General features: G+C 40.0%; 5 protein-coding genes, 2 long non-coding RNA genes and 1 other non-coding gene across 22 annotated transcripts; 4 read left to right on the top strand and 4 right to left on the bottom strand.

The window, feature by feature from the left end:
- Positions 1 to 12,194: 12,194 nt before the first annotated feature.
- Positions 12,195 to 25,252, bottom strand: SRP9 (signal recognition particle 9). The gene is made up of 3 exons (XM_033196886.1): positions 25,042 to 25,252; positions 18,904 to 18,972; positions 12,195 to 13,421 (listed from the first exon to the last, which is right to left on the bottom strand). Exons 1-3 carry the CDS (start codon positions 25,111 to 25,113, stop codon positions 13,302 to 13,304), a joined length of 261 nt encoding a protein of 86 aa, XP_033052777.1. The 5' UTR covers positions 25,114 to 25,252; the 3' UTR covers positions 12,195 to 13,301.
- Positions 25,253 to 29,775: 4,523 nt separating this feature from the next.
- On the top strand, positions 29,776 to 129,934 carry LOC117074933. 5 transcript variants are annotated; one of them, XR_004433775.1, is made up of 7 exons: positions 29,776 to 30,096; positions 31,970 to 32,083; positions 32,711 to 32,810; positions 38,056 to 38,124; positions 67,039 to 67,166; positions 69,203 to 69,285; positions 78,911 to 79,344. It is a non-coding gene; the product is annotated as an uncharacterized LOC117074933 (long non-coding RNA). The 5 variants fall into 5 exon arrangements; XR_004433773.1 differs by lacking the exons at positions 29,776 to 30,096; positions 78,911 to 79,344 and adding an exon at positions 129,136 to 129,934 and having other exon boundaries at positions 31,184 to 32,083; XR_004433776.1 differs by lacking the exons at positions 29,776 to 30,096; positions 78,911 to 79,344 and adding an exon at positions 85,056 to 85,914 and having other exon boundaries at positions 31,184 to 32,083.
- Positions 61,961 to 62,063, bottom strand: LOC117076986. Its single transcript, XR_004434589.1, has one exon. It is a non-coding gene; the product is annotated as a U6 spliceosomal RNA (small nuclear RNA).
- A 22,485-nt stretch (positions 129,935 to 152,419) lies between the features above and the next one.
- On the top strand, positions 152,420 to 311,704 carry ENAH (ENAH actin regulator). 8 transcript variants are annotated; one of them, XM_033195232.1, is made up of 16 exons: positions 152,420 to 153,440; positions 238,719 to 238,884; positions 250,496 to 250,673; positions 270,952 to 271,008; positions 275,858 to 275,942; positions 286,896 to 287,227; positions 289,112 to 289,222; positions 291,253 to 291,557; positions 293,139 to 293,284; positions 293,441 to 293,498; positions 294,275 to 294,323; positions 298,109 to 298,175; positions 301,100 to 301,162; positions 305,088 to 305,166; positions 307,606 to 307,663; positions 308,187 to 311,704. In XM_033195232.1, the coding sequence occupies exons 1-16, from the start codon at positions 153,436 to 153,438 to the stop codon at positions 308,222 to 308,224; spliced, it is 1,797 nt and encodes a 598-aa protein (XP_033051123.1). In that variant the 5' UTR covers positions 152,420 to 153,435; the 3' UTR covers positions 308,225 to 311,704. The 8 variants fall into 8 exon arrangements, with proteins under 8 accessions (XP_033051123.1, XP_033051124.1, XP_033051126.1 ...); XM_033195233.1 differs by lacking the exon at positions 270,952 to 271,008; XM_033195235.1 differs by lacking the exon at positions 289,112 to 289,222.
- Positions 311,705 to 315,915: 4,211 nt separating this feature from the next.
- Positions 315,916 to 319,746, top strand: LOC117074010. Its single transcript, XR_004433490.1, has 2 exons — positions 315,916 to 318,396; positions 318,715 to 319,746. It is a non-coding gene; the product is annotated as an uncharacterized LOC117074010 (long non-coding RNA).
- Positions 319,747 to 357,272: 37,526 nt separating this feature from the next.
- LOC117075269 (60S ribosomal protein L17-like) lies at positions 357,273 to 357,919 on the bottom strand. Its single transcript, XM_033197431.1, has one exon. It carries the CDS (start codon positions 357,867 to 357,869, stop codon positions 357,345 to 357,347), a length of 525 nt encoding a protein of 174 aa, XP_033053322.1. The 5' UTR covers positions 357,870 to 357,919; the 3' UTR covers positions 357,273 to 357,344.
- Positions 357,920 to 390,260: 32,341 nt separating this feature from the next.
- Positions 390,261 to 417,771, top strand: LBR (lamin B receptor). 3 transcript variants are annotated; one of them, XM_033199197.1, is made up of 14 exons: positions 390,262 to 390,416; positions 394,307 to 394,485; positions 396,116 to 396,316; positions 398,322 to 398,405; positions 398,662 to 398,851; positions 400,520 to 400,716; positions 403,374 to 403,428; positions 406,377 to 406,568; positions 407,580 to 407,683; positions 408,576 to 408,701; positions 412,464 to 412,632; positions 414,555 to 414,635; positions 414,735 to 414,857; positions 415,803 to 417,771. In XM_033199197.1, the coding sequence occupies exons 2-14, from the start codon at positions 394,321 to 394,323 to the stop codon at positions 415,961 to 415,963; spliced, it is 1,848 nt and encodes a 615-aa protein (XP_033055088.1). In that variant the 5' UTR covers positions 390,262 to 390,416; positions 394,307 to 394,320; the 3' UTR covers positions 415,964 to 417,771. The 3 variants fall into 3 exon arrangements, with proteins under 3 accessions (XP_033055090.1, XP_033055088.1, XP_033055089.1); XM_033199198.1 differs by lacking the exon at positions 390,262 to 390,416 and adding an exon at positions 390,777 to 390,912 and having other exon boundaries at positions 415,803 to 417,770; XM_033199199.1 differs by lacking the exon at positions 408,576 to 408,701 and having other exon boundaries at positions 390,261 to 390,416.
- Positions 417,772 to 419,978: 2,207 nt separating this feature from the next.
- On the bottom strand, positions 419,979 to 1,024,291 carry DNAH14 (dynein axonemal heavy chain 14). 2 transcript variants are annotated; one of them, XM_033199195.1, is made up of 86 exons: positions 1,023,653 to 1,024,291; positions 1,005,618 to 1,005,727; positions 1,003,017 to 1,003,156; positions 997,488 to 997,637; positions 992,110 to 992,240; positions 989,153 to 989,305; positions 987,872 to 987,987; positions 984,873 to 984,935; positions 952,286 to 952,430; positions 947,351 to 947,482; positions 925,018 to 925,268; positions 910,574 to 910,703; positions 906,995 to 907,274; positions 906,332 to 906,377; positions 906,138 to 906,235; positions 894,519 to 894,685; positions 893,099 to 893,443; positions 872,994 to 873,335; positions 872,107 to 872,476; positions 870,122 to 870,312; positions 866,790 to 867,035; positions 855,259 to 855,380; positions 850,563 to 850,734; positions 832,108 to 832,212; positions 831,897 to 832,015; positions 830,613 to 830,687; positions 820,282 to 820,369; positions 807,436 to 807,689; positions 803,545 to 803,776; positions 802,827 to 802,880; positions 800,949 to 801,094; positions 796,086 to 796,154; positions 795,264 to 795,450; positions 794,311 to 794,387; positions 789,000 to 789,171; positions 779,510 to 779,599; positions 748,102 to 748,236; positions 731,206 to 731,421; positions 699,806 to 699,896; positions 698,090 to 698,298; positions 697,155 to 697,407; positions 672,924 to 673,002; positions 657,250 to 657,479; positions 639,025 to 639,141; positions 624,364 to 624,522; positions 623,225 to 623,357; positions 613,636 to 613,700; positions 612,525 to 612,712; positions 611,108 to 611,236; positions 606,360 to 606,491; positions 600,613 to 600,780; positions 599,565 to 599,735; positions 579,038 to 579,205; positions 577,517 to 577,609; positions 562,054 to 562,251; positions 544,980 to 545,141; positions 542,732 to 542,923; positions 540,671 to 540,852; positions 532,081 to 532,189; positions 531,247 to 531,372; positions 520,763 to 520,857; positions 517,530 to 517,689; positions 515,981 to 516,112; positions 515,497 to 515,592; positions 508,980 to 509,120; positions 507,034 to 507,249; positions 496,529 to 496,759; positions 495,849 to 495,970; positions 493,295 to 493,539; positions 487,398 to 487,816; positions 487,124 to 487,322; positions 481,617 to 481,853; positions 479,630 to 479,715; positions 467,089 to 467,245; positions 459,415 to 459,625; positions 455,524 to 455,626; positions 452,410 to 452,637; positions 444,846 to 445,043; positions 442,294 to 442,493; positions 439,417 to 439,580; positions 438,156 to 438,352; positions 430,612 to 430,724; positions 429,074 to 429,213; positions 426,471 to 426,631; positions 420,611 to 420,757; positions 419,979 to 420,217 (listed from the first exon to the last, which is right to left on the bottom strand). In XM_033199195.1, exons 2-86 carry the CDS (start codon positions 1,005,692 to 1,005,694, stop codon positions 420,002 to 420,004), a joined length of 13,854 nt encoding a protein of 4,617 aa, XP_033055086.1. In that variant the 5' UTR covers positions 1,005,695 to 1,005,727; positions 1,023,653 to 1,024,291; the 3' UTR covers positions 419,979 to 420,001. The 2 variants fall into 2 exon arrangements, with proteins under 2 accessions (XP_033055086.1, XP_033055087.1); XM_033199196.1 differs by lacking the exons at positions 419,979 to 420,217; positions 420,611 to 420,757; positions 426,471 to 426,631; ... (75 more) ...; positions 984,873 to 984,935; positions 997,488 to 997,637 and having other exon boundaries at positions 987,282 to 987,987.
- Positions 1,024,292 to 1,071,541: the final 47,250 nt, after the last annotated feature.

Genomic DNA, 1,071,541 nt, shown 5'->3' with positions numbered 1-1,071,541 from the left:
CGTGACATAGTGGGAAATTTAAAAACAAATTAGTGTCTTTAAACAGAGAATGTGAGAAGCAATGGTCTGAAGCACTCTTGGGGGTCTTCATGGTGAGGACCAGTATACGACGCTGAGTTCAATGCCAGGGGAGAAACCTCTTAGTGAATCCCCTCCTGCTTTGGAGGAAGCTCAGGGCCCAGGCAAGTGGTTGCTGGGGCTCTTTTGACTTCTGTGAGAGCGTTGATCCCCAGTCCCTCATCGTTAGAAAACCTGCCCCATAGCCTCTGCCATCACCCCTCCTTAGCTCCTCCCTTCACCTGCTCAGAGGTGCAGTTCTTTCAACCACCAGCATCTCGGCTGACAGACTACAGCTAGGAGGCCACGTGCAGGGCCTGTGGCTGGAGTTTTAAGCTTCTGACTGTCACCCTGCACACTTCAGGATAAGGTTCACCACTAGCCACCTTCTTTTGTTCTCCAAACTTTCTGCTCATCCTGGCCCAAGAATTCTCTATTTTAATTAAGACTGGCTGTTTCTGGCCAGCAGACACACTCACCTCATGGGCAGTGAGGCAGTCTCCCAGGTGATGCACTGTCCAGGCCCCAGAAACGGCCACTTGAAGGCCAGGGCCTCCGGGGGCTGCTGGCAGGTGCCCACACACTCATAAGCCAGGAAGCCCGAGGGCTCCAGCACCCAGTTCTCGGCCCATTTCATCCCCTGCAGGTCAATATACATCTCCTGGCGGCAGCAGCAGGTGCCCTTGGTCACTGGTGCTTCAGGGTCACAGTCGCCCTGAGCTCTGTGTGGGCAAGGAGAGCAGGGTCAGAGGTCAGATAGGAAGGCTGAGGTCAGAAGGCCTGGGGCACAGCTTGATGGACGCCTGGGAGGGAGATTTATGATCCAGCTCTCACTGTTTTAAAAGCTGGACATTTGTGAGAAGAGGAATGAATAAATATATCTGAAACATAAATGATTAAATCAGCTACTATTAATTAAAGGTCTCCTAGCAGGCCGGACACTGAACTAGGTACCTCACATGTATTATCTCAGGTGATGTCTGCGTTTCATCCTCAGGTAGGTTCCAACATTATCCCCGTTCCACCTGAGGCCACTGACACCCAGAGGTGTTTGGTGACGTGCCAGAGGACCTGCAGCCAGTGGAAGGCAGAGCTAGATGGAGGCCAGGCTGACTGGTTCCAAGGCCTCTTCTTAACCACTGTGCTATGTAGCCCCTGTCTGCTCCAGAGAGCTAACTTGTCCATAAGGAAAGAATTCACCAAAGCAGGAGGGAAGCTCATCTCCCCTAGTAACCGCTAAAGCTAGGATTTTTCAAAAATTTAATCACGAAGAAAGATAAAGTGGAAGTAGATGATTACAATAAAGTGTATATGAGTCAATGGCAACATAAAAAGCCATTGAAAATTATCAAAGATATTTTAAAATAAAATGAATAATACAATGTCTTCCCTTTTTTTTTTTTTTTGAGATGAGGTTTCGCTTTTCTTGGCCAGGTGAGAATGCAATGTCTCGATCTTGGCTCACTGCAACCTCCCCCTCCCATGTTCAAGTGATTCTCCTGCCTCAGCCTCCCTAGTAGCTGGGATTACAGGCATGCACCACCATGCCCAGCTAATTTTTGTATTTTTAGTAGAGACTGGGTCTCACCATGTAGGCCAGGGTGGTCTCAAACTCCTGACCTCAAGTGATCCACCTGCCTCGGCCTCCCAAAGTGCTGGGATTACAGCTGTGAGCCACCACACTGGGTCTCTTTTTTTTTTTTAGAGACAAGGCCTGGCTATGTTGACTAAACTGGCCTCCAACCTCAGCCTGCCAAGGAGCTGGGACTACAGGTGTGTGTCACTGTGCCCAGCTGCAAATAATTTTTTTCTAACATGTGGCTTGTCTTTTCATTCTCTTAATAGTGTCTAAAGAATAGCAGAATATTTTAATTTTAAAGAAGTCCAGTTTATCATTTTTTTCTTTTACAGATTTTTTTGGTATTGTTTCTAAATCTTTGCCTAACCAAGGTCACAAAGGTTTCTTCCTATGTTTTCTTAAGTTTTATGGTTTTACATTTAGAAATATGATCTATCTTTTTAATTTTTGTATATAGTACAAGGTAGAGCTCAAAGTTCACTTTTTAAAAACATCTGGATATCTAGTTGTTCCAGCACTATTTGTTGAATGGACTGTCTTATTTCCATTAACCTGCCTTCACACTTTTTTTTTTTTTTGAGACAGATTTCGCTCTTTCACCCAGGCTGATTTCAGCTCACTGCAACCTCCGCCCCCCAGGTTCAAGTGATTCTCCTGCCTCAGCCTCCCGAGTAGCTGGGATTACAGGCGTGTGCCACCACAACCGGCTAATTTTTTTGTATTTTTAGTAGAGACGGGGTTTCACCATGTTGGCCAGATTGGTCCTAAACTCTTGACCTCAGGTGATCCACCTGCCCCTGCCTCCCAAAGTGCTAGGATTATAAACGTGAGCCACCATGCCCGGCCACTTTTGATATATTTATTTATTTATTTTTAATTTATTTTTAATTTTTTTTTTGAGATGGAGTCTTGCTTTGTCACCCAGGTTGGAGTGCAGTGGCATGATCTTGGCTCACTGCAACCTCCATCTCCTGGGTTCATGCAATTCTCCTGCCTCAGCCTCTTGAGTAGCTGGGATTATAGGCATGTGCCAGCATGCCTGGCTAATTTTTGTATTTTTAGTAGAGACAGGGTTTCACCATATTGGTCAGGTTGGTCTTGAACTCCTGACCTCAAGTGAGCCACCCACCTCAGCCTCCCAAAGTGCTGGGATTACAGGTGTGAGCCCCCATGCCTGGCCCTTTTGATATATTTAATCAGTTATCCATATATATGTGGGTCTGTTTTTGGGTTCTGTTCTTTTTCATTGATCTACTTGATTTCCTTGATGCTATCTTGAATAACCGTAGCTATGTAATAAGACCTGAAGGAAGGTAGTGTTAGTCCTTCAACTTTTTGCAAAAGTGTTCTTTTGCAAAGTTGTTTTAGCTATTCGTGGTCCCTTACTTTCCCATATGAATTTAGAATCGGCATGTCAATTTCTACAAAAAATAAATAAATAAATAAATAAAAGCCTGCTAGGCCGGGCATGGTGGCTTATGCCTGTAATCCCAGCACTTTGGGAGGCCAAGGCAGGTGTATCACTTGAGGCCAGGAGTTCGAGACCAGCTTGGTCAACATGGCAAAAACTAAAAATACAAAGATTAGCTGGGTGTGGTAGTGTGCCTGTAGTCCCAGCTATTTGGGAGGCTGAGGTAAGAGAATTCCTTGAACCCAGGAGGTGGAGGTTGCAGTGAGCCAAGATCACATGAGTGCACTGCAGCCTGAGTGACAGAAAAAAAAAAAAAGTACAATTTATTGATCTTTACTATATTCTAGGCACTGTGCTAAAAGCTTAAAATGGATCATGCTTTTTTTTGTTTTTTTTGAGACAGTGTCTCGCTCTGTCACCTAGGCTGGAGTGCAGTGGCGTGATCTTGGCTCATTACAATCTCCGCCTCCCTGGTTCAAGCGATTCTCGTGCCTCAGCCTCCCAAGTAGTTGGGATCAACAGGCATGCGCTGTTGGTAGAAGAGCTGAGGCAGGACTGGCTTATCTGTCATAATGTAAAAGAGTCTAGGAAGATGTCTGGGGCCCAGGGTCTAAAACCCCTCGTGGCCTTTGGAACACCAAGCTCTGTGCCAAAGAGTGGAAGCCTGCCCTGCCACACCACAATCTAAGCCCATGGCATAAAACTCCTTGTGGCTTGGACGGAACCCAGGGCTCGGGGCATAAAACCCCTCGTAGCCTCTGGAATGTGCACAGACTTGTTGGTTTCTTGCGTCTTACTTGTAAACATGTCCTCCATTATCTCAAGCAGCAGAGCATATTCTATATGCGTCAAAGGAAATGCTAAACTGTCACATCTATGCTTAATGCCCCACTACCTTTCTACCCCCACATCCTCACGCCCTCACCTGTTTACCCTCATGTCCTTACCACCTGCTTCTTTGTTTGATCGCCAATAAATAGCGTGGGCTCCAGAGCTCAGGGCCTTCCGCAGCCTCCAATCTAGCGCTGGCCTCCCACACCCACTTTGTGCACTCTTAACTTGTCTTTTCTCATTCCTTTGACCCTGACAGACTTTGTAGCCTCCATGGCCTGGTGTTGGGCCTGATAACCCCAACATTTCTGGTGCCCAGCGTGGGGCTATGAAGACCCCAGTGAGGGAACGCTAGAGCATGTGGAAGTGGAGGACGCATCATCAAAGGAAACCTGAGGACTGAAAGGACCTCAGTGGGTAAGCTGGGCGCTCGGAAGAACCAGGGTAACAATGGGACAAAATGAAAGTAAACATTCTGCTTATTTGAACTTTCTAAGGCATTTATTACGGAGAGGGGGAGTGAATGTTAGTACTCAACATTTATTAACACTCTTTAGTACAGTAGATCAGTTTTGCCCACGGTTCCCAGAACAAGGGACAATGGAGTTGGATGAATGGGAAAGAATTGGCAGAGATTTAAAAAAGGCACATAAAGGAGCCAAAATTCCGTTTCTGTTTGGTCAGTGTGGGCGTTGATAAACGCAGCTCTTGAGCCATTTCAAACAGATGGTGAGGCAGATTCTGATGAGGAACAGGCAGATGAGTGTAAAAAATTCACTTCAGATTCTGAATGTGAGGAACAGGAACCAGAGGAAATTAAAGAAAGGGAAACTGAAAAAGTGTATTTTACTAGCCCATCGGTTCCACCTGCTGAATTAAGTGAATGTCCGCCTCCTCCCTCTCCCCATAATGGGTGAGATGAATTAGCTATAAAACTTACCACTCTGGTAGTTACAACATTAAAACCTGCCGCAATTGGTGGTGCCATACAAAATTTTATTCAGAAGGCTAGAGCTGAAGGAGTCCTAGAAGCATGGCAATTTCCTATTACTATAACCCAACAAGGAGGACAACATATAGCTAATTGGGCCACTTTTAAGTCATTAAAGGAATTTAAACAAGCCATTAGTCAATATGGACCAATTTCTCCTTTTGTATAAACTTTACTAAAAAATGTGGCTCCTGATAATAGATTAATACCATATGACTGGGATACTTTAATAAAATCTGTTCTCACTCCGTCCCAGTACTTACAGTTTAAAACTTGGTGGGCTGATGAAGTTCAAACTCAGGCAAGAGAAAACACAAACACAGCCGCCTGTGCCTGTTTCCTTTGAACAGTTAATGGGGTTGGGCCCTAACTAAGGCCAATTAGATAATCAAGCAGTAATGAAAAATGTTGCCATTGTTCAGTTATGCACTGTGTGCTTAAGGGCATGGAAAAAAATAAATGTTACAGGGAAAAAATATCCTTCTTTCATTAGACCTATGAGAGGGAAGGCTCATTTGGCTGAATATATTAAGGCTTGTGATGGCATTGGGGTAATTTACATAAGGCTACCCTTTTAGCTCAAGCTATGGCTGAATTAAAGGTGGGAAAAAATATGCCCCGTTTCTCAGGATCTTGTTTTAATTGTAGGCAATTTGGATACACAAAAAAGGAATGTAGAAATGGAAATCAAAAGGCAAAAACTATTACCATCAATGAACAGAAAAGTCCCAGTGTATGCCCCCAGTGTAAGAAAGGCAATCACTGGGCAAATCAGTATCATTCTAAATTTAGCAAAGATGGGCAACCTCTTTGGGGAAACGGGAAGAGGAGCCTGCCTCGGGCCCCTCAACAAACCGAGGCATATCTGGCAGTCAGCGCCCTTACAAACGTACAATTGTCCCCCGCCACAGCAGGCAGTGCTGCAGTAGATCTTTGCAGCACAGTTCCTGTTTCCTTTCTTCCTGAGGAGCCACCAAAGAAGATCCCTACAGGAGTTAGGGGCCCTTTAACCTCAGGAACAGTTGGTCTATTGCTTGGAAGGTCTAGTTTAAATTTAAGAGGTGTCACTGTACATACAGGAATAATTGATGCTGATTATACCAGAGAGATTCAATAAGTTATTAGTTCCTCAATTCCATGGTCTGCTTCCCCAGGAGAAAGAATTGCTCAGTTGTTACTGCTACCTTATGCAAACCTGGGAAGCAGTATAGTAAAAAGAATAAGAGGCTTTGGTAGTATGAATCCAGCAGGAAAAGCTGTATATTGGGTTAATCAAGTGTCTGACAAAAGACCTATTTGTACAGTAAGTATTCAAGAAAAGGACTTTGAAGGGTTAGTAGATACTGGAGCTGATGTTTCTATTATTGGTTTAAATCAATGGCCCCAGCATTGGTCAAAACAAAAGGCATCCATTGGTATTATTGGAGTAGGAGCTGCCTCAGAAGCTTTCAAAGTTCCTTAATTTTGCCATGCCAAGGGCCGGATGGCCAAGAAGGGACAACTCAACCTATTATTATACCTATTCCTGTCAATCTACGGGGTAGAGACTTATTACAACAATGGGGTGCTGAAATATCTATTCCTATGGATCCGTATAGTGATAACAGTAAACAAATGATGAGAAAAATGGGATATCTCTTGGGGAAGGGACTGGGAAAAAATGAAAATGGCCAACCAGAACCTTTAGAACTAAAAGGACAAACAGATCGAACTGGATTAGGGTATCATTTTTAGGAGCAGCCATTGCTGAGCCTGTGGCTCCCATGCCTCTTGTTTGGTTAACTGCCAAATTGGTTTGGGTGGAGCAATGGCCGCTGAAAAAGGAAAACTGGAGGCTTTAAAAGAATAGGTACAGAAAGAATTGCAAAAGGGACACATAGAGCCTACTTTCTCTCTTTGGAATTCTGTGTTTGTTATTAAGAAAAAATCAAGGAAATGGAGAATATTAACAGATTTGAGGGCTGTACATGCTGTAATTCAACCCATTGGTGCACTGCAACCAGGGCTGCCTTCTCCAACAATGATCTCAAAGTACTGGCCTCTCATAGTGATAGATTTAAAAGATTGCTTCTTTACCATTCCTTTAGCTACCCAAGATTATGAAAAACTTGCTTTTGCTGTTCCTGCTATAAATAACAAAGAACCAGCAGACAGATACCATTGGAAAGTACTGCCACAAGGCATGTTAAATAGCCCGACTATTTGTCAAACTTATGTCAGAAAAGTTAAGCCAGTTAAATAATAATTTTTAAAATATTATCCATTACATGGATAATATTTTATGTGCAGCTGAAACTAGAGAGGAATTACTGCTATGCTACAAACAAATGGAAAAGGCTGTGACTGCAGCAGGATTAATCATAGCCCCCGATAAAATCCAAACTTCTACTCCCTTTCAGTATTTAGGAATGAAAGTAGAATGAAGTACTATTAAGCCTCAAAAGGTTCAAATTAGAAGAGATGATTTAAAAACTCTAAATGATTTTCAAAAATTGTTAGGAGACATTAATTGGATTCATCCCACTTTAGGCATTCCTACTTATGCTATGTCTCACCTCTTTGCTACCTTAAGAGGTAATTCTAACTTAAATAGTAAAGGTTTCCCCTCCTAAGAGGCATTAGAGGAACTTCAATTAATTGGAGAAAAAATTCAACAGCCACAAGTGACTTGAATTGACCCTATGCAGCCATTACAGTTTTTAGTTTTTCCTACTAAACATTCACCTACAGGAGTTATTGTTCAACAGAATTATCTGGTTGAGTGGCTTTTTCTACCTCACAATACAACTAAACGCTCACTCTATACTTAGATCAAATTGCTGTACTCGTAGGACAAGCAAGGCTGTGCACAATGAAGTTAATGGGATATGATCCAAATCAAATTATAGTTCCATTAAACAAACAACACATTCAACAAGCTTATAGTGGCAAGTTAATTTGACAGGTTTTATTGGTATTCTTGATAATCATTATTCTAAATCCAAAATATTCCAACTTCTTAAATTAACATCAAGGATATTGCCTTCCAATACTCAAAAAGCTCCTATTGAAGGGGCCATCACTGTTTTCACTGATGGATCTAATAATGGAAAAATCTCATTTGCAGGACCTCAACAGCAAGTTTTTCAAACTGACTTTGCTTCTGCTCAAAGGGCTGAACTTATAGCTGTAATTACAGTACTAAAAACTTTTAAACAGCCAGCAAATATTGTTTCTGATTCAGCCTATGTAGTGCAAGCCACACAAAATATCGAATGTGCCTTAATTCCAAATGTGACTAATGACAACTTAATCTTTTATTTCATTCTTTACAGCAAGTAGTACAACAAAGGCATTCCCCTTTTTATATTACTCATATAAAAGCACATACTAACCTCCCTGGCCCTTTAACTAAACTTAATCAAAAGGCAGATAATTATATGGGGAAGAGGATTTGCTTGTGTCTCTCCAGGTGACAATCGGGTGCCTGTATGGGTGCCCACCAAACATCTGAAGATCTATCATGAGCTACAGCAGGAAGACAGGACTCTGGGAAGGGCCAAAATTCCTGATACGAGTGATGGCACAAATAAATATCTCAGAGATGAAGGAGAAAACCAAGAGGAGTCATCAGGCAAATTCTTCAACATAGGGACAAATCAAGAAGTTGGCGCAGATGGCAAAGGACAACTTGAAAACACAGAACAAACTAAAAACAACTAGTAACCTGATGGTGGCCATGCTGGTGGTACTCACCATAGCGGTAAGCCTCCCTACTATAGGAGCAACTCAGAATTTCACTTATTGGGCATATGTCCCATTTCCTCCTTTAATTAGGTCTGTGAGTTGGACGGACCCTGTTATTGAGGTGTGCACCAATGACAGTACCTGGATGCCTGAGCCCATAGATAACCGAGGGCCAATGCATCCTAATAAGGAAGGGGTAAAAATAAATATATCCATGGAATATAAATATCTCCCAATATGCCTGGGACCTGCTGTTGGGGGTTTACAGATTGACACACAGGCCTGGTTGGCAGTATTCCCCGAAAAAATAAATCATGGGCTGCTTTGCATGTGATTTTGGGGCATGGTTTAAAATATAATCATTCCCATCCTAAAACCCTGCAGTTCCAGCTGAATAAGTTCAAATATAAACAAAATGAGTTTTGTTTAAAGGTGTGGATGCTTGAACTTGGGAAAATTGTATAGCAAGTAAGGCTGAGGTGCTAAAAAATCATTCCTGTGGAATTGTCATTAATTAGTCCCCTAAGGGGATCTTGAAAGAAAATTGCACCAGAAGGCCTTCTTGTAAAACAAATGTAATAAACCAATGGAACCACTGGCAATTAAATCATACACAATATATTCAGACAAAAGCTGAGGTCGCAATCATACGGAGTCCCACTGGCATTGTTGCACCTAGTCCAAAAATGGTATCTCCTGCCATAGGACAGAACATTCTGAATTATGAAAATTAGCTATGGATCAATGTCCAATCAAAATTTGGGAGGGTAAATATAACAAGTATAAAGGGGAGGGAGGTAAAACTAAATATGCTTTCTTTTCTTTCTAACAGGACATTTTGGATTCAAAGTTGTGTCCGGCCACCTTTTGTGCTAGCAATAGGAAATGTTACTCTTGATATAATTACACACTTTATTTCATGCCCCGAATGTCATTTGTTTACCTGTATTAGTTCAACTTTTAATAAAAATCAGACTATCCTAATAATTAAAGCCAGGGAAGGAGTCTGGATGCCTATGTCTTTAAATAGACTGTGGGAGGCATCTCCATCCATTTATATAGTAACTGAAATCCTTAAAAAACTTTTATCCCATTCAAAAAGATTTATAGTTACTCTCATAGTTGCTATAATTTGCCTCATCGCTATTACTACTACTACTGCAATAGCCGGTGTGGCTCTACATTCATCTGTACAAACTGTTAAATTTGTCAATAAGTGGCAAAATAATTCCACAAAATTATGGAACTCTCAAACTCAAATAGTTAACCAAATTAATGATCTCCTTCAGACAGTGATTTGAATGGGAGATGGTATTGTAAGTTTAAAAAGTAAAATTCAGCCGGGCGCGGTGGCTCAAGCCTATAATCCCAGCACTTGGGGAGGCCGAGACGGGCGGATCATGAGGTCAGGAGATTGCGACCATCCTGGCTAACAAGGTGAAACCCCATCTCTACTAAAAAATACCAAAAAAAAAAAAAAAACTAGCCAGGCGAGGTGGTGGGCGCCTATAGTCCCAGCTACTCGGGAGGCTGAGGCAGGAGAATGGCGTAAACCCGGGAGGAGGAGCTTGCAGTGAGCTGAGATCCAGCCACTGCACTCCAGCCTGGGTGACAGAGCGAGACTCCGTCTCAAAAAAAAAAAAAAAAAAAAGTAAAATTCAAATGCAATGTGATTGAAATACCTCTGATTTTTACATTACTCCTCATCTGTATAATGAAACAGAGCACGAGTGGGAAATAGTTAAGAGACATTTAAAAGGTCATACTGGAAATTTATCTTTGGATATTGCAAAACTGAAGGAACAAGTACTTCAAGCCTCTCAGGCACATTTGACACTAATGCCAGGAACTGAAGTGCTTGAAGGAGCTGCAGATGGATTAGCAGCTATTAACCTGCTAAAATGGATCAAGACACTTGGAGGCTCTGTCATTTCAATAATGATTGTGCTTTTAATCTGTGTTGTCTTTATATAGTCTGCAGACGTGGAAGCCACATCTGGAGAGAAAGCCCCCACTGAGAACAAGCAATGATAGCTGTGGTGGTTTTGCAAACAAGGGAAACATGTTGGTAGAAGAGCTGAGGCAGGACTGTCATAATCTGAGTCTTGAAAGATGTCCAGGGTCTAAAACCCCTCGTGGCCTTTAACACCAAGCTCTGTGCCAAAGGGTGGAAGGCTGCCCTGCCACACCACAATCTAAGCCCAGGGCATAAAACCCCTCATAGCCTCTGGAATGTGCACAGACTTGTTGGTTCCTTGTGTCTTACTTGTAAACATGTCCTCCATTATCTCAAGCAGCAGAGCATATTCTGTATGCATCAAAGGAAATGCTAAACTGTCACAGCTATGCTTAATGCACCACTACCTTTCTACCCCCACATCCTCACGCCCTCACCTGTTTACCCTTATGTCCCCACCACCTGCTTCTTTGTTTGATCACCAATAAATAGTGTGGGCTCCCAGAGCTTGGGGTCGTCACAACCTCCAATCTAGCACTGGATCCCTTGATCCACTTTATGCACTTTTTTTTTTTTTTTGAGACCGAGTCTCAGTCTGTCGCCCAGGCTAGAGTGCAGTGGTGCGATCTCCGCTCACTGCAAGCTCTACCTCCCAGGTTCACACCATTTTCCTGCCTCAGCCTCCCGAGTAGCTGGGGCTACAGGTGCCCGCCACCACGGCTGGCTAATGTTTTTTGTATTTTTAGTAGAGATGGGGTTTCACCATGATAGCCAGGATGGTCTCGATCTCCTGACCTCATTATCTGCCCGCCTTGGCCTCCCAAAGTGCTGGCATTACAGGAGTGAGCCACCATGCCCTGGCTCACTTTATGTACTCTTGTCTTTTCTCGTTTCTTTGACCCTACTGGACTTTGTAGGCCCCATGGCCTGGTGTCGGGCCTGATCACCCCAACAGTGTGCCACTGTGTCCAGCTCATTTTTGTATTTGTAGTAGAGATGGGGTTTCACCTTGTTGGCCAGGCTGGTTTCAAACTCCTGGCCTCAAATGATCTGCCCACCTCAGCCTTCCAAAGTGCTGGGATTACAGGCGTGAGCAACTGTGCCCAGCCTTGGATCATGATGTTTAATCTTAACGGTCTTACAAGGGAAGTACTATTGTTGGCCCCATTTCCAGAGATGAAAATGAAGGCTTAGAAAAGTATCTAGTCTAAGACCACAGAGTTAGGAAATAGTGGAACCAGGATTGAAAGCCAGGCAGTCTTGACTTGGAATGTCTGTTCTTAACCATTCTGTTACAAGCTACCAGGACTCAAATAACCCAAATGCCGGTCTCTCCTTTTCAGGTCATCTCTGTAGGGAAGAAGGTCAAACCTCTATCCTTCCCTGATGGTGATCCCATTAATTCTGGGGAAAAAAACCAAAAAGCCAAAATAATCCTATACTATTTGATGTTATTTTTCTAATTCAAGAAAACAAATTTGCCATTAACATATAGTGCGGAAAAAGTCATGTAATATAAAGTACTGAGAAACAAAAAATTTGTTTTCAGCATTACTAGGCTCATTTTGGACTAAATGAATATAGTATATCCCAGCTCAGAAATCAACAATTTCTGAAAAGTTAAAAACTTCAACACAAACAATATATTTTATGTAATATTTTATTTACTGATCTTTGAAACATGCCAAAATTCATATAGCTAAGGGAACTTACCATGCTAAAATGTTGTTCAACATGACAAATTTATACAAAACATATTTCAATGTAGTGCCTTCATTTCATTCTTGGGAATCAACATTACATTTAGGTGGTGAAATTTAGGGTACAAATATAATTATCAAATAATATTATACTTCTAGTTTACCAGAAAACATTAACAGTTGTGACAGTCACACCTAACACCTTGGTTAGAGAAAACGGGCAAGGGTGTCACAGAAGTATGCAAGATTTGACAGTTCAACTAATCCATAGCCTTTCTGAGAAACTACAGATGGAAAATATGTAGTAAATATTTCTGTAATATGGTGGTTTCACTACATTATAGTTATCATTCCATTCATGCACTCAAATAACTGTTGCTTCTGATCACTGAAAACTCAATTCAAAGTCATTGCTCAACAAGCTGATACTACAAATCCCTTATATTAAAAGGTAGTTTAAATGTGGAAATAAGGCAAAGCATACTTGTTAGTCACAACTACTTTTAGATATAATTGAGACTACACTGGTATACATAATTAGGTGCACCATATGCATAACAATGCATACTATGGTGTGGAGTTAATTCCAATTTCCATATGTTATATTTACTGGTCACAACAGCATACATTTTATGCTCCAAAAGAAATACATCGATCCAACAAAATGGTTATATTTAATGTTCTTTTAAAGATGAACTAAATTTAAGAAGAATTGTTTTTTTCTAATATCTCATTTTCAAATTACTGATACAAATTTGCCAGAGAAACAATTACATGTTTTACCTAACATCAAATAATCTGCAAAGTTTCCAAGACAGATGCATTTCTTGTTCAATTTCCAAAAGTAAATAAAGGCTTTCTAACTGAAAACATCTGCATCCCTAGCTCTCTAAAGTAAACATTAAAAAGAAAATTACAAAAAATGACCTCTAAGCTTCTGAATAGTCCACTTAGTTACATAAAGTACTTTCTGTCCCAACACTTTCTCTATTTCAAGATATTTACTTCCTAATTCCTAAGTACACGACAAAGTCTTCATTTCAAACCAGTCACTCAGTTTCCATGGTAACATTGCGGGATTCCTTGGCTACCATAAGTCGCATTAGTTGACTGTGGAATTTCTCAATCTTCTTTACATCTTGAGCTTGCTCTGTTTTATACACCAAACACTGTCAGAAATTTTAGAAGGACACATTAACTATATACAACTAGATATTGACAATGTAGAAAACATACAATTGGGTAAAATTTTGAGTTTTTCCTACCACTGTTTTGCTCTATTCTCCTTGGAGGGTCGTACTAGGAAAATTGCACTCAAGTTTCCAAGCCTCCAGCAATTCCATGTCTTAAAGTATAGTAATTTAAATGCCACTGCTGTGGACAAAAAACTAAATGAAGTCTATTAGAAACTTCTGAAAAATGTTAAATGTTAAATCCTACTGTGGTCTGATGAGAAGAACTCAAGGCTTAGAATTAGGTATTAGATTATCTCCCTAGGTATTTTCTCCCAGCCATAAGTAACTGAGTTATGCTGGGAAAAAACCCAGAAATCTTAAGATACCTTTTTCTACTGGTGAAATTGGGGGTTTGATAATTTTTAGAAAAAAATCTGGAATTCTCTGTATAGCTGGTCAACACATAAACCATATAAATCTTGATTTTCTTGGCCAGGAGTGGTAGCTTACACCTGTAATCCCAACACTTTGGGAGGCCGAGGCAGGCAGACCACCAGGTCAGGACTTCAAGACGAGCCTGGCCAATATGGTGAAACCCCGTCTCTACTAAAAATACAAAAATTAGCTGGGCGTGGTGGCATACACCTGTACTCCCAGCTACCGGGGAGGCTGAGGCAGAAGAATTGCTTGAACCCAGGAGTCAGGGCTGCAGTGAGCTGAGATCATGCCACTGCACTCCGGCCTGGGCGACAGGGTGAGACTCTGTCTCAAAAAAAAAAAAAAAAAAAATCTTGATTTTCTGAAGATATGTATTTTTGAGACAGTGTCTCACTCCGTGGCCCAGGCTGGGGGTATAGTGGCACAATCTCAACTCACTGCAACCTGTGTCCTGGGCTCAAGCGATCCTCAGCTTCCTGAGTAGCTGGGACTACAGGCACACACAACCACACCCAGCTAATTTTTCTATTTTAGTAGAGATGGGGTTTCTCCATGTTGCCCAGGCTTGAAGATACTACTTTTAAAGCAAACCAAATTCTTCCTTGTTAGCAGTTAAATTCTTCACTAGATACTTAAGATCTGCTTATGGTTGGTCATAAAGCCATCTGTTGTAGAATCTTCAGAAATAGCAATTTTAAGCTGGTAGCCCTTCCCTCATTTTGTAATATAGGTCCACTTTTCTTCAGCCCATCTTAAAGGTTCACATGAGTTTTAAACAACAGGAACTAATGATCCTGTAATAAAAGTCACTAAAATAACTTGAAGTTCAACCTCATTATGCCCAACTGATCTGAATTCATCCAGCCTTTTAAACAACTCACTTAAAAAAAAAATTTATCCACGCATTGTACAAATTTGTGCAGCAATCTTGTAAAAAGGCCGTATTAATATTCATCATTAAATTTTTAGCATATGTGCTACAAGAGAATATACATACCTTCTCACTGAAGTTTCTGACAGAAAAAGATTTTAGGTCCGTAGAAGACAGTATTATAAATCAATTATGGGATTAGAAAAATTATGCATACATGGGATTATAAAAAAGTCAAAGTGAACATGGATCCTTAATTATAAACAAGGCAAAAAGAGCCATCAATTGGAGATAAGGCCTTTTGTATTAAAATTTGTTCTGCAGTTATTCCCCTATTTTTTTTTTTTTTTTTGAGATGGAATCTAGCTCTGCTGCCCAGGCTGGAGTGAAGTGGCACAACCTTGGCTCACTGCAACCTCTGCCTCCCAGGTTCAAGCGATTCTCCTGCCTCAGCCTCCCGAGTAGCTGAGATTACAGGCACCCATCACCACGCCCAGCTAATTTTTGTATTTTTTGTAGAGACAGGGTTTCACTGTCTTGGCCAGGCTGGTCTTGAACACCTGACCTCATGATCCACCCACCTCCCAAAGTGCTGGGATTACAAGTGTGAGCCACCGCACCCGGCCTATTCCCCTATTTTTAAGACAGGACATAGGGGTTTTTCTTTAGCAGGTATACCTAACCACTCTGTGACAATCACAATTAAAATTTTTCTCAGTGTGGAATGTCAAGATTTAAGAAGTACTGAGTGGTTCACGCCCATAATCCCAGTGGTTTGGGAGGCTAAGGCAGAAAGATGGCTTGAGTCCAGGAGTTCCAGATCAGCCTGGGCAATATAATGAGACCCTGTCTAGACAAAAAAATTTAAAAATTAGCTGAGTGTGGTGGTGCACACCTGTAGTCCCTGCTATTCGGGAGGCTGAAGCGAGAGGACCGCTTGAGCCCAGGAGGTTGAGGATGCAGTGAGCCACTGCACTCCAGCCTGAGCAACAGAGCAAGACACTGTCTCTAAAAAAAAAAAAAAAAAAAAAAAGCAATCAACAAAACAACCAACAAACAAGAAAATATTACTCAATCTACCGGTAAGCACTAATGTTAGATACTTTCATATTTTTTTTACTATCACTATGATACTTTACAGATGAGGAAACTGAGACCAGAAGGCTAAACTTTTGGCTTAAACTTTTCCAAGGCCAAAATGCTAGTAAATGATTAAGCTAGGATTCACATCTCTTAAATCTATGTCTAGTATATTACATTTCAATTCACTCTTCCTTTTTCACATGTTCAGCTACTCACTAAATTAAACTGGCTCTTAGAAGACATGGTAATCGCTAAAAGGTCTAACTTCATGCAATCTCATAATGGAACCCTGAACACAAATACAATATATGACCAAAGACAAAAGTGATTTTAAAAATCACTCTATACCATTTTTAAAAGAACTAATGTATTTTAAAAATGTTTACTGAGTGCTCTCTGGGTCAAGACATCATAGTAGGCGATGGAAATAAAACACGTAGGAATATTACTAATCTATCTCTATTGTCTTGAAGCGCAGTCTATTAAAAAGACAAATGTGATAAAAGAATGTGATACAGTACAAAAAGTCAAAATGAAAAGCAAGACATGAAGCAATCCTCGAGTGGGGTTTTGAAAGATAAGCAGCAGTCTGGCCACATTAGGGGCAGAGGTAGGATTCAATATTGCAAAGGAGGAAACAGAATGTTCAAAAGCACTGAGGCCTAACACATCACAGCACATTAAAGGAGTTCTTATGTAATACAGAAATTATAGAGATTAGAGGGGATGCAAGGGTGGAGTTTAAAGGTTTCTAAGCAAGGGAGAACAATCAAATTTGCCTTTTAGAAATCACTCTGGGGCTGGGCATGGTGGATCACACCTGTAATCCCAGCACTTTGGGAGGCCGAGGTAGGTGGATCGCTTGAGGTCAGGAGTTCAACATCAGCCTGGGCAACATGGTGAAATCTCATCTCTACTAAAAATACAAAAATTAGCCGGGTGTGGTGGTGCTCACCTGTAATCCTAACTACTTGGGAGGCTGAGGCAGGAGAATCGCTTGAACCGGGAAGGCAGAGGTTGCAGTGAGCCAAGAATGAACCATTGTACTCCAGCCTGGGTAATAGAGCCAGACTCCCTCTTTAAAAAAAAAAAAAAAAGGCTGGGTGCAGTGGCTCACACCTGTAATCCCAACACTTTGGGAGGCTGAGACGGGTGGATCATCAGGTCAGGAGACCAAGACCATCCTGGCTAACACAGTGAAACCTCGTCTCTACTAAAAATACAAAAAATTAGCCAGGCATGGTGGTGGGCACCTGTAGTCCCAGCTACTCAGGAGGCTGAGGCAGGAGAATGGCATGAACCCAGGAAGCAGAGCTTGCAGTGAGCCGAGACTGTGCCACTGCACTCCAGCCTGGGCAACAGAGTGAGACTCCGTCAAACAAACAAACAAATAAAAAGAAAAGGCCAGGTGCGGTGGCTCACCCCTGTAATCCTAGCACTTTGGGAGGCCAAGATGGATGGATCACGAGGTCAAGAGATGGAGACCATCTTGGTCAACATGGTGAAACCCTGTCTCTACTAAAAATAAAAAAAAAAAATTAGTTGGGCGTGGTGGTGCACAGCTGTAGTCCCAGCTACTTGGGAGGCTGAGGCAGGAGAATCACTCAAACCTGGGAGGCGGAGGCTGCAGTGAGCAGAGATCGAGCCACTGCACTCCAGTCTGGCAACAGAGCGAGACTCCATCTCAAAAAAAGAAAAAGAAAAATAGAAATCACTCTGGGCTGGGCACTGTAGCCCATGTGTATAATCCCAGCAACTTGGGAGGCTGAGTGGGAGGACTGCTTGAAGCCAAGAGTTCAAGACCAGCCTGGGCAACATAGTGATATCCTGTCTCTAAAAACTTTTTTTTTAATTAAAAAAATCCCCAGATTTCTGACCAGGTGGAAAATAATGCAACTAAAAGTAGGAAGGTAGGAACAGAAGGAGGAGGTAGTTTTTTTTGTTTGTTTGCTTTTTTGAGACGGAGTCTCGCTCTGTCACCCAGGCTAGAGTACAATGGCACCACCTCTGCTCACTGCAAGCTCCGCCTCCCAGGTTTACGCCATTCTCCTGTCTCAGCCTCCCGAGTAGCTGAGACTACAGGCGCCCGCCACCACGCCCAGCTTATTTTTTTGTATTTTTAGTAAAGATGGGGTTTCACCGTGTTAGCCAGCATGGTCTCGATCTCCTGACCTTGTGATCCACCCGCCTTGGCCTTCCAAAGTGCTGGGATTACAGGCATGAGAAGAGCTAGTTTAAGAACAGATGATAAACTCCACTGTAGACAAATGAATTTTGAGGGTATGTGAGGTACAGATGCTAGTCAGAAGAATATGAGCTAAACACACATTTGCAAGTAGACATAGATAGGTGCAGTATTAGACTTAACTAAATGAACTGCTCCAGAAGCTGTATGAAAAGACAATCAAGGACAGAATCCTAGAGAAGCACACATATATATATATATGAGGCACATAAAAAAAAAAGCAAAGAAGAAACAATAGAAACACAGAATAAATAGTAAGACCAAGATAAAACAGAGCCACAAGTGCCAAAATAATTATTTCTATGAAAGACTGGGGTTCTCTATCAAAAGCAGCAAGGAGGCCAAGTAAGATACGAATAATAAGACCACTGGGTTTGAAAATAAAGGAGCTGCTGATGTGCTCTCACCAAGAGCAGTTTCAGTGGAATACCATATGCAGAAAACAGATGGCAGAGGGTTAAAGAATGAATGGGATATGAGGAAGTAACAAGAGTGAGCATATCAAGGGCAGGAAATACAAGAATAAAGCCTGTAACTTGTGTTCAAACACTGTCATTTAAAGGAAACTTTTACTCCCTTATATCCAGTTTGGTCTCTACATTCCTGTTGCTTAAGGTCTGAAGACAGCACTTATTAAATGACACTTGACATAATGCATTAAGAAAGTAGGTTAAATTATTTCCTGAGGGTCTATAAAAGTAGCTGCTAGAATGAGGTTCTTCATTTTTGAATGAAATGCAAAATAAGCATCCTAATGGGTAATCTCCATAAACTCTAATAATTTCAAACTAATAACAAGCAAATCTGAAAGTATGTAACAAATAAACATGTATACTTACAACTAAATCATCTGTTACTTTAACACACAAGTTCCCATCAGAATGCCTATATTTGAGAACCACACGTGCCTGAAACAAAAATACATATTTAGAAACAGTGAAGACAGATGACATTTCTCATAAATAATTTAGTCTTCAGGTATGCTGAAAAGGATCCTTTTAGAATAAATACCCCCAAACATCTAAAGGCATTTTTACTATAAACTGAAATGAGGTTAAAAAAAAATCAGCTATTTTAGTTCATTCCTTTGCTACAATTTATTTATTTAAGACTTTAAAAAGGTTGGATATTTTATTTGCAGACAGTTTGAAAAGAGATGTACTGAACATTCTCAAAACACATCCACATTCAGGGAATGTCTGTGAGACTTATAAGGTGGCATTTCTTGCCAATAAGAATATACACCAACACACCTAGCCACAGAGGAATGACAGGAAAAGGAGGAAAAACATTTAGCAGAAATGGCTAGTTAAAAAGACCAAATCCATTCCTTAGCAAACAGTGCTGCAGGTCAGTGCAATTCACACTTTCCATTATTCCACGGATCTTAGCAAGTGGATTCAGACTAAAATATTCAGCAAAATCAGGTTTTTATCATGAAGGCAGAACATAATGCATTATTACATAAAAGCAGAATTCTGCCTTGAAAAGAACTCTCCACCAACAACTTTTCCAAAAACCAGAATAACTCCTATACTGAAGTGCCATGTTACACAATACTTTATGTTCAATATTCTACAGATTGCCAAAGCATTTAGTTATTAGCATATTCCTATAAGACATCTCTCAAGAACACTTCCATGAACATTATTTTTTTTTCTTTCAGTGATGGATTCAAGCAGAGGGTATCGCAGTTTTTCCCTAACCAGTATCAGTAACTCTTGTTTAGCTAGCTGTTTTGAAAACTGCTAAGTATCGGCCAGGTGCGGTGGCTCACGCTGTAATCTCAGCACTTTGAGAGGCCGAGGCGGGTGGATCATGAAGTCAGGAGTCGAGACCATCCTGGCTAACACGGTGAAACCCCGTTTCTACTAAAAAATACAAAAAATTAGCCAGGCGTGGTGGCGAGCGCCTGTAGTCCCAGCTAATCGGGAGGCTGAGGCAGGAGAATGGCGTGAACCCGGGAGGCGGAACTTGCAGTGAGCCAAGATCATGCCACTGGACTCCATTCCAGCCTGGGGACAGAGCAAGACTCCGTCTCAAAATAAACAAAACAAAATAAAAACTGCTAAGTATCTACAAGCCAAAACAAAAACATAATTTTTTTTTTTTTTTTGAGACGAGTCTCGCTCAGTCGCCCAGGCTGCAGTGCAGTGGCGCGATCTCGGCTCACTGCAAGCTCCGCCTCCCGGGTTCACGCCATTCTCCTTCCTCAGCCTCCCAAGTAGCTGGGACTACACGCACCCGCTGCCACGCCCAGCAAATTTTTTGCATTTTTAGTAGAGATGGGGTTTCACCGTGTTAGCCAGGATCGTCTCAATCTCCTGATCTCATGATCCGCCCGCCTCAGCCTCCCAAAGTGCTGGGATTACAGGCGTGAGCCACCGCGCCCAGCCTCAGAAATATAATTTTAAAATGGTTACGATCTAGCACCAGAGGCCTCAAGACAATTATGGAAACTAAATAAAAAGGGCTAATGGAACTGCAACCTACAGCTTTCCTTCCCCATTATGGTCTTTGCATTCCTGAGATTGAAAAAAAAAAGTTATATCACTATATGTGATTTGTCTGAGTGAAGGAGGAAAGGGAACTTATCAAGCATTTAAGCAGATACAAATAGTAGTAACGGCCGGGCGTGGTGGCTCATGCCTGTAATCCCAGCACTTTGGGAGGTCGAAACGGGCGGATCACAAGGTCAGGAGATCGAGACCATCCTGGCTAACACGGTGAAACCCCGTCTCTACTAAAAATACAAAAAATTAGCCGGGCGTGGTGGCGGGCGCCTGTTAGTCCCAGCTACTCAGGAGGCTGAGGTAGGAGAATGGCGTGAACCCAGGAGGCGGCGCTTGCAGTGAGCTGAGATGGCGCCACTGCACTCCAGCCTGGGTGACAGGGCAAAGACTCTGTCTCAAAAAAAAAAAGTTGTAACTAGGTTAATTATCTTTAGAATACCTGATTCTATTTATTGATCTAGTAAATTCAGTTCTCTAGAAACAAAACACTTAAAAATATACTAAGCCTGACAACTATGTGAAGTATTAACTCTCAGTTAAAGGAACTCACTGGTTTCATTTAGGAGAAATGAGTTAAAAGGCTAATCATGGCTGGGCGCACTGGCTCACGCCTGTAGTCCCAGCACTTTGAGAGGGCAAGAGTTCACTCACGAGGTCAGGAGTTCGAGACCAGTCTGGCCAACATGGTAAAACCCCTTTCTACTAAAAATGCAAAAATTAGCTGAGCATGGTGGCAGGTGCCTGTAATCCTAGCCACTTGGGAGGCTGAAGCAGGAGAATCACTTGAACCTGGGAGGCGGAGGTTGCAGTGAGCTAAGATCACACCATTGCACTCCAGCTTGGACAACAAAAGCAAAACTCTGTCTCAAAAAAAAGAAAAAGAAAAAAAAGAAAAGAAAAAAGGCCAAACTTACTTATAAAGGGGTCCATTTGGTAATTTAGAGGGTGCTGAGTCACCACGTCAGATGCCATAAAGAAAAAGAAATCAAGGTTCTTTACCAAAAATAATCAAAACACAAGGACAAATAAATTAAGCCCTATAAAAGGATATACACACAAAATGCTAAAGAGAGAAAACAAGTAATTTAGACTGGGAAAAAGGAGCCTAAAAAACGAGGTGGCTTTGAAAATGCTTTTTTTTTTAACCTTATAGAAGGCAGAAGGCTGAAAAACCATTCTGAACAAGGATATAATGAATTCTGCAGCTTCATGAGACTACAGCTGAAGATCATGAAAATGGTGAGACAAAGCCAGAAAGACTGGAGATGGGTCAGACTGGGAGATGGGACTATATCCAGTTATCAAAGAACCAGTTTTTAAGCAGGAGATGAAGAATTCAACTTTTTTTAGACAATTGTGGCAGAAGTGTTAAGTAACTAAAAAGGCTGACAGACCAACAGAGAGGTTATTACATAATCCAGTGGTAATGCCATCTTCAATTATAGCAATGCAAGAAAGAGTGGAAAAAAGATACTGGGTATAATCAACAGGTTAAACGTGTTGGGGAGAGAAGACAGAGAATTTTGGAAAACAGATTTCAGAGACCTGACAAAATTTGTTCTTTAGCCCTAGCAGAAACAGAATGGACTTGGGGTTCAAAGATCTGGGTCCAAATTTCATCTTAATCTCTTAAGAAACTAGGCAAATCATTTAACGTATCTAAAATCATTCATTTATGTACTTTGATGCGTTGCTGTAATTGTTCATGTATTATGTATAAATATATGTAAATACACATAAATATATATGAAATGCCTGTAACATATAAACATGTAAAATGTCTGTCACGTAGAAGGCACTCAAAAAAAAAACCTGTTAAGTCGGCTGGGCGCGGTGGCTTACTCCTGTAATCCCAGCACTTTGGGAGGTCGAGGTGGGTGGATCACCTGAGGTGGTAAGGAGTTTGAGACCAGCCTGGCCAACATGATGAAACTCCGTCTCTACTAAAAATACAAAAAATTAGCTGGGCATGGTGCCAGAAGCCTGTAATCCCAGATACTTCGGAGGCTGAGGCAGGAGAATCACTTGAACCCAGGAGGTGGAGGTTGCAGTGAGCCAAGACCGTGCCACTGCACTCTAGCCTGGGCAACAAGAACAAAACTCCATCTCGGAAAACAAACAAAAAAAAAACTGTTAAGCTCTTCATCTACATTCATCCTCTCCCCTCTCAACATATTAGTCAAGCCAGGTGCCATGGCTTGCGTCTGTAATCCCAGGTACTTGGGAAGCTGAGGCAGGAGAATCATCCGAGGCAAGGATTTAAGACCAACCTGGGCAACAAAGCAAGACCCCCGTCTTAAAAAAAAAAAAAAAAAAAAAATTAGGCAGGCATGGTGGCATGTCTGTAGTCTCAGCTACTCAGGAGGCTGAGGTGGGAGGATCACTCAAGCCCAGTTCAATGCTGCAGTGAACTGTGATTTGTGCCACTGCACTCCAGCCTGTGCCAACTGCAATTTTCTGACTGGGTAAGAGATGAAATATTCTCTCTTGTCTATTCTAGACATGCTTTGCTCACAGTGGTGCTCTAATTATTTTCATTTTCTCTACCACTGCCATCACATTATTACAGTACAGTCACTCTTGACGTGAATTTACATATTCTTTACTGTTTCTCAAGTATTTTTAGTTTATACTGTGGGTACTTCTGGATAAAAGTCCTGTATGGTCTCAGAGTACCACTGTCTGAATGAAGAAACAAATGACCCTGCAAACAAGGGAAGCCAACCAAATGAAGCAACCAGAAGTCACCAGTGTTATAAACAAATTTCTCAATTTAAAAAATACAATATTTCCATTATTTATTACTGTACCATTTTATTGCCTAAGAATGTTTTACAGCTTGTTACTTACCTAGGCCTTTCTGTGGATCTAATACTATTTTTAATCATAATTATCAACATTTCTTGATGCACACTTTAAACTTATATGCACTATAAACAACATGTGGCACTGGAGTTACAGGTCACCAGCTCACTGCATAAACTTAAAACATAATTCATATTACTTAATGATCATCAATAGTTTCACACAGTAAATCCTGATCCCCGGGCTGGGCACAGTGGCTCACACCTGTAATCCCAACACTTTGGGAGGCCAAGGCGGGCGGATCACAGGTCAGGAGTTCCAGACCAGCCTGGCCAACATGGTGAAACCCTGCCTCTATTAAAAATACAAAAAATTAGCCAGGTGTGGTGGCGGGCACCTGTAAACCCAGCTACTCGGGAAGCTGAGGCAGGAGAATTGTTTGAACTCAGGAAGGCGAGGTTGCAGTGAGCTGAGACTGAGCCATTACACTCCAGCCCGGGTGACAGTGCGAGATGCCGTCTCAAAAAAAAAAAAAAAAAAAAAATCCTGAGCTCTGGTTTTCTGAGATTATCTATCCGCTTTTCATTTTCTTTCTTCTCTGAAGGATATAGTCACAATACACTGTATCTACAATACCCTCCAATAACACCAGCTCCTTAAGGGTTGAACGGCATCTCATTCACTTTCGTGTGTCCCACAGAACCTAATTTAACTTGGGGTTCAGTAACACGAGAGTGGGGAATGAATGAAGCACAAAAGAGATGACTGAGTTACAACAGACAGAAAACAAAAGAAGCATCATACATAACTAGGTCTGAAATTTCCAGTATAAAATCCTTTCAATATGCTGAGTTCTAAAAAGGATAACTTTTAATTAACACGAATATACTTCAAATAATTCTTCAGACATGACAATAAAATAAGCAAAACCTAAAGAGACGAAAGACCCGAATGCTAAACTCCCATCACTTGGACTCCTTTGCTTTTTAATAATGAGCTAACTTCTGACATCCACCTCCATTATAATTTTTGCAGAGGCTAAGAATGTATTTCAGAGGTCCATGAATCCCCTAAAATTGTTTGCAAACATTTACGTATACGTACATTTTTCTGAGGAAAGGTGCAAATATTATTCTTATGTTCTCAAAGCCTGTGACTCCCAAAATGCTAAGAATCAATATTCTGAAGGGGTACAGATACTTTCAAATTGGAATCAAGAATGATGCTTTCAAGAATATCTGAGCGGCAGTAGAAAAACATCATCAGTTTCATATACGTGAGGTACTCTTACCGCCTAGGCGGTACAGGAAAAGTGAACCAAGACAAAGGACAGGAAGCTGCAGGGGGAGGAGCCCTGGCTTCAGGGACTCATAAAACAACCGAAGACTTAAGGGAAGTTGAGGGACTGGGGAGGGGGAAGATCGACTGTAGAGATGTTTAGGGCTGAGATGAACCTGGCTGTTGCCAGTTTCAGGACCTCACTGGGCCGCTTTGATCAGGGACGAAGGGGACGAGACAGCGGAACATTAACTTGGCAGGGTCCATTTGTGTTCATTCCCAGCACCTCCTGGGAGCGCTGGGGAAGCTCCAGCGGCCGAGTGGATGGCGGGAAGACATCCTGGGCTGGGGCCCAAAGCAGCGGCCCCGCCATTGATTTACCTTCATAGGATCAGCGAGGTAAAGTTTCTCGGCAGCGCGGCTAAACTCCTCCCAGGTCTGGTACTGCGGCATCGTGGCCTGGAGTGGAAGAGTAAAGAGAACCAACGCCTCAGAACCCGGCCCAACAAACTATCTACGTCCGGGAGTCGCCAACCGACGCGAGTCCCAGTAGCCCCAAGATGGCGGCGGCTCCTCGCACCAACGCCTCGCTCCATTGGGCAGCCCCGTCCACGCTCGCCCAATTGGCAGGAGGGATGTTGTCAGGGAGTGGGCGGAGCCCAGGGCGTGTGGCTCGGGAGCTGAGCGAGAGAGGTGGAGGGCAGGGCAACCAATGCCGGTTGCCACAGCGCCCCCTGTAGGCCGAATGAGCGGCGTCCGTCCCGCGGCCCTCAGGGGTGAACCGCAGCTTTCAACAAAGATGAAGCGACTCTGTGATAGGCGCTGCAGATACGAGGAAGGAGGCGACAGGGCCCAGCTGTCACACAGCTTGGTGAAGAAGCCAGGAGACATAAACACAAGAGTGCAACGGAAAACTTTATATGATAAACATTTATGTCGGGTTAGTGAAGCGCGAATAAAGAACGATCACTTGTGGGTGGGCGGAGGCTCACAGAAGCAGCACAAGCTCAACAGGTGGGCAAGGAAGAGCAGAACACGTAGACCCATTTTAGAGCTGCAGTGTATGTCAGATGACTGGTGTTTAGGAGATGAGGAAGAAGCCATATAATCACTTATGCAAGGATAAGAAATCTGATCCTCCAAGCAGGAGGATCGGTTGAGCCCAGGAGTTCGAGGCTGCTGTGAGCCATGATTGCGCTACGCACCCAGCTTGGGCATCAGAGCAAGACGCTGTCGCAAAAGTGAAAAAAAAAATAAAGAAGATGGCCTGAAGGGCACACCAGGTAAAGAGTATTATATTTTGAGATGGAAAGATTTTGTGCATGTTTATAACTTAGAGAAGGACACATAAGAGATAGAAAAATCAGGCTGGGCGCGGTGGCTCACGCCTGTAATCCCAGCACTTTGGGAGACCGAGGCGGGTGGATCACAAGGTCAGAAGATCGAGACCGTCCTGGCTAACACGGTGAAACCCCGTCTCTACTAAAAATACAAAAAATTAGCCGGGCGTGGTGGCGGGCGCCTGTGGTCCCAGCTACTCAGGAGGCTGAAGCAGGAGAATGGCGTGAACCCGGGAGATGGAGCTTTCAGTGAGCCGAGATCGCGCCACTGCACTTCAGCCTGGGCAACAGAGTGAGACTCCGTCTGAAAAAAAAGAAAGAAACTCAAAAGCAGTATGTCAAGTAGAGTAGAAAGCTGAAACTGGAGATCATATCTGGGAATAGCCCCAGTTGGGGTCTGTCTCCAGCAACACCCAGAAGCTTGGGTTTTGGACTGGAAAAGACAGATATTAGGGATTTATAGGGTACATGAGGAAGAAGAACAAAGGACTAAGAATGTTGAAGGTACTGGTAAGAGAGTGATTGAACTGATAAATTATGGGATCCATGCTAGATAGATGGTAATTAATTGGGTCAAAAGAGAGAAACTAAGAAACCAGAATTAAAGGAAATCTGAATTCAATATAACAGGAAATAAGAAATTTTAGTCAGATTGGATATTGGGGTTTAACATTTTAGAGTAGCAATAGTCACTGCTGAGGCTGGGTTGTCCACACAAAATTAAAGTCTTGTATGAGTAAGAAAGGGAATAAGATGAAGGAGAAGGCTATGAGCCAGGGACCCAAATCCTCAGTTAATGAGAAGTGTGTGTGTGTGTGTGTGTGTGTGTGTGTGTGTGTTTTGAGGGAAGCTATAAAGAGCAATGAGCAGAGGCAGAGAGAGCAGAGTTGGGCAGAATGACCCCAGGTGTAGGGGTTTTTCCCTAAAGATGAAAGCAATGGAAGTTAAGACAATGCCAACTTTGCCTTCTGTCACAAGGAACATAAGAGATCAGTTTCAATTCAAAAATTCAGCAAAAAATAAAACAAATGTCCACCCTGGACAAACACCAGGACTGGGCTAGGCATTAGAGACCCAGCAGTGAACAAGACAGGCCCAGTCCCTGCCTCATAGAGCTCACAGTTATGGAGAGAATGACAGTAAAGAACAGATTTCCATTGTGAGGGTCCCCATCACTGTGAGTTCCAGCATCTCCAAGCGTAGCCCAGCCTCAGCCCCTACAGAGGCAGAGAAATCAAGGTGAGGAAGAAGTTATGGGAATTGCCCTTGTTTATGTGAATGTCCCCAGTTGCACTACGATGCATTCTTTTTTGAAAAATTTAATTTTAGGTTCAGGGGGTACATGTACATGTTTGTTACATGGATATATTGCATACTGGGGGGGATTAGGCTTCTAGTGTACCCATCACCCAAAGAGTAAACATTGTACCCAATCAGTACTTTTTTAACCCTTTCCATCTTCCCACCCTCCCCCTTTTGGAGTCCCCAGTGTCCATTATTTCTCTCTTTATGTTGATGTGTACCCGTATTCATCCATTCTCATACTGTTATAAAGAACTACCTGAGACTGGGTAATTTATGAAGAAAAGAAGTTTAACTGAACTCACAGTTCTGCAGGCTGTACAGAAGGCATGACTGCAGAGGCCTCAGGAAACTTAACAGTCATGGCAGAAGGGCCAAATCAAGTGCTTGGAAGCAAGCACTTCTTCACATGGCAGCAGGACAGAGAGAGAGAGAGAGAGAGAGAGAGAGAGAAGGGGAAGTGCTACACAATTTTAAACAACGAGATCTTGTGAGAGCTCACTATCACAAGAACAGCAAGGGGGAAATCCACCCCCATGATCCAATCACCTCCCACCAGGTCCCTCCCCCAACACTGGGAATTAGAGTTCAACATGAGATTTGGGTGAGGACACAAAGCCAAACCATATGAGTGCCCATTGTTTAGCTCCCACTTATCAGTGAGAACATGCTGTATCTGGTTTTCTGTTTCTACAGTAGTTCACTTAGGATAATGGCCTCCATCTCTATCCATGTTGCTACAAAGGACATGATTTCATTCTTTTTTTTTTTTTAATGGCTGCCGGATGCATCCTTTAAACTAGGTTATTCCTTTCCTGCTGTGGCTTCTGAAAGGCTATCAGAGAGTGTCCTTTATAAATTGCTCACACATGCACAATGTCAGAAAAGGAAAAATTCCTTTCATTCCCAGTCAAGAAGATCAGGGCCTCTGTACCCTTTGTGGTTATTCTTTCTGCTTCATTTTCACACACATATCTTCTTTGAGCTTTCAAACAACTTGCCAGGGTGGTCCGTGAGCCTTATTACAATTGCAAAAATCTGAAAAGCTATGGAAAACAAAAATATCATGGTAACTCCATTAGTAGAAAACGACCTGACCTCAAGTAAGGTTGCTTAGTCTTTATTTGTTTCACTTGGTGATTTGGTTCCAGGGTGGGGCCCAGACTCTGCTGGTGGTATTATGTAATATACCTCGTGTGCACTGTTTCACCTTTCTAGAATCCAAAAGGCTGCGAATTCTGAAATACAGGTGGCCTCAAGGATTTCGGACAAGGGATTATAGTCCTGTGCCACTCTCCTTTACAGGTGATGAAGAAACCAAACCTGAAAAATAAGTGACACTAAATAAATTGGCCCCGGACTTTGCTCCGGATTGTCCAGCAAATGGCAGAAGCCAGTGGATGTTAATCATAACTGGAAGTGACAGGATTAATTTTGATTTTTAGAAAATGTAACTAGTAGCAATGCAGAAGCTAGATGGGTAAAGCAGAGCCTGGGTTCAGGGTCAAAACCAGAAACCCTTGCACTTTTTCTTATGTTCGCTGCCTCCCACGATTGTGTTCATGTCTTTGCCTCCCATTCCTGATCCCATTTCCACTGTATCTACCCTTTCACCCCAAAGTTGCTTTCATGAGTTCACCAACTGACTATTATATTACCCACTCCAGCAGACATCTCTCAATCCTTTGTGACTAGATTATTCAGCTGTATTTGAGGCCACTGGCCACACTCTAATCCCGAAAACTTCCCAGACCCGTGGCTTTTTTGGCCCCATTCTTTCTTGCTCCTCTCTGACTTCCGCTCTGGCTCTGTCCTGGCCTCCTCTGCCGCCTCAGCCCAATCACTGGTTCTTCAGGATTAGGATCCCAAGACACCAGCCTCTGGTTTTCACCCTCTCTAGTTCTTCCTGGACAATAAATACCCTTTGAATTTTAACCCCAACCTGCATGCTATGAGGCTCCTGGATTCCTCTTCGTCCAGGCTTCCTCCCTGAGCTTCAGATTCATATATCCCACTGCCTGCCTGGTCCAGAGCTAACCCCAGAGTTGAATTGTGGAAGGTGAAAACAATTTCTCACCAAATCAAAATTTCTAAGCTGTAAGTCTCTTAAAAAAACAAAAACAAAACAAAAACAAACAAACAAAAAACGTATTTTACTATTACCGTTGGCAAGTTATTAGTAACTCATGCATATTCGACTACCAGAATTCAGTTAACTGTGTATGGCAGATGTTTTATAGGCCAGTCATTGTGCTAGGCAATGCAATTTACAAGCTAGTGAGGTCAGGGGCAGAGATAATAAGGCAAGTTCACAAATACCAATAGCTGAAGCTGGAGAGCGTGTCACAGCCAGGGAGGGAGCAGTCTAATCCCTGTGTTCACTTCCCCTCCCTTTACATCCTGTTCTGTATCTTCCCAAAGGTCTACGGAGGCATGCAAGAGGAGGAAGGTTTAGTGGTTGTTAAGATAAAGAGGAATGACTGTTTTTGAACTCTTTCTTTTGCTTAAGTTTTGGTGCCTCTTTGTTTTCCTCAGTTGTCTTCTAAAAACAATTAACACTGTAGCTGCTTTAGACTAAGAACAAATATAGGTCCTTAAATGGATTCTTATATTAATAATCATAATACTAGTCCAAAGTGCTGCTGGCTTGCCAGGAATGTGTGTCATGTTTATTTTCACTTATTAAATATGTATTGACTTCACTATATGCCAGCAGTAAAAGAAGACATTGTTCCTCTTGTACTTCCCAGGTTTCATGGGTTCAATGCAAGGCAGTCAGGGTAAAACGAACCTGGTAAGAGAAGCCAACCAAGAAACCGGTTTGCCCAGGAGGTTGTGTCCCAGATAGGGAGAGAAGAAAACCTGAGGGAGTCCTGACACCAGCGTGGGTCTGGGGCAGCTTTGACTCAGTGTCCAGTGGAGGGCAGTGGTGTGCAGACAGTCACACAGAGACAGCCAACCTGGAGGGCCGACTCCAGCCAAATGGTCCCCCATTCAGTACATCAGTACATACACCCAGCTTAGCTGAAAACATGTTGGTGGATTTGTTTACTTTTTGCTAAATCTCAACACTTCCTTTCACAAGGGCTCTCATTTGATTGCCAGGAATCTCCAATCCAGTTTAATTTATTAATTCCTTATTGAGCACCTAATCCGGGCCTGTCACCCTACCAGGGGTGCTACAGTGACTACAAAGATGTACACAAGAAGCTTACAAGTAATGAAAGCAGAGGAGGGTGCAGGGATTAGGCAAGTTTACAAATAATCAAAACTGAAGGCAGAAATAAGCACGGATGGAGCACCTACCATAACAGGGCACGGTACACTGGGGTTTCAGAGAGGCCTAACCATTTCCTACCCTCATAGCTGTTTGGGGAAATCAGGAAGTAAACCAATTATAAGATAGAACAATATAAAATGTCACTGTATAAAATGCCGGAAAATGTTCTTCCTTGTGTATCTGTGGGAGCAGCCCAGAGCTGACCCCAGGGACCCACATTCAGCACTCCCTAGGGGATTCTGATCAGAAGCCCTGGAGCAAGGACTACAGCCGGGGTGGTGGCTGGGGCTGAGAGAGGGGGGGAGGGAAGGGCAAAGAGGGCAGAGATAGAAGTCTACCTAAGAGGGCTGGGCATTGGGGCTCACGCCTATAATCCCAGCACTTTGGGAGACCTAGGTGGGTGGATCACTTGAGGCCAGGAGTTCAAGACCAGCCTGACAAACATGGTGAAACCCTGTCTCTACTAAAAATACAAAACTTAGCCAGGTGTTGGGGCGTGCACCTGTAATCCCAGCTACTCTTGGGAGGCTCAGCATGATAGTCGCTTGAACCTGGGGGGGCAGAGGTTGCAGTGAGCTGAGATCATACCACTGTATTCCAGCCTGGATGACACAGCAAGACTCCATCTCAAAAAAAAAAAAGAAAAAAAAAAGAAGTCAACCTAAGAAATATAGTCCCTCTAAGGGGGCTCAAGAGACCTCTAGACCAAAGACTGTACTAGCACCCTCATGCCACCCCTACCTACTAAGGCATCCCCCAGGGACATCTCAGAGTTCCTGGAGGCTTCTGTCACTGCCCCAGTTGCACCCCACTCCAAGAATGCGAACATTTCTATACTTTGGGTAGGTAATGATCCCTTTTAGGTGCAACAGATTTCAAGCAGAAAAAACACTTCAAAAACACAACAGAGGGAAAAAATCTTGGTTTTTTTTTTTCCAAGGATGTTGAGAGAGAACAGGCCCAGATTGAACCTTGGGTATCACAAAGGCCACCCTCAATGCTGCCTCCTCTGGGGGAAGCTGGGTCAGGCCAGGTCACACACTGTCCAACCTCAGCGGCTGGCTGACCAGAGGCCAAAGGTGGGGGCACTGAGATTCCTGAGGTTCCTGGCTTGTCAGTTTCATCTGAAACTGATTAAAACAAAATGCAAACCCATATGGCTGGAAAGAAAAGGTCAAGATTTTGCTCCCACCCCCCACCTCCTTCCTTGCCCTCCCCTCCTCCCCTCCTTCCCTAGTCTTCAGCATGCAGCTCTCTGGCTGAATCCCATCACAGCTCCGATTTCCCCTTCACCCGGGCAGCCCCGCACTGAACAGAAACTCTGCAGAATGGCCCCATTGTAGACCAGACAAGCCAAAATAGCAGCATCTTCTGTTCTCCGCCTTAGGGAGATTCACTTAAAATCCCAAAGTCCCAGATGTGGATGACAATGGAAGCTGTTGTTGCAAATTAGTGATCCTGGAACAGCTGAGAGGCAGGTAGTCGGAAAGCAGCCAGTGTGGTGAGTTGGGCTGTGGAGAGAGAGAACAATTATGCAGTCACTCCATTAACCCAATTAGCAAACACTGGCAGGAATTCTGTTAATCGACAAAGAAGCATGGTAGGGAAGGTGGGAAAGGGGGACAGCGACCTGGGTGGGGGTGCTGCAGGGGGAAAAGGGGTGCAATGGGGCTGGGGAGGGAAGAATTGCTGCTGGGATGAAAGGGCCAGGAATAAAACTTCAGCTAGGCTGGCGTGGTGGCTCATGCCTGTAATCCCAGCACTTTGGGAGGCCGAAGCAGGTGGATCACCTGAGGTCAGGAGTTTGAGACCGGCCTGACCAACATGAAGCAACCCCATCTCTACTAAAAATACAAAAAATTAGCCGGGCTAATGTGGTGGTACATGCCTGTAATCCCAGTTACTCGAGAGGCTGAGGCAGGAGAATTGCTTGAACCTGGGAGGCGGAGGTTGCAGTGAGCCAAGATTGTGCCATTGCACTCCAACCTGGGCAACAAGAGCAAAACTCCATCTCAAAACAAAGAAACACAAAAACAAACAAAAAACTTCAGCTATTTCTATGCTGGCAAAGGTTATTTTTATCATTTTTTAAATGTTCTGTTTTTTTTTTTTAAACCATGCCCTGGAGCATTTGGATGAACAGTGTTTGCATTAATTAATAAATCAGATGACATCTCCACTCAGCAGAGGGCTTTGGTGTAGAAAAGCTCCTGGTGGCCTGCAGAATGGTGAGTGTGGAATCTTGATTGATCACAGCTGTCACGTCATCAGTCATGTAGTCCAACATGGCGCAAAGACTAAAAACCTAAGGGTTTTGTAGAGGTTGTGGGGAGGACACAGCATGAATAAGGTAATGTCTGCATATACCACTCACTATAATAAGTGGTGTTTACGATCAAGTCCCAAAATTCTGCTGAGCCTCTGCTCAAATTCATTGGGACTGGTTAATTGGGGGGTGGCAATTAGGGAAAGCTGCAGAGAGGAGCCGGATTTGGGAAACAAAGGTCAGATGATGACTGATGGAATGGTCAGGTTTTCACATACAATGTGGGCATGAGAAAAGGCCGAAAAGACAAGTTTTTAGGAAGCAGATGCAGCCCTTCTCCAGGGGGAAATTGGGGGTGGGAATATGGCAGAGATGTCTAAGATGACTGTTTGAGAAAGAAGGCACTGGAGTGGGCAGTGAGGACTGGAACATGGTGTGGAAGGTCCTCCCACCTCCCTGTCTCAACTTAATTTTTTTTTAGAGGCCACAGGGTTAGGGATTGGCCTGAAAGCTTAGTGTGGCACTTGGGGCTGCAAGAGCCAGCATGCTGATAACTACAGCTTTCTTGCAGTAAGTAAAGGGAGAAAGGGTTTGAGACCTACCAGATCTCAGCGCCCTCAGCTGGGAACTGTGGGAGGACAGATGGAGAATATAAGCCCAGAGAGGGGAGTGAAACCGTAACCAATTAGGTGCCTGTCCTCGATCCTTCCTGACTCAGACCTGAGAGCCATTGTTCCCAACTCCCCTGGCTTATCACTCCATTATCACTTTCGCTACCCAATTTCTCTGCTTTGCTCTTATTCTCTTCTTACCTTATCCAGCTTTCCAGTCACTGTTAGAGAGAAAAATTGTAAAACATGTAAAGCTTTTGTTTTTAGTGCACAGATGAGGTGCACTGCGTTTCTTGTTTGACCAGTTGCAAGCCTGGTGTGTCTGGTTGCTCAATCTCCAGCTATTTTGCTGCCCCTTATGGTTGGTGCCTGTCATCAGATGCAGGGCCGGGGAGGGCAGGCACTGGCCTTCGTGACCTAATACCTCTGACAGGACCATGCAGATGGTCCTGCTCAGTGGGTATTTGCTGATGACCAAGATGACAACACGTGGAGAAGATACCCTCCAAAGATTTAAGAAAATATTCTTTAATTGCTGACGGATAGAATTTCTGTATCCCCAGAGATGTTGTCTCAGAGCATATGTGTTGAGATCTGTGGAACCATCTGTGCATAGGGGTGAGGGCTGGCTTGGCTTCTGCGCCTTCTTTTGGGTATGGGTCAACAACAGCCTCATGGGCACTACCTTTCTCCTCACATTCCAGTTTGAAACCACCCAGGCCCCTGGAAGTCCCTTTCTGCGCACAAGGCTGGGATCATGTTTGTGCATGAACTGTTGGGTATTCTATACCCCCTCTGCGCCTCATCACACAATACCTCCCTGTTCTCAAAGCACCAGCCCAAAGTCACTCCAGCTTCTCAAGTTTCATAACTGCCCAGCAAACTGCACCTGGTCCTTCTTCCCCTGGGGCTGCAAGGTTGGAGGCCGAGTGGATGGCCACCTGGTTTTCCCCACTTCTGCTCACACAAGTCCAGGCCCCCTAGGTGACTGGGGTTTTGAAGACTCATTCTTGTGCAAGTCAGAGAGAGCTTCTGCGGCTCAGGATATCTTTCAGGAGGAAGCTACCTCTTGCTCCATGCAGGAAGAGGTGAATCAGGTCTCAGGCTCACCTGTGGGCAGAAGTAGGAAAGCTACTTTGGAGTGCAAGGAAGTAGGGATCAGCAGTGGTGTGGTGCCCTGAGAGCCCCCAGCCCCGACCTAGAGTATCCCTGACCTACCTCCCAGCTACGCTCAGCTGTGAAGCACACACTGAGCTCTAGGCCAGCCCTGACCTTGGAGCTTCCACCACAAGCACAAACAGGCCTTTAAAAAGCTTCCTAACTTCCTGGGGCGGGGGTGGTTGGGGCCAGTGTGTTGATTGCCGTTGTGTCATTTTCTGGTGTGGTTCCAGGTGGCTGGCGCCACCACTTCTCCTCCATCCAGATGCTGAGGCCAAGGGGGCTGAAGGGGGCGAGTTGCTTTGAAGCTCCCAGCGCTGACCTCTTGTGCCCCGTCTTGGTGTTGGGAAGCCTCACAGCTGTTTTGGGCCCACAGAGCCTTCTCCTCATTGACTTGGGGCTTTTTGGATCAGGGTGTTGGTGAAGCAGAGTTTTGGCAAGAGCCTTGGCAGCTGCTGCCAGAAAAGAGGCTGAGGGAAGATAATTAGACCTGGTAATTGGTTGCTTTTTAGCGACTGTGGCTGGGAGAAGATACTGGAAAGCTGTCCTCCAGGACCAAGGCTAAACTGTCCCCATGCTAGGGGGAAATGCTGGACCCCAGCTAGTCCTGCGTGTTACCTGACACATCTATCTGGTTGTGAAATGATTCTTGAATCTCATCCCATCCCCACAAAGCAATGCAGGTTTACCTCACCTGTGTTCATGCTCTGTTATACCCAAGCCTGGGACCAGGCATCTAAAAACTTTGAATCCAGAGGTAACCTTTAGATGGAGTTACTCAACTCTGGCTGCTCCAGAAAGATACTATGGGGCTTACTACGAAGGACTTCATTAAAGGCTTTTGTTTTTGGCCAGAGCTGACTCATCATTTCCCCAAGATAAGTTTGCTTCTGGGCAGTTTCCAGGCTCCCATCCCTCCAGTTGGCCATTTTGCCAGACCAGATGGCTCATATTAGATCTCAATTTACAACTTGCCACCCCTTGTGGGTATGTGTTCTGGATTTGTCCCAGCCTGAGCAGCTGATTCACTCGGACGTTCTGGGAAGCCCTTACTGTTTGATTCCACCTCACCGTAGATGCTGTCCGTGGGTCTGATTTCCAGTTTCTGTAGGAATCCTGTTGACCTAAACCCCGACACGGAAGTGTAGCCCTGGGAGCCTAAAGATGGACCTCAGGCGGGGTCCCCAGCAGCCCTGCATTGGGTACTTGAGAGCTGGCACTGCCTTTGGGAGAGCTGATCACTCAAAGTCTATCAAAGGATGGACTAGATTAGAATCAAGAATCTGCTTTTGTGGCTATGTAATATCTTGGAGAAAAGCAGAAGAAAGAATGGAGGAACAGTTTGAGTTCTGCGATTTTAGGTTTAAACAGGGTGGCCTTTCTGCTGGCATCCCTCCTGAGCAGTTATTCATGCATTTGTTCAGATGCATGAATAGATGGTTATTGAGCATATACTCTGTGCCAAATGTAATGCCTACGGCTCAGGAATAAGGATCAAAGGACAGTTTTTGTCTTCAAGGGACTTACTGACTGATCTCTGAGATAGGCAGGTGCTCACAACAAAGTGAAAGTCGGTATAGTGCAGCGATCAAGAATCCAGACTCCGGAACCAGACTGGCTGGATTCGTATTCCTGCTCTGCCACTTATGAGCGGTGTACTTTTGGGCATATTTCCTAACTACTACATGCATCAGTTTCCTCGTCTATAGAATGGGAATAATATTGATACCTACCTCAGTGTTTTATGAGGATTAAACTAGTTCATAGACTTCAATTACTTAGAACTGTTCCTGGGAATAGTGACGATGGTATACATTAGGGAAATTTTTAAAGCTATAGGCCAGGCACAGTGGCTCATGTCTGTAATCCCAGCACTTTAGGAGGCTGAAGCAGGAGGATTGCTTGAGCCCAGGAGTTTGAGACCAGCCTGGGCAACATAGCAAGACCCCATCTTTACAAAAAATAAAAATTAACCAGACATGGTGGCATTTGCCTGTAGTCCTACCTATTTGGGAGGTCGAGGTGGGAGAATCATTTGAGCCCAGGAGATACAGGTTGCAATGACCCGTGATTGTGCCACTGGACTCCAGCATGGTCAATAGCGAGAACTGTCTCAATAAAGTAAAATTGCCCTGGCATGGTGGATCACACCTGTAATCTTAACACTTTGAGAGGCCAATGTGGGAGGATTCCTTGAGCCCAGGAGTTCGAGACCAGCCTGGGTAACATAATGAGACCCTGTCTCTACAAAAAATAAAATAATAGGCCAGGCATGGTGGCTCATGCCTGTAATCCCAGCATTTAGGGAGGCCGAGGTGGGTGGATCACGAGGTCAGGAAATCAAGACCATCCTGGTGATGAAACCCCATCTCTACTAAAAATACAAAAAGTTAGCCGGGCGTGGTGGTGGGCATCTGCAGTCCCAGCTACTAGGGAAGCTGAGACGCAAGAATGGCGTGAACCCGGGAGGTGGAGCTTGCAGTGAGCCGAGATCGTGCCACTGCACTCCAGCCTGGGCAACAGAGCAAGACTCCATCTCAAAAATAAAAATAAAAATAAAGTAAAATAAAATAAAACAATTAGCCAGACATGGTGGCACACACCTGTGGTCTCAGCTGTTCGGGAGGCTGAGGTGGGAGAATTACTTGAGCCTGGCAGGTAGAGGCTGCAGTGAGCCAGGATCGTGCTGTGCATTGGTCTCACAGAGTGAGACTCTGTCACTAAAATAAAATAAAATAAAACAAAGCTACAGCTCCGCAGGGAGCAAAGGACTTAAGAGGAAGGGGTCATATAGAAAACCCAGGAATCTGGGATTCTGGCATTTATTGCCAGGAAAGCTGAATTTGAGTTTAGAGTCCACTACAATATATTTATTTGATTTTGAGTAATTACAACCTTGATTTGCTCCTTGGTAAGGTAGAAAGAGTAATATCTTCCTTTCCAACCTCATTGGGAAAAAAGAAGAGAAACCAAAATTTGTATCTATTGTGTACTATATGGTTTTATTCTGAGAACTGAGAGAAATAACATATTTTAAGTGTATGTAATTTTTTTTTTTTTTTTTTGAGATGGAGTCTTGTTCTGTTGCCCAGGCTGGAGTGCAGTGGCATGATCTTGGCTCACTGCGAGCTCTACCTCCCGGGTTCATGCCATTCTCCTGCTTCAGCCTTCTGAGTAGCTGGGACTACAGGTACCCGACACCACGCCCGGCTAATTTCTTTGTATTTTTAGTAGAGATGGGGTTTCACCGTGTTAGCCAGGATGGTCTCGATCTCCTGACCTAGTGATCCGCCCACCTCAGCCTCCCAAAATGTTGGGATTACAGGCGTGAGCCACCGCGCCCGGCCAAGTGTATGTAACTTTTCAAAATGCATTGTAAACTGTAAGGTGAACCACAGGATAATCATGATTTTCTCCCTGCTCTCTCCTGTCCCCCAGGTCGAGCATGTGGATAACTGAGAGATGATGTAAAAGGCAGGCACTCTGGGTTGGCTTTCATTATAAATAGTAGGTACAGCTGTGGTATTGTTTTGCCTCCATGCAATTCTCCATGTTTTCCATGTTATTTAGTTCCTGATTACTAAAGCTTTGAGGCCCCAGAGGAGGCTGGTGATTTCCTTTAGAAAGAGGAACTGGGAACAGCAAGAATCACAGTGAGATGTGCTGAGCTTTTCAGAGGAAAAGTTCATGGATGATGCATTCGACATGATGAGCACAAACATTTCCCAGCACAGACTCAGGTCCTTCCAGGTCTGAAGGAGCTGAGTTCCCAGCTCCTGTGAGCCTGACTGTGTCTCAGGGCTTCTGTAAGGCAGGTCCTGCATATAGTGTAAGCTTATAAATGGAAGTGAGTGAGGGGATGGCAGTTGTGATGGGGAATGCCAGCCTTGCTGTTTGCTCACAATCACAAGGAGTTTACACTTGTCTGGGAGACTTCTTGGCAAGGTTGCAGAGCTCACCACCAAGATTAAGGGCTGGCTGGCCAGGCAACAGTAGAGGGGAGGAGGAAGTTTGCAACAGGGCGGGCAGGCAGCATTTGGGCCTGTTTGGGAGACTGGCCAACACTAACGGGATTACCATCCGCTGCCCTGATATCTGCCAGGAAATTGTGAAATGAAATTTCAAGGACCCTACCATGGAGTCAGAGAGTATGTGGGATGACTTGACTGAAAGCAAGAATCCTTGGGGAAAAAGGTCCAGTTTCCTGGTGTTCCATTTGCCTCTTTGCAGGACAGAAGCTCTGCCAATTCCCTGGCTCTCTTCTCAGCCTCTCCCAGGCCTCTGACAACCCTAGACTCTAAGGTCGAGAAGGGAACTACCTCGCAGACTTTTATCCAACTCTCTCAATAAATGGAGGAAAACAGCCATGACTCTGCCTGATGACTTAACCAATCTGAGCCTCAATATTCTCAGCTCATCTTACAAGGCTCTTATGAGGAGCAGTTGAAACAATGCATGTGGAAATTCTTTGTAAACTGTAAAGTGATTTAAATGGGGCCGGGGGTGGTGGTTCACGCCTGTAATCCCAGCACTTTGGGAGGCCAAGGCAGGCAGATCACCTGAGGTCAGCAGTTTGAAACTAGCCTGGCCAACATGGTGAAACCCCATCTCTACTAAAATTACAAAAATTAGCTGGCCTGTGGTGGCACATGCCTGTAATCCCAGCTACTCAGGAGGCTGAGGCAGGAGAATCGCTTGAACCTGGGAGGTGGAGATTGCAGTGAGCCAAGATTGCGCCACCGCACTCCAGCCTGGGCCACAGAGGGAGACCATGTCTCAAAAAATAATTGAAAAAAAAAAAGCCAGGCATGGTGGCATCACGCCTGTAATCCCAGCACTTTGGGAAGCCGAGGTGGGCGGATCACCTGAGGTCAGGAGTTCAAGACCAGCCTGGCCAACATGGTGAAACCCCATCTCTACTAAAAATATAAAAATTAGCTGGACGTAGTGGGGCAGGCCTGTAATCCCAGCTACTCAGAAGGCTGAGGCAGGGGAATCACTTGAACTTGGTAGTCAGAGATTGCAGTGAGCTGAGATCGCGCCATTGCACTCCAGCCTGGGCTTTGTGAGACTTTGTCTCTAAAAAAAAAAAAAAAAAGGTGCTTTAAATGGAAGGAATTGCTCCAGGTATAGAATCAAAAGCCCCAAGGGTAAGAGGAGCCAGTGGAGCCTTCGGGCCTGGCTGTCCAGTTCTGCCAAGGTAGCTCTTCTACTGAAGACAGAGAGAAGGGATCTTTCCCACAGACCTTCTTTCTGACTCTGTCTAATACGAGCCTCCCAGGGTCTCATTGGTGTTCTGGGTTCCTTAACAAAAAGGAGTTTGCAAAGATCACAGAGCTGACTGGTTTTCTTCTCTGGACAATGTTTACTGTGACTGCCCCCCTCTCCTGCCCCCACCACTGGTCTTCTGAACAGCATGGCAGCTCCCCAGTCCGGGGACCTGTGGGGGCCCGGTTTGCAGCAGGATTTGTGTTAATAGCACCACAGTGTCTTTACCTTTTATCTAGCAAGAGTGAGTAATCTATTTGGGATATTTAACAAAAACCAGACATTACCTCACTGGTGTCTTATCCAGAGCTGCTCTAGTCTTCCCATTAATTCCAGCAATTCGGGGTCTTTTGCCACGTTAAGCAGTATAGGGAGAAATCCATGGACTCTTTTTCTCTGGATAAAGGGAGCCACAGAAGGCACACATTTGAAAAGCCCTATTCTAGTATTTGTATTCAGAGCTGTTCTTTTTCCCAGTAAATGTCTGTTTTCTTCATTCTGAGAACACGGTAGAGGGATTAACCTTAGCCCATCCCCCAAACCATCCTGACTGGAATCGAATTTCTCTGGCTGCCTCTTCCCTAAAGGTTATGAAGACTTTTATGTGTAAATTTCCAGACCTCAGAGGGAAGCATCAGTGTGGTTGCTGGGATCTGTCGGCAGCAGACAGACCACCTCCTCTGAGGTAGATGGCTATTTTCCAGCAGAGGTGTCAGAGATAATGACTTAAGTGGTCATATGCTTTGTAAGCAGCTGCCACGGGTACAGACTGAAGCAGTCGTCGCCTGTCTCTCCCAGGTGCAGAAAAGCCTTCCTGCTTCCTGAAGAAGGACCTGCTGGTAGTGGAATCATGCATGGGTCATCATCACATAGGAAGGACAGCAATTGTAATCCCAGGCCAGGCAATGCGATATCTGTGTTTTGCAGCAGAAAAATTGCAGCCTCATTAAAAACTTTCAAGTATCCCAAATCACCATCTATTAGGTGATATGAAAGAATAGTTGTTAATTTTGATAGAAATCATCATGATTGGCACATGGTGACTACATAAGAAAATGTCCTTAGTTGTACAGATGCTTAATGAAGTATGTAGGAGTGAAATGACATGCAATCTGGGATTACTTTAAAATATGTTAGCAGAAATGTAAGAAAGAAAAAGAGAGAGATAAGGCAAATATAGCAAAATCTTGTTACTTGTTGAGTCTGGGTAACAATGTAGTTTCAATATATTGTTTTCTCAACTTTTGTGAGCAATTGAACATTTTCATAATTAAAAAAACTTGGCCCGTGTGGTGGTTCACGCCTGTAATCCTAGCACTTTGGGAGGCTGAGACGGGCAGATCACAAAGTCAGGAGTTCGAGACCAACCTGGCCAACAGGGTGAAACCCTGTCTCTAATAAAAATACAAAAATTAGCTGGGCGTGGTGGCGGGCGCCTGTAGTCCCAGCTACTCAGGAGACTGAGGCAGGAGAATCGCTTGAACCCATGAGACATTGCAGTGAGCTGAGATCGTGCCACTGCACTCCAGCCTGGGCAACAGAGCGAGACTGTCTCAAAAAAGCAAAAACAAACAAAAAAACTTAAAGGCACAGTATATAGTGTTAGAAGACAAAGCATAGACTGGGAAAAGACGTTTAGAATACATGCAACTGGACAAAGATTTCCCATCCAAAATACATAAAGAACCCCCGTAACTCAGTAAAAGAAAAAAAAAAGTAAAGAAAAAAGACCCTCAACCTCATAGAAACTAAGGACAAAGATTACAGTAAGCAATTTCATTCCCAGAAGAAGGGCCCTGAATAAAAATGTCCAAACTCAGTGGTGATCAGATAAATGCAAATTAGAGGACAAGACAATAATTTATGCCTGTTGGATAAGGAAAAATTAGAAATCTGGCAAGATAAGTATTTGTGGAGTTGTAGGGTAGAGTTCATGCACTTAGAAAGCAATTTGGTATTATCTGTTAGAAATGTATACATTCAGGCCAGGTGGGGTAGCTCACACCTGTAATCCTAGCACTTTGGGAGGCCAAGGCAGGCAGATCACTTGAGCTCAGGAGTTCGAGACCAGCCTGAGCAAAAAGGCGAAATGTGGTGGCACATGCCTGTAGTCCCAGTTGCTAGGGAGTCTGAGGCTTGAGCTTGAGCTGGGGGGCTGAGGCTGTAGTGAGCCATGATGGCACCACTGCACTCCAGCCTGGGTGACAGGGTGAGACCCCAGCTCAAAAAAAGAAGAAATGTGGACTCTATACCCCTCAGAAACTCTTGGGCAAGTGTGCACATATGCTTGGAATATACACTTGGCTGTCCATTACAACATTATTTATAAAAGCTAAAACTAGAAAAAAATGGAGAAATATTTCATGACATATTCATGTAATGGCATACAATATAGAAGTTAAAATGAATGTACTTCACATATTCCTGTATATATACACATATATAATTGTGGATGAATTTCTAAAATATATGAATATTGAATAAAATAAAAGCAAATTTTAAAAGAATATGTACATATATCATGTACATACTTTTTTTTTTTTTTGAGACAGCGTCTCACTCTGTTGCCCAGGCTGGAGTATAGTGGTGTGAACACAGCTCACTGCAGCCTTGACCTCCTGGGCTCAAGCCATCCTCCCACCTCAGGCTCCAGAGTAGTTGGGACCACAGGTGGATACCACCACATCCGGCTAATTCTTAAATTTTTAATAGAGACGGGGTCTCGCCATGTTGCCCAGTCTTGTCTCGAACTCCTGGGCTCAAGCAATCTTCCTGCCTTGGTCTCCCAAAGTGCTAGGTGTGAGCCACTGCACCAAGCCCATACCTAATTTACACCTAGCATAATATTTTTGGCTCTCTCTATGTCATAAGAGTACAAAACTAATTAGAAGGGTCACAGAGCAATAGGAGGATAGTACATATTTGTAGTGAAGGAGAGAAGGGAATGGAGATAGCCTCAATTGTATCTGTAATGTTTGTTGTTCCTTTAGGAAAAAAATGTAAAAAAGAATCTGAAGCAAATATATCAAAAGAATGACATTTGAATATCTGGGTGGTAGGTATGGAGTGTTACATATTATTGTTCTCTGTACTACTCTGTGTTTGTGAAATATTTTGTACTTAAAAATTTTGAGGTCCTAAAGTTTCTTCTTGCTAAATCTCATCTTTTTTTTTTTTTTTTTGCGACAAGAGTCTTGCTCTGTGGCCCAGGCTGGAGAGATCTCGGCTCACTGCAACCTCTGCCTTCTGGTTTCAAGTAATTCTTCTGCCTCAGCCTCCCGAGTAGCTGGGATTACAGGCTTACGCCACCACACCAGGCTAATTTTTGAATTTTTAGTAGACACGGGGTTTCACCACGTTAGTCAGGCTGGTTTTGAACTCCTGACCTCAGGTATCTGCCTGCCTCAGCCTCCCAAAGTGCAAGGATTATAGGCATGAGCCACTGCACCTCGCCTATTCTTTTTTGTTTTAGAGGTGGGGTTTTGCTATGTCGCTGGGACTGGAGTGCAGTGACTATTCGTGGGCATGATCATTATGCAGTGCAACCTCAAACTTTTGGGCTCACATGGTCTTCTCACTTCAGCCACACCAGTAGCTGGGAACAGCAGGTGTGCACCACCATGCTAGGCTAAATCTCATCTTTTTTCATGACTTTAGAACCCCTCGACTCAAGTTCACCTCTATGAAAATGATTCCTAAATCTGATTTTCTATCCTTTTTTTCCCAGCATCATTTCTGTATCTCTACCCACTTAATGGCTATTTCTTCTATTTTGTCAAATTTATCATCTAAGTTGATTATCTCTAGCACTGTTATCTCAAAACAGCTCTTTCTTTTAATTTTCTGTTTCTTGGCCAGGACCCATGGCAACATGTTTGTATTCCCAGCACTTTGGGAGGCCAAGGAAGGCAGGCAACTTGAGGCCAGGAGTTTGAGACCAGCCTGGCCAGCATGATGAAACCCCATATCTACTAAAAATACATAAATTAGCCAGGTGTGGTGGCACATGCCTGTAGCCCCAGCTACTTGGGAGGCTGAGACTGGAGAAGCTGAGGCTCACTTGAGCCCAGGAGGTGGAGGCTGCAGTGAGCTGAGATCACGCCACTGCACTCCAGCCTGGGCGGTGGACCCAGACTCTGTCTCAAGAAAAAAAAAAAAATTATATTTCTGTCAATAGCAGACTCAATAAACGGTAATTTTTATTTTCATTAGTCCTTTCAACTTTTACCTCTTCTCACTGAGTTCACTATATACAGAACTGCCAATTTATCTTCTGGAAATTAAGGTTTTCATTTTTTTTCTGAAATGCTGTTGTGTTTTTTTTCCCCTGAAATACTGTTTTGCATCCATTATTCCCACACTTGAAAAACTTACGGTGGCCCACTGCCAGTATAAGATGGTCCAAAAATCCTTAACCATTTGTGTACAACCTCAAAGTCTGGCCCAGCTTTGTTGCCCACTGCCCGCTGTCTGTCACTGAAGAGGCAGTCACCACCGCCCCCTCAGGCTGCTTGTTTTCCTGTCTTCCTTCGTTTGTTCCATCCCGAGATGCTTTTGCCTTCTCATCCTTCACACTCAGGTCAAATCTCTTCTGCGTGAAACCTTTGCCCAGACCACTGCTGGAACCATTTCCATGGCACCGTCCATGTAACCTGCTGCTGCAGGTGTGGACTACGGCACCTCTCCCTGTAACCCCTCCCTAATTCCTCTCCATTAATAATGAGCTGAATGATTCAGCAGATCCAGGAAGCAGAGGTGGGATGAATAGACACGGTTATCCATAAAGTATCTCATACATCTACGCACTAAACCCATCTCACCCCCTTGCTTTGCTTTTCTCTTTTCTTTTCCCTCATCTCCTCTCCAGTGCCCTCCCCTCCCCTCCCCTCTCCTCCTCTCTCCTCTCCTCTCCTATCTCCTTTCCTTTTTTTTTTTGAGACAGTCTTGCTTTGTCACCCAGGCTGGAGTGCAGTGGCACAAACATGGCTCACTACAGCCTTAACTTCCTGGGCTCAAGTGATCCTCCTGCATCAGTCTCCTGTGTAGCTGGGACCACAGGCACATGCCACCACACCTGGCTCATTTTTTTATTTTTTGTAGAGACTGGGTCTCCCTTTGCTGCCCAGGCTGGTTTCAAACTCCTGGGCTCAATGATCCTCCTGCCTTGGCCTCCCAAAGTGCTGGGAGTACAGGCATGAGCCACCGCATCTGGCCCCTTGCTTTTCTTTCTCCTTATTTTTCTTCTGTGATATCAACTATAAAGGAGGCTGCCTTACATCAGACTTGGAGAGACACAGGGTGTTGTTCTCTGATTTATGGCAAGAACTTGAGGAAAATGAGATTCCTTTCAGCATAATTTTGATAAATTCTAGGTGTGCATTTTTCCCACTTTTAATATCTCTGAAATCGGGGTGTATCTTACAGCCAATGGAATTTTGTTTTTCTTGATGCAATACAAAAGTAAAAAGCACCACTTATATTGGCGCTATCTTAAATTTGATAAAATAAGGTATATAGGAAGGTATTTAAAATGTATATAAATGCAAATAAACAGCTTTTATTATTTGATGTGAATATTAAATATCAGTGTTGAACATTAGATTTTGAAACATTGTTCTAGGGTGGCATAAGAACATAGTTCCAGGACAATATTCTAGCACATTCCCTTAGAAAATCAGCACTGTGTATATCTCTTCTCTATTTTGCCGTGTTTTGTAAGATGTTAGAAGGCAGAGACCCAGGGAAAGATACCTCTTGATATTCTCTACAAAAAGAGCAATGAAGAGCAGTCAGAAAGCCCTGCAAGTGAAATACTGAGCAAAAAGTTTGTATGAAAAAAGGAACTGGGCCAGGCGCAGTGGCTCACACCTGTAATTCCAGCACTTTGGGAGGCCAAGTTGGGCGGATCCCCTGAGGTCAGGAATTAAAGACCAGCCTGACCAACATGGCAAAACCCTGTCTCTAGTAAAAATACAAAAATTCACCAGGCATTATGGCGGGTGCCTGTAGTCCCAGCTAGTTGGGAGGCTGAGGTGGGAGAATCTCTTGAACCCAGAAGGCAGAGGTTGCAGTGAGCCGAGATTGCCCCACTGCACTCCAGCCTGGGTGACAGAGCAAGACTCCATCTCAAAAAAAAAAAGGAAGAAGAAGAAGGAAGTGGCCAGTGATGCTGGAGGTAATAAGTGAGTAATGAAGGATAGAACCCCTGTGCTTGGGGTCTCAGCCTTGGATAGACTGCTAGCCCTGACCTACCTATGCGTGCTTCTCACCATGAGCAGAGATCTGAACGTTTTGGTTCCCCAGTAGTCAGTCCAGGCCTGTGTTGTGACAACAGAGGTTATCTGACAGCTTGGTCAGGAATTCATTGTTTCTTTTATATTTTCCTTATATTCTTCCCACCTGCTTCCATATCGCTACCACCAGGGATTTAGGAAGACCAGACTTTCCCATTGTCGTCTGTCACCTCCTCATACCACTTCTCCCAACCAGTCGCAGAACCAGGGAGCCCCAATTTATGTCACTGTCTCTTGTCACCTCATTTGCCCATTCTCTCCGAATGACTTAGGCAGTAAATTCCCCAGGGCAGTCACAATCTGCGTGATCATGGGAGACCCTGAGTGCAGTATGTTACTCCATAAATAATTCACTGTTCTCATGGTGAAAGCAAGGAGATCCGAGTAACTGGAGAGGGAAGGCAGAGGGGTGATTGAAAACACACACGTGTGCACACACCAGGATGGATCTTCTCAGTGGCTTTGTTACATGGTTTTCTGTACTTGACTGCTCTGGAAGCTGTAAATAGGACTGTGGCCAACATGGTCCCTGGATGTTGGGGCAGGGGGCCGGCTGCAGAGAACTTGTTCCTTCAAGGGAACTGTGGGTTCTGTCCAAGGCAGAGCCTAGGAGCTGCTGTGACTGCAGTAGTAGGAACGTAGGGATGAGAAGGATGTGAGGATGCAAACACGTCCAAGGGCAAGGAGTCGCTTTGTGTGTGAAAGCCTTTCTTTGTCATCTCGGATGCATCTGCGTTCCCCTCCTTGGCATCTCCTGGATGAAGGGAGGTCAAGGAATACTATTTGTGTGTGAAAGCCTTTCTTTGGCATCTCGGATGCATCTGCATTCCCCTCCTTGGCATCTCCTGGATGAAGGGAGGTCAAGGAATACTATTTTGAGGTACTTAGAGAGGGACAGGAGGCTGCTGGATGTACATGCCTGCTTGTGGGAGGATGAAAGGAAAAAAGGCCTCATCAAGGCTGTGCTAAACCCAGATGCTGTTCTTTGACCTTCCCTCCAGTTGCTGCATCACTCTTGGGTGTTTTGTCTTTGCCAAAACCACATAGGGAGGAAGTTATTAAGACAAAAGGGGTGACTGCAGAGTCCATTTCTATTCCTAGCCAGTGGTTGACCCTGGCAAGTAACCTTGAGTAGGTCATTAACCCCTCCCTAGGGTGATTATAATGGATTCCAACCTATGTCAGGAAAGTCCTGTGAAAATTGATAAGTTGAGACTTTTAAGTGCCTTGAGATCTTAGAAGAGATAAACAAACAATATCCCTGTGTTTTGTGAGTGTGTTATGGGCTGCCCTTGAAATCTGATTCTCTGTGCACTGGCCATGCTCTGTTCTTTGCTTGGTGACCAGGTGTAGAACACACTTAGGAGTAGCAATAAAAACAGCTAACATCTATTAAACTGTTACTGTGTGCTGGGCCCTGTAGTTTAGTGCTCACAGCAACATTCTAAGGTACAAATGATGAAACAGAGAGGTTAAGTAACTTCCCAAAGTTGCACAGTTAATAAGCCAGAGCCAGTATCTGCACTCTGGCCTTCAGAGTCCAGGCTCTGCTCTTACCCATGATAAGAAGCAGATAAGAACCATATTTAGGCCCCATGTGGTGGCTCATGCCTGTAATCCCAGCACTTTGGGAGGCTGAGGAGGGCAGATCACCTGAGGTCAGGAGTTCAAGACCAGCCTGACCAACATGGTGAAACCTTGTCTCTACTAAAAATACAAAATTAGCCAAGCGTGGTGGTGCATGCCTGTAATCTCAGCTACTCGGGAGGCTGAGGCAGGAGAATCATTTGAACCTGGGAGGTGGAGGTTGCAGTGAGCCAAAATTGTGCCACTGCACTCCAGCCTGGGTGACAGAGCTCGACTCTGTCTCAAAATAAATAAATAAATATTTTTAAAAGCATATTTAATAATCATGTAATTTGTTATTAGTGAGCACTTGTTGTATGATCTGCCTCAAGTTGGCGTAGTATGAGTTACATGGAACTATACAAACTAACAGAAGACAGACCGGATTTGAGTGCTAAATTGGTGATACCAAAGTTCTTTTGAAAACCTAAGAAAAAGAGATCCACTATGGGCTGGACTTTTGGGGAAAATGTTGGAGAAAGTGAGGCGTGAGCACCCTTGTTTTTTTGCCATCTAAGCAGAATATTTAGACTCTCTGGGACTATAATTGTAGAAAGATGCTAATTTGTATTGCTTATGAGAAAAAGGGCATGGAGGAGGGGCTATTTCATTGTTAATCTGGAATCTGCTGCATACATTCATAGTCCTGTGCAGATTCACAATGCACTTTGGCTCTTGGAGGCTCAGCAACATTGTGTGATAAAAAAATTGGCTGGGTGTGGTGGCTCATGCCTGTAATCCCAGCACTTCGGGAGGCCAAGGCAGGTGGATCACGAGGTCAGGAGATCGAAACCATCCTGGCTAAAGTGGTGAAACACCGTCTCTACTAAAAATACAAAAAATTAGCCAGGCATAGTGGCGGGTGCCTGTAGTCCCAGCTACTTGGGAGGCTGAGGCAGGAGAATGGCGTGAACCAGAATGCAGAGCCTGCAGTGAGCTGAGATCGCACCACTGCAATCCAGCCTGGGCGACAGAGAGAGACACTGTCTCAAAAAACAAAAAGAAATCTGCTCTTTTTTTCACTCTGACTGGAGTATAGTGGAGTGCAGTGGCACAAACGTGGCTCACTGCAAACCTCGAATTCCTGGGCTCAAGTGATCATCTCATCTCAGCCTCCCAAGTAGCTGGGACCACATGTGTACACCACCATACCTGGCTAGTTTTTTACATTTTTGTAGAGAGAGTCTTACTGTGTTGCCCAGGCTGATCTCCTGGATTCAACTCCTGGGCTCCAGCCACTCTACTGCTTTGGCCTCCCAAAGTGCTAGAAATACAGACATGAGCCATCTCACCTGGCCAGAACGTTTTTTTCATAGAACTCATATCAACATTTTATAGATGAGTGCAGTGTCTCATGTCTGTAATCCCAGCACTTTGGAAGGCTGAGGCAGGAAGATCACTTGAACCCAGGAGGTCAAGGCCAGCCTGGGCAACATGGTGAAACCCTGTCTCTACAAAAAATACAAAAATCGGCATGGCATAGTGGCTCAAGCCTGTAATCCCAGCACTTTGGGAGGCCGAGACGGGCGGATCACGAGGTCAGGAGATCGAGACCATCCTGGCGAACACGGTGAAACCCCGTCTCTACTAAAAAAATACAAAAAACTAGCTGGGCGAGGTGGCGGGCGCCTGTAGTCCCAGCTACTCAGGAGGCTGAGGCAGGAGAATGGCGTAAACCCGGGAGGCGGAGCTTGCAGTGAGCTGAGATCTGGCCACTGCACTCCAGCCTGGGTGACAGAGCGAGACTCCGTCTCAAAAAAAAAAAAAAAACAAAAAACAAAAATCAGCTGGGTGTGGTGGCGTGCGCCTATATTGCCAGCTACTCAAGAGGCTGTGGTTGGAGGATCACTTGAACCCAGGAAGTGGAGGTTGCAGTGAGCCAAGATCATGCCGCTGCATTTCAACCTGAGCAACAGAGCAAGACCCTGTCTCCAAAAATAAAAAAAAATTTAAAAAAATAAAAGCCAGGTGCAGTGTCTCATGCCTGTAATCCCAGCACTTTGGGAGGCCGAGGCAGGCAGATCACAAGGTCAGGAGTTCAAGACCAGCCTGGCCAATATGGTGAAACCCTGTCTCCACTAAAAATACAAAAAAATTAGCTGAGTATGGTGGCAGGCACCTGTAATCCCAGCTACTTCGGGAGGCTGAGGCAGGAGAATCACTTGAATCCAGGAGGCAGAGGTTGCAGCGAGCTGAGATCGTGCCATTGCACTCCAGCCTGGGTGACAAGAGTGAAACTCTATCTCAAAAAAAAAAAAAAAAAATCATTTTATAGACTTTTATGTTTGGGAAGCACTGGTAGAGGAAAACACCTCACTGGAAATTGAAGTAGTTTACAACCCACAGACAACTTAAAATTAAGCTCCCTGAACATTCTATGTAACTTTCACTTTTACAGAGTCGACATTCATCACCTATCAGTCTTTTGACATTTGGTTATTTTCCCCATGTGTACCATGTTACTACCCTAGCCAGACTATGAATATATCACATGCAAATACTTGGCAGGCGCATCTTTTTATCTCTCATGGTTCCTAGCTCACACCTTGTCTAAAAGAAGGTCGATAAATATTTGTTGGTTTAAAAACAGAGACAGGGCTGGGCACGGTGGCTCATGCCTATAATCCCAGCACTTTGGGAGTCCGAGGCGGGTGGATCACGAGGTCAGGAGATCAAGACCACGGTGAAACCCCATCTCTACTAAAAATACAAAAAATTAGCCGGGCGTGGTGGCGGGCGCCTGTAGTCCCAGCTACTCAGGAGGCTGAGGCAGGAGAATGACCCTGGGAGGGTGGAGCTTGCAGTGAGCCGAGATCGTGCCACTGCACTCCAGCCTGGGTGACAAAGCGAGACTGCGTCTCAAAAAAACAAAAAACAAAACAAAACAACAACAACAAAATAACAGAGACAGAACAGGGGGAAGAAAATGAGGAGGGAAAAAACCCACACTTGAAGTGATAGCAATTATTGGTAATTTGCAACTGATGACTTCATAGTAAATTGCTATTCACCAATCGGTACCCTTTCAAAGACTAGTAAGTTGTTTAAAATGCAAAAATAATGTTAATTTTTGGCTTGGCTTTAGTTGGAGCTGGATCTGCAGACAGAAATAACTGGCTTTGGGGCATGACCTCTAAATTATATTTTCCTTTATTAGCTCAGGGTGCTTTCTGCTGAGCTGGAAGTGCCTGGGGTAGGTCCCTCTGTCAGCGGATTGATGCTTAGACAGATAATCTGATGAAGACCAAGTACCCCTGGGTCAGCATGACTGCAAAGGCCAACTGAATGGTACCACTGCTTGGGGAACAACTCACTCAGGGTGGTGGGAGCTTGCAGTTAAAAATACAAGGGACCACTTTGGGAGGCCGAGACGGGTGGATCACGAGGTCAGGAGATCGAGACCATCCTGGTCTACACGGTGAAACCCCATCTCTACTAAAAAAAAAAATACAAAAAACTAGCCGGGCGAGATGGCGGGCGCCTGTAGTCCCAGCTACTCGGGAGGCTGAGGCAGGAGAATGGCGTAAAAACCCAGGAGGCGGAGCTTGCAGTGAGCCGAGATCGCGCCACTGCACTCCAGCCTGGGCGACAGAGCTAGACTCCGTCTCAAAAAAAAAAAAAAAAAAAAAAAAAAACAAGGGACACATTTGGTTTGGCATCAGGGGCTGGTCTCAGATGCAAGCCCCTGTCCAAACATGCCTCCATCCCCTGCTCATCGGACCCAGTGCCCAGGGTTAGAGACGGCACCATTTGAGAGATTTGTGGCTTTGAGGCTCTAAAAGCCTGACATTCTTAAAGGTTCTTCCCATGCTGATGCCCTAATCCATTCCCAGTTTTGAAGCTAACCCAGCCTGGGAGAAGTAATTCATCAATAATTTGAAGTTGACACTTCAGGGGTGTTTTGATGGGAGTGGGACTTCATCTCTTTTTTCAGGAGGAGTTGAGACAGGAGAGGAGGTAGAGTCCCTGCAAGAGATAAAGATGTCTCTGAACATTCGTAGCTTTGGCTTAGGAAAATTCTGGCTCCTGTGGGGAAGAAATTGATCTTGTTTGTTCTTTTCTTTCTTCTTGGTTGAGTTCCCAGTGTGGATCTTGCAGGCGTTTTGTTCTTGGTGTCAGAACCACCCAGGCTTGGTCGTCGCTGGGTCTGGAACCTCCTACAGATTCCACTGCTTCCCTGCCACAGAAGAAAGTCATGATTGCCCCTTGCACAGACAGCAGGAGCTGGGTGTGGGGCTCAGGGAGATTCCTGCAGAGCCCTGCTGGGTGTCTGCTTCCCACTCCCTTCTTCGGGGTCCCAGTTAATGCCGCTATTGAGAAAAGACTGGAAGGAGGGGTTGATGAGACTCAAAGCCTTGAAATCGGATCTGTGGTTGTTTTTCTCTAAAACCAAATGTATACCCACCCACTACCCGGCCAGCTGGTGCCCTTTCAGTCAGGGCCTAGTGACCCTGTAAGGAGTTGCTGCCAGTGGTGGAGCTGACTGAGGACATCCAGGCTCCATCCTGTTCGCCTGGCAAGTGTTCAGGAACCAGGCTCATGTTTAGACTCCACACGAGCCCTCCATGGGCATGTGGAGCCTGGTCCTCAATTTCCCATTTAACTCCCTCCTGCTTGTACAGGTTTTGCACACAGTGGGCCTTCCGTAAATGCTGCTGACAGACCGGGGAGGACTTGGGGGCTGGGAGGCTTCCTTTCATTTCCAGTGTTGAGGGGAGAGTATCAGAATCCTCATCTCTATCCTGAATTTCTCCAATGTCTGCCAAGGAGCCAGGGTGGGCATAGCTGTCAGTCTGTTTCTAGCCATGTTGCCAACTGTCACACCCATCAGGGCAAAGAAGAACTTCCCTCAGCAGGATGTGTGTGGACAGCAGGTGACTGTCCTGCTCTGGGGCTGGCTTGAGCAACCCCCTGCCATCTAACCACTGGCTCTCTTGTGGCTTCCCTTGTCATCTGCCCCTCCTGACCATCTGGCCACCCCAACTTCTCCTGCCTGGTGGGAACGCTATCTGGTGGGTGGCAGCCTCTCCCTGCATGGAAGCTCCAGGCAAGAGGTAGGGGGAGCAGTGGGCTGAATTGTCAGGGTTCAAACAGTTGAGCAAACACCAGTTTGCTCAGGGGTTTCTGTTGCCCACCCGGGAGCCCCAGGGCAAGGGGACCAGGCAACGTGCAATCTGCTCTTACAGCCCCCATGCTTCCAGAGGCTTTCCAGGCTGAGAAAACACATTTGAATGTTACCTCATCTTGGAGTTCCAGCAGCTTCAACCTTGATGGTGTCTTCCTCGGTGTCATTCCTGGTACACGTAGAGGCTAACATTCACTGTGATCTTCCCGTGTGCCTGACACCATACCAAGAGCTTTCTGTGCACTATCTCACTCAATCTTCATAATAACTCTATAAGGGAGCTTCAGTTATCAATCCAGTTTCACTGACAAACTAACTGAGGGCTGGAGAGGTTAAGTAACTTGTCTAGGATTGTGTAGCCACTCTGTGGCAGAGCTAGGAGTCTAACGGAGGCATTATACTACTGTCTGATGTGCATGAGGACTGCTTTGTCCTGGATTAAAGTGTTCACATTTTACCAAATCTGGATCTTGTATCCATTCATCTAGCAGATGGGTCAGCTAACTATGCCCACAGGCAAATCTAGCCATGGTATGGTCTCGTGGTTTTTTTTGTTTTTTTTAATTTTGAGACAGAGTCTTGCTCTGTCGCCAGGCTGGAGTGCAGTTGGTGCAATCTCAGCTCACTGAAACCTCCGCCTCCTGGTTCAAGCGATTCTCCTGCCTCAACCTCCCGAGTAGCTGGGACTACAGGCATGTGACCCCACGCCCAGCTAATTTTTGTATTTTTGGTAGAGACAGGGTTTCACTGTGTCGGCCAGGATGGTCTCGATTTCTTGACCTTGTGATCTGCCCACCTCAGCCTCCCAAAGTGCTGGGATTGCAGGTGTGAGCCACTGCATCTAGTCCAGCTTTTTTTGGTTTTTGTTTTTTTTAGAATCAGGGTCTCACTTTGTTGACCAGGCTAGAGTACAGTGGTGTGATCACTGCTCACTGCAGCCTAAAATTCCCTTGCTCAAACAACCCTCCCATCTTAGCCTCCCAAGTAGATGGGACTACAGGCACGAGCCACCATGCCCAGCTATACCATAGTTAAAAAACAAACAAACAAAAAATGCGGGGTGTGGTGGCTCACGCCTGTAATCCCAGCACTTTGGGAGGCCGAAGCGGGCGGATCGCGAGATCAGGAGATCGAGACCATCCTGGCTAACAAGGTGAAACGCCACCTCTACTAAAAATACAAAAAATTAGCTGCGCATGGTGGCGCGTGCCTATAGTCCCAGCTACTAGGGAGGCTGAGGCAGGACAATGGCATGAACCTGGGAGGTGGAGGTTGCAGTGAGCTGAGATTGTGCCACTGCACTCCAGCCTGGGTGACAGAGCGAGACTCTATCTCAAAAACAAACAAATAAACAAACAAAAAAACCCAAAAAAACAAAATCAAAGAAGAAAATGTGACAGAGACAGTATTTGGCCCATAAAGCCTAAAATACTGACTATTTACTATCTGGGCCCTTACAGAAAGAGTTTGCTGACCGCTGAGTTAGCATGCCACAGTATCCTGTCCCACCAATACCATCCAGAGTAAGCCCCAGCACTGTATCTGCCAGCCTCCAATTCTCTTTGGACTCGGCTGCTTCCAAGAGTGCTCTGAACCATTAAAAACTCAATGAATACATTCAGTGCATAAAGACGGATGTGCCGGGAGGGATTTTCAAATCTTCAGTTGTACCTTTGAGTGTGTGTAAACCTCAGGCCAGTTGCCTGGCAGGTCAGCCTGTGGCATGGGTCTTGACTTTCCCGATTGTGAAATAAGGATGAGAAATCTTGGCCTTGGAATGGAGGGAAATGAAAGAGGGGCATCTGACAGACTCTCAGAAAGGCACAGGCAGGGAACTCTGGAGGCTTCTTAGAAGGAAGAACCAGCTGGGCGCGGTGGCTAACGCCTGTAATCCCAGCACTATAGGAGGCTGAGGCAGGCTGATCACCTGAGGTCAGGAGTTCGAGACCAGCCTGACCAACATGGAGAAACCCTGTCTCTACTAAAAATATAAAATTAGCTGGGGTGGTGGCAGGCGCCTTTAATCCCAGCTATTCAGGAGTCTGAGACAGGAGAATCGCTTGAACCGGGGAGGCGGAGGTTGCAGTGAGCCGAGATTGCACCATTGCACTCCAGCCTGGTCAACAAGAGCGAAACTCCATCTCAAAAAAAGAGAAAGAAGAACCAATATGAATCGCAAGCAACATTATTACCTTAGCAAGTCTTTGAGCCCCCAGTTTAAATGTGTAAAGTAATCTGCTTAGGCTCAAGAAAATCTCTTTTCCCCTTTCACACTGGATGTATGAACACATGACCAGTAGAGGCCATGTAACTGAAAGGGTTTCCATGTCTCCCCTCTGCTCAGGTGGTGAGTTCCCTGAGGCCTGGTCTGGATCTTATGTTTTACTTGTGTCTTCTCTGAGCTCTTGCTACCACACTTAGCACCACACAGTGAGCAACTCTGCATAGTGATCTGCCTGAGTTACATGTTACAGAAAGGTCCTGACTGGAAACAGGCCTCCAGGAAGAGGGTCTAGAAAAGTAAGGGTCAGGCAGGATGCGGTGGCTCATGCCTGTAATCCCAGCACTTTGGGACGCTGAGGTGGATGGATCACTTGAACCCAGGAGTGCGAGACCAGTCTGGGCAACATAGCAAGAACTTGCCTCTACAGAAAAAAGAGAAAAAAAAACTAGCTGGGTGTGGCAGCTCATGACTGTAATCACAGCACTTTGGGAGGCTGAGGCAAGAGGATAGCTTGAGCCTGGGAGATGAGGCAGTTGGTGAGCCGTGTTCATGCTACTGCACTCCAGTCTGGGCAACATAAGAGACATTGTCTCAAAAAAATAAATAAAAAATAAAAGGCTAGGCATAGCCTATATTCCAGCACTTTTGGAGGCTGAGGCAGGCAGATCACTTGAGCCCAAGAGTTCAAGACCAGCCTGGGCAATATGGCGAGACCCTGTCTCTATAAAAAGTACAAAAATTAGCTGGACATGGTATGTATGTCTGTAGTCCCAGCTACTTGGGAAGCTGAGATGGGAGGATCACTTGAGCCCAGGAGGCCAAGGCTGCAGTGAGCCATGATTGCACCACTACGCTCTAGCTTGGGTGACGGCAAGACCCTGTCTCAAAAAAAAAAAAAAAAAAAAGAGAAAAGAAAAGTAAGAGTCTTTTCTCTGCCCTCCCCGAGAACAATCTTGAGGCCCAGAGAGCAGGTGAGAGCTAGCTGAGGGGTCCTGGCACCTCAGGTGAGCGTGCTGGAGGCCCAGGCCCGACGGCCCAGGCACTCCCTCCCCCTCAGAGGCCCAGCTCTTCAGGCCCTGCCTGTATCCTCCACACCCAACCCTCTTCAGTCCTCCAGGAAACATCGTGAGGGTTAATTATTTCTCAGGGCTGACTCAGACAGCGGTTTTCTGCCAAAACATTCTGTCAGCCAAGCACAGTCCTGCTGTTACTCCCGTGAGGGAGCCTTTGTAAGCTGTGTGAGGAGGAAACTCCGCAGCAGGGAAGCCCAAAGCCCCGTAGCCTGAGGTGGGGTCCTGCCTGATCCCGTCGGGTGGGGTTGGTTGCTGGGAGGGCGCCCTCCCCAGTGTGAGAAGCCGGCTCCAGAAAGCTCTCACTGGCAGGCTGCCTTTCCGCCAGTCCCTGTGGGGCAATGCTCGCTTTTCGTTTTGTTGATTGGAGATTGTGTCTCTGAATAGAGCTTAATGTCCTTTTGAAATTATCTGTTCTTTTTTTTTCTTTTCTTTCCTTTTTTTTTTTTTTTTTTTTTTTTTGAGATGGAGTCTTGCTCTGTCGCCCAGGCTGGAGTGCAGTGGCTCTATCCCAGGGCTCACTGCAACCTCCACCTCCTGGGTTCAAGCGATTCTCCTGCCTCAGCCTCTGCAGTAGCTGGGATTACAGGTGCCTGCCACCATGCCTGGCTAATTTTTGTATTTTAGTAGAGATGGGTTTCGCCATGTTGGCCAGGCTGGTCTCAAACGCCTGACCTCAAGCGATCCATCCGCTTCGGCATCCCAAAGTGCCGAGATTACAGGTGTGAGCCACTGCACCTCGCCTTTTTCTTTCTTTCTTTTAAAAATTTCTCCTGCTTTCTCCATTTGGTTTAGATTGCTGCTGTGTTCCTAAATGCTGAAGGTGAATGACGGGGCGTCCAGAGGAGAGGGATGACCCTCAAACACAAACCATCTGCCTAGGAGGCCAAACTGGGGGAGAGTGGGGGGGACATAGGAGGTCTCTTGCAGGAAGGAGGCCTAGGAGACCTTCTCTCTCATATCAGAGCGTAGGATGGGAGGGGCGAGCTCCAGGGACAGTGGGGAGCAGGGAAAGGACACCCACAATGAACCTGAGGGACTGGGATGGCCCTGAGTGGAGATTCAAAGAGGCTGAACTGTGCTTGAGACACCTGGGACCAGAAGCCAGGAGGGAGGAGGTAGAGAGAAGTAGAACAGGGTAGCCCTGTGAATTCACTGCATAGCCGCCATTAGCTTCACCTGCCCTCTGACCAGGCCGACACCAGCACCCCGGGCACCCCATGTGGGTAGGAAGGTGTGTGTGGTGCTGTGCAAACCCGATTATCCCCCGAGTAACCCATGCCGCGTCTACAGCTTCCTGCTGCTGCACCAGAAGCTGTGTCCTCTTATGGAAAGAAGAGCACTTCTTCATATATAAGCAGCCAGGTGAAGGCAGGGCTATTCTTGCATAAGAAATGGTGATTATACAGATCAATTCCATCTCCTGGAGGAACCCCAAACAGTGGTAAATTACACAGTTACAATTTTACCCTAAGCCCCATCTCCCCGCCCCCACAAAACAACAGACCCAACAACCATGTTTTGCAGCAAAAATATTTACTGGACAGTTACTATGTACAAGGAAGTATTTTATATATAATGTCATTTAATCTTCTCAAGGACCCTGTGATCTACCAATGAATGAACAGAGAGACAGAGAGGCTAAAAGCTAGCCAGAAATCACAGGGCCAGAAGGGTATGAAAGCTAGGCCTTACAAGGCTGAGAATCCAGCAGGACTTGGCATCTGTTAAGTGTTCCATAAATCCTTGTTGAAGGAATAAATGAGTCTGCCAGGCTCCATGATCAGGGCTTGCCTACTGCTCCCTAAGCCATAATTCCCGTCCCTAGGATCTGGGTAAGTCAGGGCCTACAAATATGCCCCAGGGATGTTTTCTAAGATCCTGTTCTCATCTTTCTTCTGTGCTCTCCTCTCCCCAGCTGCCATCCTGTATCCCTTCCAAGAAGACATAGAATGGAGGAGTTAATTTGTTATTTGATGTACCAAGTATAGTATTTGAGTGCCTACCAATGGTGCCAAGCATTTTTCTAGATGCTGGGGTCATAGGAGTGAACAAAGCAGGATCACATTCTGAAGATCACATTCTAGCCAGGGTACAGACTTGGCTGAGAGATCAGTTCTGGCTGAACTGATGAGGGAGGATTGAGGTAAGAGCTCCATGACTCCTCAGCTATGGGCTGCTGTGTGCACATGGGGGCAGGCACCAGCCCTCCCTCACCAATGATGTGCACTCTCGTCCTTGTGGTTGCAGAAGTGGTCTCAGCAGCTTTGCCTCTCTGCTGTGGCCCCTTCCCTGGCCATGGTTTTCATCCCAGGATGGGCTCCTCAAAGTGTCTTTGCCACAGGACCTAGAATTGAGACTAAGAGAATCAGTCTGAGCTGAGCTCATGTTAAAAACTAGGAGGCCGGGTGCGGTGGCTCACGCCTATAATCCCAGCACTTTAGAGGCTGAGGCAGGCAGATCACGAGGTCAAGATGTTGAGACCATCCTGGCCAATATGGTGAAACCCTGTCTCTACTAAAAATACAAAAATTAGCCGGGCGTGGTGGCGGACACCTGTAGTCCCAGCTACTCGGGAGGCTGAGGCAGGAGAATCACTTGAACCCAGGAGGCAGAGGTTGAAGTGAGCCAAGATTGCGCCAGCTGCACTCCAGCCTGGTGACAGAGTGAGACCATTTCAAAAAACAAACAAACAAACAAACAAAACCAGGAGCTAAGGCATGGCCCTTATGTTTTACTTTTATTTATTTAAGTTCCTGGGTACATGTACAGGACGTGCAGGTTTGTTACACAGGTATACGTGTGCCATGGTGGTTTGCTGCACCTATCCACCCATCACCCAGGTGTTAAGCGCAGCATGCGTTAGCTCTTCTCCCTAACGCTCTCTGTTCCCCTGCCTGCCCCCAACAGGCCCCCGTGAGTGTTGTTCCCCTCCCTGTGTCCATGTGTTCTCACTGTTCAGCTCCCACTTACTAGTGAGAACATACAGTGTTTGGTTTTCTGTTCCTGCATTAGTTTGCTGAGGATAATGGCTTCCAGCTTCATCCATGTCCCTGCAAAGGACATGATCTTGTTCCTTTTTATGGCTGCATAGTATTCCATGGTGTATATGTGCCACATTTTCTTTCTTTCTTTTTTCTTTTTTTGTTTGAGATGGAGTCTTGCTCTGTCGCCCAGGCTGGAATGAATGCAGCGGTGCGATCTCAGCTCGCTGCAACCTCCATCTCCCAGGATTTTTTTTTTTTTTTTTTTTTTGAGATGGAGTCTCGCTGTGTCACCCAGGCTGGAGTGCAGTGGCCGGATCTCAGCTCACTGCAAGCTCCGCCTCCCGGGTTTATGCCATTCTCCTGCCTCAGCCTCCCGAATAGCTGGGACTACAGGCGCCCGCCACCTCGCCCAGCTAGTTTTTTGTATTTTTTTTAGTAGAGACGGGGTTTCATCGTGTTAGCCAGGATGGTCTCGATCTCCTGACCTCGTGATCCGCCCGTCTTGGCCTCCCAAAGTGCTGGGATTACAGGCTTGAGCCACCGCGCCCGGCCAACCTCCCAGGTTTAAGCAATTCCCCTGCCTGTCAGCCTTCGGAGTAGCTGGGACTACAGGCATGCACCACCACACTCTGCTAATTTTTATATTTTTAGTAGAGATGGGTTTCACCATGTTGGCCAGGCTGGTCTTGAACTCCTGACCTCAGGTGATCTGCCTGCCTCAACCTCCCAAAGTGCTGGGATTAAAGGCATGAGCCACCATGCCCAGCTGCCACATTTTCTTTATCCAGTCTATCATTGATGGGCATTTGGGTTGATTCCACGTCTTTGCTATTGTGAATAGTGCTGCAATGGACATATGTGTGTTTGTATCTTTTTTTTTTTTTTTGAGATGGAGTCTCGCTCTGTCCCGCCGGCTGGAGTGCAGTGGCGCGATCTCGGCTCACTGCAAGCTCCACCTCCCGGGATCATGCCATTCTCCTGCCTCAGCCTCCTGAGTAGCTGGGACTACAGGCGCCCACCACCGCGCCCAGCTAATTTTTTGTATTTTTAGTAGAGACGGGGTTTCACCGTGGTCTCAATCTCCTGACCTTGTGATCCGCCCGCCTCGGCCTCCCAAAGTGCTGAGATTACAGGCGAGAGCCACCGCACCCGGCCTGTATCTTTATAATAGAATGATTTATATTCCTTTGGGTATATACCCAGTAATGGGATTGCTGGGTCAAATGGTATTTCTGGTTCTAAATCTTTGAGGAATTGCCACACTGTCTTCCACAATGGTTGAACTAATTTACATTCCCACCAACAGTGTAATAGCTTTCTTATTTCTTCACAACCTCGCCAGCAGCTGTTGTTTCTTTTTTTAAATTTCATTTTATTGAAACAGAGTCTCACTCTGTCACCTAGGCTGGAGTGCAGTGGCATGATCTTGGTTCACTGCAAACTCTGCCTCCCAGGTTCAAGCAATTCACCTGCCCCAGCCTCCTGAGTAGCTGGGGTTACAGGTGTGCGCCATGATTCCCAGCTAATTTTTGTATTTTTAGTGGAGACAGGGTTTCACCATGTTGGTCAGGCTGGCCTTGAACTCCTGACCTCAAGTGATCTGCCCACCTTGGCCTCCCAAAGTGCTGGGATTACAGGTGTGAGCCACCATGCCCGACCTATCTGTTGTCTCTTGACTTTTTAATAATTGGCATTCTGACTGACGTGAGATGGTATCTCATTGTGGTTTTCATTTGCATTTCTCTCTCTCTCTTTTTTGTTTTTGAGATGGAGTTTCGTTTTTGTTGCCCAGGCTGGAGTGCAATGGCATGATCTCGGCTCACCACAACCTCCGCCTCCCAGGTTCTAGCGATTCTCCTGTCTTAGCCTCCCAAACAGCTGGGATTACAGGCGCCTGGCACCATGCCCAGCTAATTTTGTATTTTTGGTAGAGATGGGGTTTCTCCATGTTGGTCAGGCTGGTCTCGAACTCCTGACCTCAGATGATCCGCCTGACTCAGCCTCACAAAGTGCTGGGGTTACAGGCGTGAGCCACCGCACCTGGCCTTTCATTTGCATTTCTCTAATGATCAGCGATGTTGAGCTTTTTTTCCCACATGTTTGTTGGTCACATATATATCTTTTTTTGAGAAGTTATTTTTATTTATTTTTTAGGGACACAGTCTCCCTCTGTTTCCCAGGCTGGAGTGCAGTGGCACTATCATGGCTTGCTACAGCCTCAAGCTTCAGGACTCAAGCGATTCTCCCATCTTTGTCTTGTGAGTAGCTAGGACTACAGGCACGTGGCACCACGAGCGGGTAACTTTTCTATTTTTGGTAGAGATAGGATCTTATGTTACCCAGGCTGGCCTCAAGTGATCCTCCTACCTCAGTCTCTGAAAGTGCTGAGATAACAGATGAGCCACTGTGCGTGGCCTTTTACATATTATTTATTTATCTTTTTTTAATTAAAAAATTTTTTATTGGTCAGGCATGGTGGCTGACACCTGTAATCCCAGCGCTCTGGGAGGCCGATGTGGGTAGATCATGAGGTCAAGAGATCAAGACCATCCTGGCCAACATGATGAAACCCATCTCTATTAAAAATACAAAAATTAGCTGGGCTTGGTGGCAGGCGCCTGTAGTCCCAGTTGCTTGGGAGGCTGAGGCAGGAGAATCGCTTGAACCTGGGAGGCGGAGGTTCCAGTGAGCTGAGATCGCACCACTACACTCCAGCCTGGTGACAAAATAAGACTCTGTTTCAAACAAAACAAAACAAAACAAAAAACACAAAAAAACATTTTTTATGCAGGGGCCATGCTAATCTTCTCTGTATTATTCCAATTTTAGTATATATGCTGCCAAAGCGAGCACTATTTATTTATTGATGTATTTATTTATGGAACCAGAGTCTCATTCTGTCGCCCAGGCTGGAGTACAATGGCATGATCTTAGCTCACTGCAACCTCCACCTCCCAGGTTCAAGTGATTCTCCTGCCTCAGCCTCCCGAGTAGCTGGGATTACAGGCAGCCGCCACCACGCCTAGCTAATTTTGTATTTTTAGTAGAGACGGAGTTTCACCATGTTGGCCAGGCTGGTCTCGAATTCCTGACCTCAGGTGATCCACCTGCCTCAGCCTCCCATAGTGCTGAGAATACAGGCGTGAGCCACTGCACCTGGCCGCAAGCACTATTTATTCATTATCATGTGGACTGGGGACTCCTGATACCTTCTAGTTTATGACTTTGATATCTTCCTTCGACATTGCTGCTTTCCTGCCACTGGATGCAAAAAGAAAATCCTTACCTGTCCTCTGACTTTTCCTTTTTTGCTTAAGCTGGCTTTAGTTGGTTTCTGTTACTTATAATCAAATACAGTCTCATCTTTTTTTTTTGGAGGGGGAGGGGGACGGAGTCTTGTTCTGTTGCCCAGGCTGGAGTGCAGTGGCGTGATCTCGGCTCACTGCAACCTCCACCTCCCAGGTTCAAGCAATTCTCCTGCTTCAGCCTCCCGAGTAGCATGTGCCACCACGCCCAGCTAATTTTTAGTAATTTTAGTAGATACGGGGTTTCACTGTGTTAACCAGGCTGGTCTTGATCTCCTGACCTTGTGATCCACCCACCTCAGCCTCCCAAAGTGTTGGGATTACAGGCGTGAGCCACCGCGCCTGGCCAGTCTTATCTTGAATGTAAACAAAAACTTAGAACTTGGGTTTAGGGCAGAAGCAGCAGACCTAGAGCTGCCTGGATCTGATCAGATCCTTGAGTGACAAAGTCAAACAGGTTCCTTAGAGACCACTGATCACTGGGGAAATTCCCTTGCCCTGCACCGCCTCTCTGCCAAGACCAAGGCCTAGGACCACATACTGACTGTGCAAACCCACCTGGATACAACCAGTCTGAATTTTCCCCAAATCTCTCTTGGTACGTAATCAGACTTCCTGATCTACACGCATTTTTTTTTTTCGTTACTCCAGACCCTAGGAGGGAGTAAAGTTTGTGGTAAAAGAAAAGAAGGAAAAATACAAACTACCTTCTAAACCGTAGGTACGGTAATGGAGTGGCTACCAGTATTGATCATGGCAAGATCATTGCAAGTTTAGCAAGAATCAGCTGCTGGGTCATAGCCTATTTGGAAGGACAACTGTAGTCCATTAAAAAAGATTGTATATCATCCACAGAAAGCTCTTCATTTGGCTACTTTACGTCTGACTGGCTCTTACTTGCCCTACAGGCCCGTTTTTTCTTGCAAGCCTTCTACAAGACTAGGTTAGGGAACTCCTCTGTTAGAGCACTTCCTCACAGTGCACAGCTCACTGTGTTTATTTGTTTTAGAGATAGGGTCTCACTCCGTTGCCCAAGCTGGAGTGCAGTGGTGTGATCATAGTTCACTGCAGCGCTGAACTTCTGGGCTCCAGTGATCCTCTTGCCTCAGCCTCCCAAGTGGCTGGGACTCCAGGCACATGCCACTGCACCTGGCTAACTTTTTTTAAAAAAAAAATTCTTGCAGAGACGGGATCTCACTGTGTTGCCCAGGATGGTCTCAAACTCCTGGCCTCAAGCAATCTGCCTGCCTTGGCCTTCCAAAGTGTTGGGATTACAGGTGTGAGCCACTGCACCCAGCCATCTCACTCTATTTAAATTGCCATCTCACTCTATTAAAATACTGTAACTGTCCTGAGCGTAGACCCGAGTGTGTATAGCGTGGTACCTGGTGTGCGGTAGGTGTTCAATATACACGTTCCACAAAAAATAGAATTCAGGAATTAATTTAGTATTACCTAAAAAGTCTCCACACCTACCCTTCTACAGGTGATCATGTAACTTGTGCACACACTATCAGGAAGACTTAGGTATGTGCCTTTATGAGGTAGATAGAGCAGACAGGGCTCAGGTGACCTTGACTAGCTAGAAATTCCAGCTGCCTCTATCAAACAGAATCTGTCACTTAGGATTAGGTTAGATTTTATACAACAGAAAGCAAGGTTTATCCTCTTATGTAAAAGAATTCCAGGGGACTTCAGTCCTGGGCAGGAATGGTGGCTCCATGAAGTTAGCAGGAACCCAAGCTGCTTCTAGCTTTCTGCAGCACCATCCTTAGTGCTGACTTCCATCCCCAAGGCTACCTCATGGTTTAAAAGGGCAGTGGCATGCCAGCCATCACATCTGCATTTCAGGCAGCAGGACAAAGGGATAGAGACAAGTGAAGCAACAAAAGGTTGGCTCTCTGAGTCAGCTTGCTCTCAGTAGACTTCTTGAAATTTTTACATAAAATATTCCCTTATATCCCAGTGGCCAGGAACGCTTGGAAATGTAGATGTTAGCTGGACACTTTGCTCCACATAAACTTGGAGTTTTATAATTAAGAGGGAAACAGATATTATGCAACAAGCTGCAGTCTCTCCCCCAATCCCCAAGCAAAACTGTCAGGAAGGACCCTCCCTTATTTTGGTAAAAAATCAGTCAATCTATAAGCAGCTCCGCTTTGCTCTGCATCTCAGTTCTCACTGATACAAGGACTAGTCATCAGTACTTTTTTCTCTATGTAAAGAACTACAATGGCTGGGCGCAGTGGCTCATGCCTGTAATCCCGGCACTTTGGGAGGCCAAGGCGGGTGGATCACTTGAGGTCAGGAGTTTGAGACCAGCTTGGCCAACATGGTGAAACCCCATCTCTACTAAATATACAAAAATTAGCCAGGTGTGGTGGCGCATGCCTGTAGTCACAGCTACTCGAGAGGTTGAATCCCTTGAATTCAGGAGGCAGAAGTTGCAGTGAGACGAGATTGCACTACACTCCAACCTCGGTGACACAGCGAGATGCCATCTCAAAAAAAAAAAAAAAAAAGAACTACACGAGAAGGGTCCTCTCCCTTGCTCTGTTTCTTGAACTTACCACTCGCACTCATTACTAGATGGGACCACATGAAGAGTTCAATGCAGAACTGCAGAAAGGCTCTTCAGCACGTGGGCGTCTCTCACAGGGCCGGATGATTGAGCTGAAATGAGCTGACAGTCATGTTGACTATAAGGCAGTGCATTAGGGGCCCTGCTGTAGCAGTGATAGCCTGGATGACCTGCATCCAGGGCAGGAAATGCTCTGAGAACACATAGGCCTGGGCACTGGTCTTCAGGACCACGTGAAAGAGGAAGGACCCCATTTCCTTCACCCTCATCCTCCAAGGCAGGTAATACCCAATAGCTATGCCTACAGCATCTTCCCCATAGGTGTGGGCAGAAGACCCCACTCCCTTGAACTCTCTAGTTAGTGCTTTTTCAAACTGCAGCTTGATTTTTTCTTAAATGGGAAATGTCTGAATGTAGGACAACTGTGGGAAAGGAAGCATGGGAGAGTAATGATGAGCTTGGGTTGCAATCCTGGCCTTGCCCATTGTTTTCTGTGTTACGTTGCTAACTTGTTTCACTCCCCCCAAGTGTCTATTTCATGAGGTAAAATAGGAATGGTAATGACACCCCCCTTGCCGAGCCGCTCAGAGGATTAAACAAGATAATGTAAGTGAATGCAGTTAGCATAGTGCCTGGGGTACAATGGGTACTCGATAAAAGAGAAAATAAAATGGAGATAGATGGCAAAAGCCATTGTGAAGACTCAACCCCTAAACAAAGCTTCCTCTGAAATTACAGAAATTTGCAACCCTGGCATCTTGGCTGGAATCCCAGGATAAGATGGGCATTTACAGCAGTAAAGCCAGCCACAGCCCAGGACACCAGGCCCCAGAGGCCAGGGGCTCCTCCCCACCAGAGAGCTGCCTAGTTCAGGAAACTGGTTCACATTTTGTCCTGGGGACACTGCACTTGGAAAAACATTATTGATTCCATGGTTCAGGTTGCAAAGGGAGGAAGAAAGATTGAATTTCATCACATAAAGCACTTATGCCTACCGTACTTTCTCTTTAGAGAGGCACTTGGCAATCATTTTCATTAGTGTCTCTTCTTAAAACAATCTCAAAGATAGCTTATCCCCATTTTATAAAGGCAGAACGTAGGAGAAATAACTGGCTGAAGAGCATGTGGCAGGGTGGCAAAAGTCAGAGTTTATGATCTCCAAATTTCTGGCGTATTGCTTAACTAACTAAGCTTCAGCAATCCACTCCACAAATGCCTGGCGGGGACCTCTCAGTCATATACTTATTGCTCAAATCAGTCACTCATGATCACCAGAAAAATGCAGACATGTAAATCTAGGCTACATGATTCATTTTTCTTAGCAGCTTAGGACAGGAGGTGAAAAGTGACTTTTCCAACCATATCACAAGTGGGTCTGCATCTAGCAAGTCCTGGAACAGGGATGTTGGAACTATTCCAGGATATATGTCACACCATAGAGCTCTGGATGCCTACAAGCAATGAAGATGGGGTGGGGGCAGTGAAATAGCCAGCTCCTATGCTAAGTGCAGGCCTCCTCACCAGGGCTGTAGACAGGCTGCCCCCTCACTTGAGGAACATGTCTTTGATCACGGCAGCATCACAACCTGTCCCTGATACCAAAAGGAGAAACACTCTTGTCCTGTGCCCTCTTGGATGGATCGTTTTTCAGAGAACAGGACGTTTAGTGAGTTTGTCTCAAACTGCACAGAGAACATGGTGAACCTACTAGGGCTGATTGCTGTGGGAAATTAAGAAGACAGGGATAATGGCTTTTCCTCAGTTGCTAAAGCCAGCACGTACCTGAAATGAGCCCCAAAGCTCAGGTCTGACTTAATGCCTTTCTTGTCTTGGGAAGAGGGTTTATCAGATTCCAAAGAATGCATTTCAGTTATCTTTGTTTCCAATACTGAAGCAGCTCCCTCTGCTCACTGAGGCAGAGCCCTTTCTATCTCTTTTTCAGAAAAATCCCAAGGAACAACTGTTTTGGATTACTTAGTGGACTCAGCGTGGAAACTGCTTGTGTGGCCCAGCTAGGTAGGGGCGTTCAGACAAGGAGACCTGACCTGGAGCTTCTGGGATGATTCCAAGGTATTGCATGAATGCGTCTGCTGTGTGTTCGTTAACTGCTGGGGAGAAAACTCTGAGCCATCTACTCTCAGTTTTCAAGACAGGCTTCAGCAGGCAAGCAGCTTGTTGGGAGGCGTCCTTAGTCAGCTGGGAAAGTAAGGCTGACGCGCTGTCCGACCTCAGCGAGGCATGTGTCATACTCTTTCCGTTCTCTGGCACTCTCTGGCTCTTCCTAAGGCCTTTTCTCAACCAGGCACATTATGTGATGTAGACAGCAAGCAGGATGGGAGGCTGGCAGTCCCCAGAGCGGAGCTCGCAGTGGCCACTTAGACTCCCTCATATCACACCGTTGGCTTCCAAGCCCAGATGTAGGTGCTTGTCCCTCCCGTTGGGATCTTGCCAAATCTTTTGTAACATTTTAAAACAGCCATTGAAGTGCCAGATGACAAAATTTTCCTTGGAGATTGAGAAATTCTGATTGGGATGATGGCAGCATTCTGGAATTTATGTCAGATTTGCTTCCCAGGGGCCGGAAGTAAGGAGGTCAAGACTCCAGGTCCCCATCCCAGTTTAACCAAAGAACCACTACTTTCTTTCTTTTCTTTTCTTTTCTTTTTTTTCTCAGACAGAGTCTTGCTCTGCCACCCATGCTGGAGTGTAGTGGTGCGATCTTGGCTCCTGCAACCTCCACCTCCCAGGTTCAAGCTGTTCTTTTGCCTCAGCCTCCGGAGTGGCTGGATACAGGTGTGTGCCACAATGCCTGGCTAATTTTTGTGGTTTTAGTAGAGATGGGGTTTTACCATGTGGCGAGGCTGGTCTTGAACTCCTGGCCTCAAGTGAACTGCCCAGTTTGGCCTCCTAAAGTGCTGGAACTACAGGCATGAGCCAGTGCACCCATTTTTTTTTTTTTTTTTTGAGATGAGATCTTGCTCTGTTGCTCAGGCTAGAGTGCAGTGGCATGATCATAGCTCACTGCAGCCTCAAACTCCTGGGCTTAAGAGATCCTTCAGGGCCGGGCATGGTGGCTCATGCCTGTAATCCCAGCACTTTGGGAGGCCGAGGTGGGCGGATCACGAGGTCAGGAGATCGAGACCATCCTGGCTAACATGGTAAAACCCCATCTCTACTAAAATACAAAAAAATTAGCCGGGCGTGGTGGTGGGTGCCTGTAGTCCTGGGTGCTCTGGAGGCTGAGGAGGAGAATGGCATGAACCTGGGAGGTGGAGCTTGCAGTGAGCCGAGATTGCGCCACTGCACTCCAGCCTGGGTGACAGAGCAAGACTCCGTCTCAAAAAAAAAAAAAAAAGAGATCCTCTGTAATCCCAGCACTTTGGGAGGCCAAGGTGGGCAGATCATTTGAAGTCAGGAGTTCGAGACCAGCCTGGCCAACATGTGAAACCCCATCTCTACTAAAAATAGGAAAATTAGCTGAGCGTGGTAGCGCATGTCTGTAATCCCAGCTACTTGAGAGGCTGAGGCAGGAGAATTGCTTGAACCTGGGAGGCGGAGGTTGCAGTGAGCCGAGATCGCATCTCTGCACTCCAGCCTGGGCAAAAGACTGAGATTCCATCTCAAAAAACAAGAGATCCTCCTGGCTCAGCCTCCTGAGTAGCTGGGACTACAGGTGTGTGTACCACGACACCCAGCTAATTTTTGTATTTTTTGTAGAGACAGAGTCTTGCTATATTGTCCAGGTTGGTCTTGAACTCCTAGCCTTAAGAAATCATCCCACCTCCGCCTCCCAAAGCGCTAGGATTACAGGCATGAGCTACTACACCTGGCCTTTCTTTTTGGTTTTACATACTGAGGTTAGGCACAGATTTCAATTGAAAGAGGGTTTCGTTGCTTTAAAAGTGTTTTAAAAGCCCTGCCTTGCATTATCCTTATCCCCTCCATTAGTAGCTATACAGAATTTTAAAAGAGAAAAAATCAGAAAGGGAAAGGTAAGTTATTCCTTGGGTATGCAGAAAAGCCACAGCTGTTGTTTGGGCCGCAGCAGGGCATCTGTGCAGGTGTCTGCGCATTAGCAGCACCATCTGCTTGGTTGTCTCTCAAAGGAAGAAGAATCCTGGCCTGATGAACTCCTCAAGCTCTCTTCTTTGGGAAATAGGAAGATCACAATTTGAAATCTTAATCCAAGGTAATAATTGAATATATAAGCACCCTACATAATCCACAGCTGAAAAATGTGAAATTAAGTCATGAATTGCTTTCAAATGTAGCAGGTATCTTCTAGCCTCTTCCAGTCCTGAAAGGCGCCACCAAATGCAACCTCAGAGTCAAGCCCCCAAATAAATACATGCTAATAAGGCTGATTTTCCCTTTTCACTCTTCTCCTGGGCAGTATGAACCTTTGACTAGAGAGAGCCAGAAAGGAGCATCTCAACCCACTTAGGTGGTGGCCTCTTTTAAAGTGAAACGTGAAGCCAGGGCTCCAAACCGTCACTGTCCTGAGAGTTCCCAGGAAGGCTTTTGTGTGGTAACCTGGATGCCCGTCCAAATGGCCTTGGCTGGTCCCATCCCTCACTCTAGCTCCCTAAGGGTCCTGCTGCTATCAATTGACTGTGAACATTTCCTTTCACTGCCTTTTGCAAACTGCTGGGTGAGTGCCAAGTAGTAGCTTTGCAGGGTTCATTCACCCCAGGGCTGGGAGCTTTTCAGCAGTGTAGGCAGGTTATGTGTTTCAAATCAGCCTAGTAGGGCAGAGTGATTTGGAAGCCATTTCATTTTTCAGTTCATCAAACTCCTACTCACTGGGAATCTCTAAACCAGCGATACGAAACCTTTCTGGAGTTGTGACACCCTGTTGTCACTCATTTTATTTCATCAAACACCCACCCCTCTTAAAAATACCATGAGGCATGTATTTATTTTTAAGATGAAAATGAATTAAAATTGGAAAATTACCTAAGAATTTTCTGGCACTCTAGCAAAAAAGGAGATCTACCAGAGGTGTTTGGAAGTCAGGATCTTCACTAAGAATCATCACTCTACACAGGGAAGACATTTGACTGAATTGGGAAGTAGGAAGAATTTGTCCTTGCTCCTCCCCTCTCCCACGATCTAATTCCCTCCCTGCCCGCACATTCCCTCCCCAGGCATCCAGGCACTCACACTACCCCATATCTCCCTCCATGGTACCTCACGCAGAACTGGCCCTTACCACACACATCCCCCAGCCCTGCTCTGCAGCTGTTTCCTCTCAGTGCTCCTGTTAACATACCTGATGCCCACTCCTGCTGCAGGTAGCCCCTGTAGGTTAGTTGTTTCTTTAGAAAGGAGTAACAACTTCTATTTTCTTTTTTTTGAGATGGAGTCTCTCTCTGTTGCCCAGGCTGGAGTGCAATGGCGCGATCTTGGCTCACTGCAACCTCTGCCTCCTGGGTTTAAGTGATTCTCCTGCCTCAGCCTCCCGAGTAGCTGGGATTATGGGTGTGGGCCACCATGCTTAGCTGCTTTTTTTGTATTTTTAGTAGAGACGGGGTTTCACCATGCTGGCCAGGCTGGTCTTGAACTCCTGACCTCAAGTGATCTGCCCGCCTCAGCCTCCCAAAGTGCTGGGATTATAGGTGTGAGCCACCCCGCCCAGCCTAGGAGTAACAACTTCCAAGTTCATTTTCAGCACAAAAATTTTAGTAGAGTTAACCTTGATGATAATGCCTTAAAGTCTTAATCCCTCCAAGGGATATTTGTATTTTTTTAATCCCTAGAATGCTCAGCAGAAGGGATATTTGTAATGTAACTAGAGACAATATCATACACAAAAGAATTAATTTCCAATGGAATTTCAATGGGTAACAGAAAGGAAGTGTGGGAGGTTGGTCCATTCTGCCTTCTGGTAATGGCCCCCTCGCTGTGCAAGTATTCTCTTTGGGATAATATAAAAGACACTGGGACTGGGCGTGGTGGCTCACGTCTGTAATCCCAGCATTTTAGGAGGTTGAAGCGGGCAGATCACCCGAAGTCAGGAGTTCAAGACCAGCCTGGCCAATGTGGTGAAACCACGTCTCTACTAAAAATACAAAAATTAGCCAGGTGTGGTGGTGTGCACCTGTAATCCCAGTGACCCAGGAGACTGAGGCATGAGAATAGCTTGAACCTGGGAGGCAGAGGCTACAGTGAGCTGAGATTGCGCCACTGCTCTCCAGCCTAGGCAACAAAGCAAGGCTCTGTCAAAAAAAAAAAAGACATTGCATAAGAGTCAGTGACCTGGATCTATTTCTGACTTAATCCAATTCAACCAATATTTACGAAGCCCCTCCTATATGCCTGGAATTCGGCTACGCCTTCGGTATCCAAGATGAATAAGACACATTCCATGTCCTTAGTGAAATCCCAGTCTATCAGGAGGTGTCTGATACCTACTGAATGCTTCTCTAGCAGTTAGGCAAAGTGCTATGGGAACACAGCAGAGAGGATGATTTATTCTATCTGGAGAAAACTGCAGAGAATTAATATTTGCATTGGCCTTTGAGGATGAGAAGGAGTTCAGCAGGCTGGGAAAGGGAGGAGAAAGAGAGGTCAGTGGGGAAAAAAACCACCAGAACAAAAGCACAGGGAGGTGACTGCTGGGGAAGTCCAAGTATCTGGAGGACAAGAAGGGAAGTAGCGGGGATGAAGCTGAAAAGCAAGGCTAGGGTCAGATTTTGGAAAAGCTTTCACTGCCTTACTAAGGAATGGAAGAATCAGCTGCAGACGATGGAGCCATCAGAAGGTTTTGAAACCTCCATAGACATATTCTGGAGATCGCCACCTTCTCTCAGGCAAAAGACAAGGGACGCTCCATCCGGGGTTATAAGGAGAATGGAAAGGAAAGACACTGAGGATAGGATACATGCAAATAATTGGCTCCTTCGATGTTGGAGTTAAAGGAGAAGGAGAAGTCATAGGTTTCTTGCTTAGGCTTGCTAAGTAATGGCGATGCCACTAACTGAAGATAGGGATGATAGGAACAAGGGTCCATGGGAAAGAACAATGAGCTCAATTTTAGGCCTGTTGGCTTAAGAGACCAAGGGCTAGTGTGAAGATGGTTTTGATGTTGCTACAGAGGATTCTTCTCTCGTTTATGTTTTTGGTCTTCTTAACAAGACACTAAGTGCTTGTCTGAGCCGGGCACACATCCATCTCTACGATGTCTCTTCTTCCAGTTCTGTCATTTCTTCCATCAGACAGGATGGTGAGAGTGTAGACAAAGTTTAAACAAGAGTACTGGGACTGCTGCTGCTATTAAGCAGAGGCCAAGTCACATGGAAGCTTCTGGAAGCTCAGGTTCTCACTTGCATACAGATCTGCTTCTTTGCGTTCTAGATGTTAAACTCCTCACCTTCCATTCATCTTTTGTTTTCAATTTATCTTTCTCAAATAATATCCTTGCTTGAGGAACTAATCATTTTCCCAAAGAGAACCTGTGACTTCTTCCTTGCTCATTTCAGCAAGAACATCGTTGAGTGAAAACCTATAACTAGAACTCTGTTGTGGAGATAAAGTAGTTCAGGAAATGTTTGTATCATTAGGAGTTCATCTCAGAAACTCTAAAAATGTGCACGCTCTTTGAGCTAGTAACCCTACTTTTTAGGATTTATCCTAGAGGAATACTGGACAAGTGGACAAATATGTATGTACAATATTGGCACTCTTTTTTTTTGAGACAGGGTCTCACTGTGTTATCAGGGTGGAATCCAATGGCATGATCATGGCTCACTGCAGACTTGACCTCCTGGGCTCAAGCGATCCTCCCACCTCAGCCTCCTGAGTAGCTGAGACTACAGGTGTACACCACCACACAAGGCTAATTTAAAAAATTTTTGTAAATACGGGGTCTCAGTACATTGCCCAGGCTGGGCTCAAACTCCTGAGCTCAAGCAATTCTCCTGCCTTGGCCTCCCAAAGTGTTGGGATTATAAGTATGAACCACTGAACCTAGCCTCAATATTGTCACTCTTGCTTATTGTAGTAAAAAACTAAGAAATAAAAGTCCACAAATTAGAGATTCACTAAATTACTTAAAATGATCCATATAATGACATTTAATAAAAATTAACTCATTAAAAATGACCGTGTAAGCTGGGCACAGTGGCTCATGCCTGTAATCCCAGCACTTTGGGAGGCCAAGGAGGGAGGATCACCTGAGGCTGGAGTTCAAGACCAGCCTGGGCAGCATAGCAAGACCCTGTCTCTACAAAAGTTGTTTTTAAAAAAATGACAATGTAGATTAACATTTATTGACAACTGGAAAGTTAGAAAGACATTCAAGATTTATTACTGGAAAAGAATAGATTATGTAAATTTATTATACAAAACATTTAATGAAAAGATCTGAAAACCAAAATTGGCAAAATGTAAGTAACAATTATCTGAGAGGACAGTGGAAGGAATTTCTATTGGTTTAATTATTGTTCTTTCTGCTGTCATTACCTCCTAATTTTTTTTTTTTTTCTTTTTTTTGAGATGGAGGTTCACTCTTGTTGCCCAGGCTAGAGTGCAATGGTGTGATCTCAGCTCACTGAAACCTCTGCCTCCCAGGATCAAGTGATTCTTCTGCCTCAGCCTCCCGAGTAGCTGGGATTACAGACATGTGCCACCATGCCTGGCTAATTTTGTATTTTTAGTAGAGACGGGGTTTCTCCATGTTGGTCGGGCTGGTCTCAAACTCCCGACCTCAGGTGGTCCGCCTGCCTCAGTCTCCCAAAGTGCTGGGATTATAGGTGTGAGCCACCACACCCGGCCTCCTAATCTTTTTTTTTTTTTTTTTGCGATGGAGATGGGGGAGTGGAGAGGGGTTATCTCTGTGTTGCCCACGCTGGCCTTGAACTCCTGGGCTCAAGCAATCCTCCTGCATAACTGGGACTACAGACATGCCCCACTGTACTGGCCTATTTCCTAATCTTTTTACAACAACTATGTATTACTGGTATAACGAAATATCTGGCTAGGCGCAGTGGCTCACACCTGTAATCACAACACTTCAGGAGGCCGAGGCGGGCGGATTACCTGAGGTCGGGAGTTCAAGACCAGCCTGACCAACATGGAGAAACCCAGTCTCTACTAAAAATACAAAAATTAGTCAGATGTAGTAGTGGGTGCCCGTAATCCCAGCTACTTGGAAGGCTGAGGCAAGAGAATCGCTGGAACCTGCGAGGCGGAGATTGCGGTGAGCTGAGATCACACCATTGCACTCCAGCCTGGGCAACAGGAGTGAAACTCCATCTCAAAAAAAAAAAAAATGAAAGAAAAGAAAAGAAATATCTGGCTGGGCGCAGTGGTTCATGCCTGTAATCTCAGCACTTTAGGAGGCCAAGGCGGGTGGATTGCTTGAGATCAAGAGTTCGAGACCAGCCTGGCTAACATGGTGAAACCCCATCTCTACTAAAAATACAAAAATTAGACGGGTGTGGTGGCACATGCCTGTAGTCCCAGCTACTTGGGAGGCTGAGGCACGAGAATCACTTGAATCCAGGAGGCGGAGGTTGCAGTGAGCTGGGATCACACTACTGCACTCCAGCCTGGGCAACAGAGTGAGACTCCATCTCAAAAAAAAAAAAGAAAAGAAAAATATCTATGCTTCTTTCAGATGTGCTGGGGTCAGTTTATCAGCTGTGCTCCCAGACAGGGCTAGGTTGAGGAGCAAAGGAAGAACAGGAAAGCCCTCCAACAGTCACTAAATTGAAAATTATGGCCCTGGAAGTATATTTTATGAAGGGACCTCCCACCCCTTTCAATGCACACTCTGGGGGATTCTTCGGAACGAGACACTCTTAGGTCATAGCTACATGGAGAGTCACACAGAAGGTCCAATGATCACACCTTCCTATATTGCCCCTAGCTTTTCTAAAATCTTAGCTCTTCCACAGTCTCTCAGAAAAATCACCCAAGATCTAATTTCTTACCCTAAAATTATTGTTATTTTAAAATTCAACCTAGCTCTGTGCAGTCTACCTTCTAAACTGGGTCTATTGCAGCAAGAGATGAATATTCCTGATGAGAGGGGTCAGGTGAAGGCGATCAAGTCTGAGAGTGATAAACACCAGCAGAAGCCAAAGGGGTGGCTGGAAGATAGACCTGTACAACATGGTCAAATCTAACTGGTAATCATACATATGGAAAATAAAATGGTATCATTCTCACTATGCAGTGGGAGGCGGTTGGGAGAGAAAGATAAGACCCAGTGTTGGTAATGATGCAGGAAATGGACCTTCTCCTGTGTTGCTGACAAAAGTGGGAACGACTACAACCTTTCCGTAGAGCGTTGGCAAGAGGCATCCAAAGCTATGCACATGTGCATACCGTTTGACCCAGGTTGTCTACGCCCAGAAATTCATCTTAAGGAAATAATCAGAAATGTGATTATATGCTTACCTGTAAGAATATTCATCTGGGCCAAGAGAAGTGGCTCAAACACTTTGGGAGACCAAGGTGGGCAGATTACCTGAGGTCAGGAGTTTGAGACTAGCCTAGCCAACATAAAAAAAAAAAAAAAAAGAATATTCATCTACTTTATAACTGACATTTTAAACAATAGAAGTAAAATCAATATAATAGAAAAATTTGAGAAAAACTTAGTTCCATCAATAGGGAATTGGTTTAAAAAAAAAAAAAAGTAAGAGCTCAGGTTCTAGATTCTGAGCTCAAATCACAACTTGCTATCTGAATGAACCTAAGCAAATTCCCTGACTTTTATTTTTCAAGACAAGGTCTTGTTCTGTCCCCAGGCTGGAGTGCAGCGGTGCGATCACAGCTCACTGCAGCCTTGACCTCCTGAGTCAAGCAATCCTCCCACCTCAGTTTCCCTAGTAGCTAGGACTACAGGCATGTACCACCATGCCTGGATATTTTTTGTAGAGACAGGGTTTCGCCATGTTTCTCAGGCTGGTCTGGAATTCCTGGGCTCAAGCAATTCTGCCTTGGCTTCCCAAAGTGCTGCCTAATTTTCCTCATCTGTAAAATGGATCACAATAATAATACCTTCTCCTAACCACTTCCTCCACCACTACCTACCATTTCTCTGCTTTTCTTTGCAATAAAACTTCTCAGAAGAATAGGTGATATGCACTCTCTTTGAAAGCCACTCCAGTCAGGCTCTTGTCCTTGCTACTCTAGTAAAACTGATGTTGTCAAGGTTGCCAGCATTGACTAAGTTCAAGGAACAGTCCTTAGCTGTCATCATACTTGGTCTTTGGGCATAATTCGAGCCAGTTGGGCCCCCTTTCGTCTCTGACACAATTGGTTCTCTTGGCTTCTAGGACCCTATTTTCTCTTAATTTCCCTCCTACCCCACACTGGTCACTTCTCTATCTCCCTTGCTGGCTCTTCCCTCCTCCCTGCCTTCTTAAGGATACAGCACCTGGGACTTGGTTCCTGGTTTTCTCTTCTTCATCTACACCCCTTACCTTGGTGGTCTCATCCAGTCTCAAGACTTTCAACCATGTCCATGTGCAGATGATTCCAATTTATATCTCCAGTCCAGACCTCTCCCCTGAAATCCAGACTGGTACATCACGCTGACTACTTGACATCTTTATTTGGATGTCTAATAGGCGTCTTAAAATTCACATCCAAAATGAAATTAAACTCCTTATCTTCTATTCCCCCATTCGCTGCATCCATAGCATTCCCCATCTCAATTCCATTCTTCAGGTGCTTCAGAACAAAAAACCCTGGAGTCATCCTCGACTTCTTTCTTTCTGTCACAGACTATACCCAATTGCTCAGGAAATCTGTTGGCTCTACCTTCGGCCTATATCCAGAATCAGATCAGTTTTTGCCGTCTTCTCCACTGCCACCATGGTCTGGGCCACTGTCCCATCTCAATGGATGACTGAAATAGAGTCCCTGATAGTCTCCCTGTGACCATCCTTCCCCTTCATACTCTTTTCTCAAGACAGCAGTCAGAATGATTCTTTCCATTTCAAGTTAGAGTATGTCAATTTTCTTTCTTTTTTTTTTTTCAGATGGAGTCTCCCTCTGTCACCCAGGCTGGAGTGCAGTGGTGTGATCTCAGCTCACTGCAACCTCCACCTCCTTGGTTCAGGCAATTCTCCTGCCTCAGCCTCACTGAGTAGCTGGGACTACAGGTGCGCGCCACCACGCCCAGCTAATTTTTTTTTTTTTTGGGGGGGTATTTTTAGTAGAGACGAAGTTTCACCATGTTGGCCAGGCTGGTCTCGAACTCTTGACCTCAGGTGATCTGCCTGCCTTGGCTACCCAGAGTGCTGGGATTACAGGCGTGAGTCACTGCGCCTGGCCGTGTCACTTGTCTTATCAAAACCCTGCAATGGGACCCACTCATAGTACAAAGCCAAACAACAGTCTTTGGGGCACTCCATGATCTGGCTTCCTACTGTTGCTCTGATCTCATCTTCCTCCATGGTCTCCATTCCCTCCTTCCACTACGGCCACTCTGGCTTCTTGTGCTCTTTCTTGACCACACAGACATTCCTGCCTTAGAGATTTTGGACTAGCTGCCCTTTTACCTGGAATAATCTTCCTTGTTACTTCCTTCAAGTCTTTGCTCAAATATTACCGTCACAGTTTGAGTTCTCCGGAGGCAGTCTCTGAGATGGAGACTGAGTGGGAAGTTTATTGGGGAGTGCTCTTGGGATCAACTCCTGTGGACGGGAAGAGGAGGAAGCAGGACTAGACTGTGCAGTAGTCTCAACAAAGTCATCAGCCAACCCCAAGAGGAGCTCCGAGGCTGGCAGGCCCTTCAGAGATGTCCTTAGTTAGGGTGAGGGGGCCAGGTCACTGGATGAAGGCAGCTCTAGGAAAGCGAGTAGGCTGCTCTCTGCGACAGAGGCGATTCCTAAGGAGTGCTCACAGCTGAGAGCTGTCTGCCTGCAGCACTCCCAAGCAGTTGCAGGGATAAGTAATCAGTCCTAATGGGGGTTATGGACCGCGCATCTCAGTGTCCATTATAATTCACCCCTTGTGCTGTTCAGATCTACTTCAAATAAGTTCAAGGAGCAGTTCCTTTGGAATTCCAGTGGGCTTCTTTCCTGGGAGAAACTTACAACAGGAAGGTTAAGGAGATGAACAACAGCCCCTGACATTGCAGCTTGTCTTGAGCCTACGATTAATACCCATTTTTCACTTCCACTTCTATCAATTCTAGATTTTCCCTCACCCACAAATAGACTCTGCTGGTCTAGGTGGCCTACCTGGTCCGGGGACCTAGACTCTCATCCCTGAGGGATCTATCTGCTCCCTGGTCACCAGGCCCTTCTCAGGCCACAGCTGCTGTAGTTGTCCATTAGCTGTCAAAATGGGGGGAGTACCAAGTCACCCAAGTGGATCACCTGGGTGCCAAACATGTTCTTCCTTGCCCCCAGTGTGTAACAGTAGAGCTCCCTTTCCTTGCTGATCACAGTCAATTGCCTCTGCCAAAGTGGTGACTCTTCTTCTTGTCTGCTGGTCCTGCTTGGCACAAATAGCCTGAAGTCCCATCTCAGCCTCTCAAGTAGCTGGGACTACAGGCATGTGCCACCATGTCCAGTTAACTTTTAATTTTTTGTAGAGATGAGAATCTCAATGTGTTGCCCAGGCTGGTCTCAAACTGCTGAGCTCAAGCAATCCTCCTGCCTTGGCCTCCTGAAGTACTGGGATTACAGGCATGAGCTACCATGCCTGGTCAGCATTTCTCCATTCTAATGCCAGGACCTCTAACTCTGCAGCGCACATAGTTGCAGAGACAGGAAGCACAAATTCTCCAAGTGGGTGATTGAGTATGATGATAAGTGGAGTCATTCTTGCTTCTGCCTCTTGGTTTCCAGATTGAAAGTTTGTTGCCATCTTTGCAATGCCTCCCAGCTGATGCTTCAACAGGCTACTCCACCATTCTCTCAGACTGGGTAGTATGATATGGTTACTGAAATACCAGAGTTTTGGTCTAGGTCCTGCTGCTCGCTGCGCAGAAAGCCAATGATGGAGACAACGAGTATTACCAAGGAATAAGCAAAAAAGAAGAAGAAAGAAGAAGAAAAAGTCGTGCTATAGTCTTCTGTAGCTACAGATCGGGTGCTACAGCTGAGGAGATGGGAGCTTAGTCTCAAATCCATCTCCATGCTGTACTAAAACTAGAGGTTTATATAGCAGGGAAGAAGTGTAACAATGTATAACAAAATAGGAACTAAGGAGGGGCAAGGAAGCAATCATGATGAATGAGGGGTCCAGCATCTCATTGTGCATTGTCTGGATGTGGTGATCTGGTGAGTTTCAGTTCTTTTTTTTTTTGAGACAGAGTCTTGCTCTGTCAACCTGGGCTGGAGTGCAGTGGTGCCATCTCAGTTCACTGTAACCGCTGCCTCCTGGGTTCAAGCGGTTCTCCTGCCTCAGCCTCCCGAGTAGCTGGGATTACAGGCACAAACCACCATGCCTGGTTTTTTTGTATTTTTATTTATTTTATTTTATTTTTTTGAGACAGAGTCTTGCTTTGTCGCCCAGGCTGGAGTGCCGTGGCGCCATCTTGGCTCTCTGCAACCTCTGCCTCCTGGGTTCAAGCAATTCTCCTTCTCAGCCTCCTGGGTAGCTGGGATTACAGGCGCCCACCACCACGCCCAGCTAATTTTTTGGTATTTTTAGTAGAGATGGGGTTTCACCATCTTGGCCAGGCTGGTCTTGAACTCCTGACTTTGTGATCTGCCCGCCTCGGCCTCCCAAAGTGCTGGTGAAAGGTGAAGCCGTCTGGGCTTCTGGGTCAGGTGGGGACTTAGAGAATTTTCTTTCTAGCTAAAGGATTGTAAATGCGCCAGTCAGCACTCTGTGTCTAGCTAAAGGTTTGTAAATGCACCAATCAGTGCTCTGTGTCTAGCTAATGGGGTGGGGGACTTGGAGAACTTCTCTGTCCGGCTGAAGGATTGTAAATGCACCAATCAGCACTCTGTGTCTAGCTCAAGGTTTGTAAATGCTGCACCAATCAGCGCTCTGTGTCTAGCTAATCATGTAGGGACTTGGAGAACTCTTGTGTCTAGCTAAAGGATTGTAAATGCACCAATCAGCACTCTGTGTCTAGCTAAGGGATTTTAAACGCACTCCATAAAATGGACCAATCAGCAGGATGTGGGTGGGGCCAAAAAGGGAATAAAAGCAGGCCACCAAGGGAGCAGCGGAAACCCGCAAGGCCCTGTTCCCTATTGTGAGAGCTTTGTTCTTTTGCTGTTTGCAATAAATCTTGCTGCTGCTCACTCTTAGGGTCCATACTACCTTTATGAGCTGTAACAGTCACCAGGAAGGTCTGCAGCTTCACTCCTGAAGCCAGCCAGACCACGAACCCGCTGGGAGGAATGAACAACTCCCGATGCGCCACCTTTAAGAGCTGTAACACTCCCTGCAAAGGTTGGCAGCTTCACTCCTGAAGTCAGGGAGACCACAAACCCACTTGGAGGAAGAAACTCCGGACACATCTGAACATCTGAAGGAACAAACTCTGGACACACCATCTTTAAGAACTGTAATACTCACCGCCAGGGTACGCGGCTTCATTCTTGAAGTCAGCCAGACCAAGAACCCACTGGAAGGAACAATTCCGGACACAGTGGGATTACAAGCGTGAGCCACCGCGGCTGGCCATATTTTTGTATTTTTAGTAGAGACAGGATTTCACCGTGTAGGCCAGGCTGGTTTCAAATTCCTAACCTCAAGTGATCCTCCTGCCTCGGCCTCCCAAAGTGCTAGGATTACAGATATGAGCTACTGCACCTGGCCGAATTTCAGTTCTTTGATAGTTTTTTTGTTTTTTGCTTTTTGGTTTTTTTTTTTTGAGACAGAGTCTTGCTCTGTTGCTCAGGCTGGAGTGCAGTGGCGTGATCTTGGCTCACTGCAACCTCTACCTCCTGGGTTCAAGCAATTCTCCTGCCTCAACCTCCTGAGTAGCTGGGATTACAGGTGCCCACCACCACACCTGGCTAATTTTTTGTATTTTCGGTAGAGACGGGGTTTCACCGTGTTAGCCAGGATGGTCTCGATCTCCTGACCTCGTGATCCGCCTGCCTCGGTCTCCCAAAGTGCTAGGATGACAGGCATGAGCCACTGCGCCCAGCGAGCAGAACACTTTTGCCCAATTAGTTTAGCTATGTTCTAGTAACTATCGCCACAACTCTCTGAGGGTCAGGGTCCCCAGCTGCCACTCCAAACTTGCTGCTCATTATGAGAATTGCATCCACTTGGCTTCTGAGGGTTAACAGACACAGCTAGCTTCTATTGTTTCAGGATCCCTTCATCCCCACTGTCATGCATGAGCCTAGTTCTGTTTGATCATTAGCCCTGATCATTAGCCCTGGCCTAGAGACTCTTGGTGATACTAGTGCCCTCTTATGTCTCTCCCAGCAGTGCATTTCTTATTGCTTTGGGATATCTTCCAGGTCTCCTGTGGGATATAGTCACCTTGCAGGCTTTCCTGCTGCATGCAGTATAGCAGTTCTAGCACGGCCATTTTTCTGAGCCTTTTCCCCTCTTCCATCTTCTGCTATGGCAATTCTGGCATTCCTACCTTAGTTGGTGAGGGCCATAATTTTATTCAGTCTTCTAAGAGCCATTCTAGCAGTATGTTCCCACTGTCATCCCGTGATCATGCTGGGGTATTTCCAAATTGATCATCTTTCCTTTTTCGAAATGTTTTGCCCCTGTTGATCCCATGCCGTCTGAACATAGTCTCTGGCATACTCTTCCAATCTCAGGGCCTCCCTCTGGGACCCATGCCTAGCAGTCTGTCAACAGCTCCTGGTACATGTTGGTAGGTTCTGCAGCTCCTTCACAATAGAAGCCCTTCCTTCTCTTATGAGACCCAGCTTGTCTCTGGCCAAGTCATGCTGTGACTTTACCCTAGTTACTGGGTTAGTGGTCAGGAGGGCAGACGGTGGCAGATTCTACACGAGGTGCATGTTGTCCTGCAGAGGAGAGTCCTCTGCATCATCTTTTAGCAAAGTCGGAGTGCCAGCCCTTAGAGAAAGGTGGGCCACTTCTGCAGGCTCAGAGCAATCTGGGAATTCAAGATCTTTGGGTACATCCACTCAGATATTCACATCTCATGTATCAGAGTCCCATTCTTTCCCAGCCAGGAACCTGTCCTTGAACCTTCTTGGCACTCTGCTACTCTTTTTTTTTTTTTTTTTTTGAGATGGAGTCTCACTCTATTGCCCAGGCTGGAGTGCAATGGCGCAATCTCAGCTCACTGTAACCTCTGCTGCCTGGGTTCACATGATTCTCCTGCCTTAGCCTCCTGAGTAGCTGGGATTACAGGCACCTGCCACTGCACCTGGCTAATTTCTGTGTTTTTTTTGTTTTTTTGTATTTTTTATTTTATTTTTATTTATTTATTTATTATTTATTTTGAGCTGAAGTCTCACTCGGTCACCCAGGCTGGAGTGCAGTGGCACAATCTTGGTTCCCTGCAACCTCCGCCTCCCGGATTCAAGCAATTCTCCTGTCTCAGCCTCCCGAGTAGTTGGGACTACAGGCCTGTGCCATGACGCCCAGCTAAGTTTTTTGTATTTTTAGTAGAGACGGGGTTTCACCATATTGGTCAGGCTGGTCTCAAACTCCTGACCTCAAGTGATCCGCCTGCCTCAGCCTCCCAGAGTGCTGGGATTACAGGCATAAGCCGCCATGCCCGGCCGTTTGTATTTTTAGTAGAGATGGTGTTTCATCATCTTGGCCAGGCTGGTCTTGAACTCCTGACCTTGTGATCTACCTGCCTCGGCCTCCCAGAGTGCTGGGATTATAGGCGTGACCCACCGTGCCCGGCCTGCACTCTGCTACTCTTAGGATTAAACCATGTTTAATCAGCTTTCCCTTTCCTCCAGGTGCAGGGGATGAGAGTATCCCTGTGAGCTCCCAAGGAGGTCTTCTGGCTTTCACACTCAGTTTTCAATTGCTGATGAATCCTTTTCAACATTTCATTATTTTTTTCAAAGTGTTAATTATCCTTAGCGAAAGCCACCTAACTGCATTGTCCTTGTGGTGATTCCCCCCATATTTCTCAACCACCTGATAGGTCACACCCTCTGGTGCATTTCCTTCCATGGGAATACCATTTTAGTTCACCGCTGGCAAAAGTTTTAACAATTTCACTGCTACCTTGTGCTAGGGACTATATGTACTTCATCTACTGCCACTGATGGGGTCTGCACTGCCAGCTGGATAGTAGGTGATCCAATTCCAAAATCTCATGTTGGCATCGCTTTCTTGGATCACTGCTGATATCAGCAATCTTGGGTTGAGTTCCCAGGGAAGCAGACACCGAGAGATATTAGCACAGAAGAAGTTTGTTAGGAAGTGCTGGGAGGGAAGTGAAGGAGTGAGGACTGTGTATAGGAAGAGGTTGGTTGGACCACAACAAAGGCTAAAAGTCTCAGTTATGGGAAGCTCTGAAGCTGGGTGATCCTTCAGAGTAGTCTCAAGTTGGGGAAGGGGGACCAGGCCTTTAAGTCCCCCTATTGGCCAGTCATTGGATGTGGGTCCCAGGAGTTGGAGTGATCTTGGGTAAGGTGACTTTCTTCATCCAAGGCAATTCCCAAAGAGGACTGACAATTGAGGGCTGACCACACTGTCAGCAACTGTGGGAATAGTCTCCAATCCTGAAAGGGCACCTAGACAGAACCAGAGCATCCACTACAGTCATGGTAAACAGATAAATAGACCTGACTATCCTATTTACTACTCAATGAGGCAACCCATACCACCTCCTCTCCACTCCCATCCCTATCTGTGGCACTTAACATCTTCTAATGTAGTATATAATTAACCTATTTATCGTATTGTTTAGTAGCAATTTCCCCTGCTAGAATGTGAAATCAAAGAGGACAGATATTTTTATTCGTTTGATTTACTAATGCATACTAAGCACCTAGCTAAGGTCCCAACACATAATAGGGGCTGAAAAACATGTCTTGAATAAGTAAACAAACAAATAAATAAATAAATAAATACCTAACTGGGGTTATCATGAGGATTAAACTGAATTGATGAATGTAAAGTATTTTTTTTTTTTGAGACGGAGTCTCGCTCTGTCACCCAGGCTGGGGTGCAGTGGCACCATCTCAGCTCACTGCAAGCTCCGCCTCCCGGGTTTACGTCATTCTCCTGCCTCAGCCTCACAAGTAGCTGGGACTACAGGCGTCTGCCGCCACGCCCGGCTAATTTTTTGCATTTTTAGTAGAGACGGGGTTTCACCGTGTTAGCCAGGATGGTCTCGATCTCCTGACCTTGTGATCCACCCGCCTCAGCCTCCCAAAGTGTTGGGATTACAGGCGTGAGCCACCGCGCCCGGCTGAATGTAAAGTATTTAAACAGGCCAGAGACACAGTCACTACCATGTTATCTATTATTATTAAAGAGTTTAGAGTCTTAGACCAATATGTTAATAACGACTGTCTCTGATTTATGGGATTATAGGTAATTTTCATTTTGTTCTTTGGAATTTTCGTATCTTTTAAATTTTCTGTGATAGATAATCAGGAAAAGAAAACTAGTAAATTATTAAGTTAAAAGAAAATTTGGTTGGTATACATTGGATAGTAGGGAGAATGAAAATTCCTGATGGACATCACCTCTCTTGGAAAGAGCAATTGATTTGACAGCAAGTTTGTTTGTTTGTTTGTTTTTTTTTGAGACAGAGTCTCACTTTGTCATCCAAGCTGGAGTGTGGTGGCATGATCCCAGCTCACTACACCCTCTGCTTCACAGATTCAAATGATTCTCCTGCCTCAGCCTCCCGAGTAGCTGAGATTACAGGCGTCTGCCATCAAGCCTAGCTAATTGTTGTATTTTTAGTAGAGACAGAGTTTCACCATGTTGGCCAGGCTGGTCTCGAACTCCTGACCTCAAGTGATCCACCCACCTCAGCCTCCCAAAGTGCTGGGATTACAGGCGTGGACCTGCCACACTCGGCCTGACAGCAAGTTTTATATGGTTCTTTCTCAGGCTTGACGTCTACATTGTTGAGGACCTGGAACTGTGCCTGGCACAGAGCAAACACTCTGGAAATATTTGCTTGTAATAAGGACAGAGAAGGAAATTGGCGTCATGGGATTTGGGAGATATCTGTTCTACTGTTGAAAGCAGCACTGTCAGGCTAAGGAAGTTTTAAACTTCACTGTTTGTGTCTCAGTTTTCCTGTCAAATAGATAATAAATAGTTGTTTCCCACTGTGACCTGTTAGTGGCCTCATGGAACTATTTCAATAATAAATGATTTCAACAATAAATGATTTCAACAATATCCCTATCAAAATTTTAGCTGCCCTTTTTTTATTTTTTTGCAGAAATTGACAAACTGATCCTAAAATTTATATGAATATACAAGGGACTCAGAATAGCCAAAACAATCTTGGAAAAGAAGAACAAAGTTGGAGGACTCACACCTCCCAATTTCAAAACTTACTACAAAGCTACAATAGTCAAGACAGCAGGGTACTGTAATAAGGATAGAGATTAATGGCACATAATTGAGAGTCCAGAAATACACTGTCAAATATGGTTAGTTGATTTTCAACAAGAGTGGCAAGACAATTCAATGAGGAAAAATAATCTTTTCAACAAATGGCGTGGGGGTAACTGGATTTCCTCATGCAAAACAATGAAGTTGAACCCCCAATATCATATCATATCATATCATATCATATCATATCATATATCATATCAAAATTAATTTAAGGCTGAATGTGGTGACTTAACACCTGTAATCCCAGCACTTTGGGAGGCCAAGGCAGAAAGAGCCTAGGAGTTCGAGACCAGCCTCAGCAACACAGCAAAACCCTATGTCTACAAGAAAAAAAAATTTTTAATTAGCCTGGCATAGTGGTACAATCTGTGGGCCCTGCTACTGGGGAAGCTGGGGCAGTAGGATCACTTGAGCCCAGGAGGCTGAGATTGCAGTGAACCATGTTCATGCCACCTCATTCCAGCCAGGGTGCCAGAGAGAGACTTTCTCTATCTCTCAAAAAAAAAAAAAATTTTTTTTTTTTAATTCAAAATGGATTGTAGGCCAGCGCAGTGGTTCACACTTGTAATCCCAGAAGTTTGGGAGGCTGAGGTGGGCAGATCACCTGAGGTCAGGAGTTTGAAACCAGCCTGGCCAACATGGCGAAACCCCGTCTCTACTAAAAATACAAAAATTAGCTGGGCATGGTAGTACACACCTGTGATCCCAGCTACTCAGGAGGCTGAGACAGGAAAATCGCTTGAACCCGGGAGGCAGAGGTTGCAGTGAGCTGAGATTGTGCTACAGCACTCCAGCCTGGGCAACAGAGCAAAACTCTGTCTCAAAAAAAAAAAAAAAAAAAAAAAGTCTGGGTGTAGTGGCTCACGCCTGTAACCCCAGCACCTTGGGAGGTTGAGGAGGGCAGATCACAAGGTCAGGAGATCAAGACCATCCTGGCCAACATAGTGAAACCCCGTCTCTACTAAAATAAAAAAGAAAAAAGAATTAGCCAGGTGTGATGGTGCACGCCTGTAGTCCCAGCTACTTGGGAGGCTGAGGCAGGGGAATTGCTTGAACCCAGGAGGCGGAAATTGTAGTGAGCCGAGATTGTGCCACCACTGCACTCCAGCCTGGGTGACAGAGCAAGACTCCATCTCAAGAAAAAAAAAAAAAAAAATATTGTAGACCTAAATGTAAGAGTGAAATGACAAAACTCCTAGAAAAAAACATAGGAATAAATCTTCATGACTTTGGATCATGCATTAGTTTTCAGAATATGACACCATAAGCACAAGTAACTAAGGAAAAAAATGATAAATTGAATTTCCATCAAAATTTAAAACTTTTATGCTTCAAAGAACATCATAAAGAAAGTGAAGGTCAGGCACGGTGGCTCAAGCCTGTAATCCCAGCACTTTGGGAGGCCGAGACGGGTGGATCACAAGGACAGGAGATCGAGACCATCCTGGCTAACACGGTGAAACCCCGTCTCTACTAAAAAATACAAAAAACTAGCCGGGCGAGGTGGCGGTCGCCTGTAGTCCCAGCTACTTGGGAGGCTGAGGCAGGAGAATGGCGTGAACCCGGGAGGCGGAGCTTGCAGTGAGCTGAGATCCAGCCACTGCACTCCAGCCTGGGCAGCAAAGCGAGACTCCGTCTCAAAAAAAAAAAAAAAAAGAAAGTGAAAAGACAATCTATAAACTGGGAGAAAATATTTGCAAATCATATATCTAATAAAGGACTTATATCTGGAATATAGATATAGCTCTTGTAAGAACTCTTACAACTTGGTAGTAAAAAGACAACCAAATTTTAAAAACGGGAAAGAATCTAAATAGCCATTTCTACAATATACAAATGGCTGATAAGCACATGAAAAGATGCTCAACATCATTTGTCATATGAAAAACGCAGGCTGAGGCGGGAGGATTGCTTGAGCCCAGGAGTTTGAGGTTGTAATGAGCCATGATGGTGCCACTGCATTCTAGCTTGGGTGACAGAGCAAGACCCTGACTCCAAGATAAAAGAAAGAAAGAAAAAGAAATGAAGAAAAAAATTACAAATCAAAACCACAATAAAGTACTCCTTTAAACCTACTAGAACAGCTACAAAAAAAAATACAAGGAGGGCCAGGCACGATGGCTCACACCTGTAATCCCAGCACTTTGGGAGGCCAATGCGGGCAGATCCTGAGGTCAGGAGATTGAGCCAATCCTGACTAACATGGTGAAACCCCGTCTCTACTAAAAATACAAAAAATTAGCCAGGCATGGTGGTGGTGGGTGCCTGTAGTCCCAGCTACTTGGGAGGCTGAGGCAAGAGAATTGCTTGAACCCGGGAGGCAGAGGTTGCTATGAGCCAAGATTGCGTCACTGCACTCCAGCCTGGGCGACAGAGTGAGACTCTGTCTCGGGAAAAAAAAAAAAGGTATAAAAACAAGTGTTGGGGCTGGGTGCAGTGGCTCACACCTGTAATCCCAGTCCTTTGGGAGGATGAGGCGAGCCAGTCTTCTGAGGTCTGAGTTCAAGATCAGCCTGGCCAACATGGTGAAACCCTGTATCTACTAAAAATACAAAAATTAGCCTGGTGTGGTAGCGCACACCTCTTCTCCCAGTTTCTCGGAAGGCTGAGCCAGGAGAATGGCTTGAACCAGGAACGTGGAGGTCGCAGTGAGCCGAGATTGCACCACTGCATTCCAGGCTGGGGGATAGATCAGGTCTCCATCTCAAAAGAAAAAAAAAAGTGTTGGGGAGGATGTAGAGAAATCAGTACCCTCATACATTGCTGGTGGGAACGTAAAACGGCAACTGCTTTGGAACACAATTTGGGAGTTCCTCAAAAAGTTAAATAAAATTACCATATGACCCAGAAATTTCACTCCTATATATATCCAAGGGAATTAAAAACCTATGTTGATGCAGAACCTTGTACACAAATGTTCATAGCAGTGTTATCCCTAACAGCCAAAAGGTAGAAACAACCAAAATATCTATCAACTGATGGATGAATAAACCAAATCCATACAATGGAGGATTATTGAGCCACCAAAAGGAATGAAGTACTGATGCATACAACATGGTTGAACTTTGAAAACATGCTAATAAGTAAACGAAGCCAGATGGCTGGGCACAGTGGCTCACGCCTGTAATCCCAGCACTTTGGGAGGCCGAGGCGGGTGGATCACGAGGTTGGGAGATCAAGACCATCCTGGCTAACATGGTGAAACTCTGTTTCACTAAAAATACAAAAAATTAGACAGGCATGGTGGCGGGCGCCTGTAGTCTCAGCTACTCGGGAGGGTGAGGCAGGAGAATGGCTTGAACCCAGGAGGCAAAAGTTGCAGCGAGTCAAGATTGCTCCACTGCACTCCAACCTGGGCTACAGAGCAAGACCCTGTCTCAAAAAAAAAAAAAAAAAAAAAAAAAGAAGTGGCTATATATTGTATTATTCTATTTACATGAAATATCCAGAATAGTCAAATTTATAGTGATAGAAAGTAGATTGGTGGTGCTATGGGATGGGGATGGGGTGGAGAAATGAAAAGTGACTTGATAGGTGCCAGTTTCTTTTTGCAGTGATGAAATGTTCTAAAATTACATAGTAGTTATGGTTGCACAATTCTGTGAATATACTAAAAATCACTTAATTGTATGCTTTAAAAGGGTGAATTTTATGGCATGTAAAGTACATCTAAGTAAAGCTGTTATTAGAAAAAGAAAAGGGGCCGGATGTGTTGGCCTGTGCCTGCAATCCCAGCTACTTGGGAAGCTGAGGCAGGAGGACAGCTTGAGCCCAGAAGTTGGGAGACCAGCCTGGGCAACATAATGAGACACCATCTCTAAAAAATAAAAAAAGGAAAGGAAAAGAAAAGAAAAGGATGGGGGCAAGGGGACGGACAGCATCCGAACAAATACCTAATGCATGCAGGGCTTAAAACCTAGATGATGGTTTGATAGATGCAGCAAACCACCATGGCACATGTATAGCTATGTAACAAACCTGCAGGTTCTACACATATATCCCAGAACTTAAAGTATTAGAAAAGAAAAAAGAAAAAAAGGCTGGGTGTGGTGGCTCATGCCTATAATCCCAGCACTTTGGGAGGCCAAGACAGGAAGATTGCTTGAGCTCAGGAATTTGAGACCAGCCTGGGCAACATGGTAAAAACCCGTATCTACAAAAAAATGCAAAAATGTGTGGTGGTGCATGCCTGTGGTCCCAGCTACTCGGGAGGTTGAGGTGGGAGGATAGCTTGAGCCTGGGAGGTCAAGGCTGCAGTGAACTGTAATCACACCACTGCTCTACAGCCTGGGCAACAGTGCAAGACCATCCCCAAAAAAAAAAAAAAAAAAAAGAAAAGGCAAATGACACAAGGAGGTCTCTTAAACCAGAGCATTGGAAGTTGGACTAGTGCAAAGCTTTCAGGGGACCAAAGTCCCTGCAAGGTCACAGGGGCAGCCTGAACCTTTTCCTTCCTGCCCTACAGTGCAGGCATTCCTGCCCCTTTCCCCGATGTGAAACACAGCCAGCTCTGTGGTCTCTATGAGGTTGCTAAATGATTTTTAGAACCCGAGTTAGCCAGTGGCCCTGTGAGCTGCCAGTCATGCTGAGTGACTGTTATTTTTTTTATTTTTTTTATTTTTTTATTTTTTGAGACGGAGTCTCACTCTGTCGCCCAGGCTGGAGTGTAGTGGCCGGATCTCAGCTCACTGCAAGCTCCGCCTCCCAGGTTCACGCCATTCTCCTGGCTCAGCCTCCCAAGTAGCTGGGACTACAGGCGACCGCCACCTCGCCCGGCTAGTTTTTTGTATTTTTTAGTAGAGACGGGGTTTCACCGTGTTCACCAGGATGGTCTCGATCTCCTGACCTCGTGATCCACCCGTCTCGGCCTCCCAAAGTACTGGGATTACAGGTTTGAGCCACCGCACCCGGCCCTGAGTGTTCTAAAAAGGCCTGACCTCCTTCAAACAGCTCATCTAGAAGGTTCTTGCTCCCCTTGCCTGGAAGGTCTCCTCTGCCCACCTGTGCCTTAGCCCCTCCTTACTATGCCTCTTACATAGGGCATTCTGCAGCCCCCTGTGGGCTTTTTAAATCTACCCCTTCCTGCCCTGGGCCCTCTCCCCCAAATCACAAGTCATTCGCTTCACCAAATTTGGTGGATCAAAAACCCATGAGGCATGCTTTTATTTTTTAAGAGACAGATTCCTGAAATTCACCCCACTGAAATTCTGAGTCAGTAGGTTGGGGGCAGGCCTGGGACTCTCAAAGCTCCCCCAGGTGATTCTGATGATCAGCCAGATTTGGGAACCTTTGATCCAGTTCACCCTCCCACCCAGTGCTCCAGCATCCCTGCCAAGAGGTTGACTCAGCTTTTCCAAGAAGCATTCCCTGACTTGCCTCGCCGAGGTGGGAGCTCCACCCAAGTGCTTCGAAAATGCTGTGCTCATCATCACCCCCAATCTTAAGGTGAATCATGGATTGTCATCGCCTGTTTAAATGTCTCACTCCCCCACTAGACTCTTTGAAGAAGGGGACTGTGTCTTAGTTAATGTATTACCCCCAATACCTGACTTGTAGTAAGGACTTCGTGTATTTATCAAATGAGTGAATGGATGAATGAACACCACTAGAAATCTACTAATATAATACAGTCACTAGCTAAGGTATAATGATTTTGCTTGTACAGCATTGGGTGTGAATAATTTGCCAGTGAAAATATTTATTTGGTTATTCGGTAAAAGGAATTAGATTTTGATATATCAGCTCTGAAAATCTGGCTGGAAGCTAGCTGTCCTTTAGACAGGTAGGTCCAGCTGTTCTCACAAGTGCGTCATTTGGGAAGACATAACATTCACTGGAAGGATTTGACGTATTATTAGGCTCTGTAGTGTGTAAATGTGAGATAAAATAAAGTATGAGCTGATTTAGATTTATCCATATCTAGTCAAGGGCAGATTCATATTTTGAGGGGCTTGAAGCTTGGACAATTTTGGAGGCCTTCTTTTTAAAAAGCTCTTGTTTCTCTACCACCCCCAAACTTCTAGTGCCAGGAGCCCAGGACAGGCTCATTTTGTGACATCACATCTGACCCTATACCTTTATGACATGCCAGGTGGGTCTTTACAGTGAGTAAAGGAGTATTCCTGGATGTCATCCCTGTACTGATATAGCTAGCAATAACTTCTTATCTACTTAAGTGACAGCATACCACATATGTCTCCCACATCTCATAAATATGTCCCCAACATCCCATACTAAATGTAGTTCCAATGCAACTTCCTCTTAGCTGGATCTCCAGGATGCCCATGGCCTCTCCAATGTCATTGACATCAGCGGAAAGTGGTGGAGGGGAAGTTAGGGTAGAGACAGAGAACTAGTTAACGTATCTTAACTTTGAAATTTTTATAAAAACAGATTACCATGAGAGCACACAGTAATCCCCTCCCAGAGCCATGAAAGAGGACAGTGCAGTTGAGGGGCCATGAAGCTTAAACTCATAATTTCATGATAATGAGTTTCATGATAAATGCACCTTTGCAAACGAACATTTATTGAGCATCCCTTACATGCCAAGCACTGTTTCAGGCACTCAGAATGAAGCGGTGAATAAAATAATCAAAGCCCATGACCTCATGGGACACACATCTAGACTAGTTAAAATAGGTGTGTTTTCTTGGTTTATGAGGACAGGAACATTGGATGTATTGGCCACTACTGCCTGACTCTCAATAAATATCTGTGCAATGAATAAATGAAAGATGGAATGAATGAAACATTTCAGAACTAAAAAGTATTGTGCTGTTGAGATTTGGTATGTCAATGAAATTCGGCACAAATTACAAAGTTGCTACAAAGCCTGTGAAAAATTATAAGGACGATAATGACATGGGTGTTGTACCACAGTTTTCCAGGACCCAAGCAGGACTATTATTCTGACATGTATTAACATTGGCAGGTAACCAGAGATTCCTCTTCCTTTCTGGAATGAAATTGGCACTCCAGTTAGTACACCTCCAAGGCAGGCCCTCCCTCAGGTTTGGAAGGTTAAAAACAGGGAGAGACAAGTGAGAACCAGTCCCAGTCCTGTGTCACCAACTCCTCCTGCTTCTGCCCGCTGGCTGCAGGAGCTACTGGAGATATGGCCCTCACAGCTGCTCATCTGTCACAGCATTCACTACAGGTGATCGGGTAACCTCTCCCTCCCATTGGCCCCTACCACCACCACCACCACCTTCTACTTCACAGGAGATAGAGGTAATCAGAGGACAATGCCCACAGTCACCAAACCTGCAACGTTACTGCACCTGAGTCCATCTTCCCCTTTATTCCTCTGTTAAGGATGGAACGAGCCCCAGCTGCATCATTTATTAGCTCTGTGACATGGAGCAATTGTGAGGGCTTCAGTTAAAGATTGCCTCTACTTTTTTTTTTTTTTTTTGAGACGGAGTCTCGCTCTGTCTCCAGGATGGAGTTCAGTGGCACAATCTCGGCTCACTGCAACCTCCGCCTCCCAGGTTCAAGCAATTCTCCTGCCTCAGCCTCCCGAGTAGCTGGGACTACAAGCATGTACCACCATGCCCAGCTAATTTTTTATATTTTAGTGGAGACGGGGTTTCACCATGTGGGTCAGGATGGTCTCGATCTCCTGACCTCGTAATCTGCCCGCCTCGGCCTCCAAAGTGCTGGCATGGTCCCCACTTTTTTTTTTTTTTTTTTTTTGAGATGGAGTCTCGCTCTGTCGCCCAGGCTGGGGTGCAGTGGCGCGATCTTGGCTCACTGCAAGCTCTGCCTCCCGGGTTCTCGCCATTCTCCTGCCTCAGCTTCCCAACTAGCTGGGACTACAGGCGCCCGCCACCACGCCTGGCTAATTTTTTTGTGTTTTTACTAGAGACAGGTTTCACCATGTTAGTCAGGATGGTCTCAATCTCCTGACCTCGTGATCTGCCCCCCTCGGCCTCCCAAAGTGCTGGGATTACAGGCGGGAGTCACTGCACCTGGCTGAGGATGGTCCGCACTTTTTTTTTTTTTTTTTGAGATGGAGTCTCGCTCTGCCACCCAGGCTGGAGTGCTGTGGCCAGATCTCAGCTCACTGCAAGCTCCGCCTCCCGGGTTCACACCATTCTCCTGCCTCAGCCTCCCGAGTAGCTGGGACTACAGGCGCCCACCACCTCGCCCGGCTAATTATTTTGTATTTTTTAGTAGAGACGGGGTTTCACCGTGTTAGCCAGGATGTCTGGATCTCCTGACCTCGTGATCAGCCCGTCTCGGCCTCCCAAAGTGCTGGGATTACAGGCTTGAGCCACCGCGCCCGGCCCGGTCCGCACTTTTAAATGAGAAGAATAGTACCTACTCTCTAGGGTGGTTGTGGTCATTAAATGAGATGATAGAGCCAAATGCAGTGGCTCATGCATGTAATCCCAGCACTTTGGGAGGTTGAGGCGGAAGGATTGCTTGAGCCCAGGAGTCTGAGACCATCCTGGGTAACATGGTGAGACTTCATCTCTAAAAGAAATTTTAAAAATTAGCTGGGCATGGTGGCACATATCTGTAGTCTCCACTACTTGGGAGACTAAGGTGGGAGGACTGCTTCAGCCCAGGAAGTCAAGGCTGCAGTGAGCCGTGATTGTACCACTGCACTCCAACGTGGACAACTGAGCAAGACCTTGTCTCAAACAAACAAACAAACAAACAAAAAGACATAATGGAAAAGGTACATGGTGCCTGGCATGAGAAACTTTCTTTTATTATTAATATTGCTGTTACTATTCTTATCATTTCTGTCCAAGGCCAATGTCTTCCATGGTGTCTTGCCTTTTCAGAAACTCCGCTTCTATCAGTTATTCACTCTCCCTGTTCCTTCAGCCTTTCTTCTATAGCCTCCTACCCATCACCATATAAACAAATACAATTTACTTCAATTTTTAAAAATGACAGTGTAATTAAGAACTTTCCTTGACCTCACCTGCCCCTCTATCTGTCATTCTTTCTCAACTGCAATCTTTGAAGAGTAGCTCGCATTCACGGTCTCTGTGATGCTGTTTTCCTCCGTTCCTTTCTGCATCTACCCAGCACTTGTTGGAGTCAGACTTAGCAAGGTCACTAAAACCTTCCTGTGGCTTGATCCAGTGACTGCCTTGAGTCTTTTATTCCTTGACCTCTCAGTAGCTTCCCAAGTTGCTTATTGTTCCTCCTTTGATGTGCTTTTCATCCCTTGACTTCAGGACGTCCTGCTCTTTAACTCCTACTTTCCCAGTCACTCCTCCCAGTGTCCTGTGTGGGCTCCTCTCCCTTTGTGAGTTCTTCAGCTTCTGCTCATCCCTAAGTGGCTGTATTCTCTCCTGGTCTAGCCCTCATTTTGTCCTCTTCTTACTCTTCCCTCTCCTCTGGTTCATCCCAATGATGCTGAGGCTTCCATTATCATCTAAAGCTGGAAATCAATCATCCAGTGCCGACAGTCCAGACCTCTCTCCCAGGCTCCAGACACATAAATCCAGCTGTCTGCTGCCATTCCCCATTTACATTCCCCACAGGCCCCTCAACATCCATATGCTCAAAATAAGCTCTTCATCTTCCCCCATAAACTAGTCCTTCCTCCTGTTTCCTATTTCGGTGAACGGCATCTCCCTGGACCCAGTTGCCCACGCTAGAAACTTGAGAGTCTCCCTTTACTTCTTCTTTATCCAATCAATTAACAAGGCCTGTCCATTATCCCGCCTATAAATCTCTCAACTTCATTTGTTTCTTTTCACTTACACAGTCACTACTCTCTTGTAACTGGCCTTCTTGTTTCCAACTCCCTCCCTTCTCCAGGATAAAACGCAGAATCTAGGCAGGTTGGGTGAGACTGGAGGGGCAGGCTCCGCTCCCTGTGATCGGCCCTTGCTTACCTCTCCAACCTCAGGTCTTTTCTCTTCTTCGCCACCTACCCTTCGCTCCAGCCACACAGCTCCACTTTTACTTTCCAAAAAGCCAGGCTCCATCTTGTCTTTGGGCCTTTGATTCTGCCACTCACTCTAAATAGATTAATCTTTGCAGCCTTAAGTTTTTGTTACCACTGGGGCCATCCCCCCGACAGCTCCCCTTATTTACCCTACTGTAACATTCCCCGCACTGTGCCCCAACTGCCTGTTTGCCTGTCCTCTCATCTAGTCTACAAACTCCTTGATGAAGGGACTCAGCCTCTTTTGTTCACTGCTGAACAAGACTCTAAGTAGCACTTGGCTTGAGGTAGGTGCTGGACATGTGATTGCTGGGTGAATGAATGGAGGACATGTGATTGCTGGGTGAATAAACGGAGGACATGTGATTGTTGGGTAAATAAATGGAGGACATGTGATTGCAGGGTGAATAATGGAGGACAGGTGATTGTGGGGTGAATAAATGGAGGACATGGGATTGTCGGGTGAATGAATGGAGGACACGTGATTGTGGGGTGAATAAATGGAGGACACGTGATTGTGGGGTAAATAAATGGAGGACACCTGATTGTTGGGTGAATAAATGGAGGACACGTGGTTGTTGAGTGAATAAATGGACACGTGATTGCTGGGTGAATGAACGGAGGACACGTGATTGTTGGGTGAATGAACGGAGGACACATGATTGCTGGGTGAATGAACGGAGGACACGTGATTGTTGGGTGAATGAATGGAGGACACATGATTGTTGGTGAATGAAGGGAGGACACGTGATCGCTGGGTGAATGAACGGAGGACACGTGATTGTTGGGTGAATGAATGGAGGACACATGATTGTTGGTGAATGAACGGAGGACACGTGATTGCTCGGTGAATGAATGGAGGGCGCATGATTGCTGGGTGAATGAATGGGCCACTGGTTCTTCTACATATCCATGCAGCCAGTAGAAACCTGGTCCTCAGAGGTTACCGCGTAAGCTTTTTAAGCACCTCTTTTCTGACAGCTCAACACTGACCCACACATTCTTTCCACTGCCAAGCCTCAAACTCTGAGCCAGGCGGTGGAGGAGAAAAGAGGTGGGGTGACCTTCCTTTGGAACAGAACGTGGATTCTCTCTTTTCTGAGGTCAAGTCTACCAGCTCCCTCCCTTATTCATTTCTTCTCCACCCCTTAGCATCAATGTATCATCACTTACCCACCTTGCCTTCCTTTCTGTGTCAGAAGAGGAGGGGTCCCTCCTTCCAGCCAAGGTTAGCCCTTCTATGAGAGCCCTTGGTTCTGTGCCTCTTAGGAATCATCATGAACCCATTGTCCCCTTGTCTTCCCGTTTAACAGCATCCTCTCTGTGGTCTCCTTCCTTTCTACAGATACACAAACTGAATGAAGTTTCTTGTCTTGAAAACCTCGTGACTTTTTCTTTTCTTTTTCTTTTGATACAGGGTCTCACTCCTGTCACCCAGGCTGGAGTGCAGCAGTGCGATCAAAGCTCACTGCAATCCCTACCTTCTGGGCCCTAGTGATCCTCCTGCTTCAGCCTCCCAAGTAGCTGGGACCACAGGCATGTGCCACCACGCCTGGATAATTTTTGTATTTTTTGTAGAGACAGGGTTTCACTATGTTGCCCAGTATGGTCTCGAACTCCTGGGTTTGAGCGATCCACCCACCCTCGCCTCCCCAAGTGCTGGGATTACAGGTATGAGCCACTGCGTCTGGCCAACAAATTATTTTAAAAAGGATTTTCCACTATACTTTCTGCCTCCACTGTTTTCACCCTCTCGCTCTTTCCTCCCAGCTCCCTCTCCTTCCCATCTATATTGAACACGCTTTCTTTAAGGTCACAAATGACTTAGTCCAGCTCATGTTTGAGGCTTGCCCCTACTCTCTACTGACACATATGCCCCAGGTTTCTGCCTCACCTTCCCCATCGTCCAACAAGGGTTTATTGAGCACCTGTTCTGTGTGCAGCCCGGTGGTGGGGAAGGAAGAGTTATCAAAAAGTGGCCTCTGAACTCAGAGGTGTGACTAAGACACACACACGGAACTCTACTGAACAGTGGATGGCAGAATATTAGGCCAAGTTATGTGGCACAGACTGTGCTTCCCATTAGGGAAGAGAGAGAACAGCCAGGCTGGAACAGGCAAAGAAATCTTGAAGCTTAAGGTACGAGCTAAGATAAACTCTATGATGGGTGGGATTTTAGGGAGTGGGAATGGAGTTGGGAAGCAAGTGCCAGGTTACAGTAAGACAGGGGCAAGACCTCTACCATCTAAGATTCCTTCAGAGATTTTTCTTCACATTAAAATGTAAATAACTGAGAAGGACTAAAAATGTAACCTATTTAAGTTGTACTTGCATTTTACATTAAAGACTTCAACTAAGAAGATGCAGTCTTTTTTTTTTTTTTTTTTTTGAGATGGAGTTTCGCTCGTCGCCCAGGCTGGAGTGTAGTGGAGTGATCCTGGCTCACTGCAACCTCCGCCTCCCGGGTTCAAGCGATTCTCCTGCCTCAGCCTCCCAAGTAGCTGGGATTACAGGTATGCGCCACCATGCCCAGCTAATTTTGTATTTTCAGTAGAGACCACCATCTTGGCCTGGCTGGTTTTCAACTCCTGACCTCAGGTGATCCGCCTGCCTCGGCCTCCCAAAAGTGCTGGGATGGTGTGAGCCACTGCACCGGGCCTGCAGTCTTAATGATAGAATTTCAGCCATTTCCTGATTTAGAAAAGAATATAATAGTAACGAAAAACCAAAAGAAGAGTCATCCCTCTCTCTGTTCAGTTTGCAAATTTTCCCCTATAAGAATCATGCATGGGGCTGGGCTCGGTGGCTTATGCCTATAATCCCAGCACTTTGGGAGGCCAAGGAGGGTGGATCACCGGAGGTCAGGAGTTTGAAATCAGTCTGACCAACAAGATGAAACTCCGTCTCTACTGAAAATACAAAAAATTAGCCGGCATGGTGGTGTGTGCCTGTAATCCCAGCTACTCCAGAGGCTAAGACAGGAGACTCACTTGAACCCGGGAGGCGGAGGTTGCAGTCAGCCAAGGTCGTGCCATTGCACTCCAGCCTGGGCAACAAAAGCGAAATTCCACCTCAAAAAAAAAAAAAAAAAAAAAAAAAAAGAAAGAAAGAAAAGAAAAGGAAAAAAGAATCATGCATGAATATAACAGCTCTGCCATGCAAATATTTTCTTGATACGAGGTCAGAGCCAGGCCTCGGGCACACACAACCGCATATCCTCCCAGTAGGCACTTTGCTCTCAGTGTAGGCTTGATACCATCTCTGTTCAGTGTGCTGTTATATTTGAGGTGTTATTTTAATCAAAACTATGTTTTTTTTTAAAAAGATCCTCTTTTATTTTTTGCAAAATGATTTGCAAGTAATAATAATAGCAGACGCTTAGCTAGTGTATACTGGAGACAGATTCTGCACTAAATGCTTTGCATATAGTTGCCCCCACATAATCTTTCAAAATAACACTGTGAAGAAGGTTCTTTTATAATCCCCATTTACACATGAGGAAACTGAGGCAGCTGGGTTAAATAACTTGCTGGGAAGTTAAGGAGTTAGGATTCCACTCAGGAAATGGGGGAAGGGGAGGCAGTTACATGGCTTCCCTCTTGCAGGAAGTTCTCATTGACCTGCCAGCTTCCCACGCTATTGACAGTGGCTTCTGAGCTCCTGAAGCTTCAGAAATGTTTACATTTTATTAGTGTAATGATAGTTTGCGATATCTAACCCATAGCAGTGTTTCTCAAACTGTGTGAAGGACTGATTTGATTTTTTTTTTTTTTTTTTTTTTGAGACAGAATCTCACTCTGTGACCCAGGCTGGAGTGCAGTGGCGCAATCTCGGCTCACTGCAGGCTCTGCCTCCCAGGTTCACACCATTCTCCTGCCTCAGCCTCCCGAGTAACTGGGACCACAGGTGCCCGCCACCATGCCCTGCTAATTTTTTGTGTTTTTAGTAGAGACGGGGTTTCACCATGTTAGTCAGGATGGTCTCAATCTCCTGACCTTGTGATCTGCCCACCTTGGCCTCCCAAAGTGCTGGGATTACAGGTATGAGCCACCACACCCGGCCAATTTGATTTTATTTTTAAAAATTTCTAGGGGCCGGGCATGGTGGTTCATGCCTGTAATCCCAGCACTTTGAGAGGCCAAAGTGGGTAAATCACCTGAGGTCAGGAGTCCAAGACCAGCCTGGCCAACATGGTGAAACCTCGTCTCTATTAAAAATACAAAAAATTAGCTGGGCGTGGTGGCAGGTGCCTGTAATCCCAGCTACTCAGGAGGCTGAGGCAGGAGAATTGCTTGAACCCAGGAGGTGGAGGTTGCAGTGAGCTCAGATCGTGCTATTGCACTCCAGCCTGGGCGACAAGGGCAAAACTCCATCTTAAAAAAAAAAAAAAAAAAAAAAAAATTTGGCTAGGCACAAAGGCTTACACTTGTAAATCCAGCATTTTGGGAGGCCGAGATGGGAGGATCCCTTCAGCCCAGGAGTTCAAGACCAGCCTGGGAAACATGAGACCCCCATCTCTTAAAAAAAAGAAAAAAGAATTAGCTGGGTGTGGTGGCTCATACCTATAGTCCCAGCTGCTATTCAGAAGGCTGAGGCAAGAGGATCACTTGAGCCCAGGAATTCAAGGTTGCAGTGAGCTTTGATCATGCCACTGCACCCCAGCCTGGGTGACAGAGCAGGACCCTGTCTCAAAAAAGAAAAAAAAGTCCTAATCATTGTATACAAACAATTTGATAATTGTTATGAGTTTCTAAATCCTCTCAATTTCTGTACTTATCTTGTTCCACATGAATAGTGAACAGTTTGCAGGCCAACACCAGTTGAAGGATGGTATTTTGATGGGGACCAATATGTGGTATCAACAAAGCAGCTTCATACTTTTAAAATTTCATTTCATTCATTCAATATAGATTTTTTAAGTGCTTACTACATAGCAGGCACCCAACTAGGTGCTACAAATCAAGTAGGAAAAAAGAACAAAGGGGCCTTCATGAAGTTAACATTCTAGCAGGGAAAGCAGAGTTGAAACAATTAACTGAAAATTAATTAATTTTTATAATTAATTATAACAATAAATACCACTGGGAGTGGTGGCTCACCCCTGTAATCCCAGCACTTTGGGAGGCTGAGGAAGGTGGATCACCTGACGTCAGGAGTTCAAGACCAGCCTGGCCAACATGGTGAAACCCCATCTCTACTAAAAATACAAAAAAATTAGCCGGGCATGGTGGTGGGCGCCTGTAATCCCAGCTACTGGGGAGGCTGAGGTAGAGAATTGCTTGAATCCAGGAGGCGGAGGTTGCAGTGAGCCGAGATCGTGCCACTGCACTCCAGCCCGGGCAACAAGAGTGAAACTCTATCTCAAAAATAAAATAAAATGAATAAAAATTAAAAATTAATACTAAGGAGAAGATCAGAATACTCAGCGCTCCTATTGGGGTTCCCAAAGCTAGGCTGATGGGTAAGGGAATGCTTCTCTAAGGAATCCTTCATCTTAGAGCTGAAGAATGAGCAGGGGCTGCAAGGCCCCAAATGGGGAAAGAGGGTTCTAGGGAGAAGGAGGGACAGAGAGAGCCCTGGAGCAGAGAGACACACAGGAGGCTGCTGAAATAGTGTCCTGCAGGTCTCTAGAGCCCATGCCAAGGACGGTGCATTTTATCTCAAGAGCCATGGAAATCTCCTGAAGGATTTTAAGCTGGGGCTGGGCAAAATGGTCAGATTTGCCTTTTAAAAGTCACACTTACACTTTCCCAGTAATTTAAACACAACAGATTTTCATAATAATTGTAACAGGGAACTAACAATTCATTACAGAGATTTTCACATATGAACAAAAAGTTTGGGACTGCTATCCTATCGAAAGAGTTATTTGTGATTCCCATGGCTCTACAAACACATGATGTAGACAGTCACTTACGCCTCCAAAGAAGTCGCTATGCTTCTTCTACCTCCTCCTCTCAGTCCCTATCATCCTCTAAGTAACATCTTAAGAAGAGTGGCTGTGTGAGGTATGTGACCAAACTCCACCCACTCCTCTTCTTTTGCACTAACAGAACCACAATTTAGTTCAAGCCAGCAATATTCCCAGGAAAAACTCATTTTTAGCCCTGTTAAAAATGACCATGTGACACAGTTCTGGCCAATGGGAAGACAGCAGAAATCTGCTGAGGATTCAGGGAAACCTTTTGCTTTCCAGATGAAAGGAGGCCATCTGACTAATACAGTTCTGTCCCCTTCCTCCTACCTTAAAAATCAGTTGTAAGTCCCAGAGGTGCTGCAGCCATCTTACCACCATGAGGCAACAAGCACAAAGATGAAAATCCAACATGGTAAGGTTGGTGGGACAGAAAGAAACTGAGTCCTTGAGGACCAGGCCTGGACTGTCCACTTCTGTTCTTCTTGTTACATGAGAAAAATAAACCCCTATAGGCTGAAGCTGCTGTAAGTCTGGTTTTCCGATGCTTCAAGTTGAAAGTAAGTGAGCTTCCCAATTGGAAATGGATGGTCCACAAAATCACATCAACTTGCATAGCACAGTCTTCTCCCCCCTGCGGCCATTCCCATCTTTGAACATCTAGATATTTCAAAGAAAAAGACTTTTCTATTATTTCTGACATCGCTTCGCCCTTCTCACCAGGAGCTGTAATGGGATAAGCAGGCTCTGCCATGGGTCCTTTGTTTCCTAAAAGGGGAAGGCTGGCGACGAGGCTTCGTGGAAAATGCTGATATACTACACCACATCAGAATGTGCTGTTCTCATTTATTTTTTAATACAAACCCATCTTTGCATGTGGGCACTGGCAAAGAGTTGATGGTTACGAAATGTTGGGCGACAGTGGTAATATGGGAGGTGACACACAGCAAAGGAATCTCATCTTCAAATTACACAGAACACAAAACCATTGTGGTTCATGACATAGCTCCCGCATTCTTTCCATATTTATCCAGCGGGGCTCCAGTGAATTGGACGGTGCCTTCTGCTTGTTTAGTGAGTGTGTAAAACTCCTGGACAGGGTTGTGTGAAGCAATGTGTAAAAGCCATGGTCGCCAGCCTGCTACGGCTACCTAATGTCCATTTTCCTCTGTGCCAGGAGCTCTGTGGAGAACCAATCCGCAGCTCTGTCACCCAGGCTGGAGTGCAGTGGTGCTATCTCAGCTCACTGCAGGCTCCACTTCCCGGGTTCACGCCATTCTCCTGCCTTAGCCTCCCGAGTAAGTGGGACTACAGGCGTTCACCACCACGCCCGGCTAATTTTTTGTACTTTTTAGTAGAGACGGGGTTTCACAGTTCGTACAACATTCAGGAAAGAAGTTCAGGAAGTAGTTGTCAGAAATGATGCACGCTACAGTTACTATATTCAGTGCCAAAGCAATTCATTTATTTTTACAGACACACACAAGCAGAAAGGGTGAATTCAAAGGTAGTCCTCCGGGCAGAGAAAACATTGCAATTCTAGACACACACTGTCAAGAAGCCCATATGTCTGCAATGTAAAGGGCTTTTTTAAGATTATAAGCTGTCTTTCAGACACAGCAGCTTCTTCTAAAAATAATTCCATTTGATCAGACAAAGTGGGAAGAATGCTACTGGTTGGTATCTCAGGGGCAAAGATAGAATCCAAACAGAGTATAATCTCTCATGCCTACAAAAGGGCCCTAGGAAGGACTATTCATCAAATAGGAGATATTTTAAAGGAACACATACACTGTGAGAGTGGCCAAAGGAAAATAGAAAATACTGAAATATATGCAAAACGAAGCCTCTGTGGTTTATAATGAGGCTGAAATCTCACTGATGGGGTCTGGCTTAACTCTGAATTAAGAGAATGAAGCTGAAATCCCCCTGACCTTGAGGCAGCAGCTGAAGACTTTAATGTATGTACATTTTCAGTCACTCAACTTTTGTAACATCTGGAGCATGATTAATGCTGTAAGGGGTTTAAGAACTTTTATTGGCACTAATAGTCATTGGTTGCCACTAAAAAGTGGTCCTGCTGCCAGCAAAACAAATGGTCAGGCATTTAAAGCCCCTATCAGGGTGGAAAAGGGCATTTTGCCAATTTTAATTTCCTCTTGGAAACCGTGTGGTTAATTTTCCAAACTATGTTTGAACCTCAAAAGTCCATACTTGCTTCACTGGGTTAGATGGGCTTTCTGGTATTTCAAAGAAGTTTAAAAAATCTTTGGAAAGTCTAAAAGTTTTAAGATAACAATTTGGAGAAAAAAGAAATATTATCAATATATGTGCAGAAAAATACCTTAGGAAAATTTAAAATATTAACAGCAGTTATGTGTGGAGTAGTAGAATTACCACTTATTTACACATTTTGCATTTTCCAAAATTTCTATTATAAGCATACATTATTTTTATAATCAAAAGACTTTATAAAATACTTTTAAGAGAAAAAAATATTTCAAGACTTCCTTCAAAAACCAGGCAGCTTTCTATAAAGAAAAAGGTGAGTTAGGCCAGGCACGGTGGCTCACACCTGTAATCCCAGATTTTTGAGAGGCTGAGGCAGGAGGATCCCTTGAGGTCAGTAGTTAAAGACCAGCCTGGCCAACATGGTGAAACCTCATCTCTACTAAAAATACAAAAATTAGCTGGGCCTGGTGGCACACACCTGTAATCCCAGCTACTCGGGAGGCTGAGGCAAGAGAGTCGCTTGAACCCAGGAGGCGAATGTTGCAGCGTACCACTGCACTCCAGCCTGGGTGGCAGAGTGAGACCATCGCAAAAAAAAAAAAAAAAAAGAAAGAAAGAAAGAAAAGAAATGAAAAAGGTGAGTTGGATTCCACCTTTGGCACTCACTAGTATGTAACCTTGATATTAGAGATAAGCTTTATAAGATTAAATTAAATAGATATAAAGTGCCTGCAGGGGTGCAAGACATATTGTAAATGCTTAATAAATGTGAGTTAGCATCATTATTTCACCTCAAATGATGTTCAACATTCAAAGCAGTATTCAGAGGGCCCCAGGTATAGAATGCAATTCTGATGAGAAATTTATATGAATTTTTTTTTTTTTTTGAGATGGAGTCTCACTTTTTCACCCAGACTGGAGTGCATGGCGTGATCTCAGCTCAATGCAAGCTCTGCTTCCTGGGTTCAAGCAATTCTCTGCCTCAGCTGGGATTACAGGTGCCCACCACCATGCCCGGCTAATTTTTTTGTGTTTTTAGTAGAGACAGGGTTTCACCATCTTGGCCAGGCTGGCCTTGAACTCCTGACCTCATGATCCACCCGCCTCGGCCTCCCAGAGTGATGGGATTACAGGAGGAATTTTTTTTTTTTTTTTTTTTGAGACGGAGTCTCACTCTGTCACCCAGGTAGTGGTACGATCTCAGCTCACTGCAGGCTCCACTTCCTGGGTTCATGCCATTCTCCTGCCTCAGCCTCCCGAGTAGCTGGGACTACAGGCGTTAACCACCACGCCCGGCTAATTTTTTGTATTTTTTAGGAAAGATGGGGTTTCACAGTGTTAGCCAGTATGGTTTTGATCTCCTGACCTCGTGATCTGCTCACCTCGGCCTCCCAAAGTGCTGGGATTACAGGTGTGAGTTACCAACCTGAATTTTTAAAAGGAAGGAAAACTGTCCTGAAAATAAGATTACAGAAAAGTCCTTTCATATTGCCAAAGTGTGGGAATTCTCCCTTTCTCTCCACTCCATGGTAAGGAGGAAGGGATCACGATGAGAAATTTATGCACATTGATTGGATGCCACTGTTTGGGATCAGAATCTGGCTTCCTTACACTTCTCATTGGCTTCCAGACAGATTAAAAATGTGAGACTCTCGTCCGGGCGCGGTGGCTCAAGCCTGTAATCCCAGCACTTTGGGAGGCCGAGACGGGCGGATCACGAGGTCAGGAGATCGAGACCATCCTGGCTAACATGGTGGAACCCCGTCTCTACTAAAAAATACAAAAAACTAGCCGGGCGAGGTGGTGGGCGCCTGTAGTCCTAGCTACTCGGGAGGCTGAGGCAGGAGAATGGCGTAAACCCGGGAAGCGGAGCTTGCAGTGAGCCGAGATCCGGCCACTGCACTCTAGCCTGGGCGACAGAGCGAGACTCTGTCTCAAAAAAAAAAAAAAAAAAAAAATGTGAGACTCTCATGACCACTTGTCAGGGATCCCCATGCCTGGGTCAGGTGCAGTAATGTGGGTCACAGCAGCTGCCATTCCCACAGCTGTTGGCCGTCGGCCCTGGCAGGGACTATTTCAGGTTTTACTGAGTATTTCTTGCCCCACTACCAAAGCTTTGAGAAATGCTTTGAACCATCCAAAGACCAAAAGGCCCTCCCAGCCTCCATTCTTAAGAGACCAGCATTCTGCTAAGTTAGCCTTAGTGAGGGTAGGGTTTCTCTCCTGCTGGGCAGAGACTGTCCCCTGCTAGGCCATAGCTTTCAGGGAACAGAACCATAAACCTCCTTTCTCCAAGTCAAAACTTTTTGGAAGGATTTTCTGCTCAATTTTTCTAGTCATTCCAGCTAAATATGGCTAAAATTAACTCTTTCCCTGCAGTGAGGGTCTGAAGAGTTGAGGAAGAATAATACTAGCTAGCATTGATTACCACTTACTCTGTGCCTGACATTGTGCTAAGCAACTTCTGTATTGCTGTAGATATGTATCACAACAACCTCATGAGGTAGATACAGTTATTATTACTATTTTATAGAGTACTGGCCCCAAATTACTGTGACTCTACAACCAACTTCTTGTATGTACAGGCCTAGGAGCATCCTCTGCTTTCTGTCTCTCTCTCTCATAAAATTTCTCAAATGATTACCAGTTAAAAATGAGCAAGTTTGAGCCAGACAGGTGCAGTGGTTCAGGGTTATAATCCCAGTGCTTTGGGAGGCCAAGATGGGAGGATCACTTGAGCTCAGGAGTTCAAGAGCAGCCCAAGCACCTATTGGGACCCTGCCTCTAAAAAAAATTTTTTTTTAATTAGCTAGGCCTGGTGGCATGCACTTGTAGTTCCAGCTATTTTAGAAGCTGAGGCAGGAAGATCTCTTGAGCCCAGGAATTTGAGGCTATCATTATCGTGCTACTGCACTCCAACCTGGGTAACAGCAAGATTCTTGTCTCAAAAAATAAATAAAACAAAAAGGTAAGTTTGGGTCTTTATGTATTCAAGGGAGCAATCTTTGTTAAATTATTTTCCTTTATTTCCACTCTCCCAACCCATTGATCCTGGGTACTTTTCTAGATGATCTTGAATCCAGGTTTCACATATGATTTCTTTATGTCATGTCCCTAAAGACTGATGCTCTAAATTGTTGGCCTCAATTCTCTCTTAAAAGCTTTAATATTCTTTTTTATGGCCCAGGGAACAAATGTACTTCCAGAGTGACCAAAAGATAGGATGGATAGAAAACTGGCCAGAACCATATGCGCTGAATTTTTTAGTGTAAGGAGAGCCCTATGGAGCCCATTATTCATTTATCACACAGGCATTCCTGGGCAACAGCTGACAAGTGCAAAACAATGCGCTGCACATTACCAGACTGTCAGGACACTTGATGCGGGCCAGCCATGGCAGCCCCTTCCTCCTTTCTCCCTTCCACCACCATCCCTCAAAGCCTACTCACGGCAAACATATGGGAGCCATTCAGGCTTACTCCCTCCTTTCCAGTGTCCGAGTTATGTTGACAACAGGGGATTTACAACTGCCCAAAATGGAGCGTTGTGTTTCTTTTGGATTATTCCAAGTTTGGGGCCCGTTAAAAGTTTTGTAACTACATAAATATTTATCCAGCGTTTTTGGTTACTATATAAACATAACCAACATGACATTGGACCTAAATGCTGTAAGTCACTTAAAAATCTTCCAGTTAAGAAAGGGGGCAAACTAATAAAGGGCTAATAAAAGAAATGATTATTTTTATTGTGAAATATTTGTACTGCTATTTTTATGCTGGGTTTAAAAAAAACCAAAATATGTTTATCCTTGACTCTATGTAACTCTTCAGACCATCAGCCAACTTGCTGAAGCATGTTCCTGGCCTGCAGAGGCATGGGAGAGAATGTGGATGGTGTAGCACCAGGCTTCACCTTTGTGAATATGCTCAGGCCAACAGCTGGAAGCTTAGGATGAGAAATGCTACTCTGAGTTTTGTCACCTTTGAAGGCCAGAGATATTACTTTATGTTCAAATGTTGTATGTTCACATTTGTTAGTAGGTTCTGGTTGACGCTTACAGATGCTAGGTAGAAAGAGCTGAAACTTTTAATGCCCAGATATTAATTATTAAGGATAGACACTAAAGTACTCAGACCTAGGAAGGCTCATGTTGTTAATGAAAAACTTGGGGGGAAATATTTTGGTGTGCTATTTTTGTAACCCCTATGTTTGCCATGAAGTTAACCCTCCAGATCTAAGGGGTGAAATTCATGAAGAGTGTGTGTGTGTGTATGTGTGTGTGTGTTTGAAGTTTGTGTCCTTCAGTTATTGGGGTAGTCATTTTTTTTCTTTCTTTTTTAAGACGGGATCTCGCTCTGTTACCCAGGCTGGAGTGCAGTGACACGATCATGGCTCCCCACAGCGTCAAACTCCTGGGCTCAAGCAATCCTCCAACCTTAGCCTCCTAAGTAGCTGGGACTACAGGCACATGCCACCACACCTGGTGATATGGTTCAGCTCTGTCCCCACCCAAATCTCATCTTGAATTCCCACGTGTTGTGGGAGGGACCCGTTGGGAGGTAATCAAATCATGGGGTCAGGTCTTTCCCATGCTGTTCTCATGATACTGAGTCAGTCTCACGAGATCTGATGGTTATTATAAGGGGGAGTTTTCCTTCCCAAGTTTTCTCTTTGCCTGCTGCCATCCATGTAAGATGTGACTTGCTTCTCCTTGCCTTCTGCCATGATTGTTAGGCTTCCCCAGCCACATGGAACTGTAAGTCCAATTAAACGTCTTTCTTTTGTAAATTGCTCAGTTTCAGGTATGTCTTTTTTTTTTTTTTTTTTGAGACGGAGTCTTGCTCTGTCGCCCAGGCTGGAGTGCAGTGGTGCGATCTCAGCTTACTGCAAGCTCCACCTCCCGGGTTCACGCTATTCTCCTGCCTCAGCCTCCCGAGTAGCTGGGACCTGCCACCGCACCCGGCTAATTTTTTGTATTTTTAGTAGAGACGGGGTTTCCCTGTGGTCTCGATCTCCTGACTTCGTGATCCGCCCACTTCGGCCTCCCAAAGTGCTGGGATTACAGGTGTGAGCCGCCGCGCCCGGCCTCAGGTATGTCTTTTATCAGCAGCGTGAAAATGAACTAATATACTGGCTATTTTTTTTTTTGTTGTTGTAGTTATAAGGTCTCACTATGTCGCCCAAGCAGGTCTTGAATTTCTGGCCTCAAGTGATCCTCATACCTTGGCCTCCCAAAGTACTGGACTTATAGGTGTGAGCTGCTGTGTCTGGCCTGTTTTTCTAATTAAGGAGGCACACACATAACCTTGGTTTTGGAGGAGGTTTCTGGCCGAACTCTCTGACCCTCTGTAGAAAGTAGTAGGTCCAGGGAGAAAGCAAATTCCTGGGTTCTGTCCTGTTTCCTCAACCCTAGCCTGGCACCATCTCCTACATCATTTTTTGGCTCCCTGTTCCCTTTATCCAGTGGATAAAGTAAGGGGGGCCCTTCTTTGTTCTTTGCAGCAGATCAGACTGGAACCAGGAAACTGATTGTTTTTCTATGTATGCTAGTACTTGGTAAAAGGAAGCAAACCCTGTAGTGTTGACTTAAGGTTAAATGGGGCGAGTGCTGACTTCATGTGCTCTGGCATGATCTTATCCGTTGGAGATAACAGAGGCAAGCCCTGGAGTCTAGTAGAACACAGCGGCGGCTGAAGCTCATACAGCTCTGCAGGGCCTTGACTCAAAAAATGTTGGAGACTTCATTTCTTTAAAGGACTTAGCTAATGGTCAATTACTGTTGTTAGAATATTATTAATCCCACTCTGTATATAAGTAAATGTTGACAAAAAATGGTTTAATGACTTGTTCCAAATTTCATAGCACACCGAGATTATAGTTACAGGAAAAAATAACTAGAATTTCTCACTTTCTTTTTTTTTTGAGATGGAATGTCACTCTTGTTGACTAGGCTAGAATGCAGTGATGCAATCTCGGCTCACTGTAACCTCCGCCTCCTGGGTTCAAGCAATTCTCCTGCCTCAGCCTCCTGAATAGCTGGGATTACAGGTGCCCGCCACCACGCCCGGCTAATTTTGTATTTTTTTAGTAGAGGCGGGGTTTCACCATGTTGGCCAGGCTGGTCTCAAATTCCTGACCTCAGATGATCCACCCGCCTCAGCCTCCCAAAGTGCTGGGATTACAGGTGTAAGCCACCACACCCAGCCTAGAATTTCTCATTTTCAAACCTATGCTTTAGCAGGGAGACTCAGCTGTGAATAAACATGCTTTACACACACAGTAGGAAAATCAGAGAAAATAACATTACAGAATCTAGCATCTTTTAGAACCTCTGGATGGAAGTTTCTTTTTTTCTCCCCCCTGTATACTGTTTGACAGTTTCATTGCTAACATTTTAACTCCTCCACTTCTGTATACACCCTCTAAGAGTTGATGAGTCATTGTTTTCTTTCCCTAAGGAGCTGAGGGGCAGAGAGGTTAACATTTTAGCCCAGGACACATTTTTAGAGGTAGAACTATGACCAGAAGTCCTAGATATCCTGACTTTAGATCAGGACTTTTCTTACAATGTTGGAAACTGAATGAGTTCTGAGCAACTAGTACATACCTGCATGGATTTTGGACTGTGTTGGGTTGACTTGCTTTAACTGGAATGGTTTTCTCAAGTTCCTTTCTTTGTATGCCTCTGGGTGAGAGTTGGTCAAAAGAAAATTTGTGCAAGATTAGGAAGGTGGAAGTAAAGCAACAGCCACTACTCTCTGAAGGTCATTGTGGTTTGATGCTACGGCTGGCAGGTGCAGGGGTGCTGATGGGTTCCAGCTTGTTCAGTTTCCCATTCCACATCCACCAACTCTTCCTAAGACCATTAGTGGGGCTAGGCTCACCATCAGAAACATAGACTTTTCTACCAGCTCTACTTTCACGGTCCCACTTCAGCAACTGGATGTGCCTAGCTACCCATATTCCTTGGCAAACTTTGTTCCATCCACACCAGTGCTTCAGGAAGGCTGGCTTGTGACTGATCCTTTAACTCCTTGTCATGCACCCTTCCTCAGCTTCTCCCACCATTGCCTAATATATCCTTCAAAACTTACACATGGTTCTGCTTCCCTGGTTGGGTCCTGACAGAGTGAACACCAACATGGGCTGGGCATGGTGTCACATGCCTGTAATCCCAACACTTTGGGAAGCCAAGGTGGGAGGATGTCTTGAGGCCAGTAGTTTGAGACCAGCCTGGGCAACATAGCAGGACCCCATCTCTAAAAATAAATAAATGTAAAAAGAATTTTTAAAAAATTAAAAAAAAAAAAAGAATAAGCAACATGGTATACCATGAGAGCTGCAGATGAAACGTAAAAGAGTTCCTGCCTTCAAGGGACACGTGGCTGTTGGGAAGATGGAGCATTTTAACACAGCCAGCTGGGGACTCATGCAGCTTATGGTAAGGTGACAAATGCACAATGCAGTCATTGCAGCCCAAGGTGTCCAGTGTCTCTTAGTGCCAAGCATGAGAAGCTGAGTGGGAATGGTCATAGTCAGCATTTTCCATGACTGATGATCACATATAGACCCAAGCGGAGACCAGCTTTTCCTTTCTCTGTTCCAGGCTTTTAGGCTTCTTATCAACACAAGAATGGAAAGCAAGTTACTTACATATTGGGCCAAAATATTGAGTGCAGATGAAAATAAATGCTGACTTTGAAGATTTCCCATCCAGCTAGTAGAAATTCCCCTGGCTTGCCACACTTGGGTAACTTGAGTTCTGGAATTCCAGACTTGGTTAACCCTAATCCACAAATCTGCTGGAGTTATGAAGCTGAGTGAGAGTACTGTTTTTCTATTATGCATTCCCAATATGTTCTGTTCTGAGCTGATACCACAGAATTTATTTCCCCTACAAGTTTAACCCACTGCATGGAGTGATCATGGCAGTGATCATGGCAATACTGTTTTTTGGCAGTATTTACCAAAAAACAGATAAAAGTTTTTCACAGTACAAAGTTTATAGCTGACTTGGATGGAAACTTCCCCAGTCACTCAGCCTAGTCGCCTCATTTTGTTGGGCCTCAGTTTCCTTCAGTTTCCTACTAAAATTTACCTCTTTGGGGAGGTGTGAGTATCAATGCTTGGCTACCAATCCAGGTAAGGCCTCTGAATGAAAAGTGATATGGAAGGGCACAAACTATATGGATACCTATCCCCTGGGAAAATCCAGGCCTCAGGCCACAGCAATACCACAGCTTCTGGAAGCTGCCTGGGAACTGAGGTTTTATTCTCCTGTGTGTTTCTACATGCCTGGAGTGTTGACTCTGAAGACCTAAGAATACAGTAAATGACATCATAGGTAGCTCAGTACAATGAAGATTTATTTTTAGCTATGACCCTTGTCTGTTAAATGATCTGAATTTAAAAAGAAAGAGGACAGGGAAGAAGGAAAAGAAATGTAGAAGGCAATGAAAGAATATAAGATTCCTGCTTGATCTTAAAAAGCACTAGAGCGAAAGTCAAGCACAGCTTTCTTTTTTCTTTTCAATCAGAAAGGTGTTACAGGAGAAATGTATGGAGAGCGGAGGTTATGCCCTCTTGTGAGAATTCTGTCCTTTCCCTGTAGTTACTCATTTTGAGAATGTGGCTCCCAGTGTCTACAGTGGAGGTGGGTTCATTTGTCCCTGGGCTTCTATTTTATTTTATTTTATTTTTTGAGATAGAGTCTTGCTCTGTCACCCAGGCTAGAGTGCAGTAGCACAATCTCGGCTCACTGAAACCTCCACTTCCCGGGTTCAAGTAATTCTCCTGCCTCAGCCTCCTGAGTAGCTGGGATTACAGACGCCTGCCACCACACCCAGATAATTTTTGTATTCTTTTTTTTTTTTTTTTGAGACGGAGTCTCGCTCTGTCGCCCAGGCTGGAGTGCAGTGGCCGGATCTCAGCTCACTGCAAGCTCCGCCTCCCGGGTTTACGCCATTCTCCTGCCTCAGCCTCCCGAGTAGCTGGGACTACAGGCACCCGCCACCTCGCCCAGCTAGTTTTTTGTATTTTTTAGTAGAGACGGGGTTTCACCGTGTTAGTCAGGATGGTCTCGATCTCCTGACCTCGTGATCCGTCCGTCTCGGCCTCCCAAAGTGCTGGGATTACAGGCTTGAGCCACCGCACCCGGCCAATTTTTGTATTTTAGTAGAGATGGGGTTTCACCATGTTGGCCAGGCTGGTCTCAAACTCCTCACCTCAAGTGATCCACCTGGGATTACAGGTATGAGCCACCGCGATCCCAGTGATCCTGCTGCTATTACAGGCATGAGCCACCATGCCCGGCCTGGACTTCTTTAGATTGTACTTTTCAGTAATCTGTCCCTATTTGTCTTAGTGTCTTACGGGCTGACGTCTGAGGGATCCCTGGTCACTCCCTATTTTTATGCTGTACTGAGATAGGAGAAAGAGAGAAAAGAAGTGTGGAACTTTGGGAGGCCAAGGCAGGAGGATTGCTTGAGCACAGGAGTGCAAGGCCAGCCTGGGCAACATAGTGAGACCCTGTCTCTACAAAAAAATTTTATGCATTAGCCAGGCACGGTGGTGTGTACCTGTAGTCCTAGCTACTCAGGGAACTAAGTGGGGAGGATTGCTTGAGCCTGGCAGATTGAGGCTGCAGTGAGCTGTGATCGCTCCAATACACCCTGGCCTGAATGACAGAGTGAGACCCTGTCTCAAAGGAAAAAATATATATATAAAAAGCAAGAGGCCAGGGAGTAGGATCAATCAGAAAGCTGGGTCTGCTAAGTCAAGGGAGGGAATGCAGAGAGTGCCAAAAGATGGAGAAGGGGGCCACCCAGCTAAGGGCAGGGCTCTAGGGAAGAAACTCCAGAAGGATTACAAAATGTGATCAAACATTTTGTCGTGGCTTATTGATATAGCTTATACTTCAGGGCTGGGGCCCAGAAGCATCAGCCTAGCTGTCTTGAAAGCAATGGGGAACATCCGGGGCCAGTCAGGACAATTGCAAAATTAGCATGCTATCATAGCTTCAGATAGTCAGGATACCTGGGTTCTAGTCCCAGTTTTGCCATTAAATCACCATGTGACCTTTGACAAGAAAGTCGCGCTCAGTTTCTTTCTCTATAAACAGAGAAGGTTGGACCAGGATAGGAGTCTCCAAAGGTCCCAAATGCTTGCCAGAGACCAAAGCTGGTGGTGTTGCCACAAGCCAAGCCTGGCCTGGGCCCCTCCTGCTGCCCTTCCTATACCCCGTGCAGTCAGCTACACATCCAGGCAGGGAGGGAGGTACTCTTAGCAGCCCTCTGCCTTCTCAGGCTCTGGGTAAAACATGTTTCCACTTCAAACCCTAAGTCTCAGTGATCTCAAGACCTCAGAAATCCAAAAGTAGCTTATCAACCCAAAAAGGATGCAAATTCTAGAACTCATTTCAATGACCCTGAGATTTCTCTCAGTTCTAAAATTCTTGGACTTGCTAATTCCATTCGAAAATAGGGTTGTAGACCACTTATGTGGCAAATGACTTAGAACCTTATTACAATCTGGAGGCGAGCTGTTCCAGCTGCGTGGGGCACCCGAGGTTCGCACAGCCTTTGGGACTCAGCCTTTTCTGTCTTGTTGCCCCACCATCCTCCAGGGTTGTCCTTGTCTGCACGGCAGCAGGGTAAAGGTGTGTGTGTGCAGCATAAGCACCATGTCAATGCTCAACTTGTGGGAAGATGGAAAAGTGAAAAAAGAGTCCTAAATAAGCAGTTTTCCTTTTTTCTTTTTCTTTTTCTTTTCTTTTTTTTTTTTTTTTTTTTTTTTTTGAGATGGAGTCCTACTCTGTTGCCCAGGCTAGAGTGCGGTGGCACAATCTTGGCTCACTGCAACCTCACCCTCCCAGGTTCAAGCAATTCTCATGCCTTGGCCTCCCAAGTAGCTGGGATTACAGGCCGACCATCATGCCTGACTAATTTTCATATTTTTAGTAGAGACGGGTTTTTGCCATGTTGGTCAGGCTGGTCTTGAACTCCTGACCTCAGGTGATCTGCCTGCCTTGGCCTTCCAAAGTGCTGGGATTATAGGCATGAGCCACAGCTCCTGGGCTCCTAGGTAAGCAATTTTCTTTTAAGCAAATGATGTGGGAATTATGCACATCCCTTGTGCTGGCCATTGGTGAGAACATAGTCACCTTGAACCATGAGGGAGGCTGGAAAATGAAGCTTCTGTCTGGGCAGTGATGTGTGGGCTGAAACTCTATTATTATGGAGGAAGGGAACATAGATTTTGGGAGACAGCCCAAAGTCAGCCACAGTAAGGAACCAGAAGACTCTACCAACTGGGACGGGGGAAGCATGTATGGACCCTTGACCAGGCATCAAAAATGTCATGGGAGCAGGAAAGAAAAAACGGTCTAATTTTCAGAAACTGTATGTCTATTTGAAGGAAGACAAACCATCAGCAAACATCAGCCTGCCTTTCCTCTTCAGCTATAGCCCCAGCTATTTTAAAGACCTTGGCCTCAAGATGAGCTGCTCCAGGGATGTTCACACTTTCTAAACTGAAGGTGCTTTATTTATTTATTTATTTATTTATTTGAGACGGAGTCTCGCTCTGCCGCCCAGGCTGGAGTGCAGCGGCCGGATCTCAGCTCACTGCAAGCTCCGCCTCCTGGGTTTACGCCGTTCTCCTGCCTCAGCCTCCAGAGTAGCTGGGACTACAGGCGCCCACCACATCACCCGACTACTTTTTTGTATTTTTAGTAGAGATGGGGTTTCACCGTGTTAGCCAGGATGGTCTCGATCTCCTGACCTCGTGATCCACCCGTCTCGGCCTCCCAAAATGCTGGGATTACAGGCTGAAGATGCATTTATAAAAATGAACTATTACATGGGATTCTATGTGTTTGCGCGTGTGTTTGTGTGTGTGTGCGCATGTATGTGTATTTTTAAAGACTGCTCTGGTTGAAACAGAGAGGGCCCAAGGCTCTGGCCACCCACGTATCCTCCTTGCTTTCATTGTCTTGGTGTCTTAGGGAATGACACTGAAGGACTGGATGTCAACTCAAAAGTTTTCCTTCAGAAGAGTTGGGTTCCAGTGAACCCAATTTGAGATATGGGAAGGAGGGCCCAATGCTAACACCAAGGATGATGTCATCAAAGCAAAACTAGGGCTACTATGAACACTACAATGATGAAATAATGCTCCAGATCATACCAGTGTCAGATATGAACTGTACTCCTAATGTGGGTCATAATTATTACAGAGGTTTGTGTGTCACTTGATTTATTTTATTTTTTTATTTTATTATTTTTTTTTGAGACAGAGTCTGGCTTTGTTGCCCAGGCTGGAGTGCAGTGGACGGATCTCAGCTCACTGCAAGCTCCGCCTCCCAGGTTCACGCCATTCTCCTGCCTCAGCCTCCCGAGTAGCTGGGACTACAGGCGACCGCCAGGTCGCCTGGCTAGTTTCTTGTATTTTTCAGTAGAGACGGGGTTTCACCGTGTTAGCTAGGATGGTCTCGATCTCCTGACCTTGTGATCCGCCCTTCTCAGCCTCCCAAAGTGCTGGGATTACAGGCTTGAGCCACCGCGCCCGGCCTGATTTTTATTTTTATGATATTGGATTGGCTTTATATTATGATTGATTTAGTTAATAACACAAACCCCAATTATAACATGGCTACCCTGGAAAAATATCATCTGCTTTATGAAGCGGTTGCATGGAATGCGTTGCTACCAAAAGCACTGGTGGGAAAAGGCCCACCCTGGCCCAGAGACAGCTACAGAGCAGAACTGCAGGGACCTGGACAAAAGGCATGAACAGGGACTCCCTGGTCAGAGCATGGCTACCACCAGCACCCAGTGACCAGCATTTTTCTCTCTACTTATAGTGAAATATGCAGGAAGAATGAAGTGTGTGAACCAAAAGACCAAGAACTGCAGCTCAAGATTTAATTATGAATGACATTAAAAGGAGCTCCGGAGCATTCAGGAGCCCATAATCCCAGTGCCAGATGGGCAAAGGAGTAAGATACTCAGTTGAGGTCAAAGAGAGACGAGGCAGGAAATGGGGAGCAGGGCTGCTGTCCATATTGAAGCAGCAACAGTGAAGAATGGTTGACACCCTCCTTGCTACTGTCTTCAGCAGCTATTATACCCTCAAAAAAGAAAGAAAAAAAAAAGGTACCAGGCCTAGCTAAGAGAGGGGAGTATTCCTGACACAGCTTGATTCCTGGCAAGAGGAAATACAAGGCTAAAACAAAAAATGGGGCCATAGTTTTCCTCCTACACCCTGTCAGACCAAATCAAGTTTCTTGACTCCTAATGCCTCCCCAAAGGAATAATCTTCCAATTTAAGCCTGGATTAAATACACAAAATGCCATAGAATGTGACGCAAATTCTCCAACAGGTGCCTTGTAAAAATTCCAACAAAGCCAGGCACGGTGGCTCATGCCTATAATCCCAGCACTTTGAAAGGCAGAGGTGGGTGGATAACTTGAGGTCAGGAGATTGAGACCAGCTTGGCCAACGTGATGAAACCCCATCTCTATTAAAAATACAAAAATTAGTCAGTTGTGGTGGTGGGTGTCTGTAATCCCAGCTACTCAGGAGGCTGAGGCAGGAGAATTGCTTGAACCTGGGAGACGTAGGTTGCAGTAAGCCAAGATCGCACCACTGCACTCCAGCCTGGGCAGCAGAATGAGACTCCGTCTAAAAAAAAAAAAAAAAATTCAAACAGAAAAAGTGAGCAAAAAACATGAATAGGCATTTCACAAAGGGGGTGAATAGATCCAAAAGATATTCAAGCTGGCTGGGCATAGTGGCTCACACCTATAATCCCAGCGCTTTGAGAGGTCAAGACCAGAGGAGTGCTTGAGGCCAGGAATTTGACTCCAGCCAAGAAACACAGCAAGACCCTGTCTCTATAAAAAATTTTTAAAAATAGCCAGGTGCAGTGGCATGCACCTGTAGTCCCAGCTACTGGGGAAGCTGAGGTAGGAGGATCTCTTGGGCTCAGGAAGTCAAGGCTGCAGTGAGCTGAGAAGGAAGTCAAGGCTGAGTGAGCCACTGCACTCCAGCTGGGTGACAGAGTGAGACCTGTTTCAAACAGGAAAAAAAAAAAATATCCCAGCTAATTATTCCTCAGGTAATTGCAAATGCAGATGCAGTGAGATATTCTTTTACATCTACCAGATTAGCAAAAATTGAGAACACTGATGATACCAAGTGTGGGAGAGGGTGTGAAACTACAGGAATTATTTCACATTCCTAATGGGCATGCAAATTGTTATAAACAGTTTGGTATAAACGATGTGTCATTTTGTTGTAAAGGCAAACATGCGTATAACCAGGAGCTAGCAGTTTCATTCTTGGGTATAGTATTCCAGATCTGGGTTTTTTCAAACATCTACAATTGGGTGGTCCAAACAACCTTTTTTTTTTTTTTTCTCTTCAGAGACAGGGTCTTGCTCTATCACCCGGACTGGAGTACAGTGGTGCAATCATAGCTCACTGCAGCTTCCAACTCCTGGGCTCAAGCAATCCTCATACCTCAGCCTCCTGAGTAGCTGGAACTACAGGCACACACCATCAAGCTGAGCCTACCTAACTTTTTTTATTTTTGTGGAGATGGAGACTCATTATGTTGCCCAGGCTGGTCTTGAACTTCTGGCCTCAAGTGATCCTCCTGCCTCGGCCTCCCAAAGCACTAGGATTATAGTTGTGAACTACTGCTTCTGGCCTCAACCAACTTTTTTTTTTTTAAACAAACAAAATAAAATTCAATAGAGTGGAAAAACTTAGTATAGTAAGAGTAAATTTTATGAGCCTGGGCAACGTGGTGAAACCTTGTCTCTATAAAAAATACAAAAATTAGCTGGGCATGGTGGTGCATGCCTGTAGTTCCAGCTACTTGGGAGGCTGAGATGGGAGGATCACTTAAGCCTGGGAGGTGGAGGCTGCTGTGAGCCTTGTGATTGCACCACTGCGCTCCAGCCTGAGTGCTAGAGTGAAAAAAAAAAAAAAAAGAGTAAGTTTTGTTTCATAAATTGTTGGTTTCACATATGTGTGCACCAGGTGTGTACAACTTGTAAAGTATTTATGGTACTTGTAAAATATATGTGTATAAAACACATTACAGTTTTTTAAAGTCTGGAAACCAATGCCCTGTAGTGTAACTCTTTGACACACGTACCTGGAGAAATGTAGAATGTTCATTATTCACAAGACCAGAAAACTGCAGACAACTCAAATGTCCATTGCCAGGCATATGGATAAATAAATTGTGGAACATTGACACAATTGTCTATTACACAACAATGAAAAGGAATGAACTATTGCTACATGCAACAATGTGAGTGAATCCCAGAAACACAATATTGAGAGAAAAGAGCTGGTCACAGAAGACTAAAATAGTATGTTATTTTTATAAAACCCCCAACCAGCAAAACAAAACAAAACAACATAAATCCATATGTGGCAAAACTTTTTTTTTTTTTTGAGACAGAGTTTTGCTCTTGTTGCTCAGGCTGGAGTACAATGGCGCGGTCCTGGCTCACTGCAACCTCCGCCTCCCAGGTACAAGCGATTCTCCTGCCTCAGCTTCCTGAGTAGCTGGAATTACAGGCACCTGCCACCACACCCAGCTAATTTTTTTTGTATTTTTAATAGAGATGGGGTTTTACCATGTTGGCCAGGCTGGCTTCAAACTCTTGACCTCAGGTGATCCACCCGCCTCAGCCTCCCAAAGTGCTGGTATTACAGGCATGAGTCCCTGTGCCCGGCCAACTTTTTTATACCACATTCACTCCAAAAATATGTACAACTATGATATATCGATTAAAAAAGATAAAGAAAACTTTTTAAAGGCAAAGAAGTCACAAATTTAGGAGAGTGATTACCCCTGGAGGAAAGAAGAAAGTTACTGGTTCTGTTTGAACATAGAACATAGAACATAGCTATGAGAGTTATATTCTGATTCTTAAGTTGTTGAAAGTGGTTTTCCCATATGTTTATTCTATTATTAGTTTATAATTTACAGACAGATTTCATGTGTATATATACATTTATGTAATAGTTAAATATATTCAATATTATATAAAACTAAAATTGATATAACCATAAAAACATCTAATGCACTGGCTCAAAACACATCTGAGTACGGTAAGCAAATATATTTCTTTCCCTCAAAATAGAGATTTCCATCAAAATCAACAAAAATTGACTAAAAAGGAGAGGAAGAAAAAGAACAGCCCGACTAGGCTGTCGTCACTGTTTTTTTTAAAGCGTTGACTAAATGGATCAGTACTTACTGTTATAGTTGGTAAATGAATCAGGCAAGACCCATGTCGAGGAGTAGAATGTTTTCTCCTGGGATCAACCTTTGAATGTTAAAGCAGAAAAGGTTTCAGAATAAATTCACCCAAGTTAGTAACCATGTTCCCCATATACTTTTGTAGACTAAAACAGATTATTTTCTTCAAGCTATATTTTTACACAAACCCATCTTTACCAGTAGGAGTGTAGCATGTAGCATGCACCAGACTGGACCAAGTTATTTTGTGGACACAATTTTTTTTTTGAGACAGGGTCTTGTTCTGTTACCCAGGCTGGAGTGCAATGGTGCGATCTCAGCTCATTGCAGCCTTGACCTCTTGAGCTCAAGTGATCTTCCCACTTTGGCTTCCTGAATAGCTGGGACTACAGGTGTGTGCTGCCATACCCAGCTAATTTTTATATTTTTTGTAGAGATGGGATCTTGCTATATTACCCAGGCTGGTATAGAACTCCTGACCTCAAGTGATCCTCCTGCCTCAGCCTCCCAAAGTGCTGGGATTATAGGTATGAGCCACCAGTGGACACAATTTATTTACTGCTATCACTCAAAATTCAGTTCAAATGGACCTATTCTTTAAACTGAATACAGGCAGTGGCTTTCAGACATGCATTTTGCTCAATAATTCATGAAGTATTCATGATTACTTATTAGTGAGAATAAAATAAAATTAGCCACATAGCAGCCCAGGAAATCGATCTGCCTAAGGTAATAAGCATTACTGCACTAAAGCAAATTTCCCTGTCTTAAAAGCCATCCCAAGTCCCAAGGATTTACTGGAATACAAGGATCAACTATGAACTGTTGGGCTTGCAGAGGTGGACCAAACTTTCATTATCTTTGTGCTGTGGGTTGAATTGCGTGTTCCCCCACCTACTCCAGCTCACATGTTGAAGTCCTAAGCCCAGTACCTTAGATTTCCTTATTTGAAAATAGGGTCATTGTGTAATGCTTAGCATCTGGGCTCTGAAAATAGGGTCATTGCAGATGTAATTAGTTAAAGTATGATGAGGTCATACTAGTGTAGGCTGGGCCCTGAATCCAATATAACTGGTGTCTTTACATAAAGGGGAAATGTGGCTGAGTGCAGTGGCTCATGCGTATCATCCCAGCACTTTGAAAGGTGGAGGCAGGAGCATCGCTTGAGCCTAAGAGTTTGAGACCACCCTGGGCAACAAAATGAGACCCTGTTTATATAAAAAATAAGAAATTAGCCATGTATAGTGATGCATGCCTGTAGTCCCGGCTATTCAAGAGACTGATGCAGGAGGATCACTTGAGTCTGGGAAGTCAAGGCTCCAGAGAGCTATCGTTGTGCCATTGCACTCCAACCTGGGTGACAGAGGGAGATGTAGTCTCAAAAAAAAAAAAAAAAAAATGTTGGGGGAACACAGACACACGCACAAGCAGAATACCATGTGACAATGGAGGCAGAGACCGGGTGATGCAACAGAAGCGAAGGAGCACCAAAGATGGCCAGCAAACCAGCAAACCACCAGAAGTGAGAAGAGAGACCTGGAACAGATTCTCCTTCTCAGCCCTCAGAAAGACCCAACCCTGCCAACACCCTCATCTTGGACTTCTTGTCTCCAGAACTGTGAGACAACAAATTTTGGTTCTTCTAATGTCACCAGCCAGGTCCAGGTCCATTCTGTCTGTGCACAGTAAATCAATCACTGTGACACGGGTTTTGCAAAAGAGAAAAGATTTGTGAGGCTGACAAGCAAGGAGGTGAGAGAACAGTTCTCAAATCTGCCTCCCCGCAGATAAAGCTTAGGGATATTGATGGGTTAGGGGAGTGGGGTGGTCTAAGGCTCAGGGAGAGGTGATTGGCGGTGGAGAAAAATGAAGATATGGGTTCATGCTGTGCAAGCATAGTTGGGGTTTGTGGCATTTTATAGGACATATGCACAGAAAATGGTGCTGTTAGCATGATCAGGAGGGTGGAGTTTTGGGCCTTCCAATATCAAAAGGCCACTTCTCAGGCACTTGTGCGGGCCCAGTGCCTGCATCCTGCAATCTGAATCGAAGATTCCTCAACATAAAACAGCTCTATTTGGGGGCATGAGGAATCTGTGATGAGGAGGAAAAATGAAGTTTTAGATGAGGACAAGAGACAGTTTTGGCACAGAGAGTAAGTTAGAATGAGGAGAGGACTGGCCGGGTGTGGTGGCTCACGCCTGCAATCCCAGCACTTTGGGAGGCTGAGGTGGGTGGAAGGGTCAGTTGGTGGTCTCAACTAGTTTGAACAGAATAGGAGCTGGCCCAAGTTCCTGAAAAACAACCGAAGCAGCCATTACCATAGTAATGTATGAATGTTATATATAAAGTAGCCAGTGAAGGTTAAGTTTCAGAGTTCAGTGGCAAGACCTTCAACTACCACGGCCTTCTACTTCATGGAAAAAGGAAAAAAGAAAAAACTAGAGAGCAAAAGCAAGCAGGGCAGGCAGACCTGATCAAATTAACCCCTTGGTGCCACAAAGTCACTCTGTTTGTGGGACTTTGTTCAGAAGCCCTAGCAAATGAATACACTTTGGCTCTTTAAGATTTAAGAAAATGCTTAATCTCTTAATGTAAATACTAAATATTGTCATTAGGACTTCTGTGGGTTAATAGTCAATATTTAAAATCGGGAGACCTAGAATAAAGATTCTACCCTGCCTTTTAATTGGTCCATTCAGCCTCTGATAAATCACGTCCCGTCTTTGGGCTGTGTTCTCATTGTGTGACTTGGTCATGATACTAATATTTACCCCACTCACCTCTCACAGTGCACTGTAAATGAGCCCAGTGAAATCACCTATGGGAAAGCCTTCTGTAAATTGTAAAGCCCTACAATACTATGTTAAATATTCTATTTTTCATCTATTGAAGTGCCGGCAATGATTATCAATTAACCTTCTAATGTACTGTGCATATTAGGATGTTGAATGCTGGATCTGCAAATATCACCAGCACAGCCTGTTGATAAGACATAGCTGAGTTCATTGCTTACTGTGGTTAGGGAGAACACCTTGTCCATAGAGCTTTGATAGGGTCTTGGAGGGGAAAAGATAAGGTTGGAATTTGTCGAGACTTTGAAATTTGGTTTAGAGCAGGTATTTCGATGTGGCTTTGGTAGGATTGGGTAAGAATTACCCAATTCTTAATTTTTTGAAAGGGTGGTTTAGTGTTGGTGGCAATAGTTGGCTGAGGATTTTGAGACAGGGTTTCAAAGAATCTTAGGACATAAACTATTGATACTTTCTATGAAAAGAGTTGGAAGTTTCTGTAATGAACAATAAAGTTGGATCACGAGGTCAGGAGATCGAAACCATCCTGGCTAACACAGTGAAACCCCATCTCTACTAAAAAAATACAAGAAAACTAGCCGGGTGAGGTGGCGGGCGCCTGTAGTCCCAGCTACTCTGGAGGCTGAGGCAGGAGAATGGCGTAAACCTGGGAGGCGGAGCTTGCAGTGAGCTGAGATCCAGCCACTGCACTCCAGCCTGGGCGACAGAGTGAGACTCCGTCTCAACAACAACAACAACAACAAAAAAGTTATTTGCCTGGGAAATCTCCTGAAATAGAAAAGCAATTCTGATAAACACAGTAGAATCATAAAGTTGGGCTGGGCACAGTGGCTCACACCTGTAATCCCAGCACTTTGGGAGTCCGAGGTGGGTGGATCACCTGAGGTCGGGAGTTCAAGACCAGCCTGACCAACATGGAGAAACCTCGTCTCTACTAAAAATACAAAATTAGCTGGGCGTGGTGGCACATGCCTATAATCCCAGCTACTAGGGAGGCTGAGGCAGGAGAATTGCTTGAACCTGGGAGGCGGAGGTTGCGGTGAGCCGAGATCGTGCCATTGCACTCCAGCCTGGACAACAAGAGTGAAACTCCGTCTCAAAAAAAAAAAAAAAAGTTGGGTTAATGTAGGCAGCATGAGGTTTCGGTCCTCATGTCCAAACTGTATGGGTGGGAATGGAGGGAGATGGTTTCTGTTCTCATGTATAAAATGTGGGTACAGTGCTTGAGTTATTGGCTGGTGCCTGCCCATTCCTTCTCTTGTGAGCAGGCTCAGCTTGAGATGGAGTCTCACTCTGTTACCCAGGCTTGAGTGCAGTGTCACAATCTTGGCTCACTGCAACCTCTGCCTCTTGGGCTCAACCAATTCTCCTGTTTCAGCTTCTCAAGTAGCTGGGATTACAGGTGTGGGCCACCATACCAAGTTAATTTTTGTATTTTTAGTAGAGATGGGGTTTCACCATGTTGGCCAAGCTGGTCTCGAACTCCTGACCTCAAGAGATCTGCCTGCTTCGGCCCCCCAAAGTGCTGGGATTACAGGTGTGAGCCATCGCACCCAGCCAGTCCTCTCCTCATTCTAACTGGCTCTCTGTGCTAGAACTGTCTCTTGTCCTCATCCAAAACCTCATTTTTCCTCATCATTACAAATTCCTCATGTCCCCAGATACAGCTGTTTTACTTTGAGGAGTCTTCAATTCAGATAAAGGATGCTATGTAGACAATTCTGGAGGAACAATGGTCCTCTGAAGAGGATAAGAAAGTGTTCTACTTCTTTCATCACATCCATGCCTGTCCCCACCATGGCTTCGAGACAGAGGGGCAGAAGGTCACTTGGCCCCCTTAGCTTTTGCTTCTTCTGCTGGGGAGACCAGCTAAAGTGTTCATGAGTGTCAGTTGTGTTCAGTGTGATAGAGGTTTATTTACGTTAAAAACAGGAATAGGGCTGGGTGCAATGGTATACGCCTGTAATCCCAGTGCTTTTGGAGGCTGAGGTGGGAGGATTGCTTGAGCCCAGGAGGTCAAGGCTGCAATGAGCCAGGATCATGCTTGTCTGGGTGACAGAGTAAGAAAACAACAACAACAATGAAACACAGGAATAGGGTCCCTAGTTTAGAATTCAGATAATTTGAGTTTGGGAACTGGCTTCCAAGTCCCAGGTGGTCTAGATCCGATTTCCTAACCCTTACCTGTTTCTAGCCCTCCTCATTCCAAAAGGTTAATTTCTTGCTTTAAAAAGCGATTTTAGGCTGGGCGCGGTGGCTCAAGCCTGTAATCCCAGCACTTTGGGAGGCCGAGACGGGCAGATCACGAGGTCAGGAGATCGAGACCATCCTGGCTAACATGGTGAAACCCCCGTCTCTACTAAAAAATACAAAAAACTAGCCGGGCGAGGTGGTGGGCGCCTGTAGTCCCAGCTACTCGGGAGGCTGAGGCAGGAGAATGGCATAAACCCGGGAGGCAGAGTTTGCAGTGAGCTGAGATCCGGCCACTGCATTCCAGCCTGGGCGACAGAGCGAGACTCCATCTCAAAAAAAAAAAAAAGCGATTTTAAAGAACCAATAATTCTCTCCTTCTGGTGCTATCACAAAAGAATGAATGGCTCATTGTTAAAGAAGTCATTCCACTGAAAAAGGCCATCTCTCCTTTAAACCAGGCTAGGAGTATTGGACCAAACATTATAATTAAATCAAGTATTCATCTACATTCCTTGTTATACAGCCCAATGTACTCAGGCCTTTAAAGTACTGAATTTTGGGGGTTCCATCAACATTATTTGCCTTTAATACAAATGAATTTATAAATGAGTAGGTAGTAAAGTACCACAATACTATCTTAATTTTTTGAAAGGGTACAAAGACACCTGAGATTTTTGAAAACATTTTACAGGGAAAAGTAGCTAGCAGTTTCCTGCATTGCTAAGAGTATTTGCTAGAGTTTAGGTTACCAGCACAATTACACTTTCAGTATATGCCTAAATCCTACTTATCCACTTATAATTCCTGCTGATTGGTGAATGAGAAATAAAGATATAATTTACTGGCTAAGCCAGTCCTATAATAAGTGGAACAAAGCAAGATATTCTAGAGAAGTAATAGGCACTTAACTTTGATTTCTAACACTTTGATCAGGGAACTTGAACTCGTCCTGAGTTTATATTTTGGTGGGAGAAAAAAGGCACGTCACTAGGTGTCCTTAAATTTTCTGTTAGGAGATGTTACATTAAAAAAAAAATATGGTAAAATATACCTAACATAAATTTTACCATATTAATCATTTTTAAGTGTACAATTCGGTGGCATTAAGTTTATTCATATTGTCATGCAACCATCACTACCATTCATCTTTCGAAAACTGCAACTGTACTCCTTAGACAGTAACTTCCCATCCCCCCTCCCCGAGCTTCTAGCGAAAAGCACTCTACTTTCTGTCTCTATGAATTTGACTATTCTAGGTACCTCATATAAGTGGAAAGTAGAATCATGCAATATTGTTCTTCTGTATCTGGCTGATTTCACTTAGCATAGTGTCTTCACAGTTCATCTGTGTTGTAACGTGTGTCAGAATTTAATTCCTTTTTAAGACTGAAGAATATTCCATTGCATGTGTAGATCACATTGTGTTTATCCATTAATCCATTAATAGACACAGGTTGTTTCCACCTAAGATGTTACTTTCTATACCTTTTCATTTTCTGACATCTCCCATCTCCAGATCACTAGACAGAGCTGGACACAACTGGGGAGTTGGAGTAGGGGGCAGGTTGGAGGTGAGGCAGGTGAGGAGAGAAAGAGGAGGCAGTGTGCGCAACCACATGTCTATGCTATGCAGAGTAAGGCAGAGAGGACCATGCTCAATTCAGGCTCCGATCCCCTGAGAAGCCAGGTAGGCAGCAGCAAGATCTGCCAGAAAAGTTCTACCAGGAGCAGTTTATCATAGGTATCCTTTACCCCCATGTTTAAAACCCATGGTTTAAAGAGATTCAGGGCCAGACACGGTGGCTTACGTCTGTATTCCCAGCACTTTGGGAGACTGAGGCTAGAGGTTGCTTGAGCCCAGGAGTTCAAGATTAGCCTGGGCAACATAGTGAGACCCTGTATCTTAAAAAAAAAAAAAAAAAAAAAGCTGAGCATGAGTACTTGTAGTCCCAGCTACTCGAAAGGCTGAAGTGGGAGGATTGTTTGAGGCTGCAATGGGTGGCAATTGCATCACCACACTCCAGCCTCAGCAACAGAGTGATACACTGTCAAAATAAATAAATAAATAAATAGACAGAGATTTAGGTGTCTTTAGAATTACATTAACATTTCTGACTGGACACAGTGGCTCACACCTATAATCTTAGCACTTTGGGAGGCTGAGGCGGGCAGATCACCTGTGGTAGGAGTTCGAGACCAGCCTGATCAAAGTGGAGAAACCTCATCTCTACTAAAAATACAAAATTAGCCAGGCGTGGTGGCGTATGCCTGTAATCCCAGCTACTCGGGAGGCTGAGGCAGGAGAATAACTTGAAACCGGGAGGCACAGGTTGCAGTGAGCCGAGATTGGGCCACTGCACTCCAGCCTGGGCAACAAGAGTGAAACTCCGTCTCAAAAAAAAAAAGAAATACGTTAATATTTCTAACTAATAAAATTCCACTGAAGCCTGCTAGAAAAATCTTTAATAGAACTAATAAAGCCAGTGTGACCATTTTAAAGTGAAAGATTTATATGATTTGAAGAGAAACCAGAGTATAGTGTGACCATTTTAATCCTGTCCAGATGAGCAATTAGGGAATGCAAGTTCCAATCCCCCATTACCTCTGAACAGCAATGTTTTAAACCTGGGTTTTCAATCTGACTGAAATGGGATTATGTTACAAGTTCTTCATGAATTAAAAAGAAAAAAGGAAGCAGTTCATAACATCAGGCCTTGGGCAAGTTACGCTGTAAGACATTTTGTAGGTAAAAATGTTGACAATTTCAGTACATTAACACATTCAACAGGAATATTTTTACATCAATTTAGACACGAAAGCTTAAGTGTTGCTTCATTTGGTTTTTACACTAAACCTATGGGAAGATAAGGCAGATATTAACAAACATTTTACAAGTGAGGAAACTACATTTAAGAAGAGCTAGATGACATGTCTAAGATTATGTACCTAACATATGGCAGCATTGGGGCTGGGCGCGGTGGCTCTTGCCTGTAATCCCAGCACTTTGGGAGACTGAGGCAGGCGGATCACTTGAGGTCAGGAGTTGGAGACCAGCAAGGCTGGTTGTTTTTAATCCTGGGAGAAGTGACAGAGGTAGGCTGAATAGCGCTATGGACTGGGTGAAGTATTACTAACTTGCAAGCTGTTTTCATGTTACCTCATGTGAGAAAAATAACATGATTTCCACCTCTCATCCTTGGAAACTAGGGCTCAAGCAGTTGACTTGCCTGGGAACTAGTGAGCATAGAATGTAACCCAGACTTCCAACTGAAGTGTCCTCAACCTTTACCTGCATTCTAGAAGCAGAAACTTCTTTTTTTAAAGTTTTGTTTATGATTTTTCTTTTCTTCTTTTTTGAGACGGAGTCTCGCTCTGTCGCCCAGACTGGAGTGCAGTGGCCCCATCTCAGCTCACTGCAAGCTCCGCCTCCGGGGTTCACACCATTCTCCTGCCTCAGTCTCCCGAGTAGCTGGGACTACAGGCGCCCACCACCACCACGCCCAGCTAATTTGTTATATTTTTTAGTAGAGACGGGGTTTCACCGTGTTAGCCAGGATGTTCTCCATCTCCTGACCTCGTGATCCGCCCACATTGGCCTCCCAAAGTGCTGGGATTACAGGCGTGAGCCACTGCGCCCGGCCTGTTTATGGTTTTTCAAAGGCAAGTGTATTCAGAATTTAAAACTAACAAAGGCAAAGCTGCTCTGATCCAAGGGGCTAACGACTCCCGAAACTTCCCCTAGTGGGGTGCTTTCCACAGCTTGACCTAAGGGATCCTAGGTGGAATCAGCTGCTTGTTAGTTTGACTAGAACTTCCCAAGCCTTTATGAGCCTTATAGAAGCTCACTTTGGCGCCCTCTCTCCCCTCAAGCCATCAGGGTAGTATTTACCTGTTGTGCGGCAAAGCTGGTTATTTCCCACCTCCCCGCTCCACGACCCCCAGCAAATCCTTCAAAACTGCTTTCTCTAAGAAAGTCACCCAACTCCAAATGGGGTTGTATCTCTCTGTTTCTGGTGATTGCCCTGGGACCAGTCTTAAGTGGTAGTCGAGCACTTAAAATGCTACTCGCTACACATATTAAATGGTCTGCGACCCAGAGGGAAAGAAAGGAGAAACGGGATTCCCTTTCGATGAGCGGGTGGAGTGGCAAGTAACGTGTGCAACATGTGATTTCAACGTGTCCATCAATTCTCTCCCTAAGCCAGGGCTGGCGGCAGCTCCCAGGAAGGCCCCAGAGTCCGAGGAACCAACCCTTGGAGAGCGGCTGTGGCTGCGCCTGCCCTCTTCAGCCTTCCGGAGAGGCTGGGCTGCTGCGGGGATCAGTCCTGGGCTGAGTCTGGAGGGCCGAAGCACCTGCTCGAGAGAAGGCAGCGGCCCCGGACCCGGCGCCACTGAATGAAGCCTTATGGGAAGGGCTGTAACCGAGGCGCTAGCGAGGCTCGCCTCCGTGTGGGGTGGCTCAAACGGCTGCGAGCGAAGGACAAATCACACCTCCTTTGTCTAGCACTGGGGGAGGAGAAAAAGTCCTCGGATTGGTGAATTTTGGTGAATCTTCTGGGTACAGCAACTTCTTTCTTTAAGAACCCAAGCCGCAAATTTTAAAAACATTTTTATTTTTGAAACATGTATTCCTTTCATTTACCCTGATGTAGCAGGCTCTTGGTCCTCGTTGCTGAGGCTCTTTCGCTGTTCCAGCTCAGGACCTCTAAGGTGTGCGGGACTCCTCGGCTACCCTCATCTGCCCGCCCCTCCGCCCCACCCTACCACCTGTTTGTCAGCTCAGGCTCGCTCTGCTATCGCACCCATCGCTATCTCTTGAGGCCTTTTTCTCTATTTTACTGTCTTTAATTGTTTAGGGCCAGGGAGCCAGTGTCAAACTTCTCAGAATTGATTAGAAATAACACTAATAAATAGCCCAAGAAGGCCGGGAACGGTGGCTCACACCTGTAATCCCAGCTCTTTGGGAGGCTAAGGCGAGTGGATCACCTGAGGTCAGCAGTTCAAGACCAGCCTGGCCAACATGGTGAAACCCCCGTCTCTACTAAAAATACAAAAATTAGCCGGGCATGGTGGCAGGTGCCTGTAATCCCAGCTACTCGGGAGGCTGAGGCAGGAGAATCGCTTGAACCTGGGAGGCGGAGGTAGCAGTGAGCGGAGATCGTGCCGCTGTGCTCCAGCCTGGGTGACAAAGTGTGACTCTGTCTCAAATAAATAAATAGCCCAAGAAATCCTCATATGAATATGTCAAGGCTGAGCTCTTGTACATTGATTTTTAAAACCATTCAAATACCTTTTTAAAATTATCATTCTTTAAATTGTGGCAAAATACACATAACATACAATTTACCATCTTGACCTTTTTTTTTTTTTTTTTTGAGACAGAGTGCCTCCTGGGCTGGAGTACAGTGGCATGATATCTGCAACCTTGGCTCACTGCAAGATTGAGCCAAGGTTCAAGTGATTCTCCTGCCTCAGCCTCCCAAGCAGCTGGGACTACAGGTGCATGCTACCACAGCCAGCTAATTTTTGTATTTTTTTAGTAGAGACAGGGTTTCACCATGTTGACCAGGCTGGTCTCAAACTCCTGACCTCAAGTGGTCCACCTGCCTTGGCCTCCCAAAGTGCTGGGATTACAGTCATGAGCCACCGCACCTGGACAATCTTGACCATTTTTAACTATACAGTTCAGTGGCATTAAGACAGTTCACATTGTTGTGCAATCGTCACCGCCATCCATCTCTGGAACTTTTATCTTGCAAAACTGAAACCCCATGCCCATTAAACACTTTTCTATTCTCTTCTCCCCACAGTCCCTGCCAACCGCCATTCTGCTTTATGTCTCTATGAATATGACAACTGTATGTACCTCATGCAGGTAGAATCATACAGTTTTTGACTTTTTGTGACTGGCTTATTTCATTTAACATACTGTTCTAATATGCTACATGCATATTGTAGCACATGTCAGAATTTCCTTCTGTTTTAAGACTGCAGAATATTCCATTGTATTAATAGACCACATTTTCTTTGTCTATTCATCCATCAACGGACACTTGGGTTTTGGCTTTTGTGAATAATGCTGCTATGAAAATGAGTGTGCAGATATCTCTTTAAGACCCTGCTTTCATTCCTTTTGGGTATACACTCAGAAGTGGAATTGCAGAATCACATGGTAAATTCTATTTATACTTTTTTTTTGGAGCGGCCATACTGTTTTCTGTAGTGGCTGCGCTGTTTTATACTCCCACCAACAGTGCACAAAGTCTCCAATTTCTCCAAATCCTCACCCACACTTGTTATTTTTCTGACAGATGCCTTTTTTGCTAATTTATTGGTTCTCAGTTGTCTTTTAGAGAGTGAAAATTGCTGGCTTTCAGATTCTAGATTGGTGGGGGTGTTTCCAACATGAATCAATAAGTTATGTAGACATGTCTAGCTTTGCATATTAGTTGTAATAATAAAAATCATATATATATATATATATAGAGAGAGAGAGAGAGAGAGACTTGCTCTGTCGTCCAGGCTGGAGTGCAGTGGTGCCATCTTGGCTCACTGCAACCCCTGCCTCCCAAGTAACTGGGATTACAGGCACCCACCATAATGCCCAGCTAAAATTGTCGTCATTCCATTCTTACAGTTTGGTAGCCTGGTTTTCCCATTTCATAATACGTTAAGAGCATTTCCCATGTCATCATATCTTCACATAATCTTTAGATACATACCATTTAATAGCTATCTAGTAAAAATCCTTAAAAATATAATCACTCATCATCTGTTTGGGAGGTTTTCACGTACTTGACTTTCTTGGGGATACTACAGGGTTAAAAAAATTAAGACAGGTGCTGTGGCTCCTGCCTATAATCCAGGTAGGAGGCTGAGATGGGAGGATCGCTTGAGGCCAAGAGTTTGAGACCAGCTTAGACAACATAATAAGACCACCTGGCTCAAAAAAAAGAAAAGTAAATTAATAAACCTGTTTTTAGTTTTTACAGGAGCGTTGCTAGGTAGACTCTTTTTCAAGAGTGTTACCCCCATTTCACAGATGTGAAAGACACCTACAGGGGATCTCTAGATCTTGGATTCTAAATGGCAGAACTATTGGGCAACAATATTTGTATGGGAAAGAGACATGCAGAATAGGTTAATTCAATGCAGCATTTAAACTGTCAGAGGAGGAAGAAAATCCATAATTTGGACAAAAACTCTTTAAAGATATGAAGGAAACCTGGAGGTTTATTAATTGTTCTATAATTCCATGAACAGCTTTTGCTTCAGAATTAAATGACAGTTAACAGTAATCCCAGTGACGTTTTGACATTGTCAGACCTTTTGGGGCTCATGCTTTCATGTGTGTCTTTTTATAGAGCAATTAATAAATGCTGGCAGTGTGCTTGTGATCCTTCTGAAATGCTTGGGGAGGATATTGTCACTGCTGCAGCTTTGTGTGTCTTAGATCTTACAAATGATTTACCTCTTACTAAATCTGAAATCCAAATTGTGGATTTGGCTCTGGTTGTTGCCAGCTAATGAAAGCTGTAATACTGGAAAGAAGTTAAGACGCTATCATAGACTGCCTCAATGTCTAACTTTATACAGGATAATCACGTAGAAAAGAAACTCCTGGATTTATAGGACAAAAAATGTGGTAGAATGTTTGCATTATTTAAAAATAAAATGCAATATTTGTTATATTCTATATGAAAATAAGTCTTCATCATATATTTTGTTTTTTTTTTTTTTGAGATGGAGTCTCGCTCTGTCACCTAGGCTGGAGTGCAGTGGTGAGATTTCAGCCCACTACAACCTCTGCCTCCTGGGTTCAAGTGATTCTCCTGCCTCATCCTCCTGAGTAGTTGGGACTACAGGTGCCCACCACCACACCTGGCTAATTTTTGCAATTTTAATGGAGACGGGGTTTCACTATGTTGGCCAGGCTGATCTTGAACTTCTGACCTCATGTGATCCATCTGCCTTGGCCTCCCAAAATGCTGGGATTACAGGCGTGAGCCACCGTGCCCAGCCTTCATTATCTATTTTAAACGTGATATACTTGTGTAAACAACTTTTTTCCATTATAAATACTATAAATTACAATTTAAGTAATAATTCCTAATAAAACTAAATGGTAGATTACAGCTTCCTAAGTATTATCATTCTTCCTTTTGTCTTCCCCCAGACCATAAAAGAAGAAAAAACCCACAATATGTAGACATATATAAAGGCATAAATTTATAGAAATGTGTGAGAATGTACTGTTGCTGCTGCATTGTAGATCCAGACTAAAAATAGTGACAAATCATAATTCTTCATGATCACATCTGCCAGCAAAGTTAACTGAGGAAGGTCCCACTATTTTCACCTTATAATTCACAGGGAATAGGATGTGGCCCCTCAAAGTGTCACTGATAATCCAGCATTATCTAATTAGCACATCTGATCCATCATCCAGTTTTGGGATACATTCAAATATACTATTTTACTGGATTTGAAAATATTAACATAGAATTTAAAATACATTAGAAACAAAATAAAATAAATCAAATATATTAGAAGTGGAAAGAGCCTGGGTATGGTGGTTCACACCTATAATCCCAGCACTTTGAGTGGCTGAGTCAGGAGAATCACTTGAGGCTAAGAGTTCAAGTCCAGGGTGGTCAACAAAGCAGAGACCCTGTCTCTACCAAAAAAAAAAAAAAAATTAAAAATTAGCTGGATGTGGTGGTGCACACTTGTAGTCCCAGCTACTTGGGAGGCTGAGGTGGGAAGATTGCTTGAGCCAGGCTGAGCTGGAGTCTGCAGAGCTATAATCACAGCCTGGGTGACAGAGCAAGATCCTGTCTCAAAAAAAGAAAGGAAAAGAACTGGAAAGGTATTATAAATCAATGATTTTAGCTCTCTCAATTTACAGATAAGGGAATGAGGTCTAGAGAGGGTAAACAACTTGCTTAAAGGCAGAGTTCTTTCTTTCTTTCTTTTTTTTTTTGAGATGGAGTCTTGCTCTGTCACCCAAGCTGGAGTGCAGTGGGGAAATCTCGGCTCACTGCAACCTCTGCCTCTCAGGTTCCAGCAATTCTCCTGCCTCAACCTCCCAAGTAGCTAGGATCACAAGCATGTGCCACCACCCCCGGCTAATTTTGCATTTTTAGTAGAGACGGGGTTTTACCATGTTGGCCAGGCTGGTCTTGAACTACTGACCCGCCATGGCCTCCCAAAGTGTTGTGATTATAGGCATGAGCCACCATGCCCAGCCAAGGCAGATTTCTTTTCATTTATTTCCTCAGTTATTCATCCGCACATTCAGTCAACCATGTTACCAAGCAGGAGTTAATGTGAGGCCCTCAGGATGTAAAAAGAGTAAGATACCACTGCTATTCTTAAGGAGTTAAGCTCCAGCAAAGAGAGACAGGAGCCCCTCAACCGACTAATACAGTAAGTAGTCTGTGGTGAGGAGCTTGTGAGAATTATGGACTAAGAGCTACCAAAGAGCACAAATAGCTGTCAACTCTACTTCACGAGGCTGAGATGGCTTCACAGAAGAGCAGACCTTTGAGCTGGGCCTTAAAGAATCAACATGCCATCATGTAGAAAAGAGTAGGCCGGGTGCTGTGGCTCATGCCTGTAATCCCAGCACTTTGGGAGGCCGAGGCGGGTGGATCACGAGGTCAGGAGATTGAGACCATCCTGGCCAACATAGTGAAACCCTGTCTCTACTAAAAATACAAAAATTTAGCTGGGCGTGGTGGTGGGCGCCTGTAGTCCCAGCTCCTCGAGAGGCTGAGGCAGGAGAATGGCGTGAACCCAGGGGGCAGAGCTTGCAGTGAGCCGAGATCAGGCCACTGCACTCCAGCCTGGGCAACAGAGCCAGACTCTGTCTCAAAAAAAAAAAAAAAAAAGAAAAAGAAAAGAGCAAAGGGCAACCAGATAGCATAAACAGCATGAGCAAAGCCACAAATCCATGATCATGTGTGAGAAAATTAGGGAATAGTCAACAGTCCAATGTGCAAGTGTAGAGGGTGTGGGGTCAAGCAGAAAAGGTGGGGAAGAAAAATTACCCTACCCAAATTACCCCAGTTAAAAGAAATTGGTCTTTTAGTCTTTTGTGGCTAATTTGGTAAAAGCCTTAAATGTCATTTTAAGAAGTGTGGACTTTATTCTGAGAAAATAGGGCTCCAGGGAAGGCTTATAAATAGGGTTAGGACACAATCAGACCTTGGTTTATGCTGGAGATGAATTAGAATGTTACATTTTAGAAAGGAGATGATGAGAGCCTTGTATTAGTCAGGGTTCTCTAAAGGGACAGAACTAATAGGATAGATGAATGTATGAATGGGGAGTTTATTAGGAGAATTGACTCACAGGATCACAAGGTGAAGTCCCACAATAGGCTGTCTGCAAGCTAAGGAGCCAGGAAGCCAGTCCAAGTCCCAAAACCTCAAAAGTAGGGAAGTTGATAGCGCAGCTTTCAGTCTTTGGCGGAAGGCCCAATAGCCCCTGGCAAGTCACTAGTGTAAGTCCAAGAGTCTAAAAGCTGGAGAACTTGGAGTCTGATGTTAGAGGGCAGGAAGCATCCAGCACGGGAGAAAGATGGACTCCAGAAGACTCAGGAAATCTGCTCTTTCCATGCCTGCTTTTATGCTGGCAGCTGATCAGATGGTGCCTGCCCAGACTGAGGGTGGGTCTGCCTCTCCCAGTCCACTGACTCAAATGTTTATCTCCTTTGGTAACATCCTCACAGACACACCCAGGAACAATACTTTACATCCTTCAATCCAATGAAGTTGACACCCGATATTAACCATCACAAGCCTAAATGTGGAAGAGTGGCAATAATGGGAACAGAAAAGGTATATGGGTGGCCAGTAAGCACATCAAAAGATGTTTACCATTAGTCATCAGAAAAATGCAAATTAAAACCACAATAAGGGCTGGGGTGGTGGCTCACGCCTGTAATCCCAGCACTTTGAGAGGCCGAGGTGGGTGGATCACATGAAGTTAGGAGTTTGAAACCAGCCTGACCAACATGGTGAAACCCCATCTCGACTAAAAATAGAAAAATTAGCCAGGCATGATGGTGTGCACCTGTTATTCCAGCTACTTGGTTGGCTGAGACATGAGACTTGCTTGAGCCTGGGAGGTGGAGGTTGTAGTGAGCTGAGACAGCACCACTGAACTCCAGCCTGGGTGACAGAAGGAGACTCTGTTTCCAAAAACAAAAACAAAAACAAAAAACCCAAAACAAACAAACAAAAAACTAAATAAATACAAATAAATAAACAGACTAGGCACCATGGCACATGCCTGTGATCCCAGCACTTTCGGGGGCTGAGGCAGGTGGATCAGGAGATCAAGAGATGGAGATCATCCTGGCCAACATGGTGAAACCTCATCTCTACTAAAAATACAAAAATCAGCTGGGCATGGTGGCATGCACCTGTAGTCCCAGCTACTTGGGAGGCTGAGGCAGGAGAATCGCTTGAACCCAGGAGGTGGAGGTTGCAGTGAGCCGAGATTGCGCCACTGCATTCCAGCCTAGTGACAGAGTGAGATTCTATCTCAAAACAATAAATAAACAAATAAATAAATAAATACCACAATGAGATACCACTACATATCCACTAGAACCGTCAAAATTTTAAAAACTGATCATGCCAAGCATTGGCCAGGATGTGATGCAAATGAAACTCATATATTGCTGGTGGGAATGTAAAATGACACAACAATTTTGGAAAACAGCTTGGCAGTTTTCTTTAAATATACACTTACCACGTGATCTGGCCATTCCAATCCTAATTATTTACCCAAGATAAATGAAAATATATGCCCAAAGACTTGTATATGTATGTACATACCAACTGTATACATAATAGTCCCCAAACTGGAAACAAGCCAAATGTCCAATAATACATAAATGGATCAACAAATTTAAACAAATTGTGGTATATCCATACAATGGAACATTACTTAGCAGTAAAGAGGAATGATCTGCTGATACCATAAATTCATTATGCTGTGTGAAAGAAACTGACACAAGAGTACATACTACATGATTACATTTGTATGAAACTCTAGAAAAGACAAATCTAATCTATAGTAACAGAAAGCAGACCAGGCTGAGGTTGAGAGAAAGATTAACTAGGAAGGATTACAGGAAATTTTGGGTGGTAACGGGGTTGTTCTCTACCTTGATTGTGATGGTGGTCACATGATTATATACATTTGTCAAAACTGATAATGTAGATTTAACAGGAGCCTTTTACTATATATAAGTTATATCACAATACATTTCATTTAAAATAATTGAATTTAGATGGTTAATGGAATAAACTAACAACACGGTAGTTGATCTGATTTTATAGGATTTTCCCTTGGTTCTATGTAATCATGAATTGATGTCTTAATGCAGTCCAAACAGACGGAAACAAACTTAGAAAGGATTCTCGCTCCCTTCAGCTAATCAAGGGGAGGGATTTATGCAGTAAAATTCAGTAGCCAATACAACACAGAGCTCCAGTTCCAATGTTAGCAAAAAACAACTCAACTAAATGTTAATGTGATATTAATAAACTCCCCTGAAACTGGAAAGAATTTATTTTAAGGGCTTCTTGTAACCCCTTCCATTCCTTAGAAGAGTTTTTAAAAAATATTTTTCTACATTTTTTTATTTTTTCCCTCAATGTTGATGATGTCATTTTTTTCTACATTCAAGTGCATCTCTGCTGCTTTATTTATGTATTTAGGCCTAATACAATGACTGGGTTATCTTTAATACTGCTGGTTTCAAAAAATTATTTATTCCTTTTTATTTTCATTCTTCTTTTCACAATTTTTATTATACATCTAGGGAAAAAGTAAAATATGGAGGGTGATAAAGTGAAAAAAAAGAGAAAGACATTGCTCAGAGCTTGTTATTATGCCATTATTTTAGGTTTTTCTCTATTATTTTCCATCTTACTCCTTAAATGTGTGATCCATTGGGAAGCAGCAGAACTTGGTAAGAAAATCAGAACTTAGCATTGTTTCATTTCTGTCTTCAGGGAGTAATCCCTCCCTTCTTTGAAGGACAGTTTCTTTTCCCTGCCTCCAAGGATTTTAGGAGGGCTCTGAAGCTGGGCATGTGACCTGAGAAGAATCAATGAAAGTACTTTACCTCCTGACCAGTGTTTGGGTGGGATATGGGCAATGACCCAAGTAAGTCAATCAGAGCCTTTCCCCAGTTTCCCCCCACCTATAGTTTATTGGGGGAAGAGTCCATCCTTCTCTGGTGGCCAAGGAAGAGATGAGCCAGGAGCTGCTGGCTGTTGTGGTTACTGCTTTGTGAAGAAGCCAACCTGAAAGAAAGAAGCTAATACTCACAGAGAAGTAAAAAATGGAAGACAGAAAGAGTTCTGACCTGTTTGAGATGCTGTTCATCGCTGTCTTTCCTGAGATTTCATTACATGAGAAAGAATTCTCTTAGTTCAAGCTGGCTGTCATTGAAATCTTTTTTAAAAGGAGTAATTAATATAGGTTTCTTGGGCTGGGTACAGTGGCTCATGCCTGTAATCCCAGCACTTTGGGAAGCTGAGGTGGACAAGATATATATATATATATGTCCTCTGGCATCGATCATAATATAGTTAATCTTTCCAAAGCAGCAGAGAGTGGCTTGGGTCCCTAGTGAAAAAAACTGAGGGTTCCTCCTGTGAGGCCAGGTTTATATTGATATGCAATATAGTTGGTTCCCAGGACCCCTTCCAGACGGCTATATCGCAGGTATTTGTAAAGAATTTCCCTCCCCTCCTATAAGCCTTGATTCTTTCCTCTTCCTGACCCAGATGTCAGCTTCTATTGAGATCTAAGTGTCTTGAGCTCTCTGTCCCCTTATTACAGCCTTCTTGGATCTCATATAATCTAACTTCACTGCAGTTACTCCACTGGACTGCTGCCTAGTAAGTCTGGAGGCCAAGATCTAAAATACTGTTCTGAGACCTCCAGGAATATCAGCTTCCTTCCTTCTTCCCCCGTTGGAGAGAAATGACCTCACTGAACTCTTCTGAGGGATGACCTCAGTGTCTTTTTCAAATTGGAAAGAAACATGAGTTTTATCCCAACTCATGCCCACCTCCTTAGCCATGACATATGGACAATGGCCTCTCACTGAGAACTCTGCAAAGCGTATCTGAGTAGCAGCTGATTCCTAAGTGTTTATTCCTAAGGAATTTATTAGGTGGACTAAAGAGAGTATCTTCCTCTGCCATCAACCTGATAGCATGAGAGGGGTGCTGTTCTCCTTAGAAACTTGAACTTGAGCATGGACAAAGACTCTTCCTTTACTAACTTGTGGATCAGCTGAGAGCAATTTGGAACATTCCAACAAGACTTTACCAAAGATTTCTGGAAAACAAAAGGAAAATAAGCAGAGAGGGAAATAAGAATCTAGATCATCTGACATCAAGTTACAGCTCTTGTTATGGCCTCAAGAACGCCTGCCTTCAACCTGGGCAACAGAGTGAGACCCTGTCTCAAAAATAAATAAATAGGGCCAGGTGCAGTGGCTCAGTCCTGTAATCCCAGCATTTTGGGAGGCTGAGGTGGGCGGATCATGAGGTCAGGAATTCAAGACCAGCCTGGCCAATGTGGTGAAACCCTGTCTCTACTGAAAATACAAAAATTAGCTGGGCATGGTAGAGCACTTGTAATTTCAGCTACTTGGGAGGCTAAGGCATGAGAATCTCTTGAACCAGGGAGATGGAGGTTGTGCTGAGCTGAGATCGCACCACTGCACTCCAGCCTGGGTGACTGAGTGGGACTCTGTCTCGACAAAAATAAAATAAAATAATAAATAAATAAATAAATAGAGCCAGGCACAGTGGCTCCCACCTGTAATCCCAGCAATTTGGGAGGCCGAGGGGGTGGATCACCTGAGGTCAGGCGTTCGAGATCATCCTGGCCAACGTGGTGAAACCCTGTCTCTACTGAAAATACAAAAATTAGCTGGGCGTGGTGGTGCATGCCTGTAGTCCCAGCAACTCAGGAGGCTGAGGCAGGAGAATCGCTTGAACCCGGGAGGCGGAGGTTGCTGTGGGCTGAGATCACGCCACTGAATGATGCCCGGGTGACAGAGCAAGATTCTGTCTCAAAATAAATAAAATAAAGGCCAGGCATGGTGGCTCACGCCTGTAGTCCCAGCACTTTGGGAGGCCGAGGCGGGTGGATCACTAGGTCAGGAGATCAAGACCATCCTGACTAACACGGTGAAACCCCGTCTCTACTAAAAATACAAAAAATTAGCCAGGTGTGGTGGCGGGCACCTGTAGTCCCAGCTACTGGGGAGGCTGAGGCAGGAGAATGGCGTGAACCTGGGAGGCAGAGCTTGCAGTGAGCCGAGATCGCGCCACTGCACTCCAGCCTGGGCAACAGAGCAAGACTCTGTCTCAAAATAAATAAATAAATAAATACATACATACATACATACATACATAAAATAAATAAATAAATAATAACTTCTGCCTTAACTGTATGTAATCTGGTGCCCTCAGAGTTTCCACCTTTTAATCATTCTCATCCTTCCCATCTTGGATTTTCTGCCCCCTTCTGGAGGAAGAACTCCAAAGAATATCAGTCAACGAACCAGTCAGTGGTGAGTAGTTGTGGTACATCAAGGCTCATGGACTCTGCAAAGTCTTAAGAATATGCCTGGATATGAGATCTTGGGCAAAAGTGAACATCTTTCTTTTTTTCTTTTCTTTTTGAGACAGAGTTTCATTCCTGTTGCCCAGGCTGGAGTGCAATGGAGCGATCTTGGCTCACCGCAACCTCCGCCTCCCAGGTTCAAGCGGTTCTCCTGCCTCAGCCTCCTGAGTAGCTGGAATTACAGCTGTGCGCCACTACACCCAGCTAATTTTGTATTTTTGTAGAGATGGGGTTTCTTCATGTTGGTCAGGCTAGTCTCGAACTCCTGACCTCAGGTGATCTGCCTGTCTTAGCCTCCCAAAGTGCTGGGATTACAGGTGTGAGCCACCGCGCCCAGCTGAAAGTGAACATGTTTCAGCTGGAGCAAGAGCTTCAACCACAAATACTCCTCTCAGTGCAGGAGTCATTATTCTATTCAAGGACTTACGGGAAGTTGTTGAAGAAAAGAATGGGTCTATCAGTTAGCGTTTATTTTATTTTATTTTATTTTTTGAGACGGAGTCTCGCTCTGTTGTCCAGGCTGGAGTGCAGTGTCATGATCTCGGCTCACTGCAAGCTCTGCCTCCCGGGCCCACACCATTCTCCTGCCTCGGCCTCCCGAGTAGCTGGGACCACAGGCGCCTGCCACCGCGCCCAGCTACTTTTGTGTATTTTTAGTGGAGATGGGGTTTCACCGTGTTAACCAGGATGGTCTCGATCTCCTGACCTTGTGATCCACCCGCCTCGGCCTCCCAAAGTGCTGGGATTACAGGTATGAGCCACTGCGCCCGGCCAGTTAGCTTTTATTGTGTAACAAACTACTCCACAACTTCAGTGGCCTTAAAACAATGGGTTGACTGGGCAGTTATTTTGGTCTAGATGAGCTCACCTGGGGCTGGATGGTCTAGAACGGTCTTATGCACAATCTTTCGGTTGGCAGGCTATTGGTCCAGGGCCTCAGCTTGAACAACTCGATTCTACTCCACGAAGTCTCTCATTCTTCAGTAAACCCGTCCAGGCTTCTTCACACGGCCATCACAGGTTTCCAGAGAGCAGCAAGTAAGGGTGGGCCCTGATGCAAAAAGCCCTTTACAAGTCTCTGTTTGTGTCACATTTGCTATTGCACCACTGTCCAAAGCAACTCACAGGGCCAAGCTCGGGGTAGTGTGGGAGAGACCAACCAAAATCATGGATATTGACAGTGTAATGATTGTGACAATTTTTGTAAAAAATCTACCACAGTTAAGAAGGAAGGAAGGATAAGGGAAGGAGGAAAATGAGGAAGATCCAGGGACTTTGTGGTGCTGCACCCTTTATTACTCTGGTCTATCATTCTGTTGAGGTGAGCAGGCTGTTGGCACAAGCTTAACTTCAAAGGAGCCTAGGGCATCTGTAGAAGCACCTATGGCTATGTTTGAGCCTGTGAAAATATTACCCTCAGAGGTTTCTGCTTTCTGGGTTTGTTTTTGAGATAGAATCTTGCTCTGTCGCCCAGGGTGGAGTGCTGTGGCATGATCTCAGCCCACTGCAATCTCCACCTCCTGCGTTCAAGTGATTTTCCTGCCTCAGCCTCCCAAGTAGTTGGGACTACAGCTGCCCGCCACCACACCCGGCTAATTTTATGTATTTTTAGTAGAGATGGGGTTTCACCATGTTAGACAGTATGGGATGGTCTCCATCTCCTGACCATGTGATCTGCCCGCCTCAGCCTCCCAAAATGCTGGGATTACAGGCGTGAGCCACCGTGCCTGGCCTGTTTGTTTGTTTTTTGAGACAGAGTCTTGCTCTGTCTCCCAGGCTGGAGTGCAGTGGTGCGATCCTGGCTCACTGAAACTTTCATCTCCCGGGTTCAAGCGATTGTCCCGCCTCAGCCTCCCGAATAGCTGGGACTATAGGCATGTGCCATCACACCCGGCTAATTTTAGTATTTTTAGTAGAGACGGGGTTTCACCATGTTGGCTAGGCTGGTTTCAAACTCCTGACCTCAGGAGATCTGCCCGCCTTGGCCTCCCAAAAAGTTGGGATTACACAGGCGTGAGCCACCTGGCCCGGCCAGGTATCTGCTCTTTGTAAATTGATTCCCACCACCAAAGAAAAATTATTCCCTTACCCATTCCTCCTACCTCACTCAAGAATGTTGTTCTTGTTTAGTTAAACCCACGCTCCCTAGCTGGAGGCCCTTTGAGTAGTTTTGGATTTGGTTGCCCAGTATATTATTTTATGTCCCATCCCTTCCAGTAAGAGAGCTGTCTTCCTGACCAAGGGTGGGCCCATGATTTGGTTCTGGCCAATAAGAGAACCTCTTCATCCTGGTTGCAGCCAGTGGTTCAGGATGACCATGTGACTCCTGCTGGTCCAATCAGAGAGACCTTGCTACTTGGACAGATTGTCTAGCTTTGGGATCACAGTACTGGTAGAAAGTGAGGTTGGGACTATATATAGGAGGAGAAAATAGGTCAAAACACAAAGAAAGGCAAAGATAGGCAGAACTAAAAGATGGAGAGGATGCCATTGTTTGAGCCCCTGATCTAGCTAGCCGGAAGAGCATACTGAAAATATGCAGTAACATTAAGCTACTTTGAATTGGGTTTCTATCAACGGCAACCAGAATCCTAAAAAAAGGCCAGATAGAAGGTAAAAGCAGAAAAGCTCCTTTTCTTTAATGGGGGTGATGGTAATGGTGGGAGTAGTTAAGTTGGCATCAGGACCCCTGGTTATTATACTCCATTGACTGTTCTCTCTTGGAGCCCCATCATTGAGAGCCAGTTAAGGGCCTTATATTCTTTTTTTTTTTTTTTTTTTTGAGACAGAGTCTAGCTCTGTCACCCAGGCTGGAGTGTAGTGGCCGATCTCGGCTCACTGCAACCTCTGCCTCCCGGGTTAAAGCAATTCTCCTGTCTCAGCCTCCTGGGTAGCTGGGATTACAGGTACCTACCACCACGAAGGGCCTTATATTCTATTGGTTGATGCCAAGTGAATAAGACTTAACCAAGAGAGCAAACTACCTCACTAACTTTATTTATTTATTTATTGAGACAGGATCTGGCTCTGTAGCTCAGGTTGGAGTACAGTGGCATGATATCAGCTTACTGAAACCTCTGCCTCCTGGGCTCAAGCCATCCTCCCACCTCAGCCTCCTAAGTAGCTGGATCTACAAGGCATGCACCACCAAGCCCGGCTAATTTTTGTATTTTTGGTAGAGGCAAGGTTTTTCATGTTGCCCAGGCTGGTCTTGAACTCTTGGACTCAAGCAATTGCCTGCCTTGGCCTCCCAAAGTGCTGGGATTACAGGTGTGAGCCACCTCTACCTAGACTGCTTTAATTCTTTCTTCCTTACTCTACCTCCTCATCTAGTTTTGGAATAGAGTTACTCTGGAAAGCAACTCTTGAATCAAACCTGACATAAACTATTAGCTAGTTACATCAACTTTCAAAATTAAACAGACTGTCCAGTGCTTGGGATACCAGAAGACCATGAAGAATTACAGGCCAGCTTTCTTAGGAATTGCTTCTTAACTTAATTTGGGCATCATTCAGTAGGAAAAGAATGCCAAGCCAGACTTGATATTAAACAGAGGCCAGAAGATATAAATAACTCAAATAAGGCAAATCAAGAATCACCATCTCACTAGTAGGAGGAGAGAAAATAAAGTGAACAATTAGAAGGAAAAGACCAGAGTGTGAACTTTTGAAGGGAAATATTATTTGCAAGTGAGAGACACTGAAAAAAAGTACAATGAGATGCTCAGTGAACATTACAAAAAACCGCACAAAACAGGAGCTATTCAAAGACTAATTGTGAGATGTTGACAGATATAAAATACCACCTGAGTTAGACAAGAAAACCTCAATGGGAAGCTAGGATAACAGTTTTCTATTCAGGACCTTTCCCTGAAATATAAGCACCCTCACTGCTGATAAATTTTAAATGAGTAAGTCCTAAAAAAAAGTTTTTCACAAGAATATAAATGAAGAAATAGATGAGTTATTGTGAAAGATTTTGGTACATCTCATCCTAGAGTAAGACTTTTATGCCAATTGCTTTGCAGACAACCAAAGCTAAATATAGCGTGAGGTTACTTTTGGGGTACAGTATCCCTTAGTTACTCTCTGATTCTAATTAGAATGTTAATAAAGAGAATGTTAGACATTCTCAGAACACCTTTAAAAACACACTGGCTTACAGGTATATGCATATATCCAAACTCAGCAAATTGTATACATTAAATATAGGCAGTTATTTTTTTTAAAAAACTACAAAAACACAAGAGACAACACACACACGCACTCACTGGCTTGGCTTTATTTTGTTTATCACTCTGTGTTCAATAAAAAATGTTAGCATTTCTATGAGTTTTTGTTTACTGAGTTGGTTTAAGTAACTCTACCCCTATAAGCTTTATAAAACCTCCACTAGTTGTATGCCTGAAGTATCCAAGTTGAAGGAGTGTTGAATGAATGAATGGCTATTGGCTACTTCTCAGTAGCATTACTGTTTTGGAAATGAAGTCCTAGTGTTAATTTGGGGGCTCATTTAACTCATTTACTGAGCCCCTAAAGTGCACAAAGCCACAAGCCTAGGCACTAGGAATCAAATCTGTGCTTAAGGGAAGACCTTATTTATTGCTTGGGAGATAGAAGTGTCATGATTTACCAGATAGGATATCTCTGTAGTTTCTAGCAGCAGAATGAGGAAGTTAAGGAATTCAGAGTATTTTGTTTGTTTTATTTTTACCTTCCATTTCCTAAGTGGGACTTGAGGCTTTTTTCTTTTTTTCTTTTCTTTTGTTTTTTTTTCTCTTTTTAAATCTGAGTTAGTAAAGTGAAATAGAAGAGATCCTGTGGTGCAGAGGTTAGGAGTGTGGGCTATGAAACTGGCCTTTCTGACTTTCTCATTTACTAGCTGTGTGACTTTGGGCAAGTCTCTTAACCTTTCTGTGCCTCACTTTCATGAGTTGTATAGCAGGCATGACTATAATGATATCCACTTCACAGGAATATTGTGATGATTAATGGAGTTAACATAAGTAAGTGCCTAGCAGGTGAGTAAATATCACTATTGGTCAACCAATCACTTAGCTACATTCATCTCTTACATTCCTGTCACTCAAATAACATTATTTTTCTCAAATAGAAAGCTTGTTCGTGTCAGATTCCATCTAAGGTAGGTATTCCCACAGAGAGGTACAGAGAGGGGCCTGAAATAAGAGGTTAAATTTAAATTCTTCCCTCAATGGCTTTAATTTTTGATTTGCAGTTCAATTCATTTACTACCAAATAGAGTATTCAATCACTGCCTACTTTGATCAAAGAACCCAACAGCTTCATATACAAAATGTGTACAATATCAACATTTTACTTCATTAAAAGTTGGTACTCATGATACATGAGTTAAGGGTATTAGAATGTTTGGAGGCCAAATAAAAGTATTATAACTAATGACACATAATGACATTTTTTTTTGAATATTTCCTTCCTTTCAGTTTTAGAAAGACTTGACTAAAGGCTGAATTTGGACATTAAACCCAAGAAAATGAACATTTGAAGATTATTTCTCAAAGTAGAATTTGCCTAGGTCACCATGCTTAGCAACAGTTTCAAAGAGAAAGAGAATTGAGATTTTTAATAAGCTTTGAAACTTACCTGAAAGGTGGGATAAAAGTGTGATGTTAAGCAGTGTGAATTAATTTTTTTTTTTTTTTGAGGCAGGGTCTCACTCTGTTGCCCAAGCTGGAGTGCAATGGCACAATCTCGGCTCACTGCAACCTCTGCCACCCACGTTTAAGTGATTTTCCTGCCTCAGCCTCCCGAGTAGCTGGGACTATAGGCGTACACCACTATGCTCAGCTAATTTTTGTATTTTTAGTAGAGACGGAGTTTCACCACGTTGGCCAGGATGGTCTCGATCTCCTGACCTCGTTATCTGCCCACCTCAGCCTCTCAAAGTCCTGGGATTACAGGTGTGAGCCACAGCGCCTGGCCTGTGAATTAATTTTAGACAGCTTGCTTAGGACACATCCTAGTGGTAGTCTTTCTTCTGTACTGTGATTAGTCAGAAAATAATCTTTAATAACTTTTTTTCTGATCTCCTTTGAGGAAATACTCTAAGGTCAGTTGTCACCTGATCGTCTGTGAAAATTAAGTGGTATTCTCTAGCTTTGTTACAATAAATCACTTCAATGCAAGAAAGAGGGTACCAATCTTTTTTTTTTTTTTTCCTAGCTACCAGCTAGATTTTATAACATAGGAGCTAAGAGTTCAGAATTATATTATGATGATAGTTCATTTCTCCCTCTCTTTCTCTCTCTTGACGGACTTTTGCTCTTGTTGCCCAGGCTGGATTGCAATGGCGCAATCTTGGCTCACCTCAACCTCCACCTCCTGGGTTAAAGAGATTCTCCTGCCTCAGCCTCCTGAGTAGCTGGGATTACAGGCATGTGCCACCACTCCCAGCTAATATTTTTGTATTTTTAGTAGATACGGGGTTTCTCCATGTTGGTCAGGCTGGTCTCGAACTCCCGACGTCAGGTGGTCCGACTGCCTTGGCCTCCTAAAGTGCTGGGATTATAGGTGTGAGCCACCACGTCCGGCCGATGATAGTTCTTTTCTATTTTCTTTTTTAGGGCAGAGCCATGCCTAGCTAGAATTTTATTTTTTATAGAGATGGAGTCTCACTATATTACCCAGCCTAGTCTCGAACTCCTGGACTCAAGTGATTCTCCTGCCTCACCCTTCCAAAGGGTCAAGATTACAAGCATGAGGCACTGCACCAGGCTCGATACTTATTTTCAATCCAATTTCTTTTTTTTTTTTTTTTTGAGACGGAGTCTCGCTCTGTTGCCCAGGCTGGAGTGCAGTGGCCAGATCTCAGCTCACTGCAAGCTCCGCCTCCTAGGTTTGCACCATTCTCCTGCCTCAGCCTCCCAAGTAGCTGGGACTACAGGTGCCCGCCACCTCACCCGGCTAGTTTTTTGTATTTTTTAGTAGAGACGGGGTTTCACCATGTTAGCCAGGATGGTCTCGATCTCCTGACCTTGTGATCTGCCTGTCTCGGCCTCCCAAAGTGCTGGGATTACAGGCTTGAGCCACCGTACCCAGCCATCAGTCCAATTTCTAACGCACTATGATTTGACTGTTATCTAGATATGGGGCCCACTTGCCATATTCTTTAAATCGCAGCCATAGCTGAATTTTGTGGGAAAAAACGCATTGCATTTTATAGAATATGGCCTCTATAGACTAATGTTACTTCAAAACCATTCAGGCTATGGGAATCTTCTGCCAAATCTAAACATTGTAGAGCTAAGAAAAGAAAGAGACTCTGGGGAAGATGAAATGAAAGTAACTCAATAAATCCTAATTTGGAAGGGAGAAAAATGACAAATGGAAGAAAAATGCAAAAGGCAGACAGGCAAATAGTTTCCTCTAATGTCTGTGTCTCCTGATAATATTTTAGAGCCAAGATTATATATGGGCAGCTAAAGCTGAAAGATGAGAAATAAAAATATCTTGAATCCTACCAGAATATCACGTTCTACCTTATTTTTTTTCCATTCTTGGGGACACAAACAAAAATTACACTGTGAACTAACTGCCACAAAAGAAAACACAATACTGTTAGGTGTAAGCAGAAAGTGTACAATCAAATTCACTCCAAACTACCTTCTCTTCCTCACCCATCCGTAAAGTAACTCTTAATTTTTCGAGGGAGAGCCTTTTTTTTTGGGTGATGGGGGAGACTGTGCCTACAATCCTTAGCATTGATTTCCTGACTGCTGAGTAGCATTAGTCATGCATCCTCCTCATGCCCATAAATGGAGGACAAGCCTACACTGATGCTATCAGATGAATTTAAACAAGGCATGTTCCAAGTGAACCCTCAGAGCCAGACTGACAACACTCCTGGAGCAAACTCATCTTCAACAGAAGCAAGTTTTATTTCCTTTTCTGAGTACACACTGCTAACAAATATATAGGCCAATGTGATGGCTCTGTACTGTACACCTAGGGCTTGAAGCAGGCCCCCTACTGTGACATTAGGCAGGGGTGGCTGGGCACAGTGGCCCATGCCTATAATTCCAGCACTTTGGGAGGCCGTAGTGGGTAGATCACCTGAGGTGAGGAGTTAGAGACCTGCCCGGCCAACATGGTAAAACCTGTCTCTACTAAAAATATGAAAATTAGCTGGATGTGGTGGCAGGCGCCTGTAATCCCAGCTACTGGGGAGGCTGAGGCAGGAGAATCGCTCGAACCTGGGAGGCAGAGGCTACAGTGAGCAGAGCTCTCACTACTGCCCTCCAGCCTGGGCAACAGAGCAAGAGTCCGTCTAAAAAAAAAAAAAGCATGGGTGAAAGTTTATCTGAGGGAAAGTTGAAGTCTATATACTTGATGTTAAGAACAGAGTATATTTCTTTTGATGAATAGTTTTCTCTTTAATTAGAGAAGTCATTCACTCATTTTATTCATTCACCTTTTAAATACCTAGGTGCCTACATGATGGGCCAGCCACTGGGCCTTGGGCCGGCAACCCTTATGAGAGAAGAGTTCAAATGATTTCCACTATTCAGCCAAGCCAACACAACCTCAGCTAATTTTTGGTTTTTGATTTTAATTGTTTAGAGACAGAGTCTGTCTCTCAGGCTGGAGTGCAGTGGCCAGATCATAGCTCACTGCAGCCTCGAAGCCTCGAATCCCTGGGCTCAATCTTCTTGCCTCAGCCTCCTGAGTAGCTGGGACCATAGGAGTGTGCTACAATACCTGGCTCTTCGGCTTTTTTTTTTTTTCTGAGATGGAGTCTCGCTCTGTCGCCCAGGCTGGAGTACCGTGGCACAATCTTGGCTCACTGCAACCTCTGCCTCCCGGGTTCAAGTGATTCTCCTGCCTCAGCCTCCCGAGTAGCTGGGATTACAGGCTTCCACCACCGTACCTGGCTAATTTTTTGTATTTTAAATAGAGACTGGGTTTCACCATGTTGGCTAGGCTGGTCTCGAACTCCTGACCTAGTGATCCACCCGCCTCGGCCTCCCAAAGTGCTCGGATTACAGGTATGAGCCACTGTGCCCAGTTACCTGGCTTATCTTTAAAAAATTTTTTAGAAACGGTGTCTTGCCATGTTGACCAGGCTGGTGTCGAACTCCTGTGATCTGCCTGCCTCAGCCTCCCAAAGTTCTGGGTTTACAAGCATGAGCCATCATGCCAGGCCCAGACGTAATTTTTAAGCAGAGTTTATGAGAAGAGAATTAGCTTTAATTTTTATTGCCTTAATGCACTCTCATCCCATAGGAAGGTAGTTTGATACAGTAGAAGGAACAATGGACCAAGAATTGGAAATCCTGAACTTAAGTTGTGGGCAAGTTACTTAACCTCTCTGGGTCTCACATTTCTTTTCTGAAAAATGAGTGGGCTGGACTGAAGATTCCTTCCATCTCTAAAATTCTTTTATTCTATATGGTAACACATTCCACAGCATTTCCTTTGTGACCAGAGTTAGTCTGTGACTTCCTACCTCAAGTATCCCTTTTGCCCTCTTTGAATGTTAAACCAAATATGAACAAGAAGCAATAACATTTTGTCACAGCCAACAAATTGCCCTTCCACAGAATGACCTTTGGAGGTCAGGCCACTCATTGCAATATCTAAACCCAAAAGGCAATGCTATGACCAATTTGTGAACTGGCAGGCTGCCATCCAAAAGGATGGAAATGGTTGTAGGCAGCCAAAATTCTTGGCTGGTACATATTTAATAAACAGAGAAAATAAGAACAGCGTTTTCCACTTGGATTGCTTAATTTGGTGCCCATACCATTGGAACATTTGCTGTTAGAATAAAGATGATGTGATATATCACTTATTTAGCGCAGGATGGATTAACTTTCACAAATGAGAAGTAGGTTAGGGAGTCATCTGTAAGGAATTTTTATCCTTGTTTCTTGTGTCTGGCAGGAGATAGCTTGAGTCATTACAACACTCTCTCCACCCCTTTTGGCCCTTTGTAAGTTTTCCCTGAAACATAAGCTCTGTCGGATTTACTGTATGGCTATGAATGGACTAAGGCAAATTGGTGTGACTTCTTGGTGGTCAAACATGTTTTATTAATACTTTTCCAGGATGGTTCAATATGTCTTAATTTTTCCAAGAAAAAAGTCTCTACAGCACATGTTCAAATACTTGAGGTATGTGTTTCAAACTACAGGGAGAAACTTTTGTAAGACAATGACCCTCATAGTTGGTAGCTATGATTTTTAATCATGCCTGCTGCACTGGATTCAGTTACTTGAGCTCTGTGTTTCCCTGTCTCTACTTGCAATATGGCAACTAGGACATTTGACTGGCAAGTTTGTTTTCTCTCCAGTGCTTGGAGATCCTTGAATAAAATGTCCTCTGTAATGGTAAGCTGTAATTAGATATGTGGGTGGAAATTAGCGTTCTTCAAGTACACCATGTTTAAGGCAGAGGCATCATGATTTTTGCTACCTGAGGCCACCTTGATCCTGTGCCATAGCCCTAGGTCACTGCTTCTATAGGGCTATTGGTCTAAGGCTGCCAGTTCCAAAAAGAAAATAACTCGGTATTGAGCTCTGAAACCAGGAAGCTTTTTTTATTTTTTGAGATGGAGTCTTGCTCTGTCACCTAGGCAGCAGTGCAGTGGTGTGATCTGAGCTCACCACAAGCTCCTCTTCCCGGGTTCAAGTGATTCTCTTGACTCAGCCTCCCCAGTAGCTGGGATTACAGGCGTGCACCACCACACTCGGCTATTTCTTTTTTTTTTTTTTGTATTTTTAGTAGAGACAGGGTTTTGCCATGTCGGCCAGGGTGGTCTGGAACTCCTGACCTCAGATGATTCGTCCGCCTCAGCCTCCCGAAGTGCTGGGATTACAGGTGTGAGCCACCTCACCCGACTGAAACCAGGAAGCTTTTTTATGGTTAAAAATGGGCTACACAGTTCTATTACAGGCAAGTTAGGCATTGACCGCGGATCACTATAACTTGTCTTTTCATTTGGAAGTGTACATTATCCCAACCTTTATAACTATCTTTTGAATGGTACCTGCATCTTAAAACACCAAAACTTTTGAATGGATGCCTGGAGTCATGGCAGGTCCTCCATTTTGGATGAGATCCTTCAGCAATAGGATCCCTGTAGCAACAACCCTTTCTCATCCTCATCTTTTATACAGAAAGTACATCCCTGTCTTCGGGACTAAAAGGGGGCTGTAATTCGTACAGTTAAAATTTTTATTATTGGATTTGTTTTTAGATTAAAAAAAAAAAACCAAAAACAAAACCTCAACAACAACTATCAATTCTGGCTTCCTGGATGCCCTCCTCCCCGACTTGACTTGAAATTGCCTCGCCAGTATTTTATATCTACTTTTTAAGGGAGGTGACTTCAAGACCATTGGGAATGACGGAAGATTTAAAATTATCATTAGTTCCTCTCTCTCCCCGCCCCCTGTCCGGGATTCCCTCTGCTAATGACGCTGGAAAGCGGTTCCACTGGCTGCGTTTTTCTTCTTCTACTCTTACGGCAACACACGGTTCTGCGCGCGTCTCCCGGCGACTGCGTTTCCCCCAGAGTCGGCTGCGTCCGTTTGGGGATGAAGTCATCCCTATACCTAGTGTGCACATCAGCTTGTTCCATCGGCGCAGCACGCTGGGATTCCTCGGGAAGAAAAGGAGCGAAGGGAACAATGATGACCATATTTTCCATTTATATGCCCCTCCTTAACTCCGCAGGAATAGCTAGGCGCAGCCGCGGCGGGGTCCGGCGGTTGGGCTGACCGGGATGCCCCCTGATTCCCTCGTCCCAGTCCTGAGACCGCAACAGGGCGGGCTGAGCACTCGCCCCGCGCGAGGCACTCGGCCGCGAGCCGACCCGGAGTCTCCTGGCCCGGCCCTGTGTCCAGTCAGTCACGCGTCCCAGCTCCCCACGCCGGTGCCTGCGGGTCCGGCGCCCAGGAGGTCTCGGCGCCTCGGTCTCCGCACCGCGGCCGTGGGGGAGGCCCCGGAACTCCCCAAGCCTCTGGGGAGCGGGAGGCGACGGGGAGGGGGCCGACAGTCAAGGACAACCCCGGGCGAGGAACCCCGGCCGACAGCGGACGGGACGTTTTGGGTCGGGGGGCGGTGGCCGGCCCGAATCCCAGAGGGTTGCAGGGGGCTGGGTGGGGAGGCAACAAAGAGCCTCTCTACTCCGCCGCCGCCGCCGCCGCCGCCGTCGCGCTCGCTCCCGCCCAGTCAGCTCTCAGCAGTCCGGCGGGGGCCCACCCGCCGGCGCGGGGGAGCGCACCCAGCCTCGGCCTCCCCTTCCCTCCCCTCCCCCCCGCACCGCCCCCTCGCCCCCGGGGGAAGGAGGCGAGGAGGGCGGCGCCTGCGTGTTCCTCCGCCGCGCGCCCCGCCTCCTCCCGGGCTCCTCGCGGCGATCCCGACTCTCCTCCCGCGGCTGCAGTAGCTGCCGGTTGCACACGGCCTCGGCGGCGGCGCGGCGGGCGCGGGCCTGTGGAGCGGCGGCCGGGCGCGCGGCCCCGGCGGGCACCCCTCCGAGGGCGGCCGAGGAAGCTCCGGGAGGAGGTGCAGGACCACGAGGAGGTGGGAGGCGGCGGCCGCCTAGGGACCCGCTCCGCGCCTCGTCCTCTCCGCCCTCTCCCCAGCCTTTCTCTCACCCTCTTCTCCCACACTCCGGGCCGGCGCCTCGGCTTTGTGCGAGGAGATGGTGTAGCCCCCTGGCCGCCGAAGGAGGAGCCGAACACTTGTCTCCCGTCTCCGAGCTGCTCCCCACCCCTGGAGGAGAGACCCCCCTCTGCTCGGCGCCTTCCGCGTCTCCCAGCTGGTGGGGAAGCCTCTACGCCGCCGGCACCATGAGGTGAGGGGCGCGGGGCGGGGGCCGGGCGGGCCATTGTGCCGCGGGAGCCGCGACCCTAGTTCTCCTTGGACCCCGCCTTCTCTCTCCCGGCCCGGCGCCTCTCCCCTGGTCTCCGGTCTGTTCCTCCCCCCTCCCCCTTTTGTCCCTTCCAATTTCTCTTTCTTTCTTGGAAACCTCCCCAACCCCTGTGGTTTGGGGGTCTCCCTTCATCGTTCTCTCATTTTTCCTCAAATGCTCTTCTTTCACCCAGGATTTCCCTTCCTAAATTTAATTTGCGCCTGGCTCCCTCCCCCCAGCCTTTGCAAGCGAAACCCGGGAGATGGGGAGGGGTTCGAGAATCGAAGCGTGCATGTTGCTGGGAAACAGGTATTTTTTCGTATATATGTAAAAATTTCATGCACTTTTGCCTCCGAACTCTCGTGTTTAATTAAAAAAGGAGGAAAAGTTTGAAAGGTCTGATTTCTGCGGGTAATAAAGTGCCTCTAGTAGGGGTAGGTAAAGGAGCTGTAAAAGGTGAAATTTCACGATGGTGGGGGAAGGGAAAGAATTGATTAGCTTCACGTGGTGGGGGCAGTAAAAGACTGGGATAAGTTGGTAGGGATGTGTAAGCGGGGGCGAGGAACGGATCTGTTTGGAAAAGCTTTTTCTCCCCTTCCTCTGTAGCAGCCTGTGTTGCATTGCAGCAGCTGCTTTTGCCCTTTGCTCTGTAATCAGTAAAACAGGAGCTAAATTATTTTTGCGGCCCTGAAGAAGAGAATTGAATGTACTGTCGTAAAATTTTTTTTAATTGATACGTTGAAACATATGGTGTGATATTTTTCTTTATTGTTTCTCAAATTGTGTAGGAGAATAAACCATGATGTGGTGTGTCATTCATTGGAGATTTTTTTCTTCCAGCCTTTCCTAAGCCTGTTTTGTGTCCATAACCTTCTCTTTTCGGATTGGTGCAAGACTTCGTGAGAAATGGGACTTGGTAGACTGAAGGCTGATCCATTCTGCGTTATCATCCTTAAAGGCCTTTCTTTTGGGTTAAACAATTGTGGATAAAGTAAATTACTCCATTTCTCTCTCCTGGAAGAGATAGTCTTACAGTTCATTTGGATTTGAATCTCCTTTGTGTTAAAGATTAATGGTCAACCGTTGCCAAGATCTTTATAATGTAATACAATGAGATTTGAATGATATAATCTACAAATTCCTTCGCTTTGGCAAGAAAATGTCATGTCATTGGAATTCTTTCTCAATTTCGGTGGTTTCCATTTTAAACTTTGCTTTTCATTTTTTTCTATCAAGGTTGAGCGTGTTTCCATTTGGCTTTTGTATGTATATATTTTGTGATATATCTGTGTTGAATTTTCACTTTCGCTTACTGTGAATTTGAATTTTTTTCTGATTCCAAGTTACCTGTATTTATGATGGCCTTGAAGAGTGAGTTTAATGTTGTGTCTCTAGGTGACTGACCCCTTTTCCCTTGATGATTTCGCACAAGTTATTTTCAAATATAAGCGATCAGTTTAAATAGTAATTATAGCATACAAACCAAAAAACACAGTCTTTGTAAAATATGGCTTGAAAACTTTCAGTCATATGTTTGAGCATGACTTTTTTTACTGATGTCCTTGAAAACTCAGCAACTATAATATATACTGTTATATCTTGTAATATTATATGTTGTTGGTTTCTGTTTTAGAGATTTAATGCCGTAGGGATCTTACCAGAAGTTATCAGTTGTTTCAAACTTTGGTAAACTTATCTTAACATTGAGAAATATAAAACAGTGAAAGTTTTTTTTTTTTTTTTTTTTTTAAAAGATGCAGTCTTGCTCTGTCGCCCATGGAGTGCAGTGGTGCGATCTTGGCTCACTGCAGCCTCCACCTCCCGGGTTCAAGCGATTCTTCTGCCTCAGCCTCCCGAGTAGCTGGGATTACAGGCCCGTGTCACCACGCCCGGCTGACTTTTTGTATTTTTAGTAGAGACGGGTTTTACCTTGTTAGCCAGGATGGTCTCTATCTCCGGACCTCGTGATCCACCCGCTTCGGCCTCCCAAAGTGCTGGGATTACAGGCGTGAGCCACCGTGCCTGGCCAAAAGTGGGTTATTTTTAAATAAAAACAGGCATAGTTGTGTAATTCAAAGATTGTGAACTAAAAAAAAGTTGCCGTTTTGGGTATTCAGTAAAGTTTAATCACTGTCATGTATAGATGTCAGTCTGTCACAGGTAAATTATGTCTTCACTTGAAAGTTCCTTTTCTAATAAAAAGTAACTTCTGTTTTTAAGCTCTTTTCTTGCTCTGTTCCTTGTGAAGTGTAGAGAGAGAGGAACCACACTGATGTTTTCCAGTAACGTAAATATAGAACTTGGTACACAGGTCTGAAAAGTTTATTTAAGCAGTCTACAGTAATTCGTTATACACTAATTTTGAATAAGAGCAGGAAAGAGGGTCAGCTTTTCACTTTGGAAGGAACTGGATTATTTGGTAGGTGGTTAGGTAGTGCTTAGAATGCTTAGATACTTGTAAAAGTGAGATTGATACGAGATAGAACGTTCTTGTGCTGCTTGCAAAAAAGTCTTTGGGATATTCTTTGGAATATTTTGGTGCTTAAGAAAGTGCTTTTCAGGTTGTATTAATATATGCTTAGTCTTCATGTTTTCAAGGCCTGTGGGACGTAAATGTTAGTCTTTTTAAGTTGAGTCCTTTTTGGTTATATTAAGAGGTATTTCTGATGTTTCAAAGGCCACCTAGAAATAGGAATGCGAGAACAGGAATTGCCAGTTAAGTCGGTCAGAATCTTGAACAGAGGATATGATAAATACATTATGGTATAAATATTAGTGATATCTCTCAGATGACTTTAATTTTAGGAATAGCATGCTCACTGTGTATAATGTAATCTTACACAGAAGAGAACTGAGTAATAGTTTATGTTCCTGAAACAGTCATAGGCATTTTACATTAGTAAAATGCAGTATGTAGATTTACTTGTTAATAATTTGTTTAAAGATGAATATTTAAGAAATGAAAAAGCATATTACTTATACAGGACAGTGGAAAAGTTGAGACCAAAAAGCTGGTACTTTTAGTGTCCTATCTGACTGTTTAGTTCTATTCTTATTTTTCATTTATGCAATATTTCAAAAGTGTAAGATGCTTTGTGATTGAAGTGTGTGTGTATGTATGTGAATGCGTGTGTATGCATGTACATTGTGTGCCTTTTAAGTGCATTTTTAAAATTAGTTGGTTCGTTACTTAAGAGATATATATATTTTTTTTACTGAAAGAGGAGCTTGTCTGATCTAAAATAGTTGCATGTAGCCTAGTGGCTAAGGAGAGCTCAGAAGATTTTGTATTTACATTCTTGGATCCGTATTAAATAGTCCAGGCTTCCACTAGCTACTCTGACTTTCTCATATAAAAAGGTGTAATAGGGTTATGAGGATTTGTCCAAGCCATTTACTAACTGGGTGACCTTGAACTAATTACATTATTCCACTGATGCATTTTTAAAAAATACGTAAAAATAGAGATAATTCTTAACTGAGTAGTGAGGATCAAATGATAATAGAAGATGCTTTATATACTGGTAAACCTTAAATTTATGTTACTCCTCCAGTTTCCAGGCCTATTTCTATGTTAGACTAGTTGGGTAAAACTTCTGGGCAGTGGGCTCCAGCTTGCGACCTTATTTAGCTCAAAGATGTCAAAAAGGCTACATTTTGCTTATTTTATAGGTGAGGAAGCTGTTTCCTTCTTGTGTGTTTCCTTCCTTAGGGTTTTTGAAGTATCTTCATTTGTGGTAACGATAAATTTTATATACATTTTAGAATGTGGTACAGTGAAGGGTCAGAAGATCCAGGTTTTATATGCTGACCTGTTAATTGAGCAAACTGGTTAAAAAAAAAAAAAGATAATCTTATATTTCACAGGATTGTTTTGTGAAGTGTCAATTGAGATATCCATGAAAGGATACAAATAGTGGTCTCTTTGTTCCCATGGGTCTTCATTTATACTCGTAGCTGTTGGATGTGTGACTTTCCCACAGAGGTTTATTTTAGGAGCAAGAGCCAAATCTTCATTTTTTGAATGTCAGTATTGTATTGTAGGAATTTACTAATTGAATAAATCTTGAATAAGAGTGTGGATTAATGGAGAAAATTTACTAAAGTTTATTCAGTATTCAAGGTGTTGGATACCTTGTTAGCCCAGTTGGATTAAGCAAAATAACTATGGAGGCACCATTTGGCTGGTATAGAAGAACTTACATACTGAATAGGTTTTGGTGATTTATCTTATAGAAGGCTTAAAACAGGGGTGATTGTATAACTTGTAAAACATCTAGTCTTTATCATGAGTGTAAGAAAGATTTGAAAAAATGTGATTTCAATTTTTACCTGGTTGTCGGGGAGTAAAAGGGTACTTAAACCCTACTTGCGCCAACTTAAAGTTGTCTTTTCCTCTCTCTTCTCCCCCTTGTTTGAAATTGATGAATGGAATTGAGTGGAAGTAAAAGTTAGAGAGTATGAGCTGAGGCTGTACTTCAGTGGATGCTTCTTCAGATGAGGGTTTACGAAATTATCCCGACTAGAAACAAGAAGGGGATTCCTTGTCAAGACTTGGAGTATAGTCCTTGACTTGCTCCTAACTTGCTCCCCCAACCCCCTTGTCCCCCACTATTCCTGTGTGTTCCAGTGCACTTTAAATGTTTTTTCCTATTGCATTTATTCTGTTGTTTTATAATTATGTGGTTCGTTTTGTCCGTCTTCCTTTTAAGTTCCTTGAAGACAGGGACTGCATTTTTATATTTATGGTACTAGCAAAATACTTGGCAAATAGTGGGTGGCCTGTGTAAGTGTTTGACTTTGACTTCATTGTTCTTTTATAGAATCTATTCACTAACAAGCCCGTTTTTGGAATACCTGTAGTGTTCTAGAAGCTATACTGGATATTGTAAGGTGTAGTGTAGTATTTGGTGGATACTTAATGTTAATAACATTTAATTAAGAAAGCAAAAACTCACATCCTGACTACAGGAATAGGTGTAGAATTTGGTTTTCTTTCTTTCTTTTTTAAATTTTAATTTAATTTTTATTTTGTAGAGACGAGGTCTTGCTGTGTTGACCAGGCAGGTTTTGAACTCACCTGGCCAGAATTTATTTCTTACTCTAACATAGAGCTCAGAAGTGGCTACAAGTGTCAGGATTGTCTAAATCCAAAGCCCTTTGGAGGATACCATGTTTCCTTGACTTTATGATTAAATTCTCAATTACTAAAAGGGCCGTCAATCTGTTTTTAAGTCTCATTGACCAAAGAACTTGTAAGTATTTTCGAGTAACAAGCATATGCATCTCTTAATTTATTTTTATCTCATTTAGTGCTTGCTTTGTTTTGATTCTTATCAGTGCTTCAAATACTAATCATTGGGTAGTGCATGATACTCTTGAAGTATTAGTGTGGGCTGCCATAACAAAATACCATAGTCTGGGTTGCTTAAACAACAGAAATTTATTTTTTATTTTTATTTTTATTTATTTTTTGAGACAGAGTCTCTCTCTGTCGCCCGGGCGATCTCGCTCATTATAACCTCTGCTTCCCGGGTTCATGCCATTCTCCTGCCTCAGCCTCCTGAGCAGCTGGGACCACAGGCATCTGCCAGCATGCCTGGCTAATTTTTTTTTTTTTTTTTTTTTTTGAGACGAGTCTCTCTCTGTCTCTCAGGCTGGAGTGCAATGGTGCGATCTTGGCTCACTGCAAGCTCCACCTCCTGGGTTCACGCCATCCTCCTGCCTCAGCCTCCCTAGTAGCTGGTACTACAGGTGCCCGCCGCCACGCCCGGCTAATTTTTTGTATTTTTTAGTAGAGACGGGGTTTCACAGTGTTAGCCAGGATGGTCTCGATCTCCTGACCTCGTGATCCGCTCGCCTTGACCTCCCAAAGTGCTGGGGTTACAGGCGTGAGCCACCACGCCCGGCCATTTTTTTGTACTTTTTAGTAGAGACTGGGTTTCATTGTGTTAGCCAGGATGGGCTTGATTTCCTGACCTCGTGGGATTAGAGGCAGGAGCCACGGCGCACGGCCTAGAAATTTATTTTATGGTTCTGGAGGCTGGAGGTCAGAGAACAGATTGCCAGTGTGGATGGGTTTTGGTGAGGGTTCTCTTCCTGGCTTGCAGAGGATATCTTCCTCTCTGTGTCCTCGCTTGGTAGGGTGGGTATGGGAATCCTGGGGTCGGGGAGATGGGGGGGAATTTCTCTCTTCTCTTCATTTCATAAGGCCACTAATCCTATTGAATTAGGGCCCTACCCTTATAACTTAATTTAACATTAGTTACCTCCTAAAAGCCCTTTTTCCAAATATTGAGGGTTAGGGTATTAACGTATAAATTTTAGGGGAACACAGTTCATTCTATAGCAGAAGATAACTACATTTTTTTTTGTCAGCGCATACAACTTTGGAAGAAAATAATTTGTTTAATGTTTAGATGAATTTTAGATAAGTTTTGTTTTAAGTAACCAGAAATTGTTTGCTAAAAAAGATAAATTGGGGGGGGTTGATTGATTTATACAAGGTTATCTGTTAAATTTTCTAGAAATATCTTTACATTGGGAACCTATTTTACAATTATTTAAGTAAGTTTTATTAACAGGCAACTTTTCTAAAGACTACTTTGGGTATGAGGCACTGTACATATATCTAAGTGTAGAGATTGAATGGTGTAGAATAAAGCGGACAGGCTTTGAAGTCAACTCTGGGTTTGACTCTAGTTTGACATTTACTAAATAATTTATTTTTGAGTGGGTTATAAACATTTTTTGGGATCGAATTTCTTATGTAAAATAGAGATACTTTGTTAATTATAGAGATGTTGGGAAAATTAAATAAAATTCTGGCATAACACTTGGCACACAAAATGAGCTTGATAAGAGTAAATCCCCTATTTCTATGAAAGTCTGACATCTCTTAAGTTTATGTTAAGAATGTGAAAAACCATGTAAAATGGTGCAGCTGCTTTAGAAAACAGTTTGGCAGTTCCTCAAAAAGTTAAACATAGAGTTGTCATATGACCCAGCAATTCCATTCCTAGAAATGAAAACATTTGTCCACAGGAAAACTTGTACACAAATGTTTATAGTATCATTATTTGTTATAGCCAAAAAGCAGAAATAATCCAGATGTGTCTCAGTTCATGAATAGATCATCAAAATGTGGTATGTCCATACAACGGAATAATATTTGACCATCAAAAAGAATGGAGTTCTGATACGTGCCACAGCATAGATGGAAGCATTATGCTAAGTGAAAGAAGCCAGACACAAAAGGTGATATGTGCTGTGATTCCATTTATATGAAATGTCCAGAATAGGCAGATCTATATAATAACACGAGAAGATCTCATTAAGTTGTTTCTGACATATTTATTACTTTGGATTAATATTTTAAATTGTCAGCTTCATCCTTTTTGAAGAAGAGAGATTGAAGATAGAACCACTGGACATTTCTCTGTAGGGAAACAAGCAGGTGGGAGTGCTGAGGTGGAAACCTTGATAGTGGCGCCATTGAAAGGCCTGAACAAATTTTGGAGCTGTATATTCGTGCTAAGGAGACAGCCATCTCTTTGGTAGGCCTGTTGTAAGTAAGGATGACTAAGGTCACCAGTAAAATGTGATGAAGCAGATCCATCAGAATCTTCAGCAAACTTAAATCTGGGTGGTGATTTTCTGGGGTTTGTTTACAGTAGTATCAAATACCAAAAGTTTTGTCTTTGGGGAATGAGGTAATCATGATATTTTTAAATAAACTGAGCCCTTTTCCTGTGGTAAAGGCCTTAAGGAACATCTGGTCTTGGTAAGAATACATCTGATGATGTGAAATCAAATGACTACCTTTGACTGTGCTTTAGAGGTCCTCAGTCTTCTGTCCTTTTTGGTATCTGTTATATTTGCAATTTGGCAGGAGGGGAACTTTATAAAGAACCAGGAACATAAGTAAAATAAAATGAGTGGCTCTTTAGGTCAGATCTCAAGGGAGTCCAAATTGTTCCTTTACAGTTCAGTGAAGGGATCTTTCTATGCAGGTTTAGTAATTATTAAATACTGTTTATTTGGATATCTGCTTTGTTCTGCAGTCTTTCTTCTCCTCCCCCGAATTCTCATGTTAGACTGATAGTGAAAGCAAAATTGTGACTATTCAGTTTTTAACAATTTAAGATTTATGTATCTTGAGTTTTCATTTACAACTTTTACTTACGGTCTACTTAATTGTGGTCTTTGCAGTATTTTTAGAAAAATAAATCAATGACTGTTGTCCATATGTCTGGTATTTTTTAAAATTACATTTTCCCTTCCATTATAAAGTAGTACAGATTTTGAACAGATTTTAGAAGGCATGGGAAGTATAAAACATTTATGAAATGTTAAATCCAAGCCATCTAGAATTTTAATATTTTAATGTGTAGATTTCTAAACTTTTTGTAGTGCATTTGCAGCCATCATTGTGCGTGTGCATATGATATATAAAAGTAAGATACTATTTGAAAATGGACTTATATTTTTATTGTGTATTCTGTAGCTGATCCCTTTCCATATATATAATATCTATATTTTTTTACATTTTATTATTTTTATTTTTTAAATAGGGTCTTGAACTGTCACCCAGGCTGGAGTGCAGTGGTGCAATCATAGCTTACTGCAGCCTTGAACTCCTGGGCTCAAGCGATCCTCCCATCTCAGCCTCCTGAGTAGCTGAGACTACAGATATGTGCCACCACGCACTCTAATTTTTAGTTTTTTTTGTAGAGACAAGGTCTTGCTATGTTGCCCAGGCTGGTCTTGAACTCCTGGCCTCAAGTCATCCTCCCATTTCAGCCTCCCAAAGCACTAGGATTACAGGCATGAGCTGCTGTGCCCAGCCAGTAATTCTTGTTCCTAACTATATAGCTACATAACTTTAAGTGATCGCATAATATTCCATTGCTTTGCATGGATGACTTTGTCTACTTAAATCTTAAAGATGGACTTTTAGATTTGTTCCATTGTTTTTGTTATTATAAAAAAACACTGCTATGAATATCTTTGGTTATATGTCTTTGGGTACATATCTGATTTGGTTTTAGGATACATTCCTAGAATTAAAATCAAGAAGTTGTGCTTTTTTATTTTTTATTTTTTATTTCTCTACTTTTCTGTATTCAGTCTATCATTGTCCTGCCAGGTTACCTTCACTTGCTTCTGTCCATCTCACTGCCTCAAGTTCAGGCCACTGTTATCTCTTACCTGAACTATTAGTGTTTCCTCATTTCCATTCGTGTCCCCTATTCTCCATGCATCACTTAGAATACTCTTAAAGTGGAAATCAGATATTGTTATTTCCCACCTAAAGCCTTCAGTGGCATCTTAGACTAAAACCCAAATTAGTCATAAAACCAAAATTATTAAGGTCTTGCATGACCTGGCTCCGCATTCCAAGTTCCCTGTACAGGCCTGTGTGAGTATGCAGTAAGTATTTGAGTGAATAATAAAATGACTGAAAGAAATTGTATCAGTTTTTGATACACATTACCAAATAAGCAAGAGTAGATGAGAGTTGTGGTTATCCCACATTCTGGCCAGCTCAGGCCATTATCAGTCTTTTAATCTTTGCCAATGTGATAGGCAAAAGGTGTTACCGTTTTAATTTTTATTTCTTTGATTACTTGTAGGGTCTCTTTACTTGTTTATTGGACATCTTTATTTTTGTGTGGATGTCTGTTCATGTGCTTTTTCTATTTTCCCAATGAGATGTTTAGTTTTTCTTCTAATGATTTATAATAATGAGGATATTAACTCTTCATAGTGCATATACATATATCGTATCCGACATCTACTGCTGTTTAACAAAGCATCTCAAATCCTAGTAAAGCTGTCACCCAGGCTGGATGGCAGTGGTTCAGTCATAGCTTACTGCAGCCTTGAACTCCTGGGCACAAGTGATCCTCCCACCTCAACCTCTTGAGTAGCTGAGACTACAGATGTGCTATATGGGTTGGCTGGGCAGCTCTTCTTACCTGCACTCATTCGTGTGTTTTCGTTCACTTAGGTTCATCTGGTGTGTGTGTCCCATCCCTCTGCCTCATCGCTCACTTAACAGTAGCAGCCTCCTCATGACAGCATGCCCTAGTATGAAAGCTCTTATCAAACCTCAGCTTGCATCCTGTTTGCTTATGTTTCTTTGGCCAAAACAAGTCATATGGTCAAGCCCAAAGTCAGTGGGGGAGGCGATTACACAAGGACAGATCAAGAGGTGCGATTCATTGGTGGTCATAATATAAAATTTACTATATGTATCTTCTTTTTTTTTTTTTTTGAGATGAAGTCTCGCTGTCTGTCACCCAGGCTGGAGTGTGTGCAGTCGTGCAATCACAGCTCACTGCAACCTCTGCCTCCTGGATTCAAACAGTCCTCTCACCTCAGTCTCCTGAGTAGGATTACAGGCGTGCATCACCATGCCTGGCTAATTTTTTTTGTATTTATTTTTATTTTTATTTTTGAGATGGAGTCTCGCTGTGTCGCCCAGGCCGGAGTGCAGTGCTGCAGTCTCGGCTTACTGCAACCTCTGCTTCCCAGGTTCAAGTGATTCTCCTGCCTCAGTCTCCGAGTAGATGGATGAGACCACGCCCAGGTAATTTTTGTATTTTTAGTAGAGACAGGATTTCACCATGTTGGCCAGGCTGGTCTCGAACTCCTGATCTTAAGTGATCTGCCTGCCTCGGCCTCCCAAAGTGCTGGGATTACAGGTGTGAGCCACGCCGCCCAGCTTTTTTTGAGTTTTTAGTACAGACAGGGTTTCACGTTGGCCAGGTTGGTCTCAAACTCCTGACCTCACGTGATCTGCCTGCCTCGGCTTCCCGAAGTGCTGGGATTATAAATGTGAGCCACCGCACTCAGCCTTGTATCTTCTGTAATACCAAATTTTCCATTCTTTTTTTCCTCCATATATAAAGATTTAAAATTTTGTCTTAAGTGTGCAGCAACTCATTTGTTTCTTTTTTTAAATTAAAGATGGGGTCTTGCTGTGTTGCTCAAGTTAGTCTTCAACTCTTGGCCTAGAGTGATCTGCTTGCCTTCACCTCTGAAAGTGCTGGAATTACTGAACCACAGTGCTTGGCTTAGTTTCTAGTTTAATAGGTTTAACATGGTACTTTTAAAAACAATTCTTACATGTTTAGTAGTAAAATGCATAATTTTTTTACTATATAGACATAAAAGCATGTATGATATACTTTTAGATTTTTTTATAAGTACATTTGTTCTCATTTTTCTTTGTCTTAATTTTATCTAAAATGTATGTACTTGTATTTGGCCGGGTGCGGTAGCTCATGCCTGTAATCCCAGCACTTTGGGAGGCTGAGGCGGGCAGATCACGAGGTCAGGAGATCGAGACCATCCTGGCTAGCATGGTGAAACTCCGTCTCTACTAAAAATACAAAAAATTAGTCAGGCTTGGTGGCCGGTGCCTGTAGTCCCAGCTACTTGGGAGGCTGAGGCAGGAGAATGGCGGGAACCCAGGAGGCGGAGCTTGCAGTGAGCCCAGATGGCGCCATTGCACTCCAGCCTGGGCGACAGAGCGAGACTCTGTCTCAAAAAAAAAAAAAAAAAAAAAGTATGTACTTGTATTTAAACCGTAAAGCTTGTGTTTTTAAAAATGTTTTTCCTTTGCTAATTAACTTAATTTCATTGTTGGCATTTATATTCTTCAGTTTTCTTAGAGTTTAAAAAAATGTGATAGCTAACTGTTACTGAGTACTTACTGTTTGAAACCTTTATGTATTAACTCATTTAACACTGATGGAACTGTTATCTCCATTTTATAGATGAGGAAATCGAGCCACAGAGAGTTAAGTGACTTGCCCAGGGTCACCCAGTTAGTAGACAGTGGAACTGGGATTCTATCTCAGGCAGTCTGGTTCCAGAGCCCATGGTTTTTAACCAGTAAGCTCTTTTTAACCACATAACTCTTTGTAATGGTTAACTTTTGAACTGAAGCATATATTTGAATTTTCCAAATGTTAATGTGTGAGTAATTTATTTCTCCTTGTGATTTCATTGTTTAGGGGGTCTTTATTTTCTGAAAATAACTGGCATAAGAACAAGATCTTGTAGGATGAATTGACCTAGAACTTTTCAGAGATAATAGTACATAGTTGGGGTGGGGAGAAAAGCCTTTATTTGGGTTTAATCTTGAAAAATGAAACAAAATTATGAAAACATTCATGTTACGGTTGCAACTATGTGTTAAATTCTTAAAATGAAAGAAGAATGGATCAAGTGTTGGTTGCTTAAAAAGTTTTACATAATTTTTCTGAGAAAATTGTAAGATCACGTGAAACTATCCATGTTATGATGGACTTTTGCGGTATGATCATAAAGACAGTCCTTTTTGCCAAAATATTCAAGGGCTTCATTAGTTTTCCTAACTTTACTTTAATTTTCAGATTTTCTTTTGACTTCCTGTTAATCTCATCTTTGTTAGGTCTCCAGTTATTAACTACAGTCTGTTAAAATGCTTTCAGCTCCAAGTAACTGTTTACGACTTAAAGTGCTTAAATACTGAGAAAAATTTTCTCATATAATTGGAGGTCCAGAGGTAGGGTAGGCTCCACACATACTACAGTCAGTGGGTCACTGATGTCTTTGAGGATACAGGTACGTTTTGCCATCTTTGGTATTCACTCATCTTTATATTGGTAACAAGTAGACCATAGGGCTTCCAGGATTCACATTCAGACCCAGGAATTCTTGGAGGAAGTAGGACCATCCTTCTTGTGTGTCTTTTAATCCCGCCATAGTCCATTTTATGCTGCTATAAGAGATACCACAGACTAGGTAATTTATAAAGGAAAGAGATTTATGTGGTTCACAGTTCTGGAGGCTGAGAAGTCCAAGATCAAGGGGCTGCATCTGGTGAGGGCCTTCTTGCTGTCTCATAACATGGTGGAAGGCGTCACACAGTGAGATGGTGTATGCTCAAAATAGAAAAAAAGGGTTGAATTCCTGTGGTAACTAACCCACTCCCATCATAACAGTATTAATTGATTGATGGGGGTGGAATGCCCATGGCTGAATCATTTCTTAGTACTGTTACAGTTAAATTTCAACATGAGTTTCAAAATTCAAACCATAGCAACTCTAAGGTATCATTTATATACAGCTAAATGCATAAATCATGTATACATATAGCTTGGTACATTTTTACTATGTATACATACCTGTGTAGCCACCAACCAGGTCTGGATACAGAACACACTTAGGCCATTAAGTTCCCTCATGCCCCTTCCCAGTCAGTATCTTTCCAAATACTCATTTTTTTTCAGTTGCTTTGTAAAGAGTTTTCATCATTTTCAGTGACTTCATAAAGGCCTACATATTTTGGAATGTTTGCAGTTTCACTTTGTAGATGATATGCATTGTGTTGCTTTGTAATTGAAATAACCTGTCAGTCATTGAGAGCCTGACAGGGCAAAGGTGAAATGGCCTGACATAGAGGCTAATGCTGCTTTGGGAGGGATGTTTAATGGGGACTGATATTATAAATGTTTAGTTCATTAGTGGATATTTTTGTGTTAAGACTGCTTTTGCTTCCCTGGCAACTTCTGTGAATCTGATAATGAACTTTCGTTGTAAGACCCTTGTACCTATTTTGTTCTGTATTACATTTTTACATATATGTTGTTCTAGATTCTCTAATTTATTGCATTGGTCCATTACTCCCATGCAGTCTGTTAGCTGTGAGCTGTTAGATCTTTATGAAATTTAGGTTTGATCAGCTCAACCTTGAGTTTGAACTACTTCAGTGCCTTCCCATTGCTCTTGGAATTAAGACCAAGCTCCACCAGGCTCCTCCTCATTGTGGCTTAAGTCCTGCATGATTTTCCTTTCTCAGTGATTCCGAAGTAAGTAAAATGACTCAATAAGAAAAATCCTCAACAGTAACTTACAAAAAAGTAGAAGTGTGCATAGTTATGACCCATTGCCTTAGGCTTACAGTTTAGTGGGGGAGGAGGCATTAATTTTCAAGAGCTGGCAGAGCACAGTGTCTAATGCCCATAATCCCAGCAGTTTGGGAGGCCGAGGTGAGTGGATCAGTTGAGCCCAAGAGTTAAAGACCAGCTTAGGCAACATGGCAAAACCCTATCTCTACGAAAAATAGTATTAGCTGGGTGTGGTGCCACACACCTGTAGTACCAGCTATGCAGGAGGTTGAGGTAGGAGAATCACTTGAGCCAGGAAGGTTGAGGCAGTTTTTTTTTCAAGGTTTTTGCATTTTGGGGTTAGTCAAGTTTAGTAGAATCAGCATTGACTTCAAAGCCATTCTGCTATTTACTGGCTGTGGGACCTTGACTTTCCCAAACCATAATTTCTTTTTCTGTAAAATGGAATTAATTCATTGCCTTAAGATTTGCCGTAATGTAGTTAGAGGTTTTATGGATTGGGCATATTCTATTTATTGTTTTCTTTGTGTTGTACCATGAGATTAAAACAAAAAATAAAGTTCAAGCTTCTGAATGTTGTTTTGCCTTTTTTCTTTCTTGCTTGCTTTCTTTTTCTTGTTTTGAGACAGGGCCTCACTTTGTTACATAGGCTGGAATGCAGTGGCGCGATCATAGCTCACTGTAACCTGTTACTCCTGGACTCAAGCCATCCTTGCACCTCGGCTTCCTGAGGAGCTAGGACTATAGGCACCTGCTACCACACCCAGTGTGCCTTTTTTAACTTTTAATATGAAAGTTTCTGTTTTTTAGGCACTCTGAAAGCAAATGGCCAGTTAAATTCTTAGAGTTCTTGTATTTTAAAATGATGTTTATAATTTAAGATGAGTATTTAAATTAAAAACCAGCACCCAGACATGGAATGGTTATTTGCATTACTAGAACAAGTTCTTCCCCTAGATCTGTCACCCTCCCTTCCCTTCATAATGTGTGGTTCCCGTGTGGTCAGCCATCCTATTTAAACTTTCCCCTGAAAAAAAGGCCATGCACGGTGACTCATGTCTGTAATCCCAGCCCTTTGGGAGGCTGAGGTGGGTGGATCATTTGAGGCCGGGAGTTCTAGACCAGCCTGGCTAACTGGTGAAACCCCGTCTCTACTAAAAATACAAAAATTAGCTGGGCGTGATGGCGCATGCCTATAATCCCAGCTACTTGGGAGGCCAAGGCATGAAAATAGTTAGAACCCGGGAGACAGAGGTTGCAGTGAGCAGAGATCGTACCACTTCACTCCGGCCTGGGCGACAGAGTGAGATCCTGTTTCACAACAAAACTACAACAACAACAGAAAACAAAAAACAACAATTTACTGAAAAAACCTTCCCCTGCACCCTGGGGCACATGGAAGAGATGTCTTAACCTGGCCTTCAGGGCCCTCGAAAAACAGTTCAGTGGTGCCTTTCAGAACTCCCCATGTGAATTCACTTCCTAATGGTTGTTTATTGTTTTCCAAAGGTACCAGTGAAGTTTTGGTTTCATTATGTTTATTCTCTTTGTCTTCTGGAAAGCTGCCTTCTCTGTGCTCACCTCAATCTCATTCTTGCTTTAGTTTCGTCTTCTGGTTTGTCTTTAGTGATTGTTACAGGCTGAGTCTCTTTTCATGGTTTCTGTTGACTAGCTCTTTTGGTATGTCATACATACATTTTTCCCTTAAAAAAATGGAGTAAGAGCTCATTGCACATACCTCTGAACACTTTATATCATGCTGGGTTCATTGAGATACTTTTAATAACCTTTTTGAATAAATTAAAAAACTAAACTCATGACTATTGATTGTTTTAGGCCTTCTCATTTTGTTCTTTATTTCTTTTTTTTGAGCTGGAGTCTCACACTGTCGCCCAGGATGGAGTGCAGTGGCGCAATCTTGGCTAACTGCAAGTTCCGCCTCCCAGGTTCATGCCATTCTCCTGCCTCAGCCTCCTGAGTAGCTGGGACTACAGGTGTCCGCCACCACGCCCGGCTAATTTTTTTTGTATTTTTCGTAGAGACAGGGTTTCACCTTGTTAGCCAGGGTGGTCTCGATCTCCTGACCTCGTGATCCACCCATCTTGGCCTCCCGAAGTGCTGCGATTACAGGCGTGAGCCACCGCGCCCGGCCTGTTCTTTATTTCTTGTAGAGATGAGAGTCTTGCTTTGTTGCCCAGGTTGGTCTCAAATTCCTGGCTTGTAGTGATCCTCCCACCTCAGTCTTCCAAAGTGCTGGAATTATGGCTGTGAGCCACTGCACCCTCATTTTATTCTTTAGCTAAATCATCTGATTTTTAATAAAGGTATTGGGACAGTCCTTTAAACAATTTTATATTGTACATAGTATGTTTTGGTAAGTGACAAAGTGAAGATGTCATGGTATAACGTTTTAACAAAAATTTTCAATATGCACTTGAAAATGTAAAGACAAGACATCAAATATATTTGATTTTATTTTTCCTGCCTGGAAATGTTATACAAAATAAGAATCTTGTCACCCAATCAGCAGTTGTTTCCCTTTAACATATTGACTGTTAGTTTTTTCTGAGTCTGTAAAAAGTTACTAAAATTAAAAACTAATACAGTAAGGGCTTTATAAAAACTTTATAAGTACATAAATTTATGCAGATCTTGGGTACACTTCTGAGGTAGCAGTTTATTTTTGTGACCTCCACATCTCCTCTTCCCCTGTTTCCATAAATGCTCCCATCATTATCAGCCAGGGTTCTCCAGAGAAACAGAACCAGTATTTGTTTATTTAAAGGAATTGGCTTACATGATTATGGGAGTCTGAAATTTGTAAGGCCAACAGGCAGGCTGGAAACTCAGGCAAGATAATTGACGTTGCATCTTGAGTCTGAAATTTGCAGAGCAGGTCAGTAACTGGAAACTGAAACAGGAGGATTTCTGTGTTACAGTTTTGAGGCAGAATTGCCTTCTCTGGCTTGGGTTTGCTGCCAGTCTTTGGCATTCCTGGGCTTGTAGGTCCATCACTTCAGTCTCATGCTTCTACAGTCACATGGCGGTCTTTTCCGTGTCTGTCTTCAGTTGATGTTTTCCTCTTCTTATAAAGACACCAGCCATATTGGATTAAGAGGTCCACTCTACTCTGGTATGACCTCATCTTAACTAATTACACAAAGACCCTGCTTGTAAATGAGGTCACATTGTGATGTACTGAGGTTTAGGACTTCAACATCAACCTCTTGTCTGAGTTTCCTCTTTGGGTATGGACCACAATGATCTCATTCGTCTCTCATTAGTCAGATGAACTAATTTTCTCAGATGACAGATACAGAGGGAGACATGCATACACACATTAAAAATAAATCTATGCAAAGATTCCACAGTAAAGCAACTAGAGCTAATGAACAAATTCAGCAAAGTGGAAGGGTACAAGATTGTTACACAAAAATCAGTTATTTCTATACACCTGCAATGAACAATTGAAAAAAACCAATTTCAGGCTAGGTGTGGTGGCTTGTGTCTGTAATTCCCAGCACTTTGGGAGGCTATGATGGGAGGATCACTTGAGGCCAGGAATTTGAGACCAGCCTGGGCAACATAGACTGTCTTTAAAAATAAGTTTTATATAGAAACAATTTCATTTACAGTAGCATCTAAAGAAATAAACACCTAGAAATAAATTTAACCAAGAAAGTAAAAGACTTGTACACTGAAACTAGAAAATATTACCGAAAGAAAATACGTCAATAAATGAAAAGACTTTGTCTTCATGAATTTAAAGACTTGTTAAGGTGACAGTACTACCCAAATTGATATGCAGACACAATGTAATCCCTATCAAAATGCCAATGGTGTTTTTTTGCAAAAATAATTCATACAGAATTTCAAGGGACCCCGAATAGCCAAAATAATCTTAAGAAAGAACAAAGTTGGAGGAGACACTTCCCAATTTCAAAACTTAACTTTGTAGTTAACAGTAATCAAAACAGGTAAAGGTATAGTAAGGACAGATCTATAGACCAGTGAATAGAATAGCCCAATAAACCCTCACATTCGATAGATTTTTGATGACTGTGACAAGAACTTTCTCCTGGGAGAAAGGATAATCTTTTCTTTTCTTTTCTTTTTTTTTTTTTTTTTGAGATGGAGTCTCGCTCTATCGCCTAGGCTGGAGTGCAGTGGCTGGATTTCAGCTCACTGCAAGCTCCACCTCCCGGGTTTATGCCATTCTCCTGCCTCAGCCTCCCGAGTAGCTGGGACTACAGGGGCCCGCCACCTCGCCCGGCTAGTTTTTTGTATTTTTTAGTAGAGATGGGGTTTCACGGTGTTAGCCAGGATGGTCTCGATCTCCTGACCTCGTGATCCACCCGTCTTGGCCTCCCAAAGTGCTGGGATTACAGGCTTGAGCCACCACGCCCGGCAGGATAATCTTTTCAAATGATGCTAGGGAAATTATATTCCCAGGTCTTTTCAAAGAGAGTTTGGTGTTTTTTTCTTAAAACATCAGTGCCTACTTTCAGAGTTTCTCAACCTCAACACTATTGATGTTTGGGGCCAGATAATTTCCTGTTACAGGCTTGTACTGTGAGTTGTGGGATGTTTAGCAGTATCCCTAGTTTGTACCCACCATATACCAGTACCACACACCCGTTAACCTTTCTCCCCCGAGAAGAGACAACCAGAATGTCTCTACACGCTGCCAGATGTTTATGAGGACTAAAATCACTCTTGGAGAGCCTCTTTAAATTCTGTAAAATGTCAGCAACTACTATATAAGTTACACATTTTAAAAGTATGTTAACATATTTTAAATTCTTAAATGCTTTATGTTTAAGTGAAATGAGGTGGCATTCATGCCATTTCTTTCTTTCATTACAAAATGCACATATCTGTTTGGTTGCCTCGACTTTAATAGGCTATCTTAGTACCCCAGCCACAATGATAAGCAGTTTCAAGTTTGTATCCTAAAAATCAGTTTGTAGTCTAAAAATCATAAGCTCATTTATAAGTTGGAACTGCCTGAAGAAAAATCAGATTTTGAATTTTAACGTAAGTGAAATGGAAAAAAAAATTTTTTCAAAGAAGTTTAGGTACTTAAACTTATTTTTAAAGATTAGCTTTTGAGTTTCAAAGACATGATATTAAATGTCCTTACTGATCCAGAGGCCTGATAGCTGAATATCCAAAACATGCCTGCCACAGGGTATATAAGTCCTTCGCCACAGACCAGAGCATCTCTGAGGCTAACCTTTGGGTAATGTTTGTTCACATCTGGTGCAAATTAAGTGATCTAACCAATTACATATGATAACTTTGATAAGTAATATTGATAGGTATTATTTGTTGAATATTTAAAGATAGGCCAGGCAACTTCACATAGATAATTTCATTCAATGGATTTGAATAAGCTATGAGATTCATGTCTTCATTGCTGTTTTACAGTGTAGGAAACCAAGGCTTAGTATACTTAACTGACTTTGCTGAGGTCATACGGTAGATAAATGACAGCTGAAATTCAGATCTAAGTCCTGCATAACTCCAAAGCTGTTGCTGTTAATACTTTCTATACCCTCTTGTTATTTTACCTTTCAATGCTGTTTCTCAGATTTCATTTTTCATCTTTAAGATCACATCCAATGCTGTCTCAAGTCTCATGTTGGAGTTTGTGTTGGAAGCAGTAGAAAATATGGCAGTTGGGCTGGGTTGTTTAGGACTTTGAGTGATAGTTGGCCGGGTGCGGTGGCTGGTGCCTGTAATCCCAGCACTTTGGGAGGCCGAGGCGGGCGGATCACGAGGTCAGGAGATCAAGACCATCCTGGCTAACACGGTGAAACCCCGTCTCTACTAAAAATACAAGAAAAAAAAAAAATAGCCCGGCGTGGTGGTGGGTACCTGTAGTCCCAGCTACTCGGGAGACTGAGGCAGGAGAATGGCATGAACCCAAGAGGCGGAGGTTGCAGTGAGTCGAGATTGCGCCACTGCACTCCAGCCTGGGCGCTGGGTGACAGAAACTGTCTTAAAAAAAGACTTTGAATGACAGTTTAAGGAACAAAACTAACATGCCACGTACTTCCTGTACATTATGTCTTCCAGTCCATAAGCCACCATGCAGGGAACATTTCATTAATGCCAAACCTGCATGGGTAGTAAGTAGTGGCACCTAGACCTGAACCCACCTTTGTCTCATTTCCAAGCCTATATGCTTCTTACCCTAAGTGTTTTATTCAAAATAATTTGAACTTTTCCAGTGGATTAGACTTCCAGTTTGTGAGCGCTGGGGGGCATCTGCGCCATTCCTTTAAAGAATAGTTGAACGCCTAGGTATAGCAAGATTTTTCTGTAATCCAAAGATGCCAGCCATTGTATTTCAAGTATATGTAGATGCTTTTCTGATAATGTTCTGATTCATTTAAAAGCTTGCAAATTTAATGTGCTTTTAAATCACATTTTTTCAGTCAACATATGCAGTATTAAAAGTAGAACAATTGTTCATTAGGTTAAAGGGTCTTTTCATCTTTGGAAATGTTGAGAACCACTTTTTTTATTTTGAAACGGAGTCTTGCTCTGTCACCCAGGTTGGAGTGCAGTGGCGTAATTTCGGCCCTCTGCTGCCTCTGCCTCCTGGATTCAAGCGATTCTCCTGCCTCAATCTCCCGAGTAGCTGGGATTATAGGCGCCCGCCACCACGCCCAACTAATTTGTGTATTTTCAATAGAGATGGGGTTTCTCCGCTTCGCCAGGCTGGTCTTGAATTCCTGACCTCAGGTGATCTGCCCACTTCGGCCTCCCAAAGTGCTGGGATTACAGGTGTGAGCCACTCACTGCACCCAGCTGAGAACCACTGTTTTACATAGATTTTTTCTGTATTTAATCTGTCTCTTGATTGGCAGCCATTTAACATTCTCAAAATAGAGGAGGAAACTCTAAACAATGAAAGTATTTAAAGCTACGGCAAGAATAAATGCAATCTTGTTTTTTGTTGTCTAGGTGAAGTAGAATTTTGGGAAAAAACCAAAACTTCTTGTCGATTGTTACTGGTTACCTACAAAGGCAATCCATAAAAATAGTACAAACAAATTATGAGTAGGAGAAAAACTTAAACTGTTAGGACATTATAGTCCTTTTTTATAAATTATAATTTGTAGAAAATAAACTGAAAGGGTCAAATGATGTCTTTAAAATTATGAAACAAAATCTGTGGGTATGCTGTTACCTAGGATTGAAAAAACAAAACCGCTAACTCTTGCAGATGATGCAGTCCAGGCCGGGCGTGGTGGCTCAAGCCTGTAATCCCAGCACTTTGGGAGGCCGAGACGGGCGGATCACGAGGTCAGGAGATGGAGACCATCCTGGCTAACACGGTGAAACCCCGTCTCTACTAAAAATTACAAAAAACTAGCCGGGCGAGGTGGCGGGCGCCTGTAGTCCCAGCTACTCGGGAGGCTGAGGCAGGAGAATGGCGTAAACCCGGGAGGCGGAGCTTGCCGTGAGCTGAGATCCGGCCACTGCACTCCAGCCTGGGCGACAGAGCGAGACTCCGTCTCAAAAAAAAAAAAGAAAAGAAAAAAGAAATGTAGTCCAAAAATGAGCATTGACACTTTTTGCTGGTACATGGAGAAACTTTCAGAGTGAAGGCATATTAATACTTTCAAGTTGTAAATAGGCTGGAATTAGGGCTTGTGATTTTATAGTTTGAGAATTTATATCATTAGACTTTTAATATTGGTAGTAGTTTATGCAAATTTTTTTTTTTTTTTTTTTTTTTAAGAGGCGGCATCTTGCTTTGTCACCCAGATTGGAGCGTAGTGGTACGATCTTGACTCACTGCAACCTCCGTCTCCCGAGTTCGAGTGATTCTTCTGCCTCAGCTTCCCAAGTAGCTGGGACTACAGGCGTGTGCCACTACGCCCAGCTACTTTTTTTTTTTGTTAGTAGAGACAGAGTTTCACTATGTGTGGGTCAGGCTGGTCTCAAACTCCTGACCTCAGGTGATCCACACGCCTCCCAAAGTGCTGGGATTACAGACGTGAGCCATGGTGCCTGGCCCTTATACAAATTTGTTTTGAATACTTCTCAGCCTTGATGGGGTTAATTGTGGCTTGGCAAATCAAGAAAAGGAGTTCTGTGCTGTTTTCAGACTGCAGAATCTTGTTGCTATGCAACAAAAATTGTCAGTCCGTATAGGGTATAGTAAATTGGTATTCTCTGTCCCTTTTCACCACATGCTCATTTTGTAATCTGAGAGAAGTGGTTTCGGGCTAGTTTGGAAGGTTTTATTTTAAAACAAGCACTTAAAAATTTTTGTTGCTATTTGTAATTGGTTATATTTAAGGTCTGTGAAGCCTCTCTGTACTTATTAGAAGATACAATAAAATGTTAGTGTTCAAAAGGTTTATAGATCTGTTTCCAGGTTGTTTCAGGTTAGAGCAATATATTTTTGTTTTGTTACTGTAACAGGGGTAATATTGCCAACTTCCAAAGAGTAAATTTTAGCTTGAGAATTCAAGTTGTATAATTTGAACATCAGAAGTTTATTGTAAGCACATAATATTATTTTTAAATTTAGTTTTGAAAAACAACCCAAAAAAACCCTTTTATTGATAAAATTTTTTAAATACGAGCCCTAAACTTGTATGGAGTCTCATGTATGATAATTTATTTTCTGCCAGGAGAAATTAAAATGCCTTTATAGCAAATGGGTGATGGCTAATAGCCTTTTAAAAATTGCGATAAAATATATATAACACAAAACTTACCGTTTTAACCATTTCGAGTGTTTCACATAGTTGTGCAAACATCACCTCTTCATCTCCTGGAACAACCTTTTGCATCCCATTTAGTAACTTAGTCCAGGCTGTCTTCTAAATCCTTTAATTCAGTTAATCTTCATAAGAGGCCTGTGTGATAAGTACTTTTGTTGCAAATGAGAAAAGTGAGGCCCAAAAAGGAACACAAAAGTAGTAATTAGTGGAGCCGGAATTCAATCACCAACAGTCCAACTCTTCTGTGCTCTCAACTATTATGCTATGTTACCCTCTTTTGGAATTACTTTTTTTTTGTTTAGTGGTAAGATCTTTGATTTAAAAAAAAAATACTTTCTGTAGCTTTTCCAAGTAAAGTTAATGCAGTTTAACAGCATTTTGGACTGTTAATGAATTTAGTTTGGCTATAAATCCCTACAGTCTTCTAGACTTTTTTTCTAAATACTTCAAAAGGATGCAGTTTATGTTATTATATATTATGTTATTTGTATATAAAATTATACATATTATGGTTAATTATATAGAAAGGATATACTTTCCTTTTTCAGTTTGTTTCTGGACCATTTTTCATGCCATTCCTTCCAATATAGAATGCAAATTATTTTCTGGTCATTTAATATAAATAGGAAGGTACACTGTTGTTAGAGAATTTTAATATGATGCCATCCAAAGACTAAAGCCAGTTGGCATTGGATCATCTACTTAGTATTCTCTAAATTTATGATCTTTTTTTTTCATGAATATGGAGTTAATTATAGTATTGGCAGTTTAGAATAAAGAGCAATAGGAGTAAAAAGGGAGAAAAGCATTGCAAGGAGTCATTTAACTTCCGGTTGATGAATAGGGATGAGTTTTTGCAGACTGCTTTTTTTTCCTCTGCTATGTAATATCTCTACTACCATTCTTTAAGGAGCTTACCTTTCCTTCTTTGATTTTTTTTTCCGCACCTTCTACTTTTTTTTTTTTTTTTTGGAACAGAGTCTCACTCTGTTGCCCAGACTGGAGTACAGTGGCGTGATCTCGGCTCACCGCAACCTCCGCTTTCTGGATTCAAGTGATTCTCCTGGCTCAGCCTCCCGAGTAGCTGAGATTACAGACACACTCCACTACCACCTGGCTAATTTTTGCGTTTTTAGTAGAGGTGGGGTTTCACCATGTTGGCCAGGCTGGTCACGAATTACACTTCCCAACCTCAAATGATCCACCTGCCTTGGCCTCCCAAAGTGCTGGGATTACAGGCATGAGCCACAGTGCCTGGCCTTTCCTTGCCTTCTTTTTTTTTTCTTCCGAGACGGAGTCTCACTCTGTCACCCAGGCTGAAGTGCAGTGGTGTGATCTCAGCTCACTGCAACCTCTGCCTCCTGGATTCAAGCGATTCTCCTGCCTCAGCCTCCTGAGTAGGTGGTATTATAGGCACAGTCCACCATGCCCGTCTAATTTTTGTATTCTTAGTAGAGATGGGGTTTCACCATGTTGACCAGGCTGGTCTCGAACTCTTGACCTCATTATCTGCCCACCTTGGCTTCCCAAAGTCTTGGGATTACAGTGGTGAGCCACTGTGCCTGGCCCATATTTCTGTCTTGCTCAACCAGACTTACTCTATAGTCAGTTTGCTTTTCATGTCTGTTCACAGTTGCACCATCTTTTAAAAAATTTTTCTTCTTTTATATTTGTGCATTTATATATGTGTGATTATACTTGGTATTTTTTTTGCCTTGTTCATTTGATATGTTTTGCATTTTCTATGTTTTTTAAAAACTTAGAATTTTATTAGTTACATATTTCACTGTAATTTACCTGTTTCCTTTAAAATGGCTATTTATGTGGTTTACAGTGATTTTGTATAATGAATAATGCTTTCATAAACCCAAAGGTTTTTTTTTTCCCCTCCTAATTGCAGACTAATTTCTTAAGATGGATTTCCAGAAATAGTATTAGATCCCTGAAGGAATAGAAACGGTTTTAAAAGCTCTTGAATCCTGTTGCCAAAATGCTTTCCAAAAGTGTTGTACCAGTTTTCATGCCAGCCAGCAAATATATGGAGTGTCCATTTCACCTCAGCCAGCAATAAGAGGGAATGTTTTGATGCTGACCTTTAAATCTAAGAAGAATTGATTTACAGCTCTGTTAGGCTTCTATCCTGAATTACACCCACAATTTATAATCGTGGTTGAGATTGGATTAGAAAGAAGGAAAGCCTGGTTTACCAGTTTCTCCTCTTTCAGCTGCTTATATTCTGTTTTGCCCAGTTAAGGTACATCCTTTTGGAAACATGAAGTAACTGCCTTTTTCTGCTTTTCAGCCCCCTTAATTATTTTGATAAGTTGGTAGGGGACAAAACAGTGTATGTTTATAAGTTGATAGGGGACAAAACAGTGTATGTTTCACATGACATTTCCCTTGAGAGCTGGGATAGGTTTGGCTCTCTTCTCCACTCCACCACTGGACTTGGTGTCTCTGGAGGTGTCTAAAAGTCACATTCGGTAGCCACCTTGCCCAGGGGTGCTACTTAGATGTAGCCTGAGTCACTGCTACTTCTTTAGCTAGAAAATCATTAACAACTCTGGAGGTAAAGTAGCTTTTCCCTAAGAACTTGTTAGATAATTTAGTATTAAGTATGGATGGAAATTTTTCTCCCTGAATAGGAGGGTCAGGGGACACCATTCCTACTGAAAGTTGATAACAAGGAGGTCTTATCTGGTCTCCTCTGGCCTCATAACAACATTCAGCACAGTTGACCATTCTGGCCTTGAGCCACTTTGCAGTGATTTTAAGTTCCCTTGGTTCTCTCCTTATCTCACTGGCTGTATCTCTTGTTCCTTTCCTCCTTTTTCATTTTCTTCTCCTCATCAGACTTCCCCTCCTCCACAATGTTACTCACTCCCTGGGCTTTTACAACCTGTGTGCTGCTGATTCCCAGATTTATTTTTTACCTAGCTCTTGCTCCTTAGCCCTGCTGGCACCTTAATTCTCTTTGTATAACTAATAGGCACCTTAAATACCGTGTGTCCAAATCAGAGTCTTGTGATATTTTCATACAAGTTTATACTTAGGTGTTTTGGTAACGTTTTTCCCAAAGTTTCAACCATAAAAATAACGTAGGGGGCTACATTATAAATAATATCAATTTAAGACATACTGTATTAAAACTGTCTTTCTCATTTTATAAACTGTAGAGCCCATAAATTTTTCTTCTGATAGGCCAGAAGAAAGTTTACCTATTTCCTTCCCAGTGACTAAGAACAAAAATTCTCACTGGAGGATTTTATTTTTGTGGTTTTTCATGTGATATGTACTTGTGTTATGAAATACCGTTCCTCTTTCTCAGTTTAGCATTTCATATGTCAGTTGACAATGATTTGAACTGTATTGCATGGTGATGGTGATACAACTTGCCCACTCAGCTCATTTTCACTAGTATCAATGCCTTTGTAGTGTATTTATTTGAACGTTATTGTGGTTTTGCCTTTATAAAAATGTGTAGAGAATAGAAGAAAGGAAATGTTAATGCTAACACAGTTGAGATAAAGATGGAAGTCACTTGGTTTTCCGAAAGTGGTAATTCTTTTGTGTTTTAGTCTGTTCTTGCTGCTATAACAAAACATCTTTGACTGGGTAATTTATAAACACAAATTTATTTCTCACAGTTTTGGAGCCTGGGAAGCCCAATATTAAGGTGCCAGGAGATTTGGTGTTTGGTTAAATGCTGCTCTCTGCTTCGTAGATGGCGCCTTGTGGCTGCATTCTCACATGGTAGAAGGCGCTTAGGCAGGAGGGCCTAGCTCTTTTTTAAGGGCATAAATGCCATTCACGAGATTGGAGGGCTTGTGACCTATTCACCTCCGAAAGGCCCCACCTTGTAATGTCATCACCTTGGTGATTAGTTTCTACGTAGGGATTTTGGAGAGACACACACATTCAAACCGTAGCATTTAACCTCAGTAGAACGATAACCCAGTTTGTGCTTAAGCTGACTGTTTATCAGACAAGATTTTTTTGTTGGCACTGATAGAAACTCAAGTTAGCTCTCCTGGTAGAGTCAAAGTGAGAGTTGCTGGAGCTGGGGGCAGCTTGAGGACCTCAAGGATGAGAACAGAGCTGACCATTTTGGTTAAATGGGAGTTACTCTCTTACATTTGCTTAGCTTTATTTTTTTTCCCTGAAGTCTTTCTTCATGGTTTTTCTAGATTCCCATTCTTCCAGCTTTCATAAATGGAGAGTCAAAGGATGTTTCCTGTAATCTTCAGGGAGGAAAATCCTGAAAAAGACTGGTAAAGTCCGACTTGAATCTTTGTCCCTTCTTTATTGGGGGATGAGGTACTGTGGTGGGCACTAATAGGTAGAAGGAACAGAGTTCTAAAATGGAAGAAGGAATGCTGGCAATGGATATCTACTATGATATTCAACTATAGAGGACAATAGCAAAATTAAGTTATATTTAAAAAATACAGGAGGCTAGGTGTGGTGGCTCGTGCCTATAATCCCAGCACTTTGGGAGGCTGAGGTGGGTGGATCACCTGGGGTCAGGAGTTTGAGACCAGCCTGACCAACATGGTGAAACCCTGTCTCTACTAAAAATACAAACTATTAGCCGGGCATGTTGGCACATGCCTGTAATCCTAGCTAGTTGGAAGGCTGAGAGTTGCTTGAACCCAGGAGGTGGAGGTTGCGGTGAGCTAAGATCATGCCATTACACTGCAGCCTGGGCAACAAGAGCGAAATTCTGTCTCAAAAAATAAACAAAAATACAGGAAACGTGTTAATTGTTTTAGTAATCTGTTATATTGACAGGACCATAGAGTTTGTGGAGGAATGTAACTTGCAAGACTTCTTTTTTAAAAAAAGAAGAAAAGACAGGAGTTTCAACTGTGTCTTAAGATATTTTTTAAAGAAAATTGGTAAGACATCTCATTTCTTGCAAAGTTTCTGAGCAGTTTTTTAAAAAATTACTTTTGTCTACTAAATATTGCTTTAGGTGTGCCAGGAAGACTAGAATTTGAGCGAAGAATTTAAGAAAATTAATTTTATCTGCATTTCGTATTTACTTTATCTTGTTTTAAGTGATTGCTTATACCCTTTTAAAACTAAACATTCATAGCCTAACTAAGGATTTTTCGTATCTTTTGACTCCTGGAATGAAAACCCATTTTGAAATTTAGCCTATCGCTCAGCTCTTGTGCTTTCACACGCTTTTCAGGAACGGGTTATGTGTGAGAATAGGGACACTGGAATTCCAAACATCCGACATCCCCATTGTTGACCACAGTTCTCCACCATCAGCTATCAGTCACATCGAGGGGTGAGTCATTTCACACCCCACCAGGTTAGATGAGCACTTAGTTCCTTAGCTTTCCCATTTATTTGGTGATGCAGTGATGTAGAAACCATGTTAGATTGTGACCGGGGAAGAATCAACCCTGTGACAAATAGCACAAGCCAAATCCTGGGGTATTTTCCTTTTAGGTGACCTCAATCTCAGCTTCCTCATCCATGGTAGATAGAGTCCAGTGTTGAGATCAGAGCATCTTTTCATCGTCTAGGACACGTTGTAGCTAAGATTACAGACCTGCACCACCACATCCGGGGAATTTTAATTTATTTTTAAAATACTGATTTATTTATTTGTTAATTGATTTAGTGGCAGGGTGTTACTCTGTCGCCCAGGCTGGAGTGCAGTGGTGCGATCTCGGCTCACTGCAACTTCCGCCTCCCAGGTTCAAGCGATTCTCCTTCCTCAGCTTCCCAAGTAGCTGGTATTACAGGCGCCAACCACCTGCCCAGCTAATTTTTATATTTTTAGTAGAAACAGGGTTTCACCATGTTGGCCAGGCTGGTCTCAAAAACTTCTGACCTCGAGTGATCTACCTGCCTCAGCCTCCCAAAATGCTGGGATTACAGGTGTGAGGCACCACGCCTGGCCATATTTATTTTTAAAATATTTCCTTGTCCTTTTCTTCCTCTATCAGCTAATCTTAATTTTTTTTTTTTTCTAAAGACAGGGTCTTGCTGTGTTGCCCAGGCTGGTCTCGAACTCCTGGACTTAAGCAATCCTCCTGCCTTGGCCTCCCAAAGTTGTGGAATTATAGGTATGAGCCACAGTGCTCAGCCTATGAAGCTTTTAGTATTTAAAGTTTTTATGTTTTTCAAGAGATTTGTTGCAGCCATAAAAAAGAACAAAATCATGTTCTTTGCAGCTGGAGGCCATTAGCCTAAGCAAATTAATATAGAAACAAAAAACCAAATACTGCATGTTCTCACTTATAAGTAGGAGCTAAACACTGGGTACACACAGACACAAAGATGGGAACAATAAACACTGGGGATTCCAAAAGCAGGGGAGGAAGTCAAGAGTGAAAAACTACTTATCGGGTACTATGTTCACAACTTGGGGGGCAGGAAACCCAAACGTCAGCATCATGCATCATGCAGTGTACCTGTGTAACAAACCTGCATACCCCTGAATCTAAAAAAAAAAAAAGAAATATTTGTTAAAGAAAGTTATTATCGTATTTTTGAATATACAGGTGAAATTATGAGTCTTTGCTGATAAAGACTTAATTTCCTTTTTTCTTTTCTCAGTCACCAGGTTAATACTGGTGAGCTCAACAACATAAATGAGATAACCTATAATCTAACAGCCTTAGGGGAAGCATTTTTACCAGTATTAAGCCAAACAGATAAATTGGGAAATGTAATTTAGAAAGACAAAGAAACGAATTTACTTTGCTAATTATAGACAAAATTAAAACCACCTTTGTTTTATTTTTCTCAAGCTTATTTTTTCAGAGATCTCTTAAATCCATGTTAAGAACTCTAGTGTCTTGAAAAATTCTGGCTGCCTTTCTTTTGCATTTTAGCATAATCCAGAACCTTTTCTGTAATAAAAAAGTTCCCTTGCTTTTAAAACCTTAACTTGCAAGTTTTTCTGCTTCAAGTTGAAAAGGTTCTGTAAACTGGGCCATGGTGGGGGTGGTGGGGTGGAGGATTTCTCTTTATGTTTTATCCCTGTGCCCCTCACTGTTGCTAGTTTTTTCCTTTTGAAATCCATCCTTCGAGTTCCTTTCTGGAGCAAATTACTCTCTGTGATCCCCTATCCTCCAGCTCTTATAAGCTGCCCTTACATGCTTAAGGCTTGTGGTTATGTCATTCTGCCATAGTGCTATGGTCTGAATATGTGTATCCTCCCAAGATTCTTAGGTTGAAACCTAAACCCCAAGGTGATGGTATTAAGAGGGTGGGGACTTTGGGAGGTGATTAGGTCGGGGGAGCTTGCCACTTTTGCCCTTCTGCCATGTGAGGACAAATAGAAGGTGCCATCCATGAACAGCATGCCCTCACCAAACACCATATCTGTTGGCAATTTGATCTTGGACTTCCCCAGCCTCCAGAGCTGTGAGCAATACATTGATGTTGTTTATAAATTACTCAGTCTAAGGTATTTTGTTGTAGCAGCAGGAACAACTAAGACACACGGCTTATCAAATATTTAATACAATTTATAACATTTAACAGCTTTAAAAAAATAGAGATGGGGTCTTGTCATGTTGCCCAGACTGGTCTCGAACTCCTGCGCTCAAGGGATCCTCCTGCCTCAGCCTCCCAAAGTGCTGGATTATAGGCTTGAGTCACAGTGCCTGGCCAACAGCTTTATTGAGGTATAATTGACATAATACAATAAATGTCACATATTTAAGGTGTACAGTCAAGATAACAAACATATCCACTCCTAATATGTAAACATATGAACACAAATTTGAAGGGACATCACCCCATAAGCTCTAACACTCAATATGTATAATAACCTTTGGTGTCCTTTTTCAATGAACATGACCATGAACACTTTTCCATGTCGTTACATGATCTTAATAGTATGACTTTTTAAAGAGTTGAGCAATGGCATGTTAAAAACACGTTCTTTACACATCTAAGATGATAGTACATAGATTGTTTCATGTTATAAGTAGAAACCTTTTTAGCTTCTTTTGAAGTGAGAGATACGAAGAGGGAGGCTATGAGAGAATCAAAGAGAGCACAGGTAGTTCTGAATGGGCTCCCCTCTTCCAAGGCAAATACTCCTGTCTCCAAAGACTGAGTAGAGCTTTGAGAAGGAGGATAGGTATGTCACAGAGAGCAGCTAATTTCTGATTAGGTGAAACTGAAGCTGCATGCTGAGGTAAATGGTAAATTTAAGAGTGACTGCTTGGGATTTATTCAGTTAGAGGTCCATGTAGCATGTGGGAAATGTTTATATTTGATGATGTATGCAGTTAAAAGCCAATGAAGGATTTGGGAGACTGAGTGACTGGGCCCTTATGGTGTATATGTAAAATAATCTTTGTGGTTGATTAACAGATAGGTTTAAGGAAGTAATTCCCATGGCCATACTGAGTCAAAAGGGTGATAAGTATAATGAGAATGGTTGGTGTGAAAGGTCACACCAGGGTTCTGGAATTTGGTAATAGGATCATAGCATTGTCACTCCTAAAAAGATGATTTTAGGCAAGTGGACATGGGCAAGGATTTTCCCAAGAAGATTTATTTTAATTCGGCACACGTTTTATCAAACGATAATATATCACTATGGAAGGAGGCTTTCAAAGAGTACAAAGGACTATCTCCACAATTTTTTTTTTTTTTGAGACGGAGTCTTGCTGTGTCACCCAGGCTGGAGTGCAGTGATGAGAGGGCAGCTCACTACAATCTCTGCCTCCCAGGTTTGAGCAATTCTCCTGCCTCAGCCTCCTGAGTAGCTGGGACTACAGGTGCCCACCACCTCGCCCGGCTAATTTTTGTGTTTTTAGTAGAGATGGGGTTTCACCATGTTGGCCAGGCTGGGTCTTGAACTCTTGACCTCAGGTGATCCGCCCACCTTGACATCCCAAAGTGCTGGGATTACAGGTGTGAGCCACCGCGCCCAGCCCTATCTCCACATTAAGGAGCTTATGATCTGATTGAAGTGAACATACTTTCAGAAAATAAGATAGATCTGATAGAAAGTAGCAGGCTGAGATTGAGGCTCCAGATTTGGTAATTGTGTGAAAACAAGAATGAATCAAGTATCCCAAGTTGCATGGAAAAGTAGTGGGTTTATATTAGAGGCCTGGGACTTTTTTTTTTCTTTTTGAGACAGAGTTTCACTCTTGTCACCCACCTAGGCTGGAATGCAGTGACTGATCTTGGCTCACTGCAACTTCCGCCCCCCGGTACAAGCGATTCTCTTGCCTCAGCTTCCTAAGTAGCTGGGACTGCAGGCACATGGCACCACGCCCAGCTAATTTTTGTATTTTTGGTGGAGACGGGGTTTCACCATGTTGTCCAGGCTGGTCTTGATCTCCTGACCTTGTGATCTACCCGCCTCAGCCTCCCATAGTGCTGGGATTACAGGTGTGAACCACTGCGCAAGGCCTGGGACTCTTCTGGTGATGAAGTGTTGAAACCTGTAGTGGTCACACTGAAAAGCATTCAGAGATACTAGATCACATTACGTCTTAATTGCAGATAGTTCCAGCTTTCAAATCAGATTTTTGGTAGGAGCTTAGCACGTATCTTTCTGTGGGAACTATGTTATAATGAGGGCTAGTAGGTTCTCAGGTGGTACACACAAGACCATTTAATGCATCGTATCCTTGAAGTATGTGTTACACTATTAGGCTAAACTATAAGAAATTACTGTTTTTGGAAGTCAGAAATCACCAGACGTTGGCAATTTCATATGGTTCAATCCAGTACATTTAATTATCACCAGACATTTTTTTAGCTTAGTGAATTTTTAAAATTTATTATCATTTATGTACTTTTTATTTCAGTACTTTTAGGGTACACGTAGTTTTTGGTATCACCAGACATTTGATGTCTATAATTCGTTTATTTGACAAAACACTGAGACTGCAGAATTGACCTGATAGCTGTGTTTTAAAAGCATTTCTCTGAGACCATTCAGGGTTTTACATTGGGATGTCTGAGACTGAAGGCCCTTCTGCCCCAGGGATTCTCCTTAATCCCAAGGTTCTGATGGGTTTTCTCTCTATAGTCATCCTCCTTTCCCCCATCCCCAAAATAAGACTAGGGAGGTGGGAGTATTTTAGGGTGGTGTTTTTCTTTTTTTCTTTTTTTGAGATGGGGTCTCACTCTGTTGCCCAGGCAGGAGTGCAGTGGCGGGATCTCAGCTCACTGTAACCTCTGCCTCACGGGTTCAAGTGATTCTCCTGCCTCAGCCTCCCAAGTAGCTGGGACTACAGGCGCTTGCCACCATGCCCAGCTAATTTTAGTATTTTTTAGTAGAGACAGGGTTTTACCATGTTGGCCAGGCTGGTCTCGAACTCCTGATTTCAAGTGATCTGCCCACCTTGGCCTCTCAAAGTGCCGGGATTGCAGGCGTGAGCCACTGCGCCTGACAAGGATGGTGTTTTTCTAACTGTAGGTTATTAGCAGGAGTTAACACAAATGAAAGAGAATAGAAAATATTCAAGAAACATTGCACATGGTAGTGGCAAGTGTTGTTTCATGAAACATTTAGTCTCTGTGCATTTGTGTGTGTGTGTACTGGATTGTATATGCAGTGTATTTATCACAGGCCTTAAAAATTTGAGTAATACTGATTTGGGAGATGAATTGATGTAGGTTGGACATCTTGGGGATTGAAGGTAGGCCATTGTAGGAGTCCTGGGACCTTACTATCGTGGGCCAGAAAGTAGACCTTCTCTATCTCCACTGGTGCCATCACACTCCTCTGAACTCTGCCTCATGTCTTTCCTTTACTACCTGCATGTAATGTAATGTAGTTTAGTATAGAGTAGAATCCTTTGGAATTTTTTTAAAGGTGATTCCTGGTAGTTGCTGGTATAAATGGTTAAAAACAGAAAACCTAAAGCACAGAGATAGTGTTCTCATTTCACTTTTTAAGTAGAACATGAAACTTTCTAAGTTTTTGTAGAGTGATCACTGAGAATTCATCCGTATTTCAGAGGAAAACAAGAAAGACTAATTCCTGGTAGGTAGGCACTTGATAGATTTGTGGAGTGGGTAGAGACAGTCCTGAGCACCTGTCTAGGGTCAGTGAACTACTTATTAGTGAATGATGAAGCAGAAGTGATAGTAGGAACAGAGAGGTGAATATCTCCTCCCCCCCCTTTTTTTTCTGTGCTGTGCTGTCTTGGAGAGGTGCGGAGAAAAAGGTTCCAAATTGGCCTCTGGATGATTGAAAGAAGTCCCTGTGGCCAATTTTGTATCTGGATGACCATTCTTTTTTAAGAGACATGGGTAAGCCTTTCATATAAAGAGCTGCTGGTAGGATATTGTTTTATTAGATTTTAGGAATATTGGCCCATGGTTCACTTTTTCTTTCTCCCCAGTTATTGGAAAAGTTGATTGCTAGTAAGGCTGATTGCTTTCAGGGAATTGTCCTTTTCTTCCAGGGGGATGTTTGGATGAGAATGGAGACCACTTTGGCAAGGGCAACAGCTGCTGAACAATCTGTTTGGGATTAGGTGCAAGTTGGTATGTAGTGGAAATCTGCCTCTTGGTTCCTGAAATTATGTTCCTTTGCCTCAAGGATAAATGTTTTTCTGCTCATTCCAGTTACATTCACTTAGCTGTGGCTGATAATGCTTCTAACTGATAAAACCTTTCTCTTTTAAGAGAGCTTCCTTGAAAGAATAATTGATAGCTACGATGAGCAATTAAAAATGTTATGCCTTCCCTTAAGATTTTGCTCAGGATTTAATCATAGGTTGGTGGTAACAGAACGTTTCAGTTCAAAATTAACTGTATATTATCTAACCATTTTGGTAATGGGAGAGACTTAAGGTGCTTTCTGATCATTTAGATGGCAGTATCACACGAGATTTATTCATATTGTGTGTTGGAATGTAAATTCTAATAACCTTTGGAAGCATTAGTAGTAAAATTTACTTAGCTGGCTGTTTGTAAGCTTGTTAATGGGTTGGAGTTGCATGTGTGAATCATACACCTCTGACCTATTGTGATGATACAAATTAAGTTGAGTTTAAGGAAGCGACTAAATTAATTGCCATCCTGTGACCACACTGTCCACTTAGCACTGTACAGCTAAGATTCTTTCAGTTTTTTGTTTTAAGTTTTTTTAAAAATACTTTTTTAATACCACAGATATAAGAACCTTCAATGGGTGCTTTTAATTTGGGTCTACGCTGACCTTTATGTATCAGATAATGTATCTAAAATCCTGAGCCAGGATCCTAATAACCCCAATCTCTAGCTAAGCATAGCCTTTTAAAAGCTGTCATTCCATACTAGAACTTTTGTGGTATGGAAGGATAATGTACAGGGGGCCTGGAAGTACATTTACCTATTTGCTTATTTGGTTTGGTTGTTACTTTGTGAGTAGAATTTAAATTCACTTTTAGAAATCATGTCATAGTTGTCAGTGGACATGCGTGTTTCAACTAACTGTAAGAATGACAGCTGGAAATGTTCCTTTCTTTTTCATGTCTGGTAATGCGTTTGCATTTGTTGGTCTGAGGTCAGCACTTAAGTCGGACATCTTCAAATCTTTTTTTTATTTTTATTTTTATTTATTTTTTATTGAGATGGAGCCCTGCTCTGTTGCCCAGGCTGGAGTACAGTGGCACGATCTCGGCTCACTGCAACCTCCGCCTTCCAGGTTCAAGCGATTCTCCTGCCTCAGCCTCCCAAGTAGCTGGAATTACAGGTGCCTGCCACTATGTCTGGCTAATTTTTGTATTTTTAGTAGAGATGGGATTTCTCCACTTGGCTAGGCTGGTCTTGAACTCCTGACCCCAGGTGATCTGCCTGCCTCAGCCTCCCGAAGTGTTGGGATTACAGGCCTGAGCCACCATGCCTGGCTTCAAATCTTAATTTAATGGATGGAGTCAGTTTTCCAATCACTAGTAGAAACGCAGTAACCATAAATTTTGAATGCTTGTATTTTATTGGAGTCTGGAATTACCACCTCCAGAGATATTTAGATTGACTTTGGAGTTCTGATTGGTGGTATCACTTTTGATTTTTGAGCATCTCAATTAGCTTATCTTTTCATAGAAGAATATTTTCTCTTCAATTTTTATATATAGATGCAATATATAATTATAAATACTATATATAACATGTACTTGTGAATCCGCATTTCAAACATACATCAACATAGAAGATTAGTTGTAGTTAGGCTCCTTTTTAAATGTATTTTAATTTGAAATTTACTTGTATGAATAAACTCAAATTCGTTAAAATTTTTTTCTCAACATTATTTAATATTGGCATATTGTCACCAATGAGTCTGAAATAATTTTCATGCCTTAAGTGTGACTATTTTAAAGTGTTACTCTTAAGGATTTATTTGTGTGGGGGAAGGGTATTGGAGTTGTGGAATAGAAGTAGGGTTGGTGTTGGAAGAAGGGTTACTAAGTACCTTATGGAATAGGAAATTTGAGACAGGTTTCTGAGTGCTGAAAATAGGTAAATGTGGAATTTTAACATAATAAGAAATATATATTTGGTTTCTGTTCCTGGTTCCTGGCACACAGCTCTTAAAACCCTTGGACTGACCAAAGTACTGTAATAAATGGCTTTTTTTTTTTTTGAGACGGAGTCTCACTCTGCCACCCAGGCTGGAGTGCAGTGGCGGGATCTCAGCTCACTGCAAGCTCCGCCTCCTGGGCTTACGCCATTCTCCTGCCTCAGCCTCCCGAGTAGCTGGGACTACAGGCGTCCGCCACATCGCCCGGCTAGTTTTTTGTTTTTTTATTTTTTTTAGTAGAGACGGGGTTTCACCGTGTTAGCCAGGATGGTCTCGATCTCCTGACCTCGTGATCCACCCGTCTCGGCCTCCCAAAGTGCTGGGATTACATGCTTGAGCCACCATGCCCGGCCGCAATAAATGGCTTTTTGTATGCTAATGAGATGACTGGTGGCTGGGGCTCCTGGATAGCTTCAGGGTGGGGGAGCTGGTTGCTAGGGAAACCAACCAACCAATCTCATGGGAGGGGAAAGGGGAGGAGTCTGAAGTATGAGTTGATAACCAGTGGCCAGTGATGTCTACCTAATGAACCCTCTATACAAACCCAAAGGATAGAGTCTGGAGAGCTTCCAGATGGATGAGCAAGAACACATCCAAGTGCAGGGATTGGGGGTACATCACAGCTACAGGAGGTCGGAAACTCTTGCTCTTAGGACCCTTCCAGACCTTACTCCATGTATCTCTTCGTCTGGCTATTCATTTGTATCCTTTAAAATAATTAGTATTGGCTGGGCACAGTGGGTCACACCTGTAATCCCAGCACTTTGGGAGGCCGAGGTGGGTGGATCACCTGAAGTTAGGAGTTCGAGATCATCCTCCCCAACATGGTGAAACCCCATCTCTACTAAAAATACAAAAATTAGCCATGCACAGTGGTGGGCGCCTGTAATCCCAGCTACTTAGGAGGCTGAGGCAGGAGAATCGCTTGAACCCAGGAGATGGAGGTTGCAGTGAGCAGAGATCGCGCCATTGCACTCCATCCTGGGTGACAGAATGAGACTCCGTCTCCAAAAAAAAAAAATCTTTGTAATAAATGCGTAAACATAAGTAAAGTGTTTTCCTGAGTTCTGTGAGCTGCTCTAGCAAATTAAACTCTGGGGAGAGCTTATGGGAACCCTGATTTAGAGCTGTTGGGCCAGAAGCACAGGACACAACCCGGGGCATGAGATTGGCATTAGAAGTTGGCGTGGTCTTCTGGGACTGATCCCTTAACCTATGGGATGTGATGTTATTTCCACATAGTGTCAGAATTGAATTAAATCATAAGTCACTTGGTGTCTGCCAGAGAATCTGGTGTCAGAAGTATGTTATGTGAGAGTAGAAAAAACAGGTTTTTAAAACCCTTATCTTTATAATGCAATATGCTATAAGGTGTAGTAGAGCATTATCCCTTATTAGGAAGGGTTTATAATTAGTTATTTTTGTTGTTATGACTGAACCAGACCTTTGCTTTGTTCTTAGAAAATATCTAGCAAAGTTAGACATTTTATTTGGTTCAGTAAGTGTTGTTTGTTGACCTAGTTGTATATTTAAAAAATAATATTAAAAAATAAAACGTGTTTATTACACACAAAATTGACAAACTGAAAAAGTAGAAGGAACAAGTTAATCAACAAATATTTATTATCTTGACAGATATTTATTATTACCGCCAGGCACTGTTCTCTGCCCTGGGGAAATGGAGTTAAGTCATGTACCCAGGGGGCTTACATTCTGGTAGCTGAATGGAGAAGGATGTACCAATAAGTCAATTATTCTCAGTAAGTGTGAAGAAGATAAAATGTGTAGTGAGAAAAGATGGGTGGTGAAGGCAAGGCCTAACTTGGTTGGAGTGGTCATGGAAGGCTTCTTAGGGAGGGACATTTGAGTTGATCTGAAAGATGAGGAGGCAGTCATTGGAGAGCAGGAGGAGAGTACTCTAAAGCAGAAGATGTCCAAAGGCCTTGCATTGAAAATGAGCTTGCTTTGTTCAAGGGACAGAAAGTAGGAAGAAAATAGTGTCCATAGGGAACATACTTTTTGAGTCTTTGTGGATGCATACTTTGGCTTGTATTTATAGAATTTGTATTCTGTTTTAATATTTGCTTCATAATATGAACATTCTTCATTTCATACCTTAGTAAACATTTTTAGTGTCGACACAGTTAATTTTGTAAATGTATTGTGGTTGACTTATCCATTCCCCAACAGTTTGGCATTTAGATCCCTCCCCCTTTTGTGTATTATTATAAGTATTACAGTGAGCACTTTGGATATAAAACTTCTTTGCTTCTTATGGTTGGTCCTCAGAAGGGAAAATATAAACTGGGGCAAAGATATGAATTATTTAGTATTTATTACCAGAATATTTGGCAAAAGCTTTAGTTTATGTTCCAATTACCAAAGTGTAGAGAGTGTTTACTGTATCCTGGCCAGCATTAAGTATTATTTTTGTTTTGAAATTTTTTTTTTTTTTTTGCTGTGGAAAAATATAGATAACATAAAATTTACCATGGTAACCATTTAAAGTGTACAATTCTGTGGCATTAAATAAATCCACTGTTGTGCAACCATTGCCACTGTCTACTTCCAGAACTTTTTCATCACCCTAAGTGGAAAACCCTGTACCCATCAAGCAATCATTTCCCAATCCCTGTTCCCCACCAACCCCTGGCAGCCATGAATCTGCTTTCTGTCTCCTTTGCCTATTCTGGACATTCCATGTAAATGGAATTATATAGTACATGGCCTTTTGTGTCTGGCTTCTGTGACTAAGCATAAAGTTTTCAGGATTCATCCATGTCATAGCAGTGTCAGTACATCTTCCCTTTTTATGACTAATATTCCATTGTTTGGATATACCACATTTTGATCATTCATCTCTTGATGGACATTGGGCCATTTCCACCATTTGGCTATTGTGATTAGAGCTGCTATGAAGATTTATGTACAGGTATTTGAATACCTGTTTTCAGTTTTTTGGACATATATCTAGGAATGGAATTGGCTGGGTCACATGACAGGTAATTTTTCATTTAGCTCATTGAGGACTGGCCAAACTGGTTTCCCGCTTGGCTGCCTGATTTTACATTCTCACCAGCAGTGTATGAGGGTTCTCATTTCTCCATATCCTCATGATACGTTATTTTTAATTTTTTTTGTGTTTTGTTTTTTATCATGGCCATCCTAGTGACTGTGAAGTAGTACTTCATTGTGGTTTTTGATTTTCATTTCCCTAATGACTAAAAATATTCAGCATCTCTTCATGTGCTTCTTGGCCATTGAATACTATCTTTTTGTCACTCTGTCACCTGTGCTGGAGTGCAGTGGTGTGAACACAGCTCACTGCAGCCTTGACCTCCTGAGCTCAACTGATCCTCCCACCTCAGCCTCCTGAGTAGCTAGGACCAAAGGTGTATGCCACCACACCTGGCTAATGAAAACATTTTTTTTTTTCTGGGCATGGTAGCTCACGCCTATAATCCCAGCACTTTGGGAGGCTCGAGGCAGGTGGATCACCCGAGGTCAGGAGTTCAAGACCAGCCTGGCCAACATAGTGAAACCCCCATCTCTACAAAATATATAAAAATGACGCGTGCTTGTAGTCCTAGCTACTCAGGAAGCTGAGGGAGGAGAATCGCTTGAATCTGGGAGGCAGAGGTTGCAGTGACCCGAGATTATGCCACTGCACCCCAGCCTGGGCAACAGAGCAAGACTCTGTCTCAATAAATAAATAAATATGTAAATAAATAAATACAATTTTTTTAAAAAATAGAGACAAGGTTGCTTAGGCTGGTCTAGAACTCCTAGGCTCATGCAGTCCTTCCACCTTTGGCTCCCAAAGTGCTGGGATTACAGGGACTATTATCTTTTTTCAACTTGAAATTTTTATTGAAATATAAGATGTACGGAAAAGGGCACATAGCACCAACTCAATACACCCGTGTAACTATCACTTTATGCCCTCTTCCAGTTACAGTTACTCTTTCACCAAAGAGTAACCCCATCTGACCCAGAACAGCGTAGATTAGTTTTGCCTGCTTTTGTACTCATGTGAATAGAATCGCATAGTACATATTCTGTATCTGGCTTTTTCGGCCTAACGTTAGATCTATGCCATTCATCTGTATCATTCACATTTTATTGCATTGTGTGAAATACTAGTTTATTCATCCTAAGGCTGATGGACACTTGGATTGGTTGCAGTTTTTGGATCTTATAATGTCCAAATTATAAGACATAATTTCTTGTTATATTCTGCATTTGTTTTTTCTTGAGCTATTTCTGCTATTTGTTTTTTCTTGAGCGTGTGTGTGGGCCAAATACAGCTTTTGGAGTGGTTGTACTAGCGTTAAAATGTCGCCATTGGTATAAATAATTCCTCTACTTTGTTGGCTGTTTCTTTTTTTTTTTCTTTTAATTTTAGTTCTGTTTAGGCATGGAGAAGTTGTAAGTGGTTTTCTTTTGTTCATTTATTTGGTTAGTTTTAAGTTTGGATTGTAGCCCCTTCATCCAGAGTTTTAAAATTGGAAGTCAACTCTGAGTCACATAATCTTGGTATGAAGTTTAAGATGAATGAAATGCAAGCATACTTGAAAAAAAGAGAATATTTTCTTACTAGGGACCTATCATTCTTTTCTTTTTTTACCAAATGTTGAGTATCCCCCAATATTTTTATAGTAATTATAAAATTACAAATTTATTATAACCCCACAGTAGGTCCTAGAGACTAATTGGAACAGAAAGCAATATTGTTTTAATTGTTTGGTTTTTGAGCTCTAGTAACCTTCTATATCTTTTCTTTCTTTCTTTTAAAATTACAAAATAATGCATATACATTATAAAAAATTTGAAAATTACATAAGAAAATAAAAAAAATGCCACTACTTGAGAGAAAACCACTTTAGTATGTACACTTCCTGTTTGTTTGTATATATACACTTCCTGTTTGTTTTTAGGCAATACTAGTTTTTTTTAATTGAACATAATGTTCTTTAATGTGATTTTCCCTAAATATACTGTGAATACTTTCCTCTGTAATTAAATATTATTCTAAAGCATGGTTTTAAAAAATTAGAGCATGATTTAAAAATTTAATTTTTATCAAATGGTGTACATGTACATATTAATAATTTATAAAGTAATGTAGTTTTACAAGGCTAATAATAATAAAAGTAGGCTGGGCGAGGTGGCTCACGCCTGTAATCCCAGCACTTTGGGAGGCCGAGGCAGGCGGACCACTTGAGGCCAGGAGTTCAAGACCAGCCTGGCCAACAGAGCAGAACCTTGTCTCTACTAAAAATATAAAAAATTAGCTGGGTCTGGTGGCGCATGTCTATACTCCCAGATACTCGGGAGGCTGAGGCAGGAGGATCGCTTGAACCTGGGAGGTGGAGGTTGCAGTGAGCCGAGATCGCGCCACTGCACTCCAGCCTCGGTGACAGGGAGATTCCATCTCAAAAGAAAAAAAAACAGTCCATTCCCTTTCCTGCTAGAATCTAGCTCTCAAGAGGAAACACTATCAACATTGACTTGTTTCTTTGGTTGTTTTTTATTTCCAGATAACATGCTTAAACTAACCTTTTTTGACTCTTTCAATTTTAGATTTATCTTTTGACTTGCCATGATGGAAGATAGTGGTTTAGCTGTTTTACATTTTCTTCTCCCCATGATGCGTACTTTCCGTCTTCTATGTATGGTTATATAACCAATTTTGGTTAATAAAAGTTTATATAATTATTCACATTGGAGCCATGCTGTGTACTATTTTAATATGGTTACTTTTTTTTTTGAAACAGCTTTTTGTTTTAGCTGGATTTAATGAATCTTTATGTTTATTTGTTTTCCATGCGTTCATCACTTCCTCAGCTCAGACTGTCCTACTAAAGTTTAACTCTCCTTTTAGTACAATAAACACATCAGGTAATCTTTCAGTTTCTTTTTATTTTTCATTTTGGATACTTCTAACTTTCTGTTCCAGTTGAACTGATTGCCTTCTTGGCTTGCTTCCTGTAGTGGGATTTTTTACCATCTTCATGGGAATTCTTCCAGCCTTATTCTGTTGCTTTTCATTGTAGCTCCCTTAGAAATGAAGCATGGGAAGCAAATTCTTTGAGACCTAGAATATTTAAGAATATCTATTAGAGCCTACTCTTGATAGATAACTTGGCTATATTTACAAGTCAAGGTTGGAAATTATTTTTCTTCAAAATTTTGAAGGCATAACTCAAGTGACTTGTTTCTACAGTTGCTCTGAAAAGTCTGATGTCATTTTGATTCCAAGACACCCCCCGCCCCGACTTTTTTTTTTTTTTTTGAGACGGAGTCTCACTGTCATCCAGGCTGGAGTGCAATGGCATGATCTCGGTTCACTGCACCCTCCACCTCCTGGGTTCAAGCGATTTTCCTGCCTCAGCCTCCCGAGTAGTTGGGATTACAGGCGCCTGCCACCACGCCTGGCTAAGTTTTGTATTTTTAGTGGAGACAGAGTTTCGCCATGTTGGTCAGGCTGTTCTCCAGCTCCTGACCTCAGGTAATCCACCCGCCTCTGCCCCGCAAAGTGCTGGGATTACAGGCGTGAGCCAGGGCGCCTGGCCTCCAAGACCTTTATAAGAAACCTGTTTTTTTCTTTCTGGAAACCTTTAGGATCTTCTCTTATTCCTGGTGTTCTGAAATTTTGCAATGATATTTCTTACTGTGAGTCTTTGTTTAAAAAAAAAAAAGAAAGTCCATTGTGCTGTGCCCTTGATGGATCTTTTTATTCTAGAAACATATGCCCTTCAATGCTTAGAAAGTTGTTTCTTTGGTAATGGACTCTGAAAAGGGAGAACTCCTTATTAGGGGGTTTTTGGGTCTTCTGAATTCTTTTATCTTCTCTTTGCTGTCTGATTTTGTCTCTTTTTTTTTGCTGTTCTTTATATTCCAACTCCTTTATTGGATTTAAAGTTTCTACTGTCTTTAATTTCAAAAGCTTTTCTTTCATGAATGTTTCTTTTAATCATTCTTATTTCACGGATACGTGTCTTTTTTTTTGACCCTTTGAGGATATTATGATTCTGTTCCTTGTGTTTTTTTTTTTTCTTGCTCTGTTTTGATTCCTACCTTTCAAATTAAAGGTTTTCTTAAATGTTCGATGTTCTTTGCCTATCTGTTCAGACTTAAGCATGAGGCTTTTAAAAATTTTTTTTATTTTTAAAGCAAATTGGGAAGTCTTTCCATGGCATGGGCCTGTGACATGATCTTCCTCTCTGAGGGATGAACTGGTGAATCTGGCTTTCCGTGGGACCCTCAGCTGTCAGTGTCTCCAGGCCTCTCTTTTTTAGGCTGTTTTGTTTTCCTGTCTAAGCTTGACTGCCAGAATTCTGTGGTGAATTGGGGAAAAGGAGGGTGGTGGGTGGGTGGTTAGTTATCATTCAGTATTTAGACTTGCATTTAAATCCCGTCAGACCTCCCTCAGAATGCCTTTGTTTCGAGTCTCTCCTGTGTAAACTTCCCAGAGTAATGGGCTGAGTGTCTGATGGCATTGTTTGGGTTGTGGTAGCTGAGATTTTGATGAATGGCTCCTTATCTAGAGTTTCAACCAGTTTCCCCCACCCCCGCTGCAGCCCCACCCAGCCCTGCTCTGGATTCGTGAACTTTTCTAGGCTTTATTCTTGGTGCATTCCCTCAGTAATTCTGCTAGACAGTTTCTGTTTTCTTCAGTCTAAGTCAGTTACCTCTAATCTAACTGCTTTCCAGCTTTCAAAATTGTGCTTATATCTAGAGCAAGCTTGTCCAGCCCACGGCCTCTGGGCCACATGTGACCCAGGATGGCTTTGAATGTGGCCCAACACAAATTCATAAACTGTCTTAAAACATGAGATTTTTGTTGAGCGATTTGTTTTTTTTTTTTTTTAAGCTCATCAGCTGTCATTGGTGTTAGTGTATTTTATATGTGGCCCAAGACACTTCTTCCAGTGTGGTCCAGGGAAGCCAAAAGATGGCACACCCCTGATCCTAGAATCTGCTGTAGTGTCCTCTTTTTTTTTTTGTTTGTGGTCTGCGTTTATAAATTATTTATTATTTAGTGTTGGACTTGTAAGAAACACTCTGTTCCACTCTGCCGAGGAAAGGGTGAGCTGTTATGGTGAGGCCTTCCCAGGTCTGTGTGCCTGGCACTCTCAGCTACATTATTTAGGACCTTGAGGTGTGTGTATTTTATTGGATTTATGTGAGAAGGGCTAGTTTTGTGATTGGTTAAGTTTATTGAAAATTGACCTTTTTTTTTTTTTTGAGACAGAGTCTTGTTCTGTGGCCCAGGATGGAGTGCAGTGGTGCTATGGTGGCTCACTGCAATCCCTGCCTCCTGGGTTGAAGGGATTCTGCTGCCTCAGCCTCCCTGGGACTACAGGTGCGCACCACCACGTCCATCTAGTTTTTGTATTTTTAGTAGAGACGAGGTTTTGCCATGTTGGCTAGCCTGGTCTCCTGGCCTCAACTAATCCGCCTGCCTTGGCCTCCCAAAGTGTTAGAATTACAGGCGTGAACCACTGCATCTGGCCAAAAGTTGACTGACTTTGAATGGGCTACATTATAGCTTACTACGAGTGCTTATCAACTAATATATTAAAATATGGTAATTCTTTTTTTTTTTTTTTGAGATGGAGTCTTGCTCTGGGTTGCCCAGGCTGGAGTGCAGTGGTGCGTTCTCAGCTCGCTGCAACCTCTGCCTCCTGGGTTCAAGCGGTTCTCCTGCCTCAGCCTCCCAAGTACCTGGGTTTACAGGTGCCTGCCACCACTCATGGCTAATTTTTGTATTTTTAGTAGAGATGGGGTTTTGTTGTGTTTGCCAGACTGGTCTCGAACTCCTGAACCCAGATGATCCACCTGCCTCGGCCTTCCAAAGTGCTGGGATTACAAGCATGAGCCACTGCATCTGGCCAAAATATGATAATTCGAATAGGTCACATTCAGGTATATTTTTTAAATGGTCTAATATAACATTAAAAGTATTTGTGAAAAATTCCGTTTTGGTATTTTAAGCATGATCTATCCAAAAGGAACATTAAAAAATAATAATAAAAGGGGAATGTGAGATTTAGGTTTTTAAGATGTTCAGTATTTTTAGGTAAGAGTGTTGTAGTAGTTTGTTAGGGCTACCATAACAAAATACCACAGATTGGGTGGCTTGAACAATACTTTCCTCACAATTCTGGAGGCTAGAACGTCAAGGTGTTGGCAGGGTTGGTTCCTTCTGAGGCCTCTTCTTGGCTTGCACATGGCTCTCCTCTCTGTGTCCAGTGATCTTCCCTCTGTGTGCGTCTGTCCTAATCTTGTCTTCTTATAAGGGCACCATTCGTATTGGATTAGGGCCCACCTGTTATACTCACTCAGTTTGCCTCAGTTATCTCTTTAAGGCCCTGTCTTCAAATACAGTCACATTCTGAGGTAATGGGGGTTAGGATTTTAACATGTGAATTTGGTGGATGTTGGAGGGGCACAGTTCAGCACATAACAAATATTTTTATTATCTCATGCATTTAAAGGAGTATCATTTCTGATACACTTCAGAAAGGAATGTATTAGTGTGAAGTGGAAATAGCTTGGACATTGTAGTCAGATAGGTAGGCCTGGTTTGAACTCCAGCCTTGCCTCTTAATAGTTCCCTAAATTTTTTTGAGTAACTGTACATCACAGAGTAATAGTAAGAAATCTAAGGACAATGTATGTTAAAAGTGCCTGACATCGAGTTGACTTCTAAATATTACGTTCTTACTGGTCTTTTCTCTCCTCCACCCCCCAAAGTAGTGTTTTGTATCTTTCCCCCTTATTTAATATCAGAAGGTGTCAATTTCAAATGTACATATGTATCATTTTAAAATTGTTTAGTCTTTCTATTCACAAGTGGTTGAATATCAGCAGTTTCTTAAGATTCAGTCTACAAATGTATTTACCCAGTCGCTTGTCAGAATTTCCAACCATCATGTAGTTCAGTTTAACATTTTACATACTTTAAGTGAAACCTACAAAAGTGTAATCTGCTGAGTCAGTGGATATTTACATTTCAAAGGCTCTTGATGCATGAGGACAAGAGCCTTTGCTTTTTATCAACAATATATGAGGATGCCTTTTTCCCACTGTATTTTCTCCTAATTATCAAAGTCTAAAAAGATATCTTGTTTTATTTAACTGGCATTTCTTTACTAGCCAACTTTAATGTTTTTCATATCTTTATCAGCCCTCTCTAAATCTTTTATCAATTGTCCTTTTTTCGTTTGTTTGTTTTTGTTTGAGACAGGGTCTTGCTGTGTTGCTCAGGCTGGAGTGCAGTGGCGCAATCTCGGCTTACTGCTTAAGCGATTCTCCGCCTCAGCCTCCCAAGTGGATGGGACTACAGGTACCCAACACTATGCCTGGCTAATTTTTTTTTTTTGTATTTTTAGTAGAGATGGGGTTTTACCATGTTGGCTAGGCTGGTCTCGAACTCCTTCCCTCAAGTGATCTGCCCTCCTTGGCCTCCCAAAGTGCTGGGATTACAGGTGTGAGCCACTGTGCCTGGCCACCCTTGTACAATTTTAAAATATTGTTGTTTTTGTAGTGGATAAGGCATACAATATGTAGTCTCTCTTTTTTTAATAGCTGTCTGGGGCATATTTTCCCACCTATTTACCCCCCAATTTATATTAAACCCTCATTTTCCTCCTTTAGCTCTGCCTGCCTGTTCTCCCTCAGCAAGTCTTTGACATTTTCCAAAGTTAAGAGAACAGTAATAACTTCACTGAATAAAAATGGTGAGAGAGCCTGGACTTTAATTATGCCCAGAAGACCTCCTAAGAGTGTTATTTTCAAAATCAGCGTGGAATTTTGGTTTTTATGTCTGCCACTGAAAGTAGCTTGTTTAAATTTGAGTTTAATTAGTAGAATGACAGGGTTATTACTCATAGTATGTACTGTTATTAAAGATTCTTTGGCATACATGCAAATTTTTGCTTATTAGAAGTTTCTAGTCAAAATTATAGCACTCACAAAAAGTTTTAAGTAAGTAAGATTTAGAATGATTGACCCCCTGAAAACCTGGTATGCAAAAGGCTACTGGGTAATTTCATTAATTTTATATAACACACGTGTGATTTCACCATACTCTTTTTCTTCCTTATGGTTGATTCTAAGTGATCAGTAATTTTTATTTTGACGATTTAAACCCATAGCTATTAGCTACTTAAATTTGTGAAATTCTGTATAGTGATTTCAGTTTTACAAGTTTGTATCTTGGCCAATGCTGTTAATTTTGAAAACTTTACGTTTGGTAAATACCAATGTTTTTCTTAATGTACTTTTTCACAGTCCTTCTGATTGATTTCAAAGTGTTGTCTTTGAAAATAAACATGACTCATAGCACTTGGATAGCCAGAGCATGCCTGTAATAAATGTCTTTGTACATTTTGAGGCTGTGGTAGAATAAACATAGCAGTTCCTTTCCTTTTTGAAATGGAAGTTTGATACTAGTGCTGAATTTAAAGATGAACAGAGCTGTAGGTTTGGAGAAAGAGAAAAGCACGGTTATATTTGCAGGTACATTTTTTTCTAACTTTCATTGACTATTTTTGAGTGTTAATATGTAATTATTAATAAAAGTAATTTTATAGAAGCTGCAAATTACCATGTTTCAATGTATTTCGGGATTATTCCTTTAATAATTTAGGAGCTTTAAAATATGTATCTCAGACTCTATATAATAAAGAGTCATCTGTGTAGTTAAACTTTTGAGCTTTTAAGAAGTTATAATTCTAAATATTTGCTTAATTATTTATTTTTACTTAGGGAGAATGACTGTTTAAAGGTTGAGTCTTCACTTTTTGGATAGCCAAGAACCATTAACTAATTTCTGTTGTTTTTGCCATTGATTTGTGGGTACCTTTTAATCTTTTATTATCATTTAGTTCTTTGTGTCCCAGAGTAAGTTTTCATTTGGTTCTATTTGCGCATTTGTTTTTGTGCTCATATCTCTTACTGTTTGCTATACTTCATAGTATGTTTTAATATCTGGTCAAGCAAGTTTATTATTATTATTATTTTTTGAGGTTGATTTAGCTGTTGGTTAACCTTTATTTTAGCATGAACATTTTAGGCTGCTTATTGAATTCCTTAAAGAATCAAACTGGCAATTTGAGATTGCATTACATTTATAGATTAATTTTGGTGGAGAAATGTTATTCTATTTGTGGATTGTTTTGGTACTTCTAGATAGATGATGATGTCATTGGCAGCAGTGACAGTTTTATCTCTTTCTTTTCAAATGTTACACTCTTTATTTTTTACAGCGTTGGCCAGTCTGGCACTGTGCTAGACAGCATGGTCATATTTGTCGACTTAGGGAAAGGCTTCTGAAGTTTCTGTGTTATTTTATATTTGTTACAGGTTTTATATATATATATATCCTTTGCTAAATTAAGGAAACTCCTTTCTATTCCAGGTTTGCATAGATTAAAAAACCTATTAATTAGGTGCTTATTTTGTCCAGTTATTTTCCTGCTTCTATCAAGATAACCAGCTGAGTTTTTTCTTTGCGCCTTTAATAATTAACAACAAAAAAAACACTGTTGGATTTGATTAGTCAGGATTTTATTTAGGCTCTAACTTTATAGTGTTGTTATTTGATTTTTTTTTTTTTTTTTTTTTTTTTTGAGACGGAGTCTCACTCTGTCGCCGGGGCTGGAGTGCAGTGGCCGGATCTCAGCTCACTGCAAGCTCCGCCTCCCGGGTTCCCGCCATTCTCCTGCCTCAGCCTCCCGAGTAGCTGGGACTACAGGCGCCCACCACCTCGCCCGGCTAGTTTTTTGTATTTTTTAGTAGAGACGGGGTTTCACAGTGTTAGCCAGGATGGTCTCGATCTCCTGACCTCGTGATCCGCCCGTCTCGGCCTCCCAAAGTGCTGGGATTACAGGCTTGAGCCACCGCGCCCGGCCTGTTATTTGATTTTATATTCAATTTACTAGCCTGATAAAAACGACCTAGGTAGCTTTTGTTCTTTTTAACTTTCTGAAACAACTTGTATAAGAATAGAATGTTTCTTAAAAGCTTAGTAGAATCCACCTATTAAAAAAAGTCTCATCGCAGAGTTGGTTTTGTTTTACTTTGTTTGGAGAGGTGCATTGCCATTTCAGTTCCTTTAATCTTTTGATCTATTTTTCAACCTATTTTCTTTCAATCCATTCAAATCCTCTTTATTTCTTGTGATAATTTTGTTATTTCTCTTCTTTTGGATCTTGTCTTTTTCTTGATGAATCTTACTAGAATTTTATCTAGGCTATTAATATTTACCAAGATCCAGCTTTTGGTTTTGTTATCTTTTTTTTTTTTTTTTTTTTTTTTTTTGAGACGGAGTCTCGACTCTGTCGCCCAGGTTGGAGTGCGGTGGCCGGATCTCAGCTCACTGCAAGCTCCGCCTCCCGGGTTCCCGCCATTCTCCTGCCTCAGCCTCCTCAGTAGCTGGGACTACAGGCGCCCTCCACCTCGCCCGGCTAGTTTTTTGTATTTTTCAGTAGAGACGGGGTTTCACCGTGTTCGCCAGGATGGTCTCGATCTCCTGACCTCATGATCCACCCGCCTCGGCCTCCCAAAGTGCTGGGATTACAGGCATGAGCCACCGCGCCCGGCCTTGTTATCTTCTTAGTTGTTCATTTGGACTAGATTTTCATTGATTTCTGTCCTTTATTATTTCTTTCCTTTTTATTTCTTTGGCTTTTCTCTGTTAGGTTTTTCTTTTCTTTTTCTTTCATCTTTTTATTTCTAGTAAATGTTTTTTTTTTTTTTTGAGATGGAGTCTCGCTCTGTCGCCCGGGCTGGAGTGCAGTGGCCGGATCTCAGCTCACTGCAAGCTCCGCCTCCCGGGTTCACGCCATTCTCCTGCCTCAGCCTCCCGGGTAGCTGGGACTACAGGCGCCGCCACCTCGCCCGGCTAGTTTTTTGTAGTTTTTAGTAGAGACGGGGTTTCACCGTGTTAGCCAGGATGGTCTCGATCTCCTGACCTCGTGATCCGCCCGTCTCGGCCTCCCAAAGTGCTGGGATTACAGGCTTGAGCCACCGCGCCCGGCCTAAATGTTTAAAGCTATATGTTTTCCTCTTAAGTTCTTCCTTGACTCTAACATATATTTTCTAAATGTTTCCTGATTTTTATTGATTTCCTTTTTAACATAAAGTTTATTAAGTTATATTTTTTTAGTTTCCAAATTTGAAGATTTTAAAAAATTACTGATTCTTGAGTTCGTCGTATTATATTAGAACATAATCTGTATGCTCTTACGCCTTCTACATCGTTTAGTAATATAAATGTTTAGGGTATGTGAGAAAAAGAATGTATCCCCTGCCCAATGGAATGTAGTATTTCTTTGACCTAAGGAAGCGTAGGTCATTGCTATTAGGCCTTCCTTTTTTAATGTAAGTATTTTGTAATTGGAATTTTTTTTTTTTTTTTTTGAGACGGAGTCCTGCTCTGCCGCCCAGGCTGGAGTGCAGTGGTAGGATCTTGGCTCACAGCAAGCTCTGCCTCCCAGGTTCATGCCATTCTCCTGCCTTAGCCTCCCAAGTAGCTGGGACTACAGGCGTCTGCGACCACGCCTGGCTAATTTTTTGTACTTTCAGTAGAGACGGGGTTTCACTGTGTTAGCTAGGATGGTCTCGATCTCTGACCTCTGTGATCCGCCCACTTCGGCCTCCCAAAGTGCTAGGATTACAGTCGTGAGCCACTGCGCCTGGCCATAATTGGAACCTTCTGTTAGTACTGTTGAGGACTTGAATTTTTTTGCTTATATTTTGTCTGCTTGATCTGTCAGTAGTTCTGAACAGAGTTGATTAAGAGTAATTGTTGATTTTTCTCTGACAGTTCTGTTAATTGTTGACTATATTTTAAGGCCTGTTGTTTGAAGTGAGTTTGTTTATGGTGAGTAGATATATTCTCTTGTCATTTTCTCCAGTATATAGCCTCTACTTTATGTATTTTTAAATCTCTTTTAATTTGCTGTTTTTGGGGAGAAATTTCAGACCTTTAAGAATGTTGTAAGAATGTTACAAAGAAAATTATTTTGCCTATCATATAGATTTACCAATTAATATTCTTTCTTTTTCTTTTTTTTAGCCTTTTTTATTTCCTGGTAAAGGTTTAAAGCTATTTATTTTCCTCTTAAGTCTCCCAGGTTGCAGTGCAGTGTTGTGATCATAGCTTACTGCAGTCTTGAGCCCAAATGATCCTCCCACCTCATTCCCCCCAGTAGCTGGGACTGCAGGCACACACCACATGCCTGGCTAATTTTTTAATTTTTTTGTAGAAATAGAGTCTCACCTTGTTGCCCAGGCTAGTCTTGAACCCTTGGGCTCAAGCAGCCCTCCCAACCTCAGCTTCTCAAAGTGCTCAGATCACAGGTATGAGCTACTATGCTCAGCCTTTTCTAACTTAAGAAGGACGCTTACTTAGGTCGTTGCTTTTAGGCCTATTAGGTTGCTGCAGAAGTAATTGCGGTTTTGCCACTTTTAATGGCAAAACGCACAATTACTTTTGCACCAACCTAACATAAGGATTTAAAACTATGAATTTCCCATTAAACACTACTGTACTTGCATCTAATTTTTTTTCTTATTTATTATTTTTTAGATAGGGTCTGACTGTCACCCAGGCTAGAGTGCAGTGGCACCAACATGGCTCACTGCAGCCTTGACCTCCTAGGCTCAAGTGATCCTCCCGCCTCAGTCTCCCGAATAGCGGTCTTACTCATTTTCTACGTGTGTGTTGACTGCACCATTTGAGAGTTAGTCACAGTGTTAGTCCATTTTGTGTTGCTCTAAAGAAATAGCTGAGACTGGGTAATTTATAAAGAGAAGAGGTTTAATTGGCTCATGGTTCTGCAGGCTTTACAGGAAGTGTGGTGCCTGTATCTGGTTGGTTTCTTGTGAGGCCTCAGGGAGCTTTTACTCATGGCAGAAAGTGAAGTGGGAGTAGGCATGTCACATGGGGAGAGAGGAGAACCCAGGTTATTTAATGCTGTTAAATAACCAGCATTCCGGCTGGGCGCGGTGGCTCACACCTGTAATCCCAGCACTCTGGGAAGCCTAGGTGGGCGGATCACGAGGTCAGGAGATTGAGATCATCCTGGGCTAATACAGTGAAACCTCGTCTCTACCAAAAACTATAAAAAAATAAGCTGGGCGTAGTGGCGGGCGCCTGTAGTCCCAGCTACTCGGGAGGCTGAGGCAGGAGAATGGCATGAGCCTGGGGGGCAGAGCTTGCAGTGAGCCGAGATAGCGCCGCTGCACTCCAGCCTGCCTGGGGGGCAAAGCAAGACTCTGTCTCAACAAAAAACAAAAACAAAAAACAGCATTCCCAGCTCTCAAGTGAGCTGACAGAACAAGAACATACTTTATTACTACAAGGAGGGCACCAAGCCATTCCTAGGGATCCTCCCCTATGATCCAGACAGCTTCCTCCACGCCCCACCTCCAATAACGGGGGTCACCTTTTTTTTTTTTTTTTGAGACGGAGTATTGGCCCTGTTGCCCAGATTAGAGTGTAGTGGTGCAATCTGGGCTCACCGCAACCACTGCCTCCGGGGTTCAAGCGATTCTCTTGATTCTCTTGCCTCAGCCGAGTAGCTGGGATTACAGGTGCGTGGCTAATTTTTTTGTATTTTTTAGTAGAGGCGGGGTTTCACCATGTTGGTCAGGCCAGTCTCAAACTCCCGACCTCAGGTGATCTCCCCGCCGCGGCCTCCCAAAGTGTAAGGATTACGGGCATGAGCCACCGAGCCCAGCGGGGAATCACAGTTTAACTTGAAAGTTGGAGGATACAAACATCCAAACCATTTAAGTCACTTATAGCACTTTACTCCGCAGTGTAAATAACACAGGCATTCTCCTACATAATCACAATACAGTTATCATACTCTGGAAATTTAATATCATCTAATATACCTTCCATACCCAGATTTTCTTGGATTTCCCAATGATATTTCTTACTGCCCTTCTCCCTTTAGCCTTCCTCCTTCTCCATTCAGGATTCTACTATGACATTTCATTTTCATATCTCTTCAGTGTCTCTTTAGCTTTGTTTTTCTTTCTTGATGTTGCCACTTTTAGGAGGCCAGGCCAGTTGTTTTGTAAAGATGTATTCTCTTTGATATGTTTCATTTTGGATTTGTTTCATTGTTTTTTCATGAATGGATTCAGGCTAAACAGTTTTGGGCAGGGCTATTTATTGTATTACCTAGTGATGTGTTCTTTTCAGTCCATCATCTGGAGGCCCCTGATGGCAGTTTTCCCAATATTGGGAAATCAAGTTTTGCCCTTAAAACATAGACATGTTTATTCTTGTTGATTTTAAAAACTTAGTAATGTTACTTTTCTTTAATAAGATAGGTACTTTATTTCATTCTGTGTTCTTGGGCAAGGTCTCCTCTCACCCAGTCAAGTTGATGTTAATCTAGAATTTTTACTTTTTTAAATTATGGATATACTTTTTGTCTTTTCCCTTTTGTTTCACTCTCTCTGTATTTGTGCCTCCCCCCTTTACTCTCTTTCCCTCCCTCCCGCCCTCCCTCCCTCTCGCTCTCTCTCTCTTTCTTTTCTTTCTCACTGTCCTGTTCTATTTTTCACTCTTGTGTAGATTCTCTTTTAGAAAACAGCAGGATATTGTATGCTTTACTTTATATTCTCTTTCCAAATGAGAATAATTAAAAATTTTTGATATGTATGTATGCAAGGATAGGAATCCTCTTGTAAGTGGAAGAACTCTACCACATGCATGAGTCATTAGTGTGTTAAACACTGGGACGTGACTTTAGGTCCAGCCAGGTGCTCTGAAGAAGGTAGGTTTCTTCAGTTCTTTACATTAACTGTCTCCTTATCTTAAGAAAGGAGTGAAGAATACTGACCTTGCAGAGGTTTTGTGAGGATTCAGGTAGCATAGAAGCATAGAACTAGAAAAGAATATTAATATTTGCAAAAAAAAGTTAAGCAGAGAGAAACTCTTAAAATGTCATTGAATTAGAAAGTAAGGATTTAAATAAAAAGTTAAACAGGTTGATTTCAGATCTAGCTGTCAGTAGAATATGATCTTAGAATGGACCTTCGATAGGCCTTATGCATCATCTATTAATATTTTGTTCAGTTTCAGTGTAGCAAAAGAAGAAAAATACTCTTTTTTGTTTTTCTGGCCCAGGATTCAATTCACATGGCACATTGGGTTTCACTGTCACATCTCTTTAGTGCCTTTTTTTTTTTTTTTGAGATGCTCTCGCACTGTCGCCCAGGCTGGAGGGCAGTGGTGCCGTCATGGCTTACTGCAGCCTGTACCTCCCAGGGGTCAAGTGATCCTCCTGTCTCGGGCTCCTGAGTAGCTGGGACTACAGGTGTGCACCACCATGCCCAGCTAACTTTTGAATTTGTAGAAACAGGGTCTTTCTATATTAAGCTGGTCTTGAACTCCTGGGCTCAAGAGATCCTCTTGCCTTGGCCTTTCAAGGTGTTGAGATTATAGGTGTGAGCCACCGTGCCTGGCCTTCTTTAGTGTCTTTTGATATAGAACAGTTCCTCAGTCTTTCTTAACATAGATATTTTTGATGAATAACAACTATTTATTTTGTCTAACATCTCCCACTTTGGGTTATATTTTATTTCAGTATTGACCTTGTTCCAAGGCACTATCATTATGAAACATGGAGACTCATGATTTAATATAGTGTTAATGTTTAAATTCTTATATTTTACCATGGGTAGAATACTTGGTTCATGGCGGAATGGAAACATAAATAATCGGCTATTTTGGGTATACGTCCTACATGTAGGATTGATGTTCAGTATTTGAATTGAAGGCTTTTATTAGTGTGTTAAACACTGGGACGTGACTTTAGGTCCAGCCAGGTGCTCTGAAGAAGGTAGGTTTCTTCAGTTCTTTACATTAACTGTCTCCTTATCTTAAGAAAGGAGTGAAGAATACTGACCTTGCAGAGGTTTTGTGAGGATTCAGGTAGCATAGAAGCATAGAACTAGAAAAGAATATTAATATTCTTTTAATATTAATATTAAAAGGTGGGAAAGGGATTTAGAAGTCTTCTAGATCTCATCAGAATGACAGAAACAGTACACCTCACAGCTGTGGCCACATGTTCAATTTATTTGCCGTTTTTATCCCACTGGTCAGATGTTTTAATTTTCATTTGAATATTTAAAGAAAGATTGAAGTCTTAAGATGTTAGTTGTGTGTAAGGAGTAGACTGTCCAACTGCAGATAAACAGTAATTTTTAACCCTTCACTGCCCAAGTTGTAACTGTATCACCTGATTATGATGTTTTTATTTTGTGGCTATCTGTAAAATCAAGTTTTCAAAGTGTATTTCTAGAATAAATGAAACTTCATGGAAACATTACAATGGATTTAGAGCAATGTATATAAATCTGAACTTAAGCATTTTTTCTTATTATTATTTCCCTACTATTAAAGAGGATACCATTTTAGTTAAAAATTTAGAAACTATAGTTTTTTCAGCATTTTCTAGTCTTTTATTGTTGTTGCATAATTTAAATGCTATTTGAGGAGTATAGTTAAACTTGTTGAACAAGAGTACTTTGGAAGCCAATTTTTTTCGCTTCCTCCTTCTTAATCTGAAGCTGTTTAGTTTTACTGTGGCTATATGTGGTCCTCCTAGGTTTGTAATAAGGCCGGTGTGATTTCAGGAACCCTTTTGTTTTAGAGATCAGGACATTGAAAACCAGAGAGGGCTAAACTCAACTTGAGTCCTGACTCTTTGCTGATTAAATGTTAGTTCTGACTTGTAGAAGGATCAGTCAGGTGGGTTTGCCTGGCAGGCTTACCCTAAGTAAAATATAAGTTCCTGGTTATCACTAAGGGGGGAAAATACCTGAAAATTGGGTTTTTCAATGAAGAGTACTTTCTGTTAGACATAGCTGTCTGTCTCACTAGCAGTGGGATTTCCAGGGTAGAGTATTAAAAGAGATCATGAGTCTTTTGCAGCTAAGCGGCTTATGAGGTCAGTCAAGGAACAAAAAAGTAAGCCAGCTTCAGAAGAGTCTTTCTTATAAGAAAAATTGTGGGAGGGCATAGAATTATGTCAAGATGCTGAGAAAACTATAGTTTCTAAATTTTTAACCAAAAGGGTATCCTCTTTAGTAGTAGGGAAATAATAATAAGAAAAAATGCTTAAGTTCAGTTGCAGACATTGCATATCTTGAGGAAAAAAGAGGACACTTCTAAAATTAAAATATAGCCCATAACATTTTTATTTTTTATGAATTGGATTACTCATCATTTTGAATGTTGCCTTCTGCTAAATTACTCCTTTAGCATGAATTAACTGTATTTTTTTCAGTCATATTCCTAAATGTTAGATGAAATTCATTGAATGTTTTGAACTTTGTATTTTTAGCTATACTATAAAGATTACACAGCTGTTGCTTGGAGATATATGTGAATTACTTGGAGCGGTAGGATCATGATTTGGGTCCTATGCCAGCTGATACAAATGAAGAGATCCTAACACATGGGAATAAAAATTCTTAAAGGATATGCATATCATATTTTAAAATGTTCTGGGTAGTGCCTGCCCTTGTTTTAGGCACCTAACTATTTGTCATGACATACCACATTTCATGATTAGGAGACTGACTTTAGGTTTTCTGTTGGAGGGCTGAGAGTATTCTCCCCTCATTTTGATAGCAATTAGAGTAACTGTGACCAGCTACTCCTGTCAAGATAAATTGCATTACCAACTTCAGCTTTTGTATTTCATTTGATAATTTTTTTTTTTTTTTTTGAGACGGAGTCTCGCTCTGTTGCCCAGGCTAGCGTGCAATGGCATAATCTTAGCTCACTGCAACCTCTGCCTCCCGGGTTCAAGCGATTCTCTTGCCTCAGCCTCCTGAGTAGCTGGGATTACAGGTGTGTGCCACCACGCCTGGCTAATTTTTGTATTTTTAGTAGAGACGGGGTTTCACCATGTTGGTCAGGCTGGTCTCGAACTCCTGATCTCGTAATCTACCTGCCTTGGCCTCCCAAAGTGCTGGGATTACAGGCTTGAGCCACTGTGCCTGGCCTGATTAAAATTTACCTAAATACTTAGTTTGATTCTCTGTGCTATGGTTGATTTAGTATGTTTTAAGATTGAGTTGCTCCCAAGCTACAGTTTAAATAGCTCTGATACTGTATGTGTTTTCTGTATACCTATTTTTTCTTGACTGTATTAATTCTCTGTTTATTGAGAGCATATGTAGTTTCTAACCTTCATTGATTGTGCTCTTAGCAAAGCTGTCTATGAAGCATTTTGTGCTTATAGCAAAGATGTCTATAAAGAGAAACTTCAAATACAGAATTGCATATTATTTTCATTGAAAGTGATCTCTAATAAAGCTTAAAAAGATTAAAATAGTGGTTATCCATGGTTCCTGCTGGGCATTGTGTTCCATTTACTAATTTGACATTCAGCAAATGCTTGAATATGCTTCAGATATTAATATTGTAGATAGAGGTGATGCAGTTCTCTGCACTGGGAAGTGTATAATCAACAAATCATCATAATAGAGTGAGGATCATGCTGTGATAGGAGTATCCCTGCAGTTCTGTGGTGCTTGGAGACCTGCCTCCCAGAGGGATGTTTTTGGAAGAGGGCAGTCTGAGTAGACTACTTGGATGTGAACTGGGAGATACAATTGAGTAGTAACAATTAAGAAGGTGGTGGAGGAAAGGAAGGATTTTCTTATTTGACAATCAGGAATAGCATGATTGAATGAGTGGAGAGAAGTGAGACTGTTGCCCCAGTGGGAATGATAGGATTTAATAGATTGTTGTAATGATGTAATTTCATTGAAATTTCCCCAAAACTGAGACTTTGCGAAGTATTTGAAGATGTCCTCACTCAAATTAGAAGTAAAATATATTGCATGCGCTGTCACTTTTACATCCATTTAAGAACAGTTTGTCCTTAAACTTTGAATCTAGCAGTGTGCCAGAGAAGCATTGTGATTGGTTCTCAAGATAACAAGATCATCTCTGAATTTCTAGCTTCACGCCAATATTTATGGAAGGCTCACTCATTTCACCTTCTGCCTAAGGAAATTGAAAAGGGAATTTTTATAGCTGAAAACCATATAAGAATACTAAGTGTAATCTCAAGGCACATCGATTTGGTGACTTCTTCAGTAGGTTACAGTAGTCTTTGCAAGCAACTGTTGATTGTTAATAACTACACCTTATTGATATTATCAGAAAAGCACAACATTAAGGCCTTCTAGTCAAGCAGCTTAAAAAAATTATAATAATTACTATTCTACCTTGTTTTAACGTTTTGTGGAAGCACAGAACAAGAAATTCAGAATCTTTTGAATGTCATGCAGTTCGTAATGAGCTGAAGACGAATGATAAAAGTGGGCTGCTGTTTTTCAGATTACGGCCAGTAATTCTCTTTGATTATGCCTGTGCTAAAATTACTTTCTGAACACACTGCCAAAGTGTGTGAACAAAACATCATACGCTAGTGATTCCTAAATCACTCTTAGCTTTCATATTTGTTCTGTTGGTAGTGTCAACCGCGTGACACTGCATTCTATACTTACTCTTCCACCTCTCAAAGCATGCATAAAGTTTTGGTATTTGCCTTAACATTCAGTCTTCTCTTGTCACAAACATTCTTTGATACTTCTGGGTTCTCATACTAGGGTACTTGCCCCTGCCCCACAGGGGCATGCTGTGGTATGCAAGCATATGGAGCACACTGTAGATGACAGAAGTGACATATCTACCTGGAAGATCAATTCTACTGAAAGATTTATGGAGAGAACATTATATTGAGATAGGCAGTGTAATGGGGTAAATTATAAAATACTCATTCAATTTTAACATGAACTACAAAACTCCTGAGAAATCTATTTGCTCTTCAGGCTGGCTAGACATCTTTAGTCTGTGTGTGTGTGGAAGGTCTACTATGTGCCATCTCTTACCAAATAATCTTTTTCTGGCATTTTTGTTATATGGTAGTTACAGCTAGTCTAGTCCTTGGAACTAAAGTATTTTGAACTTCGTTTGATATAGCAAATTTGTGCCGGGGTGATCTGGCATGTCATGTTTAGGGGCTGTATTCCTCGTCTATGTGGAAGAACTAGATGTGGAGAGAGCAAGAGATACGCTTCCCCAGCTGTAGTGGACAGGCTGTTTTTCAGGACAGAATTTTACAACTTTTATAAAGTAGTTGTGAGCAGGAGTTGGCAGCTGGCAAATGTTGTATGTATTTGCCAAACTATAAATATCTAGTCTGCGGCCACAAATGTCCAAGAAAGGCTCTTGGAAAATTAAGGGTTTCCTTAGGATAATAGTAAAACCAGGCTTTCCTCAAGTGATGATATTTAAGCATAAGAAGCAGCAGTTCATAATTGATTTAGTTATATTCATTTATGTTTTATTTCAAGTTGACTTTTAATCCAAATACTAAAACATAAAAAAAGACAATTTCTTAGGACTTGAAAAGTACATAAAACTTAAGTCACATACAGTAGCAGTTAACTTAAACTGAAACAAGACGTTAGAATTGTATTTCAGTCCATAGAAATGTGCTAAACATCGTGAATTCCCAGATTGACAGATAACCACTGTAGCTTAGAATACCCACCACATAAAATGAGTGTCCAGGGAAGAGTAAAAATGAAGAGAGCCTCATTGGGATGCACTTCATAGGAAGTTCACCAAGCTCACTTGCTGCATAGGGAATTGGTCACGTTCACTCCCCACATATCAGACTGGCAGAATGGGAAGTTTAGATTCTTGTATTGATCAGAGGATGGCTGGAGGCATGTGGGTCTTTGGGTTTGTTTGTCAACACATCATATCTTAAAGGTGTACTGTTTGGTAGTGTTGAGCTCATTTGCGGTTCTAGCAAATAGCAGAACTGCAAGTGAGCTGAACACTACCATTTATTTGTGATCTCCATTTACCAAAATACTGTTGCTGCTGATAGTAATAGTAATGAGTAACATCACTGAGTACCTAACATGTGGCAGATACTTGAAGCGCTTCATGTACGTGGTTTTATTCTCAAAACAGATGCATGAGGTATTACTATTACTATTATACTTTAGAAATCAGGGAACAGAGGCTTAAGGAGGCTAAATAAAAACTTGTTTAAGGTCACGCAACTAGGAAATGACAGAGCTGGAATTTAAATTCACTTAGGTTTAACTCCGATTGCCTCCTCTTAATCCCCATGCTCTGGTGCTTCTAAAGAGACCAACACTCTGCCCTGAAGAATTTAGTACTGATGTTAAACATTTCAGAAAGATGTTTAAAGCCTTCCCCCCTTCCCCTTCCCCCTTCCCCCTTCCCCTTCCCCCTTCCCCTTCCCCCTTCCCCTTCCCCCCTTACCCCCTTCCCCTTTCCCCCCTTCCCCTTCCCCCCTTCCCCTTCCCCCCTTCCCCTTCCCCCTTCCCCTTCCCCCCTTCCCCTTCCCCCTTCCCCTTCCCCCTCCCCTTCCCCTTCCCCTTCCCCTTCCCCTTCCCCCCTTCCCCTTCCCCTTCCCCCCTTCCCCTTCCCCTTCCCCCTTCCCCTTACTCCTCCCCTTCCCCTTACCCCCTTCCCCTTCCCCCCTTCCCCTTCCCCTTCCCCCTTCCCCTTGAGTATTTGCAGATTTTAGTATCTGTGGGAGTCCTGCAGCCAATTCCTCCGAGGATACTGAGGGCTGACTGTAATTTATTTATTTATTTGGATGCATTTCTAAATAAAAAGTAAGTTGTAGTCATCAGCACACTATTGCCTAAGTATGGCAGTATTTATATCATTACCTAGGGTTCAATAATGCTTATTTTTTTTTCCTTTTGTGATAAATATATATATATATAGCGGAATGCAAGATTATTGAGCAAGTTTTGACAGATGCAAACATGTGTAACTCAAACTCCTTTCAAGATTACAGAATGTTCTGGGGGTGATGCCAAAATTCACTGAAGCCCCTTCCCATGTCACTCCTCGCTTCGCCTCCCCTGCTGCCCATACAGTTTTATTCTACTATAGATTAGCTTTTTTATCCTGTTTCAGAATTTCATCTAGGAACCGTAAAATATATACTCTTGTGTAAGGCTTTCTTCACAGCGTGATGTTTTTGCAATTTATCATGTCATGTATCAGTTGTTTGTTTTTCTTGTTTTCTGATGAATCTTTGTGTGAATACACCACAATTTATCCATCCTCTTGTTGATGGATACCTGGGCTGTTTCCAGTTTTGGGCAATACTTAACATTGAAATTGACTTGTCAGAGGGTAGGTGTTTGTTTAATTCTGTAAGAAACTGCCAGCTTTTTTTTTTTTTTTCATATGGACTCTTGCTCTGTCGCCAGGCTGGAGTGCGTGGCGCGATCTCGGCTCACTGCAACCTCTGCCTCCCATGTTCAGGCGATTCTGCCTCAGCCTCCTGAGTAGCTGGGACTACAGGCATGCACCGCCAAGCCTGGCTAATTTTTGTATTTTTAGTAGAGACAGGGTTTCAGCATGTTGGCCAGGATGGTCTCAGTCTCCTGACTTCATGATCTGCCCACCTTGGCCTCCCAAAGTGTTGGGATTATAGGCGTGAGCCACTATGTCTGGCCCCAACTTTTCTTTTAAAGTTTGTTGAACCATTTTATACTCTCACCATTGCTGTGTGGGAGTTAAGGTTAAAGCCATCCTGCTGGTTATTTAGTGGCATCTTATTGTGATTTTAACTGGCCTGTCTCTGATGATTAATGATTTAACACACATTTACTGAGCATTTATATATCATGTTTTGTGATATCTGTTCAACTTATTTGCCCAATGTTTTATTGGTTGTTGGAGTTTCAGAAATGTTGGATTCATGTCAGATTTATGTTTTTTAGATTTTTTCCTCATCTGTGCCTTGCCTAGGTATGCATTCTCTCCCTTTTTTCCTTCTTCCCTCTCTTTCTTCCTATAACAACTTTATTGAGAGAAAATTTATATACTCTATGCATTTTCTTAAAGGTATCTTTTTATGGCAGAAAATTTTAATTTGCCTTTTTTTCCTATGATGATTGAGAAGAACTTTTGCCTACCCGCGATGATTTTTCTCCTAGGTTTCCTTCTCCAAGTTTATTGGTCTAGCTTTTAGGTTTAAATCGATATATCTTGAATAATTTTTTTTGTATGGTGTGATGTATGCATTGAGATTTTTTTTCTGCATGGATATCCAGTTGTTCCCGCATCACTTACTGAAAAGACTATCTTTTCTCCACTGATGTCTTTTTAAAAAATTAGTTGTCTCTATATGTGTTGATTTTAGGACTCTGTCCTGCTTCATTGATATATTTGTCTATTTTTGAGGCCACTACCATACCCTCTTAATTGCTGTAGCTTTGTAATCTTGAAATCAGATACTGTTAGACTTCTATCATTATTCTTTTTTTTAAGTTGTTTTAAATATTCTGTGCTCTTTGAGTTTCCGTATGAATTTTATAATTAGTTTCTACAAAAATGTCTTGATGGGATTTTTCATTGTGATTGCATTCAACCTATAGATTAATTTAGGAGAGACTTGACATCTTAACAATATTGAGCCTTTCAATCCATGAACATTGTGTATGTTTATATTTTAAGTTTTTAAAAATTTCTCTTACCAGTGTGTTTTAGTTTTTAGCATAGAGATTTTACACATGATATTATTAAGATTTTCTTTTTTGGGTGCTGTTGCAAATGTAGTTTTTAAAACTTTATTTTTCCAGTTTGTTGTTGCTGCTATATAAAAAATGCAACTGATTTTTTAAATTAAACTTGAATCCTGTGACCTTGCTAAATTCACTTACTAATTTGCTGCTTTGTAGATTCCTTAGGATTTTCTATAACCGACAATTTGTCATCTGCAAGCGGAGGCTATTTTCCCTTTCTGTCTTTCTGTCCTTTCTTTTTTTTTTTCTTTGCCTTAGTGCAAAGGCTAGGACCACCAATACAATGTTGAACAGAAGTGGTTAGAAAGAACATCCTTGCCTTCTACCTGACCTTAGGGGGAAAGGAGTTCAGTATTTCAAAATTAGGTATGATGTTCTAGATATTTTTGCATATGATCTTTATCACATTAGGGAAAATCACTTCTCTTCCTACTTTTCTGAGAGTTTTTGTCAAGACAGATGTTGCATTTTATCCTGCTTTTTCTGCCCCCCCCCCCTTTTTTTTTTTTTTTGAGATTTTCAGCCTCCCAAGTGAGTAGCTGGGTCTACAGGCATGTGCCACCATGCCCGGCTAATTTTTGTATTTTTAGTAGAGACAGAGTTCCACCATGTTGGACAGGCTGGTCTTGAACTCCTGACCTCAAGTGGTCCGTCTGCCTCGACTTCCCAAAGTGCTGGGATAACGGGTGAGCCACCGGGCCCGGCCTTTTTCTGCCTGTTTTGCATTACATTGTTTTTCTCCTTTATTCTGTTATGGTGAATTACCTTGATTTTCAGATGTTAAACCAATCTTGCCTTCCTGGAATAAACCCTACGTTGTCATGATGTATTAGTATTTTAATATTGCCAACTTTGATACTATTTTGTTAAGAAGCTTCGTATATTATTGAAGGATAATATAATTTTCTTTATTTGTAATACCTTTGTGTGGCTTTGATGTTGGGATCACACTGGTCTCATAAATCAAGCTGGAAATGTTTTCTTTTTTTTTTTTTGAGAGTTTATGTAATATCAGGGTTGTTTTTTCCTGAGCTGTTTCACACAATTCACTAGTGAAACCATGTGCCTGGAGTTTTGTTTGTGAGGAGCTCAATATATCAATTTATTTCTTCCTTTTCCCTCTACTTTTCCCTTTTCCTTCCCCCTCTTCTTCCTTCTTTTCTTCCCCCTCCTTCTCCTCTTCCCTCCCTCCTTCCTTCCTTCCTTCCTTCCTTCCTTCCTTCCTTGTCTCTTTCCTTCCTTCCTTCCTTCCTTCCTTCCTTCCTTCCTTCCTTCCTTCCTTCTCTCTCTCTCTCTCTCTCTCTCTTTCTTTCTTTCTTTCTTTCTTTCTTTCTTGTCTGTCTTTCTTTCTGTCTTTCTGTCTTTCTGTCTGTCTTTCTGTCTTTCTGTCTTTCTTTCTTGTCTGTCTTTCTTTCTTGTCTGTCTTTTGAGATAGTCTCACTCTGTCTCCCAGGCTGGAGTGCAGTGGTGCGACCTCCGCTCACTGCAGCCTCTGCCTTCTGGGTTCAAGCAATTCTTATGCCTCAGCCTTGAGTTCCTTGGCTCAGGTGATCCTCCCGCCTCATCCTCCCAAGTAGCTGGGACTACAGGTGCACACAACCATGCCTGGACAATTTTTAAATTTTTTTAATAGAGATAGAGTCTGACCTTGTTGCCCAGGCTAGTCTCAAGCTCCTGGGCTCAGTTCTTCCACCTTGACCTCCCAAGATGCTGAGATTTACAGGCATGAGCCACCATGCCCATTCTTTTCTAACTTAAGAACGAAGCTTAAATCTTTGCCTTTAGGCCTTTCTTTTATCATATATGCATTTACAACTGTAAATTTCCCATTCGTCACTGCTTTAGCTGCATCTCATGATTTTTTTTCTTATTTATTTATTATTATTTCTTACACAGGGTCTCACTCTGTCTCCCAGGCTAGAGTGCAGTGGTACAGACATGCCTCACTGCAGCCTCAACCTCCTGGGCTCAAGCAATTCTCCCACCTCAGCTTTCTGGGTAGCGGGGACTACAGGTGCACACCACCATACCCAGCTAGTTTTTAAAATTTTTTGTAGAGACGGTATCTCACTGTGTTGCCCAGGCTGGTCTTGAACTCTTGGCCTCAAGTGATGCTCACACCTTGTCCTCCCAAAGTATTGGGGTTACAGGCATGAGCCACTGCACCTGGATGTAGCTCATGATTTTTATTTGCCGAATTTTCATAATGATTTAGTTAGAAATATTTCCTAATTTCCCAATTTATGTATGTATAAGTGAATGAATGAATGAATGACAGGGTCTCACTCTGTCACCCAGGCTGAAGTGCTCATAGCTCACTGCAGCCTCCATCTCCTGGGTTCAAATGATTCTCCCACCTCAGCCTCCTAAGTTGTTGGGACTGCAGGCATGCATCACCATGCCCGGCTAATTTTTACTTTTTTTTGGTGCTGATAGGATCTCACTATGATACTCAGGCTGGTCTTGAACTCCCCGGCTCAAGTGATCCACCTTGGCCTCTCAAAGTGCTGAGACTATAGGCATGAACCACCATGCTTGGTCCTAATTTTCCTTGTTTTCTTCTTTCACCCATGGATTACTTAAGCATGCATTTAAAATTTTCCAAATATCATACATGTATTCTGAGGTATCTTATGGTTAATTTTGAATTTAATTCCTATTTGGTCAGAGAGCATACTCTCTATGCTTGCAGTTATTTAAAATTTGTTGAATTTTTTTTTTTTTTTAGACAGAGTTTCACTCTTGTTGCCCAGGCTGGAGTGCAGTGGCGCAATCTTGGCTCACTGCAACCTCTGCCTCCCGGGTTCAAGTAATTCTCCTGCCTCGGCCTCCCGAGTAGCTGGGATTACAGGCACCCGCCACCACACCCGACTAATTTTGTATTTTTTTTAGTAGAGATGGGATTTCTCCATGTTGGTCAGGTTGGTCTCGAACCCCCAACTTCAGGTGATTCACCTGCCTTGGCCTCCCAAAGTGCTGGGATTATAGGCTTGAGCCCTTGCACCTGGCCAATTTATTGAATATTTTTTTTTATGGCCCAGCATATCATCTATCTTGGTGATTATAGGTGTACTTGAAATGATTGTGTGTTCTGTAGTTGTTATGTATAGTGTCTTTAAAATATCAAATGAGTCAAAGTGGTTAATAACCTTCATTTATGTGCTTGCAAATTTTTTGTGTACTTCTGTTGTCTAGTTTCATCAGTTTAAGGGGGTGTTAAAATTTGCAACTAATACTGTGAAAATGTCTTTTTCTCTTTCTCTCTTTTTTTTTTTTTTTTTGAGACAGGGTAGCACTCTGTCACCCAGACTGGAGTGCAGTGGCGTGATCTCAGCTCACTGCAACCTCTGCCTCTCGGGTTCAAGTGATTCTCCTGCCTCAGCCTCCCAAGTAGCTGGGATTATAGGCGCATGCCACTACTGCCTGGATAATTTTTGTATTTTTAGTAGAGATATGGTTTCACTGTGTTGGCCGGGATGGTCTTGAACTCCTGACCTCAGATGTCGGGAACTCCACCTCAGCCTCTCAAAGTACTGAGATTTTTCCCTTTTTCCCTTTAATGCTGTCAATTTTTGCTTTATGTATTTAGAGTCGGTGATTAGGTGGCTGCACATTCAGGATTGTTACTTATTTCTGATGAATTGACCGTTTTATAATTTTGAAAATCTCCTCTGCTTAAAAGTCTACTTTATCTGATACTCATGTATCAATTCTGATATTACTATATGCATACTGTTTTTATGGCATATAATGTTTATTTACTTTTTTCCTTTTTTTTTAATGTTACTTTGAGGATCCTGTTGCTTACCAATGTTTATTTACTTTGAACCTACCTGCTTTCTGTATATTTAAAGTACATCTCTGTGGGCAGCATGTAATTGATTCTTTATTATCTAATGTCTGCCTTTTAATGAGAGTGTTTAGTCATTAACATTTAATGTAATTATGAAGAGGTTGGACTTCAGTCTACCATTTTAATATTTGTATTCTGTTTGTCCCTTTTGTTTTCACTGCTTTGTTACTCCTTTTCTGCCTTTTTGGGGGATAAATTGAAAACCTTTAGAATTCTATTTTAATTTTTCTACTGACTTTTTTGCTATACCTCTTTGCATTTTCTTTTCCCGTTAGCTGTTGCTTTCACTTTTACGATTTACTTAGAGTTAATGTTGTAGCACTTCACATAAAACGTAGAAATCTTGGAACTCTCTAGGTTTGTTCCCCCCAGTTTATTTTGCTGTATTTGTCTGATATATCCTCTGCATAATTTGAAACGTCTTAAGATAACGTTACAAGTTTTGCCTTAAAAGAACACAATCTAATTTATATTTACCCTGTATTTACCTTTTTTGTTTTTGAAACAGGGTCTTGCCCTGTCGCCCAGGCTTGTGTGCAGTGGCACAATCTTGGCTCACTGCAACCCCCACCTCCCGGGTTCAAGTGATGCTTGTGTCTCAGCCTCCCAAATAGCTGGGATTATAGGTGTGCACCACCATGCCTCACTAATTTTTGTATTTTTAGTAGAGATGGGGTTTTGCCTTGTTTGCCAGACTGGTCTTGAACCCCTGGCCTGAAGTGATCTGCCTGCCTTGGCCTCCCAAAGTGCTGGGATTATAGGTGTGAGCCACTGTGCCCGGCCTATATTTACCATTTTTGATGCTCTTCATTTCTTTTCTTTTCTTTTCTTTTTTTTTTGAGATGGAGTTTCACTCTTGTTGCCCAGGCTGGAGAGCAATGGCTCAATCTCAGCTCACTGCAGCCTCCACCTCCCAGGTACAAGTGTTTCTCCTGTCTCAGCCTCCCAGGTAGCTCAGATTACAGGCATGCGCCACCGTGCCTGGCTTATTTTTTTGTATTTAGTAGAGACAGGGTTTCACCATGTAAAGCTGGTCACGAACTCCTGACCTCAGGTGATCCGCCTGCTTCTGCCTCCCAAAGTGCTGGGATTACAGGCATGTGCCACCGCACCCAGCCTAATGCTGTTCATTTCTTTTTTTTTTTTTTTTTTTTTGAGACAGAGTCTTGCTCTGCCACCCAGGCTGGAGTGCAGTGGCCGGATCTCAGCTCACTGCAAGCTCCGCCTCCCGGGTTTACGCCATTCTCCTGCCTCAGCCTCCCGAGTAGCTGGGACTACAGGCGCCCGCCTCGTCGCCCGGCTAGTTTTTTGTATTTTTAAGTAGAGACAGGGTTTCACCGTATTAGCCAGGATGGTCTCGATCTCCTGACCTTGTGATCCGCCCGTCTCGGCCTCCCAAAGTGCTGGGATTACAGGCTTGAGCCACCGCGCCCGGCCAATGCTGTTCATTTCTTACAGACTATTCAAGTGTCCGTCTGATACCATTTTCTTTCAGCTTGAATAATTCTCTTTTCTTTTTTTATTTTTCTTTTCTTTCTTTCTTTTTTTTTTTTGAGACAAGGTCTTGCTCCGTTGCCCAGGCTGGAGTACAATGGCACGATCTTGGCTCACTGCAACTCCACCTCCTGGGTTCAAGCGATGCTCCCACCTCAGCCTCCCAAGTAGCTGGGATTACAGGCACCCACCATCATGCCGGGCTAATTTTTGTATTTTTGTAGAGACGAGGTTTCACCATGTTGGCCAGGCTGGTCTTGAATTCCTGACCTCAGGTGATCTGCCCGCTGCGGCCTCCCAGCAGTGCTGAGATTACAGACGTGAGCCACCTCGCCTGGCCTCTTTTTTTCTTAATATATCTTTATTTGCCTTCATTTTTAAAGAATATTTTCTCTGGATGTGGAATTCTGGATTGGCAGCTTTGTATTTGAGCTCTTTAAAGACATCGTTTTACTGTGTCTGCTCTCTTTTGTTTCTGCAATACAATATGAGGATGTCTGTGGTCATCCAATTTATTGTTCTTCTGTATGTAAAGTTTCATTTTTCTCTAGCCATTTCAAGTATCTTCGTCTTCAACTGTGATATACCTACTTGTGGTTGTTTTTAGATGCTTTTTAGATGTTTTAGATGGTTTGCTCTTTTTTGTGGAGAGTGGGGAGTTGTCCCAGACTCTTGCACATATTAATATGTTAGCCCCGATGATACTGTCCCACAGATCTGTATGACTTGGTTGGACTCAAACAGCAAATTCTGTCTTTTAGGCAGTGGGTCATATTTTGGTTCAGCTCTTTGAGTTACTTGGAAACGGCCCACACATGAGTAGATCAGGAATCGTCCGGAGATTTAGGCAGAGTTTATATACAGAATTTGGGGTTCCTTCCTGCCCACTAGCTCATTTTCCACCCAGGAATATCCTCTCATTTTGCAGCAGCTATGGATTGCCCTGAACTCTATCCTTTTATCTTTAAGCTAGAAAGTCTGTGGGGGTTTCTGCTGGAGTTTTAGCTCTTCCATGTAGCACAGACCAGGACCAGTTGTCAGGCTAAAAGCTGTAAACATCAGAGAACTCTCCCCATATTATTCCTTTCTGAAAAGAGTTGACTCCCTTCTTCTCGTTCTCCAGTGCTTTCCTGCATTAGTCCATTCTTTCACTGCTATAAATAAATACCTGAGCCTGGGTAATTTATAAAGAACAGATGTTTAATTGGCTTATGGTTTTACAGGAATCATGATGCTTTACAGGAATCATGATGCTGGCCTCTGAGGAGGCCTCAGGAAACTTACAATCATGGCGGAAGGCAAAGGGGGAGCTGGCACGTCCCGTGGCTGGAACAGGAGCAAGAGAGAGAGGAGGAAGACAACGAGATCTCATGAGAACTTACTGTCAAAGGAATAGCACCAAGGGGATGTTGCTAAACCATTCATGAAGGACCACCCTCATTATCCTGTCACCTCACACCAGGCCCCATCTCTAACATTGGAGATTACAATGACATGATATTTGGGCAGGGACACAGATCCAAATCATATCATTTCATATAGTTGTTCTATAAATTTTATGCAGAGGTGAGGATTGCATGAGCTCAGGAGTTTGAGACCAGCCTGGGCAAGATAGGGAGATCCCATCTCTACCAAAAATTAAAAAACAAAAACAAAAACAAAAACTGGGTGTGGTGGTGTGTGCCTGTGGTCCCAGCTGCTTGGGAGGCTGAGGTGGGAGGATTGCTTGGGCCTGGGAGGTAGAGGCTGCAGTGAGCGCCATTGCACTCCAGCCTGCGTGACAGAGTGAAACCTTGTCTCAAAAAAAAATTGTTTTTAAATTTTAATCCAGAGTTTATAGTTTTATCTATGGGAGGGTCATTTGGAAAGGTGGCCATTACTTGGCCAGAAGCAGAACCCTCCCTGCTTACATTTTGAGAAAAACAGATTGAGATTCTATAGTATTCTGCTTCAGGTTTTCTTTCTTTCTTTTTTTTTTTTTTTTTTTTTTTTTTGAGACGGAGTCTTGCTCTGTCGCCGGGGCTGGAGTGCAGTGGCCGGATCTCAGCTCACTGCAAGCTCCGCCTCCCGGGTTCACGCCATTCTCCTGCCTCAGCCTCCCGAGTAGCTGGGACTACAGACGCCCGCCACCTCGCCCGGCTACTTTTTTGTATTTTTTAGTAGAGACGGGGTTTCACAGTGTTCGCCAGGATGGTCTCGATCTCCTGACCTCGTGATCCGCCCGCCTCGGCCTCCCAAAGTGCTGGGATTACAGGCTTGAGCCACCGCGCCCGGCCCAGGTTTTCTTTCTTGGTCTCATATGGTACTTGTTTTTTGCTGACACTATTCATTCATTGAAAGTAATAACTTTGCAAAGTGAAAATATAAAAACAGTGTGGCTCACCCTTCACCCTCTACCCCCACCCCATCTTTCATCCCCCATTTTTATTTCCACATCTGTCCTAACTTGGCTCTGTCTGGTGCCTTTATTATAACTGAAATTAGCCACACTTGGTATTTTTAACTCTCTGGTGCTTGGAAAGTATTTTGAGAGGCTTTGCCATATAACTTCATGAAAATAATGTGAGGAAAAGAAGAATTACAGGAAACAGGTGAAATAATCTATTCAGTTACTGAGAAAAGTTTCTTGTGAATGGGAGAATTTACTAAGATAGGGAAGTATGTGTTGCCAAGTGAAGTGTTTTCCCACATTTTTTTTTTTCTGTGACCATTTCTAGGTGTCTATACTTTTTGTGAACTCTAATGTTATGAATGATGGTTTAGGTTTGCTGGTGCACTGGGAATTGATCTTTGAAAATTACAAGCCCAATTAAAAAAAGATGGGTGGCCAGACAAAGAATCTGAGCCCTGTGTGCCTATATGTGTGCTAAAAGTCTTGGAGCATATGAAACCTCAGGTAGTCTTGGCTTTGTTTTTTTTTGGGAAGGAGTCTCGCTCTGTTGCCCAGGCTGGAGTACAGTGATGCCATGTTGGCTCACTGCAACTTCCACCTCCCAGGCTTAAGCAGTTCTCCTGCTTCAGCCTCCCAAGTAACTGGGATTACAGGCACAAGATACCGTGCCTGGCTAATTTTTGTATTTTTAGTAGAGACAGGGTTTCACCATGTTGACCAGGCTGGTCTCGAAGTCCTGACCTCAAATGATCCATCCACCTTGGCCTCCCAAAGTTCTGGGATTACAGGCGTGAACCGTACCCGGCCCAACCTTGGCTTTTAAGTAGTTTAAGGTCTTGGGGTCAGGCAAGAGGAAGTGAAGGGGTGGTGTATTATTTATAGCTACACAATAAATTATACCAAAAGTTTTAGTGGCTGAAAACGTTACATATGTATTACACGGTTTCTGAGGGTCAGGATTCTGGGTTTGGCTTAGGTGGATCCTCTAACTCAGGGTCTTTCACAAATGCATTCAAGATGTTGGGGAGGGCTGCAGTCTCAACTGAAGTCATCACGGGGGGAGGAGGATCTGCTTCTAAGCTCATTCACATTAATGGGTTGGATTTAGTTGCATGCCAGCTGTTAGACTGAGGGCTTCATTTTATTCCTGATAATTGTCTTTGTTGTGTGGGCCTCTCCATAAGGTGGCAATCTAGATGGAAGCCAGAGTCATTTTGTAAATTAATCTTGGAAGTGACATTCCATATATTATTTTTTTTTTATTTTTTATTTTTATTTATTTTTATTTTTATTTTTTTGCCATACTCTGCTCAGTAGGGGCAAGTCTCTGGGCATGAATACCAGGAGGTGTGCAGGTCATTAATAGCTGTTTTTTTTTGTTGGTGAGTTGAGGGTGTGTGGAAGAAGAAGGTATACATTTTTATTTCTTACAGTGTATACTTAGAGTAGGAGCGAGAATCACACAGCAGGGTGAGAAATTTTAAAAGCAAAGTTTATCATTAGGAAGCTATGTGATGTCTTACATAAGAACAGCAAAGCATCTCAAAGGAACGTAACAAAACTTTAAACATTGAAAGGGTCTTTTTCTGTAGTTTTAGGTTGAAGTTTTATCTTAATTGTCTAGTCAATATTTTTCTACACTGACTTGGATGAAAATATTTATAACTGAAAGTATATTATTTCTTTTTACCTGTTCTTTTGAAAGATGGAAAGACATATTTTTCTAATTGGCTAATAGATTTCAAAGTTCATGTGCTGCCTGTAATGTGCTAAACTCATACATTGTGTAGTAACAAAATTGGAGTAGGTTAAAATCATGGAACAGTAGCTGCCATTCTATTCTTCATGTTTCTGTGTGCCTGCCTGTGTGAATCTCTATCTGTATCTATAGTTTGATGTCTAAAATATTTCCCAGAGATTTTGTCTTTCATGTAATTCTTTGAAGAAAGTTGAGATTCTATTTGAAGGAAACTTTCCCTGGAGTATTAATTTTATAAATAAGTTTCTTCTTTCTGCCTTAAAAAAATCTGATATTCTAGACATGTTTTTGTTATAGGTTAACATTATATCTTCAGTAATGAAATATTTTAAAATAAACCTGGGTTATTTCTGAAAAGAACATAAATTTCAGCAAATAAATTCTTTCCTCTTAGCTTCAAATTAAATATAACATGAAGTACAGTGTGGAAATAATAGAAAATATACGAAGAGGTAATTTTGTGGAACTAATATAGTTGATAGAATCTTTCTTTCTTTCTTTCTTTTTTTTTTTTTTGAGACGGAGTCTCGCTCTGTCGCCCAGGCTGGAGTGCAGTGGTGCAATCTCAGCTCACTGCAAGCTCCGCTGCCTCCCAGGTTCACACCATTCTCCTTCCTCAGCCTCCCTGGAAGCTGGGACTACAGGCGCCCACCACCACGCCCGGCTAATTTTTTTGTATTTTCAGTAGAGACGGGGTTTCACCGTGTTCGCCAGGATGGTCTCGATCTCCTGCCCTCGTGATCCGCCCGCCTCAGCCTCCCAAAGTGCTGGGGTTACAGGCCTGAGCCACTGCACCCGGCCAGAATCTTTCTTTTTTCAGTAGAGTGGTTGCAAGTCCAGACTTGGAAGGAGACTGGCTGCTTTCAGTCCCATTTCTGCCTCTCCCCACAGTATGTCTTTAGTCAAGTTAATTCACTTCTTGTGTCTCAATTTCCTATCTGTAAAATGGGGGTATTAAGGGTACCTACCAAATAAGGTTGTTGAAGAGATAAGTGAATTAATAAAGTTTTAGAACCATATATGGCACTTAGTAAGTACTATATACATATCCTTATTTTTTACTATTATTATTAGTATTATTTGTATCAACACTGGCTCAGTAATTATTTATGTCACTTAATTGTCTCTGGGGTTTAGGTGTTTCATAATGTAAACCAAGAGATTTAGATTCTTTATGACTGACTAACCGGGGAGCAGTTAGTCTCTATTAGACAGTAATTAACTGATACATTTTTCCTAATTGATAGGATTTTTTGTGCCTACAGTTAATACTCTGAAATATAGTCTCTGAAATATTTATAGACAGTTGTAGAATGCATTCTTCTGGAACAGCTGGTTTTGTTTTATTTTGTTTTGTTTTGAGACGGTGTCTCGCTCTGTCGCACAGGCTGGAGTGCAGTGGCCGGATCTCAGCTCACTGCAAGCTCTGTCTCCCAGGTTCACGCCATTCTCCTGCCTCAGCCTCCTGAGTAGCTGGGACTACAGGCACCTGCCACCACACCTGGCTAATTTTTTGTATTTTTTAGTAGAGACGGGGTTTCATCATGTTAGCCAGGATATTCTTGATCTCCTGACCTCATGATCTGCCTGCCTCGGCCTCCCAAAGTGCTGGGATTACAGACATGAGCCACCGCGCCCAGCTGATTTTAATTTTTACATTTGCTTTATCTTTGTTAATTAGTCTTTCATATTACAAGAAAGAGAGGATTGCTTGAATTTTTTCTGTTCTGCTTAGCAGCAGGCCAACTCTTCATCATTATGTGGCCAGCTAGAGTTGCACACACAAAGCAGGTTCCCATCCTAGATACTCAATCTTACTAGTTTGTTAATATTTCTTCCTTTTCTTCTTTTTTTAAGAGATAGTGTCTCGCTCGGTTGCCCAGGCTAAAATTCAGTGGCTCAATAATAGCTCACTGTAACCTTGAACTCCTGGGCTGAAGTGATCCTTCTACCTCAGCCTCCCAAGTAGCTGGGACTACAGGTGCACACCATTGTGCCTGGCTAGTTTATTTTAGTTTTTATTTCTTGTGGAGAGAGAGTTTCACTTTATTTTGTCCAGACTGGTTGCTAACTCCTGGGCTCAAGTGATCTTCCTGCCTTGGCTTCTCAAAGTGCTGGGATTACAGGCCTGAGCCACTGTACCCAGCCTGTTAATGTTTCTTTTTATTTTTTTCTGTCTCCAGAGCTTTTATAAGTTTTACAAGTTTCTCTGTGTCTCTTGTGGTTCTAAGAATATGGAAATTGTGCATTCTCATTGTCTGTATTATTCTCTGTCTCCAGGTATGTTGTAGATAGGGACAGGTTCTTTTTATCGCCTGAATCACTTAAGTAAGAGGAACTCATGATTGAAGTCAAATAGTACCATAAGAATTATTGAGAAAAGATTACTCCCTGAAAGATTACTCCCTATTGAAAAAAGATTACTCCTAAGCATACATGACTACATGTGGTAGGTACATTCTCTAAAATACTTTTCCTACATATTATTGTATTTAACCTTAACATTTTTCCCAACTTTAAGAGATTTTTTTCATCCTGCAGAATGACCCAATAGATTTGCTGAAATGTTTTCTTTTAAATCACGCCATCTTGCTTTCGATGATCATTTAGACTGATCATTTTCTTTGGTGAATCTGGATCCATTATACTAGACTGCATTTGTACTTTGCACATGAATATAGATGTTGTAGGACAAAGAGTTTAATAGTGCCATATTGATATTTTTACCTTTTATTTATTATTCTGTTTCTCAGAAAGATGAGTGAAATATTAATGTGGTCTTTAAGGAAGTTTTGCCTTTCTGCATATTTGGTACTGCTGCATTCCAGATGGGTTTCTTGCCTTGCAGAAAATAACTTTGTAGGCTGCTGTTACTTGTATCTGCTGATTGTCAGTGGCATTCAGAGTGTTTTTGTTGTATTCCTCAATCTCTCAGCCATTGTGGCAGAACCTAATTGTAACTAGCAAGCAGATTTTTTCCCCCGATTCTTAGCAAGATTTGTTTTCTTTCTTTTTTTAATGAAATGGCAAAGGAGATAAGTCTCTAATTTGGTCTAATGGTGATAGTGGTTGGTTAATTGAAATAAAGTTTGGTATCCTTAAAAATGACATATAACTTTAAATATTTATTTTTCATTTATTTTTGGAAACTTAAGCAGATTTTTAAATTTATTTTTTAATTTTTTTGAGATAGGGTCTTAATGCTGTCATCCAGGTTGGAGTGCAGTGGCACAATCTTGGCTCAAGGCTTCAGTGATCCTCCCACCTCAGCCTCCTGAATAGCTGGGACCACCGGTGCCTGCCACCCTGGCTGGCTAAGTTTTGTATTTTTGGTAGAGAATGGGGTTTTGCTATGTTGCCCAGCCTTGTCTTGAGCTCCTGGGCTCAAGCAGTCCACCTGCCTCAGCCTCCCAAAGTGCTGGGATTACAGGCGTGAGCCACTGTGCCTGGCCCGGAAATTTATTTTCTCACAACTCTGAAGGCTAGAAGTCTGAGATTGATGTGCTGGTAGGGCTGGTTTCCTCTGAGGCCTCTCTCCTTAGCTTGCAGATGGCCACCCTCCTGCTGCCTCTTCATATGGCTGTCCCTCTGTGTGCTTGCTCCTGTTGTGTCTCTCACTCTTTAAATGCTCTAGTCTCTGTTATATCGTATGTATTAATTAATTCTTTAGTCTTTTGCTGTAAAGCTTTTTCTTTAGTGTTAGTCTGGTGATGAGAACTCTATATTGTTTTTCTTCCTAAAGCATGTCCCAACAGATAATGATGTTTCAGCTTTGGTTTCTTTGAAGTGGAGAGAGAACTTAGACATATGCAAAGCATTCTGAATACAGAATTCTGCTAGACTTGTATGATCCTTTTAGTGACCTACCTTGATAAAGACTTTTCAAAACATCTAATTTTTATAGTATTTCTGTATATTCACATCATATCAATTTATGTAATATTTAGATTGCAGACTTACAAGTACAATTACAATGAATACATTTGGTCACAAACACAGCTGATTCTTTTTGTTTGTTTTTTGGGTTTTTTTGTTTTGTTTTGTTTTTTTGAGACAGTCTCGCTCTGTCACCCAGACTAGAGTGCAGTGACATGATCATGACTCACTGTGGTCTTGAACTCCTGGCTCAAGTGATCTTCCCACCTCAACCTCCCAACTAGCTAAGACTACAGGCATGTGCCACTGTGCCTAGCTGATTTTTTAAATTTTTCATTTCTGTAGAGGTGGGAGTCTTGCTATGTTGCCCAGGCTGCACAGCTGATTCTCAAGCACAGTCTAACCTCTTGGAGCAGAACAGTGCAGAGTGATGAGTTGAGCTCTGAGCATTTAGAGTGCTAGTGGTATGGTTTGTGGATGGGAAGGGGAGGAGTGGAGAGATTGTCCATTTGGGCATTGGAGGTCAGAAAAGGAAGCTTTCACTGTCGTATTTCAGGGCTCTTACTCCAAGTTTACAGATTTTTGCGTTTTATACTTAGTATCTCTCACCACTTTTCGGGCCACTTCTCTCACAAATCTTTAATTAGGAAAAATACAGTGCTAGTCCTTCATGGGTGTAACATCTGATACTGGTAGAGATTATGTGCACAATATATTGTGAGAGCACAGGAAATAAGTTCTTGTTTTAGGGGAGTGTAAAAGCTTTCAAGAAGAGGTGATTTTCTGAATTCTCACGGACAGGTCAGAATTAGAAGGTATCTGGGAAGATGAAAATGGGGCAGATAGGTCAGGAAGAGGGGAAGGCATGTTATTGCTGTAGTGTTGAACTATTTTGAACACCAATGTGCTCCCAGCACTAGGATGGTAGAATAATGTCTGGCACACATTACATGCTTAATAAGTATTTTAAAGAAAGAATAAATGTTGAGGAAGACAGAGGCCCAATTATAGTGGACCCTGTATGTGATGCTGTGAAGCCAGAGTTTATCCTGAAATGAATCTTTGAGGTATCTTAACCAGAAGAGTGGCATGGTCAGATTTTATTTGTAAAAATTTCCCTCTGGAAGCATTGGGAGGGGAGAATAAGATTGCAGTGAGAGATACAGGTAAGGAGACTACTGAAATAATCCAGTTGAGGAACTAGGGAGGGCCCAAATTAAAGCTTTTGAGCATTGTGAACAAAGGATACTGATGCATTGTAGGAGTCTTTTGGAAATATCATTGACAGGCCTTGGTGACTGTGTGTGTGGAGCAGTGAGGGTCATGGAGGATTCTGGAGTGATCCCTCCATTTATTTGTAGGATGGTGATTTCAGAGTGGTGGTGTTGGTGCTATGGACTAGGAGAAGGCTAATCTAGTGCTTAACACAATATATAGCACATGCTATTTATTGTTCACTTTCCTATTTGGGGAAACTGTTTTTTATTCCTATCTGAATGCACAATCTTTATTTTTTTATTTTTTATTTTTTTTGGAGACAGAGTCTCACTCTGTCACCCAGGCTGGAGTGCAGTGGCGCACTGTTGGCTCACTGCAACCTCTGCCTCCCGGGTTCAAGCAAATCTCATGTCTCAGCCTCCCAAGTAGCTGGGACTGCAGGCACAAGGCACCACACCTGGCTAATTTTTTATGTTTTTAGTAGAGACGGGGTTTTGCCATGTTGGCCAGGCTGGTCTCGAAATCCTGACCTCAGGTGATCCACCTGCCTCAGCCTCCCAGTGTGCTGGGATTACAGGTGTGAGCCACCATACCCGGCCCACAGTCCTTTCTAACTGAGATGGTCTTACTTTTACTATATGCCAGGACCTGTGTTATAAATGTGAACAATATTTGTGGAATTGAGTTGAAACCTAACACAGTTGTGTTTACTCTGAGCCTCTTTAATGTTTGAAATGTCCTAATATTGTAGACTTAACCCAGTAAATCGGCGTCTTATAATAAAATGGAAATCCTGTCTTTAAAATTCCAAAGTTTTTGGTGTCATTTCTTAATATTTTATCTTCTGAATAAATGACATCTTAGTTCATAGAATGACTCAGTATCATAACAGATGTGATGCTAATTCTCTTTCTTTAGGATACATTCTTTTAAGAGACTGATAGTATAGTAGCTTATTGTGCACATGTTGATAACTCACTACAGACTAGACTCTGTGCTGCACATAGGGGATTCAAGAAGGAATGACATATTTTCCATTTTCAAAGGTGATGAAGACATGTTTCTTTTTTTTTGTTTTTGTTTTTTTGTTTTTTTCTTTTGAGACGGAGCCTATATCTGTCGCCCAGGCTGGAATGCAGTGGTGCGATCTCGACTCACTGCAACCTCCGCCTCCCGGGTTCACTCCGTTCTCCTGCCGAGTAGCTGGGACTACAGACGCCCACCACAACGCCCGGCTAATTTTTTGTGTTTTTGGTAGAGATGGGGTTTCACCGGGTTAGCCAGGATGGTCTTGATCTCTTGATCTCCTGATCTCGTGATCCGCCCGCCTCAGCCTCCCAAAGTGCTGGTATTATAGGCTTGAGCCACTGCGCCTGTCCAACATGTTTCTAAATAAATGAGTTGGGTCATGACTTTCAGTGGTGGTACATTTTAATACTTTACAGCTTATCACATACTAACTGGGAGTATCATTAAAATACTAGGTGCATCCATAATTTTTTTTCCTCCTTTTGATTGCCTCCTCCTTTGCATCCTGTCTATCTACAGATCCTTTCTGTTGTACTTACAACATACATCCCTAGTGCTTTCCTCTCCCTCCTTTTTTTCTAGTCTGGTATTTATGCTTCTGTTTTGATTTTGCTGCCACTTTCTTGAATTCTTTCTCTACATAGAATTACAGTTATCTTTAAAATGTAGGTCATGTTCTGCTTAAAGCACTTCAGTGGCTTCCCAGTATACACTTGGAGTAAAACTCAAGTCCTTCCCATGGCTTAAATATTGCCTCCTCAGAGAATCTTGGTTGTTGAGAGATTAATGAATATTCTGATAACTCAGAGGAAGGAGCAATTAGTTCTGGCTTTGGGAACCCCAGAAAGAATTAATAAGAGGAATAGTATTTGATCCAGGTCTTGATGAGTAGGATTTTGTTAGATTACAGTATGTGCTGAAAAAGCATTTGAAGAGTGCCTACTATGTGCTAGGTACTGTCATATTCATGCTTTCTTTGACAAGTAATGATTAATAAGTGATATCTTTGAAAAATTGATACTTGTTAACAACTTGGTTTTACTGCGATCTCAGTAAATAGTATATACAAGACTAGCCTAGCAATCCTTACTCTGCTTAAGTACCAGGAACTGCTTCATTCACTGGTACCTATGAGAATAGAACTTGGCAAGCGTTCTCATCACATATACCTGCTCAGTCAACTTAACTATATTCAGAAATGAACTACCTGACAAAACCACAAAATTGTAATTTGGTGTCTTGGTTTTTAGACCTTTTTTCCCCCTCTGTTAAACGAGCTGTTTGTAGTCTTTTAATGCCATATTTTAAAATACCAAAATTAACATCAGAAGATGAAGTATAATTAACTATATATACCAATTGCATTGGGTCACAAAAGTGAAGTTTTTGTTTATAACTAATTTAGTGCCTAATCTTCACAAAAGTACCGCTTGGTAATTTACTAATTTAATCTTTTGCGTAGTTGCTTCACTGACTCAGAATCTTGAAGACTTTGACCGGGTATTCATTTTGAGACTTGTCATGATGCAGATAGGATGGTAGTAAAATGATGCATTGCTCTATTATTTGTTCACCAGTGTCCATGCAGCAATACTGTCCCTTGTGGCTAAGGCCAGCCATATTTTAAAGCAGGCCCTTGGCTAAGCATTTCACTGGTCCAGGGAGAAATGAGGGGAAAAATATCTACAGATAATAGAGGGAATTGTCTAGAAAGCTCATGTTATTACATTTAATGGTTTGTCTTTGTTTTGAAATATTCCTATTTTTAGATTCCAAAAATATCATTTTAAATAAGTTATGTTGGCCCCACCACTGCCCCATCGCATACCTGGCAAGTAGGGCAAAATATTGGCAGCCAGTTCTGTATTGATTTATCTACTCTGCTTTTGATATTCATGGCTCCATGAAGTCTAAAACTTGTCTAAAACTGCTTACCGCTAATTTATTTTGTGCATCACACCTGTAATTGGAGTTAGTGTGTGAGTGGCTTTTTTCCTTATTTCAACAGTCTCTTCTCCTTCACCAGCTGGGTGTCCAACAATTCAGTTCATTCTGACACTATGCAGAGTTAACATAGACCCCACAGGTTAAGGGCTTAGTTCCATAAGGCTGCTCCTGCTTCAGATACCAGCTGCAAATGGAGTGCCCAGGCTACCCACATCTGCTTAGCCAACTGCAAATACTGAGGTTCCTGAAACCACCCAACCCACATTTGATAATTTGCTAGAATGATTCCCAGAACTCAGGAAAGCACTTCACTATTACCATTTATTATAAAGGATGTAATTTAGGAATAGCCAAATGGAAGAGAGGCATAGGGCAAGATGTGAGGGTGTGGGGGTTGAGTCTTTTCCTGCCCTTTCCAAGTGTGAGACTCTCACAGCACCTTCATATGTTGATCAACCCAGAAGCCCTCTGACCCTGTCATTCAGGGTTTTTATGGAAGTTTCATTACATAGGCATGATCGATGAAATCATTGTCCATTGTGATTGAACTCCATCTCTAGTCCCTCTCCCTTCCCCAGTTGTTGGCAGGGGGAGGTAATGGAGTCGGCAGTGTGGGCCTGAGTTCCAGCTTTCCAATCATGCCATGATATTGCTGGCCACTTGGCCCCATCTGAAGCCACCTAGAAGCCCCTCAGCCAAGAATCATCTCATTAGTATACCAAAGACACTTTGAGGAGCCCTGTACTAGGAACTGAGGACCCCAGACCAAATACAGTTGACCCTTGAGCAGTAGAGTTAAAAAAGGTGAGTAGAGAGGTGGAGGAGGTTAGGGACTCTGGCACCCAAGTACAACTTTTTTTTTTTTTTTTTTGAGACAGAGTCTCACTCTGTCACCCAGGCTGGAGTGTAGCGGCACGATCTCGGCTCATTGCAACCTCCTCCTCCCGGGTTCAAGCAATTCTTGTGCTTCAGCCACCCGAGTAGCTGGGACCACAGGTGCACACCACCGTGCCAGGCTAATTTTTGTATTTTTAGTAGAGATGCAGTTTCACCATGTTGGCCAGGCTGGTCTCCTGACCTCAAATGATCTGCCGGCCTTGGCCTCCCAGAGTGCTGGGATTACAGGCATGAGCCACTGTGCCCGGCCCAAGTGCAACTTTTGAATCCCCAAAAACGTAACTACCGATAGCTTACTGTTGAGTAGAAGCTTTATAGATATCCATAAACAGTTGATCAACACATATTTTGTTATGTTATATGTGTTTTATACCATATTCTTTTTGAGACGGAGTTTCGCTCTTGTTGCCTAGGCTGGAGTGCAATGGTGCGATCTTGGCTCACCGTAACCTCTGCCTCCCAGGTTCAAGCGATTCTCCTGCCTCAGCCTCCCGAGTAGCTGGGATTACAGCCTCCCGCCACCACACCTGGCTAATTTTTTTTTGCATTTTTAGTAGAGATGGGGTTTCTCCGTGTTGGTCAGGCTGGTCTCCAACTCTTCACTTCAGGTGATTTGCCTGCCTCGGCCTCCCAAAGTGCTAGGATTACAGGCGTGAGCCTGTAAAATAATCTCTAGATTACTTTTCTCTAGTATTAATCTGGAGAAAAGAACATGTTATTTAAAAAAGATTAAAAAATCACAAGAAGGAGAAAATATATTTACTATTCATGAGGTGGACATGAATCATTATAGAGATCTTCATCCTTGTCTTCATATTGAGCAGGCTGAGGAGGGGCAGGAAGAGGAGGGCTTGGCCTTGCTGTCTTAGGAAGGGTAAGTGGGAGAGGTAAAGGAGGTGAAAGGGAAGGCAGGCACAGTTTTTCCAGTGTAATACTGGAAAAAATACTGAAAAACACACTGGAAAAAAAAAAATCTGTGTATAAGTGGACCTGCGCAGTTCCCATGTTGTTCAATGGTCAGCTGTATTTTTATTACACGACAGGATGTCTCTAGTGAGAAGAGGTCCTCAGATGCTGTGGAAAGGAATAAGAGGACTGAGTTGCATTTGTCACTAAACCCCAGCAGGCAGTGCCATCTATTCCTGGCTGGGCCTTGATGTGGCTTCTCTGAGTGCCTAATGTCTTTTTTTTCTAAATGGAGGCTTGCTCTGTCGCCCAGGCTAGAGTGCAGTGGTGTGATCATGATTCTCCTGCTTCAGCCTCCCGAGTAGCTGGGATTACAGGTGCTTGCCATCACACCCAGCTAATTTTTGTATTTTTAGTAGAGATGGGGTTTCCCCATGTTGGCCAGGCTGGTCTTAAATTCCTGAACTCAGATGATCCACCTGCCTTGGCCTCCCAGAGTGCTGGGATTACAGGTGTGAGCCACTGTGTCCCGCCAGTGCCTGATAATCTTCTAGGACTGCACAGTTATTTGGGTTTAGCCAATCCTTTCACAGTGTGCCGCATACCCACATGGCTATTAGTACCTCTCCAGTAACACCTCGGCTCTTACCCATAGCTTATTTTTTCTTCTCTTTATTCTCAGCTTTGTTTAGAATTGGAAATGTTTAACATTTCATTTTGAAGACTTCTTTTCATCTTCATCAGAAAACCAATTACTTTTTTGCATTTTTGACTTTTCCTTTGCTACTTCGATAGGTTCATTTGGAGAAAAAAAGTAGAGGAAAACTTTGGGCCATTAAAGCTAACTTTTCTTGTTTTAGATTTCTTATACTTAAAAATGTTTTTTGAAGCATGAAGTGACCTATTTACAAAACGAGGTATTCCTTAGCTTATATGATCTTACTGACACTTCTTAAAGAGACATTATTTTATTTTACTTTTTTTTATTATTATACTTTAAGTTCTAGGGTACATGTGCACAACGTGCAGGTTTGTTACATAGGTATACATGTGCCATGTTGGTTTGCTGCACCCATCAGCTCGTCATTTACATTAGGTATTTCTCCTAATGCTGTCCCTCCCCCAGACCCCCACACCCCAAGACATTATTTCTTGGGAATCTTGGAAACAATGTAACTGTAAAAATATTATTTGAAAACTGGAAAATACTATCCTGTATTATTCTAGATATTTATTGAATTGTTATTTACATTTAGCAGTAAATTTGTTGCTTGAATTGTAAGCTATAAGAGGCACTTTGCCTTAGCTTGTTTCATGTAAACTTTCCATAGGATTGTGTAAATGTCACCACATAAAAAATATTTCTGTTGTGAATGATGGGAGAGATTTTTCAACTGCTACTGACAAATGCCCTTTAATCCATCTTTTAAAAATAATTCAAGTTTTAGTCATTGGCTTGTTTTTATTCCCATAAGTATTTTACCAAAAATGTCAGTACAGCATAAAAATTTAGACATTACCGTGGGTTTGCTGCATAAATACTGTTACAAGTTAGTTTTTGTAAACATTTTTCTAATGGAAAATTACAAATAATTATAACCCTGTTGTTCTGAAGCAGTTTTATTACTCGGTGCTGTGACCTCTTTAGGCCTTCAGTGATCTTCTGTCACCAAGGACAAGAATAAAACACACGCTATCTCCTGCAAAGTTGCATTTCATTATCCCTCTTGGATGGGTTAAGAGGTGGGGCAGATGCACGAGTAAGAGGAGAGAGTGTGAGGAAGACTTTCTGTTTCTGATAATTTTTAGGAAAGAACCCACATGATTTATTGTTTAAAATTTTTGAGATAAAATTGGTAGAATAAGCAGTGCTTTTGTGAAGGATATGGTTGCATGAGCTGCTTCAGAGGATTTCCATTAACGACTGTTAAGTCATCAGGAGTTGTCAGAAGGTTTGTCTGTATTGAGGTTGAGTTATTTTAATTGGTTAATAGCATAGAGTTGATGTACCTATTCTAATACCCTAGAATATTTGAAAGATGAACCCATTGCTTAAGATGAAATTGAGATTATCTTTATATTTTATTTTAAATATAGAGATGGGGTCTTGATATATTGCCCAGGCTGGTTTTGAACTCCTGGCCTCAGGTTATTCTCCCACCTTGACTTCCCAAAGTGCTGGGATTACAGGCATTGAACCACTGTGCCCGGTGTCTCTGTTTTATTTATTTGTGTATCTCAGTCTCACTGGGTAACAAATAATTGAGATAGATGAAGCTAATGTTTAAGAATTGGCCTTTTCCCCTTTAATATTTATCTGTGGAGGCTAGAATTTAAAATCTAGTGGGGTCTTTAGAAATTACTTCATTTTACATTTTCATTTTTAAATGAAGAAATTGGAAGCATAGGATGTTATCTTGCCCAAGGGGAATGAGGAATTTAGTTACACTGCCATCCATTGGTTGTTAATGGCCACTCCATGTCTCAAGGGGCAGATGGTTGATTATCAGACTTTGTTACAGACTTTAAAGCAAGCTCAGAATAAAAATAATTTTCTTAGTAAAGAAGGTGTTATCACAGACAGGTCATCAATATACTAAACATGTATGCAATTAAGCAGATGATTAATTTACACTTGTATTAGGTTGGTGCAGAAGTAATTGCAGTTTTTGCCATTAAAATAGCAAAAAGTGCAATTATTTTTGAACCAACATAATAGTTATGTTCAGTTTAGTGAATGAATTAGATACTCAAATTTAGAAGAAACCATTTGTTGTGTTGCTTATCTAAGTGTTCTTCATGGATCCTGCTCTCCTTTTGGTCTTTTAATCATACTTTATTTTTTTTTTGGTTTGTCTTCACCATTAGACTCTACGCATAAAGGTAGGAAGCCTCTGTCTTGTCCATTGTTGTTTCCAGCACCCAGTAACAGCACGGATTGTTGACTGATTCCTAGGTTTATGTGGCTATGTGGAACATTTAGCATGTTTAATATTGTAAGTTTGAATATCTTATTTTATTTTTACAGTGAACAGAGTATCTGTCAGGCAAGAGCTGCTGTGATGGTTTATGATGATGCCAATAAGAAGTGGGTGCCAGCTGGTGGCTCAACTGGGTTCAGCAGAGTTCATATCTATCACCATACAGGCAACAACACATTCAGAGTGGTGGGCAGGAAGATTCAGGACCATCAGGTAAGGCTTTACTACAATTCTTGTTAAAAATGATTTAGTATTACAAAAGGACTTGGTATATTCCGTAAAATAAAGTAGTTTTAAAACTCTAAGCAAAATAGTCTCTCTGGGAAAAACTGCATATAAAATTGTCTCTCCACCCTTTCTACCTTTTATGAAGCCTGAACTTAAACAACGATTTAGAAAAAATTGTACAAAAGTAGAAGTACAAGTTTTTTTATGATGAATTTTCATTAGATTTTCTGGCCTTCAATTAGTTAGTTTTTGAAATCTAAAGCAAAATAAAGACAAACAGAAACAAAACTCTACTGAAGTGGCAGATTGTATGTTTATGGAATTCATTTCCTGCAAAGTTTGGGGTATGGGGTTAGAGGAGGGAATTTTAAGTATAGATAGTTTCAGAAAATACTGTTAAATTCACATATTATAGAAAAATAGTAGGTATTGAGGTTGCTGGAATAGTTCGACTTTTGCAGTTCATGTCTGGGGCGACAGCTAAGCTTTTACTAATTCCTTGCTCCGGATTTCCTAGAAAGTAGCTGGATTATCTGATTACTTGATTTCTTGGGCCTTAACAGATCAAGAGCAGTAGATAGAGGAAAAGGCAGATAAGGTCTTACTAGCATTAACTATATACTAATAGAACTTTTATAAAGAGTAGATTTACAAAATACTTTGGGAAAAAATATTTACCAAAGATGTTGGAATCAACTGACTTTAAAAATCATCCTGCTACACATGCAGAAAGAGTGTAACAAATTTTCTTCTTCATTGCCCAGCTGAGCTCTTATAAAGAAAGGTAGGTTCCTAGGTTCCCCCTACATTGCGTGGTAGCATGGTGTAAACAGATGCTGCATTAGCCCTGGGTTTTAGAATGGTGATTATGGATTGGTAAGATTTGTCATGTATGCATATAGGGACTGTGGGCCTATGAGAGGTTGGGCTGTGAAACTGGTATTTTGACAAAAACAAACAAACAAACTGGCAGTCTTAGAGGGACTACACCCCATAGAAAGAGGGCTAAGAGAAATCATCCTATCAGCACAGGGAAGCAAAGGAGTTTGTTGCTTTCTTAGCTGACTTAGAAGCTCCCCCGAGAAATGAGAAACTCCTTCACTTAAGCAACTTCAGCCAAGAAATTAGGAAAACACTGGTTGTAGAGCACTGAAACTGTTGGGGCATGTGGTAAAAACAAATGCGGTGCCCGCGTGGAGATGAACTTTCACAGTTCTGAGTCAGTCTGTAGAAAGAGCAATTCACTGAATTTACCACATTTATCCATTTATACAAACGGTTTCGGCCTGCCCCTCTTTCTGCCCTCTCTGGCTGCCTTCTCCCTATCTCTCCCCTGTGCCCCGCCCTCTTACTCTCTTCTTTCCCCTTCTTAGTCTTCCTGCCTTTTCCTCTGGGCTCCGGTTTCCTTGTTGTGTTGCACAGCCTTTTTCTGGTCTCCCAGGCTTTTTACCAAGAGCCCCCTCTGTCCCATTTGCTGTCCCATTTGTAGTCCAGGTTCTGCTGAGCACTCTCTCATCTTTGTCTTTGTTCCAGCAGCGACTTAGGCCAGAGATAAATCAAATATGCCCCAAGATGTTATTATGGGGGGAAAAAAAGAAAACTGGACAATTAAGATTTTGTAGAAATTGTTGAACCTTCTTAATACAACATTGCAAACTAATAGCTGTAAAGTAACTACGTTTTTGGTAAATTTAGTGAATTGGTTATTTGAAAAGTACTGATGAATAATCCTATGTTTACAAAAACGAAAAAGAGTATTTGAAGATAATCAGAAAGAAATTTTTTTTTTTTTTTTTTTTTTTCTGAGACGGAATTTTGCTCTTGTTGCCCAGACTAGAGTACAACGGCATGATCTTGGCTCACTGCAACCTCCGTCTCCCGGGTTCAAGCGATTCTCCTGCCTCACCCTCCTGAGTAGCTGGGATTACAGGCATGTACCACCACGCCTGGCTAATTTTGTATTTTTAGTAGAGATGGGGTTTCTCCATGTTGATCAGGCTCGTCTCAAACTCCTGGCCTCAGGTGATCCGCCTGCCTCAGCCTCCCAAAGTGCTGGAATTACAGGCGGGAGCCACTGCGCCCGGCCTGGAAAGAAGATTAAGCTAGGAAATTTGCATATGAAATACTAAAATTTTTATTTCTGGGAGAAGTAAACTATCTTGTGACTCTTAGATTTTGGCAAGTAGAATGTTTCTTAAAATATTAAAAAATTAAAATTATGCTAAATTGTGACATTAAGAGGAAATTATTATGAATATTAGAAAATAAGAAAACACTGAGGCCTGAGTGATATTACATATAGAAACCTGTAGGGCATCTAATCTGTCCTTAGATGCGCAAGTCTTTAATTGTATGTAGTAGGAAAAAAGGGAAACTAAAAAATAATGAGCTTAACCCAAAGAAAGCAGAAGAAAATTTTAGAAAGATATTAATTAAATAAAAATAAATAGTATTTGTTAATACAAAAGCTACTTCATTGAAAAGACAAACGAGCTGGCATGGTGGCTCACACCTATAATCCCAGCTCTTTGAGAGGCCAAGGCAGGAAGATTGCCTGCCCAAGAGTTCAAGACCAGCCTGGTCAACATAATGAGACTCTGTCTCTACAAAACTATTTTTTAAAACCCAAACAGGCCAGGTGCGGTGGCGCATGTCTGTAATCCCAGCACTTCGGGAGGCCAAGGCGGGTGGATCACCTGAGGTCAGGAGTTCGCAACCAGCCTGACTAACATGGTGAAACCCTGTCTCTACTAGAAAAAAAAATATTAGCTGGGCGTGGTAGCGCATGCCTGTAATTTGAGCTACTTGGGAGGCTGAGATAGGAGAATCACTTGTACCTGGGAGGCAGAGGTTGCAATGAGCTGAGATTGTGCCATTGCACTCCAGCCTGGGCAACAAGAGTGAAACTCCATCTCAAAAAACAAAAACAAAAACAAAAAACAAACAAACAACCCAAACAACTAGCCAGGTGCAATGTGTGTGCCTGTAGTCCCAGCTACTCGAGAGGCTGACGTGGAAGAATCACTTAAGCCTGGAAGGTGGAGACTGTAGTGAGTGTGATTGTGCCACTGCACTCCAACCTGGGGGACAGAACAAGACCATGTCAAAAAAAAAAAAAAAAAACTTGCAGAATCAAACGAAAAAAAGGAACAGTACAAATAACCAGTTTTAGGAATGAAATAAAGAATACCACTATAGTTACCTAAGGAAATAAAATATTATGAAAAACTTTATGCCAATAAATGGGCCATTTTGTAGAAAAACATAACTTTCTAAAACTGAAGAGTAGGAAAACATGATAGACCTACAATCATGAAATAAATCAATAGTAAATAATCTGCCCCCCAAATTTTAAAAAGCTGCAGGAGAGTACAGAGCATTTACAAATGAAATCTAAAACGTCACTGTGTTTTCTGTTTTATGCAACCATTGTAGAGAATGATATTTTATAGGGCTTGTATAATTTTGATATCCAAAACATACAACAAGTTTGGGAGAGGAGCCAGTCTTCAGTTATGAATGTATACCTAGATATAATAGTCCTCAATAAGATACTAGCAGACCAAATGTAGTAATGAGTAAAAAAACAAAACCACTTCTTGATCAAATAGGGCTTATCACTGTTTGCCTCAGTAATATAAGGATGGTTAACATTAGATAACTTACTAATGTTATTTCCCAGGAGAAAACCTACAAAAGCAAGAGGTTCTGGAAAAAGCATTTGATAAAATTTGAATCAATACATAACAGTTCTCATCACATTAGGCATAAAATTAATATTCTTAAGCTGATATGGGTGGATAATAGAAGCATACAGCAGGTATCTTACAGGATCGTACAATGTCGAGAGCATTTCCATTAAACTTGTGAATAAATTGAGCATTTCCACTCTAACCGTTTTCATTTAGTGTTAAAGAGGAGGTACTAGATAACCTAGCCATACAAAGTTTAAGAAATAGAAGCTGTAAGAATTGATAAGAAAGAAACAGCTGGTTACTCACCAGTGATGTAATTGTCTGCATAAAAGTCTCCCAGGAGTATCTGCAGATAAACTATTAGAACCAACAAGATTGTTCAGTGAGGTTGCTGGTTACATGATCAGTATACAAAAAACACTCGCATTTTTGTATAAGCAGTAAACAATTAGAAAATATAATTTTAGTAATATAATGATACTTAAAAAAAACCACCCCTAGGAATAAATCTGATAAATAATTGGTTTTCTTTCTTCCATTCTCTCATTTCCTTTTTTTTTTTTTTTGAGATGGAGTCTTGCCCAGTCACCCAGGACGGAGTGCAGTGGCGCGATCTCGGCTCATTGCAAGCTCCACCTCCCGGGTTCACACCATTGTCCTGCCTCAGCCTCCTGAGTAGCTGGGACTACAGGTGCCCACCACCACACCCAGCTAATTTTTTGTGTATTTTTAGTAGAGATGGGGTTTCACCGTGTTAGCCAGGATGTTCTTGATCTCCTGACCTTGTGATTCACTCCCCTTGGGCTCCCAAAGTGCTGGAATTACAGGCGTGAGCCACCATGCCCGGCCTCTTTTGAGACAGAGTCTTGCTCTGTTGCCAAGGCTGGAGTGCAGTGGTTTGACCATAATTCACTGTGGCCTTTACCTCCTGGGATCAAGTGATCCTTCTGCCTCAGTCTCCTGAGTAGCTGGGATTATAGGCATGAGCCACTGTGGCTGGCCATCATTCTTACATATCTTAATGGTTATCAGTCTGTTGTAAGTGGGCATATGTTGTTATAATTTACTAAACATCTAAACTTCCTATAGTAAGAGCTGTTAAAACCACCCACCATTTACTTGTAAAATTGAATATGTACAATTATATAAATATATAAGCATATTAAAATACTTCATTTTCCAACCTAACATTTATTAAGTGCTTATGGGTACTATGCTTGGATTTTATATTAGAATATCCTTCCTGACCTTGAATGAAAGATGCAGTAAAGAATGGGGATGTTGTCTGGGCACAGTGGCTCATGCCTATAATCCCAGCACTTTGGGAGGCCAAGGCGAGCGGATCACAAGGTCAGGAGTTTGAGAAGATCCTGACCAACATGGTGAAACCCTGTCTCTACTAAAAATACAAAAATTAGCCAGGCGTGGTGGCGCGCGCCTGTAATCCCAGCTACTTAGGAGGCTGAGGCAGGATGGGGATGTTAAGCACATAAGCAAAGAACCCGAGTTAAATGTTTCAGTTGTGATTAGTATAGAATAGAGCACAGTGAGGGCATAAAAGCATCATCAGTTTGTTGAGAAGATAGGAGAAAGGGTCATGGATGACCTCATAGACAGGATAAGATATTGAGCCAGGTCACAAGGAAGTGTGGGTGTTTACTGCAGTGTTTACTCTGTCATGGTCAGGCTAAAAATGGATATGCATGTGTAAGATGGAACATCACCTCCAGTCTAGACTCAAGCTCACTGGATCTGAAGCACAGAATTTAGGATTATGATGTAGTCCAAACCTGACAGTATGCTCAGTGGACAGCCAATAAGTAGTTATTAAGTGAAAATACTTACTTATTTAATTTTTTTTTTTGAGACGGAATCTCACTCTGTCGCCAGGCTGGAGTGCAGTGGTGCCATCTCAGCTCACTACAACCTCCACCTTCCTGGTTCAAGCGATTCTCCTGCCTCAGCCTCCCAAGCAGCTGGGATTACAGGAATGTGCCACCACGCCTGGCTAATTTTTATATTTTTAGTAGAGACAGGGTTTCACCATGTCGGCCGGATTGGTTTTGATCTCCTGACCTCACAATCCGCTCGCCTCCGCCTCCCAGAGTGCTGGGGTTATAGGCGTAAGCCCTTGCGCCCAGCCTGAAAATATTTAATTTTAATACTTTTAAAGATTATTTGCAGTACTGTCTATCCTCAATGGTTAGATGAGTGAAAGAATTAATTCAGATTAAAAAAAAAATTTTTTTTTTTCTGTTTTTGAGACAGAGTCTTGCTCTGTCGCCAGGCTGGAGTGTGATCACTGCTCACTGCAACCTCCGACTCCCTGGTTCAAGCTATTCTTCTGCCTCAGCCTCCCAAGTAGCAGGGATTACAGGCACGTGCCACCAAGCCCAGCTAATTTTTGTATTTTTAGTAGAGACAGGGTTTCACTATATTGGCCAGGATGGTCTCAATCTCTTGACATCATGATCTGCCCACCTTGGCCTCCCAAAGTGCTGGGATTACAGGCGTAAGCCACCACACCTGGCCCCAGATTTAAAATTTTTATATTGGGAAAATGAAACAGTAGTTTATATAATTTTGATCCTAGTAATATTTTCCACAACTTTTTCTAACATTCTGTTGTGAACATTTGAAAAAGTAGATGTAACACATCTTTTCTCTTGTCTGCCATTTTAAGCTATTTGCCAATCAGGGATATTGATTTGCCTTAAAAGGGTCTTCCAATTTTCTGATAATGTTAAATTTTAATAGCTTTGAGTTTCTAGTATCTTCTAAAGAATCGTGACACCCTTACCCCAATATTTATAAAAACCACATCAGGAGGGTGGGCACAGTGGCTTGTGCCTATAGTCCCAGCTATTCGGGAGGCTGAGGCAGGAGAACTGCCTAGGACCAGGAGTTCAAGACTGTCATGTCCTATGATTGTGCCTGTGAATAGCCACTGCACTCCAGCCTTATGTTATAGTAAAATGTGCATAAGGTTTTAATCTTTTTTTTTTTTTGAGTCAGAGTCTCACTCTGTCACCCAGGCTGCAGTGCAATGGCATGATCATGGCTCACTGCCACCTGTGCCTCCCCGGTTCAAGTGATTCTCCTGCCTCAGTCTCCCAAGTAGCTGGATTACAGGCATGTGCCACCACTCCTGGCTAATTTTTATATTTTTAGTAGAGACAGGGTTTCGCCATGTTGGCCAAGCTGGTCTCGAACTCCTGACTTCAAGTGATCCACCTGCCTTGGCCTCCCAAAGTGCTGGACTTACAGGCATGAGCTACCTCCAGCCTTGGGGTAGCTCCTATCTCAAAAAAAAAAAAAAAAAAGTTCAGATTTGCCTAGGTTCTAGTAAGTAATCAGAGTGCTACCCATCCCAAATTGAGGAGGTCCCAGTGGAGATGTCCTGGTAGTATGGGAAGACTGGCTAGGGTTTCATGCCCAGGAGACCTGTGGAACAAACCTCCAACAGCATGGTGCTGCTGAACAGCCACTTTAACTCAGTGTCTCCTTTGGCCAAGTTACAGAACAGACTTTCTGGGCTAGTCCTGCTTCCCCACTTTGTCTCTGACTGTTCTTAGGGATATTTCTCCCTTCTGGAACTCCCAGTGCTTCCCATGGTTTGAGATGACAGATGGGTCTTTTGCCATGAACCCAAGATGGTGGAAAAGTTTGTTGTTTATCTTGATCTCACTTTTTCCAGTGTAGAAGGCGTGAGTTGGGGGAAGATTTCTGCGTGCTTGGTGCCAGCAGGCTGTGTGGAGGGCCATTGTGGTTATGGAGGTCTGATTATCTTACTGTCTGCTGAGAGCTTTTTTATTTCTCTGTGTCTCCAGGAACTGTGTCCTACTCCCATTTGAGTTGTGGGATATTGCTGGTGATAATTTTGGTGCTGTGTACTTGATTTTGTTTTGTTGGGGGGGGCGGGGAGAGTAGAGAACTGTTAGGTTGATGCAAAAGTAATTGCGATTTTTGCCATAGCTTGCTTCTGCGCTGCCATTTTGGAACCAGAGGTCTCAAAGTTCCTCTTGTTCTGGTTACAAATTTACGAATCACAGCAGGAGACTTTAACTTACTTCTGTCAGTAACTGATGGAACAGGCAGTCAGAAAAAAAGGCCTGTAAGAGTATATAGAAGGTTTGAACAATACAATTACTTCCCTGCCCTAATTGGCATATATACCACATACCTTTCAAATGTACATGTCACAATTTCAAAATTGTATGTATGCTTGGCCCTAAAGAAAATGTCAACAAATTTCAAAGGATTAAAATGATACAAAGTGTGTGGTCACGGCAGAATTAATCTAGAAGTAAGATAATAGAGAATCCCATAGGTGTAGGTGTTAAGAAATACCTTTCTGAATAGTCCATGAGTCAGAGAAGAAATCACAATGAAATAAGAAAAATTAGTTGAGCTAAATAATGATGAACATGCCACATATTAACACCGGTAGAATGCTACTAAACTTCTGATTAAAGTGAAATTTAGAGGCTGAAATGTTATCTTGGAAAAGAAGTATTGTTGACTTTTTAGCCAGACTCAGGATGCATCTCAAGAAATTAAAGAATAGGCCATTAAAGCCATATAAAATATTAATAGAAAGAGGGTAACAATAAAGATAAGAGCCAAAATTAATGCAGTAGAAAGGAAACACACTAAGCAGAGGTTTGTCTCTAAAGTCCTTGTGAGGGACAGCTCTTGAAAAAAAAAAAAAGAGAATGGTTTAAATAGCCATTATGAAGAAAGAAGTGACATCACTATGAATCTTAGAGACATTTAAGTGATTAAGGGGGGTATTTTGAGCTACTTTATTTTAGTAATTTTGAAAATGTAGATGTAGAAATTCTTAGGAAAGCACTTTAAAGGAATTAAGACTATGATTAAAAGAAGTAAAAGGAAGAAAACTTCGTTTAGCTGGCTCTACTGGTGGTGTCCTTTTCAACCAAACCTTTAACAACTAAAGAACACCAATATTAGATACTTTTTTCCAGAGAATACACAAAGAGGATGCCTATCTTTTTGCCAACTCTACAGTGCCAGTTCATTTTAAGTCCAGCATTACTTTGCTGTCAAAACTTGGCATTAATATAATGAATACATGAATGCAATAGTGAGGTTAATCTCATTCGTAAAAGTAGATGTAAAAATTTCAAACAGAGCACTATCAAACAAATCTAGAGATTTATAAAAATTGATATGTGAAGACCAATGTTGTTTATCCTAGGAATGTGAGGTTGGTTGGTTTAATACTAGAAAATAATCAGTGTAATTAACTGCATAAAAAACAGAAGAGCCAGTCACCTCAAGGGATGTTGGGGAGCACTTGATAAAATGCAGTATTCAATCATGATGGAAACCCTTAGCTGTCAAGTAATAGGAGGGTTTTTCCCCAGATAAAAGGTATCAATAAGATTATTACATGAAAGGTCATTTATTTATTTATGTATTTATTTATTTTTTGAGACAGAGTGTCACTCTGTTGCCCAGACTGGAGTGCAGTGGCAGACTCTCAGCTCACTGCAACCTCTGCTTCCCAGGTTCGAGTGATTCTTCTGCCTCAGCCTCCCAAGTAGCTGGGATTACAGGCACATGCCACCACGCCTGGCTAATTTTTGTATTTTTAGTAGAGATGGAGTTTTACCATGTTGGCCAGGCTGGTCTTGAATTCTTGACGTCAAGTGATCCACCTTCCTCGGCCTCCCAAAATGGTGGAATTACAGGCATGATCCACATTGCCTGGTGTGAAAGATCATACTTTTAACGGTTTAATTGAGAAAGCTTTCCTTCTAAAATCAGGAAATAAAGATACTTGTTATGAACACTTTTTTTCAGCATTGTATTGTGATTTCTAGTAGGTGTATGAAGATAAATACATCGTGCATGGATTGGAAAGGAAGAAATAAAGCTGTCAGTTGCAGATTACATGGTTGTGTATTTAGAGGAAAAAACTTTAATTAAATTATTAGGAATAATAGAAGATTCTAATACTTAGAACTCAATTAATAATAGAAAATAATAAATCTAATGAAAGATACTCAAGACCCCCATAAAGATACTCAAGAGCCTCCTCAGATTGATATGTTAGCTTTCATGCAACATCAGAGTCCCCAAAATTTCTTTGGTAGAAACTGATAATCAGAATGTAAAACTAGCTGCACACAAAGGACTAAGAAGAGCCAAAGCAATTTTGAAGAATGAAACAGGAAGACACACTCTAATGGTCATCTAGATATCATATAAAGCTACAACAATTAAGACATTGTAGAGTTGGCAAAAAGGCATATTGATCTGTAGGAGAAAATAGAGCCACATAGACACTTGATTTATGTGCTGCAGGCAAACTTGTAGCACATTGATAGTGCTGGATCATTTTTACAGCCATATTGAAACAAATAGCAAACTTGATCCCTACCTCACACCATAGGCACAGATCAATTCCAGCTAGATTGGGGATAGAAATGTGAAAAGTAAAATAATAAAGCTTCTGCAAGATAATATAGGACAATATTTTCATGACCTTGTGATTGAGAAACATTTCTTAAACAGCACTAAAGCAGTAACTATAAAGAAAAAGATTGCTAATTTGAACAGAATCAAAGTGAAGAACTTATATCCATCAAGACATCATTAAGAGTGAAAAGGTGATTCATAGAATAGCATAAGATATATGCAACATAGATAACCAACAATGGTATCATATCTAGAATATATAAAGGGTTTAGAAATCAAAGAAGAAAAAAATTGACAACCCAGGAGAAAAATGGTCAAGAAACTTAATTCAAGCAGATATTCACAAAAAGAGACATCTAGATAGCTAATAAAAATCAGGGAAATGCAAACTAAAACTGCAGTGATAAAGCATTCATACCCACCAGAATTGCTAAAATAAAGACTGACAGTACCAGCTGTAATGTTGCATAGTTATGTGGAGGTAGCACAAGCTCTTGTATACTCTTGTGGAAGTACTAGAACCAATTTGGAAAGCTACTTTGGAATTTTCTACTAAAGCTGAACATACACATGTCCTGTGATATTTCCACTCCTGGATATATGCCCAACAAAAATGAATGCTTGTTTGTACCAAAAGACATGCAGTAGAAAGTTCATAACATCACAATTTTTAATAACCCAAACTGCAAATAATTCAAATGTTCATTAATGGGAGAATGCTTAAATAAGCATGATTTATACAAAGGACTACCATACAGCAATGAAAATGAACAAACCACAGCTGCACGCAACAAGTGGATGGCTCTTACAAACATAATTTTGAGGATAAGAGAGCAGATACATTATAATACACGTTGTATAACTCCATTTTTATAAAACCCAAAAACCTACAAAACTTGATTAATAATAGAAAATAAATCTAATGAAAGATACTTAAGACCCCTATATAGGTACTCAAGACGCTCTTCAGATTGATACGTTAGTTTTTGGATTTCATATAAATGTAGTAATTTATGATGTTAGAAGTGTGGCTAGTACCTTTTGGGAGGTGGGAGGAATTAAGAAGATGGGCTTCTGATGTTGCTGTTTGATTTCTTAATTAGGGTACTGACTTCATGTGAACATTCACAGAGATACACTTTTATGTTGTGTATACTTTTTTGTATTTGTAAAACTTCAGCAAACAAGTTAAAATATATTTAATGAGGAAAATAGATTTTGTTTTGTTTTGTTTTGCTGATTTACTGTTTTATGGCAGACCTTTGTAATCAGCAAAAAGCTTAACTTCTATCAGACTGATATTTCTGTAGATTTTACCCTAGATAATTGTTTAAATCATTTTTGCCAAGGTCTGTTAGGAACACATTTGAATGAATATATATAGTCAGCATTTGTTGACATCCTTGACTTTGCCAGTTATTGGTTTGACTTTATAAAGACTTGTTATTTTTTAGGTCGTGATAAATTGTGCCATTCCTAAAGGACTGAAGTACAATCAAGCTACACAGACCTTCCACCAGTGGCGAGATGCTAGACAGGTGTATGGTCTCAACTTTGGCAGCAAAGAGGATGCCAATGTCTTCGCAAGTGCCATGATGCATGCCTTAGAAGTGTTAAATTCACAGGAAACAGGTAAGGTGCCCATGGTTTACTTGTATTTTCTTTCTTTTTCCAGAGACAAAGCAAAACTGAAGGTTTACTTGTATTCTTAATCTGAAGTGCCGTGTCTATGTTAAAAAGCAAATCTTTTTGTTAACTTTTAGATCTTGTATATATTTGAAGTAGTTCTTGAATTTTTATTTTCTATAGAAATATCAACTTTTTACTGATGATAAATGTGTAATCTAGAAAGACAATCCTGTGAGTTTAGTTCTCTTTAATTTGTAACCCTTTTATTTGAAGTATTTAGATGTGTTTCATCCTGCTTTTGAAACACTTTTGTTGAGAGTACATGAAGCCCACAGAATATGCAGTGGATAGGAATTATGCTTATTTATCATCTTTGTGTAAAGAAATACATGTTTTCTCAAAGTTGTTTTTCAAACCATGAACTTGAAGTAGGACTGGGTCTTTTTCCTAGTAGGTAAAAATGTGATTCTTGGTTTTTAAAAGATTTTAGGAGTGCCCTCAGGTGGTACAAGTCATGAATTGCATCTCCTCTGATAGTGCATATTGGTTAGAAAGATATGTAGAAATCACTTTTTTAAAAAATCCCAGTTTTTAAAAACTGTATATATGTCAAGGACAAGCTTAGTTTTGTCTTGGTTTAAAACAATAGAAAAATGTACCAGTGTGTGGTTATTTCTTTGAAGAGATAGATTTTATAATCAGAAAATAATTGTTACGTATAAAAACACAAATATGATTACTCTTGCTTATATTGTATATTTAGTAATGACTTCAATGATATAAATGTGCTGTAATCAATATATATTTTAAGAGGAAGGAGTTGCAGTCAGATGAAAATTTGATACTTTGTTGAAAGTACAGAATATCAAAATCTGTTATAAATACATTAAAAATTTATATGTTGCCTTATACTAAAAAGGATTCAAGCATCTAGCTCATGTGTTAGTCTGTCAAATACTAGTTTCAGAGCAAGAAGACATTTTGGGATCTTGCAAAAACTTAAAGTTGTTATGGCTTTAGATGTTTTGTATCAGATCTTCTTTTGAGGAAATTAATATCAATACATAACTTATACATAGTTTGCATATTGTGTCTAGTTTGAGAAAAACAACCACTAGAACTTGGCCCGGTTTGTCTTTAAGTCCAGAAAATAGCATAGGAAAGTCTGTACAGTCTTGTATGTAGGTCATTTCTCTGAGTCTCTGTACTTCTCTTGCAGGTGTCAGTATTTTATTGGCATGCTATCATAGGTATAGAATTGCTTTTCATTTACCGTAGTTTTACCATAGGGAAGAAACTAGAATTGTGATTCTTAATATCTTGTTGGATGGGTCAGTTGCATGATAAATAATTAAGGTACCAAAGTTTGGAGAGTAGATGTATAACATTTGAATTTCCCGTGTTTTAGAACAAACTAGCATTGTTTTTATTTCTGAACTTTCAAAAGAGTATCCATTGATATTAGGAACTAAATGATACTGATATTAGGAACTTATGTTAGGAACTAAATGTTCCTTTTTTAAAAGTAGTTAACATTATTATTATTATTATTGTCATTGACTTTTGATTTTTAGTTTTTAGCCAAATGGAAAGGATTATAAATGAGTAGTCATATGGTTTGGTTTCAAAATGCAAATGCCAGTTAATGTGTTGTGTTTTGTTTTTCTGATTTTTTTTGTTTTGTTTTGTTTATTTTGAGACAAGAGCCTAGCTCTGTTGCCCAGGCTGGAGTGCAGTGGCGCGATCTTGGCTCACTGCAACCTCTGCCTCCCGGGTTCAAGTGATTCTCCCTCCTTAACCTCCCAAGTAGCCGGGATTGCAGGCACTCACCACCGCGCCCAGCTACTTTTTGTATTTTTAATAGAGATGACGTTTCACCATATTGGCCAGGCTGGTTTCAAACTTATGACCTCAAGTGATCTGCCCACCTTGGCCTCCCAAAGTGCTGGGATTACAGGTGTGAGCCACCGTGCACAGCCTTTTTTTTTTTTTATCTTGATCTTTTCAAATTAATGAATCAATGTGGAGAGACGCAATTACATTCTCTATTGTAAAGTAATAAGCTTTAAGAAACAATGTTCCTTCCACATTATAGAAAGTTTGGCAAATAGGAAAATCGACCATCATTTCACAAGCTACACAAGCATTTTAGTGTGGGAAAAAAATAGGATTTTTGTTAGATGATTTTGATACTTTATTCTCTTCTCAGTCACAATCTCAACCACTCATACTAGGGGCTGAGGAAAGAGAGATAATGGAAGAAATGAGTCCGTCACAGCTTCCTCCTGGTATTGTGGATCAGGTCACTGGCAAGGAAGCTTTTAGTTCCGTAGTTTTTTCATCATGGAAAACAAAGCATATAGAGTGGCTGAGTTCTAAATAGTCTGATTTACTTAGAAAATGACTTTTCATAAATTACTGTAGTTAAGTACTATTTCTTATTTTTGATGGCCTTAATTAGGGTGGAAGTAGAAGCATAGGAGAGAGAAAGATGTTAAGAATTGGGAGTGTTCTTGGGAATAGATATCATTTCTTACGCAGATTCTCCAATGTAGAAAAGGTATGTACCCTGCCCCAACATTATATGGGCCACCTCCCCTTTATCTAAACAAACATACCCACTAGTGTCGCCTCTGAGCTTGGTCATACCCTGCCAAAAATCTTTGCTTTGGGTTCACAGCCAGTTCACTGCTGAAATCATCTACTGTCTTTCTTCCAAAAGCAAGTTGAAAAAGCCTAACTTACATGTCCCTTCCCTTTACAAACTGTAGCCTGATAAAACTGATGAGAAGCAAAACAAACTTATTGATAAAGTAACTACAAATATTAGTCTTGCCTGTTTCTTAATGTTTTTACCACTTTGTAAAACATTTTTCCATATGAAACATTTCTGTTTGTATTTTTATTTATTAGGTGCTAATATCAATATTATCCATGGTTGTCATCGGCTAATCCTTCTCAGTGATTTTTCAGACTTTTAAAAGTTATGGAGATTTTTGTGCAAATGAGATATTTGGTAGTTCAGTCTATAAATGGACAAAAAATATGGAGCTTCTCTAATTGATGTGGGGTTCAGGATCTGCAACCTCTGAGATACCTCCATAGTTCTCTAGAACTGAATTTGAAAATTACTAGCTCATGTTTTGTGTTAAAACCAATAATCACATAATTCTCATTTCCTCTTCTCCCATGTCCCCTAAATCCTCCAATTTTTAAAATTTATAAAAAACAGTTTTCTGGGGGGCTAGTCATACCAACCTTTATGAGGTGCTTTGTGTGTTTGTATAATACTTCCATTTTTTTAATGAAAATGGTGGGTGGTAGAAATGTTTTCCTTTATTTTGTTTTTAACTTGGTATGCAATTATCTAATATACTGGAAAGTACAGAAGGTGCTAAATACAGTGAGTTATATTTGGAAGTTAAAAAAACACAAATCACATGTTCTAACATTTTTGAAAAAGAGCTGAATTAGTGCTCTTCCTTTTATACCAAATGCTACTGTGTATTTTTTCCTTTCTCCATGGAAATGGATTCAATTTTAAATGGGTGTATTACCTAAAGTGATATTTTTGATTTGTCTATTATTTATAGATTTTTGTAGGTAATAGTTATGGATTATATAAGCTACAAAGTTAATTTTTGTGATAATTGGTGGAGGCAAATTTGCCCAACTGTTTTATTTTAAAGTAAAAGGTTTAAATCATTTGAAAATAGGAAATAATTTTTTAAATCCAAAAAAAAAAGAAAATTATATGCATAACCAGTAAGATAATCCCACTGCTTTTGTTCTCAGCCAAGATGAAGCATGCCTTTTCAAAAAGAACACCCCAAAATAAGTATTTTACCAGTATCTAAAAGACTACTTTTGCTGGGTTTTATTTTTTAATCTATTGAACATGAGAACATAGTCAAAAGTCATACCTTCCTTATAGTTGAAATTTTCTTCAGGTTTTATAATACTGAGATTTCATTTTTTAATGATAATTTGGCCTGACGTACCTTCCAATATGTGCATTTGTATGAGTTTTATCACAGCATTTAAAAATCTCTTTATGTTTGGAATTAATAGGATTTTTAAAAATCTCAATAGTTTCTAGAAATACTTTATAGTGACAGTTTTGTTTTTTAGTCTTCCAGATTGTTGATATTAATGCAAACAATATTAAACTTATCACAAAAATATTTTCAATAAAATGTATTTTTTACAAACTGTGTTAGGCACTGGGAATAATACGAAAATGATAGATAAAGCCTGTCCCTTGCCTGATGTCACAGTCGGGCTAGAGCTGCCAGAAACAAGGCCAGCAAAATTAGGATACGGCTTGCAAATGTAGTGTGAAGAAAGGCCTTAGGAATACCAAAGAAAATTCTTGGGTGAGGGAAAGCTTTGAAGAGAAGGTGATGTTTCAGCTATGTTTTTAAGAATGGAGAGGGCTCATCAGTGATAGAACATTCTAGATAGGTTTGGAAGCATGACAGCATGGAGCGATTGGGAAATAACAAATACACTATGATGTGGCTTGGACATGAGAATTTATGTGGTGGGGGTCAGGAGTAGGGCATCCCAAGAGAGAAGGTTGGGAAGGGCTTGGTGCTGATGAGTATGCATTTTATCATGGAGGTGGTGAAGAGTCATCGAAGGAAGCTAAATAAAGGATTGATATGATCAAGTTTGTGCTTTAGGACAAGTGTGGTGAGCATGCAAGTTACATGCATGAAGATCAATTCAGGACACTTGTGATAATAACGGTGAGAAAGATGAGGCCTGAACTGACAAAGTAGAGGAGAGGAGCAGAATGAAGAGGAGGTGACCAGCTTTCATTTAGTGCTGGCTGTACCTGCCATGGCAGTGTACTAGTTTTCTACCTTTGTCCTCACATAGAAATTAAAGCCATTCTGAGGCAGGAATAGCGATCTATTTATTGGTCACCTTCTGTATGCCTGGTCTTAATCTGGCATATACATAACCAATCATCTTTATAACAACCCTACAAGGTTGGTGGTATTATCCTTGTTTTAGAAATGAGATTGGCACTTACAGAAGGTCACTGTAGTGGTGCAAGGACCCACAGCTAGATAGTGGCATTAGTGGCTTTTGTACCGAGATCTTAGAATTCAACCTCTTTTCTCTTTGTCAGTAAGATGTAATGGGCAGGCCAGGAAGGAGAGGACAGTGTTTTAAAATGATGACCAGGTGTGTCAGTTTGGGACCCCGGTAAAGATGGTACTGTTAACCAGAGACAGAGTGGAAGAGGGTGGAAGAGGAAATACTGTGCTGTAGATAACACATTTGGTTCTGGATATACTGCATTTGGGGTTCTTTATTAATGCTTTCATGAAATCTTAAAAATTTGGACCTGAAAAGAATCCCAAAGATAATCTTGGACAAAGTTTTTTTAGTTTAGCTTTGCGAAACAACTAATCTTATTGGAGAATTAACATTTTGAACCCGATAAAACCTATCTGTATGGCCGGGTATGACATTTTGAACCCTATAAAATCTATCTGTTCGGCCGGGTTTGGCAGGCTCACGCCTGTAATCCCAGCACTATCGGAGGCCAAGGTGGGCGGATCACCTGAGACCAGGAGTTCGAGACCAGCCTGGCCAATATGGTGAAACCCCATCTCTATTAAAAACACAAAAATTAGCTGGGCATGGTGGCGGGCGCCTGTAGTCCCAGTTACTCGGGAGGCTGAGGCAGGAGAATTGCTTGAACACGGGAGGTGGAGGTTGCAGTGAGCTGAGATCGCACTACTGCACTCCAGCGTGGGTGACAAGAGCAAAAACTCTGTCTCAAAAAAAAAAAAAAAAAAAATCTGTTCATTAAGTATTAAATGACTAACAGGTTTGGGGATTGGGTAGATGGAGACCGTCTTTTTGTATGTCTGCCTGCTCTCCTTTATTCTCATACTTACCTCTCACAGTTGTCCCCTTTTGTGAATCACAGTAATGTGAGGTTAATATGTCTGTTGTTACTCACAGTTTCCAATTAGGAAGATTGACCTGGAGAGATGGGATTTCCCCAGGTTGTCCAAAACCTAGACAGGGAGGCACAAAGAGGATTGGGTTTTCGAGCCTTTAGGCCATTTCTTTTTATTGAGTTTGTCTGGCCTTCAATTTAAGATCTTCGAAGCATTTTTAAAAACACCTTTGAGGGAAGTTAGTTTAGAATGAGAAATTAGGAAAGAGAAAACTTGAATTTACTTTTAGTTTTGTGTTTTTAAGTAAAATGTTACTTTATTGTGATTTAGTAGAAAGAACTTGAGTTTAGAGTCAAAAGACTCTAGTTCTTCTGTCTCTCCCTCCGGTGGCAGGTTGCCTTCTCTAAAGCTATTTCCTAATTTATAAAATGTGAATCATGAGAATATTTATGTCAGGATATCATGGGAATTAAACAAGGCAACAGCATAGTATTAAACTATAAAATGTTATTTTGAATGCTAATGTCCAAAAAAAAAAATGAAAATTCTATGTGGATTAACTTAGAGGGGAAAAAAAAAAGGTAGACTTTCAAATTTTCTCCAACATCTGCTTTATCTTAACTGTCCAGTAAAGACATCTTTTGGGTGTTTTTTTTTTTTTTCCTGTAGAAAAATTAATTCATCCATCATTTGAGTGCATCTGTATGCCAGGGCAAACTAGACACAAGTCTTGTCCTCATGGATCATCTTTCTCCTCTCACAGGGGAGATAAGACACAACCGTAACATACAAGAGAAACCCTGTCTAAGGACAGATAACATACTGTATTGGGTGTGTGAAGGGGATGAGCTTTCTTTTCACTGGAGCAGCTGGGAACATGTTAGTGACGAGCTGACTTTCAGGTTTGGATTTTGAAAGTTGGGCATACTATAGGCATGGGAAGACAAGGGGGAAAGCCATATCAGGCCTGAGGAATAGCATACATGTACAAAAAGTGGGAAGAATGAGCTGTGTTTGTAGAGCAGGGAATTCTTTGGCCTGGTGGGAATAAATTCAGAAAGGTAGGTGATCAAGAAGGGCCTTTGGGTGATAGAGATTCAGTGTAAGTTGTCAAGCAAGAGTGATAATGTGAGCAAAGCTGTACTCCAGAAAGCTAGCTGTGGTTTGAAAAGGGAGCTGCTGGAGGCTGTAAGTTAAGTATTCAGTTCCTGAGTAGAGGCAGAAATAGAGAAGAAAATTCAAACAGTGGTAGAATGAGGTGAATTTAAACAGGAAACCAATGTGGTTCTGATTGTACTTCACTTACGTAACTTTTTCATTAAGAAAGAATTCTGGGCTGGGCGCGGTGGCTCAAGCCTGTAATCCCAGCACTTTGGGAGGCCGAGACGGGCGGATCACGAGGTCAGGAGATCGAGACCATCCTGGTGAACACGGTGAAACCCCGTCTCTACTAAAAAAAATACAAAAATCTAGCCCGGCGAGGTGGCGGGCGCCTGTGGTCCCAGCTACTCCGGAGGCTGAGGCAGGAGAATGGCGGGAACCCGGGAGGCGGAGCTTGCAGTGAGCTGAGGTCCGGCCACTGCACTCCAGCCCCGGCCATAGAGCGAGACTCCATCTCAAAAAAAAAAAAAAAAAAAAAAAAAAAGAATTCTGGCTACCCATTCTCATATGTTAATAATAGAGGTCTCGGCCAGGTCCAATGGCTCACGTCTGTAATCCTAGCATTTTGGGAGGCTGAGGCGGGTGGATCACGAGGTCAGGAGCTCCAGACCAGCCTGACCAACATGGTGAAACCCGTCTCTACTAAAAATAAGAAAATTAGCTGGGCATGGTGGTGAATGCCTGTAATCCCAGCTACTCAGGAGGCTGAGGCAGCAGAATCGTTTGAATCCAGGAGGTGGAAGTTACAGTGAGCCGAGATCGCACCACTGTACTCTAGCCTGGGTGGCAGAGAGAGAGTCCATCTTAAAAAAAAAAAAAAAAAAAAGGCCTCCAGGAGAGTATCATATATGTTTGAATGTAATGTGTGTGACACCTAAAATTATTTCTACTATATGAAGAAAATCATTACTTTGGGAGAAACAGGTAAAAATGAAAATGTAATTCAGCTTGAGTTTTTCTGTGAGCCTCAGTCCAAGTTTTAGAAAGAAAGGTACATAGACACAATTCTGGCTTTAAATAGTTCACAATGTGACAAAAGAAAGAATTCTTAAGATTAATGGTAAATATACTTTCTTTGGGCAGATTCACTCTAAATATTGAGTTCAAGGGGGTTAATTACAGTATAAAAGGGTTTCTAGCTGTTGAAAAGGTTGGGAGCTACTGAATTAGGCCTCTAGATCCTATACCCTACCTGTTACACCTCAAAGCCTCAATTTTCAGCCCCTTCCTTAGCCTTTCTCAACTAGGATTGTGAGACAGTTAAGCTCTAAGGAAAATTGTTTGAGTAACTAGTATCAGTTCCCCCAAGGACTATATTTAGGTATTCTTTACCTACCGTGGATGTGTTAGGGCTAGACTCTCTTGGAAGGATATTTCTCTTCTGTTCTCTTTCCTTGCCCTCCCTTTATGCTTCTGTTTTCTGATCCTCCATTTACATACAAGAACAACCTTGAAGTTCTGGGTTGGCATTGGGACCAGAAAATGACTATAGCTTTATCTTCTAATATTTGTGTTGATTAATGCTTGAAATTATATCTAATAATTCATAGTCACTAAAAGGAAAGTTTGAGTGAATATTTGGTAGTAGCTTATCCTCTTCAAGTTTACAGACCTCAGGCCAGGCTGATTCTCTTCTCACTAGGGTCAGGCATGGTGGCTCAGGCCTGTAACCTCAGTGCTTTGGAAAGATCTCTTGAGGCCAGGAGTTTCAGACCAACCTGGGCAACATAGTGAGATCCTGTCTTTAAAAATATATATATTAAAAATTATGACCGGGTGCAGTGGCTCACTCCTGTAATCCCAGCACTTTGGGAGGCCGAGGCGGGTGGATCATGAGGTCAGAAGATCGAGACCATCCTGGCTAACATGGTGAAACTCCGTCTCTACTAAAAAATAAAAATATAAAAAAAATTAGCCGGGCATGGTGGCCGGGCGTGGTGGTCCCAGCTACTCGGGAGGCTGAGGCAGCAGAATGGGTGAACCCAGGAGGCAGAGCTTGCAGTGAGCTGAGATTGCGCCACTGCACTCCAGCCTGGGCGACAGAGCGAGACTCTGTCAAAAAAAAAAAAAAAAAAATAGGTGGACATGATGGCATACACCTATAGCCCTAGCTTCTTGGGAGGCTGAGGCAGGAGGATCACTTGAGCCTGGGAGTTTGAGGTTACAGTGAGCTATGATTGTGCCACTGCACTCCAGCCTGGGCTACAGTGAGGCCCTGTGTCTTTAAAAAAAAAAAAAAGAACGTTTACAGATGTCCTAATCATTAGAGCTAATAAGGCCTAGATTATTATGTACTTGGTGGTTCTCCATGTTTTAAATTCCTTTGGGTTAAATCAGGTGTAAAATTGGGAATCTTGAATTTAAACCTCTTAACTCAGGGATTCAAAAAGTGTGGTCCATGGCAACTCTTGAGGGTCCCCCTCTGGACCCTTTCAAGAGATCGTCTTCATTATACTTCAGCCAGAACAGCATGCCACAGCATACTGAATACAAAAGCAAATGAAATAATCTAGCTGTCTGGATTATTATTTAATATTTAGTATTAAATGCTAAAGAGATTTGTAAAACCATGGCATTCTAATCACTTAAAATTTTTTGTTCTGGGAAATAATTATTTTTCATTAAAATGTTATTTTTTTATGTAACTGCTTTTTAGTTATTTTAAAACTGAATTCCTAAAAGTTGAAACATGTAGTTTAGTTATTTAATATAGTAAATAATGATAGATACAACCCACATAAGCAAAAGCTCTTTAGTGTCTTTAATAATTGTTAGGAGTATAAGTGGATCCTAGGAATAAGACCTTTGAAAACTACTGTCACAACTTAGCAGGGACAGCTATTGACTAAGAATGGAATTTTTATAGTCTTTTTATCTTTTCCAAACAGCCTAGCAAAGCAAAGAAATCTTAGAGGTTGTCTGTCAGATAGGCTTGATTATTCCATATTTTCTGTCCCTTCAGTGTCGGTGGACATGCCTAGCTTTGACTGTAACAGAGAACTCTTTCTTCCTGTCTTTTTCCTTTCTGTATTTCATCTTCTCTCCTCCCCCATGAAGACATCATGGAGGGCTGGCCAGAAGTGGGACTTTACAAGTCACAGAAGTGGCAAAAATTATTCCTAATTCCTCTCATCATCTGTCAACGAAAGGGAAAATGTAGATCTGATGGTCTTTTTGATGCTTAATATATAAAAATTGCACAGCAATTACCTTTGTAACCACCATCTATTTAATAGCACTAACTGTTGTTACTAGCTGTTACTAGCTGTTTCTAGCTCTTAGTACATTTGTGATTTTTCTTTTTGTGATTTTTTTGTGATTTTTCATAATTATATATGAATTACATATTCATATATGTGGATTTGTAAATTGTTTATACTAAATTACAATAAATGCATTTTAATATATTAACTTCTGTGACCTTTAAGTTCTTGTTCACTAACTGTCTGGGAAAGCTGCTTTAGCTTAATCATACCTGAAGCCTCATTTTTCATGAGCACAGCATTTAGTCTTACGTTGTGGAACTTAAGATATCTTGTCCTGCTTCAAGGTGGGAATGATTAAATGGCTAAAAAGAGGCAGATACTATTTTTGTGATAAATATGGGTTTCATGTATTATAGAAAGTTATTTTAGCCTGGAGTTTGTTGTCATACAGACACTATATTCTGTCTGCCTTTCATTCCCTTTTCTTTGCGTCCTTGTGTCTCTGGCAGTTAGGCACCTTATGATCTAATGTCTGATGCATGTCCAGCTAGTGACTTCAGTTCTTCTAGGCTTATTTTACAATAGGCTTGATCTTTATTCAATGGTGCTACAATGACCTGAGGATGTCATCTCTGGTTATTTGCATGCTTTCCTACATGAGGATAGTAATTTACATGTAATTACTTTATCTTTATTCATGAATTTTTATCCTTTATTGCTCATAAATTGAAGAAGCATTTTGCTGGATGTTAAATAGTCAAAAATTTTGATACCTCTGTGTGGAACATTTTCCTCCTAAAACAAAAATAAAGAGAGGCTTTAATAGTCTGTCTTGTTTTCCATTGATGATAAGAGATGAATTGCAGGAACCACTTCCAGTCTGATGAGACCATTCACAACACATAGCAGCAGCCAAACCTGTTCCACGATTTTTACAGCTTAATCTTGGCTGTGCTTTTGTGCATTTGGAAGCGTGATAGTGCCCTGTCAGGTTTCCCATGTGCATATTTTGGGGCATTGCCTCTCAGTTAACATTGGGCATTCCTGCTTTCATAATCTAGGCAAGGTAGAAAAATTCTAAAGAATCTTTTGAAGATGGTGTTAAATAGCAGTATCTTTGAAGTCAGTTGGTATTTCATATATGAAAAATATTGTGGCATTATTTCATTAATACATGAATTGCTAAGAGGTAGATGCTGTTGTAATCTAAGAGAAGAAATGCTGTAGTTAACTGGAATTATTTGTACTCCTGTTAAGGTACTATGTTACATGATATGAGAGAAACAAATAATTCAAAATTTTTGGTCTTAATGGGGCTGTTAATTGTGTAGAGAGGATAAGTCATGGTCAAAAATATCCACAAGGCAGTGTAAGTACTACGAATGGTGCAGAATGGTAGTTAGGAAACAAATATAGAATGCTACTCATGTAAAGGTACCAAAAATAATTCTTACAAGGTAGACCTGATATTTCTGTGAGCTTTTGTCATTTCTGAAATGATTCACATGAGAAAACAAATGACTTCTGTTTTCTGGAAAATTTCAAGGGTATTTGGTTATGACATTGTCATTCATGTAGGAAGAAATACATTTTTTATGAAGGAGTTTATTTTGCAAACACTATCCTGCTCTTTGCTGTGGTAATATTGTAACAGAGAATTACTTTTTCTTCAGAAATAGTCACTGGTTTCCTATTGATTTAAAGTTTTCCTCAAGCCTTGAAATCAGTCCCACTTTGAAGACTGGATAAATGATATGGGTGCCTAGGAAATGCGTTTCCAGTCTCTTTTGCAGATAACTAATGGAATTGGCCTTCTATTGCTAGGAAGATGGTAGAGTGGGTTTTGCATAGCTATTGTAGTATTCTCTGATAACCCTGCCGTGGCTTCCTGTCAACCTTGAATAAATTACAGAATTTTTTTTTTTTAAGAGAGAGTCTTGCTTTGTTGCCCAATCTGGAGTGCAGTGGTGCAATCATAACTCACTGTAACCTCGAATTCCTGGGCTTAAAGGATCCTTCTGCCTCAACCTGCTAAGTAGCTGGGACTACAGGTGCATACCACCGCACCCAGCTAATTTTTAAATTTTTTGTAGCGATGAGGCCTCGCTACGTTGCTCAGGCTGCACTTGAACTCCTGGCCTCAATGTCCTGCCTCAGTCTCCCAAAATGTTGGGATTACAGACATGAGCCACCGCTCCTAGCCATCTTTAATTCTATTTAGTAAATCCCATGTGAGACAAACCCAGTTTATTTAATTTTTATGTATTCAACCAAACTATTTTAATAGAATTTTACATATTTTTGAATTTCAAAAAGTAAATGTGGACAATTTTGTCATTTAAATATTAGCTGTCCTGTGTTGTTTTAGATAGAGATTGCTTCTTGGTAAGCAGCTTGTTGAAATACCAGGAATTATTGTGCAGAGAGGTAGAGAAGGGCAAGGGCAATATGATTCCCATGGAAAAGGAGACAGCTGTCTTTGTTTAACTAGGACAGTCCTGGTTTTTGATGAACCATCCTGAATGGATATGTCCTGAGAGAGTCATGACCTAAAAAATGCCTTTGGGTTTAATTCCTCCTCCTGGAAAGTAGTGTGGTGGCAGAACAGCCACTGTATGCCTTCTCTCAACCAGCTCTGGTGTTTGGAAAGGGTATTCAGGTCCTGGCTTTGCAGTCTTTCTAAACATTTGGGGTCATGTTGGCATTATTCATAGAGTCACTTCATTCTTTATGTCCAGTTCTCTTGTTAGAAACTAGAGCTAGGCCAGGCGCAGTGACTCATGCCTGTAATTCCAGCAGTTCGGGAGGCCAAGGTGAAAGGATCACTTGAGGCCAAGATTTTAAGACCAGCTTGGGCAACATAGTGAGGCCTTGTCTCTTCAAAAAAATTAAAAAATTAGCTGGTTGTGGTGGCATGCACCTATAGTCCCAGCTACTCAAGAGACTGAGGTGGGAGGGTCACTTAAGCCTGGGAGTTTGAGGTTCCACTGCACTGGAACTCACTTAACACTGTACTTCAGTCTGGGCAATTGAAGTAAGACCCTGCCTCAAAACAAAAAACAAACTAGAGCCAGTTAGAGCTCCATTCATCTAGTACCACTCTTGTTAACAGAACTGTAATTTCCATAGCATTTTGTTTTTCAAATGAGAATAAGTTCTTTTTTTCTGATGATAAAGTCATGTGCTATTTATAAAAATTTAAGCAGTATAGAAAAGCATGAAGAAGAAAATAAAAATACCGAAAATTCCACCAATCACCTTTTAATATTTTTCAAAATGGAAAAAGCAGTAGGCATTGGGATATTTTTGAACTTTGTGTTATAAACAATTGTGAGATGAAGAACAGATGCACAGCATGGCACTTGTTATTTTCCGTAACAGCTTTATTGAGCTTTACTTCACATACCATACGGTTTACCCATTTAAAGGGTACCATTCAGTGGTTTTAGTATATTCACAGGGTTGTGCAACCTTTGCCACAATTTTAGAACATTTTATGTTTTTTTGAGACTGAGTCTCACTCTGTCGCCCAGGCTGGAGTGCAGTGGCGCTATCTCAGCTCACTGCAACCTCTGGCTCCCGGGTTCAAGCGATTCTCCTGCCTCAGCCTCCTGAGTAGCTGGGACTACAGGTGCCCGCCACCACACCTGGCTACTTTTTGTATTTTTAGTAGAGATGGGGTTTCACCATGTTAGCCAGGATGCTCTCGATCTCCTGACGTCGTGATCGGCACGCGTTGGCCTCCCAAAGTGCTGGGATTACAGGCCTGAGCCACCGTGCCTGGCCAATTTTAGAACATTTTTAATCACAGCAGAAAGAAACCCTCTACCCTTAAGTCATTGTCCCTTTACCCCCAATTCCTCCATACCTCCCAGCATCTGGCAACTACTAATATAATTTCTATCACTGAAGATTTGCCAGTTCTGGATGTTTGATATAAATGGAATCATAAAATATGTGAGTTTTTTTGTGACTGGCTTTCAGTTAGTGTACTGTTTTCAGGGCTCATACATCTTGTAGCATTTATCATGCGTGGCATTTTGAAAAGCAAATCTTAGTTAAAAAGCATGTATTCATGTATCTAGGCATGCTTTCTTAGTTTTAGTTATTGGCTCATTTTAATTGAGTGTGGTGTATAGTGAAAAGTAATGGCTAAATCTTAAGTTTTTTTTTTTTTTTGAGATGGAGTCTCGCTCTGTCACCCAGGCTGGAGTGCTGTGGCCGGATCTCAGCTCACTGCAAGCTCCGCCTCCCGGGTTCATGCCATTCTCCTGTCTCAGCCTCCCGGGTAGCTGGGACTATAGGCGCCGCCACGTCGCCCGGCTAGTTTTTTGTAGTTTTTAGTAGAGACGGGGTTTCACCGTGTTAGCCAGGATGGTCTCGATCTCCTGACCTCGTGATCCGCCCGTCTCGGCCTCCCAAAGTGCTGGGATTACAGGCTTGAGCCACCGCGCCCGGCCAATCTTAAGAATTTTTAAAGTGATTAAAATCAAAGCAAGAAGCCTTCCTCAGATTCTTTAGTTGTTTTCTTTTTAATAAACATTTTAAAACTTGGTAAATTATGTAAAGGAGAACTGTGTAGCATTTTCAGTGCCAGATTGAATGTAAATAGGGATGAGTTCTTGACCAAATTGTGGAAATGTCTGAGGTTTATTCTCTTGGTCCAGGCTCAGTTTTCTTGCCCAAAATTGCCCTACCTCTGCCGCCTTTATTTTTTCCCACCCTTAAGTATGTTAGTTTACTTATCAGAAATCTGGTGCCTTTGTTATTTCTCTTAATTCTATTTTTCTCCTGTAAAAGTGGGAGAAAACAGACATGGTCTTTGAAAGTCTTTTAAAATACTTTTAAAGAATAAAAACCCCTATCTTGGTTAAAGGAGGTTCAGTTTTTTACATGTATATGAGAGAGTGAAATTGTGTTTCCTTAAAATGATGTGAGGTATTCTCTTACCTTGAACATCCCCACTTTTACCTATGGAATTGGGCGCCTTTATCATTTTCCCCTGAAACTTCAACCTTTTAGGCTATTCCAGGTTTATTTTCTCTCTGTTGCCCACTTGCATCCAGAGTGAAAGAAACCAAAACAAACCCTCTTTCTTTTGTACCCAAATATAAGTTCTAAAATTTCGTTCTAAATTTCTAAAATATCGTTCTAAAATTTTTCTCCTGAGTGTCTTTAGACAGATTCCTCATATTTCTTAGGAAATTGGATATTATCTAATTTTATATTTATGCTTCTCTCTTTTCAAATCTCTTGAAGTGGCCAATCAGAAAAAAACATGTACAATAAAACCTGAAGTAGGAAGTGAGATTCCTAGTGAAAGAAGAACTAATTATTTTAGTTTTCTGAGGGCTAATAGTAACTCTGAGTGTTGACTGCCAGAAAGTTCTAGTTGGTACAAAAAGGGGCATACCAGTTGACCAAGAAAAGAATAACAGAAGTAGAAGGCACAGCATGTGTCAGAAAGGCTCTGCAGAAGAGTGGTGATGCAGCATGTTTGAGAAATTGAGAGACCAGTGTACCTAGAGCCTAGAGAGCAATAGAGTAGGAATTCAGTGAGATATGTGGCAATCACATGGGGGACAAGCACTGGATTTTGGTGTTTATCTTAAGAGCAGTGGGCAGCAGTTGAAGAGTTTTTACTAAGAGCAATGATTTGATCTGGTTAATTATTAAAGCATCACTGGCTACTGTGGGGAGGGGGACAGATACCAAGATTGGAATGGACAACTTAATAAGATGATGCTAATGTAATTGTCTAGGTCGGTGGTCTCTCAGTTTTTGAGCTTATCCCCTGGTAAATGTGTGTTTATCATTTATATGTATGTACTTTGTTGTTGACATGTTGAGTACATTGTAAGACTTTCAAAAACAGTAAAATGGATGAGAAAAATTAATGAAGTGCTACTATTTTCTTCCCTGCCCCAACTGATGTATGTTAAGCTTCTGGGATACAAGTTGCCCCACCCTGAACATGACTAAGCAAGGGATCATGGAACAAGAACAGTGGCAATGGAGATAGTTTGGAGAGAGAAATTAGGAGGTTGCATTAACAGGACTTGAAAATTGGTTAAATAGGAGTAAAAGAAAAGGTAGTGGATTTCTGGTTTGTGTAAGTGAATAGATAAGAGCACGGATTAGGCCGGGCGCGGTGGCTCAAGCCTGTAATCCCAGCACTTTGGGAGGCCGAGACGGGTGGATCACGAGGTCAGGAGATTGAGACCATCCTGTCTAATACGGTGAAACCCCGTCTCTACTAAAAAAATACAAAAAACTAGCCGGGCGCGGTGGCGGGCGCCTGTAGTCCCAGCTACTCGGGAGGCTGAGGCAGGAGAATGGCGGGAACCCGGGAGGCAGAGCTTGCAGTGAGCTGAGATCCGGCCACTGCACTCCAGCCTGGGCGACAGAGCGAGACTCCGTCTCAAAAAAAAAAAAAAAAAAAAGAGCACGGATTAAAGAGTCAACAAACACTCTGATAGAAGCTAATTGTGTTAAAGTAGCATTCTACCAGAATGTGGTGGTTTTTCTGAGCATATACTTAATAATGCCCTTAGTAACAAATGGTAGGAGGGCATTTGATGGGCAAGTCTTGATCTGTGTTCAGGAAGAGGAAGCAGAGCAGTGAACCTGAGGACACAGGTTACTCTTGCCTTTGGAGGCATTAGGATATGATAGGATTGGTAAATGATAGGCCCCTCAACTTCTTGTTGCCTCTTCAGGTGTCTTTAGCTAGAGGCAGGGTCATTCATTTCACAACGAAAAATAAATGGCTTACGAAACATGGTGGACTGAGGAGTGTATTAAGACTATTGCCAGTGCAGATGAATAATTTGTCAGCAAGTTATCAACTGTTAGCAGTCATTTTCATATTGGTTTAGAAGGGAATAAAATGCATTTGAGTCACAATTTGAGAGAGGATTACAAGAAATAAAGGATGGGAAAAAACCCAATCATATATACAGTTTTGCCTTAAGGTTGAGTTAAAAAAAAAAAAAAAAAGGGGAAGATGTTTATGATGGTACATTTTCATGTATAGCTATATATGTACGATGCTCCATTTCCTGATATATATAAAAGTTTATCAAATTTTAAAACTTTGAAATAATATTTTTGCAAATGTTTCAAAATGCCACTTTAAAAATGCATTGCTTTGAATAAAATTTACTGTTTGTAATCCTTATGCCTCCTAGCACAGTGCCCTGCAATGTGGTAACTTTTTTTTTTTAATGCAGCAACGGTACCACTGCATTATCTGCCTCCCTTCTATTCTAGATACCTTTCAGCAAACATAAACACATTTGCTTTCACTGTCTCATAAATGTATTGCATAGAACTTTGTAATCATGTGAGAAATACCTGGGGGCATTATTGATGGTCTGAAGTGTGAACACCACTAATTTAGATTCTGATGTTGTGCTCACTCACCCACTCAGCTGACCAGCCTTCCAGAGAATGCAAGTCAGATTCAAGCCAGTCTTTAAGCAAACATTATCTCATTTAATCGTAAGAAACAATGCTAGGATGGGTCATATCCCCATTACCAATTGCCTTGGGACTAATTGCTAATAGGAGAAACTGCTGGTTGTAAAAATCATGAATGCAGAGTTTACTATAGTAATTATATATAGTAACAAAATACAGTCATGCCAATCAAATCTAAACAGCCTGTCATTTTGCACTACTGGTAACTCACCCAACCATTTCTGCATTTCCCGGCTCATACAAAACATCTAATGGTAAAGTATGTTAAAGTCAGGGGTAAGCCTGAAGGATGACTGTTTGACAGCTGCATTAGCGATAAAGGGACAGCCATGCAAAAAAAAAAAAAAAGTTAATATGGCTAACTTAAAGAGAAATGTCCTTTCATAGGTAAAATGTAAGGTCTGTGTAACATCAGTGCTAGTGTTAAAAACTATGTTGAAAACATCGTATTACTGAATTTACTCAACCTGGACAATAAGTGTTCTTTCCCTTATTTTGCTCTGCTCCCCTGACTGAATGAAGAAAGAGTTAATGGCATCAGTATTAAGCAGGAAGTTCTGTTAGGCTTATGCATATAATGGAATGAATAATTTAGTATCTTCAGGAAATGCAAACTGCAGTAGAATTTAAGCAACCTATCAGAATTTAGATCAATATTTTACATGATAGTATGAAATTAAAGTCAGTGGAAAGAAGATGCTTAAAGATACGAAGTGCAAGAATGTTAATAGTTTAAACTGTGAGAAAGACTGGGAATTCTTGATTGGAAATATTTTGTCTTACGCAGCAATAATGGTCACCTGCATTCTGACACTTGTCAGATGACTTTTTGCCAACATGATTGGTAATGGGATGTGGCAGCTTCTTTGCTGTCAAAGAAGAGATAATTTCTCAGGTTTTTCTTGTAAGTTTTTAAAATTGTCCTTATGGGGTTTTTTTTCCTCTTTAAATATGGAATAAAGGAACTGAAGGGTAAAACCTGAAGACTAGGCATGTTTCTTTAATAAAGGTTTTATAGAAGTAGCCATTTGCAAACATCGGTAAGACAGATCTTTAAAAAACAGTTTAAACTTAAAATACAGTGATTGAAAATATTCTAAATTTTTTATCTCCTGTGGAATGATCTCATTAGCTTGGTAGACATTTTATATGTACGCCTGTGGTCTTTCTATATCTTATGTCATTACTGTAAATAAATATTGTGCATGCAACGTTAATAATAGATTGGGTGGTTGGAAGTACTTAGCAAAGGTGACATTTATCAATCTTATTTTGTGTTTGCAAAAAAAAAAAATACAGTGTATGTAATATTTTCAAAGCAAGACAATTGGATTATGTTAAATCTAATTTCTAAAAATGATGAAAAATTATCTTATTTAAGACATTACAATTTTTAGATGTGTGTTATTTAAATTATATTGGTTTGGTTCTGATTTTTCTAAAACTTTTAGTTAGCACGAGTTGTATGTTTTAAATAATACAGTCTTAGAGGAGATCTAAAGCACTGTCTTGTTTGCCTTTATATGGGCTTTCTTAAGCCCCAGTGCATTTAACCACTCATTGTTTCTTGGTGAATACCAACGGAAAAAGAAAATCTTGCCCATGCTGAAAAGAATTTCTTTAAGATTTTACAGAAAATTATTGATGTAAAGTTTTGGATGTCACTAAAGTAATAGTTAAAAAAAAGTTTTGTTTTTCTCATACCAATTTTGAGTGTCACTTTGATTTCAGATAAATCCTTCCCCTTTTCATAGATCATCACCTTCTCATTGAGTTTTTTCTCCTAAAAAGAATTTACTTCATTGACACTTAAGCTAAAATTTAATGTAAATAGCCTAAATAAATGGCTGTTTGATCTGGCCACACCTTTTTAATAAGACATTTTGTCAAGTATGTATATATATTGAGGAAAAAATAGTAAATTGTGCTTGGTAAAAAATGAATAGCTGATTTTTAGCAAACCAAAGATACTCTTATTTTGTATCAGTGAATATAAAACTCTTTATTGCAGTGGGCCGTTTATAATAACTTTGGTCTTTTTCCAACTAGTAGGAATGAGTTAATCTTAAGCACTTCCAAGCCTAAATTTTTTTCAGATTCAATTCTCCTAAATGAGAGGATAGATCTTGTGAAATTAACATTAATGGCCATAGATCTTGACTTCCTCTACCTTATCTTCATTGACTTTAAAGATATATAACCCTAAAATGTTGGTTACGCTCTTTGACCATATAACTTAGGAAATAACTAAGTTGTACATGCATCATTTGATCTATGGCTGCTTATAGGGTTTTTCCACCAAAAAAAAGATTGCATAAATTTTTTTTAAGAGCCTATGTTAAAGAGGATGCGTTTTTATTAAATTACAGAGCTTCCAGAATGAGGATCTAGATAGGACGTATGTATAAATACATTTTGAACATTTCAAAGCACCTTTTAGTTTATGTGAAGTTCTTCAGATGGCCCCGTTGTCCTTCGAAGCTTCTAACACCAAGGTGTCTGTTGCAGCCCAGAGCAAGGTTACTGCTACCCAGGACAGCACTAATTTGCGATGTATTTTCTGTGGTAAGCAACATTATGTTTACATTACTTTTTCAAGCTGTGGTACATGCTACTTGCGCATTTCCATAACTTTTGTTTTTTTTAGGCCATAGTCTGGTTTGTGACATTTGGGATATACAGCAAGCTATTGTTTTTATGTTGTGATATTTGTTGTGGTTCATGTAGGTGATTTGGTCAGCTCTGAGTTGCCTTGTTAGTGAGGATTAGAATTAGTTAGAATTAGGTTCTTAAAACTATTCTTGTCCACCTTTTCCAACACAAATGAGAGGGGTTTTTGTTTGTTTGTACATTTTTGTTTTTAGTTATTTTGTTTGGGAGCAAATTTTTGATTTAGAGTTTAAAGAAAAAATTTATGTCCATCTTAATATGTTTTGAGGAATGTAAATGTGCCTTAGCAAAGGGAACTTTTGCTTAACTTGAATTAATTTTAGGTATGCATGTTGTGAGGCAGATGTAAGCTATTACTTGCTTTAATAGGTTGATTTCTGATTGACAGCCTCCTTTATTCAGTAGGTTAAAGATCTGTGACTTAAGAGTGAATTGTGAATTTAGGCTTATTGATTGTTTTCTTTCACTCTCACTCTCATATGCACACGTGTGCACATATATGTATTGTTTGCATGGACAAACCAGGTATGTCACTTAGCCACCCCAAATTAGAGATAATAAGATATATACCTAAGGATACGTATCTATCTGTGTGTACAGATAGATATATATCCTTGTCTAAATTCTTTTTATTTCCACTTGTTTCTGAAACTTTCTGTTTTAAAAACCCAAGTTCCAAAGAGTTATTTTTAATTACTTGAGCTTTGAAAAGAAACCCCATATATACCTTTCTGACTCATGTGTACCTTGCTAGCCAGGTTATTTTATGAGAGATAGTTATTAAATGATATACAGTATTGCTCCAATTTTACATAAAGTGTTCAGCTCTGTGTATGTACTTTTTGTGACTCAGAATTTTTAATGTGACTCCTCAATACTAATGATACTTTTTTTTAACCTATGAAGAGAATTATTTTAAAATGTATGTACTTTCTGGTGTAGGCAAAGAAGTATGTGTCGCAAATTTCTTAAAAAAAAAAAAAAGGAAAGAAAAGGCTAATGTATTTATTAGTCACTTAAAGTTATATTTTAGGATTGTTCCAGAGGTCACAGTTACAGTAGTGAGCCTATTGTGTGGCTGTTCGTAAATCCTCCCTCTCTCTCCGAGATCCCACAATTAAACACTGCAGATTAAGTGTGTAATCAGTAACTTTTTCTCCTCATTTTTCTGCCTCCTCCTGGGGGTTTTTCCGGGCTATCTTTTGAACTAGCCATGAGTGATTATTGATATTTGTGTTATTAGGACTCTCTTTAGCTCATTTTGAAAACCCACCCAATGTTGTATACCTTTCTACTTAATATGTTGAGGTCCATACGCAGAATAATGGATACTTTACCCAATTGCAGAGAAAGTATTGATTTGACCTAAGTGAAGGTGAATCTTTAAAGTTGTAAAATAATGTGTTAAAAAGCAGATCTCCCCCCATTATTACCTTTAATTTAACTGTGTGCAAACAATATAATTACCACGTTGCTAAGTTTAAACTGGATTGTATTGTGTATATAATAACACCGATATGTCTTTTAGTCCTGTGTTTTTAAATAGTCTGTGGCTAATTGTGAAAATTAAAATGTGACATTAAGTGAAATGTGTTTTAACCAAAACTCAATATTGAAGGCAAGACTGACATGCAGTTCCTATTACAGAGTCTCCTGATCTGATTTTCATCATTTATAGGATACTGTATCAGTGACATTGCCACATTTCTCTGTTACAAACAGTAACTCACAAACTTTGCTATATATCTTCTTCTTGTAGTCAGGACAAATTAAGATCAGCCACTATCTTTGGCTGTGAGGGAGAGAACAAACTCTCAAACAGCTGCTATTCTTTATGATAACATAGAAAGAGCAAAGCAGGTTCACTGATTTCTTAACCTTGGTTGTTCTTCCCTCTTTTTCCCCTTCCCAAAGGGCTGTTAACCACCACATGATGCTCATAAAATATTGTCATTTGCCCACTGAAATGGTTATGAAAGTACCTATTTTGCATTTTATGAGAACACAGATACTCATTTAGTAATGTGACCTGTGTAAAGTAATGTTTATATTCGTGAACATACAGCAGCAGCTGACAGACTTTGCCTTATCCTAGTTGCTGCTTCATGTCATGTGGGGTGCCTTTGGTATTACTTAACAATTTTATAGCCCATTAGAATGTTTGACAAGAAGGAAAAATGTAATTGTGTACCTTAAGTTTATATTTACCTGGAACTTTTAATGTTTATAGTATGTTTGTATTAATTTTTAAATGCACATAAATTTCAATGTGCTAGTTACTGCAACCTGACAATCTGAAGAAGAAACAAACAAAACAACCAGATTAAATGTACATGTGAAAAGGTGCCAAGGGGAGTGATTCCGTGCACACACACACAGACACACACACACACACCCCCCATTTAAAGGATATCTGGAAAGACAAAAAGCCCAAAAATCCATTATCATCACAAAGAACCATGTAGAAAAGAATTGTTAAGAGTTGTTCTAGGATCAGAATTCTTCCCACTTTAAAAGGATCTTCCTTGAAGCTTTTATTGCAGCTGCAGGAATAAACTGTAGTAAATTTTTTTTATATGATAACAGCCACAAAATATTACCCACATTTAAAATATCTCCTTTCTGAACAGATTTGCTTAGTAACCTTTTAAAAAGCTTAAAAAGAAATATTCCAAAGCAGGTTCTGTAAATTGCTAAAAGATTTTCTTTTCTCAGCTTTTGTGAGTTACATTAAACTTGTGTTAGTTTTTTAAAAACCTGTTAAATAAAATAAATAGGATTGAGTTGAAAATTTGACGTTTTTTGAATCTGTATATTTGAATTAAAGCTGAGATTTTAATTGGCAAATTTAATCCATTAATATTACTTTTGATATATAACACCTATCCTAGGTGTGAATAGTACAATTGCATTCTTCTTTGAGGTAGATGCCAAACAAGTCTAACCTACTCACATTCAGCTGTTTCATTATTTAAGCAGCCTGAGGCTTTCAACTGAAATACTCAAGTAAACATTATTTTAAAAAATAGTTAAAACATAATGGTCTTGTGTGTTGCCCATGCTAAATGCTCACATTTAGTATTTTGGATATATAAAGTACATTCCCCAAATAATTTCATGCTACCTCAGATTTACCCCCCGCCTCCCGCACTTTGTATGTCCCCAGAAGAGAAGTCTTTTCCCTGTAAAGTATTAAACATTCGTGTATAGCCTAATGGGAGAGTCTGTTTTTACATCATTATTTTAATTTCCCAAGAAAAGAATTCTAGTCTGTTTACTAGACAGCAATCATGTATTTTCATTTATACAAACATTTATGTGTGTATTTAATTTCAAAAGTTTTGGTTTTTTTTTTGGTTATTGATTACATAGGATTAATTTTTTTTATATTTCCTTTATTTGGTTCTCAAAATAGCAGAGTCTTAGGAAATCTAATGTATCACTGCAGTTGTCATCAGTTTGTCTTTAGAGGACAAATGAAATGATTAAAAACATTTGTAAAGAGGTGAGAAAAAAAGTTAGTAGGTAAGTTCAGATCAAGTTAATTCTGTTTTTCCACACTTGGGATACACCAGTACTGCATTACATCCTAGTAAATCTTCCGGTTGTGAAATCTACTCCACTACTATAAAATACTTTGCATGATTAGCCCATAGATTATAAGAATTTAGTACACAGAAGCATTTATTTTGTAACTTTTAAATACCAGTTGTCTACAAATCTTTCAGAATATCTGTTAGGAGCATTTGCTGGTACACTAGAATTCACAAATACATGTAGTATGGCATTACTCATATATTCTTCTCCAAGAGTGGAAGATAACTACTGTTTCTTTACTTTCTTGTTTACTGGATTAGACTTTAAGATTGTTCTATTTTAACCCTAGGTATTATATATTAGCTCCAGTATTTATCTCATTTTGTGACAGATTTAATTTTTATATCCAATGACATTAAGATGTCCCAAATTCAGTGGCATTCTATCTAAGATGCAAAAAGCAGGTCTGCATTGTACATGGTATGTGGGAATGGATGGTCATTAGTGTCTCATGACAGAACCATGTTGTATGAATGCAAGATGTTTTTTTTTTCCCTTCTTACCCTAAATGAAAACTTAAAATTACTTGTTACATTAAAAAATTCAGTTCAGTAGGTTAATTACTATATGGAAGTTTAGCAAATGTTTGTTTTCACCAGTGCTGGAAATGCTAGGCCATTAGACAAAAATGGCAGCTTAAATTGGGCAAATTTGATAAATGCTTTAGCATACTGGAGTCTAGTAATAAGGTTCTCATGCTCTCTCTCTCTCCTGTTTTTCATTTCCAGTGTTCTATTTAGGTGAGTTTTTGAATTCTGATTTTTCATTTAAGTTCTCCCTCTCCACTTCATGAATAATTACCCCAAAGAGAATGTCTCATTGTCTTAGAAAATGTCAAGCTTAGGTGCCTCTTCAGATGCTCATCGAACACTTGTTTTACTCAAGCTCTTCATATATAAATGTTTCTTTTTCCTTATTGTTGATGTTTTCCATTTGTTTCAAGTAAGCCTTCTGGAGATGATGACAGTATTATGTTGCAGTCTTTCATTTGCTCTGTGTTATGTAAAGCTTATATTTTATTTTGCTAGACAAAAAGAAGACACGTTTGTAAATATGTGATGATTTTATGTTATTCTTATGATTTTATCTCCTCTATCCAGCTAGATATGAAGATAATGTTCATCTGTAATGTTTTCTCCCTCTGTAGGGCCAACATTGCCTAGACAAAACTCACAGCTACCTGCTCAAGTTCAAAATGGCCCATCCCAAGAAGAATTGGAAATTCAAAGAAGGTAAATTTGCAAGTTACTGTTTGTGCTTTTTCTTCATGCTTCAGAAGACAAAACTGAATATCCTGTGTTTAAGTCTTGTCAGCTGTTTGAGTCACAGCTTTTATTCTTATATTAGTAAGTTTTGCAACTATCATTAATAAGTTACCAGATACTTGTTATGCTCGACATGAGATGTTATAAAATTTCATACCTGTTTTGTTTTTGTTTTTGTTTTTTTGTAAAAATTTACTCAAGGTATGTTGAAAATATTGTAAATACACTTAACAGAATTCAAAATGTTTTATGGTTCAGGAAGTCTTACTTTTATAATTATAAAGTGATCTGTGACTACTGTGGTTTTCATGTGACGAATTTAACTAAAAAGTTGAAAATAGTGTTGGCTGTTTCTGTAACACATTTATCTTCAGATATTACTATAGGGTTTTGTAGTAGAATACAAAATCATTCTCTGCTGGGCAGCATTCTTCCATGACTGGGAGTTCTCTGAAAGTGGGCAGAGTAAGTAGGCTGACAGGCTAACCTTTGGAGTACCAGAATAGGGAGCAGGCAGGCCTCAGAACCGCACAAATGCTGAGCTACTTTAAAGCTCCACCGGAAGCCCCAATTCATCTGAGGCAGCTTCTTCAGTTTCTTTAAAGAATAGTCTTCCGTGGTAAATGCCATTCCATCCATTGAGCTGGGGTTGGGGAGGACAGGGGAGGAGCTGGTGCATATAGCTGTTCTGCGGATTTATTAATCAGCTTATTGTGGCACTGCTCATTCCCGTTCTCTCTACCTGTTAATCTGAAGTTAGATCTTCCTCAGGTTCCTCTTCCCATGTCTGCTTTGGCCGTCTTCAGTATGTGTTCTGGGTTATGGATGCCTCCGCTGCTCCATTTATTTATGTCACAGGCGTTGTTTGTTCTAAGTGCTTAAGTTATATTGGGAACGGGGAGGGAGTGGAGGGAATAAAAAGCCTTAAACTCATCAGACAATAAACATGACATGATATACTAGAAGACGGTAAATGCTATAGGGAAAAATGGAACAGAGTAAAGAGGATTATATGTTGTGGAGGGGCAGAGGGAAGTGCTGGTTGTAATTTTATTTTATTTTTCCATCCATTACTTATTAGTCTCAGTACTTGTGAGTTTAAATAGATTGGTCAGGGTAGTAGATCTCATTGAGATGAAAAGAAGGAATTAACCAAGCAGATATCTATGTAAATGCATTCTATGCAGAGGCCTTAAGGAAGGATGGTGCTTGTGTGTACAAGGGAAAACAAGGAGGCTGTGGAGGCTGGAGCAGAAGAGAGTATTAGGAGATGAGGTCAAAGGCGTAATAGAGGTCAGATCATGCAGGACCTTGCAGGCTACTCTGAAGAATTTAACCTTTACTCTGGGAGAAAGGAGAATCACCGTACAGTTTTGAACATAGGCATGGTCTGACTTAAAATTTTAGCAGAATCAGTCAGGCTGCTCTGTTGAGCCTACACTATTGAGAGACGACTTGAGGCAGGTACAGGGTTGTGACAGCAGCTCAACAAGAAAGCCAGTTAAGAGACTTTTGCAGTGAACTAGGCAGGAGATAATGGTGGCTTCCACCAGGTAATAGAAGTGGGTGTTGAGAAGTCAGATCCTTATGTCTTGGTGGATTTTATGGTGGGGTATGAGGGAAGGAGAGGGGTTGAGGTTTTTAGGCTAAGCTAGTGGGAAGGATGGAGTTGCCATTAATAGTTGAGAAAGACTGTGGAGCAGGCCTTGTTGGGGGATGTCAGAGATGAATTTTGGGGATGTTAGGTTCAGGTTTTTACTGGATGTCTAAGTAGAAATGTTGAATATTAATCTCTAGGAGACTAGGGAAGAATTCTAAACATATAACTCTTTCCTACCCTTTCTGTCTTCCAGAAATCTCATGATAAATTTGTCCTACTAATGACCACCACCTTCAGTTTTCTACTTGGTCATGGGTTTATTTAAATGCATTTTAATTATGTTTCTGGAATTTTAGTAGAATATTGGGGGAGATTACAGGACTGCTCAATCTACCAACCTGAATAAGAGTCCAGACACTCCTGTATTCTCATCTCCCTGCTCAGCATTCCTTATGGCTGCCTCTCCTCACATCCAGTTTACTTCTTTGGCCTGGCATTTAGGAACTCACCCCGTGTTTGTGTTTCACCCCTCATGACTGTCTCTGTCTACACCATACTCATCTTTCCCTCTGTATTTGTGTGTGGCATTCACCTCTTCTGACATGTCCTTCTCATATCCTTTCTATATTGTCATTTTCTGTAGACTCTTTTCCAGGCACACTGATGTTCTTCTTTTCTGAATTCCTGTAACTTAATCACACAGTATTTTGTATTTTCTTCGTAATTGTTTATTTTACATTTGAGTATTACCTCTGCAGTGAACATATGGGCTAATTTGAGAGTAGAAATCTCAATAAAATTTCTAATAAAAAGTCAAGAAATTTCTGGTACTGAATTAATCCATATGCAGGTTTTGGGGTATAAGACAGAAAATATATATGTTTGCCCTTTAATGTAGTAATTTTCTTCATTTTTGCCTAATTTTTCCCCCACTCTAAACCCATGGTTTGGAGGAGAAATTATTGACGTTTAGCTGGTAAACGGCCTTTTAGAGACTTCCCAGGTGCTAGGGAAGGCATTACCTAGGAAGGTTGTTGAGTTGATTACGATAACATACTCTTTTCTTGCTGCCTAGGATTTTCTGTGTTTTTTGAGAGTTGGTGGGAGGTTCATGGAGGAGGTGCTCTTTGAGCTGTGCCTAAAGAGGCAATAAAGTAGGAGTTTCCAGTCATAGAAGGGAAAAGCATTCCAGGAAGAAAGAGTAGGCGTGTAAAGGCAAGGAGATGCAAACACACATGCAATGTGAGTACGCTTCCTCCTTTCCCTTCCAGGACCAATGGTGTGGTTAGATGAGGTTGTGTCCACCTTGTAAGGGCCTTATATACTGTGCTAAGAAATTGCTTTTTAAAACTCTTTTCCTGAATTTGTCATATACTAGAAAAGCATCTTGCTTTCTATCACTTTAGTAAATTTCAAATTATAAGAAAGGTATTTGTCATTTTTATTTGACATATATCCCATGCAATCTGTTTTTGCCTGTGGTTAAACCATACTTGGAAAAAGATAATACAAAACTCTAAAATATATACTAAATATTTATATAGACGCTTAGTACTGGTTTTCACTTTCTCTCAGCTGATAGTAGTGCATGACTGGATCTGGTTGTGTAGGCTAGCAAATGGGAAGGATGTATAGCACAATCTAGTGTGAAGTTTGGTTCCCAGTGGAAATTATATTTCCAAAATTTATTTCATGTGGTTATTTATATAAAAATCATTTTTTAAAACTTGATTTAATCTTCAGAGGCACAATAAAATACCCTCAGGCCAACTTTATACTTCATGAACTGAGTGAAATTGTCTGTTAACTTTGGCTGTTTAACTGGCTTTTTTCTATACTATTACTGGAACGTGTAATGAGAAACATCAGTTTGCATTATAAATTCACAGCTGTGAGGATGTAGGTGAGGTGCCAAATGAAAAGAGGAATTAGGTGAAAGTTGGCCAACTTGGTTTCTTTCCCTTGCTCAGCTCCTAGACACTGGCAGCCAGACCTGTAGAGCCCAGCAAGAAACTAAGATTCCTCTTTGGGAAAATTGCCATTGGCCAAGAGAAGACAGAGATGTTGACACTCATCCTTGCCAGTGAAGCTCATTTACTTAAGGGCCTCTGATCAATTTTGGTGCTACTTATAAATATGAACAGACAGCCAAGGATCATCAAACCTTTCAGGCCAACTTCTATAAAAGAAAGACCAAAACAAAGAGTTGAAATTGTATGAAATTGTATGAAACAGATGCAATGCATGGAGCAGAAGAAAACCTAAAAATATACTGCATGCAATAGCTTCAGAGAACTAGGAGAGTATATTTCATTGATGAAATAAAAATTGATAGTTATTTTAAATGGATCACTCAGAGAACGAGAAAGTAAACTTGGAAACTTTTTTTAAAAAACTACCTTACCTTTTTTTTTTTTTTTTTTTTTTTTTGAGAAATAGAAGAGCTGGCGCACTGTGGCTGACGTCTATAATCCCAGCACTTTGGGAGGCTGAGGTGGGCAGATCATGAGGTCAGGAGTTCCGAAGACCAACCTGGCCAATATGGTCAAACCCGGTCTCTACTAAAAATTCAAAAATTAGCCAGGCCTGGTGGCACGCACCTATAGTTCCAGCCACTTGAGAGGCTGAGACAGAAGAATTGCTTGAACCTGGGAGGTGGAGGTTGCAATTAGCTGAGTTCGTGCCATTGCACCTTAGCCTGGCGACAGAGTGAAATTTCGTCTCAAAAAAAGAAAGAAAGAGAGAGAGAGAGCGAGGGAGGGAGGGAGGGAGGGAAGGAGGAAGGAAGGGAGGGAGGGAGGAGGAAGGAAGGAAGGAAGGAAGGAAGGAAGGAAGGAAGGAAGGAAACTAAGATTGAGGAATTTATTCTCTGAAAATAGTCCTAAAACTAAGAGGTGGCATATGAGAAAGAAAGTAAAGTAAGAAGAACAGATTAGAAGGTTCAGCATCCAAATAATAGAAATTCTGTTATTAGAGGAGAACAGAAACATGAAGAAATTGAATTTGCAAATAAATAACAAGAAAATCTGCTGGAACTCATTGATCATCTAGATCAAAGGTCCGCAAACTTTTTCTGGGAAGGGCCAGGTAGTAAACATTTTAGGCTTTATGGCCCATCTGTGTCATTTGCTAGACTCTTCCTTTGTAGCTCACCATAGACAACATGGAAATAAATGGGTGTAGCCAGATTTGGCCCTGGGGCTGTATACAGTTTGCTAGGTTCTGGTCTAGGTCAAAAAAGCCTGCCAAATTCCAGCCCAGTAACTGGGAAAAATACAAAGACCTCCCACCAAGGCCTCTCACTGTGGAATTTTAGAATGTCCTGGAATAAGTAAGATTTCAAATGCTTGGTAAGGGGTGGTGGGAGCGACGAAGGTGTGGGGGAGCTTCAAAATCCTGAGAGAATCTCTGTCCTGAGAGGAGATTTCTTCTGCACAACTTCCTAAGAAGCTATTGAAAGATGTGTTCCGTTAAGATGAAAGAGTGAAGCAAGAATGATGAACCCATGACAGCATCGAGGAGATAAGAAATCCACTTTAGGAAAGAGATGAGCAATTCCCAGCTCGACTAAGGTGAAATCAAAACCTAGGGAACAGTTGCCGGTTGGTGCCAGGAGGGCTGAAGGCTCCGGACGGGGTGTTTCTGAGGGAAAGCAAAACAAAAGAATAGAAAAACCTGACTGTGGTTCTGCTATGTTGGACTATGTTAATTGGGATTACAGTTCTAATGGAGAGTTTGGGGTGAAGTAAGGATAGGTGTATAGAAAAAGAATCAAATTTTAAAAAGTACTACTTTGTAGCACCAGAGTAAGGAAGAAATTGTTCTAGAAAGTAAGTGTGATGAGCAGCGAATTATGTGATACGTGAATATTGGTGTATCCAAAGTGGTGTTATGAGTTTATTGGAAAAATGGAGAAGAAAAAGTTTTGGGGGGCTAGGGATGTAGGAATTAAATCATTTGTATAGTAGGAAGTCAGATAACATCTAAATATGAAAAATCTGGAAGTAATAGTTCTAAATGAATTACTGTATTTAGAAACGAGATAGGTATCAGAGTATTGAAAATAATTGCTTCTGGGGAGCAAAATCAGAAGTGGTGAGCGTTAGTAAGAAGATTACTGTTTTGTTATAAGTCTTATAATTTGGCTTTATAAGTTATATATTACTACTGTTATGTTTAAGTTTTATTTTTAATAGAGTCAGTAGAGTAAATGTCTAAGTGTTAATTCTTTTTAGTCCAATACCCTTTATTATTATATCATTATTAAATAGTTTTTGGTTCCTACTCATATAATTAATATTTGACTTGGCCATGATGAGAAAATATATTCTAAGAACCATGAGTCAGTTCTATGTTAGTCTCCACATAGAACCTTAATATAGTTAATATCTATAAATAGTTCACAAATCACCAGTACTACCTGAAAGTTATAAAAGGGGAATAATAATTGTGGCACAGAACTGAGCAGTTGGAGCAATGAGAGTGTATAGCCCTCCTATTGGCCTTCAGAGGCAGGATGGACCGAAAGTTGACCGCCTTCTCTTGTGAGTATCAGCTCTTGCCTCAGCAGCTTTGTAATATTAAAACTTAGCTGTCTGATTACATTTTATCTATTTTTTATTTGTTTACTGATAGTGAAGTGAAATGCCCATGTTATACAATCAAACCATATCTGTGTAGTTTTATTTTCTGAGAAATGTCAATAATAATAGTGTTACTAAATGTTAACAACTCAGAACATTTTCCCTAGACTGTTCCTACTTCGTTTTGTTAAAATTGAAATCACTCTTATTTACCTAGTAACACTATTCATTACAGGTAAAGCTGGGTGAAATGTATTTTGAACTGATGTTACTTACGTTTTACTTATTTCAAGAAATGTCTTTGAGTCAACATAAACTAAATAATGAATATATATTTAAATCTCAATGTGGGCTGGTGCTTTGTGCATCTATTTACATTTGGGGATAGCTGTTTTGGAGAGAAATAGGTATTTGGGTGGTGGGAGGAACTGTGATTTTTTTAAATGCTTAAAAATAATACTGGTCATTTGCACTATAATTGTTTCTGAATAAAATTTATATTCTCAGAAACTTTCAAATTATTGTAGAATATACAGGCCTAGCTTAAAAGAAAAATTAAAGTAGTCTGTCAGGATTTTTCCGTGGTTCAGAATTAAGCCACTAGTTCTTTGAAAAAAGTCCTCAGACGATTCTATTAATGACTGAAGAAAACAGTTGGAGAGAGAACTCTAGGAAGAGGAGCCGTGCGCATTTCCAGTGTGTGAATTGGCAGCAATAATTCTGAGGAAAAGCAAAGTTTATAAATTTGGAAACTCCTCCTAGAAAGCTACACAAATGTCTTGCTTTAGAGGTCAAAACATGAAAGTCAAATTTATAAACCATCCAATGTAGGTGGGAATTATTCATGCCACACAAGATTCGGAAGCCAGAGATATTCTGCTTGAATCACTATTTTGGGAAATCCATTTAGATGGGCATCTTTTCAGCAAGCAGGCTAAAAATTAGCTTAAAGTGTTCAACACTTTCTTTTCTTACCTTCAGAACAAGAAAATAGAATCTCCTGCAGCTATATGAATTGCCTGCGTGAATCATCTGTCTGTGAACTTAGAAATATTCTCCAGCATTGTGCCCTTTTCCTGTATCAGTAGACACTCCTTATCTTTTATAGCATGAAAACCCTGGAATATGATGACATGTGGAACAGACTTCTTAAGTCAATACACCCTAGCTGTAAACACTGTTATTCAATAATTCTTTCAGATTCATCTCACTCATGCCTGGCCTTCTGCCTGTGACTTAAGCTTACTTTTTGTATGTGTTAAAAGCATTGTGTTGCTTAGAGAAACAGCCATTAACTTGGTAGTTAAAACCCACAACTAAGAACTTGAATGAGAAATGAAATGTAGTCATAGACTACTGTTTGGTTCAGCTGTGAGCGGTATTTACATTATCATGTTAATAAGCCCTGAATATTGATTTTCCATACTGGGAGAAGCATGAGTGGAGTGAGGGAGTTGTAGAAGGCCTCTTCCTGTTAGAAAATAGATAGTGAAAGCTAAAATGTAAGAAACAGCTACAAGAGTAGGAAATGGATGGGAGGGTTGGGGCAGTGAACTGCTGATTTTTGTTATAAATTTTAAAAACTATGTATTTGTGTTATTTTCATAAAATAGAAGAAGTAACAAATGTTCAAAGATCTAAAAACTTAGATTTTTTCATCATAGATTTCTTGGGACAGCTACTGTGCTCTTAAATATTTTTCTTTAGCTTCTATATTTAAATTTGTTCTAATTAGAATAATACGTGTGTATCTTTTGCCCTTTGGACCCAACAGATTGCTTAGAGCATTATATTTAAAATGGCCCATAGTTTTTGATTTGTGTCGAATGTTTGAAATTTAATACAAGCTCCAGCTGAGTTTATTAGCTGCAGGTTACTGGAAAAACAACAACCACCAACCCTGACTTTTCTCTGTTTATTATTAAAAATATTCTTTTGAATACGTCTGATTTCTTCCCCTCGTCCCTGCAGGAATATTGTTATCCCTCAAAAACTTTGGCAGCTGGTGATTTATCAAATAGCATAATGAAGTCAGTACTAGATCCTGAAACTCTCATTTTATTGGTAGCCAATATCTCAAACAACTACTCATAAATAAATAACTGCTCATAAACTCAGTTTCTTGTGTTTTTCTCTTGCAGTCATTGTTAAGTGTGGTGGTATGTCCAGGAGAGGCTGTGTGTTTTGTGAGAGCAGTGGGGTTGATGTATTTGTCAAATGGGCCTTTTCTTTTGTTGTATAGCCAGCTTAGAAAACATGAAGGAGAGAGCTTTTTGGAAAGATCTTACTGGTGTGTTCGTACCTCTGGAAGGAACAAAGGATAGCATGCATGTGCTGTCATTTAGCTTTGTCTCTAACTAGAACCCACACAGTTTCTTAGCCAGTCCAGAAAGTCCCAATTTGAAATTTCCAAATAATAATTATTGTTATAGCCTACATTGAGCGTTCTTGTGTTCCAAGTACTTCTTAAAGAGCTTTTTAGGTATTACTTCATTTAATCTTCCCCACAGTGCTATGAAATATATATGTGTAAGATAAAGATACCTTTTTTGGGGGAGGGAGACAGGGTCTTACTCTGTTACCCAGGCTGGGGTACAGGGGCACAATGTTAGCTCTCGACAGTGTCACAGCCACCTCCATCCCCAGGAGGACAATGTGACAATGTCACAGCCACCTCCATCCCCAGGGTTCAAGTGATCCTCCTGCCTCAGCCTCCCAAGTAGCTGGGATTACAGGCACATACCACCAGGCCCGGCTGATTTTTGTAATTTTAGTAGAGACAGGGTTCCACCATGTTGGCCAGGCTAGTCTCGAACTCCTGACCTCAGGTGATCCATTGGCCTCGGCCTCCCAAAGTGCTGGGATTATAGGCATGAGCCACCATGCCTGGCAAAGATAACTTTTTTTTTAGGGAAAGTTAATTGACACTTTTCCTAAAGACAATTTGGAACCGTGTGTTAAAAATCTTAAATTCATACCTTTTCACCTAGCAAAATTTGTGTCCTTATTGATCCTATAGAAACAGAAAAAGATTGAAAGATGAAGACAAATGTTGTTGCAGTATTGCCAATAGTGTTAGGATAACTTAATATCCTACTATAGGAGATTGCTTAGACTCAGGACAGCTAAACAATCGAATATTATTATGCACTCATGGAAAATAAAGATGCTGAACTAAGTGGCTTAGGATAACACACACTCTCTCTCTCTCTGTGTGTGTGTGTGTGTGTGTGTGTGTGTGTGTGTGTGAGAGATTCCAGTCAGAGTTGTACACACAGGCAGGTCCTCATCCTAGATAGCCTCAATTTTACTAGCTTATGTCTTTTTCCTTCCTCCCTTCCTTCCCTTCTTTTTCCTCCTTCCCTTCTTTTTCTTCCTTCTTCCCTTCCTCTTTTTCTTTCAGTTTTTGGAGACAAGGTCTCGTTCTGTTGCCTGGGGCTGATGAGTGGTGATGCAATCCTAGCTTACTGTAGCCTCAGACTCCTAGGCCCAAGCAATCCTTCTCCCTCAGCCTCCCAAGTAGCTGGGAATACAGGTGCATGCCACCATGCCTGGCTGATTTTAAATTTTTTTGTAGAGATAGGTCTTGCTTCATTGCCCAGGCCCATCTTGAACTCTTGGCCTCAAACCGTCCTCCCACCTCAGCCTCCCGAAGTGCTAGGATTACGGGCCTGAGCCACTTCACCCAGACCAACTTTCACCATATATTAAGCGAGAGAAAGGAAAGCAGATTTCACAGTAGCGGGAAATGATCACATTTTATTACGTTTTTAAAGTTTATGTGTGTATTTTTACACGAGGGAAAGTCTATTGGGGGAGGGTGTGTGTGGGGGAGGGTGTGTGTGTGTGTATGTATATGTGTATATATAGATGTATCTTTATATACATATGTTGATGATAGTTGCCTCTGGATATGAGATTTCAGTCATTTAAAGTTTATTTCTTGTTTCTTGACCCTTTTTCATTCAGTAAACTTTTTTTTTTTTTTTTTTTGAGATGGAGTCTTGCTCTGTCACCCAGGTAGGAGTGTGGTGGCATGATCTCGGCTTACTGCAGCCTCTGCCTCCCAGGTTCAAGCGATTCTTCTGCCTCAGCCTCCCAAGTAGCTGGGATTATAGGCGCACGCCACCACGCCTGGCTAATTTTTTATATTTTTGGTAGAGATGGGGTTTCCCCATATGGGCCAGGACATCCTGATCTTGAACTCCTGACCTCAGGTCATCCACCCGTCTTGGCCTCCCAAAGTGCTGGGATTAGAGGTGTGAGTCACTGCACCCGACCCATTCAGTAAATATTTATTGAGCTACTGCTGTGGCCAACCATTGTATTTTCTGAAATGATAATTATTATTTGTACAGTTAAATTTGATGTTAAGAAGGATATTGCAATTTTACAAAGTTTTTCATTAAATGATTAAAATAATAACTTGGTTATTAAAGTGGTGTGTTATTTGGAAAATTCATTTACTTGCAACAGTACTCATGAAAAGTACAGAATAAAATGAAATGTTAGTGTAATGTGCTGAAGCATTCAGCCAGTATGATGCTAATAGGAGAAATGATTTTTATTTGTATGCAACAGTCTCTATCCAAGGTAGTCTTCATGTGGGAGGAGAGATGTTTGCATGCTCTACATTGCTTTTATTTGACTCACAAATAAAGTTTACATAGGTGAAAAGAATCACTTTTTCATGATGAGTAGCCGTAGATGCATGTTTTTACCTTTTTTTTTTTCCAGACAACTGCAAGAACAGCAACGGCAAAAGGAGCTGGAGCGGGAAAGGCTGGAGCGAGAAAGAATGGAAAGAGAAAGGTTGGAGAGAGAGAGGTTAGAAAGGGAAAGGCTGGAGAGGGAGCGACTGGAACAAGAACAGCTGGAGAGAGAGAGACAAGAACGGGAACGGCAGGAACGCCTGGAGCGGCAGGAACGCCTAGATCGGGAGAGGCAAGAAAGACAAGAACGAGAGAGGCTGGAGAGACTGGAACGGGAGCGGCAAGAAAGGGAGCGACAAGAACAGTTAGAAAGGGAACAGCTGGAATGGGAGAGAGAGCGCAGAATATCAAGTGCTGGTAAGAAGTTTACAAACTCTTCTGTGTTCTATCTGAGCTTGGATGATGTCTCTTGTGTAGTCATGTGTTAAAATATTTCACATTTGAGATGTTTGGGATTAAGCCATACAATTTGAAATGATGAAAAATATGCAGCAATTACTACTTTAACATTTTCTTTTTATTTCTCTCTGTATTGCTTTTATTGCTTGGAGACTTAAAGAAAGCTCTTGGAAATTTTTATTCTGCCATTCTAATTCTTCTGACTCCCTATAAATTGGCTATAAAGTGTAAGTGTGTTTTTATGGGAAATTTTTTATACTGGATGAACTTCAAATATATTTCCCTCATAAGATCACTTAAATTGTCTCAAATACTATAGTACTATAGTACCATTCAACAAGAAATTTGCTTGATTACATTCTAAAGATTTTGGAGGAAGAATTATTTTAGAGAAATATTCTCTAAAACTGACTATTTAAATATACTTTCTAGTATTACGAAAAATTAGTGAAAATTATGAAATCTGATGGAATTTACTGAAAGACATAAGGCTTAATATATGGCTGAAAGTTTGAGATATTTTAACATTTATTAAAATTAACATTCATTATAGGATTTAAGAATACTCCTTATGGCCTATATAAAAAGTCTCAATGTGGTTTGATTAAACAGTGGTTGGTTGGTTGGTTTATTAAGTTACTTTATGTATTTTTAGCTACCTAATTATTTTCTGGAGTTATGACCAACAAAACAAAACTTTTCCACAAGTAAGCATTGAATAGGAGGTTTCTCACCTCATTAAATGTTTTACCAACTTTACAACTTTTGCTATTTGTTGTTTTTAAAAAAAACACTAAATTTATTCTTCTGTTTATGGTCCTATTCTTGTGATTTTAATGTCCTTTTTCTTGTCTAAATAAAAGTTAAGACTAATACTGGCTTTTTCTTATAAAAGAAATTAGTCAATAAATTTGTTAATCCACTTATTAGATAAAAAGGAAACTTATTTCATCCCCTTCTGAATCTCAAAATGTATTTACAAGTTAAAATATTCTTGGGTGAAAATAGTTATTTGCATTTGTGCCTAATTCTCTGATACTAACTGTAGTCTACATTTATACATTGTGTCTGAATGCTGGTTTTGTGGCTTCACTAGCTCCCTTTTTCTCTCTCCTTTTTTATCCTGTCTTTTGCTGCTGCTTTCCACCTTCTGTCCAGCTCCATCTTCAGACAGCTCCCTGTATAACGCTCCACTTCCTGAGTATTCCAGTTGCCAGCCTCCTTCAGCACCTCCTCCATCATACGCTAAAGTCATCTCAGCTCCAGTGTCAGATGCCACTCCTGATTATGCTGTAGTGACTGCTTTGCCACCTACTTCCACACCCCCTACACCACCACTGCGACACTCAGCGACACGTTTTGCAACATCTTTAGGTTCAGCCTTCCACCCTGTTCTTCCCCATTACGCTACAGTTCCTCGTCCTCTGAACAAAAACTCTCGACCTTCTTCTCCTGTGAACACACCCTCTTCTCAGCCTCCAGCTACGAAGCCCTGTGCCTGGTCTACTTCCAATTTTTCGCCCCTCCCTCCATCTCCTCCAATAATGATTAGCAGCCCCCCAGGCAAAGCTACTGGTCCAAGGCCTGTCCTCCCTGTTTGTGTTTCTTCTCCTGTGCCCCAAATGCCTCCATCACCGACAGCACCCAATGGGCTGGTTGAATCTGTAACATATCCAGTGTCTCCACCGCCTACCTCAGGGCCAGCAGCTCCTCCGCCGCCGCCTCCACTGCCTTCCCTCGCATCACTCTCACACTGTGGATCTCAAGCTTCTCCTCCTCCAAGCACCCCTATTGCCTCAACTCCCTCATCCAAGCCTAGTGTTCTCCCTTCTCCCTCTGCAGCTGCCCCTGCCTCTGTTGAGACTCCTCTAAACTCTGTGCTGGGAGACTCTTCTGCTTCTGAGCCAGGCTTGCAGGCAGCCTCTCAGCCGGCCGAGACTCCAGCCCAACAGGGTAAGGCTTTCTTTATTGCTACTAACAGCTAATCACTTGAAAATGTTATATAGCAGCAACTTTAATTGCCTGAATGGATGGGTAGGATGGTTTTGATCCTTGAACATTTATATGCCAATGCCATGTTTTTTTTTTTAATTAAAAAAATTAAAGTAGAAAAATGTTTTTCCTGTTGGATTAATTGCATTTGGATGAACTTCCATATTGAACTAGGTTTTGATATCTTTTATAGTACCACAGTTAAAGATGTTTTCTAGTATTTAAGAGCCCTCATAATACATTTCTTTATTTTTTTCTTTTTTCTTTTCTTTTTCTTTCTTTTTTTTGAGACACAGTCTTGTGTTGTCCAGGCTGGAGTACAGTGGCATGATCTCAGCTCACTGCAACCTCTGCCTCCCGGGTTGCAGCAATTCTTCTGCCTCAGCCAACTGAGTAGCTGGGGTTACAGGCACATGCCACCACGCCCAGCTGATTTTTGTATTTTTAATAGAGACGGGGTTTTGTCATGTTGGCCAGGCTAGTCTTGAACTCCTGACCTCATGTGATATGCCCCCTTTGGCCTCCCAAAGTTGCTGGGATTACGGGTGTGAGCCACCACACCCAGCCAATACATTCTTTCACTGGGAAAACTTTGCTTGACACATTGATCTACCACACAATAAATACATGATCTAAATTTTTTTCCTTTATTTTCTGGGACACTTAGAGAGGTATATTTAGTGCCCAACTGTAGTCATTAGGTACATCATCCCAGAGTTTCCTTTGGAGCAGTTCTGATCTTGGGCCCTGTTTCCTTCTTGCCTTTCCTATATTAGATGCTCCATGTTGGGCTTTCAGGATAGGTGTCACCCTAACCCTTGCAGCATTATGACTTTGCAGGAGGAGTAGAGAGGATGGCAGGCTTGGCATATGCCCTAAAGAGTTCCAAGGTCCAAAATTACAATAAGTAGTGGCTTGAAGGGGTAATTGTTGACTTACCAAAGTTGTTTACAAGGTTAGTCAGAATTCTAAGATGTTCAGTTTGGTTTCACCGTGACAGTTATACTGTACAAAATGGGCACAGCCAGCCTGACAGAGTGACCTACTGTACCCTCAGAACTCTTAACCACCCCTACAGAAGGGACAGACTATTTCTAGATGCTTCTTTCAACAATTTATGTTTTCTGCTTGTGTAACGGCTCAAGCTGAAAAAGTTAGCAACTACCACCCAGTGTGCAAAATAGCATTTTATTCGTTCTGAAAACACCCCTCTTAAACCTTAACTAAAGAAGCATCTACTATTTCAGAATTCTGTTATTAAATAACTTTTTGTTCACTCCTTTTGTGATTTTATAACATTTGAATATTTCTTTTCTTGGCCCCCATTTTGTGGGATAAAACAACTGTGCTTCAAATTCTATGGTGTTTAATTATTTCCGAGCGTTATTTTGAGGTTTTACTTTGTACTAGTAAATTCCTTTACTTCAGTGAGTCTCAACCTTGGCTATCCATTGAATTTAAATGTTAAGAATTTTTAAAATACTGAAGCCTGGGACTTACTCCTCCTTCATGTTTTTAATCCAGCCACTTTGACTGTAAACAACTAAATATATGTGTTCACTGTTACTGAATTTACTGTCTCAACACTTAAGGTTAATGTGGATTATTTTGGGCCTTATTTCAAGTAGTACTAACTGCCATTATATATACTAGTTTGTGTTTTCAGGGATGCTTACCTCTCTTCCAAATTTTATAAGTATTTATTTTGCTTATTTACCAAATCCCCATGAACAAAAAATCGTAATTAGATGATCTGTTGCATAGTTCTGTTACTAAAGCTCTAACATAAAGTAAGTAGTTATATATACTTTGACCTTACATTTCAGTATCTTTCAAAACTGACTGGAATTTTACAACTATGATAAATTGAACTCATTAAGTAAATACATGAGTCAGTTTAATTTAGCATGGCATTCTGCGTACCTTCCCACATAAAATAATATCACTCAGCTCTATTGTTGATGGTCTTACTTAACATTTCTCTCTCTCAGGCATTGTCTTGGGACCACTTGCACCTCCACCTCCTCCACCACTCCCACCAGGGCCTGCACAGGCTTCAGTAGCACTCCCTCCTCCCCCAGGGCCCCCTCCACCTCCTCCACTCCCATCCACTGGGCCTCCACCGCCCCCTCCTCCCCCTCCTCTCCCTAATCAAGTACCCCCTCCTCCTCCACCACCTCCTGCCCCACCCCTCCCTGCATCTGGATTCTTTTTGGCATCTGTGTCAGAAGACAATCGCCCTTTAACTGGACTTGCAGCTGCAATTGCTGGAGCAAAACTTAGGAAAGTGTCACGGGTAAGTAGCTTTCTGAAATTTGTTTTTTAATATGTCTTATTCTTCCTAAATATCTAAAATGTTGAATTTATTGTATTCTAATTTTATGAACTGTTATGAACCTCATTAACACATTGAAATAATTTAACTGGGCGCGATGGCTTAGACCTGTATAATCCCTGCACTTTGAGAGGCTGAGGTGGGCAGATCACCTGAGGTCAGGAGTTAGAGACCAGGCTGGCCAACATGGTGAAACCCTATCTCACTAAAAATACAAAACTTAGCCAGATGTGTGACACATGCCTATAATCCCAGCTGTTCGGGAGGCTGAGGCAGGAGAATCACTGGAACCCGGGAGGTAGAGGTTGCAGTGAACTGAGATCGTGCCACTGCACTCCAGCCTGGGTGACAGAGTGAGACTTCATTTCAAAAAATAAAGTAAATAAAAAATTAAGAATTGATATAATTAAAATTTTTATAGTAAAGTTGTAAAAATAGTATAAATAATTTCTATAAATTCATCACCTAGATTCACCCATTAACATTTTACCAGTATTTGCTTTTTTATTCCTTCTTCGGGTATGTTTCCTTCTTTACACATGCACTTTTTTTTTTTTTTCTTTTGAGACAGAGTTTCACTCATGTTATCCAGTCTGGAGTGCAGTGGTGCATGCGATCTCAGCTCACTGCAATCTCCACCTCCCAGATTCAAGTGATTTTGCCTCAGCCTCCTGAGTAGCTGGGATTACAGGCGCCAACCACCATGCCCAGCTAATTTTTGTATTTTTAGTAGAGATAGGGTTTCATGATGTTGACCAGGCTGGTCTTGAAATCCTGACCTCAGGTGATCCACCTGCCTCAGCCTCCCAAAATGCTGGGATTACAGTTGTGAGCCATCGCACCTGGCCTACACATGCACTTTTGTTTGAATGATTTGAGAGTAACTCAGAGACACAAGCTTCTATTTTCCTAAGTACCTCAGTGTGAATTTTATAAGAACAAGGACATTTACCTGCATAACCAGTAATATAATTATCAAAATCAGGAAAGTTAACATTGATAGAATACTGTAATCTACAAATGTATTAATATTCAAATTTTGTCTGTAGTCCAATGACATCTTTAGTGACAATTTTTTTCATAGTGCAAGATCATTTACTGCATTTAGTTCTAATGTCTCTTTGATCTACTTTATGATAATTCCTCAATCTTTCACAATACTAGCATTTTTGAAGACTGTAGGCAGTTATTTTGCCTGTTATCCTTCAGTTTGGCTTATCTGATTTTTCCTCAAGATTAGATTCAAGTTATGCAGGGGTTGTTTTAGCAGGAATATTATCAAAGCAAAGTTATGCCCTTTTCAGGGCAACACAGGAAGAGACACATGATATGTTTCATTGCATTCTTGTTGATAGTAGTTTTGATAAACTCTTGTTGGTATATAAAATCAGTGCTAAGAATCTATTGGTTCTTAAAGCTTAAAAATAATATTTAGATTTTTAAAATTAATGCTGATGTTTCCTTCTGTTTTAGCTGTAATATATTAATAAAAATATGGTTGTCTAACATAGGAGTTGATTATGTCTGTGTATTCTCATTAAGATGGAGGATGCCTCTTTCCCAAGTGGAGGGAATGCTATTGGTGTGAACTCGGCCTCATCTAAAGCAGATACAGGCCGTGGAAATGGACCCCTTCCTTTAGGGGGTAGTGGTTTAATGGAAGAAATGAGTGCCCTGCTGGCCAGGAGGTAAGGAATTTCATTATAATGGACATGCCCAGAATTGAGAGGATTTTAATTTTATTCCGAATACAACTAACTAGATGCACTTCTTTCCTCATAGAGAAGTGGTTTTTATACTGAATCAGATAATATTTTTAAAAATTGGATTTGCCTTCTTTGTAGGAGAAGAATTGCTGAAAAGGGGTCAACAGTAGAAACAGAACAGAAAGAGGACAAAGGTGTAAGTTAATGAAGATAATCTATCTTAAAATATGGTATTCAAGCACAGCCATTCAGGAAATAGTGTCAGCATTTATTTAATTTGAACTTAATTAGTTTGAACTTATATTTGCTAATTTTTAACTATTTATGCATGTGAAGTGGCTTGTTTTGACTGTTATTTATAAATTTTTAATGGCAGTAAAATGAGTATTTGGAGTTGTGGGAAAAGCATTGAAGTTCAAACCTGTGGAGTTTAATTCTGTTCCTTAAATGAGTGAATGACATTTCATCTCTTAGAATCTCAGTTCCCTTGCATTAATTTAAAAGGAAGGAATTAGCCTAAATTCATATGTTTTCCCCTAGGAGCTCGATGGTTATTGGCTGTGCCCCTTAAGAGTGTATCCTTCATGCCCTCCTCCCTGATTCAGCTGGGCACAGTCTGCTTTGTCTGTGCTATATATTGGTGTGCAACAAATAATATGTTTCCCTTGCTCCATTTGGCTGCCTTTGATACCATTCCTCAAATCTGTCTCTTGTGTCTGGCTTTGTAGCATTGGCTAGTGAAAGTTCTCAGGGAGAACACATGAGGAAAGGAACTGTGGGGAGAGTTGAAGGGGAGGTGATTGAAAACAGGAGAAGAAGGAAGTCTAAGCTGAAATGAAAGGGAGAGAAGACCGATAAAAGAGAAAGTGGGGAGTGGCAGAAAGAATATTAGAAGTGCACGTGTAAAACACTAAATGTATATAGCAGCAGGGGAGTGGTAGATGTGATATTAATATGTATCTGTATATTTAGGAAGATTCAGAGCCTGTAACTTCTAAGGCGTCTTCAACAAGTACACCTGGTAAGTTCAAGATAAATATTTTAACCTTTATAAACTTTCTCTGAAAGTATTAATACTCCCCAGTTAAAAATTCCCCGTTTCCCCGTGTTTGGACCAAGTGACTAGACACCAAAATGCCAGAGTTCTTTGTTCACACCTGAAAGCATTAATTAACTGTTTTCCTCCTGGAAGCTGCTGTTACTTTCTTGAGGTTACTTACTAAAATAAGGAAAATATTAATGTACTATTAGATGACGAGAAGTATTTTTCATAATTGTTTTCCTAAAGGTAAAAATAAAGTGAGCATGCTAGTTAGTACTGCAGTTTCCCTCAGAACATTCTCAAATTGAGAAGGGTATCCTAGCCATTCATTTGGGTGATATTGATAATTAAGGGAATAAAGTTTCTGATTTGTAAACTTAAAAAGTCTCCTTAAAATTTTGGGGAAGTGTTCTTGAATTCAGTGAAATTTCTGACATTGAGAATTTTTGATCATCCAGTAAATCACCTAGAATATTAACACAGTATATTTCACTAGAGGTACTTGATGAGTGCTGTATCCAAGATGAGAATACGAACTCATTACATATTCACATGTTATTTCTTCATATTTGATTAAAGACTAAGGGCTGGAATATCCAACTCCTTATTTATTCTGAAATGAAACAACATAAATAAACTTGATGAGTTAATATCTAGAGTGGTCCATAGGAAACCAGTATAGAGAAATGCTTATATTCCTACAGTTTTGATTTAAAGACAACCAATTGCATCTACAGTTACCTTTTTAATTTTCATTGTTTTATTTTTTCGAGATGGAGTCTCACTCTGTTGCCCAGGCTGGAGTGCAGTGATGCGATCTTGGCTCACTGCATCCTCCACCTCCTAGGCTCAAGTGATCCTCCCCCCTTAGCCCCCCAACCCCCCAAGTGGCTGAGGCCACAGGCACATGGCACCACTCCTGGCTAATTGTTTGCATTTTTGGTAGAGATAGGGTTTCACCATGTTGCCCAGGCTGGTCTCAAACTCCTGAACTCAAGTGATCCAGCTGGTTCAGTCTCCCAAAGTGCTAGGATTACAGGCGTGAGCCACAATGTGCCACCTAGAATTCCCTTTTTTTTTTTTTAAGTACTTCTGTTTTTGTTTTTTGTGATTGTAATCCATCTTTTCACACACCCTCCACCCCATTCCTCATTCTCATTATTAAATAGTGACTCTTCAGTAGACTGATTGCTGTACCATAATTAACATCCATGGCTTTGTTTTCCCTCTGAATAGGGTTCAATTTATGTTACTTTAATTAAAAATTCACTGCTTTGTGACCCACTTATTTTAGCTTTATCCTTCTTTCTGTAAGCCAAAATTAATTATATATGCTGTCATTAGTACCGCATAGATGTTGTAAATCTGAACCATAGTTCGGGGTCACAGAACCTTTAGAATATGATGAGAGCTATAGATCCTTTTTCCAGGGAGGAAAATTGTATTTTTATTCAGATTTGTTCATAATTTCAGAATGTTCATGAATTTCTTGAAGGTTATCCGTGGACTCCAAGTTAAAAATTCCTTATAATGTATAACCCCTTATATAAAATATGAAAAAACTAATGCGCAGAATTTGTGTGTGTGTCATATATATAAGCAAAAAGGGCAGGGCCTCTTTTGTCACTTGTTTCATTCCGTTTTTAAATTGACATTGTGTCAGGCACCTGAAGTGAAAAGTCCTAAGCACGAAAAAACTCTTGGTCCAGCTGGGAAGATGAGACACACAGGTGTAAAGTTAACCTTTTACAACCACATGTTGAATACTAAGTAATGTGTGTCAAAGAGGGAGGAGATGACACATACGAGTCACCTGAGTCATCTTTGTAGAGAAAAGTGACATCTTAGTATGCCTTGAAGAGTATTTAGTTTGGCTGAAAGTGAGGGAAGGTGTGATATTTCAGAATGTAAGTATCGCTTGAGCAAAGGTATGGAGTTGGAGATGAGCAAGAAGAGATTAGGAAATAGGAAATAGACTAGAACGGGGAATTCTTTTTGAAGAGTGTTGTGGGGGAAAGTTTGGAAATATGAGTTAGAAACAAAAATGTTGAGAGCCTTTTATAAAATTATCAAGAGTTTAGACTTTATCCTGCCAGTACTGAGTTCAGTGGACATTTAATCCACTGAAACCGTTTGAGGCACATTAAAATAGCACTTGCGGTTTTCCCATTAAAACTAGGGAGGATTGAGATAGGCAGACCAATTAGGAAGCTCTATACGCATGCCAGTAAAGATCCTCTGAAGGGAACCCAGCCCTTGCTCCTCCTGAAACACAGCCGAGCTCCTTAGAGAGAAGAGGCCCTTGCTTCTCAGCTTCCGCAGAGCCAGCTGAACAGCTCTTTCTCACAACCAGATGACCTTTAAGACTAAAAGATGGTTCTGGTTTGGCTGACTGGGAAAGGACCTCAGCCAGCTATTAAAAGGTAGCACTTGCTACATCTTATCCACTTTAGAATTACTCCCTCATCCTTCCACCTGCCACCTCTTTAGTGACAGTGTCTGATGACCGTTCCCCTCCCTGTCCAGGTGTCCCTCAGTTTCATTCAGGACTTCCCTCTTTTCACCTGCTTGGACTGGTGTCAGCTGGATATGTTTCTGATTCTGCCCGTCCCAAACCCCATCCAATTTGATCTTCCTGGTCATGTGTGGAACTTGCCACCACTGTGGCGGTCATTGAGAGACTGTGTTAGCTGTTAGAATACAAAAGAAGGAATATAAAAAAGAAGGAATTTGGTTGATGAGGAGTAAAGCAAGATCAATAATGACTTTTAAGGTTTCACACGTAATGCCTGCATGCATCAGAAATCCAGAACCAAAAGCAGGGCTTCATGGAAGAGTGTGAGTTTATTTTTGCGTAAGTGTACTTTGAAGGGACCATAAGCTACCTGAGAATGTGCAGAAGCCAGTTGAGGAGCTGAATTGGAACTCAGAGCAGTTTTAGTTAAAACTACACAATGAGATCACAACTCATGAATAGACTTCATTGTCATGTGGCCCAAATTCTTTCCTCCATGACAAGATTCTACTTCTGATTTTACCCAGTCATGTAGTGAGGCCAGTGACAGCATCAGTGAGTCAGCCCAGATTAGAAAAACAATTCAAGCACAATAGACAGCCAGCTAGTGAGTCACTGACTACATAGTGTCTTTTGTAATAAGAGCTTAGAGCGAACTTGTTTATGTTTGACTGGAATTATTGGCAAAGTCCCAATAATTCATTGTTTAAGAATCAAGGAAGTACAGTAGAATTTCAGGATTCTGAAATTCAGTTTGAGTTGCTCCTATTTTTTTTCCCAAGAGGGACTATTTGGATTTAGATTAAATGTTGAAATACATGAACATATTATAAGTTATACTTATTGTTTTTATCATTGGTGGTAAAAGTAATTTAAAACAGTGTCAGTAATACTCCATTTTAATTAATTGAACTATCCTAATTTTAAAATTATCCTACTTTATTCTTACTATCCTTTTTTTATTAGAGAAACTCCTTACCATCCAGTTTATAGAATTATAATATTTTAGACTTAACAATGTAAATTTTTCCTTGGAAACTTCCCGTACTGGTTTATAATTTCTTCTCATTTTGAGGTCTGGCATTGTGCAAATTAGAATCCTTACAGATTTCAACTAAAGTTTAGATTTTAAATTTTTATTTATATTACTGCTATGTAAACAGGTATAATGAGATTTAGTATTTTGTTTTTTGTTTTATAATAACTCTGGAAGCGTATATTTAATAACTTTTGTTCTTTGTTTTTAAAGAACCAACAAGAAAACCTTGGGAAAGAACAAATACAATGAATGGCAGCAAGTCACCTGTTATCTCCAGGTATCAACTTTTTTCTCTTAAGTTTTATATTTTATTTGTATAAAAAAAGAAATCAGTGCAATCTTAGTATAGAAAAAAAATTGAATGGTAAGAAATCATACAAGGAGTCCATAAAACTCTCATGATCCTCCTAGTATTGGACACCCACCAAGCCTCATTATATATTACTCATCTACATTACTAGTGATTGATAAATTATACCCTACATTTATTAACCAGATGATCTGAGATTTTAAGATAGCTTTGTCTTTCCCAGTTTGTATTTTGAAAAATTCAAAACTACAGAAAAATTAAAAGGATAGTACAGTGAATATGTGTATACCCATTTCCTAGGTTTAACAGTTGTCAACATTTTGCCCCACTTGTCTTAACTATCTACATATCCACACTTTTTTCCCCCTCTGATTAGTTTCAAAGCAGTTCACAAATAAGAAGTGTTTCACCCTAAATACTTTAGTGTTTTTTGGAAGAACCAGGACATCTGCTTTGTAACCAGAATACCATTATTACTCTCAAGAAATTTAACACTGAACAATAATATTATCTAATATAGTATATAGTCACATTTCCCCAGTAGTCCCAATGACATAGTGTGTATGTGTATGTGTGTGTGTGTGTGTGTATATATATATATAAACATAACTTTTGGAGCCTTTTTTAAACCTGAAAATCAGCTGGAGAGAAAAGAGCAAAATGAAACCTACATCTTTGAATTTGTAAAGTAGAAACATGTATTTCCCTATCTCATTTGAAACGTGTACATGTAATCAAGTTAGAAAAGATAGTATCCAGAAACAAGGCTAGCTAATACTTGTTTATACAAGTACGTGTGGGCATGTTTAGGCAAATTTGTTCTTCCTTTAGCTAGGCATACTTTATTTTCATGACGAAATTTATATCACAGCTCCTGAACACAGGTGAAACGTTTTCTTGGTTTATGAGACTTGTATAAAGTTTAAAGGACTTGTATTTTTCCAGAAAAGAAAAAAAGTACGTATTTAGAAACCAAAAGGTATTTTGTCTTTTCTTTCTGAGCTATTTGCCTTATTTTTGTCTTGTAAAAAGCAACTTGACTCTAATTATAGAAACCTAATAAAGAGAAGTACAAGGATAGACTTTATATTATCACAGACGTGTTCTGTGTTAGTCTGAGTCTGAATTTGGATTTGGCTTTCTATGTGGAGCTTTCTGCTAGTAGGAAAGAAGATTTGGTAATGACACAGTTGTTTAAGCTCCACAAAGAAACTAGACCTTTTGGAATGTATAAAAGCTTTTAGTTTCTAAGTGATTGAAAGATGATCATATTTTGCTTTAGAAGAAAGAGGGGAATTGCTTTTGGTGTACATGTGTTTTCAGTAGAGTAGAAAAATTGCACATTTATGTTTCTCAGACTCCTAACTGAGATGGCCTTCTAACGTATCTCTACCGGTTGGATTTTCTTCAGTACCACATTATGAAGTGCTAATTTATCAAGCCCATAACAAGGGGCTGACCAGGCGTGGTGGCTCATGCCTGTAATCCCAGCACTTTGGGAGGCTGAGGTGGGTGGATCACCTGAGGTCACGAATTCGAGACCAGCTTGGCTAACATGATCAAACCCCGTCTCTACTAAAAATACAAAAATTAACTGGGCATGGCGGCACACACCTGCAATCCCAGCTACTTGGGAGGCTGAGACACGAGAATCACTTGAACCTGGGAGACGGAGGTTGCAGTGAGCTGATATCGCGCTATTGCACTCCAGTCTGCAGACCTGTCATGTGTCATTTGTTCTTTCTCTTCATCCTGCTTCGTTGATCTGCATTCCATAGTGAACTAAAGCTAAGCCTATGTTGATGGCAGAAGTCATGCCTTAGAATGGACATGGATGAGGTTCTCCAAATGGAATACATTCTTTGATGTATTTGGTCCATTTAGTAAAGGAAAAGTTGTTCTTTGAAAGATTTTTTTATTTTTCCTAATTCCAGAGTAGGGAAAAAAAAGATTTCTTTTTTTTTTCCAGACTTGGAAATTTAGTAAGTGCTCTAAAGGTCACCATTTTGAAAATAATTTTATATAAATGAGTTGAATCTTGATTCTTAATATCTAATAGTGCACCATAATCATGTTACAATTCTGTTAGGTGGTTTTCCTCCCATTTCCCAAAATAGAAATTCTGAAACCCTGATTATTTCCTGACCACTCATATATCTTTTGATAGATTTGATCCAACTACTGGTACGTAGGTTTTTAAATTTCACAAAAGCTGTTTTAAACCATAAAGGATTTTAAAAATACGTTTAAAAGAGTAAGAACTGTATTGCTTTTCTTCCTAAGTTATTTCCCTGTTCCTTTGGAAAGCAGGTGTATTAGCTGCTTTAAGTATGTCTCATCCTTGCATTGTAGTGAAGGTGCCCATTTATCTTTGGAATAGCTTTGTCAAAATTATGTTAGTGTAAGATGGATTAATATCCCATAATATACATGAGATATTGCATATTGCTGTGTTTGTTAAGAGTAAAAGCAAGAATGTTTGGTTAAAAATGCTTCAAATTATGACTGGATTATAACATTTGGAAGGTTGGTGCATTCATCTGTGATTATTAAGACCTTACAGATCTTGTATTCAAGATGGGAAAACTAGTCCTTTACATGCCTCCTGAGAAGAGTTAATTTTTTATACTTTCATATACTTACTGTGCCTAACAACCTATAAAAAGTAGCCATTGTGTAGTGATTTTTAAAATTTTCTGTAACTGGTATCTTCACATAACTAAAAGTAGTCTTAAAATATCTTTTTTATTGGGGAAAAATTGGTTATTTTAAGGTTAATAGACTCAATTATTGTTTGGTTTGCTATTAACAACCTATAAAACAGTAACATAATGAGAATTATTTTTTAAAGTTCTATTGTGTATCCCTTTCAATGGTTTTCCCCTTCATAGACGGGATTCTCCAAGGAAAAATCAGATTGTTTTTGACAACAGGTCCTATGATTCATTACACAGGTATCATCCTGCTGTGACGTTGTGATTTGAGACTTCTAAATAACATGTTCAGGATAGGGCTGAGCTTTTTCTACCTGGATTGGTAATCACCACAAGGGAGATTTTTTTTTTCTTTATTTTGAATACCTTTTAAAAATTCTGCCATCACTTCACAGTTGGATTAGGATAAATACAAATGGTAAACATACTCGAAATACTAGACTGGGAATCTAAGGCCACATATATTATCTAGGCCATTTGTAGCCTAAGCATTTTCTTTTAAAGGCTGTTTGCCTTATGACTGTAAGACAAGGTTTCAAAAAAGTAGATAGAAGATCCTTTTCCATCTGTTACTGGAACACGGGCTAATATTAAAGCCACGGTTGTGGATTCTTTGAGGAAAATCTCTGTTTCCTAGATACTTTGTAGTAAGTTATCTTGGACAATTTAACATCTAACACCCTGAGTAGATTGTTTTCTAGGTGAGCCCTATTATACCATTTTTTAATTAGGAACACTTAAGATATGAACTAGTTTTTTCTTAATTAAAAAAATTGACAGCTAAAAAAAATTCTCAAATGCTTTTCAGTTACTTACACAATTAATGTGGCAGAATAGGGACTTAAATATAGTAGTACAGTCATTTTATAGGCAGATGTTTAAAGGCAACACTCTCATCATAAAATAATAAAAACTGGCCCAGCACGGTGGTTCACACCTACAGTTTTGGCACCTTGGGAGGCCAAGGCTGGATGATCATTTGGGGCCAGGAGTTCAAGACCAGCCTGGGAAACATAGCGAGACCCCATCTTTACAAAAAATAAAAAAAACTAGCTGGGCCTGGTGGCTTGTGCCTATAGCCCCAGCTACTCAGGAGGCTAAGACAGGAAGATATCTTGTGCATAGGAGTTAAGAGGCTGCAGTGAGGCATGATCACACCACTGCACCCTACACCCTAGCCTGGGTGACAAAATGAGACCCTCTCTAAAAAAAAAAGTAAAATAAAAACCTGAGAAATCCTCATTTTGTGATCAATTATGATGAAAACCCATAGGTTAGAAATAACTGAAATATATTTATGTTATTTTACACATCTTTTTTTTTTTTTTAAATTTACATCAGGTCCACTGGGAATATGAATTAAATGCTGTTCATAGTGGATGTGTATCACAGTGAGTTGGGAGTTCAGTAAGCAGACTCTGGCCAAATTCTTACTAGCTAAAATTATTTTTATGCTATTAATGATTGAACTACTTAACAAGTTAATTTTGTCAGCCAGTTAAATCTTCACAAAATGTTTATATTCCACTAGTGAAATAGTTTTTTCTGCTTTTTTTTTTTTTTTTTTTTTTGAGGTGGTTTGTTTTGGCCAAAATATTTCTTTAGAAAATTTGCTAGTACATAGAAAAATAGCATTTAACAATGAAATTTTTAAGGCTGGGTACCATGGCTCATGCCTATAATCCCAGCTCTTTGGGAGGCCTAGGCAGGAGGATCACTTGAGTCCAGGAGCTTGAGACTAGCCTAGGCAATGTGGTTAAACCCTGTCTCTATAAAACATACAAAAATTAGCTGGGCATGGTTGCATGTGCCTGTGGGAGGCTGAGGTGGGAAGAAGGCTTGAGCCCAGGAGGTCAAGGCTGCAGTGAGCTGAGATCATGCCACTGCACTGCAGCCTGCGTGACAGAATGAGACCCTGTGTTCAAAAATATATATATATATTTTAATGTAGTAAATCTGCTCAGTTATCTTGCCGCTTTCACACATAGTACCCCCTGGGATGTTACTGATAAACTTTTTTGGTAAAGTTAAGAAAAAAAGTGGTGATTACATCTTTCCTTCAGTATGAAAAGTTCCCCCCTTTAGTTAATTATCATGGTGGTGGTGGTGATGGATTGCATGTTAGCATGAATTAAATTTTTAAAAATTTGCATGTTTCCACAATTGTTTTTATTACATGACAATAATTTTTTGCATTGCCTAGTAAATATGGATATATTCGTAACATACTTGCCCAATTAAATAGCAGACTGTAGTTGTTCATGTGAATTTCAGAGGTATTCATTATATAACTTGAGAAAATAACTAGCTAAATGGACCACTTAAATGAGAAATGTAAAAGAAAAGCAGAGTATGCATTATAGTTTAATTCTAGAGAACAGGAATAGGTAGCATGAGTGAGTACATGAAATGATGGTGTCCTAAACTGTAAGACTATTTGCCAGACGTGACTCTGCATAGGGCACCATGACTTGCATTTTATGGATCTCAGTAAATCTTAAGTGACCTTGGAATTTAGTAGTCTTCCCTAGCAAAGTAAGAAGGTGTAGCCTCACAAGAGGAAAGGAAATATTTCATATAAATCTTATTCCCTACAGTGCCTAGCTCAGTGCTTATTGAATGAAATTTTCTGAAAGTTATTATTTCCCCCCATTCATATAAGCAGATACCTAATAAGGTAACATTGGACAACTTGCTTCCTAACAGTCTTTTAAGCAGTAATACATTTTGATAGTAAAGCAGATTAACAGGCCGGGCGTGGTGGCTCACACCTACACCCAGCAATTTGGGAGGCTGAAGTAGACAAATTATGAAGTCAGGAGTTCGAGACCAGCCTGGCCAACATGGTGAAACCTTGTCTCTACTCAAAATACAAAAAAAAATTAGCCAGTCCTTGTGGCGCACCTGTAATCCCAGCTACTCTGGAGGCTGAGGCAGGAGAATGGCTTGAACCCAGGAGGCAGAGGCTGCAGTGAGCCAAGGTCGCGCCACTGCACTCCAGTCTGGGCGACAGAGCAAGACTGCATCTCATAAACAGCAGCAACAACAACAACAAAAAGATTAACTCAGTGTTTAATCTTCAGGAACCATGCCTATGGGTTTAAAGTATTTTATGTCTTATAAGAATTATAAAATTATAACTTGGAAAAATTTATTATGCCTTTTGGGTCTTGCTTCAGATTGCTAACGTTGGTACTCTGCAAAATTGGGAATATATGATTTGCCTGATGGTTTTAAGTTGCATTTATTCGTGGCTCGTACTAGACTAAACCAGAACCCAGAGGCGTGCCCAATTAAAACTCTAGGTTTTCCACTGAGGATTCTTTTATTGCCACAATTGGAGAGGGCACCATGACTGGTTTATTTGGTGCTGAAACTTGTTTAAAATATACCTAATCATTGACTTACTAAGAATTATAATAGAAACTAAACTTTTGAAAGTGCAATAATAATTGACAATCTGCTTCTGTTTGGCATTTCCTTTTTATTTAATAAATGTGTGGAAGTAGTTAGCCTGAAACACAACATTCAAATGACGTCTCCATAAAATTTTCACAAGGAAATAGTCACATCTAATCTAATAAACATTTTTAAAACATTTTTTATTTTGATGCTTGAAATGGAATAATATGTATAAAGCAAATCATGCTCACTAAAAATGTTTTCTTCCTACAATCCAAGGCATCAACTTTGTAAGCTGATTTATGTTAGTGTAAAACATTCAAGTCTTTATGTTTCTCCTTTCACTGGTTTGCCCCCAGATATTTAAGTAGATGATGTAAAAGTTCAAAAGAAAGACAAAACAAGATTGTGTTATTTGAGCCTCAGATGTTCCAGCTGGCCTCTTCTTCACTGTCTTGGTCAACATGCCACATTATCTGGTTACCTCACGCCCAAAGAATACCGTCTTCTACTCTTTTCTGAAGAAGTCTTACCATCTTGTCACCTTTTTCTAGTTTCTTTATAAATAAGAAATACTGAGAAAAGTGAAAAAATTTTGTTTTATGTCCTAATCAGCTCTACAATTCTGATACTTTTTAACAAAATGGCTATTTTAAAGAAATGTATTTAAATCTGGTGTTGGGTTGGCAAATTTGCAATTATTTATGAACTTATTAAGTGTTAAGAATGTTGTTTACCTGTCCTGGAAATTTCATTTATGCAGACCAAAATCCACACCCTTATCACAGCCCAGTGCCAATGGAGTCCAGACGGAAGGACTTGACTATGACAGACTGAAGCAGGTGGGCGCTCAGTGACAGCTTTATTTGTACTTATTTCTTTTTAAAAAATATCTCATATGCATATCTTTGACATGGATCCTGAATATACTTAGAAAGACCGTAGAGCTATTGTTATACAAATTAAACAGTGGCATTAGTAGTACTGTATTTTTTCAAATGTACACTTCCAGTTCATTGAGTTTGCATGAAGTTCCAGAGGTAGTGGAGGATGGGGCTGTGATTCAGTGATAACAGCATAAGGTTTAAATGTAAGTGCATGGTGTGCAGTTGTAAAGAAAACAATGGGGCTTTTACTTTTCAGTTACTGTATTGTATTGGCAAAATCGAATGCAACAAATCTGATTTTGGCAAGAGTGCGAGGAAATAGGCACTCTTCTATACGTCAGCTTTCTAAATAGCAGTTTGGAAACACAAAATCAAAAGCCTGAAAAATTATCTTACCTTGAACTCAGTGATGTGAATTCCAGAAATGTATTCAAAGAAAATATTGTGGTGGAGTAGAGGCTCTGTAGGCTTCAAGGGATCAGAATTTAGTATGCTTAATAGTAAATTGTGAATACTTGCCTGTGTTAGGTAACAAAACAGATGTGTACAGTTATCTCAATTTTGTATAAAAAAAGATACTGTCCACATTTGGGTACATATGCATTATATTTAATACCTGTGTGCTCAGGAAGAAGTAGTAAATGATAGGATTGTGATTTAAAATACCTTATTCACAGAAGAGATGAAATACATTTTTTAGATAAACTGAATTTTCATACTGCAAAGCTATTTGAAAAGTTAAATTCAGTTATATGATCTTAAAGGGGAGCATGTGGTCATTGAAAATCAAGCCCTTGTTTTGCTCTGTATTGAATGTGGCTTTCTGGAAAAAGATTTTAAAATAGAGCACTTCCACATACTTCAAAACATGGTCAATTCTTGGTTATCTGAAGAATGGAGGATAACAGAGGAATAGATTTGATTTGGGGGATGAGATGTAAAGAGTAATTTGGATCAGGATATCTGTGAGTTTAATAACTTCTGTGTCTCAGTCTTTTCCATTGTTAAAATGAAGACTTTAATTGATAGTTTTATTTTAAACATGAGAAGCTTTTCAAAAGGTAAACTTTAACAGAGCAATTTAATTTTTCCTGGGGTATTCAGTGTTAAAGTCACACAATTCAAGACTAATCCTTCCAAAGGACAGCTGTTACTTTTCACCCATTGAAATTGTGTCACTTTGTCATAGGACCTCTAATCTTGAATCTGCAGGGGGGTTTTTTGTTTGTTTTTTGTTTTTGAGACAGAGTCTTACTCTACCGCCCAGGCTGGAGTGCAGTGGTGCGATCTTGGCTCACTGCAGCCTCTGCCTCCCGGGTTCAAGCGATTCTCCTGCCTCAGCCTCCCAAGTAGCTGGGATTACAGATGTGCACCTCCACACCCGGCTAACTTTTGTAGTTTTTGTAGAGACGGGGTTTCACCATGTTGGCCGGGCTGGTCTCAAATTTCCCAGCCTCAAGTGATCCGTCTGCCTCGGCCTCCCAAAGTGCTGGGTTTACAGGCGTGAGCCACCGCACCTGGCCAAATCTGCAGTTCTTGAAGGAGGGTCTTGAGCACCACAGTTAATAGAAGTATAATGTGGGCTATGTATATATTTTAAATTTTTTCTAGTAGCCGCATTTTAAAAATACAAAACAAAAGGACAACATTAATTTAAAAACTTAATAATGTATTTAAAGTATGTTTTTTTTTATAAATTACTAACGAGTTATTTTACATTATTTTCATCATATTAAATCTGAGAAATCTGGTGTGTGTTTTACACTTACAGCACATCTCATTTCAGATTAGCTTCATTTCAGCAGCTGCATATGGCTGGTGCCTGCCGTATGGGACAGCATGGGTCAACCAGGGCCTCATCCACCTTCCTGCCTACCCATTAGGGCAATCTCTGAGGTCCCTTCAGGGAAATCCTAGACTCCTTGAAATATGGTTTGGCAGCTATGGCGATTCCTAATAAATCTCCATACTTCAAACAAAAGAACAGATTTGCCAAGAGCCGATTGTCCAGTTTATTGTGATATCTTCATCCTCTAAAATTCCTTTGCATCACCTCTGAGATTGTTCCCAGAGGACTAGATTGAAAGCACAGCTGTTATCATTTCTAGAAACTATCTGAATCATACCTTTACTGGATGACAGAGTAATTATCTTAATTTTAGGAAGCATTCTATTTCACATATTGCTAGGCTAGAATAAGCCAGGATTGGGAAGGGAAGAATATTAAAACAAAATTTACCAAGGCTAGTCTTCCAAGAAATAGAATTGTGGCTCTGGAAACAAAAAAAAACTACACATCATACTTCATGACATTCTTTAAATTTTATATGAGTAAGAATCTTTTTAGTGGTATTTTTTTTTCTGTATTTCTGATATTTTTCTCTAATATTTTAGGACATTTTAGATGAAATGAGAAAGGAGTTAACAAAGCTAAAAGAAGAGCTCATTGATGGTAAGTATCTGGACAAATTTACTATTCCTATAAACAATGTTTAAGATTCACCATTTTTAAGAAAATGCAAATAAGGAAATGCCCAGTTGATTACTTGAGGGCAATGACTTCCATAGTCCTGCCCTTTTAGGATTAGGGTTTTGGGGAGGAGGTTTCTCCTTCATATAATGGAAATTATTTTTATAAATAGGGATTAAACAAAATCCCTCAATTCAGATGTTGTCTTTTCTTAGATGGAAATCCACATGAACAGATCTTTCTCTAGGTTACCCCTGCTCACCTATCCCAGTGCCCTCTTGTTTTTGAGCCCACATACTCAGTGTTTTCATTTTGTATACAAAAGGAGAAAATATATAGAAATTAGTATCATCTTTCTAATATTAAAGATGTGTGCAATGAAAGATGCAAAGTTAATCTTTTTATTACTGTTTGAGCACAATCCTTAAAGTTTCTTAAGAATGAACCACTCATTTATCTTACTTTACCATTATATTATTTTCAATACTTGTTCTTTTCCATCCAGCAATCAGGCAGGAACTGAGCAAGTCAAATACTGCATAGAGGAACAGACTAAGGAGAGATAGGACTTTAATCTGGAGGAAAAAAATCCTACAAACAACAACTGTTCACAACAGCAAACCCCTACATTTTATGAGCTGTAAGAAGAAAATGGAGACAAACAGAAGGAGGGAAAAACCAACCTACTCTGAAAGCCTTCAGACATTATGACTCTGGCGATAAGCTCTTTCCCTCTCCGTTTGCTGCTTTTTTCTGGCCTTTACAACAGAGTGGAAGAGAATCATATAAGAGTTCCTGTAACAGTTATGCAGAAAATACTAAAACCCATCAGGCAAAATCACCACGCATTGAAATATTTTCATGTCAAGATAAAATCGCACATTTTCCACAATACATTGCTAAAATAAAGAGGAGAAAGGCTTAGGAAGTTTTTTTGCAGAGAGTGCTGGTAAAGAATTGAGCAAGTTTGCTATTGTATTGTAATGTTTCTCTCAGGTTTGTTCTTCCTATCATGTTTGATATTCCATGAATAATTGAGATCAGGCCTATGTAAGTTAAGATCATAATATGTGGAACAAATGGAATTTTAAGTGCTTTCAAAGGGTAATATTTATAAGACAGTGTCCGAAAAATGATTTCTTCAGCTTGAGGAATTTTAGAATGATAGGAAGTCTCTCAAGTTAGCCTTCATGCAATTTTGTAGATTAAAACATAAAATTTGTCCAGAATTTAAAGATTTAGATGCCTTCCTAAATTGTTACAATGCTTTACCAAATCTATGACTTCTACATAACACAAACCAGTGGTCAAATGTAAACACTATATTGTAGATTTACTGTAGGTTTTCAACCTTTTTTAGATTTATGCATGTGGACATTTTTATAATGTAATTACAATCACCACAAAGTTAGCTTTTTTAATTGCAGACAGTAATGCATGTCACACTAATATGTAGTGGCCTTTTCAAGGCCTAGTCCCAGGGAAAACATTTTGTAGAGTATAGGGGAGTGGGAGGAAGGGGAGGAATAATTTTTTATTTGAAGTTGATTTCTGCACTTTTTCTCAGTTACCTGCATGAATAATAATGAGGAATATTTTGTGACTTTAATTGGTAAATATGTTACAAAACCAAGTACTTAATCTTTTACATCATGTCTTCAGCTATTTGTATTTTAACCAGTAATTTCAATGGTCTGAAACATGATTCAGAGCTTCACATAATATCTTACTGTGTAACTCAAAAGTTTGATCACTGAATTTGCCAGTTATTATTACCTAGGTACCCCTGCTGTTACACAGGTATTTAGACACATCTTCCTGAATGAAGCTGCTTTTGAATTTTGTTATGTTGAAATGCAAGAAATAACAATGATGGCAGCAATTAAGGTCACAGAAATCATTAGGTAAAGGAAAACCAACAAGGAGTTCTGCAGTTTTCTTTTAATAAGTAAAGTGAGACTTGAGGGTGGTGGGAAGAAGGAATTAGACTGTCTGCCTTCCACCCTGTGTGTGTGTGCCGTCGCGCACATGCTGTCTATATGGAAGCCACTTTTTTTTCCTTTGAAACTGGTAAGGTTAAAATAAGGGAGAAATCTTATATGTTGCAATGATAGCTTTTTGGAAAATTTAAGAAATCAAACTCTCCAGGCTCTCCATCTTGATTTATGCTTGAGTTGTTATGTGCCATATTTGCTTTGAACTCTGATTATCAGAAGTTTTACTAAAATTTTGAAATAATTCACTTTCATCTGCTTTCTAGATTTTGTACATCTCTGTCCATAAAGCAGAGCTTGTTGATAGTGTAGTTTTCTAAATGCTGCAGATTTGCAGCATTTGCCACTACAAAGGAGTTTGGATGAGGGATTTTTTTTCCTTTGTTAAAATAGTTCCTATTTCTGTAGAAATTTCACTTATAGATTAAACTGTGATGGATGAGCTATCATAATTCAAGTATACATTTCTTTTTTCTATCAGATATTCATTGTCATGCAGTAGTAGTAAAAACATCAAAGATGCAGCAAGCTTATGACGTATTTTCTAAAAGAAATAGGAGGCATTTTCATCTTTATTATTGTACTTTTGGTTATGCAAACACTTTGATAATATAAACAGTTATGTCCCCTATAAATCTGGTCAGAAACCTCTTTTGATTTTGTTGGATAAGTTAAATAGTTTAGAGTAGGTAGAGTACTGGGTACAAGTGGTCCAAACTAAGATAAGAGACTAAAATAAAATGCTAAATCTTAAAAGAAACTGGGTTTATGCACTAAACGTTTTGTGCCTTGGTCTAATATTAACATGATGTCTGTGTAAAATGACAAAAGAAAAAAAAAACCAGTGTTGAATCACGCTGTATTTTCCATCATCCCAGATTGCTAAATGTGTTCTTTCCAAGAAGTCTGAATGAATTATTATATACATTTGCTGTCACATACATGACAGTTGTGTCATTATTAGAGATTTCAGTAATTACAGTGGGAAACAGAAGCCTAAGTTCTTTACCTTATCAAAACTATGTTCTCTGGAACCACATTATTATGATGGTTTTTGTGCTCTTGTACATTGGATGTCTTAAGCTGAGTACAGTTTAGGGGATCCTTTCTCATGACAGGAAGGTACTGCTTTCCTCAACACTGTGATCTGACCTGTGACAAATCTGTACTATCCACTATGTAAATGGCTCACAAGTCAATTGCAAACAAACTGAATGTACAAATCTTAGTGCTGGTGCTGAAATCTCTTCAGAATAGTCATCATGATTTAAAAGTTTGTTTAAAAATTTGCAAGCATCAAGTGTCAATCAAAACTGAAAATGAAACACTAATGAATGTTGAATTCTCATGCTTTTTAGGTGTACTTCCTTTTTAGAATTTTCAGTTTTCTATTTTTACCGTAACTATTTCGTTTAAATTTGTTTCACTTCAATTTCCTACACGCTAACTTCGTTTGTGCGATTGAAATAAAATTGCAGTATATATGTGTTGCTTGTTTGTGACACTTAGATAATCTTCTGAAATAATTTGTTTTAAAGTAAGTTACATTGGATGTGAAAAACACCTTTTAAAGTCCAAGACTTTACTACTTAAAAGTTTACATGTCACGTCACTACTCTTTAAAGATTTCATAGAAGTCGTGAATACTAAGTAATGTATACAAAAGAAATACGTGATGATGTGTCTACTTTTTGTTTGAAATAACTGTTGGGTATTCCCTGTTCTTATTTTCTCTCTGCCCACCTTGACACAGTAACTTCCTCTTATAGTCAAGTTGATAGTAAGTGTTTAATTTTTATTCCATTTTGTTCTGCAACACATTCAGATACTTAAAACTCATTCATGCAGTTAGAATTTTCCTTTATATAGTTTGCATGGTAAAGGACATTGTGTGGTGTAAAGGGCATTATTGAGTAATGAACTTTATAGCAAAATGTGTATGGTGTTTATACATGATGCTGATTTCTTAAAACCTACATATAAGCAGTAGTACTTTTTCTCTATTATAAAGTATTAATTTTGAGTTCCATTTTATAATTCTGATGTCTTCTTTAGAAATACAAAATTACAATCTTTGTATTATTTTCTTTGACCAGACCCAAATTTTCCCCCTTTCAACCGCCTCCATTCTCTTCTCCACTTATCATGGACCACATGTTCCCAACATTCATTAACATTTGCAGCCATTACAGGGTTGACAGTTGTTAAATTTTCAGCTGATTATTTTTTTCTTTTTTGCTCTATCCTGTTTCATGTTCTTGCTTCTCTTCATATGTAAGTCAGAATTTTTGTCTACAAATTAAAAGTCACTTCTCGTTCAAAAATGAGCTAACATGCTAACCTTTTAAATTTGCCTAGCTACAACTTTTATGTCTCTTGTAAATTTATATATACTTTCAGTGCCATTATGAAGAATTGGCCCTTTAATTCTAAGTAGTGTTACCTTATGAAGCACAGTGGGCAAAGGTATGCTACAGGGTCTCTTTAATTCCTGTGTAGCCATTGTAACTTTTTAACACCATTACCCTTTAAATTCTATCGATTATAAGCAGCGTAAAAGTAACTGTATAAAGCAAACGTCGCAAAGGAACTCTGTAGGAGCTCTTAATTCCTCTCTGTAGCTATCATAAAATTCACTTTCCTGAAGACATTATCATTCACTTCCAAACTCCAAACATTTTTCTGGTAGCACCACTTTTGTTTTTAATAGAAAGGTGAGTTCATATGTGTACATCTCTCCAAAGCTCTAAGGAATGAGAAAAGCATCCTAGTATATTGAAATTACTGATGTTTAATACCTCTGTCTTTTCACTGAAAGCCATTTAATATTTATAAGTTAGATGCTTTTTAAAGTCAAAATTTGACATACAGGTATTTATAAGGAATCTCCATGACTCTGAAAGAATGAAATTGATGTAGATAGCTTTGGCTACGTAAAGACATGGTAGAGGACATTTACTTTTAAGAAGAGTTTTCTTCTGAGGGTATGTAGATTTAACTAAGCAGCTGAAGTCAGTAACCCCTCAAGAAAGGCTGTTTATAGGAGCCAAGAACTGCTGGAAGTCTGTGATGCAGGTTTTTCTGTTCCCAACATCAAAAGCTGTGGATTATTAGGTGTGTTCCCCTTTATGTTATCTCTAGGTAATTTTTGAGACATCAAAACTTTTTAAAATTCAATACTGGAAAGATGAAACCTTCAAATTAAAGCCTAAAAGTCATTAGAAAGTAAAATATTAATGCAGTAAACTTAGGATGGTTACAGATAATTCACCATCAACATAAATGAGTTCCAAGATAAATTCTTTGTGGAATGCTAATGGTCAAGTCACGTAAGAGGAAAATTAAATCTTCTGGTGAAGAGACATTTGAAAACTAAAGAATTAACTATGTAAATTTGTCTTTCTAAATAGTTCTCTTTATAAAGTAACAGAAGCATTGTAAAAGGGTAAATAAATGACCATCATAATGACTTAGGATGTTGTAAGAATGTCTGCCACATTTATTGGTTATTTCTGTTGAAATCTGAAGGAATCAATACATGTGAAGATTGAGAAAGGGGAAAAGGACTGTCTCCGTTATAGATATTCTGTAATGCACAGAACCTTCTAAACGGAAATGTTAGTATCATTTAAAGCATATAGTAGACCTTGAGTATTTGCTGACTAGTTTAACATACAGAAAAAATCAAGGATGAAGCACCAATTAGGTGTTTGAACCAAAGAATCACAGTCACTGAGCTGCACCCCAGTTCTGTAAAGCATGTTAAATACTCAAAAGAGCAGAGAGCAGGGCCCGTAAACGCTTCTAGTGCAGGACACAGGAATTCTAGGCAGAGGGAGAAAATTAAGGGCCCTGATTGGTGGCTGAGAGTAAAAAGAATACACCATTTGAATAGTGCTGTTCTTTTTCCTCACTTTATTTAAAGGCATATAATTCCTAGTAGTTAGGACATCTAAATAGCTCAGTAAGCTGGTCAGAGGTGAAAGGATAGCTTGAGGCCACAAGTTTTGAGATCAACCTGGGTAACGGAGACTCGTCTCTACAAAAAAATTTTTTTTTAATTTGGGCCAGGCGTGATGGTGCACACCTGTAATCCCAGCTACTCAGGAGACTGAGGCAGGAGGATCACCTGAGCCCAGGGAGGACAAGGCTGCAGTGAGCTGTGATCACGCCACTGTACTCCAGCCTGGGTGACAGAGCAAGAACCTGTCTCTCAAAAAAAAAAAAAAAAAAAAATTCTAAGAGAATATAGCTTTTCGTTTTAATAGAAATTATTAGAAAAGCTTACATATTTCATTAGAGCCCAGTTAGACTACATTTATTCTGTAAAAGATCTATATAAAAATGACAGCCTTATAGTTGATCATGTTGTAAATCTGATTTAACTGTTTCCCTTCAATTCCAATAAAGATTTCTTCAGCAGTAGATGACAATTCTAAGAGCATATTATAAAGAAATAACATAAAGGAGATGGATGATGTTATAGGTTGGTTGGGTTTTAGTAAATAGTTAATTTTTTTTTTTTTTTTTTTTTTTGAGACGGAGTCTCGCTCTGTCACCCAGGCTGGAGTGCAGTGGCCGGATCTCAGCTCACTGCAAGCTCCGCCTCCCGGGTTCACGCCATTCTTCTGCCTCAGCCTCCCGAGTAGCTGGGATTACAGGCACCGCCACCTCGCCCGGCTAGGTTTTTGTATTTTTAGTAGAGACGGGGTTTCACCGTGTTAGCCAGGATGGTCTCGATCTCCTGACCTCGTGATCCGCCCGTCTCGGCCTCCCAAAGTGCTGGGATTACAGGCTTGAGCCACCGCGCCCGGCCAATAGTTATTCTATGAAGGCTTAGAAAATAGGGAAAATTGAATAGTTGGTACTTTGAATTCAATAGGAAAAAGCACTCAGAAGAAAAGAAAGTTTACATTCACTGGTGTTTAGATTGAGAGAGATTTAATTTTCCCATCAAGTCCAAAAGTTTCCATCCAAGTCTACAGAAACAGAAAGAAAGGGTCTTGGCTTAGGCTTAAAATATGCATTGTTGTAACCATACACGTGAAATACATTATAGAAAGCTTTTAAAAATTTGGTCTTTAAGCGCCTAACATTCCATGCTTTAGTCACATCTGTGAAACCTCTTTTTCTTTTTTTTAAGATTAAAGGCATTTTAAAAATAAATGTTTTACAGCCAGGCATGGTGGCTCACGCCTGTAATCCCAGCACTTTGGGAGGCTAAGGTGGGCAGATCACCTGAGGTCAGGAGTTCGAGACCAGCCTGGCCAACATGGTGAAACCCCCATCTCTACTAAAAATGCAAAAAAAATTGGCCGGGCATAGTGGCGGGCACCTGTAATCCCAGCTATTCAGGAGGCTGAGGCAGAAGAGTTGCTTGAATCTGGGAGGTGGAGGTTGCCGTGAGCTGAGACCATGCCACTGTACTACAGCCAGGGCGACATAGTGAGATTCCATCTCTAAATAAATGTTTTTCAACTTGTTTTATGTGAGAAATACCAGCTTTTCATTGTTACCACCAGTTTATCTCAGGTATCACTCAGGTGGTTCTGCTGACCAAGGCACTGGGCATTTTAAATATGGAGTTTCCCTCCACCCTTTGATCAAGGTTTGTCCATCCCTGGCGGTGGGCTAACTTAAGTATGGATTCACAAACCTCATCTGATTGTCGTAAGTCATGAGGCCACCCCAGTGCCAGTGGTTGGGCATCACAGTGAGTCTGAGGTGATGAATTTGAGTTAGCTGTAGGCTAGTTCTGCACCTCAGCAACAGCCCATGGATGAGGTAATAGCCATTGACATTGCCACTTAAATTTCCAGGGAGAAGAATAGCTTATAATTTATCTGAGGAAAGTAATTGGGAAGGCTTAGATACTGAGAAGAAAGCCCTGTTAAAATCTAGGTAGCATTTCCTTTCTACTTATTTATTACTAGAGGGACGGGAGGTTCAGGCCTGAGTTAGGACTTTACAATTTAGTGTCCTTCCCCGAGTTACTTTAGGCCTCATCATTTTAAGTTTCAATTACAAAAAAAATTTTTTGATGGAGTCTTGGTCTGTCACTCAGGTCGGAGTGCAGTGGTGCAATCTCGGCTCACTGCAACCTCCGCCCCTTGAGTTCAAAGGGATTTTCCTGCCTCAGCCTCCCGAGTAGCCGGGACTACAGGCGCGTGCCACCACGTCTGACTAATTTTTGTATTTTTAATAGAGACAGGATTTCACCATGTTGGCCAGGCTGCTCTTGAACTCCTGAGCTCAGGTGATCTGCCTGCCTCGGCCTCCCAAAGTGCTGGGATTACAGGCATGAGCCACAGCGCCCAGCCTTCAATTGCAGAAATTTTTGAAGGGAGAATATTTGATCCTCACATAAAATGTCCTTGTTTCTGAAAGAAAACATGGTAAAAAGATTGTCATTGAGTCCATGTCTTTGCCACCTTGTTGGACTTGATTTCCCTTTCTCTGTGTTCCTCCTGCCCTCAGTCTCTCTCAGTCTGTCCTTTTTGCATGTGGAGTTGTGGGCAGGTCATTGGACTGGGACTGACTTTACCAGTTTTCAGGCTGCGGGGCTAATCAGTCATCCTCTCTGAGCCTTCTACCTCTAAAGTTTAGTTCTTTTTTAAAATTCTTTTTGTTTTGTTTTTATTTTTTCCTCACCACTATACAAGCGAGGGTAGATAAAGCTTGTTATTGTTAATATTATTTTGAGACAGTCTCGCTCTGTCGTCCAGGCTAGGGTGCAGTGGCATGATTTCAGCTCACTGCAACCTCTGCCACCCGAGTTCAAGCGATTCTTCTACCTCAGCCTCCTTAGTAGCTGGGACTACAGGCATGCGCCACTACACCCGGCTAATTTTTGTATTTTTAGTAGAGACGGAGTTTCACCATGTTGGCCAGGCTGGTCTCGAACTCCTGACGTCAGGTGATCCACCCACCTTGGCCTCCCAAAGTGTTGGGATTACAGGTGTGAGCCACCGTGCCCGTCCCCGATAAAGCTTAGTTCTGAATTTCCTCTTTCAGTGTATCCTCGGCAGCTACTGGTTGGTTTATTCTTTTTTAATCTTTTTTGGTGTATTCTTTTGATTTTTGAAGAGAAGGAGAAAAAAGATCTGAGTTTGGCTCTCCCATCTTAAGTGCAGCTTTTAGTTGTTTTATAGTCATAGATGCTATTGCATGCATCCTGGATATAAACTGCGGAAAAATCAATGGAGTGACCATTTTGACAAGGTCAGTGGTGTTGCATAAAGCACCAGTGGTATGCTGTTCTGTGCCAGTTTCCCCTGCGTCACGTGCTTTCACAGGTTGAATTTCAGGCATCTGTGTGGTGGCTTCAGTGCATTCTCCACTGTGCTTCAACCTGGAAGCACATTCTGCCATTCAGAAAGACCGATTCCAATCATGTAATGGGACCACATGAGATCCATGCTCGAATTATATGAATAACAGAAAGTCCATTTAACTCTTCTCATTCAAGAGCTGTTTCTAAGTAAACAGACTTTCCAGAGCTCGACGAAGTGAAGAAGCCCTTCTTTCAATTCCTGGCAGAATTCAGTGGTTTTCATATCATCTGAACCTGCTGTGCTGCTGTTTATTCTATCACTGTCATCCTTGAAAGGAAAAAAGGAATAATCTCACCCTCCTGCCCTTCTTATTTTATATCTTCCATCTCACCCATCTATATCCATGTAGTCATTCCTTCCGAGTTCCCCGTTTTAATCCAAAAGACTCTGTTAACAGCAATGTCTTGGCAGACCGGGTGCCGCTTCCGTGCCATTTGAGGGCTCTGAGTCTTTGCTTCATCTTAGGAAGATAAAGATAATTTGGCAGAAATTCAGAGATGGAAATAGAAGCTTTGGGATGATAAAAGATGGGTCCTGTTTTGCTGACATTCTTTTACTCTGGTTCTTGGTGCGTGTCTTTTGGGATTCATTTCTTGTTAGCATGAATAGGACATGCTTTTCGTTAGGTGCTTTTCTTTTTTGGAGAACATGAAGTGTTTCTAACAAAACTGAATGAACTAGAAAGAATTCTATTTTGAGACATCTGTAGTTGATGTGAAGTATTTCTGAAATCCTCAATTACAGTACTTACATATTTGCGCAGATTTTTTTTTAATTTTTGAGGAAGCCTCTCTGGAGTCTGTATTGACAGGAGCATCCTGAAAGCCCCCATTATGTAGCTGGTGGGAGAGAGAGGGACAGCCACGCCCGTGCTGCGAGCAGAGCACGACTTCAGGCAGGGTGAACCCCTTCTGAGTTCTCTCATTGGAAGCTTTCTGTTGCTCAACCTCTGGCAGGTTTCAAAATCTTGTGCTTAAGCCAGGTGTGGGGGTGTGTGCTCCTAGACACTGACTGGGGGGGCTGAGGCAGGAGGATCACTTGAGCCCAAAGTTGGAGACCAGCCTGGGCAACATAGCTAGGCCTGTCTCCTTTAAATAAATAAATAAATACCCTTTCCCTTGACCATTGTGCTTTCTGCTGCCCCTTTGTAGGGATGGGGTAGGGTCGGAATAAGCATGTGCATGAATGGCGGAAAGCTTTGGTGGTGTTTTTTTGTTTCTTTGTGTTTTGAGAGGTGGGGGAGTCAGCAGTGAACCTTTCTGGCTAAAGAACAATATACATAATTTCTATTATGAGATTTAGAAGGTTAAATACATTTTTTTTCAGGCCTACCAAGTTGATAGACCAAAAGTATATAGTAGAACAGCACAGTAGAAAAAATTTAAAGGTGAATTTCTTTTTTTTTTTTGAGACGAAGTCTCGCTCTGCCGCCCAGGCTGGAGTGCAGTGGCCGGATCTCAGCTCACTTCAGCTCACTGCAAGCTCCGCCTCCCGGGTTGGCGCCATTCTCCTGCCTCAGCCTCCCGAGTAGCTGGGACTACAGGCGCCCGCCACCACGCCCGGCTAGTTTTTTGTATTTTTTAGTAGAGACGGGGTTTCACCGTGTTAGCCAGGATAGTCTCGATCTCCTGACCTCGTGATCCACCCGTCTCGTCCTCCCAAAGTGCTGGGATTACAGGCTTGAGCCACCGCGCCCGGCCTGAAGGTGAATTTCTTATGGTCCAAAAGGATGGATAGTCACAGTCCATAACCTTTCGTAGTGTACGCTGGAATTGGAGTCTCTTGCTTTGCTCTGAATTTTAGAACTAGAAGTGTGCATGTATGTCAAAAGATTATGCAGAGCTATTTTCTTTGCTAATGATGTAAACATTTGCACCCCACAAATGGGACTTTATAATCTGGAAGTTAGCCTAAGGTTGCATATACTGAAATCATGTTTTAAAAGTTAAGGTTGACTTAAGCATATACAAGGCTGTATTTTAATTGTAACTAGAAATCATTCAATATGCATACAGAACCTCAAGTATCTTATCATGGAATTTGTGAATTATGGGCCTGCTGAATTCAAGGGTAAGGGAAACTGGTAACAACTTGTTTTAAATCAACATAAGTTCCTGCTTGCTTGACTAAAGTTGTTTGAAAATCTGAATTAAACAGGATCTCATTGTCAGGAAACATCTTCTAAGCTTGACATCTACATTTAAGAAGGGAACGTGGAAGAGAGGGCGAGACATGAAACTAAAATAACTGGCAGGGTAGGATCAGACTGCACCTGATTTTTGCACCAAAGTTTCATATAAGAATAAATAAAAAGGAGGACCACTTGTGAGCCAACCTAGGAAGGACTTGCCAGAAAGTAGCAGCTCCTGCTGCAAAATACAGTGCCTTCAAAATGATTCTCTGTGTGAATTGCATGCAATTTCATGTAACCATAAAGTGTAACCTGTATGTGCATGACATGTGTCTAGAATGTGTAAAGTTAGGATTCAGCAGGAAGGGGCCTAGCCCTGTCACTGTGGTGGATCAGTGGACCTGCTGAAGTCACTGAACTTATGTGACTTAGATTTGCAGCATCAGACCCCTGTGTTTGCATTAAGTGGCCATATCGTTGAAATTGGATCCATCTCTCCCTCAGCTTTCTTTCCTACTTTGCAGCTTTGCTGGTTTTAACTGCATTCTTCTGCTTCTTGGTATCCTTTCTTCTTTTGAAATAAAAAGATGAAATACTTAATTCAAAGAAGACTTGTATTTATTTTACCAGTTGCTCTTAATTTACTAAAGGTATACGACATGAAAAGAGTTGCATTCTGTTGCCTTGGTTGTGACTCTGACCTTACAGTATGCTCAGCTCTAAAAGCTTGAGGAGCTTTCTATACTGGTCCTTCTGCATTTCAACCTGTCACCAAGGGCAGTGTTTCGCAATCCGCCATCCTTTCCCTGAATGCTGCTGCTGCTCTATGACGGAAAGCTTGGTGACCTCTTCACTGGAGGCATCCAAGGCCAATGAAAAAAACAGCCTGTTGGTAAATGAACAAGCTGTATGCACATGCTATTTTCCTTCAGGACCAAACGCCCTGTGCATTTTAATATTAAGCATACTTACTGCAGGAACCAGTACTGGTACCACTGCCAAATTACACAATGATGCGAGTGCTTTGGGGTTTTGAAGAGCTGAAGGCATATATAAGATTTAGTGTTCTCAGGCCGGGCACGGTGGCTCACGTCTGTAATCCCAGCATTTTGGGAGGGGTGGGCGGATTGCTGGAGTCCAGGAGTTCAAGACCAGCCTGGGTGACGTGATGAAATCCTGTCTCTACAAAACAAAACAAAAAAAGGACTTGGTGTTCTTACTTTGTGACCATCCTGCTCCCCACTGGAGGTCCCTAGAGGCAGGTGCCTTTCAGCTAAGAACATCTGGGAGTCTGCGGTTTGTGAGGAGCTTGCTGGCGCATTAGTGTAAAGGGTGTGATCTTTTTAATGGCCACACTTTTCTGTATAATGTCTTTGTTTTCATTCTCTGATGTCAGGGAGGTGAAGAGAAGGCTCAGGCACTTTTATCAACTGAACCAGGGTAACTTGTCACCTCCTTTTTTGCCAGCCTCATTTCTAAATAGACTAAATGTCTGTTTCCTCTCCTTTTCAACTGAGAAGCCCTTGGCATACAGCGGAAAGGGGCTGTGTGGGAATGCGTTTTGCCACTGCAGTCATGAGCTGGCCCAGCTTTCTGTATTCTTGGATGTTTTCATTCTAGGCTGAATCCCATTGTGCTATAGCAAACAGGCCAGACCCTAAGAGACTATGTGCTGAAAAGATTTGTGAAGCCCTCAGTTCCCAGTGACTTTTAGAGCTTATTGTCATGAGATTCCTACCCTAGCCCTGGGCAGTGTGGGCAAGGACACCATAGTGCCTGGGCACTGAGTCCAGGAGTTGTATTTTAGCCGCCTCTCCTCTCAGCTGTAAAGTGAGGTGTTTGGGTCTTCAAAGGTCATTCCAGCTCCAGCTTCTGTGGTTTCAATATGATGGAGGTACCTGGCTGAGGCTCCCCACCCAGGTGGCCTGGCTGACAGTGACAGTATCATAGAGTGCAAGCCTCTGTCACCGCACTGCCAGCTGCAGACACCAGTATGGAGGGGTTATGTGGGTGAAGTTCAAGGCTTCTCTCTGTGAACAAGCTAAAAAGAACCACTCATTTGTCATTTCTCCTTGGCCACAGGCTATCATGGCAAACGCCTCTTGCTGAGGAGTAACACAGCGTTGAACCGATTTTAATATTGTAAAGCCACTCCTGTGGATAAAGGCATTGAAGATGTATGCGTCAAAGCATTTTTAAAAGTCACCTGGGATATGACAGTGATGTCTATGCTTCTTGGATGATTATAGCTCTAAATCATCACTCCCAACCCCCAAGACAAAAACGAGCCTGAGAAACCAGGAAGCTGGTTTGCAATGTGTTGCATTGAGTTGGGCCTTTCCTGCCGCAGTTCCTGCTGCTGGGTGAAGTGTTGGAACCCTGCAGACAGGTTCTGTCGCAGCCAGCTGGGAAGCCAAGGTGAGCAGACCTCCTGGGACAGATGGAGCCCCAGTGATGAGGCCACTCTGATCCACAAAAGGGCACTGTCAGGGGCCTCCACAGCTGGGATTGCCCACCATGTTTTGGCTTTTTAAAAAAAAAAAAAACTTTTTTAATTTTAGAGATGGAGTCTGGCCATGTTCCCCAGGCTGATCTCGAACTCCTGGGCTCAATCCTCTCACCTCAGCCTCCCCAAATGCAGGGATTACACGTATGAGCCACCATGCTCGGCCTTAAGAAAAAAACTTTATTGAAGTAAAACATACGGACAGAAAAGTGTACTTATGCATACAGCTCACTGTCTAAACAAACTACACCCATTTGCACAGCACCCAAAGCGAGAAACGACATTGTCAGGACCCCAGAAGCCCCCTCGTGTTTCCTTCCAGCCATTCCCTCCCAGCATCACCCCTCTCCTGACTTCTGACCCCCAAGGTTGCTGTGTCTGTGCTTGATGTAAAGGAATCCTGCTATTTTGTGCTTGGTTCCTTTCTCCCAACATTGCGTGTGAGATCATCCGTAGTGTGTATAGTGGTGGATCGTCTGTCCTCGTGATATCGTAGTTCCCAGCTTAGGGCTATTATGGGTAGTCCTGCTATGAATATTCTAGCATGTGTCTTTGGTGAACATATGGACGTGTTTCTTCTGGGTGTGTGACTAGGAATAGCGTTGGTGGGTCACAGCGTATGCCTGCGTTCAGCTTCAGTAGATCCTGACCCACTTCTAAACGTGCCTAGCAGTGCTGGAGCCATTTATGGGCATGTCAGCTGGCAGGGCTGCGAGCCTCCCTCCAGTAGCTCACTTCTGTGAATGGCCCCACCAGCAGCACAGGGAACAATCCAATGAAAGAACCGAACCTGCCTTGGACGGCTAACTAACTGTGGTCTCATTCTGTTTCCCTGAAACATGGAATTAAGTTTCTAATACAACGTTCTTTCCCTCTTAACAACAATACTATTCATGTCTACATTTATTGTAAGCATTTACTTAGAAGATAAGGCCTATTTTCCTCCAATAAGGTGAGTTTATACTCAATGAAATTAATTTTTTTAGTTCATTTAAAATTGCTACCTAACAAGTTGCAGATTTACGGATTTATTTCTTCCTGACCTGCAGATTATAAAATGGTCTCACTCTCAGGGCACAAGAAGCAAGAGCATGTACCCAAAGGCCAAGGAAGTGGCTGCCTTTTTTGTTTTTCCTTAAAAGATGTCCTCTAGAGAAATTCCCACAGCCCCATTATGAGATGGGAATTTGCTTGATTTAAGGAGATGATTCCACTTTCTGTCTAGTAATCTAGGGCATGAAGTGGATGGTTAGATACAAATCTCCAGTGTTAAGTGCCAATAATTTTTGGCAGTATGAAAAAGTGGCCGGGTGCAGTGGCTCACACCTATAATCCCAGCACTTTGGGAGGCCGAGGTGGATGGATCACCTGAGCTCAGGAGTTTGAGACCAGCCTGGCCAACATGGTGAAACCCCATACAAAAATTAGCAGGGCGTGGTGGTGGGCACCTGTAATCCCAGCTACTCAGGAGGCTGAGACAGGAGAATCACTTGAGTCCAGGAGGCCGAGTTTCCAGTGAGCTGAGATCATGCCACTGCACTCCAACCTGGTCAACAGAGCGAGATTCCATCTCAAAAAAAAAAAAAAAAAAAAAAAGGTGCTTTTCTTTTTAAAAACGTAATTAGAGACATAGTCTTGCTATGTTGTCCAGGCTGGTCTCAAGCAATCCTCTTGTTCTGGCTTCCCAAAGTGTTGGGATTACAGGCATGAGCCACTGCCAAAGATTATTCATTACTATTATTACTTTACTGGGAGCTGGTCAAGTCCCAAAGCCCTCTAGCTCTCCTAAGTTTTCAAAAAAAGGCAAAAGATTTTTTCCACATAATATAAATCCCATGTGTCAGATTCTCTTGTGAACACTGAGACGTGTTGGTCAGGAAGGGTCCAGAAGCTGTGAGTGCATAGCGGGTGGAACTGGAAGGGGAATTCGTTTTTGCCTTGCAGATCTCCTGTCCTGACTCAACACTTAATGGCACAGTGTCACGGGTGCTTTCTTGAAACCTGGTGATGTGAACAAAGAATAAAAATAGCTGCTTGAAATGCCTCCAAATGAGCAAATGCAGGCATTGTTGGAATTCCAAATTTCAGAGCTGCTTTCTGGAGTCCTCGTGGATTAACGTAGCAGGAGTGGGTACTGAACAGCAAGGATGGGGCTGGAACTGTAAATGCAAAAAAGCATGCTTATAAAAGGGGCATGTCAAAGGCCCAAGGATTGGAGAACGATCAGAGTTCCTAATTTGGGGTAACCATAGAAATCGTTAGCTCCAGCCCTGCTAGACAGCGATGGCTCAAAGAGGCAGCTTGTCAGAGTTGGTGCCTCAGTCCCCCGCCAGTGCCCCCGCCCTGCCAAATCTCACTTAGAGGAAGCTCTAAGTGTGGGGAGGAGGGAGGGTAATTGGAATTCAGACAGGAGCCAGTTCCAAGTGATATGTAAAGTATGTGAATGAGCTTGAAAAGATGATTTTATCCAAGATGGTAGCTCAGCTTAACGTTCTCTTCCCATAATAACCCCCACCACAAATACACAAGGGCCTCAACACCCAGATACGAATGGAATGATACACTTCCTTCCCTAGAATTGTAAGGCAAGGGAGAGGGAGAAGCATTTACTTGCCTCTAAAATATAGCCCTGGTCCCTAAGTCCATGTGTATTTAGGGGGAGGCAGACAAGGAGATCAGTGAACAATTTGGCTTAAATTGGTTTACAAAACAAAAATTACAATGTGAGCATAATCAATTATACAGAATGATATAGAAACAGATGGAGAAATAATGTCAGCTTCTTGGTGGAGAAGTCAATTCATCTGGAATTAACAGATGAACTGTTAAGAATGAGCAGGTGTCCTTGGGCATCAAAGGGGCAAGGGTATTTCTGGCAGAGCAACCAGCAGTGTTTGCAGGTGTGAGAGTGCATGGGCTGTTCTGCAACAGGCCCCATAAATGGGCGAGGTTGGAGATGAGCCGTGGGGTGGAGGCAAGGCGGGAGGTGAGCTGGAGAGGTTGGGAAAGAATTGGAAACATTTTGCTCTGTCCTCTGAAATCCCGACATATGCCACATTAGATTCATGGTTTCTAGGGAGCTTCAGAGGTCCTAATGAGCATTTTAGTCTGATTTTAAAAAGAAAATGATTTTAAGGTTCTGGCACAGAAGATATAAAAATGTGTGACATATTCCCTGTCTGCCAGAAAGCACGTTCTGCACATTTAGAATGTATGTAGAAAATATAACTCTTTAAAAAATCACAAATACAAATTGTCTTCAAGTATTCCAGAAGGAAAATAAAAATAATATATTGGCCCCTTTAGGAAACAGAACGGCCTCTCATTTCCTGGACGGTGGTTGAGAGCAGCCGTGCCAGTGCTACCTGGATTCACGGATGTGCCACACGGTGATCAGGTTCTGTGATCTGTCACGCTATGGGCACAGGAAATAAACCCACTGGCTTGATGCTTTCCTGAGTCCGTGTCAAGCAAGGACAAGTGGGAGACATTCAGAGTAGGAGTAATTGGTATTATGGGAGCACCCGGGCTTAGATGACAGGTTGTGTCCAGCTATAAATAACACCTGACTTAAAGCAGCTTATGTAAATAACAGTTTTAATTTCCTCCTTTTCACCTGTTAATGAGGGAGGGATTCCTGCCCTGGGATTGTAGCAATGACCAAACACACAGCACCTGATACTGGACAGGTAAGATTGACAGCAGGTTATTAGTAACCTGAACTCACAGCTCAGGGGAGGAGGACACTGCCCCACACAGGGCTCCATGGGAACTGCACTCAGGAACAGAGGGAACCAGCCGTGGCTGTGGGAGGCAGGCTTTGTGGTAGCAAGAGGGTGTGGTGACCCCTGGTTACCACCTGAGAATATGATTGACTTGTTTAAGTAATTCCGCAGGCTGGTAAGAAAGTGAAACCCACAACTCGTGGGTGAGCAGGAGCCCTGCCTGGTCTCCTGGGTAAGGAGGGATGTTTGGCTGGGGGCCCTCATCTTTGAGAACACAGTGAGGAGGGGAACTTGCAGCTCGGTCACACCCGGCCCTTCCAATTGCAGCAGAGATCAAGGCAGCACATAGTGTTGGGTTTCAATTTTAGGTTTTACCCTACCGGTTTATTAGCACACGTGACACTCAACCCTGAGGTAGGAGGGCTTAATTCCACAGCTTTGGATGCTACAGCTAGGTTCTTGCCTTTCCTCAGTGCCACTGTCACTGCCTCAGCCCCCAGCAGGTGGTTTCCTCTTTGTGCATCCCTTCCATTTTTCTCAGGCAGGAAACTTTTCTGTGGCCCCTGTGACTTTCAGATCTCAGGCAGAGCTGGTCCCATCCCACTACTCTCCATCTGCAGAGAGGAGAGATCCCCTTAATCCGTTCAGAAGAATTACCATGCATCTCTCAGGACCCAACCTGCTTTCCTGAGCTCCTCGCTGCCCAGCAAGGAGCAGTGGACGTGGCCATCAGACAGGCACCCCAGGGCCTCATCTTCACCCCAAAGCAAGGCTAGGGAAAGTGGAGTTCTGGAAAGTCACACTGATGTGTGTCACACCTCTGTGCTAAAAAGTGGATCCATGGTCTGGTAGGCAGTAATATATCTATTATATAGATACATTATATAATATATCTAATATATTATATGATTTATATTTATATAATATATCTAACATATTATATGATTTATATTTATATATAATTAAATATAATATATATATATTTATGCCCCCCCCTTTTTTTTTTGACGGAGGAGTTTTGCTCTTGTTGCCCAGGCTGGAGTGCAATGGAGCGATCTCAGCTCAACACAACCTCCACCTCCCGGGTTCAAGTGATTCTCCTGCCTCAGCCTCCCGAGTACCTGGCATTACAGGCATGCGCTACCATGCCCAGCTAATTTTGTATTTTTAGTAAAGATGTGGTTTCTCCATGTTGGCCAGGCTGGTCTCGAACTCCCAACCTCAGGTGATCCACCTGCCTCAGCCTCCCAAAGTGTTGGGATTACAGGCATGAGCCACCACACCCGGCCACCTTTTTTTTTTTTTTTTTTTTGAGACATAGTCTCACTCTGTCACCCAGGCTGGAGTGCAGTGGCACAATCCTGGCTCACTGCAACCCCCACCTCCCAGGTTCAAGCGACTCTCCTGTCTCAGCCTCCTGAGTAGCTGGGATTATAGGCACACACCACCACACTCAGTTAATTTTTGTATGTGTAGAGACAGGGTTTCACCATGTTGGCCAGGCTGGTCTTGAACTCTTGACCTCAAGTGATCTGCCCTCCTCAGCCTCCCAAAGTGCTGGGATTACAGGCATGAACCATCACGCCCAGCCATACATTTATACTTTGAGACAGGATCTTGCTCTGTCTCCCAGGCTGGCGTGCAGTGGTGCAATCTCAGATCACTGCAGCCTCAACCTCCCAGGCTCAAGCGATCCTCCTGCCTCAGCCTTTTGAATAGCTGGGACTCCAGGCGCACACCACCATGCCTGGCTAATTTATCTTTACTTTGTAGAAATGGATTCTCACTCTGTTGTCCCAGCTAGTCTCAAACTCCTGGGCTCAAGCGATCCTCTTGTCTTAGCCTCCCAGAGTGCTGGGATTACAGGCGTGAGCCAACACGCCTGGCTGGCAGAATATATTAGTATTTGCATGTACCACAAATCAAAATGTTTTAATACAAAAACTGATTAACTGTGTCTGTTGGCTTGTGTATATAAAAGTTTTGTGAAATAGTCTCAGGTGAGGAACCTAAGGAACTGAGGTTGGTTCTTGCAACACTGAAAGAAGGTAGATATCGAGATTAGTTGCTTCTCTCCAAAGACTGAGTGACAGTTTAAGTTTCAAGCGTGCACCACACTGACTACTGTGGTTCAGCAGAGAAGCAGCTGAAATATATCCTTTTAGAGGTAAGTTCTATCCATAGGGCTGAACTTACAGTAAAGTTCAGTAAATTTTGGATTTACTGTAGGTTCTTGGAGACCAGAATTAGAGGAATGAGAACCCTATGAGTTATAAAGTCCAAGCTGTGTCGCTGTGTCAGCCCTTTTCCTGGGAGCTGTCCTGCCCTGTCCTGCTGTCTCCTCTCTTTTTTGGGGGACCTCCTTCTCAGTCTCCTATTGGTGCCCTTTTTTTTTTTGAGATGGAGTCTCACTCTGTCGCCCAGGCTGGAGTGCAGTGGCGTGATCTCAGCTCACTGCAGCCTCCACCTCCTGGGTTCAAGTGATTCTCTTGCCTCAGCCACCTGAATAGCTACAGGTGCCCACCACCATGCCCAAATAATTTTTGTATTTTTAGTAGATACGGGGTTTCACCATGTTGGCCAGACTGGTCTCGAACTCCTGACCTCAATGATCCACCTGCCTTGGCCTCCCAAAGTGCTGGGATTACAGGCGTGAACCACTGCGCCCAGCTGCTATTGGTGCTTTTGAAGGCTTTGTTCCTTACCCACCTCTCAGCCTCCGGAGAAGAGCCCATTCTCTCCCGTGTCTTCTCTTGCCTTTTCTCCATCAACACACCAGTAACTCCAAGGAGTGTCTCAGCCCTGTCCTGTCTCCCGAGCACCAGAGCCTACCCACTGGGGACAAGACCCCAGGACAGCCCTGCAGCATCTCAAATCCAAGATGACCCAAACAAAACTCTTCACACTCCTCCTCCATTCTGATCCCCAAGCAGTTTTTACTTTCTCCTGGGCTCCACGGCCCATAAGTGAGTGGGCCCCATGGATCTGCCTCCCGCATGATCCTCCTGGAGCTCCACTTGTTTCCAGCCTTGCTGCCAAGTCCTGTCAACCTCCCTCCACCTCTCACTGGACCTTCGCAGCAGCCTCCCGCTTCCTCCCCTCTCGCCCTGCACACAGCCCACTGTGGCCAGAGGGAGCCATATGAACCGCATGTCAGAACACGCCTCTTCCTGCTCAAGGCCTTTTGAGGCTCCCTGACTGTAATCAAAATGAAGTCTGAATGTTTTAAGTGCCTTTTATGGTCAGCCCTGTGATCTACAGCGGGAGGTAGGAAAGGGACAGCTGGCAATGTGGGAGAAGCTGCCTCCTCAAAAGCCTCCCCCTCCCTTTTTCCCTGCTGCCAGAACCCCATTTCGTGTAGGCCTCCATGGAGCTCCCTTGATCTCAGGAATGCAGGTCCATCCTCAGTCTGTGAAGGGGGCCCTGTGGCCTAGTTCTGGACACATCTGTTGGAAGCTCCTGGGAAGGTTTTTTTTTCTCCCAGATAAAAGGAAGGCAAATGAGAAAGCTCTCCCCTGCTCCACCCCCTCACTTCTCTTCCTTGAACTTGATGGGAGTGTATGATGCTCTGGGCAACTGCAGCCATCTTGTAATCATGAGGGGAAGGTCAAGAATCTCAGAAAGCCAGACCTGGCATCTCTGAGCCACCACACTCATGTCAGCAACCACCTACCCCTATACTTATTTAAGGGAAAACAAACCACTCTTTGTTTAAGTCACTGCTAGTCAGAGGATCTGTTGCTTGCAGCCGAAAGGATTCCTAATAGACACAAGCAGGGTGTGTGGGAGTGCAGAGGAAGACTTCATGCGGGAGGTGGCATCAGAGTGCACCCTTGGGGGTGAACGGTGAAGGATGCCCCAGGCAGAGAGTGCTATAGGAGTATAGAAATTAGGGAATGGGAATGGAAAATTCCCGTTTAGTTGGAACATAGGAGGGATAGAGAACAATACAAGACATTTTGCCATAAACACTTCGACACAGTCATTTCAACCTCAGGGATAATTTTACGTTTCCTTCCTTCCTTCCTTCCTCCCCCCCCCCTCCCTCCCTCCCTCCCTCCTTCTTTCCCTCCCTCCCTCCCTTCCTTCTTTCCTCCCTCCCTCCCTTCCTTCTTCCCTCCCTCCCTCCCTCTCTCCCTCCCTCTCTCCCTCCCTCTCTCCCTCCCTCTCTCTCTCTTTCTCTTTTTTTCTTTCCCTTTTTTTCAGGGTCTCACTCTGTCACCTAGGCTGGAGTGCAGTGGTGCAATCTCAGCTCACTGCAACCTCTGCCTCTCGGGTTCAAGCAATTCTTGTGCCTCAGCCTCCAGAGTAGCTGGGATTACAGGTGCATGCCACCATGCCCGGTTAATTTTTGTATTTTGGTGGAAACAGGGTTTCATTATGTTGCTCAGGCTGGTCTTCAACTCCCAGGCTCAAGCAATCCACCTGGCTCAGCCTCCCGAGGTGCTGGGATTACAGGCGTGAGCCACCGCACCTGACCCTCATGTTGCTCTTTTGGTTTGGATGTTTAGTCCGGGCTTTCCAGAGAAGCAGAACGAAGAGGATGTGGTGTGCATCTGTCTTTCATAACAGCACTAATCCCATTCATGTGAGCTTTACCCTCACCACCTCACCTCCTAGAGGCCCCACTTCCGGATACCATCACCTTGGGAGTTAGGATTTCAACACGTGAACTTTAGGGGAAAATAAACATTCAGACATATACCTACAAGTATATTCACACACACACACACACACACACACTTGTGATAAGGAATTGACTCACTTGATGATGGAGGCTGCAGTGTGAGTTGGCAAGCTGGAGACCTGGACAGCCAATGGTGTAGCTCCATTCCAAAACCGAGCAGGCTCAAGATGTAAGATGAGTTGAGGTCTCAGTGCAAGTCTGAAGGCAAGAAAAAATGATGTCCCAGCGCAAGTAGTCAGGCAGGTAATGTCCTTTTACCTTTGGGAGTGTCAGCCTTTTTGCTCTATCAAGCCTTCAACTGATTGGACGAGGCCCACCCACACTAGGGAGGAGGATCTGCTGTACTCCGTCTGCCCATTCAAATGCAAATCGCATCCAGAAACACCCTCACAGCCACACCAGAATCACGTCTGACCAAATGCCTGGGCATCCCATGGTCAAGTCGACACTGAAAATGAACCTTCATGGATATGTGATGGTCTTCCCTTGGCTGACAAGGACCCAGCAGGCACTTTGGAAACAGGAGTTTCCTCGACTTTAGGCCCAATTAAAATGCTTCCTTGGCCACCAAGAGGAAGGGGAACTGTGACCATTCACTGCCATTTCCCATCTGGCCAGAAAGAGGTGTCATCTCCATTTCCTCACCAAGTGGAAGGAGAATTATTTTTGTTTTTATTTTTTGAGATGGAGTTTTGCTCTTGTCACCTAGGCTGACAATGAGTGCAATGACCCGATCTCGGTTCACTGCAACCTCTGCCTCCAGAGTTCAAGCGATTCTCCTACCTCAGTCTCCTGAGTAGCTGGGATTACAGGTGTGCCCCACCATGCCTGGCTAATTTTTGTATTTTTAGTAGAGATGAGGTTTCGCCATGTTGGCCAGACTGGTCTCGAACTCCTGACCCCAAGTGATTCTCCCGCCTCGGCCTCCCCAAGTGCTGGGACTACAGGCGTGAGCCACCGTGCCCGGCCGGGAAGGAGAATTCTGACATCAGCTCTGGATCCCGTCTGTTGTTCTGCAGTACCCGCTAAAGCCAGCCTGCTTCCTTGGCCCTGGGGACCTCCATGGAGGAGCAGTCCTGAGAGTTCGCAGGCTCTCAGGCGGGGCATTTAATGGAGCAGAGGGCGCCCCAGGCAAGGATGGATGGTACAGGCACCTGGCCAGGAGGAGCACATGAGGTCCTGGGCCAGGATAGGCCTCAGGAGCAGGTGACGAAAAGACACTGCTAGGGAGAGGAGCTGGCCTCGACCTCATCGAGTCCTTGGAGGTGGTGGGTCTGCTGTACTCTGTGCGGTGTCATTTCCATCCTTTCCAAGGCTGGCATCACTGCCTACACCATCCCGCCAATCTCACCCAGCCTGCCCACCTGCCCTCGGCCACCGCAGCCGGGCTGGTGTGGGGATTTGCAGGGAACCACTCGGAGCCTACCAGGGGAGAGGGGAGAGTGAGGAGCAGGGAAGGGCGGCACGTCCCAAGGCCTCAGGGGTGCAGGTCCGCTGGGCGCGGAAGGCCAGCCGGACTCTGCCGGCGCCCGAGGCCTGGACGGCAGCGCTCGGGCGACCCCTGGCGGTCATGCTCGGCAGCGAGCCCTGTCCAACACGGGTGCGCAGCGCCCTCTGCCGGCCGATAGGCGTCCTTGCCTTTTCCCAGCCTCTCGGTTTGCGATTGGAGGGTACTGGTAGGATCCTACTTCACAGCTGAGAGACGGAGGCACAGACGTGAAGTAATGCATACGAGGCGAAGCTGACTGAGAAGATATATGAACGCAGGTATTCGGACTGAAGAGTCTGCATGAAGTCCAAGGTAATGAATATGACCTTTGGTTATGTCAACAAATGCGTCCACAGAGCCTTTTTTCTCCGCTCTGCCGATCGGCTGGTTCCAGGGAGCTGTGTTGAGCCCTGGGTACCCCACTTTTGAAGTTCATCAGCAAACTACAACATGTTCAGGTTGCGTGAGCACAGTGGTGGGGGACTGGATTTGGAAATCCAGTCGTGTGAGGAATAATGGGAAGAATGGGGTGGCAGGTTTCTGCAATCCAGATCATTCCACTGGCCAGGGCTGTCCTCCGGAGGAGGGAGCATCCTCGTGAAGTGGACATCCCACTCACCAGGGCCTAGAGAGTGCTAGGCTGGCCACTTGCTGACTGGTCTGGAAGAATTAGAATAAATATAGGAAGGTTCTTTAAGGTGCTCATAGCACCTTTAGGAGACACAGATACTAATCATTAGGAACGATGCAGGAGGCATGGCCAGTGCTGTGGGGTGGGCACGAGGCTGTCTCGTCTCTTCACTGGGCAGGAGGGGAATCATGAGGTCAGAGTGCTTCAGGAAGGTGGGCACGGCACAGGGTTCTGGCTCAGTCCTGCTGCAGTGTTGGGTTAGAGGCATGGATACCACCTGTGAGGTGGAAACGGAGGCACAGGAGTGTTGAAGAGGGTGCCACAGGCGGGATTCTCCAGGAGGCCAACCCTGAGTCAGAGTTAGGGGAGCAAAAGATTTATTAGGAGCCAGGCACAGTGGCTCACGCCTGTAATCCCAACACTTGGGGAGGCCAAGGTGAGTGGATTGCTTAAGACCAGGAGTTTGAGACCAGACTGGGCAATGTGGCAAGACCTTGTCTCTACAAAAAATACAAAAATTAGCCAGGCATGGTGGCACATGCCCGTTGTCCCAGTTACTCAAGAGGCTGGAGTAGGAGGATCACCTGAGCCCGGGAGGTGGAGGCTGCAGCGAGATGTGATTGTGCCACTGAACTCCAGCCTGGGCGACAGAGCAAGACCCAGGCTCAAAAAAAAAAAAAAAAAAAAAAAAGAGAAAGAGAGATTTATGAGGGAGCAATACCCATGAAGAAAAGAGAGAGTGTGCAGGATGGGTCGGTAGGCTGCAGTGTGGATCTGTCACACTCACTTCTGGCAGCTCAGTGGGTACGCAGAGCCAGTGCTGCCCATCAGAGGAGCCCTTGAGGGGCGGAATAGTCAGGCCCTTGTATCCTCACCTAGCTCAGACTCCTGGAGAGCAGAGAAGATGCCGACCCTGAGGAAGCCAACAGCTGGAGGCCAACCACCCTCCTCACAGCTGCGCAGTGCGCCTTCCTTGGAAAGCCAGCGGTGGCCTGGTCTGCCTCCACCCGGAGTAGAGCCTCAGGAAGCTGGGTCTCATGCTCCAAGTCCCAGGGCTGCCCTGCTAGGTCTGCCCATGCTGGGAGGGGTGGTCCCCTACTTGACTGTCTTAGGGTGGCCCCTCCAGTGACTCCATAACAAGGGGTGGTCCCCCAACTGTCTGGGCCCCTGGACCCCTGCTGAAGACAGGGGATGTTTTTAGGGGAGTCCTGCCCCTCAAGGCTCAGCTCTATCAGGGATGGCTTGGATAGGGCCGCAGGCGGCGGCAGTGCGGGGCGGGGGTTCCCCTTGCAGTTTGGTGTGATCAGCAGACAAAGCTCAGAGTGGAAGTGGCTGGAACAAGGCCACCTGCCTCTTTCAGGGTGACAGTGTCAGACCTGAGCTTCTTGCTCACTTCCAGACCGGGTTCTTGGTCCCCACCTGGGCCCAGCATGCTGGTCGCCTATGGGTTGGAAGGTCCCTTCCCCTTCTGGTGGCAGTCCACACGTCTCCCTTCACACCCATTACACCCAGCAGTAGGGGCTGACTGGAGGCGCTGGCTCCCAGCCTCTGCCTCCTGTGGAGATGTTCACCCCTGCCACCTGCTCTCATTCCCATCTCCCTCAGGCCCAGGGGTCTTGCCCTGCCCAGGGAGGGGCCCGCCCACTTACTGGTGTTGACAGGAGGACTGGGTGTGGGATGACCACCTGTACACTCTCAGTTCAGTCAGGGGTTACCCTGGAGCCCCCTTTTGCCTCCACGCCTTCCTCCTACCACTCACTACTGTGTCCTGAGCCAGGTGCAAGGCAGTCACTCAATCTATTCATCTCCCCTTAACACTAAAGACAAGCCTGGGTGGTCCACGTGTGATCTGCACCCCCAGGAACCCTGATGGGGTTGGTGGGGGCGTCATCCTTGTCACTCTTCCCTGCAGCCTCTGAGAGCTCGGACCTCCCACAGTGGGGCTCTGAGCAATGGAGATGGCTAGAAGGTCTTGGGGGAGTGCCCCACAGTGGCTGGCAGGTGGGAGCCAAGGGGCTTCCTTCTAGCTTTGCACCAGGCTCCGTTCACCAAGCCCGAAACTGGGAAGGACTCTGCCCCCTTAGGGATGGAGGCCCTTGCATTTCACAGAGGACAAGACACAGAGAACGGGACGAGACGTCATCCGAGGTCAGCCGGCATGGTTGTCTGCTCCAGAATCTGGGTCCCTGATGCCTGGTCTGGGTCCTGAAGACAGCGGCTCAAATTTCCCACCACCGGGTGGACAGCTCACGAGTGCCCAATGATCTCCGTTCCCTGCTGCATGGGCTAGGATGTGTATGTTTGAATTTAAGAAGTCCTTAGCACTTTCTGAGCACCTACCATGTGCCAGGTGCTGGGAACATGAAAAGAAAGAAAAACACTGCCCCACTGGTTCACATGCTGCCCCACCAAGGCCTGTCCTGAGAACACAGGCAGGCTCTGGAGAGCAGAAAGTCTGTCTTCCTTACCTTGCTGGTCTGAATTTCTTTCATTCAGCCACAAGATCTGACAATCCTATTTTTGACTTCCAGTGAGGTTTTGGCAGCCAGTGGGGGCCAAATTTCCCCAGCAAGGCTGTTACGAAAGTGTGTGTGTTCTCTGTGGGGTGGTCTGCCTCCGGGAGATAGGCTCTCAAGCTGGTTGGCACCGAGTGGCTTTCCTGAGCCAAGCCTGTTGCTTAGATGAGAGTTTATAGATCCAGGAAGCCAGGTGACCTGAGGCTTCATCCCAAACTTGTCCTTGTGGAGACCCCCACCTGGGAATGGCTGCAGGTCCCCACCCAATGGGAGGTGCCGGGAGAGAGAGGGTGGAGCCAGCCCGAGCTCAAAGGCTAAGTACAGTGAATCAGATTTCCGGGGCAGCTGTCACAAAGTTCCCCAAACTGGGCAGCTTCAACAACCCCCATTTATGATCTCGAAATTCTGGACGCTGGAGTCCAAAACCAAGGCATTGGCAGGGTGGCCTCCTTCTGAGACCCCTGTCTGGCTTGGAGATGGCCACCTTCTGCCTGTGTCTTCCCACGGTCTTCCAATGGCATGCATTTGTGTCCAAGTTTCTTTCTTTTTTCTTTTCTTTTCCTTTCCTTTTTTTTTTTTTTTTTTTGAGATGGAGTCTCGCTCTGTCGCCCAGGCTAGAGTGCAGTGGCACAATCTCAGCTCACTGCAAGCTCCACCTCCTGGGTTCAAGCGATTCTCCTGCCTCAGCCTCCCGAGTAGCTGGGATTACAAGTGCACACCACTACGCCTGGTGAATTTTTTGTATTTAGTGGAGACGGGGTTTCGCCATATTGGTCAGACTGGTCTTGAACACCTGACCTCAGGTGATCCACCCACTTGACCTCCCAAAGTGCTGGGATTACAGGTATGAGCCACTGTGCCTGGCCCCAGGTTTCTTTTTGTAAAAGAACACCAGTCATATTGGATTAGGGCCAACTCTAATGACCTCATGTCCTCTTGATTTACCTTCGTAAAGACCCTATCTCCCAACAGGGTTATATTTTGAGGTCCTGGGGGTTAGGACTTCAGCATATGAATTTTGGGGGAACACACCATTTAACCTATAACACACCCCAATTCCAGGTTGTCATGCTTACTGGCAGGAGCCTCACCTTCTATTTCTATGTCTGGCCCATGGTGCCTGTTGCCTATTGCAGGGGCTCTCACATACAGCAGTTGCCTAATTGGAGTGTGTCTGTACTGATATGTACAGCTGGCTAGAGTGTGTGATCGTCTGGGGACTCAAGGCACCCTAAACATGTGGGGTAGGAGGTGGGGAGGGGAGAATGGGAGGAGAAAGCCCTTAGGTCTTGTTCTTGGCCCAGAAACTCCTGTGCACACCTCTGCAGGTACACTCCTCTGCAGGTATGCAGGACTGCCCAGAAGACAATTTGCCTTAATTGCTTAGGCCACCCTGGGCATTTATGCATCTTTCTTGGAGAGGAGCAGAGGGGAAGGGCTGGGCAGGGGTAGCAGCTGCAGCCCTGTCTGCCGCCCCTGGAGACTCAAGCTCACAAATGGCCTATAGTCTGGGGGCTGGGGTGCAGAGTCCTTGTTGCTTAGGGTTGCTGGATGTAGCAAATAAAATACCAGATGTCCAGTTACATTTCAATTTCAGATCAATTACAAATAATTTTTTTAGTATCGGTGTTTTCCAAACATCGAGTGGGACATACTTACGTTAAAAAATTACTTGTTTATCTGTTAGAGGAGGCAGTCAAGAAAGACTTCTCTGAAGAGGACACTGGGCAGTGACCTGAGTGAAATCAGGGACACAGCAGTGCAGATTTAGGGGAAATAATGGAGACAGAGAGAACAGCAGATGCAAAAACATGGCTGAGGAGCCCCACAAAGGCCAGCGTGGCACGGTCTCGCATTTTAGCGTGAGCTTGTTGAAGTGTGGATTCCGGGCCCTGCTTCTAGTGCAGTAGATATGGGGCAGGTACGGGACCCCGTCAAGAATAGGACAGTTCGTATCTGTCCCATTCCCTACTCCTTCTCAAGTTTTCGCACACAGTCCAGGGGGTGAAATGCACCATCATGGGCTCAGAGCTGGGGAGCCCCTCAAGGACCACGTGGTGCAAACCTCTCCAGTTACTGATGAGGAAACTGAGCTCCAGGGGGTCTTTAAGGACCTCATCCAAGGGATCTGGTCTGAGGACAGCATGGTGCTTTTGTGTACAGCCAGGTCCTGGTCTTCTGGGGTGCTTCTAAAAGGAGTTTGGAGAGCAGTGTGTGGTTTTTGGGGAGCCCCCACCCACTCCCTGGTGCCTGTGGCTTTGAAGTTAGGGCTTCCTGCGTGGCCCTGTCAGGCCCTGCTGATCCTAGAGGTCTCACAGCTCATGGCCCAGGGTCCCTAAGGTTGTGTCCACTTTCTGGCTTTCTGGCCCCTTAACCTTTGGCAAATACCTGCAGGTCTAACTTGAGTCCCTTGCTAGAGCTTCTTTCTTTCTTTATGTTTGAAAGAACATGAAAGAGAGAGAAGGAACAGTTAGAGCTATTTATGGAGCCACAGCCCTAGAAAAGTCCTCATCTGTTCCTTCTCCAAGCAGCAAAACCAACTGCAGGCCTCTGACCTCCTCACTCTACAGCTCCCAGTGGCCTCCGAGAGCCCCTCGAGCTGCGGAGAGATGCAGACTCTGCAAGCCCCTCACTGCTGGCACCTTCATCACTGAGAGTCTCCACCTGGGCCAGTGGTGGGGGTGGGGAGAATCGAGGAGCAGGAAGAGAGGTGAAGGGACACTGCCAAGGACCCCCCTGCTGTGTTCTGCGTCCTAGACCTGGGGAGCGCCAGCTTCTCCGCAGCCTTGCCTGGCGCTGCCCTGCAGCTGCCCACCCCCCTTCTGAAGGATGCACCTGGCACAGAGAGACAGGAGCGAGACAGGAAGTGACCTCAATCTCCCCGGCCACAGAATGGGCGGCTCCCCCTGCCTCTGCAGCTGAGTGTGAGTACCTGGAGCTGAGAGCCTTGCCCCCTGCTCCATCCTCCTCTGTTGGGGGTCTCCTCAGTGTCAGGACTTGGAGAGCCTGAGCACAGGACTTGATCAGACAGGCCTTGAGTGCAGTGGGTACTTATCTGGTGTCTGCGGCCCTGAGGTCTGGGACAGACACTGCCGGTCTTTCTGGGTCACACCCACGGGGCCTGCCAGCTCCCCCTGGGCTTGGCACAGTGGAGGGGAGCCTCTACCACAGTGGAGGAGAGACACACCCAAGGCCCTGGATGTGCCTGGCTCCCTGCAGCTACGGGTGCCTCAGGCCGGCCGCTGGTGGGTCTCAGTTTCTGAGGGAGTGGCAGTCAAGTTGAAGAGAAGAAACCTACGAAGGTGCCCTGTCAACTGCCACACACCCACATGCACATTGACAGCCCATCACCGCCTCTTGCCTGTCCTCCCTGGGGACCGGCAGATCATGGGAGGTGACTTGTCAAGGGGAGACATGTTTGGGTGACACCAAGCTGAGCTTCCTGTCTTGAGGCTCTTTCTGCTTTCTTATCTTCCTGCGAATGAGTTGCCTTTTGTGTGTGTAAGTTCAAAGGGCCTCTGTCACTGGTGTAACCACCCCATCACACTTGAACATGAAACAAACATCATTTCCCTAAATTAAATGAAATCCCAGCCGCACCTCCTGAGAGGAATCATCCACTGGGTTCCTGGCCGGGGAGGGGTCCTCACTGCATGTGTCAGAGGCGCGTGAACCAGAGCAACTCCATTTTGTATAGGGGCTGGGGAAAATGAGGCTGAGAACTACTGGGTTCCATTCCCAGGTGGTTAAGGAAGTTACAGGATGAGATAGGAGGTCAGCACAAGATACAGGTCATAAAGACCTTGCTGATAAAACAGGTTGCAGTAAAGAAACCAGCCAAAGCCCTCCAAAACCAGGATGGCCATGAGAGTGACCTCTAGTCGTGCTCGCTGCTACACTCCCACTGGCGCCATGACTTCTGGTCATCCTCACTGCTGCACTCCCACTGCAGCTCCTCTGTTCCCTGAACAGTCTCCCTACCTCCGGGGGCTCAGAGATGTCCCCACGGGGTCCTCCTGGGTGCCCAGGGACCCCTTCAGGGCTCTTGAGACTGGGGAGCTCTGTGGCTCTTCCAGGGCCCATGCCACAGCCCATGGGCAGTCTGGCAGCCTGGGCAGGAGGCTGGCCTTTCCTACCGGAGGACCCCAAGCCCAGGGCCCCCTTCCTGCTGGGCCTCAGGCGACTCAAATGATTCCTCTCTGGTCTGGCTATGGGAGGTGGTTCCTTCTTGCCTGGGCAGCCCCTGAAGCACAGATAATCAGCTCCCAAGCCCATCCTTCCTTCCCACTATGGGAGCCTGGAGGAGGGGCACGAAGTCGTGTTTGTCCTTCCAGGGTGGGCGAAGGTGCATTCCTGTCACTTCGTTTCTTGTGCACATACAGTTCATTTCATAGCCATCTGGCAGGCTCTCAACCAAAGACGTCTCATGGCACTGTGGTTCAGGAAAAGATATCTGATGCTGGAGTCCTGCGTGGTTCATAGCCCCAGGCCTCAGCCCACGGCCCTGCCTGCATCTCCAGGCTCTCAATGGGACAGGAGCACCCTGCTGTGCCCATTTTGCTCACCCAGAAAAAACTTTGTAAAAGGCTTTGTATTTCCTTCCCTAGCTAACTGGGCATGGTCACACTGTTTTTTTAGATTCCACTTCCTGTCCCACCCAATCCCAAATGTCCATGGAATCAGCCCCACTAAACGAACTGCATCCGACTGCCTCTTCCACCTGGGCCCTGCTCTCAGATGGAAGTGTCACCAAACACCCAGATCGGCCCTGGGAGCCATGACCCTGCTTCTCGGGGTGAGCACTTCCGGAGCAGACGTAGCCACTCGCCAGGTTCCTTGGGCTTGTGCCTTCTTTCCCTGTGGCCCATGCACAGGCCTCTGGCCTGCTCTGCCCAGGCGGCAGCTCTCCTGGGGTCTGGCAAGCTTCCACTGCTCCGACTCTACCAGTCAAAGCCCAGCCCTGGCTCCTGGAGTCTGCAGCAGCACAAGTGGCCTCAAAACCCCAGCCTCCTTCTGCAGCTGAACCCTGCAGCCCTTGGGTGAGGTTAGACCCCAGCGCCCCTCATTTCCTTCTTTGGAATGCAGCACTGACTTGCAGGCAGAGGCTTTGGTATGCGTATAAGCCCAGACAAGCCTCTCAGGTTCTGCCATTAAGAGACTCAGGGAATTCTAGAGATTTCAGACGTGAGCACATCCCAAGATGAATTTTTAAAGTATCTTTCAGCAGAGGAGAAATCCCAGTGGCCAAGCTTTAGTTTTCAACACAACAGAAATAGATATTTTAAATTGGGAAAAAATTATGTGGTCCTGTGCTACCCCGTCCCGGCCCCTTTTCCTGTGATGTTAACAATGCCGTGAACGCTTGCTGAGCCAAGCTGCACGCTTGGGGTTTTTCTCAATCCAGCACTTCAGGTGGCCAGCGCTAACCAAAGTTTGCTTATTTATTTATTTAGTTAGTTAGTTATTGAGACAAAGTCTTGCTCTTGTCGCCTAGGCTGGAGTGTAGTGGCGTGATCTTGGCTTACTGTAACCTCCGCCTCCTGGCTTCAAGCTTTTCTCCTGCCTCAACCTCCTGAGTCACTGGAATTACAGGTGTCCGCCACTGCGCCTGGCTAATTTTTGTATTTTTAGTAGAGACAGGGTTTCACCATGTGGGCCAGGCTGGTCTCGAACTCCTGACCTCAGGTGATCCGCCCGCCTGGGCCTCCCAAAGTGCTGGGATTACAGGCATCAGCCTCCACACCTGGCCTAAACAAAGGATTTTATTTGCCCTCCCTGGAACGTCAAGTGCCCTCAATCCTGACTCTGTGAATTCAGATCGGCATCAGCTGTCATCAGCTCCTCCAGCCCTGTCCCCTCACAGGCTTTATCCTGCTTGGCCTCTGAGCAGCACCAGGCCCTGTGCGCCTCTCCCCTCCCCTCCCTCCTCTTCCCTGGGAGACTATTTTGCCTGTTTTCCTCCTGCCTCCCTAACTGCTCCTGCTCTGCCCCCTTCCACTGTGTTCTCAGCTGCTGATGCTTCTTTCTGCCTCTTCTTCAGCCCCTTCATCTCTCTTCCTGCACCCCCATGACCTCACTCCCCACCTGGTTACTGGTGGCTCCCAGATCCATGCCTCCAAGTGGGCCTCTGCAGAGCATGATCCCACCAGACTCTCCACGCGGTGGGGGCTGTTCAGACTCACCACTTCTCTCCCCACGCCTGTGCCGCCTCCCGAAATCCCCCTCTGTAAGATGGCATTGCTCTAGGGCCGACAGGTTTGCACACCCGCTGTGCAGTAACAGGTCAATTACATCGAGACAGCAGGGAAATGATAGCAGCGCACCAAGCCAGGAGATGGGAGAAAGTCCTGAAATTCATCTCCCTGAGGAGTTCTGGGCTGGGATTTTTAAGGGGATTATGGAGGGTGAGGGGTTGGGAGATTGGAGTCTTTGATTGGTTGGAGTGAGGGGAATGAAGCCACCAGGAGGTGGAAACTCCATTCTTTGTAAGTCTGTTTCCATGGGGTCCTTGAGACTAGCTGACATCAGTAGTGTCACTGATATGCAAGGACCTGAAAGAATATCTCAAATGGAAAACTTACCATTTTATAGTGTTCAAGTTGTTATCTATAGAACAGTGACGGGGTCACTGGCGGGGTCACAAGATACTCTTGTCACAGGGTCTACGTGATTCTGGGGCAATAGGCAAACACCTCTGAGAAAGCGGGTCTGGGAGTGGGCTGGCCTCGTGCTGAATGCTGGATGTGCTGCCAGCTGGGTTTATTTTCCTTTTCCCCTTCCCTACTTCCCAGGTTCATTTCGTAAAGCTTGTAGGGATGGTTGCAGCATCTGAGGTGAACACATTTTGAGAGCATCTTTCTAGTCCACAGCAAACCCCTTAGCCAGAGCGGTCCTCCACCCTTGCCCAGTGAGACCCTCCCTCACTGGTCTCTGTCACCGCCCCAGGTTCAGTGAGACCCTCCACCCTGAGCATGAGCCCAGCCAGGGTGGGCTGTTCAGTCTCTTCCCTGGGAATCTGGAGCTGGATTGAGCTGGTCTGCAGGTAAATGGGCTTTTATTGCATGAGGGGGATAAGGGAGAGGCCGTTCCCACCGCCACGGGGCCGGGGCAGCATTGGCTGTGGGTTGGAGAGAGTGGGGAAGGCGAGCTGTGCAGGCAGGGTCAGAAGAGAGGTGGCCCCTGGCTCCAGTTCCGCTGAGGCGGGCCATGGGCGGCAGGGCAGTGCTGAAGGATGCTGAAGGAGGTCCTGGGAGACGAGTGATGTGGCTCCATGGCCAGTCATCCAGGATCTCCAGCCCCAGCCACCTTGACCCTCCTTCCCTCAACACCTTCTCGTGCCCTTGAGCTGCTGCTCCCGACAAGTAGGTGGGTCCCCAAATCACCAGATATTCTGTCATGCTTTGGGTGACTGGACCCCTACATCCCAGCAGCTGTGCTCCTTGACTGCTCCTGAAGAGTTGCCACCCCCCTTCCTGGCCCGCAGCAGCCCTGACAAAGGGGCTGAGGGGAGAAGGGCAGGACTGGCCTGCTGGGTCCAGGGTGGCTTGGGGCCAGGCCATTCTGTATCCTGGTTTTATAAAATTAAGCTGTGTTGCTCCTTCAGGCGAAGGGGTGGGGCAGAGGGGGCACAGACTCCTCTTGACATCTCTGGCTTTGGGACAAAACAATTTACTGGGTAGATTCTTCTAGCCTGGTCTGAGAACCCAGCAGGCTCGAGACACTGCAACCTGGCCTGGCTGTGGGCAGGCAGGGAGTGGAGATTGCTGCATCGTCTGGGCAGAGGTGCTGGGGCGTTTGCCAGAAGTCTCCAACAGGCCATCTGGTCCCAGAGAACAGAGCACACAGCCTCAGGAAATACGAGGAAGGCGGCAGGGGCAGGTGAGCTACAAAGAGGGCTCCCCTGGGCAGTTTCATTTTTAGGGGATTGTTTCATATGTCTTCGAACCTTCAGGGTTTTAATGTGTTTGGAGCTGCGCAGCGAAGCCCAAGGTCCTCTCTGTGACCTTGCAACCCCTTTGGGCCTTGGCCGGCTGCCGCTCTGCCCCTTGCCTGCCCTCCAGACTCCGGTAAACATCAGCAAACTTGGATGGAGAGGAACCTTTGATAGTGATGAAGTGGGGAGTAGGTCCTCCAAGTCCTTCCAAAGCCACTTCATCCTTCCAGCTAGCTCCAGGCAAGAGCAGCAAGCTCCCTGTGCTGTCCTGCATCAAACAGGCAAGGATAGCTGGACACAGAGAGAAGAGGCTGCAGGAGAAGTGAAATCACCTCCACAGCCCAGGCAAGGTAGCAGCCAGGGGTGCCTGTATGTCAGCTGTGCAGGAAAGACACCTCCCTGCCCCGCCCCGCTGGTTAGGGAGAGCCTCACTTGCTTTTAACTTATACTCAGTAGGTGTGATTAGCAATGCGGGTCTGAGAGGTTTTGTTTCTTGAACTAGAAACCTTGGGTGGCACCCTTGTTGGGGTAACAGTGAGAGGTGTGTGTGACAGAGGGGAGGGGCCTTGCTGCTTCCTTGCTTTTGGCAGGGGGAGCTGGCTGGTGGATGATTCATTCATTCAGCAATTGTTTATCTTGAGGAAATGGTGGCAAAGGCCCTGTGGGGTGGGCAGTGTCATATGAGGTGTCAGGAGGTGGCTGCAAAGGAGAGGAGCTTGCAGGGATTAAGGCAGCTGAGGGACCTTAACCCCAGGTGGCACCCGGCTTAGCTCTCATAGCTGTGGTTGCTGCTTTTACGGTAGATTAGATTTTCCTGAAGCATGGCAAGACAGAATAGTTGGAACAGGCTAAGTTTCTGAGCAGAATGCAACCTTTGGCAAAACTCTGTAAAATACTCTGTAGCTTAAAACATCCCCATACCTCAGCCAACTATAGTTTATGCTCCTAAACCAGTTCAACAGAAGCCGCCGACATGGCTGCTGCTCTGGGTGGCAGGTGGTGGCTGTCTGTACCCTAGGCTGCAGGGAGGATAGCCCTGGGAGCCCCCAGACCACAGACACAGACAGGCCGGGGGTGGGTTGGGTGATACTACCAGAGGCAGCTGCAAAGGACTCTTGGAGATGCTCCCTCTGTTCCTCCTTTCGCCACCAGGGGCCTGAAAAGCGATTTCCTTCCGTGGGAAAATCCAGATCGGCCTCCCTGTCACCTCTTCTTTACCCTCATTCATTCCTCTCCCTGGGATAATCTGACTGTGCCTGTTTAGCTCTGTGGCTAAACAGAGTGGCTCCTGTCAGTCCTCATCTTATGGATTGCCGAGGTCCTGCACCCTTCCCTTGGCCATGCTCAGCTCTAGGGCTCCCTCCCGCCTTGCCTTTACCCCGGGACTGCTGTCCGCCTCCGTGGCTGGGTCCTCTCCTCGGCTTCCTTCTTCAGTAGCAGGGACCTTAGGTCCTCATCCTTGAGCCTCTTCTCTCCCAACCATACCCCTGTACCTGAGCTTGTCCACTCCCGAGGAGAACAGACATGTGCCCAGGCCTCAGAAATCTGTTGTTTCTAGGCTTCCTCTCTGTAAAGTTCCTGATTCATATAACTCATTGTAGGAATCACGACTGGACATCCAGAGGCATCTCAACTCCATTGTGTCCCAAACTGAACTGGTCCCCTTTCCCCCACATCCTTGCCCCTCCTTCAATATCCTCTACTCGGAGAGTAATGTCACCTCCTAAATACCCAGCCCAGAAGCCCTGGGGTCAGAGGAATGCAGGCTTTGAAGTCAACCACCATACTCAAATCCTGGCTCTACCACCTCCTGTGTGATCCTACCAAGTTCCTGAGCCTTTCTGTGCCTCAGTTTCCCAGATAGCATCAGTGCTCCTCTTATAGACTTCTAGTAAGGAAACAATGAGATATTCCATTAGAAGTGGCCATACAGATAGTGCTCAGTAAAAATGAGCTATTAATCCCCCCCCCCCCCCCCCCCACCACACACACTCAGCCAGTGACTCAGTCCTGTGGGCTCTGCCTCATCTCCAGATCCAGGTCCCATTCACTGCCACAGTGGTGGCTCCGACATTCCCCATTCCCACCCTCAGCAGCTGTAGTTGCCTCCTTACTGCCTTACTAGTCTTTCTTCCTCCATGGTCTTCCTACTGCCATCTCGGTGAATAATTCCTTTTAAACAACAACAAAAAAAGCTTTATTGAGATGTAATTCACATACCATAAAGTCACTGATTTAAAATGTAGAATTCAATGGCTTTTAGCGCATTCATTGAGTTATGTGACCACCTCCACAACCGATTTTTTTTTTTTCTCGAGACAGAGTCTCACTCTGTTCCCCAGGCTGGAGTGCAGTGGCGCAATCTTGGCTCACTGCAACCTCCGCCTTCTGGGTTCAAGTGATTCTCCTGCCTCAGCCTCCTGAGTAGCTGGGATGACAGGTACGCACCACCATGCCCAGCTAATTTTTGTGTTTTTAGTAGAGACGGGGTTTCACCATGTTGGCCAGGATGGTCTCAATCTCTTGACCTTGTGATCCACCTGCCTCGACCTCCCAAAGTGCTGGGATTACAGGTGTGAGCCACCGCCTTACAACCAATTTTATAGCACATTTTCATCACTCCAAAAAGAAACCCTGTGCGCATTACCACTCACTCCTCATTCCTGCCTCCTGACCCCCTCCCAGCCCTAGGCAGCCACTAATCTACTGTCTGCCTCTATAGATTTGCTTATTCTGGACATTTCATACTAAGAGAACCCTATTCTATGCAGTCTTTTGTGACTAGCTTCTTTCACTTAGCATGTTTCAAGGCTCATCCTTGTTGTAACAAGTAGCATTCCTTCTTATGGCCAGATAATATTCCATTGTGTGGATATACTAGACCACATTTTGTGAATCCATTCACCAGCTGGTCAACCGACTAATACATGGGTTGTTTTCATCTTTTGACTATTACACACAGTCCATAGAAAATGCTGCTATGAAATTCCTATACAGGTTTCTGTGTGGACATATGTTTTTGTTGCTGTATATACCTAGCAGTCATATTAGTCATATGGTAACTCTGTGTCACTTTTGGAGGAACTGGCAAACTGTTTTACAAAGTGGCTGTGCTATTTCACAATCCCCCCTGTAAAGTATGAGGGTTCCACTTCTCCATGTCCTCACCCACACTCATTACTATCTGTCTTTTTGACTGTGGCCATCCTAATGCCTGTGAAGTGGTATCTCATGGTTTTGATTTGCATTTGCCTGATGGCTAATGGTGTTCAGCAGCTTTTCATGTACTCATTGACCATTTGTATATCTTCCTTGAGAAATGTCTATTCAGATCCTTTGCTCATTTTAAATTAGAATGTTTATCTTTTTATTATTGGTTTGTGAGAGTTCTTCATATATACTAGAGATGAGTCTCTTAGGCATATGATTTGCAAAACTTTTCTCCATTCTGTGGGTTGTTTTTTCACTGGCTTGATAGTGTCTTTTAAAACACAAAATTTTAAAATTTGAATGAAGCCCAGTTTATCCATGTTTTTCCTTTGGTTGCTTGTATTTTTGGTGTCATATTTTAAAAACCATTGCCTACTTTGGTGTCAAAATTTATGTCTATAATGTGGAGAAAAGAGAACTCTTAGATGTTATTGGTGGGAGAATAAATTATTTTAGCCATTCTGGAAAACAGTATGGGAGTTTCTCAACAACTAAAAATAGAATTACTGTGCAATCCAGCAATCCCACTAATGGGTATTTTCAAAGGAAAGGAAATCAATATATTAAAGGAATACCTGCACCACCCTTGTCTATTCACAATAGCCAAGATACGGAATCAAACTAAATGTCCATCAACAGATGAATGAATTAAAAACTGTGGTAGATATACACAAAGGAATACTATTTAGCCATAAAAAAGAATAAAATTCTGTTATTTGCAGCAACATGGAGTGACCGAGAGGTCATTATGTTGGTGAAATAAACCAGACACAGAACCACAAATGTCCTCTCACTCATGTGGGAGCTAAAGAAGTTGATCTCATGTCTCATGGAGGTAGAGAGAAGAATGATAGTTACCAGAGGCTGGGAAAGGGGGTGGGATGAAGAGAGGTTGAGCTACTGGGTACAAACGTACAGTTAGTGACTATAGTTAATAATTCATTGTACATTTCAAAACAGACAGGGATATGTGAAATGTTCCCAACACAAAGAATCGATGAACCTTTGAGGTGATGGATATTCCGGTTACCGTGATTTGATCATTACACATTGTAGGCATGTATGAAAATATCACATGTACTTCATAAATATGTACAATTAGTATGTGTCAGTAAAAAAGTATGACTATATTTTCTGCAAAGAAGTTGTATTAGTCAGAGTTCTCTAGAGGGACAGAACTAATAGGATATATATGTGTGTGTGTGTGTGTGTGTGTGTGTGTGTGTGTGTATATATATATGAGTTTATTAAGTATTAATTCACATGATCACAAGCTCCCACAATAGGCCATCTGCAAGCTGAGGAGCAAGGAGAGCTGGTCCAAGTCCCAAAACTGAAGAACTTGGAGTTTGATGTTCAACGGCAGGAAGCATCCAGCATGGGAGAAAGATGTAGGCTGGGAGGCTAGGCCTGTCTAGTCTTTTCATGTTTTTCTGCCTGCTTTTTATCCTAGCCACGCTGGCAGCTGATTAGATGGTGCCCACTCAGATTAAGGGTGGGTCTGCCTCTCCCAGCCCACTGACTCAAATGTTAATCTCCTTTGGCATCACCCTCACAGACACACCCAGGAGTAATACTTTGCATCCTTTAATCCAATCGAGTTGACACTCAGTATTAACCATCACAGAAGTGTATAATTTTACTTCTTATATTTAAGTCTTTGATCCATTTTAGGCTAATTTTTGTGTGTGAGGTGAGGCAGTGTTCCAACTTCATTCTTTTACATGTGGATGTCTAAGTTGTCCCAGCACCATTTATTGAAAATTGTCTTGGCATCCTTGTCAAGAATTAATTGGCTGTAAATGTGAGAATGTGAATGTGAGAATGGAACTGAACTCTCAGTTCCATTCCATTGTTCTATATCTCTATCCTAATGCTAGTATCATAGTCTTGATTACTGTAGCTTTGTAGTAAGTTTTGAAATCAGAAAGTGTGAGTCCTCCAACTTCGTTCTTTTTCAGGATTGTTGTGGCTATCCTGTGTCCCTTGAACATCTACATGAATGGGCAATTCCTTTTAAGATGCTTTATTTATTTATTTATTTATTTAAGATAGAGTCTTGCTCTGTCTCCTAGGCTGGAGTGCAGTGGTGTGACCATGACTCCCTGCAGCCTCAACCTTCCAGGCTCAAGTGTTCCTCCCACCTCAGCCTCCTGAGTAGCTAGGACTATAGATGTGCTAATTTTTATTTTTCTATTTTTTTGTACATACGAGGTCTCACTATGTTACCTAGGCTGGTCTTGAACTCCTGGGCTTAAGCCATCCTCCCGTCTCAGCCTCCCAAAGTGCTGGGATTTATGGTTTTTTTTTTTTGAGACGGAGTCTCACTCTTGTTGCCTAGGCTGGAGTGCAATGGCGCAATCTCAGCTCACCACCTCTGTCTCCTGGGTTCAAGTGATCCTCCTGCCTCAGCCTCCCAAGTAGCTGGGATTACAGGCATGCACCACTATGCCTGGCTAATTTTGTATTTTTAGTAGAGATGGGGTTTCTCCATGTGGGTCAGTCTGGTCTTGAACTCCTGACCTCAGGTGATCTGCCTGCCTCAGCCTCCCAAAATGCTTGGATTACAGGCGTGAGCCACCATGCTCGGCCTCCAAAATGCTGGGATTACAGGTGTGAGCCACTGCTCCTGACCCTTTTAAGATACTTTAACTCGATTATAAATGCTTTAGCGGGGGGCGGAGCAAGATGGCCGAATAGGAACAGCTCCAGTCTCCAACTCCCAGCGCGAGCGACACAGAAGACCGGTGATTTCTGCATTTTCAACTGAGGTACTGGGGTCATCTCTCTAGGGAGTGCCGACAATCGGTGCGGGTCAGCTGCTGCAGCCTGACCAGCGTGAGCTGAAGCAGGGCGAGGCATCGCCTCACCTGGAAGCGCAAGGGGGAAGGAAATCCCTTTTCCTAGCCAGGGGAACTGAGACACACAACACCTGGAAAATCGGGTAACTCCCACCCCAATACTGCGCTTTAAGGAAACAGGCACACCAGGAGAATATATCCCACACCTGGCCGGGAGGGTCCCACGCCCACGGAGCCTCCCTCACTGCTAACACAGCCGTCTGCGGCGATCTATCCGCAAGGCAGCAGCGAGGCTGGGGGAGGGGCGCCCGCCATTGCTGAGGCTTAAGTAGGTAAACAAAGCCGCTGGGAAGCTCGAACTGGGTGGAGCTCACAGCAGCTCAAGGAAGCCTGCCTGTCTCTGTAGACTCTACCTCTGCGGACAGCGCACAGCTGCAGTCCATTAGGGGAAAGAGCGGGGCCGCTGCAGACCCGAACGACTCTGTCTGACAGCTTTGGGGAGAGCCGTGGATCTCCTAACGCGGAGGTTGAGATCTGAGAACGGACAGACTGCCTGCTCAGGTGGGTCCCTGACCCCTGAGTAGCCTAGCTGGGAGACATCCCCCACTAGGGGCAGTCTGATACCCCACACCTCACAGGGTGGCATCACCCCTGAGAGGAAACTTCCAAAGAAAGAATCAGACAGGTACACTCGCTGTTCAGCAATATTCTATCTTCGGCAACCTCTGCTGCTGATACCCAGGCAAACAGGGTCTGGAGTGGACCTCAAGCAATCTCTAACAGACCAACAGACACTCCTTCTGACTGTCAGACGGAAAACTATCAAACAGGAAGGACACCTATACCAAAACCCCATCAGTACGTCACCATCATCAAAGTCCAGAGACAGATAAAACCACAAAGATGGGGAAGAAGCAGGGCAGAAAAGCTGGAAATTCAAAAATAAGAGCGCATCTCCCCCTGCAAAGGAGCGCAGCCCATCGCCAGCAACGGATCAAAGCTGGTCAGAGAATGACTTTGACGAGATGAGAGAAGAAGGCTTCAGTCCATCAAACCTCTCAGAGCTAAAGGAGGAATTACGTACCCAGCGCAAAGAAACTAAAAATCTTGAAAAAAAAGTGGAAGAATTGACAGCTAGACTAATTAATGCAGAGAAGATCATAAACGAAATGACAGAGATGAAAACCATGACACGAGAAATACGTGACAAATGCACAAGCTTCGGTAACCGACTCGATCAACTGGAAGAAAGAGTATCAGCGATTGAGGATCAAATGAATGAAATGAAGCGAGAAGAGAAACCAAAAGAAAAAAGAAGACAAAGAAATGAACAAAGCCTGCAAGAAGTATGGGATTATGTAAAAAGACCAAATCTACGTCTGATTGGGGTGCCTGAAAGTGAGGGGGAAAATGGAACCAAGTTGGAAAACACTCTTCAGATATCATCCAGGAGAACTTCCCCAACCTAGTAGGGCAGGCCAACATTCAAATTCAGGAAATACAGAGAACGCCACGAAGATACTCCTCCAGAAGAGCAACTCCAAGACACATAATTGCCAGATTCACCAAAGTTGAAATGAAAGAAAAAATCTTAAGGGCAGCCAGAGAGAAAGGTCGGGTTACCCACAAAGGGAAGCCCATCAGAATAACAGCAGACCTCTCGGCAGAAACTCTACAAGCCAGAAGAGAGTGGGGGCCAATATTCAACGTTCTTAAAGAAAAGAATTTTCAACCCAGAATTTCATATCCAGCCAAACTAAGCTTCATCAGTGAAGGAGAAATAAAATCCTTTACAGATAAGCAAATGCTTAGAGATTTTGTCACCACCAGGCCTGCCTTACAAGAGACCCTGAAGGAAGCCCTAAACATGGAAAGGAACAACCGGTACCAGCCATTGCAAAAACATGCCAAAATGTAAAGACCATCAAAGCTAGGAAGAAACTGCATCAACTAACGAGCAAAATAACCAGTTAATATCATAATGACAGGATCAAGTTCACACATAACAATATGAACCTTAAATGTAATGGACTAAATGCTCCAATTAAAAGACACAGACTGGCAAACTGGATCAAGAGTCAAGACCCATCAGTCTGCTGTATTCAGGAGACCCATCTCACATGCAGAGACATACATAGGCTCAAAATAAAGGGATGGAGGAAGATCTACCAAGCAAATGGAGAACAAAAAAAGCAGGGGTTGCAATCCTAGTCTCTGATAAAACAGACTTTAAACCATCAAAGATCAAAAGAGACAAAGAAGGCCATTACATCATGGTAAAGGATCAATTCAACAGGAAGAGCTAACTCTCCTAAATATCTATGCACCCAATACAGGAGCACCCAGATTCATAAAGCAAGTCCTTAGAGACCTACAAAGAGACTTAGACTCCCATACAATAATAATGGGAGACTTCAACACTCCACTGTCAACATTAGACAGATCAACGAGACAGAAAGTTAACAAGGATATCCAGGAATTGAACTCATCTCTGCACCAAGCGGACCTAATAGACATCTATAGAACTCTCCACCCCAATCAACAGAATATACATTCTTCTCAGCACCACATCGCACTTATTCCAAAATTGACCACATAATTGGAAGTAAAGCACTCCTCAGCAAATGTACAAGAACTGAAATTATAACAAACTGTCTCTCAGACCACAGTGCAATCAAACTAGAACTCAGGACTAAGAAACTCAATCAAAACCGCTCAACTACATGGAAACTGAACAACCTGCTCCTGAATGACTACTGGGTACATAACGAAATGAAAGCAGAAATAAAGATGTTCTTTGAAACCAATGAGAACAAAGATACAACATACCAGAATCTCTGGGACACATTTAAAGCAGTGTGTAGAGGGAAATTTATAGCACTAAATGCCCACAAGAGAAAGCAGGAGAGATCTAAAATTGACACTCTAACATCACAATTAAAAGAACTAGAGAGGCAAGAGCAAACACATTCAAAAGCTAGCAGAAGGCAAGAAATAACTAAGATCAGAGCAGAACTGAAGGAGATAGAGACACAAAAAACCCTCCAAAAAATCAATGAATCCAGGAGTTGGTTTTTTGAAAAGATAAACAAAATTGACAGACCGCTAGCTAGACTAATAAAGAAGAAAAGAGAGAGGAATCAAATAGACGCAATAAAAAATGATAAAGGGGATATCACCACCGACCCCACAGAAATACAAACAACCATCAGAGAATACTATAAATGCCTCTACGCAAATCAACTAGAAAATCTAGAAGAAATGGATAATTTCCTGGACACTTACACTCTCCCAAGACTAAACCAGGAAGAAGTTGAATCCCTGAATAGACCAATAGCAGGCTCTGAAATTGAGGCAACAATTAATAGCCTACCCACCAAAAAAAGTCCAGGACCAGATGGATTCACAGCTGAATTCTACCAGAGGTACAAGGAGGAGCTGGTACCATTCCTTCTGAAACTATTTCAATCAATAGAAAAAGAGGGAATCCTCCCTAACTCTTTTTATGAGGCCAACATCATCCTGATACCAAAGCCTGGCAGAGACACAACAAAAAAGAGAATTTTAGACCAATATCCCTGATGAACATCGATGCAAAAATCCTCAATAAAATACTGGCAAACCGGATTCAGCAGCACATCAAAAAGCTTATCCACCATGATCAAGTGGGCTTCATCCCTGGGATGCAAGGCTGGTTCAACATTCGCAAATCAATAAACGTAATCCAGCATATAAACAGAACCAAAGACAAGAACCACATAATTATCTCAATAGATGCAGAAAAGGCTTTTGACAAAATTCAACAGCCCTTTATGCTAAAAACGCTCAATAAATTTGGTATTGATGGAACGTACCTCAAAATAATAAGAGCTATTTATGACAAACCCACAGCTAATATCATACTGAATGGGCAAAAACTGGAAAAATTCCCTTTGAAAACTGGCACAAGACAGGGATGCCCTCTCTCACCACTCCTATTCAACATAGTGTTGGAAGTTCTGGCTAGGGCAATCAGGCAAGAGAAAGAAATCAAGGGTATCCAGTTAGGAAAAGAAGAAGTCAAATTGTCCCTGTTTGCAGATGACATGATTGTATATTTAGAAAACCCCATCATCTCAGCCCAAAATCTCCTTAAGCTGATAAGCAACTTCAGCAAAGTCTCAGGATACAAAATTAATGTGCAAAAATCACAAGCATTCTTATACACCAGTAACAGAGAAGCAGAGAGCCAAATCAGGAATGAACTTCCATTCACAATTGCTTCAAGAGAATAAAATACCTAGGAATCCAGCTTACAAGGGATGTAAAGGACCTCTTCAAGGAGAACTACAAACCACTGCTCAGTGAAATCAAAGAGGACACAAACAAATGGAAGAACATACCATGCTCATGGATAGGAAGAATCAATATCGTGAAAATGGCCATACTGCCCAAGGTGATTTATAGATTCAATGCCATCCCCATCAAGCTACCAATGACTTTCTTCACAGAATTGGAAAAAACGCTTTAAAGTTCATATGGAACCAAAAAGAGCCCGCATTGCCAAGACAATCCTAAGTCAAAAGGACAAAGCTGGAGGCGTCACGCTACCTGACTTCAAACTATACTACAAGGCTACAGTAACCAAAACAGCATGGTACTGGTACCACAACAGAGATATAGACCAATGGAACAGAACAGAGTCCTCAGAAATAATACCACACATCTACAGCCATCTGATCTTTGACAAACCTGAGAGAAACAAGAAATGGGGAAAGGATTCCCTATTTAATAAATGGTGCTGGGAAAATTGGCTAGCCATAAGTAGAAAGCTGAAACTGGATCCTTTCCTTACCCCTTATACGAAAATTAATTCAAGATGGATTAGAGACTTAAATGTTAGACCTAATACCATAAAAACCCTAGAAGAAAATCTAGGTAGTACCATTCAGGACATAGGCATGGGCAAGGACTTCATGTCTAAAACACCAAAAGCAACGGCAGCAAAAGCAAAAATTGACACATGGGATCTAATTAAACTAAAGAGCTTTTGCACAGCTAAAGAAACTACCATCAGAGTGAACAGGCAACCTACAGAATGGGAAAAATTTTTGCAACCTACTCATCTGACAAAGGGCTAATATCCAGAATCTACAAAGAACTCAAACAAATATACAAGAAAAAAACAAACACCCCATCAAAAAGTGGGCAAAGGATATGAACAGACATTTCTCAAAAGAAGACATCCATACAGCCAACAGACACATGAAAAAATGCTCATCATCACTCGCCATCAGAGAAATGCAAATCAAAACCACAATGAGATACCATCTCACACCAGTTAGAATGGCAATCATTAAGAAGTCAGGAAACAACAGGTGTTGGAGAGGATGTGGAGAAATAGGAACACTTTTACACTGTTGGTGGGATTGTAAACTAGTTCAACCATTATGGAAAACAGTATGGCGATTCCTCAAGGATCTAGAACTAGATGTACCATATGACCCAGCCATCCCACTACTGGGTATATACCCAAAGGATTATAAATTACTCTACTACAAAGACACATGCACACGTATGTTTATTGCGGCACTATTCACAATAGCAAAGACTTGGAATCAACCCAAATGTCCATCTGTGACAGACTGGATTAAGAAAATGTGGCACATATACACCATGGAATACTATGCAGCCATCAAAAAGGATGAGTTTGCATCCTTTGTAGGGACATGGATGCAGCTGGAAACCATCATTCTTAGCAAACTATCACAAGAAGAGAAAACCAAACACCGCATGTTCTCACTCATAGGTGGAACTGAACAATGAGATCACTTGGACTCGGGAAGGGGAACATCACACACTGGGGCCTATCATGGGGAGGGGGAGGAGGGAGGGATTGCATTGGGGAGTTATACATGATATAAACGTCATGCACATGTACCCTAGAACTTAAAGTATAATAAAAAAAAAAAAGAAAAAAAAATAAAAAATAAATGCTTTAGCATCATCAAAAAAAAAAAAAAAAAAAAAGATACTTTAACTCCTCCTCCCTTGGCCTGTCATCAATCTATCTACAAATGGATTGATTACCTTTAATGTGAAACATACATCTTCCCTTTCTTGTGTTTTAGAACAACACTCAAAATTAACAATCATTCTGAGTCATTCTTTTGTTTAAAGAGCTATTCTGATTCCCTGTGGACTCTGGGGGCAATTGTCACCCTGGTTCTGGTTTTCTGAGACTAGACGTAAGGGGTGGGTGGCGTGGGAGAGGTGACAGGAGCAGCCAGCCTGTGTTGAACAACAGTCCTGGCATTTCCCTGACTTCTCCATCACCCTGACCAAATTGGTGGCTGAGTCACCAGTGTGTGAATCACAAGTGGAGAAATGTCAGGTAGTTGACTGGTCTTTGAAGGCAATGGAACCTGAATGCAAGTGCCTTTCTGAGTCTCTGTGTGCACTTATTAAATGTAAATGCAGATTCCTGGAGCTCATCATTCAGGCACCTTGAGCTCCTATGACAGGCTAAGTCCTCTCTCTGTAGAGTTTTCACTCTAGTGGGGAAAAGGCCATTAATAAACAAACACACATCAGATATCAATGTTAATAGCAGAAAACAACGGTAATGTCCAGAGAGTACCAGGAGGGCTACTTCAGGTCAGGTGCCAAGGGAAGACCTCTTAGGAGATGACATTTCAACTCAGATCTGAATGACCAGAGGGAGCTTCCACTGAGAAGGCTTTTGTGGCCATGAGAGTTCCCTGCCTGGCCAACCTCAGGATGGCCTGCAGCAAAGGTATCTGTGCTAAGCTGACTTGAGCCACATTCTCTTCCAGGAATGACCATCTTTATGTTTTAGTTGTGTTCTTGTCACATTCTCTCCTGTTTGTGGATATTTTTGTGATGCAACCTTGTTTTCTTATTACTCACTAATGGAGAGGGGGTGGGGAGTTGTTCACTTTTTGTTTGATCTCTGTTCTCTCCCACGAGAACACACATTCCTGGAGGGCAGGGGTGCTCTGTCTTTTTCCATCTGTATTCTCATACCCAGCACAGGTTCTCAGTAAATACATGTTGAATCAACTAATGGCATAGCATCAACTGCTACCAAATTTAGCTACTGACTGATTCCTGGCACCTGTTATAACAAATAAACATGACTGTGTATGATGGAGCATTGCCAGCTTCTGATGGGTGTTCTGTTTAATCCAAATGTTAGACTCTGAGGCACATTTACAAGAGTGCAGGTTTTAGTAACTGCTCTTCCTGTACAGTGCTGTGTTCTTTTGTGCATAATATATAATAGTTAGTTAGCATTAAAATATGCTGTGAGATTTGCTACATGTCAGAAGTCATGCCCAGTGCTTAATGCATTATTCCTATTTACCTCTAACAAGTCATATTCATGAAGGTGCTATCATTATTCTCATTTTATGGATGAGGACACTGTGGCAGCTAGAAGCACTCACTTGCCCAAAGTTGCACCGCTGCCAGATGAGAATCTGGGATTCTCAATCCAGGAAATACGTCTCTGATATGGTTTGGCTGTGTCCCCACCCAAATCTCACCTTGAATTGTAATAATCCCCACGTGTCAAGGGCAGGGCCAGGTGGAGATAATCGAATCATAGGGGCAATTTCCCTCATGCTGTTCTCATTGTAGTGAACAAGGCTTACGAGATCTGATGGTTTTGTAAATGGGAGTTCCCCTACACAAGCTCTCTCTTGCCTGCCACCATGTAAGACGTGACTTTGCTCCTCATTCACCTTCCACCGTGATTGTGAGGCCTCCCCTGCCGTGTGGAACTGTGAGTCAATTAAACCCCCTTCCTTTATAAATTATCCAATTTCGGGTATGTCTTTATTAGCAGCATGAGAACAGATTAATACAGTCTCCAAAACTGATGCTTTTGACCATGATGCTATGCCCCTTCCTCCAAATGAATATCAATAAGTGTCCAGCCCAAAGGATTATTCTGCAGATGAGATGCACCCAAACACATATTTTCCTAAGCACCTGAAATTAGTTTTTTTCATTTTTATTGTGGTAAACATACACAAAATTGATCATTTTAACAATTTTTAAGTGTACAGTTCAGTGGCATTAAGTACCTTCACTCTGTTGTGTAACCATCACCACCATCCTTCTCCAGAACATTTTCATCTTCACAAACAGAAACTCTATATCTGTTAAATAGTAACGCCCCATTCCCTTCTCCTAGGCCCTGGCAACTCCCATTTTACTTTCTGTCTTGATGATTTTGACCAGTCTAGGAACCTCGTTTAAGTGGAATTCTACAATATTTGTCTTTTGTGCCTGATTTCTTTTACTTAATTATGCTCTCGAAATTCGTGCATGTTGTGGCAGGTGGGGGCATGGTCTTCCTTTAATGGCTGAGTGATATTACATTGCATGAAAATACAACGTTTTATTCATCCATTCATCCACTGAGGGACGCGTGGGTGGCTTCCCCCTTTTGGCTATTGCCAATAACGCTGCTATGAACATGGGTGTAAGAAGCATGTTCTATGTACTGATTAAGGAAATCAAAGCCTCACCCAGAATGTGTCCTGCGGCTCGAAGGGCAGTTGGGGTCCTGAGGGTGACGTGTCTCCCCGAGCTGGTGGGGAGAAGGCGCCATAATTTTCTTTTTTTTTTTTTTTTTTTCCTTTAAATTACATTTATTTTAATGCTGAATTTACTCCCGTGCCATAAGTTTTTGTTTCTTCAGTTTCTTCTGGATATCTTTTTCTTCTGGGCAACCTCCTCTTCTGGTTTAGGAACAATCTGTTCCTTTTCAGTAAGGATCATCTCAATGTGGCAGGGAGAGCTCATGTATGGGTTAATCCGACCATGAGCTCTGTAGGTCCGTCGGCGCATTTTAGGTGCTTTGTTCACTTGGATATGCTCGATGACCAGAGAATCTACATCTAAACCCTTAAGTTCAGAATTACTCTCTGCATTTTTAAGCATGTGCAGCAAAAATTCAGCACTCTTTTTGGGCCATCGACCTTGTGTCCAGCCCCACTGCTTGGCCTGGGCACACCTGCCAACTCCACCATTGTAACGTCGGAATGGTACACACTGTTTCTGTAAAGTGACATCTTTCAGATACTTCGTGGCTTTTCGAATATGCATACCCTTGATGGCCTGGGCAGTTTCACGAGTGTTCTTAAAGTGAACACGAAGATTGGAACCTCTTGATTTGCATGATTTCGTGGGGTTCTCCGGGTCAAGTGAATAGCGAACCATTTTCCCAGATTACCTCAGGCCGCTTAGGGAAAGAGAGAGAGCCATAATTTTCATGTCCTGCGCCCTCCTCACCCACCACCGCCCTTAGCCATAGTTACACCGCTGCCTTTCCCATCAGACGGTGAGGCCCCGAGGACAGCCTGGGTTTTTTTTTTTTGTTGCTGCTTCACCGCCGCCGCTGCTGGCCCCTGCAAGCTCCAGTTCTTGTGGTGCACGAGTTCGGCAGGAGAGGGGCCGCCGCACCACTGCCGAATGGAGCCCAGCACAGGTACAAAGCGCCAAGATTTGGGGAGAGCACCCTGTAGCGGGGACCAGGAGGTGCGCGCGGGCATGGGCAGCCGGCAGACACTTGCAGCCCGCTTGGCACTGGGAAGCACCCACTCCTAGTCTGCTTTAGGGGGCGCTGCTGCTCTTGGACGCCAGAATGGCTGGACTGAGCGTCCCTGACCCAGCTAGGTGCCAGTCTCAGAAGGCGCTATGGCGCTGACACGCAGGAATCCAGGTAGGCCCCCGCGCGGCCCCCGCAGCCTGACCTTGTTTCCTTTCCCAGTGTCTTTTTTTATCTTCTTCCCAAACCATCTCTGACAAGTGGGGACAAAGTGAGGATCAGTCTGAAGGTTTCTGAAGGCCTGGTTCTTCGAAACTTTTTTTTTTTTTTTAATTTAAATAAAGGTTCCAGGAGATCCTATTCTGCCCTAACAAAGGAGTCTCTCAAGGTGTGTCTCCAAAAGGCCACCAGGTCAGTGACTCAGTCCTCCAGAGCAGGGACCTGAACCACAGGGGCTTGCGGATGGCTATCACTGCACACAGGGAGATGCCTCTTTACCGGCATTTGCTGTTCAGAGGGTATCTTACCAAACCACAACCGCCTCTGTCTGTGTGGAGGAAGGACAGCAAGCTGCCCAGGGCCACTCTGTGGCATAGCCTATGAGTCAACTCCACTCTCGGCCAGTCCATGAGCACTTAGTGAGAACCTGCTAGGCCCCACAAGCTTTTTTCTAGGACTGGGCATGCAGTTGCGAACAAAACAGACACAAACCCCTGTCCTGCAGGAGCTATTCTTCCGGCCCAGACAGACTGATGGGCGTACAAGGAGTGACACATGTGTGTGGTGGAAAGTGCTCTGCAGGGAAGGAAAGGGACTGGGTCTGGTAATGGGTTGCAGTTTTCAGCAGAGTGGTCAGGAAAGGCCTCATTGAAAAGGTAAGACCTGAAGAACAGAGGGAGAGAGCCTCAGGAGTGTTGGGGAAGTGTTCCAGTCATGAGGGCAGCATGTGCAAAGGCCCTGAGGTGGAATCCAACAGCACAGAGGCCACTGTGACTAGAGCTGAGTGAGCAGAAGGAAGAGCGTCAGAGGAGGAGGCCAGAGAAGGGAAGGAGGATTCTGAAGGGCTGGGCGCACACTGGATTCTGAAGGGCTGTGTGCACGTTGGTAAAAGATGGTGATATGGTTTGGCTGTGTCCCCACCCAAATCTCACCTTGAATTGTAATAATCCCCATGTGTCAAGGGCGGGGCCAGGGGACCTAATTGAATCACAGGGGCAATTTCCCCCATACTGTTTCCATTGTAGTGAATAAGTCTCACGAGATCTGATGGTTTTATAAATGGGAGTTCCCCTGCACAAGCTCTCTCTTGCCTGCTGCCATTTAAGATGTTACTTGCTGCTCCTTGTCTTCCGCCACGATTGTGAGGCCTCCCCAGCCATGTGGAACTGTGAGTCTATTAAAATTCTTTCCTTTACAAATTACCCAGTCTCAGATGTCTTTATTAGCAATGTGAGAACCGGCTAATACAGACCCGAAGCCACTGGAAGGTTTTAAGTGGACAAATGTCATGACCTTTAACAAGAGAAAGAATCTGTTAAGAAAAAGAATCCCAGGCTGGTATGGTGGTTCACACCTGTAATCCCAGGAATTTGGGAGGTGGAAGTGGGAGGATCACTTGAAACCAGGAGTTCAAGACCCCATTTGGTGGGCTTTGCCTCGCAGGGCAAGAGCAGAGCAGGGGACCAGTAGAGAGCTGTTGCAATAATACAGGCAAGGGATGGTGGCCGTGGGATTGAGAAGTGGTCACATTCTTCATATGTAGCATTTTGGAGGTACAGCCAACACAATTTCCTGATAGTTAGATATTTCTTTTCTAACACAGAGTGTGGAAGAATAAAAACTGGACCAGGTGTCAGCAAGCCTGGCTCTGGCTCTGGTTCTGGCTCTGGCTCTGGCTCTGCCTCCTACTAGCCCTGAGACATGAATAAGCAAATCAACCTCTCAGAGCCCGTTTTCCTTATTTGTAAAAAGGAGGTGAAAATTATCTGCCCCTTTATTCCTTAGGTAGTTTGTGAGGATCAAAGGAGAAACTATTGGTGAATGTTCATTGAAAGCCACAGAGTACCGTGAAAACAGGGATTATCCATTCATCCACGGCTGAGCTTTCATCAAATAAAGAAACCAGATGAGGCTGGGAGTAGTGGCTCACACTTATAATCCCAGCACTTTGGGAGGCCGAGGCAGGTGGATCACTTGAGGTCAGGAGTTCAAGACCAGCCTGGCCAACATGGTGCAACCCTGTCTCCACTAAAAATACGAAAATGTGCTGGGTGTGGTGGTAGGCACCTGTAATCCCAGCTACTTGGGAGGCTGAGACAGGAGAATTGTTAGAACCCGGGAGGTGGAGGTTGCAGTGACCCGAGACTGTGCCACTGCACTCCAGCCTGGCCAACAGAGTGAGATTCCATCTCAAAAAAAAAGAAAAGAAAAGAAAGAAACCAGATGATTTGGTTCAGCGACAATTGTATTTTTGCCCACCAGTGGGCAAAAACCTTGGGGAGGAGTTGCTGGGGTTATTGGCCCCTTTCTTTCTGCCTGCCCTACAGGGTGCTGGTGTGCTGGGGTGGGGACTCGCCTCTTGCTTCCCCATAGTCCTGCCAGAGGCATCAGGAACGACTGTGCCGGTTATGCCCACGCAGGGCGCCTGGGTGAGAGGCCATGGGATACTGAGATTCAGCCTCGTGCCCCGCTTCAGGCCGTGTGCCCCGGTGTGGGCTGCTTCTGACCCAGGAAGGGTTTGGTTTTGTTTGATTTTGTTTTTTTCCCTAATTTGCATAAGACAGAGGCTTAGGCAGCCCCAGTCATTTGGGCAGAGAAGGAAAGATGTAGGTAGGGAATGATGTATTGACCACATCCCTGTCCTTTGAGTGTTTGCTTTAGCCGTAGTTTGACAGGGAAAAAATTCTCAGGAGAAATCTTTTCAACCTGGATGGATGAGGGTGGGAGATGCAAAGTTGGGGCTCCAGGACCATTTGATGCTAGAGAAGGGGCAGCCATGGGCTCCTCCTCCAGCCCCTTGGGAAGCAGCAGCACTTCAGGGAGAGGCGTTTTGGGCTGAGGTGTCACACTGGGTTCCACCCAGGAGAGGGCTGAGGACTGGCTTCCACCTTGTCCTGAACTCCTGCCTTCTTCCTCCGTTGCCTGGCTCCTTCCTGACCCTTTGACCTCTCATCTCCTGACTCCATAGGTCTTGGGTGGTGCCTATGGTTTCACTTGTCCCCTGACTCTCCTTCGGTGGTGGTGTGTGGTCTGTGCCCACCCCCTGGCTTGGTCAGAGGCCGGCAGGTGGGCCTGGTAACCTGGTTCTGGCCACAGGCCACCTCTACTGGCCTCAAACTACACTGAGGGGGCTGCACGTTTCCAAAGTCACTGTCTCTCCCCCATGTTCCTGAGCCAGGTGGCAGCCAGCTTTGGTACAGTGGGTTCAGCCCTGAGTTTGGTGTGGTACGAGCCCGTTTGTTGCCCTCCCACATCTGTGAAACCCTCCACTTTACCCACCAGGGAAGCAGGGAATCACCCCTCCCTCACTCCTAGCTCCTGAGCCTCTGATGGGGTCGAATCCAGCTCAGCAACAGTCTGGTGCATGAGTCACGGGCTTCTGTCTTATCCTTTGTCCCTGGCTGGGACAAGGGGCAAATGTCCTAGCCAGAGTAGCACAGTGAGATGAGACTCTGAAGGGTCTCTGAGTCTGAGGATTTCCCCGGGCCTGGCAGCAGGAAGGATGCAGGGCATCTCAAGCTGCTGTGGCCTGACAATGAAACCAATCTTCCAGCAGAAGTAGAAGCAAGGGCTGGGAGACTCTGGCTCCAGTGATATCATATGAGTCCCTGGGTCAAGCTGAGCCGGAAGCACCAGATCTCTCCCTAGACTTTTTGGTTATGTGCCAATAAAGCAGTTTCCTTTTTTCCCTTTCCTCTTTGCAGTTTACTCATTGTTATATACATTGCAGTTCGGAGAGTGCCCCTGCTCACAGCTGTGAGCACAGGCTTTGCACAGGCTGTCTGGAAACCGGCACAGCTGTGTTCATCAGAAGAAACAGTTGCAGCTGGACGCAGTGGCTCATGCCTGTAATCCCAACCCTTTGGGAGGCTGAGGTGGGCGGATCACTTAAGGTCAGGACTTCAAGACCAGCCTGGCCAACATGGTGAAACCCCAGCTTTACTAGAAATACAAAAACATTAGCTGGGTGTGGTGGTGCTCGCCTGTAGTCCCAGCTACTTGGGAGGCCAAGGCAGGAGGATTGCTTGAACCTGGGAGGCGGAGGTTGCAGTGAGCTGAGATCGTGCAATTGCACTCCAGCCTGGGCAAAAGAGTGAGACTCCATCTCAAAAAAAAAAAAAAAAAGAAGAAACAGTGGCTTATGCTTGTACATATTTTATTTATCTCACAGTGTGGTACAATGTCATAGCCCTAGATAACTGGAAAAGACGCCCCCTGGAATTCTGGAGAATCATGAGAAATGTGTCAGGAGCTTGTTCTACCTTGGAGGGGGCCTGGAGGTGTGAGGCATAGGGGCTGCCCCTGAGTAACCTGGATCATCAGCTGCTGCGGGGCATGGCCTGCACTGTTGTGCCTCCCCGACTTGGTTCTCTCTGTGCCCCCTGCCAGGTCAACCTTCCCATCTTTTCTACTGTCATCTAAAATCCTGCCCACACTCCAAGCCCTTCTGGAATGCCACCTCCTCCTGTCACCCTTGCTTGCTAGTCCCCAACATGTGAACTCTGTTGCTCCTTTGCCATAAAAGCTTGGCAGTGGTTGAGGGAGGCAGCGCTGCCCAGTGAGCAGAGCACAGTCTTCCCTTCCAGGCGACAGAGACCTAGCTCTGCCACCTTCCCACTGTGTGACTATGGGCATGTCACCTAACCTATTTGAATCTGATTGTCCTCATCTGTAAAATGGGAATAACACTCTCTACTTCGACATTGCAGGGTTCAGAGAGAAGCAGGGGCCGGGTAGAGTAGACCAAATCAGCCACTTGCAGACTCCTGTGCTGTGTCATGGAAGGTTTCTAGGGGCTCCTCCTCTGCCCCAGGTGCTCCTCAGGGGCCAGGAGGACAGGGCAGAGGCAGGTCTGGGCGAGAAGGGTGTGCCTGTGCACTGAGATATGCACCCCTATGGTTGGCAGTCGGCGCCTGCCTTTCCTTGTTCCCAACCCACTCTAGAATTCAGGCTCCGAGAGAGCAAGGATGAGTTCTGACTCATCCTTAAGCTCAACGGGTGAATGCCCAGCCTAGGAGGTGGCATACAGGATACAGGTGGCCCTATGATTGAATTGAGGTAGTGAAGAGTGGGCTTTTTTTTTTTTTTTTTTTTTTTTTTAGATAACAAGTTGTGGATGGGCATGGTGGCTCATGCCTGTAATACCAGAACTTTGGGAGGCTGAGGTGGGTGGATCACTTGAGGTCAGGAGTTTGAGACCAGCCTGACCAACATGGCGAAACCCTGTCTCTACTAAAAATACAAAAAGTAGCCAGGTGTGGTGGTGCACATCTGTAGTCCCAGCTACTTGGGAGGCTGAGGCAGGAGAATCGCTTGAACTCGGAAGGCGGAGGTTGCAGTGAGCCGAGATGGCGCCACTGTCCTTCAGCCTGGGCAACAGAGCAAGACTCCATCTCAGAAACAAACAAACAAACAAACAAAAACTCCAAAAAATTATGTTGAGTTAAGCTGAGATCCAAGCAAACAGAGAGGCTGAAAAGAACAAAGTTATGTGGAGTTTTCCCCAAGCACAGCTCCTCAATCTCAGCTTTCCACCCTTTGCTGGGTCCTTCCCTCATTCAGCTTTATGGGAAAGTCTTTATACAATTCCCACTCTGAAGGTGGCACCTGGGTCACCAAGTAAGACAGAATTTGCCCTTGGGGTACAGAAATAGTGGGCACCCAAGGCAGGATGCCCCAGGCACCATAAGGACATCCAGATAGGGGGGTTGGCAGCCTGGGACTCAATTAGAGGGAGGCGCTGGAACCAAGAGGCCATCCCAGGTTCAGACCCTGAGAGGGTTAACCCTTGCCCGCCCCCACCAAGCCTGACTCTTTTCTCACTAGAGTGGACACAACTTGAAAACCAACTGGACTGAGCATCCTTCTCCTAAAATCTCAGCCAGAAGCCAGGATGGAGGGTCCTGGGAAGGGAAGAGATGAGAAGATTTCTATGATTCTTTTTTTTTGCGACAGAGTCTCGTTGTGTCGCCCAGGCTGGAGTGCAGTGGCTGGATCTCAGCTCACTGCAAGCTCCGCCTCCCGGGTTTACGCCATTCTCCTGCCTGAGCCTCCCGAGTAGCTGCGACTACAGGCGCCTGCCACCTCGTCTGGCTAGTTTTTTTGTATTTTTTAGTAGAGACGGGGTTTCACCGTGTTAGCCAGGATGATCTCGATCTCCTAACCTCATGATCCGCCCGTCTCGGCCTCCCAAAGTGCTGAGATTACAGATTTCTGTGATTCTAAAACCTTGGGTCTGCCTGCAAACTTCTCTCTGACCCCAGCTGAGAGCTGTGCACGTGCTAGCTAGCCCTGTCAGACAATAGCCCAGCGTTCCCGTCACAGTGCCTGGGCATGAGAGGCTTTTGAGGCCACAGAATGACGACAAGTCCCCGGGTTGAATTTACTCTGGGGGGACAAACTTCTGAGAGATTCACAGGTCCTTATCCAGGACAACCTCACAAAGAGCCCTGAAACTTAGCTTCCTCTGCTTCGTGTGTAGTTTGAGGTATAAACTTTCCTTGTATGTCGGTCAGATGAAGCGAAGGATGAATATTATCCCAGGCTAGAGTAACGAAAAGTCCAGAAGCCAGCGATGACAGAGATGTGTGTGGAAGAAGGCTGTGAGCATTTCCATCAAACCCTGTGGGTTTCTGAAGATCTTATCCCGAAGATATGTGTTTGGCCAATAAAACAGTGAGTAAAAATCCATCGTATTTCCAGAGCCAAGTAGAATTCTGTGGGGCTGGGGTGAGGCAGAGGCAGAATCAGACCTTATAAAGATGTTTTGAATAGCTGCTGTTCTGGGATCGCAGCCCGGTGACAGTGAATGCTTTCCGAGTCCTCGGATGAGAAGGAACAGAGGGACAGACTGACCATAACTGGCCACTGTGGTGTGTACTCAGTTCCAGACCAGCACCTAATTTGGGGAGGGAGAGGGTTCAAGGCTCCAGCGAGACAGTGAGTCTGCGAGGGAAGGAACTCTGGCCAAGCTGAAGGCAGTGCAGTGGAGTGGGTTAGGTGGGACCCTCGGGGAGGGAAGAACAAGGAGAGAGGGAAGTGAGAGGAAAGGAGGTTTCTTCCTCGTCTAAATCCCAAGTATATATCCTTCTAAGGTCTGTTCTGGCCCTTCCCTAGGGAGTGCCTTCCCCTCTACCTGCCGGTCCCATAGAAAAGGACGTCCTCCCCTGCAAACCCTGGCCTCCGTCACAGCACGCCCACTCTGTGCCCGCTGCAACCTCCTCTGACTCTCCCACTAGACCAGTGCCTGGCACACATGCTCCTGCATGCATGAACGTCAGTCAGCTCTGGGTTCTCGAGACGACAAAAGCCCCTGCTCCTGCATCCTCATGGGGATCTGCACCAGCACTGGGCTGAACCTCTCCCTGCAATCCCTCAGTCACGTCTCCTGTAGCATTTTCTTTCTGGCAACAACATTTGGAGTCATTAAAAGTGTTTTTGAAACGCAACCTTTTAATTACAGGAGGAGTACTGCCGCTGGGAAGGGGCCTTTCCTCAAATGCTCCAAGAATTCCTTGGCCAGATACGCTCCGGGGGAACACAGCCCAAAACGGGCCTGTGGCTGTGATCAGACTCAGGCATCCTGTCAAAACAGGAGCCTGGGAAGGGGGAGCTCAGGGAAGGAAGGGGGGCGCCTCTTGGGAAGAGCAGGGGTGCTGGAGGAAGAAACCCACCCAGTCCCCTTTGGGCCTAACTTACGATAGGCTCACTGGCTCTCTAGCATGCAGTTTTCCCTAGGAGGTCCCTTGGCCATGACCCAGAGTTAGGAACTAAGGGTCTGCGGACACCTTCCTCTCCTCCCATATCAGAATATGCTCTCTACCGCAATGCATGGTGGCATTGTCTTCCCGGAGCTTTAAGGGCAGCAGGGGCAGCAACTGCCTTCCCACATGTCTCAGGCTAACGGCATACAGCTCCTCTCTTTGTTTTCAGAAGCCAAAAAGAGCCAGGCAGGCCAAATCGGGGAAAGGGGGGTTCTAGCAAACACCTGGGGTGGCTGGGCAGAGGTGAGATGTGACCCTGGCTAGCCTAAGGGCTCCCTGTGGCCTTCTATGGTCAGCCTGTGATAAAGCCCAGAGAACTCCATCTCCTGTGATTTTCTTGGGGTACTGATTTCTCTTGCCCTGGGAGTCTAGGTGTTTATTTTTAAAATCCCAAGAATGCTAATTGAGATCAAAGTGACTCTGAAGTTCACCCTGGGGGTGCTGCAATCTGACAAGGTGTTTTGCAAAGACAATCTTGGTTAGCCCTTCCCTGGCGCTAGGCTGCAGGAAACTTCTCACAGGGAATAACCTGCATTGTAATCTACCTCGGGCAGGTGTGCTGCTGGGAAACTCAGTTAATGATGTCTAATCTTTAAGAGCCATGAGAAACTCAGGAAGACCTAGCTGAGATATTTCTCAGACATTTTCTCAAATAAGTGTGGCAGAGCCACTCCTCATCTTGTTCTTCCCAGTCTTAGTTACCTGCTGAGCCAGCTGTGGCAGGTGGCAGGGATCTGGGAGCTCAGAGAGCTGTAGCAGGAGCTTTAGGCTTCAGTTTTTTTTCTCCCACTTGATGGCCCCAGACGTCTTGAGTAAATTCTCCCTGCCTGGGGCCCCAGGATGCCTTCGATGTGACTGTCATAAGGTTATTATTGTGTCTTCTTGTGGCTAAGCCAGGATGTTCTGCTTCACCAAGCATTTCTATCCTCAACTGCCATGTCCCTACTGAAACTCTGTGTTCTCTTCTCAAGCAATTTTCTGGTAAAAACATTTTCCTGGCTAACCTGTAAGCATTGCTGTCTAGCTTTTGTGTTAGCACTGATTCAGATGGCCACTACCCACTCTGTGCAGCAGACTTTCAAGAACAAGCAGACTGATAGGCAGGCAGGAGGGCAGAGCTCTCTACCTGCTGGAATGCCCTGAGGTCCAGAGAAGGGATGGACAGGGCATCAGCATCTCTCCCGTGTCTCTCTTGCCTTCAACCACTGACTCACCCATGTTGTTCCTCACTCAGGTTAAAACACACAGAGGGGCTGTTCTTAGAGAAAGTCTAACTCGGCTGGGCGTGGTGGCTCACGCTTGTAATCCCAGCACTTTGGGAGGCCGAGGCAGGCAGGTCACCTGTGTTAGCACTGATTCAGATGGCCACTACACACTCTGTGCAGCAGACTTTGAGGTCAGGAGTTTGAGACCAGCCTGGCCAACATGGTGAAACCCGGTCTCTACTAAAAATACAAAAATCAGCTGGGCATGGTGGCGCACACCTGTAGTCCCAGCTATTCGGGAGGCTGAGGCAGAGAATCACTTGAACCTGGCAGGCAGAGGTTGCAGTGAGCAGAGATCACCATTGTACTCTAGCTTGGGTAACAAGATCGAAACTCCGTCTCAAAAAAAAAAAAAAGTCTAAGTCTACTTTTGATCAAATTGTATTCTTGCAAACAATTTGCAAGAAATTGGCTGTCTCACTTTGATGGCATGATGACATTTTGGGAAATATTTCCAAGATGTTATAGTTTTCTAGCTGCCAGGACCTGGGTGCTTCCTGTGGCAGACAAAGGGTGACTCCCAGCCTAGGGTGCCAAGAGGGAGGGCTCCACTCTGTTCTGAACTTTTACACATCAGCCTCCTGCAAGATAAGCTTCCTGGCTTTCATATTACAACATAAACCAAACCGCAGAGGTTATGACTTTTCTGTGTTTCTTCTTTCATGAACCACCAGGCAGTGCAGCAAGCCCTGCCCACTTCCTGCTCACGTGCCTAGTCTGCAACGACCATTTACTTCAGGATGTGAAGTCAACAGCAGAGCCCAAACAATAGTGAAGTGGCTCCCAGAGCCAAGCTCGCCGGCCTGCTTACCCACTCAGAATTGCCCCATCTTCAACACGAACAAGTGCTTCTGGAACAAATACCAGCCAATTGCACACAGTCCAGGGCTTTGACATGAAATATGAATCCACTCTACATTTATGCACGACAGTGTCAATTTTTTATCTATTGGAGTTACTATATTCCTTTGGTGGCAGAATGGAGGTTCCCAGGGGAGCTATTAAGAAAAAGCTTTTCTGGCCCAGGTGCAGTGGCTCACGCCTGTAATCCCAGCACTTTGGGAGGCCAAGGCTGGTAGATCACCTGAGGAGTTCGAGACCAGCCTGGCCAACATGGGGAAACCCCATCTCTACTAAAAATACAAAGATTAGTCGGGCATGATGGCGCATGCCTGTAATTCCAGCTACTTGGGAGGGTAAGGCAGGAGAGTCGCTTGAATCTGAGAGGCAGAGGTTACAGTGAGCCAAGATTGTGCCACTGCACTCCGGACTGGGTGACAGAGCAAGACTCTATCTCAAAAAAAAAAAAAAAAAAAAAGAAAGAAAGAAAGAAAAAAAAAGCTTTTCTGCTGGATATGGTGGCTTATGCCTGTAGTCTCCGCTACTTGGGAGGCTGAGGTGAGAGGATTGCTTGAGCTGTGGAGTTTGAGGCTGCAGTGAGCTGAGATCACACCATTGCACTCCAGCATGGGCGACAGAGCAAGACCCTGTAATTAGGGGGGGAATAAAAAGGAAAAAAAAGCAATTGCTTTCCTGATAGAACTAAGAGAGTTTGGAACTAGGATTCTATAAAGTCAGCCCTGGAGTGGAACTTCTGTTATTACAGAGAGTACAGAAAGTGTCCTAAAAGGACAGCTGGGTGGCCGGGCACGGTGGCTCACACCTGTAATCCCAGCACTTTGGGAGGCAGAGGCAGGTGGATCACCTGAGGTCAGGAGTTCAAGACCAGCCTGGCCAACATGGTGAAACCCAATCTGTACTAAAAATACAAAATTAGCCTGGCATGGTGGTGCATACCTGTAATCCCAGCTACTTGGGAGGCTGAGGCAGGAGAATCATTTGAACCCAGGGGGCGGAGGTTCCAGTGAGCTGAGATCATGCAATGGCACTCCAACCTGGTCAACAAGAGTGAAACTCTGTCTCAAACAAACAAACAAAAGACAGCTGGCCAAACAGCAATATGTGTATTTAGCGCACATGGGCACAGCCCATGGCGCCAAGGCGGACATCCAGGTCACAGATGACAAGACTTGCTCTCATAGTGCTTACAGTTTATGAGCCAACAGCCATGTTAAGCAACCACCATCACTGGGTATATAATTAGGGGTGGGGTAGATACTTTCCACACCAAAAACAACTCTTTGGGCTCCAGATGGGATTCCAGCTGCTCCTGGCTGGTCTCTCTTAGTCCTTCATACATCACACACCGTGGGCTCGCAGTTACATGCCCTTTGGTCTCTCTTCCCGGCTCAGCCACTCACTCCCTGTGTCAACCGGAGCAGGTCATTCAACCATTCTTTCAGTTTCTTCACCTGAAGAATGGGGATAAATGGACCTACCTCATAGAGGCATAGAGCGATTACATGCAAAATGCTGGCACCTAGTGGAGTTGTAATCAGAGTAGAAAGGCACTATTGTGCGTCTCTGTATTCCCAGATAGTGGCTGGGCTGCAGTGAGCCACAGCATTACCATGGGTGGGCCGGTGGGAAGGGGCAAGCATTGACCTAATGCCTTACATTTCCTTATTTTTCTCTCCCCTCTGTTACATCCTTTCTAAATAGTCATTCCAGGATATACAACTCCCTACCCCTGAACACTTCTGTGGGGTGGCCTGGCTGAGGACCCAGCTTCCCAGGAGAGCCCTGTACTCAGCCAGCTCTCTGTCACCTCTCCCTCAGGAGAGGCAGGTGGGCAGACCCTGAAACCTGACAGTCCTGAAACGTGCTGAGCACGTCCATATTACCACAGCAGCCAGGTCACCTCTCCAGGGTGGCATCTTTTCTGCCTCCATTCTTCTCCTTCTTCCTTACTTTTTTTTTTTTGGCCCTCTGTGTGTGTGTGTGTGTGTGTGTGTTCTTTTTGTTGTTGTTTTTGTTTTTGAGAGGGAGTCTTGCTCTGTCACCCAGGCTGGAGTGCAGTGGCATGATCTCAGCTCACTGCAACCTCTGCCTCCTGGCTTCACACAATTCTCCTGCCTCAGCCTCCTGAGTAGCTGGGATTACAGGCACTCACTACCATGCCCGGCTAATTTTTTGTATTTTTAGTAGAGATGGGGTTTCACTATGTTGGCCAGACTGGTCTCGAACTCCTGACCTCGTGATCTGCTTGTCTTGGCCTCCCAAAGTCCTGGAATTATAGATGTGAGCCACTGTGCCTGGCTCATGTGTTTTATGCATCCAATAAATCATGACAAGGACAAAAAGACCACTATGGTGGGAAAATAGTGCCTGTCTTCAGTTAGCAGTGAGAGGCCAGCAGGTAGGTCACACAGACATGTGGCACCAGTTTTGAAGGGGGACATGTAACAAATCTTCGTTAGCCAGGATAAGTCCTTCTGCTGGCTATGCTGGGCCTTACCTGCACCGGGAAGCCCTCACAGGGCTCTGGCATCCAGCAGGACGCTTTGTGCAGGTGTTTTTGGAGAGCATGATGGTGGAGGAAGTTCCTCCTTCTCCTGAAGGAAGCCACTCACTCCCTGTGTCAACTGGAGCAGGTCATTCAACCATTCTTTCAGTTACTTCACCTGCAGAATGGCAATGAATGGCTCAGAGGAACCTCAGGATAAAATGCCTCCTGATCCTGTCATGCCTGGAGTGATTCCCATACAAACCAGTATTTTTGTTGTTGCTGTTCTTTCTGTTTAGAAATTTGAAACAGAAAAAAAAAATGGCCCAGATATTGTTTTATTCTCTCTGAACTCCTTCAGGTGCAGAACAAATGGAAAGGGTTCCAGCCCCTTTGCTTTCGGTTTTATCTGCACACAGTAATGACATTTTAGAAGGGTTCCTGAGCTGTGCACCATCTGCCCAGGCCAAGAGCAGGACACACAACCCAGATTTCTGCCTCGGAAGTGTAAATCCTGTCTGGGAGTGTCCACCACCTTCCAGCTACTTAAAAAGTCCTCCATTCTTTATGTCTTTGCCTTATCATCCCTGCTTGTGGATTATAAATCACTCTTTTCTTGAAAGAAATGTAAACAGAAATACCCCCTGCTGTAGCTGGCTGAGGCACAGCCAGTAGAGGGAGCTCAGGGACATCATCAATTATTAATTTACGGTATTCAGAGTTTCTAACGTTTGCAAACGTTTAAAAATGACCCAGGTCTTACCAACAGGGAGCGAAATTGTCATGAAACATGCCTGAGCCAATGGCCTGACAAAGCAAGATGATTTCAACATGGGCATGGGTGGCAATGTGACCCTCAGGAGCCATGAGTCCAATTGCTGAATGTGGATGCACCCATCTCCCATTCCCTCACCATCTGAGGTGAGCACTTTCTTCCCACAGCCTCGGATCCATTCTTAGTTGTTACTGACCTGCGGGTGAGGTCTTAGAGGCCCTGGTGTGAATTCGGTGAGTTCTTACTGCAAACTGTATTTAAAAGCTGGGACAGAGAGGAGGCCCGGGTGTGTTCATGGAGGGGCAAAGAGCATGTTCAAGTAGTCTAAGAGACTTCCTGCCAACTGCTCCCTTGTATTTTACAGTAACATGTGGCTCCAGCACTACAAATAGATTTAGGGAAAATGGTTGTTTTGGTTTTGAGCTATTTCCGAACTCTAGCAAAGACATTTTTCCAATTTAGGGATGTCAAAGAACTCATCTAGTTACAACTATATACTCAGTCCATTGCTCCAGGGATCAGGCATAGTGTGGTGATTTTCCAGCCAAAGTACCAATTCAGAGAACTGGGAAATGGTCTCCTGCTGTGGGAGGCCCTGTTCTGAGCAACACCCAGCTGGCTTACTGGACTGGCCTTTCCAGGCATCTAAATGTCCTACGGCCACATGGATCCTCTTGGAAAAGCCTTTTAAGTAATTCCTCAAAAATAGTGCACTTCATTTCTTCACTCTCCCTCATTAACCTGAATGCCATTTGATAGACATAAAAACCCAGGCACTCCTGGAATTTGTTTTACATTTCTTTCACTGTAAGAGTTTGACACACGTATTTGCTGAATGAATGAATGGTTAAAGCAATGAATCAGAGCTATTTATTGGTTGCTTATTGTTAAATTTAAGTCCCACAATAGCCCTGTGAAAGGCAGGTATTATTAGTTTTCTCATTTTACAGATAAGGAAGCAGTCTGAAAATAAAATGTAAGTACCTTGCCTAAGATTTCAAGTGCAGGCACAGAAGCCAGGATTCAAAGACAGGTGTTTCTGACTCCAAAGTCCACATGCTTTCTGTTACTCATTTCTGCTAGTTAGGATTCCTTCAACTCTTTCAATCATGGGCTCTCCGAATGGGAAAACAGCCATCCTCCACCTGAGTTATTTTCCTGGCAGATGTAGCATTATACTTTTAAAAATGCAGTCCCAGTTACTCTAGAGGCTGAGGTGGGACCATCCCCTGAGCCCAGGAGTTCAAGGCTGCAGTGAGCTATAAATGCCACTGCACTCCAGCCTGAGGAACAGAGCAAGACCCTTACAAAAAAAAAAAAGCTTATGTGTCCAAAATACTTGCCCTGAAAAGCTGTGTACAGTAAACATGGTTTGAAACTTCACTTTCCTTCTTGGAAACCCAGATCACTTAACTATAGCTTCACTGGCATTTACTAACACATTCACCATTGGAAAAATGTTTTCTTGCTTTGCAAAGGGCAATCCACGTAAGAGAAAAGATTCTGAAGTTCAATTCTCTTCCACCTTAAAATTATGCTGAGATGAAAGCAACTTGAGGGAACAGCTTGCTTCTATGTTAATTAACTCCCATTAATATTTTATGTTTAAGCCATCCTCAAGCCATATTTTCCCTAGGAAATCGGAAGAGTTCTCCATTTGCTTGCATGTTTCCTGGCCTGAAGAAATTAACAACATTTTGAACTATATTATATGTGAAGCCATTTTATGTTGTACTGAAAAAAATGCATGATGCAAATACCACTTAGACTCCTAGAGCAATAATTCTTAATCTAACGGACACATGCTAAATCAAAATTTCAGTGGGGTCTACATGCTTTGGCTAAGCATATCTGATATAACTCAGTTGATTAAAATATTTAGAAATCATAGTATTTATTTTAGTAAAAGAAGATTGGTAGTATCAAAGATAAACAAGGCTTGGTAAAGTGGAAGGACAGACTTTAATCAGTAATATACTATTGCTATTGCAATAGGGAAAAAAGTCCAAACTCAACTTCAATGTGTATAGAGGTGATGGCATTTTAAAGGGAGGGTGGGCCAGGTGCAGTGGCTCACACCTGTAATCCCAGCACTTTGGGAGGACGAGGCAGGTAGATCATGAGGTCATGAGGTCACTATGGCCAACATAGTGAAACCCTGTCTCTACCAAAAATACAAAAATTAGCTAGGTGTGGTGGCATGCACCTGTAGTCCCAGCTATTTGGGAGGCTGAGGCAGGAGAATTGCTTGAACCTTGGAGGCAGAAGTTGCAGTGAGCTGAGATGGCACTATTGCACCCCAGCCTGGGTGACAGAGTAAGATTCTGTCTCAGAAAAAAAAAAAAAAAAGGGAGAATGAGGGAATAGGGAGTGGGTGAGCAAGGGCTCAAGAGGGTCTGTGAAAAAAATTACAAAATGCAGGAAGTGGGGGTTGGTCCATGTGCAACCCATCTGTGTTTACTTACTGGTGCTTATGGGAGTTAGGCTCCTACCCTCCCACAGAAGCAGGGAGATAGGGGCCTTGTCTTTAGGTGTTGGCTGGAACCAACAGTAAATTCCCTGGGCAGCCTCAAGTTTTCTCAAGCAGGCACTCTAAGAGGGGCTAGGGCCATCCTAAGGAAGGGTCCTTGAGCTGTTAGAAACTATGCTAACATTTAATCAAGTCCTTTTTTTGAGACAGAGTCTCACTGTGGCAGTCGTCCAGGCTCGAGTGCAGTGGCATGATCTCAGCTCACTACAACCTCTGCCTCCCAGGTTCAAGCAATTCTCCTGCCTTAGCCTCCAAGTAGCTGGGAATACAGGCACGCTCCACAACGCCTGGCTCATTTTTGTATTTTTAGTAGAGACGATATTTCACCATGTTGACCAGGCTGGTCTTGAACTCCTGACTTCAGGTGATCCACCTACCTCAGCCTCCCAAAGTACTGGGAATTACAGGCGTGAGCTACCGCACTCGGCCTGATCAAGTCTTTATAGACTAAGGGTAATACTTAGTTGAGAAGAGGGCTGAGAGGTGGCTGGGTGGAGTTTGATTAAGGAGAGAATTTTTGTCAGTAGTAGTTATTGTTGGGTTGAGTAGATATTAATGAGCAAAGTATTTTCAAAGTAACTGACAGGAATTTATGTTGTCCTTTTGAATGTAATAAAGAAGACTAATTGTTAATGGGAATCCCTAATCTGACTTTATGATTTGAAAACCTTAAGAAGGGAGTGATATCCTGTTAAATTCACGATCAGTGCTGCAGATTTTTTTTTTCCAGAAGCTCATACGTTATCCAGCAGGCACAAGGACAACCGAAGTGTGTTTAAGGATATGGCACTTCTTTTTAAAAATGAACACAAATGGATCTGAGTAGCCTGCCTTGGCCAGGGAGAGGAGCCCCCTTCTGGCAGGCCTAGCAAAAGGAGATGTGGGAACTGGGCATCTTTCCTTCTGGTCAGGATGGGAGTTCTGGCCTTGACTTATGAAGCAATAGGAGTTCTCTATAGGACGAGGAAGATGAACACACAAAACATCAGAAAAAGTAAAATAGAAAAAAGTAGAACTTTTTTTTTTAAAAGGGGAGGAATTATATATTTGCAGAAATGACGTTTTTGAATAACAGACTAACACAGACCAGGTAATTTATAATGAACAGCACTAAACTGGCTCACAGTTCTGGAGGCTGGGAAGTTCAATATCTAGGTGCCTGCCTCCGGTGAGGGCCTTCTTGCTGTGTCATTCCATGGCCAGAAAGTGGAAGGACCAAGAGATGAAAGGGGGCTGACCCTGTGCTTTTATAATGGCAGTAATCCCACCCACGAGGGTGCAGCCCTCGTCGCCCGATCACATCTTTAAGGTCCCACCTCTCAACACTGTTACGATGCTAACTAAATTTCAAATGAATTTTGGCGAAGACAAACATTCAAACCGTAGGACTAAGTATATAAAAAACATACCCGTAGAGTGAAATAGGATTAAAGTAGACCTAAAAATGGCATTGTGTTTGGCAATATGACTTACCCTGGAGAATGGGAACTGCCAATTCAGAGTAACATGACTTGCTTTGCTATAGCAGTGAAATTTCTGGGATCCTAGCCTCTTGTATTAATTTAATTTAATTTAATTTAATTTTACTATTATTATTTTTAAAATTATACTTTAAGTTCTAGGGTACATGTGCATAACATGCAGGTTTGTTACATATGTATACTTGTGCCATGTTGGTGTGCTGCACCCATCAACTCGTCAGCACCCATCAATTCGTCATTTATATCAGGTATAACTCCCAATGCAATCCCTCCCCCCACCCCCCTCCCCCCTCCCCATGATAGGCCCCGATGTGTGATGTTCCCCTTCCCGAGTCCAAGTGATCTCATTGTTCAGTTCCCACCTATGAGTGAGAACATGCGGTGTTTGGTTTTCTGTTCTTGTGTTAGTTTGCTAAGAATGATGGTTTCCAGCTGCATCCATGTCCCTACAAAGGACGCAAACTCATCCTTTTTTATGGCTGCATAGTATTCCATGGTGTATATGTGCCACATTTTCTTAATCCAGTCTGTCACAGATGGACATTTGGGTTGATTCCAAGTCTTTGCTATTGTGAATAGTGCCGCAATAAACATATGTGTGCATGTGTCTTTATAGCAGCATGATTTATAATCCTTTGGGTATATACCGAGTAGTGGGATGGCTGGGTCATATGGTACATCTAGTTCTAGATCCTTGAGGAATCGCCATACTGTTTTCCATAATGGTTGAACTAGTTTACAATCCCACCAACAGTGTAAAAGTGTTCCTATTTCTCCACATCCTCTCCAGCACCTGTTGTTTCCTGACTTTTAATGATTGCCATTCTAACTGGTGTGAGATGGTATCTCATTGTGGTTTTGATTTGCATTTCTCTGATGGCGAGTGATGATGAGCATTTTTTCATGTGTCTGTTGGCTGTATGAATGTCTTCTTTTGAGAAATGTCTGTTCATATCCTTTGCCCACTTTTTGATGGGGTTGTTTGTTTTTTTCTTGTAAATTTGTTTGAGTTATTTGTAGGTTCTGGATATTAGCCCTTTGTCAGATGAGTAGATTGCAAAAATTTTCTCCCATTCTGTAGGTTGCCTGTTCACTCTGATGGTAGTTTCTTTTGCTGTGCAGAAGCTCTTTAGTTTAATTAGATCCCATTTGTCAATTTTTGCTTTTGCTGCCGTTGCTTTTGGTGTTTTAGACATGAAGTCCTTGCCCACGCCTATGTCCTGAATGGTACTACCTAGGTTTTCTTCTAGGGTTTTTATGGTATTAGGTCTAACATTTAAGTCTCTAATCCATCTTGAATTAATTTTCGTATAAGGAGTAAGGAAAGGATCCAGTTTCAGCTTTCTACTTATGGCTAGCCAATTTTCCCAGCACCATTTATTAAATAGGGAATCCTTTCCCCATTTCTTGTTTTCTCAGGTTTGTCAAAGATCAGATGGCTGTAGATGTGTGGTATTATTTCTGAGGACTCTGTTCTGTTCCATTGGTCTATATCTCTGTTTTGGTACCAGTACCATGCTGTTTTGGTTACTGTAGCCTTGTAGTATAGTTTGAAGTCAGGTATCATGACGCCTCTAGCTTTGTACTTTTGACTTAGGATTGTCTTGGCAATGCGGGCTCTTTTTTGGTTCCATATGAACTTTAAAGCAGTTTTTTCCAATTCTGTGAAGAAAGTCATTGGTAGCTTGATGGGGATGGCATTGAATCTGTAAATAACCTTGGGCAGTATGGCCATTTTCACGATATTGATTCTTCCTATCCATGAACATGGTATGTTCTTCCATTTGTTTGTATCCTCATTGATTTCACTGAGCAGTGGTTTGTAGTTCTCCTTGAAGAGGTCCTTTACATCCCTTGTAAGTTGGATTCCTAGGTATTTTATTCTCTTTGAAGCAATTGTGAATGGAAGTTCATTCATGATTTGGCTCTCTGTTTGTCTGTTACTGGTGTATAAGAATGCTTGTGATTTTTGCACATTAATTTTGTATCCTGAGACTTTGCTGAAGTTGCTTATCAGCTTAAGGAGATTTTGGGCTGAGACAATGGGGTTTTCTAAATATACAATCATGTCATCTGCAAACAGGGACAATTTGACTTCTTCTTTTCCTAACTGGATACCCTTGATTTCTTTCTCTTGCCTGATTGCCCTAGCCAGAACTTCCAACACTATGTTGAATAGGAGTGGTGAGAGAGGGCATCCCTGTCTTGTGCCAGTTTTCAAAGGGAATTTTTCCAGTTTTTGCCCATTCAGTATGATATTGGCTGTGGGTTTGTCATAAATAGCTCTTATTATTTTGAGGTACGTTCCATCAATACCAAATTTATTGAGCGTTTTTAGCATGAAGGGCTGTTGAATTTTGTCAAAGGCCTTTTCTGCATCTATTGAGATAATCATGTGGTTCTTGTCTTTGGTTCTGTTTATATGCTGGATTACGTTTATTGATTTGTGAATGTTGAACCAGCCTTGCATCCCAGGGATGAAGCCCACTTGATCATGGTGGATAAGCTTTTTGATGTGCTGCTGAATCCGTTTGCCAGTATTTTATTGAGGATTTTTGCATCGATGTTCATCAGGGATATTGGTCTAAAATTTTCTTTTTTTGTTGTGTCTCTGCCAGGCTTTGGTATCAGGATGATGTTGGCCTCATAAAATGAGTTCGGGAGGATTCCCTCTTTTTCTATTGATTGGAATAGTTTCAGAAGGAATGGTACCAGCTCCTCCTTGTACCTCTGGTAGAATTCAGCTGTGAATCCATCTGGTCCTGGACTTTTTTTGGTGGGTAGGCTATTAATTATTGCCTCAATTTCAGAGCCTGCTATTGGTCTATTCAGGGATTCAACTTCTTCCTGGTTTAGTCTTGGAAGAGTGTAAGTGTCCAGGAAATTATCCATTTCTTCTAGATTTTCTAGTTGATTTGCGTAGAGGTGTTTATCGTATTCTCTGATGGTAGTTTGTATTTCTGTGGGGTCGGTGGTGATATCCCCTTTATCATTTTTTATTGTGTCTATTTGATTCTTCTCTCTTTTCTTCTTTATTAGTCTTGCTAGCGGTCTGTCAATTTTGTTGATCTTTTCAAAAAACCAACTCCTGGATTCATTGATTTTTTGGAGGGTTTTTTGTGTCTCTATCTCCTTCAGTTCTGCTCTGATCTTAGTTATTTCTTGCCTTCTGCTAGCTTTTGAATGTGTTTGCTCTTGCTTCTCCAGTTCTTTTAATTGTGATGTTAGAGTGTCAATTTTAGATCTTTCCAGCTTTCTCTTGTGGGCATTTAGTGCTATAAATTTCCCTCTACACACTGCTTTAAATGTGTCCCAGAGATTCTGGTATGTTGTATCTTTCTTCTCATTGGTTTCAAAGAACATCTTTATTTCTGCCTTCATTTCGTTGTGTACCCAGTAGTCATTCAGGAGCAGGTTGTTCAGTTTCCATGTAGTTGAGCGGTTTTGATTGAGTTTCTTAGTCCTGAGTTCTAGTTTGATTGCACTGTGGTCTGGGAGACAGTTTGTTATAATTTCTGTTCTTTTACATTTGCTGAGGAATGCTTTACTTCCAATTATGTGGTCAATTTTGGAATAAGTGTGATGTGGTGCTGAGGAGAATGTCAATTCTGTTGATTTGGGGTGGAGAGTTCTATAGATGTCTATTAGGTCCGCTTGGTGCAGAGAGGAGTTCAATTCCTGGATATCCTTGTTAACTTTCTGTCCCATTGATCTGTCTAATGTTGACAGTGGAGTGTTGAAGTCTCCCATTATTATTGTATGGGAGTCTAAGTCTCTTTGTAAGTCTCTAAGGACTTGCTTTATGAATTTGGGTGCTCCTGCATTGGGTGCATATATATTTAGGATAGTTAGCTCTTCCTGTTGAATTGATCCCTTTACCATTATGTAATGGCCTTCTTTGTCTGTTTTGATCTTTGATGGTGTAAAGTCAATTTTATCAGAGACTAGGATTGCAACCCCTGCTTTTTTTTGTTCTCCATTTGCTTGGTAGATCTTCCTCCATCCCTTTATTTTGAGCCTATGTATGTCTCTGCATGTGAGATGGGTCTCCTGAATACAACAGTCTGATGGGTCTTGACTCTTTATTTTTTTTATTTTTTATTTTTTTTTGAGACGGAGTCTCACTCTGTCGCCGGGGCTGGAGTGCAGTGGCTGGATCTCAGCTCACTGCAAGCTCCGCCTCCCGGGTTCACGCCATTCTCCTGCCTCAGCCTACCGAGTAGCTGGGACTACAGGCGCCTGCCACCTCGCCCGGCTAGTTTTTTGTACTTTTTAGTAGCGACGGGGTTTCACAGTGTTAGCCAGGATGGTTTCGATCTCCTGACCTCGTGATCTGCCCGTCTCGGCCTCCCAAAGTGCTGGGATTACAGGCTTGAGCCACCGCGCCCGGCCAAGGGTCTTGACTCTTTATCCAGTTTGCCAGTCTGTGTCTTTTAATTGGAGCATTTAGTCCATTTACATTTAACGTTAATATTGTTATGTGTGAACTTGATCCTGCCATTATGATAATAACTGGTTATTTTGCTCATTAGTTGATGCAGTTTCTTCCTAGCCTCGATGGTCTTTACATTTTGGCATGTTTTTGCGATGGCTGGTACCGGTTGTTCCTTTCCATGTTTAGGGCTTCCTTCAGGGTCTCTTGTAAGGCAGGCCTGGTGGTGACAAAATCTCTAAGCATTTGCTTATCTGTAAAGGATTTTATTTCTCCTTCACTGATGAAACTTAGTTTGGCTGGATATGAAATTCTGGGTTGAAAATTCTTTTCTTTAAGAACGTTGAATATTGGCCCCCACTCTCTTCTGGCTTGTAGAGTTTCTGCCGAGAGGTCTGCTGTTAGTCTGATGGGCTTCCCTTTGTGGGTAACCCGACCTTTCTCTCTGGCTGCCCTTAAGATTTTTTCCTTCATTTCAACTTTGGTGAATCTGGCAATTATGTGTCTTGGAGTTGCTCTTCTTGAGGTGTATCTTTGTGGCGTTCTCTGTATTTCCTGAATTTGAATGTTGGCCTGCCCTACTAGGTTGGGGAAGTTCTCCTGGATGATATCCTGAAGAGTGTTTTCCAACTTGGTTCCATTTTCCCCCTCACTTTCAGGCACCCCAATCAGACATAGATTTGGTCTTTTTACATAATCCCATACTTCTTGCAGGCTTTGTTCATTTCTTTTTCTTCTTTTTTCTTTTGGTTTCTCTTCTCGCTTCATTTCATTCATTTGATCCTCAATCGCTGATACTCTTTCTTCCAGTTGATCGAGTCGGTTACTGAAGCTTGTGGATTTGTCACGTATTTCTCGTGTCATGGTTTTCATCTCTCTCATTTCGTTTATGACCTTCTCTGCATTAATTATTCTAGCTATCAATTCTTCCACTCTTTTTTCAAGATTTTTCGTTTCTTTGTGCTGAGTATGTAATTCCTCCTTAGCTCTGAGAAGTTTGATGGATTGAAGCCTTCTTCTCTCATCTCGTCAAAGTCATCCTCTGACCAGCTTTGATCCGTTGCTGGCGATGAGCTGCGCTTCTTTGCAGGGGGAGATACGCTCTTATTTTTTGACTTTCCAGCTTTTCTGCCCTGCTTCTTCCCCATCTTTGTGGTTTTATCTGCCTCTGGTCTTTGATGATGGTAATGTACTGATGGCGTTTTGGTATAGGTGTTCTTCCTGTTTGATAGTTTACCTTCTAATAGTCAGGACCCTCAGCTGTAGGTCTGTTGGAGATTGCTTGAGGTCCACTCCAGACCCTGTTTGCCTGGGTATCAGCAGCAGAGGTTGCAGAAGATAGAATATTGCTGAACAGCGAGTGTACCTGTCTGATTCTTACTTTGGAAGCTTCCTCTCAGGGGTGTTCTCCACCCTGTGAGGTGTGGGGTGTCAGACTGCCCCTAGTGGGGGATGTCTCCCAGTTAGGCTACTCAGGGGTCAGGGACCCACTTGAGCAGGCAGGCTGTCCGTTCTCAGATCTCAACCTCCATGTTGGGAGATCCACTGCTGTCTTCAAAGCTGTCAGACAGAGTCTTTTGTGTCTGCCAAGGTTTCTGCTGCTTTTTTATTGTTGTTGTTTAGCTGTGCCCTGTCCCCAGATGTGGATTCTACAGAGACAGGCAGGTTTCCTTGAGCTGCTGTGAGCTCCACCCAGTTCGAGCTTCCTAGCGGCTTTTTTTTACCTACTTAAGCCTCAGCAATGGCGGGTGCCCCTCCCCCAGCCTCACCGCTGCCTTGCGGTTAGATCGCACACTGCTGTGCTAGCAATGAGGGAGGCTCCGTGGCCATGGGACCCTCCTGGTCAGGTGTGGGTAAAATCTCCTGGTGTGCCCATTTGCTTAAAGCGCCGTATTGGGGTGGGAGTTACCCGAATTTCCAGGTGTTGTGTGTCTCAGTTCCCCTGGCTAGGAAAAGGGATTCCCTTCCCCCTTGCGCTTCCCAGGTGAGGCGATCCGTCGCCCTGCTTTAGCTCTCGCTGGTCGGGCTGCAGCAGCTAACCAGCACCGATTGTCCAGCACTCCCTAGTGAGATGACCCCAGTACCTCAGTTGAAAATGCAGAAATCACCAGTTTTCTGTGTCGCTCGCGCTGGGAGTTGGAGACTGGAGCTGTTCCTATTTGGCCCTCTTGCTCCGCCGTCCCTAGTCTCTTGTATTTAAAGTAAGCAAGCAAAATATCTTCAGCAACTTCATATGGATATATAGTTTTTTTCTGCTGAAATACTCATGCCAGTTAATACTTAGAGTTGTTGAATAACTATCAAGCCAACTCTGTACAACTTTCAAATAAATCTACGTTGCAATTATATGTCATCTGTTTAAAAGGATATAATATTGATATTTTTAGTCATTTATGTAGGTGTGTGTTATGACTAAAATGATTCAATACACTACTGTCCTCCAAATAGGTTTTATGTTGTACCATCAGTTAGGATCCTCTTGCTCAAGTAAAATCAAAAAAAATTAAAACAATTATGCAAATTTTGTTTTAAATATTCATCTCAAATATTTTATGTTTTATCCCCCTTAAATGTGTTTTAAACAGATTTAATTGCATTGGGTACTGTGCTAAGTGTACCGCAAAGATTACAGTGATCCTCCGTTGATATAATACCTACAAGTGAATATTCTAAGACAGTCCCTGGAAAGGAAGACACATAGACAGTCCTACAGAATCCAGAATAGGTATCAGGATTAAAAGAGACCAGCCATGGAAGAAAGAATCAATGGGTGAGAGACAATGGCAAGTTCACATGCATAGTGCTTTTAGAGAGAGCAGGGATGGGTGTTCTTTGCCCCAGAAGTGTAGACAAAACGTCCACAAGCTATATTCTCATTAGCCTGGGATGTCTTCAGCTGACAATGACAGTGGGATCATGTAATATGAATTGTGTGTGGTGACCAGAAGTCAATGGCTAAGAGAACCAAGAGGCTGCTTGGGGACCCTAATGGGTTTGGAGGGTGGAAAGAACATATGCTTTGGAATCCAGAGACCTGGGTTAGAATTTCTGTTCCAGCCCCTGTTTGGTGGGTGTGTCGTAGTGCAAGTTTGCTGACACAAGTCTCAGTTTCCTCCTCCTGAAAGAGGGGGTGATGCCTATTTCGTTGAGTTGATTTGAGCCATAAATAAGGTAAGGACTGGTAAGTGACATATAACAGGGCCTCATTAGAAATGAGTCCCCTTCCCTCTCCTTCTTCTCCACCTCTATGATGCCAACTGTAGTTGCTACACACTTTTCCTAAAGGGTAGGGTGTAGTTTTGTTGATAGAGTGGGAGCAATTGCTGAACAGACATGAAGTGCTAAACATTAACACTGATGGGCTGAGCCTTGTCTTGTCCAGAAGGGAAGCAACATGGTAATTACATATTACCTAGATGGTACTTTCTGTTCCACAATTGAGCCCCCTGTCTGCCTCTGAGTGTAGACTTTGGGTGGGAGGTGGGGAAGAAGGCTGCCCTCTGGGACTGGCAGTTTTAGCAACCATGCCAAAACAAGCCATGCACCTGTGTTCCCTGTAGGCTTTAAAAAGAAACATTTAGTTACATATTCTGAATTAAGAGAGATGGTGGCAACCCAGGTGGAGAGAAGGGTATTTTAAGCACAGCAGAGTCCCCACTATGGGGCTGTGAGCCTGTGGCAGACAGCAAGAGAGACACGGAAGATAGGCTTCCGCACCCCTCCAGCTGATGGGAACAGTCAGTGCCAGTAGAGGCTTTAATCTCTTCTTGCCTCTGTCCGGCCTGTGGCAATTCAGTAACTGGAACAAGAGAGTTTACTACCTTCTGACCTTTAGGAGAATATATACGACACAGTTTCATGATTAACACATTCATTTACTTAATGGGGAGAGATACAAGGAGAAGTTAAATATACTTTCTGCCTTCAGGAGTGCAGATGCCCATAACATGGGAACGCAATGACAGATGTATGTGGGACTGCCTTGGGAAGTTTTGCTGGGGATAAGCAAGAACAGGCCACTCTCAAAAGAAGGGGGAGGCATTCCAAGCAACAAGAGAGGAAAAGGCTTATCTGAGGACTCATCAGAAATTTAGTAGAACTGAGGGTGGAGGGGGTGGGAAAGAGAAGGCAGGTGTAGGAAAGAGAAAAGGGCGTTGAGCCTACCAGAAATCCTTTAGGGCGAGTTTTTGAAGGCCTTGTCTGTGTCATGTTACTAAGTTTGTTTTTTTTCCTGCAGATAAATATTTCAGGACTCCCTACATATCCAAACGCATTTTAGGCTGATTTTTAAAGACAGTTATTCATTAGCAAACATTAAAATAAATGTGAATAATAATAACGTCCTGAATAGTCCAAGGACCTTTAAGTTTTAGGGTTAATCCAGCAGGTTAGATTTTTCAGTTAGAATAGCATGGATGAAAAGACGGAGATACGTCTTTTATGTTTAAATGTGCACTATAGGATGATTCAAAGGATTTAGGTGGTTAGAGAAAAAACAACAAATGCATTAAAAAATTATTGACACATCTACTATTGAAAACACTCTTTTATCTATTTATAGTTGACTAAAAATGGTGACTTAATGAACTTGAAATAAAATGATTACACTAAGGGTTATGATTGCCTGATATGTTCTAACATGTATTTAATCCTCACAATTAATTAGTGTACCTTGTGCGGAATGGGCACACTTTTTTCTGAGACAGAGTTTCACTCTTGTTGCCCAGGCTGGAGTGCAGTGGCAGGATCTTGGTTCACTACAACCTCTGCTTCCTGGGTTCAAGCAATTCTTCTGCCTCAGTCTCCTGAGTAGCTGGGATTACAGGCACGTGCCACCATGCCTGGCTAATTTTTGTATTTTTAGTAGAGATGGGGTTTCGCCATGTTAGCCCGGCTGGCCAAACTCCTGACCACAAGTGATCTGCCCGCTTTGGCCTCCCAAAGTGCTGGGATTACAGGTGTGAGCCACTGCACCTGGCCAGAATGGGTACTTTTTATCCCCATTTTACAGATGAGGAAATCAGGATCTAGAGAACTTGCTGGATAAGGGCAGAGTGGCAGCACTGGGGCTTCAGACACTGCATTCTTGGCCCAGTGTCACTTCCATGGTCACTCTATGCCCTTTAGTTAAAGCAGGAGGATCTTCTGAACAAATGATATTAACATCATTCTGATAGTTTTTTCCTATTATAAGCTGTTACTCCACCCCAGCCAGGCTGGTCTTCTCACTAATTTCTCCTTTTACTGAGTGTCAGAACAATCTTAGAATTGTCTCCCTCCTTCTCTCCACCTAATCAATCGATCACCAAATCAATCAATTATTTCAACAAATAATCACCTGTTATGTGCCAAGAACTATCAACAAAAGCAACATAGACCTGGTTTTGCTAGAATTATAATCTTGTAAATTCTGGTACTGAATTCTGTTCCTCTTTCCGGCTGGCAATAAGTAATGTAAATCAAGGTTGCATGTGCTTATGCATCTGACCTTGCTAATGCAGGTGCCTGCTCTAGAATCTATGATGGGAACATATGCTTTGGAGTCCTGAAGAACTTGGTTTGAAGCACAGCTTGCCACACGCTGTGTGACCTTTCTGATTCTCAGTGTCCTCATTCAGTTTAAATGTCCTTTACCTTTAGTTTTCTTTATTATTGCGCTTTAAAAAGTAAATTTCCTTAGAAGTTTTCAGAATATATTAATTCTACAGCCAGTAAAGGAATAGTTTTCCAAAACAAGAAAACACACTTTGCGAGAGCAGTTAATCTCATGATGCTCTGGCCAGAGTGGAGGAGAGGGCTGCACGGTAGCAGCCACTCCCATGCTTGACAGTCCCCTTTCCCTACCCTCCTACCTCTTGGCAAGTATCTTCAGCCTGGGCAGCAGGTATGAACCGTTAATCTAAGGCTCAATGTATTGTCGGTCCTTTGGGAAGACACTCGGGTGCTGCACAAGCTTCAAAACAGCTTTCTAGTGTTTCTCTCTATAAATCAAGTAAGTGGTTTAAAGTCTCAGATAGGAAACCATGAAGGAAAAGAAATCATTAAGGTCACCATGACCTGTCTTTTTGCCAGAGGTTCTCCAACTGGAGCCTGCTTCTATCAGAATCCTCTGGATAGCAGGATGGCTGAGCCCACTCCAAGCTTCAAGCTTCAGGAGCGGACCTGAGAAGCTGCATTCATTTCTTTCTCTCTCTCTTTCTCTCTTTCTTTCTTTTGTTTTGGTGGAGTTTTGCTCTATCGCCCAGGCTAGAGTGCAGTGGGACAATCTCGGCTCACTGCAACCTCTGCCTCCTAGGTTTAAGTGATTCTTCTGCCTCAGCCTCCTGAGTAGCTGGGATTACAGGCATGTGCCACCAAGCCCGGCTAATTTTTGTATTTTTATTAGAGATGGGGTTTTGTCATGTTGGCCAGGCTGGTCTCGAACTCCTGACCTTAAGTGATCTGCCCTCCTTGGCCTCCCAAAATACTGGGATTACAGGCATGAGCCACTGCGCCCAGCCAGAAGCTGCATTTCTAAGAAGCTCCCAGGGGAAGCTGTGCTGCTGAGCAAGGACCATACCTTGAGAACTCCTGCACTTTGCTAATTGGTTTGGGAGGCAATGGAACCAGACAGCCTTGGGTAACTCTGGGGAATTATTAACCTTCTCAGTTTCTTCAACTATAAGATCACCTACCTGGGACAGTTTTTATGAGCGTAAATCAGTTAGAACACAGGGAGCACTTTGATCAGCAACTGGGTGAGGTAAAAACTGAATACATAAAGGTTACTTATCATTTTTATTACATCATATCCTACTGCTGCTTTTTTCCCTCTATCGTCGTCATTAAAGCACACATATCCCACGTCTTCTAAGTTCTTCCACTGAAGCAGTATACTTAGCTTCATCCATTCAAATAGTTTCCCCTTCTAATTTATGTATTAAATAAATAAATATATAATATTGAAAATGCTTAACTAGGCTGGATGTGGTGGTGCATGCCTGTAATCCCAGCTACTTGGGGCTGAGGTGAGAGGATTGCTTGAATCCTGGAGGTGGAGGCTGTAGTGAGCCAAGATCGTGCCATTGTGCACCAGCCTGGGTGACAGAGGGAGACACCATCTCAAGAAAAGAAAAAAAAAAAGAAAAAGAAGAAGAGAAAGGCCGGGCGTGGTGGCTCAAGCCTGTAATCCCAGCACTTTGGGAGGCCGAGACGGGCGGATCACGAGGTCAGGAGATCGAGACCATCCTGGCTAACATGGTGAAACCCCGTCTCTACTAAAAAATACAAAAAACTAGCCGGGCGAGGTGGTGGGCGCCTGTAGTCCCAGCTACTCTGGAGGCTGAGGCAGCAGAATGGCCTAAACCCAGGAGGCGGAGCTTGCAGTGAGCTGAGATCCGGCCACTGCACCCCAGCCTGGGCGACAGAGCCAGACTCCGTCTCAAAAAAAAAAAAAGAAGAAGAGAGGATAAGTGCTGCAAATATACATACAGTATGCAGAAGTTTCAAATAATGTTAAAATCGCTATTGAGATGGACATAATTAATGCATCATGTTAATTGCGAGCTCCATTTCTGTGTGAATAGAAACCATACCAAACACCATCAATAGAAATGTGTTTTTATCAGACAACTTTTGAGGTACCTCTACCTTGTGAATAAAGGCTTTCTGCAGTTCGCAGCATACAGAAGTTTGTTCCTTATGTAACAGTACCAAAGGAATCCAGCTGGATCTCATGCCACGTGAAAGTTTACCTACACCTCTTTCCTGAAAGAGATGTTTTAATCCTGGGAGCCGAGATCCTCTGGAGACCAGGGCCGAATAACTGCCACATTGGAATGCATTCCACTGGGAGTTCCTATATTTCATATATGAAAGCTTCCTGGCCGCATGTGTGTTTTGGTTGGCTTTAGTTGCAGTACTGAAGGGTTTTGCTTTGCTTTCGTCATGTAAATGATGAAAGGGAAAGGGACTTCGCCACTCATGGCCTCATTAACAACAATGGTGCCAAGATGTGGACCTTTAAGTGACTTTTAGTTTATAGATTCTGAAAACCCACAACTTGCTAGTTGTGAGTGACAAGCATCTTTCTGAGAACCTTCTGAGAATTCCCCACTTCCAAGTTTACACAGCCTTTCGTAGTCTTAAAAAAGAAGAGAAAAATACCAAACAGTTCCTTTGTTGAGAAAGCAGCCTACATATAGATCGGATTTTTCATGGTATGTTTGAGTCCACGAAGTAGAAATGAACAAAAATTATTGCTTAGTTTGCCTGATGTCAAATCAGTTTTGTTTTAAAAATGTCTTTAGTAATTTATTAGGTAAAATGTTAGCTGACTCTAGTTAATTTACAAAGTTTTGACTTCATTTTGTTATGATGAGACTTTATAAACCTCATCTTTAAAATAAGCTTTTTATAATTTTTAAAAATTTATTTTTTGAGACAGTTTTGCTCTTCTTGCCCAGGCTGGGCGGAAGTGGCATGATCTCAGCTCATTGCAACCTTCGCCTCCCGGGTTCAAGCAATTCTTCTGCTTCAGCCTCCCGAGTAGCTGGGACTACAGGTGCTCGCCACCATGCCCAGCTAATTTTTGTATTTTTAGTAGAGACGGGATTTCACCATGTTGGCCAAGTTGGTCTCGAACTCCTGACCTCAGGTGATCCAACCACCTCGGCCTCCCAAAGTTCTGGGATTATAGGCATGAGCCACCACGCCTGGCCAGGTGTTTTTTTTTTTTTTTTTTTTGGAAACGAATCTTCTTTTATTTCACAAGTGGAAATCTTCCAGGAAATGTCTACCTCAAGGGAAATCCAATGACATCTTGATTCTGGGTAGAACATATGAGAAACGAATAGCGTAGCACTGCTTGGCTATTTGGGATAGGATCTGTCTTAGGTCCCCATAAGCGCTTTTATTTCTGTGTAATTTACTGCAAAACTCTATGAGGTAGGACTAATATTATCCTACGTTAAGGGTTAAGACAACTGAGACTTGGGGATTTGTCAAAAATAAAAGATTTTCTGACTTTGGAGTGCAATGTGCATTTCTGTTGCACAGATCTCCACCAAGGGCAAATTCGATGACAATGACAATTCAATGTCAGAACTTGTTCTCAGGAAAGGCTCTTATGAACTCATTCACACTGCATGTGAATGACTGAGAAAACTCGATGTATTCACTTTTTTTTTTTTTTTAAATTTAAAGAAGTAAACCTCGGTGTTTTGTAGTTCTGAGTATGAGAGAACGAAAGCTGAAGCTTGGCTATAGATGAAAACTTCTATTCATTATTCCAATTTAACAGACAGTGCTTCCAAAATAGCAATTCACATAAATATACCTAGTTAGGGTGTTAAGAAATACTTTGATTAAAACCACACTGCAAAATAGGGAACTTCAATGACTGCTTTAAACTCTCGACCTCAGAGGAAGGAAATCAACTAACCGATAATGAAAACTGGCAGGAAAAAAAAAAAAAAGTTTAGGATCCGTAACAGATTCGGAGTCAACAATGACATGATTCAGCATTTTAGGGTTCAATTAAAACCAGGCTTGTGGGTTGCCGGTCAAGTTGTGTTTCAGTGTGTAACGCATAAAACTTCTTATTCCACGCTCCGCGGTGTTGGGGATTTTCTATTGCATCTCGACAGCACCTCGGTTAACAACCGAGCCCCTCCTCGCAGCGTAGGTCGTAGGAGTCCTCGGCCATTCTTCCTCCTCCCTCCCGCCGCAGTCCCCAGCATCGGTCCGGGTCCGCTTCTACGCAGGTTCAGCGGCCGCGGAGACAAAAGCGCCCCTGCTTGTCTTCGATGCCGCTGCTTGGTCCAGGGGCTTCTGTGGGATTTTAAAACGCTGAGGAGGACACTCACAGTGTTTTAGCGAGAAACGCTTTCGAGCTCGGATCTTTGGTGATCACTTTAAGAACGTATTAGTTTTCTTTGTAGCTTAAAAAGAAAAAATCTCGTTCGCCAAGCCACCTGGCACCCGAAACACTCTGCTGCGAGCGCCGGGAGGGAAAGGGCGGGAGCGCGCAGGCTCCGTGGGCTGCGAAGGCGCCTGGGCAGCTAAGATAAGGCAGCAGCAAACGCCGGGCTCCGGACCGCCCCACCAGGCTCAGTTTCCCGGCTTACCGGCCTCCCCTTGGGGCGGGGCGGGGCGGACGCGCCACTGCACGCGACCAATCGACAGCGCCGGGGATGATTCAAAAGGCCGAGGAGCCAATGGGAGCCCCGGGCGGCCTCGCCGGAGGGAAAGGAAGGCGAGGGGAGGGGAGAAGCGAGGCGAGGCGGGGCCGGTGAAGCGCGCGCCCGGCTTGCGGGACCGCGGGGCGCGAGAGCGCGGCCGGGCAGCGTCGCGCGCGGGGAACTGCCGCCGGGTTGCTGTGCGACTGTTCTCCCGGAGCCGTCCGTGTTGCCGCCGGAGCCTGGCGCAGGTGAGCGCTTCCACCCCCGTCCTGCTCCCAGCTCCCCGCGGCACGGCCTTCGAGGGGTCCCTGCGGGAGGAGGCCTGAGGCGGGCGCAGCGGCAGGGCCGGGGTCCCTGGGCGCGGGGCCTGGCGCGGCGGCCTTCCCCTCCTCTCCTCGCCTCCTTGTCTCCTCCCCTCCTCGCCCCCTCGCCTCTCCTGGCCCAGTCGGGTGGTCAGGGCGGTGGCGGGCAAGGCTGGAACTCGCCCAAGCCGGGCGCGCTGCGGAAATGGAGCTGCGGGTTTTAAACTGCGGACGTTTCCCTCCATGTTGGCGGCGCGGCGCGGCTGTGGTGCGGCGGCGTAGGGGAGGGTTCGTGGGCGCCTTTGTCCCGCCCGGCCGCAGCCTGGTTCCCGGCCCCTCCGAGCGCCCGTCTGACAGATGAGCGGGCGGCCCCGCGGTCCTGCAGTAGCGAGGCTGACGGGGCACGGCGGCCTGGCGGGACGGGGAAGGGGCTGCGGCCGAGGTGGGCTTAGATTCGCGCTGTTTGTCACTGGCTTTGAGGGTCGTGGTCGTCGCGATTTGGTGGTTCTCCAGGCGCACTGCAGGGCCGCTCGCTCCGATGCGTTGAATTCTTTCGCCCGGACAGTCTCAGAAAAACGGGTATTTAGGCGGGTGTGCGTGCTCCTGCTAAAGCACGGTCCTGGTTTTTCACCTTTTTGAGGGTTCCGAAAAATGTTCTCCTAATGACAGCCAGCCTCGCACTGCCAGCAGCCTCAAGGGGCACTTAGTAAGCATTTGCTTGCGGAGGGCTTTGTTGCGGGCGCTTTCCCCGAGTGATTACGGGGCCCGGTCGGGTGTTCGGACGAGGGCGCGGTAGATACCGTGGGGCGCGCGTGGACACCTGCAGCGAGAGGCGCGGCGCTTGGACAGTGCCAGGGTGGACAGGCCCCCGGGGACCTTGCACATAAACACGTGTAGATCTGTAGTTATGCATTGTAATAACTGCTGTGTAGGAGAAGATGGAGCTACGGAGAAGAGCAGAGAGATCCTAATTTAGACTAGGCAACAAGTCCAGTTTAAGTTTAGTTTCTCAGGGCAGCCTGGGAAGAGGGAGAACAACGAGCAGGAGGGGAATGATGAGCTGCCCAAGGGTGTTTATAGGGAAGAAGGCGCTTCTGCCTTTACAGCCAGGAAGGTGGCCTTTCTGTTGCTTCATGAAGCAAAGGGCGTGGAACAAGGCCCGGGGTTCCGGTTTGCCTTTTGCCTACTAGGGCTACCGGGGCCCAGGTGTGAAAAGGAAGCTGTCAAACTTCATTCAAGCGTCTTGCTCTATGCCTCATTTAGATGAATTTGGAGAAGTGAAGGAAAGATAGCCGGAGACCCCTGTAATGCTAATGAGTAGAGAACAGCAGCAAAAAATGGTTGTGTTCATAAACAGTAACATACCGGAGCTAGAATGTGTGAGGATTGCAGTGCCAGTTAACTCTGAAGTTAGTGTGCATCTGGTTTAATAGAGAAAAGCCTGAGGGTCTCCGTGTTTTTCCTGTTTATCGCAATGAGGACATTGTGTTCAGTGAACAAAATTTTTCTTTACAAACACACTTGTCTAAAACATCTCTTGTAAGAAAAGCCTGTGTGTATCTTGACTCCTGTAGGTGAGTGCATAGTGACATGCACAAATGTGGGACTTTTGTGTGCCATCCTGGCTATTTCACTCCTGTGGGGGAGTATATTAGGATGTGATTGCACTGTATCCTCACGTTTGACAATGGTGTGTGGATCTTGTGTAAAGTGGGGGTGCACATCATATTGCTGGCTTCATCTTTTGGAACATTTACGTTTAAGATAATGATCTTCTAAGAAGAATGCTGGTTCATTTTGTTTTTCGAGCAAATCCTAATTCTTCTTTTAAAAAATTAAGCTTTAGAGACCTAACACGTATCCACCATATGCGTTAATTTGTTTAACCCAAAATATTTAATTGATAACAAGAATCTTTTGGCACTGGCCTGCGTTTATATTACACAGACACTGTGTATGTGGTGTGTAAGTGCAATGGAAAGATGCCCGTAAATAAGTTTTTAAGAACACGCAAAAACTATTCAAGGGTCTTTTAAAACCTCAAGTAGCCCCTGCGTTCTGAAGGGCTTGTATTTCAAAAGTTTATAAAGCCTTGTTTGCAACTTGAGCATCTTCCTGTAGGAAGACATAATTGCCTTCTTTTAACCCTGGCTGACCAGTGTAGGAGAGCTAGTAGTAAGACTGGTTTGATTTTGGGGGGTCTAGGGAGGGGAAGGGGGCTCAAGAGAAGAGAGAGGGAGGCTACATTTCCTTCCTCTTTCTTTGTACTTGGAGGCTGTGAGTTAAATGTTGAAATAGGCAAAGTTGGATGTTGTCACCTTCCGTTTTTATGCCCCTCCTCATGCAGAGGTGTTCACTGCCCCCGTGCTCCCTAAGTGCCCCTCAGGTGACTCAGCCAGGCCTGACTTCATCCAGAAAACTTGTGGGCTCCTCCCCACTACTCCAAACCCAAACCCATTCATTACCCCAGTGATGCCATCTCAGGTAGGTGTAGGGAAGAAAGCTGGCTCTCTTACCTGAGGTGTTAATTGACTGACATCCTCTAATCACCAGATAACTACTTGTGTTTTCTTTCATCTACCAACCTAGCTGCCATCTCTGTAAACTAGTAGAGCTTGTTAAGTTTTTTCTCAGACGATTAACAGTGAAAAAAGGTGATGCTTAGGAAAGGCCTCCTCCCCCACTCTGCCTCCCCCCGCCACCCTCCCACTACTCCCTTGGAGTAGGTAATTCAACTTTCTCCTTAATTCCAGAGTCTTCAAAGGTTCATAAATGTTGCTTTTATTGTATCATCAGCTCTTAACAGGAGCTAGTGAGGAATGTACATTGATATGCTTGGACAATACATCAGGAAGTGCTTAGTTGGTGAAATGAAGGTGTTTCGGGGGAGAGCTCCTATCTGTGCTACTGGCTGCCCCTTGAACTTGGCCCCAGCTAGTTTATGTGGTACTGGGGAAGGTCGGCAGCCCTGGTTTTGTTGTGTGGACATGTGAATCCGCTGGTCAGTGGATGGAGTAGCATTACTGTCTGGCAGCTGGAAGTACCCAGCTATCAATTGATATTTCAAAAAGGGTGGCAGACAGGCCTCACATAAGTGGCAGTTCTTGCAGATAGATTGTGGATTCTTGGAGTATTGTGGGACTTTGTGGGTCATGTTTTGAATCAGAGGAAAAGAGTCTTATAATTGGGGGTTGATGTCTGCTGTAGACTTGAGAGAGGTGAGCTTGGATGAAGGCAAGGTACACCCTGACTTGGATGGTTGGCAGAGTTACTTGGTATGCATTTGTACTTTAGCTGCAAGAGTTGAAAGCTAAATAACCCCCAAATTTATTCATTACAGACTTGGAATTATTTTTCTTCTTGTTGGTGGGTTATAGTCATGTTAATTGTACATCCTTGATTTTCCCAGTCTGTTTTATGGTTTACTGTTTTTAACAAAGGCAATTTGTTAAAAATACAATTAAATGCATTTTTAAAGCCATTGTAAGTTGTTATGCAAATTTGCAAATGAGAAAATGTGTCCTTTGTGAGATTGTGCCTCATTTTTTGATTAACAAGAACTATGATCATGTAGGTGGGTAACATTTTACGTAGTGCAAACTTATGGCACCTATATACATTGTTATAATTAATCTTTAGTGTCACTTACATAGATACCGCAGTGGCTCAATCATCTTCTAAAATGATTCCAAATGAGATTGAATGTAACCTTTCTGGCCCTAAATCCTGACCAGTCAATTCTGGAAAGTTGCATTTTAGTGATCAACCTGTGGATAAAGACAAATACATAAATGTGTATGTATTGACTCAAATTTTTTTTCTTTAAAACTATTCAGGCTAATTATAGAAAATGCCAAGTAGGAAATTTGCCGATGGTGAAGTGGTAAGAGGTCGATGGCCTGGGAGTTCACTTTATTATGAAGTAGAAATTCTGAGCCATGACAGTACCTCCCAGCTTTACACTGTAAAGTATAAAGATGGAACAGAGCTTGAATTGAAAGAGAATGATATTAAGGTAAGCGCTCCTTTGGTTTATCAGAGTATGTTTACAATAAGTGGGAAATAACTGTTAAGTACAGTTTCTAAGCTTAGGATAGTCAGTTCAGCTCGGTTTGGAGGCAGAGGGTTGAACTCTTGCTTTGGGTCACATACTGTTTGACTCTGGGAATGTATGAATGAGGCATAGTGCCTTGTTCCCAAGAAGCTCACACTTACTGGGAAAGACAGCCATTTGCATCTGTTGGTCCCCTGGGTTTACTACTTTCTGTGCCTGGAGTTTGTTGTGGGTGGTGTTGAGTTTATCAAGGGTTAGAGAAGATCCCTGGGCTTCAGGGGAGGCTTTCAGAGGCAGTGACACCTGAACCAAGTGCTGAGAACAAATAGGAAAAACTCGGCTGATAATGGGGCTGCTTCTGCAGAGAGTGCAGTATGCCAAAGTTGGGGGTCTGGGGACACAGTCAGCCAAGTGCTGGAAGGGAGTGGTAGGGGAGGGCTAAGTAGGAGCCAGGCTGGAGGGGCTTTTATATTCCATGCCCAAGGGTTTGGGCTTCATTCTGAACACCAAGGATTTAATCAGGAGAGTGACATTAATTAGATTCGAGTCTAGCCCAGGGCTTTTCAACCTGTCAGGTGAGCATCTGGGTTTTAAGATATCTGATCCATAGTATACAAGCATTTGTGTAAAATGCCATAAAAATGAATTACTAGAAAAATAAAGACATGCAAAATAAAAGCCTCACAGTTTTACTGTCAGATTCGATAGATGTGAGATTACTTTGTCAAAATGCTATAAACATTTCCATATGTCTATTTCTTGATTTTGGTACTTGCGCAGATTAGTAACAAGCATTTCTAGGACCCATGGCCGAGGATGACACTTTGAGTGCTCTAGACCAGGAATAAAGCGACAGATAGTAAATATTTTAGGCTTTATGGGAGCAACTCCAGGCAGTATGGAAGGGAGCAGACATTGCAGTGTTCCAATACAACTATGGATACTTAAATTTGAATTTTGGATAATTTTCACATGTCAGGAAATACTGTTCTTTTGATTTTGTTTGTAATCATTTAAGGATGTAAAAGCCATTCTTAGTAGGAAGGCCATACAAAAATTGGGGTGAGGGACTTGGCCTGGGGCATAATTTGTCTACATCCCTAGAAGCAACATAAGGAGATTTGGAGTAGGTGGGGACACGGTGAAACAGTTCCCAGTCATCCAAGCTCATCTTTTATTTTCAAGATCTGCTTATGTGTTTTGTTCAGAGTGAGACTGTGGTACTATTTTTTTTTGTCTGTGTGCTAATTTCTTTTGTCCTATGCTCTTAGTTTTAATCCATGTTAATTATTACCCTTCTTGCATATGGTGTTGGAAATAAGTACAGCTAATTGGTTTAGATACATTCATTTCATGGAAATACCTTCAAAGAACAAGAATGGAAAGGCTGCATTTGTCTCATGAAAGGTGGATCATTATGAAAGCATTTTCTGCTGGCTTCATCTGATCCATTCTTAGATCCTAAGATTTCCCATGATGATTTTAGAGTTAATGGTAGCAGTTCTTGCCTTTGTTATCCTCTTCTAGTTTGGGTCTGTCTGTATGTATTATGATTTGTGGTAAAGCTCTTTGCCTTCTTTCCCCTTTCTAGCCTTTAACTTCCTTTAGGCAAAGGAAAGGTGGCTCAACTTCCAGTTCCCCTTCCAGACGCCGAGGGAGTCGATCAAGGTCACGCTCCAGATCCCCTGGTCGACCACCTAAAAGTGCCCGCCGATCTGCTTCTGCTTCCCACCAGGCCAACATTAAGGAAGCAAGGAGGGAAGTGGAAGTTAAATTGACTCCGCTGATTCTGGTACTTGTGTTTATCCTTATACAGCCTTTTGTCTTCCCCTTTATGTATGTATTGACTCGAATTACTTGCAGTTAATAATATTAAAATGTCAGTGAAGTATCAAATCTAAGGCGATGACTTTGGAAGATTTCATAACAAACAAATGTTTGGAATAGAAAGTTTTAAGTATCAATGGAAAAGAATGTCCTTCAGTTACCAGAAATGCTATTTAATATTTTAGTTTTTAAAAAAAGCAGTGTTCAAATTTGAAATAGATGGAACTTGTAGATTGAACTGAGTAAGGTTTTTACAGTGTATGAAAGTTCATATCATGTATGAAATGGTAAGACAAAACCTGTATTACAGAAACATTCTTACTCTTAGAATCATTATACTTGATCACTTTACCTAGTCAAAGATGATGATTTTAGTGGAATTACTTTCAAGGTGTAAGCTTTGAAATATCAGGGTGCATGGAGCCTGTAAATCTTGTCCAAAGAGTATTTTAGATAGTAGACGAAAGAAAAAGTATTTTAAGTAAAAAGAATAAAAGTAATCTTCTGTTCACTTAATGTTAACCTCTTTTCTGGATAGAATGCACACAGACTTTTAATAAACTTTAAAAGCTGGATTACGTACATACTGTTCTGTAGTCAACTTTAAGAGATTTTAAAATATTGGGGATAACCTTTCAGAGTGTATTTTTCTATATCATTTTTGTTGTTGTATTCTATAGTATGGATATATGGTAAATTGTATAGCTGTAACTTAATCGTTAAAGTCAGCTCTCTCATTGATAGACATTTAGTGTTTTTCCTTCCATATTTTCACTATTACAAACAAGTATTTTTATATAACATCTGATTATTTCCTTAGGTACAAGTGGAACTGCTAGGTCAGCTATATGGTGCAGATCTGAGGCTTTTAATACATATTGCCAGATTGCATCAAGAACGTTTATAGTAGTATCAGTGTATGAATGCCCAGTTTCTCATTCTGAGTATTATAATTTTTTTTTTTTTTTTTTTTTTGCGAATGTGGCTGTCAGACACTTTCAACTTACTGTTCTAACTTACATTTTGAATTTGAACATTTTAACTATTAGTGGCTCTCTTTACTACCCAGGGACTCCAGGAACAGATGCTGTGTGATACTTCGTTATCCTTTCATTTTAATATTTAAAATATTAAAATGACTGCTGTATTTTTATAGTGTAATCTTATGGTCCTGGTGTCACAAGAACAACATACTGGCTTTACCTCTTACTGGTAGAGCCCTGGGCCTACTGTGTATTGCACAAGTACCCACTATTTCTTAATTTTCCATTGTTGGCTGTTTTGGAGCAGTGAATGTCTTTTTGAATGTCTTTTGTTTTTTATCCAGTTAATGAACTAATTTACCAATTTTTACTTTATCTGCCTTTCGTAGTAAATACCCATACAGTCTATCAATGAAATTATAACATTCAGTCTAATTACATGAAAGATGAAAGTTTTTTTATTTGTTTGAGGCGAAGTTTCATTCTTGTTGCCCAGGCTGGAGTGCAATGGTGCAGTCTTGGCTCACTGCAACCTCTGTCTCTGGGTTCAAGAGATTTTCCTGCCTCAGCCTCCCAAGTAGCTGGAATTACAGGCGCCTGCCACCACGCGTGGCTAATGTTTTTATATTTTTAGTAGAGACGGTTTCACCATGTTGGCCAGGTTGGTCTTGAACTCCTGACCTCAGGTGATCTACCCGCCTGGGCCTCCCAAAGTGCTTGGGATTACAGGTGTGAGCCACTGTGCTGGCCAGATAAAATATTTTATGTAGAAATCTACATTATAAGATCCAATATTTCAGAGACTGGGGAATTCTAGTCAGTTTTATTCCTCTTCATTTTTAACAAAATGAGGGTTAAATTCTTCAGAATTAAGGCTGTGAAAAATCTGTTTTATTGCTTGATTTCAAAATAGTAAGTTTTTACCATCATGTTTCTTTTTAATAAGTTATAGTTCTTTTGATTAAATGTTTATATTCTTCAATTTAGAAGCCATTTGGAAATAGTATCAGCAGATATAATGGGGAGCCCGAGCACACTGAAAGAAATGACATACCTCATAAAAATACACAGGTGGGAAAGTGTTCACTTTCATCTTGGTTGATTTTTTTTTTTTGGGTTAAAAATGACTCTCCCTCGAGAAGCACATTGAAAATTGTAATATTTTATAACCTGTTCTAAAATTCTGTCCTTAAATTAAGACTGAATATAATTTCACAAATTTATTCTAATTAGTATACAGCTGTACTGAGATGCTGAAATAGTTAATGCAGTAGCATTAGTGGTAATTGTTCACTACGGATATTTAATTTTTAAATTTTTCATTTAGGAAAAATTCAGTTTGTCACAAGAAAGCAGTTACATATCTACACAGTATAGCCTTCGTCCAAGAAGAGAAGAAGTCAAATTAAAAGAAATAGATTCTAAGGAAGAAAAATTCATTGCAAAAGAACTGGCAGTGAGAACCTTTGAAGTGACCCCCATCCAGGCAAAGGACTTGGAGTTTGGAGGAGTACCTGGTAGGCCTCAGAGCTGGGCCTAGAGAGGGCAGGTGGGGTGGGCTAGGGGTGGTTGCCACAAGGTGAATTGGAAAGGCCTCTCTGAAGACATCTGAGGCAGGCAAGGTGGGAATCTTTGGAAGAGCCTTCCAGAGAAGGAGCAGTGGGTGCAAAGGCCTGAGGTGGGGGTATTTTGGGGGATTATGGAGTAGAAAGGATGCCATTGTAGCTGTGTTTAAAAGTTTTAGCAGTCTGTTCAGAGGTTTTGAGCGCAGAAGTACAAAGAAGTGATAAAGGAAGGTTGATCTGGGAGTTTGTATAGCATAGATGGTTACCTATCAGGAACAGAGAGCTCTGCTAATAATCAGACCTGAGGCGGCAGGGCCTAGCAGCCTGGGAGTCAGCTGCCTGCATAAAATGGGATCCCAAGGCTGCCCTACCTGCTAGGCAGGTTGATTATGAGGGTCAAAGATCTGAAGTGTGCCGAGTTTTGGAGTTATTAAGTGGGTGGAACTGATGAAATTTTATGTAAAAGAAAAGACTTCTTGTCTGAATGGCTCAAAATCCTGCACGGCTTAATTGCTTTGTATTTTGTTATAACCTTTGGCTAGCTGGTCTATTACAGATGCTGTCCAGCATCACTTAAAATCTGCACACATTACATGAATGTGACACTATTTTAATTGTTAGAAACTTAGAAATATAAAGCTTTTTGTTAAGATTAGGCTGATAAGGGCCAGGCACGGTGGCTCAAGCCTGTAATCCTAGCACTTTGGGAGGCCGAGGCGGGTGGATCATGAGGTCAGGAGATCGAGACCATCCTGGCTAACACGGTGAAACCCCGTCTCTACTAAAAAATACAAAAAACTAGCCGGGCGATGTGGTGGGCGCCTGTAGTCCCAGCTACTCAGGAGGCTGAGGCAGGAGAATGGCGTAAACCCGGGAGGCGGAGCTTGCAGTGAGCTGAGATCTGGCCACTGCACTCCAGCCTGGGCGGCAGAGCGAGACTCCGTCTCAAAAAAAAAAAAAAAAAAAAAGATTCGGCTGATAATTTTTAGATATTCTGATCTTCAGTTTGCTGGAGTTTCAACACATTTGCTCCTTAGTGGTTGGAGGTCAAATGTTTTAGAGTTTGGTTTCTGAGGTGGGTGTAGCTATTCAGTGTTGGACCCCTGTTGGTTTGTTTGTTTGTTCTTTTCTTTTTTTAAACTACTTTGATGCCCATGGTTGCCTGGCCACCAGAGCTGACAGGTAGAGATGGGAGTTTTTGATGGTACATTAGAAATTGGTTTCAGACAGCTAGCCATATATGAGTTCTGATCTTAAAAAAACTAACATGACAGCACTTTGGGAGGCCGAGATGGGTGGATCACGAGGTCAGGAGATCGAGACCATCCTGGCTAACACGGTGAAACCCCGTCTCTACTAAAAAAAAATTCAAAAAACTAGCCGGGCGAGGTGGCGGGCGCCTGTAGTCCCAGCTACTCGGGAGGCTGAGGCAGGAGAATGGTGTAAACCCCTGAGGCGGAGCTTGTAGTGAGCTGAGATCTGGCCACTGCACTCCAGCCTGGGCGACAGAGCGAGACTCTGTCTCAAAACAAAACAAAACAAAAAAAAAACCAAACATGATTCTTAAATGAATAAACCAGATTGAAATTTGAGCCTCAAATGTTCATGAATTGTTTGCAGGTGTGTTTCTCATCATGTTTGGCCTGCCTGTGTTCCTCTTCCTGTTGCTGTTGATGTGTAAACAGAAAGATCCCAGTCTTCTGAATTTCCCTCCTCCTTTGCCAGCTTTGTATGAGTTATGGGAAACCAGAGTATTTGGGGTCTACCTCCTGTGGTTTTTGATTCAAGTCCTGTTCTACCTACTGCCAATTGGAAAGGTACGTTTATGGTAATTCTGTTTTGTTTTAATAGGATGAGGTCTCACTATATTGCCCAGGTGGGTCTCCAACTTCTGGGCTCAAGTGATCCTCTTGCCGCAGCCTCCTGAGTCACTGGGACCACAGGCGTGTGCCATGCTGCCCAGCCTTACAGTAGTTCAGAGGTTAGAGGCTGTTGTTGGTCATAACTCCCAAAACTTAGTTCATGAAGCCATTTCTCTTGTGCTGTCTATATAACACTTGCTTATTAAGAGGAGCTTAAAACAAAATCTGATTGAGATTTCTTGTGTAACTTTTCAAACCAAGTAGAAAAGAATAGGCTGTTTTGCAAAGCAGCCTGACTCTCAGTGGATTGCTGTGGAAAAAAAATTCGCTCTCAGTATGCGTTATTTCAGATGCAGCCTTTTAAATGATTAATTGATAGGCTGCTGGGCTCGATGGACTTTAGTCTACATCTTTTACTTTAAAAAAGTATGAAAAGTTTCTAATTTTCATCTCTTTCAGAAGCTTGTTGTCAAGAACATTTTATGTTGTTTTCAGATTCCTGCAGTATCTTTAAAATATCCATTTAAAATCTTTAAAATCTCCATTGCTAAGTGTAGTTTTTTCTTCTTTCAGTAGAATCCTTTACTTGGATATATTTAAAGAAACATGAGATTACCTAAGTAATAAATCATTTATTTAAAGATCTTATTCTTAGGGCTTTGCAAGTTTGCCAATTGTCTGTAAACCAGAGGATCACTTTTACTGGTGAATGCCAGTAATAGGAGGGTAGAGCTGCAGGCTTAATACTGTGGAGTGAGACCATAACTTGAGTGGCTCTAGCAAGGATTTTTGTGATAAAGACCTTCAGTCATTTTTACGTTAAGGCTCTATAGTTAAATTCAGATTCATTTAGGGTGAGGTGATTTCAGTGTATCAAGGAAAGCAGTTTTGTGTTTAAAGTCATACATGTATATACTCATAGACTAAAGTGACTAAAAGCATATATATTAAAATATATTAATATTATACCGTCATCCCTTGATATCCTTGGGGAGTGGTTCCAGGACCTCCTGTACATACTAAAATCTGAGGGTGCTCAAGTCCCTGATAAGAAATAGTGTAGTATTTGCATATAACCTGTGTACATCCTCCTTGTATACTTTTGTTACCTCTAGGTTACTTACAATACCTAATACAACGTAGGTGCCATGTAAATAGTTATTATACTGTGTTAGGGAATAATGACAAGAAAAAGAAGTCTGTACATATTCAGTGCAGATGCAATTTTTTCCCAAATATTTTGGATCTGTGGTTGGTTGAATCCATGGATGTGGATCTCACGGATACGGAGGGCTGACTGTAGATTTGGATCTGTATATTCACAGATTAAAGCCCAACACAGCATTTACTAGACACCTTTAATAGATAAGGATCATCTGAAATTAGCATGTGGGATTTTACTAATCCTGCGATCTCAAACAGCTTTTACATTTCTCCTGGGAGAGGAGGAATACTAGCTAGTGAAATCTGTAGCTAATGATAGGATAAAGTAGATTAGCCCAGAGCAAATGATACTATATTTATATTTTATAGTTTGAAATGAATTGCTACATTTCTGAATAGTTATTTTGTGGGGTAAAATGTGGCTGCATTGGGCAAGTGGACTTTTTACTCAGCCAGTTCAGTTGGGTACCATGTCTGTTGGTATCTCTGTGCTGAATGCTATGGGTGATGCCGAATGAAGAGAGGAGATGGTTCTGATGCATGATGCATGCTCACAGTCTCTCTCTCTCTTTTTTTTTTCTTGAGACAGTGTCTTGCTGTATCGCCCAGGCTGGCATGCAGTGGCGCAATCTGCAACCTCCTCCTCCTGGGCTGAAGTCATCTTCCCACCTCAGACTCCCGAGTAGCTGGGACCATAGGCGTGTGCCACCAGGCTTGGCTAATTTTTGTATTTTGTATTTTCGTAGAGAGGGGATTTCACCATGTTGCCCAGGCTTGTCTTCAACTCCTGGACTCAGGTGATCCTCCTACCTTGACCGCTCAAAGTGCTGGGATTACAGGCACGAGTCACCACACCTGGCCTCTCACAGTCTCTTATTGCAGATAAAAGAATCACATGAAATGGTTAAATAACTGGATGGGCAATATATGTATAATATATAGCAGAGCAAGTAAGCATATGAGTACGCACCATCAGATAGCACTTGGGTCATAGTAGAGTGGGTCAACAGGGTAGAACCCAGTTGAAAAGGACCCCACAAATGGAAGACAGTGGAATTGTACTGTTACTTCGTAAGTGTTAGGCAGCCATTGGTAGATGTTTGAGCTAGGGGTCCACTAGGTGTAAAGGTATTTAAGCCCATTTAGTCTTGAGGTGGTACACAGGAGTGTTGCGGGGAGCGTGGCTATTGCAGTTGCTGGGTCCTACACCAGGAAGTCATTACTGAATTTGTATTTAAGATAAATTCCTGAAGGTGGAATTGCATCATTAAAAGGCTTGCCACTAGGGTTTTTGAAATACATTACAAAATTTCCCTATTACAAGATATCTTCCTTCTTGGGCATGTTGAAAATTAAGTGATATTAGAAGATATATATGTATGTGTGTATGTATATGTGTATATGATGGTGATGTGCTTTGTAAATTTGTAAATTTTTTTTCTTTTAAGGTTGTAGAAGGAACGCCTCTTATTGATGGAAGAAGACTCAAGTATAGATTAAATGGTGATTTTCTTTTTTTAAGACTCAAATTGATGATTTGACAGCTTAAACTTCTAAGTGTTAAACTGTTTGTTAAAGCTGATTAGACTAGAGTAGTAAGTGGTAAATTATCTTAGTAGTTGGAAGGGCAACTGTTTATACCTGTAGCCAACATGTATAAATTATGCCATGTAAAGTAACAATAGCCTCTTAGTCACTCTTGTCCACTCTCCAGTTTTATGTTTTTAATAGTGTTCATCACTGTTAGAAATCGTTGCACTTGTCTAGGATTTTATCACCTTGAGGTGTTACACGGATGCGGGTATCCAGGCCACTTCTGCTGTGTGAGCTGCTCTTGCCCTTGCTCATGTCCTCTGGGCTGTCCCTTGAATATTTGTCACACACTCTTCCTGGTCCTTTGCCTGGAAAACTTACCCCCAAATGTCTGACACCTGCATCTTCACCTCCATCTCGTCTGTGCTGAGAGAAACCTTCAGGTCCCTTTCTCTCCCCTGCTCTGTTTTATTTTTCTGTCTGACATTTGTGCCTCCACACGTCAGTGTATTTGTCTCTTCATTAGGGTCTCTCCACTAGAATGTGGCTTCATGGGCTAGGACTTGGCTGTGTTCATTGTGACGCCCTTCGTGCCAGGAAAATGGGCACGTAGTGGGTGCTCATTCATATGTGAAGGCTGGATGGATGAGTTGTGAGCTCACTGAGCAGCTCAATAAATGGGTAGACCTTGCTCCCTCTGGGTCCGGCACCTGGCACTATAAGAGCATGTGCTGAGTGCATCAGTCCAGCTTTGCCATTTGAAGACTTTGGCAAAGTGCAGATCTATTTTGTAGTCATCCTTGAATGATTTTCCATTTGACGAGATGGAGTAGAGTGTTTTCCTTTTTTTGAGAATTACATTATATATTTTAATGGTTGAACTTTTTATCCTTTCAATTCTTCATTTTCTAACTTTGGATCTTTGTTTAGAGACTTACCCAGCATCTACTCTGTCTGCAGTCACTCTCCTGGGTTCTAAAAGGGAAGCCAAAGATAGTTTAGACACCTTCTGCCTTTTAGTGCCAGTCACGTGACAAGGCATCTGCCGTAGCTCTAGCATCTGACCCCTGGTGGGTGCGTAATACTTGTCATTGGTATTGTCAGACTTTTTGTTGCTTTTACCAAATTCTTTGCTGATGGAGCGAGTTTTAGAACCTTTGGCACCCTCCCTCCCTCTGGTGGTTCACTTGCCACACCAGGGAAGGTGAGTCTGGGGCGAGGTGGGTTGTTGACTTTGCTGCCAGGTCCTTTGATTTCAGTGTTTTGTGTGTTTCTCTGCAGGCACCGATTCTTTTCTAAGTAGTCTTGTTTTACATTTTCACTTCCCTCTGAGGGGTATGGTACATACAGAGACTGAGCACAGTGCTTGGACATGGAGCTCTTATAGCCAGTGGGGGAGTGGCTGGCCAAGTTGCTTGATCCTTTTTAAAAATGTCCTCATCTAATTACTCGGGTTCAAGTATTGAGGTTTCTTTTCATGAATTTTACCATTATTAACCAAGGAGATTCGTAAGACATTTTGGATGATTATTTTTAATCCATGTGGGCTAGAGAGCAAAAGACTGCTTCATCTAACCATTCTTTTTTAAAATATACATTTTATGAAAGGTAAATGAATATCTTTAAAAGTCAGAATTTAAAATTAGAAATTATTTGGAGTATTTGTGGAAAACGTGGATTCAGATAAGTTGAGACAACTATTTTGTTTTACAAAAGGTTTGGTTTTAGAATTCTCAAATAAATAACAGCTACTTCTTTTTTTTGTGTTTGACCATTTATCCTAATGTGATTTGATGACTTGTTAGGAGCACAGCTCTTTCAGGCACTCAGCTCCCTTGAAAGCAAAACTATTTCTTTCTTTTTTTTTTTTTTTTGAGACGGAGTCTTGCTCTGTTACCCAGGCTGGAGTGCAGTGGCGTGATCTCGGCTCACTGCAACCTCTTCCTCCCAGGTTCATGTCATTCTCATGCTCAGCTTCCCGAGTAGCTGGGACTACAGGTGCCTGCCACCATGCCTGGCTAACTTTTTTTGTATTTTTAGTAAAGACGGGGTTTCACCGTGTTAGCCAGGATGGTCTCGATCTCCTGACCTCGTGATCTGCCCGCCTCGGCCTCCCAAAGTGCTGGGATTACAGGTGTGAGCCACTGCGCTCGGCCACAAAACTATTTCTTTAGCCAAAAGGAAAAACTGGATCTCCCAGTGAGCCTTTCTGTGTGGCAGCAGGACTAGCCTGGAACGAGAGTTCTGTGGAGCCTCACAGGGTGGGTGCTTTTTAACTTGGCATTGCCCGTGAATGTGCCCACCTGCTGTCCCTACCCCATGGGTACTCACAGTCCCCTGCCTGGCCTCCAGCATTTGTGTTGTGGCGTCTTCTCTACGGGTGGCATCTTAAGATCTCTGTTCTGGATGATAGAGTTTTACTAGAATCTTTTGAAACCATTATTGACAAGTTGGTTAAGTATAAATATTTATAATTTTGTAACTACTAACCTAGCTCAGTGCCTGGCCCCTGGTGAGTGCATAATACCCTCCCCTTAGGTAATGGCATTAGACTTTAAAATGTGTGTTTGGCTCAGCTCTGTTAATAATTAGCCATTTGACTTTGTGCCTGAGAGTTTGGATTGTGGGAATTTTCAGGTTGCACTTGTCAGTTTTCCCTTAATTAAAAGCAAATAATGACCATTTGAACTGAAAAAGAATGAATGTGTTAAACTATTTGGAAAGTTCTACAAGAGATAATGGTATGTATATTGAAGATAATACCTCAGGACATTGCTTATTTGCATATTTGTGTGTATTTAGTCTGAATAATGACATTAAGACTTTAAAAATGAACATTGTATTGTTTCATAATGGCGTACGTCTCATGTGAGCCTTGGGTTAACATAAATTTTCCCCTTCCTTTTTTTTTTTTAAAGGATTCTATGCTTTTATCCTGACATCTGCAGTCATCGGAACATCTCTCTTCCAGGGCGTAGAGTTTCATTATGTGTACAGTCATTTTCTTCAGTTTGCACTTGGGGCCACTGTTTTTTGTGTGGTCTTGAGTGTGTATCTCTACATGCGCTCTTTGAAAGCACCCCGGAATGACCTGTCGCCTGCCAGCTCTGGTGAGCAGTGATGAATCGCGTGTTGGATGAATGCGTTCCAGAGCCCTCCAGCAGCCATTTCTAGATTTGAGTAGATTGCTTTTTTTCTAACTTCATTTTTTGGGAAATGAAGAGAAGTAAGAAAAAATGAAAAGATGAAGAAAAAAGTTAGAGATATGAATTTAAAAGAAGAAAATGTTTTTGTTTTTCCTTCATACTTTCTTATTCATTTCTTTTTTTTGCAGTTGCTTGATGACAGTAAGACGTTTAGTAAACTTACAGGCGTTTTAACTTATGACAAATATTATTTCTTTGTCCAAAATAGTAAATACTCTTTAAAAAGCAAAAACAAAACAACAGAGGTTGCTGGCTGGGTGTGGTGCTCACGCCTGTAATCCCAGCACTTTGGGAGGCCAAGGCAGGCAGATCACTTGAGATCAGGAGTTTGAGACCAGCCTGGCCAATATGGTGAAACTGCGTCTCTACTAAAAATACAAAAATCAGCTGGGCGTGGTGGCACACACCTGTAATCCCAGCTACTCGGGAGGCTTAGGCAGGAGAATCACTTGAGCATGGGAGGCGGACGTTGCAGTGAGCTGAGACTGTGCCACTGCACTCTAGCCTGGGCCACAGAGCGAGGCTCCATCTCAAAACAAAAACAAGACAAAAGAAACAAGAGAGGTTACAAATTGGTTGATGCTGAGCTAAAGTATTTAAATATAAAAAAATGTTGCCTATCTAAAAAAATTGTGAGTGTAAAGTCCTTTGGGGGGCCCCCATGATTTTGGTTGTTTTTTAAGAAACCTGGGGTATCTGGGTCCCCGGCTCCCCAAAGGCTGTAGTAACTGCCCTTTCAGTTGGGCAGGCATCTCCCCTAGTCTGTGCTGTCCTGTCTACCTCTCACCACCAGAGCTCTGCTCAAGCACTTGCAGGCAGTTGAATTGTGAGCCTGGATAGTGGGCAGCAGTGCAGTTTTAAAGCCTCCTGACTGGGTTTGGAACACTGTTTGGGTAAACACTTTTCCCTTCTCAGGAAATGCTGTCTATGATTTCTTCATTGGCCGTGAATTAAACCCTCGAATTGGTACTTTTGATCTCAAATACTTTTGTGAATTGCGCCCCGGATTGATTGGATGGGTATGTCTTTTTTTTTTTTTTCTTTCTAAATTTCAATTCAATAGGTCTAATTAATTGCTAGAAAGAAATGTAGACCATTTAAAAATAAGCAGTGGGTGGTATATTTTTAGGGATAATTATGGTTTTCCATAAATCTATCAAAATATTTTCTTGTAAATATTTTCCAGAGGTTTAAGATATGACAAATTAAGTATCTTTTCTTTGCTTTATTTTTATTATATCAGTTTATATTTATGTAGGAAAGTGATAGTGTGGATGCATTTTCCTCTTTTTTAAAACCTTATTTTTACCTAGTTTTAGGCTTGGAGTTGCAGATATATAGCAAAGAGTTCCCTTCCACCCTTCACTCTATTTCTCACAACGTTAACCTTGGAGGAAACCAGAGTGTAATGATGAAGAACGGCAGATTAACATAGCGACAGCATTAGTTACCGAGTCCACAGGCCTCAGTCGAGTTCACCAGTTTTTCTGCTGTTGTCCTTTTTCTGTTCCAGGAACCTCGACAGGACTCCACGATGCATTTGGTTGTTATTTCTTCTTAGTCTTCTCTAGTCTAATAGTTGTTTAGGCTTTCCTGTCTCTCATGACCTTGATACTTTTTGGAAAGTACTGGTTGGTTATTTTGTAAGAGTGTCCCTCAGTTTGGGTCATTCCGGTGTTCTCTTTGATTGGGGTGAAGTTATGCACTGTGACAGGAACATAGAAATGATAACTGTCCTCAGTGCATTGGGTCCAGGGGCCCATGGTGCTGAGATGTCTTATTCCTGGTGGCGGGTAGGTGTTAAGGTGGCGTCTGCCAGGTGTCTCAGCTGTGAAGCTCGCTCATGCCTTTGTAGTGCTAAGGTCCCTGGGGAGGTGCTTTGAGGCTATATACTTTCCCCTTTTATTTCAGGTGATTATTAACTTGGTGATGCTTTTGGCTGAAATGAAAATACAGGACCGTGCTATTCCATCCTTGGCCATGATTTTGGTTAATAGTTTCCAGCTTCTCTATGTGGTGGACGCTCTCTGGAATGAGGTAATTAATTTTAAGAGCCAAGGCCTTGGAGTCAGATGACTTTGAGTGGGTGAGTGACCTGTCAGAGCCTCGGCTTCTTGCACACGAAGTGAGGGGAGCATGGCCTGCCTCCAAGGCTGCTTGTGAGGACGATGAGGCCATCCATGCAAAGCTGAGGAGGGAGCGCTGACAGGTGGGAAGTTTCTAGGCATTTGGGAGTGCTTCGGTGTTTATCAGCTGATCTTGTGTTTAAAAGTAATATTCTCAATATAAGATTGGTGGATCTTGGGTTTGTTTTTGTGGGCAGTGGTAATTATGGTATCACATGAAAATGGATGGATTATTACCAAATTAGAATGGTGTTTCTTGGATTGTTAAGAGTCACCTGGTTTTTAAATAATGGGGGAGGTGTTTTATTGTTAGTATTTTAAAATACAAAGACTAGCTCTAATTAGATGAAAGTAAAATCAGAAATCAAGATGCATTGAGGAAACCAGTTGAAATAAGGCTAAGTTTTCATCTTGTGTCTTTTTTCGTACATTGACTAGTCTTTCTGCTAGTTGAAGACTGGTAAATGTTTTGTTTGTTTTCTCTGTCTCAACCAGCATATTCCTTTAAAAAATTTTTCTTCCTCAGGCTTATTTTACAAGTATTTTATCATATTTACTGTTATCTTTGTGATCATCTCCAAATTCCACGTCTAGTTTTCTTTCCGTATTAAAAACAAATCTGGCAGCTATACATCATAATGTTCCAAAACAAGTTTTAAAGACAGTGTGTTGAGACAGTCTGCTGACATTTTGAAAGAAGACCTTTTCTCTTTGAGCCTGGAACATTAAAAAAAGTGTATTATTTGGCCATCATTACTATATATCTCCCCCATGCCTGCCGGCTGGTCTTTAATTGTGGCCTTCTATGCAAAATTGCAGAGAATATTTAGTCAGAACAACTTTGCAAGTTTGATATTGGTGTTTCGATGATCTTGTTATTTAGGAAGATTAGGGCCACTTTGAGGTAAACCTCAATTACAAGTGGTGGGATTAGTGCTATCCGCTAATTACGGGTTCCTGTTGCCCTCTTACCACTTCACAGACCCTGGCTCAGAGCCTGGGAAGCTGTGAAGGTGGTGCTAGCACTTCAAATTGACTTTAAAAATTCCAAGTCAATCCAAAATTAAACATGTTTTTGAAATTAAAAAACAACTCTTTTGTAAATGCACTTACTATTACCAGTGTAGCTTTGTTTGCTGTTACAGAATGAATCACCAAAAGAGCATATAGGTAACAGTTTGCAAATCAAATGATATTTCACTGTTTTGCTCACCTCAGACTTCTTTAAACCTTCCTTTCTAGTAGTTTTCCATTGATAAGTGATCATTTTTTTCTGGTTTCGTCTGTTAATAGCTTTCTGCCATGTTGTGGTCGTCACTTTTTAATTGACTTAGAAGTTCATATTTTCTATAGATTTAGCCAAACACTGACCTCTGTTAAAAGAAAATTTTTTTGCATTTTAAGGCAAAATTAACATAGCCCCAGGGGTAGAAAACTAGGGTTAGGAAATTGTTTTCTGTCTGTTCTCAGTATCTCAGCCAGATGATGATAATCTTCTTGAGGAAGGATTGTATTTTATGATTTCTGTAGCATTCTGGCATGCCACTGGGCAATTTACAGATGCTTAATAACTTTTTTGTTAGGTCACTTGATAGAAATCCCTCTGTATTCATGAATATGCTATACCTTAAGAAAACGGAGACTACCAGTTTAAATATGTATGACCCTTCCTCTGAGTCTGGCCTGCGAAAACCTTGGGGCTCAGGAGCTGGTGGGGCTAAAGTCCTCCCCCCGACCTGGCACTGGGTGCTTACCCTTTGCCCTCTCACTGCTACTCACCACACCTGCTTTTATCTGCTCCCTCCTTTTTGTCACCTTTATCCTCTTTTGGACCAGGAATCAGATTACAGGCCTTGAGAGATAAGAATAAGACATTCTCGGGGACAGAAAGTTAAAACACCACGTGTCCTCACTTATATGTGGGAGCTAAAAAAGTTGATGTCATAAAAGTACAAAAGTAGAACAGAGGATGTGGGAAGGTGGGAAGGTTAGGGAGAAGGGAAAGATAGGGAGAGGTTTGTTAAAGGATACAAAATTACCACTTGATAGGAGGAGTAAGTTCTAAGTTCTAGTATTCTATACTGCTGTAGGATGACTATAGTTAACAGTGATACATAGTTTCAAATAGCTAGAAGGATATTGAATATTCCTAACACAAAGAAATAGTGTGTTTGAGATGATGGATATGCTAATTATCCAGATTGGATTACTATATATTAGATGTATGGCAGCATTACTGTGTACCCCATAAATATGTACAATTATTACATGTCAATTTTTTTTTTTAAGGAGAATAAAGAACTCTGGTAACTAAAAAGTATAAGCCTAAGGAGCTAGATTTTGTGAGATTGGTTTTTCTGTTCCATATGACATCTGTTTTTCTGTTCCATGGCCTATTTGCTTTCTTTTCTGGAAAAAAAATCCTATTTGGAGGTACCACTCTTTTTCTTTAACCTAGAACTTTGATTCTCCAGCAGAGCTTATACTGGCTAATTTTTCTTTTTCTTTTTCTTTTTTTTTTTTGAAACAGAGTCTTGCTCTGTTGTCCAGGCTGAAGTGCAGTGATGCAATCTCAGCTCACCACAACCTCCGCCTCCTGGGTTCAGGTGATTCTCCTGCCTCAGCCTCCTGAGTAGCTGGGACTACAGGCATACGCCACCATGCCTGGCTAAGTTTTTTTTTTTTTTTGTATTTTTAGTAGAGATAGGGTTTCACTATGTTGGCCAGTTTGGTCTCGAACTCTTGACCTCGTGATCCACCCGCCTCAGCCTCCCAAATTGCTGGGATTACAGGTGTGAGCCACCACGCTGGGCCTATACTGGCTAATTTTTCAACATCAGTGGTCTGTACTGAGGTTCCAGGTAGTTTGGAGATTCCCTCAGGCCAGACCTTCAGAGTGTTAACCTTGGCAGTATGTCTGTATTCTAGAGTCTGGCCTGCCCCTTATCCTGGTCGAGAGGCGAACTGGCTCATGCTAAGCAAATCACCGGGGAGTAATGCACTTTTATTAATTTGCATGAGAAGTGAAGCTGTCAGTTCACCATGTTGCCAGACAGCTTAATTTCTTCTGTGGAAAATCTACATGAAAAGCCAGATTATGATCAGAAATTAGATTGGTGCATGTGGAATTGAAACAAAAAGAGTTGGTGATCATGTTCCTTCAGCAAACATATTTTGAACACTTCTCTCCATGGTGGACACTGTGCTAGTGACTGGGGTGGCAAAGGTAAAAACACACAGCCTCTGTCTTTTAGAGGCTTTTAGTATAGTGGAGAGTGACTAGACAAGTACAGTAACCCAATTGCTGTAGCCTACTGGTGGGTGGTGACATCTGAGAAGTGCCCAGGTCTGAGCCCTACTGGTGGGTGGTGACATCTGAGAAGTGCCCAGGTTGGAGGAGGGGTTGCCAGCAGAGGGGAGGGCCTGGGCATGGGAAATGCTTTAGAGATCTGTTATCTCGGGAACATGAGCGAGAGGCTGGCGTGACAGGAGAATGTGAGGCAGAAAGACCTAGCAGTCCAGGAGACCCAAATCTTTCTCCCCTTTAACAAAAAAATGTTGGTTGTGGACCTGCCCCATAGCACTTTATACATTTGCCTGTAAACTAGTACTTTATTTGAATACTTTAAACATAGAAGCTCTTTCTCCCTTTCCACTGTCTGTATCCTTATAGGAAGCGTTGTTGACGACCATGGACATCATCCACGATGGATTTGGATTCATGCTGGCTTTTGGAGATTTGGTGTGGGTTCCGTTTATTTACAGCTTCCAAGCCTTTTACTTAGTCAGTCATCCAAATGAAGTGTCTTGGCCAATGGCTTCTCTAATTATTGTTCTGAAACGTGAGTATTAATTTTAGTCTCAGTTTAATTTATTAAATATTATGTACTGAGGCTTTTATGCTCTGATGTCTACATATTTGAAACATGCCATTTTGAATGGTCAGCATTAGCTCAATTCGAAGCCATTTATGATGAGTAATAAAAAGTCTGCATTTTGCAAAGAGAATGGATGGTTCGTACCTGGGTTCTCAGTAGTACTTGAAACAGATCATTTTAAACGAACCACCTTGCTTTTAAATTTAATAAATTTAAGTTGGTTAAATTTGTTTTAGTAACCTTACGTTTTTTCTCTTGAGTGCCTGCTTTTTCTGGTAGGCATCTTATAAAGAAGACTCGTCTTGCCTTCATAGAGCTCGCGTTCTAGCAGGAGAAGTAAACATGAGTGAGCACCAAGAGGGGCTTAGATGACGGGTGTTTAAGGTAGAGAACTTCTCTCTGGGGAGCTTTAGTGTGAACTTATGGGAGGATATGGTGTTTGATTTGAGTTTTAGAGGGTAAAATGGGATGGAGAGATCCAAAAGTCAGGCACCGGAACAGCTCAGCAAGGGCGTATGGTGGGGAAGTGTGAGATGAGGTTGGGAAAGACGGAGAAGTCCAGTTTGGCTGCAGCTGCAGTTCACCAGGGTCAGTCATGTATTTTACTTCAGGATGAATTTTCTTTGTCCTTACCCTGTTCATTAAACCCTTAAACACTTCTACTAGAGGTTGAGCAGGGAAAATTAGCAGTGAACTTCAAATACAGTTTTGCTACACTAGTTAGTGTCTGTGGTAGAAGAAGAAATTCAAACCATTGGTTAAAATTAAGATTTATTTTCACCAGTGGTTAGGTTGTCCATGTCCATTTTATGATTCAAGACAGTGTATTTTATAGTTCAGCTAAATATGGGGGCTGTTTTGTGCTGCTCAAACAGCATAGCTGAGACTGGGTAGTTTGTCATGAAATTTATTTGGCTCATGGTCTTGGAGGCCAGGAGGTCAAAGAGCATGGTGCTGGAATCTGGCAAGACCTCTTCTGCTGCAGCATCCCAGGGTGGAAGGTGGAAGGACAAGAGAGAGGGAGGGAGGGCAGGAGAGAGTGAGGAAGAGCAAGAGAGGCTGAACATACTTTTATAAAAAACCCACTTGAGATACTGAGCCCACTCCTGTGATAGCAACATTAATCTGTCCATAAGGGCAGAACCCTCATGACCTAACCATCTCTTGAAGGTGCTACTGTCAGCCCTGTTGCATTGAGGATGAAGTTTCCAACACATGTACTTTGGAGGACACATTCAAACCAAAGCAGGAAGTGAGGTTATTCTCTTACTAGTTTATTGAGGATCAACTAGATAATAGTTAAATGTCATTGATACATTGATTTTTGACATTCTGAAATTTGGATAAAATTAGGAACTTGTAGATTTACAATGGGATTCAGCATGTATTTAAAGTTCAGGATGTTCTGGTGCTGATTCTAGTGTTTGATTAATAAAATGTTTGTGCTATGACCAGTAGGTATCATAACTAACAGATGATATAGCCTGTAATTTTGATTATACCGAACTGTAGTATTGATTTTATTATAATGTAGGCTGTCTTAGATTTTATCTCTTTCATGGATGTAACTATATTTGTTTTGCCTTCAGAGTGTTCCCTCGGTGGATGATTAAAGTAGTGTGATAGATTTCGGAAGGGTTACCATCTTTTTACATAGTGAGATTTAGAGTTTTTGAGTTGTTCTTAAGAATCAGGCCAGGTGCGGTGGCTCATGCCTGTAATCCCAGCATTTTGGAAGGCTGAAGCAGGAGGATCTCTTGAGCCTAGGAGCCTGCTTTGGAAATTTCCTCAGAGCATAGAAATAATTTTTAAGAGAAATTACAGATGCTATTAAGCATTAGAGTATAACTAAGTTATTAACATAGGAAAATATTTTAAAATTGCAGTTTGTGGTTATGTAATCTTCCGTGGTGCAAATTCTCAGAAAAATGCATTCCGGAAAAATCCCAGTGATCCAAAGCTTGCACGTAAGTATTGATTTATGTTTATATTATATATATTACGTGAAGGTTTTCTTTTTCTTTTTGTCTTGACATCATTAAAAATGTACTTTTATTTTTATATAGATTTAAAAACCATTCATACTTCAACGGGAAAACATCTTCTAGTTTCTGGATGGTGGGGCTTTGTTCGCCACCCCAATTACTTGGGTGATCTTATCATGGCCTTGGCGTGGTCCCTCCCATGTGGTAAGCATTTCAGAAGAGTGCTAGTTTGACCCTTTTAGCCGCTGGAAAGATGTGTGTATGTGTCCTTTGTGTGGGACAGTGTGGCCAAGGTGGGTGTGAGTCTTTTTGTTGCCCTTTTCTACTGTGAGGTTGGCCTCTGTAGAAGCTCTTCTGGCTTCTGAGGGGAATTGGGAATTCACAGAGCCTGAAGTTTTACTTTAAGCCTAAAAGCAAAATTTTAAGTTTTCAATTGTGCCTGATAGCTTTTTTCTAAGTAGAATATATAGAAATTAATTCAGCTTCTTAGTTCATGATTCAGTGTACATAGATTGGGAAAAACTCGTTTTTAAGAAGAGAAGGAGATTCTGTTTTTCTTTTTGTGTGTCTGGCCTCATGGGGAGCTGGGGAAGCAGGGGAGCAGGGGGAGCTGTGGGAGCTGGAGGTGCTTGGGGAGCTGGGGTATCAGGGGGAGCTGGAGGTACTGGTGGAGCCGGGGGATTTGGGGAAACTGAGGGAACGGGGATCTTGGGAAGCTGGGGGGACCTTGGGGAGTTGGTGGAGCTGGGGGAGCAGGGGGATCCGGGGGAGCTGGGGGAGGTTGGGGGGCGTAGCAGGCCCATGCCTGCTACCTGTTTGGTGGCCTGGCCTGTAGTGGAGGACAGCAGTTTTTCTCTTCGCTGGGGGAAGAAGGGTGAGAAATGGAGAGATTTGTATTAACTATGAGGACAGATGTTTTGATTGTGATGAATTGTTAGAATGGATTAGTCTTTGAGTAGCTTCTAATTTAGATACGACCTTCTGCCACTTTCCAGTGGGATTTTACAGACTGGTTTAATTGTTCTCCTCATTATTAGAGAAAATGAAGTACCTTGTGGTTCATTTTTAGAGAATTTGGGGGAAAGCAGGAAAAAATACGTTGTGGTGATAATAAAAATATCTAATACTATGTACCGTTATTATCCACAGGTTTTAACCACATTCTGCCTTATTTCTACGTGATTTATTTCACCATGTTGCTTGTCCACCGAGAAGCTCGTGACGAGTACCACTGTAAAAAGAAATACGGCGTGGCTTGGGAAAAGTACTGTCAGCGTGTGCCCTACCGTATATTTCCATACATCTACTAATGCTCTTCTGGCTTATCTACAAAATACTCCTGCAATTCCAGCTGCCATTTGCAAAAACAAGGAAAAAAATCCCAAACTTTCTTTTGTTGCACTGACAGGATCTGTAAATTTTTTTTTTTCTTTTTGAACCAGGACTATAGAGCCAAGTAGTTGATCTTTTAATATAGCTGTGTTGACTTTTATTAAATTATAATTAACATAGGAAAAATACAAGTAAGGATGTGAGAATTTGCATTTTAATGGGAAATTTTCAACCCTTAAAAATCTGAAATCAGAAGACAGTCTTAATATAAATGTACTGTGAAGAATACTATTGATGTTTATGGTTTCTGATTACTTTTCAAATTTTGATGTTTTTTGGCCAGTTGGCTTTTCTTAAAAGAAAACACTGTTCCATTTAAAGTACATTTATGTTTTATTCAGTAAGAGAATAGGATTTTCATTTGTTTTTATTTAAATCCTTTACTAGTTATATAATTTGAAAGCAAAAAGAAGGGCCTATATTAAATGCTGAAAGTGCAGAGCGATGAGATTATTAGCAGACACTGTTTAAGGGAGACCATTTGTAGCAGTTGGCTTAACCTCACCTTCTAAAACTACATTTGCAAATGTAAATACATAGCTTAGTTTTATGTAATATATGGTGACTTCAGATTTTTTTGTACAGTATTTTGAATGTGAGATGATTGTCAGGACTGTCTTTTTAACAAAACATTTTCAGTATTTTAAATAAAGTTTTGTAAAGTATTGTGAATTAAAAATTTTGGAACAATTAGAATTCATTCACTATTGTATAGAAGATGCTGTTAAAACATAGGAAGGGTATTTTTCTTGATCCAAAGTTTGTGGATTTGGCTTTGCTACCTCAATTGCAGGTGTTTGTTTGCCTTTATAAACTATTGCAAATAGAAAAAAAATAGAAAAAGTATATATTTTTGAAGTAACATCAATATTTAAACATTTTTACACAGATTGGTGTTTGAAAATTTGCCATGTCAGGCTAATATTTTTATATATTTTTGATTTTTTAAAAGTTCATCAGTGTTTTTGCTACTGTTAAGCTCATGCAGTTTATACTGTATTTTTTACATATCCTTTATATTTACAAAACTTTACTCCCTGTAAAGGAGTGCTATCTTAAAAACAACTTAAGGGGTTAAAGTCGTTTCTTTTAGTTTAATAGATGTGCATAAGGTAGCTTTAGCAATTAAATTCTAGTGAAGTTGATATAGTCTCATTTTTAATTATCCTGTAATGGAACAGTAGCAAATTCACTAAACTTTTGTGTTCAAAGTTAAATTGTTCTCAGTACTTTAAATGTAGGGGAATGTAATAAACATAGTGTGTATGTTTGGGTTTTAATTACGCATTTTATATGTGAGCCATTTAGATATGCAGTGTTAATTCTACACTGCATTTGAAGTGTATGTAACTTAGCTTATGTTAATGCAATCATGAAGTTTGGTTTGCTGTAGCATCCTGTAGTCTTTAAACATTCTTTTAGCGAAATTATCAGTTTTATCAGTGCTAATGTGTGCAAGCAGTTTTTTTATTTTGCTTTTATCCTGGCATCAGAAAGTGGTGTCCCAGCGTTTTCTGTACTAGATTGCACCAAGGAAGCTTTTGGGGAGGAAGGAAGGACATTAAATTCTTTCCCTGTTAATGAAAAGAGCCCGTTATCAATACAGTGCTGCAATTTCTGGGTATCAGCTACAATTTGTTTTTAATTTTGTTTTTGACATGTTTATTTGGCAAATTTTATAATTAAGTTTTAAGTTGAAAATAAAATGTAGCAACATTTTGATCACTTTGGAGCCTTTTTTTTTCCCCCACCTTTCTTGCTTGAAACTCTGGGATTTTTGGGACCAAGATAGGAGCCCTTAGATTCCCACCCCCACCCAGCCTCCTGTTTTCCTAGGATCATCTGTTTGGGACCCTGGCCAACTGCTGTTTATTTTAAGACTCAGAATGCTGGAACTCAAAGGGGTTAGTTGGGAGTCCTAACTCCCAGAAAATGGTCATGTATTTAGTATTTGCTGTTTGAGAAAATACAGAAATGCTAAAACGATTGTAGATTCAGTCATACTTTCGAATGCATTTGTATGAATCACAGAAGCATCTGTGCATCTGAAAGGCAGTACATGTGTGAGAGACACACACATGTACTATGCCTGCTGACCATGCTTTAGTGCTCGTTTGGATTTCCAGTTGACTCTAAGCCTGAATTGTGAGATGAGATCAGACAGCTTCGTGTCTCAGTTCTTCCTGCTGGGACATTATATTGCGACATTACATTGCAAAATGTAGGTGTGTCAGAATATGCACCAATACCAAGCATATGATATATATTTTGGTCTTTAGTTTTGCACTGTTTGGAGCAAATGATGAAGTATAGGATTTTAACAAAAGATACAAGGTGGAGTATTTCTAGGTGCAATTTACTTAAAGGTAGATGGTACAGTTTCCTGGACACAATTAAATACATGTTTTGTTCATGGCTGTTAAAGAGTCTAGTGCTGGGTACAAGTCCCACCTTTTCTAACCCCTTTACTATGGAGAGAAGGGACTGTTGGATCTTCATTTGTGTACACGTGGGTTATGCTTTCTGCCTATGGACTATTGCCATGATAAAGTGACAGTGAGATGTGGCTTCAAATGCTAGCTCTGCTCCCTCTTAGCAATGTGTGTGTGGGCAATTAATCTCTGAGCACTGGTTTCCTCATGTATAAAATCTGGCTGATATATCCACATAGTATAGAGGGGCCTGAGGATGGTACAGGAATTATTGGTGCTCAACATAGTGCTCAGTTATGATAGCCATTATTAGTAGAGTAATATTCTTCCTGTAGAAACATTGAACTTACCAAATTCTCAGGATTTGGCTTTTAGTAGGCAAAAAGGTCTAGTGAAGTCAGAACCATATTGCACTTTTTTTTTTTTAAGAGGTGGGGTCTTGCTCTGTTTCCCAGGCTGGAGTACAGTGGCATGATCATAGCTCAATGCAGCCTCAACCTCCTGGGCTCAAGCCATCCTCCTACCTCAGACTCTGAGTAGCTGGGACTAAAGGTGCCTCATCATGCCTGGCTAATTTTTTAAACATTTTTTGTAAAGAGGGTCTCATATTGTCAAGGCTGGTCTTGAATTCCTGGCCTTAAGTGATCATCTTGCCTTGGCCTCCCAAAGTGCTGGGATTACAGACACGAGCCACTGTACCCAGCCAGACTGCAATTATTTTTTCCTTTTTTTTTTTTTTTTTTTGAGACAAGAGTCTTGCTCTGTCACCTAGGCTGGAGTGCACAGTCTCAGCTCACAGCAACCTCTGCCTCCCAGGCTCAAGTGATTCTCATGCCTCAGCCTTCTGAGCTGGGATTACAGACCTGCGCCACCACGTCTGGCCAATTTGTGTATCTTTAGTAGAGATGGGTTTCGTCGTGTTCTAGGCTGGTTTTGAAGTCCTGACCTCAGGTGATCCACCCACCTTGGCCTCCCAAAGTGGTGGGATTACAGGCGTGAGCCACCGTGCCTGGCCCAGACTGCATTTCTTTAAAGAAGAAGGTCCTTCTCTTTAGTTTCAGAAGTCTGCAGCTAGGTCAGCAGTGGAGTATTCTGTGTTTACTTAGAGAAGCCAGGGGAAGCATTCCAAAGATCTATTCTACATGTGTATATTTATTTTATTGTATATAATTTTATAAATCATTTCTACCAAAAAGTTCATAAAGGCATGCCCTGATATCCTGTCAGGTGCTGTGCTTTTTACTGTTAGGAGAGTCAAATTTGCTGTATTCCGGGTTGTGCTGACCTGTACTAGAGCCCAACCACAGGGACATTGCACGGTCAGGTCTTATGTACTTAGGATAAAACGCAGCTGCAAGATTCCCCTCTGGGTTGAAGTTTTCATGTACAAATGAAATAAAGACTGCACCTGTTCAGTCTGGCTAAACACACAAATACTTTATAAAGGGTGTTGACTACATGTGAATGTCTTGAAACATGTAAGTCTGGTTAGAGTCAAAAATTAAAATGGTTTGGTATGGACATTTATTTTTCATTCTTCTCACAAAGCAATGCAACCCGCATTGTGATCCAGTGACTAGGAGGTTTCTTCGTTGATAAATACACTGATGTTAAAAAGTTTGTTGGTAAACCAGTAGTTGCTAAAATTCTTGACCTCTCAGGTGTCTGGTAAACTGGGCATTCAAAAGTATAACATTCTGAATCTGTCTGGTTGGAAGCATTTGGTGTTTCGGTAGAAATCTTAAAAAAAAAAAAAAAAAAATTCCAGTAGTCAAATTGTGTAGGTCAAGTGAATCAGTAGCTCACATTTTTGTATGCTATAGGCTTGGGGGATTTGTTATGAATTAGATACATTTAAGGTTAAATGGTTAATGTAACAGCCTGTGGAAATTATACCTGGAGAATTTAAAGAGTATTATGACTTTATAGTACATATTATTGAGAACATGGGATGTAAGTATAGCATCTACTTTAGATTTTAGTAACATTTTGGGAGATTTAAAATCTTTGTTGTCTGAGTATATTATCACATCTCCCTTGTGAAATTGTAGGGAATGGGAATAAGAGTAGTTTATATATTACTGAAGGAACGCCCAGAGGTTTAGGATTTCAGGATAATAGCAGGGTGGTTACCTTTGTTGGCAAAAAGTATATGTCGGGAAAATCACAGCACATCTCTAGAGGCAGCGAGTCTTCCAGTATTTTTTGTTCGCGATTCCATCTTGCCCCCTCGATGAATAAGCCAAAAATGTAAACTCCAGTGTGAGAGGAACCCGAGCCCTAAGATGGAAGAGAGGTGGTGTCAGGGTCCCCAGGAGAAGCAGCTTCCAACCGGAGGCTCTGTCCAGAACGGAGCCGACGCATCCAGAGGGGCTCGTCCTGCCTAAGTCATGTTGCTTCATTTTTTTTTTCCTATTCTGAGTGCTTTAAAAACGTTATAGGCTTAGGTGTATCTATATAATCATCCTGAACTGAAATATATGTATTTTTTCCATGATGTCCTTCCTCAGCATGAAGACAAATACCTTCAAACACAATAAAGATGCAAATTTCTACAACTGTAATCGTGTAGCCTAGCTTTTTAGGAGAGAGCAAGAACAGTTACAAAAGGTGACAGAGTACAGTGTGTTCAAACGTCACTTACCTTTACCATAGTGGCCACAACTACTATTTTAGGCTCTAGAAATGTAAAAATGGCAGAAGAGGGTTTTTTTTTTTTTGATACGGAGTCTCGCTCTGTTGCCCAGGCGGGAGTGCAATGGTGCAATCTTGGCTCACTGCGACCTCCGCCTCCCTGGTTTTGGTGGTTCTCCTCAGCCTCCCGAGTAGCTGGGATTACAGGAGCACACCACCAAACCCACCTAATTTTTTGTGTTTTTAGTAGAGACGGGTTTCACCATGTTGGCCAGGCTGGTCTCGAACTCCTGACCTCAAGTGATCCGTCCCCCTTGGCCTCCCAAAGTGCTGGGATTACAGGTGTGAGCCACCACGCCTGGCCAGGTTCCATATATTTTTGAATGATACAGGTTAAATAGATGATTACATTTTAATGATAATGGGTTAAGTAAAATGAGTTTCTGATAAGGTCTGCGAAGTAGGAAATACAGTTGCCTGAAGCTCCAATTCCAGGTGACTCCAGGTGTGCCTAAGGTGGGCCTGTGAAGCCACATGCTCTCCTACAGGTGTGCTGGAGGGATGCCCAGCCTGGAGGAGCTGGCGGCCAAGTACCTGGCCACCCTGGAGGGCTCTGCCATCTCCTCTGATGGGGCAGGTCTCTGAAGAGAAGGGGTGGGCACCGCTGTCCTGAGCCCCTTGATGCAGCCTGGTCCAGCTCGTTGACACAGGGGTGGCAGTGTGGAACAGCCTGTGCTGTGCCTGGTGACGCCTTCTGTGTTGTCCACTCTGGAATGTGACTACCTGGAGGTGCAAGCTGAACTCATATTAAGCACTTCCTATTTTGGCTTATTCTATAAAAGAATTTTGGCCGGGCGCGGTGGCTCACACCTGTAATCCCAGCACTTCCGGAGGCTGAGGCGGGCAGATCATGAGGTCAGGAGATCGCGACCATCCTCGCTAACACGGTGAAACACCGTCTCTACTAAAAATACAACAAATTAGCCAGGCATGGTGGTGGGCACCTGTAGTCCCAGCTACTCAGGAGGCTGAAGCAGGAGAATGGCGTGAACCTGGGAGGTGGAGGTTGCAGTGAGCTGAGATCACGCCACTGCACTCCAGCCTGGGCGACAGAGCAAGACTCCGTCTCAAAAAAAAAAAAAAAAAAGAATTTTACTGGGAATTGCTTTGTATAACGATTTTTACTTCTCTTCCCCTTAACTTATATAAATGCAGATTTTCCTGTGCTGCATTTGTTCTAGTGTTGTCCTTTCCTAACAATCTTGGAAGAAGTTGATCTAACGCATTTGACAATGTCACTTCCATTTATACTTGTGTAACTTGGTCATAGCTTACATGGGTTTTTCCTCTGAAAAACCTAACTGTAGGTAGTTTGTAAATAGCCCCTTTTGGAGTGATTTAACTCTTCAAAGAGCCACTCAGAATAAATGGAAGTAATCTTACTTCAACTCAGTGGAAGCTGGTTCTTTGTATAAAGCAGAGATAACTGAGAACATCTGATTAGATGGATAGAGGCAAAAAGTAAAGTTAGGGAGGCGGTCCATACTCCTGCACTCCCCCTGTGAGTCATAAGAAAAGGCCCTGGTGCACATCTGCCTCTCGTAGGCTTTTCATGTCTAATGGGTTATGTAGGAAGAGGTTAGGCTATGGGTGTAGAGTCAGCTAGACTTGGGTTCAAAGCTTACGATCTGCCTCTTGGAACCTTAGTTTCCTGACCTACAGAATGAGGGTAATTTGTGAGGATTAAATAATGCAGGTAAAGAGCTTAGCACATAGTACTCAGTCATTGTGGGCTAGTAAGCATCAGTGCCATCATTATCAGGCAGATTGGGATCTTCTGGAGGACAGGAGCCTTCTTTTGTTCATCTCAGTATTTCTAACAGAGCAGTTTTGGACCCATACTTTCAAGTGAGTGAATTAATAAACAGTTGGGTAAACCTCAAGTCGAAAACACATCTGAACCTGAACTTTCTTCCACGTCAGTACTCTTGCCAAGCGGTCACCTGATTTCTCCTAAAGCTCCAGTGACAGGCCACTCCCTGTCTATAAAAGGACACTCCACCATCATCATCAATTTAGATCAACTGCATGTGTCTTCCCCTTGGGGCTCCCCCGGTTGGAGTTCTAGCAGAATTAGAGTCTAGTTCTTCATGTATCACCCTTTTCAATATTTCTTTTTCTCCTCAGTCTTTTTCCTTGTAGGACAAACTCTCCCAGTTCCATCCTTCTTCTGATATGTTTCTAACATTCACTAATTCTGGGTAGTCTCGGAATCATCTTCAGTGCAGTCTGATGAGTGCTGAGGAGAGGAAGACCAGGACTGGACCAAGAGGCCAAACAGCATGAGTGTCCACCACCTCCTCCCACCCCAAATCCCAGAATGCAACTATAAAAGCACCGGAAAACAAGAAGTATAGCCAGTGGACCAGAAACTGTGAGATTCCCTAAAGACAGAAGGCAGACAGGATTAGAATAAGGAAACCACCATTAATAATATGCACAATAAAAACTAAAAACATCACCCTCTTCAAGCCCCCCCACCCCAATCCTATAGAATAATATCACATAAAATATTGATACAAAAATCTTGAAAAAATATTACAATTAAGATGATTCAACCTTAGGATCTTTTAATAAATCATATTGATAAAAGTGATAAATTATGTGATAATCTCCATAAACCCTGAAAAGCTCTCTCATCACATTTAGCTTCCATTCTTCATTTAAAAAATTCCTGATATAGGAATCATACCTTATAACAAAGTACACTCCAGATAGTTCTATGTAATCCACTATGTTAATGAGATAAAGGATAAAAATGATCTGATTATTTCAATAGAAACAGGCCCAGGCATATAGAATTATTTGATCTATGACAAAGTTGAAGTAGGGAAAGGGCTGTTTCAATGAAAAAGAAATGGTACTGAGTCAGTTGGGTACCCATATGGAACCAAAAGAACTTTGATCTCACTTCACACCATACACAACTCAATTCTACTTTTTTTTTTTTTTGAGACAGAGTCTCACTTTGTCACCCAGGCTGGAGTACAGTGGCACGATCTTGGCTTACTGCAACATCCACCTCCCAAGTTCAAGCGATACTCCTGCCTCAGCCTCCCAAGTAGCTGGGATTACACGTACACGCCACCAAACCCGGCTAATGTTTTGTATCTTTAGTAGAGATGAGGTTTCGCCATGTTGGCCAGGCTGGTCTCAAACTCCTGACCTCAGGTGATCTGCCCGCCTCGACCTCCCAAAGTGCTGGATTACAGGTGTGAGCCACCGTGCCTGGCCTTCAATTACATATAGATCATAGAAAGTGAAAGGTAAAGCAATATAGTTTCTAGAAGGTAACAGGAGAATATTTTCATGAATTTAGTTTAGGGTAGGCAAAGATTTCTTAAACAGAACATAAAAAAGCATTAACCCTAAATAAAAGATGGAGACACTGGACTTCGTCACAACAGAAAAGTTTTTGTTCATCAAAAGACACTATTAAGAAAGTGATTTGGACAGTCACATAGTGGGAGAAGATGCTTTCAACACATTCAACACATGTATCTGATAGCACATGTTCAGAATATACAAGAATTCCTATAAATCAATAAGACAAAAACAGTTCACAGTCTTGAACAGAAACTTCACAAAGGAGGAGATCCAAATATCAATAGTCATTTTAAAAGGTGCCCAACTTCATTAATCATCAAGGAAATGCAAATTAAAATCATAAAGATACATCACTGCAGCCGGGCATGGTGACTCATGCCTGTAATCCCAGCACTTTGGGAGGCTGAGGCAGGCGGATCATGAGGTCAGGGGATCGAGACTATCCTGGCTAACACGTTGAAACCCCGTCTCCACTAAAAATACAAAAAAATTAGCCGGGTTTGGTGGCAGGCACCTGTAGTACCAGCTACTCAGGAGGCTGAGGCAGGAGAATGACGTGAACCCGGGAGGCTGAGCTTGCCAGCCTGGGCAACAGAGCGAGACTCCATCTCAAAAAAAAAAAAGATATATCACCGCACGTCCACTAAAAATACCAAGTAAACGTTGGCAGGGCTTGGAGCAATCTTCTACATTACTGGTGGGCCTGTGGATTGGTACAACCACATTGAAAAACCATTTGGCAGTATCTACACCAAAGCTAAACATATGGCTATGTATGACCCTCAATTTATTTAATCATGAGCTCTATAACAACATTTGTATCAATGACAGACCACATATACCAAGCTGGTCCTGTAAGATTATGATGGAGCTGAAAAATTCCTATTGCCTAGTGATGATGTAGAGCAATGCATCTGTGAATTTCCATGTGTAGAAGTGTTTGGGTACACAAATTACTTACCATTGTGTTACACTGCCTGCAGTGTTCAATACAGTAACATGCTGTACAGATCTGTAGCCTGGCAGCAACAGGCTATCCAATCTAGCCTAGGTAAGTAGTAGGCTATGCCATGTAGGTCTGTGGAAATACACTCTTAACAATGCATTTCTCAGAACATATCCCCATCGTTAAGTGGTACATGATTGTATTTATTTATTTATTATTATTTTTTCAATTCTTTTGGTTATAGCCAACCTACTGGGTGTAAAATGGTATTTCATTATTATTTTGATTTGCATTTCTCTCACTAAAAATATTGAGCATCCTTTCACATTCTTTTTTTTTTTTTTTTAAATCTTTAAACCAACCTCTCCCAACCCTGTCCCCACTTCCTCTCCAGCATTAGTCCTGGAGCAGAAAAATAGATTTCCAGAACAAACTGGAATTTAGAAAATGACAACTGTGGCCCTTCAAATCAGTGGGGACAGTGGCGTGAGTTGGCAGGGCTGGGGTGTGTGGTGCATCTGGCTCACTGGTGCTGTGTACTCTGCTCCAACCCAAGCCGCCTCCATGGGTCCCACTTGCTGCACTGCTGAGGGCCGGGTAGGTGCAGGTTTCCAGTTGGCACCTGGCTGAGCTCTGGAATAAGCCAGTTGGTGGGGGCAGGCATTTCAGCCAAGAGCAGCTAGGACAGGTTTGCCCCCTGATTTAAAATATCACCTTTTAATCCTGACCTCAGCAGCATTCTGTCTTCATTTATAATAGGGGATACTTAGAAAGTCTGTTGATTATATTGAATTAAATCTTTTATTCATGATTTATAATCTTTTTTTTCCCCCCCTCCTCAAGGAAGAGAGTGGGAGACAAGAAGTCTGAGGGCATTTGGACTTGAAGCAGGGCTGTACCTTTTCGATCTGCCTCTCTTATGCCTGGAACATGGAAGTGCTGAATAAAGGTTTGTAGAGGGCATAATTGATTGAATAAATGAATGAATGAATGATTACCCTTTCTAATCTTTGAATAGTCCAGTACCTTAAATGCTCTCCTGACTATGTTGAGTTTCTTTGGCATAAATACGGAGAACTTCTCATCCTTGTCAGTGGTGTCGGAAATCACATGGTGGGTGAAGGTCAGGGCATCCACAGAGATTCCTCGGGACCTCCCATAGTCTTGAAGCACAGCAGCAAGAAAGGCTTTGGAGAAGAACACACACCATCAAGTTCCTTGTGAGTCTCAGGGCCTCCTGCTGGGGTTAGCAACAATGATGTCTCATGGTGAAGGAAGGGAAGAGTGGAGGAAAAAGAGAGAACAAAAGAGATGGGCTGGGCAGGAGCAGAGGGCCAATTCACCCACACTCTTAGGCCTTGGTGACTTTGGTCTGGCCAGCTGCAGGAGCCTCCTGGTGAATGGGGGCTGTTTTTCAAGGCCAGCACCCCTTCTGTATTCATTGTGGGGATAGATAGGCTGTAAATTCTGAGACCCTCTCCATTTCTGAGCCAGTCTTGGCTGATGATCATACCTCCTCCTCTCAGCAGCAAAGATGGGAACCGGGGCAACTACAAGACCAAGTGTGTCAGAGTCTTCCTCAAGAAATGACATACGGACACTGGGAAAAGGGAGGTTCTGTTGCCTCTAGGGTTGCTGAGGTGCTTGTGGCCATGATTCCCCCTGGGTGCATGGAGAAAGACTACCTGCAGTAGGAAAAAAATGAGAACATCTCGAACTCACCATGCCTGTCACTACAATCACCATCAGCCTGCTCCTCTCCCTGTGCTCTGTATTTCAGTGAAGGACGGCAGCAGCCACCCAGCTTTCCAAGCCAGAGACTTGGGAGTCATACTTAACCTCCTTCTCCCCCTACCCCTGTCCTTCCAAACACAGAGTCCAGTTGGTTCCGCTTCCTAAATGCCCCCTACTCCCTGCTTCTGCTCACTGCCACTACCCTACTCTGATCACCACCAGCTCTTGCCTGGAGAATAAAGCAGACTCCTTTATTTATTTATTTTTTGACGAGACAGGGTCTTGCACTGTTGCCCAGGCTGGAGTACAGTGGCGCGATCATGGCTCACTGCAGCCTCGACCTCCTGGGCTCAAGCAATCCTCCTGTCTCAGCCTCCTGAGTAGCTGGGATTACAGGTGTGCACCACCACGCCTGGCTAATTTGCAGACTCCTTAAATGACCAGGACCCAGTCTTGTTCTTCTCCAATGTACCCCTGCCCTTCTTCCTTCCTGTAGCTGCTGGATCATAACCTCTCTGGCCTGAAACACTTCAGGCCATCCTGTGGATGGACTCAGCTCTCTCAGTGTGTCTTACACAGCCCCGGGGGCCAGCCGTGCCCAACTTTGCAGCTGCACTATTCTCCCTTTTGTGGTCTTTTATTTTGGCCATAATGAACATTTGGTTTCTTCTAGTGCAAATGGTGTTTTCTCTAGTAAGAATGCTGTCCCCGCTTAGTCCAGTCATTGAAACACTCAACTTTTTAAGTCAGGCTGAGTTCAAATCTTGACTCAGTCACCTATTAGTTTCCCCCTGTCCCCTCCAAAATCATTCCACTCAGTAGTGGAGTGACCTTGGATGAGACTCTCAACTTTTTGCTAGTGATATGACGGGGCAAATTTCTTAACTTCTCTGTGCTAAGGTTTTCTCTCTGAAAACAGGGATAGTTACAGTAACAACCTCATAAGATTGCCATGGGAATTAAATGTCTTATCCCTTTTATATAAAATCCTCAGAACAGTGCATGGCACCCAGTAAATACCATGTAAGCTCCACGAGTTATTCTCTTCTTCCTCTGTTCGCACCTGGATAATACTTAATTGGTAGCAAGCTTCAAGACTCATCCTAGACGTTATTTCCTTAGTAGGCTTCTCTGGTTCTTAGTGAAGGTTCCCCTGTTTTATGCTCCACAAGTACTGATCCATTCATATATTCTATTCAGAACGCCATTCATTCATTCTTCAAATATTTATTGAGAGCTTTGTGTGTGTGTGTGTGCTGGGGCCTGTATCAGGTGCTAGGGACACCACAGAAGTGAAAACAGACCTGGTTCTTGCCTTCATGGAGCTCACAGCCCAGTGTCACCCCTTTACAACTCTCTTTCCATCCCCCAACCACACATCGTTGGAATGCACTCCGGTTCATGTCTACCTTCCCTGCTGACATCCCTGCCTTCCCTGCTGATGTTTGTGCTGAGCAGGTAGGGCCTAGGCCCCAGCAAACATTCAGTCATCAAGTCTTGTTACAGAAATAAATGAATGAATGGCTGAAGCTCAGAGTCAATCTTGTGAAGCTGCCCATCTCCACCCCTTTGTCGCGGCCTTTGGAGGGGCTGGGTGCTAGTGTTGACCTTTGACATCACAGAAGCAATGGCCAAGAGATGAGACAGTGACCTGTCAAGGCGCAGGTGAAATCTGATAGGGGTGGGTGGATTTGGCATGTGAGGAGGTTGGGGTGAGGGAAGGAAGTGAGTGGGGAGGGAGAAGAGACTGCTCTAGTCCACACTAGAGACCCAGACACCTGTGGAGGCACAGGTGTTGTCATCCTAAAGGGGAGGAGGAAAGGGTGAGTGACAGAGGGGCTGAGTGCAGACTTGCCTGGGCCAGGTCTGGAGCTGACCTTGGTTCTAATGCTCACCTTGTGGAAAGAAGAAAGCTGGCAGCCAGTATCTTGAAGGAAACCCCTCAAGGAAATTGTTCTCTGACTCCTCAGGGTGTTTGCATTTTTGGCTAGATGATGGAATAGACTGCTTCCAAATTGTGACAAATCTCATATACCTGGTGGAAGGCAGACCACAGGTTGAGGGGTTAAGGTCATAATAATTGCACAGCTTTGGGTGATGTGGGCCATTTCCTCCAGTCCCTCCCCTCCCAGGGAGGGACTTTTAATTTTCATTTCAACTCCCCCAATGCAGGACTTTTATCAGGTCCTTGAATGGAAGCCAGCTATGGTTTTAAGCTCATAAGGGAAAAGGGGGACCACAAAGGCCACAGATTTCGGTAACAAGAGATATCATTATTATAGTGGGAATCCTGCCTGTGCCTTGCGGAATCTCGTTTGTTGTTTTTGAGGCACAGACTTCTCCCAAAGGATATAAAGAAATGTGGGTCAGATGTCTGCAGTGCTGCTGCTACACTTATAGTTAAACGGTATAGGAGGCAGCCTGGCACAGACTTTGGAACCAGTTCTGGGTTTGAATCTCAATACTTGCATGTTCTAGTTGTGAAACCTTGGGCATTTCATGTCCTTGGACTCAGTTTCCTCATCTCTAAAATGAGGATGATGATAATGATAGCACCTACTTCACATCACAGGGCTGCTGTGAGAACTGAGTGGGCCGCTGTGAGTAAAGCTCCTAGAGAAATGCTCCATATCCTGTGAGGCACTTGCTAGATGTCGCTACTCTAATGCTTCTCCAGCTATTTTTATTGTAACTAAAAACACATTTAAAAATTACATGTGGCCGGGCGTGGTGGCTCATGCCCGTAATCCCTGCACTTTGGGAGGCCAAGGCAGACGGATCACTTGAGGTCAGGAGTTCAAAACTCCACTACTGAGTGGAATGATTTTGGAGGGGACGGGGGGAAACTAATAGGTGACTGAGTCAAGATTTGAACTCAGCCTGACTTAAAAAGTTGAGTGTTTCAATGACTGGACTAAGCGGTTGACCAGCCTGGCCAACATGGTGAAACCTCATCACTACTAAAAATACAAAAAATGAGCTGGGCATGGTGGCAGGTGCCTGTAATCCCAGCTACTAGGGAGGCTGAGGTAGAAGAATCGTTTGAACCCAGGAGGTGGAGGTTGTAGTGAGCTGAGATTGTGCCACTGCACTCCAGCCTGGGTGATAGAGCGAGACTCTTGTCTCAAAAAAAAAAAAAAGAAAAAAAAAATTACATGTAACTAATTATTTCCTTTCACATTTCACCCTGTGCATTTCTTAGGAAAGAGAAATGTACTATGTTGTAGTCATAACTCTGTCTCTTGGAGTGGAGGGAGTTTACTCAAGACTCAACATTATTAGGTCCCCACTTTCTCAGCTCAAACAGAAGAATCCCGCCCTTGCTTAATTCACATGTAACTGTGACAACCCAAGGAGATCAGGCATGGGAAATGATGTCATAAACCCTTGGGCTTTAAGCAAAAATGAGGAAGAAAGCAGCTTTCATCCATACCGACGCTGTATTGCAGTATAAGCCACTTTGGCCCAAGTATTGAAGAAATTCAGTCGCTGGATGAGATCATCAATCCAGGAACTCAGTGGCTTACATGATCTGTAGGCGTGTTTCTGTTGGGATGTAAAGACAGTCACATCATTTTGTTTCCTTGTCTTTGGGGTCATTAGGAACATTTCTGCAAACCTTGGTAATAGACTCAAGTGCCAGGCAGAAATAACTTGGCAGGAGAATGTCATTTTCCAACTGAAAGCACATAATGAAAAGTCTAAACCTTATTACCAGGGCAAAACATTATCTTAACAGTGTTTTGGATAAAACGCTTGGAAGCTTCCATCCTGGCTGAAGGCTTTTATCACTCTTCTCAAATCTTTTCATTTTCTCACCTTCTTTCCTCCTCTCTGGGGAGATTACCTTCACATGCTATTAGGTATGAGCAATTTCAGCTTCCTGGCCTTCCCCTATACAAAGTTCTATAAATCCCACCCACTGTCTACTCCCTTACCTACCTTTGCCTTACAGTTCTGAGCCTAGCTGCCTCTGCCCTTACCCTTGTGGATTCAGCTTTCCATTCTCTAGCGCTGTTTATTAACGCTCCCTTCCATCTTAACTACATAAACCACCCAACACTCAATCCTACCTGTTTGTTGCAAGCGGGGAGGAGGAGACCCTTGCAGCCCTCTAGCTTATTTCTCCTTTTGTTTACTGTCCCCTCTTCTGGAGTCTTCATTAGAAATCACAGGCCGGGCGCGGTGGCTCAAGCCTGTAATCCCAGCACTTTGGGAGGCCGAGACGGGCGGATCACGAGGTCAGGAGATCGAGACCATCCTGGCTAACACGGTGAAACCCCGTCTCTACTAAAAAAAAAAATACAAAAAACTAGCCGGGCGAGGTGGCGGGCGCCTGTAGTCCCAGCTACTCCGGAGGCTGAGGCAGGAGAATGGCGTAAACCCGGGAGGCGGAGCTTGCAGTGAGCTGAGATCCGGCCACTGCACTCCAGCCCGGGCTAGAGCGAGACTCCGTCTCAAAAAAAAAAAAAAAAGAAATCACAAGCAACCTTCTATTTTCCATATTCAAGCCTCACTCCCCGCACTGTTTCCTCTGCAGCTTTTGACGGACCTCATTGCTTCCTCCTGCTCTCTCCCCTAGGCTTCTGTGACTAGACTCCATCCTGGCTTTCTCTTGAATTCTCCAACTACTTCTTTTTAGGTCTCATTCATTGGCACCTCTTCTTCCCTCCCTCCAGGCTGGTGTTGCCTGGAATCCTTTCAGCCCTCTTCTTTTGCTACTTTATATTCCCTCTCCCAGATTGAATCCATGGCTCTGTCTAGGTTGGCGACACCAAGCGCTCGCTTTGCAGCCCGTGCTCTTGTCCCATTGCTTTTCTTATTTATTTATTTATTTTTTATTTATTTATTTATTTTTTTTTTGAGGCGGAGTCTCGCTCTGTCGCCCGGACTGGAGTGCAGTGGCCGGATCTCAGCTCACTGCAAGCTCCGTCTCCCAGGTTTACGCCATTCTCCTGCCTCAGCCTCCCGAGTAGCTGGGACTACAGGCGCCCGCCACCTCGCCCGGCTAGTTTTTGTATTTTTAGTAGAGACGGGGTTTCACCGTGTTCGCCAGGATGGTCTCGATCTCCTGACCTCGTGATCCGCCCGTCTCGGCCTCCCAAAGTGCTGGGATTACAGGCTTGAGCCACCGCGCCCGGCCTATTTATTTATTATTATACTTTAAGTTCTAGGGTACATGTGCACAATGTGCAGGTTTGTTACATATGTATACATGTGCCATGTTGGTGTGCTGTACCCGTTAACTCGTCATTTACATTAGTTATGTTTCCTAATGCTATCCCTCCTCCCTCCCCCCACCCCACGACAGGCCACAGTGTGTGATGTTCCCCACTCTGTGTCCAAGTGTTCTCATTGCTCAATTCCTGCCTGTGAACATGCGGTGTTTGGTTTTCTGTCCTTGCAATAGTTTGCTCAGAATGATGGTTTCCAGCTTCATCCATGTCTCTACAAAGGACATGAACTCATCATTTTTTTATGGCTGCATAGTATTCCATGGTGAATACGTGCCACATTTTTTAATTCAGTCTATCACTGATGGACATTTGGGTTGGTTCCAAGACTTTGCTATTGTGAATAGTGCCACAATAAACATACGTGTGCATGTGTCTTTGTATTACAGCAGCGTGCTTTATAATCCTTTGGGTATATGCCCAGTAATGGGATGGCTGGGTCATATGGTATTTCTAGTTCTAGATCCTTGAGGAATCGCCACACTATCTTCCACAATGGTTGAACTAGTTTACAGTCCCACCAACAGTGTAAAAGTGTTCCTATTTCTCCACATCCTCTCCAGCACCTGCTGTTTCCTGACTTTTTAATGATTGCCATTCTAACTGGTGTGAGATGGTATCTCATTGTGGTTTTGATTTGCATTTCTCTGATGGCGAGTGATGATGAGCATTTTCTCATGTGTCTGTTGGCTGCATAAATGTCTTCTTTTGAGAAGCGTCTGTTCATATCCTTTGTCCACTGTTTGATGGGGTTTTTGATTTTTTCTTGTAAATTTGTTTAAGTTCTTTGTAGATTCTGGATATTAGCCCTTTGTCAGATGGGTAGATTGTAAAAATTTTCTCCCATTCTGTAGGTTGCCTGTTCATTCTGATGGTAGTTTCTTTTGCTGTGCAGAAGCTCTTTAGTTTAATTAGATCCCATTTGTCAATTTTGGGTTTTGTTGCCATTGCGTTTGGTGTTTCAGTCATGAAGTCCTTGCCCATGCCTATGTCCTGAATGGTATTGCCTAGGTTTTCTTCTAGGGTTTTTACAGTTTTAGATCTAACATTTAAGTCTTTAATCCATCTTGAATTAATTTTTATTAATGTGTAAGGTGTAAGGAAGTGATCCAGTTTCAGCTTTCTACTTATGGCTAGCCAGTTTTCCCAGCACCATTTATTAAATAGGGAATCCTTTCCCCATTTCTTGTTTTCATCAGGTTTGTCAAAGATCAGATGGTTGTGGATGTGTGGTATTATTTCTGGGGGCTCTGTTCTGTTCCATTGGTCTATATCTCTGTTTTGGTTCCCGTACCATGGTGTTTTGGTTACTGTAGCCTTGTAGTATACTTTGAAGTTAGGTAGCATGATGCTTCCAGCTTTGTTCTTTTGGCTTAGGATTGTCTTGGCAATGCAGGTTCTTTTTTGGTTCCATATGAACTTTAAAGTAGTTTTTTCCAATTCTGTGAAGAAAGTCACTGGTAGCTTGATGGGGATGGCATTGAATCTATAAATTACCTTGGGCAGTATGGCCATTTTCACAATATTGATTCTTTCTATCCATGAGCATGGAATGTTCTTCCATTTGTGTCCTCTTTTATTTCATTGAGCAGTGGTTTGTAGTTCTCCTTGAAGAGGTCCTTCACATCCCTTGTAAGTTGGATTCCTAGGTATTTTATTCTCTTTGAAGCAATTGTGAATGGGAGTTCACTCATGATTTGGCTCTCTGTTACTGGTGTATAAGAATGCTTGTGATTTTTGCACATTGATTTTGTATCCTGAGACTTTGCTGAAGTTGCTTACGAGCTTAAGAAAATTTTGGGCTGAGATGATGGGGTTTTCTAAATATACAATTGTGTCATCTGCAAACAGGGACAATTTGACTTGCTCTTTTCCTAACTGAATACCCTTTCTTTCTCTTGCTTGATTGCCCTGGCCAGAACTTCCAAGACTATGTTGAATAGGAGTGGTGAGAGAGGGCATCCCTGTCTTGTGCCAGTTTTCCAAGCGAATGGTTCCAGTTTTTGCCCATTCAGTATGATATTGGCTGTGGGTTTGTCATAAATAGCTCTTATGATTTTGAGATACGTCCCATCAATACTGAATTTATTGAGAGTTTTTAGCATGAAGGGCTATTGAATTTTGTTGAAGGACTTTTCTGCATCTATTGAGATAACCATGTAGTTTTTGTCTTTGGTTCTGTTTACATGATGGATTACATTTATTGATTTGTGTATGTTGAACCAGTCTTGCATCCCAGGGATGAAGCCAACTTGATCATGGTAGGTAAGCTTTTTGATGTGCTACTGGATTCGGTTTGCCAGTATTTTACTGAGGATTTTTGCATCGATGTTCATCAGGGATATTGGTCTAAAATTCTCTTTTTTCGTTGTTTCTCTGCCAGGCTTCAGTATTAGGATGATGTTGGCCTCATAAAATGAATTAGGGAGCATTCCCTCTTTTTCTATTGATTGGAATAGTTTCAGAAGGAATGGTACCAGCTCCTCTTTGTACCTCTGGTAGGATTCGGCTGTGAATCTGTCTGGTCCTGGACTTCTTTTGGTTGGAAGGCTATTAATTATTGACTCAATTTCAGAACCAGTTATTGGTCTATTCAGGGATTCAACTTCTTCTTGGTTTAGTCTTGGGAGGGTATATGTGTCCAGGAATGTATCCACTTCTTCTAGATTTTCTAGTTTATTTGCATAGAGGTGTTTATAGTATTCTCTGATGGTAGTTTGTATTTCTGTGGGATCAGTGGTGATGTCCCCTTTATTATTTTTTATTGTGTGTATTTGATTCTTCTCTCTTTTCTTCTTTATTAGTCTTGCTAGTAGTCTACCGATTTTGTTGATCTTTTCAAAAAACCAGCTCCTGGATTCACTGATTTTTTTGAAGGGCTTTTTGTGTCTCTATCTCCTTCAGTTCTGCTCTGATCTTAGTTCCCACACAATAGTAATGGGAGACTTTAACACTCCACTGTCAACATTAGACAGATCAATGAGACAGAAAGTTAACAAGGATACCCAGGAGTTGACCTCAGCGCTGCACCAAGCAGACCTAATAGACATCTACAGAACTCTCCACCCCAAATCAACAGAATATACTTTCTTCTTGGCACCACATTGCACTTACTCCAAAATTGACCACATAGTTGGAAGTAAAGCACTCCTCAGCAAATGTAAAAGAACAGAAATTATAACAAACTGTCTCTCAGACCACAGTGCAACCAAACTAGAACTCAGGATTAAGAAACTCACTCAAAACAGCTCAACTACATGGAAACTGAACAACCTGCTCCTGAATGACTACTAGGTACATAACGAAATGAAGGCAGAAATAAAGATGTTCTTCGAAACCAATGAGAACAAAGACACAACATACAAGAATCTCTGGGACACATTTAAAGCAGTGTGTAGAGGGAAATTTATAGCACTAAATGTCCACAAGAGAAAGCAGGAAAGATCTAAAATTGGCACCCTAACATCACAATTAAAAGAACTAGAGTAGCAAGAGCAAACACATTCAAAAGCTAGCAGAAGGCAAGAAATAACTAAGATCAGTCCCGTTGCTTTTCAATAGCTCCACTTGAGAGCCCCTCTAGCTCCTCACACTTTCCATGTCCAAAATAGGATTTCTTCATCTTTTCCTCACACAGCACGTCTTTCTGCTCACCCTGTCTCTGAATGCACTAGTTCCTACCCATTTGCCCAAGCCGGACATTTCTACCTGACTCATCTTACCTCTTGTCACTCTGTCAAGTGAGCAATGGTCTCAGCCACATGTGACTGTACCTAGAGTGTACAAACTCAGCCGTGTTCTTTCAGCCTTACTTTGCATTTGTAGAGTCCTAGCTGTTTCACCATGGGGCTTGCTAAGAATGTAATAAGGCCTCTCTGCTTTTTAGTTTCCATATCTGTAAAATAAGGTCATTGGAGTGGGGATTCCCTAAGAGCCTTTTAAGCTCTGAAGTCCTATGATTTTGGATGTGTCTCTACATCTCAATTTTTCATCACAGCTTATATTCAGTTTTAAAGAATTATAATTGTTATTGTTTCCTCTTGTCTGTCTTCATGTTTTCTCATAGGTTTTTAAATAACTTCATTGAGATGTAACTCATATGCCATACAACTTACTTATTTAAAGGGTACAACAGTGTACAAGTTAATGGTTTTTCTTATAGTCACTGAGTTGTGCAACTACCACTGTAGTTAATTGTAGAACGTTTTCATGACTCCAAAAGAAAACCCTCTCAGCATCCATTCTCCAATTCTCTGTCACCCGCAAACTGAGGCAACCAATAATCTACTTTCTGTCACTATGGATTTGTCTATTATGGACATTTCCTGTAAATGAAATCATATCGTATGTGGTTTTTTGTGATGGTCTTCTTACACTTAGCACAGAAGAGCTACTGTTTTATCCATATGGTAGCCTGTGTCAGTACTTCATTCGTTTTGCTGGCTGAATAATATTTCATTACAGGGACATATCATATTTTATCCATTCATCAGACAATGAACATTTGAATTGTTTTCACCTTTTGGGTATTATAAATAACGCTGCCATGAACATTCATGTGCAAGTTTTTGTGTGGACTTTATTTATTTATTTATTTATTTATTTTTTGAGATGGAGTCTCCCTCTGTTGCCCAGGCTGGAGTGCAATGGCATGATCTTGGTTCACTCCAACCTCTGCCTTCTGGGTTCAAGCAATTCTCCTCCCTTAGCCTCACAAGTAGCTGAGATTACAGGCACCCACTACCATGCCTGGCCATTTATTATTATTATTATTATTTTTAGTAGAGACGGGTTTCACCATGTTGGCCAGGCTGGTCTCGAACTCCTGACCTCAGGTGATTCACCACCTTGGCCTTCCAGAGTGCTGGGATTACAAGCATGAGGTCCCATGCCCAATCCGGATTTATATTTTAATTTCTCTTGAGTATATTCCTAGGAGTGAAATTGCTGGGCTAAATGATAACTCTGTTTAACTTTTTGAGGAACTACTGGACTATTTCCAAAGTAGATGCACCATTTTTCATTCCCATGAGTGATGCATGAGGGTTCCAATTTCTCCCAATGCTTGTTTTTGTGTATTTTTAATTATCTCCATCTTAGTAGGTGTGAAGTCGTATCTCATTGCGGCTTTGATTTGCATTCCCCCAAAAGCAAATGATGTTGAACATCTTTTCACATGTCTACACAGGTTTTTAATCTGGTATAGGATTCAGGGTTCTGGAAAAGGCCATTGCTAATCCTAAGGGGAGAAGTTCATTTCTGGAGAAATAGTGTTTGTGTCCAACATCAAGCTTGTTAATTTCCTACTCTGTGCTGCCAGATCTTCTATGGCTTATAATTTCTGGTCTAATAAATTTTGTGTTTTTACAATTTGGTCTTCTGTTTAAGACCACGACCCAGTAATTTCTTCATCATTTTGTTCAGCTTTGTTTCTATTTTAAAAGCAATGAAACCTAACACTTATAATAATACCAAGAGTACATCTACTTCGACATGAACTGCCATGATACATAGTTCACACACACAGAGAATGAGAACTACATGACGGTGCCGCCTGTGGCTAACGGTGACTGTTAAGAGGCATTCCAACTTCAGAGATGTGAAAATATGAAAAAGTACGTCAGCATCTTTTAAGAGTTACATATTTCATCACACAGATGCACCATTTAACTTCACCATTCCCTTGAGCTTGGACATTTATTTCAAGCAAGCAAGAAAATAGGAAATAATAATAATTGCTTACCTGCCACAATTTAGGCACTCTCATATTAAGAAAAGAGTTAAGTATTTCCTCCAATTCTTGGGTGAGGATGATCTCTCCTTTTATAGCAAGTTGAAGATCTTTTAAGGATTTATGTATGACAAATAATAACTTATCAAATCGTTTAATTTCTTGCTTCAAAAAGGTTAGTAAGACACAATGGATAAGGCGGTCGTGATCTGGATTTTAAAAAGAGATAAAATTTTGATATTTTATAGATTAAAAAGAGGCTTTACATGGAGAGACTTAGGCTTTGAAAGTTAAGGGAATTTCATGTATCTTGACCAGGGGTTGATAAATGTTTTCTGTAGAAGGTCAGATAGCAAACATTTTAGGGTATGGGGACCACATCACCTCTGAAAGCTACTCGACTCTCCCCTTGCGGTGTGAGTGCGGCCACACTATATACTGGTATAGCCACACTATCTACTATGTGTGGATGCATAGACAATATGTCATAAGTGTGGCTGTGTTCCAATAAGTTTTATTTATGGGCACTCAAATTTGAATTTCACATAACATTTATGTGTCACAAACTATATTTCTTCTTTTGATTTTTTTCAGCCATTAAAAAAATGCAAAAGCCATTTTAGTTCACAGGCTGTACAAAAACAAATGCTGGGCTGGACTTGGCCTGTGAGTCCTAATTTGCCGACCTTTGATTGAGACTCAACAATAATACTGTTTTGATAGACTATTGCTCAATATTTGGTTCCCAAATAAACTTCTGCAAAGGGATAAAATATCGGTATTAAAATTTAACTGGGAAAATTATCATAGTCTAGCAATTTAGCCCCTTAGAGCTGGGTTTGGAGCCATCTCTGGGCAATGAGGCTTCCTCTGTCTTCCTGGGCCTGCCCTGATTCCCTTTAGCTTCTGAGTCAAGTGGTCTTTCAGCAGAAGGTCCATCTAAACCTCTGTTGTTCCAGAAGGCAGATAGGCAGAGAGACCAGGCACCTAAGAGCTCTTGAGAATTTCCCAAGCAGAGTTGCTGCTTTCTGGTTTGCTACACTTATTTCTTCACTTTTGATTTCAGTGCCACACGCTACCCACCCCCAAACTAAAGCATGACTTTATTCTGTGCTCTCTGTTTTTCAACTTGGAGAGAGGAGGCAGAGACTGAATTTTCCATCTTATCTCAGTCTTTTCATTTCTATGGAATTTTTGTCCTATCTTTACCTTACTCCTGATGCCAGAGTAAGTTTACCTTACTCCTGATGCCTTACTCCTGTCTCATGCTCACCTTCGAGATTTTTAGAAAGAGACTCCCAAATGGAGCTTGACATCATGCTCTTCAATGTGCTTGGAGTTCCAACAGCACTTTCTTCTTTCTCCACTGTCAGTGGCAGCCGCTTTAGCAAGTCGGATACAATTTCCATCACCAGTTCATCCTTACTCTGCTCAGGTCTGCAAAAGAAACCAAGAAAAGAATGAGACACAGAACAGGAAGGGGGAGATGGGGAGAGATTTGTTAAAGGATTCAAGATTACTGGTAGACAGGAGGGATAAGTTTAGTGTTCTATACCACTGTAGGATGACTATAGTTAACAAAAATAGATTATACATCTTCAATTAGCTAGAAGAGAATACTGAAAGTTCCCAACACAAAGGATAAATGTTTGAGATGATGGACATGTGAATTGCCCTGATCTGATCACTATACATTGTATGTATTGAAACATCACTATATACCCCAGAAATATGTACAATTATTATGTCAATTAAAAACATAAAAATTGGCTGGGCACAGTGGCTCATGCCTCTAATACCTGCATTTTGAGAGGCCGAGGCAGGCAGATCACTTGAGGTCAGGAGTTTGAGACCAGCCTGGCCAACATGGTAAAACCCTGTCTGTACTAAAAATAAAAAAAATTGCCAGGCATGGTGGGCACCTGTAGTCTGAGCTACTCAGGATGCTGAGGCGTTAAGGATCACTTGAACCCAGGAGGCGGAGGTTGCAATGAGCCGAGGTCGTGCCACTGCACTCCAGCCTGCGTGACAGAGCAAGACTCTATCTCAAAAAAAAAAAAAAAAAAAAAAAAAAAAGAAAAGGAAAGGAAAATAAAAGAAATCAAGAGAATAACAAGCTACAGATCTATCTAATGTTAGAGGGCCCTCTGCTTAAATTCCATCTGAAGATAAACGTATCTTCACAGAACCGCAAAACTATACTATTGTTTAGTTGCAGAGACTATGAAATTCATTTTACAGACGAGAAACTGTCCAATGTATTTTAGACATTTGCAAGGAAATATGTATTATAAAAGCTTTTTAAGGATTTCTTTGTAAAATAATCATCTGAATGCATCTGCAAGACAATGAAAAAGAGGAGGCAACTAAACAGAGCATGCTGAAGCAGCTGCATGGAGGATTCCACTGCTTGCCCCATTCCTGTGTTGACACGTAGGGCTTCTTAATCACACAGTCCGTGGGTGGTGACAGGGGGAGTGTGTGTTCAGGCCTAGGTGAGGCTGCAGTACTACACAAAACCACTAAACACTAGAGCTGGAAGAGCTCTTTGGAATCCTTTTAAAGATGATGAAACCAGGGCCCAGGGAAGTGGGAGGACCTCCTTAGTTAGTGGATGAGTAGGAAATGGGGCACATCTCTTTTGAGTTCCCTCTCTCTGTTGCTCTATTTACTAGCAGGGACTGATTTTTCTTTTTCTTTTCTTTTGAGACGGAGTTTTGCTCTGTCGCCCCGGCTGGAGTGCAGTGGTGCAATCTCGGCGCACAGCAATCTCCGCCTCCCGGGTTCAAGCAATTCTCTGCCTCAGCCCCCGAGTAGCTGCGATTATAGGTGCCCAGCACCACGCCGGCTAATTTTTTGTATTTTTAGTAGAGACAGGGTTTCACCATCTTGGCCAGGCTTATCTTGAACTCCTGACCTCATGATCCACCTATCTTGGCCTTGCAAAGTGCTGGGATTACAGGTGTGAGCTACCGTGCCTGGCCAGGACTAATTTTTTAACAAACACTCCAGGTTTCACAGTCAAATGAATGTCGTCCTTCAAGATAAGCAATAACCTTAAAGCTGCCACTAAGTATTTAGTCCAACAGTGCTGCTTCGGTACCAGTTTACAGAACACCTGAGGTCACATGGCTCCTTACTTTGTCATCTCACTGTTTTGACTTTAAAGTTGATTTTCTCCATTGAATTCAATCCAGGTGGCTTCAAATAATTCAAAAGGTCGAAAGGTGTCAAAAATCAAACTTACCTTCAGAGGGCAAAGATTTGCTACCACTAAGGAAATTACATTGAATATGATAGATTTTTGAATTAAGTCCCACAGACAAGTCTCTAATAAGCAAAGGCAGCAAGATTGGGATAATTATAGCCTCTCAAAGTGACCAAAGGGACATTAATAAGCATATCTAGTATGTTTATTAAAAGCATTTCCTTATAATATGTTGGTATCTTAAATATTTGTAATGTTTAAGAGAATTGGGCCTCGTAATACCTTGTGTTAGATTGGGGTCAGTCTTGTGACCCCAATTAAAAGAGATAATTGAGAAACTGATTTATGATTTTAGGTTGAAATCTCATTAGATAGATATATAATATTAGGGAATAAGAGAATTTAAGATTCACCACATTTATTTGATTATTAGATTTATAAAAGTTGCTCAAAGATTTGAGAAGGTCTGGCAGACAAATTAAAGTACATTAACTTTATAATGAATATTAATATATTTGAAAATGTTTGATTAAGTTTATAAATGGGAGCAAACATTCAAATATCTTTTAAAAGTGTTAAAATTTGTTAGACGTACAAATTGAAAAATTAGAACTTAAATACATAAGGAACTAATTGAAGTAGAATTTAGTTTCTTTACCATGTAGACTATACTTTTCTACATATCTCTTCAAAAGAATTTTTTTTTGAGACAGGGTCTCAGCCTCCCAAGTTCTGGGACTATAGGTGCTCACCACTACACTCGGCTAATTTTTGTATTATTTGTAGAGACGGGGTTTCACCGTGTTACTCAAGCTGGTCTGGAACTCCTGAGCTCAAGCATTCTTTCCACCTCAGCCTCCCAAGGTGCTGGGATTACAGGCGTGAGCTGCCAGACCCAGCCTGATAATTTTTGACCAACAGTTTTTCTTAGCGAGTTCTTACCTGATCATGAGGTTGGCAGTGGTAGTTTTTGGTTGCATGGCAATCAGATTTTCAATAAACCCTTCGCCTTGGGTCTCCCAGCAGCTCCTGATGGCCTCTGGGTGTATTCCTAAGACCTCGGGAGGGTCATCATCAGGTAAGGACTGGATAATGTGTATGTAGTCCTTTATGCTTGCAGATCCTGGAACTGGTTGACATATCTGAAAATTTAACCATTTTGTTAGCTTTTTTCTTCAATCCTGCTACTTCTGAACACTTTGTTAGTTTTTGTCAGAATAAGATATCTACTTTCAGTAATGCTTGAAGACAATATTTTCCCATGAAATTTTATACCGAAGGCTTTCTTATTGCATGTTGTATATTTTAGACACTGTAAAAAGCAACATCTGGGACTACTGTATTGTAATGTGCATATGATATGCATGTATAACTTTCTTGTTGGGAAAAGAGAGAAAGAAAAAAAAACACTTTAAAGGTGAGGGTGATTCTGACCACCCATAGATAATGAGTGCAATTAAGGCTTGAACAAATCATTTTACTTTTGTAAAACCTATAGAAGGAATGTGAGAATGATCTTAAGAATAACTGATCACTGACCAAAAAGAGAAATGCATTGTTCATATGGTCAGGAAAGTGGGTGGTGGTGGCTTTCTTGATATCATTAAGGAAAATGTTGAAGAATTAATAAAGGTCAGAGGGAAAAATCAAATAACAGTCACTGATAAAAAAATTACCTGCAGAAGAAGCAAGATTATGACAAAAAACAGGAAGAGCTGGCAAGCTGAAACTGTCATAAAATTCCCAGTGTTTTAAAGCAACTGAGTTGAAATATAAATTTCAGAATACACTTCTGTCATGTAATATAATCCTGCCAATGCGATTGTATACTGTATGTTACAGTATACCTTATTCTCTTAGTGCATACTTAATGTAATAGTGTGTACAAAACCATGCACATTGTATTCTTTGGGCAATTTAAAGAACCCTAAACTTTTTTTTTTTGTTTGTTTTTTTTGAGATGGAGTCTTACTCTATCACCCAGGCTGGAGTGCAGTGGCATGATCTCGGTTCACTTCAACCTCTGCTTCCCAGATTCAAGTGATTCTCATGCCTCAGCCTCCCGAGTAGCTGGGATTACAGGCGTGAGCCACCATGCCTGGCTAATTTTTGTATTTTTAGTATAGATGGGGTCTCACCATGTTGGCCAGGCTGGTTTCGAACTCCTGACTTCAAGTGATCTACTCTCCTCATCCTCCCAAAGTGCTAGGATTATAGGTATGAGCCACCACACTTGGCCAGGGACCCTAAATTTAACTAATATGTTATTTGAAACACTTTTTTTTTCTTTTTTTTCAGACAGGATCTTGCTCTGTTGCCCAGGATGGAATACAGTGGTGTGATCATGGCCCACTGCAATCTCCACCTCCCGGGTTCAGGTGATTCTCAGGCCTCAGTCTCTTGAGTAGCTGGGACTACAGGTGCACACCATCACACCTGGCTAATTTTTGTATTTTTAGTAGAGATGAGGGTTTCACCATGTTGGCCAGGCTGCTTTCGAACTCTTGGCTTCAAGTGGTCCACTGCCTCAGCTTCCCAAAGTGCAGGGATTACAGGCATGAGCCACCACACCCGGCCTTAAGACAGTTGTTTGTTTGTTTGTTTGTTTGTTTAGATGGAAATCTTAAAAAAAAAAAAGCTCTCATAGATTTTTCTTCCTTAGCAAATAGTGCATAAAGGACATAATTTAATGCCTTCTTGTTGACTCAGGGTCATCAACATAGACCATTGCTATCCATTCTATAGATGCCTTACAAATGAATTTCCCTAAAATATTTTTACTATTTTCTTTATCTATCCATATCGTCAAGACCCCAGACAGACAACCTGGATATGACCTCTCTTTCTCTTGATATACCAGCTCACAGTGATCACCCACAGCTGTCATCTTCCTTTTCATCTTCCATTCACCTCTCTTATCCAAATTCCCACCCATCAAAGTTTATGTCAAGTCCAACCCTCCACAGTCTAAGGTCAGAGGTCTGTAGGATTCTTTCCTCTGCTAGCAGGCACTCGACAGGCACACACAGTTGCTGATGTCTAATATGGAGTTTTCTGCTCCACGAATGTGAAGGTTTGGATAGAGGATAGAAACTGAGGGGGAGAAGAGGGGATAAAGAACAAGAGATGTGGGATTTCTGTAAACTGACAATAGCATCTATTCCCTATGGTTATTTTGAGCATTAAATGAGAAACATATATCAAGTGAGTGGCATGGAATCACTGATTTATAAATGTTAGCTCCCTTGTGCTTTGTATCTTACACTTTGGGTTCTTAGAGGACATGAACTATTTTTAAATCATTCTTTTTGTTTACTGCCCTGCACAATGTTATATTTAATAGAGTCATGGGTAAATTACTTTTATAATACTGAAAGCTAATAAAAACCTTTAAAAATGAACATCAAAATTCATTTAAATATGTATTTTAAATAATGCAACAATGTTTACTTTAAAATTATTGAGAAATGCAAGAAGATTAATTCTTTTCCTACCCCATCACTGGAGAAACTGAAGTCATCTTTCAGCACTTCAGGATTACAAAATTTGTAGAGCAGGGTCTTCAAGCATCGCTTGTCCCAATTATCAATTACCCGGCCACCGTAAATCACTTCTCCAATCAGGTAGCGCAGTGCTTGCCATGAAATACTGGGCTGTCCTCTCAGGGAATTTTCCAACACCTTAATGGCAACCTTTAGAAAACCCATGAGTCTTTATTATTTCGATATGTGTTTCCAGCTTACTCACTCTGACTTTTTAACATAAAATCAACTCTCAAACAGCTACATATATTCTCTTTTTAAAAAATTTATAGAAATAGGCTAGGCACAGTGGCTCAAGCCTGTAATCCCAGCACTTTGGGAGGCCAAGGCAGGCGCATCATTTGAGGTCAGGAGTTTGAGACCAGCCTGACCAACATGGTGAAACCCCATTTCTACTAAAAATACAAAAATTAGCCAGGCGTGGTGGCGGGTGCCTGTAATCCTAGCTACTTGGGAGGCTGAGGCAGGAGAATAACTTGAACCCAGGACATAGTGGGTCACAGTCAGCTGAGATCATGCTACTGTACTCCAGCCTGGGTGACAGAGCGAGACTCCGTCTCAAAAGAAGAAGAAGAAGAAGAAGAAGAAGAAGAAGAAAATATATATATATATATAGACAAATATATATATTTTTTATTATATATATTTCATTTGTCTTACTAGAATAGTTTATATTTACTAGAATAGTGTGTGTGTGTATATATATATAAATATATATATATAGTAAGACACAAACATTGGGACTTAAAAAAAAGTGAGACCTTTTTTTTAAGACAGGGTCTCACTTTGTTGCCGAGGTTGGAGTGCAGTGGTGTGATCTTGGCTCACTGCATCCTTGACCTCTCCAGCTAAAGCGAACCTCCCACCTTAGCTTTTTTCCTCAGCCTCCCTGCCTGGCTAATTTTTGTATTTTTTTGTAGAGATGGGCTTTCGCCATGTTGCCCAGGCTGGTCTTGAACTCCTGGGCTAAAGCCATCCGTCTGCCTTGGCCTCCCAAAGTGCTGAGATTACAGGCGTGAGGCACGTGCCTGCCCTGGGACATTCACTTTTATCCACTAGTTATTTTTTGTTATTGTTGAATAGGCATTGAGCTATTTAATTGCTGTTATTTGTTTGAATAGGCAAAGCAGGCATGTGGTACCGAATTCAAAAAGCGCAAAAAGGTAATAAAGTAAGATTTCCTCCACTCCCGACTTTAGCCATCAGATCCTCTCCTTGAGGGCACCATTGACAGAATTCTTGTGTATTCTTACAGAGACGTTCTATTTGCACATAGGTTGACTTCTTCTCTTCTCTCTCCTTCCTTCGCTTCTCCTCTCCTTTCTATCCTCCTTGTGCTCTTCAACTATTTTTCATCTCCGCCTCCCTTTCCTCTCCCCCTTCCTTCCTTCCCTCCGTCCTTCCCTCCCTTCCTCCCTTCCTTCCTCCCTCCCTTCCTCCCTTCTTTCTTTTCTTTCTTGACGGAGTCTCGCTCTGTCGCCCAGGCTGGAGTGCAGTGGCGCGATCTCAGCTCACTGCAACCTCCACCTCCCGGGTTCAAGGGGTTCTCCTGCCTCAGCCTTCCGAGTAGCTGGGACTACAGGCGCCCGCCATCACGCCCGGACGGGGTTTCGCCGTGTTAGCCAGGATGGTCTCGATCTCCTGAACTTGTGATCCGGCGGCCTCGGCTTCCCAAAGTGCCGGGATTACAGGCGTGAGCCACCGCGCCCGGCCCTCCTTTCCCCCTTTCTTTCTGTTTTCCTGTCTTTTCCCCGCCACAAATGCTAGTTTAGCATACACACTGTGCCGCAATTGGACAATATATTTCGGTTATCAATGTTCAGTGGCTGTAACAATTCATATTTACACTAACTGTGTGAAGGAATTTCTTTGTCACTGTTCTCTCATCCCTGCCACTAACAGGAAATGTTGGTTTATTTAATTTTTGCCAGTCTCATGGGCGGTACGTTTGCTGTTAGTTTAATTTGTATTTCACCTAGTACTGGTTATTTTGAACATCTTTTCTTATGTCAGTTGGTCATTTAAATACAATTCTCTGTACACCGCCTATTTTTCCTTTGGCTTGTCTTTTTCTTGTTAATAGATAAAAGCTCTTTGTATATCACAGATATTAACTCTCTGTCAGTCATCTGCGTTATCCTAAATCTGGCATTTGTCCATTGACTTTATTTTGCTACCATTTGCCATACAAAAGTTTTTTGTAATTAAATATGCCTATCTCTTCTTTTATGGTTCTGGGTTTTCAATTAGGGTTACTTGTTCCCAACTCCAAGATTGTACATGTAATCTCCTAGATTTATTTTGGTTACTTATATTGTTATACATTTAAATTTTATTCCATTCTGGAATTTATTTTTCTATAGGATATAAGATAAAGGAACCAGTAATTTTCTTCCAGCTAGATGGACAGTCATACCAGTATCATTTACTTTTTGCAAATTCCTTTTTCCTGAGTTGAAATATTACCTGTGTCAAATGTTAAAATCTCATAAAAGCTTAGATTTCTGCACTCTCAACTATGTCTCACCGATTTATTATCTACTTCTCTGCCAAACAATATTGATTTTAGTATAGTGGATTTTTACCATGTTTTCATATCTGGTGAAGGAAGACCCCTTCAGGATTTTTCTTTTTTGTACATTTCTAGCTTATTCTTCAGCATCTGTTCTTCCATATGAATTTTATTAATTCCAAAACTTCTCTAATAGGATTTTAATTGGAACTGCAGTATATTTGATTATTAATTTTGGAAGAATTGATAGTTAGGATATGGGAAGTCTTTCCATAAAGAACATTGATGCATTTATTTAGGGGAGGCAGGATTAAAAAATAAACGTGGAATCAGACTTCCACTTATTACCTATGTAACTTGGGCAGGTTTCTTAGGTGGCCTGTGCCTCTATATCCCCATCTGTAAAATGAGGATAATTAGTGTTCTTACCTCATAATGTTGTTGTGGGAATTAAATAATTTGGATAAAGCAATCCAAATATTTTAAGCTCTCAACAAATGTTATACCTCTCTTTTCTCTTTAATTTATGCTATTCTTTATTTAGGACCCATACGTTTCATGTTAAATTTATTCCTCAGTATTTAAATATTTTCATCACTGCTGTGAAAGTAACGTTTTGCCTACTTCCATTCCTGGGTGTTTATTATCAGGGAGGCTTTATTGATCTTTACATCTTTACATTTTTATCCAGTTACTTTATGAAATTCTCTAATTATTAGATTTTGTTTTACTAGTATCTTAGGTTTTCTAGATGTACAATTATATAATCAATAAAAAGATAGTTTTTTCTCTTTTTACAATGTTAATATGAATTATTATAATTTTCTTATCTCATTGCATTTACTAGAAATTCTAAGACACTGTTGAATGACAGTGGTGATAATGGGCATCCTTATCTAATTCTTGGTTTTATTTGAAACAATTTCAGTGTTTGACTATGTGGCATACTATTCATTGTTGTTTTTAGATAGTCTTTTTCATATTTAAGTGGTTCCTTTTAATCCTATTACTTTAGGTTTTTACTAGAAATGGCTCCAAAATTCATAACAAATGCCTCTTCTACATCTATTGAGATGATCATATAAATTAGGATTATAAATTTCCAGTTACTGGGTCATTCTTGCATTAGTGGAATAAAACCAACTTGGTTACAGTGTATTACTCTTTTGTTTCATTGCTGAAATCAACTTATATTTTATGTAGAATCTTTACATCTCAAGTCCTGAGTGAAATTAATCTACAGTTCTTATGTATATTATTAATATCTTTATCAGGTATTCATATTAACATTATGTTGTTTCATAAACTGGGGAGATTGTGATCTTTTACTAAGGTCTAGAATATATAATATTAATACTATCTGTTTCTTAACGTTCAGAGTGAATTAAGCTGTAAAAACATCTCATTCTGGTGTCATTTACAATGTCTTTTGTGGCAATTGGCCTAACCAAAATTTCAGTTTCTCTTTGAGTCAATTTTGATAATTCGTATTTTCTAGGAAATCATTGGCTTCATCTAGATTTTCAAATTTTATGTCTTATCAAAATTCAATTTTTTATAGCTGTAAGCTTTAAAAAATATATGAAAAGAATTTTAAAAATCCAATTTTAAAATGTATAAAGAATTTCTTTATTAGCTTTTATTTTCTTTTGTTTTCTAATTTCTTAAGATGGATATTTATTTCCCGTATGTTTTCTTTAATAGTGGAGACATTTAAGGCCAAACATTTTTTTTTCCCTAACTATAGCTTTTGTTCTGTCATGTAATTTTTGGTCTGAAGTAGTCTCATTTCCATTGTGTTTGAGATATTTGTAATTTTATTTATTTTTATTTTTTGAGACAGGGTGTCGCTCTGTCACCCAGGCTGGAGTGCAGTGGCCCAAACACGGCTTACTGCAGCCTCAACCTCCTGGGCTCAAGTGGTCCTCCTGCCTCAGCCTCCCAAGTGGCTGGGAGTACAGGCGTGCCACCTGGCTTTTTTTTTTTTTTTCCAGACGGGGCTTTCTATGTTGCACAGCCTGTGATTCCCCCTGTTTTTGTTTGTTTGTTTGTTTTTTGTTTTTGAGACGGAGTTTCATTCTGTCGTCCAGGCTGGAGTGCAGTGCTGCGATCTCAGCTCACCGCAACCTCCACCTCCTGGGTTCAAGCGACTCTCTTGCCTCCTGAGTAGCTGGGATTACAGGCTTGTGCCACCATGCCCGGCTAATTTTTATTTTTAGTAGAGATGGGGTTACTCCATGTTGGTCAGGCTGGTTTCGAACTCCCGACCTTAGGTGATCCAACCGCCTAGGCTTCCCAAAGCTCTGGGATTACAGGCGTGAGCCACCGCGCGGGTTTCATCATGTTGACCAGGCTAGTCTTGAACTCCTGACCTCAGGTGATCCACCCACCTTACCCTCCCAAAGTGCTGAGATTACAGCTGTGAGCCACCGAGCCTGGCCGATTTCTCTTTTAATATCCTATTTGATAAAAGGTTATCTAGAGTTACGTTCCTCTTTTTTTTTTTTTTTTTTTTTGAGACGGAGTCTGGCTCTGTCGCCCAGGTTGGAGTGCAGCGGCCGGATCTCAGCTCACTGCAAGCTCCGCCTCCCGGGCTTACGCCATTCTCCTGCCTCAGCCTCCCGAGTAGCTGGGACTACAGGCGCCCGCCACGTCGCCTGGCTAGTTTTTTGTATTTTTTTTTAGTAGAGACGAGGTTTCAACGTGTTAGCCAGGATGGTCTCCATCTCCTGACCTCGTGATCCACCCATCTCGGCCTCCCAAAGTGCTGGGATTACAGGCTTCAGCCACCGCACCCGGCCTGAGTTATGTTTCTTAATATCCAAGTTGTTAAGATTTTTAGGGGTCGAATTTTTATTATATTAAATTGTGTTCAGATAATATGGCCCATAAAATCATTAAAGGTTTTTCTTCGTGGCCATGCTCGTGATTGAGTTGTGTAACAATTCCTTGGTTACCTGAAAAAATTATTATATACTCTTTATTAGAGGGATGGTAGTCTCTTGATCCATCTGTTAATCAAATTTGTTGACTATATTATTCTATTCTTTGTCTTATTTTTGTTTATTAGAGCTGTACAATCCTGATGGTGGTTTTTTGAAATTTCCCACAAGAATTGCATATACATATATACATATATATGTACATGTATACCTGTGTATATATATGTGTATATATATATATGCTACAATATGCTGTTGTCTGAAGAATATAGCACTCTCAGTCATTATATTCTGACTGATATTAATATTGCCATTTCTGCTTTCTTCTGTTATTTTCTTGATAGTTTCAAAATTTCTTCATTAATTTCACTTTTTCTTATAAATTGCATATTCCTGGGTTTTGTTTTGTAACCCAATTTAATAGTCTTGCCTTTTATTGAGAGAATGCAGTCCATTTACACTCAATAGAATGACTGATAACATTCCTTCCATATTGCTTTATGTTATTATTTATTTTGCTTTGTTTTTTCTCTCCCTTTTATTTTGATATCTTGGTCAAATTGTTATTTATTTTCCGTTTTTTCTTTGTTAATTTAGACATTATACTGTTTCTATTAAAGGTGACTTTTTTCTTTGAATTCATTTTCTTACTTAAATAAAAATATCAATTATTTACAGTAGACACCAACATGTCTAATATATGGTTCAAACATTTCCCCCTAATATATTATTTGCCTTTTGACTGAGCTTTGAATAAGGCCTTGACAGAAGGGTGCTTGAGCTTATACTTTTAAATAAATATCCCAAATGCAGTGTTTTATGTTGTGTTCCTGGTTAGGTAGAGAAGTATTATGTCTGACAGGCAGCTGAACTTGCAGTAAGTATGAAAGCCTCTTTTCAAAACTGAAAAGCCTAATAGAAACATATGGAAGACAAGGAAGGCTACCTATCTAGAGTGGGTTTAGGTTATAAATATCCAGAGGCAGAATCAAGATTTTCCTCAGAAATTTTTTTTTAAATTGCTGTAATATATAAATGAATGGGTAATCAAGGGTGTAATGTTGTATGCTGGAAGCACAATTGCAAGAAAGTTAACCTGGGAAAAATTTAAGCAGATGCTACCACGTGTTTATTTTAGCAATAAAGAAAACACCCTGCAATAAAGAACGAACAGAAGGTTCTATATAGAGAATAGTAAAGAAAGACGATTGAGCTAAATTTTTCCCCAAACAATGGGTCAATGGAATCTCTCTTGCTTTAAACGAGTAAGTCATACTAACAAACAAACATTTTTATAGTAAATTATGTCTGTCAGGCACTCTTCGATGTGTCTGACACGTCTAATATATGGTTCAAATATTTCCCCCAATATATTATTTGCCTTTTGATTGAGCTTTGTACTTACATTAACAAGTTTGCCTGTAATTATATAATGATCCTCTGGAGTCAGTACTGACATTTGGTCTCCCCCAGTTTGTTTTCTTTGGCCAAGGAAACTAAGACTCTGAGAGGTTAGTTTGCCCAATAGATTACATACTTGTACAGCTGTAAGTGGTGGAGCTGCAATTTGATTCAGAAAAACTGGCATCAAAGACCGTGTTTCTTTTTTGTTTGTTTTTGAGGTGGAGTCTCGCTCTGTTGCCCAGGCTGGAGTGCAGTGGCGCAATCTCGGCTCACTGCAAGCTCCGCCTCCTGGGTTCCCACCATTCTCCTGCCTCAGCCTCCCAGGTAGCCGGGACTACAGGTGCCCACCACCACACCCGGCTAATTTTTTGTGTTTTTAGTAGAGATGGGGTTTCACCATGTTAGCCAGGATGGTCTCGATCTCCTGACCTCGTGATCTGCCCGCCTCGGCCTCTCAAAGTGCTGGGATTACAGGCATGAGCCACTGCGCCCGGCCCAAAGACCATGTTTCTAAACGTTAGCCCTTATTCTCTAGTTATAGAGTTCATTTTCTTACCACCATGTAAAACACTTAGTATTTGTGTAGGCACATAGTAGGCTCTCAATTTGTATCTTATTGTTATTTATTTGTTGTTTGTTTTGAAGAGACTACACTTACCCCCAAGTCTGAAGAATTAAATTTATAAGCAATATTCCAGCCCAATATTCCATAACTTTTTCTTTCATTGATCACAGCATTGAAAAAACATAGGCTAAATAAAAGTTTTTTCCACCATTGTCCACAGTCAGGATTTTCAAATATCTCTTCTGTTACCTCTCCACTCCCAGTACATCCAAATGTCTGAAGTAAATTACTTTTCAATCCCTGGGGAGATTCCACGGCAATCTTGAAAACAGATGTGAGTAAAATGGCATGTGAGGACAGATGCAGGCACTGGTCTATAGGGCACTTGTCTTTCTACAACACTGGTAAAAGAACTGGGCAAGAATGTAACTATTTTCAAGACTCACTGGCAAATCCAAAATCTCGTGTTATTCTTTTGCCATGTAAAAACGTCTCTAAAAGGATTGTCCCAGATTTTCTATTGCTCCAATTCGTATTTTGAAATCGGAAGTATAATGTGATTAAAAGCACTCTTATTTGTTCAGAGCATAGGGCTTGGGATTTTAGGAACTTTGACAATGAAGAGTTATGGGAGCCTAAACTTATGTGTCAATGGCAGTTATGAGGCTGTAACAGGACGCAGGCTGCATGGCCTCTGCAAGGCAGCAGATACAGGGGGTCCCAAATCATGGGAAACAACACCAATTGAATCAACAGCAGCATCAGCACTAACTGAACCATCAGGAGAACAATTAACTGGGTATGTTACTACATTTCTTTGGTTGCATTGGAAGTCCATTTGGTTGACTTCTTAACTAGAATAATGGAAATGATGAGCGACTGAGGGTGAGGTGGGGAGGGAATCAATTGGAGGGCTTTTGTGAGAGTGTGGCTGTTAAGTCTGAAATTGTGAAGGGTCTGAAATGTTACCCTCCTTGCACAGTTTATATATAAACACACACACACACATAAGTTGTATGGATATCTATATATGACATATAAATGTATGCATATATGTATATATGGCATAGAGCTGGTGTGTGTGTGTGTGTGAACATGAGATTTCTGGATCAGGGATCAGATTCCCATGTCCTGTGTGTGCATAGTGGGATTTGTACCATAAGAGGGGGACTCAAATTATGAGACTTGGAGCTTACAGAATGACTGGCAAAGCAGCCTTTCTTCTTCTCAGAGATAGAGAAAGAGAGACAGACTTTTGCTTTGGAATGTAAACAAATCTTCTCCGGGAAAGAGGAGGTCTCTAGGTTTTTATAACCCCTGGAGTGTAAGCAAATGGCTCTGTTTTATCACCCTGAGAAGGTAAGTGGCTCCAGGAGGCAAAAGACAAGCTTCTCTGACTCTGTCACCCTTAGAATGAGAGCAAATGGCTCTGTACACAGTAGAGGAGATATTCTCTATTTTCCAAGGCATGTCTGCCTTTCAAACATCCTTTAATTCAGGTTGCCAGCAATTGTTGCTTAGAAAGCCCTAATTGTGCAGAAATGAGAAAATATTTATAGAGCACTGTTTCCCGACTGCTATGATTGATTCTTTAAAGAACTCATTCTCATATATCTAAAAGTAGGTGTCTGTCCACTCCCTTAAGGAACTATATCTGAAGGGGAAAGTGAGTGGAAGGAGGGCAGAGAGAGAGAGAGAGAGAGCAGAGAGAGAAAGAGAGAGAGAGAGAGAGAGAACGAGAGTTGGTTTTGATTTTTAGTGACAGCATACTGTTTTATCACACAAATGCATCATACTATATTTGGCCTTTTCCTAGAAGTGGGCCATGATCAAACTGTATGAAATTTATAAGCACTATCTATATACTGTGAAATTACCTTCCTTTCTGGATTAATATCTCCCTGATATTACCTTGTCAGCATTATGTGAGAGTAGTTATTTCATCATATCCTTAATAACACTAACTATATCATAGTTATAATCTTAGCCAATTTAATGCCATTTTTGATTTGTATTTTTCTGATAGCTAGAGGTTGAATGTTTATTTTTAAAGTATGTTTATTGACCTTTTGTGTCCTTTGCCCATTTTGTATGGAATGTTAATGTTTTTCTGACTTATTTGTAGGTGCTCTTTTAATATATCAAGAAAATTATCATCTCTGTCTGTATAAATAATGGCATATGAAAAACTCCCATAAGCCACATTTGAAATGCTGATGGAGACTTAAAGTGGAGGTGGAGCGATGGACTACTTAGGATGAAATATTCCCTGAAGCGCTATCTCTGTTCCTCTCTGACACCCTTCATTCCCCTACCTCCACCCCCCAATCCCCCTCTCCTGGCCAAAGATACCAGGCTGTCTGAGAGCATGGTCTGCTGGTCTCTGGGAGATAAGTGGAATCTTTCGAGTCTCAGACTAAGAGCTGTGGGTTTCTCCAGTCCCTGTTCTGTCTGCCCCAGGAGCTGGGTTGTTGGGAAGTGGTTCAGTACTGTCAGTTTGGGTAGGTACATACAGGAGATGGGCAGAGCTGGGAAGCAGTGTGGCAGGAAGTTTCTTAGGCTGGATTGGGGCTCTATCTAGAAAGTGCTTCATCCACCGGACTTTCTCCATGCCCACCCACTTCTGTGAAAGCTGGTAGTGTGCACGTGCTCGGGAGTCTGGGTATCCCCTTCTGCCCATGCCATCGGTCAGTTTTCTCTGCTATTAGGACTCCGCCTGTTGGTCAACTGGACCCTGGTCTAACAGAATGGACTTTCTTACTATTTATTCAACCTCAATAGTGGATATGAGAGGTCCCAGATAATCTTTAATAAGGACTTTCTAGTAAACAGTTTTAGCCTGCTTTCTGTCAGACCCTTTCTGGAGAATTAATGATAAAATGGTTAAGGAGGGCAGAAATAAGAAATGCTAGAGAAGTGAAGGGCAGGAAGGCAACACAAATTGTAAATTTTGCTTTATAGTAATTTGAGGTCTAACATCCTTGTTTGAGAAAATCACACATAATTTGTGAATTCCTTGCAAGTAGGAATCTACTTTAGTGTTCTTCCTGATCCCCAGTATGGGGCTGAGCATAAAGCAGAAATTTAGCATTTCAGAATTTATCATAATTAGCTCTCTCTTTTAAACTCAGAGTTCTGAATGTAAGATAACTTACATTCAAACAGGGCTCCTCAGTCAATATTAAATCTGTTATACTTTGTTCTTACCTTTAAACCCTTTTTAAGAATAGGAATTGGAAAAGAACTGTATGATTTTGAGCTTAACCATAGCCGAAACTCAGGGTCTATTGTCATGTCTGGACTATTAAAGCTGCAAAATAAAAAAATTTATAAATATTTTAATGTGAAAAATGTAAACCAACATGTTTTTAGAATCATAGCATTTCATTGTTTGAAGTGGCCTTACGAATCATTTTAATACCGAAGATCTTACTATATTACCAAAAGAGCTTCCATGTTGCGCAAGAATTTGCACATGACTCATCAGTTAACATTTTAAAAGAGTAGCTTTCTTTCCCCTTAAGTACAAAAAGTGATCATATACTCATTGCCAAAAATCTGGAAACAACTACAAATTAAGAACACAATGAAGAGTTCCACTGATCTAATTTGGGACAACTGAATGTCAAAATAAATGATGATGGTAACCAATTATAATCCTTGAATAAAATAGAAATCCATGAGGCCATACTGATATAAATAAACAAACAAAGGGAAGAGAAAGAAAAGCTCTTCCTGTATAGGATAACATCATTAAATAAATTTAGGAGAAGTTGTGGAGTTAGTAAGCTACCTTTTGGTAAACAATATAGTAGTAATTCAGTCAAAAATTATCAATGAACTTTAGAAACCAGAAGGTGAAAGTTTAATGTATGTACATGGTCTGAAAGTTCCCACAAGTGGCAGAAACCACTTTAATCAAGTGACCAAAGTTAATATCACCAGTAATGAGACAGATTGATATAACAGGCCTTTTGATATGATGTACCAAGAATGATGTAACATTACTTCTGTGATACTACTACAATACTGCATAGCCTTAATCTAACCATAAGAAAATATCAGCTAAATCCCAACTGAGGGACACTTTACAAAAAACAGTCAGCTCTGTATATCCATGGGTTCCAAATCCATGGATTCAAGCAGACTCACATTGAAAATATTCAGGAAAAAAAATTTCAGAAAATGTTAAGGTATTGCTGACCTGTACCATGTAGTTAGGCCTACAATGTCTGCATCTGTACTGAACTGTACAGACTTTTTTTCCTTGTCATTATTTCCTAAACAATACAGATTAATAACTATTTACACAGCATTTACTATGTATTAGGTACTATAAGTAATCTAGACATGATTTAAATTATACAGCAGGATGTGTGTAGATTATAGGCAAATACTACATCATTTGATATAAGGGAATTGAATATCCAAGAATTCCAGTATCCACAGGGGGTCCTGAAACCAATTCCCTGTGGATAGTCAGAGACCACTGTAACTAGCTTGTACTTGTACTTTTCAAAAACATCAGTTGTGAAAGACAAAGGCAGACTGAGGAACTATTATAGATTAAAGGAGATTTAGGGTATGGTGGCACGCACCCATAGTTCCAGCTACCTGGGTGGTTAGGGCAAAGGGATCACTTGAGGCCAGGAATTCAAGTTCAGCTAGGGCAGCATAGCGAGACCTCACCTCTAAATAAAAAGACAAACAAACAAATAAAATACTTACTAGGAGACTTAACAGACATGTAAACTTAATACAATGAGAAATCATGAATTGAAATTTTGACCAAAACTTATATTCTATTTTGCAATAAAAGATATTATTGGGACAATAAACTAAACCTGAGTATATAATGAACAATGCACACTGAACTATTTAGGGGTCAAGTGGCAACATGTCTGCAATTTACTTCCAAATGATTCAGAAAAACATTACATATATATATGAGAGAAATGATAGGGTAAATTTTAAGAATTTGGAAATAGAGATGAAGGGTATAAGGGAGTTTTTGTATTGTTCTTGCAACTTCCCTGCTAGTGTGAAATTATTTTTAAAAAATTTGCAAAGCAAACCAAATCATTACAAGGAAAAAAACACACACACACACACACACACAACACAAAATGAAACAAAACAAACATGGCCTGTAATCTCACTAAATGAGTTTAGGTACACTTTTCTCTTTGTTTTTCCTCCTCCTGCCTCTCTCTGTCTCTCATTTAAAAAATAGTAATAGTGCATATTTTGTTTGTAGCTTTTTATTTTTTTTCCTAGTAATGTGTTGTCAACATATTTCTCTAACTCTGAAATTTAAGAAATATTTTTTTCTTCACATTTTTCCTCTCCTACTGTGGGCTGGTAGAGTGCTCATCTTAAATATCTAAAGGCTTGATTTAATAAAGAAGTATGAATTTCTTTTTCTTTCTTTTTTTTTTTTTTTTTGAGATGGAGTCTCACTCTGTCGCCCAGGCTGGAGTGCAGTGGCGCGATCTCGGCTCACCGCAACCTCCGCCCCCTGGGCTCAAGCGATTCTCCTGCCTCAGCCTCCCGAGTAGCTGGGACTACAGGCTTGTGCGACCACAGCCGGCTAATTTTTGTATTTTTAGTAGAGATGGGGCTTCACCATGTTGGCTAGGCTGGTTTCAGACTCTTGACTTCAGGTGATCTGCCTGCCTCGGCCTCCCAAAGTGCTGGGATTACAGGCATGAGCCATCTCGCCTGGACCAGAAGTGTGAATTTCTTTTAATAATACTCTGATTATGTTGAATATGTTTAACGTATCATTAATTATTCTTATTAAGACGGAAATTCTGTTCTGAGGAACGTTTCTCTAATTTCTTTCTTTTTTTTTTTAGCACAGTGCTACCTGCCATACTATTGTACTATTGTCTCTTTGCACCTTAGTATCCTCTGGAAAGCTGCTGCAGTGTTTGCCTGGTCCATGCTGTGTCCCTGTGCCTAGCACAATATTCGACAAATAGCAGATGCCCTATAAATCGTTTTTGGATGAATAATGAATGAAAGACATGGAAGAAAGTAATTTCAAAGTTTATATCTATTAAAGTCATGTAACTAAGCAATCTTTGCCTTCTGATTCTCTTAAGTCATGAAATAAATGTGAAAAAGAGAAATTATTTAATAGTATTTATTTATTTATCCATCTATTTATTGTTGTAGAGATGGAGTTCGCTATGTTGCCCAGGCTGGTCTTGAACTCCTGGCCCCAAACAATGATCTTGCCTCGGCTTCCCAAAGCATTGGAACTATAGGCATGAGCCACCACGCCCTACTGATACAGTTTTGAAACTGCTAAAAGAATAACAATCTGGGAACTCATGAATGATATTAGGAAAGTTTTTAGAAATTTAAGTCATGCAGTTGCATTTTGGTTTTATAGTTTCCTCGTGCATACTCAAAGCATAAAAATAAAAATAACAATAGGATATTGGCCATGCAAAAAAAGGGGAAAGAAAACCAAGGCTGGAGAAAAACTATAGAATGTAATTGGTTGAAACATTATTGATTCAAAACATTGCTAATTCTTCACTCAAAGTTATAGCAACTAACTTTCAAATACTTCCACTGCAAACAAGAAGGCTGAACGTATAAAAATTTCTGTATGAGTGGCTAAGTGCTTTGGGAGGTACAGCCTAGAAAAGTATTTTGAGCTAGAGAAAGTCAGAATAGATACTAAGTAAAGGCCATACAAATGAATCATCACCGAAAGGATAGATATGAGGTATTATGCTCTGCTATTTGGAACATCACATAGAATATTAAAAACTATGTATCCATCAGTACATATAATGTGTGTGTATGCTTGTATATCTATTGAGAGTAAGAATTTGAGGAAAGAAACTGATATACAAGACCGAGAACAAAAACTAAAGAGGCCTTAAAAAAATATAAAAACTGATGTATTCTTAGTGTAGTTTTCAAGTTCCTGGAGAAAAGAAAACCAATAGCTTAAGCTTCATCTGAGTGGCTCAACACATTTTGTTATTGTTTACACACAGTATACAATGCCATTTCCAGTTTTACTTTATAGTTTTGGTAATCAATCTGATCCCTTACAAATAAATGTAAAACTCTTACGATTCTACAATTGTGCAAAGCCTTGGCATAAATGAGGCTGCAAGATGGCAGTTCTGGAGGAAGACCCATTGTCGTGTTTTCGTTAGTGCCTTTAAAATGAGGTCTTCAGCTTTCGCTGCCTGGTCACGGCCCAGAGAAATTACAGTCACATGATGTGTTGTTCCTTTTAACTCTTGTGCAAATCTCAGGAGGATGTTGGTAAGGTCGATCCCTGTATAATGACCTGGAGAAGTATATACAACTGTAAGCTCATTTAATTCCCTCTTAAAAATCACAATCCAGCATTTATTGAGTAGTGGTGGGAAAAGGTATAGCCATAGCGGAAAGACTACAGGTTTTGAAATTAGAGCCCAGAGTTTAAATTTTGGCCCTGCTACTTACTAGCCTAACACACGAGGATGATAATAATATCTAACGACAGCAGCACCTGCTGGTTGTCTTCTCTGGCATTTACCTGTCCTTTCCTCCTCGGTAGCTGTACCCCAGTGTTGTTCGAGATGGCCGTGTGCCCAGCTAAAATACTATATTTTTAACTTCTGTGGGCATCTAGCTTTTGTGATAGATTTTGGCAGGAAATTTTGTTAGCAAAAGTGTTGTGTAATACTCAGTAGCAAAGACATGGAATCAACCCAAATGCCCATCAATGATAGACTGGATAAAGAAAATATGGTGCATACATACCATTGAACACTATGCAGTCATAGAAAGGAACAAGATAATTTCCTTTGCAGAGACATGGATGGAAATGGAAGCCATTATCTCAGCAAACTAACACAGGAACAGAAAACCAAACACTACGTGTTCTCACCCACAAGTGGGAACTGAGCAATGAGAACACATGGACAAATGTGGGGGAAACAACACATACTGGGGCCTGTTGGAGGTTGTAGGGAGGGAGAGCATCAGGATAAATGCTAAGGTATGTGGGGCTTAATACCTAGGTGATGGGTTGATAGGTGCAGCGAATCACCATGACACACGTTTACCTATGTAACAAACCTGCACGTCCTGCACATGTATCCTGGAACTTAAAATGAAACAAAATTAAATTAAAATAAAAGTGTTGTGTAATACTTTGGATATCTCCTTAAAGGGAGGATATGTGCCTTTCTTCCTTGCTTCCATTCTGTTGTTTGGAACATGAATATCAGGTGTCTAGAGCCCTAGCCACCATCATGGGCTAAGTCTTCAAGAAACGGATAGTACCTACTATGAGTGTGTCAGGCATCTAGCCAAGTGCTTTACATGGAAACGTTCCAGGTGAGAACCTGGAATGGTGGAGGCACTCCAGACAAGGTTTTATGTAATAAAATCAAAGTTTGAAATGATGAATTCTAAAGATACATTTGATATTTGGAACAGAAGATAAATGAAGAAAATATTTTGCTAGTTTATTTCTCATAGTTTATTTTGTAACATATATTTTTGCACATGTCAATATTTATTAAACACATGCATAGACATAAGGGCGATTCCAACCTCCAGAGCAACAGTATGTGTTTGCAAGGTATTTTCTTTTTCTTTTTATGCAATATATCATTTAAATGTTTCATTAGATTTATATAAAAGGAGGTAATTAAATGTAATATTTGAGATGCCGATCAATAGTTGCTTCTTTTTTCAATTTGTAATGTTTTATTTATTTCTTTTTAAATTATACTTTATGTTCTAGGGTACATGTGAACAATATGCAGGTTTGTTACATATGTATACATGTGCCATGTTGGTGTGCTGCACCCATCAACTCATCATTTACATTAGGTATATCTCCTAATGCTATCCCTCCCCCCTCCCCCCACCCCACCCCAGCGTGTGATGTTCCCCTTCCCGTGCCCAAGTGATCTCAATGTTCAATTCCCACCTATGAGTGAGAACATGCGGTGTTTGGTTTTCTGTTCTTGTGATAGTTTGCTGAGAATGATGGTTTCCAGCTGCATCCATGTCCCTACAAAGGACGCAAACTCATCCTTTTTTATGGCTGCATAGTATTCCATGGTGTATATGTGCCACATTTTCTTAATCCAGTCTGTCACAGATGGACATTTGGGTTGATTCCAAGACTTTGCTATTGTGAATAGTGCTGCAATAAACATATGTGTGCATGTGTCTTTATAGCAGCATGATTTATAATCCTTTGGGTATATCCCCAGTAATGGGATGACTGGGTCATATGATATTTCTAGTTCTAGATCCTTGAGGAATCGCCATACTGTTTTCCACATGGTTGAACTTATTTACAATCCCACCAACAGTGTAAAAGTGTTCCTATTTCTCCACATCCTCTCCAGCACCTGTTGTTTCCTGCCTTTTTAATTTTTTAATGATTGCCACTCTAACTGGTGTGAGATGGTATCTCATTGTGGCTTTGATTTGCATTTCTCTGATGGCAAGTGATGATGAGCATTTTTTCATGTGTCTGTTGGCTGTATGAATGTCTTCTTTTGAGAAATATCTGTTCATATCCTTTGCCCATTTTTTTGATGGGGTTGTTTGTTTTTTTCTTGTAAATTTGTTTGAGTTCCTTGTAGGTTCTGGATATTAGCCCTTTGTCAGATGAGTTGATTGTAAAAATTTTCTCCCATTCTGTAGGTTGCCTGTTCACTCTGATGGTAGTTTCTTTTGCTATGGAGAAGCTCTTTAGTTTAATTAGATCACATTTGTCAATTTTGGGTTTTGTCGCCATTGCGTTTGGTGTTTTAGACATGAAGTCCTTGCCCATGCCTATGTTCTGAATGGTATTACTTAGGTTTTCTTCTAGGGTTTTTATGGTATTAGGTCTAACATTTAAGTCTCTAATCCACCTTGAATTAATCTTCGTATAAGGAGTAAGGAAGGGATCCAGTTTCAGCTTTCTACTTATGGGTAGCCAATTTTCCCAGCACCATTTATTAAATAGGGAATCCTTTCCCCATTTCTAGTTTTTGTCAGGTTTGTCAAAGATCAGATGGTTGTAGATGTGTGGTATTATTTCTGAGGGCTCTGTTCTGTTCCATTGGTCTAGATCTCTGTTTTGGTACCAGTACCATGCTGTTTTGGTTACGGTAGCCTTGTAGTATAGTTTGAAGTCAGGTAGCGTGATGCCTCCAGCTTTGTTCTTTTGACTTAGGATTGTCTTGGCAATGAGGGCTCTTTTTTGGTTCCATGTGAACTTTAAAGTAGTTTTTTCCAATTCTGTGAAGAAAGTCATTGGTAGCTTAATGAGGATGACATTGAATCTATAAATTACCGTGGGCAGTATGGCCATTGTCATGATATTGATTCTTCCTATCCATGAGCATGGAATGTTCTTCCATTTGTTTGTGTCCTCTTTTATTTCATTGAGCAGTGGTTTGTAGTTCTCCTTGAAGAGGTCCTTCACATCCCTTGTAAGTTGGATTCCTAGGTATTTTATTCTCTTTGAAGCTATTGTGAATGGGAGTTCATTCATGATTTGGCTCTCTGTTTGCCTGTTATTGCTGTATAAGAATGCTTGTGATTTTTGCACATGGATTTTTTATCCTGAGACTTTGCTGAAGTTGCTTATCAGCTTAAGGAGATTTTGGGCTGAGACGATGGGGTTTTCTAAATATACAATCATGTCATCTGCAAACAGGGACAATTTGACTTGCTCTTTTCCTAATTGAATACCTTTTATTTCTTTCTCTTGCCTGATTGCCCTGGCCAGAACTTCCAACACTGTGTTGAATAGGAGTGGTGAGAGAGGGCATCCCTGTCTTGTGCCAGTTTTTAAGGGGAATGCTTCCAGTTTTTGCCCATTCAGTATGATATTGGCTGTGGGTTTGTCATAAATAGCTCTTATTATTTTGAGATATGTTCCCTCAATACCGAATTTATTGAGAGCTTTTAGCATGAAGGGCTGTTGAATTTTGTTGAAGGCCTTTTCTGCATCTATTGAGATAATCATGTGGTTTTTGTCTTTGGTTCTGTTTATATGCTGGATTACATTTATTGATTTGCATATGTTGAACCAGTCTTGCATCCCAGGGATGAAGCCCACTTGATCATGGTGGATAAGCTTTTTGATGTGCTGCTGAATCTGGTTTGCCAGTATTTTATTGAGGATTTTTGCATCAATGTTCATCAGGGGTATTGGTCTAAAATTCTCTTTTTTTGTTGTGTCTCTGCCAGTCCTTAGTATCAGGATGATGTTGGCCTCATAAAATGAATTAGGGAGGATTCCCTCTTTTTCTATTGATTGAAATAGTTTCAGAAGGAATGGTACCAGCTCTTCCTTGTACCTCTGGTAGAATTCGGCTGTGAATCCATCTGGGCCTGGACTTTTTTTGCTTGGTAGGCTATGAATTATTGCCTCAATTTCAGAGCCTGCTATTGGTCTATTCAGGGATTCAACTTCTTCCTGGTTTAGTTTTGGGAGAGTGTATGTGTCCAGGAATTTGTCCATTTCATCTAGGTTTTCTAGTTTATTTGCGTAGAGGAGTTTGTAGTATTCTCTGATGGTAGTTTGTATTTCTGTGGGGTAGGTGGTGATATCCCCTTTATCATTTTTTATTGCATCTATTTGATTCTTCTCTCTTTTCTTCTTTATTAGTCTTGCTAGCAGTCTGTCAATTTTGTTGATCTTTTCAAAAAACCAACTCATGGATTCATTGATTTTTTGGAGGGTTTTTGTGTCTCTATGTCCCTCAGTTCTGCTCTGATCTTAGTTATTTCTTGCCTTCTGCTAGCTTTTGAATGTGTTTGCTCTTGCTTCTCTAGTTCTTTTAATTGTTATGTAAGGGTGTCAATTTTAGATCTTTCCTGTTTTCTCTTGTGGGCATTTAGTGCCATAAATTTTCCTCTACACACTGCTTTAAATGTGTCCCAGAGATTCTGGTATGTTGTATCTTTGTTCTCATTGGTTTCAAAGAACATCTTTATTTCTGCCTTCATTTCGTTATGTACCCAGTAGTCTTTCAGGAGCAGGTTGTTCAGTTTCCATGTAGTTGAGCAGTTTTGATTGAGTTTCTAGTCCTGAGTTCTAGTTTGATTGCACTGTGGTCTGAGAGACAGTTTGTTATAATTTCTGTTCTTTTACATTTGCTAAGGAGTGCTTTACTTCCAATTATGTGGTCAATTTTGGAATACGTGCGATGTGGTGCTGAGAAGAATGTATATGCTGTTGATTTGGGGTGGAGAGTTCTATAGATGTCTATTAGGTTCGCTTGGCGCAGAGATGAGTTCAATTCCTGGATATCCTTGTTAACTTTCTGTCTTGTTGATCTGTCTAATGTTGACAGTGGGATGTTAAAGTCTTTCATTATTATTGTATGGGAGTCTAAGTCTCTTTGTAAGTCTCTAAGGACATGCTTTATGAATCTGGGTGCTCCTGTATTGGGTGCATATAGATTTAGGATAGTTAGCTCTTCTTGTTGAATTGATCCCTTTACCATTATGTAGTGGCCTTGTCTCTTTTGATCTCTGTTGGTTTAAAGTCTGTTTTATCAGAGACTAGGATTGCAACCCCTGCCTTTTTTTGTTCTCCATTTGCTTGGTAGATCTTCCTCCATCCCTTTATTTTGAGCCTATGTGTGTCTCCACACGTGAGATGGGTCTCTTGAATACAGCAAACTGATAGGTCTTCACTCTTTATCCAATTTGCCAGTCTATGTCTTTTAATTGGATCATTTGCCAATTTACATTTAAGATTAATATTGTTATGTGTGTGCTTGATCCTGTCATTATGATGTTAGCTGGTGTTTTTGCTCCTTAGTTGATGCAGTTTCTTCCTAGCATCGATGGTCTTTATATTTTGGCATGTTTTTGCAATGGCCGGTACCGGTTGTTCCTTTCCATGTTAAGTGCTTCCTTCAGGAGCTCTTGTAGGGCAGTCCTGATGGTGACAAAATCTCTCAGCATTTGCTTGTCTGTAAAGGATTTTATTTCTCCTTCACTTATGAAACTTAGTTTGGCTGGATATGAAATTCTGGGTTGAAAATTCTTTTCTTAAAGAATGTTGAATATTAGGTCCCACTCTTTTCTGGCTTGTAGAGTTTCTGCCGAGAGATCTGCTGTTAGTCTGATGGGCTTCCCTTTTTGGGTAACCCGACCTTTCTCTCTGGCTGCCCTTAAGATTTTTTCCTTCATTTCAACTTTGGTGAATCTGACAATTATGTGTCTTGGAGTTGCTCTTCTCGAGGAGTATCTTTGTGGTGTTCTCTGTATTTCCTGAATTTGAATGTTGGCCTGCCTTACTAGGTTGGGGAAGTTCTCCTGGATAATATCCTGCAGAGTGTTTTTCAACTTGGTTCCATTCTCCCCGTCACTTTCAGGTACAACAATCAGATGTAGATTTGGTCTTTTCACATAATCCCATATTTCTTGGAGGCTTTGTTCATTGTTTTTTTTTACTCTTTTTTCTCTAAGCTTCTCTTCTCACTTCATTTCATTCATTTGATTTTCAGTCACTGATACTCTTTCTTCCAGTTGATCGAGTCAGTTACTGAAACTTGTGCATTTGTCACATAGTTCTTGTGTCATGGTTTTCATCTCTATCATGTCATTTATGGACTTCTCTGCATTGGTTATTCTAGTTATCCATTTGTCAAATCTTTTTTCAAGATTTTTAGTTTCTTTGCACTGGGTTCGTAGTTCCTCCTTTAGCTCTAAGAAGTTTGATCAACTGAAGCCTTCTTCTCTCAACTTGTCAAAGTCATTCTCCATCCAGCTTTGTTCTATTGCTGGCGAGGAGCTGTGTTCCTTTGGAGGGGGAGAGGCGCTCTGATTTTTTGAGTTTTCAGCTTTTCTGCACTGCTTTTCCCCATCTTTGTGGTTTTATCTACCTTTGGTATTTGATGATGGTGACGTGCAGATGGGGTTTTGGTGTGGACGTCCTTTCTCTTTGTTAGTTTTCCTTCTAACAGTCAGTACCCTCAGCTGCAAGTCTGTTGGAGTTTGCTTGAGGTCCACTCCAGACCCTGTTTGCCTGGGTATCAGCAGTGGAGGCTCAGTTGGAAATGCAGAAATCACCTGTCTTTTGTGTCGCTCACGCTGTGAGCTGGAGGCTGGAGCTGTTCCTATTTGGCCATCTTGGTGCCCAGCAAGGTATTTTCTGTGCAGAAAAATCACCATTGATAAATTTTTCCATATTTGTGAATCTGAGAGGTTTTATTCCTCTGTGATATTTTCAGAGAGATTTATTCTTAGTAAAAAGTTGTAATTAACTCCTTTCCCAAAAATTTTAAATAGGGCTAGGAAAATATTTTAAACATGGAGTAATCTGATACAGAACCTACTTCTCCATATCTCTTGGCTGATATTGTATCATCATTGTATTAGTCTGTTCTGACACTACTATGAAGAAATACCTGAGACTGAGTAATTTATAAAGCAAGCAGGTTTAATTCACTCACAATTCTGCATTCCTGGGGAGGCCTCAGGAAACTTACAATCATGGCAGAAGGCAAAGGAGAAGCAGGCACCTTCTTCACAGGGTGGCCGGACGGAATGAGTACCAAGAGGGGAAATACCAGGTTCTTATAAAACCATCGGATCTCAAGAGACTCACTCACTATCACGAGAACAGCACGGGGGGAACCACCCCCATGATCCAGTTACCTCCACCTGCTCTCGCCCTTGACACATGAGGATTAAGGGGATTACAATTAAAAGTGAGATTTGGGTGAGGACACACAGCCAAACCATATCGATCATCTTAACTATTCACAAATAGCTTACCATGAGACTGAATAAGTATCAGCGGAGTTCTGGCATTGGATTCTTTATATGCATCTTTCAAATTAACTCCAGTTCTTTGAAGATATTCATTTCCCATTTTTTCAGTTATAAATTTTCTCACTGAATTATTTAAACTTTCTGGTCTAAGAATTTTTATCTAAAAAAGAAAATATGGAAGATAAGGTAAAATTAAAAATCTCCCAGGGAGATATTCCCTATGGTAAAATGAAATAAAAATAAGTAGTATTCATTTTTTAGCTTTTCAGCTAGAGTTCTCCTGTTGGGAAAGCTTAATGGGAGAGTCTATGCATGGAGGGGAAGCTGCCACCATGTTCCTGTGGCCATAATGTGGCCCTTCTTAGATACCAGGGCTACCTTGTACCTCTATCTCTTTCACACTCTGAGTGAGCTCTTGCTTTGTTTGTAAAGATCCAAGTTATACTCCCTAACTCTGCAAAAGGAAATACTTTTCCCCTCGGTTTTCTTCCTGCTCTACTATACATGTCTAGAGCAAGGAAACCCTGTGGTGTTGGAGGGAAGAAAATCCAGGATAACACAACTGGAAGAGTATTAATTCTTCCATTAATAAAATGAAAACAAATGGCACAATCTTTATATGTTTAAGCAACTAGAATACAAATCTGAAAAGAATGCTAGATGGACTAAAAGATTTTGGAAACAGTATAAATGTGTAGTAAACAGAGGTTCAGGGTATACTGGAAATCATTGCAAATTTCAGAGGAAAGACCTTTCCCATAAAAACTGTTTTACACAAATCACTTACATGGTATTTCTCTACATAATGACCATAAAATATGTCCTGAACATGTTCAACATCTGGGACTCCATCATTTAAAGCAAAACTGAAGCTACACATGTCTGTGTGTCTGTGTGATGTACCAGGTTGGACCATGGGAAGTTGCCATTTTTACCTTTCAAAAACTGTCAAATATTGGCAATTTTATATGTTTAACACAGCACATTTAATCATTATGCTGAATTCTGCTCTTTTCTGTTATGTTTTGGAAAAATTATTCTTAAAATTTTCTTTTAATTATATGTATCATATATTTTTAAAAATGAAAATAGGCAGCACACAAAGACTCTAGGTCTAATAGCAGAGTTCACTCAGAATATCCAGTTGGTGAGACCATGTTAGAATCACTGAGTGAAACAAATGATTAGATGTTTCCCCGATACCATCACTGTCGAGAATCTATGCTCCCAAATGGTCATCATAATTTTTTGTCACCAACATGCCACTAGCTCCTCTTTTTATTCTATTGATTAATCAAGATTTTGTTACATTTCTCCACTGTTGTAAATTTTAACCTTGAGGCTTATTTATTTTTTTAGAGGTAGGAGAGAAAGGGAAGGTAGAAGAAACAGAGTTCTGTTGAATTCAATTTCACTAGCTCCTTTCTAAGCAACCACAAATCATTCTGAAAATTTTCTGCATGTCTATATACCCTCATTGTCCTCTTTCACACCCTCTTTTCAGTCCAATAGGCTATAGCAGTGGCGAGGGGTGAAAAGCTAGGCAAAGTCCTTGTCCTCATGGAACTCTGAGAAATTCTTCTCCAGGGCAAGCTTCTTTCTAATATATTTTAACTTAATCTTTTATGTGACAATCTCAATCTCTAACTCTTACAGGTCAGGCTCAGTTTTAAATATCTAACTTAGTTTTCCTATGCATACACTCAACACTTGATCAGACCATGACTTCGAACTTCTGGTTTGGAAGATAGGATCGCTATACTCATAAAATTTCTAGTTCATAAACTAAAATCACTGGGAACTTACTGGGAGAAGGTAATGTGGCACAGGTTTAAAATCTAGTTATTTTTGTTTTTCAGGTAATTCATCCTTGCTACATAAAATTCAAGCAATGCAAAAAGATAAAAATGAAAAAGTGAAGGTCTTACTCCCCAGATACATTGTTTCTTGTATTGTTACTCCCCAGATATATCCCCAGATATGTTGTTTCTTATGGCTCCTCCTAGATATTTTCAACACATATACAGGAGATATTTTCAACACCTCCCTCCCTTTCTCCACAAATGAAGTTGTTCTATACAGATTGTTCAATATTTTGTATTTGTCAATTAATATAGCTTACATATATTTTCATGTCACTACTATGTCAATAATCCACATGTAGAGTAGAGGTATCAATCTGTCTAAAGTAGTCAGGTAGATAACAAAAATTAGAGAAATGGGTTGGGTAGAAGAAGAAAATCCTCTTCTAAAAGAAAAATAAAGATGCAAATATCATCATAGTTGCAAATGGCAACTAACATTCAACAGCAGTGTCAGGAAGTAGCAGTGAGCAGTGAAGACTGTAGTGCACTGGGCCAAAGGGACAGACACTGCTCAGCTCTAGCTATTGCTGCCACTGAGGAATGTGGGCTCAGTGTTGCCTAAGGCCAGAAATCTGGATTTTTATTTGAAATCTCTCAATTTTCAAATTTTGGCTCAAAAATAAAAAATAATCCAAACTCAAACCAAAACAAAAAACAAATGTGTGTATCAATGTTCATAGCAGCAGTGTTCACAATAGCCAAAAGGCAGAAACAAACGTTTGTTGTCTATCAATGGATTAATGGCTAAATGAAGCATGATATATACACACAATGGGATATTACTCAGCCTTAAAATAGGAGGAAATTCTGACACATGGTACAACATGGATGAACTCTGAAAACATCATGCTATGTGAAATAAGCCAGACATAAGCATGATGGGAGGCAGAAGGTAGAATGGTGGTTGCCAGCAGCTGTCAGGAGGATAGACTGGGGAGTTATTATTTAACAGGTACAGAATTTCTATTTAAGACGATGACAAAGTTTTGGAAAGGTATGGGGATGATAGTTATGCAACATTGTGGATATACTAAATGTCACCAAATTGCATGCTTAAAGGGTTAAAAGGGATTATTATGAAGATTAAATGAAATAATGTATCTATATTTTATCACAATAAACCCAGAAAACAACTCACTTCAAGATATGTATACATATAATTAAAAAAAAATATGATATTTATTTTAGTTATTTTTGCTTAAAAACTTGGAAGTTGCTATGGTCTGAATGCTGGTGTCTCCTCCAAATTTATATGGTGAAACCTAATCTCCAATGTGTCAGTATTAAGAGGTGGAAACTTAGGATTAGGTCATGAGGGTGAGATTAGTTCCCTTATAAAGATAGTTCCCTTATAAATAAGTCTTGAGGAACCTGGGCAACATAGTGAGATTTCATCTCTTAAAAAATTAGCCTGTTGATCAGAGGGTGGAGCAAGATGGCCGAATAGGAACAACTCCAGTCTCCAACTCCCAGCGCGAATGACACAGAAGACCAGTGATTTCTGCAGTTTCAACTGAGATACTGGGGTCATCTCACTAGGGAGTGCCGGACAATCAGTGCTGGTCAGCTGCTGCAGCCTGACCAGCGAGAGCTGAAGCAGGGCGAGGCATCGCCTCACCTGGGAAGCGCAAGGGGGAAGGGAATCCCTTTTCCAAGCCAGGGGAACTGAGACACACAACACCTGGAAAATCAGGTAACTCCCACCCCAATACTGCGCTTTAAGCAAACGGGCACACCAGGAGATTATAACCACAACTGGCCGGGAGGGTCCCACGGCCACGGAGCCTCCCTCATTGCTAGCACAGCAGTCTGAGATCTAACCGCAAGGCAGCAGCGAGGCTGGGGGAGGGGCGCCCGCCATTGCTGAGGCTTAAGTAGGTAAACAAAGCCGCTGGGAAGCTTGAACTGGGTGGAGCTCACAGCAGCTCAAGGAAACCTGCCTGTCTCTGTAGAATCCACCTCTGGGGACAGGGCACAGCTAAACAACAACAAAAAAAGCAGCAGAAACCTTGGCAGACGCAAACGACTCTGTCTGACAGCTTTGAAGAGAGCAGTGGATCTCCCAACACGGAGGTTGAGATCTGAGAAGGGACAGACAGCCTGCTCAAGTGGGTCCCTGACCCCTGAGTAGCCTAACTGGGAGACATCCCCCACTAGAGGCAGTCTGACACCCCACACCTCACAGGGTGGAGTAAACCCCTGAGAGGAAGCTTCCAAAGTAAGAATCAGACAGGTACACTCACAGTTCAGCAATATTCTATCTTCTGCAATCTCTGCTGCTGATACCTAGGCAAACAGGGTCTGGAGTGGACCTCAAGCAATCTCCAACAGACCTACAGCTGAGGGTCCTGACTATTAGAAGGAAAACTATCAAACAGGAAGGACACCTATATCAAAACCCCATCAGTACGTCACCATCATCAAAGACCAGAGGCAGATAAAACCACAAAGATGGGGAAGAAGCAGGGCAGAAAAGCTGGAAATTCAAAAAATAAGAGTGCATCTCCCCCTGCAAAGGAGCGCAGCTCATCACCAGCAATGGATCAAAGCTGGTCAGTGTTTGGATGAACGGAGGCAAGATGGCGCAGTTCCAGGTTCTCATCTGGACCTTGAATAATTTCTTTTAGTTTATTAAAATTTACTACCTTATTTGAGGCCGCCTGCATACCAGCAAGAAGACATTGAGTCATCATATCTCGTCTTCGGCGGCCTGGCTGGCCTACTTGATAGTTCCAGTCTGGGTCTATAGAGGGGACTGCTTGTTCCCCTAGTGGGAAGGCAGGGTCTGTTAAGTGTAATTGGTTGGCATGCTGCCTGGTGGCCACTAGGATGCACTCTTGCTCCTCAGGGTTTAGAGTAGAGGTAAGAATAATGGAGAAGTAAGGTCTTCGCGCAACTCAGACAGGAAAGATGACTCCTCTTTTTTGGACTTTGTTAGGCCTGCGTCCTTAGCCAACATGACTTGAGCCAAGGAACACTGGCTACACAGGTCCGGACGAGAACGCAAGGCCCAAAATCCTTGTATATAATTAATTTCAGACCACTTGCCTAAGCGTTGGCAGAAACTACTGAGGTCAGTTAAAATGTTACAGTCTAGAGTGCCCTCAGGCGGCCATTGAGACTGATTGTCTAATTTATATTGTGGCCATGCCACAGTGGAGAGGAACACCAGTCGCTTTTGTCTGAGATCTTGTTCTAATTGCAAAGTTTTGAGATTTTTTAGAAGACACCCTAAAGGGGAGTCTCTAGATATTTTGGATTGAGGGTTTCCCATTGCCTTCCTCTCGCCTATAGACAGAAATGGAAACCGAACTCTACCTGGCTACAAAGCGTCCTTTGGAGCCACTAGAGACCAGCGGGAGGCTCCTGGAACCGGAATGGAGATTACCTCCAGGCGGACGTCTCCGTCCTGGACGGGTCTCCCACGGAACGGAATGGAGTTCCTTTGGGCAGACGTCTCTGCCTTTGGGAACTTCCCTGGGTCACCTGGTGACTGGAAAAAAAGCCTTGGGCCTGCGCAGGACTTCTGGCCAAGGAATATGAAAGGGAGGCAAAAGGTACTCACCCCTAGGAGACTTGGAGGTGGGGAAAGCGATGTCCAGGTCCTGGTCTGTCTGGGGCGTGGAAGGAGGAGGCTCCTCGGACCTTGAGGGGCCCTGAGGAGGGGTCTCCTCCTGGGTTTCGGCACCAACTGATTTGCTCCAGATGACCACCAGAGTAAATGCCAGAGAATAGGCAAGTAGGCAAAGTAAAAGAAAACTTTATTTACAACCCAATGTGAAGGAGGGGCAAGGTTCACCGGTCTCCGGCGGTGGAGGCCGACGAAGTCGCTCCGGCATTCTCGGGCGAGGTTCCTAGGTCCGCACAGGAGCAAGGGCCAAGGAAGTTCGCACGGCACACCCACCAGGAGCGGATTTTATGTCTTGGGCCTGGGAGTGGGAGGGCAGTGGGCGGGACATAGGCGGGCCGGGGGCCGGGCGGTAGGCGTGGCTAGGCAGGTTCAGGTTTTTCTCCCTCAGAGGTCGGGTTGTGCCTGCGCAGTCGACTGGTGTCTTTCCCGGGTGTGGGAAAGTTGACGGTGAAGAACCCGGAACCACGCCATCTTGCCTCCGTTCATCCAAACAGTCAGAGAATGACTTTGATGAGATGAGAGAAGAAGGCTTCAGTCCATCAAACTTCTCAGAGCTAAAGGAGGAATTAAGTACTCAGCGCAAAGAACCTAAAAATCTTGAAAAAAGAGTGGAAGAATTGATAGCTAGAATAACTAATGCAGAGAAGGTTATAAACGAAATGACAGAGATGAAAACCATGACACGAGAAATACGTGACAAATCCACAAGCTTCAGTAACCGACTCGATCAACTGGAAGAAAGAGTACTAGCGATTGAGGATCAAATGAATGAAATGAAGCCAGAAGAGAAACCAAAAGAAAAAAGAAGAAAAAGAAATGAACAAAGTCTGCAAGAAGTATGGGATTATGTAAAAAGACCAAATCTACGTCTGATTGGGGTGCCTGAAAGTCAGGGGGAAAATGGAACCAACTTGGAACACACTCTTCAGGATATCATCCAGGAGAACTTCCCCAACCTAGTAGGGCAGGCCAACATTCAAATTCAGGAAATAGAGAGAACGTCACAAAGATACTTCTCGAGAAGAGCAACTCCAAGACACATAATTGCCAGATTCACCAAAGTTGAAATGAAGGAAAAAATCTTAAGGGCAGCCAGAGAGAAAGGTCAGGTTACCCACAAAGGGAAGCCCATCAGACTAACAGCAGATCTCTCGGCAGAAACTCTACAAGCCAGAAGAGAGTGGGGGCCAATATTCAACATTCTTTAAGAAAAGAATTTTCAAATCAGAATTCCATATCCAGCCAAACTAAGTTTCATCAGTGAAGGAGAAATAAAATCCTTTACAGATAAGCAAATGCTTAGACATTTTGTCACCACCAGGCCTGCCTTACAAGAGACCCTGAAAGAAGCACTAAACATGGAAAGGAACAACCGGTACCAGCCATTGCAAAAACATGCCAAAATGTAAAGACCATCGAGGCTAGGAAGAAACTGCATCAACTAACGAGCAAAATAACCAGTTAATATCATAATGGCAGGATCAAGTTCACACATAACAATATGAACCTTAAATGTAAATGGACTAAATGCTCCAATTAAAAGACACAGACTGGCAAACTGGATCAAGAGTCAAGACCCATCAGTCTGCTGTATTCAGGAGACCCATCTCACATGCAGAGACATACATAGACTCAAAATAAAGGGATGGAGGAAGATCTACCAAGCAAATGGAGAACAAAAAAAAGCAGGGGTTGCAATCCTAGTCTCTGATAAAATTGACTTTAAACCATCAAAGATCAAAAGAGACAAAGAAGGCCATTACATAATGGTAAAGGGATCAACTCAACAGGAAGAGCTAACTCTCCTAAATATATATGCACCCAATACAGGAGCACCCAAATTCATAAAGCAAGTCCTTAGAGACTTACAAAGAGACTTAGACTCCCATACAATAATAATGGGAGACTTCAACGCTCCACTGTCAATATTAGACAGATCAACAAGACAGAAAGTTAACAAGGATATCCAGGAATTGAACTCCTCTCTGCACCAAGTGGACCTAATAGACATCTATAGAACTCTCCACCCCAAATCAACAGAATATACATTCTTCTCAGCACCACATTGCACTTATTCCAAAATTGACCACATAATTGGAAGTAAAGCACTCCTTAGCAAATGTAAAAGAACAGAAATTATAACAAACTGTCTCTCAGACCACAGTGCAATCAAACTAGAACTCAGGACTAAGAAACTCAATCAAAACTGCTCAACTACATGGAAACTGAACAACCTGCTCCTGAATGACTACTGGGTACATAACGAAATGAAGGCAGAAATAAAGATGTTCTTTGAAACCAATGAGAAGAAAGATACAACATACCAGAATCTCTGGGACACATTTAAAGCAGTGTGGAGAGGGAAATTTATAGCAGTAAATGCCCACAAGAGAAAGCAGGAAAGATCTGAAATTGACACTCTAACATCACAATTAAAAGAACTGGAGAGCAAGAGCAAACACATTCAAAAGCTAGCAGAAGGCAAGAAATAACTAAGATCAGAGCAGAACTGAAGGACATAGAGACACAAAAAACCCTCCAAAAAATCAATGAATCCAGGAGTTGGTTTTTTGAAAAGATCAACAAAATTGACAGACCACTAGCAAGACTAATAAAGAAGAAAAGAGAGGAGAATCAAATAGATGCAATAAAAAATGATAAAGGGGATATCACCACTGACCCCACAGAAATACAAACTACCATCAGAGAATACTATAAACACCTCTATGCAAATAAAGTAGAAAATCTAGAAGAAATGGATAATTTCCTGGACACTTACACTCTTCCAAGACTAAACCAGGAAGAAGTTGAATCCCTGAATAGACCAATAGCAGGCTCTGAAATTGAGGCAATAATAGCCTGCCAAGCAAAAAGAGTCCAGGACCAGATGGATTCACAGCTGAATTCTACCAGAGGTGCAAGGAGGAGCTGGTATCATTCCTTCTGAAACTATTCCAATCAATAGAAAAAGAGGGAATCCTCCCGAACTCATTTTATGAGGCCAACATCATCCTGATACCAAAGCCTGGCAGAGACACACACAAAAAAGAAAATTTTAGACCAATATCCCTGATGAACATCAATGCAAAAATCCTCAATAAAATACTGGCAAACCGGATTCAGCAGCACATCAAAAAGCTTATCCACCATGATCAAGTGGGCTTCATCCCTGGGATGCAAGGCTGGTTCAACATTCGCAAATCAATAGATATAATCCAGCATATAAACAGAACCAAAGACAAGAACCCCATGATTATCTCAATAGATGCAGAAAAGGCTTTTGACAAAATTCAACAGCCCTTCATGCTAAAAATGCTCAATAAATTCGGTATTGATGGAACGTACCTCAAAATAATAAGAGCTATTATGACAAACCCACAGCCAATATCATACTGAATGGGCAAAAACTGGAAAAATTCCCTTTGAAAACTGGCACAAGACAGGGATGCCCTCTCTCACCACTCCTATTCAACATAGTGTTGGAAGTTCTGGCTAGGGCAATCAGGCAAGAGAAAGAAATCAAGGGTATCCAGTTAGGAAAAGAAGTAGTCAAATTGTCCCTGTTTGCAGATGACATGATTGTATATTTAGAAAACCCCATTGTCTCAGCCCAAAATCTCCTTAAGCTGATAAGCAACTTCAGCAAAGTCTCAGGATACACAATTAATGTGCAAAAATCACAAGTATTCTTATACAGCAATAACAGACAAACAGAGAGTCAAATCAGGAATGAACTTCCATTCACAATTGCTTCAAAGAGAATAAAATACCTAGGAATCCAACTTACAAGGGATGTGAAGGACCTCTTCAAGGAGAACTACAAACCACTGCTCAGTGAAATCAAAGAGGACACAAACAAATGGAAGTACATACCATGCTCATGGATAGGAAGAATCAATATCGTGAAAATGGCCATACTGCCCAAGGTTATTTATAGATTCAATGCCATCCCCATCAAGCTGCCAATGAGTTTCTTCACAGAATTGGAAAAAACTACTTTAAAGTTCATATGGAACCAAAAAAGAGCCCTCATTGCCAAGACAATCCTAAGTCAAAAGAACAAAGCTGGAGGCATCATGCTACCTGACTTTAAACTATACTACAAGGCTACCGTAACCAAAACAGCATGGTACTGGTACCGAAACAGAGATATAGACCAATGGAACAGAACAGAGTCCTCAGAAATGATACCACACATCTACAGCCATCTGGTCTTTGACCAAACTGAGAGAAACAAGAAATGGGGAAAGGATTCCCTATTTAATAAATGGTGCTGGGAAAATTGGCTAGCCATAAGTAGAAAGCTGAAACTGGATCCTTTCCTTACTCCTTATACGAAGATTAATTCAAGGTGGATTAGAGACTTAAATGTTAGACCTAATACCATAAAAACCCTAGAAGAAAACCTAGGTAGTACCATTCAGGACATAGGCGTGGGCAAGGACTTCATGTCTAAAACACCAAAAGCAAGGGCAACAAACCCAAAATTGACAAATGGGATCTAATTAAACTAAAGAGCTTCTGCACAGCAAAAGAAACTACTATCAGAGTGAACAGGCAGCCTACAGAATGGGAGAAAATTTTTGCAATCTACTCATCTGACAAAGGGCTAATATCCAGAATCTACAAAGAACTCAAACAAATATACAAGAAAAAAACAAACAACCCCATCAAAAAGTGGGCAAAGGATATCAACAGACATTTCTCAAAAGAAGACATTCATACAGCCAACAGACACATGAAAAAATGCTCATCATCACTGGCCATCAGAGAAATGCAAATCAAAACCACAATGAGATACCATCTCACACCAGTTAGAATGGCAATCATTAAAAAGTCAGGAAACAACAGGTGCTGGAGAGGTTGTGGAGAAATAGAGACACTTTCACACTGTTGGTGGGATTGTAAACTAGTTCAACCATTATGGAAAACAGTATGGCAATTCCTCAAGGATCTAGAACTAGATGTACCATATGACCCAGCCATCCCACTACTGGGTATATACCCAAAGGATTATAAATCATGCTGCTATAAAGACACCTGCACACGTATGTTTATTGCGGCACTATTCACAATAGGGAAGTCTTGGAATCAACCCAAATGTCCATCTGTGACAGACTGGATTAAGACAATGTGGCACATATACACCATGGAATACTATGCAGTCATAAAAAAGGATGAGTTTGCGTCCTTTGTAGGGACATGGATGCAGCTGGAAACCATCATTCTTAGCAAACTATCACAAGAACAGAAAACCAAACACCACATGTTCTCACTGATAGGTGGGAACTGAACAATGAGATCACTTGGACTCGGGAAGGGGAACATCACACATCGGGGCCTATCATGGGGAGGGGAGAAGGGGGAGGGATTGCATTGGAAGTTATACCTGATACAAATGACGAATTGGTGGGTGCTGACGAGTTGATGGGTGCAGCACACCAACATGGCACAAGTATACATATGTAACAAACCTGCACGTTATACACATGTACCCTAGAACTTAAAGTATAATAATAACAAAAAATTAGCCTGTCATGGTGATGCACACCTGTTGTCTCAGCTACTCATGTGGCTGAGGCAGGAGTTTCAGGCTGCAGTGAACTATGATCACACCACTACACTACAGCCCTACAGCCTGGATGACAGAGTGAGACCTAATTTAAAAAAAGAAAAGAAAAGAAAAAGACTTTCTTGTTGTGAGGACACAGCAAGACGATGCCACCCATGAAGCAAGCCCTTACCAGACACTGAATCTGCTGGGTCCTTGAAGTTGGACTCCCAGCCTCCAGCGTGGTGAGCAGTACATTTCCGTTGTTTACAAATTACCCAATCTATTGGGTTTTAGCAATCTATTTTGTTACAGCGACCCAAATGAATGAAGGCAGAAATCTTCTAAGCAAGATCACAGGTTCAAATCCATTTGATTAGTAATAAATTGCACCTGAAAAGTTGCAAAAAACCAAACAAAACTTCAGGCCAAATAAAACATGTTTATAAGCCAGATGCAGCCATATTTTGCAATCTTTACATACAGAGAATTTTTAAAGTGTTGCAAAAATAAAGTTTAAGGCAGAAATCAAAAGGATTACTGATTGTCCAGGTTAGCATTTTCAAGAATTTCAGGAAATTAAGAATTTAAGGAAATTAAATGAGGTGAGAGATTTTCCCCTCACTAAATTAGGGAATGAATGTCAAAATAAAGATTTTTTTTTAAGGCAATAAGGATGAATTTAGGATAATCTACTCTGGAAAGTATAATATAGTATGACTACCAAGAACACAGATATGAGAGCCAACCTGTCTGAGATTCAACCTGGCTCTATTAGGCAATTTATAAACCTTGGTTTCCTAATCTGTAAAATGAGGGAAATAATTGTGCCTACCTTCCAAGATTATTATAAGTATTAACTGGAATAATATATGTAAAGTGCTTAACACATACTAAACTCTTCATGTGTTAGGGGTGCTAATAAATGACACCCATGCATACTCATAATCCACCAAGCTCTACCCTCAGCCAGGTTCTGAAACAATTGAGAAATAGAGGTGTTGGGCAAAAATATCATTTTATTAATAATAAAGGTCATGCTGGTGGATGTGGCTTAGGTATGAGGCAACAATGTGCTTCCTGATACAGAATCTAGAATTAGACAGACTTACCTGTCACAAGTAGTGCTGGTCAGCCATTGGCCTCTCCCTACAGGACCAAGGTCTGTTCCTGTATGGTTTATGGCATGGAGAAGCAGCCAGAAAGTATGCTCATTACAGGCAGACAAATCCCAAAAGGGACAGGGCTATGAGTCCCCCATTCTAGGGAAGAACAAATGAGGGGACAGAGGGACTCCAGGAATATTCCTCACATTGGACTCTCCATATGAAAGAAGCATTAAGGGGAGGTGTAGGTGTTTCCCTCTCACATTAACGTTCACAAAAGGTACTTTAAAAATACATTTCACTTGTAAAATTTTAATTTTGAAGGGCTTAAGTTACTAATAAAGCACTCAAAATATTTAGAATATTAATATTTCCTCATAAGATATCTTACCAAAATAAGTCTTTGAAATGAAGTGAGTTTCTCCCAGGGAAAATTTATAGGATTACATGTTTCTTTATTTTCATTCAAAAGTTCAGCTAGATATAATTTAGAGAAAGAAACTGGGATTAATAGTCAAATACTTTTTATCATTAAAAGATATCACAATGAACATTTCTGTCATAAAATTGTGAAGTTTTTTTTTTTCTCAACATGGCTGACTTTTAAAGTGAGCTTTATTTCTGTAAGCTTTACGGCATCACTAGCTGTGCTTCACACCTCAAAAGAGGGAGACATTAAGACAGATTTAAGTTTCAACTTGGACCAACTGAAGTGGTGAATGAATAGTAATATAAGAAGATGATGGACAGATGAAGAAATAAAATGAGAAGCCAAAGCACAGCCAGTCAACACATTATAACCTGTTCCTGTATATGTGGTGTTTTTCTGATGAATATAAACTAATAAGAGTAGAGGTTGGAGATTTATATTCATCCAGCTATAACAGATATGGGAAATGAGAATCAAATGGAAATGCAACCAGATTATCAAATTTTTGAAAAATTAAATATTATATCTATCCATATATATTTAATATTGACCCCTCTTACCACCACAATAGAGTCCTGCTGGATTACAATTTTTTGCAAGGTGGGAAGCCTTCTAGTCTTCATTTCCAGCTGTCCCGGATACGGTTATCATTTCTACTTACCTCTTATTTCTGTGGTATTTTCCCAATGTCTAACTTTAAATACAAATTAGGTTATAGAAATGGCTTTTTTGAATGCAGATAATATTGATGTGTTGATCTTAAGAAAAGTTCATGATACATGAAGGTATAGTTATAAATGGATAATTTGGGGTTATTTGTAAAATAAAAAGACCTTCACTTTACAAAAAGGGTCAAAAAAGAATTCTTTTAAATAAAAGTTGCTGACTCTTACAGTATAATAAATTGTGGGTCCCACATATATTACAGATAAATGCAACAAAATAAAATGATAACGACTCAAAGAGAAAACTCTACAGGAGGAGGAGACCTTAATAAGAACTTGAAATCAAGAATGTATAAAAGAAAAAAACAGACATAATTGACTATACAAACATTTAAACACATATAGCATAGGTACTATAAAAACAAATTCAATAGACAATAAATAATTCAGAAAAATATTTGAATATAGATGTTAATACATATAATAAGACAAAAGCGAATTATCTATAACACTAATGGGAATTTAAGCTTTTCAGATGGGCAAAATAAAAAAATCAATACTCCTATGGAAAATGGGCGTTCATATTGCTGGTGGAAATATAAATTATCATAGACTTTTAAAGAAAGCGACTTGGCAGCAACTGTTAACATAAAAATAATTTCCTTTTGTTCCAGCAATTCCACTTCTGATTATTTATCTTATAGAAATAAAAGCAAAGGAAAAATGTATAAGGATGTTTATGTTATTGCATAATATAATTGTCTATTTTGGCAAAAATCAGGAAGTGAAGTAGAGCAAAATGTGGAAGGAAACAAATTAGGTTGTATTCTGAGTGGGGGTGTTATGAGTGAAGGTAGTAGGGAAAAACGAAGGCGAGTTCGAAGTGGAAAAAGAAAGAGAAAAAGATGTGCTAAAAATAGTAAGTCATTTGAATTTAAGGTAAGATCCTTTCCCATGTAATTTTAAAAATACACATTTGTTAAAATGAACAATATATGTAGGTTTGTTCAGATTCAAGATTCCAAACTAGCATGGTGTAATGAAACTAGTGTGGTATATTTAATCTCTCTGAAATTCCGATTTCTAATCAGATTTTCTCATGAAGTTCATTATAATCCTTTCATGGATTGTTATGAGGATTATACTGAATAACATGTGCATGCTTAAAATGTAGTTATATTCCTCCAATTTTTTCATAATGTAAGATATTGGACGACATTTACAAATTGAAAATCCATACACATACACAGGTACTTAGGTTAAAACATTGAATGCTTTCTTACTCTTCTCTGGTGGTTTTGTATTTTCCTCCAGTGAAGCATTTTCTGAAGAGAAAGGTGTGCTGATCAGAGAATAAACTGCTTTACTGTTCTTAAAAGTATCCCATTGTGATACGTTTGATAAAAGGGATTTGCACAGAAGTGAAAATGGTTCCAGGTGAGTGCTGACATATTGACACTGCCTCCACCTGGAATCTGACAGCCACTGAAGATGCTGACTTTCATCTATTTCAAATGTGCCTAATAAAAAAAGAAAAATGATCACATTAGAAGAGATAAGCCCTTTACCTTTTAGTTATTCATTACAAAGTAGATACTTGACAAAGATGTGCTGCTAGGTTATTTCATATAAAAACTATTTTATAGAAATAAAAATATATTTTACATAAATAAAACAGAAAGCTACTTTATATAAAAATTACATAAGAGGTAATTGTTTTTATTGTGGTAAAAATATAACTAAATTTATCATCTAAACCTTTTTTTTTTTTTTTTTGAGACAGAGTCTCGCTGTGTCGCCCAGGCTGGAGTGCAGTGGCCGGATCTCAGCTCACTGCAAGCTCCGCCCCCCGGGTTCACGCTATTCTCCTGCCTCAGCCTCCCAAGTAGCTGGGACTACAGGCGCCCGCCACCTCGCCCGGCTAGTTTTTTTGTATTTTTTAGTAGAGACGGGGTTTCACCGTATTAGCCAGGATGGTCTCGATCTCCTGACCTCGTGATCCGCCCATCTTGGCCTCCCTTTTTTTGTTTTTGTTTTTTGAGACAGAGTCTCATTCTCACTCAGGCTGGAGTGCAGTGGTGCGATCTCTGCTCACTGCAACATTTGCTTCCTGGTTTCAAGCGATTATTGTGCCTCAGCCTCACAAGTAGCTGGGATTACAGGTGTGTACCACAATGCCAGGCTAATTTTTGTATTTTTTGCCATGTTGGCCAGGCTGATCTCAAACTCCTGGCCTAAAGTGATCTGCCCCCCACCTTGACCTCCCAAAGTGTTGGGACTACAGGCATGAGCCACTGCACCCCACCCATCTTAACCATTCTTAAGTGTACACTTTGGTAGTGTTAAAGATATTAATACTGTTGTGAAACTGAGAATAAATCCCAGTTGGTTATGGTGTACAATCTTCTTAATGTGCTGTTGAATTTGGTTTGTTAGTATTTTGCTGAGGATTTTTGCATCAATGTTATTCAGAAATACTGGTCTGTAGTTTACTTGTAGTATGTTTGTCTGGCTTTGGTATCAGAATAATACTGGCCTCACAGAATGAGTTAGGAAGTGTTTCTGTCTCTTCAATTTTTTGAAAGAGCTTCAGGAAAATTTATGTTAATTTTTAAATGTTTGGTAGAATTCAATGAAGCCAACTGGTCCTAAAATTTGCTTTTTTTTTTTTTTTTTTTTTGGCGATTTTTGGTTACCTGTTCAATCTCCTTGTTATTGGTGTGTTCAGATTTTCTATTTCTTCATGATTCAGTCTCAGTAGACTACAAGGAATTTATCCATTACTTCTAGGTTATCCAATTCATTGTCATACAATTGTTCATGGTAGTCTCTTAGAAATCTTTTTATTTCTCTGCATCTACTTTAATGCTGTCCCTTTCTTTACTGATTTTTATTATTTGCATCGTCTCTCTTTTTTTCTTAGTTAACTGAGCTCAAGGTTTGCAAATTTTGTTGATCTTTTCAAAACACCAACCATTAGTTTTGTTTATTTTTTTCTATTCTCTATTTTGTTTATCACTGCTTTAGTCTTTATTATTTCATTCCTTTTGCTAGCTTTGGGTTTAATACATTGTTTTTCTAGTTTCTTGAGGTAAAAGTTAAGTACACTTTCTTCTTTTTAAATGTAGGTATTTACAGTTATAAACTTTCATCTTAGCACTGCTTTCAATGTATCCCCTAAGTTTTAATATGTTGCATTTTCATTTGTCCCTAAGTATTTTCTAACTTCCCTTGTGATTTCGACCTACTGGGTGTTTAAGAGTGTGTTAAGAGTGTGTTAATTTCTACATCTTTGTGGATTTTTCAGTTTTCATTCTGTTGATTTCTAGTATCATTTCATTGTGTTTGGCAAATACACTTGGTATGACTTCTTCTTGAATTTGTTAAGACTTGTTTTATGGTCTAACATGTGGTCTATCCTGGGGAATATTTATGTGCACTTAATAAGAATGTACATCTTGCTGTTATTGGGAAGACAGTTCTGTGTATGTCTGTTTGATCCAGTTCATCTACCGTGTTGTTCAATTTTCTTATGACCTTCTGTTTCATTGTTTTATTCACTACTAAAAATGGAGTACTGAAGTCTCCTACTATTATTGGGTCGCTGTCTTATTTCTCCCTTCAATTTGTCAAAGTTTGCTTCATGTATTTGGGAGCCCTGAGGTTTAGTGCATAAGCATTTATTACTACATATCTTCTTGGTGAATTGACCCTTTTATCATTATCTCACATCTGTCTTTGTCTTTTGTAACAGTTTTGATTTCAAGTCTACTTCATCTGATATTAGTATAACCACTCCTACTCTCTTTGGTTACTATTTGCATGGAATATTTTTCTCCATTCTTTCATTTTCAGCCTATGTGTTTCTTTAGATATGAGTCTCCTGTAGACAGCATATAGTTAGATACTGTTTTTTAAATTAATTCGGCCAATCTGTGCCTTTTTATTGAAGAGTTTAATCCATTTAAATTTAAAGTAAGCACTCATAGGGAAGGAATTACTATTTCCATTTGTTGTTTTCTGTATGTCTTGTAACTTTCTCCCTTCCTGTCCTCTTTTATTGCCTTTTTCGGTATTTTGTTGATTTTCGTAGTGATATACTTTGATTACCTTCTCATTTTGTTTTGTGCATATTCTATAGATATTTTCTTTGTGGTTACTATTGCAATTACATAATTTAATCTTAATTTTATAGCATTCTATTTTAAACTGACAACAACTTAACTTCGGTCTCATACAAAAATTCTACTCCCATCCTGGCAACATAATGAGACCTTGTCTCTACAAAAAATTTTTAAAAATTAGCTGAGTATGGTGGCATGTGCCTGCAGTCCCAGCTACTTGGGAGGTGAGGTGAGAGGATCACTTGTGCCCAGAAGTTGGAGGCTACAGTGAGCTATGATCCCATCACTGTATTCTAGCCTGGGTGACAGTGAAACTATGTCTTCAAAAAACCAAAATCTACTAATTTAGGGCTTTAGCACCCCCCTTATGTTATTGATGTCACAAGTTACATTTTTATATATTGCATACCCATTAATACAATTATAGATTAAAAAATGTTTTTGTAACTTAAGTTACATTTACCAAAATTACAATAGTACAGGTTACTGTCTTTCTCCACATATTTACCTTTACTGAAGAGCCTTATATTTTTCATATAGTTTCATGTTGCTGTGTATTATCCTTTTGCTTCAACTTAAAGGAGTTTCTTTAGCATTTCTTGGAGACCATTTCCAGTGGTAATAAACTCCCTCAATGTTTGTTTATCTGAGAAATCTTAATTTTTCTTTCATTTTTGAAGGGCAGTTTTGACACATACAGTATTATTGGTTGAGAGTTTTTTTCTTTTAGCACTTTGAATATATATCTCACTCCCTCTAGTTTGCAAAGGTTTTCCTGAGAAATCACTGGTAATCATATAGAAGCTCCCTTGTATGTACAAATAACTTTTTCTCTTGCTGCTTTCAAGATTCTGTCATTGTCTCTGACTTTAGACAGTTTGATTATAATGTGTCTGCTGTGTTTCTTTTTGGATTCATCCTAGTGGAGTTCTTTGAATTTTTTGAACCTGTATGTTTTTTTCTTTCCTTAGATTTGGGAAGTTTTTAGTGACTGTTTCTTCAAAGAATTTCTCTACCCCTTTCTCTCTTTTTTCCTTCTTCTGGGAGTGCCATAATGCATATATTGGTCAACTTAATAGCATCCTATAGGTCCCTTAGGCTCTCTTTGCTTTTTAATTTTTTTAGCTTTTTTTTTTTTTGCTTTTCTGACTCGATAATTTCAAATGATCTGTCTTCAAGTTTGCTGATTCTTTGTTCTGTCTGATTAAGTCTGCTGTTGAACCCCTGTAATAATTTCTCAGTTCAGTTTTTGCATTTTTCACCTTCAGAATTTGTTTCATTCTTTTTTATAGTTTTTATGTCTTTGCTGATATTCTCATTTTGTTCATGCATCATTTAACTGACTTTATTTAGTTCTCTGTTATTTATTTATTTATTTTAGCTCATTGAGCAACTTTATGACAGTTATTTTAAATTCCTTGTCAGGCAGCTCATAGATCTGCATTTCTGTAGGACTGGTTTCTGGAGCTTCATTTTGTTCCTTTGATTGGACCATTTCCCCCTGTTTCTTTGTTTGCCTTAATATCTTTTTTTCCGGGGTTGGCATCTGAAAAAACTACCACCTTTCCCAGTCTTTGGTACTGGCTTTGTGCAGGGGAAAACCCTCACCAATCAGCCTAGTTGGAGGTTCTAAGACCTTTTTAACCTTTTCTAATCCCTTGCTCCTCCTAATTTCTCCCTGTGAAACTGTAGGTCTAATGTGCTGCTTGCATCTGGATTTTAGTGGTTTCCAAACTCCAGTGCCAGTCTTGCCAATATTCTGAGTCAGGCAAGACAAAAACCAGTCCCTTGGGAGACCCCTAGACAAGCCAGAACACTGGATGCACTGTCTACTCTTTTGTTTCTATCTGAGGAAGGAGCTCTGATATGAGGTATTTCCTGTCAGTTGTTCCACATTATGCCACAAAGAGGGAGGGGCATGAATAGGCATGTGTCAAATGATGCAAAATTTCCTACCCCTTTCACTGGAGTCTCTTCTTGGTTTTACAATAGCCTGGATGCTGTAGCTTCTCAACTGATCTCTAGAGTTCTCACAGAAGTATTCTGATCTGTATATTGTTGTTAGCTTGGTATCTCTGTGAAGGAAGGGAGCCTATAGCATCCTACTCTGCCCTTTTGCAGACTTAAAATTTACAAATTACAGCATAACAACGTGAATGTATTTAATATCACTTAAAAATTGAGATGATAAATTCTGTTATATGTATTTGACCACAGCTTAGATAATAAACATAATAAAAATACAACATAGAAACATTTAAAAGATTCAATAATTAAATAATTGTGTCTAACCTTTTTGGATTAACATGACTTTTGCGTTTCAAATTTTCAGCCAGGTTTTCATAAGAAAGTGAGGGCAACTGTAATTAGGGGGTGGGGGAAGGTTTAACTCCTGAAGGTATCCAATCAGTGTTTATGTTTGGGTTTGCTCCTGTTGACTACCATTAGATATTCTGCTTTGTAGATTAGGATTATAATAAGCATAGCAATTATCATTTATGTATTCATTCATTCATTAAAAAATTATTGAGTAACGGTGGAGGTGCTTGACCTCAAGCTACTTTTACTTTAATCAATTATAGAGGCATTGACTTGGAGCACCTTAGTGGAAGGAAACACACTTTTAATGGACTTTTACTGAATCCAGAATAATAACTTTTACTTACTAGTAAGTCTAGACTGGGATAATGCACTTTTAATATTTATCAATATGCCAGAATATAAAAAGATGTTCCATTCTTCTTCTGGTAGGAATCCAATGTCATCCTCTATTAGATTTCCATTAGCATTATTTTGCATGATTGCAGTGCAAAGCCGAAAAGAGAAGCAAAGTTTATCTTCATTAAATAGAGCTGAAGAAATCACCTATAGGGAAAACATAACATATTAATCCAGTGAGATTAAATAAACAAGTAAAATCCACACTAAAGAATGTCTCACCTTAAAAATACTTTTTGTCAGCACATCTATTGCACTTTTAATATGCTTATCTAAGAGATTTTTCTCATTTTCCAAGGTGGGTTCTTTTGAAATATTTATAATCTCATGAACTTCTTTTGGAGACACTTTCTCCCTTTTAAAACTATGTTCTTGTTCTTTGCTTTTGGAAACTACTGACAAAACAAAAACCTGATGAAACCAGTCTAGGGAGAACTGGTACATGTAGTTGATTTGCGTGAGACCAGCTACTAGAAAGTAGAGCAGGGCACCTCGGGTCGCAATGGGGAGATAGTTTTTACGTATTGCTTGAATTTCACTTTCAGCTTTTTTTGTTGCTTCGATGTGCTTTGAAATTTCATTTGATGTCATTTTGGATTTTCTTAAGGTATCTATAATTTCTTCATCATCTAATACGTATCCTAAAGACAAACAAAAAGTGAAGTTAAATAAAGACTATTGTAACAGTAAATGGCTATTTCCTTACTCTGCACTCTTTGTGTAAGGGTTTTTACTGTTGGTTTCTTATTGGCTTTATGTCAGACATGGGCTCTTAAATGAAGTTAGGTAATATTTCTAATAAGAATTTGAGGCTGGGCGCAGTGGCTCAAGCCTGTAATCCCAGCACTTTAGGAGGCCAAGACGGGCGGATCACGAGGTCAGGAGATCGAGACCATCCTGGCTAACACAGTGAAACCCTGTTTCTACTAAAAAAAATACAAAAAACTAGCCAGATGTGGTGGCAGGTGCCTGTAGTCCCAGCTACTCGGGAGGCTGAGGCAGGAGAATGGCGTGAACTTGGGAGGCGGAGCTTGCAGTAGTGAGCTGAGATCCGGCCACTGCACTCCAGCCTGGGCGACAGTGCGAGACTCCGTCTCAAAAAAAAAAAAAAAAAAAAAAAAGAATTTGATTAATAGTATGTACACCTCACTTCCCACTCCCTCATCTCTTCTTTATATTACTTTAGTATTGGTGGATCCTATTTTTATTATAGGCATATAATAAGTAACCATTCCATGATAAGGAATACATTTACAGTATGACCCACTATACACACAGAATATTAAAATCAATTTTCAAAAAATAACAAGTATGCCATTATTTCATGTGATGTGTTCTGATATTTTGTATTCTATTTTATTAAACATATGAAACTGATCATGGCCAATGACATTTATTTCTCAACCCACTAATAGATTGCAACTCACCTTTTGAAAAAGCACTTCTCTAGAAAGTACAAATAATGAATCTATTCCCTTCACATATTTAAGGGAGCTCTCAGGTTTCCATTATAAACTCTTCTGTTTTATGGGCTAAACATCCCCATTTTCCTCAACTGCTTTTTTCTTATGATATGATTTTTAGAGCCCTCTTTGATTCTTGCCCCTTGGACACATTTTAGTTTGAAATGAGCCTTTTAAAAATGTGGCATCCAGAACTAAACACAGTATTTCAGCTTGATATGACTATTGCTGGGAATAATGAAATTAGTATATTCCATAATCTGTGTACCATATTCTTATTGATGCAGGTGAAGCTTTTACAGGAATGTCTGGACCTAAGTCATGGACCACCTCTCACAGTACTCACCCTACCACACCATTTCCCACAGAGGTTGGGCAGTCACACCGAAGAGAAAATAAGAGGCAATAAGAACGGCTAGTTTTCGGCCAGGCGCAATGGGTAGCTTACAACTGTAATCTCAGCACTTTGGGAAGCCGAGATGGGTGGATCATGAGGTGAGGAGATTGAGACCATCCTGGCCAACATGGTGAAATCCCTTCTCTACTAAAAATACAAAAATTAGCTGGGTGTGGTGGTGCGTGCCTGTAGTCCCAGCTACTCAGGAGGCTGAGGCAGGAGAATCGCTGGGAGGTGGAGGTTGCAGTGAGCTGAGATTGTGCCACTGTACTCCAGCCTGGCAACGGAGTGAAACACCGTCTCAATAAATAAATAAATAAACATAAGAATGGCTAGTTTTCACTATTCACAATAGCAAAGGTATGTAATCAACCTAAATGCCCATCAATGATAGACTGGATGAAGAAAATGTGGTACATACGATGCAGCCATAAAAAAGAACAAGATCATGTCCTTTGCAGGGACATGGGTGGAACTGGAGGCCATTATCCTCAGCAAACTAACACAGAAACAGAAAACTAAACACTCCATGTTTTCACTTGTAAGTGGGAGCTAAATGATGAGAACACATGGACACATAGAGGGGAACAACATATACAGGAACCTATTAGAGGGTGATGAGTAGCAGGAGGGAGAGAATCAGGAAAAATAACTAATGGGTACGAGGCTTAATACCTGAGTGATGAAATAATCTGTACAACAAATCCCCATGACACAAGCTTACCTATGTAACAAACCTGCACTTGTAGCCCTGAACTTAAAAGTTAAAAAACAAACAAACAAACAAAAAGCCTAGTTTTACTAAATCCTAGAAAGGAGGAGGAAAACCTATGCATATAATCAAGGTGTCTCTTAATTTAGTTTTTTTCCAGAACAATTTTTACTGAAATCACTATTACTCAAAGATCACAGTCTTTAAAAAATACCCAGACTCTACTACAAGGAACAAATAGTAGAGAATAAACAGCAAAGGCACAATAAAAGCATATAGTGCTGTAATGAGTGTTATCTTAAACACCTTTTCATTTAGCTCATGAAATCCATCTTTTGTTCAATTCAGGTGAAGTTTATAGCAAAATATGACTTGTTATATGAGTGGTTCATAAAATGGGAGTGGCTGTGCTTCTGAATCTTGATCGTCACCTTCCATGTATATTATATAATACTTAGATGTTTTGCTCCCTAAGGAGTTACCAGCCAATGGCTCCAGTCTTACAAGAAAACCAAAAACCAAAAAACAAAAAACAGATACAGAAGCCTTGTCCATGTAGTTAGCCTTATTACTAGAAGCACAATTTATTCATGTGTTATAAAGAAACAGCTTATTAGGTATAATTAACATTGAAAAGGAATAAAGTCAGGTCCTCCAGGCATAAATGTGTATTTAACATTTCATAATAAAAATATGCTTCTAAATGAGGATTTGCCTGTATTTCTAATATAAGATATAATTAAATTTGAGCTCTTTTTTTTGTAAACATGGCTGCAAAAATTGAGTTACAGACTTATTTGTCTTAAAAATTCTCCATTTAACACATATCTCTTTCTGGAATTGGGTCAAGACAATGGCATGCTAAGGCAGCAACACTCAGGAGGATCCTAGGAGGAAAGGCATGCCCTCCCCACTACTCTCCCTACTGAAGCTTTTGTTTGTTTGAGGTTTTAAACAAAATGTAAAGTCTCCTAAGGTCTTAATCATTTCCCCAAACTAAGGCAGTTGTATGCCGTAAAAATGTAAGTTCTTTGTCAAAGGTTAAGAACATGCTGAACAAGTCAGTGTTTTCTGCACATCTTAGCAGACCTTACAGAGGCAACACTGGAACTCCTCATCACAGTTATTCTTGTTTCGGCCACAGGTCTCAGCAAGGTGCTGTTACTTGCAGCAATTTGTTAGGGAAGAAATGTCAATATTAAGGTAAACGTCTAACAGTGGGGAGCCACATCCTTTCGGTGGAGAAAGGTGTGTAACCACAATGTGGGAATGGCTCAAATTCATCACTGCACTGATACAAGGCATTGCACTGATACAAGACAGGCAGATCTGTCTTGCTTCCGGGAAGTCCAAGGCAGCATGGTGAATGTGGTTCCAGCTGTGGATAATAAGGAATGGGCTACCACGTAGTAGCACCTGTGACCACTGGCCGAGAGGAGGGGCAAGCGGGCAAATGTGGACCCAGGCTGTGAGGGTTGGGGGTGACACCCATGGCATCACTGCCCCAAAAGTTCCAGTGTTAACACATAGGTAACATCATCCAAAGTATCTCTCTCTATACATATGTGCAGATAGAAGGGTAAGCAAATGGATTGATAAATAGACAGAATATGCATGTGTGTGTGTGTTTATGAGAAATGGATCCTACTATAAATACTGTGTTTTAAGTAACTAGTAAATTTACCTTTACTGGAATTAAGAAAAAGAATCAATAGAATTGCTGAATCTCAGATAAACATTTCTTGAATATAATATATATTAGTTTCTAAAACATTATTCTAAGATTATAAGAAAAGATGATGAAAGCAATGAAAGAATTCAATCTCTATTTTAAAAAATAAAAATGCGTTTTTAATTTCAAACAGGATGAATTGGCTTCTCTGCATGAACTGTGAGGCGACTGCACTCAGGTTTCCTTCCACTTTCTGATTCTGATTGCTCAGTCGGTGAGACTTCATCATCAAGTAGTTTTTGTTTGTTTTGTTTTTAATTCCCTGGGTTCTTTTATGTTTGAAATGGTCAGTGCTGCTCCCAAGGTATGGGTGCTTCATGCCCTATCAAACTTGATTTCCTCATCTTTCAAAACTTATGTTCTTAATTATTACTATTGGTAAAATTTTGCCTTTTTAAAAAAAACTAGCTTTTAATTTGTTTTAGTACAGTATCTGGTAACAATGGACTTGCATTTCAGACCATGGGCTTTAGATTAGACAAATAATATGTAATCAGAAGTGGACATAATAATTGTGTAGAGAGCTTCAAAAATAAACATAAGCCAGGGCCCAGTGTGTGGAAGTTCAGATTCAGTAAGTCTGTGGCAGTAGCCACTGGGCATTTGTATTTTTCAAAAAGAAAGAAAAGTAATAAACTCTACAGATGATTTCTATACATACTCTTGAGGACTAAAGTGTTTGAGAAACCTTCAAGTTCCAATGAGTCACAAGTTAAAACAGAAAGGCAGTCCATTGTTAGATAAACTGTATTTTATCACAGTTGAGTTAGGGGCCTACATCAGTGTGACTCAGGAATTTGTGTTTCTTTAAGTTTAGATGCAGTAAAGATTTTTTTGTGCTGGAGAGGAAAATAATTTCTACTGCTACTTTAATTAACAGTCTTTTTTTTTTTTTTAGATGGAGTTTCATTCTTCTTAACCCAGGCTGGAATGCAGTGGCGCCATCTTGACTCACCACAACCTCCATCTTCTGGGTTCAAGCGATTCTCCTGTCTCAGCCTCCTGAGTAGCTGGGATTACAGGCATGCACCACCAAGCCCGGCTAATTTTGTATTTTTAGTAGAGACGGGGTTTCTCCATGTTGGTCAGGCTGGTCTCCAACTCCTGACCTCGGGTGATCCGCCTGCTTCGGCCTCCCAAAGTGTTGGGATTACAGGCGTGAGCCACCGTGCCCGGCCAACAGCATGTTTTAATGGGATATATAAAAGTCACTGGATTGTTTGCTTTTAAAATATCTTTTAGTTATTAAGTCGGGTGTGGTGGCATGTGCTGGTAATCCCAGGTACTCAGGAAGTTGAGGCAGGAGAATCACTGGAACCCAGGAGGCAGAGGTTGCAGTGAACCGAGATTGCGCCACTGCACTCCAGCCTGGGTGATGGGGTGAGACTGTCTAAAAAATAAAATAAAATAAAATAAAATAAAAAATAAAATATCTTTTCGTTATTAATACTTGGGGAAAGCCCAATCATTCAGTCTCTGTAATCTAACTTGAGACCTATAACAGATATCTGTACTTCATTGAAGTACAGACATGGGGGGAACTAACTAGACTCTGTAAAATTTGTCTTACAACTTATACCAGTTACAGGGTGGCAAATGTTCTACAACACAATGAGCTAAAGCAAAAGTGGAACTGAGGAACATCAAAATTCACAATGTTTAAGTTTAGAAATGGGGTGATTCACCTACCTTTATCAGTTATCTGGTGGAAATGGAGATTTGGTATTTTTGGCTCAAATTCAAAATTTGGTTCTCATAACTTTTTATTCTATCCATTGCAAAGATCTCTTACTATCACTAAATATCTTGACTTACCCTGTGCTTTCTGCAGTAAATTTAATGTTTTTTCCTCTAGTTCTTCAAGAGTTACGGCATCAAGGGAAATACTCTCCAGTAACTTGGAACGCTGATCTTCTAAATGAGGAACTTCATGAGTTACCACAGTAGACAAGAGTTGATCTTGCAAACCTTGGAATGTTACGGTGAAGTTGATCATAGTAACAAAGTTATAAACTGATGGAAGAAAATGGGGGTTGTCTATTTCTGTAGATAAGTATAACCTAAACATGAGAAAGGCACCAGTTATTCAAAGAACACATAGAAGAAAAAAATGAACAATTTATTTAAAAATACATAAAGCATTTTTCCTGGAAGTACACAAGATTTTTAGTGTTTTTCAGTTTTGTATACAAAGTACACTTTCAATGTATACTATATGAATACATTTACATTGAAGTCTTAAAAAAATACAACAACAGACTGTGTACATACTATGTTTAGTTTACACATAAGGACAGAGTACAGAAAATGTTAAACAGTAGAAGTTTTGACTTGCCACTAGATCATTGTGAAAACCATGGTTTTTACCCTTAGTGAGTTGAGAAGCCAATGGAGGGATTGGAGGGGTGACAAGGTCTTTTTAAATCAGACTTCTCTAGCAGCTATCATTTTTTTTTTTAAAAAATTTCAATAGCTTTAGGGGTAAAGCTACATAGATGAATTGTATGGTGGTGAAGTCTGAAATTTCGGTGCACCCATCACCTGAGCAGTGTACATTGTACCTAAGATGTAGCAGCCATCTTGAGAATAGCCTGGGAGGAGAGGCAGAGGAGCAAGAGGGAAGCTGGGAGACTGGGTAACATGTGAGAAATAATGGTGGTGTGGAGCAGGGTGGTGTCAGTGGCAGTCATAGTGAAGAGTGGGCAGATTAATAAAGCAGAGGCAATTCTTCATTCCACTTTATGAAGAGTGAAATTGAAGCTTAATGGTATTAAATAAATTGCCCATATCACATGGCCAGAAAGTGACAGAGTGAGGTCCATCACTGAAGCCTGCCCTCTACAACAGTGCCCTCCAGCACCTTCTCAACACACATTCCTAACATGGGGACCGGGTTATCTACTCAGGAAAATTAGCATTTTTAGCACTGTTACTTCATTAGCATTTTTAGCGCTGTTACTTAATCAAACAAATTATATCCAGCAAGAAAAAAGAATGAGTTAATGCAGTGTTTTCCAAAGTGTAGTCTATACAACACTATTTTCTGGAGAGGGTTTGGTGAATAAAGGGGTTTTAAGTCCTATAGGACTGTTACCTTTAGCATACTTTAAGAAGCCCTGGGATCTCTTTTTTGAGTGACACCTATTACAGCATGGATATGTTTTGAGGAGCATACTTTGGAAACTGTTTTATTAACAGAAGAGAGAATTATTATTATCATTATTATTATTTCAGACAGAGTTTCGCTCTTGTTGCCCAGGCTGGAGTGCAATGGTGCGATCTTGGCTCCCAGGTGCAACCTTCGCCTCCCAGGTTAAAGCGATTCTCCTGCCTCAGACTCCCAAGTAGCTGGGATTACAGGCATGCTCCACCACACCTAAGTAATTTTTTTTTTTTTTGTATTTAGTAGAGACAGGGGTTTCACCATGTTGGTCAGGCTGGTCTTGAACTCCTGACCTCAGGTGATCCACCTGCCTCAGCTTCCCAAAGTGCTGGGATTACAGGTGTGCACCACCACGCCCGGCCACAGAAGACAGAATTCTAAGGACTAATAATTTCATGAGAGACTACAGCCCTGCACAGGGGAGAGGACAAACTGACCAACAGGTTTGAGTCAGCACCGCTTGGTAAGGAGTCAGTACGTCAGAATTCCTGGGAATAAGTTAAAAGCACCAGGCTAATGATGGCTAAAGTCTTCTACTTTCCTTTGCCAATTACTTGCTTACCCAGTAAGGCTCTTATTATAAATGGCCTTTCCTGTGGCTTTGCCTACAAGGAGAGAATGCCCATGAACAATTCAAACATCTTATTTCTTGGGAGTCACATTTTTATGGTAATCAAATCTATGTAACAGTGCTGTGTGAAATTGGCTAGTGCGAGTCCATTTCCTGGAGTCCCTTTACTGCTGGGAACATGGATATAATGCTTTTTACCTTCCTAGGCAAAAATCTCTTTTTGCTCTAGATATTAAATATAGATTTTGTGTGTGTGTGTGTGTTTAAAAGGCAGAAACTTTTCTCGCCCAAATAAAATGTTAGGCAAACAGAACAAATAGAGCTTCTCCAGATGAAGCAGAGCCAGGCTTCTTGCTTGCTCCTCTCTGCACAGCTTCTGAAGACTCCTCATAAAACCCACAGGTTTCATCATACACAGTTTGAAAAGTGTTGTTTTGGAGTGACTTGATACAAATCGGTTATCTTTTCTGTGTACTGATGAATACTTCTGTCAACACAAAAACAAACAGAATATTCCAAAGACAATCTTACTTTTTCCTCCATGTAGAAGCTTAACAGGACTGAATACAAGGCAGTCAATATTATTTATCTTAAAAAGCATACACATTTGACTCAATTTAGCTGTGGCACATTACCTAAAATTTGAATTGTATTCGATCTCAGCGTCACCAACCCTTATGAAATAGTGTCCTTTTTTCTGATAGATATCCTTTTTCAGAATTGCCTTTAAGCCTGGAGCTAATGTCTCAAGGAGATTCTGAAAAACCCAATAGACAAAAATAAGAAAAATCATCTTAAAACAAATTGGTTGAAAAAAAAAAAGCAGCATTAAAACATTTAAATGTTGAGTTAGAAAGAATGAATAAGACCTAGTATTTCATGGCACAACAGGGTGACTATAGTCAATAATAATTTACTTGTACATTTAAAAATAACTAAGAGTATAATTGGATTGTTTGTAACAAAAGATAATGCTCAAGGGAATGGATACCCCTTTCTGCATGATGTGATTACACATTGTATGCCTGTTTCAAAAACATCTCGTATACCCCATAACTATATACACCTACTATGTACCGACAAAAATTAAAATTAAAAAATTTGTTTTATTAAATATCTGGACTCCAGTGAAAGACAGCTGTAAGAGAACTGAGCATTGAAAACTCACTCTCTGTCTCTAAGTATATATGTGTGTATGTCTGTTATTATTGTTCCCCTGACAGTTATGTGTCACTGAAAACTTTTAGCCTTTATGCTCAGTGCATACAACATATGTATCAGCTGCAAGAGAAATTAGGCCATACTGCCCACTTACCTGCAGGAGGACACTCCCTCCTGTCTTCATAGCATTTTCAATTTTTTTGATGTAATTGCTGTCTTCAATGGAGAGCTTCTGCAGCCTGGATCCTTCCATCTGACGGATCCAGTTGTAAGCTTGCTTATGTGGGTCAATCAGCAGTGGCCACTGCTGGCCATTCTTGATCAAGATGGCATTCTCTACTGAATACTGACCATGAGGTAGTCCCTGATTATGCCATCGGCTGATCTGCAATGAAATCATTAGTACTTTCACTATTTTGTAAATGTCTTCACATCTTTAGTATCCTACAGGGTACTAAAAGATTCTATAGAATCACTGCCTTTAGAAAAAGAGATAATGTTTAAAAATGCTATGGAAATGAACAGTTTAAAGAAACAGATATGAAATTTTTGGGAAGGTGAGTAATTATGCACTAAATTACATTTTTGTGTTCAACAATAAGGACATTATAATGCCCATCACAACAAAGATGCAATGGGGGACACAAAGGAAATAAGATACAGCACCTGCTTCTAAGGCTCTTAGACTCTAATGCATATATGAAATATGCAATAATACAGAATTATACAAATATAATAACAGCTACTCTATTTTGCACCTACCAACTGCCAACCACATATACATATATACTAGGTAGTGAAATTACTATAATAACCCTTATTTCTAAGATGGAGGAACTGAGGCTAAAAGATGTTAGATACTTGCCTAAGGTTATACTGTCAGAATAAGAAGCAGAGCTACCATTTGACTCAGAAGCTGACTTCAAGCCTGATAAGCTTTGACTCTTTACATGGCCTCTCTTTTCCTGCCACTCCAATTTCATGGCAGTATCAGCAGGTTGGGAGAAAAAGGCCAAGAAGCCTATGGAGGTAAGAGTAGAAACAGGACACCAAGCAAACCCTCCAGCAAAAGGTAGCAGGGATCTCCCCAGGAGAAGCCAAACATACTTTTTAGTTTGGGAACAGAGGAAAGTTTTTTCATTTATGCCTGTGAAGAACTGCATGCTCTCAAATTCTATGTAAAAGGAAATAGGACAGATGATGAAGAATCCTGAAAAATACAAGTATTGCTATTGATTGGAGTGTAGATTGCATCTGAATACAGGCAAAGAAGACAGGAGTAAACATGGTTGTGGTGAGAGAAACATGCCCTGAGCCCAATAGCAAAGAAGAGTTTCTATTTTCAAAAATGAACCATTCTCCTGACTTCTGTGCTTTTCTTTATTATTTTACCTACATATGTATTCCTAAACACGATAGTTTAGTTTTGCTTATTTTTGAACTGTAGATAAGTGAAATCTCCCATCTTTTTCTGTGTCTGGCTTTAATTCCTGTTGTGTTGCTTGAGGTCTCTCTACATATATACATATATATATGTAGTCTTATACATATATGTATATGTGTATATATGTATGTATATATGTATATATATATATGGGATTACACTGAATCTATAGGTCAGTCTAGTAACTTTAGAATATTGAGTTTTCCAATTCATGAACTTGGTATAACTCTTCATTTATTTAAGTTTCTTAAAATGCATCTCAGTATTTTATAGTTTTCTTTCTATAAATTTTTCACATTTTTGAGATTCATTCTGATGTGCAAAAGATGTGTTTTAGATACCATTTTAGGTCATTGGTATCTAAAAACATTGTACACTACTGTTGCTGAAGAGAAATGCAATTTGACTTTGTTAATTTCAGAAAGTTTGCTAAATGTTTATTAATTCTCATGATATATCTATAGGTTCTCTTGGATTTTATAAGTACATAATATATCACCTCCAAAAATTTATGTTTTTATTCAATGCTAATATCTTTTTTCCCCTTGCCTTACTTCACTGCCCAGACTCTCCAGTAAACTCAAGAGGAGATAGTGAACATCCCTTTGTCATCTTCCCAATCTCAAAAGAAAATCTTTCACCAGTGTATCATTTTAAAGTTTCTGATTTCAATTTTGTTCTGCAGTTATCTTAGGAGTATATTTCCTAATTTCAAAAATATGGGGATTTTCAAAGTATCTTTTAATTATTGACTTCTAGCTTAACTACACTTTGATCAGATGCCATATTCTGTAGGAGTTCAGTCCTCTGACGTTTGGTCAAACTTGATTTGTGGCCTGTTATATGGTCAATTTTGGCAGTTCTATATGTGTTTGCATATAATGTGTCAGCTGCAGGTATAGGCTACGGTGCTCTATATATTCCCATTCAGTCCATTTGTTGATCATGTTGTTCAAAGCTTCTCTATTCTTACCGATTTTGTGTGCTTTTTCTGAGTTACAGAAAGAAGGGTATTAAAATCCTTCACTATGATTGTAGATTTGTCTATTTTTTCCCTATAGTTCTTTTAATATTTGCTTTATATTATTTGAGATCATGTTATTAGATACAAATTTAGAATTGTTAACATTTGCTTGGAGAATTAAATAAATTCCTATTGTAAAGAGAGCTTAAGTCTAGTAATCCTTTTATGCCTTTTTATTTATTTATTTATTTATTTATTATACTTTAAGTTCTAGGGTACATGTACATAACGTGCAGGTTACATATGTATACTTATGCCATGTTGGTGTGCTGCACCCATCAACTCGTCAGCACCCATCAATTCATCATTTATATCATGTATAACTCCCCAATGCAATCCCTCCCTCCTCCCCCCTCCCCATGATAGGCCCCAGTGTGTGATGTTCCCCTTCCCGAGTCCAAGTGATCTCATTGTTCAGTTCCCACCTATGAGTGAGAACATGCGGTGTTTGGTTTTCTCTTCTTGTGATAGTTTGCTAAGAATGATGGTTTCCAGCTGCATCCATGTCCCTACAAAGGACGCAAACTCATCCTATTTTATGGCTGCATAGTATTCCATGGTGTATATGTGCCATATTTTCTTAATCCAGTCTGTCACAGATGGACATTAGAGTTGATTCCAAGTCTTTGCTATTGTGAATAGTGCCACAATAAACATACGTGTGCATGTGTCTTTGTAGTAGAGTAATTTATAATCCTTTGGGTATATACCCAGTAGTGGGATGGCTGGGTCATATGGTACATCTAGTTCTAGATCCTTGAGGAATTGCCATACTGTTTTCCATAATGGTTGAACTAGTTTACAATCCCACCAACAGTGTAAAAGTGTTCCTATTTCTCCACATCCTCTCCAGCACCTGTTGTTGCCTGACATTTAAATGATTGCCATTCTAACTGGTGTGAGATGGTATCTCATTGTGGTTTTGATTTGCATTTCTCTGATGACCAGTGATGATGAGCATTTTTTCATGTGTCTGTTGGCTGTATGGATGACTTCTTTTGAGAAATGTCTGTTCATATCCTTTCCCCAATTTTTGATGGGGTTGTTTGTTTTTTTCTTGTAAATTTGTTTGAGTTCTTTGTAGATTCTGGATATTAGCCCTTTGTCAGATGAGTAGGTTGCAAAAATTTTCTCCCATTCTGTAGGTTGCCTGTTCACTCTGATGGTAGTTTCTTTTGCTGTGCAAAAGCTCTTTAGTTTAATTAGATCCCATGTGTCAATTTTTGCTTTTGCTGCCGTTGCTTTTGGTGTTTGAGACATGAAGTCCTTGCCCATGCCTATGTCCTGAATGGTACTACCTAGATTTTCTTCTAGGGTTTTTATGGTATTAGGTCTAACATTTAAGTCTCTAATCCATCTTGAATTATTTTCGTATAAGGGGTAAGGAAAGGATCCAGTTTCAGCTTTCTACTTATGGCTAGCCAATTTTCCCAGCACAATTTATTAAATAGGGAGTCCTTTCCCCATTTCTTGTTTCTCTCAGGGCTGTCAAAGGTCAGATGGCTGTAGATGTGTGGTATTATTTCTGAGGACTCTGTTCTGTTCCATTGATCTATATCTCTGTTTTGGTACCAGTACCATGCTGTTTTGGTTACTGTAGCCTTGTAGTATAGTTTGAAGTCAGGTAGCATGACGCCTCCAGCTTTGTCCTTTTGACTTAGGATTGTCTTGGCAATGCGGGCTCTTTTTTGGTTCCATATGAGCTTTAAAGCAGTTTTTTCCAATTCTGTGAAGAAAGTCATTAGTAGCTTGATGGGGATGGCATTGAATCTATAAATCACCTTGGGCAGTATGGCCATTTTCATGATATTGATTCTTCCTATCCATGAGCATGGTATGTTCTTCCATTTGTTTGTGTCCTCTTTGATTTCACTGAGCAGTGGTTTGTAGTTCTCCTTGAAGAGGTCCTTGACATCCCTTGTAAGCTGGATTCCTAGGTATTTTATTCTCTTTGAAGCAATTGTGAAAGGAAGTTCATTCCTGATCTGGCTCTCTGCTTGTCTGTTACTGGTGTATAAGAATGCTTGTGATTTTTGCACATTAATTTTTTATCCTGAGACTTTGCTGAAGTTGCTTATCAGCTTAAGGAGATTTTGGGCTGAGACGATGGGGTTTTCTAAATATACCATCATGTCATCTGCAAACAGGGACAATTTGACTTCTTCTTTTCCTAACTGGATACCCTTGATTTCTTTCTCTTGCCTGATTGCCCTAGCCAGAACTTCCAACACTATGTTGAATAGGAGTGGTGAGAGAGGGCATCCCTGTCTTGTGCCAGTTTTCAAAGGGAATTTTTCCAGTTTTTGCCCATTCAGTATGATATTAGCTGTGGGTTTGTCATAAATAGCTCTTATTATTTTGAGGTACGTTCCATCAATACCGAATTTATTGAGCGTTTTTAGCATAAAGGGCTGTTGAATTTTGTCAAAAGCCTTTTCTGCATCTATTGAGATAATCATGTGGTTCTTGTCTTTGGTTCTGTTTATATGCTGGATTACGTTTATTGATTTGCGAATGTTGAACCAGCCTTGCATCCCAGGGATGAAGCCCACTTGATCATGGTGGATAAGCTTTTTGATGTGCTGCTGAATCCGGTTTGCCAGTATTTTATTGAGAATTTTTGCATCGATGTTCATCAGGGATATTGGTCTAAAATTTTCTTTTTTTGTTGTGTCTCTGCCAGGCTTTGGTATCAGGATGTTGTTGGCCTCATAAAATGAGTTCGGGAGGATTCCCTCTTTTTCTATTGATTGGAATAGTTTCAGAAGGAATGGTACCAGCTCCTCCTTGTACCTCTGGTAGAATTCAGCTGTGAATCCATCTGGCCCTGGACTTTTTTTCGTGGGTAGGCTATGAATTGTTGCCTCAATTTCAGAGCCGGCTATTGGTCTATTCAGGGATTCAACTTCTTTCTGGTTTAGTCTTGGGAGAGTGTAAGTGTCCAGGAAATTATCCATTTCTTCTAGATTTTCTAGTTGATTTGCGTAGAGGCGTTTATAGTATTCTCTGATGGTTGTTTGTATTTCTGTGGGGTCGTTGGTGATATCCCCTTTATCATTTTTTATTGTGTCTATTTGATTCCTCTCTCTTTTCTTCTTTATTAGTCTAGCTAGCGGTCTGTCAATTTTGTTGATCTTTTCAAAAAACCAACTCATGGATTCATTGATTTTTTGGAGGGTTTTTGTGTCTCTATCTCCTTCAGTTCTGCTCTGATCTTAGTTATTTCTTGCCTTCTGCTAGCTTTTGAATGTGTTTGCTCTTGCCTCTCTAGTTCTTTTAATTGTGATGTTAGAGTGTCCATTTTAGATCTTTCCTGCTTTCTCTTGTGGGCATTTAGTGCTATAAATTTCCCTCTCCACACTGCTTTAAATGTGTCCCAGAGATTCTGGTATGTTGTATCTTTGTTCTTATTGGTTTCAAAGAACATCTTTATTTCTGCTTTCATTTCGTTATGTACCCAGTAGTCATTCAGGAGCAGGTTGTTCAGTTTCCATGTAGTTGAGCGGTTTTGATTGAGTTTCATAGTCCTGAGTTCTAGTTTGATTGCACTGTAGTCTGAGAGACAGTTTGTTATAATTTCTGTTCTTGTACATTTGCTGAGGAGTGCTTTACTTCCAATTATGTGGTCAGTTTTGGAATAAGTGTGATGTGGTGCTGAGAAGAATGTATATTCTGTTGATTTGGGGTGGAGAGTTCTATAGATGTCTATTAGGTCCGCTTGGTGCAGAGAGGAGTTCAATTCCTGGATATCCTTGTTAACTTTCTGTCTCGTTGATCTGTCTAATGTTGACAGTGGAGTGTTGAAGTCTCCCATTATTATTGTATGGGAGTCTAAGTCTCTTTGTAGGTCTCTAAGGACTTGCTTTATGAATCTGGGTGCTCCTGTATTGGGTGCATATATATTTAGGAGAGTTAGCTCTTCATGTTGAGTTGATCCCTTTACCCATTATGTAATGGCCTTCTTTGTCTCTTTTGATCTTTGATGGCTTAAAGTCTGTTTTATCAGAGACTAGGATTGCAATCCCTGCTTTTTTTTGTTCTCCATTTGCTTGGGAGATCTTCCTCCATCCCTTTATTTTGAGCCTATGTATGTCTCTGCATGTGAGATGGGTCTCCTGAATACAGCAGACTGATGGGTCTTGACTCTTATCCAGTTTGCCAGTCTGTGTCTTTTAATTGGAGCATTTAGTCCATTACATTTAAGGTTCATATTGTTATGTGTGAACTTGATCCTGTCATTATGATATTAACTGGTTATTTTGCTCGTTAGTTGATGCAGTTTCTTCCTACCCTCGATGGTCTTTACATTTTGGCATGTTTTTGCAATGGCTGGTACCGGTTGTTCCTTTTCATGTTTAGGGCTTCCTTCAGGGTCTCTTGTAAGGCAGGCCTGGTGGTGACAAAATCTCTAAGCATTTGCTTATCTGTAAAGGATTTTATTTCTCCTTCACCAATGAAACTTAGTTTGGCTGGATATGAAATTCTGGGTTGAAAATTCTTTTCTTTAAGAACGTTGAATATTGGCCCCCACTCTCTTCTGGCTTGGAGAGTTTCTGCCGAGAGATCTGCTGTTAGTCTGATGGGCTTCCCTTTGTGGGTAACCCGACCTTTCTCTCTGGCTGCCCTTAAGATTTTTTCCTTCATTTCAACTTTGGTGAATCCGGCAATTATGTGTCTTGGAGTTGCTCTTCTGGAGGAGTATCTTTGTGGCGTTCTCTGTATTTCCTGAATTTGAATGTTGGCCTGCCCTACTAGGTTGGGGAAGTTCTCCTGGATGATATCCTGGAGAGTGTTTTCCAACTTGGTTCCATTTTCCCCCTCACTTTCAGGCACCCCAATCAGACGTAGATTTGGTCTTTTTACATAATCCCATACTTCTTGCAGGCTTTGTTCATTTCTTTTTCTTCTTTTTTCTTTTGGTTTCTCTTCTCGCTTCATTTCATTCATTTGATCCTCAATCGCTGATACTCTTTCTTCCAGTTGATCGAGTCGGTTACTGAAGCTTGTGCATTTGTCCCATATTTCTCGTGCCATGGTTTTCATCTCTGTCATTTCGTTTATGATCTTCTCTGCATTAATTAGTCTAGTTGTCAATTCTTCCACTCTTTTTTCAAGATTTTTAGTTTCTTTGCGCTGGGTACGTAATTCCTCCTTTAGCTCTGAGAGGTTTGATGGACTGAAGCCTTCTTCTCTCATCTTGTCTAAGTCATTCTCTGACCAGCTTTGATCCGTTGCTGGCGATGGGCTGCGCTCCTTTGCATGGGGAGATGTGCTCTTATTTTTCGAATTTCCAGTTTTTCTGCCCTGCTTCTTCCCCATCTTTGTGGTTTTATCTGTCTCTGGTCTTTGATGATGGTGACGTACTGATGGGGTTTTGGTATAGGGTCCTTCCTGTTTGATCGTTTTCCGTCTGACAGTCAGAAGGACTGTCTGTTGGTCTGTTGGAGATCGCTTGAGGTCCACTCCAGACCCTGTTTGCCTGGGTATCAGCAGCAGAGGTTGCCGAAGATAGAATATTGCTGAACAGCGAGTGTACCTGTCTGATTCTTCCTTCAGAAGTTTCCTCTCAGGGGTGACTCCACCCTGTGAGGTGTGGGGTGTCAGACTGCCCCTAGTGGGGGATGTCTCCCAGCTAGGCTACTCAGGGGTCAGGGACCCACCTGAGCAGGCGGTCTGTCCGTTCTCAGATCTCAACCTCCGCGTTGGGAGATCCACGGCTCTCCCCAAAGCTGTCAGACAGAGTCGTTCGCATCTGCACCAGCCCCCACTGCTTCCCCTATTGGACTTCAGCTGTGCGCTGTCTCCAGAGGTGGAAACTACAGAGACAGGCAGGCTTCCTTGAGCTGCTGTGAGCTCCACCCAGTTCGAGCTTCCCAGCGGCTTTGTTTACCTACTTAAGCCTCAGCAATGGCGGGCACCCCTCCCCCAGCCTCGCTGCTGCCTTGCGGATAGATCACCGCAGACTGCTGTGTTAGCAGTGAGGGAGGCTCCGTGGGTGTGGGCCCCTCCCGGCCAGGTGTGGGATATATTCTCCTGGTGTGCCTGTTTCCTTAAAGCGCAGTATTGGGGTGGGAGTTACCCGATTTTCCAGGTGTTGTGTGTCTCAGTTCCCCGGCTAGGAAAACTGATTTCCTTCCCCCTTGCGCTTCCAGGTGAGGCGATGCCTCGCCCTGCTTCAGCTCTCGCTGGTCAGGCTGCAGCAGCTGACCAACACCGATTGTCCGGCACTCCCTAGTGAGATGACCCCAGTACCTCAGTTGAAAATGCAGAAATCACCGGTCTTCTGTGTCGCTCGCGCTGGGAGTTGGAGACTGGAGCTGTTCCTATTCGGCCATCTTGCTCCGCCCCCCCCTTTTATGCCTTAATTTCTATTTTGTCCTTTTGTTTTTGTAATCTATGGTAAATTCTTTCCCATTTCTGACTCTCAACTTTATGTTTTAGATATGTCTTTTATAAATAACGTATGTTTTATTTTATAAATAATGTATGTTTTCTATTTTGTGTTTTGGTTTATACTGTTATATAGTCTTATAACTTTATATATGAGGATTGCTTGAGGTCTCTCTACATATATACATATATAGTCATATACATATAAGTATGAATATATATGTATGTATATATCTATGTATACATATAGGTATACGTATATATGTATTTACACACATAACACATGCATGCATGTACATATGTACATATGTGTATATATGTATATACATTATGTATGTATAGTATATATGTATAGTCATAACTTTATGAGGATTTCTTGAGGTCTCTCTACATATATAGTATACACATATGCTATATGTATACATATATATAATATATATACACACACCCACACACATATATGTAGAGAGAGAGAGACAGAGACTTGGCCTGTCTCCCATGCTGGAGTGCAATGGCATGATCATGCCTCACTGCAGCCTTGACCTCCTGGACTCAAGTGATCCTTCCACCTCAGCCTCCTAAGTAGTTAGGACTATAGGCATGTGCCACCATTGTGCACGTGCAGTCATTGCAATGATTGTGATCTATCATTACAATTACTACTGCTGTTCTCAAGCTGTGGCTGTACAAAAGTTAATAATGGATAATATTGAAAAATAAACTGTTTTCTGAGAGGAAAATTAATCTTATTCTTGGGTTTGCTAATAGTGTCATATTTGCTAAGACAGATAAAATCCTTTGTGTAACAAAGCAAGACAATTGCTTTTTCTTTTAGAGACAGGGTCTTCTCTCAGTAGCCTAGGCTGGAATGCAAGGGCACCATCATAGCTCACTGCAGCCTTGATCTCTTGGGCTCATGTGATCCTCCCACCTCAGCCTTCCAAGTGGCTTAGGCTTAGGATGACAGGCATGTGGCACCATGCTCAGTAATTTTTTTTTTTTTTTAGACAGGGTCTTGCTACATTGCCCAGGTTGGCTATTTTTTTATTTTTTTGTAGAGACAGGCTGGTCTTGAATTCCTAGGCTCAAGAGTTCCTCCTATCTGGGCATCTCAAAGTTCTGGCATTACAGGCATGAGCCACCGCACCTGGCCACAATCTTAGACTTGTTACTGGAACATTTAGTCCATTTACACCTAATGTAATAACTCTTACATTTGAGTTTAAATTGGTTATTAGCATTATGAAAATGTGAAGACAGTATTTGTTTCTAAGATTTTGTAGGTTGCATGGTCAATTTAAGGGAAATTATCAGTGGGGATCCAATCTAAAATTACTCTCGGAGGATTAACAAAAGCTAGGTGCATTTCTCTTTTATCCTTTAAACATCAGCATAGGATTTACATAAACAGACAATAAGTATCTAAGTTAATAAATGTAGTTCCATATTTTTGGCTGTGTCTAAGAACACTCCCTGTGGTTCAATAAGTTCAATTGTATTAAATGAAAGAGGTTTCAGAGAGAGAAACTGCCTATATTCATTGAGACAGGGTAATAGGATTACGGTGGGAAAAGGGATATTTTGTGACTTTTGCTCAGTATGAGAAACAGGAGAGATACAACTTATTGAGGCATTAGGGCTATAAAAAAAAAAAAAAAAGACCTGAAACAAACTATTAACAAAATATTTTCATTTATCAAAATAATTTTGGGACAACATCCAAGCCCAAAACTACACATACAGCTAAAACCCAAATCAACAATAATAGCCACTTAACTGGATAATAGAAATATGTTATTACCTCATATTTTTGTGCCATAACTTTAATTAAAGAGAAGTTGAAAGACAAAGAAATGCCATTTTCAATGCAGAAAGTCTCCCATTTATTCACAATCAACTGGCGAAATTCTGGTGTTAAAATTCCACTGTATACAATGCATGCTGCTGAAAGCAGTATGTCACCCAAAATTCCTTCTAATTTGTTATCTATTTGGTTGATCGTTTCTTGCCATCGAGTCTAAATATTAAAATGGAAATGAGTTATTCTATATAAAATAGAATATATAAAATATCATTCTATGTGATAATATTATCATAAGGTATTTTAAAATTAATGATCTCCAAGTTGGATCTGTCATTGCAATTACTACTGCCGTTCTCAAGCTGTGGCTGTATCAAAGTTAACAGTGGATAATATTGAAAAATAAACTGTTTTCTGAGGAAAAAATTAGTCTTATTCTTGAGTTTGCTAATAGTGTCATATTTGCTAAGGTAGATACACAGTCATTTAAAATCCTTTGTGTAATAAAACAGGACAATTTTTTTTTTTCTTTTAGAGACAAGGTCTTCTCTTAGTAGCCTAGGCTGGACAGCCTTGACCTCTTGGGCTCATGTGATCCTCCTCCCACCTCAGCCTTCTGAGTGGCTTAGGATGACAGGCATGTGCCACCATGCCAGTTATTTATTTATTTATTTTTTTGTAGAGACAGGGTCTTGCTACATTGCCCAGGTTGGTCTTAAACTCTTGATCTCAAGCAATCCTCCAGCCTTGGCCTCCCAAAGAGCTGGGATTACAGACATGAGCCACCATGACCAGCCAAAGCAGGACAGTTTATAAAGTATCAATTTATTATAATATACTATTAATAGTATTCAACAACAACAATAATAATAACAACAACAACCCATATTTACTGAATCTTTACTTATCTGCCAGGCATTTTACTTTGAAAACTTCATTTGACACCGCATTTGAAGTTGAGTTTAGAGAAGTTAAACAACTTGGTCAAGATCACTAAGCTTCTAAGGGGTGTAGCTGGGCTCTGAACCCATATTCTCTGGCTGTATATGGCCTCTTTGATCATGCATGTGCTTGACTGGTCGATAAATAAAGCATGTTAAGCAAGAGCCCTCTTTTCTGGTGCTCACCATCTGGGACATGCTGATGTTCCACTGCCTCTCAGTCTATACACTTGACTCTCAGGGACATCCATCTGCTTCTGAGAGCTATCATCTCCCTTTGATTGGTCTGTTTTCATAAAATCCTTCCTCTTGACCTTCTATGATATGTATTTATTTAAAAAATTAAACTAAATTAAAATTATCTTGAGAATTTTATAGCATCCATCCTTTGAGATAGCTGAGGTGTAACTAAACTGAGATTCTAGTTGGCTTACTAGAGATTCAACCATAGAGAAGCCAGATGAACCAGAGGAGAAGTAAAAAGATGAGCTAAAAGGGTTCAGAAGGCTGACAAAACAAAAGAAAATCTTCTTTTTCGGCTGCTCTACCTATGGAGTAACCATTCTTTATTCCTTTACTTTCTTAATAAACCTACTTTCACTTAAAAAAAAAAGAGAGTATTTTCTTTTTCTTTCCTAATGATATCTTCTCCTTTGTGGTTCCACCATGTTTTATATGTTCAGCTTGGGTTGTCGCAGTGCTGGAAAAGGAAAACTAATGACATTTTCATTGAAAGGTTTACTTTGGGCCTCATCAGACAAAAGTGTGCTGATGTCTTCAGAACAGGAAATAATGTCAGATACTTGTAGTCTGTTACTTCTGTTTTGAGACGACTCAAACAGGATTTCTTTATGTGAATAGGATGTCTACTGATCCCAATAAGAAACTGGATAGTAAGATAGCTTTAGAAGGTATATGATACAGCCTGCAGTGAAAATAACATCTTGGGGGTTGTTGGGCCCAGTAGAAATTATGGAGGAGATATAAGACCAAAGAAAGTCCTGCCTTCTCATCTTCCAGGACAGTTAGTAAGACTGACGCACACTGAAAGCGCCTGCTGGCCATTTTTTTCCGATTTGCTAATAGTTGTTTTTCAGCAACGGTATCTTTGTAAGCTGCCTGTAAAAACAGCAAATGTTCTTCAACCTGAAAGATAATTAATTCATTATTGAGAAAAATATCTTACTCTCATTTTGCTTCAAGACTTTGTCTGCCATTTATATAAATATTGTGTTACCATTTCATTTTCACATCCTGGAAAATCTTTCTGGAGGGATTATATTACCAATGAAAATGGACATTGTAGAAATGAAATGATTCATTGATATTGAAATTTGTTTATTTTTAAATGCCATCTTGCTTCTTTAATAGGCTTTTTTTTTTTTTTTTACAATCCTAGCATTTGTAGATTCATCAATCTCTGATTTATTTTTCACAAATAAAATTTTATATATTATTTAGATTCTTTTTCTAAGAAAATGGTTGAACTTTTTTTCACCTCAGATGTACTGAACAGACCAGGGGACCGAATGAATTTTTTAATTTAAGCTGTATGATGAATCAACTGTTAAATCATCTTTATAGTGTTAGTTGAAAATGTATTTTCATGAATAGCTGACAAAATAATTTTTTATTTTTATTTGTGGGTACATAGTAGGTATATATATATTTAGGGGGTACATGAGATGTTTTGATACAGGCATGCAATGTATAATCATCACATCATGGAGAAGGGGGTATCCATCCCCTCGAGTATTTATCCTTTGTGTTACAAACAATCCAATTATACTCTTTAAGTTATTTTAAGTGTACAATTAAATTATTATTGACTACAACCACCCTGTTGCTCTATCATGTACTAGGTCTTATTCATTCTCTCTATTTTTCGTATCCATTAACCATCCTTACCTCCCTCATACCTTCCCACTACTCTTCCCAGCCTCTGGTAATCATCTTTCTGCCCTCTATCTCCATGAGTTCAATGGTCTTGATTTTTAGAACTCACAAGTAAGTGAGAACATGCCATGTTTGTCTTTCTGCGCCTGGCTTATTTCACTTGCATAATGACCTCCAGTTCCACCAATGTTGTTGCAAATGACAAGATCTCATTCTTTTTAATGGTTGAATAATACCCCATTGTGTATAAGCACAATATTTTCATTATCCATTCATCTGTTGATGGACACTTAGGTTACTTCCAAATTTTGACTATTGTGAACAATGCTGCAACAAACATGGAAGTGCAGTTATCTCTTCAATATACTGAGTTCCTTTCTTTTGGGTATATACCTAGCAGTGGAATTGCTGGATCATATGGTAGCTCTATTTTTAGTTTTTTGAGGAACCTCCAAACTGTTCTCCATAGCGGTTGTCCTAATTTACGGTCCCACCAGCAGTGTATAAGGGTTCTCTTTTCTCCACATCCTTATCAGCATTTGGTTATTGCCTGTCTTTTGGATAAAAGACATTTTAATTAGGGTGAGATGATATCTCGTTGTAGTTTTATTTGCATTTCTCTGATGATCAGTGATATTGAGCACCTTTTTATATGCCTGTTTGCCATTGGTATGTCTTCTTTTGAGAAGTATCCATGCAAGCCTTTTACTCATATTCAAATTGGATTATTTGATTTTTTTCTGTAGAGATGTTTGAGCTCCTTATATATTCTGGTTTTTCATCCCTTGTCAGATGGGTAGTTTGCAAATAATTTCTCCTATTCTGTGGGCTGTCTCTTCACTTTGCTGAGTGTTTCCTTTACTGTGCAAAAGCTTTTTAACTCAATGTGATCCCATTAGCCTGTGTTTGCTTTGGTTACCTGTGCTTGTGGGGTGTTACTAAGAAATTTTTGCCCAGACCAATGTCCTGGAGATTTTCCCCAATGTTTTATCATAGAAGTTTCATAGTTTGAGATATTAGATTTAAATCTGTAATTCATTTTGATGTAATTTTTGTGTATGGTGAGAGATAGGGGTCTAGTTTCATTCTTCTGGATATAGATATCCAGCACCATTTATTGAAGAGATGGTTTTTTCCCCCAAAATAATTTTCTTAAATTATCACTTACCTTGATTGCACCACTGCTCAAAAGTGTTTGGTGAATTCTTATGGAAATAATGGATTAAGGACATAGTCCAGAGTTTTGGCTGTCAACCAATGCCTCCACAACCTGACCCCAACCTTCCTTCCCGATTTCATTTCCTTTATTACTCCTTTCCAATTATATTACCCTTTATCCAAATTGGTTTATTCCTTATCTCCCCAACATTCCTTAAGCTTCTTGTCTCTGGGACTTGGCTCACATCCTTTATACCTTGGTCCTTCCCTTAAAGGGGTATAAATCCTAGGCAAATATTCTGTAATATTCTGATCAACTTCCAGCTGTCATGAAGTCTCAACCTTGTCAAATCTACACTGATGTTTGTTTATAACAGTTGTTTGAGAAGTAATTTTAAGTTTCCTGATATCATCTCTCGGATTGTGGTCTTACAGTCTTACCTTTATGTTGAGGGTTTAGCATGGAGACTTGAACATGGTATGTACAACACAATTATAAAGACAAAATTGTGCTTATTATGATTTGTAATTTCTCTTTAAGATGCTATCCTGGTGAAAATATATACCTAATTTATATGTGTGTGTGTGTGTGTAATATATATATGTGCTACTTTTGGCATGTTTAATGATTTAGAATTTATTCCTGGCTCACCCATAACAATTATGGGTTGTTTGCGCTTTCATATGTTACGTTGTTTTTGTCTGCTTGCTCAATCACCCATTTCAATTCCTTTGAGAAAACTCCTCTCATGTTACTTACGACCCAGTGAGTTAAATATTAATGTATGGGGCCTATTGATTAACTTAAACATATGAAATGTTCTATTATATGATGAGCATTGCAGTCCCCAAAGGTAATGCTTTTGATGAATGCTTATGTGATTTAATAAGTTCTGGCATTGTTTTTTTCCCCAAAGTTCCTTAGATTTTCCCAAAATATTTTTTTATATTAGGATCCAGGCAAACAAAAGACCTATTTTTAAGTGGAAGGAAGTATGTACCTGAGTGAGGAGAAAATTTCCATGAAGGGCTTAAAACTGATGGAGGTAACTACTAAGCTAAGTTTTAAAATATTAAGTGTAAAAAATATACATTTTAAGTATATTGATTGGATTTTAATGAGTTCAAATACTAGAAACTTCTCATGAAGGCTGTGGTTGAGAGACGGAAAGTAATGTGGCTCTGGCTGGAATGTACAGTTTGTCTTTTTCTCCCTACCATTTAAAAATATTGTAATTAAAAACAAATGACAGTGTTATAAATACATTCTCCACTGGTCTTTTATTTCTGCTGAGAAATCTGCTGTTGTTCTGATGGAGGTTCCCTTACGTGTAACATGATGCTTTTGCTGTTTTTGGAATTTTCTCTTTGTCTTTGACTTTTGACAGTTTGACTATAATGTATCTCAGAGAGAAACTGTTTGGGCTAAATCTCTTTGGGGATTTACGAGTTCCTGATCTGAATGTCTATATCTTTCTGAAGACTTGGGAAGTTTTCAGAAATTATTTTATTAAATAGGTTTCGATGCTGTTTCTCATCTCTTCTCTTGGAACTCCCAAAATCTGATTATTTTTTCACCTGATAGTGTCCCATATGTGAGGAAGGCTTTTCTCATTCTTTTAAATTATTTCTTCTTTCTCTTTTTTATCTGACTGGGTCATTTAAAAAGACCTGTCTTGAAGTCTAGAAATTCTTTCTTCTTTCTCTCTTTCTCTTTTTGTTTCCCCTAGAGATTTGTTCATTTTGATGATCTTTTCAAAGAACCAACTTTTGGTGTCATTGATTTTCGCTATTTTTTTTCTATTCTCTATTTTGTTTATCTCTACTCTAATCTTTATTACTTCTTTTCTTCTGCTAGCTTTGGGTTTGGTTCGTTCTTCTTTGTTTAGTTCCTTCCGGTGTGAAGTTAGGTTACTGATTTTATATTTTTCTTTTTAAACGCAGGCATTTACAACTATAAATTTCTCTCTGAGCATTTCTTTTGCTGTATCCCATTTGTTTTGGTTGTTGCATTTGATTTGTCTGCAAGTATTTTCTAATTTCCCTTGTGATTTCTTCTGTGAGTCACTGGTTGTTTAAAAATGAGTTAGTCAACTACTTGTAAATTTTCCATTTTTCCTGTTACTAATTTCAGCCTTCATGTTATTATTGCCAGACAAGGTGCTTTTGTGGCATATGTCTTTTAAAATCTATTGAGACTTATTTTGTGGCCTAACATATGGTCTACCCTGGAGAATATCTCAGGTGCAATTGAGAAGAATGTGTATTCTGTTGTTGTTGGGTGAAGTATGCTGAATATGCCTGTTAGGTCTAGTTGGTTTATTGAGTTGTTCAGGTTCTCTATTTCCTTGTCTTCATTCTGGTTGTTCTATCATCTATGATTTCTTTTATAATCCATGCTTTTTGGATTGTTCAAGCTTTCAAGTTTTTTTTTTAATGGACTCTCAGTGACTAAAAATGTCCCAGAAAACAGGGCATATCATTCAGGTTTTTAAATCTATTTACATAGAGTTTCTAGTAATTGTTGCAAAAAAGGAACAAATACTTTCATTAAACTAAAAATTATTTCTTCTTGAATGCTCTTTTTTCCAATTTGTATAATGTTTAAATATATTATTCTTAAAGTTTTGAAGAAAAATTTTTTTCCTTTCTTGGGTTTCTTCCACTCTGAGACAGAAATAGGGCTGATATTCAGTGGTATAAACTACACAGGCACCAACAACTGCGAAAATGTTGACATATTTCCGTAGTGATTGCTAACGGGTCCTGCTCCATATCCCAGGGAGCACCTCTATGGCCACACATTGCCTACCCTGGCCCCATACCTTCTCTTCAAACTCAGCTGTAGGCTCCAAGACTTTGCTTCTACCCGCACGACAAATGTCCATTTTGATCAGTTGGTGCCTATGCCACACTGGTTGTTAAATATTTTGGATATCACTTCTGGATATAAATATTTTAAAATGTAGCAGTTTAAAAGGCCAATAAGTGCATGGGCTTTAGAGTTAGAGAGACCTAGGTTAGAATATGGGCACCATCACTTACTATCTTAAAATCTTGAACAAATTTACTGAATCTAAATTTACTAAAACTAAATTTAGTTTTATCATTTATAAACATCTACTTTGAAATGTTGTTGTGAGGATTAAATGAGGATTAAATGAGCACAGTACTTGGAACACAGTAAGTGCTAAATAAACATTAACTATTATCAGCACCCATCAAAACAAAACTCTATAGACTATAAGCTACAATAAAATATTAGCAAGAAATGATATATCTACATAAAGTAAATTCAGTTCAAATTTGCTTATTTCCTTCAAAAATATCCAATCCTTTTAAATATATCTCAGTTTGCCCGAAATGCCTATGGAGCCAAGCAGGGAGCAGAAATGCTTGAAGTGAGTGGGGGCTGCCTACAGCCAAGTGGGAATGCTAGCCCAGAGCTGCCAGCTATCTGAGTTTTCAGGAAAAGACAGAAAATCAGATATTAAGTAAAACCCCCAGATTTCAAAATGTGGATTATATCAAAATGAGGTGAGGGGTGGGAAGACTGTAATAGGTCAAAAGATGTCAACGGACTGAATTTGCCTGTTTGCCATCTCTGAAATGTATTACTTTGCCTACTCTCAAAATGTATGTGAGCTAAATAGGTAACAGGGATAGCAATTCTAGTTCCAGTTCTCATAATGATAATGATACTGTATTTTAATTTAAAATCAAGACATTTAAGGAATAATCATGCCTTTACACAGCAACAGGGTAATGATATAAACAGGTTAAGCACAGTTGGATTTTTTTTTTTTTTTTGAGACGGAATTTTGCTCTTGTTGCCCAGGCTGGAGTGTAATGGTGCAATCTTGGCTCACTGCAACCTCCTTCTCCCGGGTTCAAGAGATTCTCCTGCCTCAGCCTCCGAAGTAGCTGGGATTACAGGCGCCTGCCACCACGCCTGGCTAATTTTTGTATTTTTAGTAGAGATGGGGTTTCACCATATTGGCCAGGCTGGTCTCGAACTCCTGACCTCAGGTGATCCACCTGCCTCAGCCTCCCAAAGTGCTGGGATTACAAGGCGTGAGCCACGGCGCCCCGCAAAGAACAGTTTTTTAAAGAACACAGATTGAAAACAAAAAAAAAACCACAGATTGATACTGTTTAAGGCTTTGGTAAACTGAAGTTGTAGAGATCTCCTGAGAGAAATTTGGTGAAATAGTAAATTAAAATATTATAAAGACAATAATAATGAACTCTATAGAGTGTTTTATTATGTGGTAGGCACTAAAAGTTTTATATATATTATTAATATTATTACCAATAATATTATTTACTTAATCCTCACAATTAATCTTTTCACTACCTATATTATTATTTCCATTTTATCTGAAACTGATAAGCTCTCCTGAGATAATTACATTGTCCTGGTGTTTTGTCTTATTTTGAGAACTGAACAAGTAAAAGTATTTCTTACCAGCTGTAAACCTCTTTGTTTCTCAGCCAGTCTTTGTCGTGCAATTTTAAGGACGTTTTGAGCTTCAGCTACTTGGATTTGTTTAGGGCCCACAACCTTAAAGAGAATGTCAGAACATTTAAGTGTCAAAAAAAAGTCGGGTGTACCGTTAAAAATGTCATTTATATTTGAAAGATATTTACAGATGTCAATTGTTACAATTAAACTTTCCTAGAACTATGTGTATATGTGGGGTACAAAATAGCTTATTATGGTGAAACAATAAAATGAAATAAACAAATACTAGCGTAGTTGTCAATAAATAACAAATTTAACGGGAGCACTTGACATCTGTGTGAGTTAGAATAATATATTTGATTAAAGTGTTTCTCCTTAGGTATCCTTTCCACTCAAGTTCACTTGAGTATTGTTAAATAAAAATTATTTCTGGGACATTGACATGCCACTTTCAAATCATGACAGATGTTTAGGAGGAAAAGCATACCTTCTGTACTTCATGGTAGTTATTCAAAGCTATAACCCACTGGCACAGGGAGCAACAAGCAACAGAAACCAGCGCAATCTTGCTTGGGTTGAAATCAGGTAAGGTTAAAATTTTTTTTAGCTTCATGAAAACCTAGAGAGTACACAGTTAATGTATTACATTAGAAAGAAATATTATTCACCTGAAGTTTTCCCCAGTCTCCACTAGACTGAAATTTTATTTCATATTAAAATATTCAGGCGGGGCACAGTGGCTCATGCCTGTAAACCGAGCACTTTGGGAGGCCAAGGTGGGTGGGTCACCAGAAGTCAGGAGTTTGAGACCAGTCTGGCCAACATGGTGAAACCCTGTCTCTACTAAAAATACAAAAATTAGCTGGGCATGATGGCACACGCCTGTAATCCTAGCTACTGGGGAACCTGAGGCACGAGAATCACTTGAACCCAGGAGGCAGAGGTTGCAGTGAGCCAAGATCATACCACTGTACTCCAGCGAGTGCACAGAGTGAGACTCTGTCTAAAAAAAAAAAAAAATTAACTTATCTTTAATAGTAGAATCAAAGACACACGCCTGGGTACAAAAATGACCCTAGTGGCTGGGCAAGGTGGCTCCCGCCTGTAATCCCAGCACTTTGGGAGGCCAAGGGGAGCAGATCACAAGCTCAGGAGTTCAAGACCAGCCTGGCCAACGTGGTGAAACCCTGTCTCCACTAAAAATACAAAATTAGCTGGGCATAGTGGTGGGCACCTGTAGTCCCAGCTACTCAGGAGGCTAAGGCAGGAGAATCGCTTGAAGCCCAGGGGGTGGAGGCTGCAGTACACTGAGATCTTCAGCCTGGGCAACAGAGCGAGACTCCGTCTCAAAACAAAAAACAAACAAAAAACAAAAAACAAAACAAAACAACAACAACAAAACCTAGTACCAGGAGAGAAAAAGTCTTTGTTATAAACATCCTGCTATTGCTACTGTTGTTGCAGTAGCTTTGCTATACTTTTTAAAAAGAAACTTTTAAAACAAAAACAAAACAGATTAACTTTCTCCAGCTTTAGGAATTTGATGTCTAAAAATTCTGAAGTCTCCTTGTGCACTTCAGGTGTGAGGTGACTAGGAATACCATCCTCTTCCTTCTGTCCCCCAGGTGGCATATTGGCAAGGCACAGTCCCTAGTCAAAGGTCTGTCTGGTCAGTAATGGTGATGTGACCTGGGGCACACTGGGGCTCTCTGAGGATGTTCTCTACCTTAGCTGTGTCACATACCCACAGGTCCACCTCTATTTCTAAATGGTATTACACACAGTTTGGAGTTGGAGTTAGATATACAGTATTTCTCATCTACTTTTGGGAGCCATAATCAGAATGAAATTTTTCTCAGACTGGGATTTCTTTTCCATATCCAACTAGGCATCTCCTCTCTTGCCTGGAAGAATAGAGCTATTTTCCTAGAGAATAGTTTCTCCATCTAAGAGTAGAACAATTTAGATGGCAGGTGGTCTGTTTGATCCTACACACTGTAAATATGAGATGCATCAATTACAGATCAGCTTTTTACCTTATCAGGTATGCTGTCCTTGTCAAGGTTAATCAATTTTTTCAGGAAACCAGTTTCTGAAAGAAGTAACTTTGCCGTTGCCCAGTTAGGTTTCTTTTGCAGAAGTATACACACTGCATTCATGACAGTCAGTACGAGGAAGGGAGGCCGTGTGTATACTCTGTAATAGATGATGAAAATCTCATCAACTTCACAATTAAAAATGAAATGCACCCTGTAAATATCTCAGAAGACAATATACACAGATTTTTTAACACACATTTGGATAAGGAAAACTATTTGTCAACATATAGCTATTTAATTATTTAGGTATTTTTTAAAGATTGGGTATCTTAAATATAAGGATATCATAGTTTTAGGAAGATGAAATGCATAAAACTTAAATAATACTACCTCTGAGTTAGAGGCTAGTTTTATTATAAAAAGTCTTGGGCTGGGCATGGTGGCTCATGCCTGTAATCCCTGCACTTTGGGAGGCTGAGGTGGGCAGATCTCTTGAGGTCAGGAGTTTGAGACCAGCCTGGCCAACTTGGCGAAACCCTGTCTCTACAAAAATAAAAAAATTAGCTGGGTATGGTGGCGGGTGCCTATAGTCCCAGCTACTTGGTGACTGAAGCAGGAGAATTGCTGGAACCCAGGAGGCGGAGGCTGGAGTGAGCCAAGATCACGCCACTGTTCTCCAGCCTGGGCAACAAAGCTAGACACACCGTCTCAAAAAAAAAAAAAAAAAAAAAGAAGAAGAAGAAAAGTCTTCGGTGCAGAGTTATTTAAAAATAGAAACCCCTCTCTTATTTCAGTCCAGGGTTGATTTACTGATGACTACTTCACATTCACAGAGACACTGTACACGTGTATGCGCTTGGAGTCAGCCCTATTCTCGTGACTTAAGAAGTAGTGAACAGCCAACTCCCCTTAAACACGTGCTGTCGTTTCTTCTTCCTGAGCTAAAATTCCCACCATAAAAATCACAGACAAAACAGTCAGGGGAGGAAGGGTGGATGCGAATTTGTCCTTCAAGTCATTAATAATGTATTTATTATTGAAACATTGGAAGCTGCCTCTTCACTATGTCTTAATCAGTTGACATGCCACTGGACTGTTAGGTAAGAAGTTGATGCTTTGGAAAGTCAGGGTCAGAATAACATTTATAAAAAGAAGCAAGTTTCAAAGAGAAATCACAAGGGGGTGATGGTTGCTGTGCACCAGCACTTGGAACTTGGAACAAGGCAGGGTAGGTCCATACAGGGTAATGAGCCTCCCCAAGTGAAAATCGCACAGACTTCCCAAAGAAGGAAGGAAACCAAGCCAACTTTATATGCATGACATTATCCAAAGGGCTTACCAAGAAGGTCCCCTGCCTTGAATTTCACAACTAGAATTTTTTTTCAACTTTTATTTTAGTTTCAGGAGTACATGTGCAGGTTGGTTATACAGGTAAACTTGTGTCATGGCAGTTTGTTGTACAGGTTATTTCATCACCCTGGTACTAAGCCCAGTACGCAATAGTTATATTTTCTGACTGTCTCCCTCCTTCCATCCTCCAGCCTTAGGTAGGTCCCAGTGTCTGTACAACTAGAAATTCTAACCTATGTGTTCATTTGATTTAATGTTTAGTCTCTTTAACAGTCTAATTTTAAAATGAAGATCATTTTCAAATGGATTGAATAACTCAGTCATTAGCACCTTATTCTGAAATAATTTTTCAGGTTGCTTTTCTGAGATTATCAGCTTGGCCTTTTTGAAATAATGAGAAAGATAACCAAGGAACTAGGAAAAGAGAAAAGGTCCACAAAGGAGAAGTGAGCGCTCCAATAAGGAACCTTTCCTCAATTTTACCCAGGTTTGACTCTATTTAAAACAAATTCGATGTGAATATAATACTAGGATAAAATGTATTACCTAGGAAATTTAATTTAAATTAAAGGGGAAACAGGCTTAAAATGACTGTAGTTCAATCTTTGTGCCACTTTCCAGGAATAAATATTTGATTCAAAGTGAGACCTGTCTACTGGAAATTTGCTTTGAAATTCTTTATTACTTCACAGAAGTAGTCTGTCTTGGATCTTTCCTGATTTTCTCCAATCTGCATTTTCTACTATCTACTTCCTGCTTCTAGTGGTTCATGTTGCAAAGTGGCAAAGGATGAAACTATCATGGGGCAATCATTGGCATTTTGATGATAGAAATAGCAGCTTGGAAAGAGAATGGACTAAGCTGTACATCTGCTAGATGCCTCTGCTGTATGTCCAAGAATAGCAATGGAAATTAGGTTATAAGGCATCCTCATTTGTGTGGCATTTTGGAGTGAGCAAAGTAAAATACACATTAGCAATATAACAAAGGAGGATCTTTAAAAACAAACAACAAACAAACAAGACATACTCAAGGAGTTCAAAGACAAGGCTGGTTTTCTTAGCTTTTGTAGTACTACTAGGGCAGGGAAAAGGGCCTACTTGATCAGAGGAAACTTCTTATCATGAAAGTAACCTTTATTGAGCAGTTGCCTTATTCCAGCCTCTGTTACAAGTACTTTACCTGTATTAACTCATTCAGTCCGTTCAACATCTACAATCACTGTTGCACAAAAGGAAAGCTCAGACACAGAGAGCTTATATAGCTAGAAAGTGGCAGTGCCAGGATTCCAAGCCAGGAAGCTTGGTATCAGGGCCCATGTGCTTAACCACTATGACACACTGGCCCTCAGAAACTAGGCTAAAGGGAATTTGAACTGATCACTCTCTATGGAATATCTGCTAGAAAAAAAAGCTAAGAGAATAGAACCTTCTGGAACAAAGTCATGAGGTACATGAGGGGCTGTGCTGGGGAAGAACTGGCCCCTGCTACTTCTCTAATGTCATCTCCTGATACTCCCTCTTGCTCACTGTATATTGTATTTTGTCAATTTTAAGATGCACATTTTTACATCAAAGAGATTGAGATTCAGTTTATAGCAAACAGCACGTCATAGTTTAATTGGCAGCATTTTTTCTTAAGGATACAAAAAGTACTGATAAGCCTTACAATTGAAGGCATCACAAAATTGATAAGATACAGTATATACCATACAGAATGAACACTTAACCAAGATGGGTAAAAAATCTTAAACCAAGATTAAAAAATGGAATATAGGCTTAGTATATAAGCTAAAAATGGAATATAGGCTTAGTAAACATGAATTTGTTTTTTTTCTGAGCTGTTCAAAAGTTTGTTCAAAAGAAACTTAGGAGAGTTACCTTAATTCAGCGACATCAGCTTTATCCAGGGCATTCAGAGCCACAATTGCCTTGTCTAAGGCTGGCAGCACACTTTTTAGTTCATTGGCAGTTTTCTGCAATACAAATATAGGTCCCCAAATATATATGAATCAATATAGTTGCATATTTAAAATTTTTGCATGCTGAACTTGGAAAATATAATTTGATATTTTTACAATGCCCATAAGTTATGCATCTTGTATGACTTAGATATGCGCACACATGCTTGTACTGTTGGAAAGGTGTATCATAGTCCTAAAATGTGTATGATTCAGTCCTTGATGAGAAGGTATACATGGGAAGCAAAAACACTGAATGATTCCTGCCTTACCTCTTAGACTCAGTGTAGAATTAACAATGCCCTTTTGAGGAATGGTCCGGTTAAGAGTAGAATTAGTGTGAAGCTACAAAGCTTAAACTTCGGCCTCTCACTTGCACACACTCCTTCCAAGGCTGTGCAAGCTGCCCTGCTATTATGTTTGCAGGGTCATATGTTTTCATTTTGCAAAAGTAAAACATTTGAACTGCAATCAATTAGGAACGATTTCTCTTTGCATTTTGCCTCACTCTTTGTCAGGTTTCCTGTCACATCAGGTACTGTAGTGGCTGTGGACATTTTGGGATCTGGCTAAAAAGTTCAGTTGGGAATTACATTTATATTGCACACAGTTACTTCCCTATATAATAAAGCTATGTAAGCTGTCTGAAATAGAAATGACTTCCAGAAATACTTCTGTTTTCTGCTGGTCTAACTTTCCCAGTGGGGTGACATTAAGTCCAGAGGTCATATTGTAATAGAAACTTGTCCTATAGGGTCTGGCGCCAGAAGTAACCCACAGGTTAGTATAGGAGAGACGAGATTTACAATGTATGGGTCTAGAAGCTAATCTGTGGAAATATTTCCACTTAGTAGATGTATAAAATTGTAAGTGGAGGGTTAGATTTTCATTGACACCTTTGCAAAATGAAGCTTCATTTTGAGTATACTTGATAAGCAGTATATACTATTCTAAATCTGCTGTACTTTTTTCCCCCTTTTTTAGTGGGAATTGTATAAAATCAAATTCATCAGAATTCCTGGGTTTTGAAGAAATACTTACTGCATTTGGCAAGATGTTTTGGAGTGTTTCAATGAAGTAAGAGAGAAATTACAGATTTCTTATATAGATATGTGAGAGGTGCTTTATTTTAGAATTAAAAAATTTTATTTACATGTATATAATTAGGATAAATACGTGCGAAATATGAAATAAAGGTGAGTGCTAAAATCAGTAGAGGTTATTCTGATATTGAGGAGCAAATCATAATGAAAAATTTCAGGTCATACCAAAAGCAAACATTTATTAAAATGAAAAAATAAATTTAGAACGTAAGTAATGAAGTGGCTCTTGTTTTGTCTAATTATCCAAGTAATGAAGAAGAATGAATCATATGATCACATCGGAAGAATTTAAAGTTCTTGCTGCGTTTTCAAGAAATATTGACATTAATGATATTTATTGACATAAATATCAGAAAACACTGCTATAATGGGAACATTGATGGAAAACTGGTTAATGAATGTCATTGATTCAAACAGTATTTGAAATTAATCACTGCACAAGAACTCTTGAAAAGCCATTGCTGCTTATATCAAATGCAATAGCAGTCCTATAAATATTCGTGTCATTGTCAATAATAACTTATAAAGTTGGAAGAAACTTCTAAACTATCAAAAATGAAAAATACATTTGATCAATTATGCTAAAGATTTTTTAGGAAATGATATTACAAAATCACTATAATATGAAGAAATGATCACAGAGTATGTGGTGAGAAAATGTACAAAAAAGTATTATAGGATTGTGGCATGATTGGGCCAAGATGGCCAAATAGGAACAGCTCCGGTCTGCAGCTCCCAGTGAGACCAACGCAGAAGGTGGGTGATTTCTGCATTTCCAACTGAGGTACCCGGTTCATCTCATTGGGACTGGTCAGACAGTGGGTGCAGCCCACAGAGGGAGAACTGAAGCAGGATGGGGCATCACCTCACCCGGGAAGCACAAGGGGTCAGGGAACTCCCTCCCATAGCCAAGGGAAGCCATGAGGGACTGTGCCATGAAGGACAGTGCATTCTTGCCCAGATACTATACTTTTCCCAGTCTTCACAACCCACAGACCAGGAGATTCCTTTGGGTGCCTACACCACAAGGGCCCTGGTTTCAAGCACAAAACTGGGCGGCTGTTTGGGCAGACACCAAGCTAGCTGCAGGAGTTTTTTTTTCATACCCCAGTGGTGCCTGGAATGCCAGCAAGACAGAACCATTCACTCCCCTGGAAATGGAACTGAAGCCAGAAATCCAAGTGGTCTTGCTCAGTGGATCCCACTCCAATGGAGCCCAGCAAGCTAAGATCCACTCGCTTGAAATTCTCGCTGCCAGCACAGCAGTCTGAAGATGACCTGGGACTCAAGCTTGGTGCGGGGAGGGGCATCCACCATTACTGAGGCTTGAGCAGGCAGTTTTCCCCTCACAGTGTAAACAAAGCCACCCTGAATTTTGGATTGGGCAGAGCCAACCTCAGTGCTGCAAAGCCGCTGTAGCCAGACTCTCTCTCCAGATAACTCCTGTCTGGGCAGGACATCTCTGAAAGAAAGGCAGCAGCCCCATCAGGGGCTTATAGATAAAACTTCCATCTCCCTGGGACAGAGCACTTGAAGGAAGAGGTGGCTGTGGCCACAGCGTCAGCAGACTTGAATGTTCCTGCCTACCAGCTCTGAAGAGAGCAGTGGATCTCCCAGCACAGCATTCAAGCTCTGCTAAGAGACAGACTGCCTCAAGTGGGTCCCTGACCTGCATGCCTCCTGATGGGGAGACACTTCCCAGCAGGGGTCAACAGACAGGAGAGCTCCAGCTGTCATCTGGTGGGTGCCCCTCTGGGATGAAGCTTCCAGAGGAAGTAGCATGCAGCAATCTTTGCTGTTCTGCAGCCTCCATTGGTGATACCCAGGCAAACAGGGTCTGGAGTGGACCCCCAGCAAATTCCAGCACATCTGCAGAAAAGGGGCCTGACTGTTAAAAGAAAAACCAACAAACAGAGAGCAATAGCATCAACATCAACAAAAAGGACAACCACACAAAAACTCCATCTGAAGGTCACCAAGAACAAAGACCATAGGTAGATAAATCCATAAAGATGACTAAACCAGCAGAAAAATGCTGAAAATTCCAAAACCCAGAATGCCTCTTCTCCTCTGAAGGATCACAACTCCTTGCCAGCAAGGGAACAAAACTGGATGGAGAATGAGTTTGACAAATTGACAAAAGTAGGCTTCTGAAGGTGGGTAATAACAAACTCCTCTGAGCTAAAGGAGCATGTTCTAACCCAATGCAAGGAAGCTAAGAACCTTGATAAAAGATTAGAGTAATTGCTAACTAAAATAACTAGTTTAGAGAAGAACATAAATGACCTGATGGAGCTGAAAAACACAGCATGAGAACTTCGTGAAGCATACCCAAGTATCAATAGCTGCATCAATCAAGCGGAAGAAAGGCTACCAGATATTGAAAATCAGCTTAATGAAATAAAGCATGAAGGCAAGATAAGAGAAAAAAGAATGAAAAAGAATGAACAAAGCCTCCAAGAAATATGGGACTATGTGAAAAGACTAAACCAACATTTGATTGGTGTACTTGAAAGTGATGGAAAGAATGGAACCAAGCTAGAAAACACACTTCAGGATATCATTCAGGAGAACTCACCCAACCTAGCAAGACAGGCCAACATTCAAATTCAGGAAATACAGAGAAAACCATAAAGATACTCCTCAAGAAGAGCAACCCCAAGACACATAATCCTCAGATTCACCAAGGTTGAAATGAAGGAAAATATGTTAAAGGCAGCCAGAGAGAAAGGTCGGGTTTACCCACAAAGGGAAGCCCATCAGACTAACAGTGGATCTCTCTGCAGAAACCCTACAAACTAGAAGAGAGTAGGGGCCAATATTCAACCTTCTTAAAGAAAAGAATTTTCAACCAAGAATTTCATATCCAGCCTAACTAATCTTCATAACTGAAGGAGAAATAAAATCCTTTACAGACAAGCAAATGCTGAGGGATTCTGTCACCATCAGGCCTACCTTATAAGAGCTCCTGAAGGAAGCACTAAATATGGAAAGGAAAAACTGGTACCAGCCACTGCAAAAACATACCAAAATGTAAAGATCATCAACACTATGAAAAAACTGCATCAACTAATGGGCTAAATAACCAGCTAGCATCATAATGACAGGATCAAATTCACACATAACTATATTAACCTTAAATGTAAATGGGCTAAATGCCTCAATTAAAAGACACAGACTGGCAAATTAGATAAAGAGTCAAGATCCATCAGTGTGCTGTATTCAGGAGATCCATCTCATGTGCAAAGACACACACAGGGTCAAAATAAAGGGCCGGAGGAAGATTTACCAAGCAAATGGAAAGCAAAAAGCAGGGATTGCAATCCTAGTCTCTGATAAAACAGACTTTAAACCAACAAAGATCAAAAAAGAGAAACAAGGGCATTACATAATGGCAAAGGAATCAATGCAACAAGAAGAGTTAACTATCCTAAATACATATGCACCCAATACAGGAGCATCCAGATTCATAAAGCAAGTTCTTAGAGATCTACAAAGAGACTTAGACTCCCACACAATAATAGTGGAAGATTTTAACATCCCACTATCAATATTAGACAGATCAATGGGACAGAAAATTAACAAGAATATTCAGAACTTGAACTCAGCTCAGGACCAAGCAGACCTAATAGACATGTACAGAACTCTCCACCTCAAATCAACAGAAAATACATTCTTCTCAGCAACACATAGCACTTATTCTAAAATTGATCACATAATTAGAAGTAAAACACAGTCCTCAGCAAATGCAAAAGAATGGAAATCATAACAAACAGTCTCTCAGACCACAGTGCCATCAAATTAGAACTCAAGATTAAGAAACTCACTCAAAACCACACAACTACATGGAAACTGAACAACCTGCTCCTGAATGACTACTGAGTAAATAATGAAATTAAGGCAGAAATAAATAAGTTATTTGAAACCAATGAGAACAAAGACACAACGTACCAGAATCTCTGGGACACAGTTATAGCAGTGTTTAGAGGGAAATTTATGGCACTGAATGCCAACAGGAGAAAGCGAGAAAGATCTAAAATTGACACCCTGACATCACAATTAAAAGAACTAGAGAAGCAAGAGCAAACACATTCAAAAGCTTGCAGAAGGCAAGAAATATCAAAGATGAGAGCAGAACTGAAGGATATAGAGACAGGAAAAACCCTTCAAAACATCTATGAATCCATGAGCTGGGTTTTTGAAAAGATTAACAAAATAGACCACTAGCCAGACTAATAAAGAAGAAAAGACAGAAGAATCAAAGAGATGCAATAAAAATGATAAAGGGGAGATCATCATTCATCCCACGGAAATACAAACTACCATAAGAGAATACTATAAACACCTCTACGCAAATAAACTAGAAAATCTAGAAGAAATGAATAAATTCCTGGACACGTACACCTTCCCAAGACTAAACCAGGAAGAAGTTGAATCCCTGAATAGACCAGTAGCAAGTTCTGAAATTGAGGGAGTGATTAATAGCTTACCAACCAAAAAAATAGCCCAGGACCAGACAGATTAACAGCTGACTTCTACAGAGGTACAAAGAGGAGCTGGTACCATTCCTTCTGAAACTACTCCAAACAATAGAAAAAGAGGGATTCCTTCCTAACTCATTTTATGAGGCCAGCATCAACCTGATACCAAAACCTGGCAAAGACACCACAAAAAAAGAAAATCTCAGGCCAATATCCCTGATGAACATTGATGTGAAAATCCTCAAAAAAATACTGGCAAACCAAATCCAGCAGCACATTAAAAAGCTTATCCACCATGATCAAGTCGGCTTCATCCCTGGATGCAAGGTTGGTTGAACACATGCAAATCAATAAACGTAATCCATCACATTAACAGAACGAATAACAAAAACCATATGATTATCTCATTATACGCGCAAAGGCCTTTGATAAAATTCGACACCCCTTCATGTTAAAAACACTCAATAAACTAGGTATTGATGGAACATACCTCAAAATAATAAGAGATATTTATGACAAACCTACAGCCAATATCATACTGAATGGGCAAAAGCTGGAAGCATTCCCTTTGAAAACCAGCACAAGACAAGGATGCCCTCGCTCACCACTCCTATTCGATATAATATTGGAAGTTCTGCCCAGAGCAATCAGGTGAGAGAAATAAATAAAAGGTATTCAAATAGGAAGAGAGGAAGTCAAATTGTATGTTTGCAGATGACATTTAGAATACCCTGTCGTCTCAGCCCCAAAACTCCTTAAGCTGATAAGCAATTTCAGCAAAGTCTCAGGATACAAAATTGATATGCAAAAATCACAAGCGTTCGTATATACCAATAATAGACAAACAGAGAGCCAAATCATGAGCAAATTCCTATTCACAATTGCTACAAAGAGAATAAAATACCTAGGAATCCAACTTACAAGGGATGTGAAAGACCTCTTCAAGGAGAACTACTAACCACAGCTCAAGGAAATAAGAGAGGACACAAACAAATGGAAAAACATTCCATGCTCATGGATAGGAAGAATCACTGTCATGAAAAGGGCCATACTGCTCAAAGTAATTTATAGATTCAATGCTATTCCCATCAAGTTACCATTGACTTTTTTTTTCACAGAATTAGAAAAAACTACTTTAAATTTCATATGGAACCAAAAAGAGCCTGTATATACAAGACAATCCTAAGCAAAAAGAACAAAACTGGAGGCATCATGCTACCTGACTTCAAAGTATACTACAAGGCTGCAGTAACCAAAACAGCATGGTACTGGTACCAAAACAGATATATAGACCAATGGAACAGAACAGAGGCCTCAGAAATAACCCTACACGTCTACAACTATCTGATCTTTGACAAACTGGACAAAACCAGCAATGGGGAAAGGTTTCCCTATTTAATAGTGTTGGGAAAATTGACTAGCTATATGCAGAAAACTGAAAGTGGATCCCTTCCTTACACTTTATACAAAAATTAACTCAAGATGGATTAAAGATTTAAATATAAGACCCCAAACCATAAAAACCCTAGAAGAAAACCTAGGCAATACCATTCAGGACTTAGGCCTGGGCAAAGACTTCATGACTACAACACCAAAGGCGGTTGTAACAAAAGCCAAAATTGACAAATGGGATCTAATTAAAGAGCTTCTGCACAGCAAAAGAAACAATCATCAGAGTGAACAGGCAACCTACAGAATGGGGAAAATTTTTGCAATCTATCCATTTGACAAAGAGCTAATATCTAGAATCTGGAAGGAACTTAAAGAAATTTACAAGAATAAAGCAAACGACCTCATCAAAAAGTGGGCAAAGGATATGAACAGACACTTTTCAAAAGAAGACATTTATGTGGTCAACAAACATATGAAAAAAAAAGCTCATCATCACCGGTCATTAGAGAAATGCAAATCAAAACCACAATGAGATACCATCTCATGCCAGTTAGAATGGTGATCATTAATAAGTCAGGAAATAATAGATGCTGGAGAGGATGTGGAGAAATAGGAACACTTTTACACTGTTGGTGGGAATGTAAAGTAGTTCAACCATTGTGGAAGACAGTGTGGCAATTTCTCAAAGATCTAGAACCAGAAATACCATTTGACTCAGCAATCCCATTACTGGGTATATACGGAGAGGATTATAAATCATTCTACTATAAAGACACATGCACACGTATGTTTATTGTGGGAGTATTCACAATAGCGAAGACTTGGAACCAACCCAAATGCCCATCAGTGATAGACTGGATAAAGAAAATGTGGCACATATACACCATGGAATACCATGCGGCCATAAAAAGGATGAGTTCATGTCCTTTGCAGGGACATGGATAAAGCTGGAAACCATCACTCTCTGCAAACTAACACAAGAACAGAAAACCAAACACCACATATTCTTATTCATAAGTGGAAGCTGAACAATGAGAACATATGGGCACAGGGAGGAGACATCACACACTGGGGCCTGTTGCGGGGTGAGGGGCGAGGGGAGGTATAGCATTAGAAGAAATGCCTAATGTGGATGACATGTTAATGGGTGCAGCAAACCATGGCACGTATATACCTATGTAACAAACCTGCACATTCTGCACATGTATCCCAGAACTTAAAGTATAATAAAAAATTTTTAAAAAGTATTATAGGAGTGTGTGAGGTAATTTTCTAGATTTTGTGATGTTTGTGATAATTGTCAGCTTTAAAAATTTTATATCTTGTTGTGATTTCTTTACTTATTCTAAGTACATATTTACTTTCATATCTAATTGTGTACTAGTAATTTTGTATTCTTTTTAAAAATATGGCCCTAGGCCCTAATGTATCTGACTTTGTGCGGAAGCCAGGGAGAAAAAAAGATTACCCTTTGTGGTATGGCAAAAAACAAAACAAAACAAAGCAAAACAAAAACCAACAACGAACTCCATGAATTTCTCTATACTAATTTTTATTTGGCATAAAATATTAAATACTGAAATTAAGCCATGCTCTTATTTATTTATTTATTTAGACAGAGTCTTGCTCTCACCAGGCTGGAGTGCAGTGCCGTGATTGTGGCTCACTGCAATCTCTGCTTCCTAGGTTCAAGCGATTCTCCTGCCTCAGCCTCCTGAGTAGCTGGGATTACAGGCATGCACCACCACACTCAGCTAATTTTTGTATTTTTAGTAGAGATGGGGTTTCACCATGTTGGCCAGGATGGTCTTGATCTCCTGACCTCGTGATCTGCCTGCCTCGGCCTCCCAAAGTGCTGAGATTACAGGCATGAGCCACCCCACTTGGCCCCATACTCATATTTAATATATTGATCAACAGTGGCACCTTCAGATGGTTGGCATCACAGAAGTTCTGGATCACTCAGTAAGACAGGTGGCATCTTAATGGAAAAGGGGAAGCTCCCCATCTGAGAAGGCTCAGGAGTGGGGCCTCCCCTATTTGCTTAATACTCAGGACTTGGAAGCCTTGCAGCTTACTTGTATCCAAGTGAGGAATTTGCCTATTCTGTAATCTAGTTTGCCTGTTCTGTAACCTAGCTCCTAAAACATGGGCAGGTAGCTTAAAAAGATGTCTGAAAGAAACACTGGATTGAAGGCAATGCTAACAGTGGAAGCACAAGTGAACAACAAGCAAAAGGCAGGTTGACATTTCTTTTATTCTTGATATAAATTTTTCTTCAACCACGTTACAAGGTAAAAAATGATGAGCTAATCAGGTATGACGAGACCAACAGGAAAATTTTGAAATGACTGAAAGGACTATTTGCAATCTGTATTTATATTCACTGTTATTCAGTGAATATATTCACTCACTGTTATTGTCCACTCCCCTCGCCCCTCACCCCGCAACAGGCCCCAGTGTGTGATGTCTCCTCCCTGTGCCCATATGTTCTCATTGTTCAGCTCCCACTTATGAGTAAGAATATGTGGTGTTTGGTTTTCTGTTCTTGTGTTAGTTTGCAGAGAGTGATGGTTTCCAGCTTTATCCATGTCCCTGCAAAGGACATGAGCTCATCCTTTTTATGGCTGCATGGTATTCCATGGTGTATATGTGCCACATTTTCTTTATCCAGTCTATCACTGGATATAACAGTTATATGTGCCACGTTTTCTTTATCCAGTCTATCACTGTTATTAATATAAGCTCACTGTTATTGAGCTTTGGGCTATTAGCTAATGGTAGTAGCCCATGGATATAATTTATCTATAAATAATTTACACACATACTAGAGTATAGGCTCACATATGTATTTTAATTGATGGAGTTGCTTGATTAAAAACCTTTGTACACGGAAGACAAGCTCTACTCTTGACTTGCTCTGAGCAGGAGCAGCTACTGATCAGACCAGAGTTGAGCATTCAGTGATTTGCTAAACCACACTGGCTCCTGCTGAGATCCCGACTGGAGTGTATGGAGGAGAATGATCAATTTAAAAAGAGAATTATTCAGTCAGCAACAGAAGTGACACACGCCAAATACCCAGTCTCTTGAGCTGCCTTGTTTCTTGCAGATGTTACACTTGAAGGCCAAATATACTTTTGGTATGGCTTGCATGAGTTTCTGTTTATACTGTAATCAGAAAAGCATCCTAGGATTGTGGGTTTCTCAAGGACAGGGAACACACATGTTTGGACTTCATATTTTCATTTAATGTTATCCTGTGTGTAGTAGGGACTCAATAAATAGTTGTTGGAATTACAGTGAAAAGTAACCATAGTTGAGGCACTATATATTTAAGACCAGTCAGTCTGACTTTTAAACTTGAAGGTTAGGGAATACTTTTTCAAATCTCCAAATTATTTGTATTGACTATATTTTAATTTTACCTGAGCATAATCTTCCACAATTCTTACTTCTTCTGCCACAATTTCTTCATCCTGTTTAACAAGCATCTGAACTTTCTCAACTACTTGTGAATCTTTCCGTAGTTTTTCCATTAGAGTTTCTGTTTCCTAATGAAGCACATAATTGTTCTTAGAATGAATTTTAAGACACGTGATCTCTTTTCTAAAAGAGTAATTCAAATATCTCATTTCACTATGGTAAAGTTTATTAAAATCAGCCTGGAATATATTTAATAGATGCATAAAATGAGAGAGAACAAGAGACAAATAAAATGGAGAGAGCAAGAGCTCTCACCATTTGGCCAGCTCTCAGCTGTGCCCCCTCTTAGAAGCTCTGTCATCCACCATGCTTGATGGTAGCTCTCTGCCATTGGTGCTTTCTTCCATTGGTCTGCAACTGGGATATTGCCTAGGATGACTACAGTAAATATTTCATGCATTACACACAAAGAGTGAAAATGAATGATGGTTTTTAGAATAGTTGATAGACTGCAAGTTATCACAGCATATTTCAGATGGATTTAACTAACTGACTAGGGAATCTTTCTACATAAGCTTCTACAGTTAGCTATATACCTATTGCACTTATTTATCAAAATGTAATAATGTTACTATTTTGCTGTTATTGCTTTTTTGTTCTCATTTTACAGATAAACTGAGACAAAAAAACAAGTTATTTCTTTCATATGTATACAACTATAGGGTAAGAAAGCTGGAATTCTAGCCTATCTTTGTCAGGTATCAGAGCCTTTGTTTTCAAACAGTGTTCTATATTAGACTATAAAATCTTTAAAAGAGATTTCAAAGCAAACATACCTTTGTTTTTTGTTCTACTTGAGGGCCAAGAATCAAGAGCTCTTCTTGCATTTCTGTAACTAGTGTGGTTGCTTCCAGGATTGTGGATAGACCCATATGGAAGCGATCCCTGAAGAAGAAAAAGTATTAAGAAGGTGTAAGATGAGGGGGCAGAGCAAGATGGCCGAATAGGAACAGCTCCAGTCTCCAACTCCCAGCGCGAGTGACACAGAAGACCGGTGATTTCCGCGTTTTCAACTGAGGTACTGGGGTCACCTCTCTAGGGAGTGCTGGACAATCGGTGCTGGTCAGCTGCTGCAGCCTGACCAGCGTGAGCTGAAGCAGGGCGAGGCATCGCCTCACCTGGAAGCGCAAGGGGGAAGGGAATCCTTTTCCTAGCCAGGGGAACTGAGACACATAACACCTGGAAAATCGGGTAACTCCCACCCCAATACTGGGCTTTAAGGAAACAGGCACACCAGGAGAATATATCCCACACCTGGCCGGGAGGGTCCCACGCCCACGGAGCCTCCCTCACTGCTAACACAGCAGTCTGCGGCGATCTATCCGCAAGGTAGCAGCGAGGCTGGGGGAGGGGAGCCCGCCATTGCTGAGGCTTAAGTAGGTAAACAAAGCCACTGGGAAGCTCGAACTGGGTGGAGCTCACAACAGCTCAAGGAAACCTGCCTGTCTCTGTAGACTCCACCTCTGGGGACAGCCCACAGCTGAGGTCCAATAGGGAAAGCAGCAGGGGCCGGTGCAGAGGCGAACGACTCTGTCTGACAGTTTTGGGGAGAGCCGTGGATCTCCCAACGGGGAGGTTGAGATCCGAGAACGGACAGACTGCCTGCTTAGGTGGGTCCCTGACCCCTGAGTAGCCTAGCTGGGAGACATCCCCCACTAGGGGCAGTCTGACACCCCACACCTCACAGGGTGGAGTCATCCCTGAGAGGAAACTTCCAAAGGAAGACTCAGACAGGTACACTCGCTGTTCAGCAATATTCTATCTTCTGCAACCTCTGCTGCTGATACCCAGGCAAACAGGGTCTGGAGTGGACCTCAAGCAATCTCCAACAGACCAACAGACAGTCCTTCTGACTGTCAGACGGAAAACTATCAAACAGGAAGGACACCTACACCAAAACCCCATCAGTACGTCACCGTCATCAAAGACCAGAGACAGATAAAACCACAAAGATGGGGAAGAAGCAGGGCAGAAAAGCTGGAAATTCAAAAAATAAGAGCGCATCTCCCCCTGCAAAGGAGCGCAGCCCATCGCCATCAATGGATCAAAGCTGGTCAGAGAATGACTTTGACGAGATGAGAGAAGAAGGCTTCAGCCCATCAAACTTCTCAGAGCTAAAGGAGGAATTACGTACCCAGTGCAAAGAAACTAAAAATCTTGAAAAAAGAGTGGAAGAATTGAGAGCTAGACTAATTAATGCAGAGAAGATCATAAACGAAATGACAGAGATGAAAACCATGACACGAGAAATACGTGACAAATGCACAAGCTTCAGTAACTGACTCGATCAACTGGAAGAAAGAGTATCAGCGATTGAGGATCAAATGAATGAAATGAAGCGAGAAGAGAAACCAAAAGAAAAAAGAAGAAAAAGAAATGAACAAAGCCTGCAAGAAGTATGGGATTATGTAAAAAGACCAAATCTATGTCTGATTGGGGTGCCTGAAAGTGAGGAGGAAAATGGAACCAAGTTGGAAAACACTCTTCAGGATATCATCCAGGAGAACTTCCCCAACCTAGTAGGGCAGGCCAACATTCAAATTCAGGAAATACAGAGAACACCACAAAGATACTCCTCCAGAAGAGCAACTCCAAGACACATAATTGCCAGATTCACCAAAGTTGAAATGAAGGAAAAAATCTTAAGGGCAGCCAGAGAGAAAGGTCGGGTTACCACAAAGGGAAGCCCATCAGACTAACAGCAGATCTCTCGGCAGAAACTCTCCAAGCCAGAAGAGAGTGGGGGCCAATATTCAACGTTCTTAAAGAAAAGAATTTTCAACCCAGAATTTCATATCCAGCCAAATTAAGTTTCATCAGTGAAGGAGAAATAAAATCCTTTACAGATAAGCAAATGCTTAGAGATTTTGTCACCACCAGGCCTGCCTTACAAGAGACCCTGAAGGAAGCCCAAAACATGGAAAGTAACAACCGGTACCAGCCATTGCAAAAACATGCCAAAATGTAAAGACCATCGAGGCTAGGAAGAAACTGCATCAACTAACGAGCAAAATAACCAGTTAAGATCATAATGACAGGATCAAGTTCACACATAACAATATGAACCTTAAATGTAAATGGACTAAATGCTCCAATTAAAAGACACAGACTGGCAAACTGGATAAAGAGTCAAGACCCATCAGTCTGCTGTATTCAGGAGACCCATCTCACATGCAGACACATACATAGGCTCAAAATAAAGGGATGGAGGAAGATCTACCAAGCAAATGGAGAACAAAAAAAAGCAGGGGTTGCCATCCTAGTCTCTGATAAAACAGACTTTAAACCATCAAAGATCAAAAGAGACAAAGAAGGCCATTACATAATGGTAAAGGGATCAATTCAACAGGAAGAGCTAACTCTCCTAAATATATATGCACCCAATACAGGAGCACCCAGATTCATAAAGCAACTCCTTAGAGACTTACAAAAAGACTTAGACTCCCATACAATAATAATGCGAGACTTCAACACTCCACTGTCAACATTAGACAGATCAACAAGACAGAAAGTTAACAAGGATATCCAGGAATTGAACTCATCTCTCCACCAAGCAGACCTAATAGACATCTATAGAACTCTCCACCCCAAATCAACAGAATATACATTCTTCTCAGCACCACATCGCACTTATTCCAAAATTGACCACATAATTGGAAGTAAAGCACTCCTCAGCAAATGTACAAGAACAGAAATTATAACAAACTGTCTCTCAGAGCACGGTGCAATCAAACTAGAACTCAGGACTAAGAAACTCAATCTAAACCGCTCAACTACATGGAAACTGAACAACCTGCTCCTGAATGACTACTGGGTACATAACGAAATGAAGGCAGAAATAAAGACGTTCTTTGAAACCAATGAGAACAAAGATACAACATACCAGAATCTCTGGGACACATTTAAAGCAGTGTGGAGAGGGAAATTTATAGCACTAAATGCCCACAAGAGAAAGCAGGAAAGATCTAAAATTGACACTTTAACATCACAATTAAAAGAACTAGAGAGGCAAGAGCAAACACATTCAAAAGCTAGCAGAAGGCAAGGAATAACTAAGATCAGAGCAGAACTGAAGGAGATAGAGTCACAAAAAACCCTCCAAAAAATCAATGAATCCAGGAGTTGGTTTTTTGAAAAGATCAACACAATTGACAGACCGCTAGCAAGACTAATAAAGAAGAAAAGAGAGAGGAATCAAATAGATGCAATAAAAAATGATAAAGGGGATATCACCACCGACCCCACAGAAATACAAACAACCAGCAGAGAATACTATAAATGCCTCTCCGCAAATCAACTAGAAAATCTAGAAGCAATGGATAATTTCCTGGACACTTACACTCTCCCAAGACTGAACCAGAAAGAAGTTGAATCCCTGAATAGACCAATAACAGGCTCTGAAATTGAGGCAACAATTAATAGCCTACCCACGAAAAAAAGTCCAGGACCAGATGGATTCACAGCTGAATTCTACCAGAGGTACAAGGAGGAGCTGGTACCATTCCTTCTGAAACTATTCCAATCAATAGAAAAAGAGGGAATCCTCCCGAACTCATTTTATGAAGCCAACATCATCCTGATACCAAAGCCTGGCAGAGACACAACAAAAAAAGAGAATTTTAGACCAATATCCCTGATGAACATCGATGCAAAAATTCTCAATAAAATACTGGCGAACGGATTCAGCAGCACATCAAAAAGCTTATCCACCATGATCAAGTGGGCTTCATCCCTGGGATGCAAGGCTGGTTCAACATTCGTAAATCAATAAACGTAATCCAGCATATAAACAGAACCAAAGACAAGAACCACATGATTATCTCAATAGATGCAGAAAAGGCTTTTGACAAAATTCAACAGCCCTTTATGCTAAAAACGCTCAATAAATTCGGTATTGATGGAACGTACCTCAAAATAATAAGAGCTATTTACGGCAAACCCACAGCTAATATCATACTGAATGGGCAAAAACTGGAAAAATTCCCTTTGAAAACTGGCACAAGACAGGGATGCCCTCTGTCACCACTCTTATTCAACATAGTGTTGGAAGTTCTGGCTAGGGCAATCAGGCAAGAGAAAGAAATCAAGGGTATCCAGTTAGGAAAAGAAGAAGTCAAATTGTCCCTGTTTGCAGATGACATGATTGTATATTTAGAAAACCCCATCGTCTCAGCCCAAAATCTCCTTAAGCTGATAAGCAACTTCAGCAAAGTCTCAGGATACAAAATTAATGTGCAAAAATCACAAGCATTCTTATACACCAGTAACAGACAAGCAGAGAGCCAAATCAGGAATCAACTTCCATTCACAGTTGCTTCAAAGAGAATAAAATACCTAGGAATCCAACTTACAAGGGATGTCAAGGACCTCTTCAAGGAGAACTACAAACCACTGCTCAGTGAAATCAAAGAGGACACAAACAAATGGAAGAACATACCATGCTCATGGATAGGAAGAATCAATATCGTGAAAATGGCCATACTGCCCAAGGTTATTTATAGATTCAATGCCATCCCCATCAATCTACCAATGAGTTTCTTCACAGAATTGGAAAAAACTGCTTTAAAGTTCATATGGAATCAAAAAAGAGCCCTCATTGCCAAGACAATCCTAGGTCAAAAGGACAAAGCTGGAGGCTTCACGCTACCTGACTTCAAACTATACTACAAGGCTACAGTAACCAAAACAGCATGGTACTGGTACCACAACAGAGAAATAGACCAATGGAACAGAACAGAGTCCTCAGAAATAATACCACACATCTACAGCCATCTGATCTTTGACAAACCTGACAAAAACAAGAAATGGGGAAAGGATTCCCTATTTAATAAATGGTGCTGGGAAAATTGGCTAGCCATAAGTAGAAAGCTGAAACTGGATCCTTTCCTTACCCCTTATACGAAAATTAATTCAAGATGGATTAGAGACTTAAATGTTAGACCTAATACCATAAAAACCCTAGAAGAAAATCTAGGTAGTACCATTCAGGACATAGGCATGGGCAAGGACTTCATGTCTAAAACACCAAAAGCAACGGCAGCAAAAGCCAAAATTGACAAATGGGATCTAATTAAACTAAAGAGCTTCTGCACAGCTAAAGAAACTACCATCAGAGTGAACAGGCAACCTACAGAATGGGAGAAAATTTTTGCAACCTACTCATCTGACAAAGGGCTAATATCCAGAATCTACGAAGAACTCAAACAAATTTACAAGAAAAAAACAAACAACCCCATCAAAACATGGGGAAAGGATATGAACAGACATTTCTCAAAAGAAGACATCCATACAGCCAACAGACACATGAAAAATGCTCGTCATCACTGGCCATCAGAGAAATGCAAATCAAAACCACAATGAGATACCATCTCACACCAGTTAGAATGGCAATCATTAAGAAGTCAGGAAACAACAGATGTTGGAGAGGATGTGGAGAAATAGGAACACTTTTACACTGTTGGTGGGATTGTAAACTAGTTCAACCATTATGGAAAACAGTATGGCGATTCCTCAAGGATCTAGAACTAGATGTACCATATGACCCAGCCATCCCACAACTGGGTATATACCCAAAGGATTATAAATTACTCTACTACAAAGACACATGCACACGTATGTTTATTGCGGCACTATTCACAATAGCAAAGACTTGGAGTCAACCCAAATGTCCATCTGTGACAGACTGGATTAAGAAAATGTGGCACATATACACCATGGAATACTATGCAGCCATCAAAAAGGATGAGTTTGCGTCCTTTGTAGGGACATGGATGCAGCTGGAAACCATCATTCTTAGCAAACTGTCACAAGAAGAGAAAACCAAACACCACATGTTCTCACTCATAGGTGGGAACTGAACAATGAGATCACTTGGACTCGGGAAGGGGAACATCACACACTGGGGCCTATCAGGGGGAGGGGGGAGGAGGGAGGGATTGCATTGGGGAGTTATACATGATATAAACGTTATGCACATGTACCCTAGAACTTAAAGTATAATAAAAAAAAAAATAGAAGGTGTAAGATATAACACAATTTGGCAAATACAATTTGATAATATATAAAAAGAATTACTCAAATTATGGCCAAATGGAGTTTCTTCTAGAGATGCAAGACTGGCTCACTATTTGAAAGTCAATCAATATAATCCACTATATTAACAAGCTATAAAGAAGAAAATTCACTGCTGCATCAGCATCCATTGATGCAGAAAAAAAATTTGATAAAATTAATGATGACTAGGAAGAGAGGGGAAATTTCTCAACTTGATGAAGAACAGATGCTGTTAAAAATAAAATGGACTGAAAGGAAAAACTAATAATGAGAACTGGGAATCTGAGGCTCAGCTCCCACTGGAGCACACTTAAGACAGGCAAATTGGGCTTTAAATGTACTAATTCTCCATAAGGGTAACTTTCATTTAAACAGAATATTTAATTGTAAGTTTTGGGGTGGGAAAGAGGACCAGATAGGCTGTAAGAGACTCAAACCATATAATTAACTCTTCTCGCTTTTTCTCCGCCAACATCTACCCCTGGGAAACTGGACTACTGAAATTTCCAAGTAGCAAAGAAGAGTTGAGCAGTGGGGGACTATAACCTGTCTTTTGCCACCGAGATATGCTTGCTGGATATAACCAGTTATGGATGTTGATAATAATGATTATGCATATAAGGTGATAGCTCTTAAGATTGTCCTTGCATGGCCCACGCATTAGGGGGTGGAAGATGTCCTAGGATAGTACAAGGTACGTATGGAAGAAACTGCTGAGTGATCTAGAGTTGTGCTGTGGGTAAGACATGAAGAGGACTGGAAAAGGTGCGAATGACTGATAGGGACTGGTCATACTGATTATACAGCTGTGAATGGAGAGCTACAACCCTGGGTGACGGGGAGGGGACACCTTAGATCCCAGGAGGTTAGGAGTGAGAGGAAGATTCATTAAACTCTCTTGACTCTTGCCTGTAGGGCATCTGGCCAATTTTCTCAGACCGTTGACATTATCCTTAATTTAACTGCTGACCAACAAAAATCTTAATCAAAGGACTCTCAGAAACCTCTTAGGATCTGCTGATCCCAGGAGTGAACAACTTCTCCTTGAAACGGAACAAGATTAGCTTTCTGAGCACTGATGTGATTCTCTTTAGCCTCATTATTATATTCACAGATTACCTCAACTGCTCTAAAATGAACTGTTATTGGATCTATCATGCCCTACCTGACCTTGTTAACAAAAACTTAATAAAATTAGACCCTGACCCCACATTAGCAAAAAGCTGCTATTGAGGTTGCTACTTCTTTTGTAAATGTCAGGCCTATACTTACCTGCGGTACACAAATTAGTTCACACTCTCCAGCACGAGCGCTGATGAAAAATCGCATTGCACTGGACTTCCTGCTGGCCAGTTGAGACAGAGAATGTGCAATGGTCAATACCTCTTGATGCACTTGGATTGATAACATTTTTAACTGGCTTAGCTCCAGACAGGGAGCTTGGCTGTGGTCTATCCTCCAAGTGGGAGTCACAGTCATGATCACTCTCATGCAGTGTTCCCTATGGCAAATGGAATGGATCTGGTCCAGGCTCCAATCAGAGTAATTGGTTAGGGTATCTGACGGAGTGGGCTATTTTAAAAACAGAATTATTAGCTGGATACATGAAAGGTTTAGGAGATGGACTTGGAGGGGAATAGTTCCACCATGGTGCCTCGGCAGCCTTTCATGTCTCCATATAGGTTATATAGACAAAGCTTGGCTGCAGCTGATCTAAGTGTTGGCAGGACACCCCTGATCTTTCTAGAACACTAAAATGTGGGGCGCTTGTGAGTAGATGCTACAAGGCCATTTCCTACCAATTTCTCCATCTTCCTGGAAGATTGTCATAAGACAGTTTTCCAATGTCTCCTGTATTCTGATTAGCAGTGAGGTCTGCTGCTTCATGTTTCTTCCCATGCTTCCTCAGGTACCACTGCTGGCTATAAAACTGCTTAGCAGGTGTTCCACTATCTGTGTTGTAGTCATCTGAAGCCTTTTATTTTGCTGTCATCCCATTAGACAAAGGACATGGGGAGTGGCACTGTTAGTTACTCTTGTTTTCATTGCCCATGTAAGAAATAAACTGTCAGAATCCAACAGGGACTAATTGTTTATTTACTGGCCAAGTCTGTCAGCCTTGCCTTGACAGAGGCGGCCTTTGAAGGCACACAGGGGGAATATCAACCTTATCTCCTTTAAGATCTTCTGCAGCTTCTGGCTTTTTGTCCCACCAAAAAGGCGGATTTGGCTCATCATTTTGCATTTGTGTCTCTTTTCACAAACAAAAACACCAATATAAAATATATTTCTGATTTGTTCTCAAAGTCTTACCTCTTTGTTTGCATCTCTTCCTCTCGTGCCCTCAAAATGTGTGCAAATGTTTCTATAAATTGCAAGTAGCTACTGGGAGTGGTATAATAAAATCTTCCAGTTTCTTCAAAGTATTTTCTGTTCAAGTCTTTCATGCTTTTGTGGATTTGGACACAGGTTGGGGCAAGTTTTTCTTTCAAGTTCTGAAGAATAATAATTTTTAAGAATTAAGAGAAAGCAATCCAAATATACATAAAAAGAGAAAGTTGAACATTTGAAATTAATTAAAATAGCTTATTATTTCTGAGATCTGGAGATGTAGAGAGAACTCCTGGATGAGCAGGACAAAGAAAATATGAGTTTTTTTTGTTGTTGTTGTTGAGACAGAGTCTCGCTTTGTCACCCAGGCTGGAGTGAAGTGGCCGGATCTCAGCTCACTGCAACCTCTGCCTCCTGGGTTTACGCCATTCTCCTGCCTCAGCCTCCCGAGTAGCTGGGACTACAGGCGCCCGCCACATGCCCCGGCTAGGTTTTTGTATTTTTTTTTTTTTTTAGTAGAGAAGAGATTTCACCGTGTTAGCCAGGATGGTCTCTATCTCCTGACCTCGTGATCCACCCATCTTGGCCTCCTAAAGTGCTAGGATTACAGGCTTGAGCCACTGTGCCCAGCCGAAAATATGAATTTTAATGGTTGGGATGGTGGTGGGGCAACAGTAGAGCTAACTATGAATGGCATGCCACACTCATCCTTCTAGGCTTTACCCGTACGTTACTCTGACTTTTGCTATAGTCATCCAAAGATTTAGGGCATCGGTATCAACGGCCAAGGGTTATAATGTTTTCTTTATCTTAACATTTTTTATTTATTTTTTATTTTGAGACTAGGTCTTGCTTTTTTGCCCAGGCCAATGTACAGTGTTGTAATAATAGCTCACTATAGCCTCAAACTCTTGGGCTCAAGAGATTCTCCTGCCTCATCCTCCCATGTGGCTCAGACTACAGATGTGTGCCACCACAACTGGCTAATTTTCTAATTTTTTGTAGAGACAGAGTTTCACTGTGTTGCCCAGGCTGATCTTGAACTCCTGACCTCAAGCAATCCTCCTGCCTTGCCTCCCAAAATGCTGGGATTATAGGTGTGAGTCACCATGCCCAGCCTTCTTTATCTTTTATATTTCTTTCTTAAAGTGGTTATCAATAGCAGGATACTCAAGGAAATTTCCTTGAGTAAAATAAAGCTACAAAAATGCAAGGACCCAAAGGATGTGCAGATGAGCAAAACCAGACTGCAAAGAATATTCTCTTTGTCTGGACTGGGAGATAATTCTGATTTAGACATAAGCTAGTCCTGATGACTCATCTCCAGTCCAAGTCTAACCGGTCACTGGTCACTTTTAACTCAGCTGCATTTTTTTTTCTTCTGGTTCTACCCTGTCTCTGTCCTCCTTGGCCTTTGCTTTCCTTGATCATTTAGACAAGTAAGGATGCAATCCCATTGGTCCCAAAGGACCTAGAAATGTCGTACGTTGAGTTTCAGTTCTCTATGCATTTACAGCTCCTTTGGTCAATACTTCTTACCCCCTTTACTGTCAGCTAGGTCCTATGGGATCTTCAGTTTAGTCACTCCAGAATAGGTTCTTTCTTACTGTTGGCTCATAAATTCTGAGTTAATTTTGTGTTGTGGCTTGTGCTGTCACTGTTTTGCTGACTTGCTGTTGTAGCCAAGCCAGAACAATTTACAAGGAATACACAGAAGGTTGCAGCATCCTTACCATAGAATCTGGTATGCAGAATGGAGACTGTTTTCCTTCATGGAAATCTGCTGTTCCACCATGTGGACAGCATAGTGAAGAGACCCAGGCATTGCAGAATCTGAATCTAGGCATCTTTGAAATAGGGTGAATTCAGGGGTACAAGAGATGGGGAATTAATAAGGAATCAATGTAAACACTTGATCCATTTTATTATAAACTGGCTTAGAACTGCCTGTTTTTGTCCATCTAGGGTTCCTTGCTCTTCAGAGGCATAATATCATCAGATGCTGTCAATAAACTGAAACCTTCACTTGCATTAAATATTTACCTCTCTGTTCTCAAAATTGACTTTTTCTTTTAAGAATGAGTTAGCTACAATAAGAAGAGCTTCTTCTGGCCACCTCTCGTACCAATCGATCGTGCAGGAGCTAATCATAGAAGGATATACTCTACAATTCTGGCGGAAGCTAGGTCCTTCAGGACTCATGATCACAAAAATATGAAGATTTTTATATATTCTCTGAAAATTAATGAAAATATAAATTGTTAAAATGTAATCCACTGTTTTGAAAAAATATGACATTAAAAATTCCATGGAAAACATATTTCAGATCTTTCCTTCGTGGGTAGACCAGAGACTGATCATTTGTGCATGGAGTGCCTGCCATAAACAGAGCCCTTCCAAGGGAAGCTAACAGTAGGGGAGGCACTGGACCCAGAACACCCCTTGCATAAACCAACTCTTATGACGGGGGCTGGTGCTAGAGTTCTGTTCAGTAGGGGACTTTATATCAGATGGTGCTGGGTCTGACTATTTAACTCTTTCCTCTGGGGTGGTGTGCATTTAAGACCCACAGAAACTCAAAGTGAGAAAATGGTCAGATGAATTAGAGCTGAAAGAAACAGACTGACAATAAGAGTAGAGCACCAGAGGTAGTAATAAAACTCCTACAGCTAAAGGATTACAGCTAAGCAATATGAGACCTACACAGTTTTACAGGCCCTAGGCTAAGTGCTAGTTTCTTTGCAATTTGCCTTCGGCCCTTTTCCTTATAAGACCTGGCTGTGCTGCTGCTGTTGCTGGATTCTTGGCAAGACTGGCAACAGGGCACAGATTCCTTCTTCCTTATTTCCAGATATCACTTTGCAATAAGTCCGTATTACTGAAAACAGCCTCAGTGAATTAGTGTTCCTTTTAACTCAGAGTCTAACTGTACAAAATGATATTATCAAGCAACTTATTTTGTCAAATAAATATGGTAAAGCTGATAAAAGACTAAAAGGTAAGTTTTTTTTCCTCTTTTTTGTCTTTAACAAATTTATAAAGGCAAATAAAACTGCTCAGTGCAAAATTCATACAATGTGGAAATGTTTACAGTAAACATGAAAATACCTCTCTTTGTTTTACACATTCCCAAAACTTCCACCTAGAGATATCAAATGTTAGCAGTTTAAAGTGTGCCTTTATTATTTGTTACTATTGTAGGACATGTCAAATTACTTTTGGAAGCATAGTATTATATATATTACACATATATCATGTGTATAATTAAAATTGATTTCTAACTGAGATTCTTGGTTTATTTATTCATTTTCTGGAGTACTATTCTTTGCACTCCAAACTGAAATTTCTTTTTTCTTCCTTATTATTTAAATCTAATAATCTAATGAATAAACCAAATATAGTAACAAGGCACGAGAGTGCCACAATTGTCAGGATAAATTCTATCCTTCTTTCTACAATGTTATTAAAAAATCTAACTAAATCTAAGGATATCCACTCATATTACCTTGTTCTCTATCAACTGTGGAGTCATTTTTGGAATTTTTAAAACATCTTCTTGTGACAGATTACTAGGTATCTGTTTGATACTTAGCAATGTTGTTACTAAGGTGAGAAATGGTGGATGGCCAGATTCAATTTTTAAATTGCCCTATGATAGACAAAAACTAGCACCAGAAATAAATCCACCTGTGGTCCTTCCCCAGTGAGTATTCTAGTTTGAGTAATCCATATATTCGCTAAGCCACTGGTCAGTCATCATGTCTCAAAGACACAGAAAGTTGAGTTCATTTTGACTAATCTATATCTCTCATCAAACCAGTTTATTCACAGCTCCTCTGCTGCTGAGTTCATTCTGAATAGCACCTGCTGTATCCAGTCAATTTCTTTTTGTATCCATCACCTCCTGGTCAATTCCAGGACTATTCAAAAGGATGAAATGTTTCTTGTTTCTTGCCTTTCCAGACTTGTTACCAAAAAATGAAATAAGAACATCATTATCTGAGAAAGAATCTTTGTGTAAGAAATACTCTTGGGATTTTATTTTTCATTTTATTGCCTCCTGCTGGTATTATTTTTTAAAATCATTGATAGCCAGACAGGCTCAGATTCATGTAAGTTTTTGACATATCTAAGGATATGGTTTGTCTGTGGGTAGGGTACTCATTATTACCTTAAAAACTCATATAAAGATCTAAAGAAATTATATCCAACTTAAACATCATGTACAGAATTATAAACATGGTCAACTTTTAACATGACAAGTTGATAAAGCCAAGTCACAAAAAAGTACCTTTTGAAAGAGTGAAAGTAAAGATTGCCTGTTATCCATATGACCAGACTGTTCAGTAAGAGATCTGATTTTCATCGCAATAGAATCCAGCTCAACATTTTCAAACAGGTCAGGTATTCTTCCTGAATTGATGATGTAGTTCAAATCTTCTAAAAATGAATCCTTAGGCAAAACACATATTTAATCAGGAATGAGTAAATTATTCATATATTCTACCTTAACCACATCAATTTGAGAAAGCAAGAAAGCAATAGCGATTAAGGAGAACTGAGGCTAAGTGTTTTTTTTTTTTTTTTTTTTTTTTTTTTTTAAAGCTAATATCCCCCACCCACCACCGTTTTTTTTTTTTTTTTTTTGAGACAAAAGTCTCAGCCTGTTGCTCAGTCTGGAGTACAGTGGCAGAGTCATGGCTCACTGCAGCCTTGAACTACCAGGCTTAAGCCATCCTCCCTCCTCAGCCTCCCAAATAGGTAGAATGAAAGGTGCATGCCACCATGCTTGGCTAATTTTTAAAATATTCTTGTAGTGACTCGGTCTCTCTATGATGTCCAGGCTGGTCCATCTTTCCACCTTGGCCTCCCAAAGTGCTGAGATTATAGGCATGAGACACTGTGCCTGTCCTAAGACTAACGTTTTCATTCAAACCCATCAGAATATTTTTTTCTGAGTCAAAATAAGCTTCATTAATCCATTCGTTCACTCAAACAGTAGAGAAACATATACTTGGTATGGAGAGTATGCCAAATAGCTGTGACATGCACTTAGAAAAGAGGTATGGAGGAGTGGGTACAATAATGAATTAGGCAGGAACCCGGTTCAGGCAGTTCACAGAAGCCCTCAATACATCTACATTTGTGATTGAATAGTAGTAGACAACTAGAAATAACATTGCTGAAGGATTATTTTAATTTAACTGAATTCATATCTATATAGGATCTCAAATTCAATGGAAAAGGTAACAGATGAGAAAAAGTAGGAAAACAAACTCTGCCAGAAGAGTTTTTATAAACCTAAGGATATTTTGCTTTTGAGAATAAATCCAAGATTTCTTTAAAAAAAAAAAAAAGCTTTTAAAAAAGTAGGTAGCATTAGTGACTCTCTTCAGGAGACCCAGACACTCATAGGTTCATGGTATTTCAGTTCAGGTGGGGAAGGGCAGAGAGCTTGTGGGGAGCTCTCCAGTAGCGGCCAACAGAGGTAACACAGGGCTAACTTATTTCCTGTCTCACCTCGTATGTGATGGAGAACTGCCAAAGCTTGTTACACACTGATAGTTACGCACTCTCTTTGGGTCACATGAAAAGCAATGATATGGCCAGAAGAAGCCTGGAAAGTGTGGGAAACAGATCCAATGATCTCGAAGTCCTGAGTAACATGAGAGTAGAGGAGCCATGTTCATTTCAGCTTTGGCCTGAAATGATTTTCTGAAACTGATTTATTAAATTAGAACAATGGACTCCTGGCATGGGAGAAACTATATCTTCTAAAATTCAGAAAGAAATTGTGTGGCAGAAACCTCAACTGGATCAACAGAGCTGGATATTTAAGTTTGGTGAAGGGAGAATATATAGATATAGCAGAAATCCTGGAGGAGTATAGTAGATATGATATGGCACTTGGATTTGCTCTCAAAAATATGACATGAAAAAAATAACTCAATGGAGAAAGGCCCAGCACTAAGAGAAAAAACAGGGTGAGGGGTTGAAACAATACTCAAAAACTACATATGTCTGGATCAAAAACAATAAACAATGTTCCCTTGAAATTTTGTCACAAGAGTAAATACAATCTGAGATGGCATTCCTAATTTTGTCTTGGACATGGAAGAGTATAGTTTGTGAAAAATAACAGAATTGAAAAAAAGTGAGTGATTAGCAATTTTTGCTTGTACATAAATATAGTATATTCTGGGCCTGGCGACTGGCCAGATGGCTGGCTAGAAGTACTTGGAAGTAGTCTTCCCCATAAGAAAGGACCAGTGCAACAAATAAACAGTTAAGATTTGACTAGAATGTCAATGGGAGAGTGCATGAGTACCGTGAGAGGATGGAGAGGTACCTGTGGTGACTGGAAGCCTCGGAGGACAATGTGGAGGCATCCTGCCTCTGCAGCCCTGTCTCCCCTGTCCAGATCAGCTGGGAGTCAAGAGGGACTTCTCCTGGTGAAGACAAGGTAAGCAGAAGAACCCCACCAGCCCCATTGCCATTGAAACACCTATAGTCATTATACAGGACAATCTCAGAGTCCTTTCTAGTCCTGGACCCATTTTAGGGAGCTGCTGGAAATTCTTGCAGCTGCATTGCTCTGGATCGGGAGCACAAGGTGTGTACTTTCCACCCACCCTCACTCCCCCTGTGAGCCAAGCTACAGCAGCATGGCACCATCTTGAGACCAGAGCTACCTCTGGAGTGGGCCCTGCTGTAGGGGCCAGTAGCCATGCAACTCTCCAGCACTGGGACTTCATCTTCATTCTTCCACCAAGTCCCCATGGGTGGCTCTATGCCACAACCCCAGCTGTGCAGAGCCTGGGCCCAGGATTGGCTTTGATTGTGGTCCTGCCAGCAGAGAAACCAATCCCCAATGCCTGCACTTTTAGTCAGAGGAACAATCTGGCAGTCCCATTTAGGGTGACCCTACTCTTGAGCTGGCCAAACTGCTGTGTACTCTTCTTGAAGCAGGAGGGGTCCCAGAGCCACTGAACAGCTGACACATTCTTGGGCTGGCAGAGTGCTACATGCCCATGCCCAGGACCTGAGAAATAGCCCCACAAGTGCCTCCACTAAGGACATGCCCCTGGCCTGCCCAGCAGCTCTGTGCCCACAATCAAGTCCTGAGAAACAGCCTTACAGGTCACCCCTGGAACACACACCCCCAAGGCTAGCCAAGCAAACCTTTGCTTGCATCCTAGACCTGAAAAATAGCTCCCTGGGTTGCCCCTGGCAGACACAACCCCTTCAGGCCAGCTGAACTGCCATGCACCCATATCTCAGGCTTGAGAAATAGCCTTATGGGTCACCCCTGGTGGGCACACTCCCAGGTTGGCCAAGAAGCATTGTGCTTACCTCATGGACCTAAGAAACCACTCTGTGGTGCATCCCCCATGCTGCAGACATGGCCCAGGCCTGCCTGATGACTCTGTGCCTGTGCTAAGGGCCTAAGAAACAATCCCATGGGCAACCCTGGCAGACACACAACCAGGCCAGCCAAGTAACTGTATGCTTATGCCCCCAGCTAGAGTAGTAGCCCTATGGCTCCAAATCAAGTGAGCCAGATCCCAAGTTGGCTGATTCACTGCATGCATGCACATGCCCCTGACATGAGAAACAGCCTGGTGAACCCATCTCCAGCAAATTTGCACCATTGCCTCCACAAACTCTCACAGCCTAGGCTGCTGAGACATTTGCAAATGTCACCAGCACGGATTACAACTGAAGAAACTACATGGAGACTACACTACTGTATCCATCTAGAATCAAGGCCATGCACCCAATGACTGACACTGTAAAACCCATACCTATGAATAAGTCTTCCCTTATGAAAGCTACTCCATAAAGTTGGAAAGGTGATTGTTTTTCGAGATACATGGAAATCAATGAAGGGACACATCAAACATGAAAAAGCAAGCAAACATGAAACCTCCAAAGGAACACAGTAACTCACCAGTAACAGGTTGCAATCATAAGAAAATATACAAAATGCCAGAAAAAGAATGTAAAATAATAATCTTAAAGAAATGCAGTAAGATACAAGATAAAGATTGACAATTTAACAAAATCAGGAAGACAGTTCATGGTTTGAATGAGAAATTCAATAGGGAGATATATATCATAATAAAGGATCAAAAACACATCTCAGAGCTACAGATTTCAATGAAAAATATATATAATTGAGAGCTTCTATGACAGATAAGACCAAGCAGAATAAAGAATTTCTGAACTTAAGGGCATTCCAGAAGAAGAAGAGAAGGGGAAAGGTGTAGAAAGCATTTAATTAAATAACAACTGAAAACAATCCCAAGTCTTCAGAGAGAGTTAGTCATGCAGATCCAGAAAGCTCCAATATCCCCAAATAGATTCAACCCCAAAAAAGTCTATCTGAGGAACATTACAGTCAAACTGTCAAAATTCAAAGACTAAGAGAAATTTCCAAAAATGGCAAGAGAAAAAAGTCATCATATAAATGGGAAACCCCAGCAGAAGAATAGCAGAATTCTCAGCAGAAACCTTATAGGACAGGAGAGAATAGGATGAGATATTCAAAGAACTGAAGGAAAGAAACTGCCAACCAAGAAAATTATATCCAAGACGCTATCCTTCAGAAATGAATGAGAAATAAAATCTTCCCAAGACAAGCAAAAACCTGAGGGAATTCATCATGCCTAGCATAGCCTTACAAGAAATGCTCAAGGGAGTCTTACAAGTGGAAGTGAAAAGATGATAACCACCATTATGAAAACATGCAAAACTATAACACTCACTGGTAGAGCCAATACACAAAGGGGAAAAAAGAAAGGAATCAAACCCTATCCCTACAAAAAAACCAAAAAAACAAAAAAACAAAAAAAAACAAAAAAAAAACAAAAAAAACAAAACAACAACAACAACAAAAAAACCACCCATCACAAAAATCAATGATAAGAAAGGAAGGATATATATAACAACCAGAAAACAATCAACAAAATGATATAAATAGGTCCTCATCAATCTATTATAACCTTGAATTTAAATGGATTAAATGCCCCATACTATTAGAACCTCCATACTATTTGCCATAATGGCTGTACTAGATTACATTCCCATGTACTAGACATACATGTAGCCAACAATTATATTTTAAAATGCTCAACATCACTGATAGTTAGAGAAATGCAAATCAAAATAACAACGAGATACCATCTAACACCAGTCAGAATGGCTACTATTAAAAAGTGAAAAAGTAGCAAATGCTGATGAAGTTGTGGAGAAAAAGGAATGCTTATACATGGTTGGTGTGTGTGTAAATTGGTTCAGCCATTTGGAAGAGAGTGTGTCAGTTCCTCAAAGACCTAAATACAGAAATACCATTCAACCCAGCAATCCCATTAGTGGGTATATACCAAGAGGAATATAAATCATTCTATCATAAAGACACATGCATGTGTATGTCACTGCAGCACTATTCACAATAGCAAATACATGAAATCAACCTAAATGTTCATCAGTGATAGGCTGGATAAAGAATATGTGGACATATACACCATAGAATACTATGTGGCCGTTAAAAAAAAAAAACAAAAAAAAAAACAAGACCATATCCTTTGCTGGGACATAGATGGAGCCGAAGGTCATTATCCTTAGCAAACTAGCACAGGAACAGAAAACCACATACTACACGTTTTCACTTATAAGTGGGAGTTAAATGATGAGAACATATGGACACAGAGGAGAACCACACACACTGGGGCCTTTCAGAGTGTGAAGGGTGGGAGGAGGGAGAGAATCAGGAAAAAAAAGTACTAGGCTTTATACCTGGCTGATGAAATAATCTGTACAACAAACCCCCATGACACGTTTACCTATGTAAAAAATTTGCAGTTGTACTTCTGAACTTAAAATAAAAGTTTTTTAAAAAAAGAGGTTTTGGTAGAATCTTTACATATTTATAAGACCATGTCATCTGGAAACAGGGGCAATTTTACTTCCTCCTTTTTAACTTGGATACCCTTAATTTCTTTCTTTTATCTAATTGCTCTGGCTAGAATTTCCAGTGCTATGTTGAATAAGAGTGGTGAGAATGGGCACTCTTTTCTTGTTTTAGCTTGCAGAGGAAAAGCTTTGAGCTTTTCCCTACTCACTATGATGTTAGCTGTGGGTTTGTCACATATGGCCTTTATTGTGTTGAGGTACTTTCCTTCTATAGCTAATTTATTGAGAGTTTTTTTTTTTTATCATGAAGGATGTTGGATTTTATTTAATGTCTTTTCAGCATCTATTGAGATGATTGTGGTTTTTTCTCTATATTCTGTTTATGCAGTGTATCATGTTTATTGATTTGCGTATGTTGAACCATCCTTGCATTCCTGACATAAATCCCAGTTGATAATGGTGTATTATCTTTTTGATGTGTTGTTTGATTCAGTTTGCTAGTATTTTGTTGAGGATTTTTGTATCTAGATTCATCAGGAATATTGGCCTGTAGTTTTCCTTTTTCATCATGTCCTTGTCTGGTTTTGGTAACAGCATTATGCTGACCTCATAGAATGAGTAAGGAATAATTTCCTCTTTAATATTCTGGAATAGCTTGAGAATAATTAATATTAATTTGTCTTTAATAGTTTGGTAGAGACTGGGAGCAGTGGTTCATGCCTGTAATCCCAGCACTTTGGGAGGCCAAGGCAGGCAGATTACCTGAGGTCAAAAGTTCAAGACCAGCCTGGCCAATATAGTGAAACCCAATCTCTACTAAAAGTACAAAAAAATTAGCCAGGTGTGGTAGCAGGTGCCTGTAATCCCAGCTACTTAGGATACTGAGGCAGGAGAATTGCTTGAACCCAGGAGTCAGAGGTTGCCATGAGCTGAGATGGCACTACTGCACTCCAGCCTGACTCCATCTTAAAAAAAATAGTTGGTAGAATTTAGCAGTGAGGCCATCCAGTAGTGGAATTTTTGTTACTGTTTGTTTGTCGTTTTTGGGAGAGCTTTTATTACTGATCAATCTTGTTATTATTAGTCTGCTCAGGTTCTCTATTTCTTCTTGTCTCAATCTTGACAGATTATATATGAATTTATTCATTCCCTCTAGGTTTTTAAATTTATTGATGTGTAGCTGTTCATAATAGTCTCTAATAATCCTGTGTATTTCTATGGTATCCATTGTAATGTATTCTTTCTCACTTCTGTTTTTATTTATTTGGATCTTTTCTGTTGTTAGTTTGTCTAACTAATAGTTGTTCGGTTTTGTTTTTCTTTGCAAAAAAATCTTTTGGTTGTGTTGATCTTTGGTATTGTTTTTTATTATCAATTTCATTTATTTTTGCTGTGATTTTTATTATTTATTTCCTTCTACTAATTTTGGGTTCATTTGTTCTTGCTTTTTCTAGTTCCCTGAGATGCATTGTTGGGTTATTTATTTGAAATCTTTCTTTTTTTATGTAGGCATTTATTATTATAAACTTTCGTGTTAATACTGCTTTTCCTGGACCCCTAGGTTTTGTTATGTGGTGTTTCCATTATCATTTGTTTTGAGGAATTCTTACATTTCATTCTTAATTTCTTCCTTCATCCATTTGTTATTCAGAAGCATACTGTCTAATGTCCATGAATGTTACAGTTTTGAATGTTGCTCTTGTTATTGATTTCTAGTCATATTCTATTGTATTCAGATAAGATACTTGATATGATTTTGATTTTTAAAAATTTGTTGAGACTTGTTTGTGTTCTAATATATAATCAGCCATGCAGAATGTTCCATGTACTAATGAAAAGAATGTGTATTCTGTGGCTGTTGAGTTAAATGTTCGTTAAGTGTCTGTTAGGTCCACTTGGTCTATGGTGCATTTAAATCTGATGCTTGCTGATTTTCTGTCTAGATGAACTATTTAATGCTGAGAGTGGGGTGTTGAAATCCCCAACTATTATTGTATTGGGGTCCATCTCTTCCTCTAGATATAATATTTGATTTATATATCTGGGTGCTCCAGTGTTGGGTTCATATATATTTACAATAGTTATATTATCTTGCTGAATTGATTCCTTTATTATTATATAATGTCCTTTGTCTCTTTTTACAGTTTGACTAGAAATCTGTTTTATCTGATAGAAATATAGCTAATCCTGCTTGTGTTTGGTTTCTGTTTGCATGGAATATCTTTTTCTATCCCTTCACTGTCACTCTATGTCTGTCTTTACAAGTGTGTTGAATTTCTTGTAGGCAGCATATAGTTGGGTCTTGTTTTTCATCCATTCAGCCAGTCTATATCTTTTCTTAAAAATAGAGACAAGGTCTCACTATGTTGCCCAGGCTGGTCTGGAACTCCTGGGCTCAAGAGATCCTCCTGCCTTGGCCTCCCAAAGTGCTGGGATTATAGGGGTTAAACACTGCACCTGGCCAAATGTCTTCTTTTGAAAAGTGTCTGTTCATGTCCTTTGCCCACTTTTTTATGGGGTTGACAAAAATCTCTTAGAACTGATAAATGAATTCAGCAAAGTTGCAGGATACAAAAATCAGTAATGTTTCTATATATAAACAGCAAGCTAGGTGAAAAAGAAATTAAAAAGGCAATCCCATTTAGAATAGTTACAATAAATAAAATAAAATACCTGGAAATAAATTTGAACCAAGGAGATGAAAGAACTCTACAAGGAAAGCTGCAAAACACTGATAGAAACTGAAAAGGGTACAAACAAATGGAAAGACACCCCATGTTCATGAATCAAAAAAACTAATATTGTTAAGATGACCATACTGACCAAAGCAATCTACAGATTTGTTGCAATCTCTGAAAAAATGCCAATAATATTCTTCACAGAAATAGGAAAAATTCCTAAAATTCAAATGGAACCACAAGATATCTCAGAAATCCAAAGCAATTCTGAGCAAAAAGAACAAAGTTGGAGGCATCACACTACCAGACTTCAAAACACATTATAAAGCTATAGTAACCAAAACACCATGGTATGGGAACAAAAACAGACACATAGACCAATGGAATAGAATAGAGAACCCAGAAATTAATTCATGTATCAATGGCCAACTCATTTTTGACAAATACACTGAGAACATACAATGGAAAAAAGTCAGTCTTCAATAAATGGTGCTGGGAAAGTTGAATATCCATATACAGAAGAATGAAAGTAGACCCCCACCTCTCACCCTATACAAGAATCAACTCAAAATTAATTAAAGAGCTAAATGTAAGACCTGAAACTAAAACTACTGGAAGAAAACAAGGGAAATGCTTCAGGACATTGGTCTTGGAAAAGAATTTATAAATAAGACCTCAAAAGCACAGGCAACAAAAGCAAAAATAAACAAATGGAATTATATCAAACTCAAAAGGATGGTAAATTTCCTTCTGTACAGCAAAGGAAACAATAGAATGAAAAAACAAACTACAGAATAGGAGAAAATGTTTGCAAATGATTCATCCAACAGAGGATTCATATCCAGAACTCAAACTTAACAGCAAAAACAAAAAATAAAGAACAATAAACAAACAAAACCTGATTAAAAAATGGGCAAATGATATGAACAGATATTTCTCAAAAGAAGACATAGAAATGGCCAAAAAAAATGAATAAATGCTCAATATCACTAATTGTTAGGGAAGTGCAAATCAGAACCACAATGAGTTATCATCTCTCCCCAGTCAGGATGGCTATCATCAAACAGACAAAAAATAGCAAATGATGGTGAAGATGTGGAGAAAGGGAAATCTTATACACTGTTGGTAGGAATGTAATCTAGTACAGCCATTATGGCAAATATTATGGAGGTTCCTCAAAAAACGACATATGAGTCTGGGCAACACAGTGAGACCCCACCTCGATAAAAAAAAATTAGCTGGGTGTGGTGGTGCATTCTTATAGTCTCAGCTACTTGGGAGGCTAAGGTGGGAGGATCACTTGAGCCTTGGAGGTTGGGGCTTCAGTGAGCCATGATCGCACCACTGCCTGGGTGACAGAGGAAGACTCTGTCTCAAAACAAAACAAAACAAAACAAAACAAAAATGATGATGATGATGATGATACAAATAAAATGATCATAAGATCCAGTAATCCCACTACTGGGCATTTACCAAAGAAAAGGAAATCAGCATATCGAGGAAACATCTGCACCCTCAAGTGTATAACAGCTCTTTTCACAATAGCCAAGATACAGAATCTACCTAAGTGTCCACTAATGAATGAATGACTAAAGAAAATATGGGATAGATTAAAGGGGGCGGAGCAAGATGGCCGAATAGGAACAGCTCCAGTCTCCAACTCCCAGCTCCAGCGACACAGAAGACCAGTGATTTCTGCATTTTCAACTGAGACTCCACCTCTGGGGACAGCGCACAGCTGAAGACCAACAGGGGAAACAGCAGGGGCCTGTGCAGGTGCGAACGACTCTGTCTGACAGCTTTGGGGAGAGCCGTGGATCTCCCAACGCGGAGGTTGAGATCTGAGAACGGACAGACCGCCTGCTCAGGTGGGTCCCTGATCCCTGAGTAGCCTAGCTGGGAGACATCCCCCACTAGGGGCAGTCTGACACCCCACACCTCACAGGGTGGAGTACACCCCTGAGAGGAAGCTTCCAAAGGAAGAATCAGACAGGTACACTCGCTGTTCAGCAATATTCTATCTTCGGCAACCTCTGCTGCTGATACCCAGGCAAACAGGGTCTGGAGTGGACCTCAAGCAATCTCCAACAGACCAACAGACAGTCCTTCTGACTGTCAGACGGAAAACGATCAAACAGGAAGGACACCTATACCAAAACCCCATCAGTACGTCACCATCATCAAAGTCCAGAGACAGATAAAACCACAAAGATGGGGAAGAAGCAGGGCAGAAAAACTGGAAATTCGAAAAATAAGAGCTCATCTCCCCCTGCAAAGGAGCGCAGCCCATCGCCAGCAATGGATCAAAGCTGGTCAGAGAATGACTTTGACGAGAAGAGAGAAGAAGACTTCAGTCCAACAAACTTCTCAGAGCTAAAGGAGGAATTACGTACCCAGTGCAAAGAAACTAAAAATCTTAAAAAAGAGTGGAGGAATTGACAGCTAGACTAATTAACGCAGAGAAGGTCATAAACGAAATGACAGAGATGAAAACCATGACACGAGAAATACGTGATAAATGCACAAGCTTCAGTAACGGACTCGATCAACTGGAATAAAGAGTATCAGCGATTGAGGATCCAATGAATGAAATGAAGCCAGAAGAGAAACCAAAAGAAAAAAGAAGAAAAAGAAAGGACCAAAGCCTGCAAGAAGTATGGGATTATGTAAAAAGATCAAATCTACGTCTGATTGGGGTGCCTGAAAGTGAGGGGGAAAATGGAACCAAGTTGGAAAACACGCTTCAGGATATCATCCAGGAGAACTTTCCCAACCTAGTAGGGCAGGCCAACATTCAAATTCAGGAAATACAGAGAACACCACAAAGATACTCCTCCAGAAGAGCAACTCCAAGACACATAAGTTCCAGATTCACCAAAGTTGAAATGAAGGAAAAAGTCTTAAGGGCAGCCAGAGAGAAAGGTCGGGTTACCCACAAAGGGAAGCCCATCAGACTAACAGCAGATCTCTCGGCAGAAACTCTCCAAGCCAGAAGAGAGGGGGGGCCAATATTCAACGTTCTTAAAGAAAAGAATTTTCAACCCAGAATTTCATATCCAGCCAAACTAAGTTTCATCAGTGAAGGAGAAATAAAATCCTTTACAGATAAGCAAATGCTTAGAGATTTTGTCACCACCAGGCCTGCCTTACAAGAGACCCTGAAGGAAGCCCAAAACATGGAAAGGAACAACCGGTACCAGCCATTGCAAAAACATGCCAAAATGTAAAGACCATCGAGGCTAGGAAGAAACTGCATCAACTAACGAGCAAAATAACCAGTGAATATCATAATGGCAGGATCAAGTTCACACATAACAATATGAACCTTAAATGTAAATGGACTAAATGCTCCTATTAAAAGACACAGACTGGCAAACTGGATAAAGAGTCAAGACCCATCAGTCTGCTGTATTCAGGAGACCCATCTCACATGCAGAGACATACATAGGCTCAAAATAAAGGGATGGAGGAAGATCTACCAAGCAAATGGAGAACAAAAAAAAGCAGGGATTGCAATCCTAGTCTCTGATAAAACAGACTTTAAACCATCAAAGATCAAAAGAGACAAAGAAGGCCATTACATAATGGTAAAGGGATCAATTCAACAGGAAGAGCTAACTCTCCTAAATATATATGCACCCAATACAGGAGCACCCAGATTCATAAAGCAAGTCCTTAGAGACCTACAAAGAGACTTAGACTCCCATACAATAATAATGGGAGACTTCAACACTCCACTGTCAACATTAGACAGATCAACGAGACAGAAAGTTAACAAGGATATCCAGGAATTGAACTCCTCTCTGCACCAAGCGGACCTAATAGACATCTATAGAACTCTCCACCCCAAATCAACAGAATATACATTCTTCTCAGCACCACATCGCACTTATTCCAAAATTGACCACATAATTGGAAGTAAAGCACTCCTCAGAAAATGTACAAGAACAGAAATTATAACAAACTGTCTCTCAGACCACAGTGCAATCAAACGAGAACTCAGGACTAAGAAACTCAATCTAAACCGCTCAACTACATGGAAACTGAACAACCTGCTCCTGAATGACTACTGGGTACATAACGAAATGAAGGCAGAAATAAAGATGTTCTTTGAAACCAGTGAAAAATAAGATACAACATACCAGAATCTCTGGGACACATTTAAAGCAGTGTGGAGAGGGAAATTTATAGCACTAAATGCCCACAAGAGAAAGCAGGAAAGATCTAAAATGGACACTGTAACATCACAATTAAAAGAACTAGAGAGGCAAGAGCAAACACATTCAAAAGCTAGCAGAAGGCAAGAAATAACTAAGATCAGAGCAGAACTGAAGGAGATAGAGACACAAAAAACCCTCCAAAAAATCAATGAATCCAGGAGTTGGTTTTTTGAAAAGATCAACAAAATTGACAGACCGCTAGCAAGACTAATAAAGAAGAAGAGAGAGGAATCAAATAGACACAATAAAAATGATAAAGGGGATATCACCACTGACCCCACAGAAATACAAACAACCATCAGAGAATACTATAAACGCCTCTACGCAAATCAACTAGAAAATCTAGAAGAAATGGATAATTTCCTGGACACTTACACTCTCCCAAACTAAACAAGAAAGAAGTTGAATCCCTGAATAGACCAATAGCGGCTCTGAATTGAGGCAACAATTCATAGCCTACCCACCAAAAAAAGTCCAGGACCAGATGGATTCACAGCTGAATTCTACCAAAGGTACAAGGAGGAGCTGGTACCATTCCTTCTGAAACTATTCCAATCAATAGAGTTCGGGAGGGAATCCTCCCGAACTCATTTTATGAGGCCAACATCATCCTGATACCAAAGCCTGGCAGAGACACAACAAAAAAAGAGAATTTTAGACCAATATCCCTGATGAACATGGATGCAAAAATCCTCAATAAAATACTGGCAAACCGAATTCAGCAGCACATCAAAAAGCTTATCCACCATGATCAAGTGGGCTTCACCCCTGGGAGGCAAGGCTGGTTCAACATTCGCAAATCAATAAACGTAATCCAGCATATAAACAGAACCAAAGACAAGAACCACATGATTATCTCAATAGATGCAGAAAAGGCTTCTGACAATATTCAACAGCCCTTCATGCTAAAAACGCTCAATAAATTCGTTATTGATGGAACGTACCTCAAAATAATAAGAGCTATTTATGACACACCCACAGCCAATATCATATTGAATGGGCAAAAACTGGAAAATTCCCTTTGAAAACTGGCACAAGACAGGGATGCCCTCTCTCACCACTCCTATTCAACATAGTGTTGGAAGTTCTGGCTAGGGCAATCAGGCAGAGAAAGAAATCAAGGGTATCCAGTTAGGAAAAGAAGAAGTCAATTGTCCCTGTTTGCAGATGACATGATTGTATATTTAGAAAACCCCATTGTCTCAGCCCAAAATCTCCTTAAGCTGATAAGCAACTTCAGCAAAGTCTCAGGATACAAAATTAATGTGCAAAAATCACAAGCATTCTTATACACCAGTAACAGACAAGCTGAGAGCCAAATCAGGAATGAACTTCCATTCACAATTGCTTCAAAGAGAATAAAATACCTAGGAATCCAACTTACACGGGATGTCAAGGACCTCCTCAAGGAGAACTACAAACCACTGCTCAGTGAAATAAAAGAGGCCAGGCGCGGTGGCTCAAGCCTGTAATCCCAGCACTTTGGGAGGCCGTGGCGGGCGGATCACAAGGTCAGGAGATCGAGACCATCCTGGCTAACACGGTGAAACCCCGTCTCTACTAAAAAATACAAAAAACTAGCCGGGCGAGGTGGCGGGCGCCTGTAGTCCCAGCTACACGGAAGGCTGAGGCAGGAGAATGGCGTGAACCCAGGAGGCGGAGCTTGCAGTGAGCTGAGATCTGGCCAGTGCACTCCAGCTTGGGTGACAGAGCGAGACTCCGTCTCAAAAAAAAAACAAAACAAAACAAAACAAAAAAAAACAAACAAAAAAAAATTAAAGAGGACACAAACAAATGGAAGAACATACCATGCTCATGGATAGGAAGAATCAATATCGTGAAAATGGCCATACTGCCCAAGGTTATTTATAGATTCAATGCCATCCCCATCAAGCTACCAATGACTTTCTTCACAGAACTGGAAAAAACTGCTTTAAAGTTCATATGGAATCAAAAAAGAGCCCGCATTGCCAAGACAATTCTAAGTCAAAAGAACAAAGCTGGAGGCATCATGCTACCTGACTTCAAACTATACTACAAGGCTACAGCAACCAAAACAGCATGGTATTGTTACCAAAGCAGAGATATAGACAATGGAACAGAATAGAGCCCTCAGAAATAATACCACACATCTACAGCCATCTGATCTTTGACAAACCTGACAAAAACAAGAAATGGGGAAAGGATTCCCTATTTAATAAATGGTGCTGGGAAAATTGGCTAGCCATAAGTAGAAAGCTGAAACTGGATCCTTTCCTTACCCCTTATACAAAAATTAATTCAAGATGGATTAGAGACTTAAATGTTAGACCTAATACCATAAAAACCCTAGAAGAAAACCTAGGTAGTACCATTCAGGACATAGGCATGGGCAAGGACTTCATGTCCAAAACACCAAAAGCAACGGCAGCAAAAGCCAAAATTGACAAATGGGATATGATTAAACTAAAGAGCTTCTGCACAGCAAAAGAAACTACCATCAGAGTGAACAGGCAACCTACAGAATGGGAGAAAATTTTTGCAATCTACTCATGTGACAAAAGGCTAATATCCAGAATCTACAAAGCACTCAAATTTACAAGGAAAAAACAAACAACCCCATCAAAACGTGGGGAAAGGATATGAACAGACATTTCTCAAAAGAAGACATTCATACAGCCAACAGACACATGAAAAAATGCTCATCATCACTCGCCATCAGAGAAATGCAAATCAAAACCACAATGAGATACCATCTCACACCAGTTAGAATGGCAATCATTAAGAAGTCAGGAAACAACAGGTGTTGGAGAGGATGTGGAGAAATAGGAACACTTTTACACTGTTGGTGGGATTGTAAACTAGTTCAACCATTATGGAAAACAGTATGGCGTTTCCTCAAGGATCTAGAACTAGATGTACCATATGACCCAGCCATCCCACTACTGGGTATATACCCAAAGGATTATAAATTATTCTACTACAAAGACACATGCACACGTATGTTTATTGTGGCACTATTCACAATAGCAAAGACTTGGAATCAACCCAAATGTCCATCTGTGACAGACTGGATTAAGAAAATGTGGCACATATACACCGTGGAATACTATGCAGCCATAAAAAAGGATGAGTTTACATCCTCTGTAGGGACATGGATGCAGCTGGAAACCATCATTCTTAGCAAACTATCACAAGAAGAGAAAACCAAACACCGCATGTTCTCACTCATAGGTGGGAACTGAACAATGAGATCACTTGGACTCGGGAAGGGGAACATCACACACTGGGGCCTATCATGGGGAGGGGGGAAGAGGGAGGGATTGCACTGGGGAGTTATACATGATATAAATGATGAATTGATGGGTGCTGACAAGTTGATGGGTGCAGCACACCAACATGGCATCAGTATACATATGTAATAAACCTGCACGTTATGCACATGTACCCTAGAACTTAAAGTATAATAAAATAAAAACATAAAGAAAATAGAAAAAAAAGAAAATATGGTACATAAAATTCATAGAATATGATTCAGCCATAAAAGAGAATGAAATCCTGTCACTTTGGCAACATGATTATGTTAAGTGTAGTAAGCCAGGAACAGAAAGTTAAACATGACATCCTCTCACTAATATATGAAAGTTAAAAACAAGTGGATCTCAAGGGAATAAAAAGGGGAACAGAAGATACTAGAGTCTGAGAAAGGTGGGGGAAAGGGAGAGAAGGATAGTGAGGGATTTTTTTTAAGGGATACAAAATTACAGCTAGAGAGGAGGAATAAGTTCTACTATCCTACAGCATTGTAGGATGACTATACATAACGATAATATATTATATAGTGTCAAAGGGCTAGAAGGGGGATATTGAATGCTCCGAACACAAAAATGATAAATGTTTGAGATGAATATACTAATTACGGTAATCTGCTCTTACATGTATTGAAACATCACTACACCCCATAAACACATGTACAATTATGTCTATTTAAAACATTTAATTGAATTTAATTTGAAAAGAAAATAAACAGACGAGCCACAGACTTGGAGGAAATATATATATACATGCCAAAAATAACATATTCTGTAAGGAAAGTCCTACATCTGACAGTGAAATTAGAGCAGAAGAAGAGTAATGGAGAGAAACAGAAGCTTGGATGCTGTAAGGGCAGATTGTAGATTACATACCTAACTGTAGATTACAGATACTGGATATAGATGAAAGGGTTTTAAAAATACAGATCATAAAGCTAGTTCTGATATAGGACAGATGACTTTAGTTACATAGATAAATTACTTCCAATCTGTCAATTAAAATGAACAAGATAATGACATAGAAAATATCTTTATTTAAATGTTTATTCATAACTACCTGTGGCATCATTACAAATATATAAACTCTGTGGGCTATAACTGGATAAGAACAGAGAATACTGCAAGCAAACTGATATTGTAGGCTAATAGAACCATTGATAAATATTTTCTTGTTTTCTTTTCAAATATTAAATTTCTGAGGGGTGGGTAGCCACGAAGATATCAAACTTCAGCAAATAACAAAGACAAAAAGTACTTACTTGCTCTATGTTTAAATTGGGAACCATCAGAACAGTGGGTTTCCCTTTTAATCCTGCGTGAATAAACACCTTTTTAAAAACTTCTTTGAATTCGACGTAGGCACAATTGTGAGATACAGGCACTCGGTATAGTTTGCTATCTGTCAGATAACAGGCCAAGGTTGCACAAGTTTTTTTCCCACATCCATCTGTTCCAATCTTTGGGAGAAAAGAAATCCAACATATGACATATATTTTCTGGGAATCTTTCAATGTATAGTTTTCTGTTTATTATTTGTGCTAGAAATCTTGACAGTAAAAATACCCCAGACTATTTTTATTTATAACCTTTTGGAAGGCAGACTAAATGTAATTTAAATATTTTATCAAAATTTTTATAACGCACTCATCCACATTCAATATTTTCATCTTTCCATAGCCTCTTGAATATATGAGAAAATTTCACTGGAAAGAGAACATGATCTTGAAAAATAGCACAGACAGGCTTATAAACCATCTTTATATCACTGTCAATATTTGATTCTTCATGTATAAGTAACTAGATAGATCTTTTCCTTTTTATTTTGAGCAATAGGTACTTAATAAATGCTTTTGGGGAACAATGGCAAAGTAATTATTGTTTTAAAAACAGCTTTATTTAGGTGTAATTTACAGATTATACCAGTTTTAAGTGTATAATTCAATGTTTTTTAGTACATTTACAGACTTATGCAACCCTTGTCACAATTCAGTTTTGGAACAATTTCTTTCACCCCAGAAAGATCTTTCAAGCCCACTGGCAGTCAATCCCCATCCAACTCTCAGGCCCAATCACTAATATGTTTTCATCTCTATTGATTTGCCTATTTTTGGCATTTCATATAAGTGAAATTATATACCATGAAGTCTAATGTATTCGATTTATTTTACTTAGCATAATAAGTTCTTTCATGTTGTATGTGTATCAGTAGTTTGTTCCTTTTTATTGCTGAATGGTATTCTATTGTATGGACATATCACATTTTATTTGTCCATTGATGAACATTTGGATTGTTTCTGCTTCTTGATTATGAATAATGCTGCTATGAACATTTCCATACAAGTCTTTGAGTGGACACTGGTTTTATTTTGCCTTGTGTAGAGATAGAGAAATGGAATTGCTCAATTATGTGGTAAATCTATGTTAAACTTTATAAGAAATAGCCAAACCATTTTCTAAAGTAGTTGGACTATTTTATATTCCCACAAGCCATGTATGAAAGTTCAGTTTATACACAGTCTTGTCAATGCTTGTTATTAGCTATTTTTTTGATTACAGCCAGTCAAGTGGGTGTTTAGTGTTACTGTGGTTTTAATTTGTATTTCCCTAATGACTAATGAAGCTGAACATCTTTTCATGGACTGATTAACCATTCATGTATCGTCTTTGGTGAAACACCTATTCAAATCTTTTGTCTATCTTAAAAAATAAACTTATTTTAGAAGAGTTTTAGACTCACAGAAAAATTGCCAAGATAGTATGGGGAACTGTCATATATCCCACATTCAATTTCCCCATTAGCATCTAACATTAGTATATTACATTTCTTACCATTAATGAACCAATATTGATATGTTATTATTAACTGAAGTCCATACTTTCTTCAGATCTCCTCAGTTTTTAACCTAATGTTTTCTTTTTCTCCTTTGGAATTTCCTCCAGGATACTATATTGCATTTAGTAGCCAAATCTCCTTAAGCTACTCTTGGCTGTGACAGTTTTTCACACTTTCCTTGTTTTTGATGGCCTTAAAGATCTTCAAGGAGTTCTGATCAGGTATTTTATGGAATGACACTCAACTGGGATTTTCCTGCGTTTTTCTCATGATTATACTCACTGTGATTTATCTTGATGGTAAACTTGATCACCTAGATAAGGTGGTGTTTGTCAGGTTTCTCCACTGTGAAGTTACTCTTTTCTCCCCCTTTCCATACTGTACTCTTTGGGAGAAAGTCAATATGTGCAGTCTTTAGTGAATGAGTGAGGAGTTATGCTCCAGTTTCTTGAGGGTAGACTACCTACATACATTATGTGGATTTCTTCTGAATGGCAGATTTGTCTATGCTCCCTTATTTACTTATTTATTTAGTCATTTATTTATATAAGTATGGGCCCATGGATATTTATTATACAATTTGGATTTTAATTTAATACCACTTTATTTGTTTTCTTGCTCCAGCTTTGGGCACTGTGAACTCTTTTAGTTGGCTCTTGTGTCCCGCTGACATAACTCCATGATTATTGTAGCACTTCACTTGTAGCACGATAGGATTCTCCAGGCTCATATTGTTTATTTCCTGTCCCAGTCCTGTAATGAACAATTTTCCCAAGGAGTCCTGGTTCCTTTTATTGGAGAATGGTATTAGAAACCAAGATCTGGGAGCTAGGTGTACTCATTGCTACTGGAGATCACTGCCCATAAGCCCTCCCAGCTGACACAGCAAATAAACAAATGTTTATATATTAACCCTTATAGACACACATTCCTATAAAATTTCTATATCCAATCACCTATATTAAGCTAAACATAAGTTCAACTTATGTCTCCAACTCTGTTACTACATGATCATTCTAGTCTCTTTCCCTTGTTTAGCTCTGCCCTCCAATAGTGAGAAAACTGGTTTCCAACATCTGCCATCCATTTACTTCATTATTCAATTCCAGTATATGTGTATTGTGGTATTAGAATGATTAACTTTACCCCCAAACCACTTTTTATATTGGCTCCTTTTCCCCTAATCCTCTTCAGTGAGTTTGTGTCACATACCTGCAACATGGTTTGATTGTTCTTTCACATTCTGAATGTCATCCTGGGATTACCAGAACTCCAAAGTGATTTTTTTCTAAATTTGTATATGTTAAGGCTCATTCTTTGTGTTGTCAAGTTCTATGGGCTTTGACAAATATATAGTGTCATGTGTTCGCCATTATAGTGTACAGAACTTTTATCATCCTAAAAAATCTTGTGTTTCACTTTCCTTTCTTTCCACCAAACCCTTAGGCAACAAATATTTTTACCATTTCCATAGTTTTGCCTTTTCCAGAATGTCATATAATTGGAATCTATAATATGTTGCCTTTCCAGACTGACTTCTTTCACTTAGCAATATACCTTTGAAATTTGCTCATGTCTTTTTGTGGCTTAAGAGCTCATTTCTTTTTATCTCTGAATAGTATTCCATTGTATCAATGTACTACTACAGTGTGTTTATTCATTTGCTTTATTGAAGGAATCTTGGTTGCTTCCAGTTTTTGGTGATTATGAATAAAGTTGCTATAATCATTCCTGTGCAGGTTTTTATGTGGGCGTAAGTTTTCAAATCAGTTAGATAGGAGCATGGTTACTGGCTCATATGGGAAGAGTATGTTTAACTTTGTAGGAAACTGCTAAACTATCTTCCAAAGTGGCTGTGCTATTTTCATTTCCCATCAGCTATGAATGAGAGTTCCTATTGCTCTGTATCCTTGTCAGTAATTGCTATTATCAGTTCTTTGGATTTTGGTCATTTTAATAGGGATGTTGAGGTATCTCATTATTGTTTCCCCTAATGACAATTGATATTGAGCACCTTTTCATATGCTTTTGTAAGGTATTTATTTTTTCCTTTTATTTTTTAGTTGACATGTGATAATTGTACATATTTATGGGATACAGAGTGATAGTTCCATATGAACATATAATGTATAATGATCAAATTGGAGAAAATACATTCATCACCTCAAACATTGTCTTTTGTGTTGTGAATATTCAAAATCCTCTCCTCTAGCATTTTGAAAACATTCAATAAACTAGAGTAAACCATATTCAGCCTACACTGCTGCAAAACACCGTAACTCATTCCTCCTATGTAGTAATAATTTTGTATTAATTAACTAAACTCTCCCATTCTCCCCTCCCCTCCCCTTCCTGGCCTCTAATACCCATAATTCTACTCTCTACTTCTACGAGTTTGAAATTTTTTTTCTCAGTTTTCACAGGAGTGAGAACATGCAGTAGTTCTCTTTCTTTGCTTAACTTATTTTGCTTAACATGAGGCCTTCTAGGCTCTTCCATGTTGCCACTTTTTGCAGCACTATTCATAAGAGCTAATAAGCCAAATGTCCATCAACAGAAGAACGGATAGACAAAATGTGGTATACATGTACAATAAAATGCCATTCAGCCATAACAAGGTATCTGTTTCTTCATTTATTTATTTATTTATTTGAGATAGGGTCTCACTTTGTCACCCAGGCTGGAGTGCAGTGGTGCGATCACAGCTTACAGAAGCCTTGAACTCCTGGGCTTAAGTATCCCCTTGCCTCAGCCTCCTGAGTAGCTGGGATTACAGGTACATGCCACCATATCTGGCTAACTTTTTATTTTTATTTTTATTTTTGTAAGAAGGAGTCTCATAATTTGGCCCAGGCTGGTCTTGAACTCCTGGCCTCAAGCAATCCTCCTGTGTTGCCCTTCCAAAGTGCTGGGATTATAAGCATGAGCCACCACATTGGTCCAGCATCTGCTTATTTTTATTTTTATTTTTTGAGACAGAGTCTTGCTCTATCACCCAGGCTGGAGTGCAGTGGCACGATCTTGGCTCACTGTAACCTCTGCCTCCTGGGTTCAAGCGATTCTCCTGTATCACCCTCCTGAGTAGCTGAGATAACAGGTGCGCCACCATGCCCAGCTAATTTTTGTATTTTTGTAGAGATGGAGTTTTACCCTGTTGGCCAGGCTGGTCTCAAACTCCTGGCCTCAAGTGATCCACCCACAATCTCCAAAACTTCTGGGATTACAGGCGTGAGCCACGGGACCTAGCCTGTTTTTTTATTTTTATTTTTATTTTTTATTTTTATTATACTTTAAGTTCTAGGGTACATGTGCATAACGTGCAGGTTTGTTACATATGTATACTTGTGCCATGTTGGTGTGCTGCACCCATCAACTCATCAGAACCCCTCAATTCATCATTTATATCAGGTATAACTTCCAATGCAATCCCCCCGCCCTCTCTCCTCCCCATGATAGGCCCCGGTGTGTGATGTTCCCCTTCCCGAGTCCAAGTGATCTCATTGTTCAGTTCCCACCTATGAGTGAGAACACGCGGTGTTTGGTTTTCTGTTCTTGTGATAGTTTGCTAAGAATGATGGTTTCCAGCTGCATCCATGTCTCTACAAAGGACGCAAACTCATGCTTTTTTATGGCTGTATAATATTCCATGGTGTATATGTGCCACATTTTCTTAATCCAGTCTGTCACAGACGGACATTTGGGTTGATTCCAAGTCTTTGCTATAGTGAATAGTGCCGCAATAAACATACGTGTTCATGTGTCTTTATAGCAGCATGATTTATAATCCTTTGGGTATATACCCAGTAGTGGGATGGCTGGGTCATATGGTACATCTAGTTCTAGATCCTTGAGGAAACGCCATACTGTTTTCCATAATGGTTGAACTAGTTTACAATCCCAACAACAGTGTAAAAGTGTTCCTATTTCTCCACATCCTCTCCAGCACCTGTTGTTGCCTGACATTTAAATGATTGCCATTCTAACTGGTGTGAGATGGTATCTCATTGTGGATTTGATTTGCATTTCTCTGATGGCCAGTGATGATGAGCATTTTTTCATGTGACTGTTGGCTGTATGAATGTCTTCTTTTGAGAAATGTCTGTTCATATCCTTTCCCCACATTTTGATGGGGTTGTTTGTTTTTTCCTTGTAAATTTGAGTGCTTTGTAGATTCTGGATATTAGCCTTTTGTCAGATGAGTAGATTGCAAAAATTTTCTCCCATTCTGTAGGTTGCCTGTTCACTCTGATGGTAGTTTCTTTTGCTGTGCAGAAGCTCTTTAGTTTAATCATATCCCATTTGTCAATTTTGGCTTTTGTTGCCGTTGCTTTTGGTGTTTTGGACATGAAGTCCTTGCCCATGCCTATGTCCTGAATGGTACTACCTAGGTTTTCTTCTAGGGTTTTTATGGTATTAGGTCTAACATTTAAGTATCTAATCCATCTTGAATTAATTTTCGTATAAGGGGTAAGGAAAGGATCCAGTTTCAGCTTTCTACTTATGGCTAGCCAATTTTCCCAGCACCATTTATTAAATAGGGAGTCCTTTCCCCATTTCTTGTTTCTCTCAGGGCTGTCAAAGGTCAGATGGCTGTAGATGTGTGGTATTATTTCTGAGGACTCTGTTCTGTTCCATTGGTCTATATCTCTGTTTTGGTACCAGTACCATGCTGTTTTGGTTACTGTAGGCTTGGTAGTATAGTTTGAAGTCAGGTAGCATGATGCCTCCAGCTTTGTTCTTTTGACTTAGAATTGTCTTGGCAATGCGGGCTCTTTTTTGATTCCATATGAACTTTAAAGCAGTTTTTTCCAGTTCTGTGAAGAAAGTCATTGGTAGCTTGATGGGGATGGCATTGAATCTATAAATAACCTTGGGCAGTATGGCCATTTTCACGATATTGATTCTTCCTATCCATGAGCATGGTATGTTCTTCCATTTGTTTGTGCTGAAGTTGCTTATCAGCTTAAGGAGATTTTGGGCTGAGACAATGGGGTTTTCTAAATATACAATCATGTCATCTGCAAACAGGGACAATTTGACTTCTTCTTTTCCTAACTGGATACCCTTGATTTCTTTCTCTTGCCTGATTGCCCTAGCCAGAACTTCCAACACTATGTTGAATAGGAGTGGTGAGAGAGGGCATCCCTGTCTTGTGCCAGTTTTCAAAGGGAATTTTTCCAGTTTTTGCCCATTCAGTATGATATTGGCTGTGGGTTTGTCATAAATAGCTCTTATTATTTTGAGGTACGTTCCATCAATACCGAATTTATTGAGCGTTTTTAGCATGAAGGGCTGTTGAATTTTGTCAAAAGCCTTTTCTGCATCTATTGAGATAATCATGTGGTTCTTGTCTTTGGTTCTGTTTATATGCTGGATTACGTTTATTGATTTGCGAATGTTGAACCAGCCTTGCATCCCAGGGATGAAGCCCACTTGATCATGATGGATAAGCTTTTTGATGTGCTCCTGAATCCGGTTTGCCAGTATTTTATTGAGAATTTTTTGCATCGATGTTCATCAGGGATATTGGTCTAAAATTTTCTGTTTTTGTTGTGTCTCTGCCAGGCTTTGGTATCAGGATGATGTTGGCCTCATAAAATGAGTTAGGGAGGATTCCCTCTTTTTCTATTGATTGGAATAGTTTCAGAAGGAATGGTACCAGCTCCTCCTTGTACCTCTGGTAGAATTCAGCTGTGAATCCATCTGGTCCTGGACTTTTTTTGGTGGGTAGGCTATGAATTGTTGCCTCAATTTCAGAGCCTGCTATTGGTCTATTCAGGGATTCAACTTCTTCCTGGTTTAGTCTTGGGAGAGTGTAAGTGTCCAGGAAATTATCCATTTCTTCTAGATTTTCTAGTTGATTTGCGTAGAGGCATTTATAGTATTCTCTGCTGGTTGTTTGTATTTCTGTGGGGTCGGTGGTGATATCCCCTTTATCATTTTTTATTGCATCTATTTGATTCCTCTCTCTTTTCTTCTTTATTAGTCTTGCTAGCAGTCTGTCAATTTTGTTGATCTTTTCAAAAAACCAACTCCTGGATTCATTGATTTTTTGGAGGGTTTTTTGTGTCTCTATCTCCTTCAGTTCTGCTCTGATCTTAGTTCTTTCTTGCCTTCTGCTAGCTTTTGAATGTGTTTGCTCTTGCCTCTCTAGTTCTTTTAATTGTGATGTTAGAGTGTCCATTTTAGATCTTTCCTGCTTTCTCTTGTGGGCATTTAGTGCTATAAATTTCCCTCTCCACACTGCTTTAAATGTGTCCCAGAGATTCTGGTATGTTGTATCTTTGTTCTCATTGGTTTCAAAGAACATCTTTATTTCTGCTTTCATTTCGTTATGTACCCAGTAGTCATTCAGGAGCAGGTTGTTCAGTTTCCATGTAGTTGAGCGGTTTAGATTGAGTTTCTTAGTCCTGAGTTCTCGTTTGATTGCACTGTGGTCTGAGAGACAGTTTGTTATAATTTCTGTTCTTGTACATTTTCTGAGGAGTGCTTTACTTCCAATTATGTGGTCAATTTTGGAATAAGTGCGATGTGGTGCTGAGAAGAATGTATATTCTGTTGATTTGGGGTGGAGAGTTCTATAGATGTCTATTAGGTCCGCTTGGTGCAGAGAGGAGTTCAATTCCTGGATATCCTTGTTAACTTTCTGTCTCGTTGATCTGTCTAATGTTGACAGTGGAGTGTTGAAGTCTCCCATTATTATTGTATGGGAGTCTAAGTCTCTTTGTAAGTCTCTAAGGACTTGCTTTATGAATCTGGGTGCTCCTGTATTGGGTGCATATATATTTAGGAGAGTTAGCTCTTCCTGTTGAATTGATCCCTTTACCATTATGTAATGGCCTTCTTTGTCTCTTTTGATCTTTGATGGTTTAAAGTCTGTTTTATCAGAGACTAGGATTGCAACCCCTGCTTTTTTTTGTTCTCCATTTGCTTGGTAGATCTTCCTCCATCCCTTTATTTTGAGCCTATGTATGTCTCTGCATGTGAGATGGGTCTCCTGAATACAGCAGACTGATGGGTCTTGACTCTTTATCCAGTTTGCCAGTCTGTGTCTTTTAATTGGAGCATTTAGTCCATTTACATTTAAGGTTCATATTGTTATGTGTGAACTTGATCCTGTCATTATGATATTGACTGGTTATTTTGCTCGTTAGTTGATGCAGTTTCTTCCTAGCCTTGATGGTCTTTACATTTTGGCATGTTTTTGCAATGGCTGGTACCGGTTGTTCCTTTCCATGTTTCGGGCTTCCTTCAGGGTCTCTTGTAAGGCAGGCCTGGTGGTGACAAAATCTCTAAGCATTTGCTTATCTGTAAAGGATTTTATTTCTCCTTCACTGATGAAACTTAGTTTGGCTGGATATGAAATTCTGGGTTGAAAATTCTTTTCTTTAAGAACGTTGAATATTGGCCCCCACTCTCTTCTGGCTTGGAGAGTTTCTGCCGAGAGATCTGCTGTTAGTCTGATGGGCTTCCCTTTGTGGGTAACCCGACCTTTCTCTCTGGCTGCCCTTAAGATTTTTTCCTTCATTTCAACTTTGGTGAATCTGGCAATTATGTGTCTTGAAGTTGCTCTTCTGGAGGAGTATCTTTGTGGCGTTCTCTGTATTTCCTGAATTTGAATGTTGGCCCGCCCTACTAGGTTGGGGAAGTTCTCCTGGATGATATCCTGAAGAGTGTTTTCCAACTTGGTTCCATTTTCCCCCTCACTTTCAGGCACCCCAATCAGACGTAGATTTGGTCTTTTTACATAATCCCATACTTCTTGCAGGCTTTGGTCCTTTCTTTTTCTTCTTTTTTCTTTTGGTTTCTCTTCTGGCTTCATTTCATTCATTGGATCCTCAATCGCTGATACTCTTTCTTTCAGTTGATCGTGTCAGTTCCTGAAGCTTGTGCATTTATCACGTATTTCTCATGTCATGGTTTTCATCTCTGTCATTTCGTTTATGACCTTCTCTGCGTTAATTAGTCTAGCTGTCAATTCTTCCACTCTTTTTTCAAGATTTTTAGTTTCTTTGCACTGGGTACGTAATTCCTCCATTAGCTCTGAGAAGTTTGATGGACTGAAGTCTTCTTCTCTCACCTCGTCAAAGTCATTCTCTGACCAGCTTTGATCCATTGCTGGCGATGGGCTGTGCTCCTTTGCAGGGGGAGATGCGCTCTTATTTTTCGAATTTCCAGTTTTTCTGCCCTGCTTTTTCCCCATCTTTGTGGTTTTATCTGTCTCTGGTCTTTGATGCTGGTGACGTACTGATGGGGTTTTTGTATAGGTGTCCTTCCTGTTTGATACTTTTCCTTCTGACAGTCAGGACCCTCAGCTATAGGTCTGTTGGAGATTGCTTGAGGTCCACTCCCAACCCTGTTTGCCTGGGTATTAGCAGCAGAGGTTGCAGAAGATAGAATATTGCTGAGCAGCGAGTGTACCTGTCTGATTTTTCCTTTGGAAGCTTCCTCTCAGGGGTGTACTCCACCCTGTGAGGTGTGGGGTGTCAGACTGCCCCTAGTGGGGGATGTCTCCCAGCTAGGCTACTCAGGGGTCAGGGACCCACCTGAGCAGGCAGTCTGTCCATTCTCAGATCTCAACCTCCGCGTTGGGAGATCCACGGCTCTCCCCAAAGCTGTCAGACAGAGTTGTTCGCATCTGCACAGGCCCCTGCTGTTTCCCCTGTTGGTCTTCAGCTGTGCGCTGTCCCCAGAGGTGGAGTCTCAGTTAAAATGCAGAAATCACTGGTCTTCTGTGTCGCTGGCGCTGGGAGTTGGAGACTGGAGCTGTTCCTATTTGGCCATCTTGCTCCCCCCCTTATTTCTCTAATACTGTTATTCCCTCTTTAATTCCCTCTTTAATTCTTGATTTTAATATATTTAATATTCCCTCTTTAATTCCTGAGTTTAATAATTTGAGTTTTTTCTTCCTTTTTTCTTGGTCAGTCTTAGACTTGTTAATTTTGTTGATCTTTTCAAAGAACCAACTTTTGGTTTTATTGATGTTTCCTGCTGGTTTTATATTCTCTCCTTTCTTCTCTAATCTTTATTATTTTCTTCCATCTGCTTGCTTTGGGTTTGGGTTTCTTTCCTTTTGGTATTTTCCTAAGGTGGAAAATTAGGCTATTGATTTGAGGTTGTTCTTTTTAAATATAAGTATTTATAGCTATAGATTTCTCTTAAAGAACAGCTTTATATTATGTTTTTGTTTGTTTTCATGTATCTCAAAGTATTTTCTAATTTCTCCTTTCACCCACTTAGGAGTATGTTGTAAAAGTTCCACATAGTTGTTAATATCCCAACTTTCCTTTTGTTGGAAACTTTCTAATTTAGGTCTACTGTGGTCAAAGAGCATATGTCGCATGATTTCAATCCTTTGAAATTTACTGAGGTTTGTTTTATGGCTTGGCATTTCATCTCTCCTCAAGAATGTTACATGTTTGCTTCAAAAGAATATGCATTTTGCTGTTGTTGGATGGAGTTTTCTATCATGTCGATTAGTTCAGGTTGTTTTACAATACTGTTGAAGTCTTTGTATCCTTGCTGATTTTATGTCTAGTTTCTCTGTCAATTATTAAGAGTGAAGGTATTGAAGTATCCAACTATTATTGTTAAATCGATTATATATATAATTTTATTTTTATTTTTATTTTTAATCACAATCTATTTTAGATTAATACAATTCCAGTAAAATACAGACCATTTTCTTTAACATAACCCCATTTCCCCCTCCTTTTTTGTGCTATTCATTGTTACATATATTACATCTTTATATATTATAAACCTGACAATAGTTTTAGAATTATCATTCCATCTGATTATCTTTTAAAGTAGTTAAGAGTAAAGAAGAAAAATATATTTACATAGTCTGTGGTAGGCAGAATAATGCATTTGCCACCCCTATTCTCCACAAATATGTCCCCATCATGATCTCTGGCACCTATGAATATGTTATATTACATGGCAAGAGACTTTGCAGACATGATTAAGATTAAAGACCTTAAAATGGTGAGATCATCCTAGATTATCTGGCTGGGCCCAGTCTAAATCACATGAGTCCTTGAAAGCAGAGAACCCTTCCTGGCTTTGATCAGAGAGAGAGAGAGAGATGTTATGACTGATGAAGGGTCCAAGAGATGTGATGTTGCTGATTTTACAGATGGATAAAGGCAGTTATGAGTCAAGGGATCCAGGAAGCCTCTGGAAGCTAGTAAAACAAAAGGAACAGATTCTCCCTTAGAACCTCTGGAAAGTAATGCAGTCATACCTATATCTTAATTTTGGCCCAGTGGGTTCCATGTCATACTTCTGACCTGCAAAACTGTAAGATAATAAATTTGTTTAAACTGCCAAATTTGCTGTAATGTGTTTCATAGTCAGTAAAAAACTAACACATGGCCCTATATTTACCTGTGTAATTGCTCTTACTGGTGCTCATTATTCTTCACATGGATTTAAGTTACCATTTGGTGTCTTTCACCCTCACCCTAAAAATTTACTTTAGTATTTTCTGTAACAAATTATCAGAGCTGTTTATCTGGAAATGTCTTTATTTCATTTTTAAAATAGTTTTATTAACATAAAATTTTTTAGGGTTTTCCTCCTTTTATCTTCGAATATGCTGCTCCAATGCCTTCTGGTTTCCATTGTGTCTGATAAGAAGTCAGCTGCAAATCTTATTGAGAATTCCTAGTACACAAGAAGTTGTTTTTCTCTTGCTGCCTTCATGATTTTCTCTTTGTCTTTGAATGGTTGACTATGATGTGTCTAGGTGTTAATCTATTTTAATCTACTTGTGCTTACTCTTCTTAGACTTTCCTGAGCTGTGATTGAACTTTTTTTTTTTTTTTGAGATGGAGTCTCACTCTGTCACCCAGGCTGGAGTGCTGTGGTGCGATCTTGGTTCACTGCAAGCGCCGCCTCCTGGGTTCATGCCATTCTCCTGCCTCAGCCTCCCGAGTAGCTGGGACTACAGGCACCCACCACCATGCCCGGCTAATTTTTTATATTTTTAGTAGAGATGGGGTTTCACCATGTTAGCCAGGATGGTCTTGATTTCCTGACCTCATGATGCACCTGCCTCAGCCTCCCAAAGTGCTGAGATTACAGGGGTAAGCCACCATGCCTGGCTGTGATTGAACTTAGATGTGAAGATTAATGTATTGGGGCATTATTTCTATGAAATCTTTTCTGCCCCTTCTATTTCTTCTCTTTCTGGGAGTCCTGTTAAGCATATTTTGATACACTTGATAGTGTCTCTTAGGTCTTTGATGTTCTGTTTTTTTCTTCATTTTTTTCTTTCTCTTCTTCAGTGTGGATACATTTTATAGATCTATTTTTAAGTTTATAGATTCTCTTTTCTGCCATGTTAAATCTGCTGTTGAGTCCCTCTAGTGCAGTTTTCATCTCACTTATTTTAATTTTCAACCCCAGACATTCCAATTTGTAAAATAATTTATATCCCTTTATCAGTATTCTCTATTTGAAGAGTCATTTTTGTATGCTTTCCTTTAATTTAAAAAATATATATATTTTCCTTTAGGCTTTTTGAGTATATTTACAAGAGCTGTATTTCATATATCTGTCAAGTCCAACATCTGGATCCTCTTCAGGACAGTTCCTATTACCTATTTTTTCTCTCCATGTATAGCTCACACTTTCCTATCTGTTTCATGTCTTGCAATTTTTGTTGAAAACCGAACATTTATGTAATAGATTGTATGCAATAATCTTTTAAACCAATGCCTTAAATTGAAATACTAATTAATATTAGTTTTCTTGTTTTCCTTTGGTAGTTCTGGTAGGTAGTTCAACAATGTAATCCAGTTGAACTATGTAATATTTACTTTTAAAATTCATGTATGATTTCTTCTTTTACTTGTTTACCAAATTAAACTGATCTTATTTGAACTGTCCAATCTAGGTAATCATTATTTTATTATTTGTTCTCTGTCTTAAATATTCTTAACTAAGTCGTTACACTCCCTCCAGTTGCTTCTCCCTGCAGAAGCTCCACATGCTAGACTAGCATTCAGTTAAATTACTGTTTTGCAAAATTGAACCCTAGTGTCAGCTTGACCCATGAAAAAGATCTATTTATAATGTTTAATTGGGCAAACATAGTAATAGGGGGTTGGGTGCGGTGGCTCATGCCTGTAATTCCAGCCCTTTGGGAGGCCAATGCGGGAGGATCACCTGAGGTCAGGAATTCAAGACCAGCCAGCCCAACATGGTGAAACTCCGTCTCTACTAAAAATAAAAATTATTAGTTGCATGTGGTGGCAGGCACCTGTAATCCCTACTCAGGAGGCTGAGGCAGGAGATTTGCTTGAACCCGGGAGGTGGAGGTTGCAGTGAGCTAAGATGATGCCATTGTACTCTAGCCTGAGTAACAAGAGTGAAACTTCATCTCAAAAAATAAACAAACAAACAAACAACAACAACAACAACAAAAACACCAAAAACCCAACCATAATAGGATCAGAGGAATCAGGAATTTGCCATGTTTTACCTTGTATTTTTAACAGGGGCTCTGAAAGGGAAGATAGGTTCGTGAGAACACATCTATAGAGAAATTATTAAGCCCAGGTTCCAGTTGAGTGTAGGCTTTTGAAAACTGCTCTGAATACATTCTCAGGCATTTTAGAATTGAGAACTTGTAAATGTACCTATTGCTAGAAAACATATGCTGAAGAAAAGAGTCACTTTGTGATTAAATAATTAAACGGAGAGCATATACACTTTAGGAATAGAAAAATAATCTGTTAATAATTGAAATAAGACAAAAATTATAGCCCTTGTACAGCTATGTTCTAAATGTGGAGACATATGATTATAAATGAAAAATTAATGTGTAATATGATAGAAGATAATGCTAAGGACCAGGAAGAAAAGTAAAGCAGAATAAGGAGACAGAGTAATAGGGACTGAGGGGAAGAAAAGAAGTGCATTAGGGAACACAGAAAACCACGGTGGTCCAGGTGAAGATAACAGTGGCTTAAATAGGGTGGTGGCTATGTAGATGCAGAGAAGTATGCAGGTTTGAAATACATTTTGCAAGTTGTATCACTGGGACTTCTTGATGAATTGAATGTGACAAGTGATGAAAAAGTGACAAAACTGAGTGACTTGCAGGTTTCTGGCTAGACTAGTGGATATATGGTGATACCGTTTATGAATTAGACAGGTTAGTAAAAGAATAGTTTTGGTGGTAGAAAGATTTGCTTCATATTTTTTTCTTAATTCTATTTTCCAATTTTAATTCCTTTTAATTAATCTTGTTGCAGATGTCTGTTTAAATAAAAGAGTGTTTAAATAAAGCTCTAGCTGTTCTGGATATAAAAAGTTATTTTTGAGAAAAGGGCACAAATTAAATAACCAAAGAGCTATAAATAAAGTATAAAATAAACAACTAGTCATAAATAATAAATTAAATAAAAGTAATTAATATGCTTTATGTAATTGGCTAAATATGTTAAATTTTAGTTAGTTTTCCAAAAGATTTTCTCTATTCAAAGGATATTTGGGAATTTTCCAAGATTTTAACTCCCACTTTTTCTCATGAGAAGCAAAACATTGTGCAAAAACTCACATTTCTAAATCAACAATCAAGTAAGTGCATTATTTTTGAAGTCAGGATCCACCTGCACAGCTACTGTATTAATGCTGCGAACACTAGAAATGGTGCAGTTTCATTCACATCAAATGCCTTCCAAAAACAAATACCATTTTTATTTGCTGACAAATTTCATATACAAACGGTAGAGAGGACAAGAGTCCTGTCCTATGACTCAGTTATTGTGATTTTTCACAAAGTGTGACTAAATAAAACTTCTGTAAGTAGAGTAGATTTTATTGGGATTTATTTTATTTTGCAAACTTAAAACCACTTGAAAAATTTAAATTCCTACCAGTAACATGTGGCTCCCTGGTTGTCGAAGAACCCTTGTTGCTCTTGTGATGTGTTCTATGGCTTCCCTGAAGAACACCATAGAATGAGAAAGCTAGCAGAGGAAATGTGACAAATAAATGGATTATAGGTACAGAAAAATCAAATGTGCACTGTGGTTTTACATAGAATTTACTTACAGAAAGGAGAATAACTAGTAATCCAGAGATCTAGATCAGTAAGTTGGTTTTCATTAACATTTAGGGAAAGTAAATTTGTGCAATAAGGATTGTCCCTATGCTAATATTCTTGTGAGTGGATTAGAAGGGTGGTGGTAGAATTGAGAGAAGAGAATGAAGAGGTGAACAACAGTATTTAGGCTTCCTACCCCCATCCCCTCCCCCTCCCCATTCCCCTGCCCCTTTCTCCCTTCCCCCTACTTCCTTTCCCTTCCCCTTTCACTTCCTTCTTTCCTTCCTTTCCTTCCTTTTCTTCCTCCGTACCCTTCCCTTCCCCTTCCTTCCTTCCTTCCTCCTCTCCTCTCCTCTCCTTTCTTTCCTTCCTTCCTTCCTCCTTCCTTTTTCTTCTTTCTTTCCTTCTTTCTTTCTCTTTCTTTCTTTCTTTCTTTCTTTCTTTCTTTCTTTCTTTCTTTCTTTCTTTCTTTCTTTCTTTCTTTCTTCTCTCTCTCTCTCTCTTTCTTTCTTTTTAGACAGGATCTTGCTCTGTCATCCAGGTGCAGTGCAGTGGCACAATCATGGCTTACTGCAGCCTCGACCTCCTGGGCTCAAGCGATCCTCTTGCATCAGCCCTGTGTAGTTGGGACTTACAAGCAGGCACTGGCACCACAATGCCAGATTAATTAAATTTTTTTGTGTGTGCGTGTGTGTGTGTGTGTGTGTGGAGACAGGGTTTCATTATGTTGACCAGGCTGGTCTCAAACTCCGGGGCTCAAGTGATCCTCCTGCCTCAGCCTCCCAAAGTGCTACGATTACAGGCACAAGTCACCACACCTGGCCTAAGCTGCTTTTCTATTGTTCTGTCTTGGCAAGTAGGATAAGTGGTAGGAGGAAGAGATGCAGAAAATTAGTTTACAGTGTGTGTGATTTTGTTGGTATCTCTGTTCCAACACATCTTTGCCCATAACAATGGGAAAGATGTAAAGAGCCACAACCACGTTGCTGTCCTTTGTTGCTACTTTGGACCCTGTTGCCATACTCTGGTTTGCATTTATCTTCATGAACTCTATTCATTCAACTTTCTATAGCCTCAGTTGTGTACCTTGTCTTTAAAATTATACCCTATCAAATGAGACAAAATAAGCTGAAATAACATAAAACTGTACTTCTAATGGTCTGCTTTAAAATACAAAGGTAAACATTTTCCCCTGATCTCTTCCCCTCTCTCTCTCTTTCTCTCTCGCTCTCTCTCACACACACACCCCTTAAAAATACTGATTTGATATACGTATCTGTTTGTATATAAAAATAAATAAATATATACATATAAAGCACTTCTCAGATTTTTATATAGTATATGTGTTTACCTCCAAAGAAACTGAACCCAACTTCATTTGGAATTCATTAAGTACACTGGCAAGTTTATTATAGTCATTGGTATTCTGATAGATCTTTCTTCTATGAGTCTTGTTTATATCCAAGAAGTCCAAAAATACAGTTGAGTGATTCATCAGGTTTTCTTGGGTCCACTGAATCTATTGCAAGATAAGAATTTGACACTATCATTAATAGCAGAATTCTATTTGTTATCAACACTAAAAGTACATATCTGTGTTGGAGAAGCTCCCGGCACAATGGATCTAGTACTAACCTGTTCTTAACTTTTTGTGTGCTATGAACTCCTTTTGGCAGTGAAGCCTGTGGATCCTTTCTCAGAATAATATTTTAAAATGTACATAGCAAAACACAATGGTTATAAAAAAACCACAAATATATTAGAATATAGTTTTATTTTATTTTTATTTTTATTTTTATTATACTTTAAGTTCTAGGGTACATGTGCATAACGTGCAGATTTGTTACATATGTATACTTGTGCCATGTTGGTGTGCTGCACCCATCAACTCGTCAGCACCCATCAATTCATCATTTATATCATGTATAACTCCCCAGTACAATCCCTCTCCCCACCCCCCTCCCCATGATAGGCCCCAGTGTGTGATGTTCCCCGTCCTGAGTCCAAGTGATCTCATTGTTCAGTTCCCACCTATGAGTGAGAACATGCGGTGTTTGGTTTTCTGTTCTTGTGATAGTTTGCTAAGAATGATGGTTTCCAGCTGCATCCATGTCCTTACAAAGGATGCAAATTCATCCTTTTTTATAGCTGCATAGTATTCCACGGTGGATATGTCCCACATTTTCTTAATTCAGTCTGTCACTGATGGACATTTGGGTTGATTCCAAGTCTTTGCTATTGTGAATAGTGCCGCAATAAACATACGTGTGCATGTGTCTTTATAGCAGCATGATTTATAATCCTTTGGGTATATACCCAGTAGTGGGATGGCTAGGTCATATGGTACATCTAGTTCTAGATCCTTGAGGAATTGCCATACTGTTTTCCATAATGGTTGAACTAGTTTAAAATCCCACCAACAGTGTAAAAGTGTTCCTATTTCTCCACATCCTCTCCAACACCTGTTGTTTCCTGACTTTTTAATGATTGCCGTTCTAACTGGTGTGACATGGTATCTCATTGTGGTTTTGATTTGCATTTCTCTGATGGCGAGTGATGATGAGCATTTTTTCATGTGTCTGTTGACTGTATGAATGTCTTCTTTTGAGAAATGTCTGTTAATATCCTTTGCCCACTTTTTGATGGGGTTGTTTGTTTTTTTTGTATATTTGTTTGAGTTCTTTGTAGATTCTGGATACTAGCCCTTTGTCTGATGAGTAGATTGCAAAAATTTTCTACCATTCTTTAGGTTGCCTGTTCACTCTGATGGTAGTTTCTTTTGCTGTACAGAAGCTCTTTAGTTTAATTAGATCCCATTTGTCAATTTTGGCTTTTGCTGCCGTTGCTTTTGGTGTTTTAGACATGAAGTCCTTGCCCATGCCTATGTCCTGAATGGTATTACCTAGGTTTTCTACTAGGGTTTTTATGGTATTAGGTCTAACATTTAAGTCTCTAATCCATCTTCAATTAATTTTCGTATAAGGGGTAAGGAAAGGATCCAGTTTCAGCTTTCTACTTATGGCTAGCCAATTTCCCAGCACCATTTATTAAATAGGGAATCCTTTCCCCATTTCTTCTTTTTGTCAGGTTTGTCAAAGGTCAGATGGCTGTTGATGTGTGGTATTATTTCTGAGGACTCTGTTCTGTTCCATTGGTCTATATCTCTGTTTTGGTACCAGTACCATGCTGTTTTGGATACTGTAGCCTTGTAGTATAGTTTGAAGTCAGGTAGCATGACGCCTCTAGCTTTGTCCTTTTGAGTTAGGATTGTCTTGGCAATGCGGGCTCTTTTTTGGTTCCATATGAACTTTAAAGCAGTTTTTTCCAATTCTGTGAAGAAAGTCATGGTAGCTTGATGGGGATGGCATTGAATCTATAAATAACCTTGGGCAGTATGGCCATTTTCATGATATTGATTCTTCCTATCCATGAGCATGGTATGTTCTTCCATTTGTTTGTGTCCTCTTTTATTTCACTGAGCAGTGGTTTGTAGTTCTCCTTGAAGAGGTCCTTGACATCCCATGTAAGTTGGATTCCTAGGTATTTTATTCTCTTTGAAGCAATTGTGAATGGAAGTTCATTCCTGATTTGGCTCTATGTTTGTCTGATATTGGTGTATAAGAATGCTTGTGATTTTTGCACATTGATTTTTGTATCCTGAGACTTTGCTGAAGTTGCTTATCAGCTTAAGGAGATTTTGGGCTGAGACAATGGGGTTTTCTAAATATACAATCATGTCATCTGCAAACAGGGACAATTTGACTTCTTCTTTTCCTAACTGGATACCCTTGATTTCTTTCTCTTGCCTGATTGCCCTAGCCAGAACTTCCAACACTATGTTGAATAGGAGTGGTGAGAGAGGGCATCCCTGTCTTGTGCCAGTTTTCAAAGGAAGTTTTCCAGTTTTTGCCCATTCAGTATGATATTGGCTGTGGGTTTGTCATAAATAGCTCTTGTTATTTTGAGGTACGTTCCATCAATACCGAATTTATTGAGCGTTTTTAGCATGAAGGGCTGTTGAATATTGTCAAAAGCCGTTTCTGCATCTATTGAGATAATCATGTGGTTCTTGTCTTTGGTTCTGCTTATATGCTGGATTACGTTTATTGATTTGCGAATGTTGAACCAGCCTTGCCTCCCAGGGATGAAGCCCACTTGATCATGGTGGATAAGCTTTTTGATGTGCTGCTGGATTCAGTTTGCCTGTATTTTATTGAGGATTTTTGCATCAATGTTCATCAGGGATATTGGTCTAAAATTCTCTTTTTTTGTTGTGTCTCTGCCAGACTTTGGTATCAGGATGATGTTGGCCTCATCAAATGAGTTCGGGAGGATTCCCTCTTTTTCTATTGATTGGAATAGTTTCAGAAGAAATAGTACCAGCTCCTCCTTGTACCTCTGGTAGAATTCAGCTGTGAATCCATCTGGTCCTGGACTTTTTTTGGTGGGTAGGCTATTAATTATTGCCTCAATTTCAGAGCCTGCTATTGGCCTATTCAGGGATTCAACTTCTTCCTGGTTTAGTCTTGGAGGGTGTATGTGTCCAGGAAATTATCCATTTCTTCTAGATTTTCTAGTTGATTTGCGTAGAGGTGTTTGTAGTATTCTCTGATGGTTGTTTGTATTTCTGTGGGGTCGGTGGTGATATCCCCTTTATCATTTTTTATTGTGCCTATTTGATTCCTCTCTCTTTTCTTCTACATTATTCTTGCTAGTGGTCTATCAATTTTGTTGATCTTTTCAAAAAACCAACTCCTGGATTCATTGATTTTTTGGAGTGTTTTTTGTGTCTCTATCTCCTTCAGTTCTGCTCTGATCTTAGTTCTTTCTTGCCTTCTGCTAGCTTTTGAATGTGTTTGCTCTTGCCTCTCTAGTTCTTTTAATTGTGATGTTAGAGTGTCCATTTTAGATCTTTCCTGCTTTCTCTTGTGGGCATTTAGTGCTATAAATTTCCCTCTCCACACTGCTTTAAATGTGTCCCAGAGATTCTGGTATGTTGTATCTTTGTTCTCATTGGTTTCAAAGAACATCTTTATTTCTGCTTTCATTTCGTTATGTACCCAGTAGTCATTCAGGAGCAGGTTGTTCAGTTCCATGTAGTTGAGCGGTTTAGATTGAGTTTCTTAGTCCTGAGTTCTCGTTTGATTGCACTGTGGTCTGAGAGACAGTTTGTTATAATTTCTGTTCTGTACATTTTCTGAGGAGTGCTTTACTTCCAATTATGTGGTCAATTTTGGAATAAGTGCGGTGTGGTGCTGAGAAGAATGTATATTCTGTTGATTTGGGGTGGAGAGTTCTATAGATGTCTATTAGGTCCGCTTGGTGCAGAGAGGAGTTCAATTCCTGGATATCCTTGTTAACTTTCTGTCTCGTTGATCTGTCTGATGTTGACAGTGGAGTGTTGAAGTCTCCCATTATTATTGTATGGGAGTCTAAGTCTCTTTGTAAGTCTCTAAGGACTTGCTTTATGAATCTGGGTGCTCCTGTATTGGGTGCATATATATTTAGGAGAGTTAGCTCTTCCTGTTGAATTGATCCCTTTACCATTATGTAATGGCCTTCTTTGTCTCTTTTGATCTTTGATGGTTTAAAGTCTGTTTTATCAGAGACTAGGATGGCAACCCCTGCTTTTTTTTGTTCTCCATTTGCTTGGGAGATCTTCCTCCATCCCTTTATTTTGAGCCTATGTATGTCTCTGCATGTGAGATGGGTCTCCTGAATACAGCAGACTGATGGGTCTTGACTCTTTATCCAGTTTGCCAGTCTGTATCTTTTAATTGGAGCATTTAGTCCATTTACATTTAAGGTTCATATTGTTATGTGTGAACTTGATCCTGCCATTATGATATTCACTGGTTATTTTGCTCGTTAGCTGATGCAGTTTCTTCCTAGCCTCGATGGTCTTTACATTTTGGCATGTTTTTGCAATGGCTGGTACCGGTTGTTCCTTTCCATGTTTCGGGCTTCCTTCAGGGTGTCTTGTAAGGCAGGCCTGGTGGTGACAAAATCTCTAAGCATTTGCTTATCTGTAAAGGATTTTATTTCTCCTTCACCGATGAAACTTAGTTTGGCTGGATATGAAATTCTGGGTTGAAAATTCTTTTCTTTAAGAACGTTGAATATTGGCCCCCACTCTCTTCTGGCTTGGAGAGTTTCTGCCGAGAGATCTGCTGTTAGTCTGATGGGCTTCCCTTTGTGGGTAACCCGACCTTTCTCTCTGGCTGCCCTTAAGATTTTTCCTTCATTTCAACTTTGGTGAATCTGGCAGTTATGTGTCTTGGAGTTGCTCTTCTCAAGGAGTATCTTTTTGATGTTCTCTGTATTTCCTGAATTGAACGTTGGCTGCCCTACTAGGTTGGGGAAGTTCTCCTGGATGATATCCTGAAGAGTGTTTTCCAACTTGGTTCCATTTTCCCCCTCACTTTCAGGCACCCCAATCAGACGTAGATTTGGTCTTTTTACATAATCCCATACTTCTTGCAGGCTTTGTTCATTTCTTTGTCTTCTTTTTTCTTTTGGTTTCTCTTCTCGCTTCATTTCATTCATTTGATCCTCAATCGCTGATACTCTTTCTTCCAGTTGATCGAGTCCGTTACTGAAGCTTGTGCATTTGTCACGTATTTCTTGTGTCATGGTTTTCATGTCTGTCATTTCGTTTATGACCTTCTCTGCATTAATTAGTCTAGCGGTCAATTCTTCCACTCTTTTTTCAAGATTTTTAGTTTCTTTGCGCTGGGTACGTAATTCCTCCTTTAGCTCTGAGAAGTTTGATGGGCTGAAGCCTTCTTCTCTCATCTCGTCAAAGTCATTCTCTGACCAGCTTTGATCCGTTGCTGGCGATGGGCTGCGCTCCTTTGCACGGGGAGATGTGCTCTTATTTTTTGAATTTCCAGCTTTTCTGCCCTGCTTTTTCCCCATCTTTGTGGTTTTATCTGTCTCTGGTCTTTGATGATGGTGACGTACTGATGGGGTTTTTGTATAGGTGTCTTTCTGTTTGATAGTTTTCCTTCTAACAGTCAGGATCCTCAGCTGTAGGTCTGTTGGAGATTGTTGTGAGGTCCACTCCAGACCCTGTTTGCCTGGGTAACAGCAGCAGAGGTTGCAGAAGATAGAATATTGCTGAACAGCAAGTGTACCTGTCTGATTCTTCCTTTGGAAGCTTCCTCTCAGGGGTGTACTCCACCCTGTGAGGTGTGGGGTGTCAGACTGCCCCTAGTGAGGGATGTCTCCCAGTTAGGCTACTCAGGGGTCAGGGACCCACTTGAGCAGGCAGTCTGTCCGTTCTCAGATCTCAACCTCCATGTTGGGAGATTCACTGCTCTCTTCAAGGCTGTCAGACAGAGTTGTTTGCGTCTGCAGAGGTTTTGCTGCCTTTTTGTTGTTGTTCTTTTTTAGCTGTGTCCTGTCCCCAGAAGTGGAGTCTACAGGGACAGGCAGGTTTGCTTGAGCTGCTGTGAGCACCATCTTGCTCCGCTCAAAGGGTTATTAAATAAAACTATATTCTGGGGTGGCACAAGATGGCCGAAAAGGAACAGCTCCAGTCTTCAACTCCCAGCATGAGCAACACAGAAGACTGGTGATTTCTGCATTTTCAACTGAGGTACTGGGGTCATCTCACTAGGGAGTGCCGGACAATCGGTGCTGGTCAGCTGCTGCAGCCCAACCAGCGAGAGCTGAAGCAGGGCGAGGCATCGCCTCACCTGGGAAGTGCAAGGGGGAAGGGAATCCCTTTTCGTAGCCAGGGGAACTGAGACACACAACACCTGGAAAATCGGGTAACTCCCACCCCAATATTGTGATTTAAGCAAACGGGCACCCCAGGAGAACATATCCCACACCTGGCCGGGAGGGTCCCAGGCTGCGGGGAAGTTCGAACTGGGTGGAGCTGACAGCAGCTCAAGGAAACCTGCCTGTCTCTGTAGACTCCACCTCTGGGAACAGGTCACAGATAAAAACAACAACAACAACAAAGAGGCAGCAGAACCTCTGCAGATGCAAACATCTCTGTCTGACAGCTTTGAAGAGAGCAGTGGATCTCCCAACACGGAGGTTGAGATCTGAGAATGGACAGAATGCCTGCTCAAGTGGGTCCCTGACCCCTGAGTAGCCTAACTGGGAGACATCCCCCACAAGGGGCAGTCTGACACCCCACACCTCACAGGGTGGAGTAAACCCCTGAGAGGAAGCTTCCAAAGTAAGAATGAGACAGGTACACTCACTGTTCAGCAATACTCTATCTTCTGCAACCTCTGATGCTGATACCCAGGCAAACAGGGTCTGGAGTGGACCTCAAGCAATTTCCAACAGACCTACAGCTGAGGGTCCTGACAGTCAGAAGGAAAACTATCAAACAGGAAGGACACCTATACCAAAACCCCAACAGTACATCACCATCATCAAAGACCAGAGAAAGATAAAACCACAAAGATGGGGAAAAAGCAGGGCAGAAAAGCTGGAAATTCAAAAAGTAAGAGCGCATCTCCCCATGCAAAGGAGCGCAGCCCATCGCCAGCAACGGATCAAAGCTGGTCAGAGAATGACTTTGACGAGATGAGAGAAGAAGGCTTCAGTCCATCAAACTTCTCAGAGCTAAAGCAGGAATTACGTGTCCAGCGCAAAGAAACTAAAAATCTTGAAAAAAGAATGGAAAAATTGAGAGCTAGACTAATTAATGCAGAGAAGGTCATAAACGAAATGACAGACATGAAAACCATGACACAAGAAATATGTGACAAATGCACAAGCTTCAGTAACGGACTCGATCAACTGGAAGAAAGAGTATCAGCGATTGAGGATCAAATGAATGAAATGAAGCGAGAAGAGAAACCCAAAGAAAAAAGAAGACAAAGAAATGAACAAAGCCTGCAAGAAGTATGGGATTATGTAAAAAGACCAAATCTACGTCTGATTGGGGTGCCTGAAAGTGAGGGGGAAAATGGAACCAAGTTGGAAAACACTCTTCAGGATACCATCCAGGAGAACTTCCCCAACCTAGTAGGGCAGGCCAACGTTCAAATTCAGGAAATACAGAGAACACCACAAAGATACTTCTTGAGAAGAGCAACTCCAAGACACATAACTGCCAGATTCACCAAAGTTGAAATGAAGGAAAAAATCTTAAGGGCAGCCAGAGAGAAAGGTCGGGTTACCCACAAAGGGAAGCCCATCAGACTAACAGCAGATCTCTCGGCAGAAACTCTCCAAGCCAGAAGAGAGTGGGGGCCAATATTCAACGTTCTTAAAGAAAAGAATTTTCAACCCAGAATTTCATATCCAGCCAAACTAAGTTTCATCGGTGAAGGAGAAATAAAATCCTTTACAGATAAGCAAATGCTTAGAGATTTTGTCACCACCAGGCCTGCCTTACAAGACACCCTGAAGGAAGCCCGAAACATGGAAAGGAACAACCGGTACCAGCCATTGCAAAAACATGCCAAAATGTAAAGACCATCGAGGCTAGGAAGAAACTGCATCAAGTAATGAGCAAAATAACCAGTTAATATCACAATGGCAGGATCAAGTTCACACATAACAATATGAACCTTAAATGTCAATGGACTAAATGCTCCAATTAAAAGACACAGACTGGCAAACTGGATAAAGAGTCAAGACCCATCAGTCTGCTGTATTCAGGAGACCCATCTCACATGCAGAGACATACATAGGCTCAAAATAAAGGGATGGAGGAAGATCTCCCAAGCAAATGGAGAACAAAAAAAGCAGGGGTTGCCATCCTAGTCTCTGATAAAACAGACTTTAAACCATCAAAGATCAAAAGAGACAAAGAAGGCCATTACATAATGGTAAAGGGATCAATTCAACAGGAAGAGCTAACTCTCCTAAATATATATGCACCCAATACAGGAGCACCCAGATTCATAAAGCAAGTCCTTAGAGACTTACAAAGAGACTTAGACTCCCATACAATAATAATGGGAGACTTCAACACTCCACTGTCAACATCAGACAGATCAACGAGACAGAAAGTTAACAAGGATATCCAGGAATTGAACTCCTCTCTGCACCAAGCGGACCTAATAGACATCTATAGAACTCTCCACCCCAAATCAACAGAATATACATTCTTCTCAGCACCACACCGCACTTATTCCAAAATTGACCACAGAATTGGAAGTAAAGCATGCCTCAGAAAATGTACAAGAACAGAAATTATAACAAACTGTCTCTCAGACCACAGTGCAATCAAACGAGAACTCAGGACTAAGAAACTCAATCAAAACCGCTGAATTACATGGAAACTGAACAACCTGCTCCTGAATGACTACTGGGTATATAACAAAATGAAGGCAGAAATAAAGATGTTCTTTGAAACCAATGAGAACAAAGATACAACATACCAGAATCTCTGGGACACATTTAAAGCAGTGTGGAGAGGGAAATTTATGGCACTAAATGCCCACAAGAGAAAGCAGGAAAGATCTAAAATGGACACTCTAACATCACAATTAAAAGAACTAGAGAGGCAAGAGCAAACACATTCAAAAGCTAGCAGAAGGCAAGAAATAACTAAGATCAGAGCAGAACTGAAGGAGATAGAGACACAAAAAACCCTCCAAAAAATCAATGAATCCAGGAGTTGGTTTTTTGAAAAGATCAACAAAATTGACAGACCACTAGCAAGAATAATGTAGAAGAAAAGAGAGAGGAATCAAATAGACACAATAAAAAATGATTAAGGGGATATGACCACCGACCCCACAGAAATACAAACTACCATCAGAGAATACTATAAACACCTCTACGCAAATCAACTAGAAAATCTAGAAGCAATGGATAATTTCCTGGACCTTACACTCTCCCAGACTAAACCAGGAAGAAGTTCTATCCCTGAGTAGACCAATAGCAGGTTCTGATATTTTTTTTTTCTTTTTTTATTTTTTATTATACTTTAAGTTCTAGGGTACATGTGCATAACGTTTATATCATGTATAACTCCCCAATGCAATCCCTCCCTCCTCCCCCCTCCCCATGATAGGCCCCAGTGTGTGATGTTCCCCTTCCCGAGTCCAAGTGATCTCATTGTTCAGTTCCCACCTATGAGTGAGAACATGCGGTGTTTGGTTTTCTCTTCTTGTGATAGTTTGCTAAGAATGATGGTTTCCAGCTGCATCCATGTCCCTACAAAGGACGCAAACTCATCCTTTTTGATGGCTGCATAGTATTCCATGGTGTATATGTGCCACATTTTCTTAATCCAGTCTGTCACAGATGGACATTTGGGTTGATTCCAAGTCTTTGCTATTGTGAATAGTGCCGCAATAAACAGACGTGTGCATGTGTCTTTGTAGTAGAGTAATTTATAATCCTTTGGGTATATACCCAGTAGTGGGATGGCTGGGTCATATGGTACATCTAGTTCTAGATCCTTGAGGAATCGCCATACTGTTTTCCATAATGGTTGAACTAGTTTACAATCCCACCAACAGTGTAAAAGTGTTCCTATTTCTCCACATCCTCTCCAACATCTACTGTTTCCTGACTTCTTAATGATTGCCATTCTAACTGGTGTGAGATGGTATCTCATTGTGGTTTTGATTTGCATTTCTCTGATGGCGAGTGATGACGAGCATTTTTTCATGTGTCTGTTGGCTGTATGGATGTCTTCTTTTGAGAAATGTCTGTTCATATCCTTTCCCCACTTTTTGATGGGGTTGTTTTTTTTTTTTTCTTGTATATTTCTTTGAGTTCTTTGTAGATTCTGGATATTAGCCCTTTGTCAGATGAGTAGGTTGCAAAAATTTTCTCCCATTCTGTAGGTTGCCTGTTCACTCTGATGGTAGTTTCTTTAGCTGTGCAAAAGCTCTTTAGTTTAATTAGATCCCATGTGTCAATTTTGGCTTTTGCTGCCGTTGCTTTTGGTGTTTTAGACATGAAGTCCTTGCCCATGCCTATGTCCTGAATGGTACTACCTAGATTTTCTTCTAGGGTTTTTATGGTATTAGGTCTAACATTTAAGTCTCTAATCTGTCTTCAATTAATTTTCGTATAAGGGGTAAGGAAAGGATCCAGTTTCAGCTTTCTACTTGTGGCTAGCCAATTTTCCCAGCACCATTTATTAAATAGGGAATCCTTTCCCCATTTCTTGTTTTTGTCAGGTTTGTCAAAGATCAGATGGCTGTAGATGTGTGGTATTATTTCTGAGGACTCTGTTCTGTTCCACTGGTCTATTCTCTGTTGTGGTACCAGTACCATGCTGTTTTGGTTACTGTAGGCTTGTAGTATAGTTTAAAGTCAGGTAGCGTGACGCCTCCAGCTTTGTCCTTTTGACCTAGGATTATCTTGGCAATGCGGGCTCTTTTTGGTTCCATATGAACTTTAAAGCAGTTTTTTCCAATTCTGTGAAGAAAGTCATTGGTAGCTTGATGGGGATGGCATTGAATCTATAAATCACCTTGGGCAGTATGGCCATTTTCACGATATTGATTCTTCCTATCCATGAGCATGGTATGTTCTTCCATTTGTTTGTGTCCTCTTTGATTTCACTGAGCAGTGGTTTGTAGTTCTCCTTGAAGAGGTCCTTACATCCCTTGTAAGCTGGATTCCTAGGTATTTTATTCTCTTTGAAGCAATTGTGAATGGAAGTTCATTCCTGACTTGGCTCTCTGCTTGTCTGTTACTGGTGTATAAGAATGCTTGTGATTTTTGCACATTAATTTTGTATCCTGAGACTTTGCTGAAGTTGCTTATCAGCTTAAGGAGATTTTGGGCTGAGACGATGGGTTTTTCTAAATATACAATCATGTCATCTGCAAACAGGGACAATTTGACTTCTTCTTTTCCTAACTGGATACCCTTGATTTCTTTCTCTTGCCTGATTGCCCTAGCCAGAATTTCCAACACTATGTTGAATAGGAGTGGTGAGAGAGGGCATCCCTGTCTTGTGCCAGTTTTCAAAGGGAATTTTTCCAGTTTTTGCCCATTCAGTATGATATTAGCTGTGGGTTTGTCGTAAATAGGTCTTATTATTTTGAGGTACGTTCCATCAATACCGAATTTATTGAGCGTTTTTAGCATAAAGGGCTGTTGAATTTTGTCAAAAGCCTTTTCTGCATCTATTGAGATAATCATGTGGTTCTTGTCTTTGGTTCTGTTTATATGCTGGATTACATTTATTGATTTGCGAATGTTGAACCAGCCTTGCATCCCAGGGATGAAGCCCACTTGATCATGGTGGATAAGCTTTTTGATGTGCTGCTGAATCCGGTTTGCCAGTATTTTATTGAGAATTTTTGCATCGATGTTCATCAGGGATATTGTCTAAAATTCTCTTTTTTTGTTGTGTCTCTGCCAGGCTTTGGTATCAGGATGATGTTGGCCTCATCAAATGAGTTAGGGAGGATTCCCTCTTTTTCTATTGATTGGAATAGTTTCAGAAGGAATGGTACCAGCTCCTCCTTGTACCTCTGGTAGAATTCAGCTGTGAATCCATCTGGTCCTGGACTTTTTTTGGTGGGTAGGCTATGAATTGTTGCCTCAATTTCAGAGCCTGTTATTGGTCTATTCAGGGATTCAACTTCTTCCTGGTTCAGTCTTGGGAGAGTGTAAGTGTCCAGGAAATTATCCATTTCTTCTAGATTTTCTAGTCGATTTGCGTAGAGGCATTTATAGTATTCTCTGATGGTTGTTTGTATTTCTGTGGGGTCGGTGGTGATATCCCCTTTATCATTTTTTATTGCGTCTATTTGATTCCTCTCTCTTTTCTTCTTTATTAGTCTTGCTAGCGGTCTGTCAATTTTGTTGATCTTTTCAAAAAAGCAACTCCTGGATTCATTGATTTTTTGGAGGGTTTTTTGTGTCTCTATCTCCTTCAGTTCTGCTCTGATCTTAGTTATTTCTTGCCTTCTGCTAGCTTTTGAATGTGTTTGCTCTTGCCTCTCTAGTTCTTTTAATTGTGATGTTAAAGTGTCAATTTTAGATCTTTCCTGCTTTCTCTTGTGGGCATTTAGTGCTATAAATTTCCCTCTACACACTGCTTTAAATGTGTCCCAGAGATTCTGGTATGTTGTATCTTTGTTCTCATTGGTTTCAAAGAACATCTTTATTTCTGCTTTCATTTCGTTATGTACCCAGTAGTCATTCAGGAGCAGTTATTCAGTTTCCATGTAGTTGGCGGTTTTGATTGAGTTTCTTAGTCCTGAGTTCTCGTTTGATTGCACTGTGGTCTGAGAGACAGTTTGTTATAATTTCTGTTCTTGTACATTTGCTGAGGAGTGCTTTACTTCCAATTCTGTGGTCAATTTTGGAATAAGTGCGATGTGGTGCTGAGAAGAATGTATATTCTGTTGATTTGGGGTGGAGAGTTCTATAGATGTCTATTAGGTCCGCTTGGTGCAGAGATGAGTTCAATTCCTGGATATCCTTGTTAACTTTCTGTCTCGTTGATCTGTCTAATGTTGACAGTGGAGTGTTGAAATCTCCCATTATTATTGTATGGGAGTCTAAGTCTCTTTGTAGGTCTCTAAGGACTTGCTTTATGAATCTGGGTGCTCCTGTATTGGGTGCATATATATTAGGAGAGTTAGCTCTTCCTGTTGAATTGATCCCTTTACCATTATGTAATGGCCTTCTTTGTCTCTTTTGATCTTTGATGGTTTAAAGTCTGTTTTATCAGAGACTAGGATTGCAACCCCTGCTTTTTTTTGTTCTCCATTTGCTTGGTAGATCTTTCTCCATCCCTTTATTTTGAGCCTATGTATGTCTCTGCATGTGAGATGGGTCTCCTGAATACAGCAGACTGATGGTCTTGACTCTTTATCCAGTTTGCCAGTCTGTGTCTTTTAATTGGAGCATTTAGTCCATTTACATTTAAGGTTAATATTGTTATGTGTGAACTTGATCCTGTCATTATGATATTAACTGGTTATTTTGCTCATTAGTTGAAGCAGTTTCTTCCTAGCCTCGATGGTCTTTACATTTTGGCATGTTTTTGCAATGGCTGGTACCGGTTGTTCCTTTCCATGTTTCGGGCTTCCTTCAGGGTCTCTTGTAAGGCAGGCCTGGTGGTGACAAAATCTCTAAGCATTTGCTTATCTGTAAAGGATTTTATTTCTCCTTCACTGATGAAACTTAGTTTGGCTGGATATGAAATTCTGGGTTGAAAATTCTTTTCTTTAAGAACGTGAATATTGGCCCCCACTCTCTTCTGGCTTGGAGAGTTTCTGCCGAGAGATCTGCTGTTAGTCTGATGGGCTTCCCTTTGTGGGTAACCCGACCTTTCTCTCTGGCTGCCCTTAAGATTTTTTCCTTCATTTCAACTTTGGTGAATCTGGCAATTATGTGTCTTGGAGTTGCTCTTCTGGAGGAGTATCTTTGTGGCGTACTCTGTATTTCCTGAATTTGAATGTTGGCCTGCCCTACTAGGTTGGGGAAGTTCTCCTGGATGATATCCTGAAGAGTGTTTTCCAACTTGGTTCCATTTTCCCCCTCACTTTCAGGCACCCCAATCAGACGTAGATTGGTCTTTTTACATAATCCCATACTTCTTGCAGGCTTTGTTCTTTTCTTTGTCTTCTTTTTTCTTTTGTTTCTCTTCTCGCTTCATTTCATTCATTTGATCCTCAATCGCTGATACTCTTTCTCCAGTTGATCGAGTCGGTTACTGAAGCTTGTGCATTTGTCACGTATTTCTCGTGTCATGGTTTTCATCTCTGTCATTTCGTTTATGATCTTCTCTGCATTATTAGTCTAGCTGTCAATTCTTCCACTTTTTTTTCAAGATTTTTAGTTTCTTTGCGCTGGGTACGTAATTCCTCCTTTAGCTCTGAGAAGTTTGATGGACTGAAGCCTTCTTCTCTCATCTCGTCAAAGTCATTCTCTGACCAGCTTTGATCCGTTGCTGGCGATGGGCTGCGCTCCTTTGCAGGGGGAGATGCGCTCTTATTTTTTGAATTTCCAGCTTTTCTGCCCTGCTTTTTCCCCATCTTTGTGGTTTTATCTGTCTCTGGTCTTTGATGATGGTAACGTACTGATGGGGTTTTGGTATAGGTGTCCTTCCTGTTTGATAGTTTTCCGTCTGACAGTCAGAAGGACTGTCTGTTGATCTGTTGGAGATTGCTTGAGGTCCACTCCAGACCCTGTTTGCCTGGGTATCAGCAGCAGAGGTTGCCGAAGATAGAATGTTGCTGAACAGCGAGTGTACCTGTCTGATTCTTCCTTTGGAAGTTTCCTCTCAGGGATGACTCCACCCTGTGAGGTGTGGGGTGTCAGACTGCCCCTAGTGGGGGATGTCTCCCAGCTAGGCTACTCAGGGGTCAGGGACCCAGCTGAGCAGGCAGTCTGTCCGTTCTCGGATCTCAACCTCCCCGTTGGGAGATCCACGGCTCTCCCCAAAGCTGTCAGACAGAGTCGTTCGCCTCTGCACCGCCCCCGCTGCTTTCCCTATTGGACCTCAGCTGTGGGCTGTCCCCAGAGGTGGAGTCTACAGAGACAGGCAGGTTTCCTTGAGCTGCTGTGAGCTCCACCCAGTTCGAGCTTCCCAGCGGCTTTGTTTACCTACTTAAGCCTCAGCAATGGCTGGCGCCCCTCCCCCAGCCTTGCTGCTGCCTTGCGGATAGATCGCCGCAGACGGCTGTGTTAGCAGTGAGGGAGGCTCCGTGGGCGTGGGACCCTCCCGGCCAGGTGTGGGATATATTCTCCTGGTGTGCCTGTTTCCTTAAAGCGCAGTATTGGGGTGGGAGTTACGCGATTTTCCAGGTGTTATGTGTCTCAGTTCCCCTGGCTAGGAAAACGGATTTCCTTCCCCCTTGCGCTTCCAGGTGAGGCGATGCCTCGCCCTGCTTCAGCTCACGCTGGTCAGGCTGCAGCAGCTGACCAGCACCGATTGTCCGCAACTCCCTAGAGAGATGACCCCAGTACCTCAGTTGAAAATGCAGAAATCACCGGTCTTCTGTGTTACTCGCGCTGGGAGTTGGAGACTGGAGCTGTTCCTATTCGGCCCATCTTGCTCCGCCCCCCAGGCTCTGATATTGAGGCAATAATTAATAGCCTACGCACCAAGAAAAGTCCAGGACCACATGGATTCACAGCTGAATTCTACCAGAGGTACAAGGAGGAGCTGGTACCATTCCTTCTGATACTATTCCAATCAATAGAAAAAGAGGGAATCCTCCCTAACTCGTGTTATGAGGCCAACATCATCCTGATACCAAAGCCTAGCAGAGACACAACAAAAAGAGAGAATTTTAGACCAATATCCCTGATGAACATCGATTCAAAAATCCTCAATAAAATACTGGCAAACCGGATTCAGGAGCACATCAAAAAGCTTATCCACCATGATCAAGTGGGCTTCATCCCTGGGATGCAAGGCTGGTTCAACATTCGCAAATCAATAAACGTAATCCAGCATATAAACAGAACCAAAGACAAGAACCACATGATTATCTCAATAGATGCAGAAAAGGCTTTTGACAATATTCAACAGCCCTTCACACTAAAAACGCTCAATAAATTCGGTATTGATGGAGTGTACCTCAAAATAATAAGAGCTATTTATGACAAACCCACAGCTAATATCATACTGAATGGGCAAAAACTGGAAAAATTCCCTTTGAAAACTGGCACAAGACAGGGATGCCCTCTCTCACCACTCCTATTCAACATAGTGTTGGAAGTTCTGGCTAGGGCAATCAGGCAAGAGAAAGAAATCAAGGGTATCCAGTTAGGAAAAGAAGAAGTCAAATTGTCCCTGTTTGCAGATGACATGATTGTATATTTAGAAAACCCCATCGTCTCAGCCCAAAATCTCCTTAAGCTGATAAGCAACTTCAGCAAAGTCTCATGATACAAAATCAATGTGCAAAAATCACAAGCATTCTTATACACCAGTAACAGACAAGCAGAGAGCCAAATCAGGAATGAACTTCCATTCACAATTGCTTCAAAGAGAATCAAATACCTAGGAATCCAACTTACAAGGGATGTCAAGGACCTCTTCAAGGAGAACTACAAACCACTGCTCAGTGAAATAAAAGAGGACACAATCAAATGGAAGAACATACCATGCTCATGGATAGGAAGAATCAATATCATGAAAATGGCCATACTGCCCAACGTTATTTATAGATTCAATGCCATCCCCATCAAGTTACCACTGACTTTCTTCACAGAATTGGAAAAAACTGCTTTAAAGTTCATATGGAACCAAAAAAGAGCCCGCATTGCCAAGACAATCCAAAGTCAATAGGACAAAGCTGGATGCGTCACGCTACCTGACTTCAAACTATACTACAAGGCTACAGTAACCAAAACAGCATGGTACTGGTACCACAACAGAGATATAGACCAATGGAACAGAACAGAGCCCTCAGAAATAATACCACACATCTACAGCCATCTGATCTTTGACAAACCTGACAAAAACAAGAAATGGGGAAAGGATTCCCTATTTAATAAATGGTGCTGGGAAAATTGGCTAGCCATAAGTAGAAAGCTGAAACTGGATCCTTTCCTTACTCCTTATACAAAGATTAATTCAAGGTGGATTAGAGACTTAAATGTTAGACCTAATACCATAAAAACCCTAGAAGAAAATCTAGGTAGTACCATTCAGGACATAGGCATGGGCAAGGACTTCATGTCTAAAACACCAAAAGCAACGGCAGCAAAAGCAAAAATTGACAAATGGGATATGATTAAACTAAAGAGCTTCTGCACAGCAAAAGAAACTATCATCAGAGTGAACAGGCCACCTACACAATCGGAGAAAATTTTTGCAATCTACTCATCTGATAAAGGGCTAATATCCAGAATCTACAAAGAACTCAAAGAAATATACAAGAAAAAAACAAACAACCCCATCAAAAAAATGGGCAAAGGATATGAACAGACATTTCTCAAAAGAAGACATCCATACAGCCAACAGACACATGAAAAAATGCTCATCATCACTCGCCATCAGAGAAATGCAAATCAAAACCACAATGGATACCATCTCACACCAGTTAGAACGGCAATCATTAAAAAGTCAGGAAACAACAGGTTTTGGAGAGGATGTGGAGAAATAGGAACACTTTTACACTGTTGGTGGGATTGTAAACTAGTTAAACCATTATGGAAAACAGTATGCGATTCCTCAAGGATCTAGAACTAGATGTACCATATGACCCAGCCATCCCACTACTGGGTATATACCCATACCCAAAGGATTATAAATTACTCTACTACAAAGACACATGCACACGTATGTTTATTGTGACACTATTCTCAATAGGAAAGACTTGGAATCAACCCAAATGTCCATCTGTGACAGACTGGATTAAGAAAATGTGGCACATATACACCATGGAATACTATGCAGCCATCAAAAAGGATGAGTTTGTGTCCTTTGTAGGGACATGGATGCAGCTGGAAACCATCATTCTTTGCAAACTATCACAAGAAGAGAAAACCAAACACCGCATGTTCTCACTCATAGGTGGGAACTGAACAATGAGATCACTTGGACTCAGGATGGGGAACATCACACACTGGGGCCTATCATGGGGAGGGGGAAGGGTGGAGGGATTGCATTGGGAGTTATACATGATATAAATGATGAATTGATGGGTGCTGACGAGTTGATGGGTGCAGCACACCAACATGGCACAAGTATACATATGTAACAAACCTGCACTTTATGCACATGTACCCTAGAACTTAAAGTATAATAATAATTAAAAAAAAAAAAAAAACCCTTTGAGAGTCTGTGGATCCCAGGTTAAGAACTCCTGTTGCTAGGAATATCTTGTAGTTCCAGCAACAATCTGAGAAAAAGAATATTTCCTTAGTTTACCACTACACTTCTGCACGTTTACACATGTCCTTTCCTGGTTTACTTGGCAAATTCTTGCTTATCTTTCACACCAAGGTCATGGGTTACCTCTTATTTGACGTCTGACCATCTCCCTCTCTCCTAAAATCAGGTGGAATAAATTACTGTTTCCTCCTTTGTTCCACCACTATATTGTGTGTATAGGTCTGTCATAGCACTTACAGAAATGTATTGCACTTTTTAGGTTGTAATGTGCGTGAAGGCAGGGTCCGTGCTAGTCCTAGGTAGTCCTCAGCACTTATCCCACTTGCTGTCTGGCACTGAGAATTCCTGATAGGCATTCAGAAGTTGCTTGTTTGGCAAATGGCTAACTGAAGATTGAGGGGTGGTATGGTATGATAATTTGAAAATATATGTCATTAGATATCCTAGGTTTGAATAATGACTTCACCACTTAACTAGCAGGGTAACCTTAGGTGAGATCTTAATCTTACTCTGCTCAGTTTTACCTTATTTTACCCTGTAAAATAAGGATAATAACAGGACCTATATCATAGGGTGTTATGAATTAAGATTAAAGTGAGTAATGAAATGTAAAGCTCTTAACACTATGCTTGGCACATTGTATTAATTATTAGCGTTTTATTTTTTTAAGTCAACCAACTGACCAATTAAATGATACTGTATAAACTGAAATTCTCACAGGAATAATTTACATCCTTACATCCTTAAGAAAGATTTGGTCAATATAGTCTTGAATTTGGGGTACTGTAGTCGCTTTTGCTGTGCACAGGACTGACCCCTGCTAGGGCAGGATCCAATTCCCTAACTATTTGCTTGCTCATTTTCTACTGCCTCTGTATCTATTCCTTAGTCTGGTAAAGTCTCAAAACTGAATTATGGTTGGCATTTATAGGGAGTTTAGGAACTTCTCCCAAGATAGTAATAAGCTGTCTTTAAGAAATGCAAATCAAAACCACAATTAGATACCATCGAACACCAGTCAGAATGGCTAATACTAAAAAGTCAAAAAATAACAGATGCTGGTGAGGATGCAGAGAAAAAGGAACACTTATACACTGTTGGTGGGAACTGAAATTAGTTCAACCGTTGTGGAAGACAGTGTGGTGATTCCTCAAAGTTCTAGAAACAGAACTACCATTTGACCCAGCAATCCCATTAGTGGGTATATCTCCAAAGGAATATAAATCGTTTTATCATAAAGACACACTCACACATATGTTCATATTTCCTGGACTTCTGTTAATGAGAAGAATGAAGCTGGAACCACCAGAGAAGACAGAAAAAGAAAAGAGTCCACCTTGGGGAAGGAAATGTTCTCCTTAATTCTCTTGAAAGGAGATGGCAAAAAATTCTAGTAATGGAGCCTAGATCACTGCTCCATTTAGTCACATTCTTTCAGTGTGATCAGTTTATTGAAACACTTTCCTTTGTGACCTAGATTAGAAGACAGGCAGTAAGAAAACTAAAGTTCAAAGGGATGGAGGAGGATGAGGAGTCTTGCTGAGGTATCAAGAGAGTGGAGAGTTCTACGGATCCTGGAGAAAAATGAACAGTTTTGAAGTTGCTAAGGGGCCAAAAGCATGGGCAAAGGCATCAACGATGATTTTATCCTCTCCAGCATATCTATAGTTTTAGACATTTTCAAGTGGAAATGGAATTGTTAATACAACTACATTTCTTTCAGTATTATATAAATTTTTGAGGACTTTCATGAAGCAACATATTTTGCCCAATAATCCACTTAAAACAATTTTTTGTTGTTGTTGTTGTTGTTGTTGTTTTGAGAGGGAGTCTCCCTCTGTTTCCCAGGATGGAGTGCAGTGCCCGGATGTTGGCTCACTGCAAGCTCCGCCTCCAGGTTCAGGCCATTCTGCCTCAGCCTCCCGAGTAGCTGGGACTACAGATGCCCGCCACCATGCCCTGCTAATTTTTTGTGTTTTTAGTAGAGACGGAGTTTCACGTGTTAGCCAGGATGGTCTCGATCTCCTGACCTCATGATCCGCCCGCCTCGGCCTCCCAAAGTGCTGGGATTACAGGCATGAGCCACCTCGCCCGGCCAATAATTTTTAAAATGTAAATTTACCTGAAAATAGTTCTCAAGTTCCTTTGAAAGCAACCGATAGAAAAGGCTTTTATCAGTGAAATCAATTAAGCGATCATGAAATACTCGGGTGACTTCATGAACAAAGAGCAGAGCAGCCATCTCTTTGGAGTTAATAACAGTCCTGTCAGCTTGCAGCAATCCCAGGAGAAGCTGTTAGGGATTTAAAAATAACATTAAAGATAATTAGCAGGGTAGTATGTGAAGCGAAGGCTCAATTTTTGCAGGTTTATGATCCATAAAAACAGAAGCAATTATCCAAGGTAAGAATTGTGAATTTCTACAAGTGATAATCTGAAGTTTTGATGAGATGGGAAAGTGATAAGATAGGGAAAATTGGTTTGGAATCACTCTTAGAGGGAGGGGGCCTTGGGGACTCCTCAGCCACATCTAATGGAGGCCTTGCTAGGATGGGAGTCTCGACTACAGTGCTGACATGGAGGCAGGGTGTTGCCGGTGATATCGAGGTACTTCCTAATGTTAATATGTTTTAGCATTCTAAATGTGGATTAAAAATGTTACAGCCCATTTGACAGATTACATGTGCTATTTAGGGCTAAAGCCCCACACTCAGGGGAGAAAGATATCAAATTCAAGAATTGATTTTCTTAACATTTCAATTTTGAAAATTCTTTGGCCATGGCTGATAACTAAGTCAGCACTGTTGGCGAAATCTGTGAAAATTCAAGCATGTTTATGAAATGCATACATGCTTTCATTTTCTGACAGCCACAATAAAATCTCAGAAATAAAGCAAACCCCAAATCTGTGTTATAACCTTGTCACTTCTTTCTCTGCTGAGGATCTTAGCCAATATTCTAACACTCTTAGGGATTTCATCATTGAATTATTTGCTCGAAATTGTTTTAACAATTTTCTTCAACAAACTCATGGGATAAGCTGCTAATAAATAGCAAAACTAACCAACATTCATTTCCGTTTTTTCCCCTTCTAACAATCTAAGGTTGACAGTATGACAGAGAGCAACTTATATTTAAAAATAAACTAGAGAATGAACATTAAAACAAACCTTAAACATATCTCGAAGATTAAACATGTAGTGACATTTTGTTGGAGTTGGTAACATATTCTGACTTACTTGATGGTATATAGCTATGGAACAAGATATTATCTGATCCTTACTTTTCTGAACTTCAGGTATGAAGTTATTGATGGAGAAATAAATTCCCAAATGAGCCTTTAAAAAGAAATGTTATAATTTAGTTTGCCAAAAATTTTAGGTATTGACTACTTCCACTAAAAAGCAGACTTGTGTACTATAATGGAGGATTAATTTCATTAAATGTTAAAATTAAAGTCCATTTAACATAGGATGGTAGATTAGTGAAAACAAAACAAAACACTCTAGGGGTTGCAAACTGGAGAAAATTCCAATTGGTCCTAGTACGTTGAATGGTCAGAAGGGATGTGATACGTTTTCTCTGGGGACAATTTATGCTTCCCCTCCATATACACCAGGTGTGCTGGGAATTCTTCCATCTCCTTGCTCTCCATGAGATGCTATGGAAAGTGTAAACCGACAAAACTATTACCTCAGTCTGGATTGATTATACAGGTATACATTCTTTGAAAAATTCTGAAATATCTTACTGGAAAGATGACTCAACTTGAAATCTAGTGTAACTAGAAAAATAAATCTTAAGCAAGATTATGAAATTCTTCAACACGAATCTTGCTTTCTTCTTTTTTTATTATTATTATTATTTTTTATTATACTTTAAGTTCTAGGGTACATGTGCATGACGTGCAGGTTTGTTACATATGTATACTTATGCCATGTTGGTGTGCTGCACCCATCAACTCGTCAGCACCCATCAATTCATCATTTATATCATGTATAACTCCCCAGTGCAATCCCTCCCTCCTCCCCCCTCCCCATGATAGGCCCCAGTGTGTGATGTTCCCCTTCCCGAGTCCAAGTGATCTCATTGTTCAGTTCCCACCTATCAGTGAGAACATGTGGTGTTTGGTTTTCTCTTCTTGTGACAGTTTGCTAAGAATGATGGTTTCCAGCTGCATCCATGTCCCTACAAAGGACGCAAACTCATCCTTTTTGATGGCTGCATAGTATTCCATGGTGTATATGTGCCACATTTTCTTAATCCAGTCTGTCACAGATGGACATTTGGGTTGATTCCAAGTCTTTGCTATTGTGAATAGTGCCGCAATAAACATACATGTGCATGTGTCTTTATAGCAGCATGATTTATAATCCTTTGGGTATATACCCAGTAGTGGGATGGCTGGGTCATATGGTACATTTAGTTCTAGATCCTTGAGGAATTGCCATACTGTTTTCCATAATGGTTTAACTAGTTTACAATCCCACCAACAGTGTCAAAGTGTTCCTATTTCTCCACATCCTCTCCAGCACCTGTTGTTTTCTGACTTCTTAATGATTGCCATTCTAACTGGTGTGAGATGGTATCTCATTGTGGTTTTGATTTGCATTTCTCTGATGGCGAGTGATGATGAGCATTTTTTCATGTGTCTGTTGGCTGTATGAATGTCTTCTTTTGAGAAATGTCTGTTCATATCCTTTCCCCACTTTTTGATGGGGTTGTTTATTTTTTTCTTGTATATTTGTTTGAGTTCTTTGTAGATTCTGGATATTAGCCCTTTGTCAGATGAGTAGATTGCAAAAATGTTCTCCCATTCTGTAGGCTGCCTGTTCACTCTGATGGTAGTTTCTTTTGCTGTACAGAAGCTCTTTAGTTTAATTAGATCCCATGTGTCAATTTTTGCTTTTGCTGCCGTTGCTTTTGGTGTTTTAGACATGAAGTCCTTGCCCATGCCTATGTCCTGAATGGTACTACCTAGATTTTCTTCTAGGGTTTTTATGGTATTAGGTCTAACATTTAAGTCTCTAATCCATGTTGAATTAATCTTCATATAAGGGGTAAGGAAAGGATCCAGTTTCAGCTTTCTACTTATGGCTAGCCAATTTTCCCAGCACCATTTATTGAATAGGAATCCTTTCCCCATTTCTTGTTTCTCTCAGGTTTGTCAAAGATCAGATGACTGTAGATGTGTGTATTATTTCTGAGGACTCTGTTCTGTTCCATTGGTCTATATCTCTGTTTTGGTACCAGTACCATGCTGTTTTGGTTACTGTAGGCTTGTAGTATAGTTTGAAGTCAGGTAGCGTGACGCCTCCAGCTTTGTCCTTTTGACTTAGGATTGTCTTGGCAATGCGGGCTCTTTTTTGGTTCCATATGAACTTTAAAGCAGTTTTTTCCAATTCTGTGAAGAAAGTCATTGGTAGCTTGATGGGGATGGCATTGAATCTATAAATAACCTTGGGCAGTATGGCCATTTTCACGATATTGATTCTTCCTATCCATGAGCATGGTATGTTCTTCCATTTGTTTGTGTCCTCTTTTATTTCACTGAGCAGTGGTTTGTAGTTCTGCTTGAAGAGGTCCTTGACATCCCTTGTAAGTTGGATTCCTAGGTATTTTATTCTCTTTGAAGCAATTGTGAATGGAAGTTCATTCCTGATTTGGCTCTCTGCTTGTCTGTTACTGGTATATAAGAATGATTGTGATTTTTGCACATTATTTTGTATCCTGAGACTTTGCTGAAGTTGCTTATCAGCTTAAGGAGATTTTGGGCTGAGACGATGGGGTTTTCTAAATATACAATCATGTCATCTGCAAACAGGGACAATTTGACTTCTTCTTTTCCTAACTGGATACCCTTGATTTCTTTCTCTTGCCTGATTGCCCTAGCCAGAACTTCCAACACTATGTTGAATAGGAGTGGTGAGAGAGGGCATCCCTGTCTTGTGCCAGTTTTCAAAGGGAATTTTTCCAGTTTTTGCCCATTCAGTATGATATTAGCTGTGGGTCTGTCATAAATAGCTCTTATTATTTTGAGGTACGTTCCATCAATACCGAATTTATTGAGCGTTTTTAGCATGAAGGGCTGTTGAATACTGTCAAAAGCCTTTTCTGCATCTATTGAGATAATCATGGGGTTCTTGTCTTTGGTTCTGTTTATATGCTGGATTACGTTTATTGATTTGCAAATGTTGAACCAGCCTTGCATCCCAGGGATGAAGCCCACTTGATCATGGTGGATAAGCTTTTTGATGTGCTGCTGGATTCAGTTTGCCAGTATTTTATTGAGGATTTTTGCATCAATGTTCATCAGGGATATTGGTCTAAAATTCTCTTTTTTTGTTGTGTCTCTGCCAGGCTTTGGTATCAGGATGATGTTGGCCTCATAACATGAGTTAGGGAGGATTCCCTCTTTTTCTATTGATTGGAGTAGTATCAGAAGGAATGGTACCAGCTCCTCCTTGTACCTCTGGTAGAATTCAGCTGTGAATCCATCTGGTCCTGGACTTTTTTTGGTGGGTAGGCTATGAATTGTTGCCTCAATTTCAGAGCCTGCTATTGGTCTATTCAGGGATTCAACTTCTTCCTGGTTTAGTCTTGGGAGAGTGTAAGTGTCCAGGAAATTATCCATTGCTTCTAGATTTTCTAGTTGATTTTCATAGAGGTGTTTATAGTATTCTCTGATGGTTGTTTGTATTTCTGTGGGGTCAGTGGTGATATCCCCTTTATCATTTTTTATTGTGTCTATTTGATTCCTCTCTCTTTTCTTCTTTATTAGTCTAGCTAGCGGTCTGTCAATTTTGTTGATCTTTTCAAAAAACCAACTCCTGGATTCATTGATTTTTTGGAGGGTTTTTTGTGTCTCTATCTCCTTCAATTCTGCTCTGATCTTAGTTATTTCTTGCCTTCTGCTAGCTTTTGAATGTGTTTGCTCTTGCCTCTCTAGTTCTTTTAATTGTGATGTTAGAGTGTCCATTTTAGATCTTTCCTGCTTCTCTTGTGGGCATTTAGTGCTATTAATTTCCCTCTACACACTGCTTTAAATGTGTCCAGAGATTCTGGTATGTTGTATCTTTGTTCTCATTGGTTTCAAAGAACATCTTTATTTCTGCTTTCATTTCGTTATGTACCCAGTAGTCATTCAGGAGCAGGTTGTTCAGTTTCTATATAGTTGAGCGGTTTTGATTGAGTTTCTTAGTCCTGAGTTCTAGTTTGAATGCACTGTGGTCTGAGAGACAGTTTGTTATAATTTCTGTTCTTGTACATTTTCTGAGGAGTGCTTTACTTCCAATTATGTGGTCAATTTTGGAATAAATGCGGTGTGGTGCTGAGAAGAATGTATATTCTGTTGATTTGGGGTGGAGAGTTCTATAGATGTCTATTAGGTCCCTTGGTGCAGAGATGAGTTCAATTCCTGGATATCCTTGTTAACTTTCTGTCTCGTTGATCTGTCTAATGTTGACAGTGGAGTGTTGAAGTCTCCCATTATTATTGTATGGAAGGTTAAGTCTCTTTGTAAGTCTCTAAGGACTTGCTTTATGAATCTGGGTGCTCCTGTATTGGGTGCATGTATATTTAGGAGAGTTAGCTCTTCCTGTTGAATTGATCCCTTTACCATTATGTCATGGCCTTCTTTGTCTCTTTTGTTCTTTGATGGTTTAAAGTCTGTTTTATCAGAGACTAGGATTGCAACCCCTGCTTTTTTTTGTTCTCCATTTGCTTGGCAGATCTTCCTCCATCCCTTTATTTTGAGCCTATGTATGTCTCTGCATGTGAGATGGGTCTCCTGAATACAGCAGACTGATGGGTCTTGACTCTTTATCCAGTTTGCCAGTCTGTGTCTTTTAATTGGAGCATTTAGTCCATTTACATTTAAGGTTCATATTGTTATGTGTGAACTTGATCCTGTCATTATGATATTCACTGGTTATTTTGCTCATTAGTTGATGCAGTTTCTTCCTAGCCTCGATGGTCTTTACATTTTGGCATGTTTTTGCAATGCCTGATACCGGTTGTTCCTTTCCATGTTTTGGGCTTCCTTCAGGGTCTCTTGTAAGGCAGGCCTGGTGGTGACAAAATCTCTAAGCATTTGCTTATCTGTAAAGGATTTTATTTCTCCTTCACTGATGAAACTTAGTTTGGCTGGATATGAAATTCTGGGTTGAAAATTCTTTTCTTTAAGAACGTTGAATATTGGCCCCCACTCTCTTCTGGCTTGTAGAGTTTCTGCCGAGAGATCTGCTGTTAGTCTGATGGGCTTCCCTTTGTGGGTAACCCGACCTTTGTCTCTGGCTGCCCTTAATATTTTTTCCTTCATTTCAACTTTGGTCAATCTGGCAATTATGTGTCTTGGAGTTGCTCTTCTGGAGGAGTATCTGCTTTCTTCTTTAATATAAAATTTAAAGATTCATTTTTAAATTCAAGTTTTCAAAAAGCACTTGGTTATTCTGATACAGTTTGTAAATAGTTCACACCTGAAGAAAAATCCTGTTTTAGAAGAAAGTCTATCTGTATGCCAATTCAGACCGAGGTAATAGTTTGTGTAGCATTTTTTTATTCCATAAGAAATTGAAAAGAGCATATCAATTCTGGCAAAAACCTGGGTATGTGTGTTAAAAATGCAGATTTCTGCATGCCATGCCAGATATACTGGATCAGAATCTCTGAGGATAAAGTCGTAAAATCTACATTTTAACGTTCATTGCACATGCACCACATGTGTTTATTTTACACATAATAATTTATGGTTTTGATATGTAGAACCAAATTATAGTAGTCCAGAAAACATAGGGGGAAATAAAATCTATCCCCTTAAAGTAATTTTCTTTCAATATTAGTAGATTTAAGTTCTCGTATTTTTCCTTATTCTGAGAAATTAATTTTTTTTCAGTAGAAAATGAACTAGATGTGTTACCTGGAAAATAGTTCGTAAGATGTCTTGTGAAGGATGAGGTAATACCAGCATGGAAAAGTGTTTGAGAAGACGTGGGCTGATATCGTTCACAACTGGAACACAAGCTGCAACTATAGACAGATCTTGAATATTCTGTGATAAGGATAAAAAGGAAGAGTAACTGAATGCATCTGTAGGAAGTGAAGTATGTACTTACGTCACTGTCCCAAATTAAACAAAACATTTAAAAACATTTAGTCAAAAATATGTAATTACTATTTATTGCAAAAACAAAGATTGCAGTGGTAATAGAAATCTATCTTAGAAATAACACAACCTAAAATATAATTTTGAGATATGTTATTTCTTGAAGGCTTTCTAAATGTCATCAGGAAATGGTCCTTTCTAAAAAAATTATTATACTTTAAGTTCTAGGGTACATGTGCACAAGGTGCAGGTTTGTTACCTATGTATACATGTGCCATGTTGGTGTGCTGCACCCATGGTTACTGTAGCCTTGTAGTATACTTTGAAGTCAGGTAGTGTGATGCCTCCAGCTTTGTTCTTTTGGCTTAGGATTCTCTTGGCAATGTGGGCTCTTTTTTGGCACTGTATAAACTTTAAAGTAGTTTTTTCCAATTCTATGAAGAAAGTCATTGGTAGCTTGATGGGGATGGCATTGAATCTATAAATTACCTTGGGCAGTATGTCAATTTTCATGACGTTGATTCTTTCTATCCATGAGCATGGGATGTTCTTCCATTTGTTTATGTCCTCTTTTATTTTACAGAGCAGTGGTTTGTAATTCTCCTTGAAGAGGTCCTTCATATCCCTTGTAAATTGGATTTCTAGGTATTTTATTCTCTTTGAAGCAATTGTGAATGGGATTTCACTCATGATTTGGCTCTCTGTTTGTTATTGGTGTATAGGAATGCTTGTGATTTTTGCACATTGATTTTGTGTCCTGAGACTTTGCTGAAGTTACTTATCAGTTTAAGGAGATTTTGGGCTGAGACAATGGGGTTTTCCTTTTTTTTTCTCTTGTAAATTATACTTTTTATTATTTTTTAAAATTATACTTTATGTTCTAGGGTACATGTGTACAACTTGCAGGTTTGTTACATATGTATACATGTGCCTGTTGGTGTGCTGCACCCATTAACTCATGATTTGCATTAGGTATATCTCCTAATGCTATCCCTTCCCCCTACTCCCACTTGACAACAGGCCCCAGTGTGTGATGTTCCCCTTCCTGTGTCCAAGTGATCTCATTATTCAATTCCCACCTATGAGTGAGAACATGCGATGTTTGTTTTTCTGTTCTTGTGGTAAGTTTGCTCAGAATGATGGTTTCCAGCTGCATCCATGTCACTACAAAGGACATGAACTCTTCCTTCTTTATGGCTGCATAGTATTCCATGGTGTATATATACCACATTTTCTTAATTCAGTCTTTGATGGACATTTGGGTTGATTCCAAGTCTTTGCTAATGTGAAGAGTGCCACAATAAACATACATGTGCCTGTGTCTTTATAGCAGCATGATTTATAATCCTTTGGGTACATACCCAGTAATGGGATGGCTGGGTCAAATGGTATTTCTAGTTCTAGATCCTTGAGGAATCACCACACTGTCTTCCACAATGGTTGAACGAGTTTACAATCCCATAAACAGTGCAGAAGTGTTCCTATTTCTCCACATCCTCTCCAGCACCTGTTGTTTCCTCACTTTTTAATGATTGCCATTCTAACTGGTGTTAGATGGTATCTCATTGTGGTTTTGATTTGCATTTCTCTGATGGCTAGTGATATGAGCATTTTTTCATGTGTCTATTGGCTGCATAAATGTCTTCTTTTGAGAAGCGTCTGTTCATATCCTTTGCCCACTTTTTGATGGGGTTGTTTGTTTTTTTCTCATAAATTTGTTTAAGTTATTTGTAGGTTCTGGATATTAGCCCTTTGTCAGATGAGTAGACTGCAAAAATGTTCTCCCATTCTGTAGGTTGCCTGTTCACTCTGATGGTAGTTTCTTTTGCTGTGCAGAAGCTCTTTAGTTTAATTAGATCACATTTGTCAATTTTGGCTTTTGTGGCCATGGCTTTTGGTGTTTCAGACATGAAGTACCTGTCCATGCGTATGTCCTGAATGGTATTGCCTAGGTTTTCTTCTAGGGTTTTTATGGCTTTAGGTCTAACATTTAAGTCTCTAATCCATCTTGAATTAGTTTTTGTATAAGGAGTAACGAAGGGATCCAGTTTCAACTTTCTACTTATGGCTACCCAGTTTTTCCAGCAACATTTATTAAATAGGGACTCCTTTCCTCATTTCGTGTTTTTGTCAGGTTTGTCACAGATCGGATGGTTGTAGATGTGTGGTATTATTTCTGAGGGCTCTGTTCTGTTCCATTGGTCTATATCTCTGTTTTGGTACCAGTACCATGCTGTTTTGGTTACTGTAGGCTTGTAGTATAGTTTGAAGTCAGGTAGCATGATGCTTCCAGCTTTGTTCTTTTGACTTAGGATTGTCTTGGCAATGTGGATCCTTTTGTGGTTCCATATGAACTTTAAAGCAGTTTTTTCCAATTCTGTGAAGAAAGTCATTAGTAGCTTAATGGGGATGGCATTGAATCTATAAATTACCTTGGGCAGTGTGGCCATTTTCACAATATTGATTCTTCCTATCCATGAGCATGGAATGTTCTTCCATTTGTTTGTATCCTCTTTTATTTCATTGAGCGGTGGTTTGTAGTTCTCCTTGAAGAGGTCCTTGACATCCCTTGTAAGTTGGATTCCTAGGTATTTTATTCTCTTTGAAGCAATTGTGAATGGGAGTTCAGTCATGACTTGGCTCTCTGTTTGTCCACTATTGGTGTATAGAAATGCTTGTGATTTTTGCACACTGATTTTGTATCCTGAGACTTTGCTGAAGTTGCTTATCAACTTAAGGAGATTTTGGGCTGAGACGATGGGGTTTTCTAAATATACAATCATGTCATCTGCAAACAGGGACAATTTGAGTTGCTCTTTTCCTAATTGAATACTCTTTATTTCTTTCTCTTGCCTGATTGCCCTGGCCAGAATTTCCAACACTATGTTGAATAGGAGTGGTGAGAGAGGGCATCCCTGTCTTGTGCCTGTTTTCAAGGGGAATGCGTCCAGTTTTTGCTCATTTAGTATGATATTGGCTGTGGGTCTGTCATAAATAACTCTTATTATTTTGAGATACATCCTATCAATACCTAATTTATTGATAGTTTTTAGCATGAAGGACTGTTGAATTTTGTCAAAGGCCTTTTCTGCATCTATTGAGATAATCATGTGGTTTATGTCTTTGGTTCTGTTTATATCATGGATTTCGTTTATTGATTTAAAACAAAACAAAACAAAACACAAAAATATCAATATGTTATTTAGTTTAGCAAAGAGGTTTCTGGTGATAAGTGAGAAATCAGAAGAGCCAATTGAGTGTGCCTCTAGAATGGCCAGGCTTTTTTCCTGCTTATACCCAGGCTCAAGGCCACAGCAATCCAATCAAAGGCCTGCTGTGACTATTTTCTGGTCAGTTCAGGGAACTTGTTTTGGCTGGGCATTCCAGACCCTATATCTTGCCTTTTTTTTTTTTCTAGTCTCCTGGATTCTCCCTGGTGGGCTGCACCTGGATTCTTCCCCTCTGCCTTGGCTTGTGGGTTGTTTCAGTCTGACTGACATCTGACCTGATAGCCCTCACATGCCAGTTTGCCTTATTCAGGATCCTGGGCCCAAGTTTGTCTGAAACATGAAACCATTTGTAATGCAACTGCTGTATTTTATAGATGAGGAATCTGAGGCCTAGAAAGTTTAAGTAAAGTTAAAGAGGTCTGAAATATAGGGCTTATGATTTCCAGATAAAGACCCAAACAGAGAGAAAAGTGCATTTGAATTTCTATATTTTTTTAAAAAGTAAGCCACTCTGGCCAGGCACGGTGGCTGACGCCTATAATCCCAGCATTTTGGGAGGCCAAGGCAGGTGGATCACGAGGTCAGGAGATTGAGACCATGCTGGTTAACACAGTGAAACCCCCTCTCTACTAAAAATACAAAAAATTAGCTGGGCGTGGTGGCGGGCGCCTGTAGTCCCAGCTACTCGGGAGGCTGAGGCAGTAGAATGGCATGAACCTGGGAGGTGGAGTTTGCAGTGAGCGGAGATAGCGCCACTGCACTCGAACCTCATGACAGGGGAAGACTTTGTCTCAGAAAAGCAAAGAAAAAAAGCCATTCTGATTTAGGTTAAATGTAACAAAAATAATTGCACAGAAATATCTCCTTGGGAATTTTTTTTTGACTATGATATTTCTGAAAATGCTGTATCTGTGGTCTTAAGACAAAGATGTAGGCTAGTTTTATACAGACATTATGGATGTATCTGGTGGGCCACATTTCTACTGGCTTTTCTCACACTAACTAAAATTTGATGCCTTGAAAAATTTGATTAACTACTGACACAGTTAACAATAATGAGCATTATTTGACCCAGAAACCAAATCTCGAGGACATACATGCAATTTTTACTAAGATTTAAACCTATTAAAAGTCAAAATTTCTATAAACCCATGGACCTACATTGCAAATATATGATTAATATAGTTAGTTTAGGGTCTCAACTTTGCTTAACATGTCCATATGGCCAGAATTTCTAACTTTCTCAAGTAATTCACTCAACATTGTTATAAACATTTAATTTAGTGTAAGAAACAATATTTAATGTGAACAAAATCTTGGTATATACTATACCTTCCATGTATTTTTTTGAGTATCATAAACCCCTCCCAAATCCAACAATTGTCTTATCAATTCCAGGGGTGGTTGTGCTCCATACGTATCCGATACTGGCATATTCATATCATCAATAAATACTATAATCTTAAGAAAGACAAAAAGTTTTAAAATATACATTAGTATACCTTTCTTTAAATTATGAATTTGGAATATTATGGTTGGGGTAAGCACAAATTAGGAATATTATGCTATAGAGTAAGCACAAAATCAGGTGTAATAACATGTCTAATTTTCTATTTAAAAACAGCAGACCAAATTCTATTTGGAAGATATGATTTTTAAAAACAATAAGTTTTCAAAATAGCAGACACTTTATTCACCTTCTATAGATCTATAAAAATTACGTCTGACAATAGTTATAAATATATTTGATGCTGGATAAAGCAACATAGTTATGGCTATTACACAGGAACATGACTATTATTCATTCAAGATTTACTTACTGAGTGCCTACTATTGGCCAGGCACTATTGTAGTATTTAGCTATTTATTCCATATACACCCTGGTTTAGGAGGGATAAGGCTATCATCTGGAACCAGACTTAAAAAAATTCTGCTGCAAGTGCTGTTGTCATGAACAATAAGCAGAAAATTCAGATACATTTCCAAATTTTAAACCTGTGTTAATGTCCACCTTTGAAAATATTGTGCACTGAGGTGTACTGATTGTAATCTCTGTGTGCACTAGTTCCTTTAGACTGTATTTATTTTTGCAAAACAAGCAAGGTAAAAAACCCACAAATAGACATATGATTGGAATTACCTAATTACCTAATTTGTAACTGTAAAATATAATTTTTTATATATAAAATGTATTTTTTAAGTAAGGCACTGAGTTTTTCCCCTTTTGTATCACAAACTGACTGAAATTTCTCTTGCTTGCATTTTCTATTGGTGAGATTAGGTTGCTCAGTTATTCACCTTTTCAAAATCCCTAAAGTTTACCCATGTAGGCAAAGACCAAGTTTATCTGTATCTTCATTTAAAATCAAGGAAATCTGAAGCAAATCCTTAAGCTCCTGAAATTGAATTGAAACTCTTAGAGTCCCAACCCATGGTCACAGGAAGAAAGTGTGGTAGAATATATAGTAACAAAGCAGTTGGCATCTAACACATTTTCCAGTGTACTTATCTTTAGCAAGATTTCAGTAGCTTCTTTTGGCCTTAATAATTCTAAATCAGTGTAATTCAACATACTGGAAATCAAATAATATTGATTTGAAAATCAAAGTTTCTGTTATACATTGCATCTTCTAGGATGTTCAAAAGTGTGTGTTATACAAATATTTTCCTTCTGATTAGTATTAATTAAAATAAACTATCACTTGAATAGCCTAAGCAGATTATTGAACAGGTGTGAGACGTATTTTACCCTGTTGTTTTTTGGTGCTCCAAGAGTATCTTTAGTTCTTCTTATTAACTTCTTAAGAATCATCTCCTTGGTTTTGGCAGCTGTCATATTGGTGCTAAAATTTATTGTAGAGACTACAACTCCTTTATGACTGTGATTTTTAAGTAACTTTTTATCAGTTCTAACTTCTGGCTTTTTAGTGGGATTATCTGTGATGCCAAATATGGAAAGAAAACAAATTCAGGACACTTTAAGAATATTTTTGCTTTATTTTAATGTGTCATGAAATTTGAAAATTACATGATTTTACTATTTTGTTGTCATCTTCAAGAAATTACTCCAATAGAACTTTGGAATATTTCTTTGCTGTTTTATGGTAAATAGCATCTCTTTGCAACCAAATGCAACAGTACAAAAGCTCAAAGGGTCCTCCATACATTTATGCATGATAGACACATATAACTTTTTAAGATCTAAAAGCAGCATGCAGTTGTCTGCACTAATGGCATTAAAATTAAGGTATATTCCCTGAGTGAGGATCATCCAGAGGGTAGGCTATAGCTATAGCAACTTAAAAGTGAAAACAAAACCAAAACCTCTTCTGGCAAGATTTGGTGGTCTGGCATCCTTCCCCTTTCTACAGTTATCTCTAGGCCATCCCATCTTTTCCACTTGAGAAGTGGAGTTGCTGTTCCCAAAACTACTGAGTCAGAATTTTCAAGGATGAGGCTCCTGAAACTCCACATGCATCTATTGCATGGCCTGATTTGAGAAGTCCTACAGAATCATACCTTTTCTATTGCAGTGTATGTAAAACCATCAAAGAGTAGAATAGACAGATATTGCCTATAGTTACTTCTAGACTTAGTCTACTGTTCCACTGATATATCCACCAGGTATCAGGTAATATATCTATTATATCAGCAGGTGTAATACTCCTCTACCAGAACCATTCTAACTTTTGAGTAGGACAGAACAGTTTGAGAGGGTGTGGGATATTTTTTGAGACTTTTTACTTTAAATTACCAATTGAAACTATTATTCCAAGATTCATGAATGTAAGAAATAATATACACATGGTTGTGAAGTTTTGAAACATAGCATAGCTTTGAAACTGTACTACAATACATACCTGAACTTCCAGTTGCTGTCTTATGAGTTTCAGGAATCAAGATGCTGATATTCCGTTTCAGGCTACTGGAATGAAATATTTTAAGGATTCAAAATTAGTTTGTTTACCGTAATAAGTGTATTAAACAACAGCAAAAAGTAACAGCATATTGTGAATTTTATTTCTCTCCTAAGACATTTTTTTTTCTGTTCCCACTTCTACAGATGAAATTAGTGTCACCATTAGAACTTATACCAAACAGGACAAAAAATAAGCTAACTTTATACAACAAACTGGGCAAATTCCTAGGATGCCAGATGGTTGGATATGTTCTCTGAATAGTAAGCCATTACCTCACGTGTCCCTTTATAAATGTGTTTTGACTTATGGATCACTCAGCAAAGACCCATTCATCTTATTTTGGTCTTGTTTCTATGTGTTTGTTTTTCTTATGTTTGATAGAAAATAGTTGTCTTTCCCTATTGTTAAAACTCACTTCAGCTTAAATATTGAGTATACAGTAAAACTTACTTTTTTCCAGTCTCCATTATTTATGATACTTAAATAATGATTGTTATGGTATTAAATATTTCAAAATTATTTCTCAGATGTTTAAGGCCTTATTTAAGTGTAGTAGGATTCTATTCCAAAATCATTAGTGTAAGACATAGATGATGGTGGCTTGGACTAAAAGAGGCATTGGAAAAAAATAGAGGAAGTCAAGATGTATGTGATGATAGAACAGACATTACTAGTAGAATATTAGATGTAGTGCAGGGCAAAAATGGGAACCTAGGGATAATCAGATGGGCTATAAGAGATAGGTTGGTGAGAGGAAAGGGGGAAATTAAAAGATGATTCCCAGGTCTCAGGCTTGAATAACTGGGTCCCATTTATTGAGATAAGAAGCACTAGAGGAAGGATAGGTTTGGAAGAGAAATCAATAGTTATGTTTTGGTTATGTTAACCAAATATACATGTTTATATATACATGTATCTTGCATAGTAGGATATATGCATCTAATGATTAGAGGAAAAGTCTGATATGTGCATCTCCACAATTCCATCTTCTTACATAATTCAAACAATACTAGGCTTCTCTAATATTTTAACAGACTTAGGAACTCAAAAATTTTTTAGTTTTATTTGCATAAGGTAGATTTATTTTTGTTCTTTTTTTTCTTCAGGAAGAAACAAATAGAATGACAGAGACATAGTTATTTGTCAAGAGCATTTTAACATTTGATGATCATACTACACAAAGCAATCTACAGATTTAATGCAATTCTTACAAAAAGATCAATGTCATTTTTCACAGGATTAAAAAAATACTAAAATTTATATGGAATCAAGACACACTGAATAGCAAAAGCAATCCTAAGCAAAAAGAACAAACTTAGAGGCATCACATTACCCAACTTCAGATTATACTACAAGGCTATAGTAATCAAAACAGGATGTACTGGTATAAAAGTAGACACACAGATGGATGGAACAAAACAGAGAACCGAGAAATAAAGCCAAATACTTACAACCAACTGATCTTTGACAAATCAGACAAAAACATACACTGGGGAAATACACTCTATTCAAAAATGGTGCTGGGAAAATTGAATAGCCACATATAGAAGAATGAAACTGGATTCCTGTCTCTTACTGTGTGCAAAAATTATCTCAAGATGGATTAAAGACTTGAATGTAAGACCTGAAACCATAAGAATTCTAGAAAAAAACCTAGCAAAAACTCTTCTGGATATTGGTCTAGGCAAAGAATTTATGACTAAGACACCAAAGGCAAATGCAACAAAAACTAAAATAAATAAATGGAATCTAATTAAACTAAGAAGCTTCTGCACCACAAAAGAAATAATAAACAGAGTACACAGACAACCTGTGAAAACAGAATGGGAGAAAACATTTGCAAACTATGCATCTGACAAAGGACTAATATCCATAATCTACAAGGAACTCAAATAAATTAGCAAGAAAAAACCAAAACCAAAACATTAAAAGGTGGGCAAATGACATCAACAGCCACTTCCCAAAAGAAGAATAGAGTGTTTTTACATTTGATAAGGACATATATTTCTAAGGCAACAAAAACCAATATTATACAAAGCTTTATTTGTATGTTTTAGGTGCATTTTTCAAGACGGAAAAGAGTTTATAGCTGCCCTTTATATCAAGAAAAGACTTAAAATTTGGTTATTTTAAAAATAAATGTAAGAATTTCTCATTTAGACAAGATTGGGCACTTTCAGGGTGGTATGGCCATGGGCAGAATTTCTCATTTAAAGAAATGAATCTAGTTGTTAATACTTTTGAAAAGTAAATATTTTCTTCTAAATAGAAAATAGGAATGGCTGATCATAGTAAAGAGATTGAATCAGTAATAAAGTGTCCCATTAAAGAAAAGCCCAGAATTGGAAGGTTTATGCTGAATTCTACCAATCATTTAAAAGGGAACTAATACCACTCCTTCTCAAACTCTTCCAAAACATTGAAATGGAGGGAATACTGCCAAACTCATTTCACAAGGCCAGCATTATCCTAATACCAAAGCCAGAAAAGGACATTACAAGAAAAGAAAATTACAGACCAAAATCCATGATGAACATAGATGCAAAAATCCTCAAAAGACTAATGAAACCAAATTCAATAGTACATTAGAAGGATTATTTATGTTGGGAGCAAGATGGCTGAATAGGAACAGCTCCAGCTTCCAGCTCCCAGAGCAAGCGACACACAAGACGGGTGATTTCTGCATTTTCAACTGAGGTACTGGGTTCATCTCACTGGGGAGTGCCAGACAATCGGTGCTGGTCAGCTGGTGCAGCCAGACCAGCGAGAGCTGAAGTAGGGCGAGGCATTGCTTCACCTGGGAAGTACAAGGGGGAAGGGAATCCCTTTTCCTAGCCAAGGGAAACTGAGATACACAACACCTGGAAAATCGGGGAACTCCTACCCTACTACTGCACTTTACCAAGGGTCTTAGCAAACGGCACACACGAGATTATATCCCACACTTAGCCTGGAGGGTCCCACACCCACAGAGCCTCCCTCATTGCTAGTACAGCAGTCTGAGATCTAACTGCAAGGCGGCAGTGAGGCTGGGGGAGGGGCACCCGCCATTGCTGAGGCTTAAGTAGGTAAACAAAACCTCCCAGATGCTCAAACTGGGTGGAGCCCACCACAGCTCAAGGAGGCCTGCCTGACTCAATAGACTCCACCTCTGGGTGGAGTCTGACAGCTGTCTGACAGCTTTGAAGAGAGCAGTGGATCTCCCAGCACAGAGGTTAAAATCTGAGAACGGACAGATTGCCTGCTCAAGTGGGTCCCTGACCCCCGAGTAGCCTAACTGGGAGACATCCCCCACTAGGTGCAGACTGACACCTCACACCTCACACGGTGGGGTACACCCCTGAGAGGAAGCTTCCAGAGCAAGTATCAGACAGCAGCACTCGTTGTTCAGCAATATTCTATCTTCTGCAGCCCCTGCTGCTGATACCCAGGCAAACAGGGTCTGGAGTGGACCTCAAGCAATCTCTAACAGACCTACAGCTGAGGGTCCTGACTGTTAGAAGGAAAACTAACAAACAGAAAGGACACCCACACCAAAACCCCATCAGTACGTCACCAGCATCAAAGACTAAAGGCAGATAAAACCACAAAGATGGGGAAAAAGCAGTGCAGAAATGCTGGAAACGCAAAAAGTCAGAGCGCATCTCCCCCTCCAAAGGAATGCAGCTCATTGCCAGCAACGGATCAAAGCTGGAGAGAGAATGACTTTGACGAGTTGAGAGGAAAAGGCTTCAGTCAATCAAACTTCTCACAGCTAAAGGAGGAACTACGTAACCAGCGCAAACAAACTAAAAATCCTGAAAAAAGAATGGAAGAATGGATAACTAGAATAATCAATGCAGAGAAGGCCATAAATGACTTGACAGAGATAAAAATCATGACACGAGAAATACGTGACAAATGCACAAGCTTCAGTAAACAACTCTATCAACATGAAGAAAGAGTATCAATGATTGAAGATCAAATGAATGAAATGAAGTGAGAAGAGAAGTCTAGAGAAAAAAAGGAAAAAGAAATGAACAAAGCCTCTAAGAAATATGAGATTATGTGAAAAGGCCAGATATAAGCCTGATTGGTGTGCCTGAAAGTGAGGGGGAAAATGGAACCAAGTTGGAAAACACTCTGCAGGATATCATCCAGGAGAACTTCCCCAACCTAGTAAGGCAGGCCAACATCCAAATTCAGGAAATACACAGAACGCCACAAAGATACTCCTCAAGAAGAGCAACTCCAAGACACATAATTGTCAGATTCACCAAAGTTGAAATGAAGGAAAAAATGTTAAGGGTAGCCAGAGAGAAAGGTCCGGTTACCCACAATGGGAAGCCCATCAGACTAACAGCAGATCCCTCGGCAGAAACTCTCCAAGCCAGAAGAGAGTGGGGGCCAATATTCAACATTCTTAAAGAAAAGAATTGTCAGTCCAGAATTTCATATCCAGCCAAACTAAGTTTCATCAGTGAAGGAGAAATAAAATCCTTTACAGATAAGCATATGCTTAGAGATTTTGTCACCACCAGGCCTGCCCTCCAAGAGATCCTGAAGGAAGCACTAAATATGGAAAGGAAGAACAGGTACTAGCCATTGCAAAAACATGTCAAATGTAAAGTCCATTGTTGCTAGCAAGAAACTGTACCAACTAGTGAGCAAAATAACCAGCTAATATCATAATGACAGGATCAAGTTCACACATAACAATATGAACCTTAAATGTAAATGGACTAAATGGTCCAATTAAAAGACACAGACTGGCAAATTGGATAAAGAGTTAAGACCCATCAGTTTGCAGTATTCAAGCGACTCATCTCAGATGCAGAGACACACATAGGCTCAAAATAAAGGGATGGAGGAAGATCTGCCAAGCAAACGGAAAACAAAAAAAAGCAGGGGTTGCAATCCTAGTCTCTGATAAAACAGACTTTAAACCATCAAAGATCAAAAGAGACAAAGAAGGCCATGACATAATGGTAAAGGGATCAATTCATCAGCAAGAGCTAACTATCCTAAATATGTATGCACCCAATACAGGAGCACCCAGATTCATAAAGCAAGTCCTTAGAGACTTACAAAGAGACTTAGACTCCCATACAATAATAATGGGAGCCTTTAACACCCCACTGTCAACATTAGACAGATCAACGAGACAGAAAGTTAGCAAGGATATTGAGGAATTGAACTCAACTCTGCACCAAGTGAACCTAATAGACATCTATAGAACTCTCCACCCCAAATCAACAGAATATACATTCTTCTCAGCACCACACCACACGTATTCCAAAATTGACGACATAGTTGGAAGTAAAGCACTCCTCAGCAAATGTACAAGAACAGAAATTATAACAAACTGTCTCTCAGAGCACGGTGCAATCAAACCATAACTCAGGACTAAGAAACTCAATCAAAACTGCTCAACTACATGGAAACTGAACAACCTGTTCCTGAATGACTACTGGGTACATAACGAAATGAAGGCAGGAATAAAGATGTTTTAGAAAACCAATGAGAACAAAGATACAACATACCAGAATCTCTGGGACACATTTAAAGAAGTGTGTAGAGGGAAATTTATAGCACTAAATGCCCACAAGAGAAAGCTGGAAAGATCTAAAATTGACAACCTAACATCACAATTAAAAGAACTAGAGAAGCAAGAGCAAACATGTTCAAAAGCTAGCAGAAGGCAAGAAGTAACTAAGATCAGAGCAAAACTGAAGGAGATAAGAGACACAAAAAACCCTCCAAAAAATCAATGAATCCAGGAGTTGGTTTTTTAAAAAGATCAACAAAATTGATAGACCACTAGCAAGACTAACAAAGAAGAAAAGAGAGAAGAATCAAATAGACACAATAAAATATGATAAAGGGGATATCATCACCAACCCCACAGAAATACAAACTACCATCAGAGAATACTATAAACACCTCTACATAAATAAAGTAGAAAACCTAGAAGAAATGGATAATTTCCTGGACACATACACCCTCCAAGACTAAACCAGGAAAAAGTTGAATCCCTGAATAGACCAATAGCAGGCTCTGAAATTGAGGCAACAATTAATAGCCTACCAACCAAAAAAAGTCCAGGACCAGATGGATTCACAGCTGAATTCTACCAGAGGTACAAGGAGGAGCTGCTACCATTCCTTCTGAAACTATGCCAATCAATAGAAAAAGAGGGAATCCTCCCTAACTCATTTTATGAGACCAACATCATCCTGATACCAAAGCCTGGCAGAGACACAACAAAAAAAGGGAATTTAAGACCAATATCCCTGATGAACATCGATGCAAAAATCCTCAATAAAATACAGGTAAACTGAATCCAGCAGCACATCAAAAAGCTTATCCACCATGATCAAGTGGGCTTCATCCCTGAGATGCAAGGCTGGTTCAATATATGCAAATCAATAAACGTAATCCAGCATATAAACAGAACCAAAGACAAGAACCACATGATTATCTCAATAGATGCAGAAAAGGCCTTTAACAAAATTCAACAGCCCTTCATGCTAAAAACTATCAAAAAATTCGGTATTGATGGAACATATCTCAAAATAATAAGAGCTATTTATGACAAACCCACAGCTAATATCATACTATATGGGCAAAAATTGGAAGCATTCCCTTTGAAAACAGGCACAAGACAGGGATGCCCTCTCTCATCACTCCTATTCAACATAGTGTTGGAAGTTCTGGCTAGGGCAATCAGGCAAGAGAAAGAAATCAAGGGTATTCAGTTAGGAAAAAAAGAAGTCAAATTGTCCCTGTTTGCAGATGACATGATTGTATATTTAGAAAACCCCATCGTCTCAGCCCAAAATCTCCTTAAGCTGATAAGCAACTTCAGCAAAGTCTCAGGATACAAAATTAATGTGCAAAAATCACAAGCCTTCTTATACACCAGTAACAGACAGAGAGACAATCATGAATGAACTTCCATTCACAATTGCTTCAAAGAGAATCAAATACCTAGGAATCCAACTTACAAGGGATGTAAAGGACCTCTTCAAGGAGAACTACAAACCACTGCTCAGTGAAATCAAAGAGGACACAAATGGAAGAACATACCATGCTCATGGGTAGGAAGAATCAATATCGTGAAAATGGCCATACTGCCCAAGGTAATTTATAGATTCAATGCCATCCCCATCAAGCTACCAATGACTTTCTTCACAGAATTGGAAAAAACTGCTTTAAAGTTCATATGGAACCAAAAAAGAGCCCGCATTGCCAAGACAATTCTAAGTCAAAAGAACAAAGCTGGAGGCATCACGCTACCTGACTTCAAACTATACTACAAGCCTACAGCAACCAAAACAGCATGGTATTGTTACCAAAGCAGAGATATAGACAATGGAACAGAATAGAGCCCTCAGAAATAATACCACACATCTACAGCCATCTGATCTTTGACAAACCTGACAAAAACAAGAAATGGGGAAAGGATTCCCTATTTAATAAATGGTGCTGGGAAAATTGGCTAGCCATAAGTAGAAAGCTGAAACTGGATGCCTTCCTTACTCCTTATACGAAGATTAATTCAAGATGGATTAGAGACTTAAATGTTAGACCTAAGACCATAAAAACCCTAGAAGAAGACCTAGGTAAGGTCTTTTTACCTTAGGCAAGGAAAGAAATAAAAGGCATCAGAATAGGAAAAGAAGAAGTGAAATTTTCTGTTTGCTGATGACATGATCTTATTAATAGAGACCCTAAAGATGCCAACAAAAGACTGTTAGAACTGATCAATGAATGCAATAAAGTTGTAAGTTACAAACTCAATATACAAAAATTAGTCACATTTCTATAAGCCAACAATGAACTACCTGAAAAAGAAAGAAAACAATTCCATTTACAATACTGCTAAAAAAGACCATTAAAAGAGTACTGAAGAGTAAATATAACCAAAAGGTGAAAATTCTGTATATTGAAAACTATAAAACATTGAGGAAATAAATTTAACAAAACACAAATAAGTGGAAAGATATCCTATGTTCATGGATTGAAAGAATTAATATTGTTAAAATATCCATTCTACCCAAAGTGAGCTACAGATTCAATGCAATCTCTACCAAAATTGCAACATATTTTTCATTTTTCCAACGGAACCACAAAAGATCCTGACTAGCTAAAGGAATCTTGAGGGAAAAAAATAAAAAATAAAAAAAGCTTGTGGCATCACACTACCTGATTTCAAAATATACTACAAAGCTATAGTAATCAAAACAACATGGCATTGGCATAATAACCAACACATTGACCGGTGAAACAGGATAGAGGGCCCAGAAATAAACCCATACATTTACAATCAATTGCTTTGGCTATTCTGCAGTCCTGTGTTCATTGTAGGATTATTCACAACAGACAAGATATGGGCTCACCCTGTGTTCAGTGACTGGATTTTTTTTTTTTTTAGGTGGAGTCTTTCTCTGTTGCCCAGGCAATGGTGCAATCTTGTCTCACTGCAACCTCCACCTCCTGGGTTCAAGTGATTCTCCTGCCTCAGCCTCCCTAGTAGCTGGGATTACAGGTGCCCGCCACCACGCCGAGTTAATCTTTTGTATTTTTAGTGGAGATGTTGCCAGGCTGGTCTCAAACTCGTGACCTCAGGTGATCCACCTGCCTCTGCCTCCTAAAGTGCTGGGATTACAGGCGTGAAACACTGTGCCTAGCCTGAATGGATTTTTAAAATGTGGTGTGTATGTGTGTGTGTGTATATATATGTGTGTGTATATATATATGTATATATATAGAATGGAATACTATTCAGTCTTTTCAAAGAAGGAAATCCTGTCATTTAAATGGAGTTTTAAAAATATGGTGCATATATATACATATTCCATTATATATACAATGAAATACTATTCAGTGTCTAAAAAGAAGGAAATTCTGTCATTTGTAACAACATGGATGAACCTGAAGGACATTATGCTAGTGAAATAAGCCAAGCACAGAAAGACAAATCCTATATAATCTCACTTATATGTGGATTCTAAACAAGTCTAACTCATAGAAGCAGAAAGTAGACTAGTGGTTGCTAAGGGCTACAGGTGAGGTGGGAAGGAATGGGGAGATGTTGGTCAAAGGGTACAAAATTTCAGTTAGACAGGCGGAATAAGAATTTGACATTTATTGCACAGCATGGTGGCCATAGTTAATAATGTGTTGGATATTTCAAAATTCCTAAAAAAAATAGATTTTAATTGTTCTCACTAAAAAATCGTAAGTATGTGAGGTAATGGTATGCTAATTACATGATATAATCATTCCTCAATATGGATATACATCAAAACATCACATTGTACCCCATAAATACATACAATTATCATTTTTCAATAAAAATAAAAGTTTAAACTGAAAAAATAAAAGATAAATCAGGAAAAAAAGAATTTTCTTCTTATCTCCTCTTTTGAATGATTCCACATTGTTACATAACAGATTTGCTTTTTTAAAAAAATAGGCACATTTATATATTAAAGCACACTTTTTAAAATCAGACAAATCAAATTTAGAAGTTAATATACACAACCTTGATTTTTTAATTTCATTATACAATAGGGTATCTCCTAAAATTGAACCATGTTTTATGTCAAATGCTCCTGGACCCTCTAACTTTTCAAGCATTTGATTAATGGCAGCAGTTTTCCCAGCACCAGTTTCTCCTAAGGGAAAAAATACACAAGGTTAGATGTATATGCAAGAAAATGATACATGTTAACACATTAAAATGAGCCAATAACATTCTCCCTCAATTGAAAATTACATAAAACGTGTGTTTTTGTTCTTGCCTTTTAAAAAAATGTGGTTGAGTCATTAAATGAGGAAGCTAATATAAAACCTTCTCAAATTGTTTGAATTATTTACATTTCTTACAAAAGAATAGACTGAGTTAATTATTATTTTTATCTAATGTTCACGATAATCCTTTTGTACAGAACTACAACATGAAACATAATTCCTTAAAAATTTCTGCCAACACAATTTGAGGAAGAAATTTGATGACAAACTTTTTGTTGAATCAGAGTAGGCACTCTGTAATGATTTTACAATTCATTAAGTATTAAAGTAAAGATAAGTGTTTTCTTAGACAAAATTAGAGGCAAGGTATGTGTTATCTGAGAGTTACATTGCCTGAATTCTTTGAATACGGAACTGGGAAAATGATACTATTGCCTCTGGTGCTATGCAATACAAGTTAGAGAATTAGAGAATTGGAAAAGGTAATTGATGGGTTGGCATACGCATTAAAATAGAGTAGGAGCTGTATTGAATTACTCTTTTGATAATGGTAAAAGATAGAAAAATCTTAATATTGGATTGGAAAATCCCATTGAGTGTGTACATGTAAGTATACCAATCAATGTTACCAATAAGAAGCTCAGTCCACAGGCTACAGAGGCCAAACATATATTATTAATACAATAGCTCTACTTCTGGAATTTCTCCTGCAGGTAATGAAAAGATAAAAAAGATTTATAATGTCCTATTTTGGCAAATATGTGGAAAAATGGGTGTTCATAAACTGCTGGTAAGAACATAAATTAATATAGTAACCAGAACTTTTCAGGATATATATTTTTCCCACTTACAAAATAAGATAGTTAGACCAAATATCTGTAAACCTTTTTCTAACTCTGAAATTCTCCTTCTATTAAATATTTGTAATACCTGTGAGAAGTACAGGGCAGGAATTCTTTAAAAGAAGGCTCATGAGAAAAGAAAGGCATGTTGTGTCTCTGGTAGCAGTATAATTAATGCATTCTCCACATTCTGTTATCTTCAAGAAGTTTTCACCAGATCTTTGAAGATTAGTTAGTAATGAAGCTCCTAAGTTAAAATTTAAAAAAAAGTTTCAAATGACCTAGAAAGCACTATTCACCTAATCTTTTTTAAAAAATCGTTAGAATTATTTTATTTTCATTAATTGTGCATATGAAAAGTACATGGCTGGCTGGATGCGGTGGCTCACGCCTGTAATCCCAACACTTTGGGAGGCCAAGGCTGGCGGATCACGAGGTCAGGAGAAACCCCTGGAATCAGGTGAAACCCTGTCTCTATTAAAAATACAAAAAATTAGACGGGCGAGGTGGCGGGCGCCTGTAGTCCCAGCTACTTGGGAGGCTGAGGCAGGTGAATGGCCTGAACCCAGGAGGCGGAGCTTGCAGTGAGCGGAGATTGTGCCACTGCGCTCCAGACTGGGCGACAGAGTGAGACTCTGTCTCAAAGAAAAAAAAAAAAAAAAAAAAAAAAAAAAGAAAGAAAGAAAGAAAGAAAGGAAGAAAAGAAAAGAAAAGTACATCATGGCTATGCAGAAATAAAATATATTAAGATTTGTTTCAGGAAAATGTAATCATGTCACAATATAGTCAATCATAAAAATTCATTAGTTCATTACTCTTAAAAGTCTTCTTATTCTGAGAAAACTCCATTGATTATGTCCAGGAGTTCCAAAATATCATATATATTGAAGAAACAGTCATTTCCACTAAGTTAAAGTCATTCTGCAAGTCACTTTCATCACCACTTTCATCACCACAGCGGACACTAGAGACAATTTTAGCAGCTTGACAGAAATTCATGGATTTCCACATTACGACAGTTTTCCAGTGGTGGATGCCCTAACCCTGGAGAGGTCAAAGCAGTGACACAGTCTGTGGTGGACTGGATGTATTCACCTAATCTTTCAGGTCCTCAAAACATAATAATTTCTGGAAAAGTCTGCACATTACAAAACAATTTAAACATACACAAATAAGCCAAAATTTTACAAGTGCCTGGGGATCACTGCTGATCTCAGAAATTATCCCTCACTCATACTCTTTCTGACTTTTTGATGTGGACAGTTAGTGCTATCAACTTTCCTCTTAAAATGCGTTGGTTGTGTCACAGAGATTCTGTCTTTACCTACTTTTTTTTTTTAAATAGCAAATGGGCTCCTTTACTTTGATTTGTAAAGGCCCTTTATATATTAAGGAAATTAGCTCTTGTAATTTGCTTGGTGTTTTATGTAAGTGCTCTATTATATTTGACTGAGCTAGTCTGTCCTCATTATTTCCTGGCTACTGTTACTCTCTTACATAACATTTCTGTATGGAATTTGGAATCAGCTTCTTTAGTCCTCACCACACCTATAGTGTGGTATGTTTATTGGAATTATCTTTACTTCATGGATTAATTTAGGAAGAATTAACCCGTTTAGGATGATAGCTTTTGTCCAAGAACATGGCATGCTTTTTTATTTCTACATCTCAGGAATGTTTCCAAGTTTACTTCATATTGATTTTGCATATTTCTCATTAAACTTAGTTTTCTGTATTTCATCTTTTAAAAAATTTTGCTTTTGCCATTTTATTTTATTTTTTAATGCTTTTAAAATTTTCTTATTTTATTTATTTATTTTCTTACCCAATCCTGCTGCAGTTGACCCCAAATCCATCCCACAGAAGCAATGCCAATCTTGTAATGTTCACTTCCGGCTTTCCACCTTACTCCAGCAGCCACTGCAGTAACTTCTGGATGACCAACACATGTGCACTAATTCTCTCTGTTTTTGACACTTTAAGTAAGATCTTTTCTTTAATTGATTACATTGTAACTGGTTGTTGTTTGTATATATGTGGAATCATTATTTTTATATATTGTTTTGTAATTAGACTAAAACTAAATTCTCTTATTGCTTATAGTAGTTTTAAGTTGATCCTTTGGTTTTCCAGATATTTTATTATAACTTCTGCAAATAATTAAAATTTAACCACTTATTTTCCAAATTTCTATCTCTAATTCCTCTTTTTAATTGCATTGGCTCGTATATACAAAACAGCATTGAATTAAAAAGTGGATTTTAATGGTAATGCTTCAAGTATTTCCCCTTAAGTAGACTCTGCTGTTGTTATCGAACTTTTAACTTCTGTTGTATATTTCATTTCTAGAAGGTCTCCTTGGTTCTTTTTCAAATTGTGTCAGTTTTTAATAGTTTCTCATGCATTTCTGGTATTTTCTATCTTTCTTTTTAATTCTTTAAAAATGGTAAGCGTGGCTGTCTGAGAATATATACCTTTATTCAAGTCATCCAAGTCTCATTAATTTGTGGCTGCAATCTTGTTTCTGCTAATTATCTTTAAAGGGGCATTACATTTGAAAATATTATTTGTTAGAATAATATAAAGTGTAGTATAATAGTTCCACTCTATAGAAAGTGTGTTCATTGGCTTCTAACTGGATGCTGGGAGACTACTCAGGGATTCCCTTAATCCCAATTCAAGACTGGAGGTTCCTTAGATGATGTAGGATAATGTATCTGGCCTCAGATTATGGGTACCTGGATATGTAAGGGCTGGTTTAATCCAGTTTACCTTCACATAGAGAGTGTAGCTCTTCATTAACCCAGATTAAATTATATGTGTATGTGTAGGTGAGAAAGGAGTGGAGGGAAGGAAGCTTTGATTTCTGTCATCCTTAATCCTTGAATAGCAAACCTAATGACACAATGAGTTGATTGATTCAACCAAAATCACATGTAATTCTTTAAACGGATATTGTAGCCTCAATAATTTCTATAAAGGACAACTTTTAGCACTCCTAGTTGTGGATTGAACATTACTACAAAATTCACATTTAAACTCCTCAAACATTAGTAGAAATCAAAATAAAACACACAAATCTTAATCTGTAAGCAAATGTTTCCTTCCAATAACTACCACCCCATGATAGCAAGAAAGAGAATTCTGTGTCATGATCTGTCATGTCAGTACTCAATACTGGTATTTATATATCAACATCTTATAAACTCTTAGAGTACAGATTCCAGAAGAGAGAGCCTGAATTTTTTCCCCTTTCAGTTAGTTTCCGGTGCAAACAACTACACCAAAAGATCTTGTCTAAACATAGTTCTGACCACTTTATTCTTTGTTTCCTATACTCAGTAGTGGTTACCATGAGGCCATTTGAAATGATAGGTTTAGGTGGGTAGGCAATACCTCAATTTGCCCTTTGTTTTTGAGTTGGCTACCTAGTAGACAGTATCCAATGTGAGGCCCTGGAGAAAAACTTAGGTCCACAGTCTTCCTTTTGATGTTTGGGGGATAGAAACAGTTAACATTTTTGAAACTATGAGAGCCCAATATACCCGACTCTCAGTTTTAGATTGTAGGCTTCAGGTAGAGAGAATCTCCCTTGCCTGAGCTCTATTATCTTTCATTTTTGCTTAAAAACTAGTTAGCTTTTATCTAAATTCATCCCTCTCTTATTGAAATTCAGTAAAAGTGACAAAAAGTAGCCAATTCACACCAACGTTTTGATCTTCCAGCCATTTTCTCTAGAGTTACAGCACATGGTCTGTCTCCAAGATATTACAGCTAACAATGTTGCCAGTTTTTTGGCTATGGCATATAAAGGATCACCTGTATTCATCTGCAACACTGTGTCTTCATTGCCCAGCATCTGACTTTTAAGTCAATGTCAGGTATTTCAGGATTTTTTATGTGATTGTGTCATTTCTAGCTACTGAAATGTGTGTGTATATATATATTATACTTTAAGTTCTGGGGTACATGTGCACAACGTGCAGGTTTGTTACATATGTATACATGTGTCATGTTGGTGTGCTGCACCCATTAACTCGTCATTTACATTAGGTATATCTCCTAATGCTATTCCTACCCATCTACCCCATCCCTACAGTAGGACCTGGTGTGTGATGTTCCACTTCCTGTGTCCAAGTGATCTCATTGTTCAATTCGCACCTATGAGTGAGAACATGCGGTGTTTGGTTTTCTGTTCTTGTGATAGTTTGCTAAGAATGATGGTTTCCGGCTGCATCCATGTCCTTACAAAGGACGCAAACTCATCCTTTTTTATGACTGCATAGTATTCTGCTTTCATTTCGTTATGTACCCAGTAGTCATTCAGGAGCAGGTTGTTCAGTTTCTATGTAGTTGAGCGGTTTTGATTGAGTTTCTCAGTCCTCAGTTCTATTTTGATTGCACTGTGGTCTGAGAGACAGTTTGTTATAATTTCTGTTCTTGTACATTTTCTGAGGAGTGCTTTACTTCCAATTATGTGGTCAATTTTGGAATAAGTGCGATGTGGTGCTGAGAAGAATGTATATTCTGTTGATTTGGGGTGGAGAGTTCTGTAGATGTCTATTAGGTCCGCTTGGTGCAGAGATGAGTTCAATTCCTGGATATCCTTGTTAACTTTCTGTCTCGTTGATCTGTCTAATGTTGACAGTGGAGTGTTGAAGTCTCCCATTATTATTGTATGGGAGTCTAAGTCTCTTTGTAGGTCTCTAAGGACTTGCTTTATGAATCTGGGTGCTCCTGTATTGGGTGCATAGATATTTAGGAGAGTTAGCTCTTCCTGTTGAATTGATCCCTTTACCATTATGTCATGGCCTTCTTTGTCTCTTTTGATCTTTGATGGTTTAAAGTCTGTTTTATCAGAGACTAGGATTGCAACCCCTGCTTTTTTTTGTTCTCCATTTGCTTGGTAGATCTTCCTCCATCCCTTTATTTTGAGCCTATGTATGTCTCTGCATGTGAGATGGTCTCCTGAATACAGCAGACTGATGGGTCTTGACTCTTTATCCAGTTTGCCAGTCTGTGTCTTTTAATTGGAGCATTTAGTCCATTGACATTTAAGGTTCATATTGTTATGTGTGAACTTGATCCTGTCATTATGATATTCACTGGTTATTTTGCTCGTTAGTTGATGCAGTTTCTTCCTATCCTCGATGGTCTTTACATTTTGGCATGTTTTTGCAATGGCTGGTACCAGTTGTTCCTTTCCATGTTTAGGGCTTCCTTCAGGGTCTCTTGTAAGGCAGGCCTGGTGGTGACAAAATCTCTAAGCATTTGCTTATCTGTAAAGGATTTTATTTCTCCTCCACTGATGAAGCTTAGGTTGGCTGTATATGAAATTCTGGGTTGAAAATTCCTTTCTTTAAGAACGTTGAATATTGGCCCCCACTCTCTTCTGGCTTTTAGAGTTTCTGCCAAGAGGTCTGCTGTTATTCTGATGGGCTTCCCTTTGTGGGTAACCCGACCTTTCTCTCTGGCTGCCCTTAAGATTTTTTCCTTCATTTCAACTTTGGTGAATCTGGCAATTATGTGTCTTGGAGTTGCTCTTCTGGAGGAGTATCTTTGTGGCGTTCTCTGTATTTCCTGAATTTGAATGTTGGCCTGCCCTACTAGGTTGGGGAAGTTCTCCTGGATGATATCCTGAAGAGTGTTTTCCAACTTGGTTCCATTTTCCCCCTCACTTTCAGGCACCCGAATCAGACGTAGATTTGGTCTTTTTACGTAATCCGATACTTCTTGCAGGCTTTGTTCATTTCTTTTTCTTCTTTTTTCTTTTGGTTTCTCTTCTCGCTTCATTTCATTCATTTGATCCTCAATCGCTGATACTCTTTCTTCCAGTTGATCAAGTCGGTTACGGAAGCTTGTGCATTTGTCACGTATTTCTCGTGTCATGGTTTTCATCTCTGTCATTTCGTTTATGATCTTCTCTGCATTAATTAGTCTAGCTGTCAATTCTTCCACTCTTTTTTCAAGATTTTTAGTTTCTTTGCGCTGGGTACGTAATTCCTCCTTCAGCTCTGAGAGGTTTGATGGACTGAAGCCTTCTTCTCTCATCTCGTCAAAGTCATTCTCTGACCAGCTTTTATCCATTGCTGGCGATGGGCTGCGCTCCTTTGCAGGGGGAGATGCACTCTTATTTTTTGAATTTCCAGCTTTTCTGCCCTGCTTCTTCCCCATCTTTGTGGTTTTATCTGCCTCTGGTCTTTGATGATGGTGACGTACTGATGGGGTTTTGGTATAGGTGTCCTTCCTGTTTGATAGTTTTCCATCTGACAGTCAGAAGGACTCTCTTTTGGTCTGTTGGAGATTGCTTGAGGTCCACTCCAGACCGTTTGCCTGGGTATCAGCAGCAGAGGTTGCTGAAGATAGAATATTGCTGAACAGCGAGTGTACCTGTCTGATTCTTTCTTTGGAAGTTTCCTCTCAGGGGTGACTCCACCCTGTGAGGTGTGGGGTGTCAGACTGCCCCTAGTGGGGGATGTCTCCTAGCTAGGCTACTCAGGGGTCAGGGACCCACCTGAGCAGACAGTCTGTCCGTTCTCAGATCTCAACCTCCGCGTTAGGAGATCCACGGCTCTCCCCAAAGCTGTCAGACAGAGTCTTTCGCGTCTGCACCGGCCCCCGCTCTTTCCCCTATTGGACTGCAGCTGTGCGCTGTCCGCAGGGGTAGAGTCTACAGAGACAGGCAGGCTTCCTTGAGCTGCTGTGAGCTCCACCCAGTTCGAGCTTCCCAGTGGCTTTGTTTACCTACTTAAGCCTCAGCAATGGCGGGCACCCCTCCCCCAGCCTCGCTGCTGCCTTGCAGATAGATCGCCGCAGACGGCTGTGTTAGCAGTGAGGGAGGCTCTGTGGGCGTGGGACCCTCCCGGCCAGGTGTGGGATATATTCTCCTGGTGTGCCTGTTTCCTTAAAGCTCAGTATTGGGGTGGGAGTTACCCGATTTTCCAGGTGTTGTGTGTCTCAGTTCCCCTGGCTAGGAAAAGGGATTTCCTTCCCCCTTGCGCTTCCAGGTGAGGCGATGCCTCGCCCTGCTTCAGCTCTCGCTGGTCGGGCTGCAGCAGCTGACCAGCACCGATTGTCCGACACTCCCTTGAGAGATGACCCCAGTAACTCAGTTGAAAATGCAGAAATCACCGGTCTTCTGTGTCGCTCGCGCTGGGAGTTGGAGACTGGAGCTGTTCCTATTCGGCCATCTTGCTCCGCCCCCCGTGTGTCACATTTTCTTAATCCAGTCTGTCACTGATGGACATTTGGGTTGATTCCAGGTCTTTGCTATTGTGAATAGTGCCACAATAAACATACGTGTGCATGTGTCTTTATAGCAGCATGACTTATAATCCTTTGGTTATATACCCAGTAGTGGGATGGCTGGGTCATATGGTACATCTAGTTCTAGATCTTTGAGGAATCTCCACACTGTTTTCCACAATGGTTGAGCTAGTTTACAGTTCCACCAACAGTGTAAAAGTGTTCCTATTTCTCCACATCCTCTCCAGCACCTGTTGTTTCCTGACTTCTTAATGATTGCCATTCTAACTGGTGTGAGATGGTATCTCATTGTGGTTTTGATTTGCATTTCTCTGATGGCCAGTGATGATGAGCATTTTTTCATGTGTCTGTTGGCTGTATGAAGGTCTTCTTTTGAGAAGTGTCTGTTCATATCCTTTGCCCACTTTTTGATGGGTTTTTTTTTCTTGTAAATTTGATTGAGTTCTTTGTAGGTTCTGGATATTAGCCCTTTGTCAGATGAGTAGACTGCAAAAATGTTCTCCCATTCTGTAGGTTGGCTGTTCACTCTTATGGTAGTTTCTTTTGCTGTGCAGTAGCTCTTTAGTTTAATTAGATCCCATATGTCATTTTGGCATTTGTTGCCATTGCTTTTGGTGTTTTAGACATAAAGTCCTTGCCCATGCCTATGTCCTGAATGGTATTGCCTAGGTTTTCTTCTAGCGTCTTTATGGTTTTAGGTCTAACATTTACGTCTCTAATCCATCTTAAATTAATTTTCATATAAGGAATAAGGAAACGATCCAGTTTCAGCTTTCTACTTATTGCTAGCCATTTTCCCAGCACCATTTATTAAATAGGGAATACTTTCCCCATTTCTTGTTTCTCTCGGGTTTGTCAAAGACCAGATGGCTGTAGACGTGTGGTAATATTTCTGAGGGCTCTGATCTGTTCCATTGGTCTATATCTCTGTTTTGGTACCAGTACCATGCTCTTTTGGTTACTGTAGCCTTGTAGTATAGTTTGAAGTCAGGTAGCGTAATGCCTCCAGCTTTGTTCTTTTGGCTTAAGATTGTCTTGGCAATGCGGGGTCTTTTTGACTCCATATGAACTTTAAAGCAGTTTTTTCCAATTCTGTGGAGAAACTCATTGGTAGCTTAATGGGGATGACATTGAATCTGTAAATTACCTTGGGCAGTATGGCCATTTTCACAATATTGATTCTTCCTATCCATGAGCATGGTATGTTGTTGCATTTGATCGTGTCCTCTTTTATTTTACTGTGCAATGGTTTGTGGTTCTCCTTGAAGAGGTCCTTTACATCCCTTGTAAGTTGGATTCCTAGGTACTTTATTCTCTTTGGAGCTATTGTGAATGGCAGTTCATTCATGATTGGCTCTCTGTTTGTCTGTTACTGGTGTATAAGAATGCTTGTGATTTTTGCACATTGATTTTTGTATCCTGAGACTTTGCTGAAGTTGCTTATCAGCTTAAGGAGATTTTGGGCTGAGACAATGGAGTTTTCTAAATATACAATCATGTCATCTGCAAACAGGGACAATTTGACTTCTTCTTTTCCTAACTGAATACCCTTGATTTCTTTCTCTTGCCTGATTGCCCTAGCCAGAACTTCCAACACTATGTTGAATAGGAGTGGTGAGAGAGGGGACCCCGGCTTGTGCCAGTTTTCAAAGGGAATGCTTCCAGTTTTTCCCCTTCAGTATGATATTGGCTGTGGGTTTGTCATAAATAGCTCTTATTATTTTAGATATGTTCCATCAATACCGAATTTTTTGAGAGTTTTTAGCATGAAGGGCTGTTGAATTTTGTCAAAGGCCTTTTCTGTATCTGTTGAGATAATCATGTGGTTTTTGTCTTTGGTTCTGTTTATATGCTGGATTATGTTTATTAATTTGTGTATGTTGAACCAGCCTTGCATCCGAGGGATGAAGCCCACTTGATCATGGTGGATAGCTTTTTGATGTGCTGCTGGATTCTGTTTGCCAGTATTTTATTGAGGATTTTTGCATCCATGTTCATCAGGGATATTAGCCTAAAATTCTTTTTTTGTTGTATCCTTGTCAGGCTTTGGTATCAGGATGATTTTGGCCTCATAAAATGAGTTAGGGAGGATTCCCTCTTTTTCTATTGATTGGAATAGTTTCAGAAGGAATGGTACCAACTCCTCCTTGTACCTCCGGTAGAGGTCGGCTGTGAATCCGTGTGGTCCTGGACTTATTTTGCTTGGTAGGCTATTAATTACTGCCTCAATTTCAGAGCCTGCTATTGGTCTATTCAGGGATTCAACTTCTTCCTGGTTTAGTCTTGAGAGAGTGTAAGTGTTCAGGAAATTATCCATTTCTTCTAGGTTTTCAAGTTTATTTGGGTAGAGGTGTTTATAGTATTCTCTGATGGTAGTTTGTATTTCTGTGGGGTTGGTGATGATATCCCCTTTATCATTTTTTATTGCATCTATTTGATTCATCTCTCTTTTCTTCTTTATTAGTCTTGCTAGTGGTCTATCAATTTTGTTGATCTTTTCAAAAAACCAACTCCTGGATTCATTGATTTTTTGGAGGGTTTTTTGTGTCTCTATCTCCTTCGGTTTTGCTCTGATCTTAGTTATTTCTTGCCTTCTGCTAGCTTTTGAACATGTTTGCTCTTGCTTCTCCAGTTCTTTTAATTGTGATATTAGGGTGTCAATTTTAGATCTTTCCTGCTTTCTCTTGTGGGCATTTAGTGCTATAAATTTCCCTCTACACACTTCTTTAAATGTGTCCCAGAGATTCTGGTATGTTGTATCTTTGTTCTCATTGGTTTCAAAGAACATCTTTATTTCTGCCTTCATTTCATTATGTACCCAGTAGTCATTGAGGAGCAGGTTGTTCAGTTTCCATGTAGTTAAGCAGTTTTGATTGAGTTTCTTAGTCCTGAGTTCTAGTTTAATTGCACTGTGGTCTGAGAGACAGTTTGTTATAATTTCTGTTCTTGTACATTTGCTGAGGAGTGCTTTACTTCCAACTATGTCGTCAATGTTGGAATATGTGTGAAGTGGTGCTGAGAAGAATGTATATTCTGTTGATTTGGGGTGGAGAGTTCTCTAGATGTCTATTAAGTTTGCTTGGTGCAGAGTTGAGTTCAATTCCTCAATATCCTTGCTAACTTTCTGTCTCGTTGATCTGTCTAATGTTGACAGTGGGGTGTTAAAGGCTCCCATTATTATTGTATGGGAGTCTAAGTCTCTTTGTAAGCCTCTAAGGACTTGCTTTATCAATCTGGGTGCTCCTGTTTTGGGTGCATACATATTTAGGATAGTTAGCTCTTGCTGATGAATTGATCCCTTTACCATTATGTCATGGCCTTCTTTGTCTCTTTTGATCTTTGCTGGTTTAAAGTCTGTTTTATCAGAGACTAGGATTGCAACCCCTGCTTTTTTTTGTTTTCCGTTTGCTTGGCAGATCTTCCTCCATCCCTTTATTTTGAGCCTATGTGTGTCTCTGCATGTGAGATGAGTCTCCTGAATACAGCAAACTGATGGGTCTTAACTCTTTATCCAATTTGCCAGTCTGTGTCTTTTAATTGGAGCATTTAGTCCATTTACATTTAAGGTTAATATTGTTATGTGTGAACTTGATCCTGTCATTATGATATTAGCTGGTTATTTTGCTCACTAGTTGGTGCAGTTTCTTGCTAGCAACAATGGACTTTACATTTGACATGTTTTTGCAATGGCTGGTACCTGTTCTTCCTTTCCATGTTTAGTGCTTCCTTCAGGATCTCTTGTAGGGCAGGCCTGGTGGTGACAAAATCTCTAAGCATTTGCTTATCTGTAAAGGATTTTATTTCTCCTTCACTGATGAAACTTAGTTTGGTGGATATGAAATTCTGGACTGACAATTCTTTTCTTTAAGAATGTTGAATATTGGCCCCCACTCTCTTCTGGCTTGGAGAGTTTCTGCCGAGGCATCTGCTGTTAGTCTGATGGGCTTCTCTTTGTGGGTAACCCGACCTTTCTCTCTGGCTGCCCTTAAGATTTTTTCCTTCATTTTAACTTTGGTGAATCTGACAATTATGTGTCTTGGAGTTGCTCTTCTCGAGGAGTATCTTTGTGGCATTCTCTGTATTTCCTGAATTTGCATGTTGGCCTGCCTTACTAGGTTGGGGAAGTTCTCCTGGATGATATCCTGAAGAGTGTTTTCCAACTTGGTTCCATTTTCCCTCTCACTTTTAGGCACACCAATTAGGCCTAGATTTGTTTTTTTCACATAATCCCATACTTCTTAGAGGCTTTGTTCATTTCTTTTTGCTCTTTTTCTCCACACTTCTCTTCTTGCTTCATTTCATTCATTTGATGTTCAATCATTGACACTCTTTCTTCCAGTTGATTGAGTTGGTTACTGAAGCTTGTGCATTTGTCATGTATTTCTCGTGTTATGGTTTTCATCTCTATCAGTTCTTTTGAGGTCTTCTCTGCATTGATTATTCTAGTTATCCATTCATCCATTCTTTTTTCAAGGTTTTAGTTTCTTTGCGCTGGTTATGTAGTTCTTCCTTTAGCTCTGAGAAGTTTGATCGACTGAAGCCTTCTCTCAACTTATCAAAGTCATTCTCCATCCAGCTTCGTTCCATTGCTGGTGATGAGCTGCATTCCTTTGGAGGGAGAGATGCGCTCTGATTTTTTGAATTTCCAGCTTTTCTGCACTGCTTTTCCTCCATCTTTTTGGTTTTAGCTGCCTTTGGTTTTTGATTATGGTGATGTACTGATGGGGTTTTGGTGTGGGTGTCCTTTCTATTTGTTAGTTTTCCTTCTAACAGTCAGGACCCTCAGCTGTAGGTCTGTTAGAGATTGCTTGAGGTCCACTCCAGACCCTGTTTGCCTGGGTATCAGCAGCAGGGGCTGCAGAAGATAGAATATTGCTGAACAACGAGTGCTGCTGTCTGATGCTTGCTCTGGAAGCTTCCTCTCAGGGGTGTACCCCACCGTGTGAGGTGTGAGGTGTCAGTCTGCACCTAGTGGGGGATGTCTCCCAGTTAGGCTACTCAGGGGTCAAGGACCCACTTGAGCAGGCAGTCTGTCCGTTCTCAGATTTCAACCTCTGTGCTGGGAGATCCACTGCTCTCTTCAAAGCTATCAGACATTTTCTCTTCTTGTGATAGTTTGCTAAGAATGATGGTTTCCAGCTGCATCCATGTCCCTACAAAGGACGCACACTCATCCTTTTTGATGGCTGCATAGTATTCCATGGTGTATATGTGCCACATTTTCTTAATCCAGTCTGTCACTGATGGACATTTGGGTTGATTCCAAGTCTTTGCTATTGTGAATAGTGCCTCAATAAACAAACGTGTGCATGAAAACCAAACACCGCATGTTCTCACTCATAGGTGGGAACTGAACAATGAGATCACTTGGACTCGGGAAGGGGAACATCACACACTGGGGCCTATCATGGGGAGGGGGGAGGAGGGAGGGATTGCATTGGGGAGTTATACATGATATAAACGTCATGCACATGTACCCTAGAACTTAAAGTATAATTAAAAAAAAATTAAAAAAAAAAAAAAAAAAAGCTATCAGACAGGGGCATTTACCTCTACCGAGGTTTCTGCTGCTTTTTGTTTAGGTATTCCCTGTCCCCAGAGCTGAAATGTGTATTAATTATGATACAAGTTCTATCTGCTTTAACAAAGATCCAAATATAACCATAGCTTTTAAAGGTGGAATTTGATTCCTCTCTTATGTAACAGCCCATGGTCTACATGTCAGCTCCACAGTGTTAGGAATCCAGGATTCTTTTATCTTTTTTCCTGCCATCCTTAGCCTGCACTTTCCATATCTAGGTTCTTGGTGGTTGCTTCAGGTCTCACCACCACATCTCAGGAGCAAGAAGGGGGAGAAAAAATTGGAGAACATGTGTACATTCCTTTCTTTTTAATTGTATAATCTGGAATTTGCATGATTCACCTCTAGTCACATCCTACTGTATACAATCTGGTCACATAACCACATCTCTCTACAAGGGAGGTTTAGCTGAATGATGAAGTGTGTAGATGAATCTTCCAATGATAGAGAAACAGGAAAGAATAGAGATGGGAGTGACAAGTAGCAGTGAATGCCACACAGGGTATTGATGCAAGAGGTAACATTAATATTTAACTTTTTCATCATTTTCCTTTATATTTTCCTACCTTGCTATTAAGGAAAGAACCACTTATATGTTTCTCTATAATCCCACACAACAAACAGGGTAAGCGTATTAGAAAATAGATTGATTAATATGTCTGGAATGAATAAAGAAATTAATGAATGTTGGGTGACCTTCAAAACACATCTTCTGATAATAATAGATTAGGATTACTCTTTATAAGTAAAGTAATATAAGAAAAAAATCCTACTCAACCAGAAAAGGAGACTTTTGAAGCACATCTAGGATGTCCAAACAATTTATCATATTGTGGTTTACCATTAAAAAAATTACATGGTGACATTTAAATTCTTGTTATACGTTTGGGTTTGAAAGCCAGGGAATGTTTTAGCTACTTCTAAGCTTTTTGCCTGCAATTAGAGTAAGTGGCAACCAGAGGAAGTAATGTTTTAGATTTGGAGAAAACAGCTCTGGTTTCCCATGTGAGTGGTATACAAAGATGTGGAGTCACATGCTAAGGATATTCAGTTATACTTTTCTATATAGTGGTAAAAAGCTAAGGCTCTGAGTCAGTATCAGCACTAACATATGAAATACAATTTACAGCTTGTAAACAAATATGACTGCCCATGAATATTTATTGCAACAAATATTGAATAAAATAGTCTTGGCACTTCCAATGAAAATAAATGTAGAGTTAAAACTCTCTGGATGCTTTAGCATTCTGATAGCTCTGGTTGTTTGCTGTCAAAAGTTCTTACAACCAACTCTGAAATTCTTTTATGAGAGAAATCTGACTTCAAAGCAATTCGATTTGTATTTATTAAATTTCTAATATTTGCAAGAACTCTAAAGAGGCTTGATTATTAGATTCCTGCCTCTGCCTCAAATGTCTACCAAGCTCTAAAAGCGCAACAAGTTTCTTTTTTCTGCTATCTGTAGACACAGAAGATTGGGAATAAAAACAATTTAGCATATATGGATATTTGTGAAACTATGATTATTCTTTTCTAATTAGCATTTTCATTTATAATGAAGTGTAACTTTTCACACAAATGTTTTTCACATTTTACAAGTAGTCCTTTCCATTTTCTTGTCTCAATAATTACAGCTAATTGAAATAGATAGTGCTCCTAGGAAGACTTTCAATGTGCTACAGTTTTACAATGTGCATTTGATTCAATAAAATATATTCTAACTTTCTCAGAAAGTAATATTCAAAGGTTATGTTTTTAAAGATGTATTTTATAAACATAGATCTAAACTGGTCTCTACACAAACTTATATTAATCCTCAAAGTTGCTGATATAATTACTTTTATAAATAGAGTATTCCCAATTTTCTAAAGTTACAAGTATGATTCTCATAATTATTCTTACCTCTTTGAATTAGTGTCTGGTCATTAGGAACTAACTCTGACCAAGGTATGAATTCACATTGCTCTATATCCACAAAATATCCAAAGATAGAATATTCACCAGTTGGTAGGTTGATGCCTACAACCGAAAATGATAAATTCAACTAAGAAAGGGGTTCAGTTATGGAATGTTTCACTAACCATGAAAACTCTCTCTGAAAGATTTGATTGTTGAACCAGAAATAATAAGCATTCACAAAGGTTATATCCAACTATATAAAATAGGCCTGTTTTTCCCCAATCTTCAATGTATAAAACTGAAGTTTTATTAACTTCTTGTCCTCTTCATACCCAGAAAGCAAGGTGAAATATGATCTGATATTCCTTGAAATCTTACCCCAAAGTTTTGATTATTACCATGTGTTTGGATGCAGTTAAATGCCAGTAACATACTGATTGTGGTCAAACCAATATATCAGAGAACTTTGTTATTTGTAAATCACACTTGTCTTTCTTTTATAAAAGTAATACATTTGCTTAGAAAATTCTTAAAATATAGAATAATAAAAGTAAACTAATTTAGCCATGGATTCACCATAAGGTAATAACAATATTAATATTTCATATATTCTTACCACTTGAATGGTAAATAAATCTTTGAAAAAGTGTGTACGCAAATTTTACCATCTAAAAATAAATTGTGTTTTCTTATTATTGTGCTTTAAGAGTTCTTTATCTATTCTGGATATATCTTTGTTTGCTATGTAATTTATATATGTTCTGTGAATCTGTGGCTTATCTTTCTATTACTTATTGTTATTCTCTTAATGGTATGTTCTTCAGAGCAAATGTTTTAATTAAATTTTTTTCTCTTATGGATTATGCTTTCGGTGTTGTACATAAGAACTCCTTGTCTACCTGAAGGATTTTTTCTTGTCCTTCTTAAGAATTTTATAATTTAGACCAGGCGTGGTGGCTTATGCCTGTAATCCCTGCCCTTTGGTAGGCCAAGGTGGGCAGATCACTTGAGGTCAGGAGTTTGAGACCAGCCTGGCCAACATGGTGGAACCCTGTCTCTACTGAAAATACAAAAATTAGCCGGGTGTGGTGACAGCTGCCTGTAATCCCAGCTACTTGGGAAGCTGAGGCAGGAAAATCACTTGAACCTGGGAGGTGGAAGTTGCAGTGAGTTGAGATCACTATAGCCTGGGCAACAAGAGCAAGACTCCATCTCAAAAAAAAGTTTATATTTTTACAATTTATATTTAGGCCTATCATCCATTTTAGTGTATAATATCAGTCTGTCAAATTCCTTTTTTTAAACATATAAATGTTCAGTTGGTCCAGTACCATTTACTGAAAAGACTATTCTATTAGTTAGCCTGGCCTGCCATAACAAAATACCATAGACTGGGTGGCTTGAACAACAGAAATTTATTTTCTGTTGTCTTTTGCATGTTCAAGTTTCCTTTTCTTCTAAGGATGCCAGTCAGATGGGATTAAGGCCACACTTCCAAGCATCTCTGTTATGGAGCTCTCACACTCCTGGCCTAATATACCTACCCTAATCACCCCAAGGCAAGTTATCAGATAGCCAGGGATGGTCCTGTTCCCCAGAACTTGCTGAAATTATTCAAACTAGCCAATCCCAAGTCCATTTACACTGCTTCATTCCTTCCTGCAGAAATCACAATAAAGGTACTTCCCCACAGTTCCCCTTTCTCCCACTGCCTTGGGACTGACCCCAGTGCTTCCCTCCTGAGTTGCCCAATGTGTCATGTTCTTTCTCTTCAGGAACCTGTGAGTATAACAAAACTGTAAAACCCTTTCCAGTTCCCTTTTCTTGAACGGAGTCTGGCCTCACCATACCTCACCCAAAGGAATATGGTAAAAACAGTATGCCACATACAATCTCTGTTGTATATTCTCCTTTATTTTCCTTTACAAATCCCTTAAAAATATAAAAATCATTCTTAGCTTACAGGCTGTACAGAAGTAGGCTACAAGCTGGAATTGCCTTACAGGTTGTAGTATGCTAATCCCTGGTTTAACTAAGTGTCCATGCCTTTATTATATAGCATTAGTCATTAGAGAAATGCAGATTAAAAACACAGTAAGATACACTTCATACCCACTGGAATGGCTATACTAAATGAGAAAGACAATGACAAATTGCCTCCAAATGTTGGGGAGGATTTGGAGAACAGGAACCCTAATATATTGGTGGAATATAGACTAGTGCTGTCATTTTGGAAAAAAGTTTGGTTAAAAAATTAAACCTAAAACTACCACAATATGACCCAGCAATTCTTGTCTTAGGCATCTATCCAAGAGAAATGAAAACATATGTCCATAGAAAGACTTGCATATGATGCATAAAAGCATTATCCATAATAGCTCAAAACTTTAAGCAATCTAAATGTCCACCAACTGGTAAATGGATAGACAAGATGTGATATATTCACAGAATGGAATATTATTCAGCAAAATTAACTACTGATAGATGATACATCATGAATGAGCCTCAAAAACACTAGGATACATGAAATAAACCAGACCCAAGAGACCATATATTGTAGGAGTTGATTTCTTAAAATGCTTATTAAGGCTTAATTTACTAAGACAGCAAATTCATTGCCTACATTTGGGGATGGGAATAAGGATTAACTGTAAATGGGCATGGAGATCATAATGGAAAGATGAAAATACTCTAAAACTGATGTGTGGTGATGGGTGCATTACTCAGTAAACTTACTAAAAAATCACTGATATATATATACTTGAAGTGGGTGAATTTGATGGTATGTAAAATATACCTCAATCAAGCTCTGTCTTCTCAGTTCAGTAAGGCCATTATGCTCTGCTTAGGTTCCCTTCCCTGGGCCATCATCTGGAAAGCTCCTCCAGGTAGACAGCTGGGGCAATCATAGGGCTCATTTCATTTACTACCTGGGGCAAGGCCATGATTTATTACTGTCCATCCCAAATAAATGAGGATACTTCTTGTTTTCCTTCTTGATAGGGACTGAAAATGTATTCACCAGGTCAAGAACACATACCAAATGCCAGAGATTGAGATGGCCTACTCTGGTAAAAATAGCTGCCAATGCGACTGGGATTACTATTTGTTTAAGATTATTATAGTCCACCATCACCCACCTTGATCCATCTTTTTTATTTCAAAAGATCAGGTTAGTGAATTAAGTAGGAATATAATGGATAACTCACACCTGCATCTTTGAAGACCTGAGGATGTCATTGATATCTGCCATTTCTTCCAGGATGCAGTATTGCTTTGAGGTCTGTGGACTGAGAATTGGCTGTGGGAGGGGCTTTCATTTGGCTTCTCATGCCATTATAAATCTTATTCCACAGGTCATGAAATTAAGGTGAAGCTGTTTGCCAGTGCTAAGTATATCTATTCTGATTACACACCCAGGTGCCGGGGAAATGAGCACTGGATGAGTCCGTGAACAAACTACAATGGAGTTGTACCAGGACCTTATCATCTTTCCTCTATAAGCCCCCACTCTAATAGAGGGAACATGACGTTCTTTTGGTTCTACAGGTGTAGCTATTAGCTCAAATCCTGTATCCAACTATCCTTCAAAGAACTGCCATTCCCCTTTACCCCAGTTATAGTAACTCTAATAAATGACTTTAGGTTCCTATTTGTTATGTCATTGCAGGTACTTCCTCAAGTTGAACTGCCTTTTCCTTCCTGAGATCTGAGTGCTAGGGGTGCTCATTGTTATTGGGTGTCACTCTTCTAGGCTCTGTCAGCACAGAGCTAAGAAATATATGTACATATACTGACCCGGGTATATACTGTGTTTTCTTTTGGTTTGTATTTGCATTACATATAATTATTAATTACCTTATTCTAAACATTTCTGTGTGCTTCAAATTAACTTATTATATTTATACGTTTTTCTAACAAATCTAAGGTTATCTGATATTTCTACACTATTCTCAAACACAACAAAGACCTTAGCACACTTCCACTACATATTGAACACCCCCCTTCCCCCTCTTCCATCTTGTTTTGTGTATAATTTTGATTTTATCTTTTTAATAAAAAGTTAGTTTATAATCAATAGTTTTATCAGTCTATTGATCTATATTACCAAGTTCTATGCTCATCATTATTCTTATATTGGTCACTATCCCACTGTATATATTAGTCTTCTTGCTGAAGTACATCCTTTATTTTTTTATTTTTTATTTTTTTATTATACTTTAAGTTCTAGAGTACATGTGCATAACGTGCAGGTTTGTTACATATGGATACTTGTGCCATGTTGGTGTGCTGCACCCATCAACTCGTCAGCACCCATCAATTCATCATTTATATCAGGTATAACTCCCAATGCAATCCCTCCCCCCTCCCCCCTCCATGATAGGCCCCAGTGTGTGATGTTCCCCTTCCCGAGTCCAAGTGATCTCATTGTTCAATTCCCACCTATGAGTGAGAACATGCGGTGTTTGGTTTTCTGTTCTTGTGTTAGTTTGCTAAGAATGATGGTTTCCAGCTGCATTCATGTCCCTACAAAGGACGCAAACTCATCCTTTTTTATGGCTGCATAGTATTCCATGGTGTATATGTGCCACATTTTCTTAATCCAGTCTGTCACAGATGGACATTTGGGTTGATTCCAAGTTTTTGCTATTGTGAATAGTGCCGCAATAAACATACGTGTGCATGTGTCTTTATAGCAGCATGATTTCATCCTTTAATACTTCTTTTGTACATGAGTTATAGGTGTTTGACGATTTCAGTCTTCATATGTCTGAATGGATCTTTATTTTGGTGTTATTCTTAAATGATAGCTTCTAAGGATAAAAATTTAGGTTCCTTCATCCGTTTGAAGATATTATTACCTTATCTTCTGATCTCTATTGTTGCTAATAAAAATTATCTTCTTCCTCTTCTTCTTCTTCTTCTTCTTCTTATTGAGATGGAATCTTGCTCTGTCACCCAGGCTGGAGTGCAGTGGCATGATCTCGGCTCACCGCAAGCTCCACCTCCCAGGTTCACCCCATTCTCCTGCCTCAGCCTCTTGAGTAGTTGGGAGTACAAGTGCCCGCCACCATGCCAGGCTAATTTTTTGTATTTTCAGTAGAGATGGGGTTTCACCATGTTAGCCAGGATGGTCACAATCTCCTGACCTCGTGGTCCGCCCGCCTCAGCCTCCCAAAGTGCTGGGATTACAGGCGTGAGCCACCATGACTGGCCAAAAATTTGTCTAATTATTATTCCTTTGTAGATACTGTCTTTTATTTATAAAAACTTTATTTTTCATTGACATTTTGCAGTTTCACTATACATTGCTTAAATGTGTTTAATATCAGGATTTATGTCAATCCAGCAAATTCTCTGATATTATATCGTCAAATGTTGCTTCTCTGACATTCCCATCCAGAATGAGAGATTCTTCTGAAATCTCTTGGCAGATCCTCTATCTCATCACTGTTCTTCCATATCTTTTTCTTCTGTAGGTTTCAACTTACTAATTCTTTCTTTGATGGTGACCAGAGTGGAGTTTATCCTATTGAATTTCTCCTTTTATTTACTTTTTGATTTTTTAAATTATACTTTAAGTTCTGGAATACGTGTGCAGAATGCGCAGGTTTGTTACATAGGTATACATGAGCCATGGTGGTTTGCTGCTTCCATCAACCCGTCATCTAGGTTTTCAGCCCCACATGCATTAGGTATTTGTCCTAATGCTCTCCCTCCCCTTTCCCTTATCCCCCAATAGGCCCCAGTGTGTGATATTCCCCTCCCTGTGTCCATGTGTTCTCATTGTTCAACTCCCACGTATGAGTGAGAACATGCGGTGTTTGGTTTTCTGTTCTTGTGATAGTTTGCTAAGAATGATGGTTTCCAGCTGCATCCATGTCCCTACAAAGGACGCAAACTCATTCTTTTTTATGGCCGCATAGTATTCCATGGTGTATATGTGCCACATTTTCCTTATCCAGTCTATCATTAATGGGCATTTGGGTTCGTTCCAAGTCTTTGCTATTGTGAATAGTGCTGCAATAAACATATGTGTGCATGTTTCTTTATAGTAGAATGATTTATATTCCTCCGGGTATATACCCAGTAATGGGATTGCTGGGTCAAATGGTATCTGGTTCAAGATCCTTGAGAAATCGCCACACTGTCTTCCACAATGATTGAACTAATTTACACTCCTATCAGCAGTGTAAAAGCATTCCTATTTCTCTACATCCTCTCCAGCATCTGTTGTTTCCTGACATTTTAATGATCGTCGTTCTAACTGCAGTGAGATGGCATCTCATTGTGGTTTTGATTTTTATTCCTCTAATGACCAGTGATGAAGAACTTTTTTTCATATGTTTGTTTGCCACATAAATGTCTTCTTTTGAGAAGTGTCTGTTCATATCTTTTACCTACTTTTTGATGGGATTGCTTGTTTTTTTCTGGTAAATTTGTTTAGGTTCCGTGTAGATTCTGGATGTTAGCCCTTTATCAGATGGATAGATTGCAAAATTTTCTCCCATTTGGTAGGTTGCCTGTTCACTCTGATGAGAATTATTTCTTTTGCTGTGCAGAAGCTCTTTAGTTTAATTAGATCCCAGTTGTCAAATCTGGCTTTTGTTGCAATTGCTTTTGGTGTCATAGTCATGAAGTCTTTGCCCATGCCTATGTCCTAAATGGTATTGCCTAGGTTTTCTTCTAGGGTTTTTATGGTTTCAGGTCTTACATTTAAATCTTTAATATATCTTGAGTTAATTTTTGTATAAGATTTAAGGAAGAGGTCCAGTTTCAGTTTTCTGCATATGGCTAGCCAGTTTTCCCAACACCATTTATTAAATAGGGAATCCTTATCCCATTTTTTTTTGTGTCAGGTTTGTCAAAGATCAGATGGTTGTAGATGTGTGGTGTTATTTCTAAGGCCTCTGTTCTGTTTCAGTGGTCTGTATATCTGTTTTGGTACCAGTATCATGCTGTTTTGTTTACTGTAGCCTTGTAGTACAGTTTGAAGTCAGGTAGTGTGATGCCTCCAGCTTCGTTCTTTTTGCTTAGGATTGTCTTGGCTACATGGGCTCTTTTTTGGTTCCATATGAAATTTAAAGGAGTTTTTCCTAATTCTGTGAAGAAAGTAAATGATAGCTTGATGGGAATAGCATTGAATCTATAAATTACTTTGGGCAGTGTGGCCATTTTCACGATATTGATTCTTCCTATCCATGAGCATGGAATGTTTTTCCTTTTGTTTGTCCTCTCTTATTTCCTTGAGCAGCAGTTTGTAGTTCTCCTTGAAGAGGTCCTTCACATCCATTGTAAGGTGCATTCCTAGGTATTTTATTTTCTTTCTAGCAAATGTAAATGGGAGTTCACTCATGATTTGGGTCTCTGTTTGTCCTATTATATTATTGTCTATTATTGTCAATATATTGCCTGTATTGGTGTATAAGAATGCTTGTGATTTTGCACATTGATTTTGTGTCCTGAGACTTTTCAGAAGAGACTTAGACTCCCACACAATAATGGTGGGAAACTGTAACACCCCACTGTGAATATTAGATCAATGAGACAGAAAATTAACAAGGATATCCAGGACTTGAACTTAGCTCTGGACCAAACAAACCTAATAGACATCTACAGAACTCTCTACCTCAAATCAACAGAATATACATTCTTCTCAGCACAACATAGCACTTATTCTAAAACTGACCACATAATTGGAAGTAAAACACTCTCTCAGCAACAGCAAACACAAAAGAAAGGAAATCATAACAGTCTCTCAGACCACAAGGTAATCAAATTAGAACTCAGGATTAAGAAACTCATTCAAAACCACAAAACTACATGGAAACTGAACAACCTGCTCTGGAGTGACTACTGGGTAAATAATAAAATTAAAGCAGAAATAAATAAATGTTTTGAAACCAATGAGAACAGAAGAACATGTACCAGAATCTATGGGTCAGAGCTAAAGCAGTGTTAAGAGGGAAATTTATAGCACTAAATGCCCACATCAGAAAGCGGGAAATATCTGAAATCGACACCCTAACATCACAATTAAAAGAACTAGAGAAGCGAGAACAAACAAATTCAAAAGCTAGCAGAAGACAAGAAATAACTAAGATCAGAGGAGAACTGAAGGAGATAGAGACACAAAAAACCCTTCATAAGATCAACCATCCAGGAGCTGGTTTTTGGAAAAGATTAACAAAATAGATAGACCACTAGCCAGACTAATAAAGAAGAAAATAAATGAATCAAATAGATACAATAAAAATGATAAAGGGGATATCACCACTGGTCCCACAGAAACACAAACTACCATCAGAGATTACTATAAAAACCTCTATGCAAATAAACTAGAAAACCTATAGGAAATGGATAAATTCCTAGACACATACACCCTCCCAAGACTAAACCAGGAAGAAGATGAATCCCTGAATAGACCAGTAACAAGTTCTGAAATGGAGGCAGTAATTAATAACCTACCAACCAAAAAAAGCCTAAGACCAGACAGAGTCACATCCGAATTCTAACAGAGGTACAAAGAGGAGATGGTACTATTCCTTCTGAAACTATTCCAGACACTAGAAAAACAGGGACTCCTCCCTAGCTCATTTCATGAAGCCAGCATCATCCTAATGCCAAAACCTGGCAGAGACACAACAAAAAAAGAAAATTTCAGGCCAGTCTCCCTGATGAACATCGATGAAAAATCCTCAATAAAATACTTGCAAAATGAATCCAGCAGCACATTAAAAAGCTTATCCACGACAATCAAGTTGGCTTCATCCCTGGGATGCAAGGCTGGTTCTACATACGCAAATCAATAAACGTGATCCATCACATAAACAGAACCAGTAACAAAAACTATGTGATTATCTCAATAGATGCAGAAAAGGCCTTTAATGAATTCAACACTCCTTCATGCTAAAAAACACTCAATAAACTAGGTACTGATTGAACACATATCGAAATAGTAAGAGTATTTATGACAAACCCATAGCCAATATCATACTGAATGGGCAAAAGCTGGAAACATTCCCTTTGAAAACCAGCACAAGGCAAGAATACCCTCTTCACCACTCCTATTTAACATGGTATTGGAAGTTCTGGCCAGGGCAATCAGGCAAGAGAAAGAAATAAAGGGTATGCAGATAGGAAGAGAGGATGTCAAATTGTCTCTGTTTGCAGATGACATGATTGTATATTTAGAAAACCCCATTGTCTCAACCCCAAAATTCCTTAAGTTGATAAGACTTTCTCTTTGTAAATGACTAAATTTTTCATTTCCAGATGTCTATTTCATTCTTTTTCATAGAATTTTAAAATTTCTACTTGCTGTTCCATAATTCCTCATTTATTAAAAATGGATGTCATTCATTTATCTTTTTAGAACCCTAAACACTTACATTAAAATCTGTGTTAGGTCATAATAATTTTCCCCGAGATGAATTAATATGAGGGGCCATTTTGGTGGTATACGTCTTTAATAGATTAAGTTTTCTTTATGTGTTTTACAATTTTTTCTTGCATTGTAATTATAATTTTTTTTTGCTCTCCCTCCTTTTTTTCTTTTTCCTTATTTATACTTTGGTGGTTTTATAGTTCTATAATTGCTTCTACTTGTATTTCATTCCCTTTTTACCCTCCTATTCTAACCTACTTTTATATTGATATTTCAGATGATAAAGCAAAATTTCATATTCATTGTTTGAAGATAAGCATTCAAATATAATGAATAATTTATTAACTTGCCTTTTGGTTTATAGGGAGAGCAAACAGAGTTTTAGGTATTCTGCCTAACAATAAATTAAGGCAATATTTATCTATAGGAGTTAGAGGCATGAAGTTGAATCATTCATTACAACAAGTTAACATGCAATGCTTTTGGAAAAGGTTAATTTCCACAGGAAATAACATAGAATCTTTGCCTTCGAGATGTCTTAAATAGAACTTTTTTTTTGTTTGTTTTAACATTTTATTTTTTACATTTTATTTTTATTTTTATTATACTTTAAGTTCTAGGGTACATGTGCATGACGTTTATATCATGTATAACTCCCCAATGCAATCCCTCCCTCCTCCCCGCTCCCCATGATAGGCCCCAGTGTGTGATGTTCCCCTTCCCGAGTCCAAGTGATCTCATTGTTCAGTTCCCACCTATGAGTGAGAACATGCGGTGTTTGGTTTTCTCTTCTTGTGATAGTTGCTAAGAATGATGGTTTCCAGCTGCATCCATGTCCCTACAAAGGACGCAAACTCATCCTTTTTGATGGCTGCATAGTATTCCATGGTGTATATGTGCCACATTTTCTTAATCCAGTCTGTCACAGATGGACATTTGGGTTGATTCCAAGTCTTTGCTATTGTGAATAGTGCCGCAATAAACATACGTGTGCATGTGTCTTTGTAGTAGAGTAATTTATAATCCTTTGGGTATATACCCAGTAGTGGGATGGCTGGGTCATATGGTACATCTAGTTCTAGATCCTTGAGGAATCGCCATACTGTTTTCCATAATGGTTGAACTAGTTTACAATCCCACCAACAGTGTAAAAGTGTTCCTATTTCTCCACATCCTCTCCAACACCTGTTGTTTCCTGACTTCTTAATGATTGCCATTCTAATGTGTGAGATGGTATCTCATTGTGGTTTTGATTTGCATTTCTCTGATGGCGAGTGATGATGAGCATTTTTTCATGTGTCTGTTGGCTGTAGAATGTCTTCTTTTGAGAAATGTCTGTTCATATCCTTCCCCACTTTTTGATGGGGTTGTTTGTTTTTTCTTGTAATTTGTTTGAGTTCTTTGTAGATTCTGGATATTAGCCCTTTGTCAGATGAGTAGGTTGCAAAAATTTTCTCCCATTCTGTAGGTTGCCTGTTCACTCTGATGGTAGTTTCTTTAGCTGTGCAAAAGCTCTTTAGTTTAATTAGATCCCATGTGTCAATTTTGCTTTTGCTGCCGTTGCTTTTGGTGTTTTAGACATGAAGTCCTTGCCCATGCCTATGTCCTGAATGGTACTACCTAGATTTTCTTCTAGGGTTTTTATGGTATTAGGTCTAACATTTAAGTCTCTAATCCATCTTGAATTAATTTTCGTATAAGGGGTAAGGAAAGGATCCAGTTTCAGCTTTCTACTTATGGCTAGCCAATTTTCCCAGCACCATTTATTAAATAGGGAATCCTTTCCCCATTTCTTGTTCTCTCAGGTTTGTCAAAGATCAGATGGCTGTAGATGTGTGGTATTATTTCTGAGGACTCTGTTCTGTTCCATTGGTCTATATCTCTGTTGTGGTACCAGTACCATGCTGTTTTGGTTACTGTAGCCTTGTAGTATAGTTTGAAGTCAGGTAGTGTGAGGCCTCCAGCTTTGTCCTTTTGACTTAGGATTGTCTTGGCAATGCGGGCTCTTTTTTGGTCCATATGAACTTTAAAGCAGTTTTTTCCAATTCTGTGAAGAAAGTCATTGGTAGCTTGATGGGGATGGCATTGAATCTATAAATCACCTTGGGCAGTATGGCCATTTTCACGATATTGATTCTTCCTATCCATGAGCATGGTATGTTCTTCCATTTGTTTGTGTCCTCTTTGATTTCACTGAGCAGTGGTTTGTAGTTCTCCTTGAAGAGGTCCTTGACATCCCTTGTAAGTTGGATTCCTAGGTATTTGATTCTCTTTGAAGCAATTGTGAATGGAAGTTCATTCCTGTTGGCTCTCTGCTTGTCTGTTACTGGTGTATAAGAATGCTTGTGATTTTTGCACATTAATTTTGCATCCTGAGACTTTGCTGAAGTTGCTTATCAGCTTAAGGAGATTTTGGGCTGAGACAATGGGGTTTTCTAAATATACAATCATGTCATCTGCAAACAGGGACAATTTGACTTCTTCTTTTGCTAACTGGATACCCTTGATTTCTTTCTCTTGCCTGATTGCCCTAGCCAGAACTTCCAACACTATGTTGAATAGGAGTGGTGAGAGAGGGCATCCCTGTCTTGTGCCAGTTTTCAAAGGGAATTTTTCCAGTTTTTGCCCATTCAGTATGATATTGGCTGTGGGTTTGTCATAAATAGCTCTTATTATTTTGAGGTACGTTCCATCAATACCGAATTTATTGAGCGTTTTTAGCATAAAAGGCTGTTGAATTTTGTCAAAGACCTTTTCTGCATCTATTGAGATAATCATGTGGTTCTTGTCTTTGGTTCTGTTTATATGCTGGATTACGTTTATTGATTTGCGAATGTTGAACCAGCCTTGCATCCCAGGGATGAAGCCCACTTGATCATGGTGGATAAGCTTTTTGATGTGCTCCTGAATCCGGTTTCCCAGTATTTTATTGAGGATTTTTGCATCGATGTTCATCAGGGATATTGGTCTAAAATTCTCTTTTTTTGTTGTGTCTCTGCCAGGCTTTGGTATCAGGATGATGTTGGCCTCATAAAAAGAGTTAGGGAGGATTCCCTCTTTTTCTATTGATTGGAATAGTTTCAGATGGAATGGTACCAGCTCCTCCTTGTACCTCTGGTAGAATTCAGCTGTGAATCCATCTGGTCCTGGACTTTTTTTGGTGGGTAGGCTATTAATTGTTGCCTCAATTTCAGAGCCTGCTATTGGTCTATTCAGGGATTCAAATTCTTCCTGGTTTAGTCTTCGGAGAGTGTAAGTGTCCAGGAAATTATCCATTTCTTCTAGATTTTCTAGTTGATTTGCGTAGAGGCATTTATAGTATTCTCTGATGGTTGTTTGTATTTCTGTGGGGTCGGTGGTGATATCCCCTTATCATTTTTTATTGCGTCTATTTGATTCCTCTCTCTTTTCTTCTTTATTAGTCTAGCTAGCGGTCTGTCAATTTTGTTGATCTTTTCGAAAAACCAACTCCTGGATTCCTTGATTTTTTGGAGGTTTTTTGTGTCTCTATCTCCTTCAGTTCTGCTCTGATCTTAGTTATTTCTTGCCTTCTGCTAGCTTTTGAATGTGTTTGCTCTTGCCTCTCTAGTTCTTTAATTGTGATGTTAGAGTGTCAGTTTTAGATCTCTCCTGCTTTCTCTTGTGGGCATTTAGTGCTATAAATTTCCCTCTACACACTGCTTTAAATGTGTCCCAGAGATTCTGGTATGTTGTATCTTTGTTCTCATTGGTTTCAAAGAACATCTTTATTTCTGCTTTCATTTCGTTATGTACCCAGTAGTCATTCAGGAGCAGGTTATTCAGTTTCCATGTAGTTGAGCGGTTTTGATTGAGTTTCTTAGTCCTGAGTTCTCGTTTGATTGCACTGTGGTCTGAGAGACAGTTTGTTATAATTTCTGTTCTTGTACATTTGCTGAGGAGTGCTTTACTTCCAATTATGTGGTCAACTTTGGAATAAGTGCGATGTGGTGCTGAGAAGAATGTATATTCTGTTGATTTGGGGTGGAGAGTTCTATAGATGTCTATTAGGTCCGCTTGGTGCAGAGATGAGTTCAATTCCTGGATATCCTTGTTAACTTTCTGTCTCGTTGATCTGTCTAATGTTGACAGTGGAGTGTTGAAGTCTCCCATTATTATTGTATGGGAGTCTAAGTCTCTTTGTAGGTCTCTAAGGACTTGCTTTATGAATCTGGGTGTTCCTGTATTGGGTGCATATATATTTAGGAGAGTTAGCTCTTCCTGTTGAATTGATCCCTTTACCATTATGTAATGGCCTTCTTTGTCTCTTTTGATCTTTGATGGTTTAAAGTCTGTTTTATCAGAGACTAGGATGGCAACCCCTGCTTTTTTTTGTTCTCCATTTGCTTGGTAGATCTTCCTCCATCCCTTTATTTTGAGCCTATGTATGTCTCTGCATGTGAGATGGGTCTCCTGAGTAGAGCAGACTGATGGGTCTTGACTCTTTATCCAGTTTGCCAGTCTGTGTCTTTTAATTGGAGCATTTAGTCCATTTACATTTAAGGTTCATATTGTTATGTGTGAACTTGATCCTGTCATTATGATATTAACTGGTTATTTTGCTCGTTAGTTGATGCAGTTTCTTCCTAGTCTCGATGGTCTTTGCATTTTGGCATGTTTTTGCAATGGCTGGTACCGGTTGTTCCTTTCCATGTTTCAGGCTTCCTTCAGGGTGTCTTGTAAGGCAGGCCTGGTGGTGACAAAATCTCTAAGCATTTGCTTATCTGTAAAGGATTTTATTTCTCCTTCACTGATGAAACTTAGTTTGGCTGGATATGAAATTCTGGGTTGAAAATTCTTTTCTTTAAGAACGTTGAATATTGGCCCCCACTCTCTTCTGGCTTTTAGAGTTTCTGCCAAGATGTCTGCTGTTATTCTGATGGGCTTCCCTTTGTGGGTAACCCGACCTTTCTCTCTGGCTGCCCTTAAGATTGTTTCCTTCATTTCAACTTTGGTGAATCTGGCAATTATGTGTCTTGGAGTTGCTCTTCTGGAGGAGTATCTTTGTGGCGTTCTCTGTATTTCCTGAATTGAATGTTGGCCTGCCCTACTAGGTTGGGGAAGTTCTCCTGGATGATATCCTGAAGAGTGTTTTCCAACTTGGTTCCATTTTCCCCCTCACTTTCAGGCACCTGAATCAGACGTAGATTTGGTCTTTTTACATAATCCCATACTTCTTGCAGGCTTTGTTCATTTTTTTCTTCTTTTTCTTTTGGTTTCTCTTCTCGCTTCATTTCATTCATTTGATCCTCAATCGCTGATACTCTTTCTTCCAGTTGATCAAGTCGGTTACTGAAGCTTGTGCATTTGTCACGTATTCTCGTGTCATGGTTTTCATCTCTGTCATTTCGTTTATGATCTTCTCTGCATTATTAGTCTAGCTGTCAATTCTTCCACTTTTTTTTCAAGATTTTTAGTTTCTTTGGCTGGGTACATAATTGCCTTTAGCTCTGAGAGGTTTGATGGACTGAAGCCTTCTTCTCTCATCTCGTCAAAGTCATTCTCTGACCAGCTTTGATCCATTGCTGGCGATGGGCTGCACTCCTTTGCAGGGGGAGATGCGCTCTTATTTTTTGAATTTCCAGCTTTTCTGCCCTGCTTCTTCCCCATCTTTGTGGTTTTATCTGCCTCTGGTCTTTTATGATGGTGACGTACTGATGGGGTTTTGGTATAGGTGTCCTTCCTGTTTGATAGTTTTCCTTCTGACAGTCAGAAGGACTGTCAGTTGGTCTGTTGGAGATTGCTTGAGGTCCACTCCAGACCCTGTTTGCATGGGTATCAGCAGCAGAGGTTGCCGAAGATAGAATATTGCTGAACAGCGAGTGTACCTGATTCTTTCTTTGGAAGTTTCCTCTCAGGGGTGACTCCACCCTGTGAGGTGTGGGGTGTCAGACTGCCCCTAGTGGGGGATGTCTCCCAGCTAGGCTACTCAGGGGTCAGGGACCCACCTGAGCAGGCAGTCTGTCCATTCTCAGATCTCAACCTCCGCGTTAGGAGATCCACGGCTCTCCCCAAAGCTGTCAGACAGAGTCGTTCGCGTCTGCACCGGCCCCTGCTCTTTCCCCTATTGGACTGCAGCTGTGCGCTGTCCGCAGAGGTAGAGTCTACAGAGACAGGTAGGCTTCCTTGAGCTGCTGTGAGCTCCACCAAGTTCGAGCTTCCCAGCGGCTTTGTTTACCTACTTAAGCCTCAGCAATGGCGGGCTCCCCTCCCCCAGCCTCGCTGCTACCTTGCGGATAGATCGCCGCAGACGGCTGTGTTAGCAGTGAGGGAGGCTCCGTGGGCGTGGGACCCTCCCGGCCAGGTGTGGGATATATTCTCCTGGTGTGCCTGTTTCCTTAAAGCGCAGTATTGGGGTGGGAGTTACCCGAGTTTCCAGGTGTTGTGTGTCTCAGTTCCCCTGGCTAGGAAAAGGGATTCCCTTCTCCCTTGCGCTTCCAGGTGAGGCGATGCCTCGCCCTGCTTCAGTTCACACTGGTCAGGCTGCAGCAGCTGACCAGCACTGATTGTCTGGCACTCCCTAGAGAGGTGACCCCAGTACCTCAGTTGAAAATGCAGAAATCACCGGTCTTCTGTGTCGCTCGTGCTGGGAGTTGGAGACTGGAGCTGTTCCTATTCGGCCATCTTGCTCCGCCCCCCTTAAATAGAACTTTTAACAAATACAGTAATGTGCCACATAATGATGTTTTAGTCAATCGTGGACTGGATATATAATGATGTTACCATAAGATTACAATGGAGCTGAAAAATTCCTATCACCTAGTGACATCATAGTCATCATAACATTATAGCTCTCATAATGTCATAGCACAATGCACTAATTATGTTTGTGGTGATGCTGGTGCCAGTTGCATATACAATTATCTACAGTACATAATATGTGATAATGATTATAAATGATTATGTTACTGGTTTATGTATTTACAATACACTTTTAATAATTATTTTAGAGTGCACTCCTTTTATTTATATATAAAGTTAACTGTAAAACAGCTTCAGGCAGGTCCTTCATGCAGTATTCCAGAAGAAGGCATTGTTATCATAGGAGATGACAGCTCTGTGTGTATTATTGCCCTGAAGACCTTCCAGTGGGACAATATATGGAGGTGGAAGACAGCGATATTGATGAACTTGACCCCACGTAGGCCTAGGCTAATGTGTGTGTTTGTGTCTTAGCTTTTAACAAAAAAGTTCAAAAAGTAAAGAAATAAAATGAAACATAAAAACAGAATAAAGATATCAAGAAAATATTTTTACACAACGTGTTTTTGCTTTAAGCTAAGTGTTGTTTCAAAGGAGTCAAAAGTGAAAAAAGGTTAAAATCTTACAGAGTGAAAAAAATTATACTAAGCTAAGGTTATTATTGAAGCAAGTTCTTTTTTTGTGTTTTTTTTTTTTTTTTTTGAGGCTGTCTTAATCTGTTGCCCAGGCTGGAGTACAGGAGCATGATCATGGCTCACTGTAGCCTCCAACTCTTGGGCTCAAGTGATCCTCTCACCTCAGCCTTCCAAGTAGCTGAAACTATGGGAGAATACCACCATGTCTGGCTTTTTATTTATTCACTTATTTGCTTTTAGAGATGGGTGGGTCTTACTATGTTGCCCAAGCTAGTCTTGAACTCCTGGCCCAAGCAATCCTCCTACCTTGGCCTCCCAAAGTACTCGGATTACAGGCATGGGCTACTGCACCCAGCCTGAAGAAAGAAAAATTTACAAATAAATTTAGTGTAGCCTAAGTGTACAGAGTTTATAACATCTACAGTAGTGTACAGTAATGTCTGAGGCCTTCACAGTCACTCACCAGTCACTCACTAACTCAGAACAACTTCCAGTCCCGCAAGTTCCATTCATGGTAAGTGCCCTATTCAGGTGTACCACATTTTAAATTTTTTATACTAAATTTTTACTGTACCTTTTCTATGGTTAGATATGTTTAGATGCACAAATACTAGGTTGTTACAATTGCCTATAGTATTCAAATATGTACAGTAACATGCTGTACATATTTGTAGCCTTAGAGCAATAGGTTATGCCATATAGCCTAGGTGTGTAGTAGGCTACACTATCTAGGTTTGTGTAAGTTCACTCTTTGACATTCATACAATGAAAAAAGTCCCCCAACAGCACATTTCTCAGAACATATCCCAGTTGTTCAGCAATGTATGACTGTAACCTCAAACAGATACATCAGACGAATCAGTAGGATTTGTATTTTTGGTATAATGTTGTTAGCATTCATCTTTAACAAAGTTCTTCTAAATATATTTATGCTTAACATTTTGTCTCTTTTTGGTACCTGCATCAACAATCACTTCATCTACTCAAAGTTCCTTTAGTCAACAACAGCTAATTGCAAAATTTTACTATTTCAAAGTAATAGGATAGATTCCATTTGTTAGAACTGATTCAAAACACAAGTACTAAAGAAATCTAAGGCTTTATAAAATAACTTGTTTTTTTTTTTTTTAAAAAAGAAATATAAGACTATAACATTATGATCCTACAGAATTTCTTGCTACATGGTGGTATGGATAATACAGATCCAGATACACAGTAGATGAGCTCAGAGTAACAGAGTTCATAGTTTTACAGCTTTATCTTCTGCCTTACTAGCATTATAGGTTTTTGTAGCACCTAAAATCAAACAGGAATGTAATTTTCTTCAGCTTATTTCACTACAAGGAGGGTATTGGGTGTATTATAAACCTTCTTTTTCCTTTAATCTTAACATTTTAAAAGATGAACCTAATCATTATAAGCCAAGCATTGCTTTAAATTAATATTTTAAAATAAGTATAGTTATGATTTTCCCCCAGAACTTACCTACTTGTGAATTGCTTCCAAATAATTCATGAACAAGTTTGTCAAAATCGTATGTTACTTTTGCAAGAGAATCAGGTTCAAAACTGGGACAAAATGGTATATTTTCTCTGTGTTCATCTTCACGGTTTAAAGCTCCTCCAAATGCCCAAGTAAAGGCAAACACAAAAAGCTTTTGAATAATTTTTGTTAATTTATCAGGATTTTTCTCTGGATACCATGTATTTTCATCCCTGGGGTAGACAGGTATGGAAGGATGAAGGTTAACATTTTTAGAAAGCAGTTTAGGAATAGAAATTTATTTTAATATAATGTTAAAGTTTCATTATTAAAAATTGTAATGCAGTTAGGTGTTAACACAGAAGTTTCATGTAAATTTACATGAACATGAGTTCATGTAAATTTTTTCCTTTGATAACTGTCATGTAAATTATACAATTACTATTTTTATTTTTAAAGTACCATATATATAAAACTTGTATAGTCAAACTTTATTTCAAATATACATTTAATATGTTTTTATTTAACATATGTATATATACTTTTATTTATAATATACTTTATTTAATATATCTTTAGTATGTTATTTAATATACATATGTTTAATATATGTATATTTTTAATTTATGTAAAAATGTTTCATTTTTATTTTAGGTCAGTTTATTACTGACAGTTTATCTGTATTTTGGAAGAGGAAATTATAATTCTTAATTTTATGTGGAAAGACATAAGTGAATAGTCATTCACCCTGTATTCCTCTCAGCCAAGTCCTAGAGGCTGATTTAGTTCAACCTGGCTAAAGCCAGGCAGTCTGAATCTGGAGAGAGTCTTCTCCACTCTGGATTACCCCAGATCATCCATGGTTGGTGGGATTATGAAATTCTATGGTGATGGTGATGGGGCTGAACATAACATTTGAGCCTGATTTAAAGACATTTCACATAGTTCAGAATTTAGTACTATCATAAAACTATTTATAAATTGTGAAAAACCTAAAATATGTCACTAAACTGGAATTTATTAGCAATCATCAATGTACACGTCATTTGTATAATTCCATCTCAAATTTCTAGCCATATGTAATAGTTCACTTAGCAAATATTTGAGTAGTTATTATGTATTGGTTTTTCTGAACAAAACAGATACAATCCCTTTTTTACAGAACAGGAGAATTAATGCTAAACCATGATAAGCATAAAGAAAAAAGTTGGTTAAGGAGCCAAGATAGCCGATTAGAAGCAGCGGCCGCCCTTGGCACTCATGAGGAGGAATGAAAGTAGTGAGAGAATTCAGCACCTTCAACTGAAATATCCAGGTTCTCTCACTGGGACTGACTAGGCAAACAACTCAACCCATGGAGAATATAGAAAAGCAGAGTCGGGTAATGGTCCACCTGTAAGTGTCACATAGCCAAAGGAATTCCCTTCTACCCCCCGCCAAGGGAAGCAGTGAGGGAGTGTGCAACACCACCAAGGAAACCATGCTTCTCCCATGGATCTTTGCAACCCACAGATCAGGAGATACCCTGTGAGCCAATGCCACCAGGGCTTGGGTCCCATACACAGAGCTGTGGGAAATCTTGGCAGAGCAGCCACTCAGCTACACACAGAGACCTAAGAGTTTTATGTACTCTGGCCCCAGGAATCCCAGAAAGGTAAGAAATCTATCCATAATTTCCGATAGGAAAAGGGCTGGATCCAGGGAGCCAAGCAACATCGTTCTCTGGGCCCCACTTCCAAGGCACCTCACGAGTTAAGACCCACTGACTTGGAATTCCAGCCACCCAATGGCAATAGGCTGGAGGCTGAGTGAGATGGGACCAAATTCCCAGGGGGCAGGGAAGCTGCCATCTCTTGGTTGACTCAGCTGTTCCAGCCTGAGTCCAAGTGGTCAGGAGAAGAAGGGGTTCCCCACAACACAGTACAGCTACTTTGCCAGATTGTGGCCAGACTGCTTCTTTAGGAGGGACCCCAATCTATTCCTCCTTCCTGGATGGGGCCTCCCTGCAGAGGTTTCAGCCACTGCATCCAGGGTTATATGGACAGAACTCTGATCTCTCCCTGGGATGGAGCTCCTGGAGGTAGGGTTGGCTGCTGTCTCTGTGGTTTGGTTGACTCAGCTGTTTCAGCCTGCCAGCTATGGAGAGTCTGGGTGGTCTGGGCAAGGAGGGGCCACCCCCATGCTGCACACCTGCTCTACCAAAAGCAGCCAGACAGCTTCTTTAAGGGAGTTCCTGATCCTGTTCCTCTTGACTGGGTAAGACCTCCCAACAGGGGTCTCCAGACACTTCTATAGGAGAATTCAGGCCAGAAATAGGTCAGCACCCCTTGGGACACAGTTTCCAGAGGAAGGAATAGGCTACCATCTTTGCTGTTTCAAAGTCTTCACTGGTAATACCTCCAGGTAAGGAAAAACCTGAGGCAAGTAGGGGCTGAAGTGGACCTCCAATAAGCTGTAGCTGCCCTATGGAAGTGGTCTGACTCCAAGAAAAACAGACAGAAAACAACAATAACAACATCAACAAAAATACCCCACAAAAACCCCACTTGAAGGTCAGCAAGATCAAAGATTTAAGGTAGAAAAGCCGACAAAAATGAGAAAGAATCAATGCAAAAATGCTGAAAACTCAAAAAGCCAGAGTGCCTATTCTCCAAATGACTGAAACATCTCTCCAGCAAAGGCGCAAAACTAGGCTGAAGATGAGATGGCTGAATTAACAGAAGTAAGCTTCAGAATGTGGGTAATAATGACTTAAAGGAGCATGTTGTAACCCAATGCAAAGAAGCTAAGAATCGTGATAAAACAATACAGGAGCTGATAACCAGAATAGCCAGTTTAGAGAGGAACATAACTGACCTGATAAAGCCAGAAAACACAATACTAGAATTTCACAATAAAATTACAAGTATCAATAGCAGAATAGACCAAGTGGAGGAGAGACTCTCAGAGCTTGAAGACTATCTTTCTGAAATAAGACAGGCAGACAAGAATAGAGAAAAAATAATGAAATGAAATGAACAAAAACCACTGAGATTTATGGGATTATGTAGATATCGAACCTATGACTGATTGGGGTTCTTGAAAGAGATGGGGAGAATGGAACCAAGTTGGAAAACATACTTCAGGATATCATCCAGGAGACGTTCCCCAAACTAGCAAGACAGGCCAACCTTCAAATTCAGGAAATACAGAGAAACCCAGTAAGGTGCTCCATGAAAAAAAATCAACCCCAAGACATATAAACATCAGATTCTCCAAGGTTGAAATGAAAGAAAAAATGTTAAGGGCAGCCAGAGAGAAAGGCCAGGTCACCTACAAAGTGAAGCACATCAGACTAACAGTGGACTTCTCAGAGAAAGCCCTATAAGCCAGAAGACATTGGGCAGCCAATATCGAACATTCCTAGCATTTACAACCTAGACTTTCATATCCAGTCAAACTAAGCTTCACAGGCAAAGGAGAAATAATATCCTTTTCAGATACACAAATGCTGAGGGTATTCACCACCACCAGGCCTGCCTTGCAAGAGCTCCTGAAGGAAGCACTAAATATGGGGAAAAAAAATCCATTATGAGCCACCATAAAAATGCACTGAAGTACACGGACCAGTGACACTATGAAGCAACCACATAAAGAAGTCTGCAAAATAACCAGATAGCATCATGATGACAGGATTAATGTCACACAAGACCCATTGGTATGCTGTCTTCAAGAAACTCATCTCATGTGCAAAGACACACATGGGCAGAAAATAAAGGGATGGGGGAAAATTTACCCACCAAATGGAAAGCAAACAAACACAAAAAGCAGGGTAGCAATCTTAGTTTCTGACAAAACAGATTTTAAACCAACAAAGATAAAAAAAGACAAGGGCATTACTTATGATTATGTATATGATTACATATGATTATGAAATCACAAAAGGGTAGTGAAGGACCTCTTCAACAGGAACTACAAAACACTGCTCAAGGAAATCAGAGAGGACACAAACAAATGAAAAAACATTCTATGCTCATGGATAAGAAGAATCAATATCGTGAAAATGACCATGCTGCCCAAAGCAATTTATAGATTCAATGCTATTCCTATTAAACTACCATTGACATTCTTCACAGGTAGAGGGTTCAATTTGACAAGAAGAACTAACTATCCTAAATATATGTGCACCCAATACAGGAGCACCCAGATAACACCCCCACTGACAATATTAGACAGATCATTGAGATAGAAAATTAACTCAGATATTCAGGACCTGAACTCAGCTCTGGATTAAGTGGACCTGGTAGATGTCTACAGAACTCTTCAACCAAAAACAACACAATATACATTCTTCTCATTGCCACATGGTGCTTACTCTAAAATTGATCACATAATCAGAAGTAAAACACTCCACAGCAAATGTGAGAGAACTGAAATCATAACATTTCTCAGATGACAGCACAATCAAATTAGAGCTCAAGATTAAGAAATTCATTCAAAACCACACAACTACCTGTAAATTGAACAACCTGCTCCTGAATGACTCTTGGGTAAATAATGAAATTAAGGCAGAAATCAAGAAGGTCTTTGAAACTAATGCAAACAAACAGATAATGTACAGAATCTCTGGGATGCAGCTAAAGTGGTGTTAAGAGGGATGTTTATAGCACGAAATGCCCACATCAAAAAGCTAGAAAGATCTCAACACGCTACCATCACTACTAAAAGAACTGGAGAATCAAGAGCAAACAAACTCCAATGCTAGAAGAAAAGAAATAATCAAGATCAGACCTGAACTGAAGGAGATAGAGACATGAAAAATCCTTCAAAAATCAATGAATGCAGGAACTCATTTTTTGAAAAAATTAATAAAATAGACTGCTTAGACTAATAAAGAAGAAAAGATAAGAATCAAATAACCACAATCAGAAATGATAAGGGGAATATCACCAGTGACAACATAGAAATACAAGCAACATTGGAGAATACTATAAACACCTCTATAAATATAAACTAGAAAATCTAAAAGAAATGGAGAGATTCCTGGACACATACAGCCTCCCAAGACTGAACCAGGAAGAAATCAAATCCTTCAAGAGGCCAATAATGAGTTCTGAAATTGAGGCATTAATAAATAATCTACCAACCAAAAAAAGCCCAGGACCAGGAGGATTCACAGCTGAATTCTACTAGAGGTACAAAGAAGATCATGTCTAATGAAACTTACAAACAATTGAAAACAAGGGATTCCTCCCTAACTCCTTTCCCGAGGCCATCATTATCCTGATACCAAAACTTGGCAAAGATACAACAAAAAAGAAAACTTCAGGCCATCTCTAATGAACATCAGTGCAAAAATCCTAAAAAAAAAAAAAAAAAAAGTACTGGCAAACAAAATCCAGCAGTACATCGAAAAGCTTATCCACCATAATCAAGTTGGCTACATCCCCAGGATGTAAGGTTGGTTCAAAATATGCAAAACAATAAATGGAATTCATCACATAAACAGAACTAAAGACAAAAACCACATGATTATCTCAATAGATGCAGAAAAGGCTTTTGATATCATTCAATATCCTTTCATGTTTAAAACTCTCAATAAATTAGGTATTGAAGGAGCATACCTCAAAAATAATAAGAGCCATATATAACATACCCACAGCCAATATCATACTGAATGGGCAAAAGCTGGAGGTATTCTTCTTGAAAACTGGCACAAGACAAGGATGTCCTCTTTCACCACTCCTATTCAACACAGTATTGGAAATTCAGGCCAGGGCAATTAGGCAAGAGAAAGAAATAAAGTGTATTCATATAGGAAGAGAAGAAGCCAAATTATCTTTTTTGTAGATGACATGATCCTGTATCTAGAAAACCCCATCGTCTCAGCCCCAAAGCTTCTTAAGCTGATAAGTAACTTCAGCAAAGTCTGAGAATACAAAATCAATGTGCAAAAGCCACTAGTATTCTTGTACACCAACAACAGGCAAGCAGAGAGCCAAATCATGAATAAACTCCCATTCACAATAGCTACAAAAAGAACAAAATACCTAGGAATACAGCTAACAAGGGAAGCGAAGGACCTCTTCAAAGGGAACTACAAACCACTGCTCAAGGAAATCAGAGAGGATACAAACAAATGGAAAAGCATTCTATGCTCATGGATAAGAAGAATCAATATCATGAAAATGACCATGCTGCCCAAAGCAATTTATAGATTCAATACTATTCCTATTAAACTGCCATTGACATTCTTCACAGAACTAGAAAAAACTACTTTAAAATTCATATGGAACCAAAAAAGAGCCTGAATAGCCAAACCAATCCTATGCAAAAAGAACAAAGCTGGAGGCATCACACTACCCAACTTCAAACTATACTACAAGGCTACAGTAACCAAAACAACATGGTACTGGTACAAAAACAGACACAGAGAACAATGGAATAGAATAGAGAACTCAGAAATAGGACTGAACATCTACAGCCATCTGATCTTTGACCAATGTGACAAAAACAAGCAATGGGGAAAGGACTCCCTATTTAATAAATGGTACTGGGAGAATTGGCTAGCCATATACAGAAAACCGAAACTGGACCCCTTCCTTACACCTTATACAAAACTTAACGCAAGATAGATTAAAGACTTAAATGTAAAACCCAAAACTCCAAAAACCCTAGAAGAAAATCTAGGCAAATACCATTTAGAATATAGGCAAGGGAAAAATTTTATGACAAAACTTCGAAAAGCAATTGCAACAAAAGCGAAAATTGACAAATGGGATCTAATTAAACTAAAGAGCATCTGCACAGCAAAAGAAACTATCATCAGAGTGAACAGACAACTTACAGAATGGGAGAAAATTTTTGCAGTCTATCCATCCAGAGGTCTAATATCCAGACAAAGGTCTAATATCCAGAATCTATAAGGAAGTTAGGCTGATTTATGAGAAAAATGGACCATTAAAAAATGGGCAAAAGACATGAACAGATAGTTCTTAAAAGAGACATACACGTGGCCAACAAACATGAAAGCTCAACATCACTGATCATTAGGGAAATGCAAATCAAAACCACAATGAGATACCATCTCATGCCAGTCAGAATGGTGATAATTAAAAAGTCAAAAACAAAAGATGCTGGCAAGGTTGCAAAGAAAAAGGAATGCTTTTACACTTGTTGGTGGGAGTGTAAATGAGTTCAACCATTGTGGAAGACAGTATAGTGATTCCTCAAAGACCTAGAGGCAGAAATACCATTTGACCCAGCAATCCCATTACTGGGTATATACCCAAAGGAATATAAATCATTCTATTATAAAGATACATGCACACATATGTTCATTGCAGCATAATTCACAGTAGCAAAGATATGGAATCAAACTAAATGCCCATCAATGATAGACTGGACAGAGAAAATGTGGTACAAAATACACCATGGAAGACTATGCAGCCATAAAAAGGAATGAGATCATGTCCTTTGCAGGGACATGGTTGGAGCTGGATGCCATTATCCTCAGCAAACTAATGCAGGAACAGAAAACCAAACACTATATGTTCTCATTTATAAGTTGGAGCTGAAGGATGAGAACACATGGACACATGGGCAGGGGAACAACACACACTGGGGCCTGTTGGGATGGTGGTCAGGGGAGGAAGGGCATCAGGAAAAATAGCTAATGAATGCTCGGCTTAATACCTAGGTGATAGTATGATTTGTGCAGCAAACCATCATGGCACACATTTACCTATGTAACAAACCTGCATGTCCTGGATATGTACCCCTGAACTTAAAATAAGAGTCAAGACATGGAGCAAGATGGCCGAATAGGAACAGCTCCAGTCTCCAACTCCCAGCGTGAGCAACACAGAAGACCGGTGATTTCTGCATTTTCAACTGAGGTACTGGGGTCATCTCACTAGGGAGTGTCGGACCAACGGTGCTGGTCAATTGCTGCAGCCCGACCATTGAGAGCTGAAGCAGGGCGATGCATCACCTCACCTGGGAAGCGCAAGGGGGAAGGAAATCCCTTTTCATAGCCAGGGGAACTGTGACACACAACACCTGGAAAATCGGGTAACTCCCACCCCAATACTGCGCTTTAAGGAAACGGGCTCACCAGGAGAATATATCCCACACCTGGCCGGGAGGGTCCCAAGCCCACGGAGCCTCCCTCATTGCTAACACAGCAGTCTGCGATCTAACCACAAGACAGTAGTGAGGCTGGGGGAGGGGCGCCCACCATTGCTGAGGCTTAAGTAGGTAAACAAAGCCGCTGGGAAGCTCGAACTGGGTGGAGCTCACAGCAGCTCAAGGAAACCTGCCTGTCTCTGTAGACTCCACCTCTGGGGACAGGGCACAGTTAACAACAACAACAACAAAAGCAGCAGAAACCTCTGCAGACGCAAACGACTCTCTCTGACAGCTTTGAAGAGAGCAGTGGATCTCCCAACACGGAGGTTGAGATCTGAGAAAGGAGAGACTGCCTGCTCAAGTGGGTCCCTGACCCCTGAGTAGCCTAACTGGGAAACATCCCCCACTAGGGGCAGTCTGACATGCCACACCTCACAGGGTGGAGAACACCCCTGAGAGGAAGCTTCCAAAGTAAGAATCAGACAGGTACACTCGCTGTTGAGCAATATTCTATCTTCTGCAACCTCTGCTGCTGATACCTAGGCAAACAAGGTCTGGAGTGGACCTCAAGCAATCTCCAACAGAACTACAGCTGAGGGTCCTAACTGTTAGAAGGAAAACTATCAAACAGGAAGGACACCTATACCAAAACGCCATCAGTACGTTACCATCATCAAACATCAGAGGCAGATAAAACCACAAAGATGGGGAAAAAGCAGGGCAGGAAAGCTGGAAATTCAAAAAATAAGAGCGCATCTCCCCCTGCAAAGGAGCGCAGCCCATCGCCAGCAATGGATCAAAGCTGGTCAGAGAATGACTTTGACGAGATGAGAGAAGAAGGCTTCAGTCCATCAAACTTCTCAGAGCTAAAGGAGGAATTACATACCCAGCGCAAAGAAACTAAAAATCTTGAAAAAAGAGTGGAAGAATTGATGGCTAGACTAATTAATGCAGAGAAGATCATAAACGAAATGACAGAGATGAAAACCATGACACGAGAAATACAGGACAAATGCACAAGCTTCAGTAACCGACTTGATCAACTGGAAGAAAGAGTATCAGCGATTGAGGATCAAATGAATGAAATGAAGCCAGAAGAGAAACCAAAAGAAAAAAGAAGAAAAAGAAATGAACAAAGCCTGCAAGAAGTATGGGATTATGTAAAAAGACCAAATCTACGTCTGATTCGGGTGCCTGAAAGTGAGGGGGAAAATGGAACCAAGTTGGAAAACACTCTTCAGGATATCATCCAGGAGAACTTCCTCAACCTAGTAGGGCAGGCCAACATTCAAATTCAGGAAATACAGAGAATGCCACAAAGATATTCCCCGAGAAGAGCAACTCCAAGACACATAATTGCCAGATTCACCAAAGTTGAAATGAAGGAAAGAATCTTAAGGGCAGCCAGAGAGAAAGGTCGGGTTACCCACAAAGGGAAGCCCATCAGACTAACAGCAGATCTCTCGGCAGAAACTCTACAAGCCAGAAGAGAGTGGGGGCCAATATTCAACGTTCTTAAAGAAAAGAATTTTCAACCCAGAATTTCATATCCAGCCAAACTAAGTTTCATCGGTGAATGAGAAATAAAATCCTTTACAGATAAGCAAATGCTTAGAGATTTTGTCACCACCAGGCCTGCCTTACAAGACACCCTGAAGGAAGCCCTAAACATGGAAAGGAACAACCGGTACCAGCCATTGCAAAAACATGCCAAAATGTAAAGACCATCGAGGCTAGGAAGAAACTGCATCAACTAATGAGCAAAATAACCAGTTAATATCATAATGGCTGGATCAAGGTCACACATAACAATATGAACCTTAAATGTAAATGGACTAAATGCTCCAATTAAAAGACACAGACTGGCAAACTGGATAAAGAGTCAAGACCCATCAGTCTGCTCTACTCAGGAGACCCAGCTCACATGCAGAGACATACATAGGCTCAAAATAAAGGGATGGAGGAAGATCTACCAAGCAAATGGAGAACAAAAAAAAGCAGGGGTTGCAATCCTAGTCTCTGATAAAACAGACTTTAAACCATCAAAGATCAAAAGAGACAAAGAAGGCCATTACATAATGGTAAAGGGATCAATTCAACAGGAAGAGCTAACTCTCCTAAATATATACGCACCCAATACAGGAGCACCCAGATTCATAAAGCAAGTCCTTCGAGACTTACAAAGAGACTTAGACTCCCATACAATAATAATGGGAGACTTCAACACTCCACTGTCAACATTAGACAGATCAATGAGACAGAAAGTTAACAAGGATATCCAGGAATTGAACTCATCTCTGCACCAAGCGGACCTAATAGACATCTATAGAACTCTCCACCCCAAATAAACAGAATATACATTCTTCTCAGCACCACATCACACTTATTCCAAAATTGACCACGTAGTTGGAAGTAAAGCACTCCTCAGAAAATGTACAAGAACAGACATTATAACAAACTGTCTCTCAGACCACAGTGCAATCAAACGAGAACTCAGGACTAAGAAACTCAATCAAAACCGCTCAACTACATGGAAACTGAACAACCTGCTCCTGAATGACTACTGGGTACATAACGAAATGAAAGCAGAAATAAAGATGTTCTTTGAAACCAATGAGAACAAAGATACAACATACCAGAATCTCTGGGACACATTTAAAGCAGTGGGGAGGGAAATTTATAGCACTAAATGCCACAAGAGAAAGCGAAAGATCTAAAATGGACACTCTAACATCACAATTAAAAGAATTAGGGAGGCAAGAGCAAACACATTCAAAAGCTAGCAGAAGGCAAGAAATAACTAAGATCAGAGCAGAACTGAAGGAGATAGAGACACAAAAAACCCTCCAAAAAATCAATGAATCCAGGAGTTGGTTTTTTGAAAAGATCAACAAAATTGACAGACCGCTAGCAAGACTAATGAAGAAGAAAAGAGAGAGGAATGAAATAGACGCAGTAAAAAATGATAAAGGGGATATCACCACCGACCCCACAGAAATACAAACTACCATCAGAGAATACTACAAACACCTCTCCGCAAATCAACTAGAAAATCTAGAAGCAATGGATAATTTCCTGGACACATACACCCTCCAAGACTAAACCAGGAAGAAGTTGAATCCCTGAATAGGCCAATAGCAGGCTCTGTAATTGAGGCAATAATTAATAGACTACCAACCAAAAAAAGTCCAGGACCAGATAGATTCACAGCTGATTTCCAGCAGAGATACAAGGAGGAGCTGGTACCATTCCTTCTGAAACTATTCCAATCAGTAGAAAAAGAGGGAATCCTCCCTAACTCATTTGATGAGGCCAACATCATCCTGATACCAAAGTCTGGCAGAGACACAACAAAAAAAGAGAATTTTCGACCAATATCGCTGATGAACATCGATGCAAAAATCCTCAATAAAATACAGGCAAACTGAATCCAGCAGCACATCAAAAAGCTTATCCACCATGATCAAGTGGGCTTCATCCCTGGGATGCAAGGCTGGTTCAACATTCGCAAATCAATAAACGTAATCCAGCATATAAACAGAACCAAAGACAAGAACCACATGATTATCTCAATAGATGCAGAAAAGGTCTTTGACAAAATTCAACAGCCCTTCATGCTAAAAACGCTCAATAAGTTCGGTATTGATGGAACGTACCTCAAAATAATAAGAGCTATTTATGACAAACCCACAGCCAATATCATACTGAATGGGCAAAAACTGGAAAAATTCCCTTTGAAAACTGGCACAAGACAGGGATGCCCTCTCTCACCACTCCTATTCAACATAGTGTTGGAAGTTCTGGCTAGGGCAATCAGGCAAGAGAAAGAAATCAAGGGTATTTAGTTAGGAAAAGAAGAAGTTAAATTGTCCCTGTTTGCAGATGACATGATTGTATATTTAGGAAACCCCATTGTCTCAGCCCAAAATCTCCTTAAGCTGATAAGCAACTTCAGCAAAGTCTCAGGATACAAAAATCAATGTGCAAAAATCACAAGCATTCTTATACAGCAATAACACACAAACAGAGAGCCAAATCAGGAATGAACTTCCATTCACAATTGCTTCAAAGAGAATAAAATACCTAGGAATCCAGCTTACAAGGGATGTCAAGGACCTCTTCAAGGAGAACTACAAACCACTGCTCAGTGAAATCAAAGAGGACACAAACAAATGGAAGAACATACCATGCTCATGGATAGGAAGAATCAATATCATGAAAATGGCCATACTGCCCAAGGTTATTTATAGATTCAATGCCATCCCCATCAAGCTACCACTGACTTTCTTCACAGAATTGGAAAAAACTGCTTTAAAGTTCATATGGAACCAAAGAAGAGCCCACGTTGCCAAGACAATCCTAAGTCAAAAGGACAAAGCTGGAGGCGTCACGCTACCTGACTTCAAACTATACTACAAGGCTACAGTAACCAAAACAGCATGGTACTGGTACCAAAACAGAGATATAGACCAATGGAACAGAACAGAGTCCTCAGAAATAATACCACACATCTACAGCCACCTGACCTTTGACAAACCTGACAAAAACAAGAAATGGGGAAAGGATTCCCTATTTAATAAATGGTGCTGGGAAAATTGGCTAGCCATAAGTAGAAAGCTGAAACTGGATTCTTTCCTTACTCCTTATACGAAAATTAATTCAAGATGGATTAGAGACTTAAATGTTAGACCTAATACCATAAAAACCCTAGAAGAAAACCTAGATAATACCATTCAGGACATAGGCATGGGCAAGAACTTCATGTCTAAAACACCAAAAGCAACGGCAGCAAAAGCCAAAATTGACAAATGGGATCTAATTAAACTAAAGAGCTTCTGCACAGCAAAAGAAACTACCATCAGAGTGAACAGGCAACCTAAAGAATGGGAGAAAATTTTTGCAATCTACTCATGAGACAAAGGGCTAACATCCAGGATCTACAAAGAACTCAAACAAATATAGAAGAAAAAAACAAACAACCCCATCAAAAAGTGGGGAAAGGATATGAACAGACATTTCTCAAAAGAAGACATTCATACAGTCAACAGACACATGAAAAAATGCTCATCATCACTGGCCATCAGAGAAATGCAAATCAAAACCACAATGAGATACCATCTCACACCAGTTAGAATGGCAATCATTAAAAAGTCAGGAAACATAGGTTGGAGAGGATGTGGAGAAATAGGAACACTTTTACACTGTTGGTGGGATTGTAAACTAGTTCAACCATTATGGAAAACCATACGGCAATTCCTCAAGGATCTAGAACTAGATGTACCATATGACCTAGCCATCCCACTACTGGGTATATACCCAAAGGATTATAAATCATGCTGCTATAAAGACACATACACACGTATGTTTATTGCGGCACTATTCACAATAGCAAAGACTTGGAATCAACCCAAATGTCCATCTGTGACAGACTGGATTAAGAAAATGTGGCACATATACACCATGGAATACTATGCAGCCATCAAAAAGGATGAGTTTGCATCCTTTGTAGGGACATGGATGCAGCTGGAAACCATCATTCTTAGCAAACTATCACAAGAACAGAAAACCAAACACCGCATGTTCTCACTCATAGGTGGGAAATGAACAATGAGATCACTTGGACTCGGGAAGGGGAACATCACACAATGATGCCTATCATGGGGAGGGGGGAGGGGGGAGGGATTGCATTGGGAGTTATACCTGATATAAATGATGAATTGATGGGTGCTGACAAGTTCATGGGTGCAGCACACCAACATGGCACAAGTATACATATGTAACAAACCTGCACATTATGCACATGTACCCTAGAACTTAAAGTATAATAAAATAAATAGATAAATAAATAAAGTCTATTTCTACATAAAAAAAGAGTCAAGTACTGCATGAATAATAATTGTAGGGATAACTAGTTTAGACGTGGGAGTCATGGAAGGTCTCTTTGAAGAAGTAACTATTCAATTAAGACCAGAGAATGGGTGATATTTGGCAAAATATAGGAGGAAGAACATCTTGGACAGAAGGAATACATGTGCGAAGACCGTAAGGTCAAAGGATCATGGCTTGACAAACTGAAGAAAAAGGAAGTGTCACTGAAGCACAATCAGAGCAAGAGATTAGGAGATGAATCTGGAAAGGTAGGCAGGACCTTTTTAGGCTGTGCCAAGATTTTTTTTCTTCCACTTTGAAAGTAATGGGAAATCTTAAATCCCTACAAAAGAGAAAAGTATTTTAAATTATGTTTTAAAAAGATCGACTCTTGCATATAAGAGACATGTACTATTATATAAGGCATAAGACTTCTTCTATAAGAGACATGTACAAGCATATTAATCATAATGCTATTGTTAATAACAAAAATTGAAAATCTAAATGCTTACCAATGGATAAATAACCTGTGATACGTGTGTGTGTGTGTGTGTGTATATACGTATATCATAGTTTATATATATAATGACAATGGACTAGTTGGTAGCAGTGAAAAGAAATAAGAATAGCTGTATGCACAATGGACTAAACAGATGTAATGTTGAACAAAAGATGCAAGTGACAGAAGATCATACAGGATGATTTCATCTATTTAAAGTTAAAAACACACAAAGCTAAAAAATACTATTTTGAAACATATTAATAAGTACAAAATCCAGAATAGTAGTTATCTCAGATGATGGGATACCCTGAGATCTAGGAGAGAATACAGAGGACTTCAAAAATAAAATAATATGCTTTTTCTATGGCTGAGTGGTATATATATGGGTGATTATGGTATTGTTATTTGTATCTTATACATGTTTTATAAATGCTCTTTTTGGCTACTCACTATTTAATAAAAATTTAATTCCTTGTTGTTACACTGAGAATGAGCAGGAAAAATTGGGGAAACCAACTAGGAAGCTATTGCAAACAGTATAGGCAAGAAATGTTGGAGGTTTGGGTTAGAATGCCATAATCAAGATGTAGATAAGTGAGTGGATTTTAAGGCAGAACTGACAGGCAGAGTAGAAATCACAAGTGAATGCTTTATCATTCAAAAGCAAATGTGACATGAATGTCTTAAGGACTCATAATAAGATGCCCAACAGTGACTCTTCTATCCTACAAAATGGCTGAAGAAATGTAGAACTAATAATTTACATTGCTATAATTTATTGAGCTCTTACTATGTACTAGGCTCTATTCTGGATACATAACATATCACATTAGTATTCCAGTTTAATAAATGAAAAAAATTAAAGCTTAAAAACATTTAGCAACTAATTCAACATTTCACAGCTCATAAATGGCAGATTCATGAAATAAATTCATATCAATTTTATTCCTTTCTCAGATATGTATAGAGGCTGGACAATTGCATTCCTATAAGGCATATTACTTCAAAATGTAGCATAAAATCTGGTATCTTATATTAGCTACACAAAGAACTTTAAGTTGGAATAAAATGAATTTAAGTGCATTCTGATACTATGAAAACACAGAAGTATTGGTTTATCAAGAAGTAATCCTGTGCATATTTGAAGTTTGGCACCTAATTGTTACTAAAACATGTTTTCTGAAGAAATGTAACTGACCTCTTTTCTTTATCCTTGAATGTGACCGAATCTCTTTGAGAATTTGCCTCCTTAGATGACGTGTCACTCAAATCATTACCTTAAAAAGAAAAGAGTGTTTTTCCATAATTAAAAACTGACATAAAATTTATCTGGTAAACTAATGAGGTTTAACCTTTAACATTGTTTAGTTAGTGAATTATCATAGAAGAACATCTTTATTTCATATATGGTATCTGAGAATTAACTTATCAGAACAAAGTGGGAATTACAGGAGCAGAGAATGTTCTTACATTGTCAGAACTGATTTTTATTTATTTGAAGCACAAAGCTGTATACATTTGTTCTTTATTCTATTCTATCCTTTTTTTTATGAGATTGATTGTTGCAAAATATAAACTTTGAAACAATGAAGTGACTACGACCAAATATGGTACACAGTACAAGCTAAATAATAAATGGGCCCCCATAAAGTAGGGCAATAAAAAAAAAGCTGCATATTTTCAAGTAACAAATTTATTAAAACAAATATTCAGCTGGGGCATGTTAGGCAGATTGTAGTCATCCCCCTCTCATTCCCATTACCCAACTTTTTTGTTCAACTAATCCATTCTATAGAGAAACACAAAGAGCAATTATTCATTCTTCCTTGTAACTTATTTTTATTTTATAATATTTGCTTTCTTAATATTAAAAAATGCTTTTTTTTTTTTTTTTTTTGAGACAGAGTCTCACTCTGTCACCCAGGCTGGAGTGCTGTGGCCGGATCTCAGCTCACTGCAAGCTCCGCCTCCCGGGTTCACACCATTCTCCTGTCTCAGCCTCCCGGGTAGCTGGGACTACAGGCGCCACCACGTCGCCCGGCTAGTTTTTTGTATTTTTTAGTAGAGACGGGGTTTCACCGTGTTAGCCAGGATGGTCTCGATCTCCTGACCTCATGATCCGCCCGTCTCGGCCTCCCAAAGTGCTGGGATTACAGGCTTGAGCCACCGCGCCCGGCAAAAAATGCTTCTTTTAGGACATTTACAAAATACACAAAAGTGTACAGAAGAAAACAATCACCCATAATTCCACCACCTAAAGATAACGACTAGTAATATATTGATGCATTTCTTTATGGGCTTTTATATAAAGACATAAATTATATAAAAACATAATATTTTAAAATTTAAACCTAAATAGAAAACTAAAAACCGAGTTGGGTGCTTATCCTGCTTCTTAGGCCTGTCTTGATTTTGTTGCATCATAATTTATTAAGTCATTCATCCCTTGTTGGAATTCAAATAATTGTTTTATGATTATAAATAATTCTGCTATGAATAAACCTCCTTGTGCATAAATCTTTCTATGCTTCTCTGATTATTTATTTATAATAATTTTCTAGAATAAAAGATAGTAGAGCAGAGTATATGGATATTTTTAGCATATAGTGTCAAATAGTCCACCAAGAAAAGTTCAATCAATTTTTTATCACCCACTTCAACATCCCTTATTCCATAGATCCTTTAAGTGTTCTTCCCCTTCTGCTACTACCAAAGATGAAAAAAAAATAATATATATACTATATATATATATATATATATATATATATATTTATTATACTTTAAGTTCTGGGATACATGTGCAGAACATGCAGGTTACATAAGCATACATGTGCCATGGTGGTTTGCTGCATTAATCAATCCGTCATTGACATTAGGTATTTCTCCTAATGCTATCTCTCCCTTTGTCCCCCACCCCCGACAGGCCCCAGTGTATGATGTTCCCTGCTTGTGCCCATATGTTCTCATTGTTCAACTCCAACTTATGAGTGAGAATATTTGGTATTTGGTTTTCTGTTCTTGTGTTAGTTTGCTGAGAATGGTTTCCAGCTTCATCCATGTCACTGCAAAGGACATGAACTCATGCATAGTATTCCATGGTGTATATGTGCCACATTTTCCTTATCCAGTCTATCATTGATGGGCATTTGGGTTGGTTCCAAGTCTTTGCTATTGTGATTAGTGCTACAATAAACATACATGTGCATGTTTCCTTATAGTAGAATGGTTTATAATCCTTTGGGTATATATCCAGTAATGGGATTGCTGAGTCAAATGATATTTCTGGTTTCCGATCCTTGAGGAAACACCACACTGTCTTCCACAATGGTTGAACTGATTTACACTCCCACCAACAGTGTAAAAGCATTCCTATTTCTCCACATCCTCTCCAGCATTGCTGAGTCTGTCCCACAGACTCTGGCTGAGCGACGGATGAAAGAAGTATGCGGACACAGGTATTTTGCCTGACTGCACAGCTAGGGAACCACATGGCTCAGCACTGCTGACCAGAGTCCAGCAGCCAAGAGAGTGCAGCCCCAATAAGCTGGCAATGCTCACATTTATTTAGTGCAGATTTAATGACAAATGCTTGGAGCAAACACGATTTGTGGTAATAAACTTTGTCAACCCTGAGTAGACAGAAGTCCCTGCATGCGAATGATTAAAGGCTGGTTTTAGGACATGAATAAAATGTTATTTAGATAAACTCCTCTACATTCTTTTGTACGTACACCCTCTGCCCCGGGTAAGAACAGCTGCCTTCGGCTCATTCTTCCCTGAAGCTTTGCAAAACCCCCTGACCTTCCAAGAAGGTTTGAATCTTTCCCTATAATTTCTCCCACCACCATGACCAATCTCCTATATCTCCCCCTTTTCTGTTTTTTGCATCAGGTTTTGTGCAGAAACAGGTTTGTCAGCCACAGCGGTTATAATTCTCATTCCGGCTTTGCATCCTAGAATTAGTAAATAACATAAGACAAAAATGAATATAATCAGTATCATTCTTTTCCAATCAAGGAGTGACCCCTAGGAGTGGGGGTCTATCCAGAAGAGATGTCCTTGCACATCCTTCCATATGGCTGTTTGTTGGGCATGTAGATCTATGGCATTTAGGGATTCTAGAATTTTAAATTGCCTTATGTCTGCTATTAAATTATCATGTAAGTTTCCCCAGAGGTGTTGTTTCACCTCATCCCAACTATTTATTGATTGATTCCAAGATAGAGAGGTGACACAGATATGCTAATGCTCCCAGTCACAGTTTAATTGCTGTCAGAATGCCAGTGCATCTTGTCGCTCCTCTACATATTCCAAGGCAGCCTCAAGGCTTGCAGGCGTGCAAGAATCTTTTGATCTATATCCTGCTGTAAGAGAAGTTCATTAGACACATTTTTTGCCAAGTTATCTACAGAGGTAGCTGTTTGTACTGATTCAGTAATAGAGGCCACAACAACAATAGCAGTTGCCAAGATGACTATGGCTGAGATTTTAAAGGCTATAAGTGTGCCTATGAGTCTTTTGGGTCTGACCTGGGACAGGGCATGTTCTAAGATGACAAGGGCAGAGGAACCTTGTCAATCATGTGTCAAATTGACTGGTAGGAATGCCTCAGATTTTCTCCTTAATACCATGACACTAGTAATATTTTAATTAGATATATTGTAATTAGTGGTACATGAGGTGAACCAAGCGTGTCCCTGCACTCAGGTCACAAACTTGGAGTTTTGGGGTGTAATGGAAATATTAGTTCCCATAAGGAAAACATATGGATGGGTAGTGCAAATCAGGCACTGATCTGTGTGATTATGAATGACAGTCATAGTATAATTGTTACTGGAATTATGATATGTCCCATGCCAGATATTAAGGGAGGTGCTAAGATGTCCCAAGTGCCATAAAGTGTCGTGGGGTGGCATCTACTTTACTTGGGGTCTGGGATATCTCATCTCCCCATTGGCCCAAATCATAGGGGAATGGGATGTGACTACAAAACTGTGATTGATGCCACAATGGATGTGGACATCAGTATGGTCACCCCGCAAATGTGTGGGGGAAGGAGAGATCAGACTGTTACTGTGTCTACGTAGAAAAAGGAAGACATAAGAAACTCCATTTTGACCTGTACTAAGAAAAATTTTTCTGCCTTAGGATGCTGTTAATCTATAACCCTAGCCCCAACCCTGTGCTTGCAGAAACGTGCTGTATTGACTCAAGGTTTAATGGATTTAGGGCTGTGCAGGATGCGCTTTGTCAAAATCATGTTTGCAGGCAGTATGCTTGGAAAAAGTCATCGCCATTCTCCATTCTCGAGTACCCAGGGACACAATGCACTGTGGAAGGCTGCAGGGACCTTTGCTCAAGAAAGCCTGGGTATTGTCCAAGGTTTCCCCCTACTGAGACAGCCTGATATATGGTCTTGTGAGAGGGGAAAGACCTGACCATACCCCAGCCCAACACCCGCAAAGGGTCAGTGCTGAGGAGGATTAGTGAAAGAGGAAGGTCTCTTTGCAGTTGAGATAAGAGGAAGGCATCTGTCTCCTGCTTGTCCCTGGGAATAGAATGTCTCATTGTAAAACCTGATCATACATTCTGTTTACTGAGATAGGAGAAAACCGCCTTATGGCTGGAGGTGAGACATGCTGGGAGCAATACTGCTCTTTACTGCATTGAAATATTCGTGTAAAGTCAAACATAAATCTGGCCTACATGCACGAGGGACAGCACCTTTCCTTAAACTTATTTATGACACAGGGTCCTTTGCTCATATGTTTTCCTGCTGACCCTCTCCCCACCAACACCCTATAGTTCTGCCACATCCCCCTCGCCAGGATAGTAGAGATAGTGATCAATAAATACTGAAGGAACTCAGAGACCAGTGCCGGTGCAGGTCCTCACTTTCTGAGCGCCGGTCCCCTGGGCCCACTTTTCTTCCTCTATACTTTGTCTCTCTGTCTTATTTCTTTTCTCAGTCTCTTGTCTCCACCTTGTGAGAAATATCCACAGGTGTGGAAGGGCAGGCCCCCTTCAAAATGGCCATGGGAGCTCCAGTCTAAGATGTTATAATTGCCTAACTGGAAGCTATGGGCTTGTCCCCTGTGACAGACCTCCCAGCTAAAGTGGAATCCATTACTTTTCCAGCTTTGTTCTTCAGCACAGGAAGGAATGTTTGGGAAGGTGGCATTGGTTGTGTTGCCTGGTTTGAGCTTACCTGCCACCAACAATGTTAAGGCATGTCCTTTGCCATGATGTAGCCATAATTGTATTTGGGCAGGTACATAGTAAGGGTTAGAACTTTTATAACTTACATACAGTGGGAGGATAGTGGAGTGATATATAGTGTTAACTGGCACCTTAGTCCAATGTGTGCCATTAATAAGAGACCCCACTGGAGGTAAGTCAATCCCTCCTAGCCAAGCAGTTATGTTATTAGAGACTGGGAAGGAGGTGTCTGCCCAAGTAACAGAGCAGAAGAAAGGTGGATCTAAGAGATGAGCCCAATAGAGAGTAGCAGGTGTGGATTGCAGACAGAATGAGAGAACAAGAAGGGTTAATACCCTATGAGAGTTGCAAGGTACAATAGAAAGCATATCAAGGAATAAATTATCTGGAGTGAATTGTGTCTGTGTCTGGAGCAGGATTCACTCAGCCTCCTGAGCTGTCTTCTTCAGCATCTCCTAGGTAATGTCTGGGGCTTGTGTTGTCTGAGGAAGCCACATCATCTGGGACTGCGGGTCCTGCAGGGACATTTTCTCCATTTCTGGTACCGGGTTGGGTCCTAGCATGCCATGGTATGGTTTTATGCATTGTGCTGGAATCCAAAGAGGACCTGAGGGGGTGTGAACACAAGCATATCCTCTTCCCCATGTTAGCAATTCATTTGGACCACACCATACATTAATATTTACATCTTTCCATAAAACCACAAGTTTTAATGTTTTGAGGGGCTTTAGTAAAACGCTTTTTTATGGCTGATTGAAATTTATCATCTAAATTTTAAAAATTAAGGGTAAATAAGGTTTGTGCTAGCAGTATTGAAGGGTTTTTACTCATATTCTCCCCGTTTTCTTCTGAGCATATTTTTAGGAGTGGAATGGATATGTTCTACTATGGCCTGTCCTTGGGAATTATATGGGATGCATGTGGAATGTTGGATGTTCTACGTGGGACAGAATTGTTGAAATTGTGAGCTGGCATAAGCTGGACCATTATCAGTTTTAATTTTTGTGGGACATCACATAAACACAAAAGTTAAAAGAAGATGTTTAATAACATATTGGGTGGACTCTCCAGGAAGACCATGAGCACTCATTGAGAACTGGTATCAACAGATACATGTACATATCTTAGTTTTCCAAATTCAGGGATGTGTAACATCTGTTTGCCATAACTGATTAGGTTCTATTCCTCTAGGGTTAACACCTGTTGAAGGAGGGGACATGTCTGTGAGCTGGCAATCTGGGAATTGCAGGATAACTTGTTTAGCAAGTCTCTGGGTAAGTTGAAATTGTTTAGATAAGTTTCTCCAATTTTGGTGGAAAAATAGATGCGATTGGGTGGTTTGGTCAAGCAGTGACGTCATAACTTGCAGGTCTCCTTGATCATTGCCATAAGCCAATGGGGCAAGCAGTGAGCTGTGGGGTCGAATACGTGTGATAAAAATAGGATGTGTACGTTGATCCAGCAATTGCTGAAGTCGGAGAAAAAGTGCATACAGGGTGGGCTTGAGCATGGACTTAATGAGGGCTGTTTCAAGGTTCTGCAATAAATAGAGTAAGCAGAGTCACTAACAATACTGATGGGCTAAGCAGACTAGGTCTCCAGGGACGATATTAAAGCTCCAACCTCAGCTTTCTGAGTGTCAGTAAATCCAGAATGAATGAGGAAATCAGGCAATCTCTGCCAAATAGCTCCTTTTCTATTTTTACCAGAGCCATAAGGAAAAAGCCTTAAGGCATTAGGTATGGGGGAGTGAACTACTTTTGTAGGCACAACTAAAGGAGTATGAGATAATAACTGAATTAGTTTCTCAGCAGGAAGGGCATGTCCTATATGGCCTACATAATCAGAGAGTGCTGTCTAAAGATCTAGAGACAGGAGAAATAAGCTTTGAATTGCCTTTTACTCAAAGGAATTCTGATGACCTCAGGGTTATAACCTAGCAACTGATTGCATCATCTGTGGCCTGTATAGATGACTTTACTAACTAGCTGGATATAGGGGGACAATGTTTTAGTCATGGTATGTGAGTAAAAAAACCCATTCTAGAAAGTGCAGCCCTGGGGCTATCTGTCCTACTAATCCTGTTGGGGAATGTTTAGTAGGGAAAACAAACAATTGAATTGAATATTGTGGGTCTATGCAATCTAGTTGCCTCTGAGAAATAGCTTGCTCTATTTCCTCAATTTCTCTTTTTGCTGCAGCAGTTAAATACATGGGAGAGTCTAGGGCTGTATTGCCCTGTAGGATAGGAAACAGGATTTGTAACTTATCAGTAGTTATGCCCAAGGTGGGGTAAAGCCAATTAATATCACCCAGTAATTTTTTATAATCATTTAAGGTGTGTAAGTTGCTAGTGTTTAATTTAACCTTTTGAGGTCTCACTGACTGGGAAGTTAGTATGTATCCAAGATATTTCCAAGGAGAGGAAAATTGTACTTTTTCAGGTGCTATGATTAAACCTCTTAACTGTGCATTCTTTATGATGGAGGCATATAAACTTAAAACTATTGGCTCTGTTGGGACTGCTAGTAAAATATCATCCATAAAATGAATAATCTTGCAATTAGGAAATTCTTTTCTACTGGGGAGCAAAGCCTGATTTACATGATACTGACACATAGTAGGACTGTTCAACATCCCTTGAGGAGCACTTTCCAATGAAGTTGGTGAGCTGACCTTTCATTATTGATAGCTGGTATGGTAAAGGCAAATTTTTCTCTGTCCTGTTCTGCAAGGGGGATAGTATAGAAGTCGTCCTTTAAGTCAGTAACAACTAGAGGCCAATCTTCAGGAATTGCCACAGGGGAAGGGAGGCCCTGTTGAAGAGGCCCCATAGGCTGCAAATTAGCATTGATATCCTGTAAATCATGCAAAAGTCTCCATTTGCCAGATCTTTTGGGAATGACGAAAATGGGCGAATTCCAAGGGGTGTTTGATGGTTCTATATGGCCAACTTTTAATTGCTCCTCAACTAATCCATGGGCTCTTTGTAACTTCTCTTCCTTTAAAGGTCACTGTTCTACCCAAATAGGATTTTGAGAGAGCTACATCAGGGGTAGAGGAGAAATAACAATGGCCATTACTAGAAAGAGGTCTGCAAAGTGACCTCAATTAACCCTCTTGTAAATGGGCTAGTGGTTACATTTTCTTAAATGCTTTTTCTTATCTCTTTATAAGTGTCAAAAGAAATGGGTTCATATACCTGATTGTCTTGTCAATCTTGCATTATCAGGCAGGCTAAGAGCTCCCCTTCTAATGCTGCTTGCCTAAGACAGGGTACCAAAGCTGTAGTGTATCCCTTGTCTTTTTTTCCGATTTACAGGAGGGGGCTCAGGATAAACTTCTGTTTTCTCTTTGTTATTTTTGCCTGGTAATGGCTGGGCTGAATGAGAAGGAGGAGGTGGTAAGGTAGGTGATGGTTCCTCCTCCCTTCCCTTTTTAGGCTCTTCTGTGTAGAGCAGACCAAAGCAGCCCTAACTAAAGCCCATAATATTAGAGACGTTACTGGGATCCATTGCCCTTGTGCATGATGTTGTTTAAAATTTCTCCCCACTTGTTCCCAGAGCTTTATGTCTAGCTTACCCTCTTCCAGGAACCATGGGTTATGGGACACAACAGTTTGCATTAGGTTCCTTAATTAAGCCTGTGAAACCGAGGCTCTGCCAGCTTTAAGCAGCTGTGAGAGGCAAAGCCAGCTGGACTTCTGGGTTGGGTGGGGACTTGAAGAACTTTTCTGTGGCTAGCTAGAGGTTTGTAAAATGCACCAGTGTTCTGTAAAAATACACCCATCAGTGCTCTGTGGCTAGCTAGAGGTATGTAAAATGGACCAACCAGCACTCTGTAAAAATGCACCAATCAGTGTTCTGTGGCTAGCTAGAGGTTTGTAAAAGGGACCAATTAGCATACTGTAAAATGGACCAATCAGTGCTCTGTAGAATGGACCAATCAACACTCTGTAAAATGGATCAATCCACAGGACATGGGCAGGGATAAAAAAGGGAACAAAAGCTGGCCACCCCAGCCAGCAGCGGCAACCCACTTGGGTCCCCTTCCATGTTGTGGAAGCTTTGTTCTTTCACTCTTCACAATAAATCTTGCTGCTGTTCACTCTTTGGGTCCGTGCCACCTTTAAGGGCTGTAACACTCACTGCGAAGGTCTGTGGCTTCATTCTTGAAGTCAGCGAGACCATGAACCTACCAGAAGGAACCAACTCCAGACACAGCTGTCTCAATACTTTTATATACTTTTGCTGTTGAGCTGATAACTGTTGTCCCACGATGAAACACTAGCCTGAACAATTCCCTCAAACTTGGAAATCCTGAGCAGGCAGCAATGACTTATTGACTTACTGACAGCACAGTCTCTTTACCTTCATTTTTGAGGGTTCCAATGCGATCCATTGCAGCACTCCTTGTACAAGGCACCACCCACTGAGTCTGTCCTGCAGACTCTGGCTGACTGACAGATGAAAAAAGTATGCTGACACAGGTTGCCTGACAGCGTGGCTAGGGGACCACACAGCTCAGCACCACCAACAAGAGTCCAGTAGCCGAGAGAGTGCAGCCCCGATAAGCTGGCAATAATCGCATTTATTTAGTACAGATTTAATGACAAAGGCTTGGAACAAACAATTTGTGGGTAATGAACGTTGTTGACCCCCTGAATTGAGAGCAGTCCTGTGTGCAAATGATCAAAGGTCTGTTTTAGGACAACATGAGTAAACAAGATATTTAGATAAACTCCTCTATGTTCCTTTGTACCTATGCCCTTTGACCCTGGGTAAGAAAAGCTGCCTTCAGTTCATTCTTCCCCGAAGCTTTGCAAAACCTCCTGGCCTTCCAAGAAGGTTGGGAGCACAGTACGTGTTGTTTCCTGACTTTTTAATGGTAACCATTCTAACTGACATGAGATGGTAGGTATCTCATTGTGGCTTTGATTTGCATTTCTCTGATGACCAGTGATGATGAGCTTTTTTTCATGTTCGATGGCTGCATAAATGTCTTCTTTTAAGAAGTGTCTGTTCATATCTTTTACCTGCTTTTTGATGGGGTTGTTTTTTTGTTCTTGTAAATTTAAGTTCCTTGTGGATTCTGGATATTAGCCTTTGTCAGAGGCACAGATTGCAAATTTTTTTTCCCAATCTGTAGGTTGTCTATTCACTCTGATGATAGTTTCTTTTGCTGTGCAGAAACTCTTTGGTTTAATTAGATACTATTTGTCAATTTTGGCTTTTGTTGCCACTGCTTTTGGTGTCTTAGTTATGATGTCTTTGCCCATGCCTGTGTCCTGAATGGTATTGCCTAGGTTTTCTTCTAGGGTTTTTATGGTTTTTAGGTCTGACATTTAAGTTTTTAATCCACCTTGAGTTAATTTTTGTATACGGTGTAAGAAAGGAGTCCAGTTTCTGTTTTCTGCATATGGGTAGCCCGTTTTTGTGACATAATTTATTAAATAGATAATCCTTTCCCCATTGCTTGTTTTGTCAGGTTTGCCAAAGATCTTTTGGTTGTAGATGTATGGTGTTATTTCTGAGGCTCCTGTTCTGTTCCACTGGTCTATACATCTGTTTTGGTACCAGTACCACGCTGTTTTGGTTACTGTAAGCCTTGTAGTACAGTTTGAAGTCAGGTAGTGTGATGCCTCCAGGTTTTTCTTTTTGCTTAGGACTGTCTTAGCTATAAAGGTTCTTTTTTTGGTTTCATATGAAATTTAAAAAGTAGTGTTTTTCTAATTCTGTGAAGAAAGTCAATGGTAGCTTGATAGGAATAGCATTGAATCTATAAATTACTTTGGGCAGTGTGGCCATTTTCACGATATTGATTCTTCCTATCTATGAGCATGGAATGTTTTTCCTTTTGTTTGTCCTCTCTTATTTCCTTGAGCAGCAGTTTGTAGTTCTCCTTGAAGAGGTCCTTCACATCCATTGTAAGTTGTATTCCTAGGTATTTTATTTTCTTTGTAGCAATTGTCAATGAGAGTTCACTCATTATTTGGCTGTTTGTCTATTATTGGTGTATAAGAATGTTTGATTTTTGCACATTGTTTTGTATCCTGAGACTTTGCTGAAGTTCCTTATCAGCTTAAGGAGTTTTAGGGCTGAGACAATGGGTTTTCTAAGTGTACAATCCTGTCATTTGCAAACAGAGGCAATTTGACATCCTCTCTGAAAGAATACAGTTTATTTCTTTCTCTTGCCTGATTGCCCTGGCCAGAACTTCCAATACTATGTTGAATAGGAGTGGTGAGAGAGGGCATTATTGTCTTGTGCCAGTTTTCAAGGGGAATACTTCCAGCTTTTGCTCATTCAGTATGACATTGGCTGTGGGTTTGTCACAAATAGCTATTATTTTGAGAAATGTTCCATCAATACCTAGTTTATTGAGTGTTTTTAGCATGAAGGTGTGTTGAATTATACTGAAGGCCTTTTTTGCATCTATTGAGATAATCACATGATTTTTGACATTGGTTCTGTTTATGTGATGGATTATGTTTATTCATTTGCATATGTTGGACCAGCCTTGCATTGCAGGGATGAAGCTGACTTGATCATTGTGGATAAGCTTTCTGGTGTGCTGCTGGATTCAGTTTGCCAGTATTTTATTGAGGATTTTTGCATTCATGTTCAGCAGGGATATTGGCCGGAAACTTTCTTTTTTTGTTGCATCTCTGCCAGATTTTGGTATCAGGATGATGCTGGCTTCATAAAATGAGTTAAAGAGGAGTCCTTATTTTCTATTGTTTGGAATAATTTCAGAAAAAGTGGTACCAGCTCCTCTTTGTACCTCTGGTAGAATTCGGATGTCAATCTGTCTGGTTCTGGGCTTTTTTTGGTTAATAGGTTATTGATTACTGTCTCAATTTCAGAACTTTTTATTGGTCTATTCAGGGATTCAACTTCTTCCTGGTTTAGTCTTGGGAGAGTGTATGTCTCCAGGAATGTATTCATTTCTTTTAGATTTTCTAGTTTATTTGCATAGAGGTGTTTATAGTACTCTCTGATGATAGTTTGTATTCCTGTGGGATCAGTGGTGATATCCCCTTTATCATTTTTTATTGTGTCTATTTGATTCTTCTCTCTTTTCTTCTATCAGAATATAGCTGTCTATCTATTTTTCTTTTTTTTTTTTCTTTTTTTGAAAAACCAGCTCCTGGATTCACTGATTTTTTGAAGGGTTTTCATGTCTCTATTTCCTTCAGTTCTGCTCTGATTTTAGTTATTTCTTGCCTTCTGCTAGCTTTTGAATGTGTTTGTTTGCTCTTGCTTCCCTAGTTCTTTTAATTGTGATGTTAGGGTGTTGATTTTAGATCTTTCCTGCTTTCTGTCTTGGGCATTTAGTGCTACACATTTTAAAACACTCTTTAAACTGCTTTAAAGAGTGATTTAAAGCAGTTTAACACTGCTTTAGCTGTGTCCCAGTGATTCTGGAAGGTTGTGTCTTTGTTCTCTTTCACTTTAAAAAAGTTAGTCATTTCTGTTATTTACCCAGCTAACAGTTTCATTATTTACCCAGTAGACATTCAGAGGCAGGTTGTTCAGTTTCCATGTAGTTGTGTGGATTTGAGTCAGTTTGTTAATCCTGAGTTCTACCTTGATTGCACTGTGGTCTGAGAGACTGTTACAATTTCCATTATTTTTCATTTGCTGAGGAGTGTTTTACTTCCAATTATGTGGTCAATTTTAGAATAAGTGTGATGTGGTGCTGAGAAGAATGTATAGTTTGTTGATTTGGGATGGAGAGTTCTGCAGATGTGTACTAGGCCCACTTGGTCCAGAGTTGAATTCAAGTCCTGAATATCCTGGTGAATTTTCTGTCTTGTTGATCTAATATGGAGTGTGGGGTGTTAAAGTCACCCACTATTATTGTGTCGGAGTCTAAGTCTCTTTGTAGGTCTCTAAGAACTTGCTTTATGAATCTGCGTGCTCCTGTATTGGATGCATATATATTTAGGATAGTTAGCTCTTCTTGTTGCATTGATCTCTTTACCACGGTGTAATGCCCTTTTTTGCCCCTTTCGATCTTTGTTGGTTTAAAGTCTGTTTTATCAGAGATGAGGGTTAAAACCCCTGCTTTTCTTTTTTTTTCCTTTCCATTTGCTTTGTAGATCTCCCTCCATTCCTTTATTTTGAGCCTATGTGTGTCTTTGCACATAGGTCTCCTGAATACAGCACACCGATGGGTCTTGACTCTTTATCCAATGTTCCAGTCTGTGTCTTTTAATTGGGGCATTTAGCCCATTTACATTTAAGATTAATATTGTTATGTGTGAATTTGATCATATCAATATAATGCTAGCTGGTTATTTTGCCCACTAGTTGGTGTAGTTTCTTCATAGTGTCGATGATCTTTACAATTTGGTATGTTTTTGGAGCAATTGGTACTAGTTTTCCCTTTCCACATTTAGTGCTTCCTTCAGTTCTTGTAAGGCAGGTCTGGTGGTGACCAAATTTCTCAGTATATGCTTATCTGTAAAGGATTTTATTTCTCCTTCGCTTATGAAGCTTAGTTTGGCTGGATATTAAATTCTGGGTTGGGACTAGGAAGTTCCAAGATGACCAAATAGGAACAACTCCAGTCTGCAGCTCCCAGCATGAGCAATGCAGCAGATGGGTGATTTCTGCATATCCAACTGAGGTACCGAGTTCATCTCACTGGGGGTTGTCAGACAGTGGGTGCAGCCCAAGGAGCAGGGTAGGGCATCGCCTCACCCAGGAAGCACAAGGGGTCATGGAATTCCCTTTCTTAGCAAAGGGAGGCCATGACAGATGGTAGCTGGAAAATCGGGACACTCTCACCCTAATACTGCACTTTTCCAATGGCCTTAGCAAATGGCACACCAGGAGATTATATCCTGCACCTGGCTTGGAGGGTCCCACACCCATGGGACTCACTCACTGCTAGCACAGCAGTCTGAGATCAAACTGCAAGGTAGCAGCAAGGCTGCGAGAGGGGTGTCCACCATTGCTGAGGCTTGAGTAGGTAAATAAAGTGGCCAGGAAGCTTGAATTGGGTGGAGCCCAACACAGTTCAAGGAGGCTTGCCTGCCTCTGTAGACTCCACCACTGTCAGCAGGGTATAGCTGAAAAAAAGGCAGCAGAAACTTCTGCAGACTTAAAACGTCCCTGTCTGACAGCTTTGAAGAGACTAGTGCTTCTCCCAGCATGGAGTTTGAGATCTGAGAATGGACAGACTGCCTCCTCAACTGAGTCCCTGACCCCTGAGAAGCCTAACTGGGAGACATTTCCCAGTAGGGGCTGATTGACACTTCATAGGGCCAGGTGCCCCTCTGAGACAAAGCTTCCAGAAGAAGGATCAGATAGCAACATTTGCTGTTCTGCATTATTTGCTGTTCTGCAGCCTCCACTGGTTATATCCAGGCAAACAGGGTCTGCAGTGGACTTCCAGCAAATTCCAACAGACCTGCAGCTGAGGGTCCTGACTGTTAGAAGGAAAACTAACAAACAGAAAGGACATCCACACCAAAACCCCATCTGTAAGTCACCATCATCAAAGACCAAAGGTAGATAAAACCACAAAGATGAGGAGAAACCAGAGCAGAAAAGCTGAAAATTCTAAAAATGAGAGTGCCTCTTCTCCTCCAAAGGAATGCAGCTCCTTGCCAGCAATGGAACAAAGCTGGACAGAGAATGACTTTGATGAGTTGATAGAAGAAGGCTTCAGAAGATTCACAAAGAAGCTAAAAACCTTGAAAAAAGATTAGACTAATGGATAACTAGAATAAACAGTGTAGAGAAGTCCTTAAATGACCTGATGGAGCTGAAAACCATGGCACAATAACTATGTGATGCATGCACAAGCTTCAGTAGCCAATTTGATCAAGTGGAAGAAAGGGTATCAGTGACTGAAGATCAAATGAATGAAATGAAGCGAGAAGTTTAAAGAGTAAAAAGAAATGAACAAAGCCTCCAAGAAATATCAGACTATGTGAAAAGACCAAATCTACATCTGATTGGTGCACCTGAAAGTGACAGGCAGAATGGAACCAAGTCGGAAAACACTCTTCGGGATATTATCCAGGAGAACTTCCCCAACCTAGTGAGGCAGGCCAACATTCAAATTCAGAAAATACAGAGAACGTCACAAAGATACTCCACAAGAAGAGCAACTCCAAGACACATAATTGTCAGATTCACCAAAGTTGAAATGAAGGAAAAATTGTAAAGGGCAGCCAGAGAGAAAGGTCAGGTTACGCACAAAGGGAAGTCCATCAGACAAACAGTGGACTTCTTGGCAGAAACTCTACAAGCCAGAAGAGAGTGGGGGCCAATATTCAACATTCTTAAAGAAAAGAATTGTCAATCCAGAATTTCATATCCAGCCAAACTAAGCTTCCTAAGTGAAGGAGAAATAAAATCCTTTACAGACAAGCATACGCTGAGAGATTTGGTTGCCATCAGGCCTGCCTTACAAGAGCTGCTGAAAGAAGCACTAAACGTGGAAAGGAACAACTGGTACCAGCCACTGCAAAAACATGCCAAATTGTAAAGACCATCAATGCTAGGAAGAAACTATATCAACTAAGTAGCAAAATAACCAGCTAAATTCATCATGACATGATCAAATTCACACATAACAATACTAACCTTAAATGTAAATGAGTTAAATGCTCCAATTAAAAACACGACTGGCAAATTGGATAAAGAGTCAAGACCCATCAGTGTGCTGTATTCAGGAGACCCATCTCACATGCAGAGACACACAGAGGCTCAAAATAGAGGGATGGAGGAAGATCCACCAAGCAAATGGAAAACAAAAAAAGGCAGGGGTTGCAATCCTAGTCTCTGATGAAACAGACTTTAAACAAACAAAGATCAAAAGAGACAAGGACATTACATAATGGTAAAGGGATCAATTCATCAAGAAGAGCTAACTATCCTAAATATATATGCACCCATTACAGGAGAGCCCAGATTCATAAAGCAAGTCCTTAGAGACCTACAAAGAGACTTAGACTCCCACACAATAATAATGGGAGACTTTAACACCCCACTGTTAACATTAGACAGATCCCTGAGACAGAAAGTGAACAACGATATCCAGGAATTGAACTCAGCTCTGCACCAAGCAGACCTAATCAACATCTACAGAACTCTCCACCCCAAATCAACAGAATATACATTCTTCTCAGAACATTACACTTATTCCAAAATTGACCACATAGTTGGAAGTAAAGCACTCCTCAGCAAATATAAAAGAACAGAAATTATAACAAAGTGTCTTCCAGACCACAGTGCAATCAAACTAGAACTCAGGATTAAGAAACTCACTAAAACCGCTCAACTACATGGCAACTGAACAATCTGCTCCTGAATGACTACTGGGTACATAACGAAATGAAGGCAGAAATAAAGACATTCTTTGAAACCAGAAAGACACAACATACCAGAATCTCTGGAACACATTTAAAGCAGTGTGTAGAGGGAAATTTATAGCACTAAATGCCCACAAGAGAAAGCAGGAAAGATCTAAAATTGACACTCTAACATCACAATTAAAAGAACTAGAGAGGCAAGAGCAAACACATTCAAAAGCTAGCAGAAGGCAAGAAATAACTAAGGTCAGAGCAGAGCTGAAGGAGATAAAGGCACAAAGAACTCTTCAAAAAATGAATCCAGAAGCTGGTTGATTGAAAACATCAACAAAATTGATAGACTGCTAGCAAGACTTATAAAGAAGAAAAGAGAGGACAACCAAATAGATTCAATAAAAATGATAAAGGGGATATCACCACCAATCCTGTAGAAATACAAACTACCATCAGAGAATACTATAAACACCCCTATACAAATGAACTAGAAAATGTAGAAGAAATGGATAAATTTATGGACACATACACTCTCCCATGACTAAACCAGGAAGAAGTTGAATCCCTGAATAGACCAATAACATGTTCTGAAATTGAGTCAGTAATTAATAGTCTATCAACCAAAAAATGTCCGGGACCAGATGGATTCACAGCCGAATTCTACCAGAGATATACAGAGGAGGTGGTACCATTCCTTCTGAAACTATTCCATTCAATAGAAAATGAGGGAGTTATCCCTAATTCATTTTATGAGGCCAACATCATCCTGATACCAAAGCCTAGCAGAGACACAACAAAAAAAGAGAATTTTAGACCAATATCCCTGACGAACATCAATGTAAAAATCCTCAATAAAATACTGGCAAACCGAATCCAGCAGCACATCAAAAAACTTATCCACTATGATCAGGTTGGTTCCATCCCTGGGATGCAAGGTTCATTCAACATATGCAAATCAATAAATGTAATCCATCATATAAACAGAACCAAAGACAAAAGCAACATGATTATCTCAATAGATGCAGAAAAGGCCTTTGACAAAATTCAACAGCCCTTCATGCTAAAAACTCTCAATAAACTAGGTATTGATGGGACATAATTCAAAATAGTAAGAGCTATTTATGACAAACTCAGTCAATATCATACTGAATGGGCAAAAATTGGAAGCATTCCTTATGAAAACTGGCACAAGACAGGAATGCCCTCTCTCACCACTCCTATTCAATGTTGGAAGTTCTGGCCAGGGCAATCAGGCAAGAGAAAGAAATAAAGGGTAGTCAATTAGGAAAAGAGGAAGTCAAACTGTCCTTGTCTGCAGATGACATGACTGTATGTTTAGAAAACCCATCATCTCAGTCCAAAATCTCCTTAAGCTGATAAGCAACTTCAGCAACGTCTCAGGATACAAAATCAGTGTGCAAAAATCACAAGCATTCCTATACACCAATAACAGACAAACAGAGAGCCAAATCATGAATGAACTCCTATTCACAATTGCTTCAAAGAAAATAAAATACTAGGAATCCAACTTACAAGGGATGTGAAGGACCTCTTCAAGGAGAACTACAAACCACTGCTCAATGAAATAAAAGAGAACACAAACAAATGGAAGAACATTCCATGCTCATGGATAGGAAGAATCAATATTGTGAAAATGGCCATACTACTCAAGGTAATTTATAGATTTAATGCCATCCTCATCAAGCTACCAGTGACTTTCTTCACAGAATTGGAAAAAAATACTTTAAGATTCATATGAAACCAAAAAGGAGCCCGCATTGTGAAGACAATCCTAAGCCAAAAGAACAAAGCTGGAGGCATCAGGCAACCTGACTTCAAACTACACTACAAGGCTACAGTAACCCAAACAGCATGGCACTGGTACCGAAACAGAGATATGGGCAAATGGAACAGAATAGAGCCTGGAAATAATACCACACATCTACAACCATCTGATCTTTGAGAAACCTGACAAAAATAAGAAATGGGGAAAGGATTCACTATTTAATAAATGGTGCTGGGAAAATTGGCTAGTCATACGTAGGAAGCTGAAACTGGATCCCTTCCTTACATCTTATACAAAAACTAATTCAAGATGCATTAAAGACTTAAATGTTAGACCTAAAACCATAAAAACCCTAGAAGAAAACCTAGGTAATACCATTCAGGATATAGGCATGGGCAAGGACTTCATGACTAAAACACCTAAAGCAATGGCAACAGAAGCCAAAATTGATGAATGGGATCTCATTAAACTAAAGAGCTTCTGCACAGCAAAAGAAACTACCATCAGAATGAACAGGCAACTTACAGAATGGGAGAAAATTTTTGCAATCTACCCATCTGACAAAGCTGTAATATCCAGAATCTACAAATAACTTAAACAAATTTACAAGAAAAAAATCAAACAACCCCATCAAAAAGTGGGCAAAGGATATGAACAGACACTTCTCAAAAGAAGACATTTATGCAGCCAACAGACACATGAAAAAATGCTTATCATCACTCACCATCAGAGAAATGCAAATCAAACCCACAATGAGATACTATCTCACACCAGTTAGAAGGATGATCATTAAAAAGTCAGGAAACAACAGTTGCTGGAGAGGATGTGGAGAAATAAGAATGCGTTTACACTGTTGGTGGGACTTTAAACTAGTTCAACCATTGTAGAAGACAGTATGGTGATTCCTCAAGGATCTATAGCTAGAAATATCATTTGACCCAGCCATCCCATTACTGGGCATATACCCAAAGGATTATAAATCATGCTGCTTTAAAGACACATGCACACATGTTTATTGGGGCAGTATTCACAATAGCAAAGATTTGGAACCAACCCAAATGTCCATCAATTACAGACTTGATTAAGAAAATGTGGCACATATACACCATGGAATACTATGCAGCCATAAAACAGGATGAGTTCATGTTCTTTGTAGGGACATGGATGAAGTTGGAAACCATCATTCTGAGCAAACCATTGCAAGGACGGTAAACTAAACACCACACGTTCTCACTTATAGGTGGGAATTGAACAATGAGAACACTTGGACACAGGAAGGGGAACATCACACACTGGGGCCTGTCATGGGGTCGGGGGGAGGGAGGAGGGATAGCATTAGGAGATATACCTAATGTAAATGACGAGTTAATGGGTGCAGCACACCAACACAGCACAGGTATACATATGTAACAAACCTGCACATCATGCATATGTACCCTGGAACTTAAAGTATAATAAAAATAAATAAATAAATAAATTCTGGGTTGAAAATTATTTTCTTTAAGAAGGTTGAATATTGGCCCCCACTCTCTTCTGGCTTGTAGGGTTTCTGCAGAGAGATCCACTGTTAGTCTGATGGGCATCCCTTTGTGGATAACCCAACCTTTCTCTCTGGTTGCCCTTAATATTTTTTTCTTCATTTCAACCTTGGTGAATCTGACAATTATGTGTCTTGGGGTTTCTCTTCTCGAGGAGTATCTTTTTATTGTTCTCTGTATTTCCTGAATTTGAATTTGGCCTGTGTTGCTAGGTTGGGGAAGTTCTTCTGGATAATATCTTGAAGACTGTCTTCTAACTTGGTTCCATTCTCCCCACCACTTTCAGGTACACCAGTCAAACCTAGGTTTGGTCTTTTCACATAGTTCCATATTTCTTGGAGGCTTTGTTTGTTCCTTTTCATTCTTTTTTCTCTAATCTTAATGCATTATTTCATCAAATTGTTCTTTAATCTCTGATATCCTTTCTTCCGCTTGATCGATTCAGTTATTGATACTTGTGTATGCTTCATGAAGTTCTCTTGCTGTGTTTTTTAGCCCATGAGGTCATTTATGTCCTTCTCTAAACTGGTTAGTCTACTTATCAATTCCTCTAACCATTTTTCAAGGTTCTTAGCTTACTTTCATTGGGTTGGAACATGCTCCTTTAGCTCAGAGGAGTTTGTTATTACCCACCTTCTGAAGCCTACTTCTGTCAGTTCATCAAACTCATTCTCCTTCCAGTTTTGTTGCCTTCCTGGCAAGGAATTGTAATCCTTTGGAGGAGAAGAGGCATTCTGGTTTTTGGTATTTTCAGCCTTGGTGTGCTGGTTTTTCCTCATCTTCATGGACTTATCTACCTTTGGTCTTTGATGCCGGTGACTTTCAGACGAGGTTTCTGTGTGGACTTCCTTTTTATTGATGTTGAGGCTCTTCCTTTCTGTTAGTTTTCCATCTAACAGTCAGGACTCTTGGCTGCAGGTCTGCTAGAGTTTGCTGGAGGTCCACTCCAGACCCTGTTTGCTAGGGTATCAGCAGCAGAGGTTGCAGAACAGCAAAGATTGCTGCCTGCTGTTTCCTCTGTAAGCTTCCTCCCAGAGGGGCACCCACCAGATGCCAGCCAGGGTTCTCCTCTATAAGGTGTTTGTTGGCCCCTGCTGGGAAGTTTATCCCAGTCAGGAGGCTTGGGGGTCAGGCACTCACTTGACGAGGCAGTCTGTCCTTTAGCAGAGCTCAAGCATTGTGCTGGGAGATCTACTGCTCTCTTCTGAGCCAGCAGAAAGGAATGTTTAAGTCTGTTGAAGCAGCAGCTACCCCTTCCCCCAGGTGCTCTGTCCCAGGCAGATGGGAGTTTTATCTATAAGTCCCCCACTTGGGGTGCTGCCTTTCTTTCAGAAATGCGCTGCCCAGGGAGGAGGAATCTTGAGAGGCAGTCTGGCTACAGCGGCTTTGCGGTGCTGTGGTGGGCTCTTCCTAGTTTGAACTTCCCAGTTCCTTTGTTTACACAGCAAGGGGAAAACCACCTAGTCAAGCCTCTGTAACGGTGGATGCCCCTTCCCATACCAAGCTCGAGAGTCCCAGGTCAACTTCAGACTGACGTGCTGGCAGCGAGAATTTCAAGTCAGTGAATCTTAGCTTGCTGGGCTCCCTGTGGGTGGGATCTGCTGAACTAGATTCACGTGGCTTTCTGGTTTCAGTCTCCTTTCCAGGGGAGTGAACGATTCTGTCTTACTGGCGTTCCAGGCCAGTAAGTACCCTACTGGGGTATGAAGAAAAACTGCAGCTAGCTCGGTGTTTCCTGTAACAGTCACCCAGTTTCGTGCTTGAAACCCAAGGCCCTTGTGGTGTAGGCACCCAAGGGAATCTCCTGGTCTGCAGGTTGCAAAGACCATGGGAAAAGTGTAGTATCTGGGCCAGAATGCACTGTTCCTCATGGCACTGTCCCTCACAACTTCCCTTGGCTAGGGGAGGGAGTTCCCTGACCCCTTGTACTTCCCTTGTGAGGTGATGCCCCACCCTGCTTCTGCTCACCCTTTGTGGGCTGCACTCACTGTCTAACCAGTCCCAATGAGATGAGCTGGGTACCTCAGTTGGAAATGCAGAAATCACCCACCTTCTGCGTTGATCTCGCTGGGACTTGCAGACTGGCACTTTTCATGCTTAAATCATATGTTAGCTAAACATAAAACACTTTAAAAACACTACTTCATTTCTTCTTGAACCATATTGATATTAACAAATCTTGTGTTCCTCTCCTCTTGTTATTGTCTTTCTCACTCTAAAATTTCTGAGAATTTTTCTTTAATCTTAGGTATTATTCATAAATTGATATTGAACTTAGATATTTACAATAAATTGTTTCTTTGCTGAGAAATGCCACGCCTGAGGCTCAGGTGCACAGACCCTGCCTTAAAATGAGGCTATAACATGAGAATCTGTAAATCTCCCCTGTTCCCACCACAAGCCTTGAACCAAGTAACAAACAGCAATCTATTGCCAGGAAAGGTACAGGAGCATGGAAAATCTAAAGTCTGTGTTGCACTGAAGGTAACTATAGTAACACTAAAAGCCAAAGCGAGGTCAATATTGACTCAACCCACCATGCCACTACCTGAACAATGTGGCAGAAGAAAAAGTATGTCCATTTCCAGGTATAACTACTGTATACCTCAATCTCTTTTTATACACAATATCTGGTATTCAATTAAAAATTATGAGACATAAAAATAAGCAAGATTAAGAAAAGTCATGTTGCCAAGAGAAAAAGCAGTCAAGGGAACAGACCCAGAGATGGCCCAGATGTTGAAATTATCAGACAGGAATTATTTTTTAAAAACTATGATTAAAATGTAAAAGATCTAATGTTGAAGGAAGAAATCATTCATGGATAGAGAGGGAATTCCAGCAGAGAGATGAAAACTATAGAAAAGGTCAAGGGAAATGCTGAAAATAAAATCCACAATATCAAATATGAGAATTGTTTCAACGGGCTTACAGCAGACTCCATGCAGCAGAGCAAGGAATCAGTAAATTGGAAGACAAGTCAATAGAAATCAACCAAACACAAACACAAAGAGAAAAAAGAAAACAAACAAAAAAGAACAGAACATCCAAGAGGTGTAGGTAAATATATCTATATAACATTTCTAGGTGTGGGATTTTACATTTTGTCATGTTTAATGCTCCAGGATCCTATTCAATCTTAGGTCTCACATTTTCTCTAATTCTCTGAACTCCTAGGCAATTATTCCCTGAAACATTTATTCCCCTCTATTTATTTTTACTATATTTTTCTGGAGGTTCTGTTATATGAATAATATAACAGAATAACCTTTCAATTTTTATTAATCTTTCAACTATATACACATATTTCTGTATTAAAGAAACATATTTGTTGTATATTTAAAATACATAATATTTAACCTCTTTAGCTCTTCCTGATGCATTCTGAGAGTTCCTTGGCTGTTGTTACAGCCCTCACTAATCTGCTATAGAGCTAACCAATCCAGCATTCAACCCATTTATTATGTTATTTTAACTAATACATATCCTCCAGTTGTTGTTTTTTTTAACTGATTCTTTTTGCTTTGTTTCCAGTACTGCAACTTTCCTGGGTTGTACTTCTGATGAATTTAGAAGTGTGAATCTGGGGAGGGAGTGGTCACTCTTCAAAGCAGGTCACTTGTGTGTTAACAATCTGTATCTACTCTGGCACTGTTCTTTTTCTAAGTGTGGTCTCTCTTTTTTAATCATCTTGGCTTTAAGATTTGAAGAGGGGTGGCAGTAGGAAAAAATATGTTTTTACCTACTCCCTAAACCTAGATAGGCTTCCCTGACAATGGGACATTTTGTTGCTGCCCCTGGCTGTGCTGTGGCATGCTAACTGGCAAACAATGGACAATAGCCCATTCAGAGTTGAGTTGATGAGGAAAGTACACACCTAAATATTTTCTTCCACTTTATCTCCTATTCATGGCATCCAGGGTTGTTCAGGATTGCTGCTTCCTCTTGTTGGGATCTAACCATATTACGTTACCTCAGGGATTTATAACAATTTCTGTATTGGTTTGATGAATCAAAAATTGGTTTGAGAGAGAGAATTGGGAGCCTGTGCTACTCTGCCATCTTACCAAAAACTGCATAAAACCAGCATTTAGATTTAGGGATTCTGACTTCAAAGACAATACCAATACCTTATCTATAATACTATATGATTTTCGGAATCTGTTTATCCCTCCTTACATATGTTTTACTACTTTTCATGATTATGCCTTTGTGTGATTACAACTTACACCTGGAATTCTGAACAGGTTTTTTTCACTATTTCTAACTCTAAAAATCGTTAAAATCCAGTGAAAACATTCTCCTTTAATAGAGACCCTCTAGTGGTTCTTTACAATCATTTTTCCTGTGATCCTTCAACACTTGTATGATACTAATTTACTTTTGATATGTTCCTCCATAAATGGTTTTTAGTTTGTTCCATGTGCATATCTGCTGTTGGTCCAAATAGACTAAAAATGCTTGCTCTTTGAGAGATTTTCTAAAATCTAATATAAGGTGATAAACTGGCATTGACTAGTTAAGATGTATCATTGACATGACTTAGAGAGCAAAACTCACTTTGTTCAAATCCTCCACTTTTACCCATGAAGTCAAAGAAAGCATCAAGAATTCTGCAGAGGGTTATGATGATTGTTATGTCCTCCATAGGATATGGCTGAAATTTCTGACGATTCTTTATAAATTGTAGTCCGTCTGTGACACTATTTTTAATCATGAATTCAAGACAATCCACTCCTGATTGACTTATAATTTTAGAAGTTTTCAGAAGCCATGACTTAACATAAGGCTCCCATCCCAGATCAACAGGATCCTAATAATAAAAAGCAAAATATAATCTTATGTAAATAAATAAAAATATGATACATCCTCTGGAATGATTTGTGATTTCTAACTATGGTCTTACAAGAAAACAAGCAATTGGGGGATTATGTATAGGAAGGTGTATTGAGGCTCTGTGTATGTGGTGAGGGGAACTGCTTACCCAGAAGTCAGCCCTATACTTAGATTTATTTATAACATTCAGTTAAGTAGATTAGAGCATAGGGCTAATTATAGTTAATAACTTCATGTATAGAGAATAGAGAATATAGCTAATAACTTCATGTTGTATTTTGTACTTCCTTCCCACTGTCTTCATAATGTGTTTTCCAAGTTCTTAGAGTCAGAGTGGGTATGAAAAGGTCTCAGGAACATCTTCCTCTATTGAAAAAATAATTCATATCAGCAGCCTAATTTGTCTATTGTTTTACTCACAGTTGTGGAAAATACTGACTCTCCAATTACTAAGAGTAGTATTAGAACAGTAATAATTAAATTCACATTCAATTCTGGATTATGAGGCTTTGGGAGACACAAAGATTTGGAACTATTGGGTTCATGCTGCTGGATACAAAGGTAAAAATAAAATAAACACAAAATGCTGTAAATATTAAATAGTTACTATCATAAACAACATTTTTGCTTTGTTAAAACATTTGTTTTTGAAAGCTTACCATATAGACCATGGCACATCGACTGACAGTAGCAGGACTGGCCTGAGAGAGACTGTCCACTTCAAAAATCACTCTTATTTTATTAGTTAAAGCTATTCTCTCACTGTTTGCTAGGCATAATGTTCTAGTATCATCTAGCACAGAGTTCAGATTTTCTACCCAAAAGGTGTCCACTGGGCCATCTAAGATAATCCACTGCCAATCAAAATCTGGAGAGAAAAATATTTTTAATGTAACTGAGAATAATGTCAGTCTTCTTTCATAACCCTTACAATTTGCTTAGGAGAAACAGCTATAATTTTACCTTCTGTATAATAATTTGTAAGTTTGCCCTCCTCCCACCCCAGAATATTTTTTAGATATGTTGCCCCTGGGGAATAGCAAAGGGAACTAGATGTTCTTTGAAGAAAGAATCAGAGTTTAAAGTATATCACAGTTGGAACCCATTTATTCCTCTTTCCACAGGGTGTTAGTCCATTTGGGCTGCTGTAACAAAAAGCCTTAGACTGGATAGCTTACAAACTATAGACACTTATTTCTCATAGTTCTGGAGATTTGGAAGTCCAAGATCACAACACTAGCAGATTCCTTGTCTGGGGGGGCTATCTTAATGGTTCACAGAAGGGCACATTCTTTGTCCTCACATGGTGGAAGGGGTGAGGAATTTCTCTTGAGCTCCTTTTTCAGGGCACTAATGCCTTAATGAGGGCTCTACCCTCATGACCTAATCAACTGCCCAAGGCCCCCTGCCTTCTAATACCATCACCTTGGGTGTTAGAATTTCAACACATGGATTTTGGAGGGACACAAACCTTTAGACCATAGCACACATGCTATACTCACCATTGTGCTCCACAGTTTTAGAAAATCCACTGGTCAGGATAGGGGAGGTATGAATAGGTCGCCATGCAGACAGAAAACAGATAACCACCAAAAAGATATTAAAATATCCCAGAAGAATCCAAGAGCAGAGCTAGGATCCATATAGCCACTACTACTAAGAAGGGCTCTAATACCTGCCCTAGGAACTGCCTTAAAGTCCCATGAAGGAAACTAATGGTGCCTAATCACTGTACTCTCCCAAAAATAACACACAAAAATTCAGTAAAATAGAAGCAGAAGCAGAAATCTCTTTTAAAGTCTGGATTATATATATACTAATGGTGGATGTGTTGATAAGAAGTTCAACCTGGGTGTGGAAAGCAATGGTCAGTGCTCCTCCAGTAGACTGACAAGGTCATATACATATTTTGTCCCACTGGCACATAGTAAAGTGTCTGGCATATTACAGGTGTGTAGTTCATTTTAGATAAATCTTCTTGGGTTGTATGCTTTGGCCTGGAAATGTACAAATTATCCGGAGTCCCATTTCAGAGGCAATACCAGTGGCAAATTGTAGATTGCCGCTGCTGCTTATCACATCATTATTTATTTCTACCTTTAATATCCACTTGGTTCTTTTGTAAACTGAAGGACTATTGAAGCCATAGTGCTTATATAATGTAATTACACACACACACACGCACACACACACACAGTAATATAATATGTGGTAATACTACACAAATTTTAAATAAACATATGAAGAAATAAATGGTACAGGAACAAAATATTACCAGTCAAAAACATGTTTAAACATATAAATATAGCTCATATTGGTTCAGAGTTTGTCTTCTATATCAGTTAACCATCTTTCTTGAATTTAGTAACACTTACTGTGATTTTCTGGAATTTTAACAACTTTCTCTATCTCCTCAAAAATATTATCATCAGTATCTGTCATATCAGAGGCATCAAGTTTGAAAACCTAAAATGTGTAATCAATAATGTTTAAATTTTTATTTAATAACACTTTTCAACCACAATGGATTTATATGTCAATATGCTTTCTTGAGTGATAAAAATATAAAAGGCAGAGAGTTCTATAACTGTAAAGACCAACATATAACCAGCATAGCCTAATGTAACTGACTTGTGACTATAGCTTATTTATTTTGGAAAACTATTTTACTTTCGTTTCTTTTTTCCCCCTGCAAAGACAGTACATGCTTATTGTAGGATGTCAAATAAAACAGAAAAACACAAAGAAGAAAGCAAAAGTTCTTTGAATTTCCATTACCCACACACAATCACTATATATATTTTGGTGTATTTTTTTTCTAGACTTTCCATCATATCAGCTCTTAAGTTTTAGAATACGTAGAATTACCTGAAGTTTGTTAAATTACAGATTGTAACACCTCATCCTTGGAGATTCTAATTGAATAGGTTTGGGATGGAGCCCAGAATTTTTCACTTTTAATGTACATTAAATCATCTCGAGTTATTCTAATACACGTTATTTTTACACCAACCTTTGATACATTCTGATGTATGTATATTAACATATTAACTCCTTATTATGTTGAGATGGGGAGGTTTAATTATTCATCTCTCTAAAAGAGCTGAGTAATATATCATCAGCTTATTGGCGCTGGTTTCCTTAACCATCTATAGTAGTCGGAGAGAAAACCAAACAATAGAGCTATGCTGGGGGCACAGTGTAGGTTCTAAAGAGAGACAAAGGTGCTTGTGTTTCAACCCGGTCCTAGGAATACAGCAAATAGTAATCAGTTCCTACTAATTTCCAGCCTCATCACAAAGTAAGCAAGTCCTAGGCTATTTCCAATTATTATTCCTGTTACAAAAGTAATTATTATGCTTGGATATACATCATTATGCTCTAGTGCATTTCTTTCTCTAAATGGATTGTTTTGACTTGCAGAAATCATGGCAGATGGAGGCAGTACTAGATTGCAGCTCCTGCTTGGATGGACAAAGAAGTATGTGGAGGCTCACATCATGAACTTTTGCTCCAGAATGACTGCAAGAATAAATCAGGAAAGCCGAGAGAACCCACAGACCCTCAAAATAAAGTGGATTGCTCCTGCAGGACTGGGGAGACAGCCGAAATACTGAGAGTGCCCAAACTGTGGAAGTGGCAAAGGGGGATTGTCCACCCCCAAACACACATCCTCACTGGGGAACCTGAAGGTCTAGATCATGAAAAAAGATCTGCATGAGTTGTGTGACTTTACCTGGAACTTAGTCAACTTAGAGAGCTGAGTGAAATACAGGGGTAGAGGAAGCAGCAGGAAAAACCCTGTGGGCTCACCGGGTTCCCTAGCACATCAAAAACAGAACCTCTTTAAAGCATACATCTCACAGAACCTATAAAAAAATACAATTGAAAAAACCAAAAAAATGAAAAACCAAGGATACAGGCAACAAATAGCATGATGACTGGAATGGTACCTCATAACTCAATACTAACATTGAATGTAAATGGCCTAAATGCTCCACTTAAAAGATACAGAATTGCAGAATGGGTAAGAATTCACCAACAATCTGCTGCCTTCCAGAGACTCACCTAACACATAATGACTCACATAAACTTAAGGTAAAGGGGTGGAAAAAGACATTCCATGCAAATGGACACACAAAATGAGCAGGAGTAGCTATTCTTATATCAGACAAAACAAACTTTAAAGCAACAGCAGTAAAAAAGACAGAGAGACATTATATAATGATAAAAGGCCTTGTCCAACAGGAAAATATCACAATCCTAAGTATATATGTGCCTAAAAATGGAGCTCCCAAATTTATAAAATAATTACTAATAGATCTAAGAAATGAGATAGACAACAACACAATAACAGTGGGGGACTTCAATACTCCACTGATAGCACTAGAGAGGTCATCAGACAGAAAGTCAACAAAGAATGAATTTAAACTATACCCTGTAATAAGTGGACTTAACAGATATTTACAGCACATTCTACTCAACAACCATAGAATACACATTCTATTCATCAGTGCATGGAAATTTCTGCAAGATAGGCAATATGATAGGCCACAAAACAAGTCTCAACAAATTTAAGAAAATGAAATTATATCAAGCACTCTCTCAGACCACAGTGGAATAACACTGGAAATCAACTCTAAAAGGAACCTCCAAAACTATGCAAATATATGGAAATTAAATAACCTGTTCCTGAATGAAAACTGGGTCAAAATGAAATCAAGATGGAAATTTAAAAATTCTTTGAACTGAGCGACAATAGTGACACAACCTATCAGAATCTCTGGGATACAGCAAAGGCAGTGCTAAGAGGAAAGTTCATGCCCTAAACACTTACATCATAAAGACTGAAAGAGCACAAACTGACATTCTTAGGTCACACTTCAAAAACTAAAGAAACAAGAACAAACCAAACCCAACCCTAGCAGAAGAAAGAAAATAACCAAGATCAGAGCAGAACTAAATGAAATTGAAACAACAACAACAACAACAACAAAAATACAAAAGATAAATAAAACAAAAAGCTGGCTCTCTGAAAAAATAAAATTGATAGACCATTAGAAAGATTAACCAAGAAAAGAAGACAGAAAATCCAAATAAGCTCAATTGGAAATGAAACAGTAGATATTAAAACACCACAGAAACACAAAAGATCATTTAAGGTTACTATGAACACTTTTATGTGCATAAACTAGAAAACCTAGAGGAGATGGATAAATTCCTGGAAAGATACAACCCTCTTAGCTTAAATAAGGAAGAATTAGATACCCTGTACAGACCAATAACAAACAGTGAGAATAAAATGGTAATAGAAAAAATAACCAACAAAAAAAGTCCAGGACTAGACAGATTCATGGCAGAATTATACCAGATGTTCAAAGAAGAATTGGTACCAATCTTATTGACACTATTCCACAAGATAGAGAAAGAAGGAATCCTCCCTAAATCATTCTATGAAGCCAGTATCACCCTAATACCAAAACCAGGAAAGGACATAACCAAAAAAGAAAACTACAGACCAATATCCCTGATGAACATAGATGCAAAAATCCTTAACAAAATACTAGCTAAGTGAATCCAAACATATCCAAAAGGTAATCTACCACAATCAGTGGGTTTCAGGGATGCAGGGATGATTTAACATATGCAAGTCAATAAATGTGATACACCACATAAACAGAATTAAAAAAAAAATCACATGATCATCTCAGTAGATGCAGAAAAAGCATTAAAATCCAGCATTGCTTTATGATTAAAACTCTCAGCAAAATTGGCATACAAAGGGCTGGCCACAGTGGCTCACGTCTGTAATCCCAGCACTTTGGGAGGCTGAGGTGGATGGATCATGAGGTCAGGAGATTGAGACCCTCCTGGCTAACATGGTGAAAACTTGTCTCTATTAAAAAATATAAAAAATTAGCCAGGCGTGGTGGTGGGTGCCTGTAGTCCTAGCTACTCAGGAGGCTGAGGCAGGAGAATGGTGTGAACCTGGGAGGTGGAGCTTGCAGTGAGCCAAGATCGCACCCCTGCACTCCAGCCTGGGAAACAGAGTGAGACTCCATCTCAAAAAAAAAAAAAAAAGGTACACAAGGGACATATCTCAATGTAATAAAAGCTACAGCCAATATAATACTGAATGGGAAAAAGTTGAAAGCATTCCTTCTGAGAACTGGAGCTAGACTGGAACTAGACAAGGATGCCCACTCTCACCACTTCTCTTCAACATAGTACTGGAAATCCTAGCCAGAGCAATCAGACAAGAGAAAGAAATAGAAGGCATCCAAATCAGTACAGAGTAACTCAAACTGTCACTGTTTGCTGATGACAGGATTGTTTACCTAGAAAACCCTAAAGACTCCTCCAGAATGCTCCTAGAAATGATAAAAGTATTCAGCAAAGTTTCTAAATACAGAATTAATGCACACAAATCAGTAGATCTTCTATACACCAACAGTGACCAAGCTGAGAATGAAATCAAGAACTCAACACCTTTTACAATAGCTGCAGAAAAAAATAAAATACTTAGGAATATACCTAATCAAGCAGGTGAAAGACAAGGAAAACTACAAAACACTGCAGAAAGAAATCACAGACAACACAAACAAATGGAAACACATTCCATGCTCATGGATGGGAAGAATCAATATTGTAAAAATGACCATACTGCCAAAAAAGGCAATCTACAAATTCAACACCATTTCCATCAAAATACCACCATCATTCTTCACAGAACTAGAAAGAACAATCCTCAAATTCATAAGGAATCAAAAAAGAGCCTGCATAGCCAAAGCAAGACTAAGCAAAAAGAACAAATCTGGAGGCATCATATTACTTGATTTCAGACTATGCTATAAGGCCATAGTCACCAAAACAGCATGGTACTGGTATAAAAATAGGCACATAGACCAATAGAATAGAGAACCCAGAAATAAAGCCAAATACTTACAGTCAACTGATATTTGACAAAACAAATAGAAACATAAAGTGGGAAACCTTACTCAACAAATGGTGCTGGGATAATTGGCAAGCCACATGTAGGAGAATGAAACTGGATTCTCACCTCTCACCTTATATAAACATCAACTCAAGATGAATCAAGGACTTAAATCTAAGACCTGAAACTATAAAAATTCTAGAAAATATCATTGGAAAAACCCTTCTAGACATTGGCTTAGGCAAGGATTTCATGACCAAGAACCCCAAAGCAAATGCAACAAAACAAAGATAAATAGCTGGGACTTAATTAAACTAAAGAACTTTGCACAGCAAAAGGAACAGTCAGCAGATTAAACAGACAACACACAGAGTGGGAGAAAATCTTCACGCTCTATACATTTGATGAAGGACTAATATCCAGAATCTACAACAAATTCAAGTGAATTAGCAAGAAAAAACAAACAAACAATACTATTAAATTAGCAAGAAAAAAACAAACAATCCCATCAAAAAGTGGATTTGACATGAATAGACAATTCTCAAAAGAAGATATACAAACAGCCAACAAACATGAAAAAATGCTGCATATCACTAATTATCAGGGAAATGCAAATAAAAATCACAATACCACTGTACTCCTGCAAGAATGGCCATAATCAAAAAATCAAAATATCAAAAAATAGATGTTGGTGTGGATGTGGTGAACAGGGAACATTTCTACACCGCTGGTGGGATAGAGAACTAAAAGTAGAACTACCATTTGATGCAGCAATCCCACTACTGGGTATTTACCCAGAAGAAAAGAAGTCATTACATGAAAAAGGTACTTGCACACACATGTTCATGGCAGCCCAACTCACTATTGCAAAAACATGAAACCAACCCAAATGCCCATCAATCAACGAGTGGATAACTAAACTGTTGTATATATATGTATACTATGGAATACTACAGCCATAAAAATGAATTAATGGCATTCGCAGAGGTCTGCATGAGATTGGAGACTATTATTCTAAGAGAAGTAACTCAGTAATGGAAAACCAAACATCATATGCTCTCATTTATAAGGGGGAGCTAAGCTATGAGGATGCAAAGGTATAAGAGTTACACAATGGACTTCGGGGACCCAGGGGGAAAGGGTAGGAAGGGGGTGAGGGGTAAAAGACTACAAATTGTGTGCAGTGAATACTGCTCAGGTGATGGGTTCAGCAAAATCTCACAAATCACCACTAAGGAACTTATTCATGTAACCAAACACCACCTGTTCCCCAATAACCTATGGAAAAATAAATAAATAAATAAATAAATAAGTTTTTAAAAATGTTAGACTGTGGGTCGAAAGTTATACATATTTTATTTTTTAATAAATTCCATTAGATTACTTTACAAAAGTGTGTGGCAATAACACTCCCACCAACAAGGTGTAAGAATGCATCATTCTCCATATCCTTGCTAACACTGAAAGTATTCACTATTAATATTGTTAAGGCTTGAAAACCTGATGAGAAGAAAAAGTGCCTATCATTGTTATAACTTTTTTTTGAATAATAGCTGGGTTGAGCATGTTTTCACATATTCATATATTTAATGACAACTGTAATTTTTCTATCAATTTTCTACTTATAGCTTTTCCTTATTTACTTAGTTGATAGCTCCTTATTGATTTTTCCTAACTTTTATTTTAGATTCAGGGGTACATGTGCAGGTTCATTATATAGATAAATCGTGTGCCTCAGGGGTTTGGTATACAGATTTTTACCCAGGTAATAAGCATAGTATCCAATAGGTAGTTTTTTGATCCTCTCCATCCTCCCATCCTCCACCCTCAAGTAAGCTCCAGTGTCTATTGTTCCCATCTTGGTGTCCGTGTGTAGTCAATGTTTAACTTTCACTTATTAGCAATAACATGTAGTATTGATTTTCTGTTCCTCAGTTAGTTCGCTTAGGATAATGGCTTCCAGCTCCATCCATATAGCTGCAAAGATCATGATCTCATTCTTACAACTTTATAGTATTCTATGCTGTATATGTACCTCATTTTCTCTATCCAGTCTACCATTGATGGGCATCTAGGTTAATTCCATGTCTTTGCTATTCTGTAGAGTGCTGTAATGAACATATGTATGCACGTGTCTTTATGGTAAAATAATTTATATTAATTTGGGTATATATGCCCAAAAATGGGATTGCTGGGTTGAATGGTAGTTCTAAGTTCTTTGAGAAATCACCAAATCACTGTGCTTTCCACAGTGGCTGAACTAATTTACATTCCCACCAGCAGTGTATAAATGTTCCCTTTTCTCCATAACCTCGCTAGCATCTGTTATTTTTTAACTTCTTGTAATAGCCATTCTGACTGGTGTGAGATGGTATCTCATTGTGATTTTCACTTGCATTTTTCTAATCATTAGTGATGATGACCATTTTTTCATATGCTTATTGGCTCAATGTATATCTTCTTTGGAGAAGTGTCTGTTCATATCCTTTGCCCACTTATTAGTGGGGATTTTTTTTCTTGCCAATTTGTTTAAGTTTCTTATGGATTCCAGATATTAGACCTTTATCAGATACACAGTTTGCAAATATTTTCTTCCATTCTATAGGTTATCTGTTTATTCTATTGATAGCCCTTTTCTTTCTGTGCAGAAGCTCTTTAATTTGGTTGCATTTGTCAATTTTTGTTTCATTGCAATTGCTTTTGGTGTCTTCATCATGAAATCTTTGCCCAGGCACATGCACAGAATGGTTTTCCTAGGTTTCTTCTATAGTTTCAGGTTTTACATGTAAATCATTAATCTATCTTGAGTTGATTTTTGTATATCGTGAAAGGAAGGGGTCCAGTTTCAATCTTCTACATACGTCTAGCCAGGTATCCCAACATCATGTATTGAACAGGAAGTCCTTACCCCACCACTTATTTTTTCAAACATTGGCAACTTTTTGTCAACTTGTCAAAGATCAGAGATTGTAGGTGTGCAGCATTATTTCTGGGCTATTCTGCTCTATTTGTCTATGTGTCTGCATTTGTATAAGTATCATGTTGTTTTGGTTACTGTAGCCTTGTAGTATGGTTTGAAATTGGGTAACATATGCCTTCAGCTTCATTCTTTTTGCTTAGGATTGCTATGGCTATTTGGCTCTTTTTTGTTTCCTAAGAGTTTTATAATAAGTTTTTCTAATTCTGTGGAAAATGTCACTGGTAGTTGATAGGAATAGCATTAAGTCTGTAATTGCTTTGGGCAGTGTGGCCATTTTAACAATATCGAATCTTCCACTCCACGACCATGGAATGTTTTTCCATTTGTTTGTGTCATCTCTGATTTCTTTCAGTACTGTTTTGTTATTCTCATTATAGACATCTTTCACCTCCTTGGTTAGATGTATTCCTGGGTATTTTACTTTTTTGTGGCTATGGTGAATGAGATTGTGTTCTTGATTTGGCTCTCAGCTTGGACATTATTGGTGTATACAAATGTTACTAATTTTTGTACCTTTATTTTATACTCTGAAACTTTGCTGAAGTTGTTTATGAGATTTAGGAGCTTTTGGGCAGAAACTATGGGGTTTTCTAGGTATAGAATGATACTATCTGCAAATAGAGATAGTTTAACTTCCTCTCTTCTTATCTGGATGTCATTTATTTCCTTCTATTGCCTGATTGCTCTGGATAGGAATTGCAATACTATGCTGAATAGGCATGGTGATAGTGGGCATCCTTGTGTTGTTCTGGTTCCAAAGTGGAATGCTTCAAGCTTTTCCCCATTCAGTATGATGTTGGCTGTGGGTATGTCATAGATGGCTCTTATTATTTTATAAGGCATGTTCCTTCAGTGCCTAGCTTGTTAAGGGTGTTTAGCATGAAGGGATGTTGAATTTTCTCAAAAGCCTTTTCTGCATTTATTGAAATAATCATGTGGTATTTGTTTTAAATTTGGTTTATGCGATAAATCACATTTATTAATTTGTGTATTTTGAACAAGCTTTGCATGCCAGGGATAAAGCCTACTTGATCAAGGTGGATTAGCTTTTTGATGTGCTGCTGAATTTAATTTGCTATTATTTTATTGATAATTTCTGCATCTATGGTCATCAAGAATATTGGCCTTAAGTTTTCCACCTTCTGTGCTTCTGCCAGATTTTGATATTGGAACGATGCTGGCCTCACGGAATGAATTAGGAAGGAGTCTCTCTTCCTCAAATTTCTGGAATAGTTTCAGTAGTATTGGTACCAGCTCATCTTCATACAGCTGGTAGAATTCAACTGTGACTCCATCTGGTCCACAGCCTTTTCTGGTTGATAGGCTTTTTATTACTGATTCAATTTTGGAACTCATTGTTGGTCTCTTGAGGGATTCAGTTTCTTCCTGGATCAATCTTGGGAGGTTGTATGTTTCCAGGATGTATTCATTTCTTCTAGGTTTTCTAGTTTGTGTGCATAGAAGTGTTCATAATAGTCTCTGATGGTTTTTTGTATTTCTGAGCGGTGAGGTACAATGTCCCTGTTGTCATTTCTGATTGTGTTTACTTGGATCTTCTCTCTTTCTTCTTTATTAGTCTAGCTAGTGGTCTATCAATCTTATTTATTGTTTCAAAGAATCAGCTCCTGGTTTTATTGTTTTTTTTTTTTTTTTTCTCGTCTCAATTTCCTTCAGCTCAGCTCTGATGTGGGTTATCTCTTTTCTTCTGCTGGCCTTGGGGTTGGTTTGCTCTTGTATTTCTAGTTCCTCTAGGAATAATGTTAGTTTGTTAATTTGAGAGCTTTCTGACTTTTTTATGTTGGTGTTCAGTGCTATAAACTTTCCTCTCAGCACACCTCATCTGTGTTTCAGAGATTTTGGTATGTCTTACCTTTGTTCTCATTAGTTTAAAAAATGTATTGATTTCTGCCTTAGTTTAATTGTTATTCTGGATCAGGTTGTTTAATTTCCATGTAATTGTATAGTTTGGAGGAATCTTCTTAGGATTGGTTTCTATTTTTATTGTGCTGTGGTCCAAGAGTGTAGTTATTATTTCAGTTTTGTTGAATTTGCAGAGAATAATTTTATGGTTGATTTTGTGGTTGATTTTAGCTTTTTGTGGCACAAGCATATGAGAATAATGTATACTCTGTTCTGAGTGGAGAGTTCTGCAGATATCCATTAGACATATTTGGTCAAGTGTCAAGTTCCAGATCCAAATATCTTTGTTAGTTTTCTGCATGAATGATCTAATACTGTCAGTGCGTTGTTGAGTCTCCCACTATTATTGTGTGGTTATCTAACTCTCCTCATAGGTCTCTAAGAACTTGTTTTAGAAATCTGGGTGCTCCTGTGTTAGGGGCATATACATTTAGGATACTTAAGTCGTCTTGTTGAATTGAACCCTTTACCATTATGTAATATTTTTCTTTCTTTTTTTGATCATTGTTTTTAAAAGTTGGTTTTGTCTGAAATTAGAATAGCAATCCCTGGTTTTTCTTGTTTTCCATTTCTTGGTAGATTTCTCTCCACCTCTTTACTTTTGGCATATGGGTGTCATTGCTTGTGAGATGGATCTCTTGAAGACAGCCTGTTCAACTCACCCCTTACACAGTGGACACTAAGGCCAGTCTCAGTGCTCAGCTGCCCCATGCAGGGTTTCCGGCTTCCTCTCCCTTCAGCCCACAGTCTGTGCCCTTCCCCTGTCCACCCTCAATGTCTTCTCTCTGAAGAGCTGCTCAGAGTGTACTCTATGTTCTTTTCTCTCAGTGGGAGATGTTCCTCCTTGCTGCATCTAGTCATCCATCTTGGCTCTCTCCCCCTTATTCATTTTTGAAGTTCTTTTTTCATGTTAGGGACATTAACTCATGGTCTGTCAGTTTTGTAAATATTTTATTATTGATTGTGGTTTGCTTTAACTTTGTTTGTTGTAACTATTGCAAAAAATTTCATATATATTTATATTCAAATACTTTTATTTTTTATTTATGATTTCTGGGTGTCCGGTCTTAGATAAGGACTTCCTAACTGAGAACATGCCCTTAAATATTATGGTATGTCTATAATTTTATCTGTACATTTAGATTGTTCACTAATCTGGAATTTTATTTCTGCCTAAGGAAGAGATAGGAGTCTATGTTTTCACATAGGAAAATAGCAAACTTTACAGAGGACTAAATATGCAAAGCTTTCCTTACTGATTAGAAATATTATTTTAGTTGTATCATCAAATTTCTTTTTATGTTTGCATATGTTTCTGGACTCTATTCTGTGTCAGTATTTGTTGTGATTACAATTTGGATTTGTTCTAAAGTTTACTTAAAATATTTTAGAACTCTAAAGTACTATGATTTTCTGCCCAGATTCTCTCAAACTCTTGGACGCTTACACTTACAAATAAATCTTAAAATAAAATCACCGAATTAAAAATAAAAAAACCCCCACATATTAATAGTCAATTGGTCTTCAACAAAGGTGCCAAGAATACACAATGGGGAAAGGATAGCATCTTCAATAAATGACATGGGAAAACTGTATATCTACATGCAGAATAATGACATTGAATTCAATTTATATCTACACAAAAACCATCTGAAAAGAGATTAAAGACTTAAATGTAATTCCTGACTCTATAAAACTGCCAGAAGAAAACATAAAGGAAAACCTCCAGGACATTTGTCTGGGCAATTTTTTGGATATGACCTCAAAAGCATAGGCAACAAAAGCAAAAATAGACAAATGGGATCACATAATTAAAAAGCTTCTGCATAGCAAACATCAGAGTGAAGAGGCAACCTATGAAATGGGAGAAAGTATTTCCAAACCATATGTCTAATAAGGAGTTAGTATTCAAAATCTATAAGGAACCCAAACAACTTGACAGCAAGAAAACAAATAACCCAATTAAAAATTGGACAAAGGGGCCGGGTGCAGTGGCTAATGCCTGTAATCGCAGCACTTTGGGAGGCCGAGGTGGGTGGATCCGAGGTCAGGAGATCGAGACCATCCTGGCTAACACAGTGAAACCCCATCTCTACTAAAAAGACAAAAAATTAGCCAGGTGTGGTGGCAGGCACCTGTGGTCCCGGCTACTCGGGAGGCTGAGGAAGGAGAATGGCATGAGCCTGGGAGGTGGAGCTTGCAGTGAGCTGAGATCGTGCCACTGCACACCAGCCTGGGCGACAGAGCCAGACTCCGTCTCGAAAAAAAAAAAATTGGACAAAAGATCTGAATAAATATGTCTCATAGAAGACATATAGATAGCCAACAGGTATATGATAAAATGCTCATTAAGGAAACGTAAATTAAAACTACAATGAGCTACCATCTCACAGCTTTTAGAATGGCTATTATCAAAAAGACAAAAGATAATAAACGTTGGTGAGGATGTGGTGACAGGGAACGTTTGTTATGATGTTGGTGGGAATGTAAATTAGATGTTATAAAAAACAATTTGGAGGTTCCATGAGAAATTAAAAACAGAAATGCCAAATTACCTGGTAATCAATTTACGGGCTATATACCCAAAGGAATAAAAATAGCACGTCAAAGAAAACTCTATACTCCCATGTTCATCGAAGCACTTTTCACAATAGCCAAGATGTGGAATCAACCTACATGTCCATCAGTGGATGAATGGATAGGAAATGTGGTATATATATATGAAAATCCTGTGAATTGTGACAGCATGGATAAATCTGGAGGTCATTACGTTAAGTGAAATAAGCCAAGCACAGAAAGACAAACAGTGCATAATTTTGCTTATATGTGGAATCTAAGAAAATTGAATTAATTGAAGCAGACAGTAGAATGGTGGTTGCCAGGAGCTGGGGGTGAGGTGAGAGGAAATGCGGGATGTTGGTCAAAGAATATAAATTTTCATTTAGACAGCCTAAATAAGTTCTGGAGATCTAGAGCATAGTGACTACAGTTAACAATAAAGTATTACATACTTGAAAATTGCTAAGAGTAGATCTTAAATATTCTCACTAAAAAAGGTAACTATGTAAGGTGATGGATATGTTAATTTTGCAAATGTGGTAATCACTCCACAATGTAAACATATATCAAAACATCATGTTGTATACTGTAAATATATACTTTTTAATTATACTTTATGTTCTAGGTACATGTGCACAACATACAGGTTTGTTACATATGTATATATGTGCCATATTGGTATGCTGCACCCATTAACTCATCATTTACATTAGGTATATCTTCTAATGCTATCCCTCCCACTACCCCCACTCCACAACAGGCCCCAGTATGTGATGTTCCCCTTCCTGTGTCCAAGTGTTCTCACTATTCAATTCCCACTTATGAGTGAGAACATGCAGTGTTTGGTTTTCCGTTTTGGGGATAGGTTGCTCAGAATGATGGTTTCCAGCTGCATCCATGTCCCTACAAAGGACATGAACTCATCCTTTATGGCTGCATAGTATTCCATGGTGTATATGTGCCACATTATCTTAATCCAGTCTGTCATTGACTGACATTTGGGTTGGTTCCAAGTCTTTGCTATTGTGAATAGTGCTGCAATAAACATATATGTGCATGTGTCTTTATGGCAGCATGATTTATAATCCTTTGGGTATATACCCAGTAATGGGATGGCTGGGTCAAATGGTATTTCTAGTTCTAGATCCTTGAGGAATCATCACACTGTCTTCCACAATGGTTGAACGAGTTTACAGTCCCACAAACAGTGCAGAAGTGTTTCTGCTTCTCCACATCCTCTCCAGCACCTGTTGTTTCCTGACTTTTTAATGATTGCCATTCTAACTGGTGTGAGATTGTATCTCCTTGTGGTTTTGATTTGCATTTCTCTGATGGCTAGTGATGATGAGCATTTTTTCATGTGTCTGTTGGCTGCGTAAATGTCTTCTTTTGAGAAGCGTCTGTTGATATCCTTTGCCCACTTTTTGATGTTTTTTTTTTTCTTGTAAATTTGCTTGAGTTCTTTATAGGTTCTGGATATTAGCCCTTTGTCAGATGAGTAGATTGCAAAAATTTTCTCCCATTCTGTAGGTTGTCTGTTCACTCTGATGGTAGTTTCTTTTGCTGTGCAGAAGCTCTTTAGTTTAACTAGATCCTATTAGTCAAATTTGGCTTTTGTTGCCATTGCTTTTGGTGTTTTAGACATGAAGTCCTTGCCCATGCCTATGTCCTGAATGGTGTTGCCTAGGTTTTCTTCTAGGGTTATTATGGTTTTAGGTCTAACATTTAAGTCTCTAATCCATCTTGAATTAATTTTTGTATAAGGTGTAAGGAAGGGATCCAGTTTTAGCTTTCTACTTATGGCTAGCCAGTTTTCCCAGCACCATTTATTAAATAGGGAATCCTTTCCCCATTTCTTGTTTTTGCCAGGTTTGTCAAAGATCAGATGGTTGTAGAATTGTGGTATTATTTCTGAGGGCTCTGTTCTGTTCCATTGGTCTAGATCTCTGTTTTGGTACCAGCACCATGCTGTTTAGATTACTGTAGCCTTGCAGTATAGTTTGAAGTCAGGTAGCGTGATGCCTCCAGTTTTGCTCTTTTGGCTTAGGATTGTCTTAGCAATGCGGGCTCTTTTTTGGTTCCATATGAACTTTAAAGCAGTTTTTTCCAATTCTGTGAAGAAACTCATTGGTAGCTTAATGGGGATGGCACTGAATCTATAAATTACCTTGGGCAGTATGGCCATTGTCATGATATTGATTCTTCCTATCCATGAGCATGGAATGTTCTTCCATTTGCTTGTGTCCTCTTTTATTTCATTGAGCAGTGGTCTGTAGTTCTCCTTGAAGAGGTCCTTCACATCCCCTGTAAGTTGGATTCCTAGGTATTTTATTCTCTTTGAAGCAATTATGAATGGGAGTTCAGTCATGATTTGGCTCTCTGTCTGTTATTGGTGTATAAGAATGCTTGTGATTTTTGCACACTGATTTTGTATCCTGAGACTTTGCTGAAGTTGCTTATCAGCTTAAGGAGATTTTGGGCTGAGATGATAGGGTTTTCTAAATATACAATCATGTCATCTGCAAACAGGAACAATTTGACTTCCTCTTTTCCTAATTGAATACCCTTTATTTCTTTCTCTTGCCTCATTGCCCTGGCCAGAACTTCCAACACTATGTTGAATAGGAGTGGTGAGAGAGGGCATCCCTGTCTTGTGCCAGTTTTCAAAGGGAATTTTTCCAGTTTTTGCCCATTCAGTATGATATTGGCTGTGAGTTTGTCATAAATAGCTCTTATCATTTTGAGATATACTCCATCAATACCGAATTTATTGAGAGTTTTTAGCATGAAGGACTGTTGAATTTTGTCAAAGGCCTTTTCTGCATCTACTGAGATAATCGTGTGGCTTTTGTCTTTGGTTCTGTTTATATGCTGGATTATATTTATTGATTTGCATATGTTGAACCAGCCTTCCATCCCAGGGGTGAAGCCACTTGATCATGGTGGAAAAGTTTTTTGACGTGCTGCTGGATTTGGTTTCCCAGTATTTCATTGAGGATTTTTGCATCGATGTTCATCAGGGATATTGGTCTAAAATTCTCTTTTTATGTTGTGTCTCTGCCAGGCTTTGGTATCAGGATTATTTTGGCCTCATAAAATGAGTTAGGGAGGATTCCCTTTTTCTATTGATTGAAATAGTTTCAGAAGGAATGGTACCAGCTCCTCCTTGTACCTCTGGTAGAATTCAGCTGTGAATCAGTCTGGTCCTGGACTTTTTTTGGGTTGGAAGGCTATTAATTATTGCCTCAATTTCAGAGCCTGCTATTGGTCTATTCAGGGATAGAACTTCTTCCTGGTTTAGTCTTGGGAGAGTGTAAGTATCCAGAAATCATCCATTTTTTTCTAGGTTTTCTAATTTATTTGCACAGACGTGTTTATAGTATTTTCTGATGGTAGTTTGTATTTCTGTGAGGTCAGTGGTGATATCCCCTTTATCATTTTTTATTGCATCTATTTGTTTCTTCTCTCTTTTCTTCTTTATTAGTCTTGCTAGTGGTCTATCAATTTTGTTGATCTTTTCAAAAAATCCAGCTCCTGGATTCATTGATTTTTTGAAGGGTTTTTTGTGTCTCTATTTCCTTCAGTTCTGCTCTGATCTTAGTTATTTCTTGCCTTCTGCTAGCTTTTGAATGTATTTGCTCTTGCTTCTCTAGTTCTTTTAATTGTGATGTTAGGGTGTCAGTTTTAGATCTTTCCTGCTTTCTCTTGTGGGCATTTAGTGCTATAAATTTCCCTCTACACACTGCTTTAAATGTGTCCCGGAGATTCTAGTATGTTATATTTTAGTTCTCATTGGTTTCAAAGAACATCTTTATTTCTGTCTTCATTTCGTTATGTACCCTGTAGTCATTCAGGAGCAGGTTGCTCAGTTTCCATGTAGTTGAGCGGTTTTGATTGAGTTTCTTAATCCTGAGTTCTAGTTTGATTGCACTGTGGTCTGAGAGACAGTTTGTTATAATTTCTGTTCTTTTATATTTACTGAGGAGTGCTTTACTTCCAACTATGTGGTCAACTTTGGAATGACTGCAATGTGGTGCTGAGAAGAATGTATATTCTGTTGATTTGGGGTGGAGAGTCTGTAGATGTCTGTCAGGTCTGCTTGGTGCAGAGCTGAGTTCAATTCCTGGATATCGTTGTTAACTTTCTGTCTTGTTGATCTGTCTAATGTTGACAGTGGGGTGTTCAAGTCTCCCATTATTATTGTGTGGGAGTCTAAGTCTCTTTGTAAGTCTCTAAGGACTTGCTTTATGAATCTGAGTGCTCCTGTATTGGGTGCATATATATTTAGGATAGTTAGCTCTTCTTGATGAATTGATCCCTTTTCCATTATGTAATGTTCTTGTCTCTTTTGATCTTTGTTTAAAGTCTGTTTTATCAGAGACTAGTATTGCAACACTTGCATTTTTTTGTTTTCCATTTGCTTGGTAGATCTTCCTCCATCCCTCTATTTTGAGCCTCTGTGTGTCTCTGCATGTGAGATGGGTCTCCTGAATACAGCACACTGATGGGTCTTGACTCTTTATCCAATTTGCCAGTCTGTGTCTTTTAATTGGAGCATTTAACTCATTTACATTTAAGGTTAATATTGTTATGTGTGAACTTGATCCTGTCATTATGATGTTAGCTGGTTATTTTGCTCATTAGTTGATGCAGTTTCTTCTTAGCATCGATGGTCTTTACAATTTGTCATGCTCTTGCAATGGCTGGTGCTGGTTGTTCCTTTACATTTTTAGTGCTTCCTTCAGCAGCTCTTGTAAGGCGGTCTGGTGGTGACAAAATCTCTCAGCATTTGCTTGTCTGCAAAGAATTTTATTTCTCCTTCACTTATGAAACTTAGTTTGGCTGGATATGAAATTCTGGGTTGAAAATTCTTTAAGAATGTTGAATATTGGCCCCCACTCTCTTCTGGCTTGTAGAGTTTCTGCCAAGAGATCTGGTGTTCGTCTGATAGTAGTAGGTGTACATATTTATTGGATGTATGAGATATTTGGATACAGGTATACAATGTGTAATAATCACATCAAGGTAAATGGGACTTCCATCACCTCATGGATTTATCCCTTGTGTTACAAACAATGCAATTATACTCTTAGTTACTAAAAATGTAGAATTAATTATTATCAACTATAGCAACACTATCATGCTAGTAAATAGTGGGTCTTATTCATTGTATCCCACTATATTTTTGTATGCACTAGCCAATTCCCCAGCCCACCACACTACCCTTCCCAGCCTGAGGTAACCCTCATTCTATTCCCTATCTCCATGAATTCAATTGCTTGATTTTTAGTTCCTACAAATAATTGAGAACATATAAAGTTTGTCTTTCTGTGCCTGGCTTATTTCACCTAACGTAATGACCTCCAGTTCTACCCATGTTGTTGGAAAGGACAGGATCTCATTTCTATTTTGGCTGGTTGGTACGCCCTTGCATATGAGTACCATATTGTCTTTATCCATTCATCTGTTGATGGATACTTAGATTGTTTCCATTCATGGCTATTGTGAATAGTGCTGCAATAAACATAAAAGTTCAGATATCTCTTGATTATACTGATTTCCTTTCTTTTGGGTATATACCCAGCAGTGGGATTGCTGGGTCATATTATAGCTCTATTTGTAGTTTTTTAGGGAACCTCCACAATGTTTTCCATAGTGGTTGTACTAATTTATATTCCCAGCACCAATATACAAGCATTCCCTTTTCTCCACATCCTCACCAGCATTTGTTATTGCCTCTCTTTAGATAAACACCATTTTAACTGCGGTGAGATCATCTCTCATTGTAGTTTTGATTTGTATTTCTCTGATGATCAATGATGTTGAGTACCTTTTAAAATACCTGTTTGCCATCTGTATGTCTTCTTTTGAGAAATGTCTATTCAGATCGTTTGCTCATTTTTAAATTAGATAATTAGATTTTTTTCCTACAGAGTTGTTTAAGCTCCTTATATATCTTGGATACTAATTCCATGTCAGATGGATAGTTTGCAAATATTTTCTCCCATTCAGTGGGTTGTTTCTTTACTTTGTTAATTGTTTCCTTTGCTGTGCAAAAGCTTTTTAACTTGATGTGATCTAATTTTTTTCTTTGGTTTTCTGTGCTTGTGGAATATTCAAGAAATCTTTGCCAGTCCAATGTTCTGGAGAGTTTTCCAATGTCTTCTTTTAGTAGTTTCATAGGTTGAGATCTTAGATTTAAGTCTTTAATCCCTTTTTATTTGATTTTTGTGTATGGCAAGTATACAAATGTATAGTTTCATTTTTCTGCATATAGATATCTAGTTTTCTCAGCAAAATTTATGGAAGTGAATGTCTTCCCAAGTATGCTGTTGGTGCCTTTATCAAAATGAATTCACTATAGATCTATATGAATTTGTTTTTAGGTTTTCTATTCTGCTGCACTAGTCAATGTCTGTTTCTATGCCAGTACCATGCTGTTTCGGCTACTATAGCTCCGTGGTATAATTTAAGTCAGGTAATGTGACTCTTCCAGTTTTGTTCTTTTTGCTCAGGATAGCTTTGGCTATTCTGGGTCTTTTGTAGCTCCATATAAATTTTAGAATTGTTTTTCCTATTTCTGTATATAATGTCATTACTATTTTAATGGAGACTGTAATGAATGTGTACATTGCTTTGGGTAGTACTGACATTGTAACAATATTGGTTCCTGCAATCCATAAACATGGAATATCTTTCCATTTTTGTGTCCTATTTGATTCATCAATGTTTCATAGGCTTCATTGTAAAAATCTTTCACTCCTTTGGTTAAATTAATTCTTAGGTATTTAATTTCATGTGTGGCTATTATAAATGATATTAACTTTTGAATTTTTTTTCAGATTATTCACTGTTGGCATGTAGAGATGCTACTGATTTTAGTGTACTGATCTTATCCCACAACTTTAGTGATATTATCAGTTTTCATAGTTTTTGATGGAGTCTTTAAGTTTTTCCAAGTATAAGATAATATCGTCTACAAACAAAAATAACTTAACTTCTTTCTTTCCAAGTTGGTGGGGCTTTATTTCCTTCACTTGTCTGATTGCTCTAGATAGGAGCTGAATAACAGTGAATAACAGTGGTTGAATAACAGTGGTAGAAAAGGGCATCTTTTTCTTATTCCAGACCTTAGAGAAAAAGCTTTCAGTTTTTCCCCATTCAGTGTGATATTAGCTGTGGGTCCGTCATATGTGGCTTTTATTGTGTTGGAGTATGTTCCAGTATTTAGACAGTTTTTAAGATAAAGCGATGTTGAATGGTATCAAATCCTTTTTCAGCATCAATTGAAATGTTCATATGTTTTTGTCTTTCATTCTGTTGATGTGATGTATCAGAATCAATCAGTATCACACTGATTGATTTGCATATGTAGAACCATTCTTGCATCCCTGGGATAAATTCCACTTGGTCATGGTGAGTGATCTTCTTTATGTGTTGTTGAGTTAGTTTTGCAAATATTTTATTGAGGGTTTTTTCATCAATTTTCACCAGGGATATAGGCCTGTACTCTTCTTTTTTGATGTGTCTTTGCTTTCAGTATTAGGGTGATACTGGCCTTAGAGTTTGGAAGCATTCCTTCTTCTTATATTTTTTGGAATAGTTTGAGTAGGACTGGTATTAGTTCTTTAAATGTTTGATAAAATTCAGCAGTGAAGTAATCAGTTCTTGGGGTTCTCTTTGCTAGGAGACTTTATATTATGGCATTGATAATTTTACTTGTTTTTGGTCTGTTCAGGTCTTGTCATGATCCAGTTTTGGTAGGTTGTCTGCGTATAGGAATTTATCCATTTCTTCCAGGGTTTCCAACTGACTGGCATATAGTTGCACATGGTAGCCTCTAATGATCCTTTGAATTTCTGCAGTATTGATTGTTGTGTCTTCTTTTTCATCTCTGATTTTAAATATTTGGGTCCTCTTTTTTTCTTAGAGTAAATGTCCATTCTCTTTTCAAAAAATAAACTTTTCATTTTGTTGATCTTTTTTATAGTTTCCTTCAGTTCAATTTTATTTATTTCTGCTCTGATCTTTATTACTTCTATCAATTTTGGGTTTGGTTCACTCTTGCCTTTCTAGTTCTTTAAGATGTATCATTAGGTTACTTATTTGGTATTTATATATATATATAATATATACATATTTAAAATTTTTAGCTTCTTTTTTCTACTGCTGTTCTTTATTTAGGGTCCAAGGGATCTTTAGTCAGTAAGTAATGAATCCTGCCAGGACTGGGTCTTGCCTTCAAGGCAGTGGGTTCTCTTCTGTCCCAGGGTGTGCCTACATATGTCATCCAGGAGTTAAGGCCTCACAACTCTGCCTGGTGCCCTATCCTACTGTGACTGAGTTGGTATTCAAGTTGTAAGACCAAGTTCTCCTTACTCTTCCCACTCTTCTCAAGCACGATGAAGGAATCACATTTGGATCTGTGAGCTGCACAGCCTGGGGTTGGGGAAGGTGTGGTGCAGGCACTCCTTTTGCCACCCCAGTTGGTGTCTCACTAGGTTTCATGCCCCCCAAGTCCACTGGCTCTAAGCCCATCATAGCACTAGGTCTTGCCTAGGAGTTGCAGTCCTTTATGGCCTACACTGCCTGTCGAGTTAATTTAGGACGTCAGAGTCCTTTAGTCTATAGTGACAAGGCTTGCTGAAATTCAAGTTCTGACCACTGGGATGGGCTACTACCCTCTGGCTAGGGCAAGTCTCAGTACTCCTTTCATGGGCATTGGCTGAATTCTGTCTGGTGCTGGCAGCACTGAGTTCCAATGCAAAATCCCATAGTCACTATGCTCTCCCTTTCCCAAGTGCACAGATTTTTTCTGCATACCACACAGCTGCTGCCAGGGGATGGCAGACCAATGACATTGGCAATTCAAGACTGTCTCTCTTACCCTCTTCAGTGCCTTCTCCAGTGATACGAAATTAAAGCCAGGTACTACAATCACATACCTCATTTTTGGTTCTTATGAAGGTGAATTTTTGTGTAGATATTTCTTAAATTTTGTGTTCCTGTGGGCAAGTGGGGATGATCTATGGAGGCTTCTATTTGGCCATGTTGCTCTGCCTCCCTTATTTGTCAGTTTAAAAAAAAAACACTGAGATTTTGGTTAGAAAGATATTATTGTATACATTAATTTGGTAGGGATTGGTATTTTTATGATGGAAGTCTTCCATATGGGAATGTGGTGCATCTTTCATTTATTCAAGTTTTCTTAATTATATAGGTTTCCCTGCCCCACTCTCCATAGGACAAGCTCCTTTCTTCTACATTTATCGAACTGTATTTTATAGATTTGTACCACTTTTAGTATAATTTTTTCTATTTCAACTTCTAACTCAAAATTATTAGTACAAAGAATTTTATCACAGCCACTGTGCCATATTGCTTATCAGTTGCTGAGAAAGATGTAATAAAATCTATGATTGCACAGTTGTCAATTTCTCCATTAAATTTTGTCAACTTTTTCTCTGTATATTTTCACATTATGTCATAGGCACATATTATTTTATAATTGCCATCTTTTTCTGCAACAATATCACATTGATTTATCCTAATTTTATAATACTTTTTGATATGTGGTATGTCTTACCACCCTAATCCTTTCTCTTATTCAGGAGTGTCATGGACCATGTATGTTCCACATAAATTTTGGAAACAGTTTGTCAAGGTCTTAAAAAAAATCATCTCACTTCCCTATTTCAAAACTTACCACAAAGCTATAGCAATCAAGCATAGTATTTACAGAAACACAGACATATAGATCAATGGTACATAACAGAAAATCCAGAAATAAATCCTTACATTTATGATCAACTGATTTTTTTATAAGGGTGTCAAGATAATTTCATGGAGGGAAAGAACAGTCTTTTCAACAAATATTGCTGGAACACCTGGATATCCACATACAGAAGAATGAGGGGGACCCTGATGTACACCCCACACAAAAATTGACCCAAAATGGACCAAAGACCTACATATTAGTTGAAACAATAAAACTCCTAAAGTAAAACACAGAAATAAATTTTTGTGACCGTCAGTTATGCAAACTTTTTAATGATATATTAACACAAATGATAAAAAAAGAAAAAAGTTAAAGACTTTTGTCCTGTAAAAAATTCCATCAAAGAAAGTAATGATGACCTACAGAATGAGAGAAAATATTTGCAAATCATATATCTGAATGGGAATGTGTATTGAAAAATAACTCTTAAAACTCAATAATTAAAGGGTAAGTAAGCAATTGAAAATAGGCAAGGCTCTGAACAGACATTCGCCAAAGGAAATATACAAATGGCCAACAGCAACATAAAAATACACTCAACATCATTAGCCATCAGGAAAATGCAAATCAAATAAACACTAAAGGATATGACTTACCACTGCACAACCACTAACTGGCTGTAATTAAAAAATAGACAATCACAATTGTTTTGAGGCTGTAGAGAAATGGGAGAAGGCAGCCTCTATAAAAAATAGTTTGGCAGTTCCTCAAAATGTTAAGCATAAAGTGACCATGTGACCCAGTAATTCTACTCTAATCTGTATATATATAAGAAATGAAAGCCCACATTCACACAAGAACTGGTATGCAAATGATCATAACAACACTATTTATAATAGCAAAAAATAGAAACCACCCATGTGTCCATCAACTGAAGGATAAACAAAATGTTAGTTGTATCAGTACAATGGAATATTATTCGGCAATAAAAAGTAATGAAGCACTGTTATATGAGGTACCATAGGCCCACCGTGAAAACACTATGCTATGTCAAAGAGCTAATCGCAAAGACTACATATTATATAACTTAATTTATATGAAATGTCCAGAATAAAAAATCTATAGAGATAGAAAGTAGATTAATGGTTTCCTAAGGCTGGTGTTGGGGAGGCGGGAGAAGATGGTGATTTGGGAATGGGCAGTGAATGTCAGTGATTAGAATGTTTACTTTTGAGTTAATGAGAATGTTCTAAAATTAGGTCATGGTGATGGTTGTTCAGCTCTGGGAATATACTAAAAAAACTGTTGAATTGTATATTTTGAATGTGTGAATTTTGTAACATGTGAATTATATCTTAACAAGGCTGTTTTGACAAAACCTGATAAAATTTTGATTAAAACTGCATTGCATTTATAGCTCAATACATGAAGAATTACCATTTCTATATTAATGAGTCTTTATTTCCAAAAACATGGCTATTGTGAAGAATGCAGATGTAATCTGTCACAATGATACAACAGTGTAACTAGTAAAAGTCGGATGTGAAAAAAAGGTGAGAAGTAATTTGCTTACGTCAATATTTTCATCTAAAAGCAGGGTGCTGGTGATTCCAAGTAATTATTTAAAACTGAAAAGTGAAATAATATAATCATAAACCAATTTATAGTTAAAACAATGAGCAAAAGTAAGAAAAAAGTAATAACAATATAATTTGCCCAAATCAGGTGGCAGAAAAATCAAAAAGGAAGTGGGAACAAGGAAAAGTATACTAATTTCATGATTACATACATGATAAAAGTGTCATAGATACCATCTAAATGGAAAATTAATGGTATTATATAAAATCATAGCTATAAAAGTAACACCAAGTTCCGGCGGAGCAAGATGGCCGAATAGGAACAGCTCCAGTCTCCAACTCCCAGCGCGAGCGACACAGAAGACCGGTGATTTCTGCATTTTCAACTGAGGTACTGGGGTCATCTCTCTAGGGAGTGCCGGACAATCGGTGCGGGTCAGCTGCTGCAGCCTGACCAGCGTGAGCTGAAGCAGGGCGAGGCATCGCCTCACCTGGAAGCGCAAGGGGGAAGGAAATCCCTTTTCCTAGCCAGGGGAACTGAGACACACAACACCTGGAAAATCGGGTAACTCCCACCCCAATACTGCGCTTTAAGGAAACAGGCACACCAGGAGAATATATCCCACACCTGGCCGGAGGGTCCCACGCCCACGGAGCCTCCCTCACTGCTAACACAGCCGTCTGCGGCGATCTATCCGCAAGGCAGCAGCGAGGCTGGGGGAGGGGCGCCCGCCATTGCTGAGGCTTAAGTAGGTAAACAAAGCCGCTGGGAAGCTCGAACTGGGTGGAGCTCACAGCAGCTCAAGGAAGCCTGCCTGTCTCTGTAGACTCTACCGCTGCGGACAGCGCACAGCTGCAGTCCATTAGGGGAAAGAGCGGGGCCGCTGCAGACCCGAACGACTCTGTCTGACAGCTTTGGGGAGAGCCGTGGATCTCCTAACGCGGAGGTTGAGATCTGAGAACGGACAGACTGCCTGCTCAGGTGGGTCCCTGACCCCTGAGTAGCCTAGCTGGGAGACATCCCCCACTAGGGGCAGTCTGATACCCCACACCTCACAGGGTGGCGTCACCCCTGAGAGGAAACTTCCAAAGAAAGAATCAGACAGGTACACTCGCTGTTCAGCAATATTCTATCTTCGGCAACCTCTGCTGCTGATACCCAGGCAAACAGGGTCTGGAGTGGACCTCAAGCAATCTCCAACAGACCAACAGACAGTCCTTCTGACTGTCAGACGGAAAACTATCAAACAGGAAGGACACCTATACCAAAACCCCATCAGTACGTCACCATCATCAAAGTCCAGAGGCAGATAAAACCACAAAGATGGGGAAGAAGCAGGGCAGAAAAGCTGGAAATTCAAAAAATAAGAGCGCATCTCCCCCTGCAAAGGAGCGCAGCCCATCGCCAGCAACGGATCAAAGCTGGTCAGAGAATGACTTTGACGAGATGAGAGAAGAAGGCTTCAGTCCATCAAACCTCTCAGAGCTAAAGGAGGAATTACGTACCCAGCGCAAAGAAACTAAAAATCTTGAAAAAAAAGTGGAAGAATTGACAGCTAGACTAATTAATGCAGAGAAGATCATAAACGAAATGACAGAGATGAAAACCATGACACGAGAAATACGTGACAAATGCACAAGCTTCAGTAACCGACTCGATCAACTGGAAGAAAGAGTATCAGCGATTGAGGATCAAATGAATGAAATGAAGCGAGAAGAGAAAACCAAAAGAAAAAAAAAGAAGAAAAAGAAATGAACAAAGCCTGCAAGAAGTATGGGATTATGTAAAAAGACCAAATCTACGTCTGATTGGGGTGCCTGAAAGTGAGGGGGAAAATGGAACCAAGTTGGAAAACACTCTTCAGGATATCATCCAGGAGAACTTCCCCAACCTAGTAGGGCAGGCCAACATTCAAATTCAGGAAATACAGAGAACGCCACAAAGATACTCCTCCAGAAGAGCAACTCCAAGACACATAATTGCCAGATTCACCAAAGTTGAAATGAAGGAAAAAATCTTAAGGGCAGCCAGAGAGAAAGGTCGGGTTACCCACAAAGGGAAGCCCATCAGAATAACAGCAGACCTCTCGGCAGAAACTCTACAAGCCAGAAGAGAGTGGGGGCCAATATTCAACGTTCTTAAAGAAAAGAATTTTCAACCCAGAATTTCATATCCAGCCAAACTAAGCTTCATCAGTGAAGGAGAAATAAAATCCTTTACAGATAAGCAAATGCTTAGAGATTTTGTCACCACCAGGCCTGCCTTACAAGAGACCCTGAAGGAAGCCCTAAACATGGAAAGGAACAACCGGTACCAGCCATTGCAAAAACATGCCAAAATGTAAAGACCATCGAGGCTAGGAAGAAACTGCATCAACTAACGAGCAAAATAACCAGTTAATATCATAATGACAGGATCAAGTTCACACATAACAATATTAACCTTAAATGTCAATGGACTAAATGCTCCAATTAAAAGACACAGACTGGCAAACTGGATAAAGAGTCAAGACCCATCAGTCTGCTGTATTCAGGAGACCCATCTCACATGCAGAGACATACATAGGCTCAAAATAAAGGGATGGAGGAAGATCTACCAAGCAAATGGAGAACAAAAAAAAGCAGGGGTTGCAATCCTAGTCTCTGATAAAACAGACTTTAAACCATCAAAGATCAAAAGAGACAAAGAAGGCCATTACATAATGGTAAAGGGATCAATTCAACAGGAAGAGCTAACTATCCTAAATATATATGCACCCAATACAGGAGCACCCAGATTCATAAAGCAAGTCCTTAGAGACCTACAAAGAGACTTAGACTCCCATACAATAATAATGGGAGACTTCAACACTCCACTGTCAACATTAGACAGATCAACGAGACAGAAAGTTAACAAGGATATCCAGGAATTGAACTCATCTCTGCACCAAGCGGACCTAATAGACATCTATAGAACTCTCCACCCCAAATCAACAGAATATACATTCTTCTCAGCACCACATCGCACTTATTCCAAAATTGACCACATAATTGGAAGTAAAGCACTCCTCAGCAAATGTACAAGAACAGAAATTATAACAAACTGTCTCTCAGACCACAGTGCAATCAAACTAGAACTCAGGACTAAGAAACTCAATCAAAACCGCTCAACTACATGGAAACTGAACAACCTGCTCCTGAATGACTACTGGGTACATAACGAAATGAAAGCAGAAATAAAGATGTTCTTTGAAACCAATGAGAACAAAGATACAACATACCAGAATCTCTGGGACACATTTAAAGCAGTGTGTAGAGGGAAATTTATAGCACTAAATGCCCACAAGAGAAAGCAGGAGAGATCTAAAATTGACACTCTAACATCACAATTAAAAGAACTAGAGAGGCAAGAGCAAACACATTCAAAAGCTAGCAGAAGGCAAGAAATAACTAAGATCAGAGCAGAACTGAAGGAGATAGAGACACAAAAAACCCTCCAAAAAATCAATGAATCCAGGAGTTGGTTTTTTGAAAAGATCAACAAAATTGACAGACCGCTAGCTAGACTAATAAAGAAGAAAAGAGAGAAGAATCAAATAGACGCAATAAAAAATGATAAAGGGGATATCACCACCGACCCCACAGAAATACAAACAACCATCAGAGAATACTATAAATGCCTCTACGCAAATCAACTAGAAAATCTAGAAGAAATGGATAATTTCCTGGACACTTACACTCTCCCAAGACTAAACCAGGAAGAAGTTGAATCCCTGAATAGACCAATAGCAGGCTCTGAAATTGAGGCAACAATTAATAGCCTACCCACCAAAAAAAGTCCAGGACCAGATGGATTCACAGCTGAATTCTACCAGAGGTACAAGGAGGAGCTGGTACCATTCCTTCTGAAACTATTTCAATCAATAGAAAAAGAGGGAATCCTCCCTAACTCTTTTTATGAGGCCAACATCATCCTGATACCAAAGCCTGGCAGAGACACAACAAAAAAAGAGAATTTTAGACCAATATCCCTGATGAACATCGATGCAAAAATCCTCAATAAAATACTGGCAAACCGGATTCAGCAGCACATCAAAAAGCTTATCCACCATGATCAAGTGGGCTTCATCCCTGGGATGCAAGGCTGGTTCAACATTCGCAAATCAATAAACGTAATCCAGCATATAAACAGAACCAAAGACAAGAACCACATGATTATCTCAATAGATGCAGAAAAGGCTTTTGACAAAATTCAACAGCCCTTTATGCTAAAAACGCTCAATAAATTCGGTATTGATGGAACGTACCTCAAAATAATAAGAGCTATTTATGACAAACCCACAGCTAATATCATACTGAATGGGCAAAAACTGGAAAAATTCCCTTTGAAAACTGGCACAAGACAGGGATGCCCTCTCTCACCACTCCTATTCAACATAGTGTTGGAAGTTCTGGCTAGGGCAATCAGGCAAGAGAAAGAAATCAAGGGTATCAGTTAGGAAAAGAAGAAGTCAAATTGTCCCTGTTTGCAGATGACATGATTGTATATTTAGAAAACCCCATCGTCTCAGCCCAAAATCTCCTTAAGCTGATAAGCAACTTCAGCAAAGTCTCAGGATACAAAATTAATGTGCAAAAATCACAAGCATTCTTATACACCAGTAACAGACAAGCAGAGAGCCAAATCAGGAATGAACTTCCATTCACAATGCTTCAAAGAGAATAAAATACCTAGGAATCCAGCTTACAAGGGATGTAAAGGACCTCTTCAAGGAGAACTACAAACCACTGCTCAGTGAAATCAAAGAGGACACAAACAAATGGAAGAACATACCATGCTCATGGATAGGAAGAATCAATATCGTGAAAATGGCCATACTGCCCAAGGTTATTTATAGATTTAATGCCATCCCCATCAAGCTACCAATGACTTTCTTCACAGAATTGGAAAAAACTGCTTTAAAGTTCATATGGAACCAAAAAAGAGCCCGCATTGCCAAGACAATCCTAAGTCAAAAGGACAAAGCTGGAGGCGTCACGCTACCTGACTTCAAACTATACTACAAGGCTACAGTAACCAAAACAGCATGGTACTGGTACCACAACAGAGATATAGACCAATGGAACAGAACAGAGTCCTCAGAAATAATACCACACATCTACAGCCATCTGATCTTTGACAAACCTGAGAGAAACAAGAAATGGGGAAAGGATTCCCTATTTAATAAATGGTGCTGGGAAAATTGGCTAGCCATAAGTAGAAAGCTGAAACTGGATCCTTTCCTTACCCCTTATACGAAAATTAATTCAAGATGGATTAGAGACTTAAATGTTAGACCTAATACCATAAAAACCCTAGAAGAAAATCTAGGTAGTACCATTCAGGACATAGGCATGGGCAAGGACTTCATGTCTAAAACACCAAAAGCAACGGCAGCAAAAGCAAAAATTGACACATGGGATCTAATTAAACTAAAGAGCTTTTGCACAGCTAAAGAAACTACCATCAGAGTGAACAGGCAACCTACAGAATGGGAAAAAATTTTTGCAACCTACTCATCTGACAAAGGGCTAATATCCAGAATCTACAAAGAACTCAAACAAATATACAAGAAAAAAACAAACAACCCCATCAAAAAGTGGGGAAAGGATATGAAGAGACATTTCTCAAAAGAAGACATCCATACAGCCAACAGACACATGAAAAAATGCTCGTCATCACTGGCCATCAGAGAAATGCAAATCAAAACTACAATGAGATACCATCTCACACCAGTTAGAATGGCAATCATTAAGAAGTCAGGAAACAACAGGTGTTGGAGAGGATGTGGAGAAATAGGAACACTTTTACACTGTTGGTGGGATTGTAAACTAGTTCAACCATTATGGAAAACAGTATGGCGTTTCCTCAAGGATCTAGAACTAGATGTACCATATGACCCAGCCATCCCACTACTGGGTATATACCCAAAGGATTATAAATTACTCTACTACAAAGACACATGCACACGTATGTTTATTGCGGCACTATTCACAATAGCAAAGACTTGGAATCAACCCAAATGTCCATCTGTGACAGACTGGATTAAGAAAATGTGGCACATATACACCATGGAATACTATGCAGCCATCAAAAGGATGAGTTTGCGTCCTTTGTAGGGACATGGATGCAGCTGGAAACCATCATTCTTAGCAAACTATCACAAGAAGAGAAAACCAAACACCGCATGTTCTCACTCATAGGTGGGAACTGAACAATGAGATCACTTGGACTCGGGAAGGGGAACATCACACACTGGGGCCTATCATGGGGAGGGGGGAGGAGGGAGGGATTGCATGGGGGAGTTATACATGATATAAACGTCATGCACATGTACCCTAGAACTTAAAGTATAATAAAAAGAAAAAAAAAAAAAAGTAACACCAAGGAGAATAAAATAGACTATGGATCTTCCAAATTATCAGAGGGAATAAAGAAATCAAAGCAAAGAAAATACACACTGGATAATTTAAAAGAATCATAATATAAAACAAATGACAACAATAAGCCCAAACATATGTTACAACCAGTAATGTAAATAGAATAAACCTGCCTATAAAAATGCAAATATTATTTCACATTATTAAGCAAATGCTAAACTATCCTAAAAATAAGACAAACATCAGAGCCAATATTCTCTAATTACAATGCAATAAAAGACAATATAATAATAAAATCAGCAACAACATAAAGATTCCACTACCTGAGAACTTAAAAAAACTCAAGCATTTCTTGCAAAGGGGAAACAAACATAAGTTGCAGAACAGCTATGAAATAAATCTTGAAAAAGAAGACTGATAAAGACCGACTATTATTCTAGATAGTAAAACCTATAATAAAGTCAGTATAATTAAAATTGTTTCTTTTTGCTGGCCACAGACCGGCAGAGTAAAGAATGCAGAAACAGACCCAGATATAAGTATCTAGTATCATTTTATGTTAGTGGGAAAAAGATGAGTTGCTCAATTGTGTCAGAAAAATTTTCCATTTTGGAAAAATTCACTTACACTAAAATAAATTACACACAGATCAAAGGTTTAAATAGGTTTACTATATCTTTGTTATTATGCAACTATCAATTTACCATAATAATCTTAGACTTAGAATAACCTTTTCAGGGTGTGATTGAAAAGTTATAGTCTATCAAAGAATATACTGATAAACATTTTCATACATTGGAGAAAATATGTGTAGCACATATGACAGATAAATGATTAATTACTTTTTAATGTAGAAAGGATTCTCATACCAATATAAAAATAGCAGCAACCCAATACAATTTTATTTCCTTCATATTAAGGAATGTCTGGTTTTAAATCTCAATACATATTCCCAATATTATCTCCAGACACATATGAATTTCTATTTCACAATCTAGTAAATGTGAAATATTGTTTTCCCATTTTAAAAATCTTAATTAATCTATTTAGTTTTAATATTTATTCTTATTATTTGAGATGGAGTCTTGTGATATCGATCAGGCTGGTCTTGAACTGCCAGGCTTAAGGGACCCTACTGCCTCAGCCTCCAGAGGAACTGGGATTACAGGTTTATGCCACCACACCTGGCTTCTCTGTTTGGTTTTAAACATCATCTCTTTGTTAAGGTGTTTTATCTAATGAAATTGACCAGTAATCTCTAGTTAATGCTAATGAGAATAAAAATTTTCCTTTTTGCCATTTATATTTATTCTGTGATGAATTTTCCATCAAATACTTTATTCACTTTTCTAACAAAGAGTTTTTTAGTCTCATTAGTTTGTAAGGTATTTTGGAGGTGCTGCAATCACTAGATCATTTTCCATTCAAACTTAATTCACTTTGTGCTCCTTTAAAAGCAAATTTCTTTAACTTCATTCTTTCATTTACTGACCATTTTAAAATTCAATGGGAGATTTTCCATTTTTTAATAACTTACAATTTTTTTCTTTTTAAAAACTATTCATAACATTTTAAAATTTATTTTTACACTACTAGATATATAACTATGTTTTAACATCAGTCTTTGGATAAGCAATTAAATAATCCACACTAGTTAAATAAAAATATTAATTCAACACTAAACTTACATTGGATAAATCTGAGATTCCTGACTTTAGTCTGAGATCAATGTCTTTCTTGGAGTTCTTTGGTGTGTTAAAATATACATAACTTCGAATTGTTGCTGATAATAATCCATCAGTCCATTCCATAGTATTAGGATCCAGTTGTCCATATAGTTCACTGAGAGTGATACACTTTGGATTTAAAACACAAATATCTACTTTTCCTTTTCTTCCTGAAATCTGAGAAAAATCCAGTGTAGTTTTTAAAGACACTAACTATAGAGCAATTATTTAGTTTATTTGCATTCTTATTATTAAAAGGTTACAGGAGAAATCCTTCACACCAAAAAAAGACTATATAAAGGTAGCAATTTACAAGGAACAGTAAATATTGACTGTTAAAATTAGCCATAATATACAAATCATTCTTTTAAAAAAACTGTAATCCTACAAACAGTACCCCCAGAAAAAATGGGAAAAAATCTTTGTCTAATCCAGGAACACAGTATATAAACTGGCATGTAATGTGTCTGGGGACTGGGTTGAGTATAGAAGTGAGAGACAGTAGAAAACACTTTTAAGCTTAAGGTCAGAATTGGCCCTGAAATAAACCTTATTTGCAATATTTTAACCTGTCTTGCCAGAATATCTGGTCTCGTTTTACGTATCTCAGATGTCAGGCAGAAAAATTGGCAGGCACTTCTTCAGAGAGATTACAGACCTGTGGAAGCCTAGGGCAAGAGATGACAGGTAGAAACATATGACAGACCATATAAGGCCTCAGGGAGAAGCCTGGGTAAAATCTTTGGGAAATTTAGATATTCATATAGGGGAATTCTGAAAGCCATATGCATCAAGATGTATGCAGAAAGACCTGCGATGAATTGAAACCTTCATCTTAGCTTGATCACTAGGCTCAGAGCAGGCACAGCTAATCAGTCAAAAACTACCCCAGCACAGAGCAAGTGTGAGGAAACTGGAAAGCAGTGTAAGAACAAGTAGGAACTACCATTAAGGAGATAGAAATAATAAAAGGGAACCAAATAGAGTTTATAGAGTTGAAAAATAAAATAGTTGAAATAAAAAATCAACAGTGGCATTCAACAGCAGATTTGAGCAGATAGAAAAAATAATGAGCAAACCTGAAGATAAGGAAGCTGAAATTACTCATTTCAAGAGAAGAAAGAAAAATAAATAAAATAAATAGCGTCCAAGAGACCTATGGAATACCATAAAACATATCAATCTATACATTATAGGAATTCATTGGGGAGTTATACATGATATAAACGATGACTTGATGGGTGCTGACGAGTTGATGGGTGCAGCACACCAACATGGCACAAGTATACATATGTAACAAACCTGCACGTTATGCACATGTACCCTATAACTTAAAGTATAATAAAAAACAAAACAAAAACAAACAAACAAAACAGAATAAGAAAAGAGAGAAAAAGTAGAAAAAAATGTTGGTAGAAATACTGGCCAAAAATGTTTCAATTAATTAAAGATATAAAATACAAATCTAAGAACCGATGAAACACCAAGAAAAATAAACACAAAGAGATCCACACATTATAATCAAACTATTAATGTCCAAAGGCAAATCTTTAAAGTAGCAGGAGAGAGGCAATACAAGGGATCCTCAGCAAAATTAGAAGTCAATTCTCCTCAGAAAGTACAAAGGCCAGAAGGCATAGGATGGTACAAAGTGCTAAAACAAACAAACCAAAAACCAAAACTGTCAACCAAGAATTCTGTATGCAGCTAAACCATCCCATGAAAGTGAGGGACAAACTAAGGCATTCTCAGATAAACAGAAGCTAAATAAATAATCCCTGGGAAAATTGCCCTACTGAAAATGCTGAAGGAATGGATAAAGGGATAAATGCTTCAGGCTCAAATGAAAAAAACAATAAACAAAAACTCAGACTCACAGGAAGAAATAAAGATCTACGGTTAAGGTAAATATAAAAGCCACTATTATTTAATTTTTAATTTGTAACTCCTTTTTTTTCCTATATAATTAAAAAATGCATAAACAACAATAATGAATCTATATTAATGGGTACACAACATATAAAGATACAGTTTGTAACAACATAAAGCAGGGAACAGAGCTGGGAAGGAGCAGAATTAATATCTGCTATTGAAGTTAAGTTGGTATCAGTTCTAACAGATTGGTAGTTAAGTGTCTGCTAGGGCTGCCACAACAAAATATCACAGCCTGGGTAACTTAAACAACAAATTTATTTTCTCACAGTTCTGAAGAGTAAAAGTCTAAGATCAAGTTGATAGGAGGTTTGATTTCTTCAAAGGCCTCACTCCTTGACCCGCCAATAACTGCCTTCTCACTGAGTCTTCATGTGGTCTTTTCTCTGTGCATACACACACCTCTGATGTCTCTTTGTGTTTGTAAATTTCCTTTTCTTATAAGTACACAAGTCAAATTGGATAAGGGCCTGCTGTAATAGCCTCATTTTAACTTAATCACCTCTTTAAAGATTGTATCTCCAAATATACTGTAATCCTCCCTTTTCTATAGTTTCACATTCTGCAGTTGCATTTACCTGTGGTTAACTGCAGTCCAAAAATATTAAATGCAAAATTCTAGAAATAAACAATTTGTAAGTTTTAAATTTCACGCTATTTTGAGTAGTTTCATGAAATCTTGCATCATCTTGCTCTGTCTCACCTGGGACTTAAATCTACCTGCTAATTAGTCACTCAGTAACAACTCAGTTATCAGATCGACAGAACACAAGAAGGATGAGTACAGTACAATAAGATATTTTGAGAGATACAGACCACATTCAAATAATTTTTATTACATCACATTTTAAAAAATTGTTCTATTATCAGTTTTCATTGTTCATCTTTTACCATGTCAAATTTATAAATTAAACTTCATAATAGATATGTATGGGAAAAAACATAGTATATATAGAGTTCAGTACTATCTGTGGTCCCAGGCATCAACTGGGGATCATGAAATGTATTCCCCATGAATAAGGGGAGACACAAACTGAGGTACTGTGGGATGGAGATTTAACACATGAATTTTGGGTAGGGGGACACAATTCAGACCCTAGCAGATGTTAACTGCAATCTCCCAGGTAACTATTTTAAAAATGCGTAAAAAATGAAAAGGAAATAAAGAAGGAATCCAAATGTTACAATAGAAAAAATTACTAAGATCAGAGCAGAACTGAAGGAGATAGAGATACAAAAAACCCTCCAAAAAATCAATGAATCCAGGAGTTTGCTTTTTGAAAAGATCAACAAAATTGATAGACCGCTAGCAAGATTAATAAAGAAGAAAAGAGAGAAGAATCTAATAGACGCAATAAAAAATGATAAAGGGGATATCACCACCGACCCCACAGAAATACAAACTACCATCAGAGAATATTATAAACACCTCTATGCAAATCAACTAGAAAATCTAGAAGAAATGGATAATTTCCTGGACAATTACACTCTCCCAAGACTAAACCAGTAAGAAGCTGAATCCCTGAATAGACCAATAGCAGGCTCTGAAATTGAGGCAATAATTAATAGACTACCAACCAAAAAAAGTCCAGGATCACATGGATTCACAGCTGAATTCTACCAGAGGTACAAGGAGGAGCTGGTACCATTCCTTCTGAAACTATTCCAATCAATAGAAAAAGAGGGAATACTCCCTAACTCATTTTATGAGGCCAACATCATCCTGATACCAAAGCCTGGCAGAGACACAACAAAAAAAGAGAATTTTAGACCAATACCCCTGAAGAACATTGATGCAAAAATCCTCAATAAAATACTGGCAAACCAGATCCAGCAGCACATCAAAAAGCTTATCCACCATGATCAAGTGGGCTTCATCCCTGGGATGCAAGGCTGGTTCAACATTAGCAAATCAGTAAACGTAATCCAGCATATAATCAGAACCAAAGACAAAAACCACAGCATTATCTCAATAGATGCAGAAAAGGCCTTTGACAAAATTCAACAGACCTTCATGCTAAAAACGCTCAATAAATTCGGTATTGATGGAATGTATCTCAAAATAATAAGAGCTATTTATGACAAACCCACAGCTAATATCATACTGAATGGGCAAAAACTGGAAAAATTCCCTTTGAAAACTGGCACAAGACAGGGATGCCCTCTCTCACCACTCCTATTCAACATAGTGTTGGAAGTTCTGGCTAGGGCATTCAGGCAAGAGAAAGAAATCAAGGGTGTTCAGTTAGGAAAAGAAGTCAAATTGTCCCTGTTTGCAGATGACATGATGGTATATTTAGAAAACCCCATGGTCTCAGTCCAAAATCTCCTTAAGCTGATAAACAACTTCAGCAAAGTCTCAGGATACAAAAGTAATGTGCAAAAATCACAAGCATTCTTATACACCAGTAACAGACAAACAGAGAGCCAAATCAGGAATGAACTTCCATTCACAATTGCTTCAAAGAGAATCAAATACCTAGGAATCCAACTTACAAGGGATGTAAAGGACCTCTTCAAGGAGAACTACAAACCACTGCTCAGTGAAATAAAAGAGGACACAAACAAATGGAAGAACATACCATGCTCATGGGTAGGAAGAATCAATATCGTGAAAATGGCGATACTGCCCAAGGTAATTTATAGATTCAGTGCAACTGCCATCAAGCTACCAATGAGTTTCTTCACAGAATTGGAAAAAACGGCTTTAAAGTTCATATGGAACCAAAAAAGAGCCCGCATTGCCAAGACAATCCTAAGCCAAAAGAACAAAGCTGGAGGCATCACGCTACCTGACTTCAAACTATACTACAAGGCTACAGTAACCAAAACAGCATGGTACTGGTACCAAAACAGAGATGTAGACCAATGGAACAGAACAGAGCCCTCAGAAATAATACCACACATCTACAGCCATCTGATCTTTGACAAACGTGACAAAAACAAGAAATGGCGAAAGGATTCCCTATTTAATAAGTGGTGCTGGGAAAACTGGCTAGCCATAAGTAGAAAGCTGAAACTGGATCCTTTCCTTACTCCTTATACGAAAATTAATTGAAGATGGATTAGAGACTTAAATGTTAGACCTAATACCATAAACACCCTAGAAGAAAACCTAGGTAATACCATTCAGAATATAGGCATGGGCAAGGACTTCATATCTAAAACACCAAAAGCAATGGCAACAAAAGCAAACATTGACAAATGGGATATGAATTAAACTAAAGAGCTTCTGCACAGCAAAAGAAACTACCATCAGAGTGAACAGGCAACCTACAGAATGGGAGAACATTTTTGCAATCTACTCATCTGACAAAGGGCTAATATCCAGAACCTACAAAGAACTCAAACAAACTTACAAGAATAAAACAAACAACCCCATCAAAAAGTAGGCAAAGGATATGAACAGACACTTCTGAAAAGAAGACCTTCATATAGCCAACAGACACATGAGAAAATGCTCATCATCACCCGCCATCAGAGAAATGCAAATCAAAACCACAATGAGATACCATCTCACACCAGTTAGAATGGCAATCATTAAAAAGTCAGGAAACAACAGGTGCTGGAGAGGTTGTGGAGAAATAGGGACACTTTCACACTGTTGGTGGGATTGTAAACTAGTTCAACCATTATGGAAAACAGTATGGCGATTCCTCAAGGATCTAGAACTAGAAGTACCATATGACCCAGCCATCCCATTACTGGGTATATGCCCAAAGGATTATAAATCATGCTGCTATAAAGACACATGCACACGTATGTTTATTGCAGCACTATTCACAATAGCAAAGAGTTGGTATTAACCCAAATGTCCATCTGTGACAGACTGGATTAAGAAAATGTGGCACATATACACCATGGAATACTATGCAACCATAAAAAAGGATGAGTTCCTCTCCTTTGTAGGGACATGGATGCAGCTGGAAACCATCATTCTCAGCAAACTATCACAAGAACAGAAAACCAAACACCGCATGTTCTCACTCATAGGTGGGAACTGAACAATGAGATCACTTGGACTCTGGAAGGGGAACATCACACACTGGGGCCTATCATGGGGAGGGGGGAAGGGGGAGGGTTTGCATTGGGAATTATACCTGATGTAAATGACTAGTTGATGGGTGCTGATGAGTTGATGGGTGCAGCACACCAATATGGCACAAGTATACATATGTAACAAACCTGTATGTTATGCACATGTACCCTAGAACTTAAAGTATAATAATAATAAAAATAAGAAAAGAAAAAAATCAAACATAAAAGGCAATTTTGGAGGAACTGAGAAACAAAAAAGATACAAGACATAGAACAAAATCACAAAAAGGAAAAAGTCCATCATCAATAATCAAAATAAAATAGATTAAGTTTGCCAGTTAAAAGAAGAAAGTGGCATAATGATAGATTAAGTTTGCCAATTAAAAGAAGAAATTAGTATAATGAAGAAACAGAAACATGATCCAAATATATGTTGCATACAAGAGACTGACTTTAGACCCAAAGACAATAGTTCAAATACACAGTTTGAAAGTAAAACAAAATTTTTTCAAGCAAGATGAAATGGACAAATTCCTAACAACACACAAATTACCAAAACTGACTGAAGAAATAGAAAATCTCAAAAGATCCATAAAAAATAGTTTGATTCAATAATCAAAAGCTTCCAACAAAGAGCAGTCCAACTACAAATGGTAGGCAAATTCCACCAAACACTTAAAGAAGAATTAACATCAATCCTACTCAAACTCTTGCAAAAAGAAAAGAAAAGAAAAGAAAACTAGGAAATACTAATACATTCTATGAGGTCAGGATTACTATCATACCATATCCAAAGATGGCACAAGAAAAGGAAACTACAGACCAATATCCCTTAAGAATATATATGCAAAAATCCTCAAAAAGATGCTAGCAAACTGAATCCAACAGCACATTTAAAGGATTATGCACCATGACCAAGTGGGATTCATCCCAGGAATGCAAGGGTAGTTCAACATAAGAAAATCAATCAATGTAACCCACTACCATAGTAAAATGAAGGAAAGAAACCACACGATCATATCAAAAGGCAAAGAAAATGCATTTGACAAAATCTCACAGCTTTTCATGGTAAAAAAAACACTCAGAAAACTAGGAAGAGAAGTAAACTTCCTTAACATGATAAGGGGTATTTATGAAACTCAACAGTTAGCACTGTAATCAGTTGGTGAAAGACTGAAATCAGGAATAAGACAAGGATTCCAAAGAATAAAATGCCTAGGAATAAACTTAATGATAGGAGAAAGACTCGTATACTGAAAACTAGAAAACTTTGCAGAAGAAATCAAAGATACAAAAATGGAAAGACATCTGTGTTCGTCAATTGGAAAACTTTATTGTTAAGATGGTAGTGTTCACCAAAATGATCTGCAGGATCAATGTAATTTGTATCAAAATTCCAACGGCCTTTTCTGCAGAAATGGAAAAGCCAATCCTTAAATTCATGTGGAATTGCACAGAGCCCCAAATAACCAAATATCTAAAAACGAAAATACAAAGTTGGAGAACTTGCACTTCTCAGTTTCAAAACTTACTACAGTAATAATCCTTTATCCACAGGGGATACATTCCAAGGCACCTAGTGGATGGCTGAAACCACAGATATTACAGAACCATTTATATATTATGATTTTCCCTATAGATACATACTTGTGATAAAGTTTTATAAATTAGGCACAGTAAGATGTTAATAATTAATAGAACAAGTAAAACAATATGATGTAATAACCTAAAACTGATATGAATGTCATGTTTGTTTCCCTCAAAATGTCTTATGGTACTGTACTCACTCTTCTTGTGATGATGATATAATAAAATGCCAATATAAAAAGATGAACTAAGGTGAATGATGTAGGCATTGTAATGTAGTATTTAAAGCTTATGAATTGTTTGTTTCGGAAATTTTCCATTTAATGCTTTTGGACCACAGTTGACCATGAGTAACTGAAACTTTGCAAAGAAAAACCATGGATACAGGAAGACTACTATATAAAACCATATAGCAATCACAACATATATATTCAGGTGTAAGGAAAGACATACAGAAAAATGTAATAGAACTGTGAGACCAGAAACAAACCCAAACATCTGTGGTCAACTGATTTTCAACAAAAAATGCCAAGACCACTTAGTAGGGGAAAATAATAGACTTTAACAAATGGTACAGGAAGAGCTGGATATCCCTATGTAAAAGAATGAAGTTGGACCCCTACACTTCACATCAAGAAAGGGAAAAGACATCTCACAAAACAGGAAAAAAATATTTGCAGATCACAATCTGATAAGAGTTTTGTGTCCAGAACATATAAAGAACTCACAACTGAACAACAAAAAGACAACAATATAATTTAAAAATGGACAAAGACATGAACAGACATGTCTCCAGAGAAGATATACAAATGGCCAATAAGCATATGAAAAGGTATTCAACACCAAAACTACAATGAGATAGTGCTTCACATCCACTAGAATGGAAAATAGCATGGGAAATAATAAATGTTGGTGAGGATATGGAGAAATAAAAAGCCTCACACATTGCTAATGGCAATTTAAAATGATGTAGTTACCGTGGAAAACACTTTGGTGGTTCCTCAAAAAGCTAAACACAGAATTACCATATGACCCAACAATTCTACTCCTAGGTATACATCCAAGGGAAATGAAAGCATATGTCTACTCAACTTGTACACAAATGTTTACAACAGTAATATTCATTACAACCAAAAGGTAGAAACAACCTAGATATGTATATCTATACATACATCTCTGCCAAAATAGGCAAATCTATAGAAACAGAAAACCAATTAATGGCTTCCAGGGAATGGGAAGATAGGAGAATAGGGGCTGATTTCTTAATGAGAAAGGGGTGTTTTCCTGGGGTGATAAAAATATTTGGAAATTAGAGAGAGGTAGTAATTGCATAACATTGTGAATGCATTAAATGTCACCAAAATGTGCACTTTAAAATGGTTTATCTAATGTGTGTGAATTTTACCTGGCAGTACATGGTGAAGTTATACTCTGCCAACCAGCAATTACATTACTGGGTATCAAACTTTTAAGGACACACACATATCTAAAGGTATATAGCAAGGAGGATTCCTATGATGAGGAGGAAAAAGAAAGATAAGGAAATAAGGTAAATAAATTAAACAAAACTACACTGAAATAAAGAGAAGGTCTTGAACAGACCAATAAGAAGAAAGTCATAAACTAAGGATGACCAAAATAATTCCATTACCTCAGGTCCTACCACCATTCTTAAGTATGTTTATTACAATTATATCTTTAAAAAACAAAAATTTGAAACTATTAAACATGTGAGAATCATTAAATAAATTGTAGTATAGTCATATATACAGAATACAGTAATTGGGAGACTTATCAGAAATGTTTAATGTCATGAGGTTAATTCTCAGCATATAACATTAGGTGAAAATTACAAGGTTGGAAAAACTAAGATTTATTATACATGGTACTATCTCAGTTATTTCAAAATACATTTAGTGCAGAATAAATAATCTAAGCTAACACAGTAATATGTTTTCACATGTTACTGTTTTCACATTTTACTGTATTATTATTCTAGGTGATTATTTCTTCACATTTTATATTCCAAATTTCTCACAATAATACATACTACTTTTGGACTTAAAAAACTGTTTTCAATAAAGCAAATTACTGTCTTCATTGTTGTTGTGAGAATTAAATAAGATAACTCATGCAAAAGTGTTTTAGCACTCTGCTTGGACCTTTTTATGTAGTCCATACATATTAGTTATTATTATTATTATTGCTGTGATAATTTGCCTCTTATTAGTTATAACTGTATAAGAACTAATTGAGATCTTTCAGGAAGGAAAATTTGCATGAAGGGAAAAGAGAAAAGAGTATGAACTACTACGTGTATCATCTTGAAGCAGGGTATTTCCCACTAACTGAAAAAAAATCCACATAACCAATAATCTGAATTTCTAAATTTTTGGAATATGTTACCAACAATAAATCACTAAGTAATTGAAGTACATACTATTTAGAGGAGTCTGACTTTATACTGAATAAAAATATATCATGACTAAGTAGGCACTATGCAAGGAATTCAAAGACAAGTTAACATTAATAAATCAACATAGTTTATTACATTATTCAGTTAAAAGACTTAAGAAATAGATGCTGAAAATAATTTAATAAATTGTAACAGTCAAATAAACCAAAGTGTAGTGGGAATAGAAAGTTCCGAAGTGTGAAAAGGAATATTTATCAGCGACCAAGGTCAAATATCATATTAAATGCAAAAACATTAAATACATTCCAGATAAAGTAAGGAACAAATATTATAGTTAACATTGTCTTAGAAAGTTAATTCATTAAGATGAGAATAGAAGTTATATAAATATTCAAAAAGAGACAATATTATTTTCATTTGGAGATAATTCAATTGATACCTAAACACAATAAGAAATTAAAAGTTCATTTATTAAGACGCCTAGATACAAAATAAATAAACAATAGTTTAACAAGTAATGATCAGTTTGAGATTTAAGTTAAAAATCTCACTCACTATGATTCATTTTTTTTAAATTTTATTATTATTATTATACTTTAAGTTCTAGGGTACCTGTGCATAACGTGCAGGTTTGTTACATATGTATACTTGTGCCATGTTGCTGTGCTGCACACATCAACATGTCAGCACCCATCAACTTGTCATTTACATCAGGTATAACTCCTCATGCAATCCCTCCCCCCTCCCCCCTCTCCCCTCCCCATGATAGGCCCCGGTGTGTGATGTTCCCATTCCTGAGTCCAAGTGATCTCATTGATCAGTTCTCACCTATGAGTGAGAACATGTGGTATTTGGTTTTCTGTTCCTGGGATAGTTTGCTGAGAATGATGGTTTCCAGCTGCATCCATGTCCCTACAAAGGACACAAACTCATCCTTTTTTATGGCTGCATAGTATTCCATGGTGTATATGTGCCACATTTTCTTCATCCAGTCTGTCACTGATGGACATTTGGGTTGATTCCAAGTCTTTGCTATTGTGAATAGTGCCGCAATAAACATACGTGTGCATGTGTCTTTATAGCAGCATGATTTATAATTCTTTGGGTATATACCCAGTAATGGGATGGCTGGGTCATATGGTAATTCTAGTTCTAGATCCTTGAGGAATCGCCATACTGTTTTTCATAATGGTTGAACTAGTTTACAATCCCACCAACAGTGTAAAAGTGTTCCTATTTCTCCATATCCTCTCCAGCACCTGTTGTTTCCTGACTTTTTAATGATTGCCATTCTAACTGGTGTGAGATGGTATCTCATTATGGTTTTGATTTGCATTTCTCTGATGGCCAGTGATGATGAGCATTTTTTCATGTGTCTGTTGGCTGTATGAATGTCTTCTTTTGAGAAATCTCTGTTCATATCCTTTGCCCACGTTTTGATGGGGTTGTTTGTTTTATTCTTGTAAGTTTGAGTTCTTTGTAGGTTCTGGATATTAGCCCTTTGTCAGATGAGTAGATTGCAAAAATGTTCTCCCATTCTGTAGGTTGCCTGTTCACTCTGATGGTAGTTTCTTTTGCTGTGCAGAAGCTCTTTAGTTTAATCATATCCCATTTGTAAATTTTGGCTTTGGTTGCCCTTGCTTTTGGTGTTTTAGACATGAAGTCCTTGCCCATGCCTATGTCTTGAATGGTATTACCTAGGTTTTCTTCTAGGGTTTTTATGGTATTAGGTCTAACATTTAAGTCTCTAACCCATCTTCAATTAATTTTCGTATAAGGAGTAAGGAAAGGATCCAGTTTCAGCTTTCTACTTATGGCTAGCCAGTTTTCCCAGCACCATTTATTAAAAAGGGAATCCTTTCCTCATTTCTTGTTTCTCTCAGGTTTGTCAAAGATCAGATGGCTGTAGATATGTGGTATTATTTCTGAGGGCTCTGTTCTGTTCCATTGGTCTATATCTCTGTTTTGGTACCAGTACCATGCTGTTTTGGTTACTGTAGCCTTGTAGTATAGTTTGAAGTCAGGTAGCGTGACGCCTCCAGCTTTGTTCTTTTGACTTAGGATTGTCTTGGCAATGCAGGCTCTTTTTTGGTTCCATATGAACTTTAAAGCCGTTTTTTCCAATTCTGTGAAGAAACTCATTGGTAGCTTGATGGGGATGGCATTGAATCTATAAATTACCTTGGGCAGTATGGCCATTTTCACGATACTGATTCTTCCTATCCATGAGCATGGTATGTTCTTCCATTTGTTTGTGTCCTCTTTTATTTCACTGAGCAGTGGTTTGTAGTTCTCCTTGAAGAGGTCCTTGACATCCCTTGTAAGTTGGATTCCTAGGTATTTGATTTTCTTTGAAGCAATTGTGAATGGAAGTTCATTCCTGATTTGGTTCTCTGTTTGACTGTTACTTGTTTATAAGAATGCTTGTGATTTTTGCACATTAATTTTGTATCCCGAGACTTTGCTGAAGTTGCTTATCAGCTTAAGGAGATTTTGAGCTGAGACAATGGGGTTTTCTAAATATACAATAATGGCATCTGCAAACAGGGATAGTTTAACTTCTTCTTTTCCTAACTGAACACCCTTGATTTCTTTCTCTTGCCTGATTGCCCTAGCCAGAACTTCCAACACTATGTTGAATAGGAGTGGTGAGAGAGGACATCCCTGTCTTGTGTCAGTTTTGAAAGGGAATTTTTCCAGTTTTTGCCCATTCAGTATGATATTGGCTGTGGATATGTCATAAATAGCTCTTATTATTTTGAGATACGTTCCATCAACACCGAATTCATTGAGCATTTTTAGCATGAAGGGCTGTTGAATTTTGTCAAAGGCCTTTTCTGCATCTATTGATATAATCATGTGGTTTTTGTCTTTGGTTCTGTTTATATGCTGGATTACGTTTATTGATTTGCAAATGTTGAACCAGCCTTGTATCCCAGGGATGAAGCCCACTTGATCATGGTGGATAAGCTTTTTGATGTGCTGCTGGATCAGGTTTGCCAGTATTTTATTGAAGATTTTTGCACGATGTTCATCAGGGATATTGGTCTAAAATTCCCTTTTTTTGTTACGTCTCTGCCAGGCTTTGGTATCAGGATGAATTTGGCTTCATAAAATAAATTAGGGAGGATTCCCTCTTTTTCTATTGATTGGAATAGTTTCAGAAGGAATGGTACCAGCTCCTCCTTGTACCTCTAGTAGAATTCAGCTGTGAATCCATCTGGTCCTGGACTTTTTTTGGTTGCCTCAAATTCAGAGCCTGCTATTGGTCTATTCAGGGATTCAACTTCTTCCTGGTTTAGTCTTGGGAGAGTGTAAGTGTGCAGGAAATTATCCATTTCTTCTAGATTTTCTAGTTGATTTGCATATGGGTGTTTATAGTTTTCTCTGATGGTAGTTTGTATTTCTGTGGGGTCGGTGGTGATATCCCCTTTATCATTTTTTATTGCATCTGTTTGTTTCTTCTCTCTTTTCTTCTTTATTAATCTTGCTAGTGGTCTATCAATTTTGTTGATCTTTTCAAAAAACCAACTCCTGGATTCATTGATTTTTTGCAGGTTTTTTTGTGTCTCTATCACCTTCAGTTCTGCTCTGATCTTAGTTATTTCTTGCCTTCTGCTAGCTTTTGAATGTGTTTGCTCTTGCTTCTCTAGTTCTTTTAATTGTGATGTTAGAGTGTCAATTTTAGATCTTTCCAGCTTTCTGTTATGGGCATTTAGTGCTATAAATTTCCCTCTACACACTGCTTTATATGTGTCCCAGAGATTCTGGTATGTTGTATCCTTGTTCTCATTGGTCTCAAAGAACATCTTTATTTCTGCCTTCATTTGATTATGTACCAGTAGTCATTCAGGAGCAGGTTATTCAGTTTCCACGTAGTTGAGCGGTTTTGATTGAGAGTCTTAGTCCCGAGTTCTAGTTTGATTGCACTGTGGTCTGTAAGACAGTTTGTTATAAGTTCTGTTCTTTTACATTTGCTGAGGAGTTGTTTACTACCAATTATGTGGTCAATTTTGGAATAAGTGCGATGTGGTGCTGAGAGGAATGTATATTCTGTTGACTTGGGATGGAGAGTTCTCTAGATTTCTATTAGGTCTGCTTGCTGCAGAGATGAGTTCAATTCCTAGATATCCTTGTTAACTTTCTGTCTCGTTGCTTTGTCTAAAGTTGACAGTGGGGTGTTGAAGTCTCCCATTATTATTATTTGGGAGTCTAAGTCTCTTTGTAAGTCTCTAAGGACTTGCTTTATGAATCTGGGTGCTTCTGTATTGGGTGCATATATATTTAGGATAGTTAGCTCTTCCTGTTGAGTTGATCCCTTTACCATTATGTAATGACCTTCTTTGTCTCTTTTGATCTTTGATGGTTTAAAGTCTGTTTTATCAGAGACTAGGATTGCAACCCCTGCTTTTTTTTGTTCTCCATTTGCTTGGTAGATCTTCCTCCATCCCTTTATTTTAAGCCTATGTATGTCTCTGCATGTGAGATGGGTCTCCTGAATACAGCAGACTGATGGGTCTTGACTCTTTATCCAGTTTGCCAGTCTGTGTCTTTTAATTGGAGCATTTAGTCCATTTACATTTAAGGTTCATATTGTTATGTGTGAACTTGATCCTGCCATTATGACATTAACTGGTTATTTTGCTCATTAGATGATGTAGTTTTCTCCTAGCCTCGATGGTCTTTACATTTTGGCAAGTTTTTGCAATGGCTGGTACCGGTTGTTCCTTTCTATGTTTAGGGCTTCCTTCAGGGTCTCTTGTAAGGCAGGCCTGGTGGTGACAAAATCTCTAAGCATTTGCTTATCTGTAAAGGATTTTATTTCTCCTTTACTTATGAAACTTAGTTTGGCTGGATATGAACTTCTTGGTTGAAAATTCTTTTCTTTAAGAATGTTGAATATTGGCCCCCACTCTCTTCTGGCTTGGAGAGTTTCTGCCGAGAGATCTGCTGTTAGTCTGCTGGGCTTCCCTTTGTGGGTAACCCGACCTTTCTCTCTGGCTGCCCTTAAGATTTTTTCCCTCATTTCAACTTTGGTGAATCTGATAATTAAGTGTCTTGGAGTTGCTCTTCTCGAGGAGTATCTTTGTGGGGTCGTCTGTATTTCCTGAATTTGAATGTTGGCCTGCCCTACTAGGTTGGGGAAGTTCTCCTGGATGATATCCTGAAGAGTGTTTTCCAACTTGGTTCCATTTTCCCCCTCACTTTCAGGCACCCCAATCAGACGTAGATTCGGTCTTTTTACATAATCCGATACTTCTTGCAGGCTTTGTTCATTTCTTTTTCTTCTTTTTTCTTTAGACTTCTCTTCTCGCTTCATTTCATTCATTTGATCCTCAATCGCTGATACTCTTTCTTCCAGTTGATCCAGTCGGTTACTGAAGCTTGTGCATTTGTCATGTATTTCTCGTGTCATGGTTTTCATCTCTGTCAGTTCGTTTATGGCCTTCTCTGCATTAATTATTCTAGTTATCAATTCTTCCACTCTTTTTTCAAGATTTTGTTTATTTGCGCTGCGTACATAATTCCTCCTTTAGCTCTGAGAAATTTCATGGACTGAAGCTTTCTCTCATCTTGTCAAAGTCATTCTCCATCCAGCTTTGATCTGTTGCTGGCGATGAGCTGCCTTCCTTTGGAGGGGGAGATGCACTCTTATTTTTTGAATTTCCAGCTTTTCTGCCCTGCTTTTTCCCCATCTTTGTGGTTTTCTCTGCCTCTGGTCTTTGATGATGATGACGTACTGATGGGGTTTTGCTGTGGGTGTCCTTCCTGTTTGATAGTTTTCCTTCTGACAGTCAGGACCCTCAGCTGTAGGTCTGTTGGAGATTGCTTTAGGTCCACTCCAGACCCTGTTTGCCTGGGTGTCAGCAGCAGAGGCTGCAGAAGATAGAATATTGCTGAACAGCAAGTGTACCTGTCTGGTTCTTGCTTTGGAAGTTTCCTCTCAGGGGTGTACTCCATCGTGTGAGGTGTGGGGTGTCGGTCTGCCCCTAGTGGGGGATGTCTCCCAGTTAGGCTACTCAGGGATCAGGGACCCACTGGAGCAGGCAGTCTGTCCGTTCTCAGATCTCAACCTCCCTATTGAGAGATCCACTGCTCTCTTCAAAGCTGTCAGACAGAGTTGTTTGAGTCTGCAGAGGTTTCTGCTGCTTTTTTCTTGTTGTTGTTGTTGTTGTTTAGCTGTGCCCTGTCTCCAGAGGTGGAGTCTACAGAGGTAGGCAGGCCTCTTTGAGCTGCTGCGAGCTCCACCCAGTTCAAGCTTCCCAGCGGCTTTGTTTACATACTTAAAATGGTGGGTGCCCATCGCCCAGCCTTGCTGCTGCCTTGCAGTTAGATGGCAGACTGCTGTGCTAACACTGAGGGAGGCTCCTTGGACGTGGGACCCTCCCACCAGGTGTGGGACATAATCTCCTGGTGTGCCCGTTTGCTAAGACCCTTGGTAAAGCGCAGTATTGGGGTGGGAGTTACCCGATTTTCCAGGTGTTTTGTGTCTCAGTTCCTCTGGCTAGGAAAAGGGATTCCCTTCCCCCTTGCATTTCCCAGGTGAGGGGATGCCTTTGCCCTGCTTCAGCTCTCGCTGGTCGGGCTGCAGCAGCTGACCAGCAGCGATTGTCCGGCACTCCCTATTGAGATGTACCCAGTACCTCAGTTGAAAATGCAGAAATCACCTGTCTTCTGTGGCGCTTGCGCTGGGAGCTGGAGACTGGAGCTGTTCCTATTCGGCCATCTTGCTCCACCCCCACTATGATTCTTAACTACAAAATTCCTAGCAATAAGTTTAATAAGTAATGAAAATACCAATATAAAGAGAAGATAAAATATTAATTAAAGGTAAAATAAGATATGAACAAATACAGAAACATTTTATTTAACAGAACATTTACCTTTGAAGCAGATTTTCTTTCTGCAACTGATAAGAAGTCTGCAACTGGTAATAGTGTTAATGCTTTTTCCAAAATTCTTCTGACTGTTGTCTTTCCTCCACCTGTTGGGCCCACTAACATCACACCAACACAAACCTAAAACAAAATTTACAGATTTATTCATTCATTAATGATTTTAAGTTTATTTACAAATATATCTCTACATCCAATGACTATATTATTTTTTTGTGGCTATAATAAATGAATTTATATTCTTTATTTGGCTCTTGGCATGAATGTTATTTGTGTATAGAAATGCTACTGATTTTTTTTACATTGATTTTGTGTCCTGAAACTTTGCTGAAGTTGTTCACCAGATTTAGGAGTCTCTTGGCTATGTTTATTTTTATTTTATTTTAATAATAGGTACAGAGTCATACCATCAGTGAAGAGGCATAATTTAACTTCCTCTTTTCCTATTTGGGTGTTTTTTATTTCTTTCTTTTATCTGGTTGTTCTGCCTAGGACTTCCCGTACTGTGTTGCATAAGAGTGGTGTGAGTGGGCGTCCTTGTCGTATTCTAATTCTTAAGGGGAATGCTTTTAGTTTCCACCTATTCAATATGGCTCTTTTTTTATTTTTTTAAGGTACGTTCCTTTGATTCCTAGTTCGTTGAGAGTTTTTATCAAAAAGAGATGTTGGATTTTATCAAATGCTTTTTATGTGTCTAGTGAGACAATCACATGTTTTGCTTTTTTTTTTTTTTTTTATTTGAGAAAGAGTCTTGCTCTGTTGCCCAGGCTGGTATGCAGCGGTACAATCTGGGTTCACTGCAACCTCTGCCTTCCACGTTCAAGCGATTCTTATGCCTCAGCCTCCTGAGTATGTGGAACTACACGTGCGTGCCACCACAGCTGGCTAATTATTGTATTTTTAGTAGAGATGGGGTTTCCCCACGTTGGCCAGGTTAGTCTGGTTTTTAATTGTTTATGTGGTGAATCACATTCATTGATTTGCATATGTTGAACCAACTTTGCATCCCAGGAATCAAGGCTTCTTGATCATGGTGAATTCACGTTTTTTGATGTCCTGCTGGATTTAGTTTGCTAGTATTTTGTTGAGGATTTTTGCACCTATGTTCATCAAAGATATTGGTCTGTAGTTTTCTTTTGTCATTGTAATATTATACTGATTTTATATAATGACTTTGGGAGTAATCCCTACTCGATTTTTTATTTGAATAATTTCATTAAGATTGGTATTAGCTCTTCTTTGTACATCTGGTAGAATTTGACTGTGAATCTTTCTGGTCCAGGGCTTTTTTTGGTTAGTAGGTTTTTTGTTACTGACTCAATTTTGGAACGAATTGTTGACCTTTTCATGGTTTCAGCTTCTTCCTGAATGAATCTTGGGAGGTTGTTTGTTTCTAGGAATTCAATCACTTCCTCTAGATTTTCTATTTTGTGTAAATAGAAGTGTTCATAATAGTCTTTGAGGATCTTTTGTATTTCCTCAGGGTAGCTTATAACATCACTTTTGTTATTTCTGATTGTACTTACTTGGATCTTCCTATTTTTTTGTTAATCTAGCTAGTGGTCTATTGATCTTGTTTGTCCTTTCAAAAAACCAACTTTTGGTTTCATTGATCCTTTGTATAGATGTTTGGGTCTCAATCTCTCAATTTTCTTCAGTTCTGCTCTGATTTTAGTTATTTCTTTTCTTCTGCTAGCTTTGGTATTAGTTTGTTCTTGTTTTTATACTTCAATTGGATGCAATGCTAGATTGCTAATTTGAGATCTTTCTAACTTCTTAATGTAGGCATTCAGCGCTATAAACTTTCCTCTTAATACCTTTTTTGTCACATCCTAGAGCTGGTACCACACTACCCATGGCTTCTAGACCTTTGCAGCATTGGGGCTTGCCCAAGGCCTGCAGCCACCACTGCCTACCTGCCATTAATATTTATTCATTGTCCAAGGCCACTTTAGTTAGCCAGTAATGATGCTGGCCAGGACTTTGATCCATCCTACCAAGGCAGCTGATTCCCTTCTGGCCTAGATTGGGTCTAGAAATACTGTTCAGGAGTATCTGCCTTGAATCAGGGTCCACAAGGCTTTTCTGGTACTCTAATTTACAGTGGCAGAGCTGGTACTAGGTTCCAAGGCAAAGTCCCCTGCATCCTTTCCTCTCCTCCTAAGTGGAAAGAGTCTCCCTTCACACTGCACTGCCTGGAGCTGGGAAAAGAGTGACATGGGCTCTGCATAGCTGCTGCAGTTGATATCATGCAGGGCCACACCCAAAGCCCCCAGCCTCACAGATCAGCACAGCATTGACATCACCCAAGGACTGTTGTACTACGGCCTGCCTATGACAGAATTTTATTTGGGACCTGAGCCCACTTTAGTCAGCCAAGGGTGAATTGGGTCAGGACTTGAGTTTCTCCCACTGGGATGACAGATTCCTCTCTGGTCCACAGTGAGTCTAAATACTCTCTTCGTGGTCACCAGCCTGGAATCGGGGCCATGGTGTTATGCCTAGTGTTGTCTTTTATTGTGGCAGGGCCAGTACTAAATGCAAAGTCTCACACACTTTCCTCTCTCTCTCAAGTGGACAGAATCTTTCCCTGGGCTCTGTGCTGCCTGGGGTTGGGGTAGGGCTAGTGTAGGCAGTGTGAGACTGTTCTTTCTACTTTTTCCAATGTGTCTTTTCTGTTTTTATGGTAAAATTAGGTACTGTGATCTCTCACCTAATTATTTAGCTCTTGTGAAGGCATTTTCTTGTGTGGATAGTTGTTCAATTTGATGTTCTTTCAAGGGTATGATTCTTTGAAGGTTCTATTCCACCATCTTGCTGTACCTTATCCTCCCTAAAAGTTTTAGATATTCACATTTCCCATTTTTAAATTGTCTGGAATATTTTTTAAGATGCCAGTTGAGGATCTGTTTTTCCTCATGTGAATAATCATTTTTCCAAGACTCTTCCTTACTGGTTTGCTACTTGTATCATGTATGAAGTGTCCACATTTAATAAGGTTAATTTCTTAATTAATTTCTTTCTATTTTATTTTATGAGATGAAATCTCACCCTGTTGCCCAGGCTGGAGTGCAATGGTGCGATCTTGGTTCACTGCAACCTCTGCCTCCAGGGTTCAAGCGATTCTCCTACCTCAGCTCTCAGACAGCTGGGATTACAGGCATATGCTGTCATTCCTAGCTAATTCTTTTTGTATTCTTATTTTTTTAGTAGAGACAGGGTTTCACTATGTTGGCCAGGGTGGTCTCAAACTACTGACCTCAAGTGATCCACCTGCCTCGGCCTCCCAAAGTGCTGGGGTTTCAGGCATGTGCCACTACACCCAGCGATTTCTTCTATATTTTGTTCTTTTGGCTTATTTATCTGAATGACAGGACAAAATAGAAAATCGAGAAATAAAGCCACGTTATCCACAACCATTGATCTTCAACAAAACTGACAAAAATAAGCAGTGGGGAGAAGATGACTGTAAACTATGCATCTGACAAAGGTGTAGTATCCAAAATCTATAAGCAACTTAAAGAATTCAACAAGCAAATAAATAAATAAATAAATAAATAAATAACTCCATTAAAAAGTGGGCAAAGGAGATGAACAGACACTTCTCAAAAGAAGACATATAAGAGGCCAATAAACATATGAAAAAATGCTCATATCACTAATTATCAGAGAAAGGAAATCAAAACCACAATGAATTGGTTTCACGTCAATTAGAATGGCTGCTACTGGTACTAAAAAGCAAAATAAAAACATACGCTGGTGATGCTGTAGAGAAAAGGGCATACTTATACACTGTTGGTGGGAATGTAAATTAGTTCAGTCACTGTGGAAAGCAGTTTGGAGATGTCTCAAGGAATTAAAAATAGAACTACCATTTGCCCCAGCAATCTTATTACAGGGTATGTACCCAAAGAAAAATTAATCATTATACCAAAAAGGTATCTACATTCATATGTTCACTGCAGCACTATTCATAGTAGCAAAGACAGGAAATCAACCTAGGTGCCCATTAACAGTGGATTGGATCAAGAAAATGTCACAAATACACACCATAAAATACTATGCATCCATAAAAAAGAATGAAATCAGGTCCTTTGTAGCAACATGGATGCAGTTGGAGATTATTATCTTATACAAATTAGCACTCAAATGGAAAACCAAATATCACAAGTTCTCACTTATAAGTAACAGGTAAATGTTAAGTACACATGGGCAGAAAGTTGGTAACAACAGACATTAGGGACTCCAGAAGGAGGGAGGAAGGGAAGGGAGCAAGGGTTGAAAAAATTCCTATTGTGTACTATGTTCACTATCTGGATAATGGAATAAATAGAAGCCCAAACCTCAGCATCACACAATATAACCATGTAACAAACCTGTATATGTACCCTGTAGGTCTAGAATAAAAACTTAATTTAAAATAATGCATTAGAGGGTCTTAACAGCAGAACAGATCCATCAGAATAAACACTGAGCTCAAAGACAGGCTATTTGAAAGTATTCAGTGGTACAGTTTGAATATTTGTCACCTTCATAACTCATGTTGAAATTTGATGTCTGATGGAGATGGGGCCTAATGAGAAGTATTTAGGAATAGGAACAGCTCCAGTCTCCAACTCCCAGCGCGAGCGACACAGAAGACTGGTGATTTCTGCATTTTCAACTGAGGTACTGGGGTCATCTCACTGGGGAGTGCCGGACAATCAGTGCTGGTCAGCTGCTGCAGCCTGACCAGCAAGAGCTGAAGCAGGGCGAGGCATCGCCTCACCTGGGAAGTGCAAGGGGGAAGGGAATCCCTTTTCCTAGCCAGGGGAACTGAGACACACAACACCTTGAAAATCGGGAAACTCCCACTCCAATACTGCGCTTTAAGCAAACTGGCACACCAGGAGAATATATCCTACACCTGGTCGGGAGGGTCCCACACCCACGGAGCCTCCCTCATTGCTAACACAGCAGTCTGCGGTGATCTAAATGCAAGGCAGCAGCGAGGCTGGGGGAGGGGCGCCCGACATTGCTGAGGCTTAAGTAGGTAAGCAAAGCCACTGGGAAGCTCGAACTGGGTGGAGCTCACAGCAGCTCAAGGAAACCTGCCTGTCTTTGTAGACTGCACCTCTGGGAACAGGGCGCAGCTAAAAAAACAACAGGGGAAGCAGCAGAGGCCTATGCAGACGCGAACGACTCTGTCTGACAGCTTTGAAGAGAGCAGTGGATCTCCCAACACGGAGGTTGAGATCTGAGAACGGACAGACTGCCTGCTCAAGTGGGTCCCTGATCCCTGAGTAGCCTAAATGGGAGACATCCCCCTCTAGGGGCAGTCTGACCCCTCACGCCTCACAGGGTGGAGTATACCCCTGAGAGGAAGCTTCCAAAGTAAGAATCAGACAGGCACACTCGCTGTTGAGCAATATTCTATCTTCTGCAACCTCTGCTGCTGATACCAAGGCAAACAGGGTCTGGAGTGGATCTCAAGCAATCTCCAACAGACCTACAGCTGAGGGTCCTGACTGTCAGAAGGAAAACTATCAAACAGGAAGGACACCTATACCAAAACCCCATCAGTACGTCACCATCATCAAACACCAGAGACAGATAAAACCAGAAGATGGGGAAAAAGCAGGGTAGAAAAGCTGGAAATTCAAAAAATAAGAGCGCATCTCCCCCTGCAAAGGAGCGCAGCCCATCACCAGCAATGGATAAAAGCTAGTCAGAGAATGACTTTGACGAGATGAGAGAAGGCTTCAGTCCATCAAACTTCTCAGAGCTAAAGGAGGAATTACGTACCCAGCGCAAAGAAACTAAAAATCTTGAAAAAAGAGTGGAAGAACTGACAGCTAGACTAATTAATGCAAAGAAGGTCATAAGCGAAATGACAGAGATGAAAACCATGACACGAGAAATACGTGACAAATGCACAAGCTTCAGTAACCGACTCGATCAACTGGAAGAAAGAGTATCAGGAATTGAGGAACAAATGAATGATATGAAGCCAGAAGAGAAACCAAAAGAAAAAAGAAGAAAAAGAAATGAACAAAGCCTGAAAGAAGTATGGGATTATGTAAAAAGACCAAATCTACGTCTGATTGGGGTGCCTGAAAGTGAGGGGGAAAATGGAACCAAGTTGGAAAAACACTCTTCAGGATATCATCCAGGAGAACTTCCCCAACCTAGTAGGGCAGGCCAACATTCAAATTCAGGAAATACAGAGAACGCCACAAAGATACTCCTCCAGATGAGCAACTCCAAAACACATAATTGCCAGATTCACCAAAGTTGAAATGAAGGAAAAAATCTTAAGGGCAGCCAGAGAGAAAGGTCGGGTTACCAACAAAGGGAAGCCCAGCAGACTAACAGCAGATCTCTCGGCAGAAACTCTCCAAGCCAGAAGAGAGTGGGGGCCAATATTCAATGTTCTTAAAGAAAAGAATTTTCAACCCAGAATTTCATATCCAGCCAAACTAAGTTTCATAAGTGAAGGAGAAATAAAATCCTTTACAGATAAGCAAATGCTTAGAGATTTTGTCACCACCAGGCCTGCCTTACAAGAGACCCTGAAGGAAGCCCTAAACATAGAAAGGAACAACCGGTACCAGCCATTGCAAAAACATGCCAAAATGTAAAGACCATCGAGGCTAGGAAGAAACTGCATCAACTAACGAGCAAAATAACCAGTTAATGTCATAATGGCAGGATCAAGTTCACACATAACAATATGAACCTCAAATGTAAATGGACTAAATGGTCCAATTAAAAGACACAGACTGGCAAACTGGATAAAGAGTCAAGACCCATCAGTCTTTTGTATTCAGGAGACTCATCTCACCTGCAGAGACATACATAGGCTCAAAATAAAGGGATGGAGGAAGATCTACCAAGCAAATGGAGAACAAAAAAAAGCAGGGGTTGCAATCCTAGTCTCTGATAAAACAGACTTTAAACCATCAAAGATCAAAAGAGACAAAGAAGGTCATTACATAATGGTAAAGGGATCAATTCAACAGGAATAGCTAACTATCCTAAATATATATGCACCCAATACAGGAGCACCCAGAGTCATGAAGCAAGTCCTTAAAGACTTACAAAGAGACTTAGACTCCCATACAATAATAATGGGAGACTTCAACACTCCACTGTCAACATTAGACAGATCACTGAGACAGAAAATTAACAAGGATATCCAGGAATTGAACTCACCTCTGCACCAAGTGGACCTAATAGACATCTATAGAACTCTCCACCCCAAATCAACAGAATATACATTCTTCTCAGCACCACATCGCACTTATTCCAAAATTGACCACATAATTGGAAGTAAAGCACTCCTCAGAAAATGTACAAGAACAGAAATTATAACAACTGTCTCTCAGACCACAGTGCAATCAAACTAGAACTCAGGACTAAGAAACTCAATCAAAACCGCTCAACTACATGGAAACTGAACAACCTGCTCCTGAATGACTACTGGGTACATAATGAAATGAAAGCAGAAATAAAGATGTTCTTTGAAACCAATGAGAACAAAGATACAACATACCAGAATCTCTGGGACACATTTAAAGCAGTGTGTAGAGGGAAATTTATAGCACTAAAGGCCCACAAGAGAAAGCAGGAAAGACCTAAAATTGACACTCTAACATCACAACTAAAAGAACTAGAGACGCAAGAGCAAACACATTTAAAAGCTAGCAGAAGGCAAGAAATGACTAAGATCAGAGCAAAACTGAAGGAGATAGAGACACAAAAAAACCTGCAAAAAATCAATGAATCCAGGAGTTGGTTTTTTGAAAAGATCAACAAAATTGACAGATCGCTAGCAAGACTAATAAAGAAGAAAAGAGAGAGGAATCAAATAGACGCAATAAAAAATGATAAAGGGGATATCACCACTGACCCCACAGAAATACAAACACCATCAGAGAATACTATAAACACCTCTATGCAAATCAACTAGAAAATCTAGAAGAAATGGATAATTTCCTGGACATTTACACTCTTCCAAGACTAAACCAGGAAGAAGTTGAATCACTGAATAGACCAATAGCAGGCTTTGAAATTGAGGCAACAATCAATAGCCTACCCACCAAAAAAAGTCCAGGACCAGATGGATTCACAGCTGAATTCTACCAGAGGTACAAGGAGGAGCTGGTACCATTCCTTCTGAAACTATTCCAATCAATAGAAAAAGAGGGAATCCTCCCTAACTCATTTTATGAGGCCAACATCACCCTGATACCAAAGCCTGGCAGAGACACACAAAAAAAGAGAATTTTAGACCAATATCCCTGATGAACATCGATGCAAAAATCCTCAATAAAATACAGGCAAACTGAATCCAGCAGCACATCAAAAACCTTATCTACCATGATCAAGTGGGCTTCATCCCTGGGATGCAAGGCTGGTTCAACATTCACAAATCAATAAACGTAATCCAGCATATAAACAGAACCAAAGACAAGAACCCCATGATTATCTCAATAGATGCAGAAAAGGCTTTTGACAAAATTCAACAGCCCTTCATGCTAAAAACGCTCAATAAATTCGGTATTAAAGGAACGTATCTCAAAATAATAAGAGCTATTTATGACAAACCCACAGCTAATATCATACTGAATGGGCAAAAACTAGAAAAATTCCCTTTGAAAACTGGCACAAGACAGGGATGCCCTCTCTCACCACTCCTATTCAACATAGTGTTGGAAGTTCTGGCTAGGGCAATCAGGCAAGAGAAAGAAATCAAGGGTATTCAGTTAGTAAAAGAAGAAGTTAAATTGTCGCTGTTTGCAGATGACATGATTGTATATTTAGAAAACTCCATTGTCTCAGCACAGAATCTCCTTAAGCTGATAAGCAACTTCAGCAAAGTCTCAGGATACAAAATCAATGTGCAAAAATCACAAGCATTCTTATACACCAGTAACACACAAACAGAGAGCCAAATCAGGAATGAACTTCCATTCACAATTGCTTCAAAGAGAATCAAATACCTAGGAATCCAACTTACAAGGGATGTCAAGGACCTCTTCAAGGAGAACTACAAACCACTGCTCAGTGAAATAAAAGAGGACACAAACAAATGGAAGAACATTCCATGCTCATGGATAGGAAGAATCAATATCATGACAATGGCCAAACTGCCCAAGGTTATTTATATATTCAATGCCATCCCCATCAAGCTGCCAATGACTTTCTTCAGAGAATTGGAAAAAACTGCTTTAAAGTTCATATGGAACCAAAAAAGAGCCCGCATTGCCAAGACAATCCTAAGTCAAAAGGACAAAGCTGGAGGCGTCACGCTACCTGACTTCAAACTATACTACAAGGCTACCGTAACCAAAACAGCATGGTTCTGGTACCAAAACAGACATATAGACCAATGGAACAGAACAGAGTCCTTAGAAATAATACCACACATCTACAGCCATCTGATCTTTGACAAGCCTGAGAGAAACAAGAAATGGGGAAAGGATTCCCTATTCAATAAATGGTGCTGGGAAAATTGGCTAGCCATAAGTAGAAAGCTGAAACTGGATCCTTTCCTTATTCCTTATACAAAGATTAATTCAAGATGGATTAGAGACTTAAATGTGAGACCTAATACCATAAAAACCCTAGAAGAAAATCTAGGTAGTACCATTCAGGACATAGGCATGGGCAAGGACTTCATGTCTAAAACACCAAAAGCAACGGCAGCAAAAGCCAAAATTGACAAATGGGATATGATTAAACTAAAGAGCTTCTGCACAGCAAAAGAAACTACCATCAGAGTGAACGGGCAACCTACAGAATGGGAGAAAATTTTTGCAATCTACTCATCTGACAAAGGGCTAATATCCAGAATCTACAAAGAACTCAAACAAATATACAAGAAAAAAAAAAACCCCATCAAAAAGTGGGCAAAGGATATGAACAGACATTTCTCAAAAGAAGACATTCATACAGCCAACAGACACATGAAAAAACGCTCATCATCACTCGCCATCAGAGAAATGCAAATCAAAACCACAATGAGACACCATCTCACACCAGTTAGAATGGCAATCATTAAAAAATCAGGAAACAACAGGTGTTGGAGAGGATGTGGAGAAATAGGAACACTTTTACACTGTTGGTGGGACTGTAAACTAGTTCAACCATTATGGAAAACAGTATGGCAATTCCTTAAGGATCTAGAACTAGATGTACCATATGACCCAGCCATCCCACTACTGGGTATATACCCAAAGGATTATAAATTATTCTACTACAAAGACACATGCACACGTATGTTTATTGTGGCACTATTCACAATAGCAAAGACTTGGAATCAACCCAAATGTCCATCTGTGACAGACTGGATTAAGAAAATGTGGCACATATACACCATGGAATACTATGCAGCCATAAAAAAGGATGAGTTTGCGTCCTTTGTAGGGACATGGATGCAGCTGGAAACCATCATTCTTAGCAAACTATCACAAGAACAGAAAACCAAACACCGCATGTTCTCACTCATAGGTGGGAACTGAACAATGAGATCACTTGGACTCGGGAAGGGGAACATCACACACTGGGGCCTATCATGGGGAGGGGGGAGGGGGGAGAGATTGCATTGGGGAGTTATACATGATATAAATGATGAATTGATGGGTGCTGATGAGTTGATGGGTGCAGCACACCAACATGGCACAAGTATACATATGTAAGAAACCTGCACGTTGTGCACATGTACCCTAGAACTTGAAGTATAATAAAAATAAAAAAATAAAAAAAAGAAGTATTTGTATCTTGTAGGGGATCCTTTATGAATAGATTAATGCCTTCCCTATTACAGTTCCTTCAAGAGTTGGTTATTAAAAAGAGCCTGGCATCTTGCCCATCTCTCTCTTGTTTCCTGTATTACCATGTTATATCTACACATGGCAGCTCCCTTTCACTTCCTTCCATGCGTGGAAGCAGCCAGAGGCCCTCACCGGGTGCCAAATCTTGAACTTTTCAGTCATCAGAATTATGAACCAAATAAACTTCTTTTCTTTATAATTTATTCAGCCTCAGATATTTCTTGACAGCAACACAAAACAGACTAAGACGCACAGTGAGAGTAGAGTAACAGACAAGAATGATATTGAAGACGCTTATGACATCTGTGGGATAGCATCAAAAGAGCATATATAAAAGCCACTAGCCTTCAAGAGACAGTGAGAAAAAAAAGGGGTAGAATGCTTATATCAAGAAATAATAACAGAAAACTTTACAAATGTAGAGAATGATATAAATATCCAGATACAGAAAGATCAAAGATCACCAAGCAGATTTAACTCAAATAAGACTACCCCAAGGCATATAATAAACTCTGAAAGATCAAGGACAGGAGAAGATCCTAAAAGCAGAAAGAGAAGGAAGCAAATATCACTTAAAGGGGTCCTGATACATCTGGCAGCAGACTTTTCATTGGAAACCTCAGAGGCCAGAGACAGTGGGATCACATATTTGAAGTCCTGACAGAAAAAAACTGCCAACTGAGAATACTTTAGCCAGAAAACCCATTCTTCTAACATGAAGGAGAGTTAGAAAACTTTCTCAGACATGCAACAGCTAAGGGGATTCATCACCATCAGACCTGTCTTACAAGAAATGCTAAAAGGAGCTCTTCATTCTGAAGGAAAATTATGATAACATGTAACATGAAAAATTTGAAGGTGTAAAGCTCACTGATAAAAGCAGGTATACCAAAATTCACATTACCTAATACTGTAAGTGTAGTGTGTAAAATATTCATGTCTTTAATATGAAGACTAAAAGAGAAAAATGTCAAAAATAATAACTACAACAATTTATTGTGAGATAGACAGTATAAAAAGATGTAAATGGAGATATCCACAAGTTGAAAGGTGGGGAAGATGAAGTTATAATATGGAGATTTTTAGTTTAGCTTGCTTCTTTTCATTGGAAGAAAAGAAGAAAGGAAAAGAGGAGTTACAAAAACAACCAGAAAATAAGTAACAAAATGGCAGTAGCAAGTTCTCACTCATCAATAACCCTGAATGTAAATGAACTAAATTCTCCAATTAAAAGACAGAGGGGTTGAATAGATTAAATAAAACAAGACTCAACTATAAGCTGCCTGCAAGAAACTCATGTTCCCTATAAAGACACAAATAGACTGAAAGTCAATGCATGGAAAAAGATATTCCATGCAAATGGAAGCAAAAAACAGCAGGAATAGCAATACTTACACAGATAAAATAGATTTTTAGTCAAAAACTGTAAAAAGAGAAAAAGGACATTATATAATGATAAAAGTGTGAACACAACAAGATAATATAATAATTGTAAATATGTATCCACTCAACACTGGATCATCTAATTATATAAAGCAAATATTAACAGATCTAAAGGGAGAGATTGACTGCAATATGGTGTATTAGTCTGTTATCACACTGCTAATTAGGACATATCCAAGACTGGGCAATTTACAAAAGGAAGAGGTTTAATTGGACTTTACAGTTCCATGTGGCTGGGGAAGCCTCACAATCATGGCAGAAGGCAAGGAGAAGCAAGTCACACCTTATATGGATGGCAGCAAGCAAAAAGAGCTTCAGCAGGAAAACTTCCCCTTGTAATAACCATCAGATCTCACGAGACTTACTATCACAAGAACAGCATGGGAAAGACTTGATCCATAATTAAATTACCTCCTACTGGGTCCCTCTCACAACACATGGGAACTCAAGATGAGATATGGGTGGGGACACAGCCAAACCACATCATTCCACCCCAGTCCCTCCCAAATCTCATGTCCTCTAATTTCAAAACCAGTCATGCCTTGCCAACAGTCCCCCAAAGTCTTAACTCATTTCAGCATTAACTCAAAAGTTCACAGTCCAAAGTCTCATCTGAGACAAGGCAAGTCTCTTCTTCCTATGGGCTTGTAAAATCAAAAGCAAGTTAGTTACTCCCTAGATACAAATGGGGGTACAGGCATTGGATAAACATAGCCTGATATAATTTGGCTGTGTCCCACCCAAATCTTAACTTGAATTATATCTCCCAGAAGTCCCATGTGTTGTGGGAGGGACCCAGAGGAGGCAACTGAATCATGGGGGATGGTCTTTCTCCTGTTATTCCTGTGATAGTGAATTAAGTCACATGAGATCTGATGGGTTTGTCAGGGGTTTCCGCTTTTTCTTCCTCATTTTGCTCTTGCCGCCACTATTTAAGAAGGGCCTTTTGCCTCCCCCCATGGTTCTGAGGCCACCCCAGCCATGTGGAACTGTAAATTCAATGAAACCTCTTTTTCTTCCCAGTCTTGGGTCTATCTTTATCAGCAGCATGAAAACAGACTAATACACAGCCATTCAAAATGGGAGACATTGGCCAAAACAAAGGAGCTACAGGCCTCATGTAAGTACAAAATGCAGCAGGGCAGTCAAATCTTAAAGCTCCAAAATAATCTCCTTTGACTTCACGTCTCACATCCAGATCATGTTGATGCAAGAGGTGGATTCTGCTCGTCTTAGACAGCTCTGCCCCTGTGGCTTTGCAGGGTAGAGCCTCTTTCCTGGCTGTTTTCATTGGCTGACATTGAGCATCTATGGCTTTTCCATGTGCACAGCGCAAGCTGTCAGTGGATCTATCATTCTGGGCTTTGGAGGATGGTGGCCCTTTTCTAACAGCTCCACTAGATGGTGCCCCAGTAGACTCCGTGTGGGGGCTTTGACCCCACATTTTCCTTCTGTACCACCCTAGCAGAGGTTCTCCATGAGAGCCCCACCACTGCAGAAAACTTCTGCCTGGACATCCAGGCATTTCCATACATCCTCTGAAATCTAAGCAGAGGTTCCCAAACCCCAGTTCTGGACTTCTGTGCACTTGCAGGCTCAACACCACATGGAAGCTGCTAAGGCTTGAGGCTTGCACCCTCTGAAGCCATGGCTGGAGCTCTATGTTGTCCTCTTTCAGGCTGCACACAGCTCAAGGACCCTGGGTCTGGCCCATGAAACCATTTTTTCTTCCTAGGCCTCCAGGCCTGTGATGGGAAGTGCTGCCGTGAAGACCTCTGACATGCCCTGGAGACATTTTCCCCAGTGTCTTGGGGATTAACATTTGGATCCCCATTACTTACGCAAATTTCTGCAGCTGGCTTGGAATTCTCCTCAGAAAATGAGATATTCTTTTCTATTGTATTGTCAGGCTGCAAATTTTCCAAACTTTTATGCTCTGCTTCCCTTATGAAATGGAATGCCTTTAAACAGCACCGAAATCAGCTCTTGAATGCTTTGCTGCTTAGAAATTTCTTCCGTCAGACACCCTAAATCATTTTTCTCAAGTTCAAAGTTCCACAAATCTCAAGGGCAGGGACAAAATGCTGCCAGTCTCTTTGTTAAAACATAACAAGAATCATCTTTACTCCAGTTCCCAACAAATTCCTCATCTCTATTTGAAACCACCTCAGTCTGGACCTTATTTTTCATATTTCTATCAGGCTTTTGGTCAAAGCCATTCAACAAGTCTCTAGGAAGTTCCAAACTTTCCCACATTTTCCTGTCTTCTTCTGAGCCCTCCAAACTGTTCCAATCTCTGCCTGTTACCCAGTTCCAAAGTCGCTTCCGCATTTTCAGGTATCTTTTCAACAACACTCCACTCTACTGGTACCAATTTACTGCATTAGCTGTTTTCATGCTACTGATAAAGACACACCCAAGACTGGGCAATTTATAAAAGAAAGAGATTTAATTGAACTTACAGTTCCACATGGCTGGGGAAGCCTCACAAAAATGGCAGACGGCAAGGAAGAGTAAGTTACCTCTTACATGGGATGGCAGTAAGCAAAAAGAGCTTGTGCAAGAAAACTCCCCGTTATAATAACCATCAGATCCCATGAGACTTACTAACTATCATGAGAACAGCACGGGAAAGACCTGCCCCCATAATTCAGTTACCTCCCACAACACGTAGGAATTCAAGATGAGATTTGGGTTGGGACACAGCCAAACCATATTATACAATAATAGTAGGAGATTTCAACACCCAACTGTCATCAATGGATAATTCATATAGACAGAAAATAAATAAACATAGGAGTTAAACTGCACTCTAGATCAAATGAACCTAATAGAATATTTCACCCAACAGATATAACATAGACATTATTTTTAACAGCACAAGGAATATTTTCAAAGACAAACCATATATTAAGCCACAAAACAAGTCTTCACAATTTTAAAAAAATGGAGATCCTATCAAGTATCTTTTCTGAGAACAATGAATTAAAACTAACAATCAGTAACAGGACGAACTTTGGAAACTACAAATATGTGGAAATTAACGTGCTCATGTACAACCAATGGGTCAATGAAAAAAGTTTTAAAATAATTTTAAAAATTCCTTGAGACAAATGAAAATGGAAACACCACATACCCAAACCAAGAGGATATAGCAAAAGCAGGGAAGGAAGGAAGTTGGATAAATATAATGCATTCCTTCCTTTAAGAAGGAAGTTTGGCTGGGTGTGGTGGCTCACGCCTGTAATCCCAGCACTTCAGGAGTCCGAGGTGGGTGGATCACGAGGTCAGGAGTTCAAGACCAGTCTAGGCAACATAGTGAAGCCCTGTCTGTACTAAAAATACAAAAATTAGCTGGGCATGGTGGGTGCCTGCAGTCCCAGCTACTCAGGAGGCTGAGGCAGGAGAATCGCTTGAACCCTGGAGGTACACAGCTTGTGCAGGAAAATAATAACCACCAGATCCTGTGAGTCTTACTAACTAAGTCTCAGAAGTGAGCTGAGATTGTACCACTGCACTCTAACTTGGGGGACAGAGTGAGACTTCATTGCAAAAAAAAAAAAAAAGGAAGTTCTTTCTACATCAAAAAGAAACATCTACATCAAAAAAGTAAAAAGATCCAAAATCAACACTTACACCTCAAGAAACTAGAAAAATAAGAACAATCAAAACCCAAATGAGAAGAAAAAGAAATAAAGATGAGAGAATAGGGAGTAAAAAATACAAAAGATCAATAAAACTAACACCTTGTTTATTGAAAAGATCTAAAAAAAATCAACAAATCTTTCACTAGACTAACAATAAAAGACTCAAATAAATAAAATCAGAGAAGAAAAAGGAGACATTATAGCTGATATCACAGAAATACAAAGGATCATAAAAGACTACTATGAACAACTACATGCCAACAAATTAGAAAACCTAGAAGAAATGGATATATTCCTGGACACATATAACTTATCAAGATTGAATTATGAAGAAAAGAAAACCTATGCAGGTCAATAATGAGTAATAAAGAGTTTTCCATTAAAGAAAAGCCCAGGATGTGATGGCTTCACTGCTGAATTCTACCAAACATTTAAAGAAGAACTAATACCAATTCTACTCAGACTCTTCAAGAAAATGATTCCCAATGTGTTCTATGAAGCCAGCATTACTCTGATATCAACACCAGACAAGAACACAACAAAAAAGGAAACCACTGACTAATATCCTCAATGAACATAGATGCAAAAATTCTGAATGTAATACTAGCAAACTGAATTTAACAAGACATTAAAAAGATCATTCACCATGATCAAGTGGGATTCATTCCAGCAATGCAAGGATTGTTCAACATATGCAAAACAGTAAACATGATATATCTCATTAACAAAATCAGGGACAAATACCACATTATCATTACTACAGATGCTTAAAAAGCATTTGTAAAAATCAGCATACCTTTATAATAAAAAAAAAAACCTTAAACAAACTGGGCATAGAAGGGACATACATCAACACAATAAAGCCAATATATGACAAACCCACAGCTAACATCATACTGAACAGGGAAACACTGAAAGCCTCTCTTCTAAGATCTGGGACAAGATGAGGATGCTCACTTTCACCACTTTTCCTCAAAATGTTACTTGAAGTTCTAGCCAGAGCAATTAGGCACGAGAAAGGATATAAAGGATCCAAATTAGAAAGGAGGAATTTAAACTGTCCTATTTGCAGATGACATGATCATCTATACAGAAAGTACTAAAGACTCCACCAAAAAGCATTTAAAACTAATAAATGAATTTAATAAGGTTGCAGAATACAAAATCAACATACAAAAATCAGTAGCATTTATATATGCCAGCAGCAACACTGACTGAGAAAGAAATCAAGAGAGCATCCCATTTATAATAGCTACAAAAATATGCAACACCTACAACACGAAAGATCTCTACAAAACATCTATCATCATCTATAAAACACTTATTAAAGAAAGTAAAGAGGACACAAATAAATGGAAAGATATCCTGTGTTCATGGATTGGAAGAATTAATATTGTTAAAATGTCCACATTGCCCAAAGTGATCTTTAGGTTCAGTGCAATCAATCCCTGTCAAAATAACAATAACTTTATTAATAGAAATAGGAAAAAATCTTAAAATTCATCTGTAAGTGCAAAATACCCCAAACTCATGCAGTCTTGAACAAAAAGAACATGGCTGAAAGCATCACATCACCTGACTTCAAAATATAATAAAAAGCTATAATAACACAAATGGCAAGGTATGGGCAGAAAAACAGACATCTGCATCTATAAGTGCATTGAATAAGCGATTCTGGGAAAATTGGAGAGCCACAAAGAAAAGAAAAAAACTAGACCCCTATCTCACACCATATTAAACAAAAATCAACTCTAAATAGATTGAAGACTTACAACTCTAAACAGACTGAAGACTTCTAGTAGTGCAACTACTAGAAGAAAACATAGGAGAAATGCTTCCTGAAATTGGAGTGGGCAAGAATTTTAAAAATAAGGCCTCAGAAGCACATGCAACAAAAGGGAAAATAGACAAATGGGATTACATGAAACCAAAAAGCTTATGCACAGCTAAGAAAACAATGAATTGAAGAGACAAGTTACTGAATGGAAAAAAGTATTTGCAAATTATGTATCTTATAAAGGGTTAATATCCATAATATATAAGGAACTCAACTCAGTAGCAAAAAAACTAATCTGATCTTAAAATGGGCAAAAAATCTGAATAGACATTTCTCAAAGGAAGCCACACAAATGATCAACAGATATATGAAAAAATATTCACAACACTAATCATCAGGGAAATGCAAATCAAAACCACGATGAGATATCACCTAACTCTAGTAGAATGACTACTATCAGAAAACCAAAAAATAACATATTGGTGAAGATGTGGAGAAAAGGGAACTCTTATACAATGTTGGTGAAAATGTAAATTAGTACAATCATGAAAAACAGTATGAAGGTTCCTCACAAAAGCAAAAATAGAACTATCATATGATCCAGCAGTCCCATTACTGGGTATATATCCAAAAGAAATGGGATCTGTATGTTGAAGAGACATCTGCATTCCCATGTTTACTGCAACACTATTTATAATAGACAAGATATGGAATCAGCCTAAATGCTCTTCTACAGATGAATAAAGAAAATATATATATACACACACACATACACACATACATATATGTATATGTAACATATGTGTAACATATACATATATAAATACACACACAGGAATATTATTTAGCCATAAAAATGAAATCCTGACATCTGCAGCAACATGGATGATCCTGGAGGAAGTTATGTTAAGGGAAATCAGCCAGGCACAGAAAAACAAACACTGCATGATCTCACCGTATGTGGAATCTTATAAAGTTCACTTCATAGAAGAAGAAAGAATAGTGGTTATTAGAGGCTGAGGAGGGTTGGGGTTGGGTACCAGGAGACATTTGTCAATACGCACAAATTTAGGAAGAATATGTTCTGGTGTTTTACCACACAGTAAGATGATTATAAACAACAACAAAGTAGTACATATTTCACAATAGCTAGAAGATAAGATTTTGGATGTTGTCACCACAAATAGATAATAAGCATTTAAAGCAATCGATACGGGTAATTACCCTGATTTAACCATTATACAAAGTATGCATGCATTGAGACATTACACTGTACCCCGTAAATATGTAAAATTATTATATATCAATTATAAAAGAAAAAATAAAAAAACTTTTAGAAAAAATATATAGGAAATATCCTTTCAAATATAGAGTTAAAATATTTCTAAAAATAGGACTAAAAATACAAATCATAAAGGACTGATAGTTCTTACTGCATTAAAAATGTCTTCTTAAAGTCCATTGATGCTAGGAAGAAACTGTATCAACTAGCGAGCAAAATAACCAGCTAATATCATAATGACAGGATCAAGTTCACACATAACAATATTAACTTTAAATGTAAATGCACTAAATGATCCAATTAAAAGACAGACTGGCAAATTGGATAAACAGTCAAGATCCATCAGTTTGCTGCATTCACAAAACCCATCTCACATGCAGAGACATACATAGACTCAAAATAAATGGATGGAGGAAGATCTACCAAGAAAACGGAAAACAAAACAAAAAAAAAAAAAACAGGGGTTGCAATCCTAGTCTCTGATAAAACAGACTTTAAACCATCAAAGATCAAAAGAGACAAAGAAGGCCATTACCTAACAGTAAAGGGATCAATTCATCAAGAAAAGCTAACTATCCGAAATATATATGCACCCAATACAGGAGCACTCAGATTCATAAAGCAAATCCTTAGAGACATACAAAGAGAATTAGACTCCCACACAATAATAATGGGAGACTTTACCACCCCACTGTCAATATTAGACAGATGAACGAGACAGAAAGTTAACAAGTATATTCAGGGATTGAACTCAGCTCTGCACCAAGTGGACCTAATAGACATCTACAGAACTCTCCACCCCAAATCAACAGAATATACATTCTGCTCAGCACCACATCACACTTATTCCAAAATTGACCACATAGTTGGAAGTGAAGCACTCCTCAGAAAATGTAAAAGAACAGAAATTATAACAAACTGTCTCTCAACCACAGTGCAATTAAACTAGAACTCAGGACTAAGAAACTCAATCAAAACCACTCAACTACATGGAAACTGAGCAACCTGCTACTGAATGACTACTGGGTATATAATGAAATGAAAGCAGAAATAAAGATGTTCTTTGAAACCAATGAGAACAAAGATACAACACACCAGAATCTCTGGGACACATTTAAAGCAGTGTGTAGAGGGAAATTTATAGCACTAAATGTCCACAAGAGAAAGCAGGAAAGATCTAAAATTGGCACCCTAACATCACAATTAAAAGAACTAGAGAAACAAGAGTAAACACATTCAAAAGCTAGCAGAAGGCAAGAAATAACTAAGATCAGAGCAGAACTGAAGGAGATAGAGACACAAAAAACCCTCCAAAAAATCAATGAATCCAGGAGTTGGTTTTTTGAAAAGATCAACAAAATTGACAAACCGCTAGCAAGACTAATAAAGAAGAACAGAGAGAAAAATCAAATAGATGCAATAAAAAATGATAAAGGGGATATCACCACCACCCCACAGATATACAATCTACCATCAGAGAATACTATAAACATCTCTACGCAAATAAACTAGAAAACATAAAAGAATGGATAATTTCCTGGACATTTACACTCTCCCAAGACTAAACCAGGAAGAAGTTGAATCTCTGAATAGACCAATAGCAGGATCTGAAATTGAGGCAATAATTAATAGACTACCAACCAAAAAAAGTCCAGGACCAGATGGATTCAGAGCCGAATTCTACCAGAGGTACAAGGAGGAGTTGGTACCATTCCTTCTGAAACTATTCCAATCAATAGAAAAAGAGGGCCGGGCGCGGTGGCTCAAGCCTGTAATCCCAGCACTTTGGGAGGCCGAGACGGGCGGATCACGAGGTCAGGAGATCGAGATCATCCCGGCTAACACGGTGAAACCCCGTCTCTACTAAAAAATACAAAAATCTAGCCGGGCGAGGTGGCGGGCGCCTGTAGTCCCAGCTACTCGGGAGGCTGAGGCAGGAGAATGGCGTAAACCCGGGAGGCGGAGCTTGCAGTGAGCTGAGATCCGGCCACAGCACTCCAGCCTGGGCGACAGAGCGAGACTCTGTCTCAAAAAAAAAAAAAAAAAAAAAAAAGAAAAAGAGGGAATCCTCCCTAACTCATTTTATGAGGCCAACAACATCCTGATACCAAAGTCTGACAAGGATACAACAAAAAAAGATATTTTAGACCAATATCCCTGATGAACATCGATGCAAAAATCCTCAATAAAATACTGGGAAACCAAATCCAGCAGCTCATCAAAAAGCTTATCCACCATGATCAAGTGGGCTTCATCCTGGGATGCAAGGCTGGTTCAACATATGCAAATCAATAAACGTAATCCAGCATATAAACAGAACCAAAGACAAAAACCCCATGATTATCTCGATAGATGCAGAAAAGGCCTTTGACAAAATTCAACAGACCTTCATGTTAAAAATGATCAATAAATTCGGTATTGATGGAACGTATCTCAAAATAATAAGAGCTATTTATGACAAACCCACAGCCAATATCATACTGAATGGGCAAAAACTGGAAAAATTCCCTTTGAAAACTGACACAAGACAGGGATGCCCTCTCTCACGACTCCCATTCAACATAGTGTTGGAAGTTCTGGCTAGGGCATTCAGGCAAGAGAAAGAAATCAAGGGTATTCAGTTAGGAAAAGAAGAAGTCAATTGTCCCTGTTTGCAGATGACATGATTGTATATTTAGAAAACCCCATCGTCTCAGCCCAAAATCTCCTTAAGCTGATAAGCAACTTCAGCAAAGTCTCAGGATACAAAATTAATGTGCAAAAATCACAAGCATTCTTATACACCAGTAACAGACAAACAGAGAGCCAAATCAGGAATGAACTTCCATTCACAATTACGTCAAAGAGAATAAAATACCTAGGAATCCAACATACAAGGGATGTCAAGGACCTCTTCAAGAACTACAAACCACTGCGCGGTGAAATGAAGAGGACACAAACAAATGGAAGAACATTCCATGCTCATGGATAGGACGAATCAATATTGTGAAAATGGTCATACTGCCCAAGGTAATTTATAGGTTCAATGCCATCCCCATTAAGCTACCAATGACTTTCTTCACAGAATTGGAAAAAACTGCTTTAAAGTTAATATGGAACCCAAAAGACCCCACATTGTCAAGACAATCCTAAGCCAAAAGAACAAAGCTGGTGGCATCATGCTACCTGACTTCAAACTATATTACAAGGCTACAGTAACCAAAACAGTATGGCATTGGTACCAAAACAGAGATCTAGACCAATGGAACAGAACAGAGTCCTCAGAAGTAATACCACACATCTACAGCCATCTGACCTTTGACAAACCTGACAAAAACAAGAAATGGGGAAAGGATTCCCTATTTAATAAATGGTGCTGGGAAAATTGGCTAGCCATAAGTAGAAAGCTGAAACTGGATCCTGTCCTTACTCCGTATACGAAAATTAATTCAAGATGGATTAGAGACTTAAGTGGTAGACCTAAAACCATAAAATCCCTAGAAGAAAACCTAGGCAATACCCTTTAGGACATAGGGTTGGGCAAGGACTTCATGTCTAAAACACCAAAAGCAAGGCAACAAAAGCCAAAATTGACAAGTGGGATCTAATTAAACTAAAGAGCTTCTGCACAGCAAAAGAAACTACCATCAGAGTGAACAGGCAACCTACAGAATGGGAGAAAATTTTTGCAATCTACTCATCTGACAAAGGGCTAATATCCAGAACCTATAAAGGACTCAATCAAATTTACAAGAAAAAAACAACCCCATCAAAAAGTGGGGATAGGATATGAACAGACATTTCTCAAAAGAAGACATTCATACAGCCAACAGACACATGAAAAAACAACTCATCATCACTCGCCATCAGAGAAATGCTAATCAAAACCACAATGAGATACCATCTCACACCAGTTAGAACGGTAATCATTAAAAAATCAGGAAACAACAGGTGCTGGAGAGGATGTGAAGAAATGGGAACACTTTTACAGTGTTACTGGGACTGTAAACTAGTTCAACCATTGTGGAAAACAGTGTGGCGATTCCTCAAGGCTCTACAACTAGAAGTACCATTTGACCCTGGCATCCCATTACTGGGTATACACCCAAATGATTATAAGTCATGGGGCTATAAAGACACATGCACATGTATGTTTATTGCGGCACTATTCACAATAGCAAAGTCTTGGAATCAACCCAAATGTCCATCAGTGACAGACTGGATTAAGAAAATGTGGCACATATACACCAAGGAATACTATGCAGCCAAAACAAAGGATGAGTTCGTGTACTTTGTAGGGACATGGATGCAGCTGGAAACCATCATTCTCAGCAAACTATTGCAAGAACAGAAAACCAAACACCGCATGTGGTATAATAGTCATAGGTGGGAATTGAACAATGAGATCACTTGGACATAGGAAGGGGAACATCACACACTGCTTTAAAGTTCATATGGAACCAAAAAAGACCCCGTATTGTCAAGACATTCCTAAGCCAAAGAAACAAAGAAAAAATATTTCCTAACGCTATCCCTCCCCGCCCTGCTCCCCTCTATTGTGGGGAGCAGGGCGGGGAGGGATAGCGTTAGGAAATATACCTAATGTAAATGACGAGTTAATGGGTGCAGCACACCAACATGGCACATGTATACATATGTAACAAATCTGCATGTTGTGCACATGTACCCTAGAACTTAAAGTATAATAAAAAAAAGTCTTCTGTAAATCTGAGCACTATAGACATTTCTAAAAAGCAAAGACTCAGAGAATTTACTTGCAATGCACATAACCAATAAAGAATTATGGAGTCTCCAGCTCCCAGCGCGAGCGACACAGAAGACAGGTGATTTCTGCATTTTCAACTGAGGTACGGGGTTTATCTCACTAGGGAGTGCCGGACAATCGGTGCTGGTCAGCTGTTGCAGCCCGACCAGCAAGAGCTGAAGCAGGGCGAGGCATCGCCTCACCTGGGAAGCGCAAGGGGGAAGGGAATCCCTTTTCCTAGCCAGGGGAACTGAGACAAACAACACCTGGAAAATCGGGTAACTCCCACCCCAATACTGCGCTTTAAGGAAAGGGGCACACCAGGAGATTATATCCCACACCTGGCCAGGAGGGTCCCACGCCCACGGAGCCTCCCTCGTTGCTAGCACAGCAGTCTGCGATCTAACTGCAAGGCAGCAGCGAGGCTGGGGGAGGGGCGCCCGCCATTGCTGAGCCTTAAGTAGGTAAACAAAGCCCTGAGAAGATTGAACTGGGTGGAGCTCACAGCAGCTCAAGGAGGCCTGCCAGACTCTGTAGACTCCACCTCTGGGGACAGGGCACAGCTAAACAACAACAACAACAACAACAACAACAAAAAAGCAGCAGAAACCTCTGCAGATGCAAACAACTCTGTCTGACAGCTTTGAAGAGAGCAGTGGATCTCCCAACACGGAAGCTGAGATCTGAGAATGGACAGACTGCCTGCTCAAGGGGGTCCCTGACCCCTGAGTAGCCTAACTGGGAGACATCCTCCACTAGGGGCAGACCAACACCTGGCACCTCACATGGTGGAATACACCCCTGAGGGGAAGCTTCCAAAGCAAGAATCAGACAGGTACACTCGCTGTTCAGCAGTATTCTATATTCTGCAGCCTCTGCTGCTGATACCGAGGCAAACAGGGTCTGGAGTGGACCTAAAGCAATCTCCAACAGACCTACAGCTGAGGGTCCTGACTGTTAGAAGGAAAACAAACAAACAGGAAGGACACTCACACCAAAACCCCATCACTACGTCACCATCATCAAAGACCAGAGACAGATAAAACCACAAAGATGGGGAAAAAGCAGGGCAGAAAAGCGGAAATTCAAAAATATAAGACTGCATCTCCCCCTCCAAAGGAATGCAGCTCATTGCCAGCAACGGATCAAAGCTGGATCGAGAATGACTTTGATGAGATGAGAGAAGAAGGCTTCAGTCCATCGAACTTCTAAGACTAAAGGAGGAATTACGTACCCAGCAAAAAGAAACTAAAAATCTTGAAAAAAGAGTGGAAGACTTCATAACCAGAATAATTAATGCAGAGAATGCCATAAACGAACTGATAGAGATGAAAACCATGACACGAGAAATACATGACAAATGCACAAGCTTCAGTAACTGACTCAAGCAGCTGGAAGAAAGAGTATCAGCGATTGAGGATCAAATGAATGAAATGAAGCGAGAAGAGAAGTCTAAAGAAAAAAGAAGAAAAAAAAATGAACAAAGCTTGCAAGAAGTATGGGATTATGTAAAAAGACCGAATCTATGTCTGATAGGGGTGCCTGAAAGTGAGGGGGAAACGGAACCAAGTTGGAAAACACTCTTCAGGATATCATCCAGGAGAACTTCCCCAACCTAGTACGGCAGGCCAACATTCAAATTCAGGAAATACAGAGAATACCACAAAGATACCTCTCGAGACGAGCAACTCCAAGACACATAATTGCCAGATTCACCAAAGTTGAAATGAAGGAAAAAATCTTAAGGGCAGCCAGATAGAAAGGTCGGGTTACCCACAAAGGGAAGCCCATCAGACTAACAGCAGGTCTCTCGGCAGAAACTCTACAAGCCAGAAGAGAGTGGGGTCCAATATTCAACATTCTTAAAGAAAAGAATTTTCAAACCAGAATTCCATATCCAGCCAAACTAAGTTTCATAAGTGAAGGAGAAATAAAATACTTTACAGATAAGCAAATGCTTAGAGATTTTGTCACCACCAGGCCTGCCTTACAAGAGACCCTGAAGGAAGCCCTAAACATGGAAAGGAACAACCGGTACCAGCCATTGCAAAAACATGCCAAAATGTAAAGACCATCGAGGCTAGGAAGAAACTGCATCAACTAACGAGCAAAATAACCAGTTAATATCATAATGACAGGATCAAGTTCACACATAACAATATGAACCTTAAATGTAAATGGGCTAAATGGTCCAATTAAAAGACACAGACTGGCAAACTGGATAAAGAGTCAAGACCCATCAGTCTGCTGTATTCAGGAGACCCATCTCACCTGCAGAGACATACATAGGCTCAAAATAAAGGGATGGAAGAAGATCTACCAAGAAAATGAAGAACAAAAAAAAGCAGGGGTTGCAATCCTAGTCTCTAATAAAACAGACGTTAAACCAGCAAAGATCAAAAGAGACAAAGAAGGCCATTACATAATGGTAAAGGGATCAATTCAACAGGAAGAGCTAACTATCCTAAATATATATGCACCCAATACAGGAGCACCCAGATTCATGAAGCAAGTCCTTAGAGACTTACAAAGAGACTCAGACTCCCACGCAATAATAATGGGAGACTTCAACACCCCATGTCAACATTAGACAGATCAATGAGACAGAAAGTTAACAAGGATATCCAGGAATTGAACTCATCTCTGCAGCAAGCAGACCTAATAGACATCTACAGAACTCTCCACCCCAAATCAACAGAATATACATTCTTCTCAGCACCACATCGCACTTATTCCAAAATTGACCACATAATTGGAAGTAAAACACTCCTCAGAAAATTGAAAAGAACAGAAATTATAACAAACTGTCTCTCAGACCACAGTGCTATCAAACTAGAACTCAGGACTAAGAAACTCAATCAAAACCGCTCAACTACATGGAAACTGAATAACCTGCTCCTGAATGACTACTGGGTACATAACGAAATGAAGGCAGAAATAAAGATGTTCTTTGAAACCAATGAGAACAAAGATACAACACACCAGAATCTCTGGGACACATTTAAAGCAGTGTGTAGAGGGAAATTTATAGCACTAAATGCCCACAAGGGAAAGCTGGAAAGATCTAAAATTGACAGCCGAACATCACAATTAAAAGAACTAGAGAAGCAAGAGCAAACACATTTAAAAGCTAGCAGAAGGCAAGAAATAACTAAGATCAGAACAGAACTGAAGGAGATAGAGACACAAAAAACCCTCCAAAAAATCAATGAATCCAGGAGTTGGTTTTTTGAAAATATCAACAAAATTGATAGACCACTAGCAAGACTAATAAAGAGAGAAGAATCAAATAGATGCAATAAAAAACGATAAAGGGGATATCACCACTGATCCCACAGAAATACAAACACCATCAGAGAATACTATAAACACCTCTACGTAAATCAACTAGAAAATCTAGAAGAAATGGATAATTTCCTGGACACTTTACACTCTCCCAAGTCTAAACCAGGAAGAAGCTGAATCCCTGAATAGACCAATAGCAGGCTCTGAAATTGAGGCAATAATTAATAGACTACCAACCAAAAAAAGTCCAGGATCACATGGATTCACAGCTGAATTCTACCAGAGGTACAAGGAGGAGCTGGTACCATTCCTTCTGAAACTATTCCAATCAATAGAAAAAGAGGGAATCCTCCCTAACTCATTTTATGAGGCCAACATCATCCTGAAAGCAAAGCCTGGCAGAGACACAACAAAAAAAGAGAATTTTAGACCAATATCCCTGATGAACATCGATGCAAAAATCCTCAATAAAATACTGGGAAACCGGATGCAGCAGTACATTAAAAGGTTATCCACCATGATCAAGTGGGCTTCTTCCCTGGGATGCAAGGCTGGTTCAACATATGCAAATCAATAAACGTAATCCAGCATATAAACAGAACCAAAGACAAAAACCCCATGATTATCTCGATAGATGCAGAAAAGGCCTTTGACAAAATTCAACAGCCCTTCATGCCAAAAACGCTCAATAAATTCGGTATTGATGGAACGTATCTCAAAATAATAAGAGCTATTTATGACAAACCCACAGCTAATATCATACTGAATGGGCAAAAACTGGAAAAATTCCCTTTGAAAACTGGCACAAGACAGGGATGCCCTCTCTCACCACTCCTATTCATAGTGTTGGAAGTTCTGGCTAGGGCAATCAGGCAAGAGAAAGAAATAAAGGGTATTCAGTCAGGAAAAGAAGAAGTCAAATTGTCCCTGTTTGCAGATGACATGATTGTATATTTAGAAAACCCCATTGTCTCAACCCAAAATCTCCTTAAGCTGATAAGCAACTTCAGCAAAGTCTCAGGATACAAAATGAATGTGCAAAAATCACAAGCATTCTTATACACCAGTAACAGACAAACAGAGAGCCAAACCATGAATGAACTTCCATTCACAATTGCTTCAAAGAGAATCAAATACCTAGGAATCCAACTTACAAGGGATATCAAGGACCTCTTCAAGGAGAACTACAAACCACTACTCAGTGAAATCAAAGAGGACACAAACAAATGGAAGAACATACCATGCTCATGGGTAGGAAGAATCAATATCGTGAAAATGGCGATACTGCCCAAGGTAATTTATAGATTCAGTGCCACTGCCATCAAGCTACCAATGAGTTTCTTCACAGAATTGGAAAAAACGGCTTTAAAGTTCATATGGAACCAAAAAAGAGCCCACATTGCCAAGACAATCCTAAGTCAAAAGAACAAAGCTGGAGGCGTCACACTACCTGACTTCAAACTATACTACAAGGCTACAGTAACCAAAACAGCATGGTACTGGTACCAAAACAGAGATGTAGACCAATGGAACAGAACAGAGCCCTCAGAAATAATACCACACATCTACAGCCATCTGATCTTTGACAAACATGACAAAAACAAGAAATTGCGAAAGGATTCCCTATTTAATAAGTGGTGCTGGGAAAACTGGCTAGCCATAAGTAGAAAGCTGAAACTGGATCCTTTCCTTACTCCTTATACGAAAATTAATTGAAGATGGATTAGAGACTTAAATGTTAGACCTAATACCATAAAAACCCTAGAAGAAAACCTAGGCAATACCCTTTAGGACATAGGGTTGGGCAAGGACTTCATGTCTAAAACACCAAAAGCAAGGGCAACCAAAGCCAAAATTTACAAATGGGATCTAATTAAGCTAAAGAGCTTCTGCACAGCAAAAGAAACTACCATCAGAGTGAACAGGCTACCTACACAATGGGAGAAAGTTTTTGCAATCTACTCATCAGACAAAGGGCTAATATCCAGAACCTACAAAGAACTCAAACAGATTTACAAGAAAAAAAAACAAACAACCCCATGAAAAAGTGGGCAAAGGATATGAAGAGACATTTCTCAAAGGAAGACATTCATACAGCCAACAGACACATGAGAAAATGCTCATCATCACTGGCCATCAGAGAAATGCAAATCAAAACCACAATGAGATACCATCTCACACCAGTTAGAATGGCAATCATTAAAAAGTCAGGAAACAACAGGTGCTGGAGAGGATGTGGAGAAATAGGAACACTTTTACACTGCTGGTGGGATTGTAAACTAGTTCAACCATTATGGAAAACAGTATGGTGATTCCTCAAGTACCTAGAACTAGAAGTACCATATGACCCAGCCATCCCATTACTGGGTATATACCCAAAGGATTATAAATCATGCTGCTATAAAGACACATGCACACGTATGTTTATTGCGGCACTATTCACAATAGCAAAGACTTGGAATCAACCCAAATGTCCATCTGTGACAGACTGGATGAAGAAAATGTGGCACATATACACCATGGAATACTATGCAGCCATCAAAAAGGATGAGTTTGCGTCCTTTGTAGGGACATGGATGCAGCTGGAAACCATCATTCTTAGCAAACTATCGCAAGAACATAAAACCAAACACCGCGTGTTCTCACTCATAGGTGGGAACTGAACAATGAGATCACTTGGACTCGGGAAGGGAAACATCACACAGTGGGGCCTATCATGGGGAGGGGGGAGGGGGGAGGGATTGCATTGGGAGTTATACCTGATGTAAATGACGAGTTGATGGGTGCTGACGAGTTGATGGGTGCAGCACACCAACACTGCACAAGTATACATATGTAACAAACCTGCACGTTTTGCACATGTACCCTAGAACTTAAAGTATAATAAAAAAAAAATTTCGCTCTCATAATGGCTATAAATGATATAAGGATAGAAATTGATGTACAATGATTTTCTTTCTTGATATGTATATCACTGATCATTTTTATCTGTTTAATTTAGGGAAGCATTGTATTTTAGGGCAGTGGTTCTCAACTAGAGGCAATTTTGCTGCCATCCCCCACCCCTGGGGGACATTTCGAAATGGGTGGAGATGTTTTTAGTTGTCACAACTGGGTGACAGAGAGGTACCCTGGCTTCTATAGGTACAAGACAAGGATGCTACTAACATCCTGCAATTTATAAGATGGCCCCAGTAATAAGGCAATAAATAATACATACTTAAACATGCAGTATATAAAATGAACATGTTCATTTACATTTAACATCTATTTATAAATTTCAATATTTTATTTGGTGAGTAATAATATTTGTATGTGCTTTTATTCAAAGCACTTTTCTTACATGTAATTATATTTAATAGTAAAGAGATAATGGCTTCTTGATATGACAGCATTGCATGTTTCTGTTATTCTGCCTGTAGGTTTTTGTTGATGTATTTATAATTAATTAAATTAATATAGGTATTATAAAAAAATAAACAAAAACACAAACAAAAAGAATTACGATATAGGCTGGACATGGTGGCTCATGCCTGTGATCCCAGCACTTTGAGAAGTCGAGGCAGGAAGGTTGCTTAAGGCCAGGAATTTGAGACCAGCCTGGGCAACATAGCAAGACCCTGCCTCTACAAAAACTAAAGGAATTAGTCGTGCATAGTGTCATGTGCCTGCACCCCTAGATATTCAGATCACTTGAGCCCAGGAGTTGGAGGCTGCAGTGAACTATGATTGTATCACTCCACTCCAGACTGGGTGACAGAGTGAGACTCTATTGAAGCAGAAGAAAGAAGAAAGAAGAAAAAAGAAAGAAGAAGAAGAAAAAGAAGAAGAAGAATAAGAAGAGGAGGAGGAGGGAGAAAGAGAAGAAGAATAAAGGAGAAAGAAGGAGGAGGAGGAGAAGAAAAAAAAGAAAAATTATGATATATAAATGCATAATGAAAAATCTATACATTTGCTAAGAAAAAGACAAACAACCCAATTAAAAAATGAGTACATGACATAATCTGGCAATTCACAGAAAACTCAAATGGCTAATAAGTATAAAAAGGGATATACAATCTTACTAGTAATCAGGGAAATGCACATTCTGATGTTTATCCAAATGGTTCATTCATGGAAAATAGGAAACTCAAAGAAGGTATAGCAATGGAATGCAGAATATTTTACATTACATTTGCAGGGCTTTTATGTATATGTATTAAGGAGATGAAGGTGAAAAGATCCATTTGTTGAGTTATGTGAAGGTCAGATAATAAAGTCTTGACTCACAATTAATAAATCACTGAATTCAAAAAATATTATACCTGTAACATCTTTTATTATTATTATTATTGCCCTTTATTTTATTAATTCCTATTGAAACATAGGCAAAGGATTGCTAACATGTCATTTTATACTTACCTGAAGTTGATTATAAAACTGTATAATCTTCTCTTTCTGAGATGACCAGTTTTGTAAACCCAATTGCTGAGTTGCAATACATATTACTTTCTAAAAGGAAATAAATACATAAATTTAAAATGCATTGCAAATTGAACCCTTAAATTTTTATCTTCCAAAATCTCTCTTAACTAGGTACCAATTACTGCTCTTTAAGACAGTAGTTCTTGATTTTTTAGTTCACCAACCTCTGTCTCTGAGAATAATGAAAACTATTACTACTGTCTCCAGAAAAATACAGGGAACACAAAATTTTATGTTCACAGACACCTGATAGCAAATTCATAGATCCTCTCCCAGATTAAGAACCCATTGTTTAACATTGAAAAACCAGAGGTTACCAGTGTATAACCATCTAATTATCCTACACTAAAAGATAACATAAAAGGTTCTAGACCTTTTTGTAATTCTAATTACTATTAAGAGAGGTTTTCAATTTTGTAATGACTATTTTAGTGTTTCAATGTTAAGAATATTTTAAGACAGTAAATAAAATTTACAAGATTAAAGACATGATGTTATAAATTAAAATATTCCAAAGAGCAGCTGCAGCTTGGAAAGATACTAAATATTTTAACTAAGGTATTATAAGGGAAACCCTTCTAAAGGAGGGTTTATTTCACTGTAGACAGAATGGTAACTATGTCTACAGAAAAAAGTGGGATTTATCTTTTCTTTTGCACTGATCTCTTCTATTCCATTTTTCATTCCTTGCATCCCTACAATGACACAGAACAAAGCAGGTGAAGGAAATATCCAGTAGGACTGTACAATGGAGAAAAAGGCAGCTTCTATGGCAAGAACTGGAGGTAGGCAATCAGCTGGCAGAATTTTTTAAAAGATTAAATGGAATTGATCTCTTAAGTGGAATTTATGAGACTGCCCACTTCAGGCCTGAACTTATGAATCCTCTGCAGTTAATAACATAAGCCTAGACACCTACCTGAATATAAGCAAGAAGTCACACAGGCATAGAATAAGAATAGCATTGTATGCACAGATCATAGGGTGGGGATAATTAAAGAGATACTTAGGTTATCCCACCTGGCTAATGAATTTCACAAACTTCTTACTTCAGAATGTTTTGAAATAAAAATCATAATCCTACTATAAAATATTCGTGACTATATATGATGTTCCTTAGAATTAGCTGGATGGCAAACTATATGTAGTTCTTGTTCAATGATGTGGTTCAGTAATTCTCAGTGAATCTTTTAGTTACCTGGAGATAATAACTCACTTTGGATATGTAAGAGACAGATATGTAAATAAGTCAGACAGATCACAATTGCCTATTAAATGTGATTCAGATTCTTGTACCTCAAGTGAGCAAATAGTATAAAGAGCAAAACTACAGAATATTTTTAAATAAGATATATTACTATGTGGGTGTGTCACACATGGCTGGTCACTGTGTAAGCCATCAAAAATACAACATTAAATAAAAAACTGAATTACTCCAAATTTAATATTAAAATCATTATAATTTTAAATTATGATCTTTGTGACATTTCTATATTTCTATGAATCATATAATTTGGTGAGTAACAATTTATTAAACAGTTGACAGCTTGCATAGTTATTAATGTAAAAATTATACAAATGTGGGTATAATACAAATGGGGTAGCTGAATAAACTGGTGTGTTTATATAGAAAACTTTTCCATAAGCTCAGACTGCCACATATACTGACCTGTAAAGCTGATGAAAAGATGAATATATAATAAGGCTCAAAAGTAAAACCATTGATGTGCATGTGCAAATTCTTGAAAAATGTTAAAACTAACACAAGAGGCACCCAAAACTTATAACTGGAGAAGAGTGGAAAGTTTGTGGGCCCTGCCAGAGGGAGATGAAAGAATGCTTATAAAAGGGAGAGAGAGCAAAACCTGCCAACTGATATTTTTATTTTCTTAAAAAAAAAAAACAAATGAAAATTCTCAAAATATAAATATAAATCAAAATCTTCAAAATCTTGGCACCAGTTTAAAGACAAATATCTATTGTACTTCTGAAAATCTCACAGAGCAACAAGGAAAAAAATATCAAATTGCATTTTCATTAAAATAAAAAAATACGAGGCCATGGGTGGTGTCTCACTACCGTAACCCCAGCACTTTAGGAGGCTGAGGCAAATGGACGGCTTGAGCCCAGGAGTTCAAGACCAGCCTGAGCAACATGGCAAAACCTTGTCTCTACAAAAAATATAAAAAGTTAGCCGGCATGGTGGTGGGTGCCTGTAGTCCTAGCTACTTGGGGGGCTGAGGCAGGAGGATTTCTTTAGCCTAAGAGGTCGAGGCTGCAGTGAGCTGAGATCAGGACACTGCACTCAAGTCTAGGTGACAGACTGAAACCCTGTCTCAAAAGCCAACCAAACAAACAAATAAACAAGTTAAAAAAAAACAAAGAAAATCTATAAAATCCAGAACACATGTAAGTACTAAGAAATAGCTTAGTTTTATTAGAGCTTGGATGCTGCAAACTCTTGAACCAGAAAAGTCCAACTCATTCAATCATGTGAAACAAAGGATCTCACAGTTTAAGACTCCTGTTAATTTAGAGAACTAAAAATAAAAGAGTATATAATAAAAGGGCTAATAGAGTACCAAAACTCATAACTAGAGAATTATAGTGATATTATGAACATTAAAGGTAAAGTGAAAATTTTAAGCGCATATGAAGAGAAAAAGTAGGTACACTATAAAAGAATAAATATTGAAGTGACATTGACCTTCTTCAGAGTGACCCTGGAGCAACAGGAAAATGGAGTAATATTTTTAAGGAATTAGAGATTTTAATATATTAAAGGAAAATAACTTTAAAGTTAGACTTTTATAACGAATTTGCCATTCAGATATGAGGGCATATCAAAAACAGTCTTGAATATTAAAGTTCTCAGAAGGTTTGCTACACAAAAACCTACTCTGAAAACTCTCTTGGAAGAAGTACTCAAAAAGAGGAATAAATTGAAGATAAGCCTATAATAGATATAAAAAGTAAGTTTGAAACAACTTCTTATTAGTTTACTATTTTCTAAAAGAGAGAGAGCACAAGCATGAGTATGCAGAAGTCCAAGGAAAAAAGAGAGAGAAAACATTTCTATAACAACCAGAAATTATAATTCTACATAGCATTAACATAATGAGAGTGGAAGTGTGGGGAAGACCAAAGAGTGTACTAAAGTACTTATCTTGAAAGGGACAAATATAGATATGAAAACATTTTGATCATAGGGGAAAAGAATGACAAATGTCAGTCTTTAGCTAAAAGAGGCATCAGCTAAAAGAGGCAAGAATGTCAGTCTTCAGCTAAGAGAATAAACATAACAAACAAAGAAGAAAACTCAATCTACCCCATAGTGAGCAGGAAAAGAGATAAAATACTAAAGCAAAAATAAATTTAATAATAACAGTAATGTATCTTAAGACAACAGGATACATTGTACAGAAAAAGTTAAAAATCAGTAAATACAGGACAGATAATCACAGATTTGATTATAAGAAAACAAAGGCCACCAATATATGTCCTATAAGACAGACAGTTCAAACAAAGATATAGAAAGTTTGAAAAACAAAAGGATGGAAAAAGAACTTCTGAAGATAAACCTTGCATCAAAAAGTTGGATAAAATTTTAATATCTGACTGAATATCTATTAAAGCAAGAAATCACCAGTGGGCCAAAGAGGGATATAGGATGCTGGTAAAAAAGATAGGAATACATATACAACTTACAACTTTAAAGTATATACAACAACAATCGACAGATGTGCAAAAGAAATAGCTATCTCAGTGATTTAAAATCTTAATATACCGCTTGCAGAAACAGATGGATAAAGAATCAGAGACATCAAAACTCTGAAAAATACAATTAATAGGCTATATATACTTGTTTATAACTTTATACCCCATAGGCACAGAACATACTATTTTTTAGCATAAACACTAAAAAAAGACCATTTATTAGATAATGTAGGAAACCCTGATACATGCAAACAGCTAAATATATAAAACTGCAGGATACAGAGGAGGAGGTAATACTTCCAAATTAATTCCACAAGGCCAGTGTTACCCTGATACCCAAACCAGACAAAGATACATCAAAAAAAGAAGACTATAGGCCAATATCCCAGATGGACATTGACATGAAAATTCGCAAAAGAAACTACCATCAGAGTGAACAGGCAACCTACAGAATGGGAGAAAATTTTTGCAATCTACTCATCTGACAAAGGGCTAATATCCAGAATCTACAAAGAACTCAAACAAATATACAAGAAAAAAACAAACAACCCCATCAAAAAGTGGACAAAGGATATGAACAGACATTTCTCAAAAGAAGACATTCATACAGCCAACAGACACATGAGAAAATGCTCATCATCACTGGCCATCAGAGAAATGCAAATCAAAACCACAATGAGATACCATCTCACACCAGTTAGAATGGCAATCATTAAAAAGTCAGGAAACAACAGGTGCTGGAGAGGATGTGGAGAAATAGGAACACTTTTACACTGTTGGTGGGATTGTAAACTAGTTCAACCATTATGGAAAACAGTATGGCGATTCCTCAAGGATCTAGAACTAGATGTACCATATGACCCAGCCATCCCACTACTGGGTATATACCCAAAGGATTATAAATCATGCTGCTATAAAGACACATGCACATGTATGTTTATTGCGGCACTACTCACAATAGCAAAGACTTGGAATCAACCCAAATGTCCATCAGTGACAGACTGGATTAAGAAAATGTGGCACATATACACCATGGAATACTATGCAGCCATAAAAAAGGATGAGTTTGCGTCCTTTGTAGGGACATGGATGCAGCTGGAAACCATCATTCTTAGCAAACTATCACAAGAACAGAAAACCAAACACCGCATGTTCTCACTCACAGGTGCGAACCGAACAATGAGATCACTTGGACTCAGGAATGGGAACATCACACACCGGGGCCTATCATGGGGAGGGGGGAGGGAGGAGGGATTGCATTGCATTGGGAGTTATACCTGATATAAATGATGAATTGATGGGTGCTGACGAGTTGATGGGTGCAGCACACCAACATGGCACAAGTATACATATGTAAGAAACCTGCACGTTATGCACATGTACCCTAGAACTTAAAGTATAAAAAAAAAAAAAAAGACGAAATACTAGCAAACCAAATTCAACAACACATTTAAAAATCATTCATACGACCAAGTCAGATTTATCCCAGGGATACAAAAATGGTTCAACATATTACAAATCAATCAATGGGATACATCATGTCAAAAGAATGAAGGACAAAAACCATATAATGATTTCAATCGATGCTGAAAATGCACTTGATAAAATCCAACATCCTTCTGGATAAAAACCCTCAAATAACTGTGTATAGAAGCAACATACCTCAACACAATAAAACCACATATGACGGACCCACAGCTAGTATCACACTAAATTGGGAAAAACAGAAAGCCTTTTCTCTCAGATCTGGCACACAACAAGTGTGCCCATTTTCAGCACTGTTATTCAACATGGCACTGGAAGTCCTAGCTGGAGCAAGCAGACAAGAGAAAGAAATAAACAGCATCCAAACTGGAAAGGAAGAAATCAAATTATCACTGTTTGCAGATGATATAATCTTATATTTGGAAAAACCTAAAGAGTCTAGCAAAAAACAACTGGAACTGATAAATTCAGTAAAGTTGCAGGATACAAAAGCAACACAAATAAATAAAAAATCAGTAGCATTTCTTTCTCTTTTTTTTTTTTTTTTTTTTTTTGAGATAGGGTCTCATTCTGTCTCCCAGGCTGGAGTGCAGTGGCGCAATCTCAACTCACTGCAACCTCTGACCCCGGGTTCAAGCGATTCTCCTGCCTCATCCTCCCCAGTAGCTGGGATTACAGGCATGTGCCACCATGCCCCACTAATTTTTTGTATTTTTAGTATAGATAAGGTTTCACCATGTTGACCAGGCTTGTCTCAAACTCCTGACCTCAAGTGATCCATTAGGCTCGGCCTCCCAAAGTGCTGGGATTACAGGCATGAGCCACTGCACCTGGCCAATCAGTAGCATTTTTATATGCAAACAGAGAATAACCTGAAAAAGAAATAAAAGTAATCCCATTTATAGTAGCTACACATAAAATTAAATACCTAGGAATTAACTCAAGAAGTGAAAGATCTCTATAATGAAAACTATAAAACAGTGAAATTGAAGAAGACAACAAAAAATGGAAAGATATTCCATGTTCATGGATTGCAAGAATCAATATTGTTAAAATGTTCATATTACCCAAAACAATCTACAGATTCAATGCAGTCCTATCAAAAAACAATGACATTCTTCACAGAAATAGAAAAAACAATTCTAAAATTTACACGGAATCACAAACAACCCAGAATAGCCAAAGCTATCCTGAACAAAAAGAACAAACTGGAGGAATCACATTACCTTACTTCAAATTATACCTCAGAGCTATAGCAACCCAAATGGCATGGTCTTGGCAGAGAAACAGACACACAGACCAATGGAAAAGACCAGAAAATAGACACAAAGACCAATATCCACATAGACCAATGGAACAAAACAGAAAACCCAGGAACAAATACACACACCTGTGGTGAAATCATTTTCAACAAAGGTGTCAGGAACATACTTCAATAAATGGTGCTGGGAAAACTGAATATCCATATGCAGAAGAATGAAACTAGATCCCTATCTCTTGTCATATATAAAAATCAAATAAAAATGGATTTAAGTCTTAAATCTAAGACCTCAAATTATGAAACTATTAACAAGAAAACATTGGGGAAAATGTCTAGGACATTGATCTGGGCAAAAATTTCTTGAGTAACACCCCACAAGCACAGGCAACCAAAGCAAAAATGGGTAAATGGAAACACATCAAGTTAAAAAGCTTCTGCACAGCAAATGATGCAATCAACAAAGTGAAGAGACAACCCACAGAATGGGAGAAAATATTTACAAACTACCCATCTGACATGGAATTGGTAACCAGAATATATAAGGAGCTCAAACAACTCTATAGAAGCAAATCTAATAATCCAATAAAAAGTAGATAAAAGATTTGAATAGACATTCCTCAAAAGAAGACAGAAGACTTAGAAATGGCAAATGGGTAATGAAAAAGGTGCTCAAAATTATTGATCATCAGAGAAATACAAATCAGACTACAATGAGATATCCTCTCACCCCAGTTAAGACGGCTTATATCCAAAAGAGAGGCAATAACAAATGCTGGTGAGGACGTGGAGAAAAGGGAACCCTCATACATAGTGGTTGTAAATTAGTACAACCACTACGGAGAACAGTTTGGAGGTTGGTCAAAAAAACTAAAAATAAAGCTATCATATTATCCAGCAATCCCACTGCTGGGTGTATACCCCAAAGAAAGAAAATCAGATATCGAAGACATATCTGCATTCCATGTTTGCTGCAGTACTGTTCACAATAGCCAAGATTTGGGGGGCAACCTAAGTGTTCATCAACAAATGACTGGATAAAGAAAATGTAGTACTTACACACAAAAACACTATTCACCCATACAAAACAATGAGATCCTGTCATTTGCAACAACATGGATGGAACTGGTCATTATGTTAAGTGAAATAAGCCAGGCACAGAAAGACAAACATTGTATGTTGTCACTTATCTGTGCAACTTAAAAATAAAAACAATTAAACTTATGGAGATACAGAGTAGGACGGTTACCAGAGGCTAGGCAGGGTAGTGGGGAAGTGGGAGGAAAGTGGGGATGGTTAATGTGCACAAAAAAAATAGAATGAATAAGACCTAGTATTCGCTATCACAACAGGATGAATATGAATATGAAAAATGACTATGAAATTCCTACATATCTGAACTTATGGTATATATAACTAAAGCAGCACTTAGAGGGAATTTGAAAATCTTATCAGCTTATATTAGTAAAAAGAAGAAGAAAACAAATGAATTAGACTTCTTACTAAAAAAGCTGGAAACAGAATAAAAACACAAAACCCAGAAGAATAAGGATATTTTAAAAGTTTAAAACAGATACCAAAGAGTTTGGAAACAGAAAAAGATATATTAAATGAATAGAAAGAAGGCTAGTTTTTTGAGAAAAAATAATATATCAGATAAACTGTTAGATGATGTAATCAAGGAAGAAAACACAAATTAGGAAAATAAGAAATGATTGAGCAAATAATCTCAGAAACATGAAACTGAAAGAATCTTAAGATAGTGGTTTGTTCAACTCTATATTTATATTTTAAAACTTGAATGAAGTGGGAATATCTGTCTTATCTAACAAAATTGACACTAGAAGAGACATAAATTTTGAATTCATAAATTTTAGATTTAATTTTACAGATTAGAACCATGAAAGAGCTTTCCTCTCATAACTCCTGGTCCAGATGGTTTTCAAGGGAGTCTTTCAAACTTTCCTACATCACCTAATGAATGGTCTTTCTGTGTGTGTAAGTTTTTCATGTGTGCTCAGAAATAATATGAATTCTGTGCTTGCTGTGTATAAAGTTATGTACATGCCCTATTAGTTATATTTAAAGAACAAATAATTATGAAGTGGTTTGTTTTCTAAATAAATTAAAAAAAATTTTTTTTGAAGACAGGTTGGGTTTCAGGGAAAGGAATCAACATGTTTAATGGCCTGAGACCTGATAAAATCCTGGAAAAGTCAGAGAACAGAAGCTCAAGGTAGAAAGAACAGGGAAGAAAGGAAGAGACAGAGGAAGGAAGAAGAGGATAGACTGAAAAAACAACCTGGTCCAGCAGATTGTGAAGGGCATTATATGCCAAAATACTTAATTTCAATTTTGTACTGCAGGCAACATTAATCCAACAGTTGCTTTGCTAACGTGATCAAATGTATATTTTAGTAAAACAACTCTGGTGGCCATATGGGAAAATGTTGGAATGCAGAGTGTGGCAGGAAGCTATGTAAAAATATTAACAAGAGACACTGAGTTCTTACCTAGACTAAGGCAATGACTGTGAGGCTACAGACATAAAAGAAACAACAAAGGGCTTTATCATTATAATATGTAATTTTAATAATTACAGAATATTTACAATTTAAGTTTTTTCATAACGCTGATCTAATTTGATTCTCTAGGCACCCTTTCAAAGTGGGAAGAACAGAAACTATCATCCTCATTTCAAAAGATGAAAAACTTGAGAAACAAAATATATAATGATCATCCTTGTCCAAAGGTACATGGTTCATTCTTATTTCCATTAGGACATAATATACTGAAAGCTCTTTTTTTCCCCAAGGGGCACTATATATCTCCAAGTGTTTTTATCCCCTCAATTACCACATGAATACAGAATTTAGGAAGAACTATAATATTTTTAATCCACATCTAGTTTCTTAATTGATATTCCACATCCAAATAAGCGGTGATGATTTTCAAAGGTCTTTTTACCTCCAAGGCAAGTTGATTTACTTTTAAAACTGTCACTTCTGGAAAAATATCTCCAATAATATTTTCAAAAAGTGGGACATCTTCAGAAGGACATTTTGGCAAACTAGCTTCTCTTATAGCCTCGATAACAATCAAGGTTTCATCTGCTTCAGAAAGACTGTCACGGGTATCACTTTAATGGTAGAAGAAAACAAACATAGAGAACAAATTAGCGAGTCTGCTTTGCAGACATTAAAGACCACTAACATACTTTTTTAGGGGTGGCTATTCCAATGTCCTTCCCTCCTCTCTCTCACTGGATAGCAGCCATATGGTTTGGGTGGAATTAATAAGATCCCCAGCTCCAGAAATAGGCTCTGACTGGTCTAGAACAGTAAGAGCAACATCAATCCCCAGACACCGAATCAGGGAAAGGTACTGTATCAGCAAGGGTTTTTAGTTGCAAATAACAGAAATGAATTTAGGCTAATGTAAAATAAAAAAATAACACACTGATTTATTTAAAAATCTCTAGGAGGGCCAGAACTAGGCTTGCAAGCTATCCAGCTGGGAACAATGGCCAAAATCATCTACAGAACTGGCCTTATGAAAACATGTCTGTCATCATCAATGGATCCCGATAGCAGTGACTGTCATACCAATATATGACTGATGCTGGCACTAGAACTGTTCACTGCCTCTGCTATTTCTGGTAAATGGCTATAGCTACTGCCACTGCTGTCACCCTCAGCAAAATGGACTCTGTGTGTATCCATTTCTTTTTTCACTAGCTTCAGGTTCAGATTCTAATGCAGCTGTGTCTGACTTGCCAAGGTTGTATGTCAAAGCCAAAGTTACAAGAGAGTTTGGAAAATCAAGTATATGGCATAATAAATATTCACTAAAGTAACATAACCTCAGCTCTAGTCAATCAGTGTATCGCAGTCACTTGGACACAGTGACTCAAGGGTAGACAAGTGACGAGTCCACTCAGAGTAAAATTCAGGCCTTTAGTTCAGTAATATGGACAGCCCCAGTTATTATTAGAAGGTGTCATGCCACCAAAAACGAAGCCAGCCTGAAAGCAAGCCAGTGTATAGAGGACTGCAGTACTGAGAATATCTCAGACAAATTAAACTGAAACCTTAGTCAAAGTGATCATACCCTGCTCCACCTCTGGATTTTCTGATGGGATAAAAACAACAGTTCCCTCTACTATTTAAGCCAAATTGAGTTTTCTGTTAATCTTAACAAAAGCTTACTGATATAAGTTATACTACATATGTTACTCTATAATAACAATATTTCACATACTAAACACTTCACTATATATTGTATAAACATGTAATCAGAAGAAAAATAACTATACATGCTATGATACTATATTAGAGATAGAAAGGAAGAAAACTTCTCTGCAAAGGTGTTCAAACGTTTATCATTTCTTTGTGAGAACATTCAAAATCTTCTTTTCAAGTTATTTTGAAATATATAATACTGTTAACTACATATAGTCACCTTACACTGCAATAGAACTGAAAACATTCCTCCTGTCTATAATTTTGTACTCATTGTATTCCTATAACCACTCTATTAATTACAATGGGAGAGTTATATTGGGTTGGAATTGACTTTAGTCATTTACATTTCCCTGAGAATACCTCGCTGAGTCTTTCTTCTGAATGTATTTTGGCAAAGAGAGGGCAAAAGTCCACTTGAAGTCAAAGGGAGGGGGCCACATCAGAATGGAAAAGGGTTCCAGACTTTATTGCTGGGTCCTAGGGAATGACAATGGCCTTTTAATATTTGTTTTCAAGACAGATCTTGCTTTATCTTAAAGGAAAATGAAAAAAATCAGGGAAGACCAATATGTCTGGTAGTAGGGCAAGTGTTAAATATACATATGGAGAGAAAATAGCTTAAATAAAATATTATAATATTGTTATAATATGCTGTTACAAAGGCAACACCTCATTAAAATATTACAAAAAAGAGTAATTTTGGAAATGGCATGCAAAATTACCAATGGGTCTATGTGTCATAGCTTAAGAATAAATAAAGCTTTAATGTCAACATCTAACTAAAATTTAAGAATAAGATACCTAATGTAACCTTGTTGTAACCATTATGATTGTCTTCATGATACCACTTTTTTGGAATTAGTTGAGACCCATTTTGTGGCCAATATTGTGGTAAGGACCATAAATCTTTTAAGTGTATACTTGAAGAGATGTTAATTCTCTAGATGTTGCCAAGAAAATCTTTCCTACCACAAGGGTCTTGGACTTAAGCTGTTGTATAATTAGTTTGTTTTCTAAACAAAAAGATTTGGAAAATTATTTTAAAGGAAAGAGGGAGAAAACTGCTTCTTTCCCTTAAAAGAAAAAAAAATGCCCCCTACAAAGGCACATTCACTTTTTAATCCCCAGAATCTGAATATTATTTAATATGGCAAAAGAGGTGATTGAGAATTTTAAGAGGAGTTTATCCTAGAGTATCCAGATGTAAATAAAATCACATGTATCCTAATAAGAGACAAAGAGATGCAGGGACACAGAGAGGAGTCGGTGATGTGACGACGTGTTTACCTTTGAGTCACTGTGTCCAAGTAACTGCCATACACTGATTGACTAGAGCTAAGGTTATATAACTTTAGTGACTATTTGAAAACGTTAGGTTTCCTGTAATTTGAAGGAACAATAACAGATTAGAGTGCTGTGGTCACAAGCCAGGAAATGCAGGCAACCACCAGAAGCTGGAGGAGGCAAGAAATGGAATCTGCCCAAGAGTCTCTGGAGAGAAAGCAGCCCTACCCACAACCTGGATGTCTGACTTCTGGCCGCAGATCCTGTGAGGAAATACTTTTCTGTTATTTTAAGACACAACTTTGTCATAATTTTATAAGGCAGCCCAAGGATATTAATACACTGCTTTCTGTTTTAATTTAAACACCCTGAAAGTATATTTGAGAATTAACATTAAGTTCTTCCAACATGATCTAGAAAGAAAAAGTAGAAATAAAAGGGAGGGGTGAATTACTATGCTAGGGAAATGAGACAAATTTGTAGTATTGTTGGGTGGCTAAGAAATATGGTCAGAGGCCTTAGGAAGAATAGGGTGGGACAGAAGGAAAGGAAGGGACAGGGAAGGGAAGAGGAAACAGGTAAGAACAATACTTCTTATTTTGGTGTCAAGAAGGGCAAAGAAACTTTTAAAAAGCAAAATTGTCTAATATTAATTTTTTGGTTGTTCACTGTGCTTTACTCTGATAACAAAAAATTCATCAACCCTCTTAAAATATAGTCATCTTCATACAATCACATGGCTTCTGTGGCTTTAAAGGAATCAAAGAAATGGAGCTGTCACATTTAGGGCAGCACAGACTAGAGATAGAAGGGAGCTGCTTTCAGTGGTAGGAGACAGTTTCCTGTATACTGGAAATGGAAACTCTAATTGAAGGGTGCCCATGAAAACTTTAGATTTCCTTTCATTTGAAGACAATCAAGTGCTTTGAATGGAGAGCAGTACTACTTTCACTGGAATACTTATGTAAAGAACTAGGTGACTATAGGACTATAAAATCCAGAGGACTTGAGGACATCAGGGAGCTATACTTGAGTTTCATATATGAGTGCTATTTATCTTTATTAAAAAATCATAAAACATTTAACAACAGACACCTATTTACATGCCATCAATATTATACAGGCCATTTTGCAATATATGACTCAGTTCTTTTATTTTTAAGAAATAAATTATTACAGCTTTATCCCCTATCTTTTGCTCTCTTTTTTTGTTACATGTGTATGTATCTGTAAGCAATCCATATTATTATGTTTTAAAAGGGAAACAGTTAACAAGTTGATATATCCTTTTGCAACATATTTATCTTTTTATTTCATTTTAAATAGGCAGTACAAGAATATAGCCCCAATCATACCAATATGAAAAGGTATATCTTGTCTCTTTCTACCCAGAAAGGAAAAAGCATGTCTGCTTCCCTACAGTTTCACCAAGGTTTTGCCCAACTTTATATTTTTGCCCATCTGTTAAGTGAAAAACAGAATTTCAGTGTCATTTTAATTTGCATTCTTTCATTATGAGTGGGGTTGAGCGTACTTTCATATACTTAAGGCACTTTTATATTTCTTTTTCCAAGAACTATCTGTTGATGTCCTTTGCCCACTTTCCTATTGATTTTTTCCCCAAATATTTAGAAAATCTTTATATATTAAGAGGATAAGCTATGTGTAATATGAGTTACAACTTTTTCACTAGTTTATCAATTGTCTTTTGACTTCAAAAAACATACTTTTGACCATTTATAAATCTTTTCTGTTGTGGATTCTAGATTTAGAGTCTTAAGTTTTAAAGATCTTCCATACTCCAAGAACAAAGGACATTTGTGTCTTCAAATACATTTAAATTTTTTACATTTAAATTATTTTATCCTTTTAGAGTTAATCCTAGTAAATGATGTGGACAATGGTTCCAACTTGATCTTTATCCTGATGGCTGTTTAGTTTTCCCAAAATCGTTCATTAAAAAATCTATTCTTCCCCAAGGATTTATGATATAATAAATGCCCAAAGCATATAGTTCTATTTTTGGACTTTCTATACTGTTCCAATGGTTTGCTTTTCTACTCATGAGCCAGTACCACAGTGTTTTAATTACTGAAGCTTTGTTATATGTCTTAATACATAAAGGGATATCTTCCCTTCATTGCTCTTGCTTTTTAATATTTTTCTAGCTAGTCTCATTTTTCCATGTGAACTTTAGGACCAGCTTGCCTAAAAACAAGCAAATTAACAAACTAAATATCCTTTTAATATTTTACTGAGATTGCATTTCCATTTGTAAATTAATGTTTAGAGTATTTAAATCATTATGATGCTAAGTCCTTTAAGATGTTATGATTTTATTAATGTGGTATATTATTTCATTTAAATACATTTTCATTTCTTTCAATCCTGTTTTAAAGTTTTCCTCATTTGGGTTTTACACATTTGTCACATAGGTATATTGATATAGGCTTTACATTTCTCATTGAGTTATTGTTCTTCTAAATAAGGTCTTTTGTTCCATTGTATCTTTTATTATGTAAAACACTTTTTAAAAAAAAAAATAGGTTCTCTATTGGGAAAAAGTACTCTGATTTTGTGCATTTTTTCTTACTCTTCTTTCATATTCTTAAATAATCTCTGCCTTACTTTACTATGACAGTCTAGGGGACTCCCTGTTTTAACTTGGCATCATCACCTGTAATTCTACAAATTATTTTCCCAGCAATATACAACTGCCCTTTGACCTAACAATTCAAAATTCAACTGACCATTTAAACTCCCGTTTCTTCGTTCCAGCCATTATTAAAACTATCTTCAGAGATCTCAAGCCAAAATTATAATGATCCTATCAAACATTAAAATATTTGAATTATTAAAGTTTCTAAAGAAAAAATGTGAAAACAAACGCATACAGTATATAGGTAAATTACAGGTAATCTATGCTATGCAGGGAAACAGTGATATGAATCCAAAAAACCCTTGGTTATACTGCTAATGCTCTCATTTATCTCCCAGAGTGATGCTCCTAAAGTCTCACTCTTAAAGACTAACAAATATTAAAGGTGTTAAGAAATATCAGTATCTGAATTAAGTTTTCTCTGAACTAGAATGAGATAAATTGAAAGAAAATTAAAAGAGGAGGACTTTTGGAGAAAATGTGGTTAGCTGTCCAAACCATTTTGCATTAGCAACAAATACTCTGGCATATGCTAGAACAATAATTGTCAAAGTGTAGAACCTAGATCAGCAGCATCAGTAACAGTTTAGAACTTGTCTGAAACACAAATTCTCGAACCCCACACCAGATGTACAGAATTAGAAACTCGGGAGTAAGGCCCAGCATTTTGTGTTTTAACAAGTCCTCCAAATGATTCTGGTATACAATAAAGTTTGAGAATAATTGCTCTAGATATTAACTTCCTTGTATGGAAAAAAGTAGTCCGTAATTTAAAAATAACAAATGCTCAATCACTCTTTCCAGATCTTGGAGGAAAGACTTAGAATCTTGAATGATTTTACAGTTTGCCTTACACGAAGCTCATACATGGACTTTACATGTTGACGGAAATTCTAGTTCCATTATTTTGATGTGTTGATAGGAATTCTAGCTCCATTCTTTGGTATAGTCCCAGGTCATCCCTGGACCAATACCAGAAAAGTATTACTTAAAGTTATTTTTATATAATCACTTTTAAATATTTTGAGAAAAGTAGCTATTTACCTGTTGTGAGAGTTGTTTGCGCGCTAATTCATAAAGATTAGTTAACTTTCCAGAGAGTGACTTTGCAGATTTGAAACCAAATGAAAATAATATTATTTCAGCAATCATTTGATAATGGGGCACCATCATTGCCACTGGGCGAAACAGAGATTTTAAGTTATCTGGGAGCTCTACTCCACCTCTGTATCTGAAAAGGAAAAGAAAAACAAACAATAAAAACACCACTTTTCAATTTTTCAAATAAGGAATCACATACTTTTCCCCAAAATAATCATATTGGTGTTCTATGTGACCTTTATCTGAAAATTAGTTTATAAGATAGTTTTCATTGTAACCTTTCATCTTACAGAGCTTCCTGGTTTATCATATTTTCTTCCTGTTGCTCCTCCCACAATTTACCTCATATTAGTTCCCTCTGATTCTCTGGACTATTACAGCATTCAATCAGATATTTACTGAATCTGCCCAACCTCCACTCCCTGCAACCACTATTGTCTTATTCCTCCTGCCACTCTCATCAGATGTTTTTCTGCCTGTGTCCTCTTTGTGAAAAACTGCTGACCCTTTTTCCTTTCTCTCTGGGTATTCATGAAGTAAAAATATGACTTCATCAGCAGCTTAATGAATGTGAGATTATCCTTATCCATATGAACAGGTGCAGAGTGCAGCTGTTCATAAATGGTGTGGGGAATGGAAGTATTTGGAGGATGATGGAGGCAGATGCATGGACAGATGCAAATGTCAAGCAACTCCATCTGTAGATAAGACTTAAGAAAATGATTTTTGTCTGTGTCTGTTCCCACTATATTCACTGATACTCACCTGGGATTCATGGTGATAAATACTGCACAAGACATATTGATACGAATTTCTTTTCCTTCCAGTACAAACCTAAAAGACATTATAGTATTCATCACTAGCACTGTTTTCTCTAGTCCAAAGTATGTTAAAACTATAAGTGAGTTTGGAAACTTTATTAAGGCTGTGTTACATTTAAATGCAAACAGAGCACACTGGAAAAAACAATGGTGAGAGAAAAAAGAAGAAATAGGAGGCTCATGCTGAGCCAAAGTTGTCACCCCTGCTGGGATTCAGATGTATTTGATCATGTCCAAAGATGTTTCTGGGACCTGAGGCTGGAAAATACCTAGCTGAATGAGTTGACTTACATAGTAAAAGGAACCTGGGGAAACTCTTAGGGAAGAAAAGAGCTCTGCCTGGAAGATATAGTAGAACACAGAATGGGGCACAGCACGGACATCCTGCTTCAGCATGGAACACAGCCTGTCTCCCAAGTGTCCCTAGCCTGTTTAAAAACTCTGGGACCACTATGAGATAGAATGCTTGGCACGAACATCAGTGTCCTACAATCAGCACCAGTGGTAGAGACAATAGGAGAAATCCTATAGTGATTTCTTGGACAGCTGATACCAAAGAGGGTGGTCAAAACAGGAAAACAATTGGGACAAAACATAGGGGAACTCACTGGACATAAATGGGGAAAACTTTGTAGAGGCTGAGGTGTAGCAAAGAGTCTGTGAAATGTTACTGTGACTGCCCCCCCGCAACTATATCCACAGATTTATGAGTCCTATAATACTAGCTTTAACAGTTTGAACAAAATCCATGAGAGGACATCCACAAGTTAGTATCCATTAGCTTGTATTAAAAATATTAGATTATAATACAATTTTATATGTCCATAAATCGTATGAGTACTAAAATTACCTAAAGAGAAAAAATTTTTGCTTTTATTACTGAACATTAGCATTACTAATAAATACTGTTATTACAGAGCTTTTCAATAAAAGCACATTAATTCAGAGTAATAAGACAAGAGGGCTCTTCAGGTGTGTGGCCAGTATACCCATTTTGCTTTTTATCTCGCTGGGCATGGTGGCTCATGCCTGTAATTCCAGCACTTCGGGAGGCCGAGGCGGGCAGATCACACTGAGGTCAAGAGTTCAAGACCAGCCTGGCCAACATGGTAAAACCCCACCTCTACTAAAATACAAAAATTAGCTGGGCGTGGTGGTGCTACCTGTAATACCAGCATAAGAATTGTTTGAACCTGGGAGGCAGAGGTTGCAGTAAGCTGAGATCATGCCACTGGACTCCAGCTTGGGCAACAGAGTGAGATGTCTGCCTTAAAAAAATAAAATGTATGTGGAAACAAATACATATAACCATCAGGTAATATTATGAACACCTCTAGGCACACAAACTAGAAAATCTGGAAGAAATGGATAAATTCCTAAACATACATACTTTCCCAAGGCTGAACAGAAAGAAGTTGAAGCCCTGAACAGACCAATAACGGACTCCAAAATGTAATCAGTAATAAATAGCCTACCAACCAAAAAAAGCCCAGGACCGAACACATTCACAGCCAAATTCTATCAGATATACAAAGAAGAGCTGACTGGTACCATTCCTACTGAAAATATTCTAAAAAATTGAGGAGGAGGGACTCCTCTGTAACTCATCCTATGGGAACAGCATCACCCTAACACTAAAACCTGGCAAAGACACAATAACAACAAAAAACTTCAGGCCAATATCCTTCATGAACATCAATGAAAGAATCTTCAACAAAATACTGGCAAATCGAATCCAGCAGCATATCAAAAAGCTTATCCACCACTATTAACTAAGCTTTATGCCTAGGGTGCAAGGTTGGTTCAATATATGCAAATCAATAAATATATTCATTACATAAACAAAACTAAAGACAAAAAAACCACATGATAATCTCAATAGATGCAGAAAAGGCTTTTGATATAATTCAACATCCTTCATGTTAAAAACTCTCAATAAACTAGGTATTAAAGGAACATACCTCAAAATAATGAGTCATTTATGACAAACTCACAGCCAACACCAATAATGAGTCATTTATGACAAACTCACAGCCAACACCATACTGAATGGGCAAAAACTGGAAGCATTTCCCTCGAAAACTGACACAAGACAAGTATGCCCTCTCTCACCACTCCTATTCAACACAGTCTTGGAAGTCCTGGCCAGAGCAATCAGGCAAGAGAAAGAAAGGGCATCCAAATAGGAAGAGAGGAAGTCAAACTATCCCTGTTTGCAGATGCCATGATTCTATATCTAGAAAAACCCATCGTCATGGCCCAAAAGCTTCTTTCAGTGAGGCCTCAGGATACAAAATCAATGCACAAAAATCACTAGCATTCCTACACACCAACAACAGCCATGCCAAGAGCCAAATCAGGAACACAATCTCATTCACTGTTGCCACAAAAACAATAAAATACCTAGGAATACAGCTAACCAGGGAGGTGAAAGATCTCTTCCAAGGAAAACTACAAAACACTGATCAAATGGAAAATGGGAAAACATTCCATTCTTATGGACAGGAAGAATCAATATTGCTAAAATGATCATACTGTCCTGTGTAATTTATAGATTCAATGCTATTCCTATCAAACTACCAATGACATTTTAATTCATAGAATTAGAAAAAACTATTTTATAATTCATATGAAACCAAAATGAGTCTGAAAAGCCAAGGCAATCCTAACCAAAAAGAATAAGGCTGGAAGCATCACATTACCCAACTTCAAACTATATTACAAGGCTACTGTTACCAAAACAGCATGGTACTGGTACAAAAAACAGGCACATAGACCAATGGAACAGAATTGAGAGCCCCAAAATAAGGCTGCACACATACAACCATCTGATCTTTGACAAACATGACAAAAGCAATGGAGAAAAGACTCCCTATTCAACAAATGATGCAGAAGATTTAAACTGGGCCCCTTCCTTTCACCATATACAAAAATCAACTCAAGATGGATTAAAGACTTAAATGTAAAACCCAAAACTATAAAAACCCTGGAAGACAACCTAGGCAGTACCATTTTGGACATAGGAACAGGCAAAGATTTCATGATGAACTCTTTCAATTGACAAAAGCAACTGCAACAAAAGCAAAGATTGACAAATGGGATCTAGTTAAACTAAGGAGCTTCTGCAAAGCAAAAGAAACAATCAACAGAGTAAACAGACAACCCATAGAATGGAAGAAAATTTTTGCAAATTATGCATCTGATAAAGGCCTAATATCTAGAATCTAAAAGCAACTTTAACAAATGTACAAGCAAAAAACAAACAACTCTATTAAAAAGTGGGCAAAGGACATGAAGGGAGACTTTTCAAAAGAAGACATATATGCAGGCAACAAACATATGAAAAGAAAGCTCAGGCTGGGCGCAGTGGCTCACGCCTGTAATCCCAGCACTTTGGGAGGCCAAGGAGGGTGGATCACAATGTCAGGAGTTTGAGACCAGCCTGACCAATGTGGTGAAATCCCATCTCTACTAAAAATACAAAAATTAGCCAGGCAAGGTGGCGCATGCCTATAATCCCAGCTACTCAGGAGGCTAAGGCAGGAGAATTGCTTGAACCCGGGAGGTGGAGGCTGCAGTGAGTTGAGATTGTGCCATTGCACTCCAGCCTGGGCAACAGAGTGAGACTCCGTCTGAAAAAAAATAAAAAATAAAAAAGCTCTATGTCACTGCTCATTAGAGAAAAGCAAACCAAAACCACAATGAGACACCATCTCACACCAGTCAGAATGGCTATCAAAAAATAACAGGTGCTCGCAAAGTTGTGGAGAAAAAGGAACACTTATACACTGTTGGTGGGAGTATAAATTAGTTCAATTATTGTGAGAGACAGTGGGGCGATTCCTCAAAGACCTAAAAACAGAACTACCATTTGACCCAGCAATCCCATTACTGGCTATATACCCAAAGGAATACAAGTTGTTCCATCATAATGACACATGCTGGAGTATGTTCATTGCAGCATTATTCACAATAGCAAAGACATGGATTCAACACAAATGCCCATCCATGGTAGACTGGATAAAGAAAATGTGATATATATATCATGGAATACTATGCAGCCATAAAAAAGAATGAGATCATGTCCTTTGCAGGAACATGGATGGAACTGGAGGCCACTATCCAAAGCAAATTAATGCAGGAGTAGAAAACCAAATACCTCATGTTCTTACTTGTATGTGGGAGCTAAGTGATGAGAACACATGGACTTACAGTGAGGAACAACTGATACTGGGGCCTACTGGAGGGTGGAAGGTGGGAGGAGGGAGACAATCAGAAAACTTTACTAGTGGGTACTAGTTCGTACCTGGGTGATGAAATAATCTGTATAACAAATCCCTGTGATACCAGTTTACCTGTATAACAAATCTGCACATGTGGCCCTGAACTTAAAATAAAGGTTTTAAAAATGTGGAAATTAAAAAAAGCAGCATTTGTTTGGGTTCTTCAAATGCAATATTCTAAGATAAAAAGATAATATGAGAATTTAAGCTGAAAAAATAATTAAAATATATTTGCATCAGTGTCCTGGTAGCTCAGGAGACTGTTCCAAAGCTTGGGCAAGAATTTGGATACCTCTAAGCTGGCCTGAAAATTAGAGTTATAAATATATTCACATTATTTGCCAAGTAATGGAAACATTCAAGACAACTGCCATTCCTTTTGATATGTGCTTTAAAAAAAACACACGCACACATACCTGAAAGACCTAAATACTTACTGGGGAAAAATATTTAACAATAATTAACTAAACAGTAAGTGTGCATCAGATTTCAATTCAAAAGGCTTAAACACATTCAACAAGTACCTGGCAGAATAGTTGTCTTTTGCAGCCTTAATTGTTAGGATCTGTGAGGCAATGACAGAGAGAACTTCCAAATCAATTAGATTGAATTCATCGAAACAACTCCAAGCTCCTGACTGAACTAGTCCAAAGAAGAATTTTCTCACTATCTTTAAAAAAAAAAAAAAAAGATTGATTAGTAAAATTATTATAATGGTGAGAAAATTTACTGGGATGTTAATTTGTACATGTTCTCCCCATGCTACCCAAACCAAGCAAAGGCCTTTTGCGTTTCCCCCTTCTAGGCACTTTTATAGGGTTGAAAGCAGCAGCTGCTTAGATGCTAGACAAGTCAACTACTCTGCCTTTCCCTTTTAAAAGCCCAAACACTCAGCAGAGCAAACTCTGATCCTCACAGGGACCGTGAAGACAGGGCCACAGCTTCTTACGGATTGTACAGAGATGCACCAGACCCCTCCCTGGACAGCCATTTCCCTCAAAGAGCTGCACCCTGGGGCAGAGTCTTCAGAACAACTTTCTGGCAGATGGGCGTAAAGTGTGTGAATCTGGGGCTGCCTTTTCTGGATCAGGCAAAGATGCTTTATGGCTTAGTGGCAGGCAGCTGGTGGACAATGCAAAAGACTGAACCACAGGCCCAGATAAGGCAAGACTGCAGCAGACCCAGCTAAAGCACGCAGCTGCTGCTGGGCTTCTGCCACTTGCCAGAGTGCAGGCCCAGGCTGGCCAGGTGCACCCAGTGCTCTGTGAGAGGCTGAAAGTTTGGGATTGAAATCTATTGGTTTGTAAATGTTAGCAACTAAAACAAAGCAACAAAACAAACAAAAATATTAACAGGTCTAACTTCTGTGGGCTGAATGCAAGTTGAGGGATGCCTGAACTCTATTGCTAGGTATGGCAAAGAGGAAAGGAAGTGGGAATGGGAACGAGTAAGAGAGAGCCTCATACCGAGAAGGATATAGAAGATGGTTCCTTCCACTGAGCAGCAGGAATCAGATCTTGTCTTAATTTAAAATTTTGGTATTTTGTTCATGGGACGTTTGGGGGCATTAATTTTGACTTTTAAAATATTGCATTAAATATTATTTATCTTAATTAGCAGGCTTTTTGGCCTCACTCATGTGGAGCCCTCATAGGCCCCACTGCTGGTTTCCAGGAAGGAGGCAAGAGTCTATTTGGTATGTACTTTAAAAATAATAATTGATCAGCTTATTTATGTTGATATTTTTAATGTACTAAATGAGCACAGATTGGAAATGCAGGATCTCAGAGGTAACGTGCTCTGAACACAAATAAAATGACAGCAATAAAATGTATAATGTTTGAACTTAACATGCAAAACAAATTGCAGTATTTTGAAACTTTGAGTAGATTTGTAAGAGACATATTTCATAATGTTATGAGATATGTCAGATAATGTGCAAACAAAACAAGACTGACATGAACTTGTAATCATCATCTATATAAACTCTCAAATATTTGTGTTAATCATAATCTTAATTATTACCTTTTCAGTAAATAAATGTATGGGGTTAGGACTTAAAATAAATGTATGTTAATAAAGCAGTACTCTTAATAGTTTTATATATTCATGTTCCACGTAAGATTTTTTTATTGAAAAGAATCCAACTGTTGAAAAGTTTGAAAACCACTGTCTTAAGGAGTAGTTCACCTGAATAAAAGCAACGTATATAATGTTTTAAATTTCTATTATATTCTAGGTTTCTAGTCCATTAGTTTAAAAGAAATAATAGCATTTAAAGTTCTGTTAATACCTCATGTTTGCCTCAGATAAATATTTTTCTTGTTCTTTTATTCTTCAATGAATTGTTTTATGTTTTATGTGTACAATATTTCTTCCTGACACATATGTTTAAGCTTTACCTTATAATCCAGATCCTCAAAACAGTTGAAGACCACACAATGTTTGCCTAAGGACTGGGAAACAAAAATATTTTAATATCTTTCTTGAATTATGACACAAAATACTAATGTTAAAACTGCGAGAGTAATAAAATGTCTATGTTTTTGAGAAAACTTTTGCAAGATGGAGATGAACTAAAAATCAAATTCAGAGATTCACAAAACTCAATATAATAGTATAAATGTAGATATACTGTTACAGTTCAGTTGATTAGTTTATAGAGCATTAAGGTCATGTTTTTACATAAATCTATGAATAAAAAACTATGAAAAAATTCTAGGTTACAAACTATATCCTCTGCTTTCATCAGTAACTACTACTGCTTTTCTCTCTCTGTCTCTCTTTCTGTCTCTGTCCCTCTCAGTCTCACTTTCTCTCTCTCTCTGTCACACACACACACACACACACACATAATGATATTAATCATTCACATGTTAGTAAAGTAGTATTCCAACTGAATAAAAAGCATATGTTGGCTTATTGAGATTCTAAGCTCCAGCACACAATAGGCATTCAAAACGTCATTGATGAATTAATTATATGTGAATTAATGAATGTGCTTGTTAATGCAATGAACATCTTAATAGCAGGAATGGTGTAAATTTAAGATACCATCAAAATTTGTGTGACAGAAAAAGAAAAAAAGAAGTTTTTATTCTGGATAGAGAAACCACTTACTTTTGCCAGATCTTTGACAGTCTCAGTTTTTCCTGTACCAGCTGGACCAGCAGGACAGCCTCCTAGATTCAAGTGTAGTGCTTCCATGAGAGTTAACCAGCAACGGTCTGTGAGAGGTGTAATAACCAATCTTGAGGTACAGCCCAAGTACTCATAGCCATAAGTAAAGCTGACATTTCCTTGAGATACATAGCACAATTTTTGTTTTTCATTCCATTTATATTGCAAATGTCTGAAAACAAAATTTTAAATGTTCATATTATTTGGTTAAATTATTTTTATTTTTTTCACATGCAGAAACAGAATCAGGATTTAAAATGGAGCATTGATTAAAAAAAAAGAAGTAAAAAATTAAAATCAAATGAGAAGTGTGATATGAAACTCATCAATGACTGATCATATTAGGTATGAAATAGAACTGAAGAATACAAACATATGAACACACTTCCCTCTGAGGCTAATGGCCTTGCTGATTATGCTGCTTTGGTGTGATGTCAATCCAAATGGGGGATTTATATAAGAATCATCCCTCTGAAGTTTATTATGGTTTCCAATAAGACTGTGATTGAAGATGATGTTTATCATAATCTGGATCCTTATTATGAGGGTACTTAAGAGAAATGCTATTTGTTCTATGTATCAAAACAAATTGAACTTTGTAGAAAATGATTTGCATTTATATCATGAGCACTGTGAATTGTGAATTGTGTAGCTAACCATAAATGTTCACCTCTAGAAGGTTTTGAGTTACAAAACCTTTGTGGTATGAAACCTTGACTCTATTTTATATTCCCAATTAGTGCTAACTCAATTCTCAAAATAAACACATTTGGGCACTATCAATGAAAAACTGTCAAACAATATTTTGTAAATAATTTTACTTTTTTAAATATTAAAACATAGTCAGCGAAAACTCATTCCTACACATTTTTAATTGTTTAGTGCTGTTTTGATTTTGAATTACAAGTGGAGGCAGGCACAATATCTTCGCAGAATTTATTCATTAAAGCTCTTACACACGCACTAGTTTTTGCCTTTGTTTGCCTTTTTCACTCATTCCACTCACTCTCAACGTATGCTATCATGTAGTAGTGTGCATATCCTTGTAAGCCCTTTTAAATCTTTTCTGGAACAACAGGGAATATTATAAAGAAATCTGGAAAAGTGAGTAAATTTTAAAAATAAATTTAAATTAAAAATAAAAGAAAAATTTAAAATTATAAGCAACTGCCTTGCAAAGTCTCAGATGGGAGAGCATATATCCATAAGAAAGAGAAAAGTATAATACTTGTGGAAGAAATTGTTTTTTAAAGAAGAAATTCTGTTATCCTAAAGACGAGTATTTGTTTTATGATTCAAGTAAAGTGCTAAATCATTATTTTGATAGCAAATCAATATCCAGAGCCTTTGCCTTTCTATTAGTATTCCCTTAGAACAGAGCTTCTCAAACTTTCTCAGTTCACTGCACTCTTAGTAACTCAGTAATATTTTCATGATGACCCTAGACCAAAAGGAATATCTAACAGTTTCTTTTCTTAATTTTAGGTCCAAAACAGTTTAATAAGTATTTTTGTCTTAATGATTTAGTAGGTTGCTTGAAACAAGGTACACAAATGAATTGAAAGAAAAAATTATTTCATTAAATGTTTTAAAAATTAAATTAATTAATTTATTTGAGATGGAGTCTCGCTCTGTCACCCAGGTTGGAGTGCAGTGGCACGATCTCAGCTCACTGCAATCTCCACCTCCTGGGTTCAAGTGATTCTCCTGCTTTAGCCTTTGAGTAGCTGGGATTATAGGTGTGCACCATCATGCTTAGCTAATTTTTATTTTTAGTAGAGACAGGGTTTCACCATGTTGGCCAGACTGGTTTCCAACTCTGGACTTCAAGTGATCCACCGGCCTCAGCCTCCCAAAGTGCTGGGATTACAGGTGTGAGCCACCATGTCTGGCCTTATTTCGTTTTTAAATAACCAGTTACTTAGATATGCCTATTGTGTACTGCACCACTTATCAAACCTTGGGATCAGACTGGATACTGCCAATCTCGTTTGCTACACTGATTTTCATGGGATACTTGCTTTTTATGAGAGCAACTGCCAAAACCTAGCTTTGCAGGGATAAGAAGTCACTGAAAGGTATGTAGCATGATCTGATGTTAAAACAGAACTATTTTGAGCTGTTAGTATGTTTGGTGTCTGACAGATGTTGTACATTGCTGTGATTCCCTCAAAAGGTTAAAATATCTTGCAGTGCCCTTGTGAATTGTCTATGGTGGCTTGGGATCCCTTGGCACACAGTTTGGGAACTGTAGCCCTAAACTCAGGCACTTACAAAGTCTTATCAGGATCTTCTCTTTTCCAGTTTACCTTTCTTTTTTTTTTTTTTTTTTTTTTTTTTGAGACGGAGTCTCGCTCTGTCGCCCAGGCTGGAGTGCAGTGGCCGGATCTCAGCTCACTGCAAGCTCCGCCTCTGGGGTTCATGCCATTCTCCTGCCTCAGCCTCCCGAGTAGCTGGGACTACAGGCGCCCACCACCTCGCCCGGCTAGTTTTTTTGTATTTTTTAGTAGAGACGGGGTTTCACCGTGTTAGTCAGGATGGTCTTGATCTCCTGACCTCGTGATCCGCCCGTCTCGGCCTCCCAAAGTGCTGGGATTACAGGTTTGAGCCACCGCGCCCGGCCTCCAGTTTACCTTTCTATATATGCTCTTCCTCTTTTTATTTTCATTTTTAAAAAGAGTTAATAAAAAGTAATAATGACGCACTAGACTTTTTTCCAGAGTAATGGTTCATTAACACAGTATATCCTCTTTGGCAATTAAGAAAGTATACATTTATGCTTTAATGAACATGTAAATATATATCAGATATAAAGTATTCAGATAAAATACAGTCAACAGTGGCCTCAGTTATATACTTAAGCCTCTGTCTACTTCTTTTTCTAGAGTTTAAAGGAAACTGTCATACCTAAAATCAGGACTTTTATGCTAACTGCAGAATTTATGCTAGCCATACATTTATTATTGGAGCTTGATGCTCAATCTCTTCTCACCAAAAGTGAGAATGGCTCTATTTTCTATACTTTCATATTTTACTAATTGACTCCAGGTAGGAAGAAGGCAGTTTTGAGTTAGGGAGCTGGCTGGAAATGTTCTTCAGTTTGTTTCCCCTCAGTCTGTTCCAGAATTAACAGCACAGTGGAAAGAAGAGGCTTGAGGTAGAGCTCTGACTGCCCATGGAAAGATACTGCCCTCTGTCTAGATGGAAATGCGAGAATGTAACTATCAAAAGGGCCTAATCAGGTCAGGAAGACAAAGCAGAAAGAAGTAAAAATTAGGTGGAGGGACAGTAGAAAAGAGAAAGAAGGAAAAGCAGTAGTAGGGTACAGTAATCTCCCCTATCTGCATGGGATACATTTCAGGACCCCCCTTCTGCTGCTGCCCAAACAGAGGATACCTATAGTTCAAACCACATATAGTTCCAGACCCTCTATATATCATACTATGACTTTTCCTATACATAAATAACTATAATAAAGCTTAATTTATAAATGAGGCACAGTAAGAGATGAACAACGATGACATAATAAAATAGAACAGTAGAAAAATATACTCACATTCACATGTCATGTGAACATGATCTGCCTCTCTAAATATCTTATTGTAAAATACTCACTTATTTTTGGGCCACAATTGACCACAGTAACTGAAACTGGAAAGCAAAACTGCAGATAAAGGGGGACTAATGTACTCAGATTGGTTTGCTTAGAATTTTGGTAAAGCCCCCAAAATTAAAACTCGAGTTTGACAAAGTGTGAGGTAGAGAATCAATTTACCTAAAGATATATTTGTGAGAAGTTATTGTATGTAGTTATAATTTAGATCCACCTACCTTGTCCACTCAAAATCCTCCGCATTGAAGATATTTTTAAGTAGTAAATTTATCACTATATCTCTGCAGTGAACATAAAGGGTAAGCAGTGCCCCTAGTAGAGCTTTTGTTCGAGAATTACTAGTATCCAGCACTACCAGCTCTGCAACCTCTTCTAGATGACATATCAGACCAGCGTGGACCTTTTCCAATTTTTCTCTTGAATAAGAACTCACAAAACTTTTAATACAATCATTATAAAACATGATCTGGCTCTGAAAAAGTAAGATAATGTTATATATATGTATAAATATAATTGAAGCATACATTTTATTTGAAATTAAAATGGATGTTTTCATAAAGTTCATGTGGTGTGTATGTGAGTGTTTGTGTAACAGACCTTACACATTTGTATGTATTTGAGGGCTAAAGATTGAATTCTGATTGATGCTTATGGGGGCCTTATCAATTTGTACTTCCTAAATCTTGTATTCTGAAATCTTCCTAAATCTTATACCAGCAACCTTAAGTAATAACGTGGGGACAGTAAAAATGGTGGAAAACTCTGAGATGAAATTAGTGCTGCTTTCTCTGTTGAACTCAGAAGTAATATACCTAGAACACAGTAAGTATCTAGTCATAGTTTTCAGAAAGTTTATAGACCTCTCTTATTCGGCCCATCTTTTGACACTCACTCTTGTCATACATAATGGAGCTGTTTTAAGAAGTCTCCTGGATTAAGGTCAGATTGACTCTGGAAGTTAAAAGAGGGGGATACATCAGGACAGCTTATAGGTTTCTGGGCTTTACATTGGGTAAATTGTGAATCTGGTAACTCACTACAACAGTATCTATTGCAGGAAAAGCATGCTGTGGGCAAGGTGGCACAATGAATTCATTCACGGATATATTACATTTGAAGTGTTCAAGAAACAGAAGAGCTATCAAGATATGAATATGGGAATAATTAGCATAAAGTTAATAGAGTGAGAGTTTTCCAGATTGAGATAGCAGTATTCAGGATGAGAAACTTGTTATATCAACAGCATTATTGGTTACATGCAACAGAAATAAACGACTTTCTTAAAGGATGTTGCAAGCTCATAATGAGCAGATCAAAAGGAGGCTAGAGACTGAGGGTTAGAAAGTGGGCAGGACCAAGAGTCTGGGAAGACAAGAGGAATCACAGTCAAGGCCATGTCATGGCAGAGTCTGGTCAGATGCCAGTACTGCTGTCCTTGAGACATTTATTCAAGATTTGTAGCCTCAGGAGAGAACATCCAACAGGTGAAGACCCCTCCCTAGGCTGCATCAGTGTAGGGTAAAGGAGGACTTGGTTCTGGTGAGGGAGATTGTGAACCAGTTTTTAATTCTTGTTTGTTATTTATTTATAAAATAATTTTAATTACTATATCTTGTTTGTTATTTATTCATAAAGGAATTTTAATTACTATATCTTCAAATTCCCTCAGTGGCCAGTGCATGCAGACATCTAATTATCCCCATTCCCCCATAGGTGTATCCATTCAGAGGCAACTCCTAGTCATGTGACATATGTAGAAGTGCAAGAGAAAGGGGAGTTGTAAATTGCATTCTGGAATGGAAAATGAGCAGTAGGTAAGGTGGACGTGGAAAAAAATTTGGCAAAAGAACATTCCATGATTGAAGTTGAAGTCTATCATAAAGTATTTCTAGAAACAGGATACAGGCTGCTTATTAATGTTAAGCATGTTTGAAGATGAGTGATCCAAGAAACATCTTTTCTTAGGAGAGCAGATTTGATTATTTGAATTTCTGTTAAACTACAGAATTGTGCAGATTGATTCATTATAATTTTGTCACCTTTGTAAAGAACAGTTTAGGTAAGTTCCTCAGCTTAAGATCTGTGAATATTTTCAATATTCAGTCAAGTGGAGAACAAAAGGGACAAAGAAGATTTGATAACAATAACTTGCGTACACAATCCAAAGTTATTTTAACAAAGACTTGAAAATTGTGAGTCAAGGCAAAGTAAAAGGATATGATGTTAATTTTAAATTGAATAGAGAACTGCAAGTCAAGTACGCTTTAAAAATACTTGATTATGAGGGCTAAGATGATCGATTAGAAGTAGCTGCAGTCCACGACACTCCCGGAGAAGAATGAAAAGGGGCTAGTGAATTCAACACCTTTAACTGAAATATCCGGGTTCTGGCATTGGGAATGAATAGGCAAGCAGCTCGGATTCAAGGAGAGTGAGGAGAAACAGTGGGGTTGGGGAGGGGGGACAACAGCATGGAGCCAAAGGAATCCTCCAGCCCCAGCCAGGGAAGGTAGTGAATGATTGTGAAACCCCCACCTGGGAAACCATGCTTCTCCCACGAATCTTTGCAACCTGTGGAGCAGGAGATCCCCTCCTAAGCCCACGCCACCAGGGCTGTGGGTCCAGTACACAGAGCTGTGTGGAGTCTGCAAAACAGCCAATCATGTGCACACAGAGACCCAGGAGTTTTGCATGCTCCAGCCCAAGGATCCCCACCAACGTGGAAAATCTGCCCATACACATCCATAGGAAGGGGGCTGAATATAGGGCGCCAAGCAGCGTCCTTCTGTAGGCCTCACTTCCACAGCATCTCACAGGTTAAGACCCACTGGCTTGGAATCCCAGCCAGCCAATGGCAGAGGGCTGAAGTCCACCAGGGACAGGACGGAGATCCAATGCGGAGAGTGGCTGCTATCTCTGCGGTTTGGGGGAAACAGCTGTTCCAGTTTGCAGGCTATGAAGAGTGCAGATAGTCCAGACAAGGAGGGGCCCCCCACAGTGCAATGCTGTGGCCTTGCCAGATTGGGGCCAGACTGCTTCTTTAACCAGGGCCCTGACATACTACTCCTCAGTGGGCAGGTCCTTGGGTCCAGGGACAGAGCTCTGATCTCTCCCTAGCAGAGAACTCCCAGGGGGAGGGGCGGCTGCCATATCCACAGTTCCCTAGTCTCAGCTGTGGAGATGAAGAGGGGCCCTCCCACAGTGCAGTGCAGCTGCCTTGCCAGATCATGGCCAGACTGCATCTTTAACTGGGGCCCGACTCACTCCTCCTCACTGGGGCGGGGGGGGGGGGGGTCTTTGGTTCTGTGGACAGAGATCTCTTCCTGGGAGGGAGATCCCTGGGTGAGGGGCAGTGCTATCTCTGAGGTTCCCTAACTCAGCCATTCTACCCGGCTGGCTGTGGAAAATACAGACGGTCTACAAAGAAGGGTAACCCCCCAGTGAAACATGCCTGCTCTACCAAGAAGCAACCAGACTGCTTCACTGGGTGGGTTCCTGATCCTCTTTCTCCTAACTGGGTGATATCTTCCACTGGGGGGCCCTAGCCTCCACAGCAGCCTTATGGTAGAGTGGCCTGTTAAAAGAAAGACAAACAGAGGCTAGGCAGTGGCTCATGGCTGTAATCCCAGCACTCTGGGAGGCTCAGATGGGTGGATCGCCTGAGGTCAGGAGTTCAAGACCAGCCTGGCCAACATGGTGAAATGCTGTCTCTACTAAAAATACAAAAATTAGCTGAGTGTAGTGGTGCATGCCTGTAACCTCAGCTACTCAAGAGGTTGAGGCAGAAGAATGACTTCCACCTGAGAGATGGAGGTTGCAGTGAGCTGAGATTGTGCCACTGCACTCCAGCCTGGGTGTCAGAGGAAGACTCTGTCTTAAAACAAAACAAAACAAACAAAAAACAAACAGAAAACAACAACATCAACAAAAAAAGACCCCACAAAAACCCCACTCAAAGGTCAGCAACCTCAAAGATCAAAGGTAGATAAACCCACAAAGATGAGAAGGAATAAATGCAAAAACACTGAAAACTCAAAAAGCCAGTGTGCCTCTCCTCCAAATGATTTCAACAGAACTAGGCTGAGGCTGAGACGGACGAATTGGCAGAAATAAGGCTTCAGAAGGTGGGTAATAACTAACTTTGCTGAGTTAAAGGAGCATGTGCTAACCCAATATAAAGAAGCTAAGAATCATAATAACACAATGCAGGAGCTGATAGCCAGAATAACCAGTTTAGAGAGGAACATAACTGACCTAATGGAGCTGAAAAATACAGCAAGAGAAATTCACAATGCAATCACAAGTATCAATAGCAGAATAGACCAAGTGGAGGAAAGAATCTCAGAGCCTGAAGACTATCTTTCTGAAATAAGAGAGGTAGAAAATAATAATGAAAAAAGAATAAGGAATGAACAAAACCTCTGAGAATTATGGGATTATGGAAAGAGAACAAACCTACGACTGAATGGGGTACCTGAAACAGATAGGAAGAATGGAACCAAGTTGGAAAACGTACTTCAGCATATCATCCAGGAGAACTTCCCCAACCTAGCGAGACAGGCTAACATTCAAATTCAGAAAATGCAGAGAACCCCAGTAAGATATTCTATGAGAAGATCAACTCTGAGATACATAATCATGAGATTCTCCATGGTCAAAATGAAAGAAAAAATGTTAAAGGCAACCAGAGAGAAAAGCTAGGTCACCTACAAGGTAAAACCCATCAGACTAATAGTGAACCTCTCATTGGAAACCCTGCAAGCCAGAAGAGATTGGGGGCCAATATTCTACTTCTTAAAGAAAAGAATTTCCAGTCCAGAATTTCATATTTGGCCAAACTAAGCTTATCATAAGCAAAGGAGACAGAAGATCCTTTTCAGAAAAGCAAATGCTCAGGGAATTCATCCTCACCAGATCTGCCTTGCAAGAGCTCCTGAAGGAAGCACTAAATATTAAAAGAAAAAACCATCATCAGCCACTACAAAACACACTGATGTACACAGACTTAGTGACACTATGAAGCAACCACAAAAACAAGTCTGCAAAATAACTAGCTAGCATCATGATGTCAGGATACAATTGACACATAACAATACTAACCTTAAATATAAATGGGCTAAATGCCCAAATTAAAAGACACAGAATGACAAGCTGGATAAAGAGTCAAGCCTCATCAGTATACTGTCTTCAAGAGCCCCATCTCACGTGCAAAGACACACATAGGCTCAAAATAAAGGGATAAGGGAAAATTTACCAAGGAAATGGAAAACAGTAAAAAGCAGGAGTAGCAACCCTAGTTTCTAAAAAGCAGACTTTAAACCAACAAAGATAAAAAAAAGACAAAGAAAAGCATTACATAATGGTGAAGGGCTCAATTCAACAAGTGATAACTACCCTAAATATATATGCACCCAATACAGGAGCACCCAGCTTCAGAAAGCAAGTTCTTAGAGACCTACAAAGAGATTTAGTCACCCACACAATAATAGTGGGAGACTTTAACACCCCTCTAACAATATTAGACAGATCATTGAGACAGAAAATAAAGCTATTTAGAACCTGAACTTGACCAAATGGACCTAATAGACATATACAGAACTCTTTACCCCAAAACAACAGAATATAGACTCTTCTCATAGCCACACAACACTTACTTGAAAATTGGTCACATAATAGGATCACATAGTAGAAAGTGATCACACTCCTCTGCAAACGCAGAAGACCTGAAATCATAATGGTCTCTCAGACCACAGTACAATCAAATTAGAACTCAAGATTAAGAAATCCACTCAAAACCATACAACTACATAGAAATTGAACAACCTGCTCCTGAATGACTCTTGGATAAATAAAATAAAGGCAAACATTAAGACGTTCTTTGAAACTAATGAGAACAAAGAGACAACATACCAGAATCTCTGGGACACAGCTAAAGCGGTGTTAAGAGGGAAATTTATAGCACTAAATGTCCACATCAAAAAGCTAGAAAGACCTCAAGTTAACAGCCTAACATCTCAACTAAAAGGATTAGAGAACCAAGAGCAAACAAACCCCAAACCTAGCAGAAGACAAGAAATAACCAAGATCAGAGTTGAGTTGAAGGAGATAGAGACACGGGAAACCCTTTAAAAAATTGGCAAATCCAGGAGCTTTTAAAAAAGAAATAGATACACCGTTCGCTAGGCTAATAAAGATGAAAAAAGAGAAGAATCAAATAAACACAATAAGAAATGATTAGGGGGATATCAGCACTGACTCGACAGAAATACAAACAGGAAATAGACAATTTCCTGGACAAATACACCCTCCCAAGACTGAACCAGGAAAAAATCAAGTCCCTGAATAGACCAATAATGAGTTGTGAAATTGAAGCAGTAATAAATAGGCTACCAACCAAAAAAATCCCAAGACCAGATGGATTCACATCTGAATATTATCAGAGGTAAGAAGAGAAGCTGGTACTATCTCTACTGAAACTATTCCAAAAAATTGAAGAGGAAGGACTCTTTCCTAACTCATTCTATGTTACCAGCATCATCCTGATACCAAAATCTGGCAGAGATACAACAAAAAAAGAAAACTTCAGGTCAAAATCCCTGATGAACATTGATGCAAAAATCCTCAATAAAATACTGGCAAATCCAAATCCAGCAGCACATCAAAAAGCTTATTCACCACGAACAAGTTGGCTTTATACCCAGAATGCAAGGTTGGTTCAACATATGCAAATCAATAAATGTCATTAATTACATAAAGAGAACTAAAGACAAAAACCACATGATTATCTCAATAGATACAGAAAAGGCCTTTGAAAAAATTCAACATCTCTTTATGTTAAAAACTCTCAACAAACTAGGTATTGGAGGAACATTCCTCAAAATAATAAGAGCTATATATGACAAACCCACAGCCAATATCATACTAAATGGGCAAAAGCTGGAAGCATTCCCTTTGAAAACTGGCACAAAACAAGGATGCCCTCTCTCACCATTCCTATTCAACATTGTATTGGAAGTTCCAGCCAGGGCAATCAGGCAAGAGGAAGAAATAAAGGGTATTCAAATAGGAAGAGAGGAGGTTAAATTATTTTTGTTTGCAGATGACATGATCCTGTATCTAGAAAACCCCATCATCTCAGCCCAAAAGCTTCTTAAGCTGATAAGCAACTTCAGCAAAGTCTCAGGACATAAAATCAATGTGCCAAAATTGCTAGCATTCCTGTATATACCACCAAGCAAGCGGAGCGCCAAATCATGAATAAACTCCCATTCACAATTGCTACAAAAAGAATAAAATCCCTAGGAATTACAACTAACAAGGGAAATGAAGGACCTCTTCAAGAAGAACTACAAACCACTGCTCAGGGAAATCAGAGAGGATGCAAACAAATGGAGAACTATTCCATGCTCATGGATAGGAAGAATCAATATCATAAAAATAGCCATACTGCCCAAAGTAATTTGTAGATTCAATGCTATTCCCATTAAACTACCACTGACATTCTTCATAGAATTAGAAAAACTATTTTGAAATTCATATGGAACCAAAAAAGAGCCCAAATAGCCAAGTCAATACTAAGCAAAAAGAACACATCTGGAGGCATCACACTACCTGACTTCAAACTGTACTACAAGGTTACAGTGACCAAAACAGCATGGTACTGGTACAAAAACAGACACATAGACCAATGTAACAGAATAGAGAACCCAGAAATAGAACCTCACACCTACACCCATTTGATCTTCCACAAACATGATCAAAACAAGCAATGGGGAAAGGATTTCCTATTTAATAAATGGTGTTGGGAGAATGGTTAGCCATATGTAGAAAATTGAAAGTGGAACCCTTCCTTACATCATATACAAAAATTAACTCAAGGTGGAATAAAGGCTTAAATCTAAAAACCAAAACTATAAAAATCCTAGAAGAAAATCTAGGCAATGCCAGTCAGCATATAGGCATAGGAAAAGGCTTCATGACAAAAATTCCAAAAGCAATTGCAACAAAAGCGAAAACTGACAAATGAGATCTAACTCACCTAAAGAGTTTCTGCACAGGACAGCAAAAGAAACTATCATCAGAGTGAACAGACAACCTACAGAATGGGAGAAAATTTTTGCAATCTCTCCATCTGACAAAGGGCTGATCTCCAGAATTTACAAGGAACTTAAACACATTTACAAGAGAAAGACAACTCCATTAAAAAGTGGGCAAAGGATATGAACAGATACTTCTAAAAAAAAAGACATACGTGTGCCCAACAAACATTTGAAAAAAACCTCAACATTACTAATCATTAGAGAAATGCAAATCAAAAATACAGTGAGATACCATCTCACACTAATCAGAATGGCTATTGTTAAAAAGTAAAAAAATAGATGCTGGTGAGGTTGTGGAGAAAAGGGAACATTTATACACTGCTACACTGCCTGGTGGGAGTGTAAATCAGTTTAACATTGTGGAAGATAGTGTGGTGATTCCTCAAAGACCTAGAGGCAGAAATACCATTTGATCCAGCAATCCCATTGCTGGGTACATACTCAAAAAATATAAATCATTCTATTATAAAGATACATGCACACATGTATATTCATTGCAGTACTATTCACAATAGCAAAGACATGGAATCAACACAAATGCCCATCAATAATAGAGTGGATAAAGAAAACGTGGTACGCATACATCATGGAATACTATGAAGCCATAAAAAGAATGAGATCATGTCCTTTGCAGGGACACAGATGGATCTGGAAGCCGTTACCCCCAGCAAACTAATGCAGGAACAGAAAACCAAACACCATATGTTCTCACTTATAAATGGGAGCTGAATGATGAGAACACACAGACACATGGGGTGGAAGGGTGGCAGGAACAACACACACTGGGGCCTGTTGCATGGGTGGAGGGAGGGAGAGCATCAGGAAGAATAGCTAATGGGTGCTGGGCTTAATACCTAGTGATGGGATGATCTGTACAGCAAAGCAGCATGGCACACCTTTACCTATGTAACAAACCTGCACATCCTGCACATGTACCCCTGAACTTAAAATAAAAGTTGATGAAAAAAAAACTTGATAATGGTACCTCCTGGCAATATGACTTGTATCTTCATCACTCCAGAAAATGACTGTTGACAGATATAATATAGTTTATAGATCTTTTAAAATGATGGCCACTCACTTTTAAAAATGATTACTCAGTTTTTCTAGAGAAAAATCAAAGAAACAAACAAAAACACACCTTTCTTCCTCTTTAGCTTCCATGACAACTCTAATTTTTTTTTCTTTTTTGGCCACTGTTTTTCAGTCCTTTTCTTTTGCTTATTCCTTAGCTGTTCATGTTTCTTGAGGTCTTTCCTCGTCCCTCTTCTCTTATTCTACACATGCTGATACGGGAAATTTTATCACTCCCCTGGCTCCAACCACACTTCTCAAAATAACTGCCAATTTTTGTTTTACTGACATCACAACTTCCTAGTTTTCCCTCTCTCTTATGAGACCCAGAAAAACAATAATTAACTCTAGCAAATATACACGTAGTAGGCAGAATAATGGCTCTCTACAAAGTAATTTCCTAATTCCCAGAACCTGTGAATATGTCACCTTAAATGGCAAAAGGGACTTTTCAGATGGAATTGAATTAAGAAAATTGAGCTAAAGAGATTATTCTGGATTATCTGAGTGGGTCAAATGTGTATCCATAAAACACACATAATCATAAAACTGGGTAACTTTTTCCACCTGTGAACAGAGGGAGCTAGGACTACTGAAGAAAAGTCAGAGAGATGCACATTGCTGACTTTGAAAATGGAGGAATGGGCTGTGAGCCAAGGAATGCCAATGGCCTCTGGAAGCTGAAAAGGCAAAGAAACAGATTTTCCCCAAGAGCCTCTAGAAAGGAACACAGCTTTGCTGACACCTTGATCTTAGCCCACAGAGACCTGTCAGTTGGCCTTCTAACCTACTGAACTATAAGATAATAAAGCTGCGTTGTTTTAAGCCACCAAATTTTTCGTAACTTTTTAATAACAACAGTAGAAAACTAATGCAATACAATATAGTGACATCCTTAAGAAAATAGTTCTACTTTCATTCAAAATTATAAAGATTTTCAAAACTATAGTGAAGTTGAAGGAATTATACAATGAATACTTATATATTCACCACCTACATTCTACAATTAACTTTTTGCTATATTTGTCATGAATCTACCCATCTTATGCATTTCAAAGTAAGCTACAGATACCAGTTTGCTTCATAATGATTTATTTTCCAAATCGTTGCTTTCTTGGCAATGTAGCCACAAACTAAATACTTATTCAGGCATACCTTTTTGTATTGTGTTTCATTTTATTGCACTTTACAGATACTGCTTTTTTTTTCAAATTGAAGATTTCTGGCAACCCTGCATTGAGCAAGTCTATCAGTGTCATTTTTCCAATAGTATGTGTTCACTTCATGTCTCTGCATCACATTTTGGTAATTCTCAGAACATTTCCAATCTTTTCATTACTATATCTGTTATGGTGATCTGTGATTAATGATCTTGGATGCTACTATTATAATTGTCTGGAGGGACCACAAATAATGCCCATATAAGACAGCAAACTTAATCGATAAATGCTGTTTGTGTCTTATCTTCTTCACCAAATAGCCATTCCCCCATCTCTCTCCTCTTCTTGGGTCTCCCTAATCCCTGAGACACAATAATATTTAATTTAGGCCAACTAATAACCTTACAACGGCCTCTAAGTGTTCAAGTAAAAAGAAGTGTCGCACATCCTTCTCTTCTCTTAAAATTAAAAGTTAGAGATGATTAAGCTTAATGAGAAAGGCATGCCAAAAGCCAAAACAGGCTGAAAGCTAGACCTCTTCTGCCAAATAGTCAAGTTGTGGATGCAAAGGAAAAAAATTCTTGAAGAAAATTAAAAGTGCTACTCCTGTGAACACACTAATGATAAGAAAGCAAAACAGCCTTATTGCTATTGGAGAAAATTTTAGTGGTCTGAATAGAAGATCAAACCAGCCATAATATTTCCTTAAGACAAAGCCTAATCCAAAGCAAGGCTCTAACTCTTTTCAATTCTGTGAAGACTGAGAGAGATAAGGAACACTGCAGAAGAAAAGTTTGAAGCTAGCAGAAGTTGGCTCATGAGGTTTACGGAAAGAAGCTGTCTCAGTAACATAAAGGTGCAAAGGTAAGTAGCAAGTGCTGATGTGGAAGCTGCAGTAAGTTATCCAGAAGACCTAGGTTAACATAACTGATGAAAGTGGATACACTGAACAACAGATTTTCAAGGTAGATGAGATAGCCTTCTGTTGGAAGAAGAGGCCATCCAAGACTTTTGTAGTTGGAGAGCAGTCAGTACCTGGCTTCAAAGCTTCAAATGACAGGCTGATTCTCTTGTTAGAGGCTAATGCAGCCCGTGACTCTAAATTGAAGCCAATGTTCACTTACCGTTTTGAAAATCCTAGGACCCTTAAGAATTATGCTTAATCTACTCTGCCCGTGCTCTATAAATGGAATAACAAGGCCTGTATGATGGCATATCTGTTTTCAGCATGGTTTACTGAATATTTTAAGCCCACTGTTGGGACCTACTTTTCAGAAAAAAAGATTTCTTTCAAAATATTACTGCTCACTAACAACACATCCAGTCACCCAAGAGTTCTGATGGAGATGTACAAGGAGATTAATGTTGTTTTCATGCCTGATAACAAAACATCCATTCTCTAGCCCATGGGTCAAGGAGTACTTTTGACTTTCAAGTCATTATTTAAGAAATACATTTCATAAGGCTATAGCTTCCATAGATAGTGATTCCTCTGATGGGTCTAGGCAAAGTAAATAGAAAACCTTCTGGAAAGGATTCACCATCCTAGATGCCATTAAGAACATTCATGATTCATAGAAGAAGGTCAAAATAGCCACACTAGTGGGACTTTGAAAGAAGTTGATTTCAACTCTCATGGACGACTTTAAGGGGTTCAAGACTTCAGTGGAAGTAACTATAGATGTGGTGGAAATAGCAAGAGAACTAGAATTAAAAGTGGAGCCTGAAGATAATGATGGAATTGCTGCAATCTCATGACAAAACTTGAATGGAAGACAAGTTGCCTCTCATGGATAAGCAAAGAAAGTTGTTTCTTGAGACAGAATCTACTCCTGATGAAGTTACTGTGAACATTATTGAAATGACAAAAAAGGATTTAGTATAGTACATAAACTTAGTGGATAAACCAGTGGCAGAGTCTGAGAGAACTGACTCCAATTTCGAAAGAATTTCCATTGTGGGTAAAGTGCTAGCAGAAAGCATCACACACTACAAAGAAATCTTTTGGGAAAGGAAGAGTCAAGCCATGTGGCAAACTTCATTATTATCTAATTTTAAGAAATTGCCACAGTCATCCTAACCTTTAGCAACTACCACCCTGATCAGTCAGCAGCCATCAAAATCTAGGTAATATACCCTCCAACAGCAAAAAAATTATGACTTGTTGAAGGCTCAGATGATTGTTAGCATTTTTAGTAACAAAGCATTTTTAATTAAGGTATGCACATTTTTTAGACATAACGTTATTGTATAGTTAACAGACTACAGGAGGCCAGGCATGGTGGTTCACTCCTGTAATCTTAGCACTTTGGGAGGCTGAGGTGGGCAGGTCATCTGAGGTCAGGAGTTCAAGACCAGCCTGGCCACCATTGCAAAACCCCATCTCTACTAAAAATACAAAAATTAGCCAGGCATGGCGGTGCACACCTGTAGTCCCAGCTAATCAGGAGGCTGAAGCAGCAGAATCACTTGAACCTGGGAGGCGGAGGTTGCAGTGAGCTGAGATTGTACCACTGCACTCCAGCCTGGGTGACAGGAAAAAACAAAAAAAAAAACAAAAAAAACACAGACTACAGGACAGTGTAAACATAAGTTTTATATGCCCTAGGGAAAAAAAAATTCATGTGACTCACTTTATTGGAATATCTTCTTTATTACAATGGTCTGAAATTGAACCTGCAATATCTCCAAGGTGTCCCTGTATACATACATCAAAGCAGCATTAACTTACCACAGTAAGTACCACTTGTCCTGGATGAGATAACACCCATTGGGAAAACATCCGGCAGCTCCAGTCTTCAATCCCTTGACTTAAAAATCTATAAATTAAAAAATTTGTTTATGTTATTTATACCTAATCATTGATCGTGGCCATTTAATGACCAAGCATGACAAGGTCACAGGGGGGTTTTCCTTTAAGATCTTTGATTTCTTTGTTCTAATGGTAACAGAGCCTTAATTCAAGCATAATCCATATTCCTTAAATTCCTTTTTGAGTTTATCTGCACTTTTCTAATAAGGCCACTGAGTTTCTGAGATGGTAAAAATGTACACAAAGAGATGACACATATTAGCTCTGAATTGCTAGTAGTATTTATGACAAAATCTATATTTGAAATAATTTCTACAAAATGGAATACTCAGCTGAAACTACCAGATGAATTTTAACAGTAAAGCCCTGTATTTAGTTTTTAAAATTAATTATAATGGACAGAATAGGATTCATGAAAAATATCCAGACAATTTTATTTAAGACAACAGTATATGCACCAACAGTATATAGGTTTCAATGTTGTCATTTTTTTCCATGTGGAGTTTTAAGTTTCCTTATAGTCAAATCGGTCAATGATATATATTTTTTAAATCATTGATACTATATCTCTTAGAAATTCTCAACACTAAATTTCATTTTATTTTCTTCTAATTTGGCTTTCTTTTTTATGTATCATTCTGAAATTCATTTAGAATATATATGAATATTTGAAATGAGGTACTGAACCTTTTAATTTTTGTTATGCTTGCAAATGCTATTTTTGTTTTCTTATTTATCATTACTGATGAGGAGATATATGTCTATAACAACTTTTTATACATTTCAAAGCAGTATCAGTGGGAAATGTCTCTTCCATCAATTACAAATGATTTTTTATTTTATTTAATACCTTTGGCACTTAATTTTATTTTTAAACACTTTTTGTTGGCAGTTCCATGAAAAATCCTTATGACTTTTATTCATAACTTTTTTTGTCTCATTGTTATACATCTCTCAAACAACATATAGTTACATTTCTCTTCTGACAAAATATTTTAATGAAGATCTTACTGCACACTTGCATTGATATAAGTATATGGAATATTTAAAACGTGCTGACCTAGAGGCACAGTACAGTGTCACAAGTAGTTTGTGACCTCCAGGAGAAATGGGAAGGAACTTCATGCACTGAAAGGCAAGTTACTCACAGACTAGGTCCTACCACATGTCCTGCTTGTCATCTGCAACCACAGCATATAGGTTGTTGTAGTCAGAAACTAGTATTTGCTTTTAGAAGAGGGACTCACCAGTACAAATATGAAAAGATAACTAAGAATGACCAGATATTTTAGAAAAACTAGTACCATCAAAAAGAACACAAGAACCTAGCCCCAAACTAAAGTAAAGCAGTACTAACTTTAAAATAAAAGGAGAGGGAAGAAAACTTTAAAATAATTATTTCATCAATTCTAAGACAGAAATTTTTTTCTACATTTTAATCTTTATGAAATCAGAAAACATCTTACAATTAATGTCTGACAATCACTCAGCCAGGTGAGAACTATGACTTAGGAGTATAAAAATCTTCTACTGATGTTTTCTGGTAAGATAAAGTACTGCCGGCAATCTGTTCCATTTGATGAATGTACCTGTACATTCTGTTTAGAAAAAAATTATTTATTATTTATTTATTTGAGATGGAATCTTGCTCTGTCGCCCAGGCTGGAGTGCAGTGGCACAATCTCAGCTCACTGCAACCTCCGCGCCCTGGGTTTAAGGGATTCTCCTGCCTCAGCCTCCTAAGTAGCTGGGACTACAGGTGTGCATCACCGTGCCAGGCTAAATTTTGTATTTTTAATAGAGCCAGGGTTTCACCATGTTGGCCAGACTCATCTCAAACTCCTGACCTCAGGAGAACCACCCACCTCAGCCTCCCAAAGAAAGAGGTAAATTCTATCACTTGTGACAACATGGATAACCCTGGAGGACATTATGCATGCTAAGTGAAATAAGCCAGGCCAAGAAAGACGAATATTGTATGATCTCATTTACATGTAGAATCTAAAAAACATTCTCTATTCACAGAAGTAGAGAGTAGAATGGTGTTAATCAGGGGGTTAAAGTGGGGAGGGGTGAGGAAAGGGGAGAAGTTAGTCTAAGGATACAAAGTTTCAGTTAGACTAGGAATAAATTTTACTGATCTACTGCACAGCAGGTCACTATAGTTAATAATAATGTATGTTTTGCAATAGCTAAAAGTAAACTTGAAATGGTTTCATCACAAAAAATAAGCATGTGAGGTGATGAGTATATTAATTAGCTTGAATCAATCATTTTACATTGTATACATGTATTAAAACAACATGTATCAAAACAGCACAATGTATGCCATAATAGATACAATTGTTATTTCTCAATTATAAATTAAAAGTATATTAAATCTCTTTAAAACTCCACAAACTGAGGGCGGAGCAAGATGGCCGAATAGGAACAGCTCCAGTCTCCAACTCCCAGCGCGAGCGTCACAGAAGACCGGTGATTTCTGCATTTTCAACTGAGGTACTGGGGTCATCTCACTAGGGAGTGCCGGAAAATCGGTGCTGGTCAGCTGCTGCAGCCTGACCAGCAAGAGCTGAAGCAGGGCGAGGCATCACCTCACCTGGAAGCGCAAGGGGAAGGAAATTCGTTTTCCTAGCCAGGGGAACTGAGACACACAACACCTGGAAAATCGAATACCTCCTATCCCAATACTGCGCTTTAAGGAAACAGGCACACCAGGAGAATATATCCCACACCTGGCCGGGAGGGTCCCACGCCCACGGAGCCTCCCTCACTGCTAACACAGCAGTCTGCGGCGATCTATCCGCAAGGCGGCAGCGAGGCTGGGGGAGGGGCGTCCGCCATTGCTGAGGCTTAAGTAGGTAAACAAAGCCGCTGGGAAGCTCGAACTGGGTGGAGCTCACAGCAGCTCAAAGAAGCCTGCCTGTCTCTGTAGAATCCACCTCTGGGGACAGCCCACAGCTGAAGTCCAATAGGGGAAGCAGCGGGGGCCGGTGCAGACGCGAACGACTCTGTCTGACAGCTTTGGGGAGAGCCGCGGATCTCCCAACGCGGAGGTTGAGATCTGAGAAGGGACAGAATGCCTGCTCAGGTGGGTCCCTGAACCTTGAGTAGCCTAGCTGGGAGACATCCCCCACTAGGGGCAGTCTGACACCCCACACCTCACAGGGTGGAGTCACCCCTGAGAGGAAACTTCCAAAGAAAGAATCAGACAGGTACACTCGCTGTTCAGCAATATTCTATCTTTGGCAACCTCTGCTGCTGATACCCAGGCAAACAGGGTCTGGAGTGGACCTCAAGCAATCTCCAATAGACCAACAGACAGTCCTTCTGACTGTCAGACGGAGAACTATCAAACAGGAAGGACACCTATACCAAAACCCCATCAGTACGTCACCATCATCAAAGATCAGAGACAGATAAAACCACAAAGATGGGGAAGAAGCAGGGCAGAAAAGCTGGAAATTCAAAAAATAAGAGCGCATCGCCCCCTGCAAAGGAGCGCAGCCCATCGCCAGCAACGCATTAAAGCTGGTCAGAGAATGACTTTGACGAGATGAGAGAAGAAGGCTTCAGTCCATCAAACTTCTCAGAGCTAAAGGAGGAATTACGTACCCAGTGCACAGAAACTAAAAATCTTGAAAAAAGAGTGGAAGAATTGACAGCTAGACTAATTAATGCAGAGAAGATCATAAACGAAATGACAGAGATGAAAACCATGACACGAGAAATACGTGACAAATGCACAAGCTTCAGTAACCGACTCGATCAACTGGAAGAAAGAGTATCAGCGATTGAGGAACAAATGAATGAAATGAAGCCAGAAGAGAAACCAAAAGAAAAAAGAAGAAAAAGAAATGAACAAAGCCTGCAAGAAGTATGGGATTATGTAAAAAGACCAAATCTACGCCTGATTGGGGTGCCTGAAAGTGAGGAGGAAAATGGAACCAACTTGGAAAACACTCTTCAGGATATCATCCAGGAGAACTTCCCCAACCTAGTAGGGCAGGCCAACATTCAAATTCAGGAAATACAGAGAATGCCACAGAGATACTCCTCCAGAAGAGCAACTCCAAGACACATAATTGCCAGATTCACCAAAGTTGAAATGAAGGAAAAAATCTTAAGGGCAGCCAGAGAGAAAGGTCGGGTTATCCACAAAGTGAAGCCCATCAGACTAACAGCCGATCTCTTGGCAGAAACTCTACAAGCCAGAAGAGAGTGGGGGCCAATATTCAACGTTCTTAAAGAAAAGAATTTTAAACCCAGAATTTCATATCCAGCCAAACTAAGTTTCATCAGTGAAGGAGAAATAAAATCCTTTACAGATAAGCAAATGCTTAGAGATTTTGTCACCACCAGGCCTGCCTTACAAGAGACCCTGAAGGAAGCCCTAAACATGGAAAGGAACAACCGGTACCAGCCATTGCAAAAACATGCCAAAATGTAAAGACAATCGAGGATAGGAGGAAACTGCATCAACTAACAAGCAAAATAACCAGTTAATATCATAATGACAGGATCAAGTTCACACATAACAATATTAACCTTAAATGTCAATGGACTAAATGCTCCAATTAAAAGACACAGACTGGCAAACTGGATAAAGAGTCAAGACCCATCAGTCTGCTGTATTCAGGAGACCCATCTCACATGCAGAGACATACATAGGCTTAAAATAAAGGGATGGAGGAAGATCTACCAAGCAAATGGAGAACAAAAAAAAGCAGGGGTTGCAATCCTAGTCTCTGATAAAACAGACTTTAACCATCAAAGATCAAAAGAGACAAAGAAGGCCATTACATAATGGTAAAGGGATCAATTCAACAGGAAGAGCTAACTATCCTAAATATCTATGCACCCAATACAGGAGCACCCAGATTCATAAAGCAAGTCCTTAGAGACCTACAAAGAGATTTAGACTCCCATACAATAATAATGGGAGACTTCAACACTCCACTGTCAACATTAGACAGATCAACGAGACAGAAAGTTAACAAGGATATCCAGGAATTGAACTCATCTCTGCACCAAGCGGAACTAATAGACATCTATAGAACTCTCCACCCCAAATCAACAGAATATACATTCTTCTCAGCACCACATCGCACTTATTCCAAAATTGACCACATAATTGGAAGTAAAGCACTCCTCAGCAAATGTACAAGAACAGAAATTATAACAACTGTCTCTCAGACCACAGTGCAATCAAACTAGAACTCAGGACTAAGAAACTCAATCAAAACCGCTCAACTACATGGAAACTGAACAACCTGCTCCTGAATGACGACGGTACATAACGAAATGAAAGCAGAAATAAAGATGTTCTTTGAAACCAATGAGAACAAAGATACAACATACCAAAATCTCTGGGACACATTAAAGCAGTGTGGAGAGGGAATATAGGACTAAATGCCCACAAGAGAAAGCAGGAAAGATCTAAAATGGACACCCTAACATCACAATTAAAAGAACTAGAGAGGCAAGAGCAAACACATTCAAAAGCTAGCAGAAGGCAAGAAATAACTAAGATCAGAGCAGAACTGAAGGAGATAGAGACACAAAAAACCTTCCAAAAAATCAATGAATCCAGGAGTTGGTTTTTTGAAAAGATCAACAAAATTGACAGACCGCTAGCAAGACTAATAAAGAAGAAAAGAGAGAGGAATCAAATAGACGCAATAAAAAATGATAAAGGGGATATCACACTGACCCCACAGAAATACAAACAACCATAAGAGAATACTATAAACGCCTCTACGCAAATCAACTAGAAAATCTAGAAGAAATGGATAATTTCCTGGACACTTACACTCTCCCAAGACTAAACCAGGAAGAAGTTGAATCCTGAATAGACCAATAGCAGGCTCTGAAATTGAGGCAACAATCATAGCCTACCCACCAAAAAAAGTCCAGGACCAGATGGATTCACAGCTGAATTCTACCAGAGGTACAAGGAGGAGCTGGTACCATTCCTTCTGAAACTATTCCAATCAATAGAAAAAGAGGGAATCCTCCCGAACTCATTTTATGAGGCCAACATCATCCTGATACCAAAGCCTGGCAGAGACACAACAAAAAAAGAAAATTTTAGACCAATATCCCTGATGAACATCGATGCAAAAATCTCAATAAAATACTGGCAAACGGATTCAGCAGCACATCAAAAAGCTTATCCACCATGATCAAGTGGGCTTCATCCCTGGGATGCAAGGCTGGTTCAACATTCGCAAATCAATAAACGTAATCCAGCATATAAACAGAACCAAAGACAAGAACCACATGATTATCTCAATAGATGCAGAAAAGGCTTTTGACAAAATTCAACAGCCCTTTATGCTAAAAACGCTCAATAAATTCGGTATTGATGGAACGTACCTCAAAATAATAAGAGCTATTTATGACAAACCCACAGCCAATATCATACTGAATGGGCAAAAACTGGAAAAATTCCCTTTGAAAACTGGCACAAGACAGGGATGCCCTCTCTCACCACTCCTATTCAACATAGTGTTGGAAGTTCTGGCTAGGGCAATCAGGCAAGAGAAAGAAATCAAGGGTATCCAGTTAGGAAAAGAAGAAGTCAAATTGTCCCTGTTTGCAGATGACATGATTGTATATTTAGAAAACCCCATCGTCTCAGCCCAAAATCTCCTTAAGCTGATAAGCAACTTCAGCAAAGTCTCAGGATACAAAATTAATGTGCAAAAATCACAAGCATCTTATACACCAGTAACAGACAAGCAGAGAGCCAAATCAGGAATGAACTTCCATTCACAATTGCTTCAAAGAGAATAAAATACCTAGGAATCCAACTTACAAGGGATGTAAAGGACCTCTTCAAGGAGAACTACAAACCACTGCTCAGTGAAATCAAAGAGGACCCTAACAAATGGAAGAACATACCATGCTCATGGATACGAAGAATCAATATCGTGAAAATGGCCATACTGCCAAGGTTATTTATAGATTCAATGCCATCCCATCAAGCTACCAATGACTTTCTTCACAGAATTGGAAAAAAAACTGCTTTAAATCATATGGAACCAAAAAAGAGCCCGCATTGCCAAGACAATCCTAAGTCAAAAGAACAAAGCTGGAGGCTTCACGCTACTGACTTCAAACTATACTACAAGGCTACAGTAACCAAAACAGCATGGTACTGGTACCAAAACAGAGATATAGACCAATGGAACAGAACAGAGTCCTCAGAAATAATACCACACATCTACAGCCATCTGATCTTTGACAAACCTGAGAGAAACAAGAAATGGGGAAAGGATTCCTTATTCAATAAATGGTGCTGGGAAAATTGGCTAGCCATAAGTAGAAAGCTGAAACTGGATCCTTTCCTTACCCCTTATACAAGATTAATTCAAGATGGATTAGAGACTTAAATGTTAGACCTAATACCATAAAAACCCTAGAAGAAATCTAGGTAGTACCATTCAGGACATAGGCATGGGCAAGGACTTCATGTCTAAAACACCAAAAGCAACGGCAGCAAAAGCCAGAATTGACAAATGGGATCTAATAAAACTAAGAGCTTTTGCAGAGCAAAAGAAACTACCATCAGAGTGAACGGGCAACTACAGAATGGGGAGAACATTTTTGCAATCTACTCATCTGACAAAGGGCTAATATCCAGAATCTACAAAGAACTCAAACAATTTACAAGAAAAAATCAAACAACCCCATCAAAAAGTGGGCAAAGGATATGACAGACATTTCTCAAAAGAAGACATTCATACAGCCAACAGACACATGAAAAAATGCTCATCATCACTCGCCATCAGAGAAATGCAAATCAAAACCACAATGAGATACCATCTCACACCAGTTAGAATGGCAATCATTAAGAAGTCAGGAAACAACAGATGTTGCAGAGGATGTGGAGAAATAGGAACACTTTTACACTGTTGGTGGGATTATAAACTAGTTCAACCATTATGGAAAACAGTATGGCAATTCCTTAAGGATCTAGAACTAGATGTACCATATGACCCAGCCATCCCACTACTGGGTATATACCCAAAGGATTATAAATTATTCTACTACAAAGACACATGCACACGTATGTTTATTGCAGCACTATTCACAATAGCAAGACTTGGAATCAACCCAAATGTCCATCTGTGACAGACTGGATTAAGAAAATGTGGCACATATACACCATGGAATACTATGCAGCCATAAAAAAGGATGAGTTTGCATCCTTTGTAGGGACATGGATGCAGCTGGAAACCATCATTCTTAGCAAACTATCACAAGAAGAGAAAACCAAACACCGCATGTTCTCACTCATAGGTGGGAACTGAACAATGAGAGCACTTGGACTCGGGAAGGGGAACATCACACACTGAGGCCTATCATGGGGAGGGGGGAGGAGGGAGGGATTGCATTGGGGAGTTATACATGATATAAATGATGAATAGATGGGTGCTGACGAGTTGATGGGTGCAGCACAGCAACATGGCATAAGTATACATATGTAACAAACCTGCACGTTATGCACATGTACCCTAGAACTTAAAGTATAATTTAAAAAAAAAAAAAAAAACTCCGCAAACTATGAATAGAATGAAATTATCTTTAGTTTGATGAGGTGTATATTCCAGAAACCTATGCATTATGGTCAAACACTAGAAGCTTTTCCAATAAATTAAGAAAAAAAAAGGAATATGTCAGTTGTACTTTTCAATGTTAAATAAAATTTGCAACTAAAACAACATGAAAAATGGCATTTTAAAAAGAATTGCAAAGGAAGAGATAGGACTATCATTATTAGCAAATGATGTAATTGTCTAACCAGAAAAATCCCAGGACAATTGAAAAACTGCTTGTCTTTTTTACTTAAATGCCCAGATTCATTTTTTCAGGGTTTCTTGCCTACAGAAGTCTCTCTTTACATACAAGATAACTCTGGTTGCTATCACATCACCCCAGGGATAAGTTTGAAACTGCATTTGCAAAAATTGTAACTTAGGAAATTATGACAGTGAAAGAGATCAGACGCAACTAACTTCATCTTGCTTCTAACCCTTAAACTGTCCTTGTTCATTCCTGGGTGTAGGCTGAACCAATCTTGGGAAGGAATTTAGTTGACAATTTGACTCAAACAAAACCGGCAGTAGCCCTTTCCTGAAGACTCCTGTCTTGCCTAGAGACCAGTCTGCCTTCGTAGGACTAACAAATTATCTACAAGATCAGAAATTATGGTTTAGGGGTCATGCAGCCTCGTGCTGCAAGAGTCTGAACCTCCCAAAATTGTTCCCGAGAATAATATCACTATTGTAAAACCTAAGATCAGTGCTTGAGATATTTTGCAGACCCTGCACTTGATGGATCAGCTGACACTACCCAGTCCAGTAATCTGGCTCAACCAGTTCTGGGATCCCATCCAGGAACAGAAGACAGCAAGAAAAGCTCACTTTGACACCCCCAGGACACCATCTTCAACCCCTCCAATCAGCACTCCCCACTTCCGGAGCCCCCACCTGCCAAATTATCCTTAAAAACTCTGATCCCCGAATTCTCTGGAAGACTGATTTGATTAATAATAACACTCCAGTCTCCTACACAGCTGGCTCTGTGTGAATTACTCTTTCTCCATTGCAATTCCCCTGTCTTGATAAATTGGCTCTGTCCAGGCAGCAGGTAAGGTGAACCCACTGGGTGGTTATGAGAGTTGAGGAAAAGGAGAGCCAGAATGGTTATTTATGTAAGTAAATAATAATCTTCTCTGTTCTAGAAACCTTGTATTGGCCTTCAGAATAATATTAACAACTATAGATATGAAAACCTAAAAGTCAATAGCCTTTCTATAACCAACAATGAATAATTAGAAATACAATATAACAGTTCTAGTCAAGTTAGTTTTAAAAGTTCACACTCTGAGGTTTTTTCCTTCATTCTAAACAGATGCAATGATAGACTTAAATATGAAAAGGAGAATGTTAGAAAGACTAAACCAAGTAAACAATCCTAGGAAGTAAAAGTAGAACCAAAATGCAAAGTGGAGAGGTGTGCTGAAATGGGAGCCCTATTGAGCAGAGTTCAGATCCTGAACAGTTTCCTGATACAGCTGAATTACAATGTACACAACAGCCATCTGAAGGTTGTCCATGTAAACACTCTCAAACTGACAGTTACACTGTAAAAGCGATTATTTTCCATTTAGTCATCATGTGCCATCATCATTATATATATATATATAATACATAATTTTAGGATTTGAAAATTGTACTTACTTTTTTAGCACATCGAACATGCTTTTTTCTACATTTACCAGCCACTGTTCTACAGCGCTTCTTACACGAATTTTCCTAAAATTAGTTTCAAAAGTAGTATCATGAAGAATTATTTTTTAATTCATGTTTCAGTCCTTTGACAAGCCTGTAGACTAAATTTTCTATATACTTTAATAATATTCATGAGTCAAAGGACTACTACTGCCTTTTGGTTTTTCTAGATCTTAATTTAGAAAACTATGCAGAAAACATATGAATGTGCTTTAGGAAATTCTGATATCAAAATCATGAATTTAAACAATAAATAAGTTTCATGTAAAATGGTATTTACAAGATAAACAAATTGTGTTATAAAACAGTTTTGGATTCCTCACTGGATTTTTTTTCTTTTTTTTTTTGAGAGAGAGAGTCTCGTTCTGTCGCCCAGGCTAGAGTGCAATGGTGCCATCATGGGTCACTGTAACCTCCGCCTCCTGGGTTCAAATGATTCTCCTGCCTCAGCCCCCCAAGTAGCTGGGATTACAGGCTCCTGCCACCATGCTCAGCTAATTTTTGTATTTTTAGTAGAGATGGTGTTTCACCATGTTAGTCAGGCTGGTCTCAAATTCCTGACCTCAGGTAATTCACCTGCCTCGGCCTCCCAAAATGTTGGGATTACAGGCATGAGCCACCGCACGCGGCCTTCCTCACTGGATCTTTTAAACAGCAGGGTTGGAATTGGGATTTTGGTAGATAAGAAGGGTTGGACACAGCATTTTTTTAAAAAATCAACTTACATCAGGACCACTTGCCAAAGGTTAGAGAGCCCTTGCTGGGGCTGGCAAATTGAATTAGTGTAATGGAAGGACCTAGTTTGTCTTTATTGCCTGGGAGCAGACCATAATGAAACCAGAGATCAGCAGAAGCAGTAGTGGGAGTTGCATCAACAACTCCAAATAGCAAATTTTCTTCTTATCTATATTCATATAATAAAACCAAAAAGGGGGAAAGCACTAAAAAGAGAGTGGGAAACTTAAGGCAGAATTTAATGACAGAACCAAACGTAAGCACAAATTAGAATGCACCCGGGAGTTTGAAAACTACTTTCTCAACCTTTAATTAGAGCAAAGGTGAGATTATGTATTGTAGGGAATATGGAAAGGCAAAAGTATATTTACATAAGGCTATAATCTTTGAAGAAATAGTTTGCTTAGCGCACTTGTATAATATATCAAAAATTTCAAAGCAGAGATTTTAAATAATGAGGTTGTATAGAATCTAAACAGTTTGTAACATTTATCATACTTTGGCAGCACGAGACCTTCCCCTTCAGCAGATATTAGCATTTTTACAGCAGGAGGGCCAATGTCTTGTTTCCATATCAATAATTGTTTTACATTTTCAAAACATTTCACAAGATGAGGCTGTGAACCAGAAACAAATGTCAGTAATATTATTGAATTGTGATCTGAATATCGCTAATATAATATTGCTGAGCAGAGAAAGATGTTATTACCTGTACAGACTCAGGATTTCTGCTATCAGCTAGAATATCAAGAAGTTCAGCATTGCTAAGAAAGTAAAATCTTGGGAAAATTAATCTTTTAACTTCAAGGTAATCCTGTCCAGAATCAAAAGAAATGCAATTCAGAATATATATTTAATCATGATATGAATTACATCCTCATTTTGACCTATACTTATAAACAAAAGTCACAATATTAGTTATAGTATATATAGCAGTATCAGTCAAAATAACATTCCATGCTTAATGAAAGTGATACTTAAATTGCTAAAAAAAAAACAAAGTTTAATAAAGCTAAACTAAAACAAATGAAGCCAAAACCAAAACAAACAAGAAAACCCCACCCTTAGACACACATATATCATTTTATTCTTGATCAATAATAAAGTATTGTATTTTGGTATTATCAACATTGCTTTCCCGTACTTCTGACTTTCTGCTCTTATTTCCCTATGGGTGGAGTTATCACTTTATAGACTAAGTTACCATATCACAGATTACATTCACTGTACAGAGAATTTCTACATTTCTCACTCCTTTCTACAACTTAGAGGCCTTAACACCAGTCTCAATCCTTTCCTTCTTTTCAGAGGAAGAGATACCCATTAACTTATGCCAGACTAAGATACTCTTGAAATTTATTTATTACTCTCTTGTAACTTCAATCTCTCCCTTGCAATAGGCCTCCCCCTAAATTTCTCTCATTATAACAATATAAGAAGCCCTCCATCTCCTTTTGTTCTACTGTATCTACTGTCTACTTGCTTGTCTTCTCTCCACAAAGTTCTTGAAAAGAACTTGTGAAGTCAGATTCTTTGTATCTCTCAGTCATCTTGTGTTCTGCCACCTGGCCCTGACTATTACCAAATTTACTGGGAGCTTTTCAGTCTTTGTGTTACGTGATATTTCCATAGCATTTGATTTGGTTGACTCTGTCCTTCATTTTGACTTCTGAAATTTCACTCTCTTTCACCCCTCAGCTACATCTTATTATTTTCCATCAAAAGTCCCTCTTTGACCCATACATTTTAATGCTGACATCTGTTGAGTTCCAACCCCATCACTTTTCCTACTCATTATGCTCTTCTTGAGCTATTTGATACAGACATACTTGCTCTTCAGCTCAGATTACTTCTCTCTGCCCGGGATCTACATACCCAGTTGCTAATTGAAGATGTTCACTTGAATGTCCCATAAGTATTAGATTTTCAATATGAACCAAACATATCTAGGCATAACCCGGGACCTCTTTCTTTTATTCTCTACTTCCTATCTGATGCTCCAAGCTCTACCTTCTTTCATCTTCCTCATGGCCTTACTTTAGCCTCCAATATTTCTAGTCTTTTAACTGATTTTTAAACATCTATTCTCATTGCCCCCAGTCCACTCTATGCTTCTTTCCAGAGAGATATTTCTGATTTAATTATTTCACTCTCTTATTTAAAATTCTTCAGTGGCTATCATAAAAGTAAAAACTCATTGTGATATTCAAGGCCTTTCACCCACTGTCCTCTGCTTGACTGGAGAATCTCATCTTTCACCACTTTCCCATTTGCAACCTGTTTTATCTGTACCATCCTGCTTACAAATCCAGAATGTGCCATACCTGCTCATGGCTCCATGTCTTTGTACTTTTTACCTTTGCCTAAAATACTCTTCCCAGCTACCCATCCTCCTCTAATCTAACTCTTTTACCTATCTAACACCTACATCTCTTTCAAGACCAAGGCCAGTTATCATTGCTCCCAGGCTGAGTTAATTTGTCCTCTTTGATATGGCCATACCATCCAACCCATCATAGCATACATCACATTGTAATATCTCCTTACTTTTTTTGTCTCCTAAAATAGATTTTGAGTTCTGTAATAGTAGGGAATACTTCTTTCATCTTTGTAGTACCAGCACATAGCAGCAGTGCCTGATACAAAATGGTGCTCAATACATGAATAAATGGAAAGCTATTGGTTTGTAATGATCCTCAGTAATAGTCTTAAGATGTGCTAGAAATATCTGGAAGGCTTATCTCAATGATGACTTGGTAAACCGGCTTTTATTAACCAGAATCAATCTGGCTGCAGCCCCTTATGCTTGCTCCAGAGTGCAGATTTCAATAAAAGAGGGCCTATATGGGCAGAAAATTTTGTATAAGCTGTGATTGCCTACAGTTATTTAAGAGGGCTCATCACAACCACTGTTACTTGTGTTCAGTAAGCAAAACCAATTAATGCCTGAATAAAAATCTTGGTTCATGAATTAAAGTGAATATGCACACCAAAAATCTCAAAAATTAAAATCTAGTATTTTAGGATACATGTCTAGCTTATACTTTAATGTTCTGACAATGTATAAATATATGGAATCAGTAATTTAATTTATAGACTTATAAAAACATTCTGTTTCAACTTTTGCAGAATTTATCAACTTAATAGTGCTAATAAAAATAGTTAACCTACACAAGACTCAGTGCTGTGCTGGCTTCAGGTCTGACCCACTACAGTTCCAGCGATGGTGGCCACAGGGGGCTTGTGTCACCCCTCTGCCAGCGCTAGGCAGCTTAGCACACAGAGAGAGACTCCGTTGTTAGGGAAAAAGCAATTATTTTTGCCAGCACTTGTGCTTTAAATGCATCATCTCAGTGAGCACAAAACCCTTCAAGGTAGCACTGTCATTATTCTCAACTTAAAGATAAGGAAGGCAAGATGGCTGAATAGACTCCTCCACTGATTGTGCTCCCCACAGATACACCAAATTTAACAACTATCTCTACGAAAAAAGCATCTTCATAAAAAGGTGAGCATTCATAGTTCCTGGTTTTAACTTTATATTGCTGAAAGAGACACTTAAGAGAGTAGGAAAAACAGTCTTGAATTGCCGAAGCCACCCTTCCGCGACTCCCTGTGGTGGACATGTGGCAGAGAAAGAGAATGTGTGTGCTTGGGGGAGAGAGAGCACAGTGACTGTTGGATTTTGCATTGAAACTCAGTGCTGCCAACACTGCACATAACTCAGCTGAAGCCCACAGAGGGAACATTTAGACTAGCCCTTGCCAGAGGGTAATCACCCATTCTAGCAGTCAGAACTTGAGTTTTGGTAAGCCTTGCTTCTGTGGGCTAAAGTGCTCTGGGGTTCTAAACAAACTTGAAAGGCAGCAGAGGCCATAAAGACTGCAAGTCCTAGGCAAGTCCTAGTGCCATGTTGGGCTCAGAGCCAGTGGACTAGGGGGACACATGATCTATTGAGACTCCAGCTGAAGCAGCTAAAGGAGAGCTTGCATCACCTCTCCCCCAAACCCAGGCAGCACAGCTCCCAGCTCCAAAAGAGACTCCTTACTTTCACTTTAGGACAGGAGAGGGAAGACTAAAGAGGACTTTTCTTACAACTTGGATACTGGCTCAGCCATAGTAGGATAGGGCACCTGGCAGAGTCATGAGTCCCCCATTCTAGGCCCTAGATCCTGGATGACATTTCTAGACACACTCTGGGTCAGAAGGGAACCTGCTGCCTTGAACAGAAAGATCCAGTCCTAGCAGGACTCATCACCTGCTAACTAAACAGCCCTTGGGCCCTGAATAATCAGCAACATGCCATGGGCCTTGGATGAGACTCTGAGAGTCTTGGCTTCACATGTGACCCAACATGTTCCCAGCTGTTTTGGCTAGGAGGGAAGATTTCTTCTGCTTGAGAAAAGCACAGGAAAGAGTAAAGTGGACTTTGCCTTACAGCTTGTATCAGCTCGGCTACAATGGAGTAGAGCACCAAGCAGGTGCTTGGGGTCTCTGATTTTAGGCCTTGCCTATTGGATGGCATTTCTGGACCTGCCCTGGGCTAGAATGGAGTCCACTACCCTGAAGGGTGAGTCCAAAGCCTGGCAGCATTTACTATAAGCTACCTAAAGAGCCCTTGGGCTTAAGTGAACATCAGCTGTACCCTGGCAGTACTCCTTATGGACCTGCGGTGGTGACGGCCATGGAGAAAGACTCCTCTGCCTGTGGAAAGGGAAAGGAAGAGTGGGAAAGACTGTGTCTTGTGGTTTCAGTGCCAGCTCAGGTGTAGTAGAATAGAGAAGTATATTTCTAAGGTTTCTGACTATAGGTACTGGTTACCAGATGGCATCTCTGGACCGCCCAGAGCCCAGGGGGAACTCACTACTCTTTTTTTTTTTTTTTTTTGAGACGGAGTCTCGCTCTGTCGCCCAGGCTGGAGTGCAGTGGCCGGATCTCAGCTCACTGCAAGCTCCGCCTCCCGGGTTTACACTATTCTCTCGCCTCAGCCTCCCGAGTAGCTGGGACTACAGGCGCCCGCCATCTCGCCCGGCTAATTTTTTGTATTTTTTTAGTAGAGACGGGGTTTCACCGTGTTAGCCAGGATGGTCTCGATCTCCTGACCTCGTGATCCGCCCGTCTCGGCCTCCCAAAGTGCTGGGATTACAGGCTTGAGCCACCGCGCCTGGCCCAGAACTCACTACTCTTAAGGGAACAACACAAGCTTGGCTGGCTTCACCACTTGCTGATTATAGAGCCCTAGGGCCTTGAGCAAACATAGGCAGTAGCCAAGCAGTGATTACAGTGGGCCTTGCATAAGACTAAGTGCAGTGCTGGCTTCAGGTCTGACCCACCACAGCTCCAGTGATGGTGGCCACGTGCATGCCTGTGTCACCCCTCCACCAGTTCCAGGCAGCTCAGCACACAGAAAGTGACTCCATTGTTTGGGAAAAAGTAAGGGAATAAGAATCTCTGCTTGGCAATCTGGAGAATTCTTCTGAATCATATCCAAGACCACCAAGGTGGCGCCTCTATATGTCTGCAAGAATCACAGCATTACTGAGCTTTGGGTACCCCCTAATGAAAATACAGCTGCAGTGAGCAATAACATAGAAAGTAACAGCCAAGTTTCTTAAAATGCCTGGAAGGCCTGCCCAAGAATGGTAAGTTCAAACAAGCCCAGACTGTAAAACTACGATAAATACATAACTCTTCAATGCCAACACCGACAAAGCCACAAGACCACCCAGGAAAACAAAATCTTACCAAATAAACTAAATAAGGCTCTAGGGACCAACCCCAAAGTGACAGAGATATGTGACTTTTCAGGTAGAGAATTCAAAATACCTATGTTAAGGAAACTCAAAGAAATTAAAGATAACAAAGAAAAGGAATTCAGAATCCTTCCAGATACATTTAACAAAGAAGTTGATATAACTGAAAAAAATAAAGCAGAAATTCTGGATTGGAAAAATGCAACTGACATACTGAAGACTGCATCAGAGTCTCTTAGCAGCAGAATTGATCAAGCAGAAAAGAATTAGTGAGCTTGAAGACAGGTTATTTGAAAAATACAGATGAGGCATCAGAAAAAAAGAATAAAAAAAAAGCATGCCTACAAGATCTAGAAAATAGCAGCTAGAAAAATAAAACATACCCTAAAAATAGGAAAGCTAACAGTTACTGGCCTTAAAGAGAAGGTAGAGATGAAGATAGGGGTTGAAATGGATAATAACAGAAAATTTCTCAAACCTAGAGAAAGATATCAGTATTAAAGTACAAGAAGGTTACAGAACACCAAACAGATGTAACCCAAAGAAGAGGGGTTCTTCTCAAAGCATTTGATATTCAAACTTCCAAAATTCAAGGATAAAGAAAGGACCCTAAAAGTAGCAAGAGGAGAGAAACAAATAAAACACAATGGAACTCCAATATATCCAGCAGTAGACTTTCCAGAGGAAACCTTATAGGCCAAGAGAGAGTGGCATGAATTATTTGAACTGCAGAAGGGAAAAAAGCTTTTACCCTAGTATAGTATATCTGTCCAAAATATCCTTCAAACAGGAAGGGGACATAAATATTTTCAAAACAAAAGCTGAGGGATTTCAACAAGATGACATCTGTTATACAAGAAATGTTGAAGAGAGTCCATCAATCAGAAAAACATAAAATATTGTAATGCTGTAATTGTGGTGTGTAAACTACTCATACCTTAAGTAGAAAGGCGAAAAAACAAAGTAATAAAAAATAACTAGAACAACCTTTCAAGACATAGATGGTACAATATGGTATAAATGGAAAGAAACAAAAAGTTAAAAAGGGGGACAAAGTTAAAGTGTAGAGTTTTTATTAGCTTTGTTTTTGCTCATTTGTTTGTTTGTTTATGCAATCAGTATTATGTTGTCATCAATTTAAAATAACAGTTAAATGGTATTATTTGCAATCCTCATGGTAACCTCAAATCCAAAAAGATAAAATGGATACATAAAAAAGAAAAAGCAATAAATTACAAAATGTCACCAAAGAAAATCACCTTCAGTAAAAAGAAGACAAGAGGGAAGGAAAGAAGGAAGAGAAGACCACAAAACAACCAGAAAACAAATTTTGAAAATGACAAGCGTGGGAGCGGGCGGAGCAAGATGGCCGAATAGGAGCAGCTCCAGTCTCCAGCTCCCAGCGCGAGCGACACAGAAGACAGGTGATTTCTGCATTTTCAACTAAGGTACTTGGTTCATCTCACTAGGGAGTGCCGGACAATTGGTGCTGGTCAGCTGCTGCAGCCCAACCAGTGACAACTGAAGCAGTGAGGCATCGCCTCACCTGGGAAGCACAAGGGGGAAGGGAATCCCTTTTCCTAGCCAGGGGAACTGAGACACAAAACACCCGGAAAATCGGGTAACTCCCACCCCAATACTGCGCTTTACCAAGGGTCTTAGCAAACGGGCATACCAGGAGATTATATCCCACACCTGGCTGGGAGGGTCCCCAGGCCCAAGGAGCCTCCCTCATTGCTAGCACGGCAGTCTGCGATCTAATGGCAAGGCGGCAGCCAGGCTGAGGGAAGGGCGCTGGCCATTGCTGAGGCTTAAGTAGGTAAACAAAGCCGCTGGGAAGCTCGAACTGGGTGGAGCTCACAGCAGATCAAGGAGGCCTGCCTGTCTCTGTAGACTCCACCTCTGGGAACAGGGCACAGCTAAATAACAACAACAACAACAATAAAAGCAGCAGAAACCTCTGCAGACGCAAACGACTCTGTCTAACAGCTTTGAAGAGAGTAGTGGATCTCCCAACACGGAGGTTGAGATCTGAGAATGGACGGACTGCCTGCGCAAGTGGGTCCCTGACCCCTGAGTAGCCTAACTGGGAGACACCCCCACTACAGGCAGACCGACACCCCACACCTCAAATGGTGGAGGACACCCCTGAGAGGAAGCTTCCAAAGCAAGAACCAGACAGGTACACTCGCTGTTCAGCAATATTCTATCTTCTGCAGACTCTGCTGCTGATACCCAGGCAAACAGGGTCTGGAGTGGACCTCAAGCAATCTCCAACAGACCTACAGCTGAGGGTACTGACTGTTAGAAGGAAAACTAACAAACAGGAAGGACACTCACACGAAAACTTCATCAGTACGTCACCATCATCAAAGACCAGAGGCAGAGAAAACCACAAAGATGGGGAAAAAACAGGGCGGAAAAGCTGGAAATTCAAAAAATAAGAGTGCATCTCCCCCTCCAAAGGAACGCAGCTCATCGTCAGCAACGGACCAAAGGTGGATGGAGAATGACTTTGACAAGATGAGAGAAGAAGGCTTCAGTCCATCAAACTTCTCAGAGCTAAAGGAGGAATTACATACCCAGCGCAAAGAAACTAAAAATCTTGAAAAAAGAGTGGAAGAATTGATAACTAGAATAATTAATGCAGAGAATTCCATAAACGAAATGAAAGAGATGAAAACCATGACATGAGAAATACGTGACAAATGCACAAGCTTCACTAACCGACTAAATCAACTGGAAGAAAGAGTATCAGCGATTGAGGATCAAATAAATGAAATGAAGCGAGAAGAGAAATCTAAAGAAAAAAGAAGAAAAAGAAATTGATTTGCTTTAATGTGACCCCCAGAGCAAATGTCAGAGAAAAGGCAAGTAGGCAAGGCAAAAAAACTTTATTTACAAACCAATGTGAGGGAGGGGCGAGGTTCACCGGTCTCCGGCCGCGGAGGCCGACGAAGTTGCTCTGGCGTTCTCGGATGAGGTTCCTGGGTCCCGCGTACAAGGAGTGGCCGAGGAAGCTCACACCGCTGTTCTCGGACGAGGTTCCTGGGTCCCGCGCACGAGGAGGGCCGAGGAAGTTCGCTCCGGTGCTCTCGGAGGAGGTTCCTGGGTCCCGCGTACGAGGAGGGGCCAAGGAAGTTCGCTCCGCGCGCCCGCCGGGAGCAGCTTTTATGTCCTGGCCCGGGAGTGGGAGGGCAGTGGGCGGGACACAGGCAGGACGGGGGCGGGTCGGTAGGCGTGGCTAGGCGGGTTCCGGTTCCTCTCCGTTGGAGGTCTCGTTGCGCCTGCGCAGTGAACCTGTGTCTTTCCCGGGCACGGGAAAGTTGACAGTGAAGAACCCGGAACTGCGCCATCTTGCCTCCGTTTGTCCAAACAGAAATGAACAAAGCCTGCAAGAAGTATGGGATTATGTAAAAAGACCAATCTACATCTGATTGGGGTGCCTGAAAGTGAGGGGGAAAATGGAACCAAGTTGGAAAACACTCTTCAGGATATCATCCAGGAGAACTTCCCCAGCCTAGTAGGGCAGGCCAACATTCAAATTCAGGAAATACAGAGGACCCCACAAAGATAATCCTCAAGAAGAGCAACTCCAAGACACATAATTGCCAGATTCACCAAAGTTGAAATGAAGGAAAGAATCTTAAGGGCAGCCAGAGAGAAAGGTCGGGTTACACACAAAGGGAAGCGCATCAGACTAACAGCAGATCACTCGGCAGAAACTCTCCAAGCCAGAAGAGAGTGGGGGCCAATATTCAACGTTCTTAAAGAAAAGAATTTTCAACCCAGAATTTCATATCCAGCCAAACTAAGTTTCATCGGTGAAGGAGAAATAAAATCCTTTACAGATAAGCAAATGCTTAGAGATTTTGTCACCACCAGGTCTGCCTTACAAGAGACCCTGAAGGAAGCACTAAACATGGAAAGGAACAACCGGTACCAGCCATCGCAAAAACATGCCAAAATGTAAAGACCATCGAGGCTAGGAAAAACTGCATCAACTAATGAGCAAAATAACCAGTTAATATCATAATGGCAGGATCAAGTTCACACATAACAATATGAACCTTAAATGTAAATGGACTAAATGCTCCAATTAAAAGACACAGACTGGCAAACTGGATAAAGAGTCAAGACCCATCAGTTTGCTGTATTCAGGAGACCCATCTCACATGCAGAGACATACATAGGCTCAAAATAAAGGGATGGAGGAAGATCTACCAAGCAAATGGAGAACAAAAAAAGCAGGGGTTGCAATACTAGTATCTGATAAAACAGACTTTAAACCATCAAAGATCAAAAGAGAAAAAGAAGGCCATTACATAATGGTAAAGGGATCAATTCAACAGGAAGAGCTAACTATCTTAAATATATATGCACCCAATACAGGAGCACCCAGATTCATAAAGCAAGTCCTTAAAGACTTACAAAGAGACTTAGACTCCCATACAATGATAATGGGAGACTTCAACACCCCATGTCAACATTAGACAGATCAATGAGACAGAAAGTGAACAAGGATATACAGGAATTGAACTCATCTCTGCAGGAAGCAGACTAATAGACATCTACAGAACTCTCCACCCCAAATAAAAGGAATATACATTCTTCTCAGCACCACATCACACTTATTCCAAAATTGACCACATAATTGGAAGTAAAGCACTCCTCAGAAAATGTAAAAGAACAGAAATTATAAAAAACTGTCTCTCAGACCACAGTGCAATCAAACTAGAACTCAGGACTAAGAAACTCAATCAAAACCGCTCAACTACATGGAAACTGAATAATCTGCTCCTGAATGACTACTGGGTACATAACGAAATGAAGGCAGAAATAAAGATGTTCTTTGAAACCAATGAGAACAAAGATACAACATATCAGAATCTCTGGGACACATTTAAAGCAGTGTGTAGAGGGAAATTTATAGCACTAAATGCCCACAAGAGAAAGCTGGATGATCTGAAATTGACACTCTAACATCACAATGAAAAGAACTGGAGAAGCAAGAGCAAACACATTCAAAAGCTAGCAGAAGGCAAGAAATAACTAATATCAGAGCAGAAATGAAGGAGATAGAAACACAAAAAACCCACCAAAAAATCAATGAATCCAGGAGTTGGTTTTTTGAAAAGATCAACAAAATTGATAGACTGCTAGCAAGACTAATAAAGAAGAAAAGAGAGAAGAATCAAATAGATGCAATAAAAAATGATAAAGGGGATATCACCACCAACCCCACAGAAATATAAACTACCATCAGAGAATACTATAAACACCTCTACGCAAATAAACTAGAGAATCTAGAAGAAATGGATAATTTCCTGGACACTTACAGTCTCCCAAGACTAAACCAGGAAGAAGTTGAATCCCTGAATAGACCAATAGCAGGCTCTGAAATTGAAGCAATAATTAATAGCCTACCAAACAAAAAAAGTCCAGGACCAGATGGATTCACAGCTGAATTCTACCAGAGGTACAAGGAGGAGCTGGTACCATTCCTTCTGAAACTATTCCAATCAAGAGAAAAAGAGGGATCCTCCCTAACTCATTTTATGAGGCCAACATCATTCTGATACCAAAGCCTGGCAGAGATACAGCAAAAAAAGAGAATTTTAGACCAATATCCCTGATGAACATCAATGCAAAAGTCCTCAATAAAATACTGGCAAACCGGATCTAGCAGCACATCAAAAAGCTTATCCACCATGATCAAGTGGGCTTCATCCCTGGGATGCATGGCTGGTTCAACATATGCAAATCAATAAATGTAATCCAGCATATAAACAGAACAAAAGACAAAAAACACATGATTATCTCAGTAGATGTAGAAAAGGCCTTTGACAAAATTCAACAGCCCTTCATGCTAAAAACGCTCAATAAATTCGGTATTGATGGAACGTACCTCAAAATAATAAGAGCTATTTATGACAAACCCACAGCCAATATCATACTGAATGGGCAAAAACTGGAAAAATTCCCTTTGAAAACTGGCACAAGACAGGGATGCCCTGTCTCATCACTCCTATTCAACATAGTGTTGGAAGTTCTGGCTAGGGCAATCAGGCAAGAGAAAGAAATCAAGGGTATTCAGTTAGGAAAAGAAGAAGTCAAATTGTCCCTGTTTGCAGATGACATGATTGTATATTTAGAAAACCCCATCGTCTCAGCCCAAAATCTCCTTAAGCTGATAAGCAACTTCAGCAAAGTCTCAGGATACAAAATTAATGTGCAAAAATCACAAGCATTCTTATACACCAGTAACAGACAAACAGAGAGCCAAATCAGGAATGAACTTCCATTCACAATTGCTTCAAAGAGAATCAAATACCTAGGAATCCAATTTACAGGGGATGTAAAGGAACTCTTCAAGGAGAACTACAAACCACTGCTCAGTGAAATCAAAGAGGACACAAACAAATGGAAGAACATACCATGCTCATGAATAGGAAGAATCAATATCATGAAAATGGCCATACTGCCCAAGGTTATTTACAGATTCAATGCCATCCCCATCAAGCTACCAATGAGTTTCTTCACAGAATTGGAAAAAACTGCTTTAAAGTTCATATGGAACCAAAAGAGAGCCCACATTGCCAAGACAATCCTAAGTCAAAAGAACACAGCTGGAGGCATCACGCTACCTGACTTCAAACTATACTACAAGGCTACAGTAACCAAAACAGCATGGTACTGGTACCAAAACAGAGATATAGACCAATGGGACAGAACAGAGTCCTCAGAAATAATACCACACATCTACAGCCATCTGATCTTTGACAAACGTGACAAAAACAAGAAATGGGGAAAGGATTCCCTATTTAATAAATAGTGCTGGGAAAATTGGCTAGCCATAAGTAGAAAGCTGAAAATGGATCCTTTCCTTACTCCTTATATGAAAATTAATTCAAGATGGATTAGAGATTTAAATGTCAGACCTAATACCATAAAAACCCTGGAAGAAAACCTAGGTAATACCATTCAGGACATAGGCATGGGCAAGGATTTCATGTCTAAAACACCAAAAGCAAGGGCAACCAAAGCCAAAATTTACAAATGGGATCTAATTAAACTAAAGAGCTTTTGCACAGCAAAAGAAACTACCATCAGAGTGAACAGGCAACCTACAGAATGGGAGAACATTTTTGCAATCTACTCATCTGACAAAGGGCTAATATCCAGAACCTATAAAGAACTCAAGCAAATTTACAAGAAAAAATATCCCATCAAAAAGTGGGCAAAGGATATGAACAGACACTTCTCAAAAGAAGACATTCATACAGCCAACAGACACATGAGAAAATGCTCATCATCACTCGCCATCAGAGAAATGCAAATCAAAACCACAATGAGACACCATCTCACACCAGTTAGAATGGCAATCATTAAAAAGTCAGGAAACAACAGGTGCTGGAGAGGATGTGGAGAAATAGGAACACTTTTACACTGTTGGTGGGATTGTAAACTAGTTCAACCACTATGGAAAACAGTATGGCGATTCCTCAAGGTTCTAGAAGTAGAAGTACCATATGACCCAGCCAACCCACTACTGGGTATATACCCAAAGGATTATAAATCAAGCTGCTATAAAGACACATGCACACGTATGTTTATTGCGGCACTATTCACAATAGCAAAGACTTGGAATCAACCCAAATGTCCATCTGTGACAGACTGGATTAAGAATATGTGGCACATATACACCATGCAATACTACACAGCCATAAAAAAGGATGAGTTTGTGTCCTTTGTAGGGACATGGATGCAGCTGGGAACCGTCATTCTCAACAAACTATCACAAAAACAGAAAACCAAACACCGTGTGTTCTCACTCATAGGTGGGAAGTGAACAATGAGATCACTTGGACTCGGAAAGGGGAACATCACACACTGGGGCCTATCATGGAGAGGAGGGAGGGGAGAGGGATTTCATTGGGAGTTATACCTGATGTAAATGACGAGTTGATGGGTGCTGACGAGTTGATGGGTGCAGCACACCAACATGGCACAAGTATATATATATAACCAACCTGCACGTTATGCACATGTACCCTAGAACTTAAAGTATAATAATAAAAAAAATAGAAAAAAAATGACAAGCATAAGTCCTTACTTATCAATGATAACACTGAATGTAAGTGGACCAAACTCTCCAATAGGATATAGAGTGGCAGAATAGATTTTTAAAAAGACTCAATTATCTGCTCCCTATAAGAAACACACTTCACCTATAAAGGCACACATAGACTGAAAAGGGTGCAAAAAGATAGTCCATGCAAATAGAAACCAAAAAAGAGCAATAATAGCTTTATTTATATCACATGAATTAGATTTCATGACAAAACCATAAAAAGACAAAGAAAGTCATTATATAGTGATAAAAGGGTCAATTCAGCAAGAGGATATAACAATTATAAATATAAATGCACCCAACCCTGAAGGGTCCAGATATATAAAGAAAATATTATTCAAGCTAAAGAGAGAGATACACCACATTCCATTAGCTGGAGACTTCAGTACTCCACTTTCAGCACTGGAGAGATCATCCAGACAGAAAATTAACAAAGAAACATTGCAGTTAATCTGCACAAGAGAACAAATGGACCTAATAGATATTTACAGAACATTTCATCCAGTGGTTGCAGGAGGCACATCCTACTCAGTCCATGGATCATTTTCAAGGAATGATATGTTAGGCCATAAAATAAGTCTTAAAACATTCAAAAACATTGAAATAATACCAAGTATCTTTTCTGACCACAATGAAATAAAACTAGAATTCAATTACAAGAGGAATTATGGAAATTATACAAACACATGGAATTTAAACCATATGCTCCTGAATGACCATGTCAGTGTCAATGAAGACATTAGGGAGAAAATTGGAAAATTTATTGAAACAAATAATAACAGAAACACAACATACCAAAACCTATGGGATATACCAAAAGGGGAGTTTATGGATGTGTTTACGTCAAAAAAGTAGAAAAACTTCAAATAACCTAACAATGCATCTTAAAGAATTAGAAAAGAGCAAACGAAACTCAAAATTAGTAGAAGAAAATAAATAAAGATCAGAACTGAAATAAATGAAATTAAACTATAGAAAAGATGAATAAAATGAAAAGCTGTTTTTTTAAAAAAAATAAAGAAAACTGACACACCTTTAGCCAGACTAAGAAAAAAAAAAGAAAGAAGACTCAAATAAATACAATCAGAGATAAAAAAGGAGACATGACAACCAGTACCACAGAAATTCAAAGGACCACTAGAGACTACTATGAGCAACTATATGCCAACAGATTGCAAGATCTAGGAGTAATGGATAAACTCCTAAACACATACGACCTACCAAGATTGAATCATGAAGAAATATAAAACCTGAACAGACTAGTAACAAGTAATGAGATTAAAGCTGTAATAAAAAGTCTCCCAGCAAAGAAAAGCCCAGGACCTGATGCTTCACTGCTGAATTTTGCCAAATATTTAGAGAAGAACTAATACCAATCCTCACAAAGTCTTCCAAAAAATAGAGAAAGGAATACTTCCAAACTCATTCTGTGATGTCAGTATTACCCTGATACTAAAAGCAGACAAAGACACATTAAAAAAGAAAACTACAGGTCCACATCCCTGGTGAAAATTGATGCAAAAATCCTCAACAAAATGCACGCAAACCAAAGTCAACAACTCATTTAAAAGGTCATTTATCATGACCAAGTGGGATTCATCCCAGTTATGCAATGATGGTTCAAAATATGCAAATAAATCAGTGTGAAACATCATATCAACAGAATAAAGAACAAAAACCATATGATCATTTCAATTGATGCTGAAAAAACATTTGATTAAATTCAACATTGAATATAGAAGAAACATATCCAACATAATAAAAGCCACATATGACAGACTCACAGCTAGTATCACACTAAATGGGGAGAAAAAGAAAGCCTTTTCTCTAAATCTGGAAGGTCATAGAGGACAAGGGTGCCCAGTTTCCCCATTGTTATTCAACGTAATACTGGAAGTCCTAGCAAGAGCAATCAGAAAAAAGAAAGAAACAAAGGGCATCCAAGTTGGAAAAAATGAAGTCAAACTCTCCTTATTTGCAGATGATATGATCTTATATTGGGAAAAACCTAAAGACTCCACCAAAAAACTATTAGAACTGATAAATGAGTAAAGTTACAGGATACAAAATCAACATACAAAAATCAGTACCTTTTCTATATGCCAAGAGTGAACAATTTGAAAAAAACATCAAGAAAGTAATCTCATTTACAACAGCTACACATAAAATTAAGTACCTAGGAATCAACCTAAGAAGTGAAAGATCTCTATAATAAGAAATATAAAACATTGATGCAAGAAATTGATGAGGACACCAAAAAATGGAAAGATATTCTATATTCATGAATTGCAAGAATCAATATTGTTAAAATGTCCCCACTACTCAAAGCAATGTACAGACTCAATGCACTCCCTATCAGAGTACCAATTACATTCTTCACAGAAATAGAAAAACTATCGTAAAATTTATATTGAGCCACAAAAGACCCAGAATATCCAAAGCTATCCTGGGCAAAAAGAACAAAGCTGGAAGAATCACATTACCTGACTTTAAACTGTATCACAGAACTACAGTAACCAAAATAGCACAGTAGTCACATAAAAAAAGACACATAGACCAGTGGAACAGAATGAGAAATCCAGAAACAAATCCATACGTCTACAGTGAACTCATTTTTGACCAAGGTGCCAAGAACATACATTGGAAAAAGGGCAGTTTCCTCAACAAAAGGTGCAGGAAAAATTGGATATCCATATGCAGAAGAATAAAACTAGACTCCTGTCTTTTGCCATATACAAAAATCAAATTAAAATGGATTTACCACTTAAATCTGAGACCTCAAATTATTAAACTACTAAAAGAAAATGCTGTGGAAATTCTGCAGGAAATTAGACTGGGCAAAGATTTCTTGAGTAGTACCTCATGAGCACAGACAACCACAGGAAAAATGGACAAATGGGATCATATCAAGTTAAAAAGCTTTTGCACAACAAAGGAAACAATCAACAAAATAATGAAGAGGCAATCCACGGAATGGGAGAAAATACTTTTAAACTATCCATCTGACAAGGGATTAATAGAATATACATGGAGTTCAAACAGCTCTATAGAAAAAAAGTAATAATAATTTAATAATCTGATTTTAAAATGGGCAAAAGATCTGAACAGACGTTTCTCAAAAGAAGACATACAAATGGCTACCAGGTTGTATTAGGGTTCTCTAGAGGGAAGGGACTAATAGGATAGAAGTATATATGAAAGGGAGTTTATTAAGGAGTATTGACTTACACAATCACAAGGTGAAGTCCCACAATAGGTCGTCTGCAAGCTGAGGAGCAAGAAAGTCAGTTAGAGTCCCAAAATCTCAAAGATAGGGAAGCCAACAGTGCAGCCTTCAGTCTGTGGCTGAAGGCCTGAGAGCCCCTGGCAAACCACTGGTGTAAGACCAATAGTCCAAAAGCTGAAGAACTTGGAGTCTTATGTTCAAGGGCAGGAAGCATCCAGCAAGGGAAAAAGATAAAAGGCCAGAAGACTCAGCCAGTCTAGTCCTTCCACGTTCCTCTCCCTGTTTTTATCTTAGCTGCACTGGCAGCTGATTAGATGATGTCCACCCAGACTGAGGGTGGGTCTGGCTCTCCCTGTCCACTGACTCAAATGTTAATCTCCCTTGACAACACCCTCACAGACACACCCAGGAACAATACTTTGCATCCTTTAATACAGTAAAGTTGACACAACACTAACCATCACACAGGTATATGAAAAAGTGTTTATTATCACTGATCAATCAGGGAAATGCCAAATCAAAGTGACAATGAGATATCATCTCACTTCAGTTAAAATGGCTTTTATCTAAAAGACAGGCAATAACAAATGTTGGCAAGGATATGGAGAAAAGGGAACCCTTGTACACTGTGGGAATGTAAATTAGTACAACCACTACGGAGAACAGTTTGGAGGTTCCTCAAAAAACCAAAAATAGAGCTACCATAAGATTCAGCAATTCCACTGTTAGGTATATACCCAAAAGGAAGGAGATCAGTATATTGAAGATGTATCTGCACTCTGTCTTTATTGCAGCACTATTCACAATAACCAAAATTTGGAAGCAACCCAAGTGTCTGTCAACAGATGAATGGATAAAGACAATGTGGTATATATACAAAATGGAGTATTATTCGGCCATAAAAAAGAATGAGATCTTGTCATCTTCAACAACATGGATGGAACTGGAGGTCATTATGTTAAGCAAAAAAAAGCCAGGCACAAAAACACAAACTTCATATGTTCTCATTTATTTGTGGGAGGCAACATTTGAAGCAACTGAAATCATGGAGACAGACAGTAGAAGGATAATTACCAGAGGATAGGAGGAGGAGTGGAGAGAATGGGAGAGAGAGAAGAAGAAATAGTTAATGGGTACAAAAAACAGAATGAATAAGGTCTAGTATTTGATAGCTGAATGGGGTGACCATACTCAACAATAATTTAATTTTACATTTAAAAATAACTAAAAGATTGTCACTGGATTATTTTTAGCACAAAGTGCTTGAGGCTATGGATACCCCATTTACCTTGATGTGATTATTTTATATTGTATTTTATATTGTATGCCTGCATTAAAATATCTCATGTACCCCATAAATATATACACCTACTATGTATCTACAAAAATTAAAAACTAACAATATTTTTAAAAAGTATTAACCTTCTGAAGGAAGTCATGTCTTATATTAAAAAAAAAAAAGATAGGATGTCTCTCTTAAAAAATAAAAGGTAAGGCCGGGTGCAGTGGCTCACGCCTGTAATCCCAGCACTTTGGGAGGCCGAGGCAGGCAGATCACGAGGTCAGGAGATCGAGACCATCCGGGCCAACACGGTGAAACCCCGTCTCTACTAAAAATACAAATAATTAGCTAGGTGTGGTGGCGGGCGCCTGTAGTTTCAGCTGCTCAGGAGGCTGAGGCAGGAGAATGGCATGAACCTGGCAGGCGGAGCTTGCAGCGAGCCAAGATCCCACCACTGCACTCCAGCCTGGGAGACAGAGCAAGACCCCATGTCAAAAATAAATAAATAAATAAAATAAAAATAAAAGGTAAGAGAACCTGGGCATTCAAAAGTTTGATAATTTGCCAATGGTCATTTAGATTAGTCCATACACTTTTCCTTTTGATAATATTTTTATTAACTCTATAGGTACTAAGAGTTTAAAAAATTGTTGGCAGCTAAAATAAAGAAAATCTGCACTGGAATTAGCTTCTGCAGTAGATTACATTATATAACTTTTACTTTACTTTTGTTAAATGATTCACTGCTTTAGAATTGCTATAGTTTTACCTCAAGGCTTTTCTTTATATGTTCAAGATGTATATTACAATTTTGCAGAATTTCAAGGACTCCTGCAGAAGTGGTTATTTGCAAAGCATTCTGTTTGTTTTGTATTTTTGACATTATTTTTTTCCACATGGAAATCACTTGAGAGAAAAGTTCTGTTTCTGCTGGGAGTTGCCTTTAGAAACAAAATTAGATGTCATTTTATTTTTTTGAAGGCACTATAATTAAAATCTATAATGTAATGCATTGCCATGGAATACTGTTTGAGTTACAAAACATTTGATGTTAAATTTTTTTTTTTTTTTTCTTGAGATGGAGTCTCGCTCTGTCGCCCAGGCTGGAGTGCAGTGGCCAGATCTCAGCTCACTGCAAGCTGCGCCTCCTGGGTTTACGCCATTCTCCTGCCTCAGCCTCCGAGTAGCTGGGACTACAGGCGCCTGCCACCTCGCCCGGCTAGTTTTTTGTATTTTTTTTTAGTAGAGACAGGGTTTCACCATGTTAGCCAAGATGGTCTCGATCTCCTGACCTCGTGATCTGCCCGTCTCGGCCTCCCAAAGTGCTGGGATTACAAACTTGAGCCACCGCGCCCAGCCAATGTTAAATTTTATTGATAAATCATCAAAGATACGTTTTCAGTGCCTATTATGTACAAGTGATGTACGTGGTAAGAAATGGATAAATTAGACACAACAACCATAGTTTAACAAGATTATACTTAGTATACAGTGGAAGACAGATATATAGAAATTCTACATAAGGTAAGTAGAAATAATTTGTGTCCTAAGAAATGTAATAAAACAAAGGGTTACTGGCATTCTGGAGCAGAAATGGTATCTGCCAAGAGCTTCTTGGAGAAGACACTATTTAATGTGTGGTTTTTTTTTTTTTTTTTGAGACGGAGTCTCGCTCTGTCGCCCAGGCTGGAGTGCAGTGGCCAATCTCGGCTCACTGCAAGCTCCGCCTCCCGGGTTCCCGCCATTCTCCCGCCTCAGCCTCCGAGTAGCTGGGACCACAGGCGCCCGCCACCGCGCCCGGCTAGTTTTTTGTATTTTTAGTAGAGACGGGGTTTCACCGTGTTAGCCAGGAGGGTCTCGATCTCCTGACCTCGTGATCCACCCGCCAGGGCCTCCCAAAGTGCTGGGATTACAGGCTTGAGCCACTGCGCCCGGCCTTTAATCTGTGTTTTAAAGGAGTAGAGCTTTGATGTGAATAGAAGACAGAGAGGGCATTCAGCTTAGAAGCAAGAGTATAGAGATATGTATAAAAACACTGAAGTTCTATGAATGGTTATCTCATCTTAGAGGATAAGAAAATGTAAGGGCCATGTCAGCCTTGGTATATAAATTTTCCTTTACAGAATATTATCATTATTTTCTCCCTTTGGAAAAGGGAAGCAAAACCCACATGTGAGGTGATAAACCATTAATATATTTAGTTTTGTTTCTGCTGTTATTGGAATTGAATGAGGGAGATATTTTCTACAATTATATAGTTGCATTCTTTCACTTTTTTTCTGTTCACCTATATTTCCTACCCCTCTCCCACCCTAGCCTCAACCTGATTCAAACTCCTCTTGGCTCTGAAGTTGAAGAGGGGAGGAATTTAGAGGGACTTTTTTTTCTTAACTCAGCTAGTGTTACTTTGAATCCTCTTTTGCCTCTTGCATGCCCTTTGTCATGGCAGATATCCATAAGGTACATTGCTGGAGATTTCAGAGCACCCCAACAGGAACCTCTATATTGCACCATTCCTTGGCTTTTGCCAGCTGACCTCTTACAACCATTCCTCAAGCTCCTGCTCTAAGTAATACACTTCTGGGATTCCCTTGTTCTGCTATTTTGGGGTGGAGATCTTCCAAGGTGGCTCTAGCTTGGAAACTCCTACTATGTCTGTCAGGATTTCTCAGTTTCTGCACTGTTGACATTTTGGACTACATAATTCTTTGTTTGGTGTAGGGGGTTGGGGATAGGGAGAGGTTCTGGTGCATTGTAGAATGTTCAACAATATCCTGACCTATACCCACGAGATGCCAGTAGTATCCCCTCAGTTGTGACAAGTAAAAATGTTTCCAGACTATGAAATGTCCCCCAGGGGTCAAAAAATCACCGCTGGTTGAAAACCACTGGTCTAAGATAACCATGTATTCTTGTACTTCTTCCTTGCCCTGTTATAAAGGCTGCTTTAAAATTCTCCAGAGAAGAGGCAAGCGCTAGTTTCTAATGTCCCTACACTCTAGGGAAATACATGTCAAAATCTCCCAAGAACCCTTCCACTATTATCCCATTCCCTATCTTGCGTGATGGACCTAGAAGTTTTCTGTAGCTCAGCAAAAATCCTATCAAGGAGGAGACTTCAGTCTCACCTTCTCTTAAGTATCCTTCCAATGTCTCTGGGATGTCCTAGCACAGTCCTCATAGTTAGTTTGGAGCTCTGGTAAATGGCACTGCATTCTATACTCTCATATATTCCCTTTAGATAGTCTGCCCCTTTAATGCAATTCTTGTCCCATTCTTCTTCTTCATGCTTTTTCCCTGGTATCAGGGCTCATCATCCTACTCCATTACTCAAAGGCAGATTCATTATAGACCCACTTTTTCTTTTCTTTAGATCTATTATATAGATGCCTTAAGAATCCTATAATTGAAAACATCTTTTTCAACTTCAGAAAATCCTATAAAGGAACCATTTAGTGACACTTTGAACACTCTTGCCAAGGATTCTGATCTTTAGTAAAAGGTAGTATTAAAGTTTAAACTTAAGGCTCAAAGTTGTTGCATCCATAAGGACATACACCTTAGATATGTGGTTTCACCTTTGAGAACTTTCAGAACAACTACAGATCAATCAAATAAAAGAATTTCAAGCATTCGTATAAGAAATATACATGTGTAACACATATAAGAAATATACATGTGCAACACAAATGGATATTGTTCCCCACAAAGCAATACTTATATTTAAATAGTTCCCTTTTGTAATCTAATGGCTTCCCTTTGCCTCCAAAATAAAATACAAAATACTTGACATAATATTTTGCATTTATGTAAGCCTTGTTACTTGAGTTATCATTTTCTAAGCCTTATTACTTGACTATTGGTATAAAAATATAAAGAGCTAAGAAAGAATTGCTAATACATCATTATTGGCTGGGCACATTCACTCACGCCTGTAATCCCAGCACTTTGGGAGGCCGAGGCAGGTAGATCACTTGAGGTCAGGAGTTCAAGACCAGCCTGGCCAATATGGTGAAACCCTGTATCTACTAAACATACAAAAATTCGGTGGGCGTGGCGGTGGGCACCTGCAATCCCAGCTAAAATGATATAATATTTTACACTTGTGTATTTATGTAGCAACCCTGGCTGTATTTTTTTTAAGATGTGGGGCTTCCCTACATTGCCCAGGATGGCCTCAATATTATGACATAAGATTTTCCAGATTTTCCGTTGCTATAATAGGCCTTTCAAATACACACCCAATGTTTTCCTACCTTATTTCAGATGGCTGATAAACTAGCTTGTATGATTTGCTGTCAGTAGTTTAAATTCTGCCTAATTTATTTGTCTCAACTTGAACACCCTTAAGACCAATCACTTTAAAAAGTCAGAGGTCAATTAATTGGAATGGTATGGTGTTTTTTAAAGGTAGAATTTTTAACAATTGCCCAGGCCCTCTATTCTTCCATCTGGTGCAAAGTAATAGTAATAGTAATAAATTCTTTTTTTTTTTTTTCTTGAAACAGTGTCTCTCTGTGGTATGGATCAGGCTGGAGTGCCATCGTGCAGTCACAGCTCATTGCAGCCATGGCCTTCTGGGTCCAAGCCATCCTCTCACCTCAACCTCCCAAGTTGCTGGGTGGGACCACAGGCATGTGATACCAACTCTGGCTGTTTTTTTTTTGTTTTTTTTTTTAGACATGGGGTTTCCCTATGTTGCCCAGGATGGTCTCAAACTCCTGTGCTCAGGTGATCTTGGCCTCTCAAAGTGTTGGGATTACAGGCATAAGCCATCACACTCAGCCTAAGAAATTCTTATTAATGTATGAATGCTACTAAAAACATGTTTATGATTCACATCAAAATCACACTAGCATTCCAGAACAAAAGAGACACATAATATTGTAGTTTTGGGATTATAATGATGTATCTGACACTTTTTAAAAATACAGAGCAATGCTCTGTCGCCCAGGCTGGAGGAGTGGCACAATCTTGGCTCACTGCAACCTCCACTTTCCAGGTTCAAGTGATTCTCCTACCTCAGCCCCCCGAGTAGCTGGGATTACAGGTGCCCATCACCATGCCCACCTAATTTTTGTATGTTTCGTAGAGACAGGGTTTCACCACGTTGGCCAGGCTGGTCTTGAACTCCTAACCTCAAGTGATCCACCTGCCTCAGCCTCCCAAAATGCTCAGATTACAGGTGTGAGTGAATGTGCCCAGCCAATAATGATGTATTAACACTTCTTTCTTAGCTCTTTATATTTTTATACCAATAGTCAAGTAATAAGGTTTACAAAAATGTGCTTATAATCTTTTATGAAAGAAAAATAATAATGATTCAGTAAATTATACTCCTGTGTCTATAAGTAGGATAGGATAGCTTGACTGTTCATTGAAGAAATGATTTCTCAAGAATTAAAGAAAACAAATTACTCACAATGCATTTTTAACCCGTATATGGTATATTTTAGGTATTTTACCTTCGTATTTCTGAAGAATGAAAGATTGGTTCAAGATAAAGCCAATTTCTTTGACAATTCATCCATTCCTCAAGGGTGTAAGAGAAGAGAGTCAAGTTTTGATCCCATTGATTCACAAGATCCTACAATGATAGAAACATATATACAAACAAACCTAAATATATAAAATTCTTCTTTAAGAGTTACATAACAGAAACAGATCAAAGGTGATTATCAGTCATTGACATACAGAAAATAATTAATAGAAGGTCACATAAATGAATACAGATCTAATTACATTTAGTTGTAGGAGAGGTTTAAGATGTCCTAATCATCCATTTGCTGTCATATTTATTATACAACAAGCAAATATTTTTGTAAAAGATTTGAGTAACACACATATACATGTAGAAATTAACATGTATGTCTAGCACTCAACACTTATTTCCTACTTCTTATCACAGAGGAAACATAACCAGAAATGTGATATGCATATTATTTCAGTCCTTTCTTTAAGCATAATTTCACATATAGATACACATACAATATCCCTAATGTATTATATAAATATTAATACAACCATATTATATACGTTGTTTTATAACTTGCATTTCATAACAAATAATGTCTTCTAGAGAGGTTTTATGTCAGTACTTATACGTTTTCTTCACTATTTTAATGATTTCAGAAAATTCCATTGTATGGCTATAGTGTCTTTTTCTAACTGCTATGTTTATTAAAATAATAGGAAAATGGTTAAAAATAAATTAATACTAAAAGGCTTATTTGGAAACCAGTGGACTTGCCCATCCCCTAACTCTCTGGCTCCTCATGGGGAACCATTTATAACTCATTTATATTTGACTTCTGGTACTTACCTCCATATTTCTTACTTTTTAACTTTATTTTATATTTCAAGAGCTTTATTAAGGTATCACTGATACACAAGAAACTGCACATACTTAAAGTATACAATTTTGTCCGGGGACGGTGGCTCACACCTGTAATCCCAGCACTTTGGGAGGATGAGGCGCACAGATCACTTGAGGTCAGGAGTTTCAGACCAGCCTGACCAACATGGTGAAACCCCATCTCCACTAAAAATACAACAACAACAACAACACAACAAATTAACCAGGCATGGTGGCAGGTGCCGGTAATCCCAGATACTCAGTGGGCAGAGACTGTGCCAGCACTGCACTCCAGCCTGGGTGACAAAGCAAGACTCCATATCAAAAATAAATACATTAATTAAAGTATACAATTCTATGAATTTTAACATGTTCTTCTACCTGTGAAATGATCACTATAATCAAGATAACAAACATATCCATTACCCTGAAAGCATTCTTTGTGTCCTGTTGGAATTCCTTCCTCCTATCCCTTCCTACCCCTACCACCAGGCAACCACTGATCTACTTTCTGAAACTACAGTTCGTATTTTCCAGAATTTTATATAAACAGAATCATATAACATGTATTCCCTTTGCTCTGACTTCTTTCACTTAGCATAATTATTTTGAGACTGATCCATATTGTTACATATATCAATAGTTCATTCCCTTTTTCTGTATAACTTTTAGGTTCACGAGTACATGTGCAGGTTATACAAGTAAATTGCATGTCACAGGGATTTGGTATACAGGTTATTTTGTTACCCAGGTAATAACATAGCACACAATAGGTAGCTTTTTTATCCTCACCCTTCTCCCACCCTCCACCCTCAAGTAGGCCCCAGTCTCTGTTGTTCCATTCTTTGTGTCCATGTGTACTCAATGTTTAGCTCCCATTTATGAGTGAGAACATGCAATATTTGGTTTACTGTTCCTGTCTTAGTTTGCTTAGGAAAATGACCTCCATCTCCATCCAAGATGCTACAAAGAACATGATCTCATTCTTCTGGCTGCATAGTATCCCTTGGGGTATATGTACCACATTTTCTTTATCCAGTCTACTGTTGATGGGCATTTAGGTTGATTCCACATCTTTGCTATTGTGAATAGTACTGTGATGAACATAAGCGTGCATGTGTCTTTATGATAGAACAATTTTATATTCCTTTGGGTATATACCCAATAATGGGATTGCTAGGTTGAATGGTAGTTCCGTTTTAGCTACTTTGAGAAATCACCACACTAATTTACATTCCCACCAGCAATGTATAAGCATTCCCGTTTCTCTGCAACCTCACCGGCATCTGTTATTTTTTGACCTTTTAATAATAGCCATTCTGACTGGTGTGAGACGGTATCTTATTGTGGTTTTGACTGGTATTTCTCTCATGATTAGTGATGAGAAATGTTTCATATGCTTGTTGGCCATGTGTGTGTCTTCTTTTGAAAAGTGTCTGTTCATGTCCTTTACCCACTTTTTAATGGAGTTGTTTGTTTTTTACCTGTAAATGTGTTTAAGTTCCCTATAGATCCTGGATATTATACCTTCATCAGATGCATAGTTTGCAAAAATTTTCTCCCATGCTATAGGTTGTTTGTTATACTGTTGATAGGTTTTTTTGTTTGTTTTGTTTTGTTTTGTTTTTCTGTGCAGAAGCTCTCTAGCTTAATTATGTCCCATTTGTCAATTTTTGTTTGTATTGCAATGGCTTTTGCTGACTTTGTTATGAAATCTTTGCCTTGGCTCCTAGAATGGTATTTCCTAGGTTATTTTCCAGGGCTTTTACAGATTTAGGTTTTACAGTTAAGTCTTTAATCCATGTTTAATTGATTTTTGTATATGTTGAAAGGAAGAGTTCCAGTTTCAATTTTCTGCATATGGCTAGCCAGTTATTCCACAGAACATAAAATTCTTTCCCTATGTCTTGTTTTCGTCAACTTTGTCAAAGATCAGATGGTCATAGGTGTGTGGCTTTATTTCTGGGTTCTCTATTCTGTTCTACTGTTCTGTGTGACTGCTTTTGTACCAGTACCATGCTGTTTTGGTTACTGTAGCCTTGAAGTATAGTTTGAAGTTAGGTGATGTAATGCCTCCAGCTTTGTTCTTTTGCTTAGTATTGACTTGGCTATTTGGGCTCTTTTTGGTTCCATATGAATTTTAAAACATTTTTCTAATTCTGTGAAGAATGTCATTGGTAGCATGATAAGAACAGCACTGAATCTGTAAAACACTTTGGGCAGTATGGCCATTTTAGTAATATTGATTCTTCCTATCCATGAGCATGGGATGGTTTTCTCTTTTGTTTGTGTCATCTCTGATTTATTTGAGCAAGCTTTGTAATTCTTGTAAAGATGTTTCACTTTCCTGGTTTGCTGTATTCCTAGTATCACATTCTTTTTGTGACTATTGTGAATGGGACTGCATTCTTGATTTGGCTCTCAGGCTGGATGTTGTTGGTGTACAGAAATGCTACCGATTTTTGTACATTAACTTTGTATCCTGAAACTTTGCTGAAGTTTTTTTATCAGATCTAGGAGTTTTGTGCAGAAATATGTGGCATTTTCTAGGTATAGAATCATATGGTCTACAAACTGAGACAGTTTGACTTCCTTTCTTCCTATATGGATGCCTTTCATTTCTTTCTCTTCCCTAATTGCTCTGGCTAGAACTTCTAGCACTATGGTGAATAGGAGTGATGAGAGACAGCATCCTTGTCTTCTTCTGATCTTCAAGGGGAATGCTTCCAGCTTTTGCTTATACAGTATGATGTTGGCTGTGGGTTTGTGATATATGGCTTTTATTATTTTGAAGTATGTTCCTTGAAAGCCTAGTTTGTTGAGGGTTTTTAACATAAAGGAATGTTGAATTTTATCAAAAGCTTTTTCTGCATCTATTGAGATAATCATGTGATTTTTGTTTTTAGTTCTGTCTATGTGATGAATCACATTTATTCATTTGTGTATGTTGAGCCAGCTTTGCATCCTAGGATAAAGTCTGCTTCATCAGTGTGGCTTAGATTTTTTGATGTGCTGCTGGATTCAGTTTGCTAGTATTTTTATGTCCATGTTCATCAAGGATATTGGCCTGAAGTTTTTTTTTCATTGTGTTCTGCCAGGTTTTGGTATCAGGATGATTCTGGCATTACAGAATGAGTCAGGGAGGAGTCCCTCCTCCTGAACTTTTTGAAATCATTTCAGCAGGAATGGCACCAGCTCCTTTATACATCTGGTAGAATTTGGCTGTGATCTATTCTTGAGCTTTTTATTACATATTCAATTTTTGAACTCATTACTGGTCTGTTCAATGATTCAATTTCTTCCTGGTTCAGTCTTTGGAGGTTGTATGCGCCCAGAAATTCATCTCTTTCTTCTAGTGTTTCTAGTTTGTGTGCATAACGGTGTTCATAGTAGTCGCTGAAGGTTTCTTGTATTTCTGTCAGATCAGTGGTAATGTCCCCTTTGTCATTTATAATTGCATTTATTTGGATCTTCTCTATTTTTTTCTTATGATTGTAGCTAGAAGTCTGTGTCTTAATTTTTTCAAATTACCAACTCCTCAACTCAGTCTTTTGGATGGCTTTCCACATCTCAATTTCCTCAGTTCAGCTCCGATTTGGGTTATTTATTATCTTCTCCTAGCTTTGGGGTTGGTTTGCTCTTGTTTCTCTAATTCCTCTGGTTGTGTTGTTAGGTTGTTAATTTGAGCTCTTTCTTTTTCATGTGGGAGTTTTAGATTGTTAATTTGAGTTCTTTCTTTTTCATGTGGGAGTTTAGTGCTATAAATTTCCCTGTTAACACTGCATTAGCTGTATCCCAGAGATCTGGTATGTTGTATATTTGTTCTCATTAGTTTCAAAGAATTTCTTGATTTCTCTCTGAATTTCATTATTTACCCAATAGTCATCCAGGATCAGGTTATTCAATTTCCATGTAATTGTATGGTTTTGAGAAATTTTCTTAGTATTGATTTCTATTTTTATTGCACTGTGGACTGAGAGTGTGGTTGGTATGATTTAACTATTTTAAGTTTGCTGAGAATTGTTTTCTGTGCCAGGTACACAGGAGAAGAATGTACATTCTGTTGTTTTGGGGTGAAGAGTTCTGTAGATTTCTATTAGATCCATTTGATCAAGTGCAGAGTTCAGGTCCTGAATATCTTTGTTAATTTTCTGCTTCAATAATCTGTCTAATACTGTTAGCAGTATTATTCTCTCACTATTATTCTGTCATTATCTAAGTCTCTTCCTAGGTCTTTAAGAACTTGCTTTATAAATCTGTGTGTTCCTGTGTTGGGTGCATATATATTTAGAAGAGTTAGGTCTTCTTGTTGAATTGAACCCTTTACCATTATGTAAAGCCCTTCTTTGTCTTTTTTGATCTTTGTTGGTTTCTAATGTCGCTTTTGTCTGAAACTAGAATAGCAACCCCTGCTTTTTTCTGTTTACTGTTTTCTTGGTAGATTTTTCTCCATCCTTTTCTTTGACCCTATGATGTCATTGCAGTTAAGACGGGTCTCTTGAAGACAGTACATTATTGGGTCTTATTTATCCAACTTGCCACTCTTTGCCTTTTAATAGGGGTAGACTGTTTACATTCAAGATTAGTAGTGATATGTGTATATTTGATTCTGTCACTGTGTTGTTAGCTGGGTATTATTCAGACTTGATTGTGTAGTTGCTTTATAGTGTCAATGGTCTATGTATTTAAGTGTGTATTTTAATGACCAGTAGTAGTCTTTCCTTTTCTTATTTAGTGCTCCCTTCAGGACCTCTTTTAAGGCAGGTTTGGTGGTAACAAATTCCCTCAGCATTTGCTTGTCCTAAAAGGATCTTATTTCTCCTTTGCTTATGAAATCTAATTTGGCTGGATATGAAAATCTTGGTCAGAATTTCTATTTTGTAAGAATTCTGAATGTAGGCCCCAATCTCTTTGGTGTGTAGGGTTTCCACGGAAAGGTCTGCTCTTAACCTGATAGGGTTTTCTTTGTAGAGTTGCCCCTTCTCTCTAGCTGACTTTAACATTTTTTCTCTTATTTCCAACTTGGAGAATCTGACAACTACGTGTCTTGGGGATGGTCATCTTGTACTGTATCTCACAGGGGTTCTCTGTGTTTCCTGAATTTGAGTGTTGGCCTCTAGTAAAGCTGAAGAAATTTTCATAAACGATATCGTGAAATATGTTTTCTAAGTTGTTTTCTTTCTCTCCTCTCTTTCAGGAACACCAATGAGTCATAGATTTGATCTCTTCATATAATCCTATATTTCTTGAAGGTTTTGTTCACTCTTAATCTTTTTCCTTTATTTTTAATTTCCTTTTTAATGCCAAGTAGTATTCCAAAGTATATGTATACATGTATGATAATGCTTATCACTTACCTGTTGTACACTTGGGCTGTTTCCAGTTTTTAATGTTACAAATAAAACTGCTATGAACATCCCATTTACAAGTCTTTATATAAACCTAGCTTTCCTTTCTCTTGGGCAAATACCTAGGAGTGAAATAGCTGGATCATATGATAGATGTATTTTTAACTTTTTAAGTGCTTGTAACATTTTACATTCTGCACAGCAGTGTGTGAGAGTTCTAATTCCTGAATATCCACACCAACACTTGGGATGATCTTTTATTAGCCATTTCTTAAGGTGTGTAGTGGTATCTCATGATAGTACCATCTCCCTAATGTAGTTAAACATCTTTTAATGTGTTCTTTTCCATTCATATATCCACTTTGGTAAAGTCTCTATTTTAATATTTTGCCCATTTCTTTACAGGATTATTTTGTTTTCTTATCATTGAATTTTGATAGTTCTTTATATATTCTGGATACAAGTCCTTTATCAGATGTATGCTTTACAAATATTTTCTCCCAGTCTCTGGTTTGTATTTTTGTTCACTTAAAAGTGTCTTTCTAGGAGCACACATTTTTAATTTTGATGAAATCTAATACATAAATTTTCCTTCTATGGATAGTGCTTTTGGTGCCATATTGAAGAAATCTGCATAAAGCAAGGTCACAAAAATATCTCTTATGTTTTTTTCTCATACTTTTATAGTTTTAACTTTTGCATTTAGGTCCATAATCCTTTTTCTGTGTTAAATGTTGTGTATGTTGTAAGATGTGGCTTAGGGTTTTTGTTTGTTTTGCATATGATTGTTCAATTATGTTAGCCCCATTTCTTTAAAAATTGGCTGGTTTTTCTCTGAATTATCTTTGTATATTTATTGAAAATCAGTTGTCCATATGTATGTGGGTCTATTTCTGTACTCTGTCTTTCTTGTCTATTTTTAAACCAAAAAAAAAAAAAAAAAACTGTTTGGATAACTCTGGCCTTATAAGGAGCCTCTGAATAGGTAGTTTCAATACTCCAACTTTGTTCTTCTTTTGTAAAATTGTTTACACTATTTTAGGACCTTTACATTTCCACAAGAATTGTAGAATCAGCTTGTCAATTTCTACAAGTAGTCTACTAGGATTCTGATTAGGATTGTATTGAATCTAGAGATCCATTTGGTGATATTTGACATATTTATTAGGTCTTTCAATGGATGAACACAATGTATCTTCCATTTTTTAAGTCTTCTTTAATTTCTCTCTGCAGGGTTTTAAAGTTTTTTGTGTACAGATCTTATATATTTTTCTCGGGTTTATATATCTTATTTTTATGCTATTTCTCAATGCCAGTATATATAATGAAGTTGACTTTGTATACTAATCATGTATCCTGCAAACTTGCTAAAATAAGTTTAGTTTGTTTGTAAATTTTGTTTGATTTTGTTACATAGGTAATCATGGCATCTGAATATAAATAATATTTTACTTCTTCTTTTTCAATCCAGACATCTTTTATTTCTCTTTCTTACTGCAGTACACTGGCTGGAAACTCCAGTAAAACACTGAATAGAATTGGGAAGGGAGAACATCCTTATTCTTGATCTTAGGGGAAAAGTGTTCAGTCTTTCACCATTAAGGACAATATGTTTTTCATAGATGTTCTTTATTCAGAATGTTATCTTCTATTCTTAATTTGTTGAGAGATATTTTAATCAGGAATGAATGTTGAAATTCTGTAAAATTTTTTTAACATGTACTGAGAATATTATCTGGTTTTTCTTTTTATGTTTAATATGGCAACTTATAGATTGATTTTTCAATGTTAAACTAACCTTGCATTTCTCAAGTTAATCTCTCTTGGTAATAATACAATATTCTCTATATATTGATGGACTTGATTTGGACATTTTTCTTTACAATGTTTGCATCTATATTTAAGAGGGCTATTGATTTCTAGGTTTTTTTTTTATTTTATTAATATCTCCTTTCTAAATCTGTTGTTTTCTTTCTTTTTTCTTCTTTTCTTTTCTTTTTTTTTTTTTTTTTTTTGATTCGCTCTTGTTGCCCAGGCTGGAGTGCAAAATACATGATCTTAGCTCACTGCAACCTCTGCCTTCCAGGTTCAAGCGATTCTCCTGCCTCAGCCTCCCTAGTAGCTGGGATTACAGGCACCCGCCACCACACCCACCTAATTTTTGTATTTTTAGTAGAGACGAGGTTTCACCATGTTGGCCAGGTTGGTCTCAAACTCCTGACCTCAGGTGATCCGCCTGCCTCGGTCTCCCAAAGTGCTGGGATTATAGGTGTGAGCCACCGCACCCAGCCTGTTTTCTTATATCTTGGTCTTGTTTTGGTGTCAGGGTAATACTGGCCTCACAGAATGTGTTACGGAGGATTCCTTTCTCCACACTTTTCTGAAAAAGTTGGTGCATAACTGATATTATTTTTTCCATAAAAGTTTTGCACAAGCCATCTGGGTCAAGACTATTCCTTGTAGGAAAGTTTTAAACCATTTTTAACTATCAATTCTATATCTTTAGTACACATTATAGTTATTCCAGTTATCCATTTCTTCTTGAGCAAGCTTTAGTAATTTGTGTATTTTAAGGAATTTGCCCATTTAAGTACTTAAATTAACTTAAAGTTGTTTTTAATATTCCAGTTTACCTTTTAATATCTACAGAATCTGTAGTAATGTCACCTCTTCTATTCCTAGTATTGGTCATTTGTCTATTTTCCCCACTGGTTTTGAGAAATTATGATGTTTCTTGTGCTTAGAATGTATTAAGCATAAATCTATGGCTTTATGGTTTTCAATACACTTGGACAATTTCTGGTCATTATTTTCTCAGTAATTTTTTCTGTTTCTCCCTCTCACTCCTCCTCTCGGGGAACGCCAACTATTTATCTAGTAGGTTGCCTGAAGCTTTCCCACAGCTCACTGATGCTCTTTTCATTTTTAACATTTCTCTTTCTCCCTGTGTTTCATGTGGAATCATTTCCAATGTTATATTTTTAAATTCACCAATCTTCTTCTGCACTGTTTAATCTGTGTTAATTTCCTCCAATGTATTTTTCACTTCAGACATTGTAAATGTTTTCATCTCTAGAGGTTTAATTTTGGTTTTTATATTTTTACCTCTCTCTACTTAACTTTTTTAACATATGGAATAAATGTATAACCATTTTAATGTCCTTTTCTCTAATTTTAATAACTGTGTCAGTTCAGATTCAATTTCCATTGGTTAAGTTTTCATCATGAGTTCTATTTTTGGTTCTTTTTTGCATGTCTACTAATCTTTGATGGCATTCTAGAAATTGTACATTTTATCTTATTGGGTACTGGATATTATTATATTCCTATAGTCTTGAGCTTTGTTCTGGGTGCAGTTAAATTACTTACAGTTTCATCATTTTAGGTCTTGCTTTTAAGATCTGTTAGGGAGGACAAGAGCAACATTTAATTCAGGACTAGTTATTCCATATTACTGTGGCAAGACTCTTTGAGTGCTTATGAGTTATGAGGTTTTCTGTTCTGACCATGCATGCAGGCACTATTCCCAGCCCTATGTGAGCACCAGGCATTGTTCCCTCTAATTTTCTCAAGTAGTTGCTTCCCTGACCTCTGGCAGTTTCACGTGTCATTGATTGGGTCTACTGAATGCTTGTGTAGAGACCTGCCACAAATCTATGAAGATCTCTGTCTCTGCAGCTTTATCTTCCCTGGTAATTTATCCTAAACACTGTAGCCTACATTGATTCTCCAGACCTTCAACAGCATCTCCTCATAGCAGAAGTCTGCCAGGCTCTGCCTGTATTCCTCCCTATCTCCCCTCTCCAAGGTCTGGAAACTCAAAAAAATAAGTTGGTAGAATCGTAGGGCTTACCTTGTGTGTTTCTCATCTCTCAGGGATCCTTGTCCTTCATTGCCTGATGTCCAGTGTCCCAAAAACCATTGTTCCAAATATTTTGTCTAGTCTGATTCGGCTATTTCAGGCAAGCTGGTGCTGTGGTTTGAATGTCCCCTCCAAAACCCATATTGAAATTCAATTGCCATTGTAACAGTGGTGACATCTGGGGTCTTTAAGAGGTTATTAGATAACGAGGGCTTTGCCCTAATGAATAGATTACTGCCATTATCACAGGGATGGATTAGTTATTGTGGGAATTCAGCCCCCTTTCTCTCTCCATCTTGTGCTTTCACTTGCTCTTCTGCCTCCACCATAGGATAATAATGCAGCACAAAAGCCCTGGCAAGATGCCAGCCCTATGATCTTGGACTTCCCAGCCTCCAGAACCATAAGCCAAATAAATTTCTTTTCATTATAAATCATCCAGTGTGTGGTATTGTTAAGGCAACATTAAGTAGACTAAGACAGATGGCAAATCTGGTCCCTATACTCCATCTTGCTTAGAAGTAGAAGGCTGTGTGTGTGTGTGTTGTTGTTGTTGTTGTTCTTTTCAGTTTCTTGAATGTGCTTATTTATCATTTATTAAATTCACTTTTCATTTTTAATGGAGGCATTTAATGCTTAAACATTCATTTTCGTAGGGCTCTAGCCAATTGTGACAGGTTTGAAACGTGATTTTCTCCTGTTCCTTAAATTAAAAAAAATTAGATTACATTTCCTGTATATTCTGATGGTTGCTTTTAAATTTCTATTGTTTGGGGTGTTTTGTTTTCTCTGCCTTTTTTGCTGTTTTTCTGCTGTTCATTTTTTTTTTGTACTGCATGTGATTAAAGAATAAAGTGTATTGGGTTTATTTTCTTCTGTAATTTATTGAGTTTTTTCTCTCAAAGTTTCAGTTAACTGACATTTTCCCTAAATCCTACAAATAATGTGAGTTCCCATTGTTGTGTATATACTTTCTCTCTCCCCATCTATTTATATAGATGCACATACATATATGTGTGTATATGATTATGTTAATTTTGCTACTTACTATCTCTATTTTGTTACATCTCATGTTGAGTTTCTTTACATCTTAAAATCATTATTAGGTATATTACCAGATGTGGGGTTGCACAATGAGGGACTATCCGGGAACACTGTACACTGGTGATAAAAGTCACGGTAATAAGGTCATATTTTTCTGTGATCTAAATTTATCTTTTCTGCCAAAATTAAACTTTGACATTTCCTCATGAACAATTAAGGCTTCCACAAAAAGTTATTTTTGGTATTCAAACTAGTAAATATTCAACGTAATTTTTATATAAGTATATGAATGATTTATACAATTCAAAGGCAAACTGTAGACTGCAAAAGATTGAAATAATAAAACTACGGAAAAAGAAAACATTTTTCCTTTGCCATAATACTTACCTTAATGGGCCCAATGTGGGGAGATCCTTTAATTGTTGCAAGTATGACTTGAGACTCTTCTAACTGAGCTGATATGTCATCTATAGATGGTATTATGAAGATAGAGTAAATCTCTGTGTGGTGAAGAACTAAATGCAAAGGAGTAATGTTCCAAAAATCAATAATCTTAAATAGCATTTTTTCAAGAGCAGCTTCATTAGTTGCTGAAGTTGACATATCATTTATTTCATTTTCATACTGAAACATCTAAAATGAACAAATTATTCTTTAGTATCCAGTATAGCAAATAATTCCTGATATGTCTAAAATGGAAATTTTAAATGCATGTTTTGAAAGGCACATCAAAAATATTGAAGATCTAATTCCAGTTAGGTTTACATCCTTACCAGCAACTTTATGGTCCAACCTTCACGACATATCCCTTTGCACTTTAAAATCATCCTATTTCACGTTCTTCATAATCAGCGAAAATTTCCAACTTTCCTCTGATTCTAGCCAGTTATAAAGAGTGTATACCTTCTGTATATGTGTAGGTGGTATTATTTCCTTCAGCATTCTTTCCTCTGCCCTAATGCCAACTGCTGAATTACTTTGTGACATGCTTTTACTCTCTACAATATTCTTGGGATATATTCATGTACGAAAATGCAACTCTGATGGATCCCGATTTCCATGGCTTCCATTTCTTTGCCTCATTTCTTTCAGGATACATGTTTCTTAAAATACATTAGTGGAGTATATACAGACCTTCTTACCATGTGCATTGACCTGCAATTCCTATAGGACAAGATCCTGATATAAGATCTCCAGAGTCACTCACTATAATAGAGATACTCAGAGACCTTCTCATCTACACATCCTAGAATTAACTAGTTGGGCTTATTGTTTTATAGCTGGTAGGTAAGACTCTGCCACCATTCCTATATGTCATCTCTATGGTGTTAAAGAATAATGCCCAATCCCTATGTTTTAGTAATGCAACTCAGTGGGGATTATGAACAGATATGACTAGTTTTCATCATTTCTCTTATATGCTTGCCAAAGATGAATTGTAAGGATGGTGGGATCAGTTACTTCTTATGGCCTTAAGTAACAGTTTTGGAAAAGAAGCCTACCTTTTGACATAGATTATTCAGTCAAAGGCAGATAAAGAACTATAGAACCATCAAAGTTCGTGCCTAATGCTAACATTATGAGATTGCTAAAAACTAAATCCGGACACTGATAATGTGTAAAGCAAAATTTCAGTGAAGTGAATCTAGCCTTGTCAAGTCTTTATGGTCAAAGTATGGGACCTGACTGACAAATAGTCAGATCTTCCAACTGACTTGATAATAGCTGGGTGGTTTCAGCTGAATCTTGATGGTTATAATTAATTATCTAACTTCATTATAAAGCATATGGCTTTCCAAAGTGAAAATTATCAACCATAAAATGATTGATAAGTGTTCATCATATGCATACCATTGAGTTCTTGCTCTTAATTTACTTCATGAAATGCTTTTCATGTGGTAGGTTTTTCAGAGCCTGCACAACATCTTGGACAAAATGGTTGTCATATAACTGCAAGCCATCATACTTTATTCATTTAATAGAACTTCTAATATGACCTATCTTGGAAAGTCTTGCAGCATGACCACCACCTCTGGGTCAATCCTCCAAAATGCAAGTTTTAATAAATGAAGACTGAGTTTCTGGGCCAAATCCTGTCCATTTTGGCATCTACATTATACTGGACACATTGTCAAATTTCTACAGGATGACCAAAATCATCCAGGAACTCTTAGAGTTCACTTGAAATTACCAGCTGATTGCCTCCTTATCCCTTCTATTATTACAATTATCTTCAAGAAGAAGAAGGGGTTCCTCTAACTCCTCACAGCAGTATTTCAAAGGCTGAAGACCTTGCTCACTTTTGTTCACATGTCAAACTGTCCTAATTGGGGCCCTCTAAAAAATGCATGGGACTTCCTTTTTAAACTATCTATTAATGTTAGACATGTAATAGCTGATTGGAACCCTTTGAGTTATTACAGGCCACCATCCCCATGTAGGCCACCAGCTGCTATCATATGTACCCATCTACCCTAACTTTTATAGCTCACTGCTACATTTAGTCTGAAAAATTCTCACCCTTTATCTAACTTACCCAAGAATAGTTCCAATAACCCAAGACTGGAAATAATTACCACTCAAATTGTGCTAGATTTTATGCATGCTGATTTGAAATAAATTCATCTGTTGGTATTTGCTCTTATGCTCTGACATCATCTAGCTATCTTGCTGAATTCCCCTTGGCATGTATATCAGTTGGGCATGTATATCATCAGTGAGGAGGCTCTAAGATGAGATATTTAGATACGATGAGGATTATGAAGAAGATTCAGAATTATTTCATGATTTTTAGTGTAAACAATTGGAAGAATGGAGCTACCATTAAATGAGATAAGAAACACAGAGGAAGAGTAGAATCTGGGAGATGGAGAATGAAAGGTAAATGTTTTTGACATGTTTTGTTATGTTTTTGACATATCTCAACTTAGACATATAAGTTGAGATATTGAATAGGAAATTGCATATGTGAATTTGGAGTTCAGGAGAAAGTCGAGATTAGGGTTGGTGATCAAAAATAATCTAATTTTTAAAAATGAAAGTTGTTTTTTAAAAAATTCTTTTTAAATTCTTAAAAAAAAGTGTCCATGTTCCTCATTACAACAGATCATTTAGTAGAGAATTACAGGAACAAAATACGTGTTTTGATTACATTATATGTTGTCATCCATGAAATATTAAACATAAATGAAGCTTATTGCAAGTTAGGCATGAAAATAGAAAATTTTTAATCATGGAAAAATTGAAAAAAGTATTTTTTATAATAAAACTTACATGGAAAGTCAAATAGTTGTTTATTATGCATTTTAAATATAATGTCAAGTTATATATATGTTAAAGTAGGGCAATTCTTAGATGTCTTAACATATTTTCAGTTTACATATAATGAATACAGTGGTTTTGATATTTCCATTCCTAGAAAATGTGTTCTGTATTAGTAGTACTGTTAAATAATGAAGCACTAATTTCATTTGTCATACATGAAAACCAGTATTACTGTTTTTTAATCACCTAAATAATAATGGAATAATTAATAGCTTACCCAGTATCTCCAATTAAATAATCTCCTATCACCTATTATTCTATAAACGTACTATTATTTTCCCAGGCACTCATAAACTTCCTTTCCTAATTCCTATTCATTGTATATTTACTTGCCTATTTAAAATTGGCCCATCTGGTATTTGAACCTATTTTTTTAAAAAACCATTTTTATTTACCTTGAGAGCTAGAAGATTCTCTACTTTACAGTTTTTATCAAGGGGAACTGACTTCCCAATAGTCTCCTGGAGAGCCTCCCAATGCCTTGGCTTGAGACAGGGGTTTCCCAGAGCTATAATGATAGGCAGCTCTTGTTTAAACTCTGTTACCACTTGCTTAAGATGTGTCAGCATATCGCTTTTAGGTAAACCTATAAATGACAATGGGTCAGTAGGCTTACAATATGTTCATTATATTTTTTAAACAAAAAAATTGAGAAAATAAGATTTTTTTTCTTTAAAATTTGTTAAACACTACTTTATCAATTATTAAACTACATTAAAATAACATGAAGCAGTGAGCTTTATTAACATCACCCTTCCATGAGAATCAGCTATGCATTAAAATAAAGAGAAATAGTTATAAAGACTGGTGACTAAAGCCTAACTATCAAAACCAAATTATCTTGGAAAATTTGATACCAGGAGTGGCCAGCTACCACAGGTTTCCCAGATTTTCCCTGACATGATAAATATACAGACAAATGGGTACACACGCACACACACACGCGTGAGCACACACACACACAAACACACACACAGCACAAACATTCAGAAGACTATCATAGATTCTGGGTATTTATTTATTTAATTAACATCTTAACATAGCAAGATGAGGTCTTGCTATGTTGCCCAGAATGGTCTCAAACTCCTGGCCTTGAATGATCCGCCCACCTCAGCCTCCCCAAGTGCTGTGATTACAGGCATGAGCCACTGTACTCAGCTGGTTTGGGTTTTTTAAAATTTTGGTAAGTATAGAAGAACATCAAGGGAAAAAATATACCATCACTACGATTTCATTAAAAAATACTTCAACATCAAAATGTAGGAAATGTAGGTGACAGCTTTGCCACAGACCAGCACTAGTCTGTCCTCTGCCATTGACAAACCACTGAAGTACAGGATTCAAAACCTATGGAGTGGAAGATTCAACTCTTACAATCTTTTTACTCAATTTGTAAAAGAAAGAGGAGGGGGCCAAAGTTAGGGACTCAGGAGAACTGAAAACTTCACCCAGACACTCAAAAAACCAATTTGTATACGTGGGGCTTCTTTTATAAAGCCATATTAAATAGTAACATGTTTTTAAGACCTGATTAAATAGAAGATCAAGAGTGTAACTTTAGTTTTGCCAGTCTAGACTTTGGCAAACAGCAAGATTTTATCTGGGGAACCATGGGTAAAAGAAGGTATCATCTAGTTGTTACTTTACTGTTCTCCAAAGCATATATATAACAAAATATTAAGAGGGGATGCACACAATGAGTGTTATGTTAAAGAGACTGCGATTTGCCCCCAATTGTTCTCTTTTCTAAACTTCTGTGCTATTGTTATGTTTTTTACATAATTTTAAAACAACTGAAATAAAGTGTTTTTCTGGCTTTTCTGGAGAAGAAATTTTAGTTTAAGGTATAGCTGAGTGATAGGGGAGAAGTCTTTTAAAAAATACAAAGATATTCTCTTGGCCAGGTGAAACAAAATCTCCCTTTTGGAAAGGATATGATCTTACAGAAATGTTCTCACAAAAAGCAGTATCTTTGCACTGGCAAGATTTCAAATTTTATAATTAAAATAAAATAAACCTCTAAAAATTACACGGTTTACCCACTGCTCAAAAGATAATGATTATGCAAATGGTCCTTTATCATCAAAACATCTCCGACCAGTGCCCTTAGAAGGGCCATACTCAGGGTGAGGTACCTGGGGTTCTATGCAGGGAACCAACTTTTAAAGGACATAAAAATTGTTAATTATTTAATAAAACTTTTTTGACAAGGACTTAATCTCTTTTTTGCTTCAATAAAATTCCTACCTGTTATGGCTCTAGCCATAACAGTCAACCCCTGAGAACAGGTAAAGAAACAAGCCAAGGACAATGCTCTTGATGTCCAAAGGCCATTTGGTATATAGATCTAGGTGGGAAAATTTGAGGAACATATTTTTACCTTTTTCTAATACCGAGATTATGTGCATCAGTTTTGAAACATTTTTCTGTACTGATTCTACATCAATACTTTGAAGAGAACTATTCCTCCATTCCCAAGAGGCTTGCCTCCACTCCTCTTGTGCTTCCCATAATTTTTTCCTCAAAGTCAAGTCACATTCAATGTCAGAGATCTCTGAAAGCAAAATCTGTGCAATTTCTTCCACATTAATAGAATGCATATGAGATTGAGAATCACTGAAACAATCCTGATAGCTTGAATATGCTTTAGCTTTGTTAGTTAAACTTGCAGCTTCCCCTGAGAGAGTCTGGATCATTTCCATTGCCGTTGACACTTGAGTACCAGCACATAACAAAAGAGGAGTTCTTATCTAAAAAATAAGAGTAGGACTTTCTAAGAGAAATCAGTATGTCTAGAACATACCTGTTTTACTGGCAGTGAAAGCATTTTAGTACATAATCTAGGCTTTTACCTGATAAGTGAGTGAAACTGGAACTATCATTACCATTTTGTCCAAAGATAAAGACTGGCCCAGAAAGATTTTAGGGGGTTTTAGTCCTTGTTATGCCATGAGCCCATTTGGCAGTCTCTTGAAGCCTATGGTAAAAGTCACCAGCCATGCTGCTGTTTTTTCCCCACATTCACTCATAGTTGAGAAAATGCTAAGTTCCAGTTAGAAATTAGTGAAACTAGAGATGTAATTTTACTTCCCATCCAAATTCACAAATCACCAAAATTCTGTCTGTGAATCCCAGTTTAAGAATACTTGTATTAAATTGTTTAGCCAAAATTCCACTGAAAGCAAATACCCAAATGCCTGGATTTATGAGACTAAGGTCAAGTTTTTAATTAAAAAAATAAAAAAAAAAGAAAACCTAAAAACTTACCTTGGCTTTTAAATTGCTAACATCAACACGTAGACTACTGATACATGCTTCCAAGTTATCTCTGAATTTAGTTAAAGCAGTGTCTTTATTTACTATACTTAACTTCATAGATGATTTTAGTTGACTAAACTTAATATGAAGAACTTGGAATATGGCAATTTGCTCTTCTGAAATATGGATCTGGTGATGGGTTACAACAGAATATAGCTGAGAAATTGTTAAGTACTCTTTTTCTAATTTAGATATTTTTGAGGAAATTGCATTCAAAAAAATAAAATGCTCCACGAATTCTTCTACTTCAGTGGGATCACATTCCAGCTGCTGCAATGATGATTCCACAACCTGAAATCAACATGTCAATTATAATTGTGTAATGACTTTTCACCATTTTGGAAGACCAATTATTCTTTTTAATTCCTCTTACTTATGTAAGTCTAATTTCAGAAAATAATAAAAACATCATATATTAGTCTGTTCTCACACTGCTAGAAAGAACTGCTCGAGACTGGGTAATTTGTGAAGAAAAGAGGTTTAATAGACTCACAGTTCCATAGGCTGTACAAGAAGCATGGTTGGGAGGCCTCAGGAAATCTACAATCATGGCAGAAGGTGAAGGGGAAGCAAGCACATCTTACCAAGGAAGAAAAGGGGAGAGAGAGAGAGAGAGACAGAGAGAGAGAGAGAGAGAATGAATGTGGGAGTGCTACACACTTTCAAACAACCAGACCTCCTAAGAACTCCATTGCAAGAACAGCAAACAACCAGACCTCCTGAGAACTCCATTGCGAGAACAGCAAACAACCAGACCTCCTGAGAACTCCACTGTGAGAACAGCAAGAGGGAAGTCCACCCCCATGATTCAACCACCTCTCACCAGTGCCCCTACTTCAACATGTGGGGATTACAATTTGACATGAGATTTGGTTGGGGACACAGAGCCAAACCATATCACAAATTCTAAGTATTATTTAAGTACTGGGGCATTAACACGACCAAATCCTTCTACTGTTAACAAAAGGCACTTGAATGTATCCCACATATAAAATAAATGCTATTAAGACATAAAATAAGTAAATTGTGAATAACAATTTTCAAGAAATGTAATATAAATGGCAAATTATGACTGAAATGTGAACAGTGAATAATAATTGCTATAACTTTTTGAGCATGTATGTGATAGGTTCTTTAGGTACATGGTCATACTTTATTCAGATAGTATATTTGCTAATTAAGTATTTTTTTCTAATTTGCCCAGGAGGAAACTGAGTCTTAGAGGGATTTATTGTATCAAGATCAGAAATGTAGTAAGTTACAGAACTGTGATTCAAACCCAAATTGATTCCAGATCTCATTTTTTCCATCATACTTACATCTATTATATTTATAACCTCCATACTTTTCAAAGGTGCATATAAATTACTCCCTAAAATGCTTGAAGTAATTGCATTTCTGTGCTGGAACTACAATTTTGTCATATTTTTTCATGTTTCAAGAGCTCTTAAGGAGTATGACTGCATAATTTTATGTAATTTTGGTATGAAAGTCAGTTCAATTTTTAATCTTCACAGCCTTGAATTAATTTCATATATATGTGTATCTAATGTGATATTAAAATAAACGTTCATGCAAAAATCACAATACACAAAAGTTTATAAGATGGAAAAGTTTATCAGATGGTCAACTATTATTCCATTACCGAGAGATTACCATTGTTAATCCATCAGAAACTTTATTATGGGGTATGTGTGTGTCTCTTTGCCACAGAGTTTATATTAAGAGGCCTTAAAATCAGAGAAACTTATTTTTGATCCCAGCCTCAGTATTTACTAACTGCATGAACCTAAGCAAATAGCTTTATTCTAATAAACTTATTGTCCTCATCTGTACTTTGGAGATCAAATAAAATAATTTAGTAATGGACTTACAATGTACCTGGCACATGGAAGGTGCACCAAGAATGATCATGTCAGTAGACTGAGTAAACATAACTATTTAGACTCCAATACAAATACTAATCAAACGACCCCAAAATTTTAAAATACATATTTATATCACAAACAATGAAATAATTCCAATCTTATATAAACCAAGAGAATATAAAAAGGTAAAATATACCCAAACTTCATTTATGACACTAGCAACATATTGATACCAAAACCAGATAAGGATGGTAAAAGAAAATTACAGATGATTTTCACGTATAAACATAAATACAAAAATCTTAAAAATAATATGTATGCATGTATATGCACATGCTGGTAAGGTAAATGTATCAATTTGGATGTGAGATTATCCTTAGAAAGTCAATTAATATAACTCCCCACAGAAAAAGGTTAAAGGAAAACTGCAAGATTATCTCAATAGATGTAATGAATAAGCATTTGATAAAATTCATTTACAATAAAAACTCTTACAAACTAAAAATAGAAAGTACTTTCTTATTGTTCAATTCCCACCTATGAGTGAGAACATGTGGTGTTTGGTTTTCTGTCCTTGTGACAGTTTGCTGAGAATGATGATTTCCAACTTGGACACAGGGCGGGGAACATCACACACTGGGGCCTTTTGTGGGGTGAGGGGCTGGGGGAGGGATAGCATTAGGAAAAATACTTAATGTAAGTGATGAGTTGATGGGTACAGCAAACCAACATGGCACATGTATACCTACGTATCAAACCTGCACGTTGTGCACATGTACCCTAGAACTTAAAGCATAATAATAATAAAAAAAGTATTTTATTTAACCATATAAAGGGAAGCTACCAAAACCCTCAGGAAATATAAATACACCCAGGATAAGCAGCAGCCAGAAGGAGGATGAATAAACAGAACTTTCAGAACAGATTCTTCGAAAAATAGCTCAGAAACAACCTTCTGGTACTGGTACAAGAAAAGGCACATAGACCAAGGGAACAGAAGGGAAAACCTGGAAATAGGACCACACACCTACAACTATCTGATCTTCGACAAACCTGACAAAGAGAAGCAATGGGGAAAGGATTCCCTCTTCAATAAATGGTGCTGGGATAACTGGTTAGCCACATGCTGAAGATTGAAATTGAACCCCTTCCTTATGCCATATACAAAATTTAACTCAAGATGAATTAAAGACTTAAATGTAAAACCCCAAACTATAAAAACCCTGGAAGATGACCTAGGCAATACCATTCATGACACAGGCAAGGGCAAAGATTTCATGATGACAATGCCAAAAGCAATTGCAACAAAAGCAAAAATTGACAAATGGAATCTAATTAAACTAAAGAGCTTTTGCACAGCAAAAGAGACTATCAACAGAGTAAACAGCCCACAGAATGGGAGACAATTTTTGCAAACTAGTCATCCAACAGAGATCTAATATCCAGCCTCTATAAGGAATGTAAACAAATTTACAAGAAAAAATCAAACAACTCAATAAAAAAGTGGGTAAAGGACATGAACAGTCACTACATGCAGCCAACAATCATATGAAAAAAAAGCTCAACATAACTGATCATTAGCGAAATGCAAATCAAAACCACAATGAGCTACCATCTAATACCAGTCAGGATTACTAAAAAGTCAAAAAATAACCGATGCCTGTGAGGTTGTGGAGAAAAAGGAACACTTATACACTGTTGATGAGAGTGTAAATTAGTTCAGCCATTGTGGAAGACAGTGTGGCGATTCCTCAAAGACCTAAAGATGGAACTACCATTTGACCCAGGAATGCCACTACTGGGTATATACGCAAAGGAATATAAATCATTCTATTATAAAGACACATGCATACATATATCCATTGCAGCACTGTTCACAAGAGTAAAGACATGGAATCAACCTAAATGCCCATCAATGATAGACTAGATGAAGAAAACATGGTATGTATACACTATGGAATATTATGCAGCCATAGAAAGAATGAGATCGTGTTCTGTGCAGGGACATGGATGAAACTGGAGGCCATTATCCTTAGCAAACTAATGCAGGAATAGAAAACCAAATACCACATGTTCTCACTTATAAGTAGGAGCTAAATGATGACAGCACATGGACACATACAGAGGAACAACACACAGTGGGGCCTATTGGAGGGTGGAAAGTGGGAGCAGGGAGAGAGTAAGGAAAAATAAGTAATGGACTAATACATGGCTGATGAAATAATCTGTATAACAAACTCCTTTGACACATGTTTACCTATGTAACAAATCTGCACGTTCTGCACGTTCCCCTGAACTTAAAATAAAAGTTAAAAAAAGACACATGTACACACGTTTATAGCACCACATTTTACAATTGCAGAAATATGGAAACAATCTAAGTGCCCATCAACCAATAAGTGGTTAAATTAAATGCGGTATATACACATCATGGAATACTACTCAACTATACAAAAGGAACAAAATAATGTCTTTTGCAGAAACTTGGATGGAGCTGGAGGCCACTATTCTAAGTAAAGTAACCCAGGAATGGAAAACCAAGTATCATATGTTCTCACTTACACGTGGGAGCTAAGCTATAAGGATGCAAAGGCATAAGAACAATATAATAAACTTTGGGGACTCAGGTGGGAAGGGTGGGAGGGGGGTGTGAGATAAAAGACTACATACTGGGTACAGTGTATACTGCTCAGGTGATGGTGCACCAAAATTTCAGAAATCACCACTAAAGAACTTATCCATGTAACCAATAATCACTTGTACCCCAAAACTATTGAAATAAAAATATATAATAAAAATAAATTAAAAATTAAAAAATGAAGACTGAAAACTGTAAAACTTCTAGAAGAAGACAGGGGCAAAGCTCCATGATGTTGGTCTAAGCAATGATTTCTTGGAGATGACCCTGAACGCACAAGCAACAAAAGCAAAATGAGATGAATAGGATTGCATCAAACTAAAAATCTTCTGCAAACCAAAGGAAACAATTCATAGACTGAAGGGACAGCCTGTGAATTTGGAGAAAATATTTTGCAAGCTATACATCTGATAAGGGGATAATTTATAAGCAACTCAAATACTTTTACAGAAAGAAAATAAACACTCTAATAAAAAGTAGATATGTCTCAAGAGAAGACATACAAATGGCCAACAGATATATGAAAAAAAATGCTCAATATCACTAATCATTAGGGAAATTCAAGTTCAAATCACAATGAGTCATCACCTTACACCTGCCAGAACAGCTATTATCAAAATGATGAAAGTACATGTGGCAAGGATTTGGAGAAAAGAGGACAGTTGAACACTGTTGTTTGGAATATAATTTCATACTGCCCTTTTGGAAAACTGTATGGAGGTTCCTCAAAACACTAAAAATAGAATTACCACATGATCCAACGATCTCACTTCTGGGTATTTACCCAAAAGATCTGAAACACAAGTATGTCAGAGATGTCTGCACTTCCATGTTCCTTTTAGCACTATTCACTTATGGACACTTATGGACACTACCTGTCTATCAACAGATGAATGGACAAATAAAATGTATTATATGTACACAATAAAATACTATTCAGCTTTAAAGAAGAAATTCAACCTGTCATTTCTATCAATATGGATGGAACTGGAAGACACACTAAATAAAATAAGCTAGGCACAGCAAGGCACAGAAAGACAAATATCACATGTTCTCAATTATATGTGGAATCTCAAACAGTGGAACTCATAAAAGAAGAGAGGAGAATGGTGTTTACTAAAGGCTATGAGTGGGGGAAATGGAATGATGTTCAAAGGGTACAAAGCCTCAGATGGAAGGAGTAAGATTTGTGTGGTTTTTTTTTTTTTTTTGAGATGCACTGCACAGCATGGTGAATATATTTAATAATAGTGTATTGCACATTTCAAAATCACCAAGAGAATTTCAAATGTCTTTATCATAAAAATGATATGTATTTGAGATGATGGCTATGTTAATTAGCTTAATTATTCCTTGTGTTCATAAATCATTATATCACTTTGTACCCTATAAATATATACAACAATATAAATATAGACAACAATGTAAAACCCTAAACCGTAAAAACTCTGGAAGATAACCTAGACAATACCATTCAGGACATAGGCACGGGCAAAGATTTCATGATGCATTTGTCCATTTGCAATAAAACTTTTCAAAAAGACAAAAAATAAAATTAAGAAACAGCTTTGCAATGATTAACTTAATTCCACAACCATTCTAGGTTAAGTAATAATATTATCCCTAATTTACCTTTGGGGAAACTATGGTACAGACAGGATATCTATATTAATACCTTCCTTCAAATAGTAAACAGAACAGCTAGGATTTTAAAAAAATCATTTGCATTGAAACATAATTTTTATATAGAAAAATGCTAATTGTTCATTTTGATGAGTTTTAAACACTCATACATATTTGTAACTACCTCCATAAACAAAATATAGAAAACTTCACCGTCCCAGAAAGATGCCTTGTGACCCATCCCAATCTCCTCCCACCCCTGGCTTCAGAAAACGATCTGTCTAGTTATTGTTGCTATAGATCAAATTTGTCTTGTCAAGTTTCATATATGAGTACATGGGATCACATACTAGGTACTCCTTTGTGTCTGATTTCTTTTGTTCAACATGTTTTTGATATTTATCCAAGCTGTTGCATGTAGTAGTTTGTTTTTCTTTTTGTTTTTGTTACTGCTGCATGCTATTCTAATACATGAATATATCAAATATATGCCAAATTTTTCTTATCTGTTCACCTATTGATATACACTTGGATTGTTTTCAGGTTTTGGCAATTGCAAATAAAGCTTCTCTGACAACTTGGGTGCAAGTCTTTGTGTGGACTTGTTTTCATTTTTCATGGGTGAATAATGTGGAAAGGAACGGATGGATTAAATGGTGAGTATTTAACTTTAAAAGTAATTGCGGGGGCGGAGCAAGATGGCTGAACAGGAACAGCTCCAGTCTCCAACTCCCAGTGCGAGGGACACAGAAGACCGGTGATTTCTGCATTTTCAACTGAGGTACTGGGGTCATCTCACTAGGGAGTGCCAGACAATCAGTGCTGGTCAGCTGCTGCAGCCCGACCAGCGAGAGCTGAAGCAGGGCAAGGCATCGCCTCACCTGGGAAGTGCAAGGGGGAAGGGAATCCCTTTTCCTAGCCAGGGGAACTGAGACACACAACACCTGGAAAATCGGGTAACTCCCACCCCAATACTGCACTTTAAGCAAACGGGCACACCAGCATATTATATCCCACACCTGGCTGGGAAGGTCCCACGACCACGGAGCCTCCCTCATTGCTAGGACAGCAGTCTGCGATCTAACTGCAAGGCAGCAGAGAGGCTGGGGGAGGGGCGCCTGCCATTGCTGAGGCTTAAGTAGGTAAACAAAGCCGCTGGGAAGCTGAAACGGAGTGGAGCTCACAGCAGCTCAAGGAAACTTGCCTGTCTCTGTAGACTCCACTTCTGGGGACAGGGCACAGCTAAACAACAACAACAACAAAAGCAACAGAAACATTTGTAGATGCAAACGACTCTGTCTGACAGCTTTGAAGACAGCAGTGGATCTCCCAACACGGAGGGTGAGATCTGAGAAGGGACAGACTGCCTGCTCAAGTGGGTCCCTGACCGCTGAGTAGCCTAACTGGGAGACATCCCTCACTAGGGGCAGTCTGACACCCCACACCTCACAGGGTGGAGTAAACTCCTGAGAAGAAGCTTCCAAAGTAAGAATCAGACAGATACACTCGCTGTTCAGCAATATTCTATCTTCTGCAACCTCTGCTGCTGATACCCAGGCAAACAGGGTCTGGAGTGAACCTCAAGCAATCTCCAACAGACCTGCAGCTGAGGGTCCTGACTGACAGAAGGAAAACTATCAAACAGGAAGGACACCTATACCAAAACCCCATCAGTACGTCACCATTATAAAAGACCAGAGGCAGACAAAACCACAAAGATGGGGAAGAAGCAGGGCAGAAAAGCTGGAAATTCAAAATATAAGAGCACGTCTCCCCCTGAAAAGGAGCGCAGCTCATCGCCAGCAACGGATCGAAACTGGTCAGAGAATCACTTTGATGAGAGGAGAGAAGAAGGCTTCAGTCCATCAAACTTCTCAGAGCTAAAGGAGGAATTACGTACCCAGCGCAAAGAAACAAAAAATCTTGAAAAAAGAGTGGAAGAATTGAGAGCTAGAATAATTAATGCAGAGAAGGTCATAAACGAAATGACAGAGATGAAAACCATGACACGAGAAATACGTGACAGATGCACAAGCTTCAGTAACCGACTCGATCAACTGGAAAAAAAAGTATCAGCGATTGAGGATAAGATGAATGAAACGAAGTGAGAAGAGAAACCAAAAGAAAAAAGAAGAAAAAGAAATGAACAAAGCCTGCAAGAAGTATCGGATTATGTAAAAACACCAAATCTATGTCTGATTGGGGTGCCTGAAAGTGAGGAGGAAAATGGAACCAAGTTGGAAAACACTCTTCAGGATATCATCCAGGAGAACTTCCCCAACCTAGTAGGGCAGGCCAACATTCAAATTCAGGAAATACAGAGAACGCCACAAAGATACTCCTCCAGATGAGCAACTCCAAGACACATAATTGCCAGATTCACCAAAGTTGAAATGAAGGAAAAAATCTTAAGGGCAGCCAGAGAGAAAGGTCGGGTTACCCACAAAGGGAAGCCCATCAGACTAACAGCAGATCTCTCGGCAGAAACTCTACAAGCCAGAAGAGAGTGGGGGCCAATATTCAACGTTCTTAAAGAAACGAATTTTCAACCCAGAATTTCATATCCAGCCAAACTAAGTTTCATCGGTGAAGGAGAAATAAAATCCTTTACAGATAAGCAAATGCTTAGAGATTTTGTCACCACCAGGTCTGCCTTACAAGAGACCCTGAAGGAAGCACTAAACATGGAAAGGAACAACCGGTACCAGCCATTGCAAAAACATGCCAAAATGTAAAGACCATCGAGGCTAGGAAGAAACTGCATCAAAAAACGAGCAAAATAACCAGTTAATGTCATATTGGCAGGATCAAGTCCACACATGACAATATTAACCTTAAATGTTAATGGACTAAATGCTCCAATTAAAAGACACAGACTGGCAAACTGGATAAAGAGTCAAGACCCATCAGTCTGCTGTATTCAGGAGACCCATCTCACATGCAGAGACATACATAGGCTCAAAATAAAGGGATGGAAGAAGATCTACCAAGCAAATGGAGAACAAAAAAAAGCAGGGGTTGCAATCCTAGTCTCTGATAAAACAGACTTTAAACCATCAAAGATCAAAAGAGACAAAGAAGGCCATTACATAATGGTAAAGGGATCAATTCAACAAGAAGAGCTAACTCTCCTAAATATATATGCACCCAATACAGGAGCACCCAGATTCATAAAGCAAGTCCTTAGAGACTTACAAAGAGACTCAGACTCCCATACAATAATAATGGGAGACTTCAACACTCCACTGTCAACATTAGACAGATCAACGAGACAGAAAGTTAACAAGGATATCCAGGAATTGAACTCATCTCTGCACCAAGCGGACCTTATAGACATCTATAGAACTCTCCACCCCAAATCAACAGAATATACATTCTTCTCAGCACCACATCGCACTTATTCCAAAATTGACCACATAATTGGAAGTAAAGCACTCCTCAGAAAATGTAAAAGAACAGAAATTATAACAAACTGTCTCTCAGACCACAGTGTAATCAAACTAGAACTCAGGACTAAGAAACTCAATCAAAACCGCTCAACTACATGGAAACTGAACAACCTGCTCCTGAATGACTACTGGATACATAACGAAATGAAGGCAGAAATAAAGTTGTTCTTTGAAACCAATGAGAACAAAGATACAACACACCAGAATCTCTGGGACACATTTAAAGCAGTGTGTAGAGGGAAATTTATAGCACTAAATGCCCACAAGAGAAAGCCGGAAAGATCTGAAATGGACACTCTAACATCACAATTAAAACAACTAGAGAGGCAAGAGCAAACACATTCAAAAGCTAGCAGAAGGCAAGAAATAACTAAGATCAGAGCAGAACTGAAGGAGATAGAGACACAAAAACCCTCCAAAAAATCAATGAATCCAGGAGTTGGTTTTTTGAAAATATCAACAAAATTGACAGACCGCTAACAAGACTAATAAAGAAGAAAAGAGAGAGGAATCAAATAGACGCAATAAAAAATGATAAAGGGAATATCACCACCAACCCCACAGAAATACAAACTACCATCAGAGAATACTATAAACACCTCTACGCAAATCAACTAGAAAATCTAGAAGCAATGGATAATTTCCTGGACACTTACACTCTTCCAAGACTAAACCAGGAAGAAGTTGAATCACTGAATAGACCAATAGCAGGTTCTGAAATTGAGGCAATAATTAATAGCCTACCCACCAAAAAAAGTCCAGGATCACATGGATTCACAGCTGAATTCTACCAGAGGTACAAGGAGGAGCTGGTACCATTCCTTCTGAAACTATTCCAACCAATAGAAAAAGAGGGAATCCTCCCTAACTCATTTTATGAGGCCAACATCATCCTGATATCAAAGCCTGGCAGAGACACAACAAAAAAAGAGAGTTTTAGACCAATATCCCTGATGAACATCGATGCAAAAATCCTCAATAAAATACTGGCAAACCGGATTCAGCAGCACATCAAAAAGCTTATCCACCATGATCAAGTGGGCTTCATCCCTGGGATGCAAGGCTGGTTCAACATTCGCAAATCAATAAACGTAATCCAGCATATAAACAGAACCAATGACAAGAACCACATGATTATCTCAATAGATGCAGAAAAGGCTTTTGACAAAATTCAACAGCCCTTCATGCTAAAAACGCTCAATAAATTCGGTATTGATGGAACATACCTCAAAATAATAAGAGCTATTTATGACAAACCCATAGCCAATATCATACTGAATGGGCAAAAACTGGAAAAATTCCCTTTGAAAACTGGCACAAGACAGGGATGCCCTCTCTCACCACTCCTATTCAACATAGTGTTGGAAGTTCTGGCTAGGGCAATCAGGCAAGAGAAAGAAATCAAGGGTATCCAGTTAGGAAAAGAAGAAGTCAAATTGACCCTGTTTGCAGATGCCATGATTGTATATTTAGAAAACCCCATTGTCTCAGCCCAGAATCTCCTTAATCTGATAAGCAACTTCAGCAAAGTCTCAGGATACAAAATTAATGTGCAAAAATCACAATCATTCTTATACACCAGTAACAGACAAACAAGAGAGCCAAATCATGAATGAACTTCCATTCACAATTGCTTGAAAAAGAATAAAATACCTAGGAATCCAGCTTACAAGGGATGTCAAGGACCTCTTCAAGGAGAGCTACAAACCACTGCTCAGTGAAATCAAAGAGGACCCTAACAAATGGAAGAACATACCATGTTCATGGATAGGAAGAATCAGTATCGTGAAAATGGCCATACTGCCCAAGGTTATTTATAGATTCAATGCCATCCCCATCAAGCTACCAATGACTTTCTTCACAGAATTGGAAAAAACTGCTTTAAAGTTCATATGGAACCAAAAAAGAGCCCACATTGCCAAGACAATCCTAAGTCAAAAGAACAAAGCTGGAGGCGTCACGCTACCTGACTTGAAACTATACTACAAGGCTACAGTAACCAAAACAGCATGGTACTGGTACCGAAACAGAGATATAGACCAGTGGGACAGAACAGAGTCCTCAGAAATAATACCACACATCTACAGCCATCTGATCTTTGACAAACCTGAGAGAAACAAGAAATGGGGAAAGGATTCCCTATTGAATAAATGGTGCTGGGAAAATTGGCTAGCCATAAGTAGAAAGCTGAAACTGGATCCTTTCCTTACTCCTTATACGAAGATTAATTCAAGATGGATTAGAGACTTAAATGTTAGACCTAATACCATAAAAACCCTAGAAGAAAACCTAGGTAGTACCATTCAGGACATGGGCTTGGGCAAGGACGTCATGTCTAAAACACCAAAAGCAACAGCAGCAAAAGCCAAAATTGACAAATGGGATCTAATTAAACTAAAGAGCTTCTGCACAGCAAAAGAAACTACCATCAGAGTGAACAGGCAACCTACAGAATGGGAGAACACTTTTGCAATCTACTCATCTGACAAAGGGCTAATATCCAGAACTTACAAAGAACTCAAACAAATTTACAAGAAAAAAACAACCCCATCAAAAAGTGGGCAAAGGATATGAAGAGACATTTCTCAAAAGAAGACATTCATACAGCCAACAGACACATGAAAAAATGCTCATCATCACTCGCCATCAGAGAAATGCAAATCAAAACCACAATGAGATACCATCTCACACACCAGTTAGAATGGCAATCATTAAAAAGTCAGGAAACAACAGGTGTTGGAGAGGATGTGGAGAAATAGGAACACTTTTACACTGTTGGTGGGATTGTAAACTAGTTCAACCATTATGGAAAACAGTATGGCAATTCCTCAAGGATCTAGAACTAGATGTACCATATGACCCAGCCATCCCACTACTGGGTATATACCCAAGGATTATAAATCATGCTGCTATAAAGACACATGCACACGTATGTTTATTGCGGCACTATTCACAATAGCAAAGACTTGGAATCAACCCAAATGTCCATCTGTGACAGACTGGATTAAGAAAATGTGGCACATATACACCATGGAATACTATGCAGCCATAAAAAAGGATGAGTTTGCATCCTTTGTAGGGACATGGATGCAGCTGGAAACCATCATTCTTAGCAAACTATCACAAGAACAGAAAACCAAACACCACATGTTCTCACTCATAGGTGGGAACTGAACAATGAGATCACTTGGACTCAGGAAGGGGAACATCACACAGCGGGGCCTATCATGGGCAGGGGGGAGGGGGGAGGTATTGCATAGGGAATTATACCTGATATAAATGACGAATTGATGGGTACTGACGAGTTGATGGGTGCAGCACACCAACATGGCACAAGTATACATATGTAACAAACTTGCACGTTATGCACATGTACCCTAGAACTTAAAGTATAATAAAAAATAAATAAATAAAAATAAAAAATAAAAAAATAAAAGTAATTGCCGGTTTTCCAAAGTGACTGTACCATTTTGCATTATCACCTGCAATATATGAAACTTCTAGTTTCTCCACACCTTTTTTAACATCTGATATTGTCAGTATTTTAATTTTTGCCATTCCAATGGCTATATAGTGAATTGTCATTGGAGTTTTAATGTACATTTCCCTGAAGACTGTGATGTTTAGCACAGATTGTATCTATTTGTCATCTTCTTTCATTAAATGTCTGATCAAATACTTTGCACACTTTTTATTGGGTTGTCTTATATTTTTATTGGTACTTTGTCTTGTAAGAGGTCTTCCTTATGTATGATGGATACAAGTCCTTTGTTAGATACACAAAATCCAAAGAGATTTTTCTCTTTAAAAATGTTACTCCATTGCCTTCTTTCTTACATAATTTCTCACCAGAAGTCTGTGAAATTTCTTATTTTTCTGTTTCTCATTCTTTATCTTTTTTTGGGGAGGAGGTCTTGCTGCATTTACAATTTTCTCCTTTTCACTGGTTTTCAGTAATTTTTTCATGTTTTGGCCATTGTTTTCTTTGTTTTCATTGGATTTCATTGAGCTCCTCAAATCTATTGGTTTATACTTTTCATCAAATTTGGAAACTATTTCACCATTTTTCAGATACCTTTTGTCTGTCCACCTTCTCCTTTCCCATGGAACTATAATTACACATATGATAGGTCACTTGGTATTATCCCACAGGCAACTGAGGCTCTGCTTTTGTTTAATTTCTTAGTCTTCTTTCCTCTCTGTGCTTCCTTTGCAATTGATTCTATTTCTATTTTTTCAAGTTCAGATTTTTTTCTGCAGTGTCTAATCTCCTATTAATATCATCAAGTTAAATTTTCATTTAGGATACAGTCAGCCCTCCATGTCTGTGGGTTTCGCATCCATGGATTCAACCAACCACAAATGGAAAGTGTTTTTAAAAAACAATTAAAAATTAAAACAATAAAAAATATACAAAACAATACCATATAAAAATTAGTTACATAGCATTTACATTGTATTTAGCATTAAAAGTAATCTAGAGGTGATTTAAAGTATACAGGAGGATGTGGGTAGGTTATATGTAAATACATGATTTACATAAGGGATTTGAGTATCTGTGGGTTTTGGTATCCTTGGAGCCCTGAAACCAATCCTCCACAAATACAAAGGGATGACTGTATTGTATCTTTCATCTCTTTAAGTTTTGCTATTTTGCTCTTTTTAAATATCTTTCATTTGTCTATTTGTTATGTTCATGTTTTCATTTAAATACTTGTATATAAATATATAATCTGTTTTAGTGTCCTTTTCTGATAGCCCCATTTTGTCATTTCTGTTTCCATTGATTTTTTTTTCTCTTAGTTGTAGGTCACATTTTACTGCTTCTGGGCATGTTTAGTAATTTCTGGTTGAAAACCAGGCATTGTCCATGTTGCATGTTATATATCTGATTTTTGCTGTTTTCATTTAGAGTGTTGTCTTTCATTTTTTCAGGTAATTAAATGCAGATCAATTTGATCTCTTTGAGGTCTATCTTTAATCTTTGGAAGGGTAGGTATAAAACAGACTTTCCTTTAGGGATAGTTGGCTCTATTGCTAAGGTTTACCCATTCAGGGTCCACACTGAATGCCTTGTAAATCACTGAGATCCTCCACTCTGGGCAGTCAGAACTTGGTGATTTCTAAAGATTGTTCTGCTTACAAGTACTGGTTCCAATTCATCTTTGTGAACTTTCACTCTATGAACATTCTGCCTACTAGGCAGAGTCACAGGACCCCAGGAGAGATTTCTGTGGCTTTTTATTTTCTTCATAGCTTCCTTCTTTATAGGACTCTGCCCTAAAAATTTCAGCCATTTCCTCAACTTATTGAGGCCAGTTCCCCCTCCCTGTACATATTTGTAGTCCAAAAACTATCCCCAGGCAGAAAGCCTCTCTCTCACTTATTTCCCTTATTTCCAGAATCATAATCCTGTACTACCTGTTAATCAGTGTCTGAAGGTATTTATCTCTCTCTCTCTCTCTCTCTCTCCCCCTCTCTCTCTTTTTGAGAAATAGTCTTACTCTGTTGACCATGCTAGAGTGCAGTGGCATGATCAACTCACTGCAGCCTCAACTTCCTGGGATCAAGCCATCCTCCCACCTCAGCCTCCTGAGTAGCTGGGACCACAGGTGTGCACCACCATGCCTGACTAGTTTTCTTGCATTTTTTGTAGAGATGAGTTTTCACTACATTGTCCAGGCTAGTCTTGAACTCTTCAGCTCAAGTATTCCACCTGCCTTGGCCTCCCAAATTGCTGGCATTACAGAAGCATGAACCAATGTGCCCCACCAGTATTTCTTCATTTTATTTAGTTGTTTATGGAAGGAGGTTAAGTTCAGTCTTTGTTTCTCCAGCACGGCTAGATCACAGATTTTGAACTTAGGCAGTCTCACATCATAATCAATGTTGTAAACATTATATTCTCATTCCTGTCTACATAGCTAAATGGATGAAGATGAACTTTCTGGGAGTATGTAATTTATGTGCTATATAAGGACTTTTAAAACAGAAAATACAACCAGGTGTGGTGGCTTGTGCCTACAATCCCAGCTATTCAGGAGGCTGAAAGGATCACTTGAGGCCAGGAGTTAGAGATCAGCCTGGGCAACATAACAAGATCCCATCTTAAAAAAAAAAAAAAATCTAGCTATGGTGGCACATGCCCATAGTCCCAGCTACTCTGGAGGCCCAGGTGGGAGGATCACTTGAGTTTGAGGTTGCAGTAAGCTATGCTCACCATTGCACTATAGCCCCCATCACTGAAAATAAGAAAAGACATACATCTATTTCAGTAATAGTCTAGAACTGAAAGTACTAAGCTATCTCAGTGAAGACTAACTGTTGAGTAGGGAGTGGGAGTTTGGTTGTTCCAACATCTCATTTCTGGAGAAGGGGAGAATTAGAAAGCAACACCATTGTTGAGATCTCATTTTATTGGCCTGAGGAAATGCTATGGAGGAATATGGCATCTTAGAGGATAAACATTTTGTTTTCTCTTAATAGCAGATAAATACATTTTATTGTGAGAATCAGGAGAGGGAAGATTATCATTAAAGAAATTTAAGAGTAGAATAAAACTCCCAAAATCAACATAGTGAAAAAAAAAAGAGGGAGGTCACTGAAGATCAGCCAATCAATAGAGCAAAAATAAGGACAAAAACTTTAAGGAAAAAGTAAAATATAAGGTGAAATGGAAAAAAAGTGCATTAATTGTTATAAGTTAACTGATTTTTCTTTTTAAAAGATAATTATTAACTGAGTTATAAAACAAAATTCAGAATTATGCTATTTATAAGAAGCACACTTGAATATAAAAAATAAAGCAATGGGCAAAAATTAACTTGGCAAATATACATACACAAAAGAAACAGAAGTAGTTTTTATTTATCAGGCAAGTTAAAAGTACTTTAAAGATTTTTATAATGTTTTGATAAACGACATGCTTTGTGAAGATGATTTAACAGTCATAAACTGGCCAGGTGTGGTGACTCATGCCTGTAATCCCAGCACTTTGGGAGGTAGAGGCGGGTGGATCACGAGGTCAGGAGTTCAAGACCAGCCTGGCCAAGATGGTAAAACCCCATCTCTACTAAAAATACAAAAAAATGAGCTGGGCGTGGTGGCACGGACCTGTAATCCCAGCTACTCTGGAGGCTGAGGTAGAGAATTGCTTAAACCTGGAGGGGCGGAGGTTACAGTGAGCCAAGATCGCGCCACTGCACTCCAGCCTAGGCGACAGAGTGAGACTACGTCTCAAAAATAAATAAATAAATAAATAAATAAATAATAGTCATAAACCATACAGTATAGAAGCTAACTATATATAGGAAAAAACACCAGAAATGCAAGAAGAAATTTATTTAAAGCATAATTATAATGAAAAGTTTTAAACAGATTTTCAGGATTTGTATATGTCTGATACACAAAAAATAAATAAGGATATAGAATAAATATGTAATATCCTAAAACTATTAATTTGTAAGAGTAGAACTTTATAGACAGTATTGTAATGACATAACTTAATTTTTCCTCCCACTTTTTGGGGTTTAAATGAAGAAAAGACCTTCAGATAAAATATACATCAATACCCAAGACTTTTCTGGTCACAAAGAGATAATAAAAGTCCTCTGGTCACTTTTAATTTTAAAAATCCATAATTTAAAAATCAAGTCCCTATGTATTAATAATAGTCAAGGCTCCAAAATGTATTTAAAATTAATGTCTGCAGTAGAGAAGGTGGGTGTGTAATTAGCTGCTTTTGTATTTCTATGCCTTTTATTTATTCAAGTACTTCCAGTTCCTAGCCACACCTTCTGACTCCTCCAGGGGTATAGTAGGAGACAGGAGGAGAGAGAAGAGGCAGAAATGTCTTTACTGCCTGCCACTGTCTGACCTGGCATTAACATCTCTGAGCTGGGCAGATGTTTAGAGCTGACTCTGTCTCATGGGGAGCACTGACAGATTCCTCAGTGATTCTCCACTGGGAACCCCACAACTGTAATTTCCTGGTTCTTTAGGTTTCTGTTGTAGGTTCTCTTCTAGTCTCACTATACACATAAACAAGGGCATTGTCATTCACTCTGTTGATTTCAACAACCACTTGTTTCTGATCATTTAAATATATATATTTCCAGTGTAGATACTTTCTTGATACCCAGACATGTATATCTGGTTATCCCTACTTGAATATTATTATGCAATTTAACAAGTACTATGTTCCTCCTCCCAATAATTTGCATCACTGCCCACCCTGTTGCCCAACCCAAACCTGAAAACATAATTAACTTTATCTTATTCCTCACATTCAGTCAATACCATATCCTCTTGATTCATCTCCTAGATGTATCTCATATCTATATATTGCTCAGAGTTCTCATTGTTACTATACTGAATCAGGCTATCGTCACCTCTCCCCTAGATTATGGAAACAGCTTTCCTCCTGTTTTGCCCGACTTCAATCTATTCTTCACACTGCAGCCAGAGAGTCCACACAAAAATGCAAATTACATCATGTCACTTCTCGGCTTAAAACCTCTCAGTAATTCCGATGGTCCTAAGAATAATGTTCCAAGTGCCTGACATGGCTTACAAGGTCCTCTTCTCCATTTCTTAGCTTCACCTCTTGCCAGTCACTTTTCACAGACTATATTCCCACCTAACTGGCTTCATTCAGGTCTTCTTCAGGTACGCCTTGTTCTCTTTTTTTTTTTTTTTTTTTTTTGAGGCGGTGTCTCGCTCTGTCGCCCGGACTGGAGTGCAGTGGCCGGATCTCAGCTCACTGCAAGCTCCGCCTCCCGGGTTCACGCCATTCTCCTGCCTCAGCCTCCCGAGCAGCTGGGACTACAGGCGCCCGCCACCTCGCCCAGCTAGTTTTTTGTATTTTTAGTAGAGACGGGGTTTCACCGTGTTAGCCAGGATGGTCTCGATCTCCTGACCTCGTGATCCGCCCGTCTCGGCCTCCCAAAGTGCTGGGATTACAGGCTTGAGCCACCGCGCCCGGCCGCCTTGTTCTCTTTTGACATTTCACTTGCTGTCCCCATTTTCTGATGTCAGTTTCTGCTTGACGCCTACCCCAAACTTCATTTTCCTTCACCACTTTAGTAACAAATCCTGAGTTTGTTTGGGGTACCATGCTCCCAGTTAAAAGACTACCATTCTCAGTCAGTCCTGCAGCTAGGTGAGGGCACATAATAAGTTTTAGTAAATAAAATAAAAGCAAATGTGTGGGGGAACCTCTGGGAAATATCAAGTGGAATTGAGAAATTTTCTTTGCTGCCTTCTTCCATCCTGCTGCCTGGAATGAGGATATGACAACCAGTGCATGAGTATCATGCTCTAGGGAAGGCAGAGTGGTAAGCTAGAAGCATCCTGCGTCCCTGATGGCTTCGTGAAGCCAGCCATACTAGCCCTATGTGGTCTGTTTCTCCACTAATTTTACCTGAGAGATAAATTAGTTTCATACTTGTGTAACCCACTGTTATCTTTTGTTTTCTGTCATATGCAACTGACTCTAAATTAAATCAACCTACTCCTACAATATTCTGACCTTTCTTTCCAGTGTTTCCACACCATCTCCCATTGACTAGGCAACTCCCACTCCTCCTTTAGATGGTAAGACTTTTTCTAGCAAATTGTGATTGTTCACCTGGGTTATGTTAGGTATTTCAGCTAGCATATTCTTCTAGATTAGACTCTATTGAATCTATCCCTCTCACCATTATATTGCAGGGGCCTAGCACAATGCCTGGCACACAATCAATGCTCAACAAATATTTGTGGTCTGACTTAATAAATGAACAAATAGTAGGTATTATTATAAATTCATATCCTTAAACAGGTCTGAGGTACAGCTGAGGTTGCTTGTATGGACAATGGCTGGTCTATTAGGATCTAAGCTGTCCTACAAACTTATATGGATGATAGGTAGGAATAATTAACGAAGGGGCAGGTTATTTTGCTCCCAGATCTTCATACTTTCTCAGCTTGTGAATCTCCATAGAGTCTCCAAACCACTGTGGTCCCACAGGAGATCTGTCCACCCAGAATACTTCCTTAAAGAGGTCAGCCCTAATATACAGTGAAACTCCAATATTCATCTGTACTCAAAGATTTATCTTAGATACTCCATAGTATGATGAAGCTTACATTCTAATGGAATAGACGATCAACAAACAAATACATAACATAATGTCAGGTAGTAATGTATGTCATAAAGATAAAACAGGGAAAGAAGCAGGAAAGTGATATGGAATGCAATAGAAGTGGCAATCAGAGGTGTTTTGAGGAAGTGATATTTTATCAAAGACATAAACAAATGTAATACACATTAAAATTTTCTGAGGATAATATTTATCATGCATATCTTCATTTTTTCAATTTTATCATACTCTGCATGTGACATCTGATATCATATATTCTCTAAGTATATATTTTAAATTTAAAATTTACTAATCTGAAACATTATTACACAATAAGAATTTTCAAACTACTTACTTCCAATAAATTTTTGTTCTTTTTTTCAATTACAGATCGCATGAGGGTGTGACTCATATGTATGACGTTGTCAATATACGGTAAGCATTCTGATTGATAATCAAGACTTACAACGTTGAAAATACCAATACGTTTCTCAATGGCCATATTCACAATATGTCTAAAATAATTTCTGAATCTATTTAGAATAGCTTCAAATTCTTTTGAAGTTAATTCTCCCATAGATGATATTTTCATACTCATGATTTTGGCCTTTTCTACCATGGTACAATACTTTATAAACTTGCAGCTGTAAGCATTAACTAGGCCCATTGAATTACCAACAATAGTCAGGAGATTCACAATCTGTAAATAAGAATATTAAGATGTTAGAATTTTTATTTTTAGAGTGAAAAATGGTTTGACACGCTAATAGTTTCTGAGAAAATAAAATAATAGTGCTATGTGGAGTTTATTTTAAGAACCGCTATTAAAAATCTAAATATGTTGGAAACATAAGACTTTAAGAAATTTAGATGGCTTTCTAATATTTGGCTTTTACCTAAAGGCTTATTAGGCTATTTAACTTTATAATTAACATGTTATTTTGAGCCATGTACTGGAGACACCAATCATTTATCCTCTTGCTTGTTACCCCGTTTTAGAGTACACTGTGCTTAGCCCGAGAAAAGGCCAGTCCCCAACCCCTAGGCCGGAGAGCAGTGCCAGTCCATGATCCGTTAGGAACTATGCCACACAGCAGGAGGTGAGCAGTGGGTGAGTGAGCACTACTGCCTCAGGTCCACCTCCTGCCAGATCAGCCGTGGCATTAGATTCTCATAGGAGCTCGAACCCTATTGTGAACCGCACATGTGAGGGATCTAGGTTGTGCATCCTTTATGACAATCTAACTAATGCCTGATGATCTGAGGTAGAACATTTTCATCCTGAAACCACCCCTCAGCTGCTGTCCATGGACAAACTGTATTCCACAAAACCAGTCCCGGTGCCAAAAAGGTTAAGGGCAGCTGGTATATAGTATGTGACCTCACCCAATTCACCAAAGACATAACTATTTAGATAGGGTAGAATCCTAAATCAAGCTAAGCCAATTAGATTCTCTTGTAAATTTGGACAAAAATACCCAGTTGATGCTAATGGAAAGAGTTCAGGCATGGCAAGTCAACAACTGATGAGTCTACATTATGAGGGAGCCATAAAAGAGAAAGCTTATTTCCACAGAAGTTGGAAAAATCACACAGAGGTGAGCAGTGATGACAGATCATGGGGAAAACAAATGGGGAGATAAGCTGGGAATTATTTTCCAATTGCTATGAATAGGATACTCTAATTTTTCAATAAATTCATTTCATGGAAGAATTCAGTGGGTCTCTGCTCCTTAAAGTAAATATTCCCTAAAATGAACTGTTTTAAAACTTACTATATTTTGGTAGGCAGGATCCATTTCAAAAAGGATGTGACAATCTGGCCATCTGGTCTGCTCTGTATAATGTATGATGCTTCCTGTCTTATTAGGTAAATCCATTGTTGAAACCAAATCAATGAAGATAGACAGGTGAGGATCTTGGCAAAGAGGAGTAATTGTGGCTAAAACACATAGTTTAAAAGTCAATACTTCAGATATTGAAAGCAACACTTCAAAATTATCCATGACATTTACAACTATTGAAATCGGGGGCTGATTTATTATGAAGGCTAGACAACATTCTATACTTATAACTGGAATTTAAAAACTGGTGTAAAGATTTAGATTTAATATTATAGAAACAAAATAGCCACTCACACGTAACTGAGTGGAGGTGATGGGAAGCATGATTGAAACATAAACTGAAAATAAGTCATTCAGTTTACAAATATTTGACACGTATCTATTATGTGGAGAGTATTATACCATTACAAGGATACAAAAATCAGGAGACACAGCCTCAAGAGTTCACAGTCTAGCTGAACAACGGGATGTCCACAGGCCTAGATAGACAGATAGATAGATAAACAAACCTCAACCTATATCTCACACTTTATAAACAATTTCAACTCAAGATGAGTCATATACCTAAATATAAAACACAAATCCATAAATCATCAAGGAGAAAATATAGGAGAGAAAATCTGTGTGATTTGAGTAAGGCAAAAAGTTTTTAGAAACAAAACCAAAAGTATAACCCATAAAAGAAAAAAACTGATGAGCTGTACTTTATCAAAAGTAAGTAGTTAAGCTCTGTGAAAGATAATGAAATGATAAGACACAGATTGGGAGAAAATCTCACACAGATTGTTTGCAAGTCATATGTATGACAAAAGAATTATATTCAGAGTATGTATAAAGACCTCTCACAAACCAACAATAAGAAAACAAAAATCCCAATTTAAAAAAAATAGGTACTGGGTGTGGTGGCTCACGCCTGTAATCCCAGCACTTTGGGAGGCTGAGGCGGGTAGATCACAAGGTCAGGAGTTTAAGACTAACCTGGTCAAGATGGTGAAATCCTGTCTCTACTAAAAATACAAAAAAAAATTAGCTGGGCATGATGGTAGGCACCTGTAATCTCAGCTACTCAAGAGGTTGAGGCAGAGAATTGCTTGAACCTGGGAGGCGGAGGTTGCAGTGAGCTGAGATTGTGCCACTGCACTCCAGCATGGGTGACACAGCGAGACTCCATCTCAAAAGAAAAAAAAAAAAAAAGCAGGGGAGGTTCCAAGACGGCCAAATAGGAACAGCTCCAGTCTACAGTTCCCAGCGTGAGTGATGCAGAAGATGGGTGATTTCTGCATTTCCAACTGAGGTACTGGGTTCATCTCACTGGGGCTTGTCGGACAGTGGGTGCAGCCCATGGAGCATGAGCTGAAGCAGGGCAGGGCATTGCCTCACCTGGGAAGCACAAGGGGTAAGGGAATTCCCTTTCCCAGCCAAGGGAAGCTGTAAGAGACGGTACCCGGAAAATCGAGACATTCCTACCCTAATACTGCGCTTTTCCAATGGTCTTAGCAAATGGAACACCAGGAGACTATATCCCACTCCTGGCTCAGAGGGTCCCATGCCCACAGAGCCTTGCTCACTGCTAGCACAGCAGTCTGAGATCAAACTGCAAGGTGGCAGCGAGGCTGGGGGAGGGGCATCTGCCGTTGCTGAGGCTTGAGTAGGTAAACAAAGCAGCTGGGAGACTTGAACTGGGTAGAGCCCACCACAGCTCAAAGAGGCCTGTCTCTGTAGACTTCACCTCTGGGGGCAGGGCATAGCTAAACAAAAGCCAGTAGAAACTTCTGCAGACTTAAACGTCCCTGTCTGACAACTTTGAAGACAGTAGTGGTTCTCCCAAGGAGTTTGAGATCTGAGAACGGACAGACTGCCTCCTCAAGTGGGTCACTGACCCCCAAGTAGCCTAACTGGGAGGCATCTCCCAGTAGCGGCCGACTGACGTCTCATATGGCCGGGTGACTCTCTGAGATGAAGCTTCCAGAGGAAGGATCAGGTAGCAACATTTGCCGTTCTGCCTTATTTGCTGTTCTGCAGCTTTCGCTGGTGATACCCAGGCAAACAGGGTCTAGAATGGACCTCCAGCAAACTCCAACAGACCTGCAGCTGAGGGTCCTGACTGTTAGAAGGAAAACTAACAAAGAGAAAGGACATACACACCAAAACCCCATCTGTATGTCACCATCATCAAAGACCAAAGGTAGATAAAACCACAAAGATGGGGAGAAACCAGAGCAGAAAAGCTGAAAATTCTAAAAGTCAGAGCGCCTCTTCTCCTCCAAAGGAACACAGCTCCTCGCCAGCAATGGAACAAACCTGGACAGAGAATGACTTTGACGAGTTGATAGAAGAAGGCTTCAGAAAAGTGCTAATAACAAACTTCTCCGAACCAAAGGAAGATGTTCGAACCCAACGCAAAGAAGCTAAAAACCTTGAAAAAAGATTAGACGAATGGCTAACTAGAATAAACAGCATAGAGAGGACCTTAAATGACCTAATGGAGCTGAAAACCATGGCATGAGAACCACGTGACACATGAAAAAACTTCAGAAGCCGATTCAATCAAGTGGAAGAAAAGGTATCAGTGATTGCAGATCAAATGAATGAAATGAAACGAGAAGAGAAGTTTAGAGAAAAAACAGCAAAAAGAAACGAACAAAGCCTCCAAGAAATATGGAACTATGTGAAAAGACCAAATCTACGTCTGATTGGTGTACCTGAAAGTGATGGGGAGAATGGAACCAAGTTGGAAAACACTCTTCAGGATATTATCCAGCAGAACTTCCCCAACCTAGCAAGGCAGGACAACATTCAAATTCAGGAAATACAGAGAATGCCACAAAGATACTCCTCGAGAAGAGCAACTCCAAGACACATAATTGTCAGATTCACCAAAGTGGAAATGAAGGAAAAATTGTTAAGGGAGAAAGGTCGGGTTACCCACAAAGGGAAGCCCATCAGACTAACAGCAGATCTCCTGGCAGAAACTCTATAAGCCAGAAGAGAGTGGGGACCAATATTCATCATTCTTAAAGAAAAGAATTTTCAACCCAGAATTTCATATCCAGCCAAACTAAGCTTCCTAAGTGAAGGAGAAATAAAAGCTACAGACAAGTAAATGCTGAGAGATTTTGTCACCACCAGGCCTGCCTTACAAGAGCTGCTGAAGGAAGCACTAAACATGGAAAGGAACAACCGGTACCAGCAACTGCAAAAGCATGCCAAATTGTAAAGACCATCGATGCTAGGAAGAAACTGCATCAAATAATGAGCAAAATAACCAGCTAACATCATAATGACAGGATCAAATTCACACATACCAATATTAACCTTAAACGTAAATACGCTAAATGCTCCAATTAAAAGACACAGACTGGCAAATTGGATAAAAAGTCAAGACCCATCAGTGTGCTGTATTCAGGAGACCCATCTCACATGCAGAGACACACCCAGGCTCAAAATAAAGGGATGGAGGAAGATCTACCAAGCAAATGGAAAACAAAAAATGCAGGGGTTGCACTCCTAGTCCCTGATAAAACAGACTTTAAACCATCAAAGATCAAAAGAGACAAAGAAGGCCATTACATAATGGTAAAGAGATCAATTCAACAAGGAGAGCTAACTATCTTAAATATATATGAACCCAACACAAGAGCATGCAGATTCATAAAGCAAGTCCTTAGAGACCTACAAAGAGACTTAAGACTTCCACACAAAAATAATGGGAGACTTTAACACCCCACTGTCAATATTAAATAGATCAATGAGACAGAAAGTTAACAACAATATCCAGGAATTGTACTCAACTCTGCACCAAGCAGACCTAATAGACATCTATAGAACTCTCCCCCCAAATCAACAGAATATATATTCTTCTCAGCAGCACATCACACTTTTTCCAAAATTGACCACATAGTTGGAAGTAAAGCACTCCTCAGCAAATGTAAAAGAACAGAAATTATAACAAACTGTCTCTCAGACCACAGTACAATCAAACTAGAACTCAGGATTAAGAAACTCACTCAAAACCACTCAACTACATGGAAATTGAACAACCTGCTCATAAATGACTACTGGGTACATAAGAAAATGAAGGCAGAAATAAAGATGTCCTTGGAAACCAATGAGAACAAAGACACAACATACCAGAATCTCTGGGACACATTTAAAGCAGTGTGTAGAGGGAAATTTATAGCACTAAATTCTCACAAGAGAAAGCAGGAAAGATCTAAAATTGACACCCTAACATCACAATTAAAAGAACTAGAGAACCAAGAGCAAACACATTCAAAAGCTAGCAGAAAGTAAGAAGTAACTAAGATCAGAGCAGAACTGAAGGAGATAGAGACACAAAAAACCCCCTCAAAAAATCAATGAAACCAGGAGCTGGCTTTTTGAAAAGATCAACAAAATTGAGAGACTGCTAGCAAGACTAATAAAGAAAAGAGAGAAGAATCAAATAGATGCAATAAAAAATGATAAAGGGGATATCACCACCAATACCACAAAAATACAAACTACCGTCAGAGAAAACTATAAACACCTCTATGCAAAAAAACTAGAAAATCTAGAAGAAATGGATAAATTCCTGGACATATACACCCTCCCAAGACTAAACCAGGAAGAAGCTGAATCCCTGAATAGAGCAATAACAGGTTCTGAAATTGAGGCAATAATAGCCTACCCACCAAAAAAAGTTCAGGACCAGACAGATTCACAGCCGAATTCTACCAGAGGTACAAACAGGAGCTGGTACCATTCCTTCTGAAACTATTCCAATCAATAGAAAAAGAGGGAATCTTCCCTAACTCATTTTATGAGACCAACATCATCCTGATACCGAAGCCTGGCAGAGACACAACAAAAAAAGAGAATTTTAGACCAATATCCCTGATGAATATCTATGCAAAAATTCTCAATAAGATACTGGCAAACTGAATCCAGCAGCACATCAAAAAGCTTATCCACCATGATCAAGTGGGCTTCATCCCTGGGATGCAAGGCTGGTTCAACATTCGCAAATCAATAAATGTAATCCAGCATATAAACAGAACCAAAGACAAAAAACACATGATTATCTCAATAGATGCAGAAAAGGCCTTTGACAAAATTCAACAGCCCTTCATGCTAAAAACACTCAATAGACTCGATATTGATGGAACATATCTCAAAATAATAAGAGCTATTTATGACAAACCCACAGTCAGCATCATACCGAATGGGCAAAAACTGGAAGCATTCCCTTTGAAAACTGGCACAAGACAGGGATGCCCTCTCTCACCACTCCTATTCAACACAGTGTTGGAAGTTCTGGCAAGGGCCATCAGGCAAGAGAAAGAAATAAAAGGTATTCAGTTAGGAAAAGAAGAAGTCAAATTGTCCCTGTTTGCAGATGACATGATTGTATATTTAGAAAACCCCATCGTCTCAGCCCAAAATCTCCTTACGCTGATAAGCAACTTCAGTAAAGTCTCAGGATACAATATCAAAGTGCAAAAATCACAAGCATTCCTATACACCAATAACAGACAAAGAGAGAGCCAAATCATGAGTGAACTCCCATTCACAATTGCTTCAAAGAGAATAAAATACCTAGGAATCCAATTTACAAGGGATGTGAGGAACCTCTTCAAGGAGAACTACAAACCACTGCTCAGCAAAATAAAAGAGGATGCAAACAAATGGAAGAACATTTCATGCTCATGGATAGTAAGAATCAATATTGTGAAAATGGCCATACTGCCCAAGGTAATTTATAGATTCAATGCCATCCCCATTAAGCTACCAATGACTTTCTTCACAGAATTGGAAAAAACTACTTTAAAGTTCATATGGAACCAAAAAAGATCCTGCATTGCCAAGACAATCCTAAGCCAAAAAAAAAAAACAAAGCTGGAGGCATCATGCTACCTGACTTCAAACTATACTACAAGGCTACAGTAACCAAAACAGCACGGTACTGGTACCAATACAGAGATATAGACCAATGGAACAGAACAGAGCCCTCAGAAATAATACCACACAACTACAACCATCTGATCTTTGACAAACCTGACAAAAACAAGAAATGGGGAAAGGATCCCCTATTTAATAAATGGTGCTGGGAAAACTGGCTAGCCATATGTAGAAAGCCGAAGCTGGATCCCTTCTTTACTCCTTATACAAAAATTAATTCAAGATGGATTAAAGACTTAAATGTTAGACCTAAAACCATAAAAACCCTAGAAGAAAACCTAAGCAATACCATTCAGGACATAGGCATGGTCAAGGACTTCATGACTAAAACACCAAAAGCAATGCCAACAAAAGCCAAAATTGACAAAGTGGATTTAATTAAACTAAACAGTTTCTGCACAGCAAAAGAAACTATCATCAGAGTGAACAGGCAACCTACAGAATGGGAGAAAATTTTTACAATCTACCCATCTGACAAAGGGCTAATATCCAGAATCTATAAAGAACTAAAACAAATTTAGAAGAAAAAAATCAAACAACCCCATCAAAAAGTGGGCAAAGGATATGAACAGACACTTCTCAAAAGAAGACATTTATGCAGCCAACAGACACATGAAAAAATGCTCATTGTCACTGGCCATCAGAGAAAAGCAAATCAAAACCACAATGAGATACCATCTCATGCCACTTAGAATGGCGATCATTAAAAAGTCAGGAAACAACAGGTGCTGCAGAGGATGTGGAGAAATAGGAACACTTTTACACTGTTGGTGCGACTGTAAACTAGTTCAACCATTGTGGAAGACAGTGTGGCGATTCCTCAAGGATCTAGAACTAGAAATACCATTTGACCCAGCCATCCCATTACTGGGTATATATCCAAAGGATTATAAATCATGCTCCTATAAAGACACATGCACATGTAAGTTTATTGCGGCACTATTCACAAGAGCAAAGACTTGGAACCAACCCAAGTGTCCATCAATGACAGACTGGATTAAGATAATGTGGCACATATACACCATGGAATACTATGCAGCCATAAAAAAGATGAGTTCATGTCCTTTGTAGGGACACGGATGAAACTGGAAACCATCATTCTGAGCAAACTATCGGAAGGACAGAAAAGCAAACACCACATGTTCTCACTCATAGGTGGGAATTGAACAATGAGAACACTTGGACACAGGGTGGGGAACATCACACATTGGGGCCTGTCGTGGGGTGGGGGGAGAGGGGAGGGACAGCATTAGGAGATATACCTAATGTAAATGAGGAGTTAATGGGTGCAGCACCCAATATGGCACATGTATATGTATGTAACAAACCTGCGCGTTGTGCACATGTACCCTAGAACTTAAAGTATAATAAAAAAAAATAGGCAAAATATCTAAAAAGACATTTGGCAAAATAAGATATGCAGTTGGAAAACTATCATAATAAAAGATGAACAATATCATTTGTTACTAGCGATGAAAATTAGCACAAAGAGATGTCACTACACAGGTATTAGAAAGCTAAAAGTTTTTTGTTTTTGTTTTTACTCTGGCAATACCAAGTGCTGGCAAAGATATGGAGCAACTGTAACTCACACAACCACTTTGCAAAACAGTTTGGCCATTCTCATAAAGTTAAATATATAACTACCATATGACCCAGCAATCCTACCCCTAGGTATTTATCCAAGAAAAAGGAAAGCTTGTATTAATCCAAAAGCCTATATGTGAATGTGTATAGCAATTTTGTTTATAATTTCCCCAAACTGGAGACAACCCAGATGTGAATGGATAAGCAATCTGTGATACATCCAGACAATTGAATACAGCACAGCAATTTAAAAAAAGACTACTGAATCATGTAACAACATGGATACTTTTTTTATTTTTTATTTTTTGAGACAAGGTCTTGCACTGTCACTCAGGCTGGAGTACAGTGGTACAATTTTGGCTCACTGCACCTTGACCTCCTGGGCTTAGGCTGTCCTCCTGCCTCAGCCTCCCAAGTAGCTGGGATTACAGGTGCGTGTCACAATGCCTGGCTAATTTTTTGTATACTTTGTAGAGACAGGGTTTCACCATCCTGCCTAGGTTGGTCTTGAACTCCTGGGCTCAAGTGATCCACCCACCTGGGCCTCCCAAAGTGCTGGGTTTACAGGTGTGAACCACTGTACATGGCCAACAAAGCTGAATTTTAAATGCCTTTTTCTATGTGAAAGAAGCCAGATCCAAAAAGCTACATATGCATTTATATGACATTCTGGAAATGACATAACAATAGGGACAGAAAACAGATAAGTGGTTGCCATAGATAAGGGAATGGGGAGAGTGTGACTACAAAAGGGCTGCACAAGGGAACTGGGGGATGATGGAACTGTTTTGTATGGATCTGTGATGGTGGACATGTACCTGTGCACTTGTCAAAACCCTTAACACCACCCACGAAGAGAAAACTGTACTTTATATAAGTTATAAAAAGTTAACCAGGTTACTGAGAGAATCCAAGTTGGAATGCAGCCTGTAACAAATTAATCTAACTGTATTACAAACTACATAACCTCACTGAAAAGGGTGGGAAAGAAAGGAGTTAACATGAGCAACTTCAGAAAACAAGTTTGGACTGGAAACTCTAAGGTTATATTTTTTAAAAACTGTACATAAACACACTGTCTTTTAGTTGATACATTTGTTTTTCACAGAAGTATGGAGTAGCAATTCTGAAATTACATGTACAGCCATGCAATTAATGACAGGGATACATTCTGAGAAGTGTGTCCTCAGGCAATTTCATCATTGTGTGACTATCACAGAATGTACTTACACAAACCTACTGCACACCTAGGCTATATGGTATACCCTGTCGCCCTAGCTACAAACTTGTACCGCATATTACTATACAGAATACTGTAGGCAATTGTAAAAGAGTAGTAAGGATTAAATATCGAAACATAGAAAAGACACAGCAAAAGCATGTTATTATAATCTTATGGGACTACCATGTGGTCTGTCATTGATTGAACCATCTTTATGCAGTGCATGACTGTATAACAAACAAATTATTAGTTGATTATGTCACCCAGATTTCTTATAGCCAGAGAAAAAAGTTACATATAAGGAAAAGGCTAGAATGAATCTTGAGGAGTTGGATTGGGGTCTGAGGTATCAGTATGAATTCATAGTTTAAAATGGACAAACAAAAAGATCTAGGAATAAATATAGTTGTGTGTGTATGCATGAGCTAGTATCACACATATATTTTCTAGGTATTTTCTCTGATAGGCTAGGAAGTAATGACACTCCTGTAGCAATGAGCACATCTAGTGTGTAGTTCTTAATTCCGAAATTTCCTTCTTTAATCCAAGGTTCCTTGGAGAAACAGTTGATTCCAGGGCTGGGCAGAGAAAACACAAGATGAGCCTGAAGCATCTTGAGGTGACAGAAACTAAGGAAGTAGTCACAAGAAAAGGTGAGTCACAAGAAAAGGTGAAAATATTAGTGAGTCCATATTCATATAAATAAATGACTGAAAAATTAAATAAATGGAAAAGGAACAGCTACTCCTTACAGAAGAATTCTAATTTATGAATGTATATGGGATAAAAGAAACAGAAAATCACCATTAAGAACACCACAGTAATAACTGCCACAGGCAAGGCAAGGTCCACTGATAAATGTTAGAATTAGTAGGTAAAATTTTTAGGAGAAATAAGATATGCGTATAATCTCAAAACCTTTCCTCCCACCCCAAGTTTACTAATTACAGGAGGAAATGTGGTAACTTCATCATGGAGAAACCTGGCAGACATGACTTTAACCAAGTCGTCAGGTTGAGCATCACCAGTAAAAAGGTTCATCAATGTCATGTACTACCAGGTTGATATATACTTAAAAAGGCACACACTCAGTATGGTATTGTCCTCCAAGATGTGTATCTCAAACTCATCATGAGACAACATCAGACAATCCAAAATTGATGGACAATCTGTAGAGTAAGTTACCAGTACTCTTTAAAGATCTCAAAGTCATAAAAGATAAGGAAAGACTGAGCAACTGGTAGAGATTGGAAAGATTTAACAGACATAACAACTATTAATATATGCAACGTGTGATCTGGGATTAGATCCTGGCACAGAATATGAACATTAAGGAAACAACTGGGAAAATCCAATAAAATCTATCATTTCATTAATACTATTATACTAATAGTAATTTTATAACTATACTGTCGTTAGATTAAAACATATAAACAGTATACAGAAGCTCTGTAGTATGTTTACAACTTACAGAAGTCTCAAATTATCTCATAATAGAAACAAATAAAATAGTAGAAACATTTCATAACAAAGAAAAAAGAAATAGAAATAATCAGATTAATCGGATGTTTGGACCCAGGAAATCTAAAGATGAAAAACAAAAAATCCAAATGGAAAAAAGGAACATATGGAAAGACCTATAAAAACTTAGTTCTTCAGACTGAAGAGCCTCACTGGATTTTAAGAAAGCTTAACATAGAATTATATATATGACTTTATTATAGAAAAGTTCCTAACTCCAAATGATAAATTACTAGACAGAAATCACAAGTATACAAAGGAAGGGAAATCACCGTAGCATCAGACTTCTTATTTACATTATTAAAAGCTAGAAGGCAGTAGAAAAAATCTATGGGCTACTGAAGAAAATGAGTATGGGAGGGGTCATCCTATCAAGAGAGCACAATTGTTTATAATGTCCGTAAGTGTATAATGTTGCAAAATACTAATATCTCTGGATTTTACTCCGCAAGAAACTCTTACCAAGCTGATTCAAAATGGACTGGGTAAAAAATTATAACAACTTTGTGATAATTCTTGATTTTAAAACAAGCCCATGTTCTTATGCACATTTCATCTTCATAATACAATGCAAACTTTAAAATAAATATGAGAGGTCAAGGGACATACTGACTACATTTCGGCCAGTTTGGGGAAATGGAGTAACTTAATATGTGGTGGTAGTTACAAAGCATAGTGAAAAAGACTGAATTATTGGGACTTGCATAAACAAAATCAAACAATGCATGAGATACCAGCTTAGCTTGGAAACAGGAGCCCTCTGAACTCAGCAAACTATGGTGACATGACTGGAGAATGATGCAACATTTAAAAAGTTGCCAAAAGTACTGCTGTTTTAAGATCTTTGTAAAACTTACTGTGAGAAAAGAATAAATTCTTTGGTCAGGCTAGTAATTGCCTGCAATTTCAGATTGTGTACACACAGCTGCAAAATAATTAAAATCTCTTTAAGGTAGAAACAGTATCTTTGTTACACTATGACATAAAAGATCTTGCTCATTTGTATTAAGTGTCATAACATTCTATAGAACATAACTGAAAAAATCCAAACTTTGAATATTTTCCTAATTCCCATCTTTTATGCTAAGGCTATGTGTAAAATTCACACATTGTCAAATAATTCCAAATTCACAGTGTCTGATCCCAAGGACTGTGAATTTATGATAGACTAACATTCTGTAACATCTGTCATATCCCTGGGTAAAAGCATCAGATGCCTAAATTTAAGAAAATATTGCCAAAGAAGACAATGCACTTCACTAAGCTTTAAAAACACTTACTTATACATTTTTCCATATTAGTCAACATATTTTGAATTTTTATTGAAAACTCCAATCTGTTGGGATCTACAAAGAGATTTGTAGGAAATTCTGGAAATCTAACAGAGAAAACAATAAAAGCATGTTTCAGAGAAATATAGTAACTACTATATAAAATATAATTACTTGTAATTTTTAAAATGTCTAATACTTACTCATAATACATGTATTTATTCTCAAACTCAGTCTCACTTTCTGTGTCTATTAGAATCCATTGAAAGAAAGAGAGAATACAAAATTGATTGATATTTATGTCAGGTAAATGACAAATTAATATATGCCAGTGCTTTACACATATCCTAAGAATAAACTCAAGAAGTCATTTGAAAGGCAATACTGAAGCAGTACACCCCATCCCAAGGCTCTGATTAAAGAGATCTGAGAGCAAACATCCTAGATGTTGTTCCTCTTGATGAACAGGGCCCTCAGCTCTGCTTCAGTGAGAAACTGTTTGGGTTTTGAGATGAAAATGAATAATGGTGTCATTACTTACATGCACAATAATGATCTGTAAGTTTATCCTTACTTTTAGCAGTATTTACCTTAAGATTTATAAAATCATAATCTACAAATTATAATACACAGACTAGTAAAATGATCTCTCATTTGTTTTTTTCCAGTTGTTAAGATAAGATATTTCCCTTCATTCTTTTTTTTTTTTTCCTCCAAGAGACAAGGACTCACTGTGTTGCCCAGGCTGGTCTCAAACTTCTGGCCTCAAGTGATCCTCCCACCTTGGCCTCCCAGAGTGCCAGGATTGCAGGCATGAGCCACCACACCTGGCAACCCTTCATTCTTTATAGTCTCAATTGTCTTACCTGAAAGAATATCTTCAAGATTGTAACTAATTTCTTTTGGTTTCTTGGCTTTTGGGAGCAATTCTTCACTTGAGTGTTTTTTGACACAATTGTCTTTATTTTCTGACATTTCATCTTCAAACATTACACACTCTTCAGGGCACAGGTCAGACTCATGAAAGTTCTCTTTAGGATTTTCTGAAGAATCACTCTCAGCAGGAATTCTCAAGCATAGATTTACTTCAAATATTGGTGCATATGTTTTTCTCAAATCCTTCCCCACTTCAACACTATTCAAAATCTAATTTAACAAATAATGTGAGGGTGCCAGTGACAACATATAAATTACAGAACATTTAATTTAGACTAATACAGACCAAAATTTCAAATGAGAAATCATAACTCCAGTATAACCGAGTAACACTGTATTATCAAATACCTGATACTTGCATGTTAGAGTAAGTCAATTACATGCGAAACAAATGACATTGTAATGAAGGAGTTCCCCCCAAAAGACTGTAAATTGATGACAGAGTTAGTATATCATAGTCCTAGTCACTGAGTGCTTATTTAAAACACAAATTCTTAGGTCCTATCCCCAGAGATTTTGAGTTAAAAAGTCAGAGGCAGGGCCCAGGACTCTTAATCATCTATAAGCTGAACAGGTGACTCTATTGTGCACCTGGCTTTAAGAACTACAAATCAAGAAAACACACTTTAAACTCACTACAGTAAGTCCTAGCTCTTCACTTTAATATACATATACTAATATGGACATCTCCAGTGAAAAACACTAGGGGATAAATATCTCATTTATGTAACATAATTGTTCTTAGGCTCTGTCTGGGCTTGGGTTCTCAATCTACTGCTCTTTCCTACCTTATAAATCATCAGTTATGCTTAAGTTACCTACTGCATATGACTCCTCTGTGTTTCTCAGGGTGATCACTTGAATAATCTGCTGAAACCTTAACCTCTGATTCCAGTCATTAACAAATTAAGGCAGTTAACATTATAAATAAACCTCATAGCACCTTATTAAGCTGCCGGGGAAAGAGCATGAGTAGATATTGAAGGTGATTTGTAAATCTTAAATGTTCACACAAATGGGTATAGTGTTTGTTCAGGATGATGAAAAAGCTGTAGAAATGGAAAGCGTTGATGGTTGCCTAACACTGAATGTACCTAATACCACCAAACTGTACACCTAAAAATGGTTAAATGGAAAATTTTACGTTATGTGTGTTTTATCACAATAAAAGAAAGTCTACCCAGACAATTCTTAATAAATATATAATGTGCTGCTTAGCTTATTCTGGAAAATAACCTCTAATTAACTCTGGGAATACTGGACCTTAAGCTATATACACCTTCTAATACTACTGCATATAAATATTGTGCATTAAATCATTCTTTAAGTGTAATTATGGTTACAGTGAATCACTATAGTAAACAAGTTACTACCTTCACCTAATCCTCATAAAAACCCTGAGAGACAGAAATTATTAATTTCATTGCACATACCAAAAATTCTGGAAGCTTAATTTGTCAAAGGCTATATTGCTAGCATGTGGTAAGGCTGAAGTTCACTCATGGGTCTGTGCGCATCATTATAATATGAACTACCTGGGGCCTGAAAATATTTTTGTAGTGAAGAAATCTCTTAGCTGTTACACTTTTTGTGCCAAGAAGAACCAACCAATAAATACTTTTATTCCTCTAGATTGTAAACTACAAGAGAGGAATAGCCACAGCTAAATGAAACTATAAATTTTACAGATTACAATGGGGATTAGGAAGGGAAAGAGGAGACAGCACCAATGATTACCAGATCCACAACTTTAGCTCTTATCTCTCGCTTGAGATTCACACCTATGTTTTCAACATTTTGAGCTCTGCACAGAAAAAAAGAGGAGCAAACCAAGGTCAGATACTAGAGGGCAAAGTAGGTGCAAGATGCCCAAACTTGGGCTATGGGACAAAAGTGGACATAAATTTAGGCCACCTTAGTGGCAGTCTGCTCATTCATGCAGCCTGTGTCCAAATCTCCACTCTGTCAGCCTGCACTGAACACATATGTGTATATATACATATATAAAATAGATGTGTGAATCTTATTGGTTCTCTCCCTCAGGAGAACCCTGACTAATCCAAGTTACATGAAAAAATGCTCAACCAAACTAGTAATAAGGGAAATTCAAATTAAAACTTTGGCAAATGCCATTTCACACCTATCTGATTGACATTAAATATTGATGAGGATTAGTAAGCTTATGGAGCAATAAAAATTTATGAATTGCTAAAGGTCATTGAAACTGGTACAAGCATTTTAGAAAAATAATTTTATATCACTCAACACAGTTGAAAATAACATGCTTTTACCCAGAAATTTCACACCTTAGCAATAAATAAATAAATAGTAACTCTTGTTCATGTATACCAAAGGAGAAATATACAGGAATGTGCAAGGCAGAATTATATGTAATAGCAAAAACAAAAACTGAATATAACCCAGATGTCTATCAACAGTAGAATGGTAAGTGAAGTGTTTCATCAGTAAAGGATGAATAGGAGACATTTAATACTTTTAAGTTGGGTGAAGCCTACATGAGTGTTTGCTTATATTTGCAGGTATCGTACACTTTATACAAAACATTATAAAGATAATACATATGCATTGTACAAAATTTAGACTATCTAGAAATATATATATATATATAAAAGTAAAATTATTCAAGGTTCCTACCACCCACAGATAACTATTGTTAATATTTCGATGCAAATATTTTCAGACTTCAAACTACATAGTGTATATGTGTGTATGTTTGTTTTACTAATACATGTGAATATTTTCCCTTGTCATCAAATCTACCTAAATAGTTTAAAAAGAAAAGATATATATAAAGGCCATATTATACAAGGCTACTTTTACCAAATAGGATAAGCACGAAACATATAAAGTTTAAATCTCAACAAAGTAATAACAACGGAGAGAAAAACAATTCTGGCAAGAAAAGATTTCTTAATGAAAGTTTATCTAGGATTCTTTCAAGGTTTCCTATTTTGCTTCTCCACTTTTTAAGATAAGAACACAACAAAAATCCATTGAACAAAAGCAAAGACAGAGTAGTGTAGCAGTGGGAGGAGGAAGTAGATAATACTTTAGATAGGGTGGCCTTCCCTTATCATTCCTATGTAAAATAGCATACAACATCACTCCTGCATTCCTTCCTTTCCTTTGTTTTTCTTCACAGTACTCATCACTTCGTTTATCTGTCTCCTCTGGTAAAATATAAGCTCCAAGAGGTCAGAGAATTTGTTATGCCCACTGCTGTTATTTCAGTGCTTACCTAGTTCAGTGCCTGGAACATAGTAAGTACTCAATAAACCACATGGTGAATGAATGAACGAATGAACTAAATGAGATAAGTGCCATTATGGCTTCTTACAGTGGGAACAGGTAAGAGTGTGTATGTGTGTTGGGGAGGGTATGTTGGGCAAGGGGTTGTGGGTATTAACCATAAATCACATTTTAAATTTCAAAATGTATTCATTTTATAGCAAAAAATCTATGTTTATATTTTTCAAAGATCACTTTACCTCACTAATATCAGAGTCTGTTTTTACTTCTGACTTTTGAACAGAAATAGTATGTGCCTTTGAATTATCAACAAGTTCTTCACAATCATTTGTTGTCTTTCCAGTAGGAAAATAGTTGTCCTTGAATGTTCTGGATTAAGAAATGGGAAGAAAAAAATCATTTAAAAATCATTTATATCTACATATATAAAGAACACGTACAACTCAACAACAAAAAGCAACCCCATTAAAAAACAGGCAAAGGACCTGACTAGACCTTTCTCCAAAGAAGATACACAAATGGATAATAAGCACAAGAAAAGATGCTTAATATCACTAATTATTAAGGAAATGCAATCCATAACACATTGAGATATTGTATCACCTCAAACCCATTAGGATGGCTATTAAAAAAAAACAGAAAATAATAAATATTGGCTAGGCTTGGAAGTACAAGGAGAGTATGGACCACCAAGAAGATTTAACCTAAAGAAGACTACCCCAAAGCATTTAATAATCAAACTCCCAAATATCAAGACAGAGTGATACCCTGTCTCAAATACATAAATAAATAAATAACGTACAGAGGACAAAAAACAAAAAAAAAACCATTCAACCCTAGAATGGTACACCTGGCAAAAATATCGTTCAAACACAAAGTAAAAATAAAAATCTTCCCAAACAAAACCTAAGGGTTTTGCCAGACACTTATCATCAATACCAGATCTATCCTACAAGAAATGCTAAAGGAAGTGCTTCAATCTGAAAGGACACTAATGAGCAATAAGAAATCATCTGAAGGCACAAAACTCACTGGTAACAGTAAGTACACATAAAAACACAGAATATTGGCCTGGCACAGTGGCTCATGCCTGTAATCCCAGCACTTTGGGAGGCCGAGGCGGGCAGATCACCTGAAGTTGGGAGTTCAAGACCAGCCTGACCAACATGGAGAAACCCTATCTCTACTAAAAATACAAAATTAGCCAGGCATGGTGGCACATGCCTGTAATCTCAGCTACTCGGGAGGCTGAGGCAGGAGAATTGCTTGAACCTAGGAGGCGGAGGTTGTGGTGAGCCAAGATTGTGTCATTGCACTCCAGCCTGGGCAATAAGAGCGAAACTCTGTCTCAAAAAACAAACAAACAAAGAATATTATAATACTGTAACTGTGATGTGTAAACTACTCATATTTTAAGTACAAAGATAAAGAACTGATCAAAAATAACTACAAGTTTTCAAGACACAGATTATACAGTAAGATATAAAAAGAAACAATAAAAGTTAAGAAGCAAGGAGATTACATATAGAGATTTTATAACTCTCCTTATCTTATTTGTATGTTCATTTATACAACCAACACTAAGTTGTCATGAGGTTAAAATAATGGGTTATATTAATTGCAAGACTCATGGTAACCTAAAATCTATAAACATAACAACAGATACACAAAAAAGAAGCAAGAAATTAAAACATATCACCAGAGAAAATCACCTTCACTAAAAGGAAGGCAGGAAGGAAGAAAAGAAGAAAGGGGCCACCACAAAAGAACCAAAAAAACAAATAGCAAACTGGCAGGAGTAAGTCCTTACTTAATAAGAATGGATGTAAATGGACTCAATTCTCTAACCAAAAGATATAGAGTGGCAGAATGAATGAAAAACCAAGAATCAACCTTCTGTTGCCTACAAGAAACACTCTTCACCTCGACAAACAAAGACTGAAAATAAAGCTACGAAAAAAGATATTCCACGCAAATGGAAACCATAAAAGAGGAGTAGTTATACTTTCATCAGACAACATAGATTATACAACAAAAAGTGTAAAAAGACACAAAGAGGGTCATTATAGAATGATAAAGTGGTCAATCAGCAAGAAGATAGAACACTTGTAAATATACATGTACCCAACACTGGAGCACACAGATACAAAAAGCAAGTATTATTGACAGAGCAGGAGCACTGTCATCTTGGACAAACACTGCCACTTTAAGTTCCAGCTCCCTTTCTAGCCTTATGCATTTCAAGGAAATCACTTCTCTTCTAATTACATGCAGCCAGAAAGAGCAGACAGTAAAACACAGATAAGACAACTCAGGCACAGAGGGAGGTGAGGGGAAGGTCTCTTGGGTAACTGCCAAACTTTACCCTCATACAATGGACCCCAGTAAAACAGTAGGCCTTAATAAGCATATTCCTTTCCCTTCATGCGCACTAAGATAGGGAAGATAAAAGCAGATAAAAGAGGGTATGTTTGCAGCTTCTGAAAGATGTATGGGAACAGACAAACGACTCTCTCTCCCAGATAAGCACAACAAAGAGACACAGAAGCAGTCCAAGCCTCTGATAAACTCTCCCACCCTGAATCCTTAAAAACTCTTAGTCTGGGCAGGGCACGGTGGCTCAGGCCTATAATCCCAGCACTTTGGGAGGCTGAGGTGGGTGGATCATAAGGTCAGGAGTTTGAGACCAGTCTGGCCAACATAGTGAAACCCTGTGCCTACTAAAAATACAAAAAATTAGCTGGGTGTGGTGGTGTGCACCTGTAATCCCAACTATTTGGGAGGAGAATCGCATGAACCTTGGAGGCAGAGGTTGCAGTAAGCCAAGATCTCGCGATTGCACTCCAGCCCGGGTGGCAGTGTAGGACTTTGTCTCAAAAAAAAACAAAAAAACCTCTTAGTCTGTAAGAGAGTGGGTCTCTGACCTAACTCAGCCAGAAGGCTCCTCTCAGGTTCGTTTTCCTTAAAGTAAATCTGTCTTGACTGGCGAGCCACCTTTCGTGTTTCTTTCCTCTTTCTTTAATTCTTATAATTATTAGATCTAAAGGGAAAGATAAACCCAATACAATAATAATAGCTAGAGACTTCAACACCACACTTTCAGCCTTGGACAGATCATCCAGACAGAAAATCAACAAAGAAACATCAGACTTAAAATGCAGGAAAAACCAAATGGACCTCATAGATATTTACAGAACATTTCATCTAATGACTACAGAAAACACATTCTTCTCAGCACACGGATAATTCTCAAGGATAGACCATATGTCAGGTCAAAACACAAGTCTTAAAACATTCAATAACATCAAAATAATATCAAGCATCTTCTCTGACCACAAACAAAACAAAACAAAACAAAAACCCTACAAATCAATCACAGGAGGAATTCTGGGAACTACACAAACACATGGAATTTAACCAACATAACATACCCAAACCTACGGGATACTGCAAAAGCAGTACCAAGAGGGAAGTATATAGGTATAAGTTTCTACCTCAAAAAAAAAAAACAAAAAAAACTTTCAAATAAACAACCTAATGATACATTTTAAAGAATGAGAAAAGCAAGAGGAAACCAAATCCAAAGTTAGTAGAAGAAAACAAACAATAAAGATCAAAGCAAGAAAACTCCAGAAAAGATCAATGAAACAAAAAGCTGGTTTTTGAAAAGATAAAGGAAACTGAGAAATCTTTAGTCACACTAACTAAAAAACAAAGAGAGCAAAGACCCAAATAAATAAAATCAGAGATTAAAAAGGAGACATTACAACTGATACTGCAGAAATTCAAAGGATCACTAGAAGCTACTATGAGCAACTACATGCCACAAGTTGGAAACCCTAGAAAAAAAGGGATCAATTGTTAGACACATACAACCTACCTGCCACTAAGCTAGCAGAAGACAAGAAATAACCCAAATCAGAGCCAAACAGAAGGAAATTGAGACACACACACAAAAAAAACATTTCAAAGATCAATAAAATTTAAAAGATCAAACATTTAAAAAACCAGGAGCTGTTTTTGAAAAAATTAGTAAAATAGAGAGGCCACTAGCTACACTAATTAAGAAGAAAAGAGAGAAGATCCAAATAAACACAATTAGAGACAATGAAGGGAATGTTACTACTGACCCCACAGAAATAAAAAAAAAAAAAAAAAATCACAAACTACTAGAAACACCTCTGTACACAAACTAGAAAATCTAGAAGAGATGGATAAATTCTTGGACACATATACACTCACAAGACTGAGCTAGGAAGAAACTGATTCCCTGAACAAACCATTAATGAGCTCTAAAACTGAATCAGTAATAACAGCCTACCAAGCAAAAAAGCCCAGGACCTGATGCCCTCTCTCACCACTCCTATTCAACATAGTGCTGGAAGTCCTGGCCAGAGCAATCAGGCAAGAGAAAGAAATAAAGTGCATCAAAATAGGAAGACAGAAGTCAAACTACCTGTTTGCATACAACTTGATTCTTTATCTATAGTTTCAGCCCCAAAGCTGCTCCTTCAGCTGATAAACAGCTTCAGCAAAGTTGCAGGATACAAAATCAACATACAAAAATCGCTAGCATTCCTTTATACTAACAACAATCAAGCCAACAGCCAAATTGTGAATGAATTCGCATTCACAATGGCCACAAAAAGAATAAAATACTTGGAAATACAGCTAACCAGGGAGGTGAAAGATCTCTACAATGAGAATTACAAAACACTGCTCAAAAAATCAGAGAAGACACAGAAATAGAAAAACATCCCATGTTCATAGGTAGAATCAATATCATTAAAATGGCTATACTGACCAAAGCAATTTACAGATTCAATGCTATTCCTATCAAACTATCAATGACATTCTTCACAGAATTGGAAAAAATTATTTTAAAATTTATATGGATCCAAAAAAGAGCCCAAATAGCCAAGGCAATCCTAAGCAAAAAGAACAAAGCTAGAGGAATCACATTACCCAACTTCAAACTACACTACAAGGCTACAGTGACCAAAAAAGAATGGTACTGCTGCAAAAACAGGCACATAGACCGATGGAACAGAATAGAGAGCCCAGAAATAAGGCCCCATTATCTATGACCATCTGATCTTTGACAAAGCTGACAAAAACAAGCAATGAAGGAAACACTCCCTATTCAATAAACGGTGCTGAGATAACTGGCTAGCCATATGCAGAAGATTGAAGCTGGACTCCTCTACACCATATGTAAACATCAATTCAAGATGGATTAAAGACTTAAATGTAAAACCCAAAACTATAAAAACCCTGGAAGACAACCTAGGCAGCACCATTTTGGACATAGGCATGGACAAAGATTTAATGATGAAGACACAAAAATCCTTTGCAACAAAAGTAAAAATTGACAAACAGGATCTAATTAAACTTAAGAGCTTCTGCACAGGAAAAGAAACTATCGACAGAGTAAACAGACAACCTACATAATGGGGGAAAATACTTGCAAACTTTGTATCTGACAAAGGTCTAATATCCAGCATCTATAAGGAACTTAAATTTACAAGGAAAACACAACCCCACTAAAAAGTGGGCAAAGGACATGAACAAACACTTCTCAAAAGAAGACATACAGCAGCCAATAAGCATATGAAAAAGAGCTCAATATCACTTATCATTAGAAAAATGCAAATCAAAACCACAATAAGATACCATCTCACACCAGTCAGAATGGTTATTATTAAAAAGTAAAAAAATAACGGATGCTGGTGAGGTTGCAGAGAAAAGGAACCCTTATACGCTGCTGGTGGGAGTGTAAATTAGTTCAACCATTGTGGAAAACAGTATGGCAATTACTCAAAGAGCTAAAAGGAGAATTACCATTCGACCCAGCAGTCCCGTTAGTGGGTACATACCCAAAGGTATACAAAGCATTCTACCATAAAGATACATGAACACCAATGTTCACTGCAGCACTGTTCACAAAAGTAATGAAATGGAATCAACCTATATGCCCATCAATGACACACTGGATAAAGAAAATGTGGTATACATACACCACGGAATATGATGCAGCCATATAAAAGAACAAGATCATGCGTTTTACAGGAACATGGATGGAGCTAGAGGCGATCATCCTTAGCAAACTAACACAAGAACACAACCAAATACTGTATGTTCTCACTTATCAGTGGGAGCTAAATGATAAGAACTTATGAACACAAAGAAGGAAACACAGCAGACACTGGGGTCTACTTGAGCCAGGAAGGTGGAAGGAGGGAGAGGGGCAGAAAAGATCATTATTGGGTATTGAGCTTAATATCTGGGTAATGTAATAATATGTACAACAAACCCCCACGACACATGTTTATTTATGTAAAAACCTTCACGTATACCCCCAAACCTAAAATAAAAATGTTTAAAAAATTAAACTGAGAAGTCTTTCAAAAGAGTCTCACATTACCTAGAACTCTACACCCAGTGAAAATATCCTTTATAAATGATGGTGACATAAAGTTCTTTTTCAACAATTAAAAACCAAGGGAACTCTTTCCCAGCATTACTGCACTGGAAGAAATACTAGATTGTTTTTCAGGAAGAAGGCAAATGACCCCACACAAACAGAAACAAGCAAAAGGAAAAAACACAAGAAATGGTAATTACATGGATAAACATAAATGGATACTGACCATTCAAAACAATACTTTTAATGTCTTCTGGAGTTAAAATATATGAACAACTAAAAATGTATTTAAAATATAGTAAAAGAATGCTGTAAAAGGCAAGAGGAAAATAAATGGAGTTGAAGAGTTCTAAAGTTTTAGCAGTATCATGGAAGAGATAAAAGTAACAAAAATAATTTGTATTAGCCTGTAAGAAGAGCTGCTTTTAGATTAATCAGTTTTTTTATTATTTTAATATTTTTCCTTCTCTTAGCTTTTTAGACATCCTATCACTATCTTTTAGTGGTTACTCGAGAGCATGGGTCAGCAAAGCTTTTCTGTAAGGGACCAGATAGAAAATATTTTACATTTTGTGGACCATATATGGTGGTCTGTCACAACAACCGAATTTTGCCTTTGTAGTGCAAAAGTAGCTGCAGACAATGGGTAAACAAACGGGTGTGGCTATAGTCCAACAAAACTAATTTATAAAAACTGGCTGCCACAGGATTTAGCCTATGGGATGTATTTTGTTGACACTTGGTCTAAGTAGAAATTCTAAAACTGTCTACCAAAGAAAAGTTATTACAACTGATAAGGGAGTTTAGTAAGGTTACAGATATAAGGTCAATATGCAAAATCAATTGTATTTCTTTATACTAGCAATGAATAATTAGAAACCATATTTAAAATAGGGTACCATTTTTAATACTATCAAAATATGAAATAGGTAGTTTAAAACAAAAATGTGCAATATTTGCACACTGAGTTCTATAAAACACTGATGAGATAAATCAAAGAATATCTAAATAAAGAAAAAAGTATACCATATTCAGGGCTTAAAAGTCTGAATATTGTCGATTCTCCCCTAATTGATCTATATATTCAATGCAATCTCAATCAAAATCTCAGTAGGCCTTTTGAATAAATCTGCTAGTTAATTATAACACACATATGAAAAAGTCAATGAATTAAATAGTTAAAACAATTTTGAAAAAGAAGAACAAAGCTGAAGAATACATACTACCTGATTTCAAGACTTATTATAAAATTATAGTTATGAAGACTGTGAGATATTGGTGAAAGGACAGATTCACAGATCACTGGACTAGAAAAAAGCATTCAGAAATAGACTCACGAATATATTTAATTAATCAATTTTCTACAGTATGTTAGGGTAATTGTCTGGAGGAAGATTAGTCTTTTCAACAAACTACTGGAGGGATTAAATACCTACATATAACAATATATACCTCAAACCACACCTGACACCATTTGCAAAAATTAACCAAAAAAGGATCACAGATACAACATAATATTCAGAAGTATAAAATTTCTAAAAGAAAATATTGGAAAAATTCATCCTGCTGTTGCATTAGGAAACAATGCTTTAGATCAGAAATCAAAAGCCCAAACCTTTGAAAGAAAAAATAGTTAAACTGGACTTCATAAAAATTAAAAACTCTTGTTTATCAAAAGACACTTAAGAAAATTAAAACAATTTATGAACTGGGATAAAACATTTGTAGAACACAGATATCATGTAGTTTTTACATGTATAAATTCCCTCTAAGCACTGCCTTTGCTGCCTATAGTAAGGTTTGGTATGTTGTGCTTTCATTTTCATTCATTTATAAAACCGGATTTTATTTCAATTTCCCTTGTGATTTCTGCTTTGACTCACTGGTTATTTAGGAGTATGTTATTTAATTTCCATGTATTTGTGACCTTTCTCAAACTTTCTTCTGTTATTGATTTCTAATTCTAATTTATGTTCTAATTTATGTTGGTCAGAGAACATACTTTGTATGATTTTAATCATTTTAAGTTTATTTTGTTTTATCACCTAACATATGAAGACTTTTACTTTTTGAAACACTCTCCACTTGGTATCCATGGGTTGCAATGATGATTTAGGATTAGCTGATTTTATAACAAATTCTTTACAAACTTTTAGGATGGTAGAAAAGACATTTATTATTTATAGGTTTGATCAATCACATTACGTCTTATGCTATTTTCTTATCACTTTACTGTTGTCATACTCTCTTCTCACTTTTTCAAATACGTTTCTTGTTCTTTAGGGTATATGATATACTTTTTAGGGATCACTTGACCACCCTTTCTTCTTGATTTCCTCATTAACTCCTATCAATGAATCTTCTCCCAGACCAGATTCAGTCTCATAATACCCCAAACATCTTCTTTGTGGCATTTATTGTAATGTTAAATATATTTGTGTTGTCAGTAGATTAATCTCTCTCCCTTCCTCTAGACTGTAAACTACATTCGAGCAAAAACTGTCTATTTTGTTCAGCATTGTATGTCCAGGATCTAACAAAGTATCTGACAAGTGATATGTGCTAAATAAATAATACTTTATTTTTAATGTCAGGTTTATTGAGGTATAATTTATATCCAGTAAAATTCATGCTTCTCAGGTATGCAGTTCTAACGAATTTTGTCAGTCACACACAGTTAACCACTACAATCACAATGACTAAATGTAGTACATTTCTGTCATCTAAAAAATTGTATCAGGCCCCCTTATAGAAGGTACCTCTCAACCCCACCTAGCCCATGGCAACCACTGATTTGATTCCTGCCCTTCCAGTTTTGGTTTGTTGGAATGTCATATAAATGGAATCATCTAATATATAGTGTTTTGAGTCTGGCTTCCTTCACTTAACATTAGAGATTCATTCGTGTTGCATAAGTGCAATATTTCACTCATTTTTATTGCTGAGAAGTACTCCATTTCATGGCTATCCACTTACAGATATTTAGATTATTTCCAGATTTGAACAATTATGAATAAAGCCATTATAAATATTTACATATGGTTTTTTTCCATAGAAAAGTGTTTTCTGTTTTTTAGGGTAAATGGCTAGGAGGAGGCTTGCTAGATTACAGGGTAAGTTTATGTTTATAAGAAATTGCCCAACTGTTTTCCAGAGCATCTGTATCCTTTTGCATTCCCAGCAGCCATGTATTAGAGTTCCAGTTGCTCCTCATCCTCATGAGCACTTTGTATTGTTGGTATTGTTTTAGCCATTCTAGCAAGTATGTAAAAGTGTCTCATTGTGATTTTAATTTGCATTTCTCTAATGTCTAATGATTTACAGCATCTTTAAGACACAAAAAATTTGCAATCTGTTTCTTCTTAGATGAAATGTCTGCTTAGATCTTTCACCCATTTAAAAATTAACTTGTTTGGGATTTTTTTTAATTGACAAAAAAATCAATAAAACCAAAAGTTGGTTTTTAAAAAGATCAACAAAATAAATAAATGTTTAACTAGACTGACTAAGAAAATAAGAGAAAAGCCTCAAATTACTAAAATCTGTAATGAAAGAGAAGTCATCACTATTGACCTTACAGAAATCAAAACAATTATAAGTGAATACTATAAACAACTATATACCAACAGTTTAAATAAGTTAGATAAAATGGACACAATCCTAGAAAGACATAAATTACCAAAATTTTATCAAGAATAAATAGAAAATCTAAACAAATCTATAACAAGTAAAGAGATTTAATTAGTAATTTTAATACATCCCACACACACACAAAAGCTGAGGCCCAGACTTCACAGATGAATCTTTTAAACATTTCAGGAAGAATTAACACCCGTCCTTCATAAAATTTTCAGAAGATAGGTGGTAATAACGCTACCCAATTCACTCTATGAGGTGAGTCTTATCCTGAATCCAAAACCAGACAAACACATCACAAGAAAATTACAGACCAATGTCCTTTACGAATATAGATGTGAACATTTTCAACAAAATAACACGAAACTGAATCCAGCAGCATATACAAAGGATAATAAACTAAAATTAAGTGGGATTTATCCCAAGAATGCAAGATTTGTTCCATTTATGAAAATGTATATATGTAATATAATATGCTATATTAATAGAATAAAGTAAAAGACACATGGTCATCTCAACAGACACAGGAAAAAAAAGCATTTGACAAAATCCGACACTATTTCATGACAAAAACATTCAAGTAAGATAGATGGTGATATGGTTTGGATTGTGTCCTCAACCAAATCTCATGCCAAATTGTAATCCCCAGTGTTGAAGGAAGGGTCTGGTGGAAGGTGACTGGATTAAGGGGAAAGATTTCCTCTGTGCTGTTTTCATGACAGTAAGTTCTCATGAGACCTGGTTGTTTTAAGGAGTATGTAGCACTTCCCCCTACATCTCTTCCTCCTGATCCAACCATGTAAAACATGCCTGCTTCCCCCTTCACCTTCTGCAATGATTATAAGTTTCCTGAGGCCTCCCAGACATGCTTCCTGTACAGACTGTGGAACCATGAGCCAATTAGACTTCTTCTAATTATAAATTACCTAGTCTCAGGTAGTTTTTTATAACAATGTGACAACAAACTAATACAGATGAGAAATTCCTCAACCTGATAGGAAGCATCTGTGAAAAACCCCCAGGCACATCATACTTAATGAGGAAAGACTGTATGTTTTCCTCCTGAGCTCTGGAACAAGACAGGGATGTTCGCTTTCACCATTTCTATTCAACACTGTAAAGTACTTACTAGCCAGGGGAATTAGGCAATAAAAAGAAATAAAAGGTATCCGATTGGTAAAGAAGTAAAATTATCTCTATTTGCAGATGACATGATTTTGCATATAGAAAACCCTAAACAATTAGTTTTAAAAACTTGTCAGGGATAATTTAAAAAGTTCAACAAAGTAGCAAGATATGAGATCAATATACAACAATCATTTGTATTTCAATATGCTGGCAATGAACAACCAAAAAATAAAATTCAAAAATAACTCCATTCACAACAGCATACAAAATGATAAAATATTTACAAACCATTTTAACCAAAAAATGCATGACTCATACACTGAAAACCACAAAATATTGAAAGAAATTAAAGAATGCCTACATAAATGGAAAGACAGCCCATGTTCATGGATTAGAAGACTATACTATTAGAATGAAAATATTCCCCGTATTTATCTCCAGTTTTGATGCTGTCTCTATCAAAATTCTAGCTGAATATTTGCAGAACTTGTCAAGCTGATTCTAAAATTCATATGAAAATGCAAGGGACCCAGAACAGCCAAAACAATGTTGAAAAAGAAGAGCAATGTTAGAAAATTCCCAATTCCCAATTTCAAAACTTACTACAAAGCTATAGTAATAAAGACAGTATGGTACTGGCATAAGGACAGACATGGAGCAATGAAATGAAATAGAGTGTCTGAAAATAAACCCATACATTTTTAGTCAGCTGATTGTCAATTAGGGTGCCAAGACAATTCAATAGAGAAAGAAATAGTGTTATTCTTTTCAACAAATAATACTGGGACAACTGGATATTCATATACAAAAGAATAAATTTGGACCCCATCTCATACCATATACAAAAATTAACTCAAAATGCATCAAAGCCTAAATGCAAGAGCTAAAGTTATAAGATCTTAGATAAAAACAAGAGTAAATCTTCAAGACTTTGGATTATGCAATGATTTCTTAGATACATTTAAAGCACAATCAATCAAATAAAAGTTAAATGAAAGAAAAATAAAATTAAAAATTAAATAAAAATTAAAAACTAAAAACTTTTTTACTGCAAAGGATACTATTAAGAAAAGAAAAGATGATCCACAGAATCTAATAAAGAAAGAACTTTTAGAACTCAGCAATCAAAAGACAAATAACTTAGCTGGGCATGATGGCATGAACCTGTAGTCCCGGCTATGAGGGAGGCTGAGGTGAGAGTATCACTTGAGCCCAGGAGTTCAAGACAAGTCTGAGAAACACAAGACCCCATCTAAATAAATTAATTAACTAACACAATTTTAAAATGAACAAAGATTTTGAACAGATATTTCCTCAAAGAACATATATAAATGGCCAAAAAGCACATGCAAAGATGTTCAACATCATTAGTCATTATGGAACTATTATACCAACCAATACTGTTAAGAGGTCAATGGAAACAGATTCAACAATGATTGATGCCTTTTATCAGACATTTACTGTGTTTATTCTCAAACAACATTATGGCATAGGTATTACTGTTACCTTCATTTTATAGATTAGAAAATTGAAGTCTAAATTATTTATTTATTTATTTATTTATTTATTTATTTATTTATATATTTAGTGATCATGGCTCATTGCAGTCTCAACCTCCTGGGCTCAAGCGATCCTCCCACCTCAGTCTCCCGAGTAGCTGGGACTACAGGCATGCAGCATCACGCCTGGCTAATTTTCTTAGTTTTCTGTTGTTGTTGTTGTTGTTGTTTGTAGAGACAGGGTTTCACTTTGTTGCCCAGACTGGTCTTGAACTCCTGAACTCAAGTGATCCTCTCACCTCAGCCTCCCAAAGTGTTGGGATTACAGGTGTGAACTACCATGCCCAGCCAAATTTATTCAACCTCTGTTGGGTTAATAGCTCAACTAAGTAAAACTAGCAAGAGTCAAATCAGAGATTAAAACCGAGGTGGTCTGACTCCACAAAAAGATGTGCTTAAACCTATATATATATATATAATATATATATATATATATATATATATTTTTTTTTTTTTGAGATAAGATCTCACTCTGTTGCCCAGGCTGGAGTGGAGTGGCATGATTACAGCTCACTGAAGTCTCAACCTCCCAGGCTGAAGTGATCCTCCCACTTCAGCCTCCCAAGTAGCTGGGACCACAGGTGTGTGCCAGTGCCACTGTGTACAGCTAATTTTTGTATTTTTTGTGGAGACAGGGTCTTGCCATGTTGCCTAGGCTGATCTTGAACTCCTGAACTCAAGTAATTCATCCTCATTGGTCTCCCAAAGTGTTGTGATTACAGACGTGAGCCACTGGGCCTGACCTATATATATTCTTCCTGTATCATAAAAAATGCATACAGGAGACACTGTGTTTGAAAAATGAGCTATAAAACAGTACACTAGGATTACAACAATGGAAAAACATATAGGAAAAGACTATAAAAATAATATAAAATGGTAAGATGTTGTAATTAAGTTATAGAATGAAGGGTGATATTTGTTTTCTAAATTTGCTATAATATGATGAATTAATTATAATAATATCTCTCAAAAACTATGTTAAGAATATAAAGACCTCTCCTAAACACACACACACATTGTTTTAAAGGAAATAAAATTATAATGCACTAAATAGTTGCGTTCTTACATAGGTTAAAATCCTGGCACTGACTCAAACCAGTTAGAAGTCCTTAGATAAGTAATGTCAGCTCTGTAGATTCAGTAACAATTAGAAAAACAAAAATATTATCTTGAATAATCTTTAAAATTTTTTGAATTGATATATTTTCAGCTATCTAGTTATAAAACTTTAATTAGCCTAAAATGACATTATTAAATTTTGATAAATAAAAATTAAAGCATGTCATCGTTTCAATTCATAGTCCTGTTTCACCAGCTACAAAGTATGCCATCATTTCAATTAATATTCCTGTTTCACCAGTTATGGTAGATATATCTAGTTGTTGAAAATAAGAAAAATGCTTTGTTTTTACCAGTAGTGTTTAGAAGGTAAAAATGTTTTTCAGATAGTTTTTTCATTGGGAAAATATTCAACAGATATTTCTTGGAATTGACTCAAATTCCAATTGGACTTTGTAGCTCCTTCCAGAATTCTCACATATCTTTAAAAACTAACTCTGACCTTGGAAGACAGAGTATACCTAGGCGCAGAATTGCCAGATATAACAAATAAAATATATATTTGCTAAATTATCAGAGAAATCTGAATTTCAGATAAACAATAATTTTTAACATAGGTAATACTTAAAGTATACTAAAAATTATGTATCGTTTATGTGAAATTAAAATTCTACTGGGTATCCTATAGCACCAATATTAAGTAAGGTATTACTAAATAATAATTTCTGTTAATAGCAAACATGAGTACATGTACTCTGCCACCAGAAGAATTTTCAAACTCTAGCTTAAATTATTGAATATTTCCTCCATATGTGGCAATATGTTAAAATATTATAATTGTAAGTTACTTTTTGAGTTCAAAAAAATAATTTACCTGATGAGATTTTCATTCTTTTTTTCCACTGAAAATGGCATTCCAGCAGAACCATTAAATAATTCCAAAAGTAGTGTGATTGCAGTGTTCATAAGTTGACGAATGAGTTCCTGAAATATGTAGTCAATCAGCATTACAAACTTGAAAAATGTTTCTAATAAATGTCTGTATTTAGGCAGCTTGAAATGTGTTGTGTCATCTTCAGAGAGTTTTGACTCAAAATACCTTTTGATTTCATTCTTTTCTGCAACCTACAATTAAAAAAAAATTGAGAAACAAGTATTGATTTTCTTTGTTAATATATATGATTTCTAGTTTACAACAATTTTTACCAATATTAACTTTAATTAGATGTAAATGTTAAGAATTGATCGTTTAATACCTCAAGCAAAAAATGATTTAAAGGGTAGGCCTAAAAAGCAACATATGAATTAAAATAGAATTCTAAAAATTCTTTAAATAATACTAAAGAAGCCAAAAGAGGAAGGACAGCGAAAAAAAAAAAAAGAGAGACTAACCAAAAACAAATAATAAAATAGCAAATCTAAATTTAACAACATGAAAATCACATCGTGTTTTTACTTGTTTGGTTTTTTTTAATTTGTTTCTTTGTTTTTTCTTCTACTTTTATTTTAGGTTCTGAGGGTACATATGCAGATTTGTTACATGGTTAAATTGTGTATTGCTGAGGCTTGGGGTATGAATTATCCCATCACATGGGTAGTGAGCATAGTCAACAACAGTTTGCCTTCTAACCCATACCTTTCCCTCACCCTCCTCCCTCAAGCAGTCACCAGTGTCTATTGTTCCCATCTTCCTGCCCATGTGTAACAAAGTGTATCTCCCACGAATATGTGAAGATATGTGGTATTTGGTTTCTGTTCCTGTGTCAGTTTGCTTAAAATTATGACCTCCAGCTGTATCATGCTGCTGCAAAGGACATGATATCATTCTTTTCACGGCTGGGTGGTATTCCATAGTGTATATGTACCACATTTTCTTTATCCAGTCCACAAATGACGGGCATCTAGGTTGATTCCATGTCTTTGCTATTGTGAATAGTGCTGTAACAAACATAAGCATGCATGTGTCTTATTGGTAGAACGATTTATTTTCCACTGGGTATACACCCAGTAGAGGGATTGCTGGGTTGAATGGTAGTTCTCTCTTAAGTTCTTGAAGAAATCTCCACACTGCTTTCCACAGGGGCTGAACTAATTAACATTGCTACCAGCAGGATGTTTCCTTTTTGCCACATTCTCACCAGCAGCTATTGTTTTTTGACTTTTTAATAATAGCCATTCTGATTGGTGTAAGATGTTATCTCATTGTGGTTTTGATTTGGATTTCTCTAGTGATTGGTGATCATGAGTATATTTTTAATATATTTGTTGGTTACATGTATGTCTTCTTTTGAGAAGTATCTGTTAATATCCTTTGCCCATGTTTTAGTGGAGTTACTTGGTTTTTTGTTTGTTGGGGTGTTTAAGATCCTTATAGACTCTGGATGTTAGAACTCTGTCAGATGCACAGATTGTGAATATTTTCTCTCATTCTGTAAGTTGTCTGTTTACTCTGTTGATAATTCCGCTTGCTATGAAGAAGCTCTTTAGTTTCATTAGGTCCCACTTGTCACTTTTGTTTTTGTTGCAATTGCATTTAGGGACTAGGTCATAAGTTCTTTGTCAAGGTTGATGTCCAGAATGGTATTTCCTAGGTTTTCTTCTAGGGTTTCTACTGTTTTAGGTCTTACATTTAAGTCTTTAATCCATCTTGAGTTAATTTTTGTATATAGTGACAGGAGGGGGTCCAGTTTCAATCTTCTGAATATGGCTAGCCAGTTATCCCAGAACCATTTATTGAAAAGGGAGTTCTTTCCCAATTGTTGTCATTGTAGACAGTGTGGCTTTATTTCTGGGTTCTCTACTTTGTTCCATTGGTCTATCTGTCTGTTTTTGTACCCTTACCATGCTGTTTGGTTACTGTAGCCTTGTATAGTTTGAAGTTGGGTAGTGTGATGCCTCCAGCTTTGCTCTTTTTGCTTTGGATTGCTTTAGCAATTCAAGTTCTTTGGTTCAACACGAATTTTAGAATAGGTTTTTTTTTTTGAATTGTGAAAAATGATGTTGGTAATTGGATAGGAATAGGATTAAATCTGTAAACTGCTTTGGGCAGTATGGCCATTCTAACAATATTGATTCTTCCTATTCATGAGCATGGAGTGTTTTTCCATTTGTTAGTGTCATCTCTAATTTCTTTCAGCAGTGCTTTGTAATTCTCATTGTAGATATCTATCATCACCTTGGTTAACTGTTAGATATTTTATTCTTATTGTGGCTATTGTGAATGGCATTGATTTGGCTCTCAGTTTGGATGTTTTTGGTGTATAGAAATGCTACTGATTTTTGTACATTGATTTTATATCCTGAAACTTTCCTAAAGTTGTTTTATCAGATGTAGGAAATCTTCGACAGAAACTATGTAAAGTTTCCTAGATAGAGAATCATATAGTCTACAGATAGTTTGACCTCTTACTATCTGAATGTGTTATGTTTCTTTCTCTTGCATAACTGCTCTGGCTAGAATTTCCAATACTGTGTTTAACAGGAGTGGTAAGAATTGGCATCCTTCTCTTGTTCCAGTTATCAGTGGGAATGGTTCCAGTTTTTGCCTGTTCAGTATGATGTTCACTGTGTGCTTGCCATATATGGCTCTGATTATTCTGAGGTTTGTGGCTTCAATGCCTAGCTTGTTGAGAGTTTTTAACATGCAGAGATGTTGAATTTTATCAAAAGCATTTCCTGCATCTGTTGAGATGATCATGTGGCATTTGTTTTTAATTCTGATTACATAATAAATCACACTTATTGATTTGCATATGTTAAACCAACTCTGCATTCCAGGAATAAAGCCTACTTCTCCATGGTGAATTAACTTTTTGATGTGCTGCTCACTCAATTCAGTTTGCTGTACTAAGTTGATGATTTGTGTGTCTATGTTCATTAGGGATATTGGCCTGAATTTTTCTTTTCTTGTTGTGTCTCTGCCAGGTTTTGGTATCAGAATGATGCTGGCCTTATAAAATAAGTTACAGAGGAGTCCTTCCTCCTTGATTTTTGGAAATAATTTCAGTAGGATTAGTACTAGCTCTTCTTTGCACCTTTGGTAGAATCAAATCCATCTGGTCCAGGGCTGTTATGGTTTTTAGGTGTTTTATTACTGACTCAGTTGGTCTGTTATTACTCTTTATTGGTCTGTTCAGGATTTCAATTTCTTCCTGGTTTAATCTTGGGAGACTATGTGTTTCCAGGAATTTACTCATTTCTTCTAGGCTTTCTAGTTTGTATGCAGAGAGGTGTTCACAGCAGTCTTTGAGAATTTTTTTTTTTTTTTTTTGAGACACAGCCTCGCTCACCTAGGCTGGATTCCAGTGGTGCGATCTTGGCTCACTGCAATCTCCACCTCCTGGTTTCAAGCGATTCTCCTGCCTCAGTCTCCTGAGTAGCTGAAACTACAGACACATGCCACCACACCTGGCTAATTTTTGTATTTTTACTAGAGATGAGGTTTCACCATGTTGGCCAGTCTGGTCTCAAACCCCGACCTCAGGTGATCCGCCTGCTTCGCCCTCCCAAAGTTGGGATTACAGGCATGAGCCAACTTGCTCAGCTGAAATTTTTTTTATATTTCTCTGGGGTCAGTTATGATGCCACCTTTGTCATTTCTGATTGGGTGTATTTGGGTCTTCTCTATTTTTTTCTTTATAAATCTAGCCACCAGGCTATCAAACTTGTTTAATCTTCTGAAGAACCAACTTTTGGTTTTGTTGATCTTTTGTATGGATTTTCATGCCTCAATTTTGTTCAGTTCTGCTCTGATTTTTGTAATTTCTTTTTTTCTGCTAGCTTTGGGGTTGGTTTTCTCTTGTTTTTCTGGTTCCTTTAGGTGTAATCATCAGAGTCTTAATTTGAGATCTTTCTAACTCCTTGATGTAGGTGTACAACACTATAAACTTTCCTCTTAATCCCTCTTTCGTTGTTTCCTGAGTATTCTGGTATGTTGTGTCTGTTTTTAGTTTCAAAGAATTTTTTTAAATTTCTGCCTTAATTTCATTCTTTAACCAAAAGTCACACAGAAGCTTGTGCTTGAGCTGTGGTCCAACAGCGTCGTTGTTATGGTTTTGATTTTTGTGATTTTGTTGAGACTTGCTTTATGGACAAATATGTGGTCAGTCTTAGAGTATGTGCCATGTGCTGATGAGAAGATTGTATATTCTGTTGTCAGGCATGGTGTTCTGTAGGTGCCTGTTAGATCCAATTGGTCAAGTACCAAGTTTAAGTCCTGAATAGTTTTGTAGTTTGCTGCCTCAACAATCTGTCTAATGCTGTCATTGGGGTGTCGAAGTCCTCCACTATTATTATGTGGTTGTCTAAAACTCTTCGTAGGACTCTCAGTACTTGTTTAATGAATCTAGGTGCTCCAATATTGGGTGTGCATATATTTAGAATAGTTAGGTATTTTAGTACTGAACTTTTTATTGTTATGTAATGGCCTTCTTTGTCCTTCTTGATCATTATTTGTTTAAAGTCTGTTTTAGCTGATATAAGAATAGCAACCTCTGCTCTTTTTTTGTTTTCCAGTTGCCTGATAGGTCTTTCTCTAACTCTTTACTTTGAGTCTATGGGTGTCGTTACTTGTGAGATGGGTCTCTTGAAGACAGCAGACAGTTGGGTCTTGCTTCTTTATCCAATTTGCCACAGTCGGCCTTTAAAGTGGGGCATTTAGCCCATTTACATTCAGGGTCAATATTAACAAGTGAGGATTTGATCTTGTTACTGTATTATTAGCTGGTTGTTATGCAGACCTAATTATACAGTTGTGTTATAATGTCAATGGCCTCTGTACTTAAGTGTGTTTTTGTGGTCGCAGGGAATGTTCTTTCATTTCCATGTTTAGCACTCCCTTTAGGACCTCTTGTAAGGTAGATCTAGTGGCAACAAATTTCCTTACCATTTGCTTCTCTGACAAGGATTTCATTTCTCCTTTGCTTATGAAGCTTAGTTTGGTGGGACATGAGATTTTTGGTTGGAATTTCTTTTCTTTAAGGATGTTGAAAATAGGCCTCCAATCTCTGTAGACTTGTAAGGTTTCTGCTAAAAGGACTGCTATTAGATTGAAGGGGTTCACTTTGCAAGTGATCTGCCCCTTCTCTCTAACTGCCTTTAAGATTTTTTCTTTCATGCTGACCTTGGGGAATCTGATGACTATGTGTCTCGGGGATGATGAACTTGGGGATGATCAACTCCTTCATACAGTAGTTCTCTGAATTTCTTGAATTTGCATCTTGACCTCTCTAGCAAGATTTCCAAATTGTCATGGACTATATCCTCATATATGTTTTCCAAGTGGCTTGCTCTCCTCTTTCAGGAAAGTCAATCTGGTTAAGAACCTTTGCTGTTTGAGCTCTTTACAGAATTCCACATTTCTCAAATGTTTTGTTCATTTTTAAACTTCTTTTTTCTTTATTTTTCATTGCTTCAAGTGAGCAATCTTCCAGTTCTGAGATTCTTTCCTCAGCTTGGTCTAATGCCTCCAATTATATTTTGAAATTCTTGTAGTGAATTTTTCATATCCCTAGGTTCGGTTTGGTTCTTTCTTAAAATGGTTAAGTTGTCCTTCAACTCTTGGATTGTTTTACTGTTTTCCTTGGATGTGGTTTTGACCTTCTCTTGTACCTTGATGAGCTTCCTTGCCATCCAGATTCTGAATTAAACACGTGACATTTCAGCAATTTCAACGTGTTTAAGAACCTTTACTGGAGAGCCAGTGTGATTGTTTGGAGGTAAGAAGATACTCTGGCTTTTAGAGTTGCAGAGTCCTTACACAGTCTGTTTCTGATCTGTGAAGGCTGATATTCCTTTTTCCTTTGAAGTTGTTGTTCTTTGGACTGGTCTTTGTTTTTGTGTTCTTTATTGCTCTCAAGGATTTGGCTGTGGTGCAAGTTGGGTAAAGTTGAAAGGCTTTGTTTCTGAATGCGTTCAGCAGGCCAACTCTCATTTCAACACTCCTGCGCAGCACACTTTAACCCTGGGTGGCTGGGACTGGGCCCATGGCTTTGTGCTCTGATCACTCAAGGGCAAGCCCCAGCTGGGCTGGAGAGGCCAAGGTGCTCCCAGACTGCAGGCAATAGCACTACACTAGTGGTTGCAGGGTAGCCATGGGTGGGAAACACTCCAATGTCACAGTGGTGGAGTCATTAGTGACCATGCTCTGGTGGGAGGCAGTCAGCAAAAGTGTTCCAGTGGGGGAAGGATGGGCAACACATGTGGGAAGTTCTCTGGTAGGGGCACCAGGGGTGCCATGAGTGAACACATTCTGACAGGAGGCTGCCAGCAAAAGTGCTCCAGTGGGGTAGCAGGGACCTCATGAGAGAGAACAATGGCAGTGGCTGCTGGCAACAGCAGCCCAGCAAAGTCTACAGTATTTTTATTAGCCTGATTAACATATATTGGAATTTAACTTTATCAACAACTTTCATTACAACTTTTACTACATGCTCACACTGTATTTAAACATTAGACAAAAATAAGACTATTTATATGTGCTGAAGCCTGTAAAGTTTGGTGTCTCACTTATAAGCACATGACTTAAGTTTTGGAAATCAAACAAGGAAGTATATACTAATAAATATCTGTGTGTTCCCCCATAAAAGGATCATCCTCTAACATAGTGAATGTCATCTTGAAAAACAAGAAATTATGTCACCTCAAAATGAAAACAATAATACTCTAGTACAGGCTCCAGTCATAAAGAAATGTATAAGATGCCAAAAAAATAATTCAAAATAATAATCTTAGGAAAATTCAGTGAAATATATGAGAATACAGATAGACAATTCAATGAGAACAGGAAAGCAATTTATAAATTGAATGAAAAATTGAATAAAGACATCATAGAAAAGAACCAAACAGAAATCCTAGAGCTGAAGAATTTAATGAAGGAAATTTAAAAATGCAACTGAAACCTTCAGTAACAGACTAGACCAAGCAGAAGAAAACTTCTGAACCTGAAGACCAGGTGTTTGAAATAACACAAGCAGACAAAAAAGAAAAGAAAAAGAAAAAAGAATGAAGAAAACTCACAGGATTTAGGGAACACCATTAAGTGACAAATATTCAGATTATGGTTGTTGCAGAAAGAGAAGAGAGGAGAAAAGCAAGGAAAATATGTTTAATGAATTAATAGCTGAAAATTTCCCATGTCTCGGAAGACAAATGAACATACAGGTCTAAAAAGCTAAACAAACCCAAAGAGATTAAACTTAAACATGTCCTCTCTGGGGCACATTATAGTCAAATTGGCAAAGTCAAACAGAAAGAAAGAATTTTAAAAGCATCGAGAATGTCAAGTCACATAAAAGGGAATTTCCATTAGATAAGCAGATTTCTCAGCAGAAAGTTTACAGGCCAGGAGATATTGGAATGATACATACAAAATATTGAAAGAAATAAATTATCAGCCAAGAATATTACTCCCAGCAGAGAAATTCTTCTGAAATGAAGAATAAATAGAATCTTTTATAGACAAGCAAAAACTGAGGGAATTCTGAGGAGGAAAAAGTTAAATACTAAATTTGAACTCAACTGAACATGGACACCAAGGGACAATGGTCACCAAGTCCCAGAAGAGGTTGTGTGAGCCCCTTGAGGCGTTCATCCAGCACTGTTTCAGAGCCTATACATTAGTTGTTGAAAAACAACAGACAATCACAAAAAAAGTGGACCTTTTTGTGTTCCTTGAGCCCAGTCATGAAAAGCCCTCGTGACTGGACCTCATGCCAAAAAACTTGTTACAATAAGAGCTACAGTCCGAGACTGCACCAAAGCTACATGAGACCTCTCCTTGTCTGTGCACAGATGAGTGGCCAACTCTGGAGCCCAGGCTGTTGCTTCCCACTCTGGTGGTAAATCCTCCATTGTATGGTGAGTGCGGTATCCAACTCTGGAGCCCAGGTTGTTGCTTCCCAGTCTGGTGGTAAATCCTCCATAGTCTGCTGAGTGTAAATATCTTTTCCTTCTCCTTTTCCCATTGCAATTTGCTTATTATATCAATCTGTTTACTATGTCACTTGCTTATTATTATATCAATTGCTTACTATATAATTTGTTTATTACATCTACATTGCCATTTACATGGGGTAAAGGTTGTTTACCCTTAAAGGTATTATGTGTGTGTCTTTTGTTCTCCCCCTCACACATTTCTCAAACAGAATAAATTCTTCATCTCTAAAATGGACTTACAAGAAATGCTCAGGAGAGTCTTAAAACTAGAAGTGAAAAGATTATAACCACCATTGTGCAGACATGCCAAACTATAAAACTCACTAGTAGAGCTGATACACAAAGGAGAGAGGCAAATGAATCAAACCTTGTCACTACAGAAAACCACCTAACTGCAAAAATAACAATAAGAGGGGAAGAAACAAAGGATGTTAAAAAACAACCAGAAAACAATCTAAAATTACAGGAGTAAGTCCTCACCTATCAAGAATAACCTTGCAAGTAAATGGACTACATTTCTCATTTAAAAGATATGGACTGGCTGAGTGATTAAAAAACAAGACTCAACTATATGCTGCCTACAGGAAACCTACCACACCCGTAAAGATATGCACAGACTGAAAGTGAAGGGATAAAAAAGATATTCCACGCAAACGAAAACCAAAATCAAGCAGAAGTGTCTATGGTTATATCAACAAAACAGATTTAAAGTGAAAATCTATAATAATAGACAATGAAGGACATTATATAATAATAAAGGAATCAGCTCAGCAAGAGAATATTACAATTGTAAATATATATGCACCCAGCACTGGACTATCCAGATATAAAAAGCAAATATTGTCAGATCTAAAGGAAGAGATAGACCCTAATATAATAATACTTTGGGACTTCAACATTCCACTCTCAGCATCAAATAGATAATCTAGACAGAAAACCAACAAAGAAACATCAGATTTGAACTGAACAATAGGCTAAATGGACCTCACACACATTTACAAAACATTTTGCCCAACAGCTGCAGAACACACATTATTTTCACCAGCACATGGAACATTCTCCATGATTGATCATATTTTAGAACACAAGTCTCAACACATTTCAGAAATTAAAATCATATCAAGTATCTTATCTGAGCACAAGGGAATGGAGCTAGACATCAATAACAAGAGAAACAGTTGAAGCTATACAAATACATGAAAATTAAACATGTTCCTGAACAACAAATGGGTGAAGAAACTAAGAATGAAATTTTAAAATTCTTTCACCAAATGAAAATTGAAACATAATATATCAAAACCTGGGGGGCGGAGCAAGATGGCCGAATAGGAACAGCTCCAGTCTCCAACTCCCAGCGCGAGCGACACAGAAGACCGGTGATTTCTGCATTTTCAACTGAGGTACTGGGGTCATCTCTCTAGGGAGTGCCGGACAATCGGTGCTGGTCAGCTGCTGCAGCCTGACCAGCCTGAGCTGAAGCAGGGCGAGGCATCGCCTCACCTGGAAGCGCAAGGGGGAAGGAAATCCCTTTTCCTAGCCAGGGGAACTGAGACACACAACAGCTGGAAAATCGGGTAACTCCCACCCCAATACTGCGCTTTAAGGAAACAGGCACACCAGGAGAATATATCCCACACCTGGCCAGGAGGGTCCCACGCCCACGGAGCCTCCCTCACTGCTAACACAGCCGTCTGCCGCGATCTATCCGCAAGGCAGCAGCGAGGCTGGGGGAGGGGCGCCCGCCATTGCTGAGGCTTAAGTAGGTAAACAAAGCCGCTGGGAAGCTCGAACTGGGTGGAGCTCACAGCAGCTCAAGGAAGCCTGCCTGTCTCTGTAGACTCTACCTCTGCGGACAGCGCACAGCTGCAGTCCATTAGGGGAAAGAGCGGGGGCCGCTGCAGACATGAACGACTCTGTCTGACAGCTTTGGGGAGAGCCGTGGATCTCCTAACGCGGAGGTTGAGATTTGAGAACGGACAGACTGCCTGCTCAGGTGGGTCCCTGACCCCTGAGTAGCCTAGCTGGGAGACATCCCCCACTAGGGGCAGTCTGATACCCCACACCTCACAGGGTGGCGTCACCCCTGAGAGGAAACTTCCAAAGAAAGAATCAGACAGGTACACTCGCTGTTCAGCAATATTCTATCTTCGGCAACCTCTGCTGCTGATACCCAGGCAAACAGGGTCTGGAGTGGACCTCAAGCAATCTCTAACAGACCAACAGACAGTCCTTCTGACTGTCAGACGGAAAACTATCAAACAGGAAGGACACCTATACCAAAACCCCATCAGTACGTCACCATCATCAAAGACCAGAGACAGATAAAACCACAAAGATGGGGAAGAAGCAGGGCAGAAAAGCTGGAAATTCAAAAAATAAGAGCGCATCTCCCCCTGCAAAGGAGCGCAGCCCATCGCCAGCAACGGATCAAAGCTGGTCAGAGAATGACTTTGACGAGATGAGAGAAGAAGGCTTCAGTCCATCAAACCTCTCAGAGCTAAAGGAGGAATTACGTACCCAGCGCAAAGAAACTAAAAATCTTGAAAAAAAGTGGAAGAATTGACAGCTAGACTAATTAATGCAGAGAAGATCATAAACGAAATGACAGAGATGAAAACCATGACACGAGAAATACGTGACAAATGCACAAGCTTCAGTAACCGACTCGATCAACTGGAAGAAAGAGTATCAGCGATTGAGGATCAAATGAATGAAATGAAGCGAGAAGAGAAAACCAAAAGAAAAAAGAAGAAAAAGAAATGAACAAAGCCTGCAAGAAGTATGGGATTATGTAAAAAGACCAAATCTACGTCTGATTGGGGTGCCTGAAAGTGAGGGGGAAAATGGAACCAAGTTGGAAAACACTCTTCAGGATATCATCCAGGAGAACTTCCCCAACCTAGTAGGGCAGGCCAACATTCAAATTCAGGAAATACAGAGAACGCCACAAAGATACTCCTCCAGAAGAGCAACTCCAAGACACATAATTGCCAGATTCACCAAAGTTGAAATGAAGGAAAAAATCTTAAGGGCAGCCAGAGAGAAAGGTCGGGTTACCCACAAAGGGAAGCCCATCAGAATAACAGCAGACCTCTCGGCAGAAACTCTACAAGCCAGAAGAGAGTGGGGGCCAATATTCAACGTTCTTAAAGAAAAGAATTTTCAACCGAGAATTTCATATCCAGCCAAACTAAGCTTCATCAGTGAAGGAGAAATAAAATCCTTTACAGATAAGCAAATGCTTAGAGATTTTGTCACCACCAGGCCTGCCTTACAAGAGACCCTGAAGGAAGCCCTAAACATGGAAAGGAACAACCGGTACCAGCCATTGCAAAAACATGCCAAAATGTAAAGACCATCGAGGCTAGGAAGAAACTGCATCAACTAACGAGCAAAATAACCAGTTAATATCATAATGACAGGATCAAGTTCACACATAACAATATTAACCTTAAATGTCAATGGACTAAATGCTCCAATTAAAAGACACAGACTGGCAAACTGGATAAAGAGTCAAGACCCATCAGTCTGCTGTATTCAGGAGACCCATCTCACATGCAGAGACATACATAGGCTCAAAATAAAGGGATGGAGGAAGATCTACCAAGCAAATGGAGAACAAAAAAAAGCAGGGGTTGCAATCCTAGTCTCTGATAAAACAGACTTTAAACCATCAAAGATCAAAAGAGACAAAGAAGGCCATTACATAATGGTAAAGGGATCAATTCAACAGGAAGAGCTAACTCTCCTAAATATATATGCACCCAATACAGGAGCACCCAGATTCATAAAGCAAGTCCTTAGAGACCTACAAAGAGACTTAGACTCCCATACAATAATAATGGGAGACTTCAACACTCCACTGTCAACATTAGACAGATCAACGAGACAGAAAGTTAACAAGGATATCCAGGAATTGAACTCATCTCTGCACCAAGCGGACCTAATAGACATCTATAGAACTCTCCACCCCAAATCAACAGAATATACATTCTTCTCAGCACCACATCGCACTTATTCCAAAATTGACCACATAATTGGAAGTAAAGCACTCCTCAGCAAATGTACAAGAACAGAAATTATAACAAACTGTCTCTCAGACCACAGTGCAATCAAACTAGAACTCAGGACTAAGAAACTCAATCAAAACCGCTCAACTACATGGAAACTGAACAACCTGCTCCTGAATGACTACTGGGTACATAACGAAATGAAAGCAGAAATAAAGATGTTCTTTGAAACCAATGAGAACAAAGATACAACATACCAGAATCTCTGGGACACATTTAAAGCAGTGTGTAGAGGGAAATTTATAGCACTAAATGCCCACAAGAGAAAGCAGGAGAGATCTAAAATTGACACTCTAACATCACAATTAAAAGAACTAGAGAGGCAAGAGCAAACACATTCAAAAGCTAGCAGAAGGCAAGAAATAACTAAGATCAGAGCAGAACTGAAGGAGATAGAGACACAAAAAACCCTCCAAAAAATCAATGAATCCAGGAGTTGGTTTTTTGAAAAGATCAACAAAATTGACAGACCGCTAGCTAGACTAATAAAGAAGAAAAGAGAGAGGAATCAAATAGACGCAATAAAAAATGATAAAGGGGATATCACCACCGACCCCACAGAAATACAAACAACCATCAGAGAATACTATAAATGCCTCTACGCAAATCAACTAGAAAATCTAGAAGAAATGGATAATTTCCTGGACACTTACACTCTCCCAAGACTAAACCAGGAAGAAGTTGAATCCCTGAATAGACCAATAGCAGGCTCTGAAATTGAGGCAACAATTAATAGCCTACCCACCAAAAAAAGTCCAGGACCAGATGGATTCACAGCTGAATTCTACCAGAGGTACAAGGAGGAGCTGGTACCATTCCTTCTGAAACTATTCCAATCAATAGAAAAAGAGGGAATCCTCCCTAACTCTTTTTATGAGGCCAACATCATCCTGATACCAAAGCCTGGCAGAGATACAACAAAAAAAGAGAATTTTAGACCAATATCCCTGATGAACATCGATGCAAAAATCCTCAATAAAATACTGGCAAACCGGATTCAGCAGCACATCAAAAAGCTTATCCACCATGATCAAGTGGGCTTCATCCCTGGGATGCAAGGCTGGTTCAACATTCGCAAATCAATAAACGTAATCCAGCATATAAACAGAACCAAAGACAAGAACCACATAATTATCTCAATAGATGCAGAAAAGGCTTTTGACAAAATTCAACAGCCCTTTATGCTAAAAACGCTCAATAAATTTGGTATTGATGGAACGTACCTCAAAATAATAAGAGCTATTTATGACAAACCCACAGCTAATATCATACTGAATGGGCAAAAACTGGAAAAATTCCCTTTGAAAACTGGCACAAGACAGGGATGCCCTCTCTCACCACTCCTATTCAACATAGTGTTGGAAGTTCTGGCTAGGGCAATCAGGCAAGAGAAAGAAATCAAGGGTATCCAGTTAGGAAAAGAAGAAGTCAAATTGTCCCTGTTTGCAGATGACATGATTGTATATTTAGAAAACCCCATCGTCTCAGCCCAAAATCTCCTTAAGCTGATAAGCAACTTCAGCAAAGTCTCAGGATACAAAATTAATGTGCAAAAATCACAAGCATTCTTATACACCAGTAACAGACAAGCAGAGAGCCAAATCAGGAATGAACTTCCATTCACAATTGCTTCAAAGAGAATAAAATACCTAGGAATCCAGCTTACAAGGGATGTAAAGGACCTCTTCAAGGAGAACTACAAACCACTGCTCAGTGAAATCAAAGAGGACACAAACAAATGGAAGAACATACCATGCTCATGGATAGGAAGAATCAATATCGTGAAAATGGCCATACTGCCCAAGGTTATTTATAGATTCAATGCCATCCCCATCAAGCTACCAATGACTTTCTTCACAGAATTGGAAAAAACGGCTTTAAAGTTCATATGGAAACAAAAAAGAGCCCGCATTGCCAAGACAATCCTAAGTCAAAAGGACAAAGCTGGAGGCGTCACGCTACCTGACTTCAAACTATACTACAAGGCTACAGTAACCAAAACAGCATGGTACTGGTACCACAACAGAGATATAGACCAATGGAACAGAACAGAGTCCTCAGAAATAATACCACACATCTACAGCCATCTGATCTTTGACAAACCTGACAAAAACAAGAAATGGGGAAAGGATTCCCTATTTAATAAATGGTGCTGGGAAAATTGGCTAGCCATAAGTAGAAAGCTGAAACTGGATCCTTTCCTTACCCTTATACGAAAATTAATTCAAGATGGATTAGAGACTTAAATGTTAGACCTAATACCATAAAAACCCTAGAAGAAAATCTAGGTAGTACCATTCAGGACATAGGCATGGGCAAGGACTTCATGTCTAAAACACCAAAAGCAACGGCAGCAAAAGCAAAAATTGACACATGGGATCTAATTAAACTAAAGAGCTTTTGCACAGCAAAAGAAACTACCATCAGAGTGAACAGGCAACCTACAGAATGGGAAAAAATTTTTGCAACCTACTCATCTGACAAAGGGCTAATATCCAGAATCTACAAAGAACTCAAACAAATATACAAGAAAAAAACAAACAACCCCATCAAAAAGTGGGGAAAGGATATGAACAGACATTTCTCAAAAGAAGACATCCATACAGCCAACAGACACATGAAAAAATGCTCATCATCACTCACCATCAGAGAAATGCAAATCAAAACCACAATGAGATACCATCTCACACCAGTTAGAATGGCAATCATTAAGAAGTCAGGAAACAACAGGTGTTGGAGAGGATGTGGAGAAATAGGAACACTTTTACACTGTTGGTGGGATTGTAAACTAGTTCAACCATTATGGAAAACAGTATGGCGATTCCTCAAGGATCTAGAACTAAATGTACCATATGACCCAGCCATCCCACTACTGGGTATATACCCAAAGGATTATAAATTACTCTACTACAAAGACACATGCACACGTATGTTTATTGCGGCACTATTCACAATAGCAAAGACTTGGAATCAACCCAAATGTCCATCTGTGACAGACTGGATTAAGAAAATGTGGCACATATACACCATGGAATACTATGCAGCCATCAAAAAGGATGAGTTTGCGTCCTTTGTAGGGACATGGATGCAGCTGGAAACCATCATTCTTAGCAAACTATCACAAGAAGAGAAAACCAAACACCGCATGTTCTCACTCATAGGTGGGAACTGAACAATGAGATCACTTGGACTCGGGAAGGGGAACATCACACACTGGGGCCTATCATGGGGAGGGGGGAGGAGGGAGGGATTGCATTGGGGAGTTATACATGATATAAACGTCATGCACATGTACCCTAGAACTTAAAGTATAATAAAAAAAAAAAAAAAAAATGTGTTTCCAGTGAAAAAAAAAAAAAAAAAAAAGAAAAATAATATATCAAAACCTATAAGACACAGCAAAAGCAATACTAACAGGCAAACTTATAGCAATAAGTGCCTACTTAAAAAAAAAAAAAACTAGGGAGGCAAGATGGCCAAATAGAAACAGTTCCAGTCTGCAGCTCCCAGTGAGACCAATGCAGGAAGCAAGTGATTTCTGCATTTCCAACTGAGGTACCTGGTTCATCTCATTGGGACTGGTTAGACAGTGGGTGCAGCCCACAGAGGGCAAGCCAAAGCAGGGTGGGGCATTGCCTCACCCAGGAAGTGCAAGGGGTCAAGGAACTCCCTCCCCTAGCCAAGGGAAGCCATAAGGGACTGTGCCATGAAGGACAAGGCTATCCAGCCCAGATACTACATTTTTCCCATGGTCTTGGCAACACACAGACCAGGAAATTCTCTCAGATGCCTACACCACAAGGGCCATGGGTTTCAAACACAAAACTGGATGGCTGGTACAGCAAACACCGAGCTAGCTGCAGGAGTTTCTTTCATACCTCAGTGGCACCTGGAACACCAGTGAGATAGAACCATTCACTCCCCCAGAAAGGTGGATGTAGCCAAGGAGCCAAGTGGTCTTGCTCAACAGATCCCACCCCCAAGGAGCCCAGCAAGCAAAGATCCACCGGCTTGAAATTCTCATTATCAGCACGGCAGTCTGAAGTCGATCTGGGATGCTCAAGTTTGGTGGGGGAAGGGGTATCTGCCATTACTGAGGCTTGAGTAGGCAATTTTCACAGTGTAAACAAAGCCCCTGGGAAGTTTGAACTGGGCAGAGCCCACCACAGCACCTGAAAGCCACTGTAGCTAGACTGCCTCTCTAGATTCCTCCTCTCTGGGTATGGCATCTCTGAAAGAAAAGCAGCAGCCCCAGTCAGGGGCTTATAGATAAAACTCCCATCTCCTTGGCACAGAGCATCTGGGGGACGGGGCAGCTGTGGGCAAGCTTCAGCAGACTTAAATGTTCCTGCCCGCCAGGTCTGAAGAGAGCAACAGATGTTCCAGCATAGTGCTCAAGCTCTGCTAAGGGACAGACTGCCTCCTCAAGTGGGTCCCTGATCCCCGTGCCTCCTGACTGGGAGACATCTCCCAGCAGGGGTTGAAAGACACCTCATACAGGAGAGCTCCAGCTGGTATCTGGTGGGTGCCCCCTGAGACAAAGCTTCCAGAGGAAGGAGGAGGCAGCAATCTTTGCTGTTCTGCAGCCTCCATTGGTGACACCCAGGCAAACAGGGTCTGGAGTGGACCCCCAGCAAACTCCAGCAGACCTACAGATGAGAGGCCTGACTGGTAGAAGAAAAATTAACAAACAGAAAGCAATAGCATCAACATCAACAAAAAAAAAATGATCATGCAAAAACTCCATCTGAAGGTTACCAACAGCAAAGACCAAAGGTAGATAAATCCACGAAGATGAGGAAAAGCCAGTGCACTAAAGCTGAAAACTCCAAAAACTAGAATGCCTCTCCTCCTCCAAAGGATCACAACTCCTTACTAGCAATGGAACAAAACTGGATGAAGAATGAGTTTGACGAACTGACAGAAGTAGGCTTCAGAAAGTGGGTAATAACAAACTCCTCCAAGCTAAAGGAGCATGTTCTAACCCAATGCAAGGAAGGTAAGAACCTTGATAAAAGGTTAGAAGAACTGCTAACTAGAATAACCATATGTTATTTCTGCATTTCTATAAACTATATGTTTATAGAAGAACATAAATGACCTGATGGAGCTGAAAAATTCAGCACGACAACTTTGTGAAGCATACACAAGCATCAATAGCCAAAGCAATCAAGTGGAAAAAGGATATCAGAGATTGAAGATCAACTTAATGAAATAAAGCTTGAAGACAAGCCTAGAGAAAAAACAATGAAAAGGAATGAACAAAGATTCAAAGAAATATGAGACTATGTGAAAAGACCAAAGCTACGTTTGACTGGTGTACATGAAAGTGATGGGGAGAATGGAACCCAGTGGGAAAACACTCTTCAGGATATTATCTAGGAGAACTTCCCCAACCTATCAAGACAGGCCAATATTCAAATTCAGGAAATACAGGGAATACCACAAAGATACTCCTTGAGAAGAGCAACCCCAAGACATATAATCATCAGATTCACTAAGGTTGAAATGAAAGAAAAATGTAAAGGTCAGCCAGAGAGAAAGGTCAAGTTACCTACAGAGGGAAGTCCATCAGACTAACAGCGGATCTCACTGCAGAAACTCTACATGACAGAATAGACTGGGGGCCAATATTCAACATTCTTAAGAAAAGAATTTTCAACCCAGAATTTCATATCCAGCCAAATTAAGCTTCACAAGTGAAGGAGAAATAATATCCTTTAAAGACAAGCAAATGCTGAGGGATTTTGTCACCACGAGGCCGGCCTTACAAGAGCTCCTGAAAGAACCACTACATACGGAAAGGAAAAACTGGTACCAGCCACCGCAAAAACATGCCAAATTGTAAAGACCATTGATACTATGAAGAAACTGCATCAACTAATGGGCAAAATAACCAGCTAGCATCATAATGACAGGATCAAATTCACACGTAACAATATTAACCTTAAATGTAAACAGGCTAAATGCCCCAATTAAAAGACACAGACTGGCAAATTGGATAAAGAGTCAAGATCTATCAGTGTGCTGTATTCAGGAGACACAACTCATGCGGAAAGACACACATAGGCTCAAAATAAAGAGATGGAGGAAGATTTACCAAGCAAATGGAAAGCAAAACAAACAAACAAACAAACAAAAGCAGAGGTTGCATTCCTAGCATCTGATAAAACAGACCTTAAACCAACAAAGATTTTAAAAAGACAAAGAAGGGTATTACATAATGGTAAAGGGATCAATGCAACAAGAAGGGCTAACTATCCTAAATATATATGCACCTAATACAGGAGCACCCAGATTCATAAAGCAAGTTCTTAGAGACCTACAAAGAGGCTTAGACTCACACACAATAATAGTGGGAGACTTTAACATCCCACTGTCAATATTAGACAGATCAATGAGACAGAAAATTAACAAGGATATTCAGGACTTGAACTTAGCTCTGGACCAAGCAAACCTAATAGACATCTACACAACACTCCACCCCAAATCAACAAAATATACATTCTTCTCACCACCATATAGTACTTGCTTCTGAATGACTACTGGGTAAATGACAAAGTTAAGGCAGAAATGATTAAGTTCTTTGAAACCAATAAGAACAAAGAGAACAAACACAACGTACCAGAATCACTGGAACACAGCTAAAGCAGTGTTTAGAGGGAAACTTATAGCAATCAATGCCCACAGGAGAAAGCAGGAAATATCTAAAATCGTCACCCTAACATCAAAATTAAAAGAACTAGAGAAGCAAGAGCAAACAAATTCAAAAGTTAGCAGAAGACAAGAAATAACTAAGATCAAAGCAAAACTAAAGGAAATAGAGACAAAAAAACTTCAAAAAATCAATGAATTCAGGAGCTGTTTTTTTTCAAAAGATTAACAAAATGGATAGATCACTAGCCAGACTAATAAAGAAGAAAAGAGAGAAGAATCTAGTAGACACAATAAAAAATGATAAAGAGGAGACAACTACTGATCCCACAGAAATACAAACTACCATCAGAGAATACTGTAAATACCTCTATACAAATAAAATAGAAAATCTAGAGGAAATGGACAAATTCCTGGACACATACAACCTCCCAAGACTAAACCAGGAGGAAGATGAATCCCTGAATAGACCAATAACAAGTTCTGAAATGGGGGCAGTAATTAATAGCCTACCAACCAAAAAAAGTCCAGGACCAGATGGATTCACAGCTGAATTCTACCAGAGGTACAAAGAGGAGCTGGTCCCATTCCATCTGAAACTATTCCAAACAACAGAAAAGGAGGGACTCCTCCCTAACTCATTTTCTGAGGCCAGTATCATCCTGATACCAAAGCCTGGCAGAGAAACTGCAAAAAAAGAAAATTTCAGGCCAACATCCCTGATGAACATGGATGCAAAAATCCTCAATAAAATATTGGCAAACCAAATCCAGCAGCACATTAAAAAGCTTATCCACCACGATTAAGTCAGGTTCATCCCTAGGATGCAAGGCTGGTTCAACATACACAAATCAATACACATAATCCATCATGTAAACAGAACCAATGACAAAATCCACATGATTATCTCAATAGATGCAGAAAAGGCCTTCGATAAAATTCAACACCCCTTCATGCTAAAAAGTCTCAATAAACTAGGTATTGATGGAACATACCCACAGCCAATATTATACGAAGAGGCAAAAGCTGGAAGCATTTCCTTTGAAAACTGGCACAAGATGAGGTTGCCTTCTCTCACCACATAATATTCAACATAATATTGGAAGTTCTGGCCAGGGCAATCAGGCAAGAGAAAGAAAGAAAGCGTATTCAAACAGGAAGAGAGGAAGTCAAAGTATCTCTCTTTGCAGATGATATGATCGTATATTAAGAAAACCCCATCATCTCAGCCCAAAAACTCCTTACGCTAATAAGAAACTTCAGCAAAGCCTCAGGATACAAAATCAATGTGCAAAAATCACAAGCATTCCTATACACCAATAATAGACAAACAGAGAGCCTAATCATGAACAAACTCCCATTCACAACTGCTTCAAAGAGAATAAAATACAACTTACAAGAGATGTGAAGGACCTCTTCAAGGAGAACTACAAACAACTGTTCAAGGAAATAAGAGAGGACACAAACAAATGGAAAAACATTCCATGCTCATGGATAGGAAGAATCAATATTGTGAAAACGGTCATATTTCCCAAAGTAATTTACAGATTCAATGCTATTCCCATCAAGCTATCATTGACTTTCTTCACATAATTAGAAAAAACTACTTTAAATTTAAAATGGAACCAAACAAGAGCCTTTATAGCCAAGACAATCCTAAGCAAAAAGAACAAAACTGGAGGCATCATGCTACCTGACTTCAATATATTACAAGGCTACAGTAACCAAAACAGCATGGTACTGGTACCATAACAGAGATATAGACCAATGGAACAGAAGAGAGGCCTCAGAAATAACACCACACATCTACAACCATCTGATCTTTGACAAACCTGACAAAACAAGCAATGGGCAAAGGATTCCCTATTTAATTAAAAGTGTTGGGAAAACTGGCTAGCCATATGCAGAAAACTGAAACTGGACCCCTTCTTTACACCTTATACAAAAATTAACTCAAGACAGATTAAAGACTTAAATGTAAGACCTAATACCATAAAAACCCTAGAAGAAAACCTAGGCAATACCATTCAGAACAGAGGCATGGGCAAAGACTTCATGACTAAAACACCAAAAGCAACTGCAACAAAAGCCAAAATTGACAAATGGGATCTAATTAAACTAAAGAGCTTCTGTAGAGCAAAAGAAACTATTATCAGAGTGAACAGACAACCTACAGAATGGGAGAATACTTTTGCAATCTATCCATCTGACAAAGGGCTAATATCCAGAATCTACAAAGAACTTAAACAAATATACAAGAAAAAAATAACCCCATTAAAAAGTGGGCAAAGGATATGAACAGACACTTTTCAAAAGAAGACATTCATGCAGCAAACCAACACATGAAAAAAAAAAGCTCATCATCACTGGTCATTAAAGAAATGCAAATAAAAACAACAAGATACCATCTCACGCCAGTTAGAATGGTGATCATTAAAACGTCAGGAAACAACAGATGCTGTGGAGAAAAAGGAATGCTTCTACACTGTTGGTGGGGGTGTAAATTAGTTTGACCATTGTGGAAGACAGTGATTCCTCAAGGATCTAGAACTAGAAATACCATTTGACCCAACAATCCCATTACTGTGTATATACCCAAAGGATTATAAATCATTTTATTCTAGACACATGCACACGTATGTTTACTGCAGCACTATTCACAATAGCAAAGACTTGGAAGCAACCCAAATGCCCATCAATGTTAGCCTGGATAAAGAAAATATGGCACATATACACCATGGAAAACTACACAACCATAAAAAAGAATGAGTTCACGTCCTTTGCAGGGATGCCGATGAAGCTGGAAACCATTATTCTCAGTAAACTAACACAGGAACAGAAAAACAAACACTGCATGTTCTCACTCATAAGTTGGAGTTGAACAATGAGAACATATAGGCACAGGGAGGGGAACATGATACACTGGGGCTGTCCGGGAGTGGGGGGTAAGGGGAGGGATAGCATTAGGAGAAGTAACTAATGTAGATTACAGGTTGATGGGTGCAGCAAACCACCATGGCACTATGTAACAAATCTGCACATTCTGCACATGTATCCCAGAACTTAAAGTATTAAAATAAAAAAGAAAGAAAGGAAGAAAGAAAGAGAAAGAAAGAAAGAAAGAAAGAAAGAAAGAAAGAAAGAAAGAAAGAAAGAAAGAGAAAGAAAGAAAGAAAAGAAAAGAAATGTACATCCTCAGACTGTGCCTACTGAAACAGAAATCTCTTGTTTTATGAAGCCTTCGAGGTGATTCTCTTGGCCACTAAAGTTTGAGAATCATCATCCTTAGCATTTAAATATATTAAATTTCATAAGTTGTATATAGATATACACATATATGCATTCATATATATATATTTCTTTGCATTTTACATCATACCTGGAAAAATTATGGTATATAGTAAATACATAGTACCAGTTAGTTGTTAATTAACCACCTTTGTTCCTTACCTTCCCATTTCAGATACTTTTTCCAGGGATGCAATTTGGATCAATTGCTGCAGCCAGTAAATTGCAACTTTGATAAACATGATATAATTAAAGAATTACCTTTAGAAAAGTACTTTTCATCTCTGAAACTGCCTTATCCCTGATGTCCTCAAGTTGTTTCAATGCCTGGGTAGCTTGCTGTAACTGCTCTTCACAAAATTCATCTAGAGAATATGTTCGAGAACTATCCAGCTAATTAGATGATAGTATATGATCAGTGTTAGAAAGTCAAAATTCATATTTAAAAAAGATAAAACATTTGGTCTTTTCATGTCATAAAGAAGACCCCATATTTTACATTTTGTTCTGTATATCTCATATGACTTACATGTTTCTCAAATTTAAACACTTGTTAAATCTAACTAAATCTTGATTAAAATACAGAAAAATATATTATTGTTTTAAATAATAACTAAGATTAAACCAAAACAGAAAATTCAAGAGTTGATGTGTTTTTGAAACATTTATGCATGCAGAGAATCCACCAATCCCAGAAACTACTTTTACTTTTGAAACCACAACTATCTGTTAACAATTTAAAACACAAAAATAAAATACAGCATTATCAGGGGAACCAGTCCCCAATATTTCAACGTAGGTTCTTTTCTATTTTCCCTAAGTGTTGGTTGGTCTGAGAAATAAAGAGAAAGAGTACAAAGAGAGAAATTTTACAGCTGGGCCTCTGTGGGTGACATCACATATTGGCAGGTTCCATGATGCCCCCTGAGCTGCAAAACCAGCAAGTTTTTATTAGGGATTTCAAAAGGGGAAGGAGTGTATGAATAGGAAGTCGGTCACAGACATCACATGCTTCAAAAGGCAATAAAACATCACAAGACATATGGCAGAGCAAGATCACAAGGCCAGGGAGAAATTAGAATTACTGATGAGGTTCCATGTCCCGCTGGGCATGCATTCTCATTGATAAACATCTTAACAGGAAACAGGGTTTGAAAGCAGACAATCAGTCTGACTAGAATTCGCCAGGCTGGAATTTCCTAATCCTAGCAAGCCTGAGGGCGCTGCAGGAGACCAGGGCATATTTCATCCCTTATCTTCAACTGCATAAGACAGACACTCCCAAGGCGGCCATTTTAGAGACCTCCCCCTGGAAATGCATTCCCTTCCCAGGATTATTCCTTGCTGGGAAAAGAATTCAGTGATATTTCTCCTATTCGCTTTCTGCAAGAAGAGAAATATGACCCTGTTCTGCCAGGCCCCACAGGCATTCAGACCTTATGGTTATTTCCCTTGTTCCCTGAAAATTGCTGTTATCCTGTGCTTTTTCAAGGTGATCAGATTTCATATTGTTCAAACACACGTTTTACAAACAATTTGTACAGATAATGCAATCATCAAAGGGTCCTGAGGCGACATACATCCTCAGCTTATGAAGATGATGGGATTAAGAGATTAAAGACAGGCATAGGAAATTATAAGAGTATTGATTGAGGAAGTGATAAATGTCCATGAAAGCTTCACAATTTATGTTCAGAGACTGCAGTAAAGACAGGCGTAAGAAATTATAAAAGTATTAATTTGGGGAACTAATAAATGTCCATGAAATCTTCACAATTCATGTTTTTCTGCCGTGGCTTCAACCAGTCCCTCCGTTCGGGGTCCCTGACTTCCCACAACACAGCATAAAGAGGGTAAAATTACATGATTCAAACAAAGTTAATTTTATTCACAATTCAGTCAGAATCTATATGGAAGAAATCTCCATCAACTATGCTATGAATTAATCTCTGGTAATACAAAAACATAATGTTCCATCCATGCATGTATATTCCATCATTCTTCCTTCTTTCAGTATTATTTTTCCACTACTGTGTTAATTCTCTGAACAAAATATATTTTCATTAATAAATATGCAGATATCTTTATTTTTTATCATATAGTTATACTATAAAAATTAATAAATGTATCTTCCCACAACAAAAAAGACTGAAAAGTACTGCTCTTGCTTAAAATTTTGGATTTACTCTGAAAGTTTCCATTCTCCTGGTTCCATATCTGACTACCACGTCTGAATTTTTCAAAACCTCTCTGCCATTCTGGTCTTACTGACAACATCCTAATTAAAGTCTTCATTGCTTATACCTGCATTTATCCAGTACCATAACTGATCTCTATCACTCAAGTATCTCTCCACTTCCAATTTTTCCCAAAGACCAATATTACAACAATTTTCCTAAAATACTATGTTCAAAAACTTTGAATAGTTGTTCTTTAAGAGTAGTTCTCAAAATTTATCCTGCACAAGAGTTAACTGAGGAACCTATTTAAAATGTAGATTACCAGCACCACTCACTGCCCTCTCTTGCAAAAGGAATGGGACACAAATATTTACATTTTTATTAAGCACCCAAATACTGCACAATAAAACAAACTTCACTCGAATGTGAAACATGATCCAAAGTCTCAACTCTACACGATTCTGTCAACTTGGATAAGTGACAATCTCTCTAGAACTAAGTTTTGTTCGAATAGGTGAATTTTATTCAAAATTCATTCAGAATCTAGCCGGGAGAAATCTCCATCAACTAAGCTAAGAATTCATCTCTGGTAATACAAAAACATAATGTTCCATCCATTTGAAAGTAAAGATTTGAACAAACAACATATGTTCTTTACCTTCCAGTTCAAGAAATTCCGCCCTCTTTAAAGGTATGCTTTCATCCCAGCAGAGTACACGTATGACCACCATTAATGGCATTAACTTCTGAACAATCCCATTCTTCACATTCATAACCTTGCTTCATTCTCCTTGCGTCCTCATTGTCAGTCTTCATTGGTGTCTGCATCCCTGGGCTATGCATAGCCTTCCGATTCTAATGCACAACTGGCCACCTTTGACTCCTGACCCCAGCTTGGTTCTCCTGGATATGAATCTCTGCTCTTCCTCCATCGAAACCTGGCTTTTCCACATACAGTATCAGAAATTCCCATTCTTGTAAACTGCCCTCATAACAATCACCACTAGGAGTTCCCCTGCCCTATGGGCAGGTTGAAATCCTACTTCTCCCTTACTGTGTTATTCTTGGCCTGACATTCATGAGCCAATCTAATTTTCAAATCAAATATATATTGAATGCCTTAATCACATTTATATTCTTTATTTAAAAGCCTCATCTCCTCCCCTATGGCTATTCAAATCCAGCACAGCCTAGCTCAAAATATGAGGCATGACCTAACTTTAATTCCAAATAAGGCTAATCTCTGCCTCCTCTGGATTTCTGTAACATGACTGTTTTACAAGTATTGTTTGCACATAAACATTTGTTACCTTATACTTTGCTAATGATTAGGTAGAATGATTAGCACAACAAAGAAACTATCTCTCAAATTAGTTTTCATTTTTATATGTAAAGAATTATTTCTTCCCATGAACTGTAAGCAGATTGAAAACAGCAAAGCTTTGCTTTTCACTTTGTATTAATCTCCTTTGCACAGCACTTTGCATGTAATAGATAATAAATACTTACATATTGTCTGGAAAAGTTTGTTCTCTTCCTCCTGATGTTCCATATTAAAGCTGACATGGCCTAAGGTCTCTAGAAAAGAGTCCTAACATTTCTTCTCTATCACTGGTCATGTTCTCTATCATTTGTTAGCATTTAAGGTGCAGACTTCAAAGGTATTTTAAAGTGTTTTATGCCTTCCCACCCATCATTAAAAATTAATAAATTTTGTCACTCAGCCATTTACAAAACAATCTAATATCACAGAGTATTTTTTTTTTTTTTGAGACAGAGTCTCGCTCTGTCGCCCAGGCTGGAGTGCAGTGGCCGGATCTCAGCTCACTGCAAGCTCCGCCTCCCGGGTTTACGCCATTCTCCTGCCTCAGCCTCCCGAGTAGCTGGGACTACAGGCGCCTGCCACCTCACCCGGCTAGCTTTTTCTATTTTTTAGTAGAGACGCGGTTTCACCGTGTTAGCCAGGATGGTCTCGAACTCCTGACCTTGTGATCTGCCCGTCTCGGCCTCCCAAAGTGCTGGGATTACAGGCTTGAGCCACCGCGCCCAGCCCACAGAGTATTTTATTTTCTTCTACATGAAAACCACATCCTATTTCCTTCTACATAAAAACCAAATCAAAAAGATTCCTCTGTGAAATGTCTCTCACTTAAGGTGAATTTAATCCTTTTGAAACATAAACATTCTCAATATAGTTATAAAAAATAAAACAATACAGGTATAAAAAATACATCTATGTAATAATTTCTCTTCCTTCATTAATTTATTCTTTTATTCAAAGACTAGTGTTGAGCACCTACTATGTATCAATCACTACACATAATTCAAAACATCAGATGTTGATTTACAAGTATTGATCTTGTCACATGTAGTCAACACAACTGATTTTTGAGCTAATTATCAAATATTTAACTTGTCCAAGCCCCTTAAGAATTCCTCTTTCTTAGTCTAGATAACTCTACCAATTTTGCTTTTCTCCCTCATACATTGAGTGAGTGAAGTAAAAACTGCTAGAATCTTGTTCAATTGTAGACTAGTTCTAGGTACTAAACCACTCAAAAGAGCTATCTTATAGAAATTAAATTATTCCATTAAGAGGCTCACTTTTTCTAGAATCTTGAAACAGGAGAATTCATAAATTTAACCAAAACTTCTGAGTTGAAGCTTATGATAATATCTTGACAGCTATACAGAAGGAAGAATAGTTGATAACTATCAATTATGTATAAGAAGTAACTGATTATTTTAAATAATATTACACATTTGGAAATACATTTGAAAATAAAGGGTCTTATGGACTTAGGTTACTTATAAGGAAGAAACTACATGAAATGTTAACTATTAAAATTTATTGCAAGGAACTCATGTTCTTTGCAGATATTTTAGAACAGTAGTAATCGAAGGAGATGGTTTATTTATGAATTTAGAAATCTGTATATTTTTTAATTCAAATGCTATATGTTCTTCCTAGTTTCTATATACCAATATTAGCTTATAGTAGTATACTTCTACTCACCTTTACAAGGCATATGGCAGATAGATTATTTTCATGGTCATTATAATTTTTGAGATTAATTGCATCTTCACAAAGTCCTCTTATATAAAGCAAACAGGCTTGAAATAAGTCATCAGCCAAAAAAAGATGGTGGTACAAAAATGACCTGAAAGTTAAAAAATTTCTACAGATTTATCTCTCATTCAAAATGAATAAAATTAATTTAGAGGTAAGTAGTATGGTTTAGTTAATATCCTTATAGTCAAAATGTTTTACATCTACCCCATTTTAAATGATAATGATTAGTAAGCATTAGGGGTTGTGTTTGGATGATAATGTTGTAGGCAAGGCTTTGGGGACTAGGTGTGTTGAATAAGAACAAAATAGGAGGGGGAACAAGTAACGACATTCTATTATGCCATTGAGTTCTAATTTTGAAATATGAGGAAGTACTATCTAAAATGAATTATATGTCCTCAATGTATTAAATTCACTAAATCAAAATAAATTCCTTCAATGTACTTTTCTCCCAATTATAGGAAAAAATACTAACTGGATTAGAGACCATTGGGAGAATGTTTCTTAATATTTCCAACTACTTATATGCTAAAATAAAGAAGACGGGCCCTTTTCTTTTTCTCTATCTTTTCCTACTAGTCTAAATAATGATCACAAAGGTGAGACAAATCACTACTAACTACACTGGATATAATAGAAAGACAGAACTTGGGGAGAAAAGGGCAGAGTAGAAGAGATGAGGTTCCTTAAAAATTGGATCAAGTAAAGCAAACTTCCCTGTGCAACAGTGTGTGGAGAAGAGGGAGCCTTCTGCCCTGAATCATCCCTTTGGAGTGGCTGAGTTTTAAGGGTTATCAAGCTCATAATATACAGAAAACATAATAATCAGAAATTATCTCTTCCCTCTTTCTATTTTATAGTTGAGGGCTTTATATATTATAAAGCTAGTGAATTTTAAGCTTCATGGGTTCATCATTGACACTGCCTATTCCAAAGTCCTGTACTATTTATCTTACAGAACCCTCCCAATTATATAAGCCTCCACATAACGTAAAACTACTCCTAGACACAGAAGAATTTGATGACATCCCTTTAAGTATCTGATACAGAAAAGGAGATTATGCTAAAGACATGTGGCACATCATGGAAAGTAAAATATCACAAAAAGCAAACACAATCTCAGTATTTATTAACAAGAGGTTGACTATCAAAATTTAGGTAATAATAGACGCACATTATTCAGTGTTTTTTTAAAGTTTTCTTTTTTTCCTTTAAAAATGTACTAAATTTTGGTTTGCATATTTCAACATAGATATGAAAATGGGAAGGGTGCACATACAAGTAATTATAAGAATGGAAAACATGAAAAAATGTATAGCTGTAATGCATTATCTGATAGGAGAAAAATAGCACATCGACTAATGACTGTGTTCAAGCGTAAGTATTATAAGGAACTCACCACAAATTTCTGTTTTATTACAAAAGAAAACGAAATACATTCTACACAACATAACTCACACACAAACTAGAACTGCTTGGTATTAGGGAGCATATCACAAAAGACTATTACTACTCAGGTACTGGATTCCAGGAAAAATGAAATAGACATACTTTTCACTGTTCTTCCTGCTCAGCACAACTAAAAACTCTGGATATTACATTAAAGCTGACATAACAAAACATTGAAGGGTGGGGAAGAAAAGGCAAAGGTGTCTAGAAATGACATGGTGGTAAGTTCCCTGGGTTTTCTTTTTGCCCAATATATCCAAGACTTGAAGCTGAAGAAACCAGTAACCTAGAAATGCCAATGGGTGCAGATTAAGAAAAAAAAGTCCATTGTCTAGATAAAGGACCAAGAAAGGGGCAGCCTACCATGACAGAAACTTTTATTCAATAACTATTCTATTCCAGCCAAATACCATAGGGAAAAACGGGTGAGTGGGAAGCCTAGAGTTCTACTCTTAGAGAATTGTTATAAAGCACCCTTAATGCCTCCACGGAGGGTTTTCAGGGAAAGTGAAATAGGGAGCTTGGACATTTGTCCCCAATGGGTGGTAATATGTAAAGAAATAGAAGACATAAAGAAGAACCAAATGGAAATTTTAGAATTAAAAAATACAATGACAGAAATACAAAAAACTCAATGGATGAACTCAATGATAGAATGAAGTAGACAGAGAAACAAATTAGTGAACTGACAGAAAAACAGAAATTATCCAATTCAAACAACAGCAAAAAAAATGAGGGAAGTGAATTGCTTGAACCCAGGAGGTAGAGGTTGCAGTGAGCTGAGATCATGCCACTGCACTCCATCCAGCCTGGGCAACAGAATGACCATCTCAGAAAAAAGAAAAAAAAAAAAAAGAACAAATCTTCATTCACCTGTGGGATTACAAAATTGATCTAGCATTTGTGTCTGAAGTCCCAGAAGGAGAGGTTAAAGAAGACAGGGCTTAAAAAAAAATAAAAAATACTTGAAGAAATAATGGCTGAAACATTCTAAATTTGTCAAAAGAAACACAAACCTAGAGATTCAAGAAGCTAAGGGAACTCAAAACAGGATAAAGACAAAGAAATCCACAATCAAGACACGTCAAAGTCAAACTTCTGAAAACTAAACACAAAGAAAAAAACCTTGAAATCAGCAAGAGGAAAAACACTTTATCTATAGGAGAAAAACAATTCAAATGACCACAGAGGTTAGAAGAAAGTGACACAATGTTTTTCAAGTGCTGAAAGAAAGGAACTGTCAACCCAGAATCCTATATCTAGCAATAATGTTCATGAATTAAGAGTAAATTAAGACATTCTAAGACAAAGGAAAAGTAAAAGAACTTGTGTACTAACAGACCTACACTAAAAATATGTCTAGAGAAAGTTCTTTAAACAGAAATCAAACAACCAAACAATAAAAGAAGGAACACTACAACATTAAAAAGGAGGGGAAAACATGATAAACAAAAATATCAGCAAATAGAATATTCCTCTCATGAGTTCTCTAAATTCTATTTGATGATAGAAGCAAAAATAATAACATTGTTTGATAAAGTTTCAAATGTACACATAAAAACTAAGACAATATATTACAAACAGGAAGGTAAAGAAACATGAAGGTTGCTACATGTTCAAACTGATAAAATTATAACACCAGTAGACTGTAATGTATATATAATCTTTTTTTTTAATTTTTTGTTTGTTTTGTTTTGTTTTGTTTTTTATTATTATACTTTAAGTTCTAGGGTACATGTTCATAACATTTATATCATGTATAACTCCTATATAATCTTATACTACAGCAACAATTTAAAAAGCTACATAAAGAGACACATTGAAAAATACTACAGATAAATCAAAATGGAATTCTTAAAAATGTTCAGGGCAGGAAACATAAAACATAGAAACAAACAGCAGAGGGAACTAACAGAATCCAAAAAAAAAAAATGGCTTATAACTTAAAGCCCATATAAATAATCAGATTAAATTTAAATAGTCTAAATATGACAATTAAAAGACAGAGATTGGTAGAATGGGTTTTAAAATATGGCATAGGTTAGGCACAGTGGCTCATTCCTGTAATCTCAGCATTCTGGGAGGCTGAGGCGGGCAGATCACCTGAGGTTGGGAGTTCGAGACCAGCCTGACTAACATGGAGAAACCCCGTCTCTACTAAAAATACAAAATTAGCTGGGTGTGGTGGTGGGCACCTGTGATGCCAGCTACTTGGGAAGCTGAGGCAGGAGAATGGCTTGAACCCGGGAGACCGAAGTTGTGGTGAGTTGAGATCTTGCCATTACACTCTAGTCTGGGCAACAAGAGTGAAACTCCATCTCAAAAAAAAAAAAAAATGCATGGCACAATTATATGCTGTCTATAAGAAACTCACTTCAAATATAGGCATATCAAAAGTAAAAGGATGGAAAAGTAAAAGGATGGAAAAGATACACTGTGTAAACACTAATCAAAAGAAAACATAGTGGCTATATTAAAACCAAATAAAGAAAACTACCAGTACGAAGAACAAAGAAAACTACCAGATATACTGAGGGACATATACAATGTTAAAAGCATCAATCCACCAAGAAGATAGAGTAATTCCAAGCATGTATGCACCAACAATAGGGTTACAAAATGTCCAACAAAAACTGAACTGAAAGGAAAAGGAGACAAATCCACAATTACAGCTGGAGACTTCAGCACTCTCTCAACAACTGACAAACCAACTAGGCAGAAGATCAGCAAAGATATAGAAAGCTAAACAACTTTATCAACCAAGTGGGTCTAAGCAGTGTTCTACAGAATACTCCACCCAACAACAGAAGAATACACAATCTTTTCAAGTTCTCATGGAACATATATCAATAAAGACCATATCCTGGAAACAACAACAACAACAACAACTCAACAAATTTTTTAAAAATCATACAGACTGATTTCTCACCACAATGAAATCAAACTAGAAATTAGTAGTAGGAAAAAAACAATAAAATATCTAAATACTGGAAATTGAACAAAATACTGCTAAATGGATCAAAGAGAAAGACTTGAGGAAAATTAAAAATTCAGTGAACTGAATGAAAATACAACATATCAAAATATGTGGTATACAGCTAAACCAGTGCTGACAGAAATTTATAGTACTGAATGCTTACATTAAAGAGGCACTGCAAAATCAATAATCTAGGCTCTCACTTTAAGAACTTAGAAAACAAAGAACAAATGAAACCCAAAGCAAACAGAGGAAAGAAATTATAATGATAGGAGCAGAAATCAATGAAATGGAGAAAAGAAAAACAATAGAGAAAAATTAATGAAACAAAGAGCTGATTCTTTGAAAACATCAATAAAGCAAACTTTAAATAAGATTGAAAAAAAGTGAAAAGACACAAAGTATCAGGAACAGGAATGAAACAGAGAATATCAAGATTGATTCTGTAGACATCGAAGGTATCATAAGGGAATATTATGAATAATTCTATACATAAAACTGACAACTTAGATGAAATGTACCAAATTCCTCAAAAAACACAAACTACAACAACTCACCCAATGTGAAACAGATAATCTCAGTAGCCCTATACCTACCAAGAAAACCAAATTCATAATTTAAAAACTTCCAAAGAAGCAATCTCCTGGCCCAGATTACTTCACTGGACATTTCTATCAAATGCTTAAAGAGGAATTAACACAGATAGATATCAGTAAAAGGTCAAAATACAGGGTCTCAGGACTTTATTACCTCCCACAGAAAGTTAAACTAGCAACTATTCACAACTATTCACAAACAAGAATACCTTTGTGTTCCCAAAACTTGGGAAGGCCTGAGAAAGCTGCACGGACCACAGAACACAGAATCAAAAAAAAAAAAAAGAACTGCCTTTGAAGGATAAGAGGACTTACCTCACTTTGATCCCACTGCCCTTCCTTTCCCCAAGATGGCTCACTGCAACAAAGAAAAAATTTCCCAGGGCCCACAGTTTCTACAGCAGCAAAATAGAATAGAAAGCAGACATCCCATTTCCCTGGCATTCGGATATGCTTCCCAAGAAGTCTACTTCAGTCTCACTTCTTAAGGAACACAGAGGGTAACAGCATGGCTAGACCACCTGGGGTCAGGTAGAGATAAAGCAAAAAGACAGAGCCCATGGAAATTAGCCTACAGATCTTGATGGCAGCTCTGTGTACCTGCCAGAGGTAGTACGCAATCTGAGGTACCAGCTAACAGCATAGCTCCCTCACAAATCCTAGCTGGTCACTCTCCGAAGTGTTGGGAAATTCTACCTGGCTTATATCCCTAGATGGCTCAGCCTCCAGTCCAGCCTCAGACCCTGCCCCAACGCCCCATACAGGGAGAGAAATACCCACCACAGTGCAATGTAACAAAGCACAGAAGCTAGTTCTTCCACACCCAGAAGGTTAAATAGCACTCAGTTCAGGCTCAAAGCCCACCCCAAGGCCCTGCATAAGCAGGAAGGCAAACCTTGTCTGTGTATTATGTACTAAGCATAGCAGCTGGTCCCCTCCATCCTAAGCAGTGACTCCACCTAACCTTGGAGCTCCTCTCACAACCCCATCCAACTGCAGTGGTACTATTAGGCCAGAGAATATATGTTGTGGCTCAGCCAGATAAAAGACAATTGCAGTGTCCAGCCAGTAGTTCTGCTTGATTGCAGAGCTCAGTCGGGGTCTCACCAGAGAGTAGAGTCCAGCCAGCTTCCCTACCCTAATCAAAGACAGCAGCTCAGCAATCCTGAGAACCCAAAAGCAAGTTCTGCCTGCCCAAGGTCATTACCAGCTGTCCCACCCAGAATAAAAAGCTAAACAGTGAAAGGTATATTTCTGCCAAAGAAAATCTATGACAAGGCACAGTGACTCTTACCTCTACTCCCAACACTTTGGAAGACTGAAGCAGGTAGATCACTTGAGCCCAGGAGTTCAAGACCAGCCTGGGCAACACAGTGAGGCACTGTTTCTACAAAAAAAAAAAAAAAAAAAAAAGAAAGAAAAGAAAAATTAATTCAGTGGATATGGTGGCATGCACCTGTGGTCTCAGCTACTCAGGAAGGTGAGGAGGATTGCTTGAGCCCAGGAGGTTGAGACTGCAGTGAACCACAATCATGCCTGGGCCACAGAGGAAGACTCTGTCTCAAAAAAGAAAAAAATATATAAAAGCTGAAAGAGGTGTCTGTCTCCTTACAGGCACAGACATCAACACAAGAACATGGGATTACAAAGACTCAGGAAATCATGATGCCTCCCAAAGAAACTAACAAAGCCCCATCACTCAGCCCTAAAGAAGTAGAAACTTTTTAAATAGCAGACAAATAATTCAGCATATCCCCTTAAAGAAGGTCAATAGACTACAAAAAGATATGCATAAGAAATTAAATTACCTTAGAAAACTATATACAAACAAAATTAGAAGTCTGACTAAGAAATAAAAAGAATAAAAGCAGCAAAATACAAATCCTAAAGATAAAGATACAATGACTGAACTAAATAACACAATAGTTTCAACAGCAGGCTCAGTCAAACTGAAGAAAGAATGAATAAGGTCAAAGACAGAACATGTGAAATTATCCAGCCAGAAAAGCAAAAGGAAAAGAATAAAAACAATGAAAAAAAAGCCTACATTAATTATAGAACACTGGCAAGAGATCCAGGAGTCTCATAATAGAAGTTACAAAGTAGAAAAATGAGAAGACAGGTCAGAAAGCACATTTAAAGAAATAATGGCTGAAACCTTCCCTAATCTAGGGGAAAATACCAACATCCAGTAAGTACAGAGATCTCCAATTAAATTTAACCCAGAGTTCAACAACACACATAATAATTAAACTATCAAATCAAAGACAGAAAAATTTCTGAGAGCAGCAAGAGATAAGAAACAGATTTAAAAAAAAAAAATCTCAATATAACAATCAGCAGATTTGTCAGCAGAAACTCTGTAGGCCAAGGAAGAATGGGATGATATATTAAAAATGCTAAGGGGGAAAAAAAACAACCGCTGCCTGCAAGCCAAAAATATTTTACACAGCAAAGCTGTCATTCAGAAATGAGGCAGAAATAAAAACTTACCCAGACAAATAAACACTAAGTGAGTTAATTAGTACCAGGCCTGCTTTACAGGAATTGTAAAAGAGAGTTATTTAAGCTGAAAAAAGCCACTAAATGATAACATAAATCAAGAGCACAAAATTCAATAATATAAATAATACTGAACCATATTCAGAATACTGTAGAACTATAATGGTAATGTGTAAAGCAATTCCTAGTACAAGGATTAAGACAAAACTATTAAAACAACTATAGCTAAAATAATTTGTCAGTGGATACGTATTACAAAATGATGCAAATTCTGTCATCAAAAACATAAAATGTGTTTCAAGAAGAATAAAAGTATAGAATTGTTGTATGCAATCAAAGTTAAGTTGTTATCACTTTGAAATAGTATGTTATAGGCATAAGTTGTTTTATGTAAGCCTCATGGTAACCACACAGCAAAAATCCATACTAGACACAACACACAAAAATAGAACAAATTCAAAGCCTGCCACTACAGAAAACCATCAAAACACAAAGGAAGACAGCAAGAAAGAAACAAAGTGTTAATAAAACAACCAGAAAACAATGAACAAAACAGCAGTTGTAAGTCTTTACCTGTCCATAATTACCTTGAATATAAATGGATTAAATTCTTCAATAAAAAGACTTAGAGTGACTAAATAGATGTAAAAAACAAAGACTGAACTACAGGCTGCCTGTAAGACACTCATTTACTGCACTTTTAAGGACACACATAGATTGAAAGTGAAGAGATGGAAAAGACATTCCACACAAATGGAAAGAAAAAGAACAGGGGTGGTTATAGTTATATCAGATAAAATAGACTTTAAGTCAAAAACTATAAAAAGAGATGAAAATGACATTAAATAATGATAAAGGGGTTAATTCATCAAGATGATATAACAATCATAACTACATACATACCCAAGATTTGAGACCTTAAATATACCAAGCAAATATTAAAGAATTGAAAGGGAGAGATAGATTACAATACAATAATAGTAGGAGATATCAATAACCAATTTTCAACAATGGACAGATCATTCAGATAGAAAATTCATAAGAAAACATTGAACTTAACACTTTAGACCAAATGGACTTAATAGGCAAATACAGAATATTGCATCTAACAGCAACAGAATACACATTGTTCTCAAGTGCACACAAAACATCCTCCAGGACAGATCACATGTTAGGCCACAAAACAAGTCTTAGCACTTTTAGGAGGACTGAAATAGTATCAATTATTTTTTCCAACTACTGTGGTACGAAAATAGGAATCAGTAACAGGAGGAATTTTGGGTAATTAACAAATACATAGAAATCAAACAACATGCTCTTGCACAACAAATAAGCCAATGAAGAAATTAAAAATGAAATTTAAAAATATCTTGAAACAAACAAAAATAGAAATGCAACACACCAAAACTTATGGGATGCAGTAAAAGGAGTTCAAAGAAGGAAGTTTATAGCAATAAATGCTTACATCAAAAAAGTATACAGATCTCAAATAAACAATTTAATATTATGCCTTCAGAAACTATAAAGAAAACAAACTAAGCCCAAAATTAGCAGAAGGAAAGAAATAATAAAGACCAGAGTAGGAACAAATAAAACAGAGTCTAGAAAAAATAATTTAAAAGATCAACTAAGAGTTCAGTTTCTTTTTTAAAGATAAAATTAGCTATACTAAGAAAAAAAAAGAGACAAAACTCAAAATCAAAAATGAGAGAGAAAACATTACAACTGATACCACAGAAATACGAAGGATCCTAAGAGGATGTTACGAACAATTACGCACCAACAAATTGGATTACCTAGAAGAAATAAATAAATCTGAATGATCTGTCCATTGTTGAAAATTGGTTATTGATATCTCCTACTAATATTGTATTGTAATCTATCTCTCCCTTTCAATTCTTTAATATTTGCTTGGTATATTTTAGGTCTCAAATGTTGGGTATGTATGTAGTTATGATAAATAAACACATATCACCTACTAAGACTTAATCATGAAGAAACAGAAAATCTGAACAGACCAAAAATAAGAAAGACAACTGAATCAGTAACTAAATCTCCCATCAAAAAAAAGTGCAGGACCTGGTTGCTTCACAGCAGAACACTACCAAAAATTTAACGAACTAATACCCGTACCTCACAAACCCTTCCAAAAATTGAAAAGAAGGGTATGCCTCCAAACTCTTTTTATGAGGCTCAGCATTACCATGACACCAAAGCCAAACAAAAATATTACAGGAAAGAAAATTACAGGCCAGACCAATATCATTAAATATGGATGTAAATATCTTAAACCAAATTCTAGCAAACCAAATTCAACAACACATTAAAAGGATTATTTACCAAAGTCAACTAGGATTTATCCCTGGGATGCAAGAATGGTTCAACATACACAAATCAATAAATGTGATACATCACATTAACAGAATGAAGGACAAAAACCGTATGATCATCTCATCAGGTGCAGAAAAGGCATTTAACAAAATTCAACACTCTTTCATGATAAAATCCTCAACAAATTAAGGATAGAAGGATTGTACCTCAACACATTTAAGGCCATATATAATGAGGCTGCAGCTAACACTATGCTTGTTGGTAAGCACAGTAAAAAATTGAAAGTACTTTCTGAGACACAAAACAAGGATGTCCACTCTCACCACTTCTATTCAACATAGTAGTAGAAGTCCTTGTCTGAGCAGTTAAGGAAAAGAATTAAAAGACATCCTAATAAGAAAGAAAAAACTAAAATTGTTGCTGTATCCTGAAAACATGTTCTTAAATAAAGAAAAACCTAAAGATTCCATGAAGAAAATTTTAGAATAAACAAATACAGTAAAGTTGCAGAACACAAAATCACACACAAAAATTAGTAGTGCTTCTATACTCTAATAATAAACCATCTAAAAACACTCAAGGGAACAATTGCATTTAAATAGCCACACAAAAAATAATAAAATACTTAGGAATAAATTTAATCAATGAGGTGAAAGATCTATACACTGAAAACTATAAAATGTTAATAAAAGAAATGGAAGAAGACACAAATACATGAAAAAATATCCTGTGTTCATGGATTGAAAGAACTAATGTTGTTAAAATGTTTACAGATTCAATGCAATCACCATCAAAATATTAATGTTATTTTTACAGAAATTTTTTAAAATATTAAAATTCATATGAACCCACAAAACTTTGAATAGTCAAGGCAATCATGGGCAAAAAGAACACAGCAGGAGGCATCAGACTACCTAATTTTAAACTAAACCTTAAAGCTATAGCAATTAAAATAGCATGATATTGGCCAGAAAAAAAATCAGACATATATACCAATAAAACAGAAAGGGGAACCCAGAAATGAACCTATGCATGTACGACTGATTTTTGACAAAGTTGTCAAGAATACACAATGAATAAAGGATAGTCTCTTCAAAAAATAGTATTGAGGAAATTGGCCATCCATATGCAGAAGAATTAAATTGCAACCATGTCAAACCATCTCATTGTAGTTTTGATTTGCATTTCTCTAAAGATCAGTGATGTTGAGCTTTTTCGTCTATGTTCACTGCAGCACTATTCAAAATAGAAGAGACATGGAATCAACCCAACTGTCCATCAATGATAGACTGGATAAAGAAAATGTGGTACATATACACCATGGAATACTATGCAGCCATAAAAAGGAACAAGATCATGCCCTTTGCAGGGACATGGATGGAGCATATAGATACCCGTCTCTACTGGAAAAGAAAAAAAAAAAAAAAGGAAAGAAAAATACAAAAATTAGCCAGGTGTTGTCACAGACACCTGTAATCCCAGCTACTTAGGTGGCTGAGGCAGGAGAATCACTTGAACCTGGGAGGCAGAGGTTGTAGTGAGCCGAGATCACACCACTGCACTCTAGCCTGGGTGACAAAGCAAGACTCCATCTCAAAAATAAAAACAAAAACAAATAACCCAATTAGAAAATGGGCCAAAGGCCTGAAAAGACATTTCTCAAAAGGAGACATACAAATGGCCAACAGATGTATGAAAAAATGCTCAGCCAGGTGCCGTGGCTCACGCCCGTAATCCCAGCACTTTGGGAGGCCAAGGCAGGCAGATCATGAGGTCAGGAGATCGAGATCATTCTGGCTCATACAGTGAAAGCCTGTCTCTACTAAAAATACAAAAAAAAAAAAAATTAGCCGGGTGTGGTGGCACATGCCTCTAGTCCCTGCTACTCGGGAGGCTGAGGCAGGAGAACTGCTTGAACCTGAGAGGCAGAGGTCGCAGGGAGCTGAAATCGCACCAGTGCACTCCAGCCTGGGCAACAGAGGAAGACTCCGTCTCAAAAAACAAAACAAAAAAAAGCTCAACATCACTAATCATTAGGGAAATGCAAATTAAAACCATAATGATCTAGCCAAAGTCCAGCCTATTAAAAAACACAATGAAATATCACCTCCGAAAGGCTACTATCAAAAAAATGAAAAATAAACAAGTGTTGGCAAGGATTTGGAGAAAAGGGAAGGTTAATACAATGTTGTGAGAATATAAATTAGTACAGCCATATGGAAAACTGTATGGAGGTTCCTCAAAAAACTAAAAATAAAGTCACCATATGATTCAACAATCCCACTTCTAAATATTTACCCAAAAGATTTGAAATAAGTATGTCAAAGAGATATCTGCACTCCCACATTCACTGCAGCACTATTCACAGCAGCCAGGTTATGGAATCAACCCAAGTGCCCATTAACAGATGGACAGATAAAGAAAATGTCATATCTATAGGCAACGGAATACTATTCAGAAAGAAATTCTGTCATATGCCACAACATGGATAGAATCGAAGAACATTATGTTAAGTTCAATAAGCCAGGCACAAAAAACAAATGACACACGTTCTCATAAGCAGAATCTCAGGCAATCAAACTGAAAAAAGCAGGGAGCAGGATGGTGTTTACCACAGGCTGAGGGTAGGGGAAATGGGGGAGATTATGGTCAAAAGATACAAAGCCTCAGATGGGAAGAATAAGTTGTTGTTTTGAGATCTATAGCACGGTGTGGTGAATATAGTTAATAATGGTGTGTACTGTATATTTTGAAAGTGCTAAGAGTAAATTTCAAATGTTTTCACCGCAAAAATATAAGTCTTTGAGGCAATAAATATGTTAACTAGCTTGATTTAATTATTCCACATTGTATTCATAAACTTTAACATCATTTTGTACCCTAAATATATACAACTATAATCTGTCAATGTAAAATAAAAGTAAATAAATATATAATATCATTTAAGTCAGAAAAAAAGAAAAATTAATACCAATTCTGCATAATCTCTCCTGGAAAACAGGAGGAAGAAGAAACACTTCCTAGTTCATTTTATGAAGCTAGTAACATCCTGATATCAAAACCAGGCAAAGTTAAAAAAAACAAAACAAAACACTACAGACCATCATTCCTCATGCAAAGATCCGTAGCAAAATATTATCCAAGAAAATTCTCTAAAATATGTAAAAAGAATTATGCATCATGACCAACAGGGATTTATTCCAGGGATGCAAAGTTGGTTTTGTATCCAAAAATCTATCAATGTACTTTACCATATTAACAGACAAAAGAAGAAAAAAATCACATGATCAAATAAATTTATACAGAAAAAAGCATGTGACAAAATTCAGCATACTTTTAGGATAAAAACTCTCAGAAAAATAGGAAGAGAGAAACTGCCTCAACTTGACAAAGAGCATTTATTAAAAATCTATAGCTAACATTTTAATAGTGAAAGACTCAATCCTTTAAGATAGGGAAAAAGTCAACAATGTCTATTCTTCACCACTCTTATTCGACATAATGCTGGAAGTTCCATCCATTATATAAGGCAAGAAGAGAAAATAAAGCCGTATAGATCAGAGAGGAAGAAACAAATTGTCCCTATTTACAGATAACCAATATTCTATATAGAATATCCCAAAAAATATACAAAAAACTCCTAAAACTATTAAGTGACTTCAACAAGGTTATAGCATGTAAGATCAATATATGAAAATCAATTTGTTTCTATATACTAGCAATGAAGGCATGAACATGTAAATTAAATACTCAATCCCATTTATAATTACTTGACATAAAATGAAATAGTTACAAATCTAACAAAACATTTCTGGTGATTAAATTTATGTGTGAACTTGAGTGAGCCAGCAGTTGCCCAGATTTTTATTTAAACATTATTTTGGGTCTTTCTCTGAGGTATTTCTGGATGAGATTAGTATTTGAGTAGGTAAACTGAGTAAAACAGACTGCCCTCTCCAGAGGGGTTGGGCCTTGCTATGGTTTGAATGTTCCCTCTAAAATTCATGTTGTAATTTAATTACCACTGTGATGATATTAAAAGGTAGGACTATTTAGAGTGATTAGGTCATTAGGGCTCTGCCCTCATGAATGGATTAATGCCATTATTGAGGGAATGCATTATTACTGCTGGAGTAGGCTCCTGATAAAAAAGAAGAGTTCAGGCTGGGCACAGTGGATCACACCTCTAATCCCAGTAATGGAAGACTGAGGCAGAAGGATAAGGAATTTCAGACTAGCCTGTGAAACATAGTGAGACTGTATCTCTAAAAATGCTTTTAAAAATCAGCCAGGCATGGTGGTACACGCCTGTAGTCTCAGCAACTTGGGAAGCTGAGGTGGGAGGAGGGCTTGTGTAGAGGAGCTTGAGAATACAGTGAGCTATGATCACAATACTGCACTCCAGCCTGGCTGACAGAGTGAGATCCTCCTAAAAATATATATTTGTAATAGAATGATTTATATTCCTTTGGGTATATACCCAATAATGGAATTGCTGGGTCAAATGGTATTTCTGGTTCTAGAGCTTTGAGGACTCACCACACCATCTCCCACAATGGTTGAACTAATTCACATTCCCACCAACAGTATAAAAGTGTTCTTATTTCCCCACAGCCTTTCCAGCATCCATCGTTTCTTGACTTTTTAATAATCGCCATTCTAACGGGCGTGAGATGTGGTTTTGATTTGCATTTCTCTAATGTTCAGTGATGTTGAGCTTTTTCATGTATGGTTCACTACAGCACTATTCACAATAGCAAAGACATGGAATCAACCCAAATATCCCTTAATGATAGACTGGATAAAGGAAACGTGGTACATATATACCATGGAATACTTTGCAGCCATTAAAAGGAACAAGATCATATCTTTTGCAGGGATATAGATGGAGCTGGAAACCATTATCCTCAGCAAACTAACGCAGGAAAAAAACCAAACACCGCATGTTCTCACTTATAAGTGGGAGTTGAACAATGAGAACCCATGGACACAGAGAGGGAAACAACACACACTGGGGCCTGCTTAGAGGTGGAGTTGGGGGAGGGAGAGCATTAGGAAAAATAGCCAATGCATGCTGGGCTTAATACCTAGGTGGTAGGTTCATAGGTGCAGCAAACCACCATGGCACACATTTACCTATGTAACAAACCTGCACATCCTGCACATGTACCCCAGAACTTAGCTCACACCTGTAATCCTACCACTTTGGGAAGCCGAGGGAGGTGAATCACAAGGTCGGGAGTTCAAGACCAGCCTGGCCAACATAGTGAAAACCCATCTCTACTAAAAATACAAAAACTTAGCTGGGCATGGTGGTGGACACCTGTAATCCTAGCTATTCAGGAAGCTGAGGCAGGAGAATCGCTTAATCCCAGGAGGCGGAGGTTGCAGCGAGCCAAGATTACATCACTACATACCAGCCTGGGTGACAGTGCAAGACTCCATCTCAAAAAAAAAAAAAAAAATTTAAATAACTAAAATAAAATAAAATAAAGTAAAATAATTCAACATGATTTCCTGTGTCTCACAAGCTTGCTTGCTTGCCCTTCTGCCTTCCACCTTCTTTCATGGAACGACCCAGTAAAAGAACTTAACCAGATGCCAATTGTCAAGTTCTTGAACTTCCCAGACCTCCAGACCATAAGACAAATATGCTTCTTTTTCTCCACAAATGATCCAGTCTGTAGTATTTGCTATAGCAATACAAAATGAACTGAGACAGGCCTCATCCAATTCATTGAGGCCTGAATAAAACAAAAATACTGAGTAAGAGATAATTCTGTCTCTCTCTTCCTATCCTCAAGCTGACACAATGGCTTTCTCCTGCTGTTGGATTTGAACCTGGACTGGAACTTAAATCACTGTCTCTCTTGGTTTTTAGGCCTTTGGAGTCAGACTAGAAGGGGAATTATACTATACCATCAGATCTCTTGGGACTCTAGTTTACCAACTACAGGTCTCAGGTCTCTCTCTCTCTCTCTCTGTGTGTGTGTGTGTGTGTCTCTCTCTCTCTCTCTCCCCCACCTTCTCTCTCTCTCCACATATATGTGTAGCTATTGTAAATGGGACTACTTTCTTGATCTCTTTTTCAGATTATTCGCCGTTGGCATATAGAAATACTACTGATTTTTGTATGTTCATTTTGTATCCTGTAACATTACTGAATTTGTTTATCAATTCAAATAGATTTTTAGCGGAGTCCTTAGGTTTTTCCAAATACAAGATCCATTCATCTGCAAACAAGGATCATTTGATTTTTTACTTTCCAATTTGGATAGCCTTTATTTCTTTCTCTTGTCAGAGTACTCCAGCTAGGACTTCCAGTACTAGTTTGATGGGCATCTTTGTTGTACTCCATATCTTAGAGGAAAGAATTCCAATTTTTCCACATTCAGTACAACAATGCTAGCTGTGAATCTGTCATATATGGCTTTTATTATGTTGAGGTATGTTCCCTTTTATAGCCAGTTTTTAGGAATTTTTGTCATGAAAGGATGTTAGATTTTATCAAATGCTTTTTCAGCATCAATTGAAATGATCGTATGGTTTTTGTCCTTCATTCTGCTGATATAATGTTTCACATTGATTGCTTTGCATATCAATCAATATGCAAATGTTGCAAATGCAAATGTTGATATGTTCAACTATCCTTGCATCCCTGGGATAAATTCCATTTGGTCATGATGAACAAACTTTTTAACATGCTGTTGAATTTAGTTTGCTAGTACTTTGTTGAGGATTTTTGCATCTTTTTTTAGGGATATTGGCCTGTAGTTTTCTCTTTTTTTTGTTTTTTTTAAAAAGCCTTTGTCTGGTTTTGGTATCAGGGTAATACTGTCCTCATACAATGAGTCTGGAAATATTCCCAACTACTCTATTTTTCAGAAGAGTTTGAGTAGGATTGCTATAGTTCTTCTTTAAATGTTTGCAAAATTCAGAAGAAGCCATCAGGTCCTAAGGTTTTCTTTGCCGGGAGACTTTTTTTGTTACAGCTTTGATCTTGTTACTTGTTACTGGTATTTTCAGGTGTGCTGTGGGTTATATCTCCTTGGTGTTCCATAACCTTCTTGTACTTGAATATTAATATCCTTCCCTAGGTTTGGGAAGTTCTCTGTTATTATTCCTTTGAATAAACTTTCTACCCCTAACTTTTTTTTTTTTTTTTTTGAGACGGAGTCTTGCTCTGTTGCCCAGGCTGGAGTGCAGTGGCCAGATCTCAGCTCACTGCAAGCTCTGCCTCCCGGGTTCACGCCATTCTCCTGCCTCAGCCTCCCGAGTAGCTGGGACTACAGGCGCCCACCACCACGCCCGGCTAGTTTTTTTTCTGTATTTTTTAGTAGAGATGGGGTTTCACCGTGTTAGCCAGGATGGTCTTGATCTCCTGACCTCGTGATCCGCCCGTCTCGGCCTCCCAAAGTGCTGGGATTACAGGCTTGAGCCACCGCGCCCAGCCCCTAACTCTTTTTCAACCCCTTTAAGGTCAATAACTCTTAGAGTCACCCTTTTGAGGCTATTTTCTAGATTTTGTAGGCATGCTTCATTCTTTTTTATTCTTTTTTATTTTCTCTGTGTACTTTCAAATAGCCTGTCTTCAAGCTCACCAATTCTTTCTTCTGCTTGATTAATTCTGCTATTAAGAGACTCATGCATTCTTCAGTAGATCAATTGCATTTTTCATCTCCAGAATTTCTGCTTCTTTTTGATTATTTCAATTTGTTAAGTTTACCTGATTGCTTAATTCCTTCTCTGTGTTATCTTGAATTTCTTTGAGCTTACTCAATACAGCTATTTTTTTAAATTCTATTTTTCGATGTTATTGGGGTACAGGTGGTATCTGGTTACACGAGTAAATTCTTTAGTGGAGATCTGTGAGAACCTGGTGCACCCATTGCCTGAGCAGTATACACTGCACCATATTTGTTGTCTTTTACCCCTCGCCCCCACCCAGCTGTTCCCCTCAAGTCCCCAAAGTCCACTATATCATTCTTATGCTTTTGCGTCCTCATAGCTTAGCTTCCACATATCAGTGAGAATATACCATGTTTAGTTTTCCATTCCTGAGTTACTTCACTTAGAATAACAGTCTCTAATCTCATCCAGGTGATTGCAAATGCTGTTAATTCATTCCTTTTTATGGCTGAGTAGTATTCCATCATATATATACCAGAGTTTCTTTATATACTTACTGTTTGATGAGCATTTGGGCTGGTTCCACGATTTTGTTATTGTGAATTGTGCTGCTATAAATGTGCATGTTCAAGTATCTTTTTTGAATAATAACTTCTTCTCCTCTGGGTAGATACCCAGTAGTGGGACTGCTGGATCAAATTGATAGTTCTACTTTTAGTTCTTTAAGGAATCTCCACACTGCTTTCTATAGCAGCCGTACTAGTTTACATTCCCACCAGCAGTGTAGAAGTGTTCCCTGATTGGTGCATCCACGCCAACATCCATTATTTTTTGATTTTTTGATTGTGGCCATTCTTACAGGAGTAAGGTGGTATCACATTGTGGTTTTGATTTGCATTTCCCTGATCATTAGTGATATTGAGCATTTTGCCATATATTTGTTAGCCATTTGTATATCTTATTTTGAGAATTTTCTATGTATGTCCTTAGCCCACTTTTTGATGGGATTGTTTTTTCTCTTACTGATTTGTTGGAATTCATTGTAGATTCTGGGTATTAGTCCTTTGTCAGCCCACTTTTTGATGGGACTGTTTTTTTCTTACTGATTAGTTTGAGTTCATTGTAGATTCTGGATATTAGTTCTTTGTCAGATGTATAGATTGTAAAGATTTTCTCCCACTCTGTGGATTGTCTGTTTGCTGACTATTCCTTTTGCTGTGCAAAAGCTCTTTAGTTTAATTAAGTCCCACCTATTTATCTTTGTTTTTATTGCAGCTGCTTTTGTGTTTTTGGTCATGAAATCCTTGCCTAAGCCAGTAGCTAGAAAGGTTTTTCCAATGTTATCTTCTAGAATTTTTATAGTTTCAGGTATTAGGTTGAAGTTCTTAATCCATCTTGAGCCAATTTTTGTATAAGGTAAGAGATGAGGAACCAGTTTCATTCTCCTACACGTGGCTAGCCAATTATCCCAGCACCATTTGTTGAAAAGGGAGTCCTTTCCCCACTTTATGTTTTTGTTTGCTTTGTCAAAGATCAGTTGGTGTTAAGTATTTGGGTTTATTTCTAGGTTCTCTTTTCTGTTTCATTGGTCTATGTGTCTATTTTTTTTTTTTTTTTACCAGTACCATGCTGTTTTGGCCTTATGGTATAGTCTGAAATCAGGTAGTGTGATGCGTCCAGGTTTGTTCTTTTTGCTTAGTCTTGCTTCGGCTATGCAGGCTCTTTTTTGGTTCCGTATGAATTTTAGAATTGTTTTTCCTAACTCTGTGAAGAATGATGGTGGTGGTATTTTGATGGGTATTGTGTTGAATTTGTAGATTGCTTTTGGCAGTATGGTCATTTTCACAATATTGATTCTACCCATCCATAAGCATCGGATGTGTTTCCAATTGTTTGTGTCATCTGTGACTTCTTTTAGCAGTGTTTTGCAGTTTTCCTTGTAGGGGTCTTTCTACTACTTTGTTAGGTATGTTCATAAGTTTTTGTTTTTTTTTTTAGCTATTGTAAAAGGGGTTGAGATCTCGATTTGATTCTTTGCTTGGTCACTGCTAGTGTACAGAAGAGCTACTGATTTGTGTATATTAATATTGTATCTGGAAACTTTGCTGAATACTTTTATCAGTTCTAGGAGCTTCCTGGAGGAGTACTCAGGGTTTTCAAGGTAAACGGTCATACTGTCAGCAAATAGGGACAGTTTGACTTCCTTTTTACCAATTCAGATGCACTTTATCTCTTTCTCTTGTTGGACTGCTCTGGCTAAGACCTCCAGTACTAAGTTGGAGAGGAGTGATAACAGTGGGCATCCTTGTCTTGTTCTCGTTCTCAGGGGGAATGCTTTCAACTTTTCCCCATTCAGTATTATGTTGGCTGCAAGTTTGTCACAGATGGCTTTTATTACACTAAGGTATATCCCTGTATGCCGATTTTGCTGACGGTTTTGATCATAACTTCACCTAACGCATAAGGAATCACATAAACTTAAAGGGGTGGAAAAAGGCATTTCATGCAAATTGTCACCAAAAGTGAGCAGGGGTAGCTATTCTTACATCAGACAAAACAAACTTAAAAGCAACAGCAGTTAAAAGAGACAAAGAGGGACATTATATAATGGTAAAAGGCCTCATCTAACAGGAAAACATCACAATCCTAAACATATATGCGCCTAACACTAGAGCTTGCAAGTTTATAAAACAATTACTAATAGACCTAAGAAATGAGATAGACAGCAAAACAATAATAGTGGAGGACTTCAATATCCCACTGACAGCACTAGATAGGTAATCAAAACAGAAAGTCAACAAAGAAATAATGGATTTAAACTATACCTTGGAACAAATAGACTTAATAGATATATACGGAATATTTCATTCAACAACCACAGAACACACATTCTATTCAACAGCCCATGGAACTTTCTCCAAGATAGACCACATGATAGGCCATAAAACGAGCCTCAATAAATTTAGGAAAACTGAAATTCTGTCAACCACGTTCTCACACCACGTTGGAATAAAACTGGAAATTAACTCCAAAAGGAATCCTCAAAATCATGCAAATACATGGAAATTAAATAACCTGGTCTTGAATGAGTATTGGGTCAAAAATGAAATCAAAGTGGAAATTTAAAAATTCTTCAAACTGAATGACAATAATAACACAATCTATCAAAACCTCTGGGATATAGCTAAGGTGGTGCTAAAAGGAACATTTGTAGCTCTAAATGACTACATCAAAAAGTCTGAAAGAGCACAAACAGACCATCTAAGGTCACACCACAAAGAACTAGAGAAACAAGAACAAACCAAACCCAAACCCAGCATGTTGTATTTTTCCTTACACGGGGCACCAGTTGGGTATTGCTCCTCACAAGAGTGCATTAGCAGACCCTGACTCAAATGCCAGATGGATAAAATGTGCACTGACACACAGATATTCTGCTTTGCCAGTCCAGTTGAGTGTCCGACCGCCTGCACACCAAGAGAGGTTTGTCACTGCGGCCGGCACTAAGCAGCTTGCACTCCAGGCATTTATTTAGTATACAATTAATAGAAGCTCTGAGTCAACACACTTGTGGATAATTAACATGATTAAGAGAGTAGTTCTACAAATGATTAAAGCTCAGGTACTGGCGGTCTAAAGTAAATATCATTGGGGGCAATACCCCTAGTTGACCTCCCTCCTGAGAGGGCCATTTGGCTCAAAGGTTAGTTAATGGAGGTAGGGTAAACAGACTTAACTGGGGAACCCTCTATTGTCCCTAGTATTTACCCTATGACCTAATGCTCTAAGGTAAAAACTGGCTGCCTTCAGCCTATATTACAATAATTACAAGCTATGTAAGCTTTCGGCCTTCCAAAAGGTTTGTGACTATTCCCTATAACTTTCCCTAATATTTCCCTTTAATATTTCTGCCACAATCCTGCGTGAATCCCAACACCAGCAGAAGAAAGGAAAAACCAAGATCAGAGCAGAACTAAATGACATTGAAACAAACAAACCAAAAATACAAAAGATAAATGAAACAAAAAGTTGGTTCTTTGAAAAGATAAATAAGACTGATAGACCATTAGCAAGTTTAACCAAGAAAAGAAGAGAGAAAATCCTTTATCCATATAATCTAGAAAATCTAGAAGAGATGGGTAAATTCCTGGAAAAACACAACCCTCCTAGCTTAAATCAGGAAGAATTAGATACCCTAAACAGACCAATAACAAGCAGCAAGACGGAAATGGTAATTTAAAAATTACCAACAAAAAAAAGTCCAGGACCAGACAGATTCATAGCAGAATGCTACCAGACATTTGAAGAAGAATTGATACCAATCCTTTTGACACTATTCCATAAGATAGGGAAAGAAGGAACCCTCCCTAATTCATGCTATGAAGCCAGCATTACCCTAATTCCAAAACCAAGAAAAGACACAACCAAAAGAGAAAACTACAGACTGATATCCTTGATGAACATAATGCTAACATCCTTAACAATATACTAGCTAACTGAATCCAACAACATATCAAACAGATGATCCACTATGATCAAGTGGGTTTCATACCAGGGATGCAGGGACAGTTTAACATACACAAGTCAATAAATGCGATTCACCACATAAATGGAATTAAAAACAAAAATCACATGATCATCTCAATAGATGCAGAAAAAGCATTCAACAATATCCAATACAGCTATTTTATTTTTTAATTTATACTTTAAGTTCTGGGATACATGTGCAGAACATGCAGGTTTGTTACATAGGTATACTCGTGCCATGGTGGTTTGCTGCACCCATCAACCTGTCATCTACATGAGGCATTTCTCCTAATGCTCTCCCTCCCCTAGCCCCCCACATGGAGCTGGGGGTGGGGTGACACAAGCCCCACTGTGGCCACCACCACTGGGATTGCACTGGGTCAGATGTACGTTCACTCAAGGACCTAAGACTCTTCAATCAGTAGCTGGCAAATCCAGCCAGGCTTGTGTCCTTCTGGTTAAACCTGAAGCCAACAAGCCTGGGTCTCACCAAAGCCTTGTAACCACTACCTGGCTACTGCCTATGTTCACACAAGAACCTAGGGCTCTACAATCAGCAGGTGGCAAAGCCCACCAGGCTTGCGTCCTTCCCCTAATGGCAGTGAGTTCCCCCAAGCCCCGGATAGGTCGAGATGCTGTCTGAGAGCCAAGGACTGGAGTCCAAACCCTTAGAAATTGACGTGATGCTCTATACTACCGCAACTGAGCTGGCTCTCAAACCACAAGACAAAGTCCTTCCTATTCTTCCCTCCTCTTTCCAGAAGCAGAGGAAATCCCCGTGGCCACCACCACCATAGGCCCATAGGGAGTACTTCCAGGCTACCACTCATGTTTCTCAAGGGCTTTTCAGTCAGCTTGTGGTGAACGTGCCAGGCTTGGGACTCACCCTTCAGGGCAGTGTGCTCTCCTCTGTCCCACTGCAGGTCCAGAAATGCCATCCAAGAATCAAGGCCTGGAATCGGGGACACCAAGGTATTCCATCCCACTGTGGCCAAGACAGTACTTAAGGTACAAGAAAAAATCCCCTTTACTTTTCCCTCTGCTTTTCTTAAGAAGGAGTCTCACTATAGCCACCACAGCTGTGAATGTGCTGGGTCTCACCTGAAGCCAGCATGCCACAGAGTCTCACCCAAGGCCACTGTGTACTACCTGGTTAACACCGCTGGTCATTCAGGGCCCAAGGGCTCTTTAGTCAGCAGATTATGAATCTTGCCAGAACTGGGTTCTTCCCTTCACAGCCGTGGGTTCACTTCTAGCCCAGGGTATGTCTATAAATGTCTGGGATCTAGGACCTGGAATGGGGACCTGATGACTGCCTGGTACGCTCTCCTACTGTGGCTGAGCTGATCTCTAAGATGCAAGACAAAGTCAAAGTCCTCTTTAGTCTTACCTCTCCTCTCCTCTCCTATCCTCAACAAAAGAAAGAAGTGACTTTCTTTGCTGGAGGTGTGCTGCTTGGGGTTAGGGGAGGTAGGTGCAAGCACTCCTTAGCCTTTCCAGCTGATGTCTCACTAGGTTGGGGGCCCCCACATCCACTGGCTCCAAGCCCAAAACAGCAGTAGGACTTGTTCAAGAACTGTGGTCCTTGTGGCCTACATTGCCTTTCAACTTTATTGAGGACCACATAGCACTTTAGTCTGCAGTGGTGAGGCTTGGTGGAACTCAAGTTCCAACGACTGGGATGGGCAATTCCAATCTGGCTAGAACTGGTCTAAATTCTCCCTCTGTGGGTGACTGTCAGTTGAGTTCAGCTGGGTTTTGATTTCTGCTGTGACAGGGCAGCAATGAGTTCAATTAACAGTCCCACAAGCATTACACCCTCCCTCCTCTAAGTGCTCAGATTATGTCCCCCCACCACACAGCCACTGCCATGGCATGGGGGAAGGATGCGATCAGTGATTCAAGACTGTTCCCTTCCCTCTTGAGTGCCTCCTTCAGCAACATGAAGTTAAAACCAGGTATTGTGGTTGCTCACCTGAGTTTTGGTTATGAAGATGGTTTTTTTGTGTAGATAGCTGTCACATTTGGTGTTCCTGCATGAGGTATGATAAGTGGAGGATTCTATTCTGCCATCTTGCCCCACCCTTAATCCAAATAATTGTGATATTTTAATAAATATACACAATGTGTTAGTAAATCAGGATAATTAGCATATTCATCACCTCAAACCTTTATCATTTCTTTGACTTGATAACATTCAATATCCTCTTGTTTAAGGGCCAGCCACAGTGACTAATGCCTGTAATTCCAGTACTTCGGGAGGTCAAAGTGGGAAGACTACTTGAAGCCAGGAGTTGGTGACCAGCCTGGGCAACATAGTGAGTCACCATCTCTACAAAATAAAAATAAAACATAGCTGGGCATGGTGGTGCATGCCTGTAGCACCAGGTATTTGGGAGGCTGAGGTGGGAGACTCCTTGAGCCCAGGAGTTTGATGCTGTAGTGATCACATGACTGTACTGCAGCCTGGGCAAGAGCTGAGATTCTGTCTCTAAAAAAAAGGAAATAGGGTAGGGGGCGGAGCAAGATGGCTGAATAGGAACAGCTCCAATCTCCAACTTCCAGCGTGAGCGACGCAGAAGACCAGTGATTTCTGCATTTTCAACTGAGGTACTGGGGTCATCTCACTAGGGAGTGCAGGACAATCGGTGCTGGTCAGCTGCTGCAGCCTGACAAGCGAGAGCTGAAGCAGAGCGAGGCATCGCCTCACCTGGGAAGTGCAAGGGGGAAGGGAATCCCTTTTCCTAGCCAGGGGAACTGAGACACATAACACCTGGAAAATCGGGTTACTCCCACCCCAATACTGCGCTTTAAGGAAACGGGCACACCAGGAGAATATATCCCACACCTGGCCGGGAGGGTCCCATGCCCACGGAGCCTCCCTCATTGCTAACACAGCAGTCTGCGGCGATCTAACCGCAAGGCAGCAGCGAGGCTGGGGGAGGGGCGCCCACCATTGCTGAGGCTTAAGTAGGTAAACAAAGCCGCTGGGAAGCTCGAACTGGGTGGAGCTCACAGCAGCTCAAGGAAACCTGCCTGTCTCTGTAGACTCCACCTCTGGGAACAGGGCACAGCTAAAAAACAACAGGGGAAGCAGCAGAGGCCTGTGCAGATGCGAACGACTCTGTCTGACAGCTTTGAAGACAGCAGTGGATCTCCCAACACGGAGGTTGAGATCTGAGAACGGACAGACTGCCTGCTCAAGTGGGTCCCTGACCCCTGAGTAGCCTAACTGGGAGACATCCCCCACTAGGGGCAGTCTGACACCCCACACCTCACAGGGTGGAGTACACCCCTGAGAGGAAGCTTCCAAAGGAAGAATCAGACAGCTACACTCTCTGTTCAGAAATACTCTATCTTCTGCAACCTCTGCCGCTGATACTCAGGCAAACAGGGTCTGGAGTGGACCTCAAGCAATCTCCAACAGACCTATAGCTGAGGGTCCTGACTGTCAGAAGGAAAACTATCAAACAGGAAGGACACCTATACCAAAACCCCATCAGTACGTCACCATCATCAGAGACCAGAGACAGATAAAACCACAAAGATGGGGAAAAAGCAGGGTAGAAAAGCTGGAAATTCAAAAAATAAGAGCGCAACTCTCCCTGCAAAGGAGTGCAGCCCATCGCCAGCAACGGATCAAAGCTGGTCAGAGAATGACTTTGACGAGATGAGAGAAGAAGGCTTCAGTCCATCAAACTTCTCAGAGCTAAAGGAGGAATTACGTACCCAGTGCAAAGAAACTAAAAATCTTGAAAAAAGAGTGGAAGAATTGACAGCTAGACTAATTAATGCAGAGAAGGTCATAAACGAAATGACAGAGATGAAAACCATGACACGAGAAATACGTGACAAATGCACAAGCTTCAGTAACCGACTTGATCAACTGGAAGAAAGAGTATCAGCGATTGAGGATCAAATGAATGAAATGAAGCGAGAAGAGAAACCAAAAGAAAAAAGAAGAAAAAGAAATGAACAAAGCCTGCAAGAAGCATGGGATTATGTAAAAAGACCAAATCTCCGTCTGATTGGGGTGCCTGAAAGTGAGGGGGAAAATGGAACCAAGTTGGAAAACACTCTTCAGGATATCATCCAGGAGAACTTCCCCAACCTAGTAGGGCAGGTCAACATTCAAATTCAGGAAATACAGAGAACGCCACAAAGATACTCCTCCAGAAGAGCAACTCCAAGACACATAATTGCCAGATTCACCAAAGTTGAAATGAAGGAAAAAATCTTAAGGGCAGCCAGAGAGAAAGGTCGGGTTACCCACAAAGGGAAGCCCATCAGACTAACAGCAGATCTCTCGACAGAAATTCTACAAGCCAGAAGAGAGTGGGGGCCAATATTCAACGTTCTTAAAGGAAAGAATTTTCAACCAAGAAGTTCATATCCAGCCAAACTAAGTTTCATAAGTAAAGGAGAAATAAAATCCTTTACAGATAAGCAAATGCTTAGAGATTTCGTCACCACCAGGCCTGCCTTACAAGAGACCCTGAAGGAAGCCCTAAACATGGAAAGGAACAACTGGTACCAGCCATTGCAAAAACATGCCAAAATGTAAAGACCATCGAGGCTAGGAATAAACTGCATCAAATAACAAGCAAAATAACCAGTTAATATCATAATGACAGGATCAAGTTCACACATAACAATATGAACCTTAAATGTTAATGGACTAAATGCTCCAATTAAAAGACACAGACTGGCAAACTGGATAAAGAGTCAAGACCCATCAGTCTGCTGTATTCAGGAGACCCATCTCACCTGCAGAGACATACATAGGCTCAAAATAAAGGGATGGAGGAAGATCTACCAAGCAAATGGAGAACAAAAAAAAAGCAGGGGTTGCAATCCTAGTCTCTGATAAAACAGACTTTAAACCATCAAAGATCAAAAGAGACAAAGAAGGCCATTACATAATGGTAAAGGGATCAATTCAACAAGAAGAGCTAACTATCCTAAATATATATGCACCCAATACAGGAGCACCCAGATTCATAAAGCAAGTCCTTAGAGACTTACAAAGAGACTTAGACTCCCATACAATAATAATGGGAGACTTCAACACTCCACTGTCAACATTAGACAGATCAACGAGACAGAAAGTTAACAAGGATATCCAGGAATTGAACTCATCTCTGCACCAAGCGGACCTAATAGACATCTATAGCACTCTCCACCCCAAATCAAAGGAATATACATTCTTCTCAGCACCACATCGCATTTATTCCAAAATTGACCACGTAATTGGAAGTAAAGCACTCCTCAGAAAATGTAAAAGGACAGAAATTATAACAAACTGTCTCTCAGACCACAGTGAAATCAAACTAGAACTCAGGACTAAGAAACTCAATCAAAACCGCTCAACTACATGGAAACTGAACAACCTGCTCCTGAATGACTACTGGGTACATAACGAAATGAAAGCAGAAATAAAGATGTTCTTTGAAACCAATGAGAACAAAGATACAACATACCAGAATCTCTGGGACACATTTAAAGCAGTGTGTAGAGGGAAATTTATAGCACTAAATGCCCACAAGAGAAAGCTGGAAAGATCTAAAATTGACACTCTAACATCACAATGAAAAGAACTGGAGAAGCAAGAGCAAACACATTCAAAAGCTAGCAGAAGGCAAGAAATAACTAAGATCAGAGCAGAACTGAAGGAGATAGAGACACAAAAAACCCTCCAAAAAATCAATGAATCCAGGAGTTGGTTTCTTGAAAAGATCAACAAAATTGACAGACCGCTAACAAGACTAATAAAGAAGAAAAGAGAGAGGAATCAAATAGACGCAATAAAAAATGATAAGGGGATATCACCACCGACCCCACAGAAATACAAACTACCATCAGAGAATACTATAAATGCCTCTACGCAAATCAACTAGAAAATCTAGAAGAAATGGATATTTCCTGGACACTTACACACTCCCAAGACTAAACCAGGAAGAAGTTGAATCCCTGAATAGACCAATAGCAGGCTCTGAAATTGAGGCAATAATTAATAGCCTACCACCAAAAAAGTCCAGGACCAGATGGATTCACAGCTGAATTCTACCAGAGGTACAAGGAGGAGCTGGTACCATTCCTTCTGAAACTATTCCAATCAATAGAAAAAGAGGGAATCCTCCCTAACTCATTTTATGAGGCCAACATCATCCTGATACCAAAGCCTGGCAGAGACACAACAAAAAAAGAGATTTTAGACCAATATCCCTGATGAACATCGATGCAAAAATCCTCAATAAAATACTGGCAAACCGGATTCAGCAGCACATCAAAAAGCTTATCCACCATGATCAAGTGGGCTTCATCCCTGGGATGCAAGGCTGGTCGAACATTCGCAAATCAATAAACGTAATCCAGCATATAAACAGAACCAAAGACAAGAACCACAGGATTATCTCAATAGATGCAGAAAAGGCCTTTGACAAAATTCAACAGACCTTCATGCTAAAAACGCTCAATAAATTCGGTATTGATGGAACGTACCTCAAAATAATAAAAGCTATTTATGACAAACCCACAGCCAATATCATACTGAATGGGCAAAAACTGGAAAAATTCCCTTTGAAAACTGGCACAAGACAGGGATGCCCTCTCTCACCACTCCTATTCAACATAGTGTTGGAAGTTCTGGCTAGGGCAATCAGGCAAGAGAAAGAAATCAAGGGTATTCAGTTAGGAAAAGAAGAAGTTAAATTGTCCCTGTTTGCAGATGCCATGACTGTATATTTAGAAAACCCCATTGTCTCAGCCCAAAATCTCCTTAAGCTGATAAGCAACTTCAGCAAAGTCTCAGGATACAAAATTAATGTGCAAAAATCACAAGCATTCTTATACATCAGTAACAGACAAGCAGAGAGCCAAATCAGGAATGAACTTCCATTCACAATTGCTTCAAAGAGAATAAAATACCTAGGAATCCAACTTACAAGGGATGTCAAGGACCTCTTCAAGGAGAACTACAAACCACTGCTCAGCGAAATCAAAGAGGACACAAACAAATGGAAGAACATACCATGCTCATGAATAGGAAGAATCAATATCGTGAAAATGGCCATACTGCCCAAGGTTATTTATAGATTCAATGCCATCCCCATCAAGCTACCAATGACTTTCTTCACAGAATTGGAAAAAACTGCTTTAAAGTTCATATGGAACCAAAAAAGAGCCCGCATTGCCAAGACAATCCTAAGTCAAAAGGACAAAGCTGGAGGCGTCACGCTACCTGACTTCAAACTATACTACAAGGCTACAGTAACCAAAACAGCATGGTACTGGTACCAAAACAGAGATATAGACCAATGGAACAGAACAGAGTCCTCAGAAATAATACCACACATCTACAGCCATCTGATCTTTGACAAACCTGAGAGAAACAAGAAATGGGGAAAGGATTCCCTATTCAATAAATGGTGCTGGGAAAATTGGCTAGCCATAAGTAGAAAGCTGAAACTGGATCATTTCCTTACTCCTTATACGAAGATTAATTCAAGATGGATTAGAGACTTAAATGTTAGACCTAATACCATAAAAACCCTAGAAGAAAACCTAGGTAGTACCATTCAGGACATAGGCATGGGCAAGGACTTCATGTCTAAAACACCAAAAGCAACGGCAGCAAAAGCCAAAATTGACAAATGGGATATGATTAAACTAAAGAGCTTCTGCACAGCAAAAGAAACTACCATCAGAGTGAACAGGCAACTTACAGAATGGGAGACAATTTTTGCAATCTACTCATCTGACAAAGGGCTAATATCCAGAATCTACAAAGAACTCAAACAAATATACAAGAAAAAAACAAACAACCCCATCAAAAAGTGGGCAAAGGATATGAAGAGACATTTCTCAAAAGAAGACATTCATACAGCCAACAGACACATGAAAAAATGCTCATCATCACTCGCCATCAGAGAAATGCAAATCAAAACCACAATGAGATACCATCTCACACCAGTTAGAATGGCAATCATTAAAAAGTCAGGAAACAACAGGTGCTGGAGAGGTTGTGGAGAAATAGAGACACTTTCACACTGTTGGTGGGATTGTAAACTAGTTCAACCATTATGGAAAACAGTATGGCAATTCCTCAAGGATCTAGAACTAGATGTACCATATGACCCAGCCATCCCACTACTGGGTATATACCCAAAGGATTATAAATTATTCTACTACAAAGACACATGCACACGTATGTTTATTGTGGCACTATTCACAATAGCAAAGACTTGGAATCAACCCAATGTCCATCTGTGACAGACTGGATTAAGAAAATGTGGCACATATACACCATGGAATACTATGCAGTCATAAAAAAGGATGAGTTTGCGTCCTTTGTAGGACATGGATGCAGCTGGAAACCATCATTCTTAGCAAACTATCACAAGAACAGAAAACCAAACACCGCATGTTCTCACTCATAGGTGGGAACTGAACAATGAGATCACTTGGACTCGGGAAGGGGAACATCACACACTGGGGCCTATCATGGGGAGGGGGGAGGGGGGAGGGATTGCGTTGGGGAGTTATACATGATATAAATGATGAATTGATGGGTGCTGACGAGTTGATGGGTGCAGCACACCAACATGGCAGAAGTATACATATGTAACAAACCTGCATGTTATGCACATGTACCCTAGAACTTGAAGTATAATAAAAATAAACAAATAAATAAAAATAAAAAAAATTAAAAAAGGAAATAACAATAAAATGCAAAATCTTCTCTTCTCTTTGAAAAAATTTAATGAATTATTGTTTACCACAGTTACCCTACAAAGCTATAGAACACTAGAATTTATTCCTCCCATCTAGCTATTAACCAACCTCTCTCTATCGTCCCCTCCCCAACACCCTTCTCATCATCTAATAACCACAATTGTACTCTCTACTTCTATGAGCTCAAATATTTTAGCTCCCACATATGAGTGAGAACTAGAGATATTTATCCTTGCATGCCTGACTTATTTAACTTAACATAATGTCCTCCAAGCTCATCCATGTTGCCATAAATGACAGAATTTTATTCTTTTTTTTCTGGCCGGTTTTCTATTTTGTGTATATATACATTGTCTTCATTCATCTGCTGATGGACTTTCAGATTGATTCCTATCTCGGCTGTTGTGAACAGTGCTGCAGTAAACATGGGGATGCAGGTGTCTCTTCAATATACGTATGGATTTCCTTCCTTCACATAAATACCCAGTAGTGGGATTGTTGGCTTGTATGGTAGCTCTATTTTCAGTTTTCTGAGAAACCTCCATACTGTTTTTTCATATGGTTGTGCTAATTTACATTCCCACCAATAGTGTATAAGAGCTATCTTTTCTCCATATCCTCATCAGCATTTATTTTTTGTCTTTTTGATGACAGCCATTCTATCTGGGGTGAGGTGATATCTCATTGTGGTTTTGATTTGCATTGCCCTGATAATTGGGGATGTTGAGCATCTTTTCATATACCTGTTGGCCATTTGTATTCCTTCTTTTGAGAAATGTCTATTCTGATCCTTTGCCCATTTTTAAATCAGATTATTTATTTTTTACTGTTGAGTTCCCTGTATATTCTGCATATTAATCCCTTAGAGAATGAACAGTTGGCAAATATTTTCGCCCATTCTGCAGGCTGTCTCTTCATCCTGTGGATTATTTCCTTTGCTGTGCAGACACAGCATTCTTTTCTTGAAAACCATTTAATTGAGGTATGATTGACATGCAAAAAGCTGTACCTATTTAATGTATACAATTGGTGCATGTGGAGGTAAGTATACATCTGTGAACAATCTATGCCATAAACTGTCACCTCCAAAAGTTTCCTTCCCTCCTCTTGATTTATTGTTATTTATCATAAGAACATTCTTGAAAAGATAAAATTACAGAAATGGCTAACAGATTAGTGGTTGCCACAGGTCAAGGAGGGAGCAGGAATAGGAGGGAAGGGGGTATAGCTATAAAAGGCCAACACAAGGGATCCTGTGGTGATAGAAGTGTTCTATATATTGATTATATATCATTGTCAATGCCCTGGCTGTCATAATAGACTGTAGTTTTGCAACATTTGGGAGGGAAACTGGGGAAAAGGTACATGGGATATCTCTATTATTTCTTATAACTGCATCTCAATCCACAATTATCTCAAAATAAAAAGTTTAATAAAAACAATTTTAAAAAACATTTGGCTGCTGGAGATCTCACAAAATAAGATTACTGTCATCTACTTTAAATTACTTAATTATTATTCTTCCTGGAAGCAAGAAGTTAGATAAAATGACCAAGGGAACTCATCAAGGTTTTCCATAGCTCTATGACCATAGAATGGTATACTGCAAAATACAGTGTTTAATAGTCTTTAAAGAATAAAAATGGGTTAAGTTTCATCATAAAGCAATGGAATGTGACTTTCTAATCACTGAATGAAAATGAAATTATATCTGTTTCCACACTACATATAAAACATATAGCTTCCTTTTGAAATTTTTATAAATATATTGCATATCAAAACTTACCTGCTCTTCTCTGTCTTAACTCTTTTAACATTCAATTTCCAGGTGACAAATGCTTTATTCATTCTGAAAGGAAAAATGCTTCTTATATTCCATATCCATAAACCATTTATATGGAATAAATTTAGTAAAAGCTTAGTAATATCAGAATATTCTCTAGAACATGTTTCATTCATCCTGAGTTACCTAAAGTAAATGCTAAACCATATAAATTTTCTCCCAAACTATCAGCAGAATATACAGCAAAAGGTAAATGTAAACGAAAGTCCTTATAATTCTCACAGATGCAGGATTCACTTAGCTGCAACATTCCAATAAATATTAAAAATGATTTTTAAAATATTGTTTTCCTTTATATGTTTATTGGCTTACTTTGAAAAGAGACTTCATATTTCAAGAAAAGTCAAGATTCAATTTTCAGTGATAATGAAAAGGTACATTGATAAAAAGTCTGTATAGTGGTAAGTAAAAAATTAAGGTAATGTATGTCATTTTGATATTATTTAATATTTATGTAAAAAATGCACTTGTAATTTTTAAAACTCAAAGAACCTACATGAGAAGGAATTGGAAAGTTTCCCTGGTTATGATTCATCATCAATAATTATCATGCATTCTGAAAAAGACATGCCAACTGTTTCTGCAAATCTCTCTCAACTCTAAATGAATATTGCCACCTATATTATGCACGTGTCTAATGCAGTATCACAATCACTTCCTTGGTAGCCTTTGCATCTAGAGGAAAACAACCACCTTTAAATAAACACTGAGATGTGATACTTGTTTGCCAATATGAGATTACTTATGTAGCTGGTGAGAGCTAGTGGGCAGCAGAAAATCGTGGGGATAGGGGTGTGTCTGAGAAGCCAACCAAACAGCCAATCTTAGTGATGACGTTGGCTAATTTTGAATCAAAGAAGGCTGAAAGGGGCCTGGAGCCATCCAAGCAGTTCAAAGAGAATCCCATGATATCCTTCAAACAGGCTCACTTGAGGCCTTGAAAATCAGGACTGCCTCAATCAAAATCTAGTACCTTGACCTTAAATCCAGTTCCAAAGAAGCACTCCACATAAGTTACTATTTCACTTTAATCCAAATCCATAGAGTCATAGTATCTCAGAACCCTAGAAGATCCCTGAAAATCCTTAAGAATCAGAGGGGAACCCAACGGTGTAAGGCGTATCTGCATCAGGTCACAAAAACTAATATACCAGAAAAGTGTCATGAGGTAAAACAATGATGCTGATAGTCTAATCACCCCTGTACTGGCATCACCAGCTTAAGTTGTTAACATTTCATCTTTATCTCATTTTTCTATTTGAAATATTACCTTTTACAATATCGTGATCTAAGAAAAACTACGAAAATATTAAAAATAAAATTTAAAATTAAGTAAGTATATTAAGTATATATAAAATTAAGTACAAACTAAGTAAATATAAAATTTATTTTTTTCTTAACATGAATAAAGAAAATGAATCATTTTGACTATAGACTTTGATACCAAATGTCATGTAAAAAGATGATTCTTGTCCCAGTTGCAGTTGAACTTAAAAAGTTTAATAAATAATAACTATTTAGAGCAGAGCAGACCCTGAGGATGTATCAGAAGGCAAGGATAACAGTGGAAAGTCTGACACTGACAGAGTTTCAAATAAAAAGATACAGAAAATATCACTTTGGATAATATCTTAAATTGATAACCCAGAATCAAAAACCTATCTAGCCCCAATTCTAGCTCCTAAATTACCGGGATGCAATTATCACCTATCTTTGACAAGAAACTCAGAACTGTTACTCAGTCACCTACACTACATGTGACAGGTCCCAGAAAATAACAGAACCAGCTTCATTTCCTACCAACTTCATTCCAGGAACACCACTTCTACTGTCAAATCCATAGTAAACTAGTTCCTGCTTCACAACTTTGAAACTTGCATCTTCTGGAGCTCCCACACAGCTGCCTAGTTTTCATCATTTAGGTCTCTGCTTCAATGCCACATCTCTGACCATCCTATCTAAAGAACCAATGCACACACACACGTCTCTAATTCTCTGTTTTATTATATTTCTAGGCCTCGTCACGATCTGAAATTATTTATTTACCTATTATTATCTATCTCCTTCCATTAGAATATAAGTTCTATAGGAACAGAAACCTTGTATATTTTTTCACAGTTCTGTCTCCAGTTCTTGAACATGTGAAACAAAATAGGTACACAATAACATTTATTTAATAATTAATTTCTCTGTCACAAAATCCTTCTTCTCTTACAAAAAAAAAAAAAGTTTCTCAGGTCCTTAGTTATTCAATCTATTTACATATTAAATAAACAATTTAAAATATTATTTATCTGTTTTCCTAGTCCCCAGCAGACAAGAACATATCACAAGAAAAAGCAGACATTAGAGAAGATTACAGTATACATCTACCAGACAAAATATGTTAATGATTATTTATGTTACCGATAAAACTTCTTGTCAACAGTAGACTATTAGTATTAATAGCAAAGTTTGGGTAGAGTCAAAAGTTATACTCAAATTTTGAACTGTGTAGGGGGTCAGGGCCCCTAACCCTTGCATTGTGGTAGAGTCAACTGTAGGGTGTATTTAAGTTTGCTTGACTATAAGATATTTTTACAATATTTATCCAAAAAGACTAAAATTAAGACTTTTAATACTGAAAAGAGTAAACTTCCTTCACCTAAAAAATTTTTATGGAACATCCCATCTCTCTGTAACTTACGGCATTTCCTCATAAGTTACAGGTAACAAATGCTTTATTAATTCTGAAAGGAAAAATGCTTCTTAAATGCCAAAATTATTGGCATTTCTTCACAAGTTACAGAGGAAATGGGGTGTTCCATAAAAATTTTTTAGATAAAGGAATTAGTACTATTTTCTACTGGTATTACTGTAGTAGAACCCACATGTCACTCAGGCAACTGCTCCTTCAACAGGATCAAACTACAAAGAACTGGTTTCATTTTTTTTCACCTCACCGGAAATCAGAAAATATCCTGAATTGACGTAATAAATAGTAATGTTTTCTTTCTGATAGCCATTCCAAAGTAGGTATGAGTTCTACTTCCTTTATACTACCAACGATATTAGTAACCTACAAAATAAAACACAAAAGCATTATTTTATTTATTTTAAAAATATGTACCATTTTCAAGAAATTAAGAAAGCCTGTATTTGGCTGATAACTTCTTGCCTTTATAACTAAGTTTTTTCCATGTATGACTCCTCAGCTATTTTATCTATACCCAAATTTGATTTCCCTCAACACAGTGCTTCTACACTTGCTATTTTCTAACACTATTTCTTGTGCTCCAACAGAGAGAAACTTCCTCCTCACCCTGAGATACTTTTCACAAATAGCTGTTCAAATTTGAGTCTCATAATTTTTACATTTTCTATAAAAGTAGTATTTATGAACTTAATTTTAGCTACAGAGATGCGGTAGTCCAAAGTGGCTTATAATCTCACTACCCACATACCCTATATTGACATTCAAAAACTACATGCCCTTCATCAAGGAGTTCTCTCTCTTCCCATGAGTGCCCCTCCCCTATCTGAATGTCACCATTTAAAAAGAAATTTTATTCCAGAAATAAAATTATGCATATTTTTATCAGCACATATGTATCTATGTGTATATTCATATATATATACAGAAGTTTTTCCTCCATTCTCACTTGATACTATTAGATGTATTTCTGTATCTGTACATACAGATCTACCTCATACAAAGATGTGGACTTGCCCATGCATAAAGTTCATTTTAGTTGGGAGGCTGGGAGGGCAGAAAAAGGCAGATATTAAACAAATCATTAAAACAAGCAATTGTATATTTTCAACTTGTGATAAATATCAAAATGCTATATAAGAGTGTAAAAGGGGGATTTCTACATCTGGCAATAAAGTTTCTGACAAATGTGCCAATAAAGAATATTCTTTTCTTTATTATTATAGTTCCCATTATGTTAGCAAATGCTTGTTTTGTAGTTCTTCCTTTAAAAATTTACTCCAAGTATTAACAAAGTATTTGATAGATGAAAAAATTTACTAAAGTTGAATCTCCAAACCTAAATCTCTACACAAAAGGAAAAACTTCACTATTAAATAACATTCTCCCAAGGAGATTCTTATATACAAACTGCTCCACAAATGACCAAGTATCTCTGAAACAGAAAGATAAATGTATGCAATTAAATTCTACATTGGATAATATTTTTGTATTGTAATTCTGAAAGCTTAAAACATCCATTAAACATTACCTTTGAGATAAATGAAGCAGTAATAACCCAAAATTCTTTGCAATGTTTAGCAGTATGAGCCGATACTACCTGAAGATCATAAGGATTGTAAAGGGCTTTAGGACTTTTCCGAGGAAGGCAATATACAAATTCTCCATCATCTTCCAAAGGTTTCTGAGATTTAAAAAAAGAAAAATAAACAAATTTAATTAATGTGACTAAATTAACAAAATTAATACAATGGCTGAACTGATTATCCACTAAATTGAAATAATTTAAACACAGATTAAAAATAAGAATACTATATTTGGAGAAAGCTAACATCAAATTGTGTCTAAACAATGTTCAACAAGATCAATCTTATGAAAGATTTAACGTATTTAATTTTCATCCTTAAAAAAGGATCCTTAATTCAGAAAAAAATATCTATATGCTTAATAATACATGCTTACTAATCCAAAGAACTCAACGACATACCTTTTACATATATGCCATCTTCCAGTATTTGTCTGCCAACACCAGAAATCTTTTGGGCACACTAAATTTGTCATTTATTTTGATAATGATTGTGGTTTGGTATAAGATAAAAATAGCTATTATTTGTTAAGTAATAAATAATGAGTAATAACTCTTTCATATACATTATCTTTACAACCATAAGAGTTTAATCTATTAACTTTCACCTCTCAAATTTAAAGAAACTAAGGCTTGATATTTTTAATCTCACTAAACAATTGCAGAAATTAATACTTTGAGGGAACTGAGTGAGGTGGCTCACGTCTGTAATCTCAGCTACTCAGGAGGCTGAGGTGAGATCACTTGAGCCCAAGAGTTTGAAGCTGCAGGGAGCTTTACTGACACCATTGTGGCTTCAGCCTAGGTGACAGAGAAAGACCCTGTTTTTCAAATTTAAAAAAATGAATATTTTGATAAGTTAGATAATTTGAGAAAAGTCACAAATTCAGGAAATGGTGAACTAGGGATGTGAATCCAAGTCTGACTCTAAACCCATATTCTAAGCTATTGAAATAAATTATAATGCCTCTCCCATACTTGGCATTGAAAAATCAGCCATTCCACATTAAGGAAAATGTTAAGTAAAATGTATTTATTTTAGCTTTAAAATAAAAGTTTCCTGAAACTTTTACCTTTTATTGAAAAAAAATTCTAAAATCATAAGAAAACTTTAGTCTTTTCTGGATAATTAAATTTTACCATAAAAAAGCATTTCGTAAAGAAGCTATTTAATTGCGTAACTAAACGGTTTCCAATCATTGTAGTTTTAAATTCTGGATCCAGTTTTATACTTTTTAAAATTCTGTCTTCCTTGAAGATTACTTGTTTCTTCTCAATTATTTTAGCTGTTTCACTTTCTTACTTCAGCTTCTAATATAATCAATATTAAACCCTCAAAAACAAGTTTAAAAATTGCAAATAACAGGAAATAAATGAGCTCTAAATGATGATTTGCATAATGTATGACCTTTTTAATTATTATTTGGCTATTTGAGTCATTTATGTTCTAAATTAGGTTTCAAAACATTACTAAGAAACAAGATAGATACAAATCTTCCAAATGGATCATATATATAAAAAATCAAATCATAAAAGCATAAAAATATGTTCCAATTGAATTATTTTTTCAACTAAAAACAAGTGTTTAATCATATTCTCAATCCTTTCTTCACACACAAATGAAATTCACTTTATTTGAGAGTCCAAGGAACCCATGTACAGCTATGGTTTTGTTTTGTTTTTAAACTACTGTGCCCACTACCTGCCAGGCACCACGGCATATATTTAATTTTCACAGTCCTCCATGGTAACTATTATTATCTCCATTTCAAGGTCAAAAAACTAAAGCTCAAGAGGTTAGGAACTTGATAACATGGTGAGTGTATAGGTTCAAAACTAGGTAAATCTGATTCAATTATACATGTACTTTCCTTCACATTGTTGCCTCTGAAAAGTGATCAAAAGATGATTTATCTTCATGGCAACAGTGTAGAGCAGGGCAAAGGGCCTGTTTTTGTAAATAAAGTTTTATTGGAACACAGTCACATCCATTTATGTATGTATTATCTATCAATGCTTTGGTACTACAGTGACAGAGTTGAGTAGTTGCAAAATCTAAAGTATTTATTACCTGGTCCTCTTCAGAAAAGAATCTGCTGATCCTTGGCTGGGAGCAGTGGTTCTTAATTGTGCATTAGAATCGTGGAGAACTGAATAAAATACAGATTGCAAGGCTCTGCCTCCAAAGGTTTCTGATTCAGTGGGTCTAGGGTGCAGATAAGAATATGTATGTCTAGTAAGTTCTAAGGTGATTCTAGTGTTGCTTGCCTGGGGACCACATTTTGAGAGTTCCCTTTCTAACAGTAGGGAGAGATGATCCTGTTCAATCTTAGAGCACCTGTAATAAATGAGGTCTCAGGATACAAACCTTAGTTCTTACCACAGCTTCTACCCTCTGGTCATGTGACCTTGGACAAGCTAAAATGTCTCTGAAGACAGAGGCTAATGAGTAAGAAAAAAATGAATAGCATAAGGAAACACAGACCAGATGAGATAGAAAATCAGGTACCAGGGAGTTAAGAGTGTGAGAAGAATAGAATGTTACATTACCTAACAATTTCTTCTTAAATCACAGAAAAAGTGATATCCAGAAACCAAACAGTAGATTCAAGTTTCAGGCAGAAGATACACCTTTCCTGGGGACTCACTCAGAGAAAGTGATGAGAGGGGACAAACACAAACATTTTGATGTGTTATAGACTTAAAGTTTATATGCTTGATCTATTCTCCATTTCTTAAATAAGTAAAACGAAATGATGTCAAACACTTTTGCATTTACCACGAAATAATTGTAACTTGATATTAATGTAATGTTTGACTTTGACATAATATCTGAAATGAAATAAAAATATAATTTCAACATTGATTTTTAAAAATCAAAATTAAATAAAATAGAACAATACCTTTAAAGTAATCTTCTGAACTGCAATTTTGGAACTTCCATATTTCAAACTGTGCTGCGGTAATACAGTTTGCCAACCAAGCTTTTCTCGTAGCCTAATAATATTTCTTATCACATCATCATCTTTTGGTTCTGGTATAGAACAATTTAAAAATCCAATATAAGTGCAAATGTGGGCATCACTTAAGGATAATGCAAAATATTCCAAATATTTCTATATAGAGAAAAAAATTTAACTGGTAACTTAAAGTATGCATAATGATTATATTATTAGAGGAGAAAATATAGCTTAAAATTCAGTTTTAACAGAAGTTGGAAAGAGGGAATAATATTTATCAATTTAAGAAAGACGTCACGAAAGACCTAATTCATAATTACACAGGTAGTAATAAGAGAAGAGACTAGGAACAGGAACTGGTTATAAGGCTTTTCTTAATAAATGCCTAAGCTGGGGGAGGGGAGGTTGGATCAGAAAAGCAGGGATGACAGCGTGGGATGGAAATATTTTTCCTAAGAATACTCATTCCACAGACACCTTTCAGATCATCTCTCGCTTAATCTCTTAGCCGACAACTGACAATCCTCTCCTTCTTGAAAGAGTCTCTTTTCTTGGCTTTTATTCACCATGCTATACAGGTTGTCCTATTGGCCCTTAAACTTATTTTCTTTTTTTTTTTTTTTATTATACTTTAAGTTCTAGGGTACATGTGCATAATGTGCAGGTTTGTTACATATGTATACTTGTGCCATGTTGGTGTGCTGCACCCACCAACTCGTCAGCACCCCTCAATTCATCATTTATATCAGGTATAACTCCCAATGCAATCCCTCCCCCCTCCCCCCTCCCCATGATAGGCCCCAGTGTGTGATGTTCCCCTTCCCGAGTCCAAGTGATCTCATTGTTCAGTTCCCACCTATGAGTGAGAACATGCGGTGTTTGGTTTTCTCTTCTTGTGATAGTTTGCTAAGAATGATGGTTTCCAGCTGCATCCATGTCCCTACAAAGGACGCAAACTCATCCTTTTTTATGGCTGCATAATATTCCATGGTGTATATGTGCCACATTTTCTTAATCCAGTCTGTCACAGATGGACATTTGGGTTGATTCCAAGTCTTTGCTATTGTGAATAGTGCCGCAATAAACATACGTGTGTATGTGTCTTTATAGCAGCATGATTTATAATCCTTTGGGTATATACCCAGTAGTGGGATGGCTGGGTCATATGGTACATCTAGTTCTAGATCCTTGAGGAATTGCCATACTGTTTTCCATAATGGTTGAACTAGTTTACAATCCCACCAACAGTGTAAAAGTGTTCCTGTTTCTCCACATCCTCTCCAGCACCTGTTGTTGCCTGACTTTTTAATGATTGCCATTCTAACTGGTGTGAGATGGTATCTCATTGTGGTTTTGATTTGCATTTCTCTGTTTTCTTGATAGAACAAATCTTGGAAAGAGAAGCATACAGAAAGCCATGCTAAGAAGTTATATTTCGGCTGGGCGCGGTAGCTCAAGCCTGTAATCCCAGCACTTTGGGAGGCCGAGATGGGCAGATCACGAGGTCAGGAGATCGAGACCATCCTGGCTAATACAGTGAAACCCCGTCTCTACTAAAATATACAAAAAACGAGCCGGGCGAGGTGGCGGGTGCCTGTAGTCCCAGCTACTCGGGAGGCTGAGGCAGAATGGCGTAAACCCAGGAGGCAGAGCTTGCAGTGAGCTGAGATCTGGCCACTGCACTCCAGCCTGGGCGACAGAGCGAGACTCTGTCTCAAAAAAAAAAAAAAAGAAGTTATATTTCTGGCCCTCTAGAAATTACAAACAGCATTGGACTAAAACAACTTCTTTTCTAAGGATTAAATGAGACTTGAGCTCTTGTATAAGACAGTATTACAACTAGGATGAGGCACTTGCATGACTCTAAGAGTAAGTCCCTCTTTACATTTTGTGCCCTAGGTGAGGTATTGAAAATTAGTATTAAGGATATGGTACAGCTGTGTATGTCTGACAAGAGGATAAGTAACATTATAGACCCAGATATAAAAATCTATACCTTCTAGAAATCAAAATAGTGTGGTATTGACATAGAAAAGCAAAGAAGTAGAACAAATTAGTTTCAAAATATAACTATGTATACAAGCCAATCTAATAAGTGAAAAAGATAATTCAAATCAACAGAAGAACAATTAACTATTCAATAAATCATAATGCAAAAGTGGTTAGCCATTTGAAATAAATATGCAGTTACATGCAAGCATAAATTATAGATGGATTAGAGCTGTAAATGTGGAAAAACAAATTATAGAAATACTAGAAGAAAATATGGCAGAATATGTTTATAAAACTGGGGTAGTCAAGGCTTCTTGAAAAAGAATCAAAGCATGTTAAAAGGAAAACAATGATAAATTTGACTTGCTCAATCTTAGCAACTTATATACAAGAAAAACCACCATACACAAAGTTAAAATATAATTAACACATTTTAAAAAGATGTTTATAACCTATATAACAGGCTAGAGATTACTATACCAAATATCTCAAGAATTCTTAACTATCAAAAAATAAACATTTTGATAAAAAGATGAACAAAAAATTTACAGGAAAAGATAAACAGCCCATAAACATATGGAAAAGTATTCAACCTCATTAGTAATCAGGGAATTGCAAATAAAATAAAAATGAAAACACATATCTCACTCAGACTGGCAAAAAATTTAAAATTGGAAAATATCAACTATTGGCAAGGGTATTCCCCTTGTGTAATATCGTGAAAGTATCATAAATTAGCATTTCCATTTTTGAGTGTGATTTGGCAGATTCAATAGATCTGACAAAGACTGTTCAAAAATGGAGACAATTTCAGCAAATAAAGAACCCTTTTTCAGAATAAATGGTAAAATATAAGGAAGGCATAACTTTCCAAAAGCTGGAAAGAAAACATCTTTCTAAAAAAGAGTTAGGTTAGTTCATGACGGAATCAAGAATGCTTACTAAAAAGAAACAAGGTCAGGAGTCTGGCAAATTCTGGCTGGCTCCTCTGCTCAGGGTCTCACAGGGCTGAAACCAAAGTGTCAGCTGACCATGCCCTTATCTGGAGGCTGGGCTAGTGAAAGACTTGCCTCTAAGCTCCTCAGGTTTGAGGTGGAATTCGTTTCCTTATGGCTGTATTACTGAGGTCCCCATTTTCTTGGTAGTTGGCTGGGTATAGTTCTCAGCGAACTTTAGGGTTCTTGCCATGTGGCTCTCTCTACAACACAGCAGTTTGCTCCTTCAAAGGCAATGGCAGGGCCTCTGCTACTACTTCTGGTCTCTTAAGGGTTTATCTGATTAGGTCAGGCTTGCCTCTAATAGTCTCCCTTGATAAATTTGAAGTCAACCGATTAAGAGTCTTAAATACATCTGAAAATCCCTTTGCCATATAAAGTAACATAAAAGCATGGGAGTGACAGTCTATCATATTCACAGGTTCTGTTTCCACTTAGGGGTAGGCAATTATACAAAGCATGTACACCAGAGGGTAGGAATACTGGAGGGCATCTTACAATTCTGTCTACAACTCCCTTTTTTAAAAAAATGACTAAATGTTGTTAAATCCTGGTAATGAGTACATGAATACTAAATTATTTTCTCTATATTGTATATTTGAAACTTTTAATAATTGTTTTAAAATCTAAACAAAATGCTACTTAGGTCTTTACCAGTTTACGTATTCATGAATTTATAGAAGCTAAATGAGGGAAGCAAATTAAAGAAATGCAATCAACAAAGAATTAGAATTTTATTTATCTGGCAACCATTAAACCTAAATTACTGGCCTTTCTTACACTAGATACCGATTTCAAAACACTAAAGGACAATGCAACTAAATACTAAGAATTCTTAATGTACAGCAACATTTGTTGCAATAAAGCCACTGTATCAGTTTCCTGGATGCATGATACGGTGTGGCTCTGTGTCCTCATCCAAATCTCTCACCTTGAACTGTAATCCCCATAATCCCCATGTGTCAAGGGTGGGACCAGGTGGAGTAAGTGGATCATGGGGTTGGTTTCCCGCATGTTATTCTCATGATAATGAGTAAGTTTCATGAGATCTGATTGTTTTATAAGCATCTGGCATTTCCCCTGTTTGCACTCACTCCATCCTGCCACACTGTGAAAAAGGTGCCTGCTTCTCCTTTGCCTTCCACTATGATTGAAAGTTTTCTGAGGCCTCCCCAGGAATGCAGAACTGTGAGTGAATTAAACCCCTTCCCTTTATAAAATACCCTGTCTCAGGTATTTCTGCACAGCAGTGTGAGAATGGCCTAAAACAATGCATAACAAATTACTGCAAATTTAGTGGCTTCAAACAACATGTATTTACTATCTCACAGTTTCTGTGGGTCAGGAGTCTAGATACAGCTTAACTGGATCCTCTGCTTAAAGTCTCAAAGGCTGTAATCAAGGTGTTGGTTGGGAATGGATTCTCATTTGGAGGCTCTATTGGGAAAAGATCTGCTTCCAAGCTCCCTGAGGTTGTAAGAACTCATTTCCTTGTGATTTGAGTCATAGCAGCTTGCTTCTTCAAAGCCAGCAAAGGGGAGAGACTTTAGAACAAGTCCACCAGCAAGGTGGAGTCTTGGATAATGCAATATAATCACAGCAGTGACAGCGCATCACCTATTAGTTAGAAGCAGTCACAGGTCCTTTCCACATTCAAGGGGAGAGAATTATACGAGGGTATGAACACCACCACGTCTGTGCAAGTTTTGTGCTATATGAGGTACTTATAATTTTGAGGATATTCATTTAAAGAAAGGGTGAAGCCTGTGTGAGTCAGGGGCCCTGAAGCTTAGGCTTCAATAGCTTTATGATAAATCCACCTCTGTATCATGGTGTTTCAATTAAAATTAGAAGTTTTCTTTCTCTTATAAAATTTAAAATATTAATACTAAGAAGAATTTCAGGCATAGAGAAAACACAAACTAGAAGATGTTAGTGGAAGAAAATCTATTTAAATAAACTACTTATTTGGAGATTTAAACTCTTTATCAGACAAAGGTATAAAATTGTTAAATAAAATGAAATCATCGTTTTACTACAGTTGTATGTAAAAAACTATACAGTTTATATTGTAGTTCTAAAATCATAGCCTTCAGAGATTGTTCTTAATTAAGAACAGTTGTTAAACAGTCTCTGTCAATTATTCAATGTAATATTTTAGATTTTCAAAAAGAACTTAAAAAGCATTTTAATAATCCTTTAAGCAACCAAACACATAAAATTCAGTAATACTGTTTTTTCTAAAGTCAGTGTCCAATACAAGCAAACAAACCACAGAATAATTTGAAAAAGTATAGTGATTTCTAAGCAATCTGGTTCAATGATACCACATACCTGTTCTATCATATGACACAGGACTGGCTTTCCCAACTTTTGGACAAGCATGAGTTTGGTCCTTTTTTCTCCATGACTTCCCTTTTTCCCTAAGGGAAGCTGGTTCTGGAGAAACCATATGTTGTTGAGTTACATTTTCTTTAAGGTAATCTGAAAATAAAACCATTATTAACTGAATAACTAGTGTGAGATATAAATAATACCATAGTAATTCCACATACCCAGCAACACAGTTAATGATTATATAAGGCAGTATAGCATAGTAGTTAAGGGCACAGGCTGCCTGGGTTCCAAGCTCATATACAAGCTTTAACACTCATAGTCATGTGATTTACTTTGTAAGTTACCTATCTGCCTTGCTTTCCTCACCTTTGAAATGAGAATTGTCATAGTAAGAACCTCATAGGTTGTTACAAGAATTAAATTAGTTAATACATTTAAAGCACACAGTAAGTGCTTACTAAGGTAAACGTTAGTTAACTTTATTATTAGGTTGATACAAAAGTAATTGTGGTTTTTGAATATTATACTAAATCTTTAAAGTGTGAATCCTCACATGAAATAAATACAGAAATGACCCTTTTTATTAACTGTAATTTGATAACTGAGCAGAGAAAATATTTAGATATAAATACAGAAAAGTAACAAAAGGTCTATTTCTTATTTTGTCTATGGCTTACCTAATTGGTAGAGTTAACACATAGAAGAATGGGGAAAATAGTAAAAACAGAGCTTTGAAGACAGAAATACATTTTCTTGTTCTCATTCATTTAACAAATACTTCCGTAGTGCAAGGCACTGTGCTACAATTTAGTAAGGCAAAAGACAGGATAATTACAAACAAAACAAAGGGGTACAAATGAAATAAGCAGTAAGTTTTATTTCAACCAACAGTCCTAATTCAGGAGAGAGAGAGATAATTTCCCACTTGTATAATCGGAGGAAACCACAGACCTCTCCTGTTCCAAAGATCAAATGTTGAATGATGGTAAGGCTTTCAATTGTGGGGTAGTGAGGAGGAGGGTAGCTGGGGATGAGAGAAAGATAAGAAAACAAGAGGATTGTTCAGGAGATCACAATGAAAAAAAAATGTGGCATTAGTGGAAAGATTGGTGAGGTAGTTGTGAAAACTTTCTTCTATCTTTAAACTCTATTCCTCTCTACCTTAGTTGAAATCTAGTTATTCCCTATGGCACTACTGACATGCAACTCTCTAGTTAGTGGCTGTATATTCCCACACTCCATTTACCTCAAGATTGGAAAGTGAGCTTGTTTTAACACTCCTCACTCTCCATTCACCACTTCCAAATCATTACAACTTGCCCTCTTCCTGTAATAAATAACATAAAAATCTATTCCTTTGAAGCTCATGCTTTTTGATTACACTATATTCTTCCGCTCTTCTTTGATAAGTACCAATTGCCTGGTCACTCAATCTGGAACTTTGGCTAAAGGGAAAGCCAACTTTCTCCATACTAAATCTGCCATCACGTGGATGACTTCAGTGTTCATGAATTAAGACCTGTCTAAAGCTGTGCTCTCCTCCCCTCTTTTCTGGATGTCCTCCCATCACTAACTCTACATCAACCAACCACATTCACAATTACGTAACAGTGCTTGTCATCACTTGCCCTCCATCCTCTCAGCTTGTTTAATTCTCCCAACATGACCATTCTTTAAGCTCATCAGGAACTCCAGTCCGTTGCCCCATTGCTTTCTTACAATCCATCATCCCTCTATTTTATTTCATCTTTCTCTTTATCCAGCTTAGATTATGTCTTTCCGCAGCACTCTTGCCGATATCCTAAACTCCCTCTTTCTGTTGGCCTCACCTGTATGGCAAAACACTGCCCCTGGATAAAACCAATTCTATGTGTTCTTTTGCATACATTTGCACATTCCAGTGCTATTAGAACGAGGCCCTATGTGGATTGGTAACCCCCAAAATTCATTTTAATTAACCACAAATGGACCCTGAATGCAAACCAAAAATCCTATTGTCTAACTTGCTCTTCTTCCTTTTCAATGACTATTTCAGATTTTCTCCATGCTCCTCAAATCTCCAAACCTTTACCTTTCAGTCTTTCTCTTCCAGAGGATCTCAATGCCTACTTCCCAGGGAACAAAAAAGCATCAGTGGGAATTCTTTCAACTTGCCATTTTCAAGCAAACGAAGCAACCCACTTGTGCACCCATCTTTCCCTCCTGTCCTCCTGACTTACTAAAAAGGTATCTGGTTTTCCTCTCATCCAAGACTAGTCCTTTCCACATTTTGTTTAGATCCTGTCTCTTCATGCCTACACTATTAACTACTCCTTTTTTCTTTTGCATATCCAAGCAGCTCCTATCTCAAATAAAATCACAGCTCCCTCTGGTTATCAGTCTATATTCTGCCTTTCTTCACAGCTAAACTTCTCTGAAGAGTTGCATATAGTCAGTAACTCTATTTCCTCATTTACTATCCATTTCTTAATCCAATCTGGTCTGGCTTTGGAACGTCACAAAAACAGCACTCGAGTCCCATATTCTTGAGGTCAATAAATTCAATGGACATTTTCTAGTCCTCATTTTACTTACCAGTGTTGATACTTTAGACCACTTCTTCTCCTTTTGGATACAATTGTTTCCTTTGAGTCCTGTGACACTTCCCACTCTCTCTTTCTTGTCATCCTATTCAGCTTAACTCTGACCAATCCCATGTTCTTTGCCACTGTCCTTTTCCTGGCTCGTAATTGCTACATTTCCTTGGCCCTGTTTTAGTCTCACTTTATACATTCTCCCTGGTCAATCTCATCAATGGCTATGGCTTAAACATCCACACACATGATTACTCCCAAATATATCACCTCACCCCTAACTTCTCTGAGTTCCTGACACATATATTCAACTGCCTCCTAGACATCACTGGCATGTGTCAAAGGTACTCCAAATTCAACATGTCCAAAATTGAACTCATGATCCTTCCTCTAAACTCCTGACCTTTTTTTAAGGACTTCCAGTCTTAGTGAATGGGGCCACTATTGGTTATTTTAAGCAAGCCCAAGGTGTAGGTATCATCTTCGACACCTCCTTCTCTCTCACCAACCCATCACCATAAGTGATAATTGTACCTTCAGAATATCTACAGCCTCCTAAATGGTCCCGCTGTATCAATTCTTGTTCTCTTTCAATCTGTTCTTCAATAGAGTGATCTTCGCAAAACAGAAATCCTCATATTAACTCCTTGCTTAAAACCTTTCCATGGCTCTTATCTTCAAAGCATAATGACAAAATTCCTTAATGTGGCCAAATTCTTGCTTTACCCAACACCTGTATCCCTATCTAGCCTTATATTTCTTTTCTCTTTCCTAAGAAAAATAGCAAAAGGCTCAGAGTACTCCTTCTACTTTTCACTCTGTTGGAGGGAAAGCTTTGACAAGCCTGCAAACACAGCTATCTGTAAGGTCTAGGCACTCCACAGATTAAAACATTCTGGCTCAATGAAGGCCAGAATTCTGGAAGCTCAGGCCCCTTCCAGAAATCAAATATACCCATCTTCAGGCAGAGGATGAAGAAAACTAACGGTATACCTAAATATTGTTTGTGGTATGCATTTAATAGGTAAAATAGGAAGGAATACAGTCATGTATTACTTAATGACAGGGATACATTCTGAAAAATGCATCATTAGGCAATTTTGTCACACAAATATCAAAGGGTGCACTTACACAAACCTAGGTGGTACAGCCTAGTACACACCAAGGCTATATGGAATAGACTATTAGTCATAGGCTACAAATCTGTAAGCACATTTCTGTACTGAACACTGTTGGCAACTGTAACACTATACTATGTATTTGTGTATCTAAACACATCTCAGTGTAGAAAAGGTACAGTGAAAATACAGTATTATTATCTTATGGGACCATCATCATATATTCAGTCCATCATTGACCAAAATGTCATATGGAGAACATGACTATATATTATTACTAAAAACAAAGTATGGTCTAGTCCATAGAGAAGAGGAAACACTAATTTTGGCAGACCCTAAAACACCTGAGAAACAGTAACATTTAAAGGCAACAGAGAGAAGTAAAAAACTCATAAAAGAGACTGAAAATGAGCAGATAGACAAGTATCAAGAAAGCCAGGTAAGTATTTCCTTAAAAGTTAAGGGGAAAAAAATGGAAATAAGTGGTCAAATAATAAAATATTGCAGAATGATGCAGTGAAATACAAATTATTTTATTTATAAATTAATTATTTTATAAAGATTAGTGACGAGGAGGTATCTGGTGATCTTGAAAGAGTCTTACCAGGAGAAGGAAAGAGGTAGAATCCAGGTTGAGGAATGAATTAGAGGTAAGGAAGTCTAGGCTACTCTTTCAAAAAGCCTGATAACTATGAGAAGGCAATACAGAACCAAAGATGTTTCTGGGTTGTTTTGTTTAAGGTATTTAAGCATGTAGCTTGTTTATGTGCTGACAGAAAAAGAGCCAGGAGAAAAAAAAGACAAGAGAATATATCTGATGGACCCCAATTTCCTGAGGAAATGGCAGAAGCAGAGCTCCAAAATGAGGTGGCGGGATTTACTTCAAAGGAGAGGAGGTACAGTTTTCCCCACACAAGCACCATAAATGGGGCTGAAAGCTTATAAAAGTGAGGACATAAAAGTGCTGGATGAGAAAGGAAGTTGTGGTAAAAAGTAAAATCAAATCCTGGAAATAGCAGAATTTGAGTGAAGAAGGAAAGAAGACTTAAAAAATGGAGGTATGTGAGGGAGTAATTAGATACTAGTAGGTAAGAGCAATAAAGGAGGTCACAACACAGTCAGAGGCACTGGGGACTTAGGAGAACCGTGACCCACCTGTAAGGTCTGTACCTCAAAAAAATGACATGATATGCATGAAAAAGTGATGGAAACTGTAAAGCGCTATAGACATATCAGATATTCTGACATTTCACTGGTATTAGTAATATTCCTGTTACTTTTTTTTTTTTTTTTTTTTGTTGAGACGGAGTCTCGCTCTGTCTCCCAGGCTGGAGTGCAGTGGCTGGATCTCAGCTCACTGCAAGCTCCGCCTCCCGGGTTTACGCCATTCTCTCGCCTCAGCCTCCCGAGTAGCTGGGACTACAGGCGCCCGCCATCTCGCCCAGCTAATTTTTTGTATTTTTTTAGTAGAGACGGGGTTTCACCGTGTTAGCCAGGATGGTCTCGATCTCCTGACCTCGTGATCCGCCCGTCTCGGCCTCCCAAAGTGCTGGGATTACAGGCTTGAGCCACCGCGCCCGGCCTCCTGTTACTTTTATTATTATTATGAATAGTTAGATTATGTTCCCGTTGAAGAGCAAGCTTTGTATTTGAAGACACTGCTAACTGCTATGACTAATGAAGTGAGTAAAATACCCAACTTTATATTTTGAAAGTAGACACTAATATTTCAATGTTTCACTTGTTTCCTTAATTTAATGCTATGAAAAATTTATTTCAATTTCCACAAACTAAAATATAAACCAACATGCCTAAATAGTAATCTTGATAAATACCTTCTGTTTTCTCTGATTTCAAAGATTCAGAGAATGTTCTAACTGTTTTATATTCCAATGTTTCCTTTTCTGCTATTTCAGTTGGTTGAGTCTCTAATGGTTTTATATCTTCGTATTTTTTCTCTTCATATTTTAAAAGTCTAAATGACAAAGAAAGCAATTCTAAGAAAAAAAATGGAAAAATCACACCAACAAAATACTGAGCTATTAGCATATGACCTAAAATTTCACATTTATAATTAAAACAGCTTCTTAGGTTTAATAAATACTATGATTAACATTCTCCATAATTGAAAGATTAAATATTTATTCTGACTTTACAATACAATATAATATCTATTCACTCAAGTATTTTTGATAGGCACTTTGAAAAAGATCTGCAACATTTACATGGAGAGTCTAGTTAGATTTTAAATAGGTCTAACTGGTGTTAGGGCCTTATGAATCTTGATCTCATTTTAGAAGATGAAGAACTGTTACCCAATTAAACAGAGTGAAGTCAGAATACAATTTTCTGAAATTTCATACCCATATATTGCCTTCCTTTTTTTTCACAGGACATTGGCCAACTCTCTACTGTTAGAAAAACTTTTTCATAAGAACAGAATCCAAAATTACTGCCTACAATCAACTTATATTGTAGATCACAGTTTTATAAAGCAGAGAAAATTCTAGGTTCTGTAAAGTCTTATATGTACTGTTAAGGGAAAAAAAGTACTTTATTGGTATATTAAAGAAAAATACTTAAACAAATCATTAAGAAGGTAATATTTCTTTTCTATGACAAAGAAAGCACAATGTCTTTGAACTTATTTATAGATCATTTATTAGGTATTATTCTTAAATCCTTTTCCTTTGAGCGTTTTGCGTTCCCACTTTGTTTATAAATATCTTGAAAATTTTCCTCTTCATTAAAATGTCTATCTATATCTGTTGTCCTCCCTACCGTTTTTTTTTTTTTTCTTTTGGTACTGAATTTTTTGCCATTTTGTAAACAATGTGTAGTAGTTATTTACACATTTTGAGCAGCAATCTTTTGTCACTTTATATCTCTCATTTGGAATTATCTTCACTTTCTTGATGTCTTTATAAACAGAAGTTACTAATTTTAATAAAATTTATCTGCATTTTCCTTTATGGTTTGTATTGTTTATGACTTCTTAAGAAATCTTTCTGGCCGGGCACAGTGGCTCAAGCCTGTAATCCCAGCACTTTGGGAGGCCGAGACGGGCGGATCACGAGGTCAGGAGATCAAGACCATCCTGGCTAACATGGTGAAACCCCGTCTCTACTAAAAAATACAAAAAACTAGCCGGGCGAGGTGGCGGCCGCTTGTAGTCCCAGCTACTCGGGAGGCTGAGGCAGGAGAATGGCGTGAACCCGGGAGGTGGGGCTTGCAGTGAGCTGAGATCCAGCCACTGCGCTCCAGCCCGGGTGACAGAGCGAGACTCCGTCTCTAAAAAAAAAAAAGAAAAAAAAAAAGAAATCTTTCCTCAGTCCAAGGTAATGACAAAATGAGCTTATATGTTTTCCTAACATAAACTTTTACCTTTTACAAGTCTTTTAATTAATACATAAGTCCTTAAATCCTTGACTTTTGGGTATATTGTAAGAGACAGGCTCCATTTCTTCCCCTGCCCCCAGCCAATAAGGATATACAATTGTCACAGCACCATTATTGAACATGCCCACTTAATCTTCACTAACCTATAACGCCAAGTCTATGTTCACTTAAAATGAATACAATGGTCTGTTCTTGGGTTCTTTATTCTTTATTTGTGTATCCTTGTTCTACAGCACACTCCTTAATTATGATAGCTTTATAATAAGTTTTAAGAGTTGTAGGTCAAGATTATCAGATTTTCTTTTTAATAAGTGTTTTACATATTCTTGATCCTTTGCTTTTCTATATAAATTTTGTTGAATTCTCAATTAAACTTTATAATTTTTTCATAAAGGTCATAATTACATCATTTAAAAGAAATAGTATTTATTTGGGAGGCCGAGGTGGGTGGATCATGAGGTCAGGAGTTCAAGACCAGCCTGGCCAAAATGGTGAAACCCCTTCTCTACTAAAACTACAAAAAAAATTAGCCAGGTGTGGTGGTGGGTGCCTGTAATCCTAGCTACTAGGGAGGCTGAGGTTAGAGAATCGCTTGAACCTGGGAGGCAGAGGTTACAGTGAGCCAAGATCGTGCCACTGCATTCCAGTCAGGGTGACAGAGCGAGACTCTGTCTCAAAAAACAAAAAAGTATTTATGTATCTAATGTACCTATTTTTGATACTATTACAAATGATGCCTTTTGCTTTCCTAGGATTTCTCAGTTGTTGGTTAATTTCTCATATCCAACAACCTCCTTCTCACTGTTTTGGCATATCCAAGGTTGTTCTGGGGGAAGGAGCCAACAACCAGTGTTAACTTGCCTATCTTGTTAGAAAACACTCCCTGAGAAACTAAGGTTTTTCTAAACTCTAGAATCATCAGTAAATTCTAATATGATATTTTAAGTCTTTCACTGTCAGAATGGCTTACCACCAGCCATACACTGCTGAAATCTTACTTTAGAAAAAACTCTCATTATATTTTATCTTATTTTTACCTTGGTTTTGTGTTGGTTTCCTCCTTGTCCATCTCTTGATTTTCAGTTGTCAAATCAAAGGGTATAAATGTCTCCATATGTTTTTCTGAGTGAAACTACAAAGTAACTGGCTGTAAAAAAAATTCACATTATTATCTTTAATATACAATACAATCTGACAACTATGACTATTGGTATTCAAAATGGCATATATAGTTCCCAGCTTCTCAATAGGCTTAATATAATATCCTGACTGCCTTTGTTTCTTATATACAGTAAAATTTCCAAAGCCTTCACTAAGCTAGTTAGCTTTCTCAGGTCAATCTCGATCTTGTCTAACTTCCTCTCTATGGCAAATTTTTTCCATCTTACATGCATTGGTTTATGTACATACAATTTTAGTTTACATTAAATAGCATGCTAAAGATAATGGTACGTTTTAAGATTATTTTCTTAGGGGAAATTATCAAAAAGAACTTACGAAAGTCATCAGAAGTGGTAGCTGAAGTTGATGAACTAATTTCACCATTCACTAAGCACTAAAAGGTCACATCCATATATTACCAGCATTCTTCAGATAGAATAGAACAAAAGGGAGTGGGTAATGAAATATAGAAAGGGGAGTTTCTTTCTGATTACTGAGGGAAATCTAACAAGATACAGAAAGTCTTTAAATAAAGTTGATGTGCTACATGGCCGTGTGCCATAACTGAAGAACTAAAGGTAAAAATTTAAGACTGGAATCAATGGAGAATAGAAAAAGTTTTAGCTGGCAAATGAATATGCTTCAGATAAATCAACTAAGATAGACTGAAATAAGCCAGGGGTAAGAGTAGTTCTTACTAGAATAGAAATGCCGGCCGGGCGCGGTGGCTCACGCCTGTAATCCCAGCATTTTGGGAGGCCGAGGCGGGTGGATCACGAGTCAGGAGATTGAGCCCACGGTGAAACTCCATCTCTACTAAAAATACAAAAAATTAGCCAGGCATGGTGGCGGGCACCTGTAGTCCCAGCTACTCGGGAGGCTGAGGCAGGAGAATGGCGTGAACACCGGAGGCAGAGCTTGCAGTGAGCCGAGATTGCGCCACTGCACTCCAGCCTGGGTGACAGAGCGAGACTCTGTCTCATAAAAAAAAAAAAAAATCTACACAGTAGGTATGAAGCTGACAACTAAAACATCAATGTAGGACAGTCTACCTATTGACGAGCCTCAAGGTGCAGAAAGAGTCCTACTCATGACCCAAAGAATACCAAGAAAGGCCACAGAAGGATCATTCACTGCAGCCAACAACTGAAGGATATAACTGTGACCATAACTGGAGATAAGACGAAGAAACAGATCCTAAGGGAAGTAGATTGCACTGGATTTAAAAAAAAAAAATTCCCTAAATCAAATCCATTCTGAACTTGCAATAAAGCAAGAGACAGTAAACTTTTTTTGAAAAAGAGCCAAAGAGGCCAGGTGTAGTGGCTAAGGTCTGTAATCCCAGCACTTTGGGAGGCCAAGGTGGGCGGATCACATGATGCCAGGAGTTCGAGACCAGCTTGGGCAACATGGCAAAACCCCACCTCTACTAAAAATACAAAAATTAGCCAGGAGTGGTGGTGCATGCCTGTAATCCCAGCTACTTGAGAGGCTGAGGCAGGCGAATCGCTGGAACCTGGGAGGCAGAGGTTGCCATTAGCTGAGATCACACCATTGCACTCCAGCCTGGGCAACTGAATGAGACTCTGTCTCAAAAAAATAAAATAAAATAAAAAGAGCCAAAGAATAAATATTTTAGACTTTGTGAGTCGAAAGGCAAAAGTTGAGGCTATTACATAGGTACCATATAACAAAAAGAGAAAACAAATTGCCACAAATGTTTTATTGATGAAATTCAGTAAGTGATAATAATAATTATGTATTTTTTTGTAATATAGGCCTATAAGAAAAATAGTGTTCTTTGGGGGAAGATAACATCTCACTTAACTGGGATTCGAAGTTAGTGTTACCTATCACTAAAGTAGCTGTGAATTTTCATGTGTAAAAACCATTCTTAGCTTGTAAACATACAAAAACAGGTGGCAGGCCAGATTTGGCTGAGAGGCCATCATTTGCCAACTCCTTCAAGAAAGTATATGCTAACCCCAACCTCAGCATTGACTTTGGAGTGACTTACATATTCATGCTCTCATCATTACCAACAAATATCCAACAAACAAGAAAGGTTGCTCAAACTCATTACTAACCAAACTGTAAAAAAAATTAAATGAGCTACTTTTTTCATATCAGACAAGTAAAAAACATCAAGTTAACCTCACACTTCTCCACAGCAACATTCAAATGCCAGAATATTTCCTAAGGGAAATAAAAAGAATAGCTTAAGAATTTTATACAGAGCCGAGTTTTCATTTAAGCATGAAGATAACAACCATTTCAAAACATGCAAAATTCAATAAAAATATCACCCATAATACTTTCTTTGTAAAAGGCACATGACAATAGATCCCACCAACACAGACATTAAAAAAGGACAACTTGTAAATAAAGAAAATAATAATAACAGCATTAAACTCATTTAAATACAGAACTAAGTCAAAACAATGAATGGACTTATGAACACAGAACATTTTATTTCTATACTTATATTTAGATAGTAAATAAAACCTAAATATGAGTATTGAAGTAATAGTACAAGTAAAACAAAATCAAGATGGGAGGAAAGGGAGGTAGATGGAATGTAGGTAACATAAGTGATTTGTTTTCCTCATCTTTCAGATACAGAGGTCAACAGACACTGACTGGTTAAGGCTGATAAATAAAATAACGGAAGTTTAAATATATTATTAAAAAGTGTAAAATTATCCATAAGAAGAACAAAAATTATAACATAAACAATGGAAATGTGGGAGTAGGAGACACTGGATAAAAGGTAAATTCATGAATTATATTCTAATGTCTTCATTTTGCAGTGGCCAGTCAATAGATGCTATCTAAAATACACAGCTCACAAAATACAGGTTGAAATATAATGTATTATATTACAAGTCTTGAAGAAAAATAATAATGCATGAACCTTCCAAAGTATCACAGGCAAAACAAACTATGTGTTTATATAAAAGAGGGATTAAAAACATGAGAAAAGGTTTAAAATAAAGGATAGTTGTGGCTGACTTTAATAGGTTGCCCATACAATATTCATTTCCTCCTTTACTTTCCCAAACAGTAATCTTATTTTTGTTCAGGTAGATCTAAAAAAATAAAAGACAGGTTAACTATTACAGAGAATAAAGTAATAAATCAGACAAAACGAATCAAGACTCTGGAAGAGACAAATGGGGACCATAATGACTGAGAATAATCTTCCAGACATAAATCTTCAGTTTCATAAAGTCCAACAAATTCTAAGCAGAATGAACATATGTTCATACATATATACACATGAGCACCCACATGTGGATAAACACACACACACACCCCCAACATAGTGAAACTGCAGAATGCCAAAGACAAGGAGGAGATCCTAATGGTACTAGAGATAGATTACTTAAACTGGAAAACCACTGGACTAAGAATGGGCTTCTTGACGGTAAAATCTAAACCAAGAAAATGATACAATATTTTCAATGTGCTAAGGAAAAATAACCATCAACTTGGAATTCTATAACTGGTAAAAATATGTTTCAAGAATAAAGGCAAGATAAAGACATTTCTAGGCAAATAAAATAAACACACATTAAAATTATCCTAAAGGACTTCAAAAAAGAAGTACGATGATCCCAAGTGGAAGGACTCAGATGAAAGAAAAAATTATAAGCAAAAAAAGTAATACATGAGTAAAGCTAAACAAATACTGCATAAAACAATAATTATTTATTATGGGATTAAAAGTGAGATGGAACTAAATTATCCAACAATAACAGTGCAGAGGTCAGGAGGGGGAATGATCAGAACTAAAATGTTTTAAGATACTTGCATTTTCTGGAGGAAGAAAAACAGATGGATTAAACTTATTCTTTGATAAGTATGCACCTTAAAATTTTTATGGTAATAACTAAAGGATATATAGAATGCATAAATTTCAAGCTAACAGTTGGGAGTCGGGGGTGAAATAAAAATAAATATATAAGCAACCAGTCTAAGAGGAGACAGAAAGATAAACAGAAAAGTCAGAACAAAAGAGAAAGTACAAAATAAAGTGGCAGAAATAAATAGAAACATATTACTAATTATAATCAATATAAATGAACTAAATTATCTAAAAGGACAATGATAGCAAAATTGGGAAGAAAGTTCAGTTATACCCTATTCAAAAGACAAATTTCTGAAACATAAGGATACAACAAGGATGCAAGTACAGGAAAGAGATATACCAGGCAACTATTAAAGAAAATAAAAATATTATAGCTACATTTCTATCAGAAAAAAAGATATTCAAGCAGAAAAAGTCACTAGATAGAAAGAGGATCACTACATAGTGACCAAATTTTCATTTCGCCCAGAAAATAAAACAGAATAGTTTGGAACTTGGACTTAACAACATGGCTTCTAAATATGGAATGCAAATGTGTAAACATATAATACATATTGCAAAAACTGACAGAACCATAGGGAGAAAAAATAAATCTAGTATGATAATGAGGCATTTTAACAAACGTATTTCAGTTAATCAGGCCAACCTTTTCCTACCAAAACTAACAAACAAACAAAAACATTAAGGATACAGATTTTAACAACCCAATTTAAAAGTTTGATTTAACATATATATTATATAAAACTCAAGAAGTGGAGAATACATATAATTTTAAGCACATATGGCATAGTTTGAAAATCAACCACCTGCTGGATCATAATGTAAGTCAACACATTTGAAATGATTTATCATCATATAGCCCAAATTCTATGACCACGATACAATTAGAGTAGAAATAGATGAATCATGAAACCCCATAAATTTGGAAATTAAGAAACACATGTCTAAGTAATTCACATTTCAAAAAAAGAAATGATAGAAAATTTAGAATATTAAGAAATAAATGCTACAATATTAAAATTAAAACTTGTGAGATGCAGCTAAAGAGGTACTCATAGGTAAATATACAGCCATAAAATGCTTACACTAGAAAACAAGAAATATTATCTAAATTAAGTATCCAAAATAAGAAGTTAGAAAAAGTAAAACTTTATAAATCCAAAGTAGAATAATACTAAAGATTAGAGCAGAAATGTTTAAAAATAGAAAATAAACCTACAATCGAGAGGATCAAAAGAGCAAATTACTGAGTAGAAAAACTTACAAAGACATCAATTCTTCACAGTCAATATAACTCCAATCAGAATCTCAACAGTTTTTTTGTTTGTTTATTTGATAGACCTTGTCAAGATGATTAAAAATGTATATAGAAGAATAAAAGGTCAGAAATAGCCAAGACATTTCTGGGGAAAAAATAACATGAAGGAGAGTCTAATAGTAGAATAATAAAGCTTTAGTAACTGAGGCAGCATAGTACTGAAACATAGAAATTTACAGATAATATCATGGAAATCAAAGAAACCGTACCAAATGTAGATGAGGCTAGGAGCGGTGGCTCACACCTATAATCCCAGCACTTTGGGAAGCCAAGGAGAACAGATTATCTGAGGTCAGGAGTTCAAGACCAGCCTGACTGACATGGTAAAATCCCATCTCTACTCAAAATACAAAAATTAGTCAGGTGTGGTGGTGCATGCCAGTAATCCCAGTCACTCAGGAGGCTGAGGCAGGACAATCACTTGTACCCAGGAGGCAGAGGGTGCAATGAGTCGAGATTGTGCCACTACACTCCAGCCTGGGTAACAGAGCAAGACTCTGTCTCAAAAAAAAAAAAAAAAAGTAGATGAAATGTTGATATATAACAAGTGACATATCAAATCAGGTGGAAAAATAATCCAGCTAGGAAAAAAAAGCCATAAGGGGAAAAAAATGAAATTAGATTCGTTTCCTGACTCACACCAAATATACAAACAAAACAAGGACAAAAAAGGTTTTTCAGAGTGACTGAAATGTGAGAAGTAAAACTTGAAAACTGAACAATTTTCTGATCTAGAGATAGTGAATAACTTACAAACAAGAATATAATATAAAATTCCAAAAACTAAATTGTATTAAAATTAGGAATTTATTTATTAAACCTCACTCTAAAGAAAATAAAAAGACAAGCTGCACACTGTGGGATATTTACAAAAGATATGTAACACACAGTCTCCAAAGATAACCACCATTAATTGATTGATATACATGGATGCTACTCCATTCATCAAAAAGAGGGGTCTATTTCTCCTCTTTTTGAATCTGGGCTGGTCTTAGTGAATTCCTTTGACCAACAGAATACTGTGAAAATAATATTAGCCAGTTCTAGGCCTAGTCCTTAAGAAACCTGCCAGCTTTCACTTTCCCTTTTAAAGCTATCCACTATGTGGGAAGTCTGACTACCCTGAGATGACCATGACCACCCAAGTCAGCCACATGGAATAGTATGTGAGAAAGCACTAAAGCACCATGTAAGTGACGCTTTCTTCACTTCAGCCCAGCTTAGCCATCAAATGAATGCAGCCAGCTGAATGAGTGCAATGCCACATGGAGCAGCAAAACTACTCAGCTCAGTCTAGAATCAAGAGAAACTGTTGTTGATTGAAGCTACAAGAGTTTAAGGTGGTTTGTCACACAGTAATAGACAACTGAAATAACATTTAACATTTATTTGACAAAGGATTCATCTGCCTCCATGATTCACTCACCTCCCACGAGGCCCCTCCTCCAACACAAAGAAATACAACAGGAGATGTGGGTGGGGACACTGAACCAAACCATATAAAAGAGGTTCATAGATAAAAAATATTGTTCAATATTCTGTCTTGTGTTATACAATGGGTTTGCAGATGTTTATTACTTCAACATGTTTTCTGAAACATGTTCTTTCTTTTTTTTTTTTTTTTTTTGAGACGGAGTCTTGCTCTGTCACCCAGGCTGGAGTGCAGTGGCGCGATCTCGGCTCACTACAAGCTCCACCTCCCAGGTTCACACCATTCTCCTGCCTCAGCCTCCCGAGCAGATGGGACAACAGGCGCCCACCACCACACCCAGCTAATTTTTTTTTTTTTTTTTTTTTGTATTTTTAGTAGAGAAGGGGTTTCACCATGTTAGCCAGGATGGTCTCAATCTCCTGACCTTGTGATCCACCCGCCTGGGCCTCCCAAAGTGGTGGAATTACAGGCGTGAACCAATACACCCGGCCGTTTTTTGATTAGTTTAAAAGGGCCATGCCAAGATTAATGATGACAAGGTATAGGGGAAAAGGATTAGAGTATAATCCAGTGAATCTGAGGGTTCTACTTACTCTGTCAAAATAAAAAGACTAAAAGTGTATTGTTTAACTGGATTATTAGACAACAGATGCCAGAAGAAATAAATTAATATCCTCAAAATGCTGAGAAGAAAATAACTGTCAGTCAAGTATTTTATTTTTAAAATTGTTATTTTTTTAACGAGGTAAAATATACATATATAATTTGCCATCTTTAGCATTTTTACATGTATAGTTCAGTGGTAATAAATATATTTATTCCTCTTTTTCCATTCATCCCCCTCCCCTTCCTGGCCTCTGGTAACTACCATTCTACTCTATTTGCATGAGAGTCATTTTTTTTGCTCCCACGTATGAGTGAGAACATGTGATATCTGTCTTTCTGTGCTTGGCTTATTTCACTTAGCATAATAGCCACTAGCTCCATTCACGTTGCTGTAAACAACAGGGTTCTTTTTTATGGCTGAATGGTATTCCATTTTGTATACATACCATATTTTCTTTTTATTATTATTATTATTATACTTTAAGTAATAGGGTACATGTGCACAATGTGTAGGTTTGTTACATATGTATACATGTGCCATGTTGGTGTGCTGCACCCATTAACTTGCCATTTACATTAGGTATATCTCCTAATGCTATACCTTCCCACCACCCCCCAACAATAGGACCTGGTGTGTGATGATCCCCTTCCTGTGTCCAAATGATCTCATGGTTCATTTCCCACCTATGAGTGAGAATATGCAGTATTTGGTTTTCTATTCTTGCGACCATTTGCTAAGAATGATTTCCAGCTGCATCCATGTCCCTACAAAGGACATGAACTCATCCTTTTTTATGGCTACATAGTATTCCATGGTGTATATGTGCCACATTTTCTTAATCCAGTCTGTCTCTGATGGATATCTGGGTTGATTCCAAGTCTTTGCTATAGTGAATAGTGCTGCAATAAACATACATGTGCATGTGTCTTTATAGCAGCATGATTTATAATCCTTTGGGTATATCCCCAGTAATGGAATGGCTGGGTCAAATGGTATTTCTAGTTCCAGATCCTTGAGGAATCACCACACTGTCTTCCACAATGGTTGAATTAGTTTACAGTCCCACCAACAGTGTAAAAGTGTTCCTATTTCTCCACATCCTCTCCAGCACCTATTGTTTCCTGACGTTTTAATGATTGCCATTCTAACTGGTGTGAGATGGTATCTCATTGTGGTTTTGATTTGCATTTCTCTGATGGCGAGTGATGATGAGCATTTTTTCATGTGTCTGTTGGCTGTATGAATGTCTTCTTTTGAGAAGTGTCTGTTCATATCCTTTGCCCACTTTTTGATGAGGTTGTTTGTTTTCTTCTTGTAAATTTGATTGAGTTCTTTATAGGTTCTGGATATTAGCCCTTTGTCAGATGAGTAGATTGCAAAAATTTTCTCCCATTCTGTAGGTTGCCTATTCACTCTGATGGTAGTTCCTTTTGCTGTCCAGAAGCTCTTTAGTTTAATTAGATCTCATATGTCAATTTTGGCTTTTGTTGCCGTTGCTTTTGGTGTTTTAGACATGAAGTCCTTGCCCATGCCTATGTCCTGCATTGTATTACCTAGGTTTTCTTCTAGGGTTTTTATGGTTTTAGGTCTAACATTTAAGTCTCTAATCCATCTTGAATTAATTTTCATATAAGGAGTAAGGAAAGGATCCAGTTTCGGCTTTCTACTTATGGCTAGCCAATTTTCCCAGCACCATTTATTCAATAGGGAATCCTTTCCCCGTTTCTTGTTTGTCAGGTTTGTCAAAGGTCAGGTGGCTGTAGATGTGTGGTATTATTTCTGAGGGCTCTGTTCTGTTCCATTGATCTATATCTCTGTTTTGGTACCAGTACCATGCTGTTTTGGTTACTGTAGCCTTGTAGTATAGTTTGAAGTCAGGTAGCATGATGCCTCCAGCTTTGTTCTTTTGACCTAGGATTGTCTTGGCAATGCGGGCTCTTTTTTGGTTCCATATGAACTTTAAAGCAATTTTTTCCAATTCTGTGAAGAAAGTCCTTGGTAGCTTAATGGGGACGGCATTGAATCTATAAATTACCTTGGGCAGTATGGCCATTTTCACAATATTGATTCTTCCTATCCATGAGCATGGTATGTTCTTCCATTTGTTTGTGTCCTCTTTGATTTCACTGAGCAGTGGTTTGTAGTTCTCCTTGAAGAGGTCCTTTACATCCCTTGTAAGTTGGATTCCTAGATATTTTATTCTCTTTGAAGCTATTGTGAATGGGAGTTCATTCATGATTTGGTTGTTTGTCTGTTACTGGTGTATACGAATGCTTATGATTTTTGCACATTGATTTTGTATCCTGAGGCTATGCTGAAATTGCTTATCAGCTTAAGGAGATATTGGGCTAAGACGATGGGGTTTTCTAAATATACAATCATGTCATCTGCAAACAGGGACAATTTGACTTCTTCTTTTCCTAACAGAATACCTTTTATTTCTTTCTCTTGCCTGATTGTCCTAGACAGAACTTCCAACACTATGTTGAATAGGAGTGGTGAGAGAGGGCATCCCTGTCTTGTGCCAGTTTTCAAAGGGAATTTTTCCAGTTTTTGCCCATTCAGTATGATATTTACTGTGGGTTTGTCATAAATAGCTCTTATTATTTTGAGATACGTTCCATCAATATCGAATTTACTGAGAATTTTTAGCATGAAGGGCTGTTGAATTTTGTCAAAGGCCTTTTCTGCATCTATTGAGATAATCATGTGGTTTTTGTCTTTTGTTCTGTTTATATGCTGGATTATGTTTATCGATTTGCGTATGTTGAACCAGCCTTGCATCCCAGGGATGAAGCCCATTTGATCATGGTGGGTAAGCTTTTTGATGTGCTGCTGGATTCGGTTTGCCAGTATTTTATTGAGGATTTTTGCATCGATGTTCATCAGGGATACTGATCTAAAATTCTCCTTTTTTTGTTGTATCTCTGTCAGGCTTTGGTATCAGGATGATGTTGGCCTCATAAAATGAGTTAGGGTCTTTTTCTACTGATTGGAATAGTTTCAGAAGGAATGGTACCAACTCCTCCTTGTACCTCTGGTAGAATTCGGCTGTGAATTCGTCTGGCCCTGGACTTTTTTTGGTTGGTAGGGTATTAATTATTGCCTCAATTTCAGGGCCTGCTATTGGTCTATTCAGGGATTCAACTTCTTCCTGGTTTAGTCCTGGGAGAGTATAAGTGTGGTATGCTCCTTCTATACCCATTTTGATGAGGATGTTTATCATAAAAGGATGTTTAATTTTATAAAATGCTTTTTGACAACTAATCAAATAATCATGTGATTTTTGTTCCTGGTTCTGTTAATGCGATGTATCACATTTACTGATTTGTGTATGTTGAACCATCTTTACATCCCTGGCAAGAATCTCAGTTGAACATGGTGAATAATTTTTTTAATGTGTTGTTGAATTTGTTTTGCTAGAATTTTGTTGAGAATTTCTGCATCTATCTTCATCAGTGATACTTGCGTACAGTTTTCCTTTTTTGTGTGTCCTTCTCCGGTTTGGGCTTCAGGGTAATGCCAGCCTTGTAGAATGAGGTTGGAAGTATTCCCTCCTCTTCACTTTTCTTGAAGGATTGGAGTAGGATTAGTATTAGTTATTCTTTAAATGTTTGGTAGAATTCAGCAGTGAAGGCATCAGGTCCCAGGCTTTTCTTTGATGGGGGACTTTTTATTACAGCTTTGAACTTGTTACTACCTATTGGTTTGCTGATGTTCTCTCTTTCTTCATGGTTCAATCTTAATAGGTTGTATATGTCCAGGGATTTATCCATTTCTTCTAGGTTTTCCTTTTTTTTTTTTTTTTGGCATGCAGTTGTTCATAATCTAATGATTATGAACAACTAAACGTAAAGAATCTAATGATTCTTTACGTTTCTTTGGTATCAGTTGTAGTGTCTCCTTTTCATTTCTGATTTTGTTTATTTAGGTCTTTTCTCTCTCCTTTTCTGGTTTGTCTTGCTGGTGGTTGTGGTTTATCAATTATCAATTTTATTTCTTTTCAAATGATCAACTTTTCATTTCATTGATCCTCTTTATGTTTTTTAGTCATTATTTCATTTAGATCTGATCTTCATTGTTTCTTTTCTTCTACTAATTTAGGGTTTGATTTGTCTTTGAGGTACATTGTTAGATTGTTAATTAGTAATCTTTCTACTTTTTTTTCACGTAGGTATTCATTGCTATAAAATTCCCCATTAACACTTATTTTGATATATTCCACAGGTTTTGGTATGTTATGTTTCCATTTTCATTTGTTTCAAAATTTTTTTTTCTTTCTGTCTTAATTTCTTCATTGACTCACTGGTCATTCAGGAGTAAGTTGTTAAATTTCCATGTATTTTTATAGTTTCCAGAGTTGTTCTTATTACTTTCTAGTTTTATTCCAATGTGGTCAAAAAAAGATACTTGATTTTTATTTTTAAAAATGTGTTGAGACTTGTTTTGTGGCCTAATAATCTAGTCTGTCCTAGAGAATATTCCATGTGCTAATGAGAATATATATTCTGCAGTTGTTGGCCTGAACGTTCTGTAAATGTTTGTTAAGTTCATTTGGTCTCAAGTCCAGTTCAAATCTAATGTTTCTTTTTTGATTTTCTGTCTAGATAATCTGTCTAATACTGAGAGTGGGGTATTGAAGTCCCCTACTATGATCGTATGGCAGTCTTTATAGCTAGTAATATTTGCTTTATTAATATGGGTGCTCCAGTGTTGGTTGCACATATTTAGAACTGTTGGATCTTCCAGCTGGATTAATTCTTTATCATTATATAATGACCTTGTCTTTTCTACTATTCTTGACTTAAAGTCTGTTTTATCTAAGTATGGCTACTCCTACTCCCTTTTGGTTTCCATTTGCATGGAATATCTTTTTCTATCCCTTTACTTTCAATCTATATGTGTCATTACTGATAAGGTGAGTTTCTTGTAAGCAGCACATAGCTGAATCTTTTTAAAATCCATTCAGCTATTCTATATCTTTTAAGTGAATAATTTAATCCACTTATGTTGAAGGTTATTATTGACATGTGAGGCTTTGTTCCTGTTATATTGTGAATTGTTTTTTGGTTGTTTTATATATTCTTTGTTCCTTTATTTTTCTCTTTTTGCTGTTGTGGTTTGGTGGATTTCTGCAGTGGTATCATTTGAGTCCTTTCCCTTCCTCCCTTGTGTGATTGTTTTACCACTGAGTTTTATACTTTCATGTGTGTTCATGATGATAAATGTCATCCTTTTACTTTCAGGTTTCCTTGAGCACTTCTTAGGGGACCAATTTTGTGATCCTGAATTCCTTCAGCATTTGTCTAGGAATGACTTCCATTTCTCCTTCACTTCACTTTAGCTAATATTCTCAGTTGGCATTATTTTTTCTTTTAGCACTTTGAATATATCATTCATTCTTTTCTAGCCTGTCAGGTTTCTGCAGAGAAATCTATAGTAATCTAATGGGGTTTCCTTTATAGGTGACAAGGCTCTTTTCTCCTGGTGTTTTTAAGATTCTTTATCTTTGACTTTAGACAGTCTGATCATAATGTGCCATAGGGATCTTTTCACATTGTTTCTGCCTGAGGATCACAGAGCCTCTAGTGTCTGAATGTCTAAATCTCTTGCTAGACTTGGGAAATTTTTATCTAGTATTTTGCAAAACAGGTTTTCTAATCCTTTCCCTCTTTGCCCTTGGGGATATCAATAATTCATAACTTTTGCCACTTTATGTTGTCCCAAACGTTATGAAGGCTTTGCTTATTCTTTTTTATACTTTTATTTTTTCTGACTGAATTATTTCAAAACACTTATCTTTAAGTTCTGAGATTCTTTTTTCTACCCGATTTAATCAATTGTTGAAGCTTTCACATGTATTTTGTATTTCCTTCAGTAAATTCTTCAGTTCCAGAATTTTTATTTGGTTCTTTTCAAAAGAATCTTATCTCTTTAGGAAATTTCTCATTCATGTCCTAAATTATTCTTCTGATTTATTTGTATTTTTTTTTTACAATCCTCTTGTATGTCGCTGAGATTCTTTAAAATCAATATATTGAGTTCCATGTCTGAGATTTTGACAATTTTTTTTTATTAAGATCTACTGATGGACAATTACTGTGTTCCTTCAGAGGTGTCATATGTCCTTGCTTTTGCATGTTTTTTATGTTTTTATGCTAATATCTGTGCATCTGGTATAACAGTCACTTCTTCCTATTTTTGAATTTACTTTCATAGGGAAGGACTTTTTCCTGAAGATGTATCTATGGTACTGGCTGGTATGGTACTTTGGCTTTGAGTCTGCATGTGGGTATTAGCGTAGTCTCTGCATGATTTCTTTGGCTGTAAACAATGTTAGTGGTATCTGTAATACACAAGAACACAACAACAACAAAAAAGAAAACAAGAGGTCAATATCCCTGATGAACACAGATGCAAAACTCCTCAGCAAAATACTAGGAAACCAAATCCAACAGCACATCAAAAAAAAAAAAAAAATACACCATGATCAAGTGGGATTTATACCAGGAGAGCAAGGATGGTTTAATATATGCAAATCAATAAACATGATACATCACATCAACAGAATGAAGGACAAAAGTCATTTGATAATCTCAATAAATGCAGAACAAGCATTTGACAAAATTCATCATTGTTTCATGATAAAAACTCTCAACAAACCAGGCATAAAAGGAACATACCTCAAAGTAAAAGGCCACATAGGATAGACCCACAGCTAACATCATACTGAATTAAAGTTGAAAACCTTTCCTATAACAACTGAAACAAGATAAGGATGTCCCCTTTCACCACTCTCATTCAACCTCATACTGGAAGTCCTAGCTAGAACATTCAGGCCAGAGCAAGATATAAAAGGCATCCAAATTGGTGAAAAAGAAAATCAAATGGTCCCTCTCTGTTGATCATATGATTTTATATCTAGAAATACCTAAAAACTCCACCAAACAACTCTTAGATTTTATAGATGAATTCAGTAAAGTTGCAGGATACAAAACCAATGTACAAAAATCAGTAGCATTTCTATACACTAATAATGACCTAGCCAAGAAATAAATCAAGAAGGCAATCTAATTTTCAATAGCCACAAAAGAAAAATACCTAAAAATAAATTTAACCAAAGAGGTAAAAGATCTCTACATAAAAAACTATAAAACACTAACGAAAGAAATTGAATATGACACAAACTAATGAAAAAGCATCCCATGCTCATGGATAGGAAGAATTAATATCATTTAAATGACCATATTGCCAAAAGCCATTTACAGATTCAATGCAATTCCCATCAAAATACCAATATCATTCTTAACAGAATTAGAAAAAAAAAAATCCCCCAAATTCATATGGAATCAAAAAAGAGCCTGAATAGTCAAAGAAATCCTGAGTAAAAACAACAAAGCTGGAGGCATCACATTACTTGGCTTCAAAATATACTACAAAGCTATAATAACCCAAACTGTATGGCATTGGTATAAAAAGAGACCAATTGTACCAAATAAAGAACCAAGAATTAAAGCCACATATTTAAGCCAACTGACTTGCAACAAAACTGACAAGAACCTACATTGGAAAAAGCATACCCTTTTCAATAAATGATGCCTGGAAAACTGGACAGCCACATGCGGAAGAATGAAAGTGGACCACTATCTCTTATTACATACAAATATCATCTCCAAATGGATTAAGGACTTAAATGTAAGATCCAAAACTAGGGAAAACTCTCCTGGACATTAGTCTAGGTAAATAATTTGTGACTAAGATCTCAAAAGCACAGGCAATAAAAATAAAAATAGATAAATGGGACTTAAACCAGAAAGTTTCTACACAGCAAAACAAATAATCAACAGACTGAAAAAACAGCCTGTTGAATGGGAGAAAAAAATTGCAAACTATTCATTTAACAGGGAACTAAGATCTAGAATATACAAGGAACTGAAACAATTCAACAGGAAGAGCACAAACAATCCCATTAAAAAGTATGCAAAGGACATGCATAGACATTTCTCAAAATAAGACATGTAACCAGCCAATAGGTATATGAAAAAAATGCTCAATACCACTAATCAGAGAAATGCAAATCAAAAACCAGAATGAGATACCATCCTATCCCAGTCAGAATGGCTATTAATAAAAAGTCAAAGTCAAAAAATAACAGATGTCGGTGGCTCAAGCCTGTAATCCCAGCACTTTGGGAGGCCGAGACGGGCGGATCACAAGGTCAGGAGATTGAGACCATCCTGGCTAACACGGTGAAACCCCGTCTCTACTAAAAATACAAAAACTAGCCGGGCGAGATGGCGGGCGCCTGTAGTCCCAGCTACTCGGGAGGCTGAGGCAGGAGAATGGCGTAAACCCGGGAGGCGGAGCTTGCAGTGAGCTGAGATCTGGCCACTGCACTCCAGTCCCGGCGACAGAGCGAGACTCCGCCTCAAAAAAAAAAAAAAAAAAAAAAAAAAAAAAATAACAGATGTTGGTAAGGATGTGGAGAAAAGGGAACTCTTATACACTGTTACTGAGTATGTAAACTAGTATAGCCACTATGGAAAGCAGTAGGGAGAGTTCTCAAAAAACTAAAAACACAACCATTCAATTCAGCAATTCACTACTGAGTATCTACCCAAAGTAAAAGAAATCAATATATAAAAGGAATACCTGCATTCACACATTTACTGCAGCAGTATTCACAAAAGCAAAGACACAGAATTAACCTAAGTGCCCATCGATGGATGAATGGACAAAAAATGTGGTACATACATACAAAATGAAATATTATTCAGCCATAAAAAAGAATGAAATCATATCATTTGCAGTAACATAGATGGAACTGGAAGTTATTAAGTGAATTAAGCCGGACACAAAAAGACAAATGCCATGTTCTCATTTATATGTGGGAGCTACAAAATTTGAATAAAATTTAAGTTTAAAATTTGAATAATATATGAAGGTAGAGAGTGGAAAAAATGTATAACAGAGACTAAGAAGAGTGAATGGCAAGAAGGGGGAGGATGAACGGAAGTGGGCTTAAGGATACAAAGACTCTGTAAGATACAAGGAATAAATTCAGTGTTTGATTGTGAAGTAAAATGACTATACTTAATACAAATATATTGTACTCAGGTCATGGACAACCTAAGTACCGTAATTTGGTCACTACACGTTAGATACATGTACCAAAATTTCTCATGTACCTCATAAATTGGTACAAATAAAAACATTTAAATGCAAAAATATTTTTTTCAATAATAAATCATAACTTCTTGTAACTTTTTTACTTTATAAACTTTATTTCTTACTCTTTTGTAATAATACTTAGTTTATTGTACAGCTAAGTATTATTGTACAGCTGTACAGAAATATTTCTTTTCTTTATATCCTTATTCTACTAGTATAGGCATTGTTCCATTTTAAAATTTTATTTTACTTTTTAAACTTTTTAATTATAAACTAAGATACAAACACACACATTAGCCTAGGCCTAGACAGGATCAGTATCACCAATATCACTGTCTTTCAACTCCGCATCTTGTCCCACTAGGTCTCTGGGGTAATAACACCTGGAACTGTCATCTCCTATGATAACAATGCCTTCTTCTGGAATATGCAATCCAGCACTTTGGGAGGCCAAGGCAGGCAGGTCACGAGGTCAGGAGATTGAGATCATCCTGGCTAACACGGTGAAATCCCGTCTCTACTAAAACTACAAAAAATTAACCGGGCGTCGTGGCGGACGCCTGTAGTTCCAGCCAGTCCGGAGGCTGAGGCAGGAGAATGGCGTGAACACGGGAGGCGGAGCTTGCAGTGAGCTGAGATCCTGCCACACTGCACTCCAGCCTGGGTGACAGAGCGAGACTCCATCTCAAAAAAAAAACAAACAAACAAAAAAAAAAGTATGGTATAGTAAATACACAAGCAAGTAACATACTCATCCATTATTATCAAGTACTATGTACTGTACGTAATTGTATGTGCTACACTTTTATGACTGGCAGCACAGTTTACAACAGCATCACCACAAACACATAATGCCTTGACTATGACATCACTAGGCAACAGGAATTTTTCAGCTCCATTATAATCTTATGGGACCACCGCTGTTATGAGGCACATGACTGTATATGTACATATATTTCCTAGCCTAGTCTATCCCACAAATGCAAGTAAAATATCCATTAGTGTCCTTAATGTAATTCATCAACTTCTTAGAAAAGTTATATCTCTACATAAAAAATCACTTATATATATATATACACATTAAAAATCCATACATATTTGTGTTGAGTGTGTATATATACACATTATACAATAAGTGATGGCAAGCTTTTTCAAAGAGCTCATTATTCGTTTATAAATGGAAAAGAAAAAAAAAAACCTCAGAAATACAGGAATAGAAGAGAACGCGGCCCGCCTGAGGGAGAGCAACTAAGGGCAACTCAGAAGACCCTCGCGTTGAGAGCTCCTGCGGTCCGGACCCCGGCGAGGCCGGCGCCGGGCGCCGGGTGGATGGGCCAGCATCTGCCTGGTGAGGGTTCCGCGCGGGGACTCGGAGACGCTCCCACAGCAGCTGGGGAGCGCCCAGGCCCTCCGCGCCCACGCAGCCCTCGCAGTGCGACACCGGCGGCCCCACGCGCCGCCCGCCCGCCGAGACTCCGCCGACCGCTGGCAGGAAGACGCGGACGACCTTACCCGCCTCGCTGTGGTCCCACGGCCGTTGTGGCCCTTCCTGGAAGCGGCGGAGGTCCGGGCCGCCCACGCCGGAGAGGGCCAGGCGAGGGTAAATGGGATGGACCGCGCAGCACAGCCCTACCACGCCAGGTTCCGACGCCTCCTGGTCGTAACCTCCTGACCGAGAGCCCCGCCTGAGCCCCGGCGAAGAGGCCAGAATGGGGGTGGGGTCCCGAACGCGGCGCAAGGGATCCTGGGTGCCGGGCAGTTGAGGAGGGGCCCCTGCTCTTGCGAGATTCCACGGCGGGTACGCGGCCGCCCTCGACGTGAAGCCGACGGTGCTGGGAGCAAGGCGGGTATTGAGGGTGCACAGAGTAGCCCAGAAGTGAGCGCTGAAGGCAGATCAGATATGGTGCCCAAGTTAAAGACTCTAGTCTGACCTTTCTACCACCTGCATGCCTACCTGAGTATGGCCTGAAGGCGGGAGAAACGTGTGCGTTTACAGAACAGGTGGCTCTGAGACCTCTGAAAGAGGTGACTTACACTTAAGATTTTCACAACTCGTGGGCGTGAACTTTCATTAAAAAGCCTCACTTACTAGTGAAGGATCGTGTATATACAATAAAACAGGTCTAAGAGGTATTCTAAGATAAAAATAATTACATATAAAAATACCCCATTTCTTTTTAAACGTCTTATAAAAATTTAATAAGTTAATGTTCTATATTTCACTCACTCAACAGCTACAATATTTATTGAGCGCTTACTATGTGCCAGGCACTGAGCTAGGCACAAAAAACACCTGGGTGACTTCATATTTCTTGGTGGGATCCAGAAAAAAAAACAATGTAGAGATTTGTTGGGGCCTATTATATCTAAAGCTGTGATTAATATTTTAAAAATCAGCTTCCCATTTTTATTATAATATTTAATAAGTTTGAATGTGTAACCTTTCCGCATATTACAATAAAATCTATATATGAATTTGAATCTTTGAGAAGCTGTTTGGTAAGGGGGTTTAGGTGTTGGGGTGGGTAAGGAAATATGTCACTTTTTAAAGGAAAATCCTTTTGGAAATAATGTTTTTATATGCCAATAATCATTTGCATTTGAATAAAATTGGCCAAAAAGTTGAGAGTCGTAACTTAATGAAATATCAGTCAATAAACTGTCTAAAACAAAATAAGATCAACAAAAAAGACAGACTATGAAGGGCCGCCGAAGCCACCTTCACATCCAGGGTTCTTCATCTCAGCAAGTAGCAGTTCTACTTGCTTAAACCAAAAATCATTGGCGTCATCCTTGACATTTCCCGCTCCCTTACCTACCCCAATTCAATCTATTGCCAAGTCCTGTGAATTCCATCCACAAACTATATGTTTAGTCTGCCACTTTGTTCCATTTCTACTGTTTCCACTGTAGGCAAAGCAGTGGTCTTCGAACCAGGGTGCAGTACTCAGTACCTCTGGAGAGAGCCCAGACTTTTGTGGTTTGGTGGGTATTGATGGTTTTAAAGGAATCAGAATCCAATTACAGATCCAGGTCTTAATATATATTCTTTCCTAACATCATGAAGATTTGCCTTTCCTCACCCCCATTTCAAAATCTTCCTTCACTCACTTTACAAGAGAAAGACAAGCTCTCACCCCTCTGGAATCCTACCATTGTGCTTTGCCCAGGTATAAAAACCTGCAAGAATGCCAAAGAGCCAATGCAAAAATAATTATAACCAGGAGATAAGGCACCTCTTATAATAATTAATTAAAGCATCTATAGCACATTGTGGGGCTCCATCTTTGTCTTTATTTCTGTGAAGAGTGAAGAGTGGTGCTAGAAAAAGCAGGTGTTGAAATGTCATGGAATCAGATATATTGTACAGTGTGGGCAGTGGAGTTAATGAGGACTTTCTTTTAATGTGCTTGTCTATTCTGTACACTGACTAGTGTCAAAAAATTATTTGCTCTTAATAGAGTGTTTAATGAATGCAAAACAGAGAAGATCAGTAAGAAATATTAATCACTAAATAAAGCTTCTTTCATGCCTTAAAATGCAAGCGATGTTTTTCAGCTGTTCATAATACTCATTTCTACCAGATTTCCTTAGCTAGAAATCAAAGCACCTTCAAACAGTAGAGCAGTACTGGTTAGTGACACTAAGTATTTTAAATATAACCAGACCACCAGGTTCTTGAAAACACACTGGATAAGACCTGAAGGACTAAAATGTTATGTGATTTCTTTAAAATTCATGTGTTATATGAATATGAAGTTAGTTAAAATATATTTATCTAATTATATTATCAACTATATATCCCCCTTACATTCAACTTTCATCTTATTTCATTTCATACGTTGTGTTGTATTTTCCATCTACTTTTAACAAAATTTATTTCCTGTGCTGTATCAAATAGGGATTTTTTGCCTTCATATACTTTTCTTTTTCAGTAAGTGCATATGCATATTTTCATCATGATGCATATGACATTCATGGAGTGTTTCTGAGGTGGTCACTATGATTCTCACTTTATAACAAGGGCCAATGATCACCTGACACCCACATTTACCAAAGAAATACCATATTTTTAATCACACCCCTGCCTTTATAAATAATTTATATTTTATATTGCATTGCATTATTATAATTTAAGTAATGAGAAATGTTATATAGGCTTATTCTTTTTTTATAACTTACTATAAAAGTGAATAAAGTATATCTATAGTATTTAATCTTGATTGGTTTTAGTAATCTATTTTTTAAATGCATTTATAAGTTCTTTCTCAGTGCTTTCTGTAATCATTTTTGAAATGTTTATTAATGAAATTATTTCAATGGAAAAATGAAGTCAGATTTTATGATAAAAAGCCAGCCTGATTTGGCTAATTGATTTGACAATGCTAATTATACAGCAGACGTTTTCCATAAATTAAATGAGCTAAATCCACAGATTCACAGTTTTGACAAAAAAAAAATTGAAAATACTGTCTTTAAAATTGTATTGGCAAAAGTGTACTAAACTTTTTTCTAAAATTTTACTTTAAGTTCTGGGATACAAGTGCAGAACGTGTAGGTTTGTTTCATAGGCATACATGTGCCATGGTGGTTTGCTGCACCCATCAACCCATCATCTGGGTTTTAAGTCCCACATGCATTACCTATTTGTCCTAATGTTCTCCCTCCCCTTACTCCCCAGTCCTTGACTGGCCCTGGTGTGTGTTGTTCCCATTCCCATGTCCATGTGTTCTCATTGTTCAGCTCCCACTTATGAGTGAGAACATGAAATGTTTGGCTTTCTGTTCCTGTGTTAGTTTGCTGATGATGATGTCTTCCAGCTTCATCCATGTCCCTGCAAAGGACATGATCTTGTTCCTTTTTATGGCTGCATAGTATTCCATGGTGTATATATACTAGATTATCTTTATCCAGTCTATCATTGATGGGCATTTGGGTTGGTTCCATATCTTCACTATTGTAAATAGTGCTGCAGTAAACATATGTGTCCATGCGTCTTTATAGTAGAATGATTTATATTCCTTTGGGTATATACCCAGTAATGTGATTGCTGGGTCAAATGGTATTTCTGGCTCTAGATCCTTGAGGAATCACCACACTGTCTTCCACAATGGTTGAACTAATTCACATTCTTACCTATAGTGTTAACGTGTTCCTAATTCTCCACAGCCTCACCAGCATCTGTTGTTTCTTGACTTTTTAATAATCACCATTCTGACTGGCATGCGGTGGTATCTCATTGTGGTTTGGCTGACTGGGGACAATGTTGCAGTGAAGACTGGAATTGTTGAACCTCTCAAACACTCACCTTCATTATACTCAGGATATTAGCTTATTTTCTACCTAATGCTTCGGTGTTAATGGGGCTTTTTTCTATGAGCCTTGTGTAGCCCTTTTACAGTCATAAATATCACTGAAAAAATTACCCTTTTTTCTACTTCAGGAAAACTAACAGATATTTTAATTCTGTAATAAAAAGTTAACTTCTGAGAATTTATTCACTCATTTTCTTTTTTTGACAAGCTCATTAGGCCACTGGATTCCTTGAATAAGTATAAAGGGACTTAAATTTTATAAAGCAACTTTATATATGAGCAAATTCAAATAGCACTTTCAAGTATGAACTGCATAAATGGATAAAGAGTATGACATTGATATGGTATTATTTGGATTTTTAACAAGACATTTGGTAAAGATTCTCATGATATCCTTATGGATACAAAAGTGATATTGTGCTTAGGAATTTTGTAATTCATGGGAAAAGGTTTCTAATGCTATATTGCTAGGCTCTCCTTGGCCTAATTCCATTCAAAGTTTTTATTAAAGAGTTTGATATTGACATCATGGCATGCTGGTTTAGGTGCATACAGCATGAAACTGGGATGGGTACATGAATAACTGAGCCAGGATCAAAGAGAATCTTTACAAACTGGAACAATGTACCAAGTCTAACATGGTCTCGTTTCATAGGGGTATGTGTAGAATATAGTTGGGTCCAAAAAGCTAATTTTGCCAAAACATATGGGGGTAGATGTGGTATAACAATAGTAATCATGAACAAAATCTTAAGGGTTTTAGTTGATTGTGAATTTCTTGAGTTCACATTATGATTTGGGTGAAGGTAAAGTTCATCAACTATCCTGAGGAAGTGGGAATAGACATATTCTTTGATGCTCCAGGGTATATAACTAGAGCCCATGCATGAAAACTATAAGAGGGCAGATTGACGTTAAATATCAGGGGGAAAATGTCTGATTATCAAGCTCTCTAAGTATAGATCCCACACCTTGAAAAGTAGCGAAATCTCTGCCAGTGGGAGGACTTGTTTGAAGCAGAGTCGGGGGACTTGTCTAAGTTGTTTAGGCAGAGACCTGACAATCATGTGAATATAATGTTGAAGGGGAAGTTGATATATTGGATGAGATACAGTCAATGAGTTATAATATCCCTTCTAACTGACAAGTATTAATGGATGGAATACTGTGGAACTAATGAACCACGCCCACAGCAGATACTCCACCACCTCCTCTACCACTGAGCTAATGTGTATACTGTGGAAACCACCAACAGTTTGGAGTTGACACTCTAGAAACCAGTTAGCATTCTCTGTGGCTGTTGTAATAAATGTGTTCTTTTGTTTTGTTTTGTTTCATTTTATTTTGAGATGGAGTTTCACTCTTCTTGCCTGGGCTGGAATGCAATGGTGTGATCTTGGCTCACTGCAACCTCCGCCTCCCAGGTTCAAGCGATTCTCCTACCTCACCCTCTCGAGTAACTGGGATTGCAGGTGCCCACCACCACACCCAGCTAATTTTTGCATTTTTAATAGAGACAGGGTTTCACCCTGTTGGCCAGACTGGTTTCGAATTCCTGACTTCTGGTGATCCGCCTGCCTCAGCCTCCCAAAGTGCTGGGATTACAGGTGTGAGCCATGGCGCCTGGCCACAGATTTGTTCTTAAAACAAGAAAATGTTATGCTTGCAGTTCTGTAGACCAGAAGTCTAAAACTAGTTCCACTAAGCTGAAATCAGGCACCTGCAGGACTGTGCTGTCTGCAGAGGCTCCACGGGAGAATCTATTCCTTGCCTCTTCCAGCTTTTGGTGGCTGCTGGCATTCTTTGGCTTGTGGCTGTTTCACTCCAGTCCCTACGTCTGTAGTCATGTTACCTTATCCTCCCCTATATGCCAGGTCTCTTCCGGCCTCCCTCTTATAAGGAAGTGTGATTACAATGTCATCCAGACAATCCAGGATAATCCTCTAATTCAAGAACCTTAACTCAATCACACCTACAAAGCTGCCACCCCCCACTTTTTTTTTTTTTTGTCATGTAAAGTAACAGTCACAGGTTTTAGGGATTATGTATATCTTTTGGGGTGGTGATTATTCTGCCTATCACAAAGCCTATACACTTTTCCCAGGAAAAAATAAAGTAAAAATGTATGGAATGAAAATGTAAAATAGAGGTTGGGCTTGTAATAGATTATAGGTGGTGGCTCACACCTATGTAATCCCAGCACTTTGGGAGGCTGAGGTGGGTGGATAGCTTGGGGCCAGGAGTTTGAGACCAGCTTGGCCAACGTGGTGAAACCCCGTGTCTACGAAAAATACAAAAATTATCTGGGCGCGGTGGTGTGCACCTGTAATCCCAGCTGTGAGGGAGGCTGAGGCAGGAGAATCCCTTGCACCCGGGGGCGGAGGTTGCAGCAAGCCAGGATGGAGTGGCTGCACTCCAGCCTGGGCGACTGAGCGAGACTCCGTCTCCAAAAAAAAGAAAAGAAAATGTAAAATAATATAGCTGTACAGTATAACATAGAACATAGACTTTGTAGTTACAGTAACCTGAATTTGAGTTCCAGCATGGTATCACATTAAAGGTAAATGAGAAAAGGTGGCAGCTGCTACATGGCAAGCACTTAATAAATGGTAGCTATTATTACTATTTATACTTTGAAAAATTCATGATTTAACAGAAGATGTTATTGGAAAGGGATCCCGATCCAGACTCCAAGAGAGGGTTCTTGGGTTTCGTGCAAGAAAGAATTCAGGGCAAGTTCACAAAGCAAAACAAAAGCAAGTTTATTAAGAAAATAAGGGAATTAAAGAATGGCTACTCCATAGACAGAGCAACCCCAAAGACTGCTGGTTGCCCATTTTTGTGGTTGTTTATTGATTATATGCTAAACAAAGGATGGATTATTCAAACCTCCCCTTTTTTGACCATATAGAGTAACTTCCTGACATTTCCATGACTTTTGGAAACAGTCATGGAGCTGGTGGGAGTCTAGCAGGGAGGACGACCAGAGGTCACTCTTGCCACCATCTTGTTTTTGGTGGGTTTTGGCTGGCTTCTTTACTGCAACTGTTTTATCAGCAAGGTCTTTATGACCTATATCTTGTGCCGACCTCCTGTCTCGTTCTTTGACCTAGAATGCCTAACCATCTGGGAATGCAGCCCAGTAAGTCTTAGCCTTATTTTACCCAACCCCTATTTAAGTTGGAGTTGCTCTGGTTCAAACTCCTCTGACAAAAAATGGCATGGGAGGCTGCAGCAGGAGAATCACTTGAGCCCAGGAGTTCAAGGCCAGCCTGAGCAACGTAGTGAGTGAGACCTCTTCTCTAAAAGAAAAGAAAAAAGGCATGCTAATGTTCCCTAATATCCTTTTTCTCACCTTCTCAAAAAAATATTTGAAATGATACATAAAATGGCAAACAGTGGCTGCAACTCTGGAAACCAGAGTCCATTGGGATGGACTACCAATAGTGGAATGTATGGCAGTTGGTGAGATATATGTTCCTGAACTCTGCTACCCACCTTCTAAAACAGAAGAGCAAATATAATGCCACAAGGAAGGTAGGTAAAGGTTTGGTCTTTAGAATGGCCTAACTAGAAAATCGTATGGTCTTGTCTTTACTGCACCAGAATAATTTAATGCTTCAGGCAGACTGATGACCTCCTTCCCTGTTCCCACATACCCAGTCAGAGACTGCAACTCCTGTGATGCCACAGAACCAACAGCATCCAGCAGAGGAAAGGGTGCATTACATCTTATGAGGCATTCTATCTTGGAAGCACTTTGGGCAGGGCCAAAAAACAGGCCCTGGGAGCAGGGCATGTGAAGGAGTTGTATCTTTGACTTACATTTGTACAAAGAAAAATTACAAACTACATTAGCCTCTGATAATCAGGAAAATCAGCTAGAAGGGCAAGGGATAGTTCATCAAATCAATGCCTACAAGGGTACTAAGGGTTGTTTACATCAACCTTGAGGCTCATTCTAGATATGAGAGAGAGAAGCTACTAGCTCTCAAATTAGTACCGAGAAGAACTAAAGGCACTCAGTATACCTGGCCTCTTGGCCCACACCAAGCTGGATAGATGTCTCTTTATTCAAAGATTATTAAACAAAGAAAAGAATGCAATAATAATAGCAAAATATTATCTCTAGCAATGTGATACTTACCGTGTGCCAGGCATGATTTTAAGTTCTGTGTCAGTTATCGATATAGGATTACTCAGCTCTGAATACACATTTCTTTTTTTTTTTTTTTATACTTTAAGTTCTAGGGTACATGTGCATAACATGCAGGTTTGTTACATATGTATACTTGTGCCATGTTGGTGTGCTGCACCCATCAACTCGTCAGCACCCATCGACTCGTCATTTACATCAGGTATAACTCCCAATGCAATCCCTCCCCCCTCCCCCCTCCCCGTGATAGGCCCCAGTGTGTGATGTTCCCCTTCCCGAGTCCAAGTGATCTCATTGTTCAGTTCCCACCTATCAGTGAGAACATGCGGTGCTTGGTTTTCTGTTCTTGGGATAGTTTGCTGAGAATGATGGTTTCCAGCTGCATCCATGTCCCTACAAAGGACGCAAACTCATCCTTTTTTATGGCTGCATAGTATTCCATGGTGTATATGTGCCACATTTTCTTAATCCAGTCTGTCACTGATGAACATTTGGGTTGATTCCAAGTCTTTGCTATTGTGAATAGTGCCGCAATAAACATACGTGTGCATGTGTCTTTATAGCAGCATGATTTATAATCCTTTGGGTATATACCCAGTAATGGGATGGCTGGGTCATATGGGACTTCTAGTTCTAGATCCTTGAGGAATCGCCATACTGTTTTCCATAATGGTTGAACTAGTTTACAATCCCACGAACAGTGTAAAAGTGTTCCTATTTCTCCACATCCTCTCCAGCACCTGTTGTTTCCTGATTTTTTAATGATTGCCATTTTAACTGGTGTGAGATGGTATCTCATTGTGGTTTTGATTTGCATTTCTCTGATGGCGAGTGATGATGAGCATTTTTTCACGTGAATACGCATTTCAGTTTATACCTCTGTGATAATGAAATTCCCGAGCGCTTTAACGTGAATGCAATGTTATGTTTTCTCCAGTAGATGGTAGTAGAGGAACTTGTAGTAGAGGAATTGTCAAAGGAAGAGGCTCTCCTGCCCTTTCCAGCATGACCTGGAGTTAGCAGTATAGGAGTGAGGCCATTTTGGCAGAGCCTGCACCGGGTACAGACCTCAAACTGGTCTCTCTGTGACCTTGAAGACTTGGCCTGACAGTAGCCTTTCTGCAGCCCTCAGGACACAGACCCACACAGCCCATGTACTCTGAAGGGCTCCTATCCCTGAAGATGACCCGACTCTCACTGCAGGACCACACCCCTGGCTGCTGGTTGCAAGCCTGCCATCCAGAGGGTGGCCTGTTGTTTGCCCAGCAGCCCCAGATCAGCTCCAGCCTGGCCAAACCAACAAAATTCTCTGTTATCCAATGGGCAGAATCACATCTTCTCCAACAAAGTCTGAGCCCCTTCCAAGTTTTTTTTTCCCTGCCTCCCTCAACCATAGGGTACCATGTAGAGTTTCCTTATATTCTATATTACCCTTTTGTTGATACATTTATACATCAACCTTTCCCAGTTTAGCCTACTCTCTGGTTTCTGTAACCTGACTGGACCCAGACTACTGCAAGTACTTTACATGTATTAATTCATTTACTTCCCATGCTAATTGTATGAAGTGAGTATCATTACTAACATCATTTTTCTAGTGAAGAAGTTGTGTGAGGCTAGGTAACTCACACCACCTTGTCTTTATTTGGAAAATTTTTTAATCTAAAGACTCAGTAGAAAAACATCCTCTAAACAAATTTTTTTGTAAGATGTAGAAGACAATTTTAGAAAACATCTGCTTGGTTTTCCCAAGGAACCAAGAAAATGCAGCCTTCCTGTAGGAACAGAGACATAAGAAGAGAATAGACTTGGATGCAGGCAGAATTTTAAAAAGAAGCTAGCAAAATAAAATTTAAGAGAAACCAAAAATGTTGTGGAAGAATTTGAATCTGTACTAGAGGCAGTACAGAGGAAATCTATTACTGCAGAAAAGCAAATAAGTGATGTGGCAGTTTAACTACAACAGCGCTCCCAGAATATGAAGGAAAAACAGGCAAAAAGAATGAGAGACCATAAGAGAGAAGCAGGTCGAAGAAGTGAAGGCATACCTACCAAAGTTTTCTCTTCTAAGAGAAATAGCTAGAATAATGGGGTCAGAAGTCCTCAGCCGAGAGGCTATTAAGAGGAAAGTAAAGCCCACGTGGGGAAATTATTATCACTTATGGGGAAATTTTTAGAAGTTTCTGTGTGACGTCCCCCAAACTCCCATAGCATTTTCTTTGCACTGCGTCACTCATCCTGTTCTGCCTTGAATTCTGCTGAAAGTGTAAGACTAGCACTGAAAAGAACATATTTCAGATCCAGGTCTTTTCACGTACTATGTGACATTAACAAGTCAACTCCTAGGCCTTAGTTTTCTATCTACCTTATAATGTATATCTACCTAAAGTAGTTTATCTACCTTGAGAGGTTGTCTGGTGACACAAATGAAGATATATAGAAATCCCTAGACAATAGTTTCTGAACCTGAATCTTTATGTCTATGTGAGTCTCAATATTTAAGGACAAAAAAGCAGGTCTATTTCCTTTATGTCCCCTGCAGTAGCTAGCATCTGTAGGCATTGTATAAATATTTATCAAGCATGTTTAAGATAAAGGTGAGCATAATAGCTGGGCGCGGTGGCTCAAGCCTGTAATCCCAGCACTTTGGGAGGCTGAGACGGGCGGATCACGAGGTCAGGAGATCGAGACCATCCTGGCTAACACAGTGAAACCCCATCTCTACTAAAAAATACAAAAACCTAGCCTGGCGAGGTGGCGGGTGCCTGTAGTCCCAGCTACTCGGGAGGCTGAGGCAGGAGAATGGCGTAAACCCAGGAGGCGGAGCTTGCAGTGAGCTGGGATCCAGCCACTGCACTCCAGCCTGGGCTACAGAGCGAGACTCCATCTCAAAAAAAAAAAAAAAAAAAAAGTGAGCATAATAGTCTAAACCTATCCCACTATCACAAAAGATCACAAAAGGAACAATGGGTTTCATAAAGACCAGAAAAGTATAGATCAATAGAATTAATTGTGTTTATAAACAGATATAAATTCATAAATATTGCTATTTGTTTTGGGGTGTTTTTGTTTCTGTTTTTGTTTTTTTTGAGATGGAGTCTCACTCTGTTGCCCAGGCTGGAGTGTAGTGACACGATCTCAGCTCACTGCAACCTCTGCCTCCTGGGTTCAAGCAATTCTCCTACCTCAGCCTCCCAGGGAGCTGGGATTACAGGCATGCGCCAACACACCTGGTTAATTTTGTATTTTTAGTAGAGGCAGGGTTTCTCCATGCTGATCGGACTGGTCTTGAACTCCCGACCTCAGGTGGTCCGCCCACCTCGGCCTTCCAAAGTGCGGAGATTACAGGTGTGAGCCACCACGCCCAGCTATTTGTTTTAATTTCAGTGTTTACAAAGGACAATGAGCATTGAGCTATTTTAGTATAGACGTAAATTTTGATAATTTTCTCCATCCTTTGTTACAACTGAAACATTTTAGTTCAATACACTGTAATTTACAACTTAATAGTACAAAATGGTGATTTGTAACATTTTGTTTTCACAAAGGAGAAATTGATTTAAAATGACAGAAGAAAATTATAGCAATTAACATAGCCAACCAAAGGAATATTTTCTAAGCATATAAGATGACTACTATCATCAGTAGAACTATGCAATAATTTGGATTCACAAACGTGTCAACCTTCATTAAGAACCTTAAATTCCTAAATGTAAATCAAGTTACAAAAATCATTATCCATCTGGAGAGAAACTTAATGATTTCCCTATGCCAGCTATGGAAATAATAGGTTTGAGCCATGTTAAAAATCAGTGTTATCCAAATAAAGAGTTTTCTCAGATTCCTCTGTGGTAACATGTTGTTGATGTTGGTAACAGGGCCACAGTAAGAGCATTTGCCCAAGTCCAGAATACTTCCCAAGGATAGTGGGATAGAGGATATCTCTACACAAGTAGGGGCTAATTCAAGCCACTGTGTAGAGATATCCTCTATCTTACTATCTTTGAGAATTGAGAGAGAGGATACCTGTGTAGAGATATCCTATTATCTAGTGAATTTGAGGCAGGAGAATAGGGTGTGGAGGCAAGGAACCTAAGGCCAGTTCATGCTGACTTCCTAGAACTAAATCAAAAGGAAAACCCCAGCTTTCCATACCTAAGTAACAAAAGGACCAGAGGCTACTCCCTTTGCAACACCCCTGCTCCCCACACTTTCTACATAGCAGATGGAAAATTGAAAGTACCTCTGATTGGTTGCAGAAAGCAACCAAGCAGACATTTGCATAGGAGTATAACTTTGTAACTTCACTTTGGCCTCTGATTGTGAGCCACTGCTTCATTTGCGTAGGGTGTACATCAAGTGGCCAATGGGAAACCTCTAGGGGGTATTTGGACCCCGGAAGATTGTGTAACCAGGGCCCTTGAGCCGCTGTTCTGGTCACTCCCACCCTGTGAAGTATACTTTCTTTTTCAATAAATCTCTGCTTTCGTTGCTTCATTCTTTCCTTTATTGTGCGTTTTGTCCAATTCTTTGTTCAAAACACCAAGAACCTGGACAACTTGCAGTCAAGACCCTTTACCGGTAACATATATGGAGAGAGGGTATCTCTCTCAATTCACTAGATAGAGTCTACTATGCTATTTAATATTAGTGTCTTAGATGTGGCAGTCTTTTGGAAACTATTGGATTTCCTATTGAATTGATGGACAGTTCCCAGATTAACCTACTCAAACATGAATCCTACAGACTTGCAGACTATGTCAGGAGAAAGCCTTTTGGCAAACCACACCCTGAGAGCCCTCCTGGGGTTTGCATCTCATAGTGCATGAGAAAGTTGATCTCTATCCAGTTTTGCAACTTCTATATTGTTTTTACACAGGATTAAATGTTAAAACTCTTGCAGCGCTCAAATCCATCTAGATTAGTTCTTTCTCTACTTCCATACAATTCACTTACATAGTTTAGTTTCTTTGGGAACTAAACTCTTGACAGTACACAAGTAGGAAGTATACTCAAAATTCAGAAGAAGCCAGGAAAAGGGATAGAGTTTGAACAAGTCCCTTCTCAGAGACTCATTACACCAAACTTACCTTACAGAATCATTGATTTGAATGGTTTCTCTCTCTCTGATCTATTCTTTATGTTTCAGCTGAAATAATCAGTTTACCATCCCACTAGACAAAGGTAGGCAGGAATCTATGTGACTTGAGTTTGAAAAACCCTACAGCAATCTATTTCCAATTAGAGAGAATTTCCTCTCCATCTGATTCATTTATGCTGCTTAATTTTCTGTTCTTTAAACCCAGCATTGTTCATTTGCATCAAATGTTTAAAACAACAGAATAATCTTCTTGCTTTCTATAACTTTCACAGCTTGGTCCCTGACTGTAATTTTAAAATCTTACTTTGACTCTCTTTTCCTATGGATAGAACAGAAGTGGATTTCAAAGAACATATACAATTTAACTTGAATTATGCGTTAGTTTATCTGATTACAATTCTCCCTGGAAACTAAGTGATTTTGATTATGGGTTTGGGTTCATGTGAATGGAGCAGATTGTAGAAAATGAAGGGCAGGCCGGGCGCGGTGGCTCAAGCCTGTAATCCCAGCACTTTGAGAGGCCGAGGCGGGTGGATCACAAGGTCAGGAGATCAAGACCATCCTGGCTAACATGGTGAAACCCCGTCTCTACTAAAAATATAAAAAACTAGCTGGGTGAGGTGGCGGGTGCCTGTAGTCCCAGCTACTCGGGGGCTGAGGCGGGAGAATGGCATAAACCTGGGAGGTGGAGCTTGCAGTGAGCCAAGATCACGCCACTGCACTCCAGCCTGGGCGACACAGTGAGACTCCGTCTCAAAAAAAAAAAAAAAGAAAGAAAATGAAGGGCAGTCTTCCTGGGGTTTGGGCTACTGCCTTGGTAAGGTAGCTGTGAGGTCCTAAGATAATATGTGAATAAAGAAAATAATATAGAAAAGGAATGTGGGAGAATCTAGAAGGCTAAATTCACTTACTTCAAGGGATTTGGAACCTGTCCCAGTCAACAGAACCATCTATTGCCCTTTATACCTTTCAGAACCATCTATTGTCCTGTATACCTTTAGCATGCCAAGTACTACCCCCCTGTTCAGCCATCATGGACTACTGACTACCATAAATCCCTCTGCGAGCTGCTGCTAGAATCTCTCTCCTATGTCAGTTAAAGATGGTGTCTACCACCAAGCCTCTGACTCTATTCTTAATGATCATCACAGAGCAGAAAACATGTAGCTTTACATTAAGATTAGAGCCAACCTTACCATGCTTTTCTTGTTAAGATCATGAAAACAGAATAGTGGCTGTATTTGCTGCTGTGTAGTAAGAAATTTGGCCATGTACAGAGAGATCTGGCCTTTGTCTTCAGCTCCTTAGAGGAAATCTCTAAATACTTGGAATTTCCTCATAAGAGTGTCTTTTTTTATTGAGGGTGGGCCCCCTCTGCCTACAGCGAATAGTTTATGCTAGCAAGATGACTAAGGGTGGGGTGGGTCACACCCAATAGTTTTAGGGTGCCATGCCAGAAAAACCAACTGTGTGCTTAGAAGGTTGGGGTTTGGGGCCACTGATATTAGTCTGGCCTTGGGGGAAGGGAGCTGGAGATTGAGTTCAAACATGTGAGCAATCAATTAGACATACCTAGGTAGTGAAACTTCAGTGAAATCTGTGGACACGGAAACTGGAGTGAGCTTCTCAGCTTGGCAATATTCTATGCATATTGACACTCACTCATGTCAAGAAGATAACCTGTAAGGATGATGAAAGTTTTCCATTTGGAACCTTTTGTAGATTCTGCCCTGTGTCATCCTTTGGCTAGTTCTAAGTTACGTCCTTGCCCTGTAATAAATGTGACTATGACTATAATATCTTTCAGTGAGTTCTGTGAGTCTTTCTAGTGAATTATCAAACCTGAGGGTAGTCTGAGGAAACTTGTGAACTTGAAGTTTGCGTCAGAAGTTTTGGACAGACTTGGCAGCCTGGAGGACTCTGCCTTCAAACTCAAATTTGGCTAACTTTCTGGACTTGAACTTGAACATGCCCAGATTTAGTGTTGTTGCCCTTTTAAATCTCTCAGGGATTATTCTTTCTTTAGGAATGGCTGACTCATATGTCATGCTCTTGCATTCCTAACCATAGTTGGCTGGATGCTTGACCCAAACTGGCCATTCAGATTCTCCCCCACCTCCTGCAGAATTTGGAATTGGGATTGAGAGACAGTCAATCTCTGTGTGGGGCCATATGCTACAATGGAGACTGAATTGACAAGAAAGCCAGTCTGCAGATAAAGAAGAATAAAACAGACACACAGAAGCAGATGTCTTTCCAGTTCTTATTTTCCAGTTCCTTTGTGAATTCCAGATGCTACTTGATAGCTTGAATTGTTTTTTTTTTACTTATACACAAATGTCCTATCTGACACCTGATAGTTCCCCTTCATTCTAGTCTAATTCTTGGAACTAGCTCCCCCTCTCCTCTTCTGTCTATGGTCATCTCAGTCTGGCCATGACATACACTATGAAAAGGACTTTTGGAGCAGTCATATTTTTGATGTAGATCAATTTTTAGTATATAAAATAATTACTCTAGGAGGGCAAGAGTTTCTAAGGATAAGATGACTTTAAAGTGTTGACCAAAAGAAAAAAAAACTGAGGCAATGTTGATACAGAGAGTTTATTTGGGTCAAGGTTGAGGATAGCTCATAAGTTGGTTGAATTCCTATCTTCCAAAGGTCCCAAAATATCCTGTCTTCCAATGGTCCCCCAATATCTTGAGGTTTCTGTGCCTATCAGAAAGTGACATTACTTACTCCAAGGTCAGGATCCTGCAAAGGAACCATATAGACAAGGTACCAAGTTATTTTTTCCAAGTCTTGGTTTTATAAAGTCAACATTAATCCCTCAAAGCAGTCTGCTAAAACTTGAAAATATGACATTCCAGTCAAAGCCTTGGTAAAATAACCAGGGTTTCCAATGTGTCCTGTTGCAAAAGGAAAAGAGATTCTTATTGAACTTACACAAATAGCTACATTGCAATAAAATGAGAATACAGTTTTAAAATTCTAGAGAAATCAGGTAGAGAGAAAGGTAAATGTTTCAATTTTTCTCAGGAAAGTATACTTTACTCAATTGCTGTAAACTATAAATAGCTTAAAAGAAAAAAATGTATTGACTCTAGAAAGCAAAATATAAAGGCAATCAACAATATTTCAAACAAAATGAAGTCATAATAAATTATTTCAGTCTTCTATCAGTTCAGTCCTATATAATTAACTTTTGCTCTATTTGAAGTTGGGTTAGCAATTTTTATAAACCCATCAGTTTTTTATTAGAGTTCTGAATGTTTTTACCTAGTCCAATGGTATAATCTCCAAAGTTATCAGAAACCTGTATTCAAGAGTACTTGTCATAGCCCTTTCCATTAATTTCCTTGAAGACACAATGCTTTAGAATTTGCAAAAAAGGTTTTAGGATAAAAAGTGATTTACTGCATATATCAAGAGATATCAGATTTTTTAAAAACCTCATACAATTTTGGAGCATACATTAATAACATCCACACAAAGATAATTCAAAGAAAGTCAAACACCATTTCTTATTTGATAATACTTCCCATATGATTTTAACATCCCTTTAACATCCCAATAAGTCTAATATGTCCTTCTTGGATTTTCAAGAGCCCTCCATGTTTTTGAATGCCCAAGAGTTAGTTTGAGGGCAAGAAGACTGAAATTTAGAATTTGAAATTTGTTTTTGGGAGGTATGTCAAATACCAAAGGTTTAAGACACTTGATACTAAAATAAATCACAGGTCAGTCTAAAATAATAGTCATCTATTTAGCTAAAATGACAATTCAAAGATTTCAGAAAGCAAAAACTTTTACTCAATAGAGCAGCAACTCAGTTTCCAATCAAAAGACCTAATAAAGGCAGCATCAGATTATCTCTTCCACTCTCCTCTTCTTTTAAACATTTTGCAATTTACTGAAAAGGTGAACAAAAATATTTTACTGTATCTTGTTAATACTATATGAAAATATTGTTCAGAAGAAAAAAACAAATGTAACCCTTGTATCAATGTATTCTTATTAAATCTAATTTTAATAAAACCTTATATACAGATACATCCAATCTTGATCAGCTTTGATCACACAGCATAAGATTTTCATAAGCCTTTTATAACCTATTACAATTTTTCCCATTTTCTTTTTCCCCAATTTTTTATATCTACTTAGTTTATCTTTTTTAATTTAAATAACTTTTAAATCACCTTTAAGCCAGGCAAACTTACTTATCTATTAAACATTTTAACACCTTTTTAAAAAACTTTCTTTACCAAAACACATCCTATTTTTCCTTTACACTTTATATACAGAATTGTTTCTCTTACAGTAGTTTTAATCACATATATTAATTACAATGTTAACTCTTAGTAACCCTAATTCTTAGTGAAAAACCCAGGAAGTAAGCAATTTTAATTGTTATGTACCAGGTGTAGAACCCAGGACAGGGAAGGCCATGAAGACAAGTCCTGGAGGATCTGATTCCTCCCATCTTGGCTAGGAGACACAACTGAGTCAGAGAGGACATCCTGGGTTTGGCTCAGCACCAAAGCTGGGGTGGCCTAAGTCACCAGACCTCATTATGGGCACTTGTCTAGGCCTTACAATCTGAAGGCTCAAAACCAAACACATAAGATCATAGATAAACCAAACAACTATCAAAAATATCACAGAAAACAACAGTTTTATGACCTGAAAACTTCTATCAGTGACAGTCTAAACCTTTCTGACCAGTAGTCCCAGGCAAAATGTCTGAATTGTATTTAATACTGACTGTTCTGAAGACGTTCAAGTTTTATTTTATCAGCAATTTTAAAACTAGCTTTATTTATCAAAGATTACTAAAGTCATGTGAACTTGAAAAGCTTTTGCACTTATTATTTATGAGTACTCATTTATTTACAAGTCAATTTGGTACCAGGTAGGCAATATACAAACACAGACATGCATATATGTATAGTAAAAATACAAATATAAATATTTTGTGGTATACATTTTATAATTTCTGCCATAAGACAAGTAAAACTCACTAATTTAAAAGAACGCATGGATTAAATTGTACCTCTGTAAGTGGAACAAGTTATGTCCGAAACTCTTACTGAATTTGAGAGAAAACAGGATAGAAAATTTACATTTCAAAGTAGAGGGAGAATTTAAGCTTTCCAAAAGGTCAAGGAAGTTTTACATTATCTTTGGCAAAAATTATGTCATCAAAAGAAAAGCAGAACAAAGGAGTGCCTATAATTAAAGGTTAAAGAAGAAATGAATTCAGTTGACTGATGAGCTTCTATAGAGACAACAGAAGTCTACACACACACACACACACACACACACACACACACACATATCTACTAAATGCCAGCTTTTAATTAAGTCAACTTTTTTTTTGAGTCAGGGTCTTACTCTATCACCCAGGCTGGAGTGCAGTGGTGTGATCATGGATCAGCCCCAACTTCCCAGGCTCAAGCAATCCTCTCACCTCAGCCTCCCAAGCAGCTGGGACTACAGGCATGCACCACCACAACCACCTAATTAAAAAAAAAATTTTTGTAGAGACGGGGTCTCACTATGTTGCCCAGGCTGGTCTCAAACTCCTGGCCTCATGGATCCCCCAGCCTCAACTTCCCAAAGTGCTGGAATTATAGGCATGAGTCACTGCACCTAGCCTAAATCATCTTTTGACTATAGAGCTCTTTAAAAAAAATTTCAAAACTCTTATCAGATTTCAGCCAGAACAAACAGCCTTATTCCTGCTTCTTTTTTTCTCCTTTTTAAACCAAAGATATCTTTTCAAGTGAGTCATCCAAACCAATATGCCTTAACTGAGGTTATGACTTAATTAAGGACTCACCAGGCATCTCCAAAGATGTGCAACACAATCCTCCAAATATCCAGAACCACCCCAAACACAGCTCAAAGAAAAGAAAGTTTCCCTAGCTGCAAGTGAGGTACAACCCACATCTGTCTGACCATACTCTTTGGGGTCTCAGCTTCTCAGGTGACCATCTACACACAAAGTCCAGTTGGAATATTTACAGAGAGAGTTGGTAAACTAGGGGGAAAATGGTGCCTGTGGGGTAGTGCCAAAAGGCAGGGAAATATAGGATGGTACATTTGTGGGAAGAGTTAAGTCTGCTCCTAGATTCTCTGGTATTGCTGTCTCCTAGCTGATGAGCAAGCATTGTAAAGGGACCCATCTTTATTTTGTAAATTGCTGTCCTGCAATCAGGCAAGCAGAGTAAGAAATAGCGTGTCTCCCGGCATTTTAACTTTTTGCAGCCCAACAATCCTCAGTACTTTAGAAAGAAATATTCTAGTTTCCTTCAGTAGAAAGGATTACAAACATGTATCTTAAAAGGTCAAGATTCATAAAAGTAAATTAAAACAAACTAATTTTTGTACACGTTTCTCTCCTGAACTAAAGATATCCTTTAGGAAAAGGAATTTCATGATGGGTTTTAAGAACTTTAACTTTGTTTCAAATCTGATCTCGGCTGGAACACTGCTTAGCTTATTCTCTGGATGTTAATATTTCAATGACATGCTGAGATTTACGTCTCCAATGGACTGAGAAAAGCCTGCAGGCAGTTTGGGAATTTAAAGAGTTTTTCTGGGGAGTTAAAGGAAAGCTCTCTAAAAAAAGTTTTTTTCAAATTCCTTAACGTCAGTGCACAAGAACTCATCTTTATTCACCTTTCAGTTTAAAACTAAGGAATTGGGCCGGGCGCGGTGGCTCAAGCCTGTAATCCCAGCACTTTGGGAGGCCGAGACGGGCGGATCACGAGGTCAGGAGATCGAGACCATCCTGGCTAACATGGTGAAACCCCGTCTCTACTAAAAAATACAAAAAACTAGCCGGGCGACATGGCGGGCGCCTGTAGTCCCAGCTGCTTGGGAGGCTGAGGCAGGAGAATGGCGTAAACCCAGGAGGCGGAGCTTGCAGTGAGCTGAGACCCGGCCATTGCACTCCAGCCTGGGCGGCAGAGCGAGACTCCGTCTCAAAAAAAATAAAATAAAATAAAATAAAATAAAATAAAATAAAACTAAGGAATTGGTCATAAATGAATATCCAAGTCTATATTTTAAAGAACAGGAAACAGCTTCAATTTTAAAAGTGTGCCATGTAAAGGAAAAAAAATCTATGCTAAACTTCCAGTACCTTTTCATCCAGACCTTCAGGCACTAAGGCAGAGGTGGAAAAGGCAGTTTTCCTTTCTGTTTTCCCTGAAATCTTAATCTTTTGTCCACAAGACAAAGATGGAAACTTCATTCTAGAAAGGGAGGATTAGAAAGGACAGCCCAAACAAAGTCTAGACTTCACCTGAAAAGAAAGGGAGGTTCCAGATTCAGGAGGTCTCACCCTTTTCACCCAATGATCCTCTGGAATTAGAGGAACACAATGAGTTCATGCTGGTGCCAAGCTCCCAAGTCCAACAGGAAATGCTGAGTGGTCATGAGTGGAAGGATCACTGAATCCTGCTGACTTACAACAGAAGTGTCAACCTAAAGAAAGAAACTGAGGCAAAATTAATATGGAAAATTTACGTGAGCCAAGGTTGAGGACTGGGATACGCTTCCAAATTGCTGTAGGGAGTGAGTTCTCCCTTTGGCCTTTGATACAACAAATAGAATTTTAAAGGCAAAGGGGACAAAGAATGGGCTTGTACAACATTGTTTCACAGAAATCCTCACTGATTTATAGAAATAGCGTTGGTTAGTGATATGATTTGGTTCTGTGTCCCCACTCAAATCTCATCTCAAATTGTAATCCCCATATGCGAAGGAAGAGACCTGGTAGGAAGTGATTGGATCATGGGGGTGGTTTCCCCATGCTGTTCTCATGATAATGAGTGAGTTCTCATGAGATCTGATGGTTTAAAAGTGTTTACAGGCAGTGTCCCCCGTGCCCTCCTGCTGCCATGTAAGACATGCCTGACTTCCCCTTCACCTTCTGCCATGATTGTAAGTTTCCTAAGACCTCCCCAGTCACACAGAACTGTGAGTCAATTAAACCCCCTTTCTTTGTAAATTACCCAGTCTCAGGTTGTATCTTTATAGCAGTGTGGGAATGGACTAATACAAAAAATTGATACCAGGAGTGGGGTATTGCTATAAAGGTAACCTGAAAATGTGGAAATAACTTTAGAACTGAATAACAGGCAGAAGTTGGAACCATTTGGAAGGCTCTGAAGATAGGAAGCTATTGGAAAGTTTGGAACTTCCTAGAGACTTGTTGAATAGTTTTGAACAAAATGCTGATAGTGATATGGACCATGAAGTCCAGGTTGAGGTGGTCTCAGATGGAGATTAGGAACTTATTGGGAACTGGAGCAAAGGTCACTCTTGCTATGCTTTAGCGAAGAGCCTGGTGGCATTTTACCCCTGCCCTAAAGATTTATGGAACTTTGAACTTGAGAGAGATGATTTGAAATTAGAACTTATGATTACAATGGGAGCAGAGCATAAAGGTTTGGAAAATTTGCAGCCTGACCATGTGGTAGAAAAGAAAAACCCATTTTCTGAGGAGGAATTAAAGCTGGCTGCAGAAATTTGCATAAGTAACAAGGAGCCGACTGTTAATCACCAGGACAATGGGGAAAATGACTCCAGGGCATGTCAGAGATCTTGGCAACAGCCCCTTCCATCACAGCCTGGAGGGCTAGGAGGGAAAAATTATTTCATGGGCTGGGCCAGAGGCCCCACTGCTCCTTGCATCCTTGAGACATGGTGCCCTGTGTCCTGGCTGCTCAGCTCTAGCTGTGGCTAAAAGTGGCCAATGTACAGCTCAGGCCATTGCTTCAGAGGATGCAAGCCCATACTTTGGTGGCCTCCACATGGTGTTGGGTTTGCAAATGAGCAAAAGACAATAGTTGAGCTTTGGGAACCTCTGCCTGAATTTCAGAGGATGTAAGAAAATGCCAGGATGCCCAGGCAAAAGTCTGCTGCAGGGGTGAGCCCTCATAGAGAACCTCTGCTAGGGCAGTGGAGAAGGGAAATGTGGGATTGCAGCCCCCACACAGAGTCCCCACTGGGGCATTGTCTAGTGGAGCTGTGAGAAGAGGGCCACCATCCTCCAAATCCCTGAATGGTAGATCCAAAACCAGCTTGCACCATGAGCCTAGAAAAGCCACAGGCACTCAACACCAGCCTATGAACCAGCCAAAGGGGCTATGCCCCGCATCACTGCAAGGGCAGAGCTTCCCAAGGGCGTGGGAGCCCACCTCTTGCATCACTGTGCCCTGGATGTGAGAGATGGAGTCAGAGGAAATCATTTTGAAGCTTTAAGATTTAATGACTGCCCTTTTGGATTTCAGACTTGCATGGGGTCTGTGGTCCCTTTGTTTTAGCCACTGTCTCCCATTTGGAATGGAATCGTTTACCCAATGCCTGTAACCGCATTGTATCTTGGAAGTAGCTAACTTGCTTTTGATTTTACAGGCTATAGGCAGAAGGGACTTGCCTTGTCTCAGAAAAAACTTTGGACTTGGACTTTTTAGTTAATGCTAGAATGAGTTAAGACTTTGGGAGACTGTTGAGAAGGCATGGTTGGTTCTGAAATGTGGAAAGGACATGAGATTTGGGAGGGGTCGGGGCAGAATGATGTGGTTTGGCTCTGTATCCCCATTCAAATCTCATCTCAAATTTTAATCCCCATGTGTGCAGGGAGGGACCCAGTAGAAAGTGATCAGATCATGGGGGTGGTTTCCCCCATGCTGTTCTCATGACAGTGAGTGAGTTCTCATGAGATCTGATAGTTTAAAAGTGTTTGGCAGCCAGGGATAGTGGCTGACAACTGTAATCTCAGTACTTTGGGAGGCTGAGGCAGGTGGATCACTTGAGGTCAGGAGTTCCAGACCAGCCCGGCCAACATGGTGAAACTGCATCTCTACTAAAAATACAAAAAAATAGCTGGGCATGGTGACACCTGTAATCCCAGTTACTTGAGAGGCTGAGGCAGAAGAATCGCTTGAATCCAGGAGGTGGTGGAAGTTGCAGTGAGCCAAGATTGTGTCACTGCACTCCAGCCTGTGTGACAGAGTGAGACTCCATCTCCAAAAAAAAAAAAGTGTTTGGCAGTGTCTCCCCCCACCCCCGCCACCATGTAAGATGTACCTGAGTTTCCCTTCACCTTCTGCTGTGATTGTGAGTTTCCTGAGGCCTCCCCAGCCATGCAGAACTGTGAGTCAATTAAAACTCCCTTCTTTCTGAATTACCCAATCTCGGGTAGTGTTTTTATAGCAGTGCGAGAATGGACCAATACAGTTAGTGATTAGTTATGCATTGCTGAACTATAAGGTATGAGTTATGGTGTCCAGCATATGGCATTCTATGACTACTTGGTGTCAGTTAACCTAGAGCACACATAGCAATGACCTGTTATTTAGCTTAAGGGGAGAAGTGAGATGCCTGCTATTGCATTTCAATGCCTCTTTGGGCCTAATCATTAAAGGCGGCTTTCATTCTTCAGATAGCAAGTTTCTTTTCTTTCTCAAAAGTAGAATACTTTATTCAGAAATGAAGGACAGACAGCTATCAAAACGGGGAAAAGGAGGGGTATCTAATAGGATTTAAAACAGGGAATAGAAAAAGGCAAGTTACTGAGAAGCAGGAGACTGATCTGAAAGAGTAGGAAAAAACAATACAGAGAAATCCATACGGCTGTCACATGATAACTATTTGTTAGACGAATTCATAAGGAGTAAAAAACGATAGGAAAAGGGAGCATCCTATTTACTCCAAATGATTAGAAAATAAAACCCACATTTAATTTGAAATTCAAATAGCGTGATATATTTCACCTCCTGTGACCAAATCTCCCAGGAGCTTTTGTTTCCCTTACCCACTCCCCAAGATGATATTTAAAAGACATTTCTAAGGTTATTGACACATCACCAGGGTCTGAATTTAGAAGTTTGAAACCGATTTAGCAATTCTGTGATAACACACAGAATTTCACTCACCTCTTCTCATTCCCTCCATTCAGTTTTCTATATTGTGTACATGCTTAAGTCTATGGTAGATCTAAAGTTTTCTTGAGTGTAAAAGCATTTCAGATCCAACTTCATATACTCCATGTTACACTGGGAGGATGTTTTATACATAACATCATGTTCATGTGAACTAAATATTTGACAAACATATAATGAGAACTCATCTTCCTTTTAAGCTAAAAGAAAATACATGAATCACTAGTTGTGTTAGTGCATTTGTGCTGCTACAAACAAAATATTTGAGACTGGTAATCTATAAATAACAGAAATTTATTTCTCACAGTTCTGGAAGCTGGAAAGTCGAAAATCAAGCCACCAGCAAATGTAGTGTCTGACAAGGGTTTTCTGCTTCAAAGACAGTGCCTTCTTGCTGTGTCCTTAATGGTGGAAGGGGTAAATAATCTCCCTTGAGCCCCTTTTACAAGGACACTAATCCTATTCATAAGGGTTATGTCCTGATAACCTAATCACCCCCTAAATGCCCCACTTCTTAATACTATTGCATTGTGCTCCTCATAGCTGCCTCTTCTTTTTCCTTGGATATAACTATGCACACTTCCAGGACATGAAGGCATTGTTTTTTAGAAGAAACAGAGATGCTAATATATGAGAAATGTGGTATAGCAGGCCAAATAATGGCTTCCCAAAGATGTTCATGTCTAAATTCCTAGAAACTATGACTGTGTGTTACATTATATGGCAAAGGGGAATTAAGGTAATAAATGGAATTAAGTTTGCTAATCAGCTGACCTTAAAATATGGAGATAATTCTGAACTATCTTGGTGGGACTAAAGAAATCAAAGGGTCTTTAAATGTGGAAGAGGGAAGCAGAAAAATAGATCAGAAAGGTGTCATGTAATGAAGACTCAACCAGCCATTGCTGGCTTTGAAAATGTAAGGAGCAATGAGGATAGCCTTTAGAAGCTAGAAAAGGCAAGAAAACACATTCTCTCCTAGAGCTTCTAGAAAGAAATGTAGCCCTACCAACCTCTCAATTTCAGCCCATTGAGAGTCACTTTGGCATTCTGATCTCCAGAACTATAAAGTAAGGTAGAGAATGGGGTTCCAGAGCCCAGAGTGTGGGGCTTTCCAACAGGAGCTAGATTTCTGGCCAGGGCTGCCTGGTGGGAGCTGAGACCAGGAGAGTGAGGCTGTCCTGTGGGAACAGGAATCATAGAGAAAATAGAGGAACTGCTGGAGACAGCCCTCAAAGAAGGGAAAAATGGGAAAAAATGCTCTGACATTCCCTTCCTCCTCCCCTTCAATCTTTGGCAACACGAAATCTATCTAGAAAGCCAGAAAGCAAATGTGCCTGGAAAATGTATTCCTTGACATACAGCACATAGGAAAGACAGGATCCGAGAGCAGACAGTCCAATAATAGAACACCATCCATTATCTCCTACCTAGGACTAAGTGACACTTTCTATGGCTGTAGTGAAGGGAACTGTCTCTGTCTTGGTTCTCCTCTGTCTTCTCTTTCCTTCTGACCATGTCCCAAATCAGTCTGTACTGGCAGAATCACTTCTGTACACGTGGGCCTTTGAGATTAAACACCATACACCATATCCAGTTGGAAATGTCTCAAAATGAAGGCTTTAGATGTTGTCACAGATGTTAGACACCCTGCCTGCTATTCCCCCAGCCCACTCTGAAGTCACCTGCAGCAGTGGAGGACCATTTATGCACATGGACAATTTCCACACTCAAGGACCCACACCTCTGCTTCTCTGCTCAAGGCTTCTTTGGGCACTGTAGATACATGCCTAGTTCATGACAGGGCATTCCCCAAGAATAGGGGACTGGGATTTAATGCCACCAGGGGCAATCATCAATCAGCCTGAGACTGCTGCTATTGGATAAATACTCTAGCTTTCTCAGTTTCTGATGAGGAACTCATGGGGTGTGGCAACAGTGTTCCCTGGAGATGCCCCAGCCAGGGTGACTGAGCCCCTGTTACCTACAGAGGCAGTCTGCTCAATGATGCACCCTTTATTGGCTTTTCTCCCTTCCCTGTCTCGCTTTCCCTACTCTCTCGCTTGCATCTAAATCCTTGTCTTGGGGTCTGAGGGAACCTGAGCTAAGAAAAATGTAAAATCAAACACAAAATCTTTCTGAAACGGAGGTTGCCTCTTTTACTAAGGAAATGATGTCTTTTACATTGTGTACAGCTGCCTCTATTATCCTCTGGTGCTATAGTCAGTGGTAGTTAGGGGCAGGGAAGATGTAGAGATACTTATACCCCAAAATGACTTAGAGAGAAATTGTTTGCTTGTAGCATGAGCCCAACTGAAAAAAAAAATGGCTACCTTATTTTTTCAGAAGTCCTTGAATGCTGGGACACTATTTGTGTATCACTATTAAACCCCTGCTTTGGTGCAGCTTTTACATAACTTGCTTCACTGTTAAGTAAGCCGTTATTTTACACTCCTGGCTTGCCTCAAAAGCACCTAAGAAGCTTTCTAAAATACAATTCCTGGGCCACAACTTAGATTTACAGAATTATTCTGTCTCTCTGTCTCTCTGTCTATCTGTCTCTCTGTGTGTGTGTGTGTGTGTGTGTGGTGTGTGTGTGTGTGTGTGTGTGTGTGTGTGTGTAAACCCCTCAGGTGATTCTGATGCACAGCTCACTTTGGGAACTGCACAAAAGTTTGTTGTAATTCTTCCACTTCTGTGCTCTTAATTGAGTGGAGGATTACAAAAGACAGAGTAGAAAGACAGAAAGTGTGGGAAGGGAGACTTGTAATTGAGACATTAGGATTTTATAGCTATTCAATGAAGATAATTTAATGACAGTGTCAAAAAGCCTGTATCCAGGATGACTGAGATGTCTGTCAGATTAGTCCTTCTCATTACACTTGGTAATTTAAATGTTAAGGGCAGAAACCACTTTGATGATAAAGTGTTATCCTTGAATATCCTTTATGTAAATGTAACCTTTAGGTAAGGAAAGAGGAGAGACAATATAATTAGTGAATCGCATGCAGATAATCAGCAGCTTATGTAGTATTGGTATATCATTACAAGGCTGAGATTCCCAACTTGATATTTGGGCAAAGAAATAAGGAAAAACACCTGCAACTCATTCTGCAAAGTTAAAATGGGGTTCTTTAAATTGTATTTTCAACACAGCGTTGAAGAGCAGATACTAAACCAACCAAAAAAATCTTGTGAAACTGTGTATCTAGAAAGTAGGTGCAAAAAAATTCTTCTTACATGGTATCTGTTTCATGAAATCGTTAGAGATGAGATTTTACAACCCTTCATCACACTGTGAAGAATATATTAAACTTTCTATTGCCATAAGACACTTGCAATTAAATCTGTGAGCCTACTCAGTTTCCATCAGTCCTTCCACACTCAGCAATGTCTGGACAAAGTGCTGTGGTGGGAACAGTTTGTTTCTAAGAGTCTTCCATCTTCCCATTTGTGGAACTTCTGTAAATCATGAAACTTCGTAAGAGCCATCACACACTGCAGCACCTGGGGCATGATTATTAAATGAATAAATGAATGAGTGAATGAATGCATGCATGCTGCACAGAACCCCCCTCCCTGATATTCCCAAATTGGTCCTGCCCTCACATTCAACAGTATAGGTGTCAAATACTTATTGAACACTGCCTATGCTAGGGGCTGTGAAACAAACGATGAGGAGTGAGACCAATTACATTTCTTCAAAGTCTTTACCATTGAGAATAGATAGGTAGACCAAAAAGTTAACATAGAACAAAATATGATACATGAAGGAGAAACAGTTAAAAATGCAATGGAGAAAGCTGGGCACAGTGGCTCACACCTGGAATCCCAGCACTTTGGGAGGCCGAGGCAGGCGGATCACCTGAGGTAAGGAGTTCAACACCAGCCTGGCCAACATGGAGAAACCTTGTCTCTAACAAAAATACAAAATTAGCCAGGTGTGGTGGCGCATGCCTGTAATCCCAGCTACTCAGGAGGCTGAGGCAAGAAAATCTCTTGAACCCGAGAGGCAGAGGTTGCAGTGAGCCGAGATCACGCCATTACACTCCAGCCTGGGCAACAAGAGTGAAACTCTGTCTCAAAAAAAAAAAAAAGGCAATGGAGAGGAATCATGGATGTTTTGATGGAAAATAAATAAAAGAAAAAGGGAAATGCTATAAAATAAACCAGAAACCAATGAGAGAATTTCCAAGCAGAGGCTTGGGTGCATTGGCAGTTAGTTGATTTTTTTTTTCTGAGCTATTCTGCTACCCAGAATGAGAAAGAAAAAGTAGATAAGATTGAAGATTCTTAGCTGAGACCATGCTCAGCAGAAAGGGAAACTTGTGAGAGGCTCTAGGGCAGTAAGGGCAATCAGTGCTAAGTTTCATTTTAACACTGACAGACTGGTCATGGTGACCCAGAGCACACTTGGAGAATTCTTAGGCTAAGTCTGCAGGGTTGCCAGGGGCTGGGAAAAGGGAAAGGGTGACCACATAGGAGCCACAGGTGTACTATCTGTGAACCCCAAAGGCTACTGTCTGAGTCCAAGCTCTGCAAGGAGTAAAGCAAATGCATTGAGTAAAGTGATTGATGGAAAAGAGGTTGAAAATCAAGTGTTTGATAATACAAGATGATAATATCAGCCTCGTCACGGGGGGGCCAACCAGCATGTAAAGATGTTTCACTGTCAACAATGTCTCACATTAAGCTTTCAGGTTCCATGAAAAAATTAATATGCTACATTCTATTTGATCAATCCATTAAGATTGAATTAAATAAAGTAAGTGTGGCCAAGTGTGGTGGCTTTTAGTGGCTCTCACCTGTAATCCTGGCTATTCGGGAGGCTGAAGCAGGAAAATCACTTGAGGCCAGGACCACCTAGGCTGATCTCTAAAAATAAATAAATAAAACAAAACAATGTACTTAGGAAAGGAACCCTGTTTTCATAGTCATAAGCTAATTTTAATATGTGGTTTTTCAGTTTATCTCTTAGATTATGAGCATTTGCCCACACCTGACCTTTCCTTATATTGTATCACATTTCCACAGTTTCTGCAAAAGAAAGTTCCAGTGAGTGCTTAATGAACCAGATAATGATAGGGAAAGATAAAACCAGGAGCCTTTGGCAAGCTGAATGAATCTCTGAGTGATTAGAAACTATTTGGTTAGTTTTTACCTTGCTAAATTAATTGATGCTAGAGATGCTCTAAAGGCAAAAAAAAACAAAAAACAACAACAAAAAAACTTGTACTCAAATAAAAATTTAGTCATTATAATTTAAATGAGATCATTTACATGTGTAATTCTACCAAATATTCTTTATTAGGTAGACCATTACTTAATAAATAACTCAGATACAAAACATACCACATTTTTCCTTCTTTTTCTTCTTTTTACTTTTAATTTGAGGTCAATAAAATTTTCTCCTCATTAGTTCTATGAATAATTGATTAGCCAATACCTTAACAATTTCCTATATGTGAACCAATAGATCCTCTAGTATTTTTTAAAACTCATAAATTTTATAACTCAAATTATATTTGTCCATTTGAATTCACCACAGAGACAAGGGATGTGATTAACAGATTAAATTTCTAACTACAATCCAAGAATTATATATTATTACTTTAGATAACTCTAAGTACTATAAGCAAAAAAACAAAACTAAACTAAACTAATTAGTTTATTGAGTCAAGATAGCAAGGGTTTTCATTCTTATTGAAAAACAACAAGGTTATTAATATTTTTCTTACAAAAATAACCTAAGAATAATGAAATTATAGTTATCATATAGAATACAGATTAAATTAGCTTCAGATTTTATTAAATCACATCCAAATGTAGCTACTAAAAACCAGCAGTCAAGAGAGAGAAAAACTGGGGATACTAACCCTTGGCTGTTTTAGCTGTAATACATTTTCCCCCACATTATTATCCTGTAATTGGGATATATAAATGTAGGATTTTAGAGGCTATCAAGTGTTCAAAATAGTAGGTAGCATTATTAGATTACAAGCACATTTCTTTCCCTTGAGTAGATTCAATAAAGTATAACATCACTAGATAGGCAGATGAAGTAAAACAAAATTCGCAGCAAGCTCCTTTAAGCTTATAACTTTGCAATGAATTTTTGTGTGGTTTAATATTTGCTTAAGAGAAAGACATCTTCCTTGGCCGTTAATCCCAGATTCTTATAATGGTACCTGAGATCTTTTTAGCCAGTGACTTTTCCAGTTTCAGAAGGAGATGTGCATAAAAACCGCTGAATGCTCGTTTGCTGCAAAGACTGTGAGCACAAGCCCTGGCATTAGACCTTCTGGGTTTAAATCCAGACTATCATCTCTAAGAAACAATTCAGGAAGCCAAACAATAACTCCTGCAACCCCTGCAAAATAACCGGTACTTAATAGCTGACAGCTTCCCTAATTAGGACCAGCCAGAGAAATCCAAATACATACCCCTAAGCAATGACATAGGATGCCCCACTTCCAGTTAGCCTGCCTACAGCTTCTCATTTTTCCAATATCCTGCCTCTGTGTCTTACACAGTATGTAACTGGGCAAGCTATTTTTTTCTCCACCTCAGCATTTCCTCTATAAATTGGAGATAATAATAGTATATACTTTATAGGGTTGTTAGGAGGGTTAAATTACCTAATTTATGTATAGTGTTTAGAATACTGCCAAGTGCCTAATGAATGTTAAATAAATTTTAATTTCCATTATGTTATATATCAATCCAATGTTCAGCTTATTAAGACGTTATGGAGAAACTAAAACATTCCACCTCCCATTGTGAGAACTTACATGTCAGAAAATATCCATGTCAGTTTCACTCATTCCTCTCCCAGCTCTTCAAAATATAGTTGAAATGAGTTTTCAATCTGGTTGCCTTTGAAGAAATTGCTTTCAAGTTAGGAAGCAAAGGCTGCCGGGCAAGTATATGAACATAGGGGTTCCTGAGGAATTTGTGTGAAATGATCAAAGAACCCTTCTGTGCGGTCCCCATTTGTTACGGCAACTCTTCTACTACTAATGCTTCACACGTAGGCGCTTTCTGCTTCATACCTCCTACGCTATGCTTCACACATAGGTGCTTATTGCTGGAGTGGTGTGGCAGACACTGTTGAGTGCCTATCCAACTCCCATTCTCCCCTCATTCCTTGCTCATAGAGCCCAGTTCTGTTAAAAGAATAGGAGGCCAGGTGCTTCTAGGGAAGTTAAGCACCTCCCCAGATCCAGGGGGTGAATCTTGATCAGTCTGTCAATCACAAGAATTCAATTCCTTTACTAGTGGCTACATTAGGAACAGGTGTGTAACACAATATGGTCAGTGATATGTGATGGGAAATCTGCTGAGGGGACACTGGGAAGATTCTTCTCCCACTTAAAAAGGAATCCAAAGAAAAAATACCTTTTCCTCCAGCTATAGGACGTTGTTACGCATGGATGGGAAGCTTGGAAAGGCTGCAAACTTCTTAAGAACTGAGAGGAAAACAACAGAGTAGAAGGATGCTGTTGGTCATCACTGGTCCTGGTGACACAGTTGAGCCTCTGAATCAACCAGCCTGGAACCACCATTCTTGGGCCTTCCTGTTAAATGAGATAATAAATCTTTTAAATTGATTAACCCAGCTCTTAAACTTTAATGTTCATTCAAATCCCTTGGAGGTCCTGTGAAAGCAGAGAGCCTGATTTCATAGGTCTGGAGTAGTACCTTAGATTCTGCTTTTCTTGCAAGCCCATTGATGATGCTGATGATGCTGGTCCACAGACTTGGAGTAGCAAAGACTAAAGTCACTCTTTCCTGGGTTTTCTGTTAGTTACAGTGGAAAGAATGTCACTTAATTTGCTTTTGGTTATAGAAGGAATTTAAAATTGAAGATGCTGAGAGAGAGGAAAAAGAGAAAATAGATTGTCTCTGTGGCTGGACATATAAACTGAGAGACCATACTCTTTCTTGTGGATAAATTAGCAGAAGCCTGTAGAGAAAGAGCAGCAGGAGGAAGAGAGATACCGAGCCAAGAGCAGGAAGAAAACACTATGGGCAGTGGCAGGGGTGGTGATGAAGGTTTTCTGGTTTCCAGTTCCATTCCTTCCTGAGACCCAGCTGCATTCCTGCCCTTAGAAAAACCCTTTGGCTTACAATTGCTCAGATCAATTTATGCAACCTGCTACTAAAAAATCCTAATTAGTACAGGTGCTCAACCAGTAGGGTCATGCGACTGTGTTTTTTTCTCAAATGGGAAACCCTCTTTGAGAGCAAGTAGCTTTTACTTTCACATCTCCTATAGCATTGACTCACTTTATTTATTTATTTATTTATTTATTATTTATTTATTTATGAGACAAGGTATCCGTGTCACCCAGAATGGAGTGCAATATTGCAATCATAGCTCACTGCAGCCTCCAACTGCTGGGCTCAAGCTATCCTCCCACCTCAGCCTCCCAAGTACCTGGGACCACAGGTGCATGCCACCACACCCAGCTAAGTTGTTTTTTTTTTTTTTACTTTTTGTAGAGACAGGGTCTCACTTTGCTGCCCAGGCTGTTCTCGAATTCCTGGCTTCAAGCAATCCTCCCACCTAGGCCTTCCAAAGTGCGTATTTTTAAACTTATAATTGTTTCCATTTGTTTACTTATTCCCCAGCACCAAACATAGTATCTGATAGACAATTGATGATCTGAACATTCTGACTCCGTTAATAAAATGATGGACACACACACAAGAACTTTACAGGAAATATGTATGTAGTTCAATCAACTCTTATTCCATGTAAATCTCCCTCATGTACTTTGTTTTCACCAAATCTGTTATTACTGTGCTCCTTTGTGCATATGACTATGATAATGATGAAGTAAGATGCATGTTCTTCTTAAAGCCCTAAAGTTTTGTGTAATGTTCCTTAATAGAAGTGTTGTTCACTACTTATATTCACTACATAAGATAGTGCTACAATATGTTGTCTTTTTAAAAATAAGTTTTATTGAGATATAATTCACATACCATATAATGTATTCATTTAAAGTATGCTAGTCAGTTGTTTTTAGTACTCATATAGTCACCAAATTGTACAACCATCACCATAATCAATATTAAAATACTTTTATCATACATGAAAGAAATCCCATACTATTTAGCAGTCATTCTCAATTTCTTCCCAGCCCACAGTCATGAAGCAACTACTAATGTACTTTCTATTTCTGTAGATCTACCCATTCTGGACATTTCATATCAATGGAATCATAAAATATGTGGTCTTTTATGACTGACTTATTTACTTAGCCTGATATATTCAAGATTTATCCATGTTGTAGTATGTATTAGTACTTCATTTCTTTTCATGTGTGAATTACATAACATTGTATGGATATACCATTCTGTTTATCTATTCATCTGTTGATAGATGTTTGGGTGATTTCTACTTTGGGGCTATTACAAATAATGCTGTTATGAACATTCATGTACAAGTTATGGTATAGATATATTATTTTATTTCTCTTGGGTAGATACCTAGGAGTGGAATTGCTGGGTTTTACGGTAACTGACTCTATGCTTCATCTTTTGAGTTGCCAAACTCCTTTCCCAAAGTAGCTGCACCATTGTACTTTCCCACCAGGAGTATATGAAGGTTCTGATTTCTTCAGCACTTGTTACTATCTCTCTTTTTATTACAGCCATCCTAGTGGGTGTAAAGTGGTATGCCATTGTGATTTTGATTTGCATTTCCCTGATGGCTAAGGAATGCATAATCTTTTATCTGATAAAATTGAGAGGAAATGAACTTTTCTGGATAATCAACCATCTCTTATTTGTTTAGGATGTTTCTTCCAATAAGCTTTTTTTCCCAATAAAACAGTTTTCATGCCTTCCAATTTACTTAAAAATCATAACAATCCACTATCATTATTTTAATCCAGGTGTTTCACATATGTATGCCCTGTGAGGACACACATATTTATAACCCTATAGTCCCTGTTGCAATAGTTCTTGTATGATGTAGGTATTTTACAAAGACATAATGAATAAAGTAATAATAGTCCAAAGAAAAGCTGTATTTTATCTTAGCAACTGTTCTCATGAGAACAGCAAGCAGCAGTTCTCAGACAGTGAAGCCTTTCAGAGCTGGAAATTTTTGTGATTCAATCTTTGCTTGCCCATTAAAACATTCGTTGCATTGTGAATAAGAAAATCCAAACAATCTCCCACCCACTGCAACTTTGCAAACCACAAGTACATAAATCAGAAAATGTAGTGCATGACAAAAATTCTGAATTATGAGAGAATGGGGATGGTAAATGGATTGAGACAAGTGAGAGACTGAATAGACAAATGGACAATGGCCAGAACTTACATAAAAATAGAACTCTGATCCACAACCTGCAGCAATCAGGCCAAGAAACAACCCTATTATCTACAGTAACCAGCCCAGGAAACCAGTCTATGATCCACAAGTCAGACTTGCAGGAGATTTGACTACTATCTCTAAGAAACAGTCCAGAAACCCAAACAATAACTCCTGTAACAATTGGCCTCGAATGGCCAGCACTTGCTTCAATCATTGACAGCTTCTTTAAATTTCCTACTTCCAACCTAGGAACTACCAGAAAAAGTCAAATATGCACCCCTAAACATTACATAGGATGCCTCATTTATAGTTAGTCTGTCTGCAACTTCCCCATGCCAACAGCTTCCAATCAGAGTACACATGAATTCTCTTTTTTCCTAATATAAAGCTTTCCCACTCCTCTGCCTGCCTTTGAATCTCTGCCAAAATGCAAGGGATGACTCCCTCACTATAGTAATCTCTAAATGTATATCTACTCCCTGTTCTCATGTAGTTGGTCTTTACTTCTACACAGGCTGTTTGGATTTAATATTGTAGACTGATTTAGAATCTGCTTAACTATTTGCTGAATCCAATGGAAAGAAGTAGGATTCCTATGACAGTCAGGTTACTATGAGTCAGTCCTGTGGCTTGAAAAGTGTATGAGGCTTGGAGCTAAGAGATGATTATTGTGGTCCCAGCACACTGCTAATCACTTTGTGACTCTGGACGTGTGACTCCTGGAGACCTAGGTTTCTCTAGTTATAAAGTGGGAATAGTGGAGGCATAAACTATATCTCTAAAATAGCTTCTGTTTCTTAATCACAGAATACTAGAAATGGTTTCAAATAATTTGTGATCAACTGCCTCCTCTAACCTTCTAACCTCATTCTCATCTGTTATGGACTGAATGTTTGTGTACCCTCCAAATTCATATGTTTAAATCCTACCGCACAATATGATGATATTAGGAAGTGGAGCCTTTGGGAATTAATTTGGTCATGAGGGTTGTCTTAGTCTGTTCAGGTTGCTATAACAGAAGACCATAAAATGGGTAGTATATAAACAAGAGAAATTTATTTCTCACAGTCTTAGAGGCTGGGAGGTGCAACATCAAGGCACCACAGATTGCATGTCTGGTGAGGGCCTGTTTCCTGGTTCATAGAAACTGCATCTTCTTGCTGTATCTTCACATTGCAAGGCAGCTCTCTGGGGCCTCTTTTGTAACACTTCTGCTGAAACTTTGAGAAAACAGAAAAAAGTCTTAATATTGTGGAATAGTAAAGATTGAAAACAATTGTTCTATTCCATTTGGATACAACAAATATGCTCCACTGGTCTGCAGTGTGTAAATACTTGATCTTTCTCATCAACCATAGTAAGAGGGGAAATCTAAAAATCCAGGCTACCCTAACAAGACTCTCACACCTCTCTCCCTGATGTGCCTGGGATGCCTAGTCCATTTAAGTCATTAGTGGAACCTGTATGGTGAGGCCCCATCTGGATTTATGTCTCCTGAGGAGGTGTACTGCTTCTATTAAAAAGCTGCCTTGCATGCCATGTGGCTATGTGTCCTTGCTCCTATGTAGACAAATGCAAACCTTCAGCTGTAAGCTGCCTGTTTGGTTCCTTCCCTGAACATGGTCACAGAAGCTGGGGACATCTGGCTGCAGAGGCTGGCTGGGGCTGCTCAGAAGTGCTGGGTATGTGGATGGTAGTGCCCAAGGCCAACTTGGAAGTCAGGTCTCTCCAACCTGACGTGGGTTATGGAGACGCAAGATAGTGCTCACTCTTATAAAGCAGTAACCTGTGGCTCTGCCAGCTACTACAGAAGCAGTTATTCCAAAGAAGCCCAATCCCCACAAGTCCTTAGGTCCTGCAGGCTTGGATCCAGTGTCTGTCAAGAACTGTAGTGGTCAGTTTGTCCAGTGTACACATCCCAGAGCACGAGCCAGCCCTGTGTGCAGACTTAAGACTGGTACCAGCATCTGACACCTCATAGCCCAGATCCACTATGATTGCCTCCCCATTATCCACCTCTGTCCAGGATATTATCTGGAGCTACCGTCAGAGATTCTCAGGGAGTTTCTGAAACCCACCCGCAATGTGCTATCATTCACTGGTTCTTCAACTTGACTGCAAGTTGGAATCATCTAGGGACTGACAAAGATTCTTTGCCTGACCAAACTGTAGTCACAGACTCCTGAACCTCTTCCTAAGACTATCTGTGCACTTTCTTATACAATTCAGCTTTAGCAAAGATCCCTGCTAGGTCATCCCTTCACCCTTGATGTCTGATCAAACCTCAATATTGGATTGGGTTCCTCATCCTCCACCATCCCACTGGTTGAAGACATCCAGGCCTGTCTTCAGCAAGAATCCTGTTAAGCTGGTTTAGCTAGAATCTCCTTTATTCCTGATATTTCCTCTTAGTAACTTTGTATCCATGGGCCCCACCCTGCTCCTTGGCTTTAAATTTCCACTTGTACATGCTGTATTCAAAGTTGAGCCCAATCTCTCTTCCTTACTGCAAAATTTCATTGCACTGGTCCTTGCACCTGTCATGATGGTCCTAAATGAGGTCTTCTTTAGAATACTTAAATAAATATCATTGAATAACATTTTCTTTAACAGGAGCTTTAGAAGCTACTAATGCCTGCCCCACCCACAGAGCTTCTTTTTTTTTTTTTTTTTAAGATGGAATTTCACTCTTGTTGCCCAGGCTGGAGTGCAGTGGTGTGCGATCTCGGCTCACTGCAACCTCTGCCTCCTGGGTTCAAGCAATTCTCCTGCCTCAGCCTCCCAAGTAGCAGGGATTACAGGCATGTGCCACCACACCTGGCTAATTTTGTATTTTTAGTAGAGACAGGGTTTCTCCATGTTGGTCAGGCTGGTCTCGAATTCCTGACCTCAGGTGATCGGTCCACCTTGGCCTCCCAAAGTGCTGGGATTACAGGCGTGAGCCAGCACACCCGGCCCCCACCCACAGAGCTTCTGATTTAATTGGTCTGGAGTACAGCCTGGGCATCAGAAATTTTCAAATCTCCACAGGTGATCCCAATGTATAACCAGGTTTGGGTGCAACAGAGAAAGTTGATAACCTCTCAGTGAAAAAGAAAAGAAAATTACAAGTGTGGTCTCTAGGGAGACTCCCTCTAACTTCCTCAAATGTGATCTTCTTCCTGAGGTTTTTCCTACCCATCATTTCAGAGTTTAGCTCAGCTGAAGGCAACATGGAGTCCGTTCTGGCAGCCTAACATGGCTGCATTCCCAGCATTTCATGTTGATGAACTGAAGACCGGATCATTGCATTCTCCTGCCATGGCTAAGAAAGTAATAACAATACTAATTATAACTGTAATTGTTTTTAAAAGATAAAATGATGTTCTGTGGAGAGTATGACAGCTAAGTAAAATTGCCAGCAGCATAGACTACAAACTGTGAAGACTGTAAATCTAGGCACAGCCTGAAGTTTTATTTCCATAGTTCTTAAAAACTGCATAGTACTTGCAAAATCTGAAATGATTCCCAAGAATTACATACTTTTAATTATTTGAAGTTAAATCTAGCTACTTTTACCAATTGCTCTTAATTAAATAAAAGACAGAAAGCATGTATTAAGAAGATATATGTTACAGTTCCGTAGCTAAAAGGGCCTCCTATTACAACAGAGAATATTTGAAATGAAGGGCTAATACAAGTTTAAATATTGAGCTCACTCCCAAAAAAACTCAGAAAAAAAATCTCTAAATTCAAAAAATATTTATTTTGTGGCACACCAAGGTCCATCTCACTATTTTTCTTTCCCCAAAAAACATACATATTAATATACACATTCACGCACATACACAGCAATGAAAAGGTGATTTGGGTAATATTTAAATTTATGTACGGTAGCATGACGGTATTCTGGAAAGAGCATAGGGCTTTGCAGTCCTGCAGAATTGGGCTTGAATTCTGACTTTATTAAAATTCAAGTGTGATGTTAGACAACTTATTTAAGCTCTGACTCTTCATTTACGTAAAACATAGGAATATCCCCACCTTTCTTACGGCATCATGCACAGCTGAGTGGAAGCGAAGAGGAAGTAACATTGAGGAATATCTGCTAAACTAGACAGATGCTTGTTCCCATGCTTTTAATTCACTCAACTGAAAACCAAACTGCCTATCGTTCTGCCTCTGTCCCCTGCCATACTATCTACATTAACATAACTTTACTATTTTATTATCCTTACTAGCACAACTTTACCATTTCAGGATAGTCTCACTCAAGCTCATTCTAGGAACTTCGCAAAGGATTCATCAGTTCTTCAATAGTGAACAGCAGCAGACAGCTTATGTCCTAAAACTTCCTTGCTTTAAAATCTTTGCCTTGTTATTTCCCCAACTCTAAACTGTGAGAGACTGAATAGGAAAATAGACAATGGCCAGACCATACACAAAAATAGAACTCTGATCTACAATCTGTAGCAGCCAGCTGACGAAACCAACTTATTAATGACATTAAGCAGCCTAGAAATCCAACCTGCCATCTACAAGTTAGAGGTTGACATGGTTTGGCTGTGTCCAATGAGCTATAATTCAAATCTCATTTTGAATTATAGCTCCCATAATCTCCACATGTCATGGGAAGGACCCGGTGGGAGGTAATTGAATCACGGGGGTGGGTTTTCCCATGCTGTTCTCATGATAGTGAATAATTCTCACGAGATCTGATGGTTTTAAAAGGGTAGATCCCCTGTGTTATGCGCGTCCGTACAAGAGACCACCTGAGCAGGCTTAGTGTGAGCAACATGGCTGTTTATTCACTTGGGTGCAAGTGGGCTGAGTCTGAGAAAGGAGTCAGGAGAGGGTGGTGGGATTATCATTGGTTCTTATAGGTTTGGGGTAGGTGGTGGAGCTAGGAGCAATTTTTTGTGGGCAAGGGATGGATGTTACAAAGTACATTCACAAGGATGGGGAGTATCACAAAGTACATTATCACAAGGGTAGGGGAATGTTACGATGGCTTGACCATGGTATGGCCAGCTCAGAGAACCTTACATTCTTGTCTTTTTATATTAATAATGAAGAAATAAAATGAGAAAGAGTAGTGAAAACTCGGCGTGAAAATTTTGGGGGCGGCATGAAGGGGTGAGGGTGATGTTTCTCAGGGCGGTATCAAGCAGGATGGGGGCAGTGGTGTGGAACCTAAAGTGGGACAGATGAGACTGAAGTAAGATTTTGGGGTAAGGGGTGATATTGTGGGGTTGTTAAAAGCAGTATTTGTCATATAGAGTGATTAGTGATAGTCTGGATGTGGTTTCGTAGGAATTGAGAGATTAATCAGAAGACACAAGGCCCGAATAAGAGAAGGAGGAAGATAGGTATTAGAGGACTAACGATTGAAAGTAGCCAAGATACCCAGTTAGAGAGTGGCCAGGTGGGTCCAGCATAATTAGTTGCCTGATTAGCGAGTTTTTGAGCTCTGTCTTTGAGTTTTTTGATGTTATCATATACCAGGCCAGATTGATTTAAGTAAAAACAACAGTCTTCATTAAGAAGTATACAGAGTCATCCTTTTTCACCAGTGAGTAAATCGAGGCCTCGGTGGTTCTGGAGGACAACTGCAGCTAAAGCATCAACCTGGGCTTGGAACAGATAAAGTTTGTGATATATCTATATTGCTAGCAGAGAAGTCATTAGAGAGGCTGCGGAATGTTGTGACAGATGTTGAGACACCTGCTATTCCAGTTCCAAGTGCAATAGTGGAGGCAGAAAGTCCTAGACCCACAAGTAAAGGGATTAGTGGGATGATTCTTTTTTGTTATGTTGGTGTCATGAGGGGGACAGGCAGTTGTTCATTCCCATCTGCAAACTGGATTTTGGGGGTAAGGAAGGCTAGAGTACATGTGCCCATCCAGTTGGCAGGTAGGCACATGTAGGTGGAAGAGCCACATAAAAAGAAGAGACCTTGTGTCAGGCAGAACTGGAAATGTAAAGTGAAAAGGTGTGAGGGTGTACTGAAAGAGGAGTCCTGCACCCCAAATTCTAGAGCTCCAGCAAGGGCAGCAGCCATTAGAGGTTGTAATGGGGATGGATGGTGCAACTGCGCAGAGGGAGAGGTTTGGGTCTCATGGTGTATGAGAAAGTGCATAGTGTCTACAAGTAACCTTTCACTGCTATTCATGGGGCTGGGGATAAGCAAGCAAGAGGAGGGGCCAGGAGGAGAGTCAGACGAGCAGGCGGAGGGTAGCCAAGGATGGAGTGAGATGCAGGGTAGGTGTCTTCCTAAACAATAGTGACTGCCGATGTTTTTTAGTTTGTCAGTAATGTGAAGTTGGAATGCTCCCATCTGTTTGGTAATGTGTGTGGCTGGGTTCTGGAGATAAAGAGTAAAGGAACGTTTGGATGGTGGAAGGTTGCCTAAAGTGATTCCAGTAGGCTGTTGTTGGGAGATGCATAAAGGAGTGGCAACAGGGATAGTTGTTTTTATGGTGAGGGGTCCAAATATGGGGGGGGGTGGAATTGACATAAGGAGAAGGGTGCTGTAAGTAGATACGGAGAAGTGTGGCAGCTTGTTGGTGCGAAATGTCTGGAGAGTTCTCACCAAATTTTTCTAGAAAGTAAAGAAGTTCCTCAGGCAGGTAAAGATGAGGGCTATTAAAGGAGGTTTGGAGGTGCAGGGAGAAAGAAGAGGTAGCCCAGTCAGCCTGTACTGCAGGGACAGCTGTGTAAGAGCAGGAAGAAAGGGAAATGCATAGCCAACAATTCTTTGCTAGAGAAGGATTGGAGGCAGTGAGGAGTGAGTGGGTGAGACTGATAGTATGCTGGAGGTAACTAGGGAGAGGTAGAGAGTGACTAGAGAATGGGGGCAAGGATAAGAGTGAGTAGAAAAGTAAAAAATAGAAAAAAAGTACTTCATCAGATTAGAAGAATTGGAGTGTACCTTGCCCCCTTGCCCCTGAAGATCTTCTATCCACTCCAAGAGAGAGTTAAGGGTGGCGGTTTGAGGTAAAACCAGGAGATATCAATTATGATGGTCTGGAGGAAAAGTGTAAACCAGCAGTGTAAACAAGGGAAAGGCATTTACAAGTGGTTGAGAATGGTGAATAGGAGTATGACTAGACAGAAGATAGTAGGGATGACAAGTTTTGGGGGCACAGTCCAAGTAGTGGAGGTGACTGCATAAAGCCCTGTTGCAAAAAGTAAGGGTAAGGACGAATAGATCTAATACAATGAAGGGATGTGTGAGGCTCATAAGGGTTATTACTGTTATTCAGAAATGCAAGTGAGTTTAAGGGAAGTAGGGGTGAGTACTTGCGACTTCCAGGAGGAAGAGGAAAGATCAGGCTGGCTGTCCAACGGACACAACTTTATTCTGGAACAGTGAACCCAATGGGGAGAGTCCTGCAGGCAGACAGCAGTTGGGGTACTATAGATGACTAAGTACGGTCTGGTCCATCAAGGTTGTAGAGTTTAAGGGTTCAGATTCTTAACAAGAACTGATTGTCCAGCTGGAGTGTCTTCATATGGCTGGTAACCTGGAGTAGGCAAGAGAAGATTAGCAGCCTGGCAAATTTCCTGTCTAGCCTGCTGGAGGACTGGCAGATAGTCGCCTAGAGGGCTGGTGTCTGGCACAAGGTTGGGGCCCAACAAGAAGGTACGTCCATATAAAAGTTCAAATGGACTATACCCTATAGCTTCTCAAGGACAGGCTCTAATTCTAAGGAGGTCAAATGGTAAAAGTACTATGCAGTCTTTTTTAAGGCTGAGCTTGGTGAGGTGTGTTTTTAAAAGACCATTAGTTCTTTCTACCTTTCCTGAAGATTGAGGACGGTAAGGGGCATGAGGGTTCCACTGGATGCCAAGGGCCTGGGAGACTGCTTGAGTGACCTGACTAATGAAGGCTGGTCTGTTATTGCACTGTATAGAGGTGGGAAGGCCAAACCGAGGAATTATGTCTGACAGAAGGGAAGAAATGACTGCAGTGGCCTTCTCAGACCCTGTGGGAAAGGCCTCTACCCATCCAGTGAATGTATCTACCCAGACCAAAAGGTATCTTAGTTTTTTGACTCAGTGCATATGGGCAAAGTCAACCTGCCAGTCTTGGGTGGGGGCAAATCCTCGAGCCTGATGTATAGGAAAGGGAGGGGGTCTGAGATATCCCTGAGGGGTGGTAGAGTAGCAGATGGAACACTGAGAAGTAATTTCCTTAAGGATAGATTTCCATGATGGAACAGAAATGAAAGGTTCTAAGAGATGGGCCATTGGCTTATAACCCACATGAAAGAGGTTATGGAAGGACGATAAGATAGAATGAGCCTGTGAGGCAGGAAGGAGGAATTTTCCTGGATCCAAGAACCATTTGCCTTGAGTAGGAAAGGACTGATAGATAATAGTTTCAGTGGGAGAATAGGTGGGAGTGACAGATGAGAAGGAAAAAAACTGGCTGTGAGGGACTGATGTGGGAATACTAGCTGCTTCTTTTGCTGCATTATCAGCATAAGCGTTGCCTCGAGCAGTGGGATTTGGTGACCTCTGATGCCTCTTGCAGTGAATGACTCCTGCTTCCTTCGGCAATAGAGCAGCCTTAAGGAGGATTTTTATTAAGGAAGCATTGAGGATGGAGGAGCCTTGCGTAGTGACGAGGCTCTTTCTGCCCATATAACAGCATGGTGATGTAGGGAGTTTCAATGAATAGTGAGTAAATTTGGAGGAGTCGGGGGGCAGAAAGTATATGTGCCAAGTGCGAGAAGGAAAATAGATTTTGAAAGTTATGAGAGATGTAGAGAGTAAGTGGGGCATGGTTTGTGATCTTGAGGGCCTCTAGAAGTATTGAAGCGGTGGCTGCCACCTCATGTAGACATGAGGGCCAGCCTAGAACTGTGAAGTTAAGTTGTTTGGATAGGAAGGCTACAGGTCGTGGGCCTGGTTCCTGTGTAAGAACTCCGACTGCACAGCCTTGTATTTCAGCCATATGTAAGAAGAAGGATTGGGACAAGTTAGGGAGTGTTAATGTGGGAGCTGTTTCTAGGGCTGTCTTTAAGTAACAAAAAGAAGAGTGGGGAAAGGACTTAGGGTCTATGGGATCAGTCAGGTTTTCCTTTGTGAGTTTATATAGTGGTTTAGTTAGGATGGCAAAACCTAGTATCCAAAGGTGAAAGTATCCAATCATGCCTAGGAAGGAAAGGAGTTGTTGCTTTGTAGAAGGGGCGAGGGTTTTGGAGATTAGCTGGACATGGTTAGCAGGGAGAGCATGTGTGTTTTGATGAAGGACTATGCCGAGATAGGTAATGGATGGGGAAGAAATTTGGATTTTAGAAGGGGATACGTGATACCCCTTTGAGAATAGATGTTGAAGGAGCAGGAGAGTATCCTGTTGGGAAAATTCGTAAGAGGGGCTGCAGAGAAGGTCGTCCGTATACTGAATAAGGCAAGAAACGGATGGAAAGAAAGTAGATAATGAGAAAGAGCTTGACTAAAGTGATGGGGGCTATCTCTGAGGCCTTGCGGCAGTACAGTCCAGGTGAGTTGCTGAGATTGGTGAGTGTCAGGGTCAGTCCATGTGAAAGCAAAAAGACGTTGGGATGAGGGGTGCAAAGGAATAGTGAAGAAAGCATCTTTGAGATCGAGGATGGAATAATGGGTTGTGGAGGGAGGTATTGAGGAAAGGAAAGCATATGGGTTTGGCACCACAGGATGGATAGGTAGGACAATTTTGTTAATAAGGTGAAGATCCTGAACCAACCTGTAAGATTTGTCCAGTTTCTGGATGGGTAGGATAGGGGAGTTGTAAGGAGAATTTGTAGGCTTTAAAAGGCCATGCTGTAATGGGAGAGTGATAACAGGCTTTAGTCCCCTTAAAGTCTGTTGTGGGATGGGGTACTGGCATTGAGCGAGGTAAGGGTGATTAGGTTTTAATGGGATGGTAAGGGGTGCCTCATCAATCACCAAGGAGGGAGTAAAGGTGTCCTATACTTGTGGATTAAGGTAGGGAGACACAAAAGGAGGATTCAAAAGAGGCCTTGGATTGGGCAAAAGGGCAGCAATGAGGTGTGGCTATAGTCCAGGAATAGTCAGGGAGCAGATAATTTAGTTAAAATGGCTCAGCCTAATAAGGGGACTGGGCAGATGGGAATAACTAAAAAGCAGTGCATAAAAGAATGTTGTCCAAGTTGGCACCAGAGTTGGGGAGTTTTAAGGGGTCTAGAAGCCTGGCCATCATTACCCACAACAGTTATGGGGGCAAGGGAAACAGGCCCTTGAAAAGAAGGTAACGTGGAGTGGATAGCCCCCATATCGATTAAACAGGGGATGGACTTACCCTCCACTGTAAGAGTTACCTGAAGCACAACATCTGTGATGGTCCGGGGGGCTTCTGAAGGGATAGGGCAGTTTCAGTCTTCATCCACTAAGCTGAGGAGATCTGGGAAGAAGTCAGCCAAGGAACACTGGATTTGAGCTCCAAGAGCTTCAGGAGTGGCAGCGATGTGAGTCAGATGTCCAACTTCCAGTGGGGGCCTGCACAGACAGAGCATGGCTTAGGAGGAATCCCTGGCTGTAGGCATTCCGAGACCCAGTGGCCAGGCTTTTGGCATTTGAAGCAAGGTCCAAGAGGAGGTTTTGAAGGAGCTCCTAGGAGCTGTGGCTTGGATGTTCTGAAGGTTTTGTATGCTGAAGATGTGGTTATGGGTTGTCTTACAGCACAGGCAAGTGGCTGTAACTCAGAGGTATGTTGCCACTGGTGGCTTCTTCTCTGTTGTTGAACACTTGGAAGGCAAGTTTGATTAAATCCTGTTGTGTGGTTTAAGGGCCAGAATCCAACTTTTGGAGTATTTTCTAATGTCAGGAGTGGATTGGGTGATAAAATGCATATTAAGAATGAGGCGGTCTTCCGGCCCCTGTGGGTCTAGGGCTGTAAAGCATCTAAGGGTAGCTGCTAAGTGGGACATGAATTGGGCTGGGTTTTCATCTTTACCTTGGGTACTTTCCTTTAGCTTGTCATAATTAACAGCTTTGTATGCTGCCTTTTTGAGCCCCTAGACTAGGCAGGAGACCATGTAATCTTACCTAGCTGTACCTGGGGAATCCGTCTGGTAGTGTCAACAGGGATCCTCTCAGGAAACTGCCCTGGTGCCCTCTTGGAGGCCTGGCTCATGAAGCCAGCAGGTGTCTGCATAGGATTGGGCTAGAAAGTAAGCTCTTTCTCATTCATCTGGGGAGAGGGTAGAGGTCAGGGTGACATTTAAGTCACTCCAGGTTAAATTGTAGGATTGAGTTAGATATTGGAATTCCTGTATATATTTAGTGGGGTCTGATGAGAAAGAGCCTAAACACTGGCTGATTTGGGAAAGGTCTGATAGAGAAAAAGGCACATGTACCCAGACTATGCCTTCAGCTCCAGCCACCTCTCTGAGAGGAAATTGTTGGGCACATGGGGGAGAGCTAGTCACGGAATGAAACTGTAAGCCAGACCAGGTATGAGGAGGGGAGGTAATAGAAGGGTTATAAAGTGGGGGAGCAGAGGCTGTGGAAGAATTGGGGCCCAATTCCTGGCGAGGAGCGACCAGGGGAGGATGAGAGAGGTCAGAGGGGTCAGTGGAAAAGGAGGATTCAGAGGACTCTGAGCTTGAGGTAGAGACTGAAGGAGCAGACAGGAGAGAAAGAAGGAAAATCTGGGACAATTTGCATTGGGAGCAGAGACTAGGGAGGGAGTGAAGTGTAAAAAATGCCTGGACGTAAGGCACCTCAGACCATTTGCCCAATTTTCGACAAAAATTATCTAGGTCTTGTAGGATAGACAAATCGAAAGTGCCATTCTCTGGCCACCTGGAACTATTGTCGAATTTGTATTGAGACCAAGCGGTATTACAGAAGAAAATAAGACATTTAGGTTTTAGGTCAGGTGTTAGTTGAAGTGGTTTTAGGTTTTTAAGAATGCAGGCTAAGGGGGAAGAGGGAGGAATGGATGGCAGAAGGTTGCCCATAGTGGAGAAGTTAAGTTTAAAGAGGAAGGCAGAGACACGGAGAAATGGAGGTGGGCAGCTACCAGGCTTCCAGTAGGTGTCCCTGACTGAGTCCTGGGCTGTAATGTGGGTGAGCAGCCAAAGCAGGCATCCCTGCAGTTGACCTGCCACTAAGGGAATATGGATGAATGATCAAGGCAGGCATCCTCACAGTGATCAGACACCAAGAGAAGACTGTCTTCCCAAGTCCGTGATCGACATCGGAGTGTTTGAATGCATTAATAAAGTGTGTCTGCTTTTTGTCTCTACCGGGAAGGGAGAGAAACTGAAATTGAAAGGAGAGAGATTGAAGGGAAGTGAGAGAGGTTAGGCAGAGAGTGAAAAACCGGCTTACCTGAGTGCGAAAAACGGCTTACTAATTTGAAATTGGTGAGATGGTCCTTGGTCTGATGACCTGAGGTTGTAGGTGGATCTCTTCATGGAGAAAGCATGAGGACAGGGGACCACTCTCCTGAAGTAGTTCCCCTGTCCCGGGTTTCGGCACCAAATGTTACGCATGTCCGTATAAGAGACCACCTGAGCAGGCTTACTGTGAGCAACAAGGCTGTTTATTCACTTGGGTGCAAGTGGGCTGAGTCTGAGAAAGGAGTCAGTGAAGGGTGGTGGGATTATCATTGGCTCTTACAGGTTTGGGGTAGGCGGTGGAGTTAGGAGCAATTTTTTGCAGGCAGGCAATGAATGTTACAAAGCACATTCTCAAGGGTGGGGAGGATGTTACAAAGTACATTCGCAAGGGCAGGGGAGGGTGTGTGTCACAAGGGTGGGGAGGATGTTAGAAAGTACATTCACAAGGACTGGGAATATCACAAAGTACATTATCACAAAGGTGGGGGAATGTCACCATGGCTTGACCATGGTGCAGCCAGCTCAGAGGGCCTTACACCCTGCACACGCTCTCTTGCCTGCCACCATGTAAGACATGCCTTTGCCCCTCTTTCACCTTCTGCCATGATTGTGAGTCCATTAAACCTCTTTTATAAATTACCCAGTCCCAGGTGTGTCTTTATTAGCAGTATGAGAACAGACTAATACATATGTATAAGAAATCAGACCACTATCTCTACAAACAGTCCAAGGAGCCAAAAAATAACCCTGTCACAATTGACCCCAAACAGCCAGGACTTATTAATAACTGCCAACTTACCTCATTTTTGTCCCTGCTTCCAATGTAGGACTAACTGTAGAAAGCTAAACATGCACCCCTAACCAATCAATAGAATGCCCCAATTTTGATCAATCTGCCTTTAACCTCCCATTGCCAACAACCTCCAATTAGAGCATGCATGAATGCCCTCTTTCCCAGTATAAAGTGTTCCCACTCCTCTGCCTTCCTTTGAGTCAATGCCAACTGCGAGTGATGGTGGCTGATTTCCTTGCTATAGTAAGCTCCAAATAAATAGCCTTTGCCTCTTCTCCCTGGAGTGGCCTTCATTTATTTCCATAACTGTTAGATCATGATCTTTATCCAGTCCTAATCAAGGTCATGTCAGGAAGTAAACATTTTCATGTTTCTGCATTGTTAGGGCTTCTTCCTGGGTAAATTTTAT

Source organism: Trachypithecus francoisi, unplaced genomic scaffold, assembly GCF_009764315.1.
Source record: "Trachypithecus francoisi isolate TF-2019V2 unplaced genomic scaffold, Tfra_2.0 Lachesis_group5, whole genome shotgun sequence".
NCBI classification, from domain to species: Eukaryota; Metazoa; Chordata; class Mammalia; order Primates; family Cercopithecidae; genus Trachypithecus; species Trachypithecus francoisi.
Note: the sequence above shows the minus strand (reverse complement) of the source record. Positions and strands in the feature narration are given on the sequence as shown.

Coding starts and splice junctions, on each gene's coding strand:
- SRP9 (XM_033196886.1), bottom strand. CDS start 25,113: ATGCCGCAGTACCAGACCTGGGAGGAGTTTAGCCGCGCTGCCGAGAAA. Junction 18,973..25,041: donor ACCTCGCTGATCCTATGAAG/GTAAATCAATGG, acceptor TTTTTGTTTCAG/GCACGTGTGGTTCTCAAATA. Junction 13,422..18,903: donor AAGTAACAGATGATTTAGTT/GTAAGTATACAT, acceptor AATTTCTGACAG/TGTTTGGTGTATAAAACAGA.
- ENAH (XM_033195230.1), top strand. Junction 275,943..286,895: donor GAATTGGAAATTCAAAGAAG/GTAAATTTGCAA, acceptor TTTTTTTTCCAG/ACAACTGCAAGAACAGCAAC. Junction 293,285..293,440: donor AGTGCCCTGCTGGCCAGGAG/GTAAGGAATTTC, acceptor CCTTCTTTGTAG/GAGAAGAATTGCTGAAAAGG.
- LOC117075269 (XM_033197431.1), bottom strand. CDS start 357,869: ATGGTTCGCTATTCACTTGACCCGGAGAACCCCACGAAATCATGCAAA.
- LBR (XM_033199197.1), top strand. CDS start 394,321: ATGCCAAGTAGGAAATTTGCCGATGGTGAAGTGGTAAGAGGTCGATGG. Junction 396,317..398,321: donor AATTGACTCCGCTGATTCTG/GTACTTGTGTTT, acceptor TCTTCAATTTAG/AAGCCATTTGGAAATAGTAT. Junction 408,702..412,463: donor TGGACGCTCTCTGGAATGAG/GTAATTAATTTT, acceptor GTATCCTTATAG/GAAGCGTTGTTGACGACCAT.
- DNAH14 (XM_033199195.1), bottom strand. CDS start 1,005,694: ATGGAGACATTTATACCCTTTGATTTGACAACTGAAAATCAAGAGATG. Junction 698,299..699,805: donor TAAAATTCCAGAAAATCACA/GTAAGTGTTACT, acceptor TTTTCTCTCCAG/ATTTTGATTGGCAGTGGATT. Junction 516,113..517,529: donor AGGACAGCATACCTGATAAG/GTAAAAAGCTGA, acceptor TGTACTCTCTAG/GTTTTCATGAAGCTAAAAAA.